The following is a 1,143,883-nucleotide window of genomic DNA, read 5'->3' on the forward strand; positions in this document are numbered from 1 at the left end:
TGGCGGTGTCCTTCGCGCTGTTTGTTTGTACCGCCGTGGCGGTCGGAGTGTTAAAGTGGCTATCTATGTTGGCGGTTTCCGCCACGGTCGTAATCCCATTTTTTTCCGCCTGCCTGTTGGCGGTGTTACCGCTGCTTTAAAACCGACCGCCAGGGTTGTAATGAGGGCCTATATATGTACAGTAACAATCAGGAATAGGCATAAAAAGCAGTAGAAGTCAGTGAAATGCAATAGGCAATACTGAAGGCCTAGGCGTAGACCAAACCATATACTAAGAAAGTGGAATGCGAAGGTTGAGTCCCTACCGAAGGAACTGGAATTATTAGAGGTGAGCTACAGGAACTAGGAAGCCCCAAAGGTAAGTACCAGTGTGCCCCCCCAGCGACCTGTAGAAAATAGGTAAGTATCTGTTCTCCCCAAACCCTCTCCCTGAACCGGTGCAGACTGGTTTATGCAAGTACGGCAATGTGCCCTTCAAAGAATACCAGTAGCTTGGAGAGGCTACCCCTCCCAAGCCATGTAACTCCTATTTCCAAAGGGAGATGGTGTTACTCCCTCTCTCAAAGGAAATCCTTTGTTCTGCCTTCCTGGGCTTAAGCTGGTCAAGCAGAAGGAGGGCAGAAACCCATCTGAGGCCTGGCAGCAGCATGGGCTGCCTGGAAAACCCCAGGAAACTGGTAGGAGCAATGCTAGGGGTCCTCTAAGGAGCCCCCAGAATACATGGACTCATACAACCAATACTAGCAACAGTATTGGGGTATGATTCCGACATGTCTGATATCAAACATACCCAGGTTCTGAGTTATCATTATGTAGCTAGACATAGCTAGTGACCTATGTCCAGTACATGTGTAACATGGTGTCCCCCCCACTTACGAAGTATAGGAAAATGGAGCTGGAGTTCTTGGGGCAACTCTGCTCATGCAAGGGGGCCCTCACACACAGGTACCTGCCCCCTGCCTTCTGAGCAAGTAGGGCCTACCATGGGGGTGACTTATGGTGACCTGGTGCAGTGACCTGAAGTGAAAGGCCTGTAAACACATTTTACATTTGCTCTCATGGGTGGCATAATACATGCTGCAGCCCATGGGGAACCCCTGGTGCCTCAATGCCTTAGGTACCTGGGTACCATATACTAGGGACTTATATAGGGGCACCAGTATGCCAAATGTGGGGTGTGTGAATTCCCAGCAACCAAATTTAGAGGGAGAGAGCAAGTCACCAGGGTCCTGGTTAGCAGGATGCCAGTGAACAGAGGCAAAACATACTGACACCAGGCAAGAAGTGGGGGTAACCATGCCAAAAAGAGGGTACTTTCCTACAGTCATAAGCAACCCTCCCTCCTCCCCAGTAGACAGAACAGAGAATAGTATTGGACTTACCTATTGCTACTGCTTATTGTCAAAAAGAACTGATGCAACTGCCAGCTGCTGAGCATGATGGGATACTGGTGGTCTCTACAGCTTTAAAGGCACAGTCACGGTTTTTCACTCACATAATAGCAACCTACAGGGCTACACTGCCTTTCTATTCTTCATCTCTTACTGTTTCAGAAAAGGGTTTGTGAAGGAGATTTGAGGTCTGGCGTAAAAATTTACCTCAGATTATACATTTATGGGGTGGAGAGGAAGGGGCGGAACTATTCACAGGCTTATGACTGCAACAGAGATTCCCCTATGAGAGAACTGGAGTTACACGTAAGAAACTATTCCTTTTACAAGTATTACATCAGCTGACTTCACAGATTAAGAATGGCATCCCTTTGGTAACTGAAGCACAGACTGTCTTATTTACTGTTTTCTGCCAGGATTAATATATATTTAACTTCTCCAGACCACACATGTCTAAAAACGGTGACCAACATAGAGTGATATTCACTAAGGCCTTGACTCACCCTAGCCTGCCAGTACAAAGGCCCTCATTATGACATTGGCGGTAAATATCACTTCCCAGCATGCTGACTGTTGCCAACTTACTGCTGCCGCAGCGGATATCCATTCACCATATTGTGACACACACACACCAATCCGTCAGTATTCAGCCACATACACAAACCTGCCAGCCCAAAGGTCAGTGATAAAGTGGCGGTTTCAAAACCCACACCGTTATTACGCCAACAGAACAACGCCCATCACATGACCCACGAATCACCACAGAAGACATTCAATGGCGGTAAACCATTGGCGGTACATACCGTAGCGCTCAAAATGGACACACACAAACAAAACAACACCACATTGGACAATTCAAACAACACACACCAGACACTCATACACATACCACACCCACACACCCATATCACTATAAAACACCCACCCACATTACCACAACCCTTTACCATTTCAAACCATTGCCAGCAGAGAGACATCAAGACCACTAACACAACTAGAGCCGCACACTATTCACACCTATACACCACTCACGCACCCCACATCACACACCCCAACACATTACCCAACACACCCTCACCAACTCACCTCACACAACACTGATGGCACCACAAAGACACCCCCGTTTCACAGAAGAGGAGATAAGGGTCATGGGGGAGGAAATTATCAGGGTAGAGCCACAGTTATTTGGAGCAGATATCGATAGCTAGGAAGATGGAGCTATGTCGCAGAATCGTGGACAGGGTCAATGCTGTGGGACAGCACCCAAGAACTAGGGATGACATCAGGAAGAGATGGAATGACCTACAGGGGAAGGTACGTTCCATAGCAGCAAGACACCAGCTCGCTGTACAGAGGACTGGCGGTGGACCCCCACCTCCTCCCCAACAATTAACGGCATGGGAGGAGCAAGTCTTGGCAATCCTGCATCCTGAGGGCCTAGCCGGAGGAGGACGGGATTCGTGTAAGTCAACTCTCAACTACTATAACCCCTCTACCTGCATGCCATCACATACCGCCACCCTCACTCTCACTCCCATCACTCCACCACCTCCCACACATGCTACCATCACATCTCACCCATCCCATTGCCAAGCCCTGCATGCTCTACCTATGCATGGAAACCACTCACAGCCCTGCATGGACACTCATCACTAAAGCATGCACAATATAGAGAATTAACTATCCCACCATACACCAATGAAAGTTGCCAGAGCAAATCCAACCAAAGAGGACAAGCCACGGATGCACAATATGTCAGACACAGAAAGCATGACACATCATTTACATCCCCACAGGTACCCCAGCCAATGTCAAAGGAGAGGAGGTGCCAGCAATATCCAGTACCCCAACTGAAGAGGCCCACAAACCCCACTGCAAGCACCGCCACGACTGACACCGCTGCAAGCACCGCCAGCGACCCTGCGACGTCCTCAGACAGTGGCACCACAGCTGACATGGCTACCATCCCCAGTGGTCAGTCGTCCGAGGCTAGTGGTGAGTTCCGGGACCCTGGGCAGCTTCCATGAAGCATCACTGTCATCACAGTTGTCACCTGCATATGGAATGCGAAGCCGCAGCGGTGTGGGATTATCTCTCTGCCTCCATGGTGTATCATGCTACCTGTACCTCGGCAATCTCGTGGCACACACACCCAGGCAAGTGTATTGTTCCGGCCACACTGCATGTGGAGCACTCTGGGCACCAAGCCCCCTCCAGAGCCAGTGGAGAGATACGTCCACTACCTCAGTCCTTGGCAGCATGAAGCACTCTGGGCACCATGCCCCTCCTGACTGTTATCCACTAGAGAGACTGTGGCTTTGCACTCCCTAGGATAAAGCAGTGGGCAAACCACCCACTGGAAAGACTTGAGAGACTGTGGATTTGCATTCCCCAGGACCAAACTGTGGGCTTGGCCCGCCCTCGTGGAGCAGCGGTGCCGTGCGTTCATCAGGCTGAGGTGCCCCCCCCCCACCCCCATCCTGAGGTGCCTGTATATTTTATATGTGATGCCCCTCCAGTGTTCTCTCCGTTTGGAGTCAGGTATCTAATGTGGGCCTCGCCCATGCATTTTGGGCCCAGTGGTCCACGGACAATGATTGGTGCACTATCCGGACTTGTATATTTGGTGTACATAATTGTATATACTGGATTTTGCATTTTGATAATGATATTTCACATGATTACATTCGTTCAGATCATTTCCTTTTGTCCTTGCATTCTTCCTGGGAGTTGGGGGGGGTGTATATGTAATGTTGCAGCATGTGTTTGTGTATATGGTGTTGTGGGTGAGGGTGGGGGTGGGGGTGTTGCGTATTGCATGTGTGTATCACTCTCTTTTCCCTCCTCCTCCCCTGTGTTGTAGGTGCAGTACTCACCGTGGTCGTCGCCGCCGTCGTTGGAGCTTATGATAGAGGAGCAGTAAGACCATCGCCGGCAGTATCTGCAATTCGGGCTCCATGGCGTCCTGGTTCCTCGTGGGGTGTGGAGAGGTGAGTGTTTTCCCTTCTGTGTACTGTTTCTGCCGTGTTTTTATTCATGTTGGCTCCGCCCCAGAAAAGGTGGCGGATAGGCCTGTTGTGATAGGGTGGGCGGTACATTGTCTCCCGCCTGTCTATTGGCGGTGTCCTTCGCGCAGTTTGTTTGTACCGCCGTGGCGGTCGGAGTGTTAAAGTGGCTATCTATGTTGGCGGTTTCCGCCACGGTCGTAATCCCATTTTTTTTCCCGCCTGCCTGTTGGCGGTATTACCGCAGCTTTAACACCGACCGCCAGGGTTGTAATGAGGGCCTATATATGTACAGTAACAATCAGGAATAGGCATAAAAAGCAGTAGAAGTCAGTGAAATGCAATAGGCAATACTGAAGGCCTAGGCGGAGACCAAACCATATACTAAGAAAGTGGAATGCGAAGGTTGAGTCCCTACCGAAGGAACTGGAATTATTAGAGGTGAGCTACAGGAACTAGGAAGCCCCAAAGGTAAGTACCAGTGTGCCCCCCCAGCGACCTGGAGAAAATAGGTAAGTATCTGTTCTCCCCAAACCCTCTTCCTGAACCGGTGCAGACTGGTTTATGCAAGTAAGGCAATGTGCCCTTCAAAGCATACACAGGTACCTGCCCCCTGCCTTCTGAGCAAGTAGGGCCTACCATGTGGGTGACTTATGGTGACCTGGTGCAGTGACCTGAAGTGAAAGGCCTGTAAACACATTTTACATTTGCTCTCATGGGTGGCATAATACATGCTGCAGCCCATGGGGAACCCTTGGTGCCTCAATGCCTTAGGTACCTGGGTACCATATACTAGGGACTTATATGGGGGCACCAGTATGCCAAATGTGGGGTGTGTGAATTCCCAGCAACCAAATTTAGAGGGAGAGAGCAAGTCACCAGGGTCCTGGTTAGCAGGATCCCAGTGAACAGAGGCAAAACATACTGACACCAGGCAAGAAGTGGGGGAAACCATGCCAAAAAGAGGGTACTTTCCTACAGTCATAAGCAACCCTCCCTCCTCCCCAGTAGACAGAACAGAGAATAGTATTGGACTTACCTATTGCTACTGCTTATTGTCAAAAAGAACTGATGCAACTGCCAGCTGCTGAGCATGATGGGATACTGGTGGTCTCTACAGCTTTAAAGGCACAGTCACTGTTTTTCACTCACATAATAGCAACCTTCAGGGCAACACTGCCTTTCTATTCTTCATCTCTTACTGTTTCAGAAAAGGGTTTGTGACGGAGATTTGAGGTCTGGCGTAAAAATTTACCTCAGATTATACATTTATGGGGTGGAGAGGAAGGGGCGGAACTATTCACAGGCTTATGACTGCAACAGAGATTCCCCTATGAGAGAACTGGAGTTACACGTAAGAAACTATTCCTTTTACAAGTATTACATCAGCTGACTTCACAGATTAAGAATGGCATCCCTTTGGTAACTGAAGCACAGACTGTCGTATTTACTGTTTTCTGCCAGGATTAATATATATTTAACTTCTCCAGACCACACATGTCTAAAAACGGTGACCAACATAGAGTGATATTCACTAAGGCCTTGACTCACCCTAGCCTGCCAGTACATAGGCCCTCATTATGACATTGGGGTTAAATATCACTTCCCGGCATGCTGACTGTCGCCAACTTACTGCTGCTGCGGCGGATATCCATTCACCATATTGTGACACACACACACCAATCCGTCAGTATTCAGCCACATACACAAACCTGCCAGCCCAAAGGTCAGTGATAAAGTGGCGGTTTCAAAACCCACACCGTTATTACGCCAACAGAACAACGCCCATCACATGACCCACGAATCACCACAGAAGACATTCAATGGCGGTAAACCATTGGCGGTACATACCGTAGCGCTCAAAATGGACACACACAAACAAAACAACACCACATTGGACAATTCAAACAACACACACCTGACACTCATACACATACCACACCCACACACCCATATCACTATAAAACACCCACCCACATTACCACAACCCTTTACCATTTCAAACCATTGCCAGCAGAGAGACATCAAGACCACTAACACAACTAGAGCCGCACACTATTCACACCTATACACCACTCACGCACCCCACATCACACACCCCAACACATTACCCAACACACCATCACCAACTCACCTCACACAACAGTCATGGCACCACAAAGACACCCCCGTTTCACAGAAGAGGAGATAAGGGTCATGGGGGAGGAAATTATCAGGGTAGAGCCACAGTTATTTGGAGCAGATATCGATAGCTAGGAAGATGGAGCTATGTCGCAGAATCGTGGACAGGGTCAATGCTGTGGGACAGCACCCAAGAACTAGGGATGACATCAGGAAGAGGTGGAATGACCTACAGGGGAAGGTACGTTCCATAGCAGTAAGACACCAGCTCGCTGTACAGAGGACTGGCGTTGGACCCCCACCTCCTCCCAAACAATTAACGGCATGGGAGGAGCAAGTCTTGGCAATCCTGCATCCTGAGGGCCTGGCCGGAGGAGGACTGGACTCTTGTAAGTCAATTCTCAGCTACTATAACCCCTCTACCTGCATGCCATCACATACCACCACCCTCACTCTCACTCACATCACTCCACCACCTCCCACACATACTACCATCACATCTCATCCATCCCATTGCCAAGCCCTGCATGCTCTACCTATGCATGGAAACCACTCACAGCCCTGCATGGACACTCATCACTAAAGCATGCACAATATAGAGAATTAACTATCCCACCATACACCAACGTACACCAATGAAAGTTGCCAGAGCAAATCCAACCAAAGAGGGCAAGCCACGGATGCACAATATGTCAGACACAGAAAGCATAACACATCATTTATATCCCCACAGGTACCCCAGCCAATGTCAAAGGAGAGGAGGTGCCAGCAATATCCAGTACCCCAACTGAAGAGGCCCACAGACCCCACTGCAAGCACCGCCACGACTGACACCGCCGCAAGCACCTCCAGCGACCCCGCGACGTCCTCAGACAGTGGCACCACAGCTGACCTGGCTACCATCCCCAGTGGTCAGTCGTCCGAGGCTGGTGGTGAGTTCCGGGATCCTGGGCAGCTTCCATGAAGCATCACTGTCATCACAGTTGTCACCTGCATATGGAATGCGAAGCCGCAGCAGTGTGGGATTATGGGGGTCATTCTGACCCTGGCGGTCGGTGATAAAGCGGCGGCCAACCCGTCAACAGGCAGGCGGTCAAAAAAAAGGAATTCTGACCCTGGCGGGAACCGCCAACACAGCCCGCTACTTTACCACTCCGACCGCCACGGCGGGACAGACAAACAGCGCGGCGGTCACCGGCAACAGGCAGGCGGCAGACAATGTACCGCCCACCCTATCAGAACTCACCAATCCGCCACCTTTTCCGGGGCGGGAGCCCCGCCGATAAAAACACGGCGGAAACAGACTACGAACCGGAAAACGCTCACCTATACACACTCCACGAGGAAGGAGGACAGCATGGAACCCGAATTACACATCCTACCAGCTATTGTCTACCTGCTCATCTACCAGGAGTACGAACGCCGGCGCAGACGACAACGGTGAGTACTGCATCTACGACACAGGCGAGGGGGGAGGAGGAAAGCTTACGGGCACACACATGTGCCATACACCCACCCCCCCACCACAAATACCTACACCCCAATGCTGAGCAACAAGTCAGAGTGACACCACCCAAACCCCCCGGAATAATGCAAAGACACAATTAAAATGATCTATAAAATATATGTATAAATAGCTCCATTGAAGGTATGGGAAATATGCTATATAAAAGATACAAAAATAAGGAATGAACACAGTCAACAATATATACGTAGGCAATAAGTCCTGCACATTCCGGCAAAGTTCCATAGTCCGTGGGCCAATGTGCACAAACACATGGGCAAAGCCCACACAGGAGACCAGATACCATTGGAGAGAACACTGCTGGGGCATCAGATGATAAAACTACAGGCACCTCAGGGGAAAGGGAAGGGGGGGCACCTCAGCCACATGATCCACGACGCCAGATCCACGAGGGGCCTCCATGCCCACTGTGCCATCCTGGGGAGTGCAAAGCCACAGTCTCACAAGTCTCTACAGTGGGTGGGTTGCCCACTGTACCATCCTGGGGAGTGCAAAGCCACAGTCTCTCAAGTCCCTACAGTGGGTGGCTTGCCCACTGTCCCATCCTGGGGAGTGCAAAGCCACAGTCTCTCAAGTCTCTACAGTGGGTGGGTTGCCCACTGGACCATCCTGGGAAGTGCCAGGCCACAGTCCATCAGATGGATTACCGACTCCACTGTTAATGGAGGAGGCATGGTGCCCAGAGTGCTTCCTGAAGCCCTGCTCGACACAGAACCGGCACTGTCAATGGGCCAGCGGTGCTTGAGATGAAGGCCCCAGCGGAGCGGTGCTTGAGATGAAGGGCCCAGCGGAGCGGTGCTTGAGATGAAGGGCCCAGCGGAGCGGTGCCTGACAGGAAGGGCCCAGCGGAGCGGTGCCTGACAGGAAGGGCCCAGCGGAGCGGTGCTTGAGATGAAGGGCCCAGCTGAGCGGTGCTTGAGATGAAGGGCCCAGAGGAGCGGTGCCTGACAGGAAGGGCCCAGCGGAGCGGTGCTTGAGATGAAGGGCCCAGCGGAGCGGTGCTTGAGACGGCGGGGCCCAGCGGAGCGGTTCTTGAGATGAAGGGCCCAGCGGAGCGGTGCTTGACAGGAAGGGCCCAGCGGAGCGGTGCTTGAGATGAAGGGCCCAGCGGAGCGGTGCTTGAGACGGCGGGGCCCAGCGGAGCGGTGCTTGAGATGAAGGGCCCAGCGGAGCGGTGCCTGACAGGAAGGGCCCAGCGGAGCGGTGCTTGAGATGAAGGGCCCAGCGGAGCGGTGCTTGACAGGAAGGGCCCAGAGGAGCGGTGCTTGAGATGAAGGGCCCAGCGGAGCGGTGCTTGAGACGGCGGGGCCCAGCGGAGCGGTGCTTAAGATGAAGGGCCCAGCGGAGCGGTGCTTGACAGGAAGGGCCCAGCGGAGCGGTGCTTGAGATAAAGGGCCCAGCGGAGCGGTGCTTGAGACGGCGGGGCCCAGCGGAGCGGTGCTTGAGATGAAGGGCCCAGCGGAGCGGTGCTTGAGACGGCGGGGCCCAGCGGAGCGGTGCTTGAGATGAAGGGCCCAGCGGAGCGGTGCTTGACAGGAAGGGCCCAGCGGAGCGGTGCTTGAGATGAAGGTCTCAGCGGAGCGGTGCTTGAGACGGCGGGGCCCAGCGGAGCGGTGCTTGAGATGAAGGGCCCAGCGGAGCGGTGCTTGACAGGAAGGGCCCAGCGGAGTGGTGCTTGAGATGAAGGTCCCAGCGGAGCGGTGCTTGAGACGGCGGGGCCCAGCGGAGCGGTGCTTGAGATGAAAGGCCCAGCGGAGCGGTGCTTGACAGGAAGGGCCCAGCGGAGCGGTGCTTGAGACGGCGGGGCCCAGCGGAGCGGTGCTTGAGATGAAGGGCCCAGCAGAGCAGTGCTTGTCCCGGCGGGCCCCTGTTCAGCGGTGCTTGTCCCGGCGGGCCAGTGTTCAGCGGTTCTTGTCCCGGCGGGGCCCTGTTCAGCGGTGCTCCTCCCGGCGGGGCCCTGTTCAGCAGTTCTTGTCCCAGCGGGGCCCTGTTCAGCGGTGCTCCTCCCGGCGGGGCCCTGTTCAGCGGTGCTCCTCCTGGGGCCCAGCGGAGCGGTGCTTGAGATGAAGGGCCCAGCGGAGCGGTGCCTGACAGGAAGGGCCCAGCGGAGCGGTGCTTGAGATGAAGGGCCCAGCGGAGCGGTGCATGACAGGAAGGGCCCAGAGGAGCGGTGCTTGAGATGAAGGGCCCAGCGGAGCGGTGCTTGAGACGGCGGGGCCCAGCGGAGCGGTGCTTGAGATGAAGGGCCCAGCGGAGCGGTGCTTGACAGGAAGGGCCCAGCGGAGCGGTGCTTGAGATGAAGGTCTCAGCGGAGCGGTGCTTGAGACGGCGGGGCCCAGCGGAGCGGTGCTTGAGATGAAGGGCCCAGCGGAGCGGTGCTTGACAGGAAGGGCCCAGCGGAGTGGTGCTTGAGATGAAGGTCCCAGCGGAGCGGTGCTTGAGACGGCGGGGCCCAGCGGAGCGGTGCTTGAGATGAAAGGCCCAGCGGAGCGGTGCTTGACAGGAAGGGCCCAGCGGAGCGGTGCTTGAGACGGCGGGGCCCAGCGGAGCGGTGCTTGAGATGAAGGGCCCAGCAGAGCAGTGCTTGTCCCGGCGGGCCCCTGTTCAGCGGTGCTTGTCCCGGCGGGCCCCTGTTCAGCGGTTCTTGTCCCGGCGGGGCCCTGTTCAGCGGTGCTCCTCCCGGCGGGGCCCTGTTCAGCAGTTCTTGTCCCAGCGGGGCCTTGTTCAGCGGTGCTCCTCCCGGCGGGGCCCTGTTCAGCGGTGCTCCTCCCGGCGGGGCCCTGTTCAGCGGTGCTCCTCCTGGCGGGGCCCTGTTCAGCGGTTCTTGTCCCGGCGGGGCCCTGTTCAGCGGTGCTCCTCCCGGCGGGGCCCTGTACAGCGGTTCTTGTCCCGGCGGGGCCCTGTTCAGCGGTGCTCCTCCCGGCGGGGCCCTGTTCAGCGGTGCTCCTCCCGGCGGGGCCCTGTTCAGCGGTGCTCCTCCCGGCGGGGCCCTGTTCAGCGGTGCTCCTCCCGGCGGGGCCCTGTTCAGCGGTGCGCCTCCCGGCGGGGCCCTGTTCAGCGGTTCTTGTCCCGGCGGGGCCCTGTTCAGCGGTGCTTGTCCTGTGTGTCTAGGGAGCCAGACCTGGGCAAGACTTCCCGCTCATTCGCCATCCGAACTTGCGGTTGCGGGGTCCTCCTGTGATGGAGTCCTGGGCCCGTGGGTGTCGTACGTCGCAACCGGAATGGGGCTGGTGGGGCCCTCCTGGGCAGCTCGCCTGCTGCCTGACTTCTCCGCCCTGCTGTCCTTGCCCTCCTTCGCTGAAGCTCTGTGGCCCTTGCCTCCCTTGGATGATGTAGCAGGTGACGGGGCAAGGCTACTGTCCTTGGTGGCAGCCGTCTCAGTCTTGTCGCGCCGGGCCTTTTTCTTTTTTGTCCTCTTCCCAGGGGGTGGGCTGGCTGTCCCCTTGCTGCTGGCCGATGTTCCTGCCCTAGGATCTGGTGGACTCCAATAGCCCTGCACTATGGTCACAGTAGATGCAGGGCTGGTGGTGGCTGAGGTGCTTTTTTTACTCTTACCAGATGGAGGGGGTGGGTCAGTGATTGGAACGAGCTCAAGGTTGGAAAGGAAAAGGACTTTGGAAGGACAGGGACGGGTAGGTGTAGTGGGTATGGGAGTGGAGGAAGAGGATGTGCTTGTAGGAGAGTCAAGTGTGCTGTCTTTGGGTGCAGGTGCTTGTGACGGAGGCTGTCGTGAGGTGGATGGCTGTTGGGTGGGTGGCTGCCTGCGTTTGTGTGCTTTGGAAGAGGGGGTGACAGACACACTGGGAGAGGACACAGGGGACGTGTAAAATGCGGTGGGGGTGGTGACTGCACGTGTGCGGACTGTAATGGAGGGTGTGCTGGGGATGGAAGTACTGGCTGATGGTGGTGTGCATGCAGGTGTGAGTGGACACGTCACAGGGAGGGAGGAGGGAGATGAGGAGGTGGGGGACACAGAGGTGGTAGTGACTGTTGGCATGTCTGCATCTGGATGTTGCTTGTGTGAATGCTTGTGGGATCTGTGGTGCTTATGTCTGGATGAGCTGCCCTTGGGTGTAGAGGTGTGTGCAGGCTGGTCTGATAGTGTGGATGGGATAGGCAGAGGAACAGGAGACTGGGACTGGGTGGAGGGAGTCAGAAGACGGAGGCTGGAGACAGGGACAATGGCTGCCGTCAGTGCTGAGGCCAGAGCGTTGAACGATCGCTGATGGGCAGCCTGACCCGAATGAATGCCCTCCAGGTATGCATTGCTCCGATGCACCTCCCTTTCTACACCCTGGATGGCATTCAAAAGGGTAGACTGCCCAACAATGAGTGTCCTGAGGAGGTCAATGACCTCCTCACTGAGGGCAGCAGGGGTAACTGGGGCAGGGCCTGAGGTGCCTGGGGCGAAGGAGATGCCCGCCTTCCTGGCCGAGCGGGCACGGAGCGAAGGCTGAGGGGCTGCTGGGAGGGCGGGGCTGATGCGCTGGGTGGCGGCTGTACCTGTTGTGGCGGTGGGCACGGATGTTGCCGCCACCGCTAGGGAGCTCCCTTCCGAGGATGTGTCGGTGTCGCTGATGTCTCCACGGGTCCCCGTTGTGGAGCTCCACTCGCCCTCCGTCTCACTGGTGTACTCGGAGTCTGTTGTATGGCCCTCCGGGGCCATGTGAGATGCAGCTCCCTCGTGCGCCGATGCCACTTCTCCTCCGCCTGATGATGCTAATGCACACATGAACAGGAAGACAAAGAAAATGGGGGGGGGGGGAGAAATGAAGACAGGTTGAGTGCATGCATTGGCAACACCGTTGTCGGAGAGGACAGACACAGAAGCCTCCTGAACTAGGCCGCGCAATCGGGGTACACTACTCAGTTATTGTGACTAGGCCTACAGGTCTATGGACGACAAATGCACACATGGGTGAGGCCGGACCATGGATAGCTATACTTGGCACCCTACAGAGGTGGGGGGCGGGGGCACAGGGCCGTGTCTAACGGAGGGGCCTAGCCTACAGAATGCGCCCTGGCCTGGAGATAGCCACAGCCCTCCTCCCCCACCCAGACACCTTCACTGCGTGCAAAGATAGCAGAATGTGCTGATACTCACCCCCTTGTGTCTGCTGTGATGTCCTCACGCGCCCATCCAAATCGGGGTAGGCCACCGCCAGGATCCGGGACATTAGGGGGGTCAATTGGCGGCTGGCACCCCTCCTACGTTGGGAGGCCATCCCCAGCAGAGACTCGGCGGTCTTTCTGGTCCCGCGGCGGATGTCCTCCCACCTCTTTCGGCAGTGGGTGCCCCGTCTGTTGTGGACCCCCAGGGCCCGGACGTCCTTGGCGATGGCACGCCAAATGTCGATCTTCTGATGGGCGCTGACCTATGTGACATGTACAGGGTGGTAAAGGAAATCGCATCAGTTTTCTGCCTGGTCAATGTGAGTGGCCCCCCCCTCCCCAACCTTGCCATGTGGCACATGCTCTCATCTTTCGTGCGTTGCACTTCTCATTCGCTCCCCTCCCCACCATCTTACATACACCCCACTCAACACAGGCATAGCCCATTCAACGTGCACCCTGTGTACTAACCTGTTGGTCTGGAGGACCGTAGAGTAGCGCATACTGGGGGAGGACCCCATCAACAAGTCTCTCCAATTCTTCGGAAGTGAAGGCAGGGGCCCTTTCCCCAGTCGCAGCAGCCATTGTATCTCCCAGACCGAGGTCACAGCAGCACTTGCAGTATAGGTCCTCTCCTGTGGATGATCAGGTCTCGAGTGATTAATCAGATAGAAAATGGCGGTCACGCCCGTGGCGGTGCGTACCGCGGCGGTGCGTACAACGACCGCCGGCGCACATCGTCATTGGCTCCTGAGACGCATAGGGTTCAATGTTAACCAATGCTGCTTTGTGCCGCGGTCTTCGACCGCCTACCGCCACGGTGTGCCACGCCAGCGCAGTGACCTCACAGCCCACTGTCACACTTCACAGGTCAGGCATCCGCCATTTCAAGGGCCCACATGGCATGATTTCTACTGCGTCACACAGGCCTAGGCCTTGCATTGCCACTCATACAAGCCTTTCAATGCATAGCGATTCGTGTACTGTGCAAGCTGTGTGAACGAACCTGTGGGTTGCTTGACTCTGTGCTCCATGTTGTCCTTCCTAGGCACCGTCCTCTGGGACTTGCGAGGAGAAGGATGAATCCTCCCGTGTACCGACCGCTGGTGGACCTGTCGACAATGGAAGAACGACATATCATACTTACATACAGGCTTGACAGAGCAACTATACATGAACTATGTGCCCAGCTGGAGCCAGACCTGATGTCCCCCATCCACCAACCCACAGGGATTCCCCCTCTGGTGCAGGGTCTGTCAGTACTCCATTTTTTGGCAAGTGGGTCTTTTCAGACAACAGTGGCCATATCATCTGGGATGTCTCAGCCTATGTTTTCTAAGGTTTTGTCCAGAGTGTTGTCTGCCCTGATGAAATACATGCGGAGATACATTATTTTCCCTGAGGTGGGCGAATTGGCTACAGTGTAGGGTGATTTCTATGCCCTTGGACATATCCCCAACATCATTGGTGCCATTGATGGGACCCATGTGGCTTTGGTTCCCCCCAAAGAAAGTGAGCAGGTGTACAGAAACAGAAAAAGTTATCATTCGATGAATGTCCAGGTGGTCTGTTTGGCTGACCAGTACATCTCCCATGTAAATGCCAAGTTCCCTGGGTCAGTGCATGACACGGATGTCATGCGAAATAGCAGCATCCCTTATGTGATGGAACAGCTACAGAGACACCGTGTGTGGCTAATTGGTGACTCTGGTTACCCCAACCTGTCGTGGCTACTGACCCCAGTGAGGAATCCCCGGACCAGGGCAGAGGAACGGTACAACGAGGCCCATGGGCGAACTAGGAGGATCATAGAAAGGACCTTCGGGATCCTGAAGGCCAGGTTTAGGTGCCTGCATATGACAGGGGGATCCCTCATGTACTCACCAAAGAAGGTGTGCCAGATCATCGTGGCCTGCTGTATGCTTCACAATCTTGCATTGCGACGGCAGGTGCCTTTTCTGCAGGAGGATGGTCCAGATGGTGGTGTTGTAGCAGCTGTGGAGCCTGTGCAGAGTGAAGAGGAGGAAGACGACGGGGACGACACGGACAACAGGGATACAGTCATACAACAACAGGTATCAGGTGTCAGTAGCACACAGGTAAGAATCAGCCACCCCATTTTACATTTACTTAAGGCCTCATGCGTCTCCACTGTCTATGTTTCCCCCCAGTTCCTGTTAACTGATTTGTGACTTTCCCTTCCCTTTTCAGAGCTGTATGACCCACTGCCTGACTTCAGCTTTGTTTGCCCATGGACTAAAGCTTATTGAAATTGGAATGTTGTCATCACAAAGTAACTGGACATTATTGCACCGTTATGTGTAATACATTTGTTAAGAATACAAGCAGACTCCTGTTTTTTTAAGTGCAATAAGTGATTTATTTTAAGTGCTACATATAGGTACATGATTGGGAAACGGTGATGGGTGGGGGTGGAGTAATGTCCATGGCAGAGTCCAGTTCTCAGTCGCACAGGAGCATTGTCCATATGCCTGGGGAAGGATGGAGCAGGGGCAGTTCAAGGTTGGACAGGGTGACAATGTGGGACAGTGGGATGACATCAGGGGGTATCTTATGCTGGCGGGGGTCTTGCAATCCTACTCTGTCTTCTTGTGAGATCTCAGGTTCCGCTTGCGGGGTGGTTCTTCCTCTGCAGGAGGTGGGGTTCTGGTGGCCTGTCGTTGTGTGGGGGCCTCCTGTCCACTAGCGCCGGCGGAGGTGGTAGGCTGTTCCTGGCCTGGGCTAGTGACAGGGGCCCTTTGGGGTGCCACATGGTCCCGCAATGTGGTGACGATCTGGGTAAGGGCCAGGATGATGGTCCCCATTGCGGAACCGATGTTCCTCAGTTCCTCCCTGAACCCCATGTACCGTTCCTCCTGCAGTTCCTGGATCTCCTGGAACCGGGCCAGTACCGTCGCCATCGTCTCCTGGGAGCGGTGGTATGCTCCCATGATGGAGGAGAGGGCCTCTTGGAGAGTCGGTTCCCCGGGCCTGTCCCCCCCTGTCGCACAGCAGCCCTCCCAGTTCCCCTGTGTTCCTGGTCCTCTGTCCCCTGGACGGTGTGCCCACTACCACTGCCCCAGGTCCCTGTTGTTGTTGGGGTGGTGGGTCAACCTGGGTGCCCTGTAGTGGTGGACACACCGCTGATTTACGTGTCCTGGAGACAGAGGCATGGGCCCGCTGGGTGGGAGCTGTGCTTGTGTTCCCAGAGGGGGTTGGGTCTGGTGTAGCCTGTGGCTGTCTGTGGGGAACCGACTGTCCAGAGGTCCGCGATGGGCCGGGCTGGTCATCTGGCTCCAGGGAGACAGAACTGCTGTCATCGCTGGGGGCCTCTTCTGGGGGTGGGATGGACATCTCTGGACCCTCCGTGGCGGTGTGGTGGCGTTCGGGTCCTGCAGGGGTATAAAGGTATGGTTATTGCTTCTGTGTGTGGCATTTCGTGTGATGGGTGGGTGTCTGTGTACCCATGTGCAGGCATTTCCTTGTGGGGGCTTTTGTGAGGGTGGCTTGTGGGGGTGATGTGTGTGTGCAGTGGGCATGCTTTGGTGATGGGTGTCCATGCTTTGTGGTCGCATGCAGGGCTTGGTGTTGGGATGGGTGGGTTGTGATGGTGCGCCTTTTGCTAGGTGTTGGTGTGATGGGGGAGGGGGTGAGGGTGGGGGTATGATTTGGCATGCAGGTGGGGTGGGGGTGGGAAGCAGTAGTGAAGATTTGCCTTACCAGAGTCCATTCCTCCGCCTACTCCTGCGAGGCCCTCAGGATGCAGGATGTGCAAGACTTCCTCCTCCCATGCGGTAAATTCGGGGGGAGTAGGTGGGGGTCCGCCGCCAGTCTTCTGCACCGCAATGTTGTGCCTTGATACCATGGAACGCACCTTCCCCCGTAGGTCGTTCCATCTCTTCCTGATGTCCTCTCGATTGCGTGGATGCTGTCCCACCGCGTTAACCCTGTCCACTATCCTTTGCCATAGCTCCATCTTCCTGGCAATTGTGGTGTGCTGCACCTGTGCCCCGAAGAGCTGGGGCTCTACACGGACTATTTCCTCCACCATGACCCTGAGTTTGGCGTCACTGAACCTGGGGTGTCTTTGGGGTGCCATGGGGTGGTGTGGTTGAGGTGTGGGGTGGCGTTTGTGGTGATGAGTGTGGTGCGTGTGGTGGTGTGTGTTGTTTGGTGCGTGGATTCTGTGTGGGTGATGGTGTTGTGTGCCTCTGTGTTGTGGGATTGTCTAGTCTGTGCTCTCTCTCTAGCCTTCGTCAATGATTTCGGGTCGTAGGGGCTTGTGGGTAATGTGGGTGTGTGTTTTATATTGTGTTGGGTGTGTGGGAGTGGTGTTAGTATGTGTATCAGGTGTGTGTATTTCAAACTGACCAATGTGGCTGAGTTTTCTATGTGTGTGTGTATTTTGACCGCGGCGGTGTGTACCGCCAATGGAATACCGCGTTTGAAAGACCGCTGAGTGGATTTGTGGGTCGGAATGGTATGGGCGTATTTCTGTTGGCGTGACGGTGGAGGTTTGGTCATCGCAATTTTTGCGCTGACCTTTGGTGGGGCGGACTTTTGTGGATGTCGGGTTTTTGGCGGTTTGCCAGTTGCGGGTCAGAATGACCGTGGCGGTTTACCGCGGCCGCGGCGGTGTTATGGCGGCCTTCTGACCGGCGGTAAGCGCCTTTTACCGCTGAGGTCAGAATGACCCCCTATGTCTCTGCCTCCATGGCGTATCATGCTACCTGTACCTCGGCAATCTCGTGGCACACACACCCAGGCGAGTGTATTGTTCCGGCCACACTGCATGTGGAGCACTCTGGGCACCAAGCCCCCTCCAGAGCCAGTGGAGAGATACGTCCACTACCTCAGTCCTTGGCAGAATGAAGCACTCTGGGCAACATGCCCCCTCCAGAACCAGTGGAGAGATACATCCACTACCTCAGTCCTTGGCAGGATGAAGCACTCTGGGCACCATGCCCCCTCCAGAACCAGTGGAGAGATACATCCACTACCTCAGTCCTTGGCAGGATGAAGCACTCTGGGCACCATGCCCCCTCCAGAACCAGTGGAACGATACATCCATTACCTCAGTCCTTGGCAGGATGAAGCACTCTGGGCACCATGCCCCCTCCCGAACCAGTGGAGACATACATCCACTACCTCTGTCCTTGGCAGGATGAAGCACTCTGGGCACCATGCCCCCTCCAGAACCAGTAGAGTATCACATCCACTAACTCAGTCCTTGGCAGGATGAAGCACTCTGGGCACCATGCCCCCTCCAGAACCACTGGAGAGATACATCCACTACCTCAGTCTTTTGCAGGATGAAGCACTCTGGGCACCATGCCCCCTCCAGAACCAGTGGAGTATCACATCCGCTACTTCAGTCCTTGGCAGGATGAAGCACTCTGTGCACCATGCCCCCTCCAGAACCAGTGGAGTTTCACATCCACTACCTCAGTCCTTGGCAGGATGAAGCACTCTGGGCACCATGCCCCCTCCAGAACCAGTGGAGTATCACATCCACTACCTCAATCCTTGGCAGGATGAAGCACTCTGGGCACCATGCCCCCTCCAGAACCAGTGGAACGATACATCCATTACCTCAGTCCTTGGCAGGATGAAGCACTCTGGGCACCATGCCCCCTCCCGAGCCAGTGGAGACATACATCCACTACCTCTGTCCTTGGCAGGATGAAGCACTCTGGGCACCATGCCCCCTCCAGAACCAGTAGAGTATCACATCCACTAACTCAGTCCTTGGCAGGATGAAGCACTCTGGGCACCATGCCCCCTCCAGAACCAGTGGAGAGATACATCCACTACCTCAGTCTTTTGCAGGATGAAGCACTCTGGGCACCATGCCCGCTCCAGAACCAGTGGAGTATCACATCCGCTACTTCAGTCCTTGGCAGGATGAAGCACTCTGGGCACCATGCCCCCTCCAGAACCAGTGGAGTTTCACATCCACTACCTCAGTCCTTGGCAGGATGAAGCACTCTGGGCACCATGCCCCCTCCAGAACCAGTGGAGTATCACATCCACTACCTCAATCCTTGGCAGGATGAAGCACTCTGGGCACCATGCCTCCTCCCGACTGTTATCCACTAGAGAGACTGTGGCTTTGCACTCCCCAGGATGCAGCAGTGGGCAACCCCCCCACTGGAAAGACTTGAGAGACTGTGGCTTTGCACTCCCCAGGATAAAGCAGTGGGCAAACCACCCACTGGAAAGACTTGAGAGACTGTGGCTTTGCACTCCCCAGGACCAAACTGTGGGCCTGGCCCACCCTTATGGAGCAGTGGTGTTGTGCGTTCATCAGGCTGAGGTCCCCCCCCCTCCCTGAGGTGCCTGTATATTTTCTGTGTGATGCCCCTCTAGTGTTCTCTCCGTTTGGAGTCAGGTATCTAGTGTGGGCCTCGCCCATGCATTTTGGGCCCAGTGGTCCACAGACAATGATTGGTGCACTATCCGGACTTGTATATTTGGTGTACATAATTGTATATACTGGATTTAGCATTTTGATAATGATATTTCACATGATTACATTCGTTCAGATCATTTCCTTTTGTCCTTGCATTCTTCGAGGGGGTTGGGGGGGGGTGTATATGTAACGTTGCAGGATGTGTTTGTGTGTATGGTGTTGTGGGTGAGGGTGGGGGTGTTGCGTGTTGCATGTGTGTGTCATTCTCTTTTTTTTCCCTCCCCCTCCCCTGTGTTGTAGGTGCAGTACTCACCGTGGTCGTCGCCGCCGTCTTTGGAGCTTCTGATAGAGGAGCAGGAAGACCATCGCCGGCAGTATCTGCAATTCGGGCTCCATGGCGTCCTGGTTCCTCGTGTGGTGTGGAGAGGTGAGTGTTTTCCCTTCTACGTACTGTTTCTGCCGTGTTTTTATTCGCGTTGGTTCCACCCCAGAAAAGGTGGCGGATAGGCCTGTTGTGATAGGGTGGGCGGTACATTGTCTCCCGCCTGTCTATTGGTGGTGTCCTTCGCGCTGTTTGTTTGTACCGCCGTGGTGGTCGGAGTGTTAAAGTGGCTGTCTATGTTGGCGGTTTCCGCCACGGTCGGAATCCCATTTTTTTCCACCTGCCTGTTGGCGGTATTACCGCCGCTTTAACACCGACCGCCAGGGTTGTAATGAGGGCCTATATATGTACAGTAACAATCAGGAATAGGCATAAAAAGCAGTAGAAGTCAGTGAAATGCAATAGGCAATACTGAAGGCCTAGGCGGAGACCAAACCATATACTAAGAAAGTGGAATGCAAAGGTTGAGTCCCTACCGAAGGAACTGAAATTATTAGAGGGGAGATACAGGAACTAGGAAGCCCCAAAGGTAAGTACCAGAGTGCCCCCCAGCGACCTGGAGAAAATAGGTAAGTATCTGTTCTCCCCAAACCCTCTCCCTGAACCGGTGCAGACTGGTTTATGCAAGTACGGCAATGTGCCCTTCAAAGCATACCAGTAGCTTGGAGAGGCTACCCCTCCCTAGCCATGTAACTCCTATTTCCAAAGGGAGATGGCGTTACTCCCCTCTCTCAAAGGAAATCCTTTGTTCTGCCTTCCTGGGCTTAAGCTGGTCAAGCAGAAGGAGGGCAGAAACCCATCTGAGGCCTGGCAGCAGCATGGGCTGCCTGGAAAACCCCAGAAAGCTGGTAGGAGCAATGCTAGGGGTCCTCTAAGGAGCCCCCAGAATACATGGACTCATACAACCAATACTAGCAACAGTATTGGGGTATGATTCCGACATGTCTGATATCAAACATACCCAGGTTCTGAGTTATCATTATGTAGCTAGACATAGCTAGTGACCTATGTCCAGTACATGTGTAAAATGGTGTCCCCCCCCCACTTACGAAGTATAGGAAAATGGAGCTGGAGTTCGTTGGGGCAACTCTGCTCATGCAAGGGGGCCCTCACACAGAGGTACCTGCCCCCTGCCTTCTGAGTGAGTAGGGCCTACCATGGGGGTGACTTATGGTGACCTGGTGCAGTGACCTGAAGTGAAAGGCCTGCAAACACATTTTACATTTGCTCTCATGGGTGGCATAATACATGCTGCAGCCCATGGGGAACCCCTGGTGCCCCAATGCCTTAGGTACCTGGGTACCATATACTAGGGACTTATATGGGGGCACCAGTATGCCAAATGTGGGGTGTGTGAATTCCCAGCAACCAAATTTAGAGGGAGAGAGCAAGTCACCAGGGTCCTGGTTAGCAGGATCCCAGTGAACAGAGGCAAAACATAATGACACCAGGCAAGAAGTGGGGGTAACCATGCCAAAAAGAGGGTACTTTCCTACAGTCAAAAGCAACCCTCCCTCCTCCCTAGTAGGCAGAACAGAGAATAGTATTGGACTTACCTATTGCTACTGCTTATTGTCAAAAAGAACTGATGCAACTGCCAGCTGCTGAGCATGATGGGATACTGGTGGTCTCTACAGCTTTAAAGGCACAGTCACTGTTTTTCACTCACATAATAGCAACCTACAGGGCTACACTGCCTTTCTATTCTTCATCTCTTACTGTTTCAGAAAAGGGTTTGTGAATGAGATTTGAGGTCTGGCGTAAAATTTTACCTCAGATTATACATTTATGGGGTGGAGAGGAAGGGGCGGAACTATTCAAAGGCTTATGACTTCAACAGAGATTCCCCTATGAGAGAACTGGAGTTACACGTAAGAAACTATTCCTTTTACAAGTATTACATCAGCTGACTTCACAGATTAAGAATAGCATCCCTTTGATAACTGAAGCACAGACTGTCGTATTTACTGTTTTCTGCCAGGATTAATATATATTTAACTTCTCCAGACCACACATTTCTAAAAACGGTGACCAACATAGAGTGAGATTCACTAAGGCCTTGACTCACCCTAGCCTGCAAGTACATAGGCCCTCATTATGACATTGGCGGTAAATATCACTTCCCGGCATGCTGACTGTTTCCAACTTACTGCTGCCGCGGCGAATATCCATTCACCATATTGTGACACACACACACCAATCTGTCAGTATTCAGCCACATACACAAACCTGTCAGCCCAAAGGTCAGTGATAAAGTGGCGTTTTCAAAACCCACACCGTTATTACGCCAACAGAACAACGCTCATCACATGACCCACGAATCACCACAGCAGATATTCAATGGCGGTAAACCATTGGCGGTACATACCGTAGCACTCAAAATGGACACACACAAACAAAACAACACCACATTGGACAATTCAAACAACACACACCTGACACTCATACACATACCACACCCACACCACTATAAAACACACACCCACATTACCACAACCCTTTACTATTTCAAACCATTGCCAGCAGAGAGACATCAAGACCACTAACACAACTAGAGCCACACACTATTCACACCTATTCACTACTCACGCACCCCACATCACACACCTCAACACATTACCCAATACACCCTGACCAACTCACCTCACACAACACTCATCGCACCACAAAGACACCCCCGTTTCACAGAGGAGGAGATAAGGGTCATGGGGGAGGAAATTATCAGGGTAGAGCCACAGTTATTTGGAGCAGATATCGATAGCTAGGAAGATGGAGCTGTGTCGCAGAATCGTGGACAGGGTCAACGCTGTGGGACAGCACCCAAGAACTAGGGATGACATTAGGAAGAGGTGGAATGACCTACAGGGGAAGGTACGTTCCATAGCAGCAAGACACCAGCTCGCTGTACAGAGGACTGGCGGTGGACCCCCACCTCCTCCCCAACAATTAACGGCATGGGAGGAGCAAGTCTTGGCAATCCTGCATCCTGAGGGCCTGGCCGGAGTCGGAGGAGGACTGGACTCTTGTAAGTCAACTCTCAACTACTATAACCCCTCTACCTCCATGCCATCACATACCACCACCCTCACTCTCACTCCCATCACTCCACCACCTCCCACACATGCTACCATCACATCTCACCCATCCCATTGCCAAGCCCTGCATTCTCTACCAATGCATGGGAACCACTCACAGCCCTGCATGGATACTCATCACTAAAGCATGCACAATATAGAGAATTAACTATCCCACCATACACCAATGTACACCAATGAAAGTTGCCAGAGCAAATCCAACCAAAGAGGGCAAGCCACGGATGCACAATATGTCAGACACAGAAAGCATAACACATCATTTACATCCCCACAGGTACCCCAGCCAATGTCAAATGAGAGGAGGTGCCAGCAATATGCAGTACCCCAACTGAAGAGGCCCACAGTGATGCAACTCTGGTCTTCAGGATCTGGATGACCCACCTGGCCCATCAGGGACCACTAGGCAGCCGGTTGCCCAGGCCCTGTCACACACCACCACAGAGCCTCCCCCATCAGGAAATACCACCACACCTCTGTCCTGAGGACATGTCAATCAGCAATGTGTCCACCTCTACAGGGACCCCAGGCCACACCTCATACCCAAGACAATCAGGGACCTGGGGTTAGTGGCAGTGGACACACGGTTCAGGGGACAGAGGCACAGGCCAACAGGGAAACTTGGAGGAGTCCTGTGCACCAGGGGAAGGACAGGCCCAAGGAACTAGCTCTCCAGGAGGCACTTGCAGAGATCCTGGGAGCCTACCAACATTCCCAGGACACGATGGGCCAGATCCTGGACAACGTGCATGAAAACAGACGGCTGCAGGAGTGACAGTACCAGGGGACCCGGGAGGACTTGCCGGGCATCAACAACACCCTGATCTCCATGTCAGGGGTGCTGGCAGACATGGCCAATATTATGAGGGAGGCAGTCTTACATCAGCGGGCCCCTGCCACTAGCCAGACATCTGAACAACCTTCCACTTCCGCTACCGCTAGTGACCAGCAGGCCCTGCCACAGGACTCACAGGCCACCAGCACCCCTCCCCCTGCAGAAGGTGAACCACCCCGCAAACGTTCCCTGCGATCCAGACAGAAGCCAGAGACACTTGTCAACACCCCCGCCAGGAAATGAGACTCTCCAGATTGTCACCCTTGTCTCCCACTCAGTCACTCTGTCCACCTTGAACTGCCTTTGCTCCCCTTCCTATGTCCCCATGGACAATGCACCTGTGCTACAAACAGACTGGAACAATAACCCTGGACTTTCCTCCATCATCAGCCCATCCCATTGCACTTGCCCCTCAATATTTTAGCACTTCAATAAACACCTTTGGAAAAAAAAGAAGTTTGGAGTATGCCATGTATTTCAAATATGTATTCATTGAAACAGGTACAAACATTGCAAATCAACTGTACAGAAACTGAGCATAGATTAATGACCTGTAGCTGGCTGCAGTGATCACACCAGGAGTATATGTGAGGTCACCAACATCTGCAAAATGAACAGCCAGAGGGAACAGTAAGTGGGCATAGAAGTAGGAAATATCAGCAAGCCAATGCCACAGAAATTCAAACAAATGCCATTGAAATGTGAAGTAACACTGTCCTACCTGTGTGTCATTGGAAGTATTGTCTGATCACAGCTGTTCTGTTACCCTCATCTTTATCCTCTGCCTCCTCATCCTCACAGTCCACAGGGTCCACTGCTGGCACACGGGCATCTCCAGCCTCCTCATCCTGCAGGAATGGGACATGGCGTCTGAGGGCCAGGTTATGCAACATGCAGCATGCCACCACTATCTGGCAGACCTTCTCGGGTGAATAGTACAGGGATTGACCTGTCCAATGGAGGCACCAGAACCTGGCCTTCAGGAGGGCAAAGGTCCTTTCAATTATCCTTCTGGTTCACCCATGTGCCTCATTATAATGTTCTTCTGCCCTTCTCCTGGCATTCCTCACAGGGGTCAGCAGCCATGATAGGTTAGGGTAACCAGAGTCACCTGAAATATTGAGGGAAACATTTAGCCACACACTATCCCATATGGACCACACCATACCCATACACCAACATTTACTGGGTGGGAACCAGGGCTCACCTATGAGCCACACCCTGTGCCTCTGTAGTTGGGATGCTGCATTTCCTCAGGATAAAGGCATCATGCACCGACCCAGGATACTTAGCATTGACATTGGAGATGTACCGGTCCGCCAAGCACACCATCTGTACATTCATAGAGTTGAAACTGTTCCGCTTCCCAAACACTTGTTCAGTCTGGCAGCTGTGGGGGGGGGGGGGGGGGGGGGGTACAAATGCAATGTGTATTCAATCAGTCGCCCCAATTATGTTGGGGATATGTCCTATTGCATAGAACTCAGGCTTCATTGTGGTCAAATCTTCAAACTGGGGGAAAACAATGTAGCTGCACATATGTTTAATCAGGGCAGACAACACTCTTGTCAGCACTATTGAGAACATTGGTTGAGACATTCCTGCTGCGAAGCCCACTGTCACTTGGAAAGAACCAGTTGCCAGGAAATGGAGCACTGATAGCACTTGCACAAGAGGGGGGATCCCAGTGGGGTGATGGATAGCAGATATCAGGTCAGGCTCCAATTGGGCACACAGCTCTGTGATTGTGGCACTGTCCAGTCTATGGGTCAGGATAATGTGCCTGTCCTCCAGTTTTCCCAAGTCCACCACGAGTCTGTCTCCATCTCCTACTCATCCGCGGTAGGAATCTAAGGAACACAAGAGTGAGGAGCCGGTCACAAACTGAACAATGCAACAGAACTTTGCATCCTGTAAACCTGTCATGGGTCAGTGTGTTTTGTCCAGTATGTCCTAATATCTCCAGTGATGCAGCGTTATTCCAGGCCCCCCCCCTCCCCCCAAATTGACGTCCGCCTGTCCTGTGTGGAGGGACAGGTGGAAGTAAGGTCATTGCATCGTTGCGGGAGGCGGTTGGGAACCGCCGTGCAACTCCTCATTGGTTGTAATTGGGCCCTATGGGGTACAGTGGCCAATGGTGATCTACGCCGCCGGTGACGGTATGCACCGCTGCAGACGTGACTGCCATTTCCTATCTACTTGCTACTTGACCTTCCATAGGAGAGGACCTACACTGCATGTGCTGCTGTGACCTGTGTCTGGAACCTACCATGGCCTGTGTGACCGGGGAATGGGCCCCAGCCTTCACTTTGGAGGAGTTGGAGAGACTGGTGTATGGGCTCCTACCCCAGTACAGACTGCTATATGTGCCTCCAGACCAACAGGTGAGTACACTGTGAGCACAGTGCATGTGGCAGGAATGCATGGAGTTGTGTGTGTGGAGGCCTGGTATAAGGGGGTGGGTGGATGTCCTCTGGGCAGCGTACAGGTTGTGTGCTGGGCCATGTGTGCGTAAATGGTGATGGAAACAGGTATGGTGGGCCTTATGTGTAACAGACTGGACTGTTTGTGTAAATCTATTTTCCTGTGTCTATTGCCTCTGCAGGCCAGCGCCCATCAAAAGAAGAGTATATGGGGTGCCATCACTAAGGAGGTGCGGACCCTGGGGGTCTATGGCAGGCGGAGCACCCACTGTCGCAAACGGTGGGAGGACCTGAGACGCTGGGCACAGAAGACAGCAGAGGCCCAGCTGGGGATAGCCTCCCAATGAGGAAGGGGTGCCCGTGGAACCCTGACCCCCCTGATGGCCCGCATACTGGCAGTGGCCTATCCTGAGCTGGATGGGCGCGAGAGGGCATCACAGCAGCCACAAGGGGGTGTGTACAGTGCCCATCATTACAACTTACGCATGGTAGGGTGGTATCCAGGTGGGGGATGTGTGTCAGTGGGTGCCCCTGGACCAGACCTGACATTGTAGCGTAGGTTCCCTGGTGGCTAGGGTACAGAAGGGCAAATTTAGCTACCTAGCTCGTAGGCATCCACTACTGGTCAGGGCTGCGTGGGACCCAGGTGTGCTGCATTTGGTAGTGTTTGCCCCTCCCCATGGCTTGGCCGCTAACTATTTCTCTGGTATTGCAATACATATTGCGTAGGGCTGTTCCCTATGTGTGAGGGTGCTGTTTACGCCAACAGTGGTGTTGGTACAGCCATTGACCAAGTGTATCCTTTATCTCTTTGCCCCCCATTTTTGTTTTGTCTTCCTGTCATTATGTGCATTAGCATAATCTGTCAGAGGAGCAGAGGCACCGGCGACGGAGGGAGCTGCATCCCACAGGACCCAGGAGGCAGAGTCCACCGACGCTGAGGGCACCAGTGGGACAGAGAGACTGGAGTGGACTGGAACAGACAGTTCTGAGACAGATACCTCCTCCGATGGATGCTCCTTGGTAGTGGTGGACACTTCTGTAGCCACCCCAGCTACAGGTACAGCCGCCACCCCCAGTACCAGCACCGCCCTCCCAGCAGCCCAGGAGGGTGGGCATCTCCTTCGCCCCAGGCACCTCAGGCCCTGCCCCAGTGAGCCCTGCTTCCCTGAGTGAGGAGGCTATTGACCTCCTGAGATCCATCTCTGTAGGGCAGTCAACCATTGTGAATGCCATTCAGGGGCTGGCAGCCCAGATGCAACAATCTAATGCGTTCCTGGATGGCATTCACACTGGATTGGCGGCCCAACAGAGATCGATTCAGGCTCTGGCCTCCTCTCTGATGGCAGCCATTGTCCCTGTTCCTACCGTCCCCCCACCAACTTCCACTGCCCAGTCCCATTCCCCTCAACTCTAAACCTATCCCAAGCACACATACAGACGAGTATGCACACAAGACAACACCAAAGAGTGGCACAGGCAAACACAAGCACCACTCTTCATCCCACAGGCACTCACACAAACACCATCCAGTTGCAGATACACCAACATCCACTATTTCCACTGTCTCCCCCTCCTCCTCCTCCTCCACCTCCCACCCAGTTACATCCACACTCACACCTGCATGTACTATATCATCATCCACTACCAGCATCACCACACCAAGCACACACCTCACTGGCAGACACCTCCACAACATCCATGCACACGTCCCCTGTTTCCTCTCCCACTGTGTCTATCCCCCCTCCTAAAGTACACAAACGCAAGCACTCAGACACCCAACAGCCATCCACCTCACAACAGCATACAGCCTATGCACCTGCACCCAAAAGCAGCAGATAGACACCTCCAACAACCACTCCCTCATCCTCCACTCCCATTCCTTCTCCCTCTTCCCTCCCAATGTCTCTAAAAAACTCTTCCTATCCAACATTAACCTCTTCCCTACCCCCCGTCTGTCCTGCACGTATAGCCAGGGTAGGAAGAACGCAGCCAAGAACCTCAGCCACACAGTCCACGGGCCCAGTCGTCACCACACCCACTCGTGGTGGAAAGGGATCCAGGCCACATGTTCTGAAGGGGAGGGAGCCTGCACCTGCCACCCTAAAGGCAAAGGAGACTGCACCAGCAGGCAGGAAGACCAAGGAGCCTGCACCAACAGGCAGGAAGACGAAGGAGCCTGTCCCAGCAGGCAGGAAGACCAAGGAGCCTTCCCCAGCAGGCAGGAAGTCCAAGGGGCCTAGATTCGAAGTTGCCGGGGATGGGCAGGAGCCTCCCCCCACCATCAACACCACCTCTTTGCAGCCGTCCGAGGTTGCAGGGTTTGGGCAGAAGCCTCCCCCACCAGCAGGACCACCACTGTGCAGCCGTCCGAGGTTGCAAGGGATAGGCAGGAGCCTCCCCCCACCAGCATCACCACCACTATGCAGCCGTCACCACCAGCGGACGGTATGTTATCCTGCCTCCATGGGTTGCTGTGCAGCCTGCCCCCTCCAAAGCCAGTGGGCGAGACATCCAGCTGAGAGACTGTGGCCTTGCACTCCCCAGGATCAAGCACAGGGTATCTTGCCCCCTCCAGAACCAGTGGGGATGACACCCAGCTGAGAGACTGTGGCCCATAACTCCCCAGGATCAAGCACAGGGCATCTTGCCCCCTCCAGAACCAGTGGGGATTACACCCAGCTGAGAGACTGTGGCCCATCACTCCCCAGGATCAAGCACTGGGCATGTTGCCCCCTTCAGAACCAGTGGGGATGACACCCAGCTAAGAGACTGTGGCCCATCACTCCCCAGGATCAAGCACAGGGCATGTTGCCCCCTCCAGAACTAGTGGGCAAGTCACCCAGCTGAGAGACTGTGGCCTTGCACTCCCTAGGACCAAGCACAGGGCATGTTGCCCCAGCTACAGGTACAGCTGCCACCCCCAGTACCAGCACCGCCCTCCCAGCAGCCCAGGAGGGTGGGCATCTTCTTCGCCCCAGGCACCTCGGGCCCTGCCCCAGTGAGCCCTGCTTCCCTGAGTGAGGAGGCTATTGACCTCCTGAGATCCATCTCTGTAGGGCAGTCAACCATTGTGAATGCCATCCAGGGGCTGGCAGCCCAGATGCAACAATCTAATGCGTTCCTGGATGGCATTCACACTGGATTGGCGGCCCAACAGAGATCGATTCAGGCTCTGGCCTCCTCTCTGATGGCAGCCATTGTCCCTGTTCCTACCGTCCCCCCACCAACTTCCACTGCCCAGTCCCAGTCCCCTCAACTCAAAACCTATCCCAAGCACACATACAGACGAGTATGCACACAAGACAACACCAAAGAGTGGCACAGGCAAACACAAGCACCACTCTTCATCCCACAGACACTCACACAAACACCATCCAGTTGCAGATACACCAACATCCACTATTTCCACTGTCTCCCCCTCCTCCTCCTCCTCCACCTCCCACCCAGTTACATCCACACTCACACCTGCATGCACTATATCATCATCCACTACCAGCATTACCACACCAAGCACACACCTCACTGGCAGACACCTCCACAACATCCATGCACACGTCCCCTGTGTCCTCTCCCACTGTGTCTATCCCCCCTCCTAAAGTACACAAACGCAAGCACTCAGACACCCAACAGCCATCCACCTCACAACAGCATACAGCCTATGCACCTGCACCCAAAAGCAGCAGACAGACACCTCCAACAACCACTCCCTCATCCTCCACTCCCATTCCTTCTCCCTCTTCCCTCCCAATGTCTCTAAAAAACTCTTCCTATCCAACATTGACCTCTTCCCTACCCCCCGACTGTCCTGCACGTATAGCCAGGGTAGGAAGAACGCAGCCAAGCACCTCAGCCACACAGTCCACGGGCCCAGTCGTCACCACACCCACTTGTGGTGGAAAGGGATCCAGGCCACATGTTCTGAAGGAGAGGGAGCCTGCACCTGCCACCCTAAAGGCAAAGGAGCCTGCACCAGCAGGTAGGAAGACCAAGGAGCCTGCACCAACAGGCAGGAAGACGAAGGAGCCTGTCCCAGCAGGCAGGAAGACCAAGGAGCCTACCCCAGCAGGCAGGAAGTCCAAGGGGCCTAGGTTCGAAGTTGCCGGGGATGGGCAGGAGCCTCCCCCCACCATCAACACCGCCTCTTTGCAGCCGTCCGAGGTTGCAGGGTTTGGGCAGGAGCCTCCCCCACCAGCAGGACCACCACTGTGCAGCCGTCCGAGGTTGCAAGGGATAGGCAGGAACCTCCCCCCACCAGCAGCACCACCACTATGCAGCCGTCACCACCAGCAGACGGTATGTTATCCTGCCTCCATGGGTTGCTGTGCAGCCAGCCCCCTCCAAAGCCAGTGGGCGAGACATCCAGCTGAGAGACTGTGGCCTTGCACTCCCCAGGATCAAGCACAGGGTATCTTGCCCCCTCCAGAACCAGTGGGGATGACACCCCGCTGAGAGACTGTGGCCCATCACTCCCCAGGATCAAGCACAGGGCATCTTACCCCCTCCAGAACCAGTGGGGATGACACCCAGCTGAGAGACTGTGGCCCATCACTCCCCAGGATCAAGCACTGGGCATGTTGCCCCCTTCAGAACCAGTGGGGATGACACCCAGCTAAGAGACTGTGGCCCATCACTCCCCAGGACCAAGCACAGGGCATGTTGCCCCCCTCAAGAACCAGTGGTCTTGTTACATCTCCTGGCTGAGGTGCCCCCACGCCCCGTCCCCCTGAGGTGCCTGCCTATTTACCAACTGATGCCCCGGTAGTGCTTTGTCCATGTTGAAGCACGTGACATGTGTGGCCTTAGACTTTTTCCTGTGGCCATGTGGCCTACGCAAATTGTGGACTGGGCTGTGTCCCTTTTTCTGTACATATGAATATATCTATTATCTTGCCTAATTTATTTTTCATACTGTGTTGATCTCACTACATTCACTTTTGCTAAATCGTTTTGTCCTTGCATTATTCAGCCGATTTAGGGGGAGTAACTTGCTTTCTTGTGCATCTGGTTGTGTGTATGAGGTGTGTGTGTGGGGTGTGTGTTGTGCGTGTGTGTGTCACTCTCTTTTTCCTACCCCCGCTAGGCGGCTGTACTCACCGTCGTCGTCTTCACCGACGTTGGTGTTCGTGGTGGAACAGAACGTAGCATATCATCAGGAAGACATGCAGTTCAGGTTCCATGGCGGTGTGTGGTTGTTCCCTGTGTCTCCAGTGGTGAGTCCTTTCCCTTCTGAGCTCAGTTTCCGCCAGGCTTTTGATGTCGTTAGTACCGCCCCGGAAAACGTGGCGGTTTCCTGGGTCTTAATATGGTGGCCAGAACATTGACTTCCGCTTGGCTGTATGCGGCTACCGCTTTGGTGGCTGTTGTTTCCGCCCTGGCGGTCGGTGTGCTACATTGGCTGTCTATCGGAGAGCTTCTGCTATGGTCATAATTTGGCGGTAGTTACCGCCGGCCTGTTGGTGGTATTACTGCCACTTCATCACTGACCGCCAGGGTCGTAATGAGGGCCATAGTCTAGCTGTTAACATCATGAAAAATACAATACCGCTAAACTCTAAAGGAACATTGAAGGGGTTGAGGGGGTTGAATTATTCACTCAGAAGTAGTTGTAATACTGATTAATGTGGAGATTTCGAGAAACACTGGTACCAAATATAAATTTGGATTTTGGTACATATGCCAAGGTTTAGTGATTATTTGACGTCCCCATAAGGCTTTTAGCTTTATGGCTTTGCCCTGACCCACGCTTTGCCTGAACCACGCATTTGCGTGGTTCAGGGCACAGGAGGAACAACCGAAGGAGGAACAATGCAGCCTGAAAAGTGGGGCTTGGGCAGGTAAGGAGATTTTTAAGTCAGGGTGGGGTAGGTTTTAGAGATCAGGGTTGTGATGGGGTGGTCGGTGTACTTTTTAGGACAGGATGGGGTAGGTTTTAGGGTTCAGAGCAGGGTAAGGTGGTTGGGGTTGTTTTACAGACAGAGTGAGGTAGATTTTAGGTTTCCGGGCAAGTTTGTGGGGTCAGGGTAATTTTTAGGACAAGACAGGATCGTTTTTAGGACACAGTGGGGTAGGTTTTAGGGTCCAGGGCGGGGTTGGGGGGTCAGGGTAATTTTTAGGACAGGACGGGATAGTTTTTAGGACAGGGTGGGGTAGGTTTTAGGGTTTAGGGTGGGTCGGGTCAGGGTTTTTTTGGGGGAAAGGGTAGGGTTTAGGGCAGGGGGTTGAGGTACTTTTTAGGACAGGGTAGGGTAATTTTTAGGACAGTGTAGGTTTTAAGGTTTAGGACGGATGTCAAGGTAGTTTTTAGGACAGGGCAGGCTAGGTTTTAGGGTTTAGGGTAGGGTCAGGGGGTCGGGTCGTTTTTAGGACGGGTGGGGGAGTTTTTAGGACAGGGTAGGTTTTAGGGTTTAGGTCTGGGATTAGGGGAGTTTTTAGGACAAGGCAGGGTAGGGTTTAGGGTGGGGGAAGGGGGTCAGGGTAGTTTTTAGGACAGGGTGGGGGAGTTTATAGGACAGGGTAGGTTATAGAGTTTAGGGCAGGGTCTTTTTTAGGACAGGGAAGAGTAGGTTTAAGGGTTCAGGACAGGGGAAGGTGGTTGGGGTAGTTTTCAGGACAGAGAGAGATAGGTTTTAGGGTTCAGGGTGGGGTTGGGGGGTCGGTAATTTTTAGGACAGGATGTGATAGTTTTTAGGACAGAGTGGAGTAGGTTTTAGGGATTAGGGCGGGGCAGGAGGTCAGGAACGTTTCTGGAACAGGGTAGGGTTTAGGGCAGGGGTCGGGTAGTTTTTAGGAAAGGGTAGGGTAGTTTTTAGGACAGTGTAGGTTTTAGGGTTTAGGACAGGGCCAGTGTTGTTTTTAGGTTTAGGGTGGGGGTTAGGTAGTTTTTAGGACAGGGCGGGGTAGGTGTTAGGGTTCGGGCGGGTTGGTGCCAGGATAGTTTTTAGGACAGGGAGGGGTAGGTTTTAGGGTTCAGGGCAGAGGCGGGGATGGCGTACTTTTTAGGACAGGGTGGGGGAGATTTTAGGACAGGGTAGGTTTTAGGGTTTAGGTCGGGGCGGGGTGGGGGTCAGGTTAGTTTTTAGGATAGGCCGGGATATGTTTTAGCACAGGGCAGGTTAGCTTTTAGAGTGGGGTTGTTTTTAACACAGGGCAGGGTTGGATTTAGGGTTCAGGGTGGGGTGGGGGATCTGGTAGTTATTAGGACAGGGTAAGTTTTAGGGTTTAGGGCTAGGGTTGTGGTAGTTTTTAGGACAGGGCGGGGTAGGTTTTAGATTTCATGGTGAGTGATCGGGGGAGCTTTGAGGACAAGGTGGGATAGATTTTAGGACAGAGTAGGGTTTAGGGCAGGGGCGTGGAGTCGGGGTAGTTTTCAGGATAGGGCGGGGTAGGTTTTAGGACAGGGTTTAGGATGGAGTGGGTGGTGGGGTACGTTTTAGGACAGGGTGGAGTAGTTATTAGGAATGGGTAAGTTTTAAAGTTTAGGGCGGGGGTTGGGGTAGTTTTTATGACAGGGTGGGGTAGGTTTTAGGACAGGGCAGGGTAGCTTCAAGGGTTTAGGGCGGGACAGGGGGTCGGGTAGTTTTAGGACTTGGTGAGGTAGGTTTTAGGTTTCATGGTGGGGGAGTCGGGGGAGCTTTGAGGGCAGGGTGGGGTAGTTTTTAGGACAGAGTAGGGTTTAGGGCAGGAGCGGAGAGTTGGGGTCGTGTTTAGGACAGGGCAGGGTAGGTTTTAGGACAGAGCATGGTAGCTTTTATGGTTTAGGGTGGGGGTTGGGGTAGTTTTTAGGACAGGGCAGGGTAGGGTTTAGGGCAGGGGTTTGGGGTAGTTTTTAGGAGAGGGTGGGGTAGTTTTTAGGACAGGGTAGGTTTTAGGGGTTAGGGCGGGGGACCAGGGGGTCATGGGATTGTATCACACAGCCACGTATGGCGTTACCAAATACACCTTTATCCAGTATTGGATCCTTCATAGATTCACATGCTTGAATCATCCCCGTCATCGAAGTGGGAGCCCCACGGTACCTTAGAAAAAGCAGTAAGTCAGAATAACCATAGGCTATAATGCAAATAAACATATAGCCTATCCATGTCCTTTTGAAAAAAGAACCAAACTTTGTTTATGACCAATCAAATGCCATCACCCTCTAGAACACCCCCGAGAGGCTCTTTCCCTCAGATTTTCTACAGCAAGTCTTGTGAAGGGAGTCTCCCTGTGCTCTCTAAGATTTTTGCTCTCAGAACCAACTTCTTCTTCAGAAAATGTCTGATGCCTCCAAAAAAAGGCCTTTTTCGCCCTTGTACAACCTGTGGCAAGAAAAGGCTCCATGTGGATGATCCACACAAGGACTGCTTGTACTGCCTGATCCCTAACATCAGGTGAAAGACTGCAAGATTTGTCGCAACTTCTCGGCTAAAACTCTGAGGGACAAGGAAGAAGGAAGACTTTTCATTTGACTAACAAGTTCCTGAGGATAGCGACATGGACCCAAAGCCTCAAAAAAGGTCTAGATCATCTCAACATGGGCAGTCTGAGGAATGCAAAAAGCATCATAAATCACATCATAAAGGTTTTCTAAAGCTTTAACAGGGTCAGCCTCCTCCTCCCAACAATCCTCTCCACATCGCAAAAAAAAGACTCGTCAACGTTCTCCTTTAGAGCCGTTAAAATCTAGGAAGACACCACTTAAGTTTAAATCGATGAAGACACTACAGTCAATGATCCTGTCATCCACAACAGCCACCGTCACCACTGTCTAGTCGACTATACTGTCGACAACGGCTTTGAAAACACCAATTCCTTCGGTAAGGGTGAGTGAGATGGTGGACTTGACTTCAGTCAAAAAGAAATTTCCGCCATCTGCAACTTTTAACTCGTCAACGAAGTCTCCTGCACCGTTGACTATCCCCTTGTCGATTAAGTCATTGTCGGAGAGACCCTAATCAACAAAATCATTATCGGTGAGGATGACAACACCATAGACGACAAAGACATCGTTGACGACAACACCATTGACGACAGAATTGACAAGACCATTATTGATGAGACCATCAATGACCATACCTTGATTTACAACACCACAGTTGAGTATGACACTAGCATTAACCACCCCAAAGGATACGGTGCCACAACACACTGTGGTTTCCACCTCTGCTGATTCTCCTGAACTCCATGCAACAGTCAGGATTTCTACACTTTCCAGGCCTACCTTTCACCCTGAAGATACATCCCATAGCAAGGTATCAACCTTATTACCTACTAATCTTCTGTACTGGGAGAAATCTGACAACGAGTGACCATTTTGTGGCACACATAGGCCCTCATTCTGACCTTGGCGGTCGGCGGAGAGACGGCGGTCGGACCGCGAACAGACCGGCGGTATTAAAAATGGCATTCTGACCGCGGCGGTCACCGCCGCGACCGACCGCCACTTCCCCACTCCGACAGCCACGGCGGTCATGACCGACGGGCTGGAGTCTGCGCACTCCGGTCCGGCGGTCGACCCAAGACCGCCAACGGTATCATGACCCTGCTTACCGCCGCGGTTTCTGGCGGTCGGGAACCGCCATGCGAACCATGGCGGTAGGCACTATCGGGGCCAGGGAATTCCTTCCCTGGCACTGATAGGGGTCTCCCCCACCCCCCACTGCCCCCCCGAGTCCTCCCCCCACACCCTCCACCCCCCTGCCACCCCCCAGAGGTGGTACGAACCCCCTCCCCACCCCCACCCCGACATGCACATACACGCACCCCGACATGCACACACCCCCTACATGCACATATACACACCCCCTACACACACACAACGGGGACACATACCCGCACACATACATGCCGACATGCGCACCCGCCGAACTACACACATTGCCCATAGGCACAGCAGCACTCCCCGCCCGCATGCACGCACTCACACACCCCCTCTATACACTCCCACGCACACCCCCATGCACGCACACATCACACAACACCCCCCCACCCACTCCCCTCACGGACGATCAACTTACCTTGTGCGTTGGTCCTCCGGGAGGTGACAGGAGCCATGGGGAGGTGACCGCCAACAGAAGACCGCCAACAGAAGACCGCCACACAGAAATGTGGGTCGTAATTCTGTGGGCGGTGTTCTGCTGGCGTGGCGGTGGAGGTTGACCAGTCTCCACTTTCCCGCCGACCGCCAGTGTGGCTGCTGGCGGTTTTCCGGCGGAATGCTCCCAGCGGTCAGAATGCGCACAGCGGCATACCGCCGCGGTCGGCGGTCTTCACCGCGTCGGTAACTCGGCGGTCTTGCGAAAAGACCGCCAAGGTCAGAATGAGGGCCATAGTCAGTTACGCGTCAAATATCAGGATGATGACGACGACTACGAACACCAGGAATATGAGCCCTAGTATACATACCATGGGCAATATTATGAACCAACGCAAAATCAGCAGTCGCACAATACAGTACAAATGCCTGCTTCCTCAATTCAGGACCTGCAGTCCATGCTCCAGGACTACAAGAGGAGGTTTCTGGATTCTGCTCTGGATCAGCCACAACAACAATTACAACCTCCTTCTCTGGCTACACCAAGAAGCATGCCTCCACCTCTGGCAAAAAATAAGTTTGCGCATACCTCTACAATAGCCACACCTCCCAGAGAAGACATCACCTCCTCAGACAATGAAAGGGAAGTTGGCAAGATCATCACTCATCAACATCCTAGTGACGAATGGGGCAATTATTTAGCCACCACCTCCTCATCCATCGGATTCTCCTCCGGAGGATATAGGGGAATTTCATAATTTGATGGACAGGGCTGCCGCACATTTCCTTTTGCCAACATCAGTCTGCCATTCGGAATGTTTTCTCCATAATATCAAGAAGCAGGCAAGAAAATCAGTTAGAGCGATTCCCTTAATCAATTACATCTGAAGTGAAGGCTTGAAAATAATGAAGAACCCCAGCACAGTGCCGCCAGTGCCACCTAAACTAGACAAAAAATATATGGCTACGGACGATTCTCCAGCCTGCTTAAGGGGGCACCCAAAACCAGGCTCTGTCATTTCTGAATCTGCCCAAAGGCATTCTACAAATCCACCTGCTCCCATTTCAGCTCACCCAGACAAAGAGGGCAGGTGTTTAGAAATGTAGGGAAGAGATTCTCATCAATGTCAGCAATCACTGCACGTACTGCCAACACCTTGGCTATCTTAGGATGTTATGACTGTCAGATGTGGTCTGACATGAGTGCCTTCATCTACCAAGATAAACAGCCAGAGGCACGTAAATTATTACAAGAGGGTGAGTGCGCATTTGCAGAGGTTATTGATTGTGCACTGGATATGGCCTCCACAGATTTTCGGCAGCTAGCGGGAGTAGCAGTCTTGCGCCCCCAGGGTTGGCTAAAGGCAACCTCATTTAGACCTGAGGTACAATCAAGAATACTTGACATGGCCTACAATGGCAAAACACTGTTTCAATCAATCAATCAATCACAATATTTATAAAGCGCGCTATGTACCCGTCAGGGTTTCGAGGCGCTGGGGGGAGGGTGGGGGGCGTGGAGCGCTGCTGTTTAGCGGTCGAAGAGCCAGGTCTTGAGGAGCCTTCTGAATGCGAGGAGGTCCTGGGTCTGGCGTAGAGGTGTGGGGAGAGAGTTCCAGGTCTTGGCGGCGAGGAAGGAGAAGGATCTGCCGCCGGAGGTCTTGCGCTGGATTCGGGGTACGATGGCAAGGGCGAGGTTGGCGGATCGGAGTTGACGAGTTGGAGTGTAGAAGTTAAGTCTGGCGTTGAGGTAGGAGGGTCCGGTGTTGTGAAGCACCTTGTGAGCGTGGGTGAGGAGTTTGAAGGTGATCCTCTTGTCTACCGGGAGCCAGTGGAGTTCCTTCAGGTGAGGGGAGATGTGACATCGGCGGGGTATGTCGAGAATCAGTCGTTTGATAAACATATAAATGATGCTTTACTAGCCATCAAGACAGACGGAGATACTGCCCGCTCTCAGGGTACGTTGCAGTACCAGAGGCAACCCTTTCGTAGAGGCAGAGGTTTCTCCTCTTTTAGAGGTACTTAACTGTTCTTACCGTCAACCACCTGCGGTGGCCTATGTCAAGCAAGGCGGCAAAAGGAAACAGCCCCCCAAGGTCGGGAGGCGAACCAGAAACAATGATTTATATTGGGTGCTGGCTACAGTTCCTTCTTCCCCACAGACCAACCAAGTGGGCACAAATATTTCCAATTACCAACATCATTGGGAACAGATAACATCGGACAAGTGGGTGTTATATATAGTGACTTTTGGTCATACGCTAGAATTTGTGCAAAAACCACCAAACCATCCTCCAGCAAAAACGCACTCACCTCATCTTCACTTACTAAAACAAGAAGTATCTCAAATGCTTTCCACGGATGCTATAGAAAAAGTTCCCACTCATCAGAGAGGACTAGGTTTTTACTCTTGGTTCTTCCTAGTAAAAAAAGAAACAGAAGAAAAATAGGGCAAACCTAGATCTCAGACAATTAAACAAATTCCTACACAAACAATCCTTCCGTATGATAACCCTATCAGATATTGTCCATCTTCTCAACAGAAGTGTCTTGCACCAGTGGCTGCTACTCTGCACACCCAAGGTTTTCAAATTTTCCTGTACTTAGACAACAGGTTACTAAAGGAACCAACTCCGCAACAGTCCTCCAATGCCAGCAACGCCTTTCTTGCTTTATTTTGCTATCTCTGCCTGATAGTGAATCACCAAAAGTCATCCACCATCCCAACGTGCAAAATTGTCTTTTTGGGTGTGAAACTTGACACAGACAGACAAGGCTTATCGGTCAAAAGAAAGACCACAGAAGCTTTCCAACCTGGCTCTCACAATTTCCAAAAGAAAGCTTGTTTCTGTGAGAACATTCAAATCGCTTTTAGGAATGATTTCCTCTTCAATAAAGCTAGTGCATCTAGTAAGACTAAAGATGAGACCACTACAAAAGGAACTGCACCTTCAATGGATCCAGTCTCAAGGGTCCTTCGAGGACTTGATCAAAGTCACACCAAGGATGGTAGAAAACTTACAGTAATTGTCTTGAATCATTCACAACTCTCAGAGTTTAACTTTCCTAACTTCAGTCCCAGATTTCATCATCACAACAGACGCCTCTCTAGAAGGCTGGGGCGGTCACTTGCAAGACATGTGCATCCAGGGGAAATGGTCTGACTCTCAGAAGAAGATACTGTGAATCTTTTGGAGTTGAAAGCAATTTTACTGCTTTACTGGAACAGATTATGGCGGTCATTCTGACCGCGGCGGTCGCCGCCCGCCAAGCGGTTCCCGCCGAAAGACCGCTCTGCGGTCAAAAGTCCGCAGCGGCCATTCCGGCTTTCCCGCTGGGCCGGCGGGCGACAGCCAGAAGACCGCCAGCCGGCCCAGCGGGACAGCCCCTTCAACAATGAAGCCGGCTCGGAATGGAGCCGGCGGAGTTGAAGGGGTGCGACGGGTGCAGTGGCACCCGTCGCGATTTTCACCATCTGCACAGCAGACAGTGAAAATCTTTGTGGGGCCCTGTTAGGGGGCCCCTGCACTGCCCATGCCAGTGGCATGGGCAGTGCAGGGGCCCCCAGGGGCCCCACAGCATCCATTCCTGGCATCCTGGTTTTGGCGGTGGACACCGCCAGAAACAGGCTGGCGGGAAGGCGCTCGGAATCCCCATGGCGGTGCTGCAAGCAGCGCCGCCAAAGCGGGTTTCCTGGGCCAGCGGGAAACCGGCGGGAAACCGCCGGCTCCCCTTTTCCGACCGCGGCTTTACCGCCGCGGTCAGAATCGCCCAGGAAGCACCGCCAGCCTGTTGGCGGTGCTTCCGCCGCACTCCGCCATGGCGGTCATGGACCGCCAAGGTCAGAATGACCCCCTATATCTTACCTCCTTTCAATCTCAAAGGCAGTGTTACCACATGCCTCAGTTAAAGTTAACCTGGGTGCAATATCTACATATAGACGTTCTGCAAACATATCTTCACTCTGTTCATCCAGACTCATAAAACAGTATATGAAGGGACAGTTTTACACTTTTTCTCCAGTGTGACCACCTCCTCCTCAGTGGCATCTCAACATTGTCCTTTCTCAATTAATGAAATCACCGTTTAAGCCCACACACAGAGCTGAACTGAAGTTCCTCACATAAAAAGTAGCAACTCTCCTTGCACTTACTACCAATAGGAGAGTCAGTGACATACAGGCATTTAACATCAAAGACCTTTTTCTAACTTTTGCGGATGACTTTGCTCTTATCAGGACGAATCCACAATATACGCCCAAGGTTCCTTTATCTTTTCACCTAAACAAACCGGTTATATTGAGAATTTGTTTTCCAAACTGTAGGAGGCTGGCCTGGCTTATAGTGGGTACCTTGTGGTACTTACACCCTATGCCAGGTCCAGTTATCCCTCATTAGTAGAATATAGGTGTTTCTAGCAGCTTAGGCTGATAGAAGGTAGCTATGGCAAAGCAGCTTAGGCTGAACTAGGAGACATGCAAAGCTCCTACTATACCACATATATCATATAGCACAATATCATAGGAAAACACAATACTCAGAGTTACTAAAAATAAAGGTACTTTATTTTTATGACAATATGCCAAAAGTATCTCAGAGAATACCCTCACTTAGGAGGTAAGTAATATACATAAGATATATATACACAAACCCAAAACAGGTAAGTAATAGTAAGAAAAGTAATGCAAACAGTGTAGAATTACAATAGGATGCAATAGGTGAACATAGGTCTAGGGGCAACACAAACCATATACTCCAAAAGTGGAATGCCAATCACGAATGGACCCCAGACCTATGGGAGCTTGTAAAGGGTCGCTGGGACTGTAAGAAAACAGTCAGGGTGTCCAAGATACCCCACCCCAAGACCCTGAAAAGTAGGAGTAAAGTACACCTACTACCCCAATAGGACACAATAGTCGTGATAGGGGGACTCTGCAAGAACCACAATCACCAGCAAAGCACTGAAGACGGATTCCTGGACCTGAGGACCCGCAAGGCAAGGGGACCAAGTCCAAGAGTCGCGATAGTGTCCGGGGGGGCAGGAGCCCAGGAAACCCCGGATGAAGGTGCAAGAAGGCTGCCTCCGGATGGAAGAAGCCTAGGATTCTGCAACAACAAAGAGAGCTAGGAACTTCTCTTTTGGATGGAAGATGTCCCACGGCGTGCTGGATGTTGCAGAAGTGTTTCCACGCAGAAATACGACAAAGAAGCCCTGCTAGCTGCAAGGGTCGCGGTAGAGGTTTTTGGGTGTTGCTGGGGACCAGGAAGGACCAGGATGTCGCCCCTTGGAGGAGGAGACAGAGGAGGCGCTCAGCAACTCAGAGGGCCCCCACAGAAGCAGGCAGCACCCGCAGAAGTACCGAAGCAGGCACTTAGAAGATTTGTGAACCGGAGCTGGCTCAGAGTCACAAAGTAGGGTCCCACGACGTCGGAGTCCAATTCAGAGGGTTGAGCACTGCAGGATGGAGTGCTGGGGACCCAGGCTAGGCTGTGCATGAAGGAATCCTTGTGAAAGTGCACAGAAGCCGGAGCAGCTGCAAATCATGCACTACACAGGTTTGCAATCTAGGGTGGGGAGGCAAGGACTTACCTCCACCAAACTTGGACTGAAGGATCACTGGACTGTAGGGGGTCACTTGGATATTGCTCCTGTGTTCCAGGGACCACGCTCGTTGAGGTGAGAGGGGACCCAGAGGAGTAGTGATGCAGAAGTTTGGTGCCTGCGTTAGCAGGGGGAAGACTCAGTCAACCCACGGGAGATTTCTTTGGGATTTCCAGTGGAGGGTGAAGGCAGCCCTCAGAGCATGCACCACCAGGAAGCAGTCGAGAAAGCTGGCAGGATTAAGCGCTACAACGTTGCTGGTAGTCGTCTTGCTACTTTGTTGCGGTTTTGCAGGAGTCCTGGAGCAGTCAGCGGTCGATCCTTGGCAGAAGTCAAAGAGGGAAGTGCAGAGGAACTCTGGTGAGCTCTTACATTCGTTATCTGAAGAATACCCCAGAGGAGAGACCCTAAACAGCCAGAAAAGGAGGTTTGGCTACCAAGAAAGGAGGATTGGCTACCAAGAAAGGTAAGAGCCTATCAGAGTGGGTCTCTGATGTCACCTGCTGGCACTGGCCACTCAGAGCAGTCCAGTGTGTCCCCAACACCTCTGTTTCCAAGATGGCAGAGGTCTGGAACACACTGGAGGAGCTATGGGCACCTTCCCTGGGAGGTACTGGTCAGGGGAGTCCTTTGTCCAGTTTCGCGCCAGAGCAGGGCTGGGGGATCCATGAACCGGTGTAGACTGGCTTATGCAGAGATGGGCACCATCTGTGCCCATCAAAGCATTTCCAGAGGCTGGGGGAGGCTACTCCTTCCCAGCCCTTCACACCTATTTCCAAAGGGAGAGGGTGTAACACCCTCTCTCAGAGGAAATCCTTGGTTCTGCCTTCCTGGGCCGGGGCTGCCCAGACCCCAGGAGGGGGTAGGTAGTGACCTATGTATAGTGCACGCGTGTAATGGTGTCCCTGCAACTCACAAAGTCCAGGGAATTTGCCCTGAACGATGTGGGGCCATCTTGGCTAGTGCCAGGGCGCCCACACACTAAGTAACTTGGCACCCAACCTTTACCTAGTGAGGGTTAGACATATAGGTGACTTATAAGTTACTTATGTGCAGTGAAAAATGGCTGTGAAATAACGTGGACATTATTTCACTCAGGCTGCAGTGGCAGGCCTGTGTAAGAATTGCCTGAGCTCCGTATGGGTGGCAAAAGAAATGCTGCAGCCCATAGGGATCTCCTGGAACCCCAATACCCTGGGTACTTAAGTACCATATACTAGGGAATTATATGGGTGCACCAGTGTGCCAATGGGAATTGGTAAATTTAGTCACTAGCCTGCAGTGACAAATTTAGAAAGCAGAGAGAGCATAAACACTGAGGTTCTGGTTAGCAGAGCCTCGGTGATACAGTTAGGCACCACACAGGGAGCACATACAGGGCACATACTATGAGCACTGGGGTCCTGCCTAGCAGGATCCCAGCGACACAAGGGCTAAAACAAACATACATACAGTGAAAATGGGGGTAGCATGCCAGGCAAGATGGTACTTTCCTACACAAACCCATCTACTGCAGCCGAAAAAACTCTACATACGTTGGATGTCAAACGATGTTTGAAATTTTACCTTAATCGTACCAAACACTTATGAAACACAGACCAACCAGTAGTCTCTTATGGTCAAGGTCACGAGGGAACTGGCAAACCACCAACCAAACCACTTAAAGTGCATTCTACGAGAGCAATCTCAACCTCAGCCGCTCTGTTTGCAGGCATCTCCTTGGACAAGAAATGCCAAGCTGCAACGTGGAAGACTACTCATTCTTTCACACAGCACTTCTGTTTGGAATCAGCACAATGCAGCGATTCATTCATGGGGCAGGCTGTGCTGCATCATCTATTTCATTAAGGCCAGCCTCATTATGAATGTAAGTTACATTGCCTTTCTTAAGAATATGATTTCTCTTCTGTTTTTTTATATCCATATATATATGTTATATATCTATATATATTATTTAAATATATAATTATATATGCATGAATCTATGTTTAATTTGCTTTGCAATTGCTTCTAATCAATTTGCAATTATTATCTTGAACATTACTTTCGCTCAATGTGCAACTCTTGTATTGTTGGTATTATCTATATGAACTGATATGCTTACACCCACTATCCATTATGGGCATAACAGCTGCTTGCTATTCAGATTCAAGCATGTGAATATATGAAAGATCAATACTGGATAAGAAAATAAGTTACTTACCTGTAACTACAGTTACCCAATATTGCTATCTTTCATAGATTCAAATGCAACCCAAACTCCTCCCCTGTGAGGCTCACCCTTCTTTTAGTGTAGTGCTTGAAAATCTGAGGAAAAGAGCCTCTCTGGGGAGTGTTCTAGAGTGATGGCATTTGATTGGGGTAGGAAAGTAGCCTCTTTTTGGCATGATTACCACCACTTTGTGCCTGCTGTCAGTGTGTTTTGACTGTGTTCACTGGGATCCTGCTAACCAGGACCCCAGTGACTGTGCTCTCTCCCTCTAAATTTGGTTGTCTGGGACACCAAAACCCCCAAATTTGGCATACTGGTGCCCCCATGTAAGTCCCTAGTGAGGGGAAATGCCACTGGTGGCATGGTTACCCCGTCACGTTTTGCCCAGTGTCGATGCCAACTTTGATTGGAAGTGTGCTGGGACAATACTAACCAGGCCCAGGCACCAGAGTTCTTTCCCAAAACTATACCTTTGTTTACCCATGTGGCACAGCCCTGGCACACAGTTAAGACTCTTGTAAATTTGGTACCAAGGGCCCGGTGGCCAGAGAAGGTCCCTAAAGGGCTGCAGCATGTATTATGCCACCCTAAGGGACCTCTCACTCAGTACATGAACACTGCCTTGCAGCTTGTGTGTGCTAGTGGGGAGAAAAGACAAAGTCGACATGGCACTCCCCTCAGAGTGCATGCCCGCAAACCACTGCATGTGGCATAGGTAAGTCACCCCTCTAGCAGGCCTTACAGCAATAAGGCAGGGTGCACTATTCCACAGGTGAGGGCATAGCTGCATGAGCACTATGCCCCTACAGTGTCTACGTCAATTCTTTGACATTGTAAGTGCAGGGTAGCCATACTGAGTATATGGTCTGGGAGTTTGTCATTACGAACTCCACAGCACCATAATGGCTACACTGAATACTGGGAAGTTAGGTATGAAACTTCTCAGCACAATAAACCCACACTGATGCCAGTGTGGGATTTATTGACAAATGCACACAGAGGGCATCTTAGAGATGCCCCTTGTATGTCAGCCAGCCTGGTAGTGGGGGACTGACCGGTGTCTGCCAGCCTGCCACTTCCAGATGAGTTTCTGACCACATGGGGTGAGTGCCTTTGTGCACTCTGTGGTCAGAAACAAAGCCAGTCCTGGGTGAAGGTGCTTCACACCTCCCCCTGCAGGAACTGTAACACCTGGTGGTGAGCCTCAAAGGCTCAAGCCTGGTGTTACTAAGGCACTCCAGCTAGTGGAGATGCCCGCCCCCCCGGACAAGCCCCCACTTTTGGCAGCAAGTCCAGAAGGATAATGAGAAACACAAGGAGGAGTCACCCCCTCAGCCAGGACCACCCCTAAGGTGTCCAGAGCTGAAGTGACCTCCTCCTTGAGAAATCCTCCATCTTGCTTTGGAGGAGTAGGACCAATAGGGATGTGCCCACCTCCCCAGAGGGAGTGGGCAAAAGGAGGGTGTAGCCACCCTCAGAGACAGTAGCCACTGGCTACTGCCCCCTGACCCTAACACACCCCTACATTTAGTATTTAGGGCCGACCCTGAACCCAGCTCTTCGGATTCCTGATGACCTCAAGAAATAAGAAGGACTGCTGAGCTGAAAACCCTGCAGAGAAGGGAAGAAGACAACAACTGACTCAGTCCCAGCCCTACCGGCCAGTCTCCTGCTTCAAAAATCTGCAAAAGAAGAAGCAACGCGTTCTGCAGGACCAGTGACCACTGAAAAGCCTGTAGAGGACTGTCTGCATCACCGAGGACCAAGAAACTCCTGTGGACAGCGGAGCTGTCCAACAAGAAGAAAAAGCAACCATCTTTAAAGGGACTCCCACCTCACTCCAGAAGCATGAGTCCAAAAATACTCTGCACCAGACGCCTATGGCCCGTGTCCAGAGGAACCAACCAGCCAGAGAGAACCCCGAGGCGATTCTGACCAAGTGTCCAACCTGGGATGACCTCTCCACCCCTCCATGACGCCGCCTGCAGAAGGAATCCCAAGGATCCCACTGACCGCGACTGCCCGGAAGGAAGATATCCGACGCCTGGAGAAGCACTGCACCCGCAGCCCCCATGCTCGAGAGAAACTGACCACTGGTGCAGCAGTGACCAGCAGGCAGCCCTCCTCCCTGACCAGTAGGTGGCTTGTCCGAGAAGTCCCCCGGTGCCCTGCCTGCAGCACCTAAGTGACCCCCGGGTCCAGTCCATTGAGTTCCATTGGGAACCTGACGCCCTGTTTGCACCCTGCACCTGGCTGCATCAGTGCCGCTGAGGGTGCGTGTTTGGTGCCTACTTGGGGCCCCTCCAGTGCTCCTCTAAACCCCCATGATCTGCCCTCCGACAACACGGGTACTTACCTGCAAGCAGCCCGGAACCAGAGTACCTTCTGTCTCCATAGGGGCCCATGTTATTTTGGCACCTGTTTGACCTCTGCACCTAACCGGCCCTTTGTTGCTAGTGCTGGGTGTTTGGGGATATCCAGGAACCCCTAACAGTGGGCTACCTATGCCCCGTAGACTGAACCCGTAGGTTTGTTACTTACCTCATAAACTGTACTTTACTTACCTCCCCCAGGAACTGTTTAAAATTACATAACTCCGACAAGACGGAAGTCCTCATACTCGGGCGCACCCCCTCGGCCTGGAACGACTCGTGGTGGCCCACTGCCCTGGGCGCTCCACCCACCCCAGCCAACCACGCACAAAATCTCGGCTTCATCCTCGACTCCGCCCTCACCATGTCAAAACAGGTCAATGCAGTCTCAACCTCCTGTTTTAACACCCTCCGTATGCTCTGCAGGATCTTCAAGTGGATTTCAACAGGAACCAGAAAGACGGTAACCCAAGCCCTCGTCAGTAGCAGACTCGACTACGGCAACGCACTCTACACAGGCATCTCAACAAAAGACATCAAACGACTCCAACGCATCCAGAACGCATCCGCCCGCCTGATCCTCAACATACCCCGCCGATGTCACATCTCCCCTCACCTGAGGGACCTCCACTGGCTCCCCGTGGACAAGAGGATCACCTTTAAACTCCTCACCCACGCACACAAGGCTCTACACGACACCGGACCCACCTACCTGAACACCAGACTCAACTTCTACGTTCCCTCACGTCAACTACGCTCTGCCAACCTTGCCCTCGCCATCGTCCCCCGAATCCAGCGCAAGACCTCTGGCGGCAAATCCTTCTCCTACCTCGCCGCCAAGACCTGGAACGCACTCCCAACCTCACTACGCCAGACCCAGGACCTCCTCACCTTCAGGAGACTCCTCAAGACATGGCTCTTCGAACGATAGCAGCACCCCCCCCCCCCAGCGCCTCGAAACCCTAACGGGTACATAGCGCGCTTTATAAATTATTGATTGATTGATTGATTGACAGTGTCAACTTTTAAAATAGCTTTTTGCCATTTAAAAAAAACTGTGTACATTGTTGATTCCATTCAAAGTTCTAAGTATTACTATGCAAAGTACCTTTCATTTAATGTACTTACCTGCTAAATGAATCTTGTGGTTCTAGAAATAAATTAAGAAAAAAAAAATTTCTATATAAAAACCTATTGGTCTGGAGTAAAGTCTCTTAGGCCCTCATTACGATCTCGGCGGGATCGGCGCTGATGGTCGACAGAAAACTGGCAGCACGCAGAACCTCCTGTCGGCCACATTATGAACATCCAGCAGGGCCGGCTGCCGGCCCAGCTGGAAACAGGGCCTGAACATTGACGCTGGTTCCAAATGGAGCCGGCGGCAATGTGTCAGTGCGGCAGGTGCAGCAGCACCTGTTGCGCATTTCACTGCCCGTAAATCGGGCAGTGAAATGCATGACGGGGCTGTGCATGGGGACCCCTGCACTGCCCATGCCAAGTGCATGGGCAGTGCAGGGGCCCCGGGGGGCCCGAGTCACTCATTCCGCCAGCCTTTCCCTGGCTGGTGGAATCAGACTCATTATCCGGAGGGCAGCGCTGCTTGCAGAGCTGCCCTGTCGGATCTGAAACGCCGCCACTGCCAGGCTGCCTGTTGGTGGGAGCCTGGCAGTGGCAGTGTTTTATCAGCGGCGGGTCTGCCACGTTCGTTATATGGCGGTCTGACCGCCATGTACGTAATGACCACCTGATTGTGTGTTTTCACTTATTGCTTGTGTATGTACAACAAATGCCTAACATTTCCCACTGATGAGCCAAACTCCTCGACCACTCTACCACAAATGGAGCATAAGTAATATCTATTATTGCCTCTGTCAAGCCTCTTGGGGAATCCCTGGACTCACTATATCTCATTTTGATATAGTATATACAGAGCCAGCTTCCTACACCTTGTATATGGTACCCAGGTACCCAGGGCAGTGGGGCACCAGGGGTTCCCTATGGGCTGCAGAATGTATTATGCCACCCATGGGAGCCCATGTAAAATGTGTCTGCAGGCCTGCCATTGCAGCCTGCATGAAAAGGTGCATGCATCCTTTCACTTCAGGCAGCTGCACCAGGTCACTGTAAGTCAACCCTATGGTAGCCCCCCTAGCCCAGAGGGCAGGGTGCAGGTACCTGTGTGTGAGGGCACCACTGCATGAGCAGAGGTGCCCCTACAAACTCCAGCTCCATTTTCCTGGACTTCGTAAGTGCAGGGAGGCCATTTTGCGCATGTACTGAAAATAGGTCACTACCTAGGTCCAGCAACATAATGGTAACTCAGAAACTGGGCAAGTTTGGTATTCAACTTGTTGGAATCATACCCCAATAAGTATTGGAAGTAAGATTCCATGCACTCATTGGCTCCTTAGAGGACCCCCAGCATTGCTACCACCAGTCTTACAGGGTTTTCCTGGCAACCCAAGCTGCTGACACCCCTCAGACAGTTTTCTGCCCTCCTGCTGCTTATCAAGCCCAGGAAGGCAGAACAAAGGATTTCCTTTGTGAGAGGAAGGTAAAACCCTCTCCCTTTAGAAATAGGTGTGACTGGCTTGGGAAGAGTAGCCTCCCCAAGCTACTGGTATGCTTTGAAGGGCACATTTGGTGCCCTCCGTGGGTCTCTCTCTTGGGTGGGTCCTTGGATTCAGCTTGCAAGATTCCAGCAGGACTCCTCTGCAACCTCTACTTCGACTTCTGGCCTCAGGAACTGCAACTGGAACCTCCAGGACCCTGAAGAAGAACAACTCTTCTGCAACATTGTTTCCAGGGCTCCTGCCAGGAATTGCAACATTTACACCAGCAATCCACTGAGGGTGGCGTGTCTTCAATCTGCACTAGAAGAAAGAAGGAATCTCCCTTGAAGTGAAGGAGTCATTTGCCTGCATCCTCAGGCACCTGCTGCAGCAACAACTGTCTGCATGGATCTCTCCTCATCTTGAGCTGTGTGGATCCTGCATCACGGGTGGTGGTCTGGAATAGTCCTTTTGGTCATCTCTGCCAGCTGTGCAACTTTGGTGGAGGTAAGCCCTTGCCTTCCCACACTGGACAGTACCCCTGTGCACCACGTCTCTTGCAGCTGCCAAAACATGTTTGCATCTCCTCCAAAGAATCTTTAGGAGACGTGTAGCTCCAATCCCTAGCACTCCTTCCCGCAATGCCCAGCCCTCTGCGTGGTTCTCCTGTGGTGTGGGATCCCTTTCTGTAGTGCTGCATGGTCTCCTTCTGCAACTTCTGTGTCCCCATCCTGTGGGACTCCTGTGGGTACTGCCTCCGCTCCTCTGGGTCCTCTGTGTTGCTGAGCGTCCCCTGTGACTCCCCCTCCTGGGTTGAGTCCTCATGGGCCTTGCTGGTCCCCGGCAGCACTACTTTTACACTAACCGCGAATTTGCCTTTGCCATGGCTTGTTGGTGGAATTCCTGCGCCAACCCCCATCTGCAATCTTCACTCCAGTGTGGGACATCTCCTGGATCCATCAGGAACTCTTCTCCGGCTCCAGGGCTGTAGTGCTGACCTGTTCTTCCTCACTGTCGAGCAATTCCTGCTGGGTGGGTAGTAGCTCCTACTCCTACTGGACTCCACTGTGACTCTTGGACTTGGTCCCCTCTCTCCACAGGTCTTCTTCTCCAGGAATACACCACTGGTTTCTTGAAGTCTTGACTGGATGTCTGCTTTTCTTCTTTTCCTTCCTTTTGGGTGGTTTGGGGAAATTCCAATGATTTAGTCCTGCTTTCCTGGTCGCTGGGGGCTACTGTGTTACTTACCTATGTGGTTTTCTAGTACTCCCAGCTCCCCTCTATACATTCCACTAATCTAGGTGGGGGTCCTGTGTTCGCATTCCATTTTTTTAGTATTTGGCTTGGGCTCCCCCTAGAGTCACTATTGGTTATTGCTATTTGCACTGATTTCTATCCTTTTCTATGCGTATTACTGTTTACCAGTGTATATATTTAGTGTATTACTTACCTCCTAGTGGACGATTGTCTTTCTAGTATTTTGTGGTATAGCGTTCCAAAAATAAAGTACCTTTATTTTTGTACAACTGAATGTTTTCTTTCATGTGTGTAAGTGCTGTGTGACTACAGTGGTTTTGCAAGAGCTTGGCTGCTCATCCACAGCTACCTCTAGAGAGCCTGGCTTCGAGACACTGCCTACACTTTACTAAGAGAGGATACCTTGACCTGGTATAAAGTGTAAGTACCTTAGGTACCCATCACAGACCAGGCCACCTTCCTACAGCCTATCCATGTCCTTTTGAAAAAAGAACCAAACTGCTTTTCTAAGGCACTGTGGGACTCCCACTTCGACCACAGGGATGATTCAAACTTGTGAAACTATGAAAGATACCAACACTGGATAACTGAAGTTACAGGTGAGTAACATGTTTTCTTACTTAGCACTGATTTTAAAATGAAATTTGTAAAGGCATACGTGGTATAGGCATTCGTGGTTAAGAAGTGGTCATAGTTCCGACCGCGTTGTTAAGTCACGTGGTTCTTCCATGCGTGGTTCCGTCATTCAAATATATATCTGCCGTAAAGCTTTGAAGATAATTAATCCTGTGGTCAGGTTAAGAAACTTTTGAAATCTAGAACCTGGCATGTGTTTTTCAAGTTGGATCTGTCTGAATGCGGGCCAAGAACACTGCGAGTCCCATAACGGGAGGAGTGTGTACCCTTTAAGGCTAATGTCTTAAGTTGCATCTCCTGCACTTGCCTTTCCGACTCTCCTGGTTTCCTGGCGTCTTTCGTGTCTTTCCTGGACGTGTCCTCACAGCTCACTGCATCTCTTCATGTCGGGGCTCTTCTTCAGTCTCTTCATCACTGGAGGGCTCCTTTTCTCCCTGGCACCTGGACTACAAAGAAAGCGGCATTCCATAAACTATCTGACTCTTGTTCATATGGACGTATTTCCTGTGTCATAGACAGCCTATATTAACAGAACACAAGGCCAGAGATTATTGGTATGATTCTGGGGACATTTTGGAACATGTTAATTAAGCAAAACTAAAATGAACTACATTATGCCTGAGTCATATCCGTGCTGCATACGTTTGAGTAACAAGAACAAGTATTGCATTAGCTTAAGATATTTTGATTGTAACTCATCGATTATGTTGGTTTGATTTAAGGCATGAAGGAATACATAATATCTACCGATTTGTAGAGGATTTTTTGTTATTATTTGTATGATACCTACAAGTTCTGCATTACTCCATGAAGCTTCACAGACAACAGGACAGGTAGACAAATTGTGAAAAATCCTTATATTTTCTTATACGAGTATTGTTACATACTTAGTATTACATTTACATTCTGTAGTGCATCCCTAAACAACCACTCAGATGGAGGGGGAATGATAAGGTATTTACATGACATATATCTGGATTCTGTCTAGCATTGAAGAAAGTAAGATATTTCAATAGTCAACTATACTATTTGTCTCATTATAGAAGAAGATAGAGAGGACCCAGGGCGACCCAGACAATGAATTCACTTCTCTTCCATCCCCTCTTCCGGGCTGGGCAGGGTAGACTTTGAATTATGTTAGGTATTGTTGCCTTACACAGAGATTGGGGGCATTTCTCGTGGCCGCTGTAGGAAGTTGGATCTGTATATACTATCTCAAAGTAAGAGATAGTGTGCACAGAGTCCAAGGGTTCCCCTAAGAGGTAAGATAGTGGCAACATTAGATAATTCTAATGCTCTATTTTGTGGTAGTGTGGTCGAGCAGTAGGCTTATCAGAGTGTAGTATTAAGCATTTGTTGTACACACACAGGCAATAAATGAGGAACACACACTCAAAGACCTAACTCCAGGCCAATAGTTTTTATATAGAATAATATATTTTCTTAATTTATTTTTAGAACCACAAGTTCAGGATTTGATGTAAATACATAAAATGCAAGGTACACCACACAGGTAAGTTAGGAACTTTGAATTAGAGCAATAACATACACAGTTTTTGTTAAAATGGCAATAAGCTATTTTAAAAGTGGACACAGTGCAAAAACAGTTCCTGGGGGAGGTAAGTATTAGTTAGATTGTGAGGTAAGTAAGACTCTTACAAGCCTCAGTTCCTGCGCATAGGCAGCCCACCGTTGGGGGTTCAAGGCAACCCCAAAGTTACTACACCAGCAGCTCATGGCCGGTCAGGTACAGAGGTCAAAGAGGTGCCCAAAACACATAGGCGGCTACGGAGAACAGGGATGCTCCGGGTCCAATCTGCCAGCAGGTAAGTACCCGCGTCCTCGGTGGGCAGACCAGGGGGGTTTTGTAGAGCACTGGGGGAGAGACAAGTAGGCACACAAAACACACCCTCAGCGGCACAGGGGTGGCCGGGTGCAGTGTGCAAAGCAGGCGTTGGGTTTTGTATTGGTTTCAATGGAGGGGCCTGGGGGTCACTCTAGCGGTGCAGGCAGGCACAGAGGGGGGCTTCTCGGGACAGCCACCACCTGGACTAGGCAGAGGGTCATCTGGGGGTCACTCCTGCACTGAGGTTCGGTTCTTTCAGGCCCTGGGGGCTGCAGGTGCAGTGCTTGGTCCAGGCGTCGGGTCCCTTGCTACAGGCAGTTGCGGTCAGGGGGAGCCTCTGAATTCTCTCTGCAGGCGTTGCTGTGGGGGTCCAGGGGGGTCATCTCCGGATACTCACGGGGTCACAGTTGCTGGGGAGTCCTCCCTGAGGTGTTGGTTCTCGGGATCTCGAGCTGTTGTTAAAGTTGAGCAGGAGTTTCTTGGTCCTTTTGTTCAGGGCAGTCCTCTGAGGCTTCAGAGGTCACTGGTCCCTGTCGGATGCATCGCTGGTTGCAGGTTTTTGAGTCAGGAGACAGGCCAGTAGGGCTGGGGCCAAATCAGTTGTTGTCTTCCATCTTCTCTGCAGGGCTTGTAGGTCAGCAGTCCTTCTTCTTTCTTCAGGTTGCAGGAATCTGATTTCCTGGGTTCTTGGGTGCCCCTAAATACTAAATTTAGGGGTGTGTTTAGGTCTGGGAGGGCAGTAGCCAATGGCCTCTTCCCTGTGGGGAGGGGGGCACATCCCTAATCCTATTGGGGGAATCCTCCAAAACTAAGATGGAGGATTTCTAAAGGCAGGGGTCACCTCAGCTCAGGGCACCTTAGGGTCCTCCTTGTTTTTCTAATTATCTCCTCCAGCCTTGCTGCCAAAAGTGGGGGCAGTGGCCGGAGGGGCGGGCATCTCCCCTAGCTGGGATGCCCTGGGGCACTGTAACAAAAGGGGTGAACCTTTGAGGCTTACCACCAGGTGTTACAGTTCCTGCAGGGGGAAGTGAGAAGCACCTCCACCCAGTACAGGCTTTGTTCCTGGCCACAGAGAGACAAAGGCACTCTCCCCGTGTGGCCAGCAACTCGTCTGGTTGTGGCAGGCTGGCAGAAACTGGTCAGCCTAGCACTAGGAGTTGGACTGGCATTCAGGGGGCATCTCTAATAATGCCCTCTGGGTGCATTTTACAATAAATCACACACTGGCATCAGTGTGCATTTATTGTTACCAAACTTCCCAGATTTCAGTGTAGCCATTATGGAACTGTGGAGTTCGTGTTTGACAAACTCCCAGACCATATACTCTTTATGGCTACCCTACACTTACACTGTCTAAGGTTTTGCTTAGACACTGTAGGGGCATAGTGCTCATGCACACATGCCCTCACCTGTGGTATAGTGCACCCTGCCTTAGGGCTGTAAGGCCTGCTAGAAGGGTGACTTACCTATGCCACAGACAGTGTGAGGTTGGCATGGCACTCTGAGGGGAGTGCCATGTTGACTTAGTCATTTTCTCCCCACTAGCACACACACGCTGTGAGGCAGTGTGCATGTGCTGAGTGAGGGGTCCTCAGGGTGGCATAAGACATGCTGCAGTCCTTAGAGACCTTCCCTGGCATCAGGGCCCTTGGTACCAGGGGTACCATTTACAAAGGACCTACCTGAGTGCCAGGGCTTTGCCAATTGTGGAAGCAAAGGTACAGTGTAGGGAAAGAACACTGGTGTTGGGGCCTGGTTAGCAGGGTCCCAGCACACTTTCAATCATAACTTGGCATCAGCAAAGGCAAAATGTCAGGGGGTAACCATGCCAAGGAGGCATTTCCTTACAGCCGCCTATTGCACTCCTGCGAAAATATACCAGATCAGACCCTGACATTACAACACTAGTGAAGAATGTACCAACAAAAGGCCATTCACTTTTTATGTGGGTGTAACAACAACAGATTAGATACATTCTTCTGATTTAGCGATATAAATTGTTAAACGTCTAAAGAAGCAATGATGTATTTATGGAAAAAAATCCATGTAAAGCTTTTAAGAATGAAAGGTTAAGAAAAATATATTTCCTTTTTTGAAATGGCATGAGTGCTATGCACTATGATGACAAACAGTGTGTAATTTACAGCACAGTATTTTGTCCTTACTGTTGTTTAGTGCTGGCTGATGTGTTTTCTGACATGTTTTTCTGGCAGCTCTTTGTGTGGCTTTTGCTGGAATGCAAATAGCCCGGAGACAATATTTTAAAATAAGTCTTTGCAATTGGTCATGCTGCGTCTTCAGTTAAAAGCATTATACGGGTTGTTTTGTTTGCTTTTTAAGAGCTGTCTGTAGTTATTTCAGGCCAAGAAATTATGGTATTGCTGAAAGTATGACTTAATGATATTACTGTAGTGCAGCATTATTTTCATTGTTCTGGGAAAGTACTTTATAAAGATAAACATTTTTCCTATTATGTTTGTTGCTGAGACATTTTTAGGGTCGAACGTGCTCAAGCGCTCTGGGCCATGTTGTAATCTCTCTGTGGGCTTCTAACCACGCCCATGTCACACCCACCACTTTCATTAGTTCGTGGGCTAGCCTTTTAAAAATCGATTGATTCCATTTGTGAAGGGCATTCATATGTCATGCCTTTTCCGGTGTTTAGCTCTCCTCGAGCGCACCGGTAAACTACTTAAAACATAGGAGGCTCTGTGTTTTCAGCTGGTTTCTGGACTACCTTATCTTTTCATTTCCTGCGCAGCGTGATCTCGCTGGGCAGAAGTCGAGCGTTTTGAATGACATCGACCATGTTACATGGATAATTGCCAGCAACATGGATAATTGCTGATAAGTTTCACTGCGAGCAAACTTCTGTTTCCTTTTCTGTGTCACCTTCTTTCCATTATTAGTTTATGTGGCAAGAAAGAAAAGTCCAGTTATTAGATTACAACGCCAATAGCTCTAACGTGAGCAAACGCGAGACCCATGGCATTGCAAATGCTTGTTCTAGTTTATCAATACAAAGGCACCCCGGTAATCACCAGGGTTCCGGGGAAATTGGCAGAATAAAGAACAGAGGGCCCTACTTAAAGGAATATGCAGAAATTATGTGCAGTCAAATGACAATTTTAATCCACAATTATGGTTACCAAAATAGCGCAGTGAGTGCTAGTGCAGAACAATGAGCTGTGTGTTAAAATAAGAACAAAACAGCCCTTCATAACAAATCATATTTTCTTTCTGCAATTTCCTTTAAATAGAGAATTTTTTTTCTAAGCACATCAAGGGAAGGGTGTCTTTGCGATTAAGGAAGTATTTCCAGTTATCTGAGATGGTGCACGCACCATATATTTTAATCAATGTTGTCAGGAATGATGAGACAGCAGAAAAAGAAAATACATGCCTATTTGTGATTGAATGATCTTTATATGTGTTTTCATTGTATACATCGAAGCGTAATAGGGCTTGGGGTATTTTTGTCTTGTCTGTTGTTTTTCTATAAATAAATACCCAAAGACACTTTAATGGAAGGTCTGTTTTAGCAATTTTACACTTTTTACCTGCAGCTTGATAATTTTTTATGGGATTTTATTCTCTGTCCATCCTTGCATTTTTGTGAAGCCGCATTCTTCCCATTTGAATAATGCTGTGGTCCAAATGTGTCACTGGTGTGTTTAGCGAAATAATGCTTCTCATGGTAGGGGACAACTTGTTATAAATTCCATCACATTTTTGGTACTGTTTCCGTTTTTTCGTCACACACATCAAAGGAAGGCCATTTTAGCAAAATAAAGGCAATCTTCCCTGTTGTTTTGTCGAGATACACCCATGTTCCAAGTGGTTAATTTGTATTTGTATAAATGTTGTCTGTAATAGTTCTATTAAAAGCCAAAGAGCAAATAAATGCATATGATTATTTGATTAGTTACAAGGCAATAGTGTTTGCGTTACTCTTGTGTTCTGTGCTACAGCAATAGACATTTTAAGGAAAGTTCTATTTCTAATTTTAGTCTGTAACAAATTGGGTTATTAATTGTGAAGGGTACAAGTCTTTCACGAGTAATATATCTGCAGTTGGCTTTTTTCTGAGAACCTAAGTACCACATTGTAGCTGTTAGAAATGGGGTTTCCGTTTGGCTAGGGTATGCCCTAAGCCAGGCAGAACCTACCACTGGTCAGGGCAAGGGAGTTACACATCCAAAATAACCCCTGCTCACCCCCTTGGTAGCTTGGCACGAGCAGTCAGAACCAACCCAGAGGCAATGTGTAAAGCTTTTGCACACCACGCACAACACATGTGAGGCACTATCCCTACCACAAGGAAACACAACACCATGTTATATGAAAATAAACTGTATTGTACACAACATAATTAGACCAAACACAACATGTCAGTAATGCCCTGCTACTCAAGCAGTTGTCAGACGTTACACAATAGTTACCCTGCAGAAACCAGCAGTAGTCACACATAACACACAGGTTACTTATTATTCTGCAACATAAGCAGTAGTCAGGAATCACATTACTAAGGAAATGCACTTGCCATGGATATATCATAAATGCCTATACTAGGAACATTATAAATCATATGGCAAGTAATAAAAACATATCAGCATAGAATGCCCATAAAAGGAACATTAGCACAAATATGGCACATCATCAAAAGGAAAACCAGGTTAGCATAACAATCCACAATTTCCATACCAGGAACATTTGAAATATGTAGAGGAGTAGGGTCCTTAAAAAGTTTGATGATGTAAAGGCACCTCTAGTGCCAAGAAGTAGCTGGGGGCCCCCTAGTGCTCCACTGTGCCATAGGGTCCATTTGGTGATTTTAGTTGGGGGGGGCAGCATGCGCCCCCTTGTTTTTTATGTGGGCCCTCTCCTGGGGCCCGCAATCTCTATGGCCCCCGACTGGCCCTACAATGGGGGGACAAAGCACAAAACAGTTGGAGCCACAAGAGGGGGGGACCTTGCGGTGTGGTGGGCCTCCGATGAGGCTCCCGTCCCACCCGCGGTCTCCAGAAATGCAATTAGGGCTCCGATGGGGCGCGGGTAACCTCTGATGAGACTTCCTTCCCCCGCCCGTCCTCCAAAGCAACTGAAGGGCCACAGCGGTGAGCAGGCACCAAAGTAGGTGCCTGCTTGTGCCCCGGGGGTGCTCCTCACAGCGTACTTCACCCCCGTGGCACGCTAGGAGCACACTTGCTCCGATTTCCCTTTTCTGCATGCCCCGGGGGCATAGGATGGAGTGCGATTCCAACGCATTTCCCAAAGGCGACCGGGTCACATCGGTGAATCCTTTGTCAACAAAGCGCTCACGATCGCTGGGGGAAATTTAACAGCGCCCGGGTGAAGGCAGTGATTCCAGGATTCCAGACTAAATTATTGTCTAGCCAATGCTTCTTCTTTCAAAAAGGAAAAGTACTTTTATTACACGCACACTACTAAATACTACACATTAAGGGCCATATGTACGAACATATTTTCCCATAGACACAGAATGGGCAAAACCGCTTGCTACATCTGGCCCTAAATTACAAATATGTACACATATAAATGGAAATCATTTTGGTGAAACCCTCATATTACATTACACCCCTAGGGAATCCTGAACCCAATAATCACAATGTCCCATTACATACAATACAATATCACAATATAGGGGGAGTCATTAGACATAATGCAGGCCTCTTGGCTTTGCTGGGATGTTACCACATCACTGAAAGTAGCCATGTCATAATTCAACATTGCACCGTCATTTAAATCAATAAACACATTATTAGTCATCATTAGCATTCACTATAATGGTAAACAATGCAATGTCAGCCCCAAGGTGTCCTGGCATGCCCCAGCATATAAGCACAAAGCTCTACCTCAGAGTGCTTTAAAATTAATGACATCTCCTGGATTCATTCTTTTAAGGTCCTTGGAGACTTAGGGTAAAAGATAAACAAAACATTCCAGGGGCTGCTGCACCTCATGCATCCCTTTATAACACATGGACATAATATTGGTAGTGCCCCTGATCCTTCTTGGAGCACCACAAAGAGTTACTCAAATGTAATCCCCCTCACCGGGCATTATAGGGTGTTCCAGCTGTAATGATGCATATTTTATGGGCAGGTTTGCCCACTCTCTTCCTATTTCTGTTGCAGCCACCCGCCACACTGTTTTTTTTGTAGGGTGCACCAGTCCTACCCTGGGCACCTAAGAGTTTCAAGGGTTGATGGGAGCATGGGCAGTGCCCAGTGCCTTCTCCTGCACTGCTTGGCTGGCTCCCCGCATAGCTGCTATTATGCCACGCTGGTGCTGGAGCTGGCATGTGCATTCTTCCTGTGTCCTTATGGGTGTGTTGCTGTTTGTTGTATGCCTTACTTACTCCACTGCTCCCACCAGTCACAAGGATGCAGAGCAGGAGACAGCAGAGTGGCTTAATGGGACTGCGGTGGTGCTCAGGTTCTCTTCTTGTCCTGGGATAGGGTCCTCTGGGACATCACAGATTTTGGCAGGCCCAGAAGATGGGGTCAGTGTAGCCATGCTGAGTTTGTGGACCACGCAGACACTTTCTCCCAAGGGAGTAAGATACAATAAAAAATAATATGTTGCGTCCACACCTGGGGAGTTGAGAAGGGTCGTCACAAAGTGTCATGCATTGTGTTCTCTGCCCAGTCCTCTTGGGGACCAAACAATATCTTGGACCCTGTAAGACCAATCTCAGCGAAGCAGGAGTCATTTTCATCCTCTTGGTGAGCTCTAGCTACCCTGAGCATCCTTTTCAGACCTCCTGTCCTTTGAAGATGCTTTATGCAAGGGACTGGGTATTTAAGGGCTCCCTGTGTCTGACCTATCCTCTGCTTGCCTCCTGGTGCTTTTCTTCTGCTGTGAGGGCATCTTCTACAGCCACTCTGCAGCCAGCCAGCAAACATCCTGTCTGCCACACTTGCCTCCTTTCAGAATCTCCTGGCTTCTTGACGGGATATAGGTGGGTCAGTGATGTCAAAGTCCAGCCCACAGAAAGTTAAAGGAAACCATCCTGGGCCCCTTATCAGGTCCATTCCCCCAACTGTTCCTGAGGTGATATTAGAGGGCCAGCTCTACTGGCCCTGGTGAGGTCTTCCTAGCCCTGGCGGTCAGCTGGATTCAAAGTTTCAAAGTCCATCCTTGTAGGGCATTAGGTGTCTTGTTCTTCCAGTTAGTCATTCCTCAGCCATTGTTGCTCCCGGGTCCAAGACCTTCTCATCTGTCTCTTCCACATGCAGGATTTTTTAATTGAGGCTGGAAGATTTAGGAGTCAGACAACCCTGCATAATCCTAGGATGCCACATCATCTCTCTAACCCTATCCCAACCCTCCTGCACAGCATTCAGGACAAACAAAAATGGCAACTTCAAGTTTTCTCTTGGTAAGACCTACCCTGAGAGCCTCAGCTACGCCTCTAGCTGACACAGTTGCCTGATCCCTTCCCACCAAAACGTCAAAGGCGAGTTCCCCCTCCTGTGCTGGCTCTAGGGGTCTGGTCATTTAATTTGTTCCAGTCGGCCTTGGCTGCCTCAGCCGAGGTGCAGTGTGAAAATCTAATTATCAGATGCAGATCCCCTTCCTACCCTGTCCTTTCCTAGGAACTTGGTCAGCACTGTTAATTGTCCTATTGGGTGAGGATCCACATGGCCAATTAGGAAGGAGAGAGGACTGAAATATGATTCTGAGCTGAGACAAGGAAATATGAAAAATTGTAAAGTGCCAAAAGATGTGTATGTGGGATGTTGAGGACTGTAAATTCAATCTGAGGGTGCAGGTTTACCCCTTGATATGGTGCTAGACCTTGTAGGAAAAAGTAGAGCAAAACTGTACTTTAGGGCAGATTTGCCCTATAGTATATACACAATGTAAGCACCACAGACCGTCAGTAAGCAATAGAGACCAACAATATGAAGATCACCTCACATCATGAGGCCAACTCCAGGTTAGTACCAATGCCTGAAGAGTCTCTTCTGCAACAGACTACCTGTGTGCAGATACTGGGCTACGCACAATGGTAGTCTCACACTTGTAGCCTGCATACATATGTTCAGATGTAACCAGCCCAAGCCTCTTACCCTGGCGGAGCAGCAGTGGGCTTATCCTAAAAGGTGGAGACTGGTGGTTAGCACACTCAGTCCAATCGTAATCAGTTGTGAAAAATCCTGGTGCACTAATGCTACATAAATCATTTCCAGCCGCCTGGGTTGCTTTGCTGTCATCAGTACATCAAGAAGTATAAAGGAGTGTTTAGCAAGCTCAGGCTTTGGATCAGGCCTCTATAACCGTTGGCTTTCAGGTGCTTTTCACGGTTTGCCATTGCTTGAATGAGATGTTCATAAAGCCCATGGTATGTTTTGAATGGGTAAATCAAGTACTCATTTTCTTAAACAGCAAATGCAGTATGATGTGTTGCTTTACCCACACTATGTTTGGTATATTTAATTTGCTGGCACAATGAAATTGTATTTGCTGTTATTGCTTTACTACTTGCTGTTTGGATTCTTACGCCCAGTCCTTAAATGAAGTCACAGTTCTTTTCACTAATTTCCTTTGCAGGTTAATTTGTTTTACTTTAGTTTACTGGTAATATAACATGCAGGATTTAGTTTTTTGTTCACAAACTGAGAAGTTCAGGGTCACAGGTATTCTTAAAGTGCAAGGAACATTTCACAATTCAAGCTAGGAGCCAGACACACGGGACTGGATGTGCTGAAAGACAAGTCAGTGGAGGCTGACACTAGAACACTAGACCGCTATCAGTGACCCACGTACTTACTTCCTGGGTTGTACTCATTTCTGGATCAAGAGGGGTAGAGTCTTAATTAGATCTCATAGAAACATAGTCATGCGCCTGGGAGGTTCCCACGGTTGTATTGGCTTTCTGATTCTCGCTGCATTTTGCACTTGTTTTGGGTCCCTTCAATATCTGTTATTTTCCTCCGTCCCGATTCTCTTAGTTCATACTAGTCCCTTCCTGTCCTTGCTTTGTTGGTTGTGCGGTCTCTTGTCCCGTTTTTTGGAGTCTTACCAGTGAGACTTCAGCAGCATCCAAGGGTCTTGTCCCAATTCAGGGTCAGCACCGACTCGTCATAGCACCATACCCTGCTGAAACTGGTAAGCCTTGTTAAAGTTGTTATTTGGTCCATACTGCTTAGCTGGGCTTATTATACATATTATGGGGGTCATTCCGACCCTGGCGGTCCAAGACCGCCAGGGCCGGGGACCACGGAAGCACCGCCAACAGGCTGGCGGTGCTTCCCAGCCCATTCTGACCGCTGCGGTAAAGCCGCGGTCAGAAAAGGGGATCCGGCGGTTTCCCGCCGGATTTCCCCTGCATGGGCTGAATCTCCATGGTGACGCATGGAGATTCCGACCCCCTTCCCGCCATCCTGTTTCTGGCGGTTTTTACCGCCAGGAACAGGATGGCGGGAACGGGTGTCGTGGGGCCCCTGGGGGCCCCTGCACTGCCCATGCCACTGGCATGGGCAGTGCAGGGGCCCCCTAACAGGGCCCCATAAAGATTTTCACTGTCTGCTTAGCAGACAGTGAAAATCGCGACGGGTGCAACTGCACCCGTCGCACCCCTGCAACTCTGCCGGCTCCATTCGGAGCCGGCTTCCTTGTTGCAGGGCCTTTCCCGCTGGGCCGGCGGGCGCTCTTTTGGTGGTCGGCCGCCGGCCCAGCGGGAAAGCCAGAATGGCATCCGCGGACTTCTGACCGCGGAGCGGCCATTTGGCGGTTCCCGCCAGGCGGGCGGCTCCCGCCGCCCGCCAGGGTCAGAATGACCCTCTATATGCCATATGTCCTCCAGCTGCTCTGAACTCCCTATTTCTTATTCTTGTAACTTCCAAACAGAGTAGTACCATCCACTGAAACAGATGAAGTCCGAGACATCTCTTGCTCATTTCCTTTTCTGTTTCTCTCCTGATTTCTGTGTTGCCTGCACCAGCACACTATTCAGGGAAGGTAGGGCCTTTCAGCAGGTCCACAAAACTGAAGCCTGACAATTTACAAGGCCTCTAAATGGACTCATCTGAAACTCCCATTGTAATTATGGCCCAAGCTATTATTAAGATCCATGCAAAGCTTCAGGTTGCTAAGTAGAAGTGGATTTGTTTGCTTAACCGAACTTAATCAATTAACACCTAATACAAATAATACTGCTCCACCCTTGCCATGGAATGACAATACCTCAGCCAGTACCACTGCAGCAGTGGAAGGTGTGAGTAGTAAAATTAGGGAGAATCATAAATCTTCAGTCACTCCAAATGTAGCCTTAGCTCGTCTAGATAAACTTGGAGGAGATCCTCATAAGTTTAAAACTTTCCTGGCGAAGTGTCAATTTCATTTTTTAGCAAAACTGCAATTGTTCCATAATGATTCCACCAAAATGTAGTATCTAACTAAAGACGCTTTGATGCGGGATACTAGATTTATTTTGAATGAACCAGGTGGGCTCAATTCATGGTGCAGTTCACCTCCATTTTTCAAAAGAGACATACAATCCAATTGGCTCACACTGGCTTGCTAATTCTCAGACAAAGCAATCAGGATCTAGTGAGTTATGTCAGCCTTTTTTCAACACTTGTCTTCTGAAGCTGTTTGGACAGGTATGTCAGAAGTCACAGTCTTTCATCAGTTTCTCAGAAAAGACGAGAATGATGATTTGTAATAAGTGGTTAACCAACTGATTACATCCTCAGCATGATTTAACACTGCAGATTGATACATAACAATGATTCATGAAATCTGGGCAAGAAAATTATCATTTCTTTGCATAGATCCCGAAAAACCCATGCAACATGGGGAATCAAAAAAGATGCTGCTAGTCTAAGAACTAGAAAAACAGAAGAAATCAGGACTTTGCTTTTCCTCTGGAAGAGCAGGATCTCTGGTGACAGCTGGCACACAGTTGCAGGGAAACGACTCAGTCCATCTTAATTACTGCCCCAAGTTGCTGCGGTTGTGTCCGTTATATCAGAGCACATTACCTTTTGCAAGTTATGATTGTCGAGTCTGAAAGGCGAATTATGGTTCTTGCTCTTGTTGACTCTGGAGTATCCTGGTGTTTTATGAACAATTAGTTTCAAGTGGCTTTACAGATTCCTATCAAGAAAAAGTAGCAAAGGAAGAAATCCATGGAAATGATGGGTCTGCTATCACATCTAGAGCAGTACACGTCAAGATTCTCCTGTTTCTCATGGTTACTCAGTCTTGGCACACAGAAGATATTCACTTTAACTTAATAAATAGATGCCTATTCTTTTTGTACCATTCTTGACACCACGTGGCTTAGGAGACATTGGGTCTGATATAGATTTCGGTGGATGAATTACTCCATCACAATGGTGACGGATATCCCGTCCGCCGAAATATAAATCCCATTATTTCCTATGGTAGGGCAAAGTCATTAAAAATGTTGCCCCTGTAATTATTGCAGTTTCGTTCAATTTTTGCCCACTTTCGGGGTCATCCCCAGCCTTCATATATCACCCTCTCAGCCAACATACAGCAATCCATATCTCATTTCCAGTCTCCCAGCTGCAGTGCCTGCTCTGCCCCCCCACAATCTTGCAATGTTGCATTTGGCGACTGTCAAGCCTAAAGTCAACCATATCTGTTCCACGTGATTTGGATCCATTTTGCTCCAAATACTGAGGAAACACCATTTAGCAGAGGCGGTCAGAGTGCCTTTATTCACTTCACTCATACATGCCACTACCACTGCCCAGGAGTTTTGTAGTACCATGCATTCCCAAACAGTGGTAGAACGTGCCAACCTGCCCACACCAACAGCTCTCAGTCATTGCCCTACCCATCTTGACCAGTGAAGTCTGGGCATAATAGGATCGGTGTAGTATTTTTAATTGAACTAATCGGAAACCCGCCCTATGGCTTCTTCTCTCAGGGACGCCAGTGCCTCTGCCCACTCGACTGGTCTGGATGGACTAAAGTTGTAATGACCTTGAGCAAAGGAGAGGCCAGCACCTTGGCCAGGATTTTGACCTCCGCATTTAGAAGTGATATCTGCCAGTAGGAGCCACAGTCATCTGGACTTTATGGAAGACCACAATTACTGGCCAGTCACTGGTCCCTAGGCATTGAGCCTTGTTGCCAACACTCCTTAAACATGTGAAACATGTAGAGGGCCAGCTTTGGGGCCATTGGTTTATAAAGTTCAATCAGCACTCCATTTGGGCCAACAGCCTTACCAGAGTTGAGATTGTGTATTGCATATGCTATTTCAGCTTTAGTAATCTGTTTGTCAAGAAGAACTCTATCAGAATGCGAAAGAGTTGGAAGGCGAATGTCAGTCAGGAGCTCCCTGGATTCCTCTGCCGTAGCAGTCACAGCCAGGGAGTATAGCTGGGTGCAATAAGCAGCAAAGGCATCAGCTACTTTTTGTTTATCTCTCACCAGGGTCCCATTTTCTGCTTGCACCTCTAAACCTCAGCAGCCAGCCTGTTCCTGTTTGTCCAACCAAGCTTAGAGTTTGCGTGCCTTGTTACCCAGTTCATAGAGGCAGAGTTGCGTAGCTCTATGACTCCCCTTGGTGGTGTCAGTGGCCTCCTCCTTACATTCTTTCTGCTTTCTTCTTTAACAGTAGGGTATGATGGCTGTCAGTGGTGTCTCACGTGGTAAGTCCCCTCTCTAATTCATGAAGCTCTTGTTCAAGGTTCTCAAGCTTGGCCCATTTGTTTCTTTTATGGCCCAAAATCAGAGAGAGGCCCTACCCTTTGATTACTGTTTTATATGCCTCCCATAGTGTCTGTATGGAGTCAACCAAGGCCTCATTGTCAGAGAAATAATGCTTTGTTGCTTCTATTAGGCCCTCTCTAACATACAGCACTTTGAAATCCCCGCCTCCCATTCAGCAGTTTTCGTTCTGGCAGTAGGGCACTCAGGCCAGGGAGTACTATGTCATGGAGACATGGTGGGACATAGACTGAGCAAACATTAATCTTCACTCTCTCCCAACTCTGCCTTGTATCTCCCATGTGTGTCTGACCAAATCTATTGGATAGTAAGTGGGATTGACTTCCTTATAAAAATCCCCACTCCTCTGTAACTTGTAGAGTAACCCACACGTGCAACCATTTTGTTTTGACATCTATCCTATGCTTGATATGTGTTGCCAATCAAAGGGGTCTCCTGAAGGAGGAAAAAATCAGAAACCCACTTTGATGTATTGCATCCCATCCCCTACTTTGATTTTTTCCCTTAGGCTGTTTACATTACAAGATAACAGTTTTATATGCGACTGTGAAGTCACCCATTTGTATATGCGAGCCAGAGGCCTCACCGACCAGTCTGCCCTAGAGATTGGGGAAAGGTGCAATGGTGGATGTATATGTTCGTTATCAGTGCCAGGGCCTTGCAAAATAGCTTCACCTTCCAAAATAAATGAGAAGTGCAAACACAGCCACTAAACAGAACCCTTCTCCCGGCACATCAGTCTTGAAACTGCCCCGCTGCCCAGCATTGCAGAGTGCCGGTCACCTCAAACTGGTACTAAAACAATAGGTGGCAGTACCTCCCACCTACACTCACCTATATATTGCTCACGTGTTACCAAGAGCCATCTGTCTTTGTTAGTAGATAGATCATCCTTAGCTGCAATTGCATTCAGTCCATTATCCTGAAAAAGAAAAGAAAGAGAGCTGCTTTCTACACTGAAGCTCTGCACCGGTATGGGTCCAAATGTCCATCAATTGCATCCCTTGCCGCCAAACCAGTCTTTGTGAAACTCTTCTTAAGTCGTAGCCCACGTGTCCTGTTGCTGCGGTGACCATTGGCCATGCCTCATATCTTTTGTGTTGTCCCTGCAGCCCGCAGGGTCATGATTGTGTCACTGTTGGCGAAACTGGTTCCTTGGCCTTGCTCCTCCGGCCGGTCTCCATCCATCAAGCCAGTCCTTTCTCCCACCACTCGCAATTGCGCCTGAGAACATCATAGAAACTTTCAGGTCTTGCTCCCTTAGGACTCTTTTCACTTCAACAAAACTACAGCACTGTTGCAGGACTCGGAGTGTGCAGTCTGGGAAAAAGCTGATAATTGCATTTTATATTGACAGGAGTGGCACTACGAGCTGCTTGAAGATTTACATCGCAAGCTTTAAAATTGAAAATGTGGGTGATTATCGTGCGGGATGGTGCAACTGGCTTGGGCAAAGTTCCAAGGATCCTGTGAGCCCTTTCAACAGAGAAGTAGTTTGATAGTCCAAAAGGCTACAAAACCTTAAGAATGAGGTCTTCCACAAGGAGATCTACTGCCAGCCCTTCTGCTTTTCATGAACACCGACCACACAAATGTTGTTCCTCCTCGGGTGGCACTCAAAGTCTTTGAGTTTCGCCCCCAAGACACACGTAGTGGCGTGCATTTCTTTGACTTGTTTCTTCAGGGAGAGTGAGTCTTCTGTTTCCTTCATCCGGGCACTACTATTGCCAACCTCTGCCCTGACTAGTGTGACTTCAGTGAATACTGTGTCAGTTTTGGTCTCCAGGGATTCCCGGATCCCCTGCATCACCATCATAATGTCTTTGAGTGTGAGTGTCTCACTTTCAAATAGATGTTGTTTCACGGGGCCTAGCGCACCCTTCATCCCAGCTTTACCTACTAGATTGCGGGAGAGTGCAAATTTGTCCGGTCTGGTTTGATAGGCCCCTTGGGTGCCTCTGCTAAGGTCATCGCTATCATAGAGCAGACCCGTCATCGTCAAAAGGGCCCCCAGTGAGAGTCCCCGCTGCCAGCCATGGGGCATTCCCCAATGGGATCACTTCCTGCGTCCTGTCATGTTTCCCACTTTCTGCCCACGGATGTCCAGTGCCACCTCTAAGGCCTGATATGGTGCTCTGCGTATTAGAGTACAAACCTCACTTGCAATATGTCTGTGGGGCGCTTCAGCCTTCCAATCCCGCCCCCCTCGCTGGGGCTCAAGTAATCCCCGATCAGTGCTTGTGTGTTGGGGGAAGAACGGGACTCTCAAGGTGTTGCGTGCCTACAGAGTGCCCATGGCATCACTAAATGGGGCCAAGAAAATGACCACAGTTCTGCCCACTACACAACCTGTGGGCGCTCTCTGCTGTGGTCACTAAATTCAAAACCCCATCAATCATTGGACCTCTAGTGTAGTCCATAATCACTATCTCGTGGGTGTGAGGGGCGCCATTCAGACCCGCATTCAATGCCGGTTGATTGCCTTAGTCCAGACAGTCATGAGATGTATGCCACCTCACCAAACATCATGCCATCTGCCAGCTTCTCTCTCTGGGCCCCCTATGTCTCACCAGGAGCCTCGATTCTCCAATGCACACTTTAGCCTCACGCCGTTGGTTCTTTGGGCTGTACTCAATATTGCTTGATGGTCAGGAGGGTATGTGCAGAATGCCCACGCAATGTGCTTTCGGCTCCTCTTCAACTCACCAAGGGCCCCCCTGCTTCGGTTGGTCTGTCAACCTTGACGCCGGTGCCTGTGGGGCCGCTTATCGGTGCCGCAGAGGATGTTTAGAAGAACGTCGCTCAACCACCATTTCACTCTAGCCGGAGGCCCTGCGGCTCTAGGATCCACTTGGGGCACCAAATCTCAAAGCACTGCTGCCCCTTCCACTCTAAACACCCCAGGGTCCCCTCTCATGCTTTTCTTGACTCTGGGACACACATGCACTACCCTCAGCTCACTCCGGCACTGTCTCCTTACGCAAGACGGTGGCTGTACATGCTGCACCGGGCCTCGACCCACAGTGTTAGGATTCTTGTGTCGCCGGACTCTACAAAAGAGCTCTTTGGTATCCCCGCAGCCTCAGGCCACCCACACTGCAGCGACGGGGCCACAGGAGACAGACCAGTGACCAGATGACAGGGGATTGGGCCAATGGAGGAGAGGAGCCACTCTAGCAAGCTGCAATCTCATGGCCTTGCCTCTGGTCTCAGAACATTCTTGTGCTATATTACTGCCCTCTTTTTAGGCCTGTCTCACCGACGTTTAGGTCTAGTCTACTTGTGGGATGTGAGTGGTTGAATAACATAAAAAATATTAAGAAAGAGAAAAAATAACATTTTGATGATTTTATTGATTTAATGATACTGTTGTTAACACATATTAAAGATCCAGTTCTGGTTCTCTGTTAATAAAGATAATCCTCGAAAAAGTGATATCAAGGACAACAATCACTAGTCACAAATCAGTCCTGATTGAGCCACCACGTGTTCTGAGAGTATTCTTCCACTTCAGGGCTGCAAAAAAGGTAATGGTAACATGTAGATTTTACACTCAACATGAGTAAATACCTTGAATCTCATGTACATACAAAGATTGTCCAACATTTAAGCTTGAGAGGTTGTGATCTAGCAATTCCATATCAAAGATTCAAAAACAATCCATATGAAACTGAAATATAATAAACAATTTTTGATAAGAACGTTCTTAATATGTCTTTAAAATAAAGGCAACAAGAATAAGAACACCAGAGAAATAATTAAATTATAAGCAATGGTAACTCAGTGACCATGCAAAACTAGTAAACCAAGGGTAAATGGCATCAAAGAAATCTATGCTATATTTGGGGTGAAAGTACAAGCTAAATCACAACCTGTCCAAGTTAAATGTAGGACAATCTTTGTTTAGGTTTTTTAATGTTAAGTATAAAATGCGCAGAATTTTCTGTTTACAATCCAGCCTCTGCAACAGTAGGAAAAGCTTGAATTTCGGAAGGGGTGAAATGTACTATTCCCACTCCAACTAGAGCAACGGTAGGGAAAGTGCTGAACTGCAAGGAGGTTAAGTTTGCTATTCCTACTGCAGTCTAAGCAAGAGTAGGGAAAATACTTCACTTTACACACATTACATATATGGGTAACCCTACGAATGTAGACAAATATTAAACTGTTAACAACAAAATATTATTTACTATTACAATATAAATACAAGAAAACAATTAATCAATGTACATATTTAATATTCAATAAAAAATATCACTTAACAAATAATTATCTAATTATTATTTAACACCCCACCCTGTAATCCTACAAACCTAGCCACTTGCACCTAAAGTATAACGAAAACATTAACTATTCCAAAAGATACATATTTAAAATAATTAAATAATTAACTATTAAAAGTTAATTCTTTATTAATTATTACTTACCTAACATCCCACCGTAGACCCCTAAAAACCTAGCATTCCACAACTAAAATGAAAGGAAATCAAATAAGTATTCCACAGTTTACATATTTAAAATTAAATTCGATATTTAATTTACAAATAATAATTAATAGTTGATTAATTATCACTTAACTTCCCACCCTATACACCTACAAACCTAGCATCTCAACTTAAGTATAAGCAAAACACATCAGAATCCCATATTTTACATAATTAAAAATCAATTAAATAATTAACAATTAATAATAAACTGTTAATTATTACTTGTTCCCACCCTACACCCCAACAAACCCAGCAGCCCACAACTAAAATATAAGTAAAATAAAAAACTCCATAAATAAAAAATGTATTAAATAATTAATAAATAATTGTTAACCAATTAAATCTTAATTATCTTCCCTCCCTATTTTTCTAGAGCCCGCAAATAACAAGTAGCGAAAATAAATCTGTATTACATAAATCACATATTATCAGTCATATAATTAAAAAACATTTATTAAATAATTCTTAATTATTTATTTCCAAAATAACTTCCCACTGTATCCCCCTACAAACCCAGCAACCTGCAGCAATACTATGACTTTTTAAAATAATAAAAAATTGTAAATCACTTAAAATGACAAACTATATTCTAAAAACAAATAATAATATTTATATAAACAAAGGTAACACATAAAATCAATATATCAACTAAACACATTAAAAGAATTAAGAAACAATACTTTTAACTACTATATTAGTGAAAATAAAATGTAAAACATTGATAATATTTACAACTATATTACCTCAAAAACATATTCTTGTCAGCGATATTTGGGCATCACGATATTTATGTGTAACAATATTTAATTTGCGATATTTCTGTCTCCCGATATTTTTTAAATTATATTTTGTCCAAACACCCCTGTTTCCCACACCGTCTCATACCTAAGTTTAATGCCAGAAGGAGTGGATAACCTTAAATCAAAGAAGATTACACATGGTTCCATATAATACTGTGGGTTTCAATCAAGTGAAGAGCTTGGTCGCCAGGTAGGAACCGAAGCTTCTCGAAGCAAGAGCCCTCACTCACCATCCGGTGACATGCTTCATCATAGGGCCCGCTCCTCGTCAGGCCGGCACTGCAATGCCTGACGGGCCCCGCGAGGGGGCTCTTTGCTGGAGTTCTTTTGAGAATCGAAAATAGCCGGTCAAGAATAATGAAGTGAAGGATTGGTATATGAAAAAACTGTTAAAAATGCCTAGAGGTAACAACTAATTATATTTAATGCTCGTGCTCATACCTCTGACAAGATTAAAAACCAAGAAAACGGGGAGTCGGTGGAGTAATGACCACAAACCCCATTGAAAAATAGGTAAGTATAATGATGTCTCTTAAAGAGAATTTTAACATCTAAGAGACAGAGCACACAGGATCCCCTGTGTCACTCTACGTAGTCGGTCAACATGTTTCTCGCTTGTAACAGAAGAATTACCTTATGCGATTCATCAGGACCTAATAACAAACCTAATCCTTTAAATCGTGGAAACTTCCACAAATATGTGAATCATAAACCCTCCAAAAATTAGGGTAGGGCCACATCGGGGGAGTCCAGACCAAAAAATCAACTCTGATTTCAGTAATTGACGGTCACTGCCAGTCAACCTACGCTGGAACGAGAACCCCGGGATCCGGAATACTTACCTATTTTTCAATGGGGTTTGTGGTCATTACTCCACCGACTCCCCGTTTTCTTGGTTTTTAATCTTGTCAGAGGTATGAGCACGAGCATTAAATATAATTAGTTGTTACCTCTAGGCATTTTTAACAGTTTTTTCATATACCAATCCTTCACTTCATTATTCTTGACCGGCTATTTTCGATTCTCAAAAGAACTCCGGCAAAGAGCCCCCTCGCGGGGCCCGTCAGGCATTGCAGTGCCGGCCTGACGAGGAGTGGGCCCTATGATGAAGCATGTCACCGGATGGTGAGTGAGGGCTCTTGCTTCGAGAAGCTTCGGTTCCTACCTGGCGACCAAGCTCTTCACTTGATTGAAACCCACAGTATTATATGGAACCATGTGTAATCTTCTTTGATTTACTGTATATTGGGATACTTACACACGGGACCAGGAGTTTTCACTCCGAATATCCCATTTTTCTGCCCCTCCTTTGTTGTTTTTTGGAGTGGATAACCTTCCTACTGTTTTTTGCCTGTTTTTCATTTGTCATCATCCTTCTTGCTATATTTCATGCTCATGCTATCTTTATTATTGGATTTCGCAGGGGCGGTGTTGTGCTTGACCACACAGTAGATAGGTACCTTGGCATCAGGTACAAAAAGCAGGCGAATTCTGGATTTATTGTACTGGGGTGTGAAGGTAAAACTGGGGAAGTGTGCTACAGTGATTGTCCTTAGATCTCCAGGGTCTTAGATCTCTATGGCACTTCCCTGATGGTGCTTGCACCGGGGGTTATGAGATTGCCCGGTTGCCGAGGCCCATCTCCTAAAGGGTGCCAGGAGGATCTCTCTGTGGGTTGGCTCTGGCAAGGTTGTTTATGGGCTCAGTTAGCATGTCGGCCCATGCTCAGTTTCCCGTGGAGGGGTGGGTGAGGTTGTCCGGTGAAATTTACATTTAGAGGTAGTGGTCGGGTATACATTGTCGGGGCTCATCGTGCCCAAGTCAATTAGCTGGTGCTGTAAGGGTCAGCGGGGTGATCAACCATAACTTCATTGAAGTGTTGGTTAGGTGATCCAGTGTACAGTTTTTTTTTCAATCCATAATATGTAATGTTAGCTGCAATCAAGATTATATGCAGTATGTCAATAAACAAGGTGTCGAATTTTGTTGATGGAATGTGTAAATAGGGCCTGAGAATAGCTCATTCTCTAATGCAAATACCAAATTGACTCAGGACCTTCTCTTACATGCTATATGACTGCCCATTTTTAGGGTTGCGCACGTTAAAGCGCTCTGGACCACGTTGTAATCTCTCTGTGGACTTCTATCCACGCCCATGTCACGCCCGTCACTTTCATTAGTTTGTGGGCTTGCCTTTTAAAAATCGATTGATTCCATTTGTGAAAGGCATGCATACGTCATGCCTTTTCCAGTGTTTAGCCCTCCTTGAGGGCACCAGTAAACTACTGAAAACATACGAGGCTCTGTGTTTTCAGCTGGTTTCTGGACTACTTTATCTTTTAATTTCCTGCGCAGCACAATCTTTCTAGGCACAAGTCAAGCGCTTTGCTTGACATCGACCCTGTTACATGGATAAATGCACTTTTGCTGGTAACATGGATAATGGCACTTTTGCCAATAAATTTCACTGCGAGCAAACTTCTGTTTCCTTTTCTGTGTCACCTTCATGCTCATGGGGCTCGCATATGTGAACTGTTTTATTTTTCATTATTAGTTTAAGTGGCAAAAAAAGTCCGCTTAGGAGTTTACAACTGTAATAGCTCTAACACGAGTAAATGTGAGACTCGTTGCAATGCAAATGCTTGTTTTTACCGGGTTTACGTGCAGTCCTCCCTGTGACAGAAAAGGCAACAACCAGTGATGAGCCATGGGCGGGTTCTGTACGTCCTGTATGCTTTCAATAGGTATTTTCGCATAGAGACAGCCTGCGCTAGTAGGTGAAACCTAAAATAAAGGAAAATGTTGCCATTTACATCAGTTTCCTTTGTCTTGGTCTGTCGCACAGAGATAATTTTCACACTACAAGGAAATAATTTTCACTCTGCTTGGAACGAAACTCTTCAATGCGTGAAAAACTATTTGTTATGAACATCAATTCACCGAGGGCCTGGGGTAGCAGAAGTGACATCACACCCCAATTGACCAATACATTCACTCGCCCTCAGATGCTTACACATTAACACACAATCACACATACACACACTTTCCCACATAAACACTCTCACCTGCATGCAAGCACACAACATACATTTAAAAGCATTTTTATTTCTTATCTCAGCTGCCAGGGAGGGTTATATTCTAGCTAATTCTACTCTATTTTTTCTTACACTAACAGTGAATAATATAGTGTTATTCACTACTAGAATAATAAAAAAAATGACAAAAAACAAGGTGACTAGCGCACCAACCGATGCCCATAAGGACGAGGTGTCCCTGTGTTCATGGCACTGATTTTGCCACGTCTGAGTCCATGGGTCGCAAATGCAGTGCTGCGACCCCTAAATGACGTCCATAGTTATGCACCATTACATATATTTGTACGGCTTATATCTTACGCAGAACTACTTTGTTAACAGGAGGACACGTTACTTAAATTGTAACGTTAGTCGCAATGTCCCTGAGTCGCACGTTTCAAAGTTTTCCATGGACATTTGCGAACGCTGCAAAAGAACTTCAACATTGTTTGCTACTCCGTTGTCTCATTCGAACGTGGTATCTGGTGTTTCCACGGTCCCCTTGCTTGGTTGTAAGTAGGTAGAGGTGCGCCCCTACGGTCGCTCTGCCTGGGCCCTCCATGCTGGCCCAGTTATACGGGGGCAGCAGACTTGGTGGGAGCTGGCGTGTTCTCCGCCAGGCGCTGCCTGGTTCCGATAGCCCTGCCTTGCAGCAGCGATAAGCGCTCCTGTGCCTAATGCAATCCTCCCCGCATTAGGGAAACCCCTCAATTAGCCCTATCTCTGGGTTGGTCCGACGTGTGTTTGGGCCTGGGAGAGATGCTTGGGGCTGCCCTTGGCGCTCCCTCTTTATGCCAATATGTTTTCTCCAGCCTAAGCCTTGATGAAGCCGGCCCCTTTGGCGACGGGCCAGGCAGAGCGAGAAATTAACCTGCTGGCGGTGGGCACCGAGTCAGTATATAAGGCCGTTTGCGAGCGTTCAGTGAGGTGAGGGAGGTCCGGTGAGACGGATTTCAGGAGTGAGAGAGGGCAAGGATGGTTCGAGGAAGGGCCGCATGTCTGCTGCTGCTCTCTGTCCTCCATGCGGTGCACAGCAGGCCTCGCGAGGTGAGAGATGGTGCCTGTAGAGCACACATTACCAGCTCAACGTCCTCCTGCCACTTCCGTAACTAAAGGGTATAGGTGTGTAACGCAGTTTAATCTCAAATAAGAAATTAGCCCCCCTCTCAGCTCCTTGAGACCCTCATGGGTGAGTAGTGCTCTGTACCAATTCCTTGATTGATTGATTGATTGAAATTGCGCTTGGCTGAATTTATTCTCACTGGTGTGGCAGGGTTACAAATGTGTGCCTTTCATATTCTTATATCTTGTCACAGTACATTGCACAGTCCCATATTATAGTCGGCCATTGGAATTATGGTGTTGTCCGTGTAATTGCCACATAATCCATTATAAAATGCATAATCAACAGGTTTAAAAAAAAGAAAACTTTTCTAGTTCAAATGGTATGAAAGTTGCTAAAATTACTGCAACCCTTGTTGCCACACAATTGAGGGCCCTTCGCAAGGGCTGACTGGTCATTTTTCTGTTGCTTATTGCTACGCTTGGGTGGTAAACTTGTACCACTGAGGTACAATCTATGCCCAGATAGTAATTACAAGTGTAAAAAAATGACAAAGTAATGAAGTAATACTATCACAAAATGTGCCTCATTAGGCTGCATTATTTGTCTTTCCTTGTTACATAATTTAGCCAACACTGCTGCATAATTTCAGTGGTCTAGTTTATAGTGATATTATGTTTCATATGTACTAGCAATGGTACTGATCACAATTAATTTCAATTAAGAGCTAGTAAGAGCTATGTAATGTGGCACGATATACACCTGGTGGCATTAAGGCTAATTATCCAAACTTATCTCAGAACTAAATAATTAATTCCACAGGAAAATATTAAAAGTGATATCGCTAAATTGTTACCACAAGGTACGATTTCTATTGTCTGCGTACATTGTGCATATACTTTATACAGCTATGTAAACAAAATTTAATCTGTTCCATTTGGTTACATTTCCTAAATAGTGTTTGGTTACTTTTTGCATCTCACTGCACAGCATTAGGTTTGATAAGGTTCGCTGTTACAGTGAAAGATCGCACAGCTGATGATTCATGCACAGAAGCTGCAGACCATGGGGTTCTTCTACCTTCAGTACCCAAAGCTGCATCACATACACATTCAGAAAATACATGCTGTCTGCTTGCCTCAAATAAGTTATTGTGTCATTTTATCAGTATAATTTTGCACACTCATCCAGTGTTTAATGAACGCAAAACACACCACATACAGGCACACACCACATGCATAAACACCAAGTTTATACCAATACACACAAAACATAAGCACACTCACACCAGGCTCAAATGAACTCTGCACACAGAAATACGTAACATGGAATGGCCATGCAACACACATGCTTAATTAAAAAGCACCACAGGCATGCACACACATACAATACTCACTCAAACTGCAAATGTACATATGTGGATCATATATACCAGAGATACACAAGCACAGGCCTTCACTATTCACAAACTGGGCCACAAAAACTGCAGCCCAACAAGCTGTCAATGCTTCTCTCCCCTTAGCCTAATCTGCCGAAAATATATATATATATATATATATATATATATATATATATACACACACACACAATAAATGATGTAAGAAGTCCAGCTATTTGAAATTAAACACTAACAAGACTGAAGCTGTGATCTTTGGGGAGAGCCCTTCTTAGTGCGACTACACTGGTGGCCAACAGAGCTAGGACCTACTCCCACCCCCTTCACCTGTGCCAAGTATCTCAGGAGCATCACTAACTGAAAACTTGACATGACAGCCCAAAATCAGTGTTGTCACCATCTCATGCTTCCAGACCCTGAAGATACATATCTCATCTCACCTCAAGGAGCTACACTATTGCAGATGTTGTCACCATTTATGACCTGGTGCATGATTATGCTGAAGCTTTTGTAGTACTTCATGAAATATATGTATCTGCAGTTGTTATAGGGTTTTGCAACTGTGTAGGAAGTTGTCTTTCTATATACTATCTCAAAGTGAGAGATAGTGTGCACAGAGTCCAAGGGTTCCCCTTAGAGGTTGATAGAGGATGATAGGGGAAAACTTAGGTAATACTAATGCTCTATTTTGTGGTAGTGTGGTCGAGCAGTAGGCTTATCAGAGGGTAGTGCTAAGCATTTGTTGTACACCCACAGTCAATAAATGAGGAACACACACTCAAAGACCTAACTCCAGGCCAATAGTTTGGGAAGCATCCCGAACAACGACTCCTTAACAACGAAGTCGTGGAAAACGAAAGCGGAACAGCGCTTTCGTTACCCACTTCCTTGTTAAGGGTCCTTAACCACGCGTGTTCTTAACCATGCACATGCGTGGGTAAGGCACAGAAGAAGGGAGTCGGCTGAGGAGGACGACGCGATCAAGGAGGAGGTAAGTGGGGCTGGGTTTTAAGGGCAGGGGGGGTCGGGCATTTTTAGTTTTAGGGGCAGGGGGTCGGGTGGTTTAGGTTTAGGGGCAGGGGAGGGGGGGTCAGGGCATTTTTAGTTTTAGGGGCAGGGGTGAGGGTCGGGGTATTTTTACTTTTTGGGAGTGGGGGTTGGGGTAGTTTAGGTTTTAGGGGCGGGGTGGGGGGTTGGGGTATTTTTACTATTTGGGAGTGGGGGTTGGGGTGGTTTAGGTTTGTGGGGTGGGGGTATTTTTAGTTTTAGGGGTGGTTTAGGTTTAGGGGCGGGGGATCAGGTTATTTTTAGTTTTAGGGGTGAGGTTGGGGGGTCGAGGATTTTTTAGTTTTAGGGGTGGGGGGTCGGGCGGTTTAGGTTTGGGGGGAGGGGTATTTTTAGTTTTAGGGGTGGGGGTCGGAGTGGTTTAGGTTTAGGGGCGGGTTGGGGCATTTTTAGTTTTAGGGGCGGGGGTCGGGGTATTTTTAGTATTGGGGTGGGGGTTGGGGTAGTTTTAGGTTTTAGGGGCGGCGGTGGCAGGGTCGGGTATTTTTACTTTTTGTGAGTGGGGGTTGGGGTGGTTTAGGTTTGTGGGGTGGGGGTTCGGGGTGTTTTTAGGTTTAGGGGTGGTTTAGGTTTAGGGGCAGGTGAAGGGGGTTGGGGTATTTTTAGTGTTAGGGGCGGGGGTGGGGGGTCGAGGTATTTTTAGTTTTAGGGGTGGGGGTCGGGCGGTTTAGGTTTGGGGGAGGGGTATTTTTATTTTTAGGGGTGGGGTGGGGGGTCGAGGTATATTTAGTTTTAGGGGTGGGGTGTTGGGGTGGTTTAGGTTTAGGGGCAAGGAGGGGGGCGTCTGGGCATTTTTAGTTTTAGGGTGAGGGTGGGGGGGTCGGGGTATTTTTAGTATGTGGGGGTTGGGGTGGTTTAGGTTTTAGGGGTGGGTGTTGGGGTGGTTTTAGGGGTGGGGTGAGGTGTTGCGGTAATTTTAAGGGTGGGAGTTGGGGTGGTTTTAGGGATGAGGGTGGGGGGATCGCGGTAATTTTTAGGGGTGGGGTTGGGGGACAGGGGGGACGCATTCTGGAACCATGCATGCCTTTCACTAATGCCTTTACCAGGAATGCCCTTACAACGAAAAATCGTTGTTAAGGCATTTGTGGTAAAGGCATTAGTGGTAACAACGAGGTTGTTGTTCCGAACTCGTTGTTCCGGCATGCGTGGTTCCAGCATGCGTTGTTCCGACATATATTCCAATAGTTTTTATATAGAAAAATATATTTTCTTAATTTATTTTAGAACCACTAGATTCAAGATTTGAAGTAAAATACATAAAATGCAAGGTACTCCACGCAGATAAGTAGGGAACTTTGAATTAGAGCAGTGGTACACACAGTATAGGTTAAAATTGCAATAAGCTATTTTAAAAGTGGACACTGCAAAAATCAGCAGTTCCTGGGGGAGGTAAGTATGTTTAAGTTTCTCATGTAAGTAAAGCACTTACACAGTCAGTCTCCTGAGCATAGGCAGCCCACCGTTGGGGGTTCAAGGCAACCCCAAAGTCACAGCACCAGCAACACAGGGCCGGTCAGGTGCAGAGGTCAAAGGAGGGCCCAAAACACATGGGGGCCTATGGAGAACAGGGGTGCTCCGGTTCGGCTCTGCTGGCAGGTAAGTACCTGCGCCCTTGGGGGGCAGACCAAGGGGGTTTTGTAGAGCACTGGGGGGACACAAAGAAGCACACAAAACACACCCTCAATGGCACAGGGGCGGCAGGGTGCAGTGTGTAGGAGGCTGGCCTGGCTTATAGTGGGTACCTGATGGTACTTACACCTTGTGCCAGGTCCAGTTATCCCTTATTAGTAGATTAACAGTGTTCTAGCAGCTTAGGCTGTTAGAGGTAGCTATAGCAGAGCAGCTTAGGCTGAACTAGGAGACATGCAAAGCTCCTACTATACCTCTTATATCATATAGCACTATATCATAAGAATCACAATACTCAGAGTTACTAAAAATAAAAGTACTTTATTTTAGTGACAATGTGCCAAAAATATTTCAGAGGATATACTCCCTTAGGAGGTAAGTAAAATACACAAAATATACACACAAACCAAAATCAGGTAAGTAAACCGTTAGAAAAGTAGTGCAAACACTGTAGAATACAATAGGATGCAATAGGCCTGGGGGCAACACAAACCATATACTAAGAAAGTGGAATCCGAACAACTTAGGGACCCCCGGCCTAGTGTAGTGTGTAGTGGGTCGCTGGGAGTGTTAGAAAACACTAAGGGTGTCCAAGATACCCCACCCCAAGACCCTGAAAATAATGACCCTACTTCCCCAGAAACACACTAAAGTCGTTATAGGAGATTCTGCAAAGACCACAACTGACTGCAAAGCACTGAAGATGGATTCCTGGACCTGAGGACCTGCAAAGGAGGGGGACCAAGTCCAAGAGTCACAAAAGTGTCCGGGGGGCAGGAGCCCACTAAACCCCGGATGAAGGTGCAAAATGGCTGCCTCCGGGTGGAACAGCTGAAGATTCTGCAACAACGGAAGATGCCAGGAACTTCTCCTTTGCACAGAAGATGTCCCACAGAATGCTGGAGGATGTAGAGTTGTTTCCCTGCAGAAAGATCACAAACAAGCCTTCCTAGCTGCAAAGGTCGTGGTTGAAGAAAATGGGTGCGGACCGGGCCCTGGAAGGACCAGGAGCTCGGCACTTGGAAGAGGAGACAGTGGGGGCCCTCAGCAACACGGAGATCCCACGCAGACGAAGGCAGCACCCGCAGAAGTACTTGAACACGGGTTCAAGAAAACTGAGAACGGCAGTCGTCTCAACACTACAAAGGAGGGTCCCACAAAGCTGGTGGTCAACTCAGCGAGTTCAACAATGCAGGACAGAGGCTGGGGACCTGGGCTAAGCTGAGCAGGAAGGATTCCTTGCAAAAATGTACAGACGCTCTAGCAGCTGCAGTTCACGCAGTACACAAGATTACTGTCTGGCGAGGGGAGGCAAGAACTTACCTCCGCCAAATTTGGACAAATGGACCACTGGACTGTCGTGGTCACTTGGATCTAACACCTGTGTTCCAGGGACCACGCTCGTCATAATGAGAGGGGACCCAGAGGACTGGTGGAGCAGAAGTTTGGTGCCTGCATTAGCAGGGGGAAGATTCCGTTGTCCCATGGGAGATTTCCTCTTGGCTTCCAGTGCAGGGTGAAGGCAGACAGCCCCCAGAGCATGCACCACCAGGAAACAGTCGAGAAAGCCAGCAGGATTAGGCACTACAATGTTGCTGGTTGGCTTCTTGCTACTTTGTTGAGTTTTGCAGGCGTCCTGGAGCAGTCAGCGGTCGATCCTTGGCAGAAGTCGAAGAGGGAGATGCAGAGGACCTCTGGTGAGCTCTTGCATTCGTTATCTGATGAGAATCCCACAGGAGAGACCCTAAATAGCCCTCAGAGGAGGATTGGCCACCTAGTCAGGTAAGCACCTATCAGGAGGAGTCTATGACGTCACCTGCTGGCACTGGTCACTCAGAGGCCTCCATTGTGCCCGCACACCTCTGGATTCAAGATGGCAGAGGTCTGGGATACACTGGAGGAGCTCTGGGCACCACCCCTGGGGTGGTGATGGACAGGGGAGTGGTCACTCCCCTTTCCTTTGTCCAGTTTCGCGCCAGAGCAGGGGCTAGGGGATCCCAGAACCGGTGCAGACTGGCTTATGCAAGGAGGGCACCATCTGTGCCCTTCAAAGCATTTCCAGAGGCTGGGGGAGGCTACTCTTCCCCAGCCCTTAACACCTATTTCCAATGGGAGAGGGTGTAACACCCTCTCTCAGAGGAAATCCTTTGTTCTGCCTTCCTGGGACTTGGCTGCCCAGACCCCAGGAGGGCTGAAGCATGTCTGTGGGTTGGCGGCAGCGGTAGCTGTAGTGAAAACCCCAAAGAGCTGGTTTGGCAGTACCCAGGGTCCATACTGGAGCCCCCGGGATGCATGCGATTGGCACCCCAATACCATATTTGGAATGGGGGGGGGGACAATTCCATGATCTTAGACATGTTACATGGCCATATTCGGAGTTACCATTGTGAAGCTACATATAGGTATTGACCTATATGTAGTGCATGTGTGTAATGGTGTCCCCGCACTCACAAAGTCCGGGGAAATTGCCCTGAACTATGTGGGGGCACCTTGGCTAGTGCCAGGGTGCCCTCACACTTAGTAACTTTACACCTAACCTTCAGTAAGTGAAGGTTAGACATATAGGTGACTTATAAGTTACTTAAGTGCAGTGAAAATGGCTGTGAAATAACGTGGATGTTTTTTCACTCAGGCTGCAGTGGCAGTCCTGTTTAATATTGGTCTGAGCTCCCTATGGGTGGCAAAAGAAATGCTGCCGGCCATATGGATCTCCGGGAACCCCAATACCCTGGGTACCTATGTACCATATACTATGGAATTATAAGGGTTTTCCAGTGTGCCAATTAGAATAGGTGAAAATGGTCACTAGCCTGCAGTGACAATTTTAAAGGCAGAGAGAGCTTAATCACTGAGGTTATGATTAGCAGAGCCTCAGTGACACAGTTAGGCACTACACAAGGAACACACATTCAGGCCACAACTATGAGCACTGGGGTCCTGGCTAGCAGTTTCCCAGTGAGACATATAAAACACACTGACAAATAGGGTTTTCACTATGAGCACTGGGGTCCTGGCTAGCAGGGTCCCAGTGAGACAGTAAAAACACCCTGACTTATACTCACAAACAGGCCAAAAGTAGGGGTTACAAGGCTAGAAAGAGGCTACCTTCCTACACAGTATTCAAAGTAGGTGTCGGGTTTGCTATAGGAAGCAATGGAGGGACCTGGAGGTCACTTAGGCGATGCAGGCAGGGCACAGGGGGGCTTCTCGGTCCAGCCACCGACTGGCCTAGGAAGAGGGCCACCTGCTGGTCACTCCTGCACTGGAGGTTGGTTCCTCTCGGTCCTGGGGGCTGCTGGTGCAGTGCTTGGTCCAGGCGTCGGGTTCCTTGTTACAAGGCAGCCGGAGTCAGGGGGAGCCTCTGGATCCTCTCTGCAGGCGTCACTGTGGGAGTGCTGGGGGGTCGACTCAGGTTAATCATGTCATCGCAGTTGCCTGAGAGTCCTCTCTGCAGTGTTTGTTCTCTGGAGCTCGAACCGGGGACATCGGGTGCAGAGTGAGAAGTCTCACACGTCCGACGGGAAGGGAGAGTTCTTTGAAAGTTGTTTCTTTGTTGCAAAAATGTTGCTGTTGGTGAACAGTGCCGCTGTTCTCTGGAGTTTCGTGGTCCTTCAGTTTCAGGGCAGTCCTCTGAGTCCTCAGAGGTCTCTGGTCCCTGTCCGATGCGTCACTGGGCAGGTTCTTTGAGTCTGGAGACAGGCCGATAGGGCTGGGGCCAAGTCAGTTGTCGTCTCTGTCGTCTCCGCAAGGCTTTCAGGTCAGCAGTCCTTCTTCTTTGTGTAGGTTGCAGGAATCTGATTTCCTGGGTTCAGGGTCGCCCCTAAATACTAAATTTATGGGTGTGTTTAGGTCTGGGGGCAGTAGCCAATGTCTACTGTCCTGGAGGGTGGCTACACCTGAGAGGAGGAGGGCACATCCCTAATCCTATTGGGGGAATCCTCCAATCTCAAGATAGAGGATTTCTAAAGGCAGGGGTCACCTCAGCTCAGGACACCTTAGGGGCTGCCCTGACTGGTGGGTGACTCCTCCTTGTTTTTCTCATTATTCTCTCCTGCCTTGCCACCAAAAGTGTGGGCAGTGGCCGGAGGGGCGGGCATCTCCACTAGGTGGGATGCCCTGGGGTGCTGTAACAAAAGTCATGAGCCTTTGAGGCTCACATCCAGGTGTTACAGTTCCTGCAGGGGGAGGTGAGAAGCACCTCCACCCAGTACAGGCTTTGTTCCTGGCCACAGAGTTACAGAGGCACTCACCCCATGTGACTAGAAACTCGTCTGGTTGTGGCAGGGTGGCAGAAACTGGTCATTCTAGCACTAGGAGTCAGACTGGTATTCAGGGGGCATCTCTAAGATGCCCTCTGGGTGTATTTTACAATAAATCTCACACTGGCATCAGGGTGCATTTATTGTGCTGAGAAGTTTGATACCAAACTTCCCAGACTTCAGTGTAGCCATTATGGAACTGTGGAGTTTGTGTTTGACAAACTCCCAGACCATATACTCTTTATGGCTATCCTGCACTTACAATGTCTAAGGTTTTGCTTAGACACTGTAGGGGCATAGTGTTCATGCACCTATGCCCTCATCTGTGGTATAGTGCAGCCTGCCTTAGGGCTGTAAGGCCTGCTAGAGGGGTGACTTGCTATGCCATAGGCAGTGTGAGGTGGACATGGCACTCTGAGGGGAGTGCCATGTTGACTTAGTCATTTTTCACCCCACCAGCACACACAAGCTGTGAGGCAGTGTGAATGTGCTGAGTGAGGGGTCCCCAGGGTGGCATAAGACATGCTGCAGCCCTTAGTGACCTTCCCTGGCAACAGGGTCCTTGGTACCCGGGGTACCATTTATAAGGGACTTATCTATGTGCCAATTGTGGGAACAAAGGTACAGTTTAGGGAAAGAAAACTGGTGCTGGGGCCTGATTAGCAGGGTCCCAGCACACTTTCAATCATAACTGGCATCAACAAAAGGCAAAATGTCAGGGGATAACCATGCCAAGGAAGGCATTTGCTTACACAACCGCCCCCCAAACGAAAGAGGATGAGACTAACCTTTCCAAAGAGAGTCTTAATTTTCTAAGTGGAAGAACCTAGAAAGGCCATCAGCATTGGCATGGGCAGTCCCAGGTTTGTGTTCCACTACAAAGTCCATTCCCTATAGGGATATGGACCACCTCAACAGTTTAGGGTTTTCTCCTTTCATTTGCATCAGCCATCTGAGACGTCTGTGGTCAGTTTGAACTGTGAAGTGAGTACCAAAAAGGTATGGTCTCAACTTCTCCAGGGACCAAACCACAGCAAAGGCCTCCCTCTTAATGGCACTCCAACGCTGCTCCCTGGGGAGTAACCTCCTGCTAATAGGAGCAACAGGCTGGTCAAGGCCATCATCATTTGTTTGGGACAGGACTGCTCCTATCCCATGCTGAGAGGCATCAGTCTGCACTATGAGCTGCTTAGAATAATCTGGAGCTTTCAAAACTGGTGCTGTACACATTGCTTGCTTCATGGTGTCAAAGGCCTTTTGACAGTCTACGGTCCAGTTAACTTTCTTGGGCATTTCTTTAGAGGTCAGTTCTGTGAGGGGTGTCACTATAGATCCATATCCCTTCACAAACCTCCTATAGTACCCAGTCAAGCCAAGGAATGCCCTGACTTGAGTCTGGGGTTTTGGAGCTACTCAGTCCAGAATAGTCTGGATCTTGGGTTGGAGTGGCTGAACTTGGCCTCCACCTACAAGGTGACCCAAGTAAACCACAGTACCCTAAACTATCTGATATTTAGATGCCTTGATAGAGAGGCCTGCTGCTTGTAGGGCCAGCAAAACATTCTTCAGGTGGACCAGGTGATCCTGCCAGTTGGAGCTAAAGACAGCAATATCATCAAGATAAGCTTCACTAAAGGACTCCAAGCCAGCAAGGACTTGATTTACCAACCTTTGGAAGGTGGCAGGGGCATTCTTTAAACCAAAGGGCATCACAGTAAACTGGTAGTCCCCATCAGGTGCCGAGAATGGTGTTTTCTCTTTTGCTCCAGGTGCCATTTTTATTTGCCAGTACCCTGCTGTCAAGTCAAAGGTACTTAAGTATTTGGCACACCTAATTTGTCTATTAGCTCATCTGCCCTTGGGATGGGGTGAGCATCTGTCTTGGTGACAGAGTTGAGCCCTCTGTAGTCCACACAGAACCTCTCTCTCTCTTGCCATCTTGTGTGTGAGGTTTGGGACCAAGACCACTGGGCTAGCCCAGGGACTGTCAGAGTGCTCAATCACTCCCAACTCCAGCATCTTGTTGACTTCCACTTTGATGCTTTCCTTGACTTGTCAGACTGTCTGAATATTTTATTCTTGACAGGCATACTGTCTCCTGTGTCCACATCATGGGTACACAGGTGTGTCTGACCAGGGGTTAAAGAAAAGAGCTCAGCAAACTGCAGTCAGCCTGCTTTTGGCCGGAGAGGGTGTCTGAATAGATCACTCCATCTACTAATCCATCTTTAGGGTCAGTGGAGAGGGGATCAGGGAGAGGTTCACTCTCTGCTTCCTGGTCCTCATCTGTAACCATTAACATGTTTACATCTGCCCTATCATGGAAGAGTTTGAGGCGTTTAACATGGATCACCCCCTTGGGGTTCCTGCTAGTGCCTAGGTCCACCAGGTAGGTGACCTAACTCTTTCTCTCAAGTACTGGGCACAGGCCACTCCATCTGTCCTGGAGTGCCCTGGGAGCCACAGGCTCCAGAACCCAGACTGTCTGCCCTGGCTGAAACTCAACCATAGCAGCATTTTGGTCATACCACAACGTCTGGAGTTGTTGGCTGGCCTCAAGGTTGTTGTTTGCCTTTTCCATGTACTCTGCCATCCTTGAACGTAGGCCTAGTACATATTCCACCACATCTTGTTTAGGTTCATGGAGAGGTCTCTCCCAGCCTTCTTTTACAAGTGCCAGTGGTCCCCTAACAGTATGGCCAAACAAGCTCAAAGGTGGAAAACCCTACTCCCTTCTTTGGCACCTCTCTGTAGGTGAAAAGCAGGCATGGCAAGAGGACATCCCATCTCCTTTTGAGTTTTTCAGGGAGCCCCATGATCATGCCCTTCAATGTCTTGTTAAATCTCCCCACAAGACCATTGGTTTGTGGATGGTATGGTGTGGTGAATTTATAAGTCACCCCACAATTATTCCACATGTGCTTTAGGCAAGCTGACATGAAGTTGTACCTCTGTCAGAAACCACCTCGTTAGGAAATCCCACTTTGGTATAAATACCAATGAGTGCTTTAGCTACTGCAGGGGCAGTAGTGGACCTAAGGGGAATTGCCTCAGGGTACCTGGTAGCATGATCAACTACTACCAGGCTATACTGGTTCCCTGATGCTGTGGAAGGTTCAAGTGGACCGACTATGTCCACTCCGACTCTTTCAAAGGGGACCCCGCCACTGGAAGTGGAATGAGGGAGGGCTTTGGATGGCCACCTGTATTACCACTGACTTGACAGGTGACACAGGAGGTGCAAAACTCCTTTAATCTCTGGGGCATATTGGGCCAGTAGAAATGGTTGACTAATCTCTCCCAGGTCTTCGTTTGTCCCAAATGCCCAGCAAGGGGAATGTCATTGGCCAAGGTCAGAATGAACTCCCTGAACTCCTGAGGCACTAGCACTCTCCTAGTGGCACCAGGTTTTGGATCTCTTGCCTCAGTGTAAAGGATACCATCTTCCCAATAGACCCTGTGGGTTGCACAGACATTTCCTTTTTCTTGCTCAGCTGCTTGCTGTCTTAGGCCTTCAAGAGACGGACAAGTTTCTTGCCCCTTACACAGCTGTTCTCTTGAGGGTCTCCCTGGACCCAAGAGCTCAACCTGGTAAGGCTCCAGCTCTATGGACTCAGTTCCTTTGGGGATAGAACATCTTCCTGGGAAGAGAGGTTCTGTTTCTTTTGCTGTGTTGAAGCTAGTTCCCCAGTCTTCCTTCCTTTTCTCTTGGAAGGTCGGGCCATTATTCCAGACTCCAACACTTCTTTTTCACCCTGAGCCCTGGTCTGTGCCCTTGTCCTGACACACATCAGTTCAGGGATACCCAGTATGGCTGCATAGGTCTAGTGCTCTACCTCAGCCCATGCTAAGGATTCCAGATCATTCCCTAGCAGACATTCTACTGGAATTGCAGAGGAGACTGCCACCTGTTTCAGGCCAGTGACCCCTCCCCATTTTAAATTAACCATGGCCATGGGATGGACTTTAGTTTGATTGTTAGCATTAGAGACTGGATATGTCTGTCCAGCCAGGTACTGTCCTGGAGAAACCAGCTTGTCTGTCACCATTGTGACACAGGCACCTGTATCCCTCAGGGCTTCTACTCTAGTCCCATTGATTAAGAGCTGCTGCCTGTATTTTTGCATGTTAGGCGGCCAGGCAGCAAGTGTGGCTAAATCCACCCCACCCTCAGAGACTAATGTAGCATCAGTGTGAGCCCTGATTTCCTCTGGGCACACTGTTGATCCTACCTGGAGACTGGCTATTCCAGTGCTAACTGGAGTAGCATTTGTTGTGGGAATTTTCTTGGGACAGGCCTTGTCTCCAGTTTGGTGTCCATGCTGTCTACAGATACGACACCAGGCCTTCTTGGGATCAAAGTCTTTACCCTTATACCCATTTGTGGACTGTGAAGAGGCTCTGGCCTACCCTCCTGAGCAGGTTTTTGGGGTCCTGTTAAAGACTCTTTACTTTTTCACTTGGATGTCTCACCACTCTTCCCCTGGGTAGGCTTTGTGACCCCTTTCTTTTGGTCACCACCTATGGAAGTCTTGGTCACCCTAGTCTTGACCCAATGGTCTGCCTTCTTTCCCAATTCTTGGGGAGAAATTGGGCTAAGGTCTACCAGATGTTGATGCAGTTTGTCATTGAAACAATTACTTAACAGATGTCCTTTCATAAACAAGTTATACAGCCCATCATAATCATTTACACCACCGCTAGTTATCCAACTATCTAGTGTTTTGGGTCTGGCTCGAGGATTTTTGAGCCCCCCTGAACCTAATCCTGTACTCCTCAGTTGAGAATCCAAAGCCCTCAATCAGGGTAGCCTTCATGAGGTCATTGTATTCTGCATCTTTACCAGAGAGTGTGAGGAGTCTATCCCTACACTTTCCATTGAAAATTTCCCAAAGGACAGTGAGATCTGTTTACTTTTATGGTTGCACAAGCCCTCTCAAAAGCTGTGAACCATTTGGTGATATCATCACCATCTTCATATTTTGTTACAATCCCTTTGGGGATTTTTAGGAAATCAGTATTCTCTCTGACCCGGTTTATGTTGCTGCCACCATTGATGGGAACTAAACCCATCTCTTGTCTTTCCCTTTCTATGGCTAGGAGCTGCTTCTCCAAAGCTAATCTTTTGGCCATCTTGGCTAACAGGAAGTCATGTTTATTGAGGCTGCCCTCAATGCTTCCAGAGGTACTGGTCTCCCCTGTGGAAGAACCAGTCTCTCTGACTATGATTTGTGGAGTCAGGGTTTGAGTAACCCTGTTCTCACTGGTTAGGACAGGAGGGGGGAATTCATCCTCCTGTTCACTAACTTCCTCATCTGAAGGATTATCCTCAGAGGGGTGGTCCCTTGTGAGCTCTGCCAAAAGCTGCTGGAGCTGTACTTTGGTAGGGTTGGACCCAGTTTTTATCTTTTTAAGTTTACAGAGAGACCTTAACTCTGACATCCCTAGATGCAGGTAAGGGGTTAGGTTGAGTTCCATCACCATTTCATCTGTATTATACATTATCACTCTAAAAGTTGGGATTACTGTTTAAGCATCTAAAAACTACTTCTAGAACTTAACTTCTTAGCTGCTGGGTCTTCCCCCCCCCCCAGTTCTGAGCCCTTTTTTGGCTATTTGGGGTAGTTCGCTCTTAGGCCTTCCTAACTTTTTGTCGACATAAGCTATCCACGCCAAATTTGCGTCCTTTTTTCCCAACATCCTAGGGATTCTAATGGTACCCAGAGTTTGTGGTCTCCCCTGGAGGAGACCAAGAAATTAGCCAAAATACAGTGAACATTTCGTTTTTTTTTTTTTTTTAATGGGAAAAAAGGGCTGCCGAAGAAGGCTTGTGTTTTTTTTCCCTTAAAATGGCATCAACAAAGGGTTTCTGGTGCTAAAATCACCATCTTCCCACGTTTCAGGAACAGGCAGACTTGAATCAGGAAACCACATTTTTCAACACAATTTTGGCATTTTACTGGGACATACCCCATTTTTACTATTTTTGGTGCTTTCAGCCTCCTTCCAGTTAGTGACAGGAATGGGTGTGAAACCAATGCTGGATCCCAGAAAGCTAAACATTTCTGAAAAGTAGACAACATTCTGAATTCAGCAAGGGGTCATTTGTGTCGATCCTACAAGGTTTTCCTACAGAAAATAATAGCTGAAATAAAAAAATATTGAAAGTGAGCTGGAAAAAAACAGCCATTTTTCTCCATGTTTTACTCTCTAACGTTTTCCTGCAATGTCAGATTTTTTAAAGCAATATACTGTTATATGTGCTGGACTCTTCCGGTTGCGAGGATATATAGGGCTTGTAGGTTCATCAAGATCCCTAGGTACCCAGAGCCACTAAATGAGGTGCACCTTGCAATGGGTTTTCATTCTATACCGGGTATACAGCAATTCATTTGCTGAAATATAAAGAGTGAAAAATAGGTATCAAGAAAACCTTTGTATTTCCAAAATGGGCATAAGATAAGGTGTTGAGAAGCAGTGGTTATTTGCACATCTCTGAATTCTGGGGTGCCCATACTAGCATGTGAATTACAGGCCATTTCTCAAATAGACGTCTTTTTTACACACTGTCTTACATTTGGAAGGAAAAAATGTAGAGAAAGACAATGGGCAATAACACTTGTTTTGCTATTCTGTGTTCCCCCAAGTCTCCCGATAAAAATGGTACCTCACTTGCGTGGGTAGGCCTAATGCTCGCGTCAGCAAACGCAACATGGACACATCACATTTTTACATTGAAATCTGACCTGTTTTTTGCAAAGTGCCTAGCTGTGGATTTTGGCCTCTAGCTCAGCCGGCACCTGGGGAAATCTAGCAAACCTTGGCATTTTTTAAAACTAGACACCTAGGGGAATCCAAGATGGTTACCCAGAATCCTTTGCAAACCTCAAACTTCTGGCTAAAAAAACACATTTTCCTCACATTTCGGTGACAGAAAGTTCTAGAATCTGAGAGGAGCCACAAATTTCCTTCCACCCAGCGTTCCCCCAAGTTTTCCGATAAAATTGATACCTCACTTGTGTGGGTAGGCCTAGCGCCCGCGACAGGAAATGCCCCGAAACACAACGTGGACACATCCCATTTTTTGACAGAAAACAGAGGTGTTTTTTGCAAAGTGCCTACCTGTAGATTTTGGCCTCTAACTCAGCCGGCACCTAGGGAAACCTACCAAACCTGTGCATTTTTTAAAACTAGAGACCTCGGGGAATCCAAGATGGGGTGACTTGTGGGGCTCTGACCAGGTTCTGTTACCCAGAATCCTTTGCAAACCTCAAAATGTGGCTTAAAAAACACGTTTTCCTCACATTTCGGTGACAGAAAGTTCTGGAATCTGAGAGGAGCCACAAATTTCCTTCCACCAAGCGTTCCCTCAAGTCTCCCGATAAAAATGGTACCTCACTTGTGTGGGTAGGCCTGGTGCCCGCGACAGGAATAGATCACACAACGGTCAATGTTGGTCCTTACATGAGGCAGCTGTTGACCCTGGGGTGATCCATTCCTGACGCAGGCACTAGGTATAGGCACTCAAGTGGGGTAGTGTTTTTATCAGTACAGGTGAGGAATCACTGGGTGGTAGGAATTTTGTGGGACCCAGCATATTCCTGTAGTTTGTGTGACAGAAATGCGAGAAAAATTGAGTTTTTATTCATCATTTCAGCTTTGCAGGGTATTCTGGGTAAGAAAACTTTGGGGAATTCACACAAGTCACACCTCTGTGGTCTCCCTCGAATGTCTAGTTTCCAGAAATGTTTGGGTTTAGTATGTTTCTCTATATGGCCGCCGAACCCAGGACCAAAAACACAGGTGCCTGCCTTACAAAACCAGTTTTTTTGTGATAGATAATTTTGATGTCTCCACAATACGATTTGGGCGGTGGAATTTGGGGCTGAACTAAATTAGGGAGCTCCCAAGAGAGCACTCTCTCTCTCTGTTTGCCGCCGCATTCACCTGCTCTCTGGGTTGGGCTAACCCACTATTACCCTGTTGCACAGACTGTGCTTGCGAAGGGACAGCAGGACTGTCCTCATCACCTCCCTCATAATTTACTGGAAGAGGAGTTATCGAATGGGACTCCTCCGACTGAAAAATCACTCCTAGAGTCTGCGCCATTGTCCTATCCCTCAGATGCTGTCTCAGTATCTGATGTCTCAGTCTCTGATCCTATGTCAGAGCTGTCCTCTATAACCCGAGTGACGGCAGCAGTCATCCATCAAGATGCCATCTCTGCTATTGGCTAAACTGTTGCTCTAAAACACTAGCCTACGTAGACAGTCACAAAATCGATGGTGTGTGTGAGATACGTGCAACAGTAGAGGCCACCTTACCTGCGCTTCTTCCCTCAATCAGCACGTTCTTTCAAGACACTCAAAAAACACCTTGTCACATACCATTTGTCACAGTCCTTAGCACCTCCTGTGCCCAGTCCAACAATCATTATTGGTGCTCTCTCTCCCTCCTCCTCAGATTCCCTCATTACCACCCAGCAAAAGTGCCCTTCATCTCTCCATAGCCGCCCCCCACCCCGCACATACATTTCATTTGTATTATAGCGCAGGTAATGGCTGACTTTACTAATGTACTCAGCTATTGACATAAAATACAGATTTGCTCTTTGCAGTAGGCATATAAACCTTCTGCACTTCTTTATGGCACTAAAACTGCCACTAGACAAAAGTCTGATCCTTTTGTAGCAGAAACATAATCACAATACTTACTTGACTTTTTTATTGCTGCCTAAAAGCTACAGTTGATATGCGTCAGTTGAAGTATGTGCATTGCTTTGAAGACGCAAGCTGCCACTGCAAGACAACTGGTGGCAAATATATATATATATATATATATATATATATATATATATATATATATATATATATATATATATATATAGATCACTTTTATATGTGGGTCTGGTTTTCCTGGGGGCCGATCGCAGCCCCCAGGGAAACCACACATGTATTGACAAAAATGATCTATATCTATCTATCTCTATATACATATATATATATATATATATATATATATAATTTTCAAAGAACAGTGCAACTCGATTAAGCACCAAAAGGCTGCACAATATCCAGAAGCTCGTGGAAAGTAGAGAATGAGAACAGTCACCAAAAATCGTTCATGTGAAGAATCGTCGGCTTCATTTATTAGAAAAGTTCATACAATAAACAAAATTAAATAGGTGGCACTTCCAAAAAATATGAAATGAAAATCCATTAAGTGCCCAAGATGAACAACAAACACACGCTGTCCCGGCCAAATGTCTACATAGATATCTATAGATCTATAGATATATCTACATAGATATATCTATATATATAGATCTATATATATATATAGATCTATATTTTTTTAGTAGTTGTATGGTTTCCTTGGGGGAAAATATTCCCAGGAGGGCTTTTGCCACTGCAAGAGCTGTTCTGGTCTTTTAAGGTAGAGCTTCAGGGTACCGAGTTGCATGGTCCACCACCAGAAGGATAGATCTATTTCCTGAAGCTGTTGGAGGGTCAAGGGGGCCAACAATGTCAACCCATACCCTCTCAAAGGGCACCCCAACCACTGGGAGTGGAATTAAGGGGGCCTTAGGTGTGCCACTAGTCTTGCCACTGGCTTGGCAGGTCACACAGGAGCGACAAAACTCCTTGGTGTCCTCTGACATATGAGGCCAGTAAAACAATGGAACAAGTCTAGCCCAAGTTTTACTCTGGCACAAATGCCCAGCCAAAGAAATATCAAGGCAGAAGAAACTCCCTATACTGCAAAGGGATGACCAATCTCCTGGCATCTCCAGGCTTAAGGTCCCTTTACTCAGTATAGAGCAGGTTATCTCCCCAATAGACTTTATGGCTATCAGTGATATCCCCATTCTGCTGTTTGACAACTTGCTGTCTTAAACCCTCTAGTGTGGGACAGGTTTGCTGTGCCACACTCAGCTCTTCCCTAGCAGGCCCCCCTGCACCCAAAAGCTCAGCAGTGTCTGCTGCCAGCTCATCTGGTGTAGGTTCTTCACAGGGAGAGGATTCCTCTTCCTCAAAATGGGAATCATCTTGAGAGGGAGGGATAGTGGGCAAGGATTTACCCTTTCTATCCCTAGCTTTTGGGAGCACTTGGTATATCCTTCCAGGATCCAAGTTTCCCTGTCCCCTTTGCTTCTGGGCCTGAGCCCTTGTGAGAGCAAAGATATGCCCTGGAATGCCCAGCATTGCTGCATGAGCCTCCAACTCCACTTCTGCCCAATCTGATGTCTCCAAATCATTGCCTAGTAAGCAGTCTACAGGTAAATCAGTGGCTACCACAACTTTCTTTGGACCAGTAATCCCCACCCCCAGTTGAGATTCACAACAGCCATGGGGTGGCTAAGAGTGTTGTTAGGAGCATCAGTCACTTGGTACTGCTGACCAAGTAGGTGTTGTTCAGGGGCAACCAGTTTCTCAGTCACCATAGTGACACTGGCTCCTGTATCCCTGTAGGCCTCAACCTCAACACCATTTATGAGGGGTAGTTGCTTGTACTTACCCATATTAAGGGGACAAACAACCAAGGTGGCAAAATCAATACCACCATCAGAGACTAAAACAGCCTCTGTAGTCTCCCTAACAAGACCAAACCCAACTACATTACCAATGGTGAGCCCAGCTACACCCTTTGATTGGCTATTTGTAGTGTTCTTCCCACCACCACTGCTTTTACTAGGGGCACTAGAGGACGCAGTTAGGGTTGTGGTAGTGGGAGCCTTGGTGTTTTTCTTTGGACAAGTGGAATCACTTGCCCAGTGGCCTTTACTTTTACATAAATAACACCATGGCTTCTTTTGATTGTTTGAAGAGGATTTGGACCCACCTCCTCCAGAGTATTTTTGTGGGCCTGATGAAGCCTCAGATTTCTTTTTGTCCTTGTCGCCACCGTTGTCAGAAGACTTACCATCCTTCTTCTTGCCATCCTTGTCACTACCTGTATGAGCTTTTAGGCTCACTCTTGTTCTGACCCATTTGTCTGCCTTCTTTTCCAATTCTTGGGGGGAGGTCAGATCTGAGTCTACCAAGCACTGATACAACGAGTCAGACACACAATTATTCAAAATATGCTCTCTCAAAATAAGATTATACAGGCTTTCATAGTCAGTCACCTTACTGCCATGTAACTATCCCTCCAAGGCCTTCACTGAACAGTCTACAAAGTTGGTCCAGTCTTGAGAGGACTCAAGACTGGACAATCTTACATACATGTAAAAATGGGGGTAACATGCCAGGCAAGATGGTACTTTCCTACAAGCACTTACTCAGTCAGTCTCCTTGGCATAGGCAGCCCACCATTGGGGGTTCAAGGAAACCCCAAAGTCACCGCACCAGCAACACAGGGCCGGTCAGGTGCAGAGGTCAAAGGAGGCCCCAAAACACATAGGCGCCTATGGAGAACAGGGGTGCTCCGGTTCTGGTCTGCTGGCAGGTAAGTACCTGCGTCCTCGGGGAGCAGACCAGGAGGGTTTTGTAGACCACTGGTGGGGACACAAAGAGGCACACAAAACACACCATCAGCGGCACAGAGGCGGCCGGGTGCAGTGTGCAAAGTAGACGTCGGGTTTGCTATAGGAAGCAATGGAGGGACCAGGGGTCACTTAGGCGATGCAGGCAAGGCACAGGGGGGCTTCCCAGGCCAGCCACCGACTGGACTAGGAAGAGGGCCGCCTTCTGGTCACTCCTGCACTGGAGGTTGGTTTCTCTCTATCCCTGGGGCTGCAGGTGCTGTGCTTGGTCCAGGCGTCGGGTTCCTTGTTACCAGGCAGTCGCGGTCAGGGGAAGCCTCTGGATCCTCTCTGCAGGCGTCACTGTGGGGGTCGACTCAGGTTGCTCACGTCATCACAGTCGCCTGGGAGTCCTCTGCGCAGTGTTTGTTCCCTGGAGCTCGAACTGGGGGCGTCAGGTGCAGAGTGAGAAGTCTCACACTTCCGGCGGGAGGGGAGAGTTCTTTGAAAGTTGTTTCTTTGTTGCAAAAATGTTGCTGTTAGTGAACAGTGCCGCTGTTCTCAAGAGTTTCTTGGTCCTTCCGTTTCAGGGCAGTCCTCTGAGTCCTCAGAGGTCGCTGGTCCCTGTCGGATGCATCGCTGTGCAGGTTCTTTGAGTCTGGAGACAGGCCGGTAGGGCTGGGGCGAATTCAGTTGTCGTTGCTGCACGGCTTTCAGGTCAGCAGTGCTTCTTCTTTGTGTAGGTTGCAGGAATCTGATTTCCTGGGTTCAGGGTCGCCCCTAAATACTAAATTTAGGGGTGTGTTTAGGTCTGGAGGGCAGTAGCCAATGGTTACAGTCCTGGAGGGTGGTTACACCCTCTTTGTGACTCCTCCCTGGGGGGAGAGGGGCACATCCCTAATCCTATTGGGGGAATCCTCCAATCTCAAGATGGAGGATTTCTAAAGGATGGGGTCACCTCAGCTCAGGACACTTTAGGGGCTGTCCTGACTGGTGGGTGACCCCTCCTAGTTTTCTCATTATCCTCTCCTGCCTTGCCGCCAAAAGTCGCCCCACTAGCTGGGATGCCCTGTGGTGCTGTAGCAAAAGGCATGAGCCTTTGAGGTTCACCGCCAGGTGTTACAGTCCCTGTAGGGGAAGGTGAGAAGCACCTCCTCCCAGTACAGGCTTTGTTCTTGGCTACAGAGTGACAAAGGCACTCACCCCATGTGGCCAGAAACTCGTCTGGTTGTGGCAGGCTGGCAGAAACTGGTCAGCCTAGCACTAGGAGTCGGACTGATATTCAGGGGACATATCTAAGATACCCTCTGGGTGCATTTTACAATAAAATCTCACACTGGCATCAGTGTGCATTTATTGTGCTGAGAAGTTTGATACCAAACTTCCCAGATTTCAGTGTAGCCATTATGGAACTGTGGAGTTTGTGTTTGACAAACTCCCAGACCAAATACTCTTTATGGCTACCCTGCACTTACAATGTCTAAGGTTTTGCTTAGACACTGTAGGGGCATAGTGCTCATGCACATATGCCCTCACCTGTGGTATAGTGCACCCTGCCTTAGGGCTGTAAAGCCTGCTAGAGTGGTGACTTACCCATGCGACAGGCAGTGTGAGGTGAGAATGGCACTCTGAGTGGAGTGTCATGCCGACTTAGTCATTTTCTCTCCACCAACACCCACAAGCTGTTAGGCAGTGTGCATGTGCTGAGTGAGGGGTCCCCAGGGTGGCATAAGACATGCTGCAGCCCTTAGAGACCTTGCCTTGCAACAGGGCCCTTGGTACCAGGGGTACCATTTACAAGGGAACTATTTGTGTTTCAGGGCTGTGGAAATTGTGGGAACAAAGGTACGGTTTAGGGAAAGAACACTGGTGCTGGGGCCTGGTTACCAGGGTCCCAGCGCACTTTCAATTAGAAGTGGCATCAACAAAAGGCAAAAGGTCAAGGGGTGACCATGCCAAGGAAGGCATTTCCTTACAAAGAGCATCTTTTCAACACAGTCTCCTATCATCACACCTTTCTGTTGCACAAGTGAAAACAGAATTTGACCATTTTAGTTCATGAGGTAGAGCTCACAGCAAACATATCCATTGAGGAGTTTGTAAGAGAGTTTTCAAAGAACAACAGGGGCAGTATTACAGATAGGGAGCACTGTCCCTGTTTGCATCACTGCACACCTTTAAAAAGCTGAGCTGGGCACAAATAGAAACAGTACACCCTGTTACTATTAATGCCTCTGTCTACCCTGGAGCCAGCACTTTCAGTGAAATATAGAATGGCTGTTTATAAATATAGAAATAATGTCTTTCACAATGCAAGCAGCAAGCTGCCTGCAATTTAAAGGGGAGAGAGAGATCCCTTTACAGGCAGGTGCAGTTAATGACTGCATCTGCCTATAGGGCAATGTCTAGGGGGCCATGAAAGCCCCTTGCACACTTCAAAAAGCTGGCTATAGGAGGCACACAGAATGTGCCCCACCCTTTTGTGCCATATGGTTAGCACACACCATGAGGGTCTTTTTGCCTTCTGCACCTGCATCCTTGATATGTTGTGGGCGCAGAAGCAAAGTCATTCCCTCATTTGCATGGGGCCATGCTCCCATGAAAGTGAGGGAATCCACTCTGAAGATAGCACTGGCTCTGTAAGTGCACTAGTGCTATCAGTATTACAGAAGGGACTTCACAAGCGTGCGATACAACTTCTATCATACTACAGTATGCCGGGGCACACAAAGCAGGCCGTTGAGCCCACTTCGACCAGCTGTTGAAACCCACCAATGCATAACTACCCAAGCTGACCAATGTAATGTGCTGTTACTTCTCCCTGCTCAATCACACTGCCTCCTATAGCGTTCTCCACACATTGACACCACCCCACGTGTCAGTTTAAGTTACAATGGTTCAGCATTCACTACAGACTCTGATAGGTGTTTGAAAGCCGAATGATGGGCCTCCATGAGTGGAGGGTGATTTATTGAGTAATTCGATCTCGATGTGTGAGGTCTTGTACCTTAACTGCCAGTCTGTGTGAGTGTGGAGGTGTATGCACGGTGCCAGATGGTGCCTTTATTGGCAGTGATGGGCATGCAGTGTTTGATGAAAGCATGGTTGGCGTTGTGATTAAGGGCAATGTATGGTTTTCACACTGACCATCTGTGCCAGCATTTACAACTCTAAACGGATACCATCCATTTGCACAGCACAGCCGGATCAGTTTATCACGCTGACTGTCCAGCAGTGCAAACATTTCACACTACCAACTTGGCACATCTTGTAACACTGCTCAACAGGGCCAGAATATCACACTGCCCAGCAGCTCAAGAGCTAATACATGCTCCTCCAGTCCATGGTTCTTTCCTGGAACTGGACATCAAATAAAGGGTATGAGTTACCTAAATGGTGCACCCATTCATATAACCACAAATACACTATATGGCATGTTCATTTTCTATTTACCTTTTAAGGCTTAAAGTTAATGGTTGGGGGGGGGGTAGGGATTTAGATTAGGGTTCAAGCTTGGAGTTTAGGATAGTTACATGAAGTGTTCGGGTTTATGTTAGACCTGATGTCCTTGGCGTGGTATTCCCTCCTAAGTTTTCGCTTTTCTGATTTCGTTTTTGTTGGCCTTAGAACTATGTGAATCTTACTACTGCTAACCAGTTGCCCTCGCCCTGAAACTTGGTAAAACTGGCCTACACCTGTTTGGCACGTTATTTACTTAGAAGTCCCAAATATATATGATACTACATGTACCCAGGGCCTGGAAATTAAATGTTACCAGTGGGTCCGCATCACTCATTGTACCACCACCTAAAGTAGCACTTTACCCATGTCTCAGGTCTGCAATTACAGCGTGTAGTGCATTTTAAACTGCCAATTTGATAAGGCAAAATAAACCTTTTGTTCGGCCTAAGCCTGCTTTTTTAATGCTTATATGTCACCCTCAAGCTATGTCCTAAGAGTTCATACGGCAGGGTGCATGGTCAGGCCTCGAAAAGTCATAAACATGTTACTAGACCTGCAGGTATAGTAACTACAATAATCTACTCAACCTAACTGTGATGTACTTGACTTGTAAACTGGTCTCAAATTGTGTTATCCGAAGCATATATTTTGTATTATGGGGGTGTCTTTTTCTTCATTATTACATACAAGAGCACATTCAAATATGCAAATTTATCATTTCTGCTGTACAAAGAAACCTCACGTTTTATTTACTAGATGAAATGTTTTCCCCATTTATAATAAGAATCAAGCCCACATATAGGGTATAAATGACCCCTGGCTTACCCCTTAGTTCACTAATAGCATTGTCATCAGGGCAGGAATATTTCCTAGTTGGTGTTTAAAAATTCACTTTTAATAAATATATCACTGAAGCATATTTTAGTGCACTGTCATTTACAGACAGCACATTTTCCATTGAAATGACCACAGACTTTTCCACTAACATGCAGTTTTACTGATAAAAGTATATAGCACATAAACAATGTTTGGAAATATGGTTTCAGCAAAAATATTTAATATTTGCACATCGCTGACAAAAGTGTTTTCATTCTATGAAAACCTTTTTTCACCACATAGAATTACACAAATATGGCTTTATAAGTACTGAAATATATTTTTAAATCATTATACAGTTTACGTATTAGCTATTTCAATGTTGTGTGAAAAAAAACCGCCAGAAATCCTACAGCCTTTCATTTCACATGCTTTTCACAGCACGATTGTCACACAGTTCACTTTACAAAACCCTCTAACAGTCAGAGAAAGTAAAGTAAATGTAGGAAGACAAACTGGTGTTTGACCTCTGTCTCTGAATGGCAAGATAAAAACAAGATATAAAGGTATATTTATTGCTCATTCATTTTCAGCTTCCAGAACAGGAGAGTAGGCCCTAAAAATAGCTCATCCAGATGAAGGGGGTCATTCTGACCCTGACGGGCGGCGGAGGCCGCCCGCCAGAGTTCCCCCCTCCCTAAAAATAGCTCATCCAGATGAAGGGGGTCATTCTGACCCTGACGTGCGGCGGAGGCCGCCCGCCAGAGTTCCCCCCTCCGAAATACCGCGCGGTCGAAAGACCGCGGAGGGTATTCTAAGTTTTTCCCTGGGCTGGCGGGCGGTCGCCAAAAGACCGCCCGCCAGCCCAGGGAAAAACTCCCTTCCCACGAGGATGCCGGGTCGTAATCGAGCCGGCGGAGTGGGAAGGTGCGACGGGTGCTGTTGCACCCGTCGCGTATTTCACTGTCTGCCAAGCAGACAGTGAAATACTTGTAGGGGCCCTCTTACGGGGGCCCCTGCAGTGCCCATGCCAGTAGCATGGGCACTGCAGGGGCCCCCAGGGGCCCCGCGACCCCCCCTACCGCCATCCGGTTCCCGGCGGGCGGACCGCCGGGAACTGGATGGCGGTAGGGGGGGGTCGGAATCCCCTCGGCGGCGCAGCTAGCTGCGCCGCCTTGGAGGATTCCAAAGGGCGGCGGTACACTGGCGGGAGACCGCCAGTGTTGCCGGTCCGACCGCGGCTTTACCGCCGCGGTCAGAATGCCCTGCGGGGCACCGCCGGCCTGTCGGCAGTGCTCCCGCCGACCCTGGCCCCGGCGGTCAGAATGACCCCCGAAATCTGACTCGCAGAGTGAGTAGGCGAGTAGATTTCTCAAGGCCTGATGGTATTTAAAAATGTAGAGATATGAGTTTAAGTTTTACATATACTGGCTGTGAGAAACTTCTAAAGTTGTTTTTTTAATGTTGTAAGGCCTAGCTCTCCTGTTGACTAACACTGGGTTAACTTATTATATCTAATAAGTACTAACTGTGGATTTAAAGCAGATAGAGATACCATGTTTAGATAGTAATTAATTGTAATTTAACATCCCCATTAATGGTAAAGTTAATATTTTAGTCACAGTTCTAAAAATACCACTTTTAGAAAGTTGGCAATTTCATGTCCTAACCATTTCTGCCTTCTATCAATACCCTGGGTCACTTCACTGTGAATGGCTCTGCTGTTGTGGTTTGTTTATTCCTCCCAGACAGTGACACAAAGGGGACTAGATGTGGGCTATCTTACCCTGCCCCACATACACTTCAAAGGTCTTGCCTCCAGCGTACAGAATGGATCTTGACATCAGCCTTTTGTCACCCCAGACAGTTTTGAGTCTTGTTAGAGGAAGGGAGGAACTTTCCAGAACCAGATATGGAGGGTAGGAAAGTATGTCCCACACACTAAATCTGGCTCCAGGTATAAATATTGGACCCCCAGAAACACTCTTCAGAACATTCATGGAAGAAGGGCTGCCCTGCTGCCAGAGGACTGCGCTGCTGCTTGAGGACTGCCTAGCTGTCTGAGAAGGAACATTGGACCTGGTTACCTTCTTCCAAGGATGACACACAGTGTGACTCCATGTGTCTGTTGACTGACCTCCTGTGAGAGCTACAGGGACAAAACAAGCTCCAGAGGCCTCCCCGCAACTGCCTTGCTGATCTGCTGCATCTTGGCTTGCCTGCACCCTGCTGCTAACCTTTACCTGAAGTGAGCCTGAATGCCCAAGAGGTGCCCTCCCCCCAGTCATGGGCCCTTTGGTGGTATCAGAGTGTTCTCCTCTCTGCCTAAATATAGGTTATATCGAATCTGACACAGCACGATACATCCTGACATAGGACCTCGCATTGCAACACCTCGCAGCACCTGATCAACAGCTTTATCAGAACTGATGCGATGCAACTCGATTCAGGACCTCGCGTTGCAGCCCTGAAAGCTCTGCATTAGAACCAATGCAGCGTGATACAACTCAATGCAACACCTCACATTGCAACCCTCACAGCTCCTGATTGGAACTGATGCAGCGCAATGCAAAACTTTGCAAGGCAGCACTGCACAGCTCCTGATTGCAGCCTTGCATCAGGACATATAGTACAACTCTCAGCGGGAATACCCTGGTCCCTTTATCTGACCCGCACTCTATCGTGGCCTGAGTGGACTTGTGAGTTTGTCCTAGTCGGGTGCAACCAGATAGTCACAATTGGCGTTTTGTGCTTAATGGTGCTATTTTTACTTACAACTTTAAAATGTAATATCTCTGGTTATATTGATTGGATTTTTGATGTTCTGGTATTATTTTATTTATAAAAAAATGCTTCATTTTCCCTAATTAGTTTGGGAATTTTCTTGTGTTGTGTTTTCACTTTATTACTGTTAATGTGCTGCATAAATACTTCACACATTGCTTCTGAGTTAGGCTGGACTGCCTTTATGCCAAGCTACTGGAGGGGTAAACACAGGTGGTTCACCCTGACAAGGATTGTGGTTGTTGCCTTAGTAAGGCTTCCACCCTCTAATCAATAACCAGATTTCTTACAGATTGTGTTTGAGAGATTATGGCTATATTTAGGGTTACTTAGGTTTAGGGTTTCAAAAAGGGTTGCGGTAAGTCAGGGTTATGATTAAAGATAGGGGGATAGTTAAGTTGAAGGTTTAGAGTTAGAAGTTGGGGTAATGCAAGCAGTTAAAGTCACACATTTTATGGTTTGTATTGGAAACGCGCGCTGTCCCTCCAAGTGTTGTTTTACACTGAATATGTACACTTTTAGATTAACGTAGAGCATCCTGCTGCTTGGTAAAATACTTTAACCTCCCCCAAAAGATTTAAGAAAATGTAATTAATTTTGCAATGATATAGTAAATGAAATTAAAATTTGTTTTTAAAAGTAAAAACTGAGTGTTTGTGATTGCATGTGTGTTTGCTAGTGTATGACAATGTGTATGAACATGTTTGTATGTCCTCTAGTTAGTTAATTACATTTAATCAGCCTTTACCTCCCACCATAGTTTTTTGTGAGTGAGAATGCATGTGTATGAGAAGTATAACCAGTGTCCTTGTGAATGTGAATATGCACATTTTACCACTATGATCCTGGAACAAACCATTCATCATCTGAAGTCCTCCCTCACCACTATAGTAGTCTGGATATCGTAGGGCTATACCACTCTAACCGCATAAAGACTGACATTATACCACTTACTGTAGAAATCAAGCAACACATGCAAGGCTGGCTCTAAGTAACGAACGCCATTGCTTCACCCTTCAACTCATACAAGGTACCAAATCATCTGGCTCCTCCATGAGCTCCAGCTGCAATTGTATAAGCCACGTTACTTACTAGACAAAATCCATCAATCTCCAACATTCCATGCTTCAGGTCTTTTTCTTTCCAAGCCTTGGTCCTGTGTCATCTCAACATCTCACATCCCTCATCAGAGAACTCCTTATTACACAATTTCTCAGAAGTCTCCTTGTGTCAGCCACATTTTCCATCTCCTCGCCTTACTTGCCATCTTCTTACCCCATCAGAGGTGTTTACCTCACTCCATCTTACTCACATTGTATGCGGAACTCGTACACACACACATTCACACACTCACACACAACTGCCCCCACCTCAACCCCCCCACACATGCTCATACACCTCGATCAAGAAGAGAAAGCCAAAAACTTCACAGCCAGGGACAACCCAAAACTGATCTTTGGGACTGGTTCCACCCTACCAACCAGAGCATGAGCCGGGGGGGGGGGGGGCAGAAACCACTAGAAACCAGGGATTCTTTTTTTTTTATACTTACACATAATGGGAGCAGCCCCTTGGGCAAAGGGGGGGGGGCAAAATATTTTTAGGCCTTTTCTGCCCCTCCCGGGGGCAGATCGGCCTATTATATTTAGGCCAATCTGGCCCCAGGCGGTGCAGAAACCTATAGACACCAGGGATATATATGTCTTTTTATTTACTTTATGTTTTTATGTATGGGGAGCAACCCCTTAGGCAAGGGTCACTCCCCTGGGGGGACAAATTATATTTAGGCCATTTCTGCCCCCCGGGGGCAGATCGGCCTATTTTTGTTAGGCCAATCTGCCCCCAAGGGGGGCAGAAACCACTAGACACCAGGGAATTTTTGGTTTTTATATACTTGCGCATAAGGGGAGCAGCCCCTTGGGCAAGGGCCGCTCCCCAGGGAAACAAAATACTTTTAGGCCTTATCTCCCCCCCCCCACCCCCGCGGGCAGATTGGCCTATTATAATTAGGCCGATCTGTCCCCAGGGGGCAGAAATCCCTAGACACCAGGGACATATTTTTGTTTATGTTTACTTTTGTTTTTTATAAATGGGGAGAGACCCCTTAGGCAAGGGTCTCTCTCCTGGGGGGCAAATTGTATTTAGGCCATTTCTGCCCCCGTGGGGGCAGATTGGCCTATTTTTATTAGGCGTATCTGCCCCCAAGGGGGGAAGAAACCACTACGCACCTGGGATTTTTTTTGCGCCAATTTCACGCAAAGGGAGCGACCTCTTAGGCAAGGGTCATTCCCCTAGGGGGCAAATTTATTTTATGCCATTTCAGCCTATTTTTATTAGGTGGATCTGCCCCCAAGGGAGGCAGAAACCACTAGGCACGAGGGATTTTTATTTGCGCCAATTTCACGCAAGGGGAGCGACCCCTTAGGCAAGGGTCGCTCCCCTGGGAAGGCAAAATTATTTTAGGCCATTTCTGCTCCCCTTGGGGGCAGATCGGCCTATTTCTATTAGGCCGATCTGCCCAGGGGGGCAGAAACCACTTAGGCACCAGGGATTGGTGTGTGTGTATGTGTGTGTTTTGTTGGGCAAGGGTCACTCCCCATGGGGGCACATTACTGTTGGCTATATCTGCCCCCCCGGGGGCAGATCAGCCTATTTTTGGAAGGCCCATCTGCCCCCAATGGGGGGAAGAAAGCCTACCAGAGACCAGGGAAGATTTTTTTTTTCAAAATAAGGGGGTGGGGTATGGCCATACCCCCACCCCAAATAAATGGGGTCAAAGTTGTTCTGCCCACTACTGGGCAGATGGGACAATTACTCCGGATCCACACCCCGGGGGGCAGAAAGTCTACTAGATGCCAGGGAATTAAAACAACAAAAAATAATGGGGTGGTGGCTACCAACCAGTATGGGCCTGGTTATGCCCCCACCCTAACTGAAGGGGGTAACAGTCTGTCAGCTCTCCCCCGTGCACTAAAACATCTTATCCCATGGCAAGCAAGAGGACATTCGATTATTTTGGGTTTTGGTTTTACATTTGGGCCATGAGAGCTTGGCTAGCTCTCAAAATCGTCCCACTTGGAATGGTGAGGTTATGCTCCCACCCCAACTGAAGGGGGTAACAGTCTTTCAGCTCTCCCCTGCGCACTAAAACATCTTATCCCATGGCAAGCAAGAGGAAATTTGATTATTTGGGGTTTTGGTTTTACATTTGGGCCATGAGAGCTTGGCTAACTGTCAAAATCGTCCCACTTGGAATGGTGAGGGCTACACTTTTTGGACTTTGGGACGCTGCCATGTAGAAAAATCCACAAGACCTAGACACAGCTAAAAACTGGGTGAGTCCAGGGTGGTGTGCTTCACATGCACCCGCACCATTTTCTTACCCACAATGCCCTGCAAACCTCCAACTTAGCTGGAAATCACACCGTTTTCCCAAATTTTTGTGATGAAACCTTCCAGAATCTGCAGGAATCCACAAACTTCCTACCACCCAGCATTGTCTCATCTATTTTCAAACTGCCCTTTTGGACCCGCTTTGGTTCCCCCTCAATTTCGAATGTTTTTGGCTCTTCCCTGTCAAAGGCACTTGGCCCACCTACACAAGTGAGGTATTATTTTTACTGGGAGACTGAGGGGAACGTTGGGTGGTAGGAAATTTGTTCCGGTGGGGTGATCCCACACAGAAATGTGGGAAAAATGTGATTTTTTAGCTAAATTTGAGGTTTGTTGAGGATTCTTGGTAAGACAACATTGGGGGATCCATGCAAGTCACCCCTCCCTGGACGCCCTCGGGTGTCTAGTTTTCAGAAATGTCTGGGTTTGGTATGTTTCCCTGGGTGGCTGCTAAGCCCAGGACCAAAAACGCAGGTGCCCCCCGCAAAAACAAGTAGTTTTGTATTTGATCATTTTGATGTGTCCAGATAGTGTTTTTGGGGCATTTGCTTTCACGGGCACTATGCCTACCCACACAAGTGAGGTACCATTTTTATCGGGAGACTTGTGGGAACGCTGGGTGGAAGAAAATGTGTGGCTCCTCTCAGATTCCAGAACTTTCTGTCACCAAAATGTGCTGAAAAAGTGTTTTTTTGGCCAAATTTTGAGGTTTGCGAAGGATTCTGGCTAACAGAACCTGGTGCGAGCCCTACAAGTCACCCCATCTTGGATTCCCCTAGGTGTCTAGTTTTAAAAAATGCACAGATTTACTAGGTTTCCCCAGATGTCGGCTGAGGTAGAGGCCAAAATCCACAGCTAGGCACTTTGCAAAAAACAGCTCTGTTTTCTTTGGGGAAAATGTGATGTGTCCACGTTGTGTTTTGGGGTATTTCCTGTTGCAGGTGCTAAGCCTACCCACACAAGCGAAGTACCATTTTTATCGGGAGACTTGGGGGAACACTGGGTGTAAGGAAATTTGTGGCTTCTCTCAGATTCCAGAACTTTCTATCACCAAAATGTGATTAAAAAGTGTTTTTTTGGCCAAATTTTGAGGTTTGCAAAGGATTTTGGGTAACAGAACCTGGTGAGAGCCCCACAAGTCACCCCATCTTGGATTCCCCTAGGTGTAAAAATGTGCATGTTTGGTAGGTTTTCTTAGGTGCCGGCTGAGTTAGAGGTCAGAATCCACATCTAGGCACTTTGCAAAAAAACAGCTCTGTTTTCTTTGGGAAAATGTGATGGTGTCCAGGTTGTGTTTTGGGGCATTTCCTGTCGTGGGCTCTAGGCCTACCCACACAAGTGAGGTACTATTTTTATCGGGAGACTTGGGGGAACGCTGGGTGGAAGGAAATGTGTGGCTCCTCTCGGATTCCAGAACTTTCTGTCACCGAAATGTGAGGAAAAAGTGTTTTTTTCTGCCACATTTTGAGGTTTGCAAAGGATTCTGGCTAACAGAACCTGGTGAGAGCCCCACAAGTCACCCCATCTTGGATTCCCCTAGGTGTCTAGTTTTCAAAAATGCGCAGGTTTGGTAGGTTTCCTTTGGTGCCGGCTGAGCTAGTGGCCAAAATCCACAGCTAGGCACTTTGCAAAAAACACATCAGATTTCAATGTAAAAATGTGATGTGCCCATGTTGCGTTTTCTGTCGCTAGTATTAGGCCAATCCACGCAAGTGAGGTACCATTTGTATCGGGAGACCTGGGGGAACACAGAATACCAAAACAAGTGTTATTGCTCCTTGTCCTTCTGTACATTTTTTCCTTCCAAATGTAAGACAATGTGTAAAAAAGACGTCTATTTGAGAAATGCCCTGTAATTCACATACTAGTAAGGGCACCCCGGGATTCAGAGATGTGCAAATAACCACTGCTTCTCAACACCTTATCTTGTGCCCATTTTGGAAATACAAAGGTTTTCTTGATACCTATTTTTCACTCTTTATAGTTCAGCAAATGAATTGCTGTATACCCGGTATAGAACGAAAAGCCATTGCAAGGTGCAGCTCATTTATTAGCTCTGGATACCTAGGGTTCTTGATGAACCTACAATCCCTAAATATCCCCACAACCAGTAGAGTCCAGCAGATGTAGCGGTATATTGTTTTAAAACATCTGACATCGCAGGAAAAAGTTACAGAGTAAAACGTGGAGAAAAATTGCAGTTTTTTTACCTCAATTTCAATATTTTTTTTATTTCAGCTGTTATTTTCTGTAGGAAACCCTTGTAGGATCTACAGAAATTACCCACTTTTCAGAACTGTTTAGCTTTCTTGGATCCAGCATTGGTTTCACACCCATTTCTGTCACTAACTGGAAGGAGGCTGAAAGCACAAAAAATAGTACAAATGGGGTATGTCCCAGTAAAATGCCAAAAAAGTGTTGAAAAATTGTTTTTTCTGATTCAAGTCTGCCTGTTCCTGAATGTAGCTGGGAAGATGCTGATTTTAGCACTGCAAACCCTTAGTTGATGCCGTTTTCAGGAAAAAAAACACAAGGCTTCTTCTGCAGCCTTTTTTCCCATTTTTTCTTTTTTTTTAAACTAATTTCTTTTTTATTTTGGCTAATTTCTTGGTCTTCTTCAGGGGAACCCACAAAGTCTGGGTACCTCTAGAATACCTAGGATGTTGGAAAAAAAGGACACAACTTTGGGGTGGATAGCTTATGTGGACAAAAAGTTGTGAGGGCCTAAGCGCAAACTGCTCCAAACAGCCAGAAAAAGCCTTGGCACATGAGGGGGAAAAGGCCTGGCAGCGAAGTGGTTAAACCAGGTTGGGTGTCTTTAGCACAGGATTTGGCGGCTTTAACTGTGTTTTAGATAGGCCTTTTGTTACTAGTTTTTTAAATAAAAATATACATTCAGTTGGCATCACAGGAAGATTATTCTTCCCCCTTGTGTGAATGGTAATTTAGACTATGGGGGTCATATGAACACGGCGTTAAACACCGCCTTGTTCATGCTGGCAGTCTTTCCATAGACCACCTGCCCCCTTGAGACCCCACCGGCCACATTGTGAACATTCTGCTGGGCCGGCGGGCGGAAACAGTGTTTCCGCCCGCCGGCCCAGCAGAATACAGGGCTGGGACATTGCCGACGGCTCCACATGGAGCCGTCTTCAATGCCTCAGGGCGGCAGTTGCAGACCTGCGCGACGGGGCAGTGCAGGGGCCCCCAGAGGGGCCCCGGAGCACCCCTTCCGCCAGCCTCTCCCTAGTGGGGGAACCCGCCAGCGAAAGGCTGGGGGAAACAGGGTACATTATCCGGAGGGCAGTGCTGCCCTGTCGGATAATGTAATCTGCCATTGTCAGGCTGCCTGTCGACAGTAGCCTTGCGGTGGCGGTGTTTAGTATATGGCGGTTCATACCTTTTCTCGCCAGATCTTGTCTCCTGCTCAACTCCGTGCGCCCTCCTTATCCTGGCCAGGGCACTCCTAGTTTCTGCTCTGTCCTTCCCTCCTTGTCACCTCTTCGCTGTGACTCAGCATCCCTTGGCTCCTGCTACACCCTCTTCTACTTGTTACCACTGCTTATGGTGGTTCCCGCTTTTGGTCTACCCTGCCGTCCTTGTCAAGGCTTCACTGCACTTCACAACGATGTCAGTTCTTCTCTGCCCGCCGGTTTCCACCAACTGCTGTAGCCTTCATGCCACATCACATTGTCCTTTTTTAAGGCGGGCACATCAGCCCCTCTGATTCACTTGCCAGGCCACTCAGGCATTCAGAGAGCCCAGCAGCCACCGTGCATGGTAATGTTTACGAAAAGGGTGTATGGTAGCACACTGCAACACCGTGAGAGATGGAGACAATTTGACACCTCACTCTTACTACCACCAGCACAACACTACCATTAACACCACTACTACCAACATTACCACATCACCATTACAGTTCCCACCACTGTTACCGCCACCATTACCACCAGCAGTAATATCAGTAATACGAATGCTATCATTACCACAACCCTTACTACCATTACCACGCCGCCATCACCACGACTACTACCACTTGTGCCACTACCACAGGTTTGTCCGCGTTTGCGTGTAAGATCATTGTGTGTTTAAGCTTTGTGTGAGGGTAAGGAAATGTTCACTTGGACATGCTTATGACAGACACTGTATGTACTATTAACAATAATAAAAAGCATTGGCAAAGCCAAAAAGTCTAGCTTTAGTGTGGTAAATACAGAAAAACAGAATTTGTGATGCGTGTGTTTGTAACCTTTACCACGCCAAAACCAAACTTAATGATTTTGCCAACACTTGTTCTATAGAACGAAGTCTCTACACTCTTGTAGATGCCCCCACATTTTGAACTTTTGAAAAATGCTGTGCAGCAATATCAAATGGTTTGCCCAGCATTACACAATTTCGCCGCCTCGCAAAGCTGAGACTGGGGCCAGACTTCTCAATCATATAATCTGCAATTTAACTCCGTGGATTGTTCTCTGTCTGTCTCTTCTGTGACAGAGAGAGCACTGATTTACATATAATTGTTTTTCAAAATGTAAATAGGTGCACTGCTTAATAAATCTAATTTGCAAAGCATCCAAATTATAAGCTAAAGCAGATTCCATGTAAGACATTGTTCAAGAAACAAGGGGGCTGCAAAATAGGGGCGCACAGAAACCTATATTGTGCCTGCGTTCTCCAGGGCACGAAGTGGAATGTAAGGAAAGCACAGCACTACATTTATATATTATCATCACTGCCCTGCACCAGTCACCAAACACAAATGTTTCACTGGAAGCCATACCTCAAAGCGGCAATAAAATAGAATTGTAGGACAGTAAGGTCACAGGCATTGGGCTTTCTCTCGAGTTACAGGCTGGGAGAGCTCTGGTGTTCACCTAGGACATTTGTCCCCATACAATTTTACTTTGGCACGCACTTTAAACTGCACCTTTAGTGGAAGAAGAAAAACATGTTTCGCATTTAGTTTAAGCAAAAACATTGTCATAGAACTCCCCTTCATCTGGTTTTTATTTACAAAAATGCAGCAAAATAGGAAATAACAGGGTAATTCCTTGATTGGCTTTGGCCTGTCATTCAAATATGAGATATGCATGCCCATATACGTATTCTTATAGGATGGACTTTGGGCCTCATTTGGGGTGGAAAGTCACAAGCCGGTGGCCCTCCAGCCCCACCTTACCGGTAGTGCCCTTGCTGTATTTAGAGTCTATCTGGATATATTCAGAGCTCCTAACTTAGAGGTCCATCTGCCACAGGGCTGCTAGGTCACAATGTGTCATGCCACCCATTTGAGGGCAGAAGTACTGTCACTCATTGTCTTTGTTCGCGCTCCCCATACGAGGCATGGCAGAAAAGGGCAGGAAAATATTAAATGGTCATGACCTATACCTCGTCGTGGACTGGAAGACCGTCTGCTAGGCTGTAAATAAGACCCTTAGGTTCTTTATTCATCATAGCCTTTTAAATGAGTACTATTAAGATAGTAAATGTCAAAGAGGACACAATTACATTTACTACCACCTCTGTCTGTACTATAATGTACCTGCAAGTGTACACTATGAAGATGTTTTATTCTTCTAATGAGCTTGTGACATCAGTGAAGGGACGATCACACACCAAGGGCCATATTTATACTTTTTGACACAAACCAGCGCCAGCGCAGGTTTGCGTCAAAAAATGTACCTCCGGCTAACGCCATTCCAAAGCACCAGACAGGCGCCTTATTTATGGATTGACGGTAGCCAGCGCCGCGGGCTGGTTAGAGTAAAACAAAATGACTCTAACCGGGCAGCGCAGGCGTAGGGAAGAATGAGGGTTGTGAGTCAAAAAATGGTGCAAGTCAGGTTTGAATCAAAAATCATGGATCTAACTGGACTTGCCCCATTGTTTGACGCACAACCCCATTGTTTGACGCACAACCCCCATTGAAATGTCTCCTGTCTTAGCAAAGACAGGAGTCATGCCCCCCCTGCCCAATTGCCATGCCCAGGGGGCTTCTGTCCCCTGGGCATGGCCATTGGGCACAGTGGCATGTAGGGGGGCCCAAGTTAGGCGCCCCTATGCCACATAAAAAAAAATAAAAAAAATACTTACCTCTTCTTACCTGTACTTACCTGGGATGGGTCCCCCATCCATGGGTGTCCGCCAGGGATGGGTGAGGGTGGCGGGGGTGTGCCTGGGGGCAGGGAAGTGCACCTGTGGACTGCTTCCATGGTCAGAGACCATGGAAATGAGCCCACAGGTCCCTTAACGCCTGCCATCACCCAGGCGTTAAAAAACGGCACAAATCAGGCTGGGTGACATTTTTTAAGGCCCGCCCCCTCCTGTGCGTCAAAATGACGCAGGAGTATAAATAAGGCGCACAGGCCTTAAAATCATTTTTTGGACGGGAACGCCTACTTTGCATGTCATTAACGCAAGGCGGTTTCACGCATCCAGAAAATGACGCACACTGCTGAATTTGGACGTTTGGGGGGTCGGGCGTCAAAGTATAAATATGGTGTTAGGTTTGCGCTGAATTTGCGTGAAACATTTTGACGCAAATTCAGCGCAAACAGAGTATAAATATGCCCCCAAGTGTGTGTGAAGTCTCTGAGTTCTCAAACAAATCTCGGTCATAACGACCAAGCTTCTGTGCTAAAACTTTCAGGTAAGAGGTGGGCTACACTTTGGGGAAACCAGGACATTTCCAAACAGACCTTTGCCTCCTGGGAGTGCAGCAGAATCGAGACTGGCCTGATGTGTAACTAATTAGTTACTTGCATTTTATTACTGGACTCGTGTATTTCAGATATCTGTTTTATAAACACTTTACATCCCTGTGGTCACTGAAACCGCTAGTACAATCCTCTTGTGTGCAAAAAGATAATTAAAAATACTCCATTTTATTGGGATGATACTCTGAACAGCAGTCACGAAAACATAAAATGGAAAACACAATGGACAGCATTAGTTTGATGTTTTGACTGTTTGAAATCGGTATAGTGTTCCTTAGGGTCTAAAACTCGTTAATTCTCCATCTGTGAATATGCTATGACTCAATGGATTTATTGATAAAATCTTATTAGTGAGAAAAGGGTGTATACAAGAGCAAACGATAATGTTCACTACTGTTTACGATGTGGTTTGGATAGCACTCCAAAGAGGAAAATATTTCATTTCAGATTTCAGTTCTAACTTTCACCATCAGACTGTTTAGATACATTATATCATAATATCCAGAAATTATTACTGCATATTCCAAGTTACTGCTAGAGATACTGTTGTATACAATTGATAACATACAAACATTTAAAGGATACAAACGAAAATCTAGCGATTATATTGCCAGATGCCCACAATGTTAGGTACATCTCAGACTTGCGTAATGTATTATCATGGAATAATTTTGTCTTGATTTTTCTCTTGCAGTTGGTCACTTCAGGCAACACTGCTGGTAAGTAGGAACAGTATTTTTTTAGAGAAATTCAGCAACATGTTAAATTTTAAGCAATGAAGGATAATATATGACAGAAAGGGGATCTCTGCGAACTAGCTTAGTTTTTACTGAGATCTCTGGGAACTAGCTGCGTTTTTAGTGATTGAATCCACCACGGTCTTGAGGAGCAGTTGGTCTCGCAAACATTTAGAAACGTTGTGAAACCCATGAATGCGGATTTATTTAGAGAGGGTGAGCGAGCAATACCACAGAATGCCACAAAAATGTGCAGCTGAGTATAATGTCTAATAATAGCACTATCTGAAGTATCAATGGTGCCAACAGTAGAATGTTTGTGTAATTGAAGCAGAACAGCTGAGCTGTACAGAGTGCCCTAACATATAGGGGTTTGTACCCTATGACTAAACACTACAGGGGGGAGAGGGACAGTGTTGGCATCCACTGTGCACACACTAATGGATTACTACAAAGGACAAACAGTGAGACACTCCCACCGCTTCACATATATCACCAATAGGCCACGATTTGAAGGCGGCCAACAACTTATTGGTCCACCCCAGGTTGAAAAGATACCCTACATAATGCATCTAAAGAGGCTAGAAAAAAGCAATATTGAGAACTTGCCGGAGACTCTTGTATTTCTTATCAATTCATCTTCAGCTCTAATGTCTAAAACGAGACCCTAGATGTACGTGCCCTTGTGGGATGCTCTGCATCTTATACCAAGGCATGATTGATGACATCAGCATGGAATGAATGAGCATAAGAGCAGAGTACTCCTATTCTGTCAGAGCAGCAGTGTAAGTCTGGTCTACATATACAGTTTTCTGACGGGCCACTCACTCTAAAAAGTTGCCGGCTAGTGAAGAGTGTGTTAGGTTTATTGGGACATGAGGCTCTCAATTCTAAGCCTTTTCTAGTTACAAACTATACAATTTCCGGATGGACCAACCACCACCATTCATTACAGGCTTTGTCGTACTGCAATTAAATGTCACAATTACATGTTTGTTCTACTATTATCATTGCAGAAACAGCATTGAATTGTAAACCCATTTTACACAAGAATGAAGATAGACCCATAAATAAGTTTCCATCATTAGTGAAGAATGACTTAATTCCCATGATTATAGATTTCACGCACTAGGAGGCCTACGTAGATCCTCACCCTCAATTTGTTTACTGTTGCCTGTAAATATGACAATCCCTTTAAATAAAGTGCAATCGAAAGCCACTGGCCTCCTTAAACCTTGCCCTTTATTAACTTGACTGCAGCAGTTAGTTTTGCACCGAATTTGCGTAAAAAAATGACGCAAATTCGACACAAATGGAGTATAAATATGCCCCAGAGTGTTTTAATCTCTGCTCTAAAACGTAATCCAAAAATATCTACCTCGAGGACCTCAGTCTCCCTGGAGTTGCCTTATCAAACCATTTAAAAACATCCTTCAACACTCATTCACCATTTCCAATCCAAACCCCCTGTGTCATAGTATTAGTGCAGTTCAGCGTCACAAAGTATAAATATGGGCCTAATTTGTTTTCAAACATCAATCAGGATGTTTTTTTGACTATTGCATAGTAATGCACATCATTGCTTTATATGGGCAGGTACTTCTTTACATTTAAAGGGAGAGTACCTGCACTTCTCAGCACTGCTGCAATACATAGTAGGAGAGTACCAGTACTGCGCAGGAGTGAACATGTACTCTAAATAGTGAGTACCTGCACTTCTACATTCCAATTCAAAACACTGGTGTACATTACTATGCAATAGTCATTAAACCATCCTGCTCGATGTTTGAAAAAAAATTGACCATCTAAGGTGATGACACAATCTTACTCTAGACAACAAATGGTGAAATGTAAAAATAGATCCTCAGACATTAGTATTTGTTAGCAAATATTCTGCACAAAGTTCAACATCAAATACAATTCTGGTGATACACTGGTAAAAATACAAGCAAAGGGTCTAAATATATTTTTCCGCTAATACCCCTGTTTGTGTACAAGAGATGTGACAATGTGGAATAATGTTTTGATTAAAATGGGAAGGATGCCTATCTGACAGCAACAGCCTATATTAAAAATTCAACTGTGTATCATGGGGACATTGCCAACTGTTTACACATTAAAATATAAAAGTGAAGCTGCTTGCAACATGCAATTTAACTTCCTGTTCTTATTCGGGTCATTGTCCTTCCAATATTTATTATGTTGCTCTAATGGAGAAAAAGGGAAAATAATGATGGCCTGAGTGTAAGAAGAACATTTGCACTTTTAATGAAGGGTCCAACTTTCATACATGTGATCAAATGAAACATAATTAAAAGAATTTAACACCATCTCCCACATAGATCTATCTGATATTCTGAATTCTCTCAAAGTCCCTCTCTGAAAAGATGATATTATTTGCTTATCCATCATCATGTCTCTGCAAAGAAAAACCCTCTCCATTGTATTAACAACTCACTAACCTGGAGCACCTTCCCAAACACCCTCAAAGCCAACCAGATTCTAAACTGCTAAGAAGCTTTTACTAGATCCAACTGAACATGCTAACTTCCATCCCACAACTCACTTCCCATTTGTTGAAAATAATCTTTAAGAAGGTTGTCATCACTTGGCCATGCAAGAATATCAGCAAGATTAACCTACTTCCAAGACTATCAATTGGGAATCAAACCATGCTGCAGTTTTGAATAAGTGGTGCTGCAGGTAGCCAACAACGCACTCTTCCTCAGCCACATAATCAGTACTAGCCTCCTGTTTCTTTTCAGACTCTCCCCAGCTTTTCACACAGCGTCAACCATCCAGCATTGATCCACACCCTGAAAACTTGCATGGGCTGACACAATCCTACAATGGTTCACATCCTACCTCACCAACTGGCAGCAACTCATTCAGATAGGAACTATTGGATCCTGGACGTTTTCCCTTCCCTTCTGAGTTTTGCAGGGCTTTATTGTGTCCCACATTAATTTTCATCTTGAATATGATATCTTAGGAGTGATCTTTGCAGACAGCAAGTGATCATCTGAGATGCTCTCCCTGCTCCTATTAGCCTCCTCCACCGCGAACGGAGCTCCTCATGCTGGACTTTGAGAAAGAAGCTTTTACAGCAGGACTAACCTTGTTGATTTATCTGGCCCATAGTCAGCCATTGTGACGTTCCCCTGGCCTTGCACAACATGTTGACTGCGAGTGGTGCTTTGGGCCTTTAGGCCCTATCTCTACCTAAATCTTTGACATTGAATACCTCTGGTTCTACTGATTGTATTTTTGGTGTTTTGGTATCATTTTATATATATCAATTTACTCTAGATTTCTAAATTGGTTTGAGATTTTGCTTGTGTTGTGTTTTCATTCTATTACTATTTGTGTGCTGCATAAATACTTTACACTTTGCCTCTTGGTTAAGTCTGACTGCTTTATGCCAAGCTACCATAGGTTTAGGGACAGGTTAATTTAGTGACTCTTGTGGTCACCCTAACAAGGATAACCCAATTCCTTACATTAGTGTTCAGTGGTGGGATCCAGTACTTGTGTGTTGTGCAGTGACATTCAGTGTTTTTGTGTGACTCTTAACTCCTATATAAATAACTTGATACTGGATTCAACTTCCTTTTTTAATTCTCCTTGATTTGCAGTTTTTCACTTTTCCTTTCGTATTTAATTCCTGCCTCTCATTGTGTGCACCTGTGATTCTTTCCTGCAAAGATGGAGTTAGATCTTGTCAACTTTGAAGCCTGCTGTATGGCTGAGCTGAAAACGTTGTCCAGTGATAAGGGGCTGAAGCAAGCCAAGGGCTCTCCAAAGTTGAAGAATGAGTTAGTCCCACTAGCCTTTGAGAGGTCTGCAGAAGGCAAGCTGCAGCACATACAGGATCAGGAGGATGATGATGATGAGGAAGATGAAATGGATGAGAAGGAGGATGAGATAGAGGCTTGCAGCGACCCCAGGTCTATAAAGAGAGGAGAATCTTCTAACCCCTGCCCCCGAACTGAGGTGAATTGGAGACACACAGGAGTGAGGTCACTTAATTGGTCCAGCACAGGAAACAGTGTGTCCTCCCACCCCCGTCACCTAAGGAATTTAAAGACAGCAAAGCTGAGTGGGAATTCAAGCTGCAACTTACTGCAAAAGCCAGAAGGACTGAGGCAGAGAGAGCCCAGGAAAGGGCCCTGGAGGAGAGAAAGCTAGTCCTAATGGAAAATACGTTTCTGTGGGCTTATGAAGTGGGACTAAAAGAACTGGGCCTAAAGATCAAGCATGTGTCAGAGTCCAGTAGAAATGGTGGTAGTAAAAACGCAGATACCATTGCAGTCAAAGGGGTCCACATGCCCTAAGACCTGGTGCCTAGCTTTGAGGTGGGGGATGTTATTGATAGGAGGTTTGCAGCTTATGAGGTAGCCCTGAGAATGCATGGGGACCCAGAGTAGTTTTGGAGGGCCAGTCTGTGGAGGCACATGCCACTTAATGGATTCAAAGGTGGCTGACCAGATGTCCTACACCGCCATAAAAGCAGCCCTTATTGTGAAGTTTAATCTTACCCCAGAGGGATACAGCGTAAGGTTTAAGGTCCATCACAGAATGTCTGACCAGTCTTGGGCACATTGCATGCACTTCCCCAGTAGGATACTGAGTGGTTGGGTGAGGGGCTGCAAAGTGAGTAGTTATAAGGAGCTATATAATCTTACTTTGAGAAAGCACTTGCTCAGAAACTTTTTTACAGAGTTGCACAAACACCAAATTGATAGCAAACTCTCTGACCCAAGGGTCTGTGAGAAGCCTCCTGGGAGTGAACCCGAGGAGTGTGGCTCTGGTTCCCCCCAGCAGACTCTGGTGGAAGTCATCAGTGACTCTGACAGGTCCCAGAATAGTGTGGGGAGAAAGGGCTCCTATGCCCTTTCTAAAAACAGGGGTGTAGGTTCTGGTGAGCAGTGCCACAGGGCACTCCATTTCCAACCCCAGTGCTTTGACTGTTCCAACTTGGGACACAAGCAGAGAGACTTTGTCTGTACCAGAAGATCATCCATTGGTGGGAACTCTACAGGGGTGGCCAGTGTGGCCTTAGTGGGAAGTAGTCCCCCAGAGTGGGGGGTAAAAATGCCATAGTCTCCTTTAGTTGTGAGACAGACTCAGAGAGAAGGCGAGAAGAGTGGGAGTTGTCACTTCCAGCAAATGACACTGAATGGGATCCCTTTCGCTGCTTTGACCATGGTAGTAGAAAGATTGATTTCTCTAGATCATTAACAGCCAGGACAGGTGTGTCGGTGAGCCAGGCACTTAGGCTAGACTTTGTTTGCACTACAGCTCTGGTACCCTGGGAATGGAGTAGGGAAGTGGCCCTAAGGAGGGTCATTGTTAGTCTTCAGATGTCCATTAACTGCATTCTAGGAAATGAGTTACCTCCAGCGTTAGAAGATGTGGGAGGGGGGTGACTGCCTACAGCACTCTGAAAGCTCTGGTTTCTGGGGATACTACTCCCAAAAGGAGATTATAGAGGCCCAGATAGAGGGGCAGAAGGTGGAGACCATCCACAGTGGGATGATCAGTGGATCAGGGGTTGCCGGCTCTGAGAACAGAGCACCCAAAGACTGACCCTGGGGAACCCACTTCTGACTTGGAGGTGCTCCCTGTGCTGTCACGGAGGGAGAGGGAGACTTGCACCAGACAGACCACTGCATGACACAGACTGAGTGTGTTACCCTTAAGGGGGTTGGTGATTTCCCCCAGGAAGTCCTGCCTTGCCAGGAACCTGTTCTGCTTCAGGGTACAGACCTTGGCCGGAGTGGCCAGTCTCAGGATACCACCCCTGGAATGGTGGGAAGGAGAGTGGAAATAGGATGCCCATCACCCAGGGCAGTTTAAGTTGTACATGTCCTGGTAGTGAAAAACTCCTAAAGTTGTTTTTCACTACTGTAAGGACTGTCTCTCCCATGGCGTTACTCTATTACCTTTAATAAGTGATAACTTCTGATTGAGAGCAGATAGAAATATGTTGTTTAGACTCAAATGAATTGTAATTTATAATCCTCTTTAATGGAAAAGTTGGATTTTAAGTCACAATTCGGAAAATGACACTTTTAGAAAATTGGAATGTTCATGTTGCAACCATTTGTGCCTTCTGCCAGTATCTTTGGTTACATGACTGTGGATGGCTCTGCTGTTGGGGTTTGTGTCTTCCTTCCTGACCGTGTGTATTCCTCCCAGACTATGACACAAAAGGGGATTGGGTGGGACAGAATGGGACATCCTGCCAGGATGGTTGTGAGCAGAACTGTACCCAGCCCCTCTCACATTGTGAAGGGCTTTGCCTCCCTCACTTAAAGAAACATGCCACTAGTTTTGTGTCACCACAGACTTCTTGGAGCCTTCACAGGGGAATGGAAGAACTTTCAGAACTAGATATGAGGGTAGTATAGGTAACTCCCCCCAATGTAAAAGGCTGACACCAGGTATAAATACTGGACCTAGAGAGCCACCCTTCAGTACACTTCTGGACCTGTGGACATTACAGAAGTAGCACTTCCTTGCTCCCCAGATGACTGCCCTGTGGCTTGATGCCTGCCTTACTCTACAGAGGACTCCCCTGCTGTTACCAGAGGACTGCCCTGCTTGTAGTGGACTGCCTTCACCCACAGAGCATTGCCCTGCTGCTTGAGGACTTCCCTGCTTTCTGAGAAGGAAGACTGAACCTGCTCCCTTCTTCCCAGCCTACATGAGTGACTCAAAGGGTCAGTTGCCTAATGTCTCATCTGAGCTACAGGGACACCACAAGCTCCAGAGGCTTTACCCCTGCACCTGCGCAGCTGACCTGCTGTACTGGACCTGCAACTGGACCTGCCTGAGCCCTGCTGACCTCTGGTGAAGTGAGTTCCTAATTCCCAAGAGATGACTCCCCAGGTTCTGAATCCTTGGCTGCCATCAGTTGAGCTCTTCCTGTGAAGAAAGGAGAAATCCTGAAGTTTTGTGCTGTTCGCAACCTCAAACGGGCCTGTTCAGGCCAAGCCTCTGACACCCGCAATGACAGACGTAACTCTGGTGAACCTGACTCTTTGCGCTACAGCGATGACCGACAACACGAGATCTGCACTTTGTGCAGCAGCAATGACAGTCCTTGGTGACCGCCCTCGCAAAGCTCCAGCAGTGACTATCTGCAACTCTTAACCTTATCTTTGTGCTAAAGCGGCCACCATCCACCATGCCAGCCCTGTTCTTTATGCTACAGCGGTGACTGTTTATGACGCTCTCACAGCTCCTCGTGGCCTCTTCTGCAGAGTACAGAACTCTTCTCGCCAGACTTTGAGAAGATGACTTTTTTAGCTGGACTAGCCTGGTCCCTGTATTTGGCCCACCCTCTTTTGCGGTTGGCCTGAACTTGTGACTTTCCCATGTCTAGCACAAACAGATGACCACGAGAGGTGCATTGAGCTTGTAGGTGCTCTATGTACCGAAATCTTTGAAATGTAATATATCTGGTTCTACTGATTGGATTTTTGTGTTTACGGTTCTCTCATAAGGGATTTCCATTTATCATCATAAGCACTGAATAGTACCGCCCATGTGCGGGGACTCTGGAACACTTCTTCATAATGTATCCTCTTAAGTGAAGATGTTGTCCTTTCTTTGGTAAGACCTGCAGAGTCACGTAAGAGGGAAAGTCATAATGCAGCCTATAGGAGAAGGCTACAATGGCCCAGTTCTTCATCTTGAATTCCAAAAAGGTCCATGAGATTACACGTGTATAAATTCTGTTGGTGTTTTAGAACAGAAACTGCATAAATGTCTTTCACAAACCCTTTTTTGGGGTAACAGAGAGATGAAGCAAGCCATGACATTATATGAGTGAAAATAGAGGCTGTGCATTTAAGAAGCCAGAGACCAATAGTATCCAATGATGCTGAGCAGATGACAGTTGCTTCAGTTCTTTTTTCCGGCTCCTGCTGACAGGATCCTGGAGCATTGTGCTTGACCTTTTCAAAGGTTTTTTTTTTTTTTAAACAAATTCCTGACAGATTTTGTTGTCAACTGTTTCACTCAGCAGTTTTAATTTCTCTCTAGCAGTTTCTTCATTTTTATGACTGAAAAGAACTGGAAGAACAATGCCGACACATAATCAGTCAACATTGACACACTGGCCTCGTTCGACGTTGAAAAATCCAACTACGTCATAGATCGCTGTCAAGGGCAACAGGAACACTGAGACGCCGCTGATCACCATCAGTGAGTTCATCAACGTGGAGGCATCGGAAAAAATCGACGTCAAGGCACACAATGTCAACGTTGAGAATTCTGTCTCCATCTGTAGCATTGCATGAGGCGAAGAAAAAGAGGAGATGCATTTATTTCTCTCCTGATTCAGACTATTCCAGGACATACTCCTCTTCTTCAAGGGTTGAGCTTTGTTCTCTGCCACCCTTCTCCTCCTCCTCCTTCTCCTCCTACACCTCATCGTCCTCCGCCAATACCTCCTCAGCCAACTCTGATTCTGCCTCTTACACTGGCCCCACTTTTACAACCACAAGCCACTCCCAGATCAAGGTCACGCCATCACTGAAGTAGGCACTGACGTAGGTCAAGACGCTCATAGTCTAACCGCCATGGTCATCGTTCTCGCCACTCGTATTTCTGTTCTCACCAGAGGACTATTGACACATCCTCCACTTCATCGATGCTATCTGACTCGCCACCAGCGCTGCAAAGCTAAATATACCCATGTCATCTCCGTCTACTTCAACCTCTGTTATTTTTAAGATGCTTCAACACAGAACAGCATCTTGACCGCTACTTCTAATTGTGCCAAGCCTCCTTGAACCAGCCATGGATCTTTTCCTAACTCCAGCCACAGTTAAACCGGCACCCTCCAGACTTCAAAAGAAGGATCGCCCTCTGGGGCAAGATCCTGCTTTCCTCCGTCCAGATCCTACACCAGATTTGGTGATCATAGTTGTGGCGAAGAAACAACATTCTACTACTCCCACCTCTACAGTACCACCAGATAAGGAGAGACGCAGGTTGGATTCCGTAGGCCGGAAGATATGCAGTTCCGCAGTAGCCTTCATGAAAGCGGCAAGGGCCCTTCTAGGCAGATACAATAGGTTACTATGGGAATCCATGCAACAGCTTGCAGAGCATCTTCCCAGGGATAAAAGAGAGGATTTTATAGAAATCCTAAATGAAGGTCTGATGGTATCCAACCAGGTTATTAGTGCTGCAGCAGACTCATCCATTTTAGCGCCACACTAGTACTGCCATGGAGCTGCTCTCTGGAGACATTCTTGGCTCATTCTTATTAGTCTAAAACTAGAAGCCCAACAGAGAATAATAAATCTTCCTTTCTCTGGTACCACACTGTTTGGAAGTTATACAGATGACAAAATGGTCAGGATGAAGATGGAGATGGATAGTCTAAAGGCAGTCGGCTTAGAGAGACCCAGGAAACAAAGAAAATCTTTCCGCCCCTACCAGCATCGTACATATTCCCAGAGGGTTCAAACCCCTCATTGGTATCAAGGACATCAACAAAACGGTACACAGCAGCAGCACCAACTACTCTACCAGTCATACCACAGATGGCAGTCTAGCAGAAGATCTACCCAGCAACCTGCCCAAGGAGGCAAACATCCATCTGAATCAAAACCCTGAAACTTTACTTCCCCTTCTTCCCTTACCCCCTCGGGTAGGAGGAAGCATCCAATGTTGCCTAACAGAATGGCAAAACATAATTCAAGATGCCGGGGTTCTGAATATTGTTTGCAATAGATACTGTCTCAGATTCACCAGCCCCCCACCGTCCATTCTGCTGAAACCATCCAGATTCCAAATCTCACAATTACAAACGGAGGAGACCATTCTCTTCCAAAAGCAGGCAGACTAGAAAATTGCATCTATTCCAGGTATTTTCTTATCAAAAAGAAAGCAACAAACCAATTCAGACCCATTCTTAACCTCAAAATATCTAACAAGTGGATTTGGTGAGAAAAGTTCTGGATGCGGTCTTTAGACCAAATTTGTCTCCAGCAACACCAAGGGGATTGGCTTTGTTCCAGCGACCTTCAAGAAGGGTACTTTTACATCCTGATTGCCAGAAAGCACTGTGAGTTCTTGAGGTTTGTAGTAGGTCAAGCCCAGTACAAGTACAAAGTCCTTCCGTTTGGTCTCAAGTCAGCACCCAGAACTTTCTCAAAGTTCATGGCAATGGGCCTGGCCCATCTCAGGAAAAACAAAATATTTGTTTATCCGTACCTAGACAATTGGTTAATCAGGGGTTCCACGTCTCAAGAAGCTCAACTTCATTATCACTGGACTTGCAATCTCCACAAAAGATTAGGCCTACTTGTAAACCTCACCAATTCCAGTTCTGTCCCAGTTCAGACATTGCCCTACCTAGGAACAACCATTGACACCTTACAGGCAAGAGTGTATCCTTCGGAGGAGGGACATTTATCGATCCTTCAGAAATGTCACTCTCTCATGGCAGCTTGCCGTCCAACAGTACGAACAGTATCCTCTTGCCTGGGTTCGATGGCACCTTGGATCTTCCTCACACTGAAAGCTCATCTCCACATGCGACCATTGCAGGAATGTCTTGAGGATCAGATGATGGGCAATTGGGAGGACAGGATTACACTATCTCTTCACGCAAAGATATCCCTAAATTGGTGGTGTTCCCCAAAGAACCGACTTCTGGGGATGCCCTTTCATCAGGAGGTTCCTCCACAAATATAGCAACAGATGCTTCACTTCTAGGCTGGGGTGCTCATATGGACAACCTCCAGATCCAGGGCACATGGTCAGACAGAGAGTCCACATACTACATCAGTCTCCTGGAGTTACGAGCAGTCCATCTGGTGCTAAAAGTGTTTAATCTATCCTTCAAAACCAACTCCCTTCTTGTACAAATGGACAAGACGACTACCATATACTATCTCAACAAGCAGAGAGAGACGAGATCCAGAACCCTTTTGCACGAAGCCCAGGTAGTATGGAAATGGCTGTTAGCCAGGAATCTGACAATCATTGCTACAGATCTTCTAGGTGTACAAAATGTTCAGGCAGAGTCTCTCAGCAGGATTCTGCAAGAACATCACAAGTCTGTTTTTCACAACAACTTCGTTCACAACTCATTTCATCTGTGTGGCACACCTTCCATCAACCTGTTTGCCACCGCAGAAAACAAAAAATGCCAAAGCTTTGCCTCGAGGTATTACCAACCAGGGACACTGGGGAATGCCCTATGGATCAACTGGTTTAGCAAATTTCTTTATGCTTTTTCACGGACCCCTACTCATAACAGCAGTTCTCATCAAGCTTTCCTACTCGAGAGCCAAGATGATCCTAATAGCTCCAGAGTGGGCACACCAGTGGTGGTTCATGGACCTTCTTCCCCGGTCCATCCGTCCACATCTCTGGCTGCCATGCAGGACAGACCTCCAGACGAAGTTCCAAGGCTAGGTACTGCTTCCCAATCTGTCCTCCTTGAATGTGGCAGATAGTACAGTATGGACACTTGGATCTGCCAAAGGAGTGCATAGACATCCTCAAAGACGCTAAGCTGCCTTCCACCTATTCCACATATACCTTCTTGCCAGGAGGACATTATACTGCCATACTTACTCCATCTTGCAAAATCTAGCTTACATTTCTCTTCTATCAGGGTTCCCTTGGCAGCCCTTACAGTTTACATAATATGTTCTTCACAAACCTCTTTTTTCAAAATCCCATTCATCAAGGATTTCCTAGAGGGTTTGAAAAAGGTTTTCTTTCCCATTAGGTGTCCTTCTCCTCCCTGGGAGCGTAATATTGTATTCTCCCGTCTAATGCAGGATTGCTTGAAACCTATTCACAAAGCATCCGTGCAGCACCTTTCATTAAAAACAGCTTTCCTTGTAGCTATAACATCGACTCGCAGAGGTAGCGAAATCCAGGCACTCTGTTATCACGAACCATATACAGTCTTCCACTCCAACAAAGTAGTTATGAGAATGCATCCAAAATTTCTCCCTAAGGTTATTTCGGATTTTCCCGTTAATTAGACCATATCTCTTCCAATATTTTACCAGAATCCCTCTACTCCAGCGGAAAGATCTCTCCATTCCCTGGATGTTAGAAGAGTTTTAAAATTCTACTTAGATAAGACACAAGACATATGTAAGTCAAACCAACTATTTATCAACTATGGTTAGGTCCATACGGGTTTGGCATATTCCAAACAGTCCATTTCCCGATTGATTGTTTCTTGCATCCTCTTATATTATCAAAAGGCTAACAAATTGTTATCAGCTAAGCCTAAAGCACACTCCACTAGGGGTAAAGCGGCTGCAGCTGCTTTGTTAAGAAATCTCCCTATCCCAGAGATTTCCAAAGCAGCCACTTGGAGATCTGTCCATATATTCACCAAGCACTACTGCTTAGATTCAGATGCCAAAGCAGACACTCAAGTAGGACAGGCCTCCCTTAGGAATCTGTTTTCTTGAAAATACATTGTTTTTTGTCCTCTCCACAAGCAGGGATGGGCATGCTACTCTATTCAGTGCTTATGACTACAAATGGAAATCCCCTACGAGAGATGGAATAGTTTCTTACCTGTAACCCCACTTCTTTCATAGGGGAATTTCCATTATAGTCATAAGCAACCCTCCCTCCTCCCCGGTGGACAGGACAAAATGTATCAACCCTCTAAAGTGTCATTATGAGCATGGCGCCTTAAAAAACCACTGAAGCAACTGTCACCTGCTCAGCATCATGGGATACTAGTGATCTGTGGCTTCATAAAGGCACAGCCTATTTTCACTCATATGAAGCCTATGGAACTACACTGTCCTGGCTTGCTTCATCTCTCTGCTACCCAAAAAAGGGTTTGTGAAAGACATTTATGCTGTTTCCGTACTAAAACACCATCACATTTTATGCACACGTAATCTCCTGGCCCTTTTTTGAATTAAAGATGAAGAATTGTGCCATTATAGTCTGCTCCTGTAGTGACGCTGCAGGCCTTACCAAAGAAAGGTGAACTTCTCCACTTAAGAGGATATATTATGAAGAAGTGCTCCGGGGTCTCCGCACGTGGGCAGGACTATTCAGTGCTTATGACTATCATGGAAATTCCCATGCAAGGGAACTGGAGTTACAGGTAAGAAACTATTCCTTTCATTTCATTTGTTAAATTACTCTATTTTTCTAAATTGTTTTGGGGATTTTTCTTGTGTTGTGTTTTCAGTTTATTACTGTTTGTGTGTTACATAAATACCTTACACTTTTCCTCTAAGTGAAGCCTGGCTGCTTTGTGCAAAGCTACCAGAGGGTTAAGCACTGGTTAATTTAGTGACTTTTGTAGTTCACCCTGGCAAGGACTGTGGTTGTGGCCTGAGTGGGGCTTCTACCCTGTAGGAACGTGCCTTTTTTGACATGGTCACCTCCCCACTTTTTGCCTGGTTTCTGGTGTAATTTTGACTGAAAGTGCACTGAGTCGCTGCTAACCAGGTCTCCAGTACCAGATCTCTTTCCCCAAAATTGCACAGTCATTTTACTCCAATGACAAAACCTTTAGCACCTACTGTAAGGCCCTAGTAAATTGTACCCCTGGTACCTAGGGCCTGGGGTACTAAAGAGTCTACCTAAGGACTGCAGCACAAATTGTGCCACCATAAGGGACCCCTCATCAAGCACATGACCAGTTGTCATTGCAGGCTGCATGTCCTGATGCAGACAAAAGTGAAAACATGATATGGCACACAGCCTGTGTGCCATGCCCCCTAACACCGCATGCAATATGTGTAAGTCACACCTCCAGCATGCCTGACAGACCAAGGGCAGGGTGCATTATATTACATGTGGGGGCATATCTGCACAAGCAGATATGTCCCTGCTATGTTTTTGTCTATTCTCAGAAATAGTGAGTGACTAGGGAAGCCACTTTAAATACACGTACTGGACACTGGTCACTACAGGTTTCCCAGCTACATGATGGCTTCTTTGAATGTAGGTATGTTTGGGATGCCAGTGTTGGATTCACCAATACTTGCACCTAGAGGGCACCTTAGAGGTGCCCCTTGAAAAACCTGCCACCTACTAGTATGTTGACTGAAGTTTCTGGCCCCCCAAAGTGAGAACCAACGCTCTGAAGGGACAGTGACAAATGCATGCACTGGGCTGGGGTGTTAACACGTCTCCCAGACAGGATGGGCATTCCAGGGCAGGAAGCTTCAAAGGCCTAGCTGCCTTTGTAATGCAACCTAGGTCTCTATAGATGGTGGAGATGATGGACTTCCTGACTTGACCCCACTTTTGGCGGCAACACAAGCAGGAAAATTAGTCAGATTAGGAAGTGTGCCCACTTCATGCCAGTCCCACCCCTAAGGTAGACAAACTGAAGTGGATACTACTTTCTAAATTCCTGCATCTTGTTTGGAAGGAATTAGGCCACTAGAGTTAGGATTATGCCCACTTTCCAGCGGAAGTGGGCATAAGAAGGGTGTAGTCACCCTAAAGGTGGTCAGTCCATTGGCTACCACCTGGCACTCCCTGTAATGCCCCTAAATTGAGTATTTAGGTGGCACCCCTGAAGCCAGATCCTTACTACCTACGAAGACAAGGACACAAAGGAGCCTGACCCACAGAAGAGGAAAAGAAGAAGCAGCTGACTCAGTACCAGCCCCACCAGCCTGCCTGCTGACCTAAAAGTACTCTGCCCAAAAAGATGACTCGTCCTGCAGCTGAGGCTCGAAGAAACCCAGGAAGACTGCCTGCCTTCTACCAAGACTCAGACTCTGAGCAGTGGAACTGCTTTGCAACAAAGTTTCAAGAAAGAACTCGTTAGCCTCTGGAACAATAAAGACTCGACACCTGAAGTGACCTCTGCACCCGATATCCACGACCCGAGGTTGAGCCAACCAACGGTGCCAACCAAGTTCCCCAGCTGCCTAGAGTTTGAGTCCACTCAGGTTTCACCCCTCTTGGACTCCACCAAGTTGCCTGCAGCCTTTGTGCACAGCCCCACCTCTCCTGCAGCCTTGTGGTGAGAGAAAACCAACACCTTCAGCAACCACTGCACCTGTCACCCCCGATGAAATCTGAGGTGGGACACCGGTGCCAACAGTGTCCCCCGGCTCCTCCAAGCCTGAGTCCATCTTGGGTCCACCCTTGCTGGACTCCCCGACGACGACTGGAGCCTCATCACACAGGACCTCCTGACCGCGAGTGCTCCCGGATGGAGAAACCTGATGCCTAAGGACACCCTTGCATCTGTCACCCCTGAGCCCTAGAGAAAAGGACCAAAGGTGCAGCTACATCACCAAGTACCCCAAGACTACTACATACCTGTTTGTTGTCCCCGACTGGCTTCCTAGCCAGAGCCTGCAGCCGTCCTTCATGAGGACTAACTCCCATGGGAAACCATTGGGCACCCAACGCCTTACTACACTCCTGCACCCGGCTGCCCCAGTGCTGCCCGGAGTAATCTGCTAGTGTGGTTCTGATCAGTGCCTTAACTCTCAGAGATTGCCCTTGTAAGTGGTAGTTAACCCTGTGTTTGCTGAACATTTTTTTCCTCCATCGTTAAACTTGAAGAACTCTGAGAATTGTACTATGTTGATATTTGAATCTGAAATGTATTTATGCTTGAAAAGTTACTTACCTGATTACGAAATTCTTCGGTTTGCAACACATATAAACAAAAGTATTAATTTTCTAAATTGGTCGTGGACTTATTCTTTGAGTGTGTGTCTCATTTATTGCCCCTGTGAGTACAACAAATGTGTAGCACTGCCCTCTGATAAGCCTCACTGCATGCCCACACTACCACAAAATCAAGAATTAGTCCAATCTACTTTTGCCTCTGCAAACCAATTGGGGATCCACTGGACTCTCTGCATGGTGTACTTCTTTTGAGTGCACCATAGAGCGAGCCAGCTTCCTGCACACCCCCTTGACCAAGTACCCAAATTCTTACATCAACCAAATCCAGGACTCTGTAATATCTCAGTTAAGAGAGAAATGTTATGCTTTTAACCACTTCTTTATCTAAGAAATAGACATTGCTCCCTATTGACGTTGTAATTAATAACCAAACACCTCTCTTCCTTCATTACAATAGATTGAAATGAACCAGCTTTAGTATGCTTAAGCCATATTCCACTCCCCCAGTACCACCACGTATAATGATACCCATTCTCCCGCCACTGAGAAAAACAATTGCCCTTGTGCTAAAAATAGGCAATGCTTCCCTTGTTCATGGCATGCTTCCCTGAAGGGTGAAAATGGGGTGAATCCTACCAGCATTGGCAAACACAAATCTTCACCTTTGCAGTTGCCTGCCAGTTGCATACTACCCTTTTTGGAATACTCAACAAGAAAGCAGTCAGCAACAAATTGGAACATTGAAGGAGCAATTACTCACATTTCCTTGACTACAGCTCTTGTACTAGACTACCTTGCCATACAGAGACAACTATGCAATGTGTAGACATCATGCACCTCACAGCAAATAATGATGGTCGTTACCTTCTGGCCCTACTCATTTTCTCAGTGCATTCAGTACTTAATGTCAGTCATCAGAGCATAGTGAAAATCCTATTGCTAAGCATGGCAATTAAACAAGAAGTACTATATTAGGTCACCTCCCACCTTCTGCAAAGATGGTATCCTCCAGGTCGGAGTGGCTATGTGGATTTGTGAAGTACCCAAGGATCCACTGCTTCCCTAGCAGTCTTGAATCTTTACCTGGCTGCCGTCTCTGTTTAGGTTAATTATGAAATTAAGATCCACCATTAGGCCAGTGACCCCACAGTCTCTACCTCAAAGTCAGCTCAAACACGGATTCACTGACTCAAAGCATGACTCAAACTCACACCTAATGCAGTTGTAAATATGTGAAGTGTAATGCCATTATCTAAATTTCCAACTGATGAAACTTATCTTGTTTTGTCTCCCAAACACCCCATCAAGTACAGCTCTCTGATGCTACCCAGAAAGTTTAGTACTTTGTGGCACATCTGGTCCTTGCTTATCAGTGCTACCATTCTCTCCTGAGTAGACTATGTGGAAGCCCTTTACCTCGGCTTACTGCAATGTTTTATTCCGAAGCTGCACCTTATTAAGAAATTGGCGAGCCAACTTGCTACTAGGCTATTTAATTTTGACCATGTTTCTTACGCTCTGCGTTCCCTCCACTGCCTCCCAATAAAATAGGAAATTTAATTTAAGATGCTATGCCTGATGCATCAGGCCCTCCAAATCAGTGGCTCTAAGCTGATTTCCAAGTTGGTGCCACATAATGTTCCAGCCAGGCCTGTAAGATCTGGTTCTCTATTGCTTTTTAGATTCCCACACATTGCCAAAAATATTTGAATGTTTTGGATCCCTCTCTTTGCACTATCATACCCCTGAACCCCCTCCCTCCCCCCCACACACACAAAAGATTTTCTCCTGGCATGTTTCGTAAACAGTTGAAGACCTTTAGTTTAGTTACCTTGCTCATTTTCCTGTCTTTTCTGTTCGTGGCTATCCTAGTTCCATGATGTCCCTGGGTATAGGTTGTACTATATGAATAAATGACATAGATGAATAATACCAATGAATTCATGTCTGGCTCTGAAACTGTCACAGAAAGCCAGAGTAATACCTAAGTCAAGGACCTTGCCAGATTGTAAATCAAGAGCTGCAGGATGGAAAAGACTAGAAAATACTAGTTCTGCCTCTGTTAAATATGCTTATCTGCTGCAAATTTAACTGCACCTAGGAGTGACCAGGGAACGGAGAAAATCAAAGCATTTTCACTCAGCCTTTTGTCATTGTCATTGCTTGTATTTTGTCCTAGTTTTTGCAAAACATTATTGTTGCAGAAACTGACGAGACCTTATCAACCTTAAAAGGAACAATAGCTAAAAGCAAAAACATTTTTTGGTCTCAAAAAGCACACTTTGCCGTACTAGTTCGTGGCACTTATGGTCATATACTTTGTTCATGAATTTCCTTCTTGTCAAAGGACAGAATGCTGCCAATCACAATAAAGTTAGCCAATGTTTGACGTTGCCACATGCACTATGTTATACTGGGTGGAAAAATGTGAATTCCATCAACAGACTAATGGATTAAGAGGACTTTCTGTAAGCCGCTGGAACTAACTATATTATACATACATTTTTACTAAAATCAAACAGTCTTGGCTAACGTCAAACCTAATCATGGGCTTAGCTACGAGTACTGCAGCAGGTGTGGTGGCCTAGGGTAAGAAGGGCCGACCCCAATCCAAATATAGCTGATATCTTTACTATGAAACGGACACAAGGGCCCACATTTACGGACGTTTTTGAGGGTGCTCTTTCAATGTCATGCAGTTCAGAGTTGCACACGTCAGCCTTCACACTGGTAAGTAAATAGACGCTATCTTTTACTTTGCGTCGTGCACAGCACTAGTAAATGCGGCCCAAAGTATCTTAACTGGCGCCCTTGCTTTTACTGGAAGCCACTGCATTGAGCATCTGCGTGCTGAGACAGTCCTGTACCTCCAGGCTGAAAGGGAGTCGAGGCTTCTCGCGTTACGCACCCAGGCTCTGGAACAACGTCCCACCTCTCAGCAGGCTTGCTCCCACACGTCTCCACTTCAGGAAGGAGCTGAAAACCCATCCTTTTAGGACAGCCCCATCCATCACTGATGCTGAGGAAGTCTAAGGTTATGTTGCCCGTGGGGTAAAAAGTTTATGAGAACTTTCTCGGTTTCTTCTGCACGATCGTGATCCGGCCCTTTCCCCAATAATATTTAAGACTGTTTGTGACTTATAAATAGTATTACATACAAAAATTTAACGCGCTGAGCTATATAGTAAAAGTGAGAAGCTCCTCATTGACTTTGCCTGCATGTTTTCTTTTACTCTGCCCTTTCTCTAGTCCCATTCTCGCTCAGTGATAACTGCCAAACTAGAGACGGATTTAATAATATTTATATTCCCAGAATACCCCCATCGAGGATTTAACTTTTTCCTTTAGTAATAAATGGAAACCAAAGTTTTCAGCCAGTGAAATCAAGCCAACGTATGTTGCTACTGAACTCTGGAACTGGAGGTTTACTCTAATTACTCGAGGGAGGTGCCCATTAAACGCCAAAGTAAGTGAGGGTTGTGCTGGCGATGTAGCCATCGAGTATACGTCACTGACACGTGTTTGTCCTTCAGACTATTTAAAAAGAGGGTTAGGTGAACTTTCTATAACTGCAACCTAGGGCTAAATGTAAAAAGCCACTGCGCGATCGCAAACCCTGCTATTCATAAAATCACAGCTTGTGACTGCAGAATGGTTTCAGGTATGTATCGAACCCATTTTGCAGGTTCCCAAAGCCTTTTAACTCCTAAAATGGGTTTAGCAACGTATACTGAATCGCAAGTAGGAATGGGCATGAAAGGGGCCTCACTGCATAATTATGATTTGGTGAGGAATATATCAATGGTATGAAACTGCAGTTGCATTCAAAACCCATTGATCGCTTACCTACACCTTAAAGGAAGTGGTAAATTGTTCACAAAGAGGAGGTTGTCCACTTAGAACAACTTCCTCTTTGTGAATGGTGTTGGGTGGCCTCACAACCCATCTAAGTTTTTGTGGGAAACTGGCAACTTGTACCCCTTCCACACTTGTTGCCTTGTTGCCTAGTTCCTGGATGCAACTTGGACTGGAGTGCAGTGGGATCCTGCTAACCAGCTCTCCAGTGCCAGTGTTCTTTACCTAAAGATTGCAAATGTATTGATACAATTGACAACACCTTTAGTTGACACTGTAAGTCCCTAGTAAATGGTAATTAGGTACCTAGGTCATGTAGTACTAAGGGTAGGCCCCCTGATGGCAGCAGCACCAATTGCATCACCTTCTAGGGCCATGCATCCTGAAGCACCCAGCACTCCCATTGCAGGCTGAGTGTTCTGATGGAATCCTAAAAGGCAAACTCAACATGGAATACAGCCTGTGTACCCCGTCCACCGTACACTGCATGCACTATAGGTAAGTCACCCCTCTGGCAGGCCTTCCAGCTCTAAGGCAGGGTGTACTATTTGGTATATGTGGGCATAGATCCATGAGCAATATGCCCCTACTGTGTCCTTGCCAAACCTAGGACATAGTAAGTGAACAGAGCCAACATTTTTATGCAACTGCTGGACACTGGTCAATACACGTTTCCCAGCCACATGATGGCTACCCTGAACCCTGGGTTGTTTGGTATCAAACAACTCAGAATGATAAATCCCAACTGGTACCAGTATTAGATTTATTACAAAATGTACCCAGGGGTCACTTTAGAGGTTCCCCCTGCAAAAGCTGGACTAGATCGCCTCCTTCCTCTCAAACCGATCCCAAAGAGTCTACCTCCCTCCGTTTCGCTCAGACCCCACCGAGATCATCTGCGGCGTACCTCAAGGCTCATCACTCAGTCCAACACTCTTCAATGTCTACATGAGCCCCCTCGCCGACATCGTACACAAGCACGACATCATCATCACCTCCTATGCCGACGACACCCAACTTATACTCTCCCTCACCAAGGACCCCGCCAGCGCCAAGACCAACCTACAAGAGGGCATGAAGGACGTCGCAGATTGGATGAGGCTCAGCCGCCTAAAGCTGAACTCTGACAAAATGGAAGTCCTCATCCTCGGCAACACCCCGTCCGCTTGGGACGACTCCTGGTGGCCCACGGCCCTCGGCACCGCACCGACCCCCGCAAACCACGCCCGCAACCTCGGCTTCATCTTGGACCCTCTTCTCACCATGACCAAGCAAGTCAACGCCGTGTCCTCCGCCTGCTTCCTCACCCTCCGCATGCTCCGCAAGATCTTCCGCTGGATCCCTGCCGACACTAGAAAAACCGTGACCCACGCCCTCGTCACGAGCCGCCTGGACTACGGCAACACCCTCTATGCTGGGACCACCGCCAAGCTCCAAAAACGCCTGCAACGTATTCAAAACACCTCGGCCCGCCTCATCCTCGACGTACCCTGCAACAGCCACATCTCCGCTCACCTGAGACACCTGCATTGGCTCCCAGTCAGCAAAAGGATCACCTTCCGACTTCTCACCCACGCACACAAAGCCCTCCACAATAAGGGACCGGATTACCTCAACCGTCGCCTCAGCTTCTACGCCCCCACCCGTCTCCTCCGTTCCTCGGGCCTCGCTGCCGTCCCTCGCATCTGCCGCTCCACGGCGGGTGGGAGGTCCTTCTCCTTCCTGGCAGCCAAGACCTGGAACTCCCTCCCCACCAGCCTCAGGACCACCCAGGACCACTCCGCATTCCGGAGACTCCTAAAAACCTGGCTCTTCGAGCAGCAGTAACCCCACCCCCCTTTTTTCCCCTAGCGCCTTGAGACCCGCACGGGTGAGTAGCGCGCTTTATAAATATTAATGATTTGATTTGATTTGAAAAGCTAACTACCCTGGCATGGTTGCTGGCTAGTCACAACCAGCCTGCCACCACTAGACAAGATTCTGAATCCATAGGGTGAGAGATCCTGCTCTCTGGAATTCAGAACAAAGCCCTTCCTGGGTGGAGGTTGGTGGAGGCTGGCCCTCTATGCAGTGTAAAAAAACAAAAAGTACATTATGCAGAGGGTCCGGACAACCACATCTTAGTTTTCAGGGGTAAAAATCAGACCACCTAATGCTCTAATTTTTAAGGTAGCTGGTCTAGCAGTTAGGCTAATCCAGGAGATGTGCTAAGAATTTGCTGTGCTCACAAATCCAATCATGTAGCACACACACTCAATGAATAAATAACTCAAGACCAGAATTTATAAAAAAAACTTCAGACTTTTATATAATTTTTGAGACCAAAATCTTTACAATAGGTTGAGAACTTTTCTTGTTATGACTTTTTAATGTTTTAGCAAAGTTAGTTTTTCTCTGCGTAATTACGCACCATTGGAATCAATAGGCAGTCACTTTTAAAAATGCATAAAAAATCTCACGGTTGAGTTACCAGTCTCTTCCTTTGCAGGGTGGTTGCAGTGGTCGGTGGGCACCTCGTGCCAGCTGGAGAGCTTCGGGCAACTCCCAGTTCCGGCAGGAGCAGCATTGGTAAAGTTCTTGGCACAGGCACAGGGCCACCTGGATGGGCCACTTGGAAAAGGAGCTGGTTTGCAAATTCAAAGTGGTGCCTGGGGGTCCCCTGGCTTTCGAGGTCACAAGGGGTTGGGGACCCAGGGCATACAGCAGATCCCGCGATGCAAGGCCCAGGGCGGCCAGGTGCAGGGCGTTTTGGAGGTCTTAGATGCTGTGCGCAACAAAGTCCAATGGAGCTGGAGGTAAGTCTCTTTGAGGGCCGCTTGCAGGACAGCGGTGGCACTCTGGTCGGCGGTCTGGGGTATTCCTGAAGTCCCTCGACTGGGGCTTCCTCCTGATCCTTTGTCAGCTCAGGGGAGCTGGTTTTCTCCTGGTCCGACGTCAGCTGACAAGGACCCAGGGTATTGCTCTAGCTCGGCCACTGGGAGTCACAGCACCACCAAACTTGGTAAAGTTGGAGGGCACTTCCGGACTGTCGTCTGTGTGTCGTTGGGTCCAGCTGTGACTTCCGGTTGCGGAGATATCGACGATTCAGTGAAGCGTCCCTCAATGGTTTCTTGGTTTTTTGCAGCGTACTTGCTTTTCTGGAGTGGTGCCTCCATTCAGGAGGGAGATCTGGGGTGATCCTTGAAGCCTGGAGGTCTCCTGAGTTTCTTGGGGTCGGTCCAGTGTTCAGCTCCTTCTCTGTCGCGATTGTCGGGACACTGGTGCAGCAGTTCCTCAGTTCTCGTCCTGGCGGTTTATTTGGTGCTGGTCTTCTTCTCCTGTTGGGATCCTTTTCAAATCTGAAATCTTTGTTAGGGGAGCCCACTAAATACTGAAGTTAGTGGGTATTTTACGGGGAACCTGGTAGTATCTAATGGGGCACTTACCCTTGGGTGGCCCCACCCACTATAGTGATCACTTCCTGTGGGAAGGGTCACTTCCCTAAACGTCATTGGCTGTTTTTCTCCATTCCAAGATGGAGAAAACTGAATCAGAGGGTCCACTTCACGTGCAAGCCCTTAGGGGTGGTGCATACTCAGTGAGGCCACTCCTCCTTCCCTTTGTCTGGTTTCCCGCCAAAAGTGGGGATTTGCAAAGGGGGAAGCCCTCTGCTGCTAGCAGCAGGCCTGGAGGCTCCAGTTTCAGGGGCTGTAGCCCTTTGAAGCTCACCGCAAGGGTGTTGCATATTCCTGAGGGAGGGGGTGTTAGCACCTCCACCCAGGAATTGCATTGTCTCACAAACCAGAGAGCCATGGCTCTCCCCCAGGTTTGTATATTGGCTGTCTGGAGTTGGAGCTGGATGGAATCAGCCAGCAACTCTGCCAGTTAGGGTTAGCTTTCACAGGGGGCACCTTTAAGGTGGCCCCTGGGTACATTTAAGGTTAATTCCAATACTGGTATCAGTTTGGACTTAATATTATGAGTTGTTTGATACTAAACAACCCAGGGTTCAGAGTGGCCATTATGTAGCAGGGGAACTCGTGTTTGACCAGTGTCCAGTACATTCATTAAAATGGTTGCTCTGTTCACTCACTATGTCCTAGGTTTAGCAAGGACACAGTGGGGGCATATTGCTCATTCAGCTATGCCCACACATGTAGTATGGTGCACCCTGCCTTAGGGCTGAAAGGCCTGCTAGAGGGGTGACTTACCCATAACATATGCAGTATATGGTGGATAGGGCACACAGAGGGTGTGCCTTGTTGAGTTTATCCTTTTAGGGTTGCCCCAGTACACTCAGCCTGCAATGGCAATGCTGGGTGCATCTGGGTGCAGGGCCCTTGGGGGTTGCACAATCAGTGCTGCGGTCCCCCGGGGCCTACTCTTAATATCTCTTGCCCTGGGTACTGGGGTACCCATTTACTAGGGACTTATAGGGGTATTTAATTGTGCCAAGCATCACAACAGTTTTAGGGAAAGAGCTCTGGCTCAGAGAACCTGTTTAGCAGGGGCACTGGGCACTACCAACTTCTAGAACACATCAACATCAGGCAAAAAGTGGGGGCTAACCATGCAAAAAGAGACCTCCTCTCACAGAGGTGCTAACACCCCCTCCTTCAGGAATGTTCACTGTCCTGCTGGCGAGCTTCAAAGGGCATACCATCCTCGAAACTCGACCCTTAGGCCTGCTGCAAACAGCCAATGGCTGCCCCTGTTGCAAACCCCCACTTTTGGCTGAAGCTACAGCAGAAAAATAGATTAAGGGCAGGAGGAGTGGTCATCCCCAGCTTGGCCCACCCTTAATGTGTTGCATGCGAGGTGACCTCTCCAGTTCATTTTTCTCCATTGGTTGGAAGGAAAATAGCTAATCAGGTGTAGGGGAGTGACCTCTATCCACAGGAAGTGGTCACTTAGTGGGTTTAGCCACCCTAAGGTAGATGACCCATTGACCACTACTAAGTACCCCCCTAAAATGTCCCCTAAATACAGTATTCAGTGGGCATCCCTAGACCAAGAAATCAGATTTTACAGACAAAAGAAGACCAGCAACAAAGAAGACCCAAAGCTCGAGAACTGAAGTCCTGCTGCACCAAGAAAAGGCACCAAACCCTGCCTGCTGCACCCTGGACTCAACAATCACCACTGAGGGGTTCCTTGGACGTTGGACGGACTTCACAAACCCTCAGAGGACCTCCACTTTTCAAACATCACCAAACATTTCCCTCCAGAGTGAAAGCATCACTCAGCTACACCAAGGAAACAAAGACCCTATGAAGACCACTTCACCGACCGGCTGCTGACCAAGGAACCGGACCAGCAGCCAGACCAAACATCGCCAGTCGGACCGTGAGGACAAACCCTGCCAATGTGCCAAGTTTGGTTGCATTATGCCCTCTGCTGGCCATACCATGAAATAACACTAGGTACAGGTCACTTCACGTCGGACACCCAGAAGGACAGTCCATTCCGGCCTGAAAAAGAACCAGGAGGAAGCCCCAGATGAGTGACTTCAGGAACCACCCGTACCTCCCACCAGAGTGCCCCAGCTGATCTGCAAGCGACCCTCCAAGGTACCTGCCTCCTGCTTCCATGGGCACCTTTGCTCATAGCTCCTGGCTCACCGAGCACCCGCCCACCCTGTGCCCTGCAACAAATATCCAGCTGTGCCCTAAGGGGCCCCTACCCCTTGCGACCTCAACACCCAAAAAGTCCCACTGGATTTACCTTTAAGTCTGCCTGTGCAGTGCTTTTCAAAGTGGTGCCCTGCAGTGGCCTGGCACCAGCTCCTTCAGCTTTCTGCAGCTGCTCCCGCTGCTACCGGGAGTCGATTGAACTTCTCCAGCTGGTCCAGGGTGCCCATCAATGGCCTCGATGTATCTGCAAAAGGAGACACTAGTAAACGCCTTGCCTGATTTACTGTGAGTTTTCCAAGTATTTCTCCATTGAGTCCTATGGTACGTAATTACACACAAAAAGACTAACTTTATTAAAACTTCAGAAATTCATAATTTGAAAATTACTTACCTGATCTGGATGATCTTGGTCTTAAAATGTATATAAAAATCTGAAGTAGTTTTTTAAATTGGTCTCAAGTTATTCTTTTGAATGTGTGCCTTGATTTATTGATACTGTGAGTACAACAAATGCTTTGCACTTCTCCAAGATTAGCCTATCTGCTCGACCAAGCTTCCGTACAAATTAGAGCATTAGGTGGTCTAGTGTCTACCTCTGTAAGCCAATGTGTAGTTTCCTGGACCCCCTGCACATTGTGCCTAGTTTTGCACACTACAGAGAGGGCCAGCCTCCTAAAGTTTTCCAAACACAATTCATTTTAAAACAGCACTGGTTTGTTTAGAAAACACAGGGTCTTTGAAAAATAATGTTTTCCATTTGGCAGGGGCAAATACACGTAGACACAAATAGCAACTTGCCTAATTAATATTCATTAGATAGGTGACTGGAGATTTTTCAATGTCCACCTATAAGTGCATACGTCACAGCAAGGAATCAGAGGCACTTTCCAAAAAGCTGGTGTGCAATTTGTTACTGCTTTTTGTGATTTTACTCTTACTAAATCTGGCCCCTAATCTGTTTAGCATTTGCTGTTGCAAAGGGAAATTTACTCTAAATTATTGTGGTAGGTTAAGGGTGTGTGAGATATTGGGCCACATGTAGCAACGTTCAGATTTGCGACCTGCAAATTGCGAGTCAGAGCGACTTGCAATTTGCGACTCGCAAATCCGAATGTTGGATAGTGTCCCTGACACCATCTGCGATTCGCAAGGGGGGCGCAAATGCCCACCTCATGAATAATCATGAGGTGGGTTACAATTTGCGACCCCCTTGCGAAATGGCGGACCTCACAAGGATGGTGGCCTGCTGCGGAAAGCAGACCACCATGTCTGTGACTGCTTTTCAGTAAAGCAGTTTTTTTTTTTTTGTAATGCATCTCGTTTTCCTAAAAAGGAAAAACGAGATGCATTACAAAAACGAAGAATGAAACTTTTTCGTTTCATTTTTTCAGAGCAGGCATTGCCTGCTCAGATTTTTTTTTTACAGTGCCATTCACAACGGGGAAGGGGTCCAATGGGGACCCCTTCCCTTTTGTGAATGGGTTTCCACCCATTTGAAATGGGTGCAAAATGCGATTGGTTTGCGACCACGTTCGCAGTCGCAAACCAATCCTACATTGCACTGCGACTCGCAATAAGGAAGGGATCACCCCTTCCTAATTGTGAGTCGCAAACCCGTTTTGCGATTCGGTAACCAGGTTACCGAATCGCAAAACGGGGTTTGTGCATTGCGATGTGCTTTTTGCACGTCGCAAACAGCAAAATTCGCTGTTTGCGACATGCAAAAAGCTTGCTACATGTGGCCCATTGTACACAACATCACAAACTTAAAAAAACTGTAGTTGTAAGTTAAACTCTTTTGCTACCTTTGTAAATTGTCATAAAATGCATAATAATACATAGAAGTCCTGCGAGTGACAGGTTTACATTGTGTGACAAAAAGGCTCACAGCGAACTTACTCATGATTATTTTTTTATTTATTCTACTTTAAATATTTCATTAAATTCTTTTTTGCTGATTAATTTTCCAGTAAAAATAAGAATCTTGTGCTCAAGGCTCATTTGAAAACCATACCTTAATTTTCATAAATTCATGAAATTATAAAATTATTGTTTTACTCATTTATGCAGCAGAATTATACTTCTGATGGATACAACTACCTGTGGATTCCTCACCTTATGAATTCGTCCTTGCGCCAGCATCCAACGGAAAGTCTTCTTCCTAGCTGTCCACGTCGACGAGGACGTCATAATGGCACTGCTCCGCGTGACTCCGCCTGACGTCAACGTGCCAATAAGAGGTCCTTGTCGGCGCACTGAAGTCAGTTTTCCTTTTTTCCGTGCCTTCGACGCCAACGGTTTTTCTTCCTGGCTCGTCGATTACTGTTGCGTTTTTGGGTGGTTACAATGTTGCCTCCAAAGAAGTCCGGTTTTAAGCCATGTAGAGAATGTGGGGGTCGGATGTCAGTGACCGATCCACATTCCGATTGTATTTGGTGCCTTAGTTCTGAGCATGATGTTGAAGGATGCTCGTCGTGCCAGAGCATGAACCCTAAGGCTCTTAAAGAGCGTGAAGCGAAGCTTTTTCTGGCAAAAGCAAAGAAGAAGGGCCATAAGAGGGATTCCTCCCATGCTTCACCAAAGAAGCATAAGAAGCGTCGTCGTCATGATTCACGGCGCCGTCATGACTCTCGCCGACGGTCTGAGCGGAGCCGATCGAGGTCGAGGTCTCGGTCTTCTCGACGCCAGAAGACATGGGAGATGAGCCCTACTGTGACGCCTCAGCCCAGGAGTCCGGAGTTATCGCCGGCGCCGTTGGTCTTTGAAGTTGCTCATCATAGCCCTCAGTTTTCGCCGGCGTCGAGGGAGCCTGATGTACAGCAGTCATCTACTCGGCAATATCCTGCTTTCCCGGCTCCAGGGGCGGATCCGGCTGCATTTCTTAATGCAATGTATGCCGTGTTTCAGTCCATGGCCTCTGCTGGTGCACCGCCGGGTCCCACAGGGCCATTGGCATTTGATTTGGGATCTCCGGCGCCGTATAAGGTGGCTCCATTCCTGCCCTTTTGTCCAGCGGAGAGTGTCGGATCGGCGCCGAGGATATCTCCTTGTGGGAGTTTACCACCTGTGACGGTGGCTCCACCATCGCGTCAGCCGACGCCATCGCCGCGCCATTCGGCGTCGATGATGTCTCCTTCCAGGCCGGCACCATCGCCTTCCTGCCAGCCGACTCCGCGGAGGCCATCGTTGGACTCCGTGTCGGCGCCGGCGCTGGGTGATGCTATGAGTCACCCATCTCTTCCTGGGCCTTTTCGAGATTCGAAGTCTTCAGCGTCGATGGATTCATTATCGACGCCGGCTTTGGAGACACATCTTCGGTCTCGTAGGAAGGCTTTACGACTTCTGGAGGAGGAAGAGTACAGACAGTTGGAGGAAGGTGAGATTGAGCCTTCGGATGAATTCCAAGGTCTGGCCACTGCAAGCGGGCTGGATACTTCCCCGGATTGGGACATTGCGTCTCCGGGGGAGTTTACAGAAGAGGCCGCATCCTTCCATACGGTGGTCAGGAAGGCAGCAGAGTTTCTGGACTTGCCATTGTCTGTGGCGGAGGTGAAGACTAACCTGCTCACGGAGGTGTTGCATCCTTCTGCGTCCAGTACTGATCCTTTGATGCCCTTCAATGAGGCTTTAACTGAGCCTATATTGGATTTGTGGAGGAAGCCAGTTACGACTCCTGCAGTGAACAGGGCAGTAGCGAGGAGGCATAGAGGCGCACCAGGAGATCCGATTTTCCTATCACGTCATCCGACTCCTGAAAGTTTAGTAGTCCAGGCGTCTTGCTCTGCGAAGTCTGGAACATTCCCTGGAGTCCCAACTGATAGGGAGTCCAAGAGGATGGAGCAGTCTTCGAAGAAGATCTTTTCATCCTGCAGCATGGCGCTCAAGGCTACTAATTCTACCTGTGTGCTGGGCAGGTTTATCCACGCCCTTATGGACTCTGCTAAAGAGATGGCCAAAGATCTGCCACAGGAGGTACAAAGTTCCTTTGGGTCTCTTTTTACGGATGCGCAGGCGGCTGCACAACAAATTATACAGTCTGGCCTGGACACGTCTGATTCGGTAGCCAGGGCCATGGGAACATCAGTGGCTACTAGGAGGCATGCCTGGTTAAGGTCCTCTGGATTTTCATCGGACGTTCAATCCACCTTATTAGATCTGCCGTTTGATGGGAAAAAGCTGTTTGGAGAGAAGGCGGATTCTGCCCTTGAAAGGTTTAAGGACAGTCGGGCAACAGCTAAGTCTTTGGGCTTACAGACTGCTACTACTGCATCTTATAGACCTTTTCGCAGGTTCAGGGGGTTTACACGTGGTTCTGCCTTTCGGAGGTCCCAATACTTGGCCCAGCAACCTGCCAATCCGCCCTATCGTGCCTTTAGAGGGTGGGGTAGGGGTAGAGCTAGAGGGCCAGTCCAGCAGCCTTCATCTTTATCCTCCTCCTCCGGTGGACAACAGCAGAAGCAGCCCTAGTTTTCCCCGCTTTATCGTCCATACTTCTCCTGTAGGGGGAAGGTTGAGTTCTTTTCTCCGCAAGTGGGAGTCGATTACAACGGATTCGTGGGTGTTGAGAATTGTGGTAAAAGGTTATGCTCTCCCTTTTCAGGAGTACCCTCCTCCCTTTCCCAAAGCGGACGGTCGTCTAAGACCGATCCTAGACTTGAGGATTTTGAATTTCTTCCTCAAATGCTGACCCTAGCGCAGGTACTATTGGCGTTGAACGAAGGAGACTGGATGGTGTCTGTCGACTTGCAGGATGTGTACTTTCACATTCCAATAATCAAGTCGCACAGGAAGTATCCCCGGTTTGTGGTCGGGACGCAACACTACCAGTTTGCGCTCCTTCCGTTTGGACTTACTTCAGCACCTCAAGTTTTTACGACGGTGATGGCAGTTGTTGCAGCACATCTCAGAAGGAGGGAAGTAGCGTTTTTTCCCTACCTGGACGATTGGTTGATCAAAGCCAAGACTCCAGAGCTTGTGTTATCTCACCTGCCAATGACAACCCAGTTGTTGTTCGATCTGGGTTTTTCAGTAAATGTACCCAAATCTCACCTGGAGCCCTCTCAACGCCTCCTGTTCATAGGGGCAGTTCTGGACACAACATTGTTTCGGGCCTACCCCCCGCCTCAGCGGGTTCGGGACATTCAGGCGCTGATTCCAATGTTTCAAGTTGGAGCAGCAGTTCCAGTCCTCAAGGTCTTACGCCTGCTAGGTCTGTTTGCTTCTTGCATTCTGTTGGTCACTCACGCACGCTGGCATATGAGGGCTCTTCAGTGGTGCCTACGCAGGCAGTGGTTCCAGCACAAAGGAGATCTCGGGGATTCGATAAAGATCTCCAGGGACGCTGTAGCGGATCTTCATTGGTGGACGGCAACCTTTCCCAAGGAAAACCGTTTTCACTACCACCTCCTGTGGCCACAGTAATATCGGATGCTTCCACTCTAGGGTGGGGAGCTCATCTGGGGGATCTGGAGATCAAGGGTCATTGGTCTCCAGTGGAACAGATGTTGCATATCAATCTGTTGGAGTTGCGGGCGATACGTTTGGCGCTCAAGGCCTTCCTCCCTTCCCTTCGCGGTCGGTCGGTTCAGGTCCTGACGGACAACACTACCGCAATGTGGTATATAAACAAGCAGGGGGGAGTAGGGTCGTACCTTCTCTGCAGAGAGGCTCTGCGGCTCTGGTCCTGGGTTCAGGACCATCAGATTTGCTTAATAGCAAATCATATGGCCGGAGCACTGAATGTACGTGCGGACGGTCTCAGTCGTCACTTCTCAGTAGATCACGAGTGGCGTCTCCATCCGGACCTGGTCCTCTACATCTTCGGGATGTGGGGTACGCCTCAGGTGGATCTATTCGCCACTCGGGAGAACGCACACTGTACGCTGTTCTGCAGCCTCCAGTATCCGTTGCAAGGGGCGTTGGGGGATGCGTTTCAGATGTCCTGGAGCGGCCAGTTGCTTTACGCATTTCCCCCTATACCCTTGATTCCTCGGGTTCTGAGGAAGGTTCGTCAAGACTGGGCCCAGGTCATCTTGGTGGCACCGGACTGGCAGAGAAGGGTATGGTACACAGACCTGCTTCAACTCTCTCAGTGCCCTCCGCTCCGTCTCCCGCTCACGGCAGACCTCCTCTCACAGTCGCAGGGGCAGGTTCTACACCCCCACCTCCAGAGCCTGCACCTTCATGCCTGGAGATTGAACGGGGCAACCTGAGTTCCTTTTCTCTCCCACCGGATGTAGTGGATGTTATTCTATCGTCCAGGCGACACTCCACTAAATCCATTTATGCTGGTAGGTGGGCAAAATTTGTGGTTTGGTGTGGAGAGAATCACAAAGATCCCTTAAAGGCCCACCTTTCAGATGTTCTTTTGTATGCTCTTCATTTAGCAAAGAAAGGCTGTACTGTAGCTACAGTTAAAGTTTATTTGGCGGCTCTGTCGGCTTTTCTTTGCCTTCCGGACCAGCCTTCTTTATTTAAATCTCCGATTGTGAATAGGTTCATTAAGGGTTTAGTTAATAGGTTTCCTCCCACGCCCTTTCATATGCCTCAGTGGGACCTGAATCTGGTGCTGACATTTCTGATGGGTTCGCCTTTTGAGCCTATGCATTCATGTCCGTTGAGATATTTAGCCTTAAAAACAGTTTTCTTGATTGCGATTACTTCTGCTAGAAGGGTTGGGGAACTTCAAGCCCTTTCTGTTAAACCTCCATTTACCATGTTTTTCCCTGATAAAGTGGTGTTGAAAACCAGGGCAGCTTTTCTGCCAAAAGTTGTCACTCCTTTTCATATGGTTCAGGCTATTACTCTTCCCTCGTTCTACCCTCCTCCCCACCCATCTAAGGATGAAGAGAGGCTCCATCGGTTGGACCCTAAGAGGGCTCTGAGTTTCTACCTGGAGAGAACAAAAGACTTTTGTCTGGATGATCAGATGTTCGTAGGGTATGTTGGACAGCGGAAGGGCAGAGCTGTCCAGAAATGAACGATCTCCAGGTGGGTCATCCTGTGTATAAAAGTTTTTTACTCTCTGGCGAAGAAAGTTCCCCCTGAAGGTATCAGGGCCCATTCTACTAGGGCTAAGTCCACCTCTTCGGCCCTAGCGAGAGGAGTTCCATTAGTGGACATTTGTAAAGCGGCAACTTGGGCGTCCCTCCATACCTTCGTAAAACATTATTGTTTGGACTCTGAAGTGAGAAAGTACGGTCATTTTGCTCGCTCTGTATTACAAGATTTCTTGGTGTAATCAGGCGGGCACCCACCACCGAGTGCGGTACGGCTTTGGGACCCTATTCATAAGGTGAGGAATCCACAGGTAGTTGTATCCATCAGAAGATCAGAAGAACAAGTTACTTACCTTCGGTAACGCTTTTTCTGGTGGATACACTAGCTACCTGTGGATTCCTCACAGCCCCTCCCGCCTCCCCGTTGCCTGCCTGATTTCACGGTTATCTTGTAAATGGTTGATTTTTGTTTATCTATATATGTATATATATATATATATATATATATATATGTATTTGTATATTTATGTGAATATATGCGTTAATGGGAAATGTTCTTGTGTATATATATTTTTCTTCACGGTTTATGATGGGACGGTTCTCACCAGTTCGCCTCAAAGGCACGGAAAAAAAAAAATGAGGTGAAACTGACATCAGTACGCCGATGAGGACCTCTTATTGGCACGTTGACGTCAGACGGAGTCACGCGGAGCTGTGCCATTATGACGTCCTCGTTGACGTGGACAGCTAGGAAGAAGAATTTACGTGGGATCCTGGCGCAAGGACAAATTCATAAGGTGAGGAATCCACCACAGGTAGCTAGTGTATCCACCAGAAAAAGCGTTACCGAAGGTAAGTAACTTGTTCTTCTGTCCACTTCTCTTGGGTCTCACTACAGACAGCTTTGGGTCAGCTCCTTGGTTATAAAAGAATGACTTTCTTGTCTATCGCAGGTCCATGCCTCTACCTGGATAGCTTTCCTCCATAATAATTTGTTTTTCCCACATGTGGAGAAATTCTTTTGTACCTTTGCATGTGCTGGTATGAGTTATATCCTTCCACTTCTGAAGTCATGTAACCAGTTTTCTTTATGCTTTTTTTACTTGTATTTCTGATGTAGTGCTTCATAGGCGTCCATGTCCCTCTCCTTCCTCTTGCTCGCCTCTCTATATAGAGCATGTGCTTGTGTTCTGTTACTCACTACCCACACCTCATGCATCTTGACCTTCTTGTTCTGAGTCTCTGACACAGAAATCTGCAATGGCTTGCTGTCACAGGCTCTCTCTCTTCCTACCCCTCTGCTCTCTCTCCTCCCCCAGTTTTTGCTCCCAACTCTACCCCTCCCCTGCCGCCACCCACAGCCACCTTTATTTAGCTGACCACCTCCTGCTCCGCACAGGCCTCCACTACTGACTTTTCCAATGCCACATGCTCTTAATATTGCGGCACCAGGATTGGTGACTGGCCATATTGAAAGCAGATGTGCTATACTTTTTAGATGGCCGCCACGTTCCAGCGTGGCGTGACACAGTATGATTTCCATGGTGAAAATAAAAAAAAAATATTTTTGATATTTTCAACAAGTTCACCAAGTGTCATGAAACGTGGGAGCCCATTTAAAAAAATATTAAAATCTTTTTTTCGATGCTTTCAAGGTTGTGACCACACTGTGTAATGCAATATAGACTGAATAAATGTGGGTGCAATTTTGAAAATATTAAATCGTTATTTTCTTTACTTTCAGGGTGACCATCATGTTGCATCATGACATATTGTGTCACGCAATGTGGCAGTCATCTTGGACCACTGTGAGAAATGGGAATGATGTAAAGGAAGATGCTTTACACAAAATGTAAAACAACGATTAATCCATGTCACATTACACACCTTTGTCATCTGAGAAGTGTAAGAAAGGTTGGCTTTTTAGGCAGTTTATTTGAAAGTTCCTGACACAAAAGTCTCTGTGTAGACCTGCCAGGAGAAAAGTGAACTGTAGCTCAGGGTGTCTGATGAGGGAGATCTAATCCACATGTGGGGACCATCTTTGGCTGTATTCTGTGCCCTATGTGAACTGTGAAGGATTTTCTGTATTTCTGGAGTTTGCTCTACTTTCTTCAGTATCTAAATCTTTCTTGACCAGTTGGCCCCTGCTCTTCTTCTACAATGTGAATGCCTGAAAACATAGTTTTGAATGTGATCCGGAGAACCGGCGGTAAGACTGCCAACTGGCTGGCGGTCTTACCCCAGCGTATTATGACCATGGCGGTTACCGCCATGGTCATCCGCCGGTTCTCCATTCCGCCCACCAGGGCGGAGACGACTGCCGGGCTGGAGACCTGGGTCTCCAGCCCAGCGTCCGTCACTATACCGCCGGCGGTATTCTGACCCGGCTTACCGCCAAGGTTTTCCAGCGGTCTGAACCGCCATGAAAACCATGGCGGTAAGCACTATCAGTGCCAGGGAATTCCTTCCCTGGCACTGATAGGGGTCTCCCCCACCCCCCACCCCGACTCCCTCCCCTACACCCCCCACCACCCCTGCCACCCCCCAAAGGTGGCAGGGCCCCATTCCCCACCCCGACCCCCAACATCACTTCACTCATTCCCACACGACACGCACGCAGGCACCACCTACACACTCACACGCACACACGCCAACATACATGCCTACATACACACACACAGGCAGAGACGCACACCCACATTCAAACATACACGCACACATCCATACAGACATACCCACAGACATACACGCACTCATTCCCATACACGCAACATCCCCGCAGGCATCCATGCACTCACACCCCCCCTCTACATACACAGACACACACCCCCATGCACCCACACAACACCCTCCACCCCCCTCACGGACGATCGACTTACCTGGTCCGACGATCCTCCGGGAGGGGACGGGAGCCATGGGGCAGCTCCGCCGACACCACACTGCCAACAGAACACCGCCACGCCGAATCACAGGACGTGATTCGGTGGGCGGTGTTCTGTTGGCGTGGCGGTGAAGGTGGAGCAACCTCCACTTCCCCGCCGCCCGCCAGTATGGCTGTTGGCGGCTCTCCGTCGGAAAAAGGACGGAGAGCAGCCAACAGTCATAATACGCCGAGCGGCAAACCGCCACTACTGACGGTCTTCCGCACGGCGGTCCCTCGGCGGTCTTGTAAAAAGACCGCCGAGGTTTTAATGACCCCCTTAATATTTTGACGACTGTCATTAGTTTCCGATCAGTCCCCTCAGATTTAGTGTAAAACTGGCCCTTTTGAGCAAGTAGATTATTATCATCTGGGCATCTTGATATGCTCTGGTACACCACAGAACTCTAAAGCTGCTGTTTTTCCCTGGGTTCTGAAAACGCCTTGGACTCTGGCAGAAGAGGTGCTGCCCTGGAACAAAGATAGTGGTGTACCTGCTGATCGGTGAATGGAAGAGACCTGATTAGATAGGGTTGAGAGCTGCACAGAATAGATAGAAAGGAAAATAGAGAGGAAAAGGTAGTTTGTTTAGGAAGTGGTGAATGAACGTGAGACAGAAGAGCAGAAAAAGTGTGTTTAGCCAGAGCTATCGGCTTTACCAATGTGTTTAAGCTATGTTGTAGAGCATTGTGGCTGCATTTCCAAAATATATGTAAAGCTGATACTTGAGTGATAAATCATGAGGCACTGGGGAGACTTTTTTGCAGAAGCATTGTAGCTATGGCTGTTATGTATCGCTCATGAAGAGTCATTCCATATTGACAACGTCTTTATTAAATTTGCTGCTGGCAAACATGCCTGATGCACTGTGGTGATCAGTGCTGGTAGTAATTTGGCATATGATGATCACTAATGTAATCTTGTCTGATACCGTCACTAGTTCAACACTAATAACATTAGTAGCTCTCAATGAGTTTAATTAAACATAAGTAGCTCTCATTACAAAAAAGGTTGGAGACCCCTGCTCTACACTAAGGCTGTTTGTGGAGAGCTGCATGGTTAGAACACTGAAACCAAGTCTTCAGTTTGAGACAGAGGATTCACATCCCCTTTCTAAAAGATGTGTGTAAAAGTGGGACCAAAGTCATCCCAATTTGTTCCAGTTTCTAATCCTTGATAACAGAAGGGGATGTTCTGCAGGGTACTGAAAGGGCTGATGTTACAACACAGCAAAAGGTATCCTTGGAGGGATTGGAAAGGTAGATGTGGGTTTATTGGATGGGCATTACTTGGAATTGGGGACGAGAATATTGCAGTTACGATGGACTGGGGCACACGAGTGAGGGCAGTAAAGAGGTCACTTGGGATTGTCTGGAAAGTACCCAAGACATTGTAGATAAGAGTCCCGGAGCATGACAGAAAAAAGAGTGCATCCAAAGGTGATGCAAGAGAATGTTACTTCAGTATTGGAACTTTCATAGATTCACATGCTTGAATACTACCCTGTCGTCGAGATGGGAGTCCCCGGTGGAATATAAAAACTAGGCCTGAAAATGTATGCACACAATACATGGACTAGGCCTCAATAGAATAACCCATCATAGTAGTTTTGTAAAATAGACCCAAATTCAAACTTGAGCCAATCCGATTGCCTCACACCTTTAGAACCTCCTTTGAGGAGCAGCCTTCCCTCAGATTTTGCACCGCAATTTGTACTGAGGAGTCTCCTTTGAGCTCTGCTCAATATTTTTCTCTCAGAAACTTCAGCTTTTGGATATTTCTTTTCTTCTCTGGTGCTTCAAACTGGCTGCCATGTCAGAGACACCAAGGAAAGGCCTTTTTAGATCCTATGCCTCATGTTTGAAGAAAAGATTATGGCCCTCATTACAACCTTGGCGGTCGGTGATAAAGCGGCGGTAATACCGCTAACAGGCCGGCAGTCCAAAAAATGGAATTACGACCATCTATAACACTCCGACTGCCACAGCGGTAGCAACAAACACCGTGGCGGTAACCGCCATTAGACAGGCGGAACACAATGTACCGCCCACACTATTACAAGGCACCAATCCTTCAGCTTTTCCGAGGTGGTACCAACGCCATCAAAAGCACGGCGGAAACAGTATTTGGAAGGGAAACCACTCACCTCACGACACTAAACAAGGAACCAAGACGCCATACAGCCCGAACTACAGGTGTTACCAATGTTGGTGTATCTTCTAATCTACCATGAGTACGAATGGTAGCGGCGACAACCACGGTGTGTACTGCACCTAGCACACAGGGGAGGGGAGGAGGGAAAAGACACACATACACACACGCAAAACGCAACACCCCCACCCACAACAACACACACACACATATCCAATAACATCACAGATACACCCCGTCACCCCCTGGAAGAACGCAAGGACAAAACAAAATTAGTTTAACTAGTGTAATATTTGAACAATCAGATAGCCCAAGAGAACAGTAAATAATCAGTATACACAAATATTTGCAGCAAGTACACAAGTCCGTACACTGTCCCATGAAATGTCCGTGGACCATTGGTCCCAAAAAGCATGGGCGAAGCCCACACATGGCACTTGCTCAAAACAGAGAGAACACTGCAGGGGCATCAGGTCGGAAAAAAACAGGCACCTCTGGGGTGGGGGGGGCACCTCAGCCGGGTGATGGTATGACGCCACTGCTCCTCGAGCGGGCTTCATGCCCACTGCTTGCTCCTGGGGAGTGCAAAGCCACAGTCTCTCAAGTCTCTCAAGTGGGTGGGTTGCCCACTGCCTGGTCCTGGGGAGTGCAAAGCCACAGTCTCACAAGTCTCTCAAGTGGGTGCACTGCCCACTGCTGGGTCCTGGGGAGTGCAAAGCCACAGTCTCTCAAGTCTCTCGAGTGGGTGCAATGCCCACTGCTGGGTCCTGGGGAATGCAAAGCCACAGTCTCACAAGTCCCTCAAGTGGGTGCTTTGCCCACTGCTGGGTCCTGGGGAGTGCAAAGCCACAGTTTCACAAGTCTCTCAAGTGGGTGGGTTTCCCACTGCTGGGTCCTGGGGAGTGCAGAGCCACAGTCTCTCAAGTGGGTGGTGTCTTCCACTGGTTCTGGAGGGGGCTTTGTACCCAGAGTGCTTCATCCTGCCAAGGACTGGGTTAGTGGATGCTTTTCTCCACTGGTTCTGGAGGGAGCTTTGTGCCCAGAGTGTTTCATCCTGCCAAGGACTGGGTTAGTGGATGCTTTTCTCGACTGGTTCTGGAGGGGGCTTTGTGCCCTGAGTCCTTAATCCTGCCAAGGTCTGGGTTAGTGGATGCTGTTCTCCACTGGTTCTGGAGGGGGCTTTGTGCCCAGAGTGCTTCATCCTGCCAAGGGCTGGGTTAGTGGATGCTTTTCTCCACTGGTTCTGGAGGGGACTTTGTGCCCAGAGTGCTTTATCCTGCCAAGGCCTGGGCTAGTCGATGCTTTTCTCCACTGGTTCTGGAGGGGGCTTTGTGCCCAGAGTGCTTCATCCTGCCAAGGACCGGGTTAGTGGATGCTTTTCTCCACTGGTTCTGCAGGGGGCTTTGTGCCCAGTGATGCTGCACCGGGGTGTGGCATGTTGACTTCGTCTCACCTGGGTGTCACAGCCACGCGATGTACCCAGAACAGGTACCATGATACTCCATGGAGGCAGACCCACACTCCATCCTGCGGTGACTTAGGCTGCCAATTGCTGGTTCATGTCAGTGCTGGAGGTGGTGTCTCAAGTGGCATGTCCAGGACGTCACCTGCAGACTGACGGCTGCACACTGGGGATGGGGCTGACGTCCGACAGAGTGACATCAACTGTGCACGTGGCGGTGCTGATGGTCGTGCAGGCGGCGATGGCTGCGGTGGAGATGCTGCCAGTGCTGGCCGTGGTGCAAGTGACTGTTGGAGTGGATGGACACACCAGACCATCTCCGGCAGCCTCGGATGGCTGATCCTTGGGGAGGACGCTGCAGACTGACGTTGTGGCAGCGGCAGTGCAGGTGGCTGTGCAGGTGCTGGTGCAGGTGGCGGTCGGAGCAGCGGTGGTGACTGGGGTGCATGTGACTGCCATCCCTGATGATTTGGTGGTCACCAGCCCCTCCCCAGGTGAAATCGTGCCCAGAGGTGATGTCCCCTTTGGCTTGTGGCCCTTCCCCATCTTGACAGCCGCTGCAGGGACCTTAGCACTGTCCACTCTGTGTTTGTGCGAGGCCTTTGCTGGGTGGGTGGTGTGACTGTCCCCTGTTAGAAGCCGGTCCCTTTTTGAGCTTTGCAGCTGGTGGAATAGGGTGGTCTTTCTTTCCGTCGGTGGCACACTGGCAGTTCTGACGGGTGCCCCCTTTGACCGTCCAGGAGTAGCAGGGACCAAGCAGATGCAGATTTGGTGGCTGAGATGCTGGGCTTGGATCTAGACATCCTGGCCCTAGGAGAAGGACGTGGGGGGCGGAGGTGTAGGGAAGAGGTTAATGTTAGCTAGGAAAAGTTTTTTAGACACAATGGGACGGGAAGATGGAGGGGGTTTGGGAGTGGAGGAAGAGGTAGTGGTTGTAGGAGGTGTACGTCTGCTGAGTTTGGGTGAAGGTGCATGGGTTGGAGGCTGTTGTGAGGTGGATGGCTGTTGAATGGGTGTGTGCCAGCTTTTGTGTACTTTGTGAGGAGGGCTTACAGACACACTGGGAGAGGACACAGGGGAGGTGTGAATGGTAGTGGGGGTAGTGATTGCACGTGAGAGGTGTGTGGTGATGGGTGTGCTGGTGATGGAGGTGGTGGCTGAGGATGTAGGGCATGCAGGTGTGAGTGGAGACGAGACTTGGAGGGAGGTGTAGGACGTGGAGAAGGGGGACACAGTGGAGGCAGTGGATGTTGGTGTGTCTGCATGGGTATGGTGCTTGTGTGAGTGCCTGTGGGATATGTGGTGCCTTTGTTTGCCTGAGCCACTTTTGTGTGTTGATGTATGTCCATGCTGGTCTGATGGTGTGCTTGGGATAGGCTGAGGTAGAGGGGATTGGGTATGGGTAGTGGAAGTTGGAGGGGGAGGCTGGACACAGGGACAATGGCTGCCATCCGTGCTGAGGCCAGAGCCTGAAATGCTCCCTGTTGGGCCGCCACGCCAGAATGAATGCCCTCCAAGTATGCATTTGTTTTTTGCAAATGCCTCTCAACACCCTGGATGGCATTCAAAATGGTTGACTGCCCAACAGTGAGGGATCTCAGGAGGTCAATAGCCTCCTCACTGAGGGCAGCAGGGCTGACTGGGGCAGGGCCTGAGGTGCCTGGGGCGAAGGAGATGCCCACCCTCCTGGGTGAGCGGGCACGGGAAACACGCTGAGGGGCTGCTGGGAGGGCAGTGCTGGTAGGGGGGATGGCGGTTGTACCTGTTGTTGCGGTGGGCACAGAGATGCCCGCCACCGCAAGGGAGCTCCCATCAGAGGAGGAGTCGCTGTCGCTGGTGTCCCCTCCTGTCTCTGTCGTGGAGCTCCCCTCGCCCTCCGTCCCATTGGTGCCCTCACTGTCGGCGGATTCACCCTCCTCGGCCATGTAGGATGCAGCTCCCTCCTTCTCCGGTTACCTCTGCTCCTCCGCCAGATGATGCTAATGCACACAAGGATAGGGTGACAAAACAAGAAGGGGGTGAAAGACAGAGGAGACACATGGTCAATGCCAGCAACACCACTACCGTTGGCAGACACAACACACAGGGAGCAGCCCAATGCACTAGGCCATGCACTAGCAGTTAGTAGGAAAATCACCTGTCCATGGGGGACTATGCCTAACACCATTTGCTGCGCACCTGTAACCCACAGGAGGTTGACTAGTTGTAGATGCCCACTACCACAATTGGTGTTGGAGTGCCACAGAGCCTGCCTAACAAGGACCTACCCTACCAAGTTCGGCCTGGCCTAGGGGATCCCACAGCCCACATCCCCCACCCAGACACCTCGTAAAGCGCGCAGAGTCAGCTGAATGAGACTGTACTGTGATGCTCTCAAGCGCTCATCCAACTCCGGATATGCCACCGCCAGGATCTGGAATATCGGGGGGGTCATGGTGCAATGGGCACCCCTTCCACGTTGGGAGGCCATCCCCAGCTGGGCCTCCGCCGTCTTCTTGCTCCAGCGGCGCAGGTCCTCCCATCTCTTGCGGCAGTGGGTGCTCTGTCTATGATAGACCCCCAGGGTCCTCACTTCCTTGCGATGGCACTCCAAATACCCTTCTTTAGGTGGGCGCTGACCTAGAGAAAAGGTATACGATGAAAGGAAATTACTCCCCCGTCCGGTTCGTCATACTCATTGGCCACCAGTTCCCACCCATGCCCTTACACACATACACTCACCATCCTCACATGCAGGCCTCAGCCCCCACCCCCACATGTATCTTCCATCCACACCACTCCATACATTCATGGTCCACGCATCATGCTCACAGTGTACTCACCTGTTTGTCTGGAGGACCGTAGAGTAATGTGGACTGGGGAAGGACCCCATCCACTAGTCTCTCCAACTCCTCCGACGTGAAGGCAGGGGCCCTTTCCCCATTGTCGCTTCCAGACTGAGGTCACAGCTGCACTTGCAGTGTAGGTCCTCTCCTGTTGAAGGTCAGGTATCAAGTGAGTGAACAGATAGAAAATGGCGGTCACGTCTGCGGCGGTGCGCACCGTCACCGCCGGCGTACATCGTCATTGGCTCCTGGAACCCATAGGGCCCAATGATAACCAATGCTGAATTGCGTGGCGGTCTTCGACGCTGCACAACGCCAACACAGTTACCTCATTTCCCCTTGTCCCTCCTTGCAGGTCAGGCAGCCGCCATTTCAGGGTGGCACGGCACCTAAATGCGTCACAGCACATTTGGGCAGAAATACGGACAGACAATGCCACACACAGATTTACTCACATTACAGCAAAAACCCTTGTGCAACCTATGTGGTACATGACCCTCTGCTCACGATTCTCCTCCATAGGGCACATCCGCTGGGGCAGATGATGAGATGGCGCCATCCTCCAGTGTACAGACCCCTTCTCGACCTGTCGACACATCATTATCACCTACAGACTTGATCATGCCACAATCCAAGAACGGTGTGCCCAATTAGAGCCTGACCTGATGTAAGCTATCCGCCATCCCACAGGAATACCCCCTCTAGTGCAGGTCCTCTCAGTGCTCCATTTCCTGGCAAGTGGCTCCTTTCAAACTACAGTGGCCATGGCATCAGGGATGTCTCAGCCAATGTTCTCCAACATGTTGAACAGAGTGTTGTCTGCCCTGCTGAAACACATGCACAGCTACATTGTATTCCCACAGGTGGAGGATTTGGCCACAGCGAAAGCTGACTTCTATGCCCTGGGACATATCCCCAACATCATTGGTGCCATTGATGGTGTAGTGTAGCCATTTTTAATATAGCTTTTGCGCGTTTGCTTAAAGCATTAGGCCTCTGTGCACTTTGCCCTAGATGCATTTTATTTAGCTTCGCACTGTTATTTTTCAATAACCAGTTTCACTGTCTTGTTTTATTTTCTTCTATCACACTGTTTAGCTTACTTCAGCACCGGAGTTCTCAAACAATACATTCTTGCTCGCTCTGTGCTTCAGTCAAGGATACAGTCTAGTACATTGCCGATAGACGTGGCTTTGGGGTTCATAGAAAGTACGCATTCTTACGTAGGGACGTTTCTTAGAACACCGGCGTGTTAGTTATAAAAACACTTCCTAGTCCTGGTACTCGTAAGAGGGAGATTCCGACCAGGGAACCACAACTAGACGCTGACTGCCCTGTTGCAGATGCTGATCCTGATCACCTTAAAGGCAGGCTTAGAGCTTAACATGCTGTGCTCAGAATAGAACTTAGAAGAGATAACATACTATAGTAGCACTATGATAGCGTTATTCTTATGTTTCACTCTCCTTGTTACTATTTCAATCCTACTGTGTTGTATGGTTCTGGTTATTGCGGCTCACGCCTTGTTATCTAAAATGCAGTCGTTTAATTAAACCAATCTTTAAAACTCAAACTGCCTCTGTCATTTATATATGAGACCACACTGTGTATGAGAGAACTGGTTGGGATCTGAGTGATCACGACTTCCCTGGGAAGCACTAAGATGTCATGCGCTCGGCTGCCCAATTGTCTCTTCCCTTTGGGAGAGATGAGGCACTGCTAGTTAGCCGGAGCAAAACCGGATTGGGGGTGACAAGGGTCCTTCACCGTGGGTCAGACTTAGTCCCCCACACTGCGAACGCTCTTGCCGCCCAAAAATCCAGTAGTCTCATTAGGACAATGAGAGCCTACGCGACAATGGTACACATGTGGCATTTGTCCTTGCCCGCAGCACTGAACAGGTGTACAGAAATCGAAAAAGCTACCATTTTATGAACGTGCAGATGGTGTGTTTGGCGGTCCAGTACATCTCCCATGTGAATGCCAAGTATCCTGGCTCTGTGCATGACGCTTACATTTTGAGGAATAGCAGAATCCCTTATGTGATGGGCGAACTCCAGAGGCACCGGGTGTGGCTAATAGGCGAGCCCAAGGTCCCCACACAGTATGATTGGGTGTCTGGGTATGGGGTAGTCCCTAAGGGTTAGTGTGTGTCTATCAGATTTCCCTCGACATTTGCAGGTGACTCTGATTACCCCAGCTTGTCCTGGCTACAGACCCCAGTGAGGAATGCCAGGACAAGGGCAGAGGCATGCTACAATGAGGCACATGGGTGAACTAGGCGTAATATTGAGAAGACTTTCGGCCTCCTGAAGGCCAGATTCCGGTGCCTCCATCTAACAGGTGGCTCCCTATACTACTCACCGAAGAAGGTGTGCCAGATAATCGTGGCATGCTGCATGTTGCACAACCTGGCTTTGAGACGCCAGGTGCCTTTTCTGCTGGAAGATGGGCCAGATGATGGTATTGTGGCAGCTTTGGGGCCTGTGGACAGTGAGGAAGAAGAGGCAGAGGAAGAACATATTGACAACCAAAACAACATCATCATGCAGTACTTCCAGTGAGACACAGATAAGAGACTGGCACTGCTCATCTCATATCTGCCTACTGTTGGACATTGTATAAGTCAGCCTCTTAACCTCTGTGTATGGACACTGACAGTTCACTTTGGCTTTCCATTTCACAGATCTGGGTACCTCATTCTGTCTTCTGCTATGTTTACTGCTGCCCAACAATTGTCATGCATTGGTATGTGCAAATTAACATTAACATTGATATTTGTCGAAGAAGTTGTAATTATACATTTGTCAAAGTACAGACTGACTCCAGATTGTTTTGTGATTCAAGGGTGTTTATTTATGGGCTAATGTGTATAGGGGTATGTGGAAGGGGCTGGGGTGATGGTGGAGGAATTTCCAGGATAGAGTCCAGTCTCTTGGTATCACAGGTGCATTGTCCATTGGGGCATAGGAAGGGGAGTAATGGCAGTTCAAGGTGGACAGGGTGACATAGTGGGACAGAACGGTGACAATCAGGAGAGTCTTATTTCCAGGTGGGGGTCTTGGCAATGTTGTCTGTCTTCTGCCTGAAACACAGGGACCGTTTGCGGGGTGGTTCTCCTTCTGCAGGGGGTGGGGTGTTGGTGGCCTGCTGGTCCTGTGGCGGGGCCTCCTGTCCACTAGCGCCGGCAGACGTGGAAGGCTGTTCATCGTTTGGGCTGGTGTCAGGGGCTCGGTGGTATGCCACTGTCTCCCTCATGGTGTTGCCCATGTCTGCCAGCACCCCTGCAATGGTGACCAGGGTGGTGTTAATGGACTTCAAGTCCTCCCTGATCCCCAGGTATTGTCCCTCCTGCAGCCGCTGGGTCTCCTGAAACTTGGCTAGTACCGTGCCCATGGTCTCCTGGGAATGGGGGTATGCCCCCATTATGTTTGAGAGTGCCTCGTGGAGAGTGGGCTCCCTGGGCCTGTCCTCCCCCTGTCGCACAGCAGTCCTCCCAGCTTCCCTGTTATCCTGTGCTTCTGTCTCATGAACTGTGTGCCCACTGCCACTGACCCCAGGTCCATGATCGTCCTGGGTCTGTGGGTTTGCCTGGGGTCCCTGTAGTGTTGGACACACTGCTGATTGACGTGTCCTGGGTACAGTGGCATGGGCTCGCTGGGTGGGTGCTGTGGTGGTGTTTCCTGAGGGGGGAGGTTCTGTGGTGGTTTGGGAGTGTGGCAGGGGAATCGACTGTCCAGAGGTCCCTGATGGGCCGGCTGGTCATCTTGATCCAGGCGTGCAGAGCTGCTGTCATCACTGTGGGCCTCTTCTGTGGGGGAACTGGATATGGCTGGCACCTCCTGTCCGGTGATGATGTGTAGGGGTCCTGTTGGGGTGTAAATGAATTGTTATTGTATCTGTGTGTGCCATCTTGTGCAATGGGTGTTTCCCTCTACTACTGTGCTTGCACTATCACCTTGGCCCTTGTGTGAGTGGTGATTGTGTGCCCTGGGTGAGTCTCTCCCTTGGACGTGCTTTGGTGATTGGTGTCCATGCAGGTCTGTGGTGGGGATCCATGCATTGGTGTAACATGCAGGGCTTGGTATTGGGATGTGTGGGTTGTGATAGTGGGGTATATATGAGGTGGTGGAGTGATGGGTGTGAGGGTAGGGGTTGGGGTTTGTGTTGGCATGCAGGTAGGGTGGGGGGGATATAATAGTAAAGATATGACTTACCAGAATCCAGTCCTCCTGCTACTCCTGCGAGGCCCTCGGGATGCATGATTGCCAAGACTTGCTCCTCCCATGTTGTTAGTTGTGGGGGAGGAGGTGGTGGTCCACCGCCAGTCCTCTGTACGGCAATCTGGTGTCTGGATACCACGGAACATACCTTCCCCCGTAGGTCATTCCACGTCTTCCTGATGTCATCCTGTGTTCTTGGATGCTGTCCCACTGCGTTGACCCTGTCGACAATTCTCTGCCATAGCTCCATCTTCCTAGCAATGGATCTCTGCTGCACCTGTGACCTGAATAGCTGTAGCTCTACCCGGATGATTTCCTCGACCATGACCCTGAGTTCCTCCTCAGAAAACCTGGGGTGTCTTTGAGGTGCCATGATGAGGTGTGAGTGATGTGTGGGGTGATGTGTTGGGGTGTGTGGTGTTTTGTGCATGGGTGATGTATGAGTGATAGTGTTGTGTGCCTCTGAATGCTGGTGTTGTCTTTGCTTTTCTCTCTCTCTGCTTCTTCCCAAAATTTTGTTGCAAGGGGTTGTGGGTAATGTGGGTGTGTGTTTTAAATTGGATTGGGTGTGTGGGTGTGGTGTGTGTATGTGTATGAGGTGTGTGTAGTTTGAATTGTCCAATGTGGTTGTGTTTTGTAAATGTGTGTGTATTTTGAGCGCAGCAGTATGTACCGCCAATGGTTTACCGCAGTTGAATGACTGCCGCGTTGATTCGGGAATCGTGATAGTGTGGGCGTATTCCAGTTGGCGTGACGGTGTGGGTTTTGGTACCGGCAGTTTATCACTGACCTTTGGTGTGGCGGACTTGTGTGGGTGTCTGTTTTGTGGAGGATTTTTAAGTGTGGGTCATAATACTCGTAGCGGATTTCCACCGCGGACACATTATGTTGGTGGCCGTCAGCACGGCCGTCAGGAGACTTTACCGCCAATGTCACAATGAGGGCTTATATGTGGAGGATCCACATGAGGAATGTATTTATTGCCTATACCTGAGCCACAAGACTGCAAAATATGTAGAAAATGTTCTACAAAGACCTTAAAGTACAGGGAGGGTCTCCTGCTGTTGTGGCTTCAGAGAGGTAAGAGTGGACACTCTACCTCTGTTGAGGACAGTGCCTCTTCTTCTATTTCTGCCCCTAATACACCTGTGAAGAGAAAACAGGAAAGCTCAGAGATTCAAGATCCACCTAGGAAAATGGCACAAAAGACAGCAGGGGCTTCTGCTAAGAGTCGTGCGTCTCCACAGAAAAAAAAAGCAGGCGCAGAAACCCTAAAAAAAATCAGCAAAAAAGACTGCTTCTGAACCGGCTACTCCACCTCCTAAGGTTCTTCACAAATTTAAGAAGCCTAGTTCAGCACCGTCGACGGCGCGATCGTCAACGGTACCCTCGTCGACGACTGTTTCATCAGTGACACCAGTTATAGTCACTATTTCCATCTCGACGGCAGCAGCTGCAGGATCTTCGTCGCCGATGTTATCATCCGGGTCGATGGGGCGCCCCATCTGACTGACGCTTTTCTCACCGATGACACTCCCGTCGACGATTGACGCTTCTGTCGGCAGTTCAACCGTCGTTGGCTACAATGTTTCCAGTGAATACGATATCTTTGACACCCCCGTCGACAACTAGTTTCTTATCTTCAACTATTAAAATGTTTACAACAAAAAGGCAAAGACCATCTACATTGCCTTTGTACCAATCTGCACATCATACTCCTCTCAAAAGACTCTCTAAGACTAATTTGACACCGTCTGTCACATCCCCAAGCAAGGTGTCAAGGCTCTTGCCATCTAGGTTTTTGGATGGCTATGACGACTAAGACTCAGATCAGGATGCACTGTTTGGGGTGGCTAGGAGTCCTTTGCAATTGCAGGTTAAATGTCAGGAGTTCTTGGATGATGACTCATATTATGGTCAGCAGTATTATGACCCAGTCCCACAGCAACAACAGGGAACGGTATGCTTGCCTTCTGGTCTCCTTTCCGATCTCCAGGCCATGCTGGCAGATTATAGAGAGCGCTTCTATCCTCATTCGGTGAAGGACCCCACACCAACAGTAACTGCCCCAGCTACTCCAGCACCTCTGCCAGCTTTTCCTGCGGTGCCACAAATTCCTCCTTAGGCTCCACAGAGTCCCCAAGTACAGGCCTCTTCAGATGAGGCGGCAGAGGAAGGGAAAGTTCTTTCAGAACAGGACGAATGGGATGATCACGTGCTTCCAGCACCCACTTCTCCGGTGCCAATGGCAGTTGAGTCTCCTCCTGAGGATTTTGGCTCTTTTCCTAACCTCTTGGAAAAAGCTGTGGTGGGGTTTGAGCTGCAAATGCCATCTACGCAGCAGGAATGCTTTTTGTATGACTTTAAAGAGCCGCACAGGAAATTGGTCAGGGCAATACCGATTATTGACCATGTCTGGAATCAGGGACTTAAAATTATGAAGAACCCAGCGACAGTGCCAACGGTATTACCAAAGCTTGACAAAAAATATAAAGCGACAGAGGACGCTCCTGCTTGTCTATTGGGTCATCCAAAACCAGACTCAGTGGTTTCTCAGGCTGCCCAGAGACGTTCCAGGAACCCTTCAGCACCTCAATCGGCACCTCCTGACAAAGACGGAAGGCACCTTGACAACATCGGAGAGGTTTTCCTCTATGTCTGCCATTGTGGTCCGTGCCGCAAATTCCTTGGCGCTCCTGGGCAGGTACGACAGGCAGCTGTGGTCGGACATCTCGCACTTTGTTGATGATCTTCTGGATTCCAGCAAGCCGGAAGCAAGAAAGATCTTCATGGAAGGTCAGCGGACGTCTGCAGAGGTGATTGACTGCGCTTTTGACATTGCAGCGATGGGGTTTCGGCTATTGGCTAGTTCAGCCGTCTTAAGACGTCAATGATGGCTTAAGGCCACAAATTTCAGACCGGATGTCCAAACCAAGATCCTGGACCTCCCTTACGATGGCCAAGACCTGTTTGGCAAGCATGTAGATGGTGCTCTTCAGGCAATTAAAGCAGATACCGATACTGCCAGGTCTTTCGGGTCGCTGCAGTATAAGCACACACCCTTTCGAGGAGCCAGGAGTAGAGAGCACTCTTCCTTTGGAGGTGGCTACCAATCTTTTAGATATGGATATCCTCCACTCCTCCCAGTACCAATCATCCATACCCCAGTATCACCAGAGGCAACCTCTGGCAGCAGCATATAATAGACCTCCTCCTAGAGGAAAGTCAGGGAGACAGTCTAAGAACGCCTCACGTAGGCAATGGCATCCTCCAGGGGCCGGCTACCTCTCCTTCCTTGATTCATCACCTCCAACGTTTGCGGCAGATCACAAGCGACAAGTGGGTTCTGGATATTATAACTTATGGTCACCTGCTAGAGTTCACTTGCATGCCTCCCGAGACTCCACCATCCCGGGAACGTCAACAACATCTACCTCTTCTCCTCCTGGAGATAGAGGTCATGTTATCCTAAGGGGCGATAGAGGTAGTCCCTTCTTCGCAAAAAGGAAGCGGTTTCTACTCTTGCTTCTTCCTCGCCAGAAAGAAGTCTCGTTTGTGGAGACCCATCCTGGATCTGAGGCAGCTCAACAAATATCTCAAGAGGCAATCCTTCCGTATGGTGACATTGAAGGATGTCTTGCAGCTTCTCAACAGAGGCGATTTCATGGCTTCCCTAGAGCTGCAGGATGCTTACTTACACATACCCATTCACCCCAAACACAGAACATTTTTAAGATTCATGGTAGCCGGCCGTTTCCCAGGATTTTCACAAAATGCTTAGCTCCTGTTGCAGCATATCTGAGATGTTTCAAACACCAGATATTCCCATATCTGGACAACTGGTTGCCGAAGGCTCCAGACATCTCTACTCTACGCCACTCTCTCAAGACCACGTTACGTCTCTTCCCGCAACTAGGTCTCACTCTCAACAGAGTTAAGTCCCAGCATCAACCTACCAAAAGAATAGTATTTCTGGGTGCTATATTGGACACAACTCTAGTGAAGGCATTCCCAGCCGAGGAACGTCAACTCAAGCTTCTGACCCTAGCGGATACAGCTCGAAGAAAAAAGTTTCTTTCAGTTCGAAAGTTCAAATCATTACTGGGGATGATGTCCTCCTGTATCAATCTAGTTCCACACTGTGGCTTATCAAGCAGTTTATGAAAGGTTTGTTCCGACCCTTTCCTTCAGCCAAATTACCTCCTCCAACTTGGCAGCTGAATACAGTCCTGAGTCAGCTGATGAAGGAACCATTCAAACCTATTCATAAGTCAGACATTATTAAGTATCTTACCTGGAAGGTAGCGCTCATCTTAGCGTTAACATCTGCTCTTAGAGTGAGCGAGATCCAAGTCTTTACCATCCAGGAACCTTTCATGAAGTCTACGGACAAACCCCAAATTTATTCCCAAAGTACCATCTGACTTCCACATTAATGAGCCAGTAGTGCTAACGACTTTCTTTCCACGGCCTCGGACTGGGGCAGAAAGATCGCTGCATTCCTTGGATGTCAAACGATGCCTTAAATTTTATTTGCAGCGAACATCAGGAAGTCCAATCAACTGTTTGTAGCATTTAGTGCACCCAGAAGAGGGCATCCTGTTACTAAACAAACCATTTCTAGATGGATCTAAAGTGCCATAGCCTTTTGCCATCAGAAGGCCGGTTGACCCCTGGACACTAAGGTTCGTGCACATTCTGCCCGAGCAGTGTCCACTTCTTGTGCACTCTTCTCTGGGGTATCTCTGCCAGACATCTGTCGAGCAGCCACGTGGAGAACAACGCACGCCTTCACAAAGCATTACTGCCTGGATGCTGAGACGCTCCATGATGCTGCGGTGGGTCAAGCAGTTCTTAGACACTTGTTCAGATAAGGTGAGCTGTTTGTTTCCCACCATCCGCTTCTGTTATAATATCACATTTTCTGTTCAGTATTAATTTACCTCTTATGCATATTTATTTATGTTAAAAAAAAGAGATAGGGGTTTTACTTTCATTGCTTTGCATTTTACTGCCTAATGCTAACGTTCTCTGATGAGGACATGGTCAGTCTCTGTTCATACAGAAAATTTATTAGTTACTGCTTCCTACTCTTATTCAAGCATGTGAATCTATGAAAGTTCCAATACTGGAGTAAGAAATAAGTTACTTACCTGTAACTGTAGTTCTCTAGTATTGGAAGCTTTCATAGATTCACATGCAGCCCACCCGCCTCCCCAGAGGAGCTCACTTTCTCTCATCTCAGTGTTTTTTGCTATTACAGCACTTATGCTCGGAAAATCTGAGGGAAGGCAGCTCCTCACAGGAGGTTCTAAAGGGGTGAGGCAATCTGATTGGTTCAAGTTTGAGTTTGGGTCTATTTTACAAAACAACTATGATGGGTTATTCTATTGAGGCCTGGTCCATGTATTGTGTGCATACATTTTCAGGCCTAGTTTTTATATTCCACCGGGGACTCCCATCTCGACAACGGGGAAGTATTCAAGCATGTGAATCTATGAAAGCTTCCAATACTGGAGAACTACAGTTACAGGTAAGTAACTTATTTCTTCTATGATTTCAAGGTCACAAAAGAATTGTGTTGTGAATTTCTGACGCAATACATAGGTCAAATTGTTCTCTTTATAAATCTTCACTCAAAAGTTTACACATGAAAAGCAAAACAGAGCTATGCAACTCGCCACAGCTAAACACGAAAAACTGAAACCAGGCAGCTTGCTCTTTAGCAATACTGGCATGCAAGTAATAGGCAGTTGTAGTACACTAAAAACATACCTTGCACTTGTTTACTCAATAGCCCTTTGGGATTGGATACATACAAATTTAACATTAATCAACTATGGTCATTTAGCACAACACCACAAAAAACAGTGACGTGTCCAGGTAGTGTAGTTACAGCTACTAGACAAATACTAACTGCAAGGTCCACAATAGCAATCTTGCAGGAGCCTGGCCGTTACCAACTGAAAGGCTTTGCCCTGCCCTCCAGGAGGTTTGTAGTGATACCGGCCACGCCTAATCTCATTTTGTTTGGAGAAAAGATAATGTGGAACGGAGCCTGAAAGCAGTCCCCATCTGCAGGTTAGTCATTCACCAAATTTGTAGCTCCTGGTAGTAACAGAGAAACAGGGCTGTAGGTTAGAAGAGTAGAGAATATATTGTCCAGTTAGCAGCTCAGGAGGTTGAGCCCTAAACACACAACCTGCACTCAGTAAAGCCTATGGAACTTGCCGCCAGGAGGAGTCCAGTCAGACTATGGCCGTCCATGGGAAAGGCAGCATGCCAACAGAGAACCAATTCACCGAGTTCACAGTGGTCAGGTCACAAAGGAATCACATAAAATAATTGTGGTCTAACGCCAGAACAGCTGACTTTAGAACTAGTGAACCAGGTGTGAGGACCAGCGTTAACTCAATATCCTGTGATTAGTGGCAAATCACGTACTTAATCACCCTGTTATTAAGAAAAATGAATCTAAACTTGGGTAATATAATTGGGTGTAAAGAGCTGCAGTGTCCTGCCAAAAAAATAAAGGAAAAAACATTGAGGGAGCAGCTGCAGCAGGAGGGGGAAGGTGGAAGAAATAGTACCTTAATCATGGACTGGCCCTAATTAAGTTAAATCACCCAGTGGTCTCTGCTCCACAGACAGACCATAAATGGTGTGAAGCCTGAAGTGGTGGAATTAGGAGGCTGTGAAAAAGAGTGCCACGCAAACCAACAAATGGTGACCGACAGCCAGGCTCCAAGCCCTTTTCTAACTACAACAGTGTCTTGCATGCGGTACGGATGTGTTAGCGCATGCTATCGCAGGCTCGATCCTAAAAAGGAGGGCTATTTGGTAGCCAAAGTTCACGGCTCAACTGTACTATGTAAATGGAACTTTTGATATGTGACGTGGTTGTTATCATAGCAGGAAAATATGGGCATCGCTGTGAAAGATAGTAATGCCACCGTGTACCAGATGCCTTGTTGCTTTTTGACGCACTCCTGCTGTTTCTAAACCCTGTAAATGTCATACATCACCATTACCCAATTTAATGGTAATTTACAGACCCGAGAGGAATAGATGACTCAGTTGGGCCTAACTAGCTTTAAATCACTGCAGGTGTCAATGGTCCCTAGGATGACCTGGGCATTGACCTGTGTGGTTTTGGTTAAATATACATTCTGTTTAATCAGGGGCACAATAATTACATGGCAGTTACCTCGCTAACCCAGGTGATGACCCAACCAGACTTTCTATCAGCACCACTGTGCTCAGTTTACAACCAAATGCCGAATTATTGCTTGTCTTGTGTGCCATTTCCACAAAACATGGTACAGTGCTGCCAGGGGAAAGCACAAGGGTGGTGTCATTCCCACAGTTCAATATATCAACACAGCACAGCCCTAATTAAATTCATCTCCTCATACAGACAGACAGTAATTCCACAGGTACTAATAGCATTCTAGGGGCGGCTCCTCCACAATGGTGGAGGAGCATTGCCCCCTTGGCTAAGAGCCAGAAGATGAACAATAAAACAATAGTTGACTATCATTTTATTTTTCATCTGTTGGCTCAGCCAGCAGTGCAGGGAGGGGCCGGGCTGGGCCACAGGAGAGGGGAGAGGGAGGAGGGGAGAGTGCACCATGTTTGTTTGGCCACTTGTTTCAGGCCGGCCAAACACATATGTGCACTTAGGTTTCTCCAAGCCGGGCTGGAGAAACTGCACAGACCCCAGGGCAGTGTCTGAGTGGCAGTCCAAGCAGCTCAGACTAATCCCGATGCTGCTCTCATGCTTGGTTTAGCATGAGAGCTGCACCAGGATTGCTGTGAATGCTGGGATCGCAGTGAATGCTGGGACACCAGAAGAAGAGTGAGGCGCAGGAGGTGGCGGCATCAAGAAAGGTAGCTGTTTTAAAAAAAAAAAAACTTATGAGGAGACGGGTGTGTGCAGTTTCATAACTGGACAAGGAAAGACAACGCTGTAGACCCATAAAAATTCAGAGGAAGTGTGCCTGTTCTTACTTTCCTCTGCAGTGTATGGATATATAGGAGTAACAAGGGAGGCCTCCTTTTATCACCAATCAGATGACTTTTAGAGTTCCTTAAAGCAGGATGTATTTCATTCTGAACTTTTGAGTGCGTGTTTATGTGACAGACTATGGAAGAAGCACACACAGGCCTCTAGCTGTCTAGCTCTGTGGCACTACTTTCTTTTACCAGACACTTAAGTATGATTTTTAAACCCACCATATTTAACATATTGTATTGGATTTATAACCTGATTTATATGTCTTGCTCCACATTGTTTTATTAAAACAGTATGGGGGTAACATGTGGGATTTCCCAAGTATGTAAGGAAAGAAGCTCCAGTGACGCATCCACAACTCCCTTTCAAACACAGCAGCGGGTCTGTTGTGACAGATCTAAAGCACCAATTCGCCACTACTGCTTCTGGGTCAGAGCTAATTTGCCCTCCTAGGGACAGTGTATTCCTTGAGCTGCAATATGTTCTATGTGGCATAAACTCAAATACTGACAGAGGACAGCCCGCAAAGTCTAATGAACCAATCTCCCCAAAACCATTTCCGGGTCAGCTTTATCCCCATGTCAAACAGGATTACTTTAGAAGCCATTCTAGAGTCATTGGATGATCATCCAACTACTGTAGAAGTCATTTTCACATCAACAGACATCATCAAGCTCTTTAAGTCATCAGTAAAGTTTTGAAACTTGAGCCTGATGATTCGAGGATGACTTGAAAATGAGTATCTGATGACTTCATAAGGTGTGACTATTCCTGATGACTTCAGGAGGATTTGAGAATGTGTATCTGATGACTTCACAAGGTGTGACTATTCCTGATGACTTCAGGAGGATTTGATAATGCGTATCTGATGACTTAACAAGGTGTGACTATTCCTGATGATTTCAGGAACATTTGAGAATGAGTATCTGATGACTTTACAAGGTGTGACTATTCCTGATGACTTCAGGAGGATTTAAGAATGAGTATCTAATGACTTCATAAGGTCCAATTGTTCTTGATGATTGGAGAATGATTTGCAAATAAACGTGCAAAACTCCACAAGCATCATTTCTTTTTAACATGAAGAAATGACTCCTGATGGTTTCAAAATGATTTGCTGATTACCCCTAGAATACACCCAATATTTTGGTTTCATTTTTTGTTAGAAAGGTCCAACCTGTTGTGTGATTTTAGAATTATTTGCTGATTACTACTCAACTTTAAGTATTAAATGGGTTTTCTTTAAGTAAAAATTAGCATACAGGGTGCTTTATCAGATTATATAAGAAAAGACACAAGTAAATATTTTTATTTTACATAATTTGTATTTATAATAATCAGTATTAACAAGTATCTTGTGATAAAATGTTCAAAACATGTTAATTTTGAATCCAGTTGATCAATTGTAGGTAGGTCCAATGGAATTAAGCATGAATGGAGTATGAAATTATTGGGCAGTATTGTCTAAATCATGCAGCTGGGAAAAACAAATTATGAATTCAAAGAATGCAAATTAAACGGCACATTCTGTGAAATTGTGAAATTTAGCTACTTTACATTTTAAAAAGGGGTTGCAGACTCAAGCAACTTGACACTTTACATGCATTTTTTTAACTGTGCAAAGTGCAATACTGCGAAGTAAAAAACACAAATGGCAGTTTCAGAGGAATGCTGTGGCACTGAATAGCCATCTCTACTATGGCGACTTTCAGAGGGCAGACTGTGGCGCTTGGCTGTGGCCTCCATGGGAGACCCTCCCTGAAAAATGTTTCCTAATTAGCTTCTGTGTTTAACAATATGCACCACCTCCTGTTACTGAGCTAAGTCGCTTGGTCTTACATCCCCCACAGACACTGCTGCCAGAGCTTGAGTGACACGACAGTCCCCACCATCACACTGTCAACTGTCCTACGTTGGAAAGGCAAAGGCTGGGACACCCTGGAGCTGGGAAAAATCCAATGTACAAATGTCAGGTCTAGTGGCTAAAACCTTGTCTTGGTGAACCTGGGAAGCATGAGCACCTTCACAGAGAGTGAAGGTTCTGACTTTGTGGGTGAAGGGTGAATCTTCACCTGTCTCTATTTTCAACACGTAGAGATATGGATATAAAGTGTGTTAGAAATGGGGTTTCTGGTTGGCTAGGATATGCACCTAAGCCAGGCAGAACCCACCCACTCTAGTCAAGGCGAGGGAGTTACACACACAAGATAACCTCTGCTCACCCCACTTGGTAGTTTCGCACAAGCAGTCATGCTTATCCCAGGGACAATGTGTAAAGCGATTGCACAACACACACAATAAATACACCACAAAGGAAACTCAACAAGTTATATAAAAATAAACTGTATTCCATAAAACATCATTAGACCAAACATGGCATGTATCGGTAATACCCTCCTACACAAGCAGTTGTCATAAGATCACACAGGCTACTAGTACTCTGCAGAAAAAGCAGTAGTCAGGTAAACATATAGGTTACTGGCATTCTGCAACACAAGTAGTAGTCAGGTCATCAGTATTACTAGAAATGCACAGGGTGCAATAAACACATTATCAGAGGTGCCCAGACACTATTATGAATGCACATAACAATGAAACATTTCTTTCTGGTACACGGCCTAATAAACATGTTGTCCTGAGTGCCGAGTTATCATCCTGAATGCATGTAATGGAAACGCCCCCCCCCTGGCCAGGCATAACAATTAATCTAGTCAGGAAAACATAATGTTGGCATAAGGAGGACCGCAATCCAATAGGAAAAATGCAACCCCAGCAGGAGTTACTACCAACACCTTCTATACAAAGTTGGCAGCATGTCTGCGCTTCCACTGGAGGAGAGATGGTAATTACCGCTCCCCACTGTCGGGCCTGTTGTGCTCGGTCCCTCCGAGCCGGCGCAGGTTAAAAGATACGGACTTCCCTCTGCCCGCTGCAGAGGTGGGGCATCACTAGGGGGCTCCTCGATGGGGTGGTGCTGGACGGCACCTCACCTCACCTTCTGTGTGCCGCGGTCGAGGGGCTGGTAGCCCTCTTGTTGCCCCAGCAATGCCCTCCAAGATAAACGTGGCCTCTCAGGTGCCTGCAGAGCACACACTGCAGGTGTCACGCCGCAGTCGGTCCCTCTGAGCCGCCAAAGGGGAGACAAGGGTGCCTTCTGCCTCTACCTGGTGGAGGGGGCCCAATGAGGGGGGATTCTCGACGTGTGGTACTGCTGCCGCCCCCACTGACTGGCTGATTGCACCCCTTTGGAGGGGGTTCCGGAGGGCGGCAAGAGCACGGCACTCAACACGCGCTTGTGAAAATGATAAAGGGAAGCGGCATTCACTCGTTAACACTGCAGCGCAGTCTGGGAGCAGGTGACAGTGCTCACCTTGCGCTGAGCTCCACAGGGGCACTCTGGGTGACATGAAGACAGGTGGCAGAGGACAGGGAGACCAGCACCCCACAGGCAGGTAGGGGCGATCACCACCAGCAGTCCAAAAATGCCAGTCCAGCCCAAGCCTAAGGGGGCAGCTGATCAGCAGGGCAACAAGCAGAAAAGCGATCCTGATGAGTCCTTTGTGCAGTCCAGTAGTCTCTCTGGCAGAGGTTTGATACTTGTTCCAAGGGTGCTCTAAAAAATGTGTTTGGGGAGGCTATACTTATACTCATTTTGCGCAGTCTCCATGAAAGGGGGAGAAGGGGTTCCAACCAGTACTAACTGGTTTCAGGAGCGTCCCTTTTCTCCTCTAGCACTAGCTCCAGACATCATTGGGGGGTAGACGAGCCCTTTGTGTGAGGCCAGGTGACAGCCTTTACAGACGCAGGTGTGCCCTACCTCTCCCAGCCCAGGAACACCATTCAATTTATAGATGCACTATTGTGACACCTCCACCCTCATTGGGTGCAGGCTGTCTGAAAGGTATGCACAAAGCCCAGCTTTCACTCTGTCTGAGACATGGATTGGAGTCAAGCTGCAAACCACCACAGTCATAACCACATAGAAATGCCCACTTTCTAAGAGTGGCATTACTATAATGGTATATAAAAAATCCACCTACAGCAGTAAGCAGCATTTCTCACTACAATTATGACCATACCAAACATCCGTACACTATCCCTCTTAGATTAGACAATACCACTTAGGCCTATGTTAAGGCATTTTCAATGCAGTCCTATGAGAGAGGCAGCACTCACAGTAGTGAGGAACCAAATAGGAGGTTTGTCACTACTAGGACATGTAGAACATAAAGACATATGTCCTGCCTTTTACATACGCAGCACCCTGCCCACGGAGCTAGCTAGGGCCTACCTTGGGGATGCCTTACATGTAGTAAATGAGGAGTTCCAGGCCTGGCAAGTAGATTTAGATGCCAGGTTCCCGTGGCAGTAATCTGCGCATGCAGGCCCTGCGGCAGCAGGTTGAGACAGGTTTGAAAGACTACTTCTGTGGGTGGCTCGAGCTGAGCTGCAGGCCCACTAGTAGGATTTAATTTACAGGACCTGGGAATAGGGATACCACTGTACAAGGGACTTACAGGTAAATTAAATGTGCCAGTTAGGTGTAAGTCAATCATGCCAAATTTAGGAGGGAGAGCACATGCACTATAGCACTGATCAGCAGTGGTAAAGTGCCCAGAGTCCTAACATCAACAAAAAGGGTCAGAAAAAAATAGGAGGAAGAAGGCTCTTTTCTCTGCCTTTGAGAGTCCTTTTTGGAAGGTGTTTACAGTGGTAATGTGTCTCAGGATTATGAGAAGCTAGTAAACAGGCAATGCAGACAGAGTGTGGGTTAGAAATTGCCATCTCCCACAGGACGGGTATTTATTGAAAAGAGATGGCATTTTTGACAGATTTATTTTTATTTCAGTCAGATCAAATGTTTATAAGTACAAAGTGTACCTAAAAACGTCGAATGAAGTCAAAATCTTTTGAATTGTTGGAGATATTTTCCTTTTCAATCAAAAAAACTTTAGAGCTAGTGAACAGGGATCCTTTCGGAAGGAGCCAGAAAAAAGAACTGACCTAACTGTCACCTAACTGTCACCTTTCTCTGACCTCTGAGGCATGGTGGGATACTGGAAATCTTTGAGGCCTTAAAAGCACCGTGCCAGTTATTTGATTTACCATGTTAATCTGAATGCAGCCTATTGGTTAAAATGTTTTTGTTTTTCATTACATTTTTCTCTTCAATAAAATATAGTATTGTTCTCATATGTCGCCTTTTTTCAGAATTGCAGAAATACTGGAGTGTTTTTTTATATTTATTAAAGGAAAATATAACAAAAATTTGACATTTTTTGTACCCTTTCAATATAGGCTGCATGTATATGCATATATATATATTTGTATATGTATCATGTGCCCCGGGGTCCTCAGGTGGGAATATTCAATTCTTATGACTTTGATGAGGATTCCCCTGGAAGAGAACTAGAATCACAGGTAAGTAACTTATCCCACTTATTTTTCCTCCGTTTTTATTGGCTGTAGCATATTTCCTGCACTTACCAATGTTTATTCCCCATTCGTTTACACAGTGTCCAGAGACCCAATACTGTTTTTATCCGCTTTGTGGGACTTTTTTTTTTAAAGCTTTTGTTTTCACAACGCTTGGGCTCTTCTTGTTTACATCCTTCATGACGCTATTGATGTACTCTGCAAGAGTAGCGCCAAAATATTGGCACTACTCCTGAAGAGAACATAGGGCCCCATTATAAAGAATGCAAGGCCCCTTCTAATGCCTCTTGAGCAGGCATTAAAAGTGCTGTAAAAAATGGCGTAAGAAAACCTCATAGATTTCCTTACGCCATTGTTTCGGCTCACCTAACGGAGGAACACCCCCTTTGGATACATTATGCCTGGCGCAGGCATAATGTAGCGCAAAGGGTTACAGAATGGCACAATGCATGTCTTGCACCACTCTGTAAATACGGCACGGGATTTTGGCCTGGTTGGGCCACATTAACGTAAAAAAAAAATACGTTAATGTGCCGCAAGGTGGCACTAGGGGCCTATAAATATGCCCCCTAGTTCTCCAGAAGTGGTAATGAGTGAGCAACAAACGATCTTTGTAAAGTTGTGACTTTCTAAAATGGCTATGACTTGCTCCACACAACACAGCAATATTTATTTTGCTTTCGCTACAGATCTAGAGCACCACACCAATATGACTGCTGATTTTACGCAGAACACAGGGCTGCTTACGCTTTCCTCAGTCGCAGGGTGGCTTAGCGTGTGTCTGTCTGTACGGATGAGATGGGGGCTTTGCGGCTAGCCTCCCACAGCCAGACATAGTTGAACTCAGCTATGTCCTCAAAGGGAGGGACTGATGCTATCTCAGATGAGGAGGCAGCTAAGGAAAGTGGAGGAGGCGCCACCGAGCCTTGCCACCGGCAGCCCATGTACAACTGGCAGGCCACTTAAGAGTTCTCTGCAGGAGTGCTTCACCTTCCTCTTTAACAATGAGCTCTTAAGAGACATGAGCTTTGTAGTGGGCAAGTATCGCACAGCACAGCACATTCTGCTTTACATACATGTCTCCTAAGTTAAGCCTATGTTCTCATTGCCAAGCTACGAGGGGTTGAGCCAGGACATGATGTTTTGAGAACTTGGCTGGACCTAACACTGTCTGGGAGCATTATTGCTAGTGGTGGGTGTGTACTGATCTCTACTAATAACCAGCTTCCAAAAAGGAGCATAAGCGGGCCTCTTCAGTCCGTGCTGAGTCCAGTCCCATCGCCTTGGTCATGTACCGTCCACGACTTGAAAAACAGTGAAGGGCTCAACACCCAACCTCTTCTCCAGACCCTATCCCCTTTAGGAGACTTACTCCTCATCTCACACTGTGAAAATGCTTTCAGAATTAGCATTTCTCAAACTGCAAGACATAAATGTAATCATAGAGCAGTGGCGGAGCAGAACTGAGGAGACACTGAACGAGGAGGGGGAGGAGAGCAGGCAAAGACAGCAGTGCATGTGAGGGGGCTTAAATATGTTGGTGAATGGTAAATGTAGTGGAAGAACGAGAGACTGGGTGATATAATGAAAGGAGAAAAGGTGTGAAAGAATGGAAGCTCGAGATGAAAGGTGGACGTGGAAAGATGACTTTGAAAAATGTGAAATAGGACAGGTCATTAGACGTGTTGCAAATGTACTTCTGTACACCTCTGAGGCAGCACTTTTGATCACTGTATTTCTGATATGTTGCTTCTCCTCATCATTAAACAATTCCCTGTGTAAAGAAGCTTCAAATCTCACCAGAACATTAAGCCTGAGTTCCCCCTTGTATGAAATGAGATTGTAGGAAGCTGGCTCTGTATATACTATATCAAAATGTGATATAGGCCCTCATCACCAACTCAGAGGGAAAACCCGCCAAGTTCAGCGCTGACGGTCAACAGAAGACCGCCAGTGCGCAGAACCCCCCGCCGGCCACATAAAGGAGCATTCAGCTGCGCCGGCGGTCGGAAACAGTGTTTCCGCTAGCCGGCCCAGCTCAATGCAGGGCCTAAACATTGACAGCCGGTGGCAATGTAGCAGTGCGGCGGGTGCATCAGCACCCGTTGCGCATTTCACTGCCTGTAAATCGGGCAGTGAAATGCGTGATGAGGCTGTGCATGGGGGCCCCTCCACTGCCCATGCCAAGTGCATGGGCAGATCAGGGGCCCCCAGGGGGGCCCGAGTCACCCATTCCCTGCCAACCTTTCCCTGGCGGTTTACCACCATGGAAAGGCTGGTGGAACCTGACTCGTTATCCGGTGGGTAGCACTGCTAACAGCGCTGCCTTGTCGAATATGAAATTCCACTACCGCCAGTTTCAAAAGTGGCGGTTCTGCCACGTATATTATATGGCGGTCTGGTAATTACCACCATGTTCATAAGGAGGGCCTTAGTGTGCACAGAGTCCAACCGACCCATGCCCCCACCACGTCTTCAACAAAGCCGACTCAGTCATCGCACCCCATCTCCGGGACATCATCAACTGCTCCTTCAACACCGCCACCTTCCCAGAGAGCTGGAAACATGCCGAACTCAGCGCCCTCCTGAAGAAACCATCAGCAGACCCCACCGACCTCAAAAACTACCGCCCCATCTCGCTCCTCCCGTTTCCTGCCAAAGTCATCGAGAAGACCGTCAACAGACAGCTAGCCGCCTTCCTCGAGACTAATGGATCCCTCGACCACTCGCAGTCCGGCTTCCGAGCCAACCACAGCACCGAGACCGCCCTCATCGCAGCCACCGACGACATCCGAGCCATGCTCGACAACGGGGAGACAGCAGCCCTCATCTTCCTGGACCTCTCCGCAGCGTTCGACACTGTCTGCCACCGCACCCTAGTGCAGCGCCTCAGCAACATCGGAATCCAAGAGAAGGCACTAGAGTGGATCATCTCGTTCCTCGCCGGAAGAACCCAGAGAGTCCGCCTCCCCCCGTTCAGATCCGAGGCCACCGAAGTCAGCTGCGGCGTACCACAAGGATCATCACTCAGCCCCACCCTCTTCAACGTCTACATGAGCCCCCTCTCAGCCATCGCACGCCAACACAACCTCAACATCATCTCCTACGCCGACGACACCCAGCTGATCCTCTCCCTCACCAACGACCCAGCCACCGCCAGAACCAACCTGCACGAAGGGATGAAAGACGTAGCCGAGTGGATGATGAACAGCCGCCTGAAACTGAACTCAGACAAGACGGAAGTCCTCATCCTTGGATCATCACCCTCTGCCTGGGACGACTCCTGGTGGCCCCCTGCCCTGGGCAGCGCACCCAAACCAACGGACCACGCACGCAACCTGGGCTTCATCCTGGACTCCTCCCTCTCGATGACCAGACAAGTCAACGCCGTCTCATCATCATGCTTCAACATCCTACGCATGCTCTGAAAGATCTTCCGATGGATCCCCACCGAAACCAGGAAGATGGTCACCCAGGCACTCGTCACCAGCCGACTGGACTACGGTAACACCCTCTACACCGGAACCACGGCCAAACTACAGAAAAGACTCCAACGCATCCAGAACGCCTCCGCACGCCTCATCCTTGACATCCCCCGTCACAGCCACATCTCCGGACACCTGAGAGACTTGCACAGGCTCCCCGTCAGCAAGAGAATCACGTTCCGTCTCCTCACCCACGCACACAAGGCCCTCCACGACCTGGGCCCCAGGTACCTCAACAACCGCCTGACCTTCTACACTCCCACCCGCCAGCTACGATCGACCAGCCATCCCCTCGCCGCCGTGCCACGCATTAGAAAAGCCACCATGGGAGGAAGATCCTTTTCCTACCTGGCAGCCAAGACTTGGAACTCCCTCCCCATCCACCTCCGCCTGACCAAAGACCACCTCTCCTTCAGGAAGCAACTCAAGACCTGGCTGTTCGAGCAGTAGCGGTCCCCCCTCCCCCAGCGCCTTGAGACCCTCCGGGTGAGTAGCGCGCTATACAAATTTCTTGATTGATTGATTGAGGGGTTCTCCAGAGGCTTAAAAAAGAGGCTAAAGTAGATAATACTAATGCTCTCTTTTGTGGTAGTGTGGTCGAGCAGTTAGGCTTACCAGAGGGTAGTGCAAAGCATTTGTTGAACACACGCAGACAATAGAAGAAGCACCCAATCAATGACTTAACTCCAGACCAATGGTTTTTATATAACAAAAATGTATGTTCTTAATTTATTTTTAGAACCACAAGATTCAAATTGCAGGTAAGTACCTCAATAAATTATACAGTTCTTGAATTATTGGAAATAATCTGTTTTAAAAAATGGACACAGTGCATTTTTCAGAAACAGTTCCCAGGGCGAAGAAATGTTAGTTCGATTTGCAGGTAAGTACAACACTTACAGTTTCAGTCTCTGGGTTTTAGGAAGTCCACCGGTTGGGGTTCAAGTTAACACCAAACACCCACCACCAGCAACACGGGGCCGGCCGCGTGCATAGGTCAAAGATGAACAATTGTAACGTGGGCTCCTATGGAGACGGGGTATTTGGAATTGGGTCTGCCTGCAGGTAAGTACCCGTGACTCGGAGGGCAGACCATGAGGGATTAGAGGAGCACTGGAGGGGCCACAAGTAGGCACCAAACACACACCCGCAGTGGCACAGGATTTATGGTGGTATATAAAAAGCAGGTGCTGCCCCGAGGGGGTTATGCTATTCAGTTCAATTTAAGATAGTTCTGATGGTGATGATCAGAAGGCTATGTGCTGGGCCTGGATGTCACACAAGGGTGTATAGGAGTACTGACTGCTCCCCATAGCATGCCCATAGCTTAGCAGCTCTGCTGTTGTAGGGGTCACAAAAGTAGCAGGGTTCCAGCAATCATGTCTTCTTTCTGTAGTCACAACCCTTTTCCTCTACTTCCTTCAGTCAAAAAAAAAATTCCAGCTGGGCATTATCAACCATTTGCCTCTAAATCCAAGTTTATCAGGATATTTCGGAGTGGGACATTAGACTGTTCTTTTGAAATGGCTGAGTGCTTTTGAGTGCCTTATGATGCCTAATGTATTTAACAAGACGAATAGTACACGCCTGAAGCTGCCTTCCATTACTTGCAGAGTTAATGGTCAATCCAGTGACAGACACAGTGAGGTAATCAAAGTGTGAGACAAGGAAAGAGCTGCCACCATTGGGACTGAATGTGTTGTTACATCTGCAGATGAGTTTAGCTCAGCGGTCTTTAGTGGGGCTGTCTGAAACAATGTGTTTTTGTCGCACACCTGCAGTGCATCAAACAAATTATACGATTCCTGCACGAAGATTGTGAAGTTTTCTGCATGGAATTTTCATATAAAAATCTGGATATTCACGCCCGTTCTAAGTTACTCAGAGTTGCGAGGGAAACAGTTTTAAAGTTAAAGAGATGCAACAGCAAAGCCAGTTTCAGCAAAGTACTGCCAGTTTGTGGAGTTGCACAAGGACGTAAATGTAGGAAAATCAGAAAAATCTATGAAGTCTAGGTGGGCTAATAATAGGGGTCTACAGTCGTGTAATAAAACGTGACACTCGTTATCTGATGCCAATATCTATGTACCAATAAGGTGAATTTCTCTAGAGTGGGGTGAGAGAATGTATTTGAGCTGGAATTCTGCAGTTCCGTTTGTGAATTAAGGCTCACGCGCCCTATAAGTGGGTAATACGTTTGTGAAATAAGAGTATACCATGGTGCTTGCCACACCAATCCAGGCCCACGTTCTCTATGATAAGGGCTGGACTCAGTTCCAAAGTGATAAGGAATCTCCCAAACTCTGCATCTGTCGGGGTGACCTTGGAGAGAGCTCTCTAGTTTGGAAAAGCATTTTCCATTCGATTAGGATTACCTAGAATGTATTTAAAGAACCAAGGCTGTCTATATCCAAATAAAAAACATTTTACAGGCTATTAACATTACCCTAATTATGAAACTGGTTTGTGGAAAGATACTTCTGTGCTTGAACGTGGCTGAAAATAAAGAGTTCTCAAGACAAGTTAAATAGATGTTTGACACTTTAATAGAGTCTCGCTCATTCCTTTTTTTTTAACCTTAAAATCTTCAATGGTCAGTGAGCTCATACAAGTTAGCCGAGTCTCACTCATTCCTTTATTACTAACAATAAACACTTCAATAGAGTCACTGAGCTCATACATGGTAATGCTGTCTCACTCATCCCTTTATTACTGCATTTAAACACCTCAGTAGGGTCACTGATCTCATACTAGTTAATGGAGTCTCTATCATTCCTTTACTACTGACCTTTAACAGTTCAGTATTGTCACAGAGCTCATACAAATTAATGGAGTCTCCCTCTTTCTTTATTACTAACGTTAAACACTTCAGTAGAGTCACTGAGCTCAAACACGTTAATAGAGTCTCACTCATTCCTTTTTTACTTGCACTTAAACACTTCAGTAGAGTCCCTAAACGCATACACTTTAATAGAGTCTCACTCATTCCTTTATTACTACCCTTAAACAGTTCAGTAGAGTCACTGAGCTCATGCATGTTAATGGAGTCTCTCCCCTTCCTTTAACTACTAACATTAAAAACACTTCAGTACAGTCACTGTGTTCATACATCTTAATACAGTCTCACTCATTCCTTTAGAACTGACATTAAACACTTCAGTAGAGTCACAGATGTCATACACTTTAATGAAGTCTCACTCCTTCCTTTAATACTGCCCTTAAACACTTTAGTAGAGTCATTGAGCTGATACAAGTTAATGGAGTTCAGTTCAGTAGAGTCACTGAGCTCCTACATGTTAATGGATTGCCACTCATTCCTTTATTGTTCACATTCAACACTTCAGTCGAGTCACTAAGCTCATACACGTTAATGGAGTCTGTTTCATTCCTTTATTACTAACATTCAGCACTTCAATATACCCTCACTTTTGCACTGACCTCGTATACTTTAATGGAGCACATTGAGTCTCACTCATTTTTATCACCAGCATCATGCAGTTTATTAGTCTATATATTCATTTATGACACTGACCTCATTCTCTGAATCACTTGGTCTCACTTATGCCACTCACCTCATACACTTTTTTTGAATATGACTCATTTTTTCATCATTGATGTCATGAGCATTAACAGAGTTTCACCAAGCTGTCATCACTGTCCTCATTCTCCTTAGTTGTCTCACTAATGTTACTCACCACATACACTTTACCAGTTGCCATGCGCTTTGTGTTAACAGTCTCATTCATTGGCCTCAGACACTTCAAAAGAATACTTCATTGGAGTCTGAATCATTTCATATAGGTGAACTCATGCACTTCAATAGATTCTCACTCATTCTCTGTCACGGAACATAGACACTTGAAAGGAGTCTCACTCATTCCCTCTCAGTGAACCCATGGACTTCTGTGGACTCTCAATAATTCCCTATCTGTGAACCCATTGAATTCAGTAGGTTGTCACTCATTCCCTATCTATGGACTCATGGACTTCAATAGACTCATTCATTGTCTATCTGTGACTCTTGTACCTCAACCTCAGTGGAATCTAACTCATTAACCTGTGGACTTCAGCAGAGTCTCACTCATTTTCTATCACTGAATTTATAAACCACCACTTCAGACGAGTCTCTCAAAATCTAATTATTGCACTCAAACGCTTCAGATGATGCACCACAGTGTAGTCTTACCCATTCCCCATCACTGGTCTCATGAACTTCAATGATGTTTCACCCATTCTCACATTACTAGCCTCATAGTGTTCTCATATACTTCAGTGGAGGCTCATACAATATCTATCACTTGACTCATGCACTTCAGTGGAATCCGCGAATTTCCACATAATTGGATTCATGCATTGCAGTGTAGTCTCACACATGACCCCATCACTGCTCCTATGCAAATCAGTGAACACTCACCCATTCTGAGATCAATGGCCACATACACCTCAAAAGTGCCTCACTTATTCAGAATCAGTGGCTGCATACCCTTAATTTGAGTCTCACACATTCTCACATCACTGGTGTCATGCACTTCTGTGGTGCCTCACCCATTTTCACTCCGCAGGTTTCATACACATTACTCGAGTCTCACTCATCGTTGGTGTCATACACTTCACTGGTCTCAAGCACTTCTTCGGAATCTGACCCATTCTCTTGTCTCTGGTTTCATGTACTTCAATGGAGTCTCACCCACTTTCACATCACTGATCCCATGCTCTTCAATGGAGTCTTACTTATTTTCACATCACTGATCTAATGCTCTTCGGTGGAGTCTCACTCATTTTCTCAACACTGATCTCATCACTTCAGAGGAGTCTACTCATTTTCACATCACTGATTTCATGCACATCAGAAGATCCTCAGTACATTGCATACACTAGTGTTACACTTCATTTACACCTTACCCATTTTCTGATCTTATTAACTTCAGTGGGGTGTCACTCATTCCCTATCACTAGAAACATGCACTTCAATGGAGTCTCATCCATTTTCAACTCACTGGTCTCATTCACTTCAGGGGATTCTCACTTATTTTCACAATACTGGTCTCATGCACGTCACTGATTCTTCACTGATTCCCTATACTGGTGTTACACTTCATTGCGTCTTACTGTTGTAAAGTTCCCTTTTTGGATGGTCACCCCCCAAACCTTTTGCTGCTTGATGCTGTCGTTTTGGATCTGAAGATACACTGAGACCCACTAGCCAGATCCAATTGCCAGTGCTCATTCCCTTAAATTGTACTGGGATTTGGTAAACACAAGTAAAAAGGACTTTACCACCCCTGTATGGCCCTAGTAAATGGTAAAAGTGGTACCCAGGCCAGAGATGGCAAAGGGGTCACCAGGGCTGCAGCACTGATTATGCCACCCTGCTTGATCTGAGTAAAAGCAAAACTAGCAGAGCTGCCATGTCAGCCTGCATGATCAGCTTGTCTGCTCCAGTTCGACTCTGCCCACAGGCAGAGTCCCTTCACTGCCCATGGCAAAAGTCAGTCACTGCTAAGGTAGGCCTTCTATAGCCCAGGAGGTAGGGTGCACTGTATTATGAGTGTGGACATATATGAACAAGCATATATGGCCCTGTGATAGCATTTAAAACGTAATGCTACTCCAAGTGATTGGCGGTCCATAGGATAACAAGGGCAGGTCCCAGGGCAAACCCCAGATGTCCAGCTCCATGATGACCAGACCAAATTCCACCGTGTTTGGTGTCAAACACCATGCTTTTTAAACCTAAACACAAGTCTAATAGCCAGGTTTACCTAGCATGTACCCAGGAGGCGTCCTCAGAGGATGCCCACCGAGTTTACCAGCCGAGTTTACCAGCTTTCTCCTGCCTTGGCGGGCTTCCCCAAGTGTTTGCCACCAAGATAAGGGTCTGCCCTCCAGCTGGTTATGCTAGCACTTCCCCAAGAAAGAAACAAAGGACCTTGCAAGGAAGGAGGCCACACCTCCTCCCTCCCAGGATGGCTAGTGTTTACAGTAATCAATGTAGTGAGCCTAAAAGGCTTTTCACAGCCCTTGATATGTGGTCTCTTATCCCCCACTCAAGGAAAAAGCCCTTCTGGCCTTATCCAAGCCGACAGGTGGAAACATTTTATACTTAGGAGGTGTACACCCCCAAAAAGGATAGCCACACCTCTATTGTGGGCTAGGAGGTCTGTACAATTGAGGAAGGGTTCTGCCATCTTGGCAAACCCTGAAATATTGGGTTCTAGGTAGAAAATACTCCCACAGAAGGTTGTCACTGCAGGGGCAGACTAGCCACAGGGACCAGTAGCCCATTGGCCACTGTCTCCTACATCCTTAACACCCCCTTAACTAGGATTTAAGGGGCTCCCCTGGCACCAGAATCCCATTTCTTACTTTGAATCCAAGAAAAGGCACAGAGAAGACACCATTACCAACAACAGGACTTTGGACTCTGCTGCAGCGCAACAGTAGGACACTTAAGTGGCGTGAGGAGACCATGGCCCTGATGTATACTTTTTGGTGCAAAACTGCACCAATGCAGTTCTGCACCAAAAAGTTTAGCACCGGCTTGCACCATTTCTGAGCACCAGCCGGGCACCATATTTTATGGAATGGTGCAAAGGGTAGGCTAGCGTAAAAAAAAAAGACATTAGCTGGGAGGTGCTAGCGGTATGGAAGAAGGGGGTTTTGCGTCCAAAAATGACGTTAGGCAGGTTAGAGTGAAAAAAATGACTCCAACCAGCCTAGTGTCATTTTCTGATGCAAAACCATCCATACCACATGATCTCTGCCTTAGAAAAGACAGGAGTCATGCCCACCACCCCATTGGCCAGCACAGGGGACCAGGTTCCCCTGGGCATGGCCATTACACCCAGTGCCAGGTAGGGGGGCCCACTTCAGGGCCCCGAATGGCACTTAAAAAAATATATATATCATACCTGTACTTACCTATACTTACCTATACTTACCTGGGATGGGGTCTCCTGTCCTCCGCTGTCCCTGTGGTGTGGGTGGGGGTGTACCTGGGGCGGGCACCTGTGGGCTTATTCCATGGTGTTCCACCATGGAAACAGGCCCACAGGTCTCCTAACCCCTGCACTTACCCAGGTGTTACCCAGGTGTTAAATAATGGTGCAAAGCTTGACCCCTCACCCCTGTGCGTGATTTTAGCATGGGGGGATAAATATGGTGCTAAGGCCATAGAGTCATTTTTTGCACTGAAACGCCTACTTTGCATCTCATTGACACAAAGTAGCTTTCCACGTCCAAAAAATGACTTTAACCCCATAAATTTGGCGCTAGACGGGTCTAGCACCAAAGTATAAATATGGAGTTAGTTTTGCATTGAATTTGTGTTGAAAAAAATGACGCAAATTTGGCGCAAAACAAGTATAAATATGCCCCCATATACTTGAACTGCTTGTCTATGTGAGCCCATGGAAAAAGTGGTCTCCAGTGGATTTGAGAAACTGACGCAGACTCCCCTGACTGGTGGAACCAGTCACATACAACCTGCAGAAGAATCATCGTGCTGTGTCACAAGAAATGCAACCTGTCGGCCCCCCTCCTGAGTGAGCCCAAATAATGTCAGTGACCTGCACCCTGGGAGTTGTAGTGAGGCTTATACTAAGTTTTGAGCCGCTACACTACTCCTATAGACTTCCAGCCAATGAAGTACCCATGGATTACTTTTGCCGCTGCCAAGGCTTATCGGTTGCCAGCCCAGTAATCAAACCCTTCCCAGTCATCATTGACTCCAGAGCAACTCCCAGCAATAGTGACCAACGTCTGGAATTACCCACTGTTGAGATTCTGCATATGAAGAAAGTAACTTCGACCCAGTGGCAAAGAATCTTTGGAGCAATCCTCCTGTGTTTGACAGCTCTAAGGCTACCTAGAGCCGCCGGACGTGGTAGTGAAGCTCCAGCTGTGGAATCCAAGACTTGGGACCTCATAGGACTCTACTCTCCAAAGGTAGAGTATAGATCAACTCCAAGTGTGTTTTTGGCAAGTACTGCAAATTTGCCAGCACCATCAGATCCCAAGGACAGCCAGAGCACCCCTGCATCCAGACTCCCTGGGAAAGATAACTAAATACTGTCTGTTAAGACTTGGTCTAAGGACCCACAAGATCTTAACCCCAGGTGGGTTCGACGGAACTCACCACACACTATAGTAACTGATTGCATACTGTGTTTCTCCCATTGACCGCAATGATAGACTTTGACAGCTCTGCATGATAACTCTGGTTACCTTCAACGTATCAAGTTGGTTTTCGGTTCTAAATTAATATAAAAATCTAATTTATTTTTATAAAATGGTGTCGGATTTCTTTCGATTCGTGTCAGTTACTTATCGTCCATGTTGGTGTTGTGAAATGCTTAACACATGTTTCTCTAAGTATCCTGACTGCTCTTCGCTCCTCTACTAGGACTGAGTTAGGTTTACCGGTGTGAATCCGAGGTCCACTTCTGGGTAACATGTTAGTATTATATGTTAAGACCCCCAGCCATACCACATAATACTGCTACCCTGCTACACTTAACCATTCTTATATCTGGTGTCTTCTTCACTTCAGTGGGATCTCACACATTCCCCATCACTAATCTCATACTCTTCAATGGAGTCTCACAAATTGGTCTCATGCAATTCAGTGGATCTTCACTGATTCCCTTTAGTGCTGTTATACTTCCTTGGAGTCTTACCCACCTTCACATCACTGGTATCATTCATTTTAGTGGGGTCTCGCTCATTCCCCCCTACTAGTCTCATGTACTCCATTAGAGTCTCACTCATTCTCTGTCACTATTTTTATAAACTTCATTGGAGTCTCATTTATTTTCTCATCACAGAGCTCAGGCTGTTCAGTAGACTCTCTCTTACTTTCACCTATGCTTGTGTCTTACACTGCAGGGAAGTCTTGCCCATGTCCCATCATGGTCTCCTGCACTGAGGACATTGTGCAATCGACAAACTTGTTTTTTTCACTTTTCTCACTGACTCATCTCTTAGGTCTGGTGGAGGTGAACAACAGTCTGCTGGTCCTGCAAAGGTTGCTGGGAAGGCATGGTGATGATGCCACAGATATCTTCACGCAAATCTTGGACTCCAACAAGGGTACGAACACCTGATAAATGCCTGTTTGGCCCCTGGAGAGGGCCACGGAATCTAGCCTGGTCCTATGTAATGCAGCATTCAATTAGTTCAACACAAAAGGCAAGAGCGAGTAGCATGGGCTTGGAAGAAGTTTGGGATCCTCTTGTGATTGAAGAAGATCAGTAATTCGAATAACATGACCTAATTAATTCTGCCTAATTGCATTTTCAGCATAAAAGCACGCTTTAATTGTTTGCTTTGTAACAGTTAAATTTATCAAGTTGTAATTCTAACAAACTATTAGAACTCACTCTGTAGGTATGTATGTATGTATGTATGTATGTAAATATGTATGTATGTATATCTACAGGGCATACCTAGCCAAAAGATAGCGTAACAAAGACAAGTTTAAAGTCAGTGAATAAGAGGAGAGGGATCTGACTTGTGGGCAGTTAATGCCTTGTGATATATTACCCTTTATACAGGTGAGTCTTCATCTCGTTCATAAATTAGAGCAGGGTAGTCATGATGGCTACAGGGATGTTGTTACAGATCCTGGGTACATTGATTGAAAAGACCTGTCCTCTTGGATTTTCTTTTTCACACTTCGTAACCGGTAGTGTGATGGTGTCATGGGTGTGGGGGAGCTGGTTGTGATGGCTTTGCGAATGATGCAGCTAGTTTTGAAGATGGTGCGGGCCAGCAAGAGGAGCTGGGGCGATGCGATCATTTTTTTCCAGGCCTTGAATGAGACATGCTGCAGTGTGTAGCATGCCCCTAAGAGGTGCCAGTGTGAAGCCTGGGAGACCAATGAGTTGGGCTTTAGCACCATCCAGATATGAGAGTTCAAGAGCTTGAACTGTAGTTCTGAAGTTGCCTTCTGGAAGAAATAGTTTGGCTTTCTTTAGAAGAGAGAGCTGATACCAGACAGTCCTTTTTGTTTTGATAATATGTACCATGATGAAAAGGTTGGTGTCCATGGTGAATCCCAGTGATTTGGCATTTGGTGAGAGTTGAGGTTCGAAACTATCAAGGTTCATGTCATTGAGCCAGGTTTGTGCTGTATCTTGTTCCTTGTTCTAGACAAATAATAGGAATTCTATCTTAGTTGGGCTGAGCTTGAAATAGGCACTTGGCTTCCAGGTCTGGATGATGTGCAAGAAGTAGCAACACAATGGTATGATGGACGGAGTGCCGAAATTTTCAAACACTCACCCCCAGTCACAGATCTGGGTTTAATCTATTGTTCTTTGCGCTCCATGCCACCCTAGTTTGGACTCAGCCATAGGCAAATCAGTCTTGACCCTGTTTCCCATGGGAGCAGTCCAACCTAAAAGTTTAATTTGAATGGAGACAATATGGAACCCTGTGTACTCTACATAGGGATCTTTTGTGACCTGGCTGTGCCCACGTGGAGAAACTGGTGTCAATTGGAAGGTAGGAGGAGACCCACTAATGGACATTGCGTGTGAATCAGCGGCGACTGGTGACCTTCAAAAGTGGTGGGTCGTAATCATTGGCTCAAATTACAAAGGGCTTTTTCTTGACTGGTTCTCTCAGACTTTTTTGTACTAAGTTTACTGTCTCACTCTGACTCACTCAGTCTCACTAATTCACACTCATTCTGAATTAGTCTTACTGTGACTCCGTCTCACAAACATTAACTCTCAGTTACACTCACTGTCATTCTCCCTGACTTGTTCACATTCATTCGTACACATACTGGTCCTTACTGTCACTAATTCTCACTCACTGTGACTCATTCCTTCACTGTCTCTCTCACTTTAACTCACAGTCACACATACATGCTCACTGTGCTGGGATTTCACCACCTCTAAACAGTATCTCTGATGGGTGGCACAGGCACCTTCATGCACCTGTGTCAGAAATCAAACAATGTCACTAGCTGCCTCAGTTTGTTGCTGGACCCAAAACAGGTCTGCATTTTATTTTTATTATATCAAGAGTGAATAATTATTCACTCTTGCTACAATAAACCTCCGCACAATAAACAATGCAAACACTCACCCCAGTCACAGATCTGGGTTTAATCCATTGTTCTTTTGCTCACCATGCCACCCCTGTTTGGACCCGGCCATATGCAAATCAGTCTTGACCCTGTTCCCCATGGGAACAGCCCAGCCTGAACTGCCAGGCCAGGTCCTCACTGGACCGGAAACAAGCATCCTGGGACCGGTTTCAGGGTATCACCCTTCATCAGCCAGGCTAGCTTGAATCCAGTGGCACAGTGACCCACGTCTGGGCATAACCTTTCCAATTAGGGCAACTTTAGCAACACAAAAGGATGATGGATGGAGTGCTGAACAATGCGAACACTCACCCCCAGTTACAGATCTGGGTTTAATCCATTGTTCTTTTGCTCACCATGCCACCCCAGTTTGGACCCAGCCATATGCAAATCAGTCTTGACCCTGTTACCCAAGGGAATAGTCCAGCCTGAACTGCCAGGCCAGGTCCTCACTGGACCGGAAACAAGCATCCTTGGACCGTTTTCAAGGTATCACCCTTCATCAGCCAGGCTAGCTTGAATCCAGACCCTCGAGTTGCAACAGGAGGAAACCATCCAGATGCCAGTCTCCTTGATTGCCAACCTTCTACATATAATGCAAGATTATTACGCTAGATTTCCTCCACATCGCTCGACCATACCAGTGCCACCTCGACCCATACCGCTGAGCCCTCCAAATCAGCCATCTGATTCTATGGGACGTATCCCAGTCCCATCACCGGGCCAGGATAACGATCCGCCTTCATCGGATGACGAACAAGAGGAGGGAAAAATGCAGGACTCGGAGTCGCTTATCCAGGAATGGGATGAATATCAAATTCAGACGCCATCCCCTTCTATGCCACCACCGGTTGACTCTCCACCGCAAGACATCAGTGGCTTCCACAGTGTAATGGAGAGAGCAGCAAAGAGATTTCAATGGCCCATAACATGCAAGCAGTCGGACTGTTTCCTCTATGATTTTAAGGAGGACACTAGAAGGTCAGTGAGAGCAATACTGATTGTTGACTTTATTTGGGAAGAGGGGCTTAAGGTCATGCAGACCCCATCTTCAATCTTAGCGGTGCTACCAAGGCTGGAAAAGAAGTACAAGGCACCAGATAACTCACCAGCCTGCTTAGTTAATCATCCTAAGCCAGACTTGGTAATATCTCAGGCAGCCCAGCAAAGGTCCAGGAATCTGTCTCCACCTTTGACTGCGCTCCCGGATAGAGAGGGGCGGCAGTTAGATTCAACTGGGAAGACATTTTCAACTATGGTGGCCACCACGGTCAGAGCAGCGAATTCCCTGGCAATCTTGGGAAGATACGACCGTCAGATGTGGTCAGACATATCCCAGTTTATAGACCTACGGCCTGAAGATAGTAGAGCAGAGGCACGGAAGATATTGCAGGAAGGCGAGAAGATCCCAGATTACATCAGACAGATGGGTCCTCGATATTGTCAGCAAGGTACACACACTAGAATTCCATCAACTTCCCCCACAAGTACCACCAGAAGGACCCCCACCTGCCCATCTAAAGGAACTCCGAGCACAGATTGCCGTCTTGATAGACAAGGGAGCAATAGAGATTGTTCCAAGGAATCAGAGGGGAACAGGTTTCTACTCTCGCTCCTTCCTCATACGGAAGAAGACAGGGGACTGGAGACCTATATTAGACCTTCACTCTCTGAACAAATTCTTGAAAAAACTATATTTTCGGATGATCACTCTTCAAGATGTCGTACGCTTACTCAACCAAGGAGATTTTGTGGCGTCCTTGAATCTCGAGAACGCATATTTCCGCTTCCCTATTCATCCCAGTCACAGGAAATTCTTACGGTTCAAGGTTGCAGGCACCCATTATGAGTTCAGAGAGTTACCTTTTGGCCTCAAATCGGCCCCAAGAGTTTTCACCAAGGTCTTCGCACCACTTGCAGCCTACCTGTAGTACATTGGCTCTGTATATACTATCTCAAAGTGAGAGATAATGTGCACAGAGTCCAAGGGTTCCCCTTAGAGGTTGATAGTGGCAAAATTAGATAATTCTAATGCTCTATTTTGTGGTAGCAGGGTCGAGCAGTAGGCTTATCAGAGGGTAGTGTTAAGCATTTGTTGTACACACACAAGCAATAAATGAGGAACACACACTCAAAGACTTAGGTGGTCATTACGAACATGGTGGTGTGGCCCGCCATGCCGGCGGTGGCGGGAAAACCCGCTAGCCGGCATGGCAGGCCACACCGCCACATAATGAACACCATGAGGTCTGCCCCTCACTCACCGCCAGGCTGCGTCCGTCAGGCAGCCTGGCGGCGGTCGGAATCATTATCCGACAGGGCAGCAGTGCTGCCCCTCCGATAATGATTCCTCAGCCTCCAGCCGTGCCCATGCACTTGCCATGGACAGTGCAGGGGCCCCTGTGCAGTGCCCCATCGCGCAGGTCTCTGCGCGACGGGTACAGCTGCACCCGCGGCACAGAGAGCTGTCGTCAATGTCCCGGCCAGCATTCCTGTGGGCCGGCGAGCGGAAACAATGTTTCTGCCCGCCGGCCCACAGGAATGTTCATTATACGGCCGGCGGGGAACTGGGGACGCTGGCATTCACCGGTTTCGTCCACTGTGTTCATAATGAGGGCCTTAATTCCAGGCCAATAGTTTTTATAAAGAAAAATATATTTTCTTAATTTATTTTAGAACCACAAGATTCAAAATTTGAAGTAAATGCATAAAATGCACATACTCCAACAGGTAAGGAAGGAACTTTGTATTAGAGCAGTAACATACGCAGTATAGGTTAAAAGGGCACTAAGATATTTTAAACGTGGACACAGGGCAAAAATAAACATTTCATGGGGGAGGTAAGTAATGTTAAGTTTCTGAGGTAAGTAAAGCACTTACAAGTTCAGTTTCCTGGGCATAGGCAGCCCTCCGTTGGGGGTTCAAGGCAACCCCAAAGTCACCGCCCCAGCAACACAGGGCCGGTCAGGTGCAAAGGAGGGCCCAAAACACATAGGTGCATATGGGGAACAGGGGTGCTCCAGTTCCCGTCTGCCAACAGGTAAGTACCTGCGTCTTCGGAGGGCAGACCAGGGGGAGTTTGTAGAGCACTGAGGGGGACACAAACAGGCACAGAAATCACACCCTCAGCGGCACAGGGGCGGCCGGGTGCAGTGTGCTTAGTAGGCGTTGGGTTTTCTGTAGAAATCAATGGAGGAACCCGGGGTCACTCAAGCAATGCAGGCAGGGCACAGGGGGGCTTCCCGGGCCAGCCACCAACTTGGCTAGGCAGAGGGTTGCCTGATGGTCACTCCTGCACTGGAGTTCGGTTCCTGTCGGTCCTGGGGGCTGCGGGTGCAGTGCTTGGTCCAGGTGTCGGGTTCTTTGTTCCAGGCAGTCACGTCAGGGGGAGCCTCTGGATCCTCTCTGCAGGCGTCGTTGTGGGGGTGCAGAGGGGTCGTCTCAGGTTACACACAAGGTTGGAGTGGTCTGGGTGTCCTCTCTGCAGTGTTGGTTCTCTGGAGCTCGAGCATGGGGCGTCGGGTGCAGAGGGTGAAGACTCATGCTTCTGGCGGGAAGAGTAAGTTCTTTAAAAGTTGCTTCAAAGTTGCAAAAATGTTGCTGTAGGTGAACAGTGCCGCTGTTCTCGGGAGTTTCTTGGTCCTTCGGTTCAGGGCAGTCCTCAGAGGTCACTGGTCCCTGTCGGATGCGTCGCTGTGCAGGTTCTTTGAGTCTGGAGACAGGCCGGTAGGGCTGGGGCCAAGTCAGTTGTCGTCTCCGTTGCCTCTGCAGGGCTTTCAGGTCAGCAGTCCTTCTTCTTTGTGTAGGTTGCAGGAATCTGATTTCCTGGGTTCAGGGTCGCCCCTAGATACTCAATTTAGGGGCATGTCTAGGTCAGGAGGGCAGTAGCCAATGGCTACTGTCTTGGAGGGTGGTTACACCCTCTTTGTGCCCCCTCCCTGAGGGGAGGGGTGCACATCCCTAATCCTATTGGGGAAATCCTCCAATCTCAAGATGGAGGATTTCTAAAGGCAGGGGTCACCTCAGCTCAGGGCACCTTAGGGGCAGTCCTGACTGGTGGGTGACTCCTTCCTATTTTTCTCATTATCTCCTCCAGCCTTGCCGCCAAAAGTGGGGTCAGTGGCTGGAGGGGCTGGCTTCTCCACTAGTTGGGATGCCCTGGGGTGCTGTAACAAAAGGAATGAGCCTTTGAGGCTCACCGCCAGGTGTTACAGTTCCTGCAGGGGGAGGTGAGAAGCACCTCCACCCAGTACAGGCTTTGTTCCTGGCCACAGAGTGACCCCCCATGTGGCCAGAAACTCGTCTGGTTGTGGCAGGCTGGCAGAAACTGGTCAGCCTAGCACTAGGAGTCTGACTGGTATTCAGGGGGCATCTCTAAGATGCCCTCTGGGTGCATTTTACAATAAATCCCACACTGGAATCAGTGTGCATTTATTGTGCTAAGAAGCTTGATATCAAACTTCCCAGATATCAGTGTAGCCATTATGGAACTGTGGAGTTCGTATTTGACAAACTCCCAGACCATATACTCTTTAGGGCTACCCTGCACTTACAATGTCTAAGGTTTTGCTTAGACACTGTAGGGGCATAGTGCTCATGCACATATGCCCTCACCTGTTGTATAGTGTACCCTGCCTTGGGGTGTAAGGCCTGCTAGAGGGGTGACTTACCTATGCCACAGGCAGTGTGAGGTGGGCACGGCACTCTTGAGGGGAGTGCCATGTCGACTTAGTCATTTTCTTCTCACCAGCACACACAAGCTGTGAGGCAGTGTGCATGTGCTGAGTGATGGATCCCCAGGGTGGCATAAGACATGCTGCAGCCCTTAGAGTCCTTCCCTGGCATCAGGGCACTTGGTACCAGGGGTACCATTTACAAGGGACTTATCTGGGTGCCAGGGCTGTGCAAATTGTGGGAACAAAGGTACAGTTTAGGGAACGAACACTGGTGCTGGGGCCTGGTTAGCAGGGTCCCAGCACACTTTCAATCATAACTGGTATCAACAAAAGGCAAAAAGTCAGGGGGTAACCATGCCAAGGAGGCATTTCCTTACACTACCTCAGGCAGCTGAGAATTCAAGTGTTCCCGTACTTAGACGACTGGCTAATAAATGCAAGAACATCGTTGAAAGCGGCCAGAGACACAAGGACATGCTTATCTCTCTTCAAGGCATTGGGTCTAACAGTCAACTACCCAAAGTCTCGCCTAGACCCTTTGCAGAATATCACCTTTCTAGGAGCTGTCTTGGACACAGAGCGAGCGAGAGCTTTTGCTTCTTTTTTTTATTTTTTATTTAGAACACACAGCGGGTTACATGTTTGCAACATAAAAGAAGAGAAACAAAAATACAAAAAAGTCGTAAGTACATCAATGTTGTCATACAGGGGAAACATGCATTCTATTCTAAATCAATAGTCATAGTTTCTGCTTTTAAAGATCTCATATAAGATTACTTATTTAATTAACATATTCTCGAGGCCCCGAGAGCCATGCAGAAAGGGGTGCCCAATCTCTAGTGAGTCTTTTACCGGCCGCTGCTCCTTTTAGTTCATACAGGCTATTCTCCAAGTGATACATAGATAAAAGTCATGAAAACCATTGATTAAATCGTGGGAGGTCTACAACACGCCACAGAGATGCTATGCAGCTGCGAAATACCGACATTGGTATGAACAGAAAATATCTATCTCGACTATTACAGACTGCATCATCAACTCCCAGCAAAACCATTTGAGGTGTCAGATAGATAGTCTGTTTCAAGATTTTCTTCAATATATCGGATATCCCGGTAATCAGACTTTCCAGTTTTACACATTGAAAAAACATATGACAGAGATCTGCATTCGGGCAACCACATCGTGGACACATGATTCCCATCGTTTTACCCCAGCTCGCAATCTTAGCAGGTGTATAATATAAATTATACAATACCATAAAAGGTTGAGCTTGCGGGCTCGCAAACAGTCCGTGCCATTTCCATAGATTCACAAACCTCTATCTCTTTAGCTCCAACCCGTCCTTCCCATTTTTTAACAAGTAAAACCCGGTCGTCCAATATAGCATTTAAAAGCAGCGGATACAGGTTTTTAATGCCGCAGCTAGTGGGGTGTCGTGAAACTTCCATTAGTTTAATCTTGTCTATGTGCCAACCTTGGGTCATACTAGTTAGTAGAAAAGCTCTAATCTTTAAAAATTTAAAAAAGTCTGTTTTTTCCAGCGCAAATTCCACACTCAGTTCCTCAAATGATTTGAAGTGGCTGCCAGAATGAAAAAGGTCCCTGACTTTATGAATACCCCGGTTACTCCACCTCAAACAATAGTGGTCTTTAAATATCGCCGGAAACGTGGGAGTATTCCACAAGGGAGTGTAGTAGCAGATTCGTCCTATACCTATCTTGCGCTTAACCTGGGTCCATGCCTTAAATGCAGCATAGATTACCTTAAATTTAACCTTTTTGTAGTAGCTGGGTTCCAGAATCCGCAGAAAGACTGCATCTGCTTCTTTGCCCAAAATCAGGGTATATATCGAAGGGAGAGCATCTTGCCCGGATCTATCTGTGACATAAAGTGTCTGTGCATACTGAAGCACTGCTGCCAGATAATAAGGTTTAAAGTTGGGAAGTGCCCACCCCCCCTTTCTCTCTAGGAAGAGTCATATAGTGGAAAGCCCGCCGCGGCTTTGTATAGGACCAAATGAAGCTATTAACCAATCCCTCTATTAGTTTGAACCAGTCTTGCCCAATCTCTAGGGGGATTGTTCTAAAGAGATAGAGTATTTTGGGTAGAAAGACCATTTTTATCACGTTGCAACGTCCTATAAGTGACAAATGTAGATTATTAATGCGAGCGAGATCTTTCCTAGTCTTTGTTAAAATCGGGCCCATGTTTATTTTCACAACTTCGTCAAGGTTTACTGTGAGTTTAACACCTAAATATTGTACCTGTGTCAGCACCCGCTCATCCTTAAAATCTATTGAGTCGTTCACCAACATTTGGCATTTACTTTTGTTCAGCAAGTAGCCATATCTTTTCCCAAACTGCTGGGCTTCCTGCTCTATTTCCAATATAGCAGTCCTGGGGTCCGTGGTCACCACCGCAATATCATCTGCATATGCTAAAATCTTAGTACACCCTCCTTTCAATGAGACTGGAATGATCCGATCATTCCTGATCATTCTCCTGATCAAGGGGTCAATATATAGCGCAAAAAGCAGTGGTGAACACGGGCACCCTTGTCGCGTACCTCTCTGGATACTGATTGAGGTCGACTTTAGCCCGGCAACTTGTATCGTAGCCGTTGGTTTGTGGTAAAGTTGTTGAATTGCTTTAACAAACCCGGGACCGATGTTGTTTTTACGCAAGACAGACCATAAAAAGGGCCAGTGAACCCGATCGAAAGCTTTTTCCGCATCTAGCAAGATGGCTGTTGCACTAACATCAAGTAGCGTGATGACTCGTCTTATATGGTCTGCCGTGCTCTTCCCCGGGATGAAGCCATGCTGCCATGGAGATACTAAACCTGAGATTACCAAACTCAGGCGACTGGCAAGTATTTTAGCATAAATTTTGGCATCACTGTTAATTAGAGAAACTGGGCGATATGAACCAGGCTGCGTGGGTTCCTTATCCTTTTTCAAAAGACTACTATCTTAGCCTCCCCCCAGGAGGCCGGTTGAGGAGCCCCTGCTTGTACTTCAATAAATAAATTAAGCAACTGTTTACATATCTCCACAAAAAAAACTTTGTAGAATTCCAGTGGAATTAAATCCCCCCCTGCCGCCTTCCCGCTTGCCAAGGCACGAGTTGCTATCTCCAATTCTTCCAATGTCATAGGTACTTCTAAAGCTGCCTTATCTTCCTCTCTTAACTGATCTGATATCTCATTGCCCATAGCATTGATCCCTTCCTCTTCTTGGGGCTGTTCTTCCTGGGTATATAATTTTTGATAGAATCGTCTAAAAACTTCCATAATCTCTGGACCGTTGTGTACCATCCGCCCCTCTTCATTCACTAAACTTTTAATGTTCCCAAAATACCTGCTTTTGTCTTATTCTTAAGGCCAGCTGTTGGCCCACTTTCCCGCTATACTCATAGCATTTTTGGCGATATAGTAAAAATTTTGCAGCAGCCTTATCCATAAAAATCTTAGTGGCTTCTGCCTTAATGATATTCCCCTCACACAGAATGTCTGCGATCTCTACTCCGCTGCGGATCACTTCCCCTAGTCGCTGCTCTGCTTTAACCAGCTTTGTCTGAACTAATTTTAACTGATCCATGCGTATTTTCTCCTTTCTTAACCCATAGCTCAGGGTTTCTCCTCTGACAGCAGCTTTGAATGTATCCCAAACTGTCTGGCAAGAAGCGGAGTCCTGATTTATCTTAAAGAATTCCGGGATCCATTCCTTCATTTTTTGGATATACCCTGGATCGGCTAATAATGCCCTATCAAATGTCCAAGATCTAGGCTGCTGGCCCTTTCTCCCAATCTCTAAAGCCAAAACCAATGGGTTGTGGTCTGATATGAATCTAGGAAGTCTGTTGATCCTTATTTGGTTTTGTAGAAAGGCTGTCACAAAAAAGTAGTCTAACCTGACTAATTTCTTATGCGGGGCAGAGAAAAAGGTGAACCCTGAGTCCTGCGGGCAACACAGCTGCCAGACGTCGATCAAGCCATGATTAATGGCCAATGATTGAAGTGCCCTAAAAACTTTATTCTTTCTACCCAGGTAGAGTGTTTGTTCCTGAATGGGTTCTTTATTATCTAAATGTATATTGAAATCTCCACACATTATGATAGGTGTTGCCCAGGTCGCAAGTTCTAAATTAAGCCAATCCAGTATCTCTGGATCATCTGTGTTGGATCCATAAATAGAACATAGAGTGAACCTTAGCCCCTTAGCCGAACATTCCAACAGAACCAGCCTGCCGAGTTTATCAGCGAATTGTTTATGTATAACCAAAGTACTGATCCGAGTTAATATCGCGACCCCTCTAGTGGTTGTGTGTTGTCGTGTAAAAACCGCTAGCTTCTAACCATAAAACTCCATTAGTTGCTTTTGTGTAACTGGGATATGTGTTTCCTGCATACAAATAATATCGACATTCCATGACTTGAAAACCTCTCCTACAAGCTGCCGTTTTTTGTTATTATTGAGCCCACAAACATTCACTGTGGCAATACGTATTTCACTTAACTGTCCTATTTTCATGGATGTTGGTCCTTCTGGCTCCCCTGTATGCCCCATTCAAATTTGCTGCTTTCACACCCTGTCCCTTTTTCCACTGATGAGAGCTATCCCCACTCCCCTTGCTGTGTGTCCCATTATCCTTTTTGTCCCTGTGACCCCCCACCCTCCTTTAACCCACCCCCCAACCCTTACCCCTACAAATGGAATCGCCAGGCTCCTGAGCCTGTAAGATGGTATTTGCCAGTCCCGTTCCCGTTAGCCCACCCATACATAAAAAAAACCTTCACACATCTATTACCAATCCTTACCGGCGGCCCCTCTTCTTCACCCTCCCGATCGAAACCCTTGACCAATAAACAATTCAAAGAGAAAAAGAAAAGAAAAGGCCAAAAAGAGATACATGAAAAGAAAAAAAAAATATGGGAGAGTAGAGAGCGGAGTGCGGGGGGAGTTTACCTACCCCCAATCAGTATCACATACATTTACATACATTTATATATAAACGGCTATTTACGGCAAACCCTCCCCTCCTTCTCCCGTACCCCCTGCCCTTGACCAGTTTTCAGTTGCTGTACATATTCTCCTGCTTTAATTTCTGAGAGAAAAAATCTTATAGTTGTTTTATAGACAACTTTTAGACGTGCAGGGCTTAACAAGTAGGCTTCCGCCCCCAACTCTTGGAATTGAGCAATCATCTGCCTGAGTCGCCACCGTCTCTCTACAGTGGCATGTGCAAAGTCTGGCCTACTAAAGAATGATACACCCTCCACCATCACAGTTGAATTGGGGCGAGCTTTTTCAAACACAGCCTGTCTCAGTAAAAAATTACCAAAATACACTATAATAGCCCGTGGATAGCTCTGGTCTCTACCAGCAGAGGTCAAGGCTTGTTTTTTTCTCATCAGCGGAAAACAGTGTGCGCTCTGAATCTCCTTTTCCCAATCCCACCCAATCAGGTCTGGAAATGCTTTCTTAAAAAGTAAAGCTATGTAGGCCCTAGCATCCTGCCCCTCAATGTCCTCTGCTATACCCAAAATCCTCAAGTTATTCCGCCGCTGGCGGTTTTCCGCATCTTCCAGTTTCCATTGAATATCCGAGATCTGCTGTCCTTGTGTCGTCGTCTGTGCTGTTGCTGCTTTCACTTCGCTTTCCAGCTCCTCAGTTCGAGTCTCCATGGTGGCGATGCGTGCACCAATGTCCTGGCAAGATTTGCCCACTTTTTTAATGGATAATTGTAACTGTCTGTTTGCTGCTTTCATTTTCCTGCTCTCCCTCTGTGCCTGTTCATGATTCTGAACCATTGTCCTGTAGATAAGATCCAACGAGGGAGGCTCTGCAGGGCCACCCATGGAAGGGGGCACTAGAGTACTGCAGGCCGAATCACTTTTCGAAAAAGCCTGTTGGGTGGCTGTATAGTCCCACTGCATTTCACCATCCTCCTCTTGAGGCTTAAGCGGGTCTCTCCTAAGCTTGGCCCCTGAACTACTCCTAACATCAGTTTGCTCGACTGATTATCTTCTACATGTTGAGTAATTGGATACCCAGATACTTGCTGCAGAGCTACTCTCAATATCTGAGTCTGTTAAAGGGATTTCTTCGTCTAAGTCTGAGTCTCTAGACTGATCGGAGAGAGAAAAAAAGTTTTCTGCTGTATCTAATGGCCCCTGATCAATGTTTGCTGGTTTCGCCTCTTTCCCCCTCTGGACTGGAGCTGGGGGGGTAGTCTCATATGTCGTTGGGGACTTGGCCATACCCTCAGCTTGTTGCGAATTTAACTTGCAGCTTAACGTACAAGGTTGTTTTTCACATTTCTCTGGATTAGATTCCTGAGGCCCCTGATTTGAATCTTTGAGTTCCTGCTCAGATAATTTCTCACACCCTATTGGGGGGGGGGGGGGGCACCACCTCCCCGCTCTTTCCTGGACTTGTACTATCAGTCTCTCGACTGGGTGGCTCCCTCCCCCCTGCATTGCATATAGGAGTGAGTACTTCAAGAGATGTAGATGCAACAGGTACCTGCTCATCATTGACTCCTGGCACGTTAGATTGCGAATCACATACAGCCTTTTCCGTGGACATTTGCTTAAGCCGCATCACGCTAGTAAACATTGTTGAAACAGAGTACCTGGTGTCTTTTTCCATGTCGTTGTTTTATGCAGGGCCCCTTTCACTTGAGGATTGCTGTGCTCCTTCAATCCGGGGACCGGTAGCTTTTTGTCCTTTCTGGTTCCTCCTGGATCTTGGTTCTGCCGTGCCCGTAAGGAGCGAGGGGTCCTGCTTAGCTTTGGCGCCATCAAGCCAGCCAATGTTGCCAAGAAACGTCGGGGTCGCGCTCGGTCGAGAGGAACAGGAACGCGGGTATAGGGCGAGTGCCGCGCTCGCATCTTCTTGCGGGTCCCTCCGGTGCTTGCCGACGCGGCCCCGATCCTAGCAGGGGCCGCCAGAAAGCCGTGAAGCGCCCGCAGTGGTCCGTGCTGCAGGCGCATAGCGTCCGCGGCATCCGCGGCTTTCGCGGGTGAATGGGAGCTGCGTGTGATCTGGAGGTGGGCTAGAGCGGTAGTGGCGATCAGCCGGGAAATCCGGCCGCCATCTTGGATTCCCCTTGGTGTTTGCTTCTTATGACAGATGGAAAAAACTTTAAGATCTAGCGATCCGTCTCAGCAGAAGAAGGTCCGCTTCTGTCCGGACTTACAGGTCTTTTCTGGCGATGCATTCCATTGATAGCAAACTGTCGCCTCCACATGAGAACACTTCAGCAACAATTGGACATTCAGCGGAAGCAAATAGACCAATCTTTTGACGATGTAGTCCAAATCACTCTACCAGCGGGCAAGCCTTAAAGTGGTGGAAAGACACCCCTCTCATCTTGGAGGGGCTCTCCTTCCTGAAAGACAAACCAGTACACATTATAACAACGGATGCGTCTTTGGAGGGATGGGGCGCACATTTACAGGACCTATCAGTGAGAGGAAGATGGTCAACACAGGAATCAGCTCTCCACATCAACATATTAGAATTAAAAGCAGTTTTCCTCATGCTCAAGGCCTTCCTCACCAAGATCAGAGGTTCCTCGGTGTTGATAATACCCGACAACACCACAGTCATGCATTACCTCAACAAGCAGGGGGTACAAGATCACAGGTGCTGTCTCTGAAGGCACAGGAACTGTGGCATTGGGTTCTTCGTCATCAGATGTCAATCAGAACGGAACATCTTCCAGGAGTTTCCAATACTTTGGCGGATGCCTTAAACAGAACTCGGACCACCTGTCACGAATGGGAACTCAACTAGGCAATTCTCGATCGCCTCTTTCGTCTTTGGGGAAAACCCAGTCTAGATCTGTTTGCAACAAGGGAGAACAAAAAATGCCAACACTTTGCAAGCTGGCAACCGCAGAGAGGGTCCAAGGGAATGCGTTTTTGATCAAATCATCAGGGATCTATGCCTACGCTTTCCCCCTGCTCCCGCTCATCCCAAGACTTCTGCAGAAGATGAAGAGAGAACCGTGCCAACTTCTATTGATCGCACCCAGATGGCCTCGCCAGTCTTGGTTCACGGAGCTTCTGCTACTCTTGGAACAGCCTCACATGCGGCTGAGACCAACACCAGACTTGCTAATGATGAATCAGGGGCAGGTCCGTCATCCCAGCCCGACTTCACTTCGATTATCGGCCTGGCTCCTGAATTCTATGAGTTTAATGGTTTAGATATCCCTTCAGACTGTCGAGAGGTGCTTGTCTGTGCCAGCGCCCAGTCTACGAATAAGACATACAAACTCAAGTGGAAGAGATTCTGCATATGGTGCAAAACCTTCAATGTTCACCCTCTAAAGTCTTCACCAGAACAGATTCTTCCATACCTTTTACACTTGGAACAGTCAGGTCTCTCCTATTCGTCTATCAAAGTACACCTAGCTGCCATATCTTGTTTCCGCTGTACGGCAGTATTACCTTCTTTATGGTCATCCAGAATAATAAAACAATTTCTAAAGGGCTTGTTCAGGAAGTTTCCTCCGATTCAGCGCCCTCCTCCTTCCTGGCATCTGAATATTGTGCTGTCCCAATTGATGAGGCATCTGTTTGAGCCTATCCACAAAGCCGACCTGAAATACATCTCTTGGAAGACGGCGCTCCTTCTGGCCCTCACTTCCGCAAAGAGGGTTTGCGACATTCAAGCATTCACAGTCTCACCACCTTTTCTGCAATTTAAATCAGACGTGGTCATTCTGTGGTCTAACCACAAATTCATTCCCAAGGTTCCTTCGAACTTTCATTTGAAGGAGCCAGTGGTTTTGAAAACATTCTTCCCGAATCCTCGAACTCCAACAGAGCGAGCATTGTATTCCCTAGACCTTAAGCAATGTCTGAAATTCTACATACAGAGGACTAGCAGCTTTCAAAAAGATGATCAGCTGTTTATTAGCTATGGCCAAAACACTAAGGGTCAGCTGTTTCCAAACAAACCATAGCACAGTGGATCTCCTCTGCCATACAATTCTGTCATCAGCTAGCGGGAAGACCGCTATCAACCAACGTCAAGGTGCATTCCACTAGAGCGGTGTCTATGTCAGCAGCTCTCTTCGCAGGAGTGCTTCTAAACCAGATCTGCAGAGCGGCAACGTGGACTCGCAGCCACACCTTTACTCAACACTACTGCCTGGATGCTGCTGACAGGATTGATGCAGCGGTAGGACAAGCAGTGTTGTGTAATTTATTTGCATAAGGTGATCCAATAGTCTTCTCTACCCACCATCCTCAAATGTTGTTATTCCCACACTGATATTTATCTTATAAATAGATAAAGTATATGTATTTATATGTTTATAGATATTGATAAAATATATCTAACTATCTATATGAGTTACTATGTATGCATACATAGGTATAGATATGTGTATATATATATATATAAAGAAATGTAAAGAAAGATGTTTTCTTATAGTTCCAGAGCTTAACATCTTCTTGTACTGCTGCCTATTCTGATTCAAGCATGTGAATCTATGAAAGATACCCCAATACTGGAGAAAAAGATAAGTTACTTACCTGTAACTTTGGTTCGCCAGTATTGGTATCTTTCATAGATTCACATGCGACCCACCCTCCTCCCCATGGAGGCTCACCTCCTTTGCCTCTCTCTTGAAGCCACTAGTGCTGGAAAATCTGAGAGACTGAGCCTCTGTGCTGAGGGTTCTAAAGGGGTGGTCTTGCCTGACTGACTGAACCTTGGGCCTTTCCTAATGAAGCTAATAAGCTAGGAAAGTCGATGTATTTTTGCCATTTACTGCAATGAAAAGAAAAAAGAGAATTGTTTTCTACTGCTTTCTATGTACTGTGGGGCTCCCACTTCGACGACGGGGAATCATTCAAGCATGTGAATTTATGAAAAATACCAATACTGGAGAACCACAGTTACAGGTAAGCAACTTATCTTCTTGTAAATGACAAAATAGATTTTGCAGGCTTCAAAAAGCATGAACCAAGCCTCTACCAAAAAGGAGTGCAAGAGTGTTGGTGAACCTAGAAGGATTTAAAAACAATACAAATATCTAGATCAGTGTACCATATAATCCATCAAACTCAGAACGAAGATTCCCAGTAATAAAGACACTAATAGGTTTTCCTTATGTTCCACTCATTAATCCATTCGTTTATGCATTGTCAGTCAGTCATTCTTGCACTCATGCATCCACTCATCCTCTCAATGGCTCATTTCTTGCATTTATTCACTAACCCTTTCACATATCGCACACAAGAGTATATCTCAGTCAAGAAGCACTTTTGGTTTATTAGCCTAACTTATTGGTTTTGATGTTGCTTTGCGCGGAGTAAGAGTTCCTCTGATAGTGTATGACCGCTAGTCTCCGAGGGGCGTGAGAGTGCTGTGGATAGTGAGTGACTTTTAGGACCATATTTACAAGCTGATGTGCCACTTTTCTTGCACCCGCCATAATAACACCCTGTGTGCACCTTATTTACAATACGGCGCACCACACCGCACATTAGGCCAATAGCGTAAAAAGTTATGACACTGTTAATGTACTTTGCAGGATTAGCGCCATAGATTGTGCCACTAATCCTGCAAAGTAAAGGGAAACCCATTGAAAGTAATGGGCACGTCATTTTAACATATGCTGTAAGTAGGTTTTAAAAATGACGCTAAAAATAGCACAGTAATTTTCACTGCACCATTTTTTAGGGCCATTATGCCAGAGGAGAAGGGGCTCCTTAATGTCACATTAGCATAAAAAATGGTGTGAGTGTGGCTTTAAGAAGCTCTGGGGCCTTGTAAATCTGTCCCTTAATCTTTAATGGGCATGAGAGTGATGTCTGTGATGGGTATGATGTCGGTAGTGTGTGATTGCTAGTATGTGAGAGATGTGAGTTGTATCAACAGTGTGTGACTACTAGTCTGGGGGTGTGAGAGTGCTTCTAAAGTATGTGTCAGGATTTCAGTCCCAGAGCACTGAGGGAAGGGATTAAGTAAAAGGTGTGTTGCTCCTTGTGTCAATTTACATATTACCAGATTCAGCCAGGGAGTAGACTAGAAGCTTTTAAAGCTTTGGAAGACTTTCCAGTGGATAGTGAGAAAGCAAGACTGCTAGCCACTCCAGAGGTAGGAACATCCAGATGCAGTACACTGTACACTTCCAGGTCAATAGTGGGAAAGACTATTAAACCCATTACGCACAAGCCTATCAACGATTTGTAGTTGTACTTGCTTTCTGCTTCAAATAGTTTGTCAAACGGATCCTGCATTCCTCGCCTTTATCATTTTTACCTAGCATAGCCTCTACCTAGATTACCTTCTTTAGCTTTCCCTTTTTGTCTTATCTCTTTGTGTTTGGAGCATGACCATCTGCTGCTGATCCTTGGACTCCGATGTCTTGGTAACCTGGGGAGAAAAGCTAGTATCTTGGTCAGTGTCCGCTGATGGAGTTAAGATCTCAGACCATCTAAAGGACTTAAATACCAAGGGCTTACTGACTTCTACCTCTTTCTTGTACTTCTTTATCCTTTGCTCCCTACATCACCGAACACAATGTGAGTGGCCTAATCTACAAGCAGAGGGTACTCCATTCCAGGGTTTGCCGAAACTGATGTGCAACGTCAAGGTCTTGTGTGTCTTTCCTTTCCATTCCCAGTGTTCTCCTTCGTTCTCTTGTGATGTTCCCAGTGGTCATTGTTTCCAGAGAGAATCGGAGAAAGACATGCTTTCAGTAGATCTATGTCTTTGGTCTACGATTGACAGTGTGTGACTGCTACTGTGATAGGTGTGGAAGTGATGTTGGTATTTAATGTTTTTTGCTTTTCCGCCATATGGACTTAACTGTTCCTCTTTTGGGACTTGTGTTTATGGTGTTTTTCTTTTCAATCATATGGGCTTTAGCAATTTGCCTTGTGTTTTCAGTGAGTCCATGGTGGGAGCCTGTGAGTCTTGATCTCCTGCTTTTCTTAATGCAGCTGCCCAAAGTCTGAGGGAACATTAATGACCAAGGCTGTCCAATAACCATTGCCAGTGATCTCTGTCAAGTCACCCCCACCCCCTGCATGGATCTCTGGCCACCACATCACATGCGAAACAGGTTGTTTTTACTGGCTTCCTCAAACACCAGTTAGATCGTGAACCGAGTCTCAGCTTTGTAACCCCTACAGTTCAGTGTTTGTAGACCCTCTGCTCTGGATCTCTGCCTCTGGACTCACATAACCTGTTCCACAGTATTTACTAGCAGCTGCTCACCCAGTATGATGCTGAACAGAGTGCACCATCCCACTTACATGAGCGTATGCATAGTGCATATTGGGACAGGAATGCACTGATCATAGTATATGGGCATTTTTCTCTGACACGAGTACCCAGCTGCGTGTGTATCTGGTATCCTGACTTTTATTCAGACTGTGGTATCACATTGATCTAGCATTTTCAAAGGTCTAGGCCTGTCCTTGACTAAGCGAGGTCCAGGACCTGGCCTATATCCTGAAGGTGTTCACCAAGCATGCCTTCAAAGTGCACAAAATACTATTATCCATGTCATAGGTGATGCACATTAGCAGTGATGGCAGTGTGCTGTGTTCACATACTGTGATTGATACTGACTGGATTTATTTTTTCTAAGTTAGTGAGAGAGAGGCCTACTGGGCCTCTTGTGTAAAGTTCCACTGTTATGTGACTACCCAGATGATTGCACTGATATCCTATGTGTCTGTCAAGTGTGTGTGCATTTAGTGTGACATATGTGTTGTAGTATGGCTATATGTGTATGACTGAGTAGTAAAGAAAGTGGGAAGTGTTTTGCCTGCATTGCTGTGGCTGGAGGATGGAGAGCCAGATACTAAGGAGAAGAGGAGGGTGACAGAGTTACATTTAGAAATTCCATACAGAATGTAACAGCAAGAGACTGCTGATTAGTTCTTCATGAACACTGCTACTTTGTCGACTGTAGGGGGAAAGGGCAGAACTGCAGTTTCTGTTGTTCATGGTGAGGAAGTTTCTTGTTTAGGCCTGCTGATAACAGTAAGGTCCCAAAACTTCACAATTCGTTGTGCCCACGTTGTGGGTGATCCAATTCGGAGACAGACTTAGTGCTACCTGTTCTGAGATCCACTTTGAACAATGGCTGTGTCTGTTGAACAGTCTGAGAAAGCCACTTAAAAGAGAACGGTGTCAAACAAGATCTGTGGTTTGAGGCGGAGGATCTACAGCCCTGGTCTAGCACATGTGTATAAAGGGGGACCCAAATTATCCCACTTGGTTCCTGTTGCATGTTTTTAATGACCAAGGAAGGTAGTAATCTTGATACATTTATAGACCTTTTGCAAAATATTTCCCAGTTTCTAGAAATCCTCAAGCCTCTGGCAAAACTCAAGCTCAGCCAATTTACCAACCAGAGTTAGGCAATCTGGCAAAGTGTAATCCTTGCATACATTACGTGAGGATACTGTGCTCCAGGTAGGAACAGTTCTGTGAGACTTCAGGATTAGTGAGCATTAGTGGTTTACACAACTTTCTTCATCACAGAAGGACCCACGTACGAGAAATCCACACTATATTTTAAACACTTCATTAAAAGTTATGTCTTAACCCATTGCATATTATTATGTGAATAGATGTGACCATAAAAATAAACACAACAGTGGCAATGAAAGTGAAGTGATTAATAAACAAAATATTGGAAAAGAATTGGAAAATTGTGCTGGCATTTAAAAAAATAATTGAATAATGAAATCATTGTTTGAAAAACAGCCCCTCCCTCGTAGCCCTTAGGTAAAAGTTCCTAATATAAAAAGTGTTTTTCTGACCGTCTTGGATAGCGTACAACCCACATAACTTAGCTAAATAACAGACGTTTTGTATTAAGCTTCTGCACTTGAACAAGGTCAATCTCTACCTCAGTTATGACATTCCCAAACTCATAAAGATATCCTGGTTTTGAGGAGCCAGTGGAGTTTTCTAGTGATGTTTGTAGCACAGCTCATACAAAGCTCCCAGTAAGCGCTCCTTTCGTACATGTCTAAACGAGGCTTAAATACACTTTTTAGATTATTTTGAAAAGATGAGACCTCACGATGAATGATGTAAAAATCAAGAAATAGCCTATGAATCCTGTTGCACACTTACTAAACTCTATCACACTTTATAAATCACATTAATAAATACATGAATAATTGATGGGCAGTCAGACTCTAATAAAGCAAACGTTGTTTTCAGCATGGGCACTTAATGCTAAATTGAACATATGTTTGTAAATGGAAAAGGTGTAACCAGCTACATTGATATTTAAAGTGCAACGGGGTTACATAGCATACCAGCAAATATTACATTGTTCTGCAGAGTGCTCAAAGAAATGCTGTGTGACCAAGTTTGTGTCTGACAGCTAGCCTACCAGAGGCGAGGGGACATCAATTACAGTATTGCTGGAAGAGCTGAGGGTCAGCCTAGTGCCTAGAAGCCTGCCTCCTGAGAGAGGGACAAAGTCCGCCTAACCCTGCCGGCCTAGAGACTGTCTAGGATAATAAACTCACAATATTTCTGTTTGGAGGAACACCTAGAGAAAGAGGGCTGCCTAAGAGCAAAACCATAGGTGGCCCATGCTTCAAAAAATGTCTTGGTATCTAGGGAGGTCCCTACAAGTACTGCAAAATATCTGAATGCTTCCATTGGTGTAGTCTAAGCTGCAGCTGCCTTAATGTTTGCATTGGCCCAGTTGGAGCTGCAACTGCCTTTGTGTTCACATGAACCAATTTGGGAATACAACTGCCTTTGTGTTTGCATCAGTCCATTTGGGACTGCAATTACCTTTGAGTTTGCATCAGCTTAATCAGGGCTGTAGCTGCCATAGTGTTCAAATTGGCACTGTCAGGGCTATAAATACTGGTATGTCTGTACTGACTGCATCTGCCTTGATGACCTCACTTGCTGGGACTGCAGCTGCTAAGCCAGTGCCTGTATATTGCTGCCAGGTTTATTGATAGACATCATTGTAATTTGGGCAGCTGAGTACAGATAGAGGCGGTCCACCTCCCACCTTCTGGCTGATTCTTAGTGACTGCACCTAAACACTGTGGGCCTCCCTGTGTGGTGGGGTCAATCTGTTGAGCTCACACTAGTGGAATGTGAAGGACTAAGAGACTGAGGGAATAATTTAGAGTTTAGCGGACTCCATCACAGGCCTGACAGATATGCTGTACACCTTATTCAAAGTGCTTTATATCCTTTGGCACTGATAGGAATTTGAACAGGGTAACTCACATTGTGATGGAGCAATCCTTCCTCCAAACTCTCATTCAGACCCTACCTTCCTACCTGCTACACCACTAGGAGTAAAATCTTGAGAAAACAAGTCAACTGATTGCACATTTGACTTGTAGGGCACATAAATCAGCATCTGAGCCTTATTCATGTTTCTGACATTCATTCTTGAGGATGGTTTCGTGTAGGGTCACCAGGGTGGGAGATAGCACAGACGGTGATTAAAGCAGTTGTGATGAGGCAGGCCACCCTGTATTCTGGATTGAATTATGTAGTATTGAGCACTTCTGTAAGATTTAAAAAGACAAGCAATGGGCTGGACATTGAAGTGATTTTGTGTATTGGTCCATTGTTGAGTCCTGAGCTCTATCAGCCCATACTACTTCCCTGATGAGCCTGTGACTGGTCACACTTGCTACCCTGAGAGTCATGTGCGGTAATAACTATGGCTTTGCACACTAGACCAACTACAAGGGCGAAACACAAGACACTAGTGTCGCAGAACCTCAACCCCCACAACTGGGGCAGAGTAGTCACTTGGCAGTCCTGTGTCTCACCTAACCCGGTTTGACAAGGCATATGTGCAGAAAGTGTACTTCAAACACACAACACACAAGTGCATTACAGTAGGTGTGATGTGAGCAGCCTAATTTGCCACTAGGCACAACTTTTATTCAGGTCATTCACAAAAAAGTGGCATACTCACAGACTAGATACAGCACCATAGCTCATCATTGCAATACTCCCCGCACACCAGCCTATTTTGTACGCTCTCATGTCATTATGTTTGGAACCGCTGACCATCAAGGCATTGCTGGCATGTGGGGCATGTTGCACTATCACTTTTTCTTCAGTGGTGACTGCCACGACAGCTGTTAGAGCTTGTTGTGCCACCACAGGGCACCTTTGGGGAGTAGATGAGATAAATAGTAGCAGGTCTGGTTTTGTCTGGAGCCGAGGTCAATATCAATGCACCTCCTTTGCAGTTCATCTGGGAACTGGTTTGGGGGTTCCAAAGACAATTGAGTTTACAAAGCCAGCTGTGAGATTTGGAGTATTTTAATTTTATATTTGTCAATTCACTATTCAACATCAAGGAGACCCCGTTAAAACCAGGGGTAGGCAAAATCAAATTTTTTTCACATTAAATTTTATGAAATTCCATGACAATTTTGTGAAATTATGCTTTTGCTACAAAATGACAATTTTGACAACTGGTTTCCCTCATCCCTTTTTTTTACCCGAGGGTGTACCTCACATTAAAAGTTCTTGCAGGATACTGGCAAGATGCTTTGTGAGGCATTTTCTCAGTAGACCTTTTAAGGTGAGAAGTAAGTTCAGGTAAAAATAAAATACACTAATCTGTAATAAGTTATTCTGATGGATACAACTACCTGTGGATTCCTCACCTTATGAATTCTCCCAATACGCCAGCATTCGACAGAAACTTTCTTCCCAGCTCTTCACATCGTCGAGGACGTCACAATTGCAAGGCTCCGCACGCGACTTCATCTTACGTCATTGTGACAATAAGAGGTCTTTGCTGGCGTGCTGACATCAGTTCCCTTTTTTCTGTGCCTTCAACGCTAACGGTTTTCTCCTATCTCTCGAGAAGCTACTGTTTTGAAATGTCTAATTGTACCTGTTACAATGTCTCCTCCTAAGAAGTCAGGGTTCAAGCCTTGTCGTGAGTGCGGGAGTTGGATGTCAGCCATGGACCCTCATGAAAACTGTTTATGGTGTCTTAGTTCAGAGCATGACGTGGAAGAGTGCGTGTCTTGCCAAAGGATGAATCCAAAGGTATTGAAAGAAAGAGAAGCTAAGCTCTTCTTAGCGAAAGTGAAGAAAGGACACTGAAGTCACCGAAGGTCCAAGACAAGGGACTCGTCAGCACATAAGTCGTCGAGGTCACACAAGAAGCGGTGCGGGCACGATTCTCGACGCCGTTCTTCTAGAGGTCGGTCTCGATCTTGGTCTCCCTCTAGACGATGTCGTACTGTGTGGGAGGTCAGTCCTACTGTTACTCCCCAGCCTCAAAGTTCTCAGGCTTCTCCGGCGCCATCACTCATCGAGTGGTCGAGTCCCAACGAGTCCTTCAACTCACTTTTCGCCTGGGTTGGTTTAGGAGTTGGTGGCACAGGTTCCGGATCCGACCCAAGTGCCACATAAAGAAGAAAGGTTTCCTGCCTTCCCGACTCCAGGAGCGGATCCGGCGCCTTTCCTGAATGCCATGTTCAGTATTTTTAATAAGGCCATGGCCCCTGCTGGTGCACCGGCTGGTCCCACTGGTCCACTGGTGTTCTCCTTGGGCTCTTGGGCTCCATACAAGTTGGCTCAGTTTGTGCCTTTCTATCAGGCTGAGGGTGCCGGTTAGATACCAATGACGTCGCCTCATATGCTGAGGGCACCGATGATGTTGCCTCATATGCCTACGGTGCCAATGGAGTCATATCCGTCGCCGGATGGGTCACGGACGGGACGGAGTGCATCGCCTTCTTCTCCTTTACCACACCCATCTGTCTTGAAGCCGGCGTCGTCGACGTCAGCTAACCCTCTGTCGACGCCGAGTTTGGAGGCCAGGCTGAGGACGAGGAGGAGAGTGCTGAGGCTCTTGGAAGAGCAAGAATATCAGAGACAATTATTGGAGGAAGGAGAGATTTCTGATCCCTGGGGAGAGTTTCAGGGTCTAGATTCAGCTAGTGGACTCGATACCGCCCATGAGTGGGATATTTCATTCCCGGGTGAATTTACGGAAGAGGCAGCTTCCTATCATTCTGTCATAAAGAAGGCTGCAGATTTTTTGGAGCTTCCATTGCCAGCTTCTTAAATTAAAACAAACATTTTAACTGAGGTATTACATCCGTCCTACACTTCGGTGAAGTCCCTGCTCCCTTTCAATGATGCTCTTACGGAGCCTATTTTGGAGTTTTGGAGAAAGCCTGTTAAATCCCCAGCTGTGTCCAAAACTGTAGCAAGAAGGTACAGGGTTTCTCCTGGGGATCCAGGATTTTTATCCCAGCATCTGACTCCTGAGAGCTTGGTGGTCCAGGCTTCTTGTTCGGCTCGTTCTGCACCTGGTTCCTTTCCTACTTCTCCATCGGGCAGGGAGTCCAAGAGGATGGAGCAACCACATAAAAAGTCAGTCAGTGGTACCTGTGTGCTGGGCAGATATGTACATGCCCTGATAGACACGGCTAGAGCTGTGGTGCCTAACTTGCCGCAGGGTATGCAGGGGCAGTTTGACGAGCCCCTGTTGGACACCCAAGCTGCGGCTAAACAGATCATCCAGTCTGGTCAGGATACGGCAGACTCAGTGGCCAGGGCTATGGGTACTTCAGTGGCCACCAGGAGACATGCATGGCTAAGGTCTTCTGGGTTTTCGACTGATGTCCAGACAATTTTATTGGACCTCCCTTTTGACGGTGAAAAGTTGTTTGGGGCCAAAGCGGACTCTGCTTTAGAGCGCTGTAAAGATAGCAGGGCCACAGCAAGATCTTGGGACTGCAGGCTTCTACATCTACTCCCTTCAGATCCTTTCGGAGGTTTGGAGGGGTTGGCCATGAAGCCACTTATTGTGGGAGACCTCAGTCCACAACTCAACAGCCTGCCAACCTTCCATATAGATCTTTTAGAAGGCGGGGCGGGTTAGGACACCAGGAGCCACCCAGCAGCACCCTGCCTCATCCTCTTCCTCTGGGGGAGCACAACAAGGAAAGCAGCCCTAGTTTCCATCCATTTTAAGTCATGCTTCTCCCGTAGGGGGCAGGATATTTCATCTCTCCACGTGTGGGAGTTAGTAACATCGGACTCTTGGGCACTAAATATTGTGGGGATAAGTTATGCCCTGCACTTTCAGGAATTTCCCCCTCCCGTCCCTCCCCGTCCTTCGTTTTGTTCAGAAGATCATCTCCTGTTTCTGCAGCAGGAGGTGATTCCCAAGAAGGATGGTCAATTGAGGCCTATCCTGGATCTGAGGATTCTGAATTGGTTCCTCAAACAGGAGAATTCAAAATCCTGACTCTAGCACAGGTGCTTCTGGCGTTGAACAAAGAGTATTGGATGGTATCTGTCCACTTGCAGGATGCTTACTTTCATATCCCCATTCTCAAGTCACACAGGAAGTATCTCCAGTTTGTGGTGGGGTCGCAACACTACCAGTTTGTGGTCCTTCCTTTTGGTCTTACTTCCGCACCTCGAGTCTTCACGAAGGTGGTGGCGGTGGTTGCAGCAACTCTCAAAAGGAAGGGAGTATCTGTATTCCCTTACCTGGACAATTGACTGATAAAAGCCAAGTCCCCAGAGCTTATGACAATACAGTTGTTGTTCAACCTGGGCTTTACGGTAAACGTGCCCAAGTCTCACCTGAAACCCTCTCAGTGCCTCCTGTTAAAAAGGGCAGTACTGGATACAACATTAAATCGGGCCTATCCTCCGTCTCAACTGATTCAGGACATTCAAGCGTTGATTCCAATGTTTCAAAATGGAGCGGTTATTCCAGTCCTCACGGTCCTATGTCTGCTCGGTCTGTTCGCTTCTTGCATTCTGTTGGTCACTAATGCACGTTGGCACATGAGGGCTCTCCAGTGGTGCCTCCGTAAACAGTGGTTTCAACACAAAGGGGATCTCGAGGAGTCGATAACGATCTCCAGAGACACTGCAGCGGATCTAAAATGGTGGGCTGTGGATGGCAACCTTTCCCAATGAAGGCCGTTTTCTCTACCACCACCGGTGTCCACGGTCATAACGGATGCTTCCACTCTAGGGTGGGGAGCTCATCTGGGTGACCCGAAGATCAAAGGTCTTTGGTCGCCAGTGGAACAGATGTTTCACATCAATCTGTTAGAATTGCGGGCGATACGTCTGGCTCTCAAGGCCTTCCTCCTGTCCCTTCGCGGTCAGTCAGTTCAGGTCTTGATGGACAACACTACTGCGATGTGGTCCATCAACAAGCAGGGAGGAGTAGGGTCGTACCTTCTCTGCAGAGAGCCTCTGCGGCTCTGGTCCTGGGCTCAGGACCATCGGATTTGCTTAGTAGCAAACCATCTGGCTGGGGTCCTCTACGTTCGTGCGGACACCCGTCAGTCGACATTTCTTGGCCGATCACGAGTGGCATCTCCATCGAGACCTGGTCCTGTACATCTTCCGGATGTGGGGTTTTCTACAGATAGAGCTGTTTGCCACTCGGGAGAATGCGCACTGCCCATCGTTCTGCAGCCTCCAGTATTCGATGCAAGAGGCATTGGGGGATGCGTTTCAGATGTCTTGGTGCGACCAGTTACTCTACTTGTTTCCTCCCATACCCTTGATTCCTTCGGGTTCTGACGAAGATTCAGCAAGATAGGGCGCAAGTTATTTTAATAGCTCCGGATTTGCCAAAAAAGGTGTGGTACTCAGACCTTCTCCAACTCTCACTGTGCCCTCCGCTCCGTCTCCCTCACAGGGCAGACCTCCTCTCGCAGTCTCAGGGGCAGGTTCTACACCCCCACCTCCAGAGCCTGCACCTACATGCCTGGAGATTGAACGGGGCAATCTGAGTTCTTTTTCTCTCCCTCCAGAGGTGGTGGATGTTGTTTTATCGGCCAGGCGACACTCCACCAAGACAATCTATGCCAGCAGATGGGCAAAATGCGTTACTTGGTGTGGAGAAAGGCACATTGATCCCTTAAAGGTGGTGTTGAGAACCAGGGCGGCTTTCCTTCCTAAGGTTGTCACTCTTTTCCATATGGGGTAGTCTATTACTCTTTCATCCTTCTATCCTCCTCCTCACCCTTCAAAAGAGGAAGAAAGACTTCATCACTTAGACCCGAGAAGAGCTCTGAGTTTTTATGTTGAAAGAACAAAAGACTTTTGTGTGGATGACCAACTCTTTGTTGGATATTTGGGCAAGATGAAAGGCAAAGCTGTCCATAAGAGAAACATATCCAGGTAGGTCATTCTTTGCATAAAGCTCTGTTATTCAGGTTCCTCCTGAGGGTGTTAGAACTCATTCCACCTGTAGGAAGGTAGCCCCTTTCTAGCATTGTTACCCCCACTTTTGGCCTGTTTGAGAGTATATGTCAGGGTGTTTTTACTGTCTCACTGGAATCCTGCTAGCCAGGACCCCAGTGCTCATAGTGAAAACCCTATTTGTCAGTGTGTCTTATATGTCTCACTGGGACCCTGCTAGCCAGGGCCCCAGTGCTCATAGTTTGTGGCCTGTATGTGTATCCCTGTATAGTGTCTAACTGTGTCGCTGAGGCTCTGCTAATCAGAACCTCAGTGCTTATGCTCTCTCTGTCCTTAAAACTGTCACTGCAGGCTAGGGACCATTTTTACCAATTCTAATTGGCACACTGGAACACCCTTATAATTCCCTAGTATATGGAACCTAGGTACCCAAGGTATTGGGGTTCCAGGAGATCCCTGTGGGCTGCAGCATTTCTTTTGCCACCCATAGGGAGCTCAGATAATTCTTACACAGGACTGCCACTGCAGCCTGAGTGAAATAACATCCATGTTATTTCTCAGCCATTTTACACTGCAATTAAGTAACTTATAAGTCACCTATATGTCTAACCCTCACTTGGTGAAGGTTAGGAGCAAAGGTACTTAGTGTGAGGGCACCCTGGCACTAGCCAAGGTGCTCCCACATAGTCCAGGGCAATTTTCCCAGACTTTGTGAGTGCGGGGACACGATTACACGTGTGCACTACATATAGGTCAATACCTATATGCAGCTTCACAATGGTAACTCTGAATATGGCCATGTAACATGTCTAAGATCATGGATTGTCCTCCCATGCCAAATCTGGTATTGGGGTGCCAATCCCATACATGCCCAGGGCTCCAGCATGGACCCCGGGTACTGCCAAACCAGCTCTCTGGGGTTTTCACTGCAGCTACCACAGCTGCCAACCCACAGACAGGCTTCTGCCCTCCTGGGGTCTGGGCAGCCCAGTCCCAGGAAGGCAGAACAAAGGATTTCCTCTGAGAGAGGGTGTTACACCCTCTCCCTTTGGAAATAGATGTTAAGGGCCTGAGAGGAGTAGCCTCTCCTGGCCTCTGGAAATGCTTTGAAGGGCACAGATGGTGCCCTCCTTGCATAAACCAGTCTACACTGGTTCAGGGAACCCCCAGCCCTGCTCTGGCGCGAAACTGGACAAAGGAAAGGGGAGTGACCACTCCCCTGTCCATCACCACCCCAGGGGTGGTGCCTAGAGCTCCTGCAGTGTGTCCCAGACCTCTGCCATCTTGAATCCAGAGGTGTGCGGGCACAATGGAGGCCTCTTTTACTTCTGCCAAGGATCGACCGCTGACTGCTCCAGGACGCCTGCAAAACTGCAACAAAGTAGCAAGAAGACTACTAGTGACATTGTAGCGCCTAATCCTGCCGGCTTTCTCAACTGTTTCCTGGGGGCTGTCTGCCTTCACCCTGCACTGGAAGCCAAGAAGAAATCTCATGTGGGTCGACGGAATCTTCCCCCTGCTAATGCAGGCACCAAACTTCTGCTTCACTGGTCCTCTGGGTCCCCTACCATCGTGACGAGGGTGGTCTTGGAACACAGGAGCTGGATCCAAGTGACCCCGACAGTCCAGTGGTTCATCTGTCCAAATTTGGTGGCGGTAAGTCCTTGCCTCCCCATGCCAGACAGTAATCCTGTGTACTACGGGAACTGCAGCTGCTGTGGCTTCTGTGCACTTTTGCAAGAAATCCTTCATGCACAGCACAGCCCAGGTCCCCAGCACTCTGTCCTGCAGTGCTCAACTCGCTGTGTTGACCACCGGCTTCGTGGGACCCTCTTTTGCAGTGTTGAGACAACTGCTGTGCTCAGTTTTCTTGAACCCGTGTTCAAGTACTTCTGCAGGTGCTGCCTGCTTCTGCATGGGCTCTCAGTGTTGCTGAGCACCCCCTCTGTCTCCTCTTCCAAGTGACGACCTCCTGGTCCTTCCTGGGCCCAGGCAGCACTCTTTTTTTTTTAACCGTGACCTTTGCAGCTAGCAAGGCTTGTTTGTGGTCTTTCTGCGTAGAAACAACTCTGCATCCTCCAGCACGACGTGGGACATCTTCTGCGTAAAGGAGAAGATCCTGGCACCTTCAGTTGTTGCAGAATCTTTAGCTTCTTCCACCCAGAGGCAGCCATTTTGCACCTTCATCCAGGGTTTAGTGGGCTCCTGCCCCCCCGGACACTTTCATGACTCTTGGACTTGGTCCCCTTCCTTTACAGGTCCTCAGGTCTAGGAATCCATCTTCAGTGCTTTGCAGTCTGTTGTGGTCTTTGCAGAATCTCCTATCACAACTTTAGTGTGTTTCTGTGGAAGTAGGGTAACTTTACTCCTACTTTTCAAGGTCTTGGGGTGGGGTATCTAGGACACCCCTAGTGTTTTCTTACACTCCCAGCGACCCTGTACACACTACACTAGGCCTGGGGTCTCTAAGTGGTTCACATTCCACTTTCTTAGTATATGGTTTGTGTTGCCCCTAGGCCTATTGCATCCTATTGTAACCTACAGTGTTTGCACTACTTTTCTAACTGTTTAGTTATCTGATTTTGGTTTGTGTGCATACTTTATGTATTTTACTTACCTCCTAAGGGAGTATATCCTCTGATAAATTTTCGGCACATTGTCACTAAAATAAAGTACCTTTATTTTTAGTAACTCTGAGTATTGTGATTCTTATGATATAATGCTATATAATATAAGTGGTATAGTAGGAGCTTTGCATGTCTCCTAGTTCAGCCTAAGTTGCTCTGCTATAGCTACCTCTATCAGCCTAAGCTGCTAGAACACTACTAATCTACTAATAAGGGATAACTGGACCTGGCACAAGGTGTAAGTAACACAAGGTTCCCAAAATAGGCCAGGCCAGCCTCCTACACATGCAGCACGGCACAAAGGATTCCCACGCCACCGGAGAACCACTGAGGGAGCTGTGCATCACAGGATGGAGTGCTGGGGACCTAAGCTGTGCTGTGCATGAAGAACTTCTTGGAAGGTTGCACACAAGCCTTGGCAACTGCAAGTCACGCGGTTCATGGGGGTACTGTCTTGAGTGGGCAGTCAAGTTCTTACCTCTACCATAATTGGACAGCGGGACGTTGTGACTGTCGGAGTCACTTTAATCCATCACCCGTGTTGCTAGATCCACGCCTGTCATCGGGAGAGGGGACCCAATCCACCGGTCGTCGCTGCAGAGAGATTCCTGCTGAAGCAGGGAAGTAACTCCATCACTCCATGGGAGATTCCTTCGGTTCTTCTGGTGCAGGATGAAGACAGGCAGTCTTTGGAGGATGCACGACCTGGTACCATCAGGTACCCACGATAAGCCAGGCCAGCCTCCTACATCACCAGGGCTAAGCCTACTACTTCGGCATTGGCTAGAGGTGTTCCAGTAGTGGATATTTGCAAGGAAGCAAGTTGGGCTTCCCTCCACACTTTTGCGAAGCACTATTGCTTCGATTCGGAAGTTAGGAGGGACAGCCTTTGCACGTTCTGTGTTGCAGGATTTCTTGGTGTGACCGGTCAGGCACCCACCTCCGAGTGCAGTACTGCTTTGGGACTCTATTCATAAGGTGAGGAATCCACAGATAGTTGTATCCATCAGAAGAAAAAGTGAATTACCTTCGGTAACGCTTTTTCTGGTGGATACAGTAGCTACCTGTAGATTCCTCACAGCCCATCCGCCTCCCTGTTGCCTGTCTGGTCATCCAAGACTTCTCTTACTAGTTTTGTATATACGTTTTTGGGTATTTTTATATGAGTAAATGTTATGTATATATTGTATTTGGATTGCAATATTTATATATATATATATATATATATATATATATATATATATATATATATATATATATATATATATATATATATATATATATAGATCTATATATATATATATATATATATAGATATATAGATATATATTTATATTTATATATATATATATATAAATATGTGTGTGTGTGTTTTCTTGAGGTCGGTTTTCACCTGTTCACCTCAAAGGCACGTAAAAAAGGGTGAAACTGACATCAGCACGCCAACGAGGACCTCTTATTGCCACAATGATGTTAGACGGAGTCGTGTGCGGAGCCGTGCAATTGTGACGTCCTCGTTGGCGTGAAATGCTGGGAAGAAACTTTCTGTCGAATGCTGGCGCATTGGGGGAATTTACAAGGCGAGGAATCCACAGGTAGCTACTGTATCCACCAGAAAAAGCATTACCAACAGTAAGTAACTTGTTCTTTTGGGGAATTTCATGAATTTCAGTTATCAGGATTTTCACAAGTGTAATTAAAATTTCGCCCACACCTATTTTACAGTTGATCCTCTTGATAGTCTGGTGTATCTAGCAGGCCAAGGCTTACTCATATACGTAAGGAAATTAGGAACTCAGAACTCCCAAAGCATACACTAACATCAGTCAATGTACAGCCAGTAATTTTACTTAAAAAATGTATTTTTAATAAACACACAACTACATACTTAAAATAAATTGAAAAAATTTGCATGTTAAAAAACTATACCAAACTACGCCTTCCTCACCTAGAAATCTGTGTATGATGTTTCTTAGTTTTAAAGAAAATAAAGCCCCTTCTTATGGTGTTTATGACAGGGTTCAGGATGTAAAATCCCCTCTTATTTTATTTGTTACAGATTTGACAATATAGAACCCCTTCCTATGCATTTGTGAAAAAGTTCACAGTAGAAAATACATTTCTCTTTTATTTGCCAAAACTTCACAATTAAACCCCCTCTCAGCTAATTGTGACTGGGTTACACCATGAAAAACTCCTTCCTACTGTATTTCAAGGGGCATGCATTAACAATGTCTTTGTCTCGTAGAAGCTGAGCCCCTGGAATTGTGTGATTTTGCGGCTGCAGCATTTCCCACATAAATATACATTTGATGTATTTGCCACATAATCCATCATCTGCTGCATAATCTCCAGATTTTAACAAAAACAATTTTCTTCTAATTTAAGTAGATCAAGTTACTAAAAATGTGGGAGCACTTGTTGTCACACAGTGGAGGTCCCTTGGCAAGGGTTGATTATTCACCTTTCTGTTGCCTGTTGCTATATGTAGATGTTAAACGGGTACTACCGGGTACTAATGTGGTGAAACCTACCCCAGACAGAGTTAACCAGTGTAAAATGACAGAATTATAAAGTATTGCTATCACAGTATGCACTGCATTGTGCCTCATATTTTTGTTTTCTTGCTGCGTAATTTTGTCAACCCTTCCGCATAATGTGGTCGTCACCTGCCACATATTTCTAGTGTGCCTGCTTATAAGGAATGGATCAACACAACTGCTCCTCCATTAAATGTCTGCAAAGAAAGGGTACAAAGAGGTATAACCAAAGACCTTTCTCTATACTACATGTTAGGTCTGGCTCAACAGCGCAGCTGGCACTAGATGTCATGTGATCAGCCTAATAAAAAGCTTTCAGGAGTACTACAGAGAAGGGCTTTGGTAGCCAGATAGCCCGACTAGGCAGAGGTTGTGTGTTTCCCGCCCACAAAGCTCAGACTGCGGCAGTATGTCAGCCTGCCCTTGAACTTTCAGGGGCACACACATGGCATTTGTTAATAATTGGGTCTCTAGTTGGCAGAGGTATACACGCTTGTCCAAATAGGGACCACAGTCCAAGTCAGGGTAAGTCACTACACAACCTAAATTATACTTTACTGCACCTTTGGTAGCTTGGCACAGAGCAAGCATGCTTAACTTAGTAGGCAATGTGTAACATTAACACATTGAAAACAACCACAAACATTACTCCACGCATGTTTAGGAAAATAGATAATATTTATCTGAATAAAATATGACCATAATGACAAAAATCCGACATGCACAAATCAAGATATCACTTTTTAAAGGTTTAAATGTCTCAATCCTTAACAATCAGTGGTTGTATCCTTGTAACACACAGTACCTGGTATTCGTAAAAAATAACGACGCAGGGGGTCGCAGAGGAGGAGATACATTAAAAAATAAGGTGCTGAGTCGGATTTTCCGGAATGGCACAGACAACGCTTTGTTTCTTTCCACTCTGCAAGGTGATACGTCAGTTTCGAGGAGAATAGCCTTGGGTCCTCACTGCGATGCGTGGATAATTTGATGCTCAGGGACGATGTGTTTGAAAATCCTTTACGCAATGGTGAGAAGGGGCAGGCGATGCATTGATAAAGTAGGTGATGCAGTTATTTTTCGGCCATGAGGCAGATGCTGTCTTGATTTCTGCAGGCATTGCATTGATTTTCCGATGCACGGAGACTTTAGAACAAGAGACAAGCTCAATCCAAGCCATTGGAGAGCACTTGTGAGAAAGGCAGAGGCCTTCCAGCAGAGTAAGGGGTCAGCAGGCAGTAGGGCAACAAGTAGGGCAGCAGTCCTTTTCAGCAAAGCAGTCCAGATGAGTCCTTTGGGTAGCCAGGCAGTCCCTCTGACAGTCCAGGTGTAGATCCAGAAGTGTCTGATTTGGTGGGTTCAGACACCCAGTATATACCCCCAAATGCCTTTGAAGTGGGAGAACCTTCAAAGAGTGGTTTTGAAGTGTCCCTTTCAGCCCAGTCCCATCTGCCAGGATCCCTGTGGAGGGTTATCAGTCTTTTCTGTGAAAGCAGGCCACTGGGCTTTGTAATGTAAGTAAGAGCCCCTCCACCCTTCCTACCCAGGGAGACCTAGTCAGTATGCAGATGAATGAAGATAGGACTGAGTGCCCTGTGTTAATGGCTGTCTGGGTGGAATGCACAAGGGGAGCTGTCAACCAGCTCAGCCTAAACCTGGATTGGAGACAGGCTGTAAGGGACAGATGGCAGTAAGTTTATAAAAGTGGCATTTCTAAAATAGTAATATTCACCAGTAACCAGCACTTTCCATTAATATTCTGGCCATACTAAACATGACAGGGCTACTCCTTTCAGATCAGAATCTACCACTTAAACGTATTTAAGGGCAGTTCTAATGCTGGCCTATGGGAGGACCAGGCCTCACAGTGGTGGAAAACAAATTTGTACGTTTTGCACTACCAGGACATGTAAAACACATAAGTGCATGCCTTGCCTTTTACTTACACAGCACCCTGCCCTATGGGTTACCTAGGGCCTACCTTAGGGGTGACTTATATGTAGAAAAAAGGGAGTTTAAGGCTTGGCAATTAGTTTTAAATGGCAAGTCAAAGTGGAAGTGAAACTGCACACACAGGCCTTGCAATGGCATTCCTGAGACATGGTTAAGGAGCTACTTATGTGGGTGGCACGATCCGTGCTGCAGGCCAACTAGTAGCATTTAAAACAGGCCCTGGGCATGCCTAGTGCACTTTACTAGGGACTTAAGGGTAAATGAAATATGCCAATCTGGTAGGAGCCAATGTTACCATGTTTAGGGGAGAGAGTACACGTACTTTAGCACCAGTCAGCAGTGCTAAAGTGCGTAGAGTCCTAAAACGAGCAAAAACAGGGTCAGAAAAATGGAGGGAGGCAGGCAAAAAGTTGGGGGTATGACCACCCTAAGGCTGTGATTTCTAACATGTGCCCCCCGTGCTGAAAGTGGGGCAAGCTATCCAACCTCTTGAGAGCTCTCATCAATAAGGTGGAAGAATCTGGTTAGACCATCAGCATTGGCGTGGTCAGTCCCTGGGCAATGCTCCATCTTAAAGTGCATTCTCTGTAGGGAGATGGACCACCTCAAGAGTTTAGGATTTTCACCCCTCATCTGCACGAGCCATCTGAGGGGCCTGTGGTCTGTCTAAACCCAGAAGTGAGTCCCAAACAGGTATGGTCTCAGCTTCTTCAGTGCCCAGACCACAACAAATGTTTCTCTTTCAGTGGTACTCGACCTCTGCTCCCGTAGAAGGAACATCCTGCTAATGAAGGCTACCAGTTGGTCTAGGCCTTCCTCATTCAGCTGGCTAACACTTCCCCTATGCCATGCTCTGAAGCGTCGATCTACACTATGAATTCCTTGGAGTAATCAGGGGCCCTGAGCACAGGTGTTATGCACATGGGTTCCTTGAGGAAATCAAAGGCTTTCTAGCAAGCCTATGTCCAGTTCACCAATCCGGGCTGCTTCTTAGAAGTCAGCTCAGTTAAGGGGGCAACCATGGTGCCATATCCCTTAACATATCTTCTGTAGTAGCCAGTGACGCCTAGGAAGGCTCTCACTTCAGTTTGGGTTTAGGTGGTTGCCAAGCCATGATTATTTCAATCTTGGCCTACAGGGGCTTCACCTTGCCACCTCCTACCAGGTGTCCAGCTGGCACTCACTGGCCTTGATTGTCAGTTCTGCCTGTTGCAGGACCTGGAGCACCTCTTGGAGGTGATGCAGGTGTTCCTACCAGCTGGCTCTGTAGACGACAATGTTGGTGGCACAGAACGCCTCTTTACCAGCCAGGACCCTGTTAACCAACCGTTGGAAGGTAGCATGGGCATTCTTCAAACCAAAGGGCATCACCTGAAATTGGTAATGTCCCTCAGGCGTGGAGAATGCTGATCTCTCCTTTCCTCCCTCAGTCAAGGCTATCTATGAGCACCCTGATGTCAAATTAAAGGTATTGAGGAATTTGGCACCATCTGGCCTGTCAGTGAGCCTATCAGCTCTGGGGATGGGGTGTGCATCAGTCTTGGGGTTCGAAATGAGGCGTCTGTAGCCCATACAGACCCAAAGTTCTGGTTTTGCACCTGGTGGGGAAGCCTTTGGTACCAATACCACTGGGCTGGACCAAGGACTGTTAGAGGTTTCAATCACCCCTAAAGCTAGCATCTTGGCAACCTCCTCCTTGATACTGGCTCTCACTATGTCTGACAACCTGTACCTTTTGTTCTTTACAGGGGGACTGTCTCCCATGTCAATATCATTGACAAGGGAGAACAGTGGGAGAACAGTGAGGCAAACTGTCCCAGCACTGGTAGCAGTCATCCCTCTGCTATGGGGTCAGGAAGTCAGAGAGATTGACACCCTCCACCGACCCCCTCACTTTCCTGTGCAGAGAGGAGTTCAGGGAGAGGTTCACTCGCCTCCTCCAAACCCCCATCTGTCACAAGTAGTATGCTCACTTCAGACCTCTCAAAGTGAGGCTTGAGTCTTTTTTACATGGAGCACCCTAAGGGGGTTTCTAGGAGTCTGGCGGTCCACTAAGTAAGTGGCCTCCCCCTTATGCTGCTTTTTTTCTTATGGGCCAGTCCAGCAGTCTTGAAGAGCTCTGGGCTCTACTGGCTCCATGACACATACTTTGTCGCCGGGTTGAAACTCCACCAGAGTGGCCTTCTGGTCATACCAGCATTTCATTACCTCCTGACTGGCCTCAAGGTTGCTTTTGGCCTTTTTCCAGAAGGTGTGCATCTGGTTGTGGAGGGCCAACATGTATCTGACCACATCCTGGGGGGTTTCCTGGGAGCTTTCTCTCACCTCTCCTTGACAATGCTTAGAGGTCCCCTAACAGGTTGGCCATAGAGGAGTTCAAAGGGGCTGAACCCTTCTCCTTTCTGGGGCACCTTGTAGGAGGCTGGCCTGGTTTGTAGTGGTACCAAGGGTTACTTACACTCTGCACCAGGTCCAGTTATCCCTTATTAGTGTAGAAGAGGTGTCTAGCAGCTTAGGCTGATAGAAAAGGGTAGCTTAGCAGAGCAGCTGAGGCTGAACTAGGAGACATGTAAAGCTCCTACTATACCACTGGTGTCATATGCACAATATCATAGGAAAACACAATACACAGACATACTAAAAATAAAGGTACTTTATTTTTATGACAATATGCCAAAAGTATCTCAGTGAGTACCCTCAGTATGAGGATAGCAAATATACACAAGATATATGTACACAATACCAAAAATATGCAGTAATAGCAATAGAAAGCAATGCAAGCAATGTACAGTCACAATAGATTGCAATGAGAGCACATAGGTATAGGGGCAACACAAACCATATACTCTAGAAGTGGAATGCGAACCACGAATGGACCCCAAACCTATGTGATCTTGTAGAGGGTCGCTGGGACTGTAAGAAAACAGTGAGGGTTAGAAAAATTGGGGAATTCTGCAAGGAAGACCAACACCAGCAATGCAACAACGATGGATTTCCGGACGAGAGTACCTGTAGAACAAGGGGACCAAGTCCAAAAGTCACGATCAAGTCGGGAGTGGGCAGATGCCCAGGAAATGCCAGCTGTGGGTGCAAAGAAGCTGCCACCGGATGGTAGAAGCTGTGGATTCTGCAAGAACGAAGAGGACTAGGAACTTCCCCTTTGGAGGATGGATGTCCCACGTCGTGAAGAAGCTTGCAGAGGTGTTTCCGTGCAGAAAGACCGCAAACAAGCCTTGCTAGCTGCAAGGGTCGCGGTCAGGGTTTTTGGATGCTGCTGTGGCCCAGGAGGGACCAGGATGTCGCCAATTGCGTGAGGAGACAGAGGGGGCGTCCAGCAAGATAAAGAGCCCACTCAGAAGAAAGCAGCACCCGCAGAAGGCGCTACGAAGAGGAGTGAACCGGAGCTCACCCGAATTCACAAAAGAAGGTCCCACGACGCCGGAGGACAACTCAGGAGGTCGTGCACTGCAGGTTAGAGTGTCGGGGACTCAGGCTTGGCTGTGCACAAAGGAAATCCTGGAAGAGTGCACAGGAGCTGGAGCAGCTGCAAATCACGCGGTACCCAGCAATGCAGTCTAGCGTGGGGAGGCAAGGACTTACCTCCACCAAACTTGGACTGAAGAGTCACTGGACTGTGGGAGTCACTTGGACAGAGTTGCTGAGTTCCAGGGACCACGCTCGTCGTGCTGAGAGGGGACCCAGAGGACCGGTGATGCAGTCTTTTGGTGCCTGCGGTTGCAGGGGGAAGATTCCGTCGACCCACAGGAGATTTCTTCGGAGCTTCTAGTGCAGAGAGGAGGCAGACTACCCCCACAGCATGCACCACCAGGAAAACAGTCGAGAAGGCGTGGCTGTATATGGGCCTAATGCAGACTCTCCAGGGTTCTTCCATAGGCTTTGGGGGCAGGTGAAAACCACTGGATGCGACACAATTGTATGGGGAGGTGATTTCAATGGTGTACTTGATGACAGTGTGGATAGGAAGGGGGCGGGTCGCACATTGAATCCGTTGGCAGATTCCGCCATACGAGAAATAATGCTGGATGGCGCGCTGGTTGATGTATGGCGAGGTAGACATGGAGACCTGAGGGAGGGCACCTGTATATCGTCCTATAGCGGCGCGTGGTCCCGTCTTGACTTCTGGTTCGTGTCGCGAGATGTTGCACTGTGGACGTCGCAGGTAGAGCACATGCCCCGTACACTGTCCGATCATGCGCCCTGTATGTTGAGGTTGCAACTCCCTGGGGGTCCTTCCCGGGCATTTTCATGGCGACTCCCACCCCAGGCACTACTTGATGTTGCATTCAGAGAGGAGATACGAACCGACATTACTGACTATTTTGAGCGTAATGCGGGGTCGGTGGACACGGAGGCGACTCTGTGGGAGGCCTTCAAGGTCGTTATTAGAGGCCAATGTATAGCCCGGCAGGCAGGGATATTGAAGGTGATACGGGGCACTCTGGTAGCACTTGAAGCCGATATAAAACGAGTCGAGAGCACTTTCTTAGAGGCTGGGGAGTCAGAGGCGGCGGGCTGTTGAAGACCAAACTATTGGGATATGAAGAGGAGGCATTGAGGGAGGTAAAGTTTCTGGGGAAGTATGCGGAGGCGAGGCGTTACGGCGAAGGAGGGAGACCGGGGAAGGTCCTAGCAAATATGATTCGACCGCCGCGTCCCGCGACATATATTCATGAACTGCGCACAACTGATGGCGAACTGCTTCATGACAAGGAGAACATTGTAGGAGCATTCTCCAAGTTCTATTCCCGTTTATATACTAACACTCAAGATGAATGTCCGGAGGGGCTTATATCCTATCTAGATTTGATTGCATTGGTATGGCTCAATAATAACCACAGAGAATATATGGACCTTCCAATAGATGCCGGAGATGTGGCACAAGTTATCAGGAGCCTGCCGCCTGATGGTCTTACAACAGCTTTCTATAAGGCATATGTAGATGAGCTGTCGCCCCGGTTGCTGGCTGTGTACGAGGAGGCCCTGGAGAGAGGGGTGTTACCTGCCACTATGCGCGAAGCGCTGATTATTACATTGTTGAAGCCGGATAAACCTGCTGACGATCTAAACTCATACAGGCCCTTATCTCTGATTAATGTAGATGTGAAAATTTTGGCCAAACTACTTGCGAATCGGGTGCAGCCAATGCTGTCGATGGTCGCACTTCCAGACCAATCCGGTTTTATACCAGGAAGGGCGACCTCCCATAACCTGCGAACGATTTTCGCTGCATTGCATTACCTACACCCCGAAGTTAGAGCTGCCGCGGTGTTTTTAGATGCAACCAAGGCCTTCGACACTATTGAATGGCCATATTTATTTCATATACTAAAAAGGATGGGTTTCAGTACGCTGCTGCTTAGTAAAATTCGCCTGCTTTACACTTTACCTACAGCCAGAGTGCGGGTGAATGGTCTGGTCTCTGCACCGTTCCCTGTTTTGCGTGGTACTAGGCAGGGTTGTCCTCTCTCCCCGCTGCTATTTGCCATTGCTATGGAGCCGCTGGCAGCAAGGATTAGGCAACATCATGCTGCAAGGGGTATAGGATTCAGTTCTAGAAATCTTCTAATATCACTATACGCGGATGTGACCCTTTATCTTACCAATCCTGCGGACAACTTGGATCCCATCCTGCGGGAATTTGTCCGCTTTGAGGGGTTCGCGGGCATCTCCATCAACTGGTCTAAATCGGTAATCTTTCCCCTCACGGACGGCACTGCGGAGGTGTGCTCTGAATACCCCCTGCGCTGGGAGGCGGAAAAAGTCAAATATCTGGGGATTTGGATAAGCCGGGACCTTCAGGAGATTTGGGGCCTTAACTTTGGCAGGGCTATGATGTGGCTGAGCGAGAAAGTGAAATCGTGGGCTTCCCTGCCCCTATCACTAACTGGGCGGATCGCGTTGACAAAAATGATAGTGTTACCCAAATTCCTTTATCTATTCGTAAATATACCTATACCACTTGCAGCACACTTCTTTGCCACGCTGAGGTCATACCTGGTTGAGCTGGTGTGGGCGGTGGACAGGCCAGGGTAGCGTGGGACACGCTGGCGCTGCCACTGCGACAGGGAGGTTTAGGTGCTCCAGATATAAAACTGTATGCCCTCTGTGCTCAGGCTCAGTTCCTACATTTTTGGACCCACCCTGTCCCTTTTCAGCCTCACGTGGCGGTGGAGCGAGATATGGTGGCGCCCCTTCCACTTGGAGTGGCGATATGCGCTAAGGCAAGGCGTCCTAGAGAAGCTGTAGATACGGCTAGGATGCTGCAATGGGTATGGGAGGAGTTGCGTAGGAGAGCCGGGGTCCCGCTGTTATATGCTCCATCGCTGCCTCTGATGCCTAACCCGATGCTGCCTTGTGTGGCTGATGGAATAGCTGGTCATCTGATTGATAAGATGAATCTCCGCACCCTTGCTGACCTTTTTCCCAATGGCAAGTTTATGCCTCCCCCAGCGCCGGAGGAGGGAGGTGTGGTGCCCTTTTCCGAATTATTTCTGTACCATAAACTACGTGCGGCGTGCCGGACACTGTGCGAGGGGTTCCCCGACTCGCCTCCGATCTTTACAGCTTTGGAGGCGGTGGTGGGTTCCCCTTCTCCTCGAAAGCTAGTAACTCGTATTTATCGCCATATGCAAAACATGACACCAGAGGTGGCGCCTAAATCTATGCTGTATTGGAACGAGGAGCTGCAGCCTGAGATTTCTGGGGAACAGTGGGAGTTCTGCTGTGGGCAGCTAGCTGAGCTTTCGCCAAATTACAAGCTGCGTTTAATACATTTTAAATACCTACATAGGTTCTACAGAACCCCCATCAGCCTGAAAAGAATGGGGCTTAGGGAGACGGATGAATGTTGGCGATGTGGGTCGGCCTTGGCCTCTTTTCTACATATAGCGTGGTCCTGCCCGAGATTGAAGGATTATTGGTCTCAGGTTTTTATATCGGTAAACCAGATAGTGGGCCGCTCGGACGCCCCTTCCCCTCTGCTTGGGCTATTAGGATATGTCAGGGACACTCCGCCAGCAATGCGCAGGCTGCATGCATTACTTTTACTGTTTGCTAAGAGACGGGTGGCGATCCACTGGGGTAGGCGGAGGGTGCCCGCGGTGAGGGATTGGCTGGCGGATGTAACTTACGGGCATACACAGCTAACAACATTCTGGGAGTTAATGCCGGCTGCGTCTAGACCCCGCGACATCTGGGATCCGTTTGTGAGCTGGGCCCGGGGACAACAGAGCCAGGAATATGAAGGAGATGTCGTGAGTGAATGATCCCTGGGAGGGGGGTGTCGAGGGGGCTACATCGCACTCTTCGCTTCTCACATCATGGTGGAAATGCCTTTAACACTAGCATGACCCTGACCGATACCCCTGTTTTATTTCGCGGCCGCCCTCCCTAAACGCTAGGGTAGAATGTTGTGACCCTTTTGAGCCCCTGTACCCAGTCTAGGTGATTGTATTCTCTATCGATATGACATGTTGACTATTGTAATATGTTCCTCTTTGTAGGACACCTAATTGCATACTATATGTAACACATTAACAATGATAACTGGCAAGTTTGTTTGTTGTATTTGCTATAACGTAAAATGCTCAATAAAAAAAAAAAAAAAACAGTCGAGAAGGCAGCCGGATCAGCGTCACAAGGTTGCAGTAGTCGTCTTTGCTACTTTGTTGCAGTTTTGCAGGTGTCCAGAGCAGTCAGCTGTCAATTCCTTGGCAGAAGGTGAAGAGAGAGATGCAGAGGAACTCTGATGAGCTCTTGCATTCGTTATCTAAAGAATTCCCCAAAGCAGAGACCCTAAATAGCCAGAAAAGGAGGTTTGGCTACTTAGGAAGGAGGATAGGCTAGCAACACAGGTAAGAGCCTATCAGAAGGAGTCTCTGACCTCACCTGCTGGCACTGGCCACTCAGAGCAGTCCAGTGTGCCAGCAGCACCTCTGTTTCCAAGATGGCAGAGGTCTGGAGCACACTGGAGGAGCTCTGGGCACCTCCCAGGGGAGGTGCAGGTCAGGGGAGTGGTCACTCCCCTTTCCTTTGTCCAGTTTCGCGCCAGAGCAGGGCTGGGGGATCCCTGAACCGGTGTAGACTGGCTTATGCAGAGATGGGCACCATCTGTGCCCATCAAAGCATTTCCAGAGGCTGGGGAAGGCTACTCCTCCCGAGCCCTGACACCTTTTTCCAAAGGGAGAGGGTGTAACACCCTCTCTCTGCGGAAGTCCTTTGTTCTGCCTTCCTGGGCCAAGCCTGGCTGGACCCCAGGAGGGCAGAAACCTGTCTGAGGGGTTGGCAGCAGCAGCAGCTGCAGTGAAACACCGGGAAAGGTAGTTTGACAGTACCCGGGTCTGTGCTAGAGACTCGGGGGATCATGGAATTGTCTCCCCAATGCCAGAATGGCATTGGGGTGACAATTACATGATCTTAGACATGTTACATGGCCATGTTCGGAGTTACCATTGTGACGCTATACATATGTTGTGACATATGTATAGTGCACGCATGTAATGGTGTCCCCGCACTCACAAAGTCCGGGGAATTTGCCCTGAACAATGTGGGGGCACCTTGGCTAGTGCCAGGGTGCCCACACACTAAGTAACTTAGCACCCAACCTTTACCAGGTAAAGGTTAGACATATAGGTGACTTATAAGTTACTTAAGTGCAGTGGTAAATGGCTGTGAAATAACGTGGACGTTATTTCACTCAGGCTGCAGTGGCAGGCCTGTGTAAGAATTGTCAGAGCTTCCTATGGGTGGCAAAGGAAATGCTGCAGCCCATAGGGATCTCCTGGAACCCCAATACCCTGGGTACCTCAGTACCATATACTAGGGAATTATAAGGGTGTTCCAGTATGCCAATGTAAATTGGTGAAATTGGTCACTAACCTGTTAGTGACAATTTGGAAATAAATGAGAGAGCATAACCACTGAGGTTCTGGTTAGCAGAGCCTCAGTGAGACAGTTAGTCATCACACAGGTAACACATACAGGGCACACTTATGAGCACTGGGGCCCTGGCTGGCAGGGTCCCAGTGACACATACAACTAAAACAACATATATACAGTGAAATATGGGGGTAACATGCCAGGCAAGATGGTACTTTCCTACACACCTCCCGGTAGGCAAAGAGAAGGCATGGCAAGAGGACGGCCGATTTATGCCTCGTGAGCTCAGGCAGGCCTGCAATCATGCTCTTCAAGGTCTTGTTGAATCTCTCAACTAGACCATAGGATTGAGGGTAATAGGGTGTGGTGAACTTGTAAGTTACACCACCCGCATCCCACAGGGACTTCATGTACGCAGACAAGAGGTAATTACTTGCCCTAAGTGTCCTGCCAGGGGTATATTGTGATACACTTCAAGTAGGATGGCCACATAACACTGGGGGGCCACCAGCACATGTGCTGCCTTAGCACCCGGAGCCTTAGGCCCACTATATAGGAGAGCATTCTCCCAGTAGATTAGGTGATCACTAGAGGCTTCACCTGCTGCCTGTTGCCTCAAGCCCTCAAGAGTGGGACACTCTTTCTGCACTTTGGAGAATTCCTCAGCCAGCAAGCTCAGGTAGGTCACCTAGGGCGGCAGTGGCCTCCTTGGTTGGCACAGGTGTATTCTCCCCAGGGACCCCGTCAACCTCCACTGCAGGAACTTCAGGAATTGGTTTCCCACGCCCCTTAACCCTCTCCTTGACAGCTGTCTGGGCCATTCTTCTAAGCTCCAGACGCTCTTGACTCTACTCCTGGGCAGCCATGGACCGTGTAGTGATGCAGATCCACTTAGGCAATCTCATCAGGTCCAAGTCAGACCTGAGCTCTACCTCCCTCCAGGTAGTGTGTTCCAGGTCATTGCCTAGCAGACAATCTGCAGGCATGGGAGGACTAACAGCTACTTTCAGAATACCAGAGACCGCCCCGTCCAAGTCAAAGGGAACCAGTGCCACCAGTAGATGGCTCTCACGATTGCCAGTGACTATGACTTAGTGGAATGTGTTTGATCAGACCTGCTCTGCTGACACCTGTTGACACTTGACAGTTGACATGCTAGCTCCTGTGTCACACAGAGCCTACACCCTTTGCAGCTTAATGGTGACCCACTGCCTATCTGCATCCCTCAGGGACACTAGGGTTACCTGTGTCTGCTCCCCAAAACGATCTGGGACTACCTCCTCCCCTAGCTCTACACTAGCCAACCCAGGTGTCTGCCCACCAGTGGGGGGCTGTATCCTCTTTGGACATTTGGAGTCACACATCGAGTGACCACACTTGGAGCACTCTGTACATTCAGGTATAAATCTCCCTGTCTCCCTGTCTTGTGATCATAGAACCCTTTCTTCTTAAGATCAGACTAAGACTGGTTACCACTACTCCCTTATTTTGGGGGCCTTTAGAGAATTCTTTATGTTTACGTTTTTATCCACCCTCTTTCTTTGTTAGGAACCCTGACCACCTTTGTGGGTGTCCCCCGAAGATGCCCTTTTGGTCACTCAGGTGCTAGTCCAGAAGTCTGCCTCCTCAGCAGGCTTCCTGGGATCAGTAAGCTTATTGTCAACTAGGTGTTGGTGCAACTCTGTAAAACGAATACTGAGCATGTGCTCCCTCAGGATTAAATTGTACAACCCAACATAATCACTGATTTTCCTGCCCCACACCCAAACATTCAGGGCCATATTTATACTTTTTGACGCACAACTGCGCCAACGCAGTTGTGCGTCAAAAATGTTAACGCCGGCTAACGCCATTCCAAAGCGCCATGCGGGCGCCTTATTTATGGAATGACGTTAGCCGGCGGAGCTGACTGGTGTGCGTCAAAAAAAATGACCCACACCAGGCAGCGCCGGCGTAGGGGAAAATGGAGCTTGGGCGTCAAAAAATGGGGCAAGTCGGTCTGAGGCAAAAAATCTGCCTCAACCCGATTAGCGCCATTTTTTTTGACTCCCACCCTCCATTGACATGACTCCTGTCTAAGCAAAGACAGGAGTCATGCCCCCTTGCCCAATGACTTATGTCCCCTGGGCATGGTCATTGGGCATAGTGGCATGTAGGGGGGCACAAATCAGGACCCCCTATGCCACAATTTTTTTTTTTAAACTTACTTACCAGAACTTACCTTAATGTCCCTGGGATGGGTCCCTCCATCCTTGGGTGTCCTCCTGGGGTCGGCAAGGGTGGCAGGGGGTGTCCCTGGGGGCAGGGGAGGGCACCTCTGGGCTCCTTCCGAGCCCACAGGTCCCTTAACGCCTGCCCTGACCAGGCGCTAAAAAAATGACGCAAAAGCGGCTGGACATCATTTTTTTTGACCCGCCCACTCCCGTGCGCCATTTTTGCACGGGAGTTTAAATAAGGCGCACATGCCTTGGAGTCATTTTTTAGACGGGAACGCAAGGTAGGTGTCCACGCTAAAAAATGACGCTAACTCCAAGATCTTTGGCGCTAGACGGGTCTAACGCCAAAGTATAAATATGGAGTTAGCTTTGCGTCGGATTTGCGTAAAAAAAAAACGACGCAATTCCGGCGCCAACAGAGTATAAATATGCCCCTCAGTGCCTTACTGAAGTAATCAATTAAATCTACCCAGGATTGGTTGGGGAGCTTGTTACTGTCCCTGAATATTTGGCGATACTTCTCAGGGGTCAGTCCAAATTTGGCAATCAAAATTGATTTCATCGGAGTGTACTTGGCCTGGTCCCTAACCTCTAATGTCAGAAGTGTGTCCCTCCCAACCGTTGGCATGTTTTTTCACAAACCCACCACCCAGTGCTCTTCAGGAACCCCATGTGCCCTTAGTGCAACTTCATAACCAGAAAACCACTTATCAATGTCATCTCCTACCACATAACTCGGCACTAAATCCTTGGGTATACAAACCTTCTTGTGTCCTTCAGGTACTATACATATGCTGCCACGATCACTGTGGTACTCCGTATGCCTAGCCTTGAGGTCCAGCTCTTTTATACTCAGTTAATGAGACAGAAGTAATTTATTTTCTGTTGAGGCTCTCTCAGCTTCTCTCCCAGCATTCCTCTCCTCTGGGGTAAAGCAATGACTTGGTATCAAACAACTCAGAATGATAATTCCAAACTGGTACCAGTATTACTAAATGTACCCAGGGGTCATCTTAGAGGTCCACCTTGCAAAGTTAATTAACCTGGCATGGTTGTTGACTGGTTCTATCCAGCTTGCCAGTGCCAGACAACCAATCATAACCCTTGGGATGAGAGATCTTCCTCTCTGGGTTGCAGAACAAAGCCATTCCTGAGTGGAGGTCATAACACCTCCTCCCTCAGGAATGTGCATTGCCCTGTGAGTGAGCTTCAAAGGGCTACCGTCTTCGAAACTTGACTTCCAGGCCTGCTGCAAGCAGCAGATGGCCTCTCCCATTGCAAACCCCCACTTTTGGCAGGAGCCATGGCAGGAAATTCAAACAAAGGACTGGAGGAGTGGCACTACCTGGCATAAACCACCCCTAAGGTGTTGCATGCGAGGTGGACCCTCTATTTAATTTTCCTCCATCTTGGATGGAAGGAATATAGCCTATCAAGTGTACGGAAGTGACCCCTGCCCACAGGAAGAGGTCACTTAGTGGGTGTAGCCACCCTAAGGTAGATGACCTATTGGTCACTACTACTAGATTCCCCCTAAACTGCCCACTAAATACAGTATTTAGTGGGCATGTGTGAGGAAATGCCTCCTTGGCATGGTTACCCCTAACCTTCTGCCTTTGCTGATGCTAAGTTATGATTGGAAAGTGTACTGGGACCCTGCTAACCAGGCCCCAACACCAGTGTTCTTTCCCTAAAACTGTACCTTTGTCTCCACAATTGGCACAACCTTGGCACTCAGGTAATTCCCTTGTAACTGGTACCCCTGGTACCAAAGGCCCTGATGCCAGGGAAGGTCCCTAAGGGCTGCAGCATATCTTATTCCACCCTAGGGACCCCTCACTCAGCACATGCACACTGCTTCACAGCTTGTGTGTGCTGGTGGGGAGAAAATGACTAAGTCGACATGGCACTTCCCTCAGAGTGCATTGCCAACCCCACACTGCCTGTGGCATAGGTAAGTCACCCCTCTAGCAGGCCTTATAGCCCCAAGGCAGGGTGCACTATACCACAGGTGAGGGCATATGTGCATGAGCACTATGCCCCTACAGTGTCTAAGCAAAACCTTAGACATTGTAAGTGCAGGGTAGCCATAAGAGTATACGGTATGGGAGTCTGTCAAACACAAACTCCACAGCACCATAATGGCTACACTGAAAACTGGGAAGTTTGGTATCAAACTTCTCAGCACAATAAATGCCCACTGATGCCAGTGTGCACTTTATTGTAAAATACACCCAGAGGGCATCTTAAAGATGCCCCCTGAATACATACCCGCCTTCTAGTGTAGGCTGACCAGTTCCTGCCATCCTGCCACACACCAGACATGTTGCTGGCCACATGGGGGGAGTGCATTTGTCACTTTGTGGCCAGGAACAAAGCCTGTACTGGGTTGAGGTGCTTCTCACCTTCCCCTGCAGGAACTGTAACACCTGGCGGTGAGCCTCAAAAGCTCACCCCTTTTGTCACAGCGCCCCAGGGCATCCCAGCTAGTGGAGATGCCCGCCCTTCCGGCCACTGCCCCCACTTTCGGCAGCAAGGCTGGAGGAGATAATGAGAAAAACAAGGAGGAGTCACCCCCCAGTCAGGACAGCCCCTAAGGTGTCCTGAGCTGAGGTGACCCCTGCCTTAAGAAATCCTCCATCTTGAGTTTGGAGGATTCCCCCAATAGGATTAGGTATCTGACCCCCTCCCCACAGGGAGGAGGCACAAAGAGGGTTGAGCCACCCTCAAGGACAGTAGCCATTGGTTACTGCCCTCCCAGACCTAAACACACCCCTAAATTCAGTATTTAGGGGCTCCCCTGATCCCAGGAAATCAGATTCCTGCAACTTGAAGAAAGAAGAAGGACTGCTGACCTACAAGCCTGCAGAGAAGGAGGAAGATGACAACTGATTTGGCCCCAGCCCTTCCGGCCTGTCTCCAACTTCGAAAACCTGCTCCAGCGACGCATCCGACAGGGACCAGCAACCTCTGAAGCCTCAGAGGACTGCCCTGGACTACAGAACCAAGAAACTCCTATGAACAGCGTCCCTGTTCAAAACCAGCTACTTCTTTGCAACAAAGAAGCAAGTTCCAAGGACTTCACGTTTCCCGCCGGAAGCGTGAGACTCTACACTCTGCACCCGACGCCCCTGGCTCGACCTGCAGAAAACCAACACCTCAGGGAGAACTCCCCGGTGACTGCGAACTCGTGAGTAACCAGAGACGACCTCCCCTGAGCCCCCACAGCGACGCCTGCAGAGAGAATCCAGAGGCACCGCCTGATCGCGACTACCTGTAACAAGGGACCCGACGCCTGGAACCAACACTGCACCCGCAGCCCCCAGGACCTGAAGGAACCGAACTTCGATGCAGGAGTGACCCTCAGGCAACCCTCTGCCTTGCACAGGTGGTGGCTGTCCCGAGAAGCCCCCCCTGTGCCTGCCTGCAACGCTAGAGTGACCCCCGGGTCCCTCCATTGAAACCTATACAAAACCCGACGCCTGCTTTGCACACTGCACCCGGCAGCCCCTGTGCCGCTGAGGGTGTGTTTTGTGTGCCTACTTGTCCCCCCCCAGTGCTCTACAAAATCCCCCTGGTCTGCCCCCCGAGGACGCATGTACTTACGTGCTGGCAGACTGGAATCGGAGCACCCCTGTTCTCCATAGGTGCCTATGTGTTTTGGGCACCTCTTTGACCTCTGCACCTGACCAGCCCTTAGCTGCTGGTGTGGTAACTTTGGGGTTGCCTTGAACCCACAAAGGTGGCCTGCCTATGCCCCTGAACTGAGACTTGTAAGTGTTTTACTTACCTCCTAATCTAACCTTTACTTACCTCCCCCAGGAACTGTTGATTTTAGCAGTGTCCACTTTGAAAAAAGCTTATTGCCATTTTTACAAAGGCTGTACATGATATTGTTTTCATTCAAAGTTCCTAAAGTATCTAACTAAAGTACCTTACATTTAAAGTATTAACTGTAAATCATAAACCTGTGGTTCTTAAAATAAACTAAGAAAATATATTTTTCTATATAAAAACCTATCGGCCTGGAGTAAGTCTTTGAGTGTCTGTTCCTCATTTATTGCCTGTGTGTGTACAACAAATGCTTAACACTACCCTCTGATAAGCCTACTGCTCGACCACACTACCACAAAATAGAGCAGTAGAATTATCTACTTTTGTCACTATCTTACCTCTAAGGGGAACCCTTGGACTCTGTGCACACTATTTCTTACTTTGAAATAGTATATATAGAGCCAACTTCCTACAGCATGCTTAGACCAAGAAATCAGATTTGACAGACAGAAGAAGACCAGCACCAAGAAGATCCAAGGCACGAGAATTGTGGACCTGCTAAAACAAAGAAAAGGCACCAAACCCTGCTGCACCACGATCTTTCAGTCGCCGCTGAGGTGCTGCTGGACAACTGGAAAAACTGTAAAGAACCCCAGAGGACCTCCAAGCTTTGCATACGGCCAGAGAACTCCCTCCAGAGTGGAGGTACCACTCTAAATCCACAAGGATCCAACAAGCCAGTTTGGTCCATTTCACTGACTGGATACTAACTCCAGAACTGAATGCCGCAGCTGGACGAAACTTCACACCAAAGACTGCTAGGACAACCCTGCTAGTGTGCCAAACCTGGTGGTACTATGCCTTCTCGTGGCTGAACCCTTGGTATTGGTCACCTAACTTCAGACATCAAGAAGAACAGTCCACCCAGGACTGAAAAAGGATCAGGGGGAAGCCCCAGTCGAAGGACTTCAGAAACAACTCAGACCTCCTGCCAGAGTACCCCTGTTGTCCTGTAAACAACCCTTGAACCAACCTACCTCCTGCTTCTAAGGGCATCCATGAGCACAGCTCTTGGCTCACTGACCCAGCTGTGCCGTAAGGGTCCCTTACTCCGTGCGACATGAACACTTCAAGGGGACCTGCAGGATTCACCTTTAAACTTACCTGTGCAGTGTTTTTCCAAGTGGTACATCACAGTGGCCGTGCACCAGCGACAGATACCTTTTCTTGCTGCTCCTGCTAGAACCAGGTGCCGCCTGAACTTCTCCAGCTGGCACAGCATGCCCACTGACGTCCTCGACCAACCTGCAAAAGAAGAACTTGATAAACCCACTGTGTGATTTTATATGTATTTTTCAAGGTTATCCTCCATTGATTCCTATGGTGAGTAATTACGCACAAAAATACTATTTTTAATAAACTTCAAAAATAAAAAAAAGTACTTAACCAATTTTGATGATCTTAGTCTTCCAAATTACATAAAACTCTGAAGTAATTTTGTAAATTGGTCTCAAGTTATTCCTTTCAGTGTGTGAGTTGCAAGATTGATGCTGTCATTACAACAAATTCTTTGCACTTCTCCAAGATTGCCTTAACTGCTTGACCTAGCTACCTTAAAAATTAGAGCATTGGGTGATCTAGTTTCACCTCCGTAAACCAACGTGTGGTTGCCTGGACCCTCTGCACACTGTGCATAGCTTTGCACAGTACAAAGAGGGTCAGCCTCCTACATGCACAAATCACAATATAATTTTTTTAAAGTTTAAATAAGTGTCAATCCTTAAGAGTCAGTGGTTGTATCCAAGTCAAAAATAACAATGCATGGGGTCGCAGAGGAGGAGATGTGTCGAAAAATAAGGTGCTGCATCAGATTTTCCAGCGTGGCACAGACAATGCATTGGTTCTTTCCACGCTGCAAGGTAATGCGTCGATTTCAAGGAGCGCAGCCTTGGTTCCTCACTGCGATGCAGAGATATTTTGATGCCCAGGAACGATGCGTTGAAAACCCTTGACGCACTGGTGAGAAGGAGCAGGTGCTGCATTGATCTGGTAGGTGATGCAGCGATTTTTCAGTCATGAGGCAGGTGCTGCAGTGATTTATGCAGGTGTTGCATCCATTTTCTGATGCACAGGGATTTTCTTCTCTTTGGTGAAGTTTATGTGGCTCTGAGACTTCAGAATAGGAGGCAAGCCCAATCCAAGCCCTCAGAGAGCTCTTGTGGGAAAGGCAGAGTCTTTCCAGCAGAGTTTGGGGTCAGCAGTCGGCAGGGCAACAAGCAGGACAGCAGTCAACTTCACCAGTAAGCAGGTGTAAGGAAATGCCTCCTTGGCATGGTTACCCCCTGCCTTTTTGCATTTGCTGATGCCAAGTTTGATTTGAAAGTATGCTGAGGCCTGCTAACCAGTCCCCAGCACTAGTGTTCTTTCCCTAAAACTGTACCTTTGTCTCCACAATTGGCACAACCTGGCATCCAGGTAAGTCCCTTGTAACTGGTACCCCTGGTACCAAAGGCCCTGATGCCAGGGAAGGTCTCTAAGGGCTGCAGCATGTCTTATGCCACCCTGGGGACCCTTCACTCAGCACAGACACACTGCTTCACAGCTTGTGTGTGCTGGTGGGGAGAAAAAGACTAAGTCAACATGGCACTCCCCTCAGGGTGCCATGCCAACCTCACACTGCCCATGGCATAGATAAGTCACCCCTCTAGCAGGCCTTACAGCCCTAAGGCAGGGTGCACTATACCATAGGTGAGGTCATAGGTGCATGAGCACTATGCCCCTACAGTGTCTAAGCAAAACCTTAGACATTGTAAGTGCAGGGTAGCCATAAGAGTATATGGTCTGGGAGTCTGTCATACACGAACTCCACAGCACCATAATAGCTACACTGAAAACTGGGAAGTTTGGTATCAAACTTCTCAGCACAATGCCAGTGTACATTGTATTGTGAAATACACCCCAGAGGGCATCTTAGAAATGCCCCCTGAAAACATACCCGACTTCCAGTGTGGGCTGACTAGTTTTACCAGCCTGCCGCACACCAGACATGTTGCTGGCCACATGGGGAGAGTGCCTTTGTCACTCTGTGGCCAGGAACAAAGCCTGTACTGGGTGGAGGTGCTTCTCACCTCCCCCTGCAGGAACTGTAAAACCTGGTGGTGAACCTCAAATGCTCACCCCCTTTGTTACAGTGCCACAGGACATTCCAGCTAGTGGAGATGCCCGCCCCCTCCAGCCACGGCCCCACTTTTGGCGGCAAGGGCGGAGGAGATAATGAGAAAAACAAGGAGGAGTCACTGGCCAGTCAGGACAACCCCTAAGGTGTCCTGAGCTGAGATGACTCTGACTTTTAGAAATCCTCCATCTTGCAGATGGAGGATTCCCACAATAGGATTAGGGATGTGCCCCCCTCCCCTCAGGGAGGAGGCACAAAGAGGGTGTAGCCACCCTCAGGGCTAGTAGCCATTGGCTACTAACCCCCAGACCTAAACACACCCCTAAATTGAGTATTTAGGGCCCCCCAGAACCTAGGAAGATAGATTCCTGCAACCTGAAGACGAAGAAGGACTGCTGACCTGAAAGCCCTGCAGAGAATACGGAGACACCAACTGCTTTGGCCCCAGCCCTACCAGCCTGTCTCCCCACTTCAAGAAAAACTGCAACGCGTCCCCCAGGGTCCAGCGACCTATGAAGCCTCAGAGGACTACCCTGCATCTAAAAGGACCAAGAACTCCAGAGGACAGCGGCCCTGTTCCACAAAGACTGCAATTTTGCAACAAAGAAGCAACTTTTAAAGACCACACGTTTCCCGCCGGAAGCGTGAGACTTTCCACTCTGCACCCGATGCCCCCGGCTCAACCTGCGGAGAACCAACACTACAGGGAGGACTCCCCTGCGACTACGACCCTGTGAGTAGCCAGAGTTGACCCCCTGAGCCCCCCCAGCGAAGCCTGCAGAGGGAATCCAGAGGCTCCCTGACCGAGACTGCCTGCTTCAAAGAACCCGACGCCTGGTAAAGACACTGCACCCGCAGCCCCCAGGACCTGAAGGATCCGATCTCCAGTGCAGAAGCGACCCCCAGGTGGCCCTCTCCCTTGCCCAGGTGGTGGCTACCCCGAGGAGCCACCCCCCTTGCCTGCCTGCTTCGCTGAAGAGACCCCTGGGTCTCCCATTGAAACCTACTGCGAACCCGACGCCTGTTTGCACTCTGCACCCGGCCGCCCCTGTGCCGCTGAGGGTGTACTTTCTGTGCTGACTTGTGTCCCCCCCGGTGCCCTACAAAACCCCCCTGGTCTGCCCTCCGAAGTCGCAGGTAGTTACCTGCTGGCAGACTGGAACTGGGGCACCCCCTTCTCCATTGAAGCCTATGTGTTTTGGGCACCACTTTGACCTCTGCACCTGACTGGCCCTGAGCTGCTGGTGTGGTAACATTGGGGTTGCCCTGAACCCCCAACGGTGGGCTACCTTGGACCCAACTTTGAACCCTATAGGTGGTTTACTTACCTGCAAAACTAACAAATACTTACCTCCCCCAGTAACTGTTGAAATTTGCAGTGTCTAGTTTTAAAATAGCTTATTGCCATTTTTGCCAAAACTGTACATGCTATTTTGCTGATTCAAAGTTCCTATGATACCTGAGTGAAATACCTTTCATTTAAAGTATTGATTGTAAATCCTGAACCTGTGGTTCTTAAAATAAACTAAGAAAATATATTTTTCTATATAACCCTATTGGCCTGGAATTGTCTTTGAGTGTGTGTTCCTCATTTATTGCCTGTGTGTTTACAACAAATGCTTAACACTACCCTCTGATAAGCCTACTGCTCGACCACACTACCACAAAATAGAGCATTCGAATTATCTCTTTTTGCCACAATCTTACCTCTAAGGGGAACCCTTGGACTCTGTGCATGCTATTTCTCACTTTGAAATAGTACATGCAGAGCCAACTTCCTACAGCAGGGTTTTCCATTACCATTCTGGCCATACTTAAAAGTATATAAGGATAGTTCTAATGCTGGCCTATGAGAGGAACAGGACTCACAGTAGTGGTAAAAGAATGTATGAGTTTTCCACTACCAGGACATCCAAAACACATAAGTACTTGTCATGCCTTCTACTTACACAGCACCCTTCCCTCCGGGTTACCTAGTAAAGAATACAACAACAATAATACAACAATGATATAAAGTAGTGAAAAATACAAATATATCATACAAACCAATGAAAACCTTAATTAATCACTGAAAAACATCCCATTTCTTATATCACCAATACTTTTTTATACAAATTTATTTTCTGTCACACACTGTCCCACTCCTCATCTTAAAAAGCATTAAAAAAAATGACATCCACTTTAAGATGTTCCATTTTTCACAAACTGGACTTGTCACAAAACATAACAATGAAACATATGTATATAAAAATCAAAACATATCAAGTTTAAAATTCTAATTTTACAATACAAGGTACTAGGTGAAACAATTGTGCACTTCGATCATCCTTTACTTCTACAAGCAAGGGCTGCCAATCAGATTTCCCAAATGCTGTCCACTGTAAGAGGTAGTGATGATGAATACCGCCAATGATTGATAATTTATCTGTGATACTTAAATGCAGTATTAAATTAGTCCATAAACATTTCCTCTCTTAAATAATTAATACTCCTCAATCTGTTTGTCGACTTGTTTCGGCCCTTAACATCTATAGGCCTCGTCACCACATCAGAAGAAAAGATGTACCTAAATATAAAAATGACAAACCTATGTATCCATTTTTATACCTATGACATCTAGGGGCATATAGAACCCTGTTCATCAATTGGCTAATTATTCACCTTGTGGTCAGCAAATATCTGACAAAAGAATCCACCATGCTTTTGTGATACATAAAGAGCCACATTCACATGAGCAGTAAGGTGTCTAGTGAGGTTATCACTCTATCCCTCCGGGACCCAAAATAGAGAAGTGCACCATCTAAAGTGAAATTAGTCTTTGTCATCACAACTCAAGAAGGGACCACACTTGATGAAAAAACACTTTGACCCTTTCATATCACTCCCAATAACTGTATTTATGCAGGCAAACTATACCGCCAGCTTCCGATTCATGGAAGTCACATGATATTTAGAACTATCATCTCCTTATCGCAGGAGAGCTAAGGGGAATTATCACATGATTAAAAAAGGGGGACTACTCACTGCTATTAGATGGAAACCTGAGGGAATTAGGTTAGCAGCCATGTTTAAATGATTTCTATACCTGCATAAGAATCAAACAATTAAAGACAGGCTCACCTCTCCCATTTAAAAAATGGAACAACCCTTCCAAAAGCACACTCCATGCCTTTACTGAAAAGCCATATCTGCATGGGTAGAGTTAGTCTACAAAACAAAGAACAAGAATTTGCAATGCCATAGGCCTTGCATTTGCGATAGTTATAGCTACTGGCGTTGTAAATTCAAATTTGAACTTTTCTTGCCACATAAATTGGTCATCCCTGCCTCATAATTTAGTCCTTTCTTGCCACATAATTCCAGTGGCCCTGCATATAACTGAAGCACTTCCATTTACCCTCTTCTTCTATCAGCAGCAAAAAATGAAAATGTTGCAGTTTAGCTTCCTAATTTTAATCTGCCATGCTAATGCCAATAGAATACCACTTTCACCACCCCACCATCAGAGTTGCTGGATGGCTAACATAATTCCCAAAAAAAGACCCAAGACAGCTAAGAATGATTAACAAGAGAAACAAACTAGAAGGTTCACCTAAACATAGTGTAATAAGGATGTTACCTTGGCCTGAATCATGGTAATAATTACAATAAGTAGAGATTAATAAAACATATACAATCATCATGTAAACCCAGTTAAAACAGTTATCAGAAATATTGTTTTTGTCATTAGACTGTAATGCTCAAAACAGCCTCTAGAGGGCACCACAACTAAAATAGCATTTGTGAGATACATGGTTGTGTAACCATACAGTTAGCCCCTAGAGAGCATAACCACATGAGAACAGAATGGTAGAAATGCAGTATAACCATATATTTAGCCCCTAGATTCCATAATACATTACACATTTTCAAGACTAGCAGGCTTAGAAGAATAATATTATAAACAAAACCCTTAAGTCCCAAATTACCCCAGCTGTAAAAACAAATGCTCCAGTCAGAGAGCTCAAAAAGACACTGAATGTTAGGAGAGATTATTATTTTGTGGTCCCCAATAACCTAGTGTGGGACTAAGAGAAGATCAATAAAGAAAGAGCATGTAGTGGTGAACGTTTTGGAGGTGGTCCCATTGTCTTAGAACCACCACAGTCCGAGTTATGAGTAAAATTGTTTTGGAAAAGGAGCACCTCGTAAAGGGACAAGTTTCCCAAGAGCAGTGAATTTTGTAGTATTGGCTCTCCCACTGTGCCGGGAGTGCTGCTGTGAGGATTTCTATGTTTTTTCTTACGAAACGGCTGCAGTTTATAGATTTTTGATTTGGTAACAGTGTGACGTAACTGGTTATCAAAAATAAATTTTTGCGATTAGACTATAATGCTCAAAACAGCCCCTAGAGGACACCACAAAAAAATCACTTTGGGAAAAAACATGGTCATGTAACCATACAGTCAACCTCTAGAGAACATAACCATATGAAAGCAGAATGGCAGAAAGTAATGCAGTGTAACCATATATTTGACCCCTAGAGAGCATAGTACATTACCCATTTTCAGGGCTAGCAGACCTACTAGAATATTATAACAAACAAGGCCCTTAAAACACAAACTACTCCCAGATGTAAAACAAAAGTTCCAGCCATGAGAAAACTTGAAAAGACACCGAAAGGTGGGAGAGGTTATTATTTTGTGGTCCCCACTATCCTAGTGTGGGGACCCAAAGATGATCTAGCTAGAAAGAGCATGTTGTGGTGAACATTTTGAAGGTGATTCTATTGTCCTAGGGCCTGCAATGGCTGAATGAAGAGCAAAAATGTTTTGTAAGAGAAATGTCCCACAAAGCATTATGGGACAAGTTTCCAAGTTTCCCGAGTGCAGTAAAGATTGTAGTATCGGCTGTCCCGCTGTGCTGGGAGAGCCACTTTGAGGATTTCTGTGGTTTTTCTCATGAAACAGCTGCAGTTTGTATATTTTTCAACTGTGAAACTTGTGAAGAATTTAGGAATGGGGTCACTGTGATTCTGTAACAATGTGACTTAACTGGTGCTAATGCAAAGTGCTTCAATACCTCAGATCGAGTTCACACTTCAAAGTTCCATGACGGCCATTGAGCGCAAAGGGGAGAGACAAAAGAAAAATGTTAATGGCTCCAATTCAGTATCAATGCCAAGTAACTCATAGTCATGCAAAGTGCTCCAGTACCTCCGATCAAGTTTGTGCTATATTGAACTTGAAAGCGCCATGACCACCCTAGAGTGCGAAGAGGAGAGACAAAAGAAAAAAGTAGTGCACCCACACTAAAGTATATGGCTGATCATGTAATAATCCATATAGCAGGAATTTCGAAAGGCAGGCCATGGAACGAATGAAAGTGATGGACGTGAGAGGGGCGTGGTTAAAGCCCACAAAATAGATTACAACATGTTGAGAAGAGCAGCACTTACATGTTGCTAGGATCGACCTAAAAATGACAATATATCAAACTGATTCAATCATAATTATGCAGCCTAATGTGTATTTTCTAGCCCATTAATTTAGTAAACCCTGACACATAATTTGTCCCTCTCTTGCCATGTAATTGCAGTGGTCTTGCCTACAGCCTACACATTAATGGTGGCAGAGTGGCTCAGCGAGTTAACGTTTACCATTGAACTATGCAGTGATCTGCAGGTCATGGGTTTAAATGGTAGGTGTAGGAAGGTAGCCTCTTTCTAGCCTTGTTACCCCCACTTTTGGCCTGTCAGTGAGCATATGCCATATGCCGTCTCACTGGGATCCTGCTAAACAGGGCCCAGTGCTCATAGTGAAAACCCTATGTTGCCAGTGTGTTTGATATGTGTCACTGGGATCCTGCTAGCCAGGACCCCAGTGCTCAGACGTTTGTGGCCTGTATGTGTTCCCTGTGTGGTGCCTACTGTATCACTGAGGCTCTGCTAACCCGAACCTCAGTGTTTATGCTCTCTCTGCTTTTAAAATTGTCACTGCAGGCTAGGGACTACTTTTACCAGTTCTCATCGGCACACTGGAACACCCTTATAATTCCCTTGTATATGGTACCTAGGTAACCAGGGTATTGGGGTTCCAGGAGATCCCTATCGGCTGCAGCATTTCTTTTGCCACCCATAGGGAGCTCAGACAATTCTTACACAGGACTGCCACTGCAGCCTGAGTGAAATAACGTCCACGTTATTTCACAACCATTTTACACTTCACTTAAGTAACTTATAAGTCACCTATATGTCTAACCTTCACTTGGTGAAGGTTAGGTGCAAAGTTACTTAGTGTGTGGGCACCCTGGCACTAGCCAAGGTGCCCCCACATTGTTCTGGGCAAATTCCCCGGACTTTGTGAGTGTGGGGACACGATTACACAAGTGCACTACATATAGGTCAATACCTATATGTAGCGTCACCATGGTAACTCCGAACATGTACCATTCTGGTATTAGGGGGACAATTCCATGCATCCCCGGGTCTCCAGCACAGAGCCCAGGTACTGCCAAACTAGCTTTCCCGGGTCTCCACTGCAGCTGCTACTGCTGCCAACCCCTCAGACAGGTTTCTGCCCCCCTGGGGCCTGGGCAGCCTGGTCCCAGGAAGGCAGAACAAAGGATTTCCTCTGAGAGAGGGTGTTACACCCTCTCCCTTTGGAAATAGGTGTGAAGGGCTGGGGAGGAGTAGCCTCCCCCAGCCTCTGGAAATGCTTTGATGGGTACAGATGGTGCCCTCTCTGCATAAGCCAGTCTACACCGGTTCAGGGATCCCCCATCCCTGCTCTGGCACGAAACTGGACAAAGGAAAGGGGAGTGACCACTCCCCTGACCAGCACCTCCCAGGGGAGGTGCCCATAGCTCCTCCAGTGTGTCCCAGACCTCTGCCATCTTGGATGCAGAGGTGTGAGGGCACAATGGACAGCTCTGACTGGCCAGTGCCAGCAGGGGACGTCAGAGACCCCTCCTGATAGGTGCTTACCTTTCTCAGTAGCCAATCCTCCTCTGTGGGCTATTCAGGGGCTCTCCTTTGGGCTATTCCTCAGATAACGAATGCAAGAGCTCACCAGAGTTCCTCTGCACTTCCTTCTTCGACTTCTGCCAAGGATTGACCGCTGACTGCTCCAGGACGCCTGCATAACCACAATAAAGTAGCAAGAAGACTACCAGCAACATTGTAGCGCCTAATCCTGCCGGCTTTCTCTACTGTTTCCTGGTGGTGCATGCTCTGAGGGCTGTCTGCCTTCACCCTGCACTGGAAGCCAAGAAGAAATCTCCCGTGAGTTGACGGAATCTTCCCCCTGCTACTGCAGGCACCAAACTTCTGCATCAATGGTCCTCTGGGTCCCCTCTCATCCTGACGAGCGTGGTCCCTGGAACACAGGAGCTGGGTCCAAGTGTCTCCCGCAGTCGAGTGGCCCTTCTGTCCAAATTTGGTGGAGGTAAGTCCTCCCCACGCCAGACAGTAATCCTGTGTACTGCGTGAACTGCAGCTGCTCGGGCTTCTGTGCACTTTTCCAAGACTTCCTTCGTGTCCAGTCTAGCCCAGGTCCCCAGCACTCCGTCCTGCATTGCCCAAATCGCTGAGTTGGACTCCGACATCGTGGGACACTCCTATGTGACTCTGGGTCGACCGCTGTCCTCAGATCTTCTAAGTGCCTGTTCGGGTACTTCTGCGGGTGCTGCCTGCTTCTGCGGGGGCTCTCTGAGTTGCTGAGTGCCCCCTCTGTATCCTTCTCCAAGGGGCGACCTCCTGGTCCTTCTTGGGCCTTAGCAGCACCCAAAATCCTCAACCGCGACTCTTGCACCTAGCAAGGCTTGTTTGCGGTCTTTCTGCGTGGAAAGACCTCTGCATCCTCCAGCACGCCGTGGGACATCTTCTAACCAAAGGAGAAGTTCCTGGCACCTTCCGTTGTTGCTGAATCTTCGGCTTCTTCCGGGCCTTTTGCACCTTCATCCGGGGTTTAGTGGGCTCCTGCCCCCCTTGGACACTTGCGTGACTCTTGGACTTGGTCCCCTTCCTTTACAGGTCCTCAGGTCCAGGAATCCGTCGGCAGTTGTTGTTCTTGCAGAATCCCCTTTCTCGACTTTACTGTCTTTCTGAGGTAGTAGGGTAACTTTACTCCTACTTTTCAGGGTCTTGGGGTTGGGTATCTTGGACACCCTTAGTGTTTTCTAACAGTCCCAGCGACCCTATACAACCTACACTAGGCCTGGGGTCCATTCGTGGTTCGCATTCCACTTTTGGAGTATATGGGTTGTGTTGCCCCTAGGCCTATTTCTACCTATTGCATTCTATTGTGATTCCACATTGTTTGCACTACTTTTCTAACTGTTACTTACCTGATTTTGGTTTGTGTACATATAATTTGTGTATATTGCTTACCTCCTAAGGTAGTGTATCCTCCGAGATACTTTGGGCATATTGTCACTAAAATAAAGTACCTTTATTTTTAGTAACTGAGTATTGTGTTTTCTTGTGATATAGTGCTATATGATATAAGTGGTATAGTAGGAGCTTTGCATGTCTCCTAGTTCAGCCTAAGCTGCTCTGCTATATCTACCTCTATCAGCCTAAGCTGCTAGAACACCTCTATTCTACTAATAAGGGATAACTGGACCTGGCACAAGGTGTAAGTACCACAAGGTACCCACTATAAGCCAGGCCAGCCTCCTACAGTAGGAAGCTCAATTCACCCTTCCATTATTCTGGTAGGTAGGTAAACTGTGTACCATTAATATGGGCGATAGTATCACCTGGTTTTTACAGTGATTAGAAACTGCAGAAGTGATGTATGAAGCACTGCATTAAAAATAAGTTATTGCATATATGTTTGCAGCCAGTGCATGGGTCTGTTGAGCTATCTCAAAAGCTAGATTCTCTGCAGCATGTCAGGGAGCAGGGTTCAGAGCATTTGGTGGATCGTTTGGAAAAGGTAACACTCGTGTCTTCATCGTTTCTGCACACCTTGCAAAAGAGCATACCATAGGGTGGATGGGTATCCAAGTGCTACTTCCCCTCCTGAGTTCATGCTTTATTTAATAAAATAGCAATATTTATATATGTAACCTTTTCGAACCTGCTGTTCAGTTGCTTGATAGTATTTTTCACTGCTGAGTTTCTGGTAGTATTAGTCAATCAAATTTACATGTTTTAATTTAAAACATCTACTTTCGATTGAATAGTTATTATTTATTTTCTCAGCTGGTGCAAATGGGCGCGGCCCTGTGTTTGGGCTCGAGTGTGCTGCCATTTGAGGGAGAAAGAAAGGAGATTGAGGGGGTCATAGGGTGGGTGGAGGGAAGAGTTCATCCTCCTTTCCAAACTGAGATACTGAGATTCCAACAAAGGCCAAACATTCTTCAAGACAAAACATACAATAAGATAAAAAAAGGTACATCTCCTTTAACACATAAAAGTCTCACAAAATGGTGAAATCCCCATGAAATAAGTCATAGTAATAAAATATTGATCTCTCACAAAATGGTGAAATCCCCAATGAAATAAGTCAAAGTAATAAAATATTGATCTATACATATTTTGGTTAAAAACAAAAACTGAATTATATTTTTCCACTTGTATCACATTATTAATCAGATTAATTGAACTTGTTTTATCGCGCCATAAGCATGAGAGGCTGAATTGACCCTGCTGGGTGATCACACCGAAGCGCATGCTTTGAAAGTGTTACTTGTCTTATTTGGGCATTACAAGTGCGAGTAAAAGATCAAACATGGAGGAAGAAATAAAACAGTCTAATCATTGGTGAACTCGTTTTGCACTGTCATGTGTCGAGCTGTGGTTCAGATATGACATTAGGAAGCAGGTACTATATGAAAGTGGGACTCACATGTCCAACAGCTCTCTGCACCCCACGTTCATGCCCAAGTGAAAGACCCAGTTCACCACTGAGTAAATGAAACACCTCCCCACACCTTGCGCACAACACTCCATTGTGGCCTGCACAGGCTTCACTATATAACCTAATCTCTACCAACAGTACACGACTAACTGGTTAAACTCCCATCCAACCTCAAGTAACATGCTTTGAGGCCCTGAAAGGGAGTTGAATTGCTATACTAATACTGTGCAATGGGTCATGCATTCTGATACAGGAATACATGCTTGTCTCAGGAAACATTTAAATACACATTCCAAGTCTTTTTTGATGCACAGCCAGAAAGACAAGTGCCTCATTGTAAGTCAATAACACTATATTATAGTGATACACTCACAGACAGAATGCTATTGACTGACCTTAAGAATCAGCAGCAGGGGGAAGTTATGCTCAACACCGTAAATGGCTCATTTAACACACCTCCCGCTGAAAGCTATGTGCTGGATTTACAAAAGCCCAGTTGTTTTTGCAGTGCATGATATGTGAGTGCTAAGCGATGACGTGAGCTATAGGTTCTTCACATCTGGAGGTGTCTCAAGACTGTATCAGAGAAAGTGAGGCTGTGCAAAACGCTTCGTTATGCACATGCTGATCGGTTTCCTCTCTTTTCAGGAAACCCCAAGGAGGCACTTCTGCAGCACAGGATGCTAGTTCTGTGATAGAAAAGGCTGCCTTCAGAGGGTTATCTACACTGTTACTCTAACGGTTATATGATGCACTTGTAATAGGATTATGGGAAATTCCTCACGTTTATGATGGAGTTACCCATCCGCCAAACTCTAATTTAGGCTCTTGATAATTTGTAAAGATACATCGGGCACCTATGTTACACAACTCCCACCATTCTCCATGCCGAAGCATATTTGGTGCGCACTCAGGCAATATTTAAGAGCATAGACTTCATGTAAATTAGAATATAGCCATTGTGTCTAACTTAATATTTCTGGCTGCATCATTAATGTACAACTGCTCTTGTGGCCTATGTTAGTATATGTGTAAATGTGGTGACTATTCTTTCAATACTGTCTATAACACTTGTTCAGTATCCCAGGCAGACAAGCCAAGTCAGTTTCCTACTTTGTTGAGGACATGCTTACAGTGAATAAAATAATAAATACTTTAAGAAACAGCAAGCAATAGGGAACAGTATAGCGTCATAGACAAATAGTGTGGCGTTAGGCTCAAGAAAGTAGATTCCCTGACGTGTCTTCACCTGGTATTTGACAACTCTCTACTGCAATTAAGCACGGTCAGCCACCTTGCAGCACATCTCAGCAAAGCACTCTACCACAGCTTACTGAAATGACTCACTCGTGGCACAAGCAGGATCGCTGTAATGTGCCTGCTGCCAGTTCGGCTCAGTTTATGACATGTCATCAGAATGTAACTGCCTCTTCACACCTGCTCCCATCGGGCGTTATGAGAGAAGAGACCCTGCAAAGGACGGATCTCGAGTGATTTTAGCTGTAAGATAAAGAACATTACATCCATTTAAAACCCATTTGAGATTGGGATGAAGATATGCTGCAAGCGACAGGGAGTTAATAACGGATCTGAATTCCCATTACCACCCTCCTTCTGAGAAACCTGTCTCGAAAGGATGTATCCCCGGGGAGGTACAAGAGAGGAAGAGGCGGGTGAAGAATCGAAGCGCCCAATAGAATTCACTGATGAGCCACATTAAGGCGCAGAATCAACACCTTTTGTGTTTTTGTAAGTCTACTCAGACAATGGAGGCAAAGCGGGCGGGGCTATGGTGGCAACACAAATAATGAAAGGATACAGGGCGGGTGGGGAGAAGGAATAACAGCGCTATGATGTGGCCAGTGATGTTTACATCATAGCGCTTTTTTTAATGTTGGGTGGGGGCTAACATGAGAATGGAAGGGGCAACACAGAAAACAGGTGGGCTGAAAAAGTAAATACGCACAATTGGGGGAGGGGAGCTGGAAGACAGCAGCTGGACGGGGAGAAACACCGGACGGAGCTAGCAACAAAAGATGCACTCTGCAGAGTGCTCTAACAAAAAGAAACCAGGCAGAGCACAGCACCAACAGAAAATACCAATGACAGGCATGTGTGTGCTGTACAATTGATAGCAACATGGAATAACCTTTTGTATTGTTAACAAGCTGCCGCTAAACTCCAGCAGAGCAGAAGGAAGATTTATGAGCCCCAATAAAGATAAGCAGTGCCCTTTGTGCCATGTCCATGTCAAGGTTACTGGCAGGGAGGGGCCCTGGAGAGAGCGGGAGAGACTGAGAGCCTCTCAGGAAAGTGATGAAAGGGGAAATGGTGTTTTAGACAAAAAAAAGCTTGTGTTTTACAATGACCTTTATAAGTATGCACGACAAACGGAATCATGTTTAAACAAAAGAAAAAGAGCGAGGGAAGGGCAAGCTGGCCCTGGAAAAGCCCCCTCTGACTTTGGTTTTATGTTTACAGAGGTAGCTGGTAGAGAGGAGGGACTGAACAAGCAACCACAGTGTAAGACAAACAGGCAAATACAAAAAAAAAGTCTCCTACAGAAGAGATAAACAGGACATAGCGTAATTATGCAGTAGTTGGTGCTGCTCCCAAAGAGAAAAAGGCAGGACAAAGAGACAGAACTGGCCACTAGCAAGCAAGGATTTGTAAAGGACACTGGAACCAACAAATGAAATCACTTGAACCTACAGTATAAGTATACTTAAAAGTATACAACATATCAAACGCTAACACTCAACCTAAAAATAACATGAGCTGAAGCACATCATACTGAGTTATAAAAAGTTATGGGTGACCTGTGTATTAGGATGACTTCAACATAGCGCACAAGGAGAGGCCATGTTTTAAGGTGCAACACAATCAAAAAGTGCTGTAGTGCTGACTGGGATCATTAAAAAAGGGGGGGTTCACATAAAGTGCACGCTTGGTAGTGTTTTATTTAGTCAAATGAGAGTGTTAACCTCATCAACCCTCACAAAAGCATGCACATTACTGTGTAAGAGCACATTAAATACAACCTAGACCATTTTCTTTAACTATCCTAAAAGCTGTACATAACCATACACCAGCAGTCAAATAAAGAAATACAAACAACAATAAAATAATATGAAAAATGACACAGCAGATCTTTTTTCTTTTCATCTGGAAATGAAGAATGAACCAGAGCATTCCGCAAATTGTGACCTCTTTTGAAAGACAGTAAGGGTTTAGGTATTTCCAAGGGAGCCAAAATTTCCCAGTTCTTTTCAACGATTGCTCTAACTCTATTAGCTTTAGGATTATATCAACAGGGTTTCTCTGGTGCGAATCTTTGAAACCAAAAATTCCTCTACCATGCACGCTTACAAGCTCCCTTCATATGTTTTTTTGGGTACCCCCTGCTTATCAATATGGATATTAAATTCAAGCATTTAAAAAATAGTCTGCCTTATTTGTGCAATTTCTCCATATAAAGAGAAACTGTCCATAAGTCAGATTCTCTCATAGGGGATTTCCATGTATAGTCATAAGCACTGAATAGTTCAGCGCGCCTGCGGGGACCCCGGAGCACTGATCTGAAATGTATTCTTAAGTGCAGATACCAGCCCTTTTTAAAAAAGGCCTGTAAAAAACCACTTAAGAATAACAGTGTTACATTTATTCCAGAAATGTAATAAAAAATACATTCTCAAACTTTATTTACACTTCCAAAAGAGAGTAAAACAATGCAGGGCAGTGTAGCCCATAGGCTGCCATTATACAGGATGTAAATAGAGCTGTGCCTTTAAGAAAAACAAAGTCTTCCTGTATCCCATCATGCACAGCAAAAGGCAGTTGCCTCAGTTCTTTTTTCCGGCTCCTTCTGACAGGACCCTGAAGCATTGAGCTCTACCTCACAAAACTTTTTTGACAGAAAATTCAATTAAAATCTTTTCAATTTCACTCGACGTCTTTTATCTTGAGTGAACATTTGCTAGCATTTCCTGTCAAGTTCTGACAGAAATTTAAGGTTTTTCTATTTTAGAATGCCTTCACTTTTTGATAAATGTCCTTCTTGTGGCAGAAAAAAGGCTAAAACAGACCCACACCAGGTCTGTATAATTTGCCTACCATCCAGTCACAAATCTGACTCCTGTGACATCTGTAGAACTTTCTCCAGAAGAACTCTTCGCGATAGGGAGAAAATTTGACTTCAGGCAAGAGAGGACAGGAGAAGAAGTGGTCAATCTGCCACAGAGCGAGGAGAAGGTCAGTCTTCTACCAGGGCTCCCCCTGTTTCCTCTGGAACATCTGCCAGACCTGCTCATAAACAACATAGGTCTCCGACGACGTCGAGGGCATCGACGTCGAGACCGGGAACGGCGCCAACATGTTCGCCATCGAGGACCGGCTCACCGTCGAGAAAGAGGCATCGCTCGATGTCGACAGCCGTTTCGCCGGCGAGACGGCGTGGACGCTCGCCGTCAAGAAGGTCTTGGTCCGGGTCGCCGTCGACGCGACGAGGACGATCGACGTCGAGAGAAAGTGCTCGCCGGCAAAGACGGTCGCCGCCATCCCACCGACGTCGAGGAAGGTCACCGTCGAGAGGATCTCAGCGACGAGGCGAATCAACGCCGAGAGGCACCTGCCGTCACCGTACTTCGACGTCGAGGAGTGTGTCGACGTCGAGGAGACAGTCAAAGAGGCCTAGAAGGGTTTATACCACTTCGGAATCCTCGGCCTCGCTCATTCTTCTTCCAACATCTCCTCAGCAGTCACCTTTGCCGCAGACACCTGTGGTACCTACAGCTCCTCCTTCGGCTCCTCCCTCAGAGTCCGTTCCGGTGGCTCCAGCGGAATCCACAAGACATTCCCGGCATTCCTCGAGACGCTCTTCTTCCTCTCGACACCATCAACATAAATCAGTTCAAAGATCTTCACATTCACGTCATAGACATTCTTCTTCTTCCACACGGGATTACTCTCCAACTCTGTCGGACTCACCACCTCCGAGAGTGTCCCCCATAGATGACGTGAACACCTTCCAAGAGGTCCTAGTACGCGGGGCTACCAAACTAAACATCCCGCTGGCGGTACCCACTCCAACGACCTCAGTAATTTTCGAGACTTTACACCAGAGAACATCCTCAAGACCTTTACTTCCACTGGTCCCGGGTCTTCTTGAACCGGCAATGGATATTTTTCTGACACCGGCCACAACAAAGACTGCTCCTTCCAGGCTTATAAAAAAGTATCGCCCACCGGAGCAAGACCCTCTATTCCTAAGGTCGGACCCAGTGCCGCACTCGGTGGTTATAGTAGCGGCAAAGAAGTTACACTCTACATCTCCGTCTTCCTTCTCGCCACCGGACAAGAAGAGCAGAAAGATCGATGCCGCAGTATGCTCTACCGCAGCCATTACAATGAAAGCAGCCAGTGCTACTGCTTTATTAGGTAGATAGGATCGTGCTCTTTGGGACTCTATGCTACAGTTTGCGGAGCATCTACCTAAAGACAAAAGAGAAGATTTCTTGGAGATCGTGGGTGAAGGTGCCATGGTCTCCAACCAGGTGATAAGTGCTGCTGCTGACTCTTTGGTGCTTTCTGCACATAACTATGCTCATGGAGTAGCCTTAAGACGACACGCTTGGTTGCGCTTGACATCTCTCAAACCAGAGGCACAGCAGAGAATTCAAAATTTACCATTCTCAGGCTCCACCTTGTTTGGCTCTCATGCCGATGACGAGATGTCGAGAATGAAATCTGAGCTAGACACTTTGAAAGTGGTAGGCATCGAACGTCCAAGGGAACAGCGAAAAGTATTCCGTCCCTACCAACGAAGGCTGTTCACTCACAGGTATCAGACGCCACAGTGGATGGCTTCACGACCCCAGCAGCAACAGCAGCATCAAAGAACCTTCTCGACACAGCGAAAGTCGACAAGGGGTCGTTCCACACCGCAAACCCAGACAACTCGCCTGCCTCCCGCGTCTAAGCCCTGAATCTTCGCTTCCCCCTCCTCCGTTACCCACTCCGGTAGGGCGAAGTATCTCAAATCATCTGGACGAATGGTTACGCATCACATCAGACGCCTGGGTATTGAATATTGTGCGGAATGGTTACGCTCTCAGATTCATCAGTCCTCCTCCATCTGTTCCACCCAAACCAGTCAGCCACCACCTCGAAGCTCTTCAATTAGAAGTTGCAACCCTATTACAAAAAAGAGCAATAGAGCCCGTCCCGATCAACCAACGCGGAAAGGGATTTACTTGAGGTATTTTCTGGTTCCAAAGAAGGACAAAGAAGAGTTTCGTCCCATTCTAGACCTAAGGATGGCAAACAAGTGGATTTGCAGAGAAAAATTCAGGATGCTATCCTTGCACCAAATTTACCCTCAACTTCGTCAGGGCGGCTGGCTCTGTGCGATAGACCTTCGCGACGCTTATTTTCACATTCCGGTGAGCAAGAAACATCGAAAATTTCTAAGGTTTATCGTCGGCAAAAGTCATTACCAATTTGCGGTTCTACCCTTCGGCCTCAAATCAGCACCGAGAACCTTTTCCAAATGCATGGCGGTGGTGGCCGCCCATTTGAGGAAGCATTGAATATTCGTCTACCCCTATCTAGACGATTGGCTCATAAAGGCCTCCACCTATCTAGAGGCTCAACAACATTTCAACTGGTCTCAGCAGCTTCTCCAGAGCCTTGGTCTTCAAGTCAATCTTCTCAAGTCCACAGCGACACCTGTTCAGAGGCTGCATTACTTAGGGGCCATTATAGATACCAATCAAGGAAAAGTGTTTTCTTCGGAGGAACAACGGTTATCGATTCTCCAAAAATGCCAGCATCTCGAGAGAACACCACAGACCACTGCAAGGGCAATATCCTCTCTACTGGGCTCGATGGCGTCGTGCATCCACCTCGTTCCCAATGCTCGCCTCCGTATGAGACCCTTACAGGAGTGCCTGGAGGATCAACGGTGCCAACTGATGGACAATTGGGAGAGCAGAGTCCTTCTTTCTCCCCACGCCTTGCAATCCCTCAAGTGGTGGTGTTCACCTAACAATCTCTTGGTGGGGATTCCTTTCCAACAACAGCCTCCAGCTCAAACCATTGTAACAGACGAATCGCTGCTTGGATGGGGAGCGCATATGGGTCACCTTCGAGTCCAAGGTAAGTGGTCACAGAGAGAGAGCCTGTATCATATCAACCTCTTGGAACTTCGCGCAGTCCATCTTGCGCTCGAGGCCTTCCTACCATCTCTGAAGATAGAAACTCTCCTCTTCCAGACGGACAACTTGGCCACCATGTATTACGTAAACAAACAAGGAGGCACCAGGTCCAGGATATTATCGAGAGAGGCTCAAACAATCTGGCATTGGCTTCTAGCCAGGAACCTGTTGTTAGTGGCAACTCACCTTCCGGGCATACAAAATGTTCAGGCGGATGCCCTCAGCCGCGTAATGGACGAGAACCACGAATGGGTATTACACGACGACGTCGTCCGTTCCATTTTTGCAATATGGGGTACCCCCTCTATAGACCTATTCGCAACCCCAGAAAACAAAAAATGCCAAAACTTCGCCTCCAGATATTACCACCCAGGGACGCTGGGGAATGCCCTGTGGATAAGCTGGTCAGGAGCATTTCTTTACGCCTTTCCACCGCTTCCCCTGATACCGGCAGTCCTCCAGAAGCTCTCCAATGCTCACACCAAGATGATTCTAATTGCCCCAGAATGGCCACGCCAATGGCGGTTTCCAGACCTCCTTCACCGGTCACTCAAACCACACATCAGGCTGCCTCATCGCCCGGACCTTCTCACGAAGTTCCGAGGGCAGATATCTCATCCCAACCTCTCATCGTTGAGTTTGGCAGCATGGCTCCTGAGTTAGTGCAATATGGACACTTGAACCTACCTCAGGACTGCATGGAAATCCTAAGGGAAGCAAAGCGCCCTTCCACAAGGTCAGCTTATGCATGCAAGTGGAAAAGATTCTGTGTGTGGTGCTTGGACAACAACATTGACCCAATATCCTGCGGAGAGGAAACTATCCTGCCATACTTGTTAAGTTTGGCAAAATCTGGATTACAATTGTCATCAATAAAAGTACACCTCGCGGCTCTAACGGCATATAGAAAGAGCCCCTCCCAACCCTCCTTCTTTAGGATTCCAATTATCAAGGTCTTCCTGGAGGGCTTGAAAAAGGTCTTCCCTCCCGTTAGGAGACCATCTCCTCCATGGGAACTGAATATTGTCCTCTCGCGTCTGATGCTGCCTCCGATTGAGCCAATACATAAAGCATCACTCCAGCATCTTACGTGGAAGTCTGTTTTTCTGGTTGCAATCACATCAGCGCGTAGGCTCAGTGAGATCCAGGCCCTTTGCACTCAAGAACCCTACACGTTTTTTCATTCTGCGAAAGTAGTGATGAGGACACATCCAAATTTTTTACCAAAAGTCGTTTCAGACTTTCATGTGAATCAAACCATTTCATTGCCAACTTTCTTTCCAAATCCAACTACCCCTGCCGAGAGAACCCTGCATTCTCTGGACGTAAAGAGGGTTTTGAAGTTTTACTTGGACAGGACAAAATGCTTGCGTAAATCACAGCAGCTCTTTGTTAACTATGGCCCAGTTAGAACAGGGTTGGGCACGTCTAAACAATCTTTATCCAGATGGATTGTTTCATGTATAGTGTTATGTTATCAGTTAGCGAATAAATCTCTTGATGGCAGGCCAAAAGCCCATTCTACTAGAGGGAAGGCAGCTACTGCGGCCTTAATGAGAAATATCCCTTTGGCAGAGATATGCAAGCCGGCCACTTGGAAATCGGTCCATACCTTTACACAGCATTACTGCCTTGATACAGATGCTAGGGCAGATGCGCAGGTTGGACAGGCCTCGCTCAAGAATCTATTTGCATGATTCTTGTTTTCAGTATTATTCTGTCTACTCCACCACAGTTATGGGGATGGGCTTGCTAGTCTATTCAGTGCTTATGACTATACATGGAAATCCCCTACGAGAGAAGGAATGGTTTCTTACCTGTAACTCCAGTTCTCTCGTAGGGGTATTTCCATGATAGTCATAAGCAACCCTCCCTCCTCCCCGGTGGAGCTGACATAGGAAAAGTTGCCATAATAATATCGATGTTGGTATTACAACGAATGGTTTTGTTACTTCTTGTCAGGTTATTAGCCTCCAAAAAAGAACTGAGGCAACTGCCTTTTGCTGTGCATGATGGGATACAGGAAGACTTTGTTTTTCTTAAAGGCACAGCTCTATTTACATCCTGTATAACGGCAGCCAATGGGCTACACTGCCCTGCATTGTTTTACTCTCTTTTGGAAGTGTAAATAAAGTTTGAGAATGTATTTTTTATTACATTTCTGGAATAAATGTAATTTTGAAAATGTATTTACACTACAGCTATCATTTTTCTCCAACAATTTGGTCTTTGTAGCTCTTCACATAGGCTGTACACTGTTATTCTTAAGTGGTTTTTTACAGGCCTTTTTTATAAAGGGCTGGTATCTGCACTTAAGAATACATTTCAGATCAGTGCTCCGGGGTCCCCGCAGGCGCGCAGAACTATTCAGTGCTATGACTATCATGGAAATACCCCTACGAGAGAACTGGAGTTACAGGTAAGAAACCATTCCTTCTCCTTCATCGTTCAGGGATGGCTACTAGAAAAATGTAATGGAGTGTTTGTATCTGCTGGCTTCTTGTATAAGTTAACTTCAAAATGTCCTTCACTTGATCTGACCCAAAGGTCTAAAAAATGAATACATCTAGAATCATAGGTCATTGAAAATCTCAAGTCAGGGGTATGTTGGTTCAACCAATCATGGAAGGCAGAGAGTAGCTCATTATCTCCCTCCCATATCATAAATATATTGTCAAATGTAACAAATCTGTTTTATGATATGCTTCTGGAAAGGGTTACTGATGTCATAAATCTACCTCCTCTCAAAGCAATCCATAGCTAAATAGCAATCTCATGGGGCGAAGCTACACCCCATCGCTACGCTTTTCACCTGAAGATAAAGATAGCTCTTAAAAGTAAATAAATTGCTTTTTAGGCAAAGAAAAGCTAAAGTCACTATAAATTAAGTGGGGATCTTGTGTGTTAAAGGCCTAGACTCTAAAAACAACTTAATCATCTCTATAGCCTCATCCTGTGGGCTATTGGTATAGAGAGCTTCAATGTCGAATGTAACTAACAATTGTGTTTGCTCATTAAAGAACATTTCCTCAAGTTTATTAATCATATACATTGAGTTACGTACATATTCCTTGGTCTTACACACAACCAGCTTTAAAAAGGTATCCACGTATTGGGCAAGTGGTTCAAGAACAGATCCACAGGCTGAAATTATAGGTCTACCAGGTGGATAATGGGATCTTTATTCATTTTAGGCAGAATATATAACCTAGGTGTTTGGTTATCACTGTTAATTAGAAAATCATTTTTTTCACATATCCACCCTTTATCCAGTGCTTTCTTAGTTGCCTCATTTATTATACCATGTAAACGGTATATAGGATCATCTGTGATAGAATGGTAGTGATCCGAATTACTAAGTTGTCGTAGTACCTCATTTTCATACTTAATCCTGTCCCAAACTACTATCCCACCTCCTTTATCTGCTGGTTTAATGATGATATTATCATTATGGACCGACTGTATAGCTGACATGTTTCTTTGGGTACAGTCATGCTTAAGGAAGATTTTCTTGTTATTAAGTTGGTCAAGTTCTCTTAAGACCATATCTTCAAATATGTGTACTTCTGGTGGCATAGTATTATTTTCTGGACATAATAAAGATTTAGGTTTCAATCCACTACAATTTTCATTTACAGATTTGGCCTCTGTGGCATCAAACTGATCAGCAAAAATGACGCACAGTCTGACTTTACAGAGAAATTGTAAAATATGTCTCTTGGTGTCCACAGGGTCTTGAATCTTAGAGGGTACAAAAGATAGACCTTTGCTCAATATTTGACTTTCTGCTTCTGAAAGGGAATAATCCGACAAATTATTATAGATAGACACAAGCGCCGTAGACAGATTAGACTGAATCATCATCGTCTGTAGGTCCTTCTCCTTGTACAGAGCTCTCCCTGTTCCTGGTATCGACCCCTTCCTTGTCCTTGATATTGGCCTCTCCCAAACGGACCGCCTACTCTCCCCCTGCACACGCCTCAGTTGAAAAAAGGTTGGGCTTGTGAGTATTGAAATTTAGGGGTAGACAGTCCTGAAGTATCTTGTACAGAATCAGATGAAGTATCTGAGAATTTAATAAACCTCCTTTGAGGCCGAGTCTGATATTGCAAGTTCAGATTGCTAGGACTGTTGAATTTATAGAAATCTTCTTTATGGAAGGGATATACTTCCTCTATTTTAAAGTTTTTTATGTCTCTTGATACCTTAGTAGACTTTTGGTTTACTGTGTGGATTTTAAATTCAGCTATAGTTTTTTTCTACAGACTCTAGGAGTTGTTTTGCATTTTGAATCATTTGGTCATGGGCATTTTCTTGTTCTAAGGACTCAGGCCCTGATTCTAAGCTTGGCGGGTGGCGGGAGCTGCCCGCCAAGCGGGAACCGCCAGAAGACTGTACCGCGGTCAAAAGACCGCAGCGGTCATTCTGGGATTCCCACTGGGCTGGCGGGCGACCGCTAAAAGGCCGCCCGCCAGCCCAGCGGGAAACACCCTTCCCACGAGGAAGCCGGCTCAGAATGGAGCCGGCGGAGTGGGAAGGTGCGACGGGTGCAGTTGCACCCGTCGCGAATTTCAGTGTCTGCAAAGCAGACACTGAAATTCTTTGTGGGGCCCTCTTACGGGGGCCCCACGACCCCCCATACCGCCATCCTGTTCCTGGCGGGTGAACCGCCAGGAACTGGATGGGGGTATGGGGTGCCAGAATCCCCATGGCGGCGCAGCAAGCTGCGCCGCCATGGCGGATTCCCATGGGCAGCGGAAAGTCGGCGGTACACCGCCGGCTTTCCGCTTCTGGCCGCGGCTGTACCGCCGCGGTCAGAATGCCCGGCGGTGCACCGGCAGCCTGTTGGCGGTGCTACCGCCGACCCCGGCCCTGGCGGTATTTACCGCCAGGGTCAGAATGACCCCCTCAATCTCTTTCATTTTGGCCTCACTTATTTATAAGGCTGTTCTATAGAGAGAGCCAACCAGTCACAGGAGCATTCACTAAACTGTGTCCACTAATCTGTGTCAAATACATTTTACTCCACTAAACTGTGTCAAATACGTTTTACCAATTACAAAAATGACTAGAATGTTTTTCACTAGGACACTTACTGGGGTGGTATTATTTTTCAAATGTTCTAAAAGTACCTGTGCATGTAACTGAGTTCTTATATTCTTTTTCCTGAGTTGTTTCACTTTCTCTACTTTTTCCACATTAGAGGGAACTTGTGTAACTTATTACCACTTAAAAGAAAAGGGTGTTCCAATAATCTATTTATCTGTGTCTCTGTGTAGCTGACTGAATGTGGCTCTGACATATCGATTCTTAACTGAGAGCTGGAAAATCAACAAAGTCAGACAATAAATAAATATACCTAGGGCCTACCTTACGGGTGACATATGTAGAAAAATAGGAGCTTAAGGCTTGTCAATTAGTTTCAAATGCCAAGTCAAAGTGGCAGGGAAACTACACACACAGGCCTGGCAATAGCAGTCCTGAGACATGGTACTTATGTGGGTGGCACAGCCAGTACTGCAGGTCCACTAGCAGCATTTCATTTACAGACCCTGGGTACATCTAGTGCACTTTACTAGGGAATTACAGGTAAATTAAATATGCCAATTTGGGTAGGAGCCATGTTTAGAGAGGGAGCACATGCACTTTAGCAGTGGTAAAGTGCACAGAGTCCTAAACCACCAAAAACAGGGTCAGAAAAATAGAGGGAGGCAGGCAGGCAAAAAGTTGGGGGATGGCCACTTTAACGCCATCAGGTCTAACAGCATTGTAATGCTGTTAATGTCCTTGTTAAGTAGATCATTTACAGCGTTTGTTTTTTCTCTGGCAGCAGCACAGATGGGAGGAGAGCAGTCATGAGGAATGCATTGTAATACCAGAACGCTTCCCTTTAATAATTAACGTTAGACTTCAGAGGGTACTTTGGTGTTTGAGAGCAACATGGGATGCCTAGGGCTACACTACTCCACATGGTTGTGTATGTCTAGCTTGACAGAGCAGCAGAGCAGGTGTCACCTGACCTTATGTGATCAACAAAAAATGCATACATCCATTTGCATAAATATATATCCCAATAGATACATAGAGGACCTTTGGGTCAGCTCTGTTCTGCCTAATGTTCATCTTAATGTCATTTGCACTCTGCATCAATCCATGACAACATACTGCATGAGATAATGGTCCAGTCTATATCAGTCATTAGCCCTCTGGCCTTGCGAATGACAGCATTTGTTGATCACATGTACATCCGTCTGTAAATGAGTGTGCTTCAATGTCAGAGCTGGTTGGCTAGTTGTTTAGTTTTCACTTTTCTCCTTTTATAGTTTTCCTTTCATGTTCTAGCTTCTACTCTTCTTATTTTGATATTCCTCAAGAGGATACTGCAGCTCTCCAAGCAGCGCTAATAGGCCACTTGCTTTTCGCTCATTCCTCTGCAGTGTGGTGCATTCACTGTGGCTAGTTCCTCCTAACTTGGAGACCATTGTGGATTGCTGTTGTTCATAGTGCATTATTATTTTTCCATTCCAAGATGGCCAGCATGTTGGTTCTAAATGTTGCCACTGTGCTTTAAAATAACGCTAAACTATTTACAATACCTCTGCAAGAAAAAAAAAACCTTTGTTTGAAAAGCTTGTTTTATTTTTTCTATTTAACTCTTCTACAATTATTCTAATTTATCTTGCATATGTTTAATGACTTTTTGAGTGTCTAAGCTCATCAGTGTCGAAAAAGGCACTTTTATTCATTAGTCAGAGCTATTGTCATTGCTAATGTTTGTTAACCTTTTTTTGTTCTAAGGCTGTCTGTAACTTACCTCAAAACTGCATTCCATTCCCTTAGATGACAAGGGATATATTTATGAATATTAGAAAGAAAGTTATTTGGGAATTGCCTTGGGTCACAGGCTGGCTTGTCCCTTGTGACCATATATGCTGTCTTTATGACCCCGAATCTCAAAGGTTACAAAAGCAACGTCAAGAACAGAAGGGAAATGTTGCACTAATGAGCACTCTTTAGTTCCTGCAGTTCCCACAGGAGCCTATCACTTTCTGTTTGGTAAATAAATGAATGTATCAGGTATGCAACACTCTTTAGAAGGTATCATAAAATGAACAAATGAAAAAATACACATTTTTACATAAATGCCACACTGCTTCATTATTGTTAATCCATGAAAATCAAGCATTTGCAAAGCCAATAAGTTTGACTCTGGGAAGCTGGTGGGTTATATTTATTTTTTAATTATTGCAAGAATATACTACAAAAAATGTGCCCCCTAAACGTGATAATTATGCAATAATAATTTTAAACATTAAAAAGAACAGCTAGATGCAATTTAACAGAAGAGTATAGATCCTTCCTAGTGTTCAGTTTCAACTAGACTATTTGGTGGTGACTCCTATTAATTTATGGCAACACCTGAAATTACGGGTGCATCAGATCTGATTTCATCATTCCAAATCACTCCCAAGTAGTCTTCCAGTAAGGATTTAGGAAGGCACCTTTTTAAATCTAGCTTTTGACATTGTACATGACAAACCTATTAATAACAGTATCCATAGAGTTGGCTTTCAGTCTGCTCCTTTCAGTCACTGGCTTGAGACTTTGTCAGTCACGCCTTGGTAGAGCCCACTGCAGTGTTCATCTCTCACTTAATGAGGAGTGTTTTCATTAAGGGACTATTTGACAACTATAGCCTCTTGGCCCTCTCAGCTGACTCCTTTCAGTGTGCCTCGCTCTAATGTACTAAGCCTACATTTATTAGCACATTTAACCCAGTGCTTAGTTTGATCCAGTGGTTTCCGGTCTTCGGCACCATCACTTAATTGTCAACTTCAGCACTTAAGACAGCTGTGACATAGTGGCACTGTTTGTGTTATTTAGAGGCGAGGAGAATAACAGTTATTTATTAATTCAATATACAATAAAACAACAATTACTTAACTCCCAAGCCATTCTTGTAGTTTTGGGGGACTCAAATAGTCTGAATTGTCACAATTACACACAGGCACTGTCATTACCAGCGCTGGCACGGGTGGTGCAAGCTGCTGTGGCCTCCTGATGAGGGCCCTGGCACTTACCTTTTTAATAATTAAGCACAAACCAGAGCATCTGGCCTGTTTCAATGAATGATTAATGCTAGCACTTTTGCTCTTTGCACTTTATAGTGAAAGAAATGAACCTTTACAAAAATCTATTTCTGTATCTGTGCATCCAGATGATACGTTTAGCCTTTTGTTGAGCAAGTATAGTAATCACAATGTGCCTCAATGTTGCTGCTTTGTTTAGAGGATTTTGGAAGTGGATGAGAAAAGGTGTTAGTCTGTTTTTACGTTCAGTTTATCGTGTTGTCCGGACATCTAGGTTTGGATTTTGGTAAATGGGTGATATCTTGGGTGGGTTGTAGATCAAAATATCAAATACACACTTCAGCCTCCAACAACATAGAGTGCAATATATCCTCTTGCACAATTTCATCAAGTTAGGCATCCATAGATGAGTGTAGACTTACAATTCTAACTCCTCACCTCTTTACCTTGACGATATTGTGGAAATCAATATCTTGCTGTCGTTATTGCTACAGGTCAATATTTTTACTCTATTTTTGTGTCGCACACCTTTTGCAAAGGTCCGGCAGTGGCACTCGGGGGGGTGAAAGGTGAATACTTATCTACACAGATATGAATGGATAAGAATCCGAGTGGGCACCAACTGTATTGCTTCCCTGTAGGATGACGCATTATCCAGCTGTGGTAATGTGATGTTAGTAGTGTGATACATAGAGACATTATTCTTCTACCATGGAGCCCTTCACCAATGAAAGCTTGTGAGGAATCGGGTTACAGGTTGACTCGGATGTGAGCTGTGGTCAGGCAACAACTACAATTTGTGTCAGTGTAAGGTACATGGAAACTCCAAATTAACCTGTGCTCACCCCCTGGTAGCTTGGCACAGAGCAGTCAGGCTTAACTTGATTGCAATGTGTAAATTATGTGTGCAACACATCAAATAGTAAAACAGTTAAAACACTTAAAACACCACACAAAAAAGGATCCCACACCAGGTTAGAAAAATAGATCTTAATTGAATAGATTAAACAAGAGCAAAATTACAAAAATCCAATCAAAAGAACTCGCGTTATGAATTTTTAATGAATAACCTGTAGAATAGCTCCTAAAAGCATAAAGCTCCAATTGGGGCTATCTGGTTGCAGCGAAACAAAGTCACAATTTCAGGTGAACTGCAATGGAGATTGGGCTGGCTGGCTGGCTTGGACTGGCTACAGGGACTCAGTTAGGCCCGCTGAACAAAATACCTTTAATCCGGATTGCGAGGCATTGCGTGGAGCCGTGTTTGAAGATGTGCTGCAAAATCCAAGCAATGTATCACTTCCAAGATGTGACAAGGCTGAAGTGTGAGATCCTGTGCAGTGTCGTAGACAATCCCATCAACAGGGCTTGTGATGCAAAGTCCAGTGTTGGGGATGTAGTGTGCAGCCAACGTTTCATCGGTTCTGAAATGTGCGATACAGACTGCGTCTTCATTTTCAAGGCTGCTATTAATGAGAGATACGAGGGCCTGGTCCGTGGATGTGCTACGCTTCTGGTGTAATGCGTCAGTTCCCACAACTACAGAGGTGATGCAGGTTTTTGCGGCAGGCCCAATCCAAGCAGAAGTGGCAATACGTCGGTTCTGCTCAGGGGTTCGCTGATCCGCAGAGGAGTTGAGTCGGTTCTGCTCAGGGATGCACCGATCAGCAGAAGGAATGCATCGGTTCCACTGGTAAGTAACTTAGACCCACTTCCAAGGGTCCAGAAATGGGGTGGCACTGCTTGGCAGGGTAGACTCACAGCTGGCAGATCCCAAGTGCAGTTGTAAGCCTGTTATGTCCCTATAGGAAGCTGGCTCTGTATATGCTATATCAAAATGAGATATAGTGTGCACAGAGTCCAGGGGTTCCCCAGAGGCTTAACAGAGGTTAAGGTAGATAATACTAATGCTCTCTTTTGTGGTAGTGTGGTTGAGCTGAGCAGTTAGGCTTATCAGAGTGTAGTGCAAAGCATTTGTTGTACACACACAGACAATAGATGAAGTATACACTCAGTTACTTAACTCCAGACCAATGGTTTTTATATAGCAAAAATATATTTTCCTAATTTATTCCTAGAACCACCGTCCAGAGCTTTCGCAGTCGGGGGGTCCTCTGAATTCACACTGCAGGCATCATCGTGAGGGGCAGGAGAGGTCAACCCAGGTTAGGCACGTGCTCAGAATCGCCTGGGGATCCTCTCTAGCTGGTTGGGCCACCTGGACACTGGGTATTGGGTGCAGAGTGGTCAGGATTCGCAGATCCGGGGAGGTCCTGGAGTCCTTTGTTTTTTTTTTGTTTTTTTGGACAGGCCTTTTCCTCAGGAGTTCTTGATCCTTTGGGGTGCAGGGCAGTCCTCTTGAGCTTGGCAGAGGACACTGGTCCCACAAGATGCGTCACCTTCTTGTTGCAGGTTCTGTGAAGCAGGAGACAGGACGGTAGGGCTGGGGCCAAGTCAGTTTGCATCTTCCTTCTTCTCTGCTGGGGGTTCAGCTTAGCAGTCCTTCTTCTTTCTTGTCAGGTCACCAGGAATCTGGTGAGCTGGGTTCAGGGAGGCCTTAAATCCTAGTTTTAGGTGCGTTTCAGGGGTCAGAGGGCAGTAGCCAATGGCTACTGTCCCTAAGGGTGGCTACACTCTTCTTGTGTCTACTTCCTAAGGGGAGTGGGATACAAACCTAACTCTATTGGTCCCTGTCCTCCAAACCAAGATGGAGGATTCTGCAGGAAGGGGGGTCACCTCAGTTCTGGACAGCTTAGTGGTGGCCCTAGCTGGGGTGGTCACTCCTCCCTGTTTTCCCTAATTTTCCCACCCGTCTTGCAGCCAAAAGTGGGACTTTGTCCGGGGGGCGGGCAACTCGACTTGCTGGGGTGTCCCGGGGCACTGTAATAAGAGGCTTGAGCCTTTGAGGCTCACCTGCAGGGGGGAGGTGCAAAGCACCTCCACCCAGGACATGCTTTGTTTCTGACCACAGGGAGCACAAAGGCTCTCACCCTGTGTGGTCAGAAATTTGTCTGGAAGTGCAGTCTGGCACAGACTGGTCAGTCCTGCACTAGCAGTTTGGCTAACATACAGGGGACATCTCTAAGATGCCCTCTGGGTGCATTTCTCAATAAATCCCACATTGGCATCAGTGTGGGTTTATTGTGCTGAGAAGTCTGATACCAAACTTCCCAGTATTCAATGAAGCCATTATGGAGCTGTGAAGTTCGTAATGACAAACTCAGAGACCATATACTCAATATGGCTACACTGCACTTACAATGTTTAAGAAAGGACTTAGACACTGTAGGGGCATATGCTCTTGCAGCTATGCCCTCACCTGTGGTATAGTGCACCCTGCCTTAGGGCTGTAAGAGGGGTGACTTGCCTATGCCAAAGGCAGTGATTGGTGGGCATGGTTTTCCTTTGTCTCCCCACCAGCACACACAAGCTGCAAAGGCAGTGTGCATGTGTTTGGTGAGGGGTCCCCCCAGGGTGGCATTATACATGCTGCAGCCCTTGGGGCCCTTCCCTGGCCACAGGGCCATTGTGCCATTGGTACTATGGGTACCTTTTACAAGGGACTTAACTATGTGCCATGAGTGTGCCAATTGTGGAAACAAAGGTGCAGATTTTGGGAAAGAACACTGGTGCTGGGGCCTGGTTAGCAGGATCCCAGCACACTTTCAATCAAAGTTGGCACCACTATCAGGCACAACGTCTGTGCGGGGGTGGGGGGTAACCATGCCAACAGTGGCACTTTCCTACAGTCCCTGAGGCTTCAGCTCTGGAAGCCAGCCAACTAGCCCTTGGAGTCGCTCAGAGTTCTGGGGTCAGGAGGTGCAAGTCTAGTCCTTCTCACCCAGGCAGGAGGGCAGCAGGTCAGCACTGCAGGGGAGCAGTTCCTTCTGAGCAGCAGTTCAGCAGAGTGTCAGTATTTGTAGCAGCACAGCAGATCATCTTCCTGTCACAGGTCCAGAAGTGTACTGAAGTTGTGGTGTCAGGTTGTTCTTTTATACACAGTTATGCCTTTAAAGTGGAGAGAAGCTTCTAGATACCTGCATTTGGAGTGCACAGATGCCCTGCCTTTCTTGCCCTGCCCAAGACTAAGTACAGGGGATATGGTGCCCTTTGTATGGAGACAGGACACAGGCTATTCAGATGTAAGTGAGGCTAGGCCCAGCACCTGTCTCTCATCCTGCCAGTGATGACCCATTAAGTCACACTAAAGCTACCATTGTGTGTGGCTGTCGTGGAGGAATACACAAAGCCCAACTATATCCAGTCATGTGGCCAGAGACAGACTGCAGGCACCAAATGGCTAAGGCAAGTAAATGCCACCTTTCTAAAAGTAGCATCTTCAGAACTGTAATTTAAAATCCAACTTCACCATAAGCTAGGATTTTAAATTAGGATTCCAGCGACACCACACTTGAAGGGTTTATTTCTTCTGATATAGAAGTTACACTTATAAAATGCAATAAGGCAACTCCAATGATTTCCTATGGAAGACATAGACCTTGCAGTAGTGAAAAAACAAATTTAAGAGTTTTTCACTACGTTTATCAACGTTATTTTAGTAAACTAGGCCTGCAGCTGTGCACTTTAACCTAGATATATTTTATTATTTTAACACTAGCCACATTTGCGGTCTTGTTTTATTTTCGTATCTAGCTGTTCTTTGCCTAGGTCAGCACTGCGTTCCTAAACAAGACATTTCTTTCACTCTGTGCTTTTCTCAAGGCTGCAGTAAGATAGGTTGCCGGCAAAATTGGTATGCTTTGCCTCCAATGTTCACAGAAACATACACACTCTTAGGTGGGTATCATCAGTTGTTTTATTATAAAAACACTACTTTGACCCATGTATGTTAGAGGGAGATTCCAGCAAGATGACCACGACTGTGTGCTGATTGCTTCGCTACAGCTGCTTGTGTAGACTACAGACCTCTTGCTCAGGTATAAGGAATGATGTCTTCCCAGGGGGAACCTGAAAGGCAGAATTAGAGCTTAACATGCTGTGCTCTAACATAACTTAGGTAGTAACTATCTCTAACAATCTTAGTGACAGTATGGTAGTGTTATTCTTGTGTTTTACTTTCCTTGTCACAATTTTAACCTTATTGTGCTTCATTGTCCTAGTTATTACAATTCATGCTTTATTATCTAAGATGCAGTTACTTCGATAAAACCTTATTGATCTGTACTCTGCCTCTGATTGTCCTTGCATATGTGAGACTAATGTAACTGAGAGAAACGGATGAGATCTGAGTGACCATGATTCCCCTGAGGAGTTATGTATGTCATGCGCCTGGTTGCCCCTATCATCCCTGCTCTTGGGTGGAGATGAGGCACTGCTAGTTAGCCGGAACAAACCCGGAATGGCCCAGCAGGCGTCATTTTGCCACCCAAATCCAGTACTTTCATGATAACCTATGCGACAATATAAGACATAAAAGTACAAGTCTAACTTTTTAGATACACTGCAGCCTGCCTTGGAGTTGTCTAGGGCCTACTTTAGGGGTGACATATGTATTAACAAGCATTTGCAATACAGTGGGTCTCACGTTTGCTTGAGTTAGAGCTGTTAGTAATGTAAATTCCTAACTGGACTTTCCTTGTTACATAAATTGAAATTGAAAAGTAAAACAGTTGACATAAGTGAGCCGATTCAAAGTGCCATGCTGCCATGAGCATGAGCGTGAAGGAGAGACCAAAAAGGAAAAAGAAGTTTCCTCGCAGTCATACGTAGTGGCAAAAGTGCAATTATCCATGTAACAGGGTCAATGGCCAAGGCAGTAACAAAACCGCCTGAAGAAGGGACAAACGTAAAGCATTTACCAATGATAACAAAGTATTTTTAAAAGGCAAGGCCATGAACGAGTGATAGTGATGGGCGTACAGTGGATGTGGTTAAAAGTCCACAGACAGATTACAACAGGCCAGAGTGCTTGCAAGCTCAATCTAAAAAGGAAGGTTTGGGCCTGGCAAAAGGTTTCTTTTGACAGGTCCACATGGTAGACTAAAACTGCGCTCACAGGCTCTGCAGTGGCAGGCTTGAGACATGTTTAAAGTGAGTGGAGCAACTAATGTTTTTAATTTACAGGCCCTGGGCACTTGTAGTGCACTTTACTAGGGACTTATATTTAAATTAAATATACCAATTCGGTATAAGCCTGTGTTACCACACTTTGGGGGTTATTCCAACTTTGGAGGAAGTGGTAATCCGTCCCAAAAGTGACGGTAAAGTGACGGATATACCACCAGCCGTATTACGAGTCCATTATATCCTATGGAACTCGTAATACGGCTGGTGGTAAATCCGTCACATTTGGGACGGATTACCACCTCCTCCAAAGTTGGAATAACCCCCTTTATAGGAAGAACACAAGCAATTTAGCACTATTTAGCGGTGGTGAAGTGTGCAAAATCCTAAGGCCAGCAAAAATACCAAGTCAGCAAAAACAGGAGGTTTGAAGGTAAAAAGTTAGGGGCAAACCGCATCAAGGATTCCAGGTCTAACAAGTGTCACCCCCTCAGCTGAAAGTGGGGAGTACTGCCCAACCCCTTTGGAGTTCTCTTCTAAGTCTCGCTGGGTGGAAAAACCTAGAGATACCATCAGCACTGGTGTGGTCTGTTCCAGGAAGGTGTTCCAATCTTAAAGTCCATTCACTGCAAGGAGATGGACCACCTCAGCAGTTTGGGATTCTCACCCTTCATCTGTATTAACCATCTGAGAGGTTGGTGGTCTCTCTAAACCCAGCAGTGAGCACCAAACACGTATGATCTCTGCTTTTTCAGTGACCAGACCACAGCAAAGGTTTCCCTCTCTAGTGCACTCCACCTCTGTTCATGGGGAAGTAAACCCCTACTGATGAAGGCTATAAGGCTTCATCAAGCTACTGAAGGAGGCTTGATCCACGCCCTCTTGATTTAGCTTTGAGAGTACAGCCCCTATGTCATGCTCTGAGGCGTCTGTCTACACAATGAATCTTGGGAGAAGTCAGGGGCCTTAAGCACAGGTGCTGTGCACAGGGCTTCCTTCAGGGTGTCAAAAGCTTTCTCTCACACGTCATTCCAAATCACCTGACGTAGCGGCTTCTTAGAAGTCAGCTCTGTCAAGGGTTGAACAGTAGTGCCATACCTCTGGGTAAATCTTCTGTAGCAGCCAGGAAGGCCTAAGGAGGCTGTCAACTCTGCCTGGGTCTTGGGGGATTCCTATGCCAGAATGGATTCAATCTTGGCCTGGAGGGGCTGCACCTTGTCTCCTCCCTCTTGGTGACCCAAGTAGACCACTAAAGTCTGCCCTATCTGGCGCTTACTTGCCTTGATAGTCAGGCATGCCCTCTGCAGGACCTGAAACAGTTCTCCGAGGTGGCACAGGTGGTCCTCCCAGCTAGAACTGAAGACCACAGTCTCATCCAGATAGGCAGCACTGAAGTTCTCCAACTTAGCCAGGACCTGGGGACCAACCTCTGAAAGATGGCTGGTGCATTCTTCAAACCGAAGGGCATGACTCAGAACTGTAAGTGCCCTTCTGGGGTAAAGAACACAGACCTCTCTTTAGGCCCCTCGGTCAAGGCAATCTGCCAGTACCTAGATGTTAAGTCCAATGTGCTGAGAAACTTGGCAGCTCCTAGTCGATCAATGAGCTCATCAGCTCCCGGGATGGGGCGTGCATAGGTCTTGGTGACCACATTGAGTTCACGGTAAGCTACCTTGGACCTAGGTTCTGGAGTCACACATGGAAGGGGGAGACTTGGGGACCACCACCACCACTGGGCTGGACCAAAGGCTGTTGGAGGACTCAATAGCGCCTAACTCCAGCATCTTGAAGACCTCCTTAATGCTGGCTTTCACCTTATCAGACAACCTGTAGATTTTACTCTGCATTGGCATGCTCTCCCCAGTATCAATATCACGGGGACGGGTGAGGGAGAATAAAGAGACATACTTTCCCAACAACTTGCTGCAGGGTCTCTGTTGTTCTAGGGCCAGTGTAGGGAAGAGGCTGACACCCTCCACTGACCCATCATGCTCCTTGGAGGAAAGGAGGTCGGGGAGAGGCTCACTCTCCCTTTCCCTCCCTCATTCGTGACTAGGAGCATGGTTAACTCAGACCTCTAAAAGTGGGCCTCGAGGCAACAGACATGCCAGAAACTCAAGGGGTTCCTGGGAGTCTTGAGGTCCACCAGGTAGGTGGCATCACTCTTGCGCTCCTTTGCCTCATAAGGCACAGACCAGTAGTCTTGCAGGTCCATAACCCACACTTTTTGTCCAGGCTGAAACTCGATCAGAGTGGCATTTTGGTCATATCACTGTTTAATATCCATCTAGCTGGCCTGTAGATTCTCCTTTGCTTGCTCCCAGAAGTGCTGCATCTGGTTATAGAGGGCCAGCATTGTTCTTCACCAGACTCAGAGGTCCTAGCACAGGGTGCCCATACAGACGTTCAAGGGGACTGGAGCCAACCCCCTTCTTTGGTATCTCCCTGTAGGTGAATAAAAGGCATGGAATGAGGATATCCCACTTTCACCTCAAGGGATCTGACAGGCCAATTATCATGCCTTTTAGGGGCCTGTCAGACCCTTCAACAAGCCCATTAGTTTGAGGTTAGTAAGGAGAACTTGTAGGTTACCTCACACTCATTCTACTTGGCCTTTATGTACCTGAAGATAAAGTTGGTACCCTGTTGGACACCACCTCCTTGGGGAATGCCACATGGGTAAAGAGCCCCATCAGTGCCCTGACCACTGCTGGTGCAGTCACTGTCCTCAGAGGGATAGCAACTGGGTTCTGGATGGCATGGTCCACCAAGACCAGGATAAACCTGTTGCCCATAGCTGTTTTGGGGCCCTGAGGCTCAATTATGTTGATGCCCACCCTTTCAGAGGGGGTGCCAACAAAACAAAAAGAATACAGGGGAGCCTTGTGCTTCCCTCCTGAATTGTCACTGGCCTCACAGGTAGGATAGGACCTGTAAAGCACATTTGAGGTCTTCCTCATTTGAGGCCAGCAAAAGTGGGTGGCAAGCCTGTCAAAGATCTTGTTCTACCCCTAATGACCTCCAGGGGTACATCATGAGCCAGCTCCAGTAGAAAGTTCCTGTAGCACTGGGAGACCACCAACACGTGGGTTGCACCAGGCTCAGGAATCTTAGGCTTACTACATGGGAGATCATTCTCCCAGTAAGTCAGCTGATCACCAGAAGTGTCCCCAGCTGCCTGGGCCTCGGCCTGCTGCTATAGGCCCACAAGAGCAAGACAATCCATCTGCACCTTGCAGAACTCCTTCCTGGTTGGACCCCCTTCCTGCTGCTAGTTGGCCAGCTTAGGCAGGTTCCTCAGTTCGGCAACTTCCTCCTCTGTAGGCTGAGGGTGCACCCTGAGGGTCAGCCTCCTCCCGGACTGTGGGAACTTCAGGAGCGGGTTTCCTGCACCTCTTACCCATCCTCTTCTTGGCAGGTACCTGGGCCATTCTTCCAGGCTCCAGGTTCTCTTGACTAACCTCTTGGGATGCCTTGGACCATGTGGTCAGGGACACCCACTCAAGCAATCCTAACCTCTCCAAGTGGGACCCGAGCTCCACCTCCTTCCAGGTGGCATGCTCCAGGTCCCTGCCAAGCAGAAAATGCACAGGCATGAATGGACTCACAGCTACCCTTATGGAACCTGAGACGCCCTCCACTCCCTCCCGCTCACTGAAAGGGACCCAGAGCCACTGGATAGTGACTCCCACGGTTGTCAGCTGTAATAACTTGGTGGAATACATTAGGTACTAACTGCTCTCAGGTCACCAGATGACATATGGCAGTTGTCATACTGGCTCCAGTGTCTCACAGAGCTTCCACCCTCAGCCCATTGATAGTGACCCACTTCCTGTATACCCTGGCATTGCTAGGCATATACGTTTCCTCACGATCTCTCTGTCACCCAAAGTCACTATGGTAACCTACACTTTGGCCCCCACACTATCTGGGACAATCTCCTCCCCAAACCCTACATTAGCCAACACTAATGACTGTCCCCCGGTAGGGGGCTGTGCCCACTTGGGACACTTGGCATCCCCCTTGAAAAGCCTTTCCTGTTGACACTCATAACTGTTGGGAGGGTCCCTTCCTGAAGACTCACTGTCAAGGAACCATCTTCTTTTCTTCTCAGTTGAGGAATGGCAGTCCTGACCCATAGAACTAGTTTGGTGCCCTTCCTTTTGGCACTCATAACTCTTGCTGGGGGGGTACCTTCCCTGAAGACTTAGGGGGTTATTCTAACTTTGGAGGAGTGTTAATCCGTCCCAAAAGTGATGGTAAAGTGACGGATATACCACCAGCCGTATTACGAGTTCCATAGGATATAATGGACTCGTAATACGGCTGGTGGTAAATCCGTCACTTTTCCGTCACTTTTGGGACGGATTAATACCTCCTCCAAAGTTAGAATAACCCCCTTACTGTCAAGGAACCATATTTTTCTCGTCTCAGTTGGGGGATGGCAGTCCTGACAAAAAAAACTTGTTCTGGTGCCCTTTAGAGATCTCCATGTTTTTGTTTTCCCCCCCTCCTTCTTCTGGTAGGGACCCTGCTAACCTTTGTGGTTTTCCTCCCCAGAAACCTTCTTGTGGAACCTAGAGGAACTGACCCTGTGGTCCTCCTCCTTAGCAAGGTCCCAGCGGTCAGTGAGCTTACCATCAATAAATTGTTGGTACAAATCTGCAAAACAAAGACGGAACATGAGCTCCTTTGCAATCACACTGTACAACCCCTGATTATCTTTCACTTCACTGCCTCTCACCCAACCATCCAGTACCTTGCAAAAGGAATCCATGCAATCCACCCAGGTCTGTTGGGTCAGTTTCTGACTGTCACTAAATTTCTGTCTATATTTTTCTGGGGTCAAGCCATACTTTCTTGCAAGGGCGTCCTTCATGGAGGAATACCTAATTTTGTCCTCCTTCTCAAGGGCCAGTAGGGTGTCCCCCTCATCGCTATTGATACACCTCCACAGCCAAGCCCCACAATCCTCCTCTGGGATCCTGTAAGTCAATCTCATAAACCTCCAACCACTTGTCAATATCATCCCCCACAACAAGGTCAGGCACCAGACCTTTGGGAATGTGGACCATCTTGTATCCAGAGGGCACTGAAGAAATTCTGACACCATCACTACTGGAGTTTGCCTCTCTAGCCTTTATGCCCAGCTCCTTAAGGCTCCTCTCATGAGCTAAATGCTCCAAAGCATTTTTTTCCTCCATGGCCAGTTTCCTTTCCTCCATTTTGAGCTTAGTCATCTCCAATCTGCTATCTCTCTCCGCCTTTCTCTCCACCAGCTCCTTTAAGGACAGGTTACTGTCTGACACACTGCTTCCTGCATGGGAGGGGAATTCTCCCAATTAGACTGCAGTCCAAGACCCTCCTGTGGGCCTTACTCTTATATGTCTTCACTCTACTCATCCTTGTGGTCATCTCCTGTGGGCCCTACTCATATATGTCTTCATTCTCCTCATCCTTGTGGTCATCTTTTGTGACTGGCAATGTAGAACTTGCAGTCAAATCAATGTGACACCTCTCTCTCGTACCAGATTTGAATTTTCATCTGATCATCCTTTTTTATGTCCTTTACTGCCAGGTTTTTCCTGGTGGTGTCAGACAGTAAAAAACAGAACTTTCTGCCATCCACCCTAAATTGAGTGGGTGGTGTAAAGTCCTTCTGCTGATGGCCCCTACTCCACAGGACCTTTAGAGAAAATATTTAGTTGATGGATCCAACAGGGAATATCTACAGTCTACTCAACTATAAATGAAGCATTTATGATGGAGTACCCTGTCTGCCAAACTCTAAATCAGGGCCTCAGTTTTTGTATGTAAGGCCCCTCCCCTGATGTGTCATTCTTGTCCACAAATACATTAGTAACCATAATCTAATTTCAGTCCTGCAGCTTCTTGTGTTTGACTGGGTCACTCAAGCAGTGTATAATTTGAAAGCCTTGCTGATACTGTGACATGGTAGCCCAACTACGGACAAAACAGTGAATATAATCTTTGGTAGGTACCTGAGACAAGTTAAAAATCTAAGCCTGAAAAGAATGGTCTATCTGTTGTTTGTTTGGAACTTCAGTCATTATATACTGTATAAAACTTAGATTTATACTTGGAAAATTCAATCCCAAGAAGGCACAAGTAGATCATGTGTCTGGCAGAATCTTTTACTTTGTCTCCAGGCCCAAGAAAGTGATACACCTTACACCTCTCTCCCTAAAGCCAATGGCGTTGGTGCTTTAAGTAATACACGCTATATAATTTTTACCTACTGTAGTTGGCTTGGACTGAGCATCCAGGGCCATATTTATGAAGCCTTTGTGCTGTACTTGTGTCACACAAGCTTATGCAAGGACAGCGCAAAGGCTTCAGCAATATTTACAGAGCCACTCAAGGCCTAATTTATGTGGCCTTGCATGGCTTTGTAAAGAAATTTAATGCAAGGCATCTGCTTGCTTCAAATTTCAAACTGGGAGGCACTCCAAGGGTGGAGATGGGTGTTCCGCCGGGCTGCTGCTGGCGGAGATCACAATGCAGTTCCGGCCTGCTGATTTCGACTTCGTTCTCTGCCAGCTTTTTCATGGCAGTTTTATCGCCATTGAAAAGGCTGGTGGAGAATTGGTGCGGGTGTCCCCTGCACTGCCTATGCACTTGGCATGGGCAGTAGAGGGGTCCCCCTGCCCAGCACCATTGCAGTGTTCACAGCAGACAGTGAACATTGCGAGGGTGCTGGTGCACCTTGAGGTGGCAGCATTGCCGGCGGCTCAATTACGAGCTGACGACAATGCTACCAAGTGTTTCCTGCTAGGCTGGTGGGGAGAAACCTCGGTTTTCATCCGCCAGCCCAGCGGGAAACTCTTAATAGGTCCGGCAAGGAGGTAGCCAGTTGTGGCGGCCACCACCCTGTCGAAAGTTCGGAAGATGGTTCAAACTGACTGTCAAACTCCTAATGTGGGCCATAATCTTTGTTTGGGCCTCACCCAGCATTCCCAGAAGACTACAAGACTTCTACTCTAATCAAGGATGTATTCTGATCTGGGTCTTACCATATGTCCATAGCAGTCCACTGGAACTCTCTTCCCACCAAGATGAAATTCTGTCCTGGTTTCACCTAATGTCTAATTCATCATGCAAGGCCACGACTCACTCATTGTCCCTGGCAGTCTATAAGACCCCTCTACCCACCATGAAGGGATCACAGACACAATAACATGGTTAACAATTTCGTTGACTAAAATATTGTGTCACAATCACTGTTTACCCCAATAGCATGCCTCTATACTTAAAAATGGTCAGAGCAAAATATCGGGAAAAAATATTGTTGACACTAATATTGTCCAAAAATAGACAAAAATATAGATTTTTCAATATAGAGTTTAGATTAGTAAATGTTCAATATTTCAATATATGTGTTTGATATAATGCAATTAAATATATTCCACTAATATTTAAAATCATATATAAATATTTGTGTATGTAGATATATACAGTAGGAAAAGCACTGGATTTCGGAGGGGTGCAATGTACTAGTTCCACTCCAAACAACACAACAGTAGGGAAAGTGTTGAACTGCAAAGAAGATACTTTTCTAAGCAAGAGTAGTGAACATGCTTTACTTTACATTGCATATATGAACAACCCTACAAATGTAGAAACAATTATTAGACTCTTTAAAAAATGAATTAACATTAAACATACATATACATGTGTATTAAAAAAAACAATCATTTACAGTATTACTATTTAATAACTAATTAATTATCATGGAATAAAAACTTGTTATGCAATTATTAATTAGGTTTCCACCCTCTACCCCTACAAACCTACTACACCTAAAATATAACTAAAATAATAACTATTCGTGTCTTACATATTTAAAACAAATGAAATACTTAATCAACAGTTAATAAATAATTATTACTTAAGTAATTTCCGACCCCTAGACCTTTACAAACCTGGCAACACACAACTAAAATATATGTAGAATAAATAAATTATCCACAATTTACATAATTAAAATCAATGAAATAACAATTGATAACCAATTGTTAATTATTACCTAATTAACTTCCCACCCTATGCCCCTACAAACAGAATTCCCTGCAAATAATATATATAGTAAATCAGTATTAAATAAATTACTTAATAAATATCAATTATATATTTAAATGTAATTTAATAAATAATTCTTAAGTAATTAATACTTAATTAACTTTCCACCTTATCCCTCTTCAAACCTAACAACCTACTACGATGCTATAACTTACTATTAAAAATGGATACATTTTAAAACAACTAGCAACATTTATATAAACAACAGTAACATAGAAAATTAATATATCAACTAAAACACTTTAAAACAACTATAATAGTAAAAATGATATTAAAAACATTGATACTATTTACAACTATATCACTTACCTCAAAAAACGATATTCTTGTCAACGATATTTGTGCAGCACAATATTTGTGTGTCACAATATTTAATTTCCGATAATTCTGTCTCCTGATACACTTACATAGATATTCTGTCCAAATAACCCATGGGAATAGCCAATACTTGATCTCATCCATTGTCTACAGCATGACATAAGACCCCTACTCCCGTCAAGGGGAAATCAAACCATGGATGTCACCTGCCATTCCTGGCACTGCAGAAGTCCAGGAGTGCCCATTGGCTCACCTGCTCAATGGTCTGACTTTCTCAAACTGCCAACTCACTTTGCGACTAGCCTATGGCTGAGTATGTCACTTCACTAATAGTATCAGTAGCCCATGTGCAAACTAATAGTAGTGCCTAATATTTGCCTGTGAGGTCTTTTAAGTCGATTTAATGGTCACATGGGTTTAAGAACGGGCTAAACTGTAACTATCTCACCTCCTGTGATAATGCAGCCTAGCCAACAACTATGCAGCAATGCCGCTTGCTGGCCAACTCAGTGTGTACCTTTGGATCCTAAATGGATGAAATCTTCTCCACTGACATTTAAGAGGCCAAAGTATCACACATTTGCTTCTTCTGTCTTAAAGTTTGCTTCTTCTGTCTCAAATTTAAATAGAGAACTCTGCCATTCATTGATCATCATCTTCGTCAACCAGTAATCAATGTTCTTATTTAGTGGGGTCTTATTCTTATTCGTAACTTCATCTACCTATCCGTCTCTGTTTTCAATATCTATTTAAATGTGTAGAAGCTCAACTATTAGTTGACCTATCTAAGCGAGATCATAACTCAGCCTCTTGGAGACTGGCATGTATTGTCCCAGTGTTTAAAAAGGGCGACCAAAATGATCCTAAGTCCTACCGCCCTATTTCTCTACTGGACTCTTCTGCGAAGATTCTGGGACGGATTATTTTAATGCGCCTGGTGTCCTGGATGGTAGGGAATGATATCTTAAGCCGGGACCAGTATGGTTTTAGGGAAGGCCTTGGCATGCGAGATCAATGTCTTAACTTATTGATGCTGATCGGCAAATACACGCAGGCCAGGAAAGGTACGCTCTATCTTGCTTTTATGGATCTTAGTTGTGCCTTCGATAAGGTGAACCGGTCTATATTATGGAAAAGATTAAATCAGCTGGGGCTGGAACCTAATATTGTAGAGTTGCTCCGATATCTACATTCTGGGACGGTTGCAAATGTGAGGGTGGGGTCGAATGGGGAATGCTCAGAGGCCTTTAAGGGGTGTGTTCTGGCTCCTACTTTGTTCCTTCTATATACAAATGGACTGTCTGATTTTCTGATGAAACATTGTAGGGATGTTCCAAAGGTGAATGGTACTGATATCCCTGTGCTGACGTACGCGGATGACGCAGTCCTCATAGCCCGTACTATGAATGGTCTCCGGGAAATAATTAGAGCTTATACCTCCTTTATGTCAGCTTTGGGTGTAGAGGTCAATTTTAAGAAATCGCATTTTATGGTGTGTGGAAGACCCATGAGTAGGGTGGGGGAGCTAAGGGTGGAGGATCAAATTATTAGCAGGGTCCATGAGTTTCCATACTTAGGGATTATTTTTGATGAGAAAGGATCTTGGAAACCTTGTATTGCCAGAAGGGGTGCGCTTTTTCTTGCAGCTGTTGGTGCGACTTTTGACTTTGCTGTAAGGGTAGGCAGTAAACCTATCAAGCCTTTGCTTGAAATTTATAGGTGGAAATGTCTCCCTGTCTTGCTGTATGGTGCTGCAATTTGGGGGTATAGGGACTCCCGAGCCCTCACGGTGGAAGAAAATCGGTTCTGTAGAAGGCTATTGGGAGTTGGACAAAATATCCCTGGTTTTAGCCTCCATTTGGAACTGGAGCTGGAGTTTGTGCAGGACACTATTCAGTTGGCTCCCCTTCTGTTATGGATCTCAATTTTGGACTAACGAACGTGCCACTCTGAATAGGGATATTTTAAAGGATTGTCTGGCTTGTGATAATGCAAAGAATATTCCCTGGTTGATGCACATAAGGAAGTTGGCTCGGGATTTGGGGCGGCCTGAACTGGTTGATCATCCCAAAGGCCTGATTAGCTGTGATAAGAAAAGGGTTAAGGAGAATTTTTTAAGAATCCAGAAGAACAGGAGGGAGGGGGAGGCCTTAGAGAAAAAATCGATCAGGGATTTCATTATGCTAAAGATGTGGGTAGGTCCTGAGTGCTATCTCTTAGAGATAAAGGATGTGAGGGAAAGGTCTCTCATAACCCGTTTCCGCTTGGGAATCATCAGAAGTAATCTGTGTTTCCTGTTAGGTCAGTATGGGGACAAATGTATTAGACCCTGCCCCTGTGATGGGGTGTCCCAACAGACCTTGCCCCATTTTACTTTGTTTTGTGTTTTTTATGCACCATTCAGAACTCTTTTTTTATTACCTCTTCTAAGGCCCAAGGGTTTTGTGCAATATCGTCCTGCTTTTATGTGGTTGCAGATGGCCTCAGATGTATTAGTGTGGAAGGGGCTGGGATCATTCCTGAAGGGAGCTATTACTTGGCGAAATAATGTGGAGTTTTTAGAATGAATTTCCTATTTTATTGCTTCTATGTATGTGATTATATATGTTTTTTATTCCTGATGGGTGTTCTTATTATTTATGGTTTTATTGCTATTTTTACCAAATGTATTGGAGAATATTTATTGTAATGGATGAATTTTTTCATACCGAGTAAAGTTATTATTAACTCATCCACTCTGCATTTGCTCCATTAGCTTGGTATCCGTATACATTTAAGTTTTAAGGTCATGGCAATAGTTCAGAGAGGTTTACCAAAAATCCCCTGAGTTTATAGCCTTCATATTTCTCTGACACTCTACCAGCCGCATGCCACTAGCTCCCAGTTTGGCACTTGATGCACTACAAAAAGCAAGATATGCGAAATTCCGAGATACAGCTTTCTCAGCAGCTGCAGTAGAAAAATGGGACTCTTTTCCATGCAATCTGAGAACAGAAAGCTTTCTGGCAAAGTTCAGAAAACTCTTAAAGACCTTCCATTTAACATGTATTTTTTCTTTATCTTCTATTTCTTGCTCCCATTTGCTGAGTGACTATATATTTTTAATCCTACATGTCCAAAAAACTTCACAAACATGAAGCTATAAAAATAAAACTTAACGCAACAAAGCACAAAATAACAAAGGAATAATAGTCACTATAGGAAGGGCAAGAAAGTCAGGCCCCTATTTTCCTCTCAATGACTAAACCAAAGATACAGTCTGAGAAGTACAGCCAAAGAGCAGAGTGACAGCGATGCAAGAAGTGATGATACCACGAGTGGGGTTCACCACATATTGATATAAGAGCTGGGGGTGACGATATACTTGTAATTTCCACACGTGGGACACACTCTGGCTATCACAGTTCCAGAGGAGTGGCAGAGCGGTCCAGAAATGCTCCATGTTTACAAAGATATAGGGCATTTCTGCTCTCTCCATGGGTATGCAGCCTAGCACCAAAGCAGGCACCCTTGTACAGTACACAGGATTGTTTCTGTGCACATCTTCATGCACAAAAACAATCCTTGGCAGCATTTATCTCTTTCTACATGTGCTGAAGAGAAAATAACAAGGTGAAATAAAGATATTTCTCCTTGTTACACTTCACCTAGGAAGGCAGTGTAAAATTGGGAATGCACTAAAATTCATGGATGGACAAATCCTGGCAGTGCTGGCAGTCTCACCACCAGGGTCTTAATGTGGCCTTCGGACCGCCAGAGCAGGGGCGGTCCTGACCGCCACTCCGAGGTCTCAAACCTCGTAATAAGGCTCCATGTCTTGGTAGGAAGAGGGCTCTTGAGGAGTGATGGGACTTTGGTTAAGACTCTGGGTAGACCCTTTATTGCCTTGGTAGGAAGAAGGTTCTTGTGATCTGCTGGACACAGTAGGTGAGACCCAGGGATCAATCAATCAATCAATTTTATAACGAGCAACTACTCACCCGTGAGGCTCTCAAGGCGCTGGTGGTGGGTCTGGGCTTCATTCGAAGAGCCATGTTTTCCAGAAGATGGTGAGAGATGGGCTTTGTCGGAGGTGCGTTGGCAGGTTGTTCCAGCTCTTAGCTGTGAGGTATGCAAGAGATCTTTCTCCTGCAGTGTTCTTCTGGATGTGTGGGACAGTAGCTAGCACCTGTGGGGCGGAGCGGAGGGGTCTGGTGGGGCTATGTAAAGAGAAGCAAAGGTTTAGGTAGGCCGGTCCGATGTTGTGAAGGGCCTCATAGGTGTGGGTGAGAAGTTCGAAGTTGATTTGCTTCGCTTCAATGGAGGGTCCTCAGGTTTTGGAAGATGTGTTCCTGGCGAAGAAGGTTCAGGACGAGTCTGGCAGCAGCGTTTTGGATGAGTTGTAGTTTCCTGATGTTCTTTGTTGTGGTGCCTGCGTAGAGTGCATTGCTGTAATCATTCTTGCTTGTGACTAGGGTGTGGGTGATCATTTTGCGGCAGTCAACCAGGATTTATTTGAAGCTTTTGTGGAGTTGGCAGAGGGTGTGCCAGCAGGAAGAGGTTACTTCATTTACCTGTCGGGTCATTGACAGTCGGAGTAGGTGGCGCGCTGAGCGATGTGGGCCACCAGGAGTCGTCCCAGGCTGAGGTGGAGTTTCCGAAGATGATGAGCTCAGTCTTGTCTGAGTCTTGTCTGAGTTGAGCTTGTGGCAGTTCTCCCTCATCCATGCGGCGACGGCTTTCATCCCGGTGTGAAAGTTCCTCTTAGCTTAGTCCGAGTCTTCAGTGAGGGATATGAAGAGTTGTGTGTCATCGGCATATGACACGATGTTCATTTTGTGGTCTCTGACGAAGGCTGCAAGTGGGGGCATGTATATGTTGAAGAGCATTGGGCTAAGGGAGGATCACTGAGGGACTGCGCAGCTGACCTCTGTTGGTTTAGACATGAAGAGTGGGAGCCTGACTTCATGTGTTCTTCCGGTGAGGAAGGGGTGGATCCATTGCAAGGCTTTCCTGCGGATTCCTGCGCCGCAGAGTCTGGTGCCTAAGGTGCTGTGGGAGACCATGTTGAAGGCTGCTGAGGTCGAGGAGTATGAGTGCTGCTGTGTGTCTGTGGTCGAGGAGTGTGCGGATGTAAGCAATGCCTGCAAGAAGAGCTGTCTGTGTGCTGTGGTTGCTGCGAAATCCAGACTGGAAGGTGTCCAGAGAGTTTTTGTCCTTGAGGATTTGTCACAGCTGCAAGTTTATGGCTTTTCCCAGGGCTTTGGCCAGGTAGGGTAGCAGCTAGATGGGTAGGAAATTCTCGAGCTCTGATGGATCGGTTGTGGGTTTCTTCAGGAGGGGGCGGACTTGCAATGTCTCCAATCTTCGGGGAAGATGGCTGTTGTGATGGAGCAGTTCAGCATCTTGCAGAGTGTGTAGGCAATGAATGTACTGGCTCTGTTGTAGATGTGGTGAGAACAGGGGTATGTTGGTGAGAATGCTGGTCATGATGATTTCAGTCTCTTCTGTGGTGAGAGTGGACCAGCTGTGGGTCGTAGGTTTTGACCCTGGGCTGGTTCTGTGGAGAAAGCTGTCATAGATGTCCTTAATCTTGCTGTGGAAGAAGATGGGCAGTTTGTTGCAGAGGTCTTGCGAACGGGGTGGTCAGTGGCTTTGGAGGGAGGGTTGGTGAATTAGTTGATAACCCTGAAGAGTTCTCTTGTGTTGTGCGGGGAGGTGTTGATGCGTTCATAGAGTGCGTTTTTTTTGCGTGATGGGTGGCAATGGTGGCTCTGAAGGAGCGAGGTCTTCACAGGTTTTGCTGTTTCTCCATTTCTTTTCTAGGCGCCCGCAAGTGTGTTTGGATTCTTGGAGTTCAGCGGTAAACCAGCTGGCTTTTTTTGGGATGTGTTTGACCGAAGTTGTTTGGAGGGGGGCTAAGAAGTTGGCGCATTCTGTGATCCAGAAGTTGAGGTTGCATGCTGCGGCGTTGTCGGTGGGGGACAGAGGTGATTTGGTGAGGGTTGTGGTGAGTTGCTCATCTGTGATTCTGTCCCATTTCCTGTGGGGGGGCCCATGCGGGTGTGGAAGCGGCTGTTGGGTGCTGTGATGGCAAAGTGTATGCAGTGATGGTTGGTCCAGTCCGGGGGTGGAGGTACTCTTGATGGTGATCTGGTTGCTTGAGGTGAAAATGGGGTCTAGTGTGTGTCCTGTAGCATGTGTGGGCACGGTGATCAGTTGCCTGAGGCTGAGGGTGGCAGGATTGTCGAGTAGGGAAGTGGTGTTTCAGTTGTTTGCGGTCCTCGAGGTGGAAATTCAAGTCGCCCAGGAGGAGATAGTCAGGGGACGCCAGGGCATGTTTGGGCTGGCAATGTCTACAGTGGTGTAGCTGAAGTCTGGGCAGGGGCCAGGCAGTCTGTAGACTAGGGTGCCACGGAAGGAGGAGTTGTGAGTGGCATGGATCAGGAAGTGTAGGTGTTCCATTGTGGTGCAGTGTTTCTCCGTGTTGACCGTGATGCAGAATGAGGACTTGTGTACGATGGCTAGTCCTCCACCTGGACGGGAGGGTCAGTCCTTCCCTAGGAACTTGCACAACTGCCTACCTTCTGGGTATGAGTGATGTCCCTTGCAGGAAAGCTGATGTTTCCCTTTTTTATCCTCCGAGCAGGAATTACACAGCCAATGAAACAAGGGGACATTGCCATTAACAATGACTACAGCGCCCTACAGTGTGCCGATAACACCTGCTACTGGCCCAAGTCCAGCTCAGGGGCAGTGCATGTGCCCTACATCATCTCCCCGTCTTACAGTGAGTCTGCTTTTCCTCTGTATTGGCTGTTGAAGCTGTTTCTTATCATGTGAGTGTACTGCATGCCTTCCTGTGAGGTACCAAGTTGGATGGGCCACTTCTCCGGCCTCCCCTTGGCCATGCCAGCTCCATTAATTTCTCTCTATGCGCACCAGTTACTTTAGTTGTACCCGGCACATGGCTTACGGATGTGTGCTGTGCCTTCATTCATTTCATTTTGGTATTTGCATACTGATTACTCAATATATCAATAAAGTGCGCCACCTCACGTATTTATTCAAAACCACCCAATCGGCAATAGTAGGAAGACAGATTTGTAGGAAAATTATGAGCTTATTTGACAGGCTAGTTGTTCTGGACTGCCGCTAAGTTTGGGGCAGTCTGTCACATTTAATGCTCTCCTAACTAAGGGTTTAAGTACGAGTGTGGTGGTCCTCGGACTGCCGCAGTTGTGGTGGTCTGACCGCCACATTACGAGGTTGGCGGGCAGCCTCGCCAACCTATGACCGTCTCACCATGATCGGAGAGTGCAGGTTGGAATCAGCCAGGGTGGCGCTGAACTCAGCGTCGCCGTGCCGATTACAACCTCGTTCTCCGCCAGCCTTTTCATGGTGGTTTCACTGCTGTGAAAGGCTGGTGGAGAACAGGCGCAGTGGGCCACAAGGGGGCCCTTGCACTACTTATGCCAGTGGGATGGGCAGTGCAGCTGCCCACGTGCCAAGCACCTTTGTGATGCGCACTGTCTTCTGTGCAGACAGTGTGCATTATGAGGATGCCGGTGCCTCCTGCGGGCAGCAGATTTGCCGCCGGCTCGATTACGAGTTGGCGACAGTGCTGCCACCACTTTAGTGCTGGGATGACCGGAGGAAACCTTGGTTTCCGCCAGTCAGCCCAGCAGGAACGTCTTCATAGGGATGGCAGGGAGGTAGCCAGCATGGTGACAAGGACCCCGTCGGGACTTAGGCAGACGGGTTCATAAAAGGGCCTAATTACGAGTGTGGCCGTCCTTGGATGGCCACACTCGCGATGGCTGTTGGATTGCTGCAGTTGTGGCAGTCCGACCTCCACATTACAAGGTTGGCGGGCAGCCCCGCCAACCTACCGCCATCTCCGCTGGGATCAGAGATCCTGACGGACTGAAGGCAGTGCAGGCTGGAATCAGCCAGGACGGCGCTAAACTTAGCCCCTCCCTCCTGATTACAACCTGGTTCTCCGCCAGCCTTTTCATGGCGGTTTCACCACTATGAAAATGAAAAGGCTGGCAGAGAATAGGTGCAGGGGCCACAGGGGGGTCCCACTGCCCAGGAATGTGCACTGTCTGCACATTACGAGAGTGCTTAGTGCCCCCTGCAGGTGGGAGCATTGCCGCCGGCTTGATTATGAGCTGGCGGCAATGCTGTCTCAACTTTGTTGCTGGGCTAACCTGCAGAAATCTTGGTTTCCGCCAGTCAGCCTAGCGTGAAGTCTTAATGGCGCTGGCGTGGAGGTAGCCAGCATGGTTGCAACAACCCCGTTGGCAGTTAAGTGGACAGGTGTTCCCATCCGTCAAACTCATAATCGGGCCCTAACTCTTCACTCAGAAATAGGGGGCTCTCAGATTCACTAGCCCGTTGAGAAACCTACTGCTTTCCGTACAGGTCGATTGACCTCTACCAGGATTGGACACAGAAGAAAAAATGACTTGACGAGTATGATTTTTCAAAAATTTCATGACATACTACTTATATTCCCCTATAGCAGCATCCCAGCATGCTAACTCATCTGTACCATTTCATAAACAGTTATTCACTTTCATGCATGGCAGCCTGGCTTTAAATGTTGTTCAGCAGTGAGGTGAAGTCTAAGCTTCTGTGCTTCACGACAAAGGACCCTTTTCTAAACACCCATTCACTACTCTGAGATACTTGAAAACAGAACACAGCTGGCTACTAAAATGTTTACACATGCACTACTTAACTCATCTGACAACAAAAAGCATTCTCAGTTGACTGTAGAAGCCCCAGCAGGCACTGCCTCATAAGTGCGTCCCTGAATAGAACATATTGATAAACTTAAAAAAAGAGGTTTCTTCCAAACAAATCATGGCTTAAAGTAAACAAGATTTATGTAAAGTCAGCCAATGTCAAACCCAGTAGGCCTGGCTTGTGCATGTTTTTATTTGCATGAATTAACAGATTAGACACCGGCCTTTGGGAGTGTGACTCACACAGTTATAAGTCGGGTTGCGCTCTCTCTCTGAGTAGACTATAAATGTCAAATCAGGACAGGCTGAAACCTGTTCTCCAGTATTGGATCTTTCATAGACTCATATGCTTGAATCATTCCCTGTCGTCGAAGTGGGACTCCCCCGGTAAATTAATAAAGCAGTATATATATATCACTATCATAGGATATAATGGCAGTGAAAAGGTCAGTTTAATAGCCTATCCACGTCCTTTTTTAAAAAAAAAGAAAGAAACTTGAACTATAACCAATCATGAAACAGCACCCTCTAGAACACTCCCAACAGATGTAGAGTCCCTTAGATTTTTTACTGCACGTCATGTGAAGGGAGTCTCCCTGAGCTCTGCTCAGTTCTTCAGTTTTTACTTCTTTTTGGATCATCCAAGATTATATTTCTTATTTCATTTCTCTAGCCCTAGCACTAATATGTAAGATTAGCAGAAAACAAGGTAAAAAACTACATAAATGTGTCTAACCTTTTCCTCAAAATCTCACGTTCTGAGAGATGAGGCTATTATTAAGGCTACAGAATCTTAAATCTGTCACTAATATAAGGACAGTGGGGATTCCTTCGCCTCACAGAGGTCAGAGAGAGAAGTTGCACCAAGCTCCCCAGAAGGCGCACAGAAAAGCCAAAAAAACTTACCATGAGTCTTCATAAGGCACTTTTCACAGAGAGAAAACCTCAACTCCCTCTTCAACTCTGACAATACAACAGAGAGATCCTCGTAACCATAAAATGGGGCGTCTAAAAACCGCCTTTAAAATCATCATTCATAAGAATTACGATGACGTAGTTGATGACCAAGTCGACTATTATGTCCTCGTCCTTGATGGCCTCATCTAGGAAGGGCCTTGTCTATGATGGCCTCATCATGAAAGGCCTCATCTACGATGGTCATCTATGATGGCCTCATCTATGACTGTCGTCTACGACGGTCATCTACAGTGGTCGTCTATGACAGTCATCTATGGTGGTCATCTACGAAGGTCTTCTACAGTGGTTGTCTACGACGGTCATCTACAGTGGTCATCTACGACAGTCATCTACAGTGGTCGTCGATGACACTCATCTACAGTGCTTGTTGACGACGACCATCTACAGTGCTCGTTGACGACGACCATGTACAGTGCTTGTTGACGATGGTCATCAACGTCGGCGACGGCGGTCATCTACAGTGATCCTCAACGACAGTCATCTACAGTGGTCCTCGATGACGGTCGTTGACAACAGTTATCTACAGTGCTTGTCGACAACGGCCATCTACAGTGGTCATCGACGAAGGCCTCGTCAACAACAAACATTGTCTACATCAACCTAGTCGTTTACATTCGCCTCGTCGAACTTGATCACAATACACATTAAGACGAAAACACGTAATTGTCAACTAGAACAAAACACACATAATCCAGGATAATTTAGTGTCAAACATTAAGGTACCAATATGAGCATGTCTTCAACAATCAATATACAAAGGGGCAATTATTCTAGCAATTACACCACTCTGCCTCCAACTGCAGAGCATGGGTCAGGTCCATGTACCTCTAGTACTAGAACTTCAGAGCATATTACACCCGCAACTGGTGGATTCCCCCATCAGATTCATTTTGGTGGTATCCCTACCTTTCGGAGCGAGCGACCAAACATTTCCAGCTTCGTGTAGTAAACAAGAAATTAGTTTGTTTTTTCTTTGTGATTTTAAATAGGAAAGCTGTAAAACCTATTCCAATTGCTGATATATCCAGGAGGAATTACAATCATGGAAAACCCTGTCATTCATAATCCTGCCTAACCAGCAAGGACATGTTCTCATCTAGGTCCAGACTACTATACAGACTGCCAATTCATTGGAAATACGGGGCATTTATTGCCACCAGATGTGGTCACACATGGCCACATAAATAAGATGTTTGCCTGAAGTTTTTTTTTTTTAAATGCTGCTGCAGGGGGGTGGGATGCCATCATATGTCAGCATAGATTGTGCTACAGATGAAGCTTCAATAGGATTCCCACAACTGCCAGGGTCAGTGGTCCTTGAATGCTATGGTTCAAGGCCACAACATTTAAAATTTGAGGTACAAATAGATCTAATATTTTTAAGTACCATGCCTACGCTCTGTTTGCCAAGCACATTGATGACTCATTGCAAACAGTCAAGGCTGACTCTTGACACTACATGATCTTTTGGGGCATTACAAGTTCGAAAGAAACAATCTTTAGAGGGACCCACGAAAGACACTTATCCATTGATAAGTATTTGACTTAGCAACCCTCACAGTAGCCCTTAGGCTAGTTTGCCTACAGCGACAACGTTCTGGTGCTGATCACACCATCCAGTGAGAAGAACAGTTCCAAAAATGTTGTCATCTATGGCAGAAAATAGCATTGGACAAATAAGTCCTGGATCTCGTCACATCTCCTTCGGAAGGAAGTGCTAGCTACACTGACCAAAGGTTCCATAGAGAAAGGCCCACATTCTCAGCAAGTAATAAGCTTCTATTCTTGGTTTTGCCTCACAAACCAGGAAACAGAGGAGTGTCCAGCCATCATACACCTCCAGAATTTTGTGGAAACAATCCTTTTATGTGGTGTCCTTCAGCACAGGATTTATATTTTTTACATTCCCACCCACTCATTAGAGTTATTCGATTTGGCTTCAGATCAGCTTTTTCGGCAAGGGTTTCCCCAACTTCTACAACTTGTTGATAAAAGCACCAACGGCCTTTTAAGTGTTCAAGGCCACAGAGGCTTGCTCAAGTTGTTTCACAAGCTAAGTTTATTTGTGAATTATCAGAGATAATCAACTCCTACATCAAAGAAAATACTGTCTGTTCAGTTAGCTTTTGGACATCAAGTCCTCAGCAATCAATGTGATCCTTCTTGTACGCCTGAACATGAATGCCTTACAGGGGCAGTTACAAAAGCAATAGATTTAATCAAACAAATCATTTGAGGGACTGGTGAATTTTCACTTAGGTATGATGGATGTTCTAGTCTGGTAGTCGCAGACTACAAATGCTTCCCTGGAAAGGTGGGGCAGCTATCTACAGAACCTCTAATTCAAGGAAAGTAGTCTCTTCTCCAGAAGAGTTTACATATCACTCACCTAGATCTCAAAGCCATCTGTTCGGTCTCCAATCTTTCCTGCCAATGTGGCAGAGTCTTTGGTGTTAGTTTGCAAGGACAATACCACCAGCATGTAATACGTGAATAAACAAAGCGGCACAAGATCTTTGGGGCTGTCCAAGGAAGACCAGGAAATCTGGAGTCGGCTAATGACACACAGGATAACTCTTTGGGCCAAACATATTCCCTGGACTAGAAACTTCATAGCAGACATGCTAAACAAAACTGGAAACATCCTCCAAGAAGGGGAATTTGATCATTTGGCTTTAAGTATGATCTCGTTCTGAGGCAAACCGGCTTTACATCCCTTTGCAACAAACAAAACCTGCAAATGCCACTTCCATGCAAGTTGGCATCCACATCCAGGATCCTGGAGGAATGCCATTCGACAGATGGTCCAGGATCTATACCTACCTTTTTTCCCCAATACATTTAATACCAAAGATTCTCACCAAGAAGAGGGCAAAGCAGTCTTGTGCTGATAGCTCCCAGGTGGCTAGCGCAGCACTGGTTCGCTGAGCTTCTCCTGCTATCAGAATACAACCATATTCACCTATCAACATTCTGTAAACCTTTGACGATATACTAGGGCCAGACCCTTCATCCTGACCTGACTTCTCTCCTCTTATGCCCACAGCTCCTAAATTCCATCAATTCAAAGATCTCAGTATTCCTCAGGACTGCAGGTATATTCTCTCCAAGTCAAGGAGGAAGCCAAGATAAAGACATGTAAATATTAATGAAAACGTTTCTGCCTGTGGCACCAGAAAATCAAACCTACATCCTCTACTAGCATAATCTGGCAAATAATTATCCTATCTCCTCTCACTAGTTCAGTCACAGTTGGTGTATGCGTCTGTTAAGGTACGGCTTACGCAATATCAAGATATAGCTGTTCATCACATTTTTTCTTTCTACTCTTGCAGAATCATCAAACAGTTCATAATAGATTTATTCAGTGTTTTCCTACAGAAAGGGCTGCTTCCTTGGACTGGCACCTGAACATACTTCTATTTCAACTCATGAAAAGTTAATTCGAACCCATTCAAAGAGCACTCCTCATATTTCTCACATGGAAGGTCGTCTTGTTACTAGCGCTCACCACAAAAAGTAAGGTAGAGGAGATGTAGGCTTTCTTAACTCAAGAGCTTTCTTGCATCTCACAGGCAATTTAGTACTTCTCTGAACCAATCCACAGATTTATTCCCCCTAGTTCCTTGAGGTTTTGTCTCAATGAACCTATGATATTTGGACTTTTCTCCCGAATTCAACATCTCCAGCTGAGAGGTCTATTCATACTCTAGGTATTAAGTGATATCTAAAATTTCTACTTACATCGCACTAAGCAACACATGTGAACTGACCAACTGTTGGACTCAATAGTCAAACTTGCAACTATCGCTGAATGGATTTCAGCTGCAATCCAGTTCTGCCACTCAAGGACTAGGAATCCACTCACACAGAAAAGTAGGGTGCATTCAACTGGGGTAGTTTCCACTTCAACTACTTTGTTTGCGTAAGCACCCCTTGGAGAAGATTTGTCATGATGCGACTTGGAAAAGTGTGCATATAATTCATGCAGCATTATTACCTGGAATTGTCACAGCGCAGTCATACAGTGGTTGGACAGGTTTTACTATACCACTTATTTCATTAAGGGGGGCCTCTTTTGGTTCCATTAGTTTTTTTATCCATGTAGATGTTAATGTATGATATCTATATAGGGTATATAATTGATTATATTGCATATGAATGTTATGTATATTTTCTACTCACCATCCACTATTTGCGCTAATACTACAAGATATACAAATACAGTAACTGCTTATTATTCTGATTCTAGCATGTGAATCTATGAAAGATCCAATACTGGAGAAGAAAATAAGTTACTTACTTGTAACTGCAGTTCTCCAGTACTAGTATCTTTCATAGATTCATATGCGACCCACCCTCCTCCCCAGAGAGGCTCCCCTTATTGCTCTGGATTATCTCTTCCCACTTGTGCTTGAAAATCTGAGGGACTCAGCCTATGTTGGGAGTGTTCTAGAGGGTGCTGTTGCCTGATTGGTTATAGTTCAAGTTTGGTCCTTTTTTAAATAAAGGACATGGATAGGCTATTAAACTGACCTTTTCATTGCCATTATAGCCTATGATAGTGATATATATATATAGTGCTTTATTAATTTACCGTGGCACTCCCACTTCGACGACGGGGAATGATGCAAGCATGTGAAACTATGAAAGATAACAATACTGGAGAACTGCAGTTACAGGTAAGTAACTTATTTTCCTGTGCTGTGTTGCATGAAAGGGAGAGAGCAGATGTGGCACTGTTCTGCTCTGTCCTTGTGCTGGCGTGTGTTAGACAGCCCTGCGCCACTGCAGAAACCCCTGTGCCAAAGTGCAAGGATGTCTGTGTTGTCTGAAGCATATGTTTTGTTCTTATGGAGATTCTTCAAGTACAGCACCTATGCTTTAAGGATTTATCCACTTTGTATGTGTGCTGTACAATGCTGCACACATGCAAAGTGTGAAAAATGAGAAGAAATAAACACATTTTACACTGTGGCACCTGCCTCGAGGTGGCATAGGATTGTAGCTTGAATCTCTGTCTACAATTCTTTGTAGATAAGTATTTGCATGAAAACCCATGGAAATGCCCATGCACAATCCAACTAATGCCCCCTGACTCAAACTAACGCAAGGCAGCGCATTGCGCACTTTGTATTTCATTGGGTTAGTAGCTAATAAATCCCACCTGACCACTTTGCATCGGTTTTGCTTTAAGAAAGTAACACAGACCTAATGCACAGAGTTTGTAAATCTGGGCCTGAATGTAACTCAGTTCAGAACAGCTCTGTTGTGTTCAAAGCTGGTTTGGGGAGTTCTAGCAGCTCAGAGGGAGCCCATCTAAAGACCCTACCCGCTGATGAGAGAAGCTGCTTTGGACTCTGCAAAGTGCTGTCTTTGTCATTTTATTAGCCTATTTTGGAGACAGCTTGGTGTCATTTTATTTGTTTTTCATTCAGTGCTTAAGTTTAGCCATTGGTTCCCGGTGCTTGGCACTGGCACAAACTTGTCCACACCAGGATTTATGACAGCCTGCCAGATGGTGGTACTGTTGGTCTAATTTAGAGATGAGCACAACATCTGCAGTTTATTGCTTAAATATACATTCAAAATTACTAAAACCTGCACTTTGGGGCCTGGAATAGTCAGAATTCGCACACTTGTAGGAGTGTGAGGGTTAAAAGTTGTGTTGGTACTGTCAAGGGATACAATGACAGGGACAGTGGGTGGTGCAAGCATCAGCGGCATCCTGACAAGGGTCCTGGCACTTGTATTTTTACAAATTAATCACAGTTTACATTTATTTTGATTACCTTATCATTTCATCAATGTTACTGCTTGTCCTGTGATTTTTCTTTTGCGGTTTTATGTAGTGCAATCTCGACCTGAAAGTATTAAAGTGCTTTATATGAGCACCAGCTACAGTACACAAGGGCACATTTATTTTTTTAATTCAGCCATGGGGAGGATGTTGAGCTCACGTCGAGACTCCAACCTGGTTTCCCAGTTCCAAAGTCAGCAGCCCTGGCCATGACGCCACATCCTCTCAGTCAATAGGGTTTATGATGTCACTTTCTGTGATGTCATCAAATAAGCTAATCAGCAATTGCTGGCACATAGGCGACTCGTTAGTAGACTGTAGTGCATGTGGGGCATTGTCGAATCGGAACCCGCCACACACCTGTTGATGCAGGCCCTTTACATTTTGGGTAGAGGGAAGAGGTACGTTATGTGACTGGCATGGGCCATCTCATATACTGCACATGACCCATTGGAGGGGACGGGAGATGACCCAAAATGAGGGTGACAGAGTTTTGGAGTACAGTATAATGTGTCACTTAGGTCTTATTTAACCCCAGTTCAGATTCATAGGGTCTACACCACTAAGGGCCAGATGTAGCATTTTCCGATTTTGCGAATCGGAAATTGCGAGTCGGTGCGACTCACAATTTCCGATTCGCAAAATCAGATGCAGTACGGTGTCTCAGACACCATCTGCGAGTCACTATAGGGTCGCTAAGACCCACCTCATTAATATTAATGAGGTGGGTCGCATTTTGCGACCCCATAGCGAGTCCCTGCACTCACTGGGATGGTGGCCTGCTGAAGACAGCAGAGCTCCATGTCTGTGACTGCTTTTTAAATAAAGCAGTTTTATTTTTTTATTTTGCAGCCAGTTTTCTTTAAAGGAAAACGAGTTACAAAATAAAAAAAATAACGAAACCATTTGGTTTCGGTTTTTCAGAGTAGGCAGTGGTCCCTTGGACCACTGCCTGCTCTGAAAAACCCTTTTTGGCAACATTCACAAAGGGGAAGGGGTCCCTTTTGCAATGGGTTACCACCAGTGTGACACTGGTGGTAACTGCGAATTGCTTTGCGACCACATTCACGGTCACAAAGCAATTTAGCATAGCGATGCGAGTCGCAAATAGGAAGGGGACACCCCTTCCTATTTGGGAGTCGCATTCACAATTTGCCAGTTGGTACCAACTCGCAAATTGTAAATGAGCATCGCAAGCGGCATTTTGCATGGCACAAACTGCGATTTTCGCAGTTTGCACCATGCAAAATGCTTGCTACATCTGGCCCTAGGTCACTGGAATGCCCTCACTGTCAAGCTCCCGAGGTGGACATGGAGCGTATTTTTCAGGGACTGCCCAGCAGCCAGGGCTCTGTGGGTAGAGGTTTGGACCCCGCTTGCTCGTATCACTGGTCGGGGGAACTGGTGTGCATGGCAGCCTTTTTGCTGGGCCTTACTAAGGGCCAGATGTAGGTACAAAAAAATTAGCGACTCGCAATTTGCGAGCATGTGCGACTCGCAATTTGCGTGTCGCTAACTGGAATGCAGGTAGAAATTGCGCGGACAGATTGCGACTCGCACCCGGAGTCGCACCGCAGATAGCGAGTCTGCTGTTTACGAGGAAGCTTTTTGCGACAGCGCAAAAAACGGACTCGCAAATTGCGACTGTGCTGAAAATTGAAAGCAGGTGCTGCAGAACACTCCAGAAACCACTCCAGAACACTCAGGAAAACACTTCCTGGCACATGATGATGACATCACAGTCAGGAAGTTTACAAATACAACCGGGAGGAGGGAGGACCACACCCTTTTTAACTGCTGCACAGCAAACAGAGCACCAGCAACAATGGCTGACACTCCAAGGAAGAGAAAGCTCAAGTTTGCAGAGAAGGAGCTGGAGGTGCTCACAGATGAGTGCTGTCAGCACCATGATGAGCTTTTTGGGAAGGCAGCCCTCAATGTGCCAGACTCTGCCAAAAAACGAATTTGGCAGGAAATCCAGTAGAAGGTAAACTCCCTGGGGGTCAGCCACAGGAGTGTGGATGAACTAAAGAAGAGGTGGTACGACCTCCGCTCCCGGACCAAGGAGAGGGTGGCAGAAAGGCTCCGGGAGATGAGAGGCACAGGAGGGGGACCATCTACCATACCACCACCCACACCCGTGGAGGAAAGGGTGGAGGAGACCCTGGTGCCGGAGTCTGTAACTGGATTTGGAAAACTGGACACCACTGAGCCCGGACCATCAATCGGTGAGTACCATGTAATATGCCTGTACCCCCATCAGTGCCATACCCCCACCCACCATGTACACAGGGGCATGCACAACCAAGATAGCTCCATTTCAGAGTAGCAAACACCAGCATGATGCATTATGGGCAATGTAGTCAAGTAGGCAGTTAATAGGCAATTGTTTATTAGGAAGTTTTTAACTGATAGTAGACACTGACAGTGTGTTCCCTATGTCCCACAGGTCTCCCACAAGACACCCCCACCAGCCAAAGCAGCCAGGTGCCAATGGTCAGCCAGCCCCAAGAGGAGACAACAGGAGCAGCCACCACTCCCACATGCACCACCAACACCATCCCCTCTCTGGCAACACCCGTTGCAACAGTGGTCTCGGAGCCTGCACCAGTTACAAGCCGGAGTGACACCTCAGACATCACAGGGCCTGCACCGCTGTTGTGCTTCTGAAGTACTGGTCTGCTATTAGAAAGAATGAAAGAAAAATAAACCACACTAATGCAACGATGCAAGCTAATAAATAAATAAGGGGAAGTGAAAAATATTGAACACTTTGCGCACTGCGCTAAACACCAGCAGAAAACTAGTAATAATAGCATAATAATAGCATAGTAAGATGGAGGGGGAGAAGAGACGCCAGCTGAGTGTGAGAAGTCAAAACCAGTTAGCGAAACAGTAAATAACACCTGAGTGTGAGTAGGCAAGACTACTTGGGGAGAAAGCATCAGGGGAAATATGAACAAGACAAGCTGGGGAGAGAGTATCGGAAGACATGAGAACAGGTAGAGAAATGTGAGAGCCTCCAGACGAGTCTGAGCAATCAAGGGCAGCTGGGGAGGGAGTATCAAAAGACATAAGAACAGGTAGGGGAAGTGGAAGCCTCCAGATGAGTTTGAGTGGTCAAGACCAGCTGGGGAGAGAGTATCAGAAGAAATAGGAACATGTACGGGGATGTGAGAGCCTCCAGATGAGTGTGAGCAATCAAGGGCAGCTGGGAAGAGAGTATCAGAAGAAATAAGAACACGTAAGGGAAGTGGGAGTCTCCAGATGAGTGTGAGCAATCAAGGGCAGCTGGGGAGAGTATCAGAAGAAATAAGAACACGTAAGGGAAGTGGGAGCCTCCAGATTAGTGTGAGCGGCAAAAGAGGGGGGCGTGGCCAAGATGGCGACCAGAGCGGCAGCATAAACGACAGCTCCGCTCCTGGCCGTAAAAATTATCCTGAAATCATCGCTCCCCAGCTGTTTTTCGGGTGAGCATGGATCTCCCCTCCGCTCAGGGCCTCACTATACTGCTCCGTGAGTGACTGATTTGCCGTCTTTAAGCCCATGGGGAGCGGGTGCCGCGACCTGCCGCCTGGGGTGCGCCGGACGAGACACGGCCACCGGCGAAGACACATTCCGCCCGCGACGGCTGAGACGGAAGCCGCCGGGATCACAATATGGTGTCGGTGAGAGCTGCCCTGCCAAGTACTATCGAAATTTGGGCACCGCTCTAATTGAGCAGGGAGACTACCGAAAGTGATCCCGAGGGCGGACCCAGGTGGAAACCGCGTCGTTACCACGCATCAGGCCATAGCGCAAACTATATATAAAAAAAAAAAAATTAATGGCCATCTGATGCGTATGGCCTACTAGTTAGAGTGCGGAAGCTGCTCCAAAGAACAGAGCGCACAACGCAACCGGCAGGCCCTCTGCAGCTGAAATGTAACCCGCGCCTGCCGAGTGTCTGAGATGCTTCCAGTGCTGCTGCCGACCCTTGGCACCGGTGACTACGACACACACTGGTGTACGTGCTATACTTTGTGAGCACAATTAACGTGCATCATAATCCTGCTCTGCCCTCCCTGGGAAACATGGCAAGAGCACAGTAAGAATACAGGGAGCACGGCGGGGCTGTGTTACACCACGTCGCCTGGGGCACAAGTAATTTGGTCCTAGATTCCAGCTCGCTGGACCTAGACGCGCACGGGGTCACGCGTGAGTTGCCCCTTAGAGAGGTCCGTCCGGCGACACGCACCGGCCCGCTGCGGGCGTGCTGCACCCTCCACTACGGACTGTGCTACCCCACTCCCCATCCGGTGCAGAATCAGGAGACAGCTCGAAGCAACAGCTGAATTGAGATGAGTGCTCATGTGCGCGCCATGGGGAGCAGGGGTGCGGCATAGTCGCGAACCTCTGTGTGGCAGAACGGGGGTCATTTCTGCACTGGAAGAACTTTTAATCCCATACTGTCAGCCAACAAAAAGACAGTATTGCACTGCAAACACACCTGGACATACCCACAAACCTGCCCGCTTTCCTTCCTGCAGCGCACAGCCAGTATCAAGCCTGCCTGGAAATTAGTGAAATCACCGCCACACTACAGAGATTCAGCAATCCTGAAGCTATGTTGAAATTCTTCAGTAAAAAAACAAATCAAAGCAGGTTCTTGAGTTCAGGAATGCGCTTTATGAAACCGTGACCTCTATAAATCAGCGCGGTCCACCTAAGCTGTGCACTGCCATCCCCCTCCTCCAATAGGCACTCTGGATACCTTCTCCTGCGTGGGACCACATTATACGTCCAGCACCTATTGATACCCCCTGCTGACACAAGAGGCAAATGGGCAAACCTAAGTCCACGAGAGCACCCACGAAGACTATGGATACATCCGTCCCCCCTCCAGACGATCAAAGTGCAACTTATCAGGCATTACAAAAAATGGAAACCACCTTACACAACCATACATCACAATTTGAAAAGGTGCTGCAGGCCATCCTCGATACCAAGACCACCCTAGAAGCAAAGATCGGCGCAGTGGTGGAGGATGTCAACTTACTTTGTGCTGATCAACATACATTATCGGGTTGGGGAGGTGGGAAAGGATTTGGCTGAGATACCTCCGGCAGTAAAAACACTTCAAGAGCAGTTTCTACATTTAACAACAGGTGGATAGCCTAAAACGCAGAGTAGAGGACGCGTAAGGAAGATCATCACGCAATAACATACTTGGTGGGCTTCCCGGAATGAGTGGAAGGCCCCAGTGCTGAACTGTTTTTGGAGAAATGGCTCACGGAGACCCTACTACCTGACAGGGTTCCGAAGTGCTTTTCAATAGAACGTGCACACAGAATACCAGACAGGCCCCTGCCGCCAGGAGCACCTCCTCGCCCCTTGATAGCTAGGGTGCTCAATTATCGCGACAGGGACCTTATATTACAGATAATTCGCAAAATGAACACTGTACGACACGAAAACGCAACAATTACAGCCTATCCTGATTTTATTGCAGAGGTCAAGGGTAAGCAAAACTCTTTCTATCGTGTAAAGGAGCACCTCCGCGAACATAATATCAAATATGCGCTGCTGTTTCAGGCTAAGCTCCGAGTGCAGGATGCCTCTCAAGTACACATTTTTACTTCACCAGAGGATGCCTGGACCTGGATGCATGCCAAGGGACTAGCTAGACCTGCAAATTCAGACAACACAGAGGAAGGCAGGTCTTTTCCATAGGTAAAGCGCAGGCAACGAAAGCGACAAGGGCTTGGACCCACGCCCGAACAACTGATTGAGGAACGCTCTAAGCTCTTGCACGCCACATCCAAATTTGTTTCTGATCCTCCGGTGGCATCACCCACACAGGGGGATGCTGAGTCAGCGCCAGATACCCCATCTGACTCTACGGACTCCCCGTTGGGACCGTTGCTAACTCCGCACTCTGCTGACGAAATTTGAAATTGTTCTTCTACCTCCCCGATCACAAACATTATGCTGTAACACACTACCAGGTCCCACGTTTCGTGCATTGAGCATTGTGTTCTTCAAATCTGCGGATGGATGAGACCTGTTGCACAACTTCCTCCCCTGGGACACTTCTATAGGAGGCTGGCCTGGCTTATAGTGGGTACCTTGTGGTACTTACACCTTGTGCCAGGTCCAGTTATCCCTTATTAGTAGATTAGAGGTATTCTAGCAGCTTTGGCTGATAGAGGTAGCTATAGCAGAGCAGCTTAGGCTGAACTAGGAGACATGCAAAGCTCCTACTACACCAATTATATCACTTAGCACCATATCATAAGAAAACACAATACTCAGAGTTACTAAAAATAAAGGTACTTTATTTTAGTGACAATATGCCAAAAGTATCTCAGAGGATATACTCCCTTAGGAGGTAAGTAAAATACACAAAATATACACACAAACCAAAATCAGGTAAGTAAACAGTTAGAAAAGTAGTGCAAACACTGTAGGACACAATATAATGCAATAGGAGACAGTAGGCCTAGGGGCAACACAAACCATATACTCCAAAAGTGGAATGCGAACCACAAATGGACCCCAGGCCTAGTGTAGTGTGTAGAGGGTCGCTGGGAGTGTAAGAAAACACTAAGGGTGTCCAAGATACCCCACCCCAAGACCCTGAAAACTAGGAGTAAAGTTACCCTACTACCCCAGAAAGACAGTAAAGTCGAGATAGGGGATTCTGCAAAGACAACAACTGACTGCAAAGCACTAAAGACGGATTCCTGGACCTTTGGACCTGTAAAGGAAGGGAACCAGGTCCAAGAGTCACGCAAGTGTCCAGGGGGAGCAGGAGCCCACTAAATCCCGGTTGAAGGTGCAAAAGGGCTGCCTCCGGGTGGAAGAAGCCAAAGATTCTGCAACAACGGAAGGTGCCAGGAACTTCTCCTTTGGTCAGAAGATGTCCCACAGTGTGCTGGAGGATGCAGAGTTGTTTCCACGCAGAAAGACCGCAAACAAGCCTTGCTAGCTGCAAGAGTTGCGGTTGAAGATTTTGGGTGCTACCAGGGCCCAGGAAGGACCAGGAGGTTGCCCCTTGGGGGAGGAGACAGAGGGGGTGCTCAGCAACATGGAGCGCCCACGCAGAAGCAAGCAGCACCCGCAGAAGCACCTGAACAGGTGTTCAGAAGGTCTGAGTACGACAGCCGACTCAGCAAAACAAAAGGGAGTCCCACGAAGTCAGAGTCCAACTCAGCGAGTTGGGCAATGCAGGACGGAGTGCTGGGGACCTGGGCTAGGCTGTGCACGAAGGAAGTCTTGCAAAAGTGCACAGAAGCCCTAGCAGCTGCAGTTCACGCAGTACACAGGATTACTGTCTGGCGTGGGGAGGCAAGGACTTAACTCCACCAAATTTGGACAGAAGGGCCACTGGACTGTCAGAGACCCTTGGATCTAGCTCCTGTGTTCCAGGGACCACACTCGTCGAGATGAGAGGGTACCCAGAGGACCGGTGATGCAGAAGTTTGGTGCCGGCGTTGGCAGGGGGAAGATTCCGTCGACCCACAAGAGATTTCTTCTTGACTTCCAGTGCAGGTTGAAGGCAGACAGCCCTCAGAGCATGCACCACCAGGAAACAGTCGAGAAAGCCGGCAGGATGAGGCGCTACAATGTTGCTGGTAGTCTTCTTGCTACTTTGTTGCGGTTTTGCAGGCATCCTGGAGCAGTCAGTGGTCGATCCTTGGCAGAAGTCGGTGAGGGAAGTGCAGAGGAACTCTGGTGAGCTCTTGCATTTGTTATCTGGTGAGATACCCACAGGAGAGACCCTAAATAGCCCTCAGAGGAGGATTGGCTACAGAGAAAGGTAAGCACCTATCAGGAGGGGTCTCTGACGTCACCTGCTGGCACTGGCCACTCAGAGCTGTCCATTGTGCCCTCACACCTCTGCATCCAAGATGGCAGAGGTCTGGGACACACTGGAGGAGCTCTGGGCACCTCCCCTGGGAGGTGCTGGTCAGGGGAGTGGTCACTCCCCTTTCCTTTGTCCAGTTTCACGTCAGAGCAGGGCTGGGGGGATCCCTGAACCGGTGTAGACTGGCTTATGCAAGGAGGGCACCATCTGTGCCCTTCAAAGCATTTCCAGAGGCCAGAAGAGGCTACTTCTCTCAGGCCCTTCACATCTATTTCCAAAGGGAAAGGGTGTGACACCCTCTCTCAGCTGAAATCCTTTCTTCTGCCTTCCTGGGACTGGGCTGCCCAGACCCCAGGGGGGCAGAAACCTGTCTGATGGGTTGGCAGCAGCGGTAGCTGCAGAGAAAACCCCGTAAAGTTAGTTTGGCAGTACCCAGGCTCTATGCTGGAGCCCCGGGGATACATGGAATTGTCCCCCGACAATTCCATGATCCTCGACATGTTACATGGCCATGTTCGGAGTTACCATGGTGACACTACATATAGGTATTGACCTATATGTAGTGCACGCATGTAATGGTGTCCCCACACTTACAAAGTCCGGGGAAATTGCCCTGAACAATGTGGGGGCACCTTGGCTAGTGCCGGGGTGCCCTCACACTAAGTAACTTTGCACCTAACCTTCACTAAGTGAGGGTTAGACATATAGGTGACTTATAAGTTACTTAAGTGCAGTGGTAAATGGCTGTGAAATAACGTGGACGTTATTTCACTCAGGCTGCACTGGCAGGCCTGTGTAAGAATAGTCAGATCTCCCTATGGGTGGCAAAAGAAATGCTGCAGCCCTTAGGGATCTCCTGGAACCCCAATACTCTGGGTACCTAGGTACCATATACTAGGGAATTATAAGGGTGTTCCAGTGTGCCAATGAGAATTCGTAAAATTAGTCACTAGCCTGCAGTGACAATTTTAAAAGCAGAGAGAGCATAAACACTGAGGTTCTGGTTAGAAGAGCCTCAGTGACACAGTTAGGCACCACACAGGGAACACATACAGCGCACACTTTATGAGCACTGGGGTCCTAGCTAGCAGGATCCCAGTGACACATAGGCAAAAACAAACATACATACAGTAAAAATGGGGGTAACATGCCAGGCAAGATGGTACTTTCCTACAACTTCTAATTGAGGTTTAGGCGGAGGGTTGAGTGTGACTATCCGTAGAGCCGGGAGACTGAACTCTTAACTTTCACTTACATTATACACACCCCGCTCCATATGGACCTGTTCTACTCTATGCCATTCAGCGGATTTTATTCTGCTAAGGCAGTTATAATATTATTGTTTTGTATTGTTTTTGGTAGTTTTTTTTTCTTTGTAATCTTTTTATAGAGTTCTTTCTTAGGTGCTCAAACAGGATAGTATTATTAGCGTCACATATTATATCTTGCCTGCAAGGCGTCCTACAGTGGTTGAGAATGTGGGGGCTCACATATAATAGGCTGTTGGTGTCTGATACCTTTTGGGAAGGGTTGGAGCAGGGGACTTGTGATGCACTAGTCTACTCAATCTTCACATACTCTCATGGCCACACTGGGAAGTAAACATGTTCCATGATATAATGTGATGACTTGGAATGTAAGAGGGATGGCGTCTCCGCGCAGGCAACAGCGAGTATATGCGTATCTTAGGAGACACCAAATAGATATTGTAGGAAGTTGGCTCTGTATGCACTATTTCAAAGTAAGAAATAGCATGGACAGAGTCCAAGGGTTCCCATTAGAGGTAAGATAATAGCAAAAAGAGATAATTGTAATGCTCTATTTTGTGGTAGTGTGGTCGAGCAGTAGGCTTATCAGAGGGTAGTGTTAAGCATTTGTTGTACACACACAGGCAATAAATGGGGAACACACACTCAAAGACTATTCCAGGCCAATAGGTTTTTATATAGAAAAATATATTTTCTTAGTTTATTTTAAGAACCACAGGTTCAAGATTTACAAACAATACTTTAAATGAAAGGTATTTCACTTAGGAACTTTAGGAACTTTGAATTAGCAAAATATCTTATACAGTTTTCACACAAATGGCAATAAGCTATTTTAAAACTAGACAGGGCAATTTTCGACAGTTCCTGGGGGAGGTAAGTGTTTGTTAGTTTTGCAGGTAAGTAAACCACCTACAGGGTTCAAAGTTGGGTCCAAGGTAGTCCACGTTGGGGGTTCAGAGCAACCCCAAAGTTACTACACCAACAGCTCAGGGCCGGTCAGGTGCAGAGGTCAAAGTGGTTCCCAAAACGCATAGGCTTCAATGGAGAAGGGGGTGCCCCGGTTCCAGTCTGCCAGCAGGTAAGTACCTGCGTCTTCGGAGGGCAGACCAGGGGGGTTTTGTAGGGCCCCGGGGGGGACACAAGTCAGCACAAAAAGTACACCCTCAGCGGCACGGGGGCGGCCGGGTGCAGTGTGCAAACAGGCGTCGGGTTTGCAATGTAGTTCAATGGGAGACCTAGGGGTCTCTTCAGCAATGCAGGCAGGCAAGGGGGGGGGGGGGCTCCTCGGGGAAGCCACCACCTGGGCAAGGGAGAGGGCCACCTGGGGGTCGCTCCTGCACTGAAGGTCGTATCCTTCAGGTCCTGGGGGCTGCGGGTGCAGTGTCCTTACCAGGTGTCGGGTTCTTAGAAGCAGGCAGTCGCGGTCAGGTTCAGCCTCTGGATTCCCTCTGCAGGCGTTGCTGTAGTGGCTCCGGAGGGTAAACTCTGGCTACTCACGGGCTCGCAGTCGCCGGGGAGTCCTCCCTGTAGTGTTGGTTCTCCACAAGTCGAGCCGGGGGCGTCGGGTGCAGAGTGCAAAGTCTCACGCTTCCGGCGGGAAACGTGTGTTCTTTTAAAGTTGCTTCTTTGTTGCAAAGATGCTTCTTCCTTGGAGCAGAGCCGCTGTCCTCGGGAGTTCTTGGTCCTTTTAGATGCAGGGTAGTCCTCTGAGGCTTCAGAGGCCGCTGGACCCTGTGGAACGCGTCGCTGGAGCAGTTCTTTTGAAGTGGGGAGACAGGCCGGTAGAGCTGAGGCCAAAGCAGTTGGTGTCTCCGTCTTCTCTGCAGGTTTTTCAGCTCAGCAGTCCTTCTTCGTCTTAGGTTGCAGGAATCTAGTTACCTAGGTTCTGGGAGCCCCTAAATACTCGATTTAGGGGTGTGTTTAGGTCTGGGGGGTTAGTAGCCAATGGCTACTAGCCCTGAGGGTGGCTACACCCTCTTTGTGCCTCCTCCCTGAGGGGAGGGGGCACATCCCTAATCCTATTGGGGGAATCCTCCATCTGCAAGATGGAGGATTTCTAAAAGTCAGAGTCACCTCAGCTCAGGACACCTTAGGGGCTGTCCTGACTGGCCAGTGACTCCTCCTTGTTTTTCTCATTATCTCCTTCGGCCTTGCCGCCAAAAGTGGGGCCGTGGCCGGAGGGGGCAGGCAACTCCACTAGCTGGAGTGCCCTGGGGTGCTGTAACAAAGGGGGTGAGCCTTTGAGGCTCACCGCCAGGTGTTACAGTTCCTGCAGGGGGAGGTGAGAAGCACCTCCACCCAGTACAGGCTTTGTTACTAGCCACAGAGTGACAAAGGCACTCTCCCCATGTGGCCAGCAACATGTCTGGTGTGTGGCAGGCTGCTAAAACTAGTCAGCCCACACTGGTAGTTGGGTATGGTTTCAGGGGGCATCTCTAAGATGCCCTCTGGGGTGTATTTTACAATCAAATGTACACTGGCATCAGTGTGCATTTATTGTGCTAAGAAGTTTGATACCAAACTTTCCAGTTTTAAGTGTAGCCATTATGGTGCTGGGGAGTTCGTGCATGACAGACTCCCAGACCATACACTCTTATGGCTACCCTGCACTTACAATGTCTAAGGTTTTGCTTAGACACTGTAGGGGCATAGTGCTCATGCACTTATGCCCTCACCTATGGTATAGTGCACCCTGCCTTAGGGCTGTAAGGCCTGCTAGAGGGGTGACTTCTCTATGCCTATAGGCAGTGTGAGGTTGGCATGGCACCCTGAGGGGAGTGCCATGTCTAATTAGTCATTTTATCCCCACCAACACACACAAGCTGGCAAGCAGTTTGTCTGTGCTGAGTGAGGGGTCTCCAGGGTGGCATAAGACATGCTGCAGCCCTTAGAGACCTTCCCTGGCATCAGGGCCCTTGGTACCAGGGGTACCAGTTACAAGGGACTTACCTGGATGCCAGGGTGTGCCAATTGTGGAAACAAAGGTACAGGTTAGGGAAAAAACACTGGTGCTGTGGCCTGGTTAGCAGGCCTCAGCACACTTTCAAATCATAACTTGGCATCAGCAAAGTCAAAAAGTCAGGGGGTAACCATGCCAAGGAGGCATTTCCTTACAGAACCCCCCAAACGAAAGAGAATGAGACTAACCTTTCCCAAATCTTCATTTTCTAAGTGGAAGAACCTGGAAAGGCCATCTGCATTGGCATGGGCAGTCCCAGGTCTGTGTTCAACTATAAAGTCCATTCCCTGTAGGGAGATGGACCAGCTCAACAGTTTTCGATTTTCACCTTTCATTTGCATTAGCCATCTGAGAGGTCTGTGGTCTGTCTGAACTACAAAGTGAGTACCAAAGAGGTATGGTCTCAGCTTCTTCAGGGACCAAACCACAGCAAAGGCCTCCCTCTCAATGGCACTCCAACGCTGCTCCCTGGGGAGTAACCTCCTGCTAATGAAAGCAACCGGCTGGTCAAGGCCATCATCATTTGTTTGGGACAAAACTGCCCCTATCCCATGTTCAGAGGCATCAGTCTGCACAATGAACTGCTTGGAGTAATCTGGAGCTTTGAGAACTGGTGCTGTGCACATTGCTTGTTTCAGGGCGTCAAAGGCCTGTTGGCATTCTACAGTCCAGTTTACCTTCTTGGGCATTTTCTTGGAGGTAAGTTCTGTGAGGGGTGTCACTATGGATCCATATCCCTTCACAAACCTCCTGTAGTACCCAGTCAAGCCAAGGAATGCCCTGACTTTATTCTGGGTTTTTGGAGCTGCTCAGTCCAGAATAGTCTGGACCTTAGGCTGGAGAGGCTGAACTTGGCCTCCACCTACAATGTGTCCCAAGTAAACCACAGTCCCCTGCCCTATCTGACATTTGGATGCCTTGATAGAGAGGCCTGCTGCTTGCAGGGCCTTCAAAACCTTCTTCAGGTGGACCAGGTGATCCTGCCAGCTGGAGCTAAAGACAGCAATATCGTCAAGATAAGCTGCACTAAAGGACTCCAAGCCAGCAAGGACTTGATTCACCAACCTTTGGAAGGTGGCAGGGGCATTCTTTAAACCAAAGGGCATAACAGTAAACTCATAATGCCCATCAGGTGTGGAGAATGCTGTCTTTTCTTTTGCTCCTGGTGCCATTTTGATTTGCCAGTACCCTGCTGTCAAGTCAAAGGTACTTAAGTATCTGGCAGCACCTAGTTTGTGTATCAGTTCATCTGCCCTTGGAATGGGATGGGCATCTGTCTTGGTGACAGAATTAATTCCTCTGTAGTCCACACAAAACCTCATCTCTCTCTTTCCATCTTTGGTGTGAGGTTTGGGGACTAAGACCACTGGGCTAGCCCAGGGGCTGTCAGAGTGCTCAATGACTCCCATGTCCAGCATCTTGTGGCCTTCCACCTTAATGCTTTCCTTAACTTGGTCAGACTGTCTGAAAAATTTGTTTTTGACAGGCATGCTGTCTCCTGTGTCCACATCATGGGTACACATGTGTGTCTGACCAGGGGTTAGGGAAAAGACCTCAGCAAACTGTTGCAGGACCTTCCTACGGTCAGATTGCTGTTCGCCAGAGAGGGTGTCTGAATAGATCACTCCATCTACTGAGCCATCTTTAGGGTCTGTGGAGAGGAGATCAGGGAGAGGTTCACTCTCAGCTTCCTGGTCCTAATCTGTTACCATCAACAGATTCACATCTGCCCTGTCATGGAAGAGTTTTAGGCGGTTCACATGGATCACCCTTTTGGGGGTCCTGCTAGTGCCTAGGTCTACCAGGTAGGTGACCTGACTCTTCCTCTCTAGCACTGGGAAAGGGCCACTCCATCTGTCTTGAAGTGCCCTGGGAGCCACAGGCTCCAGAACCCAGACTATCTGCCCTGGCTGAAACTCAACCATAGCAGCCTTTTGGTCATACGACATCTTCTGGAGTTGTTGGCTAGCCTCAAGGTTTTTACTTGCCTTTTCCATGTACTCTGCCATCCTTGAACGTAGGCCTAGTACATAGTCCACTATATCTTGTTTAGGCTCATGAAGAGGTCTCTCCCAGCCTTCTTTTACAAGAGCTAGTGGTCCCCTTACAGGATGGCCAAACAGAAGTTCAAAGAGGGAAAACCCTACTCCCTTCTGAGGCACCTCTCTGTAGGCGAAAAGCAGACATGGCAAGAGGACATCCCATCTCCTTTTGAGTTTTTCAGGGAGCCCCATGATCATGCCTTTCAATGTCTTGTTAAATCTTTCTACAAGACCATTGGTTTGTGGATGGTATGGTGTGGTGAATTTGTAAGTCACCCCACACTCATTCCACATATGTTTCAGGTATGCTGACATGAAGTTGGAACCTCTGTCAGACACCACCTCCTTAGGAAATCCCAATCTGGTAAAAATATCAATGAGTGCTTTGGCTAATGCAGGGGCAGTAGTCGACCTAAGGGGAATTGCTTCAGGGTATCTAGTAGCATGATCCACTACTACTAGTATGTATTGGTTCCTTGAGGCTGTGGGAGGTTCAAGTGGACCCACTATGTCCACACCCACTCTTTCAAAGGGGACCCCCACCACTGGAAGTGGAATGAGGGGGGCCTTTGGGTGTCCACCTGTCTTACCACTGGCTTGACAGGTGTGTAGGAAAGTACCATCTTGCCTGGCATGTTACCCCCATATTTCACTGTATATATGTTGTTTTAGTGTGTGTCACTGGGACCCTGCCAGCCAGGGCCCCAGTGCTCATAAGTGTGCCCTGTATGTGTTCCCTGTGTGATGACTAACTGTCTCACTGAGGCTCTGCTAACCAGAACCTCAGTGGTTATGCTCTCTCTGCTTTCCAAATTGTCACTAACAGGCTAGTGACCAATTTCACCAATTCACATTGGCATACTGGAACACCCTTATAATTCCCTAGTATATGGTACTGAGGTACCCAGGGTACTGGGGTTCCAGGAGATCCCTATGGGCTGCAGCATTTCTTTTGCCACCCATAGGGAGCTCTGACAATTCTTACACAGGCCTGCCACTGCAGCCTGAGTGAAATAACGTCCACGTTATTTCACAGCCATTTACCACTGCACTTAAGTAACTTATAAGTCACCTATATGTCTAACCTTCACCTGGTGAAGGTTGGGTGCTAAGTTACTTAGTGTGTGGGCACCCTGGCACTAGCCAAGGTGCCCCCACATCGTTCAGGGAAAATTCCCCGGACTTTGTGAGTGCGGGGACACCATTTCACACGTGCACTATACATAGGTCACTACTTATGTATAGCGTCACAATGGTAACTCCGAACATGGCTATATAACATGTCTAAGATCATGTAATTGTCACCCCAATGCCATTCTGGCATTGGGGAGACAATTCCAGGATCCCCCGAGTCTCTAGCGCAGACCCGGGTACTGCCAAACTGCCTTTCCCGGGGTTTCACTGCAGCTGCTGCCAACCCCTCAGACAGGTTTCTGCCCTCCTGGGGTCCAGCCAGGCCTGGCCCAGGAAGGCAGAACAAAGAACTTCCTCAGAGAGAGGGTGTTGCACCCTCTCCCTTTGGAAAAAGGTGTCAGGGCTGGGGAGGAGTAGCCTCCCCCAGCCTCTGGAAATGCTTTGATGGGCACAGATGGCGCCCATCTCTGCATAAGCCAATCTACACCGGTTCAGGGATCCCCCAGCCCTGCTCTGGCGCGAAACTGGACAAAGGAAAGGGGAGTGACCACTCCCCTGACCTGCACCTCCCAGGGGAGGTGCCCAGAGCTCCTCCAGCGTGCCCCAGACCTCTGCCATCTTGGATTCAGAGGTGTGCTGGCACACTGGACTGCTCTGAGTGGTCAGGGCCAGCAGGTGATGTCAGAGACTCCTTCTGATAGGCTCTTACCTGTGTTACTAGCCTATCCTCCTTCCTAGGTAGCCAAACCTCCTTTTCTGGCTATTTAGGGTCTCTGTTTTGGGGAATTCTTCAGATACCGAATGCAAGAGCTCATCAGAGTTCCTCTGCATCTCCCTCTTCACCTTCTGCCAAAGGATCGACCACTGACTGCTCAGGACGCCTGCAAAACCGCAACAAAGTAGCAAAGACGACTACTGCAACCTTGTATCGCTTCATCCTGCCGGCTTTCTCGACTGTTTCCTGGTGGTGCATGCTCTGGGGGTAGCCTGCTTCCTTCTTGCACCAGGAGTTCTGAAGAAATCTCCCGTGGGTTGATGGAATCTTCCCCCTGCAACCGCAGGCAACAAAAGACTGCATCACCGGTCCTCTGGGTCCCCTCTCAGCACGACAAGCGTGATCCCTGGAACTCAGCAACTCTATCCAAGTGACTCCCACAGTCCAGTGACTCTTCAGTCCAAGTTTGGTGGAGGTAAGTCCTTGCCTCCCCACGCTAGACTGCATTGCTGGGTACCGCGTGATTTGCAGCTGCTCCGGCTCCTGTGCACTCTTCTAGGATTTCCTTTGTGCACAGCCAAGCCTGGGTCCCCGACACTCTAACCTGCAGTGCACAACCTCCTGAGTTGTCATCCGGCGTCGTGGGACTCCCTTTTCTGACTTCGGGTGGACTCCGGTTCACTCCTCTTCTAAGTGCCTGTTCTGGTACTTCTGCGGGTGCTGCCTGCTTCTGTGAGGGCTCCCTGACTTGCTGGGCGCCCCCTCTGTCTCCTCATCCAAGTGGCGACATCCTGGTCCCTCCTGTGCCACAGCAGCATCCAAAAACCCTAACTGCAACCCTTGCAGCTAGCAAGGCTTGTTTGCGGTCTTTCTGCGTGGGAACACCTCTTCAAGCTTCTTCACGACGTGGGACATCCATCCTCCAAAGGGGAAGTTCCTAGTCCTCTTCGTTCTTGCAGAAACCAAAGCTTCTTCCATCCGGTTGCAGCTTCTTTGCACCCTCAGCTGGCATTTCCTGGGCATCTGCCCACTATCGACATTGTCGCGACTCTTGGACTTGGTCCCCTTGTTTCACAGGTACTCAGGTCCGGAAATCCACTGTTGTTGCTTCGCTGGTGTTGGTCTTCCTTGCAGAAACCCCCTATCACAACTTCTGTGCTCTCTGGGGGTTATAGGTGCACTTTACACGTACTTTTCAGGGTCTTGGGGTGCGGTATTTTTCTAACCCTCACTGTTTTCTTACAGTCCTAGCGACCCTCTACAAGCTCACATAGGTTTGGGGTCCATTCGTGGTTCGCATTCCACTTTTGGATTATATGGTTTGTGTTGCCCCTATACCTATGTGCTCCTATTACAATCTATTGTAACTTTACAATGCTTGCATTACTTCCTTTTGCTATTACTGCATATTTTTGGTATTGTGTACATATATCTTGTGTATATTTGGCATCCTCATACTGAGGGTACTCACTGAGATACTTTTGGCATATTGTCATAAAAATAAAGTACCTTTATTTTTAGTATATCTGTGTATTGTGTTTTCTTATGATATTGTGCATATGACAGCAGTGGTATAGTAGGAGCTTTGCATGTCTCCTAGTTCAGCCTAAGCTGCTCTGCTATAGCTACCTTTTATCAGCCTAAGCTGCTAGAAACACCTCTTCTACACTAATAAGGGATAACTGGACCTGGTACAGAGTGTAAGTACCCCTTGGTACCCACTACATGCCAGGCCAGCCTCCTACAAGGTGGCACAGGAGACACAAAACTCCTTGACCTTCTGGGACATGTTGGGCCAATAGAAGTGGTTGACTAATCTCTCCCACGTCTTGGCCTGTCCCAATTGCCCAGCAAGAGGAATATCATGAGCTAAGGTCAGAATGAACTCCCTAAACTCCTGAGGCACTACCACTCTCCTAGTGGCACCAGGTTTGGGATCTCTTGCCTCAGTGTAAAGGGGTCCATCTTCCCAATAGACTCTATGTGTTCCTGTTATTTTGCCTTTGGCTCTTCAGCAGCTTGCTGCCTAAGGCCTTCAAGAGAGGGACAGGTTTCTTGCTCCTTACACAACTGTTCCCTTGAGGGTCCCCCTGGGCCTAGGAGCTCAACCTGATAAGGTTCTAACTCCATGGGCTCAGTTCCCTCAGAGGGCAGAACTTCTTCCTGGGAAGAGATGTTCTCTTTCTCTTGTTGTGTTGAAGCTGGTTCCCCAGTCTTCTTTCCTTTTCTCTTGGAGGGTTGGGCCCTTTTTCCAGGCTCCAACACCACTTTTTTACCCTGAGCCTTGCACTGTGCCCTCGTCTTGACACACACCAGTTCAGGGATACCCAGCATGGCTGCATGGGTTTTGAGTTCTACCTCAGCCCATGCTGAGGACTCCAGGTCATTTCCAAGCAAACAGTCTACAGGGATATTTGAGGAGACCACTACCTGTTTCAGGCCATTGACCCCTCCCCACTCTAACGTTACCATAGCCATGGGATGTTCTTTAGTCTGATTGTCAGCGTTGGTGACTGGATAAGTTTGTCCAGCCAGGTATTGACCAGGGGAAACCAGTTTCTCTGTCACCATGGTGACACTGGCACCTGTATCACTCAGGCCTTCTACACTTGTCCCATTAATTAAGAGTTGCTGCCTGTATTTTTGCATATTAGGGGGGCAGGCAGCCAGTGTGGCTAAATCCAGCCCACCCTCAGAGACTAATGTAGCTTCAGTGTGGACCCTGATTTGCTCTGGGCACACTGTTGATCCCACTTGGAGACTGACCATTCCAGTGTTAGCTGGATTAGAGTTAGAAGTGGAACCTTTCTTGGGACAAGCCTTGTCTCCAGTTTGGTGTCCTTGCTGATTACAGCTACGACACCAGGCCTTTTTGGGATCAAAGTTTTTACCCTTGTACCCAAAATTGGATTGTGAAGAGGCTCTGGGCCCTCCCTCCTGAGCAGGTTTTTGGGGCCCTATAGAAGACTCTTTACTTTTTCCCTTGGATGTCTCAACTCTCTTCCCCTGGGAAGTCTTTGTGACCCCTTTCTTTTGGTCACCCCCTGTGGAAGTCTTGGTCACCCTAGTCTTGACCCAATGGTCCGCCTTCTTTACCAATTCTTGGGGAGAAATTGGTCCTAGGTCTACCAGATGCTGATGCAGTTTATCATTGAAACAATTACTTAACAGGTGTTCTTTCACAAATAAATTGTACAGCCCATCATAATCATTTACACCACTGCCATGAATCCAACCATCCAGTGTTTTCACGGAGTAGTCTACAAAATCAACCCAGGTCTGGCTCGAGTATTTTTGAGCCCCCCTGAACCTAATTCTATACTCCTCAGTGGAGAATCCAAAGCCCTCAATCAGGGTAGCCTTCATGAGGTCATAGGATTCTGCATCTTTTCCAGAGAGTGTGATGAGTCTATCCCTACACTTTCTAGTGAACATTTCCCAAAGGAGAGCACCCCAGTGAGATCTGTTTACTTTTCTGGTTGCACAAGCCCTCTCAAAAGCTGTGAACCATTTGGTGATGTCATCACCATCTTCATATTTAGTTACAATCCCTTTTGGGATTTTCAACATGTCAGGAGAATCTCTGACCCTATTTATGTTGCTGCCACCATTGATAGGACCTAGGCCCATCTCTTGTCTTTCCCTTTCTATGGCTAGGAGCTTTCTCTCTAAAGCCAATCTTCTGACCATCCTGGCTAACAGGAGGTCATCTTCATTGAGGCTGCCCTCAATGCTTCCAGAGTTGCTGGACTCTCCTGTGAGAGAAGCAGCATCTCTGACTATCACATTTGGAGTCAGGGTTTGAGAGACCCTGGGCTCCCTATCTAGGACTGGAGGTGGGGAAATCCTCCATGTCACTAGGTTCCCCCTCTGTGAGGCCATCATCAGAGGGGTTGTTTTGAGCAAACTCTGCCAAAAGCTCCTGGAGCTGTATTTTGGTAGGGTTTGAACCAGTTTTAATCTTTTTGAGTTTGCAGAGACCTTAACTCTGACATTCTAAGATGCAGGTAAGGGGTGAGGTTGAGTTCCATCACTATCTCTTCTGCATTAGACATTATGGGGGTCATTCTGACTTTGGCGGGCGGCGGAGGCCGCCCGCCAAAGTCCCGCCGTCAGAATACCGCTGCGCGGTCAGAAGACCGCCGCTGTAATTCTGAGTTTCCCGCTGGGCTGGCGGGCGACCGCCAGAAGGCCGCCCACCAGCCCAGCGGGAAACCCCCTTCCATGAGGATGCCAGCTCCGAATGGAGCTGGCGGAGTGGAAGGGGTGCGACGGGTGCAGTTGCACCCGTCGCGATTTTCAGTGTCTGCTTGGCAGACACTGAAAATCTTGGTGGGGCCCTGTTAGGGGGCCCCTGCAGTGCCCATGCCATTGGCATGGGCACTGCAGGGGCCCCTAGGGGCCCCACGACACCCGTTACCGCCAGCCAGGTTCTGGTGGTCAAAACCGCCAGAACCAGGCTGGCGGTAAGGGGGTCGGAATCCCCGCCATGGAGGATTCCCTAGGGCAGCTGGAAACCGGCGGGACACCGCCGGTTTCCCGTTTCTGACCGCGGCGGTAGAATGCCCATGGATGCACCGCCAGCCTGTATGCCGGTGCATCCGCGGTCCCCGGCCCTGGCGGTAGACAACCGCCAGGGTCGGAATGACCCCCAATGTTTCTAAAAGTTGGAATACTTTTTAAGAATCTAAAACAATCTCTAGAACTTAATTCAAACTTTTACAAAACTTTTAAACTCTAAAAGAAATGCTAGCAGGGACTAACACAAGGCCCTAGCAGGACTTTTAAAAATTTAGAAAAATAGCTCAAATTTCAAAAATCAGTTTCTAATGACAATTTTGGGAATTTAGTCGTGTGATCAGGTATTGGCTGAGTAGTCCAGCAAATGCAAAGTCTTGTACCCCACCGCTGATCCACCAATGTAGGAAGTTGGCTCTGTATGCACTATTTCAAAGTAAGAAATAGCATGCACAGAGTCCAAGGGTTCCCCTTAGAGGTAAGATAGTGTCAAAAAGAGATAATTCTAATGCTCTATTTTGTGGTAGTGTGGTCGAGCAGTAGGCTTATCAGAGGGTACTGTTAAGCATTTGTTGTACACACACAGGCAATAAATGGGGAACACACACTCAAAGACAATTCCAGGCCAATAGTTTTTTTTATAGAAAAATATATTTTCTTAGTTTATTTTAAGAACCACAGGTTCAAGATTTACAAACAATACTTTAAATGAAAGGTATTTCACTTAGGAACTTTAGGAACTTTGAATAAGCAAAATAGCATATACAGTTTTCACACAAATGGCAATAAGCTATTTTAAAACTAGACAGTGCAATTTTCAACAGTTCCTGGGGGAGGTAAGTGTTTGTTAGTTTTGCAGGTAAGTAAACCACCTACAGGGTTCAAAGTTGGGTCCAAGGTAGCCCACTGTTGGGGGTTCAGAGCAACCCCAAAGTTACTACGCCACCTGCTCAGGGCAGGTCAGGTGCAGAGGTCAAAGTGGTGCCCAAAACGCATAGGCTTCAATGGAGTAGGGGGTGCTCCGGTTCCAGTCTGCCAGCAGGTAAGTACCCGCGTCTTCCGAGGGCAGACCAGGGAGGTTTTGTAGGGCCCGGGGGGGGACACAAGTCAGCACAAAAAGTACACCCTCAGCGGCACGGGGGCGGCCGGGTGCAGTGTGCAAACAGGCGTCGGATTTTCAATGTAGTTCAATGGGAGACCTAGGGGTCTCTTCAGCGATGCAGGCAGGCAAGGGGGGGGGGCTCCTCGGGGAAGCCACCACCTGGGCAAGGGAGATGGCCACCTGTGGTTCGCTCCTGCACTGAAGGTCGTATTCTTCAGGTCCTGGGGGCTGCGGGTGCAGTGTCCTTACCAGGTGTCGGGTTCTTAGAAGCAGGCAGTCGCGGTCAGGGCGAGCCTCTGGATTCCCTCTGCAGGCGTCGCTGTGGGAGCTCAGGGGGGTCAACTCTGGCTACTCACGGGCTCACAGTCGCCGGGGAGTCCTCCCTGTAGTGTTGGTTCTCCACAAGTCGAGCCGGGGGCGTCGGGTGCAGAGTGCAAAGTCTCACGCTTCCGTCGGGAAATGTGTGTTCTTTCAAAGTTGCTTCTTTGTTGCAAAGATGCTTCTTCCTTGGAGCAGAGCCGCTGTCCTCCGGAGTTCTTGGTCCTTTTAGATGCAGGGTAGTCCTCTGAGGCTTCAGAGGTCGCTGGACCCTGTGGAACGCGTCGCTGGAGCAGTTCTTTTGAAGTTGGGAGACAGGCCGGTAGAGCTGGGGCGAAAGCAGTTGGTGTCTCCGTCTTCTCTGCAGGTTTTTCAGCTCAGCAGTCCTTCTTCGTCTTAGGTTGCAGGAATCTAGTTACCTAGGTTCTGGGAGCCCCTAAATACTCGATTTAGGGGTGTGTTTCGGTCTGGGGGGTTAGTAACCAATGGCTACTAGCCCTGAGGGTGGCTACACCCTCTTTGTGCCTCCTCCCTGAGGGGAGGGGGGCACATCACTAATCCTTTTGGGGGAATCCTCCATCTGCAAGATGGAGGATTTCTAAAAGTCAGAGGGGGTGATTCTAACTTTGGCGGGCGGCGGAGGCCGCCCGCCAAAGTTCCCCCAACAGAATACCGCTACGCGGTCAGAAGACCGCCGCGGTTATTCTGTGTTTCCTGCTGGGCTGGCGGGCGACCGCCAGAAGGCCGCCCGCCAGCCCAGCGGGAAACCCCTTCCCACGAGGAAGCCGGCTCCGAATGGAGCCGGCGGAGTGGGAAGAGTGCGACGGGTGCAGTAGCACCCGTCGCGATTTTCAGTGTCTGCAATGCAGACACTGAAAATCTTTTAGGGGCCCTCTTACGGGGCCCCTGCAGTGCCCATGCCATTGGCCGCCAGAGTCACCTCAGCTCAGGACACCTTAGGGGCTGTCCTGACTGGCCAGTTACTCCTCCTTGTTTTTCTCATTATCTCCTCCGGCCTTGCCCGCCAAAAGTTGAGCCGTGGCCGGAGGGGGCGGGCAACTCCACTAGCTGGAGTGCCCTGGGGTGCTATAACAAAGGGGGTGAGCCTTACAGTTCCTGCAGGGGGAGGTGAGAAGCACCTCCACCCAGTACAGGCTTTGTTACTAGCCAGAGAGTGACAAAGGCACTCTCCCCATGTGGCCAGCAACATGTCTGGTGTGTGGCAGGCTGCTAAAACTAGTCAGCCCACACTGGTAGTCGGGTATGGTTTCAGGGGGCACCTCTAAGATGCCCTCTGGGGTGTATTTTACAATAAAATGTACACTGGCATCAGTGTGCATTTATTGTGCTGAGAAGTTTGATACCAAACTTCCCAGTTTTCAGTGTAGCCATTATGGTGCTGGGGAGTTTGTGCATGACAGACTCCCAGACCATATACTCTTATGGCTACCCTGCACTTACAATGTCTAAGGTTTTGCTTAGACACTGTAGGGGCATAGTGCTCATGTACTTATGCCCTCACCTATGGTATAGTGCACCTAGCCTTAGGGCTGTAAGGCCTGCTAGAGGGGTGACGTATCTATGCCTATAGGCAGTGTGAGGTTGGCATGGTACCCTGAGGGGAGTGCCATGTCGACTTAGTCATTTTATCCCCACCAGCATACACAAGCTGGCAAGCAGTGTGTCTGTGCTGAGTAAGGGGTCTCCAGGGTGGCATAAGAAATGATGCAGCCCTTAGAGACCTTCCCTTGGCATCAGTGCCCTTGGTACCAGGGGTAACAGTTACAAGGGACTTACCTGGATGCCAGGGTGTGCCAATTGTGGAAACAACGATACAGGTTAGGGAAAGAACACTGGTGCTGGGGCCTAGTTAGCAGGCCTCAGCACACTTTCAAATCATAACTTGGCATCAGCACAGGCAAAAAGTCAGGGGGTAACCATGCCAAGGAGGCATTTCCTTACACATATTGCCATGCTACAAGGAACACACCTTTCGGCTACCACACTAGCAAAAGAAAGCGCTAGGTGGAAAGGACAATTGTGCTGGACCACATCCACGTCCTTTGCCCGTGGGGTGGTAATCTGGATAGCCCCGGGGGTACCATGTGTGATTGACCGCACACAGATTGACCCAGACGGTAGATATGTGGTGACGGAAGGTAACCTGGATGGCCTGCCCTTGTCACTGGTAGCACTGTATGCCCCCAACATTAATCAATGCAGTTTCCTACACATATTAACCATGGGGATGCTCCGCGACCCAGCGACAGATAGTATTTGGGGAGGAGACTTTAATTGTGTCTTAGATATCCACATTGATCTGTCATTTCCCCCACTCCCAACCGCTCGAGCAACCAAATCTCACAAGAATTTGCAACATGGACAGCAAGTAATTACTTAAGAGATGTCTGGTGATCAGAACACCCAACACACCGTGAATACTCCTTTTACTCTCCCGTACATCTCTTACACACAAGAATAGACATACTATTTACATCATCAGCTATGACTCATAGGATACGCGCCTCAGACTACTTGGCTTGAACCATATCGGATCACAACCCGCTGCGATTGACATTAGATTGGGGTCGACCGCACATACGAATCCCCACATGTCGCCTACAGACGGAGGCACTTGAAGACCCCCCATTTTGCACCGAACTCGCTCAGTACCTGACCAATTACTTCTCCTTGAATAACACAACGCTCTATCGGGCTACCGAATAGGACGCACATAAGGTGGTGGTGCAGGGCCACTGTTTGGCAGCATCTGTAGGAGTTAGGAGGGTATTACTCAGGGAACTGAAGGAACTAGAGATCAAACTGCGTGAGACGGAAACGGTGGTGGCCAGAGGGGAGTTGACATTGGAGGAACTGAAAGAGGCGAGGGCGAGTCAAAGTGAGGCCGACAATAGATTGTGCAAGCATGACTACAGACACTTTTTGACACGTCAATATACAGAAGGAGACAAATCAGGTCGGCTGCTGTCCTGGCTGGTGCGCCAGCCATCGCAGCCCTCACCTATAGGAGCAATTAGTCTGTCTTCCAGGACCATAATTACCTCCCAAGTTGAAATTAATGAAGCCATCTATATATATTATCGATCTCTGTACTCACCCCCCCTCCTCCGCCTACAACACAAATGCTTAACTTCTTAATGTCCACTCCTCAAAACCGCCTACTGACAGAACAGGCAGGCGCAATGGAGGGCCCGATAGGTGCAGAGGAACTCCGTCTGGCACTGTCACAGATGGCACGAAATAAGACTCCTGGCTCAGATGGGCTACCTATAGAATATCTTACCTCACCAGCTCCATATCTCCTACAGCCATTGCTTCAGGTGATCACCGAAGCATATGATTGGGTACAACTACCGGATTCAATGTGCGAAGCCCTAATAGTGGTGCTTCCCAAGTCTGGTCACAATCTGCTAGATGTCCGTTCGTACCACCCTCTCTCTTTGCTCAACACTGACTGTAAACTCTTGGGAAAGATCTTAGCAAACAGGCTTCTCCCCTTCCTACCAAGATTGATCCATGAAGATCAATCGGGGTTTATACCAGGCAGGAACACTTTCTAAATATTAGAAGATTACTCTGTATAATACATAAGGGAAATTGTGAGGAAGCAGTGGCTTTGTCGCTGGACATAGAAAAAGCGTTTGATACGCTAAGCTGGGAATATCTCATCGACACACTCGCAGCTATGGGATATGGCCCCGGATACATTAGGTGGATTAAAACACTATGGCCCTCATTACAACCCTGGCGATCGGTGTTAATGCGGCGGTAATACTGCAAACAGGCCAGCGGAAAAGAAAATGGGATTACGACCGTGGCGGAAACCGCCAACATAGACAGCCACTTTAACACTCCGACCGCCACGGCGGTACAAACAAACAGCGCGGTGGACACCACCAACAGACAGGCGAAAGACAATGTACCGCCAACCCTATCACAAGATGCCTATCCGCCACCTTTTCTCGGGCGGAACCAACGCAAACAAAAACACGGCGGAAACAGTACACAGAAGGGAAAACACTCACCTCTCCACACCCCATGAGGAACCAGGACGCCATGGAGCCCGAATTGCAGATACTGCCGATGCTGGTTTTCCTTCTCTTCTACCAGGCGCTCCAACGACGGCGGCGACGACCACAGTGAGTACTGCACCTACAACACATGAGAGGGGTAGGGAAAAGAGAGTGACACACACACACACAATATGCAACACCCCCACCCTCACCCACAACACCATACACACAAATACATGCAGCAACAGTACACATACACCCTCCCACCCCCTGGAAGAACGCAAGTACAAAAGGAATTGATTTGAACAAATGTAATCATGTAAAATCTCATTATCAAAGTTCAAAATCCAGTAAACGCAATTATGTACACCAACTACACAAGTCCGGATAGTGCACCAATCATTGTCCGTGGACCACTGGGCCCAAAATGCATGGGCCAAGCCCACACTAGATACCTGACTGGAAACTGAGATAACACTGCAGGGGCATCAGATCAAAATGAAACAGGCACCTCAGGAGGAGGGGTGTCACCTCAGCCAGATGAACGCACAACACCACTGCTGCACGAGGGGGCTCCATGCCTATTGATGTATCCTGGGGAGTGCAAAGCCACAGTGTCTCAAGTCTCTCCAGTGGGTGGTTTGCCCACTGCTTTATCCTGGGGAGTGCAAAGCCACAGTCTCTCAAGTCTTTCCAGTGGGTGGGTGGCCCACTGCTTTATCCTGGGGAGTGCAAAGCCACAGTCTCTCAAGTCTCTCCAGTGGGTGGTTTGCCCACTGCTTTATCCTGGGGAGTGCAAAGCCACAGTCTCTCAAGTCTCTCCAGTGGGTGGTTTGCCCACTGCTTTATCCTGGGGAGTGCAAAGCCACAGTCTCTCAAGTGGAGAACAGTCTCCACTGGTTCTGGAGGGGGCTTTGTGCCCAGAGTGCTTCATCCTGCCAAGGACTGAGGTAGTGGATGCCTTTCTCCACTGGTTCTGGAGGGGGCTTTGTGCCCAGGGTGCTTCATCCTGCCAAGGACTGAGGTAGTGGATGCCTTTCTCCACTGGTTCTCTTTCTCCGCTGGTTCTGGAGGGGGCTTGGTGCCCAGAGTGCTCCACGTGCAGTGTGGCCGGTACAATTCCCTCACCTGGGTGTGTGTGCCACGAGATTGCCGAGGTACAGGTAGCATGATACACCATGGAGGCAGAGACATACCCCACACTGCTGCGGCTTCACATTCCATATGCAGGTGACAACTGTGATGACAGTAAAGCTTCATGGAAGCTGCCCAGGATCATGGAACTCACCACCAGCCTCGGACGACTGACCACTGGGGATAGTAGGCATGTCTGTGGTGGTGCCACTGTCCGAGGACGTCGCGGGGCCGCTAGCGGTGCTTGCGGCGGTGTCAGTCGTGGCGGTGCTTGCAGCGGTGTAGGTCGTGGAGGTGCTTGCGGCGGTGTCAGTCGTGGCGGTGCTTGCGGCGGTGTCAGTCGTGGCGGTGCTGGCTGTGGGGTCCGTCGTGGTGGTGCTGGCTGGGGCTCTGTGGCGGCGGTGCTGGCTGCGGGGTCCGTGGCAGCGGTGCTGGCTGCGGGGTCTGTGGCAGCGCTGCTGGCGGCGGGGTCTGTGGCGGCGGGGTATATGTCAGCACCTGCTGAGGGAGAAAGCAGGATGTCTCCTGCAGCCTCGGACGGCTGCCCACCGGGGAAGAGGCTGTGGACTGTTGCAGCGGCTGTAGACGTGCTGAAGGCGGTGCAGGTGGCGGTGTTCGCCGCCGTACAGGTTGGCATGGACATGGACAGAAGGTGTGACACTAGTCCCTCAGTAGGTGCCACCATGCCCTCTCCTGACCTGCCCTTCAGTTTTTTGTCCTTCCCCACCTTTGATTGTGGCGCAGTTGTCTTGCCACTATCCCCTTTCGTTATCGCTGACCCTTTGGTGGCAGGTGTTTCTGGCTTCTCCCTCCGGGATGTGGGCACCTTTTTAACCTTGGCATGTGGCGGAATGTCCTTGCCCTCGCTGCATGGCACACTGGCAGCCCTGATGGTTGGCGCACTCCATGACCCCGCAGTTGCTGGCACCACTGTGCCTGGGGATGTGGCGGCTGAGGTGCTGGGCTGGGACCTGGAAAGCCTGGCCCTAGGGGAAGGACGGGGGGAGGTGAAGGGAAGAGGTCAAGGTTTGACAGGAAAAGTTTTTTAGACACACTGGGACGGGTAGATGGAGGGGGTTTGGGAGTGGAGGAAGAGGAAGTGGTTGTAGGAGGTGTACGTCTGCTGAATTTGGCTGAATGGGCTGGAGGCTGTTGTGAGGTGGATGGCTGTTGGGTGGGTGTGTGCCTGCGTTTGTGTACTTTGGGAGGAGGGCTCACTTACACACTGGGGATGTGTGAATGGTAGTGGGGGTGGGGATTGCACGTGAGCGGTGTGTGGTGATGGGCATGCTGGTGATGGAGGTAGTGGCTGAGGATGTAGTGCATGCAGGTGGGAGTGGAGACGAGACTGGGAGGGAGGAAGGAGACGTGGAGGAGGGAGACACAGTGGAGGAAGTGGATGTTGGTATGTGTGCATGGGTATGATGCTTGTGTGAGTGCCTGTGGGATGTGTGGTGCTTATGTTTGCCTGAGCCACTCTTGTGTGTTGATGTGTGTGCATGCTGGTCTGATGGTGTGCTTGGGATAGGGTGAAGTACAGGGGATTGGGTCTGGGTGGAGGAGGTTGGAGGGGGGAGGCTGGACACAGGGACAATGGCTGCCATCAGTGCTGAGGCCAGAGCCTGAAATGCTCTCTGTTGGGCTGCCTGGCCAGAATGAGGTATGCAAGGTATGCATTTGTTTGTTGCAAATGCCTCTCAACACCCTTGATGGCATTCATAATGGTAGACTGCCCAACAGTGAGGGATCTCAGGAGGTCAAGAGCCTCCTCACTGAGGGCAGCAGGGCTGACTGGGACAGGTCCTGAGGTGCCTGGGGCGAAGGAGATGCCTACCCTCCTGGGTGAGCAGGCACGGGACACACGCTGAGGGGCTGCTGGGAGGGCGGTGCTGGTAGCGGGGGTGGCGGCTGTACCTGTTTATGCGGTGGGCACAGAGGGGCCGCAAGGGAGCTCCCATCAGTGGAGGAGTCGCTGTCGCTGGTCTCTGCTCCTGTCCCTGCCGTGGAGCTCCCCTCGCCCTCGGTCCCACTGGTGGCTTCAGACTCTGTTGCTTCACCCTCCAGGGCCAAGTGGGATGCAGCTCCCTCGTGCTCCGGTGCAAATGCTCCTCCGCCTGATGATGCTATTGCACACAAGAACAGGGAGACCACAAAAAGGGGGGGGAAAGACAGAAGAAAGACATGTTCAGTGTATGCAACACCACTACCGTTGGCGGACATAACAGACAGTGAGCAGCCCTCTGCACTACACCATGCACTTATAGTTCCTAGATTAATCACATGCCCATGGGGTACGAGGCCTAAGCCCAATTGCTGCACACCTGGAAATCACAGGAGCCTGACTACGTGTAGATGGCTCTAACCACTTGTGGGGTTGGGGTGCCACATAGCCTGCCTCACAAGGGACCTTGCCTACCAAGATCGCCTTGGCCTAGGGGAATCCACTGCCCACCTCCCCCACCCATACACCTCGTAATGCGCGCAAAGTCAGCTGAACAAGAGTGTACTCACCCCCTTGTGGCTGCTGTGATGCCCTCAAGCACCCATCCAACTCTGGATACGCCACCGCCAGGATCCGGAACATCAAGGTGGTCATAGTGCGATGGGCACCCCTCCCACTTTGGGAGGCCATCCCCAGCTGGGCCTCCACCGTCTTCTCGCTCCAGCGGCGCAGGTCCTCCCATCTTTTACGGCAGTGGGTGCTCCGTCTGTGGTGGACCCCCAGGGTCCGGACATCCTTGGCGATGGCACGCCAAATACCCTTCTTCTGGTGGGCGCTGACCTAGAGGAATGGTACAGGGGGAAAGGAAATTCATTACCCGTCCAGACCGTCATACTCATTGCCCCCCGTTCCCACCCTTGCCCTGACGCACATACACTCACCATCCACACATGCAGGCCTCAGCTCCCCCCCCATGTATCTTCCATCCACACCACTCAAAACAGGCATTGCCCATGCACCATGCTCACAGTGTACTCACCTGTTTGTCTGGAGGACTGTACAGTTGCGTGTACTGGGGGAGGACCCCATCCACTAGTTTCTCCAACTCCTCCGAAGTGAAGGCAGGGGCCCTTTCCCCAGACACATGAGCCATTGTCGCTTCCAGACACAGGTCAGAGCAGCACTTGCAGTGTAGGTCCTCTCCTGTTGAAGGTCAGGTATCAGGTGAGGTAACAGACAGAAAATGGCGGTCACGTCCGCAGTGGTGCGTACCGTCACTGCCGGCGTACATCGTCATTGGCTCCTCAGACCCATAGGGCCCAATGTTAACCAATGCAGAATTGCTCCGCGGTCTTCAACCGCCCACCGCAACGGTGTACAACGCCAGCGCAGTTACCTCATCTCCCCTTGTCCCACCTTAGTGGTCAGGCAGCCGCCATTTCAGGGGGCCACATAGTATTAATAATAACTGCGTCACATCTATGTAGGCCTGGAATATACACAGTTACAGGCACATTGCGGATTACAAAATTTGTGCAAATGACATTTTGTGATACCTCAGTGTTGGCTGACTCTCTGCTCGCTGTTCTCCTCCATAGGGCATGTCTGCTGGGGCAGGTGATAAGATGGCGGCATCCTCTGGTGTACAGACCGCTGGTGGACCTGTCGACAATGGAAGAGAGACACATAATGGTCACATACAGACTTGATCGTGCAACAAACCAGGAACTGTGTGCCCAGTTGGAGCCAGACCTGATGGCAGCTATCTGCCATCCCACAGGGATACCCCCTCTAGTGCAGGTCCTGTCAGTACTCCATTTCCTGGCAAGTGGTTCCTTTCAAACAACAGTGGCCATTGCATCAGGGATGTCCCAGCCAATGTTCTCTAACATGTTCTCCAAAGTGTTGTCTGCCCTGCTGAAACACATGCGCAGCTACATCGTGTTCCCTCAGGTGGAGGATTTGCCCACAGTGAAAGGTGACTTCTATGCCCTGGGACATATCCCCAACATCATTGGTGCCATTGATGGGACATATGTGGCATTGGTACCCCCCGCAAGAGTGAACAGGTGTACAGAAACCGGATGAGCTACCATTCAATGAATGTGCAAATGGTGTGTTTGGCAGACTAGTACATATCCCATGTGAATGCCAAGTTTCCTGGCTCATTGCATGACGCTTACATTTTGAGGAATGGCAGCATCCCTTATGTGATGGGGCAACTCCAGAGGCACCGTGTGTGGCTAATAGGTGAGGCCAAGGACCCAATACAGTGTGAATAGGTGTCTGGGTATGGGGTTGTCCCTAAGGGTTAGTGTGTGTCTAACAGTTGTCCCTCGATATTTGCAGGTGACTCTGGTTACCCCAACCTGTCATGGCTACTGACCACATTGAGGAATCCCAGGACAAGGGCAGAGGAACGCTACAATGAGGCACATGGGTGAACTAGGAGGGTGATCGGACGAACCTTCGGCCTCCCGAAGGCCAGATTCCGGTGCCTCCATATGACAGGTGGTTCCCTCTACTACTCACCAAAGAAGGTGTGCCAGATAATCGTGGATGGTCCAGCTGGTGGTCTTGTGGCAGCTGTGGAGCCTGTGGACAGTGAAGAAGAGGAGGCAGAAGAAGAGGATATCGACAACCGAAACAACATATTCATGCAATACTTCCAGTGAGACACAGGTAAGAAGGGGTCACTGCCTCCCACATCTCATACTATTGTTGGAGCTAGCATAAGTCTGTCATTTTCACTCAGTGTATGCACCCTGACTTGTCACTTTGCCTTTCCATTTCACAGATGTGGGTCCCACTTTGTGCCCTCTGCTATATTTCCTCCAGGCCTACAGCTGTGTTACATCGGTATGTGCACAAGTAAATTGACATTGCTATATTCCATGGTTATTGCAATTACATGTTTGTGAAAGCACAGACTGACTCCAGATTGTTTTGTGATTGAAGTGTGTTTATTTCTGTGCAAATAAGTGGAGGGGGTTGTAAAATGGGCTGGGGGGATTGTGGTGGGATGTTGGAGGAATGTCCCTGGCAGAGTCCAGTCTATTTGTTTTCACAGGTGCATTGTCCAAAGGGGCATAGGAAGTGGAGCAATGGCAGTTGAAGGATGGACAGGGTGACAAAGTGGGACAGAAGGATGACAATCAGGGTGGTCTCATTTCTTGGCGGGGGTCTTGGCATTGTTCTCTGTCTTTGTCCTGGATCTCAGGGACCTCTTGCGTGGTGGTTCTCCATCTGCAGGGGGTGGGGTGCTGGTGTCGTGGTCCTGTGGCGGTGCCTCCTGTCCACTAGCGCCGGCGGAGGTGGAGGGCTGTTCATCGTCCAGGCCAGTGTCAGGGGCGCTTGTTGTGCCACTGTGTCCCTTCTGGTGTTGTCAAGGTCTTGCAGCACCCCTGCAATGGTGACCAGGGTGTTGTTAATGGACTTCAGGTCGTCCCTGATCCCCAGATAGTGTTCCTCCTGCAGCCGCTGGGTCTCCTGAAAGTTGGCCAGTACAGTTGCCATTGTCTCCTGGGAATGATGTTAAGCTCCCATGATGTTGGAGAGTGCCTCGTGGAGAGTGGGTTTCCTGGGCCTGTCCTCCCCCTGTGGCACAGCAGTCCTCCCAGCTTCCCTGTTTTCCTCTGCCTCTGTCCCCTGAACTGTGTGCCCACTGCCACTGCCCCCAGGTCCCTGATTTTCTTGGGGTAATGGGTTTGCCTGGGTTCCCTGCAGTGGTGGACACAATGCTGATTGACGTGTCCTGGGGACAGAGGGAGGCTCTGTGGTGGCTTGTGCCAGTGTCAGGGGGAACCGACTGTCCCGAGGTCCCTGATGGGCCGGGATGGTCATCTTGATCCAGTTGTGCAGAGCTGCTGTCATCACTGTGGGTCTCTTCTGTGGGGGACTGGATATGTCTGGCACCTCCTGTCCGGTGTCGTTGGGTAGGGGTCCTGTAGGGGTATAAAGGCATGATTATTGCATCTGTGTGTGCCATTGTGTGCAATTGGTGAGTGACCCTGTACTCCTGTGCTTGCATTATTGGCTTGGTCCTTGTGTGATAGTTGGTTTGGGATCTGTGTGGGTATCTGTACTGGACATGCTTTGGTGATGGGTGTTGTGAGAAAACAGGGCTGATTGCAGAGGCCCCCTAACTATTTGCCACCATTTTCCACTTTATGCTGGTGTTTTCCTGACTCTGATGATGCCCTGGGTACTGCTAACCAGTCCCAGGGCCTGTGCTCTGTGTAAAATCAATATGCAAATTAGGCTAATTATGATTGGCTAAGTTAACCTACCTATAAGTCCCTAGTATATGGTAGGGCATGTAGGTTTAGGGACCACAGCATAGGTGTTGCACCCATAGGTGCACTGCTGAGGTGCCCAGTGTCATTTTAAAGGCAGGCCTGCCTTGCTGGCTGCTTTTAAATTAAAGTTATATGCAAATTCGACTTTGGAATTAAAAGTACTTCCAAAGTCTTAAACTACCTTATTTTTACATATAAGTCGCCCCTAAGGTGTGCCCTATGTGCCCCTAGGGCTGGGTGCCATGTAACTATAAGCAGGGACTTTATAAAAATAGATTTTTAAACCCTGGTGAGGTCAAAACAGCCAAATTCGTTTTTCCCTCATTGAAGTAAATGGCCTTCATAGGCTAGAATGGGGAGACTTTATTTTAAATTTTAAAGTCTCCTTAAATGTTGCATACCAAGAATTTGGTATCAAATTAATTGTTGTAATAAATCCCACAACTTCCAGTTGTTGGATTTGCTATAACTTGTTCAGGTAAAAAGTTTTAGATTTTACCTAAAAAGTTGCCAATTTCAGCCCTGCATTGTTGTTGCTGCTGTGCTCTGATTGGCCAGCCTGCAGCAGCATAGCCAAGCTGCCTTGATGAGGTGTGAAGTGGCCTGGCTTCACACAAAGGAATGTGCTTGTGGTAGAGAATCTCCCCTCAGCAGATGGTGAGGCAGGAAGGGGGAGGGCTGCCAAACTGGTCTTCAAAGGCAGAGAAGGACATTTGGAGCAACCAGCAACACCCCCACATCCTGCAACCCCAGACAACTAGGTGCCCCCTTGATTAGATTAGGAGAGAGCAGGAGAGGGGTGTGTTTATGATTTTTAGCCACACCAGTGGGTGGGCTCAGCCAGATGTAACCTCCAAAAATCAGATTCAGCCATGTTGGATTTTTAGAGAATGTTGTCTTCTGGGATGGATTTTTGCCACACTTCCCAGGAAGTGGTCATCACAGGGGGACGACCCTGTACCTGATTGGAGAACCAGGACCCCCCTGCTTTTCACCCAGGAGCAAGGATAAAACTGGCAGACCTGTACCCACACCTCAGATCCCCACCAGAATTCAACAAGAAAAGAACTAAAGGAGAAGAAGGACTGCCCTGCTGGACCCCTGGCCTGCACCTGGAACCTGCACTCAGAAGGACTGCACCAGCTGCACACTTGGGCTTCACCACAAGAAGGACTTTGCCTGGCTTCAACTGGTTCAAGGAGGGACTCCCTGTTTGCTACAGGTGAAAAAATTGCTATCCAGAGTCCCCTGCACCAACTCCTGAAGAAAGTGACTAGCTGACCACTGTCCAGTGGCCAAAAAGGAGTTTGCGCCAGGTGCATTCTGGGAGTGGTAGTCCGCACCCCCCAAGGACCATCTCAGAACTTCTGGACCCTTGGGGTGACCTGTGGACCCCAAAAGAACCTTAAAAGAACATCTGGGTGAAGCCCCAGAAGTTTGGAGAAGATTTGAGAATTTTTGTAAAAAAGCTCCATAGAGGGACCGACCCGCCGCAGAAATTCTAGCCGGCTTGCCTCAACCGCGACCCGGCCTGATTTGGTGGTTCGTCCCGGTAAAGAAAAATCTCCGAAAAAGAGACTAAGTCCGAAGGTAAAAAGTTGACCGGGACCTCCCAGCCATCGTATCCGAGAAGGGCTCCATGGACGTCGGATCAAGATCCAGGTTTACCCCGGTCGAAGGATTTTCACCTCGAAAAAACGACTAAGTCCGAAGGTAAAAATCTCCACCGAGGAATCCAGCATCGCGTATCCGGAGAAGGGCTCCAGGAGGTCGGATAGGACTGGCAGGTTCGTCCCGCTGAAGAAAATCTTCAAAATAAAGACTAAGTCAGAAGGTAACTTTTTAACCGAGGCCTCCCGCGACCTGTAGCCGAGCAGGGCTCCATCGCGGTCGGCCTGAAAGTTTGACTTTGCCCCGGTCGAGGTGCAACCAGATGACCCGATTGGCGCTTTTTGTTTCTAAGCGCTAGAAAAATAATAATTCTTTAGAAATTCATATCTCCGGTTCCCTTTATCCGATTTTATTCGTTTTTGTGTCATTTTAAAGCTAAAAATATAAACTATTTTTATAAATTGGTTTTGGATTTTTAAACTCTTTCCTGTGTTTTATTTAATTACTGTTTTGTGATATTTGAATGCTTTACACACTGTCTCCTAAGTTAAGCCTTGACGCTCGTTGCCAAGCTACCAAGGGTTGAGCTGGGGTTAATTTACTGAGACCTAACTGGACCTAAGTGGAGGTTAGTGGCTTGTTGCTAGGTGTAGGTACCTACCTGCCCTTACCAATAACCCATTTTCCAACAGGTGTCAATGCTTTGGTGTTGCATGCAGGGCTTGGGATTGCGATGGCTGGGTTGTGATACTGGGGCATATGTGAGGTGTTGGAGTGATGGGGGTGAGGGTGTGGGTATGTGATGGCATGCAGGTGGGGGATATGGTAATAAAGATTTACCTTACCAGAGTCCAGTCCTCCTGCTACTCCTGTAAGGCCCTCAGGATGCAGTATTGCCAAGACTTGCTCCTCCCATGTTTTTAGTTGTGGGGGAGGAGGTGGGGGTCCACCGGCAGTCCTCTGTACAGCAATATGGTGTCTGGAGACCACAGAACACACCTTCCCCCGTAGGTTGTTCCACCTCTTCCTGATGTCATCCCATGTTCTTGGATGCTGTCCCACTGCATTGACCCTGTCGACAATTCTGCGCCATAGCTCCATCTTCCTTGCAATGGAAGTCTGCTGCACCTGTGATCCGAATAGCTGTGCCTCTACCCGGACGATTTCCTCCACCATGACCCTGAGCTCCTCCTCAGAGAACCTGGGGTGTTGTTGAGGTGCCATGATGTGGTGTGGGTGATGTGTGAGGTGGTGTGTGTTGTGATGTGTGAGGGGATGTGTTGGTGTGTGTTGTTTGAGGTGCGTGGATGTTGTGTAAGTGATGGTGTTGTGGGTCTGTGGATGCTGGTGTTGTTTTAGGTCAAAATTCTGGTAGTAAGGGTTTGTGGGTGATGTGGGGGTGTGCTTTATATTGGATTGGGTGTGTGGGTGTGGTGTGTGTATGTGTATCAGGTGTGTGTATTTTGAATTGTCCAATGTGGTTGTGTTTTGTAAATGTGTGTATTTTGAGCATGGCTGTGTGTACCGCCAATGGATTACCGCGGTTGAAAGACCGCTGCGTTGATTCGTGGGTCGTGATAGTGTGGGCGTATCCCTGTTGGCGTGACGGTGTGGGTTTTGTTATCGCCAGTTTATCACTGACCTTTGGTGTGGCGGACTTGTGTGGGTGTCTGTATTATGGCGGATTCCGAGCTGTGGGACGTAATACCTGTAGCGGAATTCCGATGCCGCAGCGGTATGTTGGCCACACATTGGAAGGCTCCACACGCCCCAGAATACACTAATTGGCTACGCGCTCTATTGCAGGGTTCCCAGGCGGAGGCTCAAAAGTTACGTCAACTGCAGTGCAGGGGACTGATTCCAGGAGGCGCTGAGATATGGGATGCCTTTGTTGTAGGCATTGAGGCTAAAAGTGATGCCTACCCACCTTAAATCTGGAATCCTGATATATATTTAGTGACATGCCTCTCCCTATGCTCCCCCATCTGACGATTGCACTCATGTCACAGCGGTAAAGCCATATTCCTCACCCACTTCACACTGCTTGGCTCACACACATTAGTTGCCTTGCCGTCATATTACATTAGATATTAGATATGTTATGTCAGCAGGCGGTAAGCCCACCCTGGGCTGTTCTGTTTCCAATATGTTGCATGATCCAACATGCCAGCCAATTTATAGACAATTATGTTCAGTAGCAAGTCTTCCCCCCGTTCACTATTACATGTAACCTACTGTCTCTTCATCCTAGCAGTGGACTATTGATCCGTCCTCCGACCCCATAATCCGTACAACAGATATCATACTTAGAAGTATGCCACCGTACATGGGTAAAAGGATATGCATTGCACTATATAACTTTATGTATGGTGATAAATGTAATTCTTGTTTTCTCTTCTTTGTTTAATCATCAAGTAAATGTACTGATGTTTATTGTTATGATTCATAAATAGATTTTTTTTTTTTAAGTGAGTGGCAAAAGACCAGGTCGGGAAGTGAGAGCCTCCGGATGAGTGTTAGTGGGCAATACCAGCTGGGGAGAGTGTATTGGGAGACATAAGAAGAAGTAGGGGGATGTGAGAGTCTCCAGCTGAGTGTGAGTAATCAAGGGCAGCTGGGGAGAGAGTATAGAAAGAAATAAGAACATGTAAGGGAAGCGGGAGCCTCCAGATGAATGTGAGCCGTCAAGACTAGCTGGGGAGAGACAGTATCAGAAGAAATAAGAACAGGTACGGGAATTCAGAGCCTCCACATGAGTGTGAGCAATCAAGGGCAGCTAGGGAGAGAGTACTAGAAGACATAGGAACGGGTAGGGGATTGTGAGAGCCTCCGGATGAGTGTGAGCAATCAAGGACAGCTGGAGAGGGAGTATCAGAAGACATAAGAACGGGTAGGGCACGTGAGAGCCTCCAGATGAGTGTGAGCAATCAAGGACAGCTGGAGAGGGAGTATCAGAAGACATAAGAACGGGTAGGGCACGTGAGAGCCTCCAGATGAGTGTGAGCAATCAAGGACAGCTGGAGAGGGAGTATCAGAAGACATAAGAACGGGTAGGGCACGTGAGATCCTCATGAGGAGTGTGAGCAACCAAGAACAGCTGGGGAGAGAGTATCAGAAGAAATAAGAATATGTTGGGTAAGTGGGAGCCTCCATCTGAGTGTGTGTGGTCACGACCAGCTGGGGATAGAGTATCAGAAGAAATAGGAAAATGTAGGGGAAGTGAGAGCCTCCAGATTAGTGTGTGGCAAAAGACCAGATCGGTAAAGAGTGCTTAAAGAGGTAAGAAAAGGTGGGGGAAGTGAGAGCCTCCAGGTGACTGTTAGTGGGCAATACCAGCTTGGGAGAGAGTATCGGAAGACATAAGAACAAGTAGGGGGATGTGAGAGCCTCCAGATGAGTGTGAGTAATCAAGGGCAGCTGGGGAAAGAGTATCGAAAGAAATAAGAACATGTAACGGAAGTGGGAGCCTCTGGATGAGTGTGAGCCGTCAAGATTAGCTTGGGAGGGAGAGTATCATAAGAAATAAGAACAGTTAAGAGAATTCAGAGCCTCCAGATGAGTGTGAGCAATGAAGGGCAGCTGGAAAGAGAGTGTATCAGAATAAATAAAAACATGTAGGGGAAGTGGGAGCCTCCAGATTAGTGTGAGTGGCAAAAGACTAGGTCAGGAAAGAGTACTTAAAAGGTAAGAAAAGGTGGGGGAAGTTAGAGCCTCCAGATGAGTGTTAGTGGACAATACCAGCTGGGGAGAGAGTATTGGGAGACATAAGAACGAGTAGGGGGATGTGAAAGCCTCCAGATGAGTGTGAGTAATCAAGGGCAGCTGGGGAGAGAGTATTGGAATAAATAAGAATATGTAGGGGAAGTGGGAGCCTCCAGATGAGTGTGAGCCATCAAGATTAGCTTGGGAGGGAGAGTATCAGAAGAAATAAGAACAGTTAGGAGAATTCAGAGCCTCCAGATGAGCGTGAGCACTCAAGGGAAGCTGGGGAGGGAGTACCAGAAGAAATAAGAACATGTAGGGGAAGTGGAAGCCTCCAGACGAGTGTGAGCCATCAAGAGTAGGTGGAAAGAGAGAGTATCAGAAGAAATAGGAACAGGTAGGGAAAGTGAGAGCCTCCATCTGAGTGTGAGTGGTCCAGACCAGGTGGGGAGAGAGTACTTAAATAAGTAAGAACAGGTGGGGGAAGTGAGAGCCTCCGGATGAGTGTTAGTGGGCAATACCAGCTGGGGAGAGAGTACTGGAAGACATAAGAACAAGTAGGGGGGCGTGAGTGCCTGTAGATGAGTGTGAGCAATCAAGAGCAGCTGGGGAGAGAGTATTGTGAGCACGCCTGACCTTATTTGGTCTTTTATAATTTAATTTATAAGGGTATGCATTAGAGGTTCAGTGTGATTCCACTATGAGCGTCACATTTATCTTTTAATTTAATCAATAAACAAAAATTTCATTTGGAGTCAATAAACTTTACAAACCATGTCCCTTTTGGCCACAAATAACCACACCTTTATGTAAAAGTTATAAAGCATATTTCCCTATATAAACAATGCTAATATCACATAAAGTAATGCCAAAACCAAATGATACACATACATGAATAACACCGGCTGACCAAATCTTCTAAAGAATCAAAATTTAACCAAAGCATTAGCAATTAAGCATTCAAGAGTCACAGTACAAATTAACAGCAAAAATAAATGTGCAATAGAAATGACATACATCTAGATTCAACAGGTGAACAACATCAATTCTTGGTTAATTTCAATTTGTTAACATTTCCAGGGCTCCCTAACTAACCTTCTGATTAGAATAGCATGTTTGGGCTTCATGCAAAACAATTTAGTTAAAGTTAATTTGGGAAACATCTACCTATGGCTCTATAAAAATAGTGGTTGGTACCTATAAACAAAGCACAAAACCTACAACAAGGACAATAGCATTTTGTTATACCTTTCCTCAGTTGGATATCCATCTGGTCAGCTTCAGCAATGGGATAGTAAAAGGGAATGGCTCAGGCATGGGGGACTCTAAGCTATCTGAACAATTTAAAGAAACAATATCCAAGGGAACAGCATTCAGCATTAAAACGTAAACAATAAAGTCAAAGTTAGAAATAAAGTCCTCAGGAACTTATTCTGCTTCTCAAAAAGAACCACTTCGGGGAAAATCAGAATAGAAAAGAGCCCCCTCTCCTCTGTGCAGTTGGGATAAGTAAGAATTTCCTAAAGAAACTTCCCACCTTGTACTTGGTCAGAAAATCGTACGTTTACAGTTAGTCCAATAGAAATAAAAACCTAAGATATAACTTCTTTCACACGTCGATGATTGACTCCTCTTCTGCTGTTCCCATCGTCAGTCTTGTCAGGTAACCAATTTGTTGCGATTCGCTCTCCAGTCAGTGCATCCATTGTTGGTTCCTGGGAACATCACTGTTTCACGCATCAAACTTTACAAAATAGCATTTTCTAATACAAGACATTCTAGCAGGCAGTTCTCATGAGAACATTAAAGACATCTGCAAAATGTTTGGTCAGCATAGTTTGAACTATAAAAGCATTAATTCTCAGGTCATACATTTCCCACTATTTTATTAGACATTGCAGCTTAATATGAGGTAGTGCAGACTAGCACCAAACCTCGTTAACTGAGTGCCTATAGTAAAATAAGCAAATACATAGCATGAAATCATTAATATGACATATTACTACAATTTTCTTTACACATGACCATCAACTAATAATAATATGCATTTACCAAAAGCATTACGTATTTTATAGCGGACACTCAAGTGGACATATTTTCCAAGTCATACATTATTTTCTATATTAGCTTAATTCTATGCAAATTCTTAACTCATAACAAATAAAAATCATTAGTAATTTATTCAGCTTTCACAATCCCTCCTCTGATGACTAAATATGTCATCACACCTTACATCATTCCATACACATTTTTGTTCACCTAAACTTTGCATTCTCTGTAACTTTTATTTCTCCTTTCCCTTTTTGAATTTTCCCTAAAGAACTTTCCCATTTTAATTTCTTCCCTCCTCTGATCATTTTTCAACTGCTTCATTTTAATCACATGATATATATAATTTATAAATTTCCCATGCTCCAATTATACAAGTCACAATAATCAATATTATCTATAATAATTTTAAAATTATCCCTTTCCCTAGGTTGCCCAGTCAATTTCCCATAGAAGCAAAACCTTTGCTGACCTTTTCCCAAACCCCTGGTTCTGTCAACTCTTTCAAATCAGCGCTATCATTTGTCAAATTGTTAATAAAGCCTCTAATATCTTAGTATTGTTAGGTATAAAAGTACAATAATGTTGCAAATTCATCATTTTACAAACTCCGCCCTCCTTTGCTAAAAGGATGTCTAACACAAGGCGGTTCTGAGTGGTCATAGATCTTACTGCAGCCATTTCTGTATCCATTAGGAACATGGCTCCTGAAAAATTGGTCAGCGTGTTATCCACAATAGTAGGCAACTTTTGAATTTTCAAAGAATTCAGAATAACTCCCACTGAGGGAATTATTGCTCCAAATATGCCTCCAACTATGCCAGACTATGATTCTCACTTTTGTCTATCGTGATGAAATACAGTCATTTTAGGTACTTTTTTCAGGTTCTCAAGTTCCCAAATCTTTGCGAAAACGATCTCCAAGTAACACGTGCCATACCATCCTCTTGGAAGACGGTAATACGCATTTGGTCCACAGATGTAATGAAATCCTGGATTGCTGGGTTTTGTCCATTTATCATGAACGTCCATTTACTCTGAAACAAAAACACATGTCTACCTTCACTCATTCCCACAAATAACGTGCAAAATCTAGATTTAGGCCTGTATACACAAAGCTTCCCTACGTGCTGTATATGTAAAGTTAATTTCCCTTGTGTGTTTATTTCGCTAAACAAATGATCATTTCTAAATGTTCTTTTCTCTAAGCCCTTCTCTACTCCCGTCATCAGTCTGATCTAAGAAACTCTTTTCTATAGGTGTAATTAGGCATGTGAGGTTGTTTCTGTGAGTGTAAACTGTGCCAAAGGTTACTGTAGGTTCAAAGAATCATCTCACTAATTCTATGGCATTTTCCTTAGCTACTGTACTTAGGTACCTAATTATAGGAACAAACGAAAGCACTACATCATGATTTGACTAGAAGTGCTGAATGTATTCCTGGTTATAGAATCCTGTTAGTAAAAGACTACAACTTATTCCATAAGTAGAGAGCAAACTATGGTAAGTGGTTCCTTAAAGTGATTCCATCACCCACTGATGAAGGAATTTGCGTGCAAACATAACATTCTCTTGCATTTATCATCTCAACATAGGCAATAAGCGAAGGAAAACATTGGAAGAAAGTTCTCCTTGGGAGCTGTCTATGTGCAAATACTTCTCATCTATTCTAAACTTGTCTAATTCTATGAGTGTAGTAGTTGTATGTGAAGCAGAGGTATGGTTGACTACAATCTCATCAAGAAGAGTCATACTCACAATCAACACCAAACACAATATCATGCACACAATCGCCAAACCAATATCTATGTATATACAGAACCTACTGTTCCTAACCTGCTTGTTGTGGTTACTTGTTATCTATAAAGAATCAGAAAGTAGAAGAGAAAAATTATAACTATCCAGCAAAAACAAAACAACCTACAATCTTCTTTCGCAGTTATTTACAGCTTTCAGTCTTTCTTCCAGGATCTTGTCAAAAACAGGTAGCTTGTCAGAAATCAGCAATTGGTCAAAATCAGTTTAGCAGCTTGTCAAATCAGGTTATTTAGAAGTCTTTTCTGATTACTTTCAATAGTCTCTTTTGCACTTTCATAGTTTCTCAATTTTACATAGTTAAGTTCATTGATCTTCTTCCTGTATTGACCTGGAATTTCTCGTTCAAAACAAAAGACAAAAATTCACTCTGCCATTCTCTTGTCGTTGCATACACCCATTTAGGATCTGCGCACCTTCGATTTGCATATCTCTTTCTTTTCAATCTTCGATCTCCATTTAACTATCTATCCCTAGGCTTCTCTTTTTGTTGTGTATATTTCTTCTTCAATTGTTGTCACTGTAATTTTCTCTTTTCTCTTGGCTTGTGATTTCAGCCACTTATCTCCTTTCAGTGGACCTTTTGTCAATGCTCTTTTTAGTGCTGGACTTGTAACTTCTCTTTGTTCTGCAAGATTTTCTCTTGATGTACCTGCAACTGGTTCAAGAGGAGTCAGATCTTTTTGGCTTTGATCCGCCGCAACTCCTTCCACCTCGGGGTCTGCAGTTTGCTCTGTTTGTCTTTCAAGACCGTCTGCTTATGGGAGAGCCCTCCTCTGACTAGACTCTCCTGCTACTTTAGTTGAGGTTGGTTCACTGTCACTCTACTGTCTTCCACTTCGTCTCTCACAGGAGTGTTTACACTGTTTTCGGTCTGCTCAGATTCAGACTCTGATTCTTCTGTTTCATTCTCTGATCCCGAGATTTGTCCAGAAGTTGTTGTTACTCTCAACAACTCTTCTTCATTGTCCAAAGGACAAGGTACTTTCAGAGTATGGCTGGCACTAATCCAGTTCGGAACTCCAGCCCACTTCACAGCTGTAGTAGTAATTAGTACTATTTGGTACAGCCCTTTGCACCTGGCTCTAAGCAAGTCTTCCTCACGTCGTTTCTGATCACAACCCAATCTCCCACTCTCAGGTTGCAGCTTTGATCTTGAGATGGTTGCAGCGTGGTGGCTTCCACCTGATGAGAGAAAGAGCGAGCCACATCAGCCAAACCCTTGCAGTAATCCAACACCATATCATCTGTTATGTTCACAAGCGCATTGGCAGGAACCGCTGGCAAACTCATTGCTCTGCCCATGATGATTTCATGAGGCGACAGTCCATTTTTCCTGTTGGGTGTGTTTTTAATACTCATCAGAACTAACAGCAGTGTGTCTGTCCATTTCAGATTCGTGAACGCACACATCTTTGAAATTCTTGACTTCAAAGTACCATTCATTTGCTCAACAAGTCTTGAGGCTTCAGGGCGGTAGCTACAATGCAACTTCTATTCAATGTTTAAAGCTGAGCATAGAAAGTTAATTACTTCATTGTTGATGTGACTTCCTCTATCTGATTCTAAAGAGACCGGGAAACCAAAACGAGGTATCAGTTCCGTAAGCAACAATTTTGCTACTTTAAGGCTGACATTGTTGGAGAAGTGTGGCTCAATGGTTAGAGCGGCAGACCCTGAGGCAGAGATCTGGCTCAAGACCAGGGTTCAAGTCCCGCTTCGGCAGGTCTTGGGCTCAATTCCCCTTGACCAGATAATTCTCGCCTCGGTGCCTAATCTAATTCATGGGTCCCACTCTGCAACTCTGGGCAATAGCTTGCTTAATCTCCACAACGGCCCCAACAGCGCTTGGATGCTTGGCTTCACCCTGCTCAGGAGTGGGTGCCTCACAGGGAAAAGCCAGGAGGGGTTCCATAGCGGTATGAGTACAGCACCTTGAGACCCTAACGGGTGAGTAGTGCGCTATACAAGTGCTAATTTACATTTACATTTCTATGTGTAGAGTAAGCTTCAATCAAATGACTAAAGATACAAACAGTCACCAGCACATATCTGAACCCTCCACACACAGGCATCTCAATGAAAACCATCAGCATTCTGCCAAATGGACATCCTGCTCTTCCAATGTGGCTCATATTAACCACAGTCCATTTTCCCACGTTCATCAGTTGGCAGATAATACAACAATGGCAAATTTCTTTGACAACCTGTCTAAACTTTGGATTAAACCAAAACTGCTTAAGTATTCGAACCATGGCATGTCTTCCAACATGTGCTTGACCATAATAATATCTTGCCATTTGAGTCAACAAATTGGTTGGTAAAACCACTTGTCCCTCCCCGGACACTCAAACATCGTCCTTACGCTGAACACATTTAAATTTTAGCCACTTTTTCTTTTCTTCCTTGTCAAAGTTATCCTGAAACGCTTTCAATTCTTCCCAATTGTCAATCACGCTTAGTGCATAGCTGGTACATTTTTCTTCCTCAGGTAACAATTCCCATTTGTCTTTGAATGATCTACAGTTCAATGCGCAAAACCTTGCGACTTGATCCACAAATCTATTTCCCATTGGCACAAAATCTTGTTATTTCAGATGTGCACTGCATTTTACCACAGTAATCTTTTCAGGCATTTGTAAAGCTTGTAACAAATCATGAATGCAATCACCATTTCTAACTGGTGAACCCGAAGAGGTCAGGAAACTTCTCTGTGACCATAGATGGCCAAAATCGTGGACTATTCCAAATCTGTACTGGCTGTCTGTATATATGGTGGCTTTAAGTTGTGCAAAGACATGGCATGCTCTAGTAAGGGCTACAAACTCAGCCACTTATGCAGAGTACACCCCTCGAAGCTAGGACGTTCCGAGTTTACCAGAAATTGTGCACAGAGCATTTCCTGCTCTCAGTGTTCCCATGTTATCTCTTAAACAGGAACCAACAACAAAAACAGTTTGGTCATTTTCTTCCAATGGAGTATCAGATCTTGGTTTTGTGCACAAATCAGTAACCTCCAGACAGTCATGTTCAACTTCCTTCACTTTGTCAACCTCAATATTCTCTTTTGGAAGCAAAGATGCTGGATTAAGCACTGTACACCTTTTCAGAGTTACATAGGGCGAACCCAGAGTTACAGTTTCGTATCAGGTCAACCTAGCATTAGTCAGATATTGGGTCTTGGTTCTGGTAAGTAAAACTTCAATGAAGTGAGGAACCATAACAGATATAGGATGTCCCATCACAATGCTCCTACTCTGATTGAGGCTCATTCCAACTGCGGCTACTGTGTGCAAACAGCCAAGTAAAGCTGCTGCAACTGGATCCAAAGTAGCTGAAAAATATACCCCAGGCGGTTTACACCACCGTGGACTTGAGTCAGAACAGACAAAGAACATGCATCACGCTCATGACAAAAACATGAAGGGTTTTGTGTAGTCAGGCATACCTAAAGCCGGGGCTTTATACAAACTCTCTCTCATTTCAGTAAAGGCATTCAAACAGGCTTGGTCTAACACTCAGGGATCAGTAACTTCTTTGTGAGTCAGATTCTGCAATGGCTTTAAATGATTGAAATGTTAGGAATCCACTGATGACAATAGCTCACCATTCCCAAAAACATCCTGACATCTCTTTGTGTAGCTGGGGGATTCATCTGCAATATGGCTGTGACCTTTTCTCTAGAAAGTTTTTTAGTTCCCTTCTCAATTAGGTGTCCCAAATACTTTACTTCTTTCTGACAGTACTGTAATTTTGCTGGTGACACTTTGGCCCTCATTACGACTCTGGCGGACAGGGGAGAAGTGGCGGTAATACCGCCAACAGGCAGGTGGAAAAAAAAGTGTAACCGCCATGGTCATCCGCCACTTCTCCACTCCAACCGCCAGGGTGGTGACGACCGCTGGGCTTGAGACTTCGGTCTCCAGCCCGGCGGCCATCATCAGACTGCCAGCGGTATCAGGCCCCTGCATACCTCCATGGATTTCGTGTTGTTTGAAACCACCACGAAATCCATGGCGGTAGGCACTATCAGTGCCAGGGAATTCATTCCCTGGCACTGATAGGGGTCTCCCCCGCCACCTTCCCCCACCCCGAGTCCTCCCCCCACACCCCTGACCCCCCACCACCCCCTAAAGATGGTAGTACCCCACTCCCCACCCCCACACATCGACACACACCCCCCTTCACGCACACAGACACCACCACCACACATACCCGCACACATTCTAACAAACATTCCAGCTGACACACACAGTCATACATGCACACATACATACAGACATACACGTACACATACTCACAGTCAAACACACAGACAGACACGCACACATTTCCAAACACACAACACCCCCCTGCATGCATACACGCACTCACACACCCCCTCTACACACTCACAATCACACCCCCATGAACGCACACACCACACAACACCTCCAACCCCCTCCCCTAACGGACGATCACCTTACCTGTTCCGGTGATCCTCCGGGAGGGGACGGGATCCATGGGGGCTGCTCTGCCACCAGCACCCCGTCACCAGAACACCGCCACACCGAATCATGGGATGTAATACGGTGGGCGGTGTTCTGATGACGGGCGGTGGAGGTGGAGCAGCCTCCACTTCCCCGCCGACCGACAGTATGGCTGCTGGCGGCTCTCCATCCAAAAAAGGACAGAGGGCTGCCAACAGTCATAAGACGCTCCGCGGAAAACCGCCTTCACTGGCGGTCTTCAACGTGGCGGTACCTCGACGCTCTTTCCAAAAGACCGCCGATGTCGAAATGAGGACCCATATGTCCATTCTTTCCCATGTGATTCAATAAAGCAATAGTATCGTACTTGCATGCTTCTCTTGTTTTTGAGGCAACTAACAAATCATCAATGTACTGGACTAATGTTGATTGGAAAGGCATTTCCAATGACTCCAGGTTCTTTTTCAGGATCTGGTTGAAAATGGATGGTGACTCTGAAAACCCTTGAGGAATTCTGCACCAACAGTAGACTTGATCCAAAAATTTAAAACAGAAGAGAAATTGGCTATCCTCATGAAGCGGTACCAAAAAGAATGCTTGTGACAGGTCCACTATGGTGAACTATTCAGTATCGCATGGTATCTGAAACAATATCACTGCTGGATTTGGCACTACAGGACAACATTTAATCACAATATCATTTACTTTCCTCAAATCCTGAACAATTGGAAATTTTCCAACACAGCTTCGGCAATCTCATTATTGGTGAGTTACATGGGCTGCTCAATACTTCTTTGAAAACGCCTTGGTTTACAAATTCTGCAACTTTAGGTGCAATCCCTTCAATTGTATCCTGTGTCATGTGGTATTGGGGAATCTGGGGAAAAATCACATTTGGCTTGACTGGTTCCTTAACTGGATCAACTCATTTGACTAGACCAATATCTTTTCCTGTAAAATCCCACCCACACTTTAATTTTATTGGTCCCTGTAAGTCAGAAGGAAGATAAGAAACTGCTCAAAGGGTAATCCTCATTCACTGTGTCACAATCTGGCCCTGTAGACAAGTCATCTTTATCATCATTGTTAGTCTGTATGGCAATGCCATCATTTGAGCAGGTAATTGAACATCTTGTTTTCCATAGCAAGTTTCTTCCTAGTAAGGATACCAGACTCGAATCACAAACTACGAATTTGTGTAATACTTTAAAGTTGACAATTTTAAACTGAACTGGTTCTGTAATTAGGTTTGCCAAGTACGGGTTTGTAACTCCTACAGTCTGTACTGTTTTCCCTGAAAGGAGCAGGTTTGGAACTTCTTCAGTTCTCACTGTAGAGCGTGCAGCTCCTGTGTGAACTAAAAATGAGACTTTGTGACCAACCACCTTTCTCTTGACATATGGACCTTTCTGATCTACTTCTAATGAAGCTACTAGTACACATTCCTCCTCATCTGAACTCTCGCTCACCCAGTCATCATTCGCTTCATCCTCACAGTAAAATGGGTATTGGTATATTGTGTTATTACTCTGATTAAGCCTTTGACCTGTGACCTGCTGAGGAAGCATCACCTGCTGCTGCTCCATTGGGGCTTGAGGTATTTGAATTTGCTGCCTAGGTGGAGGAGGCTGGCCTGGTGTGTGGTGGGTGCCTATGGTACTTAAACCTTATACCAGGTCCGGGTATCACTTATTAGTGTAGTGTAGTCCGTGTCTAGAAGCCAGGCTCTCTAGAGGTAGATGTGGATGAGCATCCAAGGCTTATCTAGGAGACATGCAAAGCTCATGCAATACCACTGTAGTCAGACTTAATACTTACTAACATGAAAGAAAACACTCAGGTGGTCATTATGATATTGGCAGTGACAGTTAAAGTGGCAGTAGTACTGCCAATAGGTTAGCGGTAATTACAGCCAAATTAAGACCATGGCGGTGAGAACTCCCATAGACAGCCAATGTACCACACCATCCGCCAGGGCATTAACATCATGCACCACGGCGGTAGCCTCCAACAGCCAGGCGGAAGACAAGGTACCGCCCACCATATCATGACACTGCAATCCGCCACCATTTCCAGGACGGTACCAACGCCATCAAAAGCCTGGCAGAAACACATCACAGAAGACGAAAGACTCACCATCAGAGACACAACGAAGACCAACGCCGCCATAGAACGGGAACTGCAAGTCTTCCTGATGCTCATCTACCCCATGCTCCACCTGGAACACCAATGCGGACGAAGACGACAACATTGACTACAGCTGCCTAGCACACAAGGGAGGGAGGGAGGAAAAGGAGAGTGACACACATACACGCACAACACACACCATACACCATACACACAACCAGCTGCAGACGAAAAACAATGGCACAGGACACACGTCATAATAATGCAAGGACTACAGTAAGGCAGTACTGAGAATGTATTGAATTGGAACAGCCACCAAATGAACCAATTGGATAACAAAGAGATTTGTACAATTGTCCATAAAGGACCAATGCCTAGTCCAAAGTACAAAGGGCCCACATTGCCACAGGGCACAGTCCAAGGCCCAACTTCTTTCCTGACAACATCCGCACAGAACTGTGCAGAGGCATCATTTTGGAAGTGGGCAGGCACCTCAGGGGGAAGGGAGGTTGGGGGCACCTCAGCTGAAGTCAGGACTTGCCCACTGGTTCTGGAGGGGGCTCCATGCCCATTATCCTTTTCTGGGGAGTGCTAGGTCACAGTCTCTCAGGTGGGGTATTTGCCCACTAGCTCTGGAGGGGGCCCCATGCCCATTACTCATTGCTGGGGAGTGCAAGGTCAGTCTCCCATGTAGGGTACTTGCCCACTGGTTCTGGAGGGGGGTCCTTGTACAGCAGTCCCTGGAGGGTGTCCTACATGCCCTCTGCTTGATGTGAGGGCTGCATTGTCTCAGCTGGAGGTGAGGGCTCCGTGACCACTGTTGGTGGTGGTGTTAGTACCCTGCCAGCCTCTGCTGGAGGTGAGGGCTGCTATGTCTCAGCTGGGGAAGGTGCCTCCCGGGCAGCCTGTGCAGGAGGTGAGGGCTGTTGTGTCTCAGCTGGGGAAGGTACCTTCTGGGCAGCCTCTGCTGGAGGCAAGGGCTGCTGTGTCTCAGCAGGGGATGAGGGACCCTTGCCCACTGGTGGTGGTGGTGTTGGTACCCTACCATCCTCTGCAGGAGGTGAGGGCTACTGTGGACAGTGAGGATGAGGATGTGGAAAACAGGACATCAGATATACATCAATACTTTCAATAACACACAGGTGAGACAGTGGAACTGATCTTTGCTCTGACTATCGATTTCATCTGTGTGACTGTAGCATGATGGCATTCACTTCCTTTGCATCTCAACTTACTGTCACCTATGACTTGTCATTTTACAGATGTTGGTGATATGACAACAGTGTCCTGATATGTTCACTACAGATAGCATTAATTGTATGCTATCACAGTGTTAAGATCATTTGCACTAGATGGGACTGTTCCCCTAAATGCACATTCTCAACACCTAAAATACTATCAGTCAAGTTGTGTTCAAGGGTGTTTATTGTAGTGCTATAAAACTGAGGGAAAAGTGCAATGGAATGGGGTGATGGTAGAGGAAAGTCCAGGGTATTGTTCCAGTCTCTTTGTAGCACAGGTCCAGTGCCCAAAGGGCCATAGGAGGGGGAGCAAAGGCAGTTCAAAGTGGACAAGGTGACAGGGTGTGACACAAGGGGGACAATCAGGAGAGTTTCATTTCCTGGTGGTGGTCTTGGCAAGTGTCTCTGGCTTCTGTCTGGGTCACAGGGAACAGTTACAGGGTGGTTCACCTTCTGCAGGGGGAGGGGTGTTGTTGGCCTGTGGGTGGGCCTCCTGTCCACTAGCTGCAGCAGAAGTGGACCACACTGCTGATTGATGTGTCCTGGGGACAGAGGTGTGGGGACGCTGGCTGAGTTCTGTGGGGTTGGATGCTGATGGGGAGGCTCTGTGGTGGACTAGGAGTGGGCTGGGGTGGGTGACCGACTGTCCAGTCATCCCTGATGGGCCAGGTTGTTGATCCAGATCCTGAAGTCCAGAGTTACTATCATCACTTGGGGCATCTTCTGTTGGGGGACTGGATAGTCGTGGCACTTCCTCTCCACTGACATTGGCTGGGGCACCTGCAGGGATGTAAGTGATGTATTAAGTGATGTATTATGCTTCATGCCTGTGACATACTGTACATCCCTAGCTTCCACTTTATCGTTGCTGTTGCCCTGCCACCTTCTATTGTTTATGGTGATGTATTGTGGGATTGTTAGTTCCCCTATGCTGTGCATGCTTTGGTGATGGGTGATGGGTGCCCATGCAGGGCCGGAAGGGCTGTCCATGCATTGGTACAGCAGGCAGGGCTTGGCATTGGGGTTAGTCATATGTGTAGGTGCAGTGTGTGGGATGGAGTGGAATTATGGGAGTGAGGGTGAAGGTGTGAGATGGCATGCAGGTATGGGGGTTGATGAGTAGTAAATGTTTACTCACCAGTGTCCTGTCCTCCAGCAACTCCAGTGAGCCCCTCAAGATGCAGTAATGCCAAGCCTTGCTCCTCCCATGCTGTGAGGTGTGGGGAAGGAGTTGGGGGTCCACCACCAGTCCTCTGTTTGACGAGCTGGTGCTTTGCTGCTATCAATCAATCAATCAATCAATCAATCATTGGATTTATAAAGCGCACTACGTACCCGTGAGGGTTTCAAGGCGCTGGGGGGGGGGAGCTGGTGTTACTGGTCGAAGAGCCAGGTCTTGAGGAGTCTTCTGAAGGTGAGTAGGTCTTGAGTCTGTCGCAGGTTGGTGGGGAGGGTGTTCCAGGTTTTGGCGGCGAAGTATGAGAAGGATCTTGCGCCGGAGGTCTTTCTTCGGATGCGGGGGACGAGGGCGAAGTTAGAGGAGCGGAGCTGACGGGTGGGGGTGTAGAAGCTGAGTCTGTTGTTTAGGTAGGCTGGTCCGGTGTCGTGGAGCGCTTTGTGAGCATGGGTAAGAAGCTTGTAAGTGATCCTTTTGTCCACGGGGAGCCAGTGAAGGTTTCTCAGGTGGTAGGAGATGTGGCTGTGGTGGGCTACGTTGAGGATCAGTCGAGGCATTTTGGATGCGTTGGAGGCGTAGTAGGTCTTTCGCTGGGATTCCTGTGTAGAGTGTGTTGCCATAGTCCAGACTGCTGCTGACGAGGGCCTGTGTCACTGTTCTTCTTGTTTCTGTCTGGATCCACTTGTAGATTCTGTGGAGTATGCGGAGTGTGTTGTAGCAGGAGGAGGAAACTGCGTTGACCTGTTTAGACAAGGTGAGGGAGGAGTCGAGGATGAAGCCCAGGTTGCGAGCGTGGTCGGTCGGTGTCGGTGGAGATCCTAGTGCGGTGGGCCACCAGGAGTCGTCCCAGGCGGAGGGGGTGGATCCGAGGATGAGGACCTCCATCTTGTCCGAGTTCAGTTTCAGACGGCTGATTCTCATCCATTGGGAGATGGATTTCATCCCCTCATGGAGGTTGGTTTTGGCGGTGCGCGGGTCTTTGGTGAGTGAGAGGATGAGCTGGGTGTCGTCGGCGTAGGTGAGAATGTTCTGGTTGTGTTGTTGGGCCACTTGCGCGAGGGGGGGCATGTAGATGTTGAACAGCGTCGGGCTGAGGGATGAGCCTTGGGGGACGCCGCAGATGATGTCGGTGGCTTCGGAGCGGAAGGGGGGAAGGCGGACTCTCTGGGTTCTGCCGGAGAGGAATGAGATGATCCAGTCGAGGGCTTTTCCATGAAATCCGGTTTCGTGGAGGCGTGATTCCAGGGTGCGGTGGCAGTCTGTGTCGAAGGCGGCAGATAGGTCCAGGAGGATGAGGGCTGATGTTTCACCGTTGTCCATTTGGCGTCTGATGTCGTCTGTGGCGGCGAGAAGGGCGGTTTCGTTGCGGTGGTTTCGTCTGAAGCCGGACTGGGAGGGGTCTAGGATGCCGTTGTCTTCAAGGTGGCTGGTTAGTTGTGTGTGGATGATTTTCTCAATCACCTTTTCTGGAAAGGGGAGCAGGGAGATGGGTCAGAAGTTCTTGAGGTCATTGGGGTCTGCTTTGGGTTTCTTGAGGAGGGCGCGAATTTCGGCGTGTTTCCATTTTTCAGGGAATGTCGCTGTTTCGAAGGAGATGTTGATGATGCTGCTATGGAATGTACCTTCTCCCGTAGGTCGTTCCACCTCTTCCTGATGTCGTCCCTTGTTCTTGGATGATGTCCCACGGCGTTCACCCTGTCCACAATTCTCCGACAAAGCTCCATCTTCCTGGCAATGGATATTTACTGTACCTGTTCTCAAAAGGGCTGTGGCTCTACCCTGACTATTTCCTCCACCATGACCTGCAACTCCTCATCTGTGAAACGGGGGTGCCTTTGTGGGGACGTGGGTGTTGTGTGGTTTGTGTAAGTATGTGGGTGTTGGGTACTGTGGTTCGGTGTGCGTAGTGAGGTACGAGAGGGATGTATGGGTGTGTGTGTCTAGTTGTCGCAGTGGTCTTGATGTCAGTCTGGTGGCAATAATTTGTATTCGTAAAGGTTTGTGGGTGGGTGTTTTATAGTGCTGTGGGTGGGTGGGTGTGTTTGAGTGTCAGGTGTGTGTTTTTGGTATTGGCCAATGTTGTGTGGTTTAGTATTTGGGTGTCCATTCTGAGCCCGCCGGTATGTACCACCAAGGGTTTACCGCCATTGAATGTCGGCCATGGTGATTCATGGGTCATGATGTAGTGGGCGTTGTTTTGTTTGCGTAATGGTATGGGTTTTGGTACTGACAATTTAACACTGACCTTTGGGCTGGCGAATTTGTGTATGTGGCAGTAATCTGTTGGATTGGTTTGTGTGTGTCATAATATGGCGAACGGATATTCGCCACTGCAGCGGTATGTTGGTGGCCGTCACTGTGGCGGTATGTGGGATTTACCCCGAATGTCATGACAAGGGCCTCAGTGTTACAAAAATAAAGGCACTTTCTTTTGGTGACACAATTACCAAAAATACCAGAGAGACTATACTCCCTTAGGAGATAGGTAATACACAAATTATATACACACTAGCATGCAGAAATAGGCGTAAAACAATTAAAAAACAGTACAATTAGTGAAAATCACAATAGTTAGAAATGGGCCTAGGGGGAGCACAAACCATATACTAAGAAAGTGGAATGCAAAAGTCGGTCCCCCACCTAGGCAAGTGTGGTGTGTAGAGGGGAGCTGGGGGTACTAGGAACACCCAAAGGTAAGTACCACAACCCACCCTAGCGACCAGAAAAACAGGAGTAAATCACAGTAAGTTTCCAAGAACAGACACAGAGAAGTAAGGAAGGATAATGCAAAACCTAGAAGATACTGCAAAACACTAACAGTGGATTCCTGGACAAGAAGACCTGTGGAAGAAGGGGACCGAGTCCAAGAAGCACAGAAGAGTCCAGGAAGGGCAGGAGCCCCTACCCACCAGGATGAAGGTGCAAAAGGAGAACCACTGGTTAAGAAGAAGAGTCAGCACTGCACTTAAGAAGACAAAGTCAGGTTCCTGGGGAGTTCAGTTAATGTCTGAAACCGGATGGAGGACTGCAGTCGGGTTTGCGTCACTGGAATCTGCCAACAAGCCATGACCACGCAAAGCTCACAGTTAGCAGAAAATGGCGCTGCCGGGGACCAGGAAGGACCAGGTGGACTCTACCCAGGAGGGAGAGTCAGAGGGGGCCCTCAGCAGCACAGAGAGCCCACAGAAGACCAGACAGCTCACACAGGAGTCCCACAGGATGGGGACACAAAAGCTGCAGAAGAGGACCACGCAGCACTACGATAGAGGCTCTCACACCACTGGGGAATCACGGATGTGCATGCATGCGGGGGTGTGGCATGTGGAATGCATGTGTGCATGCATGGTTGTGAGTGTGCATGTTTGAATGTCAGTGTGTGTGGATGTGTGTGTGAATGGATGTATGCATGCGTGGGTGAATGTGGATATGAGTTTGGGAATGCATGTGTATGATGGTGCGTGTATGTCGTGGAGTGGTCTGGAGTAGGAGGGGGAGAATGGGGGAGGACTTTCGGGAGGGGGAGGGAGGCAGGGGAGACCCATATCAGTGACAGAGAAGGGATTTCCTGTCACTGATAGTGCCTACTGCCATGGTTTTTGTGGTGTTAAGCAAGCCACAAAAACCATGGCGGTAGGCGGGGTCATAATCCCGCGGTGGGACAGTGATGGCCTCCTGGCTGGAGACTGAAGTCTCCAGCGCTGCTGCTGTTACCACCCTGGCGGACAGAGTGGTACATTGTCAGTTTGAGCCAAACCGCCAGTGTCATATTTTGGGGAAGAATACTCCCAGCCTGTTGGCAGTACTCTTCTCCAAAATACCGCCGTATGCCAGGGTCATATTGAGGGCCATAGGGGGTCATTCTGACCCCGGCCGGCGGCGGAAGCCGCCGGCCTGGCTCGGACCGCCAGAATACCGCTGCGCGGTCAAAAGACCGCTGCGGGTATTCTGGGTTTCCCGCTGGGCTGGCGGGCGACCGCCAGAAGGCCGCCCGCCAGCCCAGCGGGAAACACCCTTCCATGAGGATGCCGGCTCCGAATGGAGCCGGCGGAGTGGAAGGGGTGCGACGGGTGCAGTTGCACCCGTCGCGATTTTCAGTGTCTGCATGGCAGACACTAAAAATCTTTGTGGGGCCCTGTTACGGGGGCCCCTGCAGTGCCCATGCCATTGGCATGGGCACTGCAGGGGCCCCCAGGGGCCCCACGACACCCCATACCGCCATTCTGTTCCTGGCGGCCAAAACCGCCAGGAACAGGATGGCGGTCGGAATCCCCATGGCGGCGCAGCAAGCTGCGCCGCCATGGAGGATTCCCCAGGGCAGCGGGAAACCGGCGGTACACCGCCGGTTTTCCGTTTCTGACCGCGGCTGTACCGCCGCGGTCAGAATGCCCATGGGAGCACCGCCAGCCAGTTGGTGGTGCTCCCGCGGTCGTTGGCCCTGGCGGATTTTACCGCCAGGGTCAGAATGAACCCCATAGTGTCTTTAGTCTTTAAAAAGCAACAAATGTCTCTTGCAAACACAAAGTACCTGGTTTGCATTCAAATTCTCCACAAGGGACCGCAGAGGAGGAGTTGCATGGAAAACGGGGAGGTGTGCTTTGATTTTTCCGGCGCACACAGACGATGCGTCATTGAGTTTTCATGCAGGGCAGGCTTTGGGTTGATTTCCGGCACGTAGACTGGGATCTTCTTCGGGTTGTGGGGTTTTCGGACGCCCCGGGAACGATGTGTTGAAATCCTGGGCGTGCAGGATGAAGTCACAGGGGCTGTGTCGATCCGGTAGGCGATACGTGGAAATTTCTGCCGTTCGACAGGCGCTGTGTTGATTCCTCTCAGGAAGTCAGGCTGTGTCGTTCCAGCTCGGCTTTGCATCGATCCAGTGGGTCATGCGTCGACTTTCCGGTCGCAACGCTGGCACTGCGTTGTTCTCCTCTTTGGGAAGTCGGGCTGCAATGATCCGGTTCGGCATGCAGTGATTTTCTACCCGCAATGCAGGCTGTGCGTCATTTCTTGCAGGCTGTGCGTCTTATTTTCACAGCACAAGGAGTTATTTTGCAGGATGAAGTATTTTTGGTCTTGAGACTTCAGGGAACAGGAGGCAAGCTCTATCCAAGCCCTTGGACAGCACTTCTCAGCAGAGCCAGAAGACAGCAAGGCAGAAGGGCAACAGCAGGGCAGCAGTCCTTTGCAGAAAAGCAGTCAGGTGAGTCCTTTGGGCAACCAGGCAGCTCTTCTTGACAGGTTGCAGGTTCTGGTTCAGGGATTCTTCACAACTGGTATCTTGTCCAGAAGTGTCTGAGTTGGTAGGGTCAGAGACCTTGCATAAATACTCAAATGTGCCTTTGAAGTGGGGGACACTTCAAAGAGTGGCTTAGAAGTGCACAAGGTCCCCTTTCAGTTCTATCCTGTCTGCCAGGGTCCCAGTAGGGGGTGTGGCAGTCCTTTGTGTGAGGGCAGGCTACTGCCATTTGACATGTAAGTGTCATGCCCTCCACCATGCCAGCCCAGGAAGACCCATTCAATATGCAGATGTGTGCAAGTGTGACTGAGCATCCTGTGTTTGGGGTTTGCCTGAGTGAAATACACAAGGAAGGTGTCAACTAACCCAGCCAGACCTGGATTGTAAGGCACAGAAGGATTGAAGTGCAGAGAAATGCTCACTTTCTAAAAGTGGCATTTCTAAAATAGTAATATTAAATCCAACTTCACCAGTCAGCGTGATTTTGTATTACCATTCTGACCATACTAAGTATGACCTTGTTACTCCTTTCAGATCAGAATCTACCACTCAAACAGTATATGAGGGTAACCCTAATGTTAGTCTATGAAAGAGCAGGCCTCACAGCAGTGTAAAAACAAATTTAGGAGTTTTACACTACCAGGACATATAAACTGCACAGGTACATGTCCTGCCTTTTAACTACAGAGCACCCTGCCCTATGGGTTACCTATGGCCTACCTTAGGGGTGACTTATATGTAGGAGAGTTTAAGGCTTGACAAGTACTTTTAAATGCCAAGTCGAAGTGGAAGTGAAACAGCACACACAGGCCTTGCAATGGCAGGCCTGAGGCATGGTTAAGAGGCTACTTATGTGGGTGGCACAATCAGTGCTGCAGGACCACTAGTAGCATTTAATCTACAGGCCCTGGGCACATGTAGTGCACTTTACTGGGGTTTTACAAGTAGATTAAATAAGCCAATTAGGTATAAACCAAAGTCACCATGTTTTAAGGGAGAGAGAATATGCATTTTAGCACTGGATAGCAGTGGTAAAGTGAGCAGAGTCTTAAACCCAGCAAAAACAGTGTCCAAAAAGTGGAGGAAGGCAGGCAAAAAGTTAGGGGTGATCACCCTAAGGCTGTCAGGTCTAACAAAGATCTTGGAGGAAGGATGTCAACAAGTCTTGGCAGCTACAAGGGATGCGGTGCACGGGGTACTGTCTTGCGGGGGGAGGCAAAGTCTTACCTCCACCAAAGAGGACCGTTGGGACCACTTCAGTCCACCATCTGTGATGAAGGATCCATGCAGCTCAGCAGGAGAAGGTATCCACGCGGCCGTTCGTCATCGCAGTTGATGCCTGCGGAAGCAGCGGAGTGACTCTTTTACCCCAAGGGAGATTCCTTTGCTCTTCTGATGCAGGCTGAAGATGGGCTGTCCTCAGAGGATGCACGACCTGGGAAATGTTGCAGTTGTTGGAAGGAGCCGGAGATACAGTGTTGCAGAAGGTGTCTTGCTTCTTTGTTGCAGCTTGTAGGGTCCTGAAGAGTCCAGATGCAGTTTGTTCAGTGATAGGTTGCAGAGGATTCCTGCTGGAGTTTTGTAATCCGAATCTGAGGAACCACTGAAGAGAAAGACCTTAAGTAGCCGTGAAAGAGGGATTGGTCATGTAGCTGGGTGACCACCTATCAGGAAGGAGCTCAGACGTCACCTGTTGGCACTGGCCACATAGATGCTCCCAGAGTTCCCTGCCAACCTGGAATCCAAGATGACAAAACACAGGGACCCTCTGGAGGAGCTCTGAGCACCAACCCTGTGGTGGTGATGGACAGGGGAGTGGTCACTCCCCTTTCCTTTGTCCAGTTTTGCACCAGAACAGGGACTGGGGGTCCCTGAACCAGTGTGGACTGGTTTATGCAAGGAGGGCCCCAAATGTGCGCGTCAAAGCATTTCCAGAGGCCTCCCCCTCCAAACGAGGGACAAGAAGGCTAACCTTGCCAGATGAGTCTTCTTTGCCTATGTGGACATATCTGGAAATCCATCTACATTGGGGTGGTTACTCCCAGGTCAATGTTCCACTGTAAAGTCCATACCCTGTAGGGAAATGGACCACCTCAACAATTTTGGGGTTTCTCCTTTCATCTGCTTGAGCCATAAGAGAGGTTTGTGGTCTGTCTGAATAATGAATGGGTACCAAAGAGGTATGTGGAGGAGGCTGGCCTGGTTTATAGTGGGTACATATGGTACTTACACCTTAGACCAGGTCCAGTTATCCCTTATTAGTGAAATGTAGACACTGTCCAGAAGCCAGGCTCTCTACAGGTAGCTGTAGCTGAACTGCCAAGGATTATCTAGGAGACATACAAAGCTCATGCAATACCACTGTAGTCACACACTACTCACACACATGAAAGAAAATACTCAGTGTTACAGAAATAAAGGTACTTTATTTTGGTGACACAAATGCCCAAAATGCAATTGAAATTATACTCCCTTAGAAGGTAAGTAATACGCAAATTGTATACACTAGTATGCAGAAAAAGGCATCAAAACAGCTAGAAAGTGCAATTAGTGAAAATCACAAAAGTTAGAAATGAGCCTAGGGGGAACACAAACCATATACTAAGAAAATGGAATGCAAAAGTCGGTCCCCCACCTAGGCAAGTGTAGTGTGTAGAGGGGAGCAGGGGGTACTAGGAACACCCAAAGGTAAGTACCACAACCCACCCCAGCGACCAGTAAAACAGGAGTAAATCACAGTAACTTTCCCAGAACACACACAGAAATGAACAATAAGATTATGCAAGAACCAGAAGAGACTGCAAGACACCAACAGTGGATTCCTGGACTTGAACGCCTGTGGAAGAAGGAGACCAAATCCAAGAAGCACAGAAGAATCCAGGGAGAACAGAAGCCCCTGCTAACCCGGATGAAGGTGCAAAAGAAGAACCACCGGTGAAGAACAACAGTCAGTACTGCACCCAAGAAGACGGCGTGGGGTTTCTGGTTGGTGCAGATGATGTCCCACTCCTGAAGGAGAACTGCAGTCTGGTGTGTGTCAATAGAGTCCGCAAACAAGCCTTGGCAAACGCAAAGCTTGCGGTTAGCAGAAAACTGAGCTACCACCCAGGAGGGACCTGGTGGATTCTGCCCAGGAGGAGAAGTCAGAGGGGGCTCTCAGCAACTCAGAAAGCCCACAGAAGACCAGGCACACGCACAGGAGTCCCACAGCACGGGGACAAAGGAAGTGCAAAAGGAGAAGGCCCAAGCAGCACTATGACAAAGGCTCCCACGCCGCCGGAGAACCACTCAGGAACATGTGTTTCGCAGGATAGAGTGCTGGGGGCTGGAGCTAAATGGTGCATGAAGAACTTTGTGGAATGGTGCCAACAAGCCTTTGTTAGTAGTGGTGGTAGGCTCAGGGGCTTTACCTGGACAGGATTTCTCCCCTGGTCTATGGCCTTTATTTCTGCACACATAGCACCAAGGCATTTTAGTGTGTGCAGAAGAGGAAGAAGTAGTAGTTTTATTCCCACCCCCAGAGGGGTTTTGTGGACCTGATGAAGAGTCTTTACTTCTATCATTGTCCCCACCCTTGTCCTGAGCCTTACGGACAGATGGTTATCTAATTCAGTGGGGTCAGTATCTCCCTCCTCCTCCTACCCCTCCCCTGGCTACCAGCAGGCTCCTGGTCATCCTGGAGAACGAGGCTCAAAAGGAAATTCTTTTGGGGATTCTTCCCCATATCTAATTTCCTGTCTGAACAAAGCCCCTTCAATTCCTTGAAGGTCATGCCCTCATAGGGAGTACCTATGCCCTTAGAGCTAGGCCCAGCAGTAGACATGACATGTGTTAGGGTGGTGTAGGGGGAACCTAACCTACCTAACCTCTATTCTGTAGGAAAGGAAAGTAAGAGACTAGATCCCTGTACTAGGTATATGTGTACAGCTCTAGGTATAGAGTGGTCTTTCCAGTTGAAAGCACCAGGTGACAGAGTGATAAATCAATTGCAAGTACTTATCCCAAAGCTGCACCACCAATGTAGGAGGCTGGCCTGGTTTGTAGTAGGTACCTATGGTACTTACATCTTATACCAGGTCCAGTTATCCCTTATTAGTGAAATTTAGGCAGTGTCTAGAACCAGGCTGTCTAGAAGTAGCTGCAGCTGAGCAACCAAGGCTTACATAGGAGACATGCAAAGCTCATGCAATACCACTGTAATTACACAGTACTCACACACAAGCAAGAAAACACTCAGTGTTACAAAAATAAAGGTACTTTATTTTGGCGACACAAATGCCAAAAATACCATAGGGACTATACTTCCTTAGGAGGTATGTAATGCACAAATTATATGCACTAGTATGCAGAAATAGGCATAAAACATTTAGAAAACAGTGCAATTAGTGAAAATCACAATAGTTAGAAACGGTCCTAGGGGGAGCACAAACCATATACTAAGAAAGTTGAATGCGAAAGTCGGTCCCCCACCTGGGCAAGAGTAGTGTGTTGTGGGGAGCTGAAGTTACTAGGAACACCCAAAGGTAAGTAGCACAACCCACCCCAGAGACCAGGAAAACCGGAGTAAATCACAGTAAGTTTCCCAGAACACACACATAGAAGTAAGGAAGGATGATGCAAAACCCAGAGGAGACTGCAAGACACTAACAGTGGATTCCTGGACAAGAAGACCTTTGTAAGAAGGGGACCAAGTCCAAGAAGCACAGAAGAGTCCAGGAAAGGTGCATGGAATCGTACAACCAATGCTTGCAAAAGCCTTGAGGTATGATTCCAACATGTTTGATACCAAACATGCCTATGTTCAGAGTTACCATTATGTAGCTGGACATAGGTAGTGACCTATGTCCAGTACACGCGTAAAATTGCATCCCGCACTTGCAAAATCCAGGAAAATGGGGCTGACATTCGTGGGGGCACCTCTGCTAGTGCAGAGGTTCCCTCACACACAGGTACTTTGCACCCTGCCCTCTGTGCTAGAAGGCCTGCATAGGGGTGACTTATAAGTGACCTGGTGTAGTAAAAAATGGCAGGGAAAGGGTGCTTGCACCTTTTCACGCAGGCTGCAATAACAGTCCTGCAGAAGACTTTGCATGGGATCCCTATTGGTGGCAAAATATATGCTTCAGCCCATAGGGATCTCCTGGAACCCCAATGCCCTGTGTACCTAGGTACCATATACTTGGGACTTGTAATGGGGCACTAGCGTTCCAATTGGGTATGAAATACAGAGTTTTGAGAGAGAGAGCGTAATCACTGGGGTCCTGGTTAGCAGGATCCGAGTGAACACAGTCAAGCACACTGACATCATGCGAAGAAAGAGTGTACTTTCCTATACTAGATACCATTTGAACTTGGGGTGGCATTTGCTGCGACTGGGACATCTACAAATGTGGCATTTACACTTGTTGCATAGGCTTAAAACCTTGCACCTGATTCACATTACTTTGGAAATTTGGATTTTGACCTCTCATTCTCCGTCCTTTCATAGTTGGGAAAGTATTGATTTTGTTTGTCTGCTGAACAATACCTTCCTGTACTAACATCGAAAGCGTGACATGGTAGCATTCTTTTCATCCCTTGCACATCATTCTAAATAACCGCAGTATTCAAATCAGGACCACAGTTCATATTTTCAATTCCAGCACAACCTCTACCTTTTGCCTGGCTCTGCAACCACATGTTTCCCTGCTGTTGCTGCGGAAAACTTCCCTGCATGCCTGTTTGCACTGCTTTAATCTGCATCACCATTACCTCTTTATTTCTTTATTTTATTCAGGTTTCACATACATCACATCTCCAGCAGAGCTCCTATCTCTTAGCTCCCTTTCTTTCCTTTTCTTCCAGTCCCCACATTCTACACATGACCTCATAGAACCCATGAGATTCTACACCACCACCCAGGTTCTCAAGACATCTTCACACTTTTCTTTCCACTTTCTCTGTTTCAGCTCAATCACTACAGTACTTTGCATACTCCAATACTTCATCAATCGGCTTTGCTTGCCAACAAATCAAATGACTCTTAATTATGTGGCTAATTTCGGATCTCAAGCCTTCTACAAATCTGAACACAAAATTAATCATGTCTTTCGGCTCAATTGTTTCGGTCCCACTTTAATGTTTGAATGCCTACAACATTCTCTTACGGTATACATTTATTGACTCCTTTCCTTCCTGAGCTGCCCTGTCAATTCTCTGCCGGTCGATATTCTTGGACGAAATATTTGTTTTAAAAAATTCACTCACCTTATAGTAATATTTCATTACGTTAGGAGATGGTGCGACTGTTGCTGGATCTCTCTGAGGTTCTGTTGTTGCCCAATCTACACTTCTTTTGCACTCAACCCACAAATCTGCTGGAACTACTATTTCTAACAGAGTGTTCAAATCCTTCCACAGGCATTTTGCGAGTTTCACAAACCTATCTGTTTGCTGGTACCATTCTACTGGCTTTTCTCTCAACCTGGGATAATCACTTTTAAATGACAAAATGTCACTTCTGCTCCAAGGGACATGGACAAAATTAACTCTGGGAATCTTTATTATCGATAATATTTTCACTGAATCCTCAATTTGCTGCGCATTTGCAGTAAGATTTGCAGAATCCCTATTCTTCTTGTCTCTTTTCTTCACCCATCTGCCGTCCAGCTTACCTAATGCACCCCATGTTTGAATGTTCTGAGCTATCTGTAACTCAATTTCTACGTCATATTTTTCTGCCAGGTCTGCTAATTTCTGATGTACTATTCCTGTTTTGTTGGTAATCAGTTTGCATAAATAACGTAACTCATCCTCACGGTATGAGTCAATTCAGTCTAATCCCCTCATTCCCTCAATTAGATCTTCTGCTTCTAGTCTAAGCCGGGTCAGATTCAGTGCACTTCCACCACTCGAATCTCCTTGGGTGCTACTCAACTTCTCCAACCATTCAGTTAACTGCTGTGAAGCTTTGGAATTAAATGTTGTTATCACTCACACCGGGCACATGCTGTAACGTTAGGCTCGATATCTTGGTTACCATGCTTGGATCAGAACCTATGTCGAATCTCCCCTGATTACTTGGAGATGTCCTAAAAGAAGTCAGATCGATTAACAGACCTGTTCCATCTAATGTCGGTCTCGTGGGAGTTATCATTCTTGCGCTTTCATTGAGCCTCTCCCTCTCTATGCTTGGGTTCAGGATTTTCTGTTCACTGCTCTTATTGTTTCCCTGGGCAAACAATAGTATACCTGGGCCTATGGCAACCGATACTGACACAACATCTGGACTTGGTTGGACATTTGGACCTCTAGGGTACATTATTCCTGTATTCTGACTTGTCAAGGCAGACATCTCTGTCCGTGATCTGTGTCAAGGTTCGTTTGATTGGTTCTCAGGAGCAGTACCCTCAAGAGGCCCACCTTCCAGCAGCTCCGACTCTGATTGTATATATATACAGAGTATCAGAATGGCCAGACGAGGGGAAGGGATTTAGGGAGGGTACTGCGGGGAAGGAGACCTGAAAGCAGAGTATAATAATTAGAATACTGTCTATTCTCTCAAAGTAATTACAATATCAAGGTTCAAAAACATAGTCACCATTACCTACGAAAGAAGTGACCTTCTTTTGTCTTAGGGCTGATTAGAATATACTTTATAAGACTTGAAAACTCTTAATGTTTCTTGGTCACCAGTATGTTTCACTATTGAGTTATCTTCACACAATCTCTTCCGTAAGGTGATTCTTGATTCTTGTTTTACTTTGACTTCTTCGATAAACACTCTCAAACCATTATCAAACTATACAAATTTGTTAGATGCACTTTCTTCTCGTATTTATGATTATTTCTCTTTTACAATGTACTTTCAGTTTCGTTTCTTGCTTTATGTGAACATCATGAAAATCATAATGATCATTGGTATATAAATATTGTTCATTACGATGTTGCTTTTAATGTTTTACACTAGTTCGCTTTCGGTTTCGTTGCTTGCTTTATGAGAACATATTCTTGAAGGAGGTTTCAAATCATACAGCACTCTCCTCAAATTCTCTAAAATCCTCAAATTAAATGTTCCATGGGCAGGGAATGCTAATCTCCCATCTCTCTCTATTTCTTTGCACCATTATTTCAGCCAAAGACATGGCACAGCACCTTGTTCTTCAAATACAATATAAGCAGGTGTACCTTCTGGCGGTGTAATTTCTCCTGTTGTAGTTGGAATAAATGTATCTCCTCTTAGGGCACTATTTAAAGCTTTGAAACATTTTTTTTCTGTCATTTACGCTACTTTCAATCGAATCAGGAAGTGAATTTCAATCCCAAAATCGTTTTTGCCTACCTTCTCAACCAATTACTCTTCACGGTTGTCCACCAATCGGTTCGCGGCATTTCACACTAAACGACCTATCCCAGCGCGGCTCCAATGTCGTCACACTCACACATATGGCGGCTGACAAAGCCTTTCGGCATCCTGTCCTAAACTCAGGTCCGCACAAGACTTAATGCAAATATTGCATGCACTAAATAAACTCAACACACAACTTGTCTGTTTACTACAGGTAAGGAACACAATCGCTTCAGAAACCTTACTGATTTTTCACTGCAGCATTTCGCTCTCACAGATACTCCTTCTATCTCAGTTCCCCTGACTCGCAAGCAAAATTCGACCATCAAATTTGACTTTCAACTGATCATTGGATACTCCTGGTGCACATAGGACTCACCAAATCTCCGTCGAAAAACTATCACTCCTTTAGCACGCACTCTTGAGATTGAAAACCACGCCCAATTGACCCATTAAACAGACAAAATACAACATAAACCAAGTGTTTCATACACTTATTCAATACTCTGAAGTCTTAGACCACGCAGGGTCCATATACCAACAACCATGTGGACAATTTTTTAGCACAAAGCGCCACACACATGTGAAGTTCGACACTTTCCCTACTCTCACTCTTTGGAGTATGCAAACGCCCTAAACAAGTTCATCTGGAGTACGCAAACTCCCTAAATGCTCTCAGAGATCACAGTTCACCTGCGATTTGCCTAAGCGGTGCAAGCACAAAACCTATTTCATTCACACTGTCACTAAAAATGCTGAGAACGTTCTCAAACAAGCATTGACAAACCCCAAGGTTTTGGGAAAGTCATGGTAGGTTCTTAGGGAGACATAGGCCCTGATAATGACTTAGGCAATCTACAACATAGACCGCCGAATTCGCGACAGCCACAAGACTGCCAGTGATGGTGGTCATCAGACCGCTATAGTATGACTGCTGGCCGCTCTCCACCATAAATTGGGCGGAGAACTGCCAGCAGCCATACTAGCGGTTGACGGTGCAGTGGAGGTTGCTCCACTGGCACCGCCACATCAACGCTACACCGCCACGCCTATTACGACTTAGTAATAGGCGTGGCGGTGTTGCTCTGGCGGCGCACTGGTGGCGGAGCAAGAGCCATGGACCTCGTTCTCTCCCGGACGACCACTGCGACCACCAGGTAAGGTGATCGACTGACAGGGGAGGGGGGTGTTGAGGGTTGTGTGCGTGAATGGGGGTGTGTGTGTTTGTGTGAATGGAGGGGGGTGTCATGTGTGTTTGTGTGCGTGTGTATGCAAGTGTATGTGTGCATGTGTGAATGCGTACATGCAGGGGTGTTGAGTGTTGTGTGCGTGAATGGGGGTGTGTGTTTGTGTGAATGGAAGGGGTGGGGGTGTTGTGTGTGTTTGTGTGCGTGTGTATGCAAGTGTATGTGTATGTTGTGTATGTATGTGTGCGCAGGCTCTTTTGGATCCCCCTTTCCATGACACACTACCGCAGTGCATCCAACATTTCTTCTAAACGAATGCTGGTTCAGCTTCTTCTTGTGCCGCAGAGTGGGAGGCCCAAAAGGTGGGGATTTGAGGGCAGTGTATGGCAACCACCTGGGGGGGATCTGACGACAGCTACTACGAGATCTTTCTGCGGCGGAACGAGACCTGCGTCAGGCAGAAGTACAAGCTGGTGGCGCACAATGTCGCCTTCACAGCTTCAACAGTACCATCTCCACCCTGGCGAAGCAGAATCTGGCCTGAGCTATTGTAGTGTAGCCATTTTTAATGTAGCTTTCTGCGCGTTTGCTTAACGTATTAGGCCTCTGTGCACTTTGCCCTAGATGCATTTTATTCAACCTCGCACTGTTATTTTACAATAACCAGTTTCACGGTCTTGTTTTTATTTCATTCGATCACACTGTTTAGCTTACTTCAGCACTGTGTTCTCAAACAATACATTCTTGCTCGCGCTGTGCTTCAGTCAAGGATACAGTCTGGTACATTGCCGATAGACGTGGTAGAAGTTTAGTCTTTAGGGTTCGTAGAAAGTACACATCCTTACGTAGGGATGTTTCTTAGAACACCGGCGTGTTAGTTATAAAAACACTTTCTAGTCCTGGTACACGTAAGAGGGATATTCCGACCAGGAACCTACAACTAGATGCTGACTGCCCTGTTGCAGATTACAGGCTCTTGCTCAGGTATGAGGGTTGATGTCCTCCCGGGGGAACCTGAAAGGCAGGCTTAGAGCTTCACATGTTGTGCTCAAAATATAACTTAGAGAGAACCTAATCCAGTTGCATTATGATAGCCTTATTCTTGTGCTTCTCTCTCCTCGTTAATATTTCAATCCTACTGTGTTGTATAGTTCTGGTTATTGCGGCTCACGCTTTGTTATCTACAATGCAGTCGTTTTATTAAATCAATCTTTAAAACTTAAGCTGCCTTTGTCATTTCTATATGAGACCGCACTGTGTACGAGAGAACCGTTTGAGACCTGACTGACCACAACTTCCCTGGGAAGTACTAAGATGTCATGCGCTCGGCTGCCCAATTGTCTCTTTACTTTGGGAGAGATGAGGCACTGCTAGTTAGCCGGAGCAAAAAACGGTTTTGGGGTGACAAGGGTCCTTCACCGTGGGTCAGACTTAGTCCCCCACACTGTGAACGATCTTGCCGCCCAAAAATCCAGTATTCTCATTAGGATAATGAGAGCCTTCGCGACATGGCGCGCCAACGTTTGGTCTGGCTCTAATTTTCGGGTCCAAACGTTTATCTCGGTCTCATATAATATAATGATCCCTCAGTTCCTTCTGCGGAGACGTCCGTGGCACTGAGGATTTCCGCCACCGCGGTATAGGTAATCCTAATTACAGCAGATGGTTGTTCAAGCTTGAACCTTAAAAGGATAAAAAAAACATCTTGGTGTGCCTTCTCTGAACTCTTGGTGCCTTTATAATGGCGAATCCCCAGGTTGTACAAATAGCTCTTAATATGAGACAACCGCTCACAGCACATCTGCTAGCAAACGGCCTCACAGGGCGGGGGGCCGGTCTAGTTTGTGGTGGACGCCCACGCAGCCTATAGAACAGAACTTTTTTACTCGGGTCGCATTTCCAGCAGTGGATGGGAATACAAATACATTCCATACATATACAGTAGAGAACGCGCCTGGGCAATACAGGGTGTACGCATACTTAGAGATACCTCTATCTTATCAAGAACATAATAATTGGCTTGATGGCACCCTACCCCATACAATTTTACCAGTGAGGTTAGGTCCACTAAGTAATGATGGTCCTACCTGGCCTTTATTGGCCACATATACACCACATCCTGCGGCTGCTAATATGGCAGTGGCTGAGGGGTGACGCTTATATACTGAATTGACAGCAATATATAGACGATTAGTACAATTTGTGATACAGACACTAAATACAAACCCAGCGCGTGCTGCTCCAGCACAGCCACATGCAGTAACACCAGGTATAAACCCGGTGACTGTACACTCTATTATGGGTAAAGTCCCAGCAAAACGGGAGGAGACTCCATTTTGGCTGGCGCAGAAAATTAATACGCTGGAGGCAGTATTTCCCCATACGGGACCTCAGGACAAACATAGAATACTGACTATGTGCTTACCCTTTGGGATGGTTCCCACAGTGGAACATTGTAATACATGGGGCACGGTGTTTGCTGCGCTCTATACAATGGCACACGGTACACCGACATTAGCCAACCTACCGGAAGTGCTTAAACAAATTCAGGATGAATACGGGGCTGCCCCGGCCTTAGATTTAGGAATGCAACTGATGGGCAATTTTGTCACAGTTTCTTCAATAATCCTAAGCAATCTTAAAGGGGAAGCAGTTGCACTTGCAGTGCGCATGCGTCTTCGTGACGTCCCGCAACAAGATCAGGAGCGGGAACTGCCTAAAATAATAGCGGAAACATATTCCAGTATCGGTCGAGATAGCCTGGGGGCTAGACCGCAAATTAATAAAGAAAATGCTAAACAGCAACATGAGGGTAATAAGAAGCGCTGGGAGAAAAAACAACAAACACCCAAAAAAGAAAGGGGAGAATCTCCACGTACGGAGACTCCGCAGAATAGGTATAATCTCAGAAATAGAGATAATATAAAAACGCCTGATAGATATCAATATACTGATACACGCCAATCTCGTTCCTTTCAGGACTCATCGGAAAAGAGAAATGAGAGAGGTGGGCGGTCAGAGCGGAGAACAGAGTACATGAAACCGAGACAGGAATCACAACGCTCTTCAGAGGTTTCTGTCAAGAAGGAAGAGAAACCGATACAACAAACACAACAGTTTAAAAAGAAAAAGGTGGCAGCAGTCTCAGTTAGACATGCCACTCAGGAAGAGGGTTCTCTTGAAGAACAAGACATGGGCTCTAGCACTGCTAGACAGCGCGGCAGAGGTCACAATAGTACGCCGGAATCTTCTAGAGCATCTGGAGGTGAAAGCAACTGATGACTTCATACAAGTAGAAACAGCAGATATGCGTGTCTCCGAACCCGATAGGGTGTACACAGTGACTTTACAATTGGAAGGGGACATTGAACGTACTATGCACGCAATCTTTTGGGATCGCGTAGTTAAGATATATGACATCTTGCTGGCCGAACAAGATTGGCCACCTGATTTTGTCCGCACTTGCCCAGTTGGGGAGGAGGTTATTAAACCTTCCTTCTCGCCCCTTGTTCCAGAGGAACTCGCAGAGTCCTATTGTATCAAATGGGCTCTTGCACAAGCACCTGCCTTGTATAGAAATCACGTAGGGTGGGACAGGGATTCTCCATATCATGTAATTCCCATTAAAGGTGAACCTCAGCCACAACCGCAGTATCCAATAAAACATGAAGCAAGGGCACTGGTGAGAGAAATACTTACACTATTAGAATACCAGGGGGTAATTGAACCCTGTGTCTCACCGATGAATAATCCTTTATTCCGTGTAGCTAAACTGGACCATTCATATAGAATACTCTTAGACTACAGACATTTGAACGGACATACACGTAAATACGCTATACAAAATTCACATAGCGCTGCACCAATGAGCAACATTGTGCGGAAAAAATATAAAACGACTTTGGATATTTCAAATGGATTCTTCTGCCAGAATATAGCACCTGAAAGCAGAGATTTAACAAGCTTTAGCGCGCTAGGCTCCCAGAAAAAAATCTGTTGTTTGCCTCAAGGGTATAAGAACAGCCCAGGACTGTTTGCTGCTCGTGTGACTGCTATTTTACACGAGTTAGACCCTGAAGCGTTGTCATATGTGGATGATATATATCTCACGGATGACGAGTTGATACAACATTTAAGACGGGTTGCCCGCATTGTTGTGGGGTTTGCCGAAATCGGCTACAAATTTAACTTCAAAAAATCGAAAATTGCCTTCCTCAGCATCATATTCCTGGGATATGAACTGTTGAATGAAGGTAAGAGCCTAGCGCCACAATTCTTAGAAAAGTGTGCACAATTGCAACCACCAAATACGATTAAGAAACTCCAATCGTTGTTAGGCTTTCTAAATTTGGGCAGAACATACATTCCTGATTATGCTACACGCATAAAACCTTTATATGAATTGATACGTCCTGATTTTTCAAGCAAATTCTGGACAATTGAACATACACATACTCTTCGGGAGTTACAAGCAGATCTACTAGCAGCAAAACATTTACACACACAGGACAATAAGACGCATTGGGTCATCAGGGTGATAGCTGGGGCCTTTGGGTTTACTTATGTCACATTTAATGAGGGTGAGACAGTCCCGATAGAATACAAGTCACACTTGTATTCTGCTGCTGAACAACGATTTGCACCCACAGATAAAATTCTCACTGCTGTACAGATGGCTGTTATTAAAGAGAGACCTCTTGCCCAGGGAAAACACATTATTGTCGTTTCTCCTATTCCGGCCCTTGAGGCTGTTACAAAATTAAGCGTTCCGAAGGCAAAAGCACTTCACCCGCGATGGATACAATGGGCTACGTCTTTAACAGCCACTGATGTAGACTACATTTCTGACCCAAAGTTACAAACACAGGAATTTCTACAATATGAAGTTGAATATCCAGTTCCCGCTGACACATTGCCTATTGATCAATATCAAGTAGTCATGTACACCGATGGGTCTGCGCAACCAGCGATTGGAACAAAACACCAATACTCTGCTGCATGTGCGGTGGTGAGCGGCTATATGGAGGGGGAGAAATTCTGCCCCCAACATACTTATACGCAGACCTTAGGGGATTCTACAGCACAATTGGCTGAGCTAAAGGCTCTACTAATGGCACTAGAACATACCGATCCGACGCAGTTCACAGTGATTGTTTGTGATTCGTATTATTGCGTCCAGTCTTTTAACGAATATCTACATTACTGGCGCTTGAATGGGTTCAGAGATTCAAAAGGCAACCCCATAAAACACAGACTACTGTGGGGGAAGGTAGCAGACCTGAAGGAGACGCTACCCAAAGTCCATGTTGTACATACACTTGGACACCAGCGCGTTGGAATACACGTTGCTGGGAATACTTTGGCTGATGAAGCAGCAAAGTCGGCAGTGGCAGTTGCCACTGTAGCTGCAGTGACTCGTTCGAGTTCCAAACCAGACACAGAGGTAATGGCTGCCATAAAAGCTACGGTTGATGGCACGCCTTATCCAAAAGGATTTCCAAATAAATATCAATACTTCATGGGAAGTATGCTGAACGCTGAAGTTAAAATTCCTAGCGTAGGCGTACGCGACATCCCCAATAAAGATGTAACACCACAATTGATTAAAGCAGTGCATGAGGGAGTGGCATCTGCACATGCTGGCGTGGTAGCTACAATTTCGCTCTTGCAGGCCTGTTACTGGTGGCCTGGTCACTATAAAAAAGACTAAGCAGTATGTACTTTGTTGTGACATCTGTCAACAAATTAAAGTATCAACAGCCAAACGCCCGCCGCAGACACCCCTCTTAATATCCAACAGACCATTACAAAGTGTGTACTTAGATCATTGCAGTCCATTGACATCTGAAAGTGCATACAAATATATACTAGTCGCTGTGGATTCTTGCTCCAGATTTGTGTGGGTGTGGCCACAACGCTCGGCTGACGCGCGGACTGTTATTAAAGATTTGCGAGTCTTTGTTGGTACATATGCAGTTGCGGCATTACATTCGGACCAGGGCCCTGCTTTTGCCTCAAGGGCATTCAGGGACACCATGGCTTCGTTGGGATTCCAGCTACAGTACTCGTCTCCATTTCATCCCAAGGGGAATTCTGTCGTGGAGCGATTAAACCGTGTTTAAAGCAATCCTTAAGAGCCAGAGTCTTAGGTACGGGTCATAGTTGGCTAACCCACCTGTATGGAGTTCAGAGAGCTCTAAATAACCTGCCTAGAAGGTCCCTGGGGGGTCGTACTTCACGTGAGTGCCTGTTCGGAACACAAATGTTTGACCCGGATCTTGATGGTCCTGGTGTGGAGGCGGCGGAAACACCTTTTGACATAAATGATGTTTTACAGGAATTACAGCAGTTCCATGAAGATAACTCTTCTAAAAGTGCCGCCTCCACAGGAACTAAGGATGTGCCAGTAACACCTACCGGCTGGATTCCCAGGGTTTGGGATCTTGTGCATGAAAAGGTCGCAGTGAAAAAAGAATTTGGTCCTTCTTATCGTGCACCAGTCCCTGTGTTGGGGATACATGGAACAAGAACTGTTATTTTACACGAGTTGCCAGGTACCAAAGAAAATCGCTTTGTTTCTATTGACCGTTTCAAGTTACAACATGTGGCCGATTCTACACAGCAGACAGGAGGAACGTCCAGTAGTTCCCGAATCCCTCTCACTACTGGGTAAGAAGTTCCTCTTCAAGTTATCTATACCAACACTGTTGCGTCTCCGTGCTTGGGAGGGTGGATGATGATCTTGCATTAGTTCCACTGACAACGACCAACTTAGAAACATTTGATCAAGTCACCATGACTACAGACGTGATGGATGGTGCTATCTACAGTGTACCACCACGAGAAACACCAAATCCTCCATTGAATACGGCAACGCCTTTTGCACAAACTGCCTCTACTTACTTTGCCGATAACAACGATGGTCTATCGGACTCGTTTGCCTCTTCGACTCCTGATCTGTCAGGTCCACGTAAACTGATGTGTTGGCTTAAGGATACATATTTTGTTTTTCCATGGAACTATCTGTGGCTCTTATTGACTATGGTAGCATTTTTTCTTTGGATTGGGTTTGTCATTACCTTTTTTCTGTTTATACATGGTCATTTTCTTCCTGAGAGATCAGCGGTTAAACAGGTGGAGGAGGTGTTGAAACCACATTTTTCATCACATAGGGTTCGAAGAGACTTGTCCTTTATGAACATTTCTGCAGTGCCAATTCCAGATGGGATTGTGTGGGATAAAGTAATGTTTGATATATACGGTCCCACTGAGATAATTCAAATACCGTATGTCCTAAAGTTATCTATGAATGATATAGTAATACCAGGCATTGTATCTGATGATTGGGATGTGAAGACAGTTGATTCAATGATGACGGAATTACGATATTATACTGTCTATGAAAATTAAGATGAATACCAGTTTAAAGACAATTATGGTGACATGTTTTGCTATAATTATTATGGGCACCACTTCATACACAAAGCAAGTAGTCCAAAAACGATATTTGACTAGAAGCAATGGGAACACTGCCCAACTCCCCCGCAAGAGAGTTCCAAAACTTATTTTGATAAATTTACGTATTTTTCTGGGCATCATCAAAAGAATGCTAAGTCATATTATTTTAGGTTAACACCGACTAAAGATAAACAAATGTTGTTGACCAACACGAAATTCATATATTCGTATTCCTTTGTTTCCCGATTGTCAATTGAAGGTTATGAATATTCGTCAAAAAATGTTGATTTGAAAAGTGTTTGGGGAACAAAAAATTGGCAAACCAAGGGTAGAGAAACATTGTTTAGAGCATGTCTCATTCCCGTTCAAATGATTTTTTTAAATGAAACAGTACAACAGACTAGATGTTTAGGCTTAGCCACAATCAGAGAATTGAACATGCCTAGTATACCTGCCTCTGCAAAAATTAATAATTGGCAGAAATACATAAATGCCACTTTTAGTGAGCTTACTGAATGGGTCCAGAATGGTACATTTAACACTTCATTGACACGTCCAGGCGGGTGATTATTGTGGCCCATAGACACCAACGGGTGTCATCAACGTTTTGTCACCTCCTCAGGGGTTTCCGGACAAGTAGGTAAGACCCTTGCTATATATCACCAGAACATGCTGAAATAATTACTACATATAGTGTGGGAAAACTGTGCCAGCAATGGTTAAAATCCTCCTCGCTAGATGCAGTTAAGACACATCTCACTCTCCTGTCTAATAACACTGACTTACAAGATTTTTTGTCAGGCCCAAAGACGCCACGTAGGAAGCGTTTCTTGTATGAAGTATACAATGAAATATGGAAACTTTCCCAACAAGAGGCTGCTGCCCGGTTAAGGCAGATAGATCAGGAACATTTGAAAAAGGCATCAGCTGTTGCGGATAATGGAATTCACACCTTGTCCGACTGGATATATACAATTAACAACATTGTTTCTTCTGCTATAGATATTATACGATCTGATATGTCTTCTTTATATCATGGACAGAGTCAGACCAGGTCCATTATGCAGTTGGGTAGGACGCTTCAGACATTGAAGGCGGGTCGCGTTCTGTTGCAGCACATCAGTGCCAGGGAAATCTTTTTTTCCTTTAATTTAACGCGACAACAACAACTAATGGCTAAGAAGGAGGCGACTTATGTCATGCTCAACACTGAAAAGTTAGATAGATTGCCTTTTACCGTGGCCGAGATTCCCTCTGCAGAGTGGTTAATACACGGGGTTATTAATCTGCTAATTTCCACATTACAATTCACTTCTTGTTTGAAACATGTTCCGGTAGGCAGATATGAAAAGTTGGGAGATAGTTACATCCATGAGGTGTGGGAGCTTCCCTTCTTGTACCAATGCCTCAATGGCATGAAAGAAGTCTTTCTTAGCGGTAGTGAATGCAAGACTTCAGTCAGCCATTCGATGATTTGTAAGCAGCTGTCCTTGCATGGGGCGTGTAATGCCTCTGTGGCGAACTTGGCTTGCTATCTGAAGGGAGGTCCGGTCCCCTTGATTAAACGCACATTCCAGGTGCTTTCAAACAGCAGCTACGTCCTCCTCAATAGTGAAGACTGTTGTGGCATGCGGGCCGGAATAGTTTACGTTGTTTCGGTCACTAAGGTTGTTACTTGCTGCGGGAGTGTGTTGTTTCTCCCCACTAAAATTAGGGAGGTAGCGGATATTTGGCCTCACATTGCTACTTCCAAGGTGAATTTTGACAAGTTAAGTAGACTGAAGGCTTTATTGTTTCAGAAGCATGTGGCCCTTAGATCTGCACGCGAGACCTACGCACTTCAGGTGGCAAGGTCATCAACTGAAATACAGTCCCTGTTAAATACCAACTTTCCGAGCCACTTTGGTGAACTCGTGGGACGTATATTTAATGCGTCCAGCACGGCTGGATTAGCACATTTTTTCAAAGCCGTTGGTGTTGGTTTCGTTCACACCTTCTCTTCCATATTCGGTTTAATACCTTGGGCTATTCATTCAATTTTCGGAAGCATTTTGGGGGGATTTCCGATAACTTTGGCTTTATTAGCCGGCATTTTGCTGTTGCTGTTGTTTTCACGCAATGGCTGTCCCGCCGCAACAAGGACGAATGTGGGTGCTCCCATCAGCGCAGCTGTGTTGTGAACGCATGATGTAGCACTTTGGAGCAACACTCCTGGAACATTTGGAGTGTGACTGGTCTCTGTCATTCAGACCAGTTTTGGATTGTGTGCAGCCCGTGTTTTGGTGCCATTGGTGCTCTTTTGAAAATGCACTAGACGTCTGTCTCTCACAGCAACGCCCCCCAGTGGTTGATGCTGATCTGTTGATGTTCCTGATGAGGGCTCATTACCAGACATGCGCGATTCGGCTGCGTTTGCTTTGAGACGCTACTTACGTGATACCCTTCCTGGAGGAAGTTGATATTGACTCGTTTACAGGCTCTACACGGGATGCCGCCTTGGTTGACACTGGGGCTTTGGAACACACCTGCTCCTTGGTAGTCTTTGGCGTGGATTTTCCGGTTTTGTCATCTGCCGAAGTGGAGACTCTCCTGCTCTCTGTGACCACTGTTTGAATTGGATTTATTTTAAATTGACATTGTGATTCGAATTCGGCATTTTGCCACATGCTCATTCCTTTTCTTTTAAATTGAAGATTAATATGCTTTGGTGTCCTCTTAACTTGTTGAAATTTGATAGGGTTTTAATTATATTTTGGCCTAGGGCATTTTTTAGTTTCGGCTTAAACCACTTTCTACCGACAAGGGGAGGGTGTAGTGTAGCCATTTTTAATGTAGCTTTATGCGCGTTTGCTTAACGTTTTAGGCCCCTGTGCACTTTGCGCTAGATGCATTTTATTCAACCTCGCACTGTTATTTTACAATAACTAGTTTCACGGTCTTGTTTTTATTTCATTCTATCACACTGTTTAGCTTACTTCAGCACTGTGTTCTCAAACAATACATTCTTGCTCGCTCTGTGCTTCAGTCAAGGATGCAGTCTGGTACATTGCCGATAGGCGTGGTAGAAGTTTAGTCTTTAGGGTTCGTAGAAAGTACACATCCTTACGTAGGGACGTTTCTTAGAACACCGGCGTGCTAGTTATAAAAACACTTTCTATTCCTGGTACACGTAAGAGGGAGATTCCGACCAGGAACCTACAACTAGATGCTGACTGCCCTGTTGCAGATGCTGATGCAGATTGCAGGCTCTTGCTCAGGTATGATGGTTGATGTCCTCCCGGGGGAACCTGAAAGGCAGGCTTAGAGATTCACACGCTGTGCTCAAAATATAACTTAGAGAGAACCTAATCCAGTTGCACTATGATAGCCTTATTCTTGTGCTTCTCTCTCCTCGTTACTATTTCAATCCTACTGTGTTGTATAGTTCTGGTTATTGCGGCTCACGCTTTGTTATCTAAAAGGCAGTTGTTTTATTAAACCAATCTTTAAAACTTAAGCTGTCTTTGTCATTTCTATGTGGGACCGCGACTTCCCTGGGAAGTACTAAGATGTCATGCGCTCGGCTGCCCAATTGTCTCTTCCCTTTGGGAGAGATGAGGCACTGCTAGTTAGCCAGAGCAAAAAACGGATTTGGGGTGACAAGGGTCCTTCACCGTCGGTCAGACTTAGTCCCCCACACTGTGAGCGATCTTGCCGCCCAAAAATCCAGTAGTCTCATTAGGATAATGAGAGCCTACGCAACACTATCATGAGTTCCATACACGAACGACTCTACAACGCACACAGGGAGATCGCTCGGGCAGATTACTTGCCTGGCTCCTCCGGGGAGAACATCACAGTACACCAGCTATGTCGATTAGAACCGCACTTCCGGAGCTTGAACAGCATTGGAGAACTTCAGTGAGATCTCTGGTCTCCAGGTTTATCAGTCCAAGTCATGTGTGTTCCTGCTGGCTCCTCGCCCTCCTGCTAACAGAGTGATCGCGGCTGACTCCCACTTGCAGTGAAATAATGATACCTTCAAGTACTTAGGAATTAATGTTTATCATGCAACGCATTATCTTCTTGATTGTAACTTGCACAAGGCGGTTGCAAATATCCTTAATTCACTCACTATCTGGCGATCTTTACCACTATCACCGATTGGCCGTGTGGTGACATCCAAAACGTTAATTGCTATATCTATTCACATCATTCCCTGTAGTGGTACCGCGCGTCTTCTTTAAGATGCCTAATGGCCTGCTCCATGGTTTGATCTGGGGAGATGGACGCTGCAGGGTAGTTCTATCCAAACTCCAAATACCACTGACTACTACAATAGCCAATGACCTGATTACTCTCACCAACATGACCGGAATCCCACACTATACAAGCCCAACTAGGGAATGTTGCGGTGTACACTTGGCTAACAGATTCTAGTGGCCCTAGTAATACCGTGACTCCGCTAATGAAAGGAGCACACACATGCTAGCACCGTTCTATACATCTCAAGAGTCCACAGATTCCATACTCACCAGAGATTTCCATTTGGGAAATACCCAGGATAATACAGAAAACGCGAGCTGTAGATCGTAACCAATGGGCTGCAAAAGGGTTCACCCGTCTGGGGAATTAATTTTTGGAAGGCACACTAAGGTCATTTCAAGACATCATCACTGGACACGATATTGCACCTGGACAATTTCTCACTTACTATGTTATACTGCAGGTCATGCGTGGCTTCTGGGGAACAGTGGACACAGAGCCGCCCACATCCCACGCACTACATATCATCTTGCTAATCAGGGGCACACAGCGAATCATTACTACCTTATATGCCACATTACATACACCTGAAATCAACCTCCTGCAAAGTGCGCATGAGAACAGGATTGTGGCGCTGCCCGCACCCACTAACCGACGCGGAATGGAGTAGGGCTTTACAGACTGTAAAGAGAATATCCTGAAATGCTAGATTTAGATTTAAACAATTCAATTATATACACCACGCATATCTAGACTCTCATCGCATCCACTGCATGTACCCCACACACAACCTGGGTTGTCCAAGCTGCACCTCACCCCTAGCGGGATTTTACTATATGGTGTAGGAATGCCCGATATTACAAGCTACCTGGTGCACAATTATTACAATAGTATCGGACCTGACCACACATCCCCTACCCGTAACACCTACCTCTTGTCTCTTGGGCATTCGCCCTCATAAAAAGGTGATAAATTCCTTCACAGGTTCATTGACAGCTTTTGTATTATTTAAACGCAGGATTGCTATGGCATGGAAGTCCTCAATCCCTCTGGCCATGGTTAAAAGACCTATTAACTTGGGCCAAAGCAGAAGCACATCATATTCGTTGGCTATGAGCTTGCGGTATTATATGTACAGGTGGGGAATGATGGGATCCTCTAGTACTTAACGTAGAGGCCAAGAACGATTTACATCCGTTCTGAGAAGCGAGTTATATGCCAATATATGTATTGCTATGCCCCATGTATATACTGAAAATAATTACAATTAACATCTTATCCCTGTCCCTGGATGCTCAGCACTGCACTAATGACAACATGGATTCCATCCCATCGCAATATGTATTGTCCCACAAATGCAATGTTATGTTTTCTGCATAATGGTTTTGCTGAAGAATATAAAAATGTTTATACGTTTCTGTCAAGAGACACTCTCTGGTAGACCTCTGACTAAACAATGCTTAATTATATGCATTTAGACACTGTTTATAAGGATGGCAGTTTGCTCAGTGACATAATATATTGTAATGTCTTCAATAACATTGAAAATTAATAAACAAACATAAAAAAACAATGCTAATGTCACGTAAATTAATCTCAAAACAAAATGATAAACATACATGAATAACACCGGCTGACCAAATCTTCTAAAGAATCTCAATTTAACTAAAGCATTAGCAATTAAGCATTCAAGAGTCACCGTACAAATTAACAGCAAAAATAACTGTGCAATAGAAATGACATACATCTAGATTCAACAGGTGAACAACGTCAATTCTTGGTTAATTGCAATTTGCTGACATTTCCAGGGCTCCCTAACTAACCTTCTGATTAGAATAGCATGTTTGGGCTTCATGCAAAACAATTTAGTTAAAGTTAATTTGGGAATCATCTTACTATCACTCTATAAAAATAGCAGGTGGTACCTAGAAACAAAGAACAAAACCTACAACAAGGACAATACCATTTTGTTATACCTCTTCTCAAATGGATCAGCAAGCAGCGATTCTCTTTGTCAGTTGAACATCCGTCTGGTCAGCTTCAGCAATTGGGCAGTGAAAGGGAATGGCTCAGACACGGGGTCTCTAAGCTATCTGAACCATTTAAGGAAACAATATCCAAGGGATCAGCATTCAGCATTAAAACTTAAGCAATAAAGTCAAAGTTAGAAATAAAGTCATCAGGAACTTATTCAGCTCCTTGAACAGAACCACTGCAGGGAAAATCAGAATAGAAAAGAGCCCCCTCTCCTCTGTGCTGTCGGGCTAAGTCAGAATTTCCTAAAGAAACTTCCCACCTTGCCATTGGTCAGAAAATCATATGTTTACAGTTAGTCCAATAGAAATAAAAACTCAAATCTAAGATATAACTAAGCTGTCTTTCACATGTCGATGATTGGCTCCTCTTCTCCTGTTCCCATCGTAGGCTCTTCAGGAAACCAATTGGTTGAGATTCGCTCTCCAGTCAGTGCATCCATAGTTGGTTCCCCTGAACATCCTTGTCTCACACATCAAACTTTCCAAAATTACATTTTCTAATACAAGACATTCTAGCAAGCAGTTATAATGAGCACCTTAAAGACATCTGCAAAATGTTTGGTCAGCACAGTGTGAACAATAAAAGCATTAATTCTAAGGTCATACATTTCCCACTATTTTATTAGACATTGCAGCTTAATATGAGGTTGGGCAGACTAGGCCCATACTTCGCTATCTTAAGGCCTTTAGTAAAATAAGCAAATACATAGCATGAAATCATTAATATGACATACTACTACAATTTTCTTTACACATGTACTTCAACTAATAATAATATGCATTTACCAAAAGCATTATGTATTTGATGACGCCACTCAAGTGGGCATATTTTCCAAGTCGCACATTAAGTTCTATATTAGCTTAGTTCTATGCAAATTATTAACCAATAACAAATGAAAATCATTAGTATTTAATTCAGCTTTCACAGTATCAAGAAATAAGAACATGTAGGGGAAGTGGGAGTCCTCCATATGACTGTGAGCGGTCAAAAGCAGCAGGGAGAGAGTATCCAAAGAAATAAGAACAGGTAGGGGAAGTGAAAGCCTCCAGCTGAGTGTGAGTGGTCAAGACCAGGTGGGGAGACAGTACTTAAAGAAGTGAGAACAGTTAGGTGGAGTGAGAGCCTCCTGATGAATGTGAGCGGTCAAGACCAGCAAGGCAGAGTATCGAAAGAAACAGAACCTGCTGGGTGGAAGTGAGAAACTCCAGTGAGAGCAGTCAAGAGCATCTGGGGAGAGAGTATTGGAAGGAATAAGCAAGGCAAGAAGAAATAAAGATTCCAAATAGAGCCTTCCATCTCTGGAGCACAGATTTAGAGAAGGTCCCTGTAATTGTAAGTCCTGATTTACAGAAGGATGAATCTATTATAATTATTTTACCGCTAATTTAACAATGTTTTCCTATGTGAAGTGATGTTGTATTACACCAGGACGGAGGAGATAATACCTCACAGCAGCATATGAAAGACAGGCCTGATACTTGCAGCTAAAAAGCTGGAGCTTACTCGACTCTTCATTGAAGAACAACTTGCAGAAATACTGATTTTCCATGTTATTCCTTATTTAAACCTTTGTTTGTTTTGATTTATCGTTTAACGGAAATTTTTCTGTAAGGCACTAACGAATGGCTTAAGACTATGGCCCTCATTCTGACCCTGGCGGTCGGTGATAATGCGGCGGCCAAGCCGCCAATAGGCCGGCGGTCCAAAATATGCAATTCTGACCCTGGCGGGAACCGCCAACACAGCCCGCCGCATTAACACTCCGCCCGCCACGGCGGAACAAACAAACAGCGCGGCGGTCCCCGCCAACAGCCAGGCGGCAGACAATGTACCGCCCACCCTATCACGACCCACCAATCCGCCACCTTTTCCGGGGCGGGAGCACCGCCGATAAAAACATGGCGGAAACAGACTACGAACGGGAAAACGCTCACCTCTACGCACTCCACGCGAGATTCCGGCAGTATGGAACCCGAGTTGCAGGTCATCCCCGCACTCCTATACCCGCTCCTGTACCAGGAGCACGCCCGGCGGCGCGGAAGACATCGGTGAGTACTGCACCTACGACACAGGGGAGGGAAAAGAGTACCGGCACACACCCACCCACCCACACCCACTACAACACACACATCAATGCATTCCCACAGATCACTGTCACAACCCACAAACCCCCCCCTCCGAAATAATGCAAAGACCAAAAGAAGAGATCATAAACGGGCAGATATATTGAAATATGGACACCAATAATCCCAATAAATAAATAAACTATGTACAAAATATATACAGCTACTAAATGTAGTCCAACCACTGTCCGTGGACCACAGGGGTCCTGTGCAAAGGGGCAAGGCCCAGTCCCACGACAAGAACTCCACGGAGAGAACACTGCAGGGGCATCAGAAAGAAAATAGGACAGGCACCTCAGGGGGAAGGGAAGGGGGGGCACCTCAGCCACTTGAGTACACGACGCCAGATCCACGAGGGGACTCCATGACCACTGGCCCATCCTGGGGAGAGCAAAGCCACAGTCCATACAGTCCATACAGTGGGTGGCCTGCCCACTGGCCCATCCTGGGGAGAGCAAAGCCACAGTCCATACAGTCCATACAGTGGGTGGCCTGCCCACTGGGCCATCCTGGGGAGAGCAAAGCCACAGTCCATACAGTCCATACAGTGGGTGGCCTGCCCACTGGGCCATCCTGGGGAGAGCAAAGCCACAGTCCAAACAGTCCATAACAGACTCCACTGCCACTGGAGGAGGCATGTTGGCCAGAGGACATCCTGCAGCCCTGCCCGAGACAGATCCTGCCCTGCCACGTCTGCCAAAGGGCCATCGGTTCTTGCCTTGAAGGGCCCAGTTCAGCGCTTCTTGCCTTGAAGGGCCCAGTTCAGCGGGTCTTGCCTTGAAGGGCCCAGTTCAGCGGTTCTTGAGACGGCGGTCCCCAGCGGAGCGGTGCTTGAGACGGCGGGGCCCAGTTCAGCGGTGCTTGAGACGGCGGGGCCCAGTTCAGCGGTTCTTGAGACGGCGGTCCCCAGCGGAGCGGTGCTGGAGACGGCGGGGCCCAGTTCAGCGGTTCTTGAGACGGCGGTCCCCAGCGGAGCTGTGCTGGAGACGGCGGGGCCCAGTTCAGCGGTGCTTGAGACGGCGGGGCCCAGTTCAGCGGTTCTTGAGACGGCAGGGCCCAGTTCAGCGGTGCTTGAGACGGCGGGGCCCAGTTCAGCGGTGCTTGAGACGGCGGGGCCCAGTTCAGCGGTGCTTGAGACGGCGGGGCCCAGTTCAGCGGTTCTTGAGACGGCGGTCCCCAGCGGAGCGGTGCTGGAGACGGCGGGGCCCAGTTCAGCGGTTCTTGAGACGGCGGTCCCCAGCGGAGCTGTGCTGGAGACGGCGGGGCCCAGTTCAGCGGTGCTTGAGACGGCGGGGCCCAGTTCAGCGGTTCTTGAGACGGCGGGGCCCAGTTCAGCGGTGCTTGAGACGGCGGGGCCCAGTTCAGCGGTGCTTGAGACGGCGGGGCCCAGTTCAGCGGTGCTTGAGACGGCGGGGCCCAGTTCAGCGGTTCTTGAGACGGTGGCCGGTCTATGGCCAACTGCTCATTGCCTGGTGGTGCCCTCCTGGGCAGCGGGGATGGTGCTCCTTCAATGCCCACCTGGGCTGTGGGTGGTGGGGCCCTCCTGGCCAGCTGGGCTGGGTCCTCCCTGGCCAGCGGCTATGGGGGTGGTGGGCTCCTCCTGGGCAGCAGGCCTGCAGCCTGACCTCTCCGACTTGCTGCCCTTGCCCTCCTTAGTCGGGAGTCTGTGGCCCTTTCCTCCCTTTGGAGCTGTGGCTGGTGACTGTGTCTGGGTGGTGTCCGGGGGGGATGTAGAAGCCGGGCTCCTGCGGCGCCCCTTCCGCCTTCTGCTCCTCTTCCCAGGGGGTGGGCTGGCTGTCCCCTTGCTGCTGGGCGAAGATCCAGACATGCGGGCTGGTGGGCTCCAATACCCCTGCACCCTTGTCAAGGGGGCTGCAGGGCTGGTGGTGGCTGAGGTGCTCTTCTTACCCCGACGAGAAGGAGGGGGGGGCTCAGGGTCAGGAAAGAAGTTAGCAGTGGCGAGGAAGAGTTTCTTGGGACAATGGAGAGTGGTAGGTACAGTGGGAATGGGAGTGGAGGGAGAGGATGTGGTTGTAGGTGAGTCACGTTTGCTGTCTTTGGGTGCAGGTGCAGGAGGGATAGGCTGTCGTGAGGTGGATGGCTGTTGGGTGGGTGGGTGGCTGCGTTTGTGTGGTGTGGAAGAGGGGGTGACAGACACAGTGGGAGAGGACAGGGGACGTGTAAATGGCAGTGGGGGTGGTGACTGCACGTGTGCGGACTGGACTGGAGGGTGTGCTGGTGATGGAAACACTGGCTGATGGTGAGGTGAATGGAGGTGTGAGTGTAGACGTCACAGGGAGGGAGGAGGGATACGAGGAGGTGGGGGTCACAGAGGTGGTAGTGACTGTTGGCATGTCTGCATCGGAATGTTGCGTGTGTGAATGTCTGCGTGATCTGTGGTGCTTATGTTTGGATGAGCTTCTCTTGGGTGTTGAGGTGTGTGCAGGCTGGTCTGATGGTGTGGGTGGGACAGGCAGAGGAACAGGAGACTGGGAGGAGGGAGTTAGTAGAGGGAGGCAGGAGACAGGGACAATGGCTGCCGTCAGTGCTGAGGCCAGAGCCTGGAACGATCGCTGATGGGCAGCCTGACCCGAATGAATGCCCTCCAGGTACGCATTGCTGCGATGAACCTCCCTCTCCACCCCCTGGATGGCATTCAAAAGGGTAGTCTGCCCAACAATGAGCGTCCTCACGAGGTCAATGAGCTCCGCACTGAGGGCAGCGGGGGTAACAGGGGCAGGGCCTGAGGTGCCTGGGGCGAAGGAGATGCCCGGCTTCCTGGCAGAGCGGGCACGGGGCGAACGCTGAGGGGCTGCTGGGAGGGCGGAGATGGTGCGCTGGGTGGCGGCTGTACCTGTAATGGCGGGGGGCACGGATGGTGCCACCCCCGCAAGGGAGCTCCCTTCCGAGGACGTGTCCGTGTCGCTGCAGGGTCCAGTCGTCCCCGTTGTGGAGCTCCCCTCACCCTCCGTCTCACTGGTCCAGTCAGACTCTGTGGCATGGCCCTCCTGGGCCATGTGAGATGCAGCTCCCTCCTGCCACTTCTCCTCCGCCTGATGATGCTGATGCACACAAGCACAGAAAGACAAACAAAAAGGGGGGGGAGAGAGAAATAAAGGGATATTGAGTACATGGATCTCCGGTACAGTTAGTGGACATGACAGACACAGATGCCCCCTGCACTAAGTTGCGCACTTGGGGTCCGCTACGCATTCCGTGGAACATGCCCTACACGCCTAGAGTTGACAACTGCACCCATGGATGACACGGCCCAGGGATGGCTGTACTGACACACTACTGAGGGTGGTGGCTGGGGACACAGGGGCTTACGGGGGTGCCCAGCCTACAGATATCGCCCTGGCCTAGGGGGACCCACAGCCCTCCTCCCCCACCCAGACACCTCCACTGCGCGACAACAGAGTAGATAATGCTTGGACTCACCCCCTTGTGTCTGTTGTGCTGCCCTCACGCGCCCATCCAAATCAGGGTAGGCCACCGCCAGGATCCGGAACATCAGGGGGGTCAGTTGACGGCAGGCACCCCGCCTACGTTGGGAGGCCATTCCCAGCAGAGACTCAGCGGTCTTCTTGGTCCCGCGGCGGATGTCCTCCCACCTCTTGCGGCAGTGGGTGCCCCGTCGATGGTGGACCCCCAGGGTCCGGACTTCCTTGGCGATGGCACGCCAAATCCCGATCTTCTCATGGGCGCGGACCTATGTGACACGTACAGGGAGGGAGAAATACCACGTTCAAGTTTGTCTGCATTTTCGTTGCCAGTGGCCCAACGCCCCCCATCCCCGCCAGGCCCCCCGCCATGCCCCCCGCCAGCCCCAACATGCCCCCCATCCCCGCCAGGCCCCCCGCCATGCCCCCCGCCAGGCCCAACATGCCCCCCATCCCCGCCATGCCCCCCGCCAGGCCCCCCGCCAGGCCCAACATGCCCCCCATCCCCGCCAGGCCCCCCCGCCATGCCCCCCGCCATGCCCCCCGCCAGCCCCAACATGCCCCCCATCCCCGCCAGGCCCCCCGCCATGCCCCCCGCCAGCCCCAACATGCCCCCCATCCCCGCCAGGCCCCCCGCCATGCCCCCCGCCAGGCCCAACATGCCCCCCATCCCCGCCAGGCCCCCCGCCAGCCCCAACATGCCCCCCATCCCCGCCAGGCCCCCCGCCATGCCCCCCGCCAGGCCCAACATGCCCCCCATCCCCGCCATGCCCCCCGCCAGGCCCCCCGCCAGGCCCAACATGCCCCCCATCCCCGCCAGGCCCCCCGCCATGCCCCCCGCCAGCCCCAACATGCCCCCCATCCCCGCCAGGCCCCCGCCATGCCCCCCGCCAGGCCCAACATGCCCCCCCATCCCCGCCAGGCCCCCCGCCAGGCCCCCAAGCCAGCCAGTGGCCCCAAATCCATATTGAATTAAACTCACTTGTTGGTCTGGAGGACCGTAGAGTAGCGCATACTGGGGGAGGACCCCATCCACAAGTTTCTCCAACTCCTCTCCAGTGAAGGCAGGGGCCCTTTCCCCAGTCGCAGCAGCCATTGTCCCTTCCAGACCGAGGTCACAGCAACACTTGCAGTATAGGTCCTCTCCTGTGAAAGTTCAAGTCGCAAGTGGATAAGTAGATAGAAAATGGCGGTCACGTCCGCGGCGGTGCGTACCGCGGCGGTGCGTACCGCCACCGCCGGCGCCCTTCGCCATTGGCTCCTGAAACCCATAGGCTTCAATGTTAACCAATGCGGCTTCGCGCCGCGGTCTTCGACTGCTGACCGCCGCGGTGTGCCACGCCAGCGCATTGACCTCACATCCCATTGTCACACTTCACAGGTCAGGCAGCCGCCATTTCGAGGGTCCACATGGCTCAATTTCAACTGCGTCACACAGGCCTAGGCCTTGCATAGCCACTCAGACACGCCATTCACTGCATAGAGAATCGTTTACTGTGCTAGCTGTGAGTACGTACCTGTGGGTTGCTTGACTGTGTGCTCCATGTTGTCCTTCCTAGGCACCGTCCGCTGGGTTTGGCGAGGAGACGGATGAATCCTCGCGTGTACCGACCGCTGGTGGACCTGTCGACAATGGAAGAACGCCACATTATCCTGACCTACCGTCTTGACCGTGCCACTATACATGAACTGTGTGCCCAGCTGGAGCCCGACCTGATGTCCCCCATCCGCCAACCCACAGGGATTCCCCCTCTGGTGCAGGTCCTGTCAGTACTCTATTTCTTGGCAAGTGGGTCATTTCAGACAACAGTGGGAATTGCTTCTGGGATGTCTCAGCCCATGTTTTCGAAGGTGTTATCCAGAGTGTTGTCTGCCCTGATGAAATACGTGAGGAGCTACATCATTTTCCCTGAGGTGGGCGAATTGGCTACAGTGAAGGGTGATTTCTACACCCTTGGACATATTCCCAACGTCATTGGTGCCATTGATGGGACCCATGTGGCTTTGGTTCCCCCAAGAGACAGGGAGCAGGTGTACAGGAACAGAAAAAGTTACCATTCCATGAACATCCAGGTGGTGTGTTTGGCTGACCAGTACATCTCGCATGTAAATGCCAAATTCCCAGGGTCAGTGCATGACGCCTACATCCTGAGGAATAGCAGCATCCCTTACGTGATGGAACAGCTAGAGAGACACCGTGTATGGCTATTGGGGGACTCTGGGTACCCCAACCTGTCGTGGCTACTGACCCCAGTAAGGAATCCCCGGACCAGGGCAGAGGAACGGTACAATGAGGCCCATGGGCATACTAGGAGGGTGATCGAACGCACCTTTGGCCTCCTAAAGGCCAGGTTTAGGTGCCTGCATATGACAGGTGGATCCCTAATGTACTCACCTAAGAAGGTGTGTCACATCATCGTGGCCTGCTGCATGCTTCACAACCTGGCTTTGCGCCGCCAGGTGCCTTTCCTGCAGGAGGATGGTCGAGACGGTGGTGTTGTGGCAGCGGTGGAACCTGTGGAGAGTGACGAGGAGGAAGACGACGGGGCTGAAACAGACAACAGGGACAGAATCATTGAACAGTACTTCCAATAGGACACAGGTAACAATTCAAAGATAATTTAGTAAATCTGAACTACTCTCCTGCATCTCTGCTGCCTGTCTATTTGCCCCAGTGTATGATGACTGAGTTGTGGCTTTTCCCTCCCTATTTCAGATCTGGGGTCCCCACTACGAGTCCTGTGCTTCGTTTCCCCATGGACTACAGCTTTGTGGCAGCTGTTTGTTGACTTCACTATGTACAAGGACATATTTGCACTGTCATGTCAATTACAATATTTTGAAATCACAGCCAGACTCCAGATAGTTTTGTGCAAAATAGGTGTTTATTTCAGTGCTCAAAATGGGATGGGTGGTTTCAAGTGGGTGGGGGCTATGGTGAAGGAATGTCCATGGCAGAGTCCAGAGTAACAGTCACACAGGTGCATTGTCCAGAGGCCTGTGGAGAGATGGAGCATGGGCAGTTCAAGGATGGACAGGGTGACAATGTGGGACAGTGGGATGACATCAGGTGGTATCCTTTGCTGGCGGGGGTCTTGACATCCTACTCTGTCTTCTTGCGAGATCTCAGGGCCCTCTTGCGGGGTGGTTCTTCTCCTGCAGGAGGTGGGGTTCTGGTGGGCTGCTGTTGTGCGGGGGCCTCCTGTCCACTAGCGCCGGCAGAGGTGGTTGGCTGTTCTTGGTCCAGGCTAGTGGCAGGGGCCCTTTGTTGTTGTTGAGTGTCCGTCCTGGTGTTGATGAGGTCCTGCAGCAGCCCTACCATGGTAACCAGGGTGGAGGTGAGGGCTCTGATGTCCTCCCTGTACCCCCGATAGTGTTCCTCCTGCAGTACCTGGATCTCCTGGAACCGGGCCAGTACCGTCGCCATCGTCTCCTGGGAGCGGTTGTATGCTCCCATGATGGTGGTGAGGGCCTCGTGGAGAGTGGGTTCCCTGGGCCCGTCCCCCCCCTGTCGCACAGCTGCCCTCCGAGTTGCCCTGTTTCCCTGGGCCTCTGCCCCCTGGCTGGTGTGCCCACTACCACTGCCCCCAGGTCCCTGTTGTTGTTGGGGTGGTGGGTTATCCTGGGTGCCCTGTAGTGGTAGACACACCGCAGATTGACGCGCCCTGGAGACAGAGGCATGGGCCCGCTGGGTGGGAGCTGTGCTGGTGTTCCCAGAGGGGTTTGGGTCTGTAGTGGCCTGTGCCTGTGTGAGGGGAACCGACTGTCCAGAGGTCCCCGATGGTCCGGGCTGGTCATCAGTGTCCAGGTCGACAGAGCTGCTGTCATCGCTGACGGCCTCTTGGGTGGGGGGTGGGGAGAATTCTGGGCCCTCCGCGGCGGTGTGTTGATGGTCGGGTCCTGCAGGGGTATAGAGGTATGGTTATAGTTTCAATGTGTGGCATATGGGTGTATCTGTGGGTTCCCGTGTCCCCAAGTGCTGGCATTCATGTGTGGGGGCTTTGGTGAGGGTGGCTTGTGGGGGGGATGTGTATATGCATTGGGCATGCTTTGGTGATGGGTGTCCATGCTTAGTGGACGCATGCAGGCCTAGGTTTTGGGATGTGTGGGTTGTGATGGTGAGACATTGGCAGGGAATAGGTGTGCTGAGGGTGGGGGTGAGGATGGTGGTGGGGGTGAGGATGGTGGTGGGGGTGAGGGTGGGGGTGAGGATGGGGGTGGGGGTGAGGGTGGGGTTCGAGGATGGGGGTGAGGGTTGGGGTATGATTTGGCATGCAGGTGGGGGGGAAGCAGTAGTGAAGCTTCAACTTACCAGTATCCATTCCTCCGCCGACTCCTGCGAGGCCGTCAGGATGCAGGATGTTCAAGACTTCCTCCTCCCATGTTGTAAATTGTGGGGGTTGAGGTGGGGGTCCTCCGCCAGTCTTCTGCACGGCGATGTTGTGCCTGGATACCATGGAACGCACCTTCCCCCGTAGGTCGTTCCATCGCTTCCTGATGTCTTCCCGATTTCTGGGGTGCTGTCCCACAGCGTTGACCCTTTCGACAATCCTCTGCCATAGCTCCGTCCTCCGGGCAATGCTGGTGTATTGGATCTGTGTGCCGAACAGCTGGGGCTCTACCCGAACGATTTCCTCCACCATGACCCTGAGTTCTTCGTCTGAGAAGCGGGGGTGTCTTTGGGGTGCCATGGGGTGGTGTGTATGATGTGTGGGGTGGAGTATGTGTAGTTAAGTGTGTTGAGTGTGGTGGTGTGTGTTGTTTTGTGTGTGGATATTGTGTGGGTGATGGTGTTGAGTGGCTGTGGCTGCTAGTTTGTGGATGGTGGTGTCTCGCTCTGGCCTTCTTTCTGAATTTTTGGTCGTAGGGGTTTGTGGGTGATGTGGGTGTGTGTTTTATATTGTATTGTGTGTGTGGGAGTGGTGTGTGTATGTGTATCAGGTGTGTGGAATTCAAATCGGCCAATGTGGCTGAGTTTTGTTCGTTTGTGTGTATTCTGACCGCGGCGGTGTGTCCCGCCAATGGAAAACCGCGTTTGAAAGACCGCCGCGTGGATTCGTGGGTCGTAATGGCATGGGCGTATTTCTGTTGGCGTGACGGTGGAGGTTTTGTCACCTCCACTTTTCCGCCGACCGCTGGTCTGGCGGTCTGTTGTGGCTGTCGGATTTTCGGAGGTTTGGCTGCTGCGGGTCAGAATGACCGTGGCGGGTTTCCGCGACCGCGGCGGGATTATGGAGGATTTCTGACCAGCGGTAGGCGCCTTTTACCGCCGAGGTCAGAATGACCACCTATATCCAAAACAGTTCTGATTTGAGTTTCACATTTTCTATCTGTGATGAAAAGAACTATCCTTTGTGAACTGACGTAGAGCCACTGATGTCCGTTTCCATGAAGGGGAGAAAGTTTGTAAATTTTGCAAAGCAGCACTTTTTGAAAGGGAAACAGGCATGATGGGACACCCAAGGTGTCATAGGATCTAGTTATTTGTGGGCAGTCCAGGTAAGATTGAAGAATAACGCCACGTCTCATGTTCCTTTGTGGGAAGGGATAGTCAAATTTGATCCACCCAATGGGGAACTGGCCAGATTGTGGCCCAAAGTTCGCTATGCAGCACATTGTGAATTCCATCTGTTTTGCCCCAAATCTATGAATTTGAAAAATGTTAACACCGCCTTAGTTTATCCTAAAAAACGAATCAGTTCTCTGAGCAGTAAACGTTTTTTATATAAATGGGTTCCTTAAAAAAACGAATTAATATGTTCAAAATAAACCATTGTTGCTTTAAAAAAGCAAATCAGTTTTTGAAAGAAACTGATTTATTATGGAAAGAAAACATGAATTTCGTAACGAAAATAAATTAATTATCAAGAAGGAAAAAAGTGATTCACAAAATGTAATCAGTTAAAAATCTCAACTAATTCACAGTGGAGCAGATCTGTGTTTTTGGGATATTTTTGGTGAGTGGCAGTCCAAAGAATAAAAAAAAGATCTTAAAATCATCTGTAAGTGTGAGTCTGTCTGGAGCTGACACTGTTTCAAAGTTCCATTACCAGTAATGTTTTTTTTTCCCACAAACTGACCAGTCACCTCTGAATTCTTTATGACTCAGTCCACACGTGTCTTTGCAGCTGATAGACACCTAGCTCTGATCCGGGAAGCTTTGGAAGAATTCAACACACTCACCTGCATCAAATTGGTAAACCGCACCACGGAGACGGACTACCTGAGTATTACTTCTGAAAACGGGTGAGTTGCTTCTCACTAGGAATGAAATAAACTGTGGGTGACCTTTGATGGATCCGACACGTGCTTTCTCCAAGGTTTGATACAAGGAGTAAGAAGTCTAAAGGCCTTATCCTGAGTTTGGTGGACAGGATAGTCCGTCACAGAAAAGGCGCATGTCTCGTCGACTGTATTACAAGTGCGTTATAGCATATGGCACTGGTAATATGGCAGGTGGGATCTCCGACACATTTTGACACAGTATGTTATCTGCCACCTTCTAAAAAATGCCCTAGTAGCCTGTATTGCATAAAAAAGGTTGGATAATAATAAGGTGTATTTTTAAACCCGCATTAGGAAATCTTTCACATTATGGGGCGTGCTATGCAAAACCCATAATTATTTATTTTTAAGATCACAGTAATGCAGTAAAGTTACATTAATTTCTGCTATTTATAGATTTCTAGGAACAAAGACCCAAGGCAGACACTTCAGGCAGTGTTGCGGCCAATAACTTCCTGAACATTTAGAATGGCATTTCAAAGGTTTAAGTATGAGTGACTCTTTGCACATAATGTTGACATCTGCACGAGAGTTGGCACCCAGAGGCAGTGATAGAGAAGCAGGATCTAAGAAACATCAAAGAGCGATCTGTCAGCTGGCCACACCCACTATTTCAGGTTTCAAGTTTTATTTAAATGCATTTCAGCCATATTGTGTTGGAGAGTCAAAACACACTATTGAATAGAAAGCATCTGCATAGACATCTATATCGAGGTGAAACGAGGTCACAGGCAGCAGTCTTTAATAGCGAGGTGAGCTGCAGGTGAAGTCGAGGTGTTGTGTAAGCTTGAAGACAATCACCTCCATGGCGCCAAGTGAGAAATCATAGGTAGGTGTAGAAAGCGAAGCAGGCGGTGGAAATGTAACATGGCCACTGTTGAAGGATTAAAGTGAACTCATGACTCTGAAATACTTCTCGCTTCTGTGTGTCTTGGACTTATTTTGTGTACTTCAGACTGGGTCAGGACAGTCTGAGTAATGTGGCTTCTTTTCAGCCTTTAGGAGGAGACTCTAAACCTATTCTTGCAGCACCTCCTGAGGTCTCTTTAACTCCTCTTTCAGTGACTCGAGTTAGTGGGCAGCTCCTCATTTGGTGGACTAGTGTGGTTCACTAGAGTAAGAGGACAGGCGTATTTCCATGAGATGGCTTTATAAGTGTCGGAAGAGAGGGTTGCCTCCCTAAGAATACTTTAGAAGTGCCTATGACAGTCCCACCACCTCTTAGTTGTATTTCCCAGAGGGTAGGTTAAATGTGAGAATCTGTCCCTTCAACGCGGCCTATTTACCCTCCCTCCTTTCTGCTTTTATTAGTCAAGTCCTGTTTATTCTCTCTGATTCTCTCAAAGAACTCTAGTCCAACTCTTTGGCACTTTGCAGTGTTTCATCCCTTCGCTTCTGATCCCCTTGTATTCTGTTATCACTGTGAATTCAGCCTCAGCTGGTTGTATGACAAAATAACCGGGATTGTCCACTCCCCTAAAAATAAAAGATTAATAGTCGCTTTGTGCCATTAGGGCTGCTACTAGCTAAAGTCACATAGCCATATGGTGGTAGGTAAATAATGAACCTATGGTGCTGGCTGGGATTAGAGAGTAGCGGAGGACAGGCGTATGATGGATGGGCAACAGATAAGAAAGTAGATGGTTGTGTGCTGTGGACTGAAAAGTTATGAGAATTGGTGACCCTTACGCTCCTAACATCACAGTATCCCTCTATAACGAAGAGATCCCCAAAAAATAGGAGTTGGTACGTATCATGCCCATACACTACTGCAATATAAGGTGGGACATAAGGGAAGAAATCCTTTTTTATAAGTAACCCTCACCCGCTCTAATAGTGGCATGCTTCATCATCGAATTTACCCTGACCTCTAAAAGTCAGGGTGGGCTCAACCATGTTCCAGAGAGTTCTATTATTAGTAGTGCCTGGGGGAGGTAGAACAATTGCATAAAAATTCCTCATCCATTCACAAGGTGTCCCTTTATTAGCGGAGTGGATGGAAAAGAATAACAAGCATTTGCAGTGCAATGGGTCTCGCTTTGCTCAAGTAAGAGCTATTAGCATTGTAAATTCCTAACTGGACTTTTCTTGCCACTTAAATTGAAAATATAAAAAGTAAAATAGTTGACATAAGTGAACTGATTTAAAGTGCCATGGCCGCCTTGAGCGTGAGCGTGAAGGAGAAACACAAAAGGAAAAAGAAGTTCTCTTGCAGTCAAATGTATTGGCAAAAGTGCAATTATCTCTGTAACATGGTCAGCGGCCAAGGCAATAACAAAACTGCCCCAAGGATGGACAAACATAAAGCATTTACCAGTGATAGCAAAGGATTTTTAAAAGGCAAGCCCATGAACGAGTGATAGTGATGGGTGTGGTTAAAAGCCCACAGATAAATTACAACAGGCCAGAGCACTTACGCGCTCGACCTAAAACACTAAAGCAATGAGATCTAGGATAAAATGGTACTGTGACTCTATAAGATGCCATCATGTTTCAGCCCTACGCCCTTGGCCTGTTTGGGTCCCAGGCTTAATTCATGGCGGCATATGTTTTATACCTGCGTGTGGCATGCAATCAAACTAAAGGCATGTTGAGGCAGGGTAATACTTGCCCGTTCAAACTGTGCCTGAAAATGTAAAATGTACATGGCATAAACTCTTTGGCACAAAGTGTAGTAACATAAGCATGATGTGGCTACCTCCTACATCCACATGCCTCTTTACATTCGGAAAACTGTGATCCAAGTGCATCACTATATGGCGCCACATATATTTTTACATGGCCTTACATACTTTGCGAATGCCGCTTTACGTCTGTTACAATTCCAAATTATGGCGTCTACGCTGTCTCTTACAAAAGGTTTACAGTCTCGACTTCCCATCTGAACTATGCTGAATCTGGAATAAGCCATACTGCACAATCGTACATACAAACAAACACATATGTGAGGTCCCCTGGAGGTTGTGGGATGCATACACCAGGATGTGACATGCTATAATAGGTATCTCTCTATGATTCTTAACACTCACCCTCTTATCGGGTAATTCTTAACAAAGGGGTGGTGTGATTGGCCCTGTAGTCAAGCGCTAGGAAAAAAACAATTATCACCATAGTGTCACAATTTAAAGGGGTGCTCGAAACCAGAACACTCTAATCACTTGCATCAATGTAGAAAACCCGAGTTAAGCTCAGGAATGAAATAGGAACTGCTGTAATCCCTAGCAAGGTTAATCACACATGAAGATAGTACCCACATCCTAAAGGGGTTTTACCACTGGTATTACCTATGTGGCTCCACTCTCCCTAGGTCGTGGTGCAAACTGCCGAAGAGGGGATGTATTTATCACCTGGGGCCAGGCCAGCTGGACCTGGTTTGCGCTTGAGTTGGCCACTCAGGTTTTTGGAATTCTTTGTAGGACCGGAGGCTCCGATTATGCTTTCTCTTTCTTTTACTGTATATGTCAGTAGCCAATCAAAGATAAAAAAAATAAAAACTGCATTACCCATGAACATGTATAATGCACATCACATGGCCCAATCATGATACAGAAACCTTGTATAAATATCGTTAACCTGAAAATAGTGTCCTCTTTTGTTGCTGCTAGTACTTGCCCATGTTAATCTAAATGTAATGCTGGGTTCTGAACCTGTTTAGCGATGTGCGCTTGTAGGAGGCTGGCCTAGCTTATAGTGGGTACCAATGGTACTTATTCCTTGTGCCAGGTCCAGTTATCCATTATTAGTAGAGTGTAGTAGTGTTCTACCAGCTTAGGCAGATAGAGGTAGCTATAGTAGAGCAGCCAAGGCTGAACTAGGAGTCATGCAAAGCTCATGCAATACCACTTATATCATATAGATACTATATCATAAGAAAGACAATACTCATAGTCACTAAAAATAAAGGTACTTTATTTTAGTGACAATGTGCCAAAAATATCTCAGAGGATATACTCCCTTAGGAGGTAGGTAACATACACAAAATATACACAGCAAACCAAATCAGGTAAGTAAACAGTCAGAAAGTAGTGCAAACACTGTAGAACACAATAGGATGCAATAGGCCTAGGAGCAACACAGACCATATACTAAGAAAGTGGAATGCGAACCACGAATGGACCCCTAGGCTAGTGTAGTGTGTAGAGGGTTGCTGGGAGTGTAAGAAAACACTAAGGGTGTAAAAGATACCCCACCCTAAGACCCTGGAAAGTAGGAGTAAAGTACTACTATTTCCCCAGAAACACACTAAAGTCGTGATAAAGGATTTTGCAAGGACCACAACAGACTGCAAAGCGCTGAAGACAGATTCCTGGACCTGAAGACCTGCAAAGGAAAGAGACCAAGTCCAAGAGTCGCTAAAGTCCCACTAAACCCTGGATGAAGGTGCAAAACGGCTGCCTCCGGTTGGAAGAAGCTGCAGGTTTTGCAACAACGAAAGGAGGTAGTACGTTTTTCTTTGTGCAGAAGATGTCCCACGGTGTGCTGGAGAATGCAGAGTTGTTTTCTTGGCAAAATACTGCAAACAAGCCTTGCTAGCTGCAAGAGTCGCGGTTGGAGAAGAAGGGTGCTGCCCGGGCCCAGGAAGGACCAGGGTGTTGCCACTTGGGAGAAGAGACAGAGGGGGCCCTCAGCAACGTAGAGAGCCCTCGGAAAGGAAGGGAGCACCCGCAGAAGTCCTTGTACACGTGTTCAAGAAGTCTGAACACGGTGGTCGTCTTAACACTGCAAAGAGAGATCCCACGACACCGGAGATCAACTCAGGGAGCTGAGCATCTCAGGACGGAGTGCTGGGGACCTAGTCTCGGCTATGCATGCAGGATTTCTTGGAAATGTGCACAGAAGCCCTTGTAGCTGCAGATCATGTGGTGCACAGGATTACTGTCTGGGGAAGGGACGCAAGGACTTACCTCCTCCAAATGTGGACATTTGGACCACTGGACAGTCTGGGTCACTTGGGTCCACCACCTGTGGTCCAGGGGCCACGCTCGTCAGGATGAGAGGGGACCCAGAGTACAGGTGAAGCTGAAGTTTGGTGCCTGCTAAAGCAGGGGGATGATTCAGTCGACCCACAGGTGATTTTATCATGGCTTCCAGTGCAGGGTGAAGGCAAGCAGCCCCCAGAGCATGCACCACAAGGAAACAGTCGAGAAAGCCGGCAGGATTAGGCGCTACAATGTCCCTGGGAGTCTTCTGGCTACTTTGTTGCAGTTTTGCAGGGGTCCTGGAGCAGTCAGCCGTCGATCATTGGCAGAAGTCGAAGAGAGAAGTTCAGAGGAGTCCTGCTGGATTCTTGCAAGTCGTAATCTGAGGAAAAGCCCACTGGAGAGACCCTAAATAGCCCTCAGAGGAGGATTGGCCACCTAGTTAGGTAAGCACATATCAGGAGGGGCCTCTGACGTCACCTGCTGGCACTGGCCACTCAGAGGCAACCAGAGTGCCCTCACACCTCTGGAAACAAGATGGCAGAGGTCTGGGACACACTGGAGGAGCTCTGGCCACCACCCCTGGGGTGGTGATGGACAGGGGAGTGGTCACTCGCCTTTCCTTTGTCCAGTTTTGCACCAAAGCAGGGACTGGGGGTTCCCTAAACCGGTGTAGACTGGCTTATACAAGGAGGGCACCATCTGTGCCCTTCATAGCATTTCCAGAGGCTGGGAGAGCCTCCCCAGCCTTTAAAACCTATTTCCAAAGAGAGAGGGTGTAACACCTTGCTCTCAGAGGAAACTTTTTGTTCTGCCTTCCTGGGACTGGGCTGCCCAGAGCCCAGGAGGGTAGAAGCCTCTCTGTGGGGTGGCAGCAGCGGTGGCTGCAGAGAAAACCCCAGAGAGCTGGTTTGGCAGTACTGGGGGTCTGTAGGATCCATGGAATTAGCTCCCCAATACCAGATTTGGAATGGGGGAACAAATCCATGATCTTAGACATTTTACATGGCCATATTCAGAGTTACCATTGTGAAGCTACATATAGGTATTGACCTATATGTAGTGCACGCGTGTAATGGCATCCCCGCACTCACAAAGTCCGGGGAATTGGTCCTGAACTATGTGGGGGCACCTTGCTAGTGTAAGGATGCCCTCACACTTAGTAACGTTGCACCTAACCTCCAGCAAGTGAAGGTTAGACATATAGGTGACTTATAAGTTACTTAAGTGCAGTGAAAATGGCTGTGAAATAGTGTGTGCACTATTTCACGCAGGCTGCAATGGCAGTCCTGTGTATGGGTTTGTCTGAGCTCCCTATGGTTGGCAAAAGAAATTCTGACGGCCCATATGGATCTCCTGGAACCCCAATACCCTGGGTACCTAGGTACCATATAATAGGGAATTATAAGGGTGTTCCAGTATGCCAATTAAAATTGGTGAAAGTGGTCACTAGCCTATAGTGAGAAATTTAAAGGCATAGAGAGCATGAGCACTGCGGGTCTGATTAGCAGAGCCTCAGTGACACAGTTAGGCACTACACAGGTATACACATTCAGCCCACAAACTATGAGCACTGGGGTCCTGACTAGCAGGATCCCAGTGAGACAGGCAAAAACATACTTACAGACATGAAAAATTGGGGGTAACATGCCAAGAAAGATGGTACTTTCCTACAGTGCTTTATAGTATTACACCCGCATTGCTTACCCCTTGTCTAATACCCGATCGGCTTTTGTCAAGCTGACTCACATTGATTGACTGTTTGTGGAGCTGGAGCAGACACGCTTGTAGCTGAGCGTAGTCCTATTTCTGTTTCCATTTCCTCTTGTCGCGTTGTTGAACGTGCGTGCATTCTGAAGCTTAGAGCCTTTCAGAAACCGCCCTCAGGGAAGTGTTCATTACTTTCTGTTGCTCCCCTTGACGCCCTGGCTGCAAAGAGCACAGGGTTGTATAAATTGAAGCAGGCTTTGCCTAGAGTGTGTTCCAGACTGCTCCCTCCACACTTTATTTTGGCTAATTCCTCTTGCTGGCCTGTCAGTGGTTTCTCACACTCCCCCTTGATCTCTCTTGCATTCCTCATTAATTTTCAAATTATAAATCAAGAGAATGGCCCAATGGGACCCTTATGAGGCTGAAACAGGGTATTACCCTGAAGATAATAACAGTCAGCTAGAGATGAATGTGGTAGAGGCCTTAAACTGCAGAGTCCAACAATCTGTTAATGATGCCCTGGACAGAGCATTGGGCCCATTTACTGGACAGCTCCTTGATTAGGCTTGCACCCAAGGTTGGATGCCCGGACATCCTGCAGACCGCGATGATTCGGTCCATGGGGTAAAGAAAAAGCAGCAAACTCTGTGCTATCTGAGACACGTGCAGAAGCCTTTGGTAAATTACGCTGCAAAATAGCCAACATGCATAACTATAGTACGACACAAGACTCTCTGATCTCCGCCCTCCTCCTCGGGCAATTCCCAGGTGGGGGATGTCTCCTCCTCTGATTCAGATGATTCTGATAAACTAGGACCCAGTAAGAAACCAAAGAAACGATCCTTGCCTACAGCCCCCAAGGTCCTGACTTTTGATCCAACAGAGATAGTATATCCCAGAGCGTCTAATTGGATCCCTCCCCCTGAGGTAGCGAAATATGTACAATCGCACGTATGCAAAAGTCCCCTTCCGCCTAAGAGCAGAATGTCCCAGACCAGACTTTGTAGGAAAGGTTGCAGACACTACTGAAGTCGATTCCACAGTGCTCACGGTCATGAAAAAGTACACCAGAGATACGAAGAAGGGACAGGACATAGCTTGGCGTAATTGTCAAGATAAGCAGACAGGACTGGACCGTTAACCAAGATTCTGGAGCTCGCTTACCAAGCTAAGGAGTCTGGTTTTGTGGTAGATACAGATATCTTAATAGGATGAGCGCAAAGTGTGATCTGCCAACTTGGAAACACTAACTGTGCCATCTCATCTGAACATAGGCGGTCTATATTAATACGGCTTGACCCGAAATTAAATGATTTGGCTACGTCGAAGCTGGTCCAGTAGCAGAGTGTGGGAAACTGCCACTGTTTGCATGGTTACCTCCCCCACTTTTTGCCTGATGTTGATGCCAACTTTGATTGAAAGTGTGCTGGGATCCTGCTAACCAGGCCCCAGCACCAGTGTTCTTTCCCAAAAACGGTACCTTTGTTTCTACAATTGGCACACCCATGGCACACCGTTGTAAAAGGTACCCATGGTACTAAGGACTCTGTGGCCATAAAAGGTCCCTCACGTCTGCAGCATGTATTATGCCACCCTGAGGGACCCCTCACCATGCACATGTACACTGCCTTTCCAGCTTGTCTGTGCTGGTGGGGAGAAAAAGGCAAAGTCGACATGGCACCCCTCTCCGCATGCCATGCCCACAAACCACTGCCTGTGTCATAGGTAAGACACCCCTCTAGCAGGCCTTACAGACCTAAGGCAAGGTGCACTATACCACAGGTGAGGGCATAGCTGCATGAGCAATATGCCCCTACAGTGTCTAAGTCCATTCTTAGACATTGTAAGTGCAGTGTAGCCATATTGAGTATTTGGTCTGGGAGTTTGTCATTACGAACTCCACATCTCCATAATGGCTTCACTGAAGACTGGGAAGTTTGGTATCAAACTTCTCAGCACAATAAACCCACACTGATGTCAGTGTGGGATGTATTGGAAAATGTACCCAGAGGGCATCTTAGGGAAGCCCCCTGTATGTTAGCCTAACTGCTAGTGCAGGACTGACTGGTCTGTGCCAGCCTGCCACTTGCAGACATGTTTCTGACCACGTGGGGTTAGAGCTTTTGTGCTCTCTGTGGTCAGAAACAAAGCCTGTCCTGGGTAGAGGTGTTTCACACCTCCCCCTTGCAGGAGCTGTCACACCTGGTGGTGAGCTTGAAAGGCTCAAGCCTTAGGTTACAGTGCCCCAGGACACCCCAGCTAGTGCAGTTGCCCGCCCCTAGACAAAGCCCCACTTTTGGCGGCAAGTCTGTTGGGACAATTAGGGATAACAGGGAGGAGTGACCACCCCAGCTAGGACCACCCCTAAGGGGTCCAGAGCTGAGGAGACCCCATATACATAGGAAATAAAGAGCAATTCAAGGCTCTGGATTCTCCGGTACGAATTATCCCCTTTACAGAGGAGATATTGGTGGGCAGAGTGGGATTTATTTCTGGACAATTGGAAACAAATTACCGGCGATCCTTGGGTACTAGAGACTGTCCTGGGCTTCAAATCATCCACAGCAGATGTATTTTTCCCAAGCACAGGAGTCTCTTATAGGCTCAGAAGTTCTGTCCCTGCTAGACAAAGGGGCAGTATGTTTTTCCAAGCCTCGATCTGAGCCCTTTTGATTCCTCTACTACAGAAGATTCGCAATATAAAGAGATAATTGAGGTCTGCATTAGCCAGCCAGACTGTGTCATTGAGGTTGATTGCTACTTTTGGCATCGTCCATCCAAGCCATTTTTCCCAGTCCCTCTTCACTATCACACCCTTCAGAAGTTAAAAAGTTGACACTTGCGGGAGGGCCTAACCTATTTGGAGCGGATCCTCCTCCCTGACAAGGTCAAGATGCAAATTCTATGGTGGTTGGAACTCACGAAGATCTGGAATGGCAGAGCCATCTTCGGGTCCTCTCCCGAGATATTGATCGAATCAGGCGCCAGCAGATAGGGGTGATATGCGGCTCTATTTCGACTGGGTCGATTTGGTCTGAAGCAGAACTGGGTTTCCATATAAACTGTTTGGAGCTTCTAGCGAGTTCTTTTGCCATAAAGAACCTCTCCCCACAAAAGACAGATTGTAGCATCCTCTTAAGGATCCACAACAAATTGGCCGTTCGTTATGTCAACAAGCTGGGGAAATTAAATAAAAAATTCTGGCAGAGATAGCCAAGGATTTTTGGCATTGTTGTCTCAGCCGCTGCCTTTTCATTACGGCGGAATATCTTTTGGGATCCAGGAATACCATAGCAGATTGGAATTCCCGGTATCTGAGAGATTCCAGCAACTGGAGGCTGGACCGTGTGGTGTTTCACCAGATAGACAGGGAAAGGGGTCTCTGTAAAGTGGACCTATGTGTGTCACATCTCTATTACTAGTTACCGGAATTCTTCAGATGGTGCCCAAATCTGCAAGCTCCAGCGACAGATGCCCTTCTGCAAGATTGGGCTCAGTTTCAGAGGTATGCGTTTCCCCCATTCATGATGATTCCCAAGATATTGTCTCACATCAGGCTACAGAATGCAGAGCTTGTTCTCCTCACCCCATTTTGGATGGCTCAGCCTTGGTTCCCGGTAGCCCTGCTGTTAGCTTGCGCTTCTCCAGTTCTTCTTCTTCCTCGTCTGAATCTTCTACTGAGCCCGGAGGGTCTTCAGCACCCATTGATTCTCTCAGGAAGACTGCGATTGATTGTCTGGATGGTTTCAGGGAGAGATGCAATACCCCAGGCATTTGGCAGCAGATTTCCTCAGACAGGCCTGTGCAACAGGCACCCATAAGCGTTATACCTCAGCCTGGAGGAGATGGAGTGGTTGGTGTCACGTGCGGAGTCTCGATTCCTTGGGGGTGGACGTTTAAATGATTGTGAATTTCTTGTCTGAACTTGCAGCATCGGGCTTAGCTTACAGAACCGTTGGGCATGTGCAAAATGTGAAAAAAGAATTTAGCAATATTTCACTGTCAGAACATATAAAACACATTACTATATGTCCTACCTTAACCATACACTGCACCTAGGGCCTACCTTAGGGGTGTCTGACTTGTAAAAAAGGGAGGGTTTAGGCCTGGCAAGTGGGTACACTTGCCAAGTCGAATTTACAATTAAAACTGCACACACAGACACTGCAATGGCAGGTCTGAGACATGATTACAGAGCTACTTATGTGGATGGCACAACCAGTGCTGCAGGCCTACTAGTAGCATTTGATTTACAGGCCCTGGGCACCTCTAGTGCACTGTACTATGGACTTACTAATAAATCAAATATGCGATCATGGATAAGCCAATTACATACACATTTTGTAAAGGAGCACTTGCACTTTAGCACTGGTTAGCAGTGGTAAAGTGCCCAGAGTAACAAAAACAGTAAAATCAGAGTCCAGCACACATCAACCACCAGGGGAACACAGCAAAATGTTAAGGGAGACCACGCCAGGGATGAAAGGTCTAACACGTGTCCCCCCCAGCTGAAAGTGGGGAGCAACTACCCAACCTCATGGGAGTTCTCATCACTAAGGCGGAAGAACCTGGACAGACCATCAGCACTGACGTGCTCTGTACCAGTACGGTGTTTCACTGTAAAGCCCATCCCCTGTAGGGAAATGGACCACCTCAACAGTTTTGGATTCTCACCCCTCATCTGCATTACCCATCTGAGGGGCTTGTGGTCGGTATGAACTCAGAAGTGAGTCCCAAACAAGTAGGATCCTAACTTCTTCATTCCCCCGACCACAGCAAATGCTTCACATTCTATGGCACTCCAGCTACGTTCCCTGGGTAGTAACCTCCTGCTAATGAAGGCTATGAGTTGATCTAGGCCCTCTTCATTAAGCTGTGAGAGTACTGCTCCGATACCATGCTCTGAGGCGTCTGTTTGCACAACAAACTCCTTGGAGTAGTCAGGTGCCTTCAGCACAGGTGCTATGCACATGGCAGCCTTCAGGGCATCAAAAGCGTTCTGGCAAGCCTCTGTCCAGATCACTTTCCTGGGTTGCTTCTTAGAAGTCAACTCGGTTAAGGGGTTAACAATGGTACCATATTCCTTAACAAACCTCCTGTAATATCCTGTGAGACCTAAAGAAGTCTCTCACTTCCGTCTGGGTTTTGGGAGGCTTCCAAGACAGAATTGTGTCAATCTTAGGCTGTAGGGGTGCCACCTGGCCACTCCCCACCTGATGTCTTAAGTACACCACAGAGCCCTGCCCTATTTGGCCTTTGCTCGCCTTAATAGTGAGGCCTGCCTTCTGCAGGGCCTCTAACACTCTACAGAGGTGTTACCATTACTTTGGTGGTGGAAAGGGGTGGTGAACTTGTAGGTTACCCCACACTCCTTCCACAGAGAATTCATATACGTGATTATGAAGTTGGTACCCCTATCAGATACCACTTCCTTGGGGAACCCTATGCGGGTAAAAACCCCCATCAAAAGCACGTCCCACCACAGGGGAAGTGATTGATGTCAACGGAATGGCTTCTGGGTACCGGGTGGCATGGTCCACTAAGACCAGGATAAACCTGTTGCCCATGGCTGTCTTGGGATCCAGATGCCCCACAATGTCAATGCCCACCCTCTCAAAGGTAGTACTGACAACAGGCAAAGGCTGGAGGGGAGCCTTACATTTCCTCCCACTCTTGCCACTTGCCTGGCAAGTCTGACATGACCTGCAATGTGCATCTGAGTGCCTGCGCATTAGGGGACAGTAAAAGTGGGTGACAAGCCTCTCAAAGGTTTTGTCCTGCCCCAAATGTCCAGCTAAAGGCACATCATGAGCCAACCCCAGTAGGAAGGCCCTGAAGCACTGGGGTACCACCAACACACGGCTGACCCAGGCTCAGGAGCCTTAGGCTCGCTATACTGGAGGTCATCCTCCCAATAGATCAGGTGTGATCCTGGCTCCTTGCCAGCCGCCTGGTCTGCATCCTGCTACTGCAAACCCTCCAAAGTAGGGCATGTCTTCTGCCACTGCAACAGCTCAGGGACCTCTCCCAGTTCAGCCACCTGTTCCCCAGTAGGCTCCGGGGCATCACCCTCAGGCTCCGCCTCCTCCCAGACCATGGGAACTTCTGGGGCCGGTTTCCCGCGCCCCCTGCCCTTCCTCTTCTTGGCAGTCCCCTGGGCCACTGTTTCAGGCTCCAGGGGCTCCTGATTACCCTGAAGGGTTGCCATTGACCGGGTGGATACGCATACCCACCCAGGCAGACCCAACATCTCCAAGTGAGACCTGTGTTCCACCTCCTTCCAAGGGGAATCCTCCAGGTCATTGCCTAACAAACAATCAACAGGCATGGTTGGACTCACAGCTACCTTCAAGACCCCCCCCCATTCAAAGGGAACTTGCGCCACTCTACACATGCACTCTGAGTTGTCCACTGCAACTACTTGGTGAAGTACCCGGGGATCTATCTGCTCTTCAGACACCAGCTGACTCCTCACTGTAGTCACAATGGCTCCTGTGTCTCTCAGAGCCTCCACCCTCGGTCCATTAATGGTCACCTACTGCCTGTACTTCTTAGTGTTTTCAGGCACCAGGGTTCTCTGGACCATCTCACTGTCCCTTAGTGAGACAAGGGTCATCTCAGCTGGTTCCCACCCACCTGAAACTAACTCCTCGCCAAGCGCTACACTGGCCAAACCCTGGGACGGCGCACCAGTGGGTGCCAGTGTACTTTTGGGGCATTTGGGGTCCCCCCTCACATGACCCACCTGGTCACATGCATGGCACTTACGTGGAGGACCACCTGCCACGGGCTTCCCTGTGGAGAGCCAGGGCTTCTATTCACTGGGGGGTTGGGAATCCTTTCCCTGGGAATCAGTTTGGGGGCCTTTAGAGAACTGCCCCTGTTTACTCTTACCCCCCTTTCTTGTGAGAGGGACCCTGGCCACCCTTGGTGTGGTCTCTCCCATACCTCTTCTGGATCTTGGTGCTCTCCCAGCAGTCCGCTTCCTTCGCAAGCTTCCTGGGGTCAGTCAGTTTGCTGTCAATCAGGTGCTGGCGCAGCTCTGTAAAACATAAACTGTACAAGTGCTCCCTAGCAATCCGATTGTAAAGCCCCTCATATGTAGTTACCTTACTGCCCTTCACCCAACCATCCAGTGACCTGCAATAAGAATCAACACATTCCAACCGTGTTTGGGATTCTTTCTTCTTGCAGGATCTAAACGTATCCTTCTAATGCTCAGGGGTAAGACCATACCTTGTAAGCAAGGGATCCTTCTTGCTAGAGTAGGTGAGATTCTGAGCATCCCCTAAGGCTGTCAGTGTATCCCTCCCCTCTACTTCAAGGTGCTTCCACAGACCCACCCCCCAATGAGCTTCAGGGACCATATTCATATGGAGAGCAGACTCATACCCCTTAAACCACAAGTATATGTCGTCCTCCCTTTTATAATCCTTCACAAGATCTTTAGGAATGTGCACCCTCCTTTCAGGCTGCACTGTGATGTGGCTGCCACCATCCCTACTAGACTGGCTCCTTTGATCCAGCTCCCTCAAGCTAAGCTCATGAGCCAAAACAACTTTTTCTCTTCAATGGCCAACCTCATTTTCTCCAACTCCCTCTGGTGCTCGCTCTCTGCCTGTCTGTCCTGCAATTCCCCAGGGGTCAGGCCCTTAGATGAGACACTGCTACCTGCCCTGGAGACCCTCTCCCTGGACATAACAGGCCCACCCACAATACCATTGTGTATGGACTGCCCTTCCTCCTCCTCATCCTCCTCATCCTCTGTGTGCCCTTCAATACTCTTGGCTGTCACCCAGGCCCTCATTGCCCTTTGCAGCTCCTCCTTCTTGGATGAGCTCTTAATGGGACTGTCAAAGATTTTACAGAACTGCTTTAGCTGAGCCCTGGTATAGCTATCCAATTTCTCCAGGTCAAAAGCAGCTCCAACTGATGCATCTCCAGATTGAGACATGATGAAAAGTCAACAAAAGTGCAAAGTTCCAAAAATTCCCAAATGAAGTTCAGAAGTCAATCAAAGATTACCACAAAAATGGATGTAGGGAATAATCCAAGCAAAAGTGAAAACATTTTGGATCACCAAACAAGTAGTATGTGGTCACATAGTTGCCTGCACTCAAAACAGTAGTGTACACTTAATTACTGTATGTCAAGTACAAATACAAGTCCAAATCCCAAGCGCTGATCACCAATGTTAAAAATGGGGTCTTTGGTTGACAGTCAGGTTACTCCCTGTTCAAGCAAGGACCCTCACTCTAGTCAGGGTAAAAGAGACTTACCCTCAGCTAACCCCTGCTTACCCCCTTGGTAGCTTGGCAGAGCAGTAGGCTTAACTTCAGAGTGCTAGGTGTAAATTATTTGTACCAACACACACAGTAACATAATGAAAACACTACAAAATGACACAACACAGGTTTAGAACAATAGGAAATATTTCTCTAACCAAAACAAGACCAAAACGACAAAAATCCGACATACACAAGTCAAGTTATGAATATTTAAAGATTAAATCCAAAAATAGCGCTTAGAAACACAAAATGCTTCGATGAGGTGTTAACAGGGCGTCGTGATGGAGTCGTTCCCAACAATCCAACACCAGCCGCACCGGCCACGGAGTCACACAGACCCCCAGGAACAGTACCTTTGATGAAGAGTGAAAACAAGCCGATGCGCGAAGTCGGGGATCGCGGCATCTGTGCGAAACATTGAATCCGCGCACTGCGACCGGCATCGGTCACGACGTAGTGCGGCGACTTCCACAGAGTCGCAGACTTCGGCGGGGCTGCAGCGGTGTCGGGCCTGCGAAGGTCATCACGTTCCAGCGAAGATCACGGAGTCGGTTGCAGGGGGCATCACTGGATTCAACAGCGGCGTCGGTCCGGAGTGGACCGAAGTCGATTTTCTTGAATTTTCACCAGGTTTTCCTTTCAAGGGCCCAGGGAATGGGTAGGGCACCACTTGTCAGGGCAGGAGTCTCTCCAGAGACTCCAGGTGCTGGCAGAGAGAAGTCTTTGCTGTCCCTGAGACTTCAAACAACAGGAGGCAAGCTCTAAATGAAGCACTTGGAGATTTCTTCACAAGATGGAAGACACACAAAGTCCAGTCTTTGCCCTCTTACTCTGACAGAAGCAGCAACTGCAGGTTAGCTCCACAAAGCACAGTCACAGGCAGGGCAGCTCTTCTTCCTCAGCTCTTCAGATCTTCTCCAGGCAGAGGTTCCTCTTGTTTCCAGAAGTGTTCTAAATTCTCTGGTTTTGGGTGTCCTTTGGCCTTCTTATACCCATTTTCTCCTTTGAAGTAGGCCTACTTCAAAGCAAAGACTCTTTTGAATGTGAAATCCTGCCTTGCCCAGGCCAGGCCCCAGACACTCACCAGGGGTTTGGAGACTGCATTGTATGAGGGCAGGCACAGCCTTTTCAGGTGTGAGTGACTACTCCTCCCCTCCCTCCTAGCACAGATGGCTCATCAGGAAATGCAGACTACACCCCAGCTCCCTTTGTGTCACTGTCTAGTGTGAGGTGCAACCAGCCCAACTGTCAAACTGATCCGGACAGGGAATCTACGAACAGGCAAAGTCACAGAAATGGTAAAAGCAAGAAAATGCTCACTTTCTAAAAGTGGCATTTTCAAACACACAATCTTAAAATCAACTTTACTAAAAGGTGTATTTTTAAATTGTGAGTTTAGAGACCCCACACTCCACATGTCCATCCGCTCCCAAAGGGAATCTACACTTTAATTAGATTTAAAGGTAGCCCCCATGTTAACCTATGAGAGAGACAGGCCTTGCAACAGTGAAAAACAAATTTAGCAATATTTCACTGTCAGGACATATAAAACACATTACTATGGTGGTCATTACAACCCTGGCGTAAGTCTGCCAACAGGCCGGCGGTAAAAAAGTGTGCAATTACAACCGTGGCGGAAACCGCCAACAAAGACAGACACTTTAACACTCCGACTGCCATGGCGGTACACACAAACAGCGCGGCGGTCACCGCCAACAGACAGGCGGAGGACAAAGTAACGCCCACAGTATCACAACCTACCAATCCGCCACCTTTTCCGGGGCGGATTCACTGCGGATAAAAACACGGCAGAAGCAGGATTTCGAAGGGAAAACGCTCACCTCTACACACCCCACGAGGAACCAGGATACCATGGAGCCAGAACTCCAAATTCTCCCTGCAATAGTCTTCCTGCTTCTCTACCAGGAGCACGAACGCCGGCGGCGAAGACCACGGTGAGTACTGCACCTACGACACAGGGGAGGGAAAAAACAGGAACACACACGCAACACCCCCACCCCCACCCTCACCCACTACAACACACACACTAATACATATTTAAACATGATAGTTACACCCCCCAACCCCCCTGGAAGAATGCAAAGACAAAAGAAAATGAGTGTAACCATTGTAAAATATTAAAATCAAGTAGGCAAAAAAATATATATACACCATAAACAAAATATACACCAAGCACAGTAGTCCAGGTGGTGCTCCAATTAAGTCAGTGGAACACTGGGCCCACACGGTATGGGCGAGGCCCACACAAGATCCCCATCCATGACGGAGAGAACACTGCAGGGGCATCAGAGAGCAAGAAAACAGGCACCTCAGGGGGAGGGAAGGGGGGGCACCTCAGCCGGTTGAGTGCACGACGCCAAATCCACGGACGGGCCACATGCCCACAGTTATATCCTGGGGAGTGCAAAGCCACAGTCTCTCAAGTCTCTACAGTGGGTGGGTTTCCCACTGTTCCATCCTGGGGAGTACAAAGCCACAGTCTCTCAAGTCTATACAGTGGGTGGGTTGCCCACTGTTACATCCTGGGGAGTGCAAAGCCACAGTCTCTCAAGTCTCTACAGTGGGTGGGTTGCCCACTGTTACATCCTGGGGAGTGCAAAGCCACAGTCTCTCAAGTCTATACAGTGGGTGGGTTGCCCACTGTTACATCCTGGGGAGTGCAAAGCCACAGTCTCTCAAGTCTATACAGTGGGTGGGTTGCCCATTGTTCCATCCTGGGGAGTGCAAAGCCACAGTCTCTACGTCTCTCAAGTCTCTACAGTGGGTGGGTTGCCCACTGTTCCATCCTGGGGAGTGCAAAGCCACAGTCTCTCAAGTCTCTACAGTGGGTGGGTTGCCCACTGTTCCATCCTGGGGAGTGCAAAGCCACAGTCTCTCAAGTGGATAATAGTCTCCACTGGTTCTGGAGGGGGCATTGTGCCCAGAGTGCTTCATCCTGCTAAGGACAGAGGTAGTGGATGACAGTCTCCACTGGTTCTGGAGAGGGCATTGTGCCCAGAGTGCTTCATCCTGCTTAAGACAGAGGTAGTGGATGCATCTCTCCACTGGTTCTGGAGGGGGCATTGTGCCCAGAGTGCTTCATACTGCTAAGGACAGAGGTAGTGGATGACAGTCTCCACTGGTTCTAGAGCGGGCATTGTGCCCAGAGTGCTTCATCCTGCTCGTGACGGACTCAGTAGCGTCAGTGCCCTTGGCGCTCACAGGCCAGCGGTGCTTGAGACGGCGGTGCCCTGTTCAGCGGTGCTTGGAGCGGCGGTGCCCTGTTCAGCGGTGCTTGGAGCGGCGGTGCCCTGTTCAATGGTGCTTGGAGCGGCGGTGCCCTGTTCAGCGGTGCTTGGAGCGGCGGGCTCCTTTGCAGTGACTCAGCTGTTGGCGGTCCTCTCTGTCCCAACGGGGCTTGTGCTGGCGGTCCTCTCTGCTTGTGCTGGCGGTCCTCTCTAGCCCAGCTGGGCTTGTGCTGGCGGTCCTCTCTAGCCCAGTGGGGCTTGTGCTGGAGGTCCTCTCTGGCCCAGCGGGGCTTGTGCTGGCGGTCCTCTCTAGCCCAGCGGGGCTTGTGCTGGGGGTCCTCTCTAGCCCAGCGGGGCTTGTGCTGGTGGTCCTCCCTGGCCCAGCGGGGATGATGGCGGTGGCCTCCTGGGCAGCGGGGATGATGGCTGTGGCCTCCTGGGCAGCGGGGAAGATGGCTGTGGCCTCCTGGGCAGCGGGGATGATGGCGGTCTCCTCCGCCATGCTGCTGTTCCCAGACTTTCCTGGTTTCTTGTGGCCCTTCCCCACCTTGGAAGGTGTCGCAGCTGACTCCACACTCCCACCGGGACCCCTGGGAGCGGCTTTGGTGGCTGGAGTCTTCCCCCTCTCCCGCCGGGCACTGGCCAACTTTTGATGCTTCACAGATGGAGGACTGTCCGTGCTGTGGCTCCGTGCCACACTGGCTGCCCTTGTGGCCGGTGCACTCCAGATTCCGGTGACTACAGGCTCCACTGGTCCCGGAGATGTTGTGGCTGAGGTGCTAGTTCGGGACCTAGGAGACAGATGGGGTGGGGGAGGTGTGGGAAAGAGGTCAAGGTTGGACAGGAAAGGTTTTTGGGAGACACTGGGATGGGTAGCTGGAGGGGGTTTGGGAGTGGAGGAAGAGGTTGTGGTTGTAGGAGGTGTTCGTTTGGTGACTTTGGGTGAAGGTGGATGCGCTAGAGGCTGTCGTGAGGTGGATGGCTGTTGGGTGGATGTGTGCCTGCGTTTGTGTATCTTGGGAGGTGGCATCACAGACACACTGGAAGAGGACACAGGGGACGTGTGAATGGTAGTTGGGGTGGTGACTGCACGTGAGCGGGGTGTGGTGGTGTGTGTGCTGGTGATGGCAGTAGTGGCTGCAGATGTAGTGCATGCAGGTGTGAGTGGAGACGAGACTGGGAGGGAGGAGGGAGACGAGGAGGAGGGGGACACAGTGGAGGCAGTGGATGTTGGTGTGTCTGCATGTGTCTGATGCTTGCGTGAGTGCCTGTGGCATGTGTGGTGCTTATGTTTGTCTGAGCTTCCCTTGTGTGTTGATGTGTGTGCATGCTGGTCTGTAGGTGTGCTTCTGATAGGCTGGGGTACAGGGGATTGGGTCTGGGTGGAGGAAGTTGGAGGGGGGAGGCTAGACACAGGGACAATGGCTGCCATCAGTGCTGAGGCCAGAGTCTGAAAAGCTTGCAGAAGGGCCGCCTGACCAGAATGAATGCCCTCCAGGAATGCATTGGTTTGTTGCAACTGCCTTTCGACACCCTGGATGGCATTCAAAATGGTAGACTGCCCAACAGTGAGGGACCTGAGGAGGTCAATGGCCTCCTCACTGAGGGCAGTAGGGGTGACTGGGGCAGGGCCTGAGGTGCCTGGGGTGAAGGTGATGCCCACTCTCCCGGGTGAGCGGGTACGGGGCAAAGGCTGAGGGGCTGCTTGGAGGGTGGTGCTAGTAGGGGGGGTGGCGGCTGTACCTGTAGATGGGGGGGGCACAGATGTTGCCGCCACCACAAGGGAGCTCCCATCAGAGGACGAGTCTGTGCCACTGGTCTCAGCTCCTGTCCCTGCGTGGAGCTCCCCTCGCCCTCCGTCCCACTGGTGAAGTCCGAGTCCGTAGTGTGGCCCTCCATGGCCATGTGGGAGGCAGCCCACTCGTGCTCCGGTGTCACTGCTCCTCTGCCTGATGATGCTAATGCACACAAGAACAGGGAGACCACAAAAAGGGGGGGGGAAACGACAGAAGGAAGACATGTTGAGTGCATGCATTACCGCTACCATTGGCGGACACGACAGACACACAAGCCCCCTGCACTACGCCGCGCTCTTGGGCTCCACTGTTCAATTCCTGGGAAATGGCCTACTAGGCTATGGATGACATCTGCACACATGGATGACACAGGGGCATGACTAGGTGTACTTGGCACTCTACAGAGGTGGGGTGCCACACGGCCTGCCTTACGGAGGGACCTTGCCTACGGAACTCGCCCTGGCCTAGGGAAACCCACAGCCCATCTCCCCCACCCAGACACCTCCACTGCGCGCAAAAACAGCAGGATGAGAGTGTACTCACCCCCTTGTGGCTGCTGTGATGCCCTCAAGCGCCCATCCAACTCCGGGTACGCCACCGCCAGGATCCTGAACATTAGGGTGGTCATGGTGCGATGGGCACCCCTCCCACGTTGGGAGGCCATCCCCAGCTGAGCCTCCGCCGTCTTCTTGCTCCAGCGGCGAATGTCCTCCCATCTTTTCCGGCAGTGGGTGCTCTGTCTGTGGTAGACCCCCAGGGTCCGGACGTCCTTGGCGATGGCACGCCAAATATATTTTTTCTGGTGGGCGCTGACCTACATGAATTGTACAGGGGGAAGAGAAACTTATTAGCAACTGCACCATCACAGTCATTGGCCCCCATCCCTACCCTTGCCATGTGGAACATGCACTCACCGTCGTTTCATGCACGCCGCAATCTCCCCCCCCCCTTCTTACATCCATCCCACTCCACACAGGCATAGCCCATACAGCATGCTCCCAGTGTACTTACCTGTTTGTCTAGAGGATCGTAGAGTAGCGTGTACTGGGGGAGGACCCCATCCACGAGTTTTTCCAACTCCGATGTGAAGGCAGGGGCCCTTTCCCCAGACACACGAGCTATTGTCTCTTCCAGACCAAGGTCACAGCAGCACTTGCAGTGTAGGTCCTCTCCTGTCGAAGATCAGGTATCGAGTGATTGAACAGATAGAAAATGGCAGTCACGTCTGCGGCAGTGCGTACCGTCACCGCCGGCGTACATCTTCATTGGCTCCTGATACCCATAGGGTCCAATGTTAACCAATGCAGCATTGCGCCGCGGTCTTCGACCGCCTACCGCGAAGGTGTACAACGCCAGCGCAGTTACCTCACATCCCATTGTCCCACTTTAGACGTCAGGCAGCCGCAATTTCAGGGGCCCACATGGCTTAATTCTTAACTGCGTCACACATACCTAGGCCTAGACTCAACACACATACAGGACACTTTTTGGATTATGATTCGTGTTCTGTGTAAGGTGTGGGTACGTATCTCTGAGTTGGTTGACTCTGTGCTCGCTGTTGTCCTTCATAGGCACTGTCCGCTGGGACATGTGAGGAGATGGCAGCATCCTCTGGTGTACCGACCGTTGGTGGACCTGTCGACAATGGAAGAAAGACATGTGATCATCACCTACAGGCTTGACCGTGCCACAATCCAGGAGCTGTGTACACAGTTGGAGCCAGACCTGATGTCAGCTATCCGCCATCCCACAGGAATCCCCCCTCAATTGCAGTTGCTGTCAGTGCTCCATTTCCTTGCAAACAACAGTGTTGTCCAGAGTGTTGTCTGCCCTGCTGAAACACATGCAGAGCTACATCGTTTTCCCTCAGGTGGAGGATTTGCCTACAGTGAAAGGTGATTTCTATACCCTGGGACATATCCCCAACATCATAGATGCCATTGATGGGACACATGTGGCCTTGGTCCCCCCATGCAGGAGTGAACACGTGTACAGAAACCGGAAAAGTTATCATTCCATGAATGTACAGATGGTGTGTTTGGCAGACCAATACATCTGCCATGTGAATGCCAAGTTCCCTGGCTCAGTGCATGACGCCTACATCCTGCGGAATAGCAGCATCCCTTATGTGATGGGTCAACTCCAGAGGCACCGTGTGTGGCTATTAGGTGAGCACCTGGAAGCAAGACAGTGGGAATGGTTGTCTGGGTCTGGGGATATCCCTACAGGTTAGTGTGTGTCTAACTGTTGTCCCTCGCCATTTGCAGGTGACTCTGGTTACCCCAACATGTCATGGCTACTGACCCCAGTGAGGAATCCCAGGACAAGGGCAGAGGAACGCTACAATGAGGCACATGGGCACACACGGCGGATAATCGAGCGGACCTTCGGCCTCCTGAAGGCCAGGTTCAGGTGCCTCCATATGACAGGTGGATCCCTAGTCTACTCACCAAAGAAGGTGTGCTAGATCATCGTGGCCTGCTGTATGCTTCACAACTTAGCTTTGCGACGACAGGTGCCTTTTCTGCAGGAGGATGGTCCAGATGGTGATGTTGTTGCAGCTGTGGAGCCTGTGGACAGTGAAGACGAGGAAGCAGAAGAAGAAGACATGGACAGCAGGGACTCAGTGATCCAGCAATATTTCCAGTGAGACACAGGTAAGAATACATACCTGCCTACTACAGGTACTTTAACACTACTACCTCTCTACTGTCTGTCGTTTTCAACCAATGTATGGTCACTGAGTTTTCACTTTCCCTTACGATTTCAATGATGTGTGTCCCACAGTGTGACTTCTGCTTTGATTCATCATGGACTACAGCTGTGTGACATAGGTATGTTGACATTACAAATGAAAGAACTTTTTGACACTGTAATTGCTAATACACTATTCCGAAATCACAGACAGACTCCAGATTGTTTTGTGCTTTAAGGGTGTTTATTTTAGTGCTCAATATTGGAGGGGGTAGCAAAATGGTGAGGGGTGATGGCGGAGGAATGTCCATGGCAGAGTCCAGTCTATTAGTCTCACAGGTGCATTGCCCAAATGGGCATAGGAAGTGGAGCTGGGGCAGTTTAAGGATGGACAGGGTGCTAAGGTGGGACAGAAGGATGACATTCAGGGTGGTCTAATTTCTTGGCGGGGGTCTTGGCATTGTTCTCTGTCTTTGTCCTGGATCTCAGGGACCATTTGCGAGGTGGTTCTCCCTCTGCAGGGGGTGGGGTGCTGGTGTGGTGGTCCTGTGGCGGTGCCTCTTGTCCACTAGCACCGGCGGAGGTGGTTGGCAGTTCATTATCCAGGCTAATATCAGGGGCCCCTTGTAGTGCCGCAGTGTCCCTCCTGGTGTTGAGTACTTCCTTCAGCACCCCTACGATGGTGCCCAGGGTGGAATTGATGGCTCTGAGTTCCTCCCTGAAGCCCAAATACTGTTCCTCCTGCAGGCTCTGGGTCTCCTGAAACTTGGCGAGTACAGTTGCCATCGTCTCCTGGGAGTGGTGGTAGGCTCCCATGATGTTGGAGAGGGCCTCGTGGAGAGTGGGTTCCCTTGGCCTGTCCTCCCCCTGTCGCACAGCAGCCCTCCCAGTTCCCCTGTGTTCCTGGGCCTCCGCCCCCTGGACCGTGTACCCACTGCCACTGCTGTTGTTGGAGTGGTGGGTTAGCCTGGGTTCCCTGTAGTGGTGGACACACTGCTGATTGACGTGTCCGCTGGGTGGGTGCTGTACTGGTGTTACCAAAGGGGGGAAGCTCTGTAGTGGCCTGTGACTGTGTGATGGGAACCGACTGTCCCGAGGTCCCCGATGGGCTGGGCTGGTCTTCTAGATCCAGTTGGACAGAGGTGCTGTCATCACTGTGGGCCTCTTCTGTTGGTGGTGTGGACATGTGTGGACCCTCCTGTCCGGTGACGTTGGGTAGGGGTCCTGTAGGGGGATAAAAGGATGTTTATTACATCTGTATGTGCCATGGTGTGCAATGTGTGGGTGACCGTGTACCCCAGTGCTTGCATTCCTGAGTGGGACCTTGTGTGATGATGTTTTAGGGGGGTGTATGGGTATGTGCAGTGGCCATGCTTTAGTGATGTGTGTCCATGCTTTGTTGTTGCATGCAGGGCTTGGTGTTGGGATGGGTGGTTTGTGATGTTGGGACATTTGTGAGGAGTTGGAGTGATGGGGGTGAGGGTTAGGGTGGGGTATGTGTTAGCATGCAGGTAGTGTGGGAGATGTAATAGTTAAGATGTGACTTACCAGAGTCCATTCCTCCAGCTACTCCTCCCGCTGTGCACTTTGCCCTAGATACATTTTATTCAGTCTCGCACTGTTATTTTACAATAACCAGTTTTACGGTCTTGTTTTAATTTCCTTCTATCACACTGTTTAGCTTAGTTCAGCAATGCATTCTTGATCGCCCTGTGCTTCAGTCAAGGCTACAGTCGGGTACATTGACGGTAAACGTGGTAGAAGTTTAGTCTACAGTATTCGTAGAAAATACACATCCTTACGTAGGGACATTTTCTTAGAACATCTGCGTGTTAGTTATAAAACCACTTCCTAGTCCTAGTACAGGTCAGAGGGAGATTCCGGCCAGGAACCTACAACTAGATGCTGACTGCCCCGTTGCAGATGCTGATGCAGATTACAGGCCTTTGCTCAGGTATGAGGGTCGATGTCCTCCCGGGGGAACCTGAAAGGCAGGCTTAGAGCTTCACATGCTCTGCTCAAAATATAACTTAGAGAGAAAATAATCTAGTGGCACTATGATAGCCTTATTCTTGTGCTTCACTCTCATCGTTACTATTTTAATCCTACTGTGTTGTATAGTTCTGGTTATTGCAGCTCACGCTTTGCTATCTAAAATGCAGTTGTTTTATTAAACCAATCTTTAAAAAGTTAAACTGCCTTTGTCATTTATATATGAGACCGTACTGTGTATGAGAGAACCGGTTGTGACCTTAGTGACCACGACTTCCCTGGGAAGTGCTAAGATGTCATGCGCTCGGCTGCCCAGTTGTCTCTACCATTCAGGAGAGATGAGGCACTGCTAGTTAGCCGGAGCAAAACCCAGATTTAGAGTGACAAGGGTCCTCCACCGTGGGTCAGACTTCGGGGGTCATTCTGACCGCCAGGGCCAACGACCGCGGAAGCACCGCCAACAGGCTGGCGGTGCTTCCGGGGGCATTCTGACCGCGGCGGTAAATCCGCGGTCAGAAAAGGGAACCGCCGGCTTCCCGCTGCCCCAGGGAATCCTCCACGGCGGCGCTGCAAGCAGCTCCGCCATGGGGATTCCGACCCCCTTCCCGCCAGCCTGGTTCTGGCGGTTTTCACCGTGTCGTGGGGCCCCTGCAGTGCCCATGCCACTGGCATGGGCAGTGCAGGGGCCCCCTAACAGGGCCCCACATAGATTTTCAGTGTCTGCGTGGCAGACACTGAAAATCGCGACGGGTGCAACTGCACCCGTCACACCCCTTCCACTCCGCCGGCTCCATTCGGAGCCGGCATCCTCGTGGAAGGGGGTTTCCCGCTGGGCGGGCGGGCGACCTTCTGGCGGTCGCCCGCCAGCCCATCGGGAAACTCAGAATGACCGCCGCGGTCTTTTGACCGCGGTACGGTCTTCTGGCGGTTCCCGCCAGGCCGGCGGCATCCGCCGCCGGCAGGGGTCAAAATGACCCCCTTAGTCCCCCACACTGTGAACGATCTTGCCGCTCAAAATCCAATAGTCTCATTAGGATAATGAGAGCCTTCGCGACATGGCACCTCCAACGTTTGGTCAGGCTCTAATTTTCGTGTCCACCGGTATATCTCGGTCTCATTTAATATAATAATATGACCCCTCGGTTCCGTATACGGAGACGTCCGTGGTACTGAGATTTCCACCACCGCTGTATAGGTAACCCTATTTTACAGCAGGTGGTTGTTCAAGCTTGAACCTTAAAAGAAAAAAAAAACTGCCTTGGTGTGCCTTCTTTGAACCCTTGCTGCTATTATAATGGCGAATCCCCAGGCTGTACAAATAGCTCTTAACATGAGACAGCCACTTACGACATATTTACTAGCACATGGACTTACAGCACAGGGAGGTCCAGTCACATTTGTGGTGGATGCTCACGCAGCCTATAGAAAAGAGCTGTTTTACTCTTGGGTCACATTTCCAGCAGTAGATGGGAACGCAAATACATTTCATACATATACAGTTGCGAACGCTCCTGGGCAGTACAGGGCATACGCATACTTAGAGATACCTTTATCTTATCAGGAACATAATAATTGGCTTGATGGCACCCTACCCCATACAATATTACCAGTAAGGTTAGGTCCACTAAGTAATGATGGCCCGACCTGGCCTTTATTGGCCACATATACACCTCATCCTGCGGTTGCGAATATGGCGGTAGCCGAGGTTCGACGCTTATATCCTGAATTAACAGCAATATATAGACGCTTAGTACAATTTGTGATGCAGACACTAAATACAAACCCAGCACGTGCTGCTCCAGCACAACCACATGCAGTAACACCAGGTATAAATCCGGTGACTGTACACTCTATTGTGGGCAAAGTCCTAGCAAAACGAGAGGAGACTCAGTTTTGGCTGGCACGAAAAAAATTCATACGCTGAAGGCGGTATTTCCCCATACGGGACCTCAGGATAAACATAGAATATTAACTATGTGCTTGCCCTTTGGGATGGTTCCCACAGTTGAACACTGTAATACATGGGGCACTGTATTTGCCGCGCTCTATACAACGGCACACAGTACACCGACACTAGCTAACCTACCGGAAGTGCTTAAACAAATTCAAGATGAATACGGGGCTGCCCCGGCCTTACATTTAGGAATGCAACTGATGGGCAACTTTGCCACAGTTTCTTCAATTATCCTAAGTAATCTTAAAGGGGAAGCAGTTGCACTTGCAGTGCGCATGCGTCTTCATGACATTCCACAACAAATTCAGGAGCGGGAACTGCCTAAAATAATAGTGGAAATATATTCCAGTATCGGTCGAGATAGCCTTGGCGCTAGACCACAAAAACTTCAATTTCAGGGTAAAATTAACAAAGACAATACTAAACAACAACCTGAGGGTAATAGGAAACGCTGGGAGAAAAACAACAAACACCTAAAAAAGAAAGGGGAGAATCTCCACGCACGGAGACCCCACAGAATAGGTATAATCTCAGAAATAGAGAGAATATAAAAATGCCTGATAGATATCAATATACTGATACACGCCAATCTCGTTCCTTTCAGGACTCATCGGAAAAGAGAAATGAGAGAGGTGGGCGATCAGAGCTGAGAACATAGTACGTGAAACCGAGACAGGAATCACAACGCTCTTCTGAGGTTTCTGTTAAGAAGGAAGAGAAACCAGTACAACAAAATCAACAATTTAAAAAGAAAAAAGTGGCGGCTGTCTCAGTTAGACATGCCACTCAGGAAGAGGGTTCTCTTGAAGAACAAGAACTGGGCTCTAGCACTGCTAGACAGCGCGGCAGAGGTCACAATAGTTCGCCAGAGTTTTCTAGAGCATCTGGAGGTGAAAGCAACTGATGACTTCATACAAGTAGAAACAGCAGATATGCGTGTCTCCGAACCCGGTAGGGTGTATAGAGTAGCTCTACAATTGGAAGGAGACATTGAACGCACCATACACGCAATCTTTTGGGATCGTGTGGTTAAAATATATGACATTTTGCTGGCCGAACAAGATTGGCCGCCTGAGTCACCAAACGAACACCTCCTACAACCACAACCTCTTCCTCCACTCCCAAACACCTTGCCAATTGACCTGCCCAGCTGGGGAGGAGGTTATTAAACCTTCCTTTTTGCCCCTTGTTCCGGAGGAACTCGCTGAGTCCTATTCTATAGAATGGGCTCTCGCACAAGCACCTGCGTTATATAGAAATCACGTTGGGTGGGACAGGGATTCTCCATACCATGTAACTCCCATTAAAGGTGAACCTCAGCCACAACCGCAGTATCCCATAAAACATGAAGCAAGGGCACCGGTGAGAGAAATACTTAGGCAATTAGAATACCAGGGGTGATTGAACCCTGTGTCTCACTGATGAATAATCCCTTATTCCCTGTAGCTAAACCGGACCATTCATACAGAATAGTCTTAGACTACAGACATTTAAACGGTCATACACGTACACATGCTATACAAAATTTGCATAGCACTGCACTAATGAGCAATATTGTGCGGAAAAAGTATAAAACAACTTTGGATATCTTGAATGGATTCTTCTACCAGAATATAGCGCCTGAAAGCAGAGACTTAACAAGCTTTAGCGCACTAGGCTCCCAGAAAAAAATCTTTTGTTTGCCTCAGGGGTGTAAGAACAGCCCAGGACTGTTTTCAGCTCGCGTGACTGCTATTTTACACGAGTTGGACCCTGAAGCATTGTCATATGTGGATGATATATAGCTCACGGATGAAGAGTTACTACAACATTTAAGACGGGTAGCCCGCATTGTTGTAGGGTTTGCCGAAGTCGGCTACAAATTTAACTTCAAAAAATAAAAAATTGCCTTCCTCAGTGTCCTGTTTTTGGGATATGAGGTGTCGAGTGAAGGGAAGAGCCTAGTGCCACAATTTTTTAGAAAAATTTGCACAATTTCAACCACCAAATACGATTAAAAAACTACAATCATTGTTGGGCTTTCTAAATTTTGGCAGAACATACATTCCTGATTATGCTACACGCATTAAACCTTTATATGAATTAATACGTCCTGATTTTTCAGGCAAATACTGGACAATTGAACACACACATACTCTTCGAGAGTTACAAGCAGACATGCTAGCAGCAAAACATCTACACACACGGGACAGTAAGACACATTTGGTCATCAGGGTAATAGCTGGGGCCATTGGGTTTACTTATGTCACATTTAATGAAGGTGAGACAGTCCCGATTGCATTCAAATCACACCTGTATCCCGCTGCTGAACAACGATTTGGACTCACTGAGAAAATACTCACTGCTGTACAGATGGTTGTTATTAAAGTAAGACCTCTTGCCCAAGGAAAACGCATTATTGTCGTTTCTCCTATTCCGGCCCTTGATGCTGTTACAAAAGCTAGCGTCCCGAACGCAAAAGCACTTCATCCAAGATGGATACAATGGGCTACGTCTCTAACGGCCACTGATGTAGACTACATTTTTGACCCAGAGTTACAAACTCAAGAATTTCTACAATATGAAGTTGAATATCCAGTTCCCGCTGACACCTTGCCAATTGATCAATATAATGTAGTCATGGTCACCGATGGCTCAGCGCAACCAGCGATTGGAACTAAACATCAATATTCTGCTGCATGTGCGGTCGTGAGTGGCTATATGGAGGTGGAGAAATTCTGTCCCTCACATACCTATACACAGACCTTAGGGGATTGTACAGCACAATTAACTGAGCTGAAAGCCCTACTAATGGCACTAGAACATACAGATCCGACACAGTTCACACTGATTGTTTGTGATTCATATTATTGCGTCCAGTCTTTTAATGAATACCTGCATTACTGGTGCTTGAATGGATTCAGAGATTCGAAAGGCAAAACCATAAAACACAGATTACTGTGGGGGAAGGTAGCAGACCTGAAAGAGACGCTACCCAAAGTCCATGTTGTGCATACACTTGGACACCAGCGCATTGGGATACACGTTGCTGGAAACACTCTGGCTGATGAAGCCGCAAAGTCAGCAGTGGCAGTTGGCACTGTAGCTGCAGTGACTCGTTCGAGTTCCAAACCAGACACAGACATTATGGCTGCCATAAAAGCTACAGTTGATGATAAGCCTTATCCTAAAGGATTTCCTAATAACTACTAATACTTGATGGGAAGTATGCTGAATGTTGAAGTTAAAATTCCTGGCGTAGGCGTACGCGACATCCCCAATAAAGATGTAACACCACAATTGATTAAAGCAGCGCATGAGGGGGTGGCATCTGCACATGCTGGCGTGGCTGCTACAATTTCACTCTTGCAGGCCCGTTAGTGGTGGCCTGGTCTCTATAAAGAGACTAAGCAGTATGTCCTTTGTTTTGACATCTGTCAACAAATTAAAGTTTCCACAGCTAGGCGCCCGCCGCAGACACCCCTCTTAATCTCAAATAGACCATTACAATGTGTGTACTTGGATCATTGCGGTCCCTTAACACCAGATAGTGTATATAAATATATACTAGTTGCTGTTGATTCTTGCTCCAGATTTGTGTGGGTGTGGCCACAACGCTCGGCTGACGCTAGGACTGTTATTAAAGATTTGCGAGTCTTTGTCGGTACATATGCAGTTGCGGAATTCCATTCGGACCAGGGCCCTGCTTTTGCCTCAGTGGCATTCAGGGACACTATGGCTTCGTTGGGGGTCCAGCTCCAGTACTCGTCTCCATTTCATCCCGAGGGAAATTCTGTCGTGGAGCGATTAAACCGCGATTTAAAGCAATCCTTAACGACCAGAGTCTTAGGTGCGGGTCGTAGTTGGCTAACCCACCTGTATGGAGTTCAGAGAGCACTAAATAACCTGCCTAGAAGGTCCCTGGGGGGTCATACTTCATATGAGTGCCTGTTCGGAACACAAATGTTTGTTCCGGATCTTGATGGTCCTGGTGTGGAGGCGGCGGAAACACCTTTTGACATAAATGATCGTGTCACTGTTTTACAGGAATTACAGCAGTTCTGTGAAGATAACTCTTCTAAAAGTGCTGCCTCCACAGGAATTAAGGATGTGCCAGTAACACCTACCGGCTGGATTCCCAGAGTTGGGGATCTTGTGCGTGAAAAGGTCGCAGTGAAAATAATTTGGTCCTTCTTATCGAGCACCAGTCCCTGTGTTGGGGATACACGGTACCAGAACTGTTGTCCTACCAACGTTGCCAGGTGCCAAAGAAAAACATTTTGTTTCTATTGACAATGTCAAGTTACAACATGTGGCTTATTCTACACAGCCGACCAAGAGGAACGTCCAGTAGTTCCCGAATCCCTCTCACTACTGGAGAAGAAGTTCCGCTTCAAGTTATCTATACTAACACTGATGCCTCTCCGAGCTTGAGGAGGGTGGATGATGATGATCTCGCATTGGTTCCACTAAGAACGAGCAACTTAGAAACATTTGATCAAGTCACTATGACTACAAACCTGATGGATGGTGCTCTTTACAGTGTCCCACCACGGGAAACACCAACTCCTCCATTGACTACGGCAACGTCTTTTGCTCAAACTGCCTCTGGTTACTTTCCTGACAACAACGATGGTCTATCGGACTCGTTTGCTTCTTCAACTGCTGACCTGTCAGGTCCACGTAAGCTGATACATTGGCTTAACAATACGTATTTTATTTTTCCATGGAATTATCTGTGCCTTTTTTTGACTGTCCTAGCATTTTTTCTTTGGATTGGGTTTGTCATTACCTTTTTTCTGTTAATACCTGGTCATTTCCTTCCCGAGAGATCAGTGGTTGAACAGGTGGAGGAGGTATTGAAACCACATTTTTCATCACATAAGGTTCGAAGAGACTTGTCCTTTGTGAACATTTCTGCAGTGCCAATTCCAGATGCGATTGTGTGGGATAAAGTAATGTTTGATATATATACGGTCCCACTGAAATAATTCAAATACCGTATGTGTTAAAGTTATCCATGAATGATATAGTTATACCAGGCATTGTATCTGATGATTGGGATGTGAAAACAGTTGATTCAATGATGACAGAATTGCAATATTATACTGTCTATGAAAACGAAGATGTTTACCAGTTTAAAGACAATTATGGTGACATGTTTTGCTATAATTATTATGGGCACCACTTCATACATAAAGCGAGCAGTCCAAAAACGATATTTGATTATATGCAATGGGAACATTACCCAACTTCCCCGCAAGGGAGTTCAAAAACGTATTTTGAATAATTTACGTATTTTTCTGGGCATCATCAAAAAAATGCTGAGTCATATTATTTTAAGGTTACTCCTACAAGGGATAAACATATGTTATTGACCAACACGAAATGTATATATTCGGACTCCTTTGTTTCCCAGTTATCAATTGAAGGTTATGAATATTGGTCAAAGAATGATGATTTGAAAAGTGTTTGGGGAATGAAAAATTGGCAGACCAAGGGTAGAGAAACATTGTTTAGAGCATGTCTCATCCCCGTTCAAATGATCTTTTTAAATTAAACAGTACAACAGACCAGTTGCTTAGGCTTAGCTACAATTAGAGAAGTAAACATGCCCAGTATACCTGCCCCTGCAAAATTTTATAACTGGCAAAAGTACACGAATGCAACTTTTAGTGAGCTTAATGAGTGGGTTCAGAATGGTACATTTAATACTTCACTGTCACGTCCAGGCGGGTGGTTATTGTGGCCAGTAGATACCAACGGGTGTCATCAACGTTTTGTCACCTCCTCGGGGGGTTTCCGAATGAGTAGGTCAGACCCTCGCTATGTACCAGAAGAACATGCTGAAATAATTACAACATATAGTGTAGGAAAATTGTGCCAACAGTGGCTAAAATCATCCTCACTAGATGCGGATAAGACACATCTCAGACTCCTGTCTAACAACACTGATTTACAAGATTTTTTGTCAGGCCAAAGATACCACGTAGGAAGCGTTTCTTGTATGAGGTATACAATGAAATATGGAAACTTTCCCAACAAGAGGCTGCAGCCCGGTTAAGGCAGATAGATCAGGAAAATTTAAAAAAGGCATTAGCTGTTGTGGATAATGGACGTCACACCTTGTCCGACCGGATATATACAATTAACAACATTGTTTCTTCTGCCATAGACATTATACGATCGGATATGTCTTTTTTATATCATGGACAGAGTCAGACCAGGTCCATTATGCAGTTGGGTTGGACACTTCAGACATTGAACGCGGGTCGCGTTCCGTGGGAGCACATCAGTGCCAGGGAAATATTTTTTTCCTTTAATTTAACGCGACAACAACAACTAATGGCTAAGAAGGAGGCGACTTATATCATGCTCAACATTGAAAAGATAGAAAGATTGCCTTTTTACTGTGGCCGAGATTCCCTCAGCAGAGTGGTTGATACACGGGGTCACTAATCTGCCTATTTCTACATTACAATTCACTTCTTGTTTGAAACATGTTCCGGTAGGCAGATATGAAAAGTTTGGAGATAGTTACATCCATGAGGTGTGGGAGCTTCCCTTCTCGTACAAATGCCTCAATGGCATGAAAGTGGTCTTTCTTAGCTGTAGTGAATGTGAGACTTCAGTCAGCCATTCGATGATTTGTAAGCAGCTGTCCTTGCATGGGGCGTGTAACGCCTCGGTTGCGGACTTGGCTTGCTATCTGAAGGGAGTTCCAGTCTCCTTGATTAAACGCACGTTCCAGGTGCTTTCAAACGGCAGCTACGTCCTCCTCAATAGTGAAGACTGTTGTGCCTTGCGGGCCGGAATAGTTTACATTGTTTCGGTCACTAAGGTCATTACATGCTGCGGGAATGTGTTGTTTCCCCCCACTAAAATTAGGGAGGTAGCAGATATTTGGCCTCACAATGCTACTTCCAAGGTGAATTTTGACAAGTTAAGTAGACTGAAGGCTTTATTGTTTCAGAAGCATGTGGCCCTTACATCTGCACGCAAGACCTACGCACTTCAGGTGGCAAGGTCGTCGGCGGAAATACAGTCCCTGTTAAATACAAACTTTCCGAGACACTTTGGTGAACTTGTGGGACGTATATTTAATGCGTCCAGCACGGCTGGATTAGCACATTTTTTCAAAGCTGCTTTTCCTCCATATTCGGTTTGCTACCTTCGGCTATTCATTCAATTTTCTGAAGCATTTTTTGGGGATTTCCGATAACTTTGGCTTTATTAGCCGGCATTTTGCTGTTGCTGTTGTTTTTCCACAATGGCTGTCCCGCCGCAACAAGGACAAATGAGGGCGCTCCCATCAGCGCAGCTGTGTCGTGAACGCATGATGCAGCACTTTGGAGCAACACTCCTGGAACATTTGGAGTGTGACTGGTCTCTGTCATTCAGACCGGTTTTGGATTGTGTGCAGCCCGTGTTTTAGCACCGTTGGTGCTCTTTTGAAAATGCACTGGACATTTGTCTCTCACAGCAACGCCCCTCAGTGATTGATGCTGATCTGTTGATGTTCTCGATGAGGGTTCATTACCAGACATGCGCGCTGCGGCTGCGTTTGCTCAGAGAAGCGGCTTACGAGCTACCCTTCCTGGAGGAAGTCAACATTAACTCATTCATAGGCACTGCACCCGATGCCGCCTTGGTTGATACTGGGGCTTTGGAACACACCTGCTCCTTGGTAGTTTTTGGTGTGGATTTTCCGGTTTTGTCATCTACCGAGGTGGAGAATCTCCTGCTTTCCATGACTGATGCTTGATTTGGACTTATCCTAAATTGACATTTTCCTTTGAATTCGGCATTTGGCCGCATGCTCACTTTCAAATTGCAAATTAGTATGCTTTTGTGTCCTCTTGACTTATTAAAATTGAATAGGGTTTTAAATATATTGTAGGTTAGGGCATTTTAGCTTCGGCTTAAACGACTTTCTACTGACAAGGGGAGGGTGTAGTGTAGCCATTTTTAATATAGCTTCATGCACGTTAGTTTAACATACTAGGCCGCTGTGCACTTTGCCCTAGATATAATTTATTCAGTCTTGCACTGTTATTTTACAATAACCAGTTTTACGGTCTTGTTTTAATTTCCTTCTATCACACTGTTTAGCTTAGTTCAGCACTGTGTTCTCAAATAATGCATTCTTGATCGCCCTGTGCTTCAGTCAAGGCTACAGTCTGGTACATTGCCGGTAAACGTGGTAGAAATTTAGTCTCCAGTATTCGTAGAAAATACACATCCTTACGGAGGGACATTTTCTTAGAACATCTGCGTGTTAGTTATAAAAACACTTACTAGTCCTGGTACAGGTCAGAGGGAGATTCCGGCCAGGAACCTACAACTAGATGCTGACTGCCCCGGTGCAGATGCTGATGCAGATTACAGGCCTTTGCTCACGTATGAGGGTCGATGTCCTCCCGGGGGAACCTGAAAGGCAGACTTAGAACTTCACATGCTGTGCTCAAAATATAACTTAGAGAGAAAATAATCTAGCGGCACTATGATAGCCTTATTCTTGTGCTTCACTCTCATCGTTACTATTTTAATCCTACTGTGTTGTATAGTTCTGGTTATTGCAGCTCACGCTTTGCTATCTAAAATGCAGTTGTTTTATTAAACCAATCTTTAAAAAGTTAAACTGCCTTTGTCATTTATATATGAGACCGTACTGTGTATGAGAGAACCGGTTGTGACCTGAGTGACCACGACTTCCCTGGGAAGTGCTAAGATGTCATGCGCTCGGCTGCCCATTTGTCTCTACCATTCGGGAGAGATGAGGCACTGCTAGTTAGCCGGACAAAACCCAGATTTAGAGTGACAAGGGTCCTCCACTGTGGGTCAGACTTAGTCCCCCACACTGTGAACGATCTTGCAGCTCAAAATCCAGTAGTCTCATTAGGATAATGAGAGCCTACGCGACACTGCAATCGTGTCAGTCCGATTGCCAGATTACGACCCTTGCGATCAGACCACCAGAAGACACCGTCCTCCCCAGGAACATTTTTCCCGATGGGATGACGGCGGTCAGAGTTGTAACCAGCCTTTTCATGGTGGGGACCACGCCATGAAAGGGCTGGCGGAAAGCCCGTGCCGGGGGCCACAGGGTGCTAGAGTGCTAAGATATTTGCCTCGGCTTCCTTAAAGTAGCTGAGGCCAATAACCTAGCACTTGTCCACTGGTCAACCCAGCAGGAACGCGTAATATAATGTTTCCGCCGGTCAGCCCGGCGGGAACATTGTAAGAGGCTCGGGGGAACACCAGCAGTATTACGTGGCATCCTCCCGTAACTTTGCCGATCCTCTTTTAGGGCCGCCAAATTCATAACGAGGCCCATAGTCTTTATTTGCCCCCTCACATGACACCTATGAAACTGCTTTGTGTCATGGAAGGTCACGAAGTTTGCACCAGGAAGCAGCGCTCCATTAGTTTCATCTGAGGCAAAGGACCAGACTCGGAGATCCGACTCATGCACAAGATTGAACATAATCATAGAGAATACACAAATGGGTAGTGAGGGTGAAAGGCGCCGCACATCTGAGCAATAAAACAGTTGTACCGAGACAAGTAATCAAAGTGAAAGCAGGGTCTGGTGCAGCCTGGCCCAGTGCCTTACTACCCGGTGGGCACAAAGACGGGTAACAAAATACCCATAGACAAATTAGAACAAGATGGCCACAGCACACAGAGTTTAAAGTCCAATGGTGTGACAGGGAAAATCTTCCTGAAAGTGTATTAGTTAAAATGTAAAGTAGACTGGAGTCCAAGTTCTTGTTTTGCAGATGTAGCCTTTAATTGTAGATACCAAAGATCATTGTGTCATCAACGAGATACAGCCAACACGTGTTTCGTCACACAAGTGACTTCCTCAAGGCTGCAAAACAGTAATGAAATACAAAAAAGGAAAAGTTCTAATGTTATGGCAAACATAAGTGTGTGAGGTTAAACATGGGCTCATAAGTGAGCACACGAAATAGACTCCAAGTCGTTGGATGTCAAAAACACCCAGTGATTTATATGTGAACTCAGTGGAACTTGTGTGGTGAGTAGGTGAATGTAGAAAACACACATCAGATGATAGTGCGTGATAGGGACCCTAGACGTAGTGCATAAAACAGCAAAACAGTGAATTACCGTGGAAAAAACTCCAAGTTTAAATTGGACAAGTGCATCCATGTTCTGGAGTGGAATCCATGTGCCTATGAAGTGAAGTGTATCAGGTGAAAGAGAAAAGAAGGGCTGAGAGACAGATCCGAACCGCGGATGAGTAAGAGTACTAAAGTCAATCAGGTGCCTTGACTGATGAGAGAAGTGGTAGTAACTAAATGCGTAGATCATACCTGGGCCGTCCGGCCAAAGTGGTAAGTAACAAAGGTAAGTGGAGCGGGAGCCTCGTGTTCAGTTAGCTGGGCTCCAGAAGGTCAATTGTAGCTGGTACGAGAGAGACAGGACTATAAGTACGCAAAGAAACAGTACAGAGTAAAGAAGAAAGGATGAGAAATAGAATCAAAGAGTAAGAGTAAAAGGGAGAAAAGAAGAGGTATAGATGAGTGGTGTGTAAATGAAGAAAGAAAAGTAAAGAGAAATAGGTCATACAATACATACCTTCTATGAGTTGATCTGTCACTAGTGTACCTGGGTAGGTAGTGAATAAGTAAGAGGAGGACAATGGTAGTAGTAGACCCTGATAAGCCTGTGGTCAAAGAAACCTAGGAAAATGGCGGAAAAGAGGGGGACAAAGTGCGAATGAGCCAGTGAAGCCTGGACAGAGAGAATATGAACGTAAGTAACTGGTATGTATGCAGGTGATGTTAGGGCGATAGGGAGTGCCCAGAGCGCCCATCCCCTCACTCAGATCAGGGCTATTCCATATGGAGAGATGGTTAGGATTAGACGTAACTGTACAGACACGAACATCTTCAGGCAAGAACTAAAAAGCCTATCACATCGCTTCCGGGCTAGGGGATACACTGATAAACTCATCTTCTTTTCTCCCTTTTACTCTTACTCTTTGATTCTATTTCTCATCCTTTCTTCTTTACTCTGTACTGTTTCTTTGCGTACTTATAGTCCTGTCTCTCTCGTACCAGCTACAATTGACCTTCTGGAGCCCAGCTAACTGAACACGAGGCTCCCGCTCCACTTACCTTTGTTACTTACCACTTTGGCCGGACGGCCCAGGTATGATCTACGCATTTAGTTACCGCCACTTCTCTCATCAGTCAAGGCACCTGATTGACTTTAGTACTCTTACTCATCCGCGGTTCGGATCTGTCTCTCAGCCCTTCTTTTCTCTTTCACCTGATACACTTCACTTCATAGGCACATGGATTCCACTCCAGAACATGGATGCACTTGTCCAATTTAAACTTGGAGTTTTTTCCACGGTAATTCACTGTTTTGCTGTTTTATGCACTACGTCTAGGGTCCCTATCACGCACTATCATCTGATGTGTGTTTTCTACATTCACCTACTCACCACACAAGTGCCACTGAGTTCACATATAAATCAAGTGTTTTTGACATCCAACGACTTGGAGTCTATTTCGTGTGCTCACTTATGAGCCCATGTTTAACCTCACACACTTATGTTTGCCATAACATTAGAACTTTTCCTTTTTTGTATTTCATTACTGTTTTGCAGCCTTGAGGAAGTCACTTGTGTGACGAAACACGTGTTGGCTGTATCTCGTTGATGACACAATGATCTTTGGTATCTACAATTAAAGGCTACATCTGCAAAACAAGAACTTGGACTCCAGTCTACTTTACATTTCAACTAATACACTTTCAGGAAGATTTTCCCTGTCACACCATTGGACTTTATACTCTGTGTGCTGTGGCCATCTTGTTCTATCATGCACAAGATTGACCATGGTACACTTTTTGGCGGTGATTCTAACCGCGGCGGGTGGCGGTCGCCGCCCGCCATGCGGTTACCGCCAAATGACCGCACCGCGGTCGCAAGACCGCGGCGGCCATTCTGGCTTTCCCGCTGTGCTGGCCGGCGACCGCCAAAAGGCCGCCCGCCAGCACAGCGGGAAAGACCCAGCAACGATGAAGCCGGCTCCGAATGGAGCCGGCGGAGTTGCTGGAGTGCGACGGGTGCAGTAGCACCCGTCGCGAATTTCAGTGTCTGCTAGGCAGACACTGAAATTCTTTTTGGTGCCCTCTTACGGGGGCCCCTGCAGTGCCCATGCCATTGGCATGGGCACTGCAGGGGCCCCCAGGGGCCCCGCGGCACCCCCTACCGCCATCCTGTTCCTGGCGGGAGACCCGCCAGGAACAGGATGGCGGTAGGGGGTGTCAGAATCCCCATGGCGGCGGAGCACGCTCCGCCGCCATGGGGGATTCTGCAGGGCAGCGGGAAACCGGCGGGAGACCGCCGGTTTCCCGCTTCTGACCGCGGCAGAACCGCCGCGGTCAGAATGCCCAGCGGTGCACCGCCAGCCTGTTGGCGGTGCTACCGCGGTCATTCGCCCTGGCGGTCTTTACCGCCAGGGTTAGAATGACCACCTTTGTGTCTTAATGAACGTTTTTATCCTCCTCTGACTTATAAGTGCCCTTGTGGATAAAACTGTTACCCTGCAAAGCTCTTTTTGAAGATACCTAGGACGTAAACTGTGGAACAATCATCCTACTCAGATCTCCTGCCAACAGAATCACTTTGTTTTTAGGAAATCCCACAAAACATTAACGTTCTGCTAATTTCCCAACATTGAGATATACTGTCCACCTCACCCTACTTATCCTTCTATATAATTTTGGGTTGATGGCTTTAGTTTAATCCTTGTTTTACAGAGCTCCGGGACTCCTCCTCATGTAGCTTCTAGCTGCTTCGTTCCCGAATCCTGAATACTTAATTGATTTTCTTGTAGAGTTGTTTGATTATTGCTAAATGTGTTTACGAGGAGTGAGTTGCCTTAAGGTATTTTTTTAGTTTCTTCTCTGTTTTCTATGTTGTTGGATTGTATTGCGAGGTACCTTTACTCTGGGGTTCCTCGTGTTGTGCTTTTTCAATAAACTAAATTACATACCTTTATAAATCAAATCGAATCAATGAAATCAGCTGCTGTACTGTAAGGAAGGACAGGTGAATGCAGAAAACCTGACAAAAGCGAGTTTGAGGAGCAGCAATGACATGAGCAGAAAGCAGATTCCCTTCAAGGTCATCGCAGTTTAAAAAACAGCCTAGGTGGACTAGTAAGGTGGCAACTGAGAGCACCTTTGATCTCATTTGGGCTAGCCAACCTGCCGGCCTCTACAGTGAATCCAAACCTTTGTGTCGTGGAAAGTAACTCGCACTACAAACTGCAGACTGGTTAACCATTTCAGAGAGATCGACAGGCAAGCTGACCAATCACCCCTGCCGTACTTGTCTGTTGGGCAGCCAGGAATCCTGGAACTGCCAGTTTGGACAGCTCATAACAGGGATAGTGTGTAGGCTGTAACAAGGCCAAACAAAACAACCCCACACTCGCAGAATAGCAAAGCAGTATTAAATGCTTGCGTACAGCAAGTGTGCACTTCTGAACAAAAGCCCCAGCAATTAATAAAGGGTCATTATAGCCAAGTTCAGAGCATTGAATTGAGGACACGAAGCTCCTGCAAGTAGCAAATGGCTCTGGTCAGTCTAGGATCCCAAGGAATAAGAGATAGACCTTTGTGGTTAATGACAGTGGATCCCAAAGTGTAAGAGACAGGCCTTTGTGGTTAATGACAGTGGTAAGAATCTGGGATGCCAAGGCATCAAAGACAGACCTTTCTGGTTAATGGCATTGGTGAGAGTCTAGGATCCCAGGGCATGAGACATAGACCTTTGTGGTTAATGGTAGTAGTGAGAGTCTGGGATCCCAAGGCTTAAGAGACAGGCCTTTGTGGTTGATGACAGTGGTAAGAGTCTGGGATGCCAAAGCATAAAAGACAGGCCTTTGTGGTTAATGGTAGTGGTGAGAGTCTGGGGTCACAAAGCTTGAGAAGCCGGCCTTTGAGTTACCTTTGCACCTTACTGACTTTTTGTCTTCTATATGAGTTCTTCATTATTTGGTGTGAGCAGCTTGTCCACTGCTGTTTTCCCTTTGCATGCTATCATTACTTGCCTGTCTCAGTTCTATTATTTTCAGTCTTGTTTTCTTTGGCTGTCATTGTAAATCTGAATCTAAATCCGCCAGTGACAATGTCAAACCAGTCAGCCAGTTCCATGTCGCTGAATGGTTCAACGTGAGGAAGGCTGGTTTGAGGGCCAGCTTATCTCAAATCACCCAGCAGGAGGCACTTCCGTCCCCACAGGAACAAAAGTGGAACCCAGAATGACAGACCTTATCCAAGGCTTCCCTAATTTACATATATGACAGTCAGCGTTGCTTACAGTGAAGAGATGCATGTGTACCAAAGAAAAGAAACAGCAATTCTGATACTGAGGTGTGTGTCACTGGGAAAGACAGCCTGAGATGGAGCTGAGTACCATGTGTGTGTTGTGCCATCTCGCTTCAGATGCTGGTCCTACATTGGGAAGATCGGAGGCGGGCAGACTGTATCACTAGCGGAATCGACCTGCATGTCAAAAGGCATCATCCATCATGAGGTGGACCACGCGCTGGGATTCTACCACGAGCACACGAGAAGTGATCGAGATGAATATGTGGATATCCAGCTGCATAACATAGCTGAAGGTATGAAGCATGGTATCCACATACTTTGTACCATTTACCCATCACAGAGCACAGCCACTTGCATACTAAGGCCAGCTAACACTAGATGGTATGTCTTGACTGCAATTATAGGGCGTTTCATTTTATTAGTGTTAGGGTTAACGTTCAGGAGTTATGATTAAGATTAAAATTGAATGTGTGAACCAGATTGTAGGATTACAGTGAGGTATAGGACAAAGTTTAGGATTAGGAGAAGTAGAAAGATAACTTTAGGGTAAGAGTTAGGCTTTAGATTAGCGATAAGGTTAACTTTATATTGTGAAGATACTAATTTAGAGGACAGTTTTGGGGCCATTATCCTACTTATGGACCATTTTCTTCTTTCAAGATCAGGGTTTGCTGAATAGTGAAGGTTAGACATTATGGTTAATTTATTTCATAGCTCCCTTTTTACCCAACCTCTTTTCTTTTTTCCTTTTAAAGCATGATGTCTATTAGGGGTATTCTGAAGAATGCTAGTACATATTGATTATTGATACACTTGTATCTACCTCTACATGGTAGTTTTCAAATGTACAACAAAATGTAATATGTACATTGCAGAATAATCTGTGTAATCAATGTGTAGCTATATATATTTCGTTCATATCATCTGTATTAGCATAGTCTACCACTTTGTAGAATAATTAAAATAGGTTTAGTGGTAAGGTAACAGTTTAAGGATTAGAGTGTAAGTTTAAGGCCGAAGTTTCGGCATCAGTGAGTGTTGAGTTCATAGTTTGGGTTAGGCTTAGGTTGGTTTATGTGTGAGGCAGGTTGAGGGTTTAGTTTATTGTTGACAGATTAGGGTTAGAGATCATGCCTTGATGCTATGTTGAGTTTAGACTTACGTTTGGATTTATTGTTTAGTATTTAGGATTAGAATTTTTAGATTCAGGTTAATATTAGGATACTGTTGTCATTTCATTAAGTGTGAAGAGACCCTGTAAATATTTAAAAGAACAATAGTTGAACAGAATTAAAATGCAACAAATTGAGACATTAATGGCAGTAGCCTAGGAAAGACTGAAGAGACAACTAGAAATATACACTAAAATTATATATAATCCTTGGCATTTTGTAATCCAAGGATAAGAAAATTAAATACAGCTCACCTTTATTTAGCATATATGCCTAACAAGGCAAGGTAGAACAGATACACAACCAAGTTCAGACAATCTTAGCAGTCTTTCTTCTGTTACAAAATCGTTCTCAAAGAGCATGCTTCTCTTTCACACTTTTTAGCTCTGCCTCACCTCTAGAGGTGAGGTAACCACTCATTCATTCGAATGACTATATCTCAGCTCAAATTTACTTCACACGTTCCTATCTTCTAGGTTACTTACTGCTACAATCCTTTTCGCATTAGTGAATACAAACAATCCTTTCCACACACATTTTCCCTTGCTCACCAACACAGAGTTTCCATAATTCCAGTTACCAGAATGAATGATTTTTTCTCGTAGCTAATCGCATTTTATATTTACTCTTATATTTAAATTTAATTTTATCATCATTGTAGGCATTCTTGCATTTGACATCCCTCCTCATTCACAAAGACGCCACGGTTAAACCACTCACTGAAGCATTCATATATTTATCTTCCTATAATGCTATTTGTCACATGGCAGTGGGCTCACAATAATTTTCTTAAGGCATGTATCAAAGCTCTCCCGCCCAACAACACCATCTGAACCAAAGCACCTTTCATTCTGTTCATGTGCTCTTCCAACCCATTTGTTTGAGGGCAGTATAATGCTGTTCAGTGATATTCACCACTACACTCTTGATTCAAATTGCATATCATTAGCTGTTATTTTAGTCTGTGACAACCCTTTTCTTCAAACCTCTTCTTTTAAGAATTATTTACTTTTTTGATTCAAGTTCATTTGGATTAATAGTCAACTAGTGCTAATAAAAGATTCTCACTTGCATCTAAAAAGGCCCCATAATGTCTTTATCCAGTTTATACCAAAGAGGCATTGGCACGGCCACAGGAAACTGATACTTCCTTAGCTTCTTTGCTTTTGTCCCTATTTGTAGACTAGTAACATTCTTTAACTGCACCCTACACCATGATATTTTTGGTTATCATTAAACATTTCAAATGTTGGCCTTTGTTATACTCCTGTCCACATGGCTTTTATATACTAAATGAATTATCTTCTCACAAATCCACTCTCACCCTCTCCTCAAACTACCTTTGTGTAGTTGCAATTCAACCTTTACTACCCATGCCTCTTTTCCTTTACTTGGATCTTTTCTACCTTAGACACCATTTAATCACCGTGTATTTTTAATTCAGTTTTGCATCATTCTTCTTCCTAAAATGACATTACTCACATCTACATTTTTGTTCCAAACTTATAAACCCGTTTCTTCACATGCTCCTTCCACAATTGGCAATCTAGAATGGCAATCTGCAGTCCTTTTCTCCCACCTGTTACATAACCAATTTGGAAATTATACCCTATTATAACTTCAATCGAATGTGCAATCCATGGAGTAGCTCTCTTTGGGACTTTATAAGAAAATACTTACACTAAGGGTTTGTGACCAGAGCTGAATACACAAGGCAAACCTCACAGGAAGAATGGTGAATATATGAACTGCATCCCAAAGCTTCCTTCTAAGTGAATGAGTAGTTTTCTCGTCCCTCACGTAGTGCCTCAGGGGCAAAAGGATTTACCACTTTTTGTTTTTTTCCACCTTTGACATCACTGGTCCTAATCTTCTCAAACTGACATCATTAATTCCTGTTTGCATCAAAACTGCTCAATAGTGTAGCATTTACCGCCACTGTGGTATGAAAACCCACGTCAATCAAAACTCCAGATATAATCATGTTTTTCTTGATCATTGCATGGAACAGAGAAATAGTTTTGGCAAAAACCCTTTAGAGACACAAATAGTACTCTACCAACTCCAGGAATGAATGAAGTTAATCTTTTCATGTGGGTGCCATCACATTTACTACTGCTCCCACTAAATTCTACTTAGGCTTGAGCTCCTCCTCAATATTGACACTATGATCTAAATATTCAACAGTTCTCAATCTAAATTGTTTCTGAATAATAAATCCCTTCTCCTCCAACTTCCTTAGCAATGCGCATAATACTGCATCATGTCCTTACAACTATATGTCAGCAAATCATTGGCAAAATATCAATCTGTAACTTATAATTAGTCTAAATATCAGTGATATCAGCACTAAAGCTTTGTGAAGGTAGGCATGTATAGGAAAGTTCAGATTTATGTGAATGTGCAGTTAGGTACAGCAAACCTCTACTTAGGTGACAATATTTTTGCATATTGACACTTTATCCAAGATATTCTATTAGTAAATCTTTCTTCCAAATCATATCCATAAATAAACATGTTATCCTTAAATACCATAAATTTCTCAATCCCTCATAAAAATCATTAAGGGCCTCAATATGAGTTTGCCACCCACCAAACTCTTCCCACCATCAGGCCACCTGTGTGGCCGGAACCCCCTTGGCCCAATTAGGAGTTCACTGTAGGGTTGGCGGACGGAAATAGGGTTTCCGCCCGCCGGCCCTGCGGTGAACATTGCCAAATGGAGCCGGCTGCAATGTGGCGGTGCGGTGGGTGCAGCAGCACCCATCGCGCATTCCATTGCCTGTAATTCGAGCAGTGGAATGAGCGATGGAGCTGTGCCTGGGGGCCTCTGCACTGCCCATGCACTTGGCCAGGGGACCCCCGAGTCCTCCATTCCGTCAGCATTTCCATGGTGGTTTACACCACCATGGACAGGCTGGCTGATGGGGACTCATAATCCGCCAATTACTGGGACCGCCGGACTGCAGGCTGGCGGCAGCCTGGCAGTGTCGGCGGTTGGACCGTGGCGGCTCCGCCACAGTCGTAATATCACGGTCAGACCGCCACTTTGGCGGCGCTCCGACCGTGACCCTGGTGGTCTAGTGACCACCACAGTCATAATTAGGCCCTATATGTTGAAGCAACCTTGCCAGGGTCATAATTAGGCCCTATATATTGAAGCACCCCTACCACAAATTCCAATCCAAACAGCACTGTCACATACCAAAGTGCACCCAGTGGTGTAATGAGATAGGTCAGGTGATTAGATACCTAGATACCTCTGCCAACTTGGCCTGATGGTACACTTATGATAAATTCATCACAGTAACAACATTTGTTTGCCTTAAAATAGTGGGTGTTTCAATGTATTTGGTGATGGGTTATACTCAACCCATATGTTTTTATTCAACTCTCGGAGATCTACTATCATTATCAAATCTTTTTCACCAGTTTTAGGAATGATAGCAACAAAAAATAGCTATTCCAGTGCCTTGACCACTTCTTTTACAATAACTGCAACAAATCTTCCAAGTACATTCTTCAGGACCTTTTTCATTCAATAAGGATCAGGTCTATATACATGCATTACAGGTTTGGCTCCTTTCTTCAGCACAATCTTATGCTCAGATTCTTTAAGTAATCTTAGTTCCTTACAGATCACAAAGGGAAATTACCACATTTTCCATCAAAGCTGTGATCAACCTCACTTGCTCCTTTGCACTGGAATCTAAATGTATCCCAAGACCGTGTTTATGTGTCTAACCAAGTAAATTATCTCTCCTTTTTGCCACATATACCTTTCTAACTGCATCCCTCACTTTAAACAAAATTGCTAAGCACATCATACCAATCAAATCAATGTTAGTTTTGCCATAACACCCAGGTTATTATCTGTCTCTCCTACCTCTCCAGTTTGTTCACCCAATATCCTATCAATTTATTTGTCTACAATTATTGTATAGAGGGCTTGAAATCTGCTAATGCTACACTTTTCTTTCCAGGAAAATGTTATTTCGGCATTTTAACAGGTTCATCTGCTTCATCTTGGCATTCTTCACCTCTGATGCCAAAGTATTACCCTCCTCCTTTACCCCACCTTCCACATGTTGTACCTTTTTGCCACAACTTCTACAAACTGAGATGCTCATAATGTTTACAACACTGTTAGAGATATGTTCCAGATCTCCACATATAAAAAATCTAGGTTTGACTTTACCAGCATTCTGTCTCTCACGTCTCTTTTGCTTTGATCCTTCTAACTCTTCACAGCATATACCACATAGACAAACTCATAACTTCCTATCTCTTTGACACAATTTGCTATGTGTGCTGTACCTTCAGCATAGCTATTGCCTTGTTCAAAGATGGATTCTAAGATAGTAATTTTTTCTTAATTTTGGCATCAAATTCACATGTCCTGGAAAGGTTTCACAAACATGCTCCATAGTTTCCAATCCTTTCTTCTTTTCCTTGTACTTAACCAAAAAACTTGTGTCGCTCAACTACTTCACTGATTTTCAGTCCACTGGTCCAGATTATATTTCCAACATCATAACATTCATTTTGCATACATCTCAGGTTTCTTCTTCTGCTCCGCTCACAACCTCTCTGGACTTCTGGAATGCTATGGCAAATATTTGATCCTTTCACTCCCAAATTGTGTTCATATGCATTATGTTTCCTTATTGAAAAATATTTCTCCCCCAATAGTTCTAACATATATGAATTTAAAGATCTTCTAACAGTAGTACCAGCTTTCCCACTTCAAACAGAATTAAAGGCGTTTTCTTCTTTGTAAAGAATGTGTCTCCCTGAGTTCCAAGTGCTATGTCTTTTTGCTGCAATTTATTAACCAGCGAGAGAACGAGAGTAGAGTATGTTGGGTTTCTGCATCCTTCATCTCTACCCTTGCTTACAGTGATTATGCTTGGTGCTACAGTACCTAGATATGTGAATGATGAGAAGTCAAGCCTGCATGCCTACTTTTGTTTTGCTGGCACAATCAGTGCTCAGAAAGAATTCCTTGAATGAGCAGCATGTGTTTGTGGAATTGGAAATTCCGTTGTGAGTTATATCATTTGCCTTTTAATCGGCATACCTACATCTGGATGCAGTGCTGCACATTAATATTTTCTTGAGATTGTAACACATTCTGTGATAATCATTGCAAATATGGGAGCACTGTATCATCTTTTTCCATCTGAAAATGTGTGTTATTGTTGTGTTGCTCACTGCAGGTAACAAGGAAAATTTCGAGAAGCAGGAAACAAACAACTTGGACCTGCCATATGACTTCCAATCTGTGCTGCACTATGGCAGGTGAGGGGCTGTATGTCCGTGTGGAACAGGAGACATCAATATGTAGATCAGGCACTATATGAGTGATGTGTGCCCGCAGAGACCAACTGCCATGGCTGCTATTATCAAGGTATAAAAGTAGGTCTAGATTCCTATTGCAAACTACGGATTGGAGGGACTATTTGTCACAGAGATATTCTTCCACCATTGACCATCTAGGCAGAGTAGAACAAGCTGACCAGACTCTTCAGCCGAAGGTAATCCCTGCCCAAACATGGGAGTACCTAACGGAACATGATATCAAAGCCAACCATTTCCTGAAACTCCTTGTCTGTCAGAGATAGGCAAAACAAACTCTCTGTCACTCTTCTCGACCATCTCATTACAGATAAAGGGAAGGAAACTATTGAATTCTCTGTTACACTCCTTGGATGTGTAATCTCAGATACTTGCAATCCATGACCCTTCTTGTTGGACCTATCACAGAAACCGGGATTCCAACCAGGGGCCTTTCTTTTGTATGTTCTTTGTCATATCAGAGACACAGGGAATCTAACCAGGGGCCTTTCTTTTATCTCTTCTTGGTCATATCAGAGACACAGGGAATCCAAACAGGAACTTCCCTGTCCTCTCTTTGAATACATTTTCATAGATAGAAGGAAGCTAATCGAGGACACCTGTTTATCTCTTGCAGTGTAATAATACAGATACAGAGAATATTCATCCCTCTCTGTTCGTCTCCTTTGGTATGTTATCACAGATACAGAGAATACAAGGAACTCTCTTTCCTCTCCTTTGATATGTTAATGATATAGTGATATCCAGGCGCTGCCAATGGGGCGCTCAGAAGCTTTCAACCACAATAGTGCCCAGAAAACAAACTTGGATAACAACATTTCCTTTCTTTTTACAGATACGCGTATTCAAAAACACCTGGCCTACCGAGCATAATCCCCAAGCCTGACCCGAACATTGAAATCGGACAGAGATATGGGCTGAGTCCCCTGGACGTGGCAAAGCTCAACAGGCTGTACAGCTGTGGTGAGTGCGCCCACACGGTGCTGCTGGGACCTGTTCTCCCTTAACATTGTGGCAATATGCTTACAATAAAACATATACATTTAAAATATTATGAACCATTGCATAGGATAATACTGGAGTACAGATACGTCCTGGTGCGCAGATGCACATACAGCAGGCATAGAAGCTGTAGGAAAGTGACTCTTTTTGGCATGGTTACCCCCCACATTTTGCCAGATATGGATGCTGACTTGACAGAGTGTGCTGGGATCTTGCTAACCAGGCCCCAGTACCAGTTACGTTTCCTAAAAACTGTCCCATTGTTACCACAATTGGCACCATCGCACACAGTTAAGTCCCTTGTAAAAGGTACCAGTGCTACCAAGGGCTCTGTGACTAGGGAGGGTCCCTAAGGGCTGCGGCATGTATTGTGCCACCCTAAAGGACCCCTCACCAAGCACATGCACACTGCCATTGCAAATTGTGTGTGCTGGTGGGGAAGAAAAAGTAAAGTCTACATGGCATCCCTCTCAGGGTGCCATGCCCACCAACCACTACCTGTGTCATAGGTAAGTCACCCCTCTAGCAGGCCTTGCAGCCCTTAGGAAGGGTGCACTATACCCAGGTGAGGGTATAGCTGCATAAGCAACAGTGGACTACAGTGTCTAAGTCCATTCTTAAACATTGTAAGTGCAGTGTGTCCATATTAAGTACACAGCTCCATTATGACTTCACTGAAAGCTGGGAAGTTTGGTATCAAACTTCTCAGCACAATAAACACACACTGATGCATGTGTTGGCTTTATTGTACAAATCACATAGAGGGTATCTTAGAGGTGCCCCCTGTATTTTAACCAACCCTTTAGTGTAAGTCTGACCAGTCTGTGCCAGCCTGCCACTAAAAGACACGTTTCTGACCCCATGGGGCGAGAGCCTTTGTGCTCTCTGGAGCCAGAAACAAAGACTGTTCTGGGTGGAGGTGCTTCACACCTCCCCCCTGCAGGGACTGCAACACTTGGCAGTGAGCCTCAAATGTTCAGGCCTCCTGTTACAGTGCCTCAGGGCACTCCAGCAAGTGGAGATACCCATTCCCTGGACAAAGCCCCACTTTTGGTGGCAAGTCAGGTAGGAAAATTAGGTAAAACAGAGAGGAGTGACCACTCCAGCTAGGACCACCCCTAAGGTGTCCAGAGCTAAAGTGACCCCCTTCCTACAGAATCCTTCATCTTGGTTTGGAAGACAGGGACCAATAGGGTAGGAGTGTGCACCCCCTCCCCAAAGGGAGTGGGCACAGTAAGGGTGTAGCCACCCTTAGGTACAGTAGCCATTGGCTACTGCCCTCTGAACCCTGTAACACCCTAAAATCTAGGATTTAAGGGCTCCCCTGAACCTAGCTGACAGATTCCTGGTGACCTCAAGACAAGAAGAAAGAAGAAGGACTGCTAATCCGACCCCCGAGCAGTGAAGACTCCAGATGACAACTGACTTGGCTCCAGCCCTACCGGCCTGTGTACAGCTTCAAGGACTCTGCTACCAAAAGGCGACAAATCCTGCAGGACCAGCAACCTCTTCAAAACCCCAGAGGACTGCCTGCCCAACAGAGGACCAAGAACTTCAGAGGACAGCAGCCCTGTCCACAAGAAACTCCAAGAAGGACTCCAGAACCGCCCCGGATCCACAATTCCTGCCCACTCTGTACCCAATGCCTACAACCTGTGTCCAGGAGGCCCACCGGTCCAGAGCAGGTCCCCAGATAGATTCTGACCTTGTGTCCACCCTGGGTTGCCCCTCCTGGCCTACACAACAACACCTGCAGCCTAAATCCGGAGGGCCCCCCTGACCGTGAGAGAACCAGACGAAGATACCTGACGCCCAATGGGACCCCTGCACCCACAGGCCCCTGGCCTTGTGGAATCCGACCAACGGACCAGCAATGTTCAGCAGGTAGACCTCCTCCTTGACCAGCCTGTGGTTCCCCAGAACCAAACCCCTTGACCTAGCCTGTAGCATCCTTGTGACCGTCGGGATCCCACTATTGAAAAGCATTGGGAGTGTGATGCTGTGTTTGCACCTTGCACCTGGCCACTGAGGGTGTGTGTTTGGTGCTAATATGTTCCCCCCACGGGTGCTCACCTAAACCCCCCAGGTCTACCCCCTGAGGACGCGGGTACTTACTTGCAGGCAGATCTTTTCAAAGCACTCCCGTCCTCATAGCATTCAGTTGTAAACCTGATGCAAACTTTGACCTCTGCACCCAGCTGGCCTCTTGTTGCTGGGGGTGCACTTTTGGGGTCAGCCTAAATCATGACCAGTGGACATCCTAAAACTCCAAGACAGGAATCATAGGTCGTGTACTTACCTTTTTTCTGTGTTGTTACTTTCCCCTTAGGATTCTATGGACTCCTACAGAGAATTGCACTGTGTCAATTTTTGAAATAGAAAATTGCTACTTACTTGCAAACTGCTTTATCTGCTAAAGCCAAACAACATTGAACAATTGATACATATGCTTGATACCTACTTACAGCTGTACTTACCTGCAACTAGTTTCTTCTGGTTCTAGTAATAAATAACACAATATATTTTGCTATATAAAAACAATTGGGCTGGAGTTAGTCATTGAATGTGTGCCTCATTACTTGACGGTGTGTGTACAACAATTGCTTTGCACTACTCTCTGATAAGCCTAACTGCTTGACCACACTGCCACAAAAGAGAGCATTAGTATTATATACTTTAGCCTCTGTTAAGCCTCTGGGGAACCCCTGGACTCTGTACACTCTATGGGGGTCATTACGACACCGCCAGGGGTAATGTGGCGTCCGTACCGCCAACAGGCTGGTGGTACGGAGACCCGTATTACGACCGCGTCGGTAGCGCCGAGTTCGCACTGCCGGGGCCGGCGGTTTCCCGCCGTTTTAGTCCCGGCAGTGATAATCCGCCAGGGCAGCGCTGCAATCAGCGCTGCCCTGGGGATTATGACTCCCCTACCGCCAGCCTGTTTCTGGCGGTTTGCACCGCCAGGAAGAGGCTGGCGGTAAGGGGAGTCCTGGGGCCCCTGGGGGCCCCTGCACTGCCCATGCCACTGGCATGGGCAGTGCAGGGGCCCCCTAACAGGGCCCATGCAGCTTTTCACTGTCTGCATAGCAGACAGTGAAAAGCGAGACGGGTGCTACTGCACCCGTTGCACGGCCGCAACACCGCCGGCTCCATTAGGAGCCGGCTCCTATGTTGCGGCCGCATCCCCGCTGGGCCGGTGGGCGTAAACTAGGTTTGCCGCCGGCCGGCCCAGCGGGGATGTTGTAATGGGGTCCGCACGTCGGTTACCGCTTGGCCAAGCTTGTAATGACCCCCTATATCTCATTTTGATACAGTATATAAAGAGGCAGCTTCTTACAGAAGTTTTTTTTTGTTTTAATGATCATGACAGCAAAATATGATTTTCGTTGACAAAAATAAATGTATTGGTGATTTTGGATTGTTGTAACCTTGAATATATAGTTTAAACAGAAAAGAAATGGCAATAAAATACTTTATTAAAGACTTAAAATAAAAGATTCATTAGCAAAGTGAATAATCAGCCCTCTACCTCTTGCACTGCAAAACATATTTTTTATGTGGATGTGATCAGGCTAAATGCAGTCACTCAGTGCAAAAGAGACAGTGGCTGAAGTGGGCTGACCAATCGACCCATGTTGCATGCTGGTGTGGGTAGAAGCTAAATGTGAATGACAATTGAACAACTAAGGTATAAATAGGGCTGACCCAAAGACCCTCTTTGTACGTATATATGTATGTATATTTTGTACTAATGTTTTTTTTTATATATTAAGGAGCCTGGCAAGACAGCGAAAGCTGCCTCCAGGTCAGACCTAAAAATGAAGGCCCATATTTATACTTTTTGACGCTAAACTGCGCTAACGCAGTTTAGCGTCAAAAAATTTAGCGCCGTCTAACGCCATTCTGAAGCGCCATGCGGGCGCCGTATTTATGGAATGGCGTTAGCTGGCGCTAGCAGACCGGCGCTGCCTGGTGTGCGTGGAAAAAAACCACGTAGACCAGGCAGCGCCGGCGTAGGGGGAAAATGGCGTTAGGGCGTCTTAAAATGGGGCAAGTCAGGTTGAGGCAAAAAAATCGCCTCAACCCGATTTGCGCCATTTTTTTCGACGCCCAGACGCCATTTAAATGACTCCTGTCTTAGTAAAGACAGGAGTCATGCCCCCTTGCCCAATGGCCATGCCCAGGGGACTTATGTCCCCTGGGCATGGTCATTGGGCATAGTGGCATGTAGGGGGGCACAAATAAGGCCCCCCTATGCCACCCAAAAATATTAAAAATATAAAAAATTATACTTACCTGAACTTACCTGAATGTCCCTGGGGTGGGTCCCTCCATCCTTGGGTGTCCTCCTGGGGTGGGCAGGGGTGGCAGGGGGGGTCCCTGGAGGCAGGGGAGGGCACCTGTGGGCTCATTTTGAGCCCACAGGCCCCTTAACGCCTACCCTGACCCAGGCGTTAAATAGTGGCGCAAATGCGGGGTTTTTTGACCCGCCAACTCCCGGGCGTGATTTTTGCCCGGGAGTATAAATACGACGCATTTGCGTCGCCGTCATTTTTTTAGACGGGAACGCCTTCCTTGCATCTCATTAACGCAAGGAAGGCGTTCACGCAAAAAAATGACGCTATTTGCCCATACTTTGGCGCTAGACACGTCTAACGCCAAAGTATAAATATGGCGTTAGTTTTGCGCCGAATTTGCGTCGAAAAAAACGACGCTAATTCGGCGCAAACGGAGTATAAATACGGGCCTAAGGCCCATATTTATACTTTTTGACGCTAAACTGCGCTAACGCAGTTTAGCGTCAAAAAATTTTGCGCCGTCTAACGCCATTCTGAAGCGCCATGCGGGCGCCGTATTTATGGAATGGCGTTACCCGGCGCTAGCAGACCGGCGCTGCCTGGTGTGCGTGGAAAAAAAACACGTAGACCAGGCAGCGCCGGCGTAGGGGCAAAATGGCGTTAGGGCGTCTTAAAATGGGGCAAGTCAGGTTGAGGCAAAAAAATCGCCTCAACCCGATTTGCGCCATTTTTTTCGACGCCCAGACGCCATTTAAATGACTCCTGTCTTAGTAAAGACAGGAGTCATGCCCCCTTGCCCAATGGCCATGCCCAGGGGACTTATGTCCCCTGGGCATGGTCATTGGGCATAGTGGCATGTAGGGGGGCACAAATAAGGCCCCCCTATGCCACCAAAAAATATTAAAAATATAAAAAATTATACTTACCTGAACTTACCTGAATGTCCCTGGGGTGGGTCCCTCCATCCTTGGGTGTCCTCCTGGGGTGGGCAGGGGTGGCAGGGGGGGTCCCTGGGGGCAGGGGAGGGCACCTGCGGGCTCATTTTGAGCCCACAGGCCCCTTAACGCCTACCCTGACCCAGGCGTTAAATAGTGGCGCAAATGCAGGGTTTTTTGACCCGCCAACTCCCGGGCGTGATTTTTGCCCGGGAGTATAAATACAACGCATTTGCGTCGCCGTCATTTTTTTAGACGGGAACGCCTTCCTTGCATCTCATTAACGCAAGGAAGGCGTTCACGCAAAAAAATGACGCTATTTGCCCATACTTTGGCGCTAGACGCGTCTAACGCCAAAGTATAAATATGGCGTTAGTTTTGCGCCGAATTTGCGTCGAAAAAAACGACGCTAATTCGGCGCAAACGGAGTATAAATACGGGCCGAAATCTCCTAGATTTCACAGGGCTCACCCTAAATGGGCAGACTTCTTTCAGATTTAAACCCTGTATATCATTCCTCAGATTGCAAACATTGCCCCAAATCTCAATGGAATGTGGTACTGATTTCCTCCCAAACTCACTCTTGCTAGTAGTTTAAAAAAACACAAAGTGTGGTGTGGGTTATAAGATGGAGCTATGCTTAGTACTTTATCTGAGGCAGGGCACGTTTGGCTGAACTTTGTTGGTTTACATGATTTAATGATGTCTAATCTGTAGTTGGGCCAGTGCATTTATTGCGTTTCCACTTGGGCTCTGGCTAGGCTGACCACCTGGTAGGGAGGCAAATTCTGGACAGAAAACAATTCAGGACGAAGGGTCGATATTCAGAACGAAAAGTCAATTAAAGGAGAGGCCACATGAAACTACTTTATCAGTGCATTTATTTCCTGTTTTCTACATAGTACTATTTATTCATTATGGTCTTTGTGATTGCCTCTTGGGATGCTACATTCAAGTGGCACAATACATCCATGTTTAACAGTAAATTAATGCCCTTGAGCACTGTATCCAAATTTACCTGGGCTTTTTTGGAGAGAAAGCAACAGCAACATTTTGATTATCTTTCTAAACACTGTAAAAGCTATGGCATACAGTTTGGGAAACATTGACTAGGAGACTGACCTGGCCAAATCTCTGCACTATGCGGACTGGGCTAAAATATTGGAATATCCCCATAAAGTATCCTACGGCTCCCGTTTTAAGTATATTCAATTTAATATTCTGAACTGAGCCTACCTTACAACTGCCCGAAATACCAAAATATTAAAGGGAGCTGCAGTTGCATTTGCCCTTACTGCATACAATTAGATGTCAAGTTGCTTCATAAGCTTTGGTCTTGCCCCATTCTCCTTTCATAGTGCCATGTACTAAATTCTCCAGAAATGGTCCTATTGGGCATACTCCTCCACCCTAAGTCTGAGAAATCCTCCACCAAATTCCTCAACCTATCTCTTCTACTAGCAAAACATAATATTACACTGCGCTGGAAGGATTAACTTCCTCCGAATATCGTAAGTTGAACCAAGGTCTTGCTCTCTAGGTTGCTATCTGAGAGCACCCTGTTACACAGGAAGGAATGAGTGGTCTGAGAAAATATCTTATGGCACAGATGTGGGATACTTTGGTAGAGGGCTTGAAAGACTGCCCCAACAATGATGCACTTCCCCCGTAATCCACCTGAACACATACACTCTTGGTTTCTTTGTACTAGGTGTTCTTGCCAAATTTAGACAACTACACAAGGCAGTGGTCTAAGGGCACCTATCTCCAACACACTGTTGGATTTTCCCAGTTGACCAGTTTCTTTTAGGCACCACAGGGTGCGGTGACTTGGCAGAAGACTGGGGATGGACAGTTTATTATGGGTTAGTTTGTTACACAGAAAATGTAAAAAATTGTGTGCTAACTCTACATAAATGTATGTAGCTCAGGACTGTTCTGTAAATGTACGGTGGAATCTTTTGCTTCATACCTGGCTACCATCATACGATGTAACCTCATTTTGGCATACAACAATAAAATCTTTAAAAAACATATGGCAGTGTTTCAATTTAGTACATTAGGTCACAATTTTGCATCTACATTTATATGAAGCAAACGTTTCTAAACTTAAAACATTCCTTAACCCTCCCTTTTGACAGCACCAGGAGTGAACAAAGTGAACCAATTATCTGGTGTCCCTTACATCATGGGCAATCATTGTTATGGATGGTGGAACATTACAGGCTAATAAAACATACAATTTTGTGTTTGTAGACAGTCCATCTTAAACTGAATTACTTGAAAGTGCTCTCAAATATCACTATAAAGTAAATTAGACACATAAAGTCAATTGATTTGACTTAGATCTCACAGGTCAGACATTCCGAGAATCCAGGATTTGAACCCAGGCTTCGCGGTAATACACAGTGCACTTAAGCCGCTGACTAGAGTCATTTCTTTTTCTCTATCCCCTTTAAGAATAGAAGACAATGTTTTTGTACAATTCTGTAAAACGAATTGTACACTGTGTTAAATAAATTCAGGTCTAAAGGATACAACTACCTGTGGATTCCTCACCTTATGAATTCTCCCAATGCTCCAGCATTCGACGGAAATGTTTTCCTAGTTCTTCATGTTGACAAGGACGTCACAATTGCACAACTCCACACGCGACTCTGTATGATGTCATCGGAGCCATAAGAAGTCCTCGCCAGCGTGATGATATTAGTTCCTTAGTTTCCTACCTCTCCATTGTATCTCAACTGTATTGAGGGAATTATTTTGTAGAGCTACCATGTCTCCATCAAAGAAATCCAGGTTTAAACTTACATCCATTGTCTTCCGCTTCAGAGCCCCTTCTCCATTTCAATGATGCTTTGACAAAGCCCATAATAGAAATATGGAAGAAACCGGTTACTACATCTGCCATAGAATTCTAGGACCTCATCACATCACACTCACCTGACGTTGTCTTATTCACGGAAACCTGGACGAACCACTCATCTCAGCCAGACATAGCCACAGCCAGCCCTGATGGGTACAAACTCCATCGCAGAGACTGCCTAAACAAACCAGGAGGTGGCATCGCCATTCTGCACAAATACACCATTAAGGTCACCACCAACACACACACACACTCTAGACAGCGCAGAACACATGCACTTCCTAAACCACATAAACAACAACACCACCCTCAGAGGAACACTCATATACAGAACACCAGGGCCTTGCCCCCGCTTCTGTGACGCCATCGCTGACACCATCAGCCCTCATGCCCTCATCTCCACAGACTACATCCTCCTCAGTGACTTTAACTTTCACCTGGAGAACACGCACGACCACAACTCCTCATCCCTTCTAGATAACCTCAACAACCTCTGACTCAAACAACTGGTCACAGCACCCACCCACTCAGAAGGACACACACTAGACACAATCTTCACATCAAGCAACCACAAAACCTACACTCACACCACCGAACTCCACTGAACTGACCACCACTGCGTCCACTTCTCCTTCTCCAAACCTCCCACACACCACTTCCAACACACCACACCCTACCGCATGTGGGACAAGATCCCCACAGAACACCTGAACTCCCAACTTGCGCAGAACCCCCCCCCACACACCAACGACCCCAAAATTGCTGCTCTCAACCTCGCACAATGGATCACAACCTGTGCAGACTCACTCTCCCCCCTCTTAAGAAACATCACAACCCGCAACATCAAGAACGCCCCTGGTACACCACTGAACTCCAAGTCTCCAAGCGTAAATGCCACAAAGCAGAGAAAGCTTGGCGACAGGAACCCTCAACAACCAACTTATCCACCCTCAAAACCTCCATTCACAATCACCACCAACTCATACGCACCACCAAAAGAGCATACAATAAGGAACGCATAGACAGTAACTCTCACAACAGCAAAGAACTCTTTGCCATCATCAAAGAGCTCTCCAAACCCAAAGCCAGCAACATAGACCCCATGCACACACAACTCCTCTGCGACTCCCTCTCTAACCATTTCCACCGCTAACTCTTAGACATACACAACAGTTTCAAACCTGCCACACACACTTCCGACTCATTCAACATAGACCCTCCACACAACCCCCCAACCTACTAATCACCTGGGCCCGACCACCGTCGAAGAAACTGAAAAAACAATTAATTCCATCCACTTAGCCTCCCCCTCTGACCCCTGCCCCCATCGCATTTACAACAAAGCCAGCCCAACCATCGCCCCCAAGCCTCGCGACTTAATCAACAGCTCTTTCGACACCGCCACCTTCCCAGACCCCTGGAAGCACGCAGAAGTCACCGCACTCCTAAAAAAGCCCAAAGCGGACCCTGACGACCTCACCAACTACTGCCCTATCTCTCTCCTCTCTTTCCCCGCCAAGGTCGCTGAGAAACTAGTGAACACCCGCCTGTCCCACTTCCTTGAGGAAAACAACACACTCAACCCCTCCCAGTCTGGATTCCGCAAGAATCACAGCACTTAGACCGCCCTCATTGCATGTACTGACGACATCATAACCAGAGTCGACAAGGGCACGAGACCGTCGCACTTATCCTCCTGGACCTCTCCGCTGCCTTTGACACTGTCTGCCATCATACACTCCGCACACCCCTCGATAACGCGGGGATTCAACACAAAGCCCTAGACTGGGTCACCTCCTTCCTCACCGATAGAACCCAAAAAGTCTGCCTCCCTCCCTTCCACAGCCACCAAAATCATCTGCGGCGTCCCCCAAGGGTCCTCCCTCAGCCCTACCCTTTTCAACATTTACATGACCCCGCTCGCCAACATCCTCCGACCACACGGAATCACCATCATATCCTACGCAGACGACGCCCAACTCATCATCTCCCTCACCCATAACCCTACCACTGGCAAAACCAACCTCCACGCCGCACTCCTTGACACCGCCACATGGATGACAACAAACCACCTCAAGCTCAACTCCAACAAAACCGAAATAATCATTTTTGGCCCCAACAAAACCATATGGGACGACTCCTGGCGGCCCGCAAACCACGCACGCAACCTCGGCATCATCCTGGACCCCTCCCTCTCCATGATCCAGCAAATCAACGCCGTCACCTCCTCCTGTTTCAACACACTCCGCATGCTGCGAAAAACCTTCAAATGGATTCCCATAGAGACCAGAAAGACCGTCACCCACGCACTCGTCAGCAGCAGGCTGGACTACGGAAACGCCATCTACGCTGGCACCACACTCAAACTCAAACGCAAACTCCAGAGAATCCAGAACACAGTCGTCTGCCTCATCCTGGACCTCCCTCGCCATGATCACATCTCGTCACACCTCAAATCCCTTCACTGGCTCCCCATCGACAAGAGGATCACCTTCAAAATCCTCATCCAAGCACACAAATCCCTCCACAACACCGGTCCAACCTACCTCAACAAAGGAGTGAACTTCCACACTCCCACTCGCCACCTCCGCTCCGCCGACCTCACACTCGCCACAGTCCCCCGCATCCCACGCACCACCACAGGAGGCAGATCCTTCTCCTACCTCACCCCCAAGGCCTGGAACTCCCTCCCCACCAACCTCTGCAAGACCCAGGATCTCCTGCTCTTCAGAAAAAACCTCAAGACGTGGCTGTTCGAACAGTAACCCTCCTCCCCCCCCCCAGCGCCTTGAGACCCTCACAGGTGAGTAGCGTGCTCTATACATTTTTTTGATTGATTGATTGATCTACAGTTTCAAAGACTGTAGCTAGAAGGTACAAAGTTGCTCCAGGTGATAACACAATTTTTGTTCCAACACTGGAAAGCTTGGTGGTACAAGCTTCTAGTTCTTCAAGATCGGCTCTGGGATCATTCCCTACAGCACCATATGATGGAGTCAGAGCGCATTGTAGAAAAGTGCCCTCTTTCTTGGCAAGGTTACCCCCATTTTCTGCCTGTGGTTAGGCTCTCTCCCTTCTGACTTGGTAACTGTACCTTTTTCTTCCCAAATTTGGCATACTGGTCCCCCCACATAAGTCCCTAGTATATGGTACCTTGGTACCCAGGGCATTGGGACTGGGGGCTGCAGCAGTTGTTCTGCCACTCATAGGGAGCCCAGGCAAAGGGTTCTGCAGGCCTCCCATTGCAGTCTGTGTAAAACAGGTACATGCACCTGTTTTCACTACAGGTCACTGCACCAGATCACCCCTTATGGTAGGCCCTCTCAGCCCAGAGGGCATGGTGCAGGTACCTGTGTGTGAGTGCACACCTGCACTAGCAGGAGGTACCCCCCAAACTCCAGATCCATGTTCCTGGACTATGTGAGTGTGGGGATGCCATTTTACGCATGTACCAGACATAGGTCACTACCTATGTCCAGCTACATAATAGTAACTCCGAACCTGGGCATGTTTGGTATCAAACAAGTCATAATCATACCCAAATACTGTTGCAAGTATTGGAAGTATGATTCCATGCACTCTCGGGGCTCCTTAGAGGACCCCCAGCATTGCTACCAACAGGGTTTCCTGTGAAGCCCAAGCTGCTGCCACCCCTCAGACAGGTTTCTGCCCTCCTGCTGCTGGATTTGATCAAGCCCAAGAAGGCAGAACTAAGGATTTCCTTTGGGAAAGGAAGTTAACACCCTCTCCCTTTGGAAATAGGTGTGACTGGCTTGGGAGGGGTAGCCTCCCCAAGCCACTGGTATTCTTTAAAGGGCACATTTGGTACCCCCTTGCATAAACCAGTCAACACCGGTTCAGGAACCCCCAGTCCCTGCTCTGCCATGAAACTGGACAATAGAAGGGGGAGTGACCACTCCCCTGTACATCACCACCCCAGGGGTGGAGCTCAGAGGTCCTCCAGAGGGTCATTGGGTTCTGCTATCTTGTTTCCAAGGTTAGCAGGAAACTCTGGGAGCCTCTGAGTGGCCAGGCCAGGCAGGTGACATCAGAGCCCCCTTCTGATAGGTGCCTACCTGACTCAGTGACCAATTTTCCTTTCAGGGCTATTTAGGGTCTCTTTCTTGGGTGGGTCCTCAGATTCAACTTGCAAGATTCCAGCAGGATTCTGGAACCTCCACTTCGACGTCTGGCCACTGGGACCGCAACTGGACCCTCCAGGAACCAACAACGGCTGCAATTGAAGAAGAAGAAGACTGTTCCGCAACTTTGTTTCCAAGGCTCCTGCTATCTTTGCAACATTTCCCCAGCAGTGCATCCTCAGAAGACAGCAACTCTTCAGCCTGCACAAGAAGAAGAAGGAATCTCCCTTGGAGTGAAGAAGTCACTCCCCTGCATCCGCAGGCACATACTGCAACGTTGACCGGAAGCTTGGATCTCCTCTCATCCTGAGCTGCATAGATCCTGCATCACGGGTGGTGGTCGAGAGTAGTCCTTTTGGTCCTCTCTGCCAGCTGTCCAACATTGGTGGAGGTAAGCCTTTGCCTTCCCACATAGGACAGTACCCCCTTGCACTGCGTGTCTTGCAGCTGCCCAGGCTAGTTTTCTTCTCCTAAAAATTATAAAGGGTACCACAGGTAACTGATGAGGAGCGGGACAGGGACAAACTAGCAAAAAAGGAAAAATAACCCACCTCCTATCAAGGTTCCAACAGGAATCCTAGAAAAATATATAATCAACGTTGAGCACAGAGATTGTTTGTAAACATGCAAAAATGAAAAGTCAAATTATATGCAAGAAAATATAAATAATTGTATTATTATTTCTCTAAAAGTACCTACTAATTATATATATATATATATATATATATATATATATATATATATATATATATTCATGCTCTAAAATAAAAAAAATAAAAAAATCTCTCTCTACTTTCATTCATACTCAGTTACACCTCACACATCCATCAATAAAAAATACATAATACATAAAAAAGAGGACAAATACTTAAATAATACACCTGTCAACATATGTTGTTTAGGAGGAAACACTGGAATCCATAAATCATACATATATATAGTTCAATGTCTATCTAAAACCACAAATGTTTCTAAAATTCAAACTATTCTTTCAAAAGTTCTTTTTACAATCCTTATATGTTCCTTTACTTTGTAAGTTGTAGATATCCAGTCATTCAAATTCATAGTCCAAGAAATTCCAAGTTCCTCCTTGTGAACAGGCGACCCGACTTACGTTTCGGGGTAAAGTGGCCAACAGGTCACACACCTTCCTCAAGGCACAAATTATTTGTCCATGGTATATAAAATGTATAAAGAGAGATAATTTCCATCCATAGCGTCAATATCTAAATAAATTAATAAGAAAACCATAAAAAAACTTCTCAATCCAAAGTCCAATGTATGCCAATACATCACACATCAAGTAATGATAAATAAATGAATACACCACAGTGTCCAGAAGATCCACCACCTTATTTACCCAATGGATAATGAAAAAATAAAAGCTAGGGAAAACAAAATAATAAAAAGAAAAGAAAAAAGAAAGAAAAAAAGAAGAAAATAGGTCAAGGGAACCCTATAGAGTGTGCAATATAAACACCCTAGTGAAATACTCTATATTAAACAGATGGATGTGCATGTGTAAAAATAAACCCAAAGAAACTAGTGTAATGTATATTACCATAAGCATAAAGGTAAGACAGTAAAAATCCAAGAGCAAAGACTATGGCCGCTCACCTATTCACGTTCATCCGTCTAATAACTGTCACTTAGAATGGCGCACAGCATATTCCCCATATTTATCCATTGCGCTATGTGTATGAAGTACATCCAGCTCTAAAGAAAAAAACAAGCATAACATAGAAAACTTTTAACTATTGTGTATTGATATCGTGATTTCTGTAACATAGTAATGATGGAGAGTGATTTAATCTCCTCACAATGCTATAGCTATTGATATGGGCTATCTCAGAGTGCTCATAAAGTCCAGCAAGGCCATAGACAAAATGCTAATAAAAGACAATTACGTTTCAAAACAAGATAATTATCTGAGAGACTATCCCAAAATCTCATGTCTACACTCTAGATGTTGAACATAGAATCTACATTATGTCCCAACTAAGAGAGTCTACTCTGGTATATTGTACTCACCATACCAACATGGTTGGGGAAGAGGGGGGTCACTATGATGGTCAAAGCAACCATCTAACAAGATTGCAGTAATCCAATATGCCATTCTGCAAAGAAACCCGATCCATCATGCTCCCTAGACCGCCAAATACAGAGGCAAACAAGTTCATACTGCCTCTGGTGACCAAGATAATCGGCCCGATCGGGTAGCTCCAAAGCGGCCGCCATATTGGAGTGGTACATGAGTACAGACTTGTAGTAGGGTAAGAACGGGAAATCCCTGAATACAAGATCTAAAAAGACAATGGCCAATTCAAAAAATCAAACAGGCAAGAAATAAATATAAAACAAATATTACAACCAATGCCTGTGTAATAAAAAGAAATACAGAAAAAATAAATAGTATATACTCAATACATAAACATACTGACCTAGAAATCATACAAAACTGGCCCAAATATAAAAAAAGATAAATTAATAACAACTAAGCCAGAGTGGCACTTTAACCAGTATCCAAAGACTAAAGGACAAGGAAGGTTCTGTGATCCCTAATTGAAAAAAAAACAAGGGTCATGGCGGCCAACTTAAAGATGTTGAAAAATAATACAAATCTAAATAGAAACTAGAACACAAAAAAAACTAAAAATAACAAAACTGGACTCATAGATGGATAAATAGAACTACAGTTAGCTGTCGAAACTCAAGAAAATATAAAATAAGAAAAAAGAATCACCACCACATATTGGTTACAGTCCTCCCAGCATATTTATCACATAGAAACAAGTTAGAAATAAAAGAATGGTATGTGTTATTAAGCACTCTAACATTAACAACAAAATAAGAGGAATACTCAATACACAATGGAATATATTGAATAGTAGTGAAGGAAATTACCCTCTTCCTCTTCCATTGTTTCCATATAAGAGAAACTCTATCTTAAAAAGATAAATTAGTTAGAGCTAGGTCTTCAGTCCAGAACACATATGTACAGAAAAGCGTAACTGGAACTAATCCCATCTTAGGAAACCATAGATGTGGACAATGTTATACTTGTTCACAGGCCATAGTGTCTGATCCTTTGATATATAACAACAGAGGTATCAGTTTCAGAACTATGACTAATTGTAAAAGTAGCAATGCCATCTATTGCATTTTTTGTCCCTGCAAATTAGGCTATGTGGGCAAGACAGGAAGGGAATTTAGAATCAGATTTATTGAACATAACTCCGCTATCAGAAAATGTAAATTTCAAGCCCCTCTAGCTTTTCACTGTAGTGAACACCGACACACATAGAGTGACCTTCAGTGGACTATTTTGGAGAAAATTGACTCGTCCAAGTATACAGACTGAGACACATATAGAAAGAAACATGAGGTTTTCTGGACATTTTTTTTAATACAGTAGAGAGAGGTTTGAACAATAGAAATCCATAGGAGAATGCATTTTAGTTAAGTTTTGATTTCTGACTTGTTTCAATGTAATGTATGCTGGGAGGTTAGTGCCCAATATATGGTGGTTATTCTTTTTTCTTATTTTATATTTTCTTGAGTTTCAACAGCTAAATGTTGTTCTATATATCTATCTAAGAGTCCAGTTTTGTTATTTGTAATTGCTTTTGTGTTCTAGTTTCTATTTAGATTTATATTACTTTTCAACATCTTTAAGATGGCACCCATGACCCTTGTTTCTTTTTCAATTAGGGATCACAGAACCTTCCTTGTCCTTAATTCTTTGGATACTGGTTAAGGTGCCACTCTGGCTTAGTTGTTATTAATTTATCTTTTTTTTATATTTGGACCAGGTTTGTATGATTTCTAGGACAGTATGTTTATGTATTGAGTATATACTATTTATTTTTTCTGTAGTTCTATTTATTACACAGGTATTGGTTGTAGTATTTCTTTTATATTTATTTCTTGCCTGTTTGATTTTTTAAAGTGGCCATTGTCTTTGTAGATTTTGTATCCAGGGATTTCCGGTTCTTACCCTACTACAATTCTGTACTCATGTACCTTTCCAATTTGGCGGCAGCTTTGGAGCTGCCTGATCGGTCCGATTATCTTGGTCTGTTTTCTATGATGTTCACCATGATGTACGTATTTATAGGGCACGAAGACAGTATGAACTTTTTTTCCTCTGTATTTAGTGGTCTAGGGAGCATGATGGATTGTGTTTCTTTGCGGAACGGCATATCGGATTACTGCAATCTTGTTAGGTATGACCATCTTAGAGACCCCTCTCTTACCGACCCATGTTGTTATGTGAGTACAATATACCAGAGTAGGCTCTCTTAGTTGGGACATAATGTAGATTCTATGTTCAACATCTAGAGTGTAGACATGAGTTTTTGGGATAGTGTCTCAGATAATTATCTTGTTATGAGACGGAATTGTCTTTTATCCAGTATTGGATCTTTCATAAATTCACATGCTTGAATCATCCCCGTCGTCGAAGTGGGAGTCCCACGGTACATAAAATAGCAATAATTAACAAATAAAAGTTTTTTGCCATAGGCTATAATGGAGACAGTAATTGCTCATATAGCCTATCCATGTCCTTTTGTGAAAAGGACCCAAACCTGCCTGCTGACCAATCAGGCACCAGCACCCTCTAGAACACTCTCCAGAGAAGCTCCTTCCCTCAGATTTTCTACCGCACGTCGTGTGAAGGGAGTCTTCCTGCGCTCTGCTCAGTTTTCTACTACTTCAGAACCTTTTTTCTCTCAAAGAAATTGAAAATATGTCGGATTCTTCTAGAAAAGGCCTTTTTCGCCCTTGCGAGACCTGTGGAAAGAAAAGGCTCCATGTGGATGATCCACATAAAGACTGCTTCTATTGTCTCTACCCACAACACCAGGTTAAAGACTGCAAGATATGTCTCACTTTCTCCACAAAAACCCTCAGGGACCGTGAGGGTAGACTCCTGACATGGTTACAGGCTAAATCCTGTACTTCAGGTGAGGAGAGTGGGTCAGAGAGGCCACATAAAAGGTCCAAATCTGAGGACCTGGGCCACACAGAAAAATCTAGAAAGAGGCAGAAATTACATCATGGGAAGGGCTTACAGACTTCAGTCTCCTCTGAGCCTTCCTCTCCTCTTCAAAAGAAGGAGTCCTACCGTCTTTCTCCTTCTTCAGAGCTTTCTACTTCTGGAAAAGTCACTCTTAAAATCAGATCGACGACGACACCACCGTCGACGACCATGACGACGATGACGGTATTAACAACTACCATCTCCACTACATCGTCGACGAGACCGTTGTCAGCGTCGACTACTCTGACATCAACGGTAAGGGTTCCTATCCCCTCACTCAAACCTCCGTCGACAAGAACTCCAGAACGGAGTGAGTCATTGACGTCATCGACAACAACAACATCGTCGCTTATAACACCGTCGACGACAGCCCCGTCGATTATCATATCAACGACGACAATGTCAGCGGCTGTTTCACCGTCGACAAGGACACCGTCAAAGAAGCCGTCGTCGACTAAACCACCGTCGACTAAACCACAGTCGACGAAAACACTGTCAACGACACTACCGTCGACGACACTACCGTCGAAGAGACCACCGTCGACGAGACCATTGTCGATAGAAAAATCAGTACCGTCTACGGCATCGTCAACTATCACACCATCGACGACTGCACTGGTGCCTGTCAGGCAGATAGAAGCAACTTCTACCTCTTCCAGGTCTCCGGATCTCCGAGCCATGGTCAGGATCACATCTCTGCCCACACCAGACATTTATCCAATAGACACGTCTCCAAGCAAAGTGTCAACTTTAGTACCCAGTCATCTCCTTGACTGGGAGGAATCTGATGAAGGTCCATTCGGAGATGCACACAGCCCATCACAGCTCCACGTCAAGTATCAAGAAGAAGATGACGATGGTGAGTATGACCAGTACCAACCATACTACTCTCATCAGGAACACTATTACCATCCAAGAGAGCCTCAGCATAGAGACTCTATACAGATGCCTTCCTCCTTAATCCAGGATTTACAATCTATGCTACAGGATTATAGGAGAAGGTTCCCAGTGGCAGCAGAAGATCAGCCACCACCGCCAGTCTCTCCGGTTACACCAATCAATGTCCCTTCTCCTCCAGCTACTTCAAGAATGACACCCCACTCGGTGTTAGCTACACCCCCTAGAGATGAAGGTTCCACTTCAGGGGAAGAAGAAGAAGAGGAAGGAGAAATTTCTACCCCGCAACATCCTACTGAGGAATGGGATGACTACTTGGCCCCCACTCCTTCTCCACCACCTCCTCACCCCTCTGATTCTCCACCCGAGGACATAGGTGGTTTCCATAATCCTATGGACAGAGCTGCTGTACGCTTCCACCTTCCAACATCTGTCTCCCAGTCGGAATGTTTCCTACATGATTTTAAGGAGCAGTCAAGGAAGTCTGTACGGTCCATTCCTATTATCGATTTTATATGGAGCGAGGGTACAAAGATTATGCGCAACCCGGCAACAGTCCCACCAGTCCCGCAAAAACTGGACAAGAAATACAAGGCAACCCAAGACTCTCCGGCATGTCTTACTGGCCACCCAAAGCCTGACTCAGTTATTCCACAAGCTGCTCAAAGGCGTTCTAAAAACCCATCGACGCCTATCTCCACTCCTCCAGACAAAGAAGGACGGAGATTAGATAATATAGGCAAAAGATTCTCATCTATGTCGGCAATCACTGTCAGAGCAGCAAATTCTTTGGCAATCCTGGGTCGTTATGACCGGCAAATGTGGTTGGACATGCAACCTTTCTTGGACCTCATCCCTGAAAGCAAGCAAGCAGAGGCACGGAAGATCCTCCAAGAGGGTGAGCGTACGTCGGAAGAAATAATCGACTGCGCTCTTGATATAGCCTCTACTGGTTTTCGTCAACTAGCAGGTGCCGCTGTCTTACGCCGCCAAGGTTGGCTCAAAGCCACATCTTTCAGGCCGGAAGTGCAATCCCGTGTCCTCAACATGCCTTACGATGGCGAATCTCTCTTTGGCAAGCACGTAGATGACGCGCTCCAAGCCATCAAGACCGACACGGACACTGCCAAGTCCCTAGGTACCCTGCAGTACCTGAAACAGCCCTTTCGGGGTGCTAGAAGAAGAGGTTTCACCTCATTTCGAGGTTCCTTCCACAGGCAGTACCAGCAATCCCAGTATAGGCCTTCCTACCACCAACAGTACAGGCAATCATCTACGGCTTCCTACGCCAGACAGGGAGGAAAGAGAAGACAGGGTTCACAAACCAGATACCAACCCAGAAAACAATGATCTTCCCCAGGCACCGGCTATGCTTCCCCAATGGTCACACCATCAGCAAATAGGAGCAAATATTTCCAACTACATCCAAGAGTGGAAGAAAATAACATCAGACAAATGGGTGCTGGATATAGGGACAAGAGGTCATACCCTGGAATTCATACAAAAGCCACTGCATCATCCACCAAGATCAGGCAGACCTCTCCATCTTTGTCAGCTTCAACGGGAGGTATTCAGCCTGCTTGCCAAAGGAGCTATAGAGGCAGTTCCAGTTCACCAACGAGGTCTCAGATTCTACTCCAGTTTCTTCCTCATAAGGAAGAAGTCAAGGGAATGGCGTCCTATACTAGATCTCAGGGAACTCAACAAGTTCCTTCTGAAGCAATCTTTCCAGATGATCACACTGTCAGATATCCTGCACCTCCTCAATCCTGGTAGATTTTATGACAACTCTAGATCTCCAGGACGCCTACTTCCACATACCAATACACCAAAAACATCGCAAATATCTCCGTTATACGGTAGCCGGTGCCCATTATCAGTTCAAAGTCCTGCCATTCGGTCTGAGATCAGCTCCAAGAATCTTCACGAAATGCCTTGCCCCAGTCGCAGGTTTCCTCCGAAGCAAGGGTTTCCAGGTGTTTCCATACCTGGACGACTGGCTCATAAAAGATCCATCAACGCTACTAGCTTCCAAAGCGGCAAATGCCTGCTTAAAATTATTCCACAGTTTGGGTCTAACAGTGAATCTACAGAAGTCAGTCGTACTTCCCTCATGCAGAAGAGTTTTCCTGGGAGCAGAATTAGACACTATCCAAAACAAGGCATATCTCACTCCAGCAAGGCAGCAGAAGTTAACCCACTTGGCTGTCAGAATCTCCACAAAAGAGTTCGTTTCAGTACGACAGTTCAAGTCGCTTCTGGGCATGATTTCCTCGGCCATAGTCCTAGTACGACTAGCAAGACTCAGAATGAGGCTGCTGCAAGAAGAACTGCAACTCCAATGGACCCAGTCGTAAGGGTCCTTCGACGACTTAACTATCACACCAAAAATTCGGCAGGCGTTGAAGTGGTGGTCTCACACCAACCACCTCTCCCAAGGTCTTACTTTTCTAGCACCAATAACAGACTTTATCATCACCACAGACGCCTCCTTGGAAGGCTGGGGAGGCCATTTGCAGGACATGCGCATTCAAGGCAGATGGTCCAATCTCCAGAAAGAAATGCACATAAACCTGCTAGAACTGAAGGCGATCCATCTCACGCTCAAAGCTTTTCTTCCACGCATCGCAGGGTCCTCAGTGTTAGAACGGACAACACAACCAGTATGTTTTACATCAACAAGCAGGGAGGAACAAGATCCCTCTCCCTCTCAAGGGAAGCTCAGTCTAATTGGGACTGGCTCACACTGAACAACGTCCCCCTCAGGGTGGAGCACCTGCCTGGGGTCAACAACGCCCTAGCGGACTCTCTCAGCAGGACGGACGACAACTGCCACGAGTTGGAACTCAACCAGAACATACTCGACGGCATCTTCCAACAATGGGGTCGGCCGATCCTAGACTTGTTTGCCACCAACCTGAACGCCAAATGCCAGTTCTACGCCAGTCGATACCCACTCCCGGGGTCGTGGGGAAATGCTCTTTTGATGAGATGGTCCGGGATCTTTGCCTACGCTTTTCCCCCCATCCCTCTGATTCCCAGGCTCCTCAGGAAAATGAAGTCCGAATGCTGCAGGATCATTGTTATAGCCCCCAGATGGCCCAGACAGTACTGGTACACAGAGCTCCTACTCCGGTCCATGGCCAATCCAGTCCGCCTTCCTTGCAACCACAATCTTCTAACGAAGAATCAGGGTCTCATCCTTCATCCCGACCCAACTTCACTACAATTGCATGCTTGGCTCCTGAGTACAGAGAGTTTCACGATATGAACATCGATCAGGAATGTAGACTAATATTATAAAGGGCACAAAAAGAGAGCACAAATAAGACGTACAAACTCAAGTGGAAGAGATTTTGAATGAACCCGTGATACTGCAAACCTTTTTTCCAAATCCCACTACGATCGCAGAGAAAACTCTACACTCTTTGGACATCAAACGATGCCTCAAATTTTATCTTCAAAGTACCAAACAAATCAGAAAATCAGACCAACTCTTGGTATCTTATTCTCTTGGACGACAGGGAACAGGCGTAACCAAGGCCACTATAGCCCGGTGGATTTCCTCGACAATCCAATTCTGTCACACCAAGGCAGGAAGACCGCTTACTAGGTGCCCGAGAGCCCACTCCACGAGAGCAGTCTCCACATCGGCTGCTTTATTTCAGGGTATTGTCCTTGATAAGATATGTCAAGCTGCGACATGGAAAACTACGCACTCCTTTACGCAGCACTATTGTTTGGAGTCATCACAGAGAACCAACTCTTTAGTAGGACAAGCTGTTCTACGCCATCTCTTTCATTAAGGTGAGACTTTTCCTTAGTTATATAGAAATGGTTTAAGATGCAGATAACCGTGATTTCCATTTTATTTATATATATATATATATATATTTTAATATTCTTCTATATAAGTATATGCATGTATGTATATCTTTTTATTTTATATATATATATATATATATATATATATATCTGCATTTATAACACGAATGTTCAGTATATGTGTACATGTACTTAGAAGTATCTATATTCCTCTGAAGCTCATGATGCAAAATTTATGGGTTAACTATTTTATATTGGGAATAAAGGATCTTCATGCTCGCACCCTCCATCCATCGTGGGTATAATGTTTATCAACAGTACTGCTGACTATTCAGATTCAAGCATGTGAATTTATGAAAGATCCAATACTGGATAAGAAAACAAGTTACTTACCTGTAACTACAGTTATCCAGTATTGGTATCTTTCATAAATTCACATGCGACCCACCTTCCTCCCCTTTGACGCTCGCATTTCCTCTCAGGTTATAATCTTTCACTCTCGTGCTGGAAAACCTGAGGGAAGGAGCTTCTCTGGAGAGTGTTCTAGAGGGTGCTGGTGCCTGATTGGTCAGCAGGCAGGTTTGGGTCCTTTTCACAAAAGGACATGGATAGCTTATATGAGCAATTACTGTCTCCATTATAGCCTATGGCAAAAAACATTTATTTGTTAATTATTGCTGTTTTATGTACCGTGGGACTCCCACTTCGACGACGGGGATGATTCAAGCATGTGAATTTATGAAAGATACCAATACTGGATAACTGTAGTTACAGGTAAGTAACTTGTTTTCTTATTAGCTTTTTTCTATGGCCTTGCTGGACTTTATGAGCAATCTGGGATAGCCCATATAAATAGCTATAGTTGTGAGGAGATTAAATCACTCTCCATCATTACTATGTTACTGATATCAGTGATATCAATACACAATAGTTTCAAGTTTTCTATGTTATGCTTGGTTTTTTCTTTAGAGCTGGATGTACTTTATACGCATAGCGCAATGGATACAGGTAATATGCTGTGTGCCTTTCTAAGTGACAGTTATTAGATGGATGGACGTGAATATGTGAGCGGCCATAATCTTCACTCTTGGGTTTTTACTGTCATTACTTTTATGATTATGGTAATATACACTACACTAGTTTCTTTGGCTTTATTTTTACATGTGCACATCCATCTGTTTATTTTAGAGGCTTTCACTAGGGTGTTTATATTGCGCCCTCTATAGGGTTCCCTTGACTTTTTTTCTTTTTCTTTTCTTTTCATTATTTTCGTTTCCCTATCTTTTTTTTTTCATTATCCGTTTGGTAAATAAGGTAGTGGATCTTCTGGACACCGTGCTGTATTCATTTATTTATCATTACTTGATGTGTGATGTATTGGCATACATTGGACTTTGGATTGAGCAGTTTATTTATGGTTTTATTATTAATTCATTTAGATATTGACTCTATGGATGGAAATTCTCTCTCCTTATACATTTTATATACCATGGACAATTAATTTGCACCCTGAGGAAGGTGTGTGACCTGTTGGCCACTTTACACCGAAACCTAAGTCGGGGCGTCTGTTCACAAGGAGGAATTTGGAATTTCTTGGACTGTGAATTTGAATTACTGGATATCTACAACTTACAAAGTAAAGGAAAATATAAGGATTGTAAAAAGAACTTTTGAAAGAATATTTTGAATTGGAGAAACATTTGTGGGTTTTGATAGACATTGAACTATCTATATGTATGATTTAACGGACTCCAGTGTTTCCTCATAACCAACATGTGTTGACAGGTGTATTATTTAAGTATTTGTCCTCTTTTTATGTATTATGTATTTTTTATTGATGGATGAGTGAGGTGTAACTGAGTATGAATGAAGGTAGAGAGAATTTTTTTTCTCCATTTTGTTGACTTTAGAGCATTTATATATGTATAATTAGTAGGTACTTTTGAGAAATAATAATACAATTATTTATCTTTTCTTGCATATAATTTGACTTTTCATGTTTGCATATTTACAAACAATCTCTGTGCTCAACGTTGATTATATATTTTTCTAGGATTCCTGTTGGAACCTTGAGAGGCGGTGGGTTATTTTTTATTTTTTGCTAGTTTGCATCTCCTCCAAGGGAGCTCCAGGTAACGTGGAGTTCCAGTCCTCAGCACTCCTTCCTGTGACGCTCAGCCCTCTGCGTGGTTCTCCTGCGGCGTGGGATCCCTTTCTGTAGTGCTGCATGGGCTTCTTCTGCAACTTCTGTGTCCCCGTCCTGTGGGACGCCTGTGGGTGCTGCCTCTGCTTCTGTGGACTCTATGTGGCGCTGAGGGTCCCCTGTTACTCCCCCTCCTGGGTTGAGTCCTCCTGGCCCTTGCTGGTCCCCGGCAGCACAACTTTTCCACTAAACATGAGTTTGCATTTGCCAAGGCTTGTTGGTGGAATTCCGACACCCGTCTGCAATCTTCACCCCAGCGTGGGACATCTTCTGCATCCATCAGTAACTCTTCTCCGGCTCCAGGGTTGAAGTGTTGACCTGTTCTTCCTCACCATAGCCCAACTCCTGCAAGTATAGCTGGGTGGGTGGTAGCGCCTACTCCACAATGACTTTTGGACTTTGTCCTCTATCTCCACAGGTTTTCTTCTTCAGGAATCCACTGCCTTGTCTGGGTGTCTTCTTTTCTCCTTTTTCTTTTGGGTGGTTTGGGAAAATGTCAGTACTTTACTCCTGCTTTTCTGGTCGCTGGGGGGTATTGTGTTACTTACCTCTGTGGTTTTCCAGTACCCCCAGCTTCCCTCTACACATTCCACTTACCTAGGTGGGGGTCCTATGTTCACATTCCATTGTTTTAGTATATGGTTTGGACTGCCCCTAGGGTCACTATTGGTTATTGCTTTTTGCACTGTTTTCTATTCTAACCTGTTCTATGCCTGTTTCTGACTACTAGTATATATATATATTTAGTGTATTACTTACCTCCTATTGGAGGATTGCCCTTCTAGTATTTTGTGGTATTGTGTTCCAAAAATAAAGTACCTTTATTTTTGTACAACTGAGTGCTTTCTTTCATGCGTGTAAGTGCTGTGTGACTATAGTGGTATTACATGAGCTTTGCATGTCTCCTAGATAGGCCTTGGCTGCTCATCCACAACTACCTCTAGAGACCCTGGCTTCTAGACACTGTCTACACTGCACTAATAGGGGATACCTGGACTGGGTATAAGGTGTAAGTACCATAGGTACCCATCACACACCAGGCAAGCTTCCTACACGCATGGAGCATTCGGCAAAGAATTGCTTCTCCTCTGGAAGCATGGCCCTAAAATCTGTAAATGCAACTTGTGTACTGGTAAAATACTTTTATGCCTTAATGGATAAGGCGAAGAGGTCGTCCCTATATTGCTGCAGGCAGTAAAGGAACATTTTAGTGAACTGTTGCAGGACAGTCAAGCGGCAGTTAAGCAGGTGATTAAGTCAGGTCTGGACACTGCGGACTCAGTGGCTAGAGTCATGGGGACTTCCATTTCGACTCATTGGCATGTTTGTCTCGGCGGTTCTGATTTTTTCTCTGATTTGCAGGCTACATTGATGGACCTCCAATTTGATGGTGCAAGACTGTTTGAGGCAAAGGCGGACTCAGCCCTGGAAAGGTTCAAGGATAGCAAAGCCACTGTAAAATCATTGGGCCTTCAGGCTTCTTCTACACCTTTCAGATCTTTCCACAAATTTAGAGGATTGGGCCGTGGGCCATCCTTTCGTGGGTGGCAGCAGTCCCATGTCCAACAGCCTGCTAACCCTCTCTACTGGTCCTTTAGGGGTCGTGGGAGAGTTAGAATGCAGGGAGCCATCCAGCAGCCTTCCTCCTCTTCATCCTCTGGAGGAATCCAGCCAGGGAAGCAGCCCTAGTTCTCGCTCCATTCACCAGCATGTCCTACCCGTAGGTGGAAAGCTGTTAAATTGTCTCCACGAGTGGGAGTTATTAACATCAGACTCTTGGGGTTGAGCGTAGTGAGAAAAGGTTATGTCCTTCTCTTTTGGGAGTTTCCTCCCCCCTTATCTCTTCATCATTCATTTTGCTCAGAAAAGCATCTCCTGTTTCTTCAGCCGGAGCAGCACAGCTTTTTTTAAAAGGTGCAGTGGAGTTGGTTCCGGAGCAGGAAAGGGGTCAGGGATGTTATTCAAGGTATTTCCTGATTCCCAAGAGGGATAGTCGATTGGGCCTGAGGATTTTGGACCTGAGGATTTTGAATCGGTTCCTCAAACAGGAAAAGTTCAAAATGCTGACCCAAGCAGATATGGTTGCTTCTTGCGTTGAACAAGGAGGACTAGATGGTGTCTATCGACTTGCAGAATGCTTATTTTCATATACCTATTCTGAAGTCGCACAGGAAGTATCTCCAGTTCATTTTAGGGTCGCAGCACTACCAGTTTGCGGTCCTTCCTTTTAGTCTTACTTCTGCACCTCTAATCTTCACAAAGGTGATGGCAGTGGTTGCTGCAGACCTCAGAAGGAAGGGAATATCTGTATTCCCTTACCTGGATGACTGACTGATCAAAGCAGAGTCCCTAGAGTTCGTGCTGCTTCATTTGCAGGTGACAACCCAGTTGTTGTTCAACCTGGACTTTACTGTACAAGTCTCATCTGGAGCCATCTCAACGCCTCCTGTTTATAGGGGAAGTACTGAACACAACATTGAATCGGGCCTACCCTCCTCCACAGAGGATTCAGGACATTCAGGCGATTATTCCAATGTTTCAAAAGGGAGCGGCTGTTCCAGTCCTCAAAGTCCGACGTTTGCTCCGTCTGTTCGCTTTCTGCATTCTGTTGGTCACTCACGCAGGCTGGCACATGAGGGCTCTCCAGTGGTGCCTCCGCAAGCAGTGGTTCCAACACAAAAGGGATCTTGAGGAGTCAATACCAATCTCCAGGAATGCTGCAGTAGATCTGCGATGGTGGTCTGTCGACGGCAACCTCTCTCAAGGAAGGCCGTTTTGTCTTCCATCTCCGGTGACCACAGTCATAATAGATGCTTCCACTCTAAGATGCAGAGCTAATCTGGGGGATCTGGAGATTAAAGGCCTTTGGTCCCCAGTAGAACAGATGTTCAAATCAATCTGTTGAAATTGCGGGTGATACTTCTGGCTCTCAAGGCCTTCCTCACGTCCATTTGTGGTCAGTCAGTACAAGTCTTAACAGACAACACTACCGCAAAGTAGTACATCAACAAGCAGGGAGGAGGAGGGTCGTACCTTCTCTGTAGAGAGGCTCAGCGGCTCTGGTCCTGGGCACAGGACCATCGGATTTACATAGTAGCAAGCCATCTGGCTGGAATTCTCAGCGTATGTGCGGACGGTCTCAGTCGGCACTTTTTGGCTGATCACAAGTGGCGTCTCCATCCGGACGAGGTTCTTCACATCTTCACATCTTCCGAATGTGGGGAGCACCTCAGATAGAACTGTTTGCCATTCATGAGAACGCACATTGCCCGTTGTTCTGCAGCCTCCAGTATCCGATTTGGGGGGCGTTGAGGGACACGTTTCCGCTGACCTGGAGCGACCAACTGCTTTACGTGTTTCCTCTCATACCCTTGATTCCTCGAGTTCTGAGGAAGATTCTCCAGGATCGGGCCCAAGTCATATTAGTAGCTCCGGATTTGCCAAGAAGGGTGTGGCACACAGACCTTTTTCAACTCTCACTGTGCCCTCCGCTCCGTCTCCCTCACAGGGCATACCTTCTCTCGGATGGGCAAGTTCTACACCCCCCACCTCCAGAGCCTGCACCTACCTGAACGGGAACGAGTTCTTTTTCTCTTCCTCCAGAAGTGGTGGATGTTATCTTATCGGCCAGGCGACACTCCACTACTATCCTGCTCCCGCACGGCCTCACTGGACTCACTGGAGGGCTGGACTCGGGTAAGTCAACTACAGTACCTTAGCAGTCACCACACCTGTAATGCATGTATCACCCCATCCCTCTCACTACCACCATGCCCCCATCCCCTACCCAACCTACAACACCCACACACTCATATCCATGTCACCTGCATGCCCACAATCCCCCATACAAATCACCATTTAGCACCCTGTGCACAGTCACCAACCCATGCATGTAATATCAGGAGCACTACAACACCCACAATGCACCCCCCCTTTAATAAATGCATCAAAATGAACACAAAGTGACCCTGCATGCCACTACATGGGAATTCAACCACCAATTACTGCTGACCAGTGCTGCAATTGACAAGAAAGTGCAGGACACCCACATCTCTATTCTCTCACACACAGGCACCACCACCCATGCCACCCGGACAGAGACGTCAAGGAGTGCCTGTCCTCCATCTGAAGATGAAGGTCCCACTCAGGAGAGTGCAAAGGGATGTCTGGACACAGAGGAAATCCCTGGCCCATCCCACACCCCTGGACAGTCACCCTCCAGAAGCCCCACCCAGGACACCACTGACACCCCTACCACTCAGCCACCACCATCATCTCTGTCCCAGTGCCCCCACACCAATGCCTGCAGGCCACAGATTGGATGCCCACATGTACAGAGGTCTGAGTCTCCACCCACCACCAGGCAGGATGATGAAGGGCCCAGTGCAAGTGGGACTGCCAGACCTGTACAGTGGACACAGGCACAGGGGGCTAGGGCCAGTGGTAGGGTATCAGTGGCCCAGGGGGTGGCCCAAGGAGGGATGCTGCTTCCCAGGAGGTCATTGCTGAGATCCTGGGAGCATACCACCATTCCCAGGACAGGATGGGCCAGATCCTGTCCACGTTGGAGCAGAGTCAGAGGCTGCTGGTAGCACACCACCAGGAGGCCATGGAAACAGCTCAGTGCTACCATGGCCTCCATTGCAGGAGTGCTGCAGCACCAGACAAACATCCAGCCTAATTATTCCTCCCACCTGCAGGTCCCTTCCACTAGCCAGGACACAGCCCTGCCGTCTACATCTGCAGCAGCTACTGGACTGGTGGCACTGACAGAGGACTCACAGGACACCAGCATCCCTTTCCCTGCAGCCCAGCTTCCCCCTCGCAAACATGGCCTCAGACCCAGATATCCCACTGAAACACCAGCCAAGACCAAGCCCACCGCCAGGTTGTGGCCCTGCCCTGAACTGTCTCCCTTAGTTGCCACTGAGCTACCTTTCTGACATGTACTGCCATCTCACCATCTTCCAATGGCCCCATGGACTATACCCCTGCTCTACCAGCAGCTGAGCAAATGTACCTGAGTATGTTGTTCAACATGTGCCCACTCCCTTCCACTGTCCCATCACTCATGGATGTTTTGACTTGGAATAAATACACTTTTTCACTCAAAATATCCGTCCTTAATCAATATGAGTCATCAATTGTGAATGTGGATGCATTAGCCAGTTATCAACATTCCATAGCATTAACTCACATCTGCCACTTCAGTCATGATTTTGCTATATTACTGGTAAGGGACACCTTAGCATCTACTATGAGTCACCCTAAAACCATGAAGTGAGGCCATCAGCATCATAGGAAATGTACCTGAGAGTCACTAGAAGTATAGCTGGATTAGCTGGGTCCTGGAGTTGATGTCTTCCCCCTCTTCTTCAGCATCACTCTCATCCCTCCTCTGAGGTGGCAAGGCTGGTTGGATAGCATCCTCCTCCTCTTCCAGAAGTGGGATAGCTTTCCTCACAGCCAAGTTGTACAGCATGCAGCAGGCCACCACTATCTTACACACCTTGTCAGGGACATAGCACAGGGATACTCCAGAGAGATGCAGGCAACTAAATCTTGCCTTCATTAGTTCTATAGTCCACTCAATCACCCTCCTAGTTCGACTATGTGCCTCATTATAATGCCTTTCTGCATCTGTCCTGGGCTTCCTCACCGGTGTCAGGAGCCATTGCATGTGTGGGTAGCCAGAATCCCCTTCAAAAGTGGCCGAAAGAGGGTTGAAACACACACTGTCCACTTGCATACAGCCTGCCTGTGAGCTATGTAACTGATCCAGTGTCATACACACTCACCTGCGAGCCAAGCTCTGTCCCCTGTAGTTGTCCCATCATGTGTGGCACAGTGGTGTTTCTCAGGACAAATGAATCATGGACTGATCCTGGGAGCGTTGCATTGACATGTGAAATGTACTGATCAGCAGTACACACCAATTGGTGATTCATGGAGTGATAGTTTTTATGATTCCGAAACACCTGTTCTTTTACTCTTGGGGATATGAGGGTTATGTGGGTACCATCAATGACACCTACCACATGGGGGATATTTGCAAAGGCATAGAATCCTGATTTGATGGCGGTGAGATCAGCCCTTTGGGGAAACTGGACATAACTTTGCAGGTGTTGAACAAATGCATTCAGGAAATTGGACAGGATGTGGTTGAACATTGGCTGAGATACCCCTGCAGCCATGCCCACTGTCACTTGGAATGAGCCTGTGGCAAAAAAATGGAGCACAGATAGTACCTGCACAGTTGTAGGTATGGCATATGTTGAGTTCTATTAGCTGGCTCCAGAACAGGCTCCATTTCTGCACAGAGATCAAGGATTGTAGCTCGATTCAGGCGGTAATTTATGATGATGTGACGTTCCTCCATGGTGGCCAGATCTACCAGTGGTCTGTAAACAGATGGGGCACTCCCTCGCCACATGGGTCTGTATCTATGGGGGAGGAAGGAAGACACATTGAGTTGGGACATACACTTGCATCACAAGGTGACAGAATTCATGTATTACATGCAATACAAATGTACTGCACACAGACACAAAGAAGGAGGTAATCCTGTCAGGCTAATGTGTGGTGAGGTGTCTCACTCATGATGGCATCACAGTGTAGACACACTTCCCACTATGATTACATGTGGAGGACCAGTACTAATGTCAGTACTCAACGAAGGGTAGAGGGAATGGAGCCAAGGATGAAGCCCCCGGCATGGATATGGAGGCGTGGTGGATGCAAAATGGAAGCCTCCTGCCATATAGGTAGTGTAGTGTGGAAGTGACTTCATTCTCCTGGTGTTACTCATCATGGCGGTTATCAATGGGGAAACTAGGCCGATCATGATCCCCGCCGGCGGTGACGGTGCACACCGACGCGGTATCTACCGCCACTTTGACAGCCTCTTGACACTTGACTCCTGCACTACGAGAGGGAAGAACTCCACTGCTGCTGTGCCCTGACTCTGGTCCCTAAGATGGCTTGTGTTACAGGGGAACAGGCCCCGGCCTTCACCACAGAGGAGCTTGAGAAGCTGGTGGAGGGGGTCCTACCCCTGTATGCCAACCTGTATGGACCACCAGAGGAGCAGGTGAGTTGCTATGTGTCCTCCTTAGTTATGTGGTGAATGTGGCGGATGCCTGTATACGTTTTTCTTTGGCTGTGTGAATGCTCACCCGTAGTGTGTCTGGCAGTTTTTGCCTTAGAAATTGCCCATATATATGTCTCCATGGGCCATGTCAGGTTGAACAGGCATGGCATTTGTGTATGGGGCACCCACACTGACGTCTGTTTCTTTACTCTGTCTGCCCCATGCAGGTAAGCGCCCCTCAGAAGAGGGGACTGTGGCAAGCCATCACCAAGAAAGTGTGGACCCTGGGGATCTACAACCGGCGGAGCACCCACTGCAGGAAGTGGTGAAGGGACCTGAGGCGCTGGGCCAGGAAGACCGTAGAGGCCCAGCTGGGGAAGGCCTCCCAATGAAGGAGGGGTGCCCATCGGACCCTGACCCCCCTAATGGCCCGCATTCTGTCAGCAGCCTATCTGCATTTGGCTGGGCACTTGAAGGCAGCACTGCAGCCACAAGGGGGTGAGTACGAACACTGTTCTGATGATCAGAGTAGTGGGGCAGGATGGGAATGTAGTGTACTGAGGGGTCATGCCTACCAGTCAGGGGCACATTCATAACATGTGTTGTGTCTGCTGAGGCTGGGTGCCTAAGCTGGGTGGGAGTGTATGTCTCCCAACATGTACATATTTCCTGGAATTGACATACTTCTTTCTTGTTTTGTCCCCCGTGCTCTTGCGTCCTTGTGTACATTAGCATCATCTGGAGAGGGAGCTGAGGCACCGACTAGTGGGGATGCTGACGCCTACGGGACCCATGTGGCAGAGTCAACCAACACCAAGGGGAGCAGTGGGTTGCATGACGAGGGGAGTACCACGGGGGAGGCAACTACCACTGGAGGTAGTGGCCCTGATACCTCCTCCGATGGAAGCTCCCTGGTGGTGGCAGACCCCACTGGGCTCACCCATTCTTTGCCATTTCCCACCACCGCCCCATACCATTACCCCCTCCCAGTAGCTTCCCAACGAGTTGCCTGTGCCCGCTCACCCAAGAGGGTGGGCGTCTCCTTCGCCCCAGGCACCTCATTCCCTTGCCCCAAACAGTCCTGCTGCCCTCACGGAGGAGGCGATTGACCTCCTGAGATCCATCTCTGTAGGGCAGACAACCATAGTGAATGCCATCCAGGGGCTAGCATCCCAGATGCAGCAATGCAATGCATACCTGGAAGGCATTCACGGTGTCATGTCTGGCCTACAGAGATCTTTTCAGGCTCAGGCCTCCTCTTTGATGGCAGCCAGTGTCACTGGTCTTTCTGTCTCCCCTCCCACCACCTATACCCCTTCCAGCACCCCACTCCCTTCACCCATCCCAAGAACACATACAGACAGCCATGCACACAGATCAACACACAAGAAGCACACAGAGCAACACAGCACCACACTTCCCACCACAAGCAGGCACACACCCAACATACCAAAGCACACACAACAACATCCACCTCCCCCACTGTATCAACCTCCCCTGCCTCCCTGTCTGTCACCTCACCATGCACACCCACATGCACTGCACCCTCAGTCACTGCTGCTGCCCTCATTCTTGCAGTCACCACAACAGCTAACATCCAGTCATGTACCCCAGACACCACACCTTCACTCACCACGACTACTTTGACAGACACTTGCAGCACACTCACCAGACCTGCAGACACCCACACAACATCCATATACGCTGGCAGCATGTCTTCTCCCACTGTGTCCACTCCCCCACCTCCCAAAACACTCAAATGATCACACTCATCCATACCACAGACATCCATCATAAATAAGCAGACTAAACAGGCACCTGCATCCACGTCCAGCACACTACACCTCGTACTACCACTCCCTCAACCTCCACTCCCAGACCTGGCTCCAAAACCCCTCCACTGCTTCCTCTTCAAAGCCCTTCCCATTCCCGTGCCCCTTCCCCAGGGAGGAAGAAGCCCTGTGTTGCCCCAGGTTCCTCTGCCACCCCCGGTCCAGACCCACTCCCCCTCCTTCCAAGGTCAAGCCCAAACCCTCTCCACCGCCACCTCCTAAGCCCAAGACCCCCCCTTCAAAACATGACTCACCACCCCGCCACCCCACGATCCCTGAGGTGCCTGGCTGCTCCATAGATGCCCCTTCTCAGTGGAGTTTCCTTTGCCATCATAGGCAAGTGTAGCCTATATGTGCCCTTCCGGGACTTGAACATATGGTCTGGTCTACGGCCTTGTCTGTACATTTGTTTTTAATCCAGTTGAAGTAAATTTTAGTGCCCAGCAGTCCTGTTGCCACAATATTGACCCGTTGTGCAGCGTTTCACTGTAGGGATGTGGTGTGCACAGGTGTGTGCATTGGTGCAGGTATTTGTTGGCTTGTGTCTGGTAAGTACATCTTGTTATGGTATGTATGGCTTGGGATGGCGGGAGTGCGTTGCGGTGTGGGTGAAGTAGGTGGGTGTGTAACTGTGAGCTTTCCTCCCATGTGTACTAGGCTGCGATACTTACCATCGTCGTCTTCACCATCGGTCACGGTCCTGGAGAAATATGGCAAAGAGAAGCACTGGGATTATTTCCAAATCTTGCTCCATGTCAGTGTCGGCATGTTATGTGTGCCTCCAGTGAGTGTTTCCCTTTATATGGGTCATTTCCGCCAAGCTTTGCGTGGTGGTAGATCCCGCCCCGGAACTGATGGCGGTGCGGTGTTTCATTAATTGGTGGGCGGATAGGGCCTTTTCGCCGGCTGAGGATGGCCTCCCCCATCGTCGGTGGGACTACCAAAATGGTGGCGGGTGGATTGCCCGCTGCCTGTCTCTCATGTGCTTTGTTATTTGACAGTCTGGACCGCCAGCCCTTACATGAATTTGATAATTCATCTATCGTTTCTCAACGATTTGATGCTCCAGAGCTCAGTCAAGAGGACAGTCCAGAGATGAGTGCAAAACCACTTCAAGCACTCGTCGTTGCAGTAGAGGTCATTGGATAAGTCCCATAGGCCCAAGAAGACCAAGAGGTCGAAGAAATCTTCGATTTTGCCATGTCCGTTGAAGTTATCTGACAAGAAAAGGGAGCGTCAGCTCTCAAGGCTAGGTTTGTGATGAAACCTGTGCCCAGGCCATGTATGCTCTTCCCAGAGTTTCTGAATTTTAGCCAGTTACATGAATTGTATGATGTCATGTATGTTGGAGGCTGGCTCAGTTTATTGTGTACACCTATGGTGTGTCACCCTATACTGAGTCCAGGCAACCCTTAGTGATAGTGTATAGGTGTCCAGGTAGCAAAAACTCTCTAGGGGTAGCTGAGACAAGCAGCTGAAGCTTATCCAGGAGGAATGTAAGGCACTTGCAATACCACAGTAGTCAGACAGTAACTCACTCACAAGAAGGAACCACCAAGTGTTGCAAAAATAAAGGATACTTTATTACAACAGTACTTCTAGCCTAGCATTGGTATATCTCTCTTTGGAGATATCTACACAATAGATATGTACAAAATAGCTAACAGAAATAGCATAAATTATACAGGGCCCTATGGGAGGGCCAAACAATATACTAAGAAAGTGAAATGTGAAATAGTGAACCCAACAAAGGTCAGAGTGGTAGTTAGCTTGGGACTGGGAGTAGATAGAAACACCAGTATGGTAAGTGTCCCCAGTGACCAGATGCAAGGTTGTGACCCACCCAGTCGTCCCATAGGCTAGCACAGGGAATAGTGAATGGAGTTTGTTGGATTCAGGAACCTTCCCAGCGGTCCCCGTGGAAACCAGCAGACAAGAGGAAGGTTGGAGGGTGCCCCACCCCAGGATACTGAGAAGACATGACTACCTACACCAGGGACCCAAATGAAGAGGGGAGAAGGGACTCTCTCTGAAGTCAGCTGATGCCGCAGATTATCAACTGCTATCATGACCCATGGACCAGGCCTGTGGAATCCAGAGACAGAAGGAAGGAGACAGAGTCACCCTTGGAGATGCCCAGGTAGTGCAGGTGGAAATGCCCACCCTTGTAGAGGTGATGTTTTTGCAAGTCGGCAGAAGAAGGAGTCCAGTTACGGGGTCCAGGAGCTGCAGAAGGTCCCTGTAGTCATCTTTGAACTGTCCTTTGACAGTCACTGGATTGCAGGAGGGTCAGTGACCAGCCAGGTCACCCACAAGCACTGATAAATGCAAGCAGGAGCTAAAGTTGAGGGTTGACCAGTCCAGGAGACTCTACCGAGGAGGGGGAGTCACAGCTGGCCCTCAGCACGCAGGCAGTCCAGCAGAACTTGATGGAGCCCCAACGAGTGACCCACAGGTGATGGACACAGGGAGTCACATGGAGGCCTCAGCAGCACACCAAAACAGAAGTCTCACATCGCAGGAGTTGCAGGACAGGTGCTGATCTTCGAGTGGCAGAGTGCTGGAGGCTGGGGCTTCTTGGCATCTGAAAATCGCCTCGAGGAAGAGTCAACAAGTCTTGGCAAGTGCAACAGTCATGGTGCACAGGGGTTCCAGTCAAGAGGCAGGAGCAGGAACCCACAGTCTCCCAAGTTAGTCAGAAGACAAGCAGGGCCCAGAGGAAGCCACAGTATTACCACATGTGAAGCGGAGCCTTCCGATGTTCCTGGAACAGCAGACCCCACCAGCCGGTCGATGTTGTCTTGAGGTGCCTGCAGTAGCATGGGAGTGACTCCTTCACTCCAAGGGAGATTTCTTTGTGCTTCCAGGTGCAGTGTCCTTGTGACCCTGGAGGATACACAGCCTTGGATCAGAATTCAATCAATCAAATCAATCAGGACCTTATAAAGCACAGCTTATCATCAGTGGGGTCTCAAGGCACTGTTGCGGGTGTGCTGCTTACTCGAAGAGCCAGGTCTTGAGATCCTTCCTGAACTGCTTCAGCAAGGCAGCCTGTCTGAGGTTGAGTGGTAGTGTACCATGTCCGGGCTGCGCAGTCAGAGAAGGATCTGCCTCCAGCTGTGCTCTTCCTGATTTTGGGGATGGAGGTGAGGGCGAGTTGGGAGGATCGGAGCAGCCTGGTGGGGATGTAGAAGGTCAGGCGGTGGTTGAGGTAGGCCGGTCAATGTTGTGCAGTGCCTTGTCAGTAGCTTGTAAGTGATGCGTTTGTCGATCGGGAGCCAGTGCAGGTCTCTGAGGTGGGCGGAGATGTGGCTGTGGCAGTTGATGTCCAGGATGAGTCTGGCTCTCTGTAGTCTTGTGTGAAGCTTCTTTGTAATGCTGGCGTAGAATACGTTGCTGTATTCCAGTTTGCTGCTGACAAGCTCATGGGTGACCGTCCTTCTTGTCTCGGTGTGGATCCACTTGAATCTCTTCCGAAGGAGGTGCAGGGTGTGGAAGCATGACGATGAGACGGCGTTGATTTGATGGAGCATGGAAAGCATGGAGTCCAGGATGATGGCCAGGTTGCCTGCGTGGCTGAGTTTGAGGCCGCTGGCTTCCATCCAGGTGTCCACTGCTTTCATTCCGTTGTGGAAATGTTTCTTAGCTATTGATGGGTCGTCATTCAAGGAGATGATCAGTTGGGTATCGTCGGCATATGAGATGATGTTTAGGCCATGCTGCCTTACAATTTTACCGAGTGGGGCCATGTAGATGTTGAAGAGGGTCGAGCTTAGTGAGGATCCCCGTGGTACTCCTCAGTATGTTTCTTTGGGCACCATGGTGAACAGTGGGAGTCTGACACTCTGGATTCTTCTGGTGATAAAGGGTTGAATCCATTCCAGTGCTTTACCGTAGATGCCGGCGTTGTGGAGTCTGGTGCAGAGGTTGGAGTGGGAGACTTTGTCGAATGCAGCAGAGAGGCCGAGAAGGATGTGTCTCCATGGTCCAATATGGTGCAGATGTTGCTGGTGGCTGCGAGGAGGGCCGTCTTGTGCTGTGGTTGCTCCTGAATCCAGATTGGGAGGGATCTGGACCTCGTTTGCTTTGAGGATATCCATGAGTTGCATGTTCATGGCCTTTTCAGTTACCTTGCCTGGGAAGGGGAGCAGAGAGATGGGTCTATAATTCTTTAACTCCCTTGGGTCGGCGAAGGGTTTCTGTAGAAGTGGGTTGATCTCTGCGTGCTTCCAGTTCTCTGGTGCGATGGTGGCGCTAACCAGGTTGAAAATGTGATGTGCGCACGGGTCTGAGGGTGCCCCTGAGTGGATGGAGTTAATGAGTTTCCGTGTGTCTTCTGCAGAGATAGGGTCCAGTGGTTCAGGGTCTTGTTTGGTGTAGGGTCTGTGGTGGTGCTGGCGGGCCGTGGCGGCGGGCCTTGGTTCTTGAAACCTTCGTATATGTCCTGGATTGTCTGGTAAAAAAAGGTGGTGAGGTCGTCGCAGAGGTCTTGAGGGGGGGATGTCTGAAGTGTCCTTGCTGTTGTGTGCTTTGGTGCTGATGCATTCTTGAATGGCAGCTTTCATGGAGGCTCTGATGAGCTGGTGGTCCATGGTGACTGCGTTTTTGTAGGCTGAGTGGTCTTCAGTTTTTTTTTTTTGTTTCTCCATTTTTGTTCCAGTCATCTGCAGGTGCGTTTGATTCTTAGAGTTCTGTCATGAATCAGCTTGGTTTCTTACAGTGCTGGTTTCTGTTGGGTTTTCTGAAGGGGGCTATGCTGTTAGCGCATTCTGTGATCCATCGGTGCTGGTTGCGTGCTGAGTTGTTTGTGACGTCAAGTGGTGGGGAGTGACCGAGTGTGTCGGTGAGATGTGCTTCAGTGACTTTGCCCCAGCTTCTGCCAAAGGGATGGGGGCATGGTGGCGTGCGGTGGTCTTTGTGAAAGTGAAATGGATGCATCGGTAGTCGGTCCAAAAGTGTTCAGAGGTGTGAGTGATGGTGATGTTGTTCCGTGCCGAGAAGATGGGGTCGAGGGTGTGACCTGTTGAGTGAGTGGGGACGTTGACTTGTTGCTTGACACTGAGGGTTGAAGGGTTATCCAACAGGATTGTGGTGTTTGAGTCATCATGGTGAGGTGGAAGTTGAGATCGCTGAGTAGGATGAAGTCAGTGGAGGCGAGCGCGTGGGGGGCGACGAGGTTGGTGATGACTTTGCTGAACTGGGGCCAGGCGGTCTCTAGATAAGCGTGCCCTGGAAGGAGGTGTTCGGGTCGGTCTGAATCTGGAGATGTAGGTGTTCAAGGGTAGTTAGCTGGTTCTGTGTCTCAATGGTGGTCAACAGGCAGAGGGTGTTCCTGTATACTATGGCGATGCCTCCTCCCGGTCAACTGACTCGGTCTTTGTGGGCTATTTTGTAGCCGTCGTGAATGCCAGTGGCGATGTCCGGGGCTGCGATGGGGGTGAGCCAGGTCTCAGTTAGAAAGGCGACATCAGGGGAGATCGAGTTGGGGAGGTCCTAAACTTCTACTGCATGTTTGACGAGGGAGCGGGCATTGAGGAGTATGCACTTGAGGTGTCCGTCTGAGCTTGGTGCAGGGCCTTGTGGCAGGTGGAGGCAGGTGAGGGAGCAGAAGTGGCAGGAGAATGGTCCATGAGTGTTTTTCAGGTCGGCTAGGTGGCGGGCTGAGAATCTTTCAGGGTTGAAGGCGTGCAGAGTGTTGGCTTTGTACTGACGGGTAGCACAGGAACCGTACCGCTGGGCACATCCAGGCGCGGACAGGCTTTCTTTTGGCACGCCAGCGGCATGGGCGCACAGTAGCCACCATTAAGAAGGGAAGGGAGAGGCTGGTCAGCTGGGAGCCGGGAGGGCGGGAATGCACTTCGTAGGGAGGGGGGCAGGGTCACAGGGAAAGCAGTAGCAGGGAGGGAGCGCAGGGAATGGCACACAGTGAAAGTTCTGAAGCAGCAGCAAAAGAATGTAAAAGAGTGAAAAAAGAGGAAAAAGCAGGCAAGATAGAGACAGGCAGCTGCTAGGCAACCAGGGTTGAGACGCACCCCCCCAAAAACCAAACTACCCTGATCCTCCACCCCCAAAACCAAATTAACCCTGATCCCTCCCCCCTCAAAAACCAAATTCCCTCATCCCCCACCCCCACAAACCAAACTACCCCAATCCCCCACCCCCAAAAACCAAACTACCAGATCCCCCACCCTAAAAACCAAACTACCCTGCCCCACCCTCAAAAACAAAAGTACCACGAACCCGCCCACCCCAAAACAAAACTACCCTGATCCACCCACCCTGCCCCTCAAAACAGAACTACCCCTATCCCCCCACCTTGTCCCTAAAAACAGAACTGCCCAATCCCTCACCCCTAAAAACCAGAAGTACTCCGATCCACCCAACCCCATCCCTAAAAAAACAAACTACCCTGAATTCCTGTATCAACACCTATCTGTAATCTTCACTCCAGCGTGGGAGATCTCCTGCATCCATCAGGACTTCCTGTCCGGTTCCAGGGCTGCAGTGTTCTTCATCACCGTAGACCAATTCCTGCAAGTACAGCTGGATGGGGAGTAGCTACTACTCCTCCTGGAGTCCACTGTGACTCTTGGACTTGGTCCCCTCTCTTCAAAGGTCTTCTGTCTTCAGGAATCCACCACTGGTTTCTAGCAGTCTTGTCTGGGTGTCTTCTTTTTCTTACGTTCTTCATTTTGGATGGTTTGGAGAAAATCCAGTGATTTACTCATGCTTTCCTGGTAGCTGGGGGGTATTGTGTTACTTACCTCTGTGGTTTTCTAGTACTCCAAACTCCCCTATACACATTCCACTTACCTAGGTCAGGGTCCGTGTTTGCATTCCATTTTTTTGTGTATATGGTTTGTGCTATCTCTACGATCACTATTGGGTATTGCTATTTGCACTGTTTTCTAACCTTTTCTATCCCTATTTCTGATTGCTAGTGTATATATTTAGTGTATTCTAAATAATATATATTCTATATATCATTTGTCTCCTATTGGAGGTATGCTCTTCTAGTATTTTGTGGTATTGTTTTCCAAAAATAAAGTGCCTTTATTTTTGTACAACTGAGGCCCATATTTATACTTTATGACACAAACCAGCGCCGGCGCTGGTTTGCATCCAAAAACTTACCACCAGCTAACGTCATTCCTACGCACCAATGCGGGCACCTTATTTAAGGATTGACGTTAGCCGGCAGCGCCGGCATAGGTGAAAATGGGGGTTGTGCGTCAAAAAATGGCGCAAGTCAGGTTTGAGTAAAAAATCATGGCTCAAACCGGACTTGTGCCATTTTTTGACGCACAACCCCCATTAAAATGATTCCTGTCTTAGCAAAGACAGGTGTGATGCCCCCTTGACCAATGGCCATGCCCAGGGGACTTCTGCCATTGGGCACAGCGGGATGTAGGGGACCCAAATTAGGCCCCCCTATGCCACTTAAAAAAAAAAATCATAATACTTACCTCAACTTACCTGTACTTACCTGGGATGGGTCCCCCCATCCATGGGTGTCCTCCTGGGGTGGGCGAGGGTGGCAGGGTGTGTCCCTGGGGGCAGGGAAGGACACCTCTGGACTGCTTCCATGGTCTGAGACCATGGAAGTGAGCCCACAGGTCCCTTAACGCCTGCCCTCACCCAGGCGTTAAAACACGGCGCACATCAGGCTGTGCGCTGTTTTTTAAGGCCCGCCCCCTCCTGTGCGTCAAAATGACGCAGGATTATAAATAAGGCGCACAGGCATTAAAGTAATTTTTTGGATGTCATTAACGCAAGGCGGTTTCCCGCATCCCAATAATGACGCACACAAAGGTTTTTTGACCTCAGGGGGGGCGAGCGTCATAGTTTAAATATGGGGCAAGGTTTGCGCCGAATGTGCATCAAAATGTTTGACGGACATCCGGCGCAAACAGAGTATAAATATGCCCCTGAGTGTTTTCTTTCATGTGTGTAAGTGCCGTCTGACAACAGTGGAATTGTATGAGCTTTGTATGTCTCTTAGATAAGCCTTGGATGCTCATCCACAGCTACCTCTAGAGAGCCTGGCTTTTAGACACTGCCTACACTTCATTAACCCCTTCCCCGCCAAGGACGTAATGGTTACGTCCAGTGGTGCGGCGCTGAGGCACCACAGACGTAATCATTACGTCCTGGTAGAGGCACTCCCCCCGAGGGGTTCCCTCCACCTCCCCAGGGCAGGGCTGGAAGGGGAATCGCTTCCCCGTCCACCCCCGATCCCCCTGATCCCCCCAAACCCCCCCCAGTGACGTCTGATGACGTAAGAGGTCAATTCCTGTCGCACTGGAAGCAAGGCTTCCAAGGCGACCGAGGAGAAACTGATTAGTTTCTCCTTGGTAACGGGGGGCAGGGGAGGCAGAGAGGCATGAAAAGGGAAGTAAAGACTTTTCCTTCTCTTTTCATGTCTCTCTGTGCATTCCTGCAGCACGGTTGCTGTGAATTTGTTTTGTGTGGAAATTGTCATATGGGGAGCGGCCCCTTAGGCAAGGGCCGCCCCCCAAGGGGGGCATTTTATTTATGGCCATTTCTGCCCCCCCTGGTGGCAGATCGACCTATATTAATTAAGCTGATCTGCCACCAGGGGGGGCAGAAGCCACTAGACACCAGGGATTTTTTAATGTTTCTATTTATATTGATAAGGGGAGCAACCCCTTACGCAAGGGTCACTCCCCGGGGGGCAATTTTTTTATTAGGCCTTTTCTGCACCCCCCCCATGGCAGATCAGCCTATATTAGTTAGGCCGATCTGCCCCCAGCGGGGACAGAAACTACTAGACACCAGGGATTTTTTGTTTATGTTTACATTGATAGGTGGAGCGACCCCTTAGGCAAGGGTTGCTCCCCTGGGGGCTGGGGGGTAAATTGTTTTAAGGCCATTTCTGCCCCCTTGGGGGCAGAACGTCTATTTTAATTAGGCCAATCTGCCCCTATGGGGGGCAGAAACCAATAGACACCAGGCATTTTTATTTTTTTGCAACATTTTCACACAAGGGGAGCGACCCCTTTGGCAACGATCGCTCCTCTGGAGGGCAAATTTATTTTAGGCTATTTCTGTCCCCATTGGGGGCAGATCGGCCTATTTTTGTAAGGCTCATCTGCCTAACAGGGGAGTAGAAAGCCCACCAGAGACCAGGGAAGATTTATTTTTTAAAAAAAGAGGATGGGGTATGGCAATATCCCTACCCCAAATAAATGGGGGCCAAAGTTGTTCTGCCCACCGGTGGGCAGATGGGGCAATTACCCCCGATCCACCCCTTAGGGAGGAGGTGTGAGGGGCAGAAAGTCGGAATAAAAAAAAAATAATAATAATCGGGTCGTGGATACCAACCAGTGTGGGCATGGTTATGCCCTTACCCCATCTGAGCGGGGTAACAGTCTTTCAGCTGTCCCCCCACACTAAAACATCTTATCCCACGGCAAAGAAGAGGACATTTGATCATTTTGGGATTTGGTTTTACATTTGGGCCATGAGAGCTTGTCTAATTCTCAAAATCGTCCCACTTGGAAGGGAGAGGGCTCCACTTTTTGGACGCTGCCATGTAGAAAAATCCACAAGACCTAGACGCATCTGAAAACTAAACATCTGGGTGAGTCGAGGGTGGTGTGCTTCACATGCACCTACACCATTTTCTTACCCACAATGCCCTGCAAACCTCCAACTTTGCTGGAAATCACACATTTTTCCCACATTTTTGTGACAGAACCTTCCGGAATCTGCAGGAATCCACAAAATGCCTAACACCCAGCATTGTCTCATCTATACTGATTAAAATTCTGCCCCACTTGTCAGCCTAAAAATGTGTTTTTTCCAAACTGCCCTTTTGGACCCTCTTTGGTTCCTTATCAATTGCAACATGTTTTTTGCTCTTTCCTGTCACAGGCACTTGGCCCACCTACAAAAGTGAGGTATCATTTTTACCGGTAGACTGAGGGGAACGTTGGGTGGGAGGAAATTGTCCTGCTGCAGTGATCCCACACAGAAATGTGGGGAAAATGTGATTTATTTGGGCTAAATTTGAGGTTTGCTGAGGATTCTGGATAAGAAAACACTGGGGGATCCACTCAAGTCACACCTTCCTGGACTCCCTCGGGCGTCTAGTTTTCGGAAATGTTTGGGTTTGGTAGGTTTCCCTATATGGCTGCTGAGCCCAGGGCCAAAAACGCAGGTGCCCCCCCCCCAGCAAAAACAGGTAGTTTTGTATTTGATAATTTTGATGTGTCCACTAAATATTTTGAGGCATTTCCTTTCGTGGGATCTAGGTCTACCCACACAAGTGAGGTACCATTTTTATCTGGAGATATGGGGGAACACTGGGTAGAAGGAAATTTGTGGCTCCTCTCAGATTCCAGAACTTTTTGTCACCGAAATGTGAGGAAAAAGTGTTTTTTTTGCCAAATGTTGAGGTTTGCAAAGGATTCTGGGTAACAGAACTTGGTGAGAGCCCCACAAGTCACCCGATTCTGAATTCCTCTAGGTGTCTAATTTTCAAAAATGTATAGGCTTGCTAGGTTTCCCTAGGTGGCGGCTGAACTAAAGGCCAAAATCCACAGCTAGGCACTTTCCAAAAAACACGTCAGATTTCAATGTGAAAATGTGATGTGTCCATGTCGCGTTTCCTGTCGCGGGCATTAGTCCTACCCACGCAAGTGAGGTACCATTTTTATCGGGAGACTTGGGGGAATACAGAATAGCAGAACAAGTGTTATTGCCCCTTGGCTTTCCCTACATTTAGGCCCGTATTTATACTCCGTTTGCGCCGAATTAGCGTCGTTTTTTTCGACGCAAATTCGGCGCAAAACTAACGCCATATTTATACTTTGGCGTTAGACGCGTCTAGCGCCAAAGTACGGGCAAATAGCGTCATTTTTTTGCGTGAACGCCTTCCTTGCGTTAATGAGATGCAAGGAAGGCGTTCCCGTCCAAAAACAGACGCACATAGCGGTGCGTGGTATTTATGCTCCAGGGCAAAAATCACTCCCGCGCGGCAGGCGGCGCAAAAAAATGGCGCAAAGCACGAATAGCGTGAAATTTTAACGCCTGGGTCAGGGCAGGCGTTAAAATGGGGCAAACACACCTGTACTTAATCAGAACACACAGAACAAACAACAGAGCAGCAGAGCAGCAGAGCAGCAGAGCAGCAACAGGGAGACATGGAGGTGCTTTTTCTTCAACGTGCACGTAGACGCAGAGCCCTGCAGCAACAACAGCAGCCACAACAACAACAGCAGGGACCCCAAAGACAGCGCAGAAGGCAGGAGAGGATATTCCGCCCACGAACAACCCTGCATGGCCTCAGGGAACGAGACATCATCCAGAGGTACCGGTTGAACTGGCAGGCCATTCAGCAGCTGCTGACAAATATTGAACAGCAATTGTCCCCCACTTTAGTGACTCCACGCACTATCCCAACAGAAACAAAGCTGCTTGCCGTACTTCACCTGCTGGCAAGTGGCTCGTTTCAGACAACTGGTGCCCTGGTTGGTGGAATCTCACAACCATCTTTCTCCGCATTCCTGCCTAAAGTACTGGATGCCATCATTGGACTGACACCCCGCCACATCTGCTTCCCTAACACACTGCAGAAGCAGCAGGAAACAAAACAGGGGTTCTACGCCATCAGTGGCTTTCCGCACGTCCTTGGTGCAATCGACTGCACACACGTACGCCTTGTGCCACCTGCTGCGAGTGAACACCTCTACCGCAACAGGAAGCACACACATTCCATCAACGTGCAGGCCATAGTCGATCACCAAGGACTGATCAGCAACATTGTGGCTAAATATCCTGGGAGTGTACATGACGCATTCATCTTCCGTCACTCCACCATCAACCAACACTTCCAGGATGGACGGTATGGCAATGGACTACTTGTTGGTAAGGACAAAAATCAACTTATATACTCACTGCACAGAAACCCTCTGGGATAAACAACCCATACACCACAATAGCAACACCTAGACAGGAACACACTGAGGTACTCACATCACTAGCCATGTGTCACAAGTCACCATTGAACCTCTCACACATTTGAATTTACTCCACAGCTTAGTGTGAAGACATTCATGACTGTGGTTGCCTAAATGTCACCTTGCAAATTGGAAGTCTCACAATAACCTGTACACTAATACAATGCATAACTTTTAAGGGATGGGATGGCCTGGCTATGTTCATATGAACGTTTCTAATACCCTTTCATGTTTCAACTCTGCATGGAACTATCATCACACCCCCAGTGAGGACACACGGACACCTGTGTCACAAGTCACAATGCAAGGGAGGGCACACTGTACTTGAGAAACCAATACATCCTGCTGACAAACAGTTAGACAACAAACACTTGCTCAGCCAAGGAAAAAAAACAATGCCAAAGTTTCCACCAACAACCATAGGTTGTCACATTAGTACACAAAATAGTCACAGACAACACAACACAACTACTGCCATCAAAGATACGTACAACAGTGCCTCCTACATCTAATTGATACCATTCTGTGTTTCTCTTTCAGCTGATCAGGGGTATGGCATCCAGCCTTGGATAATGACACCATATGGGAACCCAAATACTGCTGCTGAGCGGGCATACAATGACGCCCACAAGAGGACCCGCAGCATTGTGGAGAGGACCTTTGGGATCCTAAAGTCAAGGTTCCGCTGCCTTGACATCACTGGCGGAAGCCTACTATACTCCCCAGAGATGGTATGCAAAATCATACTCACTTGTGCCATATTACACAATATTTGTGTACAAAGGAACATTCCCCTCCTTGAACCGGACCCAGACATGTCTGAGGATGATGATGAGGAGGATGCTGGCCTGCAACAGGAGGGGGAACAACCTAACACCGCAGCAGGAGTGCGTAGGCGCCAACAGCTTGTGAACAATTTTTTTACTTAAGTTATTATAATCACTTGTATTCCACACTTGTAAATAAACACAGATCACAAACACCACATCATGCTTTGGCCTATTCATTTCTGACCACCTTTAGTTTGAAATAGCTGAAGATGAATGTCGTCCCATTGATCAAGAATGCCATTAAAATTCATCACACCAAAAATAAACATCACAACTGTATGCACAGAGGGTAGAATGTGACATGTTACATTACCATACACAGAGCCCAACAAGAGTACAAATGTGACAATTACACATGCCGGATCCAAACAACTGAAACAGTCTCTCATCCAGCCCAAAATTGGAGATCATTTGCAAGTCACATCACACGTGTTCAGAGACAGGGTGGGACCATGGTGAACATGTCATCAATGGCTTCTCTCAAGTGTATGATGTGAGCAATACACAATTGCAACAACATCAGCTGCCACTAACTCAGGAGTAGACCTTGAAGTTACAGTGACAACATACACACAGACAGGTCATACTGGATCCACATTCCCACACACATGTACACATATGTCATACAACCAACCTAATATTTGAAAGTAGACCATCACAGTTGTGTCCCAGTTTGAACCTAGCAGAAAGATTGTAACATGACACTAAACCAGTTTATGCAGAAAGGGACACAGACAAGCAAAACAATCTTCGCATTATCACATCGTGAACGCTGAGAGTCTTGCAAACTTAGGGGGTCATTCTGACCCTGGCGGTAATTACCGCCATGGCGGAGGTCGGCGGTAGCACCGCCAACAGGCTGGCGGTGCACCGATGGGCATTCTGACTGCGGCGGTTCAGCCGCGGCCAGAAACGGGAAGTCGGCGGTGTACCCCCGCCGCCATGGGGATTCTGACACCCCCTACCGCCATCCTGTTCCTGGCGGGTCTCCCAATGGCATGGGCACTGCAGGGGCCCCCGTAAGAGGGCCCCACAAAGAATTTCAGTGTCTGCTTTGCCATTCTGAGCCGGCGTCCTCGTGGGAAGGGTGTTTCCCGCTGGGCTGGCGGGCGGACTTTTGCCGGTTGCCCGCCAGCCCAGTGGGGAAGCCAGAATGACCGCCGCGGTCTTTCGGCGGGAACCGCTTGGCGGGCGGCGACCGCCGACCGCCGCGGTCAGAATGACCCCCTTAGTCATATGAAAATGGTATGCAACTTAGCTCCAAATCATCATTACTGCAAACGTCAAATGGGCTAATGAGATGAATGAATGGTCAACAGTCATTCATACCATATGGCCTTACATTCGCCCGCTGCTGCAGGTTTGCCAGGATATGATAAAAATACTCCATGGATACAGTAGCTATTCTGGATGGTCAAATCCTAGGGTGCTGGGGGCCTAACTCCACCTCTACCACCCCCAAAACATACAAGAATCATGTACTTGTGAACTAAACACATGCATAAGGCACATGTGTGGCCTCCATGTCACAAGTCCTACACAAATATGAAACACAAAATCATAATGGGACATGGTCAGCCCCATAAAAACTGAAAGTGACTCTCCCACTCCCTGTTAGGACTACAGATAAAAGCATCCCCATCATAAAGGTGGGGACATTTTGGAGACGGAATACATAATGGTATCAAAAACCTCATTTCAAAATAGCCATCAGCAATTACACCAAATATGTTGTCAAATATGGTCAATACATTAGTTAACGTATCCCAAACATCACAGTGTGAAGGCCGTCTATACATAAAAGTACGGACATTTGTCATATACAAACACAAATGTGTCTCACATCGCACCGTTTTACCATGACAAATCACCTTTCCAAAGCTAAACACATGAAGACATTTGGATAAATTTGCTCCATATTCTACGCATACAGCATGGCCGTCATAATTTGTTCATGTACATGAGTGCACACAATGCAGAGTCAGATACAAATGTATCCAAAAGTGTCTTGATATTTCACCTTCAAATTATTATTTACATCCACAATATTTTTGACTCAGCATCATGTGCACTACTGTACGTGTAAAAAAAAACACGCTCATGATGTATGCGTGGTAAAAATGACGCTATATGCACAATATATTGGTCATTTCATGTACAGTATTAATTATTAATATTCATATCATATTTTTTGACTCCGCATCATGTGCACCACTGTACGTGTAAAAAAAATGACGCCCATGATGTATGCGTGGTAAAAATGACGCTACATGCACAATATGTTGGTCATCTCATGTACAGTATTAATTATTAATATTCATATCATATTTTTTTACTCCGCATCATGTGCACCACTGTACGTGTAAAAAAAATGACGCCCATGATGTATGCGTGGTAAAAATGACGCTACATGCACAATATGTTGGTCATCTCATGTACAATTTGAAAAAATAATATTCATATCATATTTTTACACTCCGCATCATGTGCACTGTAATGCGTCAAAAAAATATGACGCACATCTGTGTATGCGTGAAAATATGACGCATTACGCGAAAATAAAAACGGCGGCCATTTTATGCAGGAAGTGATGTAATAGGATATCCTATTTACCAAATCTGTACTGGGAGTTGACTTTCACTTTCACTTTGCAGTCTCAGAGTTATCTAGACTGTGTGGTTGTGTGAAAGGTGTTGTCCTGTGTTTTACTGCTTTAGTGTCCTGTGTGCCTTGTATTTTGTCTTTGTGTCAATCTTTTATTGTTGTCTAACATTGTCTCAGTCTGTTTAGTGTTATTTTGTCTATACCTGTGATAGTTTGTATTGTCTGTGGGAGTCTGTTGTGGGTAGCATAGTTTGGGGGGTTAGTTGGGCTATTTTTCTCCTTCTTCTTTTTCTTTCACACCTCTACCTTTCCCCATTTCCCACTTTTTCTTTCATTTTTCTTTTGTACTTTTTTACACCTCTCATCATGTCAGGTAGGCCTCGCCTGTCCAGGATGGGTGAGGACGAATTGGGGGGCTTCATATGGCTCGTAAGCCATTTCCTCCCACTGATGCTGGAGGCTGGGGGCCGTGTGATACAGGGGTATCACACGGAGGTGAGGAAAATCCGTTGGGAGAAGGTGCGCCATCACCTGGTCCGGGTCTACGGGAGTCTGAGGAATATACATCAACTCAAGCACCGCTGGGCAGATCTGATCAGCAGGGAACAGGACCTGCTGGACCACCTGGGACTCCGGATTGGGGGCTATGTTGGTGAGTACTAATCAATTACATGGGAATAATAGGAATGTGTGCGTGAACATGTGATGATTGGTAGCCAATCTGCAAAATAAGTAGCTGACTGCGTGTTATGCTAGGGAAACCTAGGCCCATGGGCATACACATAAATCCCCATTTTTGCTACACATGTACACCCAATAACAGCAGTAAAATGCAACATCTATTTGTATTTTGCTAAGTAGCCCCCTCTCTGCGTCACAAAATGATGCAAATGCTGCGCTACAAAGGTATACATATGTGTCCAAATGTGTATTTGTTGCCGGATGTGTATGAAGACCTATGCTACCAGGCCGATGCCTCATTTTTGCAACACATACCAGATGGCTGTAGCTGCATGGAATGTACTGTTGCATTTGTGTCTGAAAAGCAACACGTGAACTGCTCTATTTGTACTCTACTGGTCATAATGGCCAGTGAGTACGTCATGTAGAAACAACATACCTACATATGTAGACGCCATAGCTAGACCGAAAATTGCAAACACATGATGATGCTACACCTGTGTGTTGCCTTCACGTCACATGAAGTTAGTCATGTTGTCCACACATATGTCACATGTGTGTCTGGTTGCTGTGTGTTGAACCTGTCCACATAGCCTGTTTGATTGTGAGTGGTCATGCAGTCCTCATGGAACCAGTTGTGGAATGTTTCTCTCTGGGATGCACATGCTGAGATGTATGGATCACATGATTGTTGGGGCCTACTAATGGAGGATTAACTTGGACGACACATGACTGTCCTGGCCACTGCATGAGTGTAGTAGGGTGTGTCACTGGAGCAGGAGACTCATCCAATGATAATCTAGAATACAAAGTCAGCCAGGCAGGATGAGCATGTGTGAAAGTGTATCATTACCATGTAATATTCACACACTGTCATTGTAACAGAAATTATTTGTCTGTTCACCCAGTCTGAGTATAATCTTCCTTTCATGCTTTACAGGTGGACCAGCCCCGTACACCGTTGGTGAGGTGGCCCATTTTGACGACCCCGATACCTACAGTGAGTGTTGCCTAAGTGCTATTTACATTGTTTGGAAATGAAGCATGATGGATTACTGTGTGTTCAGGATAATTCATGATTTGATGTGCTGGCCGTTCATTGGCTTTGTTGTTTTGGTGTGATATCAAATTGGAATAATGTTTCTGTAAAGCAATACCTAGTCATCTCTCAGATTGAGGGGCAGTAGGTCATTCAATTAGTGCGACAATTGGGAATAGCATGACTCATTTTGAATACACTGGTCAATGTTCGACTTGGTCAGGAACTTGCCATTAACTGAGTCAGCATATCAGACTGAGAGTCTCCCAGATAGCTTAGGCACATGGCTTCGATGACAAGTGCTTCTTCCTAGTTGTGGATGGACTGTGTACACTGTAGGTCGGATCTTCCGGGGGCATGTACTTCCACAAGGTGACCTCGAAGTGTGTGTGACTTGAGTGCAATGGCCTAGGTGTTCTGTTGAATCATGTGAATGGGTATTCTACCTCCTCTGTGTGTGTTGTAAAACATGCCTCACTAATAGTATGTTATGTTGGGCTAAGTCATATCATTTTGACATGTGTGGACCTGGGATGTGACAAGGTTGGGCTGACTCCAACGTGTTGCTAGCCCTTCATAGGTGTTGTGTGTGAAGGCACATGCTTGTTGAACTTTCTGTACACTCCTGGTTGTGCATTGATCATGGGATTGTTGTTTGTTCTTCCCACACCACCCACAAAGACTGGGATGTTACTGTGAAACAGGGTACCTAGGACTGTAGCAACCAGTATGTTACACGTACTTAACACCTTTTGTGACTTGAGTTTGTACCTAGGTCCAGATGTAGCAAAATGTCTACACATTGCAAATAGCATAATTTGATGTTAGTGATTTGCAAACGTCTGTTTCCTAATCCGAAATGTTTTTGGTGGTCATGTACATATTCGCAAAATGCTTTTCTAAATGAAAAAAATAAAGGAGTTTACCAGCCCTACTTGCAAATCACAGTGGTAGGCAATCCCATTTGCTAACGAGTATGTGGTTGCAAAGTGAGTAGCTGTTATCATCCACTTGAAGTGGATGCTAACCAACTTGCTGACTGGAAGGGGTCCTCATTGTGAACCTTCACCTTTGTGAGTGGACCAAAATACTCCTGCACAAAACAGCCAGTGGTCTAGGGGAGCAATAATCATTGTGTAAATTACGAAACATCAATTGTTGTGAATTTAAACAAATCGCAGCTCATTTTCCTTTCAGATAAAGGGCCTACACTTGGTGACAAATAACTTGCTTCATTTAAAAGCAGTCACGTCTATGGAGTTCTGCTGTTCCCAGCAGGCCTCCATCCCCGTGAGTGCCCATAGTTGCTAAGGTGGTGCAAGTTGGAACCCACATCATTGATGTTCATGAGGTGGGATTTAGGGACCCCATAGTGACTCGCAGACGGTGTCAGAGACACCGTTCAGCTTTGCAATTTGCTAGTTGATTTCCCATCAATTCCTACATCTGGCCCATAGTGTCGACATCTGATTCATGGCCAGGGGTTCAATCTTAGCACACAACTATTTCGAAATGCCATTGAGTGAGGAGTGTGATTCTTATCACATAGAATGACATATGTAGTGAAGTCAGTATGCGGACGAGCTGGTGCCATAATGTATAATGCCTTAGGTATGAATTGTATGAGTAGTTTAGGGTGATGTCATCCATCATGTAGAGACATGGATATGCTATATGTGATATGCCCTTCAGTATGCATGATTCACATGTACTTCCTCTGAGCCTTCCCGTGAACTATGTTGTAACAATTGCTGCAACCAATACATTGCTAGTAATGGACAAATTACCCATTGTGGTATTCAACCCACTGTAAATTCTATGCTCAATATTTGCCTTTTCTCTTCACAGCTGCAAACCTGAGTGCCGCAGCTCGCAACCAGTTTGAGCGCCGGGCAATGAGGTACAGCCACATCCTGCAGGTGCAGTGTGGGTATCGGAGGATGGCCCGCAGATACAATTCGGAACGGGCCTCCGGGGCGTGGTATGCCACACCACAGGCTCCCCAAACGGTGCCCCCAACAACCCCCGCCACTACATCCACCAGGTCTGGCCAAGTGGACCCAGCAACGGACCAGGCATCCTCATCCAGACCTGGACCCAGCCGTGTGGTGGGAGCAGGGCAGTCCCGTGCCCACACCACTCCACCAACACAATCCACCTCCACCGGCACCCAGACCTGCACTGACCCTCCGATCAACCCAGCGGACTTCCACGCATTGTCAAGGAAATTGGACAGGTTGATTGCCAAAGTTGACACCCTGACGGAGGACATGGCTGAGGTGAAGAAGAAGGTGCGCTCCATCCGGCGAACAGTACGGAGGCCAAATCAGTAGACATTTTGCCCTCCAGAACTTTTACCCCTCCCCTCTCACCTCTTTCCTATTTCATACTGTTAGTTGGGTTTGGGGGGTTAGTTATAGGATAAGTGTAGGAAATTAGCTTAGTTAGTGTTAGGTAAGAGGGTGGGGGGTCCTTCTTCTTTATATCTTATCTTTTTGTGTGGGTGGGTGGGTGTGTGGCAATGTTGGGATTCCTGTTTAAAAAAAAAAAAATATATATATAAAAAAAAAAACAAATAAAACAAATATATGTTTGTTTAGGATAGTGTAGTATATGTGTAGGTTAGTAAGTGTTGTCCTGCATGTGTCTTGTCTCATAATGGTGGGTGGGGGGTTGATGTTTAGATCGTTTCGTTACATGTGTAGAGTAAGTTTAGCTTCGGTTAGTTAGGGACAGTTGTGGGTTAGTAGTAGTCAGGTTAGATTAGTGTAGGTTTATCTTTCCCTTAGTTGCCTCTTTTATTACTTATTGGAAATAAAAAATTTGTTAACCCTTTACCTGATGCGTTAGGTGCTACCTTTTCATGGCCTTGACATCAGTGTAGCAGAAAGTTTTAGTATGACATTTGTGTCCTATGCTCGCTATCCCCAGGCTATTGAGGTTTAACATGCCAGCTACCCGTGTGCTAACTTGGTAAGTATCCACCATGTGGGAGAGCCACCATTGGTAGTGTGCATAGATCATCAAGATTTGGGGTTGGTATGTATCCTACTTCACAAAGAGTGCTTCCAGAGTTGATTTTGTAGGTAAATAGATAGGTCGGACAGCATTGTGAAGTTCAGGGAGAGCTTTGTAGATGAGTATTTGTTCACACTCTTGTCTTGTTGCTGTCATTGCTGACCTACATCATGTGTGTACTGCTTGAGCATGACTTTCCTTCATGATAGTATACACTGTAAGGGTGATTGATGCAGTGTAATTTGGTTATCATTCCTTTCATTTTACAGCATAATGTCTTGTTTTAGTATTGCAAGGTGCCTACATTTCTCAGCCACCATTAGTTGTCTAGAATAGCTATGGATGGGGCCTCATTCTGTCCAACACAGCATGATTGTGTGTGCTTAGTCCCTACATCAGTTATTTTCCTCAGTCTAGTAAAGCTATGATGCAATCCTGGCCACTGCACAGATGTTTCAGTATACATGAAATCAGGACAGTAGTATAGAGAATCGACATGGTTGCCACACAGCCACTTTGGAGTTATGTACTGCACAGTTGAAGTGTGAAATGACACAGAGACACAATAGGTGTGCAAGTGATATTTATTTTATTTTTAGGTGGAGTAGTGCAAAAAGTCCATTAACAATGTTAGGTGAGTCCGTTCTGGTGCATTCTTAAATGGTGATCCTATTTACAGGGTGTGCATGATGCTCCTGACATGCTGGGGTGATGTCACAGACGGTGCAGAGGAACAGGAATTGCCAAATGGTAGGAGAGAAACATTTACAGCCAATGTGGACAAGTTAAACAGTAGATTGCCGAACAGTCATTGAGGGTAGTTGGAGTGAGGCTGGCATGTGTCAAAACGTAGGACCTTGGTCAGAGTAGGGCATGGTGCAGGGACTAGGGCTTCCGGGTACTCTTGCGAGTGAATGTTATCTGTTCCATGTCTTCTTCTTCTGATGTGTGTGTTGCCTGGTGTGTCCTTGTTGTTGTTGGTTGTGAAGGGGCAACACACACCTCAGTGTCAGAAGACATGGAGGCAGACATCCTGGGGGCTGATCCCTGTCCAGTTATGAAGGGCAGTACTGCAGCAAGAAGAGCGTGCTGGTTTTTCAGAATGGCAGCCACATCCCGATGGTAGGCAGCCAGGTCGGCCCTGAGGGGTTCCATGTTGCATTCGTGCACACGCTGACTGGCTTGCTGTTGGAGTTGTTTGGTCAACTGGATGACAGCTGTGCAGATTGCCTTCTGTGTTACTAAAAGTTCCTCCAACAGCGATGTTCTGGCTTGCATTGCAGCTGCCTGATCAGCAGTTGACAGCATGCACGAACGCACCCCCTCAAGGCTGGCTGCCATATTTTGCATCCCCACCCGCACCTCCTTGGCCAGCTCCCGCTGGACCCCAACGACTGTTCTTTCGAAGCTGGTGCCAGTGTCGTCAGAGTCCTCAGCTGTGTTGGAGCTGGCAGGTCTTACAATTGGGGTGGCGGGTGGTTCTACTGTGGTGGCTGCTTCTTCTTGGCTCCTCCTTGTTACTGAAGGGGGGGTTTGGAGGCTTTCGAGGACCATGTCAATGGTCTCTTGTGTGAGGTTGATGGTCTCGTCATCCATGTCATCAGGGAACTCATGGACAGGCATATCGGCAGGAGATCCGTGTTCCTCTGCAAAGAAACAGGGTACAATTAGTGTGTCTGTGTTGAGATCATTTAGCACTAAGATACAAGCCTTTGGATGCCTTAACTTTGTACTCTGATTTTGTCTTGGTATCTGCTGTCCGTCATAGGGCATTGTTGTAGGCCTATGGCCCACCTGTGTGTCACATGTATGATATGGAGCTATCAGACATGCCTGCCAGGTCATCTCTAGGTGTTGATTTGTAATTATTTCGGAATATGCATTTTTTTGGCCTACTCCTCCCTCGGTGTTTCACTATTGTTATGGAGGGACATTTGTTTGGGTGGGCTCTCATTATCCTACATGTGATTCTTGGCTTTCTAGGCAGCAGGATAGCTAATGGTGTGGGGGACTAAGTTTGACCCACTTGTAAATAACTCTGTCACCCAGATATTCTATTTAGCTCAGACAGACTAGCAGTGCCTCTGGTCTCCCACAACAGAGGAATGTTTAGAAGTCCAAGCCCATGACATCTTTGGGAGTTCTCAGGGAAGTGGTGGTCACTCAGGTCCTACACATTTCTATCTTTTCCGGTATGTTCCCATACACAAATGACACAGACAGTATTTGTTTGATATGAAGTTTCATTGTACAACTGACTTGTAGGAATTTAGGTGTGAGCCCCAATAACCAAAACAATACACACAGTTAGAACTGAAATAGTCCGCAGGAGAGTAATACATTGGTACACAGCTATCATGGTGCCTAACAGTTTCTACTCTCCCTCTGCTTGTTCTATATATAGCACTGCATGTTAAGTTTGGAGCTTGGCTGTCTGAATCACAGGGGAGACATCATCCCTCATATCAGAGGAATGGGCTGGGATCTGGTTGTGCATCATCAGCAAGGCAGGCAGCATCTAGATGTGATTTTCTGTTTGTAAACTCCCCCATGCGTGTCTTGGGACGAGGAAGTGAATTTAAAAGACATATGTCATTGTGATGACAAAGTTTCCCTACGCTGGAATGGCAAACCTTAACCCCTACCACATCTATCATCAACGAACCAGACGGTATCCTTGACTGGGGCACAGAGTGAATATGTTCTGGCAAACTCCAGTGCAGAAGTAGGCAAAACAGGGTGATTTGACTAATTGCCAACACCTTAGGACTGACTATTTGCTACATTAACTGATAGGAAGGGCAATGAGATTCATTTAGTGCAAAGTGCTCTGAGGCACTTAGATGTGAGCAAATGAGTATAAGTACATTCAGGGTAAGATGCACAAAGGCCTCCAGCCTGAGGCTATTGCGCAAAGTATACGTTTCACTTGCCACGCTACACTTTGACTGACTGTGGGTGTTGTGACTGCCCTGCCAGCACACTTGCCTCACAGGCCCTGCACCATACACTTTTTATTCACATTGCATGATCTGTACATGTTAGGTGGCATGACCTATGTATGTCAATGTTAGGATGTGGTATGGATGTAAACATTGTTGATGTTTGTATCTGATGGGGTCTCATGTGTGTCTTACTGGATTGGCCTGTTTATCGTATGAATGTCCTATTTTTTGGTTAGACTGTGCAGATGTGTTTCATTGACCAGTTGCCTGTGTCCCCTCGTCAATGTTGTTGTCTGAGCAGTATGACATTTGTGATGTAGCATTGTTAGGCAGGCACGTGAGGGACCCTGACGTATGCAGCATGTGTGTGTCGTTAGTGCTGTGTGGCTCCTATTGCTGTTTACTTAGGCTTATGTATGTGTCAGTTATGGACATACGGCATTTAAGTGTACTGGTACCTTTGTCTTATTTCTAGGAGTAGTTGCAGATGTCATCCTCACCCCCTAATTTAGGAATGTATGTTCCAGGGTGGGGTTCCTGCCATTTGGTACTATAGCTGCCCAGAGATGAGAGGTGTTATTGTCAACTGTGGTGGCAGTTAAGTTGCAGTTGTTGTATTTGCTACTGCATTACAGGTAGGGACCTAGTTGATGGGGAATAGTTTGTGCAAAACAAGTGCCTGGATGTGGATTCAGGGTAGTGTCCTTCCCACCTGTCACTGGTTTCCCTTGGCTCTCTTGTTGTAATTACAGGATGTCCCCGTGGGACTGTAGTGGTGGCAGTATTTTGTCGTGCCCCGGCTATGGTCAGTACTGGCCATTCCCCCCTGCCGTGCCCATTTCCCCATGCCACTTCATATATGTGCTAAGTTACATGCATTGTGTAGTAGGTATCCCCCCCCTGCTTACAGTCCCCATTATTGCATTGTAATTCCCCATGCGACTTACCCTGCATGTGCGTAGTGTCGTGGTAGTCTGCGCTGTCCAGTCCTTGTATCCCTGTGACGATCTCCTCCGGGATGACGGCTGCGACCATCTCCTCCATGTGGTCCAGGGCCTCCTGTTGTGCTGGACTCCCCCCTCCAGTCTGCATTGCTGCCTTCCTGTTCCTGGCCATTTTCTCTTTGGTCCTACGTTTACAGTCATGCCAGCGTTTCTTACACTCGGTGACTGTCCGGCGTTCTTCAGCCACACTGTTTATCTTGTCCACAATTTCTTTCCAGATGGCCTCTCTCCTACTGAGTGGCAATTTTGAGGATATGAAAAGTTGGTGCTGGTGTTCTGTCACCTCTTTCACCAGGATTTCCTGCTCCTCTGCACTGAAGCGACACTTTCTTTTTTTCTTTAACATGTCCTGGTTCCTGTATGCTTCCTCCTGGCTGGGTGGAATTTTTTAGAGTTATGGTCTGAGTTCAGCCCACAGTGTGTTTTGGTACAGCCGTTTCTTGGTTGCCAGTAGGCAGTTATAATCTCTTCTGTGTTCTCTAAATTTATCTTCACTGTCAAAGCCATCATGACACCATATTATGGCAAGTGAAACATTTCTTTTTGCCCTTACTCACTCCTTGTCAAACCAACCTTTACATCCTGACTGCCCTTTTCTGATGATGCAGGTTTAGACCACAGGGCCCCAACTCCCCTATCAACAAATCGTAAGCAGCTATTATCAAGGGGCTATCGTTGGCCAAAGTGTCTATGACAGGTTGTCATCGGTTAGCTATTATATATTCAAGTTGCGGGTGTCCCACCCGGTACTTCTCATCATTCCACAGTATTCTCCTTCTGCAGTTGGACGAGACAATCTCCCTCTCATATAACACCGGGGGTTTTCTAGCCCCAGAGCGTTCATCCTCATATTGAGGGCAAGTGGGTTAGGATCACTTTCCACTCTACTGACCACGGCCATACCGAGGATTGATGTCCATGCTTCCACATTGACAATAACATTATCTATGACCAAGGAGGATCTACCATTATAAAAGGTTGCCTTAGCAGCACCATCCGACTTAGAACGTCCATTAACGAAGCGCAGCCCATTGTTCAGTAAAAGAGCAATAAAGGCCTCAGCTTTTTTTGTAGACTTTAAACAACTCATAGCTGTGTCCGGGATCCCCATACTGCGATCTTCCAGCAAGATTTTGCTGTTGTTGATGGCGTTGCAGGCTGTGTTGAAATCACCACAGATCAGCATCACACTCATACCTCTTCCAAACCCCCATGTTGTTTTACCATCTACCATGCCTCTTTTGATTTTTCCAGTATATGCAGAGCATGCTTTCCAAAGTGCCTGGATCCCCGGGGAACACCCTGGTGGAATGAATACATTCAAGATATCAACCACCAGTCCTTTATCTTTTGCTGACCTACGTTTCACATGCTGAATGTTGGTGGAAGCCGTCAGGAGCAGCACTTCTACTTGCTCTATTTGGTCATTTAACCTAAACAAGACACATATTGAAATACCCCCGATGGGCGTCCCTTCCTATGCCAGGTGGCCAGCATATCAAACCCCACAAACTTATTGGAGCATATTCGTTCAATAGCCTATGTTTCTTCGAAGCAGCAAATATTATGCAAACTGACATATTGTAACCAATCATTGTCTTCCATTTTGCTAGCCAAATCTGCTATGTTCCCGGACAGATTTCGCAGACAGCCCCTCTTCGAATTATTGCAGGGAGAGATATAGAGGAGGGTGCATACAGGGAGAATGGCAGAAGAGGGAAGGAGTTTCTTCGCTGTTCACTCAGTTCTTGGTATAGGGGAAGCTCCTGAATCTCCAGCATGTACAGCCGCTACACTTGACTAGTCCTCGCAGTTGATCCCTTTTTTCCTCTCATCGTGGTTAGGGATCCTGATTTGTCTACTGTTCTTGTGAGTAGTGATGGTCAATGTTGCACTCTGCTGCCCTGAGCTATAATTATCTTCTTTTTTCGCCATGATGCCAGTCCGGGCCTATAAGGGCTACCATCCCTTGACATATCTTAGCTGCTCCCACACTGCTCATCACAGCCGATTTCCTCCTGGTTAGAGGTCGGGCATGGCAGCACATCGACGCCATTATGTGGAAACAATCCGCATGGTTGAGGATTAGTCTGGCTATGCCTGGTAGAGCAAATTCAATCAGAGCTGATGGGCAGGAGATGGCAGGGTCACCTTGAGTGGTTGTAGAATGGATGCACCTTCTGCCATGATCAGATCGCTGATGCTTAGTGTAAGGAAATGCCTCCTTGGCATGGTTACCCCCTGACTTTTTGCCTTTGCTGATGCTAAGTTATGATTTGAAAGTGTGCTGGGACCCTACTAACCAGGCCCCAGCACCAGTGTTCTTTCCCTAAACTGTACCTTGGTCTCCACAATTGGCACAACCCTGGCACTCAGGTAAGTCCCTTATAACTGATACCCCTGGTACCAAGGGCCCTGATGCCAGGGAAGGTCTCTAAGGGCTGCAGCATGTCTTATGCCACCCTAGGGACCCCTCACTCAGCACATACACACTGCTTCACAGCTTGTGTGTGCTGGTGGGGAGAACATGACTAAGTCGACATGGCACTCCCCTCAGAGTGCCATGCCAACCTCACACTGCCTGTGGCATAGGTAAGTCACCCCTCTAGCAGGCCTTACAGCCCTAAGGCAGGGTGCACTATACCACAGGTGAGGGCATATGTGCATGAGCACTATGTCCCTACAGTGTCTAAGCAAAACCTTAGACATTGTAAGCCTTTGTATAGGGTAGCCATAAGAGTATATGGTCTGGGAGTCTGTCAAACACAAGCTCCACAGCACCATAATGGCTACACTGAAAATTGGGAAGTTTGGTATCAAACTTCTCTCGTAGGGGATTTCCATGTATAGTCATAAGCACTGAATAGTTACGCACGCCTGCGGGGACACCGGAGCACTGTTCTGATGTGTGTTCTTAAGTGTAGATGTTTGCCTTTCTTGAAGAAGGCCTGCAAAGTCACTTAAGAATGTCAATGTGCAGCCTAGAGGAAAAGCTACAAAGGCCAAATTGTTCATTCTTTTGGTTAAAAAAAGGATACTGTAGTATAGATATACATTTAAAAACATGTTTATTCTAGAGATGAAGAAGAAAACATCTTTCACAAACCTTTTTTACAGCTTCAAAATAAGGATGAAACAATGCAGGGAAGTGTAGCCCATAGGCTGCCATTATACAGAATGTAAATAGAGCTGTGCCTTTAAGAAGAGAAAGTCTTCCTGTATCCCGTCACGCATAGCAAAAGGCAGTTGCCTCAGTTCTTTTTTCCGGCTCCTTCTGACAGGACCCTGAAGCATTGAGCTCCACTTATTTATAGTTTTTTTTTACTAGAATTCAACAAAAATCCTTTGGATTTCATTTTCACTCAATGTTTTTCAACCAGAGTGAATGTTTTCTGGCTTTTTTTGTCAAATTCTGACAGAAATTTGAAGTTTTTTTCCACCAGCATGCCTTCTCTTTTTGATAAGTGCCCTAGCTGTGGCAGGAAAAAGGCCAAAACAGATCAAGTCTGTATTATTTGCCTGCCGTCATCTCATAAACCTGATGCCTGTGACATTTGTAAAACCTTCTCCAGGCGCACCCTTCGTGACAGGGAGAAAATCCGTCTTCAAGCCAATGAGGACAGTAGACGGAGAGGACAATCTACCACAGAGCGAGGAGAAGGTCAGTCTTCTAACAGGGCTCTCACTTTGTCCTCTGGAGCAGCCTCCAGATCTTCTCAAAAGCGTCACCGGTCCCCGACGAGGTCAAGAGCATCGACGTCGAGACAAGGAACGGCACCGACATGCTCGCCGTCGAGGAAGAGGCATCATTCGCCGTCAAGAGCGCTATCATCGACGAGACGGCTTAGACATTCGCCGTCGAGAAGTTCCCGGCCCAGGTCACTGTTGACGCGAAGGGGAAGATCGACGTCAATAGACAGTACTCACCGTCAGAGACGATCGCCGTCATCCCACCGACGTCGAGGGAGATCGCCATCGAGGGGCTCTCAACGGCGAGAGGAGTCAACGTCGAGAGGTACTCTTCGGCGTCGTACTTCGACGTCGAGAAGCTTGTCGACGTCGAGAAGGCATTCAAAGAGACCAAGGAGAGTCTATACCACCTCGGAATCCTCGGCTTCTCTGATTCTCTTGCCACCTTTGCCTTCTCCTCAGCCATCTCCTCTACCACCGACACGTCTGGCACCTACAGCTTCTCCGCCGGTACCTCTTTCGGAGGCCGCACCAGTGACTCCTGCAGAATCCACGAGACAATCTTGTCATTCTTCTAGGGGCTCCTCTGCGTCTAGACACCGTTATCGCCATGACTCGTATCACAGGTCTCCTCATTCCCACCATAGTCACTACTCTTCATCCACAAGAGATTAACTCTCCCGTCTCCGAGAGTTTCTCCCATAGATGATGTGAACACTTTTCAAGAGGTACTAATTTGCGGTGCTACCAAGCTGAATATCCCTCTGGCTGTGCCCACTCCAACAACCTCTATCATATTTGAGACATTACACCAGCGGTCTTCCGCTAGACCATTACTACCGCTGGTCCCAGGGTTACTTGAACCGGCAATGGACATTTTCCTAACACCGTCCACAACCAAGACTGCTCCTTCCAGACTCATAAAGAAATATTGTCCTCCGGAGCAGGACCCTTTATTTCTGAGAGTGGATCCAGTGCCCGATTCTGTGGTAATCCTGGCTGCTAAAAAGTTGCATTCAACATCTCCGTCGTCTTCTTCTCCACCAGGAGAGTAGAAAAATTGATGCCGCAGGCCGCAAAGTTTACTCAACCTCAGCCATCACCATGAAAGCGGCTAGTGTCACTGCCCTGTTGGGCAGGTATGATCGCGCCCTTTGGGATTCTGTGCTACAATTTACAGATTACCTTCCTAAACACAAAAAGGAGGATTTCTTGGAGATTTTAAATGAAGGCGCCATGGTCTCCAACCAAGCGATAAGCGCAGCTGCAGACTCCTCCGTGTTATCTGCACATAGTTATTCTCATGGAATATCCTTAAGAAGACCTTCCTGGCTACGCCTTATTTCACTTAAGCCAGAAGCGCAACAGAGAATACAAAACCTTCCTTTTTCAGGTTCCACTTTGTTTGGTTCTCATGCTGACGACGAGATGTCTAGGATGAAGACAGAATTAGACACTCTGAAGGCAGTGGGCATCGAGAAGCCAAGAGAACAACGGAAAACATTCTGTCCCTACTACCGTAGATTCTTCGCTCAAAGGCTTCAAACACCGCAGTGGATGGCTCTGAGATCCCAGCACCAGCAACACCAGAGACCCTTTTCGACCCAGCGAAAACAAACAAGGGGTCGCTCCACGCCACAAACCGCCCAAACAGGTCGTCAAACATCGGCGTCTAAACCCTGAATCCTCACTCCCCCCTCCTCCGTTACCCACTCCGTTAGGGGGAAGTATTTTGCATCATCTGAAAGAGTGGCAACGCATAACATCAGACGCCTGGGTTTTGAATATTGTACAGAATGGCTATTGTCTCAGGTTCATAAACCCTCTGCCTTCTGTTCCACCCAAACCGGTGAAATACCATCTCAACGCTCTCAAAGTAGAGGTAAAAACCCTATTACAAAAGAAGGCGATAGAACCTGTTCCTATGAACCAGCAAGGAAAGGGAATCTATTTGAGGTACTTCCTGGTACCAAAGAAAGACACGCATGAGTTCCGACCCATTCTCGATCTAAGAATAGCCAACAAATGGATTCACAGAGAAAAGTTCAGAATGCTATCCTTACACCAAATCTTTCGCCAACTTCATCAAGGCGATTGGCTCTGTTCAATAGATCTCCGCGACGCTTACTTCCACATTCCCGTGGTCAAAAAGCATTGGAAGTTCTTAAGATTTCTCGTCGGAAAAAGTAATTACCAAAATACAGTGCTACCCTTCGGCCTCAAGTCAGCCCGAGGACGTTTTCCAAATGCATGACGGTGGTGGCAGCCCATTTAAGGAAACATCGGATCTTCGTCTATCCCTATCTAGACGATTGGCTCATAAAAGCATCCACATACCTAGAGGCCCAACAGAACTTCAATTGGACCTACCAACTACTCCAGAGACTGGGTCTTCACGTCAATCTCTCCAAATCCATGACATCACCTGTACAGAGGTTGCACTACTTAGGCGCCATCATCAACACCACTCAAGCAAAGGTGTTTCCTTCGGAGGAACGACATTTAGCAATCCGCCAGAAGTGCCAGCTGCTCGAGAAAATCCCTCAGGCCACTGCAAGAGCGATATCCTCTCTCCTGGGGTCGATGGCGTCTTGCATCTATCTCACTCCCAAGGCTTGCCTCCATATGAGACCTTTACAGGAGTGCCTAGAAAATCAATGGAATCAACTAGTAGACGATTGGGAGAACAGCATCCTTCTTTCTCCAAATGCCATTCAATCCCTCAAGTGGTGGTGTTCTCCAAACAATCACCTGAAAGGGATGCCATTCCACCAACAGCCTCCCACTCAGACCATAGTCACGGATGCATCGCTGCTCGGATGGGGAGCGCATATGGATCACCTTCAGATTCAAGGCTCTTGGTCGCAGAGGGAAAGACTATATCACATCAATCTCCTAGAGTTACGTGCAGTCCATCCTGTGCTCAAGGCCTTCCTCCCCGCATTGACTGCGAAAACTCTGCTTCTCCAAACAGACAACATGGCCACCATGTATTACTTGAACAAACAAGGGGGTACCAGATCCAGGACTCTGTCTACGGAGGCCCAAATAATTTGGCACTGGCTTCTAGCCAGGAACTTAACAATAGTAGCAGCTCACCTTCTGGGCATACAGAATGTCCAAGCGGATGCCCTCAGCCGAGCAATGGACGAAAACCACGAGTGGATTCTGCACGACGACGTCGTCCACTCCATCTTCTCCATGTGGGTTACCCCTCCTATAGACCTATTCGCAACCCCAGAAAACAAAAAATGCCAAGACTTCGCCTCCAGGTACTACCATCCAGGAACATTGGGGAATGCCCTGTGGATAAACTGGTCAGGAAAATTTATTTACGTAGTTCCACCGCTTCCCCTGATACACACAGTCCTCCTCAAGCTGTCTCACTCCAACACCAAGATGATTCTCATCGCCCCGGAGTGGCCACTCCAGTGGTGGTTTCCAGACCTTCTTCACCGATCACTCCGTCGACATATCAGATTACCTTGCTGCCCCAACCTTCTCATGAAGTTTCGAGGCCAGATAAGACATCCCAACCTCTCGTCTTTGAATTTGGCAGCATGGCTCCTGAGCTAGTGCTGTATGGTCACCTTAATCTTCCTCAGGACTACATGGAGATTCTAAGGGAGGCAAAACGCCCTTCCACAAGAACAGCTTATGCCTTCAAATGGAAAAGGTTCTGCATATGGTGTTCGGACAAGAACTTTGACCCAACGACATGCGGAGAAGAAGCTATTCTTCCATATTTATTACACCTGGTGAAGTCTGGCTTACAGTTGTCTTCAATCAGAGTATACCTGGCAGCACTAACAGCATATAGGAAAAGTCCTTCCCAAACCTCTTTCTTTAAGATTCCAATCATAAAAGATTTCCTAGAAGATTAAAAAAAGGTTTTTCCTCCTCTTAGATGTCCATCTCCTCCATGGGAGCTTAATATAGTCCTTTCGTGTCTGATGCTACACCCTTTTGAACACATGCACAAGGCATCCCTCCAGCATCTTACCTTGAAAACTGCCTTTCTGGTAGCAATCACTTCAGCTCGCAGGGTTAGTGAGATCCAGGCCCTTTGCGCTCAAGAACCTTATACTGTTTTTCATTCCTCAAAAGTAGTAATGAGAACACATCCTAAATTTCTACCTAAAGTCATTTCAGACTTTCACGTAAACCAGACCATCTCCTTACCGACTTTCTTCCAAAATCCATCTACTCCTGCTGAGAGAACCCTACATTCTCTCGATGTAAAGAGGGTTTTAAAATTTTACTAGGATAGAACAAATTCATTGCGCAAATCACAACAGCTGTTTATTAACTATGGCCCAGTTAGAACAGGTCTGGCCACCTCCAAACAATCCTTATCCAGGTGGATTGTCTCATGTATCTTATTCTGTTATCAGTTAGCAAATAAATCCCTCGATGGCAGGTCTAAGGCCCATTCCCCTAGGGGCAAAGCAGCAACTGCTGCTTTGATGAGAAACATTCCGTTAGCAGAAATATGCAAAGTGGCTACATGGAGATCTGTCCACACCTTTACTAAGCATTACTGTCTGGATTCGGATGCTAGGACAGATGCTCAGGTTGGACAGGCCTCTCTTAAGAATCTCTTTGCGTGATTTATTGTTTCTTTATTGTTCTGTCTACTCCACCGCGGTTATTGGGATGGGCTTGCTAATCTATTCAGTGCTTATGACTATACATGGAAATCCCCTACGAGAGAAGGAATAGTTTCTTACCTGTAACTACAGTTCTCTCGTAGTGGTATTTCCATGATAGTCATAAGCAACCCTCCCTCCTCCACGGTGGAGTTGACATGATAATAACTATAATAATAATAATAATATTAATAATGAAAGATATATTCAGACTTCTTCATGTCATATTACAAGCCTACAAAAAGAACTGAGGCAACTGCCTTTTGCTATGCATGATGGGATACAGGAAGACTTTCTCTTCTTAAAGGCACAGCTTTATTTCAATTCTGTATAATGGCAGACTATGGGCTACACTGCCCTGCATTGTTTCATTCTTATTTTGAAGTTGTAAAAAAGGTTTGTGAAAGATGTTTTCTACTTCATCTCTAGAATAAACATGTTTTTAAATGTATATCTATACTACAGTATCCTTTTTTCAACTAAAAGAATGAACAATTTGGCCTTTGTAGCTTTTCCTCTAGGCTGTACATTGACATTCTTAAGTGACTTTGCAGGCCTTCTTCAAGAAAGGCGAACATCTACACTTAAGATCACACTTCAGAACAGTGCTCCGGGATCCCCGCAGGCGTGTGGAACTATTCAGTGCTTATGACTATCATGGAAATACCCCTACGGGAGAACTGGAGTTACAGGTAAGAAACTATTCTTTCTCAACACAATAAATGCACACTGATGCCAGTGTGCAATTTATTGTAAAATACGCCCAGAGGGCATCTTAGAGATGCCCCCTGAAAACATACCCGACTTCCAGTGTGGGCTGACTAGTTTTTGCCAGCCTGCCACCCACCAGACATGTTGCTGGCCACATGGGGAGAGTGCCTTTGTCACTCTGTGGCCAGGAACAAAGCCTGTACTGGGTGGAGGTGCTTCTCACCTCCCCCTGCAGGAACTGTAACACCTGGCGGTGAGCCTCAAAGGCTCACCCCCTTTGTTACAGCACCACAGGGCATCCCAGCTAGTGGAGATGCCCGCCCCTCCGGCCACTGCCCCCACTTTTGGCGGCAAGGTTGTAGGAGATAATGAGGAAAACAAGGAGGAGTCACCCCCCAGTCAGGACAGCCCCTAAGGTGTCCTGAGCTGAGGTGACTCTTACTTTTAGAAATCCTCTATCTTGTGGATGGAGGATTCCCCCAATAGGATTAGGGATGTGCCCCCCTCCCCACAGGGAGGAGGCACAAAGAGGGTGTAGCCACCCTCAAGGACAGTAGCCATTGGCTACTGCCCTCCCAGACCTAAACACACCCCTAAATTCAGTATTTAAGGGCCCCCAGAACTGAGGAAGATAGATTCCTGCAACCTAAAGAAGAAGAAGGACTGCTGACCTGAAGCCCTGCAGTGAAGACGGAGATGACAACTGATTTGGCCCGGCCCCACCAGCCCGTCTCCCTACTTTGACGAAAACTGCAACAGCGACGCATCCAACAGGGACCAGTGACCTCTGAATCCTCAGAGGACTGCCCTGCATCCAAAGGACCAAGAAGCTCCCAAGAACAGCGGCCCTGTTCAACAAACTGCAACTTTCTGCAACAAAGAAGCAACTTTAAAGACCCCACGTTTCCCGCCGGAAGCGTGAGACTTTCCACTCTGCACCCAACACCCCCGGCTTGACCTGCGGAAAACAAACACCTCAGGGAGGACTCCCCGGCGACTGCGAGCCTGTGAGTAACCAGAGACGACCCCCCCTAAGCCCCCACAGCGACGCCTGCAGAGGAAATCCAGAGGCTCCCCCTGACCGCGACTGCCTCTAACAAGGGACCCGACGCCTGGAACCAACACTGCACCCGCAGCCCCCAGGACCTGAAGGAACCGAACTCCAGTGCAGGAGCGACCGCCAGGCGACCCTCTGCCTAGCCCAGGTGGTGGCTACCCCGAGGAGCGCCCCCTGTGCCTGCCTGCATCGTCTCCCCATTTCTTCCAAACAGAACACGATGCCTGTTTGCACTCTGCACCCAGCTGCCCCTGTGACGCTGAGGGTGTACTTTCTGTGCCTGCTTGTGTCCCCTCCGAGGACACGGGTACTTACCTGCTGGCAGACTGAAACCGGGGCACCCCTGTTTCCATTGAAGCCTATGTGTTTTGGGCATCTCTTTGACTTCTGCACCTGACTAGCCCTGAGCTGCTGGTGTGGTAACTTTGGGGTTGCCTTGAACCCCCAACGGTGGGCTACCTTGGACCCAACTTTGAACCCTGTAAGTGTTTTACTTATCTGTGAACTTAACATTTACTTATCTCCCCCAGGAACCGTTGATTTTAGCAGTGTCCACTTTTAAATTAGCTTATTGCCATTTTTGTCAAAACTGTACATGCTATTGTGATTATTCAAAGTTCCTAGAATACATGAGTGAAATACCTTTCATTTGAAGTATTACTTGTAAATCTTGAACCTGTGGTTCTTAAAATAAACTAAGAAAATATATTTTTCTATATAAAAACCTATTGGCCTGGAGTAAGTCTTTGAGTGTGTGTTCCTCATTTATTGCCTGTGTGTGTGTACAACAAATGCTTAACACTACCCTCTGATAAGCCTACTGCTCGACCACAATACCACAAAATAGAGCATTCGAATTATCTCTTTTTGCCACTATCTTACCTCTAAGGTGAACCCTTGGACTCTGTGCACACTATTTCTTACTTTGAAATAGTATATACAGAGCCAACTTCCTACACTTAGTTCCCAACTGTACTAGTTTCACGTCACTAGAGGAGAGAACTCTCTGCTCAGGTACAGCGTAGAAGAGGCTTAATAATTTTGACCTATTTAGGGGTTGATTTAAACCAACATCAGGGAAGAGATCGATGAATTCCAGACATTGCCTGCTGTATCCTCTCGCTGGCATGACACCAGCGGGGACAACAGTACTGTCATAATGTAGATCACAGACATCCAGGCTGTCTCTGTGTCTAGGTCCTGAGGGCACTGTAAATGGCAAGGCGTCTGGGTTCAAGCCAGGAAGCACCGTTGGTTCTCTGGGTGTACATAAATACTCCTGCTCGTTTTGGACTGCCATCATCTCTTGGGAGCAAGGCAAAGGGCTACCAGTCTTAGCTACCCTCCTTGGGCCCTTCCTCATCACGATTCTTTTTGTCTTTATGGAGCCTTTCTTCTTGTTCCTAGGCATCCTTGACCTTGATGGACAGACTGCTCCTTCCACTATAGCCCCCCCCACTTTGGCCATCCTCGCAATGTTGGGGTTCGGTGGATTGTGAGGGTTCTGCTACCCCACAGCACCTAGCAGCCTGCCAGGAGGCACTATCAGGGAGGGAGGCAGCTGACTTTCTGATATCTGTGTTCTCCCCACTTGGCACATCCTTAAAGCTGGTGGCTGAGGTTACCCCACATCTATATGATTCTTAGGCCCACATTTATACTTTTTTGACACAGCATTTACGTCGTTTTTTTTAAATGCAAAAGTGGCGCAAACTTACAAAATACAATTGGATTTTGTACGTTTGCGCCACTTTTGCGTCAAAAAACGACGCAAATGCGGCGCTAAAAAACTATAACTATGGGCCTTAGTGTCAGAGAACAAACATTTGAGGGAGTAGACTGGAAATGGTGAAGCCCAATTCCCCTTTTTTTTGCACCTCCCTTCTTCTTATTACCCCTGCTCAAGATCACCCATGTTTCATCTGAGGCTTCACCCTGCAGCTCCAGAGTTCTCCTTTTATACTCCACAGTATCAGCTAGTACCTCCTTAGATTCAATAGCTACAGCTTTTTCTCTGGGGCTAGCCTGGTACTCTTCTGCAGTAAGGCTGCCCCTCCGTGCTGCAGTAAGCCCAGCACGGGGCCACGGGGTTGGCCATGATTACATTGGTCTGTACTTCACTCTGAGTTTGAACAGGGGTGGAATCTATGGTTTGCGTCTGTGCAGTACTCCTTGTAGGATATGAGGGATTAGTCTGGCTGTGGCTACCACACCAGGAAGAGCGGATCCTAGTTCGTCCCATCTGTTCTTTCACCCAGGACTAGGGCCTGCAATGTCATGGTTAGTAGTGACTGTATGTGCTCAGTGCCCCCATTAAATTTCTCCAATAATGTGAGGATCAAAACTAGAAAATTGCTTAATACAGTCAAAACCTCGGAGATTACAAAGCCCTGTGGGGGCTCTGCAGATACAGGATTAGTCCTTGAAAACTGGCAGGCAGAGATGTGCTGGTATTTGGAATCAGTCGAGCAGAACCCCCCACTGGGGTAGGAGCTCATATTCGCAAATGTGAGGCCAAATGCAGCCTCCACCGAGGCCGCAGGGCTATTTTCAGCTGCCAGCAAGACCTTAGATGGCTCACAGGATCCAGCCTTATTGCAGGTCTCTACTGGGCTGTAAGGTACATCAGTGAGCATATAATCCAAGAACATCAGGGAGCTTTCATTGCTTGCAAGGCTTCCTGGCCCGCCCTTCTCTGGAGCACCCTAGGTTCGTTCTCCATCCTTGAGCTCTCCAATGCTCTTTGTTGTCCCTTTGGCGTGTGGCATGACTTCCTATGAGTTTGCTCATCTGCCAGTGCTGTCACTGGTGATCCAGTCAGAGCAGTTTTAACACTCTCAGCAGCTCTTGTCTCGCTGTCTCTCTCTAAACATCTGCCATGGGATTCTCTACCACCATACTCCTCCAGGGGTGTCCCCTGTTCCAGGGTGTCCCCCAACAACCCTAGGTGCTCCTCCGGTTCTGTTTGCTCAATAATCTGCTGTAAAGGAGGTGCCTTAGCCACCTTCTGGTAGAAACTAGGTATTAGCCTCTTGGGGAGTTTGGGGGCAGCCTCGCTGCAATAGCCATCTAGCCAGGGTGTAGCACAGGCGGAATCAGGTCCTGTAGGCATGGGTCTGTGGGAGACGTCAATAATCCCTGCCGTGGCTTTGAATTCTCGCCACCCAAATCTACTAAATACTCTCATTGAGAGCCTCAGTACTGTTTTCCTTGCACTGGTATTTTGTCTATTTTTCAGCGTGAGTTTCTGTTGTTTTCTGGTGACTAGCGGTGTACAGCAGTGGCTAATTGATTTGTCAACCACTGTCGACCACTGTGTGTGATGATAAACTACAGTTGCAGTGACCCAGCAGTTGGGCAGCCCTATCTGATAGAGACTTCTAGTTGCAGATTCCTTACCATAGAATTTCTCATAGGCGTCAGACTGGATCCGGAGATTTCCCTTCAAGCAATACCCTTGGTAGGTGGCGTCGGTCAACTCCGCGGGCATCGTAGTCGCTGTGATGACATCGGGAATAGTATATAGACCCTGTCTTCGTGCGGTGACGTCAGTTCTTTTCTTTCCGCGTCACACTTTGATCCGAAGAAGAGCTTCCCTGTTCTGTTTTTGACCGACTTTAACCGTTTTGTAGAGTTCTCCAGTGAGATATTTGGTGCGTCGAGGATGTCCCTGAAGACCGGTTTTAAGCCGTGCGAAGACTGTCACCGCACGATGACAGTGACAGATCCTCATTGGGTTAGTCTGTGGTGTCCAGAGCGTGACCACAACCCGAAGTCGTGCTCCGAGTGCTGCGCCATGCACCCGAAGGCTTTGGGGGAACAGTCCTTAAAGCTAATGGCGGCCCAGCACTCGACTCCGCGTAAGTCATGGTCTCGATCAAGAGGAAGGTCTTGAGACCATTCGCAGAGCCATCACCACTCCTCTTCTTCACAATCCTTGGTTCAAGGTAATATGAAGAAGTCGAAGCGATCCCATCGATTTCCGACTTCGCTACGTCGCCGGCTGACGCGACGCGGGAAGGGCGTCAATGCTCAATGCCTCCATCCTCTGAGCCTGCGTCTGGGTTGACTGCGCGCTTCTCTGAGTTTCCCGGAGCCAGAGTGACCCCCGCCCAGCTAAAAGAATTTAACGAGTCCATGTGCCTCATCTTTGGGTGGACTGACTCCGATACGGCGCCTCTGGGCCCAAGGGGTGAGGTTGAGTGGCCTTTGGGTTCCGCGCCGACGGCTTCAGCTCCGGCCACCGAGGTTACCTCTGGATCCACTCGCGCCATTGAGTCCTTCCCCGGCGCCGGGTCAATTGGCGATGCTCCCGACGTTGATAGTGCCCACTATCGATGTCGACCCGATCCTTATTATGACCCGGAGTCGGAGTGTTGTCGGCCGCCGCGCCTTTTTTCTTCGATGGGGCCAATTTGCCCCAGGTTGGATTCTTTTTCCTAATGATACGAATTTTGGGGAGGGACGCCAGTGGTCTGGATACTTCTCCTGACGCTGGCATGCTGTCACCTCCTACCGTGGCTACGGCGGAGGGAGCGACTTATGGTATGGTGGTCAGTAGGGCATCTGAGGTTCTTGGCCTTGAGCTTCCTACTGTAGAGTTCAGGTCTAATCTCCTGATGGAGGTGCTTCAGCCCGGGGCTTCTACTTCAGAACCCCTTTTGCCATTCAATGAAGCCCTCACCTATGTCCTTTCGGGTACCTGGTCCAAACCCAACACAGGGGCTCCTGTGAATAGGACTATCGCACACCACCATCGGTCTGCTCCGAACAACCCTAAATTCCTGTCCCAATACCCCACGCCTGAGAGTCTTGTCATCCAGGCTTCCTTTTCTTCAGGCACATTCCCTTCAGCACCCCCGGACAGGGAATCAAAAGGACTGGAACAGTTTGGTAAGAAGTTTTTTTCTTCCTCCAGTCTCGTGCTGCGATCTGTGAACACTGTATGCCTTTTGGGCCGCTATAACCACTCTTTCTGGGATACGGTTGCGCAAGTACTGCTGCAGATGCCAGAGGAGGCCTGTGCTATCGTCTCCCAAGCTGTGAATGATGGGAGAGATGCGGCAAAGTTGATGATCAGTTGTGTGCTGGACACAACCGAATTTCTGGGCAGATCGGTTGCTATGACAGAGGCCTTACGACGCCACGACTGTTTGCGTACTTCTGTTTTTTCTGGGGATGTCCAACAGTCACTCACGCACATGCCCTTCGATGGCTCTGTTTCTTTGGAGACAAAGCGGACTCCGCCTTGGAGAGATTCAAGGATTCCCAGGCTACGGCTCAATCACTTGGCCTTTCCTCTGCCTCTCGCCCCCCACAGTCCACTTTTTGCCCCTTTCGTGGCCACAGAATGGGCTTCCTGTCGCATCCTCCACCCACCCATGCTGTCCAGCCTCTGCGTGGCCGGCAATACAGAATCCCACTTGGGATGGGACATGGAACCAGAGGTCTGCCCAGTCCACTTCTGCCCCCGCTGCAGCCTCCAAACCCTCCTAGTCCGTCCTCTCACTCCTATCCAGATGGCGGCAGGATTCGCCATCACCTACCTCACTCAGAAATTCATCACTATGGACAGGTGGGTTTTGCAGATCGATTCAAAGGGCTACTCCCTCCCTTTCGAATCTGCTCCACCAGCCATGCCTCCATCCTTCAGTCACCTTCCAGAGGATCATTTGGCACTTCTCTACCAGGAAGTCACAGCTCTCTTGGCCAAGGGAGCTATTGAAAAGGTCCCTGTGCCTAAAGTAGGTTGTAGTTGTTATTCCCGCTACTTTCTGGTGCCGAAAAAGGACATGGGCTTACGTCCTATCTTAGACCTTCGGGACCTGAACTACTTCCTTAAGAAGGAGAAATTCAAAATGCTCCCCCTGGCTCAGGTTCTATCTGCCTTGGACCCAGAAGACTGGATGGTGGCGTTGGACTTGCAGGATGCTTATTACCACATCCCAACCCTGCCTGCCCAGAGACGTTACCTACAATTCGTGGTGGATTTTAAGCCGTGCGAGGACTGTCACCGCACGATGACAGTGACAGATCCTCATTGGGTTTGTCTGTGGTGTCCAGAGCGCGACCACAACCCGAAGTCGTGCTCCGAGTGCTGCGCCATGCACTCGAAGGCTTTGAGGGAACAGTCCCTAAAGCTAATGGCGGCCCAGCACTCGACTCCGCGTAAGTCATGGTCTCGATCAAGAGGAAGGTCTTGAGACCATTCGCAGAGCCATCACCACTCGTCTTCTTCACAATCCTCAGTTCAAGGTAAGATGAAGAAGTCAAAGAGATCCCATCGATTTCCGACTTCGCCCCGTCGCTCGGCTGACGCGACACGGGAAGGGCGTCAATGCTCAATGCCTCCGTCCTCTGAGCCTGCGTCTGGGTTGACTGCGCGCTTCTCTGAGTTTCCCGGAGCCAGAGTGACCCCCGCCCAGGTGAAAGAATTTTATGAGGCCATGTGCCTCATCTTTGGGTGGACCGACTCCGATACGGCGCCTCTGGGCCCAAGGGGTGAGGTTGAGTGGCCTTTGGGTTCCGCGCCGACGGCTTCAGCTCCGGCCACCGGGGTCACCTCCAGATCCACTCTCGCCATTGAGTCCTTCCCCGGGTCGATTGGCAATGCTCCCGACGTTGATAGTGCCCACTATTGATGTCGACCCGAGCTTTATCACGACTCAGAGTCAGAGTGGCGTCGGCCGCCGCCGCCTTTTTTCTTCAATGGGGCCAATTTGCCCCAGGTTGGATTCCGACTCTTTTTCCTAATGATACGAATTTGGGGAGGGATTGGAGGGGTCCCTGGACCCTTATGAATACCAGGATGACCCAGCTTTGGACAGGGCTCAGGAATTGGGCAACGCCAGTGGTCTGGATACTTCTCCTGACGCTGGCATGCTGTCACTTCCTACCGTGGCTACGGCAGAGGGAGCGACGTATGGTATGGTGGTCAGTAGGGCATCTGAGGTTCTTGGCCTTGAGCTTCCTACTGTAGAGTTCAGGTCTAATCTCCTGATGGAGGTGCTTCAGCCCGGGGCTTCTACTTCAGAACCCCTTTTGCCATTCAATGAAGCCCTCACCTATGTCCTTTTGGGTACCTGGTCCAAACCCAACACAGGAGCTCCTGTGAATAGGACTATCACACACCACCATCGGTCTGCTCCGAATGACCCTAAATTCCTGTCCCAATACCCCACGCCTGAGAGTCTCGTCATCCAGGCTTCCTTTTCTTCAGGTGCATTCCTTTCCGCACCCCCGGACAGGGAATCAAAAGGACTGGAACAGTTTGGTAAGAAGTTTTTTTCTTCCTCCAGTCTTGTGCTGCGATCTGTGAACACTGTATGCCTTTTGGGCCACTATAACCACTCTTTCTGGGATACGGTTGCGCAAGTACTGCTGCAGAAGCCAGAGGAGGCCTGTGCTATCGTCTCCCAAGCTGTGAATGATGGGAGAGATGCGTCAAAGTTGATGATCCGTTGTGTGCTGGACACAACCGAATTTCTGGGCAGATCCGTTGCTATGACAGAGGCCTTACGACGCCACGCCTGGTTGCGTACTTCTGTTTTTTCTGGGGATGTCCAACAGTCACTCATGCACATGCCCTTCGATGGCTCCGTCTCTTTGGAGACAAAGCGGACTCGGCCTTGGAGAGATTCAAGGATTCCCAGGCTACGGCTCGATCACTTGGCCTTTCCTCTGCCCCTTGCCCCCCACAGTCCACTTTTTGCCCCTTTCGTGGCCACAGAAGGGGCTCCCTGTCGTGTCCTCCACCCAGCCACCCAACCATGCTGTCCAGCCTCTGTGTGGCCGGGAATGCGGAATCCCACTTGGGATGGGACATGGAACCAGAGGTCTGCCCAGTCCACTTCTGCCCCCGCTGCAGCCTCCAAACCCTCCTAGTCCACCCCTCACTCCTATCCAGATGGCGGCAGGATTCGCCATCACCTACCTCACTCAGAAATTCATCACTATGGACAGGTGGGTTTTGCGGATCGATTCAAAGGGCTACTCCCTCCCTTTCGAATCTGCTCCACCAGCCATGCCTCCATCCTTCAGTCACCTTCCAGAGGATCATTTGGCACTTCTCTGCCAGGAAGTCACAGCTCTCTTGGCCAAGGGAGCTATTGAAAAGGTCCCAGTACCCAAAGTATGTTGTGGTTGTTATTCCCGCTACTTTCTGGTGCCGAAAAAGGACATGGGCTTACGTCCTATCTTAGACCTTCGAGACCTGAACTACTTCCTTAAGAAGGAGAAATTCAAAATGCTCACCCTGGCTCAGGTTCTATCTGCCTTGGACCCAGAAGACTGGATGGTGGCTTTGGACTTGCAGGATGCTTATTTCCACATCCCAACCCTGCCTGCCCAGAGACGTTACCTACAATTCGTGGTGGGTCATGAGCACTTTCAGTTTACTGTGCTCCCCTTCGACCTTACTAACGTCCCTCGGGTGTTCATGAAAGCGATGACGGTGGTTGCAGCTCATCTGCGCAGGTTAGGGGTGTAGGAGGCTGGACTGGCTTGTAGTGAGTACCTAGGGGTACTTACACCTTGCACCAGGCCCAGTTATCCCTTATTAGTGTATAGGGTGCCTAGCAGCATAGGCTGATAGATAATGGTAGCTTAGCAGAGCAGCTTAGGCTGAACTAGGAGACGAGTGAAGCTCCTACAGTACCACTAGTGTCACTTGCACAATATCATAAGAAAACACAATACACAGATATACTAAAAATAAAGGTACTTTATTTTTATGACAATATGCCAAAGTATCTCAGTGAGTACCCTCAGTATGAGGATAGCAAATATACACAAGATATATGTACACAATACCAAAATATGCAGTAATAGTGTTAGAAAACAGTGCAAACAATGTATAGTTACAATAGGATGCAATGGGGACACATAGGGATAGGGGCAACACAAACCATATACTCCAAAAGTGGAATGCGAACCATGAATGGACCCCAAACCTATGTGACCTTGTAGAGGGTCGCTGGGACTATTAGAAAATAGTAAGGGTTGGAAAAATAGCCCACCCCAAGACCCTGAAAAGTGAGTGCAAAGTGCACTAAAGTTCCCCAAAGGACATAGAAGTCGTGATAGGGGAATTCTGCAGGAAAGACACAAACCAGCAATGCAACAACGATGGATTTCCAGTCGAGGGTACCTGTGGAACAAGGGGACCAAGTCCAAAAGTCACAAGCAAGTCGGAGCTGGGCAGATACCCAGGAAATGCCAGCTGTGGGTGCAAAGAAGCTGCTACTGGACAGTAGAAGCTGAGGTTTCTGCAGGAACGACAGGGGCTAGAGACTTCCCCTTTGGAGGATGGATCCCCCACGCCGTGGAGAGTCGTGAGAGATGCAGAGGAACTCGGATGAGCTCTTGCATTCGTTATCTAAGGAATCCCCAAAGACAGAGACCCTAAATAGCCAGAAAAGAGGGTTTGGCTACTTAGGAGAGAGGATAGGCTAGCAACACCTGAAGGAGCCTATCAGAAGGAGTCTCTGACGTCACCTGCTGGCACTGGCCACTCAGAGCAGTCCAGTGTGCCAGCAGCACCTCTGTTTCCAAGATGGCAGAGGTCTGGAGCACACTGGAGGAGCTCTGGGCACCTCCCAGGGGAGGTACAGGTCAGGGGAGTGGTCACTTCCCTTTCCTTTGTCCAGTTTCGCACCAGAGCAGGGCTAAGGGGTCCCTGAACCGGTGTAGACTGGCTTATGCAGAAATGGGCACCATGTGTGCCCATGAAAGCATTTCCAGAGGCTGGGGGAGGCTACTCCTCCCCTGCCTTCACACCATTTTCCAAAGGGAGAGGGTGTAACACCCTCTCTCAGAGGAAGTCCTTTGTTCTGCCATCCTGGGCCAGGCCTGGCTGGACCCCAGGAGGGCAGAAGCCTGTCTGAGGGGTTGGCAGCAGCAGCAGCTGCAGTGAAACCCCGGGAAAGGCAGTTTGGCAGTACCAGGGTCTGTGCTACAGACCTCTGAGATCATGGGATTGTGCCAACTATGCCAGGATGGCATAGAGGGGGCAATTCCATGATCATAGACATGTTACATGGCCATATTCGGAGTTACCATTGTGAAGCTACATATAGGTAGTGACCTATATGTAGTGCACGCGTGTAATGGTGTCCCCGCACTCACAAAGTCCGGGGAATTGGCCCTGAACAATGTGGGGGCACCTTGGCTAGTGCCAGGGTGCCCTCACACTAAGTAACTTAGCACCCAACCTTTACCAGGTAAAGGTTAGACATATAGGTGACTTATAAGTTACTTAAGTGCAGTGTAAAATGGCTGTGAAATAACGTGGACGTTATTTCACTCAGGCTGCAGTGGCAGGCCTGTGTAAGAATTGTCAGAGCTCCCTATGGGTGGCAAAAGAAATGCTGCAGCCCATAGGGATCTCCTGGAACCCCAGTACCTTGGGTACCTCAGTACCATATACTAGGGAATTATAAGGGTGTTCCAGTAAGCCAATGTAAATTGGTAAAATTGGTCACTAGCCTGTTAGTGACAATTTGAAAGAAATGAGAGAGCATAACCACTGAGGTTCTGATTAGCAGAGCCTCAGTGAGACAGTTAGTCATAACACAGGTAACACATTCAGGCACACTTATGAGCACTTGGGCCCTGGCTGGCAGGGTCCCAGTGACACATACAACTAAAACAACATATATACAGTGAAAAAATGGGAGTAACATGCCAGGCAAGATGGTACTTTCCTACACAACCCCCCCCCAAACGAAGGACAATAAGACTAGCCATGACCTGATGAGTCTTCATTGTGTAAGTGGAAATATCTGGAGAGTCCATCTGCATTGGAGTGGCTACTCCCAGGTCTATGTTCCACTGTATAGTCCATTCCCTGTAGAGATATGGACCACCTCAATAATTTAGGATTTTCACCTTTCATTTGTTTTAGCCAAAGTAGAGGTTTGTGGTCTGTCTGAACAATGAAGTGAGTGCCAAACAAGTATGGCCTCAACTTCTTCAGTGCCCAGACCACAGCAAAGGCCTCCCTCTCAATGGCAGACCAACGCTTTTCTCTAGGGGTCAACCTCCTACTAATAAAAGCAACAGGTTGATCCTGGCCCTCAGAATTAAGTTGTGATAGGACTGCCCCTACTCCTAATTCAGATGCATCAGTTTGGACATAGAATTTTGTAGAGTAACAAGGGCTTTTCAGGATAGGTGCAGAGCACATGGCCTGCTTCAGCTCCTCAAAAGCTTTCTGACAGTTTGCTGTCCATGTGAGGTCATTAAGAGGGGCTGCAATGGAGCCATAGTTCTTAATGAACCTCCTGTAATACCCAGTGAGGCCTAGGAAGGCTCTCACCTGAGTCTGAGTAGTAGGGGGAACCCAATCTATAATAGTTTGGATTTTCCCCTGAAGTGGTGCAATCTGTTCCCCACCAACAAGGTATCCCAGATAAACCACCTTCCCCTGCCCTATCTGGCACTTTGAAGCCTTGATAGTGAGGCCTGCCTTTTGCAGGGCCTCTAAAACTTTCCATAGGTGGACCAGGTGATCATCCCAACTGGAGCTAAAAACGGCTATATCGTCCAGATATGCTGCACTAAAAGCTTCCAGCCCTTGCAGGACTGTGTTCACCAACCTCTGAAAAGTGGCAGGTGCATTTTTCAATCCAAAAGGCTTTACTGTGAATTGGTAATGGCCTCCAATGGTTGAAAATGCAGTTTTAGGTTTAGCATCTTCTGATAATTTGATCTGCCAATACCCTGCAGTCAAGTCAAAAGTGCTTAGATACTTGGCAGATGCCAGTGTATCTATGAGCTCATCTGCCCAGGGTATAGGGTGAGCATCAGTTTTGGTTACCTGGTTGAGAGCTCTGTAGTCTACACAAAACCGCATTTCCTTCTTTCCATCCTTGGAATGAGGTTTTGGTACAAGTACCACAGGAGAAGTCCATGGACTTTCAGAGTGCTCAACCACTCCTAGTTCTAACATTTTCTGCACCTCTTGCTTTATGCAGTCTCTGACATGGTCAGGCTGCCTATAGATCTTACTTTTGACAGGCAAGCTGTCTCCAGTATCTATAGTGTGCTCACACCAAGAAGTGGTACCTGGCACAGTAGAGAAGAGTTCAGAAAACTGACCCAGGAGATTTATGCAATGGTCTTTCTGCTCAGCAGTAAGACAATCAGCCAAAACTACACCTTCCACTAGAGCATCTTGTTCTGTGGAAGAGAAGAGATCAGGTAGAGGATCACTGTCTTCTTCCTGTCCCTCATCAGTTGCCATGAGCAGGGTGAGATCAGCCCTGTCATAGTAGGGTTTCAGGCGATTGACATGGAGCACCCTAAGGGGACTCCTGGCAGTGCCTAAGTCAACTAAGTAGGTGACTTCACCCTTTTTCTCAACAATTGTGTGGGGTCCACTCCATTTATCTTGGAGTGCTCTTGGGGCCACAGGCTCCAAGACCCACACTTTCTGCCCTGGTTGGTACTGAACCAAAACAGCCTTCTGGTCATGCCATTGCTTCTGGAGCTCTTGGCTGGCCTGAAGGTTTTTACTGGCCCTTTTCATGTACTCAGCCATCCTTGATCTGAGGCCAAGTACATAATCCACAATATCTTGCTTTGGAGCTTTTAAAGGTTGTTCCCAACCCTCCTTGACAAGTGTTAGTGGACCCCTAACAGGGTGTTCAAAGGGGCTGAAGCCCACTCCTTTCTGGGGTACCTCCCTGTAGGCAAAAAGGAGGCATGGTAAAGGGATATCCCATCTCCTGCGGAGTTTTTCAGGGAGTCCCATAAACATGCCTTTGAGAGTTTTGTTAGATCTCTCCACCAGTCCATTTGTTTGTGGATGATAGGGTGTAGTGAACGTGTAAATCACACCACACTCCTTCCACATGGCCTTTAAGTAAGCAGACATGAAATTGCTTCCTCTGTCTGATACTACCTCCTTTGGGAAGCCCACCCTGGAAAATATTCCCAGGAGGGCCTTTGCCACTGCAGGTGCTGTAGTGGTCCTTAGAGGAATTGCTTCAGGATATCTTGTGGCATGGTCCACTACCACCAAGATAAACCTATTGCCTGAAGCAGTAGGAGGGTCAAGGGGGCCAACTATGTCAACCCCTACCCTTTCAAAGGGAACCCCAACCACAGGCAGTGGAATAAGGGGTGCCTTTGGAGTGCCACCTGTCTTGTCACTGGCTTGACAGGTTTCACAGGACTTACAAAATTCTTTTGTGTCCTCAGACATTCTAGGCCAATGAAACAAGGGAACAAGCCTGTCCCAAGTTTTCATTTGTCCCAGATGTCCAGCTAGGGGAATGTCGTGGGCTAGAGTTAGGAGGAACTTTCTGTACTCCTGAGGAATCACTAACCTCCTGGCAGTTCCAGGTTTAGGATCCCTTGCTTCAGTGTATAAGAGGTTGTCCTCCCAGTAAACTCTGTGAGAGTCACTGACATCCCCTTTAGCTTGTTTGACAGCTTGCTGTCTTAGACCCTCTAGTGTGGGACAGGTCTGCTGTGCCACATTCAGCTCCTCCCTGGCAGGCCCCCCTTCACCCAAAAGCTCAGCAGTGTCTGCTTCCAGCTCCTCTGGTGTAGGTTCTGCACAGGGTGGAAATTCTTCTTCCTCAGAAGTAGAATCCACTGTAGAGGGAGGGATAGTAGGAAGTGTTTTACTTCTACTAGCCCTAGCTTTAGGGAGCACTTGGTCCATTGTTCCAGGATCCAAGTCACCCTGTCCTTTTTGGTTTTTGGCCTGAGCCCTGGTTAAAGCAAAAATATGCCCTGGGATGCCCAGCATTGCTGCATGGGCCTCCAACTCCACATCTGACCAAGCTGATGTCTCCAAATCATTTCCTAGTAGACAGTCTACAGGTAAATCTGTGGCTACCACAACTTTCTTTGGACCAGTAACCCCCCCCAGTTGAGATTTACAACAGCCATGGGGTGGCTAAGTGTGTTGTTGTGAGCATCGGTACTTGGTACTGGTGACTAAGTAGGTGTTGTTCAGGGTGGACCAGTTTCTCTATCACCATTGTGACACTGGCACCTGTGTCCCTGTAGGCCTGAACCTCAACACCATTTATTAGGGGTAGCTGCTTGTACTTATCCATATTAAGGGGACAAGCAACTAAGGTGGCTAAATCAATAGCCCCCTCAGAGACTAACACAGCCTCTGTGGTCTCCCTAACAAGACCAACCCCAACTAAGTTACCAAAAGTGAGCCCAGCTACTCCCTTGGATTGGCTATTAGTAGGTTTGCTCCCACCACCACTGCTATTAGTAGGGACACTAGGTGTAGCAGTAGGGGTTGTAGTGGTAGGAGGATTGGTGCTTTTCTTTGGACAACTGGGATCTGTTGTCCAATGGCCTTTTATTTTACATAAATAGCACCATGGTTTCTTTTCTTTGTTTTGATTTGAAGAGGATTTGGGCCCACCACCCCCACCAGAGTGTTTTTGTGGGCCTGATGAAGACTCATTTTTAGATTTGTCCCCACCCTTGTCAGAAGACTTACCATCCTTCTTCTTGTTGCCATCTTTGTCACCCCCTGTATGAACTTTTCTGTTCACCCTTGTTCTGACCCATTTGTCTGCCTTATTTCCCAATTCTTGGGGAGAGGTCAGATCAGAGTCCACCAAGTACTGGTGCAACAAATCAGACACACAATTATTAAGAATATGCTCTCTCATGATCAAGTTATACAGGCTGTCATAATCAGTAACTTTACTGCCATGTAACCACCCCTCCAAGGCCTTCACTGAATGGTCAATGAAATCAACCCAGTCTTGTGAAGACTCCTTTTTGGTCTCTCTGAACTTTATCCTGTATTGTTCAGTGGTTAAGCCATAACCATCCAGGAGTGCATTCTTAAGAATTTTGAAATCATTGGCATCACTTTCTTTCACAGTAAGGAGCCTATCCCTACCTTTTCCACTAAATGATAGCCATAGGATAGCAGCCCACTGCCTTTGAGGGACATCCTGTACAACACAGGCCCTCTCAAGTGCAGCAAACCACTTGTTAATGTCATCCCCCTCCTTATAAGGGGGAACTATCTTGTGCAGATTCCTAGAATCATGCTCTTTTGCAGGATGACTATTGGGAATACTGCTGCTGCCACCATGGGTTTCTAAACCCAATTTCTGTCTCTCCTTCTCTACTTCTAAGGACTGTCTATCCAAATCCAGCTGTTGCTTCTTGAGCTTCAGTCTGATTTGTTCCACTCTCAATCTATTGAGCTCCCTTTCTAACAATCTGTCATCAGGGTGGGTGGGTGGGACATGCCTTGAAACAGAAGTATTGTGAGAATGGACAGAAGGAGTCCTATCCCTTACAGAAGGCACCCTAACAGCTTGGTTAACAGAAACATCACTTCTACTGTGGTGAGAAGGAATACTCTTGCTATGATGTGAGATAACACTTTCTGTATGGTGTACCTCTACATCAGTACCAACTGTGCTAGACTGTCTACTAATGGGCAGGCTAAGAAGTTTCTTTCCTGAATCTTTTCCTAGGGGAGTCCCTGGATCAGATTGGGAACCATTAGCTACTTTTTCAACAGATGGGGCCCTTCTGGCCTTATCTTGTTCGCTAAGCATGTTAAGCAATAATTCCAAGGTAGGATTCTTCCCTACACTCAAACCTCTCTCTATGCAGAGACTCCTTGCTCCTTTCCAGCTAAGGTGATCATATGCAAGTTTGGACAGATCAACATTTTGGCCTGTGCCAGACATTTTTAGAAAGAGTTTAAGTGATAGAAAAAGAGAAAAAAGTTTTCAGAACTTTTAGAAAGACAGAAAAAAAACTTTTGAAACTTTTAAGAACTTTTTAGAAAGTTTAGAGGTACTTTTCAGCACTTTAGAAAAGAGGTGAGAAAAGAAATGCAAAACTTTTTGGTTAGGTGTACATACACTGAACTTGTTTTGTATATTTTTCTCTTATGAAAAGTACAATGACAAAAGTGGTAAGTAGTCTCAAAGCACTTATCCCACCGCTGCACAACCAATGTAGGAGGCTGGACTGGCTTGTAGTGAGTACCTAGGGGTACATACACCTTGCACCAGGCCCACTTATCCCTTATTAGTGTATAGGGTATCTAGCAGCATAGACTGATAGATAATGGTAGCTTAGCAGAGCAGCTTAGGCCTAATGAGGAGACGAGTGAAGCTCCTACAGTACCACTAGTGTCACTTGCACAATATCATAAGAAAACACAATACACAGATATACTAAAAATAAAGGTACTTTATTTTTATGACAATATGCCAAAGTATCTCAGTGAGTACCCTCAGTATGAGGATAGCAAATATACACAAGATATATGTTCACAATACCAAAATATGCAGTAATAGTATTAGAAAACAGTGCAAACAATGTATAGTTACAATAGGATGCAATGGGGACACATAGGGATAGGGGCAACACAAACCATATACTCCAAAAGTGGAATGCGAACCACGAATGGACCCCAAACCTATGTGACCTTGTAGAGGGTCGCTGGGACTATTAGAAAATAGTAAGGGTTAGAAAAATAGCCCACCCCAAGACCCTGAAAAGTGAGTGCAAAGTGCACTAAAGTTCCCCAAAGGACATAGAAGTCGTGATAGGGGAATTCTGCAGGAAAGACACAAACCAGCAATGCAACAACAATGGATTTCCAGTCGAGGGTACCTGTGGAACAAGGGGACCAAGTCCAAAAGTCACAAGCAAGTCGGAACTGGGCAGATGCCCAGGAAATGCCAGCTGTGGGTGCAAAGAAGCTGCTACTGGACAGTAGAAGCTGAGGTTTCTGCAGGAACGACAGGGGCTAGAGACTTCCCCTTTGGAGGATGGATCCCCTACGCCGTGGAGAGTCGTGCAGAAGTGTTTTCCTGCCGAAAGACCGCCAACAAGCCTTGCTAGCTGCAAATCATACGGTTAGGGTTTTTGGATGCTGCTGTGGCCCAGGAGGGACCAGGATGTTGCCAATTGCGTCTGGGGACAGAGGGGGCGTCAAGCAAGACAAGGAGCCCTCACAGCAGCAGGCAGCACCAGCAGAAGTGCCAGAAATAGGCACTACGAAGATGCGTGAAACGGTGCTCACCCGAAGTCGCACAAAGGAGTCCCACGTCGCCGGAGGACAACTTAGGAGGTCGTGCAATGCAGGTTAGAGTGCCGTGGACCCAGGCTGGACTGTACACAAAGGATTTCCGCCGGAAGTGCACGGAGGCCGGAGTAGCTGCAAAAGTCACGGTTCCCAGCAATGCAGTCTGGCGTGGGGAGGCAAGGACTTACCTCCACCAAACTTGGACTGAAGAGTCACTGGACTGTGGGAGTCACTTGGACAGAGTTGCTGGATTCAAGGGACCTCGCTCGTCGTGCTGAGAGGAGACCCAGGGTACCGGTGATGCAGTTCTTTGGTGCCTGCGGTTGCAGGGGGACGATTCCGTCGACCCACGGGAGATTTCTTTGGAGCTTCTAGTGCAGAGAGGAGGCAGACTACCCCCACAGCATGCACCACCAGAAAAGCAGTCGAGAAGGCGGCAGGATCAGCGTTACAGAGTTGCAGTAGTCGTCTTTGCTACTTTGTTGCAGTTTTGCAGGCTTCCAGCGCGGTCAGCAGTCGATTCCTTGGCAGAAGGTGAAGAGAGAGATGCAGAGGAACTCGGATGAGCTCTTGCATTCGTTATCTAAGGAATCCCCAAAGACAGAGACCCTAAATAGCCAGAAAAGAGGGTTTGGCTACTTAGGAGAGAGGATAGGCTAGCAACACCTGAAGGAGCCTATCAGAAGGAGTCTCTGACGTCACCTGCTGGCACTGGCCACTCAGAGCAGTCCAGTGTGCCAGCAGCACCTCTGTTTCCAAGATGGCAGAGGTCTGGAGCACACTGGAGGAGCTCTGGGCACCTCCCAGGGGAGGTACAGGTCAGGGGAGTGGTCACCCCCCTTTCCTTTGTCCAGTTTCGCGCCAGAGCAAGGCTAAGGGGTCTCTGAACCGGTGTAGACTGGCTTATGCAGAAATGGGCACCATGTGTGCCCATGAAAGCATTTCCAGAGGCTGGGGGAGGCTACTCCTCCCCTGCCTTCACACCATTTTCCAAAGGGAGAGGGTGTAACACCCTCTGTCAGAGGAAGTCCTTTGTTCTGCCATCCTGGGCCAGGCCTGGCTGGACCCCAGGAGGGCAGAAGCCTGTCTGAGGGGTTGGCAGCAGCAGCAGCTGCAGTGAAACCCCGGGAAAGGCAGTTTGGCAGTACCAGGGTCTGTGCTACAGACCACTGGGATCATGGGATTGTGCCAACTATGCCAGGATGGCATAGAGGGGGCAATTCCATGATCATAGACATGTTACATGGCCATATTCGGAGTTACCATTGTGAAGCTACATATAGGTAGTGACCTATATGTAGTGCACACGTGTAATGGTGTCTCCGCACTCACAAAGTCCGGGGAATTGGCCCTGAACAATGTGGGGGCACCTTGGCTAGTGCCAGGGTGCCCTCACACTAAGTAACTTAGCACCCAACCTTTACCAGGTAAAGGTTAGACATATAGGTGACTTATAAGTTACTTAAGTGCAGTGTAAAATGGCTGTGAAATAACGTGGATGTTATTTCACTCAGGCTGCAGTGGCAGGCCTGTGTAAGAATTGTCAGAGCTCCCTATGGGTGGCAAAAGAAATGCTGCAGCCCATAGGGATCTCCTGGAACCCCAATACCCTGGGTACCTCAGTACCATATACTAGGGAATTATAAGGGTGTTCCAGTAAGCCAATGTAAATTGGTAAAATTGGTCATTAGCCTGTTAGCATAACCACTGAGGTTCTGATTAGCAGAGCCTCAGTGAGACAGTTAGTCATAACACAGGTAACACATTCAGGCACACTTATGAGCACTGGGGCCCTGGCTGGCAGGGTCCCAGTGACACATACAACTAAAACAATATATATACAGTGAAAAAATGGGGGTAACATGCCAGGCAAGATGGTACTTTCCTACAAGGGGTGTCAGTCTTCCCCTACCTCGACGGCTGGCTGTTGAAGGCGGACTCGCCCCAAGAAAGTCGTCTCCCACCTTCAGACTTCGGTAAACCTCCTGCACACGCTAGGGTTCACTATAAACGTGCCGAAGTCACACCTGACTCCCTCTCAGACGCTCCCTTTCATTGGAGCTGTTCTGGACCCAGTGCAGTTTCAGGCTTATCCTCCTGAAAAGCGAGTCCAAGATATTCAGGCTTTGATTCCAATCTTTCAGCCTCGGTCTTGGGTTTCGGTGAGACTGACTCTGAGGCTGCTGGGCCTCATGGCCTCCTGCGTCCTTCTAGTAACACATGCCAGGAGGCATATGCGGGCTCTGCAGGGGGACCTGAAGTTCCATTGGGCACAGCATCAGGGAAATCTCTCCGACATGTTCCAGATCTCGGAAGGGACTGTGAAAGACCTGCAGTGATGGCTTTCAAATCCACATTGTGTCTGTGGCAGATCCCTTCCCCAACCAGATCTCCCTATATTGACAAATGTATCACTTCTGGGTTGGGGCGGCCACATGGGAGAGGTGGAGATCACAGGCCTCTGGTCTCGGGCAGAGTCTGGGCTCCATACCAATCTTCTGGAGCTCCGGGCGATCCGGCTTGCGTTAAAAGCATTTCTTCCCTCTCTCAAAGCAAAAGTAGTGCAGGTGTTCACGGACAATACTACTGCCATGTGGTACTGCAACAAACAGGGCTGAGTAGGGTCCTGGAGCCTCTGTCAGGAGGCACGTCTCTGGACATGGCTGGAACATCAGGACATTACCCTGATGGTTCAACATCTGGCGGGTTCCCTCAACGCCAGAGCGGACAAACTCACCCGTCAATGCACAGCCGATCACAAATGGCATCTCCTCCCGGAGGTGGGGCAAGCTGTCCTTCAGCAGTGGGGAGAGCCTTGGTTAGATCTGTTCACCTCCGCAGAGAACGCGCAATGTCAGCTGTTTCGTGCGTTGGAGTTTCCAAGGCTGCAGTCGCTCAGAGACGCTTTTCGTATCAAGTGGAACTTCGGCCTTCTTTACGCCTTTTCACCTATACCACTTCTGCCCAGAGTTCTCAAGAAGATCAGGAACGACGGGCCCAAGTCATCTTGGTGGCTCTCGACTGGGAACGGAGAGTCTGGTATCCTGAGCTATTGAGCATGTCCATCGATCCTCCACTCAGACTGCCTCTTCGGGCGGATCTTCTGTTGCAGCAACAGGGGACGGTTCTTCACCCGAACCTGTCCAACCTCTGCCTTAATGCGTAGAGATTGAGCGGCGACAGTTGACGACTTTTGATCTTCCACCCGAAGTCTGCAATGTTATCTTGGCAGCCAGGCTTCCCTCAACCAAAACTGTATACACATGTCGTTGGAATACATTTGTGGCATGGTGTACCAACAAATCTGTTGATCCACTCTCTGCCCCTCTATCCTAAGTTCTTCTATTCATTTTTTCTTTGGCCCAGCAGCGCTCTGCTTTGGGCACCCTTTAAGGGTATTTGTAGGAAAATGCCACTGTTGGCATGGTTACCCCCAACCTTTTGCCTTTTGTTGATGCTAGTTGTAGGAAAATGCCACTGTTGCCATGGTTACCCCCTAAATGTTTGCCTTTTGTTGATGCTAGTTATGATTGAAAGTGTGCTGGGACCCTGCTAATCAGGCATCAGCACCAGTGTTCTTTCCCTAAACTGTACCTTTGTCTCCACAATTGGCACAGCCTTGGCTCAGCCCTGGCACACAGATAAGTCCCTTGTAAATGGTATCCCTGAATATAGGAAGTTGGCTCTGTATATACTATTTCAAAGTAAGAAATAGTGTGCACAGAATCCAAGGGTTCCCCTTAGAGGTAAGATAGTGGCAAAAGTAGATAATTCTAATGCTCTATTTTGTGGTAGTGTGGTCGAGAAGTAGGCTTATCAGAGGGTAGTGTTAAGCATGTGTTGTACACACACAAGGAATAAATGAGGACCACACACTCAAAGACTTACTCCAGGCCAATAGGTTTTTATATTCAAAAATATATTTTCTTAGTTTATTTAAGAACCACAGGTTCAAGATTTACATTAAACACTTTAAATGTAAGGTACTTCACTTAGATACTTCAGGAACTTTGGATGAATCCAATATCATGTACAGTCTTAGTAAAAATGGCAATAAGCTATGTTCAAAGTGGACACTGCAAAAATCAACAGTTCCTGGGGGAGGTAAGTAAAGGTTAGATTAGGAGGTAAGTAAAACACTTACAAGTCTCAGTCCTGGGGCATAGGCAGCCCACCGTTGGGGGTTCAAGACAACCCCAAAGTTACCACACCAGCAGCTCAGGGCCAGTCAGGTGCAGAGGTCAAAGAGGTGCCCAAAACACATCGGCGCCTATGGAGAACAGGGGTGCTCCGGTTTCAATCTGCCAGCAGGTAAGTACCTGCACCCTCGGGGGGCAGACCAAGGGGGATTTTGTAGAGCACTGGGGGGGACACAAGTAGGCACACAAAACACACCCTCAGTGGCACAGGGGCGGTTGGGTACAGTGTGCAAAGCAGGCATCGGGTTTTGTATAGGTTTCAATGGAGCGACCCATGGGTCACTCTAGCGGTGCAGGCAGGTACAGGGGTGGCTTCTCGGGACAGCCACCACCTGGGCAAGGCAGAGGGTTGCCTGGGGGCCACTCATGCATCGAAGTTCGGTTCCTTCAGGTCCTGGGGGCTGCGGGTACAGTGTTGGTTCCAGGAGTCAGGTCCCTAGTTACAGGCAGTCGCAGTCAGGTGGAGCCTCTGGATTCTCTCTGCAGGCGTCGCTGTGGGGGATCAGGGGGGTCGTCTCTGGTTCCTCACGGGCTCGCAGTCGCCGGAGAGTCCTCCCTGGGGTGTTGGTTTTCTGCAGATCGAGCCGGGGCGTCGGGTGCAGAGTGAAGAGTCTCACGCTTACGGCGGGAAACGTGAAGTCTTTAGAAGTTGATTCTTTGTTGCAAAGAAGTAGCTGGTTTTGAACAGGGCTGCTGTTCACGGGAGTTTCTTGGTCCTGTAGTCCAGGGCAGTCCTCTGAGGCTTCAGAGGTCGCTGGTCCCTGTCGGATGCATCGCTGGAGCAGGTTTTCGAAGTTGGAGACAGGCCGGTAGGGCTGGGGCCAAAGCAGTTGTCATCTTCCTCCTTCTCTGCAGGCTTGTAGGTCAGCAGTCCTTCTTCTTTATTCAGGTTGCAGGAATCTGATTTCCTGAGATCTGGGGAGCCCCTAAATACTGAATTTAGGGGGTGTTTAGTTCTGGGAGGGCAGTAGCCAATGGCTACTGTCCTTAAGAGTAGCTACACCCTCTTAGTGCCTCCTCCCTGTGGGGAGGGGGGCACATCCCTAATCCTATTGGGGTAATCCTCCAAACCCATGATGGAGGATTTCTCAAGGCAGGGGTCACCTCAGCTCGGGACACCTTAGAGGCTGTCCTGACTGGTGGGTGACTCCTCCTTGTTTTTTTCATTATTTCGTCCAGCCTTGCCGCCAAAAGTGGGGGCAGTGGCCGGAGGGGCGGGCATCTCCACTAGCTGGGATGCCCTGGCGCGCTGTAACAAAAGGGGTGAGCCTTTGATGCTCACCGCCAGGTGTTACAGTTCCTGCAGGGGGAGGTGATAAGCATCTCCACCCAGTACAGGCTTTGTTAACAGCCATAGAGTGACAAAGGCACTCTCCCCATGTGGCCAGCAACATGTCTGGTGAGTGGCAGGCTGGCAGGAACTGGTCAGCCTACACTAGAAGGGTAGGTATTTAGGGGGCATCTCTAAGATGCCCTCTGGGTATATGTTACAATAAACTGCACACTTGCATCAGTGAGCATTTATTGTGCTGAGAAGATTGATACCAAACTTCCCAGTTTTCAGTGTAGCCATTATGGAACTGTGGAGTTCGTGTTTGACAAACTCCGAGACCATATACTCTTATGGCTACCCTGCACTTACAATGTCTAAGGTTTTGCTTAAACACTGTAGGGGCATAGTGCTCATGCACATATGCCCTCACCTGTGGTATAGTGCACCCTGCCTTGGGGCTGTAAGGCCTGCTAGAGGGGTGACTTACCTATGCCACAGGCAGTATTTTGTGGGCATGGCATTCTGAGGGGGATGCCATGTCGACGTTTCCTTTTTCTCCCCACCAACACACACAACCTGTAATGGCAGTGTGCATGTGTTAGGTGAGGGGTCCCTTAGGGTGGCACAACACATGCTGCAGACCTTAGGGACCTTCCCTGGTCACAGGGCCCTTGGTACTACTGGTACCTTTTACAAGGGACTTATCTGTGTGCCAGGGGTGTGCCAATTGTAGAAATAATGGTACATTTTTAGAGAAAGAACACTGGTGCTGGGACCTGGTTAGCAGGGCCACAGCACACTTCTCAGTCAAGTCAGCATTAATACCAGGCAAAAAGTGGGGGGTAACTGCAACAGGGAGCCATTTTCCTACAGATGTCCATGCTTCCACTTTGATAATAACATAATCATTGACCGAGGAGAATCTACCATTATTAAAGGTTACCTTAGCAGCACCATCCGACTTAGAAAGTCCATTAACGAAGCGCAGACCATTGTTCAGTAAAAGATCAGTAAAGGCCTCAGCTTTTTTTGTAGACTTTAAACAACTCATAACTGTCTCAGGGATCCCCATACTGCAATCTTCCAGCAAGATTTTGCTGTTGTTGATGGTGTTGCAGGCTAATGTGTTGAAATCACCACAGATCAGCATCACACTCTTACCTCTTCCATACTCCCATGTTGTTTTACCATCTACCATGCCTCTTCTGATTTTTCCAATATATGTGGAGCACTCTTTCCAAAGTGCCTGGATCCCCGGGGACCACCCCGGTGGAATATATACATTCGAGATATCAACCACCACTCCTTTATCATTTCCTGACCTACGTTTCACATGCTGAATGTTGGTGGAAACTATCAGGAGCGGCACATCTACTTGCTCTACTTTGCAGTTTAACCTACAGAAGACCCATATTGAAATACCCCCTGATGGGCGTCCCTTCCTAGACCAGGTGGCCAGCATATCAAACCCCAAGAACTTATAGGTGCATATTGCTTCAATAGCCCATGTTTCTTCAAACCTGCAAATATCATGCAAACTGACATATTGCAACCAATATTGTATTTTGCTAGCCAAACCTGCTATGTTCCAGGACAGAATTCGCAGACAGCCCCTCTTTGAATTATTGCAGGGGGGAGATATAGAAGATGGTGCATACGGGAGAATGGCAGAAGAGGAAGGGAGTTTCTTCGCTGTTCAGTCAGCTCTTGGTCTAGGGGAAGCTCCTGAATCTCCAGCATGTACAGCTGCTACCCTTGACCAGTCCTCGCAGTTGATCCCTTTTATCCTCTCATCGTGGCTAGGGATCCTGATTTGTCTACTGTTCTTGTGAGTAGTGATGGTGGGTATTGCACTCTGCTGCCCTCGGCTATAGTTCTCTTCTTTTTTTGCCATGATGCCAGTCAGGACCTATAAGGGCTACCATCCCTTGACATATCTGAGCTGCTCCCACAACGCTCATCCCAGCTGGTTTCCTCCTGGTTAGAGGTTGGGCATGGCAGCACAACGACCCCCATTATGTGTAAACAATCCGCGTGGTTGAGGATTAGTCTGGCTATGCCTGGTAAAGCAAATTCAACCAGATCTGAGGGGCAGAAGATGGCAAGGTCACCTTGAGTGGTAGTAGAATGGATACACCTTCTGCCATGATCAGATCTCTGTTACTTAGTTCCCAGCTTTACTAGTTTCACGTTGCTAGAGGAGAGAACTCTCAGCTCAGGTACAGCGTAGAAGAGGCTTAATAATCTTGACCTTTTGAGGGGTTGATTTAGACCAACATCAGGGAAGAGATCAATGAATTCCAGACACTGCCCACCGTATTCTCTCCCTGGCACGACACGAGGGGGGACAACAGTACTGTCATAATGTAGATCACATACATCCAGGCTGTCTCTGTGTCTAGATCCTGAGGGCACTGTAAATGGCAAGGCATCCATGTTCAAGCCAAGAAGCACCCTCGGTTCTCTGGGTGTATATAAATCCTTCTGCTCGATTTGGTCTGCCTTCGTCTCCTGGGAGCAAGGCAAAGGGCTACCAGTCTTAGCTACCCTCCTTGGGCCCTACCTCGCCACCATTCTTTTTCTCTTTATTAATATTAACCCTTTCTTCTTGTTCCTAGGCATCCTTGCCCTTGATGGACTTTCTTGACAGACTGGTCCTACTGCTATACCCCCCCCCAACTTCGGCAATCCCTGCAATGTTGGAGTTGGGTGGATTGTGAGGGTTCTGCTACCCCCCAGCACTTAGCAGCCTGCCAGGAGGCATTATCAGGCAGGGAGGCAGCTGAGTTTCTGATATCTGTGTTCTCCCCACTTGGCACATCCTTAGAGCTGGTGGCTGAGGTTAACCCACACCCATCTATATGATTCTTAGTGTCAGAGAACAACCATTGGAGGGAGTAGACTGGAAATGGTGTAGCCCACTTCCCTTTTTTTTGGCACCTCCCTTCTTCTTATTACCCCTGCCCGAGATTACCCCTTTTTCATCCGAGGTTTCACCCTGGGGCCCCAGAGTTCTCTTTTATACTCCACAGTACTAGCTAGATTCAATAGCTACAGCTTTTTCTCTGGGGCTAGCCTGGTATTTTTCTGCAGAGACGCTGCCCCTCCCTGCTGCAGTAAGCCCAGCACCCTCTGCATGGTCATAGGCGCCGTCGCCACGGGGTTGGCCATGATTGCATTTGTCTGTAGTTGACTCCCAGTTTAAATAGGGGTGGAATCTACGGTTTGCGTCTTTGCAGTACTCCTTGTAGGATATGAGGGATTGGTCCGGCTGAGGCTAACACACCAGGAAGACTGGGGAAGTCTATCCTGGTTCGTCCCATCTGTTCTTTCTGCCGGGAATCGGGCCTGCAATATCATGGTTAGTAGTAAGTCTATGTGCTCAGTGCCCCCATGAAATTTCTCCAAAAATGTGGGGATCAAAACTAGAACATTGTTTAATACAGTCATAGCCTCGGAGATTACAAAACCCTGTGGGGGCTCTGCAGATACAGGATTAGTCCTTGAAAACTGGCAGGCAGAGATGTGCTGGTATTTGGAATCATTTAAGCAGAACCCCCCACTGGGGGAGGAGCTAATATTCGCAAATGTAAAGCCAAACGCAGCCTCCGCCGAGGCCAGAGGGCTATTTTCGGCTGCCAGCAAGACCTTAGATGGCTCACAGGATCCAGCTTTATTCCAGGACGCTACTGGGCTGCAAGGTACATCAGTGAGCATATAATCCAAGAACGTCAGGGGCTTTCATTGCTTGCAAGGCATCTTGGCCCTCCCTTCACTGGAGCCCCCTAGGTTCGTTCTCCATTCTTGAGCTCTCCAATGCTCTTTGTTGTCCCTTTGGCGTGTGGCATGAGTTCCTATGAGTTTGCTCATCCACCGGCGCTGTCACTAGTGATCGGGTCAGAGCAGTTTTAACACTCTCAGCAGCTCTTGTCTCGCTGTCTCTCTCTAAACATCTGCCGTGGGATTCTCTACCACCATACTTCTCCAGGGGTATCCCCTGTTCCAGGGTGGCCCCCAGCAACCCTAGCTGCTCCTGCGGTTCTGTTTGCTCAGTATCTGCTGTAAAGGAGGTGCCTTATCTACCTTCTGGTAGAAACTAGTTATTAGCCTCTTGGGGAGTTTGGAGTCAGCCTCGCTGCAGTTGTCATGTAACCGGGGTGTAGCGGGGGCAGAATCAAGTCCTGTGGGCATGGGTCCGTGGGGGACGTCAATAATCCTTGCCATGGCTGTGAATTCCTTCCACCCAAATCCTTTTGCCTGGTTTGCGCCATAATCAATCTACTAAATACTCTTATTGAGCGCCTCTGTACTGTTTTCCTTGCACTAGTTTTTCGTCTATTTTTCAGCATCATTTCCTGTTGTTTTCTAGTGACCAGCGGTGTACAGCAGTGGCCAATTGATTTGTCGACCACTGTCGACCACTGTGTGCGATTATATACTACAGTTGCAGTGACCCAGCAGTGTGTACCACTCAGTCCTGATCCAGGTGGTGGAGGAGCACACGGAGTGGAGCAAGTCGCACCAGAACCTGGTCTGGCTACTTCTGCGCCTCTCCGGCTCAACCCTAAGGCCCTGGCTCTAACACCGCAGCCACGCACACCACACCAGCTCTGTCCTGTCCTGCAGCGCCAACCGTCTTATGTCTCCATGTCTCAATATCTCACTGTCTCGGTACATCCTCATAACACAATCGCCGTTAGACCAACTGGTTGACAAGTTGATCCCTCGTTAGTGACAAAGTGGTCGGGCAGTGGTTGGGAAGCCCTTTTACAGGCATGTATATCTTTATATTCTTATGTCTTCATTTCTTTATATGCCCCTTTGTTGAAGTGCAAGAGAGCAGGGAAGCGCAGGCAAGCAGGGTGTGGGGGGAGAACTAAGAGCTGGAGCTGGAGTGGATATTATGCAGGTTCAGGCAGTTCAGGCAGTAACACCCCTCCTTCTCCTGACCTTCTTTCCTCCCTGGCAGCCGTTGGTGGGGTGAAGAATGCTGCAGGTCCCGTAGAAACTGTGGGTTCCAAGGCTTTCCAGGCCTCACAGGTCGTTTTAGGGCTGGGTTTGGCAGCTCCTGCTGCTTGGAGAGCTCAGAAGGAACTCAGGCCTTGGGGGGCCTCAAGTACCTTTTTGCCGTTACCAGATGCTCTCCTCTTGGTCCACGGCCCTCGCTGCAGTGCCACACGCTGCGTCCCCAGTTGTGCTCACAGCTCATCCGTCAGCACGTCTCGGTCTCCGTCAGCGTTAGCACATCCGCTCCGTCCTCTGTGAATCTCACAAATCACCACAGCAATCTTACTGTTCTCTCAATCCTTTCTTACTGTTCTCTCAATCGTGCTGTTCTCAATCGGCTTTATTACAGTAACACTGAACTAGATTAGTATAGGCAGTCCCCCCAACTGGAGGTAACTATGCACTATATATACACTTTATATGTTAGGAATTAGCATATAGGAGGAACAACAAGCATTGGCAAGGAATAATAGAAAATAGCTAGGGCCCTACATGGGGGCCAAACCATATACTAAAATAGTGGAATGCGAAGTTAGGTCCCACACCCAAGGATGTGGAGTAGTTAGAAGGGAGCTGGTTGAACTCGGAACCCCAAGAGGTGAGTACCTAGGTGACCCCCAGTGACCAGGAGGGCAGAGGTAAGTTACCTGGTCTTCCCAAAGACTAACAAGGGGACTTATAGAAGTAAGATTGAAAGACCAGGACCAGTACATCTGAACCCAGTGGTGGATTCCCGAAAAAAGGACATGCAAAAGAAAGGGGCAGAGTTCAGTCCACACAGGAGTGTCCAGGTGGGGCCTGTCCAGGTGGGTCAGGAGTCAGTGCCCTTCTCTTCTGTGGATGAAGATTCAAGTCGACGAGGGAAGATGAAGATCAGCTGTGAAGCCCAGGAGCTGCAGAGAGGCCCTTGGAGTCGAGCAGAAGATGTCCATCTTCAGTCGCCAGGTCGCAGATGGTCAGTGGTCAGCAGGACTACCAACAAGCCTGGGCAAATACAAACCTGGGCAGAAGACAATTGGAAGCGCTGTAGAGGACCAGCAAGGTCCAGGGGACTAGACCCTTGGAGGGGAGTCTGTGCTGGCCCTCCAAGGTTGGGAGAGCCAGCAAAAGCAGCAGCAGCCTCCACAGGCAACCCACTAGCAGCAGGCAGAGTAAATTGCTGTGAAGCCCAGTCACCACGCCTGGAGAGGAGTCCCACGCCGCTGGAGCAGCAGAGGAGAGATTGTCCTTGCAAGGGTGAAGTGCAGAGGGTCGGGGCTACTTGGAGCCTGAAGATCCCATGGAGCAGGAGTCAATAAACTTTGGCTGCTGCAAGAGTTGCAGTGTACAGGGGGTACTGTCCTGCAAGGGGAAGCAAGGTGTGGGAAGCTGGCTCTATATATACTATATCAAAATGAGATATAGTGTGCACAGAGTTCAGGGCTTTCCCAGAGGCTTGACAGAGGCTAAAGTAGATAATACTAATGCTCTCGTTTGTGGTAGTGTGGTCAAGCAGTTAGGCTTTTCAGAGGGTGGTGCAAAGCATTTGTTGTAAGAACAGGCAATAAATGAAGCACACACTCAATCACTATCTCCACGGCAATTGTTTTTATATAGCAAACATCAGAGATGAAATGATTCAGCAAGCACAGAACTGCTGTTAAAGCAGCTCTGTACTTGCTGAAGCAATGGCACTGCAGGGGAAGCCTTAAGGCTTCCCCCACAGTGCCAGGTAGCCCGTAAGGGTTTATGATTATTTTATTTTGTTAAAAAATATATATATATAAATAAAATTTTAAAATATATAGGGACAGCGGGGTAGCTCTTGAGGCTCTCTCGCAGATCCAGAAATCCCATAAAGGACACTGCTAATTACCTCACAAATTACGGCATTCATGAAATCTTTGATAACATCATTGATAATATCAAAGTAATATTTGCAGTAACATTCTTGACAAAAAAAACTGTGCATGGCCTGGGTGCGATTTATAGTTACCTTAGGGCACGAGATATAGTTACTTGAGGTTACTCTTACTATAACTGGTGAATTTCTATGGTTTGACACATTTAGAATGTGAGCCTAACTACGTCCCTGTCACCTTTGGTTTTTTTAAGTGGATAAGTATATATACCACACATGCATATATGGTATGTACTATGTATAAATTATATTCTACATATATAAATATATATTTATGCATGTTTATCCAGTATTGGATCTTTCATAAATTCACATGCTTGAATCATCCCCGTCGTCGAAGTCCCACGGTACATAAAATAGCAATAATTAACAAATAATCGTTTTTTGCCATAGGCTATAATGGAGACAGTAATTGCTCATATAGCCTAACCATGTCCTTTTGTGAAAAGGACCCAAACCTGCCTGCTGACCAATCAGGCACCAGCACCCTCTAGAACACTCTCCAGAGAAGCTCCTTCCCTCAGATTTTCTACCACACGTCGTGTGAAGGGAGTCTCCCGGAGCTCTGCTCAGTTTTTCTTCTACTTCAGAACATTTTCTCTCAAAATAATTGAAAATATGTTGGATTCTTCTAGAAAAGGCCTTTTTCGCCCTTGCAAGACCTGTCGAAAGAAAAGGCTCCATGTGGATGATCCACATAAAGACTGCTTGTATTGTCTCTACCCACAACACCAGGTTAAGGACTGCAAGATATGTTGCACCTTCTCCACAAAAACCCTCAGGGACCGTGAGGGTAGACTCCTGACATGGTTACAGGCTAAATCCTGTACTTCAGGTGAGGAAAGTGGGTCAGAGAGGCCACATAAAAGGTCCAAATCTGAGGACCTGGGCCACACAGAAAAATCTAGAAAGAGGCAGAAATTACATCATGGGAAGGGCTTACAGACTTCAGTCTCCTCTGAGCCTTCCTCTTCTCTACAAAAGAAGGAGTCCTACTGTCTTTCTCCTTCTTCAGAGCCTTCTACTTCAGGAAAAGTGACTCTTAAAATCAGATCGATGATGACACCATCGTCGACGACCCTGACGACGACGGTACTAACAACTAACGTCTCCACTACATCGTCGACGAGACTGTCGTCAGCGTCGACTACTCTAACATCTACGGTAAGGGTTCCTATCCCCTCACTCAAACCTCCGTCGATGAGAACTCCAGAACCGAGTGAGTCGTTGACGTCATCGACGACGACAACATCGTCGCTTATGACACCGTCAACGACAGCCCCGTCGACTATCATATCAACTACGCCAATGTCATCGGCTGTTTCACTGTCGACGAGGACACCGTCAAAGAAGCCGTCGTCGACGAAACCACCATCGACGAAACCACTGTCGACGACACTACCGTCGGCGAGACCATCGTCGACGAGACCACCGTCTACGAGACCATCGTCGATGGAAAAATCAGTACCGTATACGGCATCGTCAACTTTCACACCATCGACTACTGCACTGGTGCCTGTCAGGCAGATAGAGGCAACTCCTACCTCTTCCAGGTCTCCAGAGCTCCGAGCCATGGTCAGGATCACATCTCTGCCCACACCAGACAGTTATCTAATAGACACATCTCCTAGCAAAGTGTCAACTTTAGTACCCAGTCATCTTCTTGACTGGGAGGAATCTGATGAAGGTCCATTCGGAGATGCACACAGCCCATCACAGCTCCACGTCAAGTATCAAGAAGAAGATGACGATGATGAGTATGACCAGTACTAACCATACTACTCTCATCAGGAACACTATTATCAACCAAGAGAGCCTCAGCATAGAGACTCTATACAGATGCCTTCCTCATTAATCCAGGATTTACAATCTATGCTACAGGATTATGGGAGAAGGTTCCCAGTGGCAGCAGAAGATCAGCCACCACTGCCAGTCTCTCCGGTGACACCAATCAATGTCCCTACTCCTCCAGCTACTCCAAGAATGACACCCCACTCGGTGTTAGCTGCACCCTCTAGAGATGAAGGTTCCACTTCAGGGGAAGAAGAAGAAGAGGAAGGAGAAATTTCTACCACGCAACATCCTACTGAGGAATGGGATGACTACTTGGCCCCCACTCCTTCACCACCTCCTCGCCCCTCCGATTCTCCACCCGAGGACATAGGTGGTTTCCATAATCTTATGGACAAAGCTGCTGTACGTTTTCACCTTCCAACATCTGTCTCTCAGTCGGAATGTTTCCTACATGATTTTAAGGAGCAGTCAAGGACGTCTGTATGGTCCATTCCGATTATCGATTTTATATGGAGTGAGGGTACAAAGATTATGCGCAACCCGGCTACAGTCCCACCAGTCCCGCAAAAACTGGACAAGAAATACAAGGCAACCCAAGACTCTCTGGCATGTCTTACTGGCCATCCAAAGCCTGATTCAGTTATTTCACAAGCTGCTCAAAGGCGTTCTAAAAACCCATTGACGCCTATCTCTACTCCTCCAGACAAAGAAGGACGGAGATTAGATAATATAGGCAAAAGATTCTCATCTATGTCGGCAATCACTGTCAGAGCAGCAAATTCTTTGGAAATCCTGGTTCGTTATGACCGGCAAATGTGGTCGGACATGCAACCTTTCTTGGACCTCATCCCTGAAAGCAAGCAAGCAGGGGCACGGAAGATCCTCCAAGAGGGTGAGCGTACGTCGGAAGAAATAATCGACTGCGCTCTTGATATAGCCTCTACTGGTTTTCGTCAACTAGCAGGTGCCGCTGTCTTACACTGCCAGGGTTGGCTCAAAGCCACATCTTTCAGGCCGGAAGTGCAGTCCCGGATCCTCGACATGCCTTACGATGGCGAATCTCTCTTTGGCAAGCACGTAGGTGACGCACTCCAAGCCATCAAGACCGACACGGACACTGCCAAGTCCCTAGGTACCCTGCAGTACTGAAAACAGCCCTTTCGGGGTGCTAGAGGAAGAGGTTTCACCTCATTTCGAGGTTCCTTCCACAGGCAGTACCAGCAATCCCAGTATAGGCCTTCCTATCACCAACAGTACAGGCAATCATGTACTGCTTCCTATGCCAGACAGGGAGGAAAAAGAAGACAGGGTTCACAAACCAGAGATCAGCCCAGAAAATAATGATCTTCTCCAGGCACCGGCTATGCTCCCCCAATGGTCACACCATAGGCAAATAGGAGCAAATATTTCCAACTACATCCAGGAATGGAAGAAAATAACATCAGACAAATGGGTGCTGGATATAGTGACAAGAGGTCATACCCTGGAATTCATTCAAAAGCCACCGCATCATCCACCAAGATCAAGCAGACCTCTCCATCTTCGTCTGCTTCAACAGGAGGTATTCAGCCTGCTTGCCAAAGGAGCTATAGAGGCAGTTCCATTTCAACAACGAGGTCTCGGATTCTACTCCCGTTTCTTCCTCATAAGGAAGAAGTCAGGGGAATGGCGTCCTATACTAGATCTCAGGAAACTGAACAAGTTCCTTCCGAAGCAATCTTTCCGGATGATCACACTGTCAGATATCCTGCACTTCCTCAATCCTGGAGATTTTATGACAACTTTAGATCTCCAGGACGCCTACTTCCACATACCAATACACCAAAAACATCGCAAATATCTCCGCTTTACGGTAGCCGGTGTCCATTATCAGTTCAAAGTCCTACCATTTGGTCTGAGATCAGCTCCAAGAATCTTCACGAAATGCCTTGCCCCAGTCGCAGGTTTCCTCCGAAGCAAGGGTTTCCAGGTGTTTCCATACCTGGACGACTGGCTCATAAAAGCTCCATCAACGCTACTAGCTTCCAAAGCGACAAACGCCTGCTTAAAATTATTCCACAGTTTGGGTCTAACAGTGAATCTACAGAAGTCAATCGTACTTCCCTCATGCAGAAGAGTTTTCCTCGGAGCAGAATTAGACACTATCCAAAACAAGGCATATCTCACTCCAGCAAGGCAGCAGAAGCTAACCCACTTGGCTGTCAGAATCTCCACAAAAGAGTTTGTTTCAGTACGACTGTTCAAGTTGCTTCTGGGCATGATTTCCTCGGCCATAGTCCTAGTATGACTAGCAAGACTCAGAATGAGGCCGCTGCAAGAAGAACTGCAACTCCAATGGACCCAGTCGCAAGGGTCCTTCGACGACTTAATAACTATCACACCAAAAATTCGGCAGGCGTTGAAATGGTGGTCTCACACCAACCACCTCTCCCAAGGACTTACTTTTCTAGCACCGATAACAGACTTTGTCATCACCATAGACGCCTCCTTGGAAGGCTGAGGAGGCCATTTGCAGGACATGCGCATTCAAGGCAGATGGTCCAATCTCCAGAAAGAAATGCACATAAACCTGCTAGAACTGAAGGCGATCCATCTCACGCTCAAAGCTTTTCTGCCACGCATCGCAGGGTCTTCAGTGTTAGTCAGAACGGACAACACAACAAGTATGTTTTACATCAACAAGCAGGGAGGAACAAGATCCCTCTCCCTCTCAAGAGAAGCTCAGTCTCTTTGGGACTGGCTCACACTGAACAACGTCCGCCTCAGGGTGGAGCACCTGCCTGGGGTCAACAACGCCCTAGCGGACTCTCTCAGCAGGACGGACGACAACTGCCACAAGTGGGAACTCAACCAGAACATACTCGACGGCATCTTCCAACGATGGGGGCGGCCGATCCTAGACTTGTTTGCCACCAACCTGAACGCCAAATGCCAGTTCTACGCCAGTCGATACCCACTCCCGGGGTCGTGGGGAAATGCTCTTTTGATGAGATGGTCCGGGATCTTTGCCTACGCTTTTCCCCCCATCCCTCTGATTCCCAGGCTCCTCAGGAAAATGAAGTCCGAATGCTGCAGGATCATTCTTATAGCCCCCAGATGGCCCAGACAGTACTGGTACACAGAGCTCCTACTCCGGTCCGTGGCCAATCAGGTCCGCCTTCCTTGCAACCACAATCTTCTAACGAAGAATCAGGGTCTCATCCTTCATCCCGACCCAGCTTCACTACAATTGCATGCTTGGCTCCTGAGTACAGAGAGTTTCACGATATGAATATCGATCAGGAATGTAGACTAATATTATCTAGGGCACGAGCAGAGAGCACAAATAAGAGGTACAAACCCAAGTGGAAGAGATTTTGTGTTTGGTGCTCTTAGAACAATTTTCACCCGTTCCAAAGTAACCCTGAGCAAATTCTTTCTTACCAGCTCTCTCTCTCCAAGGCTGGTCTTTGCCATGCATCAGTCAAGATTCACCTAACAGCTATAGCCTCATATAGGCGATCGGCTGAGATGCCATCTATCGGCTCATCCAGAATCATTAAGCAGTTTATGAAAGGGCTTTTCCGCACTTTTTCCCCGGTGCGGCTACCTCCGCCAGAGTGGCACCTTAATATAGTCCTTTCTCAGCTCATGAAAACTCCTTTCGAGCCCATTCACAGGGCGGAACTCAAGTACATCACTTGGAAAGTGGCAACCTTGCTCGCTCTCACTTCTACCAGGAGAGTCAGTGATAAAGAGGCGTTCACTACTAAAGAACCCTTTTTAGTTTTTTCTGAGGACTTCGTTATGCTCAGAACCAACCCCAAATACATTCCCAAGGTGCCATCTTCATTCCATCTCAATGAACCCGTGATACTACGAACCTTTTTTCCAAATCCCACTACGATCGCAGAGAAAACTCTGCACTCTTTGGACATCAAACAATGCCTCAAATTTGATCTTCAAAGTACCAAACAAATCAGAAAATCAGACCAACTCCTGGTATCTTATTCTCTTGGACGACAGGGAACAGGAGCAACCAAGGCCACTATAGCCCGGTGGATTTCCTCGACAATCCAATTCTGTCACACCAAGGCAGGAAGACCGCTGACTAGGCTCCCGAGAGCCCACTCCACGAGAGTAGTCTCCACATCGGCTGCTTTGTTTCAGGGTATTGCCCTTGATAAGATATGTTAAGCTGCGACATGGAAAACTACGCACTCCTTTACGCAGCACTATTGTTTGGAGTCATCACAGAGAACCGACTCTCTAGTAGGACAAGCTGTTCTACGCCATCTCTTTCATTAAGGTGAGACCTTTCCTTAGTTATATAGAAATGGTTTGAGATGCAAATAACCGTGATTTCCATTAATATATATATATATATATATATATATATATATATATATATATATATATATATATATATATATATATTTTTTTTTTTAATACTTCTATATGAGTATATGCATGTATATATATATATATATATATATATATATATATATATATATATATATATATATATCTATCTGCATTTACAACACAAATATCTATATTCCCCTGAAGCTCAGGATAAAAAGTTTATGAGTTAACTATTTATATTGGAAATAGAGGGTCTTCACGCTCGCACCCTCCATCCATGGTGGTTATAATGTTTAACAACAGTACTGCTGACAATTCAGATTCAAGCATGTGAATTTATGAAAGATCCAATACTGGATAAGAAAACAAGTTACTTACCTGTAACTACAGTTATCCAGTATTGGTATCTTTCATAAATTCACATGCGACCCACCCTCCTCCCCTTTGACGCTCGCATTTCCTCTCAGGTTAGAATCTTTCACTCTCGTGCTGGAAAATCTGAGGGAAGGAGCTTCTCTGGAGTGTTCTAGAGGGTGCTGGTGCCTGATTGGTCAGCAGGCAGGTTTGGGTCCTTTTCACAAAAGGACATGGATAGGCTATATGAGCAATTACTGTCTCCATTATAGCCTATGGCAAAAAACTTTTATTTGTTAATTATTGCTATTTTATGTACCGTGGGACTCCAACTTCGACGACGTGGGTTGATTCAAGCATGTGAATTTATGAAAGATACCAATACTGGATAACTGTAGTTACAGGTAAGTGACTTGTTTTCTTATAGATATATATAATGTTTGAGAAGTGCTCCCAGGTCCCAGCACTTGGGCTGGACTATTCAATGCTTATGACTTTAATGAAGATTCCCCTAGAAGAGAAATAGGATTACAGGTAAGCAGTTTATCCTCTTACCAGTTCAGAAAACTGCATCCACATAGTATCAATACTGTGAACAGTGTAAGTGCAGGGTAGTTTGCAGTGAAGGTGCATGACAATTAACAGTGGAAGTGCACGATAGCTGGCAGTTGAAGTCCTGAAATTTTTTAAAGTAGAAGTACACGACAGCTAACAGTGAATGTCAGAACAGGCAGCAGTGGAAGCGCAGAACAGCTAATTGTGGAAGTACAGAAACTCTGAGAATAGAAGTACAGGACAGCTAATGGCGGAAGTGCAGAAATGCTATGTGTAGAAGTAAGAGGCATCTAACAGAGGAAGTTCATGATAGCCTGCAGGGGGATTGCAAAACAGCTTATGCTTGGATTGCAGAAACGCCAACAGCAGGGCTACAGGACAGCTTATGATCAAAGAGTGGAAATGCTATCCGGTGAAGTACAGGACAGGTAATTGTGGAAGTGCAGGATAGTCATCAGTAGAATACATGACAATTAACAGTGGAAGTGCAGTACAATCTGTAGTCGAAGTGCAGGCAGCCAATGGTGGAAGTGCAGACACAGTAACAGCTAACAGATGTAGGACAGCTAACAGTGGAAGTGCAGAAACACTAGGAGAGGAGGTACAGGACAGCTAATGATGGGAGTGCAGGACAGGTAACAGTGGAAGTGCAGGATAGTCATCAGCAGAAGTACCTGACAACTAACAGTGGAAGTGCAGTACAATCTGTAGTGGAAGTGCAGGCAACCAGCGGTGTAAGTGCAGACACATTAACAGCTAACAGATGTAGGACAGCTAACAGTGGAAGTGCAGAAACACTATGAGAGGAAGTACAGGACAGCTAATGATGGGAGTGCAGGACAGCTAACAGTGGAAGTGCAGAAACACTAGGAGAGGAGGTACAGGACAGCTAATGATGGGAGTGCAGGACAGCTAACAGTGGAAGTACAGGATAGTCATCAGTAGAGGTACCTGACAACTAACAGTGGACGTACAGTACAATCTGTAGTGGAAGTGCAGGCAGCCAGCGGTGTAAGTGCAGACACAGTAACAGCTAACAGATGTAGGACAGCTAACAGTGGAAGTGCAGAAACACTATGAGAGGAGGTACAGGACAGCTAATGATGGGAGTGCAGGACAGCTAACAGTGGAAGTGCAGGTTAGTCATCAGTAGAAGTACCTGACAACTAACAGTGGAAGTGCAGTACAATCTGTAGTGGAAGTGTAGGCAGCCAGCAGTGTAAGTGCAGACACACTTACAGCTAACAGGTGTACGACAGTTAACAGAGGAAGTGCAGAAACACAATGAGAGGAAGAACAGGACAGCTAATGATAGGAGTGCAGGACAGCTAACAGTGGAAGTGCAGGATATTCATCAGGAGAAATACCTGACAACTAACAGTGGAAGTGCAGCACAATCTGTAGTGGAAGTGCAGGCAGCCAACGGTGGAAGTGCAGACACACTAACAGCGAAGAGATGTACGACAGCTAACAGAGGAAGTGCAGAAACACAATGAGAGGAAGTACAGGACAGCTAATGATAGGACTGCAGGACAGCTAACAGTGGAAGTGCAGTATAATCTGTAGTGGGAGTGCTGGACAGCCAGCGGTGACACTACACGAACACACAGATAAGGGTAAAAGTGTCCCACAATACTGTGGGGTTAAATAAAAGGTACTCCCACCGACCACCTACAGGGTAGAGTTCTGATGATTGTAAGCTGTTAACACAACGTGCACTAGCAGCTGTAACAGCCTTGCAGCAGGAAGGTATTACTACTGTACTTCAAGTAGCTGCAGTCAGGACAGGCATAATGAGATTACTGCTCGTAAGGAGGATATGACAGGCCTGCTAGTAGCCTCTGCAGCTGCTTCATCTGTCCTTGCTTGATTAATCAAGACCTCTGTGGAGATGCCTGAATCCAATGGTGCCCTTCCCTTTCTTCCAGATCTCTGCAGCACCCTGCTCTCCAGTGCCAATGGATCGCTGGCCTCTGCCAACCACCCAGAGAACTACGCCAACAATGCCAGCTGCCTCTGGCTGATTCGGATCCAAAGACAACAGGTGACCAGAGGGTCTGGGTATCCAGGATGCGCGTGCATAAGTGAAAAGGCGCTTCTGCCACTGTCCAGTAATGACTGTCCAAACTTGTGCAGGCATTGCACAATTTGCATGTGCAGCTTGTGCACACGCATGTCCAGAACTGTATCTTAATCACTGTGCAAACCCCGCATTTTTAACATTCTTTTTAACTCGGCTTAACTCCAGCGAAGGGGCCTGTTTTTAAACATGGGAGCAAAACCGCCTTATTCTATTCAAATGTTGAAGTCTATGTTTCATAATCTTTAATGGGTACAGCAACATTTCCCTGTATGCAGTGCTTAATTTATGAACGCAGGAGTGCCGGTGTCTGTTCAGAAGCCGGCAGCCTGTGCAAAATTAAATAAATACCAATGCTGGTAGTCTTAAATCCATTCCCAGACACACCTGCCCCTTTTTCTCGCTCTTGCAGGGTCCTGCTTTCTCCTTTTGTGAAAACTGTGCCATGTTTCTCTTTATCTTTATATGTACACAAAAAGAGAGCAATGGGAGTGTTGCTAGCCCACACCGCCTCCCTATAGAAATTATATCACCACTAATGGTGTGGGGTAGTAGGAATTGAAAGTCAGACTAGGTCAGTCTTTTTTCAGTGATGTTAGTAAGGTCACTGTAGATCCTCAGGTCGGGAAGTCATAGCTGGAAAAATGTCCAGGCTAAGGGGTGCTGTGTTGCCTACAGGGGGGTGGGGGATTTCCCTTACGGACTAGGTGGTCTCACACACATAATAGTGTCTTGCTTCATCATATGACCACCTAGCCCCACCCAAGTAAGGTGATACTACTTGGGCGGACTCAACCTCGTGGTTAAAAGAACCCGAGGGAGTGCTGAAATTAGACTGGCTGGATAATTACATTGATCCAGAAGGGGTGAATACTAAAAATACCAAGCATGTCACCAGTAGCTTCTGCTAATTTTAATGAAGGTGCATGCTGGTAAGCCTAAAACTAAAGGGGAAAGGCTCGTAGGAGAGTAATGTCTCTTGGAGTCTAAAAGAAAAAGTGGATGACCAACATGTTTCTGCCCTCACTCAGTGCTGGTAGGTCAGGGGCATTCGTCAGGGTCGGAGCACACGCAGTAAGTGGGGTGCTCAAAAAGTGAAAAACATATATGGCCTACCTGAACGGGTAGTTCACGATGGGGTAGGCCTGTAGTAGATAAGAATCAATGCATCAATGGATCCGCCACTATCAATTCAGAAGATATATGAGGTGAAAAACGTGGCAAACCACGCAAAGCACACAGCAAAATGTGAACAATACGTGCCAGGCACTCACACACACATGCAAGTGGGACTTACCCCAGGGTAAGGGGCAATCTGCCTCTGGTCTGGCTAGTGCCGGGGGGGGGGGTTTCCCTTGTAGTCACACTCTGGGGAGATAAAGGGTTAAGGAGGAATACAGGTGAAGGGTCATGAAAGGGAGGAAGAATGTGCAAGACATAAGGGAAACATAAACCACGAGTGGGAAATATAAAAGAGAAAGAAGCTTAAGCCAGGGGAAAGACAAGTGGGAAAAGAAAGAAAAGACAAAGGGGGTAGGAAGGAGAAAAGAAGAAAAGAAGGAAGAAAGAAGGAAGGGAAAGAAAAAAGAAAAAAGAAAAAGGAACAGAGAAAAAAAGAAAAAGAAAAAGAAAAAGAGGAAAGAAAAAAGGGGGAAAAAAAGAAAAACTGGGAAAGGAAAAAAGGGAGAAAGAGAAGGGGTAAGAAGGGGAACAAGGGCTGCTGAAGGGAGGGGAAACAGGGGAATGGAGGGAAACTAAAAAAAATAGAAAACTGGCCCCCAAGGGGGCCACACTTACCACTCCAAAGGGAATACCAAGTGGGGTTACCTACATGCCGGAGCCAGGCCGCTCTGATACTGACTGCATGGTTGTTCTGAAATATATGTGGACCAAGAGCCAATCGGCAGGGGGCTCCGAGCGGGATCTAATTAAGAGAATCAGGTGTATCGGGCGTCCTCGTTATGGGACCACGCCCTGTATCCGGTTGCACCCCCACGAGGGCTGTGCCGGAGTGAAATGCTTGAATAAGCTGCCCGATCGTTGAATAGGGCCGTCATAATTAAAACCGCGGGGCCGTTGTGCCAGAAAGGCCCGCGGGGTGGGAGATGCCCAGCAGTAGAGAAGTAACGTGTATAGATTGAGCGCCTGCACCGCGATGCGGTTTGCAGAGGCGGTGGGCGCCCAGTGATGACGCGCCGTGAGGAGCGCAGCGCGTTAAAAGGGCGCACGGGACTCTGGGAATTAGAGTCCCGTGTAGCAAATGTGGCGCGTCCAGTAGGACTTCATGGTGCAAAGGGGGGGAAGGGGGGGGGGAGAAAAGAAAAGGGGAACGGACAGGGAGGCAGTAGACAGAAGGGGGGGGAAGGGGAGAAGGGAAGAAGCATTCTGTCAAGAAAAGAGAAAAGAGAAAGGGAAACGAGAGGGGGGAGGGGTTGGGGGGGGGGTGTTTGTGGTTTGGGAAGAGAAAGTGAAAGGACCGAAAGAAAAGAAAAGAGGAAAAGGGGTCAAAGAAAACAGTCGGAGGAGAAAAAGAAGAAGACAAGAGAGAGAGAAAGAGAGAAAGAAGGGAAAATAGAAGGCCAACACAGGCCTATAAAGAAAAAGAGAAGACAGAAAAAAAAGGGGGAGGAAAAAAACAGAGGGGGGCAGGGGAAAAAAAAAGGGGGAGGTGGAGAGCACAGGGCAGAGGAGGAGGGAAATAGGGAAAGAGAAAAGGGGGGAGCAAAGGGAAGTAGGAGCTTGGATACGGATATGAGGATAGGGAAAGGAAAAGGTGCGGGAGAAGAGGGACAATAGCTTCAATGGTTGGGGTTGTGACAATAACTCTGAAATAGATGGACGTTGCCTAGGTCAAAGATTAGTGACATAGGGATTAGATAGTGAGATCCCCGATGGGACCTTAGGAGGAATCTCGCATGGGAAAGGGTCGCCGTGCTCTTAGTTCTTATCATAGAGCTGACCACTGTATATTATCGTTCAATCCTCTAATGTCCGTTTGCAACCTCCATATCCACCTTTGTTCATACAATAGAAGTTTTTGTGTGGCATTAGTTGCTGTTGATTTCAGTTGGTCCAACACTACCCATTGCATGTGATCAGGGTGGTGATTGCTGGACACATAATGTTCGGTGAGTCTTGTGGCATCTCTCTTGCATTTGATGGTGCTCCTATGCTCGCAGATGCGTGTACCCACTCTTCTTGTCGTCATCCCAATGTATCTTTTATCACACGGGCATGTGATCATATATACCACGTTTTTGCTGTTGCAGTTCGTGAGTTGTCTAAGTTCCCAGGGTGTCCGTAGTCCCACATCAAGTGTAAGAGTTTTCTTGGTAAATGCGCAGACACTGCAGCTACCACACGGAAAGTGGCCTTTAGCGGGAGGAAGGTCCCAGAGTGTCCTTTGTTTGTTCGGGGTGAGGTTTACCCGCGGGCAGGTGTGTACAATCATGTCCCGGATACTTTTAGCTTTTCTATAAGCATTCATTGGGGTTTGAAAGGGAAGACCCCCAGATGTGAGGATTTTCCAGTCTTCATTGAGTATCTTTTTGATCACATTGGACGCTGGGTTGAATGTAGTCACACAGATCAAGGGGTCTTTTTTATTGGTTCTGCTGCTGGGATGCAGCAAAGTTTCCCTAGGGCTCACACGGGCACGTTTATCAGCCCTCCTTAGTAGATGGTGTGGGTACCCTCTGGCTCGAAGTTTACTTGTGAGCTGCTGTGCATGCTTTTTATAGTCCGTTAGTTCGGTACAATTTCGCCGAAGGCGGAGAAACTGACCTACTGGGAGGTTTTCCCTGAGGGAGCGTGGGTGGAAGCTCTGGAACTGCAGGAGAGTGTTTCGGTCAGTAGGTTTATAAAAAACCTCTGTTATCAAGGAGCCATTCTTTTCGGATATTACTAAATCAAGAAAGGAGACAGCTGGGTCACCCAGTGTGGCTGTAAATCTCAGGAAGGGGTTCAGGGTGTTTAGCCAAGTAATGAAAGAGGTTGCTTCTTCCCTTGTACCTCTCCAGATTATCAGGATGTCATCGATGTACCTTTTCCATAACCTGATCTGGTTGAAATACGGGTTTTCCTCAGTGAGAACCATTTCTTTCTCAAAGTGATCTACATATAGACATGCTAGGCTAGGTGCGAAAGTGCTCCCCATCGAGGTGCCCTGGATCTGTAAAAAGAAGTTCTTATTGAATTCGAAGAAATTCCTGGTGAGGGCTAAATGGGCTAAGTCCAGGATGAACTCTGGGGGGGTGATGTAGCTCCATACACCCCTGTTCAGAAGGTCACTTATCACTTCCAAGGTTGCCTCCTGTGGAATATTGGTATATAGTGATTCTACATCCAGTGTTATAAGATGTTCTCTGTCTTTGTCAAAATCTAGGGTATCGATAAGGGAGAGCACCTCTGTTGTATCTTTTAAATATGTGGGAATTTGTTTCACGAATGGTTGGAGGAACCAGTCGCAAAATTGGGATAGTGGTTCCAGGATGGAGCCAATTCCAGAGACAATTGGTCTTCCCGGGGGTGGATGTTTATTTTTGTGGATTTTCGGCAAAATATAGAAATACGGGGTTTTGTGGTTGGGTTGGATGAGGAAAGCGGCCTCATGTTTAGTGATCCAACCGTTGTTCAAACCCTTCTCGATCAGGAAAGCGATCTCTTCTCTGACCTCCCCTGTCGGGTCCCTTGATAGTCTCTTATAGTGATGGTCATTGTTTAGTAAACGTAGACATTCAGTATTATACATTACTGTGGACATAATCACTATGGCACCGCCTTTGTCCGCTGGTTTAATGGTGATGGAGGAGTCATTGCTCAGGTTGTGGAGGGCTGTAAGTTCTTCGGTGCTAATGTTGTGGAAGATCTCCCTTTGAGTGTTCTGGAGGTCATCGATCTTCCTGCTCACTGATTTTTCGAATGCCAGAACTTCAGGTGGCATCAGTTGGGAGGAGGGAGTGAACTTCGATTTGAGACATAACCCGGTGTTCCTTTCTCGATCTGTATTGGATTCGGGGTTCATGAGGAAAAAGGTTCTTAGCCTAATTTTGCGAAAAAATTCCGCTAGTTCTACCCTCAATTTGAAGATGTCGAGTTTAGGGGTAGGGACAAAACCCAGACCTTTCTCTAGGGCTTGGAGTTCGTTGTTGCTTAATACTCTTGGGCTTAGGTTCACAACGGTAGTGGACCCCTTATTTATGCCCTGCTTGTGCTGGGTGATTCGTCGTCTGTCGGTCCTTCCTTCAGGTTCCAACTGACTCCTTTCTTCCTGCCTCTTCCCCGTCCGGGGCCTCTCCCAAAAAAAGGGACATTGGGATAGGGCCAGGTGGTTTGTGGCTGGGGTTATATAGGGGCTTGGAACTGGTTTGGTGGCCCATAGGGGGAGGGCCAAGCCCAGGGAGCCATATTAAGTAGCGGGGGCGGAGGGCTTGTATAAGGTGTGGGCCAATTATTCCGAATATTTCCCCTCCTGCCCCGTCTAGGCCGTGTTGTCTGTGTGCGGCCAGCGTCGGAGTCTGAGCTAGAGTAGCCCCCGGAGGATGTATCGGAGGGCAAAGAGGATTGGGCTACAAAGTCTTCCCTTGAGTAGGGATGTACCCTCTCAAGGGAGAACTTGTCTAAGTCTTTCTGAAATTTGGCAATTTTCAGGTGGGTCAAATACACTTTAAACTCACTAATGGTCTTGTTAGTTTCCTCTAGTTTCTTCTTAAATGCTGCGACCGTTAGTCCAGTTTTTAGGTTACTTTCTGCCGCTTTGATTAGAAGTACTAGAGTATCTGATAGTCTGGTGGCTGTCTTGATGATTAGAATTAGCCAATCGCGTGTGCATTTCCAGGCTATCAGAGACCAGTCCTTCCTAAATTCTTTGTCCTCTAGGAAGATACGTGGTTCAGTAGTGATAATCAGACCATTTGGTGCAACGTTTTTTCTCAAATATTCGGTCAGGACAGCCCCGTGTAATATTGTTTTCACTTGTGTCCTTTTTAGTTCTATCAGAGTGTCCCAATCCCCTAGTTGGGCTATTGTCTTGGAAAGTGAGGAATCTCCTAAAAGTGAAGATGCAGCGAGGATGGCCTGAAGCTCCTCCTCGCTGAAGGCGAGCCCTTCAGCCATATTCACGAAGGGAAGTGCGGATTTCTAATAATCCTGTGCATATATCGCAGGGTTTAGAAAGTAAATAAACGAAGCTCTCACAGCTAGCTGCTGCGCTCACCATATGTACACAAAAAGAGAGCAATGGGAGTGTTGCTAGCCCACACCGCCTCCCTATAGAAATTATATCACCACTAATGGTGTGGAGTAGTAGGAATTGAAAGTCAGACTAGGTCAGTCTTTTTTCAGTGATGTTAGTAAGGTCACTGTAGATCCTCAGGTCGGGAAGTCATAGCTGGAAAAATGTCCAGGCTAAGGGGTGCTGTGTTGCCTACAGGGGGGTGGGGGATTTCCCTTACGGAAAAAAGACTGACCTAGTCTGACTTTCAATTCCTACTACCCCACACCATTAGTGGTGATATAATTTCTATAGGGAGGCGGTGTGGGCTAGCAACACTCCCATTGCTCTCTTTTTGTGTACATATGGTGAGCGCAGCAGCTAGCTGTGAGAGCTTCGTTTATTTACTTTCTAAACCCTGCGATATATGCACAGGATTATTAGAAATCCGCACTTCCCTTCGTGAATATGGCTGAAGGGCTCGCCTTCAGCGAGGAGGAGCTTCAGGCCATCCTCGCTGCACCTTCACTTTTAGGAGATTCCTCACTTTCCAAGACAATAGCCCAACTAGGGGATTGGGACACTCTGATAGAACTAAAAAGGACACAAGTGAAAACAATATTACACGGGGCTGTCCTGACCGAATATTTGAGAAAAAACGTTGCACCAAATGGTCTGATTATCACTACTGAACCACGTATCTTCCTAGAGGACAATGAATTTAGGAAGGACTGGTCTCTGATAGCCTGGAAATGCACATGCGATTGGCTAATTCTAATCATCAAGACAGCCACCAGACTATCAGATACTCTAGTACTTCAAATCAAAGCGGCAGAAAGTAACCTAAAAACTGGACTAACGGTCGCAGCATTTAAGAAGAAACTAGAGGAAACTAACAAGACCATTAGTGAGTTTAAAGAGTATTTGACCCACCGGAAAATTGCCAAATTTCAGAAAGACTTAGACAAGTTCTCCCTTGAGAGGGTACATCCCTACTCAAGGGAAGACTTTGTAGCCCAATCCTCTTTGCCCTCCGATACATCCTCCGGGGGCTACTCTAGCTCAGACTCCGACGCTGGCCGCACACAGACAACACGGCCTAGACGGGGCAGGAGGGGAAATATTCGGAATAATTGGCCCACACCTTATACAGGCCCTCCGCCCCCGCTACTTAATATGCCTCCCTGGGCTTGGCCCTCCCCCTATGGGCCACCAAACCAGTTCCAAGCCCCTATATATCCACAGCCACAAACCACCTGGCCCTATCCCAATGTCCCTTTTTTTGGGAGAGGCCCCGGACGGGGAAGAGGCAGGAAGAAAGGAGTCAGTTGGAACCTGAAGGAAGGACCGACAGACGACGAATCACCCAGCACAAGCAGGGCATAAATAAGGGGTCCACTACCGTTGTGAACCTAAGCCCAAGAGTATTAAGCAACAACGAACTCCAAGCCCTAGAGAAAGGTCTGGGTTTTGTCCCTACCCCTAAACTCGACATCTTCAAATTGAGGGTAGAACTAGCGGAATTTTTCGCAAAATTAGGCTAAGAACCTTTTTCCTCATGAACCCCGAATCCAATACAGATCGAGAAAGGAACACCGGGTTATGTCCCAAATCGAAGTTCACTCCCTCCTCCCAACTGATGCCACCTGAAGTTCTGGCATTCGAAAAATCAGTGAGCAGGAAGATCGATGACCTCCAGAACACTCAAAGGGAGATCTTCCACAACATTAGCACCGAAGAACTTACAGCCCTCCACAACCTGAGCAATGACTCCTCCATCACCATTAAACCAGCGGACAAAGGCGGTGCCATAGTGATTATGTCCACAGTAATGTATAATACTGAATGTCTACGTTTACTAAACAATGACCATCACTATAAGAGACTATCAAGGGACCCGACAGGGGAGGTCAGAGAAGAGATCGCTTTCCTGATCGAGAATGGTTTGAACAACGGTTGGATCACTAAACATGAGGCCGCTTTCCTCATCCAACCCAACCACAAAACCCCGTATTTCTATATTTTGCCGAAAATCCACAAAAATAAACATCCACCCCCGGGAAGACCAATTGTCTCTGGAATTGGCTCCATCCTGGAACCACTATCCCAATTTTGCGACTGGTTCCTCCAACCATTCGTGAAACAAATTCCCACATATTTAAAAGATACAACAGACGTGCTCTCCCTTATCGATACCCTAGATTTTGACAAAGACAGAGAACATCTTATAACACTGGATGTAGAATCACTATATACCAATATTCCACAGGAGGCAACCTTGGAAGTGATAAGTGACCTTCTGAACAGGGGTGTATGGAACTACATCACCCCCCCCAGAGTTCATCCTGGACTTAGCCCATTTAGCCCTCACCAGGAATTTCTTCGAATTCAATAAGAACTTCTTTTTACAGATCCAGGGCACCTCGATGGGGAGCACTTTCGCACCTAGCCTAGCATGTCTATATGTAGATCACTTTGAGAAGGAAATGGTTCTCACTGAGGAAAACCCGTATTTCAACCAGATCAGGTTATGGAAAAGGTACATCGATGACATCCTGATAATCTGGAGAGGTACAAGGGAAGAAGCAACCTCTTTCATTACTTGGCTAAACACCCTGAACCCCTTCCTGAGATTTACAGCCACACTGGGTGACCCAGCTGTCTCCTTTCTTGATTTAGTAATATCCGAAAAGAATGGCTCCTTGATAACAGAGGTTTTTTATAAACCTACTGACCGAAACACTCTCCTGCAGTTCCAGAGCTTCCACCCACGCTCCCTCAGGGAAAACCTCCCAGTAGGTCAGTTTCTCCGCCTTCGGCGAAATTGTACCGAACTAACGGACTATAAAAAGCATGCACAGCAGCTCACAAGTAAACTTCGAGCCAGAGGGTACCCAGACCATCTACTAAGGAGGGCTGATAAACGTGCCCGTGTGAGCCCTAGGGAAACTTTGCTGCATCCCAGCAGCAGAACCAATAAAAAAGACCCCTTGATCTGTGTGACTACATTCAACCCAGCGTCCAATGTGATCAAAAAGATACTCAATGAAGACTGGAAAATCCTCACATCTGGGGGTCTTCCCTTTCAAACCCCAATGAATGCTTATAGAAAAGCTAAAAGTATCCGGGACATGATTGTACACACCTGCCCGCGGGTAAACCTCACCCCGAACAAACAAAGGACACTCTGGGACCTTCCTCCCGCTAAAGGCCACTTTCCGTGTGGCAGCTGCAGTGTCTGCGCATTTACCAAGAAAACTCTTACACTTGATGTGGGACTACGGACACCCTGGGAACTTAGACAACTCACGAACTGCAACAGCAAAAACGTGGTATATATGATCACATGCCCGTGTGATAAAAGATACATTGGGATGACGACAAGAAGAGTGGGTACACGCATCTGCGAGCATAGGAGCACCATCCAATGCAAGAGAGATGCCACAAGACTCACCGAACATTATGTGTCCAGCATTCACCACCCTGATCACATGCAATGGGTAGTGTTGGACCAACTGAAATCAACAGCAACTAATGCCACACAAAAACTTCTATTGTATGAACAAAGGTGGATATGGAGGTTGCAAACGGACATTAGAGGATTGAACGATAATATACAGTGGTCAGCTCTACGATAAGAACTAAGAGCACGGCGACCCTTTCCCATGCGAGATTCCTCCTAAGGTCCCATCGGGGATCTCACTATCTAATCCCCATGTCACTAATCTTTGACCTGGGCAACGTCCATCTATTTCAGAGTTATTGTCACAACCCCAACCATTGAAGCTATTGTCCCTCTTCTCCCGCACCTTTTCCTTTCCCTATCCTCATATCCGTATCCAAGCTCCTACTTCCCTTTGCTCCCCCCTTTTCTCTTTCCCTATTTCCCTCCTCCTCTGCCCTGTGCTCTCCACCTCCCCCTTTTTTTTTTTTTTTTTTCCCCTGCCCCCCTCTGTTTTTTCCTCCCCCTTTTTTTTCTGTCTTCTCTTTTTCTTTATAGGCCTGTGTTGGCCTTCTATTTTCCCTTCTTTCTCTCTTTCTCTCTCTCTTGTCTTCTTCTTTTTCTCCTCCGACTGTTTTCTTTGACCCCTTTTCCTCTTTTCTTTTCTTTCGGTCCTTTCACTTTCTCTTCCCAAACCACAAACACCCCCCCCCCAACCCCTCCCCCCTCTCGTTTCCCTTTCTCTTTTCTCTTTTCTTGCCAGAATGCTTCTTCCCTTCTCCCCTTCCCCCCCCCTTCTGTCTACTGCCTCCCTGTCTGTTCCCCTTTTCTTTTCTCCCCCCCCCCCCCCCCCTTTGCACCATGAAGTCCTACTGGACGCGCCACATTTGCTACACAGGACTCTAATTCCCAGAGTCCCGTGCGCCCTTTTAACGCGCGGCGCTCCTCGCGGCGCGTCATCACAGGGCGCCCACCGCCTCTGCAAACCGCATCGCGGTGCAGGCGCTCAATCTATACACGTTACTTCTCTACTGCTGGGCATCTCCCACCCCGCGGGCCTTTCTGGCACAACGGCCCCGCGGTTTTAATTATGACGGCCCTATTCAACGATCGGGCAGCTTATTCAAGCATTTCACTCCGGCACAGCCCTCGTGGGGGTGCAACCGGATACAGGGCGTGGTCCCATAACGAGGACGCCCGATACACCTGATTCTCTTAATTAGATCCCGCTCGGAGCCCCCTGCCGATTGGCTCTTGGTCCACATATATTTCAGAACAACCATGCAGTCAGTATCAGAGCGGCCTGGCTCCGGCATGTAGGTAACCCCCCTTGGTATTCCCTTTGGAGTGGTAAGTGTGGCCCCCTTGGGGGCCAGTTTTCTATTTTTTCTAGTTTCCCTCCATTCCCCTGTTTCCCCTCCCTTCAGCAGCCCTTGTTCCCCTTCTTACCCTTTCTCTTTCTCCCTTTTTTCCTTTCCCAGTTTTTCTTTTTTTCCCCCTTTTTTCTTTCCTCTTTTTCTTTTTCTTTTTCTTTTTTTCTCTGTTCCTTTTTCTTTTTTCTTTTTTCTTTCCCTTCCTTCTTTTCTTCTTTTCTCCTTCCTACCCCCTTTGTCTTTTCTTTCTTTTCCCACTTGTCTTTCCCCTGGCTTAAGCTTCTTTCTCTTTTATATTTCCCACTCGTGGTTTATGTTTCCCTTATGTCTTGCGCATTCTTCCTCCCTTTCATGACCCTTCACCTGTATTCCTCCTTAACCCTTTATCTCCCCAGAGTGTGACTACAAGGGAAACCCCCCCCCCGGCACCAGCCAGACCAGAGGCAGATTGCCCCTTACCCTGGGGTAAGTCCCACTTGCATGTGTGTGTGAGTGCCTGGCACGTATTGTTCACATTTTGCTGTGTGCTTTGCAGTGGTTTGCCACGTTTTTCACCTCATATATCTTCTGAATTAATAGTGGCGGATCCATTGATGCATTGATTCTTATCTACTACAGGCCTACCCCATCGTGAACTACCCGTTCAGGTAGGCCATATATGTTTTTCACTTTTTGAGCACCCCACTTACTGCGTGTGCTCCGACCCTGACGAATGCCCCTGACCTACCAGCACTGAGTGAGGGCAGAAACATGTTGGTCATCCACTTTTTCTTTTAGACTCCAAGAGACATTACTCTCCTATGAGCCTTTCCCCTTTAGTTTTAGGCTTACCAGCATGCACCTTCATTAAAATTAGCAGAAGCTACTGGTGACATGCTTGGTATTTTTAGTATTCACCCCTTCTGGATCAATGTAATTATCCAGCCAGTCTAATTTCAGCACTCCCTCGGGTTCTTTTAACCACGAGGTTGAGTCCGCCCAAGTAGTATCACCTTACTTGGGTGGGGCTAGGTGGTCATATGATGAAGCAAGACACTATTATGTGTGTGAGACCACCTAGTCCGTAAGGGAAATCCCCCACCCCCCTGTAGGCAACACAGCACCCCTTAGCCTGGACATTTTTCCAGCTATGACTTCCCGACCTGAGGATCTACAGTGACCTTACTAACATCACTGAAAAAAGACTGACCTAGTCTGACTTTCAATTCCTACTACCCCACACCATTAGTGGTGATATAATCTCTTTATCTTTATCCGTCTTTCTGATCTGTATGTTTTCCCCTCTCTTGCACGCAGTAAACATCTAATGCAGAAAATAAGTGCTGGGTCCCAAAACAAAGGGCAATGGCCCCCACCACCGGCAACTACCGGCTCAAACTAAACACTTCCTGTTTACAATTTATCAATTTGTGTGAGGATCTAATGTATAATATCGGTGCCGGTAGGTTTTTTAACAGCTTTTTAGTTCCCGTAGAAACACTGTGAAATTGTGGTTTCAATTTTCCCCACTTGTCACAGATGGCATTTCCAGGCTTATCCTGTGTTGACACTAAAAATGAAACTCCAAGAGAGGCCATCACTAATCACGCAGAAGGATGAAAACAATACACAGTCCATAGCAACATTTTTTGTGTGAAAAATATTACCTTGACTACTTCTGAGTTCCATTTACATTCAATGTATGCCAATATCTGAATACTCGGAAAGTGTAAGATGAATACAGCCGTTCTCTACTGAGCTGGAGTAGAAATTGTTACAAAGTTGTTGCCCAAGATAGACTTAAGAGCTAATTATGGATAGTGTGCACAAATACATTTGTTCTTGTATTAATTTCATCCTTATTTATGTTCAGAAGTCTTGTGTAAGTACTCCCTTAAGCTGAGATGGTGCAAGACAGATTGTCATTTTCTTCAGGATTAAATCTTTCATAGATTTACATGCTTGAATCATTTCGCATTGTCAAAGTGGGAGTCCCTCTATACCGTTAAACAGCACTTTAGGATATCTACATAGAAGTCAATGTTAAAGGATATTCACTTTAAAATCTTATTCACATAATTAGAAAAGACCCAAAGTCCAGCCCATCAGGCGACAACAGCCTTTACAACCCTCATCACAGGGGCTCCAGTCCCTCATATTTTCTACCTGACGTTGCATGAAGAGAGTCTCCTCGAGCTTTGTTCTGGTATTGTAAGAATTCTGTATTTCTGATATTATTTGTGAGACAACTAAAAAGGGCTCTTTAGACCTTGTAATACTTTTGGGAGGAAAAGACTTCACTCAGAGGACCCACAACAGGATGGGATATCCATCACCATTGTGACGGAGTAACCCGTCCATCAATATCTAGGCCCTATGTCATTACCACAGATGCTTCCCTAGAGGGCCGTGGCAGGCATCTTCAAGACTTAGAAATTCATGGAAAGTGGTCTTCAATACAGAGGGCCATGGACATCATTCAGCTGGAGATAAAGGCAATTTATCTCAGCCTTCAAGCTTTCTTACCCAGAATAACAGGTGCCTTTGTATTGGAACACACAGAAAATATCACCAGCATGTACTATGTCAACAAAAGGGGGCACAAGATCATTACCCCTTTCCAAGGACACTCAGGAAATCTGGAAATGGACAATGGCGCACAGGATACCTCTCCAAGCGGAACATGTTCCCAGAGCAAACAGCGTATTGGCAGACACTCTAAGCAGGACTAAGAACACCTGCCATGAATGGGAGCTGGATCAACTCACACTCAACAAGATTTTCTTTCTATGGGGCAAACCAGCGTTGGATCTCTTTGCGACAAACGAGAACCGATAATGGCAGTTCTATGCAAGTTGGCAGCCTTTGCGATCAGATGGCCCAGGATCTATGCATACACTTTTCCCCCCAAATCCTCTGATACCAAAGGTACTCCACTAGATCAAAACAGAGAAGTGTTGCCCCAACCTCTTAGCCCCCAGGTGGTCTAGGCAACATTGGATCACGGAACTCCTCCTTCTATCGTAGTCCACCCAAATTTGCCTGAGACCATCACAAACACTGTTAACAATAAACCAATGACAGGTCCTTTATCCAATATCTAATTCTCTCCACATATGTATATGGCTCCTGAATTCCATGAATTCCAACATATAAATGTCTCTCAGGAATGCAAGAACATTCTCTCGAAGGCTAGAGATGATGCTACAACAAAGACATGTAGGTTAAAATGGAAACGTTTCTGCATTCAATGCCAGGAATCAAACTTGCATACACTTCAAACATCACCTGAGCAGATACTGCATATTCCCTCACATTGGCTCAGTCAGGTTTGGTGCATGCCTCTATAGTGGTGCATCTCACTGCAATATCACGATGCACACGTTTGGCACACTCTTTCTCATTGTGCTCCCACAGGATCATCAAACAATTTATCAAACAATTTATGAAGGAATTGTTTAAAGTTTTCCCCACAGTGAGGGCTCCTCCACTGGACTGGCACCTGAACATAATCAGCATAGAGTGGAGTAAGATTTTTTTGTAGATTTCAGTGAGGTACAGTGGCACAGCTCATGAAAGCTCCTTTAGAACCCATACCCAGAGCAGATCTCAGGTTCCTCACCTGGAAGATCACACTACTCATAGTTCTGACGTCCACCAGAAGGGTAAGTGAAATACAGGCTTTTACAACCCAAGAGCCTTTCTTGGACTTAACAGACAATGCTGTAATTCTCAGGACCTGTCCAATGTTCACCTCCCAGGGTGCCTTCAGATTTTCATTTCAACAAGCCTATAATATTGAGAACTTTCTTACTGAATCCAAGAACACCAGCAGAGAGATCTCTGCATATGCTAGCTAGCAAACAATGCCTCAAATGTTATTTTCATCGCACAAAATACATCCGGAAGACAGATCAGCTGTTGATTTCATATGGACACATTCAGAAGGGTGCCCAGTTATGGAAACAGCCATCGCTCAATGGATTTCAGCGGCAATCAGCTCTAGCCTTTCAGTTTATGTATACCGCGCTCCTGCCGCTAGTTGGGCGTGAGCGTTTCTCATAATACTTTTTTATTCCCATTTGCAATATAAGGAAACTGTGTGACTTTTTATTAACTCGTGTTCGCCTACAACTTTTTTACAAATTACAATGTTTACACTTTTTTAAATCTCACCTTATTTAGGCACGCTGACTTACTCGCTCTACGCTCCTGGTTTGTGTTTCTGACCTCGGGGTTGGTGCCTGTTAGAGCCCACCTTGGCTGGATCCAGGACATGCCCCTGTTGAAATGGGATTTCTTGCTTGCGGCCATTTGTGGGACACAGGAGGAGGGAAGATAGCGGGCTAGCATGGTGAGCAATGTGTACAATTGCCCATAAAAAGCAGACCAATGTGCAGATGAGTGCTGAAGGCAAGCCAAAGGCAAGCCCGTCTGTGCCTGTCCGTTCCTGGACAGTGCCAGGGACGCCTTCCCCTGCTTCAAAGGAGGTGAGATGCCTCACTATACCAGAGAAATGCTTCTGAATTACCGCTCGGTAAAAGGTGCAGAGGCTTGTAAGTTAATTAATCTTGATCATTGCTCAACTTTTAAGTGCACTGTCTGCCAATGGAGCTCAGAACTGGACGCAGATTCCCCTAGTCAAGGGTGCGTGCAAAAGGGAAGAGTTATAGGAAAGGGTGTTCCTGCAAAGAGGAATTATACCTGTGCATTGCTGAAGGCTCGCTCTTTGATTGAATATCGTATGGAAATTTGCGACTTAACAGAACTTTATGACCTTGACTCTGTGTTTATCATGGACTCATGGAGTAAAGAGGACTCACGCCCGAATTTAGTGGCAGCTGTTCCAGAGGGTTACTTAATAACCAGCCTTAATCGCCCCTTACACAGGAGATGGCTTGGCCATTATCTTCAAAGAATCCCTCTCCTGCACTTTTCAGGCAGTTAAGTCACTCCCCTGCAACCTCAGGCACCTCAAGACAATGTCAACCGGCTGGTGAAGTCTGCTGTCCACGGACATTCGAAGATCCTGCTACACAGGTTGTGACTCTGTCGCACTGTGACTTTTGCACTTGCCAGGCCTTGCTGCTTCTTCATCCGGGAGATCTCCAGGCTCCAAGAAGCCACGGCCTTCAGCACTCTGCAAACCGAAGATCAGCTCCTGTCCTGCAACTCCTTAGACCTGTTTTTCTGGGCTGATAAGGCCTCCTTGTGACTCCCTGTGTCCAGCGCCTGTGGGTTACTCATGGGGGCTCCATCGACTTCTGTTGGCCGTCCTGTGTGCTGAGGGCCAGCTCTGACTCCCCCTCCTGGGTAAAGTCTCCTGGACCTTGCTGATTCCCAAAACTTTGCAAACTCTTCTGGAACTCCTGTTTGCATTTGCCAGGGCTTGTTGGTGACCTGGATGGTCACTGACCCTCCTGCAATCCAGCGACTGTCCAGGGACAGCTCGTAGGTGACTCCTGGGATCTTCTGCAGCTCTTGGACCCCGCAGCTAGACTTCTCCTTCCACCTACTTTCAGGACATTCACCTGCAGGAGGGTGGACATTGCCTCCTGCACCACCTAGGCACTTCCAAAGGGGGGCTGGACTCTGTCCCCTTCTTTTGTAGGTCCTCCATGTCTGAAATCCATCCCTGGGTTCCATCAGCCTGGTCCACAAGTTGTGACAGCAGCTGGACAATTCAAGGCATCCACAGACTTCATAGAGAGCCCCTTCTTCCCGCTGCATCCAGGTCCCTGGTGTAGGTACTCCTGTCTTCTGGCCATCCTTGTGTGGGGGCCCTCTCCATCCATTATCTTACCTGTTGGTTTCCTCGGGCTCCAATGGCAAGGGTCTTGAATTTGACAAACTCCAACCACTACTCCCTGTATTAGTCTATGGGACAACTGGGTGGGTAACTACCTTACTCCTGGTTGCGGGGGTTACTTACTGTACTTACCTCTGCTGTACCTAACTTTCCCCAGCCCTGGTTAACTACCGCACTTAACTTAGCTGGAGTCACTGTTTCACATTCCGCATCTTTAGTATATGGTTTGACCCTCCCCTAGAGCCCTTTGTATTTTCAGCTATTTCTGATGGTTATTCTGTGTATAAATTATGTGTAATATCTCCAGAGGGAGACATTCCAATTTCAGTTTAGTAGCAGTGCTGTAATAAAGTATCCTTTATGCTAGCAACACTTGTGTGGTTCTTTGTTGTGAGTAAGTTACTGTCCTACTATTGTGGTATTGCAAGTACTTTACATTCCTCCTTGATAAGCTTTAGCAACTCACTTAGCTACCCCTAGAGAGCTTCTGCTATCTGGACACCTATTCACTATCACTAAGGGTTGCCTGGACTCAGTATAGGGTGTCACACCATATGTGTACACCATAAACTGAGCCAGCCTCCTACAATGAGGACGAGCTCAGGGAGCAAAGGTAAGTACTGGGCACTGATCAGAACCAAACCAACAGGTCACAATGGGCAGCACTAAGGCGGTCTGGTGCAGGGGTGCAATAAGGTATCGGGTGCCCAGTGGTTCTCTATGGGAGTTGGACCTTGTGACCAAAAGGCTGCAGGCTCTGGCTAGGAAGCTAGTCAGAGACAACATGCAGGTAGGTAGTAGACGTGAGGTGATCGGGCATAGGTGCACCTTTGGTCCTTCCCTCCAGGGCCCAGGTGCGAAGGATGCAGAGGTTTCCTTAGGTGTTGTGTTTTCTTGTCCAGGAACACGCACGGTCAAGGGTGTCATGTCTGTTGAGGCTGCAGGCATAGTGGGTAGGTCCGGCAGTGGTGGACCCAGGGTGGACCCGAGCTCTTTGGAGCCAGGGGACATTTTTGGCCACCTAAGATGGGGTCAGGGGTGATGGATGCAATGGTTGCTAAGGTGTCAGGTTTTCTCTCACCACAAGGCTGCCGGAGATTGGGCCTGAGTGCAGAGGCAGCAGGCTTCTTGGATGAGTCCAAGATAGGTGAGACCACAATGGACTCAGTCTCTTACAGCTGGGGACCTGCGCTGGCACCGTTGGTTGGCTTCACGTCGGGTCGTGGACGTCGGGTGCAGTGGCTACTTCAGTTCTCTTCCAGGGGATCCTCATCAATAGTCATAAACATTGAATATTCCCGCCCTTGTGCGGGGACCCAGGAGCATATATAAAATACACACATATTAAACATGTGTAAAACAGCAATGCAGGCTATAATCATAAGCAGGCTCAAATGCTTTATTTCTCTGAAGTTTTTTTTATTTTATTTTTTTTAATTATAAAATTACAATAGAGAATAAATATCTACCCAAGCCCCCAAAACTGGGCTTAGGGAAGTAAGCAGTAGTAATCACGAGGGAAAAAAGAGAAAAAACTACATTGAAAAACAATGGAGCATTCTTAGCCAATAGGATGCATGCAGGTTAACACAGGAGAACCATAAAAACTTTGGCACCGTGCCTTTAAGACCCTGAGCACCTCCAGTATCCCACCATGCCTCAGGGGTGAAGGAAAGGTGACAGTTGGTTCACAGTTAGGTCAGTTCTTTTTTCCGGCTTCTTCTGAGAGGATCCTGGAGCATTGAGCTCTCAGTTTTTCTGAGTTTTTCTCAGAAAAATCCTTTAAAAAGTGTTTTTTCCTGTTTCATCCTCCCCGGATTCGCAGTATTCGCGAATGTACTCGCCTACTGCCTCTCTTCCAAGAACGCCATCACCGACAGTGAGGGCAGGACGGGCTCGTTCAGTTCCTCGTCAACCGACCGCGAGGCCTGAGCGCTCTGCTACAGCGTCTCGCAGCAGGTCTCGTTCCCAACGGCGATCCAGGTCACGCTCATGAAGAAGATCACCCTCTTGGTCGTCATCAGGATCATCTGTCGGGCGTTACTCCCCCACCCTAACAGATTCTCCACCTGCTAGGGTCTCACCGGTGGATGACATTACCACTTTAACGAGGTGCTGTTAAGGGGAGCGCAGAAATTAAACATAGAGGTTCCAGAGCCATCTACCTCCTCGTCAGTCATCTTTGAGACTCTGCAGCATAGATCAGCGTCAAAAAAGCTACTACCTCTAGTGCCTGGTTTGTTGCAACCAACCATGGACACTTTTCTGGCCCCAGCCACACTCAAATCTGCCCCGGCTAGAATTTTGAAAAAATATAAGGCTCCCGAACAGGACTCTTTATTCCTAAGAAAGGATCCGCCGCCGGACTCTGTAATATTGGCCGCAGCCCGAAAAACCCACTCGGTGGCATCATCCTCCACTGTCCCCCCGGATAAAGAGAGCAGGCATCTAGACTCTCTGGGGAGAAAGATGTGCGGTACGGCGGCTTCGGCAATGAAAGTCTCCAGTGCTTCTGCACTCCTGGGCAGGTATGACCGTTCTCTGTGGGACTCCCTCAATAGATTCACAGAAAAACTGCCCAGAGAAGACAGACAAGATTTTCAAGAGATCCTGCAAGAGGGATGCCTGGTATCCAACCAGGTTATCAGCGCGGCGGCAGATGGGGCGGATTTAGCTGCACATGGGTACGCACAAGGAATCTGTGCAAGGAGGTCTTCCTGGCTGAGACTAACTGGTTTAAAGCAGGAAGCACAACAGCGCATCCTGAATCTCCCATTCGCTGGGAACTCGCTGTTCGGTACCCATGCAGACGAAGAAATGGCCAGCATGAAGACCGAGGTGGACACCATGAGGGCGGTAGGCCTGGAAAGGAAGAAAGATTTCAGGCGGAGGTATAGGCCTTATGACAGGCGCCCTTTCCAGCAGAGGGTTCAATCCCCTCACTGGGCCCAAAGGCCACAACAACGGCAGGGACGCCCTCTTTTTCAGCGAAGGAACACAAGAGAGCGAGGGTCAAGTAGACCTCAGCAGTCCACACCGAAAGCGCCGGCCAAGCAATGAGATCTCGCTTCCCTCGACACTGTACACCACTCCGGTGGGGGGAAGTATTACAGGCTATCTTCACGAGTGGCACTCTATCACAAGAGACAAATGGGTGCTCAATATTGTCGAAAATGGCTACTCTCTTCTTTTCAAACAGCCTCCGCCACACTTGCCACTAGCCAAATGCAATCCATCTCATCCCAGCCTGCTGCGCAGAGAGGCTCTCGCCCTCTTACAAAAGAATGCAATAGAAAAGGTTCCACCTGCGCACAGAGGAAAGGGGGTTTACTCCCGTTATTTTCTGGTGGCGAAAAAGGGCCGAGAGGGCGTTTTCAGACCCATTCTGGACTTACGGCTGCTGAACAAACACATAAGAAAACAAAAGTTCAGGATGCTAGCGCTTCATCAGATTTTCCCTCAGCTACATCAGGGAGACTGGATGTGCTCCATCGACTTGCAGGATGCATATTTTCACATCCCAATAGCTCCCAAGCATCGGAAATTCTTGCGCTTCCAAGTAGCGTCACAGCATTATCAGTTCAGAGTTCTACCATTTGGCCTGAAATCTGCCCCACGCGTCTTCTCGAAATGTGTGGCGGTGGTAGCGGCACATCTTCGAAAACAAAAGATATTCATCTACCCATACCTAGACGACTGGTTACTGAAGGCTTCTTCTCCGGAGCAGGCGAGAAGCCATCGGGACATTGTGCTCACGGTTTGCGAGTCTCTAGGTCTTCAGGTCAATTACCAAAAGTCAACCTTGATTCCAACACAGAACCTTCACTACCTGGGAGCTATAATAAACACAGAGCGCCAAAGAGTGTATCCTTCGGAGGAACGACTATCCTCAATAGACAGGAAGTGTCAGGACCTGTTGAAAGCCAACGCACCTACGGCACGTCAGGTGACATCACTGCTGGGCTCCATGGCATCATGCATTTTCATTGTCCCAAATGCCAGACTGCACATGAGGCCTCTCCAAGAGGCATTGGAGAGCAACTGGAGCCAAAGGACAGGTCGGTGGGAGGACAGAGTGCGACTACCGGCAGCGGCACTTCAGTCATTGAAATGGTGGATGCACAGACCTCACCTGTCAGTAGGTGCTCCATTTCACCAGGTAGTGCCATCCGACACTCTGGTAACGGATGCGTCTCTTCAGGGATGGGGGGCTCATCTGGGTCTCCTTCAAGCTCAGGGCCTGTGGTCAGACAAAGAAAAGCAGTACCACATCAATGTGCTGGAACTCAGAGCGGTCCATCTGGCTCTCAAGTCTTTCACTCCATTGATTCAGGGGAAATCTCTCCTAATATAAACGGACAATACAACCACGATGTATTATTTGAACAAACAAGGGGGAACGAGATCCCTACCCCTATCTGGAGAGTCCCAAACGATATGGCATTGGCTCCTGGCCAGAGGAATGTCACTTACAGCGGTTCACCTGCCAGGTCAACAAAACGTGGAGGCAGATTTCCTGAGCAGACACCTAGAGGACGCACACGATTGGGTCCTACACGGCAAAGTCGTCGAATACATCTTCGCTCAATGGGGTCGACCTCAATTGGATCTCTTCGCAGACAAAGTAAACAAGAAATGCCCAGACTTCGCATCCAGGTTCTACCGTCCGGGATCTCGAGGGAATGCCCTGTTGATCGACTGGTCAGGGATATTTCTCTACGCCTTTCCACCGATTCCCCTCATACCGGCAGTGATCAACAAACTTTACAGATCCAGAACCAGAATGATTCTCATAGCGCCACAATGGCCCCGTCAATTCTGGTACACAGATCTCCTCAACCTATCGGAACAACCTCACAGGAGGCTGCCGTGCAGACCGGATCTTCTGAGCAGGATGGAGGGCAGGATTCTACTTCCCAACCTACCCTCTCTGAGCTTAACAGCATGGCTCCTGAATTCCTGCAGTATGGGCACCTAGGGCTCTCACAGGAGTGCATGAACATCTTGAAAGAGTCCAAACGACCTTCCACGAGGCGTTCTTACGCTTTTAAATGGAAGAGATTCTACATATGGTGCTGTCAACAAGGTCAGAATCCCATACGGGCTCAGGAGGATGTCATACTGTCCTATTTACTTCATCTGGCAAAGTCCGGTCTGCAGGTATCATCTATTAAGGTACATTTGTCTGCCATTACAGCCTATCGTAAGTCACCTTCTCAGGAATCCTTCTTTACGAAACCTGTAGTCAAGGATTTCTTAGAAGGTTTGAAAAAAGTTTTTCCGCCCATTCGGAGACCATCTCCTCCATGGGAGCTGAACATAGTATTGTCAAAACTTATGGGCCCTCCTTTTGAACCTATACACAAGGCCTCTTTACAACACCTTACGTGGAAGACGGCTTTTTTGGTGGCCATTACTTCAGCGAGGAGGGTCAGCGAAATTCAGGCTTTGTCTTCCAAAGAACCGTACACAGTTTTTCACGACAATAGAGTGGTTCTGCGAACTCACCCATCTTTCCTTCCGAAGGTGGTGTCAGAATTCCACATCAATCAGACTATGGGGGTCATTCTGACCCTGGCGGTCACCGACCGCCAGGGCCAACGACCGCGGAAGCACCGCCAACAGGCTGGCGGTGCTTCCTGGGCCATTCTGACCGCGGCAGTAAAGCCGCGGTCAGAAAAGGGGAACCGGCGGTTTCCTGCCGGTTTACCCCTGGCCCAGGGAATCCTCCAAGCAGCGCCGCCATGGGGATCCCGACCCCCTTCCCGCCATCCTGTTCCTGGCGGTTTTTACCGCCAGGAACAGGATGGCGGGCATGGGTGTCGTGGGGCCCCTGGGGGCCCCTGCACTGCTGGCATGGGCAGTGCAGGGGCCCCCTAACAGGGCCCCACAAAGATTTTCAGTGTCTGCTTTGCAGACACTGAAAATCGCGACAGGTGCCACCGCACCCGTCACACCCCTGCAAATCCGCCGGCTGCATTCGGAGCCTGCTTCCTCTTTGCAGGGGCTTTCCCGCTGGGCCGGCGGGTGATCTTTTGGAGATCGCCCGCCGGCCCAGCGGGAAAGTCAGAATGACCGCCGCGGTCATTTGACCGCGGTGCAGTCTTTTGGCGGGCGGCGCCCGCCGCCTGCCGGGGTCGGAATGACCCCCTATATCTTTACCGACTTTCTTTCCCAATCCGGAGACTCCGGCGGAGAAAGCATTGCACTCCTTAGACTTGAAAAGAGTGCTGAAATTTTATTTGGATAAAACAAAATCCATTAGACATTCCAACCGCTTGTTTGTAAATTATGGTCATTTGAGGACAGGAGAGGCAGCATCTAAATGAACGATATCAAGATGGATAGTTTCTTGTATTGTGAATACTTACCAGCTGGCTAATAAACAATTACTTGCTAGGCCTAAAGCGCATTCCACAAGGGGAAAAGCGGCTACTGCTGCCCTCCTTAACAATGTTCCAATATCTGAGATTTGTAAGGCTGCTACATGGAAGTCTGTACATACATTTACTAGACATTACTGTTTAGACTCAGATGCAAGAGCGGATGCCCAAGTGGGGCAGGCCTCTCTGAGAAATCTATTTGCATAATACGTATCTATTCCTGCACTTCTATTAGACAGTCCGCAGAGTTTAGGGATGGGCTTGCTAATCTATTCAATGTTTATGACTATTGATGAGGATCCCCTGGAAGAGAAGGATAAGTTACTTACCTGTAAATCCTAGTTCTCTTCCAGGGGTATCCTCATCAAAGTCATAAACAACCCACCCTCCTCCCCGGACGCACGTCTCCTAGAAGTGCAGGACAGACTGTCTTTGGAATCAGTTACACAGATTGCCACCGTAAAAAAGTACTGACCTAACTGTGAACCAACTGTCACCTTTCCTTCACCCCTGAGGCATGGTGGGATACTGGAGGTGCTCAGGGTCTTAAAGGCACGGTGCCAAAGTTTTTATGGTACTCCTGTGTTAACCTGCATGCAGCCTATTGGCTAAGAATGCTCCATTGTTTTTCAATGTAGTTTTTTCTCTTTTTTCCCTAGTGATTACTACTGCTTACTTCCCTAAGCCAAGTTTTGGGGGCTTGGGTAGATATTTATTCTCTATTGTAATTTTATAATAAAAAAAATAATTTAAAAAAAACTTCATAGAAATAAAGCATTTTAGCCTGTTTATTATTATAGCCTGCATTGCTGTTTTACACATGTTTAATATGTGTGTATTTTATATATGCTCCGGGGTCCCCGCACAAGGGCGGGAATATTCAATGTTTATGACTTTGATGAGGATACCCCTGGAAGAGAACTAGGATTTACAGGTAAGTAACTTATCCAAATCCGGTCTTTAGGGTTCCAGTAGCTGGAGAGTTTTTCCTTTAAGTTTCTTGTTGCAGAGCAGGTCCGCTGCTCACAGGAGACTTGAGTCTTTACTGAAAGCAGTATGAGTTGGCTTCTTGGGCAGAGTCCTTTAAGGTCAGCAGGGAGTCTGGCGTGGTCCGCTGCTTCTTCTTTTCCTGGACTGCGGGTGCAACTCTTCTTTGTCCTTGTCTTCTTAGGTTGTCACGATCTGAGTTTTAGGGTTTAGGGGTGTTGTAGGAAGCTGGTACAGTGTGTGGTGGACACCTATGCTATTACACCTTATGCTGGGTCCAGGCAAACTCCAACTAGATAGTGTTACAGTGTCTAAATAGCAGGGCTCTCTGGGGTAGCTGAGGTGAGCAGCGAAGACTTATCTAGGAGGCATGTGAAGCACTTGCAATATGACAGTAGTCACAGAGTAACTTATCACACATGAAAAGAATGACATAGTAATGCAAAAATAAAGGTACTTTATTATAGACACACTAAACTAGTCTATCATTGGTATACCTCTTTGTGGAGGTATGAACACACCAGAAATACACAGGTAAGTAATTAAAAAAGCATAAGATAGCAAGGGTCCTATTGGGGACAAACCCTATACTAAAAAAATGGAATGTGAATCGGTGTCCCCCACCATAGTGTATGGAGTAGTTTGACAACCACTGGGAAAGAGTAGAACCCTTTCCCAGCTGCACCTGGAAGATCCCCAGCGGCCGGGTGCAGAGAGGAAAGTTGCCTGGTTTTCCCATAGGCTAACATGGGGATATCGCAGTTGGAAAATGCAGAAGCAGGACAGGCCCAGTGGAAACCAAGGGCGGATTCCTGGTGAAAAAAACCTGCAAAAGAAAGAGACAGAGTCCAGTCCACGCAGGAATTTCCCAGTGGGGCAGGAATCAGTGCCCACACTTCTGTAGCTGAAGATTCGGGTCAAGGGTGATTGATGAAGTCCAGCTGCAGGGTCCAGGAGCTGCAGAGGAGTCCCAGAATTCACTTACAAGCTGTCCCTCGACAGTTGCCAGATTGCAGATGGCTCAGTGGTCAGGATGGACACCAACAAGCACAAGCAAATGCAAGGGGTGCTGTTGGACATTTTGAAGAGCTGTGGAGGACCAGCAAGGTCCTGGGGACTGGACCCTTGGATAGGAGTGCAGGCTGACCCTCAGAAGACAGGAAAGCCAGCAGAAGCAGTCAGAACCCCCACAAGCAACCCACTGGCAGCAGGCACAGTAAGTCACAGTGAGGCTCAGGCAGCACACCTGAAAAGGAGTCCCACATTGCTGGAGCAGCAAAGAGGAGACTGTCCTTGCAGGGGTAGAGTGCTGGGGGCCGGGGCTACTTGGACCCTGAAGATTCCTTGTAGCGGGAGTCAACAAGCCTTGATTGCTGCATCAGTTGCAGTGCACAGGGATTCTGTCCCAGTGGCAGAGGCAAGGGCTTACCATCTCCCACATTGGATAGAAGGCACAGAGGACCCAAGGGACCCCTCAGAACCACCACCTGTTGTGGAGAATCTTTGCATATCTGGTGGACAGAAGAATCCACTAGTTGGACATTGTTGCCTTAGGTGCCTGCAGGTGCAGGGGAGTGAGTCCTTCACTCCAAGGGAGATTCTTTCTTGCTTCTTTGGTGCAGCAGAAGCCTTGCCGACCCCAGATGATGCACAGCCATGGAAATGTTGCAGATTGCTGATAAGAGCAGTGGAAACAATGTTGCAAGGAGAAGTCTTTTCAGGCGTTGCAGGCTCCTGTGTTGCCCAGCACCGGTTCCAGCGGCCAGGAGCAGAAGAGGTCTTTGCAGAGGAGTCCTGGCCGAGTTTTGCACAACTAATCTGGGGACCCACCCTTAAGGGAGTGCCTAAGTAACCCAAAAAAGGGGTTTGGTCACTCTCTGGAGTGACCATCTATCAGAAGGTGTCTCTGACATCACTTACCTGGCTTACCCGGTCAGATGATTGCAGAGGCCTCTGTCTATCTTGGTTTCAAGATGGCAGAATCAAGTGGCCACCTCGAAGAGCTCTGGGCCCCACCCTAGGGTAGAGCTGAACAGGGGAGTGGACATTCCCCTTTCTTTTGTGTGTTTCACTCCAGGGAAGGGACCAAAGGTCCCTGAACTGGTGCAAACCAAACTATGCAAGGAGGGCACCTAATGTGACCTTTAAAGGCTACCCCTCCCCACCACAGTAACTCCTATTTCCATTGGAGAGGAGGTTACACCCCTCTCCTACAGGAAATCCTTTGTTCTGCTGTCCCCTGCTCGAGCTGGTCAATCAGCAGGAGGGCAGAATCTGTCTGAGGGGCTGTAACAGCATTGGCTGCCTGCAGACCCTGGAAGACTGGTAGGAGAGGAACTGGGGGATCGCAAAGGAACCCCCAGAGTGCATGAAATCATGCCTCGAATACTGGAATCAGTATTGGGGTATGATCCTGAAATGTTTGATACCAAGGATGCCTAGGTTCAGAGTTCCCATTATGCATCTGGACCATGAGTAGTGACCAGTGGCCAGTACATAGCTTTAATGGCTTCCCCATACTTACAACGTCCAGGGAATTGGAACTGGAGTTTGTAGGGGCACCTCTGCTCATGCAGGGGGCCCACACACACAGGGACCTGCACCCTAGCCTTTAGGCTGAAAAGGCCTACCATAGGGGTGACTTATAGTAACCTGGTGTAGTGACCAGCATTGAAAAGGTGCATGCACCTTTTCATGCAGGCTGCAATGGCAGGCCTGCAGACACAGTTTGCATGGCCTCCTATGGGTGGCATAATAAATGCTGCAGCCCATGGGGAACCCCTGATGTACCAATAGGTACCTAAGTACCATCTACCAGAGACTTACAGGGGTACACCAGTATGCTACTTGTGGTGTGTAACAAGAACCAAGGCAACCAACTTTAGAGGAGAGAGCACAATCACTGGGGTCCTGGTTAGCAGGATCCCAATGAAAACAGTCTAAGCACTCTGACATCAGGCAAAAAGTAGGGGTAACCATGCCAGAACGAGGGAACTTTCCTACAGGTGCCACTTTAAGACTTAATTTAGGAGCATCACAGGTAGTGCCAGGCGGTAGCCAATGGGCTGCACACGTTTAGGGTGACTGCACACTTTCTATGACCACGTCCGCTGGGGGGCCTAATTCCTTCTAAACAAGATGGAGAAATGTAAAAAGTAGGGTCCACTTCAGCTCGTCCACCCTGTGGGTGGAACTGGTATGAAGTGGGAATCCCTCCCAATTTAACTAATTTTCCTGTCTGTGCTGCCACCAAAAGTGGGGTCAGGACAGGGGGGTCGGCCATCTCCACCATCTGGAGAGACCTGGGTCACATTACAAAGGCAGCGAGGCCTTTGAAGCTCCCCACCCTAGAAGGTCCTTCCTGCATGGGTGAGGTAATAACACCCCCACCCAGAGTAGGCTTTTGCCTCAGGCCCTCAAGAGCACTGGCTCTCACCTTGAGGGGGGCCACAAACACATCTGTGGTGGCTGAACTGGTCAGGACCAGTCACTCAGCACCCTATTAGCTAGTATGTTTTGGGGGGGCACCTCTGAGGTGCCCTTTGTGTGCATCTATTAATAAATCACTTACTGGATTCACTAATTATTCTGACTTGTTTGATATCAAACATCACTAGTTTCAGTGAAGCCATCATGTACGTACATCCAGCACATGCATTTAAAATGGCTTCCCTGTTCACTTACTATGTCTCAGAGTCGACAGAGACATAGCTGGGGCACAGCTGCTCATGCTTATATGCCCTCACATGTGCCCTGATATACCCTGCTTTAGGGGTGACTTACACCTGACAGATGCAGTGATAGGGGACCTGGCACACAAGGGTGTGTGACAGGTCGTGTTTTCAATTTAACCTGCACAATCACATGCAGTCTGTGATGGCAGCACTGTGTGGGTTTGGTGAGAGGTCCCTGGGGGTGGCAAATAGGTGCTGCAGCCCTCAGGGACCTTCCTTAGCAGCCCAGGCCTTAGGTGTCAAGGCTACCATTTATTAGGGACTTATAATGGGTGCTGCAGTGTGTGCCAATTGTGCAGTACCACTGTGCAGTTTTGGGGAAAAAGATCTGACACTGGGGACCTCATTAGTAGGGACCCAGAGCACTAATAGTGAAAGCCACATCAGAAATGAGGCAAAAAGGGGTGGGCTAACCATGCCAAAAAGGATGCTTTCCTACAGTGATATAGGAGGAATGGCAAGCTGGGATTTGCCAGAGGTTTTCTCTGATCCAGTCTCCACCTTGATATTAACGCCCGACGAGCGTTGAGTTGCCTGTGTGAAGTGCAAGGAATCTTGTATGATAGATTATCCTGGATATTAGGCCATTATCTTGTGCCTCTTGCTGGTTGCAACTTGAAATGGCTCGGCATCAAAAGGGGCATCAGATTTATGTTGTCTTGGCTGACGAACAAGCACTCTATCTCCTCGCTTGAAAACAATGTTCTTTGCATGTCGCCATTTGTCAGCATAGGCTTTCATCTTCTGCTTATGACTCAAGACGGTTGCATGTTTTAGATCTGATGTTGGTCCACTGAGGTAACTTGGTTGTTATGACTCTCCCGAACATCATTGGTGTAGGGCTTTCACCTGTGGTCAAGTGAGGAGTTGTAGTAAGCTCGTAGAGTAGAATCTAAGAAGGTTTTCAGGTGGAGCTTCTCTAATGCAGCACGTGGAACAGCTTTCTTTAATATAATCATGAAAGGTTCCATCATTCATATTCACAAGACACAACAGGGGGGGTTACGTTTTTAGATTGTCGTAAAACAGATTACACAATTTAGGACAATTTTAAGACTTAAAATCGTTTTAGTAAATGTTAAATGAGGAAATCAAAGCCTGATCTACTACTGTTTTCCTTTGCATAAAACTGTAATAAACAGAAAGTACAGTATTAACTCTGATTTAAAACTGTCTTTACCCACAATAATACCCTCCAGAAATCATCCCCATCTTTCATGCTTAAATTGGCTTTAACACTGCCTCAAGTCAGAAAAATATCTTGTGTATACCAGGCTGAAAAATACAAGATGAGTTCCTTCTCAGCTGTTAATTAGAGTTTTATTCTACTCTGTTTCAGGTTGCCCTGCAATTTGATGCTTTCGACCTCCAAGACTCCCCAGACTGCACATCAGACTATGTCACTGTCTATGACGGGGCAAGCAGGGCATCTCCTAAGCTGTTGCACAGAGCGTGTGGGAGCGATCCACTCCCACTGCTGGTGGCGTCTGGAACAGGCATGTTGGTGGAGTTTGTCAGTGACGGGGCTGTGACCCGCAGCGGCTTCAATGCCTCCTATGGCAGCGGTACGGATTTTGTATTTTTAGTTTTGAAGCACTAACAACCCTTTACAGTTCTGCTGCCCTACTGATGTACTTTTTTGAATTTTTTGTAAATTAAACTAAACCATGCTGGATTGCAGGGACAGTGAAGATTATGCTAAAGGTTTGGTATGTATGTAAAAAAATGAAAAAAAATGTATATTTTGTGCGGTTGTGTAGGAAGGTACCCTCTCTCTTGGCATGGTTACCCCCTTTTTCTGCCTGATATCAGTGTATTTGACTGAGATCCTGATAACCAGGACCCCAGTGATTATGCTCTCTGTCCCAAAACTCTGAATTTCATCCCACAATTGGCAGACTGGTGTCCCACTGTAAGTCTCTAGTATATGGTACCTAGGTACCCAGGGTATTTGGGTTCCATGGGATCCCTATGGGCTGCAGCATATATTTTGCCACCCATACGGAGCCCAACCAATGGGTTCTGCAGTACTGCCATTGCAGCCTGCGTAAAAAAGGTGCAACCACCCTTTCACTGCTATTTTTCACTGCACCAGGTCACTTATAAGTCACCCTTTTGGCAGGCCTTCTAGCCCAGAGGGAAGGGTGCACATTACCTTTGTGTGAGGGCACCTCTGCACTAGCAAAGGTGCCCCCACGAACTCCAGGCCCATTTTCCTGGACTTCAGGAGTGCGGGGACGTCATTTTACACCTATACTGGACATAGGTCAATAACTATGCCCAGCTACGTAATAGTAACTCCGAACATAGGCATGTTTGGTATCAAACATGTTGGAATCATACTCCAATGCTTTTGCAAGCATTGGTTGTATGATTCCATGAACTCTGGGGGCTCCTTAGCGGACCCCAAGCATTGCTCCTGCAGCCTTCTAAGGTTTTCCAGGCAGCCCCAACTGCTGTTACTGTCGCATAGGCTCTCATTATTCTAATGAGACTACTGGATTTTGAGCAGCAGAATCGCCTGCAGTGTGAGAAACTGAGTCTGACCCACTACAGGTGACACCTGTCGCCCCAATCCGGGTTTTGCTCTGGCTAACTAGCAGTTCCTCATCTCTACCCAAGGGCAGGGATGATTGGGCAGCCGAGCACATGACATAATTGATTTCTCAGGGAAACCGTGGTCACTCAGGTCTCATCCTTTTCTCTCAGTTACATTAGTCTCACATACACAATGACAAACAGAGGCAGTATATGTTTCAATAAGAGTTTAATGAAGCGACTGCATCTTAGATAGCAAAGCATGTGCTGCAATAACCAGGACGGTATAGCATGACAAGATTAAAATTGTGACAAAGAGAGTAAAGCATAGAAATAACGCTACCGTATTGTCACTAGAGTCAATAGACTAAATCCTACCTAGGCTATAATAGAGCACAGCGTGTTAAGCTCTAATTCTGCCCTTCAGGTTCCCCTGGGAAGACATCATCCCCCATACCCGAGCAAAGGCCTGAAGTCTGCATAAGCAGCTGTAGTGAAGTGTTCAGCAATCAGCATACAGTCATGGTTCTCTGGCTGGAATCTCCCTCTAACGTGTAAGGGACAGGGAAGTGTTTTTATAATAAAACATCTGATGTTCTGAGAAAATGTCCCTACGTAAGGAAGTGTGTTTTTCTATGAATGTCAGAAACAAAACTTGTACCACGTTCACCGGCAACATATCTCACTGCAGGCTTGGAAGAAGCACAGCGTGAGCAAGAATGTCTTGTTTGAGAACAGAGTGCTGGCCTAGGCAGAAACAATTAGATAGAACGAAAAAAAACAAGACTATAAAAGTGGCTATTGTAGCAATAATAAAACAAAGCTGAATAAAATATATCTAGGTTAATTTGCACAGCGGCAGGCCTAGTATTCTAAAATAACGTGCATGGAGCTATAACTAAAATGGCTACACAACACCACCTCACAGACAAGTTTCTGCCCTCCTGTTGCTTGAGCAGCTCAAGCCCCGGAAGGCAAAGCACAAGATTTCCTTTGGAAATAGGTGTTACAGGCTGTAGGAGGCTGGCCTGGCTTATAGTGGGTACCTGATGGTACTTACACCTTGTGCCAAGTCCAGTTATCCCTTATTAGTAGATTAGTAGTGTTCTAGCAGCTTAGGCTGATAGAGGTAGCTATAGCTATCTCTAGGCTGAACTAGGAGACATGCAAAGCTCCTACTATACCACTTATATCATATAGCACTATATCATAAGAATCACAATACTCAGTTACTAAAAAAAAGGTACTTTATTTTAGTGACACTGTGCCAAAAATATCTCAGAGGATATACTCCCTTAGGAGGTAAGTAAAATACACAAAATATACACAGAAACCAAAATCAGGTAAGTAAACCGTTAGAAAAGTAGTGCAAACACTGTAGAATACAATAGGATCCAATAGGCCTAGGGGCAACACAAACCATACACTAAGAAAGTAGTATGCAAACCACTTAGGGACCCCAGGCCTAGTGTAGTGTGTAGAGGGTTGCTGGGAGTGTAAGAAAACACTAAGGGTGTCCAAGATACCTCACCCCAAGACCCTGAAAAGTAGGTGTAAAGTTACCCTACTTCCCCAGAAACACACTAGACAACAACTGACTGCAAAGCACTGAAGACGGATTCCTGAACCTGAGGACCTGTAAAGGAAGGGGACCAAGTCCAAGAGTCACGAAAGTGTCCAGGGGGGGGGGCAGGAGCCCACTAAACCCCGGATGAAGGTGCAAAATGGCTGCCTCCGGGTGGAAGAAGCTGAAGATTCTGCAACAACAGAAGATGCCAGGAACTTCTCCTTTGTACAGAAGATGTCCCACTGCGTGCTGGAGGATGCAGAGTTGTTTCCACGCAGAAAGACCGCAAACAAGCCTTGCTAGGTGCAAAGGTCGCAGTTGAAAGAAATGGGTGCTGCCCAGACCCAAGAAGGACCAGGAGGTCGCCCCTTGGAGGAGGAGACAGAGGGGGCGCTCAGCAGCACAGAGAACCCATGCAGAAGCAGACAGCACCCGCAGAAGCACCTGAACAGGGGTTCAAGAAATCGGAGCACGGCGGTCATCTCAACACTACAAAGGAGGGTCCCACGAAGCCGGTGGTCAACTCAATGAGTTGAGCAATACAGGACGGAGTGCTGGGGACCTGGGCTATGTTGCACACGAAGGATTCCTTGCAAAGGTGCACAGAAGCCCTAGCAGCTGTAGTTCACGCAGTACACAGGATTACTGTCTGTCGTGGGGAGGCAAGGACTTATCTCCACCAAATTTAGACAGATGGGCCACTGGACTGTCGCGGTCAATTGGGTCCAGCTCCTGTGTTCCAGGGACCAGGCTCGTCAAGATGTGAGGGGACCCAGAGGACCGATGAAGCAGAAGTTTGGCGCCTGCGTTAGCAGGGGGAAGATTCCATCGACCCACAGGAGATTTCTTCTTGGCTTCCAGTGCAGGGTGAAGGCAGACAGCCCTCAGAGCATGCACTACCGAGAAAGCCGGCAGGATTAGGTGCTACAATGTTGCTGGTAGTCGTCTTGCTACTTTGTTGCAGTTTTGCAGGCGTCCTGGAGCAGTCAGCGGTCGAAAAGGGAGATGCAGAGGAACTCTGGTGAGCTCTTGCATTCATTATCTTAAGAGAAACCCACAGGAGAGACCCTAAATAGCCCTCAGAGGAGGATTAGCCACCTAACCAGGTAAGCACCTATCAGGAGAGGTCTCTGACGTCACCTGCTGGCATTGGCCACTCAGAGGCCTCCATTGTGCCCTCACACCTCTGCATTCAAGATGGCAGAGGTCTGGGACACACTGGAGGAGCTCTGGGCACCACCCCTAGGGTGGTGATTGACAGGGGAGTGGTCACTCCCCTTTCCTTTGTCCAGTTCCACGCCAGAGAAGGGGCTGGGGGAATCCCTGAACCGGATTAGACTGGTTTATGCGCAAGGAAGGCACCATCTCAGGCCCTTAACAGCTAATTCCAAAGGGAGGGCAGAAGCCTGTCTGTGGCTTGGCAGCAGCGGTAGCTTCAGTGAAAACCCCAGAGAGCTAGTTTGGCAGTACCCGGGGTCCATGCTGGAGCCCCGGGGACGCATGGGATTGACACCCCAATACCAGATTTGGCATGGAGGGACAATTCCATGATCTTAGACATGTTACATGGCCATATTTGGTGTTGCTATTGTGAAGCTACATATAGGTATTGACCGGTATGTAGGGCACCTTGGCTAGTGCCAGGGTGCCCTCACACTTAGTATCTTTGCACCTAACCTTCACTAAGTGAGGGTTAGACATATAGGTGACTTATAAGTTACTTAAGTGCAGTGTAAAAGGGCTGTGAAATAACGTGGACGTTATTTCACTCAGGCTGCAGTGGCAGTTCTGTGTAAGAATTGTCTGAGCTCCCTATGGGGGGCAAACAAAATGATGCAGCCCATAGGGATCTCCTGGAACCCCTATACCCTGGGTACCTAGGTACCTATACTAGGGAATTATAAGGGTGTTCCAGTGTGCCAATCAGAATTGGTAAAATGGTCACTAGCCTGCAGTGACAATTTTAAAGACAGAGAGAGCATAAGAACTGAGGTTCTGGTTAGCAGAGCCTCAGTGACACAGTTAGGCACCACACAGGGAGACCATTCAGGCCACAAACTATGAGCACTGGGGTCCTGGCTAGCAGGGTCCCAATGAGACATATAAAACACACTGACAAATAGGGTTTCCACTATGAGCACTGGGGTCCTGGCTAGCAGGATCCCAGTGAGACAGTAAAAACACCTTGACATATACTCACAAACAGGCCAAAAGTGGGGGTAACAAGGGTAGAAAGAGGCTACCTTCCTACACAGGCTTTGGAGAGATAGCCTCCCCAAGCCATGGGTAATGCTTTGAAGTGCACATTTGGTGCCCTCCTTGCATAAACCAGTCTACATCGGTTCAAAGACCCCCAGTCCCTGCTCTGGCGTGAAACTGGACAAAGGGGAGTGACCACTCCCCTGTCCATCACCATCCTAGGGGGTGTGCTCAGATTTCCTCCAGAGGGTCCCTGGGTTTTACCATCTTGGATTCAAGGTTGGCAGGGAACTCTGGGAGTATCTGAGTGGCCGGTGCAGCCAGGTGATGTCAGAGCCCCTGCCTGATAGGTGGTCACCCAGCTAGGTGACCAAGCCCCCTTTAAGGGCAGTTTAGGGTCTCTCTCTTGGGTGGTTCCTCTGATTCGTCTTGCAAGACTCCAGCAGGATTCCTCTACAACCTCCTGACCGAAAAAACTGCATCTCGACGCTCCAGGACCCGACAAGCTGAACAAAGAAGTACAACTCTGCCTGCAACATTGTATCCATGGCTCCTTCCAGCAACTGCAACATTTGTGGTCGTACATCCACTAAGGACAGCCCGTCTTCAGTCTGCAAAGGGAAGAAGATTAAAATCTCCCTTGGAATGAAGGAGTCACTTCCCTGCATCTGCAGGCACCAACTGCAACGACGACTGGCTGTGTGGATCCCTTCTCCTGTTGAGCCGAGTGGATTCTGCAACTCGAGTGGTGGACTGAAGTGGTCTTCCAGCTGTCCAACTTTGGTGGAGGTAAGCCCTTGCCTTCCCACGCAGGATAGTACCCCCGTGCACCTCATCATTTGCAGCTGCCAAGGCTTGTTGGCATCCTCTCCAAGGGATCTTCAGGCATCTTGAAGCTCCAGCCCCCAGCACGCCATCGGAGTGGGACTCCCTTTCGTAGTGCCGCATGGGCTCCTTCTTCGACTTCTGTGTCCCCATCCTGTGGGACTCATGTGGATGCTGCCTGTGCTTCTGTGGGCACTGTGTGTCACTGAGGGACCCTCTGATTCCCCCTCCTGGGTGGAGTCCTCCTGGTCCTTCCTGTTCCTCAACTTTCCACCAACCGCGAGTTTTGCGTGTGCCAAGGCTTGTTGGCGAAATCTGAAGACACAAACCCGACTGCAATCTTCCTTCCAGTGTGGGATATTGCCTGCATCCTCCAGGAACTGAACTCCGTCTTCTGGGGTGTGGTGCTGACTCTCCTTCATCACCATTGACTCATCTCTTGCACCTTTAGTCTGGTAGGTAGTCCTTCCTGGACTCTGCTAAGCTTGTTGACCTTGGTCCCCTTCTTCCACAGGTCCTCTGGTCCAGGAATCCACTGTTGGTTTCTTGCAGTCTCTCCTGGGCTTTGTATTATTATTCTTTTCTTTTAAGTGAGTGTTCTGGGGAATTTACAGTAATTTACTCCTGCTTTCTTACTTGCTGCGGGGAGTTGTTGTACTTACCTTTAGGCTTTCCTAGTACTCCAAGCTCCCCTCTACACACTCCACTTACCTAGGTGGGGGACCGTCTCTCGCATTCCATTTTTTTTGTATATGGTTTGTGCTCCTCATAGGGCCGTTATTCCTTTTGTGATTTTTCACTCTATTTCACTGTTTTCTAACTGTTTTTATGCATATTTCTGCATACTAGTGTATATATTTTTTTATTACTTACCTCCTCAGGGAGTATAGCCTCTATGGTATTTTTGGTATTTGTGTCACCAAAATAAAGTGCCTTTATTTTTGTACCACTCATGTGTAAGTACTGTGTGTGACTACAGTGATATTGCATGAGCTTTGCATATCTCCTAGATAAGCCTAGAATGCTCATCCACAGCTACCTCTAGAAAGCCTGGCTTCTAGACACTAACTACACTACACTAATAAGGGATACCTAGACTTGGTATGAGGTGTAAGTACTTTGGGTACCCACCACACACCAGGCCAGCCTCCTAAATTGGTGGTACAGTGGTGGGATAAGCACTTGCAACTGCCTTATAACTCTGTCACCTGGTTCCACAGGAAAGAACACTCCTTACCTAGAGGTATACATAGTACCTAGTGTAGAAAGCTAGTCTCTAAAGTGTAGGTAAGCTAGGGTCTAGTCCTAGCACTTGCCCTAAACTTCTTTCAGAGAGACTAGGAGTTAGGTAGGTTAGGTACACCCTACACTATCCTAACACATGCCATGGTTGCAACTGGACACACATCTGAGGTCATGGACTCTCCCTGTGAGAACCTGGCCTTCAAGGAATTGAAGGGGTTGTGTGCAGAGAAAAAAGAAAGCCATGGGGAGGAACTCTAATGCTGTTGTGCCTCCTCCTCAAGGATGGCCAGGGTCAAGCTGGTGGCCAGGAGGAGGAGAAAGAAGAAGTAGACCCTAACCCTCTGAGGTAGAACATGACATTCTAGATCTGGGGCGGGTAACTGCTTGCTATTCTGATTCAAGCATGTGAATCTATGAAAGATACCCCAATACTAGAGAAGAAAATAAGTTACTTACCTGTAACTGTGGTTCTCCAGGATTGGCATCTTTCATAGATTCACATGCAACCCACCCTCCTCCCCATAGAGGCTCACCTCTTGTCTTCTTCCTTTATACATCACTTGTGCTAGAAGATCTGAGAGACTGGAGCCTCTGTGCTGAGGGTTCTAAAGGGTGCTCTCGTCTGATTGGCTGTACTTTGGGTCATTTCTATTAACACTGATAAGCTATTAAAGTGAATGTATGTGAATGTATTTTTCCATTAACTTCAATGTTAAATTTTAATTTACTGTTTTCTATGTACCGTGGGACTCCCACTTCGACGACGGGGAATGAAACAAGCATATGAATCTATGAAAGATACCAATACTGGAGAACCATAGTTACAGGTAAGTAACTTAATTTCATATTTTTGCCTTTTAAATGTAAGCCCAGGCACTAAAGGGAACATCTTTGTGTGTGGATGCTCTCCTTGTGAAAGGACAGAATCCTGTCACTCAGTGAAGTTAGTTGATGGCTGAAGTAGGCAGGGCCACTGCCCATGCTTTATACTGAAGTGGGTGGAAGCAAAATGTTGAATGACACAATTACAGACCAATTGATGAAGGGGTCCGGCTGAAAACCTCTGTAAATAAGTATTTTATAGATATCATTTTAGTAAAATCAAAAGGACTTGGATAACGCTAAACCTATTTACCATTTTACTAAAAATCAAGCAATTGTCTTTCTCTAGTGTATAAAAAATGTAGTCAAATAGTGTTGCTAACACCTTACCATATACTTTTTAAAATGGAAACTGTAGGAAAGAAGCATCTTTCTGGCATAGTTACTCCCACTTTTTTCACAACTGGCATGTTAGTGCATCCATGTAAGTCCCTAGTATGTGGTACTTAGGTATCCAGGGTATTGGTACACCGGGGTCACCCATGGGCTGCAGCATCTATTGTGCCACCCCTGGGGGCCCAAGCAAACTGTGACTGGAGGCCTGCCATTGCAGCCTGCGTGAAATGGTGCCTTCACCTTTCACTCCGGATATAACGTTTGCCTTATATCATGGTCCCAGCACTTTGACCCTGTAAGTCACCTCTAAGATAGGCCCTTTATCCCAAGGGCACAGTGCATGGTTCTAAGTGTGGGGGCACCCATGCATGAGCAACGGTGCCCCTACAAACCCCAGATTCAATTCCTTTGGCTTTGTAGGAGCGGGGAAGCCATCTTAAGGTATGTAGTGGACACTGGTCAACACGAGTGGATCAACTACATAATGGCTTCACCGAACATAGGCATGTTTGGTATCAAACATGTTGGAATCATGCAACTACACCAATTCCGGTGTTAGTTGCATGATACCATGTACATTTGGGGTTTCATTGGGTAACCCCCATGTCCACCTATAGAGCCTTGTAGGGTCTTCAGGTGAGCCTGTGCTGCTGCCGACCTAAGAAAGGGTTTTTCACTCCTGCTGCTGAGCCTAACTCGTGCAGGGGAAGGCAGAACAAATGATTTCCGGTAGGACAGAGGTGTGATCATCTTCACTTTAGAAATAGGTGCCTCTTGGCTGGGGTGGGGGTGCCTCTGAGAACCACCAGACTGCTTTGAAGTGCACAATTGATGCCCTCCTTGCATAAGCTAGTTTGCACCAGTGCAGGAACCCCTGGTTCCTGCTCTGGCCCGAAACCACACAAAGTACAGTGGAATGACCACCCCCTGTCCAGCTCCTCCGCTAGGGAGGTGCATAGAGCTCTGCTAGGTGGCCATTTGATTCTGCCATCTTGGAAATAGGATGAGCAGAGGCCCCTGACAGCATCTGGCTGGTTAGCCCAGCTGGGTGACGTCCCTAACCCCTCCCCGATAGGTGGGTTACTGCAGTTACTGTGCAACCCCCTTCCTGGATTTCTTAAGGGCTCTCCCAAGGGTGGGACCCCAAATTAGTCTGCAAGAGTTCATGAACAATATGTAAGACCCATCTGGAAGACACTTCTGCAACCTGGACACCGGAACTGCTGCTGTTCTTTCCTGGAATCAGAAGCAAGGCTGTAATCAGTAGGAGGGCTCCTGCTACTACTTTTTGCTAAGACTTCTGCAACCCCGTGGCTGTGCATCCTTCATAGTCCCTGGGACTCTGCCTGCACTTAGGAAAGCAAGAAGGAATCTCCCTTGGGGTGGAGTCACTTCCATGCATCCTGAGGCACCTCAACGATGATGACCGGCAATTGGATCCTGCTGTACCACGGAGTCTCCAAGGCTCTGCAACACAGGTAGTGGTTCTTTAGCTCTCCAGAGGTTTGACCTATCTTCCTTGAAACTGGGAAGTTTGTGGTCCCTCCCTGGAGCTGCTTGGATGGGTTCCAGCTGCTTGGCTGGAACCCCTGTGCACCATATCTGGTTGTTGTTGCCAAGGCTTGTTGGGTCTTTAGTCCGAAGACCCCCTTGTTCCAAGAAGCCCCAACTTCCAGCATTATCCATCTTCAAGAGGGACGTCCACCCTGCAAATCCTGCGATGTGGGCAACCCTCTTTGTTGTGCTGCAGAGGCCTCCTTATGAGTCACTGTGCCTGCTGCCAGAGGGTCCTGCTGGGGAGCTCCAACCATTCCTTCTGGGTGTCCTGCTTACTGAGGGCTGGCCCTGTCCTACCTACCACGGTTTGGGTCACCTTGACCTTGCAGGTCCCCAAAACTCCTGCAAACTCCACAATTTGTGTCTTTGCATTTGGCAAGGCTTGTTGGTGGGCTTGTTGACCACTGACCTCTCTGCGTGGGACAGCTCATGGATGACTACTGGGATCCTTCTGCATCCCCTGGACTCCACATCTGCACTTCTTCGTCCACCGCCCTGCAGGAAGCATTACCATTCCCCATGGGTATTCCCCTCCTGCACAGCCTGGACACCTCTGAGTGGCCATGACTCTGTCCCTTCTCTCCTTAGGACCTCTTATCCTGGAATCCCCACACCTGGGTTCCACCAACCTGGTCCATGGATTGCGACAGCAGTTGGACAACCGAGGTCCCCATTGACTTCAGCGGGAGGTTCCGACACTATTTCACTCATATGCACCTGGGCTCCCTGTTGTAGGTACTCAACTGTTCTGTGTATTTATAGATGGGGGCACTATCCAACCTCCCTTGTCCCAACGGGCTTCCTCTGGGTCCTCTGGGAAGGGTCCTAAAAAGTGAAAACTCCAACCACAACTTCCCCATGGACACTGACCCGAGATTTCTACTCTGCACAAGGGCAGTAGAAGATAAAATATGAAAAAGTGCTGTGGGATCCCTGCACATATGCATGACACTTCAGTGCTTATTACTTCAATGGAGATTCCCCTAAGAGACAATTAGGATTACAGGTAAGAAACCATTGCATTTTTACAATAATTACCTTATGCCTAATGCAAAGGCTTTTGAACAGTGTGTTATGCCAATGGGCAGCCAGTGTAATATTTGCAGGATATGAAACTACACTCATTGAGGGTGTCATCCCAACCTATGTACTCTAAAGGTACGTGCTTTTTCGGGAACAACCACCAGCGTGGAAGCATCTCTCCTAAGATGTTGAAAGTGTATTAGCGCTAATAATAGGTTGGCAGTCCTGTGGTCCAACATTATTTTGGTTTGGTGTTCCTGTCTTATTGTAAGTTCAGCAGCACTCAGTTTAGACAGAAACTTTTACCAATAAGATAGTCCATTAGAAGATGTAGGAACCAGAATTTATTAAACACCTGACTTAAGAATTCCCCAAGCAGGGCTGTATATTGAGTAAGCGTTGGTCTTGTGCTAATATCCAGCTCGCCACCAGTGCCTGTCCCCTATCCCCATTTGGACTTTGTTACAGGATCCAAGTTCATACTAATCCTTGGTTATATTTTCTCTTCTTAGTGGAATGTGGCGGATCTTTCACCAGAGACAACGGGGTTATCACTTCGCCAGGGTTTCCCGAAGCTTATCCAAATTCTGTGGACTGTGTCTGGTCTATTCTGGCCCCAGTGGGACAGCAGGTGAGTAGTTACTGTGATGAAGGAGCCCACGCTTGTCATACATACATGTATCATGAGCTGTGAGTCTCGGTAGGTGATACAAGATTGACAACAAATGTTTGTATTGGGTGTTGAGGGGGCAAAAAAGGACTCTAACACAACATAAGTATTAACAAGCATTTACAATGCAATGGGTCTCGCGTTTGCTCAAGTTACAGCTATTAGAGTTGTAAATTCCTTTCTCTTCCAGGGGATCTTCATCAATAGTCATAAACATTGAATATTCCCGCCCTTGTGCGGGGACCCCGGAGCATATATAAAATACACATATATAAAGTATGAAATATGCACGAAAAATATATATAGCATTTTTAGTAGACAAATTTTCATACTAAACTCATATATACATGTGTAAAACAGCAATGCAGGCTATAATCATAAACAGGCTAAAATGCTTTATTTCTATTGAGTTTTTTTTATTTTTTTTATTCTTTTGAAAATTACAATAAGAGAAAAAATATCTACCAAAGCCCCACAACTGGGCCTAGGGAAATAAGCAGTAGTAATCATCAGAGAAAAAAGAGAAAAAACTACATTAAAAAACAATGGAGCATTCTTAGCCAATAGGCTGCATGCAGGTTAACACAGGAGAACCATAAAAACTTTGGCACCGTGCCTTTAAGACCCTGAGCACCTCCAGTATCCCACCATGCCTCAGGGGTGAAGGAGAGGTGACAGTTGGTTCACAGTTAGGTCAGTTCTTTTTTCCGGCTTCTTCTGAGAGGATCCTGGAGCACTGAGCTCTCAGTTTTTCTGAGTTTTTCTCAGAAAAATACTTTAGAACAGCGTTTTTTCCTACTTTACTCGACATCTAACATCATTGTCTGAGTCTGGAAGTTTTTTCCTGACTGAAAAATGCCTTCACTTTTTGTGAAATGCCCTTCCTGTGGGAAGAAGAAGGCCCAGTCAGATCCACACACTCTCTGCATTGTGTGCTTGCATCAGAGTCACTGCCCTGACACTTGCAAACACTGCAAGAACATGTCAAAGAGGACTCTGAAGGACAGGGAAAAGATCAGGCTTCATGGGCTTCACGAGAGGGAGAAAACATCATCCTCTTCGCTTCCCAGGCAGCCAACAAGCCACTCTCAGGAGAGACAGGCTAGATCGACGTCAGCAGGTAGGAAGATACCTGTTTGTTCCCCGTCGACGTCGTCGCTGCCACCATCTCACCGCGACCCGACCGACGTCGACGGCGACCCGACCGACGTCGAAGGATACGGCGTCGAAAGAACATGGCCACCGCAGGGGCATATCTCTGTCGACGGCAACCCGCCGATCGACGTCAAACCATCACCGGCGTGCCCATTCGTCGCCGAAGGCCTCGCACTCCTCGACATCAAGAAAGGCGACGTCGAAATCGCCCCAGCGGCGAGAGTGAGGACATCCGCCGTCGGCTGCCCACCGCTCGACGTCGAGACACACGACGGTGAGCAGGTCACGGTCCAGAGATCGCCGTTCGATGTCAAGACACTCAACGTCGAGACACTCAACGTCGAGACAGGAACAACCGGCGGCGCTCCCTTCGACGTCATTACGGCTGTCGACGTCGACGCAGGTTTTACCTGTCTTGCAGGGAGCAGAACATCAGATTCCGCCAGCAGATAAGACCACTCCATCTCCAGTGGTCTCCATAAGAAGTGGTTCATCTCGGTCGAGAGCGGCATCGTCGGGGCATGTCTCACCCATCAATTTGTCACCAAGATGGTTGGAGAGCCTTAACAGACCAACGGCCTCCCCGGATTCGCAGTATTCAAGGATGTACTCTCCTACTGCCTCTCTCCCGAGAACACCATCACCGACAGCGCGGGCAGGACGGGCTCGTTCTGCTTCTCGCCAGCCGACCACGAGGCCTGGGCGCTCTGCTACAGCGTCTCGCAGCAGGTCACGTTCCCAGTGACGATCTAGGTCACGATCAAGACACAGAAGGTCGCCCTCTTGGTCATCGTCAGGGTCATCTGTCAGACGATACTCCCCCACCTTAACAGATTCTCCACCAGCTAGAGTTTCACCGGTGGACGACATCACTACTTTTAATGAGGTGCTTGTCAGGGGAGCACAGAAGCTGAACATAGAGGTTCCAGAACCATCAACCTCCTCATCAGTCATTTTTGAGACTCTACAGCATAGAGCGGTTTCGAAAAAGCTACTGCCACTAGTGCCTGGTTTGTTGCAGCCAACCATGGACACCTTTTTAGCGCCAGCCACCCTCAAATCGGCTGCTGCTAGGATTTTGAAAAAATATAAAGCGCCTGAACAAGATTCTTTATTTCTCAGAACGGATCCGCCGCCGGACTCAGTCATATTGGGCGCAGCCCGAAAAACTCACTCAGTGGCATCATCCTCCACGGTTCCACCGGACAAAGAGAGCAGACATCTAGACTCTCTGGGGAGAAAAATGTGCGGCACGGCGGCATCTATGATGAAGGTCTTCAGCGCGTCTGCACTCCTAGGCAGATATGACAGTTCACAGTGGGACTCTCTGAACAGGTTCACAGAAAAATTACCTAGAGAGGACAGGCAGGGCTTTCAAGAGATCCTTCAAGAGGGATGTCTGGTCTCCAACCAGGTCATCAGCGCAGCAGCAGATGGGGCAGACTTAGCTGCACATGGATATGCACATGGAATTTGTGCAAGAAGGTCTTCCTGGTTGAGACTGACTGGATTAAAACAGGAAGCACAACAGCCTATCCTAAATCTTCCGTTCAACGGGAACTCGCTGTTTAGTACCCATACGGACGAAGAAATGGCGCGCATGAAGACAGAAGTGGACACCATGAGGGCAGTAGGCCTGGAGAGGAAGAAAGACTTCAGGCGAAGGTATAGGCCTTATGACAGGCGCCCTTTCCAGCAGAGGGTTCAAACCCCTCACTGGTCCCAGAGGCCACAGCAGAGGCACGGACGCCCGCTTTTTCAGTCTCGTAAGGTCACGAGGGAACGAGGATCCAGTAGACCACAACAGTCCACACCCAAAGCGCCGGTCAAACAATGAGGACTCGCTTCCCTTAACACTGTGCACCACTCCGGTGGGGGGAAGTATCACAGACTTTATTCACGAGTGGCGTGCTATCACAAAAGACAAATGGGTGCTCAACATTGTCGAGAATGGCTACTCTCTTCTTTTCTGGCAACCTCCACCGCACTTGCCACCAGCCAAATGCAATCCGTCTCAAGTCAGCCTATTGCGCAAAGAGGCTCTCGCCCTTTTACGAAAGAAGGCAATAGAAAGAGTTCCACTCGCGCACAGAGGGAAGGGGGTTTACTCCCGTTATTTTCTGGTAGCGAAAAAAGGCAGAGAGGGCGTTTTCAGACCAATTCTGGACTTACGGCTACTGAACAAGTGCATAAAAAAGCAAAAGTTCAGGATGCTGGCTCTTCACCAGATTTTCCCTCAGCTACATCAGGGAGACTGGATGTGCTCCATCGACCTGCAGGATGCATACTTTCACATCCCGATAGATCCCAAACATCGGAAATTCCTGCGCTTCCAGATAGCCTCACAGCACTATCAGTTCAAGGTACTACCATTCGGCCTGAAATCTGCCCCCGCGTTTTCTCGAAATGCGTGGCAGTGGTAGCGGCACATCTACGAAAACAAAAAATCTTCATTTACCCATACCTAGACGACTGGCTACTGAAAGCCTCCTCTCCGGAGCAGGCGAGAACCCATCGGGACATTGTGCTCAAGGTTTTTGAGTCTCTAGGTCTTCAAGTCAACTACCAAAATTCCACCTTGATTCCAACGCAGAATCTCCACTACCTGGGAGCAATACTAAACACAGAGCTCCAAAGAGTGTATCCTTCGGAGGAACGACTATTATCAATAAAGAAAAAGTGTCAAGACCTCTTAAAATCCGACGCACCTACGGCCCGTCAGGTGACATCTCTGCTGGGCTCCATGGCATCATGCATTTTCATTGTCCCGAATGCCAGGCTACATATGAGGCCCCTCCAAGAGGCGTTGGAAAACAACTGGAGCCAAAGGACAGGTCGCTGGGAGGACAGAGTGCGACTGCCGATAGCAGCACGTCAGTCATTGCAATGGTGGATGCACAGACCTCACCTGTCAGTAGGGGCTCCGTTTCACCAGGTAATTCCATCCGACACTCTGGTAACGGATGCGTCTCTTCAGGGATGGGGGGCTCTTCTAGGTCCCCTTCAAGCTCAGGGCCTGTGGTCCGACAACAAAAGGAAGTACCACATCAATCTGCTGGAGCTCAGAGCGGTCCATCTGGCTCTCAAGTCTTTTGCTCCATCGATTCAGGGGAAATCTCTCCTAATACAAACGGACAATACAACCACAATGTATTATTTGAACAGACAAGGGGGAACGAGATCCCTACCCCTATCTCGGGAGTCCCAAACAATCTGGCATTGGCTCCTGGCCAGAGAAATGTCGCTGACAGTGGTTCACCTTCCAGGTCAACAAAACGTGGAAGCAGATTTCCTGAGCAGACACCTATAGGACGCCCACGATTGGGTCCTACACGGCGAAGTCGGCGAAGACATCTTCGCTCAATGGGGTCGGCCTCAATTGGATCTCTTCGCAGACGAGGTAAACAAGAAATGCCCAGACTTCGCGTCCAGGTTCTACCGTCCGGGATCTCGAGGGAATGCCCTGTTGATCGACTGGTCAGGGATATTTCTCTACGCTTTTCCACCGGTCCCCCTCATACCGACAGTGATCAACAAACTTTACAGATCCAGCACCAGAATGATTCTCATAGCCCGCAATGGCCCCGTCAGTTCTGGTACACAGATCTCCTCAACCTATCGGAACAACCTCACAGGAGGCTGCCGTGCAGACTGGATCTTCTGAGCAGGATGGAGGGCAGGGTACTGCACCCCAACCTACCCTCTCTGAGCTTGACAGCATGGCTCCTGAATTCCTGCAGTATGGGCACCTAGGGCTCTCGCAGGAGTGCATGAACATCTTGAAGGAGTCCAGACGACCTTCCACGCGGCGTTCTTACGCGTTTAAGTGGAAGAGGTTCTACATATGGTGCTGTCAGCAAGGTCAGAATCCCATATGGGCTCAGGAGGAGGTCATACTGCCTTACTTACTCCATCTGGCAAAATCCGGTCTGCAGGTATCATCTATTAAGGTACATTTATCTGCCTTTACAGCCTATCGTAAGTCACCTTCTCAGGAATCCTTCTTTACGAAACCAGTAGTCAAGGATTTCTTAGAAGGTTTGAAAAAAGTTTTTCCGCCCATTCGGAAACCCTCCCCTCCATGGGAGCTGAACATAGTACTGTCAAAACTTATGGGCCCTCCTTTCGGACCTGTACACAAAGCCTCTTTGCAACACCTTACGTGGAAGACGGCTTTTTTGGTAGCCATTACTTCCGCAAGGAGGGTCAGTGAAATTCAGGCTTTGGCCTCCAAAGAACCGTACGCAGTCTTTCATGACAATAGAGTAGTTCTGCGAACTCACCCATCATTCCTACCGATGGTGGTGTCAGAATTCCACATCAATCAGACTATTTCTCTACCAACTTTCTTCCCCAATCCGGCGACTCCGGTGGAGAAAGCATTGCACTCCCTATATCTGAAAAGAGTGCTAAAATTTTATTTGGATAAAACAAAGTTGATTAGACATTCCAACCACTTGTTTATAAATTATGGGCATTTGAGAACAGGAGAGGCAGCATCTAAACGAACCATATCAAGATGAATAGTTTCTTGTATTGTTAATGCATACCAGTTGGCTAACAAACAGCTACTTGCTAGACCTAAAGCGCATTCCACAAGAGGAAAAGCGGCTACTGCTGCCCTCCTTAATAATGTTCCAATATCTGAAATTTGTAAGGCTGCTACATGGAAGTCTGTACATACATTTACTAGACATTACTGTTTGGACTCAGATGCAAGAGCAGACGCCCAAGTTGGGCAAGCCTCTCTGAGAAATTTGTTTGCATGATACATATCTATTCCTGCACTTCTATTGGACAGTCTGCAGAGTCAAGGGTTGGGCTTGCTAATCTATTCAATGTTTATGACTATTGATGAGGATCCCCTGGAAGAGAAGGATAAGTTACTTACCTGTAAATCCTAGTTCTCTTCCAGGGGTATCCATATCAAAGTCATAAATAACCCACCCTCCTCCCCGGACGCACGTCTCCTAGAAGTGCAGGACACACTATCTTTCGAATCGGCTACACAGCTTGTCACCGTAAAAAAGTACTGACCTAACTGTGAACCAACTGTCACCTCTCCTTCACCCCTGAGGTATGGTGGGATACTGGAGGTGCTCAGTGTCTTAAAGGCACGGTGCCAAAGTTTTTATGGTTCTCCTGTGTTAACCTGCATGCAGCCTATTGGCTAAGAATGCTCTAGTGTTTTTCAATGTCGTTTTTTATCTTTTTTCTCTGAGGATTACTACTGCTGATTTCCCTATGCTCAGTGGTGTCGTTTTGGTAGATATTTTTCTCTTATTGTAATTTTGAGAACAATAAAAAAAAATTAAAAAAAAATCCATAGAAATAAAGCATTTTAGCCTGTTTATGATTATAGTCTGCATTGCTGTTTTACACATGTATATATGAGTTTAGTATGAAAATTTGTCTACTAAAAATGCTATATATATTTTTCGTGCATATTTCATACTTTATATATGTATATTTTATATATGCTCCGGGGTCCCAGCACAAGGGCGGGAATATTCAATGTTTATGACTTTGATGAGGATACCCCTGGAAGAGAACTAGGATTTACAGGTAAGTAACTTATCCTTACTCAGAGTGAAAGCTATTGGCAAAAGTGCAATTATCCAAGTAACCGGCAAAAGTGCAATTATCCAAGTAACCGGCAAAAGTACAATTACCTATGTAACAGGATTGATGTCATGCAAAGCGCTAGACTACTGCCCAGCGAGATCGCGCTGCGAAAAAAGAGAAAAAGTAGTCCAGAAACTGGACGGAAAACATGGAACCTCGTATGTTTTCAGTATTTGGTAGCTGCGCTCGAGGAGGGCTAAACACCGGAAAAGGCATGACGTATGCATGCTTTTCACTAATGAAAGCAAGCAGATTTTAAAAGGCAAGCCCACGAACCAATGAAAGAGACTGACGTGACATGGGCTTGGTTTGAAGCCCAAAGAGAGATTACAACATGTGACGGAGCGCTTTGCGCTTGCCCCTAAATAGTAGTGAGACTGGCAGTATTCATTGTTTGCTTCTTAAACTTTTCCATTTACTTGCTTCTTAACACCCAAGAGGACGAGCTCACACATATGTGTCAAAATGGCATGTTTCTGATTTCCGTAGCAATCATTTGTGTTTCTCTTTCAAGGAATCTTCATTAATATTCACAAACACTGAATAGTAGGCCCCTGTGAAGTTTTCGGAGCACTTTGATAACGAGGGAAACAATGCTACCAATAAAGCAAAACGACTTGATGCTGGCCTCAAACATATTTTGGTTTTACTATTAGTTTTACTTTTAGTTTCTCTTTTAAAACTGGAGTAAGAGAAAATATAACTAAGTCACATTTGCCCCTACTACTCAAACCCAAGTCAAAGCCTTCTTAGGTCTGGCTGGATACTACAGGAAGTTCATTAAAGGGTATGACTTTATTGTAGCTCCCTTAATCCTTTCACTGCCAGGCATTTTCCCCATCAGGTGCCAGGCCTTTTTTTGGCTATTTGGGGCAGTTTGTGCTTAGGCCCTCATAACGTTTTGTCCGCATAAGCTACCCACGCCAAATTTACGTCCCTTTTTCCCAACATCCTAGGGTTTCTAGAGGTACCCAGAGTTTATGGGTTCCCCTGAAGGAGACCAAGAAATTAGCCAAAATACAGCAACATTTTCGTTGTTTTTTTAAAAACAAATTGAAGAAAGGGTTGCAGAAGAAGGCTTGTGGTTTGTTCCCTGAAAATGGCATCAACAAAGGGCTTATGGTGCTACAATCACCATCTTCCCAGCTTTCAGGAACAGGCAAACTTGAATCAGAAAACCAAATTTTTACCACGATTTTGGCATTTTACTAGGACATACCCCATTTTTACTATTTTTTGTGCTTTTAGCCTCCTTCCAGTTTGTGACAGAAATGGGTGTGAAACCAATGCCTGATTCCGGAAAGCTAAACATTTCTGAAAAGTAGACAAAATTCTGACTTCACAAACGGGTCATTTGTGTAGATCCTACAAGGTTTTCCTACAGAAAGTAACAGCTAAAATATTGAAATTGAGGTTAAAAAAACAACCATTTCTCTCCACGTTTTATTCTGTAACTTGTTTCTGCAATGTCAGATTTTTGAAAGCAGTATACCTTTACGTCTGCTGGACTCTTCTGGTTGCGGGGATATATAGGGCTTGTGGGTTCCTCAAGAACCCTAGGTACCCAGAGCCAATAAATTAGCTGCATCTTGCAATGGAGTTTCATTCTATACCGGGTATACAGCAATTCATTTGCTGAAATATAAAGAGTGAAAAAAAGGTATCAAGGAAACCTTTGTATTTCCGAAATGGGCACAAGATAAGGTGTTAGGAAGCAGTGGTTATTGGCACATCTGTGAATTCCGGGGTCCCCATACTAGCATGTGAATTGCAGTGCATTTCTCAAATAGACGTCTTTTTTACGCACTGTCAAAGAAAAGGGGCAATAACACTTGTTCTTCTAATCTGTGTTCCCCCAAGTCTCCTGATAAAAATGGTACCTCACTTGCAGGTGTAGGCCTAATGCCCGCAACAGGAAACATAACATGGACACATCACATTTTTACATTGAAATGTGACGTGTTTTTGCAAACCTAAAAATGTGGCCCAAAAAAAAACTTTTTCCTCACATTTCAGTGACAGAAAGTTCTGGAATCAGAGAGGAGGCACAAATTTCCTTCCACCCAGTGTTCCCCCAAGTCTCCTGATAAAAATGGTACCTCACTTGTGTAAGTAGGCCTAGTGCCCGCAACAGGAAATGCCCCAAAACGCAACGTGGACACATCCCATTTTCCCAATGAAAATAGAGCTGTTTTTTGCAAAGTGCCTAGCTGTGGATTTTGGCGTCTAGCTCAGCCGGCACCTAGGGAAACCTACCAAACCTGTGTTTTTTTTAAAACTAGACACCTAGGGGAATCCAAGATGGGGTGACTTGTGGGGCTCTCACCGGGTTCTGTTACCCAGAATCCTTTGCAAACCTTAAAATTTGGCAAAAAAACAGTTTTTCCTCACATTTCGGTGACAGAAAGTTCTGGAATCTGAGAGGAGCCACAAATTTCCTTCCACCCAGCATTCCCCCAAGTCTCCCGATAAAATTGGTACCTCACTTGTGTGGGTAGGCTTAGTGCCCGCAACAAGAAATGCCCCAAAACACTATGTGGACACATCAAAATTATCAAATACAAAACGGGGGGGGCACCTCCATTTTTGGTCCTGGGCTCAGCAGCCGTCTAGGGAAACCTACCAAACCGAAACACTTCTGAAAACTAGACACCTGAGGGAATCCAGGGAGATGTGACTTGCGTGGATCCCCTAGTGTTTTTTAACCCACAATCCTCAGCAAACCTCAAATTTAGCTAAAAAAAATGACATTTTCCCACATTTCTGTGTGGGATCACTGCACTGGCACAAATTTCCTACCACCCAACGTTCCACTCAGTCTCCCGGTAAAAATGATACCCCACTTGTGTAGGTGGGCCAAGTGCCTGTGACAGGGAAGAGTCAAACACATGTCAAAAATGAGGGGGACTTTAGCAACACAAAAGGATGATGGATGGAGTGCTGAACAATGCAAACACTCACCCCCCATTCACAGATCTGGGTTTAATCCATCGTTCTTTTGCTCACCATGCCACCCCAGTTTGGACCCAGCCATATGCAAATCAGTCTTGACCCTGTTCCTCATGGGAACAGTCCAGCCCAACCTGCCAAGCCAGGTCCTACCTGGACCGGAAACAAGCATCCTGGGACCAGTTTCAGGGTTTCACCCTTCATCAGCCAGGCTAGCTTGAATCCAGTGGCACAGTGAGCAAGGGACCCATGTCTGGGCATACCCTTCCCACTTAGGGCAACTTTAGCAACACAAAAGGATGATGGACGGAGTGCTGTGCTGAACAATGCAAACACTCACCCCCAGTCACAGATCTGGGTTTAATCCATTGTTCTTTTGCTCACTATGCCACCCCAGTTTGGAACTAGCCATATGCAAATCAGTCTTGAACCTGTTCCTCATGGGAACAGTCCAGCCCGAACTGCCAAGCCAGGTCCTACCTGGACCGGAAACAAGCATCCTGGGACCGGTTTCAGGGTTTCACCCTTCATCAGCCAGACTAGCTTGAATCCAGTGGCGCAGTTAGCAAGGGACCCACGTCTGGGCATACCCTTCCCACTTAGGGCAACTTTAGCAACACAAAAGGATGATGGACGGAGTGCTGAACAATGCAAGCACTCACCCCCAGTCACAGATCTGGGTTTAATCCATCGTTCTTTTGCTCACTATGTCACCCCAGTTTGGACCCAGCCATATGCAAATCAGTCTTGACCCTGTTCCTCATGGGAACAGTCCAGCCTGAACTCCCAAGCCAGGTCCTACCTGGACCGTAAACAAGCATCCTGGGACCGGTTTCAGGGTTTCACCCTTCATCAGCCAGGCTAGCTTGAATCCAGTGGCACAGTGAGCAAGTGACCCACGTCTGGGCATACCCTTCCCACTTAGGGCCACTTTAGCAACACAAAAGGATGATGGACGGAGTGCTGAACAATGCAAACACTCACCCCCAGTCACAGATCTGGATTTAATCCATCGTTCTTTTGCTCACTATGACACCCCAGTTTGGACCCAGCCATATGCAAATCAGTCTTGACCCTGTTCCTCATGGGAACAGTCCAGCCCGAACTGCCAAGCCAGGTCCTACCTGGACTGGAAACAAGCAACCTGGGACCGGTTTCAGGGTTTCACCCTTCATCAGCCAGGCTAGCTTGAATCCAGTGGCACAGTGAGCAAGGGACCTACGTCTGGGCATACCCTTCCCACTTAGGGCAACTTTAGCAACACAAAAGGATGATGGACGGAGTGCTGAACAATGCAAACACTCACCCCCAGTCACAGATCTGGGTTTAACCCATCGTTCTTTTGCTCACTATGTCACCCCAGTTTGGACCCAGCCATATGCAAATCAGTCTTGACCCTGTTCCTCATGGGAACAGTCCAGCCCAAACTGCCAAGCCAGGTCCTACCTGGACCGGAAACAAGCATCCTGGGACCGGTTTCAGGGTTTCACCCTTCATCAGCCAGGCTAGCTTGAATCCAGTGGCACAGTGAGCAAGGGACCCACGTCTGGGCATACCCTTCCCACTTAGGGCAACTTTAGCAACACAAAAGGATGATGGACGGAGTGCTGAACAATGCAAGCACTCACCCCCAGTCACAGATCTGGGTTTAATCCATCGTTCTTTGCTCACTATGTCACCCCAGTTTGGAACCAGCCATATGCAAATCAGTCTTGACCCTGTTCCTCATGGGAACAGTCCAGCCCGAACTGCCAAGCCAGGTCCTACCTGGACCGGAAACAAGCATCCTGGGACCGGTTTCAGGGTTTCACCCTTCATCAGCCAGGCTAGCTTGAATCCAGTGGCACAGTGAGCAAGGGACTCACGTCTGGGCATACCCTTCCCACTTAGGGCAACTTTAGCAACACAAAAGGATGATGGACGGAGAGCTGAACAATGCAAACACTCACCCCCAGTCACAGATCTGGGTTTAATCCATTGTTCTTTTGCTCACTATGCCACCCCAGTTTGGAACTAGCCATATGCAAATCAGTCTTGAACCTGATCCTCATGGCAACAGTCCAGCCCGAACTGCCAAGCCAGGTCCTACCTGGACCGGAAACAAGCATCCTGGGACCGGTTTCAGGGTTTCACCCTTCATCAGCCAGACTAGCTTGAATCCAGTGGCGCAGTGAGCAAGGGTGAAACCCTGATACCGGTCCCAGGATGCGTGTTTCCGGTCCAGTGAGGACCTGACTTGGTAGTTCGAGCTGGACTGTTCCCATGAGGAACAGGGTCAAGACTGATTTGCATATGGCTGGGTCCAAACTGTAGTGGCATGGTGAGCAAAAGAACGATGGATTAAACCCAGATCTGTGACTGGGGGTGAGTGTTTGCTGTGTTCAGCACTCCGTCCATCATCCTTTTGTGTTGCTAAAAATGAGGGGGAACCAAAGCGGGTCCAAAGGGGCAGTTTGAAAAAAAAAGGTTTTTAGGCTGCCAAAACCCCAAATAATCAAATGTCTTCTTGCTTGCCGTGGGATAAGATGTTTTTAATGTGCGGGGAAGAGCTGAAAGACTGCTTCCCCATTCAGTTGGGGTGGGGGCATAACCATGCCCATACTGGTTGGTAGCCACCACCCCACTATTTGAATTTGTTTTTTAATTCCCTGGCATCAAGTAGGCTCTCTGCCCCCCGAGAGTGGTAATTGCCACATCTACCTACTGGAGAGCAGAATAACTTTGGCCCCATTTATTCGGGGTTAGCGGTATATCCACACCCCCATCCTCTTTGTTTGAAAAAAAAATCTTCCCTGGTCTCTGGTGGATGATCTGCCCTCCTTGGGGGCAGATGGGGGCCTTTCAAAAATAGGCCGATCTGCCCCCAATGGGGCCAGATGTGGTCAACAGTAATGTGCCCCCATGGGGAGCAACCCTTGCTCAAGGGGGCTGCCCCCCCAAACAAAAATAAAATCACACATACACACACACCAATCCCTGGTGCCTAAGTGGTTTCTACCCCCGGGGGGCAGATATGGCCTAAAATGTAATTGCCCCTCTCCCTGGGGAGCGACACTTGCCTTAGGGGCTGTTCCCCTTGCATGAAATTATTGCAAAAAAAAATCCCTGGTACCTAGTGGTTTCTGCCCCCTGGGGGCATATCGGCCTAATAAAAATAAGCTGATCTGCCCCCACTGGGGGCAGAAATGGCCTAAAATAAATTTGCTCCCCAGGAGAATTACCCTTGCCTAAGGGGTTACTTCCCTTGCGTGAAATCGATGCAAAAAAAAAAAAATCTGTGGTGTCTAGTGGTTTTTGCCTCCCTTTGGGCCAGATTGGCCTGATAAAAATAGGGCAGAAATGGCCTTAAAATATTTTTACCCCAGGGGAGTGACCCTTGATTAAGGGATTGCTCCCCACGTCTAAAAAAAAAAAAAAAAAAAAAAAAGATCCCTGGGGCCCAGAGGTTTCTGCCTGCCCTGGGGGCAGATATGGCCTAAAGACATTTTGCCCCCCCCAGGGGAGCGACCCTTGCCTAAGGGGGTCACTCCTCACATATAAAAAAATAAAAGAGCAAAAAAAAAAATCCCTGTTGTCTAGCGGTTTCTGCCCCCCCCCCCCCCCCCCGAAAAGGCCTAAAAATAATTTGCCCCCCTGGGGAGAGGCCCTTGCCCATATATTAAAATAAAACCTCCCTGCTGTTTAGTGGGCATTTCTGCTTCGCGATCGCAGAAATTCTGAGAGAGAGATATCAAAGGAAAGGAAAGGCCTTTCCTTTCCTTTGATGCCTCTCTCGCACCCTCCACGTGATCGGAGGAGAAAAGCTCAGCTTCCAGCGTGGAGAGGGCAGCCTCTGATGAGCTCAGAGCGGAATTGTGCACCGACGTCTTCAGACGCCCCGGGGGTCCGGGAGGGCAGGGGTGGAAGGGGAAGCGATTTCCCTTCCATCCCTGCCCATGGGTGGGGGGTGCTTGGCCATAGTGCTCCCCCCGAGGGCCAACAGCAGGACGTAACGGTTACTTCCTCGGCACCCAAGCGGTGCTAACGAGGAAGTAACCGTTACATCTTGAGCACCCAAGGGGTTAAATTACCTCACATCCAAAAGGATGCCAAAGAAAGTCTTGGGAAAAGCTAGCAACCAGAAGGCCTCTGATGACCTGAAACAGGTCATGTGCTCTGCTCCCATTCTAAGAAGCCCTGATTACTCCAAACAAATAATTGTTCAAACAGATGCTTCTGATGTAGGGATAGCGGCAGTACGGTCAAACCTACATGAAGAAGGTCAGGAAGGTATAAATTCAAAGTTGACACCCGAGAGAAGCGTTGGTCAGCCATTAAGAGGAAGGCCTTTGCTGTGGTCTGGGTCTTGAAGAAGTTGAGGCAATACCTATTTGGCACTCACTTCCTTGTTCAGACAGACTACAAGCCCCTCCTATGGCATAAACAGATGGAGAAAATCCCAAATTGTTGAGGTGGTCCATCTCCCTACAGGTAATGGAATATACAGTGGAACATAGACCTTAGAGTAACCACTCCAATGCAGGTGGACTCTCCAGATATTTCCACTTAGACAATGAATACGCAGCTGGGCAAGGTTAGTCCTATTGTCCTTCGTTTTGGGGTGGAGGGGTTTTGTAGGAAAGTCACTCTATTTGGCATGGTTACCTCCTCTTTTTATCAGTGTGTTTAGACTGTTTTCACTGGGGCCCACTAACCAAGACCCCAGAGATTGTGCTCTCTCCTCAAAATGTGGTTGCTTTTGGTTACTTTGGTACCCTTTATCCCCCACAATTAGGTGTTACATGGCTTGGGAGGGGTAGCCTCCCCATGCCACAATTTACTTTGAAGGGCTCATTTGGTGCCCTCCCTGTATAATCCAGTTTGCACCAGTCCAGGGACCCCAGTCCACTAATCTGGCACAAAAGCACACAAAGGAAAGGGGAGTGACCACTCCCCTGTCCATCACCACCCCACGGGCGTTGCCCAGAGCTCCTCCAGGTAGCCAATTGATGTGAAACGGTCCCTCTGAGCATCTGTTGGGTCAGGACAGGTGACTGACTTCAGTGACCCCCTGCAGGGTAACCAAACCCCATGTTAATGCTATTTAGGGACTCACTTACAGGTAGGTCTCCAGATTCGTCATGAAAGACTCCACCAGGACTCCTCTGCAATGACCTCTTCTGCTCCTGGCCACCAGAACCCCTGCTGGACTCTTCAGGAACCAAACAAGCCTTTAACTCCCTTGCCTTGCAATTTTGTTTTTTCGGCTCCTTCCAGCAATTGCAACATTTCCACAGCTGTGCATCCTCTGGGAGGACTGGCAAGACTTCAGCTGCTCCAAGGAAAGAAGAAGGAATCTACCTTGGAATGAAGGAGTCACTCCCCTGCATCTGCAGGCACCTAAGGCAACAACGACCTGCTGCTGGGATCTTCTGCCATCTGGCTCCAAGAAGAATCTTCAGCACAGATTGAGGGTCTGAGTGGTCCCTTTGGACTCCTCTACCTGCTTTCAAACTTTGGAGACAGTGAGCCCTTGCATCTCCTTGTGGGACAGTACCCCTGTGCACGGTGACTCTTGCAGGATCAAGGCTTGTTGAATCCTGTTTCAGGTAGTCCTGGCCTCCAGCACTTCATCCTTACAAGGACAGTCTCTCCTCTGCTGCTGGATGTGGGACTCCTCTCCAGGTGTGCTGACTGGGTCTCACTGCAACTTACTGTACCTCCTGCCAGTGGGTTGCCTGTGGGGATTGTGACTGGTTCTGCTGGCTCTCCCGACTGCTGATGGTCAGCCCTGACTCCCCTCCAGTCGAGTTCCCTGGACATTTTTGGTCCTCTTCTTCCCTGCAAATCTTCTTTTGCTCCAACTTGCATTTGTCAAGGTTTGTTGGTGGTCCTCCTAACCTCGGACCATCTGCGACACGGCGACTGGCATAGGACATCATCTGCACGACTCCAAGGATCTCTCTGCAGCTCCTGGGCTCCACATCTGTTCTTCTTCTTCCCCCGTCGACCAGGATCTTCATCCACAGAAGTGTGGGTAGTGGCTCCTGCCCCGTCTGTACACTCCTGTGTGGACTGGACTCTGCCCCTTCTTTTTCAGGTCCTCTTCTTCCAGAATCCACTGTTAAGTTCCACCGGAATGGTCCTGGTCTTACAATCTTCTACAGGAGCGCCATGACATATTCATCCCATGGACAATTGGGGACAAAGGATTTAAGAGTGACGATGGAACAAGCTAATTGAAAGTCTGTGGGTGGGCTGAAGCCCACAGACTGAACAGTACAAGTCTCTTCGAGACAGCGCATGCGCTGTCTAGCTGAGACCTAAAAAGCAGGCTTGGACTGCAGCGTACCCACATCCACATGCAGTTTGTGAACACTGAAAAGTAGTAAAGTTACTCAAAAGTGTAAACTTAATCAAACCTGCAGTTTGTGAATACAGTTGACCAGTAAATAAACAAGTATATACAGAGTACATCCTTCACCTTATGTTGTCAGTGTTTGTACAATTTGTTAGTTTAAGGGTTCAGTCCCTGTCTTTCATGTTGGAAGCACTTTGATGATTAATTCTTTTTCTATTACAGTTTTTCTAAAAAACGCTTTAGTGTCAAGGATAGTCAAATCCTTGTGGGGCCAGATTAGGCCTGGCTCTTCACTATAAAACTGTTGTGTCATTAGTTGCCAAAAGAAGACCAATAAACTAAAAATAAACAGAATTCCACTTCAGGGCCTTTCATGATGTGTCTTATTTTAATGAATGATTGGTTCTGGTTGCTCCATGGGATAATGTATGCAGAGCATGGTCAGTGTTAGCTTCATGTTCATAACTGTGAGTCTTGCCATGCCTGCTCAGGTTGCTTATCCTCTGGATAATGTTACAAGATATATTAGGGAGTTGCAAAACACACATCTGTTCTTAGCACCAAGATACCCCCGAGGTAAGTATGCCCTTTGCTAGTTCATTTGGTATGCATTTTTATTTTGCAAATGTATCACCGAAGTACTTCATCCAGCTAGGTATGCATATAGCTCAGGTTTTATTGAGACATTACAATGTTTATCTGCTTTCCTTTCCTATGGCTTGGCTTCTGCCTTGGGGTAGAGGTGTTTTATCTTCAAGGCCACCTCTCTTAGGGGGTTTCCATTTATAGTCATAACAACTGAATGGTCCCGCCCACGTGTGGGGACCCAGGAGCAGTTTTTCACAGTATATGTTCTTAAGTGTAGATGTATCAACTATGGTCCGGTCCGTATGGGACTTGCTTCTTCCAAACAATCCATCTCCCGATGGGTCCTTTCCTGCATCCTGTTGTGCTATCAGAAAGCTAAGAAGACACTATCAACTAAACCTAAAGTGCACTCCACTAGAGTCAAAGCGACTACAGCTGCTTTATTAAGGAATATCCCTTTGCCAGATATTTGCAAAGCAGCCACGTGGAGAGCTGTTCCGACGATGAGAGCGCACTCATCATTCAGCTGCACCAAACCAGACCAAATGTTCACATAAATCGGCCCGATGGAAGAATACAAAATGCAAATTGCCTCAATCCGAGAGTGCTCGTTTGTTTATTAGAGTTGCGTTGCAAAGTCTATGCCATCAATGAAAAAATGCCTATGCGTTTCGGCTGACGCCTTCTACTGGACAGTTCCACCCCACTATGCCGTCTCTACAAATACACATACTAGTCCCTCATCAGTATTGATTGCTAAGTGGTGCCTATCGAATTGGCGGCCATCTTATAACATTCCAGTTGTCAGAGTCCGAATTTGTACAACAAACACTCCCCGATAGTTATCAATTCAATCAAGAGGAAAAATATCTTCATGATGAAATGTTGATCAAAATATTAGATTATAAATAACATAGGGGGTCATTAAAACCTCAGCGGTCTTTTTACAAGACCGCCGAGGGACCGCTGTGCGGAAGACCGCCAGTAGTGGCGGTTTGCTGCTCGGCGTATTATGACTGTTGGCTGCTCTCTGTCCTTTTTTGGACGGGGAGCCGCCAACAGCCATACTGGCGGGCGGCGGGGAAGTGGAGGTTGCTCCACCTCCACCGCCACACCAACAGAACACCGCCCAGCGAATCACGTCCTGTGATTCGGCGTGGCAGTATTCTGTTGGCGGTGTGGTGTCGGCGGAGCAGCCCTCATGGCTCCCGTCCCCTCCCGGAGGATCGATGGAACAGGTAAGTCGATCGTCCGTTAGGGGAGGGGGGTGGGGGGTTGTTGTGTGTTGTGTGGGTGCATGGGGTGTGTGTCTGTGTATGTACAGGGGGTGTGTGAGTGCGTGTATGCTTGCGGTGTGTTGCGTGTTTTGGGAATGAGTGCGTGTATGTCTGTATGTATGTCTGTATGGATGTGTGCGTGTATGTCTGTATATGGGTGTGCATGTCTGACTGAGTGTGTGGATGTAGTGTGGATGTAGGCATGTATGTCCGTGTGTGTGCGTGTGTGTGTTGGTGGTGCCTGCGTGCGTGTCGTGTGTGTGTGTGTGAGTTCTGTGATGTTGGGGGTCAGGGTGGGGAGGGGGGCCCTGCCACCTTTGGGGGGTGGCAGGGGTGGTGGGGGGTGTAGGGGAGGGAGTTGGGGTGGGGGGTGGGGGAGACCCCTATCAGTGCCAGGGAAGGGATTCCCAGGCAGTGATAGTGCTTACCGCCATGGATTTCATGGCGGTTCCTACTGCTGGAAATCCACGGCGGTAAGCCGGGTCAAAATACTGGCAGCGGTATTGTGATGGCCGCCGGGCTGGAGAACCAGGTCTCCAGCCCGGCGGGCGGAACGGAGAAGCGGCGGATGACCATGGCGGTAACCGCCATGGTCATAATACTAAAAAAAAGACCGCCAGCCTGTTGACGGTCTTACCGCCGCTTCTCCGCCTTCCGCCAGGGTAATAATGACCCCCATAGTACCCAAAGAAAAAATATATCATTGCCTCAATTCAGTCTAAATACGTCTTAAACGTATCAAATTGTTATCAAATAGTATAAATAGAAATAGAAATTTTCAAAAAAGATTTTATCTCCAATTGTAAAGCTAGTACACGAATTGCTTATTCCATATTTGATGTAACCCAAATCTTCAATAAAGTGACGTGTGCATCTTCAAACCTCAAACTGATTAAGACAATCACTATAACAGTACTTATCACTATATATACTAATCAACATTTAAAAGAAGTTTCATTGTTATATGGAAACATATATGTACAAAATTGTCTATATGTATGTCCCAGATATGGAATAAAGCGACATGTACATATTGAGGCCCCAAGCTGGTAAATGTGATAGCTATAGCAATACTCATAAGTATACATATGTTGGTCAATGTTTAGAAGCAATTTCATTATTATATTAAAGCCTATGTATGTATGATTGCCAACATTGAATCTATATGGAGTAATGCACAAATAGAACTCAACTCTCAGTTCATTATCTCAATTATCAACTATTATGTACAAACTACAGTCTTAAAATATCTTCAAAGGGTTTCTTTCATTGCAACATATAATGTACATGTGTAAACCTGAGTATTTTTTCATTTCTCCCCGTATTGTTCAAAATTGTGATTTCAAAATATATGACCAATAATCAAATAATCAAAAAATAGATGGGAATGAAATCAATTCGGACAGTGACACATTTGTATATCATAAATGTCTACTCTTATTCTAAAGTTCATATTTTAACATGTGTCAAATAGATTGATGGGAGTATAAACTTATCTACATTCATATTGGTACATCCCATATCCATTTAAAATCAATTGCATTTCTGAATCTATATTCAAGTGTATATCCTATCCACCCGATAGATATGGGACGATATTATCCTATTTATTTTATAACATTCTGCTGAAAGTAGACCATAGTGTATTATATGATTTACATACTTGTTATTGATCCCCACAACTTATTATCAATGCTATACTAAAGCACTCTCAATGTCCTTATTTCATCTATCATGAATCTTGAGCGCTCAAAAGATTAAAAAATCTGTACACAGTAGCAACTTAATGTGGATCTATTCCATAAATCAACTATATATCATTGATTGTTCATAAGTGTACATGTAATTCAGCATCAAGATTATGGGGTTATTACAACTTTGGAGGAGGTGTTAATCCGTCCCAAATGTGACGGATATACCACCAGCCGTATTACGAGTTCCAAAGGATATAACGGACTCGTAATACGGCTGGTGGTATATCCGTCACTTTACTGTCACTTTTGGGACGGATTAACACCTCCTCCAAAGTTGTAATAACCCCCTATGTCCCCAAGGGTTCTCTGACCCTAAAAGTAATATCATTTTGGATTCCATTTGTCCTAATTCTGATGTTCTGTCACCTAATCTGGGACCTAATCTGATCGACTTGATTCCATAAAAGATCAAAGAACTGCAGTCTCCTCCATGAATATCCCAAACATGTTTAGCCAAGAGATAAGAATGATCTTGATTTTTGATGGCCCTATAATGTTGTAGAAACTGGATCTTGAGTTTGTGGATAGTACTGCCTACATATTTCTTATGGCAGCCACATTCAATCACATAAACAACATATTCAGTTTCACAAGTGATCCGATCTCTTATCTCTCATTTTTTGCCATCAATTGTATAGAAACTCTGCACTTTTTCTGCATATTTACATGCCTTACATTGGCCACATTTCCAAAAACCTAAGCTGTTTTTGGTCAACCACATTAATTTGATTTTATTATCAATCGGATTATACAGACTCTTAGTTAAATGATCTAATGACTGAGTCTTTCGATATGTAATTAGCGGATGTTGACCAATTATTCCTTTTATGTGCTGATCATGTTGAGGCACATGCCAGTTTCGTTGCAAGATGTTCTTGAGTATAGCATGTTGATGATTAAATTCCAAGAACAGTCTTGGTGGGGATGTATTTACAATGCCCTGATCATCAATTGGCTGATTTTTAAAAAGTAATTCCTCTCTTGTTTTACTGCTTATTCTGTTATATGCATCAATAAGAATTTTATGTTGATATCCCCTTCTCATAAATCTCTGAGTCATCATCAAAATTTCTTTTTCAAAACTGGCATCATCTGAGCATGTTCAGCGAGCCCGCAGGAATTGACTGTATGGTATGCTCCATCTTAGTGTTTCGGGGTGTCCTCCGTTGCATTGTAGTATAGAATTACAGGCTGTGGGTTTTCGATAGAATGCAGTTTCCAATCTATCATTCTTCACTTCAAGCACAACATCTAAAAATTAAATTGTGTTCCTGCTCCACTTTGTCTCCAATCGGATATTGAATTCGTTGTCATTCAACACATTGATGTATTCTTGCAGGGCTTCCTCATGACCATCCCATATAAGAAATAGGTCATCAATATATCGTACCCACAGTATCACCCTTTCCATGTATATACTGTGCACATCTGACCAAGCTATCTCTTCTCCCACCATCCCATATAGAGATTCGCATAGGTGGGAGCAATGGAAGCCTCCAAAGCCATGCCTTGCTTTTGAAGATAATATTCATTATTAAATAAAAAGACATTGTGAGTGAGACAAAATGACAACATGGACATGGGCATCTCAGTATGTTGAAGAAGTTCTATAGGTCGCGTCTTCAAAAAATACCTGCAGGCCTCTAGACCATATTGATGTTTAATGGAAGTATATAGTGATGCTACATCCATAGTGACCATCAAATAGTTTTTTTGCCAGGGAATATTGTATATTTTGGATAAAAATCAGTAGTGTCTCGTAGATAAGATGATAACTCAGTGACATATGGACATAGAAAAAGATCAAAAAATGTTTAAGTATTCTCCAACAAGGAGTTATTCATACTGACTATTGGTCTACCCGGTTGTTTTTATGAATTTTCGGTAAAAAATAAATACATGGAACTTTTGGAAAGTCCATTTTTAAGTACAAATATTCTTCCTGTTCTATAAGTTGATCTGTAAGACATTGTGCCAACATCTAATGATAATTTTTTTGATATAAGGGAGTAGAGTTCATTTGTATCTTCTCATAATGGTCTTCATTGGTCAATTGGCGATGAGCTTCTTTCACATAGTCAACTACATCCATAATAACAATATTACCACCCTTGTCAGAAGGCTTGATAATAATGGATTTATTATACTTCAATTGATTTAGATCGTGTCAGTCATGTAACGTGAAGTTCGTTGATCTCATATAATTCTTTTGAGGATTCATCTGCAGTTTATCAATATCTACCACTGCCAATTCGTGAAGTGTCAATGAGATTTCCACTTGGTAACATAGGATTAAACTTTCTAGATGGTTTTAAAGAACTGGTTGTACGTAGATTGGTTGTAAACCCCATCCTAGTAACTTTCATAATGTCATGATTTTCATTGACTTGTATTTGTTGGTTATCTATTGAATTCTCATCCACTTAATCACTTATCATAATCAAATCTGAGGCATCAGCAATGGTAACTCTTGAGAGTGGGGCATTGCTCGGTTGTGAGCCTTATCTCGAGGCTGGGGTTTTCACAGCAAAATGTTTTAACAGGTGTAACTTCCGAACAAATTTGTATAATTCAATGCGGGTTTTAGCATAGTCCCAGTTAACAGTGAGGCAGCAGGTAAGTCCTAAATTCAAAATCCATTCTTGATTTGTAGTTAGAGTCATTTTTGAAATATTGATAATGGTGCTAGTATTGCTCAGATTACTGTCTGAGCTAGACTCTATGCCTGATCTTTGTGTTTGCTGTCTTTTCCTCTTCCCCCGCCTTGTCTTGTGCCTCCACGGCCTCGCCCTCTGCTTCTTGCAGACTGTGGCATGGCCATTTGCATTAGTCGCATCTCCCCTTGAAAATCTAGTTTGTTAGATGGCACCTCATCAGCTGAGGATCCCGGGTCGGAACTTATATCTGTGTTACTCAAATTGACACCAACATCTCCTCCTTGGTTCATCTTTTCTTTCATCCTTAGAGTGTCATATTTGCGTGCAAAGATGTAGATTCTACCATGTTCATAATCAAATTTATCTCTATTAAATTTGTGTATCTTCCGTATTTTAATCTCATCTTTTTTCTTGATTTTTTCTTCCATTTTATCTAACAACTGTTGCACTTCTTGTTGATTCAATATTTTCTCTAGCTCTTTAGTCAAAATCTCTATGGCCTTGGTGTGTTCATTCATACATCGTTTTGCTTGATTAATATATAAATATATATAAATTTGCATAGTATCTTTAAATACATACAATATATATAGGAGAGGTTGATAGTGGAAAAATTAGATAACACTAATGCTCTATTTTGTGGTAGTGTGGTCGAGCAGTAGGCTTATCAGAGGGTAGTGTTAAGCATTTGTTGCACACACACAGGCAATAAATGAGAACACACACTCAAAGGCTTAACTCCAGGCCAATAGGTTTTTATATAGAAACATATTCTTTTCTTATTTTATTTTAGAACCACAAGATTCAGAATTTAGGTAAGTAAATAAATTGTAGGGTACTTGACACAGGTAAGTATGGATCTTTGAATTAAAACAGTAATGCACACAGTTTTGGCAAAAATGGCAATAAGCTATTTTATAAGTGGACACTGCAAAAATCAACAGTTCCTGGAGGAGGTAAGAATTGGTTAGTTTCTCAGGTAAGTAAAGCACTTACAAGTTCAGTCTCCTAAGCATAGGCAGACCACTGTTGGGGGTTCAAGTCAACCCCAAACACCCAGCACCAGCAACACAGGGCCGGTCAGGTGCAGAGGTCATGTTTTTCTCATTATCTCCTCCGCACTTTCCGCCAAAAGTGGGGGGCTGTGTCTGGGGGGGTGGGCATCTCCATTAGCGGGAGTGCCCTGGTGCATTGTAACACGAAGCCTGAGCCTTTGAGGCTCACTGCTAGGTGTTACAGTTCCTGCAGGGGGGAGTGTGAAGCACATCCACCCAGTGCAGGCTTTGTTTCTGGCCACAGAGAGCACAAAGGCTCTCACCCCAGGGAGTCAGGAAACTTGTCTCATGGCAGGCTGGCACAGACCAGTCAGTCCTGCACTGAAGAATTGGGTAAAATACAGGGAGCATCTCTAAGATGCCCTCTGTGTGCATTTTATTTTTATAAATCCAGCACTGGCATCAGTGTGGGTTTATTATTCTGAGAAGTTTGATACCAAGCTTCCCAGTGTTAAGTGTAGCCATTATGGAACTGTGGAGTTTGTTTTGACAAACTCCCAGACCATATACTTAATATCGCAACACTGTACTTACAATGTCTAAGAATAGATTTAGACACTGTAGCGACATATTGCTCATGCAGCTATGCCCTTACCTGTGGTATAGTGCACCCTGCCTTAGGACTTTCATGGCCTGCTAGAGGGGTGACTTACCTATGCCACAGGAAGTATTTTGTGTGCATGGCATCCTGAGGGGGATGCCATGTTGATTTTGCCTTTTACTCACCACCAACACACACAATATGCAATGGCAGTGTGCATGTGTTAGGTGAGGGGTCCCTTAGGGTGGCACAACACATGCTGCAGCCCTTTGGGACCTTCCGTGGTCACAGGGCCCTTGGTACCACTGGTACCTTAAACAAGGGACTTATCTGTGCGCCAGAGGGGTGTCCCAATTGTGGAAACAATAGTACATTTTTTGTGAAATAACACTGGTGCTGGGGCCTGGTTAGCAGGGTCCCAGTACACTTCTTGTTCAAGTCAGCATCAATATCAGGCTAAAAAGTGGGGGGTAACTGCAACAGGGAGCAATTTTCCTACAATATCTATCTCTATCTCTCTCTCTCTATATATATATATATATATATATATATATATATATAACATATGTAGCCTACAATATAGGCTACAAAATGTGTCGGAAGGCATCCTTTTTGGCGTGGTTAGCCCCCACTTTTTGTTTGGCATCTAATGTGATTTCGACTAAAAGTGCACTGGGTTCCTGCTAACCAGGTTCCCAGTAATAGATCTCTTTCCCTAAATTGTACAGTTGTTTCTCCCAATTAGCACAACCTTTAGCACTCTGTGTAAGTCCCTAGTAAATTGTACCCCCTGGTACCTTGGGTCTGGAGTTCTAAAGAAGATCCCTAAGGCACAAATTGAGCCACCCTCAGGGACCTGTCATCAAACACACACAATGCTGTCATCGCAGGCTACATGTCTTGGTGCATACAAAAGCGAAAACACAACCTGTCACACAACCCCGTGTGCCAGGTCCTCCTCCACAGCATGTGATATTTGTAAGTCATCCCTACAGCAGGCCTACAGCCGTAAGGCAGGGTGCATTATATCACATTTGAGGACATATCTGCATGAGCAGATATACCCCTACTATGTCTTTGTCGATTCTTAGACATAGTAAGTTGACAGGGAAGCTGTTTTAAGCACTTGTGCTGGACACTGATCAGTATGAGTTCCCCAGCTACATGATGGCTTTTCTGAATATAGGGGTGTTTGGTATCAAACATCTCATATTAATAAACTCTCACTGAATCCAGTGAGGGATTTATTAATGCACGCACCCAAAAGGCACCTTAGAGCCTTCCTTACTGCTAGTGTGTTGACTGACTCGTCTAAACCAGCACAACCACCCTGGACAGATTTCTGACTTCCTGACGTGAGAGCCAGCGCTCACGGAGGCCCGGAACAAAGCCTGCTTTGGGCAGAGGTGTTATCACCTCTTCCAGGCAAGGTGGACATTCCAGGGTAGGATGCTTCAGAGGACCAGATGCCTTTGTTATGTGACCCAGGTCTCTCCAGGTGGCAAAGAAGACCACCCCACTGTCCTGACCCCCCCTTCTTGGGGGCAAGGCAAGGGGTAAAATCAGTAGCATTAAGAGGTATGCCCACTTCATGCCAGTCCCACCCCTAAGGTAGACTAGCTGAAGTGGACACCATTATTTTCAAATTCCTCCATTGTGTTTTTGGACAGAATTAGTATACAAGGTGTAGGAAGCTGGCTCAGTTATAATGTACACTTATGGTGTGGCACCCTATACTGAGTCTAGGCAACCCTTAGTGATAGTGTTTAGGTGTCCAGATGCAACAGCTGTCTAGGGGTAGCTGTGGTGAGCAGCTAAAGCTTATCTAGAAGGAGTGTAAAGCACTTGCAATACCACAATAGTCAGTCAGTAACCATTCGCAATAAAGGACCACACTGTCAACATCAGGGCAGTGCACGCTCTACGGGCGACTGGAATGCAAAAGCCCAGCACTTATGAGATAATGTAATTCATGCATTATGCTGATATACTGTTGTTTAACCTTTTGCATTGCAGAGTTTAATCCTCAAGACTTATATTCAAGGTGCTTATAAATACTGTTCATTTGCAATGTATTGCTGCAGGCTTTCAGAGTGTGTCAGGGTGTGGTCCCTTTCCAGGGCCTTCTAAAAGCTTTCTCTGCAGCCTGGCTGGGTGTGGTTTGTGGGCTGGGCCAAGACTCTATGGGCCAGATATATGAAACTTTTTTGCGCTCGCAAACGGTGCGAATCGCAAAAATCTGCCGTTTGCGAGTGCAAAAATGTGGTCTGCGATGCATGAAAGGCATTCGCAGACCAAAAATAAGAAATCGCAAAAACTGCGATTTTTAGCGTTGCGACCTGGTTTTGCGAGTCGCATTTTGAGATTCAGTATTTCCAGTAGGAAATTGCGAGGCGCAAATTGCGATTCGCAAAATCCAAGTCGCAAATAGATGCATCAAGAAACCGCAAATTCCGATTTTTCGCAGAATGGCATTTTGCACATGCAAAATACCATGAACTGAAACCAGATGATAACCAGGTGCAACCTATATAAAGAGGCCCAGAATGCCTCAGACTCTTTTCCACAATGGCTGCACTCTAAGTCATGGCGAGGAGGATGAGGATCTTGGCAGGTTTGAGGAGAGGGAGGAGGAGACAGGAGCGCATTTTCAGACTGCGCATTACACTTTTTGACCTGACAGAGGAGGAAATATATGAGAGGTATAGGTTGAACTCAGCCACGATACTTGATCTGATAGCTGAGCTACAACCCATACTGCAGCGCAGAACACTAAGGGGGTCATTCTGACCCGGGCGGGCGACGGACGGGGGGAGCGCCCGCCGGCCCAGCGGGAAAGGCCCTGCAACACAGAGGCCGGCTCCGAATGGAGCCTTCGGTGTTGCAGGGGTGCGACGGGTGCAGTTGCACCCGTGCGATTTTCACCCTTTCCCGCCATCCTGTTCCTGGCGGTCAAAACCGCCAGAAACAGGCTGGCGGGAAGGGGGTCGGAATCCCCATGGCGGCGCTGCTTGCAGCGCCGCCATGGAGGTTCAGCCCAGCCAGGGGAAATCCGGCGGGAAACCGCCGGATCCCCTTTTCTGACCGCGGCTTTACCACCGCGGTCAGAATGGGCACTGAAGCACCACCAGCCTGTTGGCGGTGCTTCCGTTTCCCGCGGTCGGAATATGTACTATACTGTGCACATCTGACCAAGCTATCTCTTCTCCCACCATCCCATATAGAGATTCGCATAGGTGGGAGCAATGGAAGCCTCCAAAGCCATGCCTTGCTTTTGAAGATAATATTCATTATTAAATAAAAAGACATTGTGAGTGAGACAAAATGACAACATGGACATGGGCATCTCAGTATGTTGAAGAAGTTCTATAGGTCGCGTCTTCAAAAAATACCTGCAGGCCTCTAGACCATATTGATGTTTAATGGAAGTATATAGTGATGCTACATCCATAGTGACCATCAAATAGTTTTTTTGCCAGGGAATATTGTATATTTTGGATAAAAATCAGTAGTGTCTCGTAGATAAGATGATAACTCAGTGACATATGGACATAGAAAAAGATCAAAACATGTTTAAGTATTCTCCAACAAGGAGTTATTCATACTGACTATTGGTCTACCCGGTTGTTTTTATGAATTTTCGGTAAAAAATAAATACATGGAACTTTTGGAAAGTCCATTTTTAAGTACAAATATTCTTCCTGTTCTATAAGTTGATCTGTAAGACATTGTGCCAACATCTAATGATAATTTTTTTGATATAAGGGAGTAGAGTTCATTTGTATCTTCTCATAATGGTCTTCATTGGTCAATTGGCGATGAGCTTCTTTCACATAGTCAACTACATCCATAATAACAATATTACCACCCTTGTCAGAAGGCTTGATAATAATGGATTTATTATACTTCAATTGATTTAGATCGTGTCAGTCATGTAACGTGAAGTTCGTTGATCTCATATAATTCTTTTGAGGATTCATCTGCAGTTTATCAATATCTACCACTGCCAATTCGTGAAGTGTCAATGAGATTTCCACTTGGTAACATAGGATTAAACTTTCTAGATGGTTTTAAAGAACTGGTTGTACGTAGATTGGTTGTAAACCCCATCCTAGTAACTTTCATAATGTCATGATTTTCATTGACTTGTATTTGTTGGTTATCTATTGAATTCTCATCCACTTAATCACTTATCATAATCAAATCTGAGGCATCAGCAATGGTAACTCTTGAGAGTAGGGCATTGCTCGGTTGTGAGCCTTATCTCGAGGCTGGGGTTTTCACAGCAAAATGTTTTAACAGGTGTAACTTCCGAACAAATTTGTATAATTCAATGCGGGTTTTAGCATAGTCCCAGTTAACAGTGAGGCAGCAGGTAAGTCCTAAATTCAAAATCCATTCTTGATTTGTAGTTAGAGTCATTTTTGAAATATTGATAATGGTGCTAGTATTGCTCAGATTACTGTCTGAGCTAGACTCTATGCCTGATCTTTGTGTTTGCTGTCTTTTCCTCTTCCCCCGCCTTGTCTTGTGCCTCCACGGCCTCGCCCTCTGCTTCTTGCAGACTGTGGCATGGCCATTTGCATTAGTCGCATCTCCCCTTGAAAATCTAGTTTGTTAGATGGCACCTCATCAGCTGAGGATCCCGGGTCGGAACTTATATCTGTGTTACTCAAATTGACACCAACATCTCCTCCTTGGTTCATCTTTTCTTTCATCCTTAGAGTGTCATATTTGCGTGCAAAGATGTAGATTCTACCATGTTCATAATCAAATTTATCTCTATTAAATTTGTGTATCTTCCGTATTTTAATCTCATCTTTTTTCTTGATTTTTTCTTCCATTTTATCTAACAACTGTTGCACTTCTTGTTGATTCAATATTTTCTCTAGCTCTTTAGTCAAAATCTCTATGGCCTTGGTGTGTTCATTCATACATCGTTTTGCTTGATTAATATATAAATATATATAAATTTGCATAGTATCTTTAAATACATACAATATATAGGAGAGGTTGATAGTGGAAAAATTAGATAACACTAATGCTCTATTTTGTGGTAGTGTGGTCGAGCAGTAGGCTTATCAGAGGGTAGTGTTAAGCATTTGTTGCACACACACAGGCAATAAATGAGAACACACACTCAAAGGCTTAACTCCAGGCCAATAGGTTTTTATATAGAAACATATTCTTTTCTTATTTTATTTTAGAACCACAAGATTCAGAATTTAGGTAAGTAAATAAATTGTAGGGTACTTGACACAGGTAAGTATGGATCTTTGAATTAAAACAGTAATGCACACAGTTTTGGCAAAAATGGCAATAAGCTATTTTATAAGTGGACACTGCAAAAATCAACAGTTCCTGGAGGAGGTAAGAATTGGTTAGTTTCTCAGGTAAGTAAAGCACTTACAAGTTCAGTCTCCTAAGCATAGGCAGACCACTGTTGGGGGTTCAAGTCAACCCCAAACACCCAGCACCAGCAACACAGGGCCGGTCAGGTGCAGAGGTCATGTTTTTCTCATTATCTCCTCCGCACTTTCCGCCAAAAGTGGGGGGCTGTGTCTGGGGGGGTGGGCATCTCCATTAGCTGGAGTGCCCTGGTCATTGTAACACGAAGCCTGAGCCTTTGAGGCTCACTGCTAGGTGTTACAGTTCCTGCAGGGGGAGTGTGAAGCACATCCACCCAGTGCAGGCTTTGTTTCTGGCCACAGAGAGCACAAAGGCTCTCACCCCAGGGAGTCAGGAAACTTGTCTCATGGCAGGCTGGCACAGACCAGTCAGTCCTGCACTGAAGAATTGGGTAAAATACAGGGAGCATCTCTAAGATGCCCTCTGTGTGCATTTTATTTTTATAAATCCAGCACTGGCATCAGTGTGGGTTTATTATTCTGAGAAGTTTGATACCAAGCTTCCCAGTATTAAGTGTAGCCATTATAGAACTGTGGAGTTTGTTTTGACAAACTCCCAGACCATATACTTAATATCGCAACACTGTACTTACAATGTCTAAGAATAGATTTAGACACTGTAGCGACATATTGCTCATGCAGCTATGCCCTTACCTGTGGTATAGTGCACCCTGCCTTAGGACTTTCATGGCCTGCTAGAGGGGTGACTTACCTATGCCACAGGAAGTATTTTGTGTGCATGGCATCCTGAGGGGGATGCCATGTTGATTTTGCCTTTTACAAACCACCAACACACACAATATGCAATGGCAGTGTGCATGTGTTAGGTGAGGGGTCCCTTAGGGTGGCACAACACATGCTGCAGCCCTTTGGGACCTTCCGTGGTCACAGGGCCCTTGGTACCACTGGTACCTTAAACAAGGGACTTATCTGTGCGCCAGAGGGGTGTCCCAATTGTGGAAACAATAGTACATTTTTAGTGAAATAACACTGGTGCTGGGGCCTGGTTAGCAGGGTCCCAGTACACTTCTTGTTCAAGTCAGCATCAATATCAGGCTAAAAAGTGGGGGGTAACTGCAACAGGGAGCAATTTTCCTACAATATCTATCTCTATCTCTCTCTCTCTCTATATATATATATATATATATATATATATAACATATGTAGCCTACAATATAGGCTACAAAATGTGTCGGAAGGCATCCTTTTTGGCGTGGTTAGCCCCCACTTTTTGTTTGGCATCTAATGTGATTTCGACTAAAAGTGCACTGGGTTCCTGCTAACCAGGTCCCCAGTAATAGATCTCTTTCCCTAAATTGTACAGTTGTTTCTCCCAATTAGCACAACCTTTAGCACTCTGTGTAAGTCCCTAGTAAATTGTACCCCCTGGTACCTTGGGTCTGGAGTTCTAAAGAAGATCCCTAAGGCACAAATTGAGCCACCCTCAGGGACCTGTCATCAAACACACACAATGCTGTCATCGCAGGCTACATGTCTTGGTGCATACAAAAGCGAAAACACAACCTGTCACACAACCCCGTGTGCCAGGTCCTCCTCCACAGCATGTGATATTTGTAAGTCATCCCTACAGCAGGCCTACAGCCGTAAGGCAGGGTGCATTATATCACATTTGAGGACATATCTGCATGAGCAGATATACCCCTACTATGTCTTTGTCGATTCTTAGACATAGTAAGTTGACAGGGAAGCTGTTTTAAGCACTTGTGCTGGACACTGATCAGTATGAGTTCCCCAGCTACATGATGGCTTTTCTGAATATAGGGGTGTTTGGTATCAAACATCTCATATTAATAAACTCTCACTGAATCCAGTGAGGGATTTATTAATGCACGCACCCAAAAGGCACCTTAGAGCCTTCCTTACTGCTAGTGTGTTGACTGACTCGTCTAAACCAGCACAACCACCCTGGACAGATTTCTGACTTCCTGACGTGAGAGCCAGCGCTCACGGAGGCCCGGAACAAAGCCTGCTTTGGGCAGAGGTGTTATCACCTCTTCCAGGCAAGGTGGACATTCCAGGGTAGGATGCTTCAGAGGACCAGATGCCTTTGTTATGTGACCCAGGTCTCTCCAGGTGGCAAAGAAGACCACCCCACTGTCCTTACCCCCCCTTCTTGGGGGCAAGGCAAGGGGTAAAATCAGTAGCATTAAGAGGTATGCCCACTTCATGCCAGTCCCACCCCTAAGGTAGACTAGCTGAAGTGGACACCATTATTTTCAAATTCCTCCATTGTGTTTTTGGACAGAATTAGTATACAAGGTGTAGGAAGCTGGCTCAGTTATAATGTACACTTATGGTGTGGCACCCTATACTGAGTCTAGGCAACCCTTAGTGATAGTGTTTAGGTGTCCAGATGCAACAGCTGTCTAGGGGTAGCTGTGGTGAGCAGCTAAAGCTTATCTAGAAGGAGTGTAAAGCACTTGCAATACCACAATAGTCAGTCAGTAACCATTCGCAATAAAGGACCACACTGTCAACATCAGGGCAGTGCACGCTCTACGGGCGACTGGAATGCAAAAGCCCAGCACTTATGAGATAATGTAATTCATGCATTATGCTGATATGCTGTTGTTTAACCTTTTGCATTGCAGAGTTTAATCCTCAAGACTTATATTCAAGGTGCTTATAAATACTGTTCATTTGCAATGTATTGCTGCAGGCTTTCAGAGTGTGTCAGGGTGTGGTCCCTTTCCAGGGCCTTCTAAAAGCTTTCTCTGCAGCCTGGCTGGGTGTGGTTTGTGGGCTGGGCCAAGACTCTATGGGCCAGATATATGAAACTTTTTTGCGCTCGCAAACGGTGCGAATCGCAAAAATCTGCCGTTTGCGAGTGCAAAAATGTGGTCTGCGATGCATGAAAGGCATTCGCAGACCAAAAATAAGAAATCGCAAAAACTGCGATTTTTAGCGTTGCGACCTGGTTTTGCGAGTCGCATTTTGAGATTCAGTATTTCCAGTAGGAAATTGCGAGGCGCAAATTGCGATTCGCAAAATCCAAGTCGCAAATAGATGCATCAAGAAACCGCAAATTCCGATTTTTCGCAGAATGGCATTTTGCACATGCAAAATACCATGAACTGAAACCAGATGATAACCAGGTGCAACCTATATAAAGAGGCCCAGAATGCCTCAGACTCTTTTCCACAATGGCTGCACTCTAAGTCATGGCGAGGAGGATGAGGATCTTGGCAGGTTTGAGGAGAGGGAGGAGGAGACAGGAGCGCATTTTCAGACTGCGCATTACACTTTTTGACCTGACAGAGGAGGAAATATATGAGAGGTATAGGTTGAACTCAGCCACGATACTTGATCTGATAGCTGAGCTACAACCCATACTGCAGCGCAGAACACTAAGGGGGTCATTCTGACCCGGGCGGGCGACGGACGGGGGGAGCGCCCGCCGGCCCAGCGGGAAAGGCCCTGCAACACAGAGGCCGGCTCCGAATGGAGCCTTCGGTGTTGCAGGGGTGCGACGGGTGCAGTTGCACCCGTGCGATTTTCACCCTTTCCCGCCATCCTGTTCCTGGCGGTCAAAACCGCCAGAAACAGGCTGGCGGGAAGGGGGTCGGAATCCCCATGGCGGCGCTGCTTGCAGCGCCGCCATGGAGGTTCAGCCCAGCCAGGGGAAATCCGGCGGGAAACCGCCGGATCCCCTTTTCTGACCGCGGCTTTACCACCGCGGTCAGAATGGGCACTGAAGCACCACCAGCCTGTTGGCGGTGCTTCCGTTTCCCGCGTTCGGAATGAGGCCCTAAGTACTCACAGCATACCCACCCATGTGCAGGTATTATACTCCTTCCACCTACTCGCCTCAGGGAGCTATCAAGGGGTCATAGCAGCAGCTGGAGGGGTCACACAGAGTACCCTCTCCAGATTTTTCAATGCATTCATCAACGCCATGCTGAGCAGACTACACCAGTACATCAGATTCCTCCACACCCCACAGGAATTACAGCAGACAAAAATAGAGTTTTACCAGATAGCGCAGTTCCCCCACGTCATAGGTGCCATAGATGGCACACATGTGGCAATCTGTCCACCATCAGCCACAGAGTATGTGTACCGCAACAGGAAATACCAACATTCCATAAACATACAGGTGATATGCAATGCCTCCTACATCATTACTGATCTCGTGGCCAGATACCCAGGGAGCACACATGATTCTTACATCTTTCGCCACAGCGGGATACACACAAGACTGCTAGCTGGGGAGTTTGGTGAAGGATATCTACTAGGTAATGTCCCTCTGTACACTGGTGCATAGATGGCGTACCCATGTCAGATGGCTCAGTTACTCATCACACCCTCTGTCCCTTCCAGGAGACAGTGCTTACGCAGTGCGCACCTACATGATGACGCCCTACCTCAATCCTACAACACCAGCTGAACGGAGATACAATGCAGCACACAGGGCAACCCGCAACGTGGTGGAGCGCACATGTGGACTGCTGAAGAGTCGCTTCCGGTGCATCCACAAAAGTGGAGGGGCACTACAGTACAGTCCAGAGACAACATGTAGAATAGTGGCTACTTGTGCAATCCTGCACAATATAGCTACAACCAGGGGCATACCTGTAGAAATCATTGAGACTGAATCAGATGAGGATGACAATACCATACCACCTCTACAGCCAGCAGACAGGACCAGTGCAGCAGAGGGAAGGCAAAGGCGTGCCGACATCACACACAACCATTTCAGACGTGAGTATTAATGACAAAAATCCTCTGACAACTGTACCTGTAGTGAAAGATATTTATTACCTTACGTCAGGTAATGTACGTATGAGTAAGAAAAAAAACAGGTGATGTGACAAACGCAAACCAACGAATAACGAGAGTTATGCACTATTTCTTCATAGTGGCAACAGCAGTCCAATGGCAGCAGGAGTCATTTTTTTCTACCACGCACACCACTCGGTGCCCAGTTACGTCACTGGCACCTCTATTGTCACCCTCAGTGGCAGTGCTGTGCCTGGCACTGCGCCGTCTGGTGTCCGCTGCTGGTACGGCAACACTGCTGAGGCTGGAACTGTCCTCAGTGTCCCCCAGTGCTAGCTCACTTGGAGTGGCTGATCTTGGTCCCATGATGTGTTCGATCACATTTGTGATCTGCACAAGTCCATTGACAACGTCCCTGCTGCTGTGTGCAGCCTCCACTTGCGCAGCCACTGCGCGACGGGCAATCAATGCTATTGAATTTGCCATCCTGTTAGAGGAATGGCAGAAGCTGCCAAACATTGTACGGAATCTGCGCTCCAGTCTGCGCTGGCTCACCCTCTCATGGCGCAGCTCCTGGAAGAGTTCACGGACAGCACTTGTAAGGTCCCTGGTGTCCTGTGATGCCTGCACCTGTCCCTCACGCAGCTGTTCAGTATTATTATTGAGTGAGTCAAGTTGGCGATGCAGGCCCATCATGTTGCGGTTGTGTTTGCGCAGGTTTCTGTCTAATGAAAGGATCCGCTTATTTTGCAGGTGCTGCTGCTGCAACATAGCAGCTTCCAGGCCACCGAATAAGGAGGGACCCTCACCTGACTCAAGCTGCTGTGCCCAGGACTGTGTTGCAATCCTGCGTGGCGCTGTGGTTGGCTGACATCTGCCCTCCGGAATCTGGCTGTGCCTGTCTGGTGCTGATGGTGTGCTTGGCCCTTCCTGCTGCTCATCAGAGTCGCTGCTGAGCTCTGGCAGTGCCCTGGGCCTGCATCTTCCAGTCGACATGTGGAGGGACCCACTGGTGTTCGCATCTGAGGGCAGATGGGTGTCTGTCTCTCCTACACATGCAGATGCTGTGGTTGCTGGGCCTGGCCCACCTGCAACAACAATATGCAGCATGTCAGTTCTGTATGTTACATTTTCTGTCAGACAATGGCAATAAAGGTACAGGTACTGCTCTACACGGTGTTGTGTGTGTTGTGTTACTCTGGGTGTCACTATACTTAATTACATTGTTGTGCTACTTTAAGTTCTAGGTTGTGGACTGCCACTCCCATAATGCATTGTAGTGCTGCTTCTAAGATGTGGACTGGACTACTTTTCACACTGTTTCACATTACTTGCTAATTCCTAAGGGGCTTTTGTGCATACACATATAGGGTTACAAAACAATATTGCACTTACCTTGGCTGGTACTCGGTGTGCCGGAGGTGTCGATCTCTGTGACCCCAGTCACAGCTTCAGGGAGGAGTGTGGACTCCACTTGGTCCTCCAATGGTGTTGATGGTGCCTCTGTTGGAGGACTGCCTCCTGTACCCCTGGCCTCCGCAAGTCTCCTTGTCAGCCTCTCCTTTCCACAGGACCGCAGGTCATACCACCTTTTTTTTATCTCTTCAATGGAACTCTGTGCCACTCCAATAGCGCAGATTTTGGACTGTATGTCCAGCCATAGTCTCCTCTTTTCACTCTCAGGCACCTGGAGTGAGCTTTTTCCAAACAGGCGGTCATGGATCCTCACCACCTCCTCAGTTAGTACCTCAAGCTCCTGCTCGCTGAATTTCAGCTTGCGCTTCCTTTCACCCTTCTCCTGTGCTTGGCCTTTGGTATCCATCCTGGCTCTGGTGTTCTTGCTCCTTCTGAGTGCTGCTCTGTGTGGCTGGGCTGCTCTCTCTCAGGATGCAGGTTTGGGTGTGGCACCTGAAACTGCCTGGGATGACTCGTTTCCTGCTGGTGATGTCATCAGGCTCCTCCAGGTGTGCATTCTCTAACTTTCTCTCGCATTTTGCAATTTTTTACCGAATCGCAAAAAAATCGCAATTTGCGATAATGCAAATTGCGATTCGGTAAATGGGCCTTGCAAATCACAAATAGCGATTTTTAAGAAATCGCTATTTCCGAATCGCAATATTGTTACATGGCCAATTGTGACTCGGAAATAGCGATTTCTTAAAAATTGCTATTTGCGATTCGCAAGCTCTATTTTTCATACATATGGCCCTATATAAGGGAGCCAGCCCAGCTCCACGTGCTCACTATTCAGAGGTCCCGGTGCAGAGCAGCAGCAACTTCCTGAGTTCCTGTTCCGGAGGCCTTCTTTGATCGTCCAGACTTTGTCCTTCATTGTATTGGTGATCCTTGATCAGGGCGGTAAGAGGGAGGTCGGGCTGGGCCCCCGATCCCGTTTGCGAAGGCATTCGAGTTCTTGGGCCTAATTTTCATGATGAGAGATTTTACCTTGTGCGTGTGAATGTGCGCTTGGTTTTTCTGGCATTTACATGTTGATATTCGAATCGGCAAGACGCGCGATTCATTTCTTGTGTTTAACTCGTGATATTCATTGTGCGCTACCATTTCATGGCATTTACATGGTGGCATTCGAATCGGCAAGACACGCAATTCATTTCTTGTGTTTAACTCGTGATATTCAGTGTGCGCTACCATTTCATGGCATTTACATGGTGGCATTCGAATCGGCAAGAAGCGCAATTCATTTCTTGTGTTTAACTCTTAATATTCATTGTGAGCTACCATTTCTTGGCAGTTACATGGTGGCGTTCGAATCGGCAAGACGCGCAATTCATTCCTCGTGCTTAACTCTTGATATTCATTGTGCGCTACCATTTCATGGCATTTACATGGTGGCTTTCGAATCGGCAAGACGCACAATTCATTTCTTGGTTTAACTCATGATATTCATTGCGTGCTACCATTTCATGGCATTTACATTGTGGCATTCGAATCAGCAAGATGCACGATTCATTCCTTGTGTGTAACTTTTGATGCTCATTGTGCGCAACCATTTTTTGGCCCTTACAAGGTGGCATTCGAATCGGCAAGACACGCGATTCATTCCCACAATTAAAACTTGATGTTTCAGATCGCTTGCAGTGTACGTGATCATTTCATGGCATTTGCATATTCTTGTTGAAAATCAGCAATGTGCGCAATTCATGTTTCTGCATTTAAAACTAAGGGGGTCATTACAACCCTGGCGGACGGTGTTAAAGGTGCGGTAATTCCGCAAACAGGCCGGCGGACAAAAAAAGGGAATAATGACCGTGGCAGAAACCGCCAACATAGACAGCCACTTCAACACACCGCCCGCCACGGCGGTACAGACAAGCAGCGCGGTGGTCACCGCCAACAGACAGGCGGAAGACAATGTACCGCCCACAGTATCACAACCCGCCAATCCACCACCTTTTCCGGGGCGGATTCACCGTGGATAAAAACACGGCGGAAACAGCTTTTGGAATGGAGAAAACGCTCACCTCAACACACTCCACGAGGAAGGAGGACACCATGGACCCGGAATTACAAATACTCCCTGCCCTTGTCTTCCTGCTCATCTACGCACACCAGCAACGGCGGTGCCGAAGACAACGGTGAGTACTGCACCTACGACATATGGGTGGGGGGAGGCAAAAGTCAGAGGGACACACACGCAACACCCCCACCACCACCCCCACCCTCGCACATTACAACACACACACCAATGCATTTCCAAACATCAGAGTAACAACCCACAACCCCCCCGGAAGAATGCAAAGACAAAAGGAAATCAGTCCAAATATTGTAATGTATCAAAATACAGTTCCAAATATATACAGATATATATACACATTCAAAATTATATACATTGCGAGAAGTAGTGCAGGTATGCACATATCAATGTCCGTGCACCACTGGTCCAAAAATGGATGGGCGAGGCCCACACTAGATACCTGTCCACAAACGGGAGACACTGCAGGGGCATCAGATAGAAATACAACAGGCATCTCAGGGGGAAAGGAAGGGGGAGGCACCTCAGCCGGATTACAGCACCACGCCAGATCCACGACGGGGCTCCATGCCCATTGATGTATCCTGGGGAGTGCAAAGCCACAGTCTCTCAAGTCTCTACAGTGGATGGTTTGCCCACTGTTCAATCCTGGGGAGTGCAAAGCCACAGTCTCTCAAGTCTCTACAGTGGGTGGTTTGCCCACTGTTCAATCCTGGGGAGTGCAAAGCCACAGTCTCTCAAGTCTCTACAGTGGGTGGTTTGCCCACTGTTCAATCCTGGGGAGTGCAAAGCCACAGTCTCTCAAGTGGATAACAGTCTCCACTGGTTCTGGAGGGGGACTGGTGCCCAGAGTGCTTCATCCTGTTAAGGACAGACGGAGTAGATGCATGTGTCCACTGGTTCTGGAGGGGGAATGGTGCCCAGACTGCATCAGACTCCCTGTGACGGTTCCTGTCCGTTACTGTCCCAGCTGCACATGGGATAACAATGCTTGATGTGGCGGTGTTTTCCTTGTTCAGTGGTGCTTTGCCCTGTTCAGCGGTCTTCACCATGGCGGTCTTTTCCTTGTGCAGCGGTGCTTTGCCATGGCGGTCTTTGACCTGTTCAGCGGTGCTTTGCCCTGTTCAGCGTTGCTTTGCCGTGGCGGTCTTTTCCTTGTGCAGCGGTGCTTTGCCATGGCGGTCTCTGACCTGTACATTGGTGTGTGGCATGACGCTCCCTCATTGCCCAGCGGGGCTGTGGCTGCCAGGGCCCTCATGGGCACTGACTCCGGCGGTGGTCTCCTGACCAGTGACGATACTGCTGCCCTCCTGGGCACTGACTCCGGCGGTGGTCTCCAGACCAATGACGATACTGCTGCCCACGGTGCTGGCGGTGGCGTCCCGGCTGCCGGGGAGGATGGCGCCCTTCTCCGCCATGCTGCTCTTACCAGACTTCTTCTGGCCCCTCACCACCTTTGGAGGAGTCACAGTTGACTCTGCAATCCCCCAGGGACCCTTGTGAGCAGTTTTTCCGCCAGGAGTCTTCACCCTGTCCCGTCGGCCACTTCCAACTTGAGGTGCTTCACAGGGGGTGGACTGGCAGTGCTTTGGCTCCGTGTCACACTGGCTGCCCTGGTTGGCGGTGCACTCCACACACCTTAAACACGCACCACAGGTCCTGGTGTTTTTTTGGCTGAGGTGCTACTACGGGACTTATGAATTGGAGGGGTGGGGTGGTGGCAAAGAGGTCAACGTTGCTGAGGAAGAGTTGCTGACGAAGGCTGGGATGGGTAGCTGGAGGGGGTCTGGGAGTGGAGGAAGAGGAGGTGGTTGTAGGAGGTGTAACTTTAGGTGTTTTGGGTGCAGGTGCAGGTGCAGGTACTGGAGGCTGTTGTGACGTGGATGGATGTTGGGTGTGTGGGTGCCCGCGTTTGTGTACTTTGGGCGGGGGCGTCACAGACACACTGGGAGTGGACACAGGGGACGTGTAAATGGTAGTGGGGGTAGTGAGTGCAGGTGAGCGGGGTGTGGTGCTGGGTGTTCTGGTGCGAGTCCTAGTGGCTGTAGATGTAGTGCATGCAGGTGAGAGTGTAGACGACACTGGGAGGGAGGAGGGAGACGACGAGGAGGGGGACACAGTGGAGGCAGTGGATGTTGCTGTGTCTGTATGTGGGTGATGCTTGCGTGAGGGCCTGTGGGTTGTGTGGTGCCTATGTTTGCCTGACCTACTTGTGTGTGTTGAGGTGTATGCATGCTTGTTTGATGGTGTGCTTGGGATAGGCTGGGGAACAGGGGATTGGGTCTGGGTGGAGGAAGTTGGAGGGGGGAGGCTAGACACAGGGACAATGGCTGCCATCAGTGCTGAGGCCAGAGATTGCAGGGTTCGATGATGGGCAGCCTGACCAGAATGAATGCCCTCCAGGAATGTATTAGTGTGTTGCAACTCCCTTTCTACACCCTGGATGGCATTCACAATGGTAGACTGCCCAACAGTGAGTGACCTGAGGAGGTCAATGGCCTCCTCACTGAGGGCAGCAGGGGTGACAGGGGCAGGGGCTGAGGTGCCTGGGGCGAAGGTGATGCCCACCCTCCTGGGTGAGCGAGCACGGGGCGAACTCTGAGGGGCTGCTGGGAGCCCCCGCCGTCTTCTTGCTCCAGCGGCGAATGTCCTCCCATCTTTTCCGGCAGACCCCCTGGGTCCGGACGTCCTTGGCGATGGCATGCCAAATGTCCTTCTTCTGGTGGGCGCTGACCTACATGACATGCACAGGGGAAGAAGAGAAGTCATTACCAACTGCCCCGTCGATGTGAGTGGCCCACATCCCTACCCTTGCCATGTGGCACATGCATTCACAGTCCTTCATGTTCCCTGAACTCTGCCCCCTTCCTTCTTACAACCAGCCCTCTCCACCCAGGCATAGCCCAATCAACGTGCTCCCTGTGTACTTACCTGTTGGTCTGGGGGACCGTAGAGTAGCGTGTACTGGGGGAGGACCCCGTCCACGAGCTTCTCCAACTCCTGAGCAGTGAAGGCAGGGGCCCTTTCCCCAGACGCAGCAGCCATTGTCTCTTCCAGACCGAGGTCACAGCAGCACTTGCAGTGTAGGTCCTCTCCTGTCGAAGATCAGGTATTGAGTGATTGAACAGATAGAAAATGGCGGTCACGTCCGCGGCGGTGACGTCCGCGGCGATGCATATCATCACCGCCGGCGCACTTCATCATTGGCTCCTGGGACCCATAGGGTCCAATGTTAACCAATGCAGCATTGCGCCGCGGTCTATGACCGCCTACCGCGACGGTGTACAACGCCAGCGCAGATACCTAACATCCCATTGTCCCAGTTTAGAGGTCAGGCAGCCGCCATTTCAGGGGCCCACATGGCTTCATTTACTACTGCGTCACACATACCTAGGCCTACACTCATACAGGAAGAGTTTTGTGTTTTGTGTCGTGTTCTGTGTATCTGTGGGTACATACCTGGAAATTTGTTGACTCTGTGGGCGCTGTTGTCCTTCCTAGGCACCGTCAGCTTGGACATGTGAGAAGATGGCGGAATCCTCCGGTGTACCGACCGCTGGTGGACCTGTTGACAATGGAGGAGCGACATTTAATCATCACCTACAGGTTTAACCGTGCCACTATCCAGGAACTATATACCCAGTTGGAGCCAGACCTGATGTCACCAATCCGCCATCCCACTGGAATCCCCCCTGACGTGCAGGTGCTGTCAGTGCTCCATTTCCTTTCAAGTGGGTCTTTTCAGACAACAGTGGCCATGGCATCAGGGATGTCCCAGCCTATGTTTTCCAACGTGTTGTCCAGAGTGTTGTCTGCCCTGCTGAAACACGTAAGGAGCTACATCATTTTCCCTCAGGTGGAGGATTTGGCTACAGTGAAAGGTGACTTCTATGCCCTTGGACATATCCCCAAAGTCATAGGTGCTATTGATGTCACCCATGTAGCTCTGGTCCCCCCCACAGGAGTGAACAGGTGTACAGGAACCGGAAGAGTTATCATTCGATGAATGTACAGATGGTATGTTTGGCAGACCAGTACATCTCCCAGGTAAATGCTATGTTCCCTGGCTCTGTGCATGACGCCTACATTCTGCGGAATAGCAGTATCCCGTATGTGATGGATCAACTCCAGAGGCACCGTGTGTGGCTATTAGGGGACTCTGGTTACCCCAACCTGTCATGGCTACTGACCCCAGTGAGGAATCCCAGGACCAGGGCAGAGGAACGCTACAATGAGGCCCATGGGCGGACTAGGAGGGTGATCGAACTGAACTTCGGCCTCCTGAAGGCCAGGTTCAGGTGCCTCCATATGAAAGGTGGTTCCCTATTCTACTCACCAAGGAAGGTGTGCCAGATCATCATCGCCTGCTCGATGCTTCACAATCTTGCTTTGCGACGCCAGGTGCCTTTTCTGCAGGAGGATGGTCCAGATGGCGGTGTTGTGTCAGCTGTGGAGCCTGTGGAGCCTGTGGACAGTGATGAGGAGGAAGCTGCGGAAGAAGACATAGACAACAGGGAGTCAGTCATACAGCAATATTTCCAGTGACACACAGGTGAGAACATTTCTTTCTTAGCATTACATTCACTTTCACACTTCTACCTCTATCATGTCTGTCATTCCATAGCACTATTTGGTCACTGAGTTGTACCTTTCCATTACGGTTTCACAGGTGTGGTTACCAACGTGTGTTATCTGCTGCATCCTTCAAGGACTTGTGATGTGTGACATAGGTATGTTGGCTTTACAATAGAAAACGCATTTTGACACTGTCATTGATAATACAAATTTACCAAATCACAGACTGATTCCAGATTGTTTTGTGGTTCAAGGGTGTTTATTTAAGTGCTCAAAAATGGAGGGGGGTTGTAAAATGGTGATGGGGGACAGTGGAGGAATGTCCATGGCAGAGTCCAGTCTATTGGTCACACAGGTGCACTGCCCATATGGGCATAGTAAGTGGAGCTGGGGCAGTTAAACTATGGACAGGGTAACAAAGTGGGACAGTGGGAGGACAATCCGGGTGGTCTCATTTCCTGGCGGGGGTCTTGCCATCTTGCTCTGTCCTGTTCCTGGATCTCAGGGACCGCTTGCGTGGTGGTTGTCCGTCTGCAGGGGGTGGGGTGCTGGTGTGGTGGTCCTGTGGCGACCCGTCCAGTCCACTAGCGCTGGCGGAGGTGGTGGGCAGTTCATCGTCCATGCTAGTGTCAGGGGCCCCTTGGAGTGCCACGGTGTCCCTCATGGTCTTTTGTATGTCCTTCAGCACCCCTACGATAGTGCCCAGGGCGGAGCTGATGGTTCTGAGTTCCTCCCTGAACCCCAAATACTGGTCCTCTTGCAGGCGCTGGGTCTCCTGAAAGTTGGCCACGACCGTCGCCATTGTCTCCTGGGAGTGGTGTTATGCTCCCATGATGGAGGAGAGGGCCTCGTGGAGAGTGGGTTCCCTTGGCCTGTCCGCCCCCTGTCGCACAGCATCCCTCCCAGTTCCCTGTGTTCCTGTGCCTCCGTCCCCTGGACCGTGTGCCCACTACCACTGCCCCCAGGTCCCTGTTGTTGTTGGGGTGGTGGGCTATCCTGGGTTCCCTGTAATGGTGGACACACCGCTGATTGACGTGTCCTGGGTACGGAGGTATGGGCCCGCTGGGTGGGTGCTGTGCTGTGCTGGTGTTAACCGAGGGTGGAAGGTCAGTGTTGGGCTGTGCCTGTGCAAGGGGAACCGACTGTCCCGAGGCCCACGATGGTCCGGGCTGGTCATCAGGATCCAGTAGGGCAGAGCTGCTGTCGTCACTGTGGGCCTCTTCTGTGGGTGGAGTGGAGATGTCTGGACCCTCCGGTGTGGTGACGTTCCTTAGTGGTCCTGCAGGGATATGAGAGCATGATTATTGCATGTGTGTGTGTAATGGTGCAATGGGTGGGTGTGCGTGTACCCCAGTGCAAGCATTCCTGTGTGTGGGTTTGTGTGATGATGGTTAGGGGGTTGTTCTGGGTATGTGCAGTGAGCATGCTTTGGTGAGGGGTGACCATGCTTAGTTGTGTCATGCAGGGCTTGGTGTTGGGATGAGTGGTTTCTGTTATTAGTACATTAGTGAGGATTTGGGGTGATAGGGGAGGGTGTGAGGTTGGGGGTGTGTGATAGCATGCAGGTAGGATGCGGGATATGATAGTTAAGATTTGACTTACCAGTGTCCATTCCTCCACCGACTCCTCCGAGGCCCTCTGGATGCATGATGGTTAAGACTTGCTCCTCCCATGTTGTTAGTTGTGGGGAAGGAGGTGGGGGTCCGCCGCCAGTCCGCTGTACCGCGATTTTGTGCCTGGAGACCACAGAACGCACCTTCCCCCGTAGGTCGTTCCACCTCTTCCTGATGTCCTCCCGATTTCTTGGATGCTGTCCCACAGCGTTGACCCTGTCCACGATTCTGCGCCATAGCTCCATCTTCCTGGCTATGGAGGTGTGCTGCACCTGTGAGCCAAATAGCTGTGGCTCTACCCGTAGGATTTCCTCCACCATGACCCTGAGCTCCACCACAGAAAACCTGGGGTGTCTTTGGTGTGACATGGGTTGGTGTGGGTGATGTGTGGGGTGGTGTAAGTGTTGATGTGTGTGGTGATGTGTAGTGGTGTGTGGTGTTTTGTGCGTGGAATGTTGTATGGGTGATGGTGTTGTGGTCCTCTGTGTGGTGGGGTTCTCAACTGCTGTGCTCTCTGTCTCTCTGGCCTTCCTTCGTGAATTATGGTCGTAGGGGTTTGTGGGTGATGTGGGTGTGTGTTTTATATTGAATTGGGTGTGTGGGAGTGGTGTTTGTATGTGTGTCAGGTGTGTGTGTTTTGAATTGTCCAATGTGGCGGTGTTTTGGAGATGTTTGTGTATTTTGAGCGCAGCGGTGTGTACCGCCAATGGAATACCGTGGTTGAAAGACCGCCGCGTGGATTCGTGTGTCGTGATAGCATGGGCGTGTTTCTGTTGGCGTGACGGTGGAGGAATTGTTTTCGCCAGTTTAACACTGACCTTTGGTGTGGCGGAGTTGTGTGGGTGTCTGAATTTCGTCGGATTCCGAGATGTGTGTCATAATAGCTGTGGCGGTACTCCGTGGCCGCGGCGGTGTTTTGGCGGTCTTCTGCACGGCGGTAAGCGGCTTTTACCGCCGATGTTGTAATGAGGGCCTAAGTGTTAAAATTCTAGATGTTACATTATGGGGGTCATTCTGAGTTTCCCGCTGGGCTGGCGGGCGACCGCCAGAAGGCCGCCCGCCAGCCCAGCGGGAAACCCCCTTCCATGCGGATGCCGGCTCCGAATGGAGCCGGCGGAGTGGAAGGGGTGCGACGGGTGCAGTTGCACCCGTCGCGATTTTCAGTGTCTGCTTGGCAGACACTGAAAATCTTGGTGGGGCCCTGTTAGGGGGCCCCTGCAGTGCCCATGCCATTAGCATGGACACTGCAGGGGCCCCCAGGGGCCCCACAACACCCGTTACCGCCAGCCAGGTTCTGGCGGTCAAAATCGCCAGAGCCAGGCTGGCGGTAAGGGGGTCGGAATCCCATGGAGGATTCCCATTGGGCAGCGGGAAACCGGCGGGACACCGCCGGTTTCCCGTTTCTGACCGCGGCTGTACCGCCGCGGTCAGAATGCCCATGGGAGCACCGCCAGCCTGTTGGCGGTGCTCCCGCGGTCGTTGGCCCTGGCGGTCCATGACCGCCAGGGTCAGAATGACCCCCTATATGTGCATAATAAGTCCCTTAATACAACTCCTATTGTGTTCCAGAAAACGTTCAGATTATTTCCTTGCCCTCATGCAAAAAGACTATGGGCCTGATTACAACTTTGGAGGAGGTGTTAATCCGTCCCAAATGTGACGGATATACCACCAGCCATATTACGAGTTCCATAGGATATAATGGACTCGTAATACGGCTGGTGGTATATCCGTCACTTTACCGTCACTTTTGGGACGGATTAACACCTCCTCCAAAGTTGTAATCAGGCCCTATGTTTGATTTTGAAAACATAATTCTAGAGGGTTCTTGTGTTCCTAGTCAATGTGTGACTTTTCATTAAGAGATTCATTTGAGAAGTTGTATTAATCATTCTTGATTCCTTCCCAGGTTCCCAGACGTTTTAAGGCCTAGTTATTTTGTCTATGCTTAAGTTGTCCATGGGTACAGCATGACAATGATTAGAATCATGGTCTAGTAAAGATTAATGTGATATGATCTTGATATTGTGTGTGTCTAACCTTTTGTTTCCTACAGGTCTCCTTCCCAGCTGTTCCCATCCTAATCCCCTTTTCCCCTCTTGGACTCTCTCAGCCTCTGTTTAGTTTTAGTTTAGTTTTATGGGTTTGTAAAGCGCGTAGCTACCCTAGGGCATCCCAGTGCTAAAGGTACGTGACCCTCCTGGAGAAAAAAAAATAAATCAGAAAGATAGAAGACAAGTTAACTGCAGAAAAGGATAGTTTTCAACTTTTTCCTAAAAAGACGCTCCGATGGTTCATGATGAAGTTCGGAGGGTAGGATGTTCCAAAGACGGGCAGCCTTGATAAAAAAAGAGTTACTTCCCCATGATCTCTTGACACGAGGTATGTAAATCTGCCTAGTAGAGGATGATCTCAGGCTTCTAGAAGGAACATAGATAGAAATCCGTTTTCTGAAGAAAAACTGGCCCTTATTATATAGGGCTCTATGAGTAATGCACATGGCTTTGAAATGGATACGCTGCTTAATGGGAAGCCAATGAAATGCTGCAAGGGCTGGCTTAGCCGAAAGATGCCTAGGAGAATTAGTGAGAAGTCTGGCTGCCGCATTCTGCACTATTTGCAGCTTCTTTATCACATACCCAGGAGAGCTGTGATACAGAGAGTTCCCATAGTCAAGGCGGGAAAGAAACAAAGCTTGGATAAGGATTCTTCTAGCCGTAAAAGGTAGGAGATTAAAAATCTTCCTAAGGGCTCTAATGAGGCCGAAGCTGATAGAGGAGCTTGTTTTAGCCTGAAGTTCCATAGTCAGGCGTGGGTCAAGCCAGAAACCGAGGCTTTTAACCTGCGCCTTTGGAGGAGGCAGACTAGTAAAAGCCTCCGAGTACAGTGCCAGGGGAAAAGCAGGAGGACCGTTGCCCACAATCAGTATATTCCAGTTACCAATATCCTTCATACAACGGTAGCGATTAGTGGAGGAAAAGTCTCCAGTGCTAGAAAGGGATACCACTAGCTGAGTATCATCGGCATAGGTAACCATTGAGAGATTGTGAGGAGTAACCACTTTGGCCAAAGATGATAAATAGATATTAAAAAGAGTTGGGCTCAGGGAAGAGCCCTGAGGGACTCCACAGGTCAGAGGGAAAATGTCAGAAAGAAAAGAGCAATCCAAAACTTGGAAGGATCTTCCTATAAGGAAGGAGGGGAACCAAGAAAAAGCCGTACCTCCTATGCCTATCTTGGAGAGTCTGTCGCAAAGAAGAGTGTGATCTACTGTATCAAATGCTGCACTGAGACCCAGTAGGATGATAACTGAATGCCCCCCCTGATCTAAGAGTTGACGGGCAGACTCAGTCACTGTGAGGAGAGCCGACTCAGTACTATGTTGTGCTCTGAAGCCCATTTGGGAGGGATGTAAGAGCTCGTGGTTCTCAAGGTAGCTGGTCAGTTCCAGGCTTACATGTTTCTCCAATATCTTGGCAAAAAATGGTAAGGAGAGCCATAGATCTAAAGTTTTCCAGAAAAGGGGGATACATTTTTGTTTTTTTCAGGAGGGGTTTAATAATGGCATGCTTGAGAGACTGAGAAAGGGTGCCTGAAGATAGGGGGTTATTAAGTATTTTAGTAAGTGGTGCGACAATAATGTCTGCAGCCTTCAAAAGAATAGAAGGGGGAGCAGGATCCAGAGGGGAGCCAGATTTAATGCTAGAGAGTAGTTTGAGTGTAGAATCATCGGTAAGAGGTGAGATGTAGTTAACGAAGTCCCTATGGGCAGGGGATCAGTGGCTTGATCTTCTAAAAACTCCTGAGGAAGGGAAGATAGAAAACCAGAATATATCTTCATAATCTTATCCTGAAAATGAGCTGCTAATAAGTTACTGTGTTTTGTGGAAGCTTCTATCAAAGAGGGGGGTGTAGGTGTTATAGTAAGCTCTTTGAAAATCTGAAACATTTCTTTCTGAGAGTTGGAAGAATTTTCTATTTTATTGGTATAGTAGGAAGTTTGAGCTGCTTTGACATTTTGATGATAAAGCCTAATGGCTTGCCTATAAGCATCTTTGGCAGAGGGGCTATCATTTTTCCTCCAGATTCTCTCCAATGTTTTACAGTTCTTTCTCAATTCAAGTAAAGAAGGAGAAAAACATGGGTTGGGCTTATAGGAGGGTCTATTTATTCTTGATTTAATAGGTAGAACGGAGTTCAAAGAGGTAGAAATCCAACTATCAAATAAGTCTACGGCATTCAGGGAGGAGTAGTCGTTAATCGTGGAAGAGGCACAAAGAGCATTGTGCCATACACTGGGGACCAACTTCGACCAGCTACGCCCATAAGCCGTAAACCTGGGTTGCGGATCTCTAGGGGCATCATAGGGAAAAGAGAATGATAAAAGAAAATGATCTGTCCATAGTAAGGGCAGAGGAGATGAGATGGAGAGATCAAGAATGTTGCTGAATATAAGATCTAAAGTATGGCCCTTGAAATGAGTAGGACCGGTGGCATATTGAACTAGATCTAGGGCAGTGAGAGAAGCTAATAGCCATTTCGCCAAAGGGCAGTTTAAGTTGTCAAGATGAGTATTAAAATCCCCAAGGATGGTTAAATTAGGAGTCTTGCTAATAAGGCTAGCTGCAACATCAGGTATAGCTTCTAAAAAGCTAGCACAAGGACCTGGAGGCCGATAGAGAAGTATCCCAGAGAAAGTGAAGGTGGATGACAGGTATAAAGAGAAAGTCATACTCTCACAATCTGGGATATCTAGTGGCTATGTCACAAACTTGATAGTATTTTTGTAGATAATGGCTATGCCGCCACCTCTCATTGGGAATCTATCTTTGTGTGCTATAGAATAGATGGAAGGTAAAGATTTGGGGATGTCAACCGAAGATTCTTCATTTAGCCAAGTTTCCGTCAGAAACAGGGCGTCCGGCGAAAGATCATCTAGGAGAGTGTAAATATGTAAAGAGTGTGCCGGTAGGGAGAGGCAATTAAGCAACAGCATTTTTCCCGATTGGTGAGAGGGGATATTGGCGAATGGGACGGCAGTGGATGTCCAGGAGCAGTTAGGACAGGAGGAGCGGGCATTAGGATAAAGGGTGTTTACAGATGTAGGGCATATTTGAGTGCGCATCTGCAATTGTGAGGAGGAATACGTTAGCCTAATGGGGCATCATCCCTGGGCTCCGGGCAGGTCAGGGCGCGTATGGGCACAGATGGGCTTGACTTTGGTGCGCCTTTGGCGTGCCAGCGGCCACCCACGTTTAAATAAACCATGCGTGACGCCCAGCCTGGCTCCAAGGATCCAAAAATTAGAGCGCCAACCAAAATGGCTGCCAGAAGTGGCCCAATAATGGCAGCCCGAAGAAATTAAAACAACCGGAATGCCTCTAAACATGGGCCCCGGTGTTAAAACAAACACAAAGAAAAAATATTATACATTAAAATGTTCCAAATAGCCTCCAGCGACCCCTTAAAAAGATTAAAAGGGGTCAATTAAAAAAGGTCACACAAAAGTAAAAGACACAGTAATGCAGAGTCTCAATAAAACTAAGCAGCGGTAAAAATTATTCAGAGGAAATCAAAATACCTTGTGGAGCCGGCGGCCGCCCGCATTTAAATAAACCATGGGGGACGCCTGGCCTGGCTCCAAGGATCCAAAAACTAGAGCGGCAACCAAAATGGCTGCCGGAAGTGGCCCAATAATGGCAGCCCCGAAGAAATTAAAACAACCAGAATGCCTCTAAACACGGGCTCCGGTGTCAAAACAAACACAAAGAAAAAATAATATACATTAAAATGTTCTAAATAGCCGCCAGTGACCCTTTAAAAAGATTAAAAGGGGTCAATTAAAAAAGGTCACACAAAAGTAAAAGACACAGTAATGCAGAGTCTCAATAAAACTAAGCAGCGGTAAAAATTATTCAGAGGAAATCAAAATACCTTCTGTGATTCATCTATCAGAGTCTTGGAGCTGTCTAGTGGTGGACTTGTTGGGAATGTGCTCAGACCCAAAGGATCTGGTCTCCCTGACAGAATAGTGAGCCCACAAATTAATTATCCTCCTGGTTTGCGTGTGTTCTCAGCATGGCCACATTGGACGAGCTAGTCAAGGCTATCACGCAGCTCCAAGCAGAGGTAGTGTCATCAAAAGATATAGCAGCTAGCCTAGCTGAGAGAGTGGGTCAGTTACAGGAAAAGGTAGAGAAGAAGGAACAAGGGGCCAGATGTAGTCAAATCCGATTTTGCGAATCGGAAATTGCGAGTCGGTGCGACTCGCAATTTCCGATTCACAAAATCGGATGCAGAACGGTGTCTCAGACACCGTCTGCAAATCTCAATGGGGTCACAAAGACCCACCTCATTAATATTTATGAGGTGGGTCGCATTTTGCGACCCCATTGAGATTCCCTGCACTCACAGGGATGGTGGCCTGCTGGAGACAGCAGACCTCCATGTCTGTGAATGCTTTTTAAATAAAGCAGTTTTTTTTTTTTGTACTGCAGCCCGTTTTCCTTAAAGGAAAACGAGTTGCAATACAAAAAAATAACGAAACCATTTGGTTTCGGTTTTTCAGAGTAGGCAATGGTCCATTGGACCACTGCCTGCTCTGAAAAAACATTATTGGCGACATTCACAAAGGGGAAGGGGTCCCCTGGGGACCCCTTCCTTTTTGCGGATGGGTTACCACTAGTGTGACACTGGTGGTAACTGCGAATTGCTTTGCGACCGCGTTCGCGGTCACAAAGCAATTCTGCATCGCGGTGCGAGTCGCAAATAGGAAGAGAACACCCCTTCCTATTTGCGAGTCGCATTCCCATTTTGCGAGTCGGTACTGACTCGCAAAATGGGAATGTGCATTGCGATGCGTGTTTGCATGGCGCAAACTGCGATTTTCGCAGTTTGCGCCATGCAAAACGCTCCCTACATCTGGCCCAAAATCCCTTAGGTGTGTCTTGGCCTGGTCCTTCTTCTCAGGCTTCTGGAGGTAATCCTCCTACGAACATTTCCCTCAACGTTCCTCCTGCCATTTCCCTACCCCTTCCAGAACGTTTCTCAGGTGATCCCTTGAAAGCACAATCTTTCCTGGTTCAAGAGGAATTACATTTTACCTGCCGACCACACAGTTTCCCAGATGCCCAATCCAGAGTGGCTTTCCTGTTATCATACCTGACTGGGGATGCAGCTACCTGGGCTATTCCTCTTGTGCGTAAAGACAGTTCCCTGCTTTACAATTGGAAAAATGTTGTTTGTAAGTTTGAAAGAGTATTTGATAGTAGAACTGTGACATTGTCAGCAGTACGTGAATTATTAGACTTGCGACAAAGTAACCAGGATCTAGTGTCATATTTAGCTAACTTTAATTGGCTGGTAGCCGAGACATCCTGGCCTGAAGAAAAGCAAGCGGCCTTGTTCTACAAGGGACTCAAGGAGGAGCTAAAAGATATTCTAGCTCAAATAGACCTGCAGCCTACAGACTGTCAAGACCTGATAAACCTCGTTTTGAGACTGGATCATCGTTTAGCAGAACGAAGGGGAACACGCAAAAAGACTGAGAAATATTCCTGGGGTGTTCACGATAATAGAGAATCAAGAACTCAGACAGAAAGAACGCCAGAACCTATGGAAATCGGAACAATCAGGAGGCCTTTGACCAAAGACGAAAAGGACCTGTGTAGAAAGAATGGACAATGTCTTTATTGCGGGAGCAAGGGTCAATTCGCCAAAGAATGTCCAATCAAACCAAAGAGCAAACAAGGTCCTGCCAATGCACAAGTCGAGACGGAAAACTAAATCACCCAAGATGTAAAGAAGGGTTGCTCTTGGGTGTCACCTTGGACCCTTCACAATCTAGACATCTCAAGCTGGGCATAAAAGTTCAAGTAAAGAAAAAGAACTATTTCAAGAAGGCCCTCGTAGATTCTGGGGCTACCGGGGACTTTGTTGACGCCCAATTGGTTTGCGCATGGGGGATCCCATGCATCGAGAAGAAGACTCCAGAAATAATACAAGCAGTAGATGGAAAACTCTTGACTGGAGGCCCAGTAACTCTTCAGACTGTCCCCTTGTCGGAGATCTGTGAGTGGAAGAACCAAAGAAAAAAACATAAAGAGAAACTCATCCTTGACGTGATCCATGCTCCTCAGTATGGAGTTATCCTTGACTTACTCTGGTTAACTCATCACAATCCTGAGATTAATTGGGCAGAAAGAAAGGTCGTGTTCTCATCAGCTCTATGCAAAGAAAAATGCTTCCAAAAGTCTGAAGTAACCAAAGCTGGCAACTCTTACATAGCCACTGCAGCGGAGAAAGAAGTTAAGTTGCCCAAGCAGTATTCATCCTATGAAGATGTATTCGATGAAAAAGAAGCAGGGAACTTGCCTCCTCATAGACCTTATGACTGTCAAATTGATCTAATCCCAGGTGCGATACTCCCCAGCTGTCGTGTATATGCCCTGTCAGAACATGAGAACCAACATTTGCGAAAGTATCTAGATCAATTCTTGGAGAATGGCTTCATCCGCCCTTCTAAGTCTCCTGCAGCCTCTCCTTTGTTTTTTGTCCCTAAGGCGAATGGAGATCTTCAAACTTGTATTGACTATAGGGGTTTGAACAAGGTCACCATCAAGAATAAGGGGGTCATTACAACCCTGGCGGACGGTGTTAAAGTGGCGGTAAGACCGCCAACAGGCCGGTGGTAAAAATTTTGCAATTACGACCGTGGTGGAAACCGCCAACAAAAACAGCCACTTTAACACTCAGACCGCCACGGCGGTACAGACAAACAGCGTGGCGGTCACCGCCAACAGACAGGCGGGAGACAATGTACCGCCCACACTATTATGACAGGCCAATCCGCCACCTTTTCCGGGGTGGATTCACCGCGGATAAAAACACAGCGGAAACAGGCATTTCGAATGAAAAACGCTCACCTCTACACACTCCACGAGGAAGGAGGACAGCATGGACAGCATGGAGCCGGAACTTCATATTGTCCCAGCGCTAGTCTTCCTACTCTTCTACGAGGGGCACCAATGCCGGCGGCGAAGACCACGGTGAGTACTGAACCTACGACATACGGGAGAGGGGAGGCAAAAAACAGGGACACACACACTCAACACCCTAACCCCCACCCCGACCCTCACCCACTACAACACACACACCAATGCATATCTATACATTACAGTAACACCCCAATCCCCCCCAGAAGAATGCAAAGACAAAAGGAAATTAGTGTAACTATTGTAATATGTAAAAAATCAGTAAGCAAAAATATACATATATATATACACTATAAACAAAATATATACCACAATTAGTATTCCAGGTTTTGCATCATTCATAGTCCGTGGACCACTGGGCCCAAAATGCATGGGCGATGCCCACACAAGATACCCGAACATGACAGAGAGAACACTGCAGGGGCATCAGATAGAAATACAACAGGCACCTCAGCCGGATGAGTGCAGGACGCCAGATCCACGAGGGGGCTCCGTGCCCACTGACCAATCCTGGGGAGTGCAAAGCCACAGTCTCTCAAGTCTCTACAGTGGGTGGTTTGCCCACTGTACTATCCTGGGGAGTGCAAAGCCACAGTCTCTTAAGTCTCTACAGTGAGTGGTTTGCCCACTGTACCATCCTGGGGAGTGCAACGCCACAGTCTCTCAAGTGGATAACAGTCTCCACTGGTTCTGGAGGGGGACTGGTGCCCAGAGTTCTTCATCCTGTGCAGGACAGAAGGAGTGGATGCTGTTCTCCACTGGTTCTGGAGGGGGACTGGTGCCCAGAGTGCAGCACTCACCCCGTGACGGTCCCAGTTGCGTCACTGCCCCTGCCGCTAATGGGCTAGCGGTGCATGCCATGGCGGTCTTTGCCCTGTTCAGCGGTGCTTGCCCTGTTCAGCGGTGCTTACCATGGCGGTCTTTGCCCTGTTCAGCGGTGCTTGAGTTGGCAGCCTCTGACCTGTTCAGCGGTGCTTGCCATGGCGGTCTTTGCCCTGTTCAGTGGTCCTTGCCCTGTTCAGCGGTGCTTGCCATGGCAGTCTCTGACCTGTTCAGCGGTGCTTGCCCTGTTCAGCGGTACTTGCCATGGTGGTCTTTGCCCTGTTCAGCGGTCCTTGCCCTGGCGGTCCGTCATTGCCCAGCTGGGCTGTGGCTGGCGGTCCTTCATGGGTCAGCTGGGCTGTGTCTTGCGGGGCCCTCCTGGGCAGCTGGGCTGTGGCTTGTGGGGCCCTCCTGGGCAGCTGGGCTGTGGCTTGTGGGGCCCTCCTGGGCAGCTGGGCTGTGGCTTGCGGGGCCCTCCTGGGCAGCTGGGCTGTGGCTTGTGGGGCCCTCCTGGGCAGCAACGATGGGGCTGGCGGTGGCCTCCTGCTCCTCACTGACTTTGCAGGTTTCTTCTGCCCCTTCTCCACCTTGGGAGGAGTCACAGCTGTGTCCACACTCCCCCCGGGACCCCTGTGAACGGCTTGGCTGGCTGGAGTCTTCCCCCTCTCCCACCGGGCACTGTCCAACTTTTGGTGCTTCACGGGGGGACTGGCTGTGCTGTGGCTCCGCGACAGACTGGCTGGCCTGGTGGCCGGTGCACTCCACAAACCTGTAACAACAGGCACCACTGGTCCCGGAGATTTTTTGGCTGAGGTGCTAGTGCGGGACCTATGAGTTGGAGGGGGGGTGGTGGGAAATAGGTTAAGGCGGGACAGGAAAAGTTGTTTGGACACACTGGGACGGGTAGCTGGAGGGGGTTTGGGAGTGGAGGAAGAGGTGGTGGTTGTAGGGGGTGTAACTTTTGTGGATTTGGGTGCAGGTGCATGCGCTGGAGGCTGTCGTGTGGTGGATGGCTGTTGGGTGGGTGTGTGCCTGCGTTTGTGTATCTTCGGAGGGGGCGTCACAGACACACTTGGAGAGGACACAGGGGACGTGCAAATGGTAGTGGTGGTGGTGACTGCACGTGAGCGGGGTGTGGTGGTGGGTGTGCTGGTGCGGGACGTAGTGGCTGTAGTGGTAGTGCATGCAGGTGTGAGTGTAGACGAGACTGGGAGGGAGGAGGGAGACGACGACGAGGGGGACACAGTGGAGGCAGTGGATGTTGGTGTGTCTGTATGTGTGTGATGCTTGCGTGAGTGCCTGTGGGATGTGTGGTGCTTATGTTTGCCTGAGCTTCCCTTGTGTGGTGAGGTGTGTGCAGGCTGGTCTGTAGGTGTGCTTGGGATAGGCAGAGGTACAGGGGATTGGGTCTAGGTGGAGGAAGTTGGAGGGGGGAGGCTAGACACAGGGACAATGGCTGCCATCAGTGCTGAGGCCAGAGTTTGAAGGGTTCGATGAAGGGCAGCCTGACCAGAATGAATGCCCTCCAGGAATGCATTTGTGTGTTGCAACTCCCTTTCTAAGCCCTGGATGGCATTCAAAATGGTAGACTGCCCAACAGTGAGTGACCTGAGGAGGTCAATGGCCTCCTCACTGAGGGCAGCAGAGGTGACAGGGGCTGAGGTGCCTGGGGCGAAGGTGATGCCCACCCTCCTGGATGAGCGGGCACGGGGCAAAGGCTGAGGTGCTGCTGGGAGGGCGGTGCTGGTAGGGGGGTGGCGGCTGTACCTGTTGAAGTGGGGGGCACAGATGTTGCCGCCACCACAAGGGAGCTTCCATCGGAGGACGAGTCCGTGTCGCTGGTTGCAGATCTTGTGACCACCGTGGTGCTCCCCTCGCCCTCCGTCCCACTGGTGTATTCAGAGTCCCTAGTGTGGGTCTCCATGCCCATGTGGGATGCAGCTCCCTCGTGCTCCGGTGCCACTGTACCTCCGCCTGATGATGCTAATGCACACAAGAACAGGAAGACTGCAAAAAAGGGGGGGGGGAAACAGAAGAAAGACAGGTTGAGTGCATGGCTTACCGCTACCTTTGGCGGACAATACAGACACAGCAGCCCCCTGCACTACGTCGCGCTGTTGGGCTCTACAGTGCAATTACTGGGAAATGGCCTACAAGGCTATGGACGACATCTGCAAACATAGATGACCCTGGGGCATGAATTGCTGTACTTGGCACTCTACAGAGGTGGGGTGGGGGGCCACAGGGCCTTGCCTTACGAATGGGCCTAGCCTACGGAACTCGCCCTGGCCTAGGGGAACCCACAGCCCTCCTCCCCCACCCAGACACCTTCACTGCGCGCAAGGTCAGCTGAATGATAGTGTACTCACCCCCTTGTGTCTGCTGTAATGCCCTCAAGCGCCCATCCAACTCAGGGTAGGCCACCGCCAGGATCCGGAACATCAGGAGGGTCATGGCTCGACGGGCACCCCTCCCACGTTGGGAGGCCATCCCCAGCTGAGCCTCCGCCGTCTTCTTGCTCCAGCGGCGAATGTCCTCCCATCGCTTCCGGCAGTGGGTGCTCCGTCTGTGGTGGACCCCCAGGGCCCGGACGTCCTTGGCGATGGCACGCCAAATATCCTTCTTCTGGTGGGCGCTTGTAGGAAAGTACCATCTTGCCTGGCATGTTACCCCCATATTTCACTGTATAAATGTTGTTTTAGTTGTATGTGTCACTGGGACCCTGCCAGCCAGGGACCCAGTGCTCATAAGTGTGCCCTATATGTGTTACCTGTGTTATGACTAACTGTCTCACTGAGGCTCTGCTCAGTGGTTATGCTCTCTCATTTCTTTCCAAATTGTCACTAACAGGCTAGTGACCAATTTTTACCAATTTACATTGGCATGCTGGAACACCCTTATAATTCCCTAGTATATGGTACTGAGGTACCCAGGGTATTGGGGTTCCAGGAGATCCCTATGGGCTGCAGCATTTCTTTTGCCACCCATAGGGAGCTCTGACAATTCTTACACAGGCCTGCCACTGCAGCCTGAGTGAAATAACGTCCACGTTATTTCACAGCCATTTACCACTGCACTTAAGTAACTTATAAGTCACCTATATGTCTAACCTTTACCTGGTAAAGGTTGGGTGCTAAGTTACTTAGTGTGTGGGCACCCTGGCACTAGCCAAGGTGCCCCCACATTGTTCAGGGCAAATTCCCCGGACTTTGTGAGTGCGGGGACACCATTACACGCGTGCACTACACATAGGTCACTACCTATGTGTAGCTTCACAATGGTAACTCCGAACATGGCCATGTAACATGTCTAAGATCATGGAATTGCCCCCCCAATGCCATCCTGGTATTGGGGAGACAATCCCATGATTCCCCGGGTCTCTAGCACAGACCCGGGTACTGCCAAACTGCCTTTTCAGGGGTTTCACTGCAGCTGCTGCTGCTGCCAACCCCTCAGACAGGTTTCTGCCCTCCTGAGGTCCAGCCAGGCTTGGCCCAGGAAGGCAGAACAAAGGACTTCCTCAGAGAGAGGGTGTTACACCCTCTCCCTTTGGAAAAAGGTGTTAAGGCAGGGGAGGAGTAGCCTCCCCCAGCCTCTGGAAATGCTTTCATGGGCACAGATGGTGCCCATTTCTGCATAAGCCAGTCTACACCGGTTCAGGGATCCCCCAGCCCTGCTCTGGCGCGAAAATGGACAAAGGAAAGGGGAGTGACCACTCCCCTGACCTGCACCTCCCCTGGGAGGTGCCCAGAGCTCCTCCAGTGTGCTCCAGACCTCTGCCATCTTGGAAACAGAGGTGCTGCTGGCACACTGGACTGCTCTGAGTGGCCAGGGCCAGCAGGTGACGTCAGAGACTCCTTCTGATAGGCTCTTACTTGTGTTGCTAGCCTATCCTCTCACCTAGGTAGCCAAACCTCCTTTTCTGGCTATTTAGGGTCTCTGCTTTGGGGAATTCTTTAGATAACGAATGCAAGAGCTCATCAGAGTTCCTCTGCATCTCTCTCTTCACCTTCTGCCAAGGAATCGACTGCTGACCGCGCTGGAAGCCTGCAAAACTGCAACAAAGTAGCAAAGACGACTACTGCGACATTGTAACGCTGACCCTGCCGCCTTCTCGACTGTTTTCCTGGTGGTGCATGCTGTGGGGGTAGTCTGCCTCCTCTCTGCACTAGAAGCTCCGAAGAAATCTCCTGTGGGTCGACGGAATCTTCCCCCTGCAACCGCAGGCACCAAAGAACTGCATCACCGGTCCTCTGGGTCTCCTCTCAGCACGACGAGCGAGGTCCCTTGAACTCAGCAACTCTGTCCAAGTGACTCCCACAGTCTAGTGACTCTTCAGTCCAAGTTTGGTGGAGGTAAGTCCTTCCCTCCCCACGCTAGACTGCATTGCTGGGAACCGCATGTTTTGCAGCTACTCCGGCTCCTGTGCACTCACCGAGGATTTCCTTTGTGCACAGCCAAGCCTGGGTCCCCGGCACTCTAACCTGCATTGCACGACCTCCTGAGTTGTCCTCCGGCTTCGTGGGACCCTCTTGTGCAACTTCGGGTGAGCTCTGGTTCACTCCACTTCGTAGTGCCTGTTCCTGCACTTCTGCGGGTGCTGCTTGCTTCTGAGTGGGCTCCTTGTCTTGCTGGACGCCCTCTCTGTCCCCTCACGCAATTGGTGACATCCTGGTCCCTCCTGGGCCACAGCAGTATCCAAAAACCCTAACCGCAACCCTTGTAGCAAGGCTTGTTTGCGGTCTTTCTGCTGGAAAACACTTCTGCACGACTCTTCACGACGTGGGACATCCATCCTCCAAAGGGGAAGTTTCTAGCCCTTGTCGTTCTTGCAGAATCCTCAGCTTCTACCATCTGGGGGCAGCTTCTTTGCACCCACAGCTGGCATTTCCTGGGCATCTGCCCACTCCCGACTTGATCGTTAATTTATGGACTTGGTCCCCTTGTTCCACAGGTACTCTTGTCTGGAAATCCATTGTTGTAGCATTGCTGGTGTTGTTCTTTCCTGCAGAATTCCCCTATCACGACTTCTGTGCTCTTGGGGAACTTAGGTGCACTTTGCACCCACTTTTCAGGGTCTTGGGGTGGGCTATTTTTCTAACCCTCACTGTTTTCTTACAGTCCCAGCGACCCTCTACAAGGTCACATAGGTTTGGGGTCCATTCGTGGTTCGCATTCCACTTCTAGAGTATATGGCTTGTGTTGCCCCTATCCCTATGTGCCCCCCGTTGCATTCTATTGTGAGTATACATTGTTTGCACTGTTTTCTATTGCTATTACTGCATATTTTGGTATTGTGTACATATATCTTGTGTATATTTGCTATCCTCATACTGAGGGTACTCACTGAGATACTTTTGGCATTTTGTCATAAAAATAAAGTACCTTTATTTTTAGTATATCTGTGTATTGTGTTTTCTTATGATATTGTGCATATGACACTAGTGGTACTGTAGGAGCTTCACTCGTCTCCTAGTTCAGCCTAAGCTGCTCTTCTAAGCTACCTTTTCTATCAGCCTAAGCTGCTAGACACCCCTCTACACTAATGAGGGATACCTGGGCCTGGTGCAAGGTGTAAGTGCCCCTTGGTACTCACTACAAGCCAGTCCAGCCTCCTACAGCGCTGACCTACATGAAATGTACAGGGGAAGAAGAGAAGTCATTACCAACTGCACCGTCAAAGTGAGTGGCCCACATCCCTACCCTTGCCTTGTGGCACATGCATTCACCGTCTTTCATGCACGCAGAACTCTGCCCTCTTCCTTCTTACAACCAGCCCTCTCCACACAGGCATAGCCCATACAACATGCTCCCTGTGTACTTACCTGTTGGTCTGGAGGACCGTAGAGTAGCGTGTACTAGGGGAGGACCCCGTCGACGAGCTTCTCCAACTCCTCTGCAGTGAAGGCAGGGGCCCTTTCCCCAGACGCACGAGCCATTGTCTCTTCCAGACCGAGGTCACAGCAGCACTTGCAGTGTAGGTCCTCTCCTGTCGAAGATCAGGTATCGAGTGATTAAACAGTTAGAAAATGGCGGTCGCGTCCGCGGCTGTGTGTACCATCACCGCCGGCGTACATCGTCATTGGCTCCTGGGACCCATAGGGTCCCATGTTAAGCAATGCAGCATTGCGCCGCGGTCTTCGACCGCCTACCGCAACGATGTACAACACCAGCGCAGTTACCTCACATCCCATTGTCCCACTTTAGAGGTCAGGCAGCCGCCATTTCAGGGGCCCACATGGCCTAATTACCAACTGCGTCACACATACCTAGGCCTACTCTCAACACACATACAGGCCAGGTTTTGTGTATGATTGGTGTTCTGTGTAGACTGTGGGTACATACCTCTGAGTTGTTTGACTCTGTGCTCGCTGTTGTCCTTCATAGGCACCGTCAGCTGGGACATGTGAGGAGATGGCGGAATCCTCCGGTGTACCGACCGCTGGTGGACCTGTCGACAATGGAGGAAAGACATTTGATCATCACCTACAGGTTTGACCGTGCCACAATCCTGGAACTGTGTACCCAGTTGGAGCCAGACCTGATGTCTTCAATCCGCCATCCCACTGGAATCCCCCCTCAAGTGCAGGTGCTATCAGTGCTCCATTTCCTTGCACGTGGGTCTTTTCAAACAACTGTGGCCATGGCATCAGGGATGTCCCAGCCGATGTTCTCCAACGTGTTGTCCAGAGTGTTGTCTGCCCTGCTGAAACACATGCAGAGCTACATCGTTTTCCCTCAGGTGGAAGACTTGCCTACAGTGAAAGGTGACTTCTATGCCCTTGGACATATTCCCAACATCATAGGTGCCATTTATGGGACCCATGTGGCTTTGGTCCCCCCCACAGGAGTGAACAGGTGTACAGGAACCGGAAGAGGTATCATTCCATGAATGTACAGATGGTATGTTTGGCAGACCAGTATATCTCCCATGTGAATGCCATGTTCCGTGGCTCAGTGCATGACGCCTACATCATGCGGAATAGCAGCATCCCTTATGTGATGGATCAACTACAGAGGCACCGGATGTGGCTATTAGGGGACTCTGGTTACCCCAACCTGTCATGGCTACTGACCCCAGTGAGGAATCCCAGGACCAGGGCAGAGGAACGCTACAATGAGGCCCACAGGCGGACTAGGACGGTGATCGAACGCACCTTCGGCCTCCTGAAGGCCAGGTTTAGGTGCCTCCATATGACAGGTGGATCCCTATTCTATTCACCAAAGAAGGTGTGTCAGATCATCGTGGCCTGCTGTATGCTTCATAATTTGGCTTTGCGACGACAGGTGCCTTTTCTGCAGGAGGATGGTCCAGATGGCGGTGTTGTGGCAGCTGTGGAGCCTGTGGACAGTGATGAGGAGGAAGCAGAGGAAGAAGACAATGACAACAGGGACTCAGTCATCCAGCAATATTTCCAGTGAAACACAGGTGAGAATACATTCCTGCCTACTACAAGTACTTTTACACTTCTACCTCTATCCTGTCTGTCGATTTCACCCAGTGTATGGTCACTGAGTTGTCACTTTCCCTTACGGTTTCACAGGTGTGGGTTCCAATGTGTGTCATCTGCTTAGATTCCTCATGGACTAGAGCTGTGTGACATAGGTATGTTGACATTACTATTTCCTGGAAATTTTGTCACTGTAATTGTAAATACACTATTCCAAAATCACAGACAGACTCCAGATCTTTTGGTGCTTTAGGTGTGTTTATTTACATACAAATTATTTGAAGGGGAAGTTAAATGGGGAGGGGTGATGGCGGAGGAGTGTCCATGGCAGAGTCCAGTCTATTTGTCTCATAGGTGCATTGCCCATATGGGCATAGGAAGTGGAGCTGGGGCAGTTCCAATATGGACAGGGTGACAAAGTGGGACAGTGGGTTGACAATCAGGGTGGTTTCATTTCTTGGCGGGAGTCTTTGCATCGTGCTCTGTCTTGTTCCTGGATCTCAGGGACCGCTTGCGGGGTGGTTTTCCATCTGCAGGGGGTGGGGTGCTGGTGTGGTGGTCCTGTGGCTGTGCCTCCTGTCCACTAGCGCCGGCAGAGGTGGTGGGCAGTTCATCGTCCATGCTAGTGTCAGGGGCCCCTTGGAGTGCCACAGTGTCCCTGTGTATTTCCTTCAGCACCCCTACGATGGTGCCCAGGGCGGAGCTGATGGTTCTGAGTTCCTCCCTGAACCCCAAATACTGTTCCTCCTGCATGCGCTAGGTCTCCTGAAACTTGGCCAGGACCGTTGCCATCGTCTCCTGGGAGTGGTGGTGTGCTCCCATGATGGAGGAGAGGGCCTCGTGGAGAGTGGGTTCCCTTGGCCTGTCCGCCCCCTGTTGCATAGCAGTCCTCCCAGTTCCCCTGTGTTCCTGTGCCTCCGTCCCCTGGACCGTGTGCCCACTGCCACTGCCCCCAGGTCCCTGTTGTTGTTGGGGTGGTGGGTTATCCTGGGTTCCCTGTAGTGGTGGACACACAGCTGATTGACGTGTCCTGGGGATGGAGGTATGGGCCCGCTGGGTGGGTGCTGTGCTGGTGTTACCAGAGGGTGGAAGGTCTGTGGTGGCCTGTGCCTGTGTGAGGGGAACCGACTGTCCCGAGGCCCACGATGGTCCGGGCTGGTCATCTGGATCCAGTTGGACAGAGCTGCTGTCATCACTTTGGGCCTCTTCTGTGGGTGGGGTGGAGATGTCTGGACCCTCCTGTCTGGTGACGTTGGGTAGTGGTCCTGCAGGGGTGTAAAAGCTTAATTATTGCATCTGTGTGTGTCATGGTGGGCAATGGGTGGGTGACTGTGTACCCCAGTGCTTGCATTTCTATGTGGGGACTTGTGTGATGATGGTTTAGGGGGGTGTATGGGTATGTGCAGTGGGCATGCTTTAGTGATGGGTGTCCATGCTTTGGTGTTGCATGCAGGGCTTGGTGTTGGGATGGGTGATTTGTGATAGTGGGGTATATGTGAGGTGGTGGAGTGATGAGGGTGAGGGTACGGGTAGGAGTTTGTGATGGCATGCAGGAAGGGTGGGGGATATAGTAGTAAAGATTTGACTTACCAGAGTCCATTCCTCCACCGACTCCTGCGAGGCCCTCAGGATGCAGAATCGCCAAGACCTGCTCCTCCCATGTTGTTAGTTGTGGGGGAGGAGGTGGGGATCCGCCACCAGTCCGCTGAACCGCCAGGTGGTGTCTGGAGACCACGTAACGCACCTTCCCCCGTACGTCGTTCCATCTCTTCCTGATGTCGTCCCGATTTCTTGGGTGCTGTCCCACTGCGTTGACCCTGTCGACTATTCTTCTCTATAGCTCCATCTTCCTTGCAATTGAGGTGTGCTGCACCTGTGCTCCAAATAGCTGTGGCTCTACCCGGACGATTTCCTCCACCATGACCCTGAGCTCCTCCTCCGAGAACCAGGGGTGTCTTTGCCGTGCCATGGAGTGGTGTAGGTGATATGTGGGGTGGTGTGTGTGGTGATACGTGGGGTGATATGTACTGGTGTGTGGTGTTTTGTGCGTGGAAGTTGTGCGGGTGATGGTGTTGAGTGCCTGTGGATTTGTGGGTCGTGATAGCATGGGCATATTTCTGTTGGCGTGATGGTGGAGGTTTTGTTTTCGCCCGTTTATCACTGACCTTTGGTGTGGCGGACTTGTGTGGGTGTCTGAATTTTGTCGGATTTCGAGATGTGGGTCATAATAGCTGTGGCGGAATTCCGCAGCCGCCGCGGTATGTTGGCGGTCTTCTACACGGTGGTAAGCGGCTTTTACCGCCAATGTTGTAATGACCACCTAAATACCCCTTGCCCCTGATTCCGGTCTTGCTGGAACAAGTAAAGAAAGCTAAAATCTACACTAAGCTCGATCTACGAGGTGCGTATCATTTAGTCAGAATGAGAGAGGGCAACGAATGGAAAGCAGCGTTCAAGACAAGATATGGCCTCTTTGAATACACCCTCATGCCTTTTGGTCTGTGTAATACTCCAGCAGCATTTCAATTTTTTCTGAATGACGTTCTTAGAGAGTATCTTGAGATATTTGCAATAGTCTACATCGATGACATTTTGATCTACTCTGACAATGAAAACAAACATGTACAACATGTCAAGAAAATTCTTGCAGCTCTTCGAAAGCACCATTTATATTGCAAACTAACCAAGTGTGAGTTTCATGTTACCACAGTTGAGTTTTTAGGGGTTATCCTGACCCCTCAGGGTATGGTTATGGCAGAAAAGAAAGTACAAGCCATATCTGATTGGCACACTCCAAAGACTGTTCGAGATGTACAATGTTTCCTGGGGTTTGCAAACTTTTACCGCAGGGTTTATAAACCATTTCTCTCAAACAGTGGCGCCAATCACTAAGTTATTGAGAAAGAAAGAAAATGTTGTATGGTCCCCAGAAGCTGACCAAGCCTTTGCAACTTTGAAGGAAGCTTTTTCCACTGCCCCAGTCTTGACTCACCCTGATGTGGATCGTCTCTTCATAGTGGAAGCCGATGCCTCAGATGTGGCAATTGGTGCAGTCTTGTCACAACGAAGTAAAGACACTGGCCAACTTCATCCTGTAGCTTACATGTCTCGAAAACTGAACCAGTCTAAACAGAACTATGTCATTGCTGAAAAAGAGCTTCTGGCGATTCGCCTTTAAAGAATGGAGACATCATTTGTTGGGTGCCAAGTACACTGTCACAGTATATACTGATCATCGCAATCTCCAGTTCATGAGTTCAGCCAGACTTTTGACTCCTCAGCAATTACGTTGGATGTTGTTTTTTGCCGAATTTGATTTTGTGGTAACTTTCCGTCCTGGTAGAGACAATCGCAAAGCTGACGCCTTGTCCCGCCAAGAGTCTACCACTTTGCCTGTAGTCCAACCCTCCACAGCTATCATTGCTCCAGACAAAATCCTATGCATCATAAAAACTGAAGATTTCTTTGAAGACATCCGTAATTCCTTCCCCATTGAGAAATGGCAGACATGGGCTCAAGCAGACCTCAAAAGGTCAATCAAGCAAGGACTACCTTTCCATGACGCTTGCTTGTTCGTGCCCACTACCAAGCTTCGCAAGTTAGTATTTCATTGGTTGCATGTAATACCTACGGCAGGTCATCCAGGAACTCCTAAAACTCTTGAATTAATCCAACGCTACTTTTTTGTGGCCTACTCTGACAAAAGACGTCAACACAATGGTAAACGAATGCAAAGTCTGTGCTCACATCAAGACAAGTCATTCAAAACCGAAAGGGTTGTTGCATCCACTTCTAACTCCATGTCAACCTTCGGAACACATCTCTTTAGACTTCATTACAGTACTACCAGTGGTTCAGCAACATTCAATAATCCTTGTGGTAGTAGATAGTCTCACGAAATATGGACATTTCATTGCCTGTAAGAAATTGCCCATCTCCAGCTCATTGGTTACCCTAAATTTGTGTTGGATTTGCCTACACAAAACTAAAAAAGAACTTTTGAGATAAACGTATAAATTAAAGAATTTGTGATGCCCGGGCTTAATCTTATGCATCACAATAAATGTATACATTAACCCATTGGTTGATTGCTATAATTTAAAATGTATGCTATGAGTTGTTTTTTAAATTTTTTTAATTACGGACATTTCTGAATATGAAAAGGTATATATATTTTATTGACCAAACACAAAGTGTTCTGTGGCATTTTACAGATGTTGTAACCAGTTAAACATCTATTTCTAAAGGCCTGATGTGCAAGGCCATTAGGAAACAAATATTTATGTACACACCCGTGTGATTCATATGTATATACACAAATTGTGATATTCAGGCATATCATCCAAAATCCTGTAGTCCCAGATATGCCTTGGGTCATCAGTAAGTAAATGATAGGGAGATCCTGAAAATTGCAATAAAGAGGCCTGTTTCCAAACCTCTAAGGAATTCAGTCCATCACTTATAGTTTCACATTTTTCCATCCAGTACAATTCACGTTTGGCGAGGAGGTTGTCTTTATCACCTCCTCTTGGAACCAAAGTAATTTGTTCAATAATTTGCCATTTTAATTCATCACTGTTATGTTTGAGTCTTTCATAATGTTCCACTAAGGGCACTCCTACTGTTTTGCATTTAATTCTGCTTATTTGTTGCAGGATCCTGCATTTTACCTTCTGTGTTGTTTTGCCAATGTACATAAGATTACACGGACACCAGATCACATAAACAACATCATGTGTATTACAATTTGTAAATGCAGTCAAGGTGAATGTATTATCCTTGTAGCAAAATTATGTAGTATTAAAACTTAATTTGCATGCAGCACAATGTCCACGTTTGTAATGTCCCAAAACCGCTGGCAAACCCCATAGTGTATTATATGTCCTTTTCGGTATTTGTGGTAAAAGTGCTCTTGTCAAGGTGTCTTTTAGATTCTTCCCTTTCTTGAAAGAAAACGTGGGGGAATCCTGTACATGAAGGTGTTCTTTAATCAATTTCCAATAATGTAAAATAATCTTTTTAATATCATTGCTAGCCGGATTGAATGCAGTTACACAGACTAGTCTGTTATTATTCTCTTTCAATAGTTTGGGTTCTAAGAGACATTCTCTATGGTTACACCATGTTCTCTTTCTTGCTCTCCTTACTAGTCTTTTAGGGTAGCCTCTCTCTATGAGTCTTTCTATAAGAGTATCTGATTCATTAAAAATAATCTGATTTTTTTTAGCAATTTCTCCGAATCCGGAGAAACTGCTCAAAAGGGAGATTATCTCTCAAACTTCTTGGATGATTGCTGGTGTAGTTTAGTAACATATTCCTTTCTGTTGGTTTACGATATAACAAGACAAATAGCTTGTCCTCATCTACTCCTACTCTCAGATCCAGGAAAGGGATGTTTTCTTTGTTATAGTCCATAGTAAATTGTATATCATTTGACTTTTTATTCAACCAAGTGTGAAATTCTTGAAGTTCAGTAGCTGAACCTCGCCAGATTAACAAAACATCATCGATGTATCTAGACAACTTCTGTATATTTCCAAAAAAGGGATTTATCTGGTTAAAAATGTTTCAGATCTCATAATCGGCCATGTACAGGTTAGCTAAATTTGGTGCAAAAGTTGCTTCCATAGCTACACCTTTCACTTGGTAATAAAAACTATTATCAAATAGAAAATAGTTCTTACCCATCACTATTTCCATCAGGGATACCAGAAACCAAGTGGGTACTTGCATTGGTTGGGTACGAGAAACCAGCACCTCTGTTATTACCCTGAGAGACTCCTGTTGGGGAATATGAGTATATTGCGATTGTATGTCCATTGTAACTAACAGATCTGTAATAGTAGATAACTCTAAGTTTTCATACATGGTAATCAAATGCATACTATGCCTCACATATGCACTCATCAAGGGTACAAAGGGTTTCAGGCAAAAATCAAGGTATTGACATAAGGATTCCAATGAGGAACCACATCCTGACACAATAGGTCTACCCAGGGGTCTTTCCAACCTTTTATATATTTTTGGCAACGTATATAAAACAGGTGTTCAAGGATCCTTCTTATAGAGAAACTGATACTCATTTTTACTCAAGAAGCATTGATCTAGTCCTATTTTTGTTATCTCTGCAATTCTCTTGTTCAATTCCTTTTAGGGTCCGAACAAATTTCTTTATAGAAGTTCTTATCACTCAATTGATTCAAAGTTTCTTGTCAATAATCTTTTATGCCCTGTAAGACTATCCCTCCTCCCTTGTCAGCTGCTTTTATCACTATGTCATTTCTCTCTTTCAAGCCTTTCGAGGCTATGTTTTCATCATGAGTAAGATTTTATTTGACATACTTACGTTTTTTACTCAAAATGTCAATAACTTTCAAAATCATTTTTTCGAAAGTAAATATTTCCACTGGCATTGAATTGGATGGAGGTGTAAAGGAAGACGGAGGTCTTAAACCAGTCACATCTGTGCGACCTTCAACCAAACATCCCTTGTAAAAATTGCTTAAATGTATTCTTCTGAAGAATCTTTGCATTTCTAATTAAACCTCAAAAAAGTTTGTCCAAGAAGTAGGTACAAAAGATAGACCCTTACTAAGTACCAATAGCTCGTATGATGTCAGTTTATATTTCGAGAGATTAAAAATTGGAGCCATATTTGTAGAATTGTCTGTATTGGAAATCGGCCGTTGATCAGGAGGAGGTATACGTCCTTGTACGGGGTGTGGGGGATCAATTGAAGTTTCATTCACCAGGAGTACTGTTGGTGCCTGGTTTGTCGCTCTCCATGGAGTTCTTGGAAATAAATCACCATTGACGACGACGAAGAGAGCACCGTCGACAGGGACCCGTCAATGGCACCGTTAACAACGACACTGTCGACGAGAGACCATTCAAAGACAACCTCTAAAATGCCTGGTACTGCACAGTCGACGACAATGAAATTGCCACCACTGATCCATACATCAATTCTCTCCATTAAGACAAAATCTCCTGTGGAGACAATCGTGCCAGTACATAACTAACCTAGTAAGAGTCTGCTTTTTCCTCCTTCACATCTGTTCCAGGTTGCAAATAGCCCTTCAGAACTCCATGCCAAGTGTCAAGAGGACGAGGATGATGTGGACCAATGTTATGGGACCAATTTTACTCAAGTGAACAACAACATTACAATGAGGTCTATTCTACCTATGACTCACAGGATCAGGGACATTCTGTCCAGATGCCATTAGAGTTGATTAATAGTCTCCAACATATCCGTCAGGACTGTTAGAAGAGGTTTCCTGATCCAGCATTTTCGGCACCTCCACCACCCTGTCTCAGTAAAGTAGTACGTCCCTTGCCCAACTGCATACTCTGCCATTGCTAGTAAATCATCTATGCACACTGGCAAATACTTTAGCAGAGCCTCCAGAGGATGACCAACCTTTCCCAGATGAGGACAGAGAAGAAGGGGAAACTAGAGACTCTACTTCCATACCTACTCTGAGTAGGATGACTACGTAATCCTGACTCCATAACTATACCTCACCATCAGGCACATTGGTGATTTTCATATTATGGAAAGAGCAGTGAAACATTTTCACCTTCCCCTAACCACCAAGCAGTAAGATTGCTTCTTATATGATTTAAAGGAACCAGCAAAGAAATCCATAAGAGCTTTCCCCATAGTAGATTTCATATGGGAAGAAAGATTAAAGGCAATGAAAAATCTAGCAATGGTAGCAGCTGTCTTGCCCAGGCTCAAAAAGAAATACAAGGCACCGGATGACTCCCCAGCTTTTTTAGTCGACCATCCCAAGCTGGATTCTATCATAATGCAGGCAGCCCAGCAACTCTCACGAAACTCATCAACCCCTATCAGGGTAACGTTGGCAAGCATTGTTAGAACGGCCAATTCTCTAGCAATACTAGGGCATTATGACAGGCAAATGTGGTCTGACATGGCTCAATATCCAGACCTTCTACTAGATGACACAAAGCAGGAGGCTAAGACAATTCTCCTGGAAGGAGAGAGAGCATCAGCAGAAATTATTAATATTTCCTCTACAGGATTCCAGCAACTAGCAGGAGCTGCAATGCTGTGCAGGCAGGGCTGGCTGAAAGCAACAATTTTCAGGGTTGGAGTCCAGAGCAAGATCCTGGATATACTGTATAATGGCTAGGACCTCTTTGGCAAACATGTCAACGATGTGCTCCAAACCATCACATCGGATAGGGACACTGCCAAGTCCCTGGGCACCCTACAGGTGTGCATACAGTCCTTTCTAGTCAGACAACAGCAATCTTTTCATGTCCAGTATTATGCACAACACACAACAATATTGGCAGCCACCTATAGTGGTGTACAAACAGCAGACAACAGAAAAACCATCCTCTAGAAGCAGAGATTCCGCCAGGAAACAGGACCTCTTAAGAGTTCTGTCTCCTTCCACCAAACTCAACAACCAACTTGGAGGTCTCATATCCCACTTTCTTCCCCAATGGTCCAAAATAATTACGGACATATGAGTACTGAACGTTGTGGCTCGAGGACACACCATAGAATTTATCAGCAAGTCCCTGAATGTTCCATCAAAAGTGGCACCACTTCCTCATCTCAAACAAATTATGCTGGAGATTTCAACCAAGCTGGTGAAGGGTGCAATAGAAGGGACCCTGAACACTAAGAGGGGAACTGGGTTCTACTCTTGTTTCTTCCTGGTACAGAAACAATCAGCAGATTGGTGCCCTTTGTTAGATCTTCAGAAGCTCAACAAATACTTAAGAAAACATTCCTTTTGCATGGTCACCCGATGGGATATTTTACATCTGCTCTGTCATGTGACATTCTTAGACCTCCAGGATGCATACTTCCACTTCCCAATTTACCAAAAGCACTGAATATACCTGAGATTCAAAGTGGCCAGTACCCACTACCAATTCAGAGTCCTCCCCTTTGGACTCAAATCAGCTCCCTGTATAATCACCAAGTGTTGGATGACTGGTTGATAAAGGCAGCCACACCTCAACAAGCCACAAATCATTCTACCCATTGCCTCTCACTGTTGAAGTTACTGTGTCTCAAAGTCAACATGAAGAAATCTTGTCCCACTCCCACAACAACTTTGACTTTCCTGGGATCTGTTCTGGACAGCATTCAAAATAAACATTTGCATCTCAAGAACGGCAAAACGGCAAAACAGAATGCAGCAACTAGCTAAAGAAAGTCTGTTTCAGTGAAACTGTACAAATCACTCCTGGGTGTGCTGTCTTCTTGTATTCCTCTGATAACCAATTGCCAACTTTACATGTGTCCTCTACAGGAGGAGCTGGACAAACAGTGGGAGCAGTTGAAAGGATCCTTCAATGATGTCATTCAGATTACTTCAACCATGAATAAGTCAATGAAATGATGGGCTTAGACTGACAACATCGGCTAAGGTCTCACATTTATTCCCCAGGTATCACACTTTGTGATTACGACAGAAGAGTCCTTAGAGGGTTGGGGTGCTCACCTTCGGGACCTCACAGTCTGCATGAGATGAAACAGCATAGAAAAGGAGATGGACATCTGCATGCTGGAGCTCAAGGCTATAGCACTAGCCTTAAAATCTTTCCTCGTCAGGATAGCATGCTCATCAGAACACATCCACACGGACAACACCACCAGCATGAATTTTATAAACAAGCAGGGAGAAACAAGGTCGTCAACTGTGTCACAACAAGCACAGCGCATTTGGCAGTGGGCCCTTCATAACCATGTAACATTGAAGGCAGAATACTTGTCCAGAGCGACCAGTGTGTTAGCAGACACACTCAGAAGGACAGCCGCCAGCTGCCATGAGTTGGAGCTCAATCAATAGACTTTAGACAACGTCTTCAACCTTTGGGGCAAGTCGAACATCGACCTGTTTGTGACCAAAGTCAATTGCAAATGCCAATACTACACAAGCTGGCAACACCAAGAAGGGTCATGGTGGAATGCATTTTCAATAAGAAGGTTGAAAATCTCTGCATATGCTTTTACCTTGATCCCAATGATTCCCAGGCTCCTCAGCAAATTAAAGAGAGAACCTTGTCAGATGATTCTCATTGCTCCCAGGTTGCAGGAACAGTTCTGGTTCACAGAACTCCTCCTCCTTTCAGAACAGGACCACAAACAACTAACACCAGTACTAACTTTACTTATGATGAACAACAGCCAGTTGAGTCTCACCAACCCAACATTGCCACGCTAGTCGGCCTGGCTCCTGAGTTTCATGAATTCACCCAGTTAGACATCCCAGAATATTGCATAGAGATACTTCCTAAAGCCAGAGCTGATTCCACTAATAAGATATACAAGCTCAAGTAGAAACGTTTCTGTTATCAAGGTAAAAGCATTCATTCCATTACTTTGGCCCCAGGGCAGATCTTACCATATCTTCTTCAACCGGCTAAGTCTGGATTAACTCTCTCATTCATCAAAGTACATCTATCAGCGATATCTTGATTGCATAGGTCAAGTCAGATAACCTCTTTATGGTCAGCGAGAGTAATCAAACAATTCCTCAAAAGACTTTTCAGGGTGTTTCCTCCTACAAGGGATCCTCCCCCTACTTGGCATCTCAGTGTTATACTAAGCCAGTTAATGAAAGCTCAGTTTGAGGCTATCCATAAAACAGACTTGAAATACCTCAAATGGAAGACAGCACTACTACTGGCATAAATGTTTGTGAGACTTGTAAGTGACATTCAGGCGTCACAATCACAAAACCACTTTTGCAATTTACCCAAAACAGGGTAACTCTACGAACTAACTCTAGGTTCAAACCAAATGTTCCATCAGACTTCCACCTGAACAAACCAATCATACTGAGGACATTTTTTTTCCAATCCACAGACTTCAGCAGAGACATATTTGCATACGCTGGACGTAAAGAGATGTATTAAATTATTTTTATATAGAACAAATTAACTGCGCAAAACTAACCATCTGTTTGTAGCTTATGGGAGACCACGGAGAGGTTTCCCAATATCAAAACAGATCATAGCTTGATGGATCACCACAACCACCCAGTTCTGTCACAGACAAGCAGGAAAGCTTTGTCATGAAAGTTGAGAGCGCATTCGACTAAAGCTATTTCCACCACTACGACTCTGTTCCCTGGTGTGCCTATCCAACAAATCTGCTGGGTGGCAACATGGTCCGTTGTGCACACCTTTTCACAGCATTACTGCCTCAAATCCTCTGAGCGATGCGGTGGTGGGACAAGCAGTGCTATGCCATCTATTCCAATAAGGTGAGCCACTTCTAACTAATTCTTTCCCACCATCCGCTAGAACATTGTAGTGTTCATATTTGCAGATGCTAACTGCTAACTATTCTATCTCAAGCATGTGAATCTATGAAAGATCCAATACTTGTAACTGTACTTCTCCAGTATTGGTATCTTTCATAGATTCACATGTGACCCACCCTCATCCGCGTAGAGACTCCCTTTATTGCTAGATTAATTTTATATCTCATATGTGCTGGAAAATCTGAAGGACTGAACGCTTTGGAGAGGCGGGTTCTAAAGGGTGATGTTGCCTGATTGGCTGCACTTTGGTTCTTTTTAAATAGTGTTAATAAGTTGTTAATGTTACGGCCTTTAACACTGACCTCTATGTAAGTTCTTTCTCTACTGCTATCTCTGGTACTGTGGGACTCCCACTTCCAGGACAGGGAATGATTCAAGCATGCAAATCTACCAACATCTTGTGAATATACCAGTACTGGAGAACTACAGTTACAGGTAAGTAACTTGAGGCCAGATGTATCAAAATGTTTTGCACTCGCAAACGGTGCGAATCGGTAAATTTGGCCGTTTGCGAGTGCAAAACAGTGGTCTGCGATGCATGAAATGCATTTGCAGACCACAAATAAGAAATCGCTAAAATTGCGATTTCTTGTGTTGCGACCTGAAAATTGCGAGTTGCAATTTGCGATTCGCAATTTCCAGGTCGCAAGGCTATGCTGGAAAAAATCGCAAATTGCGATTTTTCCAAAAATGGCATTTTGCACTTGCAAAATACCATGCTTTGCAACCAGGTGGTAACCTGGTACAAAATAAAAAAATGCAGTTAAACTGCATTTTTAAATTTAACATGTAAAGCACACATGCCCTTTTGGCATGTGTGTACCTTACATGTTGAAAAAAAAGGTTTTGGGGTGTAGGAGAGGGGGCTTTAGGGCCCCAGCACCCTGGCCTTTTGCATGTCCAAAATTGCAATTTCTGGTTCAGAAATCGCAATTTTGGAAATGCAAAAAAATTGCAGCTATGGGCCAACAGGCCCATAGCTGCAAATGGGGCCGGTATCGCAATTTGCGATTCGGTAATAACTTTTGCGATTTGTAAGAAATCGCTATTACCGATTTGCAAATGTGATACATGGCCCTTTGCGAGTCGGTAATAGCGATTTCTTAAAAATCGCTATTACCGAATCGCAATGGGCCGTGATTGTACATCTGGCCCTTATTTTCTTCTTTGAAGAGGTCCGTTTTCAGCTCTTTCCTAAATTGAAGTAGGATTGAGGTGGTCCTGATCACACATTCTAACAGACCTCATCCAGGTGGGTGTTGTGATTTTGTAAGCTAAAAACAACTATTTTAGCAGGCTTCTGCCTGAAATTACCTCTCCTGCAATGGAAGTTCACATGGAAAATACACCCCGACGATTTGTTTTCAGAATCTCTCTTTCTAGTCTCACAATGCTGGCATGTATGCCTGATGGATGTGACAATGTTGTTCCATAACCTGGAGGAAAGGATGGGAATGATCTCTTGCCTTGTTTTTCAGATGTGCTTTGAATTTCGGTATCTTTTTACCTTTTTTACAGTGACGTTATACATGCTGTAATAGTGTAGACATGCATGCTTGCCTTTATGGTTGTAAGATTTCTTCCAATCTTTCCAGGTTGATGTTTGAGAAACATAGACGAGCATGAGACTTCACGCAAATCTGACTTCCTTTGCAGAGACTCAAGGCACTTTTAGAGGAAAGCCAACGAGAAGAACCTTTGCTCATTAATAGTGCTAATATGATTTGAAGAGCTGGGGCAGTGTCATGGAAACATCAGCCTTTCTACACCCCGGCATAATGCCATGGGTGAGAAAGGGCTCGCTTGACAATCCCTCTTAGTGGGAGACAGACAGATTTTAGGTCACAAGTCAGGCTATTCCCAAGTCTTTTCAACCCCTCAGATGCACCAGCCATATGGAAAATATCCCATTTTGAAGGAGGATCAATCTACCTCTGTGCCTGAGTGAATTTATAACCCTAGGCAATGACTAACAGTCTCATTTATAGGTCAATGGGCAGACTGCTAAACCTCTGCGGTGGCAGAGCCACCCAATCTACCAGCTCCACCCAAATGATTTAGAGTTTCAGTCTGGGTTGGTATGTTTTTCTGAAAGTGCTTCTGCAGATCTGGTGAGAACAATTTAGGTGAAAATTGACAGTGCCAGTTGCTCCTCCATACCATTGCAGCATAGTGATCCAGTCAGCATTTTTTCTATTTTCCACAATGTGTAGGGGTTGTAGTGGGAAAAGGAAAAGTTAATGTCCTTAATGTTCTCCCCTAGCATGTGTGTGGCCATTTCATAGAAGAAGAAAAACTGCTGACATGGTGTCAGAATGTCTACTCCAAATAGTCCGCATTCTGATGACATGTGTTTTTGATGGCGGAGTTGGGTATTGCTCCATAGTCCAAAAAACAGCATTCTAACCTTCATGTGGGGTTTTGTGGGGTCTCAAGAACTACCTGGCAGAGCATCAGTTTTTTGCAGAAGACACATTTCCGCCGAGGACTGTGTCTAAGAAAACTCCATCCCACTCTGGCCTGACCTGACTATTACTATTACAGATACAGCTCGAGTTCACATCTTTCGATGTTGAGCGCTTCCCTGATTGTGGCTGTGACTACCTGGTGGTGAAAGATGGAGGTACAACAAATTCTCCATTGCTGGGCAAGTACTGCGGGAACTCTCCACTGCAGCCCATTGTCTCCACGGGAAATATGCTGCTACTTCAGTTCAGCAGTGACGTCTGGGTGAACAAACCTGGCTTCTCCATAGTTTACTCCTTCAGTAAGTACTGTGCACATATAGCGCAAGCTGATGCTAGCCTTGCTAGATGTCCTTTAACCTTGCTTTCACTGTTGCCGGCTGGCCCTACCTCCTTTGTTCCTTGACAGCATGGCAACAAGCGTGTTGGAGACATTTCACTCCTAGCCTCTGTTTCCCAATGGCAGTCAGCAGGCTGTCTCTTTAACCCAGCTATAGCCTCTTCCTCTCCACCTCCAGTTCTGCTGCTTCCTTTTCTCTAAATCTCGCTTGCTTTGAGACATATTGTTAAGTTACAGTGGGCTTAGAGCCCGCCCATTAATTGCCATTAGTTGGCTTCATTGGTGCTCTGATTTGCTTGTTTCTCGTTGTTCAGCTGGTTAACTTCCATCCTCTTCTTGTGTTTGTCCCTCCCCCTGGATCATGGATACATTATTGCATTACGTGTGTCCTTCCACTCCTACAATTTTGAGAGCTACATTTTTTTCTTTTTGACTAAACACTTCACAAGAGTTCATGCTTTTCCCACCTGTGCCCCTTCTGTGCTTCTCTTTCCCTACCCGCCTTGGTTTATGTTTATCTCTCTTCGTCCTCTCCCCCTTCTGCGTTGTGCTCGGCCTCTTGTTCTCGCCTCCCTCTTTTTTCTTGCCTGGGCCTGTGACTGCCTTTCTTCCAGATTAAATTGCTCTCTCCCTTCCGAGCCATCTTTTCCTGCCGTGCACCTCGGTGAGACATGCTGCTTGGCTTCTGTTCACGTCTGTTCACGTCAGTTTCCCTGGTCATCGCATTCCCCTACTGGGTCCAGTCACTGTTTTATTGCCCCCGATTGTCTTCTCGAGTTTCCTCTGTTGCTGCTTACATTATCCTGAATATCGCTGTCTCCCCACCCAGCCCTCTTTTCCGGCCTCACCTCTGTGCGTCTTGCTGCCTGCCTTGGACTCCTGAGTCTCTCTGTTCTTTAACCCACTTGCTCTTAATGTAATATTTACTTCCCGCACCCAAGCACGCCTGCTTTCACTCTGGTACTGCTGCAGACTTCTCATTTTGAATGTACATTGTGGTGTGGTGCATTGTTTATATAGATACAGTCTTACTCTACAGTACAGCACCGAGCACAATAAAATCGTACATAAATGTTACCAGGAAATAATTCTTAACAAGCATTTGCAATGCAACGGGTCTCGCATTTCTCCGAGTTAGAGCTATTAGCAGTTGTAAACTTCCAACCGGACTTTTCTTGCCACATTAAATGGAAAAAAAGAGCGCGAGCGCGCAGCTACAGTTCACTTGTAGTGAAACCTATCGGCAAGAGTGCAACTATCTACGTAACCGGCAAAAGTGCAATTAACTATGTACCAGGGTCAATGTCATGCAAAGCACTAGACTTCTGCCAAGTGAGATCATGCTGCGAAAAAAGATAAAAAGTAGTCCACTAACTGGACGGAAATCAGTGAGCCTCACATGTTTTCAGTATTTGGTCGCTGCGCTTGAGGAGGGCTAACTACCGGAAAAGGCATGACGTATGCATACCTTTCACTAATGAAAGCACGCAGATTTTAAAAGGCAAGCCCACTAACCAATGAAAGACACTGACATGACATGGACGGGGCTCTGAGCCCTTTTCTAACTATTAAAGCGTCTTGCAAGCGATACGCATGCGCAAGCGCATGCTAGCGCAGGCTCGACTCTAAAAATGATTTCAGTAGAACTTTAAGTGTTATATTGCTGATCACAGCAACGTTTGTATAGCACAGACATCACTGAGCAGTACCCGTCCTTCAGAGAAAATTCATGTAAGAACATGCACAAGTGTTTAACTGTTTTTATAACAGACAACAAAACAAATATCTATAAATGCGCTGTTCAAATATTTCAAAACACAGCAGTTAGAAAAGCACAAATAAAGCACTTTCTTTTGTAATTCTGACGTGCAATGGAAACAAAGATTTTAATATCACTACAACAAATCAAGATAGTTCACTTGGCAATACACAAATGATAAATATTCAGTGACACTGTATATACACAAACTGCATGTCTGTACAATGTTAGTCTTCGTTTCAACTGAAAATATGCTGTCTGTAAAAGACAGTGAACTACCACACTATGCTTTAATAATATATGTATAACAGTGGGCTCCAAAATGCAACATACTACACACTTACCACTGGCCTGTTGAATTGGCTTGAATCAAATCAAATCAAGCTTTATTCGGTCAATTAACCATCAAAGCATCACATACATTAAAGGAAAAATTTCATCTCATTTTATAATCTGTACAATAATTAAATAATTTTATAGAAAAACACATAAATAAATACATACATGTGATATCAAAGTATTCATCTAAAATCCTGCCTGGGCACGCTTCATCGGTCCTTGATTAAAATGGTGATCACGTATATGCCATGCTGCCACTAAAAACTTGCTGACTGCAAAAATTAATTAATTTGATCTATGGCTTTTTAAAACCCTTATTGCTATACTGCAATTTTTCAGCCCCATTCCCAACAGGTTTTTCGAATTCATTTTGACTGTGAAATAAAATATGTAGGGCAAAAAAAAACCATAAAATGTTCAACTGTTTCCGGGGCACCGCCACAAGCCGGACATATATCTGAAGTAGTGATTGGCCCCCAGTTGCAAGTTAAAGACAACATTGGTAAGGACCCAAAACGGAATCTAGCACATAAACCTTTGCCCTGTAAATCTGGTATAATATCTAAATAGGATTCATACTGCGGAAACCACTTAAAATCAATAAAAAGATTAGTTAATCGACCATGAGATTTACAACAAATATAATTGTTCCATACATTGGACCAGTAAGCTGATTTTAAAGCAGTTTTATGGGATTTCACTAATTTTTGGGGATTCTCCCAATAATCTCCGAACCCCAAGATACAAAACCAATTGGACACATATTTAATCCAAGGAATAATAGCTGCATTTGGTCTCTTTAGCAGGTCAAGCAATGATGCTTTGTATAAATCCAATTCAGGGTGGTCCAAATCCTTATCCAATATAATAGAGGTCATAGGGAAATTAAATCAGCTACTTGGTTTAGCCCCAAATCAAGAAACATTGGGATCAGTGGTGTACTTCGGGGGCACGCTATCAAAGCCCTCGCAAAATTGTTTTCTCCCACAGTTATATTTGTACATACATAGCTATATTCGGTTACTTTCAACCATAAAAGCAAAACAACCACCGGTAGAAAGATAAAAGATGAGTAAAAATTAAGTTAAAAAGGAAATAAGAGGAATAAAAAAGAACATCCTTTACGGCCTTAAAACACATAAAAAACCAAACACCTAATCTCCTACTGACTGTCATTTAAATTAATCATGGGGTTTTGTTCCAGTCTAGGTGTGTGGTTAAAATTTGATGACTAAAACATTCCATTGTCAGTTTTTCATGTTGTCCTTATTTGGAAGTAAGTTCCGCATCAGCAACTTTCCCCAAGTGATTAATACGTACATGCCAGGCAGCTGTAATGTACTTACTAACCGCACAGGGCAAGGGGGGGGGAACTTTCCCTCATCAGAATTCTTAAGGCACCAATACAATGTCTTACCCCCATATTTCTACACACTGGCCGTAACCACTTTCGACGCGCAATCAAATAGGCAGGACATAAAAACAAAAAATGTACAATGGATTCTGGATTATGGGTACAGCTCGGACATAAATCAGATCTTGTAGTTGCACTCCACTTACTGCCATATGATTTGAGAGGCAGACAACCATATCTGAACTGGATATATAAACTCTTACTTAATGGGTCAAGAATTATATCCATAAAAGATTCAAAAGACGGATACCATTTAAAATAAAAAAATTGTGAGGTCAATCTGCCGTGAGTAAGGCACAGCAGATAGTTTTCCCTGACGTAAGTCCAGTATACAGTTTTCAAATGATTCTTCTGCTCCTTCCTTATACTTTCTGGATGACTCCATAGCTCACTAAGACCCAATTTGTGAAACCATTTAGAGATGTGATTAAACCAGGGAATGGTGAGTACATTTGGTCTATCCAAGATGTCTTGGATAGACTCCTTGTATGTAGATAACTCAGGGGTGGACCAAACACGGACCCAAAAAAGCAGAGGTCGTAGGGCAACTACATCTGTGATGCGTGAAAGGCCAAGGTCCCAGAACAATGGCAGCAGTGGGGTACTGCGAGGGCAGGCCAAAGTAGACCTCACAAAATTGTTTTCCCCCACTGCAAGCCTGCCAGTGTTTGAGGACCCCCAAATTTCTGCCCCATAGACCGCAGCACTTTGTGCCTTTGCTCTATAAATTTTAATAATTGGAGCAATCACTCTCTCAGAAGTAGACTTATGAAAACGAAGAATGGCTCCAGATGACTGTACCAGGCGAGCCAAACTTTTGTCGATTTGGGCCCCCCAATGCAGATTGTTGCTAATTCTCACCCCCAAGTAATCTATAGAGCTTACCAAACCTAGGGGCGTTCCATTGTAAAATATTGAATATCTCTTAGTGGGGCCACAACCCAAAGTCATGAGTTTAGTTTTGCTATGGTTAAGTTCCAGACCATAGTCACCGCAAAACGAACTGAACTTGTCCATGAGTACCTGGAGGCCCATAGGGGTTCTGGAGATCAAGAGAGAATCAACGGCAAATAACAAAATTGGAATTTTATGGTGATTCAAAGATGGGGCATCATTTTGACAATTGGACACGACTTGCACCACCTCATTGATGAACACTGTAAATAGCGTTGGGGCAAGAACGCAACCCTGGCGCACTCCTCTCTTGATGTCTATTTTGTCTGTGAGTTCCCCCTGATTGCCCCATCTTACTTGTGCAAATGTTTTTTCATGTAATCTTTGGATTAAATGCACTAAATTCCCTGGGATACCAATTTTGTACAATACTTCCCACAGTTTCTCTCTTGGGACAAGATCAAATGCAGATCTTAAGTCTACGAAAGCCACATAGAGTTTTTGCTTAGATAAGGTGACATACTTCCAGAACAGTAATGACAGCCTGAAAACTTGGTCCATAGTATTAGTTTTGGGCCGAAACCCAGCCTGTAAGGGAGATAAAATTTGCTGGTCTTGAATCCAATCAGTAAGCCTCACTAAGACTTGTTTGGCAAACGTCTTCTGAAGGATATCGATAAGGCTAATTGGTCGATAATTTACAGGCAACCCTGTATCACCCTTTTTATAGATCGGTATTATTTCAGCACCATGCCAAGACTCTGGAATAGGGCTGCCAGCTGCTATGGCATTAGACAACAAATTGATATACCATGCCCATATCTTAGGTTCTGATTTGAACAAATCCCCTGGAATCTTATCCGGGCCAGGGGCTTTTGCTGGCCTCAGAGAATCAATAGCAGCTGTGGTTTCAGCTAAGGTAAAAACAATTCTCTCAGTTGAGATCTTATTAGCAGCCCAACACTCGACATGTGCAGGGTCCTCCAGAGCTTGCTGTACAGGCAAAGCATAGATTTCAGAAAAGTAGGACACCCATCTTTCGGGCTGTATATGCAACCCAATATCATCCTTACCCCTTTTCGAACTGGAGGTCAACAACTGCCAAAAAGAGCTATCATCTTTACTTTGGACTGCTGCAAGCAGTTTCTGCCATGTCTCATTCTCCCAGTCTCTTTTGGCTCGCTTCAGGGCATTAGCATACCTACAACGAGCCTCTTTAATAGCCGCATGCGTAAAATTTTTAACAGCCTCTTTTAAGGTGGATCTTGCTTGCGCACAATCCTGATTATACCAGTCCCTGCAAAGGGTGTCAGCGGGTCTCAATTTAAAGGAAGTTTCCTTATAGAAGATAGCCTGAAGGGAATCGACCATCTTAGTGTGGATCGCCATAATAGGAATATCCAAGGATTCTTGATCTTCATAATCTACAAAGAGTTTTAAAAAGATGAATAAATTTCCCCAATTAAGTACGGGTTACATTCAACCTTTGGCCAGCAGACCCTAGAGCGTCTATGGTTCAAATGAGGGAATGGAACATTAGTAATCCTTAAGTGCTGGACTCTTAAAAATGCATGATTAGTCAATACAAGACACAAAGGATTATGATCACTATCCAAGCGAGGTAAAATTTCCATATCAAGTGAACTTGACCATAGCCTAATGTCCAAAAGAATGTAATCAATAGTACTAAAGGAAAGCCCTCGCTTGAAAGTAATGGCTCACTCTGAGTCGGATTTAGTGCGGCCATTGCATTCTCTCAGGCCATAGTTCAGGCAAAGGGAAGACATCTGGAATGCAACACAGGAAACAGGCGAAAGTACCATTTCTTTCGATTGGGGAATACCCCAATGTTCGTCCTCCTCAGTAGTCAGATTGCTAATGGAGTTGTCCAACACAAAAGAACAATTAAAATCACCTGCTATAATCAGAAAAACTGAAGGGTCCAAAACGTCTATGTAGTCCGTCAACTGGGAAAGAACAATTGAATCAGACCCACGGGGAACAGATCTAGCATAAATATTCAGAACTATCATTTTAAAGCCAGGACGGAATGTAAGTTGCACACCCAGCAGATCAAAGGAGTTAAACTTTATCACAGAGTGATCACATTCTAACTTATTGTTCAGTAAAATCATTAAACCTCCTATCTGTCTTCCAAATCCACCAGAGGCAGGTTGGGCAGCAGAGAAATAGGTTGTAAAGCCTTGTAAGGATAACTGTTCTTTAGTCCATGTCTCCTGGAAGAGACAGATATCTTGTTTGTTTACAAGGCTTACCCATTCCGGGTCATCCAGCTTTTGCTTGATTCCAGCTACATTCCAGGACATGATGTTAATTTTAGGAGGTGGAGATATTGACTTTGTTCTCATAGGTAGGGCAGGAGTCGAAATCCCTATAAATTGACACACATCATTTACTGTTTTTGGAAGCACTGTACAGGGGGCAGACAGTCAGTCCAATTCAGAGAGTGAGGGGGAAGGGTTCTCATATTTAGAAGTAACAGAATTAACTGGGGAGGGAATAGCCCCAGCTGCTATAATTCCGGATATACAACATTCTCTGGATAGCGGGGCCCCAGGCGGCTGACTGCTAAGTCTAAGATTCGATACCCTACCAATACATAGTGTGCGTGTCCGTGCATCAAAGGCCAGGAGATCTTTAGCTAGACTATAATCATTGAAGAGAATCGAGATGTAATCAAATTCTGACCCTAACTGGTTATGTCTGTGGGCCTCACATATATCAGACCGGATAACAGAGAGGCAATTCCGCTGTGAACGAATCCACTGTATCACTTTGTTAATTAGTGAATCACTCGACTCTCTGTTACCCTGAGGTAGCTTTGGTACCCTAGTTAAATAGATAGTCGCGACTTCCCTCCTCCTTCTGGACCTTTGATTAGGGACGTGCGTCTGCAATAATGTCATGTGATCAGGATTAGTGGCTGGACGGGGACTAACACAGCAGCTTACTACCGAGGATGTTCCTCCTGGATTTAACTGAGAAGTTTTTGGACGTGAAGTATCTATATCTCCCCGTCCAAAAATTGATCCACCCTTATTAACACCTGATTGAGACATTCGCTCATATGCGGAAGACATGGATTGAAAAACAAACCTACCATTCCTGCCACATGTTGGGGAATTATCATTGATACACCTAACGGTGTTGTGTGTAGAGGAAGATGTCATTTTGTCACCTATACTGAGGGGACTGGGTTTTGTGGAATCCATCAGAAGATCAGACGAGGGGACAGACTTATAGGGCACACTACAGTTACAACCAGACTTTTGACCCTGAAGTCCAGCAATTTTGTTCATCAAAGTTACCAATAGACTTTTAACATCATCTAATTTCAGAGAAATAATATCCAACTGGGAAACTTCATTATTGCCCATCTTTGCATCCAGAGAGTTTTTAACAGAACCTTCTTCGCATAAGGTCTGTAAGTAACCAGGACTTACAGGATTTGAAGCCAAAACCGAAAACCTATTTGAACAAGGAATGGTAATAGGGGGAGGGGACGCGCACCTCACATGGGGTGCATCTTCTTCGGCTAGATGACCATTTATCCCCACCAAGGGTGGTGAGGTTTCCGGAGGTAAAGGGGTTACACCCTGGGATTGAGGAAAAGGGTGTAAATCAGCTTTAACCTCTATTCTATGTGACTGGTTTTTTTTCTTGAAGAGATCTAGAATCTTTTTGGAAAGAGTGGTATCTGGTCTAGAAGGACCAACAACGGAAGGACTCCTCAATATAGCCTCAACCTCTTCAAACAGTGAATCAATTGCTTTGAATTGCTGTAATTTAGTGGTTGAAGATCCCTCCGTTTTCCCGGCAGAACGTTTCTTGGGTTTTTTAACCCTAGATTGGGATACTGCTACCTCATCGGCCTTCCTCTTCCCCATGTCGACTGACCGGTGGCCTAGTAAGGTAAGTAATTTCAACCACAATTATAGGAAGAAAATAGCCCAGCCCCAAAAGCCTACTATCAAGTACAAATGATGTTGTAAGGAAAGGAAGCCCCTATAAAATAAGAGGTAATTGAAAATTACACCACTAGCAACAGAGGCCTCTATACCAGAACTAAATATAAAAAGACCATAATTTTAGGGGGGTGGCCCAGCCCAGTCTCCTCCTGGCGATGACGGGCGCAAGACGGGCCCGCCCTTGGCCCGGGTTTCGCCCGGGCGCCGCCCGCGCGCGTCCCGCGCAGCGGGAGCGCGAAGAAATGTTTAAAGGGCTCCTGCCCTATCAGCTGTCTCCCCTGGTAAATGGCGTTCCCCGCGCAGCGGGAGCGCGAAGAAATGTTTAAAGGGCTCCTGCCCTATCAGCTGTCTCCCCTGGTAAATGGCGTTCCCCGCGCAGCGGGAGCGCGAAGAAATGTTTAAAGGGCTCCTGCCCTATCAGCTGTCTCCCCTGGTAAATGGCGTTCCCCGCGCAGCGGGAGCGCAAATAAATGTTTAAAGGGCTCCTGCCCTATCAGCTGTCTCCCCTGGTAAATGGCGTTCCCCGCGCAGCGGGAGCGCGAAGAAATGTTTAAAGGGCTCCTGCCCTATCAGCTGTCTCCCCTGGTAAATGGCGTTAACTGTTATTTGACAGCTAAGAACATTACTAAACAGGAGTGCAGCTTATATATAGGACAGCATCTCCTTGTAGGAAAGTACCATCTTGACTGGCATGTTACCCCCATTTTCACTGTATGTATGTTTGTTTTTGCCCTTGTGTCACTGGGATCCTGCTAGGCAAGACCACTGTGCTCATAGTGTATGCCCTGTATGTGTTCCCTGTGTGGTGCCTAACTGTATCACTGAGGCTCTGCTAACCAGAACCTCAGTGTTTATACTCTCTCTGCTTTCTAAAATTGTCACTGCAGGCTAGTGACTAATTTTACCAATTCTCATTGGCACACTGGTACACCCATATAATTCCCTTGTACATGGTACTTAGGTACCCAGGGTATTGGGGTTCCAGGAGATCCCTATGGGCTGCCACCCATAGGGAGCTTTGACAGTTTTTACACAGGACTGCCACTGCAGCCTGAGTGAAATAACGTCCACGTTATTTCACAGCCATTTTTCACTGCACATAAGTAACTTATAAGTCACCTATATGTCTAACATGGTGAAGGTTAGGTGCCAAGTTACTTAGGGGGTCATTCCGATCGCCCAAACACTGCAGTGGCACCCGTCGCGATTTTCAGTGTCTGCCAAGCAGACACTGAAAATCTTGCTGGGGCCCTGTTAGGGGGCCCCTGCACTCCCCATGCCAGTGGCATGGGCAGTGCAGGGGCCCCCAGGGGCCCCACGACACCCGTTCCCGCCAGCCTCTTCCTGGCGGTGTAAACCGCCAGGAACAGGCTGGCGGGAAGGGGGTCGGAATCCCCATGGCGGTGCTGCTTCCTTTGGCCAGGGGAAAACCGGCGGGAAACCGCCGGTTTCCCTTTTCTGACCACGGCTTTACCGCCGCGGTCAGAATTGGCCAGGAAGCACCGCCAGCCTGTTGGCGGTGCTTCCGTGGTCGTTGGCCCTGGAGAATGACCCCCTTAGTGTGTGGGCACCCTGGCACCAGCCAAGGTGCCCCCACATCGTTCAGGGCAAGTTCCCCGAACTTTGTGAGTGCGGGAACACCATTACAAGCGTGCAATGCACATAGGTCACTACCTATGTGTAGCGTCACCATGGTAACTCCGAACATGGCCATGTAACATGTCTAAGATCATTGAATTGTCACCCCTATACCATTTTGGTATTGGGGGGACAATTCCATGATTCCCTGGGTCTCTAGCACAGAACCCGGGTACTGCCAAACTGCCTTTCCGGGGTTTCCACTGCAGCTGCTGCTGCTGCCAACCCATCAGACAGGATTCTGCCCTCCTGGGGTCTGGGCAGCCCCGGCTGAGGAAGGCAGAACAAAGGATTTCCTCTGAGAGAGGGTGTTACACCCTCTCCCTTTGGAAATAGGTGTGAAGGGCTGGGGAGGAGTAGCCTCCCCCAGCCTCTGGAAATGCTTTGATGGGCACAGATGGTGCCCATCTCTGCATAAGCCAGTCTACACCGGTTCAGGGATCTCCCAGACCTGCTCTGGCGCGAAACTGGACAAAGGAAAGGGCAGTGACCACTCCCCTGACCAGTACCTCCCAGTGGAGGTGCCCAGAGCTCCTCCAGTATGTCCCAGACCTCTGCCATCTTGGATTCAGAGGTGTTGGGGGCACACTGGACTGCTCTGAGTGGCCAGTGCCAGCAGGTGACGTCAGAGACCCCTCCTGATAGGTTCTTACCTCTCTTGGTAGCCAAACTTCCTTTCTTGGTAGCCAAACTTCCTTTTCTGGCTATTTAGGGTCTCTCCTCTGGGCTGTTCCTCAGATAACGAATGCAAGAACTCACCAGAGTTCCTCTGCATTTCCCTCTTGGACTTCTGCCAAGGATCGACCGCTGACTGCTCCAGGACGCCTGCAAAACCGCAACAAAGTAGCAAGATGACTTCCAGCAACATTGTAGCGCCTCATCCTGCCGGCTTTCTCGACTGTTTCCTGGTGGTGCATGCTCTGAGGGCTGTCTGCCTTCACCCTGCACTGGAAGCCAAGAAGAAATCTCCTGTGGGTCGACGGAATCCTCCCCCTGCTAACGCGGGCACCAAAAGACTGCATCACCGGTCCTCTGGGTCCCCTCTCATCCTGACGAGCGTCGTCCCTGGAACACATGAGCTGGGTCCAAGTGTCTCCCACAGTCCATTGGCCTTTCTGTCCAAATTTGGTGGAGGTAAGTCCTTGCCTCCCCACGCCAGACAGCAAACCTGTGTACTGTGTGATTTGCGGCTGCTCCGGCTTCTGTGCACTTTTCCAAGGATTCCTTTGTTCACAGCCTAGCCTGGGTCCCCAGCACTCCGTCCTGCAGTGCTCAACCCGCTGAATTGGACTCCGTCGTCGTGGGACCCTCTTTTTGTGACTCTGAGTTCACAGAACTTCCAAGTGCCTGCTCCAGTACTTCGGTTGGTGCTGCCTGCTTCTGCCAGGGCTCTCTGAGTTGCTGAGCGGCCCCTCTGTCTCCTCCTCCAAGGGGCGACATCCTGGTCCTCCCTGGTCCCCAGCAGCACCCAAAAACCTCTACCACACCCCTTGCAGCTAGCAAGGCTTGTTTGCGGTATTTTTGCATGGAAACACTTCTGCAACATCCAGGACGCCGTGGGCCATCTTCCATCCAAAGGAGAAGTTCCTAGCCCTTTTTGTTGTTGTAGAATCTTCGGCTTCTTCCACCCGGAGGCAGCCTTTTTGCATCTTCATCCGGGGTTTCCTGGGCTCCTGCCCCCCGGACACTATCGTGACTCTTGGACTTGGTCCACTTCCTTTTCAGGTCCTCAGGTCCAGGAATCTGTCTTCACTGTTTTGCTGGTGCTTGTGGTCCTTGCAGAATCTCCCTATCATGACTATTGTGTCTTTCTGGGGTAGTAGGGTATCTTTACTCCTACTTTCTAGGGTCTTGGGGTAGGGTATTTTGGACACCCTTACTGTTTTCTCACAGTCCCAGCGACCCTCTACAATCTCCTATAGGTCTGGGGTCCATTTGTGATTCGCATTCCACTTTTGGAGTATATCGTTTGTGTTGCCCCTAGACCTATGTTCACCTATTGCATCCTATTGTGATTCTACATTGTTTGCACTACTTTTCTAACTGTTACTTACCTGTTTTGGGTTTGTGTACATATAACTTGTGTATATTACTTACCTCCTAAGTGAGGGTATTCTCTGAGATACTTTTGGCATATTGTCACTAAAATAAACTACTTTTTTTTTTAGTAACTCTGAGTATTGTGTTTTCTTATGATATTGTGCTATATGATATAAGTGGCATAGTAGGAGCTTTGCATGTCACCTAGTACAGCCTAAGCTGCTTTGCAATAGCTACCTTCTATCAACCTAAGCTGCTAGAAACACCTCTATTCTACTAATAAGGGAAACTGGACCTGGCACAGGGTTTAAGTACCACAAGGTACCCACTATAAGCCGGGCCAGCCTCCTACACTCCTGAACTTAAGAATGTATATATAGTGTGATACAGGGTAACCAAGTGCTGATATCATCATGTAATACATGGTGCTGCCCAGTAAGGCAGTGCCTCAAGTAGTGGTGAGCGCCCACTGTGTGCTTGCTGTTGTTGCAGGATGTGAAGGCAACCTATTTCTTTCCTCACCTCAGTCGCCCTCAGTTAGCCTCTGGCCTTCAGCCTTTCTTCTTTTAAGAGTCTGTCACTTTCCTGCCGTCCTAAACAGACTCTCTCTACCAAGATTGGAGGGCACTTCTGTGTGGAGCATTATTGTTTTCTCAAGCAAATCAAAACAAGGCCTGTCTGTAGAGTTCCTTTTTTATGGACGAGCACAAAGCGTTCCGTCCATTCTGTAATCTCTCTTTGGGCTTCAAACCACGCCCATGTCACGTCAGTCACTTACATTGGTTTGTGTGCTTGCCTTTTAAAATCTGCTTGCTTTTATTTGTGAAAGGCATGCATACATCATGCCTTTTCTGGTGTTTAGCCCACCTACACAGCACCGGTAAACTACTAAAAACATACGAGGCTCGATGTTTTCATCCTGGGGTCCGGACTACTTTATCTGTTTATTTTCCACGCACCTCGATCGCGCTGCATTTTACATAGTGCAGTCACGCTGCGTTTTTTGTTCTTTACAAAGGTAATAGCTCTAACTCAAGCTAATGCGAGACCCTTTGCATTGAAAACTCTTGTTATTTGTTGCGCTTTCACATGTGGCAGCCATGCAGTAAACCTGTCCATTTTACAAGCTGACTTCCAAGTTACTTCTTACTGCAGGTTTGCCATTGTGAGGGGAAATATTTGGTTAACACTCGGAAGAGTGGCTTACGAGCCTCTGGCTGCTATGGATGTTATACGGAATAGTTGTAGGAAAGTACCATCTTGCCTGGCATGTTACCCCCATATTTCACTGTATATATGTTGTTTAAGTCTAAAAACCTCTACTGCGACCCTTGCAGCTAGCAAGGCTTGTTTGTGGTCTTTCTGCTTGGGAACACCTCTGCAAGCTTCATCGCTACGTGGGACATCCATCCTCCAAAGCAGAAGTTCCTAGTCCTCTTTTTTCTTGCAGAACTCCAAGCTTCTTCCAACAGGTGGCAGCTTCCTTGCACCCTCAGCTGGCATTTCCTGGGCTCCAGCCCACTCTTGACACTGTCGCAACTTTTGGACTTGGTCCCCTTGTCTTACAGGTACTCAGGTCCGGAAATCCACTGTTGTTGCATTGCTGGTGTTTGTTCGTCCTGCAGAAACCCCCTATCACGACTTCTGTGCTCTCTAGGCGTAGTAGGTGCAGTTTACACCTACCTTTCAGGGTCTTGGGGTGGGCTATTTTTCTAACCCTCACTGTTTTCTTACAGTCCCAGCAACCCTCTACAAGCTCACATAGGTTTGGGGTCCATTCGTGGTTCGCATTCCACTTTTGGAGTATATGGTTTGTGTTGCCCCTATACCTATGTGCTCCTATTGCAATCTACTGTAATTTTACACTGCTTGCATTACTTTTCTTGCTATTACCTGCATAATTTTGGTTTGTGTACATATATCTTGTGCATATAACTTATCCTCATACTGAGGGTACTCACTGAGATACTTTGGGCATATTGTCATAAAAATAAAGTACCTTTATTTTTAGTACTTATGTGTATTGTGTTTTCTTATGATATTGTGCATATGACACCAGTGGTATAGTAGGAGCTTTACATGTCTCCTAGTTCAGCCTAAACTGCTTTGTCATAGCTACCTTCTATCAGCCTAAGCTGCTAGAAACACCTCTTCTACACTAAGAAGGGATAACTGGAACTGGCACAAGGTGTAAGTACCTCTGGTACCCACTACAAGCCAGGCCAGCCTCCTACAATAGTGCATTACCATCTTGTGGCTGCTTTCTCTATTTAGATGATATGGTGCATTATCAGCTTGCTGCTGCTGACTGCCAAATGGAATGGTGTATTACAGTATCTGCTCTATGTGGTCTCTGTGGTCACTTTGGGAATATCGTCCTAGCAGCTTTCTGTCACTCTGTCACCCTGTCTCTTCCCTCCCTCCTCATGGTGCATCAGAAGGCACACTAGTGAAGTTATGAATAGTGCCCTGCTGCACCCTCCTGTGCCTCCCCCTCTTTAGGTGTCTTCTACTAAACAACACTTGTGCTGCCTGTTGTGAGATATATGGTCAGCTTATAGTGAGATTGAATTCCGCCCTTCGTTTTAAATTGGTTTGCTTCATTATCACTTTCATTTTCGTGCATCTTATCTGTTAGCTTCCTCTTCTTGTGTTGGCATGGTCCTGATGCATGGATGCATTCTGTGTCTTTTCACTGCTACCTTTTTGGGTACTGTTTTTTTTCTTTTCGTTTAAGTACTGCATGAAAGTGAATATTTTTCCAGCTGTCTTCGTAATATACTTCTCTTCCCCTCCCCATGCTTCTCTCTCGCCAGTGTGCTTCTCCCCACCCCCTCTGTGATGCACTTGCCCTTGTGTGCTCTACCTTCCACATTGCTTTCTCACCTATGTGCTTCTACTCCCTCACAGCTCCACGTTGCCTCTCCACACCTGTTTGCGACCCACATGCCCTCCATGTTGCTTCAACCCTTGCCTGAGACGCTTCTGCACTTTTTCTTTCTTTTTTGTTTGCCAGTCCAATTTGGATTTGCAAATAAAAAACAAGCATTTGAAATGCAATGTCTTTCATTTGCGAGAATTAGAGCTATTGGCAATGTAAATGGCAATGTATTTTACCTATTTGTGTTCGTTTGGAGTGTTGTGAATGTATATGGTGTGGAGTGGAAATATGTGGGTGGTATTGGAATTGTTAATTGCGGAATTATGTGTAGTGGGGAGTGTATTTGTGTAGTGGAATTATGTGGCATGGCGAATAGATAGTGGTGAGACCTGCACAAAATAGAAAGAAAGGAAGATAAAGAGGGATAGGTAGGTTGTTTAGATGAAAAACAACACATGGAAAAAAGGCAAAACACCTTTGCGTCACTATGCTTGCATAGAAAAACCCGGGGTGGGTTAGTACTGAGTCATGGAACATTTGCCACTGAATGGTTTCAATACTTCCAGAATGCTGTTGTAAGAGGTGCTCTCTCTTTGACTCTTACAACCATTTTTACGACAGGGGTTAGGCATTTTATAACCTTCAATGACTGCAGACCAGTTTAATGGTGTGCATGTTTCCAACATCTGGAACAGAGCCACAGCATGGCTGTTGTAGAGTGCACAATGCCAGCTACGTTTTGGATTGCTTTGAGGAATAGTCAACATCTAGGGTCCAGGTGTCAGAGATTTATACCTGCAGGCTACCTCTTACCTTTAAAGTTTGGAATCCACAAAGGTTTCCAGTAGCCCTCTTGTCCCACTTTTCAAAGGTACACTCACTCAACGAGTAAAGTAGCTCATGAAAAGATCTTTGTGCAGATCCCATGGGCTTTCTAACTTTTTTCCCTCTGGAAGATATTTTTTCCTTGTGGAGAAACTTCTACACTTATACTTGCTCAAATTTGGGGTATTGTCTGCCCATTGCACCCTGAAAAAGGATTTAATTTAGACTTGAAGTTAAAGTGAATCCCCATCTAGGTGGAAGTAGGTAGTGTTTGTGAATAACCAGAAGCACGTTACTTTATGTATGTGTGCAAACTTTCAAATTTTTTCCTGTCCTGAAATGGTCACCACCCACTCCCTGAGTGGATTTTCTCACAAAAAATCATTGTGTGCCTAAGGACCGAATTCATAAAGCAATTTGCGCTCATAACACACTTTGACAAACATTAACAGCAGGATTTACGACTGCTAAGCATTCACTAAAAGTCATCAAGTACTTAATTTGAGCTGATGTATTTTTCTAACAATGGTGTTGTTCTTTATTTTACGTACATCACTGACTGACCTGTGTGGTATTTGCAACCACTTTACATCCTCCTGGATAAGCCTTAGTTGCTCTCCACAGCTACCCTTCCTGAGCTCTGGTTATCTAGAACCTCTTACACTATCACTAAGGGTTGCCTGGGGTTAGTGCAGGGTGCCTCACCTATAGGTGTACACCATATACTGAGCAAGCCTTCTACAGAAAGTAGACACATAAGGTAGGTATTACATGTATTACCACTTTACATTTCAACATATACTTGTATTCACTCACATAACACTGTCATCCACTATGTCCCACATACTTAGGTTTCCACATACACATAAGTAGATTATGCCCATTGTAATGTGATACATAGCCATACTGCTTACACTGCATCCAGGATCAATGTTAGAGTGTACAAGGTGCTATTCCACAATTTGACAGTCTTTCACATTGATCCCCACACATTTCAGCAATGCACCAGTTTTGAGGCTGATGCATCAGAATGTCTGACGCATCCATGGGTCCTTGCGCCATGATGCCTTTGAATTGTGAATACAACGCATGCATGGCGTTGTAACCTGTTTTGACGCAGCACCACATTTTTTGACGCATCACCGACGAAATCTAGTGGTGTCCAACCTTGTAAATATGGCCCATGGAGTAGATCAAGGACGTTGAGGTGCCTGCAGAAGCAGGGGAGTGACTCCTTCACTCCAAGGGAGATTCCTTCTGGCTTTCCTAAGTGCAGGCAAAGCACTTATGACTCTGGAGGATGCATGGCCACTGACGTTACAGAGGTCTTGCAGAACCTGGAAACAGTTGCAGTAGGAGCCCTCCTACAGATTACAATTTTGCTGGCTGTCCCAGCAAAGAACAGCAGCGATTCTGGTGTCAAGGTTGCAGAAGTGTCTTGCAGAGGAGACTTGCAGACGGATCTAGGGTGCCACCCTCACGGGAGCCTTTAGGTGACCCAGGAAGGGCTTGCACAATTTCTGCAGGGACTCACCTATCAGATGGGGTAAGGGACGTCACCCAGCTGGACTAACCAGTCAGATGCTCCCAGGAGCCTCTGCTCATCTTATTTCCAAGATGGCAGAATCAAGTGCCACCTGACAGAGCTCTATGCACCTTCCAAGTGGAGAGCTGGACAGAAGGCTGGATACTCTCCTGTCCTTTGTGTGGTTTCGCACCAGAGCGGGAGCCAGGGATTCCTGCACTGGAGTAAACCGATTTATACATGGAGGGCTCTAAATGTCCTCTTCAAAGCAGTCTGGTGGCGCTCAGAGGAACCCCCACCCCAGCCCAGTGACACCTATTTCTAAGGGAGAGGTGGTTACACCTCTCCTCTACAGGAAATCTTTTGTTCTGCCTTCCTCTGCCCGAGGTAGGCTCAGCAGCAGTGGGGCAGAAAAGCGTCTGGGGTTGGCAGCAGCATGGGCTGGCATGCAGACCCTGAAAGGCTGTACAGGCATACATAATGGGATCCCATAGGGATCCTCCAGAGCACATGGTATCATGCAACTAGCACTGGAATCAGTGTAGTTGCATGATTCCAAATTGTTTGATACCAAACATACCTAGGTTCGGTGAAGCCATTATGTAGCTGGACACCTTGTGTTGACCAGTGTCCACTACGTATCTGAAGATGGCTTCCCTGCACATAAAAAGCCCAGAAAATTGAATCTGGGGTTTGTAGTGGTACCTCTGCTCATGCAGGGGTGCCCTCATACTGAGAACCATGCATGCTGCCCTTGAGCTGCCCTTGAGCTGTAGGGCCTACCTTAGGGATGATTATAGGGTCAGAGTGCAGTGACCATGATATAAGGCAAACTTTATATCTGGGGTGAAAGGTGCATGCACCATGTCACACAAGCTGCAATGGTAGGCCTGTACTCACAGTTTGCACAGGCCCCCATGGCACAATCCATGCTGCAGCCCAGGAGGGACCCCTGTTGCACAAAAGCCCTAGATACCTAAGTACCATGTACTAAGGACTTACATGGGCGCACCAGTATGCCAATTGTCGGGAGTAAAAGTCTCTGACCAACTAAATGTTTGGGGAGAGAACACTGACTCAGGTTCTGGTTAGCAGGATCCCATTGTACTACAGTCTAAACAAACTGACACCAGGAAAAAAGTGGCGGTTAACTATGTCAGAAACGTCCTGCTTTCATACATAACCTCCCTCTAAACAAAAGAAGATAAGACTAGCCATACCAAGGTGAATCTTCATTTTCTAAGTGGAAACATCCGGAAAGTCCATCTGCGTTGGCATAGTTACTCCCATGTTCCACTGAAAAGTCTATCCCCTGTAGGGAAAAGGACCACCTCAAAGGTTTTGGATTTTCACCCTTCATCTGTTTAAGCCATAAGAGGGGCTTGTGATCTCTCAGAACAATGAAGTGAGTGCCAAAAAGGTATGGCCTCAACTTCTTCAGGGCCCAGACCACAGCAAAGGCCTCTCTCTCTATATCTGACCATGGTTCCTCTCTGAGGGTCAACTTTATGCTAATAAAAGCCACCAAATGATCCTGGCCCTCTTCATTGAGTTGAGATAGTATTGCATCTATTCCTGTTTCTGAAGCATCTGTCTGAACAATAAATTGTTTTGAGTAGGCAGGGTTTTTAAGAATTGGATCTGACTACATGGCCTTCTTTGGGGCATTAAAGACCCCTTGACAGCCAACTGTCCAGTTGAAGCATTTTGGCATTTTCTTGGATGTGGGATCATTCAGGGGGTCACAATGGATCCATACCCCTTTACAAATCTCCTGTTATACCCAGTCAGGCCTAGAAGAACTCTGACATGAGTCTAGGTAGTGGGAGCAAACCACTCCACAATAGTTTGGATTTTGATCTGTAAGGGTTGAACTTGACCTCCACCTATCAAGTGGTCGAAGTAGACAACTTTGCTCTGCCCTATCTGACCGTTAGTAGCCTTGATAGCGAGGCCTGCCTTTTTCAAAGCCTCGAGTATGCTCCTGAGATGGACCAGGCAATTCTACTAGGGGAGCTGAACACAGTAATATAATCTAGATATGCTGTACTAAAGTCTTCCATCCCTGTCAGAGCTTGATTCACCAACTTCTAGAATGTGGCAGGTGCATTTTTCAGACGAAAGGGCATCAAAGTGAAGTAATAGTGCCCACCAGGAGTGGAAAATGCTGTTTTGGGCTTGGCAGCATGTGTTAATCTGATCTGCCAATAGCCAACAATCAGAACAAAAGTGCTGAGATACTTGGCTGCAGCCAGCGTATCAACTAGCTCATCTGCCCTGGGGATAGAATGGGCATCAGTCTTAGTAACTGCATTGAGGCCTCTGTAGTCTACATAAAACCTCATCTGTTTCTTTCCACTTTGGTAATGAGGGTGGGGCACAAGTACTACAGGACTAGCCCAAGGGCTGTCTGAACTCTCAGTAGTCTTCAACTCTAGCATCCTATGGTTCTCTGCCCTGATGCAATCTCTGACATGGTTAGGCTGCTTGTAAATTTTAGTTTTAACAGGACCTGTGTCCGCATCAGGGGCACACAAGTTAGTCTGACTGGGTATCAGGGAAAAGAGTTCTGAAAACTGACTGAGAACTTGCCTGCAGTCAGCGTTTTACTGTTTAGTGATGCTGTCAGCAAAGACTACCCCATCTACTGAACCATCAACAGGGTTGTGAGAGAGGAGTTCAGGGAGAGGTTCACTCTCTTCTTTCTCTCCTTCCTCAGTGGCTGTGACAAGCTCATGTCAGCCCTGTCAAAATAAGGTTTCAGGCGATTCACATAAAGCACCCTGTGGGGGCTTCTTGGAGTGCCAAGGCCCACCAGGTAGGTCTTTCTTTTCAACAAGTGTGTGGGGCACGCTCCACTTGTCTTGGAGTGTTCTTGGGGACACAGGCACTTTATGTCCTGGCTGGTAAACAGTCAGCACAGCCTTTTGGTGATACCATAACATTTGCAGTTCTTGGCTGGCCTCAAGGTTTTTGTTGGCCTTCTTCATGTACTAAGCCATACGTCAACGTAGGCCTAGTACGTATTCCTCATGTCCTGTTTGGGAGGTTTGAGAGGCTGCTCTCATCCCTCCTTCATAAAACAAAGAAGAACCCTAACTTGATGCCCAAACAGAAGCTCAAATAGACTGTACCCCACTCCCTTCTGTTGAATCTCTCTGTAGGCAAATAGAAGGCAAGGTAGTGGACATCCCATCTCCTCCTCAGTTTTTCAAAGAGTTCCGTAATCATACCTTTGAGGATTTTGTTGAATCTTTCAACTAACCCATTTCCTCGTGGATGGTAGGAGGTGGTGAATTTGTAAGTTACACCACACTTCTTCCAAATTGTGTTCAGGTAGCCATAAATGAAGTTTGCACCTCTGTCTGACACCACCTCCTTAAGAAAATCTGCTCATGAAAAGAGTCCTAAGAGGGCTTTGTGAGAGGAGGCCTCCTTTTACATAGTTTGCCCCCCACTTTTTGCCTGATGCTGATGTGTCCTGCAAGTTGTAGTGCCCAGGGCCCCAGCTAACCAGGTTCCCTGGGCCAGAGCTCTTTCCCTAAATCTGTTGTGATGCTTGTCACAATTACATACATGCTTAAATATCACTGTAAGTCCCTAGTAAATGTGTACACCATTACCCAGGGCATGGGATATTAGGGGTAGGGCCCTGAGGGCAGCAGCACTGATTGTGCCCCCCTCTAGCACCCAGCACTGCCATTGTAGGCTGAGTGTTCTGGGGCAAACTTTAAAAGACAAATTCAACATGGCACACTCCCTGTGTGCCCTGTCCACCCTACACTGCATATGTTATGGGTAAGTCACCCCTCTGGCAGGCCTTTCAGTCCTAAGGCAGGGTGCACCATACTATATGTGAGGGCATAGTTTCATGAGCAATATGCCCCCACTGTGTCATTGCCAAACCTGGGACATAGTGCGTAAACAGAGCAGCCATTTTAAGTACATGTAATGGACACTGGTCAAACATGAGTTCTTGTTAGAAATGGGGTCTTTGGATGACAGTCAGGGACCCTCACTCTAGTCAGGGAAAAAGATAATCACCCTCAGCTAACCCCTGCTTACCCCCTTGGTAGCTTGGCAGAGCAGTAGGTTTAACTTCAGAGTGCTAGATGTAAAGTATTTGTACCAACACACAAAGTAACTTCATGAAAACACTATGAAATGACACAACACAAGTTTAGAAAAATAGAAAATATTTATCTAAACAAAACAAGACCAAAACAACAGAAATCCACAATACACAAGTCAAGTTATCAATTAAAAAGCAAAAAGAGTCTTTATGTAGTTTAAAACACACACTAACACTGTTAGTGTGAAAATGTACCTTGGGTGCGTCAAAAATAACCCCACATGGGTGAGTGTGCGTCAAAAAAAGGGCTGGCGATGCTTCAATTTCACTCACGAGCAAGACCTCCGTCGTTTCTCCTTTCGTTGGGTCAGGCGCATCATTTCTTCTCTCCGCAGGAGAGCGATACGTCGATCCAGTCAGCACTCTCGGGTCTGGGCAGGCGTTGTGTTGTTTTTACACGCCCAGCTGTGCTTACGTTGTAAATCCAGCCGCACGATGATCCGAAAACAACGCAGCGCAGGTTTGTGAACTCCCAGCCTCTGTCAGCGATGCTACGCGGCGTTTCTCCAGCTCCGTGCGTTGTTTCCAGAAGTGTTCTAAATTCTATGGTTTTGGGTGCCCTACTTATACCCAATTTCTCTTTTGAAGTAGGCCTACTTCAAAGTAAAGTCTCTTTTGAATGTGAAATCCTGCCTTGCCCAGGCCAGGCCCCAGACACTCACCAGGGGGTTGGAGACTGCATTGTGTGAGGGGAGGCACAGCCCTTTCAGGTGTGAGTGACCACTCCTCCCCTCCCTCCTAGCACAGATGGCTCATCAGGATATGCAGGCTACACCCCAGCTCCCTTTGTGTCACTGTTTAGTTTGAGGTGCAACCAGCCCAACTGTCAAACTGACACAGACAGCAAATCCACAAACAGGCAGAATCACAGAAATGGTATAAGCAAGAAAATGCTCATTTTCTAAAAGTGGCATTTTCAAAGACACAATCTTAAAATCAACTTTACTAAAAGATGTATTTTTAAATTGTGAGCTCAGAGACCCCAAACTCCACATGTCCATCCACTCCCAAAGGGAATCTACACTTTAATCAGATTTAAAGGTAGCCCACATGTTAAACTATGAGAGGGACAGACCTTGCAACAGTGAAAAACAAAATTAGCAATATTTCACCGTCAGGGCATATAAAACACATTACTATGGCCCTCATTACAACCCTGGCGGTCGGTGTTAAAGAGGCGGTAAGACTGCCAACAGGCCGGCGGTAAAAAAAAATTGAATCATGACCATGGCGGAAACCGCCAACACAGACAGCCACTTTAACACTCGGACCGCCACAGCGGTAGAAACAAACACTGCGGCGGTAACCGCCAACAGACAGGCGGAACACAAAGTACCGGCCACTGTATTACAACAGGCCTATCCGCCACCTTTTCCGGGGCGGTACCAACGCCATCAAAAGCACAGTGGAAACAGTCTTTGGAACGGAAACCATTCACCTCTCGACACCCAACGAGGAACCAGGACGCCATGGAGCCCGAACTTCAGGTGCTACCAATGTTGGTTTACCTCCTCTTCTACCAGGAGCAGCAAAGACGGCGGCAATGCCCACGGTGAGTACTGCACCTAGCACACAGGGGAGGTGAGGAGGAAAGAGAGAGTGACACACACACACATGCAACACCCCCTCCCTCACCCACAACAACATGCACACAAATACATGCATCAGCATTACATTTACACCCTGTCAACCCCTGGAACAATGCAAGGACAAAATGAAATGATTGTAACAAGTGTAATTATTGAAAATTCAGATATGGAAACATCTCTGTAACAGATCATTATATACAAATATGTACAGCAACTACACAAGTCTGGATAGTGTTCCAATCATTGTCTGTGGACCAGTGGTCCCAAAATGCATGGGCGAAGCCCACACATGATACCTGCCTCTAAACGGAGAGAACACCGCTGGGGCATCAGCTCGGAAATAAACAGGCACCTCAGGGGGAAGGGGGGTACCTCAGCCGGTTGAAGGGACGACGGCACTGCTCCACGAGGGGGCTCCATGCCCACTGCTTGGTCCTGGGGAGTTCAAAGCCACAGTCTCTCAAGTCTCTCAAGTGGGTGGTTTGCCCACTGCTTTATCCTGGGGAGTGCAAAGCCACAGTCTCTAAAGTCGGTGACATGTTCCACTGGTTCTGGAGGGGGCTTGGTGCCCAGAGTGCTTCATCCTGCCAAGGACTGGGGTAGTGGATGCTTTTCTCCACTGGTTCTGGAGGGGGCTTGGTGCCCAGAGTGCTTCATCTTCCAAGGTCTGGGGTAGTGGATGCTTTTCCCAGAGTGCTGCACATGCAGTGTAGAAGGTCCCATTCCCTCACCTGGGTGTGTGTGCCACGAGATTGCCTGGGAACAAGTAGCATGATACTCCATGGAGTCAGAGACACACTCCACCCTGCTGCGACTTTGCCTGCCACCTGCTGGTACTAACAGTGCTGGGTGTAGTGCCTCATGTACGCTGTGCAGGGTCCAGGACGTCTCCTGCAGCCTCGGATGGCTGTCCACTGTGAATGTTTGCCATGTCGGCTGTGGTGGCACTGTCTGTGCACGTCGCGGGGCTGGTGGCGGTGGTTGCGGCAGTGTCTGTGGCGGAGATGCTGCCGGTGGTGCATGTGTCAGCACCTGTGGAGGGAGACATCAGGACGTCTCCTGCAGCCTCGGATGGCTGCCCACTGGGGATGATGCTGGGTATTGTTGCTGGGGCAGCAGACGTGCAGGTGGCGGAGCAGGTGGCGGTGTCCACCCCTGTACAGGTTGCTTTTCTGTTTGCCAGAAGGGGTGACACCAGTCCCTCAGCCGGAGGTTCCGTGCCCTGTGCTGACTTCCCCTTAGCCTTGTGTCCCTTCCCCACCTTGGATGTCGCTGCTGGGCCCTTGGCACTGTCCCCTTTTGGCTTGGAGTAGGCCTTGCTGGGTGGTTGGTGCAGCTTTTCCCTACGGCATGTGGGCCCCTTCTTCACCTTGGCAGGCGGAATGGGCTGATCCTTGGCCTCGCTAGGTGGCACACTGGCAGACCTGATAGGTGCTGCCTGCGATGTTACAGGACTTGCAGGGACCACAGTGCTGGAGGATTTGGTGGCTGAGGTGTTGGGCTGGGATCTGGACATCCTGGCCCTAGGGGAAGGACGGTGGAGGGGGGGAGGTGTAGGGAAGATGTCAATGTTAACCAGGAAAAGTTTTTTAGACACTGGGATGGGAAGATGGAGTGGATTTGGGAGTGGAGGAAGGGGTAGTGGTTGTAGGAGGTGTATGTCTGCTGAATTTGGGTGAAGGTGCATGGGCCAGAGGCTGTTGTGAGGTGGATGGCTGTTGAGTGGGTGTTTGCCTGCGTTTGTGTAATTTGGGAGGAGGGCTCACAGACACACTGGGAGAGGACACAGGGGACGTGTGCATGGTAGTGGGGGTGGAGAGTGCACGTGAGCGGTGTGTGATGATGGGCGTGCTGGTGATGGAGGTAGTGGCTGAGGATGTAGTGCATGCAGGTGTGATTGGAGACAAGACTGGGAGGGAGGAGGAGGATGTGGAGGAGGGGGACACAGTGGAGGCAGTGGATGTTGCTGTGTCTGCATGGGGATGGTGCTAGTGTGGGTGCCTGTGGGATGTGTGGTGCTTATGTTTGCCATGTCCACTCTTGTGTGTTGATGAGTGTGCATGCTGGTCTGATGGTGTGCTTGGGATAGGCTGAGGTACAGGGGATTGGGTGTGGGTAGTGGAAGTTAGAGGGGGGAGGCTGGACACAGGGACAATGGCTGCCATCAGTGCTGAGGCCAGAGCCTGAAATGCTCTCTGTTGGGCTGCCACGCCAGAATGAATGCCCTTCAGGTATGCATTTGTTTGCTGCAAATGCCTCTCGACACCCTGGATGGCATTCAAAATGCTTGATCTCCCAACAGTGAGGGATCTCAGGAGGTCAATAGCCTCCTCACTGAGGTCAGCAGGACTGACTGGGGCAGGGCCCGAAGTGTCTGGGGCGAAGGAGATGCCCACCCTCCTGGGTGAGCGGGCACGGGAAACTCGATGAAGGGCTGCTGGGAGGGCGGTGCTGGTAGGGGGGGGTGGCGGCTGTACCCGTTCTTCCATCCACGACACTCCATACATTCATGTGCCATCCACCATGCACAGAGTTTACTCACCTGTTTGTCTGGGGGACCGTAGAGTAGCGTGTATCGGGGGAGGACCCCATCCACCAGTTTCTCCAACTCCTCCGCAGTGAAGGCAGGCGCCCTTTCCCCAGACACTGTAGCCATTGTCGCTTCCAGACACAGGTCACAGCAGCACTTGCAGTGTAGGTCCTCTCCTGTTGAAGGTCAGGTATCAAGTGAGTGAACAGATAGAAAATGGTGGTCACGTCCGCGGCGGTGCGTACCGTCACCGCCGGCGTACATCTTCATTGGCTCCTCGAACCCTTAGGGCCCAATGAAAACCAATGCTGAATTGCGCTGCGGTCTTCGACCGCCTACCGCGATGCTGCACAACACCAGCGCAGTTACCTCATTTCCCCTTGTCCCTCCTTACAGGTCAGGCAGCCACCATTTCAGGGGGGCACATGGCAGGGCAACTGACTGCGTCACAGCACTTTTGGCCAGGAATACGAACAGACTAATCCACACACCGATTATATCACGATTGTGCTACACAGTCTTGTGAAACCTATGTGGTGAATGACCCTCTGCTCACCCTTCTCCTCCATAGGGCACATCCGGTGGGGCAGGTGATGAGATGGCGTCATCCTGACGACAATGGAAGACAAACACATAATTATCACCTACAGACTTTATTGTGCCACAATCCATGAACTGTGTGCCCAGTTGGAGCCAGACCTGATGTCAGCTATCCGCCATCCCACAGGAATCCCCCCTCTAGTGCAGGTCCTGTCAGCACTCCATTTCCTGGCCAGTGGGTCCTTTCAAACAAAGGTGGCCATGGCATCAGGGATGTCACAGCCAATGTTCTCTAATGTGTTGTCCAGAATGTTGTCTGCCCTGCTGAAACACATGCGCAGCTACATCGTGTTCCCTCAGGTGGAGGATTTGCCCACAGTGAAAGGTGACTTCTGTGCCCTGGGACATATCCCCAACATCATTGGTGCCATTGATGGGACACATGTGGCATTTGTCCCCCCCGCAAGAATGAACAGGTGTACAGAAACCGCAAAAGCTACCATTCTATTAATGTGCAGATGGTGTGTTTGGCAGACCAGTACATCTCCCAAGTGAGTTTCAAGTATCCTAGCTCAATGCATGACGCTTACATTTTGAGGAATAACAGGATCCCTTATGTGATGGGGCAACTCCAGAGGCACTTGGTGTGGCTAATAGGTGAGCCCAGGGTCCCAATACAGTTGACATAGGTGTCTGGGTATGGGAGAGTCCCTAAGGGTTGGAGGATGCCTAACAGTTGTCCCTCGATATTTGCAGGTGACTGGTTACCCCAACCTGTCATGGCTACTGACTCCAGTGCGGAATCCCAGGACAAGGGCAGAGGAATGCTACAATGAGGCACTTGGGCGAACTAGGAGGATAATAAAGTGCACCTTCGGCCTCCTGAAGGCCAGATTCTGGTGCCTCCATCTGACAGGTGGCTCCCTGTACTACTCACCGAAGAAGGTGTGCCAGATAATTGTGGCATGCTGTATGTTGCAAAACCTGGCTTTGCGACGCCAGGTGCATTTTCTGCATGAGGATGGACCTGATGCTAGTCTTTTGGCAGCTGTGGAGCCTGTGGACAGTGAAGAAGAGGAGGCAGAAGATGAAGGTATAGACAACCGAAACAACATCATCATGCAATACTTCCAGTGAGACACAGGTAAGAGGATGGCACTGCTTCTCACATATCATAGGACTGTAGGACATTGCATAAATCTGCCTTTTTACTTCTGTGTATGGACCCTGACATGTCACTTTGCCTTTCCATTTAACAGATCTGGGTCCCACTTTGTGCCCTCTGCTATGTTTACTGCTGCCCAACAACTGTGTAACATTGGTATGTGAACATGAACATTGACATTGCTATATTTCTGAGAGGTTGCAATTACACATTTGTGAAAGTACAGACGGACTCCAGATTGATTTGTGATTCAAGGGTGTTTATTTCTGTGCAAATAAGTGGAGGGGGGTGTGCAATGGGCCGGGATGAAGGTGGAGGAATGTCCATGGTAGAGTCCAGTCTCTTGGTCTCACAGGTGCATTGTCCAAGGGGGCATAGGAAGTGGAGTAATGGCAGTTCAAAGTTGTCCGGGTGACAAAGTGGGACAAACGGGTGTCAATCATGAGAGTCTTATTTCCTGGCGGGGGTCTTGGCAATGTTCTCTGTCTTGTTCCTGGGTCTCAGGGACCATTTGCGGGGTGATTCTCCTTCTGCAGGGGGTGGGGCACTGGTGGCCTGTTGGTCCTGTGGCGGGACCTCCTGTCCACTAGCGCCGGCGGAAGTGGAGGGCTGTTCATCGTTCAGGCTAGTGTCAGGGGCCCGTTTGTGTGCCACTGTGTCCCTCATGGTGTTGGCCAGGTCTGCCAGCATCCCTGCAATGGGGACCAGGGTGGTGTTGATGAACTTCAAGTCCTCCCTGATCCCCAGGTAGTGTTCCTCCTGCAGCCACTGGGTCTCCTGAAACTTGGCCAGTACCGTGCCATGGTCTCCTGGGAATGATGGTATGCTCCCATGATGTTTGAGAGTGCCTCGTGGAGAGTGGGTTCCCTGGGCCTGTCCTCCCCCTGTCGCACAGCAGTCCTCCAAGTTTCCCTGTTATCCTGTGCCTCTCTCCCCTTAACCGTGTGCCCATTTCCACTGACCCCAGGTCCCTGATTGTCTTGGGTTGGTGGGTTTGCCTGGGGTCCCTGTAGTGGTGGACACACTGCTGATTGACATGTCCTGGGGACAGAGGGATGGGCCCGCTGGTTGGATGCTGTGCTGGTGTTTCCTGAGGGGGGAGGCTCCGTGGTGGTTTGTGACAGTGCCAGGGGAACCGACTGTCCAGAGGTCCCTGGTGGGCCGGGCTGGTCATCTTGTTCCAGGCGTGCAGAGCTGCTGTCGTCACTGTGGGCATCTTCAGTGGGGGCACTGGATATGTCTGGCACCTCCTGTCCGGTGACGTTGGGTATGGGTCCTGTTGGGATGTAAATCCATAGTTATTGTATCTGTGTGTGCCATCTTGTGCAAAAGGTGAGTTACCCTCTACTCCTGTGCTTGCATTATTGTGTTTGCCCTTGTGTGATTAGTGTTTTGGGGTCTGGGTGGGTATCCGTCCTGGACATGCTTTGGTAATGGGTGTCCATGCAGAGGTGTTGCATGCAGGGCTTGGTATTGGGATGGGTGGGTTGTGGTGGTGGGGCATATGTGAGGTAATGGAATGATGGGGGTGAGGGTGTGGGTGGGGGTATGTGAAAGCATGCAGGTGGGGTGGGGCATATGGTAATAAAGATATGACTTAACAGAGTGCAGTCTTCCTGCTACTCCTGCGAGGCCCTCAGGATGCAGTATTGCTAAGACTTGCTCCTCCCATATTGTTAGTTGTGGGGGAGGAGGTGGGGGTCAACCGCCAGTCCTCTGTACTGCTCCCTGGTGTCTGGATACCACGGAACGCACCTTCCCCCGTAGGTTGTTACACCTCTTCCTGATGTCATCCTGTGTTCTTGGATGCTGTCCCACTGCGTTGACCCTGTCGATGATTCTCCGCCATAGCTCCATCTTCCTAGCAATGGAGGTGTGCTGCACCAGTGATCCGAAAAGCTGTGGCTCTAGCCGGATGATTTCCTCCACCATGACCCTGAGCTCCTCCTCAGAAAACCTGGGGTGTCTTTGAGGTGCCATGATGTGGTGTGGGTAATGTGTGAGGTGTGATGTGTTGTGTTGGGGTGTGTTGTTTGAGGTGCGTGGATGTTGTATGAGTGATTGTGTTGTGCTTGTGGATGCTGTTGTTGTATTTGCTATTCTCTCTCTCTGCTTCTTCACAAAAATGTTGCTGTAAGGGGTTGTGGGTAATGTGGGTGTGTGTTTTATAGCGGTGTGAGTGTGTGGGTGTGGTGTGTGTATGTGTATCAGGTGTGTGTATTTTCCAGTGTGGTTGTGTTTTGTAAGTGTGTGTGTATTTTGAGCGCAGCAGTATGTACCGCCAATGGTTGAAAGACCACTGCGTTGATCCGTGGGTCGTGATAGTGTGGGCATATTCTTGTTGGCGTGACGGTGTGGGTTTTGGCTATCGCCTGTTTATCACTGACCTTTGGTGTGGCAGACTTGTGTGGGTATCTGTATTGTGGTGGATTATGAGCTGTGGGTCGTAATACCTGTAGAGAATTTCTGCCGTGGCCACAGTATGTTGGCGGCCTTCAGCACGGCGGTAAGTGGGATTTACCGCCAGGGTTGTAATGAGGGCCTATATATCCTACCTTAACCATACACTGCACCCTGCCCTTCGGGCTACCTGGGGCCTACCTTAGGGGTGTCTAACATGTAAGAAAAGGGAAGGTTTAGGCCTGGAAAGTGGGTATACTTGCTAAGTCAAATTTACAGTTAAAACTGCACACGCAGACACTGCAATGGCAGGTTTGAGGCACGATTACAGAGCTACTTATGTGGGTGGCACAACCAGTGCTGCAGGCCCACTAGTAGCATTTGGTTTACAAGCCCTGGCACCTCTAGTGCACTTTACTAGGGACTTACTAGTAAATCAAATAAGCCAATGATGGATAAACCAATTACCTACACATTTTGTAAAGGAGCGCTTGCACTTTAGCACTAGTTAGCAGTGGTAAAGTGCCCAGAGTAACAAAAACAGCAAAATCAGAGTCCAGCACACATCAACAATCTGAGAAACAGAGGCAAAAGGTTAAGGGAGACCACGCCAAGGATGAAAAGTCTAACAGTTCCCCAGCTACATGATAGCCACTCTGCACCCTGGGTTGTTTGGTATCAAACAATTCAGGAAGATAAATCCAGACTAGTGCCAGTAGTGGATTTATCCCTAAATGTACCCAGGGGTCACCTTAGAGGTGCCTCCTGCAAAAGCTAACCTAACTGGCATGGTTGCTGACTGGTTCCATCTAGCATGGCACCTGCAGACAGGCAATATACAAACCCTGGTTTGTAAGACAATGCCTTTCCTGGCTGGAGGATCTAACACCCCTCCCTAAGGAATGTGCACTCTCCTGGCGGTGAGCTCCAAAGGGCTAGCAACAGACGTCTTTCCCCTTTGTCAACCCCCACGTTTGACAGGAGTAAAAGCGGGAAACCACATAAAAGGTACTAGAGTGGTCTCACTGAGCATGCACCACCCCTAGGGGCTTGCAAGCAAATTGAACCCTCCATTTAATTTTCCTCCATGTTGTCTGGCATGAAATGCCTCCTTGGCATGGTTACCCCCGGACTTTTTGTCTTTCCTGATGCCAAGTTGTGATTGAAAGTGTGCTGGGACCCTGCTAACCAGTGTTCTTTCCCTAAACTGTACCTTTGCTTCCACAACTGGCACAGCCCTGGCACTCAGATAAGTCCCTTGTAACTGGTACCCCTGGTACCAAGAGCCCTGATGCCAGGGAAGGTCTCTAAGGGCTGCAGCATGTCTTATGCCACTCTGGGGACCACTCACTCAGCATTTGCACACTGCCTCACAGCTTGTGTGTGCTGGTGGGGAGAAAATGACTAAGTCGACATGGCACTCCCCTCAGAGTGCCATGCCAACCTCACACTGCTTGTAGCATAGGTAAGTCACCCCTCTAGCAGGCCTTACAGCCCTAAGGCAGGGTGCACTATACCACAGGTGAGGGCATATGTGCATGAGCACTATGCCCCTACCGTGCCTAAGCAAAACCTTAGACATTGTAAGTGCAGGGTAGCCATAAGAGTATATGGTCTGGGAGTTTGCCAAACTCGAACTCCACAGTTTTATAATGGCTATACTGAAATCTGGGAAGTTTGGTATCAAACTTCTCAGCACAATAAATGCACACTGATGCCAGTGTGGAATTTATTATAAAATGCACCCACAGGGCATCTTAGAGATGCACCCTGAATACCAATCCTACTTCTAGTGTTAGTCTGACCAGTTTCTGCTAGCCTGCCACAACCAGATGAGTTGCTGACCACATGGGGAGAGTGCCTTTGTCACTCTGTGGCAGGAACAAAGCCTGTACTGGGTGGAGGTGCTTCTCACCTCCCCCTGCAGGAACTGTAACACCTGGTGGTGAGCCTCAAAGGCTCACCCCTTTTGTTACTGCGCCACAGGGCATCCCAGCTAGTGGAGATACCCGCCCCTCCGGCCACTGCCCCCACTTTTGGCGGCAAGGCTGGAGGAGATAATTAGAAAAACAAGGAGGAGTCACCCACCAGTCAGGACAGCCCCTAAGGTGTCCTGAGCTGAGGTGACCCCTGCCTTTAGAAATCCTCTATCTTAGTTTTGGAGGATTCCCCCCATAGGATTAGGGATGTGGCCCCTTTCCCACCGGGAGAAGGCACAAAGAGGGTGTAGCCACCCGCCAGGACAGTAGCCATTGGCTACTGCCCTCCCAGACCTTAACACCCCTAAATTTAGTATTTAGGGGCACACAAGGACCCAGGAAATCAGATTCCTGCAACCTGAACTAAAAAGAAGGACTGCTGACCTACAAGCCTGCAGAGACGACGGAAGACGACAACTGCTTTGGCCCCAGCCCTACCGGCCTGTCTCCTGACTCGAAAACCTGCAACCAGCGACGCATTCAACAGGGACCGGCGACCTCTGAAGCCTCAGAGAACTGCCCTGCATCCCAGGACCAAGAAACTTCCGTGAGCAGCGGCTCTGCTCAACAACCAGAAACAAACTTGCAACTTTTCTGTAACTTCAAAGACCTCACTCTTCCCGCTGGAAGCGTGAGACTTCACACTCTGCACCCGATGCCCCTGGCTCGAGATCCAGAGAACCAACACCACAGAGAGGACTCCCCGGCGCCTGCGACCCCGTGAGTAGCCCGAGATGACCCCTCTGGATCCCTACAGCGACACCTGCAGAGAGAATCCAGAGGCTCTCCCTGACGCGACTGCCTGTAACAAGGGACCCGAAGCCTGGACCAAGCACTGCACCTGCTGCCCCCAGGACCAGAAGGAACCAAACTTCAGTGAAGGAGTGACCCCCAGGCGACCCTCTGCCTAGCCCAGGTGGTGGCTGGCCTGAGAAGCCCCCCTGTGCCCTGCTATAGTGACCCCCGGGTCCCTCCAGTGAAATCAATACAAAAACCGACGCCTGCTTTGCACACTGCACCCAGCCGCTGAGGGTGTGCTTTGTGTGCCTACTTGTGTTCACCCCAGTGCTCTACAAAACCCCCCCCTGGTCTGCCCACCGAGGACACGGGTACTCACCTTCAGGCAAACTGAAACCAGAGCACCCCTGTTCTCCACAGGCGCCTCTGTGTTTTGGGCACCTCTTTGACCTCTGCACCTGACCGGCCCTGAACTGCTGGTCTGGTAACTTTGGGGTTGCTTTGAACCCCTAATGGTGGGCTGCCTATGCCCAGGAACTGAGACTTGTAATTGTCTTACTTACCTCACAATCTAACCCATACTTACCTCCCCCAGGAACTGTTGATTTTTGCACTGTGTCTACTTTTAAAATAGCCTATTGCCATTTTAACAACAAGTGTATATGATATTGCTCTAATTCAAAGTTCCCAACTTACCTGTGTGGAGTACCTTGCATTTTATGTATTTACTTCAAATCTTGAACTTGTGGTTCTAAAAATAAATTATGAAAATATATTCTATATAAAAACTATTGGCCTGGAGTTAAAGTCTTTGAGTGTGTGTTCCTCATTTATTGCCTGTGTGTTTACAACAAATGCTTAAAACTACCCTCTGATAAGCCTACTGCTCAACCACACTACCACAAAATACAGCATTCAAAAGTATCTAATTTTGCCACTAACTTACCTATAAGGGGAACCCTTGGATTCTGTGCACACTGTCTCTCACTTTGAGATAGTATTTACAGAGCCAACCTCCTACAAATACCCAATGAGGTTTAGGGTAGTGACCCTTCCCAGAGGAAGTGGTCACCGTAGTGGGTGTAGCCACCTAAGGGTAAGTGTCCAATTGGACACTACTAGTTTCCCCCTAAAACGCCCACTAAATTCAGTATTAAGAGGGCTCCCCTAGACCAAAAAAATTGATTCATTAGGAAGAAAAGAAGACAGCACCAGAGAACCATACAGCACGAGAACAGAGGAGCTGCTGCACCAGAAGAGGCTCCAAGACCCCTGCTTGCTGCACCAGAGTCCCGACAACCGCTGCGGAGGAGGAGCTGACCACTGGACTGACCTCAAAAGACCCAGAGGACCTCCAGGCTATGGAAATAGCCCAAGATCTCCTTCCTGAGTGGAAGAACCACTCATAAAAAAAAAGAAACCAGCAAGAACTAGCAAACCGGTGAGGGTCACTTCAATGACCGGCGGATATCTCTGCAACTGGAAGTTGCAGCTGGACCCGATGACACACCAATGACAGCCCGGGCCTGACCTAAAAGTGTACCAACTTTAGTGGCACTGTGCCCTCCCGTGGCCGAGTTGTGGCAATACCCTAGGTACCTATCAGTGCATGTCGGACAACAGCAAAAACAGCTCACCCAGCTGCAACTGGACAAGGAGGAAGCCCCAGTCGAGGGACTTCAGGAACACCTCTGATCTCCCACCAAAGCACCTTCGTCATCCTGCAGGGTCCCCGGAAGAAGACTTACCTCCAGCTCCCAAGGGTTCCATTGTGCACAGCTTCCAAGACCTCCAACTCACCCTGCATCCAGCTGCCCTGAGCGCTGCTGTGTGCTGTTGGTCCCTAACCCCTTGCGACCATGACAGCCCAAGGGGTCCCAAAGGCACCACCTTTAAACCTGCAAACCAGCTCCTTTTCCAGGCGGCCCTGTGCCTGTGTCAAGAGCCTTTCCAGCACTGCTCCCGCCGGAACTGGCAGCCACCCTCGGATCACCAGCAGGCACGGTGTGCCCACCAACTTCCTTGACCATCCTGCAAAAGAACAGACTGGTAACTCGCCTGTGTGGTTTTATATGCATTTTTCTAGGTGGCCTTCCATTGACTCCTATGGTGGGTAATTACGCACAGAAAGACTAACTTCATTAAAATTTTGAAAAATCATAACTCAAAAAGTACTTAACTTATCTTAACCATTTTGATCTTAAAAATTACACAAAAGTCCAAAGTACGTTTATAAATTCTGGTCTCTAGTTATTCTTTGAGTGTGTGTGGTGCATGATTGATATTGTGAGTACAACAAATGCTTAGCACATCTCCTGGATTAGCCCAACGGCTTGACCAGCTACTTGGAGCATTAGGTGGTCTAATTGTTACCTCTGGAAACTATGTGGTTGCCTGGACTCCCTGCACAGTGTGCCTAGTTTTGCACACTACATAGAGGGCCAGCCTACTTCAGGCTTTGGACAGTGCAGGTGCTGTAGTGGTTCTAAAGGGAATAGCTTCTGGGTACCTGGTGGCATGGTCCACCACCATTAGAAAAAAATCTGTTCCCAGAGGCTGCAGAAGGGTCTAGGAGATCAACAGTGTCAATCCCTTCTCTCTCAAGGGGAACCCTAACCACTGGAATTAAGGGGTACTTTGTAGTGCTACCTGACTTGCCATTGGCTTGGCAGGTGATACTGGAGCGACAAAACTCCTTGGTGTCTTCAGATATGTGGGACCAGTGGAAGTGTGGAATAAGTCTGTCCCAGGTTTTGCTTTGCCCAAGGTGTCCTGCAAGAGGTTGTCATGTTCCAGGGTAATTAAGAACTCCCTAAACTTCTGAGAAATTACCAACCTCCTGGTAGCACCAGGCTTGGGGTCTCTAGCCTAAGTGTAAATGAAACAATTTTCCCAGTACATCCTGTAAGATCCACTGACATCCACTGTCTTTTTTGCAGCAGCTTGCTGCCTGAGGCCTTCAAGAGAGTGGCAGGGTTTCTGTTCTAGACGTAGGTCCTTCCTGGAGGGTTCCCCTGCCCCTAAAAGCTCTTCCATGTCAGGCCCAAGCTCCACTGGGGCAGTTCTCTCACAAGGGGAAGATCATCTCCCTGAAGAGACTGGGAGTTGGAGTTTTGTGGAGTTAGGACCCTTCTCAGAAGACCCTGAGGATGCCCACCGGGACAAGGGAGGTTGGATAGTGCCCCCACCCATGGATACCCGGAACAGTGAAGTACCTACACCAGGGAGCCCAGGTGAATAGGGGTGAGCTTATGTCGGAACCTCCTGTTGAAGTCATTGGGGTTGTCCAGCTGTTGTTGTGACCCGTGGACCAGGTCGGTGGAACCCAGGTGTGGATTCCTGAAGAAGCAGACCTAAGGAAAGAGGGGCCAGAGTCCAGACATAAGGAAAGAGGGGACAGAGTACAGGCAGTGCAGGAGATGCTTTCCTTTTGGTCGGTGGATGAGGAAGTGCAGCTGTGGAGTCAAGGTAATGCAGGAAGAACCCTGGAGTTGTCTACGAGCTGACCCACGCTGGTCGCTGAATTGCAGAGAAGTAATTTCTCAGCGGGGCCACCAACAAGCCTTGGCAAATGCAGGGAAGCATTGCACAGAGTTTGCAGGATTTTTGGAGACCAGCAAGGTCCAGGTGACTCAACCTTTGCAGGTAGGTCAGGGTCAGCCCTCAGCAAGCAGGAGAGCCAGATCAATCAATGAAATCCCCAGCAGAACCCTCTGACAGCAGGCACAGGGAGTCACAGGGAGGCCTCACCAGTACGGCAAAGAGGGATGCTCACTTTGCAGGAGTTGCACAGAGGATGTTGTTCTTGGAGCTGGAGGGTGCTGGATACTGGGGCTTCTTGAAGACAGGAGGCCTTGAACTCTAGAGCCAAGAAGTCTTGGCAGCAGCAAACAGACGCAGTTCACAGGGGTTCCAGCCAACCTCGCACGCGGTACCACAGACTTCTCAGACCTCGAGAGAGCCACAGAACCACAACCTGTGTTGTAGAGTCTTGAGGAGTCCGTGGGACAGCAGGATCCACAAACTGGTCATCGATGTTGAGGTGCCTGTGGATGCATGAGAGTGGCTGGTTCACGCCAAGGGAGATTCCTTCTTGCTATCCTAAGTGCTGGCAGAGCCCTTATGTATCTGGAGGATGCATGGCCATGGACGTTGCAGATGTCTTGCAGAACCTGGAAACAAATTTGCAGTAGTAGCCCTTCTACTGGTCACAATCTTGCTCTCAGTCCCAGTAAAAAACAGCAGCAATTCTGGTGTCCAGGTTGAAGACGTATGTTGAAGTCTTGCAGACAAATATAGGGTCCGACCCTCACAGGAACCCTTAGGTAACCCAGGATCGGGTTTTAACACTTTCTGCAGGGACCTACCTATCACGGGGTCAAGCGACGTCACCCAGCTGGACAGTCAGATGCTCCAATGGGCCTCTGCTCATCTTATTTCCAAGATGGCAGAATCAAGTGGCCACCTGGCAGAGCTCTATGTACCTCCCTAGGGGAGGAGCTGAACAAGGAGGGTGGATACTCCCCTGTCCTTTGTGTGGTTTCGCACCATAGCGGGAGCCAGGGGCTTCTGTACTGGAATAAACAGGTTTATGCATGGAGGGCACCACATGTGCCTTTCAAAGTCGTCTGGTGGCGCTCAGAGGCACTCCCAGCCCAGTCCAGTGATACCTGTTCCCAAGAGAAATCTGTGCACATATCTCCTCTCAAGGAAATATTTAGCTCTTCCTTCCCCTGCCCAAGTTAGGCTCAGCAGCAGGAGGGCAGAACAGAGTGTGTGGCTCCGCAGCAGCACGGGCTAGCATGCAGACCCTGCAGTTCTGTTCAGGCAGACATAGGGGATCCTATAGGGAACCCCCAGAGTACATGGTATCATGCAACTATCACTAGAAACTGTGTTGTTGAATGATTCCAACATGTTTGATACCAAACATGCTTAGGTTCGGTGAAGCCATTATGTAGTTGGACATCTCGTGTTGACCAATGTCCACTACATACTTTAGGATGGCTTCCCGGCACTTAGATGGCCCAGACAATTGAGTCTGAGGTTTGTAGGGGCACCTCTGGTCATGTAGGGGTGCACTCACACTGAGAACCAAGCACCCTTGGACTAAAGGGTCTACTCTGGGGGTAACTTATAAGGTCAGAGTGCAGTGACCATGATTTACGGCAAACCTAATATCTGAGGTGAAGGATGCATGCACCATTTCACACAGGCTGCATTGGCAGGCCTGTAGTCACAGTTTGCATGTGCCCCCATGGGTGGCAATACATCCTGCAGCCCATGATGGGGGACTGTACTTCAATTTGCTAGGCACACAACCCACCAGAACAATATTCGATCAAATTGTACAGAAAGTATATATCATGCAACAGTAATTCAACCTATGTTTAGATTATTTATTAGTCCATATAAATGTCCAGTTTGGCATCCCTGTATCCCCTATCAGTTGATATAAGATCCAATCATTCTTATTCTGTAAGTCTCCAAATCAATCACAAACTATTCGACTATTGTTCTGGTGTGATGTGTGCCTAGCAAATTGAAGTATAGTACTTACCAATAGGATTTGCTGGTAGATAGGGGTTTTATGAAAGTATCCACCCTAACTAGTGCACCTCCTGAGCCAGTTGAAATCAGGGTTAGTTAGTGCCTTCTTTACTCACTGAATACTTTCCTTATTGTTTATATTTGTCATGATGGGGACTGGTATACCAATGCCCTGGCTACCTAAGTACCATATACTAGGGACTTACATGGGTGCACCAGTATGCCGATTGTGGGGTGTAAACGTTTCTTACCAACTAAATTTAGGGGAGAGAACACCAACACTGGGGTCCTGGTTAACAGGATCTCAGTGTATTACAGTCTAAACATACTGATGCCATGCAAAAAGTGGGGGTAACTATGCCAGAAAAATGCTTCTTTCCTACACTTACCTGTTGTCCTTTGGAGTATGCTGGCCTGGACTTGGAGACTCCTTCCACTATGGAGAAGTGACAACCTGACATGTCCCTTACATAGATTACAAAACTTTCACATTGCCTTGCTGGAGTGGATGATGATATCAAAGGTGCCATGGTCCCAGCCTGGTCAAGAGCTCCTACAACATGATTGTCACATGTGTAGACCCACTACTAGTAGTGGGGATGTAAAATACAGACATATTCCAGTGTGTAAAGGGACTTCAGATGGTCAGATTACTGTTACATAGCCACTGTGTCAGTCCCTACGCCTGGATTATGGGGGTTTAGGAATTCTAACTAATCTCAGGCTTTTTGAGACACATCTTGAAGCAGCGTCACACAATGAAAAACTTTTAGTTCTCCAGTATTGGGGTATCCTTTATATATTCACATGCTTGAATCATTCCCCGTTGTCGAAGTGGGAGTCCCACAGTAAATAGAAAGCAGTAGATTACATTTATAACATTGAAATCAGTGGAAAAATACATTTGCTTTAACAGCTTATCAGCTCCATAATAAAAGACCCAAAGTCCAGCTAATAAGGCGAGACCACCCTTTAAAACCCTCAGCACAGAGGCTCCAGTCTATCAGATTTTCTACCGCACATCGTGTGTAAGGGAGTCTCCCTGAGCTCTGTTCAGTTTATTTTTCTCACAGGAAATTTTTCCGTTTTTTGTTCTACATCGACAACTCTGATTTCTATAATATGTCTACAGCAAAGAAAGGTTTGTTTTGACCCTGCAACACCTGTGGTAAGCTAAGGCTTCACTGTGAGGACCCTCACAAGGACTGCATTTACTGTCTTCACCCAGAGCACAAGGTGAATTTGTAGAACCTTTCCTAGCAAACCTTGAGGGACAGAGAAGCCAGGCTCCTGCTTTGGCTTCAAAAACGTAAAACCAAAGAAACTCTCTATGATGATGAGGACAGAGACGCCTCTGTAACATCAAGGAAAAGGAAAAGATCTGTTGAGAATCTCTCTCCAAAAAGAAGTAAGGCAGCCAAAAAAGTGCACTCTCTGAAGGAAAAAGCTGAAGAACTTCCTTCTTCTTCAAAGAAACATGATGAAAAAATGTGTTCTGAACCTTCCACGCCAGCTGCCACTTCAATGAAACTTAAGAAGCCATCTAGCCCTTTGCCACTTTCGACGTCAAGAAGCTCAGTCTTGTTGATGAGGCTGTCGACGAGGCCGTCAACAAGCACGTCGTCGATGACAAGTTTCGCATCATCTATTACCACAGCAATGGTTACTTTCAGAGATCCATCTTCGCTCATGATAGTAACGTCGTCACCGTTGTCATTGACGACAATAACATCGGTGAGCTTGAAGTATAGCACTTCTTTATCTACCCAGGCTATAAAAATATCAAAGAAGTTATCGTCGTCGACGGGTAAGAATTTAAAATCTACATCGTCGACGTGCACACCGTCGACGGCTCCGTCAAAGTTTACAGGTGAGCCACAGGCTAAACCCCTGTTGATGAAAACCCCTTTGACACCGGCTCTGTCAACAACTACAAGAACGAGCACACCGTCGACGAGCACTCCGTCAACGAGCACACCATAAATGACCACACCATCGGCGAACATATTGTCGATGAGACCGTCAACGACGGCCCATTTCTCACCCTCGACAACAGTGGATTGTGGAGGATCTTCTTTCTTGCTCTTAAGAATTATAGCAATCAAACGTAAATCCACTCAACAAACATTACTACCTTCCCATACCTTGCCTAGTGTCACCAGTACCTCCAAAAAATATCCCCTTGATGAGGACAACGAAGAATATGGAGACGATTACGCTGATGATGGTCTGTTTCCGGTGGCACGTAGTCCTTCAGACCTATGAATAAAATGCCAAGAAAAGGAGGAAGAAGAGAGTGAACAAGTACATATTCAGCACTCATTTCAAGAACAGCAACACTCACGCACCCAAGAGCAACAACATGAGCCAATAGTGCAAATGTCATTAATTTCCAATTTGCAGCATATGATGCAAGATTATTATACTAGAATCCCACCACCTGGATCAACCACTCCTCTGCAGCATCCGCAAATGCCGTTAAGTCCTCCTCCCAGAGACCAACCCTCAGACTCTCAAGTACCTACGGTACCGATACAGACTCCATCGCCACTTCCCGAAAATGATCTGTCTTCTTCGGAAGACAAACAGGAAGAAGGTGAGATACAGGGCACGGTATCACTCCTCTCTGAATGGGATGATTACCAAAGACAAACACCATCCCCCTCTACGCCGTCACAGGTAGATTCTCCACCACAGGATATTGGTGGATTCCATAGTGTAACTGAAAGGGCAGCTAAAAGGTTCCAGCTCCCCATTATATCTAAACAGTCGGATTGTTTCCTTTATGACTTTAAGGAAGACACCAGGAAATCGGTTTGTGTGATCCCAATTGTAGACTTCATCTGGGAGGAGGGACTTAAAGTAATGCAGACCCCTTTTTCCATTCCAGTGGTGCTTTCTAGGTTGGACAAACAAATACAAAACACCGGACAATTCACCAGCCTATTTAATTGTTCAACCTACACCTGACTGAGTAATATCTCAGGCAGCCCTGCGCAGATCCAACAATCCATCCTCCCCGCTTTCCGCACCCTCAGATCAGATAAGGAAGGAAGGCACTTGGATTCTGTAGGAAAAAAATGGCCACAATGGCGACTACAACAGTTAGGACAGCAAACTCCTTGCCGATTTTAGGCAGATACGATCGACAATTGTGGTCGGCCATCTCCCAATTCATCGATCTCCTTCCTGAGGGTGCTAAGACTGAAGCTCGAAAGATATTGCAGGAGGGAGAGAAGATCTCCCCCGAGATCATAGACTGTGCAATAGATGAGTCATCTACTGGTTTCCGCCAGCTAGCCGGAGCAGCAGTATTAAGACGCCAGGGGTGGCTAAAGGCCACTTTCTTCCACTCAGAGGTTCAGATGAAGGTCCTGGATATGCCATATGATAGAGAACTAATATTTGGTAAGCATGTCGATGATGCACTTCAATCTATAAAGGCGGACACGGACACAGCTAGATCGCTTGGTACTCTACAATTCATAAGGCAGCCCTTTTGTGAGGCAAGAGGAAGAGGATTGTATTCTTACAGAAGTGGCCTGCCCCAATATCAACAGTACCAACCTTACCAGAGCCAGTTTTATCCAACCAACAGTCAACAACAGCAACAGCCCTATCGGCAACCACCATTTGCAGCCTACAGGCATACCACAACAGGAAAGTCTTCTTATAGAAGAAAGGACACAGACAGAAAACACTAACTTTCATTTAGTGCCTGCATCCAACCCCTATCCCAACACTCTGATAGGGGGCAGAATTTCCAACTTCATCCACCAGTGGTCCCAGATCGCCTCAGACTGATGGGTCCTTGATATTGACACCAAAGGGCATACTCTGGAATTTCAACAATCTCCTCCAGAGGTACCACCACGAGGACCCCCACGTGCCCACTTAAAAGAGTTCCTTGTACAAATTTCCAATATGATAGACAAGGGAGCAACAGAGCTCCTACCGAAGTCTCTAAGGGGAACCGGCTTCTGCTCTCGCTTATTCCTCGTCTGGAAAAAGACAGGAGACTGGCGACCTATTTTAGACCTTTGATGTTTAAACAAATTTCTGAAGAAACAGTCATTTCGGTTGATCACTCTACAAGATGTGTTACAATTACTCAACCAAGGGGATTTCATGACGGCCTTGGGCCTCCAAGACGCCTATTTCCATATCCCGATACTCCCCAGTCACAGGAAATTCTTACGCTTCAGAGTTGCAGGCACCAACTACATTACACTAAATTCAGAGTGTTGCCTTTCAGCCTCAGATCAGCTCCTCGAGTTTTCACCAAGGTCTTAGCTCCGGTGGCAGCCCACCTCGGACAAATGGGAATTTAAGTGTTTCCATACTCGGACGATTGGCTAATAAAAGCACAAACATCGTCCAGGGCAGCCAGAGACACAGCAACATGCCTCTCCATCTTCCAAAGATTAGGCCTCTCAGTCAACTACCAAAAATCACACCTAAAGCCATCAAATATCATTACCTTTCTAGGAGCCGTATTAGATACGGAACAAGCAAAAGCTTTCACCTCTCAGGACAGGCAGAAGAGGATTTGAAGTCTGGCGCTCCACCTCAGCAAAAGAAAGTCCACTTCTGTCCGGATTTGCAAAACTTTTCTGGGGATGCTCTCCTTGTGCATTCCATGATTACCAAACTGCTGTCCACATGAGAACACTTCAGCAACAGCTAGACAGTCAGTGGAAGCAAATAAGCGGACCCTTCGACTATATTGTCCAAATAACCCCACCAATGAAACAAGCCATGGAAGGGTGGAGGAAGACCCCCACATCTCCGGGGGTCTCTCTTTTGTAAATTAAAGACCAGAGCATGTTCTGACCACAGACGTGTCTCTGGAGGAATGGGGGGTGCACCTCGAAGACCTGTCTGTGAGAGGGAAATGGAACACCCAGGAAACAATGCTCCACTTCAACCTGTTGGAATTGAAAGCTGTCTTCCTGGCACTCAAAGCTTGCTCACCAGGATCAAAGGCTCATCAGTTTTGATCCGAACCGACAACACCACAAGTATGCATTACCTCAACAAGCAGGGAAGTACAAAATCGCCGGTGCTGTCTCTACAAGCGCAGGAGATAAGGAATGGGGCACTTCGATATCACATAACTCTCAGAGCAGAACACATCCCAGGAATATCCAACACCTTGGCGGACTCGTTAAGCAGAACCTCAATAACCTGCCATGAGTGGGAGCTCAACCAGGCAACTCTTGATCATCTCTTTCTTCTCTGGGGCAAACCCAGTCTGGACCTATTTGCGACAAAAGGAAACAACAAATGCCAACACTACGCAAGCTGGCAACCGCAAAGAGGGTCAAGGGGGAATGCATTTTTGATCAAATGGTCAGGAATCTATGCCTACACTTTTCCCCAGCTTCCGCAAATACCGAGAATTTTACAGAAAATGAAGAGGGAACCTTGCTGATTATTACTGATACCTCCCAGATGGCCTTGCTAGTTTTAGGTTCACCGAGATCTTGCTCCTCTCGGAACAACCTCACATTCGATTGATATCAATACCGGACTTGCTAACGATGACTCAGTGCCAGGTCCGTCATCCCAACCTGACTTCTCTTCAATTATCGGCCTGGCTCCTGAATTCTATGAATTTGCTGACCTAGATATTCCACCAGACTGTCGAGAAGTGCTTGCCAATGCCAGAGCCCAGCCTACTAATCAGACATACAAACTCAAATGGAAACAATTCTGTATATGGTGTAAAGCTTTCGGTATCCACCATCTAAGATCTTCTCCAGAACAGATACTTCCGTATCTTCTTCAATTGGCAAAATCAGGTCTCTCTCACTCATCCATCAAGGTTCACCTGGCCGCCAGTTCTAGATTTTGCCGTACCGCTGGTTCACCATCTTTATGGTCCTCCAGAATAGTAAAACAATTCCTAAAGGGACTATTCAGATTGTTTCCTCCAATTAAAATCCCTCCTCCTCCCTGGCACCTCAATGTTGTACTTTCGCAAATGATGAAGCATCCATTTGAGCCTATACAGAGAGCAGGATTAAAATATATTTCCTGGAAGACAACGCTTCTCCTAGGGCTTACCTAAGCAAAGAGGTTCAGTGACATTCAGGCATTCACAATCTCTCAATCTTTTCTTCAATTTAAGTCGGACATCCTTAGAACTAATCCTAAATTTATCCCTAAAGTTCCCTCGGGCTTACATCTGAATGAACCAGTAGTATTGAAGACTTTCTTCCCAAACCCCCAAACTCCACAGAAAGAGCTCTACATTTCTTAGATATCAAGAGATGTCTCAAATTTTACATACAAAAGACTAGCAGCTTTCTCAAGGCTGATCAATTGTTTGTAGGCTATGGACAACTAAGAAAAGGGTATCCTGCTCCTAAACAGACTATAGCTCGTTGGATGGCCACCGCCATACAATTTTGTCCCCAGCTAGCAGGAAAGCCACTGACAGCCAACGTCAGAGCCCACTCCACCAGAAGTGTATCCACCTCCACAGCTCTCTTCGCAGGAGTGCATTTACAGCAAATATGCAGAGCTGTAACATGGTCTAGCAGTCACACCTTCACTCAGCACTACTGCCTGGATACCGCAGACAGGATGGACAAAGCAGTAGGACAAGCAGTTCTACAAAATTTATTTGCAAAAGATGAGACAATAATTCTTTACCCACCATCCACTAATATATATGAATATAAGGATATGGATAACTTATGTTTACTGCTAATTATTCTGATTCGAGCATGTGAATCTATGAAAGATACCCCAATACTAGAGAAGAAAATAAGTTACTTACCTGTAACTGTGGTCTCCAGTACTGGTATCTTTCAAAGATTCACATGAGGCCCACACTCCTCCCCATAGAGGCTCACCTCATGTCTTCTTCCTTTATACATCACTTGTGCTAGAAAATCTGAGAGACTGTAGCCTCTGTGCTGAGGGTTCAAAAGGGTGGTCTTGCCTGATTGGCTGGACTTTGGGTTTTTTATAACGGAGCTGATAATCTGTTAAAGCAAATGTATTTATCCATTGATTTCAGTGTTAAAAATGTAATCTACTGATTTCTATTTATTTTGGGACTCTCACTTTGACGGCGGGGACGATTCACGCATGTGAATCTATAAATTATACCAATACTGGAGAACCATAGTTACAGGTAAGTAACTTATTTTCATATCACTGTACTATAAATTAGTTTTTCTGAGGGAACACCCACACACAATACATTAAAATCAGTGTGATGCAGCAGGATCCCATGCAGGTTTTTTGTGACGCAGGCCTCGAAAAACTGATTGTAGGATGTTGGCTCTGTATATATTGTCTCAAAGTGAGAGATAGTGTGCACAGAGTCCAATGGTTCCCCTTAGAGGCAGATAGTGGCAAAATTAGATAATTCTAATGCTCTATTTTGTGGTAGTGTGGTCGAGCAATAGGCTTATCAGAGGGTAGTGTTAAGCATTTGTTGTACACACACAGGCAATAAATGAGGAACACACATTCAAAGACTTAACTCCAGGCCAATAGTTTTAATATAGAAAAATATATTTTCTTAATTTATTTTAGAACCACAAGATTCAAGATTTGAAGTAAATACATAAAATACAAGTACTCCACATAGGTAAGTAAGGAACTTTAAATTAGAGCAGAAATGTAAGGAAATGGCTCCCTATTGCAGTTACCCCCCACCTTTTGCCTGATACTGATGCTGACTTGACTAAGAAGTGTGCTGGGACCCTGCTAACCAGGCCTCAGCACCAGTGTTCTTTCACCTAAAATGTACCATTGTCTCCACAATTGGCACAACCCTGGCACCCAGGTAAGTCCCTTGTAACTGGTACCCCTGGTACCAAGGGCCCTGATGCCAGGGAAGGTCTCTAAAGGCTGCAGCATGTCTTATGCCACCCTAGGGACCCCTCACTCAGCACAGACACACTGCTTGCCGGCTTGTGTGTGCTGGTGGGGAGAAAATGACTAAGTCGACATGGCACTCCCATCAGGGTGCCATGCCAACCTCACACTGCCTGTGGCATAGGTAAGTCACTCCTGTAGCAGGCCTTACAGCCCTAAGGCAGAGTGCACTATACCACAGGTGAGGGCATATGTGCATGAGCACTATGCCCCTACAGTGTCTAAGCAAAACCTTAGACATTGTAAGTGCATGGTAGCCATAAGAATATATGGTCTGGGAGTCTGTCAAAAACGAACTCCACAGCCCCATAATGGCTACACTGAATACTGGGAAGTTTGGTATCAAACTTCTCAGAATAATAAACCCACACTGATGCCAGTGTTGGATTTATTAAAAAATGCACACAGAGGGCATCTTAGAGATGCCCCCTGTATTTTACCCAATTGTTCAGTGCAGGACTGACTGGTCTGTGCCAGCCTGCTGCTGAGAGACGAGTTTCTGACCCCATGTGGTGAGGGCCTTTGTGCTCCCTGAGGACAGAAACAAAAGCCTGCTCTCGGTGGAGATGCTTCACACCTCCCCCCTACAGTAAATGTAACACCTAGCAGTGAGCTTCAAAGGCTCAGGCTTCGTGTTACAATGCCCCAGGGCACTCCAGCTAGTGGAGATGCCCGCCCCCTGGACACAGCCCCCACTTTTGGCAGCAAGTCCAGGAGAGATAATGAGAAAAACAAGGAGGAGTCACTAGCCAGTCTGGACAGCCCCTAAAGTGCCCTGAGCTGAAGTGACTCTGACTTTTAGAAATCCTCCATCTTGCAGATGGAGGATTCCCCCAATAGGGATAGGAATGTGCCCCCCTCCCCTCAGGGAGGAGGCACAAAGAGGGTGTAGCCACCCTCAAGGACAGTAGCCATTGGCTACTGCCCTCCCAGACCTAAACACACCCTTAAATTTAGTATTTAAGGGCTCCCCAGAACCTAGGAAACTAGATTCCTGCAACCTAAGAAGAAGAGGACTGCTGAACTGAAAAACCTGCAGAGAAGACGGAGACACCAACTGCTTTGGCCCCAGCTCTACCGGCCTGTCTCCCCCCTTCTAAAGACACTGCTCCAGCAACGCGTTCCCAGGGTCCAGCAACCTCTGAAGCCTCAGAGGACTACCCTGCATCTAGAAGGACCAAGAGCTCCAGAGGACAGCGGCTCTGTTCACCAAAGACTGCAACTTTGCAACAAAGAAGCAACTTTGAAACAACACACGTTTCCTGCTGGAAGCGTGAGACTTTGCACTCTGCACCCGACGCCCCCGGCTCGACTTGTGGAGAACAATCACTTCAGGGAGGACTCCCCGGCGACTGCAAGACCGTGAGTAGCCAGAGTTAACCCACCTGAGCCCCCACAGCGACGCCTGCAGAGGGAATCCTGAGGCTCCCCCTGACCGCGACTGCCTGCTTCAAAGACCCGACACCTGGTAAAGGCACTGCATCCGCAGCCCCCAGCACTTGAAGGATCCGACCTCCAGTGCAGGAGCGACCCCCAGGTGGTGGCTACCCAGAGGAGCCCCCCCCCTTGCCTGCCTGCATCGCTGAAGAGACCCCTTGGTCTCCCATTGATTTCTATTACGAACCTGACGCCTGTTTGCACACTGCACCCGGCCGCCCCCGTGCCGCTGAAGGTGTACTTTCCATGCTGACTTGTGTCCCCCCTGGTGCCCTACAAAAAACCCCTGGTCTGCCCTCCGAAGACATGGGTACTTACCTGCTGGCAGACTGGAACCGGGGCACCCCCTTCTCCATTGAAGCCTATGTGTTTTGGGCACCACTTTGACCTCTGCACCTGACCGGCCCTGAGCTGCTGGTGTGGTAAGTTTGGGGTTGCTCTGAACTCCCAACGGTGGGCTACCTTGGACCCAACTTTGAACCCTGTAGGTGGTTTACTTACCTGCAAAACTAACAAACACTTACCTCCCCCAGTAACTGTTGAAAATTGCACTGTCTAGTTTTAAAATAGCTTATTGCCATTTGTGTGAAAACTGTATATGCTATTTGGCTAATTCAAAGTTCCTAAGGTACCTACCTGAAATACCTTTCATTTGAAGTATTACTTGTAAATCTTGAACCTGTGGTTCTTAAAATAAACTAAGAAAATATATTTTTCTATACAAAAACCTATTGGCCTGGAATTGTCTCTGAGTGTGTGTTCCTCATTTATTGCCTGTGTGTGTACAACAAATGCTTAACACTACTCCTCGATCCTCGAGAGTTGGTCATACACCAGGAACTCTTTTGTGCAGTCAAGGTAGAACAACAATGCTATTTTTGGGTCCAGTCTCTGGAGTCGCTCCTTTTCCTTAGAGGAATGCGGGGAGCAAAGAAGATTTGCAGGGTGATAGTCTGACCCAGGTGAAAAGGGGTCACCTTCCTTATGGAGAAAAGAGGCACAAGTGCCTAGCACTCCCTTGTCCAGAAACATTGTGAGATACAGAGGCTTGGAAGGCAAAGCCTGCATCTCACTCACCCTCTGGGCAGATATTATTGCCACTAAGAAGGCTATCTTGATGGTGAGCAGCAGGAAAGGGACAGTTGTGCAGTGGCTGAAAGGGAACGTACATAAGGTAAGAACTAGATTTAAGTCCCAATGAGGCATGACTAAGGGCAAAGGAGGGAACATTTGCACAAGCTCTTTGAGAAATCTGCGTACAATAAGTGATTTCAACAAGGAAGGCTGATCAGGCAGCTGTAGAAAAGCAGACAGAGCAGATAGATATCCCTTGAGTGAGCTGACGCAGATTCCTGCTAGGCCAGGGATAGAATAAAGAGAAGGATATAAGAGAGAGTGGCAGAAAGAGGATCAATAGATCTTTCTGTACAAGAATCTATAAATTGTCTCCAAGGGCAGGTGTATGACGTCTTGGTGGAAGGATGACTGGCTGCTAGAATAACTTTACAGACTTCGGAAGGAAGGTCGAAGGCTGTCAACTGCTGCTGCTCAATCTCCACTCATGAAGGCACAGAGTTGTCAGGTTCGGGTGGAGAACTCTCCCCTGCTGCTGCCCAAAGAAGCAACCTGATTGGAGGATCGCTGCTCATTTTCAGAAGCTTGGGATACCAGACTATGCATGCCCAGTCCGGAGCCACAGGGATTACTTGGGCCCCATCTTTCCTGATCTTCTTGCGAAGTGGGCAGAAATGGTATGGGCAGAAAGGCGTACGGGAAGCCTGAGCTCCACTTGCGGAGAAAAGCATCACCAAGCGAGTGCCGCCTCGGAAACCCAAACGCGCAATACTGCTGACACTGCCTGTTCTCTTCAGAGGTGAACAGATCTAACCAAGGCTCTCCCCACTGCTGAAAGAGTCCTTGTGCCAAATCCGCATGGAGAGGCCACTCATGATCCGCTGGACATCAATGGCTGAGTTAATCTGTCCTGCCAAGTGTTGAACAACCAGGGTTATGTCCAGCTGTTCCAGACATGTCCACAAGGCCTCTTGACAAAGGATCCATGAACCCACGCTGCCCTGCTTGTTACAGTATCACATTCCAGTGGTGTTGTCCGTGAACACCGGCACTATCTTCAAAGCGAAGAAATGCCTTCAAAACTAGCCGGATCACCTGGAGCTCTAATAGGTTGATGTGGAGTCCGGCTTCCACCGGAGACCAGAGTCCCCTGATCTCCACCTCTCCCAGATGGCCACCCCATCTCAGACACATCTGTCACTACTGTGAGATCTGGTTGGGGAAGAGAGAGTAGTCTGCCACTGACCCAATTGCAGTTATTTAACCATCACTGCAGGTCTTTTACAATTCCCTCCGAGATCTGGACCATGTCAGAGAGATCCGCCTGATGCTGCGCCCACTGGAACTTTAGGTCCCACTGCAAAGCCTGCAAATCCCCTCTTGCATGTTGTACCAACAGGATGCAGGAGGTGATAAGGCCCAGGAGCCTCAGAGTCTGTCTCACCAAAATCCAGGATAGAGGCCAAAGTATCAGAATCATAAACTGTATATCCTGGACTCCCCGCTCAGGAGGAAATAACAGAAATTGCACTGTATCCAGAAGAGCTCCAATGAAAGAGAGTGTCCAAGAGGGAGTCAGGTGTGACTTTGGCACGTTTATAGAGAACCCCAGCGAATGCAGGGGGTTTGTCATAGTCTTGAGGTGGGAGACGACAGCCTGAGGCGAAGAAGCCTTCAACAGCCAGTCGTCGAGGTAGGGAAAGACTGAAACCGCAGATGAGCTCTGACCACCGCCATCACTTTGGTGAACACCCGGGGGGCACTGGTAAGGCCAAAGGGTAGCACAGTCAACTTTAAGTGCTTGTGGACCACCTGGAACTGCAAGTAATGCCTATGGGCAGGCAGAATGAGGATAGGGAAGTATGCATCCTGCAAGTCCAACACAACGATCCAGTCTCCTTGGTCTAGGGCAGACAAGACCTGAGCTAGAGTGAGCATTCTGAATTTCTCCTTTTTGAGGAAAAGATTGATGTACCGCAAATCCAGAATAGGGCGAAGACCCTTGTTCTTTTTGGGGAATCTGTAGCCACGAAAGGGGAGACAGACAGATGGTTGGGGAGGGGTCGCAGGACTTGGCCTATGAGTCGTTAAAGCGCTTCAGCACCGGGTGTGCCTTTTCACCAAATAGATGTGAGCCATCAAAGGGCATGTCCATAAGGTTTGCCTGGACATCCCCAAGAAGCCAGATATTTGTAGCCATGCATGGCGCCGAAGTGCTACGGTCGACTAAATCGCTCTGCCCAGCCAATCAGCCCTGTGTAAGCCACCATATGGTGAACTTTGCCGCATCTCTCCCGCCCCTTCTCTGCTTGGGAGAGAATGACTTTGGCGTCCACCGGGACCTGGGGCAGCACTTGTGCCACTGTATTCCACAGCGTGTGGGAAGAACGGCCCAATAAGCATGAGGTGATCACTGACCTCAATGCCAGGCCATTAGTAGAAAACATCCTTTTCCAAGCTGATCGAGGAGTACAACAAATGTTTAACACTAACCTCTGATAAGCCTACTGCTCGACCACACTACCACAAAATAGAGCATTAGAATTATCTCTTTTTGCCACTATCTTACCTCTAAGGGGAACCCTTGGACTCTGTGCATGCTGTTTCTTACTTTGAAATAGTACATACAGAGCCAACTTCCTACAGCACCCTCTAGAACACTCTCCAGAGAAGCTCCTTCCCTCAGATTTTCTACTGCACGTCGTGTGAAGAGAGTCTCCCTGAGCTCTGCTCAGTTTTCTACTTCTTCAGAAGCTTTTTTCTCTCAGAGAATTTAAAAAATGTCGGATTCTTCTAGAAAAGGCCTTTTTCGCCCTTGCAAGACCTGCGGAAAGAAAAGGCTTCGTGTGGATGATCCACATAAAGACTGCTTGTATTGTCTCTACCCACAACACCAGGTGAAAGACTGCAAGATATGTCGTACTTTCTCCACAAAAACCCTCAGAGACCGTGAGGGTAGACTCCTGACATGGTTACAGGCAAAATCCTGTACTTCACGTGAGGAGAGTGGGTCAGCGAGGCCACACAAAAGGTCCAAATCTGAGGACCTGTGCCAGACAGAAAAATCTAGAAAGAGGCAGAAATTACATCATGGAAAGGGCTTACAGACTTCAATTTCCTCTGAGCCATCTCTAGAAAGGTAACTATTAAAATCAAGTCGACGACGACACCACCGTCGACGACCATGACAACGACGACGGTATTTACAGCTACCATCTCCACTACCTCGTCGACGAGACCATTGTCAGCTACGACTACTTTGACGTCAACGGTAAGGGCTCCTACCCCCTCAATGAAACCTCCGTCTACAAGGGCTCCAGAACAGAGTGCGTCGTTAACATCATCGATGACGACAACATCGTCGCTTATAACACCGTCGATGACAGCCCCGTCGACTATAATATCACCAACGACAGCGTTATCGGCTGTCTCATTGTCGACGAGGACACCGTCGAAGAAACCGTCATCGACGAGACCACCGTCGACTACACCATCGTCGACGACACCATCGAAGAGACCGTCGTCGATGGAAAAATCATCACTAGTCACAGTACCGTCGACTGCATCTTCAACTCTGACACCATCTACTACGTCACTGGTGCCTGTCAGACAGATAGAGGCTACTCCTACCTCTTCCAGGTCTCCGGATCTTTGAGCCATGGTCAGGATCACATCTCTGCCCAGATCAGACATTTATCCCATAGACACGTCTCCAAGCAAAGTGTCAACTTTAGTACCCAGTCATCTACTTGACTGGGAGGAATCTGATGAGGGACCATTCGGAAATGCACACAGCCCATCACAGCTCCACGTTAAATATCAAGAAGAGGATGACGATGACGAGTATGACCAATACCAACCATATTACTCACATCAAGAACACTATTACCAACCAAGAGAGCCTCAGCCAAGAGACTCTATGCAGATGCCTTCCTCCTTAATCCAGGACTTACAATCAATTCTACAGGATTATAGGAGGAGATTCCCAGTTGCAGCAGAAGATCAGCCACCACCGGGTTTCTCCTGTTACACCAAGCAATGTCCCTCCTCCTCCAGCTACTCCAAGAATGACACCCCACTCTGTGTTAGCTGCACCCCCTAGAGATGAAGGTTCCACTTCAGGGGAAGAAGAGGAAGAAGGAGAGATTTCTACCCCGCAACATCCTACTGAGGAATGGGATGACTACTTGGCCCCCACTCCTTCTCCACCACCTCCTCGCCCTTCTGATTCTCTATCCGAGGATATAAGTGGTTTCCACAATCTTATGGACAGAGCTGCCGCACGCTTCCACCTTCCAACATCTGTCTTCCAGCCGGAATGTTTCCTGCATGATTTTAAGGAGCAGTCAAGGAAGTCTGTACGGTCCATTCCGATTATTGATTTTAGATGGAGCGAGGGTACAAAGATTATGCGCAACCCGCCAACAGTCCCACCAGTCCCACAAAAACTGGACAAGAAATACAAGGCAACCCAAGATTCTCCGGCATGTCTCACTGGCCACCCAAAGCCTGACTTGGTTATTTCACAAGCTGCTCAAGGCGTTCTAAGAACCCATCAACGCATATCTCTACTCCTCCAGACAGAGAAGGAAGGAGATTCGATAATGTGGGCAAAAGATTCTCCTCCGTGTCAGCAATCACTGTCAGAGCAGCAAATTCATTGGCAATCCTGGGTCGTTATGACCGGCAAATGTGGTCGAAGATGCAACCTTTCATTGACCTCATCCCTGAAAGCAAGCAAGCAGAGGCACGGAAGATCCTCCAAGAAGGTGAGCGTACGTCGGAGGAGATAATCGACTGTGCTCTGGATATAGCCTCCACCGGCTTTCGTCAGCTAGCTGGTGCTGCGGTCTTACACCGCCAAGGTTGCCTCAAAGCCACATCTTTCAGGCCGGACGTGCAGTCCAGAATCCTCGACATGCCCTACGATGGCGAATCTCTCTTTGGCAAGCACGTAGATGACCCGCTCCAGGCCATCAAGACCGACACAGACACTGCCAAGTCCCTAGGTACCCTACAGTACTGGAAACCGCCCTTTCGGGGTGCTAGAGGAAGAGGTTTTACCTCATTTCGAGGTTCCTTTCACAGGCAGTACCAGCAACCCCAATATAGGCCTTCCTACCAACAACAGTACAGGCAACCATCTACGGCTTCCTACGCCAGACAGGGAGGAAAGAGAAGACGGGGTTCACAAAGCAGAGATCAACCCAGAAAGCAATGATCTTCTCCAGGCACCGGCTATGCTTCCCCAATGTTCACACCATCAACAAATAGGAGCAAACATCTCCAACTACATCCAGGAGTGGAAGAAAATGACATCAGACAAATGGGTGCTAGATATAGTGACAAGAGGTCATACCCTGGAATTCATACAAAAACCACTGCATCATCCTCCAAGAACAGGCAGACCTCTCCATCTTCGTCTGCTTCAACAGGAGCTTTTTCTTATGCTTGCCAAGGGAGCTATAGAAAGAGTTCCAGTTCAGCAACTAGGTCTTGGATTCTACTCTTGTTTCTTCCTAATAAAGAAAAAGTCAGGTGAATGTCGTCCGATACTAGATCTCAGGAAACTTAACAAATTCCTTCGGAGGCAATCTTTTCAGATGATCACACTGTCAGATATCCTGCACCTCCTCAATCCTGGAGATTTTATGACAACATTGGATCTCCAGGATGCCTATTTCCACATACCAATACATCAGAAACATCGCAAATATCTCTGGTTTACTGTAGCCGGTGCCCATTATCAGTTCAAAGTCCTACCATTCGGGCTGAGATCAGCTCCAAGAATCTTCACAAAATGCATTGCCCCAGTCGCAGGTTTCCTCCGCAGCAAGGGTTTCCAGGTGTTTCCATACCTGGACGACTGGCTCATAAAAGCTCCGTCTATGCTACTAGCCTCCAAAGCGACAAACGCTTGCTTGAAATTATTCCACAGTTATGGGCTAACAGTGAATCTACAGAAGTCGGTCACACTTCCCTCATGCAGAAGAGTCTTCCTGGGTGCAGAATTAGACACCATCCAGAACAAAGCATATCTCACTCCAGCAAGACAGCAGAAGCTAACCTACTTAGCTGTCAGAATCTCCACAAAAGAGTTTGTTTCAGTACGACTATTGAAGTCACTTCTGGGCATGATTTCCTCGGCCATCGTCCTAGCTCGACTAGCAAGGCTGAGAATGAGACCGTTGCAAGAAGAACTACAACTCCAATGGACCCAGTCACAAGGGTCCTTCGACGACTTAATAACTATCACACCAAAAATTCGGCAGGCGTTGAAGTGGTGGTCTCAGACCAACCACCTCTCCCAAGGTCTTACGTTTCTAACACCAATAACAGACTTTGGGGGTCATTCTGACCCCGGCGGTCAAGGACCGCCGGGGCCGGGGTCGGCGGTAGCACCACCAACAGGCTGGCGGTGCTCCGCCGGGCATTCTGACCGCGGCGGTACAGCCGCGGCCAGAAGCGGAAAGTCGGCGGTGTACCGCCGACTTTCCGCTGCCCATGGGAATCCGCCATGGCGGCGCAGCTTGCTGCGCCGCCATGGGGATCCCGACCCCCTCACCGCCATCCTGTTCCTGGCGGTTCCGCCCGCCAGGAACAGGATGGCGGTGAGGGGTGTTGTGGGGCCCCTGGGGGCCCCTGCAGTGCCCATGCCAATGGCATGGGCACTGCAGGGGCCCCCGTAAGAGGGCCCCACTTTGAATTTCAGTGTCTGCTCAGCAGACACTGAAATTCGCGACGGGTGCTACTGCACCCGTCGCACATCCTCCACTCCGCCGGCTCCATTCGGAGCCGGCATCCTCATGGAGGGGTGTTTCCCACTGGGCTGGCAGGCGGCCTTTTGGCGGTTGCCCGCCAGCCCAGTGGGAAACCCAGAATACCCGCGGCGGTCTTTTGACCGCGCAGCGGTATTCTGGCGGTTCCGTCCAGGCGGGCGGCGGGTTCAGAATGACCCCCTTTGTCATTACCACAGACGCTTCCTTGGAAGGCTGGGGAGGCCATTTGCAAGACATGCTCATTCAGGGAAGATGGTCTAATCTCCAGAAAGGAATGCACATAAACCTGCTAGAACTGAAGGCGATCCATCTCACACTCAAGGCTTTTCTTCCACACATCGCAGGGTCCTCAGTGTTGGTCAGGACGGACAACACAACAAGTATGTTTTACATCAACAAGTAGGGAGGAACAAGATCCCTCTCCAACTCAAGGGAAGCTCAGTCTCTTTGGGACTGGCTCACACTGCACAATATTTGCCTCAGAGTGGAGCACCTGCCAGGGGTCAACAACGCCCTAGCGGACTCTCTCAGCAGGACGGACGACAACTGCCACAAGTGGGAACTCAACCAGAACATACTCGACGGCATCTTCCAATGATGGGGTTAGCCGATCCTAGACTTGTTTGCCACCAACCTGAACGCCAAATGCCAGTTCTACGCCAGTCGATACCCACTCCCCGGGTCGTGGGGAAATGCTCTTTTGATGAGATGGTCCGGGATCTTTGCCTACGCTTTTCCCCCATCCCTCTGATTCCCAGGCTCCTCAAGAAAATGAAGTCCGAATGCTGCAAGATCATTCTTATAGCCCCCAGATGGCCCGACAGTACTGGTACACGGAGCTCCTACTCCGGTCCGTGGCCAATCCAGTCTGCCTTCCTTGCAACCACAACCTTCTCACGAAGAATCAGGGTCTAATCCTTCATCCCGATCCAACTTCTCTGCAATTGCATGCTTGGCTCCTGAGTACAGAGAGTTTCACGATATGAACATCGATCAGGAATGCAGACTGATATTATCTAGGGCACGAGCAGAGAGCACAAATAAGACGTACAAACTCAAGTGGAAGAGATTTTGTGTTTGGTGCTCTCAGAACAACTTCCACCCATTACAAATTAAGCCTGAACAAATTCTTTCGTACCTTCTCACACTCTCCAAGGCTGGTCTTTGTCATGCATCAGTCAAGATTCACCTAGCAGCTATAGCCTCCTATAAGCGATCGGCTGAGATGCCCTCCATCGGCTCATCCAGAATCATTAAGCAGTTTATGAAAGGACTCTTCCACACTTTCCCTCCGGTGCGGCTACCTCCGCCAGAGTGGCACCTTAATATAGTCCTGTCTCAGCTCATGAAAGCTCCTTTCGAACCTATTCACAGGGCGGAACTCAAGTACATCACATGGAAAGTGGCAACCATGCTTGCTCTCACTTCCACCAGGAGAGTCAGTGATATACAGGCTTTCACTACTAAAGAACCTTTTTTGTTTTTTTCTGATGACTTTGTTATGCTCAGAACCAACCCCAGATACATTCCCAAGGTGCCATCTTCATTCCATCTCAATGAGCCTGTGATACTACAAACCTTTTTTCCAAGCCCAACTACAATCGAAGAAAACACTCTACATTCTTTGGACATCAAACGATGGCTCAAATTTTACCTTCAAAGTACCAAACAAATCAGGAAATCAGATCAACTGTTGGTATCTTATTCTCTTGGACGACAAGGAGCAGGAGTCACCAAGGCCACTATAGCCCGGTGGATTTCCTCTACAATCCAGTTCTGTCACACCAAGGCAGGAAAACCGTTGACTAGGCGCCCGAGAGCCCACTCCACGAGAGCAGTCTCCACATCGGCTGCTTTGTTTCAGGGTATTGCCCTGGATAAGATATGTCAAGCTGCGACATGGAAAACCACGCACTCCTTTACACAGCACTATTGTTTGGAGTCATCGCAGAGAACCGACTCTCTAGTAGGACAAGCTGTTCTAAGTCATCTCTTTCATTAAGGTGAGACCTTTCCTTGGTTATATAGAAATGGTTTGATATGCAAATAGCCATGATTTCCATCCTATATACTTTGACATGCTTCTATATAAGTATGTATGTAGTTAGGTATATGAATATATATGTGTATTTATAACACGAATGTTCAGTATATGTGTATATGTACTTAGAAGTATTTATATTTCTTTGAAGTTCATAATGCAAGATTTATGAGCTAACTATTTTATATTGGTTGTAAAGGATTTCCATGCTCGCACCCTCCATCCACTGCGAGTATAATGTTTATCAACAGTACTGCTGACTATTCAGATTCAAGCATGTGAATTTATGAAAGATCCAATACTGGATAAGAAAACAAGGGCGAGATGTAGGAAGCTGTTTGCATGGTGCAAACTGTGAAAATCGCAGTTTGCGGCATGCAAACAGCCTAACGTGATGCTCATTCACAATTTGCAAGTCGGTACCGACTCGCAAATTGTGAATATGACTTGCAAATAGAAAAGGGTGTTCCCTTCCTATTTGCGACTCGCATCGCAATGCAGAATTGCTTTGTGACCGCGAATGCGGTCGCAAAGCAATTCGCAGTTACCACCAGTGTCACACTGGTGGTAACTTATTCGCAAAAGGGAAGGGGTCCCCATGGGACCCCTTCCCCTTTGTGAATGTGGGCAAAAAGGTTTTTTCATAGCAGGCAGTGGTCCAATGGACCACTGCCTACTCTGAAAAAACGAAACCAAATGGTTTCGTTATTTTTTTTATTTTGCAACTCGTTTTCCTTTAAGGAAAACGGGCTGCAAAATAAAAATAAAAAACTGCTTTATTTAAAAAGCAGTCACAGACATGGAGGTCTGCTGACTTCAGCAGGCCACCATCCCTGTGAGTGCAGGGACTCGCTATGGGGTTGCAAAATGCGGCCCACCTCATTAATATTAATGAGGTGGGTCTTTGCGACCCCATAGTGAGTCGCAGACGGTGTCTGAGACACCTTTCTACATCCGAATTTGCGATTCGGAAATTGCGAGTCGCACCGACTCACAATTCCTGAATCGCAAATTCGGACCTTACTACATCTGGCCCCAAGTTACTTACCTGTAACTACAGTTAACCAGTATTGGTATCTTTCATAAATTCACATGCGACCCACCCTCCTCCCCTTGGATGCTCGCATTTCCTCTCAGGTTATAATCTTTCACTCTCGTGCTGGAAAATCTGAGGGAAGGAGCTTCTCTGGAGAGTGTTCTAGAGGGTGCTGGTGCCTGATTGGTCAGCAGGCAAGTTTGGGTCCTTTTCACAAAAGGACCTGGATAGGCTATATGAGTGATTGGTATTTCCATTATAGCCTATGGCAAAAAAAATGTATTTGTTAATTATTGCTATTTTATGAACCGTGGGACTCCCACTTCGACGACGGGGATGATTCAAGCATGTGAATTTATGAAAGATACCAATACTTGATAACTGTAGTTGCAGGTAAGTAACTTGTTTTCTTACATGGATAACCAAGTGGAATAGTAAAGCCAGACCTAACAAGCTCTTTAAAAAAAAAGGAATGTGAAAGGGGGGCTATGTGGATATGAAGGGCACATTTACCAGGTGGTAGTAAGTGAATCCGAGGAGTTGGTCATTGGATTGGGGCACCAAAAAAGACTGTTGCACAGGGCGCCACCATCACTAAAGCCAGGATCCCAGTGAACACAGTCAAACACACTGACAACAAGCAGAAAATGGGGGTAACCATGACAAGAAAGAGGGTACTTTCCTACAGATACCATTTTGCATTGATGTTGAATGTTAGGGAGCATGAAATCATGTCATTTCCTGTGGTATTTTCAGTTTTGATGTTGTTCCTGATTTCTTTCTTTTATCTTATTTGTAGGTCCTTGTCTTTATTCAGAAAGAATAAAGAAGAGGAACTAAGTAATACGATTGACTCTGGGACCGGTCCGTGCTCAGGAGGTTCCGTTGATCATGCATAAATAATTTTTTAGAGGTTCAGGCTTCTATCAGTATTTCTTGCCAAGCTGTGGAGTGGGATGTCCATAAATAAACTGTAATACTTTACAAGTAACTAAGGGCCACATGTACGAAATTCAGGTTTTGCGACTTGCAAATTGCAAGTCATAGCGACTCGCAATTTGCGAGTCGTTAAAGCTGATGTACAACAGTGTCAATGACACTGTTTGTGATTCCCATTTCGGTCTCAAATGACCCACCTGATGAATATTCATGAGGTAGGTCGCAATTTGCGACCCCTTTGGGAATGGCCGCCCTCACAGGGATGGTGGCCTGCTGGAGATAGCAGACCACCATGTCTGTGACTGCTTTTGAATAAAGCAGTTTTTTTTTTTTTTAAATGCAGCCCGTTTTCCTTAAAGGAAAACGAGATGCATTTCAAAATCAAAAATGAAAAGTTTTCTTTTCATTTTTTCAGAGCAAGCAGTGTGGTCCATAGGGCTACTGCCTTCTCTGAAAAAATATTTTCGCTGCCATTCACAAAGGGGAAGGGGTCCCATTGGGACCTCTTCCCTTTTGCGAATGGGTTAGCACCAGTTTGAAACTGGTGGTAACTGCGATTGTTTTTTGTGACCGCATTCGCGGTCACAAAACAATAATACATACCATCTGGATTCGGTATTAGGAAGGGATGCCCTTGTCATGCCCCTTCCTAAATCACAAAACCCAAACTGTGATTCGGTAACAAGTTACAGAATCGTAGTTTGGGCTTTGTACATCCCCAAAAGCATTTTTCAAGTCGCAAACTGCCAGATTCGCCGTTTGTGACTTGAAAAATGCTTTGTACATCTGGCCCTATGTCTAAAGGAGCTTTATTTGCATATATTTTTAGAGAACGTATTCTATCGTTTTGATACATCTGAAGTACTGTTTAATACAACAGTACGATTTAAAAACGCATTGTATAATCATCTGCGCAGAAACCCCTCCAGGGTTCACTATTTAAGTGGGGTGTTTTATTGTGCTAAATAAGTCGAGGCTGAAGTTAAAGTAAATAGAAACTTTTTTAGGTAAAACATGGAAAGCAAAAAAAGCAGGTTTACATCGCCAAGACTACAAATATAAATGGCAGGTAACGGTAAAAAAGACAAGTAGCGAGAATAAAGAGTCAGTAAAAAATATCAGTTTAGAGGAGCTGTTTGGCCTTGCCAAAGATTCAGTTACTCGCCCTCACTGTGCCTACTAACCGTGGCGGTACCATGGTACTTTAATGTCTTCCATGAAGTGAGTGGAACAGGTGGCATTTTTAGTGTAGCCTGTAATGAAACCTCTAGGAGTCTTCAGGAGATGGAAACTGGAAAGGACTGGAAAAGTTCCACATCTACAACATCACACCTTTTCTGGGGGACTTGGAGCCACCAGAGCAATCCGGTATTGAAATCCCTGAGCAGCGGGCTACCTCTGAGTCATATTAATAATGTCATGCAGTGGCAATCTGTATCCCTGCAGTGGGCACCAGTAGCACCCTCTGCACCCCCCACTTCCAACCTACATGGAGCAGGGGGCGGCTTAACCCTTGTGTCTCCCCCACAACCCTTCCTAGTTCAGAGACTGCAAGAGCACAGGAGTCCACAGACCAACCTCATCTTCAGGCTCTCATGGCTCTAAGAATGCAGAAAAAACTTCAGAAAAGCCCGGACAAAAGTAGTCACCAGGCTATGAGCTGAGCAAGGCAAAATGTAGACAGACGATGCAGCAAAGAATGCTAAAAACACAAAACTACTAGCTGAGATATTTGCAACGGTGAGAGGTGGGGCCGGGGCACAGGCATACCTGGTAATCCCCATGCTGTCAGCCACACCGGTCGAAACAACATTTTCTCTACCTCAGCCACCTTTGACCTATGCTGTACCTGTAACACCAGCTGTAGTCCCACGACCAAGAGTAAGCATTACCATAGTGAGAGTTATGCCAAGGACAGCCCGGATTTCAAGTCGGGTATCACATTCTACTGTAAGATTACAGTCCAAACAGCAGTCTAGATATCGTTCCCGTTATTGTCATCTTTCCAAGCACTCTAGGAGGTATCATCCATCAGAAAGGTTGCATACTCCTAGGACAGAAACTTTATCTTCATCTTATTCTTCATCTTACATAGTAAGAGTTAGAATATATTCAGTAACTGAGTTTCAATCCAGGATTTCTCTCATCAATAACAAACTCAGTATTCTTTTGCCTTTCACTTCTACAACAACGTCAGTTATATTTGAGAAATTACATCACTGTTCATCAGCTAGCTCTCTCCTTCTAGTTCAAGGATTAGTAGCGCCTGTAATAGAATGAGCCCCGTTTCAGTGAAGACAGGCCCATTTTACCTCCATAAAACATACAGACCAATGGAGCAAGATTATTTATTAAATCCGATCCTTTGCCAGACTCTGTAATTGTGTGTGCTGCAAGGAAAAGTCATGATTCATCGATTGATAAGCCCTCTGACATCTACTCAACTTTGTTAATACCTCCCTCACTTAAGGTATCTTCCAAGAAGGCCCCAAGACAGGTGCGATACTCCCTCCCCTGAATAAACCCATATAAGACCCAGAAAACTTCAGCAATTACGAGCCCACCCTTCATCAACCATTCATCTGTAAAATAATTTTAAAAGCAGTCAACTCAAAAGTCCACGACCACATCACTGCCAACATGGTCTGCATGACTATGAATCCAGCTTCATGGCATGCGTCAGCTACCTTACAAATCATTAATGGCCTCCTCCTCACAGATAAAAAAATACGTCTACCCGCTAGTCCTACTGGACCTATGAGCTACTGTGAAATCTTGAACAGAATTCACTGTGAGATCCTCCACTGATTCTCCTCCTATATCTCCAGTTAACACTAATTTAGTCAAATGGGCCCTTTAGCACCTCTGTAAGTCCCTAGTAACCCCTGGAACCTAGGGCATGAGCACTGAAGAGGGGCCTTGAGAGCTGCAGCATCCCTTGTGCCACTCTAAGGGACCCAGCACCAAACTCCTGCATGACTGCCATTGCAGGCTGCGTGACAAGGTGATCCTTAAAAGTGAAATGACAACATAGTGCACACACAGGGCACCATGTCCCCTAAACACTGCATGTAATATTTGTAAGTCCCCCCTGCAGCAGGCCTTACAGCCCTAAGGCAGGGTGCATTATATCACATGTGTGGGTATATCTGCAAGAGCAGATATGCCCCTGTTATTTCTTTGTCAATTCTCAGACATAGTAAATGAACAGGGAAGCCATTTTAAATACATGTGGTGGACACTGGTCAGTATCAGTTCCCTAGCTACATGATGGCTTCACTGAAACCAGGGGTATGAAACATCTGGTATTAATAAACCCTCCCTGATTCCAGTGATGGATTTATTAATAAATGCACCCAGAGGACACCTTAGAGGTGCCACCTGAAAACCTACCAACTGCTGGTGAGCTCACTGACCAGTTCTGGCCAGTCTGCCACCAACAGATGAGAATCTGACTTCCCAGGGTGAGAGCCTCCGCTCTCTATAGGTGAGAAACAAAGTCTGCTCTGTTAACACACCACTCCCAACGGGATGCCCCTCAAATCTGCATTCCTAGGCAGGGAGCTTGAAAGAAGCCCACCGCTTTTGGTATGCCGAACTAGCTTTCCACGAAGGAGGATGCCAACACCCCCTACCCCAGGGCCCAACTGGCACCTGGACAGGCAGGAAATTAGCTATGCAGGAGGCGTATCGTCCTTCCAGGCTGGACACACCCCTACGGTAAATAGCCTGGAGTGGACACGACATAGGAAATTCTGCCCTCTTGTGTGTGGTGGAATTTAGGAACTCTGTACAGGGTGATGCCTACTCCCCACAAGAAGGAATCATCTAGGGCAGTGGTTCCCAACCTTTTGACTTCTGTGGACCCCCACTTTTTTAGTGCTGGAACCCGGGGACCCCCACTGAATCATTATTGGAATCCGGGGACCCCACCAATGAGTCATTACTGAAAGCTGGGGAATTAAACTGTTAATATTATTAAAGTTTTCAAGCAGCCGCGGACCCCCTGAGGAGGCTTCACGGACCCCCAGGGGTCCCCGGACCACAGGTTGGGAACCACTGATCTAGGGGTGTAGTGGCCACAAGGGTAAGTAGCCCATTGGCTGCTACCCTTCACTCCTCTTAACACCCCCTAAATTTAGTATTTAGGGGACCCCCTGATACAAGATCTTCGCTAGACACAAAAAATAAGTGGACAAGAAACCTGCTGAACCCCTGACCTGAGGAGCATGACTGACTTGGCACCAACGCTGCTGGCTTGCCTGTCACACCCAACCTTCGAGGAGCAACTGATCTGTCCTGCCGCTGCTGCCTCCAAGAAACTGGGAGAGCTGCCAGTGCTTCATTAATTGCCAAGAAGAGCTTTTTCGAGTAGAGGAGACACTCCCCTGCATCCGCAGGCACCCAAAAAAAACCTGAGAGGACTGGGACTGGCAAAAACCCGACACCAGACTTCACCACTGCCCCCGGGCCAGTGGTGTCAGCATGGTCCCCAGGCCCTCCACAGACAAAGCCCACCTTTAGTGCGCCCACTGTGGACTTCCTGACGGCTTCTGCAGACAATTTCTGCAGACCCCCTGCAACTGTGAGTAACAGGAGACAAAGACCAGCGCCTCAGGACACCTCTGCACCCATCTGCCTCAGACTAAGGAGAAGACGACCAAGGGTGCCTCCACGTCTCAGCCTTGTGAGACCTGGCCAGACTGGACCCCCAGTCCATGCCTACAAACTGTTTCTGCGGGCAACCCTGCAAGCGCGAGGGACTCCAGCACCGGACCCAACGTGTGAAGACACCACTGCACCCATGCCCTGCAGGCTGAAGAGGAGTGTACTGGCGGTGTCTCCACATGCCTAAGCACCTCAAAGGTCGAGTCCACCTGTGGGTTCCCCTTGACTGATCTTCCACTCCATCCCTGTAGCAACTTTGTGACTGGACCATTCCCTATTGAAGTGAATGGGACACCTGATGCCGGAACACATCTCTGCAACCAGACGCCCCAAAGCCTCATGAGATGACCTACTGGTGTGGGCTTGGACCTTGCCCCTTACTCACCTTAAGTCTCAGAAAACAGTCCGTAAGTCGCTGTAAAGTGTCCAAATGTAGTACAGGTTTTTCCCCCCATTAAGATAACATTACCGCACTTTAAGAACTCTTATTACCTCATTACAACCCTTGTGGTCGGTGTTAAAGCGGCGGTAATACCGCCAATAGGCCGGCGGAAAAAAAAATAGGATTATGACCATGGCGGAAACCGCCAACATAGACAGCCACTTTAACACTCCGACCGCCACAGCGGTACAGACAAACAGCATGGCAGTCACCGCCAACAGTCAGGCGGAAGACAATATACCACCCACACTATTATGACAGGCCAATCCGCCACCTTTTCCGGGGCGGATTCAACGCGAACAAAAACACGGCGGAAACAGGACTTGGAAAGGGAAACACTCACCTCTACACAACCCACGAGGAACCAGGACGCCATGGAGCCTGAACTCCAAATAATCCCTGCTATTATCTTCCTGCTCCTCTACCAGGAGCACGAACGACGGCGGCGACAGCGAGTACTGCACCTACAACACAGGGGAGGGGGGAGTGAAAGAGAGTGACACACACACACACACACACACAACACGCAACACCCCCACCCCCACCCTCACCCACAACAACACACACACCAATACATGCTGAAACATAACATTTGCACCCCCAAACCTCCCTGGAAGAACGCAAGGACAAAAGGAAATGAGTTGAATGATTGTAATCATGTAAAATCCATTAGTCAAACTTTTATATACACTATAAACAAATATGTACACCAAGAATTCAAGTCCAGGTACTGCACCAATATAGTCCGTGGACCACTGGGCCCAAAATGCATGGGCAAGGCCCACGCAAAATACCCGATCGAAACGGAGAGAGCACTGCAGGGGCATCAGTTGGAAAAAAACATGCACCTCAGGGGGAAGGGAAGGGGGGGCACCTCAGCCGGATGAGTGAACGACGCCAGCTCCACGAGGGGGCACCATGCTCATTGATGTATCCTGGGGCGTGCAAAGCCACAGTCTCACAAGTCTCTCAAGTGGGTGAGTTGCCCACTGCTTTATCCTGGGGAGTGCAAAGCCACAGTCTCTCAAGTCTCTCCAGTGGGTGGGTTGCCCACTGCTTTATCCTGGGGAGTGCAAAGCCACAGTCTCTCAAGTCTCTCCAGTGGGTAAGTTGCCCACTGCTTTATCCTGGGGAGTGCAAAGCCACAGTCTCTCAAGTCTCTCCAGTGGGTGGGTTGCCCATTGATGTATTCTGGGGAGTGCAAAGCCACAGTCTCTCAAGTGGATGCTTTTCTCCACTGGTTCTGGAGTGGGCTTTGTGCCCAGAGTGCTTTATCCTGCCAAGGACTGAGGTAGTGCATGCCTTTCTCCACTGGTTCTGGAGGGGGCTTTGTGCCCAGAGTGCTTCACCCTGCCAAGGACTGAGGTAGTGGATGCCTTTCTCCACTGGTTCCGGAGGGGGCTTTGTGCCCAGAGTGCTTTATCCTGCCAAGGACTGAGGTAGTGGATGCCTTTCTCCACTGGTTCTGGAGGGGGCTTGGTGACCAGAGTGCTTCATCCTGCCAAAGACAGAGGTATTGGATGCCTTTCTCCACTGGTTCTGGAGGGGGCTTGGTGCCCAGAGTGCTTCATCCTGCCAAGGACTGAGGTAGTGGATGTGACAGTCCACTGACGGTGGGGCAACATGGAAGCTCCCCAGGCCCCTGGAACTGACCACTAGCCTTGTACGAATGACCACTGGGGATGGCAGCCATGTCTGCGGTGGTGCCACTGGCTCAGGATGTGGCGTGGCCGCTGGCGGTGCTGGCGGCGGGCTCAGTAGCGGCGGTGCTTGCGGCCGTCATTGGGCAGCGGTGCTGGTGGTGGGCTCACTGACCTGGGTGCTGGCGGCTGTGTCATGAGCGGCGGTGCTGGTGGCGGGCTCACTGACCTCGGTGCTGGCAGCGGTGTCATAAGCGGTGGTGCTGGTGGCGGACTCACTGACTGCGGTGCTGCTGAAGGGCACAGTCTCCACAGAACAGCTACTCTCCACCCTCAACCACAACCAACCTGCCATCACCTCCGACGCCAACAACACAGCCCTCAGCCTCACACAATGGATCACCAACTGCACTGACAACCTCGCCCCCCTCAGACGCCTCCCAAGTCAGACCAACGCCAGAAAACCCCAATGGTTCACAGACGCCCTCAAAGACTCCAAGAGAGCCTGCCGGACCCTTGAAAAAACCTGGCGCAAAGAACACACCACAGAAAATATGTCAGCCCTCAAAAACGCCACCCGCGAACACCACCAACTGATCCGCGCCACCAAAAGAGCATCCTTCAAAGAGAGACTGGACAAGAACACCCACAACAGCAAAGAACTCTTCAACATCGTCAAAGAGCTCTCCAATCCCAACGCCAGCTCCAACTCCATCACACCCTCACAAGAACTCTGCAACTCCCTCGCTACCTTCTTCCATCGAAAGATCACCGACCTACACAACAGCTTCGGTCCACAGATCCTGCCGACCACCACGGAACTCACAGCCCCAGCCATCACCCTCAACGCCTGGACACCCATCAGCGCCGAAGAGACCAAAACTACCATGAACACCATCCACTCCGGTGCCCCCTCGGACTCCTGCCCACACTACATCTTCAACAAAGCCGACGCCAGCATCGCCCCCTATCTCCAGACCATCATCAACAGCTCGTTTGCATCTGCCACCTTCCCCGAGAGCTGGAAACACGCGGAAGTCAACGCTCTCCTGAAAAAACCTACAGCGGACCCCAACGACCTGAAGAACTTCCGCCCCATCTCGCTCCTCCTCTTCCCGGCCAAAGTCATCGAGAAGACCGTCAACAAACAACTGACTAACTTCCTCGAAGGCAACAACCTGCTCGAACCCTCCCAGTCCGGTTTTCGGGCCAACCACAGCACGGAAACCGCCCTCATCACAGTCACCGACGACATCCGAACCCTATTGGACAACGGAGAAACAACCGCCCTCATCCTTCTCGACCTCTCGGCTGCTTTCGACACCGTCTGCCACTGCACCCTAATAACCCGCCTCCGCTCCACCGGTATCCTAGGACTGGCCCTGGACTGGATCATCTCCTTCCTCTCGGACCGTTCTCAAAGAGTCTACCTCCCGCCTTTCCGCTCGGAACCCACCGAGATCATCTGCGGCGTCCCACAAGGCTCCTCGCTCAGCCCTATTCTCTTCAATGTCTACATGAGCCCCCTCGCCGATATCGCACGCAAACACATCAACATCATCTCCTACGCCGACGACACCCAGCTGATACTCTCCCTTACCAAAGACCCAGCCACCACCAAAACCAACCTGCATGATGGAATGAAAGACGCCGCAGAATGGATGAAACTCAGCTGCCTGAAGCTCAACTCAGACAAGGCGGAAGTCCTCATCCTCGGAAACTCCCCGTCCGCCTGGGACGATTGCTGGTGGCCCACGGCCCTGGGCACCGCACCGACCCCCTCAGACCACGCACGCAACCTCGGATTTATCCTGGACCCCCTTCTCACCATGACCAAGCAAGTCAACGCCGTCTAGTCTTCCTGCTTCCTCACACTTCGCATGCTCCGAAAGATCTTCCGCTGGATCCCCGCCGAAACCAGAAGAACTGTGACCCACGCCCTCGCCCAAGCCGCCTGGACAACAGAAACACCCTATATGCAGGAACCACCGCAAAACTTCAGAAACGTCTTCAGCGCATACAAAACGCCTCGGCACGCCTCATCCTCGACGTACCCCGCCACAGCCACATCTCCGCCCACCTGAGACACCTGCACTGGCTACCCATCAACAAACGGATCACCTTCAGGCTCCTCACCCACGCACACAAAGCCCTCCACAACAAGGGACCCGAATACCTCAACCGTCGCCTCACCTTCTACACGCCCACCCGTCAACCAACTTCGCTCCACCAGCCTCGCTCTCGCCGCCGTCCCTCTCATCCGCCTAACCAACGCAGGGGTGAAATCCTTTACCTACCTGGCGGCCAAGATGTGGAATTCCCTCCCCGCCCACCTCAGGACCACCCAGGACCACCTCGCCTTCCAGAGGCATCTCAAGACCTGGCTTTTCGAGCAGCAGTGACCCCCCCCTAGCGCCTTGAGACCCTCACAGGTGAGTAGCGCGCTGTATAAATACCTTGATTGATTGATTGATTGTCAGCAGTGCTGGTGAAGGGCTCAGTACCTTGGGTGCTGGCGGCGGTGCCCGTGGCAGCAGTGCATGTGCCAGTCTTGTCTGCCGTGCAGGTTGGAGGCGACATTGACTTGCCTTTCTTTTTCAGGCCCTTCCCCACCTTGGATGGTGGCGCAGCTGTCTTGCCACTCCCAACTGTTGTCTTGGCTGAGCCTTTGGTGGCAGGTGTTTTGGCCTTCCCCTCCGGGATGTGGGCAACTTCTTCTGTTTTGGAGGTGGGGGAATGTCCTTGGACTCGCTCCTTGGGACAATGGCAGCCCTGTTACTTGGCGCACTCCAGAATCCGGATTTTTCTTGCACCACTGTGCCCGGTGATGTGGTGGCTGAGGTGCTGGGTTGGGACCTGGAAAGGCAGGCCCTAGGGGATGGACGGGGGAGAGGTGTAGGGAAGAGGTCAACATTTAATAGGAAAAGTTTTTTAGACACACTGGGACGGGTAGATGGAAGGGGTTTGGGAGTGGAGGAAGAGGTAGTGGTTGTAGGAGGTGTTCGTGAGGTGGATGGCTGTTGGGTGGGTGTGTGGCTGCGTTTGTGTAGTTTGGGAGGAGGGCTCACAGACATACTGGGAGAGGACACAGGGGATGTGTGAATGGTAGTGGGGCTGGTGACTGCACGTGAGCGGTGTGTGGTGATGGGTGTGCTGGTGATGGAGGTAGTGGCTGAAGAAGTAGTGCATGCAGGTGTGAGTGGAGACGTGGAGGAGGGGGACACTGTAGAGGCAGTAGATGTTGGCATGTCTGCATGGGTATGATGCTTGTGTGAGTGCCTGTGGGATGTGTGGTGCTTATGTTTGCCAGAGCCACCCTTGTGTGCTGAGGTGTATGCATGCTGGTCTGATGGTGTGCTTGGGATAGACTGAGGTACTGGGGATTGGGTCTGGGTGGAGGAAGTTGGAGGGGGGAGGCTGTCCACAGGGACAATGGCTGTCATCAGCGGCTGAAATGCTCTCTGTCGGGCTGCCTGGCCAGAATGAATTCCCTCCAGGTATGCATTGGTCTGTTGCAACTGCCTCTCTACACCCTGGATGGCATTCAGAATGGTTGACTGCCCAACAGTGAGGGATCTCAGGAGGTCAATACCCTCCTCACTGAGGGTAGCAGGGCTGACTGGGGCAGGGCCTGAGGTGCCTGGGGCAAAGGAGATGCTCACCCTCCTGGGTGAGCGGCCACGGGACACACGCTGAGGGGCTGCTGGGAGGGCGGGGCTGGTAGGGGGGGTGGCGGCTGTACCTGTAGATGCGGTGGGCACAGAGGGGCCCGCCACCGCAAGGCTGCTCCCATCAGAGGAGGAGTCGGTGTCGCTGGTCTCTGCTCCTGTTCCCGCCGTGGAGCTCCCCTCGCCCTCCGTCCCACTGGTGACTTCTGACTCTGTTGTCTCAGCCTCCAGGGCAACTCCCTCCTGCTCCTGTGGCACAGCTCCTCGGCCTGATGATGCTAAAACACACAAGAACAGGGAGACCACAAAAAGGGGGGGGGGAGAAAGAAGAAAGACATGTTCAGTGCATGCAATACCGCTACCGTTGACGGACACTACAGACACAGCAGCCCTCTGCACTACGCCATGCACTTAGAGTTCCCTAATTAATCACAGGGACATGGGGTACATGGCCTATGCCCGATTGCTGCACACCTTGAAGTCACAGGACCCTGACTAGGTGTTGATACCACTGGTGGGGTTGGGGTGCCACTTAGCCTGCCTCACAAAGGGTCCTTGACTACAAAGGTCGCCCTAGTCTAGAGGAACCCACTGCCCAGCTCCCCAACCCAGACACCTCCAATGCGCGCAGAGTCAGATGGATGTGACGGTACTCACCCCTTTGTGACTGCTGTGATGCCCTCAAGCGCCCATCCAACTCCGGATACGCCACCGCCAGGATCCGGAACATCAGGGGGTTCATGGTGCGACGGGCACCCCTCCCACGTTGGGAGGCCATCCCTAGCCGGGCCTCCATCGTCTTCTTCCTCCATCGGCGAATGTCCTCCCATCTTTTCCGGCAGTGGGTGCTCCATCTGTGGTGGACCCCCAGGGTCCGGACATCCTTGGCGATGGCACGCCAAATATCCTTCTTCTGGTGGGGGCTGACCTAGAGGAATAGTATAGGGCAAAAGGAAAAACTGTAACCGTCCGGACCGTTACATTCATTGGCCCACGTTACCACCCTTGCCCAGACGCACATACACTCACCATCCGATCATGCAGGCCTCATTCCCCCCTCACCCGTATCTTCCATCCACACCACTCCAAACAGGCATTGCCCATACAGCATGCTCACAGTGTACTCACCTGTTTGTCTGGAGGACCGTAGAGTAGTGTGTACTGGGGGAGGACCCCATCCACTAGTTTGTCCAACTCCTTCGATGTGAAGGCATGGGCCCTTTCCCCAGACACATGAGCCATCGTCGCTTCCAGACTGAGGTCACAGCAGCACTTGCAGTGTAGGTCCTCTCCTGTCAAAGATCAGGTATCAAGTGATTGAACAGACAGAAAATGGCGGTCACGTCTGCGGCGGTCCGTTCCATCACGGATGGCATACATCGTCATTAGCTCCTGGGACCCTTAGGGTCCAATGTTAACCAATGCAGGATCGCGCTGCGGTCTTCGACTGCCTACCACGACGGTGTACAACGCCAGCGCAGTTAACTCACATCCCCTTGTCCCACATTACAGGTCGGACAGCCGTCATTTCAGGGGGCCACATGGCATTAATTTTAAATGAGTCACACATATCTAGGCCTTGCATACACACAGAGACAGGCACATAGCGGATTGACAAATGTGTACAAGAAAATTGTATTTTTCCTACCTTAGTGTTGACTGACTCTGTGCTCGCTGTTCTCGTCCATAGGGCACATCCGCTGGGGCAGGTGAGGAGATGGCAGCATCCTCCAGTGTACAGACCGCTGGTGGACCTGTCGACAATGGAAAAGAGTCATGTAATAGTCACCTACAGACTTGATCGTGCCACAATCCATGAACTGTGTGCCCAGTTGGAGCCAGACCTGGTGTCAGCTATCTGCCATCCCACAGGAATCCCCCTTCTAGTGCAGGTCCTGTCAGTACTCCATTTCCTGGCAAGTGGGTCTTTTCAAACTACAGTGGCCATAGCATCAGGGATGTCTCAGCCAATGTTTTCCAATGTGTTGTCCAGAGTGTTGTCTGCCCTGCTGAAACACATGCGCAGCTAAATCGTATTCCCTCAGGTGGAGGATTTACCTACAGTGAAAGGTGACTTCTGTGCCCTGGGACATATCCCCAACATCATAGGTGCCATTGATGGGACACATGTGGCCTTGGTCTCCCCACGCAGGAGTGAACAGGTGTACAGAAACCGGAAGAGCTACCATTCTATGAATGTGCAGATGGTGTGTTTGGCAGACCAGTACATCTCCCATGTGAACGCCAAGTTTCCTGGCTCAGTGCATGACGCTTACATTCTGAGGAATAGCAGCATCCCTTATGTGATGGGGCAACTCCAGAGGCACCGTGTGTGGCTAATAAGTGAGGACAAGGACCCTATACCGTGTGAATAGTTGTCTGGGTCTGGGGTTGTCCCTAAGGGCTAGTGTGTGTCTAACAGTTGTCCCTCGACATTTGCAGGTGACTCTGGTTACCCCAACCTGTCATGGCTACTGACCCCAGTGAGAAATCCCAGGAGAAGGGCAGAGTAACTCTACAACGAGGCACCTGGGCGAACTAGGAGAGTCATAGAGAGGACCTTCGGCCTCCTGAAGGCCAGATTCCAGTGCCTCCATTTAACAGGTGGCTCCCTATACTACTCACCAAAGAAGGTGTGCCAGATCATCGTGGCCTGCTGTATGCTGCACAACATGGCTTTGCGACGACAGGTGCCTTTTCTGCAGGAGGACGGTCCAGAAGGGGGTCTTGTGGCAGCTGTGGAGCCTGTGGACAGTGAAGAAGAGGAGGCAGAAGAGGAGGACATAGACAACACAAACAACATGATCCAGCAATACTTCCAGTGAGACACAGGTAAGAAGACATCACTGCCTCCTACATCTGATAAAATTGTAAGACCTATCATCTGTCTGTCACTTTCACCCAGTGTATGGGCCCTGACTTGTAACTTTGCCTTTCCATTTCACAGATGTGGGTCCCACTGTGTGACCTCTGGTATGTTACCTCATGGACTAGAGCTGTGTGACATAGGTATGTTGACAAATTGAATGGACATTGGTATTTTCCTGAGTTATTGCAAATGCATATTTGTGAAAGCACAGACTGAATCCAGATTGTTTTGTGAATCAAGGGTGTTTATTTAAGTGCAAAATGGTGGAGGTGGTTTTAAAGTGGTCAGGGGTGATGGTGGAGGAATGTCCATGGCAGAGTCCAGTCTATTTGTCTCACAGGTGCATTGACCAAAGGGGCATAGGAAGTGGAGCTAGGGCAGTTTAAGGATGGACAGGGTGACAAAGTGGGACAGAAGGATGACAATCAGGGTGGTCTCATTTCTTGGCGGGGGTCTTGGCATTGTTCTCTGTCTTTTTCCTGGATCTCAGGGACCGCTTGCGGGGTGGTTCTCCATCTGCAGGGGGTGGGGTGCTGGTGTTATGGTCCTGTGGCGGTGGCTCCTGTCCACTAGCGCCAGCGGAGGTGGTGGGCAGTTCATCATCCAGGCTAGTGTCAGGGGCCCCTTGTTGTGCCACAGTGTCCCACCTGGTGTTCACAAGTTCCTTCAGCACCCCTACAATGGTGCCCCGGGTGGTATTGATGGATTAGAGTTCCTCCCTGAACCCCAAATACTGTTCCTCCTGCAGCCGCTGGGTCTCCTGAAATTTTGCCGGTACGGTTGCCATCGTCTCCTGGGAATGATGGTACGCTCCCATGATGTTGGAGAGGGCCTCGTGGAGAGTGGGTTCCCTGGGCCTGTCCTCCCCCTGTCGCACAGCAGACCTCCCAGTTCCCCGGTTTTCCTGTTCCTCTGTCCCCCTGAACCGTGTGCCCACTGCCACTGCCCCCAGGTCCCTGCTGTTCTTGGGGTGGTGGGTTTGCCTGGGGTCCCTGTAGTGGTGGACACACTGCTGCTTGATGTGACTTGGGGACAGAGGTATGGGCCCGCTATGTGGGTGCTGTGCTGGTGTTTCCTGAGGGGGGAGGCTCTGTGGTAGCCTGTGACTGTGTCAGGGGAACTGACTGTCCTGAGGTCCCAGATGGGCCAGGCTGGTTATCTAGATCCAGTTGGACAGAGCTGCTGTCATCACTGTGGGCCTCTTCTGTGGGGGGACTAGACATGTCTGGAACCTCCTGTCCGGTGACATTGGGTAGGGGTCCTGCAGGGGTGTAAAGGCATGATTATTGCATCTGTGTGTGCCATGGTGTGCAATGGGTGGGTGACCCTGTACCCCAGTGCTTACATTCTTGTGTAGGACCTTGTGTGATATTTGGTTTGGGGATCTGTGTGGGTATGTGTAGTCGACATGCATTGGTGATGGGTGTCCATGCTCTGTTGTTGCATGCAGGGCCTGGTGTTGGGATGTGTGGTTTGTGATAGTGGGACATATGTGAGGAGTTGGAGTGATGGGGGTGAGGAAGAGGGTGGGGGTATTTGATAGCATGCAGGTAGGGTGGGGGATATGGTAGTTAAAGTTTTCACTTACCAGAGTCCATTCCTCCAGCTACTCCTGCGAGGCCCTCAGGATGCAGTATAGCCAAGACCTGCTCCTCCCATGTTGTTAGTTGTGGGGGAGGAGGTGGGGGTCCGCCGCCAGTCCTCTGAACCGCGATGTGTTGTCTTGAGACCACGGAACGCACCTTCCCCCGTAGGTCGTTCCACCTCTTCCGGATGTCATCCCGTGTTCTTGGGTCTGTCCCACTGCTTTGACCCTGTCCACGATTCTGCGCCATAGCTTCATCTTCCTAGCTATGGAGGTGTGCTGCACCTGTGATCCGAATAGCTTTGGCTCTACCCAGATGATTTCCTCCACCATGACCCTGAGCTCCTCCTCAGAAAACCTGGGGTGTCTTTGCGGTGCCATGGGGCAGTGTGTGTGATGTGTGAGGTGGTGTGTGTTGTGATGTGTGGGGTGATGTTTAGGGGCGTGTGTTGCTTTGTGCGTGGTTGAGTATGAGTAATGGTGTTGTGTGCCTCTGTATGCTGGTGTGGTCTTTGCTTTTCTGTCTCTTTTGTTCTCCCAAATCTTTGGTTGTAAGGTTTTGTGGGTAATGTGGGTGTGTGTTTTATATTGTATTGGGTGTGTGGGAGTGGTGTGTATATGTGTATCAGGTGTGTGTATTTCGATTTGTCCAATGTGGTTGTGTTTTGTAAATGCGTGTGTATTTTGAGCGCGGTGGTGTGTACCGCCAATGGAATACCGCGATTGAAAGACCGCTGCGTGGATTCGTGGGTCGTGATAGTGTGGGCGTATTCCTGTTGGCATGACGGTGGAGGTTTTGTTATCGCCAGTTTATCACTGACCTTTGGTGTGGCGGACTTGTGTGGGTGTCTAGATTTTGGCAGATTCCGAGCTGTGGGTCGTAATAGCTGTGGCGGAATCCCGCGGTCGCGGCGGTGTGTTGCCGGTCTTCTGCATGGCGGTAAGCGGGATTTACCGCCAATGTTGTAATGAGGGCCTATATCTCGAAATGTACTCTCCAGATACTGGTGATCTTGGCATCAAAGTTTATATAAAAGTCTGTGTTAGTTTTAGAAATTGATGTCTGATTTCTTTATTGAGTGTGTGTCTCACTTACATGTGAGTATGTGCCTTCCATGCTCAACTCTACCCTCCAATATGCCTAACTACTCGACCACTCTACCACAAAAGAGAGCACTTGAGATGTAATTTGTGCCTCTGTGATACCTCAGGGGTTTGTCTGGACCCTTGGCACAGTGTACCTCATTTTGTTCCACTATACAAAGAGCTAGTTTCCTACATGTAGATTTCCATGTCTTGCACACTGCCTGATCCTCATGACTACATCAACCACACCCTATTTTAACTCAACTAGCATCCCTTGCTAGCCTGCACTACCTTCCAGACCAGCTGCATCATGTAGAAATGTATCCTGGCCATCAGCCCTGGCTATCTTGGCTGACATGCTCACCATCTTGTGTGGCACTTGGAGCACCTGCAGCCAGTGAATTATCAGACTGGAGATGAAGAAGTGTAAGATATTAAAATAAAGGCAAAATGCCTTCTCTTTATAAACTACTAGTGTATGGAACTGTATCCCTATATTCACCACGTCAAAATCGATGTTTATCCAGTATTGGATCTTTCATAAATTCACATGCTTGAATCATCCCCATCGTCGAAGTGGGAGACCCACAGTACATAAAAAGCAACAATAATTTTTTTTAAAGGCTATAATGGTAACACCAGTCACTCATATAGCCTATCTAAGTCCTTTTGTGAAAAGGACCCAAACCTGGCTGCTGGCCAATCAGGTACCAGCAGCCTCTAGAACACTCTCCAGAGAAGCTCCTTCCCTCAGATTTTCTACTGCCCGTCGTGTGAAGGGAGTCTCCCTGAGCTCTGCTCAGTTTTCTGCTTCTTCAGAACTATTTTTCTCTCAAGAAAACTCTAAGGATGTCAGATTCTTCTAGAAAAGGACTTTTCCGCCCTTGCAAGACCTGTGGCAAGAAAAGGCTCCATGTGGATGATCCACATAAAGACTGCTTATACTGCCTCTACCCACAACACCAGGTGAAGGACTGCAAGATATGCCGTACTTTCTCCACAAAGACCCTCAGAGACCTTGAGGGTAGACTTCTGACATGGTTACAGGCAAAATCCTGTCCTTCAGGTGCGGAGAGTGGGTCAGAAAGGCCACACAAAAGGTCCAAATCTGAGGACCTGGGCCAGGCGGAAAGATCCAGAAAGCAGCAGAAATTACATCATAGATAAGGTGCAAAAGGCTTACAAGGCTCAATTTCTTCTGAACCATCCTCTCCTCGTCAAAAGAAGGAGTCGTCCCGCCGTTCTCCTTCCTCAGAGCCTTCTACCTCTAAAAAGGTATCCATAAAAATTAAGTCGATGATGACACCACCGTCGACGACCGTGACGATGACGACGGTGTTCACATCTACCGTCTCCACCACCTCGTCGACGAGACCATCGTCGGCGACGACTACCTTGACGTCGGCGGTGTGAGAAAGTAGCCTCTTTCTAGCCTTGTTACCCCCACTTTTGGCCTGTTTGCGAGTATGTCAGGGTGTTTTCACTGTCTCACTGGGATCCTGCTAGCCAGGGCCCAGTGCTCATAGTGAAAACCCTATGTTGTCAGTATGTTTGTTATGTGTCACTGGGACCCTGCTAGCCAGGACCCCAGTGCTCATAAGTTTGTGGCCTATATGTATGTGTTCCCTGTGTGATGCCTAACTGTCTCACTGAGGCTCTGCTAACCAGAACCTCAGTGGTTATGCTCTCTCTGCTGTACAAATTGTCACTAACAGGCTAGTGACCAATTTTACCAATTCACATTGGCATACTGGAACACCCTTATACTTCCCTAGTATATGGTACTGAGGTACCCAGGGTATTGGGGTTCCAGGAGATCCCTATGGGCTGCAGCATTTCTTTTGCCACCCATAGGGAGATCTGACCATTCTTACACAGGCCTGCCAGTGCAGCCTGAGTGAAATAACGGCCACGTTATTTCACAGCCATTTACCACTGCACTTAAGTAACTTATAAGTCACCTATATGTCTAACCTTCACCTGGTGAAGGTTGGGTGCAAAGTTACTTATTGTGTGGGCACCCTGGCACTAGCCAAGGTGCCCCCACATCGTTCAGGGCAAATTCCCCGGACTTTGTGAGTGCGGGGACAGCATTACACACGTATACCTATGTAGAGCGTCACTATGGTAACTCCGAACATGGCCATGTAACATGTCTAAGATCATGGAATTGTCACCCCTGGCATTGGGGAGACAATTCCATGATCCCCTGAGTCTCTAGCACAGACCCGGGTACTGCCAAACTGCCTTTCCCGGGGTTTCACTGCAGCTGCTGCTGCCAACCCCTCAGACAGGTTTCTGCCCTCCTGGGGTCCAGCCAGGCCTGGCCCAGGAAGGCAGAACAAAGGACTTCCTCAGAGAGAGAGTGTTGCACCCTCTCCCTTTCAAAAAAGGTGTCAGGGCTGGGGAGGAGTAGCCTCCCCCAGCCTCTGGAAATGCTTTGATGGGCACACATGGTGCCCATCTCTGCATAAGTCAGTCTACACCGGTTCAGGGATCCCCCAGCCCTGCTCTGGCGCGAAACTGGACAAAGGAAAGGGGAGTGACCACTCCCCTGACCTGCACCTCCCAGGGGAGGTGCTCAGAGCTCCTCCAGTGTGCTCCAGACCTCTGCCATCTTGGAAACAGAGGTGTTGCTGGCACACTGGACTGCTCTGAGTGGCCAGTGCCATCAGCTGACATCAGAGACTCCTTCTGATAGGCTCTTACCTTTCTTACTAGCCTATCCTCCTTCCTAGGTAGCCAAACCTCCTTTTCTGGCTATTTAGGGTCTCTGTTTTGGGGAATTCTTCAGATACCGAATGCAAGAGCTCATCAGAGTTCCTCTGCATCTCCCTCTTCACCTTCTGCCAAAGGATTGACCGCTGACTGCTCAGGACGCCTGCAAAACCGCAACAAAGTAGCCAAGACGACTACTGCAACCTTGTATCGCTTCATACTGCCGGCTTTCTCAACTGTTTCCTGATGGTGCATGCTCTGGGGGTAGCCTGCCTCCTTTCTGCACCAGGAGCTCTGAAGAAATCTCCCGCGGGTCGACAGAATCTTCCTCCTGCAACCGCAGGCAACAAAAGACTGCATCACCGGTCCTCTGGGTCCCCTCTCAGCACGACGAAGTGGTCCCTGGAACTCAGCAACTCTGTCCAAGTGACTCCCACAGTCCAGTGACTCTTCAGTCCAAGTTTGGTGGAGGTAAGTCCTTGCCTCCCCACGCTAGACTGCATTGTTGGGTACCGCGTGATTTGCAGCTGCTCCAGCTCCTGTACACTCTTCCAGGATTTCCTTCGTGCACAGCCAAGTCTGGGTCCCCGACACTCTAACCTGCAGTGCACAACCTTCTGAGTTGTCCTCCGGCGTCGTGGGACTCCCTTTTCTGACTTCAGGTGGACTCCGGTTCACTCCTCTTCTAAGTGCCTGTTCCAGTACTTCTGCGGGTGCTGCCTGCTTCTGTGAGGGCTCCCTGACTTGCTTGGTGCCCCCTCTGTCTCCTCATCCAAGTGGCGACACCCTGGTCCCTCCTGGGCCACAGCAGCATCCAAAAACCCTAACTGCGACCCTTGCAGCTAGCAAGGCTTGTTTGCGGTCTTTCTGCTTGGGAACACCTCTGCAAGCTTCTTCACGACGTGGGACATCCATCCTCCAAGGGGAAGTTCCTAGTCCTCTTCGTTCTTGCAGAACACAAAGCTTCTTCCATCTGGTGGCAGCTTCTTTGCACCCTCAGCTGGCATTTCCTAGGCATCTGCCCACTCTCGACATTGTCGCGACTCTTGGACTTGGTCCCCTTGTTTCACAGGTACTCAGGTCCGGAAATCCACTGTTGTTGCCTTGCTGGTGTTGGTCTTCCTTGCAGAATCCCCCTATAAAGACTTCTGTGCTCTCTGTGGGTTATAGGTGCACTTTACACCTACTTTTCAGGGTCTTGTGGTGGGCTATTTTTCTAACCCTCACTGGTTTCTTACAGTCCCAGCGACCCTCTTACAAGCTCACATAGGTTTGGGGTCCATTCGTGGTTCGCATTCTACTTTTGGAGTATATGGTTTGTGTTGCCCCTATACCTATGTGCTCCTATTGCAATCTATTGTAACTTTACACTGCTTGCATTACTTCCTTTTGCTATTACTGCATATTTTTGGTATTGTGTACATATATCTCGTGTATATTTGGCACCCTCATACTGAGGGTACTCACTGAGATACTTTTGGCATATTGTCATAAAAATAAAGTACCTTTATTTTTAGTATATCTGTGTATTCTGTTTTCTTATGATATTGTGCATATGACACCAGTGGTATAGTAGGAGCTTTGCATGTCTCCTAGTTCAGCCTAAGCTGCTCTGCTATAGCTACCTTCTATCAGCCTAAGCTGCTAGAAACACCTCTTCTCTCGTAGGGGATTTCCATGTATGTATAAGCACTGAATAGTTCAGCGCGCCTGCGGGGACCCCGGAGCACTGATCTGAAATATATATTCTTAAGTGCAGATAGCAGCCCTTTTAAAAAGGCCTGTCAAAATCACTTAAGAATAACACTGTGCACCCTATGTGAAGAGCTACACAGACCAAATTGTTGGAAAGAACGACAGCTGCAGTGTAAATACATCTTCAAAAATACATTTATTCTAGAAATGTAATAAAAAATACATTCTCAAACTTTATATACACTTCCAAAAGAGAGTAAAAACAATGCAGGGCAGTGTACCCCATAGGCTGCCATTATACAGGATGTAAATAGAGCTCTGCCTTTAAGAAAGCAAAGTCTTCCTGTATCCCATCATGCACTGCAAAAGGCAGTTGCCTCAGTTCTTTTTTCCGGCTCCTTCTGACAGGACCCTGAAGCATTGAGCTCTACCTCACAAAGCTTTTTTGACAGAAAATTCAATTAAAACCTCTTGAATTTCGATTTCACTCGACGTCTTTCATCTTGAGTGAACATTTGCTAGCCTTTCCTGCCAAGTTCTGACAGAAATTTAAGGTTTTTCTATCTTTAGAATGCCTTCCCTTTTTGACAAATGTCCTTCTTGTGGCAGAAAAAAGGCTAAAACAGACCCACACCAGGTCTGTATTATTTGCCTACCATCCAGTCACAAACCTGACTCCTGTGACATCTGCAGAACTTTCTCCAGAAGAACTCTTCGCGACAGGGAGAAAATTCAACTACAGGCAAGAGAGGACAGGAGAAGAAGTGGTCAATCTGCCACAGAGCGAGGAGAAGGTCAGAGTTCTACCAGGGCTCCCCCTGTTTCCTCTGGAACATCTGCCAGACCTGCTCAAAAACGACATAGGTCTCCGAAGACGTCGAGGGCAACGACGTCGAGACCGGGAACGGCGCCAACATGTTCGCCGTCGAGGACCGGCTCACCGTCGAGAAAGAGGCATCGCTCGACGTCGACAGCCGTTTCGCCGGCGAGACGGCGTAGACGCTCGCTGTCAAGAAGGTCTTGGTCCGGGTCGCCGTCGACACGACGAGGACCATCGACGTCGAGGGAAAGTGCTCGCCGTCGAAGACGCTCGCCGTCGTCCCACCGACGTCGGGGACGGTCACCGTCGAGAGGATCTCAGCGACGAGGAGAATCAACGCCGAGAGGCACCCGCCGTCACTGTACTTCTACGTCGAGGAGTGTGTCGACGTCGAGGAGACATTCAAAGAGGCCTAGAAGGGTTTATACCACCTTAGAATCCTCGGCCTCGCTCATTCTTCTTCCAACTTCACCTCAGCCGTCTCCTCAGCAGTCACCTGTGCTGTAGACACCTGTGGTGCCTACAGCTCCTCCTCCGGCTCCTCCCTCAGAGTCCGTCCCGGTGACTCTAGCGGAATCCGCAAGACATTCCCGGCATTCCTCGAGACGCTCTTCTTCCTCTCGACACCATCGACATGAGTCAGTTCAAAGATCTTCTCATTCACGTCATAGACATTCTTCTTCTTCCACACAGGATTACTCTCCAACCCTGTCGGACTCACCGTCTCCGAGAGTGCCCCCATAGATGACGTGAACCCTTTCCAAGAGGTCTTGGTACACTGTGCTACCAAACTAAACCCGCTCCAACGACCCCAGTGATTTTCGAGACTTTACATCAGAGAACATCCTCAAGACCTTTACTTCCACTGGTCCCGGGTCTTCTTGAACCGGCAATGGATATATTTCTGACACCGGCCACAACTAAGACGGCTCCTTCCAGGCTTATAAAAAAGTATCGCCCACCGGAGCAAGACCCTCTATTCTTAAGGTCAGATCCAGTGCCGGACTCGGTGGTTATAGTAGTGGAAAATAAGTTATACTCTACTTCCCCGTCTTCCTCCTCGCCTCCGGACAAGGAGAGCAGAAAGATCGATGCCGCAGGTCGTAAAGTATGCTCTACCGCAGCCATCACAATGAAAGCAACCAGTGCTACTGCTTTATTAGGTAGATATGATCGGGCTCTTTGGGACTCTATTCTACAGTTTGCGGAGCATCTACCTAAAGACAAAACAGAAGATTTCTTGGAGATCGTGATCGAAGGTGCCATGGTCTCCAACCAGGTGATAAGTGCTGTTGCTGACTCTTCGGTGCTATCGGCACATAACTACGCTCATGGAGTGGCTTTAAGAAGACACGCTTGGCTACGCTTGACATCTCTCAAACCAGAGGCACAGCAGAGAATTCAAAATGTACCCTTCTCAGGCTCCACCTTGTTTGGCTCTCATGCCGATGACGAGATGTCAAGAATGAAATCTGAGCTGGACACTTTAAAAGCGGTAGGCATCGAACGACCAAGGGAACAGCGAAAAACATTCCGTCCCTACCAACGAAGGCTGTTCACTCACAGGTATCAGGCGCCGCAGTGGATGGCTTCACGACCCCAGCAGCACCAACAGCATCAAAGAACCTTCTTGACACAACGAAAGGTGACAAGGGGTCGTTACACACCGCAAACCCAGACAACTCGCCAGGCTCCCGCGTCTAAGCCCTGAATCTTCGCTTCCCCCTCCTCCGTTAGCCACTCCGGTAGGGGGAAGTATCTCAAATCATCTGGACGAGTGGCTACGCATCACATCAGACGCCTGGGTATTGAATATTGTGCGGAATGGTTACGCTCTCAGATTCATCAGTCCTCCTCCATCTGTTCCACCCAAACCGGTCAGCCACCACCTTGAAGCTCTTCAGTTAGAAGTAGCAACCCTATTACAAAAGAGAGCAATAGAGCCCGTTCTGATCCATCAACACGGAAAGGGGATTTACTCGAGGTATTTTTTGGTACCAAAGAAAGACAAACAAGAGTTTCGTCCCATTCTAGACCTAAGGATAGCAAACAAGTGGATTTGCTGAGAAAAATTCAGGATGCTATCCTTACACCAAATTTATCCTCAACTTCGGTAGGGCGACTGGCTCTGCACGATAGACCTCCGCGACGCGTATTTTCACATTTCGGTGAGCGAGAAACATCAAAAATGTCTAAGGTTCACAGTCGGCAAAAGTCATTACCAATTTGCGGTTCTACCCTTTGGCCTCAAATCAGCACCGAGAACTTTTTCCAAATGCATGGCGGTGGTGGCTGCCCATTTGAGGAAGCATAGAATATTCGTCTTCCCCTATCTAGACGATTGGCTCCACCTATCTAGAGGCTCAACAACATTTTAACTGGTCTCAGCAGCTTCTCCAGAGCATGGGCCTTCAAGTTAATCTGTTATGCGGTGGCGCTCGCCGCGGCCGCGGGCTCAGGTTGCCGCAGCGTGGCACGCTGGTTTCACCGCGGCCGGCGCCCGGGTCGCGGGGAGCACCGCGGCCGGCGCTCGGGTCGCGGGAAACGCCGCGGCCGACGCTCGGGTCGCGGGGGACGCCGCGGCTCGAGCGAGAGCCGTGGAGGCTCCAAGGAGCTGGTTTAAGGGTCGCGGCACTCGCCGCTTCCCTTACTTCAAGTTCTGCCATAAAGGCAGACGCGGCAGGGCCTGAAACCCCAAGGGGATTTCAGGCCTGGCCGCATACAGCGCATTATGCGCTTAACGTTCTATTGCTTGCATGTTGCATTACCTGCCCACCACTTAACGATATCCTCAGAACAAAACCGAACCCTTGCACATGGTGTACTTTATACTTGCCTTTTCCCTTCCCAGCATGCTGACCACTTCCTCTCTGCCCAGCATGCATTGTTTTCTCTTTGTTAGACGCACATACCTGATTCACTATTGATTTCTTTTCCCCAATCCATGGTGGTATTTTTACTTCCTGTTTCCTACTTCCTGTCTAGGGGTATATATACGGGGAATTCAGCTGCTTGTCCATTGCGTTGCAACACTCCTTGGTGGTAGTCACGCTCCGATTGATTTCTTCCTGCGAATCCTGTGTGTTCTCGACCTGCCTTGTTCTCCGGTCTTCCTGAACATTGGTCCTAACGCCCTGGTGTCCTCCTTTCGTTTCAGGGAGTTCCTGTGGAGGTTTTTTACCCTACTGGGGTTTTTCCTCTGGGACTCCTGGAGGGCACGGACTGTAGTGGTTTGCTCATACCAAACAGCACTGTGGCTACCGGAAGGGGTCGCCCCTACCTCGGCCAGAGCAGAACCTGCCGGAACCGGGGCCGTTCCCCTACGCCTCTCAACTTCGACGGTAAGCCCATTGAAAACCGTGACAGATTGCAACGCCCAAAACTCCAGTTGCAGTCCGCTATTATGGATAACACGGAACCTACGAGCCAGACCCTGCTGATGACGATACAACAACAGGCCCAAGAACTCCAGCAGTTACGTACTGAAAATACTGTCTATCGACAAGCCTTTGCATCCAGGACCACAGATGTTCCCGCAGTAGCTGCCACTACACCTCGTTTTTCTGGGGATCCTACCAAATTAAAAGAATTCCTGGATGCCTTGACGGTGTACTTTGCCTTTAGTCCCTCGCAATTTGTACAAGACAAGACCAAGGTGGGGTATTTGATTAGTGCCTTATCGGGGCCAGCCTTGGCTTGGGCTACACCTCTAGTAACCAGAAACGATCCTTGCCTATCTAATTATTCCACCTTTATCACTACTTTCAAACAGATGTTGGAACGCCCTGGACTCGAGGCGTCAGCAGAAGAGGCTCTTTGCGAAGTCCAACAAGGGAGTCAAGATGTATTACAATACATCACCCGCTTCAGACAATTAGCAGCAGAAACAACCTGGGTGGAACGTACCTTGGTGACACTGTTCCGTAGAGGTCTCAGAGAGGACATTAAAGATGAACTAGTGCACTCTGCTAGAATAGAAAACCTTAAAGGATTAATGGACCAAGCTTTGACGATAGAATATCGGTTGAATGAAAGAAGAATGGAGAAAAAGAAGAGTCGTTTGCCATCTCACTCAGTACCATCTCGCTCCTTTTCTCATCGCACCGAGGAAGTCCGTCCTGAACGTAAAGGGAATACCGAGGAAGAGCCAATGCAGATTGACACAGCTCGAGGGCCTTTATCAGCCAGTGAAAGAGAACATAGACAAAGGAAGGGGCTTTGTCTATATTGTGGTGCAGCTGGTCACCTAATTCGCGCTTGCCCCATTCGGTCAACCAAGCCCTTGGGAAACGCCAATTCCCGTCCTCAGTAAGAAGGGTGAGGGCGGGATACCGTGATATACCTTCTATTTGCTCTTCCAGGGAGGAAGGAACTGCTCTTTTTCTCTTACCAGTTATCCTTCATTTAACAGATGGTCGGGAAGAAAGAACCTTGGCCTTATTGGACTGTGGAGCCAGTGGCCTCTATCTAGATGAAGCCTGGGCTAAGGAGCGACAGATAGCACAAATACCCAAGGAAGTACCAGAACAGGTACACACTGTGGATGGGTCACTCTTGGCCTCTGGACCTGTACAATATACCACCCCTACCCTCTGTTTACAGTTTGGAAAACACCAAGAAAATCTTTCGTTTGATTTAATTTCATCACCACACCATGTCATGATCCTGGGAATTCCATGGCTTACACGGCACAATCCTTACATCAACTGGGAAACAAAGACCATCTCGTTGTCCTCCCACTTTTGCCAACACCACTGCTATTCCGCCGGGGATTATTGGTCCCCAAAAGGTCTCTCCACAATACCTTCTAAGGTGGGAGGATGCATTAATGTCCTACAGGGAGTCCCCAGGCATTATCAGGATTATGCTGATGTATTCCAGAAGCCAGAAAGGCCTGAACTGCCACCCCACAGAGAATACGACTGTGCCATTCCTTTAGAACCAGATACAGTGGTTCCTTTTGGGCGGATGTACTCTCTCACAGAACCAGAGAAACAGATTTTGAAGGAGTACCTAGATGAGAACCTACAAAGCGGGTTGATTACTCCCTCCTCTTCACCCGCCGGGGCTCCTCTTTTCTTTGTACCAAAGAAAACCAAAGATTTGCGTCCTTGTATTGATTTCAGAGGATTAAACAGGATCACTGTTAAAGATCGGTATCCGTTACCCCTCATAAAAGACATCTTAGAAGCAGTCAGAGGAGCTAAGAGATTCACCAAGCTGGATCTACGCGGAGCCTATCATCTTCTAAGAATAAGAGAAGGTGATGAGTGGAAGACTGCCTTTAGAACACCTTTTGGTCACTACGAGTATAGAGTCATGCCATTCGGACTCACTAATGCCCCGTCCATTTTTCAAAGGTTCATGGATTCTATTTTTTCTGATCTTTTGCAACAAACAGTGGTGGTGTATCTCGACGACATCCTAATCTATTCGGTTCATCCAGAGGAACATTCCCAGCAAGTTCGCCAAGTCTTAGAGAGACTCCGACAACATCATTTGTTTTGCAAACCTGAAAAATGTGAGTTTGATCAGACAGTAAAGTACTTGGGATACTGCATAAACCAAACCGGAGTCGCCATGGACTCAGACAAGGTGCAGGCTATATTGAATTGGCCATCTCCTTCTTCCATCAAGGAGACTCAATGTTTTTTGGGGCTAGCCAACTTTTACCGACAATTCAAAGCAGACTTTGCCCAGAAGACCAGCTACATTACTCAAACCCTTAAAAAAGAACATCTAAAGAAGGGTTTTTGTTGGACACCAGGCGCCGAGTCAGCCTTTCAGGATTTAAAGAAAGCCTTTATTCAAGCCCCTATTCTACGACATCCAGACACCAGCAAGCAATTCATTGTTGTCACAGATGCCTCAGAAAGAGCCATCGGGGCTGCTTTATTGCAAAAACAAGACGATGATGATCTAGAACACCCCGTATTTTACTTATCCCACATTCTATCCGATTCTGAGCGGAACTATTCCGTGCTAGAACACGAATTACTCGCCTTAAAAGTCGCGTGCACAGAATGGAGACACTTCTTGATGGGATCAAAGGAACCATTTGAAGCCCGGACTGATCACAGAAATCTACAGTGTCTAAGAAACTTTCAGTGTCAAAATAGTCGGCAGGCTCGATGGGCCTTCTTCTTCAGCCAATATGACTTCTATATCACCTACATCCCTTGTTCCCAGAACACCCTGGCGGATGCCTTGTCCCGACGTTATCCTGAGTGTGGTGATTCCACTGTTCAGAACTTATTTGACAACAATAAGATCATAGGGGTAGCACAGACTTTTTTAGACCAAGTTAAGTCCGAATACGCCCGTCTACACGAAACAGAACTAAATAAGTTACTTCCACAACTGCATACAGATCATGGCTATTATTATCATGACAAGGCCCTGTTTTTACCCACTAAGGCAGTGCAAACCGAAGCTTTACACATGTGCCATGATTCCCCTGTCGCAGGTCATCGAGGAATAAAAGCCACTCAAGACCTTTTGCTTCGCTCCTTCTGGTGGCCAACTCTCAAGGCTGACGCTGAGGCATATGTATTATCTTGTCCTATATGTGCTCAAGCCAAGACACCCCGAACCAGACCAATGGGATTACTTCGCCCATTACCTGTTCCCCCAGGCCCATGGCATACTATCTCCACAGATTTTATGTGCGCATTACCTTCCTCAATGGGAAACCACGTCATAATGGTGACTGTTGACTCCTTCACCAAAATGGCCCACTTCACAGCCTTAAGAAAGTTACCAATGGCAAAAGAATTAGGTCAGATCTTTACTCAAGAAATATTCAGACTTCATGGGTTACCCCAAGTCGTTATATCGGACAGAGGTCCTCAATATATCTCCCGATTCTGGAATCAATTCTGCAAGACCTTGGGAATCAAGGTGGCCTTATCATCCGGGTTCCACCCTCAAACCAATGGACAAACGGAACGACTCAATCAGGGTCTTGAACAGTACTTACGTAGCTTCTGCAATGCTACACAAAGTAATTGGACTCCCTACTTACCGCTTGCAGAATTCTCCTATAACAACTCTCTACACAGTGCCTCGAAGGTCTCTCCTTTCTATGGCTCCTACGGTTTCCATCCCAGGGCCTTCCCAACTCCCCTGAGAGATAACTCCAATCTTCCTGCCATCTCCTCCTACGTTCGACAGCTACGGGGTATACAACGAATTATCCATTCCAACCTTGTGTCCACCAAGTCCCGCATGAAAAGGATAGCAGATACGAGACGCTGTGCGACTCCTCCATATCAGGTCCATGATAAAGTCTGGCTCTCCTCTAGATTCCTACCTCTCCGACTCACTCAAAACAAATTCAAACACCGCTTTTATGGTCCCTTTCTGATTCTCAAAATGATCAACCCAGTGTCTGTGCGTCTTCGCCTACCTCGGACGTGGAAGATCCACCCGGTATTCCATGTCTCGCAACTGAAACCTTACCGTCCTGATCCTTTTCATAGGCAGTTACCCTGTCCCCCTCCTCTGTTGGTTGACAATGTGCCTGAGTACGAGGTTCAGGAAATCTGTGACTCCCGGTTTTTCCATGGGCGCCTCCAATATCTTATTCATTGGAAGGGATACCCTATGAGTGAGTGTTCCTGGGAGGATGCCTCTTCAGTTCATGCTCCTCTTTTGATCCGCCGCTTTTTTCGGCTCTTCCCTCACAAACCCGGGGCCTCGGGGGGGGGGCATACTGTTATGCGGCGTCGCTCGCCGCGGCCGCGGGCTCAGGTCGCGGGGAGCACCGCGGCCGGCGCTCGGGTCGCGGGAAACGCCGCGGCCGACGCTCGGGTCGCGGGGGACGCCGCAGCTCGAGCGAGAGCCGTGGAGGCTCCAAGGAGTTGGTTTAAGGGTCGCGGCACTCGCCGCTTCCCTTACTTCAAGTTCTGCCATAAAGGCAGACGCGGCAGGGCCTGAAACCCCGAGGGGATTTCAGGCCTGGCCGCATACAGCGCATTATGCGCTTAACGTTCTATTGCTTGCATGTTGCATTACCTGCCCACCACTTACCGATATCCTCAGAACAAAACCGAACCCTTGCACATGGTGTACTTTATACTTGCCTTTTCCCTTCCCAGCATGCTGACCACTTCCTCTCTGCCCAGCATGCATTGTTTTCTCTTTGTTAGACGCACATACCTGATTCACTATTGTTTTCTTTTCCCCAATCCAAGATGGTGGTATTTTTACTTCCTGTTTCCTACTTCCTGTCTAGGGGCATATAAGGGGAATTCAGCTGCTTGTCCATTGCGTTGCAACACTCCTTGGTGGTAGTCACGCTCCGATTGATTTCTTCCTGCGAATCCCGTGTGTTCTCGACCTGCCTTGTTCTCCAGTCTTCCTGATCATTGGTCCTAACGCCCTGGTGTGCTCCTTTCGTTTCAGGGAGTTCCTGTGGAGGTTTTTTACCCTACTGGGGTTTTTCCTCTGGGACTCCTTCTGGAGGGCACGGACTGTAGTGGTTTGCTCATACCAAACAGCACCGTGGCTACCGGAAGGGGTCGCCCCTACCTCGGCCAGAGCAGAACCTGCCGGAACCGGGGCCGTTCCCCTACGCCTCTCAACTTCGATGGTAAGCCCATTGAAAACCGTGACACAATCTTCTCAAGTCCACAGCAACACCTGTTCAGAGGCTGCATAACTTAGGGGCCATTATAGATTCCAAACAAGGAAAGGTGTTTCCTTCGGAGGAACGACGGTTATTGATTCTCCAAAAATGCCAGCAGCTCGAGAGAACACCTCAGACCACTGCAAGGGCAATATCCTCTCTACTGGGCTCAATGGCGTCTTGCATCCACCTCATTTCCAATGCTCGCCTCCATATGAGACCCTTACAGGAATGCCTGGAGGATCAATGGTGCCAACTGATGGACAATTGGGAGAGCGGAGTCCTCCTTTCTCCCCACGCCTTGCAATGCCTTAAGTGGTGGTGTTCACCCAACAATCTCTTGGTGGGGATTCCTTTCCAACAACAGCCTCCAGCTCAAACCATCGTAACAGACGCATCGCTGCTCGGATGGGGAGCGCATATGGATCACCTTCGAGTCCAAGGCAAGTGGTCGCAGAGAGAGCGTCTGTATCATATCAACCTGTTGGAGGTTCGCGCAGTCCATCTTGCACTCAAGGCCTTCCTACCATCTCTGAAGACAGAAACTTTCCTCCTCCAGACGGACAATGTGGCCACCATGTATTACGTAAACAAACAAGGAGGCACCAGGTACAGGATCTTATTGAAAGAGGCTCAAACAATCTGGCACTGGCTTTTAGCCAGGAACCTGTCGTTAGTGGAAACTCACCTTCCGGGCATACAGAATGTTCAAGCGGATGCCCTCAGCCGCGCAATGGACGAGAACCACGAATGGGTGTTTTGCAACCCCAGAAAACAAAAAATGCCAAAACTTCACCTCCAGATATTACCATCCAGGGACACTGGGGAATGCCCTGTGGATAAGCTGGTCAGGAGCATTTCTTTACGCCTTTCCACCGCTTCCCCTGATACCGGCAGTCCTCCAGAAGCTATCCAAGGCTCACACCAAGATGATTCTATTTGCCCCAGAATGGCCACGCCAATGGTGGTTTCCAGACCTCCTTCACCGATCACTCAAGCCACACATCAGGCTGCCTCATGGCCCGGACCTACTCACGAAGTTCCGAGGGCAGATATCTCATCCCAACCTCTCATTGTTGAGTTTGGCAGCATGGCTCCTGAGTTAGTGCAATATGGACACTTGAACCTACCTCAGGACTGCATGGAAATCCTAAGAGAAGCAAAGTGCCCTTCCACAAGGTCAGCTTATGCATGCAAGTGGAAAAGGTTCTATGTGTGGTGCTTGGACAACAACGTTGACCCAATATCCTGTGTAGAGGAAACTATCCTGCCATACTTGTTAGGTTTGGCAAAATGTGGATTACAATTGTCATCAATAAAAGTGCACCTGGCGGCTCTAACGGCATATAGAAAGAGCCCCTCTCAACCCTCATTCTTTAGGATTCCAATCATCAATGACTTCCTGGAGGGCTTGAAAAAGGTCTTCCCTCCCATTAGGAGACCTTCTCCTCCATGGGAACTGAATATTGTCCTCTCACGTCTGATGCTACCTCCGTTTGAACCGATCCATAAAGCATCTCTACAACTCCTTACGTGGAAAACTGCTTTTCTGGTGGCAATCACTTCAGCGCGTAGGGTCAGTGAGATCCAGGCCCTTTGCGCTCAAGAACCCTACACGGTTTTTCATTCTGCGAAAGTAGTGATGAGGACGCATCCAAAATTTTTACCAAAAGTCGTTTCAGACTTTCATGTGAATCAAACCATTTCATTACCAACTTTCTTTCAAAATCCAACTACCCCTGCCGAGAGATCTCTGCATTCTCTGGACGTAAAGAGGGTTTTAAAGTTTTACTTGGACAGGACAAAATGCTTGGGTAAATCACAGCAGCTCTTTGTGAACTATGGCCCAGTTAGAACAGGGTTGGGCACGTCTAAACAATCTTTATCCAGATGGATTGTTTCATGTATAGTGTTGTGTTATCAGTTAGCAAATAAATCTCTTGATGGCAGGCCAAAAGCCCATTCTACTAGAGGGAAGGCAGCTACTGCGGCCTTAATGAGAAATATCCCTTTGGCAGAGATATGCAAGGCGGCCACTTGGAAATCGGTCCATACCTTTACGCAACATTACTGCCTTGATACAGATGCTAGGGCTGATGCGCAGGTTGGACAGGCCTCGCTCAGGAATCTATTTGCATGATTCAGGTTTTCAGTATTATTCTGTCTACTCCACCGCGGTTATGGGGATGGGCTTGCTAGTCTATTCAGTGCTTATGACTATACATGGAAATCCCCTACGAGAGAAGGAATGATTTCTTACCTGTAACTCCAGTGCTCTCGTAGGGGTATTTCCATGATAGTCATAAGCAACCCTCCCTCCTCCCCGGTGGAGCTGACATAGGAAAAGTTGCCATAATAATATTGATGTTGGTACTACAACTAATGTTTTTGTTTCTTCATGTCAGGTTGCATGCTTTCAAAAAAGAACTGAGGCAACTGCCTTTTGCTGTGCATGATGGGATACAGGAAGACTTTGCTTTCTTAAAGGCACAGCTCTATTTACATCCTGTATAATGGCAGCCTATGGGCTACACTGCCACGCATTGTTTTTTCTCTCTTTTGGAAATGTAAATAAAGTTTGAGAATGTATTTTATATTACATTTCTAGAATAAATGTATTTTTGAAGATGTATTTACACTGCACCTGTCGTTCTTTCCAACAATTTGGTCTGTGTAGCTCTTCACATAGTGTTATTCTTAAGTGATTTTGACAGGCCTTTTTAAAAGGGCTGCTATCTGCACTTAAGAATATATATTTCAGATCAGTGCTCCGGGGTCCCCGCAGGCGCGCGGAACTATTCAGTGCTTATGACTATCATGGAAATACCCCTACGAGAGAACTGGAGTTACAGGTAAGAAACCATTCCTTCTACACTCATAAGGGATAACTGGAACTGGAGAGTGTAAGTACCCCTTGGTACCCACTACAAGCCAGGCCAGCCTCCTACAGGCGGTAAAGGCTCCTATTTCTTCTATTAAACCTCCGCCGACGAGGATTCCAGAAAAAATTGCGTCGCTGACAACGTCGACGCCTTCGTCGATGAGAACATCGCCGTTGATAACATCGTCTATGAAAGCCCCGTCGACTGCAACACCACCGACGAGAGCTTCGTCGGCTGTATCTCTGTCGACGGGGACATCGTTGACGAGGCCGTCGTCGACGAGACCACTGTCGACGAAACCACCGTCGATGAGACCACTGTTATCAACACCATTGTTGACGAGACCGTTGTTGATAAATGGATCATCTGTTATAACAGTGCCGTCGTCAGGACCATCGTCGTTGACACCATCGACTATGCCAATGGTGCCTGTGAGCCAGATAGAGGCCATTCCTACCTCTTCTGGGTCTCCTGCTCTTTGAGCCATGTTTAAGATCACATTTTTGCCCAGATCGCCAATCTGTCCTACAGACACTTCACCAAGTAAGGTGTCAACCGTATTACCTAGTCATTTGCTGGACTGGGAGGAATCGGATGAGGGTCCATTTGGAGATGCACACAGCCCATCCCAGTTGCATGTTAAATACCAGGAAGAGTATGACGATGATGATTATGATCAATATCAACCTTATTACTCTCATCAAGAGCGCTATTATCAACCGCCTCAACCAAGAGACTCTGTCCAGATGCCTGCCTCCTTGATCCAGGGCTTACAGTCAATGTTGCAGGATTATAGGAGGAGGTTCCCAGTTACAGCAGAAGATCAACCACCACCAGCAACTTCTCCTGTTACACCAAGGAGTGTACCTCCACCTCCAGCTACTCCCAGGATGACTCCTCCTTCCGTGTTAGCTGCTCCCCCTGGAGATGAAGTTTTGACATCAGGGGAAGAGGAGATGAAGGGGAGATATCGACGCCATAGCATCCTACTGAGGAATGGGATGACTACTTAGCCCCCAATCCTTCTCCACCGCCTCCTCACCCTTCAGATTCTCCACCGGAGGATATAGGTGGCTTTCACAATTTAATGGATAGGGCGGCCGCACGCTTCCACCTGCCAACATCTGTCTCGCAGTCTGAATCTTCCTCCATGATTTTAAAGAACAAGCAAGGAAGTCTGTAAGAGCCATTCCTATTATTGACTTTATATGGAGCGAGGGTATCAAGATCATGCGCAACCCGGCAACAGTTCCACCAGTGCCACAAAAGCTTAACAAAAAATACAAGGCAACTCAGGACTCTCCGGCATGTCTAACTGGTCACCCAAAGCCGGACTCTATCATTTCTCAAGCGGCTTAAAGGCATTCTAAGAACCCATCGGCACCTATCTCTACTCCTCCAGATAGAGAAGAAAGTAGATTAGATAACGTGGGAAAAAGGTTCTCCTCCATGTCAGCACTTACTGTTAGGGCAGCAAATTCCTTAGCAATCCTGGGTCGTTATGATCGACAGATGTGGTCTGATATGCAGGCTTTTATGGACCTCATCCCTGAAAGCTAACAAGCAGAGGCACAGAAGATCCTCCAAGAAGTTCAGTGTACGTCTGAAGAGATAATTGACTGCGCTTTAGATATAGCCTCCACCGGTTTTTGTCAGCTGGCTGGTGCTGCAGTATTACGCCGACAGGGTTGGCTCAAGGCCACATCTTTCAGAGCAGAAGTGCAGTCCAGAATTCTTGACATGTCTTACGACGGAGAATCTCTCTTTGGCAAGCATGTAGACGGGTCACTGCAGGCCATCAAGACCGACAAAGATACTGCTAAGTCCCTAGATACCTTGCAGTACCATTAACAGCCCTTTCGGAGTGCTAGAGAAAGGGGATTTACCTCATTTTGAGGTTCATTTCACAGGCAGTATCAGCAGCCCCAATATAGACCATCCTATCAGCAGCAGTATAGACAACCATCTACTGCCTCATACGCCAGACAGGGAGGAAAGAGAAGACAGGGTTCCCAAAATCGGATCAACCCAAAAAACAACAATCATCACCAGGCACCGGCCATTTTTTCCCAATATTTACAGACTCAACAAGTAGGAGCGAACATCTCCAATTACATCCAGGAGTGGAAAAACATAACATCAGACAAATGGGTGCTGGATATAGTGACTTGAAGTCATACCTTGGAATTCATACAAAATCCACCGCATCATCCACCAGGAACATCCAGACCATTCCATCTTCGCCTGCTTCAGCAGGAAGTATTCCTGATGCTTGCCAAGGGAGCGATAGAAAAGGTTCCGGTTCAGCAAAAAGGTCTTGGGTTCTCTTCCTGGTTCTTTTTGATATAGAAGAAGTCAGGGGAATGGAGACTGATACTAGATATCAGGAAGCTCAACAAGTTCTTTCGGAAACAATCCTTTCGGATGATCACGCTGTTGGATATCCAACACCTTCTCAATCCTGGAGATTTTATGACAACAATGGATCTCCAGAATGCTTATTTTCACATACCAATACATCAAAAACATTGCAAGTATCTCCGCTTTACTGTGGCCGGTGCACATTATCAATTCAAAGTTCTCCCATTTGGTCTGAAGTCAACTCCACAAATTTTCACGAAATGTCTCGCCCCAGTCACAGGTTTTCTCTGCAACAGGGGTTTTCAGGTGTTTCCATACCTGGACGACTGGCTCATAAAAGCTCCTTCTTCACTACTAGCGTCCAAGGCTACAAGCGCTTGGCTGAAATGATTTTGCAGTTTGGGGCTAACAGTAAATCTGCAGAAGTCAGTCATCATTCCCTCACGCAGGAGAGTCTTCTTGGGTGCAGAACTAGACACCATCAAAAACAAGGCATACCTCACCCTGGCACGGCAGCAGAAACTAACCAACCTTGCCTGTCAGTATTTCCAGAAAAAAGTTTGTTTCAGTACGACTGTCCAAGTCGCTTCTAGGCATGATTTCCTCAGCCATCTTCCTAGTTTGTCTAGCAAGATTGAGAATGAGACCTTTACAAGAGGAGTTACAGCTCCAATGGACCCAGTCGCAAGGATCCTCTGACGACTTAATAAATGTTACACCAAGAATTCGACAGGATTTGCGATGGTGGTCTCAGACCAACCATCTCTCCCAAGGACTTACTTTTCTAACGCCATTAACAGATTTTATCATCACCACAGGCACTTCCTTGGAAGGCTGGGGAGGCCATTTACAAGACATGTGCATTCAGGGAAGATGATCGGATGCTCACAAAGGAATGCACATAAATCTGTTGGAATTAAAGGCGATCCACCTCACGCTTAAGGCTTTTCTTCCACGCATTGCAAGGTCATCAGTGTTGGTCCGGACGGACAACACAACAAGTATGTTTTATATCAACAAGCGGGGAGGAACAAGATCCCTCTCCCTCTCAAGGGAAGCTCAATCTCTTTGGGACTGGCTCACACTGCACAATATTCGCCTCAGGGTGGAGCACCTGCCAGGGGTCAACAACGTCCTAGCGGATTCTCTCAGCAGGACGGACGACAACTGCCACGAGTGGGAACTCAACCAGAAGATACTCAACAGCGTCTTCCATCTCTTTTGATGAGATGGGCCAGGATCTTTGCCTATGCTTTTCCCCCCATCCCGTTGATCCCTAGTCTCCTCAGGAAGATGAAGTCGGAGTGCTGCAGGATCATTCTCATAGCGCCCAGATGGCCCAGGCAGTATTGGTACACAGAGCTTCTACTCCGGTCCGTGGCCAATCCTATGCGCCTTCCCTGCAACCACGACCTTCTCACGAAGAATCAGGGTCAGATTCTTCATCCCGATCCAACATCAGTTCAATTGCACGCTTGGCTCCTGAGTTCCGAGAGTTCCAGGGTATGAACATTGATCAGGAATGCAGACGGATTTTATCTAGGGCACGAGCGGACAGTACAAATAAGACGTACAAGCTCAAATGGAAGAGATTTTGGGGGTGATTCTCCGGCCGCCCGCCAAGCGGGAACCGCCAGAAGACCGTACCGCGGTCGAAAGACCGTGGCGGTCATTCTGGGTTTCCCACTGGGCTGGCGGGCGACCGCCAAAAGGCCCCCCGCCAGCCCAGTGGGAAACAGCCTTCCCACAAGGACGCCGGCTCAGGATTGAGCCGGCGGAGTGGGAAGGTGCGACGGGTGCAGTGGCACCCGTCGCGTATTTCAGTGTCTGCAAAGCAGACACTGAAATACAAGGTGGGGCCCTCTTACGGGGGCCCCTGCAGTGCCCATGCCATTGGCATGGGCACTGCAGGGGCCCCCAGGGGCCCCACGACACCCCCTACCGCCATCCTGTTCCTGGCGGGAGACCCGCCAGGAACAGGATGGCGGTAGGGGGTGTCAGAATCCCCATGGCGGCGGAGCGCGCTCCGCCGCCATGGAGGATTCTCAAGGGCAGCGGAAAGTCGGCGGTACACCGCCGACTTTCCGTTTCTGGCCGCGGCTGAACCGCCGCGGTCAGAATGCCCAGCGGTGCACCGCCAGCCTGTTGGCGGTGCTACCGTGGTCATTCGCCCTGGCGGTTTTTACCGCCAGGGTTAGAATGACCACCTTTGTGTTTGGTGTTCTCAGAACAAGTTCCATCCTTTACAGATTAAGCCGGAACAAATTCTCTCGTACCTTCTCACCCTCTCAAAGGCTGGTCTATGCCATGCATCGGTTAAGATTCATTTGGCAGCTATAGGCTCCTATAGACGCTCTACTGATATGCCCTCACTCGGCTCATCCAGGATTATCAAACAGTTCATGAAAGGCCTCTTCCACACATTCCCTCTGGTGCGTCCACCTCCACTAGAGTGGCATTTGAATGTAGTCCTGTCCCAGCTATTGAAAGCTCAGTTCAAACCTATTCACAGAGCTGAACTAAAGTACATCACCTGGAAGGTGGCAACTCTGCTTGCTCTTACTTCCACCAGGAGAGTCAGCGATATACAGGCTTTAACTACTAAAGAACCTTTTCTGGTTTTTTCGGATGACTTTGTCCTGCTCAGGACCAACCCCAGGTACATTCCTAAAGTGCCATCATCATTTCACCTGAATGAGCCTGTGATACTACGAACTTTTTTCCCAAATCCATCTACAATCGCAGAAAAGGCTCTGCATTCTTTGGACATCAAGAGATGCCTCAAATTTTACCTCCAGAGTACCAGACAAATAAGGAAATCAGATCAGCTGTTGGTATCTTATGCTCATGGACGGCAAGGAGCAGGGGTCACTAAGGCCACCATAGCCCGGTGGATTGCTTCTACAATTCAGTTTTGCCACACCAAAGCAAGAAAACCGTTGACTAAGTGCCCGAGAGCGCACTCCATGAGAGCAGTCTCCACATCGCCTGCTCTGTTTCAGGGCATTGCCCTGGATAAAATATGTCAGGCTGCGACATGGAAGACTACGCACTCCTTTACGCAGCACTACTGTTTGGAATTGTCGCAGAGAACTGACTCTCTAGTTGGACAAGCTGTCTTACGTCATCTCTTTCATTAAGGTGAGACCTTTCCTTTATTGTGTAGAAACTATTTTATATGCAATAGTCTATAATTGCTATGCAATATAGTTTGAGATACTGTTATATCTATATATATATATTTAAGGTATATATGGGTATATATGTATATATATATATATATATATATATATTTATATGTATATTTGTTTTAGGCTCATAATACAAGATTTATGAGCTGGTTATTTGGTAATATGTTTTAGTGGATTTCTATGTTCTAACCCTCCATCCACTGCGGGCATGATGTTTATCAAGAGTACTGCTGGCTATTCAGATTCAAGCATGTGAATTTATGAAAGATCCAATACTGGATGAGAAAACAAGTTACTTACCTGTAACTACAGTTATCCAGTATTGGTATCTTTCATAAATTCACATGCGACCCACCCTCCTCCCCTTGGACGCTCGCATTTCCTCTCATGTCATAATCTTTTTCACTCTTGTGCTAGAAAATCTGAGGAAAGGAGCTTCTCTGGACAGTGTTCTAGAGGGTGCTGGTACCTGATTGGCCAGCAGCCAGGTTTGGGTCCTTTTCACAAAAGGACTTAGATAGGCTATATGAGTGACTGGTGTTACCATTATAGCCTATAGATTTTATTTTTTATTTTTTAATTATTGCTTTTTATGTACCGTGGGACTCCCACTTCGACGACGGGGATGATTCAAGCATGTGAATTTATGAAAGATACCAATACTGGATAACTGCAGTTACAGGTAAGTAACTTGTTTTCTTATTGTAAGGGATGGTTGTGCAACCACACCATGTAATAAACTCACAAACCTGTCTTGAATCAATCAAGTTTATTCACAAAAAGTTACCTCAACCATTGATAGATGTGGCTTCGAGGAGTCAGACTTTGTTAAAGGAACAAGTGCAAAGTATTTAGAAGTACCAAAACAGTTGAGCAAGAAAGAAATAGGACACAAAGAAAATCTGACACCAATTTATAAAAATAGCTCCTGTTTTTGTGAATTTTAGACACTAGAATGAGCAAAATCCACCAGGGGATACAGGAGATCTAGATTATTAAGCACATAATAACTGCTTTTCATTCAACTCGCAAACAGGCATTGGCAGCAACTGCAGTTAGCTTTTACTTGGAAAACATTTGTAAAGTGGTGTTCAACTACCCTGGCTACTACATTGCGGGCAACCAGCTCCGGCAGGGTGCATATCACAGGGGCAAATAAGGCATGGCCGGACAGTTACCTTTCAGTCAATGCAGTCGCTAGTCCAGTTTGCGTCTGTATGGTCGAACCTCCACAGACATCAATGTAGTGGTCGTGATGAAAGGTTTACAGGATGCTGACGATGCTGAAGGTATGCGCAGGATGCTGATCTGGTGTCAGGGGTTTTCTTGGAGCCACCCATCACTCTACGAAATGGTTGAGATACTTTGGCCACAGAAGCCGATGTTCCTCAAAGTCCAGTTGAAGTCCAGCCAAAAACCAGTGGCCACTGGTCTGTGGTTTCCAGTTACAGCGAAACAATTGGTTCCCTGTAACTGAGGTCAGTGTCTGTCTTAGGCGACCAAACTGCATGCTGGTGACCCTCCCGGGTCCTCAGGTGCAACTTTTGAGCATTGAGACTCAGTTTCTCAGGCTGCACTTCAGAAATTAGTTGTGGTCAAGCAATTGTGGCTACTAACTCACCAAGATAATCCTTTTCAGCTTCTGTGGCGCTGCAGCTGTAGCAGGAAGTCAGCCAGCTGACTCTCGGAGTAACATCTTTTGTCTGAGACTCTGGGACGACTTTTCCTCAAGCAGGGCACCACAGGCACAGTTCTCTCTTTGCTTGCCCAAGGATCAGAAGTTGAATTTGGGGCAGCAGCTCCTTGCCGGTTCTGGGATACAACTGGGCAATCCTTCTTTGCTTCTCTCTGCTGCAGATATCATCTGAGGTGTCTTGTCCTCAGGGCTCAGGGGATGCAGTGCTTGCTAGTCACTAGGTTACCAGGTCTCCTCCTGTCTGATGATGACTTCCTGTATAGTGCAGCATTTAGCTCTCCCAAAATGCAATATTCTTCTCACTCCCAAGATAGCAGCATCCCTCTCTCAGTGTGTGGAGCTTTGTAGCCCATCCTACAGGTATGGCTACCTGAGGGGTGCACGCCTACAGGAAAACTAGTTTTCCCCTCTGTGTCTCCAACGTCAACCTGTTTATCAGAACAAAAGGGAAGCCTCTGTCATGTGTGTCCACCATTTGCCCTTCAAAGACGACTTCCTTTCTAAAGATTGCCTTTTGGCTTACATCCTGTATTGCCTTCCTGCCATGGAGACGTAGCACCTCTTCCAATGGCAGGACCTTTATGTTCCTTTCTGAGAATTGTTCACACCTCCCCCAGGGAAGACAGAAGGCTGTCTTGTTGCCAGCAATTGTAAATGATCACTGGAAAACCTTTCACCTTTCAGGTGTTCCAAGCTATTCATACAAAGCCCTCCATGTGTAAACTGGTCACAACACCTTACACTGGTAAGTAGGAGATGGTACTGTTGTGTATTCCTGTCAGCTGGTGGGGATGGGACACAGATCTGACAACTCCCCTTACTGACAACCAGTTGAAGTATTGCTGTACTCAATCATCTGCACTCTCCCCTAATTGTAGGTACCAGCTGGTGCATTTCAAGTACATTTATAAATTAATAATGTACAAAATGGGGTTGACTGATGATGCGCGCTGCGTGCAATGCGCGGTGCCTTCCGCTGACTTCTTACATCTTGTCTGGGGCTGTCCTGGTGTGCAGCAGTATTGGAGAATGGTATTACACCCTGGTGGAGATTACAAGACACGCACTCGAGCACTCCCCATGTGTGCCACTTCTGGGATATGTGAAAGATATTGCAGCTGACGCATGAAAATTAACTGCTCTCCTCTCATTCTTGGGTCCTATTCCCCTTTTTTCCCTTTTTTCGATTTTCCCTTTTCAGCATTGTAAACAATGTTGCAGTGACAGCAGATATTGGGGGTTATTCTAACTTTGGAGGAGGTGTTAATCCGTCCCAAAAGTGACGGAAAAGTGACGGATTTACCACCAGCCGTATTACGAGTCCATTATATCCTATGGAACTCGTAATACGGCTGGTGGTATATCCGTCACTTTACCGTCACTTTTGGGACGGATTAACACTCCTCCAAAGTTAGAATAACCCCCATTATTTGGTAGTAATTCTAGATTGTGCTTTTTTGTGACAGTACTGGCTTGCCCGTTGTTTACCTCTGGCTTGATTGAAAACTTCAATAAATATAATAAAAAATAAAAGAAACCTTAAAAGAAAACTTATGGCAATTGTGGACGAATCAATCAGACACATACCTTTTTAGGATCAGAGCACTGGCACTGAGGTCTGGTTAGTAATTCTCAGGGCACAGTCAACAAATCAACCGCATCAGTTCAAAACTTTAAAGTGATCATACAAAAAAGGGGCATTTTCTTACACAGCAGTACTGCCCCTACACTTCTTCAGCTTAATAAAGTCTTGAAGGCATACCTATTTATAGAACAAATCCACCTCCCCTCCCAGAACCTATTACCCCTTGCCTAGACTCACTCTCTAATTGTATGCCTGTATTCAACCCTAAGCAGTGCTCAGGTGCCTTTCACCTGGGCCTATGCTATGCAAGAACCACATACATACATCTCTACATATGTACTACAATTCTTCCTCATAAGGGAACAAACTTAGACGCTGCTGGTAGGAATGTTTGTGGCATGTCTACAACTTCATTGAAAGCTACCAGTGCCTCTGCTCTTCTGGGTAGGTATGACAAGTCACCTTGCAGTGTTTCATAGAAGACTTGCCTTGTCAGCATTGGCGAAGACATTAAAGAGATCCTGAATGAATGCATGATGGCATTAGGTCAGATAATATTTGTTGCTTCTGATCTTGCTGCCCAAGGCTACTGTTACAGCCAGAAGGCGTTCTTGTTGGCTCTATCTAACAGGTTTCAAATCAGAGGCTGAAAAAAGAATCTTCCATCTTCCTTTCTCAGGCAGTACTCTATTATGCTGTTAGGTAGGTGAAGAGTAGCAATGCATGAAGACACCGAGGCCCTGATTTATACTTTTTTTATGCCGCATAACCGTAATTTTTTGATGCAAAAAATGTTTTGATTGCATCAATAAGTGACGGTAATGCTGCGCAAAAAAAGTATAAATCAGGGCCTGAATGTGTTCGGCCTCGGATGAAAAAGCACAGAAGCGTAGCTAGAGGTCTTATAAATGATGCTACTTCCCACCTCTTAGTGACTTCAGCTTCAATAACATTGACTGAGGCAATCCCCCTCCTTTATTCACTATGGTAGGATCTCAAACAAAACATTTGTAAAACAGCTGTTCTCTAAGATCTAATCCCTTCGAAGAATTCAGCCCATCTCCATTGGGTAAGGCTACATTAGTGGCCCAACAAGGGAATTCCTGTTAATTTCTGTTGCACAAGAAAAGACCCAAGCATAAAGTCTAACCCATAAGACAACAAACATGTACATAAGGGAAAAAACATGATGCTAGCACTATCTCATGTCTACCCTCTGTTGAATTAATGAGGATGGATGTTCACCATAGATCTTCAAGGCATCTACTTCTATGTCCTGATTGCAGAAAAGCATTGGAAGTTCATGGCAGCGAGTGACTATTAGCAATACAGGGTCCTGCCTTTTGTCCTCCATTCTGCTCCAGTAACCTTTTGGAAGTACGTGCCAGTAGTGATGGCAAAGGTGAGAAGACAAGCATTTTTCATCTATGTGTATCCAGACGGCTGGGTCATCAAAGCTATAAGCCCTCAACAAGTTCTTCAGCTACACCAGATAGCAGGCTTTTCCGTTTATAGCATTGGTCAGCATGTCAGTCAGAAGAAATTGACTCCAATACAATGTATCAGCTACTTGGGGTCAGTTTTGGATGCAAAAGTGTATCCTCGAAAGGGGAGACATTAATAAGCCTGTCTGAAGTGTCAGTCTTTTCAAAGACAAAGAACCCAACTGCAAGACATGTTTTATCCCTTGTAGGATTGGTGGGAACTTGCATTTTTCTTCTGGCCCCACATGCTCGCATTCAAATGAGAACACTGGAAATAAGCCCAGAGCACAAGTGGTGCCAATGCTATGACAATTTGGAAGTCTTGCTTACTCTGAAGCTTAGCTGCAACCCACTCCCGTCCCAGGTGGTGCCATTTACAAAACCTTCTGTCAGAATACATTTTACATAATGTGTCAGAAAGCAGGTAAGGATATTCGTCAAGTGCTGGGAAAATGGTCCTACACTGAAAAGATTTACCATATCACAACATCTGGAACTCAGGACAGCGCACTGCATCCTAAATAGTTTCATCCAGCATTCAGAATGAATTTTCTTCTAGTTTAAATTGGCAATACTAGGAAGGTGCACTATGTGTAAAAGCAAGTGGAACGATATCCCAAGTACTGTCTCAAGAAGCACAGTTGATCTCCAAGTAGCGTATGCAAGAAAACCTCCACATCATAGCAGTACACCTTCCATGTTTTTAAAATGTGACAGTAGAATCGACCAAGAAATTGGTTCCAAACTGACACCATGCTGAATGATGTCTTATTCGACTGGAGCTTTCCTCAGATAAACCTCTTCACTGATGCAAACAACAAAATTGCCCAGAAATCACTTCCAGGGAAAGGGGATGCTCTTTTGATTGAATGGTCAGATTCCCCTTGTACTCTTGATCATCATCAACTGGCATTCTGGGCCAGAGCGTCCTAACAGCACCAGAGTGAGCCTGGCAATTGTGGGTAATAAACCTTTCTCACCTGTCATACCACCTACACAGGAGGCTACTGTGCATACTGGATGTGTTCACAAGTTTGAGGGACAAAACCTGCACTTCATTGTCAATGACTCTGCTCCTAAACTCAAACATTATGGACTTTTGAATTTCCCTTAAGACTGACTGGACATTTTGAAAAGCTGGCAATTTGTCCACCCATAAGCTAGAGTGTTCAATAAAAGAGAACCTGCATTTGATACTTAGAGAAGAACATTGGTACCCGCAAGTTTAAAGAAATAATGGTACTCCCTTAACTTCTTTATTTGGCCAGATCAGGAAGCATTTCTTGTTCAAAGATGTACATTTTCAAGTCATTTCTGTTTCTAGAAAATGTCTTTTGCAAACCTCTTTTTTCAGCATCCTAGTCTTAGAGGATTTCATAGAGAGTATTAACACTTTGTAAGCCGCGGACGTAATGGTGACGTCTGTAGCAGCGCCTCTCAGGGGCCACGGACGTAACCATTACATCCGTGTACCGGCCCTCGGGGGAAGTGCTAACGCTCCCCCCCCAAGGGCCAAGGTCAGGGTTGGAAGGGGAATCGCTTCCCCTTTCACCCCCGCCCCCTGGCATCTGATGGCGTTAGCACGCGCTTTCACGCGCTGCCCTCTTCAGATGCCTTCCCCTCCGCGCTGGAAGCTCAGCTTCCAGCACTGATCGGAAGAGAAATGCTTTTGCGTTTCTCTTCCGATCACTGGAGAAAGGCCTTTCCTCTCCTTTCATGTCTTTCTCAGCATTTCTGCTGCCCGATTGCGATGCTATCGGGCAGCAGAAATGCCCACTAGACACCAGAGAAATTTTGTTTATATTGTAATTGTCATGAGGGTAGCTGCCCCTCATTATATGATTAGGCTGATCTGCCCCCGGGGGGGAGTGGGGGGGGGGGGTGGTGGTGTAAGAAAACCCCCAGACACCTGTGTTTATTGTTTTCTTTTATTTGACACCAGAGATTTTTTTATTTTATTATACTTACGCATAAGGGGAGTGGCCCCTTGTGCAAGGGCTGCTCCCCGGGTGAGGGGGAATATTGTTAGGCCTTTCTGCCCCCCTGGAGACAGATCGGCCTAATATAATTAGGCCAATCTGTCCCCGGGGGGGGGCTAAAACCTCTAGACACCAGGGATATATTTTTTTTATTTACTTTATGTTTTTATGTATGGGAAGCGACCCCTTAGGCAAGGGTCGCTCCCCTGGGGGGCAAATTGTATTTAGGTCATTTCTGCTCCCTTTGGGGACAGATCGGACTATTTTTGTTATGCCAATCTGCCCCCAAGGGGGGAAGAAACCACTAGACACCAGGGATTGGTGTGTGTGTATGTGTGTGTTTTGTTTGGGGGGCAGCCCCTTGGGCAAGGGTCGCTCCCCATGGGGGCACATTACTGTTGGCCATATTTGCCCCTCTTGGGGGCAGATTGGCCTATTTTTGGAAGGCCCATCTGCCCCCACAGGGAGCAAAAAGCCCACCAGAGACCAGGGAAGATTGTTTTTTCAAATTAAGATGGTGGAGGTATTGCCGTCCCCCACCCCAAATAAATGGGGCCAAAGTTGTTCTGCCCACCAGTGGGCAGATGGGGCAGTTACCCCCAATCCAAACCCAGGAGGGGCAGAAAGTCTCCCAGATGCCAGGGAATTGAAATAAAACAAAAAATTGTGGGGTGGTGGCTACCAACCAGTATGGTCCTGGTTATGCCCCCACCCCATCTGGAGGGAGTAACAGTCTTTCAGCTCTCCCCCCGCATACTAAAACATATTTTCCCATGGCAAGCAAGAGGACATTTGATTATTTGGGGTTATGGTTTTACATTTGGGCCATGAGAGCTTGGTAACTCTCAAAATCGTCCCACTTGGAATGGTAAGGGCTGCACTTTTTTGACTTTGGGACGCTGCCATGTAGAAAAATGCACAAGACCTAGACGCATCTGAATACTAAACATCTGGTTGATTCCAGGGTGGTGTGCTTCACATGCACCCACCACCATTTTCTTACCCACAATGCCCTGCAAACCTCATCTTTGCTGGAAATCACACATTTTTCCCACATTCTGCAGGAATCCACAAAATTCCTACCACCCAACATTGTCTCATCTCTACCGATAAAAATTCTGCTGCACTTGTCAGCCTAAAAATGATTTTTACAAACTGTGCTTTTGGACCCGCTTTGGTTCCCCCTCAATTTCAACATGTTTTTGGCTCTTCCCTGTCACAGGCACTTGGCCCAGCAACACAAGTGAGGTATCATTTTTACCGGGAGACTGAGGGGAACGTTGGGTAGGAAAGTTGTCCCGGTGCGGTGATCCCACAAAGAAATGTGGGAAAAATGTGATTTTGTTAGCTAAATTTGAGGTTTGCTGAGGATTCTGGGTAAGAAAACATTGGGGGATCCATGCAAATCACACCTCCCTGGACTACCTCGGGTGTCTAGTTTTCACAAATGTCTGGGTTTGGTAGGTTTCCCTAGATGGCTGCTGAGCCCAGGACCAAAAACTCAGGTGCCCTCCCGCAAAAACAGGTAGTTTTGTATTTGATAATTTTGATGTGTCCAGATAGTGTTTTGGGGCATTTCCTGTCGCGAGAACTAGGCCTACCCACACAGGTGAGGTACCATTTGTATCGGGAGACTTGAGGGAACACAGCATAGCAAAACAAGTGTTATTGCCCCTTGTCTTTCTCAACATTTTTTCCTTCCAAGTGTAAGACAGTGTATAAAAAAGACGTCTATTTGAGAAATGCCCTGTAATTCACATGCTAGTATGGGCACCCCAGAATTCAGAGATGGGCAAATAACCACTGCTTCTCAAGACCTTATCTTGTGCCCATTTTGGAAATACAAAGGTTTCCTTGATACCTATTTTTCACTCTTTATATTTCAGCAAATGAATTGCTGTATACCCGGTATACCCGGTATTCAATGAAAACCCATTAGAAGGTGCAGCTCATTTATTGGGTCTGGGTACCTAGGGTTCTTGATGAACCTATGAACCCTATATATCCCCGCAACCAGAAGATCCAGAAGACGTAATGGTAAATTGCTTTAAAAAATCTGATATTGCAAGAAAAAGTTAGAGTAAAACGTTTAGAAAAATGGTTGTTTTTTCACCTCAATTTCAATATTTTTTTATTTCAGCTGTTATTTTCTGTATAAAAACTTTGTAGGATCTACATAAATGGCCCCTTGCTGAATTCAGAATTTTGTCTACGTTTCAGACATGTTTTTCTTTCCGGGATCATTGGTTTCACACCCCATTCCGTCACTAACTGGAAGGAGGCTGAAAGCACAAAAAATAGTAAAAATGGGGTATGTCCCACTAAAAGGCCAAAATTGTGTTGAAAAATTGGGTTTTCTGATTCAAGTCTGCCTGTTCCTGAAAGCTGTGAAGATGGTGATTTTAGCACTGCAAACCCTTGTTGATGCTATTTTCAAGGAAAAATCACAAGCCTTCTTCTGTAGCCCTTTTTAATTTTTTTTGAAAAAAACGAAATTTTCACTGTATTTTGGCTAATTTCTTGGTCTCCTTCAAGGGAACCCCCAAAGTATGGGTACCTCTAGAATCCCTAGGATGTTGGAAAAAAATGACACAAATTTGGCGTGGGTAGCTTATGTGGACAAAAACGATCAGGGTCTAAGCGTGAACTGCCCCAAACAGCCAAAAAAAGGCTTGGCACCTGAGGGGGAAAAGGCCTGGCAGCGAAGGGCTTAAGAAGACTGTTCCCTATTAGAAGCCTCCCTCCTTGACAGATGAAGTTTGTTTTCTGTCAAAGTCCACAATTTGAGTCAAAATACAAGACTTCTCTGCAGCATAGCTTTTGGAAATTTGTAAGGCAGCCACCTGGAGATCTATTCATACCTGTAAGACCATTACTGTTTTCATTAAGACTCTGTAATGCATGCCTAAGTGGTTTAGGCCTCTATGAGGAACGTCCATAGCTAAAGCATGACCTTTTTCTTTTTTATCCTGATCGACTTTGTTGGGCATGGGCTCAGTATTCTATTTAGTGATTATGCAAGAAGATCCTCTAATAGAGAAGGAACAGTTTTTTCCTGCAGTCCTGGCTCTCGTTATGAAGAAGCCATTGAAATCCACTGGAATCATCATAAGCCTTTCTTCATCCCTTGTGGAAAATAAGAAATATGATTGCTTCATGAGCAGTATCCATATCTCTATCAGTAAACAAATATTGTAAATGAATTCTTGGTACTAGAACATGATTTTACATGTATTGTTACTTGTATGATATGCTAATCATGGTTTTATATAGAATATTGCACTTTTATAATTGCTTCTTGCACCTGAAAAAAAGGAACTTTTGATTCTGGTTCTGTTTTGCTGGTCAGTACAAGCTGGAGCAGCTGTTGGTTACAGGGCATGATGGGATGCTAGGTAAAAGGGATTCTTTATGGGTGTAGTACAGAGGTCTTCAATCTATGGGCCCCAGCCCCCGTGGGGAGGGCGGGGGCGTGGAGTATTGGGCTTGGGGTCACGCATTCACCCAGCCTCACTTTGTCCCAGTGTTAAAATGCTTCAGCTGAACTTTGATTCAGTAAGTCTTGTGTTCTGTGAAACAAAGCCGCTAAATGCCTTGTGTCGGGGGGCCTGCTTCCTGAATGAGATGTTAATCTGCACATGTAAAGGATGCTTTGGGGCTGGTACTGTCTTTAATAGACCTAATCAATGGAAGATTTGTGATGATAAACATTTATTCTTTTTGAGTGGTAGTGCAAAAAGTTAACAACTGCCCTATGATGTGTGCACTTTTAATTGTAATTGTATTTACATAGCGCTTACTTCACCAGGAGCTGTTCAAGGGGCAGCTGTTAAAACAAGCATTTGCAATGCAATAGGTCTTGCATTTACGAGAGTTAGAACGATAGGCATTGTAAATGGCATTGTCTTTTACCTATGTCTTTTGTTTTGGAGTGTAGAGGATGTATATGGCGTGAAGTGGACATGTGTGGCTTGTATTTTAATTGTTCCCCATGGAATTGTGCAGTGTGGAATTGTGTGGTACAGAGTGTATTTGCGTAGTGGAATTACGTGGCCTGGTGAATATATATGGGTGCGCTGTGGTGCCCTCTGTGGGCTGTTTTGAGCATTACAGACTAATGCCAAAAATGTATTCCTGATAATTGTTTTTTGGGGTGTACATGATGATTGTATATGTTTTATTCATCTCTCCTTATTACAGTTATGACCATGCTTTAGGCCACCATAAAATCCTTATTATACTATGACTGTTTGAACACTCTAGATATGTTTGGGTGACACTTCTATTCATTTCTCATGTTAGTCTTCTGTGGCTGTCTTGTGTATTTTTGGGGGGGAATTGTGTTAGCCAGCCAGCAACTCTGATGGCGGGGTGGTGAAAGTGGTATTCTATTAGAATTTGCATGGCAGATTTAAATTAGAATGCTAAATGGCAACCTTTACCATTTTTGCTACAGCTAGAGGAAAAAGGTAAATGGAAGTGCTTTAGTTATATGCAGGGCCACTGGAATTATGTGTCAGGAAAGGACCAAAATATGAGGCAGGATTGACCAATTTACGTGGCAAGAAAAGCCAATTATGCATTTACAATGCCAATAGCTCTAACTCTCGTAAATGCAAGACCTGTTGCATTGCAAATGCTTGTTTTATGTTTCTTACTAGAGAGTGCATTTGCACGTTTCCAGTTGTGGTTAGTGGACATTGTATTTGCACTTTCTCAGACTTCTGCCAGGGCATCTTAATTTTGACCTTGGGTACCACCACCCAAGTAGGGGCCCCTGAAATAGCTACCTCTGTGCACATTAATCCTGACCTGCAGCATCCAGGCTCTTAAACTGCCCTGTCTTAACATGTTGTACATGCAAATGAATACAGATCAACAGCATTTTAGACACTTTCTAAACCCTCCAACGTTGCTCTAAAATTACCATAAAATACGTTTTGAAAGGTGGAAAGCCTAGCACATAGAAACCATTTAGTTTATAATCACACTTAATACAGGGATTAAGCTAATGCAGTCTTTGTAGTGTGGGGAACTGAGGAACTGCATTTGTCTCGACCCAGTTAGCCTATAAGGGGGCCGGTTCACTGTGATGAGGAAGGTAGTTCACCCTGTTCAGCTGAGGGGGGTGGACATTTCCTGTTGGAAGACGCTGTGCTGGGGCTGTGGTACAAATCATTATTAGCTTAAACTGTACGACTCATCAGGCAGATGCTACTTTTCAGATGATTACGCCAAGCTCACAAGTGTTATGAAGAGAATATCTTAAACATCAATGTGTCATTTCAAATTGTTATTTTATTAAGTTGTTCTGCTGATGCTGAGTGCTAATGTAATTTGGTGAGTAAAAACAATTGTTTACGTTGGTAATACATTTTATACATTTCTTGGTTGCAATAACGTGCATTTTTCAATGTGCGCATTGAAGCTGAATTTCTGGCACGTATGCGCTTAATAAATAAATTACATTAAAATTATCAAGTCTAAACGGTACATATAAATATACTATAAAATTGTTGATGTACAGTAAGTACTCTGTAAATGTGACTGGGTTTTAAAGCATTTTTACTACTTTAAAATGGATGCGATCGAAAGTGAGGATGAGGGAAGCCAGACAGCTAGAAAGAACTGGAGAAGAGACAGAGAGTGAAAGAGAGAGTGGGGAGAGACCACGCGATAGAGTGGGCGAGACAGAGATGGAAAAGGAAGAGGGAGGTTCGAGGAGAGAAAGAGCTGCACAGAGAGAAATCTAAGAGGAAGGGTGAGAGGGTGATAAGTGCGAAAAAGTAAACAAAGAAGGAGAAAGCAATGGAGAGAAAAGCAAGGAAAGAAAACAGCTAGAGGAGATGAGAAGAGAGTGCGGCGGAGGAGAGACTCGGCTTGAAACATAATTTGTTGCTGTTTTCCAGCAATTTTAGCTTTTTTGCCCAAATGCAACGTCCTTTCCAATGCAAGTACAGTAATTTACGGTATTTTGTCTTCACACTCCTGGTACTAATGCCTGGCAAAGGTTTACACATGTATACAATCCTGTCATCATCATCCGCTTTATTTCGGTAAAAATATACCATAAAAGCACAATACAATCCTGTCAAAACACTGTGCCCTGGCCACAATCGACATACTTTATGGCTCTTGTCTTGCTGCCTGCCTGGTTATTAAGTCACAGCAGGGTTGATGTCTCTGTCTCCCTGCTGATGTGTACACAGGGTGAATAGATGGCCCCCTTTCTTCTGAAACCAGCAAATCTCAGAAACTAAAGAGAAGTGCTGCCTTTGCACAAAAGAACCAATAAATGTTAACATTTAAATAAACAATTAGATACTTTCACGGAAAGCAGAGAGATGCAGTGCAGGCCTGTTTACAAAGACAGAGAGGATCTCTGAGCAAGAATGCTCTGCAAAAAATAGCACAGTGAGGAGAAAAAGACAGACAGGCAGATAGAGTACAAAATAAAGGAGCAAAATCTGAAACACAAGCAAGAAACTAATAAAACAAAAATAACACTAGTAAGGAAAGAAAACAGCCAGTAAAACATTTGCACCTTTGTTTGTCCTGCTGAGCACATTTCCAGCTCTCTTTAAGGAGAGAGCAGCTCCGATCAGAGCACAACAGCTGGTCTTTTCCATCTTGGGAGGAGGATGTGGGATGAATGGATGCTGCAATAAAATTCAAGCAGCTCAAAATGTGCGAGGGAGAGTAAGGAATGGAATAAACAAAGTCACACATGACTGCAGATGAAAATAAGTAATAGAGTAGAGCCCTGTTAACAGAAACAGGCTGGAGCCACTGAAACATCCAGCGCTTTGGTCAAATGCTATTAGCCTTTGAAAAAAGTAATCCCTAAGCACGTGCTATATAGGCACAAGTGGAAGGGTACAAGTACTAGGGCCATGCTCCAGGGGAGTGTACAACCGTGGAAAACGTGGGACAAAGAGCAAGGAGTGAACCCTAGCAAGCAAGGATTTTTTAAGGACACTGAAACAAACTAGTGAAAAAGCAGAGACCCCACAAAGAAGTATAGAAGTATATATCAGAGTATATACAAGAGGTCACGTATATACTAAAGTATACACAAGAGGTCTCAAATGCTCGACCTAAAAATGGTCTTGCATGTGCTTTGGTATTACTTCAATCTATATTTTTGAGGCACCGTTTTATCTTAAACCTTTTTTATCTTATACTGTGTGTAATGCAAGTATAAAATAATGCCTTCAGTAGTCACAGTGCTTTCTGTCACAGGGTGTGACCTAGTGGCATTAACTAATAGAGGTGTCATAATGCACTAAAGTGCATTTTCCAAAGAGTAACAACTTTCTTTTATTTTTCATTTAAGCTGGCTGTTATTTTACATGTAGCTACCTGATGGTGGAAGCCCTAAAAAACCTTTCAGAATATTTTAGGGCTTATTTATGAGAGACTTGCGACTCCGGAGCATCACCTTTTTTGATGCAGCAGCAGCAGAAGCCTCTCAATCATACCTATGAGACAATGCAAAGCCACCTTGCGTGGCTGTGCATGGCCTCATACATATGGAGTAAGACACAGCAGCGCAAGCCACTGCGTTACCTTGCTCTGCATTAAGGAGGCGTTCCAAGGGCGTTGTGGTGTGTGTTCCCAATGCAACACCCATGGATTTTGACGCTTTCACCAGATTTACAAAATCGCGTAAACTGGAGCAGTGGTAAAACCTTACGCCTCCCCAGAGCAAGCGTAATGAAGAGAAATGTTTCCATTCCTCCTCGTTTCCTCTTTCCGTGTGTGTTGCATTTTGCAGCACATATAGAAAGAGGAAAATGCCGCTCAGGATTATTTTTATGCAGGAAGGTGCCCCTTCCTGCACAAAACAATCCTGCCTACGCTGGCGCTAGGCAACAATTTGTGTGCCAGTGTAGGGGGAAAGGACAGGAATGTACTGAATTATGGTCCATCCCTGCCCTTTTTTATTGGCGTAGGGCAGTGCAGCAAGAACATTTGCGGTACTGCCCTACTCCAATTCCTCATGAATTAGAACCCTTTTTTTAGCCGCACCTTTGACCATGCCCCCAAAATCACTGACCTTTGGTTTGCTAAACACTGTTTAATATTATTTCCTCACAGTAAAAATGAGTTGCTGCAGGAATTGGGGACGTTTGTGATTCACGATGATGAGGAGTACCAGGTTGTAGAAATGTATGTCAGATAGGGGTCCTTACAAATAAAAAGTTCTGAGAGGGGGTCCCGACATCACAAAGTTTGAATTCCTCTGATGTAGTATCAGTTTTCCAACTTTTTAAGTTGTACCCATTCTAGCACATCACCCATTTCCTTCTTTTTACCTTTAACAAAGATTTTTGAAATAATTTTTCATTTCACTGTTTTCACTTTTGGAGTTTAAGTAGTTTTATCTTTTAAAAACAATAAATCAAATTGGGCCATTGTAGCTTTTAGATTGACTTTCATAAATATATTTTTATTTTTAAAATTGGCTTTTCTTAAGAAAAGTGTATATTCTATATATTTTTTTGAAAAAAAAGTGCTCCAGACCTCACACCTTGGCAGGACTAGATTGTCTGTTCAATTTTCATGATTTCCTCATTAGTTGTTACTTAAGTAACACTCTATGACAGTAGCTTGGCTTAGTATGCCGGTGTTTCATTTTTTATCCATTAAGTGTCCTTCTGTCCACCTGTAAGTGTGATAAAGTGTGTGACTGTTATACCTTTCAGACTTAGGGTGATCTTCCCCACACATTTTTTCTTCTACCCTCCTGTTTTGCTGAGTTTGTTTTTGTTGGCCTTTGGCCTGTGCACTTTACCACTGCTAACCGGTGCTAATGTACTTTTACTCACTCCCTAAAACAATGTAAAATTGGCTTACATTGGATTGGCATATTTCATTTACGTATAGGTCCCTAATACAGTGGCATACCATATACCCAGGGCAGGTAAATTAAATGCTACTAGTGGGCCTACAGCACTAATTTCACCACCGCCCTAAATAGCACCTTAGAACATGTCTCAAGCCCACGATTCCAGTCAGTGAGCAGTTTAAGTCTGCCAATTTGACTTAGCAAAATAAACTTTTTGCCAACCGTTTGTCAAGCCTAAAACTCAATTTTTTATACATATGTCACCCTTGGGGTAGGCCCTGAACAGCCCATAGGGCAGTTGAACACATACATCAGGTTTTTCATGTCCTAGTAGTGATAAACTCACAAATTTGCTTTTCACTACTGTGAAACATACCTCTATCATTGTGTAACGTTGGGTTACCTTATTACATTTAATAAGTGGTAGCATTTTCTGGGAGCAAATAGAGATCTGATGTTTGGTGTCTAGGGATTTAAAAATCTTCTTTAATGTTAAAGTCAGATTTTAAATCATGTTTCTGAAAATACCACTTTCAGGAAATTAGCATTTCCCTATTCTAACCATTTGGTGTGTTGAGCCTCTTTTCTGGGTCACATGACTAAGGGCCTGATATCCCATCCTCTGAAATCTAGATCCTAATTGGGATTTAGATTTCGGAGGTTGGGATATCCATCACTGTTGTGACAGAGTAAACCCTCTGCCAGTATCCAAATCAGGCCCTAAGTGTAGTTGGCAGTTGGCCTTTGTGTATTCTTCCCAGACAACCACACAATAGGTGGGTGTTGGCAGGATAGGCCATCCAACCTAGCATGAGGTTGGAGCTGTGCACTGCCCCACTTCCACATCAAGTACCCTGCTTCAGCTCACACACATATGACTTCACAGTAGCCTTTTGTGCCTCCAGACAGACTATGACCAGGGCAGGGAGACAGGAAATTCCGGTCACACCTGTAAGGGGGAACCCCAGAAGTTTCTTCCACTTCAAAGGGGGTACCAGGTATTAGAATGGGACTCTTATACTCACTCTACAGTTCACTTCTAGACCTGAGGAAGAATTCTCAGAGGACTGCCCTGCTGCCTATGGCCTGCTGTGTACTTCAGAGGACTACCCTGCTGCAGTAAGACTGCCCTGCTGCCCAACGCCTGCCCTGTGCCTCAGATGACTGTCCAGCTGTTTGAGTCCTGTTTTCCTGCTTCTACTCAAGACTTCCAAAGTGACTCCAAGGGCTAGTTGGCTGGCCTCCGGATCAGAGCCTCAGGGCCAGAAAAGGCTCCAACCATCTTGAACCCGCACCTGGACAAAGTGGAGACCAGGACCTACATTGCTAGTTGACCTGACTTTGAGGCAGTATCCACTACGTTCTTCCCTGCAGCAACAAATCCTATTCAGCGGGTCTTTGCAGAATGGGTATCTGGCCTCGTTGAGCCCGCGACTACAGCCTGCAGCTTAGTTCCACTGGAGTTTTTCGACTTCCATAAAAGAGCCTAAGTCCATACATAGAAATCATCACAGCAACTTTGTCCAGCAGTTCCCTGAGTCCAAAGGTAAGTGGAGACCGGGCCCAATCCACTTTCTGAACCACACCTGCATTGCAGTTGGCCATAGCTTTTAACTTTTCCCAGTCATGCATGACTAGATGTCCACAGTTGGTGCTTTGTTTTTTTAGGTGATATTTTTCACTTAAAACATTAAAAATCGATAACACTGGTTATATTGGTTGTATTTTTGAAGTTTAGGTTTCAAGTAATTTATCAAAATGTACTCTTTTTAAACTGATGTGGTATTTTTCTTGTGTTGTGTTTTCACTTTATTACTGTTGGTGTGCTGCATAAATACTTTACACATTGCCTCTAAGTTAAGCCTGACTGCTTTTGTGCCAAGCTAGCAGATAGTTAAGCACATATTAATTTACTGACTTTTGTGGTTCACTCTGACAAGGATTGTGGCTGCTGCATCCTTCTCAAAATGTTTCAGAGAGGTTGTAGCCAATCACATTGTGTAATATTTGTGAACATAATGAACGATTGAGTCACTCAAAACATTTCTTTGCGCTTTTATATTTGTCTGCTGCCCTGAGCTGTAATGGAAGACAATGTAGTGGATGTGATACAAATGTCATGCAACATAACACATGCAGTATAGTAGGAGACATCCATTTAAGAAGTTGGTTTATTAATTGTACAATATGTGAGGCATGCACATGTAATAGGTCCACCATTTCTCCTTACTAGGAAAAAGCAGCCCATTGTATCACTTGAATCTCATGGTGTAGTGAAGTTGAACAGTCCAATGCCTACTCAGGGTGGTGGTGTGGGCTAGTAAATACCATTCCTTGGCATGCAACAACAGTAACACTCAATAAGCGATTGTCATGTCAATGCCTTTTCGTTAGAAACAAAAAGTACATTTATTACACACACACACACACACACACACACACACACTACGAAATACCACACATTAATTTACAAATGTATACATCGGACTGCTAGAAATTCTTTAGGGGAAGATTCCTTAGTAAGGGAAAACTGAAGCTAGAGGAGGCCAAGCTGAGGCTTCAGTAGCAACAGCTAGCCCTAGATAGGGAGGCCTTAGCACTGGAAAGGGAGAGACAAAATTTGGGGTTTACCTCCCTTGGTGGCAGCAATCTTAGTTGTAGGGACACCAGGGTCAGGGAGGACTCCTATGGTTATAGGAATCTGAGCAAGATCGTCCCACCTTACAAGGTGGGAGGTGATATTCATAAATGGTTTGCTGCTTTGGAGAGGGCCTGTAAAGTACAGAAGGTCCCCCAAAGATAGTGGGCAGCAATCTTGTGGCTCTCCTTCTCTGACAAAGGCTGAGGCAAACTACTCATTGTCAGAGAGGAAGATGCAGATGATTATACAGCACTCAAAAATGCACTTTTAGATGGTTTTGGCCTAACTACTGAACAATACAGGATTAAGTTCAGGTAAACCAAAAAGGAGTCCTCCCATGATTGGGTAGTATTGTGGATTGCTCTGTTAAAGCTCTGGAAGGCTGGTTGCATTGGAGCAAAGTGAGCGACTACCAGGGCTTATACAATTTTATTCTAAGAGAGCACATTTTGAATAACTGTATTTCTGATCAGCTGCATCAATACCTGATGGACTCTGATCTGACCTCTCCCCAAGAATTGGGAAAAAAAGCAGACAAATGGGTCCGCACCAGAGTAAGTAGAAAGACTCACACAGGGAGTGACCAGAAGAAGGAAGCAGGTAAGAGTCAGGACAAAGGTGGGGACTAAGATATAACAAAAGAGTCTTCATCAGGCCCACAAACTCTTATGGGGGTGGGACTAAATCCTCTTCCTCATTCTTTTAAAAACCTTTGTGCTACACGTGTAAGCATAAAGGCCACAGGGCTGGAGACAGCACCTATCCTAAGAAAGGCTCCAAGCCCCACTACCACTACTAATACCACTTCTACTCCTAGTGCCCCTAGCAATAGCAATAGTATTGATAACAGTATCAATAGAAGTCAGTCCAAAAGTGTAGCTGGGCTCACCTTGGGGACTGTAGTGGGCTCTGGGCTAGTCAGGAAGACCACTGAGGATGTGTTGGTCTCTGAGGGGGGAATTAACTTTTCCACTCTAGCTGTCTATCCCCTTAATGTGGGTAAGTACAAGCAGCATCCCGTAATAAATGGTGTTGATGCTGAGGCCTATAGGGACACAGGTGCCAGTGTCACTATGGTGACTGAAAAACTGGTGTCACCTGAGCAACACCTAATTGGTCACATGTACCAAGTGACTGATGCTCACAATAACACTTTGTGCCACCCCATTGCATTATTGACTTTAGCTGGAGGGGGTTACTGGCCCTAAAATGGTTGTAGTGTCCTCTGATCTACCTGTAGAGTGTCTGTTAGATAATGACTTGGAGACTTCAGCTTGGGCTGAAGTGGAGTTGGAGGCCCATGCAGCAATGCTGGGCATCCCTGGGCATATCTTTGCCATGACCAGAGCACAGGCCGAGAAAGCGAAGGGAACAGGAAGCCATGGAGCTTGGAACAATAGCCCAGGAGGCTCCTAAATAGAAAAGCAGACACAGTAAAAAGTTAACTCCTGCTCCAGCTTCTAATGAGGATTTCACTCCAGAGAGAGAGGAATCTACTCCTTGGGTGGAACCTACACCAGAGGACCTCAAAGCTGACACAGCTGAGCTCTTAGGTGCAGGGGGCCCACCAGAGAGGAACTCAATATGGAACAGAAGACCTGCCCCACACTGGAAGGTTTAAGGCAGCAAGCTGCAGCACAAGAGGCAGGGGATGTCAGTGGCACCTATAAGGTATACTGGGATAACAGCCTCCTTTACTCAGAAGCAAGGGACAATAAACCTGGTGCCACCAGGAGATTGGTCATCCCTCTGAAGTTCAGGGAGTCCCTGTTAAATCTTGCACTTGACATTCCCCTTGCAGGCCACTTGGGGCAAAGCAGGACTTGGGACAGACTTGTCCCTCACTTTCACTGGTCCCACATGTCTGAAGACACTAAGGAGTTTTGTTGCTCCTGTGTCACTTGCCAAGACAGTGGCAAGATAGGTGCCACACCAAAGGCCCCCTGAATTCCAATACCAGTGGTTGGGGTACGCTTTGAGAGAGCGGGGGTAGATATTGTTGGCCCCTTGATCCCCCCAACAGCCTCTGGAAATTGATTTACACAGGTGGTGGTGGACCATGCCACCAGTTATCCAGAGGCCATTCCTCTTAGGACCACTACAACTCCTGCAGTGGCCAAAACCCAACTGGGAATTTTCACAAGGGTGGGTTTTCCTAAAGAGGTGGTATCAGACAGAGGTGCAAACTTCATGTCTGCTTACCTTAAAGCCATGTGGAAGGAGTGTGGTGTCACTTTCAAATTCACCACCCACAAACCAGTGGGTCAGTGGAAAGGTTTTACAAAACTCTTAAAGGCCTGATTAAAGGACTCTCAGAGAAACTCAGATGGAGGTGGTATGTCCTGTTACCTTTCCTCTCCTTTGCCCACAGGGAGGTTCCTCAAAACGGAATGTGCTATAGCCCCTTTGAACTTTTGTTTGGACCCCCTGTTAGGGGTCCACTTGCCCTTTGAACTTTTGTTTGGACCCCCTGTTAGGGGTCCACTTGCCCTTGTCAAAAAGGGCTGGGAGCAACCTCTCAAGACCCCAAAACAGGACATTGTGGACTATGTATTAGGCTTCAGATCTAGGGTGGCTAAATACATGAAGAGGGCTTCCAAAAATCTACAGGCCAGGCAAGAATTGCAAAAGCAATGGCATGACCAGAAGGCTGTACTGACTGTTTACCAGCCAGGACCGAAGGTGAGGGTCCTGGAGCCTGTGGCTCCCAGGGCAGTCCAAGACAAATGGAGTGGTCCACACACTATTATGGAGAGAAAGTGTGAGGTCACCTAACTGGTTGACCTGCGCACTCCTAGAAGCCCCTACAGGGTGCTTCATGTGAACCTCCTGAAGCCCTATTATGATAGAGCTGACATGACCTTGCTCATGGCAACTGTTGAAGGACAAGAAGAGAGTGCCCCTCTCCCCGACCTCATCTCCCACAATACAGTGGATGGCTCAGTAGATAAGGTTTTGTGTAGACTACAGGGGCCACAGTCCTTTAACTAAACAGATGCTCATCTTATCTCTATGGCAGATGAGCTAATAGATACGCTGGCTTCTGCCCAGTATCTAAGCACCTTTGACCTGACTACTGGCTATTGGCAGATCAGGCTGTCAGAGAATGCCAAACCAAAAACTGCATTCTCCACTCCTAGTGGGCACTATCACTTCACAGTGATGCCCTTTGGACTGAAAAATGCCCCTGCAACATTCCAAAGGCTGATGAATAATGTTCTCCAATGCCTGGAAAGCTTCATTGCAGCTTATCTTCACAATATAGCTGTCTTTAGCTCCATCTGGGAGGATCACCTGGTCCACCTTGGGAGTGTATTGGAGGCTCTGCAAATGGCAGGCCTCACTATCAAGTCCTCAAGGTGCCAGACAGGGCATGGAAAGTGGTTTATCCGCGGCACCTGGTAGGTGGAGGCGAGATCCAACCACTACAGGGCAATATCCAGACACTTCTGGATTGGACTGCCCCTACCACTCAAACTCAAATCAGAGCCTTCCTAGGCCTGACAGGGTACTATAGGAGGTTCATTAAGAACTATGGCTCCATCACAGCCCCCTTAAATGACCTAATATCTAATAGGATGCCCAATAAGGTTTTATGGACAAGTAGCTGCCAAAAAGCTTTCGATGACCTCAAAAAGGCCATCTGCTCTGGTCCTATACTAAAAAGCCCTGATTACGCCAAGCAATGTATTGTGCAGACAGATGCTTCTGAGGTAGGGATAGGAGCAGTACTATCTCAACTGAATGAAGAGGGCCAGGACCAACCTGTGCCTTTCATAAGCAGAAGGTTGACCCCCCAGGGAAAAGCTTTGGTCAGCCATAGAGAGGGAGGCCTTTGTTGTGGTCTGGGCTTTGAAGAAGCTGAGGCCATGCTTGTTTGGCACTCACTTCCTTGTTCAAACAGACCACACACCTCTCCTATAGGTAAAGCAAATAAAAGGTGAAAATTCCCAACTTTTGAGGGGGTCCATATCCCTACAGCGAATGGACTATGCAGTGGAACATAGACCTGGGGGTAACCACTTCAATGCAGTTGGACTCTCCAGATATTTTCACTTAGACAATGAAGACTCTACTGGGCAAGGTTAGCCTTATTGTTCTTCGTTTGGGGGGGGCGGGGTTCTGTAGGAAAGTACCCTCTTTTTGGCATGGTTACCCCCACTTTTTGCCTGCTGCCAGCATGATTTGTCTGTTTTCAATGGGATCCTGCTAACCAGGACCCCATTGATTGTGCTCTCTCCCTCTAGATTTGGTTGCCTAGTACGTTGCACACCCCACAACTGGCATACTGGTGCCCCCATATAAGTCCATAGTATATGGTACTTAGGTATCCAGAGCACTGGGGCACCAGGGGGATCCCCATGAGCTGCAGCATTTATTGGCCCACCCATGGGAGCCCATGCAAAATGTGTTTGCAGGACTGCCATCACAGACTGTGTGAAAAGGTGCATGCACCCTTTCACTACAGGTCACTGTAAGTCACCCCTATGGAAGGCCCTCCTAGCCCAGAGGGCAGGGTACAGGTACCTGTGCCAGCATGAGTAGAGGTGCCCAACAAACTCCAGCGGCACTGCACTGGACTTCGTAAGTGCGGGGAAGCCATTTTACCCATGCACTAAACACAGGTCACTGTGTCCAGCTACATAATGGTAACTCCCAACCTGGACCTGTTTTGTATGAAACATGTCACTGTTGCCAGTATTAGTTGTATGCACTCTGGGGGCTCCTTAGAGGGCCCCCAGCATTGCTCCTACCAGACTTCTGGGTTTTTCAGACAGGTTTCTGCCCTCCTGCTGCTTCACCAGCCCAGGCAGAGGAAGGCAGAACAAAGGATTTCGTGTGGGAGAGATAGTTAACGCCCTCTCCCTTGGACATAGGTGTTACATGGCTTGGGAGGGGTAGCCTCTCCATGCCACCCGTATGCTTTGAAGGGCACATTTGGTGCCCTCCTTGCATAAACCGGTTTGCACCAATCCAGGGCCCCCCGGTTCCAGCCCTGGCGTGAAACTGGACAAAGGAAAGGGGAGTGACCACTCCCCTATCCATCACTACCCCACAGGTGGTGTCCAGAGCTCCTCCGGGTGGCAAATTGATTCTGCCATCTTAAATCCAAGGTGGGCAGAGACCCCTGGGAGCATCTGAGTAGCCAGGTCAGGTAGGTTATGTCACGGCCTCCTCCTGGTAGGTGATCACCCTGCTAGGTGACCATTCCCCCTTCCTGGGCTACTTAGGGTCTCTCTCTTGGGTGGGTCCTCAGATTCGATATGCAAGATTCCAGCAAGACTCCTCTGCATCGTTTACTTCATCTTCTGGCCACATGGGCTTGCAACTGAACCCTCCAGGAACCAGTAATCTGCAACAACTCCGCTCCGCAACATTGTTTCCCTGGCTCCTTCCAGCAACTGCAAAATTTCCCCGGTTGTGCATCCTTTGAGGCGGCAAGTCTTCATCTGCAGGCACCAACTGCAACGATGACAGGCTGCGTGGATCTGCTCTCCTCCGGAATTGGGTTGATCCTGCATCACAGGCGGTGGTCCGGGGTGGTCCCATTGGTCCTTTCTACCAGCTTTCCAACTTGGGAGACGGTAAGCCCTTGTCTCTCCTTGCAGCACAGTACCCCTGTGCACTGCGACTCTTGCAGCTACCAAGGCTTGTTTGTTCCTCCTCCAAGGGATCTTCAGGCTCCCTGTAGCCCTGTCCCCCAGCACTCTTTCCTACAAAACCAGTCCCCTGCCTGTTGCTCCAGCAACCTGGGTCTCCTCTTCAGGTGTGCTGAGTGGGCCTTACTGCGACTCCTGTGCCTACTGCCAGTAGGCTGCCTGTAGGGGCTGCCTCCTTCAGGTGACTCTTCCATCTGCTGAGGGTCACCTTGGACTCCCCTCCTCGGGTCTAGTCCCCTGGATCTTGCTGGTCCTCTTCAGCCTTACAAAACGTCTTCTCTGTCTCTTGCATTTGGCAAGGCTTACTGGTGGTTTGCCTGCACCATTAACCCACTGCATCTCGACCGCAGACGTGGGACCTTCTTTGTCCACCATCGACCTGGTCTTGCATCCACAGAAAGGTGGGTAGTGGCTCCTGCCACAAACTGACACTCTATCATGAAATGGACTTAGTCCCCTTCCTTTGCAGGTCCTCTTCTGACAGAATCCACCTTTGGGTTCTTCCAGTCTTGGTTGGCTCTTGCATAATCCTTTTCCAAGTCCTCCTGTTGGTTTTGGGGGAAACCAGGTACTTACCTCTCCTCTCCTGGTCACTGGGGGCACTCTGGTACTCACCTTTTGGGGTTCCTAGTTCTTCCAGCTCCCTTCTACTGATTCCACATCCTTGGGTGGGGGACTGCCTTTCACATTCCACTTTCTTAATATATGGCTGGCCCTCCCCTAGGGCTCCCCTTTACGTTCCTTGATCTCTAATGGGGCAGTCCAGAAGTCTTGGAGAGCCCTAGGCTCTACTGGCTCCATTACCCAAACTTTGTCTCCAGGCTGAAACCTCACCAGGGTGGCCTTCTGGTCGCACCAGCGTTTCATCACCTCTTGACTGACATTGAGGTTGCTCTTGGCCTTTTTCCAGATGCATTGCATCTGGTTGCAGAGATCCAACATGTAGCTGACCACATCCTGGGGGAAGGGGGGAGGTGCCTTGGGAGCTTTCTCCCACCCCTCTTTTACAATGCTTAAGGGTCCCCTGACAGTGTATCCATAGAGAAGTTCAAAGGGACTGAACTTTACCCCCTTCTGGGGTACCACTCTGTAAGAAAAGAAAAGATATTGCAAGAGGACGTCCCACTTATGCCTCATGGCCTTAGGAAGTCCTGTGATCATGCCTTTTAAGGTTTTGTTGAATCTCTCCAAAAGACCATTGGATTGAGGATGATAGGGTGTGATGAACTTGTAGATTACCCCACACGCATCCCACATGGACTTCATGTATGCAGACATGATGTTTGGGCCTCTGTATGACACAATCTCCGTTGGGAATCCCACACGGGTAAAGACACCCATTAAGGTTCTGGTCACCACAGATGCAGTCACCATTCTCAGAGGGGTTGCATCTGGGTAGCGAGTGGCATGGTCCACCAAAACCAGGATAAACCTATTGCCTAGGGCAGTTATGGGGTCCAATGGACCAATGACGTCGATGCCCACCCTTTCAAAAGGGGTGCCAACGACGAGAAGTGGGGTCAGGGGGGCCTTGAGCCTTTTCCCTGTCTTCCCAATGGTCTGACAGGTGTGGCAGGACCTACAGAATGCATCTGAGGCCATCCGCATTCTGGGCCAATCAAAGTGGGTGACAAGTCTGGCAAAGGTCTTGTATTACCCTAAATGTCCTGCCAGGGGAATGCTGTGAGCCAGGCCCAGTAGGAAGGCCCGATAACACTGGGGGACCACCAGCACATATGCTGTCCCAGACTCCATTATCACAGGCTCACTGTAAAGGAGATCATTGTCCCAATATATAAGGTGATCACCAGAGGCTTCACCTGCTGCTTGAGCTGAGGCCTGTTGCCTCAAACCCTCAAGAGCGGGAAACTCTTTCTGCCCCTTGCAGAATTCTTCCCTGGTGGGCTCACCCTCAACTTGCCAACCAGCAAGCTCAGGTAGGTCACCTAGGGCAGGAATGTCCTACCCGGTTGGTACAGGGGCCTCCTCCTCAGGGAACCCATCAACCACCGCAGGAACCTCTGGGGCTGGTTTCCTGTGCCCCTTTTCCCTCTCCTTGGCAGCTGTCTGGACCATTCTTCCGGGCTCCAGACACCCTTGACTCCCCGCCCGGGAAGCCATGGACCTTGTAGTCATGCAGACCCACTCAGGCAATCCCAATATTTCCAAGTGAGACCTTAGCTCTGCCTCCTTCCTGGTAGTGTGCTCAAGGTCATTGCCTAACAGACAATCTACAGGCATGGCAGGATTCACAGTGACTTTAAGAGTACCAGAGACCCCCCCACTCAAAGGGAATAGAGCTACCGGTAGGTGGCTCTCACGATTGTCAGCGACTATGACTTGGTGGAATGTGTTTGGGACGACCTGCTCTGCTGACACCAGCTGACCCCTGACAGTAGCCATGCTGGCTCCTGTGTCACACAGAGCCTCCACTTGTTGCCCATTGATGGTAACCCCTTTCCTATACTTGGAAGTATTTGTAGGCATGTGGGCTTTTGGCACAATTTCTTCATCCCCCAGGGACACAAGGGTTACCTCTATCTGTTCCCCAAAACTACTGTGACTACCTACTCCCCGAGCGCTACACTAGCCAACCCAGGTATCTGCCCTCCAGTGGGGCGCTATGCCCCCTTTGGACACTTGGAGTTGCCATTAGAGTGACCATACTTAATGCACACTATGCATTGGGGTACAGACCTCCCTGCCTTATGGTCAAAGAACCCTTTCTTTTTAGACTCAGACTGGGACTGGTTACCACTATTCCCTTGGGAATTATTTTGAGGGCCTTTTGAGAACTCCTTATTTTTAACTTTTTCTCCACCCCTCTTTTTTCTGGTAGGAACCCTGACCACCTGTGTGGGTGACCCCCCCAGATACCTTCTTGTACACTCTGGTGCTAGTCCAGAGGTCCGCCTCCTTAGCAAGCTTCTTGGGATCAGTCAGCTTACGGTCAATCAGGTGCTGGCACATCTCGGTAAAGCAAATACTGAGCATATGCTCTCTCAGGATCAAATTATATAAACCAATATAATCATCTACTTTGCTGTCCCGCACACATCCGTTCAGTGCCTTACTAGAAGAATCATAAAAGTCTACCCAAGTTTGGTTGGAAAGTTTGGTACTGTCCCTGAATTTCTGGTGATACTTTTCAGGGGTCAGTCCATACTTGGCAATTAAAATGGCTTTCATGAGCGGGTATATGTTCTGGTCCTTAATTTCTAATGTGAGACTTGTGTCCCTCCCAATTATTGGCATGTGTTTCAACAAGCCCGCCCCCATTGCTCTTCAGGAACCCCAAGAGCCCTTAGTGCAACTTCAACTGCAAACCAGTTGTCAATGTCATCTCCCACCACATAACTTGGCACTACATCTTTGGGTATACAAACCTTTTTGTCTCCAGAAGGTCCTGTATATAGGCTGCCAATATCACTGCTGGACTCAGACTGTCTAGACTTGAGCTAGACCTCAGTTCATGAGCCAGAACTAGTTTCTTTTCAGCTAAGGCCCTCTCAGCTGCAGCCTCAGCTTGTTTGGCTTCACTCTCAGCCTTCTCCTCTGCCTCCATGTTTAACCTGGCCAGCAGCAGTTGAAAATGTCTCTCCTCCCTTCTTTCCTCTGCAGACAGGCAGTGTCTTGAGACACTGCTCTGTGGTTTCGCAAGGGGCACAGATCCAGGGGTGTAATCTCCCACTGCTGTTGGCAAATCCTCTGGAGAGCACTTCTCTTGCTCTCCCAAATCAACGTTCTCTTGTGAACGGGCTTCTGCCCCGGCCCTCAGCGCCTTTTGGTATTATTCCTTTTTGGAGGCACCCCGGGTAGGTACTCCCATCCCCTTGCAGAATGCTTTCAGCTAGCTGACAGCGTATACCTCCAGCTTAGCTAGGTCATACTCTCCAGCTCCTCCTTGAGACCCAGCCAAAGACTTGTATAGGATTAGATGAAAATGTCAACCAGGAAAATTGCAACAAAAGCGAAAAAAAATAAAATTGACCTTTAACTGAGGGTAGGTAGTGTACATGTAGCTATTGTATGTCACTGTACAAACACAAGTCCTATCCCATTGCTGATCACCAATGTTAGAAATGGGGTCTCTAGTTGGCAGAGGTATACACTGGTCCAAGCAGAGACCACAATCCTAGACAAGGTAAGTCACACACAATCCAAATTATCCTGTGCCCACCCTCTGGTAGCTTAGCACCGAGAAGTCAGGCTTAACCTAGAAGGCAATGTGTAAAGTATCTGATAGAGACTTCTAACTGCAGATTCCTTACCTTTGAATTCCCTGGCATCAGCTTCGAATCTGGAATCTTTTGCTGAGCAATACCCTGCGCACGCCATTGCGTGGCCTCACTCGGATCCATGTGTGTCGTTCGGCTCCATGTGGCTTCTTTAGCATCGTTGGAGACATCTGTGACGTCACATTCGCCTATAAAGGCACCACTTCGGCAAGCGTTTGTCAGTTCTGTTCCTTCTGTGCTGGTTAAGCGCAGGTCCAGAATGGAGCTACCCTCTGCCTTTTTTTGGCAGGTTTTTTTTTACCCTTTTGTCAAATACATTTTTCGTTTGTGCATGAAGTCTTCAAGGAATAGGGGGTTCAAGCCATGTGGCGCCTGTCCTCGCACCATGTCGGTGATGGACCCCTACCAGGTATGTCTCTGGTGCCACAACAGAGACCACAACTTGAAATTGTGTTCCGTCTGCCGGGCAATGGATGTGAAAGCTTTGAGAGAGTGGTCTCTTAAGGTCATGGCGTCCCGGCAGTGGACGTCGGTAGGCGTGACTCCTAGGAGGTCACGGTCCTGCTTGAGGAGGAGGTGTGGGTCCCGCTCGGGGAGGAGGTCGCGGGACCACTCCAGTCGTCTTCTCATACGAGGTCCTCCGGGCACCCGGGGAAGAGGCACAAAAAGAAGAAGAAGTCCAAGCGGACTTCGACTTCGCCATGCCTGTCGGCCGACCTGGCTTCACAGGAACAACGACTTTCCGATCACAGTTCCGTGGAGCTGATGCCAGGGATGACTGTGTCTCCCCCCCATCCGGGAGGCGGAGCAACCCACGCCTAATTTAAAGAATTTTGGCCCTCATTATGACTTTGGCGGTCAAAACAGTTGACCGCCGAAGTCATGCCGGCCAGGAGACTGCCAATGATGGCGGTCTTGAGACCACCATATTATGACTCGTGGCAGCTCTCCTCCATAAATTGGGTGAAGAGCTGCCAGCAGCCATACTGGCGGTTGGCGGTCTAGTGGAAATTGCTCCGCTGGCACCCCCACATCATCACAACACCGCCTGCCGTATTACAACTTTGTAATTTGCGTGGCGGTGTTGTGGTGACGGGGCGGTGCTGGCAGAGCAGGCCCAATGGACCCCGTTCCCTCCCAGACGACCACAGCGAGCAGGTAAGGTGATCATCCAACAGGGGACGGGGGGAGGAGGGTGTTGAGTGTTGTGTGCGTGAATTGGGGTGTGAGTGTGTGTGAATGGAGGGGAGGGTGTTTGAGTGTATGCATGTATCTGTGTGAAAGTGTGTCAGCGGGGGTGGGGGGTGTCGTGAATGTGGTGTGTGCGTGTATGCGTGAATGGTGTGTGCAAGTGTGGATGGGAGGTGGGGGTGCATGTGTGCGTGTCAGCAGGGGTGTCATGGACGCGTGTATGTGTGTGAATGTGTGAGTGTGTGTGTGTGGTGTGTCCATGTGTGGATGGGGAGCGGGGGTATGTACGGGGTTCGGGGACTGGTGTCTACGGGGTTTGGGTGGTGGGAGAAGGCCATGGCTGTGGCTGGGGGAAGGTGGGGGAGTTGCCTACTGGTGACAGGAATGTTAATTCCTGTTGCCAGAATCCTTTACGCCAGGGATTTCCTGGCAGGGTTTCCACCAGGAAATCCCTGGCGGAAATAAGACTCATAATACGATTGGCGGTATAAGGTGGACCCGGCCACCCTGGTGGTACAGGCGGTGAACTGGCGGCTTTGCAGCCCATTCACTGCCATGATCATAATTTGGCAGTCCTGGTCCGCCACACTGTCGGCAGTGTTAGCGCCACTGCCAGTGTGGTGGAGCAGGACCGCCAAACTCATAATAACCACCTTTATGAAGCTATGCACCTTGTATTGGAGCGGGCTGCCCCCCTGATGGGTCTCTGGGCCCACAGGGTCAGCAGGGGCCCCATCGGGTTCAACACTGGTGACTTCAACCTCTGCGGTGTTGGGGACCCCAGGATCCGATATCGGATCCAGACCAATGGCTGGTTCCACACATTTGTCCTCCTCCTGCATCGGTCCCGATGTCGATGCTCCCCCACTGCCGTCTCCCACTGGTGTTGCGAGCCTCATCTTCATTCTGGATGATCTGGAGTCGGACGACATTGTACAACGCCGATCGCGACTTCGACGGCCTGACACAGCCCAGATCAGTGCTTTATGCTTATTTTGAACAGTCAGTCACAGGTGAGGAATGGGAGGGGTCTGAGGACCATTTAGAGTATGGTTTGGAACAGGACTCGTATGAATATCTAGGGGAAGCCAGTGGCTAGGGGATACTTCTCTAGATAATGGCATGCTCTCACCTCCTTCTGTGGCTACGGAGGAGGAGGCTTCATATGCCATGGTGGTTCGTAGAGCAGCCGAGGTTTTGGACCTAGAGTTGCCTACAGTGCCGGTCAGGACTAAAATCCTGACAGAGGTGCTTCAGCCAGGGGTTGCTACGTAGGAGCCGATGTTACCCTTCAACAAAGCCCTTAGTGATGTCTTGCTTTGGACATGGTCCAAACCCAGCACAGAGGCTCCTGTAAATAGAACAATCGGCCGCTGCCATCGACCAGCTCCTACTGCCCTAGTTTCCTCGCCCAGCATCCCTCCCTGGAAAGCTTGGTGGTCCAAGCCTCCACTTCCCATTGTGCCTTTCCTTCCACTCCTCCGAATAGGGAATCCAAGAGGTTGGACCAACTTGCGAAGAAGACGCTTTCTTCCTCCAGCCCGGCATTGAGGTCCGCAAACACCTCATGCCTATTGGGCTGTTTTTCCCATACTTTATGGGATACGGTGGCACAGGTGCTGCCCCAAGTTCCGGAGGGCATTTGGGACACTCTCACTCAAGCTGTCAAAGATGGGAGAGATGCAGCCGAGTTTACGATTCGGTGTGATTTGGACACAACTGACTCTCTGGGCAGGGCAATTTCATTGACAGTGGCCCTTCGTTGCCACGTCTGACTTTGTACGACTGGCTTTTCAGGGGATGTCCAGGCAAACCTGATAGACATGCCCTTTAATGGTTCATGCCTTTTTGGATAAAAGGCAAACTCAGCACTTGAGTAGTTCAAGGACTCTCGAGCTACGTCCAGATCCTTGGGCCTCTCGGCACCTGTTCGCCAGCAGTCTGCCTTTCGCCCCTTTTGAGGCCTTGGAAGGGGTGTGGTACTACGCCACCCAGAGGCCAGACACCGTCCTCCATCATCTCAGCATCCAGTGTGAGGACGAGGTCGTGGTACCTTCAGACCCGGACGGTCTAGCCAGAGGTCGGCCCCCACCCAGCCCCCCTCTTCCACAGCGCCCAAGTCCTCAGCAAAACCATGCTCGTCCAGTTGGAGGGAGGATTCAGTTTCATCTTCCTCACTGGCGGTCCATAACATCGGACACATGGGTCTTGCAGATCATACAGATGGGCTATTCCCTCCCCTTCCCGTCTTTCCCTCCCTCAATCCCTCCCTTGAAAGAACTGCTGATGGAGGATCATTTACTCTTGCTCCACGAGGAAGTTATAGCTCTCTTGGCCAAGGGAGCCATAGAAAGGGTCCCGATGTCAGAAGTAGGTAGTGGTAATTATTCCCACTACTTTCTGATTCCAAAAAAGAACAAGAGTCTTCGCCCTATTTTGGATCTATGGGACGTCAATCTCTTCCTCAAAAAGGAAAAATTCAAGATGCTCACTCTTGCTCAGGTCTTGTCTGCCCTAGATCAAGGACACTGGATGGTAGCGTTGGACTTGCAGGATGTGTATTTTGACATCCCCCTCCTGCCAGCCCACAGGTGCTATTTGCGGTTCAAGGTAGGCCACAGGCAACTTCGGTCCCACCAGTGCCCCGCAGGTGTTCACCAAGGTGATGGCCATGGTAGCAGCTCATCTGCGCAGGTTAGGGATTTCAGTCTTCCCCTACCTCGACAACTGGCTGTTGCAGCCTCTGACGCCCAAGGCTCTCGTCAGCCACCTTCAGACGACGGCGAACCTTTTGTATAGGAAAGTGCCACTGTTGGCATGGTTACCCCCCCACTTTTTGCCTATTGTTGATGCCACTTTTGATTGAAAGTGTGCTGGGATCCTGCTAACCAGGCCCCAGCACCAGTGCTCTTTCCCAAAATCTGTACCTTTGTTTCCACAATTGGCACACCCCTGGCACACAGTTAATTCCCTTGTAAAAAGTACCCATAGTACCAAGGGCCCTGTGGCCAAGGAAGGTCCCCAAGAGATGCATCATGTATTATGACACCCTAGGGGACCCCTCTCCAAACACATTTACACTGCCTCAGCAGCTTGTGCTGGTGGGTAGAAAAAGGCAAAGTCGACATGGCACCCCTCTCAGGGTGCCATGCCCACACATCACTGCCTGTGGCATAGGTAAGAGATCCCTCTAGCAGGCCTTGCAGCCATAAGACAGGGTGCACTATACCACGGGTGAGGGCATAGCTGCATGAGCAACATGCCCCTACAGTGTCTAAGTCCATTATTAGACATTGTAAGTGCAGTGTAGCCATATTGAGTACATGGACTGGGAGTTTGTCATTATGAACTCCACAGCTCCATAATGGCTTCACTGAATACTGGGAAGTTTGGTATCAAACTTCTCAGCACAATAAACCCCCAATGATGCCAGTGTGGGATGTATTGAAAAATGCACAAAAGGTGCACGTTAGAGATACCCCCCGCATGTTAGCCAAGCTGCTAGTGTAGGACTGACCAGTCTGTGCCAGCCTGCCACTTTCAGACACGTTTCTGACCACATGGGGTAAAAGCCTTTGTGCACCCAGTGGTCAGAAACAAAGCCTGTCCTGGGTAGAGATGCTTCACACCTCCCCCCTTCAGGAATTATAATACCTGGCAGTGAGCCTCAAAGGCTCAAGCCTTGGGTTACAGTGCGCAGGGCACTCCAACTAGTGGAGTTGCCCACCCCCCAGACAAAGACCCACTTTCGGCGGAAAGTCTGGCTGGAAAATTAGGGAAAACAGGAAGGCGTGACCACCCTAGCTAGGACCACCCCTAAGGTGTCCAGAGCTGAGGTGACCCCCTTCCTGCAAAATCCTCCATCTTGGTTTGGAGGACAGGGACCAATAGGGTTAGGTTTGTGCCCCCTCCCCAAAGGGATTGGGCACAGGAAGGGTGTAGCCACCCTGAAGGACATTAGTCATTAGCTACTTCCCTCTGACCCCTGTAACGCCCCTACATCTTGTATTTAAGGGCGTCCCTGAACCCAGCTCACTAGATTCCTGGCGACCTAACAAGAAGAAGAAGGACTGCATAGCTGAAAGCCCCAGCAGAGAAGAAGGAAGACGGCAACTGATTTGGTCCCAGCCCTACTGGCCTGTCTCCTGCTTCAAAGAACCTGCAAAAGAACAGCAATGCATCCAGTGGGACCAGCGACTTCTGCCAAGTTTCAGAGGAATGCCCTGCACCCAAAACGACCAAGAACTCCAGTGGACAGCGGCCCTGTCCAAAGAAGAAACAACAACTAAGGACTCCAACCTCACTCCGAATGCGTGAGTCCTGACCACTTTGCATCCGACACCCACGGCCTGTGTCCAGGTGGTCCACGCATCTAGAGAGGATTACCAGGCGATTCTTCGCAAGTGCATACCCTGGGTTGACCTCTCCACCCCTCCACGACGATGCCTGCAGAGGGAATCCTGAGGACCCCCTGCCCGCGAAAGCTCCGGACGAAGATATCCAATGCCTAAAGACACACTGCAGCCACAGCCCCCAGGCGTTCGAGAACCCAACCTCCAGTGCTGCAATGTTCAGCAGGCGGCCCTCCTCCCTGTCCAACCTGTGGTTTGCAAGAGACGACCCCCTGGACCTCGCCTGCAGCCTCTGAGTGACACCCGGGATCCTCTCATAGAGAACTATTGGAGACCTGACATCTTATTTACACCCTGCACCCGGACGCCCCAGCACCGCTGAGGGTGTATGTTTGATGCCTACTTGTGGCCCCCTCAGTGCTCCTCTAAACCCCCCAGGTCTGCCCTCCGAAGACGCAGGTACTCACCTGCCTCCAGATCTGAAACTGAGTGCCCCCAGTCTCCATAGGAGCCCATGTTAATTTTACCTACACTTTGACCTCTGCACCCAGCCAGCCCCGTGTTGCTAGTGGTGGGTGTTTGGGGTTAACTTGAATCCCAACCTGTGGACTTCCTAACCCCCAGAGACTGGAACTGTAAGTGCTGTACTTACCTGCAAATCAATCTAACTTTTTCTTTCCCACAGGAACTGTTCTGAAAATTACACTGTCAACTTTTAAGGCAGATGATTGCCAATATTTCAAAAACTGTATAACTTATTGATTTCAAACAAATTACTGTTGATACAGTGTGAAGTGAAGTGTGAAATACGAATCTATTGAAGTACTTATCTGCTACTTGAATATTGTGGTTCTAAAAATAAAGTAAGAAAATATATTTTTGCCATATAAAAACTATTGGTCTGGAGTTAAGTCATTGAGTGTGTGCTTCTTATATTGTCTGTGTGTGTACAACAAATGCTTTTAACTGCTCTCTGATAAGCCTAACTGCTCGACCACACTACCACAAAAGAGAGCATTAGTATCATCTACTTTAGCCTCTGTTAAGCCTCTGGGGAACGCCTGGACTCTGTGCACACTATGGCCCTCATTACAACCCTGGAGGTCCAAGATCGCCAGCGCTGTTCTGGAGGAAGCACTGCCAACAGGCTGGCAGTGCTTCCCAGGGCATTACGACTGCAGCGGAATGGCCCCGGCGGTTTCCCGCCACAATGGTCCCGGCTGTTGAAATCCGCCAGGGCAGCGCTGCTTGCAGCGCTGCCCAGGGGATCACGAGTCCCCCTACCGCCAGCCTTTTCCTGGCGGTTTGAACCGCCAGGAAAAGGCTGGTGGTACGGGGAGTCGCGGGCATGGGCAGTGCAGGGGCCCCCTGACAGGGCCCCGTGCAGCGAAAAGCACAACAGGTGCAACTGCATCCGTCACACGGCCGCAACACCGCCGGCTCCATTTGGAGCCGGCTTCTGTGTTGCGGCCGAGATCCCACCGGCCCAGCAGGGATCTCCAAATGGCTGCGGCGGGGGTGCGGCTGCATTGGCGGCCGCCCCCGCGGTCTGATCTTGGCGGGCGGCTTCAGCCACCCGCCAAGGTCATAATGAGGGCCTATATCTCATTTTGATATAGTATATACAGAGCTAGATTCCTATATTGGTGGATCAGCGGTGGGATATACAAATTTGCTGGACTTCTCAGCCAATACCTAATCACATGACTAAATTCCAAAATTGCCTTTAGAAAACAGATTTTTGAATTTGGCATACTTTTCTAAAAAAATTTAAGTCCTGCTGCGGCCTTGGCTAAGTCCCCTTAGCATTTGTTTTTAGATTTAAAAGTTACTGTAATTTAGGAATTAGTTACTTGAAGTAGTTTGTAGTTTCTAAAAAGTAATCCCAACTTTGAGTAAGATAATGAGCAGCTCAGGAAATGGTTGTGGAACTCAACCTGACACCTTACCTCCATCTAGGGATGGCATAGTTAAAGTCCCTTTCTAAGCTGAAAAAGATTAGAAAAGCTTCCAACCCTACTAAGGTCAAGCTCCAGGAGCTCTTGGCAGAGTATACAAGGGACCACCTTGCTGAGGAGGACGATCTCCACTCAGACAGGGAAGATATTACCTTTGAGGAGGATGACCTTCCCCCTACTCACCTAACTAGGTAGATCATGGGCCCAAGATCCCTGTCTCCAAACATAGTACTCACAGGATCTGGTTCTTCCACAGGGAAGTCCACCTCCTCTGGGAACATTGAGGGCAATCTCAATGAAGAGGACCTCCTTTTAGCAAGGATGGTCAAAAGGTTAGCTTTGGAGCATCAACTCCTAGCTATAGAAAGGAAGAGAGAAGAAATGGGGTTAACACCCATTAATGGCGGCAGCAATATAAATAGGGTCAGAGAGAATACTGATCTCCTAAAAATCCGCAAAGGGATTGTCTCAAAATATGAAGAGGGTGATGATATTACCAAGTGGTTTACAACTTTTGAGATGGTTTGTGCAACCAGAAAGTTTAACAGATCTCACTGGGGAACTGTCCTTTGGGAACTGTTTACAGGTAAGTGTAGGGATAGAGTCCTCACGCTCACTGGTACAGATGCTGAATCCTATGACCACATGAAGGCTACTCTGATTCAGGGCTTTGGATTCACCACTGAGGAGTATATAATTAGGTTCAGGGGGGGCTCACAGAAGCTCGAGCCAGTCCTGTGTTGATGTTGTAGTCTACTCAGTGAAACCACTAGATGGTTGGATAACTGGCAGTGGAGTGCATGACCATGGTGGGATTTATAATTTGTTTATGAAGGAATACCTGTCAAGTAACTACTTCAATGACAAGTTGCATCAACATCTGGTAAACGTAGGTCCAGTTTTTCCCCAAGAATTGGGAAAGAAGGCTGACCATTGAGTCCAAGACTATGGTTACCAAGACTTCCACGGGGGGTGACCAAAAGAAAGGATTCACAAAGCCTCCCTAGGGGAAGGGTGGTGAGACACATAAGGACAAAAACAAAGAGTCTTCGCAAGAGCCCCAAAAACCTACTCAAGAGGGTGGGCCCGAGCCTCTTCACAGTCCACAAGTGGGTCCAAGGGTAAACACTTTGATCCCAAGAAGGCCTGGTGTCAGACCTGTAGACAGCATGGACACCAAACTGGAGACATGGCCTGCCCCAAGAAAAATCCCACAAGCACTACTCCAGTTGGTACTGGAATAGCCAGTCTCAAGGTGGGATCAACAGTTTGCCCAGAGCAAATCAGGGTCCACACTGAAGCTACTCTAGTCTCTGAGGGTGGGGTGGATATAGGCACACTGGCTGCCTGGCCGCCTAACATGCAAAAATACAGGCAGCAGCTCTTAAACAATCGGACTAAATTAGAAGCCCTGAGGGATACAGGTGCCAGTGTCACCATTGTGAAATAGAAACTGGTTTCCCCAGGACAGTATTTGGCTGGACAAACATATCCAGTTACCAGTGCTGACAATGTGACTAAAGTCCATCCCATGGCTATGGTGATGTTAGGATGGGGAGGGGTTACTGGCCTGAAACAGGGAGTGGTCTATTTTGCAATCCCAGTGGAATGCTTGCTAGGGAATGATCTATAGTCCTCAGCTTGGGCTGAGGTAGAGCTCAAAACCCATGCAGCCATGCTACGAGTCCCTGAACTGCTGCGTGTAAAAACAAGAGCACAAAGCAGAGCACAGGGTGAAAAAGAAGTGTCGGAGCCTGGAATAAAGGCCCACCCTTCCAAGAGAAAAGATAAGAGGACTGAGGGACCAGCCTCTGAATAGCACAAGAAACAAGACCTCTCTTCTCAGGAAGATGTCTTATCCCCTGAGGGAACTGAGTCCATAGAGCTGGACTCAGGGGGACCCTCAAGGGAACAGATGTGCCAGGGACAAAAGACGTGTTCCACTCTTGAAGGCCTGAGGCAGCAAGCTGCTGCACAGGAAAAGGGAGGTGTCAGTGGCTCCCACAGGGTCTATTGGGAAGATGGACTCCTTTACACTGAGGCCAGAGACCCCAAACCATGTGAAACCAGGAGAGTGGTGGTGCCTTAGGAGTTTAGAAAGATTATCCTAACTTTGGCCCATGACATCCCCCTAGCTGGGCATTTGGGACAAACTAAAAGGTGGAGCAGACTTGGCAACCACTCGTATTGGCCCAATATGTCCCAGAAAATAAAAGAGTTTTGTAGCTCCTGTGTCACCTGCCAAGACAGTGGCAAGACAGGCAGCCACCCAGAGGCCCTCCTCATTCCACTTCCTGTGGTGGTGGTTCCCTTTAAGAGGGCTGGTGTGGACATTGTGGGTCCACTTGAGCCACCCACAGCCTCAGGGAATCAGTACATACTGGTAGTAGTGCATCATGCTACCAGATACACTGAAGCAATTCCCCTTAGGTCTATTACAGCTTCTGCAGTAGCCAAGGCCCTGATTGGTATTTTTACGATAGTGGGTTTTCCTAAGGAGGTGGTTTCAAACTTCATGTCAGCTTACCTAAAACGTGTGGAGTAAGTGTGGGGAGATTTATAAATTCACTATAGCATACCATCCACAAACCAATGAACTTGTTGAGAGATTCAATAAGACATTAAAGGGCATGATCATGGGGCTCCCTGAAAACTCAAAAGGAGATGGGATGTCCTCCTGCCGTGCCTGCTTGTTGCCTACAGAGAGGTGCCACATAAGGAAGTAGGGTTGTCCCCCTTTGAGCTTCTGTTTGGCCATCCTGTAAGGGGACTACTGGCAATTGTTAAGGAAGGCTGGGAGAGACCTCTACATGACCCTAAATAAGATGTGGTGGACTATGTGCTTGGCCTCCGCTCCAGGGCAGCTGAGTACACGGAAAAGGCATCCAAAAACCTTGAGGCCAGCCAACGACTCCAGAAGTTGTGGTATGACCAAAAGTCTGCACTGGTAGAATTCCAGCCAGGGCAGAAAGTTGGGGTCCTGGAGCCGGTGGCAGAGTAACCCTTACCCAATCCTGGAGAAAAAGAGTCAGGTCACCTAGTAGACCTGGGCACTAGCTGGACACCCAAGAGAGTGATCCATGTTAACCGCCTGAAAATCTACAATGATAGACCAGACATAACCATGCTGATAGTTAGTGATGAGGATCAGAAAGCAGAGAGTGATCCTCTACCTGACCTCCTCTCAACTGACTCTAAGGATGGGTCAGTAGATGGAGTTGTCTATTCATACACTCTCTCTGCCTAACAGCAAGCTGACTGCAGACAGGTCCTACAGCAGTATGATGAGCTCTTCTCTTTGACCCCTGGTCAGACACACCGGTGTAGCCATGATATGGACACAAGAGACAGTTTACCTGTCAAAAACAAGATTTATAGACAATCTGACCAAGTCAAAGAGAGCATCAAAGTGGCAGTCCACAAGATGTTGGTGTTAGGGGTAATAGTGCACTCTGACAGTCCCTGGGCTAGACCAGTGGTCTAAGTCCCCAAACCTCATACCAAAGATGGCAAGAGAGAAATGAGGTTCTGTGTGGACTACAGAGGGCTCAACTCTGTCACCAACACAGATGCACACCACATTCCCAGAGCAGATGGATGGATTGACAAGTTAGGTGCAGCCAAATTTGTAAGTACCTTTGACTTAACTGCAGGGTACTGGCAAATTAGGATGGCACCTAGAGGAAATGAAAATACAGCATTCTCTACACCTGATGGGCATTATCAGTTTACTGTTATGCCCTTTGGTTTAAAGAATGCCCCTGCCACCTTCCAAAGGTTGTTGAATCAAGTCCTTGCTGGCTTGGACTACTTTAGTGCAGAGTATCTAGATGATATTGCTGTCTTTAGTTCCAGCTGGCAGGATCACCTGATCCACCTGGGGAAGGTTTTGCAGGCCTTGCAATCAACAGGCCTCTCTATTAAAGCATCTACGTGCCAAATAGGGCAGGGCACAGTTGTATACTTAGGGTACCTTGTAGGTGGAGGCCAAGTGCAACGTTTACAGCCCAAGATCCAGACAATTCTGGACTGGGAAGCTCCAAAATCCCAGACTCAAGTCAGGGCATTTCTTGGCTTGACTGGCTACTACAGGAGGTTTGTGAAGGGGTATGGATCCATTGTGACCCCCCTAATAGAACTGACCTCAAAGAAGATGCCCAAGAAGGTAAACTGGACTCTTGACTGTTGAAAGTCCTTTGACACCCTGAAAGAAGCAATGTGTTCAGCACCAGTTCTCAAAGCTCCAGATTATTCTAAGCAGTTCATTGTGCAGACAGATGCCTCTGAACATGGGATAGGAGCAATCCTGTCCCAAACCAATGATGATGGCCTTGACCAGTCTGTTTCTTTCATTAGCAGGATTTAACTCCCCAGGGAGCAACACTGGAGTGCCATTGAGAGGGGAGGCCTTTGCTGTGGTTTGGTCACTGAAAAAGCTGAGACCATACTTATTTGGTACTCACTTTACTGTTCAAACCGACCACAGACCTCTCAGATGGCTAATGCAAATGAAAGGTGAGAACCCTAAACTTTGAGGTGGTCCATATCCCTATAGGGAATGGACTTTTCAGTGGAACACAGATCTGGGACTCCCCATGCAAATGCAGATGGCCTTTCCAGGTTCTTCCACTTAGATAATGAAGACTCACTTGGGAAAGGTTAGTCTCATCCTCTTTCGTTTGGTAGGGGGGTTGTGTAGGAATGTGCCACTCTTGGCATGGTTATCCACCCACTTTATGCCTAGTGTTGATGCCAACTTTGATTGAAATTGTGCTGGGATCCTGCTAACCAGGCCCCAGCACCAGTGTTCTCCCATAAAATCTGCACCTTTGACTCCACAATTGGCACACCCCTGGCACACAGTTAAGTCTCTTGTAAAAGGTACCCATGGGGGTGTGCAGATGCGTCACTTCTGGGAAGGGGAGGCCATCTGGGAGAGGTGGAGATCAGAGGTCTCTAGTATCTGGCGGAATCCGCACTCCATATCAACTTACTGGAGCTCTGGGCGATCCAACTGGCATTTAAAGCATTTCTTCCTGTTGTAAAAGGGAAGTTAGTGCAGGTGTTCACAGACAACACCACAGCAATGTGGTACTGCAACAAGCAGGGTGGTGTGGGGTTGTGGACCCTTGTCAAGAGGCTTTGCATCTCTGGACAGACATGGCTGGAACAGCAGGGCATAACCCTGGTTGTTCAACACCTAGCAGGTTCTCTGAACGCTAGGGCGGACAAGCTCAGCCGTCAGTGCCTAGCTGATCATGAATGGTATCTCCACCCAGAGGTGGTGCAAGGACTTTTTCAGCCATGGGGAGAGCCTTGGTTAGCTCTGTTCGCCTCCACAGAGAATGCGCAATGTCAGCAGTATTGCGCGTTGGAGTTTCCAAGGTGGCAATTGCTCTGCAACGCTTTTCATCGCTAGTGGAGGTAAGGCCTCTTGTACGCCTTTCCGCCTATACCTCTGCTGCCCAGAGTTCTCAAGAAGATCAAGAATGACCGGGCCTAAGTAATCCTTGTGACTCCAGATTGGGCACGGAGAGGGTGGTATCCTGTGGTCTCAAAATGATCACCAATCCTCCACTCAGGTTGCCCCTTCAAGCAGATCTTCTGTCGCAGCAGCAGGAGGTTCTCCACCGGAACCTGTCAAATCTGTGTCTACATGAGTGGAGATTGAGCAGCAACAGTTTATGGCTTTTGATCTTCCTCCTGAAATCTGTAAAGTTATTTTGGCAGCAAAGCGTCCCTCCACTAAAACGGTATACACCTGCCATTGGAAACGCTTTGTATATTATTGTACAGAAAGGTCTATTCATCCTCTTTCTGCTGCTCTTTCTGACATCCTTCTCTTTATCCTATCTCTTGCCCAGCAGGGTTCTGCCTTGGGGACTCTCAAGGGCTATCTTTCTGCCTTATCGGCATTCCTTCGGCTCCCTGATCAGCCTTCACTTTTCAAATCTCCCATTATACATAGATTTCTCAAAGGGCTTGAACATATGTTTCCCCTTACGCCCTTTGTTATACCTCAATGGGAATTTGGTCTCACTTTTCGGCGCACAAGGAGTTTCCTGAAGAGATGAAGTCTTTTTGGCCCTGATACTTAAGCAAACAGGAGGCATGCTCAATCCAATCCCTTGGACAGCACTTCTCAGCAATGTCAGAGGGCAGCAGGGCAGCAGGGCAGCAGCAGGGCAGCAGTCCTTCTCAGCAAAGCAGTCCAGATGAGTCCTTTGGGCAGCCAGGCAGTTCCTCTTCACAGCTTGCAGATTCAGGTCCAGACGTTCTGAGCTAGTGGGATCAGGCACCCAATTTATATACCCAAAAATGCCTTTAAAGTGGGGGAGACTTCAAAGAGTGGTTTTGAAGTGCACAAGTTCCCCTTTCAGTACAGGTCTGCCTGCCAGGGTCCCAGAAGGGGGTTTGGCATTCCATTGTGGGAGGGCAGGCCACTAGCCTTTGAAATTTCAGTGTCAGGCCCTCCATCCTTCCAGCCCAGGAAGACCCATTCAGTATGCAGATGAGTGCATGTGTTACTGAGTGTCGTGTTTGTGATTGTCTGGGTGAAATGCACAAGGAAGCTGTCAACCAGCCCATTCCAGACGCTGATTGGAAACAGGCTGTAAGGCACAGATGGTTTTTAAGTGCAGAGAAATGCTCATTTTCTAAAAGTGGCATTTCTAAAACAGTAATATAAAATCCCCCCTCACCAATAAGCAGGATTTTCTATTACCATTCTGGCCATATTATACATGACCTGTTTACCCCTTTCTGATCAGAATCTACCACTCAAACAATATGTGAGGGCAGCCCTAATGCTAACCTATGAAAGGAGCAGGCCTCACAGTAGTGAAAAATGAATTTAGGAGTTTTCCACTACCAGGACATATAAAACACACATGTATGTGCCATGCCTTGTACCTACATAGCACCCTGCCCTGTGGGTTACCTAGGGCCTACCTTAGTGGTGATTTATATGTAAAAAAAGGTGAGTTTAAGGCCTGACAAGCACTTTTAAATGCCAAGTCGAAGTGGCAGTGAAACTGCACACAGGCCTTGCAATGGCAGGCCTGAGACATAGTTAAGGCTACTTATGTGGGTGGCACAATCAGTGCTGCATTCCCACTAGTACCAATTAATCTACAGGCCCTGGGCACATGTAGTGCACTTTTCTAGGGAGTTACAAGTAAATCACATATGCCAATTGGGAATGAACCAATGTTAGCATAATTAAGGGAGAGAGCACATGCACTTTAGCACTGGTTAGCAGTGGGAAAGTGTGCAGAGTCCTAAAACCAGCAGAAACAGTGTCAGAAACGTGGAGGGAGGAAGGCAAAAAGTTGGGGCATGACCATCCCAAGGCTGTCAGGTCTATCAATTAAGTATCAGGTATAGCACTTAAAAAGGGAAACATCAAATAGATGTATAATAGTGTAAGCTTCTCACTAAGTTTGTAACAAAGAAAGAATGCAGAAACAGCGTCTGACATTTGTCTTTGATTGCACAGCAAATGTGAAGAGAGTAGAACTAAATCTACAGCCCTGTTTACAGTTGAGCTCCGCAAACCACAAGCGCTCGTCTCAATTGCTCCAGGTTAAAGAAAAAGAAGTTCTGATAATAGATGCTAAAATGGCAGCTGGGGATGGATATTAGTGCTGGGCCCCTGCTCTGAGGGACAAGAAGAGGCATGACCCATGCAATCCATGGACAAATGGGGAGGAAGAATATGAGAGTGACGATGGAGCCAGCAAATGGGAAGTCTATGCGTGGGCCAAAGCCCACAAAGTATGTAACAACCTGTCTCTTCAAGACAGCACATGCGCCGTCTAGCCGAGACCTAAAAAAATACATAATTCATAAAATCTGTTTAAAAGCAATAAAATGCAGATACAATAGATATCATTACTAAAACATAATGAATAAAAATCAAGCATTGATCACTAATACCAGCTTTAGAAGTTTATGCCAGAGATGCAATAAGAATCTGCTTACTGACAAGACAACTGGTAAAGTAGAATGACTTCTCAGAATTCTCAGAGCTAATTGATGTCAAAGTTTAGACAGATTTGTTGTATCCATTTCCGTCGTAAACCCCGATAAGCCGGGCAGAAATACAGTACATGAGCTTTGGTCTCAGCTCCAGATCTGCATGCAGGGCACACATCCTCACTCCCATCCACTCCCCACTGGCTTGTATAAGATCTCAATTGCAAAGAACCAAGCCTAAAACTAACAGAAAGGCTATTGGCAAGTGGGGGGTAATGAAATCAAGGAACAATTTAAAACAGGGATACACTTTGAACTCCAAAACTTACATGTCAGAGAACCATTGTCCCTGTCTAATACATACTGTTCATGAATGTAAGCCCAATAATGAGTCTTTAAGACTTTAAGATTGGCACTACGACGAGAGTTTGATTCTGCCCAAAAACTGCCCAAACCTAATCTATGCCACCAATCAAAAGAAAATTCAATCGGGGTGGGGGGTATTCTTAGCATTGGTAATATTGATCAAGTCTACTAAACAACCTCTGTAACTGCTCAATTCATGAGTTGTCCCAAGACGTACCCAATATACCAGTGACTTTAATGTAACCTAGTCAGCTATTCTTCTTAGGTCTAAGTAAAAGAAAAGTGGAGGAAGAGGAGTACTAGTCTGCACGAAGAACAATTTCCTTACAAACTTATTGTCAGCAGTAGCCAAACTGTTAATTTTGCTATAACCCCAGATCTCGGCACCAAAAAGAGCCGCATTTTGGGCCTTTGCTCGATACACCTCCAGGGCTAGTGATATTGAACAAGAACTAGTTCTCCTATACAACCTAACACTGGCATTAGAATCTATGTTCACCAATTATTGAACTCTTGGCAAGCTGGGGTGACCACTTAAATTTATCAGTTAATTTGACTCCAAGGTAGTCAAAACTATTCACCCTCTCCAGGACCTCTCCACCAACCCAAATTGTGATATTTTTTGTGACACCCTGGCTGAATACTATATACTTAGTTTTGCCAGCGTTCAATTCTAGTCCTCTGGACGAGCAAAAAGTTAATAATGTATTAATAAGAAGCTTCAGACCAAAAGGTGTTTTGGAGATAGGTAACGAGTCGTATCCGAGGAGAGGAACAGGAACCTTTTAATTGTTCAGAGTTGGCGAATCATTGTTACAGTCAAGGAGTACTTTCACCACGTCATTCATATAAAGAAACCACAAACCCTTGACAGATGCCACACCTAATTGGAATATGTTCCATAAATGCACCTTGGCTACCCCACCGCACCTGTGCAAAATTCTTAGATTGCAACTTTACATTTAGATGCAACAGGTTACCAAGAGCACCCATATTCGCCAGAACTTGCCACAGACTTTTATGAAGGATCAGGTCAAACGCACCTCCAAGATTCACAAAGGCTACATAGAGTCTTTGTTTAAGAAGAAATACGTATTTCCATTAAAGAGGTGCCAACCTAAAAACCTGATCCGAAGTATTTATCCGGGGCTGCAATACCACTTGTAAAGGGGACAAAAAATGTTCATCCTCTACCCAGGCTAACAACGTGTCTGAAATTTATCGGGCAAAGATATTTTGAAGATTATCTATAAGATTTATGGGTAAGTAATTTGAAGGTAAACCAACATCCCACTTTTAATAAATCAGGATAATTTCTGCCACTCTCCAAAGGTCTGGGACCTTCCCTCCCACCGAAATGGCATTGGATAACACATTTTTGTAGCTAGTCTAAATCAAAGGCTCAGTTTTGTAAAAATCACCAGGGATTTTATCTGGCCCGGGTGCCTTAGCGAATTTCAAACAATCAATTGCCCTGGCTCTATCTTCAAGGTAGAAGGAGGCTAAACCTCTACGTCCACCCCCGGTCCGCTTACAGGTGAGAAAGCTGTGGGAATCAATACCTCTACATTGGCATTAAAAGCTTGATAATCCCCAGAAGCATAAAGCTGGAAACCCAACTATCTGGATAAATATGATGATGATCTTCCACTTTCTTCCCCCCCCCCCCCCGCAGCTAAATGTCAAAATGACCGAGTGTCCTTACGTTTTACTGCAACTAACATGTCATGCCAAATCTTTTCATCCCAGTTTTTCTTGGCACGCTAAAGAGAATTATAATCCCGCCTTGTTAACTGAATTTCCTCTCTGGGACACCGCTTTATGGCAATTCTTAGATTGGTTTTGGCAGATTTGCAATTTGCATCAAACCATTTTAAATCTTTCTTCCTCATCAACTTTTTGCAGCACTCTTCATAAAATACTTTCTCTAGTTCAATAAACAACTGATTATGTATAGCCAGAATATGGATACTGGTACTAAAACTTCCCTCATACTTTGACAGGTGGGCCACAAAAAGATCATATATCTTGGAGTACTGCTTTTGATTGGACATCGCGGTCGGCCATGTACCATGACAGCGATTACTGGTCAAAATAGGTTCTGGGACGGTGGTGGTACAACCACCTCCTTGAATATTCCCCAGTTAAAGATAGAATCAAAGAATTATGGTGACTGTCCAAAGTGGGTCAACTCTCATATCTCCCAACAAGTCTCACAATCTTACATCTAATAGAACATAGCCAATAATACTAGAATAAGTGCCACGCTTAAACGTTGGAGTTCTCTCAAAATCTGAGATTGTACGACCATTACAGGCTCTTAACCCCCTGCCCATCATCTAGGAAGCTATTTTAAGGGCGGTGGAAAATTGCTTCCTGGCTTCCCTGTCAAGCAGAGAATAATCCACAGCTCATCTTCTGTATTGGTTATCTCATTAATAAAGGAAGAGCGTTCAAAAGAAATATTAAAATTGGCCTTTACAATGATTTTCACATTCGGGGGGATAGTTTCAAGGGCCTCTTCCAGGAAGGTCAAGGTAGGCGACTCCACACTAGCCGTGGTATAGCTAACATAAACATTTATGAAATCCAAACGTAAACATGAGGGGAGAGTTATAATAAAGCCAATTAAGTCAGGGCAATCTATGCGCAACACATTAAGGGTACTAGGCAAGTTGTTCTTCAGAAGGATCAACGGGCCACCACGAGCCCTCCTCCATTTCACAGGGGGCTTGGCCTCTACACTACATGTTGTCAAGCCATTAAAATAAACTTTCTCTGCGGCCCATGTTTCCTGAAACATTCATATGTCACAACCTTCGATGGAAGACAATTGTTCTGCATCTAATAATTTGGACTTGACTCCATCTAGATTCCAGGACATCACAGTGATATTTCCATCGGTGTCCCCAATACCCATACAACCAGTATCAACTGTACATTGTAAGGTACCTCCCGGAGCCAATACTTCCCTATCCCCACCACCCTTGGAGGCAATATCACTCATATAACTTGGGGCAGCACCATGAGTCAGTACTTGGAGGTCCATACCCCCCCCAGAGAACTAACATCAGTCGTATGATGGATGATGACCTCATGGATGGAAATGTCTCATCACAACTCTGTATAGAAAAATAATCCAAAGTTGTACTATATACAAAAGCATTCACCAAATTACTTTTATCATTTCTAGGGGACACTTTTCTTATAGGAAAACAATCAATGTGATGATTTAGTCAATCAACGTTGTCTAAACTAGACATCTCATTTGGACCAGGGCACCTGGGTATTTGCTGAACAGTTTCAGTAGAAGAACTCCCAGCTGGGCTTATACTGGGCAGATTGCAGGGGGATAGTTTAAGGCTTATTTCAGTCCTAAGGCCCTCTTTAAAATGGCAAGCACGTAATTCAAGCTGATAAGATTATTAACCAGTTCTTTGGAACATTATCTTATAGATATATAATCAAAAACTACCCAGCCTGCCGAATACCTTTCAATAGAAACAATATCGGACCTGACTACCAAAAAACAATCGTGCATCGTCCTTAGCCAATGTCTAACCTTGTTAGTCAAAGCGTCTTGGTCTTCATAGGACCCTGAGTTCAGTTTAGGCACCTCACTTTGTGATCTGCTGCCCCGCCCTTAAACTGCAAAGGAGTCAGGCACGTAACAGTCAATTAAGATGCAAATAAGAATCTCTTGAATGTAGAATTGGACCCAGGCCATAAAACATAGGGAAAGGAGGCAGACTCCTATTTTGAAGTTCAGGAGGATGATGGTTAGTCTCATAGTTATTTAATTCCTCCCTAATGGAAGGGTGACAGAAAACTTGAGGAACCCTCCTCTCGTTGCAATCCAACAGCCTCAGGTAGGAAGAGCTGATGTCCTTTGCAGGGCACTGCCAGTTCGATGGAGAGCCACATTTTTGAGGAACTGCCAAAACCTCCTTTTGCACGGGGCACCCAGAGTCAGCCTGGGGAACATCCTTAGAAGTGGGTTCAGGGCCCGGGGGAGACACTTGGTGGACCCCCAAGAAGCCAGCCCATCGCAAGAAACTGCAGCCACTGAGTTTAGCTTCCAAACTGTCAATCTTAATACTCAAAGCAGTCATCCAGTTTACGTAAAAGAACACCAAGTCCAGTTGCACCTGTCATAGTTATAGAGCTGCCGATGGCACTGGCAGCATGCTTGTTGGCTTGACTAATGCAGCGACCAAAATCAGAGGCCACTACAGAAGTTGGACAGTATCCATGTTAGCTGACAGCGGGGCAAACCTGTCAGAGAGCGGCACACTTGAAACAACAGTAATTATAGGAGAGAGGGTTGAGTTCCCCCTCACAGATCAATGGGGCATTGCTAGTTACAATGGCCTGAGTATTAACTGAGGAGGAATATAACAGGTTTTTAGGTTTCTTAAAAAAAACTGGAATCTAAGCTTGAGTTCTTTCAGATCGTACCACATTACTATTAAGCAGGGACTCTACCTCGTCGTTGAGTGTGTTAATCAGTACCCGCAAGTGAACTAGCACTGGTCTTGGCAGTTTGTTGGCTGGGAGAGCCCACCACGGGCTTTCTAGGTTTCTTAGCAATACCAGCTGACTTGGCCGGTTCCCAAGCCTTCCTCTTACCCATGTGAAGAGGTTTAATAGGATTTAAAGAAAGGATCCTTCTGGAAACGATTGTAGCTTTTCTTAAAATGTTTAATCTTCAGGTTGCTGCCAAGGAAAACTCCAGCCACACCTCCAAGCTGCTCCACAAGCCCTCAACTGACCATTCTCCAGATTCTAGATCTCCCAACACACGGAGCAGCAAGGGGGGGGAGCACAGAGCATACCAAGTAACATATTAACAATTAATGCAACCAAAGATAAAACAGTGAATACTATGAATATTAGAATCTAACAGATATTAGAATAAATAACATAATTAAAAAGAGCAACATACTACACCATGCTTATTGAAGATATAAGAAGTTAGAACTAGCAGTCACAGCTAGACAGTTTACAAATAAAACCTACTTGAGTGACCAGACCTGGAAGCTGCCGGATCTTGAAATAAAGAGGGGGGCCCGGCCCAGCCTCTTCCTATCCTCTTGGCCTGGTCTTGGCCTTAGCTCATCCTGTGCAGCGGGGTCATGCACTTCAATGTATGCGCCTCCAGGCAGGCGCTGTGTCCCAAGGCAGCCCCAATGCTGCTGTGCATCTGGGAGAGTGAGTCCAGAGCCCCCAGGCCTCGAAGTGTGCGCCCCAGCCAGTCACCATGGCATAGCGGGCTTGTCTGCATTTTTTATATTTTAGAAAAAATATAAACCAAACTCAAGTATTTGTTTCTAAACTATTGTCATTTTCCTGCATGTGGAGGAGTCTGTGGTGACTTACTGCTGGGGTTGCTATGCCTCGCACTTGTTTAGCAGGAGGAGAGAACCACCAATTTACTGCAGATCTTCCATTCCGCCTAACTCTAAAGGATGCCATTGTTCCCCAAGTTCTTCTGAACCCTTGGGTAGATACTTTAAAATCTGACACTTTTTCAAGTCATCATCCTGATCAGAGTTGGATGTGCACTTTGAGAACTCTTAAGATCATTCAGTATCCGCAGTGCTTATGATCATCAAGTGAGAGTTAAAGCCGGGCTACACGGTTTCTGTTTATTAAAAGATAAGTTATTTTGTGCCCAAACCCTGTACCCCGTTACCATGTCCTAGGTAAGAACAATGGCGGGCGGGTGGTTACATAAAGAAACTTTGCCAAACAATGTGTGGAATTCATGAGACAGAAACAATGACTGCGCATTACACAGATGATATACGAGTTGTTTAGAATTGCATTAATTCACAGAGACAGTCTGGGTGTAAGCCAGAGGATCAGAAGAGTGGGTGGAAGATTAGCAGACATGATGGTGGCGGAGACTTCCAAGGTAGTCTCGAACACAGAGAGCAAGACTCCCTCCACGTTCACTAGCGAGTATTTATTAGTGGTGGGGCCCGAGACATTTGAAGTATCTAAACCTGGCTGTGGTGCAGAGAGTTTAGCATGATTGACTAATGGCTGTTTAAAGCCAATGGCTGTTAGGGAGTCGGAGATTGTCACTTGGAGATGGACAAAGAGGTAAACACTTCTTTTTAGGGCCAATACAGAAATCAGGGGCTGATCATCCATGCTACTCTTTTTGAGGATGCTTATACCTAGAATAAATTCGTTTCTATTTTTCTTGCAGTTCAACACTTTAAAAAGGACCAGGAAAGAAGTTTGTCATAAACGCACTGTGAGAAGCATCTTCAGCCAGACCGCTGCATCGTCTACCAAGTCTTTATTTGTGCATTCGCGTTTCCTTCATCGTGGAGTGTTTCTGGTGCTGTAGCCAGAGTCCCTTGTGACTCCCTTCTACAGTTATCACCAGTAAAGACTCTGCCGATGGGCTACTCATCCTGTCATGGGCTGGGACACAGAGAGTGGCACTAGACACACTGGATGTAAATAGATGCTGAAGAGCAGAGATGAGATCTGACAGCACAGATTGGATTTGTTCAGATCGAGCGCCACAAGGGGAGATCGCCTCGAGCCGCTTTGTGAATTCTGCAGAAAGAAAAGGTTACATCATTGCAAGGGAAATTAAAATAGTTCACCTTTGAAGGTATCCTACAAATCGGCTAATTTTTTATTCGGCTTCAAAAGACATTTCCATCCTGCTGTGATTTTTAGGATTGCTTCACGACAATTATTTTCTATTGATCAGTGTTACGACAAAATTTGTGACTATTAATATGCAGCCTAGATGCTGGAATTTAAACATTGAATTGACTATGCCTCTATGTGCCAATTATCTACCATCGGTGGAGGTGGAAGGGGTACACATCCATTGAAAGGTATGTGACGGGCATGCACTTGACACTACCATTGAATTGTGGCACCATGGTCTGAAGTCCCATATGTTGGCTTTTGTGATGGACTGAGAGTTTTCCAGTTCGGGTTCATCAGATGACAAGGGACTTTAAACCTACTCCACTTTCGCCTTAAGTGACCCCAAATCACCCCCAGTTTAAAACGCACGTGGATAATTTGTGAAGTCTTGTGAGCGTGACGCAGGGAGGTTGAGAAGTGTTGCAGCGGGATCCAGGAGGCTTAAGAAATCCTCTTAATTGATGCAGTTAGTGCTGTTCATGCCTAGGGACGTCCTGCGTGTGCCTTCTCAGTACTCACCAGCTGCATTGTGTAATGTTTGCCATCTTGTCAAGGGTGCCAATTTCGTAATTTCCCATAATCCTTCCAACTATCAGTGGCTCTCTTATTCGACTATGATTTGCTTTTCATGACCAGTATCTATTTTTTATCTAGCGATTTGGGCAACTCTGGTCTTCAGTCTGGGATTCCAATGTTCAATGAATGTAATGAATGTACCCCACAAGGCATCCGAAATCAATAGTGACTAGTTGTATATTTATGTTTGCCTAAATATGTTGGGGTTAAGTATTACTTAAGAGGCTTTAAAGACACTGGTAATGTAGAATGTCTTCGTTTGCTGGGTCCTCATGGAGGCTCTGCCCATACTATTAGCACTCACTCAGGCTCTATTCATAATACTCTGGGCACCACGACAGTGAGACTTTGCTTTCTCTATCTTTTTCTCTCACTCCTTTCTTTTATTGCAATCTGTGTGCATTCCTGGCCACCTTTCTCTGTTTCCTTTTTTTCTAACCAGGGGTGATTTTGGGAACAATGTATCTTCATATTAATAAACATATGTATTCGAAAACCTGTCCCATGCGTGTTTTTAGTACTTGCGGATGAATGGTTTATACATATAAATATTCTCAATGTTTACGGCTATCTCTATTTTTTTTTATAGTGGCATGTTAACTACTTTGTAGCTCTGAGCAAAACATAAAAACCCTGAGGCAAACTCCAGTGTAAAAAATATACCTTCAAATGTTACTAATATATTAAAAACTGAAACCATATAAACTGTTCCACTCCCTGCAGATCAGTGTGTCGTGTAATATTAAAGGGGTCTTATGCCACATCAAACAAAGACATTTTTTAAAGATATTTTCTACAAACTGGTGGCGCTTGATATTCATCCCTCCTGGCAAAATAGTACTTACCTTCCAGATAATTCCATCTGGTGGGAAAAGGTTAATACACAAGGAGGTGCAAACATGAGGGAGGGAGGGAAGTTGGGCTGAGAGGAGGGCAGTGAAGAGTACCAGTAAGTAATTTATTCTTTTCTTCGGCCTTTTGATTTTACTGGCGGTGTCCGAGGCTTCTGCTTTCACTGTTGTAATGGGAGCTCTGGTCGTGCAGATTGCTCAGCAAACTCACGCATCCACTACAATGACATTTACTTGACCGTTTGAATCTTGACGTGTCAGTTCGGCATTTCATCCTTTTGAGATCGATAGTTTTCCCACCACCGAGTGCGTTACAAGTAGACCTCTGTTATCAGCGTGAGGAAACTGCTTTTGTGCAGAAGGAGCACTTTACAATGTATCATAGCTCATATTTTATGTATCCAGTTTTCCTATTTACTCGAAATTTATAGGCAGAGTTTTTTTTAACAACTATATCTGGAAAAAGTATTTTAATTTTAAGAAACTCCATTACGAAGCCACTAACCAAGCTCATGTATTTGTACACATGACTTTAATTAATCGCCAACACAGTTAAACTAAACAAATATCGTTTGAAAATGTGTGCTTATTGAGGAAAGTCAATTTACAAACCATGAAGTCGTCTCTATACACTGTTTTTCGAAAACGTGTTTTTAGACTTTTCAGTTTAGATATTTGTGTATGTTTACCTCTGTCGTTGTTGCTAACAAATAACTTTCTGCTGCAGCAATGCTCCAGTGCTCATTCTAACAAGGGGCAGTAAACTAAACTAACCAGAACAATAACCTGCTGCAGCACTGCTCCAGTGCTCATTCTAACAACGGGGCAGTAAAGTAAACTAACCAGAATAATAACCTGCTGCAGCACTGCTCCAGTGCTCATTCTAACAACGGGGCAGTAAAGTAAACTAACCAGAATAATAACCTGCTGCAGCACTGCTCCAGTGCTCATTCTAACAAGGGGCAGGAAAGTAAACTAACCAGAATAATAACCTGCTGCAGCACTGCTCCAGTGCTCATTCTAACAAGGGGCAGGAAAGTAGAGTAATCATAACAATCACCTGCTGCAGCACTGCTCTCGTGCTCCGTCTGACAATGGGGGCAGGAGAGTACATTAACCAGAACAATCACTTGCTGCAGCACTGCTCCAGTGCTCTGTCTGACAATGGGGGCAGCAGAGTAAATTAACCAGAACAATCACTCGCTGCAGCACTGCTCCAGTGCTCTGTCTGACAATGGGGGCAGCAGAGTAAATTAACCAGAACAATCACTCGCGGCAGCACTGCTCTCGTGCTCCGTCTGACAATGGGGGCAGGAGAGTACATTAACCAGAACAATCACCTGCTGCAGCACTGCTCCAGTGCTCCGTCAGCCAATGGGGGCATCAGAGTAAATTAACCAGAACAATCACTCGCTGCAGCACTGCTCCAGTGCTCTGTCTGACAATGGGGGCAGCAGAGTAAATTAACCAGAACAATCACTTGCTGCAGCACTGTTGCAGTGCTCTATCTGACAATGGGGGCAGGGGAGTAAATTAACCAAAACAATCGCTTGCTGCAGCACTGCTCCAATGCTCTGTCTGACATTGGGGGCAGGACAGTACATTAACCACAACAATCACCTGCAGCAGCACTGCTCCAGTGCTCTGTCTGACAATGGGGGCAGCAGAGTAAATTAACCAGAACAATCACTTGATGCAGCATTGCTCCAGTGCTCTGTGTGACAAGGGGCAGGAAGTGAACTAACCAGATCAATCCCTCACTGCAGCACTGCTCCAGTGCCGCTTCTAACAAGGGGGAAGGAAAGTATATTCGCCAGAACAATCACTTCCTGCCGCACTGCTCCAGTGTTCTGTCTGACAGGGGGGGTGAAAAGTAAATTAACCAGAACAATCACTTTCTGCTGCAACACCGCTCCAGTACAATGTCAGACAAGGGGGTAGGAAAGTAAATCAAGGAAAACAACCAATTAATTAACCAGAATAATCACTTGCTGCAGCACTGCTCCAATACCCTGTCTGACAAGAGGGAAGGAGAGTAAACTAACCAGAACAATCACTTTCTGAAGCACTGCTCCAGTGCACTGTCTGATAAAGGGGCAGGAAAGTAAATTAAGCAGAACAATCACTTGCTGCCGCACTGCTCCATTGCTCTGTCTGACAAGGGGGCTGATAAGTAAGCTAACCAGAACAATCACTTGCTGCCGCACTGCTCCATTGCTCTGTCTGACAAGGGGGCTGATAAGTAAGCTAACCAGAACAATCACTTGCTGCAGCACTGCTCCAGTACTCTGTCTGACAAGGGGGCAGGACAGTAAAGTAACCAGAACAATCAGTCATTGCGGCACTGCTCTAGTGCTCTGTCTTACAAGGGGGGTGCAGGAAAGTAAATTAACTAGAACAATTACTCACTGCAGGACTGTTCCATTGATTTGTCTGAGAAGGGGGCAGGAACGTAAATTAACCAGAACAATCCCTTGCTGCAGTGCTCTGTCTGACAAGGGGCTGCAAAATAAATTAACCAGAACAATCACTTGCTGCAGCACTGCTCCAGTGCTCTGTCTAACAAGGGGACAGGAAAGTAAATTAACCAGAACAATTACTTGCTGCAGCACTGCTCCAGTGCTCTGTGTGACAAGGGGACAGGAAAGTAAATAAACTAGAACAATCCCTTGCTGCAGCAATGCTCCAGTGCTTTGTCTGACAAGGGGCAGGAAAGTAAATTAAGCAGAACAATCACTTGGTGCAGCACTGCTCCAGTGCTCTGTCTGACAAGGGCCAGGAAATTAAACAAAACAAAATAATCACCTGCTGCAGCACTGCTCCCGTGCTCTTTCTAACAAGAGTGTTTAGGAAAGTAGCATCTTTCGGGCATAATTGCCCCCACATTTTGCCTGGTGTCAGTATGTTTAGATTGTAGTACACTGGGGTCCTGCTAACCAGGACACCAGTGTCAGTGTTCTCTCCCCTAAAGTTACTTGTATGGTAAGTTTTTACAATCCACAGGTGGCTTACTGGTGCACGCATATATAGTACTTAGGTACCCAGGGCATTAGAACACCAGGGTTCCCCCATGGGTTGCAGCATGTATTGTGCCACCCATGGGAGCCCATGCAAACTGTGACACAGGCCTGCCATTGCACCCGTACGAAATGGTGCATGCACCTTTCACCACAGATATAAGGGTTGCCTTATATCATGGTCACTGCACTCTGACCATTTAATTCACCCCTAAGGTATCTGACCATATAAGTCTCCCCTAAGGTAGGCCGTACAGCCCAAAGGCAGGGTGCTTGGTTCTCAGAGTGAGGGCACATCTGCATGAGCAGAGGTACCCCTGCAAACCCTAGACTCCATTTTCTGGCTTTGTAAGTGCAGGGAAGCCATTTTAAGGTATGTAGTGGACACTGGTCAACACAACATGTCCAACTACATAATGGCTTCACCTAACCTAGGCATGTTTGGTATCACACATGTTGGATTCATGCAGCTACACTGATTCCAGTGCTAGTTGCAGGATACCATATACTCTGGGGGTTCCCTAGGGAATCCCCCATGTCTGCCTGTTCAGCCTTGCAGGGTCTGCATGCCAGCCTGTGCTGCTGCTGACCCCAGACAGTGTTCTGCCCTCCTGCTGCTCAGCTTAACTCAGGCAGGGGAAGACAGAACAAAGGATTTCCTGTAGAGGAGAGGTGTGACCACCTCACCTCTGCCTTAGAAATAGATTTCACTGGGCTGGGGTAGGGGTGCCTCTGAGCACGACCAGATAGCTTTGAAGGATATATTTGGTGCCCTCCATGCATAAACTGGTTTACTCCCACTTGGGCACGAAAGGACAGGGGTGTAACCACCATCCTGTCGAGCTCCTACATTAGGACGGTGCACAAAGCTCTACAAGGTGGCCACTTGATTCTGCCATGTTGGAAATAAGATGAGCAGATGCCCCTGGGAGCATCTGACTGATTAATCCAGCTGGGTGATGTCCCCTTCATACGTGGGTCCCTGCAGAAAGTGTCCAACCCCTTTCCTGGGTTACTTAAGAGCTCACCTGAGGGTGGGACCCTAGATTTGTCTACAACACTTTAGGAACCGTCTACAACACTTCTACAACCCGGACACCAAAACCGCTGCTGTTCTTTGCTGGAACCAAGAGCAAGACTGTAACCAGTAGGAGGCCTCCTACTGCAACTTTGTTTCCAAGTTCTGCAAAGACTTCTGCAACCCCATGGTCGTGCATCCTCCAGAGACACAAGGACTCTGCCTGCACTAAAGAAAGTAAGAAGGAATTTCCCTTGGAGTGAAGGAGTCCCTCCCCTGCATCCGCAGGCACCTCAATGATGACCGGCTTGTGGATCCTGCTGTCCCACGGACTCTTCGAGGCTCCACAATACAGGTGATGGTTCTGTGGCTCTCCAGAGGGTCAGCCTAGTTTCCTTGCAACTGGGAAGTCTGTGGCCCCTCACTGGAGCTGCTTGGTTTGTCATTGTCAAGGCTTGTTGGCTCTTCAGTCCAAAGATCTCCTAGCTCCAAGAAGCCCCAGCCTCCAGCATTCTCCAGCTCCAAGACCGACATCCTCTCCCCAACTCCTGTGATATGGGCATCCCTCTTTGCTGTGCCAATGATGCCTCTCTGTGACTCAGTGTGCCTGCTGCCAGAGGGTCCTGCTGGGGGCTTCATCCATTCCTGCTGGCTCTCCTGCATGCTGAGGGCTGGCCATGAGCTACCTGCCAAGGCTGGGTCACCTGGACCGTGCTGGCCCCAACAAATCCTGCAGACTCCATACAATGCTTCCCTGCATTTGCTAAGGATTTTTGGTGGTCCAGCTGACCACTGACCCCTCTGCAATTCGACAACCAGTGTGGGACAGTTTGTAGATGACTCTTGAGATCTTCCTGCATCACCTGGACTCTGCAACTGCACTTCTTCATCCACCGTCCAACAGGAAAGCATCTCCTTCTGCAATGCCTGGGCCCCTCTGGGTGGTCTGGACACTGTCCCCTTTTTCTTTCGGTCCTCTTCTTCAGGAATCCACTCCGGGGTTCCACCTACCTGGTCCACAGGTCACGACAGCAGCTGGATGACCGAGGACCCCATCGACCTCAGTGCAAGGTTCTACCACAAATTCACCTCTATGCAACTGGGCTCCCTGGTGTAGGCACTCCACTGTTCTGGGCATCCATGGGTGGGGCACTATCCAACCTCCTTTGTCTCATCGGGTTTCCTCTGAGTGCTCTGGGAAGGGTCCTAAACCGCAAAAACTCCAAATGCATCTTCCCCATGTTATCCTATAGACACTGACCCAGGATTAGAACTCTGCACATGGGTGACTGGGGAATCTTTCCTACTTACCTTTGGGGTTTTAGTACTTCCCCAGTCATAAGGGCCCTTGGGAGGTAGTGTGGGTTAGGGAGTGATTCTGACATTACATTTTTTAAGATATGGTTTGACCCCCTCCGTAGGGACTCATGTTATTATATGCCTTTTCTTACCTGTGCTAAGTATATTTTTGCATTTTCATATTTCCAGTAGTATAATTCCAAAATGTGTCTTACTATAAATATAACATATTTTTCTAAGACTGGTGTGGTTCCTATGTGTACAACACTGACTGACCTGTGTGGTATTTGCAACCACTTTACACCCTGCTGGATAAGCCTTAGCTGCTCTCCACAGCTACCCTTTTGAGAGCTCTGGTTATCTAGAACCGCCTACACTATCACTGCTTGGACTCAGCACAGGGTGCCTCACATATAGATGTATGCCATATACTGAGCCAGCCTCCTACATTGGTGGTAGCAGTGGGATAAAGGCTTGCATTGATTTACCACTTGGTCATAAGTGAGTTTTCATAGGAAACCACTGCTGACTTAGGTCATATTGTATTTTTCCAAATAGGTATTTTTTTTATTTTTTCTTAGACTGGGCTTTTAAGGATCTGGCATAACCCTTTCACCAGTCTTTCGGAATTTTTTTTTAGAACACTAGGGTAGCGTAAATACACATAACTACATTAGTACTGTAGCATAGGCTCTAATTATTCTAAAGAGACTACTGGATTTTCAGTGGCAGAATCGCCTGGTCGTGGGAGACTGAGTCTGACCCACTACAGGTAACACCTGTCGCTCCAATCCAGGTTCTGCTCTGGCTAACTAGCAGTGCCTCATCTCTACCCAAGGGCAGGCATTATTGGGCAGCCGAGCGCATGACATAACTGGTTTCTCAGGAAAGCCGTGGTCACTCAGGTCTTATCCATTTCTCTCAGTTAGATTAGTCTCACATACACAATGACAAACAGAGGCAGTATATATTTCAATAATGCTTTAATAAAGCGACTGCATCTTAGATAGCAAAGCGTGGACTGCAGTAACCAGAATGAAACAGAATGACAAGATTAAAATTGTGACAAGGAGAGTAAAACATAAAAATAATGCTACCATATTGTCACTAGAGTCAACAGACAAATGCCTACCTAGGCTATATTAGAGCACAGCATGTTAAGCGCTAATTCTGCCCTTCAGGTTCCCCTGGGAAGACATCATCCCCCATACCCGAGCAAAGGACCGAAGTCTGCAGAAACATCTGTAGCGAGGCATTTGGCAATCAACATACAGTCGTGGTTCTCTGGCTAGAATCTCCTTCTAAAGTGTAAGGGACAGGGAAGTGTTTTTATAAGAAAATAACTGATGTTCTGAGAAAATGTCCCTACGGAAGGATTTGTGTTTTCTATTAATATCAGAGACTAAACTCATACCACGTTCACCGGCAACCTATCTTACTGCACCCTTGGAAAAAGCACAGAGTGAGCAAGAATGTCTTGTTTGAGAACAGAGTGCTGGCCTAGGCGAAAACAGTTAGATAGAAAGAAATAAAACAAGACCGTAAAAGTGGCTATTGTAACAATAATAAACCAAAGCCAAATAAAATATAGCTAGGTTAAGGTGCACAGCGGCAGGCCTAGTATGTTAAATAATGTGCATGGAGCTATAACTAAAATGGCTACACAACAGTACTAAGGGGGTCATTCTAACCCTGGCGGTCGGCGACCACCAGGGCTAAAATGACGGAAGCACCGCCAACAGGCTGGCGGTGCTTCCCTGCCCATTCCGACCGCGGCTGTAAAGCCGCGGTCGGAAAACCGGGTCCGGCGGTTTCCCGCCGGATTAACCCCGGTTGGGCGAATCCTCCATGGCGGCGCTGCAAGCAGCGCCGCCATGGGGATTCCGACCCCCTTCCCGCCAGCCTGTTTCTGTTTTTTACCGCCAGGAACAGGATGGCGGGAACGGGTGTCGTGGGGCCCCTGGGGGCCCCTGCACGGCCCATGCCACTGGCATGGGCAGTGCAGGGGCCCCCTAACAGGGCCCCAGAAGGATTTTCACTGTCTGCATAGCAGACAGTGAAAATCACGACGGGTGCAACTGCACCCGTCGCACACCTGCAACACCGCCGGCTCCATTCGGAGCCGGCTTCAGTGTTGCAGGCCCTTTCCCGCTGGACCGGCGGGCGCTCCCTTGGCGGGCGCCCGCCGGTCCAGCGGGAAAGTCAGAATGGCCTCCGCGGTCTTTTGACCGCGGAGCGGCCAATTGGTGGTTCCCGCTTGGCGGGCGGCGCCCGCCGCCCACCAATGTAGGAATGACCCCCTATGTCTTTAGTTGAGGAACCTAAACAGACTCAGGAGTTTGGATACAACATCCGTAAGTTCCAGGAACTTAGGAGTCTATGAGGAATACAGAATTAAATTCAGGGAAACCCAGAAGGAGACTTCCCAAGACTGGGTTGATTTTGTAGACTGTGCAGTTATGGCTCTGGAAGTCTGGTTACATGGTAGTAATGTACATGACTACGAAGAGCTGTACAATTTGATCATGAGAAAGCATATCCTTAATAAGTGTGTGTCTGAAAAAAATGCACCAATGCCTCAAGGACTCTGCGCTGACCTCTCCCCAAGCATTGGGAAAGAAGACAGGCAAATGGTTCCCACCAGGGAGTGCAAGAAAACTGATAGTGGGGGTGACTTCTAAGTCCCAAGAGAAGGATGGGGAAAAACCTAAAGAGAAAAATAAAGAGTGTTTATCAGGTCCACAAACTTCTTCTGGGGGTGGGTCCAAATCCTCCTCTTCCTCTAACAAGAAACCAAGGTGCTTTCTTTGTAAAACAAAAGGCCATAGGACATCTGATCCCAGTTGTCCTAAGAAAGAAGCAGTACTACTACTTCCCCTAGAGCCACTAGTAGTGGTACCACATTCAAAGGGGTAGCTGGATTTACTTTGGATACTGCAGTGAACTCTGACCTAATCAGAGAAACCACTGAGGTTGTCCTGGTATCAGAGGGTGGGATATGGCCTTGCCACTTTGTCTGTCCGGCCCCCTAATATGAGTAAATACAGGCATCATTCGCTCATTAATAGTATTGAAGCAGAGGCTTACAGGGACACAGGTGCAAGTGTCATTATGTTGACTGAAAGACTGGTGTCACCCCAGCACATCCTACTTGGGCACACTTGCCAAGTAACCAACATAGATAACATCACTAAGTGCCACCCCATGGCAGTGGTTAATTTCAGCTGGTTGGGGGTATGGGGGGTGAATTACTGGCCCTAAAAAGTTGTAGTTTTCTCATCCATTCCTGTAGAGTGTCTCATGGCAATGATTTGGAGACGTTAGCATGAGCTGACATGGAGTTACAGGCTCATGCAGCAATGCTGGGAATCCCTGAGAGTGTGTTTGTGGTAACTAGAGAACAGGTCAAGAAGCAGGGAGAACAGGGAGCATTGGAGCCTCAAACAATGCCCCAGCACTGGGAAATGGTCTTCTTTACTCTGAGGCTAGAGACCCCAAGCCTGGTGCTACCAGGTCATTCCTCAGAAGTTTATGGAATCCCAATTGACCCTAACACATGACATTCCCCTTATAGAACATCTTGGGCAAAGCAAAATGTGGGAGAGGCTTGTTCCACACTTTCACTGGGCCCACATGTCTGGAGACACATGGGAGTGCTGTCGCTCCTGTGTCACCGGCCAAGCCAGTGTCCCCTCTCATAGGCTGGGTGACCTGAATACCCCCTAATAGGTGGGTCCCTGCAGAAAGTGTCCATCCCCCTTCCTGGGTTACTTAAGGGCTCCCATCAAGGTGGTAACCTAGAGTTGTCTGCAGGACTTCAGGAACTGTCTGCAAGTCTCCTCTGCAAGACACTTCTGCAACCTGGACACTGGACCTACTGCTCTTCTTCACTGGAACCAAGAGCAAGACTATAACCAGTATGAGGGCTCCTACTGCAACTTTATTTCCAAGTTCTGCAAAGTCTGTTGCCATACATCCTCCAGAGTCGCAGAGACTCTGCCTGCACTTAGGAAAGCAAGAAGGAATCTCCCTTGGAGTGAAGGAGTCACTCACCTGCTTCCGCAGGCACCTCAACGGCTATGACTGGCTTGTGGATTCGGCTATCCCACGGACTCTTTGAGGCTCTACAACACAGGTGGTGACTCTGTGGCTCTATGGCTCTCCATATGTCCGACCTAGCTTTCTTTCAACTGGGAAGTCTGTGGTCCCTCGCTGGAGCTGCTTGGCTGGAACCCCTGTGCTCCGCATCTGTTTGTCATTGCCAAAGCTTGTTGGCTCTTCAGTCCAAAGACCTTCTAGTTCCAAGAAACCCCGGCCTTCAAAACTCTCTAGCTCCAAGACTGACGTCCTCTTTGCAACTCCTGCTAAGTGGGCATCCCTTTTTGCTGTGCTGTTGAGGCCTCCCTGTGACTCCCTGTGCCTGCTGCTAGAGGGTCCTGCCAGGGGCTCCATCCATTCCTGTTGGCGCTCCTGTCTGCTGGGGGCTGGCCCTGACCTACCTGGCAAGGTTGAGTCACCTGAACTGTGCTGGTCCCCAAAAATCCTGCAAACTCTCTGCAATGCTTCCCTGCATTTTCCAAGGCTTATTGGTGGTCCCGCTGACCACTGACTGCTCTGTAATTCGATGGCCAGAGCAGGACAGTTTGTCGATGACTCCTGGGATCTTCTTGCATCGCCTGGAATCCACAGCTGCACTTCTTCGTCCACCGTCCAACAGGAAAGCATCTCTGGGAAGGCTGGGCATTGCCCTCCTGCACTGCCTGGGCACCTCTGGTGGTCTAGGCTTTGCTCAAAGCAGGCGTTAAAATGATGCACCCATAGAAACCTATGGGCCTCCTTGCACTTTTCTGCACCAGCATCAACATTTTTGATGCTAGTGCAGCAAAGTGCCAAAATAGCATAAAAAATTATGATGCTATTGTCCTAATTAACGCCATGGTGTGCCATATTGTAAATACAGTGCAACAATGGTGTTGTTAAGTGGGGCAGGGGTGACACAAGAAAACTGGTGCATCAGCACTGATGCACCAGTTCCTTGTATCTATGCCCCTCAAAATGCTGGCAAAGTAATGGATTTACCAACTCGAAAGGGAGTCACAACTTTTGACAAGAATCTTGCTCTAGTCCTCAGCACCAACTTGTCTGGGGAAAAAGGTGACATATAGTGGTTGCACTGAAGGTGCTTGCAGTTAACTCACACAATGAGTAGAGGTAATCAAAATGAGAAAGAAGTCTTTAAAGTCAGCCGACTGAGTGAGCAAATATGCATCGCCTCGAAGGTGATAAACATGAGAATCCTCAAGCGTTAATGTTAGATGGGAATATGTATGTCAACCTGTTAAACCTTTCATGAAACCCATCAGGTTTTTTAAACAATGATAGTTTTTCCAGCAAATAACCGTTGATAGCGCCCCCTGCATGGCCTTACTGGGCTAAAGATAAAACAATCAAAAGAATTGCTGTGGATTCCGGATTGGGAGGAATCGAGTAGGAGGTTCTTTTCCAGATGTGAGGAGAGTTATTGGTTGATGGCTTTTTCTAATACTTTGACTGCGAATGGGAGCAGGGAGATTTGTCAGTAGTTGTTAAGTTCGCTGTGGTCTGCTGATGGTTTCTTCAGTAGGGCGCTGACCTCAGAGTGTTTCCAGTCCTCAGGGAAGGTGGCCATGGTAATTGAGGTGTCGAACAAGGTGGTGAGAATGGGACTGATTCTGGCATCCCCTAGATTGAAGATGTGGTGAGGGCCTGGATCAGTTGGGGCCCCTGAGTGGACCAAATTTATGATGGAGGAGGTGTCCTGTGGGGCGAGTTAGCTCCATTTGGGTAATAGGATGTCTGTGGCGGTAGCAGGGTGTTTGTGTTTCTTGAAGAAGTCAGTGGCCTTGGGCTGTTGTTTGAAGTTTCTGTAAATGTTGGTGATCTTGTTGTGGAGAAGTTTGCAAGTTTGTTGCAGAGTTTCTGTGAGGGGATAATGTTGTTTGTTGCAGTTGAGGAGTTGGAGAATAATTTGACGATGATGATGATGTTGAAGAGTTCTTTGCTTGATTCGATGTGTGAGGCAAAGGCCTTTTTCTTCGCTTCTCTCAGTTATCTGCGGGAGAGGCTGTCTTGAGCGCAGTCTTCTCGGTTTTGTCCTTGTGATGCGCCATCTCCTTTCAGGTTATATACAGTGTCATTTAGCGGTTCTGGGATCTTCAGTGTACCAGCTAGCCTGCTTGGTGGACCTTCTGTAGGTGCTGTTGCCGATAGGAATGACGCTGTCGGCGAGGTTGGTGATCCAATTGTTGAAGTTTGGAGTCAGAAGGTGAATGAATTCCATGGCTGGGGTGATGTTGTCATTTGTGGTGGCGCATTGGATAGATTTCCTGTGTATGATAGTGATCCTTCCACCAGGCTTGGGAATGCGGTCGCAGTAAGTGTTTTTGTATCCTTCTGATACTGCGGTGGTGATGTCAGGCGCTGAGTTGGGTTTTAGCCAGGTCTAAGTGAGGAAGGGGATGTCAGGTGTGAGGGTGGAGATGAGGGCCCAAATCTCAGTGGTGTGTTTGCATAGTGAGCGTGCGTTGAAAAGGCCACATGCGAGTTGGTGTTTTTGTTCAGTTGGTGTCTGTGGTGTGTTCTGGTTGAAGCTGGTCCATGGGGTGCTGTGGCAGGTAAATTCGCAGTGGGTGCAGGTGAAAGGTCCTACCTTGATGCATGAGTCAACACAGTGGCAGTGTTTGTTGTCGCTTCTGGGGTCAAAGGTGTAGACCTCGGCCATCGTGTATCTTCAGGCCTTGTGGTGGAGGGGTGGAGTGGGGGTGCAGGGGCTAAGGGTTGTGGCAATGGGCATGGTCCTGGCTCTGACAGGCCGGATGGGTTTGACTGGCACTTCCGCTACATGGTTGCGCTGCAGTCTGCATTGAGTAGGTCCTGGGGTGGAGGGGACTTCTGGTGCCGGGAGAAACAGTGAGTGGAAAAACCCAGGTGAGGAAACCCAGGCAGCAGCGGTGTCACTGGATCAGGCTGGAGAAAGCAGCAAATGAAGGCCACAGGCATTTGGCATGCTGGGTGTCCAGGTGCCTAGTCCAGGAGTGCAGAGGTTCTTGGCAAGGGGCCCTGAGCCCCATTCTGCCCTGCTTGTTATGACAGTGGTGTTGTCCATAAGAATCTGCACCAGCGTCCCCTTGATGGATGACAAGAAGGAGTCTGAGCCAAAGGACTGTCCACAACTCTATCAGATTTATGTGGAAACTGGCTTCTGTTGGAGCCCAGAGTTCTCTGAGCTCCACCTCCATAGCTAACCTTCCCAGCTCAGCAGGGATGCATCCATCACCATGTCAGCTGTGGGTGGGGAAAGAAGAGAGGTCTTGTGCTGGATCAATTGTATTCAAGCAGCTACTACTGCAGATCATGAGCCGTGTCAGAGGAGACTTGACAGACGTCTGCCAGATTTCATTGAAGCTAGGCCCATTGAAACTTAAGATTCCATTGTAGAGCCCACAAGATCCATCCGTGGTGCGCTGGAACACTGCTGAAGAAACGTTTCTGGCTCCAGTCTGACACCTGGAGGAAGCTGAAGCTAGAGTATTCATCAGTTAGGTTATGGAATATAAACTAACTTTATGTAAAAGCTTTTAACATAACGTCTGCTACGCAGAAGTGTTCTGGTGCTAGGTAACCAGTCCGGAAATAGAGCAGCATTGTAAAATCTATAGGGTTAGCACTTGTAAGGGGGAGGGCAAGGGCGGTGGTGCCATAGCTTGAGTGCCTTTCTGAAGGCAAGATAACTGATCTCAGAACATAGGTTGTGTTGTAATAGATTTCATGCCTTGGCTAAAAGTACCGTGAAAGAATGATCCTCAAATTTATAACTTTTTAAAATGAGGCACTGACACAAATAGAACAGTAAATGATCGAAGCTTACAAACAAGTTGATAGTAACTAAACATTGATCATACATATGTGGGTCCCTGTTTGTCCAGGGCCCTCTGTGTAATGCTGATGCTTTTGAAAAGCATCCTTCTGTTTATTTGTAAACAATGAAGGTCTTTGCTAAGTTTACAGACATATGAGTTGTTAAGGGAATAGACAACAGAATACTGACAAATGTTGACAAAGTTGCAATTTTGGATAAAATATATTTAGGCAGTGATTAGAATAGAGCATTACAGTAATTGAGCCTAAAAAGAAGTATCGCCCGAATGACTGTTTTTATACAAACAAATGAGAGCAGTGGCACATTTTTGCTAATAACTTTAAACGGTAAAAACAATAAGAAGAACATGTATTGAAATGTGATTTTCGAAAAAGGGAGGCAGAACGACTTCATAAATTAACTTCCAAAACTGGATTAGGGGAATCATCAAATTGTTCTGGCCACCATTCTCTTGTCCATGACTCTGAAGATCCTCCCAAGATAAAAACTTTGGGCCTGATTCTAACTTTGGAGGACGGTGTTAAACCGTCCCAAAAGTGGCGGATATACCACCTACCGTATTACGAGTTCCATAGGATATAATGGACTCGTAATACGGTAGGTGGTATATCCGCCACTTTTGGGACGGTTTAACACCGTCCTCCAAAGTTAGAATCAGGCCCTTTGTTTTTTATCGACGTTTAACGTCACTGCAGGGCATTATCAGAAACCCACAAAGTCACGGAATTTTGAACCTATGAACCATTCTTCTTACAGAGCCATTAGGCTTATCCAAAGAGAAAGCCAACTGCATGCCGGCTACAAAAGTAAAGTCTAAAGATCTCTTTAGGGAGGCCAAAGGTGCCACATGTACATTAAACAGCATGGGGCTTAAGGAGGATCTTTTTGTGATGCCCTTTTTGTAATTCCCCAATAGTAGACTGAAAAGGGGGCATTATTACTGCTTCCAAACAGAAATTGATTTAGACCAAGACATTTCCTTTCCTTCCTGCCTCATGGTGTTTAATCAGGAGAATATCATATGAAATTGTATTGCATCCGCATTCATCAAGCATCCAACACAAATCATCAGTGAAAGAGAGTAAGGCAGTTTCCATGCAGTAGTCCCCCCCAACACACACTCTTTTTTTGTCTGGTTTCTGCCTTGAACTTCGACTGGAGTGCAATGGGATTCTGCTAACCAGGACCCTAGTGCCTGTGCTTTCCCCCAAAACTGCAAAGGTATTGATGTAGGAGGCTTGCCTGGTTTGTAGTAGGTACATATGGGATTTACACCTTATACCAGGTCCATGTGTTTTTTTTGGAGTGGAGTGGATGTATGTGGTGTGGAGTGGAGTTATGTGAGTTGAATCGGAATTGTTAGTTGTTATCCCTTATTAGTGACATGTAGGCAGTGTCTAGAAGCCAGGCTCTCTAGAGGTAGATGTAGCTGAGCAGCCAAGGCTTATCTAGGAGACATGCAAAGCTCATGCAGTACCACTGTAGTCACACCTTACTCACACACATGAAAGAAAACACTCAGGCCCTCATTCTGACCTTGGCGGGCGGCGGAGGCCGACCGCCAAAGTCCCGCCGTCAGGTTACCGTTCCGCGGTCGAAAGACCGCGGCGGTAATTCTGACTTTCCCGCTGGGCTGGCGGGCGGTCGCCTTCAGACCGCCAGCCAGCCCAGCGGGAAAGAGGCTTCCACGATGAAGCCGGCTCGGAATCGAGCCGGCGGAGTGGAAGCTGTGCGACGGGTGCAGTTGCACCCGTCGCGTATTTCACTGTCTGCGCAGCAGACAGTGAAATACATTTAGGGGCCCTCTTACGGGGGCCCCTGCAGTGCCCATGCCAGTGGCATGGGCACTGCAGGGGCCCCCAGGGGCCCCGCGACCCCCCCTACCGCCATCCGGATCTCGGCGGTCCGACCGCCGGGATCTGGATGGCGGTAGGGGGGGTCGGAATCCCCGCGGCGGTGCAGCAAGCTGCGCCGCCGCGGAGGATTCAATGGGGCCGCGGTACACTGGCGGGACCCCGCCAGTGGTGCCGGTCCGACCGCGGCTTTACCGCCGCGGTCGGAATCCCCATTGGAGCACCGCCGGCCTGTCGGCGGTGCTCCCGCGGTCCTCCGCCCTGGCGGTCAAAGACCGCCAGGGTCAGAATGACCACCTCAGTGTTACAAAAATAAAGGTACTTTATTTTGGTGACAGAAATGCCAAAAATACCACACAGGCTACACTCCCTTAGAGGTAAGTAATACACAAATTATATACACTAATATGCAAAAACAGGTGTACAAACAGTTAGAAAACAGTGCAAATAGTGAAAATCACAATAGTTAGAAATGGGCCTAGGGAGAACACAAACCATATACTAAGAAGTGGAATATGAATGTTGGTTTCCCACCTAGGCAAGCGTAGTGTGTAGAAGGTCACTTGGAGTACTAGAAAACACCAAAGGTAAGTACTAGAACCCACCCCAGAGCCCAGGAAAGTAGGAGTAAAACACAGTAACATTCCCAGAACACACAGAAACATGAGAAAGAAGATTATGCAAGAACCAGAAGAGACTGCAAGACATCAAAGGTGGATTCCTGGACCTGAAGACATGTGGAAGAAGGGGTCCAAGTCCAAGAAGCACAGAAGAATCCAGGGAGAACACTGCTAACTTGGATGAAGGTGTAAAAGAAGGACCACCGGTGAAAAAGAACAGTCTGTACTGCACCCAAGAAGTCAGAGTTGGGTTCCTGGTTGGTGCAGAAGATGTCCCACGCCAGATGGAGGAATGCAGTCTGGTTTGTGTTGTTGGAGTCCGCCAACAAGCCTTGAAACACGCAAAGCTTTGGGTTGGCGGAATATGGAGCTGCCCAGGACCAGGAGGGACATGGTGGACTCTACCCAAGAGGGAGAGTCAGAGATGGCTCTGAGCAACTCGGAGAGCCCACAGAAGACCAGGCAGCATGCACAGGAGTCCCACAGGATGGGGACAAAGGAGGTGCAAAAGGAGGTCCACGCAGCACTACGACAAAGGCTTCCATTCCGCCGGAGAACCACTTAGGAAGATGTGTGTTGCAGGATAGAGTGCTGGGGCCTGGATCTGCACAGTGCACAAAGAACTTCGTGGAAGGAAGCCAACAAGCCTTGGCAACTGCAAAACATGCGGTGCACAGGGGTAGGTCTTGCGTGCTCTTATCTCCACCAAAATTGGACAGTAGGACGTCAGGACCACTTCAGTCCACCACCCGTGATGCAGGATCCATGCTGCTCAGCAGGAGAGGGGATCCAAGCAGCTGGTCGTCATTGCAGTAGGTGCCTGCTGCAGCAGGGGAGTGATTCTTTCACCCCCAAGGGAGATTCCTTTGCTCTTCTGGTGCAGGCTGAAGACAGGCTGCCCTCTAAGGATGCATGACCGTTAAACAGATGAATTGCTGCCAGGAGCTGAAGATACAATGTTGCAGAAGTTGTCTTTGCTTCTTTGTTGCAGTGTGTTGAGTTCCTGGAGGGTCCAGATGCAGTTTCTTTGGTGAGAAGGTGAAATGGAGGATGCAGAGGATTCCTGCGGGAGTCTTGCAATCCGAATCTGAAGAGCCACCCAAGAGAGAGATCCTAAATAGCCCTGAAAGAGGTATTGATCACCTAAACAGGTAAGCACCTATCAGGGGAGGGCTCTGATGTCACCTGCTGCCACTGGCCACTCAGATGCTCCCAGAGTTCCCTGACAACTTGGAATCCAAGATGGCAAAACCCAGGGACCCTCTGGTCACTCCCCTTTCCTTTCACCAGTTTCGCCCCAGGGTACTGGGGGTCCCTGAACCGGTGTAGACTGGATTATGCAAGGAGGGCACCAGATGTGCTCTTCAGAGCATTTCCAGTGGCTTGGGGAGGCTACCCTTGAAACTCGAGCCATAGGCCTGCTGCTAGTAGCAGATGGCTGCCCCTGTTGCAAACCCGCACTTTTGGCGGGAGCAACAGCGGGAAACCAGGCAAAGAACAGGACTAGTGGCCAGTCCTGGCTTGCAACAACCCCCAAAGGTCTTGCATTCGAGGTGACCCCTCCATTTCATTTTCCTCCATCTTGCATGGAAGGAAAATAGCCAATCAAGTGTATGGTCACTACGTAACCCCTAAAACGCCCACTAAATACAGTATTTAGTGGTCATCCCTAGACCAAGAAATCATATTCCAAGGACAAAAGAAGACCAGCAACAAAGAAGACCCAAGGCTTGAGGACTAAAGACCTGCTGCACAAGAAAAGATGCCAAACCCTTCCTGCTGCACCCCAGACTCGGCAATCGCAGCTCAGGGGTTGCTTGGTCGCTGTATGGACACTACAAACCCCCAGAGGACCTTCACTCTTTGAAAATCGCCAAAGATCTCCCTCCAGAGTGAAGGCATCAAAGAAACAAAGATCCAGTGAAGGTCATTTCACTGACTCGCTGCTGACCAAGGAACCGTACGCCGCAGCCAGACAAAACTCCACCCATCCCATGCAATAGCCCTAGGTTCTGGTCACCTTATGTCCACACCTAGAAGGACTGTCTACTCCGGCCTGAAAAAGGACCAGGAGGAAGCCCCAGTCGAGGGACTTCAGGAACCAGCCAGACCTCCCAACAGAGGGCCCCTGCTGACCGTCAACTGACCCTTAAAAAGACCTACATCCTGCTTCCAAGGGCACCTTTGCACACAGCTCCTGGCTCACCGATTTGCTCTGCACCTGGCCGCCCTGTGCCTTGCACCGAAGATCCAGCTGTGCCCTAAGGGTCCCCCACCCCTTGTGACCTCGACACTCCAAGGGGACCCACTGGACTTACCTTTAAGTCCACCTGTGCAGTGCTTTTCCAAGTGGTCCTCCGCAGTGGCCTGGCACCATCTCCAATGTCTTTCTGCAGCTGCTCCCGGTAAAACCGGGAACTGCTCGAAATTTTCCAGCGCGTCAATAAGGCCCACCGACGACCCCGACATACATGCAAAAGGAGACATTGGTAAACACACTGCATGATTTTATATGCTTTTTCAAAGTATGTTCTCTATTGATTCCTATGGTAATTACGCACAAAAGACTATTTTTTAAAACTTCAAGAATTCATAACTTAAAAAGTACTAACCCGATTTTGATGTCTTGGTCTTAAAATTGTGTGGTCTCATTTATCGATACTGTGAGTTCAACAAATGCTTTGCACTTCTTCAAGATTACCCTAAGTGCTCGACCAACCTACCATAAAAATGAGAGCATTAGGTGGTCTAGTTTTTACATCTGTAAACAAACATGTGGTTGCCTGGACCCCCAGCACAGTGTACCTAGCTTTCCACACTACATAGACGGCCAGCGTCCTACACCGGATCCACATGCTTCACCAAGGTGCGAGAAGGAACAATGCTAAAATTTCCCAAAATGTGATGGTTGGCTGTAAGTTTTTTTTACGAGCGGAGTAGCTAACGCTGCTTCCAAGCCAATGAGGCATGGTTGTGTTTAAGGAAGTATTCCAAAGAGCAGTCAAAGCATCCAAAAATCTATTTGACGCTACATTCAAAATTTGTACCAGGCACGTTCTCAGTGGGAATCCCGATGTTATTCTGCATAGAATCAGTCTGATTTTCTCAACTGACAAAAGAAGATAATCAGCCAGACAAAATTTGGGTTGAGATCATCTTAGGGCATCAGTTGGAGTTCTGAGTGTGAAATATGAGTGGGCGAAACTAGTTGGCAAGCTTTGTACCCCATTACTTTTGCAGATGGATTGCTCCTGCACATCTTTTTGGGGAGAGGCTTATCCTAATATTAGTGAGGTTTTCCAGAGTTTCTCCCACAAAATCTGCTAGAGGTTGCACAGTAATAACCTCTAGTCCTTCTCTTGTGATTTGGTCTATGCTAGTGTGCAGAACTGAGGTGAATTTAAATGATGAAATAGGGTGAATATAGTGCTAGTTATTATTAGGACAGGTGATCATCCTCTTACTACACTATGGCTGCTCCCTGGGAGGCCCTGCTTCCTGGTCTCCTAGCTGTCCACAAACAACCACACCTGACGCCTCCAGACTGCTTCCTTTTCCTCATGTAATTTCATTTTGTGCTTACTTCCGTGGGTATCGTGTTGTATTGGATGTGATCATGTGTGCTTTTTTTAGTGCCACTGTTTCCCTGCCTCCTCTTTTTAGACACCGGCCTACTTAGGGAAAATTTCACCAGTGCGAGCCATTAGCAGCGACGCACAAGTGTGGAGTTTGAGCAGCATGTAGGCCTCTAGAGGCTTATGTGGAGGTTTATGAAAATGAGTTAAAACTAGAACCAAATGTTGCATTTAACAGCAATATATTACAAATACATCAGAAAAAAGCAATTCAATACTTGTTAATATTTCAATCTTTTGGACTCTGAGATAGTAAGCAGGAGGAGGGTGCAATCTAGAGAAGGAGATGGTTCTGCTACCCTCCGAACCTGTACTTGCAAATGTCGCTAGTGATTTAGTTTGTGCCCACCTCACCTTACTTCTTTTTTGAGTAGTTCTTTGAGTACCTCCCCCCATCTCAATGACCACATAGCCTTAATCCCCCTTGCTCTTGAAGGTTAAAGTGTGGTGTACTGCTGAGCTTAAATTTTCCCGACAAATTTTAGGTGACTGTTTGTCTATATGTAATGTTGAGAAAGTACCATGGCTCAAACATGTCAAACAAGCTCTTAACGATTTGGGTTTGATTGCTCTTTTCAATGATCCTCTATCTTACCATCAGCGAACGCTCAAATCAAGAAGGCCTTTTGAGAAAGGGTTTGGGACGGTCGGCGTATCTCATCCTCTAGACAGCAACTTATTGCTTAAAACATTATTACTCACCTACCCCAGTTTTGCAACTCTATTTGTCATCTGTCTTAAATACTCAGTATCGGTTTTATCTGTCTAGATTGTGTATATGTACTGTGCATTTCCTGGTAGCCTTCCCCTTATAATATGGAGGACAAAAAATCTTCTGCTTTGCCCATGTGATAATGCATCACACCAATTCACTATTCACTTTTTCTTACTTTGCTTTTTCACTCCGACTGGGTTGCCAAACTTGTATTTCGATGGCCTCAGATTCCTACTTCCCCTGGAAACTCAGGATATCTGCAATGCAGTTTTAAATTTTTGTAGGGGGGCACTTTCAGTCAGGAAACATTATGATTAATAGAGGTCTTCAGATTCATACTCCTTTGCATTGTTTTTGCAGTTTTTAATGGGACATTTGGTTTAGCTGTCTATTAGTATCTCTTTTAGAGTCCTGGTAATGAGTTTGTTGTATAGACATTTTAGTAATGTCCTCAGGCACGTTATTTTAGCAACTAGGCCTGCTGCTTGAGCCCTTTAGCCCAGTTACATTTTATTCTGCTTAATTTTTATTATTTCAGCATAGGTCACGTCCGGAGTGCTGTTTTATTTTCTTTATCTAGTTGTTCGTTTGCCTAGTAAAGCACTGTGTTTCTTAGTAAGACATTCTTTTCACTTTGTGCCTTCCTCGAGGCTGCAGCGAGATAGGGTTGCCTGCAAAGTGGTACACTGCATCTTCAACATTCACAGAAACACACACATTCCTACGTGGGGACATTTTTTCAGAACATCAGCTGTTTTATTATAAAAACAGTTCTGTGTCCCATGCACCTTAGAGGGAGATTCCAGCCAGGTGACTACGACCGCATGCTGATTGACTACAGCTGCTTGCTGAGACTACCAGTTCCCTGGCCTACATGTGGATGGTGTCTCTCTAGACAACGGGTTTCCTTGCTCCAGTATGGGGGGGGTGATGTCTTCCCCGAGGGAAACCTGTATGGCGGATTCAGGCTTATCATGCTGTTCTGTAACATAGTTCTGGTAGGAACCACGTATATTACGCATAGTGACAGTATGGTGGGACTTTTCCTTTGTTTCACTTTCCTTGTCACCATTTTGCTTCTAGCTTATTTGTTCATCCAAGTTATTGCAATTCATGCCATTTTATCTAAGACGTAGCTAATTCAGTATACCTTATTGAACCATTCTCTGCCTCTGTTTGTCTTTGCATGTGTGAGACTAATGTAACTGAGAGAAAAGGATGAGATCTGATACACCACAATTTCCCTGAGAAGTCATTCTTGTCATGCGCCCAGTTGCCACAAAATCATCCCTGCTCTTAGGCGGAGATGAGGCGCTGCTAGCTGGCCAAAAAACTGATTAGGCCGACAGTTGTCTCATGGTGTGGGATTGGACTCAATTTCCCACAATTGAGGTGATTCTGCCGTCTGAATCCAGCAGCCTCATTAGGATAAAGAGAGCCTACGCAACCAGTTGAACGAGGAGATTTATTTTTAACTGGCGGTTTCATTGCATTTATACATTTTGTAAGTGTATATTGTAGGCTTTTACAATTTTATTAGAAATTAAATAAAGTTAATTGACTGACTGACTAGTCACATTTCCCCAGTTTTAAAATCACTAACCTGGCTATGAATTGGCAAAGAATGCATTGTGAATGCTGCAATCCTCAAAAACAAAGCACTAGTCCACATCTCACTTTGTGCCTAGCTCAGACATAAAGCAACCACAGCACTGCAAAAAAGAAGGCAAACTCAAATTCCCAAAGGTTCTGTGTAAAGCTTGAGCAGAAAAGATAAGTGATGCTTCAGTCTCTGCACATATCATGAACGATAGCCTAATGTGACACAGCTCCTGTTCCCACATGCTAAACCTTTTGAATACATGTATATTCATTTAAGTAAAACATGTGCAGGAAAATGGTAGTATTATATTCCTTAAAAACACATTGTGACTCTTAAATATATTATACAGCCTTCTGTTGAGTATTTCTCTTGTACTACATGAGGTGCATTACTTCAAAAGAGCAACTTCAGCTGGCAAGGAGTATTTGGTGAATGCAGAAGCTATTGTCAAAAGACGTCATGCAACCTAAAAGTAACACATTCTTTGTGACAAACAGACACTTACTTGAATTAGAATGTAAATAACTATGTACACACACTAGAATATTTGTACCTTGTTATTTTTTAAGGAAATATTTTTTGGGCAATAAAATATAAATAGAACAAACAATATTTTATTCAAAAAATAAGATGTGATTAATTACATGGTATTTAAATACTAATTAAGATGATACTTCAAGGTATCTCTAGACAACGGGTTTCCTTGCTTCGGTATGGGGGATAACATCTTCCCGGGGGGGGGGGGGGAGGAACCTGAAGAGCGGATTAGGGCTTATCATGCTGTTCTCTAACATAGCTTAGGTAGGAACCACATATATTATGCATAGTGACAGTATGGTGGGACTTTTCCCGTGTTTCACTTTCCTTGTCATCATTTTGCTTCTAGTGTATTTTTTCATCCAAGTTATTGCAATTCATGCCATTTTATATAATATGTAGCTGATTCAATATACCTTATTGAACCATCCTCTTCCTCTGTTCGTCTTTGCATGTGTGAGACTAATGCAACTGAGAGAAAAGGATGAGATCTGATACACCACAATTTCCCTGAGAAGTCATTCTTTTCATGCGCTCGGTTGCCACAAAACCATCCCTGCTCTTAGCGGAAGTGAGGCGCTGCTAGCTGGCCGGAAAACAGATTAGTCCAACAGTTATCACGTGGTGTGGGATTGGACTCAGTTCCCCACAATTCAGGTGATTCTGCAATCCGAATCCAGCAGTCTCATTAGGATAATGAGAGCCTACGCAACAAGTTGAACGAGGAGATTTATTTTTAACCAGAGGTTTTATTGCATTTATAAATGTTGTGAGTGTATATTGTATGCTTTTACAATTTTTGTAAAAATCGAATAAAGTTTAATAACTGACTGACTAATCCCATCTCCCCAGTTTTAAAATCACTAACCTGGCTATGAATTGACAAAAATGCATTGTGAATGCTGCAATCCTCACATATAAAGTACTACTCCACATCTCACTTAATGCCTAGCACAGATATAAAGCAACCACAGCACTGCAGAAAAGGACACAAACTCACATTCTCAAAGGTTCTTTGTAAAGCTCAAGCAGAAAAAGATATGTGATGCATCATTCTCTCCACATATCATGAAAGATAGCCTGGTGTGACACAGTTCCTGTTCCCTCATGCTAAACTTTTTGAATACATGTATATTCATTTAAGTCAAATTTTTGCAGGAAAATTATAGTATTATATTCCTTAAAAACACATTGTAACTCTTAAATATATTATTTAACTTTCTGTTGACTATTTCTCTTGTACTACGTGAGGTGCATTACTTTCAAGAGCTACTTCAGCTGGCAAGGAGTAGTTGGTGAATGCAGAAGCTATTTTCAAAAGACAGAATGCCACCTAAAAGTAACACATTCTTTGTGACAAACGGACACTTACTTGACTTATGATGTAAATAACTATGTACACGGTCTAGAATATTTGTACCTTGTTATTTTTTAAGGAAATATTTTTGTGCAATAAAATGTAAATAGAGCAAAAAAATATTCCATTAAAAAATAAGATGTGATTGATTAAATTATATTTAAATACTATTTAATATAATTCTTCAAGGTATTGTTTTCATTTTTAAGTAGCTTGTGTTGTTTTCATAGGGGAATAACGCCTTCCCAATAAGGGTTTCGGGATTCATGGCAAACGTCTACGAACATGGCCTCACCTGAAGGAGTTGGTCATTGTGAGAAAATGGGTTACTAGTTGAGGGGGTGAAACACTACTTAAGCACATGCACCATTCTTGTCGGAAGAAACACAAGTGGACCCCAAATTAACTTGTGCTTAATGTTCTGGCAGCTTAGCACAAAAGTATTCAGTCTTAACCTACAGGCAATGTGTAAAGTATTTATGCAGCACACAAACAGTAATAAAGTTAAAACACAACACAAGAAAAATCCCACACCAATTTAGAAAATTTGAGTAAAATGTATTAACCTATCTGACACCAAAGTGACAACAATTCCGTTATTAGAAGCAGAGATATGCAATTTTAAAATGTATGTAAAAAAGGTGCTTAAAAGCACAAAGTGTCAACTGTGGTCATTTGGTCACACCCATCTGGCCCAGGGAACGCCTCAAGTTCAGACCACCCCATTAGGAGTGCGGGACCAAGTTAGTCCCACTGAGAAAAGCACTTTAAATCCTAGTTGAAGTGCTGCGCCGCCCAGCAGCGGTCCTGAGAAGCGATGCAAGGTCCGCATCGAACATCGATCACACGGCAGCGGCTGCAATGAGATGTGTAAGGGGCTATGTGGGCTTTCATCGAGGGTTTACCGCTCTGATGAGAGGCTGTGAAAAGTTGTGTTGGGCTTGCATTGTGCTCCACCTTTTCTGATTAGACCAAAGCTGAGCTGGCAGAGCACTTTTAGCCCTACTTCCCAGGGTCCTGGGCTAGAGGGGCCCAAAGAGTGGGGGGTTAGGGCTGACAGCGGGCAGGGTCCAGGTGTGTGGTCAAGCTAGTTGGAGCCTTTTCTGTCCCTGAGGCTCTGATCAAGGGACCAGACAACTAGCCCTTGTAGTCACTCTAGTGGTCCGGAGGTCAAGGTGCAGGTCCAGTCCTTCTCACTCAGGCAGTATAGTAGCAGAGCAGCACAGCAGGCCTTCTTCTGAGTCTAACAAATGTCTATAAGTGTACTGAAGACTTGGGTCTGAGGGTCCACTATTTTTACCAGGTGCCCACTGAAATGGGAGCAGCTTCTAGAGTCCTCCCCTAAAAAGATGTCTAGAATTTCCTGCCTCCCTGCCCTGGCCCCAGCTTTTCTGGCAGCACAAAAGATTAGTGTGAAACCCTTTATGAGTGTGTTGAGGCAGAGGCTTTGTGATGTGGAAGTGTGGTAGGTGACAGCTCCTCCCCCTCATCCTGACAGACATGGCTCATCCTAATAGCATTGATTCCCCCTTTTTCTCACTGCCTGGTAGTAATAAGCAAAGACCAACTGCCGGCTACATTTACTCATGTGGCCCAGGATACAGGCTGCAGGCACCAGATGATTAGGACTGAAAATGCCAACTTTCTAAAAGTGGCATTTTCATAATTGTGTCTTAAAATCCTCCTTTACCATTAAAGAGGGTTTTAAATTACAGTTCTTTAGAGACAAAACTTAACTTCCATACCTGCTCCCAATTTGGAGTTATCACTTACTAAACATAATAAGGTAAACCAATGTTATCATTTAGGAGAGGCAGGCCTTGCAGTAGGGAAAAGTGAATTTGAGAGTTTTTCACTACCAAGACATGTAAAAGTTAAAAGTACATGTCCTACTTTTTAAACACACTGCACCCTACTCCATGTGTTGTTTAGGGCCTACTTGAGGAGATGACTCATATGTATTAAAAGGCAACCTTAAGCCTGGGAAAGGGTCTGTTTGGCCAGGTTGAATTGCAGTTTAAAACTGCACCCACAGGCTGCCATGGTAGGTGTGGGACATCTTATAAAGGCTACTTAATTAATGAACTTTAGAGATAGGGACGTAATACTCCAGATGGCAAGGAAACACGGCCCATGGTTTGTGATGGGCAGCGAAGTCCACACATATCTGGACTACACAGCCCTGGTTCAGCCGCAGATAGGAGCGTTTGTACCAGTCAGAAAAGCATTATGTCAAATAGGCCTAAAATACTAGCTTATATATCCAGCTAAACTATGGGTACAGCTACAGGGGAAGACACACTTTTTCCATCACCAAAAAGAAAGCTAGACAGTGAATTGGTGCCCCCAACATCTGGATGTCGAAACACCAAGGGGAGGAGAACGGCCTAGACACCCACCAATGAACAAAGGAAAGAGGCACAGTAGCAAACTGTCAAGGAACTGAAACAAAAACATGGACACCCTAGTGGGAAACAGCTGGAGAATGCTAGCCGTCGAGAGAGACAGGAGTGGTATGGACTTCAGGGAAAGAGATCAAGAAACAGAAGCAGAGCAACTCTCAAAAGTGACGCCCATGACATCTGAACACTTGATTTGAGATGCGGAAAGGAGATTCAGGACTGGAGTGGAATAAAGAAGGCCTCGGGTTGTCTCCTACTTGGGGAACTGCTCCATCACAGAGGCAATAACTACAAAATGCAAAAGAAATTGAGGATTCCATGCATGACTGACACACACAGACGGAAACCATGCCCTGGCGGCAAATGCACACATTATCTATTAAGGTTTAGGATTGGGGCAAACACATACAGTAAGTTTTGGGGGTTGATTAGTTGAGGGATCACTGTGCGGTAAGGTAGGGAGGATGGCAAGTTTTATGAGTTTTTGGTTGTAGGAAGCTGGTCTGGTGTGTGGTGGACACCTATTGTGTTGTCAGCTTATACCAGGTCCAGGTATCCCCTATTAGTAAAGTGTAGGCAGTGTCTAGGAAATCAGGGCTCACTAGAGGTAGCTGTGGATGAGCAGCCAAGACTTATCTAGGTGATATTGCAAAGCTTATGTAATACCACTACAGTCAACCAGCACTTATCACCCATAAAAGAACCATTCAGTGTTACAAAAATAATGGTTCTTTATTATGGTAACAATAGCAACCAGTAAATAACACAGAAGCAACAAGCATTGGTAATAATGTTAGAAGAATAGTGAGGGCCCTAGGACCCTAGGGAAGAGCCAAACCATATACTAAGAAAGTAGCATGCAGGATACAGTTCCCCACACAAGGATGTGGAGTTGTTAGAGGGGATCTGGAAGTACTAGGGACTCCAAGAGGTGAGTACCTGAGTGACCCCCAGCGACCAGGAGAGCAGAGGTAAGTACCTGGTCTTCCCCGAAGGCTAACAGGAGGACTTAGAAAAAGGACAGTGCAAGACCCAGACCAGACTGGAAGAAACAAAGGTGCATTCTGGCAGAAGAGGACCAGCAAAGGAAGGGGACAGAGTCCACTTTGTGATAGAGTGTCTGGTCGTGGCAGCAGCCACTACCCAGCCCTCTGTGGATGCAGGACCAAGTCACTGAGGGGAAGAAGAAGACCAGCTATGCGGCGCAAGAGCTGAAGAGGAGTCCCTGGAGCAGTGCAGATGGTGTCCCACGCCGGTTGTCGGGTCGCAGATGGTCAGTAGTGCAGGAGAACCACCAACGAGTCTTGGCAAATGCAAGAGGAGCAAAAGAAGAGCTGCAAGGCTGAGAAGGATCAGCAAGGTCCAGGGGACTCGAACCTTGGAGGGGAGTCCGAGGTGACCCTCAGCAGCTGGGAGAGCCAACAGAAGCAATCGCAGCTGCCACAGGCAACCCACTGGCAGCAGGCACATTAAGTCGCAGTGATTCCCAGTCAGCACACGTGAAGAGGAATCCACGTCGCTGGAGCAGCATAGAGGAGAGTGTGCTTAGCAGGATGAAGTGCTGGAGGCCGGGGGTACATAGAGCCTGGAGATCCCTTGGAGCAGGAGCAAACAAGCCTTGGTAGCTGCAAGAGTTGCGGTGCACAGGGGTACTGTCCTGCAAGGAAAGGCAAGGGCTTACTGTCTCCCAAGTTGGACAGCGGGCAGAGAGTACCAAGGGGACCACTCCAGACCACCACATGTGATGAAGGATCCACGCAGTTCCAGAGAAGAGCAGATCCATGCAGCCAGACGTCATTGCAGTTGGTGCCGGCAGATGCAGGGGAATGACTCCTTCACTCCAACGGAGATTCCTTCTTGCTTCTTGGTGCAGGCTGAAGTCTCGCCGACTTCAGAGGATGCACAGCTGGGGAAATATTGCAGTTGCTGGAAGGAGCCGGAGAAACAATGTTGCAAAGGGGTGGAATCCTGACACTGATCCCTCAACCCAGGGTCTGTACCCTGAGGCTGAACAGGAGACAGGGGTGAGTCCTCCCTCACATTGCTCCTACATCTGCTCTCCCGTACCCTCCTCTGGTAAACAACTGAACTGTCAGGGTGCTCTTAGGGGACACCCCTCTCAGTTCTCCTGCCACCAGGGGTAACTCATTCCCCAGCATGCAGTCAGTGGGAATCTGGAGACTAACTATGACCCTTCTCTGGGGCACCTCCCCACCCCACTCCAGGGATACCAGGGCCATAGGGCAAAAAAATCCTCCCCATGGGCAGGAGTCACCCTACACACCTGGCCAATTAACTACTCTGGCGAAACTAGTCTCTTCACCATCATGGTATGACTAGCCACGGTTTCCCTCAGAGCAGTGACTGGGACCCCATTTATTCCCATCTGGTGGAAGTGACGACTCTCACCCTCAGGGATCACCAGCTCACCCTCTGAGTCTATCTCCCACCTGAGGGGGATTATGGCATGGTCCATGGCCTGCCCCTGGGTACTACTTTCTCCTAAAGCCACATTTGCTACCCCTGTAGAGGTCCCACCAGTGGGTGGTTTCTTTGGACAGACAGAGTCCCCCTGCTTGTGTCCCAGCTGGGAGCACTCAATACAGCTGGTTGGAAATGGGGTGCCTTGGGGCCACGGCCCACCAGAACCACCACCCTGTTTCTCAGATGGGGCATGGGAACTCTTTCCTCCCCACTTACTCTGGGACTTGTCTGGGTCATCTTTAACCTCCCCCTCACTCTGCTGGGTCACTCCCAGGTACCTTCTTGGTCAGCCTGGTGCTAGCCCAGAGGTCCGCCTCCTCGGCAAGCTTCCTGAGATCAGTCAGCTTACTGTCAACTAGATACTGAGCAGGTGCTCTCTTATGATTAAATTGTATAACCCAACATAATCATCAGCTTTTCTGCCCTCCACCCAGCCATTCTGTGCCTTACTGGAAAAGTAAAAAAGGACTACCCAGGTTTGGTTGGGGAGCTTGCTACTATCCCTGAATCTTTGACGATACTTTTCAGGGGTCAGTCCAAATTTGGCAATCAAAATGGCTTTCATGGGGGCATACTTGTTCAGATCCCCAACCTCTAGTGTAAAAAAGTGTGTCCCTCCCAAGTGTTGGCATTTGTTTCCACAAGCCCACCCACCATTGATCTTGAGGAACCCCATGAGCCCTTAGTGCAACTTTATATGCAGAAAACCACTTATCAATGTCATCTCCCCCCACACAACTTGGCAACATATCCTTGGGTATACAAACTTTTTTGACTCCTGCAGGTCCTGTGTGTATGCTGCCACCATCACTGCTGGACTCAGATTGCCTAGACTTGAGCTCCAGCTCTTTCAGACTCAGTTTGTGAGCCAATATCAGTTTCTTTTCTGCCAAGGCTCTCTCAGCCTCAGCTCTCCTCTCCTCTACCTCTATCTTTAACCTTGCCAACTGTAGTTGAAATTCGTTTTCCTCCTTCCTTTCCTCTGCGCTTGGGCCATGATGGGAGACACTGCTTCCAGATCTCACAGGAGGAACAAAATCAGGGCTGTCACTGCCCCACTACTGCTGGTAAATTCTCTGGAGAGCAATACACTTGCTCTCCCAACTCAACATGCTCTTGTGAGTGGGCTTCTACCCAGGCCCTCAGTGCCTTTTGGTACTTCTCCTTCTTGAAGGCTCCACAGGTAGGTACCCCATCCCTTTTCAGAAACCCTTCAGCTGGATGACAGTAGATGTTTCCAGCTTGGCTAGGTCAAACTCTCCAGCTCCACTTGTGGACCCAGCCAGAGACATGTTGTATAGGATTTAGATTAGAAAATGTCTATCAGGGAAATTTGTAGCAAAAAGAAACAAATCAATAAATGATCTTTGACTGTGAGTGGGTAGTGTACACATAGCTATTGGATGGCACTGCACAAACACAGGTCCTATCCTCACCACTGATCACCAAAGTTAGACATGGGGTCACTAATTGGTAGAGGTATACACCTTTATCCAAGTAGGGACCACAATCCTAGTCAGGGTAAGTCACACACAATCCAAATTATCTTGTGCCCACCCTCTGATGGCTTGGCACAGTAACACAGTGAAAACACCACAAAAATACACCAAACAGGTTTAAAAAAAGAGAAGATATTTATCGGAATAAAATAAGGTAAAAACGACACAGATTCAATAATCAAAAGCTGAAATATCACTTTTAAAAGGTTTAAAAGATCCTTAATCCTTAGAATTGAAGAGTTGTCTCTATTGCACACAGTACCTGCTATGTTTCAAAAATATCACGCACGGTGTAGGAAGTTGGCTCTGTATATACTATCGCAAAGTGAGAGATAGTGTACACAGAGTTCAAGGGTTCCCTTTAGAGGTTGAAAGTGGCAAAATTAGATAATACTAATGCTCTATTTTGTGGTAGTGTGGTCGAGCAATAGGCTTATCGTGGGATAGTGTTAAGCATTTGTTGTACACACACAGGCACTAAATGAGGAACACACACTCAAAGACTTAACTCCAGGCCAATAGGTTTTTATAAAGAAAAATATTATTTTCTTAATTTATTTTAGAACCACAAGATTCAGAATTTAGGTAAGTGCATAAAATGCAAGGTACTTCACACAGGTAAGTATAGAACTTTGATTTAAAACAGTAGTACACACAGTTTTGGTTAAAATGGCAATAAGCTATTTTAAAAGTTGACAGTGCAAAAATCAACAGTTCCTTGAGGAGGTAAGTATTGGTTAGTTTTTCAGGTAAGTAAAGCACTTACACAGTCAGTGTCCTGGGCATAGGCAGCCCATCATTGGGGGTTCAAGGCAACCCCAAAGCTACCGCACCAGCAACACAGGGCCAGTCAGGTGCAGAGGTCAAAGGAGGGCCCAAAACACACAGGCACCTATGGAGAACAGGGGTGCTCCGGTTCCAGTCTGCTAGCAGGTAAGTACCTGTGTCCTCGGGGAGCAGACCGAGGGGGTTTGTAGGCCACTGGGGAGGACACACACAAGCACACAAAACACACCCTCAGCGGCACAGGGGCGGCTGGGTGCAGTGTGCAAAGTAGGCGTCGGGTTTTGTTTTGAAAACAATGGAGGGACCCGGGGGTCACTCTGGCAATGCAGGCAGGGCACAGGGGGCTTCTTGGGCCATCCACTGACTGGGCTAGGATGAGGGCTGCCTGCTGGCCACTCCTGCACTGGTAGGTGGTTCCTCTCGGTCCTGGGGGCTGCGGGTGCAGTGCTTGGTCCAGGCATCGGGTTCCTTTGTTACCAGGCAGTCGCGGTCAGAGGGAGCCTCTGGATCCTCTCTGCAGGCGTCGCTGTGAAGGGCGCAGGGAGGTTGATTCAGGGTGTCCACGTCATTGGAGTCACCTGGGAGTCCTCCCTACGGTGTTGGTTGTCCTGAACTTGAGCTGGGGGCATCGGGTGCAGAGTGTGAAGATTCACGTTCTGGTGGGAAGTTGGAGTCCCTTTAAAGTTGCTTGTTTGTTGCTGTTTCTGGACAGAGCCGATGTTCTCGGGAGGTTCTTGGTCCTTTAGGGACAGGTCAGTCCTCTAAGTCCTCAGAGGTCGCTGGTCCCGCTGGATGCGTCGCTGTGCAGGTTGTTTGAGTCTGGAGACAGGCCGGTATGGCTGGGGCCAAGTCAGTTGTCATCTCCGTCGTCTCTGCGGGGCTTTCTGGTCAGCAGTCCTTCTTCTTGTTGTAGGTTGCAGGAATCTGATTTTCTGGGTTCAGGGTCGCCCCTAAAAACTTAATTTAGGGGTGTATTTAGCTCTGAGGGGCAGTAGCCAATGGCTACTGTCCAGGAGGGTGGCTACACCCTCTTTGTGCCTCCTCCCTGTGAGGAGGGAGGCACATCCCTATTCCTATTGGGGAATCCTCCAAAACCAAGATGGAGGATTTCTTAAGGCAGGGGTCACCTCAGCTCAGGACACCTTAGGGGCTGTCCTGACTGGTGGGTGACTCCTCCTTGTTTTTCTCATTATCTCCTCCGGACTTTCCGCCAAAAAGAGGGGGCTGTGTCCAGAGGGGCGGGCATTTCCACTAGCTCGTACCCCTGGGGCGCTGTAACAAAAGTCATGAGCCTTTGATGCTCACCTCCAGGTGTTACAGTTCCTGCAGGGGGAGGTGAGAAGCACCTCCACCCAGTGCATGCTTTGTTCCTGGCCACAGAGTGACCAAGGCACTCACCCCATGTGGCCAGAAACTCGTCTGGTTGTGGCAGGCTGTCAGGAACTGGTCAGCCTAACACTAGGAGTTGGACTGGTATACAGGGGGCATCTCTAAGATGTTGTGTTTTGGGGCATTTCCTGTTGCGAGCACTAGGACTACCCACACAAGTGAGGTATAATTTTTATCGGGAGACTTGGGGGAACGCTGGGTGGAAGGAAATTTGTGGCTCCTCTCAGATTCCAGAACTTTCTGTCACAAAAATGTGAGGAAAAAATATTTTTTTAGCCAAATTTTGAGGTTTGGAAAGGATTCTGGGTAACAGAACCTGGTGAGAGTCCCACATGTCACCCCGTCTTGGATTCCCCCAGGTGTCTACTTTTCAAAAATGTGCAGGTTTGGTAGGTTTCCCTAGGTGCCGGCTGAGCTAGAGGCCAAAATCTACAGATAGGCACTTTGCAAAAAACACGTCAGATTTCAATGTAAAAATGTGATGTGTCCATGTTGCGTTTCCTGTCGGGAACATTAGGCCTACCCACGCAAGTGAGGTACCATTTTTATCGGGAGACTTTGGGGAATACAGAATAGCAAAACAAGTGTTATTGCCCCTTGTCTTTCTCTTCATGTTTTTCCTTCTAAGTGTAAGACAGTGTGTAAAAAAGACGTCTAATTGAGAAATGCCCTGTAATTCACATGCTAGTATGGACGCCCTGGACTTGAGAGATGTGCAAATAACCACTGCTTCTCAACACCTTATCTTGTGCCCATTTTGGAAATACAAGGGTTTTCTAGATACCTATTTTTCACTCTTTATATTTCAGCAAATGAATTGCTGTATACCCGGTATGGAATGAAAACCCATTGCAAGGTGCTTCTCATTTTTTGGGTCTGGGTACCTAGGGCTCTTGATGAACCTACAAACCCTATATAGCCCGCAACCAGAAGAGTCCAGCAGACGTAACGGCATACTGCTTTCAAAAACCTGACACTGCAGGAAAAAGTTACAGAGTAAAACATTGAGAAAAAAGGCTGTTTTTTTACCTCAATTTCAATATTTTTTTATTTCAGCTGTTATTCTCTGTAGGAAACCCTTGTAGGGTCTTCACAAATTAGCCCTTGCTGAATTCAGAATTTGAAAGCACAAAAAAAAGTAAAAATGGGGTATGTCCCAGTAAATTGCCGAAATTGTGTTGAAAAATTGGGTTTTCCGATTCAAGTCTGCATGAATGAAAGCTGGGAAGATGGTGATTTTAGCACCGCAAACCCTTTGTTGATGCCATTTTCAGGGGAAAAACCACAAGCCTTCTTCTGCAGCCCTTTTTTCCCATTTAAAAGAAAACAAAATGAAATTTTCGCAGTATTTTGGCTAATTTCTTGATCTCCTTCAGGGGAACCCACAAAGTCTGGGTACCTCTAGAATCCCTAGGATGTTGGAAAAAAGGACGCAAACTTGGCGTGGATAGCTTATGCGGACAAAACGTTATGAGGGCCTAAGCGCGAACTGCCCCAAACAGCCAAAAAAAGGCTTCGCACCTGAGGGGGAAAAGGCCTGGCAACGAAGGGGTTAAGAGCAGATGGTCCTCCCATATCCCATCAGCAGGAGGCAGTTACCTTAGTTCATTTTGTAGGCTTTACTAACTGAGATGAAGGAGTCTGTGAATTATCAATCATTATTATTAATAATATTATTATGTCTGTTCCTCCGGAGAGGAGGGAGGGTCGCTTATGACTATCATAGATATACCACTACGAGAGAACTGGAGTTACAGTTAAGAAACTATTCCTTATCTTGTAAGCACTGAATAGATTAGCAAGCCCATCCCCCTGGGAGAGGTGGAGTAAACAGAACAATAGAGTGATATTTATTCATGCAAAGAGATTTCTAAGAGAAGCCTGTCCTACTTGAGCATCTGTCCTAGCATCAGAATCAATACAGTAGTGCTTAGTAAAGGTGTGGACAGACCTCCATATAGCCACTTTGCAAATATCTGCTAACGGAATGTTTCTCATTAATGCAGCCATTTACGTCTGCCTTCCAGGGACTTATTGGCTAGCTGGTAACGGAGCAAAATACATGAAACAATCCATCTGGACAAAGATTGCTTGGAGGTGGCCAGGCCTGTTCGAAATGGGCCATAGGTAATGAACAGCTGTTGTGACTTGCGAAAGGATTTAGGGACAGATGTAGGAAAGGAATTGCAACTCGCAAACGGCAAAAACTGCCGTTTGCGAGTTGCAAATCACATTTTCCTATGCAGAAATGCATTCTGCGAGTCGGACCGACTCGCAAAATGCATTTCAGAATCGCAAATAGGAAGGGATGTTCCCTTCCTATTTGCGATTCCTAGTGGTATGCAATACCATTTGCGACCGCATATGCGGTCGCAAATGGTGTTGCAGTTACCATCCACTTCAAGTGGATGGTAACCCACTCGCAAATTGGAAGGGGTCCCCATGGGACCCCTTCCAGTTTGTGAGTGGACCCAAAAACATTTTTTCAGGGCAGGGAGTGGTCCAAGGGACCACTCCCTGCCCTGAAAAAATACTAAAACTAAAGGTTTCGTTTTTTTTTTTAAGTGCAGCTCGTTTTCCTTTAAGGAAAACGGGCTACACTTAAAAAAAAAAAAAACTGCTTTATTTAAAGCAGTCACGAACACGGAGGTCTGCTGACTACAGCAGGCCTCCATGTTTGCGAGTGCCCATAGTCGTTATGGGGCCGCAATTTGCGACCCACCTCATGAATATTCATGAGGTGGGTCATTGCGACCCCATACCGACTTGCAGACGGTGTCTGAGACACCGTTCTGCATAACATTTTGCGACTTGCAAACAGCGAGTCGCAATGACTCGCTATTTGCAATTAGCAAAATGTTACTTTGCTACATCTGGCCCTTAGTTTTGTCTAGATAAAATTTTAAAACCCTCTTCACATCTAGAGAGTGAAGTGGTCTCTCTGGAGGAGTAAATGGGTTTTGAAAGAAAGTTAGGAAAGAGATAGTCTGGTTTACATGAAAGTAAGTGATAACTTTGGGTAGAAATTTTGGATGTGTTCTCATTACAACCTTGGAGGAATAGAAAGCTGTGTATGGTGCCTGAGCTGAAGTAATTGCTACAAGGAAGGCAGTTTTCTAAGTGAGATGTTGGAGAGATGCCTTGTGTATGGGCTCAAAAGGATGTTCTATTAGGCGTGAAAGAACTATATTAAGCTCCCATGGAGGAGAAGGATGCCTAGTAGGAGAAAAAGTCTTCTTTAACCCCTCTAGGAAGTCTTAACTGACTGGAATTTTAAAGAAAGAGGTTTATGAAGGACTTTTCTTGTATGCAGTCAGAGCTGCCAGGTGTACTTTGATGGATGAGAATTGTAAGCAAGATTTTGCTAGCTGCAATAGATATGGAAGCATAACATCTTCTCCGCATGTTTTACGATCTATGCTGTTGTCCAGACACCACCTTTTTCATTTTAAGGCATATGCTGATCTGGCAGAAGGTCACTTTGCCTCTCTTAGAATGTCCATGCAGTCTTGAGGAAGGTTAGGGTGACTATACTGCTCTAGCTCAGGAGCCCTGCTGCCAAATTCAATGACAAGAGGTTGGTATGTCTCATCTGACCTCCGAATTTGGTGAGAATGTCCGGCCTGCATGGCAGTCTGAGATGTGGACGGAGGGGCTGGTGAAGAAGGTCCAGAAACCACCACTGCTGTGGCCCCTCCAGAGCGATGAGTATCATCCTGGTTTTGGAGTGGGAAAGTTTGATCAGGACTGCCGTGGTCAGGGGAAGTGGGGGAAAAGCGTAAACAAATTTTCCTGACCAGTCTATCCACAGGGCATTACCATATGTCTCCGGATGGTAATACCTAGAGGCGAAGTCTAGGCATTTTTTGTTTTCTGCTGTTGCGAATAGATCTATAGAAGGGGTCCCCCACATGGAGAAGATGTAGTGTACGACATCGTTGTGCAGAACCCATTTGTGGTTTTCATTTATCGCTCTGCTGAGAGCGTCTACCTGAACATTCATAACATCCATAACAGCATCTTTAAAGAGGTTTTCACTTCCTGCCAGAAGCGTGAGTCTTCACACTCTGCACCCGACGCCCATGGCTTGAGTTTAGGACAACAAACACTGCAGAGAGGACTCCCAGGTGACTCCAACAACATGAACACCCTGAGTCGACCTCCCTGCACCCCTACAGCGACACCTGCAGAGAGGATCCAGAGGCTCCCCCGGCCGCGACTGCCTCCTAACAAAGGAATGCGACGCCTTGTCCAAGCACTGCACCGCAGCCCCCAGGACCGAGAGGAACCACCTACCAGTGTAGGAGTGACCAGCAGGCGGCCCTCATCCTAGCCCAGTTGGTGGCTGGCCCGAGAAGCCCCCCCTGTGCCCTGCCTGCATCGCCAGAATGACCCCTGGGTCCTTTTATTGCTTTCAGCGCAAAACCCGACACCTACTTTGCACACTGCATACGGCCTCCCCTGTGCCGCTGACGGTGTGTTTTGTGTGCTTATGTGTGTCCCCCCAGTGCTCTACAAAAACCCCCTGGTCTGCTCCCTGAGGATGCAGGTACTTACCTGCTAGCAGACTGGAACCGGAGCACCCCTGTTCTCCATAGGCGCCTATGTGTTTTGGGCCCTCCTTTGACCTCTGCACCTGACTGGCCCTGTGTTGCTGGTGCTGTGGCTTGGGGGTTGTCTTGAACCCCGAACGGTGGGCTGCCTATGCCCAGGAGACTGACTGTGTAAGTGCTTCACTTACCTGAGAAACTAACGTTTACTTACCTCCCCCAGGAACTGTTGACTTTTTCATTGGCCACTTTTAAAATAGCTAATTTCCATTTTAAACAAAACTGTGTGTACAACTGTTTTAAATCAAAGTTCTATACTTACTTGTGTGAAGTACCTTGCATTGTATGTAGTTACCTCAAATTTGAATCTTGTGGTTCCAAAAATAAATTAAGAAAAGATATTTTCCTATATAAAAACCTATTGGCCTGGAGTTAAATTTTTGAGTGTGTGTTCCTCATTTATTGCCTGTGTGTGTACAACAAATGCTTAACACTACCTTCTGATAAGGATGGCAAACCAGAGAAGCAGGTCACAGGCAATGACTTCTCCCTTACTCCGGCTACTTATCCTTCTTCAAGTCTCATAGGAGGAAGGATTTCCCAATACCTGCACAATTGGCAGATTATCACCTCCGACCATTGGGTGTTAAACCTTATTCATTTTGGCCATACATTGGAGTTCATACAAATTCCGCCTCGAAGACCCCCTTCTCCACGCTCACTGAAGCACTTAAAGCTCCTCAGAAAGGAAGTCCAGTCGATGCTCGAAAAAGGAGCTATAGAAAGGGTCCCGGTTCGGGACAGAAACAAGGGGTTTTATTCTCGTTTTTTTCTTGTCCAGAAGAAATGGTAAAATTGGCATCTAATCTTGGATCTCAGAGACCTGAATACTTACCTCAAAAGGCAGTCATTCCATATGATTACGTTTCAGGATATCCTTTCCCTTCTCAATCCAGGAGGTTATATGTCAACCTTAGATCTTGAGGACGCATACCTCTATGTTCCTGTACATCAGTCTCACAGAAAATTTGTAGTAGCCGGAGAGCATTTCCAGTTCAAGGTGCTTCCTTTCGGCCTCAAATTGGCCCCCAGAATTTACACCAAGTGCGTGGCTCCAGTAGCAGCTTTCCTCAGAAGTCACAAATTTCAAGTCTTTCCATATCTAGACGACTGGCTCATCATGGCAAGGTCCAGTTCGCAGACTCGGAAAGCGACAAAAGGCTGCATAGACCTGTTTGCCAAGCTAGGCCTAACTATCAATCACAGTAAATCAGCTTTCCAAACCCCTGAAAATAAGGACCTTCCTAGGCGCAGTTCTAGACACATCCAGCTCCAAGGCAACTCCTTCAAAAGAAGGACAGAAGAAACTAGGGGCCAGGGGCCAGATGTAGGAAACTCCCAAATTGCGACTTGCAATTTGCGAGTCCCTGCGACTCGCAAATTGCAAGTCGCAATTTGGGATGCAGAAAGGTGTCTCAGACACCTTCTGCGAGTCGCTATGGGGTCGCAAAGACCCACCTCATTAATATTAATGAGGTGGGTCGCAATTTGCGACCCCATAGCACCTCAGGGCACTCACGGGGATGGAGGCCTGCTGGGAACAGCAGACCTCCATGTCCGTGACTGCTTTTAAATAAAGCAGTTTTTTTTTTCAAAGTGCAACCCGTTTTCCTTAAAGGAAAACGAGCTGCACTTTGAAAAATAAATCGAAACGTTTTGTTTCGGTATTTTTCAGGGCAGGTAGTGGTCCATTGGACCACTGCCTGCTCTGAAAAATTATTATTAGGTCCAGTCACAAAGGGGAAGGGGTCCCTTGGGGACCCCTTCCCGTTTGCGAGTGGGTTACCATCCACTTCAAGTGGATGGTTACTGCGAGTCCATTTGTGACCGCGAATTGCATACCACTGCGACTCGCAAATAGGAAGGGAACACCCCTTCCTATTTGCGACTCGGAAATGCATTTTGCGAGTCGGTTCCGACTCGCAAAATGCATTTCTACATACCAGATGGGGTTTAGCGACTCGCAAACGGCGTTTTTTGCCGTTTGCGAGTTGCTAAACCTTTCCTACATCTGGCCCCAGATGTAGGAACATTTTGCAAGTCGCAAAATCGGATGAAGAATGGTGTCTCAGACACCTTCTGCGACTCGCTATGGGGTCGCAAAGACCGACCTCATCAATATTCATGAGGTGGGTCGCAGTTTGCGACCCCATAGCGAGTCCCTGCACTCACAGGGATGGTGGCCTGCTGTAGTCAGCAGACCTCCATGTCTGTGACTGCTTTGTAAATAAAGCAGTTTTATTTTTCATTTTGCTGCCCGTTTTTCTTAAAGGAAAACAAGTTGCAGAATGAAAAAAATACCGAAACCATTTGGTTTCATTTTTTTCAGAGTAGGCAGTGGACCACTGCCTGCTCTGAATTTTTTTTTCACAAAACCAATGAGATCACATCTGTCTTGGTGGACCCAAGCATCTCACCTATCAGTAGGTCTTTCTTTTCTTCCGCCTCTAGCCCCATGGGTGATAACAATGGATGCATCCCTGGAAGGTTGGGGAGCCTTCCTTCAGGATTTATCAGTGAAAGGCAGGTGGGAGTCTCATCAGAAAATGTATCACATCAATTATCTCAAACTGAAAGCAGTTCACTTAATGCTTCGAGCCTTTCTACCACAGATAAGGAATTTGTTGGTACTCATACATACTGACAACACCACAACGAGGGGGAACCAGATCCCTGCTCTTATCTCGAGAATCTCAACGTATCTGGAACTGGCCCATCCTACAGGGCATGGCTCTTCGAGAAGAACACGTTCCAGGCGCTCTGAATGTTATTGCGGATTCTCTCAGAAAGCAGAAATCATCCAATCACGAAAGGGAGCTAAATCAAAATGTCCTAGGGCGCATCTTCTCTCATTGTGGCAAACCAAACCTCGATATTTTTTGCCACTGCAGAGAATGCAAAATGTCTATATTATGCAAGTCGGGATCACCATCCGGGCTCTTGGGGGTATGTATTTTCAATGTCATGGTCAGTAATTTATGCTTGTGCTCTTCCTCTCATTCCCCTCATTCCGAGAGCCCTGGCCAAAATCAAGAACGAGAACTGCAGGATACTTCTGGTAGACCCAGCATGGCCTTGGCAGCATTGGTTTATGGAGTTACTTCTCCTGTCAGAGAGCCGCAGCATACCTCTGCCAGTGATACCTTGCCTGTAAACAATGAGCGATGGTCAGGTTCTCCACCCGGATCCAGCATTGCTTCATTTGGCTGCCTGACTCCTGAACACCATGAATTCGAGCAGGTGAACATTCCTTCCGACTGTAGAGTCGTTCTGGCCAGAGCAGCAGCTGATAGCACCATTAAATCATATCGACTTAAATGGAGAAAATTTTGCATGTAGTGGAAATAAGCTCAGGTTCACCCTTTTTTCTCATCACCGAGGCAAATGCTACCTTATCTCCTTCTTTTAGCTAAACAAGGTTTGTCAAATTCTTCAATTAGGGTCCACTTCGCTCCTATTTCACGTATTATGCGATCAGGAAATTCACCATCCTTGGGGTCAACAAGAATTATCAAGCAGTTTCTTCAAGGACTTTTTCGTTCTTTTCCCGCCGGTCAGACCACCACCGCCATCCTGGCAGCTTTACATTGTTTTGTGTCAATTGATGAGACATCCATTTGAGCTCATTCACAGGGCAGACTCAAAATTCTTGGGAGGAGAGTTAGCGAAATTCATACTTTCATGATCCAAAGCCCTTTCTTGCAGTTTAAAAATGAAGTAGTAATTTTGAGAACAGATCCAAAATTTATACCCAAAGTTCCATCTGACTTTCATATCAACCAGTTATTCTAAAGTCGTATTTTCCAAATCCGTCAACACCAGCAGAAAGATCCCTGCATTTTAGAAAATCAAACCAATTGATGGCTAGGAAAGGGTAACCGATTTCTAAACAAGAAATTTCTAGATGGATATCTAGTTCTATTGACTTTTTTTCACAAAGCTGCAGGAAAGCCCCTGCGCAGAACATTGCATGTGCATGCATTGCATTTGCCACTGCAGAGAATGCAAAATGTCTATATTATGCAAGTCGGGATCACCATCCGGGCTCTTGGGGGTATGTATTTTCAATGTCATGGTCAGTAATTTATGCTTCTGCTCTTCCTCCACTAGATCTGTCGCAGCATCTGCTGCGCTTTTCGCTGGTGTGCCCATAAAGGACATTTGTAAGGTGGCCACCTGGAGGTGTACGCACACTTTCACAAAGCACTGTTGCCTGGAAGAATTGTCACAAGATGTCGCAGTGGGGCAAGCGGTGCTGCAGCATCTGTTCCAGTAACGGTGAGCTGTACTATTCCCCTTTTCTCCCTCCTACCCAGTATAATGATCACTACATTATATGGTAATGAAGTTTTCTTTCCTTCTCAGTACACTTGTTGTTGTTTAGCACTGGGTAATGATTCTTTTGTTTCCATCATAATTTAAAGTTTTCTTGTCTATTATGGAATTGCATCTTTCAGTTGATATCATACAATGTGCTTCACTACTGCTTGCTACTCTGATTCAAGCATGTGAATCTATGAAAGTTCCAATACTGGAGTAAGAAAATTACTTACCTGTAACTGTAGTTCTCCAGTATTGGAGTCTTTCAGAGATTCAAATGCAACCCTCTGTCCTCCCCTGAGAAGCTCACCGGTACAGGCTATATACCTCAACTTCTTCAGCACTCGTGCTGTGGGAAACTCTGAGGCACTGGAGCTTCTCACAGGAGTGTTCTGGGGGAAGGGACAGCCTGATTGGCTGAAACCTGGTTTTGGGTCTTTTTCCTCAAAAAGACAAGGATAGACTACTAATGTAATACGCTTTAAGCCTGTATACACTTTAGTTATCATAACATTGCTATTATAATACTCCGGGGACTCCCATCTCGACAACGGGGAATGATTTAAGCATGTGAATCTATGAACGATTCCAATACTGGAGAACTACAGTTACAGGTAAGTAACTAATTTTCTTCTTCCTCGTTAACGATGTCCACGTCGACGGTATCTAAGACTAGACCGTCAACACTGAAAATAAAGTTGTTGTCGATGTTGTCATCGACACCATCAATTACACTACTGTCGACGATATCGTCGTCGACTCCATCAACGAGAACCAGAGATGGATCTTCGCATATGGAGGCGACTCTGTCGATGATTTCACCGTCAGCACTGTCGATGATACCGTCGGCGGCACTGTCGACGATGAGAAAGATCAAGGATTCAAATAGGAAATAACACCTGTCGCCGCATACCACGTCTCCACGTAAAGTCACTCCTTTACTCCCGGCCCTTCTATTGGATGAGGAGTCAGATGATGAGGAACCATTCGTAGCGGCTTATAGTCATTCTCAGCTTCAGGTCAAATATCAAGAGGACGACGATGAATATAGCCATCATTATGACAAACAATATTATTCTCCTCAGAGGGACCAGGGAAGTGTTCCAGAGGATATGGCATGTGTTCCAACTTCCTTTATCACGGATCTTCAACTTATGTTGTCGGACTATAAAAAGAGATTTCCGTCAACACCATAGGGTGAATCTCTTCCGACCCTATGTCATCCCTCTACCCCAGCGCCAAGGATTACGCTTTCGCCAAGATTAGTGAGAGGTACCCCGCAGAGAGCTTTTGTACAGGTTACAGACTCCTCGGAAGATGAAAGGGAAGAAGGGGAGCTCCAGGACACACAATCGGAATGGGACAACTATATAATTCCAACTATGTCATCTCCATCACCTCCTTCTGTAGATTCACCCCCGAAGACATAGGGGGTCCATAATCTGCTGGAAAGAGCAGCAAAAAGATTCCCGCTGCCAATGCCATCTAAAGAAATGGACTGCTTCCTCTATGATTTTAAGGAGCCCTTTCAGAGAAACGTGCGATCCATGCCCATAGTAAATTACATTTGGGAGGAGGGTCTAAAGGTGATGAAGAACCCAGCTACTGTCACTGCGGTCTTACCAAGATTGGATAAAAAGTATAAAGCCCCAGAAGACATTCCAGCCTTCCTAACTGGGAATCCAAAACCAGACTCGGTAATAATTCAGGTGGCGCAGAGACGTTCAAAGAATCCGTCAGCACTTATTACAGCATCTCCAGACAGAGAAGGAAGGAGGCTAGATAACATCAGAATGAGGTTTTCTGCCATGTCTGGGCTTACAGTGAGAGCATCGAATTCCTTAGCTGTTTTGGTCAGATATGACTGGCAGTTATGGGCTGACATCGCTCCATATGTGGACCTCCTTCCAAAAGAGTTGAAGGTGGATGCAAAGAAGATCTTGCTGGAAGGGCAACACACCTCGGCAGAGATCATTGACTGCGCAATCGATATTGCTACCACAGCTTTCAGACAACTACCAGGTGGTGCGCTGCTATTAGGCAAGGCTGGCTTAAAACCACTACCTTTCGCCCGGAGGTGCAGAATAAGATATTGGACCTTCCATTCGATGAAGAGGCCCTCTTTGGCAAACACGTGGACGAAGCCCTACATGCATTAAAGACTGACACAGACACTGCAAGATCACTCGGGACTGTACAATTTCAGAAATTGCCTTTTCGTGTTCTCAGAGGGGTGAGGAGTACAAACATATCAGGGGAGTTTTCAAAACCTTCGTTACCCCACCTATTCAGCTCAACAATTTCGGACACAAAACTCCCAGAGGCAACCACCTAAAGCGTCCTATGCTAGACTCACTCCTAGAGGTAGAGCACATCAAGGGAAGGACACAGGCTGTCGCCAATGACCGACTTCAAGCTCCGGCTACTTCCCCACCACCGGTTCACAAGATAGGGGACAAAAGTTCTAATTTCTTTAAAAAATGTCAATAAATAACATCGAACCAGTGGGTTTTAAAAATAGTGAGATTCGGCCACACCTTGGAATTCATCCAAATTCCGCCATCACACCCTCCACACACCTCCCTTCAAAAACATCTAAAACAACTCTGGTTAGAGGTCAGGACCCTCTTAAAGAAAGGAGCAATAGAGAGAGTCCCTTCTTCACAGCAGGGGAAAGGATTCTACTCACAAATCTTTCTGATACACAAGAACTGGAGAGAGTGGAGCCCTATCCTCAATCTCAGAGACCTCAAAAAGTAACTCAAGTGCCAAACCTTTCGTATGGTCGCTGTAGGAAGCTGGCTCTGTATATACTATCTCAAAGTGAGAGATAGTGTGAACAGAGTCCAAGGGTTCCCCTTAGAGGTTGATAGTGGCAACATTAGATAATACCAATGCTCTATTTTGTGGTAGTGTGGTTGAGCAGTAGGCTTATCAGAGGGTAGTGTTAAGCATTTGTTGTACACACACAGGCAATAAATGAGGAACACACACTTAAAGGCCAATAGGTTTTTATATAGAAAAATATATTTTCTTAATTTATTTTAAGAACCAGAAGATTCAAATTTGAAGTAAGTATATAGAATGCAAGGTACTTTACACAGGTAAGTATAGAACTTTGAATTAAAGCAGTAGTACACACAGTATAGGTTAAAATGGCAATAAGCTATTTTAAAACTGGACACTGGACAAAAATCAACAGTTCCTGGGGGAGGTAAGTTTTGCTAAGTTTCGCCGGTAAGTAAAGCACTTACACAGTCAGTCTCCTGGGCATAGGCAGCCCACCACTGGGGGTTCAAGGCAACCCCAAAGCCACAGCACCACCAACAACGGGGCCCGTCAGGTGCAGAGGTCAAAAGAAGGCCCAAAACACATAGGCGCCTATGGAGAATTGGGGTGCTCCGGTTCCAGTCTGCTAGCAGGTAAGTGCCTCTGGCCTTGGGGAGCAGACCGGGGGGGTTTTGTAGAGCACTGTGGAGGGGGCACACAAGCACACAAAACACACTCTCAGCGGCACAGTGGCAGCCGGGTGCAGTGTGCAAAGAAGGTGCCAGGTTTGCTGTAGAAATCAGTGGAGGGACCTGGGGGTCACTCTGGCGATGCAGGCAGGGCACAGGGCTTCTCAGGTCAGTTACAGACTGGGCTAGGATGAGGGCTGCCTGCTGGTCACTCCTGCCCTGGTAGGTGGTTCCTCTTGGTCCTGGGGGCTGCGGGTGCAGTGCTTGGTCCAGGCGTCGGGTTCCTTTGTTACTAGGCAGTCGTGGTCAGGAGGGGCCTCTGGGTCCTATCTGCAGGCGTCGCTGTGGGGATACAGAGGGGTCAACTCAGGTTGTCCACGTCATTGGAGTGCCTGGGAGTGCTCTCTGCAGTGTTTGCTGTTCTGAACTCGAGCCGGGGGCATCAGGTGCAGAGTGTGGAGACTCACTTTTCTGGCAGGAAGTGAGAGTCTATTTAAAGTTGCTTCATTGTTGCAATTGTATTGTTGTTTCGGGACAGACCCGGTATCCTCTGGAGGTTCTCGGTTCTTTAGGTGCAGGTCAGTCCTCTGAGTCCTCAGAGGTCGCTGGTCCCGCTGGATGCGTCGCTGTGCAGGTTCTTTGAGTCTGGAGACAAGCCGGTAGGGCTGGGGCCAAGTCAGTAGTCGTCTCCATTGTCTCTGTAGGGCTCTCAGGTCAGCAGTCCTTCTTCTTGTTGTAGGTTGCAGGAATCTAATTTCCTGGGTTCCGGGTCACCCCTAAATACTGAATTTAGGGGTGTATTTAGGTCTGAGGGGCAGTAGCCAGTGGTTACTGTCCTGGAGGGTGGCTACACCCTCTTTGTGCCTCCTCCCTGTGGGGAGGGGGGGCACATGCCTATTCTTATTGGGGGAATCCTCCAATCTCAAGATGAAGGATTTCTAAAGGCAAGGGTCACCTCAGCTCAGGACACCCTAGGGGCTGTCCTGACTGGTCGGTGACTCCTCCTTGTTTTTCTCATTATCTCCAAAAGTGGGGGCAGTGGCTGGAGGGGCGGGCATCTCCACTAGCTGGGATGCCCTGGGGTGCTGTAACAAAAGGCATGAGCCTTTGAGGCTCACCACCAGGTGTTACGGTTCCTGCAGGGGGAGGTGCCAAGCACCTCCACCCAGTACAGGCTTTGTTCCTGGCCACAGAGTCGCAAAGGCACTCACCCTATGTGGCCAGAAACTCGTCTGGTTGTGGCAGGCTGGCAGAAACTGGTCAGCATAGCACTAGGAGTCGGACTGGTATTCAAGGGGCATCTCTAAGATGCCCTCTGGGTGTATTGTACAATAAATCCCACACTGGCATCAGTGTGCACTTATTGTGCTGAGAAGTTTGATATCAAACTTCCCAGATGTCAGTGTAGCCATTATGGAACTGTGGAATTCGTAATTGACAGACTCCTAGACCATATACTCTTTATGGCTACCCTGCACTTACAATGTCTAAGGTTTTGCTTAGACACCGTAGTGGAATAGTGCTCATGCACTTATGCCCTCACCTGTGGTATAGTGCACCCTGCCTTAGAGCTGTAAGGCCTGCTAGAGGGGTGACTTAGCTATGCCACAGGCAGTGAGAGGTGGGTAAGGCACCCTGAGGGGAGTGCCATCAGTCATTTTCTCCCCACCAGCACACACAGGCTACTGAATTTAGGGGTGGGTTTAGGTCTGGGGGGCAGTAGCCAATGGCTACTGTCCTGGAGGGTGGCTACACCGTCTTTGTGCCTCTTCCCTGAGGGGATGGGGACACATCCCTATTCCTATTGGGGGAATCCTCTAAAACCAAATGGAGGATTTCTTAAGGCAGAGGTCACCTCAGCTCAGGACACCTTAGGGGCTGTCCTGACTGGTGGGTGACTCCTCCTTGTTTTTCTCATAATCTCCTCCGGCCTTGCCGCCAAAAGTGGAGGCTGTGTCTGGAGGGGCGGGCATCTCCACTAGCTGGGATGTCCTGGGGCGCTGTAACAACAGGCATGAGCCTTTGAGGCTCACCGCCAGGTGTTACAGTTCCTGCAGGGGGAGGTAAGAAGCACCCCCACCCAGTACAGGCTTTGTTCCTGGCCACAGAGTGACAAAAGCACTCACCCCATGTGGCCAGAAACTCGTCTGGTTGTGGCAGGCTGGCAGAAACAGGTCGGCCTAGCACTAGGAGTCAGATTGGTATTCAGGGGGCATCGCTAAGATGCCCTCTGGGTGTATTGTACAATAAATCCCACACTGGCATCAGTGTGCATTTATTGTGCTGAGAAGTTTGATACCAAACTTCCCAGATGCCAGTGTAACCATTATGGAACTGTGGAGTTCGTAATTGACAGACTCCCAGACTATATACTCTTTATGGCTACCCTGCACCTACAATGTCTAAGATGTTGTTTAGACACTGTAAGGGCATAGTGCTCATGCACTTACTCCAGAATTGGTACTTTCATAGATTCACGTGCTTGAACACTTCCCGTCGTCAAGATGGGAGTCCCCAGTGGAATACAACCTAGGCCTGAAGCTGTACATATACAATACTTGGTCTAGGCCTCAATAGAATAACCTATCATAGTTGTTTTGTAAAATAGACCCAAACTCAAATTTGAACCAATCAGATTGCCTCACCACTTAGAACCTCCTGTGAGGAGCTGCCTTCCCTCAGATTTTCCACCGCACGTTGTGATGAGGGGTCTCCTTTGAGCTCTGCTCAATATTTTTCTTTCAGAAGATCTACTACTTCAGTTCTAGGACATTTCTTTTCTTATCTGGTGCTTCAAACTGGCTGCCGTGTTAGAGACACCAAGGAAAGGCCTTTTTAGATCCTATGCCTCTTGCTTGAACAAAAGATTATGGGGGTTATTCCAACTTTGGAGGAGGTGTTAATCCGTCCCAAAAGTGAGGTAAAGTGACGGATATACCACCAGCCGTATTACGAGTCCATTATATCCTATGGAACTCGTAATACGGCTGGTGGTATATCCGTCACTTTACCGTCACTTTTGGGACGGATTAACACCTCCTCCAAAGTTGGAATAACCCCCTATATGTGGATGATCCACATGAGGAATGCATTTACTGCTTATATCCCAGCCACATAACGAAGGACTGCAAAATATGTAGAAAACTATGAAAGACAGAGAGGGTCGTCTGCTGTTGTGGCTTCAGAGAGGTAAGACTGGCCACTCTGATGAGGACAGTGCCTCATCCTCTATTTATGCTCCTAAAACACCTGTGAAGAGAATGCAGGAGGGCTTGGATATTCAGACGCCACCTAAGAAAATGGCACAAAAATCAGCTGGGACATCTGCTAAAAGTAATAGCTCTCCGCAGAGGAAGAAAACAGGCACAGAAACCCTCAAAAAATCATCAAAAAAGACTGTTTCTGAACCGGCTACACCACCTCCTAAGGTTCTCCACAAGTTCAAGAAGCCAAGTTCAGCACTGTACTCTTGTCGACGACTATTTCATCACTGACGCCGTTTGTAGTCACTCTTTCAGTGTCGACGGCAGCGCCTGCTAGATCCTCGTCGATGCTATCATCCTCGTCGACGGGACGCCCTATTTCGTCAACGCTACTCTCGTCGGCGACACTCCTGTCAACAATTGATCTCACGACGACGCTCCCGTCAACAGTGCCTCCGTCAATGATGCCCTCGTCGACGACACCTCCTTCAACAATGCTTTCGACGACGCCTCCGTCGACGATGCTCCCATCGAAGGTACTATCATCGTCGACCACACTGTCGACGATGTTTCCAGTGACGACGATATCGTCGGTGCCTCCGTCGACAACAGGTTGTTTCTCGTTGACTATCAAAACGTTTCCAGCAAAGCAGCAAAGACCATCAATATTGCCATTATATCAATCTGTGGAGCATACGCCTCTCAAGAGGCTTTCCAAGTCTCATTTGACACCGTCTGTCACATCACCAAGCAAGGTGTCAAGTCTTTTGCCATCTCGTTTTTTAGATGGAGACGATGATGATGAATCAGATCAGGACGCATTGTTTGGAGTAGCCAGGAGTCTTTCCCAGTTGCATGTTAAATGCCAGGAGTACTCTGATGATGACTCCTATTATGATCAGCATTATTATGATCCAGTCCCACAGCAATAACAAGGAATGGTGTGCTTGCCTTCTGGTCTTGTTTCCGACCTACAGGCCATGCTGGCAGATTATAGGGAGCACTTCCATCCTCAGTCGACAAAAGATCCTACACCAGTGGTGACTGCACCATGTGCTCCAGTACCTCTACCAGTTCTTCCTGCTGAGCCGCAAATTCCTCCTTAAGCTCCACAGAGTCCTCAAGTCCAAGCCTCGTCATACGAAGCGGCTGAAGGAGAAGTTTTTTCAGACCAGGCTGAATGGGATGATTATGTACTCCCAGCACCCCCTTCACCGGAGCTAACAGCAGTTGAATCCCCTCCAGAGGATATTGGCTCTTTTTACAATCTGTTAGAAAATCAGCTGCACGTTTTGAGCTCCAAATGCCATCCACACAGCAGAATTGCTTTTTATATGACTTTAAGGAGCCGCATAGGAAAGTAGTCAGAGTAATCCCTATAATAGATCATGTATGGAAACAGGGATTAAAAATTATGCGGAACCCAGCGACGGTGCCAGCGGTATTGCCAAAGCTGGACAAAAAATATAAAGCGACAGAGGACACCCCTGCTTGCCTCATGGGTCATCCAAAACCAGATTCAGAGGTTTCTCAGGCTGCCCAGTGACGCTCCAGAAACCCTTCAGCACCTCTATCTGCACCTCCAGACAAAGATGGTAGGCGCCTTGACAACATGGGTAAAATATTTTCTGCTATGTCTGCCATTGTGGTCCGTGCCGCAAACTCCCTGACACTCCTTGGCAGATATGACAGGCATCTATGGTTGGACATTTCGCACTCTGTCAACGATCTTCCAGATTCCAACAAGTCGGAAGCGAGAAAAATTCTCATGGAGGGTCAACGCATGTCTGCAGAGGTTATTGACTGTGCTTTGGACATTGCTGCTATGGGGTTTTGGCTACTGGCTCGTTCAGCTGTCCTAAGACGCCAACGGTGGCGTAAAGCCACAAATTTTAGACCGGATGTCCAAACCAAGTTCTTTGAACTCCCTTATGATGGGCAAAACCTTTTTGGTAAACATGTGGACGATGCTCTTCAAGCAATCAAAGCAGACACGGATACTGCCAGGTCTTTAGGATCACTGCAGTATAAGTGCACACCCTTTCGAGGAGCCAGGGGTAGAGGACACTCTTCCTTTCGAGGTAGCTACCCATCATTAAGGTATCCAACTTATTCCTCTCAGTGCCAGTCTTCCAGACCCCAATACCACCGGAGACAACCTCCGGCGGCGGCATACAACAGACCTCCTCCTAGAGGGAAGTCGGGGAGACAATCTAAGGACATGTCCCACAGGCAATGACAGCCTCCAGGGGCCAGCTACCTCTCCTTCTTTGACACGTCACCTGCAATGTTGGCGTCCGATCACAAACGACAAGTGAGTTCTGTACATAACTTATGGTCATCTGCCAGAGTTCACTTGCATGCCCCCCGAGACTCCTCCTTCCTGGCAACGTCAACAGCATCTGCATCTTCTCCCTCTGGAAATAGGTGTCTGTTATCCGAAGGGGCGATAGAGGTAGTCCCTTAATCTCAAAGAAGAAGCAGTTTCTATTCTCGCTTCTTCCTCATCAGGAAGAAGTCTTGTTTGTGGAGACCCATCCTGGATCTGAGGCAGCTCAACAAATATCTAAAGAAGCAATCCTTCTGCATGGTGACATTGAAAGATGTTTTACAACTTCTCAACAGAGGGGATTTCATGGCTTCCCTAGATCTGAAGGATGCCTACTTCCACATACCCATTCACCCCAAACGCAGGAAATTCTTAAGATTCATGGTAGCCGTACGGCACTTTCAATTCAAAGTGCTACCTTTCGGACTCAAATCCGCTCCCCAAAATGCTTAGCCCCTGTTGCAGCATATCTGAGGCATTTCAAACAGCAGATATTCCCATATCTGAAAGACTGGTTACTGAAGGCTCCAGATATCTACTCTCTGTGCCACTCTCTCAAGTCCACTTTACGCCTATTCCATCAACTAGGTCTCACTCTCAACCGAGACAAGTCCCATCTTCAGCCTACGAGAAGAATAGTTTTCCTGGGAGCTATACTGGACACTACTCAAGTAAAGGTTTTCCCAGCGGAGGAACGACAACTCAAACTCGTTACCCTAGCAGATACAATTCGGAAAAGAAAGTTTCTTTCAGTTCAAAAGTTCAAATCGTTACTGGGGATGATGTCCTCCTGTATCAATCTAGTTTCCCACTGTCGCCTTTGGATGCACCCTCTTCAAGAAGAGCTAGACAAACAGTGGAAACAGATTCAAGGTTCCTTCGGGGACATCATACAGATAACAGCAAGGATCGTCGAATCTCTTGAGTGGTGGTCAGCACTGACAAACATCTTCAAGGTTTTAGGTTTCTTAGCTCAGTTCCCTCCGTTTACGATAACAACGGATGCTTCGATGGAGAGATGGGGTGCATGCCTTCAAGATCTTCAAGTTAGTGGCAGATGCCCCCCCCCCTCATGCTACTCTTCAACCTCCTCGAGCTCAGAGCTGTGTACCTGGCATTGCAGATTTTTCTGCCAAGAATCCGAGGCTCATCTGTGCTTGTCCGAAGGGACAATACGACCACCGTGCACTACATCAACAAACAAGGAGGAACTCGGTCTCATCTGCTGTCCAGAGAAGCTCAAACCATTTGGACCTGGTGCATTCAACATTCAGTTCACATACAAGCAGATCATCTTCCAGGAGTGAGCAACACCACAGCAGACTCACTAAGCAGGCTCAGCACGTCTTCCCACAAGTGGGAACTGAATTAGAGGACGCTGGATGCAATATTTCTCAGGTGGGGAAAACCAAACCTGGACCTCTTTGCGACGTCCCGGAATGCGAAATGCTGGTTTTATGCAAGCTAGCATCACCAACCAGGGTCGTGGGGAAATGCCCTTTCGATAGCATGGTCAGGGATTTGTGCTTACGCTTTTCCTCCGATACCTCTTCTTCCGCGGGTAATCAGCAAGATCAAATCTGCCAGGGCCCAGATAATCCTAATTGCTCCAGCCTTGCCACGTCAACCATGGTACATAGAACTTCTGTTGCTGTCCTCGTGGCCTCCCATCAGGTTAGCACCTATACCAGAGCTACTAACCATCAGCCAGGGCCAAGTGAGGCATCCGGATCCCAAGTCTCTCAGATCATATGCATGGCTCCTGAGTTCAATGAGTTCGGCCATTCGAATATTCTCAATGACTGCCAAACTATTTTAGCTAAAGCACGTGCAGATAGCACTAGTAAAACGTACAAATTAAAATGGAAACGGTTTTGTTTATGGTGTGCCCCTAATGGCATTCATCTGCTTTCATCTGCTCCAGAGCAGGTTTTACTGTATCTTCTTCATCTGATACGCTCCGGTCTCACGCATACATCTATTAAGGTTCACCTGGCTGCTATCTCCAGATATAGATGGCTTTCTAAAGGACCATCCCTCTGGTCTCATCGGCTTATTAAGCAATTCATTAAAGGGCTGTTCCGATCTTTTCCTCCAGTCAAAGCACCGCCACCAGCTTGGCAGCTAAATACAGTCCTGGGTCAACTAATTATGGAACCATTCGAGCCCATTCATAAGTCAGACATTAAGGGGGTCATTACGACCTTGGCGGGTGGCTACCGCCGCCCGCCAGGCGGTAACCGCCATGCGGCCCCCATTATGACATTCCTGCTGGGCCGGCGGGAATGAGGCCGCAACATAGGAGCCGGCTCCTAATGGAGCCGGCGGTGTTGCGGCCGTGCGATGGGTGCAGTTGCACCCGTCGCGCTTTTCACTGTCTGCTATGTTAGGGGGCCCCTGCACTGCCCATGCCAGGGGCCCCAGGACACCTCTTACCACCACCAGCCTCTTCCTGGCAGTGCAAACCTCCAGAAACAGGCTGGTGGTAGGGGGGTCATAATCCCCAGGGCAGCGCTGCTTACAGCGCTGCCCTGGCGGATTATCACCGCCGGGGCTAAAACGGCGGGAAACCGCCGGCCCCGGTGGTGCGACCGCGGCTATACCGCCGCGGTCGTAATAAGGGCCTCCGTACCACCAGCCTGTTGGCGGTACAGACGCCACATTACCCCTGGCGGTCTCAGACCGCCAGGGTCGTAATGACCACCTAAGTATCTCACCTGGAAGGTTGCGCTCCTCTTGGCTTTAACATCTGCTCGTCGAGTAAGCGAGATCCAAGCATTTACCATCATGAGATTTGCGGACGATAAAGTCATCCTACAGACAAACCCTAAGTTTATCCCCAAAGTGCCGTCAGACTTCCATATTAATAAGCCAGTGGTGCTAAAGAGTTTCTTTCCACAGCCTCAGACTGGGACAGAAAGATCGCTGCATTCCCTCGACGTCAAACGATGCCTTAAATTTTATCTGCGCCAAACTTCCTCGATCCGGAAATTAAATCAACTATTTTTGGCATTTAGTGCGCCCAGAAGACGGCATGCTGTTACTAAACAGACTATTTCTAGATGGATCTCAAGTGCAATAGCCTCTTGCCATGAAAGGGCTGGTCGACCCCTGGACGCCAGAGTACGTGCGCATTCTACCAGGGCAGTCTCTACATCCTGTGCGCTCTTCTCTGGGGTGTCACTGCCAGGCATCTGTCGAGCAGCGACGTGGAGAATGACACATGCCTACACGAAGCATTACTGTCTGGATGCTGAGGCGCTCTGAAACGCAGCGGTGGGTCAAGCAGTCCTTAGACATTTGTTCCAATAAGGTGAGCTGTTTGTTTTCCCACCATCTGCTTCTGATATAATATCACAGTTTCTGTTCAGTATTAACGTACCTCTCATGCATATTCATTGATGTTTAAGAAGGTTAACTTTGTTGCTTTGCATTTACCTGTTTAATGCAAACAATATTTTATGATGAGATGAACAGTGTTTGTCAGTACAGAAAATGTGTTGGTTACTGCTTGCTAGTCTTCTTCAAGCATGTGAATCTATGACAGTTCCAATACTGGAGTAAGAAATAAGTTACTTACCTGTAACTGTAGTTCTCCAGTATTGGAAGCTTTCATGGACTCACATGCAACCCACCCACCTCCTCGGGGGAGCTCACCTTCTCTCTTTTCTCAGTGTTCTTCATAATTACAGCACTTCTGCTCGGAAAATCTGAGGGAAGGCATCTCCTCACAGGAGATTCTAAGGGGTGAGGCAATCTGATTGATTCAAATTTGAGTTTGGGTCTATTTTACAAAACAAGTGCCATGTCGACTTAGTCATTTTCTCCCCACCAGCACACACAAGTTGTGAGGCAGTGTGCATGTGCTGAGTGAGGGGTCCCCAGGGTGGCATAAGACATGCTGCAGCCCTTAGAGACCTTCCCTGGCCACAGGGCCCTTGGTACCAGGGGTACCATTTACAAGGGACTTATCTGTGTGCCAGGGCTGTGCCAATTGTGGGAACAAAGGTACAGTTTAGGGAAAGAACACTGGTGCTGGGGCCTGGTTAGCAGGGTCCCAGCACACTTACAATCATAACTGGCATCAACAAAAGGCAAAAGATTAGGGGGTAACCATGCCAAGGAAGGCATTTCCTTACACAACCCCCTTCCCCAAACGAAAGAGGATGAGACTAACCTTTCCTAAGAGTCTTCATTTTCTAAGTGGAAGAACATGGAAAGGCCACCTGCATTGGCATGGCCAGTCACGGGTCTGTGTTCCATTGCAAAGTCCATTCCCTGTACTGATATGGACCACCCAGTTTAGGGATTTCTCCTTTCATTTGCATCAGCCATCTGAGAGGTCTGTGGTCAGTTTGAACTGTGAAGTGAGTACCAAAGAGGTATGGTCTCAACTTCTTCAGGGACCAAACCACACCAAAGGCCTCCCTCTCAATGGCACTCCAACGCTGCTCCCTGGGGAGTAATCTCCTGCTAACAAAAGCAACAGGCTGGTCAAGGCCATCATCATTTGTTTGGGACCGGACTGCTCCTATCCCATGCTCAGAGGCATCAGTCTGCACAATGAACTGCTTAAAATAATCTGGAGCTTTCAAAACTGGTGCTGTACACATAGCTTGCCTCAGTGTGTCCAAGGCCTTTTGACAGTCCACGGTCCAGTTCACTTTCTTGGGCATTTTCTTAGAGGTCAGTTCTGTGAGGGGTGTCACTATTGATCCATATCTCTTCACAACCCTCCTATAGTACCCAGTCAAGCCAAGGAATTGAGTCTGGGTTTTTGGAGCTACCCAGTCCAGAATAGTCTGGATCTTGGGTTGGAGTGGCTGAAATTGGCCTCCACCTACAAGGTGTCCCTAGTAAACCACAGTTCCCTGCCCTAACTGACATTTAGATGCCTTGATAGAGAGGCCTGCTACTTGTAGGGCCTGCAAAACCTTCTTCAGGTGGACCAGGTGACCCTGCCAGTTGGAGCTAAAGACAGCAGTATCATCAGGATAAGCTGCACTAAAGGACTCCAAATCAGCAAGGACTTGATTCACCAACCTTTGGAAGGTGGCAGGGGCATTCTTTAAGCCAAAGGGCATCACAGTAAACTGGTAGTGCCCATCAGGTGTAGAGAATGCTGTTTTCTCTTTTGCTCCAGGTGCCATTTTTATTTGCCAGTACCCTGCTGTCAAGTCAAAGGTACTCAAGTTTTTGGCTGCACCTAATTTGTCTATGAGCTCATCTGCCCTTGGGATGGGGTGAGCATCTGTCTTGGTGACAGAGTTGAGCCTTCTGTAGTCCACACAAAACCTTATCTCTTTCTTGCCCTCTTTGGTGTAAAGTTTGGGGACCAAGACCACTGGGCTAGCCAAGGGACTGTCAGAGTGCTCAATCACTCCCAACTCTAGCATCTTGTGGACTTCCACCTTGATGCTTTCTTTGACTTGGTCAGACTGTCTGAATATTTTATTCTTGACAGGCATACTGTCTCCTGTGTCCACATCATGGGTACACAGGTGTGTCTGACCAGGGGTCAAGGAAAAGAGCTCAGCAAACTGCTGGAGGACTTGCCTGCAGTCAGCCTGCTGTTGGCCAGAGAGGGTGTCTGAATAGATCACTCCATCTACTGAGCCATCTTTAGGGTCAGTGGAGAGGAGATCAGGGAGAGGTTCAGTTTCTGCTTCCTGATCCTCATCTGTAACCATTAACATGTTTACATCAGCCCTGTCGTGAAAGAGTTTAAGGCAGTTAACTTGGATCACCCTCTTGGGGGTCCTGCTAGTGCCCAGGTCCACCAGGTAGGTGACCTGACTCTTTTTCTCTAGCACTGGGTAAGGGCCACTCCATTTGTCCTGAAGTGCCCTGGGAGACGCAGACTCCAGAACCCAGACTTTCTGCCCTGGCTGAAACTCAACCATAGCAGCCTTTTGGTCATACCACATCTTCTGGAGTTGTTGGCTGGCCTCAAGCATTTTGCTTGCCTTTTCCATGTACTCTGCCATCCTTGAACGTAGGCCTAGTACATAGTCCTCCACATCTTGTTTAGGCTCATGGAGAGGTCACTCCCCCAGCCTTCTTTTACAAGTGCCAGTGGTCCTCTTACAGGATGGCCAAACAGAAGCTCAAAGGGGAACACTACTCCCTTCTGTGGCACCTCTCTGTAGGCGAAAAGCAGGCATGGCAAGAGGACATCCCATCTCCTTTTGAGTTTTTCAGGGAGCCCCATGATCATGCCCTTCAATATCTTTTTAAATCGCTCCACAAGACCATTGGTTTGTGGATGGTATGGTGTGGTGAATTTATAAGTCACCCCACACTCATTCCACATGTGTTTCAGGTAAGCTGACATGAAGTTGGTATCTCTGTCAGAAACCACCTCCTTAGGAAATACCACTCTGGTAAAAAAATACCAATGAGTGCTTCAGCTACTGCAGGGGCAGTAGTGGACCTAAGGGGAATTGCTTCAGGGTACCTGGTAGCATGATCCACTACTACCAGAATATATTGGTTCCCTGATTCTGTGGGAGGTTCCAGTGGACCCACTATGTCCACTCCCACTCTTTCAAAGGGGACCCCCACCACTGGAAGTAGAATGAGGGGGGCCTTTGGATGGCCACCTGTCTTACCACTGGCTTGACAGGTGACACAGGAGGTGTAAAACTCCTTTACCTTCTGGGACATATTGGGCCAATAGAAATGGCTGTCTAATCTCTCCCAAGTCTTGGTTTGTCCCAAATGCCCAGCAAGGGGAATGTCATAGGCTAAGGTCAGAATGAACTCCCTAAACTCCTGAGGCACTACCAATCTCCTAGTGGTACCAAGTTTGAGATCTCTTGCCTTAGTGTAAAGGAGTCCATCTTCCCAATAGACCCTGTGGGTTCCACTGACAGTTCCCTTTTCTTGCTCAGCTGCTTGCTGTCTTAGGCCTTCAAGAGAGGGACAAGTTTCTTACCCCTTACACAGCTGTTCCCTTGAGGGCCCCCCTGGGCCCAAGAGCTCAACCTGGTAAGGCTCCAGCTCCATGGACTCAGTTCCCTCAAAGGATAGAACATCTTCCTGGGAAGAGAAGTTCTGTTTCTTTTGCTGTGTTGAAGCTGGTTCCCCACTCTTATTTCCTTTTCTCTTGGAAGGTTGGGCCATTATGCCAGACTCCAACATTTCTTTTTCACCCTGAGCCGTGCACTGTGCCCTTGTCTTGAAACACACCAGTTCAGGGATACCCAGCATGGCTGCATGGGTCTTGAGCTCTACCTCAGCCCATGCTTAGGACTCCTGATCATTCCCTAGCAGACATTCTATTGGAATTGCAGAGGAGACTACCACCTGTTTCAGGCCAATGACCCCTCCCCGTTCTAAAGTTACCATTGCCATGGTATGGACTTTAGTTTGATTGTTAGCATTAGTGACTGGATATGTCTGTCCAGCCAGGTACTGTCCTGGGGAAACCAGTTTGTCTGTCACCATTGTGACACTGGCACCTGTATCCCTCAGCTTCTACTTTAGTCCCATTGATTAAGAGCTGCTGCCTGTATTTTTGCATGTTAGGCGGCCAGACAGCAAGTGTGGCTAAATCCACCCCACCCTCAGAGACTAATGTAGCTTCAGTGTGAACCCTGTTGGACTCTGGGCACACTGTTGATTCCACCTGGAGACTGGCTATTCCAGTACTTTCTTTGGACAGTCCTTGTCTCCAGTTTGGTGTCCATGTTGACTACAGTTTCGACACCAGGCCTTCCTGGGATCAAAGTTTTTACCCTTATACCCATTTGTGGACTGTGAAGAGGCTCGGGCCCACCCTCCTGGGGAGGTTTTTGGGGCCCTGTAGAAGACTCTTTACTTTTGCCCTTGGATGGCTCACCACTCTTCCTGTGGGGAGGCTTTGTGACCCCTTTCTTTTGGTCACCTGTTGTGGAAGTCTTGGGCACCCTAGTCTTGACCCAGTGGTCTGCCTTCTTTCCCAATTCTTGGGCAGAAATTGGACCTAGGTCTACCAGATGTGGATGCAGTTTATCATTGAAGCAATTACTTAACAGATGTTCTTCCATAAATAAGTTATACAGCCCATCATAATCACTTACACCACTGCCAGTTACCCAACCACCAAGGGGCATATTTATACTCCGTTTGCGCCGAATTTGCGTCGTTTTTTTCGACGCAAATTCGACGCAAAACTAACTCCATATTTATACTTTGGCGTTAGACGCGTCTAGCGCCAAAGTTCATGGAGTTAGCGTAATTTTTTGGCGTGAACACCTTCCTTGCGTTAATGAGATGCAAGGTAGGCGTTCCCGTCTTAAAAAATGACTCCCAGGCATGTGCGTGATATTTATACTCCCGGGCAAAAATGACGCCCGGGAGTGGGTGGGGCAAAAAACCCCGCATTTGCGCCTCTTTTTAACGCCTGGGTCAGGGCAGGCGTTAAGGGACCTGTGGGCTCAGAATGAGCCCAGAGGTGCCCTCCCCTGCCCCCAGGGACACCCCCTGCCACCCTTGCCCACCCCAGGAGGACACCCACGGATGGAGGGACCCATCCCAGGGAAGAAAAGGTAAGTTGTGGTAAGTATTTTTTGTAAAAAATTTTTGTGGCATAGGGGGGCCTGATTTGTGCCCCCCTACATGCCACTATGCCCAATGACCATGCCCAGGGGACATAAGTCACCTGGGCATGGCCATTGGGCAAGGGGGCATGACTCCTGTCTTTGCTAAGACAGGAGTCATGTTAATGGCGTCTGGGCGCCCCAAAAAAATGGCGCAAATCGGGTTAAGACGATTTTTTTGCCTCAGCCTGAATTGCCCCATTTTGGGACGCCCAAACGCCATATTTCCCTACGCCGGCGCTGCCTGGTGTACGTCGTTTTTTTTCACGCACACCTGGCAGCAACGGTCAGCTAACGCCATTCAATAAATACGGCGCCCGCATGGCGCTTCAGAATGGCATTAGCCGGCACTAATTTTTTTGGCGCAAAGCTGCGTTAGCGCAGTTTTGCGTGAAAAAGTATAAATATGGCCCCAAGTGTTTTGACTGAGAAGTCAACAAAATCAACCCAGGTCAGGCTCGAGGATTTTTGAGCCCCACTGAACCTAAACCAGTACTCCTCATTTGAGAATCCAAAGCCCTCAATCAGGGTAGCCTTCATGAGGTCATAAGATTCTGCATCTTTACCAGAGTGTGAGGAGTCTATCCCTACACTTTCCAGTGAACATTTCCCAAAGGAGAGCACCCCAGTGAGATCTGCTTACTTTTCTGGTTGCACAAGCCCTCTCAAAAGCTGTGAACCACTTGGTGATGTCATCACCATCTTCATATTTAGTTACAATCCCTTTGGGGATTTTTAGGATGTCATTATTCTCTCTGACCCTATTTAAGTTGCTGCCATCATTGATGGGAGTTAAACCCATCTCTTGTTTTTCCCTTTCTATGGCTAGGAGCTGTCTCTCCAAAGCCAATCGTTTGGCCATCCTGGCTATCAGGATGTCCTCTTCATTGAGGCTGCCCTCAGTGCTTCCAGAGTTACTGGTCTCCCCTGTGGAAGAACCAGGCTCTCTGACTATGATTTGTGGAGTCAGGGTTTGAGGAACCCTGTTCTCCCTGGTTAGGACAGGACGGGTAATTCATCCTCCTGTTCACTAACTTTCCCATCTGAAGGAGTATCCTTAGAGGGGTGGTCCCTTGTGACCTCTGCCAAAAGCTCCTGTAGCTTTACTTTGGTTGGGTTGGACCCAGTTTTTATTTTTTTGAGTTTACAGAGAGACCTTAACTCTGACATCTCTGGATGCAGGTAAGGGGTGAGGTTGAGTTCCACCACCATCTCATCTGTATTCGACATTATCACTCTAAAAGTTGGGATTACTTTTTAAGAATCTAAAAAGTACTTCTAGGACTTAAATCCAAACTTTTACAAACATTTAAACTCTAAAAGAAATGCTAGCAGGGACTTACACAAGGCCCTAGCAGGACTTTTAAAAATTTAGAAAAATTGTTCAAATTTCAAAAATCAATTTCTAAGGACAGTTTTTGGAATTTATTTGTGTGATCAGGTATTGGTTGAGTAGTCCAGCAAATGCAAAGTCTTATATCCCACCGCTGATCCACCAATGTAGGACGTTGGCTCTGTATATACTATCTCAAAGTGAGAGATAGTGTGTACTGAGTCCAAGGGTTCCCCTTAGAGGTTGATAGTGGCAAAATTAGATAATACTAATGCTCTATTTTGTGGTAGTGTGGTCGAGCAGTAGGCTTATCAGAGGGTAGTGTTAAGCATTTGTTGTACACACACAGGCAATAAATGAGGAGCACACACTCAAAGACTCCAGGCCAATAGTTTTTATATAGAAAAATATATTTTCTTAATTTATTTTGGAACCACGAGATTCAAGATTTGAGGGAAGTACATAAAATGCAAGGTACTTCACACAGGTAAGTATAGAACTTTGATTTAAAACAGTAGTACAAACAGTTTAGGTTAAAATGGCCATAAGCTATTTTAAAAGTGGACACAGTGCAAAAATCAACAGTTCCTGGGGAAGGTAAGTTTGGTTAAGTTTCTCAGGTAAGTAAAGCACTTACACAGTCAGTCTCTTAGGCATTGGCATCCCACCGTTGGTGGTTCAAGGCAACACCAAAGCCACTGCACCAGCAACACAGGGCCGGTCAGGTGCAAGGGTCAAAGGAGGGCCCAAAACACATAGGTGCCTATGAAGAACAGGGGTGCTCCAGTCCCAGTCTGCTTACAGGTAAGTACCTGCGTACTCGGGGAGCAGACCAGGGGGGTTTTGTAGAGCACTGGTGGGGACACACACAAGCCTACGAAACACACCCTCAGCGGCACAGGAGCGGCAGGGTGCAGTGGACAAAGTAGGCGTCGGGTTTGCTATAGAAAGCAATGGAGGGACCCGGGGGTCACTTAGGCAATGCAGGCAGGGCACAGGGGACTTCTCGGGCCAGCCACCGACTGGGCTAGGATGAGGGCTGCTTGCTGGTCACTCCTGCACTGGCAGGTGGTTCCTCTTGGTACTGGAGGCTGCAGGTGCAGTGCTTGGTCCAGGCATCGGGTTCCTTGTTACCAGGCAGTCGCGGTTAGGGGGAGCCTCTGGATCCTCTCTGCAGGCGTCGCTGTGGGGGTACAGGCGGGTCGAATAAGGCTGCCCACGTCGTCGTAGTCGCCTGGGAGTCCTCTCTGGGGTGTTGGTTCTCCTGAACGCGAGCCGGGGGCGTTGGATGCAGATTGTGAAGTCTCACACTTCCGATGGGAAGAGAGAGTTATTTAAAAGTTGTTTCTTTGTTGCAAAGTTGTTGCAGGTTGTGAACAGTGCCGCTGTTCTCAGGAGTTTCTTGGTCATTCGGGTTCAGGGCAGTCCTCTGAGTCCTCAGAGGTCGCTGGTCCCTGTCGGACGCGTCGCTGTGCAGGTTCTTTGAGTCTGAAGACATGCCGGTATGGCTGGGGGCAAGTCAGTTGTCGTCTCCATCGTCTCTGCCAGGCTTTCAGGTCAGCAGTCCTTCTTCTTGTTGTAGGTTGCAGGATTCTGATTTTCTGGGTTCAGGGTCGCCCCTAAATACTGAATTTAGGGGTGTATATAGGTCTGAGGGGCAGTACCCAATGGCTACTGTCCTGGAGGGTGGCTACACCCTCTTTGTGCCTCCTCCCTGTGGGGAGGGGGGGGCGCATGCCTATTCTTATTGGGGAAATCCTCCAATCTCAAGATGGAGGATTTCTAAAGGCATTAGGGGCTGTCCTGACTGGTGGGTGACTCCTCCTTGTTTTTCTCATTATCTCCAAAAGTGGGGGCAGTGGCTGGAGGGGCGGGCATCTCCACTAGCTGGGATGCCCTGGGGTGCTATAACAAAAGGCATGAGCCTTTGAGGCTCACCGCCAGGTGTTACGGTTCCTGCAGGGGGAGGTGCGAAGCACCTCCACCCAGTACAGGCTTTGTTCCTGGCCACAGAGTGGCAAAGGCACTCACCCTATGTGGCCAGAAACTCGTCTGGTTGTGGCAGGCTGGCAGAAACTGGTCAGCATAGCACTAGGAGTCGGACTGGTATTTAAGGGGCATCTCTAAGATGCCCTCTGGGTGTATTGTACAATAAATCCCACACTGGCATCAGTGTGCATTTATTGTGCTGAGAAGTTTGATATTAAACTTCCCAGATGTCAGTGTAGCCATTATGGAACTGTGGAGTTCGTAATTGACAGACTCCTAGACCATATACTCTTTATGGCTACCCTGCACTTACAATGTCTAAGGTTTTGCTTAGACACCGTAGCGGCATAGTGCTCATGCACTTATGCCCTCACCTGTGGTATAGTTCACCCTGCCTTAGAGCTGTAAGGCCTGCTAGAGGGGTGACTTAGCTATGCCACAGGCAGTGAGAGGTGGGTATGGCACCCTGAGGGGAGTGCCATGTCGACTCAGTCATTTTCTTCCCCCCAGCACACACAAGCTGTGAGGCAGTGTGCATGTGCTGAGTGAGTGGTCCCCAGGGTGGCATAATACATGCTGCAGCCCTTAGAGACCTTCCCTGGCCACAGGGCCCTTAGTACCAGGGGTACCATTTACAAGGGACTTATCTGTGTGCCAGGGCTGTGCCAATTGTGGGAACAAAGGTACAGTTTAGGGAAAGAACACTGGTGCTGGGGCCTGGTTAGCAGGGTCCCAGCACTCTTTCAATCATAACTGGCATCAACAAAAGGCAAAAAGTTATGGGGTAACCATGCCAAGGAAGGCATTTCCTTATAGGGACTCTTAAGGGTTATCTTGCTGCCTTATTGGCTTTTCTACGCTTGCCCAACCAACCATCTTTGTTCAAGTCTCCCGTTGTACAGAGATTCTTAAAAGTGCTTGTGCATATGTTTCCACCTGTGCCTTTTGTCATGCCCCAGTGGGGTCTTAATCTTTTACTTACTTTTCTAATGTGTGCTCCTTTTGAGCCGCTGCATCACTGTCCTCACCGGCAGCTTACTATCAAAACAGCCTTTTTGGTGGCAATTACATCTGGCAGGAGAGTCTTTTCCACAGCAGCAAATCCCTTTTAACAGGACCTCTCAATGACGATATCCGGCCTCGTGGAGCACTGTTTGGCTACAGCCTCGCCCTGCTGGGGTATTTCGAGCTCCAGAAAAACTTCTAAGTTCGAAGGTAGAAATTGTCACTGTGCTCAACAATGACCAGCACTCATCACTCATCGACTATACCGATGAGGGCCTCCTTGGCCAGAAAATCCAGCTTTTTCCCTAACCAAGACTTCGTCCATCGGCTCCCCATCATTGATGACAGCTTATGATACAGCCTGGTACTTTGCCCCGCTAATACTCTACCTTATCAAGGACTGTTCTGAAATGTCTTCCAAATGCAGAAGTAAGCCAAAACCTGACCCAATCCACACCTTTTACCCGACCCGTGCTCCATGGCAGTAGTTCATAACTGTAGACTTAGACCCGATCTCGTGCTATCAGATACCTCTGGTTAGCGCTAGAATTCATTAAAAATCATAACTTCTATTCCACTGATTGGAGTTTGTTTTGGGGGTAATTTTATTAATTAGAATTTACTCTATTTTTCTAAATTGGTTTGGGATTTTTCTTGTGTTGTGTTTTCACTTTTGTTACTGTTTGTGTGATACAGAAATACTTTCCACTTTGACCCTAAGTAAAGCTTGTGTGCTTTTGTGCTAAGCTACTAAAGGGTTAAGCATAGATTAATTTACTGACTTTTCCTGGTTCACCCTGGCACAGATTGGCATATTTTCTGAGTTGGGCTTCCAGCCCTCTCAACTAATAACCCAATTTCATACACACCCTTTAAATTTATAGAAGTGAAAAGAATGACTCGTGGGAAAAAGGCCTTTAACATTACATGTAGAAGATGGACAGATAAGGCAATGCGACTAGGAAACAACACACTTTGTAGGACATAACGTTGAAACTAGGCTCAGGATTTATCAGCACTTCGTGCATGTACAGAGTAACTAAAAGTGGCAAGAACTGACCAGGTAGATGATGAGCAGGTCACCATGGATAGTGATTTTCCCAGTACCCCTCCCTTGTGGCATTAGTCTCCAGGCCACTTTAGTTTGCTCTAGTAGCACACAACCACTCTGTAGGAGGAAAGATTCAACCATTTTTCCCAGGTTGGCAGTCCATCACATCCGTAGACGAGTTCTCCAGATTGTCCAGGAGGCCTATGCTCTTCCAATTCTTGCCTAAATCACCCACAGCTTTCCCCTACATCAGAAGGTCTCTCAGAGGACAATCTATCCACTTTACTACAAATGATACCAACTTTACTATCAAGAGGACCAATCGCGAGGGTGTAGCCTCAGAGATAAGGGTGGATTATTACTCCGAAGAAGAATGGAGACCTTCATCCGATTTTAGATCTTTGCCTTCTGAATGCCTTCCTGCACAAAGACAAATACAAAATACTCACAGTGGCTCAAGTTCTATCTGCCTTGGATTCAGATGATTGGATAGTAGCCTTTTACCTACATGACACATACTTTCAAGTGCCCCAACTCCCATCTCACATACATTACCTGCAGTTCAAGGTCAGCAAGGAGCATTTTAGTTCACTGTGCTCCCCTTTGGCCTTACCAACTCCCTTTGAGATAAAGTGAAGGTCACCGCCCATCTGGATGTTGAAGGAGGGCTTGCCACAGTTGTTGACAACCTCCAGAAGACAGTGATCTCCTGACATTGTTGCAGTTCTCGATCAAGGAGGCAAAGTCAAACCTGAGTCCTTCATAGATGCTTCATTTTATAGGAGCTACTCTGGACAGGGAACAGTTCAGGGCCTTTACTCTTATTGCAACGAGTACAGGACATTCAGGCTATGCTCCCAATGGTTTAGACTTGGTCCTAGAGAGCAGGTTCTGACTCTTTTTTGCTTACTATCCTCATGCATCCTGTTTGTCCACTTCACCAGGAGGCATATTAGGGCTCTGTTGTGGGATCTGAAGTCTCAGCAGGACAAGTAGCAAAAGAACATGGCGGATGTCATACAGGTTTCAGAGAAGACTGCACAAGGTCTGCAGTGGTGGTTGCTTGGCTGCAGCCTGACCAGCGGCAGACCCCTTTCCGTTCCTTACTCATAGGTGACTGATGTGTTATTGCTGGGTCAAGGAGGCCATCTAGTAGAGGTGGAAATCAGAGGGCTCTGTACTGTGGCAGAAGCTGTACTCCACATAAATCTACGGGTGCTCCGGACCTTACATCCATCAGGGGAAGGCAAATGCAGGTCCTCAAGGACAACACCACCGCCATGTGGTATTGTACCTAGCAAGATGGTTTGGGTCATGTGTTCTGTACCAAGAGGCTTTGCATGTCTGGACTTTGCTGAAGCATTAGGGAATTTCTACTGATCTTGAACTACCTAGTGGGATATTTAAATGCCAAGGTTGGCAAGCTCAGCTGGCGACACCTGGCGGATCATAAAAATTCTCTATGCACTCTGGCTAGAGTGGAGCATGAGGCTCCTGTACACCTTTCGGCTGCTGCCTCTCCTGCCCCTAGTTCTGAAGAAGATCAGGAACTACCATGCTCAAGTCATACAAGTGGCTCTAGATTAGGCCAGGAGAGTGTGGTAACCAGGATTTTCTGGTGCAGCAGCAGGACCCAAACGTGTGCAACATACACCTCCATGTGTCAGCATTGAGCAGCAGCAGTTGGCCGCATTTAATTCACTGCCGGAGACTGTGGAAGTCATCTTCGTTGCCAGGCAACTGTCTATGAAGTCCATTTATGCCAGACGCTGAGTCAAGTATTTGTGCCTAGGGTAGAGTCTGCAAAACAGACCCTTAACAAGTCAAACTGTCAGATATTTCATTGCTTGTTTTGCCTTGCCTAGCAAGGCCTTGCAGGAGGCACTATCAAAGGTTATTTGTCAGCCCTTTTGGCAATTTTGCATTTACTAGATCAGCCATCCTTATTTAAGTCATCTGTTGTGATGTGGTTTATTAAAGGTTTGACATACATGTCCCCTCCCAAACCGTTTGTGATGCCACAGTGGGATCTCAGTTTGTTCGTAATGTTCCTCATGTTCATCCCTTCGAGCCAATCCATAGTTTCTGACTTTGTCTTCTGACTTCTCAGAACTGTCTACCTCACTGTGATCACTCCAGCTCATTGCCAGTGAGCCGCTCGAACCACCTTTTTTTCTGGACAAATTAGTGTTACGGACTAGAGTAGCCTTTTTCCCTCAAGCCATGACTCGTTTTCACATCGGTCAATCCATCACCCTCCCAATGCTCTTTGCTCAGCCTCCCTCCTTGAAAGAGGAGAGACTTCATTGGCTGAACTCCAAAAGAGCCTTAAGTGTTTACATTGATCATACCAAGTACCAAGGAGTGGACAGTCAGCTTTTTGTGGGGTTCTCTGGGATGAAAAGAAATTAAAGGTGGGCAGAGAAGTACTCTGAGGTGGATAGTCCTCTGCATTAAAAAAAAGAAATGCAAAACACTAAAATTCAATATAGAGAGCACTTATTGTTGATAGAGTTCATAAAAATATGAATAGCGCTCTGCTGATAAGTCTTACAAACGGTTTTGATGCTGTGTAGCTCTCAACAACATTCCGACCCTTCCCAAGTAAACAGATCATCAGGATAGGGGAGTATTTTGCTGAGCACAGGTAGTATGAGTCACTAAGTGATTAGAGGAAAAGCATAATCAAATCCAGATTGAAACAGATAGTAATAAACATGGAAAACATTCCTTTATATATGGTCATGTCGTGAGGTAATATCTACAGTTCAGAACAGGCTCTGAATACCTAAAAGAGCAGAGAGATAAATAAATCATAGAATTAGAGAGGGTAGTGTTCAAACACTGCACGTACAGTGGTACATTAAAAAAATGACGATGGAATTACCGGTCTAATGTATGAATCTGTAGGGGAGGGTAATGGAAAGTTAAGGCCCAAACAATAGGGGAGATGAACGCAGTGGGATAACCCAAAATTATGGGGCCCCCTGCCGAATGTGATGACAGGCCCATGAGTCTTTAATATCTCACTTATTCATTGGTCTTGGACTTAATTTGGGGCCCCCTATTAAGGTCCCCCCCACGCCGCATGGGCTGCAGGGACATGTGTTACTCTCCTGGTAGTACACACAAATTGAAGACGAATCAATATGCAGCATGGAAGGAGTCTCAATATGCAATTTGTAGCAAAATCCACAGTTGGTAGTGAAAACAATATTTGCATGTGTCCAGGAGTCGAATAGTGCCTAAAAGTGAGAGGTGAAATGAGTAAGTGATGTTAGGAGACTGGAGACTCCCTGCCTCATGCAGGACTGTTCATGTCCTATGGGGATAAAGCCAGAGCGATCGCACCAATACAATGAGTGGTCAGGAGACAATCCAAAATAAGTCCAGGATCGTAAGGCCCCAGAGTAGCAGTTCTGAATGAGGCACCTGGAACCAGCTTAGCACACGGGATCAAAAGAGGGCTCCAGCAAAAATTGTTCATGGTTAGGAGATGAATCACCTAGAAACCACTTGTGGAGCAGGAGAGTTGAACAGGATTGGACCACCAATGAATGAGGTCAGGGCTAAGGCAAGTAAGAGTCAGTGTGAATCTGGCTCCTACTTAGCTCCGACAGTATCTGCTGCCCTTCTGAGCCTGAACTTGCATATGAATACCCATCGAGGAAGGCAATCTTGACCTACCAGATTTGACAACCTGCATATCAATCGCAAACGGGTGCACTTCCTCTATTGAGGTATGTGGCTATTGTGCCATGTGTTTTTTGTCAATGGACAATTTGTTGCCTGCGCTGCAGCACCTAATTACACTGTTGCAGTTGGAGGCAGCAAAATGCCTGTGTGCAGGGTGGAGAGAGGAGACTGGGTACCACTTGTTAAAAACAAAATAAACAAGTACAGCAATCACTGGAGGGCAAACACTAGCTTTGAGAGCTTGTTGATGTTTGTCCCATGGTGAAATGTCTGCAAATCTTCTTTTGGCTCGGTCCGCAGGCTGTGACCACCACCACTCCTTCCGGGAGAGACTTAATGAAACTGGCATAAAGGGAAGAAGCCATCAATGGACCTCTACCTGCCTTGCCAACAGACCTAGGGCCAAATTTAACAGAAAATGATGGTGCGTCGCGATGTGCCAAATTTGGCATTGTCACACACCATAATTTTTAAAACGCAGGGATGCCCTGTATTTAAAAGAATATGGTGCACCCCTGTGTTTCCCCCTGCGCCGGCGCCAAATCAGCTCCAGGGACAACGCAGCCACCCCTGCACCATAGTGCAAAGATGGCTGCATTGGGGGGGAGATTGTTTTTGTGCAAGACGGAACACCTTCCTGCACAAAAACAATCTTAAATGGCGATTTGCTCTTTCTATGTGTGCTGCAGAACGCAGCACACATAGAAAGAGCAAAAAACTAGGAGAAATTAAAGCATTTCTCATTGTCGCGCCATGCTAACACCACCCCTGGGGTGGCGTTAGATTTTGGCTCTGCCTCAGGTTTAGGAAAACTCGTAAATCTGAGGCACCGTGAAAATGCAATAAGTGTTGCTGTGGTACGCCTATAGCAACACCCATTGCACTCCCCTTCCACGCACAGTGCTGCATGTGAAGGGGCTGTATTTACAAGGTGGCGTTAAGCCACAAAAAAGTGGCTTGACGCCACCTTGTAAATACGCTGCAGGGCATTGCACTACCGAAGCATCACCAAAACTGACCCTCAGGTGGCACTAGTATTTAGTTTTTCCCTCAGTTTAAAACCACGCCTTTCAACTTCATGGCAGTTATACCTCAATAATCAATTATTTCTCCACTCATCTTTAATGAACCCACTACCAAACGTCTTTACATTTTTTAACATTATAGTCTTCAGCTGTGCAGGTAACACACAGATCATCCTAACACTAAAAGTGATCTTGATTGCTCAAGTCTTGACCACTTTGTCCAATCCATTGACCAATCAGTGCTTACTAATCACTTTAAACTCAACTCCTACAAATCCCTCACATGGGGGGATTGGAAGAACCACCATGCTCTTTATGTAAACCAAGGCACAAAACACACCTTTTACATCATGTGGACCCTAAGACACATTTTCCCTCACCTAGGTGACCCACAGAAGCTTCAAGCAACTAATTGTTTTTTCCTTTCACATCTGGCTGAAGCAAAGGGACACTACTGAGATATTTTCCTTCCTTACTGTTGTACCTGGCTTTTTGACAGGGTCATCCCCAAACTTTTTGCCTCCTTCCTCCTATTTTTTCTGACCTGTTGTTGTTGGCTTTTGACCTCTGGGCACTTTACCACTGCTAACCAATGCTAAAGTGCATATGCTCTCTGTGTAAATTGTACTATTGATTGGTTTATCCATGATTGGCTATTTAATTTACTTGTAAGTCCCTAGTAGAGTGCACTACATGTGCCTAGGGCATGTAGATTAAATGCTACTAGTGGGCCTGCAGCACTGGTTGTGCCACCCACTTCAGTAGCCCCTTAACCTTGTCTCAGGCCTGCCATTGCAAGGCCTGTGTGTGCAGTTTCACTGCCACTTCGACTTGGCATTTAAAAGTACTTGCCAAGCCTAGAACTCCCCTTTTTCTACATATAAGTCACCTCTAATGTGTGCCCTAGGTAACCCCTAGAGCAAGGTGCTGTGTGGGTAAAAGGCAGGACATGTACCTGTGTAGTTATATGTCCTGGTAGTGTAAAACTCCTAAATTCGTTTTTACACTACTGTGAGGCCTGCTCCTTTCATAGGCTAACATTGGGGCTGCCCTCATACATTGTTGAAGTGGCAGGTGCTGATCTGAAAGGAGCAGGAAGGTCATATTTAGTATGGCCAGACTGGTAATACAAAATCCTGCTGACTGGTGAAGTCGGATTTAATATTACTATTCTAGAAATGCCACTTTTAGAAAGTGAGCATTTCTTTGCACTTAAATCTTTCTGTGCCCTTCAATCCACGTCTGGCTAGGTTTAGTTGACAGCTCCTTGTGCATTCACTCAGACACACCCCAAACACAGGGTACCCAGCCTCACTTGCATACATCTGCATTTTGAATGGGTCTTCCTGGGCTGGGAGGGTGGAGGGCCTGCCCTCACACAAAGGACTGCCACACCCCCTACGGGGACTCTGGCAGACAGGATTGAACTGAAAGGGGGCTTGGTGCATTTCTTAGACACTCTTTGAAGTCACCCTCACTTCAAAGGCACAACTTAGTATAAAACAGGGCCCCTGCCCTACCTCATCAGACACTTGCTGGAGAAGAAACCTGAACCAGAAACTACATCCTGCCAAGAAGAACTGCCTGGCTGCTCAAAGGACTCACCTGTCTGCCTTCTACAAAGGACTGCTGCCTTGCTGTTGGCCTGCTGCCTTGCTGAACTCTTGTCTGGCTGTGAAAGTGCTCTCCAAGGGCTTGGATAGAGCTTGCCTCCTGTTCCCTGAAGTCTCAGGACCAAAAAGACTTCTCTTTTTCACTTGGACGCTCCGTGCGCCGAAAATTTCGACGCACAGCTTGTTCCGCGGCGAGAAAAACGCTGCACACCGACGCTGATCGACGCGACGCCTTCGGTATGACCGGAACTTCGATGCACGGCTTCGCAAGGACAACGCCGCCCGACCTCTAGAGGAGAAATCGCCGCGACGCCTGCCGTGAGATCGTAATTTCGACGCGCCGCCCCGCAGAACGACACGCAGCCGGAAAACAAGCAGGAAAATCCACGCACAGACCCGAGACATCTGGGAATCCCCACGATCCACAGAAAGCGACTGTCCGCGCGCCGGAAAACGACGCACGACTTCCCCGCGTGAAAAATAACGACGCAAGTCCGTGTGTGCTGAGGAGAAATCGACGCACACACCCTTTTTCCACGTATCTCTTCTTCTGCGGCCCTCTGAGGAGATTTTCCACTCCAAACCAGGTACTTTGTGCGTGAAAGAGACTTTGGGGGTCATTCTGACTCCCACCGGCCGCGGTAACCGCGGTGCCGGCAGGAGCTGCCAGAATACCGCTGCACGGTCAGAAGACCGCTGCGGTTATTCTGTGTTTCCCGCTGGGCGGGCGGGCGACCGCCAGAAGGCCACCCGCCCGCCCAGCGGGAAACCCCTTTCTACAAGGATGCCGGCTCCGAATGGAGCCGGCAGAGTGGAAAGGGTGCGACGGGTGCAGTTGCACCCGTCGCGAATTTCAGTGTCTGCTATGCAGACACTGAAATTCTCAGTGGGGCCCTGTTACGGGGGCCCCTGCAGTGCACTGCAGGGGCCCCCAGGGGCCCCACGACACCCCATACCACCATCCTGTTCAGGATGGCGGTATGGGGATCGGAATCCCCATGGCGGTGCAGCAAGCTGCGCCGCCATGGAGGATTCCCATGGGCAACGGAAAACCGGCGGTACACCGCCGGTTTTCTGTTTCTGACCGCGGCTGTACCGCCGCGGTCAGAATGCCCAAGGGAGCACCGCCAGCCTGTTGGCGGTGCTCCCGCTGTCCCCGGCCCTGGCGGTGAAGGACCGCCAGGGTCGGAATCAGCCCCTTTGTTTGCTTTTTAAAGACTTAAGACACTTTATATCACTTCCCAGTGATATCTCTACAAATTCCCATTGCAACTTTATTTCGTTTTGACCTACAATTATCCTGATAAATATTATATATCTTTCTAAACACTGTGTGGTGTATTTTCGTGGTGCTATATGGTGGTATTGTATGATTTATTGCACAAATACTTTACACATTGCCTTCTAAGTTAAGCCTGACTGCTCGTGCCAAGCTACCAGAGGGTGGGCACAGGCTAATTTTGGATTGTGTGTGACTTACCTTGACTAGAGTGAGGGTTCTTGCTTGGACAGAGGGTAACCTGACTGCCAACCAAAAACCCCATTTCTAACACTTACTAAGAAGATTACAGAGGATGTAAAATGCCACAGTGAGATGAATGTTACATGTACAGTTTCGTGACCACATCACACCCTCCATAGAAGCTTGCCACTGGCTTCCCATCACTAGACGCTCAGCGTTCATGATTCTGTGCACAACAAATGGGGCCATTAGGGCAATGGCCAAACCTTGCTGCAAGCAAAGTTAGAGGATTTTCATGTAAAAAGATGCTCTAGTCTATACTGATGTCACCCCATCATCTGGACTTGATAGAATATGTGAGAGAGACATGCCTCCTTCTAACCTCTGGAACTCTCTTCTGCGAGGATAAAAAGGTTTTGGAAAACACACCATCTGTCACCATTTTTTCAAAGCTTTCTCAGGGAGAACCTAAGGACACCCACTTGAGGATTTTAGGCTTACTCACTTTGCTTGTTCTCTGCACTTCAGACACTGGGAAGTGCTGGTGGTGGAACAAGACATTTTCAGTGGTGGAAGGGGCCAGTGTTGGAACAAGGCAGTGACAGTGGTGGGAGGGGGCAGGCCAGTGATGGAAGGGGGTGGTGCCAGTGGTTGATCTTGGAGGAGCCAGAGGAGGAAATAGATGGTTGGCTCATTGGGAAAATGAACAACTGAATAAATACAACATTGGACACACTAATATTCTTGTGCATCCAGGTATGTCAACTAAGAAATATAAAGTGAGGAAGAATGTTTTAGAGTTCTAAAATATAAAGCTAATTTTACTTTGGTATACTTGCTTTTTCAAAGGTATGTTACAGACCTCAGGTTTAGCTTGGAGTTTTGTTTTTGAAAACAAATAGAATAACTAGAAGGCTGCGCAATTTAGCAGGCAACACAGGAGTAGGATGGAAGGTGCCTGCTCATGCCATCTGTCTCTTAACTGAGAACATGGTGCTGCAGCAAATGGCAGCTCACCTTCTGTTTTTTTTTTATTCCTCCCCCCTTGGATAAGATGAAGGGGAAAAGGGTAATTTTCCTCCATTCTCACTTGGGAAGAGGAGGATGGGTTGTTAAATCCTCCCTGACACTTAGGCAAGACCTCTGCTTGCCCTTTTTGAGTGACCTGTGAAGGTGCCATTCCTGCTCTCGAACTTGGGGATGGGGGTGGGGAGAGAAGTGTAGTACACTGCACCCTCTATGCACATTGCCAACCATGAATAATACAGCATGCTCTCTCTCTCTCTCTCTCTCTCTCTGCTACAGTCTTTATTAATTTATTTATATCTTTTGTTTCCCTCCCAATGTTTCATAAATATTGTGCGGAAAACACTTGTGAGTAACCTGTTGTGCGTGCATTACTTACTTATGCCTAAAACCCCTCCTGGGGTTTTCTTTCAACCTGAATTCAGGTGCAACCCATCTCCTTGCAGTCAGCCTCCAGGTCTCTTGGCAGGCACTTCATGTCCCTTTGCTGTTCCTTTTCCCTTGAGGGTTCCAGGTCAGGGTTTGCCTGGTGATGTTTGATTCTGACCTGCAGAGTGTGTGGCCTATCCTTCCCCAGCGTCTTCATGTTATCTTCATGAGCAGGGAGCTGGAAAGTCTGCTGCTGTAGGTCTTTATTGCTTATGGTACTTGGCCAGCAGATTTGGAGGATTTTCCTCAGGCAGGTGTTGATGAAGGTTTGGACTTTGTTGGTGGTGGCCACTACTGTCCTCCAAGTTTCTGCTCAACACAGAAGGACTAATTTTATATTGGTGTTAAAAAGCCTGATCTTGGTTTGCAGTGTTAGGTCGTTGGACCTCCAGATCTTACATCCTCTGATGCTATTGAATTGGCATGTCCAAGTGGGTATCCATGAAGTCTATGAAAAAATTTACATACTTTTATAAAGTAAGCCAACACTCACAATTAGCCCTATATATATATATAAAAGAGCTGAACAGATTTATACCTAAGTAATGAAGGGCACTAAAGGACCAAATGGCTGCTATGCCATAAAGAATTGGTGATTATCCACTCAATAGTTTTGCATTTATGCAAAAACAAAATGTTCCTATGGGAAATCCTGTTACATTGGTAACAAACGGTTTTAGGATTCGTCTAATAACTTTTCAAAGGTTTGTCGGATGTCCAGTAAATTAGATGCTCTCTTTAGATGTCCTGCAATATATTGTTTTCGTCATATTTGTCAGAGATTGGTGAATGAGAGCAAAGGTACTAAGGGTGCACAAATCTTATTGCTTATGAAGTGAGGCACAAGTCTGTCTCTCTGACATAAATACATTTGTGTGTTTGAGTGGTGATCTCCACTCTGCAATTATAATTAGCATTTTGTTTCCATGGGAAATGGATTTTGTGGTTTGATAATAACTTTGACATCATTTGATGAATCTGTACAAAACATTCCCAAAAAGTACTCTTTTTTTTTTGCTTAGCTCCTGTCTGGATAGTTGTGGGGTGCTCTGTCAAGTGGGGGCAGGCCGAGAAAAAGGGGGAACCCAAAACGCAATTTCCACAGAGATGTTTGACTGAACGGAAATACATAAAATATGGTGAAAAGCTCGATCTTGCCCCAGAAAGCATGCTTTTTTTTTTTATTTGGTGTAAATCCTTTTAATAGTTTTTGAGAAATTAAGATTAAAAAATCTTTATATATCTGGACCATTTGTCAAAATTAAACATTAAAGCCTTTTAATTGGTTAAGGGGGCTTTCTCAGAGTGAATGCTCTGATTCGCTGTCCTCAACATAAGAAATGTTGTGACAGCCATTACGGGACCCAGGGATTTAGTCCCCTGGCCTGTAAAAGCTTTAAAAAGATTTAATAATATTTAAAAAAGAATACAAGGGGGCAGAGTAGGGATACCATGCCTCCTAGTCCTTGCGAGCCATCCTCCTCCTCTAGAGCCAAAAGTAAAAAAAAAAAAGGGGAGTTTTACAGCTATCCTGTTGCTCTCTTGCTGGATTATAGTGAAAAAAAAATAGCATGCTGCCATAGTTTTTTATGTAAGTTCCCCTGGGTGAGAAGAGGTTAACATAACATCTCGGGCCAGATGTAGCAAATCGGCAATTTGCGACTTGCAAATTGCGAGTCCCTGCGACTCGCAATTTGCAAGTCGCAAATTGCTATGCATTACGGTGTCTCAGACACCGACTGCGACTCGCTATGGGGTCGCAATGACCCACCTCATGAATATTCATGAGGTGGGTCGCAAATTGCGGCCCCATAGCGAGTATAGGCACTCGCTAACATGGAGGCCTGCTGACGTCAGCAGACCTCCATGTTCGTGACTTGCTTTTAAATAAAGCAGTTTTTTTTTTTTTAAGTGTAGCCCGTTTTCCTTACAGGAAAACGAGCTGCACTTAAAAAAAAACGAAACCTTTTGTTTCGGTATTTTTTCAGGGCAGGGAGTGTTCCCTTGGACCACTCCCTGCCCTGAAAAAATATTTTTGGGTCCAGTCACAAAATGGAAGGGGTCCCATGGGGACCCCTTCCAATTTGCGAGTGGGTTACCATCCACTTGAAGTGGATGGTAACTGCGATGCACGCGGTCGCAAATGGTATTGCATCCCACTGCGACTCGCAAATAGGAAGGGAACACCCCTTCCTAATTGCGAGTCGGAAATGCATTTTGCGAGTCAGTTCCGACTCGCAAAATGCATTTCTGCATAGGAAACTGCATTTTGCGACTCGCAAACGGCAAATTTTGCCGTTTGCGAGTCGCAAACAGTTTCCTACATCTGGCCCCTCATCTTGAAACATGGCCTATCTGAGGCTTGTCAGGCAACGGCAATAGGTACATAGTCATGGGCGATCAGAAGTCTTTGCATGTGCTCCTCTGCATAGGTCTCCAAGTGGTCTGTACAATGCGCAAGGTCCAGGAACCACAGTTTCAGCTTTGGGCATATTTCCCTCCCCCAGTGAATAGCCAGGCTCCTTTTGGCCAGGCTCTGGTTGGCAGGCTGCAGTGGTTTGACAAACCCTGGGAGACATGTGCATGGATCACAGGGGATAGGTTCCAGTATTACAGTAGCTCGCGTTGACTCATTCTCAGTACTTATAAATCTTGGCACATCTCCATGAGAGATGCAGAAAATCTGCTCCGGGTGCGCTGCACCTTACACAGTTATCATCCAGTCTAAGCCCATACCTGAAGAGTCAGGAATGGTGTGTAACGGAACTGCTGTAAAAATGTGAAAAGGATAATCCCTAAATTACCATTAACAGTGAGCTGCCCTGATAATGTGCAGCAAAGGGTACATTCTACCTGGTGAATGGAGGGTCCATGAGATCATTCCACTTTCTAACAGTGTACTCGTGTTCTTTATTTCATCAGATTGCGCGGCAGTATGGAGATTGGCAATAAAACCACTGCGATCAGAGTGGGTAAGTAGGGTCTGAAGCAATTGCAGGCCGGGGAGAGGGGCGCCTGCAGGATTTGCAATTAGTGCTGACAGAGGGCTGCCCTCAGGGTCGTGTAAGTGAAGTTTAAGAATGCTGAGCGACACTTGCGTTGAGGCAGCTCCGAGGGCTGTACAAAGCGATTATTAGGAAAGGCATATCGCATCATCCTAAAACCTACTATGAACAGACGGGGCAAAGCTCTTGATTCCTGCGTAACGGACAGGGCTGGATGGTGAGCCAGAGGGAGTGCTGGGGCATATAGTGACCATTTGCCTGCACATTTGCCAAGTGTATGCCAGGCTTTTAGGATACAGTGAATGGTGCTATGCTGCCCGAGACACATCTGTCCACGTCTGCATATGTGGGAGCAGCACATGCAGTGGCGTGCGGAGCACATGATCATGTTCAAGCACCAGATGTGGACTGGATTGTGTTGGGCGCACCCAGTGCGTGTTGTGCTTGTGCGCATAGATAATAGAGGTAGATATCCGAGGCATTAAAGCCTCCTTGATCATGAGGAAGTGTGAGCTGGTTCCACGCTATCCTCGCTTGCTCGCTCACCCAGACTAGCGATATCAGGATGGACTTCAGCGATTTGAAGAAGGCCTGTATAAGCGGCACCAGTATATTAATCAAAGATAAAGGAATTAAGGTAGGACCGTCCCTTTCATCACCGCTACTCGAACAGTTGGGATAAAAGCAGACTCGACCACCGCTGCACCCGATCCTCGAGTCTGGAGATCGCCCTTTCATAGTTATATCTGATCACAAACTCAGGTCCTTATTCACCCTACACACCCAAGTCTCTAGCAGGATCTGTGCACCATCACCAGGGGGATCTCTGTAGGATATTGTTTTGTGCCTGTGGTAAGAGGCAGTAGGTAAGATTCCCCCTGTTAATGCTCAGCCCAGACTGCCGCTCAAACTGCAGCTACTCACGGATGAGTGAAGCGAGATAATGAAATGGCTAATGGGCGAGATCAGAAATCTCGACCAAAATGGATGGCACATCAAAACATTGCACGCCGTCTGGCTTATTAATGCAGACTATATGAGTGTGTGCCCTAGGGGCCTGGAGCCTGTTAGCCAAACTGCCCAGACCTCCCCCGTGCAATATGCTTTGGCAATATACCTGCGTGAGAGGTGGCGGGCCTCTTGTTCCGCTGTGTCGGTAAATGCGGTAATCTGCTCCCAGATAGCTGCCAAAGTGCTATTCCTAGGGTGCAATTCATAGTCCCGCCCCAGATCGTGGAGAGTGGTCTGTATTTTGCGTAACTGAGCCCAGGTATCTATGATGACTGCTTGCCCTTCGATACATACTTCTCTGCTGGTAGCCTTGAAGGCTTCCAACAAGACACCTGTGCTCTCAACAGTGTCTTTGTTGATAAGAAACTATTCCACAATAGCCTTGTGAACATCTCCCCAGAATACTGGATCCAGCAGAGCTGTGGGGTGTAGTCGCCAACGAAACTGTGTAGGGATGATTAATGTCAGACATACTGGAGCGTGGTCAGATAGTGTCCTGGGGAGATATTGAATGTCTCCTTTACGGGTTTGGAATTTTCTTGTAACTAACCAGTAATCGAGACGGGACAAAGAGCCATGCACCGACAAGGTGAAAGTACCCTCCTTCACTCCTGGGTGTCGAAAATGCCATACTTTGATAACACTATACTCTGCCATGCCGTCCTTCAGTGTTTGGGCCGGCCAGTTACCCTGCAATCATGCAGTGGCCAATCGGACCAATACAAATTGAAGTCCATCCACCAATAGCAGAAGTGTTGAACGCAATATATGCAGTCGTTGCCAAATCAGTGTGTAGTACTCTGGGTCATCCACGTTGGGGCCATATTTATCGACCAAGGTAACCATAGTACCACACAGTTTACTTTGAACAATAAATCAGTGCCCTTGGTCGTCCGCCTCCGAGAGTACAGGCTCAAACGGCTTCCCCTTACTGATTAAAATCAGTACCCCTCTAGCATATGTGGTATAAGAGGAGGCCATGTGAAATCCTGCCCATTTTGCTCCCGCCACTCTAGTTGCATGCTTCAACACATGCGTTCCCTGGTGGAAGGCAACATGCACACAGTGGCAGTCTAGGTAAGCTAGTACCTGTTGAGTGTTTTTTGGATTGTTTAATCCCCTGATGGTATACGATAAGAATGTTAGGAGGGCCATGTTGTAGCTAATTCCTGTACTCATGATTACTGCGTGTCAACTTTCATGAGCGGAGTTTGTACGGGGCATTTCTCTACAGTGTATCAAAGGAGCACATTGTTTGGGCACGTAGAACAATCACACAATTCCCTCCCACTTCAGTATCCCCAACTTGCTAAAGGCACAGTCCCACAAACCCAGTCTTTCCAGTGTCAGGAACAACAAAGCCATTTCCCCAATTAGTAGAAATTGAACAAGGTGCCATTGTGGGCACAAGGGGTGTTCCCTCAAGGGGACAAATAGAGATCCCGTGAGCCTCCAGGTGGTTGGAGTTGACCAGGAATCAGTACCATCTAGTAAGTACTGAAGGTGTGTTATGAAACTGTGCAGAAGGGTGTTAAAATCAACAGATATGTCACTAAGGAATACAATGGGAGTCCTTCTTTCCAACCCCAGCTAAGTAACATCATAGTCCATTATCAGTTATGAAGTTTTATCTGGTGTGGTTTTGTGGTGTAGGCCCGCTTTCTTTAAAAAGTCTGAAGCCGCTTACGGGGTGGAGAATATCTTCTGACCTCCAGGCAGATCTATGCATAACCTGGCCAGGTACAGCATGGCATACCGAGCGACCTGTTCAGCACGAGTGGGGAGTTATTTTGACTGTTTACATTTTTTTTAATTGTTTGGGAAACTTGCTAGTCAAATCCATTGTTTTCTTATTACTGATGAATTTGCATGTAATTCAGATTTAATATCTGGACACATTTTAGAACTTTGTAAGGTTTTTTAGAGTATTGTTTATTGGGGAATTGATGTGGCGAAGGAGCGGGACCTTAGGAGGGGCCATATTTGTTCCAGTCTCTCGCTGGTTTGCCACACTACAAAATGAGGGCCTCGGCAAGGACCCACGCAGGGGGCGCGGTTAAGGAAAGCCCCTCTGCACCCATCCGCACCCAGATGGGGTCAGGGACCGGGGACTCGGACGGTTTAACAACAGGTAGACTAACTTATTCAGCCTCTCAGGTCCTTGACTTAAGGGGGACCTATGATGTTGAATATCTGAACTCAGTTGACTTATGGAAAGGGCATGATACATGTATACATTGCCTCGTGTTCTCTCTATGACCTCCCAAAGGTAACGCCATCATGGCAGAAGGATCCACTTTTAAACTGTTTTTAATCAACTGCAGGTTCCATCCAGCCCACAAAGTACCTATCTTCCTGCTTTTGAAGAAAAACATCCTAACACAATCTCATTAACTGAAACATGGTCGCAAGAAGACTCAGGTCCTGACTTAGCCTATGCCCTTCCTCCGGGTTAGGATAGTTGTAGACCAGACCGAGTCAACAGGAAAGGAGGAGGGATTGCTATCATACTTAAAACAGCGTATTGGTGTCAGATCGATCCTTGCCTGATTGCTGACAGTGAAAGCTTGACTTTCGCTATTTCATTCTCCCCTACATACATGTTGTTAGGCAAGGACCTTTTAGACTCCCATTCTGACACAGTAGCAAACCTGACTCTTTTCAAACCCAACTTTACCCTTCTGGTCGATCTTAATTTTAACTTTGAGGAACCGGCAGACCCGCAAGCAGTGATGCTCATGCAAGATCTTTCTGCAGTAGATCTGACCCAATCAGTAACTGGACCTACTCATGAGAAGGGAAATTTACTTGATCCTACCTTTCTAATGCAATTAGATTAAGAACTCAGGTTCCCTCTCCTGTGACTTGGTCTGATCATTTTATTATTCCTTTTAACATAGACGCCCCACACTCTCTTCCTCTCACATACCTCTCTGCACGCACAGAGCGTAAATGGTTTAAACTTAATATGGATGTTTTCAAGCAGCCACTCATAGAATCAAAACCAGTATTTCAGCAAGATCCTTCCTTCACCTATACTGAATTTGCATGTTGGATCAATCAATCTCTTGATACACTCGCCCCATAACAAAGCAGCCCAGGTTCAAAAACCTCCCACTGGTACACACCTCAGCTCAAACTGCTAAAACAACAATGTAAGATGGCAGAAACACACTGGACAAAGTACTGCTCTCCGAACAGTAAAGTTAGCTATAGGGAAGTTATTAGGCAATATCATTTGGAAATTACAGCTGCTAAAAGGACGAAAAGGCATTTTATTATAACAATATCAAAATTGCCTCTAATCCTTCAAGAGAGGTATTTCAGATTGTTAAAACTCTTTCCAATCTCATCTTTAATTTTCCTATGTCTCAACTGTCATCTACCTACTGTAACGATATTGCAAAGGCTTTAGTGAAAAAGATCGATGATATCTATCTCTCTCTTGGCCCCACTAACTCTGTTTTGCAGACTCAAGGCAGGAACTCCTATTACCCAAACTCCAATGTGGTTCTTACAAACGTCCCTAAGATTACCATTGAGGTTTTCTCAACTACTTAAATGAAACTTAAATCTGGTTCCCCCTTGACGCAGTCCCTCCGTTTATTCTCGCCAAAGGTCCAAGAATGGATTGGTCCAGTTCACCTTGAAATTTTAAACCTATCTTTGGCTAAAGGATTGGTCCCTACACCCTGGAAGCATGCAATGGTTAAAGCCTTCCTGAAAAAACAAAATGTGGATCTGGCGGCCCCTGGGACCTATAGGCCCATCTCTTTGTTGCCAGCCCCATGAAAAATACTTGAAAGCCATGTTAACATCCATCTGTCTGAATTTCTAGTGAAGTATAATTTCCTCCATCCAACGCAGATGGGCTTTAGAGCCAAACATAGCACTGAAAGTGCCATATCGTTGGCAGTAGAGGAAGCCAAAATGCGGTTTGATCAGGGAGGTACTGTTGCAATCATCCTCCTTGACCTTAGTACAGCCTTTGACATGGTGAGCCACAGAATTCTCCTGGACTGGCTTTCAGAGGTGGGTGTGTCTGGTCAAGCCCTGACTTGGTTTAATTGTTTTTTGAGTAGTAGATCTTTTCAGGTATTTGAGGGTAATCATACCTCCAAGTACTTCTCCTGCAATGGTGGCATACCACAAGGATCTTCTTTAAGTCCTACACTTTTTAATGTGTACATGCGCTAACTAGGAGAGGTGGTGATGGCCCACTGCATTTTGACTATTTTGTATGCGGATGACACCCAACTTGTTTTTTCCCTCAGTCATACTCAGACCCCTGCTTCATCAACATTAGGACCATGCCTTACAGCGGTGGCCAATTGGATGAAATGATCATCTTTAAAACTAAATGGGGAAAAGGATGAACTCTTGATTCTTGGCAACCCTCCGTCACCACAGCTCGACCTGGGATGGCCTAATATCTTAGGCACTCCACCCATCCCTAAGCCTGCTGTAAAGAGTTTTGTTTTTTGACAAGGCCTTGACCGTGGATCTCCAAGCTATGAAATTAGCAGCAAGTTGTTATGGGTTGCTCAGATCCCTCAGAGGAAAATTCGTTACCTTCTCCCTTTTTCATCCAAAAGATTAGCCGACCAGGCACTTGTGTCATCTCAATTGGATTATGGAAACTCCCTTTATTAGGAAGCACCTAAAAGCACAATAAGTAAACTCTAAGTGGTGCAAAATGCCACCTACTTTATAATGTTCCTGGACATTTGTCTGCCCAGCCCGCTCTCAAATCCCTGCACTGGATCCCAGTGGCACAGATGATCAAATTTAAATCCCTGTTGCATTCTTTATGAACACCAGATCAATATTGTCTAATTCTCTTTTAACCCTTTTTGAGACAATCAGGTCCTTCCGTTCATCTAAGGCCTTTTGGCCACTGTCCCTTTTATTAAAAGAACCAGGAAAGGAGGCCATTCATTCCAGTTCAATGCATCTAAACTGTGGAATTTTCTGCCCTACTCTATGAGGTCCTTGGATTCAGAACTTTAGTTCCATGAGCATTTAAAAACTTGGGGGCATATTTAAGAAAAGTGGTGCTATACAGAGTGCAGCACCACTTGTCTTGCACCCCTTAGCACCCCCCTCTAACGCCACCATGTGTGCGCCATATTTAAAATATGGCACACCATGGCAGTATTTAGGGGACTAGCGCCAGAAATATTTATGTTAGTCTGGCGCATTGCACAATTATCATAACTAGTGGAAGCCTCCTTTTAACGCCTGCTCTGAGCAGGCGTTAAAAGTGCCAAAAAAAATGGTGCATTTTACATTACATTTCCTTGTGCCATTTTTTAGCTTCCCCCCCACAGGGGAACACCCTCTTTGCATACATTATGCCTGGCGCAGGCATAATATAGCTGAAAGGTTACAAAGTGGCACAACGCATTCATTGCGCCAATTTGTAAATATGGCGCGGCGTGTATGGTCTTCTAACACCACCTTAGCATAAAAAAATGATGCTAATGTGGCATTCGAATGGCACCAGGGGCTCTTAAATATGCCCCTTGGTTGTTTACTCAGTCTTGTTATTGATCTTCCATCTGGGGTTCGCCTCTCTCTGAATGGCGCTGCTAGCATACTCTAATACTGGTACTCCTTTGGGCAGCTATGTGTGCTACAAAACTCAATCAGCTTGCTGTAATTTCTTCTGTACTGAGATAACTTTGTGCCATGTGATCTAGACAGTGGTGGTGAAGTCCAGAAAGAAGGTGATCTAATTATTCTGGTGGTGGATTGATATTTTTTTTCTCCCTTAATAGACATAGCACTGTAACGCGGTCACAATAGCTCAAAAAGCGCACTATTATAGGACTCATGGGGCCCCAGGAGGAGACCTATGGGCGCCTTCCACTATAAACACCTTGGAGAACTGATCAGGGCCACAGGTGTCTCATAATAGCTGTTCAACATAGAGTTCCATCTTCTCAATGTTAGTGGTCTCCAGGATGCCAAGAATTCTTAAGTTATTTTGTTGGGACCATGCCTTGAGGTCCTCACTCTTGACCTGAATGATTGCTACACCTTCTCCATGTTGAGGCAGGCCTCCCTCATAGTCTGTAAGGTATCTTCAGTTGTGGAAAAACTCTGTTCCACCTCTGGTATTTGCACCACCTGATTATCTAGTTTTGGTAGTCTTGTGGTCCATTCTCAGATTTAACATGTCTATTTTACTATTGATCGATTGTAAGCTTTGCTGCATAGCTAACAGCATGCTTTCCAGCACCATACTCCCCTGAGGTTGCCCTTCATGCTCAGAGTCCGATAAAGCATCTTGTGGAGGTCTGCTGACACGTTTGGATTCAAAGGTGAGGCAGGATTGCTGCTTAGCTGTTTTCCCCCTGTTGGGAGGGTGGCTGTGCGACCTGGAGAGTTCTTAACTTATGCATCACCAGTGACAGTAGGGTTCCAGGTCACAATAGGCAAAGATAGCGGGAACTCCCCCAGTTTGGAGTCCGCAAAAGGTCTCCTGAATGCACCAACCAATGCCCATTACAGATCTCTTACCCCTGCACCAAGCCTGGGGGAAGGTGGGTGGGTCTGTTCTTTTGTACGAGGAGCTGAGGCGGGTGCCTCTAACCAGATGGGCACAGCCCAGTGGATTACCCAACACCACAGTAGACTATTCGTGCAGTCGACAGCTCGCTTTACTGTCCCAGCAAAGCCCTCAAAACAATAGGAAAGAACATCAAACCCTGCTCTCCAATTAATCCTCAGATGCGGTATGGCACTACCCTTTATGGACCACAGTTAGTAACCAGGAATTAGCAAAAATGGCCGCTCAAGTGTCCTCCAAGGCAGAAGTGCATTTCCCCAAGGGCCCAACCACAAGTGGACTGCAAGGCTTCTCTTCGAGGCTATGCTGCAGGCCAGATCAACGTCAATATTTATGATAGCAGCAAGCTGCTTGCATGTGCCACGGGTACCTCAGATCATACAGGTCGTCCTCCCTGCTGAAAGATGCAGAGGCGGTTGCAGGCTGCTGCTGCACAGGCACTTCTCAAGGGGATTTTCACCAGCTCGCCAGGGCTGACATGCAGAGCAGGTAAGTGGCCGCCAGGGCAGAGGAGGCTTCTGTCTGCACAGGCATCCTGGCAAGCTCCTCTCCTCGCTGCCCTTTTGGAGCACAGACGGAGGACATTACAGGCCGCGCCATCCACCTCTACCCTCGATCAGAGCTCGTGTTTGGCTTCCATGCCTGCTCAGTGATCAAGTCTTCAGGCAGGCCCCCGACTCACCAGGTGTCCCCGGGGTAGGGGTAAGGAGCAGCGCGCCTTTCTTGCTGGGCCACTGCACCAGGATTCATGTTACACCCGCCCTTCAGTTGGCCAGTTATGTTTGCGGTGGGGTGCCTCTGCCATTCTGGTGCTCTGTGCGGCTGTCCGGACGGAAATGCTGGCACTGCGGGATCTCGTCAAAGCGAGTGTGCGATCACCTCACAAACTCCACACCACCTCCAGCACTGGGCGCAACATGCGTCAGTTGGATGGATTCTTGGCTGCAGGAAAATTTACGGATACTGTGCCCTGGTCCGCAGAGCTGCACTACAGTGTGGCCATATTGCGTTGACCTCTCTAGCGCCCCCGTGAAACCAGCTTTGAGCAGAGAGGTGTGTGTGGGACCTGAGACAAGCCCTTCACAGTGCTTAATTTGGAAAAGAATAAGTGCTGGAGCCAAAAGCTCTGTTGAGAACCCGCAGCAAGTGTAATTAAATAACAGAATGCCCTATATCAAGGCAGTGCAATTTTGAATTCACCTCATGCCTCTTTAATGAACTACCAAACACCCTCTGCCTGTTTATCTCATTCTTGCAGGTACCTGCATTCTCCCTTTTTTGCATGTTTCTCTATCTCCATCCTTCCGCTTTGCTTGTCTCTTGCTTTTGGTAAACGCCTAATGCAGAAACATAAGTGCCAGTTCCCAAAAATGAGTGCTGCTGGCCCCAACTGACAACCACTGGCTCAAATTAAGCACTAGGCCTTCACATCCAGGCTGCAGCAGGAGTTGCTAACACTGCCCCTCATCAAGACTTAATGTTCCCCAGCTTCCCAGGTTGTTTTTATGTCCGCCCACAATAGCCTATGACTACTAGGATTGGTAGGAGGATGCATGGTCACCAGCCTGCTTATTTTGCTGCTTTGGAGGTTCGAGGTCTGCAGAGGATGGCTGATGGGGTTTCATCACAACAGTCCAAGGAACAGATGAATTAGAGGCTGGTGGATAGTGACAGATAGTCAGCTCTATAGATGATAGACTGGACTCTACTGGGCAGTGAACCTTTTCTGTTTTCACTATTTTACAGCTCACCAAAAGGAGCATTTCATGATTTATGTTACTGGTGGCATTGCCAGGCCATTTCCAGGAGTCTGATTCAATTTTAAAAACATTATTAATTAATTGTGAAGTTAATTAAATCCCTCTTTCTTATCATGAGCACTGCAAATTCCTTGTCAAGGAAGGGGGTTCAGAATCATGAAAGCCAGGATTGCTGTGCACCTGAGGCATCCTCAAGTACAAGGAATTTTGTAGCCTTAGTCAAAAATAAATGTTGGTGGTGATGCACACCCTCTGCCATAGCAGCATGGCCATTATTAGGCTGTTTATTGTTGTCTGACACTATGTAGCTGGGTTAATTTTTGATGGCTTTGTTGCAAGTCAGCTGGCTAAAGTGGAATCCGTGTTGCCAGGCCCATGTCTGAGTTGCCCTGGTGCAGGACAGTCTCTCAGTGAATCAGTTGCCTCTAAACAGATGCTGACAGACAGGCTGGACGAGCCACAAGCACGCTCGGCACCTTCTCCTGTTTCATGTGCCCCTTCTGTCTCCACTACCTCTCCTGCCACTTGCACCTAAGTCTTTCCTTCCAATAGCAGATCTCTACCTGGCGCAGTGGGTATTCTTGGCAGAGTGAGAGGCAGGTTGCTGCTCTAGTTGCCAATCTCTCCATGCATTGCACAGTCCACAACCTAGCTGAGATGTGTCGCCCTGGTGCCTCACTGTCTGCCTTGTACTATGTTCTGTTCTAGGGTGGGACATTTGGGGAAGAGGGATCAAGAAGCAAGGGCTCCACAGTGCTTAATTTGTAAAAGAATATATGCCAGTCCCCAAAGCTCTGTTCAAATACCTGCTGCAGGTGCAATTAAATGTCAGTGCAGTCATGAATCCACCTCATGACTCCTTAATTGACTATCGAACACTTTCTACCCCTTTATGTCACTCTTGCAGTGTAAGGAAACGCCTTTTTTGTATGGTCACCCCCAAGTTTTTTAACTGATGCTGCTGTTTTTTCGACTCTGAGAAAGCACTGAAGCTTCCTGATCAGACCTCAGTACCAGTGCCCCAACCTTAAAGTATTTGTTGAATTGGCTGTACCCAATTGGAAATGGCTAACTTATCTGTAAGTCCATAGTATATGGTACCCTACTACTGAGGGCATGTAAGGCAGGAGGGTACCCCAGGGCTTGCAGCACTGGTTGTGCCAACCTGGAGGTCCCTCAAGTAAAAGAAGTCCCCCAGTCTGCCACAGTAGACTGGCAGAGCAGTCGTGCACTGCTAGCCCAACTTTGCCATTAACAGGAATGACAAAGCCACTACTTCTCCTGTATATATGTGTAAGTCACCCCTCTGGCAGGCCTACTGAGTCCTAAGGCATGGAGAAACATTTGACACGGGCAGGACATGTACTTTACATGTCCTGACAGTAAAGACGCAAAAAAATGTTTTTACTGTGGAAAGACTTGGGGGGTCATTTTGACCTTGGCGGACGGCGGAGGCCGTCCGCCAAGGTACCGCCGCTGAATGACCGCACCGCGGTCAAAAGACCGCGGCGGCCATTCAGACATTTCCTCTGGGCCGGCGGGCGCTCTCCAAAAGAGTGCCCGCCGGCCCAGAGGAAATGCCCCTGCAACGAGGACGCCGGCTCAGAATTGAGCCGGCGTAGTTGCAGGGGTGCGACGGGTGCAGTTGCACCCGTCGCGTATTTCAGTGTCTGCTTAGCAGACACTGAAATACTTTGCGGGCCCTCTTACGGGGGCCCCTGCAGTGCCCATGCCATGGGCATGGGCACTGCAGGGGCCCCCAGGGGCCCCGCGGCACCCCCTACCGCCATCCTGTTCCTGGCGGGAGACCCGCCAGGAACAGGATGGCGGTAGGGGGTGTCAGAATCCCCATGGCTGCGGAGCGCGCTCCGCAGCCATGGAGGATTCACAAGGGCAGTGGTAAACCGGCGGGAGACCGCCGGTTTACCCTTTCTGGCCGCGGCTGAACCGCCGCGGTCAGAATGTCCTCGGGAGCACCGCCAGCCTGTTGGCGGTGCTCCCGTGGTCGGTGTCCCTGGCGGTCACCGGCCGCCAGGGTCAGAATGACCCCCTTGGTCTCCCAATTGGAGAGTACAGGATTTAATGCTGACTCCTCAGCTGTGCTAAGTCGTGAACGGTGCGACCAAAGTGGGCACTCCAGGCAATTAACCAACTTGTTGCACTAAGCCTGACTTGTATCTCAAGTCAAATTAATGTAACTTGTTTCAGTGTGCAGCTTTAGTAAAGCTGCCACTTTGTTGCCTTTAAAACGTCTGTGCCTTCCAGGGCACATATGGAGCCTGTTCCATGAGAGAGCTTTCTGCCCTCCTGGAAAGACGTTCCAACAACTCTCAAGAAGGAGAACAATGAGGGAAAGCCAGCCAGGGAGATCTTACCTCCCTCTGGCAGGAAGCCCCAAAAGACAGGATTCAAAGGAGAAACCGCCTTTGAAGGACAAATGTGTCACACTAGGGAGGAGGGCTGCCCCATTGTTTAGCAGACAGGCTGGCACGGGAAGCGGAGAGGGGAAACCAGTTGGCAAACTGGTTTCCCCAGGGGCATGTAGCCCTGTGGTAGCCACACCTCAGAGTTGAGCTAGCGAGATCTGAACACACAGAGATGGGTCTCACCATCTTGGGAATAGACAAACTCGTGCATCCTGAAATAGCTGCATGCCACACTCCACATGAAGCGCTCATCACGTGGGAGGTAACCTGGTAGCCCGTTGGTACCAACCGCACCCTCTCCTGAGCACATTTTCCCAGCATAAGAGGGACACCCCTGGTACTCGGACCTCAGTTCTCAAGCGACTTGAAGGACGGACTTCTAGCAGCAAAGAGACTCCTATCACCTGCTGAAGCAGTTTGCTGGACTGTTTTCTCTGACCTCAGGTCTGACAGCATGGTGTACCCATGATGTGGACACCGGTGACAACTTGCCCATCAAAAGTAACATTTACAGGCTGTCTTACCATGTCAAGGCCACCATCAAGGCTGAGGAGGGTGATTGAGCCCTCCAGTAGTCCATGGGCTAAACCAGTGGTACTGGTTTCCGACCCAAAAGGGGCGAAACCTGAGATGAGGTTCTGTGTGTACTACAGTGGTCTCAATGCAGTCGCTAAGAGTAATGCTTACCCTGTCCCAAGAACTGATGAGCTCATTGACAAGTTGGAGGTAGCTAAGTATATGAGCACCTTTGGCCTTAGATCAGGTGTTTGGCACTTTGCCCTCACTCCAGGAGCCAAGGAGAGGTCTGCTTTCTCCACACCTGAGGGCAAATTTATATTTAAAGTGATGGCCTACGTTGTAAAGAATGCCCATTTTGCCACCATCCTGAGGTTGGTGAATTATCAGGATTACAGAGTTTCAGTGTACCCATTTGGATAATATAGCTGTAGTGTAGTTTTTGACAGTCAGCAACTTATGGCATCAGCTATTTATATCTATATCCAGCCATGTGGAGAGTCAATGACTGATGACATCAGCTCTTTTAATCTTTATCTAACAATGTACATTGAATTTCAAAGAATCAGTAACCAATTACATCATTATGGCCCTCATTACAACCCTGGCGGTCGGTGATAAAGCAGCAGTAATACCGCCAACAGGACAGTGGTAAAAAAATGGAATTTCGACCATGGCGGAAACCGCCAATACAGACTGCCACTTGAACACTCCGACCGCCACGGCGGTAGAAACAAACACTGCAGCGTAACCGCCAACAGACAGGCAGAACACAATGTACCACCCACACTATTACAAGGCACCAATTCGCCAGCTTTTCCGGGGTGGTACCAACGCCATCAAAAGCACGGTGGAAACAGTCTTTGGAAGGGAAACCACTCACCTCTCGACAGTCAACGAACAACCAGGACGCCATGGAGCCTGAGTTACAGGTCCAGCCGATGCTGGTCTACCTCCTCATCTACCAGGAACATCAAAGACGGCAGCGACAACGACAGTGAGTACTGCACCTAGCACACCGGGGAGGGGAGGAGGGAAAAAAGAGTGACACACACACGCAACACCCGCACCTCCCCACAACAACACACACACACACACATATCCAGTCACATCACAGATACACCCTGTCACCCCCTGGAAGAACGCAAGGACCAAACAAAATGAGTCTAACGAGTGTAATATTCAAACAATCAGATAGCCCAAGATAACTTTAAATCATCAGTATATACAAATATTAACAGCAAGTACACAAGTCCATACACTGTTCCATTAAATATCCGTGGACCATTGGTCCCAAAAAGCATGGGCGAAGCCCACACATGACACCTGCCTCAAAACGGAGAGAGCACTGCAGGGGCATCAGATCGAGAGAAAAAAAACAGGCACCTAGGGGAAAGGGGAGGGGGCACCTCAGCAGGATGATGAGACAACGCCACTGCTCCTTTAGGGGGCTCCATGCCCACTGCTTGCTCCTGGGGAGTGCAAAGCCACAGTCTCTCTAGTGGGTGGTTTGCCCACTGCTTGGTCCTGGGGAGTGTGAAGCCACAGTCTCTCAAGTCTCCCAAGTGGGTGGTTTTCCCACTGCTTGCTCCTGGGGAGTCCAAAGCCACAGTCTCTCTAGTGGGTGGGTTGCCCACTGCTTGGTCCTCGGGAGTGCAAAGCCACAGTCTCTCAAGTCTCCCAAGTGGGTGGTTTGCCCACTGCTGGCTCCTGGGGAGTGCAAAGCCACAGTCTCTCAAGTGGGTGGCGTCTTCCACTGGTTCTGGAGGGGGCTTTGTGCCCAGAGTGCTTCATCCTGCCAAGGACTGTGTTAGTGGAAGCTTTTCTCCACTGGTTCTGGAGGGGGCTTTGTGCCCAGAGTGCTTCATCCTGCCAAGGACTATGTTATTGGATGCTTTTCTCCACTGGTTCTGGAGGGGGCTTGGTGTCCAGAGTGCTTCATCCTGCCAAGGACTGTGTTAGTGGATGCTTCTCTCCACTGGTTCTGGAGGGGGCTTGGTGCCCAGAGTGCTTCATCCTGCCAAGGACTGTGTTAGTGGATGCTTCTCTCCACTGGTTCTAGAGGGGGCTTGGTGCCCAGTGATGCTGCACCAGGGGTGTGGCAGTTCCCATTCCCTCACCTGGGTGTCTGAGCCACAAGAGTTTCCGGTAACAGGTAGCATGATACTCCATGGAGGCAGAGCCACACTCCACCTTGCGACGACTTAGGCTGCAAACTGCTGGTAGTGCCAATGCTGGTGGTGCTGCCTCATGTAGTGTGTGCAGGGTCCAGGACATCTCCTGCAGCCTCGGACGTCTGCCCACTGGGGATGCTGTTGATGTCCGCAGTAGTGGCACTGGCTGGGCACGTCGCGGGACAGGTGGCGGTGGCTGCGGCGGTGTCTGCGGCAGAGATGCTACTGGTGGTGCCCATGGTGCAGGTGTCTGTAGTAGTGGAGGGAGACACCAGGCCGTCTCCTGCAGCCTCGGAAGGCTGCCCACTGGGGATGATGCTGGTGACTGTAGTTGTGGCAGCTGCCGTGCAGGTGGCGGTGCAGATGGCGGTGCAAGTGGAAGTGCAGTTGGCGGTGCAGGTGGCAGTCGTTGCGGCGGTGCTCACCGCGGTACAGGTTGCTGGCCTGTCTTGAGAAATGGGGGTCACCAGTCCCTCACCCAGAGGCTTTGTGCCCTGAGGTGACTTTCCTTTGCTCTTGTGTCCCTTCCCTACCTTGGAAGTCGCTGCTGGGACCTTGGCACTGTCTTCTTTGGTTCTGGATGAGGCCTTGCTAGGTGGGTGGTGTGGCTTTTCTCTTCTGCATGCTGGCCCTTTCTTTACCTTGGCAGGTGGCGGAATAGCGTGGTCCTTGGCTTCAGTAGGTGGCACACTGGCAGCCCTGATGGGTGCCCCTTTCGATCCTCCCGGACTTGCAGGGACCACAGTGGATGACGATTTGGTGGCTGAGGTGCTGGTCTGGGCTCTAGACAACCTGGCCCAAGGGGAAGGACTGGGGAGGTGTAGGAAAGAGGTCAATTCTAGCCAGGAAATGTTTTTTAGACACATTGGGATGGGAAAATGGAGGGGGTTTGGGAGTGGAGGAAGGGATAGTGGTTGTAGGAGGTGTACGTCTGCTGAGTTTGGGTGAAGGTGCATGGGTTGGAGGCTGTTGTGAGGTGGATGGCTGTTGAGTGGGTGTGTGCCGGTGTTTGTGAACTTTGGGAGGAGGGCTCACAGACACACTGGGAGAGGACACAGGGGACGTGTGAATGGTAGTGGGGGTGGATATTGCACATGAGGGGTGTGTAGTGATGGGTGTGCTGGTGATGGAGGTAGTGACTGGGGATGTAGTGCATGCAGGTGTGAGTGGAGACGAGACTGGGAGGGAGGTGGAGGACGTGGAGGAGGGGGACACAGTGGAGGCAGTGGATGTTGGTGTGTCTGCATGGGTATGGTGCTTGTGTGAGTGCTTGTGGGATGTGTGGTGCTTATGTTTGCCTGAGCCACTTTTGTGTGTTGATGTGTGTGCATGCTGGTCTGATGGTGTGCTTGGGATAGGCTGAGGTAGAGGGGATTGGATATGGGTAGTGGATGTTGGAGGGGGGAGGCTGGACACAGGACAATGGCTGCCATCAGTGCAGAGGCCAGAACCTGAAATGCTCTCTGTTGGGCTGCCACGCCGGAATGAATGCCCTCCAGGTATGCATTTGTTTGCTGCAAATGCCTCTTGACACCCTGGATGGCATTCAGGATGGTTGACTGCCCAACAGTGAGGGATCTCAGCCTCCTTACTGAGGGCAGCAGGGCTGACTGGGGCAGGGCCTGAGGTGCCTGGGGCAAAGGAGATGCCCATCCTCCTGGGTGAGCTGGCCCGGGAAACATGCTGAGGGGCTGCTAGGAGGGCGGTGCTGGTAGGGGGGGGTGGCGGCAGTACCTGTTGTTGCGGTGGGCACAGAAGTGCCCGCCACTGCAAGGGAGCTCCCATCAGAGGAGGAGTCGCTGTCGCTGGTGTCCTCTCCTGTCCCCGTCGTGGAGCTCCCCTCGCCCTCCGTCCCACTGGTGCCTTCAGACTCCATACATTCACCCTCCTGGGCCATGTGGGATGCAGATCCCTCCTGCTCCAGTGCCTGTGCTCCTCCGCCAGATGATGCTAATGCACACAAGAACAGGGTGACAAAACAGAAAAGGTGGGGAAAGACAGAGGAGACACATGGTCAATGCCAGCAACACCACTATCGTTGGCGGACACAGAACACAGGGAGCAGCACTATGCACTAGGCTATGCACTAACAGTCCATAGGAAAATGACCTGCCTATGGGGGACTATGCCTAACCCTATCTGCTGCACACCTGGAACCCACAGGAGCCTGACTAGTTGTAGATGGCCTCTAACACTATTGGGGTTGGAGTGCCACAGAGCCTGCCTAGCAAGGAACCTAGCCTACCAAGTTCGTCCTGGCCTAGGGGAACCCACAGCCCACATTCCCCACCCAGACACCTCGTAAAGCGCGCAGAGTCAGCTGAATAAGACTGTACTCACCCCCTTGTGGCTGCTGTGATGCCCTCAAGCGCCCATCCAACTCCGGATATGCCACCGCCAGGATCCGGAACATCAGGGGGGTCATGTTGCGACAGGCACCCATTCCACGTTGGGAGGCCATCCCCAGCTGGGCCTTCGCCGTCTTCTTGCTCCAGCGGCGCAGGTCCTCCCATCTCTTGCAGCAGGGGGGCTCTCCGTCTATGATAGACCCCCAGAGTCCGCACTTCCTTGGCGATGGGACGCCAAATGCCCTTCTTCTGGTGGGCGCTGACCTAGAGGAAAAGTAAAGTAAAAAAAGGAACTTACTCCCCCTTCCAGTTCGTCATACTCATTGGCCACCAGTTCCCACCCATGTCCTGACACAAATACACTCACCATCCTCAAATGCAGGCCTCAGCCCTCCCCAACATGTATCTTCCATCCACACCACTCCATACATTCATGTCCCACGCATCATGCTCACAGTTTACGCACCTGTTTGTCTGGAGGAACGTAGAGTAGGGTGTACTGGGAGAGGACCCCATCCACTAGTCTCTCCAACTCCTCCACAGTGAAGGCAGGGGCCCTTTCCCCAGACACTTGCGCCATTGTCGCTCCCAGACTGAGGTCACAGCAGCACTTGCAGTGTAGGTCCTCTCCTGTTGAAGGTCAGGTATCAAGTGAGTGAACAGATAGGAAATGGCGGTCACGTCCGCGGCGGTGTGTACCGTCACCGCCGGCGTACATCGTCATTGGCTCCTGGAACCCATAGGGCCCAATGATAACCAATGCTGAATTGCGCAGCGGTCTTCGACTACCTACCGCAACGCTGCACAACGCCAGCGCAGTTACCTAATTTCCCCTTGTAGTTCCTTACAGGTCAGGCAGCCGCCATTTCAGGGTGGCATATGGCAGGGCACCTAACTGTGTCACAGCACATTTGGGCACAAATACGGACAGACAACACCACACACGGATTTAATCACATTAGTGCGAAAACCCTTGTGCAACCTATGTGGTACATGACCCTCTGCACACCATTCTCCTCCATAGGGCACATCCGCTGGAACAGATGGTGAGATGGCGTCATCCTCCGGTGTACAGACCCCTGGTGGACCTGTCGACAATGGAAGACAGACACATCATTATCACCTACAGACTTGATCGTGCCACAATCCAAGAACTGTGTGCCCAATTGGAGCCAGACCTGATGTCAGCTATCCGCCATCCCACAGGTATCCCCCCTCTAGTGCAGGTCCTGTCAGTGCTCCATTTCCTGGCCAGTGGTTCCTTTCAAACAACAGTGGCCATGGCATCAGGGATGCCTCAGCCAATGTTCTCTAACCTGTTGTCCAGAGTGTTACCTGCCCTGCTGAAACACATGCACAGCTACATCATTTTCCCCAGGTGGAGAATTTGGCCACTGTGAAAGCTGACTTCTATGCCCTGGGACACATCCCCAACATCATTGGTGCCATTGATGGTACAGATGTGGCATTTGTCCTCCCGCAGGAATGAACAGTTGTACAGAAATTGAAAAAGCTACCATTCAATGAATGTGCAGTTGGTGTGTTTGTCAGACTAGTACATCTCTCATGTGAATGTCAAGTGTCCTGGCTCTGTGCATGATGCTGAAATTTTGAGGAATAGCAGCATCCCTTATGTGATGGGCCAACTCCAGAGGCACCGTGTGTGGCTGAAGGTGAGCCCAAGGTCCCCACACAGTATGAATAGGTGTCTGGGTATGGGGTAGTCCCTAAGGGTTGGTGTATGTCTAACAAATATCCCTCGACATTTACAGGTGACTCTGGTTACTCCAACCTCTCATGGTTACTGACCTCAGTGAGGAATGCCAGGACAAGGGCAGAGGAACGCTACAATGAGGCACATGGGTGAACTAGGAGGATTATTGAGTGGACTTTTGGCCTCCTGAAGGCCAGATTCCGGTGCCTCCATCTAACAGGTGTCTCCCTATCGTACTCACCCAAGAAGGTGTGCCAGATCTTCGTGGCATGCTCTATGTTGCACAACCTGGCTTTGCGACGCCAGGTGCCTTTTCTGCAGGAGGATGGCCCTGATGTTGGTCTTGTGGCAGCTGTTGAGCCTGTGGACAGTAAGGAAGAGGAGGCAGAGGAAGAAGATATTGACAACCGTAACAACATCATCATGCAGTACTTCCAGTGAGACACAGGTAAGAGAATGGCACGGCTCATCTCATATCTGACTACTGTAGGACATTGTACAAGTCAGCCTTTTTACCTCTGTGTATGGACCCTGACAGTTCACTTTAGCTTTCCTTTCCACAGATCTGGGTACCACATTCTGCCTTCTGCTATGTTTATTGCTGCCCAACAACTGTCATACTTTGGTATGTGCAAATGAACATTTACATTGATATTTTTCCAAGAGGTTGTGATAATACATTGGTGAAAGTACAGACTGACTCCAGATTGTTTTGTGATTCAAGGGTGTTTATTTAAGTACTAATAAGTAGAAGGGGATGTGCACTGGGCTGGGGTGACGGTGGAGGAATATCCAAGGTAGAGTCCAGTCTCTTTGTATCACAGGTGCATTGTCCAATGGGGCATAGGAAGTGGAGCAATGGCAGTTCAAGGTGGTCAGGTTGACATAGTGGGACATAAGGGTGACAATCAGGAGAGTCTTATTTCCTGGCGGGGGTCTTGGCAATGTTCTCTGTCTTGTGCCTGGATCGCAAGGACCGTTTGCGGGGTGGTTCTCCTTCTGCAGGGGGTGTGGTGCTGGTGGCCTGTTGTTCCTGTGGCGGGACCTCCTGTCCACTAGCGCCGGTGGACGTGGAAGGCTGTTCATCGTTCGGGCTGGTGTCAGGGGCCCGGTGGTATGCCACTGTCTCCCTCATGGTGTTGGCCATGTCTGCCAGCACCCCTGCAATGGTGACCAGGGTGGTGTTAATGGAATTCAAGTCCTCTCTGATCACCAGGTACTGTTTCCTCCTGCAGCCACTGGGTCTCCTGGAACTTGGCCAGTACCGTGCCAATGGTTTCCTGGGAATGGTGGTATGCTCCCATGATGTTTGAGAGTGCCTCGTGGAGAGTGGGTTCCCTGGGCCTGTCCTCCCCCTGTCGCACAGCAGTCCTCCCAGCTTTCCTGTTGTCCTGTGCCTCTGTCCCCTGAACCGTGTGCCCACTGCCACTGATCCCAGGTCCCTGATCGTCCTGTCTTAGTGGGTTTGCCTGGGGTCCCTGTATTGGTGGACACACTGCTGATTGACATGTCCTGGGGGCAGTGGCATGGGCCTGCTGGGTGGGTGCTGTGGTGGTATTTCCTGAGGGGGGAGATTCTGTGGTGGTTTGGGACTGTGGCAGGGGAACCGACTGTCCAGAGATCCCTGATGGGCCGGGCTGGTAATTTTGATCCAGGCGTGTAGAGCTGCTGTCGTCACTGTGGGCCTCTTCTGTGGGGGGAATGGATATGGCTGGCACCTCCTGTCCGGTGACATTGTGTAGGGGTCCTGTTGGAGTGTAAATGCATTGTTACTGTATCTGTGTTTGGCATCTTGTGCAATGGGTGTGTTTCCCTCTACTACTGTGCTTGCATTATCGCCTTGGCTCTTGTGTGAGTGGTGATTGTGTGCCCTGGGTGAGTCTCTCCCTTGGACATGCTCTGGTGATGAGTGTCCATGCAGGTCTGTGATGGATGTACGTGGATTGTTGTTGCATGCAGGGCTTGGTATTGGGATGGGTGTTTTGTGATGGTGGGGTAAGTGTGAGGTGGTGGGGTGAGGGTAGGGGTTGTTGTTTGTGATGGCATGCAGGTAGGGTGGGGGGTACAGTAGTAAATATTTGACTTACCAGAGTCCAGTCCTCCTGCTACTCCTGCGAGGCCCTCAGGATGCATGATCGCCAAGACTTGCTCCTCCCATGTTGTTAGTTGTTGGGGAGGAGGTGGGGGTCCAACGCCAGTCCTCTGTATGGCTACCTGGTGTCTGGATACCATGGAACGTACCTTCCCCCGTAGGTCGTTCCACCTCTTCCTGATGTCATCCCATGTTCTTGGATGCTGTCGCACTGCGTTGACCCTCTCGACAATTCTCCGCCATAGCTCCAGGTTCCTTGTAATGGAGGTCTGCTGCACCTGTGATCCGAATAGCTGTGGCTCTGCCCGGATGATTTCCTCCACCATGACCCTGAGCTCCTCCTCAGAAAACCTGGGGTGTCTTTGAGGTGCCATGATGTGGTGTGGGTGATGTGTGAGGTGATCGTTGATGTGATGTGTGGGGTGATGTGTTGGGGTGTGTTCTTTGAGGTGCGTGGATGGTGTATGAGTGATGGTGTTGTGTGCCTCTGGATGCTGGTGTTGTCGTAGCTTTTTTGTCTCTCTGCTTCTTTAAAAAATGTTGTTGTAAGGGGTTGTGGGTAATGTGGGTGTGTGTTTTATAGTGGTGTGAGTTTGTGGGTGTGGTGTGTGTATGTGTATCAGGTGTGTGTATTTTGTGGTTGTGTTTTGTAAATGTGTGTGTATTTTGAGCGCGGCGGTGTGTACCACCAATGGATTACCACGGTTGAATATCCGCCGCGTAGATTCGTGGGTCATGATAGTCTGGGCGTATTCCTGTTGGCGTGACGTGTGGGTTTCGTTATCGCCAGTTTATCACTTACCTTTGGTATTTTATTTAAAGACTTTCTTCATCAAAACTGCCTCCGTGTAACGGAACCACTGCAAACTCAGTTATGATTTGAAAATAATGCAGTTTTGTTTGCTTTTTACAACTTATGATGGTGTCCTGAAAAGGCAGAACTTGGGAGCTGTGGAGTCATAACTCAAATTGACACAGCACTATGAGCCTTTGGCCTCCAGATACACAGGTCCATTGCCAACCACCACCAGTGACCTTTAATTTGGCTGCTGTGACTGCTTCGGTGTTATTGGACACATCACGGAAACCTCCTCGCCATCCTGATACATCCAAAACTGAGGTTCTCTTGTAGAGGATTTCCGTCTACAGTCATAAGCAATGATTAGTCCTGCCCATGTGCGGGGATCCCAGACAATTTCTTTAATCTATCTTCTTAAGCGGAGAATCTCACCTTTCTTCATGAAGGCCTGTGGTGACACTTAAGACAGAGACAGATAATGCATCCTATATGCCTAGGCTACAAAGACCCAAATCTTCATCATGAAGTCAAAAAGGGCAAATATATTAAAATTGAGGATTGTTAGACTTTTCATCCTTGGCGTGGTTCCCCTAACTTTTTGCCTCTGTTTCCCAGGTTGTTGATGTGTGCTGGACTCTGTTTTTGCTGTTTTTGTTACTCTGGGCACTTTACCATTGCTATCCAGTGCTAAAGTGCAAGTGCTCCTGTGTAAAAATGTGTATGTAATTGGCTCTCTAGGATTGGCACATTTGACTTACTGGTAAGTCCCTAGTACAGTGCACTAGAGGTGCCCAGGGCCTGTAAATCAAATGCTACTAGTGGGCCTGCAGCACTGGGTGTGCCACCCACATTAGTAGCCCTGTAAACATGGCTCAGACCTGCCACTGCAGTGTCTGTGTGTGCAGTTTTAAACTGCCCATTCGACTTGGCAAGTGCAGGCCTAAACCTTCCCTTTTCTTACATGTAAGACACCCCTTAGGTAGACCCTAGGTAGCCCAATGGGAAGGGTGCAGTGTATTTTTAAGGTAGGACATATAGTAATGTGTTTTATATGTCCTGACAGTGAAATACAGCCAAATCGGTTTTCACTGTTGCAAGGCCTATCCCTCTCATAGGTTAACATGGTGGGGCTATGTTTAAAAATGATTAATGAGTAGATTCCCTTTGGGAGCAGACAGATATGTGGAGTTTGGGGGTCTCTGAGCTGCCAATTTTAAAATACATATTTTAGTAAAGTTGGTTTTAAGATTGTGTGCTTGAAAATGCCACTTTTAGAAAGTGGGCATTGTATTGCTTAACCCATTCTGCCTGTTTGTGGATTCCCTGTCTGGGTCAGTTTGATAGTTGGGCATTTTGCACCTCTCTCTAGACAGTGACACAAAGGGAGCTGGGGTATAGTCTGCATATCCTGATGAGCCATCTGTGCTAGGAGGGAGGGTAGGAGAGGTCACTTACACCTGAAAGGGCTGTGACTGCCCTCACACAATGCAGTCTCCAACCCTCTGGTGTGTGTCTGGGGCCTGGGCTGGCCAAGGCAGGATTTCACAAACAAGAGAGACTTTTCTTTAAAGTAAGCCTACTTCAAAGGGCAAAATGGTTATAAGAAGGGCACCCAAACCCACAGACGTTAGATCACTTCTGGACATCAAGAGGAACCTCTGCCTGGAGAAGAGCTGAAGAGCTGAGAAGAAGTGCTGCCCTGCATGAGACTGTGCTTTGTGGAGCTATCCTGCAGTTGCTGCTTCTGCCTGTGCAAGAGGGCAAAGACTGGACTTTTTGTGCCTTCCTGCTTGTGAAGAAATCTCCAAGGGCTTGTCCTGAGCTTGCCTCCTGTTGTTGAAGTCTCAGGGCAATCAAAGACTTCTCATGCCAGCACCTGGACTCTCTGCTGAGACTCCTGCCCTGCCAAGTGGTGCCCTATCCAGTTCCTGGGGCCTTGAAAGGTGAAGCTGGCAGACCAAGACTGAAAATCCACGCACAGACTGCTGTGCGGGCAAAAATTTGCCGCACCTTCCGAGACGTGGCTGAAAAACGACGCACCGCCAGCCTCCCAGCAGAAATCTACACACCACCGCAATCGCGGCTGGAAATCGATGCACAGAGCTGGAAGAACGACGCTCACACCCACTGACGGAGGCTGTTAATGTTGCAACCCACATTGCGCGGTTTTGCTGAAACCCTGCGGCAGGATTTTCAACGCAAACCTTGCTGGGGGCTGAAAAATGACGCAACGCCTGCCCGGACCCGAGTGCTGCCCTGATTGATGTATCGCTCCCTTGCTGGGAAGATAAACAACGCTCACCGACCCAACTGAAGAAGGAGAAACGATGCAGGAGCTCGCTTGCGGGTGAGAAATCGATGCACCGCTTACATTTTTCGATGCACACTCGCCCGTGCGGGTTATTTCGACGCGACCCAGGTACATTTTCACACTAACAGCGTTAGCATAGTGTTTAAAAGAACATGAAGACTCTTTTTGCTTTTTCAATCAATAACTTCAGTTGTGTATTGTGGATTTTTGTTGTTTTGGTCTTGTTTCGTTTAGATAAATATTTTCTATTTTTCTAAACCTGTATTGTGTCATTTTGTAGTGTTTTCATTGAGTTACTGCGTGTGTTGGTACAAATACTTTACACCTAGCACTCTGAAGTTAAGCCTGCCCGCTAGCTGAGGGTGATTCTCCTTTACCCTGACTAGAGTGAGGGTACTTGCTTGGAGAGGGGGTAACCTGACTGCCAACCAAAGACCCCATTTCTAACAAGTATAATTAGGATGTTTTGCAAACACTAAAAATCTCCTTCACAAACCGCTTTTTATGATTGAGGTGAGGAAGAGCAGGGTAAAGTATCCTCATAGGCTGCAATTATGTGGCTAATAAAAAGGCTGTGGCTTTAAGAACCCAGGTGAAGTGGTATTGTAAACCTCTTCCCAATCCACCGGGGAGGAGCGAGGGTTGCTTATGACTTATCATGGAAATACCCCTTCCAGAGAACAGAAGTTACAGATAAGAAACAATTCCTTCTCTCGTAGGGGATTTCCATGAATAGTCATAAGCACTGAATAGAGTAGCAAGCCCATCCTTAAAGATCACAGTAAAGAAGACAGAGGACATGTTGGTAGGTTAGGGGAATAGATTTCTGAGGGAGGCCTGCCCTACTTGAGCATCTGCTCTAGCGTCAGAATCTAGGCAGTCGTTTTTGGTGAACCTGATTTCCAGGTAGCTGCCTTGCCGAATTCTGGAATCGGGATGTTACACAGTAAAGCAGCAGTTGCCGCTTTTCCTCTAGTAAAATGTGCTTTAGGTTTAGCTATTAGTGGTTGTTAGACTTGGCATCCTTGGCGTGGTCTCCCCTAACTTTTTGCCTCTGCTTTCCTGTAGGAGGCTGGCCTGGTTTGTAGTGCGTACCTAAGGTATTTACACCTTATACCAGGTCCAGTTATCCCTTATTAGTGAAATGTAGAAAGTGTCTAGAGGCCTGGCTCTCTAGGGGTAGCGTGGAGGAGCAGCCAAGGCCTAACTAGGAGACATGCAAAGCTCATGCAATACCACTGTAGTCACACAGTACTCACACACGAAAGAAAATACTCAGTGTTACAAAAATAAAGGTACTTTATTTTGGTGACACAAATGCCAAAAATACCATAGAGACATAGGTGGTCATTCTGACCCTGGCGGTCTTTGACCGCCAGGGCGGAGGACCGCGGGAGCACCGCCGACAGGCCGGCGGTGCTCCAATGGGGATTCCGACCGCGGCGGTAAAGCCGCGGTCGGACCGGCACCACTGGCGGGGTCCCGCCAGTGTACCGCCGCCCCATTGAATCCTCCGCGGCGGCGCAGCTTGCTGCACCGCCGCGGGGATTCCGACCCCCCCTACCGCCATCCAGATCCCGGCGGTCCGACCGCCGGGATCCGGATGGCGGTAGGGGGGGTCGCGGGGCCCCTGGGGGCCCCTGCAGTGCCCATGCCACTGGCATGGGCATTGCAGGGGCCCCCGTAAGAGGGCCCCTACATGTATTTCACTGTCTGCTGCGCAGACAGTGAAATACGCGACGGGTGCAACTGCACCCGTCGCACAGCTTCCACTCCGCCGGCTCGATTCCGAGCCGGCTTCATCGTGGAAGCCTCTTTCCCGCTGGGCTGGCGGGCGGTCTGAAGGCGACCGCCCGCCAGCCCAGCGGGAAAGTCAGAATTACCGCCGCGGTCTTTCGACCGCGGAACGGTAATCTGACGGCGGGACTTTGGCGGGCGGCCTCCGCCGCCCGCCAAGGTCAGAATGAGGGCCATACTCCCTTAGGAGAAAAGTAATACACAAATTATATACACAAGTATGCAGAAATAGCTGCAAAAACGGTTAGGAATTCGCAATAGTTAGAAATGGGCCTAGGGGGAACACCAACCATATACTAAGAAAGTGGAATGCGAAAGTCGGCTTCCCACCTAGGCAAGTGTAGTGTGTAGAGGGGCGCTGGGAGTATTAGGAAACACCAAAGTAAGTAATAGAACCCACCCCAGAGCCCAGGAAAGCAGGAGTAAATCACAGTAACTTTACTAGAACACACAAGAACACGAGAAAGAAGATTATGCAAGGACCAGAAGAGACTGCAAGACACCAAGGATGGATTCCTGGACCTGAAGACCTGCGGAAGAAGGGGACCAAGTCCAAGAAGCACAGAAGAGTCCAGGGAGAACAGGAGCCCCTGCTAACCCGGATGAGGGTGCAAAAGAGGAGCCACCGGTGATGAACAACAGACAGATGCGGGTTCCTGGTTGGTGCAGAAGATGTCCCACGCCCGGATTGATTATTGCAGTCTGGTTTGCGTCACTGGATTCTGCCAACAACCCTTGGCACACGCAAAGCATGTGGTTAGTGAAAATGACGCTGCCCAGCACCAGGAGGGAGCTGGTGGACTCTACCCAGGAGAGGAGTCAGAGGGGGCTCTCAGCAACTCAGAGAGCCCTCAGAAGACCAGGCAGCTTGCACAGGAGTCCCACAGCACGGGGACAAAAAAGGTGCAAAAGGAGGCCCATGCAGCACTAGACAAAGGGGGTCCACGCTGCCGGAGAACCACTCAGGAAGCTGTGCGTCGCAGGATAGAGTGCTGGGGGCTGGAGCTGCACGGTGCACGAAGAACTTCATGGAAGGATGCCAAGAATTCTTGGCAAATGCAAAACATGTGGTGTACGGAGGTACTGTCTTGCATGGGGAGGCAAGCTCTTACCTCCACCAAAGTTGGACAGTTGGACTTCTGGACCGTCGGGACAGCTTCAGTCCACCACCCGTGTTGCTGGATCCACACACTTCTTCAGGAGAGGGGGCCCAAGCCACCAGTCGTCACTGCAGAGGGGTGCCTGCTGAAGCAGGGAAGTGACTCCTTAACTATGAGGGAGATGCCTTCAGTCTTCTGGTGCAGGCTGAAGCCAGGCAGTCCTCGGAGGATGCTAAACATGGAAACAGTTGCGGTTTCTGGCAGGAGCTGAAGATCCAATGTTGCAGAAGTCGTCTTTGCTTCTTTGTTGCAGTTTGTAGAGTTCCGTGAGGGTCCAAATGCAGTTTCTTTGGTAAGAAGGTGAAGTAAAGGATGCAGAGGATTCATGCTGGAGTCTTGCAATCCGAATCTGAAGAACCACCCAAGGGAGAGACCCTAAATAGCCCTGAAAGGGGGATTGGTCAGCTACACAGGTAAGCACCTATCAGGGGAGGGCTCTGACGTCACCTGCTGGCACTGGCCACTCAGATGCTCCCAGAGTGCCCTGCCAACTTTGAATCCATGATGGCAAAATCCAGGGACACTCTGGAGGAGCTCTGAGCACCACCCCTGGGTGGTGATGGACAGGGGAGAGGTCACTCCCCTTTCCTTTGTCCAGTTTCACGCCAGAGCAGGGACTGGTGGTCCCTGAACCAGTGTACACTGGATTATGCAAGGAGGGCCCCACCTGTGACCTTCAAAGCATTTCCAGAGGCTCTGGGAGACTACCCCTCCCATGCCTGTAAAATCTATTTTCTTCCTGGGCTTGAGCTGCTTGAGCAACAGGAGGGTATAAACCTGCCTGTGAGGTGGCAGCAGCTGGAGCTGCCTGGAAAACCTCAGAAGGCTGTAATGGCAGTAGGGAGGGTCCTCTAAGGAGCCCCCAGAGTGCATGGAATCATACAACCAATGCTTGCAAAAGCCTTGGGGTATGGTTCCACAATGTTTGATACAAAACATGGCCATATTCGGAGTTACCATTGTGAAGCTGTACATAGGTAGTGACCTATGTCCAGTGCACGCGTAAAATTGCATCCCTGCATTCACAAAGTCTGGGAAAATGGTCCTGGACGAAGGGGGGGCACCTCTGCTAGTGCAGGGGTGCCCTCACACACAGGTACTCTGAACCTGCACCATTTCACACAGGCTGCAATGGCAGTCCTGTAGATGTCTTTGCATGGGCCCCCTACGGGTTGCAAAAGAAATGCTGCAGCCCGTAGGGATCCCCTGGAACCCCAATGCCCTGGGTACCTTAGTACCGTATACTAGGGACTTAAAGGGGCTGACCAGTATGCCAATTTTGGGTGAAATACTGGGTTACCAGTATGCTGTGACAAAATTGAGAGGTGAGAGAGCATAATCACTGGTGTCCTGATTAGCAGGATTCAAGTGAACACAGTCAAACACACTGACATCAGGCAGAAATTGGGGGTAACATGCCAAAAAGAGGGTACTTTCCTACATTCCCAGGTTGTTGATGTGTGCTGGACTCTGTTTTTGCTGTTTTTGATACTCTGGGCACTTTACCACGGCTAAGCAGTGCTAAAGTGCAAGTGCTCCTGTGTAAAATGTGTGTGTAATTGGCTATCCATGATTGGCATAATTGATTTACTAGTAAGTCCCTAGTAAAGCGCACTAGGGGTGCCCAAGGCTTGTAAATCAAATGCTACTAGTGGGCCTGCAGCACTGGCAGTACCACCCACCGAAGTAGCCCTGTAAACATGACTCAGACCTGTCACTTCAGTGTCTGTGTGCAGTTTTAAACTGCCAATTCGACTTGGCAAGTGTACCCACTTGCCAGGCCGAAACCTTCCCTTTTTATACATGTAAGGCAACCTTAAGGTAGGCCCTAGTTAGCCCCATGGGCAGGGTGCAGTGTATGTTAAACACTGATGTGTTTTACATGTCCTGATAGTGAAATACTGCCAAATTTGTTTTTTCACTGTTGCAAGGCACATCTCTCTCATAAGTTAACATGGGGCCTGCCTTTAAATATTATTAAAGTACAGATCCCATTTGAGAGCAGATGGAAATTTCGAGTTTGAGGTCTCTGAACTCACAATTTAAAAATATATCTGTTAGTGAAGTTGGTTTTTAGATTGTTAGTTTGAAAATGCCACTTTTAGAAAGTAGGCATTTTCTTCCTTAGACCATTCTATCCCCTCTAGACAGTGAGACAAAAGGAGCTGGGGTGTAGCCTGCATATCCTGGTAGAGTGGAGGGAGGAGTGGTCACTTACAACTGAATGAGCTGTGCCCGCCCCTCTCACAATGCAGTCTCCAACCCCCTGGTGTGTGACTGGGGCCTGGCCTGGGCAAGGCAGAATCTTGAGAACAACAGAGACTTTCCTTTGAAGTTTGCCTACTTCAAAGGCAGAAAGGGTATAAGTAGTGGACCCAAAGCCCAATAGTTTAGATTTGTTCAAGATCACTTCTGGATTCAAGGGGAACCTCTGCCAAGGAGAAGAGATGAAGAGAAGTGCTGCCCCTGCATGTGACTGTGCTTTGTTGGGCTATCTTGCAGTTGCTACTTCTGCCTGTGAAAGACTGGACTTTGTTGTGCATTCCTGTTTCAGAATAATCTCCAAGGGCTTGAACTGAACTTGCCTCCTGTTTTGTAATCTCAGGGGCCATCAAAGACTTCCTCTGCCAGCACCTGGACTCTCTGCTGAGACTCCTGCCCTGCTAGTGATGCCCTATCCAGTCTCTGGGCCCTTGAAAGTTGAAGTGGCAGAACAAGAGCTGAAAATCCACTCACAGAACGCTGTGCAGGAACATTTTTGATGCACCATCTGCAACACGGCTGATAATGCGCCACTGGCTTTGCGGCTGAAATCGATGCTCCACCTCCATCATGGCTGGGAGATCGACGCATCGCAGCTGGAAAAACAACGCACAAAACCCGCTTGAGGCTGCTGATAACGACGCAACCGCCACGCAGTGCGGTTTTCTATCACTGTGCAACCGGATTTTCCACGTATCGTCCCTGGGTGTCAAAGTCATCCCGACTTTGCACAGATTGAGGTGCCCCATCCGGAAATCGACGCATCACTCTCTTGCGAGGGGGGAGAATGATGCAGGCCTCCATTGTGAGGAAGGAATCAATGCATCACTGACTTTTCCGACACAGGCTCCATTGTGCAGTGTTATTTTTTACGCAAACCGGCTACTTTGTGCAAAATCACTGTTTCTATTGCTTTCTATGGAGTGAGACGCATAGGTGATCATTATGACCTTGGTGGTCCTGCCCTTCCACATCTTTGGTTGTTGTCAGATCATCAACAGCGTGGTGGTGCAGGACCACCAAATTATGACCATGGCAGTGAACTGGCTGCATCACAGCCAGTTCACCTCCTGTACCGTCAGGGCAGTGAGACCGCCTGCCTGAAGGTTGACCACCTTCGACCCGGCAGGCCACCTAACACCACCCGTGGTATTACGAGTATCCTTTTGCAAGGGATTCTGTGGCGGCAGCCCTGCCACGAAATCCCTGGCGGAAAGGATACTGGCGACCACAATACTAATTTCTTTTGCCACAACAGGCCCCCCCAACCCCCTCCATGTAGGAGGCCTACCCGACCCCATCAGAAGCCTCCCACCCAGGCAGCGATGCACCCCCTCCCCCCTGGTCCCTATACTGGCCCCCTTGCCCCCCATCCCCTTACATACCCTTTGCCTTCCGATCTCCGTACTGACCCTTCTGCCCCCCATCCCCGTACTTATCCCCCACCCCGATCCATAGACGCACACACCACACTTGCATACATACACGTACACATCCACACTCACTCATTCACACACAGATACGCAAACGGCCACGACACCCCCTCATCCCTGCATACAGGCATTCACACAAGCACACAGACACTTGCACACAAACAACAACACCTCTCCATTCACACACACACACACACACACACACATTGTCGGACGATCATCTTACCTGGTGGGCACGGTGGTCATCTGGGAGGGAACGGGGTCCGTGACGCTTGTTCCACTGCCAGCGTCCCGCCAACACAACACTGCCATGCCGTTTGCAATGTTGTAATACGGCGGGCTGTGTTGTGATGACATGGCGGCGGCGGCGGAGCAAGCTCTACTAGACTGCCGACCGCCAGTATGGCTGCTGGAAGCTTTGCCTCCAAATAGTGACGGAGAGCAGCCAGCAATCATATTATGGTGGTCATATGGCAGCGGTGACTTCAGCAGTCTATGGAATAGACTGCCAAAGTCATAATGAGGGCCTTATTCTTTTGGAAATTCCTATTTTGACTTATGTAAGTTGGATTTTTGTCACTTTGATCTTGTTTGATTTAGATAAATATTGCCTATTTTTCTAAACTGGTGTGGTGTCCATTTTGTAGTCTTTTCACTATATTACTGTGTATGTTGGTACAAATACACATTGCTTCTGAGTTAAGGCTGCCAGCGCGTGCGAAGCTACCACAGGGGTGAGTGGGGTTTAACCAGATGTTTCTCATTTGCCCTGACTAGAGTGAGGGTCCTTTCTTGATGGGGGGTAAACTGACTGCCAACCAAAGATCCCATTTCTAACAGTGGTTTATTAGATTGTTGGTAGCACAATAAAATACAAGAAACTATCCATCTAGAGATGGATTGTTTGTATGAAGCCAGACCTGTACGTATTGGACCATAGTCAAGAAACAAATCGTTTGTTCGCCATATATGCTTAGTTTTGCCAAAATAAAACTTCATCCAAAGAATGGAGAGCTCTTTCTTGTGGAGTAGAGTGATTCTGAAAGAATGTGGGCAATGAGATCGTCTGGATTACATTGAAGTTCAACATTACTTTAGGAAGGAATTTTGAGTTAGTGATCATAACCACTTTGTTAGAATGAAAAACAGTATATGGTTCTTGAGAACATAGCGATTGTATCTCACTGACCCGGTGTGCTGAAGTTATCACAAATGGAAAGTTGCCTCCCACGTGAGATGGATGGTGTAGGGAAGCCTTATGGATGGGTTCAAAGAGATCTCTCGTAAGGCGAGAAAGCAGTATTTTGAGTTCCCAAGGAGGCGAGGAACCTCTAATGGGAGGGGAAACCTTCTTCAACCCTTCTAGGAATTCGTTTATGACTGGAAGTTGGAAAAAAGAGGTTTGTGATACACATTTCCTGTAGGCAGTAAGAGCTGCCAGATGAACCTTCATGAAAGAGAATTGCATGCCAGATTTAGCCAAATGTAAAAGGTATGGTAGGATCACATCTTATTGGCAGGAAGTGGGATCGACGTTCTTAGAGGAAGACCAGATGCAAAATCTCTTGCATTTAAAAGCGTAAGTGGAGCAAGTGGAAGGCTGCTAATATTCCTTGAGGATGTCCATGCAGTCTTGTAGCAAGGTTGTGTCCATACTGCCCTAGCTCTGGAGCCATGTGTAGGAAAGTACCATCTTGCCTGGCATGTTACCCCAATTTTTCACTGTATATATGTTGTTTTAGTTGTATGTGTCACTGGGGCCCTGCCAGCCAGGGCCCCAGTGCTCATAAGTGTGCCTGAATGTGTTACCTGTGTAGTGACTAACTGTCTCACTGAGGCTCTGCTAACCAGAACCTCAGTGGTTATGCTCTCTCATTTCTTTCCAAATTGTCACTAACAGGCTAGTGACCAATTTTACCAATTTACATTGGCTTACTGGAACACCCTTATAATTCCCTAGTAAATGGTACTGAGGTACCCAGGGTATTGGGGTTCCAGGAGATCCCTATGGGCTGCAGCATTTCTTTTGCCACCCATAGGGAGCTCTGACAATTCTTACACAGGCCTGCCACTGCAGCCTGAGTGAAATAACATCCACGTTATTTCACAGCCATTTTACACTGCACTTAAGTAACTTATAAGTCACCTATATGTCTAACCTTTACCTGGTAAAGGTTAGGTGCTAAGTTACTTACTGTGAGGGCACCCTGGCACTAGCCAAGGTGCCCCCACATTGTTCAGGGCCATTTCCCCGGACTTTGTGAGTGCGGGGACACCATTACACGCGTGCACTACATATAGGTCACTACCTATATGTAGCTTCACAATGGTAACTCCGAATATGGCCATGTAACATGTCTATGATCATGGAATTGCTCCCTCTATGCCATCCTGGCATAGTTGGCACAATCCCATGATCCCAGTGGTCTGTAGCACAGACCCTGGTACTGCCAAACTGCCTTTCCTGGGGTTTCACTGCAGCTGCTGCTGCTGCCAACCCCTCAGACAGGCTTCTGCCCTCCTGGGGTCCAGCCAGGCCTGGCCCAGGATGGCAGAACAAAGGGCTTCCTCTGAGAGAGGGTGTTACACCCTCTCCCTTTGGAAAATGGTGTGAAGGCAGGGGAGGAGTAGCCTCCCCCAGCCTCTGGAAATGCTTTCATGGGCACATTTGGTGCCCATTTCTGCATAAGCCAGTCTACACCGGTTCAGGGACCCCTTAGCCCTGCTCTGGCGCGAAACTGGACAAAGGAAAGGGGAGTGACCACTCCCCTGACCTGCACCTCCCCTGGGAGGTGTCCAGAGCTCCTCCAGTGTGCTCCAGACCTCTGCCATCTTGGAAACAGAGGTGCTGCTGGCACACTGGACTGCTCTGAGTGGCCAGTGCCACCAGGTGACATCAGAGACTCCTTCTGATAGGCTCCTTCAGGTGTTGCTAGCCTATCCTCTCTCCTAGGTAGCCAAACCCTCTTTTCTGGCTATTTAGGGTCTCTGTCTCTGGGGAAACTTTAGATAACGAATGCAAGAGCTCATCCGAGTTCCTCTGCATCTCTCTCTTCACCTTCTGCCAAGGAATCGACTGCTGACCGCGCTGGAAGCCTGCAAAACTGCAACATAGTAGCAAAGACGACTACTGCAACTCTGTAACGCTGATCCTGCCGCCTTCTCGACTGTTTTCCTGGTGGTGCATGCTGTGGGGGTAGTCTGCCTCCTCTCTGCACTAGAAGCTCCGAAGAAATCTCCCGTGGGTCAACGGAATCGTCCCCCTGCAACCGCAGGCACCAAAGAACTGCATCACCGGTCCCCTGGGTCTCCTCTCAGCACGACGAGCGAGGTCCCTTGAATCCAGCAACTCTGTCCAAGTGACTCCCATAGTCCAGTGACTCTTCAGTCCAAGTTTGGTGGAGGTAAGTCCTTGCCTCCCCACGCCAGACTGCATTGCTGGGAACCGCGACTTTTGCAGCTACTCCGGCCTCCGTGCACTTCCGGCGGAAATCCTTTGTGCACAGTCCAGCCTGGGTCCACGGCACTCTAACCTGCATTGCACGACCTCCTAAGTTGTTCTCCGGTGACGTGGGACTCCTTTGTGCGACTTCGGGTGAGCACCGTTTCACGCATCCTCGTAGTGCCTGTTTCTGGCACTTCTCCAGGTGCTACCTGCTGCTGAGAGGGCTCCTTGTCTTGCTCGACGTCCCCTCTGTCTCCTGACACAATTTGCAACATCCTGGTCCCTCCTGGGCCACAGCAGCGTCCAAAAACCCTTAACGCACGATTTGCAGCTAGCAAGGCTTGTTGCCGGTCTTTCGGCGGGAAAACACTTCTGCACGACTCTCCACGGCGTGAGGGATCCGTCCTCCAAAGGGGAAGTCTCTAGCCCTTGTCGTTCCTGCAGAAACCTAAGCTTCTACTATCCAGTAGCAGCTTCTTTGCACCCACAGCTGGCATTTCCTGGGCATCTGCCCATCTCCGACTTGCTTGTGACTTTTGGACTTGGTCCCCTTGTTCCACAGGTACCCTCGACTGGAAATCCATCGTTGTTGCATTGCTGGTTTGTGTCTTTCCTGCGGAATTCCCCTATCACGACTTCTATGTCCTTTGGGGAACTTTAGTGCTCTTTGCACTCACTTTTCAGGGTCTTGGGGTGGGCTATTTTTCTAACCCTCACTATTTTCTAATAGTCCCAGCGACCCTCTACAAGGTCACATAGGTTTGGGGTCCATTCGTGGTTCACATTCCACTTTTGGAGTATATGGTTTGTGTTGCCCCTATCCCTATGTGTCTCCATTGCATCCTATTGTAACTATACATTGTTTGCACTGTTTTCTAAAACTATACTGCATATTTTTGGTATTGTGTATATATATCTTGTGTATATTTCCTATCCTCTCACTGAGGGTACACTCTGAGATACTTTGGCATATTGTCATAAAAATAAAGTACCTTTATTTTTAGTATAACTGTGTATTGTGTTTTCTTATGATATTGTGCATATGACACTAAGTGGTACTGTAGGAGCTTCACTCGTCTCCTAGTTCAGCCTAAGCTGCTCTGCTAAGCTACCATTATCTATCAGCCTATGCTGCTAGACACCCTATACACTAATAAGGGATAACTGGGCCTGGTGCAAGGTGCAAGTACCCCTTGGTACTCACTACAAGCCAGTCCAGCCTCCTACATTGGTTGTGCAGCGGTGGGATAAGTGCTTTGAGACTACTTACCACTCTTGTCATTGTACTTTTCATAAGAGAAAAATATACAAAACAAGTTCAGTGTATATACACATAACCAAAAAGTTTTGCATTTCCTCTTTTCACTCTATTCTAAGTGCTGAAAAGTACTTCTAAACTTTCTAAAAAGTTCTAAAAAGTTTTTAAAGTTTTTTTCTGTCTTTCTAAAAGTTCTGAAAACTTTTTTCTCTTTTTCTATCACTTTAACTCTCTCTAAAAATGTCTGGCACAGACCAAAATGTTGATCTGTCCAAACTTGCATATGATCACCTTAGCTGGAAAGGAGCAAGGAGTCTCTGCATAGAGAGAGGTTTGAGTGTAGGGAAGAATCCTTCCTTGGAATTGTTACTTAATATGCTTAGAGAACAAGATAAGGCTAAAAGTGCCCCATCTGTTGAAAAAGTAGCTAATGGTTCCCAATCTGATCCAGGGACTCCCCCAGGAAAAGATTCAGGAAATAAACTTTCTAGCCTGCCCATTACTAGACAGTCTAGCATAGTTGGTACTGAGGTGGAGTCACATCATACAGATGGTGTGCTCTCACATTACACTGTCAGCCAAGCTGTTAGGATGCCCTCTGTAAGGGACAGGTCTCCTTCTGTCCATTCTCATCATACTTCTGTATCTAGAAATGTCCCTCCCACCAACCCTGATGACAGAATGTTAGAAAGGGAACTCAATAAGTTGAGGGTGGAACAAACCAGACTGAAGCTTAAAAAGAACAGCTGGATTTGGATAGACAGTCTTTAGAACTAGAGAAGGAAAGACAGAAGTTGGGTTTTGAAACCCATGGTGGCAGCAGCAGTATTCCCCATAGTCATCCTGCAAAAGAGCATGATTCCAGGAATCTGCATAAGATAGTTCCCCCTTATAAGGAGGGGGATGACATTAACAAGTGGTTTGCTGCACTTGAGAGGGCCTGTGTTGTACAGGATGTCCCTCAAAGGCAGTGGGCTGCTATCCTATGGCTATCATTTAGTGGAAAAGGTAGGGATAGGCTCCTTACTGTGAAAGAAAGTGATGCCAATAATTTTACAGTTCTTAAGAATGCACTCCTGGATGGTTATGGCTTAACCACTGAACAATACAGGTTAAAGTTCAGAGAGACCAAAAAGGAGTCTTCACAAGACTGGGTTGATTTCATTGACCATTCAGTGAAGGCCTTGGAGGGGTGGTTACATGGCAGTAAAGTTACTGATTATGACAGCCTGTATAACTTAATCCTGAGAGAGCATATTCTTAATAATTGTGTGTCTGATTTGTTGCACCAGTACTTGGTGGACTCTGATCTGACCTCTCCCCAAGAATTGGGAAAGAAGGCAGACAAATGGGTCAGAACAAGGGTGAACAGAAAAGTTCATACGGGGGTGACAAAGATGGCAACAAGAAGAAGGATGGTAAGTCTTCTGACAAGGGTGGGGACAAATCTAAAAATGAGTCTTCATCAGGCCCACAAAAACACTCTGGTGGGGGTGGTGGGCCCAAATCCTCTTCTAATCAAAACAAGGAAAAGAAACCATGGTGCTATTTATGTAAAATAAAAGGCCATTGGACAACAGATCCCAGTTGTCCAAAGAAAAGCACCAAGCCTCCTACCACTACAACCCCTACTGCTACACCTAGTGTCCCTACTAATAGCAGTGGTGGTGGGAGCAAACCTACTAATAGCCAATCCAAGGGAGTAGCTGGGCTCACTTTTGGTAACTTAGTTGGGGTTGGTCTTGTTAGGAAGACCACAGAGGCTGTGTTAGTCTATGAGGGGGCTATTGATTTAGCCACCTTAGTTGCTTGTCCCCTTAATATGGATAAGTACAAGCAGCTACCCCTAATAAATGGTGTTGAGGTTCAGGCCTACAGGGACACTGGTGCCAGTGTGACTATGGTCATAGAGAAACTGGTCCACCCTGAACAACACCTACTTGGTCACCAGTACCAAGTAACTGATGCTCACAACAACACACTTAGCCACCCCATGGCTGTTGTAAATCTCAACTGGAGGGGGGTTACTGGTCCAAAGAAAGTTGTGGTAGCCACAGATTTACCTGTAGACTGTCTACTAGGAAATTATTTGGAGACATCAGCTTGGTCAGATGTGGAGTTGGAAGCCCATGCAGCAATGCTGGGCATCCCAGAGCATATTTTTGCTTTAACAAGGGCTCAGGCCAAAAAGCAAAAAGGACAGGGAAGCTTGGATCCTGGAACAATGGACCAAGTGCTCCCTAAAGCTAGGGCTAGTAGAAGTAAAGCACTTCCTACTATCCCTCCCTCTACAGTTGATTCTACTTCTGAGGAAGAAGAATTTCCACCCTGTGCAGAACCTACACCAGAGGAGCTGGAAGCAGACACTGCTGAGCTTTTGGGTGAAGGGGGGCCTGCCAGGGAGGAGCTGAGTGTGGCACAGCAAACCTGTCCCACACTAGAGGGTCTAAGACAGCAAGCTGTCAAACAGGCTAATGGGGATGTCAGTGACTCTCACAGAGTTTACTGGGAGGACAACCTCTTGTACACTGAAGCAAGGGATCCTAAACCTGGAACTGCCAGGAGGTTAGTGATTCCTCAGGAGTACAGAAAGTTCCTCCTAACTCTAGCCCACGACATTCCCCTAGCTGGACATCTGGGACAAATGAAAACTTGGGACAGGCTTGTTCCCCTGTTTCATTGGCCTAGGATGTCTGAGGACACAAAGGAATTTTGTAAGTCCTGTGAAACCTGTCAAGCCAGTGGCAAGACAGGTGGCACCCCAAAGGCACCCCTTATTCCACTGCCTGTGGTTGGGGTTCCCTTTGAAAGGGTAGGGGTTGACATAGTTGGCCCCCTTGACCCTCCTACTGCTTCAGGCAATAGATTTAGCTTGGTTGTAGTGGACCATGCCACAAGATATCCTGAAGCAATTCCTTTAAGGACCACTACAGCACCTGCAGTGGCAAAGGCCCTCCTGGGAATATTTTCTAGGGTGGGCTTCCCAAATGAAGTAGTATCAGACAGGGGAAGCAATTTCATGTCTGCTTACTTAAAGGCCATGTGGAAGGAGTGTGGTGTGACTTACAAGTTCACTACACCCTATCATCCACAAACAAATGGACTGGTGGAGAGATTTAACAAAACTCTCAAAGGCATGATTATGGGTCTCCCTGAAAAACTCCGCAGGAGATGGGATATCCTGTTACCATGCCTCCTTTTTGCCTACAGGGAGGTACCCCAGAAAGGAGTGGGCTTCAGCCCCTTTGAACTCCGCTTTGGACACCCTGTTAGGGGTCCACTAACACTTGTCAAGGAGGGTTGGGAACAACCTTTAAAAGCTCCAAAACAAGATATTGTGGATTATGTGCTTGGCCTCAGATCAAGGATGGCTGAGTATATGAAAAAGGCCAGTAAAAACCTTCAGGCCAGCCAAGAGCTCCAAAAGCAATGGCATGACCAGAAGGCTGTTTTGGTTCAGTACAAACCAGGGCAGAAAGTGTGGGTCTTGGAGCCTGTGGCCCCAAGAGCACTCCAAGATAAATGGAGTGGACCCCACACAATTGTTGAGAAAAAGGGTGAAGTCACCTACTTAGTTGACTTAGGCACTGCCAGGAGTCCCCTTAGGGTGCTCCATGTCAATCGCCTGAAACCCTACTATGACAGGGCTGATCTCACCCTGCTCATGGCAACTGATGAGGGACAGGAAGAAGACAGTGATCCTCTACCTGATCTCTTTTCTTCCACAGAACAAGATGCTCTAGTGGAAGGTGTAGTTTTGGCTGATTGTCTTACTGCTGAGCAGAAAGACCATTGCATAAATCTCCTGGGTCAGTTTTCTGAACTCTTCTCTACTGTGCCAGGTACCACTTCTTGGTGTGAGCACACTACAGATACTGGAGACAGCTTGCCTGTCAAAAGTAAGATCTATAGGCAGCCTGACCATGTCAGGGACTGCATAAAGCAAGAGGTGCAGAAAATGTTAGAACTGGGAGTGGTTGAGCACTCTGAAAGTCCATGGGCTTCTCCTGTGGTACTTGTACCAAAACCTCATTCCAAGGATGGAAAGAAGGAAATGCGGTTTTGTGTAGACTACAGAGGTCTCAACCAGGTAACCAAAACTGATGCTCACCCTATACCCAGGGCAGATGAGCTCATAGATACACTGGCATCTGCCAAGTATCTAAGCACTTTTGATTTGACTGCAGGGTATTGGCAGATCAAATTATCAGAAGATGCTAAACCTAAAACTGCATTTTCAACCATTGGAGGCCATTACCAGTTCACAGTAATGCCTTTTGGATTGAAAAATGCACCTGCCACTTTTCAGAGGTTGGTGAACACAGTCCTGCAAGGGCTGGAAGCTTTTAGTGCAGCATATTTGGACGATATAGCTGTCTTTAGCTCCAGCTGTGATGATCACCTGGTCCACCTATGGAAAGTTTTGGAGGCCCTGCAAAAGGCAGGCCTCACTATCAAGGCTTCAAAGTGCCAGATAGGGCAGGGTAAGGTGGTTTATCTGGGACACCTTGTTGGTGGGGAACAGATTGCACCACTTCAGGGGAAAATCCAAACTATTATAGATTGGGTTCCCCCTACTACTCAGACTCAGGTGAGAGCCTTCCTAGGCCTCACTGGGTATTACAGGAGGTTAATTAAGAACTATGGCTCCATTGCAGCCACTCTTAATGACCTCACATCCAAGAAAATGCCTAAAAAGGTATTATGGACAGCAAACTGTCAGAAAGCTTTTGAGGAGCTGAAGCAGGCCATGTGCTCTGCACCTGTCCTGAAAAGCCCTTGTTACTCTAAAAAATTCTATGTCCAAACTGATGCATCTGAATTAGGAGTAGGGGCAGTCCTATCACAACTTAATTCTGAGGGCCAGGATCAACCTGTTGCTTTTATTAGTAGGAGGTTGACCCCTAGAGAAAAGCGTTGGTCTGCCATAGAGAGGGAGGCCTTTGCTGTGGTCTGGGCTCTGAAGAAGTTGAGGCCATACTTGTTTGGCACTCACTTCATTGTTCAGACAGACCCCAAACCTCTACTTTGGCTAAAACAAATGAAAGGTGAAAATCCTAAATTATTGAGGTGGTCCATATCCCTACAGGGAATGGACTATACAGTGCAACATAGACCTGGGAGTAGCCACTCCAATGCAGATGGACTCTCCAGATATTTCCACTTAGACAATGAAGACTCTTCAGGTCATGGCTAGTCTTATTGTCCTTCGTTTGGGGGGGGGGGGGGGGGTTGTGTAGGAAAGTACCATCTTGCCTGGCATGTTACCCCCATTTTTCACTGTATATATGTTGTTTTAGTTGTATGTGTCACTGGGACCCTGCCAGCCAGGGCCCCAGTGCTCATAAGTGTGCCTGAATGTGTTACCTGTGTAGTGACTAACTGTCTCACTGAGGCTCTGCTAACCAGAACCTCAGTGGTTATGCTCTCTCATTTCTTTCCAAATTGTCACTAACAGGCTAGTGACCAATTTTACCAATTTACATTGGCTTACTGAACACCCTTATAATTCCCTAGTATATGGTACTGAGGTACCCAGGGTATTGGGGTTCCAGGAGATCCCTATGGGCTGCAGCATTTCTTTTGCCACCCATAGGGAGCTCTGACAATTCTTACACAGGCCTGCCACTGCAGCCTGAGTGAAATAACGTCCACGTTATTTCACAGCCATTTTACACTGCACTTAAGTAACTTATAAGTCACCTATATGTCTAACCTTTACCTGGTAAAGGTTAGGTGCAAAGTTACTTAGTGTGAGGGCACCCTGGCACTAGCCAAGGTGCCCCCACATTGTTCAGAGCCAATTCCCCAGACTTTGTGAGTGCGGGGACACCATTACACGCGTGCACTACATATAGGTCACTACCTATATGTAGCTTCACAATGGTAACTCCGAATATGGCATGTAACATGTCTATGATCATGAAATTACCCCCTCTATGCCATCCTGGCATAGTTGGCACAATCCCATGATCCCAGTGGTCTGTAGCACAGACCCTGGTACTGCCAAACTGCCTTTCCTGGGGTTTCACTGCAGCTGCTGCTGCTGCCAACCCCTCAGACAGGCTTCTGCCCTCCTGTGGTCCAGCCAGGCCTGGCCCAGGATGGCAGAACAAAGGACTTCCTCTGAGAGAGGGTGTTACACCCTCTCCCTTTGGAAAATGGTGTGAAGGCAGGGGAGGAGTAGCCTCCCCCAGCCTCTGGAAATGCTTTCATGGGCACATTTGGTGCCCATTTCTGCATAAGCCAGTCTACACCGGTTCAGGGACCCCTTAGCCCTGCTCTGGCGCGAAACTGGACAAAGGAAAGGGGAGTGACCACTCCCCTGACCTGCACCTCCCCTGGGAGGTGTCCAGAGCTCCTCCAGTGTGCTCCAGACCTCTGCCATCTTGGAAACAGAGGTGCTGCTGGCACACTGGACTGCTCTGAGTGGCCAGTGCCACCAGGTGACGTCAGAGACTCCTTCTGATAGGCTCCTTCAGGTGTTGCTAGCCTATCCTCTCTCCTAGGTAGCCAAACCCTCTTTTCTGGCTATTTAGGGTCTCTGTCTCTGGGGAAACTTTAGATAACGAATGCAAGAGCTCATCCGAGTTCCTCTGCATCTCTCTCTTCACCTTCTGCCAAGGAATCGACTGCTGACCGCGCTGGAAGCCTGCAAAACTGCAACATAGTAGCAAAGATGACTACTGCAACTCTGTAACGCTGATCCTGCCGCCTTCTCGACTGTTTTCCTGGTGGTGCATGCTGTGGGGGTAGTCTGCCTCCTCTCTGCACTAGAAGCTCCGAAGAAATCTCCCGTGGGTCGACGGAATCGTCCCCCTGCAACCGCAGGCACCAAAGAACTGCATCACCGGTCCCCTGGGTCTCCTCTCAGCACGACGAGTGAGGTCCCTTGAATCCAGCAACTCTGTCCAAGTGACTCCCACAGTCCAGTGACTCTTCAGTCCAAGTTTGGTGGAGGTAAGTCCTTGCCTCCCCACGCCAGACTGCATTGCTGGGAACCGCGACTTTTGCAGCTACTCCGGCCTCCGTGCACTTCCGGCGGAAATCCTTTGTGCACAGTCCAGCCTGGGTCCACGGCACTCTAACCTGCATTGCACGACCTCCTAAGTTGTTCTCCGGCGACGTGGGACTCCTTTGTGCGACTTCGGGTGAGCACCGTTTCACGCATCCTTGTAGTGCCTGTTTCTGGCACTTCTCCGGGTGCTACCTGCTGGTGAGAGGGCCCCTTGTCTTGCTCGACGTCCCCTCTGTCTCCTGACGCAATTTGCGATATCCTGGTCCCTCCTGGGCCACCGCAGCGTCCAAAAACCCTTACCGCACGATTTGCAGCTAGCAAGGCTTGTTGGCGGTCTTTCGGTGGGACAACACTTCTGCACGACTCTCCACTGCGTGAGGGATCCGTCCTCCAAAGGGGAAGTCTCTAGCCCTTGTCGTTCCTGCAGAAACCTAAGCTTCTACTATCCAGTAGCAACTTCTTTGCACCCACAGCTGGCATTTCCTGGGCATCTGTCCATCTCCGACTTGCTTGTGACTTTTGGACTTGGTCCCTTTGTTCCACAGGTACCCTCGACTGGAAATCCATCGTTGTTGCATTGCTGGTTTGTGTCTTTCCTGCAGAATTCCCCTATCACGACTTCTATGTCCTTTGGGGAACTTTAGTGCACTTTGCACTCACTTTTCAGGTTCTTGGGGTGGGCTATTTTTCTAACCCTCACTATTTTCTAATAGTCCCAGCGACCCTCTACAAGGTCACATAGGTTTGGGGTCCATTCGTGGTTCGCATTCCACTTTTGGAGTATATGGTTTGTGTTGGCCCTATCCCTATGTGTCTCCATTGCATCCTATTGTAACTATACATTGTTTGCACTGTTTTCTAAGACTATACTGCATATTTTTGGTATTGTGTATATATATCTTGTGTATATTTCCTATCCTCTCACTGAGGGTACACTCTGAGATACTTTGGCATATTGTCATAAAAATAAAGTACCTTTATTTTTAGTATAACTGTGTATTGTGTTTTCTTATGATATTGTGCATATGACACTAAGTGGTACTGTAGGAGCTTCACTCGTCTCCTAGTTCAGCCTAAGCTGCTCTGCTAAGCTACCATTATCTATCAGCCTATGCTGCTAGACACCCTATACACTAATAAGGGATAACTGGGCCTGGTGCAAGGTGCAAGTACCCCTTGGTACTCACTACAAGCCAGTCCAGCCTCCTACACCATGCAGCCAATATCAAGTAGAGATTGCAGTGTGGGTCTAGCCTGCATGGCAACTTGATATGTGGACCGAGCGACAGTTGAAGAAGGTCCGAGAACCGCCATTGTCTAGTAAAGCTTGGGAGGCGTGCCATGGGCGTTGCAGTGGGTGGGCTTGATTCACAAAGGTAAACTTAGACCTAAAGTCTAAGGCCCATATTTATACTTTTTTTACGCCACATTTGCGTCATTCTTTTTTACGCAAATTCGGTGCAAACCTAACTCCATACACGTCTAAGGTCAAAATATAGGAGTTTGCACCTTTTTTGGATGAGTGAACCTACCTTGCGTCAATGAGGCGCAAGTTAGGCGTTCCCATCCAAAATAAAAGGTGCTATCCCCATAGCCCCATACTTATCTCCTGTGGTAAAATGACGTACAGGTGGGAGGAGGGGCTAAATAATGGTGCTTAGCACCATTATTTAAAGCCTGGGTCAGAACAGGCATTAGGGGACCTCTGGACCCATTTCCATTGTTAAACACCATGGAATGGGTCCACAGGTGCCCTCCCCAAGCCCTAGGAACACCCCCACCCGAAGGACATCAGAGGATGGGAGACGCCATCCCAGGTAAGTCCAGGTAAGTATTTTTTTCTATATTTCTTTTGCCATCAGAGGACCTAACATGGGGCCCCCTGCATGGCACAGGGTGCAATGGCTATGCCCAGGGGATACTTGTCCCCTGTGCTGTCCACTGGAGTGATGGGCATGACTCCTGTCTTTCCTAAGATAGTCATGTTTTTGTTGGTTGTGCACCAGGAAATGGCGCTAGTCTGGTTAGAGGCATTTTTTTGCCCCTAACCAGGCTAGCATCATTTTCTGACACATAGCCCCCACCTTCCCTACCGCCATCTAGCTAGCGTCTTTTTTGAAGATGGGAGCCCAAGCTTAGCGCCGGCTTGCGCCATTCAATAAATACGGCGCCCGGCTGGCGTTTTGAAATGATGCAAGCCAGCGCTAAACTTTTTGAAGCAAAACTGCGTTAGCGCAGTTTTGTGGCATCAAGTTTCAATATGGGCCTAAGTTTAGACCAAAAGTCTAAGTTTGGACCTAAAGTCTAAGTTTATGACTTTTAGGTATTCGCAAAGGTAAGTTATGAGTAGTGTCTTTACTTCTGCACATGGTGCGGTATCTCTGCACTCGGGGTGGAATCTTCACCCCAAGTGTGGAGACTCTACTCCGCACCCAGAATGTAGTCTCTGCACCCGGAGTGTACTCTCCGCACCTGGAGTGGAATCTCCACACTCGGGGCAGATCTCAACCCTGAATCCAGAGATTCTGCTCCGACTGCGGATGTAAAGATACTACTCGTAACTTACCTTTGTGGATACAGAAAAGTTGTAAAATTTGACTTTTGTTCTAAACTTAGGCCCCTAGCGCTTCCTTGTGCCATATTAGCGTAATTTTTTTTTTTTACACTAATGTGGCCCAACAAGGCAAAAATGTCAGCGCAAAATTTAGAGAGTAGTGCAATGCATGCATTGCGCCACTTTGTAACCCTTTGCACTACATTATGCCTGCGCCAGGCATAATGTATGCAAAGAGACTTTCCCCCGTTAGAAGGGCCGAAAAGATGGCGAAAAGAAATCTAAAAGATTTATCTGCGTCCTTTATTTCGACTCTTTTAACACCTGCTCAGATGGCATGCCATTGTTTTCAACGGGCTTTGCATGAGTAGCATCCAAAATGTTGACGCTAATCATGCAAAGCTCCAAAATTGCAGCAAAGATTTTGACACTAGTTCCCTTAACTACCTCCATGGTGCGCTGTATCTTAGATATAGCGCACACATGGTGGTGCTGGGAAAGTGCTAAGTGATGCAAGGAAAGTGGCACTGCACTTGCACTGTGTGCAGTGCTACTTTTCTTAAATCGGGACCTTATCCTTTTGGTCTAAGATCACCTTTGTGAATCAGGCCTGGTGTTCCCACGGAGCACCTATGAATTTAGACACTTCCCCAGATTTACAAAGCCATGTAAAGATGGGGATGCGCCAAAACCTTTTGCCTCCTGCGTTGAGGCGTAACAAGGAGAAATAACTTTATTCATCCTTGTTTTGTCTTCTTTCCATGTGTGCCCACATAGGATTGTTTTTGTGCAGGAAGGTGCCGAAACAGCACCAGCCCTGGGGGAAAGACAGGAATGCACTTTTTGGATAGATATGGGTGTATTCCTGCCCTTTCACTTTGGCATAGGTTAGCGCAGCAAGAAGGCTTGCAGCACTGCCCTGTGCCAAATCCCCATAAATGAGGGCAAGAGCTTCTCTTTTCATCTCTCTCTCTCTCTCTCAACCCAATAGTTCAATTATACGTCCTGATGACCTCATGAATCACAACGTAAAGCCCAATGGCAGAAATAAAGCATTTGCCTTTTCTGCTTTTTATTGTGAGCAAATTTACAGCTTGAGAGTAAGATTGTGAACAAGTTTTTTGAACATTTTTACCTGAGTGTGTACAGCCTGTTCCTTTCACCTTGAAGCATTGTTTTTGTGTCACATACAACATTAAAGAAGTCGTTTTCGCGTTAAATCCATGGTGAATGCAATCATTATTGTGACTGGATATCACATTTACACATGTATTTAGAAATGACAATGCCTAAAAAAAGACAAATGAAGTTGAATAGCACAACTTCCTTGGATTTACATATGTATGTGTATATACATATATATATATATACACGTGTCACAAAACAGTGGTGTTTAACTTTCCAACTGTAGCATCTTAAACAGAACATACTTTGAATGTACAGATAAACCCTCAGAACATTTTACGCTTTTATGCCACACATTTAAAATGTTGTGCTGTGTGCACTGACCGTGCAACAATATTGATTTAAACCAGACTTCAGGATTCTACTTGGAATGATGTTGCTATACTTAAAAGTCCTGTAAATTTTAACCTGAAAGCGAGTACATTTCTTATTTAATATGAATGCTAGAAGTGTAACTGTAAGAAATTGGGTTATGGAGCCTGAGGCGCCCAGAGAGCTTCAGGGTGACTGAACAGGCACATATGAGATGAAGGAGCAGAAGGGGAAGTCAATCTACTCAGTGGACCTCAGGACCCCTAGGGATTCCTCAAGGGTGTTCCATGTGAACCACCTCAAACCTCTCTTGACGAGGTCCAAAACATGCATGCTCCTGGTGACAGATGAGGGATTGGAGGAGGAGAGCAAGCCTCTCCATGACATCCTGTCTGCCCAGGAGCACGATGGGTCAATGTTGTGTGTCAACCTATCCCCCACTCTGATCCCAGAACAGCAGACTGATTGTCACTAGTTACTGGGGCTCCTTTTGTGGTGTGTTTTCACTCTGTTACTTCTGGGCAGGTTAAAACTCTACCAGAGTGGCTTTCTGGTTATTTCAGAGTTTCATAACCTCTTGACTGGCTATAAGATTGCTTTTCACCTTTATCCAGAAGCGGTACATCTCGATGCGGAGGATCAGCATGTAGCTGACCACATCTTGATGGGGCTTTCTGGGAGCTTGTTCCCACCAATCTCTTATAAGTCTAAGAAACCTCCTAACAGGGTGGCTATAGAGAAGCTTCAAGATGCTAAACCCAACCCCCGCTTTGGAACCTCCCTGAAGGCAAAGAGAAGGCGTGCCAGGAACATTCCTCTTATGCCTCCTGGGCTCAGGTAGGCCAATTTTCATGCCCTTCAGTGTCTAGTGAATCTTTATACTAGACTGTTGGTTTAGAGGTGATAGGCTGTGGAGAACTTACAAGTTAGGCCACACTCATCCCGCATGGACTTCATGTACACTGACATGAAGTTAGTGCCCCTGTCAGACTCAACTTCTTTGGGGAACCCCACACAGAAAACAATTCCTTATCAGGGCCCTGGCCACTGCAGGTGCAATTACTGGTCTCAGGGTGATAACCTCAGGGTAGTAGGTGGTGTAGTCAACCAAGGCCAGGTTGAACCTGTTGCCTAAAGCTGTCTTGGGATCCAACGGTCCAACAATGTCAATGCCTACCCTAACAATGGGAGTGCCAATGACAGGTAATGGGTGCAGAGGGGCCTTGAGCTTTTCCCCTGACTTCCCAATAGCCTGGCAGGGAGGACAGGACTTTTAGAATGCATCCAAAGCCGTCTTAGTCTGGGGCCAATAGAAGTGGGAAATAAGCCTGGCAAAGGACTTGTCTTGTCCTAGATGTCCTCCTAGGGGTTTGTCATGAACCAAACCCAGTAGTAAGGTCCTGTAACACTGGAAGACCACCATCATATGGGCTGCCCCAGATCCTGGAACCTTAGGATCACAATATAGGAGATCATTCTCCTAGTAGATCAGGTATTCCCCAGATGTGTCAACTGCTGACTGGACCTTAACCTGCCACCACAACCATCTCGATTGGGACACTCATTCTATGCTTTGCAGAATTTCTCCCTGGTGGGCCTACCCTCAACTTGCCAGCCAGCAAGCTCAAGGAGGTCACTCAGGGTGGCACTGTCCTCCCTGGTTGGCTCAGGGGCAACCTCCTTAGGTGCCCCGTCAACTTTGACTGTCAGAGCTTCAGGGGCAGGTTTCCCGCCCCCCTTTCCCCTGTTTTTCTTGACGGCTGCCTAGTCCGTTGTTCTAGGCTCCAGAAGCCCTTGACTCCTTTCCTGGGTAGTAATGGACCGTGTGGTTACACACACCCACTGAGGCAATCCCAACATCTCCAAGTGTGACCTAAGCTCTACCTCCCTCTAGATAGTGTGATCCAGGTCGTTGCCCAACAGACAATCTACAGGCATGGCAGGAATCACAGGTACTTTTAGAGAACCTGAGACACCCCCATCCCCACTCAAATTGAACTAGAGCTATTGCTAAATAACTCATGATTGTCGGCAACTATGACTTGGTAGAATGTGTTAGGGAGGACCTGCTCTGTGGACATCAGCTGACACATCACAGTAGTGTCCTATGACCCGCAGAATCTCCACCATTGCCCATTGATAGTGACACATTGCCTGTACTTTAGCACTGGCTAGAAGTTTTGGCAGGCATATGGGCTTTTGGAAGGTGTATGGGCCCTCCAGAGGGAAACTAGGGTGATGCAGGCCCACTTATCTCCAACCATGGCCAATACAGGCTCTCATTCGCTGCTACAAGCGGTAACCACTCAGTTTCTATATACTGTAATTGGCAAATTAGATCCTGTTTGCACTAGAATAGGTTGATCATGTGGACAACTTGGAGGGGGAATAAACTCCAGTGGGGAAAAAGAATCTAAAAAGTAATGGAGGAAAGAGAGATAGAGTAGAAGCGGTGGACAACTCAGAGACAATGCCCTGGCCCCTCAACTCCTTTGTACAGCACAAGCTCTGGCTTGACTCCTGGCCCCAGTAGAAAATCTAGAGAACTTGTGCCTGACATGATTCAATACATATGCAAGGGGGTGGCTACATGTGTCACAAGTATGTTGGGGCCACTTCTGACTTGCTTAGAGAAAGTGGAAGAAGCGTTCACAAATTTGAAAAATGTTTTTGTTGACCGTCATCCAGTAGCATTGCCAGCAAACAGCTCTAGTGGCTCTGGATGTACTGCTATTACCGCTGCCACCTCTATGGTCCTATGTCCTGTTCAGTCAGCCCAGGTTAGAACTGATAATTAGACTATATCCCTTGATACTGTACATTCTCCTGGTACCCGTTTTAGGAGTGTTTCATAGCCAATGAGGAAGTCTACTAACCCTAAGCAGGAGTTGAGGCAAATCAGTAATGTGATTAATAATGTGGCTATTAACTTACCCCCTGCCTGCTGTGTGTATGTGACAATAATATCTGATGTCCCCCTTCTGTCTCCAGGTGAGGTTGAGTCTGAAGACCAATTAAGAAATAAGGCTCTATATTTGTTACGACCCAAGTTTATTTTTCTGATAGCAAGAGCTGGTTTATTATTTATGACAAGAGTCTCCTGGATTGGACCAACTAGGAAAACATTCAAGGGGGACTGTGTTATTATAAATGTTAAACACCCTAGGGTAGCAGGTGAGATTTTGTCTAAATCACAAGCACTTAGCACTAATCCCTGAAACATTGCTGTTCTTCCTCTTCGGGGTATTTTTACTGTCACTTGCACCCATCTTGTAGGGTGCCAGTTCCTACCCCACCTGCTTAATCTCAGTTCCTTGACTGCCAACCCACTGTTCTTACTTTTAACAGATGTATGGTATTAAGTGAGTTACAGGAAATAGATTGGCATAACATCAATAGGGTTCCATGCATCTGGGAGGAACAGGGTGATCAATTATATGGCTTTCCATGTACCAATAAGGGGCAGACTGAGGGGTCTGTGGTACCTCTTTGTAATCACACTATTCTGCCATTTGATCCAGTGGTATTATGAATTGGCAGTCAAACTGCTGTATCCCTTTTACCAGTACCAACGAAACAAAAGGGGGTATGCTTTATTACATCAAGGAGTATATTTGATTTGAAAAATAAACTAGATGCTCCTCAACAGGTTTAAATTACCCTAACATCCCATGTGATTTGCTTACAGGTAACATGGGATGTAGCTCCCTCCCATGTGGAAGGATTTTCTACTATATTCATTGTCAGGCCGACCCAAGGGTGGTCCTCAAATTTTTATTTCTAACCTGTTACCTGTGGTCATTAGGAGATCCTTTATTGCCTCACCTTATTATCAGCTTGTGTGGCTGTCTTATTTGGGAGGACTGATTTGCAGTCACGGCTCGTGCTGGGGAGGGGCGAAGGGGTTTTAAATAAAAAATTTAAAAAACACTTACCTGTGTCGCCACTGCCGCGTTCACGACCGTGCTGCTCCTCTCCTCTTCTATTCAGACAGCCTGTAGGCACAGGCTACCAGCATGCCCTGCTCCAATTCAAACACTGCTCAGAGCAACATCAGGATTGGCTGGGAGCTCCCATCCAGGGTGATCACAGGTAAACTGGGAGCCTGTGCAGGCTCTCTCCAGCACAGCAACTGTGTTGCTGAGCTGGAGAGAGCCCTGTGCGTGTGTGTGTTTGGCTGGCCCAAGTTTATTATTGTTTTTGGGGAAAAGGTTTGCAGCTGCTGCTGCTGGCGGGTGGGGGGGTGGCACTCGTCCGCCCTTATGGAGGAGCCGCCCCTGCTGATTTGGTCCTATTTAATTTTCCCAATAATATATTTGATTCCATTGCAGCTTGGTTATTACTACTTTAGAGGTAGATCTAGATAGGTTACCACAAGCTTGCTCTCCAATTTGTTTTATTTTATGGACTGTGGATTTTAATATACAAAAATGCACCCTTGCAGCCATATTGGTGTGTGGCATAACTGATCCAACAGGTGATCGAGCCCCCCACTTTCGACATAATGGTTATGGGCAGTCACTTTATCATTACTAGAGACCAATATTGGAGTAGATGAAGTCCAGATTCCTGCTTTTAACCTCTTCGCTGCCAGGCCTTTTCCCCCTCCTGTGCCAGGCCTTTTTTTGGCTATTTGGGGCAGTTTGCGCTTAGGCCCTTATAACTTTTTGTCCACATAAGCTAGCCAAGCAAAATTTGCGTCCTTTTTTTCCAACATCCTAGGGATTCTAGAGGTACCCAGACTTTGTGGGTTCCCCTGAAGGAGGCCAAGAAATTAGCCAAAATACAGTGAAAATTTCGTTTTTTTTAAAAAAATGGGAAAAAGTGGATGCAGAAGAAGGCTTGTGGTTTGTTCCCTGAAAATGGCATCAACAAAGGGTTTGCTGTGCTAAAATCACCAGCTTCCCAGCTTTCAGGAACAGGCAGACTTGAATCAGAAAACCCAATTTTTCAACACAAATTTGGCATTTTACTGGGACATACCCCATTTTTACAATTTTGCGTGCTTTCAGCCTCCTTCCAGTCAGTGACAGAAATGGGCATGAAACCAATGCTGGATCCCAGAAACCTAAGCATTTCTAAAACGTAGACAAAATTCTGAATTTAGCAAGGGGTCATATGTGTAGATCTTACAAGGGTTTCCTACAGAAAATAACAACTGAAAAAGAAAAATATTGAGCCAATAAATGAGCTGCACCCTGCAGTGCGTTTTCATTCTATACCCGGTATACAGCAATTCATTTGAGGAAATATAAAGAGTCAAAAATAGCTATCAAGAAAACCTTTGTATTTTCAAAATGGGCACAAGATAAGGTGTTGAGGAGCAGTGGTTATTTGCACATCTCTGAATTCCGGGGTGACCATACCAGCATGTTAATTACAGGGCACTTCTCAAATAGATGTCTTTTTTACACACTCTCTTATATTTGGAAGGAAAAAAATGTAGAGAAAGGCAAGAGGCAATAACACTTGTTTTGCTAATCTATGTTCCCCCAAGTCTCCCGATAAAAATGATACCTCACTTGTGTGGGTAGGCCTAGCGCCCGCAACAGGAAATGCCCCAAAACGCAACGTGGACACATCACATTTTTTTAAAGAAAACAGAGGTGTTTTTTCCAAAGTGCGTACCTGTAGATTTTGGCCTCTAACTCAGCCGGCACCTAGGGAAACCTAGCAAACCAGCACATTTTTGAAAACTAGAGACCTAGGGGAATCCAAGATGGGGTGACTTGTGGGGCTCTGACCAGGTTTTGTTACCCAGAATCCTTTGCAAACATCAAAATTTGACAAAAAAATCACTTTTTCCTCTCATTTCGGTGACAGAAAGGTCTGGAATCTGAGAGGAGCCACAAATTTCCTTCCACCCAGCGTTCCCCTAAGTCTCTCGATAAAAATGGTACCTCACTTCTGTGGGTAGGCCTAGCGCCCACGAAAGGAAATGGCCCAAAACACAACGTGGACACAACAAATTTTTTCACAGAAAACAGAGGTGTTTTTTGCAAAGTGCCTACCTGTGGATTTTGGCCTCTAGCTCAGACGGCCCCACAGGGGGGCAGAAATGTCCTAAAATAAATCCCCCCCCCCCAGGGGAGCCACCCTTGCCTAATGGGTCGCTCCCCATCTCTAAAAAAACAAACAAACAAAAAAAAAAAATTGCCCTGGTGCCTAGAGGGGCAGATCGGCCTAATAATAGGCCGATCTGCCCCCGATGGCCTAAAATAAAATTGCCCCCCCAACCCCCACCCACCCCCCGGGAGCGACCCTTTCCTACGGGGTCGCTCCCCCTGCGTGACATTGGCGCCAAAAAACAGATCCCCGGTGCCTAGTGGTTTCTGCCCCCTTGGGGGCAGATTGAACTAAAATCGGCCAATCTGCCCCCAAGGGGGGCAGAAATGGTCTAAATACAATTTGCCCCCCAGGGGAGCGACCCTTGCCTAATCTAAAAAAACAAACAAACATTTAAAAAAACACACAAAAAAAATTTGCCCTGGTGCCTAGAGGGGCAGATCGGCCTAATAATAGGGGGGGGGGCAGAAATGGCCTAACATAAATTTGCCCCCCAACCCGGGCCCCCCCCCCCCCCCGGAGCAACCCTTGCCTACGGGGTCGCTCCCCCTGCGTGACATTGGCGCCAAAAAAAAAAATACCTGCCGCCTAGTGGTTTCTGCAGAAATGGCCTAAATACAATTTTCCCCTCCAGGGGAGCGACCCTTGTTCAAGGGGTCGCTCCCCATCTGTAAAACAAAAAAAACAAAAAAATCCCCGGTGCCTAGTGGTTTCTTCCCCCCTTGGGGGCAGATCGGCCTAATCAAAATAGGCTGATCTACCCCCCAGGGGGGCAGAAATGGCCTAAAATAATTCCCCCCCCAGGGGAGCGACCCTTGCCTAAGGGGTCGCTCCCCTTGCGTGAAATTCACGAAAACAAAAAAACCTCCCTGGTGTCTAGTGGTTTCTGCGCCCTTCATCAAAATAGGCCATGGGGGGCAGAAATGGCCTAAATATAATTTGCCCCCTAGGGAAGCGACCCCTGCCTAAGGGGTCGCTTCCCACCTAAAAAAAATGATCCCTGGTGCCCTAGAGGTTTCTGCCCCCCCCGGGGACAGATTGGCCTAATAACAGGCCGATCTGCCCCCAGGGGGAGGCAGAAAAGGCCTTCCCAAAATAATGCCCCCCCGGGAGCGACCCTTGCCCAAGGGGTCGCTCCCTTTTGTCCATAACCAACAAAAAAAATAAAAATCCCTGGTGTCTAGTGGGGTTTCAAAAGCCGGATTGCAAGCAATGCTTTTGAAACCCTGGGAGAGACTTCAAAGGGAAGGAAATACATTTCCTTCCCTTTGAAGCCTCTCCGGGCCTCCCCCACGTGATTGAAAGAGAAATGCTGAGCATTTCTCTTTCAATCGCGCTGGAAGTAGAGCTTCCAGCGCGATGGGGGAGACCCTGTGACTAATCAGCACGTGCTCGCGCGCTGACGTCACAGGGGGGGTGGGGGGGGGTCAGGGGTGGAAGGTGAAGGGCTTCCCCTTCCATCCCCGCATTTTGTGCACGGGGGGCGCGCTAGCGCTCCCCCAGTTCCTGTGCCTTGGACAAGGTGACCTCGTCCAAGGCACACTGGAACTGTAGCCTTGGACGAGGTCACCTCGTCCAAGGCACAGAACAGGTTAATCGGCAAAGGAGCTAGTACGATTATTGACCACTTTTTAGTTTCCTTTTCACTTTGGAATTCTGTTACTGATCGTAGAACTATAGAGACTGCAGTAAGTGACCATACTCCATTAGTTGTTTCTCTGTTTATACATACAGAAAGGCAGAGAGATGCTATGAGGTAGAATCATGTTTGAAGTCAGTAGACGTAGATTCCCCAGTTGTGCTCCAGAAGCTGCTAAAAGGTAATGAAACCGACAAGGTTGATAATGTTATTAATCCATATATTTGACACCATTTCTAAGTCACTCAGTGCTTCTCTGACAAGTCTAGGCCCCGGTCTGAAATGAAGCACAGTTGGTTTGATCTCACATAAACTCAGTCCGCTAAATTGTTGCAGATAGCACTGCGTAGTTCACCAAGGGACCACATTGCCATCAAGCAAAATAGGAAGGATTGTAATATGGCTCTAAACAATAGGAAGAGGGTAGAAGCCTGGGCAAATTTAGCCAGAGCAGCTGAAACTAACAATGCCACCCTGGAATGCTGTAAATGCCCCCTTCCTGAAAGATGATACAGTCCCTGGACTTCTCTTGTAGGGGATTTCTATGTGTAGTCGTAAGCACTGAATAGTATTGTCCACGTGCAGGGACCTTGGATCATTTCTTTAACATATCTTCTTAAGTGGAGATTTTTGCCTTTCTTCAGGATGGCCTGTAAAGACACTTCAGAAAGAGACAAATAATGCAGCCTGTATAGCTAGGCTGCAACAACCCAGTTCTTCATCATGAAGTAAAAAATGGGGCAATATAATAAAATTTAGCATAATTTAGTATGTTTTACATATAGTATAAATCTCCTTCACAAACCCCTTTTTATGATAGAGATGAGGGAGAGCAAGGTAGAGTAGCCTCATCAGCTGCCATTATAAGGCTAAAATACAGGCGGTGGCTTTAAAAGCACAGGGACCACCAGTATCCCATCATGCCCAGCTGGTGGCAGTTTCTTCAGTTCTTTTTTCCGGCTCCTGCTGACAGGACCCTAAAGCCTTGAGCTTGAATTTTTATAAGTTTTTTCTCAAAAACATTTTTGTCAGAGATTGGTGACAACACCTTTATTCTACGTCTTTTAACTTTTCCGTCTATTTTCTGACAGAAAATAAAGGCATTTTGTCAAATAAAATGCCTTCACTTTTTGACAAGTGTCCTTGCTGTGGCAGGAAAAAGGCCAGAACAGAGCCACATGAGGTCTGTATTGTAGGAAAGTGCCCCTTTTGGCATGATCACCCCCCCACACTTTTTGCCTGATATCTGATGAGACCTCCCTGGACTATATCTAGTAATCATAGACAACTGCATGTCATTTCTCCTGCTATGTTTCTTACATGTTAAGAGAGACATATGTTCAGTACTTGTAACATGATTTCTAGCTTGGGAAATCAACTATTCCGAATAGCCATTGTTGCGGAAACGTTTTCCAGCAAGTCCAGTTCTTGAGAAAATATCCTGTCATTGCTACAATTCCGTCTAGTTCTGGTCATTTCCCCATAGGGGATGGCGTTAATTTGTGTGCTTGGATGTGCAATGTGAGCATGTAAAATTGAGTTACAAGCGGTGGGTATCCTAAACATTATAGATAATATTTTGTTGTCCACCGTGTGTAAAATAACATCTAGAAATTCAAATTGTTCCGTGCCCACATAATGTGTAAAAAGAAGATTGCAGCTATTGTCCTGATACAGCCCAGTGTTCAAGGATTGCAAAAAGACCTAGGTAAGGAGCCCAGAGATTTTTCTGGGTAAATAGTATTATTTGTTCAAAATTGTTTGTTTCAGCTACCTGTGTGTGTTTTACTGTGGACTCTCTGTGTTTCAGGCAGCCTGGGCTCTTTCAAAGTGGTATTTATTTGAAAATCGTTTTTGCCGTGACTTGTGTGAATTGCCTTGCTAGTTTGTGACCCCCCCCCTTTTTTTCCCTCCTAAGTAAAAAGACTACATACATCTTGCAGAGTGTGTCTTTTAGGAGACTGTTTTAATCTGTTTGTGTGATTTAAATTGTGCTTAAAAACTGTCTGCCCCCCCTATATTTTTTCCTTTAAAAAAGCCCGATTTTAGAGTGTGCGCCCAGCACTATTGCAGTGTTTGTCTCTTAAACAATCTCCCCCTTACCTGGAAAGTAGACTCTGCTAGCTTGGAAGTGTGGATTCAGCCTGTCTGTATCCAAGGAGATTCTGAATAGAGCAGCAGTTGCCTTTCCCCCTGACCACAGGGACTGGACTTAGCTGATTGGATCCCTGAGTCCCTGCTGCACCTGAGACCGCCCCCCCCCCCCACCTGCTCTGGCTCCTTAAGTTTGTGGAGGGAAGCCCAAGACAGCCACCTCCATTTTGGGAGCCTCTGTGCATCTCCCCTGTGTCCTGATACAGCCCAGTGTTCAAGGATTGCAAAAAGACCTAGGTAAGGAGCCCAGAGATTTTTCTGGGTAAATAATATTATTTGTTCAAAATTGTTTGTTTCAGCTACCTGTGTGTGTTTTTACTGTGGACTCTGTGTTTCAGGCAGCCTGGCCTCTTTTAAAGTGGTATTTATTTGAAAATCGTTTTTGCCATGACTTGTGTGAATTGCCTTGCTAGTTTGTGGCGCCCCCCCTGCCACCCCTTTTTCTCTCCTAAGTAAAAAGACTACATACATCTTGCAGAGTGTGTCTTTTAGGAGACTGTTTTAATCTGTTTGTGTGATTTAAATTATGCTTAAAAACTGTCTGCCCCCTGTATTTTTGCCTTTAAAAAAGCCCGATTTTAGAGTGTGCGTCCAGCATAATTGCAGTGTTTGTCTCTTAAACAATCTCCCCCTTACCTGGAAAGTGGACTCTGCTAGCTTGGAAGTGTGGATTCAGCCTGTCTGTATCCAAGGAGATTCTGAATAGAGCAGCAGTTGCCTTTCCCCCTAACCACAGGGTCTGGACTTAGCTGATTGTCTCCCTGAGTTAATGCTGCACCTGAGACCCGCCCCCCCACCTGCTCTGGCCCCTTAAGTTTGTGGAGGGAAGCCCAAGGCAGCCACCTCCATTTTGGGAGCCTCTGTGCATCTCCCCTGTGTCCTGATACAGCCCAGTGTTCAAGGATTGCAAAAAGACCTAGGTAAGGAGCCCAGAGATTTTTCTGGGTAAATAGTATTATTTGTTCAAAATTGTTTGTTTCAGCTACCTGTGTGTGTTTTTACTGTGGACTCTGTGTTTCAGGCAGCCTGGCCTGTTTTAAAGTGGTATTTATTTGAAAATCATTTTTGCTGTGACTTGTGTGAATTGCCTTGCTAGTTTGTGGCACCCCCCCCCTTTTTTCTCTCCTAAGTAAAAATACTACATACATCTTGCAGACTTTGGGCCTCATTATGACCCTGGCGGTAGAGAACCGCCAGGGCCAACGGGGGCGGGAGCACCGCCGACAGGCCGGCGGTGCTCCCTTGGGCATTCTGACCGCGGCGCTTTGGCCGCGGTCAGAACGGGAAAACCGGCGGTCTCCCGCCGGTTTTCCACTGCCCTAAGAATCCTCCAAGGCGGCGCAGCTCGCTGCGCCGCCGAGGGGATTCTGACAATCCTTACCGCCATCCTGTTCCTGGCGGCTCGCCCGCCAGGAACAGGATGGCGGTAAGGATTGTCGTGGGGCCCCTGGGGGCCCCTGCAGTGCCCATGCCAATGGCATGGGCACTGCAGGGGCCCCCGTAAGAGGGCCCGCTAGTATTTCACTGTCTGCGTAGCAGACAGTGAAATACGCGACGGGTGCAGTAGCACCCGTCGCACCTTCCCACTCCGCTGGCTCGATTACGAGCCGGCATCCTCGTGGGAAGGGAGTTTTTCCCTGGGCTGGCGGGCGGTCTTTTGGAGACCGCCCGCCAGCCCAGGGAAAAACTCATAATACCCTCTGCGGTCTTCTGACCGCGGAGCGGTGTTATGGAGGGCGGCATCCTGGCGGGCGGCCTCCGCCGCCCGCCAGGGTCATAATGAGGCCCTGTGTCTGTTAGGAGACTGTTTTAATCTGTTTGTGTGATTTTAATTGTGCTTAAAAACTGTCTGCCCCCCCTGTATTTTTGCCTTTAAAAAAGCCCGATTTTAGAGTGTGCGTCCAACATAATTGCAGTGTTTGTCTCTTAAACAATCTTCCCCTTACCTGGAAAGTGGACTCTGCTAGCTTGGAAGTGTGGATTCAGCCTGTCTGTATCCAAGGAGATTCTGAATAGAGCAGCAGTTGCCTATCCCCCTGACCACAGGGACTGGACTTAGCTGATTGGATCCCTGAGTCCCTGCTGCACCTGAGACCCCCCCCCCCCCACCTGCTCTGGCTCCTTAAGTTTGTGGAGGGAAGCCCAAGACAGCCACCTCCATTTTGGGAGCCTCTGTGCATCTCCCCTGTGTCCTGATACAGCCCAGTGTTCAAGGATTGCAAAAAGACCTAGGTAAGGAGCCCAGAGATTTTTCTGGGTAAATAGTATTATTTGTTCAAAATTGTTTGTTTCAGCTACCTGTGTGTGTTTTTACTGTGGACTCTCTGTGTTTCAGGCAGCCTGGCCTCTTTTAAAGTGGTATTTATTTGAAAATCGTTTTTGCCATGACTTGTGTGAATTGCCTTGCTAGTTTGTGGCGCCCCCCTCCCCCCCTCCCCCCCTTTTTCTCTCCTAAGTAAAAAGACTACATACATCTTGCAGAGTGTGTCTTTTAGGAGACTGTTTTAATCTGTTTGTGTGATTTAAATTGTGCTTAAAAACTGTCTGCCCCCCTGTATTTTTGCCTTTAAAAAAGCCCGATTTTAGAGTGTGCGTCCAGCATAATTGCAGTGTTTGTCTCTTAAACAATCTCCCCCTTACCTGGAAAGTGGACTCTGCTAGCTTGGAAGTGTGGATTCAGCCTGTCTGTATCCAAGGAGATTCTGAATAGAGCAGCAGTTGCCTTTCCCCCTAACCACAGGGTCTGGACTTAGCTGATTGTCTCCCTGAGTTCCTGCTGCACCTGAGACCCGCCCCCCCCCCCCACGTGCTCTGGCCCCTTAAGTTTGTGGAGGGAAGCCCAAGACAGCCACCTCCATTTTGGGAGCCTCTGTGCATCTCCCCTGTGTCCTGATACAGCCCAGTGTTCAAGGATTGCAAAAAGACCTAGGTAAGGAGGCCAGAGATTTTTCTGGGTAAATAGTATTATTTGTTCAAAATTGTTTGTTTCAGCTACCTGTGTGTGTTTTTACTGTGGACTCTGTGTTTCAGGCAGCCTGGCCTGTTTTAAAGTGGTATTTATTTGAAAATCATTTTTGCCGTGACTTGTGTGAATTGCCTTGCTAGTTTGTGGCACCCCCCCCTTTTTTCTCTCCTAAGTAAAAAGACTACATACATCTTTCAGACTGTGTCTTTTAGGAGACTGTTTTAATCTGTTTGTGTGATTTAAATTGTGCTTAAAAACTGTCTGCCCCCCCTGTATTTTTGCCTTTAAAAAAGCCCGATTTTAGAGTGTGCGTCCAACATAATTGCAGTGTTTGTCTCTTAAACAATCTCCCCCTTACCTGGAAAGTGGACTCTGCTAGCTTGGAAGTGTGGATTCAGCCTGTCTGTATCCAAGGAGATTCTGAATAGAGCAGCAGTTGCCTTTCCCCCTGACCACAGGGTCTGGACTTAGCTGATTGGCTCCCTGAGTTCCTGCTGCACCTGAGCCCCCCCCCCTCCCCCACCTGCTCTGGCCCCTTAAGTTTGTGGAGGGAAGCCCAAGACAGCCACCTCCATTTTGGGAGCCTCTGTGCATCTCCCCTGTGTCCTGATACAGCCCAGTGTTCAAGGATTGCAAAAAGACCTAGGTAAGGAGCCCAGAGATTTTTCTGGGTAAATAGTATTATTTGTTCAAAATTGTTTGTTTCAACTACCTGTGTGTGTTTTTACTGTGGACTCTCTGTGTTTCAGGCAGCCTGGCCTGTTTTAAAGTGGTATTTATTTGAAAATCATTTTTGCCGTGACTTGTGTGAATTGCCTTGCTAGTTTGTGGCACCCCCCCCTTTTTTCTCTCCTAAGTAAAAAGACTACATACATCTTGCAGAGTGTGTCTTTTAGGAGACTGTTTTAATCTGTTTGTGTGATTTAAATTGTGCTTAAAAACTGTCTGCCCCCCTGTATTTTTGCCTTTAAAAAAGCCAGATTTTAGAGTGTGCGCCCAACACTATTGCAGTGTTTGTCTCTTAAAAAATCTCCCCCTTACCTGGAAAGTAGACTCTGCTAGCTTGGAAGTGTGGATTCAGCCTGTCTGTATCCAAGGAGATTCTGAATAGAGCAGCAGTTGCCTTCTCCCCCTGACCACAGGGACTGGACTTAGCTGATTGGCTCCCTGAGTCCCTGCTGCACCTGAGACCCCCCCACCCCCCCCCCCCATCTGCTCTGGCCCCTTAAGTTTGTGGAGGGAAGCCCAAGACAGCCACCTCCATTTTGGGAGTCTCTGTGCATCTCCCCTGTGTCCTGATACAGCCCAGTGTTCAAGGATTGCATAAAGACCTAGGCAAGGAGCCCAGAAAGTTTTCTGGGTAAATAGTATTATTTGTTCAAAATTTTTTGTTTCAGCTACCTGTGTGTGTTTTACTGTGGACTCTCTGTGTTTCAGGCAGCCTGGCCTCTTTTAAAGTGGTATTTATTTGAAAATCGTTTTTGCCGTGACTTGTGTGAATTGCCTTGCTAGTTTGTGGCACCCCCCACCTTTTTTCTCTCCTAAGTAAAAAGACTACATACATCTTGCAGAGTGTGTCTTTTAGGAGACTGTTTTAATCTGTTTGTGTGATTTAAATTGTGCTTAAAAACTGTCTGCCCCCCTGTATTTTTGCCTTTAAAAAAGCCCGATTTTAGAGTGTGCGTCCAGCACTATTGGAGTGTTTGTCTCTTAAACAATCTCCCCCTTACCTGGAAAGTAGACTCTGCTAGCTTGGAAGTGTGGATTCAGCCTGTCTGTATCCAAGGAGATTCTGAATAGAGCAGCAGTTGCCTTTCCCCCTGACCACAGGGATTGGAGTTCAGTTAACTTGCTCCTTATATAAGTTCCTTTTGGTTGTTGCATATGCTGTTGTGATAGGTTGTTGGGAGATGGTGTTTCATTGGTTGCTGGCTCCAGGGCTGCAGTTATGATTGGTTGGATAGGGCTGGAATTCTGATTGGCTGTTGTCTCTAGGTCTGAGATTCTGATTGGCTGTTGGTTCTTGGGCTGTGATTGGTGGATAGGGCTGAGATTCTGATTGGCTGTTGGTTCTAGGGCTGTGATTGGTGGATAGGGCTGAGATTCTGATTGGCTGTTGGTTCTAGGGCTGTGATTGGTGGATAGGGCTGAGATTCTGATTGGCTGTTGGTTCTAGGGCTGTGATTGGTGGATAGGGCTGAGATTCTGATTGGCTGTTGGTTCTAGGGCAGTGATTGGTGGATAGGCCTGGGATTCTGATTGGCTGTTGGTTCTAGGGCTGTGATTGGTGGATAGGGCTGAGATTCTGATTGGCTGTTGGTTCTAGGGCGGTGATTGGTGGACAGGGTTGGGGTTATGATTGGCTGTTGGTTCTAGGGCTGTGATTGGTGGATAGGGCTGGGATTCTGATTGGTTGCTGGTTTTAGGGCTGGGGCTGTGATTGGTGGTCAGGAATAGGGCTATGATTGGTGATTAGGGCTGGGTCTCCCATTAGTTGGTTGAATCAGGGCTTGAAATTGGATTGGCTAGGGTTAGGACCAGCTTCTTATTGGCCAGTAGGGCTATAAAAGGCTAGGACTCAGGGCGTCTCAGCCTGAGCGTCGAGGCTAAGGGCGGAGAGGACAAGGGCAGTGTAGGAAGTTGGCTCTGTATGCACTGTTTCAAAGTAAGGAATAGTATGCACAGAGTCCAAGGGTACCCCTTAGAAGTAAGATAGTGGCAAAAAGAGATAATTCTAATGCTCTATTTTGTGGTAGTGTGGTCGAGCAGTAGGCTTATCAAAGGAGTAGTGTTAAGCATTTGTTGTACACACACAGGCAATAAATGAGGAACACACACTCAGAGACAATTCCAGGCCAATAGGTTTTTGTATAGAAAAATATATTTTCTTAGTTTATTTTAAGAACCATAGGTTCAAGATTTACATGTAATACTTCAAATGAAAGGTATTGCTGGTAGGTACTTTAGGAACTTTGAATTAGCAAAATAGAATATACAGTTTTCACATAAATGACATATAGCTATTTTAAAATTAGACAGTGCAATTTTCAACAGTTCCTGGGGGGAGTAAGAGTTTGTTAGTTTTTGCAGGTAAGTAAACCACCTACGGGGTTCAAGTTTGGGTCCAAGGTAGCCCACCGTTGGGGGTTCAGAGCAACCCCAAAGTTATCACACCAGCAGCTCAGGGCCGGTCAGGGGCAGAGGTCAAAGTGGTGCCCAAAATGCATAGGCTTCAATCGAGAAGGGGGTGCCCTGGTTCCAGTCTGCCAGCAGGTAAGTACCCGCGTCTTTGGAGGGCAGACCAGGGGGGTTTCGTAGGGCACCGGGGGAGACACAAGTCGACACAGAAAGTACACCCTCAGCGGCACGGGGGCAGCCGGGTGCAGTGTGCAAACAAGCGTTGGGTTTGTAATAGAAAGCAATGGGAGACCAAGGGGTCTCTTCAGCGATGCAGGCAGGCAAGGGGGGGCTCCTCGGGGTAGCCACAACCTGGGCAAGGGAGAGGGCCTCCTGGGGGTCGCTCCTGCACTGGAGGTCGGATCCTTCAGGCCCTGGGGGCTGCGGGTGCAGAGTTGTTACCAGGCGTCGGATCTTAGGAGCAGGCAGTCGCGGTCAGGGGGAGCCTCAGGATTCCCTCTGCAGGCGTTGCTGTGGGGGCTCAGGGGGGGCAACTCTGGCTACTCACGGTCTTGCAGTTGCCGGGAAGTCCTCCCTGAAGGGTTTGTTCTCCACAAGTTGAGCCGGGGGCGTCGGGTGCAGAGTGCCAAGTCTCACGCTTCCGGCTGGAAACGCGTGTTGTTTTAAAGTTGTTCCTTTGTTACAAAGTTGCAGTCTTTGGTGAACAGAGCCACTGTCCTCGGGAGTTCTTGGTCCTTCTATATGCAGGGCAGTCCTCTGAGGCTTCAGAGGTCGCTGGTCCCTGTGGAAAGCGTTGCTGGAGCAGTGTCTTTAGAAGTGGGGAGACAGGCCGGTAGAGCTGGGGCCAAAGCAGTTGGTGTCTCCGTCTTCTCTGCAGGGTTTTTCAGCTTAGCAGTCCTCTTCTTCTTAGGTTGCAGGAATCTGAGTTCCTAGGTTCTGGGGAGCCCTTAAATACTAAATTTAAGGGCGTGTTTAGGTCTGGGGGGTTAGTAGCCAGTGGCTACTAGCCCTGAAGGTGGGTACACCCTCTTTGTGCCTCATCCCTGAGGGGAGGGGGGCACATCCCTAATCCTATTGGGGGAATCCTCCATCTGCAAGATGGAGGATTTCTAAAAGTTAGAGTCACCTCAGCTCAGGACACCTTAGGGGCTGTCCTGACTGGCCAGTGACTCCTCCTTGTTTTTCTCATTATCTCCTCCGGCCTTGCCGCCAAAAGTGGGGCCGTGGCCGGAGGGGGCGGGCAACTCCACTAGCTGGAGTGCCCTGGGGTGCTGTAACAAAGGGGGTGAGCCTTTGAGGCTCACCGCCAGGTGTTACAGTTCCCGCAGGGGGAGGTGTGAAGCACCTCCACCCAGTACAGGCTTTGTTACTAGCCACAGAGTGACAAAGGCACTCTCCCCATGTGGCCAGCAACATGTCTGGTGTGTGGCAGGCTGCTAAAACTAGTCAGCCTACACGGATAGTCGGTTAAGGTTTCAGGGGACACCTCTAAGGTGCCCTCTGGGGTGTATGTTACAATAAAATGTACACTGGCATCAGTGTGCATTTATTGTGCTGAGAAGTTTGATACCAAACTTCACAGTTTTCAGTGTAGCCATTATGGTGCTGTGGAGTTCGTGCATGACAGACTCCCAGACCATATACTCTTATGGCTACCCTGCACTTACAATGTCTAAGGTTTTGCTTAGACACTGTAGGGGCATAGTGTTCATGCACTTATGCCCTCACCTATGGTATAGTGCACCCTGCCTTAGGGCTGTAAGGCCTGCTAGAGGGGTGACTTATCTATACTGCATAGTCAGTGTGAGGTTGGCATGGCACCCTGAGGGCAGTGCCATGTCGACGTAGTCTTTTTATCCCCACTAGCACACACAAGCTGGCAAGCAGTGTGTCTGTGCTGAGTGAGGGGTCCCCAGGGTGGCATAAGATATGCTGCAGCCCTTTGAGACCTTCCCTGGCATTAGGGCCCTTGGTACCAGGGGTACCTGTTACAAGGGACTTACCTGGATGCCAGGGTTTGCCAATTGTGGAAACAAAAGTACAAGTTCGGGAAAGAACACTGGTGCTGGAGCCTGGTTAGCAGGCCTCAGCACACTTTCAAATCAAAACTTAGCATCAGCAAAGGCAAAAAGTCAGAGGGTAACCATGCCAAGGAGGCATTTCCTTACAGGCAGTTGTCTGTTTGGGCCTGTTTGGGACTGGTAGGGACTAGGGACTAGGGCCAGAAATGCTGCCCAATTCACATATGACCATGAATGGTTTCAGCCCCTACACATCCCTCAACATGCAAGCACATATTCTACAAAGGCATCCAACTCATGCATCACAAACTGACCACAGACAGGTTGCATTGCCCCATCACCCAACACAATACCCTACATACAACACATATACACATACCCCCCACAACCACTACAGTCAAACACCTTAATTCTCACAGCAAACACTACTCTGTCCACTCCCACTAACACAGCCTGCCATCACCCACACAATACAAAACTACAACATACATTTCTCTCAGTTTCAGTCTCCCAGATACACACTCTCTGCTCATACTAACCAACAACACTATCCGCTGTTCGCTCCACACAGACCACCTGTCATCATAACAATGCCCAAACCCTGCCTTCAAACACATCATCTACAAACACTCTTCCTCTCTCTTCACCAATTACACACAAGCATACAATCCCCACATTTCACTCCACCACACATATTACCTCTTCTGGTCATCACAACTAATACTAACTTCCCTGACACAAACCCATCACCTCTTACACACCTCATACATTCATCTCCAAAACACATCAACTCCCCCATCTAACACTCAAATTCCACTTAGCAGCACTAACTCACATACAAATCCCTCACCAAAACCAACTACACCAATATCCCCTCTCATTATTCCACAAAAACAATACCGACCACAAACATCAGCACATCAAAGCAAAACAAACTTACATTACACTCATCGTCATACCCACTCCCACCCCCAGGACTACACAAAGAATACAAATTTCATCCTAACTCCACCCCTACCCCCCCACTCTTCACAAACACCTACCACAAGCACCCCAACCCAGCAACTTTCATTCACTCGCCTCTCCTCCATTGCACAATTTAGAGCCTTACATCATGATCCACATGCTCCTCCACCACCCCTCACCCATACTCCATCCACACTAAACAAACACAAACAAAATAAAAAACATGCCACTCATAGCAACCTTGCATCCCCTTGTCTGTTACATAATAAAACTACCCTACAAAAAACACGACACTCCTCATGGCTCTCTCAGCCACCAAGTCCACCACCCACACACACAGACCCGACAAAATGCCTCCTTAACCTGCTGGAAGAGGAACACTATGTTGAAAAGCAAGACTATTGTGAGCCTCAAACAGTTATCACAACTAGCAACACTCCTGCTTCAAGCTCACATTACACTACTTACCCTTCTACTAAACAAAACAACACTACCACTAACACACCTTTTCTAAAATGCCAGCTCATAAATGCTCGATCACTCTCAAAAAACAAGCACCACATCTACGACCTGCTCACAGACACACAACCTGACTTACTATTCATTACTGAATCCTGGTTGGGAGATGACATGGCACCAGTGTTGCACGAAGCCGCTCCTCTGGGCTATCAAACCATCACTCAAAACCGTATAGGCAAGAGAGGAGGTGGACTAGCTATTATATTCAAACAGGCAATGAACCTCAGTAAAACAGACAACATCTCCAGACAAGGTTGTGAAGCCCTCCTTACCAGATGCCACCCTACTCCAACTTCCTCCTGTAACTTTCTCCTCCTTTACAGACCTCCACCTAACAACTCCACTTTCCCAGATGCTTTTCTAGACACAGTCTCAAACCTTATTACACTATACTCCAATCTATGCATTCTTGGGGATCTAAACATTTGGTTTGACAAACCCAATATGCCCCATCCAAAAGCTATCACCACTGGCCTACTCGCATTGAACCTACATCAGATTGTACACAATCCCACACACATCGCTGGTCACATCCTAGATGTCATTTTTGCTAAGCCTGAACTAGTTACTATTCATAGCATCACACCAATCTCCTGGTCAGACCACCATATGATAACTTTCCGACATACAACTCCACAAATCAACACACCCCACAACTACTTACATACATACACCTATCGACCATGGAGCAAACTCAATTTGGATCACTTAGAAACACAACTAACAGCAAACACAGATCTAGATACAATTAATTCTGTACCAAAACTTTATGAGTGGCTACAGGAAGCTTTTGATGTCCTAATACCACTCAGAAAAACTAAACACGACAAAAGAAAACCAATACCTTTGAGAAACACAGAACTTAAAAAGATAAAGCAATAAATCAGAAAGTTGCAGCAGACCTGGCTCAAAACAAACAACAGTCAAGACAAACTGCAGCTACACAAACTTAACAGGATATACAAATCATCAATCAAAAAAGCTAAAAAAAGATACTACTCAGACAGATTTCAAAATGCTCAATCTACAACCAAGGAACTTTATAAAATTCTCAATGAATTTCGAAAACCTACATGCATGGAAGGAAGTCATCCCACTACTCAAGATTTCACAAACAAATTGGCAACTCACTACACAACAAGGCAGACACATTGGACTCCTATTTAAAACAGAAGAAAACCATCAGCACCAACCCCTTTCCTAAAATACCCTTTAAGAATAAACCATCCCAACCTCTACAGTCCCAGGATGATTTTATGGATTTGCTTAAAGCAAGCACACCTTCTGGTTGCCCTTCTGACCCTTGCCCACCACAAATCTTCAAGAACATCCTTCTATCTACTTCTGCTGCCACACCTGTAAGAAGAATCATCAACAACTCTTTAACTTCAGGAACTTTTCCTGCAGACCTGAAAAAGGCATACATACGACCTTTATTTAAAGAAAACAAACCTAGACCCGCAAGACCCCAACAACTACAGACCAATCACAAATGGACCTTTCCTGGGCAAATTGATAGAAAGAGCAGCATTCACCCAGATGTCACAATTCATTGAAGACAATTCTATACTTTCAGACTTCCAAACTGGATTCCGCCAAGGAAGAAGCACTGAATCAGCACTCATGGCAATGTGGGACGATCTTAAAAACACAGTCGACCGAAATGGAGTTGCTGCACTTCTTCTCTTGGACCTCTCAGCTGCTTTTGATACGGTTGACCATGACACCCTAACTCAAAGACTCCACGAAGCCGGCATACAAGGGATTGCTCTCGACTGGATTACTTCCTATCTTCAAAAAAGATCGAATATCATCCACTCGCCCCCCTTCTCCTCCGAACCCTACCTCACAAAAGCAGGGGTCCCCCAAGGGTCAATCATCTCACCTTTGCTTTTCAACATCTACATGATATCTTTACCAGAACTGATCAATGATTTCCATCTCACATGCTACAACTATGCGATGACACACAAATACTACTTAAATTAGAATGCCCCAAAAACATTGAAAACTCACAAATCTTCAGTTGCCTCAGAGCCGTTGATCAGCGGATGACCTGGAGCCATCTCAAACTAAATACCTCCAAAATAGAAATACTCATATGTGGTGACTGGAAGAATTATGACCCTCTGTGCGTCTGGCTTACGATCTCGGACCACCTCCTCAATTATCCAAGGAAGTTAAAAACCTAGGAATCACCATGGATTCCAAGTTAACTATCAATGCCCAAGTAGACAAATTAGCACGCACAAGCTTCTTCACCTTAAAGACTTTACGACGCATCTTCCCCCACCTCGGATTTCCACACAAGGTGCAAGCTACTATCTCGCTTGCACTATCCAAACTGGATTATGCCAATAGCCTCTACCATGGATCATCTCTATCTGTTATGAAAAAACTACAACGTATCCAGAATTCCGCAGCCAGGCTACTATTACATATAAAGCCGCAAGCCCACATCTCCCCTGCCTTGAGAGCACTACACTGGTTACCCGTTGCCAGAAGATGCTCTTTCAAGCTGCTTTGTATCACCTACAAAGCTATACATGGAACAGGACCGCTACTTATCAGAAAGAAAATGACCAAATACAGCCAACAAAGAACCCTCCGCTCAAGATTGGCACCCCGCCTTAGAACACCACCATACAAGAAAAAGACTATAGGTGGTACATCCTTCACCGTCCAAGCAGCCAAACTATGGAATTCATTACCCCCAACTATGAGAGCCACAGATAACTTTCTTGTCTTCAGAAAACTACTTGGCTCTTTCCTTCATAACCACCTTATTCAAACAACTACGAACTGCATATGCCTATGTTGATAAATATTGTTTTCACATTATATGTATATTTCTATTTATTTATAGTTCCTTTAGAAAATATGTATTGCTACTATGTCATAACAATAAAATACACACACACTCTTTAAACCTGTCTGACTAAGTATTTTTTACCCATGATTCTAATTATGTATTGTATGTGCATATGTGTGTGTATATATATATATATATATATATGTATGTGTATATGTTGTTTCTGTGCTTGGCATGTTCGTGGATCATTGCATAGCTCCTGGGTGGGTTGTTATACTAGATATCTATGAATTCCTGCTCTCATCTTATCACACTTATCTACTCATCACTCTTATGTCATGTCTCTATCAAACTATCCTCCATTCTCACTCTGACTCATCCCAAATCCCTTCTACCACTTTCATCTCCTAAATATCTCTGCCTAAGCTCTTCCCTCCGCTTCCACATCTAACTCACCAAACCTCACTCTACTACTGTGACCTCCCACACAACCCTACTAAATTCTCCTGCATTTATCTCACCCTCCTACTATGCTCTCCCTAACCCTTCCACATACTCTTTCCCCCTCAGCCCCCCTTTACTCATCCCAAGCCTTTGGGTTGAGTAAATGAAGGATATATTCCCAATTAACACTTCTGGATTTCTTTCCTCCTCCACCCCTCCATTACTCCAGTCAATCTAACTAACAAACTCTCATATCCGCGGCTCAAATTAACTCATAATAATACTAAAACTGTACTCATTATTTAACGATACTAATCCATCACTAATTCTTGTTGGGTTCCAGAGTAGCGTGCTACTCATTGAAAAGCGCTTCAATGCCTCGTCAGGGGTAGTAAGCGCTATATAAATACGATTACAATACAATACGATATTGTCATTCAGGTTATTAATCAAGATATCTAACTCTATTTGTGTGCCAGTCCAATATGTCGTCTATGTACCTTCCCCAGTACAAAACATGTAAAGTTGCTGGTTGACAGTCTGACCATAAATGATGTTTCTCAAAGTGTCCAATATAGAGGTTGGCAGATGAAGGGGAAAATTTTGCCCCCATAGCAACACCTTGCGCTTGTCTGTACCAGTTCCCATCATGTATAAAAACATTCTCTAAAACAAGTCTAGCAAGATCTAGTAACATTTCTGTATGTTCATATAAGATTGCATCCCTTTAGGAGAGTGTGGAAGCCAATGACCCAGACCTTTCTCTAGTGGAATGGATGTATATAGAGAATTCACATCCAAAGTGAGAAACTTGCAATCCACTGTCCAGTCCACATCTTCTAGTTGACATAAAAGATAATTTGTGTCCTGATAAAAGATGTTAAATTTCGAACCAAGGGTTGCAGAAAAGTATCTGTATTTTCATAAATGTGTTCAGTTGGTGCACCAATCCCAGATATAATGGGCCTACCCGGAGGAAGAGTGCCTGCCTTGGGATTACCAAGATAAAGGGTGCTTGTAGTGTAGTGATGTACATGTACTTACACTCGTAATCAAAAATGAGGCAGTGCTTTCTCCAGTAGGAGAGTCTCTTTTCAATCATGTGTGTGACCTCCACATGTGGGTTACCAGTCAGTTGTTCATATGCCTGTCCAACCGAGAATTGTCTATTGATTTCTGCAATGTAGTCTGATCTATTCATAGATCCCCATTGTCCCCATTATTGGCCTCCCTGATCACAATGTCCTTGTGGTAAGCCAGTGTTTCAAAGCTGACCGTTCATTGATGCCGAGGTTGTCCTTGTGACTTTTCCAATCAAAACCATGTGTGCTTTCCAAATGATATAAATGTGTTGTGACTAACTTATAAAATACATCAATATAATTCTCAGGGGAGAGGACTAGAGTAAAAGGAGATTTGGGTTTAAGTCTGCTATCTAGCTCCAAATTAGGTTCAATATCAAGATGTACCAATATGTCATGTATAGATGCTGGAGGTAAATCATCATGATCAAAAGACAGAACTAACTGAATATCTTGTATGTCCATGATCATTCTGTTACATTTTAATCTAGGATAGTTACTACTAGTATTTGATCAAGGTTTTTCCATAAAGTATTTTTTCAATTTCAAATAACATACAAATTTAAAAATGTAATAGAACTGTAGGAAAGTGCCGTCTTTCTTGGCATGGTTACCCCCATTTTTCTGACTGTTGTCAGTGTGTTTGACCATGTGCACTGGGATCCTACTAACCAGGATCCCAGTGGTTATGCTCTCTCCTGTAAATTCTGGTAACTGTACCTTTTTCTTCCCACATTTGGCATATTGGTCCCCCCACGTAAGTCCCTGGTATATTGTACCCAGGGCATTGAGGTGCCAAGGGATCCCTATGGGATGTAGCAGTTTTTCTGCCACCCATAGTATCAGCACTCCCCGAGGAAAGTAAATCTCCATGTGCTGCGAGTACGCTGCCATAATATCTATTTCAGTGGTTCCCAACCTGTGGTCCGGGGACCCCTGGGGGTCCGCGAAGCCTTCTCAGGGGGTCCGCGATAGCCTAGAAAATTACATAATGTTAACAAATATTGACAAATTAGGTCCCCAGCTTCCAGTAATGACTCAGGCGGGGGTCCCCGGATTCCCATGATGATTCAGTGGGGGTCCCTGGGTTCCATTAATGTTAAAGTGGGGGTCCACAGAAATCAAAAGGTTGGGAACCACTGATCTATTTAAAGGATAGTCCCTTTTCCACTACTTCCTTAAATACGGGTAATAAATACAAACATAGGACTGCTATCCCATTCCCTACTAAATAGCAGACACAAACAAAAGAGTTCTCTAACCCCTGATCTCTGGATTAGGGCAAGCGCCATCTTTGTGCAATAATACATCACCTATTCCCAAGTGTCGTTATCACACTGATAGCTCCTAGTTCACCCAAAAGACATAAGTCATATGTCCAGGACTCCCCCAGGTAACCATCCCTTACCTGTGGAATGATTTCTGGTATGAAAAACACAATGATAAGCGTACCATAGTACCGTCATTGAACTATTGTATAGTCAAACCCCTAGTAAACATAAACAAAGGACTCTCAGTTGAAATTACAATTGTAAATTCCATAGTATTTGCAACCATGTGTGTGCACCTCTAACCATTCATTAAATTTATGAACATAGTTCCAAAACATATTTGTTACTTAAATATACATCCAAACTATCAACTTACACCAATCTGGTTATCAGTGATCCTACTTTCCCTCAATCAATCAATCAGTCAATCAATTATTCAATCAGGGGATTTGTAAAGCGCACTACTCACCCGTGAGGGTGTCAAGGCGCTGAGGAGGGGAGAGGAGAAGGATGAGGGGAGGTGTTGCTACTGCTCGAACAGCCAGGTCTTGAGAAGTTTCCTGAAGGTAAGATCTTTGGTCTGGCGCAGGTGGGTGGGAAGAGTGTTCCACGTTTTGACAGTGAGGTGTGAAAATGATCTACCGTCGGTTGTAGTTCTGCGGACGCATGGAACGGTTGCGAGGGCGAGGTCAGCGGAGCAGAGATGCTGGGTCGGGGTGTAGAAGGAGAGTCGTTTGTTGAGGTATTCTGGACCGGTGTTTTGCAGTGCTTTGTGAGCATGGATGAGGAGTTTGAAGGTGATTCTTTTGTTGACTGGGAGCCAGTGCCTGTCTTTCGGGTGGTGTGTGATGTGGCAGTGGTGGGGGATGTGAGGTACTGGGTTTTTCAGAACCGGTACTGATCCGGTAACCCAGCGGTGCCAGAGTACACCCAAAGACCTCGGGTACTTTCCTGATTCAGACTACAGAAACTCAGAGTCTTCTAGGTGAAGTCAAAGATCGAATTTATTGGCTGCAACCAATTGACAAGTGTCCTAGAAGTACAACAGCACGATTTGTATGTTCTCAGGAGACTGTGTTTCAATGCAAAGTCAGGTTTCCTTATATACAGTTTTTTAAGCTTCAGGCAAACATTCTTGACATTTTGGTTGGTCATTCACATGTTTTTACTACAAAGGAAAAAACAGTGTCATGATGAAACCTTATATTTCATGTCATCCAACCCATAATAAATTACCCGGCAAGGCCTAGTATTTTACATCAGATAAGTGTGGACCCCCAATAAAAACGGGCACCTCCCCCTCGTAAAGTAAGAAGAAGAAAAGAGCAGGTGCAGGTGTGAGCAAGATTAGGCAGGGTGTGTGAGCGATAATAAGGGTTTTATGGCATGGTGTGCCTTGATGCTATCTGATTCGGCCACTGGGAGAGGGACTGACCAAACAGGTTTGGCCTGAGGCAATGGTTCCAGCTTGCCCAGGCCAGAGAGAAGTCAATCAAGGTGTACGTGTCCTTGGAATCAAATCTGACTGTATTATAAGCCTATGTGAGGGCAACTTTTAAAAATGGCTGCTGTGTATAAAATGGGAGCCACGAGTGCAGGATGAAAATGGCGATTTCGAGGTGAAAACGCTGCTGGAATTGAGCGAAAATGCTCATGCTTAGTGTACTAGTCATTATCGGTCTTTTGATACTAAAATCGTACTGCTGTGGCAAAGTAAATTACATGGGTCCAGAATTTTTAGAACCACAGATGTCTAGGATGAGGTGTGCGTAAGCATTCTGGATACGTTGCAGCCTCTTCTGGAGTTTGGCCGTGGTTCCTGCATAGAGGGCATTGCCGTGGTCCAGCTTGCTGCTTACGAGGGCTTAGGTGATTGTTCTTCTGGTTTTGGTGGATATCCATTTGCAGATTTTTCGGGGCATGCGGAGGATGTTGGAGGAGGAGATGGCGTTGACTTGCTGGGTCATGGATAGTGAGGGGTCCAAGATGAATCTTAGGTTGCATGCGTGGTCGGTGGGAGTTGGAGCGGTTTCGAGAGTGGTAGGCCACCAGGAGTCATCCCATGCAGAGGGGGTGGAGCCAAAGATAAGGACTTCCGTCTTGTCTGACTTGAGTTTGAGGCAGCTGCTCTTCATCCATTCGGCGATTGCCTTCATTCCTTCGTGGAGGTAGGTCTTGGCGGAGTCCTTGGTGAGGGAGAGGATCAGCTGGGTGTCGTCGACGTATGAGATGATGTTGAGGTTGTGGGATCGGGCGATGTTAGCGAGCGGGGCCATGTAGACGTTGAAGAGGGTTGGGCAGAGGGACCCTGGGGTATGATTTTGGTGGCCTCTGAGCAGAATGGGGGGAGGCGGACTCTCGGGGTTCTGCTGGTGAGAAAGGAGGTGACGCAGTCCAGGGCTCTGTCGCAGATTCCAGTATTGCTGAGGCGTGAGCGTAGGGTGTGGTGGCAGACGGTGTCGAACGCGGCCGAGAGGTCCAGGAGGATGAGGGCCTCGGTTTTGCCGCTGTCCAGTATGGTTCTGATGCCGTCGGTGGCGGCGATGAGGGCGGTTTCGGTGCTGTGGTTGCTGCGTAATCCGGATTGGGAAGGGTCCAGGGTGCGGTTCTCCACTAGGAAGCGGGTTAGTTGTCTGTTGATGCCCTTCTTGATGACTTTTGCCGGGAAGGGGAGCAGGGAGATAAGCCAGAAGTTCTTGAGGTCCTTTGGGTTTTTTATGGCGGGCGTTGATCTCAGCGTGTTTCCAGCTCTCTGGGAAGGTGGCGGACTCGAAGGAGCTGTTGATGATCTTCCGTAGTTGGGGTGCGATGACGGAGCTTGCTTTATTGAGGATGTGGTGAGGGCAGGGGTCAGATGGAGAGCCAGAGTGGATGGTGTTCATGATTTCGATGGTGTCGTTGTCATTGACGGGGGTCCAGGAGAGCAGGAGATTGATCAGAGGTGAATCTGTGGTGTTGGTGGTTGCCGAGGGGGTCAGGCTGCTGAAGCTGTCTTGGGTGTCTGCAATCTTGAGGTGGAAGTAGGAGGCTAGGGAGTTGCAGAGGTCTTAGGTTGGTGGGATGTAGTTGATGTTGGAGCTGGGGTTGAAGAGTTCCTTCACGACGTTGAAGAGCTCCTTGTAGCTGTGTTTCAGTTTGGAATCCATATAACCATCCATCCTCACCCATTGTGAAATATTATTAATTTCCCCCAAAATACTCAAATTCTTGATCTGTATTCAGCCCATCCTCAACTACTCTCAGATGCATGATCCATAATGACTGCTTCCTCCTAAGAGCCAGTTCTGTATTCAGTATTTATATGTACAGGTATTTATTTTTCTTGAACAGTAATTTCGATCTCGCATTAAATGATGAATTCCGGACCTTTTGTCTACTGTATGGCTTAGGTTACCTGTGTTTCATTACAGTTACTTGGATCTAGTTGAATCTAGTTAACAATCAGCCGCATTGTATTATGCTACTTGATGGTAGGTTCTGGCAGTGTCTGGCAGTGGCTATTTTCTGTTTAGGATAGTGTTTGTCTGTGGCACTTCCTAGGGTTCACTTAGGTTATGGCTTCTTGTTGTTTCACTATGGACTCACACCCCTTCTGGCTATTTGTTTTACACATCACATTGGGGTGCACTATCTTGGTTTGTTTTTGTGTCATTGGTATTTACTCGCTTTATATGGATACAGTGGTGGTTGGATGTCATGTCCTTTAAGATGTCAATTCAAGTTCATGTGTACTGAATATATCCTCTGTACTTTACAGCCTTGAAATAGTCTCAGTGGTGATGAAACATGTGTTGGCTGTCGATGTGTTTGATAAATGAAGGACTGGCTCTACCTGATTGAAATTGTTCATGCTTTGACTTTGTAAGAAGAAGTCCTCGTCCAGTAAAAAGACTGGGTCATGTACTGGAACTTTTGTGATTTCATTTTTGCAAACAAATACTACACTGGACTTATATTAAGTGCTGTGGTTCTACCTTGGTGTGTTGTTTTGGAGGATGTTAGCCAATACTGATAGGAATGTGCTCCCCCCCCCCAAATGGAGTGGGCAGAGGAAGGATGTATCCATCCTCAGGGTCAGTAGCCGTAGCTACTGCCCTCTGACCCTTGTAGCACCACTAAATCTAGTATTAAGGGGCACCCCTGAGCCTTGCTTTTCAGATTCCTGGCAACCTGGAAGAAGAAGGACTGAAGAACTGCGCCAGCTCCAGACGACAACTGACTTGGCCCCCAGCCCTACTGGCCTAACTGCAACTTCAAGATTCCTGCTACAAAAAGGCAACACATCCTGCAGAACCAGTAACCTCTCCAAACCCCCAGAGGACTGCCTGCCTACCCAAGGACCTAGATCTCCAGAGGGCAGCGGCCCTATCTACAAAGAAACATCCAAGAAGGACTCCAGAACCGCCGTGGATCTGCGAGTCCTGCCCATGCTGCACCCAACACCCATGGCCCATGTCCAGGTAGCACACTGGTCCAGAGAAGTTCCCCAGGCCATCGCGAAGCAAGTCCACCCTGGGTTGACCCCTCCTGACCAACACAACGATGCCTGCAGCCTAAATCTAGAGGACCCCCCTGACTGCAATCAGTTCCGGTGAAGATTTCCCAATGCCAAAAGGTACCCCTGGACCCGCAGCCCCCTGGCTTAGGGAACCCAAACGACAGTCCAGCAACGTCCAGTAAGCTCTCTACTTACCTGTCCAGCTGTTGGGTTTTTTCAGCTGACTCCCTGGACCAAGCCTGCAGACTCTTTGTGACCCCGAGGTTCCTCGATTAAAAAGCATTGGGCACCTAATGCTGTGTTTGCACCCAATGGCCCCGTGCCGTTGAGGGGGGTGTGTTTGATTCTGACTTGTGGCCCCCCGGTACGGATCTAAACCCCCCAGGTCTGTGCCCTGAAGTTACGGGTACTTACCTGCAAGCTGTTTCTTTCTAAGTAGAACAAAAATGTTATGGCCCACTGCTCTCTTCCTAGAAATGCCCATTTGTGTTCCATGCTGTGGGTTGTTAAAGGGGATGTAGGCCAGTTTTGCCCCGAGATGAAATGCTTGAACTAGTGAAGAAGTTGAAAACCCACTTCCATATATAATTAGTGGATTTATTGAAGATTATTTGAACTTATTGCTTCAAGTCAAATTGGTGAATCCAAATCCTTTTATTATTGTCCTGAAGATCCAGACATCATTGTAGAAGTAATTTTAAGAAGACTTGTGGGTGTTCAAAACGGACAGCCGACACATGTTTCGCCCCTTAAGGGTGGATACACCTGGGGCTTTTTCAAGGCTTAAAATGATACAAAGTGGTACAAATAGTAGTACAAAGTGTCAATAAAGGCAGGAATGCTAAAATGTCTTATTAGTGGTGTGGATCTAGCAAGGTACTAGAGAATAGCCTAGAAAGTATTCCAGATACACCTCAGTTAGTGAGGTGAGACAGTGTGGAACAATAGCAAAGATCAAGCACTTTAACCATAGAGAGGATATTCGAAAATCCAGCAGACAGTATTTATAGGCATAATCTTGGCCAATTCATAGTTGAATTTACCGTACTTTGATGAAAGGAATCGTAATTATATGATAACTCAATATTTAAGCTTCATGCAATTATGTTATTAAGTGTGCATATCGATAGTACTGGTGCTGGCAGGAAATAACAAGTGATTTATTTAACCAAACATAGGTGGATTAGTTTAGAGGTTGTTAGTTATTAAGATAACAACGAAGAAAAAGAGCAAGCAGCATGTTCATACCTAGAGTTATTCATCAGTAAACATCCATTATGACGGTCCAAGATAATAGTCTAAATAGGGATAATATAACGCAACCAAATAGTATACATAGAATAACATTTTGCAATACTAGTTAACCAGAGGTCAGGTCATAGTGCACATTTTCTACATGACAGGAGTGTCACAATATTGCTGCTGACAATTCTTTCAGAAGATCTTGTTAGAACAGTGAGAAAATGATACAGTGTTTGAGCATTTACAGTAAATATTGTTCATTTGCCCTTAAAGTTTGTACATCGAAATGCAGTTATAATATGGGGCGCATAACTTTGGGTTATGTGAAACACTAGAGTGCGCAAGAAGGAAAACTGTATATCTGGAGATTAAGTTGAAAGTCTTATAAAATTATGTAAAAGCTAGATTTATTGAGCTACATCTGTAAGGGTAGACGTATGCTGCTAAATCACCCCCAATCATGCGTATGGTCATAAGCTGAAGTATTGGCACCGATCTCAAATTGCACCAAGGTCGTAACGAGTAACTTAAAAGGCCCATGCTGGGTATATCATGTATTATCAGAAAACAAGACTGTTACAAGGGCAATCCTAATGGTAGTATTTAAAGTCGAGCCAAAGGTGAAAAATAGAGTTTCTACATAAATAAAATATTAGTCTGTGGTATATCATATATTTATTTTTGTATTATCAGTAAGCGAGGCCGTTGCAAGGGCAATCCTAATGTTAGTACTTAAAGTATAACTGGAGTTGAAAAATAGAATTTCTACATAAATATAATATTAGTCCGTAGTAGGTCACTCACCAAATCGGCGAACAAGAAATCACAGGCTAAATCCCCCTGATACGGCATTCTAGTGATACGCTATCCTAATGACGAAATGGTAACTTAGTCATTCATGTATATTTATTAAGAAACTGGTCAGAATAGTAAATTTCTGATGGATACAACTACCTGTGGATTCCTCACCTTATGAATTCTCCCAATTGCGCCGGCGTTCGTAGAAAAAATTTCTTCCCAGCTCTCCACGTTGACGAGAACGTCACAATTGCATGGCTCTGCACGCGACTCTGTCTGACGTCACCGTGGCAATAAGAGGTCCTCGCCGGCGTGCTGACGTCAGTTCCCTTATTTCCGTGCCTTCGACGATAATGATTTTCTCTTAGCTCTCGAGAAGTTACTGTTTTGAAGGTGTCTTATTGTACTCTGTTACAATGTCTCCTCCTAAAAAGTCAGGGTTTAAACCATGTCGGGAGTGTGGGGGTCGTATGTCTGTCACAGACCCTCACGACAACTGCTTATGGTGTCTCAGTTCGGACCACGATGTAGGGGAGTGCGTGTCCTGCCAAAGGATGAATCCAAAGGTGCTGAAGGAAAGAGAGGTAAAATCTTTTTAGCTAAGGCAAAGAAAGAACACAAAAGACATTGGAGGTCTAAGACTAGAGACTCGTCATCCCATAATAGTAAGAAGAGGTGCTGACACAACTCTCGGCGTTTGTCTTCTAGAGGTCGGTCTCAGTCTCCATCCAGACAGCATTGTACGACGTGGGAGGTTAGTCCCGCTGTAACTCCCCAGCCTCAAAGTCCTCAGGCTAAGTCGGCGCCATCGCTCATTGATTTGGTTGAGTCTCCAATTGGTCCTCAGCTTTCACCTGGGGCTCAAGAGTCAGTGCCACACGTTCTGGACCGGGCCCAGGCATCTCATGAAGATCCGGGTTCCTGGTTTCCCGACTCCGGGAGTGGATCTGACAGCATTTCTAAATGCTATGTTCACTATCTTTAATAAGGCTATGGCCCCTGCTGGTGCACCGACTGGTCCCACAGGTCCTTTGGCATTCTCTTTGGGCTCTCTGGCTCCTTACAAGTTGGCGCAGTTCGTGCCTTTTTATCAGGCTGAGGATGCCGGTTTGGCGCCAATGACATCGCCTCATAGGCCTCCGGTGCCGATGACATCGCCTCATAGGCCTCCGGCGCCGATGACATCACCGCTTGGACAGATGACGCTGATGACAGTGCCTCATATGCCAACTGCGCCGATGGAGTCAGCTCCTTCGCCGGATGGATCTGGGTCGGGACGGAGTGCATCTCCTTCTTCTCCCGGTCTGCGCCCATCGCATATGAAACCGGAGTCGTCTACGTCGGCAACCTCCATGTCAACGCCTAATTTGGAGGCTAGGTTGAGGTCGCGGAGGAGAGCGTTGAGGCTCTTGGAAGAGCAAGAGTACCAGAGACAATTGATGGAGGAAGGAGAGATTGATGAGCCCTTGGGAGAATTTCAGGGCCTAGGCTCAGCTAGTGGGCTGGACACTTCCCCTGAGTGGGATCTTTCATCTCCAGGTGAGTTTACTGAAGAGTTGGCTTCCTTCCACTCTGTTATCAAGAAGGCTGCAGAATTTTTGGACATTCCATTGCCAGCTGCTGAAGTTAAAACTAACATTTTGACTGAAGTATTACATCCTTCTTCTACTTCAGCGGAGCCCTTGCTCCCATTCAATGATGCTCTTGAGATCTGGAGAAATCCTGTTACATCACCAGCTGTGTCCAGAACTGTTGCAAGAAGGTACAGGGTTGCTCCGCATGATCCAGGATTTTTATCACAACATCCAACTCCGGAGAACTTGGTAGCCTAGGCTTCTTGTTTGGCTCGCTCTGCTCCAGGCTCCTTTCCTGTTACTCCATCGGCCAGGGAGTCCAAGAGGATGGAGCAGACGACTAAGATGACTTTTTCATCCTGCAGTATGGCTCTGAAGTCAGTTAATGCTATCTGTGTGTTGGGTAGATATGTGCACGTCTTGATGGACTCGGCTAGAGCTGTAGTGCCTAACTTGCCGCAGGATATGCAGGGACAGTTCCATGAACTCCTGTCGGACACCCAAGCTGCGGACAAGCAAATCATCCAGTCTGGTCTTGATACTACAGACTCAGTGGCCAGGGCGATGGGTACTTCAGTTGCCACTAGGAGACATGCGTGGCTAAGGTCTTCTGGATTTTTATTGGATGTCCAGACAACTTTATTAGACCTTCCTTTCGATGGAAAAAAGTTGTTTGGAGCCAAAGCGGACTCTGCCTTAGAGGAGCCACCCAGCAGCACCCTGCCTCATCTTCTTCCCCTGGGGGAGCGCAACAAGGAAAGCAGCCCTAGTTTTCAATCCGTTTTAAGTCATGCTTCTCCCGTAGGGGGAAGGTTATTTCATTTTCTCCATGAGTGGGAGTTAATCACAATGGACTCCTGGGTACTGAATATTGTGGGGAAAGGGTATGCCCTTCCCTTTCGGGAGTTTTCCTCTCCCATCCCTCCCTGTCCTTTGTTTTGTTCAGAGGATCATCTCCAGTTACTTCAGCAGGAGGTTCAGGTCCTTTTATCAAGAGGCGCAGTGGAGTTGGTTCCAGAGCAGGCAAAGGGGTCAGGGATGCTATTCGAGATATTTCCTGATTCCCAAGAAGGATGGTCGATTGAGACCTATCTTGGATCTGAGGACTTTGAATTGGTTCCTCAAACAGGAGAAATTCAAGATACTGACTCTAGCGCAGGTGCTTTTGGCGTTGAACAAAGAGGATTGGATGGTGTTGGTAGACTTGCAGGATGCTTACTTTCATATTCCTATTCTCAAGTCACACAGAAAGTATCTCCGGTTTGTGGTGGGGTCGCAACACTACCAGTTTGTGGTCCTTCCTTTTGGTCTTACTTCAAGTCTTTACAAAGGTGATGGCAGTGGTTGCAGCACATCTCAGAAGGAAGGGAATATCGGTATTCCCTTACCTGGATGACTGGCTGATCAAAGCCAAGTCTCCAGAGCTTGTGCTGCATCACCTCCAAAAGACAACGCAGTTGTTGTTCAGTCTGGGTTTTACAGTAAACGTGCCCAAGTCTCACCTAGAGCCCTCTTAATGTCTCCTGTTCATAGGGGCAGTACTGGATACAACATTGAATCGGGCCTATCCTCCGCCTCAGCGGATCCAGGACCTTCAGGCTTTGATTCCAATGTTTCAAAAAGGAGCGGTTGTTCCAGTCATCACAGTCCTATGTCTGCTCGGTCTGTTTGCTTCTTGCATTCTGTTGGTCACTCATGCACGTTGGCACATGAGGGCTCTCCAATGATGCCTCCGCAAGCAGTAGTTTCAACACCAAGGGGATCTCGAAGAGTCGATAACGATCTCCAGAGACAGTGCAGTGGATCAACGATGGTGGGCTGGGGACGGCAATCTTTCCCAAGGAAGGTCATTTGCTCTACCACCTCCAGTGGCTACGGTCATAACAAATGCGTCCAATCTAGGGTGGGGTGCTCATCTGGGGGACCTGGAGATCAAAGGTCTTTGGTCTCCAGTGGAACAGACTTTTCTTATCAATCTGTTAGAATTGCAGGCGATACGTCTGGCTCTCAAGGCCTTTCTCCCGTCCCTTCGCGGTCAGTCAGTTCAAGTCTTAACAGACAACACTACTGCAATGTGGTGCATCAACAAGCAGGGAGGAGTAGGGTCATACCTTCTCTGCAGAGAGCCTCTGCTGCTCTGGTCCTGGGCACAGGACCATTGGATTTGCATAGTAGCAAACCATTTGGCCAGAGTTCTAAACGTACGTGCGGACAGTCTCAGTCAGCATTTTTCAGCCGACCACGAGTGGCGGTTATATCCGGATCATGTTCTTCACATCTTCAGGGTGTGGGGTTCTCCACGGATAGACCTATTTGCCACTCTGGACAACACACACTGCCCGTCGTTTTGCAGCCTCCAGTATCCGGTGCAAGGAGCGTTGGGGGACGCGTTTCAGATGTCCTGGTGTGACTACATACTTAGAACCATAGCTGTGGTCAGCCTCTACACTTCTAACAAACACCAAGATGAAATTGAGGCAGTCCAAAAAAATGCCTGTCCTCACGCTCAGCACATTACTTGGAAAGAAACTAAATGATTGTAGCCATGCTATCCTTCTGCCTTACCAACAACTTCTTCCTCTTCAGGGGAGAATACTTTCTCCAACAACAAGGGACGGCGATGGGAGCTCGTTTTGCTCCACCTTATGCCTGCATCTTGATGGGCGCAGTCGAACGACATTGGCTCTCCATGAACACCTCTCACAACACATCATCTTCTGGGGCAGGTACATTGATGATATTCTTCTGATCTGGCAGGGTCAGGAGTCCCTTTCACAGCATTTTCTACATTCACTCACACCTAACAATTGGAATATTGAGGTCACCTATCAAACTTCAAGGAGCTCACTGGAATACTTGGATCTTACACTTTATATTGACAACAATAAACTACATACCTGTTTCCATAGAAAGACCACAGTGGCAAATTCTATCTTACATGTATCAAGCGGCCACTCTCACAGTACAATACACAATATGCCACAGGAGAATTTAGACGGGAGAGACTGAACTGTAGTGATATACAGGATTTTGAGACAGTTTCCTCGTAAATCTTGGAACATCTTCTTAGACCTGGATATAATCTTTCGAGACTGAAACATACTAAAGAACATTTTGCCCAAATTGATTGTAATAAAATCTTGAACAGAACTACCCCACAGAATACCCCTATTCGTTTATCACCCGCTTTCACAATGGTCAACACCTTATTCGTAAACTGCTCCGCAAACATTGGTACCTACTTAGGAATAATCCTTCTATTACACATCATATCTCACCAGTCCCACAGATGGGCTTTAAAAGAGCAACACATTTAAAAGATAAACTTTGTTCTTCATTTTTTCAGGAAAAAAAGCTGCTCAACACTGTTTAAAACCTATTTCCGTTTTTATACTTGCACAAACTGCTCCATCTGCAAATTGGGCCTGACAAAATCTAAAAACATTACAATCAATGAACATCACTTCACCATATGCGACTTCATCAATTGCGACAGTACCAATACAGTATATTTAAACAACTGCCCATGTAACAAGACATATATTAGTAGCACAACCCGAGCACTTAAGCTTAGAATACAGGAACATTACCGAAATATACACCAAGAACGATCTAAGACTACCCCTGGTCGAACATTTTGTTAAATGTCACCCCCATACAAGAGTGTTTACATTTTGTGGTCTAAAGAAAGCTCAAAAAACACCCATGAGGTGGGAATCTGTAACTTAAACTACGACAATGTGAAAGTATGTTGATCATTCGCTTTGATACAGTGCGACAAGGCCTCAACAAGGACCCAGAATGGCACTACTGGCTCCATTTAAGACTGAATAATGATATCATCTATTACCAGTATAATATTTTTGATATCATGTTTTCACCTGCCTAAGTCTTTCATAATATTTCTCTCTATTACACCTTATCATGACGTAAAATATCACATACATTATTCTGATATTTCAAATAATTTTCCGTTCCCCCCTGTATTCTTAGTAACAATTAGCTACCTGCTAGACTTTATTCTATTTCGAACCAGGAAGTGATTCTCTATTAATCCCATCATATATTTGTTATACATTACAGGATTCCTGATTACACTAGCGGGACTCCTTTTTAGACTGGTGATAGAATGGGGTAGAATAACCAAATATTGTTAAACTGGAACAGAGCTATTTTCAGTAAGACAGCTTGGCCCACCAAATGTATATTTAATATCCATAAAAAATAATTTACATTTTATTATGGTTTTTACATCTGATAAACTTAGTAGACTTTCTGCATAACTGTACCTCTTGTCCTATCCAATATGGCCACTGTCTTTTCTTCTTACTGAATAGCCTCCCTGTGTTACTAATAATGAAAAAAGGACTATTCTGAGCAGTAAACTGGAACGGAACTATTTTCAATCAGATAGACTGGGCACCAAATATATATTTAACATCCATAAAAAAACAATTGACATTTTATTACAGTTTTTACATCTGATAAACTTAATAGACACTCTGCATAACCGTACTTCTTGCCCTGTCCAACTAAGGCTGCCGCCTTTTCTTCTTACCGAATAGCCTCCCTGGGTTACTAATAATGAAAAAGGACTATTCTGACCACTTTCCTAATAAATATAAATGAAGGACTAAGTTACCATTTTGTCATTAAGATGGCGTATCACTAGAACGCCGTATCAGAGGGATTTAACCGGTGATTTCTTGTTCGCCGATTTGGTGAGTGATCCACTACTGACTAATATTATATTTATGTGGAAATTCTATTTTTCTACTCCGGTTATACTTTAAAATATTAGCATTAGGATTCCCCTGGCAACTGCCTAGCTTACCGATAATATAAACAAATATATGATATACCACAGACTAATATTTTATTTACGTAGAAACTCTATTTTTCACCTTCGGCTCGACTTTAAGTACCACCATTAGGATTGCCCTTGAAACAGTCTTGTTTATTGACAATACATGATATACCCAGCGTGGGCCTTTTAAGTTACTCGTTACTACCTCGGTGCACTTTGAGAATGGCACCGATACTTCAGCTTATAACCATACGCATGATTCAAGGTGATTTAGTCGAGTACGTCTACCATTACAAACTTCGTCCTATAAATTTAGCTTTTACATAATTTTATGAGACTTTCAACTCAATCTTCAGATATCTAGATTTCCTTCTTGCGCACTCTAGTGTTTCATATACCCCAAAGTTATGTGCCCCATATTATAACTGCGTTTCGATGAACAAACTTTAAGGGCAAGTGAACAATATGTACTGTAAATGCTCAAACACTGTACCATTTTCTCACGGTTCTAACAAGATCTTATGAATGAAGCAATATTGTGACACTCCTGTCATGTAGAAAATATGCACTATGACCTGACCTCTGGTTAACTAGTATTTCAAAATGTTATTCTATGTATAATATTTGGTTGCATTATATTATCCCTATTCAGGCTATTATCTTGGACCGTCATAATGGATGTTTATTGATGAATAACTCTAGATATGAACATGCTGCTTGCTCTTTTTCTTTGTTGTTATCTCAGTAACTACAAACCTCTAAACTAATCCACCTGTGTTTAGTTAATTAAATCACAGTAGTATTGATATGCACACTTAATAACATACTTGCATGAAGCTTAAATATTGAGTTATCATATAATTAAGATTTCTTTCATCAAAGTATGGTAAATTCAACTATGAATTAGTCAAGATTATGCCTGTAAATATTGCCTGCTGGATTTTCAAATATCCTCTCTATGTTTAAAGTGCTTGACCTTTGCTATTGCTCCACACTGTCTCACCTAACTCACTGAGGTGTATCTGGAATACTTTCTAGGATGTTCTCTAGTACCTTGCTAGATCCACACTAGTAATAAGACATTTTACTATCCTTGACTTTATTGACACTTTTTACTACTATTTGTACCACTTTGTATCATTTTCAGCCTTGAAAAAGCCCCAGGTGTATCCACCCTTAGGGGGCAAAACACGTGTCGGCTGTCTGTTTTGAACACCTACAAGTCCTCTTAAAATGACTTCTACAATGATGTCTGGATCTTGAGGACAATAGTAAAAGGATTTGGATTTACCAATTTGACTTGAAGAATTAATTTCAAATAATCTTCAGTAAGTCCACTATTTTTATATGGAAGTGGGTTTTCAACTTCTTCACTGTTTCTTTATAAGTGCCCCCAGTCTCCATAAGATTCCATTAGGCACCCAACACCAACTTTGACCTCTGCACCCAGCCGGCCCGTGTTGCTGGTTGTACAACCTTGTGGGGCATTTTTATGAAAAATGGTGCAGTTGTGCGTAATTTTTCTTAATGCCGGCTAAAGCCATTCCTTAAAGCTATCCGTGTGCCATATTGATGGAATGACATACAATGGCGCTAAGGAATGGCTAGCGTCAAAAACAAAAGACACTAGGCGGGCGGGTATGGCATTAGGGTGAATGGCACTAGTGGCTCAGAAATTACATTAGGCTGGTTAGCGAGAAAGGTTTTGCCCCAGTTAGCCTGGTGTCATTTACTGACGCACAAGCAGCCAAAAAATGACTCTTTTCTAAGTTAAGACAGGAGTCATACCCACCACCCAAATGCCCACGACAGGGTACCAATGTCCCCTGAGCAAGCCCAAAATGCCCAGTGCCAAGCATGTAAGGGGCCCCCAATAACACTTTAAAAAAATATAATATATACTCACCTAAACTTACCTGGTATGTGGTCTACCCTCCTGTAGTGTCCCTGTGGTATGGGTGGTCGTGTTGCTGTGCCTTGGGCATTTTTGTGCCCGTTCCATGGTGTTTCACCATGGAAATGGGCCTACCTGCACCCTAATGCCTGATCTGACACAGGCATTAAATAATGGCGCAAGGCGGGCTTAGCTCCATTATTTAGGCCCGCTGCCTCCATACGCGTTGTTTCTGCGGCGGAGGTAGATATGGCACTAGGGGGTTAGCGTGTTTAGGACGCAAACGCCTACCTTGCATCTCATTGACGCAAGGTGGTTTTGCACATTCAAAAGATGGCGCTAACTCCAATATTTTGACACTAGACGGGTCTACTGTCAAAATATTAACATGGAGTTGGGTTAGCGCCATTTTAGCGTCAAAATAAATGGTGATGAGGCAACGCTAATCATCCATAAATATGGGCCTTGGTGTCTTCCTAAACTTTGTCCTGTGGACACCCTAACCCCGGAAGACTGGGCTTGGAAGTCAAGTGCTTACCTGCAAATTGTGTTGTTCCTTTTCCTCCCCTAGGACTGCATTGCTATCTATAAGAAATAGCACTGTGTCTACTTATTTAACTAAAAAGTATTACTTACCAGTAAACTGTTTGACCTGTATACTCTACACACAGTGCAGTTGATACTTGAGAGTGAAACTGTACTCACCTGCAACAAAGATCATTTTGGTTCTCGAAATAAAGTAATAAAGTATATTTTTGACAAATAAAACATTGGCCTGGAGTTAGTCATTGAGTGTGCGCCTAATTTCTTGATTGTGTGTGTACAAAGAGAGCATTAGTATTATCTACTTTAGCCTCTGTAAAGCCTCCGGAGATCCTTACTTTGGTAGAGCCAGCTTCCTATATTGGTGGATCTGAGGTGGGGTCTACGACTTTCCATTTCCTGGACTACTCAGCCAACATCTGATCACACAACTTAGGGCCATATGTACGAACACATTTTCCCATTGACTCAGAATGGGAACAACCCTTTGCTACATCTGGCCCCAAGTTCCAAAATTGCCTTTAGATTCAATTTATTTTTGAATTGACAATTTATTTCCAAATTTTTAAAAGTCCTGCGAGGGCCTTGATTAAGTCCCCTTTAGCATTTCTTGTTAAGTTTAAAACATTATTACAGTTGAGGTAAAGTAACTATAAGTAGTCTTAGTTCCTAAAAGAAAACCCCAACCTTAATGACATAATGAGCAGCTCAGAAGACATAGTTGTGGAAATCGACCTCACCCCTAACCCCCATCCCAAGATGATAGAGCCAAGGTCCCTCTGCCATCTCAAAAAGATTTAAACTGGTTCAAACCCTATCAAGATCCAGCTCTTGGCAGAGTATGCAAAGGAACACACTGCTGACGAGGAAGGCCTCCTCTCAGATGAGGAAAAAGTTAGGGATCAAAGGATGATCCCTCCCCCCCAACCTCACCAGGGAGGACAGGGCCTCTGTGCCCCTGACTCCAAGGATAGTACTCACAGGACCTGGGTCTCCCACAGGTGAGTTGGGCTCCTCTGAGAACACTGAGGGCAGCCTCAGTTAAGAGGACCGCCTTTTAGCCACGATGGCCAAAAGACTAGCTTTGGAGAGACAGCTCCTAGCTATAGAGAGGGAGAGAGCAGAAATGGGCTTAGTACCCATTAATGGTGGCAGCAACCTCATACCTAGGGATAGAGAGCAATCTTATGACCCTAAAATCCCCAAAGGGGTAGTCCCCAAGTAGAGGATGGTGATGACATCACCGAATGGTTCACAGCCTTTGAGAGGGCTTGTGGAATGAGAAAAAGTTTCACTGGGGAGCTCTCCTTTGGGGATTGTTCACTGGTAAGTGTAGGGATGGACTCCTCACAGGAGCAAACGCTGAGTCCTATGACCTTATGAAGGCTACCCTGATTGAGGGCTTTGGACTCACCATTGAGGAGTATATTATTCGGTTCAGGGGGTCTCACAAAACCATGAGCCAGTTCTGAGTTTACCTCAGAGACTACTCAGTGAAAACACTAGATTGTTGGTTAACTGGAAGTGACGTGCATAACTATGATAGGTTCTAAATAGGAGGCACTGGGCCCAAGGGACCAGATAGGAATACGTTTAAGTAGACCCACATAGTAAAATGGTCCGCATACACTGGAGAGATAGGGTTGTATATACTGATAATTATCATACTTGTGCATGGCTTTGTTCTGTTTTTTTTTGTTTTTTTTATTATTATTTTTTGTTGTATTAAAGTTTTGTTTAGTTTAATTTCCTTGTCTCTGTAGCTAAATGATGGACAATAACATGCTTAATTAGTTACAGTATGAATATTATCCTAGTGTATAAATGGAATGTATAACATGACATTATAACCACTGACTGTGACTGTTTGGAATAATATGTCTATACATCGACTATTGCCACATGCAGAAAATTAATAAAATAAAGTTTTTAAAAAAACTATGATAGGCTCTAAAATTTGTTTATAAAAGAATACATATTAACTAATTGCTTTAATGAAACGTTGCATCAATATCTGGTAGACCAAGGTCCGATTTCTCCCCAAGAATTGGGAATGAAGACAGACCACTGGGTCAAGACTAGGGTGATCAAAGCTTCCACTGGGGTGACCAAAAGAAAGGGGTTACTAAGCCTTCCCAGGGGAAGGGGGGTTTGAGGGTGTGAGACACCTAAGGATAAAACTAAAGAGCCTTCTAGAGGCCCCCAAAAACCTGCTCAGGAGGGTGGGTCCGAACCTCTTCACAATCCTCTTGTGGATACAAAGGTAAAAATGTTAATCCCATAAAGGCCTGGTGTTTCAACTATAGACAGACTGGACACCAAACTGGAGACTTGGCCGGTCCCAAAAAGAATCCCCCTAGTACTGCACCAGCTAGCACTGGTGTAGCCAGTCTCCAGGTGGGATCTACAGTCTTCCCAGAGCAAATCATGATTCACACTAAAGCTATTTTAGCCTCTGGGGGTGGGGTAGATGTTGCCACTTTTGCTGTCTGGCCCCTAACATGAACAAATACAGACTTCATCACTTGATTATTGGGACTAGAGTTGAAGCCCTGAGGGATACAGGTGCCAGTGCCACCATGGTGACAGAAAAACAGTTTTCCCCAGGACAGTACTTGGCTGGACAAACCTATTCAGTTACCAATGCTGATAATGTAACTAAGGTCCATCTCATGGCTATGGTGACGTTAGAAAGGGGAGGGGCTATTGGCCTGAAACAGATAGTGGTCTCTTATGCAATCCCAGTTGTATGTCTGCTAGGAAATGATCTCGAGTACTAAGCATGGGCTGAGGTAGAACTCAAAACCCATGCAACCATGACGGGAATCACTGAGATGGTGTGTGTGTAAACCAGAGCACAGAGGTGAGCACAGGGAGGAAAATAAGTATTGGAGCCTGGAATAATGTCCCAACTTTCCAAGAGAAAGAGTAAGAAGACTGTGGGACCAACTCCTAAACAGCAAAAAGCTCAGGACCCCTCTTCCCAGGAAGAGCACTTATCCTCCCCAGAGGGAACTGAGCCCATGGAACTTGAACCTTACCAGGTTGAGCTCTCCTCTACGGAACACCTGTGCCAAGGACAGAGAACCTGTCCTACTCTTGAAGACCTGTGACAGCAAGCTGCTGCACAGGAGAAGGGAGATGTCACTGGCTCCCACAGGGTCTATTGGGAGGAGGGACTCTTGTGCATTGAGGCCAGAGATCCCAAACCTGGTGCCACAAGGTGAGTGGTAGTGCCTCAGCAGCTCAGGGAATTCATCCTCACACTAGCCCATGACATCCCCATAGCTGGGCACCTGGCCCAGACCAAAACTTGAGATAGGCTAGTCATCCATTTCTATTGGCACACTACGTCTCAAAAGGTGAGAGTTTTGCAGCTCCTGTGTCACCTGCCAAGCCTGTGTTAAGGCATATGGCCACCTGAATTCCCCCTAATTCCACTACCTGTGGTTGGGGTCCCTTTTGTAAGGGTTTGTATGGACATAGTGAGACCACTTTGACCACCTACAGCCTCAGGAAATCAATATATAGTGGTACTAGTAAATCAAGCAACCAAGTATCCTGAAGCAATTCCCCTTAGGTCTACTACAGCCCCTGCAGTAGCCAAAACCCTAATTGGTTTCCTAAGGAGGTTGTTTCTGACAGAGGTGCCAACTTCATGTCAGCTTACCTGAGACACATGTGGAATGAGTGTGAGGTGACCTACAAGTTCACCACACCATACCATCTACAAACCAATTGACTTGTTTAAAGGCTCAACAAGACATTTGAAGGCATGATCATGGGACTCCCTTAAAAGTGCAAAAGGAGATGGGATGTCATTTTGCCATGCCTGCGTTTTGCCTTCAGGGAGGTGCCTCAGAAGGGAACTTCTGCTTAGCCATCCTGTTAGGGGACTACTTGCTCTTGTGAAAGAGGGTTGGGAGAGACCTCTCTGATATCTGAGCAAGACGTTGTGGACTATGTACTAGCCTACTTTCCAGGATGGCAGAGTACAGGAAGAAAACCTCTAAAAATGTTGAGGCCAGCCAACAGCCCCATAAGCAGTGGTATGACCAAAAAGCTGCACTGGTGGAGTTTGAACCAGGGCAGAAGGTGTGGGTTCTGGAGTCTGTGGCTGCGGTATTTCATTGAGGCCAACAACTCCCTGGACACCTCCCACTCTGGCTTCCGCAGCAACCACAGCACGAAGACAGCCTTCCAGGCAGCCACCGATGACATCCGATTACTCCTAGACCGCGGCCACACCACAGCGTTCATACTCATCGACCTATCAGCAGCTTTCGACACGGTCTCCCACAGCACCCTGCACACCAGATTCCACAACATAGGAATCCGCAGAAAATCCCTGGAATGGATCCACTCCTTCCTCTCTGGGAAGACGCAGAGGGTCAGGCTCTCGCCCTGCACATCCAGACCCACAGGAGTCAACTGCAGAGTCCACCAAAGATCCTCACTGAGCCACACACTGTTCAACGTATACATGACCCCTCTCGCAGCCATTGTCAGAAGCCATGGTATGAAAATTATGTCATATGCGAATTACACACAACTCATTTCCATCATTGAATACCCGGACACTGCCAAAAGGAACTTCCACTGCGGAATGGAAGCTGTCGCCACCTGGATGAGAGAAAGTTGCCTCAAGCTCAAGTCTGACAAGACTGAGCTCATCATCTTTGGAAACGCCACCTCAGCTTGGGACGACTCCTGGTGGCCCACATCCCTCAGCGCCCCCCTGCACCGACTGAGCACGCCCGTAACCTAGGCATCATCCTTAACTCCTCCCTATCCATGCAGGTAAACTCAGTCACCTCCTCCTGCTGGCACACACTCCACAAACCTCAGAAGATCTTCAGATGGATCCCAGCAGACTGTCGCAGAACAGTCACCCACGCCTTAGTCACAGGCAAGTTCGACTACAGCAAAGCCCTCAATGCCGGCACATCAACTAGAAACATCAAAAAACTACAACTCATCTAGAACGGCGCCACTAGACTCGTTCTAGACCTCCCATGCCGAGGACCCATTCTAGACCTCCCACGCCGAGAATCCATCTCCCAGCACCTTAGGACCGTCCACTGGCTACTGGTCGAGAAGCAAATCATCTTCAAGCTATTACCCACACGTACAAGGCCATACACAATGCAGGACCAGCCTACCTGAACCACTGCGTCTCCTTCCACACCCGCGCCAGATCCATCCGCTCTGCCCAGATTGCCCTGGCCACTGTCACTCGCATCTGCAAAACCACCGCCGGAAGACAATCCTTCACCTACATTGCAGCTCAAAGAGCTGGAACAACCTCTCCTTGCACCTCAGACAAAGCCCGTTGCTTACCATCTTCAGGAAGAACCTCAAGATGTGGCTCTTCGAATGAAGCCCCTCCCCTTTCCCCCAGCACCTTCAGACCCTCACGGGTGAGTAGCGGCGCTTTACAAAAACTGATTGATTGATTGGCTCCCAGGGCACTTCAAGACAGATGGAGTGGCCCTTACCCCATCCTTGAGAAGAAAAGTGAGATCACCTGCTTGGTACACCTGGGCACTAGCAGGACACCCAAAAGTGTGATCCATGTGAACCGCCTCAAGCTTTTCTGTGACATGGCTGATGGTTACTGGTGAGGATCAGGAGGCAGTGAATGAGCCTCTCCCTGACCTCCTCTCTCTCAACCCTGAAGATGTGTCAGTTGACTACTCAGACACCCTCACTGCCCAACAGCAGGCTGACTGCAGGCAAGTCCTACAGCAGTATGCAAAGCTCTCCTCCTTAACCCCTCGACAGGCACACTGGTGTACCCATGATGTGGACACTGTAGGCAGGTTGCCTGTCAAATCCAAGGATTATCGGCAGTCTGACCAAGTTAAGGAGAGCAGCAAAGTTGAAGTCAACACGATGCTGTACTTGGGGGTTATTGAACCCTCTGACATCCCCTGGGCTAAGCCAGTGATCTTAGTCCCCGAACTCATCCCCAGGGTAGAAGACAGAAATGAGGTTTTGTGTGGACTACAGAGGTCTCAACTCTGTCACCAAGACAGATACTTACCCTATACCCAGGTCTGATGAGTTGATAGACAAACTAGGTGCAGCAAAGGTTCGCAGTACCTTTGACTTAACTACAGGGTACTGGCAATTTCATATGGCACCGGGAGCAAAAGAAAGTACAGCATTCTCCACACCTGATGGACATTATCAGTTCACCGTTATGAACTTTGGTTTAAAGAATGCCCCTGCCACCTTCCAAAGATTGGTGAATCAAGTCCTTGCTGGAATGGAGTCCTTTAGTGCAGTATATCTAGATAATATTGCTGTCTTTAGCTCCTCCAGGCAGGATCACCTGGTCCACCTGGGTAAGGTTCTGCAGGCCATGCAATCTGCAGGCCTCACTATTAAGGCATCCAAATGCCAGATAGGGCAGGGCACTGTTGTATACTTGGGCCACCTTGTAGGTGGAGGCCAGGTGCAATCCTTACGGCCCACTATCCAGACAGACAGTTCTGGACTGGGAATCTCCTACCCCCTACACTCTAGTCAGGGCATTCCTTGGCTTATTACAGGAGGTTCGTGAAGGAGTAGGGATCCATTGTGACCCCTTCACAGAACTTAGCTCTAAAAAAAATGCCCAGGAAAGTTAACCAGATGGTTAGTTGTCAAAAGGCCTTTGACACTTTGAAGGAGGCAATGTGCTCAGCACCAATTCTCAAAACTCCAGACTACTCTAAGCAGTTCATTGTGCAGACTGATGACTCTGAACATGAAATAGGAGCAGTCATACCCCAAATCAGCAGTGATTTCCATGAACAGCCTGTTGCTTTTATTAGCGTTGGAGTGCCATTGAGAGGAAGGCCTTTGCTGTGGTTTGGTTCCTGAAGAAGATGATACCATACATGTTTGGTACCCACTTAATTGTCTGACCACGGACCTCTCAGATGGCCGATGCAGATGAAAAGCAAGAACCCTAAACTTTTGAGGTTGTCCATCTCCCTACAGGGAATGGACTTTACAGTTTAACACAGACCTGGGACTGCCTATGCCAATGCAGATGTATTTTCTGGGTTCTTCCACTTAGACAATGTAGACTCTCTTGGTAAAGGTTAGTCTCATCCTCTTCCGTTTGGGACGGAGTTGTGTAGGAAAGCGCCTCTTTTGGCATGGTCACCCCCCACGTCCGCACTTTTTGCCTGATATCTGATACTAACTTGCCTGAGTGTGTGCTGGGATTTTGCTAAACAGGGCCCAGCACCTGTGTTCTTTCCCTATACTGTACCATTGCTTCCACAATTGGCACATCCCTGGCACACAGCTAAGTCTCTTGTAAAAGGTACCAATGGTACCAGGACCCTGTGGACAGGGCTGGTCTTTAAGGGCTGCAGCATGTATTCTGCCACCCTAAGGGACCCCTCACCAAACACACACACACACACTGCCATTGCAGATTGTGTGTGTTGGTGAGAGAAAAAGGTAAAGTCGATATGGCATTCCTCTCTGGGTGCAATGCCCACAAACCACTGCCTCTAGCATAGGTAAGTCAACCCTTTAGCAGGCCTTACAACCCTAAGGAAGGGTGCACTATACCACAGGTGAGGGCATAGCTGCATGAGCAATATGCCCCTACAATGTCTAAGTCCATTCTTAGACATTGTAAGTGCAGTGTGGCCATATTGAGTACTGGGAGTTTGTCATTACGAACTCCACAGCTCTATGATGAATTCACCGAAGACTGGGAACTTCTCAGCTCAGTAAACCCACACTGTGTTGGATTTATTGAAAAATGCACACAGAGGGCATCTTAGAAATGCCCCCTGTATTTCACCCAACCCTCTAGTGTGGGGCTGACTGGTCTGTGCCAGCCTGCCGCCAACAGACAGGTTTCAGACCCCATGGGGGGGAGAGTCTTTGTGATCTCAGGAGTCAGAGACTATGGGGGTAATTTTGACCTCAGCAGTCTTTTTGAAAGACCGCTGAGGGACCTCCGTGCTGAAGACCGCCAGTGGTGGTCCTGTGATTCGGCGTGGCGGTGTTCTGTTGACGGAGTGGTGTCGGCGGAGCAGCCCCCATGGATCCCGTCCCCTCCTGGAGGATTGACGGACCAGGTAAGTCGATCGTCCGTTAGGGGAGGGGGGGTGGGGCGGTGTTGTGTTGTGTGTCTGCATGGGGGTGTGCGTGTGTGTATGTAGAGGGGGTGTGTGAGTGCGTGTATGCTTGCAGGGGTGTTGTGTGTTTCGGAATGAGTGCGTGTATGTCTGTGGGTATGTCTGTATGGATGTGTGCGTGTATGTTTGAATGTGGGTGTGCGTGTCTGACTGTGTGTGTGGATGTTGGCATGTATGTCGGTGTGTGTGCGTGTATGTGTGTTGGTGGTACCTGCGTGCGTGTCGTGTGTGGGGGTCGGGTTGGGGAGGGGGGTCCTGCCACCTTTGGGGGGTGGCAAGGGTGTAGGGGAGGGAGTCGGGGTTGTTGGAGACCCCTATCAGTGCCAGGGAAGGAATTCCCTGGCACTGATAGTGCTTACCGCCATGGATTTTATGGCGGTTCCAAACCACATGAAATCCATGGCGGTCAGCCGGGTCTAAATACCGCCGGCGGTATAGTGACGGCCGCCGGACTGGGGACCCAGGTCTCCAGCCCAGCGGTCGTCTCCGCCCTGGCAGGCGGAACGGAGAACCAGCGGATGACCATGGCGGTAACCGCCATGGTCATAATTAAAAAAAAAAGACCGCCAGCCTGTTGGCGCTCTTACCGCCGCTTCTCCGCCGTCTGCCAGGGTCGTAATGACCCCCTATGTCTGCTCTGGGTGGAAGTGCTTCAAACCTCCCCCCTGCAGGAACAGCAACACTTGCCGGTGAGCCTCAAAAGCTCCTACCTTTAGTTCTGCTGCCCTAGGGCACTCCAGCTAGTGGCGATGCCAGCCCCGGACCAGTACCAACTTTTGGTGGCAGGTCTGGTGAGAAAATTAGTAAACACCAGGAAGAATGTCCTGCCCAGCTGAGACTATCCCTAGAGTCCCCAGAGCTGAGATGAACCCCTCCTGGAAGAATTACCCATCTTGTTCTGGAGGATGTTAGCCAAAAGGTTTAGGAATGTGCCCTCCTCCCCAAAAGGAGTGGGCACAGGAAGGATGTAGCCACCCTCAGGGTAGGTAACCATTGGCTACTGCCCTCTGTCCCCTGTAATGCCGCTAAATCTAGTATTTAGGGGCATCCCAGAACCTAAACCGAGTACTTACCTGCAAATTGTGTTGGTACTTTTCCTCCTCTAGGACAGCATTGCTTTCTATGAGAAATTACACAGTCTACTTTTGAAATTGAAAAGTATTACTTACCTAAAAACTGTTAACTGTTTAACCGTGACTTCTAAACAAAGTACATTTGATACTTGAAAGTGTACTTACGTGCAACAAAGATCCTTATGGTTCTAGAAATAAAGTAACAAAGAATATTTTTTAGCCTGGAGTTAGTCATTGACTGTGTGCCTCATTTCTTGAATGTATGTATACAACAAATGCTTAGCACTGCCCTCTGATAAGCCTAACTGCTTGTCCACACTACCACAAAAGAGAGCATTAGTGTTATCTAACTTTAGCCTTTGGGCATCCACTGGACTCTGTGCACACTATACCTTACTTTGGTATAGTATATAGAGAGCCATCTTCCTACATGTATTATCTGCCTTCCTTCCTCTCTTCTTCCTGATGCCCGTGACATCTGCAGGAAGTTTTCCAGACACCACTGTGAGACATAGAGAAGATTCGCCGGCAAGCAAGATAGAAAATGACAAAAACAATCTGCCAGTGCGACTTCAGAGCGAGGGGAAGGTCAGTCTTCCACCAGGGCTCCACCTTCAATCTCCAGCAGACATAGAACATCAGAAAAGCTTGTTTCTGGCAAGAAATGACGTCGGTACTGATGGACGTCGAGGCACGGTACGGCTCCAACTTGTTCAATGTCAGAGAAGTTGACATCCCATTGACATCGAGGGGTTATACACCACTGTCCCATCTCAGCCGTATGACATGGAGAAGTGCCTCGTCGTCAAGGAGTGCCAACATCAACATGCTGTGGACGATCGTCATCGAGAGCTAAACATTGACGTGAGCGGTCGACATTGATAAGTGTGTTGACTCGAGGAGGGAGAGGAGAAAGAGGAGAAAAATTTATTTTTCATCAGATTCTTCACGTTCTCTTGTGATGTTACCTTCCTCTCCTTCACCGCTACAGTCACCACCACTTCTGTCACCATCTCCTCCATCAGCTTCACCTCCACCACTGGTGCTTCCTCCACCAGCAGCACCTCCTACTTTAGCACCTCCTCCAGTACCTAGAAGAATGCCAGCTCTCAGGACTCCCCAAGCTCACGGTTGTGAAACCAATCAAGTCACACTCATCACACACCAGAGTGCTCTCCTAGTATGACAAGGCATTTCAATCGTAGTCATGGATCTCCTGCTAGATCTTGGTCACGTTCTCACTGATGGCATACTGATCATTTTTTTTCTTCAACAAGAGGATGTTCACCCACTGTATCAGACATTCCACCACCTCGTGTCTCCCCGATAGATGATAAATCCACTTTTCAAGAGGTTTTAGTCCGTGGGGATGCCAAACTGAATATACCGATGTCAGTCCTCACACCGGTAATCTTTGAAAGGTTACAACAATGTTCGTCCGCAAAGCTGTTGCTCCCCCTGGTTCCAGGTCTCCTCGAGCTGCCCAACGACCTTTTTTTAACTTAAGCCATTGCTAAGCCTGCCCCATCCAGGCTTCAAAACAAATACTGGCCTCGGTATCTAGATCCCTTATTTTTACGCTCGGATCCTCCACCCAACTCTGTTGTGATCTAGGCTGCGAAAAAAGTCCATTCCACCTCTCCATCATCCTCTTCACCTCCAGATAACGAGAGTAGAACATTTTATTCCACAGGCCGCAAAGTCTGCAGCACAGCTGCCACTTCAATGAAAGCAATCATTGCTAACCCCCTCTTGGTAAGATATGACTGAGCCCTTTGGGATTTGATCCAACGTTTTGCTGAGCACCTTCCAAGTTATAAAAGATAAGACTTCCTTGAGATCGTAAATGAGGGTACAATGGTATCAGTCCAGCTGCAGACCCTTCCCTCCTTTCTGCACATGGGTATTGCCACGGGTAATTCTGTGGAGGAACACTTGGCTCCGACTAAAATCATTGAAACCCGAAGCACTACACCCCATCCAAAAGTTGCCGTTGGCTGGTCCAACATTATTTGGCAGCAATGCTAATGACAAGATGGCGATGATGAAATCAGAAATAGACACGTTAAAAGCAGCAGGCCTGGAAAAACCCAGAGAACAATGCAAATCGTTCAGGAACTACCAACGTTGTTTTTCATCACAGAGGGTTCAAACCTCTCACTGGCTTCAAATTAGATCTTAGCAACATCAGAGATCTTACCAAACACAGCGTAAGCAATCAGGAGGATGATTTACCCATCAGCCCTCCCAAGGTGGCAAACAAGCATCTGGCACAAAACCTTGAGTCCTTACTTCCCCCTCTCTTGTTATTCACTCTGGTAGGAGGAAGTATTACACATTACCTGGAAGAGTGGCAACACATCACAATTAACGCCTGGGTTCTGAATATTGTGCAGAATGGGTACTTTTCTAGGTTTACCACCCCGCCACCATCCATTCCACCAAAGCCGTCCACTTTCTGTCACGATTTACTCAGGACAGAGGTGAACATCGTGTTACAAAAGATGGCGGTGGAAACCATTCTTAACGGTCAACAAGGAAAGGGCATTTACTCCAGTTACTTCCTTGCACCAAAGAAAGACCAGCACAAATTCAAACCCATTCTCGATCTAAAAGTCGCCAACAAGTGGATTGAAGAAGAGAAGTTCAGGATTCTGGCTTTACATCAAATATATCCCCAACTTCATAAGGGGAATTGGCTTTGCTCCATCGATCTTCACAATGCATACTTCTGCATTCCCATTGCAAAGGAAGCATGGGAAATTTCTGATTTTCCTCATTTGGCACAACCATTACCAATACAGATAATACCATTTGGCCTCAAGTCAGCACCCAGAACTTTCTACAAATGCATGGCTGTATTGGCAGGCCATCTAAGGAAAAACTGAATCTTTGTCTACCGCTATCTAGACGACTGGTTCATAAAAGCATCCTTCTCATGAAGCACAACTGCATTTGAATTGGACTTGCGGTCTCCTTCATCTATTGGGGTTTCACGTCAACCTCAAGAAGTCAACATCAACACCAGTCCAGATGTTGCATTACTTAGGGGGTTACCAGAAATACCATTCACGCAAAGGTGTATCCTTCAGAGGAGCGACGCTTATCGATCCTTCAGAAATGTCACTCAAGAAGGTACCTCATCCAAAAGCAAGAGAAGTCTCATCTCTCCTCGGATCGATGGCCTCCTGTATCTTTCTCACTCCAAATGCTCGCCTCCGCATGTGACCTTTCCAGGAGTGTCTAGAAGACCAGTGAGAACAGCTGTTGGGCAATTGGGGCGACATGATCGCTCTTCCTATATATGCAATATGATCCCTCAAGTGGTGGAGTTCTCCAAGCAATCTCCTAAAAGAGGTGCTGTTACACCAACAGGTTCCTACTCAAACAATTGTGAGGGATGCATTATTGCTCGGATGGAGAGCCCACATGGATCACCTCCAGATTCAAGGATCTTGGTTTTAGAAGAGATGACATACCATATCAATCTCCTCGAGCTCCGTGCAGTTCATCTGGCATTCAAAGCTTTTCAACCACCATTCACCTCCAACACCTTCTTGTTCAGACTGACAATACAACCACCATGTATTACCTGAACAACAGGGGGGCACCAGGTCCAGAGCGTTGTTACCGGAGGCCCAGGTAATTTGGAAGTGGCTTCTGGCCAGGAACCTGAAAATATTAGCAACTCACCTCCCAGGCATCCAGTACGTTCAAGCAGACGCTCTCAGCAGAGCTCTCGACGAAAATCACGATAAAGTCATTCAAACTATCTTCCGCATGTGGGGCACCCCTTCTATCACCCTGGTTGCCAAAGCAGAAAACAGCAAATGTTGCGACGTCGCATCCAGGTACTACCATCCAAGAATTCAAGGGAATGCTCTGTGGATGGACTGGTCTGGCAAATTTCTTTTCGCCTTTCCACCGGTTCCCCCTTCCCCGGCAGTCCTGATCAAGCTGTTCCACTCTAAAGCCAAGGAGATCCTAATTGCTCCAGAGTGGCCACAGCAATGGTAGTTCCCGGACATTCTTCACTGGTCACAGCATCCACATCTCAAGCTGCCTTGCAGACCAGACCTACTAACGAAATTCAAAGACCAGACCAGATGATACATCCAAATCTCTCATCCTTGAATTTTGTTGCATGACTCCTGGACTAGTGCAGCATAGACACTTAAACTTGCCACACGACTGCATGGAAGTGCCACTCCCATGCACTTCCACTTGCTCCGCTTCAAATTGAAGCGATTTTGCCTCTGGTGTTCCTCTAAGAACATGGACCATATTATTTGCCAAGTGGATGTGATTCTACCATATCTTCTGCACTTTGCTAAATCTGGTTTACAGTACTTCCGTCGCAGTTCACCTGGCAGCTTTTACTGCTTACAGAAAATGTCCGTCACAAACCTCTTTTTTCCAAATCCTAGTCATAAAGGACTTCTTAGAGGAGTTGAATAAGCTTTTCCCTCCCATTAGGCATTTCTCGCCTCCCTGGGATCTCAATATAGTGCTTTTTCACCTTATGCAGGATCCTTTTGAACCCATCCACAAAGTTTCCCTACAACATCTTACGTGGAAGGCAGATTTCCTGGTTGAAATTACATCAGCATGCTAGTTTAGTGAGATACAAGCATTATGTTTTCATGAACCATACACTGTCTTTCATTCTACCAAAGTGGTTATGAGAACTCACCCGAAATTCTTTCCTAAAGTAGTGTCGGACTTCCATATAAACCAGACTAACTTGTCCTAAATTGCAGTGCAGTGGGTAAAGCACCCGGGTTAGATGGTGTCCTGGTTGATGCCTTTAAGTTTGTGGGAGATTTTCAGGACCCTATTCAGACCCCCATGCTGAATGCAGTTGTAAAGTGAAAGAGCCCCTATAGCTGGGCTGATTCAAATATAGGGCCAGATTCACAAGGCCATAGCACCTTTTAGAACCACATTAACGTCATTTTTTTACACTAATGAGGCATTAAGGAATCCGTTCTCCTTCGCCATATTTATAAAGTGACCCAATGCTAGCATTGTGCCACTTTGTAACCCCTTGTACCACATTCCGGGTCTATGGGCCTTCATAGTGCTTTACTGCACTAGCGCCATGATTTATGGAGCTAATCCAGAAAAGTGTCACAATAGCATCATAAATTATGATGCTTTTGTGGAAACGAGCACCATGGTGCGCATGATTGTAAATACAGTGCACACATGATGTCGTTAGGGGAGAGCAAGAAAAGTGGTGCATCAAAGCTGATGTGCCACTTTCTTGTACATCTGGCCAATAGTGCCTATCTTTAAGAAGGAGGATAGATCAGACCCTAAGTGCTATCGTCCTATTTTTTTATTGGACTCCTCTGTTAAACTGATGAGTAGAGTTCTTCTACAAAGATTAAAGCAATGGGCCACTGATAATTCTATCTTGTCAGAAGTCCAGCATGCCTTTAAGAAAGGCTTGGGGACAGTAGAATAGTGGGTCAACTTGGACCTACTCATTAAGAAATACACAAAGACCAAGTCTGGCTCACTATACTTATGCTTTGCCAACCTCAGCAGTGCCTTTGATCTGGTGTATCAGTCAATTTTTGTGGCAACCACTACTCTCGCTTGGGACACCTCAGAACATTGGTAGTTTCCTTGCTAACTTATTGACAGCCAAGGTACGTTTTGACCCAAACAGGGAATGCACTCTATCCTTTAGAGTTAAGAAGGGGGAGAAGATTGGGTTGCGTCTTGGCCCCGTTTCTTTTTTCTCTTTATATTAATGAGGTTGATGATGTCCTCAGGGCTTTGCAGGCTGACATGTCTATTGTCTCCAGACATTCAGTTCCTGTGTTACCTTATGCCGACGATGCTGTTCTGATGTCAAGGACAGCAGTCGGCCTATTGGGACTGATGGATACCTTTGCAGTCTTTGTGGAAGGGAGGAAATTGATGATAAATGTAACCAGGACCTATACAACAGTATGTGGGAGAAAGTCAAAGCTTTTTTATTAAAGGTTCTCCAATTACGAGGGTTCAAACTTTTAATTATCTGGGTATATCCTTTTCCAGCAATGGCTCTTTGGTCAATCATATACACGGTGCCAGACTAAAAATTAGTAGGGTCTGTGAGGGTATTTTTAGATTTTCATATAAGCTCTCCAGTCGCCCATCAGAGAAATTTGTAAAATATATGAAGCTAAAGCACTGTCTGCTGCTATGTATGGAGGAGGCATTTGGGGTTATGAGAAAAGTGCTTCCCTTCAGACAGAGGAAAATGACTTTCTCAAACATCTATTGAGTTACCCCACCTTTGTTTTAACATATACTACTCATAAAGAGATTAGGCCTAAATACCTAGAAGATCTACTCCTACTTCAACCCATTTCGCTTTGGTGATCAATTTTGGCCAAACCCGAAACAAGCTTAACATGATCTATTATTATGGATTGCCTTACTCTTGATAATACTTTTAACATTCCTCTGGTCTCTCATGTTAACAATATTTGAAATAAGCTCTGTAGCCCCCTCACAGTGGAATTGCCTCATAGTGTGTTGGCCCGGCAAAAAAGTGAGTTAAAAGCTCTTTTCGTAGAGTCCAGTTGTGAAAACAGGGCAATTACTGAAGGGGCAAATCTACGATTTGTTTATTAATGTCACTTTCATCTGGTGAAGGGTTTCAACCTTACTTGTCTATGGTCACACCCCCTCAGCACCTATTTGTTTTAACTAGGCTGTGTATGGGAATTGTTCATTTCTATATTCCTTACCAGTTATGAAACAGACCCAGGAAGGTGATCCCTTGCTCATGTGATGGTATTTTTAAGCAGGGCACTAAGCACTTTATTCTTTTCTTTTGAATTTATGATTGGTTGAGACAATTTTATTTGAAACCTTTTTTTATTGAGAATAATATTAGGGGACACCAAGCAGCGTTAAAATTCCTATGTGCTTTGACGGGTTCTTTTGTATGTTTTAGTGCAGCCTCATGTATATGGGGCACAGTAAATATTAGGGAAAGTAGTCCCTTTTAGCTAATATGAAGTATTCACATTTAAGCACTTTTAATAGATTTGTTCCTCTCACAACCAACAAAAAGAGTGGTCTTCTAAATGTGCTGAGCTTGAGTTATGTGTGATGTATATAATTGTTCACTTCTGTTTTAATTGCTTGAAGTAATTTTTATCTTATCTTGTTTTTATTATTATTGATATTGCATAAATGCTCTTTTATGGTCAACTTGTTTGTACAGAAGAAAGAATTTTGAATCAAATCAAATTGACTGGTGAAATTCCGCCCAGGCTCTCAGCACCCTTTGCTGTTCCACCTTCCTGGTGGTGCTCTTGGCAGGAAGTCCCCTTTCTTTAAACCTGCTTGAGCTGGGCCACAGAGTAGGACTCCATGTTTACCAACTCAAAATCCATGCTTGTATAGATGGATCAAAATCAAAAAGGCCAAACAAGGAGAATTTAACTTGAATTGGTCTTAGATTATTTATGTTGGGTGGTAGTGTAACACAAAATTACTGTATGGCACTGCACAAACACAAGTCCAAATGCTTACCAAGCAGCAACCACAATTCTTCTGAAGGTGAAGTCACAAGCGAACCCTAGATTAACTTGTGCTCAATCCTCGGGTACCTTGGCACAGAGCAGTCAGTCTTAACTCAAAGGCAATGTGTAAAGTATTTGTACAACACTTCAAACAGTAACACAGTGAAAACATAACACCAAGTGAGCCCACAACAGAATTAGAAACAGAGAGTACTTTTGAATAGCTACAACAAGACCAAAATGACATAAATACAATTAGCAGAGCCGGAATTCATTTTTTTTTTTGTGAAAACAGCGACACAAGGCATAGAGTGACAACTGTGGTTATCTGGTCCCACTGGACTAGGACCAAGTCATAGCTTCACTACCACCATGATGGAGCGCGGGCCGGCTACAGGGACACAGTTAGACCCACTGAACAAAAGTACCTTTGAACCTTGTATGTGGAGAGCTGCATGTATCCGCATAGAGGATGCGTTGTGCAGCTGAAGTGATACATCAGTTCTGAGATGTGGTGAAGCTCTGAGGCAAGAGCCTGCGTTTTTACTGAGGATCACATCGATGCGGCTTGCTTTGTGAAGTACAGGAACGAGGATGCAGGTACGCAGTTGGGCGATGCACTTATTCTGAAGTGCTGTGAAGCAGAGTCTGGGGTAATCATTTAGGCTGCTGTTGATGAGAGATGCAAGGGCTGCGCTTCATGCAGCAGCGGTTCCAAAGGACATGTTGGCTGTTGCTGGTGATGTGGGTCTTTGAAAGGAGTTCAATCTACATGGCAGCAGTGATGCGTCAGTTCTACTTGGAGTTGCGCCTCACAGCAGAGGAGGTGCGTCAGTTCCGCTGGGTCCACATAGGCTGGTAAGCACCTTAGGGATAAAGGACCGATGTGGCATCACTTGGCAAGGTAGACTCACAGATGGGAGAGTCCAGGTGCATGTGCAAGGTTGTTAGAAGTGTAGGAGGCTGGCCTGGTTTGTAGTGGGTACCTAAGGTACTTACACCTTATACCAGGTCCAGTTATCCGTTATTAGTGAAATGTAGGCAGTGTCTAGCAGCTTAGGATGTCTAGGGGTAGCTGTAGCAGAGCAGCCCAAGGCTGAACAAGGAGACATGCAAAGCTCTTGCATTACCACTACAGCCACACAGTACTTATACACAATAAAAGACAATACTCAGTGTTACCAAAAATAAAGGTACTTTGCTTTAGTGACACAAGGCCAAAAATATCTTAGAGGCAATACTCCTTCTGGAGGTAAGTATTATAGACAATATATACACTAGTGACCAAAATCAGGTAAGTAAACAGTCATAGAATAGTGTGAACAGTAGACAATACAATAGATTGCAATAGACCTATGGACAGCACAAACCACATACTAAAATAGTGGAATGCGAATGTCGAATTCCCCCATGGCAAGTGTAGTGTGTAGAGGGGCGCTAGGAGTGTAAGAAAACACTAAAAGGTAAGTAAAGTACCCCACCCCAGAGCCCAGGAAAGCAGGAGTAAAGTACAGCAAGTTTCCTCAGAACACACTACAAGTCGTGATGAAGAAGTATGCCAGAACCAAGCAAGACTGCATGCAACCAACTATGGATTCCTGGTCCTGAAGACCTGTGGAGAGAGGAGACCAAGTCCAGAAGTTGAAGAAGAGTCCAGGAAGAACAGGAGCCCCTGCCCACCTGGAAGAAGGTGCAAAAGTGGATTCTCCGGTTGGAAGAAAAGTACAGAAATGCACCAAAGAAGATACCTGTGGGTTCCTACTTGGTAGATGTCCAACGACTAGTTGTTGTATGTGGGCTGTTTGCGTTGCTGGATTCCGCCAACAAGCCTTGGTTCATGCAAGTATGCAGGGAGCTTCCTGGACCCAGGAGGGACCTGGGGGTCTCAACTCAGACTGAGGAGACAGAGGGGGCTCTCTGCACTTCAGAGATCCCACAGAAGACCAGGCAGCGCCCACAAGAGTCCCAGAACATGGGGACAAAGGAGTTGCAAAGTGCGGTCGTCGCAGCACTACACTGGAGGATCCCACACCGCCGGAGAACAACTCAGAGAGCTGTGCGTCGCAGGACGGAGTGCTGGGGACCTGTGTTACACTGTGCACGAAGAACTTTTGGAAGAAGTGCACAGAAGCCCAAGGAGCTGCTGAAGACGTGGTGCACAGGGGTTCTGTCGCTGCACGTGAAGACAAGCTCTTACCTCTATCAAATTTGTACAGCTGGACGTTTGGACAGTCTGGGTCACTTCGGTCCACCACCTGTATTTCAGGGATCACGCTCCTCAACAGGAGAGGAGTCCCAGAGTGCCGGTTGTCATCAAAGAGAGGTGCCTGCTGAAGCAGAGAAGAGACTCCACGGGAGATTCCTTCGGTTCTTCTGGTGCAGCGTGAAGACAGGCAGTCCTCAGGACATGCACACCTTGTAAACTGTAGCAGTTGCTGGCTGGAGCTGAAGTTGCAGGTCACTTGAGTCTTCCTGGATACTTTGTTGCAGTTACAGCGGTTCCTGGAGCAGTCTGCAGTTGATCTGACACTCAAAAGCTGAAGTAGAGGATGCAGAGGAATCCTGGAGGAATCTTGCAAACCAAATCTGAGGAAACACCAAGAGGAGACCCTAAATAGCTCTGAGAGGGTGATTGGCTACCTTCCCAGGTATGCACCTATCAGGAGGGTCTCTGACGTCACCTGCTGGCACTGACCACTCATAGGTCTCCAGAGGGTCCCCACACCTTGGAATCCAAGGTGGCTAATGCCAGGGACACTCTCGAGGAGCTCTGGGCACCACCCCTGGGGTGGTGATGGACAGGGGAGTCGTCACTCCCCTTTCCTTTGTCCAGTTTCGAGCCAGAGCAGGGACTGGGGGTCCCTGAACCGGTGTAGACTGGATTATGCAAGGAAGGCACCGTTTGTGCCCTTCAAAGCATTTCCGGAGGCTCTGGGACGATACCACTCCCATGCCTGTAACACCTATTTCCAATGGGAGAGAGTGTAACACCCCTCTCCTAAAGGAAATGCATTGTCTTCCTTCCTGGGATTGAGCTGCTCAACCCCCAGGAGGGTAGAAACCTGTCTGTGAGGTGGCAGCAGCTGGGGCTGCAGTGGAAACCTCAGAGAGCTGGTTTGGCAGTACTGGGGGTCCATGGTGGAGCTACCAGGCTGCATGGAATTGGCCCCCAATACCAGATTTGGATTGGGGGTTCAATTCCACAATCTTAGACACCTCACAGGGCCATATTTGGAGTTACCATTGTGAAGCTACATATATGTACTGACACATATGTAGTGCACGCTTATAATGGTGTCCCCGCACTCACGAAGTCAGGGGAATCGGCCCTGGGCAACGTGGGGACACCTTTGTTAGTGCAAGGGTGCACTCACACACAGTAACTTTGCACCTAACTTTCAGTAAATGAAGGTTAGACATATAGGTGACTTATAAGTTACCTGGTGCAGTGAAAAATGGCTGTGAAATAGTGTGTGCACTATTTCACTCAGACTGCAGTGGCAGACCTGATGAAGGGTTTGTATGAGCTCCTTATGGGTGGCAAAAGAAATGCTGCAGCCCATAAGGATCTCCTGGAACCCCAATGCCCTGGGTACCTAGGTACCATATCCTAGGTGTAAAGAAATGGCTCCCTGTTGCAGTTACCCCCCACTTTTTGCCTGATACTGATGCTGACTTGACTGAGAAGTGTACTGGGACCCTGCTAACCAGGCCCCAGCACCAGTGTTCCTTCACCTAAAATGTACCATTGTATCCACAATTGGCACACCCTGGCATTCAGATAAGTCCCTTGTAACTGGTACTTCTAGTACCAAGGGCCCTGATGCCAAGGAAGGTCTCTAAGGGCTGCAGCATGTCTTATGCCACCCTGGAGACCTCTCACTCAGCACAGACACACTGCTTGCCAGCTTGTGTGTGCTAGTGAGGACAAAACGAGTAAGTCGACATGGCACTCCCCTCAGGGTGCCATGCCAGCCTCTCACTGCCTATGCAGTATAGGTAAGACACCCCTCTAGCAGGCCTTACAGCCCTAAGGCAGGGTGCACTATACCATAGGTGAGGGTACCAGTGCATGAGCATGGTACCCCTACAGTGTCTAAATAAAACCTTAGACATTGTAAGTGCAGGGTAGCCATAAGAGTATATGGTCTGGGAGTCTGTCAAACACGAACTCCACAGCACCATAAAGGCTACACTGAAAACTGGGAAGTTTGGTATCAAACTTCTCAGCACAATAAATGCACACTGATGCCAGTGTACATTTTATTGTAAAATACACCACAGAGGGCACCTTAGAGGTGCCCCCTGAAACTTAACCGACTGTCTGTGTAGGCTGACTAGTTCCAGCAGCCTGCCACACCAGAGACATGTTGCTGGCCCCATGGGGAGAGTGCCTTTGTCACTCTGAGGCCAGTAACAAAGCCTGCACTGGGTGGAGATGCTAACACCTCCCCCAGGCAGGAGCTGTAACACCTGGCGGTGAGCCTCCAAGGCTCACCCCTTTGTCACAGCCCAGCAGGGCACTCCAGCTTAGTGGAGTTGCCCGCCCCCTCCGGCCACGGCCCCCACTTTTGGCGGCAAGGCTGGAGGGAACAAAGAAAGCAACAAGGAGGAGTCACTGGCCAGTCAGGACAGCCCCTAAGGTGTCCTGAGCTGAAGTGACTCTAACTTTTAGAAATCCTCCATCTTGCAGATGGAGGATTCCCCCAATAGGGTTAGGACTGTGACCCCCTCCCCTTGGGAGGAGGCACAAAGAGGGTGTACCCACCCTCAGGGCTAGTAGCCATTGGCTACTAACCCCCCAGACCTAAACACGCCCTTAAATTTAGTATTTAAGGGCTACCCTGAACCCTAGAAAATTAGATTCCTGCAACTACAAGAAGAAGGACTGCCCAGCTGAAAACCCCTGCAGCGGAAGACCAGAAGACGACAACTGCCTTGGCTCCAGAAACTCACCGGCCTGTCTCCTGCCTTCCAAAGATCCTGCTCCAGCGACGCCGCCCAAAGGGACCAGCGACCTCGACATCCTCTGAGGACTGCCCCTGCTTCGAAAAGACAAGAACCTCCCGAGGACAGCGGACCTGCTCCAAGAAAAGCTGCAACTTTGTTTCCAGCAGCTTTAAAGAACCCTGCAAGCTCCCCGCAAGAAGCGTGAGACTTGCAACACTGCACCCGGCGACCCCGACTCGGCGGGTGGCGATCCAACACCTCAGGAGGGACCCCAGGACTACTCTGATACTGTGAGTACCAAAACCTGTCCCCCCTGAGCCCCCACAGCGCCGCCTGCAGAGGGAATCCCGAGGCTTCCCCTGACCGCGACTCCTTGAACCTAAAGTCCCGACGCCTGGGAGAGACCCTGCATCCGCAGCCCCCAGGACCCGAAGGACCGGACTTTCACCGGAGAAGTGACCCCCAGGAGTCCCTCTCCCTTACCCAAGTGGAGGTTTCCCCGAGGAATCCCCCCCTTGCCTGCCTGCAGCGCTGAAGAGATCCCGAGGTCTCTCATAGTCTAACCTTGAAAACCCGACGCTTGCTTCCACACTGCACCCGGCCGCCCCTGCGCTGCTGAGGGTGAAATTTCTGTGTGGACTTGTGTCCCCCCCGGTGCTCTACAAAACCCCTCTGGTCTGCCCTCCGAAGACGCGGGTACTTACCTGCAAGCAGACCGGAACCGGGGCACCCCCTTCTCTCCATTCTAGCCTATGTGTTTTGGGCACCACTTGGAACTCTGCACCTGACCGGCCCTGAGCTGCTGGTGTGGTGACTTTGGGGTTGCTCTGAACCCCCAACGGTGGGCTACCTTGGACCAAGAACTGAACCCTGTAAGAGTCCTACTTACCTGGTAAAACTAACAAAAACTTACCTCCCCCAGGAACTGTGAAAATTGCACTAAGTGTCCACTTTTAAAACAGCTATTTGTCAATAACTTGAAAAGTATACATGCAATTTTGATGATTTGAAGTTCCTAAAGTACTTACCTGCAATACCTTTCGAATGAGCTATTACATGTAGAATTTGAACCTGTGGTTCTTAAAATAAACTAAGAAAAGATATTTTTCTATATAAAAACCTATTGGCTGGATTTGTCTCTGAGTGTGTGTACCTCATTTATTGTCTATGTGTATGTACAACAAATGCTTAACACTACTCCTTGGATAAGCCTACTGCTCGACCACACTACCACAAAATAGAGCATTAGTATTATCTATTTTTACCACTATTTTACCTCTAAGGGGAACCCTTGGACTCTGTGCATGCTATTCCTTACTTTGAAATAGCACATACAGAGCCAACTTCCTACATTGGTGGATCAGCGGTGGGGTACAAGACTTTGCATTTGCTGGACTACTCAGCCAATACCTGATCACACGACAAATTCCAAAATTGTCATTAGAAATTGATTTTTGCAATTTGAAAAGTTTTCTAAATTCTTAAAAGACCTGCTAGGGCCTTGTGTTAGATCCTGTTTAGCATTTCTTTTAGAGTTTAAAAGTTTGTAAAAGTTTGAATTAGATTCTAGAACCAGTTGTAGATTCTTAAAAAGTATTCCAACTTTTAGAAGCAAAATGTCTAGCACAGATGTGACTGTGGTGGAACTCGACACCACACCTTACCTCCATCTTAAGATGAGGGAGCTAAGGTCACTCTGTAAAATAAAGAAAATAACAATGGGCCCCAAACCTACCAAAATACAGCTCCAGGAGCTTTTGGCAGAGTTTGAAAAGGCCAACCCCTCTGAGGGTAGCAACTCAGAGGAAGAGGATAGTGACTTGGAGGAAAATTCCCCCCTACCAGTCCTATCTAGGGAGAACAGGGTCCCTCAAACCCTGACTCCAAAAATAATAGTCAGAGATGCTGGTTCCCTCACAGGAGAGACCAACACCTCTGAAATCACTGAGGATAACTCCAGTGAAGATGACCCCCTGTTAGCCAGGATGGTCAAAAGATTGGCTTTGGAAAAGCAGCTCCTAGCCATAGAAAGGGAAAGAAAAGAGATGGGCCTAGGTCCCATCGATGGTGGCAGCAACTTAAATAGGGTCAGAGATTCTCCTGACATCCTAAAAATCCCCAAAGGGATTGTAACAAAATATGAAGATGGTGATGACATCACCAAATGGTTCACAGCTTTTGAGAGGGCTTGTGTAACCAGAAAAGTAAACAGATCTCACTGGGGTGCTCTCCTTTGGGAAATGTTCACTGGAAAGTGTAGGGATAGACTCCTCACACTCTCTGGAAAAGATGCAGAATCTTATGACCTCATGAAGGGTACCCTGATTGAGGGCTTTGGATTCTCCACTGAGGAGTATAGAATTAGATTCAGGGGGGCTCAAAAATCCTCGAGCCAGACCTGGGTTGATTTTGTAGACTACTCAGTAAAAACACTAGATGGTTGGTTAACTGGAAATGAAGTGTGTGACTATGTTGGGCTTTATAATTTGTTTATGAAAGAACACATTCTAAGTAACTGCTTCAATGAAAAGTTGCATCAGTATCTGGTAGACCTAGGTCCAATTTCTCCCCAAGAATTGGGAAAGAAGGCAGACCACTGGGTCAAGACTAGGGTAACCAAAACTTCCACTGGGGGTGACCAAAAGAAAGGGGTTACAAAAACTCCCCAGGAGAAAGTGGGTGACACTAGAAACAAAGAAAAAGAGTCCTCTGTAGGCCCCCAAAAACCAGAACAGGTGGGTGGGCCCCAAGACACAACCCAAAACAAAGGTGGGTACCAGGGTAAGAACTGGGATGCCACTAAGGCATGGTGCCACAACTGTAAACAGTCTGGGCACCACACCAAGGACACTTCTTGTCCCAAAAACAAACCCCAGAACAAGATTCCAGGGGTAACCAGTGTAGCCATGGGAGATGACTCCTCAGATGAGGAGGTCTTCATAGCCTTCAACTGGAAACAGGGCCCAACAGGTGAGTTGGAGATTCCAGAGGGAAGTAGACACTTCCACCACCTACTGGTGAATGGAATCCCAACCACTGCCCTGAGAGACACTTGTGCCAGTCACACTATTGTGCATGACAGGCTGGTGCTCTCAAACCAGTACATCCCAGGTGAGACTGCCAGGGTAAGAGTTAGCCTAGACAGGGTCACTAAGAGGCCTGTGGCTTTAGTGCCCATAGAAGTGGGTGGCACTCTTAGCTGGAGAAGGGTAGTAGTCAGTACAGACCTCCCCCTTGATTGTCTCCTTGGAAATGACTACCCAGAGGTTAGTCAGAGCCCAAGAGAGAAACTGGTTCAGTGCCAGTCCTCTCCCAAGGATTCTGGAAGTCCTGCCTCTGCAGTAAATGCAAGCAGGCCCCAGAAGAAGAAGAAAAGAAAACAGAGTAGGAAGGGTGGACAACCTTTAGCCAAGGTTACAGTAAGCCAAGGAGATTCTGCTCCAGTAGGGGAGAACTCCAAAAATGGCTCTGATAAAGTCCAACCTGACCCACAAGAAGTCCTGGCTAGTCAGGCAACTGTTAAGCCTGAGTGGGTGGCTCCTCAGCTAACAGAAGAAAGAGTGGAAGAAGGGTGTTTACTACAAGATGTGGTAACCCCCCACTCCAATACAGCAGACAGGCAACCTGAACCCAAAGAAGCCTGTAACTTAGCCCCTTCCCTTTTAGGTGAAGAGCTAAAGGTGTGGTTCTGGGCACTGACAGCTGTCAGTGGCCTCTGCTGGGTGTTAGCCTTTGTGGCTGCACTATCCTTGGCATGGTGGTCAGACCCCATGCCAAATAGCAAGTTAGGCCCCCTGACCCTGTTGGTCATGGTGGGGTTACTCCAGCTCTGGGTAACCTCTTTGGGTAAGCTAGGGATGACCCTGGCTAAGATAAGATTAGCAGAGGTGGATACCTCTAAACCCAAAATAAAAAGAATGGGTGGAGACATTGAAGAAGCAGACAAGAGGCAATTCAGACTAGGTCCTATCACTGTGGAAGTGGGTCAGTTCCCCAAAGGGAATGACCTGAACAGAAGGATGTAAGGCAGAGTAGGCCCTGCAACTAACCAGCCTATTTCTCCTACTCTTCCTCGCCTGACAGACTAGGAAGACTCTCCCAGCTTGGGCTGAGTCTCCTGGCCTGTGGGCTGGGGGGGGCTTGTGTAAAGAAATGGCTCCCTGTTGCAGTTACCCCCCACTTTTTGCCTGATACTGATGCTGACTTGACTGAGAAGTGTACTGGGACCCTGCTAACCAGGCCCCAGCACCAGTGTTCCTTCACCTAAAATGTACCATTGTATCCACAATTGGCACACCCTGGCATTCAGATAAGTCCCTTGTAACTGGTACTTCTAGTACCAAGGGCCCTGATGCCAAGGAAGGTCTCTAAGGGCTGCAGCATGTCTTATGCCACCCTGGAGACCTCTCACTCAGCACAGACACACTGCTTGCCAGCTTGTGTGTGCTAGTGAGGACAAAACGAGTAAGTCGACATGGCACTCCCCTCAGGGTGCCATGCCAGCCTCTCACTGCCTATGCAGTATAGGTAAGACACCCCTCTAGCAGGCCTTACAGCCCTAAGGCAGGGTGCACTATACCATAGGTGAGGGTACCAGTGCATGAGCATGGTACCCCTACAGTGTCTAAATAAAACCTTAGACATTGTAAGTGCAGGGTAGCCATAAGAGTATATGGTCTGGGAGTCTGTCAAACACGAACTCCACAGCACCATAAAGGCTACACTGAAAACTGGGAAGTTTGGTATCAAACTTCTCAGCACAATAAATGCACACTGATGCCAGTGTACATTTTATTGTAAAATACACCACAGAGGGCACCTTAGAGGTGCCCCCTGAAACTTAACCGACTGTCTGTGTAGGCTGACTAGTTCCAGCAGCCTGCCACACCAGAGACATGTTGCTGGCCCCATGGGGAGAGTGCCTTTGTCACTCTGAGGCCAGTAACAAAGCCTGCACTGGGTGGAGATGCTAACACCTCCCCCAGGCAGGAGCTGTAACACCTGGCGGTGAGCCTCCAAGGCTCACCCCTTTGTCACAGCCCAGCAGGGCACTCCAGCTTAGTGGAGTTGCCCGCCCCCTCCGGCCACGGCCCCCACTTTTGGCGGCAAGGCTGGAGGGAACAAAGAAAGCAACAAGGAGGAGTCACTGGCCAGTCAGGACAGCCCCTAAGGTGTCCTGAGCTGAAGTGACTCTAACTTTTAGAAATCCTCCATCTTGCAGATGGAGGATTCCCCCAATAGGGTTAGGACTGTGACCCCCTCCCCTTGGGAGGAGGCACAAAGAGGGTGTACCCACCCTCAGGGCTAGTAGCCATTGGCTACTAACCCCCCAGACCTAAACACGCCCTTAAATTTAGTATTTAAGGGCTACCCTGAACCCTAGAAAATTAGATTCCTGCAACTACAAGAAGAAGGACTGCCCAGCTGAAAACCCCTGCAGCGGAAGACCAGAAGACGACAACTGCCTTGGCTCCAGAAACTCACCGGCCTGTCTCCTGCCTTCCAAAGATCCTGCTCCAGCGACGCCGCCCAAAGGGACCAGCGACCTCGACATCCTCTGAGGACTGCCCCTGCTTCGAAAAGACAAGAACCTCCCGAGGACAGCGGACCTGCTCCAAGAAAAGCTGCAACTTTGTTTCCAGCAGCTTTAAAGAACCCTGCAAGCTCCCCGCAAGAAGCGTGAGACTTGCAACACTGCACCCGGCGACCCCGACTCGGCGGGTGGCGATCCAACACCTCAGGAGGGACCCCAGGACTACTCTGATACTGTGAGTACCAAAACCTGTCCCCCCTGAGCCCCCACAGCGCTGCCTGCAGAGGGAATCCCGAGGCTTCCCCTGACCGCGACTCCTTGAACCTAAAGTCCCGACGCCTGGGAGAGACCCTGCATCCGCAGCCCCCAGGACCCGAAGGACCGGACTTTCACCGGAGAAGTGACCCCCAGGAGTCCCTCTCCCTTACCCAAGTGGAGGTTTCCCCGAGGAATCCCCCCCTTGCCTGCCTGCAGCGCTGAAGAGATCCCGAGGTCTCTCATAGTCTAACCTTGAAAACCCGACGCTTGCTTCCACACTGCACCCGGCCGCCCCTGCGCTGCTGAGGGTGAAATTTCTGTGTGGACTTGTGTCCCCCCCGGTGCCCTACAAAACCCCTCTGGTCTGCCCTCCGAAGACGCGGGTACTTACCTGCAAGCAGACCGGAACCGGGGCACCCCCTTCTCTCCATTCTAGCCTATGTGTTTTGGGCACCACTTGGAACTCTGCACCTGACCGGCCCTGAGCTGCTGGTGTGGTGACTTTGGGGTTGCTCTGAACCCCCAACGGTGGGCTACCTTGGACCAAGAACTGAACCCTGTAAGAGTCCTACTTACCTGGTAAAACTAACAAAAACTTACCTCCCCCAGGAACTGTGAAAATTGCACTAAGTGTCCACTTTTAAAACAGCTATTTGTCAATAACTTGAAAAGTATACATGCAATTTTGATGATTTGAAGTTCCTAAAGTACTTACCTGCAATACCTTTCGAATGAGCTATTACATGTAGAATTTGAACCTGTGGTTCTTAAAATAAACTAAGAAAAGATATTTTTCTATATAAAAACCTATTGGCTGGATTTGTCTCTGAGTGTGTGTACCTCATTTATTGTCTATGTGTATGTACAACAAATGCTTAACACTACTCCTTGGATAAGCCTACTGCTCGACCACACTACCACAAAATAGAGCATTAGTATTATCTATTTTTACCACTATTTTACCTCTAAGGGGAACCCTTGGACTCTGTGCATGCTATTCCTTACTTTGAAATAGCACATACAGAGCCAACTTCCTACACTAGGCTTATAAGGGGGGGGGGTCCAGTGTGCCAATCAGAATTGGAATATGGAGTCACTAAACTATAGTGGCAAGACAAGTTTGGTACACAGAGAGAGCATAAGCACTAGAGTTCTGGTTAGCAGAACTCCAGTGACACAGTCAACCATACTGACAACACATATAGGCCACAAACTATGAGCACTGGGGTCCTGACTAGCAGGATCCAAGTGAGACATAAAAACACACTGACAAACAGGCAGAAATTAGGGATAATATGCCAAGAAAGATGGTACATTCCTACAGGAAGCCTGTTATGTCCCTGAGGCTTTGGATCAGGAGGAAAGCCAACTAGCTCTTGAAGAACTCTGGGTTCTGTGTTCAAGAGATGTAGGTCCAGTCCTTCTCACCCAAGCAAGAGGGCAGCTGGTCAGCACAGCAAAGCAGTAGTCCAGCAGTGTGGCACCCTTCAGCAGCACAACCATCCTCCTTTCTGGCAGAGTAACCACAGATCCAGAAGTGTACTGAAGTTTTGATGTCCGAGGTCCAGTATTTATACCAAGTTGTGCCTTTGAAGTGGCAGATAAGCTTCTAGAGGTTTCCCTTTGAAGTCCCCATGCATCATGTCTTCCCTACCATGGCTCCACACTAACTACAAAAGGTATGCTGCCCTTTGTGTGGAAGCAGGCCACAGCATTTGCAGGTATAAGTGGAGCTGTGCCCAGCTCCTCCTTCCCATCCTGCCAGTAATGGCCCATCCAGTAACACCTAAGCTCCCTATTGAGTGTGGCTGTATAGGATGAATACTCAAAGCCCAACTATCACCCACACCCAGTCATGTGACCAGAGAAAAGCTAAAGACATTGATGGCCTGATTACGACGGGTAGGTTGCCTCCAGTGCCGCCGCCTCCCTGCCAGCCTCATAACGTGTTTCCCGCTGGGTCAGTGGGCGGAAAGAGAAATGGCCTACAGCATTGTAATAGAGCCGGCAGCAATGCTGGAGTGCGTAGTGTGCACAAGCACTCATCGAGGGCTGGCCAGAGGGGGCCCTGCATTGTTCATGCCAAGTGCATGGGCAGTACTGGGGCCCCCTGCACCCCGTCTCCACCAGCCATTTCATGGCAGTGTACTGCCCTGGCAGATTAGGACTGCCAGCACCGCCAGTCCATCCTATGGCGGAAAAGTGGCGCTGCTGGCTGTCCAACCGCTGTGCTACCACTGCAGTCGTAATGTGGCGGTCGGACTGCCACATTGGCGGCGGTCTGACGGTGACCATAGCGGCCTTTAGACCGCCAGGTTCGTAATAAGGGCCTAAATGGCTAAAACAGGAAAATGCCAACATTCTAAAAGTGGCATTTCCAGAAATACAATTAAAAATCCGACTTTACCATTGTAGGAAGCTGGCTCTGTATAAATTTTATAACAAAATGAGATACAAGCCTTCATTATAACCCTGGGGGTCGTGATAAAATGGCGGTAATACCGCCAACAGGCCGGCAATAATTACTGCCAAATTATGACCATGGTGGTGAGATCTCAGATAGACAGCCACTTTACCACACCGACCACCAGGGCAGGTACAACAGCCACCACGGCGGTAGCCACCTACAGCCAGACGGAAGTCAATGTTCCGCCCACCATATTAAGACACATCAATCCCCCACTTTTTCCGGGGCGGTACCAATGACATCAAAAGCCTGGCAGAAGCAGACCTCAGAAGGGAAAGGACTCCCCTTTGGAGACACAGGGAACAACCATGCCGCCGTGGAGCCTGAACTTCAAATATTCCCGATGATATTCTACGTCCTGCTTCACCGCGAACAACAACGACGGCGAAGACAACCATGGTGAGTACAGCCGCCTAGCACACAGGGGAGGGAGGGAGGAAAAAGAGAGTGACACACACATGCACAACACACATCCCCACCCCCAACACCATACACACATACAGTGCAGTAATAAAACATATTTACCACGTACCCTTGAGGAATAATAGAAGGACAACAGGATTGTGCAAAAGTGAGTGTAATAATAACAACACAGTAGAAATATGAAATGCAATGTAATGGTAAATACATATATACAGTTCAATGGACACTGCCCAGTCCATATTGTACGTGGGCCACAGGGCCACAGGCCAAAGTCCAAGGCCCCACTTGTCACCTACACCAACACGGAGAGAACACTGCAGGGGCATCAGTTGGAAAATAGGCAGGCACCTCAGGGGGATGGGGAACAGGAGGCACCTCAGCCGGCAGATGGAACAACACCACTGGTTCTGGAGGGGGCAACATGCCCTGTGCTCGGCCCTGGGGAGTGCAAGGCCACAGTCTCTCAAGTGTGTAACTTGCCCACTGGCTCTGGAAGTGGCAACATGCCCTGTGCTTGCTCCTGGGCAGTGCAAGGCCAGAGTCTCTCAAGTGGGTGACTTCCCCACATGCTCTTGGGGGGGGCAACATGCCCTGTGCTCGGTCCTGGGGAGTGCAAGGCCACAGTCTCTCAAGTGGGTGACCTGCCCACTGGCTCTGGAGGGGGCAACATGCCCTGTGCTCTGTCCTGGGGAGGCAAGGCCACAGTCTCTTAGGTGGGTGTCTTACCCACTGGTTCTGGAGGGGGCATTGTGCCCTGTGCTCTTGATCCTGGGGAGGCTGGGGTTGGTGGGTGTATTACCCATTGGTTCTGGAGGGGGCATTGTGCCCTGTGCTCTTGATCCTGGGGAGGCTGGGGATGGTGGATGGCTTACCCACTGGTTCTGGGGGGGAGGGCATTGTGCCCTGTGCTCTTGATCCTGTAGAGGCTGGGGTTGGTGGGTGCCTTACCCACTGTTTCTGGACGGGGCATCGTACCCTGTGCGCTTGATCCTGGGGAGGCTGGGGTTATTGGGTGTCTTACCCACTGGTTCGGGAAGGGGCATCGTGCCCTGTGCTCTTGATCCTGGGGAGGCTGGGGTTGGTGGGTGTCTTACCCACTGGTTCTGGAGAGAGCATTGTGCCCTGTGCTCTTGATCCTGGGGAGGCTGGGGTTGGTGGGTGTCTTACCCACTGGTTCTTGACGGGGCATCATGCCCTGTGCTTCTTATCTGTGGGAGTGCAAGGTCACAGTCTCTCAGCTGGGTGTCATACCCACAGGATTTTCAGGGGGCAGGCCACACAGAAGCCCATGGAGGCAGGACTAGATACCGTTCGTCGGCGTTGACGGCTGCTCAGTGGTGGTGCTGCTGCTGCAGCCACTGGTGGGGGGAGGCTCCAGCCCATCCCCTGCAGCCTCGGCCGGCTGCCCACTGCTGCTGGTGGTGGTGCTGCTGCTGCTGGTGGTTGAGGGGAGGGAAGTTCCAGCCCATCCCCTGCAGCCTCAAACGGCTGCCCACTGCTAGTGGTGGTGATGCTGCTGCTGGTGGTGGTGGTGGGGGGAAGCTTCAGCCCATCCCCTGCAGCCTCGGACAGCTGCACAACCATGGTTGGTGGTGGAGGCTTTGTCTGAGTCCCCTTTCTGGCAGCACCTGGGGCATTCTCCTTGCCCTTCCGGGCAGCAGCTGGGAAAGCCTCCTTGCCCTTTCTGCCAGCACTTGGGGCAGGCTCCTTGCCCTTCCGGGCAGCAGCTGGTGCAGGCTCCTTGACATTCCTGGCAGCATGTGGGGCAGGCTCCTAGCCCTTCCGGGCAGCAGCTGGGGCAGGTACCCTTTCCTTGAGGCTGCCTGGTGCCCTGGATCCTTTCCCACCACAAGTGGGTGTGGAGACTACTGGGCCCGTCAACTGGGTGGCTGAGGTGCTTGCCTGGGTTTTTGCCACCCTGGCCAGACATGAAAGACTGGGTGGGGGAGGGGGATGGAAGAGGTCAATGGTGGAGAGGAAAACCTTCTTAGGGACATTGGGGCGGGAAGAGGGAGAAGGTTTGGGAGTGGCGGAAGAGGGAGTGGTATGAGAGGTGTCTGCTGTGTTTGGGCTGGATGCTGTTGTGAGGTGGTGTCTGAGTGCTTGCGTTTGTGTATCTTGGGGGGGTGAAAGACACAGTGGGAGAGGACACATGGGACATGTGCATGGCTGTTGTGGAGGTGTCTACCAGTGAGGTGTGTGTTCTGCTTGGTGTGGTGGAGATGCTGGCAGTGGATGAGGATGTAGTGCATGCAGGTGTGAGTGTAAGCGCAACTGGGAGGGAGGTGGAGGAGGAGGAGGAGGAGGAGGAGGAGGAGGAGGAGGGGGACACAGTAGAGGCAGTGGATGTTGGTATGTCTGCATCTGGATGGTGTTTGTGTGAGTGCCTGTGGGATGATGTGTGGTGCTTGTGTTTGCCTGTGCATCTCTTCTGTGTTGTCTTGTGTGCATGCTCGTCTGCCTGTGTGCTTAGGATAGGTTGGGGTTGAGGGGAATGAGATTGGGAAGAGGAAGTTGGAGGAGGAGGGTGGAAACAGGGACAATGGCTGCCATCAGAGAGGAGGCCAGAGCGTGGATCGATCTCTGTTGGGCCGCCAATCCAGTTTGAATGCCCTCAAGGAATGCATTAGATTGTTGCATTTGGGCTGCAATCCCCTGGATGGCATTCACAATGGTTGACTGCCCTACTGAGATGGATCTCAGGAGGTTAATAGCCTCCTTACTCAGGGTAGCAGGGCTAAGTGGGGCAGGGCCTGAGATGCTTGGGGCGAAGGAGATGCCCACCCTCCTGGGTAAGCGGGCACGGGCAACTCGCTGAGGGGCTGCTGGGAGGGCGGTGCTGGTACAGTGGTGGCAGCTGTACCTGTAGCTGGGATGGTCACAGAAGTGTCCGCCACCACCAGGGAGCTTCCATCGGAGAAGGTATCTGTGTCTGAACTGTCTCCCCCAGTCTCCGCCATGCTGCTCCCCTCGCCCTCCGTCCCACTGATGCCCTCACCATTGGTGGACTCTGCCTCCTGTGGGATGCAGCTTTCTCCATCGCCGTGCCTCTGCTCCTCTGACAGATGATGCTAATGCTCATAAGGACAGGGTGACAAAACAAAAAGGTGGGGTGAGACAAAGGATACACACCACCATCACACACGGAACAGCCCTACACACTATGCAATGCAGTCGTAGTTATAATGCTAGCCCCCAAGGCATGGGGAGTTGCACATACTGCCAAATGCAGCACACCTGGGACCCACACAGCCCTGACCATTTGTGGATGCCTACAAGCTAGGTAGCAGGATTATCACTTCAGAACCCTGCCCAACATGGGACTTACTCTGCAATGTCAGGCCTGGCCTAGGGGCACCCACTGACACACATCCCCTACCTCAGTACACCCCTGCCATGCATACGTTGTGATGATGGCACTGTACTCACCCCTCTGTGGCTGCAGTGATGCCCTCAAGTGCCCATCCAGCTCCATATAGGCCACTGCCAGTATGCAGGCCATCAGAGGGGTCAGGGTTCGACGGGCACCCCTTCCTCGTTGGGAGGCCCTCCGCAGCTGGGCCTCCACCGTCTTCTGTGCCCAGTGTCTCAGGTCATCCTACCGTTTGACAGTGGGTGCTCTGCCTGCTGTAGACCCCCAGGGTCCGCACGTCCTTGGCGATGGCACACCATAATCCCTTCTTTTGATGGGCGCTGACCTGCAGAGGTAATACATACAGGATATGGTATCAGTCAGACAGTCCTGCCTGTTACACTTATGGCCCACCATGCCCCTTCACATTGGAATTTGCACACACAGGGCCCAGTACACAAGCTGCACACCACCCAGGGGACATCTACCCACCCCCCCACAAGGCCTTCACACACACCACTCCATGCATTCATGCCACATTTATCGTTCTCACAGTGTACTCACCTGTTGGTCTGCAGGCCCATACAGCAGTCTGTACTGAGGTAGGGCCCAATCCACCAGTCGCTCCAACTCCACTGAGGTGAAGGCAGGGGCCCTTTCCCCAGTCACACGAGCCATGGTAGGTTCCAGACACAGGTCACAGCAGCACATGCAGTGTAGGTCCTCTCCTATGGAAGGTCAAGTAGCAAGTGAGTTATCAGATAGAAAATGGCAGTCACGTCCGCGGCGGTGCATACCGTCACTGCCGGCGTACATCACCATTGGCCACTGTACCCCATAGGGCCCAATGTTAACCAATGAGGAGTTGCACAGCGGTTCCTGAACGCCTCCCCCAACAGCGCACAATGTCAGCGGAATTACCTCACTTCCACCTGTCTCTCCACAAAGTACAGGCTGACACCATTTCAAGGGGGTGGGGGGGGGGGCAGGCCCTGGACAATAACTCTGTCACAGTTTAAAAGAGGACATACAGGACAACTACCACTTATACATTACAAATTAACATCATGCATTGTACTGTTGTGGCTTCAATGTTCAGTTTGTGACCGGCTCCTCACTCTTTTGTCCCTTAGACTGCAACCGCTGCAGATGAATAGGAGATGGAGACATAACCCCGTGTACAGACCCCTGGTGGACTTGGCAACAATGGAGGACAGGCACATTATCCTTACCTATAGACTTGACAGGGCCACAATCACGGAGCTGTGTGCCCAACTGCAGCCTGACCTGATATCTGCTATCCATCACCCCACCAGGATTCCCCCTCTTGTGCAAGTCCTATCAGTGCTCCATTTCTTGGCAACTGGTTCTTTCCAAGTGACAGTGGGCTTGGCAGCAAGAATGTCACAGCCAATGTTCTCAATAGTGCTGACAAGAGTGTTGTCTGCCCTGATTAAACACATGTGCAGCTACATTGTTTTCCCCCAGGTGGAGTATTTGGCCACAGTGAAGGCTGACTTATACGCAATGGGACATATCCCCAACATCATTGGGGCAATTGATGGAACACGTATTGCATTTGTCCGTTACACCCCCCCACTCTGCTCCCCCCCCCCCCTGGCAAAATGAACAGGTGTTCAGAAATCGTAAGAGTTTTCACTCCATGAATGTCCAGATGGTGTGCTTTACAGGCCAGTACATCTCCCATGTCAATGCTAAATATCCTGGGTCGGTGCATGATGCCTTTATCCTGAGGGATAGCAGCATCCCAAATGTGATGGCCCAACTACAGAGGCACCGGGTGTGTCTAATAGGTGAGCCCTGGTTCCCACCCAGTCTATGTTGGTGTATGGGTATGGTGTGGGCCATATAGAATTGTGAGTGCCTAAATGTTGACCCTAAATATTTGCAGGTGACTCTTGTTACCCAAACCAATCATGGCTACTGACCCCTGTGAGGAATCCCAGGACAAGGGCAGAAGAACGTTACAATGAGGCACATGGGCGAACAAGAAGGATTATTGAACGCACCTTTGGCTTCCTGGAGGCCAGGTTCAGTGCCTTCATCTAACTGGGGGATCCCTGTGCTACTCACCCAGGAAGGTCTGCCAGATAATCGTGGCATGCTGCATGTTGCACAACCTTGCCTTGAGACACCATGTACCTTTTCTGCAGGAGGAGGAGGCTGGAGATGGCCGTGTGACAGCAGTGGACCCTGTGGACAGTGAGGATGAGGAGGCAGAGGATGAGGATAAGGACAACAGAACTGCAGTGATTCGACAATACTTCCAATGACACACAGGTAAGACAGTTGAACTTCACATTTCATTGTCATTTTTGTTGATTATCTTTAGCACTGGCATGCTGTTATGTACCAGTTCTATGCCCACTCACTGTACCCTTTGGCAACTCATTTTGCAGATGTCGGTGCCCCAGTATCGCTCCTAGTGTGCTCACTACAGCCAACTACAGGTCTTTCCTATGTGAACATTACTGTACAGTTGAATTGCAATGTTTTAACCTGGTTAAACGAATACATACTTAAATAAGTTTGACATATTCCATACTTGTATTTTTTCAAAGGGGGTTTATTGAAGTGCTAAGAAGAAGAGGGGCAAGTGCATTGGGATGGGGTGATTATGGAGAAAGTCCAGGGTATTGTTCCAGTCTATTTGGTTCACAGGTGCATTGTCCATGGGGACATAGGAAGGGGAGCAATGGCAGTTCAAGATGGACAGGGTGACAGAGTGGGACACAAGGGTGACAAGCAGGAGAGTCTCATTTCCTGGTGGGGGGTCTTGGCAATAGTCTCTGGTTTCTTCCTGGATCGCAGGGAATGTTTGCGGGGTGGTTCACCTTCTGCAGGGGGAGGGGTGCTGGTGGCCTGTTGGTCCTTTGGCGTGGCCTCCTGTCCTCTAGTGGCAGCGGAGGTGGAAGGCTGTTCAGATGTCTGGCTAGTGGCAGGGGCCTGCTGTTGTGAGGCTGTCTCCCTCATAATGTTTGCCATGTCTGCCAGCACCCCTGCTATCAATCGCGGGCACCCGCACGCATCCGGCCGCCGCAACAGGTAAAGAAGGACGAGCTTTCTTGGGGGGGCTCTTAAATAGCACCTGCACGCATCCGGCCGCCGCAACAGGCAAAGAAGGATGAGCCTTCTTGGGGGGGCTCTTAAATAGCCCCCCACCGGATTGCGGCAGCCGGACCCGGCCAGAGGGCAACGCAGACCCAACGTCTGGCCCCCTGAAGTACTTCCGCCCGACGCCTCGGGAGGCGCGGGGACGGAAGTCTGGCCGGCCCTGCGCACCTCCGGTGCGTCCAAGGGGAGTGCTGGGCCTCGGAGGCCCCGACCCCTAACGGCCCGCGCCCCCCCCACTTTTGGGAGGGCGCTTTACCCTAGGATTCAGAGGCCTCCAGACAACCCACACTCCCCCCCACCAGAAATACACAGAGTCATTGGAAGTGGTTTTTATTTAAACATTAAAAAACATCTTATAACTTCAAAGCTAACTAGTTATACCAAGTGTAATGGGTATTCGTTCCACAAACATTTATCATATTTACATTTATCATATTTACATGTCATGAGAGTTAGTGACCATAAATCAATTCTGACAGGATCCCTTCCTGTCCTGAACCACCATTGGACCACACAGGTGACCCATATCTCACCTGTATCCATCGGAGGGGCGGTTACCCTGACTACACCGTACCTTGTCCTCATGCTTCGGGTTCCGCCCCCCCCTCCAAACACCAATCAGACTCGGGGTGTAACGGGGCGGCCAAGAGCTGGAGCCCCATGTTCCCCCCAGCGATCTGAGCTCCCTTACCCCTTGATCTGGTGTGTACATCCGCTGGTTGGCTCAGAACTTCAGGATCCTATCCCAGGTGTCCTCCCGGGGGCCCAACCTTGGAGACCCCCCCTGTTGCTTCTAGTCACGTTTATATCTCAATTTCCGCCACGAGGGCGACCAGGGCCCAAAAGGTCCTTCGCCCTCCCCACCCAAAAACAGACTACGAGCGAAACACCACATGTCACAAATTAATTGATCAGTCCCCGCATCAGATAGATGCACCTGGTCCTTGTGAAACATGTGGGAGCCCTTTAAGAGTTTGGGGGGATGTTCCATTATCGCCCAGGGCCTGGGCAGAGTTTGGCCATCTCAGCGTTAAGCCGGCGTACTGAAACATTGATAGTCCTTGATCTGATCCCTGTGCCCCATTTGCGTCGTGGCACCATGTGGGACCATGCAATTGCAGCATTTGGAAATTGTTTTGCCAACTTAGTGATCTCTAAGAAGACTGTTTCTCTTAGAGCCTTGCGGCCCAATCACACCAAGTCGTTGCTTCCTAAGTGAATAATGATAAGATCCGGGGACTGGAGCCCCCCACATCCTTTCGCCATATTGACCAAATGCTGTAGTTGAGTGATGCCTACTCCACCAATTCCACACCAGCGGAACGCCACACCTTGCACCATCGCCGGATTCGACCCACGGAGCTGTTGCACCTGGTACGCCGCCCGTCGAACAAATGAATGCCCCAGAACCCAAACTACACGTTGCGACATTGCACAGAAATGAAAAGAAAAGAGCGTGAGGAGATCAGATACTAGCACCAGCGCTGACATTATACCAATTCGGGCCTGATGTAACGCCTGTAACACTCCGATGACCACCGCCCGATGCCTTTTATTGCAGTAGCAGACAGGCCAGCAGCCGCCGCCAGTGTGGCTGCCCCTATTCTAAATGAATGGGAGCAGTATCCTTTTTGATCCACCCCTATTGTCTTCAGGGCCAACTTGAAGACCTCCAAGAATTGGTAGCACGATAGGCAGTCCGCATTATGGTGTATGAACAAGGCGGACGAGCCTGCTGGAGGGCTGACTGTGAGGTATCTATTCTTTAGAAACACTGGGCATAGAGGGGATCCGGGCGCAGCACTGAGTGTGATGCGCACTCCCTTCTTAAGCTGATCCGTTTTTGATTTGCGCAAGACTATAGAAAGGAACCCTGCGCTGACTGTCACATTTCCCCACTGTAACCCACCCGAGTGGTCGCCCTTGGAGGAGCCCACCAATTCACTGATGCGGAAGGCCCCATAGAAGGCCACCATGAAAGCTGTGGAAAATAAAGCTGATTCAGCTTGGGACGAGCAGATGTCTGGGAGTGCACGCAAAAGGTTCTCCAGCAGGGGTACGGTAACGGGCGACTAGCATCTGCACTAACATGGGCCACCCTGGCCCAACCCGCTAGGGCCCGCTTTATAATAAAGGTGTTCAAAGGTGCCTCCAGTTTTCTGATCTTTGCGAGAAAAAAAACTTATCGCCGCCAAATAAGCTTTTGCACAAGACACAGGGTGCCCCAAGATTTTTAGATGCTGCAGGAAAGCGCAAACAGTGGACTCAATGAATATTTCTGAAATATGCTGCATCTGTAAGAACCGTCTGTAATGGTAGAAATTGTTCTCGTAAGCTTTCTTAGTGCGTGGTGCTAGAGATGTTGCTACTAAATCATTGAGGGAAGGGCACCAATTCTCCACAGAGATTATGGGAACTCCATCATCTTCTCCATCGCCCGGGGTGATACCGCAGAAAATCCTGCATTAATGAGTGAGACAGAGCGTCAGCTGCGTTGTTATGAACCCCAGGCACATGTTTAGCCCTGAAAGTAATGTTGTGTTGCAGGCAAGTCAAAATCAGGTGCTTTGACAGGGGCAGGACCGGAGGGCATGAAGCCCCTTGGCGTTTAATTACTTCTACTACCACCATGTTGTCAGACCAAAAGATTACCACCCTATTCTTCAATACTTCCGCCCAGATATTTACAGCTACAACAATTGGGAATAATTCCAAAAAGGCTATGTTCTTGGTCCAACCCATGCAGACCCAATCTTCAGGCCAGTCAGCCCTGCACCACAAGGGGCCCAATATTGCTCCAAAACCTATGCTACCTGCAGAATCAGTGTAAAAGCCCAGCTTAGGGCTGGAAATCAGGCCAAATGACAGCGCTATTGAAAATCTTGCAGAAAAAGTTCCCACAGCCTTAAGTCCTCATTAACTTCCCCAGACAACCGAGTGTGGTGATGCTTCTCAGACAGCCCTGCCATTGAACGAGTGATTGATCTAGAAAAGGGGTGGGCCATAGGAATGATCCTCAGTGCGAAATTCAGTTGGCCTACCAGCACCTGGAGCTGTTGGAGGGTAACTTTCTTCTGAGACAACATTGTATGAATGGATTCCTTGAAAGCCAGCAACTTCTGAGGTAAGCGACACTCCCCGGCCACAGAATCAAATCCCCAGAAATGTGATGCAAGTAGAGAGACCAGCCGTTTTTTCGGGGGCCGAATTCCTCATACATTGCGATCAACGCCCGGAGAGCCCACCCGCATTTGTCAGACCCAGGGGGGCCCAGTATTAGGAAGTCATCCAAGTAATGAATGACATCGCGATGACCAGTGCGAAGTGAGAAAACCCACTGAAGAAAAGTGCTGAATTGCTCAAAATAACTGCATGATATACTACAACCCATGGGCATGCATTTATCATAGAAGTATTCACCATGGAACTGAAAACCCAATAGGTGATAATCATCGGGTTGGACAGGAAGAAGTCGGAAAGCTGACTCAATGTCGGTTTTTGCTAACAAGGCCCCATGGCCTAACGCCCTTACTTTTTCCAATGCATTGTCAACTGATGCATAGCGGACCGAGCAAAGTTGAGGATCAATGGCATCATTAACTGATGACCCCCGGGGGGCAGACAAATTGTGAATCAGCCTGAATTGCCCTGGTTCGCTCTTAGGAACCACTCCCAAAGGGGAACACACAAAGCCTGCTAAAGGTGGTCTTTGGAAGGGGCCCGCTAGCCTGCCCAGGGCCCGTTCTTTTGCCAGCTTCCTGGCCACCACATCTGTGATGCTGAGATTAAGTTCTTACAGTGATTCACTGGTGAGACATTAGAGGCAGGGATCCTGAAACCAAAGGAAAAAACGTGAAGAAGTAACTGCGGAATCTAACGCTGGGTAAGCCTGTAACCACGGTAGTAATGTGTCTAGTCTAATAGGGGAAGGCAGAGTGCGGTCAAGTAGATGGCTTACTTTGATCTCTCCCCTTCTCTCTAGACTTCTTGATACATTTAAATTCTGGGTGGGAAGGGTGCCCGCAAAAGGAACAGTTGTGCCTGAACTTGCAGGATCCGGCGGGACGTTAACACACCTTCCTGTTGAACAGCCAGCAAGAACCCTTCTTCTCACCTGACTCTTGTGGCCGAAAGGGCTGCCTCCCAGAGACCTTGTTATTCACGCATTCCAGCCAAACATTAACCTCGGTTTGATCCCATCCAATGGATGGATCTTCTACCTTAGCCCAGCAAAAATCCCTGTCACATTCCAACCAAGCAGACCCCCCCATAAGTGTGTTGGGCCTTCAATATTTTATATGCGTTGTAAATTAGAGAGGTGCCTAACTCAGGTTTTTTCTCCAAAAAAATTGACATGAATACGTTAAAACCAAATAACCAGTTTGTAATATTCTCCTCCACCTTGGGCTTTCTATCTCCAAAGGATGATGACTTAGGTTCTTTATCTTTAGTCTCCACCTCCCTCCTTTTTGCTCTTATCAACGAAAAGATGTCCACAAATTCCCCCTTCCAGACCTTTTCTTTTACCACTGTACTAACGTGTGCTGCCAGCTTACCTGGTCTGGATAGTAACGCATCTGTTGTCGCTTCCTTTGTAGAGTTATCCTGACCCGGAACCTTGCTGGTACTAGGCAGGATGTTTTGAACTATGGGGGTTGATGCGAGAACAGCACCCGGTGTCTGGGTGATACTCGGGCTGTTAACTGATGCTTGTGGAGGATTTGAGGTATGTGCAGCCGACAGTGCGTCTACCTGGCGTTTTAGTTCCTTTAGTGAATTCTACAAGGAATCATTTGACCCCCACGGGGTTGTAGGCGGGGGGGGTGTTGCTAGTTGGGGCATTAATACTGGCTAACAACTTGGATACCTCTAGTAACGCTTGCCTGGATGGATCCTGTACCTGTGCATGATGCTCGGGAGCCTGGGGAGTAGGGGGGCACAGGCAGCGCTGCAGGCAGAACTACCCCTGCTAAAGGGGAGGGAGGGACCCCTGACTGCGTTGTGGGTGCCAAGGAGGCCAGGGATTTCCGGATATCAGCTAAGACCCCTTCCAGACCCAGAACCAGTGATGTAGTGGTGCCTACAGTTACGCCCTGAGGCACGGGGGAGGGGCTGCGACGAGGGCAGGAGGTTCTGGTAGGGCAATCTGTGCTAGGGGGCTGACCACTGCAGTGGGAGTCTGCTTAGAGGAGGCCGGAAACTGTGTTTTTCTATTCCTCTTGCGCTTGACCGGGGGGAAAGCAGCGCTGGGAGCTACATGGGACCACTTTGGGCGGCTGCTCCTATCCCCACCAACTTCTTTATCAGGTGACCCGTTAACCTCGACTGCAACATCTCTCCCCAATTTCTCTAGAACCAATCTTAGCAACTGGGATAATTCAGGATCCCTCCCATTTCTTTTGGGGGCGCTCGGCTTTTTTAGTGGCATGATCAAATGCAAACACAAGAAACCCCCCTACGGCTGAAATTGAAGAAGTATTTTTTTTAAATGTGTTATTGATGACCCTGCAAACAAGATGAATACAAACACAGTTAACAACTGAATTAAGAGGATAACAAGTCTTAAATATCTAACCCTGCCAAGAACAGCCAGATAATTAGTGCAACCACACAAGCTACACACACCCGTTGGCTGAATGCAAATGGGCCACTTCTTAACAATGGCTCATACACATAACGCGCTACACAGGCAGGTGGTCTAGCACCACGCTAAAACACGATAAAATACAATACAAATGCTATGAAAGACTGTAAGCCCCCAGAAGATAACCAAAGCTTTACATAAAAAATGTCTTGCTTGCCAGTAAACCATGAGCTTCAAGGAAATTGAGCCGAGGCAGAAGTTACCCCCTTTTTTACTAACAAAAGCAGAAACCTGAAATTCCCCAGAGGTCCTGTAAAGCGGGACTGCACAATCAGTACCATAAATCCACCCGATCACAAAATTAAAACCAGAGCGATACACCAAAAACAAGAACAATTAGCCCAGCGTGCATTCAGCAAAATACACTGCGCGTCAGGGGTCGTGCTCCCCACCACTGAAAATGCGCTTGAAACGCGCTGCCCACCACCTGGGAGTCCGACCCAGCGACCGGAACCCAAGCACTCCGCTGCGCGGAAAATATTTCGCCCCCACGTGGCTTAACAAAAAGGGGGAAGGGGGGGCTCCAGCAAATCTGCAGAGCTTTCCCGAAAGATTCTACTTAGCCGGCTGCCCAAAAAACAAACATTCCCGGCGCTCAGGCATGGACCAGCGTGGTCAGCAAACGCTAGACTGGGCAGCCCTGTGCCCCTTATAAAATTACTATGCGTCTGACTGCGCGCTGCCAACAGTTTTAGAAAAAACGCGCCTGCAACGCGCTGCCCTGCTTAAGAATTATTGCGCCCTGAGTCAGCGGCGTGGTGAATTGCACCCCCACTCGGCTTAAAAACGGGGGCCCCAGGACGCCACCAGTGCGCAATGAAATCCGGCTCGGGCACCGAGCAGGTCGCGCAAATACTTACAATATTTCTGACCAGCTCCTGTACGATATCCCACGGCCGTCAACAGCGAAGCGGGAAAATCCAAGAAAAAGGCAGCAACCGAAGACGAAAAGAGGAAGCGGGAATCCACTGGTGAGTAATCCTCAATCGCGAGCTCCCGCAACAGGTAAAGAAGGACGAGCCTTCTTTGGGGGGGCTCTTAAATAGCCCCCCACTGGATTGCGGCGGCCAGACCCGACCAGAGGCCAACGCAGACCCAACGTCTGGGCCCCTGAAGTACTTCCGCCCGACGCCTCGCGAGGCGCGGGCGGAAGTCCAGCCGGCCCTGCGCACCTCCGGTGCGTCCAAAGGGAGGGCTGGGCCTCGGAGGCCCCGACCCCTAATGGGCCTCGCCCCCCCACTTTGGGGAGGGCACTTTACCCTTCTCTCTAGTGTGCATGCTTTAGTGATAGGTGTTCCATGCAGGTCTGTGAGTGGTGTCCATGCATTGGTATGGCATGCAGGGCTTGGCATTGGGATGAGTGAGGTGTGATTGTAGGGTGTTTGGGGAGTGAGGGTGAGGGTGGGGTTATGTGTTGGTATACAGGTAGGGGGTTAGTAGTAGTATAGAGTTGACTTACCAGAGTCCAGTCCTCCTGCTACTCCAGGTCAGGCCCTCAGGATGCATGATTATCAAGACTTGCTCCTCCCATGTTGTTAGTTGTGGGGAAGGAGGAGGGGGTCCACCGCCAGTCCTCTGTACAGTGAGTTGATGTTGTCCCTTGTTCTTGGGTGCTGTCTCACAACGTTGACCCTGTCCACGATCCTCCGCCATAGCTCCATCTTCCTAGCAATGGATATCTGCTGCACCTGTGCTCCAAATAGCTGTGGCTCTACCCTGATGATTTCCTCCACCATGACCCTTAGATCCTCCTCTGACAATCTGGGGTGTCTTCGTGGTGCCATGGGTGCTGTGTGAGTTGTGTAGGTGAGGGTGTGTAGGGTGATGTGTTGGTGGGGGTGTGTGATGTGGGGTGCATGTGTGGTGTTGAGGTGTAGGTGGTGTGTGGCTCTGGATGTGTGTATGCGCTTGCTGTCCCTCTCTGTTGGCAGTAAAGGCATGTGGGTAATGTGGGTGTGTGTTTTATTGTTGTGTGGGTGTGATGTGTGTATGGGTGTCAGGTGTGTGTTATTTAAATTGGCCAATGTAGTGTTGTTTTGAGTGCGGGGGTATGTACCGCCAATGGTTTACCGCCGTTGAATGTCCGCCGTGGTGATTCGTGGGTCATATTGTGATGGGCGTAGTTCTGTTGGCGTAACGGTGTGGGTTTTGATACCGCCAGTTTATCACTGACATTTGGTGGGGCGGAGTTGTGTATGTGGCTGAAGAGTGACGGGTTGGTGTGTGTGTGTCATAATATGGTGAACAGATATCCGCTGCGGAGGAGGTATGTAGCCGGCAGGCAGCATGACAGTAACTGGGATTTACTGCCAATGTCATAATGAGGGCCCTAGTGTGCACAGAGTCCAGGGTTCAATGTGCACAGTGCAATGTTCAACAGTTCCTGGGTAAGGTAAGTAAAGGATAGTTTTTGAGGTAAGTAACAAACTTACGGGTTCAATCTCCGGGTCAGAGGTAGCCCACCGTTGGGGGTTCAAAATAACCCCAAGCACCCAGCACCAGCAACACATGCCTGTTTAGTGGTAATGGTCAAAGAGGAGCCAAAGTTACGTGGGACCCCATGGAGACGGGGTACTCAGGTTCCGGTCTGCTTGCAGGTAAGTACCTGTGTTGTTGGAGGGCAGACCAGGGGGGGTTGAAGGAGCACTGGAGGTGCCCAAAGTAGGCACAAACAACACACTCCAGGCTTCAGGAATCACCCCAGATCTCCCTTCTGAGTGGAGGCAACACTCAAAAACCAAGCAAGAATCAACAAATTGATGAGGGTCACTTCACTGATCAGCCGATATCTCCCCAACCAGAAGGCGCAGCCAGACCTGAAGATACACCAACGACTGCCCGGACGTGACCTACAAGTGCGTCACGTTTAGTGGCTCTGCCCCCTCCAGTGGCCAAGTTATGTAAACACCCTGGTTACTGTCAGCTAACATCAGACAACCAAAAAAACAGCTTTCGTAGAGCTGAAAAAGGATCAGGAGGAAGCACCAGTTGAGGGACTTCAGGAACACCCTGGATCTCCTGCCAGAGTGCCCCCGTAGTCCTGTAAGCAGCCCTCAAAGAGACTCACCTCCAGCTTCAAAGGACTCTGTTGCGCACAGCTCCTGGATCTCCAACTCTCCCTGCAGCCGGCTGCCCTGCGCCCGGCAACGAGGAACCAGCTGTACTCCATGGGTCCCCAACCCCTTGCGTCCTCAACAGCCTAAGGGGACCACAAGGCACCATCTTTAAAACTGCAAACCAGCTCCTTTTCCAAGTGGCACACGGTGCAGGGGGTCCAGGCAACCACATGTTAGTTTCCAGATGCAAAAACTAAACCACCAAATGCTCTAATTTTTTAAGGTAGTTTGGTCGAGCAGTTAAGCCAATCTTGGAGAAGTACAAAGCATTTGTTGTACTGACAGTATCAATCATGCATCTCACACATTCAAAGGAATAACTCTAATCGAATTTATAAAAATACTTTTATATACATTTTAGGAACAAGATTATTAAAAAAGGTTAAGTACTTTTTAAGATATGGATTTTTGAAGTTTTAACAAATTACACACCATAGGAATCAATAAGCAGTCACTTTTTAAAATTGCGTATAAAATCACACAATTGTGTTTCCAGGGTTCGCTTTTACGGGTTGGTCGAGGTCACCAGTGGGCACACTGTGCCAGCTTGAGAGGTTCGGGCGGCTACCAGTTCCGGCAGGAGCCACATTAAAAAGTCTCTTGGAGCTTGTGCAGGGCCACCGCGGGGGAACCACTTGGAAAAGAGTGGTTCTCGCAGATTTAAAGGTGGTGCCTTGGGGTTCTCTTGTGGTTTTGAGGTCATGAGGGGTGAGGGACCCTTGGGGCACAGATGGTTCCTCCTTGCTGAGCGCAGGGGGGCCGGGTGCTGAGGGAGTTGTTGATCCAGAAGCTGTGCACAATGGAGCCCTTTGAAGCTGGAGGTAAGTCTATTTGAAGGTGGCTTACAGGACAAGGAGGGCACTCTGGCAGTTGGTCGGGGATGTTCCTGAAGTCCCTCGACTAGGGCTTCCTCCTGATCCTTTTTCAGCTGCAAGGGAGCTGGTTTTGCTATTGTTCAACTTCAGCTGACCAGTACCCAGGGTATTGTACGGTCCTGCCACCAGGAGGCACAGTGCCATCAAACTTGGCACATTTGCTGGGTTTTTCCTGGCGGTCATTTGTATGTCATCGAGTCTGGCTGTGGCTTCCGGTTCATGAGATATCAGTCAGTCAGTGAAGTGACCCTCACTGGGATGCTGGTTCTTGTTGGTTGCAGAGTGGTACCTCCACTCAGAAGGGAGATCGCGGGCGATTTGTGAAGCCTGGAGGTCCTCTGGGTCTCTTGAGGTCAGTCCAGTGTCCAGCTTCTCCGCAGCAGCGACTGTCAGGTCCTGGATACAGGAGGCAGGGTTTGGCGCCTTTTCTTTGTGCAGCAGGTCCACAGTTTCTCGAGCCTTGGATCTTCTTTGGGGGTAGTCTTCTTTGTCATTTCAAATCTGATTTCCTGGTCCAGCAATGCCCACTAAGTACTGAATTTAGTGGGCATTTTAGGGGGAACCTGGTAGTGTGCATGGGACACTTACCTTTGGGTGGCTACACCCAGTATAGTGACCACTTCCTGTGGGAAGGGTCACTGCCCTAAACCCAATTGGCTATTTTCCTTCCATCCAAGATGGCTGAAAATGAAATACAGAGGATAACTTGGAGGCAACACCTTAGGGGTGGTGCATTGGTCCCTCCAAAAGTGGGTGTTTTCAAAGGGGGAGGCCATCTGCTGCTAGCAGCAGGCCTGGGGGTCAGGGTTCAAGGGCGGTAGGCCCTTTGAAGCTCATCAGCCTTCGTGTGGGAGGGGCTGTTAGCACCTCCACCCAGGAGGGGCATTGTTTTACAAACCAGAGAGATAAGGCTCTCCCCCAAGCTTTGTATATTGGCTGTCTGGAGGTGGCAGGCTTGATAGAACCGGTCAGCAGCAATGCCAGGATAGTTCGCGTTTTCAGAGGGCACCTCTAAGGTGACCCCTGGGTACATTTTATAATAAATCCAGTACCGGTATCAGTTTGGATTTATCATTCTGAGTTGTTTGATACCAAACAGCCCAGAGTTCAGATTAGAAATTATGTAGATGGGAAACATGTGTTGACCAGTTTCCAGCACATATATTAAAATGGCTGCTCTGTTCACGCACTATGTCCCAGGTTTGGCAGGGACGCAGTGCGGGCATATTGCTCATGCAGCTATGCCCGCACATATAGTATGATGCACCCTGACTTAGGGCTGTAAGTCCTGGCAGAGGAGTGTCTCAACCATAGTGTATTCAGTGTATGGTGAACAGGACACACAGGTAGTGAGCCTTGTCGAGTTTGTGTTTCAGGTTTGCACCAGGACACTCAGCCCGCAATGGCAGTGATGGGAGCATCAGGATGCATGGCCCAAAAGGGAGGCAAAATCAGTGCTGCTGAACTCAGAGGCCTACCCTTAGTACCCCATGCCCTGGGTACCTAGGTACCCATTTACAAGGGACTTACAGTCATAGTTAAGAGTGTTTCCAATTACCTTTGCAATATTTTAGGGAAAGAACACTGGCACTGGACAACCTGGTTAGCTGGATCATAGTGACGTCCAGTCCAAGTTCCATTCAAAAGGTAGGCAAAAAGTGGGGGAGGGTACTGCAACAAGGTACCAGTTTCTCACACCAGTCTAGCATGGCCAGATAGCCCCAGTTGGCATTTTATGCTTCTAAGCAATATATTGTTTTTTAATCTTTAAAAATTCATATCTTGATTTCTGCCTATTACATTTTGTCATCTTGGTCTTGTTTTACTCATAAAATTAAGCTTTATTTTTCTAACCGGGTGCAGTGTCTTTGTGTTTTGTGTTTTCACTGTTCAGTTTTTGAAGTTTTGCACAAATACCTTATACATTGCCTCTTAAAGTTAAACCTGACTGCTCTGTGTGTGTATCTGCCTCACCCTGTCTAGGATTGTTGTTCCTGCTAGGATAGGGTGCACACCTCTGCCATACAGAAACAGTTTCTAACAATAGGAGTTCGCCTTTCTTCGCATTTGTTTGCATTTAAATCACTAATGGATAGCCTACACAGCTCTAAAGTACTTTTGACATGTTTCATATTGTGATTGCTACTGTAAGCTTATATTTCAAAGCAGAAACCGGCAAAGTTTATTTCCCCATTTTTACCTGATTTATCCTGAAAATACTGTCCAGACCAATGTCTTTCCAGAGTTTCAATAATCATAATAGAGCGTGGAGAGTTGATGTGCCTAAACTAGAGTAGTGCATGCAATGTTTATCTCACATTTGTATTCTAAGTAAGACAGCTCAGTGAGTGAATGATTTTGTTACAGAGGTTCCTGTGTAATCTATGGAATTCAAGTTACAATGATAGTGAAGTAGATGTAGTGACCTATGCACACATTGTAAACAGTTCCATCTAACAAGAAAGGCATAGGTTTGGAACTGCAAATATTTAACTAATATTTCATTTGTCTAAGAACTAAAACGTTGATTTAAGAGTGCAACTACAAACTCTATCAAGTGCCAAAAATTTTAGAATGTATTGTACTGTCTATATAAATGTTTATTATTAGTGTAATAACACACAAAATATTCATACTTGTGAAACTGAGTTGCGTTTCTTGTCTGTGCCGTTTGTATGGGTTCTGTCTGTCTGGCCTTGTCTGTGTAAGAAGGGGAAAAGGGCATTGCCAAACTTTTGTAGTTCCTCTGTCTTCCATTGCTGAACACATTTTTTGTTGGTTTTAGGGCTTTGTGCACTTTTTCTTTGCCAGCTAACCAGTGGTAAAGTGCTAAAACATGGTAAAATTGGGCTACACCTGGTTGATACATTTAATTTACATGTACAGTCACTAGTATACGTAGTACATTCCTCAGTATATGGTACTACAAGTACCCAGCACATGTAAATTAAATGCTACTAGTGAGCTGCAGCACTCGTGCCACCATATAAAGTAGCCATCTAAACCATGTCTCAGGCCTGCCACTACACCCTGTGGTGGCACGCCTTAGAAATAAACCTTCTTCCAAGCCTAAACCTTATTTTTATTACTTGTAAGTCACCCCTAAGATAGGCCCTAAAGGCTGTTAGGGCAGAGTGCATGGTATTTGAAAAGTAGGACAAGAGAATTTAGGTTTTGCATGTCCTAGTAATGAAAAACTCCTAAACTCTTTTTTTCATTTTTATAAGGCATGTCTCTCCCATTGACTAATATGGGGTTATCTTATTACATTTGATAAGTTATAACATCAGATTGGGAGCAGATAAAGAAATTATGTTTGTACTCAAATTAATTGTAATTTAAATTTCTCTTTAACGGTAAGGTCGGATTTTAGATTAGAATTTGAAAATGCCACTTTTAGAAAGTTGCCATTTTCCTGTTTCCGGGGTCTTTCTAAGATTTCCCATCTTCCTGAGCCTGTTCATTGTTTCCCCATCAAGGACATACTGGGCCCATTCAGTCAGCAATGGGGCGTGGGTGTAGCTGGGAGAGGGTCTTTCAGGCAAGATGGCTGTATCCTGCCCTGATTACGTTTCTAGGGACCTTGCCCATAGCACACACAAAGGAACCTGACACAAGACCTGTAAAGCCTTTTGTCACTGTAGATAGTATGGAACTAAACCCAAGGGAAGGTGAAGAATTGACCAAAACCAGGTTTGGGAGTAGGTCAGGGAATTACTCCACACAAAGAATGGCACCAAGCATAAAAAAGAACCTTCAGAACCAATCATCAGAACGCATTTGAACCCATGGAAGATTAACAGGAAGGACTGCCCTGCTGCCAGGACTGCATTTCTGCTTGAAGGACTGCCTTGCTGTCTGAAGGACATTTGGACCTGCTGGCTGTGATCACCGGCTACCAAGAGTGACCCAAAAGAACAGTTGGCTAACATTCTCTGTGAGAGGGAACATGCTTCCAGGGGCCGTCCTACAACTGCCCAGATGAACAGCTGTAACTGGGCCTGAAATGGACCTGCTTGAGCCATACTGCTGGCCTCTGTGGGAGTGAGTCTTGATCCCCAACTGGTGCCCCCCCACCCAGGTTCTAGACCCCTGGCTAGCATTAGTGAGAGCTCCCACTGAAGAAAGCGGTGAAAATCCTGAAGTTTGGGCTGCAAGCGACCACAAACAGGCCTGTTTGAGCATAAACTCTTCCACACGCGATGGCTGCCAATGTGAAGTTTCAGTGCGACTCGCTCTTTGCACTGACAGTGATTGTCAGGACTGACCAGCAATGTGAGACCTGCACTTCATGCTACAGCAATGACAGCAAGCAGTGACTGCCAACGCGAAGCTCCAGTGAAGACCGACTGTTCATGCTACAGCAACAACTGCCCACAATATTGAACCCGCTCTTTGTGCTGTCAGACTGCTCCTCGTACATTCCTCCCACACAAACTGAACTCTTTGCGTCAGGAATGGAGAATGTAACTTTTCAGCAGGACTAACCTAGGCACTGTATCAGGCCCACGCTCCATCACGGTTGGCCTGAAAATGTGACTTTTCCTCAGTCCAGTGCAACTAGATATCCTTGAGTGGCACTTCCTCCTTCTTGATGCTATTTTCAAGAAGGAGGAAGTGCCACTCGAGGATATCTAGTTGTACTGATATCTCTGGTTCTACTGATTGGAATTTATTTATTTTTATGTCATTGTATTTATTAAAATCCACTTTGTTTTTCTAAATTGGTTTGGGATTTTTCTTGAGCTGTGTTTTCACTTTGTTACTGTTTGGGTGCTGCATAAATACTTTACACATTCCCTCCAAGTTAAGTCTGACTGCTCTGTGCCAAGCTATTAGAGGGTTAAGCACAGGTTAATTTAGTGACTTTTTCACCTGACAAGGATTGTGGTTGTTGTCGGAGTGGGGCTTCCATCCCTCTCAACAAATAACGCTATCACATGCCTGAAAGAAATTAGGTTGACATGTTGTTGAGTGCGGGCCTGCCCAATGTTAAGTTTTCCTTGCCTATAAGTGCAGGGTGGAGGCCGGTGGTCCCTTCTTTTGCAACATCTCATCTCCTTGGATTGAAGAAGTGGTGGTGCTACTATGTACCACAAATGTGATCTGATCCCTTGGCCCTACTTTTGGCCTTTTGTATTTCTCGAATGGCCCCATGTCATCTGCGGTGCAGGCAGTAGTGGTGGAGTCTGTTGAGTTGCTCTCAGTGACTCCCATCTTTATCCCCTCTCAGCCCAGTCCAATCTACCCTTCACAAACCTGCTTCGTTGTCAGCAGGTGAGGAGACCCATATCATGGGTCCACCGTGCACATAACTCAGCTCCAAACCTGTCTCACTATGTACTAACTCAACAGCACATAGAGATCAAGCAATTCTCTCATGCCACCATACATCAGTACACATTAGACAATTCCTATCACTCTCCATGCACACAGATCGGCTTAAGAGACCGTCTTGCCTAAGTGTCTGCACTTCAACAGCACATGAAGATCAGACCGTGCCTACACATCACCCTACAATAGAACACATTAGACAAAACTCCTGTCACCATCAGATGCCCAATATGTCTCTAAGTTGTATAGTTGGCTACGTTGTTGCTCCCAGAATGGCACATTATGTTAGGTTGTACTGATAAACTACATCATAAAGCAGTGATACTCAAAGTACGGCCTGGGGGCCGCATGGCCCTCCTGACCTTTACATGTGCCCCCCACCCACCCGTCAAAAGTAGCACTGGGCTGCTGTTTTCAGTCCTGTATTTAAAGCTTAATTGAAGTTCATGAAAGGTACTAACTAGGTTATCCTGCACAACCTAACTTTAAGAACCACCTTTCTTTTTAAAGACGTCTTGCAGCAAAAGTGTAAAAATATGATAAGTTATTTTCAGATTTCAAAGACTGTAGTTCATTAACATGAAGAACCGTTTCTCTCTAATACATCACTTTATACCAGTGCACTGAGAAGTATTTTTTTGCAATACTTTTCAAACATGAATTTGCATTCATTAATCCCCCCCAACACCCTGTAAATAATCCAAGCCAGTTGTTAAGTGCACATTTTGGGCTGGGATCCTATAATACATGAAAAAGAGTAGTTTATTAAATCAAACGCACAAGAAGTTTTTGTACATTGCACACACAGAAGTCTTGTATTTCAATTATTTCAATGTCCTTTTATATATGATAATGAAGAATAAGGAGGGAAGGTGAAAGTAAACAATTGCCTAGCATCACATAATTTAGGGAAGCTGGGAATAATCCCAGGTTTTCTGGTTTGTCATTAAGCAATCCAGCCAATGGCTGTATATGGTTCACACCGACCCCCCCCCCCAACTTCCTTGTTTTATGCCCCCTCCCCCAACCGTCACCCTTCTATTATCAATGCGGCCCTCGGTCTCATCTCAGATAAACCTTTTTGGAGTCTGAGAAAATGTTTGTGAGTATCCATGTCCTAAAGCAATGTTCAGAACCTTCAGGAAGAAGCAATGAAACCAATCACAATCACAAACACACAGAATGGCATCGAAGTCACAGAGTATTTGTAGAAGTATTTATATAGCGCTTACTACCCCTGACATAGATTTTTCAAAATGCAACAACTACTCGAAAGTGAGCAATGAACACCCAGGCGGTTTTTACTGTTGATGTCTCTGGCATTAAAAGGAGTATTAAGCAAGCATTAAAACAAGCATTCCCTGCAGATTGCTCAAGTCCAGTCAGTCGTCCACAGCTTGCAACAACATACAGCGCATCTTTACAAGTCCAAAACTGCCCCAATTAGCAAACCTCGGCCTTTTGTGTAACTGCCTAATTCACTAAGGGGCCAGTTTTATTCTGGTGCCTTTGTCCTGTCCGAGTCCGACTGCGCACGAGTACAAGGACCAGTGACCGAGGCATGGATGAGTGATGAGTGAGCATGGATGGAATGATGAAGGAGTGCTTGGGTGGAATCATGGCTGTTCACTTCTGCTGGTGGAGGTGGGGGGGGCAGGCTGGCCTGAACCCTCGCCCGGGAGAACGGCTGACGAAGGGTTAATGCAACGCACTTACAATTATTAATGCCTCACTCCCTCTGAAAGTGATGTCATTTGTGGCGGATACTCGGAGTAGAGTACTGGACCTCCCACCCCTCACCTATCCCGCGAGCCACAGTTCAAGTTGCTGTTTGCAGTGTGATGTTGTTGCAATCCCTTATCCCGAGAGGACCCTGATATGGGTGTCAGGTGCTCATAGGCCATTTCTCTTTGTTAATCACGCGCATTCCTATGCACAGGCATAGACTTTGAGTTGAATATTCCATTAAACGGGGCCTTGTTCCCAGCCCAGTGGGTGTGAGGGAGGGGCGCCCTAATTTGCCTCTAATTACACCCCCTGCCTGTTTCCACCACGAAATGTGTTTCCCCTCGTTAAGTAGTTTCCCACTGATCCGTCCGGTGACTTGCAGATTGTGAAGATTGGAGATCTATTGTCCCCTCAAAGACCCGTGACCCCTGCAGACCGGGGGGCTATAGCTTCACCCGCAGTGGGGTTCTTCGTGACGTGCAGCTGTCCCCGTATCTGGACAGCAAGAAGTATTTATTGCTGTTGGGCTGGGAACCCCCCCCCCCCCCCCCGCCCCCGTCCAGTGCTGTTAAAAGGCCAACCCAAGAGCCACGAGAATCAGGAGAGAAAGACCGTGAAGGGTGCAAGAGAAGGGACCCCGAAGAGGACACGATTGAGGGAGTTTCAACCATGATCGCCACCACAGTGACCGCCATCGTGCTGTCCTCGCTGCACCTCGGTCTTGGCCGGCCCTTGGAGGTAAGGAGGGACTGTCCCATATATCAGAGACCCACATCCCCTGGAGAAGCTGTCTCTCTTCTAGAGAGAAAGGGGCGCCGGAAGTAAAAAAAAAGGGGGTGCTAGAAAGGAGAAGAGAGGGACGTGGGGGTTTGTTGCTGTTCTAGGGTGCGGATGAATTGTTGAATGCGGGGGGTGGGGGGGGGGGGTGCCTGGGTGATGAAAAAGGTCACTTGCAGGGAGTGGGTTGCACACAAGTAAATGTAGTTACCAAACAATACAGCGCTACTTCTGCGTCACACGGTGAGTTTACCCAGACATGGCGCCCGATCAGAGGATGGACGCAGGCCCAGCCACCCTTGAGGCCTCCCCTGAAACCCTGTAAAAAGTGCACCGAGGGAGGTACCCACCGGAAAGCACACATGTTAATGGACAGGGGCGCAGCTCGACCGGAAAGAATGGAAACACGAGGAGGTGTGCAGGTAGCGCTTAGAGCTGCGACGTGCATGTGGGCACTGGGCACACGAGGAGGTGTGTAGGTAGCGCTTAGAGCTGCGTCTTGCGTGTGTGCACTGTGCACGTGGAGGGGTGCAATTAGCGGATAGAGTGCGTTGTGTATTTAGGGCCTATGCACACCGGGAGGTGTGCAGGTAGCGCATAGAGTTGTATCGTGCAGGTGTGCACTGTGCACGCGAGGGGGTATGCATGTAGCCCATAGAGCCGCGTTGTGCATGTGTGCGCTGTGCACATAAGGAGGTGTACAGGCAGCGCGTCGTGCATGTGTGCACAGTGCGCTCGAGGAGGGGTGCAAGTAGCGCATAGAATGCGTTGTGCACGAGGAGGTGTGCAGGTAGCGCCAGGGCTTTCAGTGGAATGAAAAATCTGGGGGAGTCTTAAGAGGGGTGTTTCAGAACTGTTAAACGGCGAGGCCTACACAATTGGGCGTGTGGCCTAAATCAGGATGTGTTCTGTACATAAACATCTCTTGCGTTGGTTTTCATAGCCCGGAAGACAGTTTATCAAATTGAAACGTAATGTTGATGGCACAGTGCACCAAGTAGACATTGTCCCGGGGGGACGCAGATGGCAAAGGGAGTGCCAGGGGAAGCTTGCCCAGCTATGTATTGCTTTGAACACTGATGTTCCCTAAACACCTTGTGTACGAGCTGGAGTGGCATGCATGCGTTAGTATGCTGTCTGTGCAGCGCGTGTCTCAGTTTCAGTATGCAGGTACAGTGGGACTGCCCGCCTTTGGGCTATGGCAGTGCCAGTGTGTGAAAGAACATGACATGTTGACAATGAACGCCCACCGACGCATCGCTTCCCCCCATACCACATAAGTTAATAGGACGTAAGTGAAATCACATTCTGCTCATGCATTTCATAACCTGGGGCATACTTCCAAGCCCCTTGTGCTGACGGCGCCTCACTTTTTATGACACTCGGGGGGCACAGTGTGCAGACCCCTGTCTGCATGGCTTTTCATGGCCTCCTATATATGGGGTAAGGCAACACAGCTGAACTGGCTGCATTGCCTTACATTGTGTAAGGGGGGTGTTCCATGAGCGTTGTGGGGGGTTTTCCCCACGCAACACCCTTGGGCTTTGACTCATTCCCAAATTTAGAAGAATTGTGAACCTGGGAATGCTTCAAGGCTTTAGGCCTCCCCAGGGCAGGTTAAGGAGAAGAATTATCTTTATTTCTACTGGTTTTCTTGCAGCACAGATAGAAAAAGGAAAAAGCCTCTCTGCTTTGTTTTTGTGCAGGAAGGTGCCATTCCTGCACAAGAACAATCTTCCCAGCAACACAAGACACCCTTGCATCAAGGGTGCCTTTGTTGGCGCAAGGCAGCAAATTGTGCCCCAGAGCAGGGGAAAGGAAGGCACCGGATCTTGTACATACAATGCATTTCTGCCCTTTCAAATTGGCGCAGGGTCCCGCAGGGAGAAAATGTGCGTTGCTGCCCCGCGTGAATTCCTTGACGATATGCCCTTCGTTTTCTTGAATGTAAATTTGGCGGTTTAATACTCATCCCAGTACGGCTCTCACAGGACTCTACATCAGCCTGGAGGCTGAACAGCTGCCTTGTTTATTTACTGGCTTGTTTCGGCCACAAAAGTGGTTGACCCAAGCGCCAAGACACATATATGTGTCCATCCCAGGGCCCTGCCCCTGCAGCTCAAAAAAAGCTCCAGCAATATCTGACGGTGAGGCGAAGGCAAGGGTGACGAAAACGGGGGAAATGCACCTTCATGAAATCATGATTTAAAACCAGTGGCCTAACAAAGGGCCCCGTAGCCGCCTCGGTGCGGGGTGGCCTCCTTGCTCCAAGGGCCCCCTCAACTTAGCACAGTGTGTACGGGCGGCAGGTCCCCCGACTGGGTCCAGGGGAGGGGACCCTCTCAAGGTGTTTTGCAGGCCGGCCCCTATCAAACTAGGCCAGTCCGGGCACTTGTCACTCGTCACTCACCCTATGCAGCCGGGGTGTCTGTCCAGCGATCATTCTGTTTGCCAGCAGCCCCCACCCAACAGGAAAGGCCGGATCCACAAGACATCCAGCTGGGCAGCTGCTGAAGGCTTCTGAGGGACGAGCACAGAAAGGAGGCTTGGCGACCTGGGATGCCTTTGGGGACCTGGGGTTACCCTTTATTTGCCGCTTCTGTGACGGAGGTGGGATCGGCAGAAGCGAGAAGTGCGACTCATGTAGCATGAGCCAAGTTTGCTAGGCCTGTCCTCCAGTTGGTACTGTCAGACCAGGACATGCAAGCAGAGCCCGATAGAAGCCCGTTCCGATGCCCCCTTCTGGAAACTGTGAGTGTTCCGCACCGGCAGGACCCGGCCCACTTAAAGCATTGGGTAGCGCATAGAGCTGCATCGAGCAGGCGGGCCCTGTGCACACATTGTGTGCAGGTAGTGCATAGAGCTGCATTATGCGTGTGTGCACTGTGCACACAAGGGGTGTGTGCAGGTAGCGCATAGAGCTGCAGTGTGCGTGCTGTGCACTTGAGCGGGTGTGCTGGTAGCACACAGAGCTGCGTTGTACGTGTGTGCACTTGAGCGGGTGTGCAGGTAGCACACAGAGCTACGTTGTGCGTGTGTGCACTGTGCACACAAGGGGGTGTGCAGGTAGCGCATAGAGCTGCGATGTGCGTGTGTGCACTGTGCACTTGAGCGGGTGTGCAGGTAGCGCATAGAGCTGCGCTGTGCGTGTGTGCACTGTGCACTTGAGCGGGTGTGCAGGTAGCACACAGAGCTGCGTTGTGCGTGTGCACTGTGCACTCGAGAAGGTGTGCAGGTAGCACACAGCTGCGTGTGCGTGTGTGCACTGTGCACACAAGGGGGGTGTGCAGGTAGCGCATAGAGCTGCGGTGTGCGTGTGTGCACTGTGCACACAAGGGGGGGTGCAGGTAGCGCATAGAGCTGCGGTGTGCGTGTGTGCACTGTGCACTTGAGCGGGTGTGCTGTTAGCACACAGAGCTGCGTTGTACGTGTGTGCACTTGAGCGGGTGTGCAGGTAGCACACAGAGCTACGTTGTGCGTGTGTGCACTGTGCACTTGAGCGGGAGTGTAGGTAGCACACATAGCTACGTTGTGCGTGTGTGCACTGTGCACACAAGGGGGTGTGCAGGTAGCGCATAGAGCTGCGATGTGCGTGTGTGCACTGTGCACTTGAGCGGGTGTGCAGGTAGCGCATAGAGCTGCGCTGTGCGTGTGTGCACTGTGCACTTGAGCGGGTGTGCAGGTAGCACACAGAGCTGCGTTGTGCGTGTGCACTGTGCACTCGAGAAGGTGTGCAGGTAGAACACAGCTGCGTGTGCGTACTGTGCACACAAGGGGGGTGTGCAGGTAGCGCATAGAGCTGCGGTGTGCGTGTGTGCACTGTGCACACAAGGGGGGGTGCAGGTAGCGCATAGAGCTGCGGTGTGCGTGTGTGCACTGTGCACTTGAGCGGGTGTGCTGTTAGCACACAGAGCTGCGTTGTACGTGTGTGCACTTGAGCGGGTGTGCAGGTAGCACACAGAGCTACGTTGTGCGTGTGTGCACTGTGCACTTGAGCGGGTGTGTAGGTAGCACACATAGCTACGTTGTGCGTGTATGCACTGTGCACACAAGGGGGTGTGCAGGTAGCGCATAGAGCTGCGATGTGCGTGTGTGCACTGTGCACTTGAGCAGGTGTGCAGGTAGCACACACAGCTACGTTGTGCGTGTGTGCACTGTGCACACAAGGGGGTGTGCAGGTAGCGCATAGAGCTGCGTTGTGCGTGTGTGCACTGTGCACTTGAGCGGGTGTGCAGGTAGCACACAGAGCTATGTTGTGCGTGTGTGCACTGTGCACACACGGGGGTGTGCAGGTAGCGCATAGAGCTGCGTTGTGCGTGTGTGCACTATGGTCTCATAATCATCATGTCTGTTTTTGGCCTTCCTGTCTCCCAGACAAACCTCTTCATGTGTGGTTGCTTGATATTTGGTTGCCTCCTGCTAGGAATGCGGTTGCGAGCCTCTTGTCCCAGCATCAGTGCTATCAGACATTGCCCAATGAAACAGTGCATCCTGTATTGATATGCCCTCAGAATAAAGTTGAGTCTTTGGTAAAGGCATTTGGCTCAGTTCAGATTGTTGAAGTGATGTCAGATGAGTATGATTTGTAGAGCTCATGGCTACTCCATGGAGTGTCCCGGCACTTGGTCATTTAGTTATCTGCTGCAAGCACATTGTGTAGTTACTCACGTTGGATCAGCCAGGCCTTTAGCTTTTTCTTGAACACAGATAAAACAGCCGCTGAGCGTATGTCAAAAGGGTGCTTGATCCAAGCCATTGAACCGAGGTAGGAGAAAGTCTGATTCTCCAGTTCTCATGCGGCCATTCTGAGGAATCCTTGCCTGCAAATTACTTTCTTGCTTACTTGATGGTTGCCATGAAGACTTTATCTGTCCCGTGGCCATCTGGGTGTGATCTGGCAATGTTTGATGTTCAGGTGCATTGAGAATTGGGCGGTAATGGGGTCAGTTATCAGTTGTGATGACCTCTGAAATTCCCCAGACAGAGAACATCTCATTTAGTGCATGGTTGACGGCGTTTGAGCTGGTTGATTGGCTTAGCTACAGGGAAGCAAGAGTACTCATCCATTAGGACAAGGATGTATCTGCCTGACTTCAGGGAGCTAAATAAATCAGTTGCACTATTTTGCCATACTTTTGGAGAGCAACAACATCTGTAGGAGGGAGATCCCTTAACTGCTTGGCAGGGGACACAGGTTTGCATTGTCTTTTCAACCAGGGTGTCTAGGTTGTGAAATCATATCTGCTCCTCTAGATCTCTTTTTTTTGTGGCAACTATCCCTCAATATCCCTTATTTCCTAGTTCTACAAGTTGTTGGTGTAGAGTTGTTGGGATTATGCGCTACTGGTCTGTAAGAAGGAGCCCACAGGAGGTGACTGAGACCTCATCTTTCCTGTCACAACATTTTGGGATCTCATTGTTTATCAATTCCTGTTGTCTCTTCAAGCTGTTGCCATTCATATTGTTCTTTTTCTTCTTTAGTTCCTTTTGGGTGGTTCACTGTAAGTGTGTCTCACATGGTTTGGATGGAGACAGATCTTGCTGTGACGTGGCTGATGATTACATTTATTTATTCTTTGGCTCTGGATTTTCTGTTATTGTGGATCAGTAACAAGTGTTGTAACGTAGTTGGCTGGGTTGTTGTCTTTCCCTGGTTTGTAGACTCTAGAGGTGGTGTATTCTTGTAGAGGAATTTCACACCTTTTCATGCGTAGTGGTATTTTTTTGGTGTTGGATTCCTGAAAACTGTTGTGAGGGCCTGGTGCTCTCTTGCTGTGGTGAAGTCTTTCCTATACACAAGGGCATGACAGTGTTTGCAGGCCTGCACAATAACTAGGCTGTCCTTTTCAGTTGCTATTATGTTCCTTTAGTGCCTGCGAGGCTTCGGCTAACATAGGCTACAACATGAATCTGTTCTGATCCTTTCTTGGTTGAGCCAGTGTGGCACAAGGGGCATAGCTTTAGGGTTTTTTTGGGGTGTTACATCTCCCTAAAAGTGTATTCTGTAGTAAATAGTTAGGTACAAGGGCTTTTACTCAGCGATAATGAAGTGTGTGACAGATTTCACCAGGGAGTTTTACTTGGTCACACTGACAACATCTCAGTCTCTCTCTCTCTCTTCTCTGTTTTGAAGGCTTTAAAATGTTGATTAGTTTGTGTAAGGAAATGCCTCCTTGGCATGGTTACCCCCTAACTTTTTGCCTTTGCCGATGCTAAGTTGTGATTGAAAGTATGCTGGGACCCTGCTAACCAGGCCCCAGCACCAGTGTTCTTTCCCTAAACTGTACATTTGCTTCCACAATTGGCACAGCACTGGCACTCAGATAAGTCCCTAGTAACTGGTACCCCTGGTACCAAGGTCCCTGATGCCAGGGTAGGTCTCTAAGGGCTGCAGCATGTCTTATACCATCCTGGGGACCCCTTACCCCGCACATGCACACTGCCTCACAGCTTGTGTGTGCTGGTGGGGAGAAAATGACTAAGGGCCTGATTACAACTTTGGAGGACGGTGTTAATCCGTCCCAAATGTGACGGATGTACCACCTACTGTATTACGAGTTCCATAGGATATAATGGACTCATAATATGGTAGGTGGTATATCCGTCACATTTGGGACGGATTAACACCGTCATCCAAAGTTGTAATCAGGCCCTAAGTCGGCATGGCACTTCCCTCAGAGTGCATTGCCAACCTCACACTGCCTGTGGCATAGGTAAGTCACCCCTCTAGCAGGCCTTACAGCCCTAAGGCAGGGTGCACTATACCACAGATGAGGGCATATGTGCGTGAGCACTATGCCCCTACAGTGTCTAAGCAAAACCTTAGACATTGTAAGTGCAGGGTAGTCATAAGAGTATATGGTATGGGAGTTTGTCAAACACAAACTCCACAGTTCCATAATGGCTACACTGAAATCTGGAAAGTTTGGTATCAACTTCTAAACACAATAAATGCACGCTGATGCCATTGTGCAATTGTAACATGCACCCAGAGGGCGTCTTAGAGATGCCCCCTGAATACTAATCCGACTACTAGTGTAGGCTGACCAGTTCCTGCCAGCCTGCCGCAAACCAGACAAGTAGCTGGCCACATGGGGAGAGTGCCTTTGTCACTCTGTGGCCAGGAACAAAGCCTGTACTGGGTGGAGGTGCTTCTCACCTCCCCCTGCAGGAACTGTAACACCTGGTGGTGAGCCTCAATGGCTCACCCCTTTTGTTACAGTGCCACAGGGCATCCCAGCTATTGGAGATGCCTGCCCCTCCGGCCACTGCCCCCACTTTTGGAAGCAAGGCTGGAGGAGATAATGAGAAAAACAAAGAGGAGTCACCCACCAGCCAGGACAGCCCCTAAGGTGTCCTGAGCTGAGGTGACCCCTGCCTTTAGAAATCCTCCATCTTAAGTTTGGAGGATTCCCCCAATAGGATTAGGAATGTGCTCCGTACCCCACAGGGAGGAGGCACAAAGAGGGTGTAGCCACCCTCCAGGACAGTAGCCATTGGCTACTGCCCTCCCAGACCTAAACACACCCCTAAATCTAGTATTTAGGGCCACCTCAGAACCCCGAAAATCAGATTCCTGCAACCTGAACCAAAGAAGAAGGAATGCTGACCTACAAGCCCGCAGAGACGACGGATGACAACAGCTGCTTTGGCCCCAGCCCTACCGGCCTGTCTCCTGACTTCGAAAACCTGCAACCAGCGACGCCACCACACTCTGCACTCGACTTCCCCGGCTCGAGATCCAGAGAACCAACACCACAGGGAGGACTTCCCGGCGACTGCGTCCCCGTTAGTAGCCCGAGACAACTCCCCTGGACCCCCACAGCGACGCCTGCAGAGAGAATCTAGAGGCTCCCCCTGACCGCGACTGCCTGTAACAAGGGACCCGACTCCTGGACCAAGCACTGCACCCACAGCCCCCAGGACCCGAAAGGAACCAAACTTCAGTGCAGGAGTGACCCCCAGGCGACCTTCTGTCTAGCCCAGGTGGTGGCTGTCCCGAGAAGCCCCCCTGTGCCTGCCTGCACTGCTAGAGTGACCCCCGGGTTCCTCCATTGTTTCCTATCTAAAACCCAACGCCTGCTTTGCACACTGCACCCGGCCGCCCCTGTGCAGCTGAAGGTGTGCTTTGTGTGCTTATTTGTGTCCCCCCAGTGCTCTACAAAACCCCCCTGGACTGCCCCTGAGGACGTGGGTACTTACCTGCTGGCAGACTGGAACCAGAGCACCCCTGTTCTCCATAGGCACCTATGTGTTTTGGGCACCTCTTTGACCTCTGCACCTGAACAGCCCTGAGAACAAAGACTGTATATTATATTGCTTTTATTCAAAGTTCCTAACTTACCTGGGTGAAGTACCTTGCATTTTATGTGTTTACTTCAAATCTTGAACCTGTGGTTCTTAAAATAAACTAAGAAAGCAATTTTTCTATATAAAAACCTGTTGGCCTGGAGTAAGTCTTTGAGTGTGTGTTCCTCATTTATTGCCTGTGTGTGTACAACAAATGCTTAACACTACCGTCTGATTAGCCTACTGCTCGACCACACTACCACAATATAGAGCATTAGAATTATCTAATTTTGCCACTATCTTACCTCTAAGGGGAACCATTGGGCTCTGTGCACACTATTTCTTACTTTGAAATAGTATATACAGAGCCAACTTCCTACATTTTGGAAAATGATGTGTTTTAGGTGCCCCCAGCAATTCACCAGGCTCTCTTTTCGCTGCCCTTAAGCCTTCATCATAGCCTGCTTCTCATATATTGTGTTTTAACAAGATATCCCAATGTGACTGTTACACTCGTCCAATCTTAATGACCAAGCTACGCCCCTGTGCATAGTGTGGAGTCGAAGTAAGGCATGTTAGAGGGGTGACTGGCTCACATCTAGATGGTACGGAAGATATGCTCCCATTCCTGTGCATACTCAAGCATGTGTCCTTGTTTTGTGAATTCTCCTGACGGGCTGTTAATGGTGGCTTACTTCTTGATGGATCTAGAGCTTCCTAGTGGCTTGCAGAACCTGTGCACCATGCTGCAGAGATATGTAGTATAGGTTTTTGTGTTGGAAGAATGCCCTACCCATACAAAATACTATACCTAGACAAACTCTATAAGGTTCCACTCATTGAATGTTTGCTGTGCAGTGCAGCACAGATACACTCCTCGCAATGTTTGGAAAAATGAAAATATTTCTCCTTAGCGCTTGTTTCAAGGAGGCAATAGTTTTTGTCCTAAACCTGGTCTGGCTGTCCTTGTAGATTGGGCTGATGCAGATCCACTCAAGTAACAACCAATGAACCCCCTTGATGCAAAGCGGTGGAAAGCAATGGGCACCATTTCAACGCTAAATACCTTTTTGCAAGTTTTTGTGTGACTTTGTGCCAGGGACGTTGTTTAGGGTTCGCAGCTGCGACCCGTGGCTTGCCCTTTGCGACCCCTGGCTTCAGAGAGAGCAAATTCAGTGCCAGGAACACAGGGGCAGCTCGTCCTTATGGAGGTCAGTTAGGCCCCACTCTCTATGTTTTCTGTTAATTTCTATTAACTTGTTAGGAAATAATAAATTATATATTATTAACTATTAGTGTAAAAAAATGCGGTGCAGTTAGCTGGAATATGCCCTTCCATGGTAGCTGAGGTAAGTAAAATGTTTTTAAATGTATGTTGTGTATGCGTGCGGGTGAGAGTGTCTTTATGTGAGAGTGTGTGTGTGAAACTGGAAGCCACAGGACTCGTGATGTCACTTCCGCTACCCCTGTCATTTTGCTGAATTGACGTCCATGCTTTGCGCCAGTGCAGAGTTTTTGTAAATCTGGTCAGTGGAGAGCAGAAAAAAGCACGTTAGATGAACGTTTGCTCCAGAGACATCTTTGGAATTTAAAATAATTAAAGCCATCGAGATTCGCCTACTATAAATATTGCAATGAATGTTTAATGTTGTCGTGGATTTAATATAAATGTTACTGGGGAAGTGGCAATCCCACCAGCAATCTTGAGCATTCAGTGGAGCACGTGGCTCTTGAGTGTGGGGCTTCTGACGCAATGTCCGCCACGCTTTTTTCATAGCAGGAGAGAAACATCGTCCCCGTGTCCTAGAAGAATAGTCCTAATGTGTCGGAGACGATGGTTTTTCACTTTCGAAGAAACAAAACAGAAAGTATGTAAACAAATCCAGTCATTCAATTGGCATTGTATAACTTCAGGAAAAGTGCTCCTGTCATATGGGCGGAAGTACTTCCAGCATGTTATTCCGTTTTATAATATCTCATCAGGGAAGCTTCTGGATTTTATTTGTCTCGAGAATCGTCGTCTCAATGTCCTGTGTAATCGAGCTTGAAATGAAACCTATTGGACTATGCTGGAGCACATTGTAAAAACCTCTCGTGTTTCTTCCACAGGTGGCCAGCAGCGAGCAAATAACTGGTAAGGAAACAAGAAGACTTTTACACAAGATATGTACATTGGCTGCCTGAGAAAGGAGCATTGCCTTTGCTGGCAGAAAAAGATTGTTCTGCATTTTAAACCTAAATTTTGCTCTTTGCTCAAGTTGTAAACAACGTATTCTAATGGTTGGTGATCCTGCAGGATGGTTTCGTGAACCCTGTTCAGGATCCAGAAATTCTTATCTGCCAAAGCCATTCAACATTTGTAGTTTTGGGAGCATGTCCTTCTCAGTGGTGTCAGGAGACGAGCACTGCACCACTTTCAGAAAGCAGATGTCAGTCGCTGCCCCACAGTGCCTTTGAGGTTTAGATGCTGGCACAACATATGAGTTGGTTGTCCTTATACATTTGAAGGCTAGAGTTTGAAGGCAACCCTTGACCCTGCTTTAGCAGGCAGGTCGCTCCCCGCTCCGCCACCCAGCGCCACCTTCTCACTGTCCATACCTTTAGTTTTCCAGCTTCCCCAGCCGCTGCTTCCCCTGCGGCCCCTCCCGCCTCCCCCTCCTCCTCACCGTCCGTTTTCTGCTTGTGACCATTGACTCTTCAAATTTCAGAGTCATGTTCCAGAGATAAATACTAGGCGTTGCCACTGGGTCCAATGACATATAAGTGGCGACAGATGGTTTGGCCCGCTCCCCAACGTCCCATTCCCTTTCTAAAAAAGCAAGTAAAAGCCTTGCATTTGCTTATGTGATTCATCCAAGCATCGTCCTTTATCTGCAGGGAGATAGTGAAGACCTATCTCGTCCAACGTTGTTTTGACACAAGTGATCCAGGGAATTAAGGTGCCCCACGTACAAGACACAGTCAACAGTTATGTACCTGGGTAGAATGGCCTCTTCTTTTTTCCAAAGGTCCACCACAACAATACTGGCTTTGTCAGTTTATAATCAGTAATAATGTTGCTTACACCAAGTTCCCTATGACAAATAAAATGAGAAGATGAATGTGGAACCCTCAGAATCTTCCTAAGGGACCGATTTTCTTCTAGCTGTAGAGCCACATCTTCTTTCAAACCTCACATCTCAGCCCCATATGTTGCATTGAGCAGTATAAATCTATAACAGAGGCCTTAACATGCAACCGCCAGCAGGGCAAGAAAGACTGAGGAGAGATCCTGTTGCTCTTATCAGTTTGGTTCTGAAGGATGTCATGTGATCCACCCACGACCCGAGGAGCTAAAAGTCACTCCTAAGTGCGACAAACTATTGACGCTTGACAGGCAATGGCCGCCTACCTGAACGGATGCTCTTCGGCCCGCAGGACATAATATAAGACATGGAGTAATTAGTTGACAACCCAAGATCAGCCATAAAATCTACAAAAGCAATCAATAGCCAAAGTAAAGCGTTTGGGGTAACAGCTATTAACACGGCATCATCCGCGTAAAGAAGAACTGGTAATGAGGCACCATTAATCTTGGGGACATCCGAGGTGCTTGCTCTTAATGTATAGTTTAGTTTGTTTATATACAAAATAAATACGAGCGGTTCAAGTACACACCCCTGGTGGACCTCCGTGCTGTGTTGATTTCTTTGGCGACCTTACCACCTTGGCCGAACCTGACTCTGGTCTTAGTTTCAAGTGCAGTGATGACACCAGCCGCACCAGGTTATGGTCAGGACCTATCTCTGCCAGCATGGGCAGCATTTGCCACCGTTAACTTGGTTATCACTAAATTCAAACACTGCTCTACAGTTCCAATCCCAGACCGAAACCCATATTGGCACTCATCTATCATGTTCTGCTCTTGCACCCACTGCAAGTTCCTGTTACACAAAACCCTGCACAGGATTGGAGCTGGAATATCAATTAGTGAAATTGGGCGATAACAATGAGGTTTAGAGAGGTGGCCTTTTTTAAAGATAGGGACGATCACCGAATTTCTCCAAGAAGCTGGTATACCATCGTGGCTTAAATGATTAAAAACATTAGCCAGTAGTGGTGCCCAGAAGTGGACCTCGCATTTGATTACGTCAATTGGTTCCCCATCTGGGCCTGAGGCCTTACCGCCCTTACTCTGTTGTATGCAGTGGCTACCTCTTGAGCTGATGCTTGTAGTACAAATTCAAATGAAACAGTCTCACAGCGCCTCTTTAGGGGGCTCGGGGGACTGGTATAAAGCAAAAAACTGGCTTACCCAAGAAGCACTATTTATACAACATCTTATCCCATGAACAGGTCTTTCTAAGGAGCGCAAACCTGACACCACCGACTAAAAGGACTTTCTATCCTTTGTAGACGCCCAGTGTGACAGTCAGTCCCATGATGTCATTTCGCCGCCTCCTAATCGCAGTTTTATGTTCCTTCCTCATTACTATTACCACTGCATTATCTCTTGGGTTTTCATTTAAAGCCCTCCACAAAAGGAGATTAGCATGAGAGCTCTTTAGGTCAAACCACCGTGGGGTTGTTTGCCTGGTCTTAACAGGTTTAGGTAGAGACTGCTACTACTTCCGCCGGCAGCCAAGTAATAAATTCAAGCCAAGTATTGAAACGTCACCCGAAGCCCTGCCAAAGCACGACGGGTTTGCTGACACATTAAAGCAACCCTAACCATCTGTTGTTACCGCATTAGTGTCCCACATTTCCTGAAAGAACAATACATCATACGGTCCTATTTGTTTGAGCCAGTCCGGTGGACACATTTTTGCATTTAGTCCTGCAAAGCTCCAACTCATTATACAAAGCGGGCAGGGTTTTGCTATCGTAAGATTACTTAACACATGTTTTTTCTGCATGGTAGACACCTCAACCGGCAATCCTTTCGCTTATTTAATGGTAAATAGAGTAGAAAGGGACTGGGATCGTACCTTTTGAGGGCGCTCTGGGGCGCTTGGAGTAACACGGCTTTGGCCTCCTCCAGGGTGTTGGACGCACCCAGTCAGTCCATGTCATTGCAGTCAGCCAGGACCTTGAGTCTATCAGCTCAAGGTATAGTCGGGTCTCCTAGTGCGGCTGGTAAGAGCGCAGTGCACATTGTGTCCTCCTGTTAACTTGGGCTGTGCCAAACAGATTTGCAACAGTTCCAGGTGATTTGAAATGTACAACCATACAATCTCCTGCAATATCTTTGCGCTGGGGGCCACCCCACTACCTCGGCGTGTCATTATGATTTTATCAGCGCTATCCATGCCGAAACCCCTATATCTATTCAACCAGTGGAGGACCTTACTGGAGCCTGCTCGCAAGTTTCAGATTGATTCTCCTTTAGGGGCGGTACACCGACCATCAGACAACGTATGGGCAAGCAGCTGGAGGGAGATTATTAAGTATATTATTGTCGCCAATCAAACCCACTCTTTTCCCTGAAGTCCTGCCTGTTCCACGCATCCTGGCCGATAAGTTCGGCCCCTCATTGCAACCGCTCACCTGGGCAGTTGCATTCGGGTCAGATGCACATTTTTTTTAGCAATATTAATTAGTCCAGGCACACCCGGGATATAAGGACCAACACTTAGCATTTCTCTCGGGCTACCTTCCCTGCGGTAGGGGCGAAATCAGGTGCCAGACAGCCGGTTTGCTCCTTCATCAGACCTCGAGAAATGGCCAAGTTTGCTAATTGACCTTCAATGCCAAACAAACGGCCCATAAGTGGGTAGAAAGACTTCCCCAAAAGATCCTCAAATGCATGCATAGGTTTGGCACACTCTTCATCCACTGTTGTAGGCCCCAAACTCGCTGCAGGTGACAATGAACTTCTCCTTCCATCCCCTTCTGACCCCAACTCGCTGCTTTGATTTGGGGCGCACCTGTTGTGTCGCGGGTTCCACTCTTTTCCCTTTGGGCCTTGGTTCTGGGTCAGGATTCAAATTTGCCACAGTTCTACTTTTACCAGTGCCCACTGGGGGTACCAACTGCACTCTCCTCAGTCTCCATGAAGGGTGAGGCAGGAAGACCTGCATTCACCTGAGTACCCCCACTCCTCCCCTCCACCTCTGAGGGCTCGATCCAGGACAACCAGTGGGGCCTGTTACAACAGCGTCAGCCCCTGACCACAGCCCAAAGATGACCTCCGCTCAGTCAGGCCTATTTCGGTCGACACCACACTAATAGCTCGCTCAGGCATAGCATCTCTGCTTGTTTGTGTGTGGGGTTGAGCAACATGAGTATTGGCTTTTTCTTTACCAAAGCCCAAGGCCGCCTTCAGGTTACAGATATCAGAGGGGTGGCCCAGTCCAGCCTCGCCTGGGCGCAGACGGGCCCACCCTTGGACCGCGTGCAGCGGGACGGCTCAGCACCTCTTGGAGCGTTATGGGGTGACTTGGCTGCTCCAGCCGCAGAAGCTGTTGGGAAATGTACTCAGGCCCCCGTGCTAGCACCTGTGAGACTTATTTACTTTTAGACTCGCAGCAGACTAAGCTATTATTCGGAAATTACCTGAAATTTCTTTCTTAGTGAGACTGCTGTACTTTTAATGGACAGTACCGGGACTTCTCACCAGGGCTAGAGTTCTGTTAATGGGACAGGGCAGAGACTTCGCAGCAGGGCTAGGATACTTTTAATTGTACATTACATGGGCTTCTCAACAGAGTTACAGTATTTTTAATTGGAGAGAACCTAGTCTCATCAGAGCAGCGGTACTTCTAAGTGGCCAGTATCTAGGTTTCTCGGCAGAGGTGTGGTATTCTTAATTGGGCAGTACCTGGTTTCCCAAAAGGGCTAGGGCACTGGGCTTCGCAGCAAGGCTAGGGTACTTGAATTGGATGGCAACTGGTCTTCTCAGCATGCCTAGGGTACTTGAACTGGATGGCATCTGGTCTTCTCAGCATGTCTAGGGTACTTGAATTGGATGGCATCTGGTCTTCTCAGCATGCCTAGGGTATTTGAATTGGATGGTATCTGGTCTTCTCAGCATGCCTATGGTACTTGAATTGGATGGCATCTAGTCTTCTCAGCATGCCTATAGTAATTGAATTGGATGGCATCCGGTTTTCTCAGCATGCCTAGGATACTTGAATTGGATGGTATCTGGTTTTCTCAGCATGCCTAAGCTACCTTAATTGGACGGTATCTGGTCTTCTCAGCATGCCTAGGGTACTTGAATTGGATGACATCTGGTCTTCTCAGCAGGATACTTGCATTGGATGGTATCTGGTTTTCTCAGCATGCCTAGTGTACCTCAATTGGACGGTATCTGGTCTTCTCAGCATGCCTACGGTACTTGAATTGGATGGCGTCTGATCTTCTCAGCATGGCTAGAGTACTTGAATTGGATGGTATCTGGCCTTCTAAGCATGGCTAGGGTACTTGAAGTGGACTGTTCCTGTCCTTCTCAGCAGGACTGGGGTACTTTTAATTGGACCTACCTGGGCTTCTCAGCATGGCTAGGGTTTCTTTAATGGGACAAATATGGGGTTTTCTCAGCATGGCTAAGGTACCTGAATTGGACGGTGCCTGGTCTTCTCAATATGGCTAAGGTACTTGAATTGTACAGCACCTGGAACAAACTCCCAGTAGGACTGTTAGTGATCTACATTTAATTGCGAAGTCTCATCACAAATGAGTGGGCATACCTGCCAGGGCCAGAAATTGTGTGCAGAGCTGCTTTGCATTTATCAGCACATAAAAGAGGTTTCTCATCAGGACCCTTGTATATCTTAATGGGACAGAACTAACTCTTCTTCGAAGTACTACTGTGACTACAGTGGAGGGCCTTAGAAGGTTTTCTAAATCTAGGTGGAGCAGTAGCATTACTTCTCAGCAGGGCTGCTATACCTTCCGTGGAGCAGTAGCAGTTTTTCTCAGCAGGTTCACCAAAAGTATTTCGGGGCAGTAGCAGTACATCTTAGGAGGTTTGCTATATCTTCCATGGGCCGGTAGCATAGCTTCTGAGCAGGGTTGTTAAACCTTCCATGCTGTAGTAGCGTTATTTCTCAGTAGGGTGCCATACCTTCTATAGCACAGTAGCATTACTTCTCAGCAGGTTTCCAACATCTTCCATGGGGCAGTAGCATTAAATCTCAGTATGCTTGCTATACCTTCCATGGGGTGGTAGAATTACGTCTCAGTATGCTTGCTATACGTTCCATGTAGCATTAATTCTCAGCAGGTTTCTTATACTTTTTTATGGGTAGTAGCATTATTTCGCAGCAGGTTTCCTATATTTTCTATGGGGTAGTAGCATTACTTCTTAGCAGGTTTCCTATACTTTCTAAGAGGTAGTAGCATTAATTCTCAGCAGGTATTCTATACCTCCGATGGGGTAGGAGCATTACTTCTCAGCAGGTTTTCTATGCCTCCCATGGGGTTGTAGCATTACCTCTCAGCAGGTTTTCTATACCTTCCATGTGGTAGTAGCATTACTTCTCAGTATGCTTGCTATACCTTCCATGGGGTAGTAGCATTACTTCTCAGCAGGCTTCCTATACTTTCTATGGGGTAGTAGCATTACTTCTCAGCAGGGTTCCTATACTTTCTAAGAGGTAGTAGCATTATTTCTCAGCAGGTATTCTATACATCCCATGGGGTAGGAGTATTACTTCTCACCAGTTTTTCAATACCTCCCATGGGGTAGGAGCATTACTTCTCAGCAGGTTTTCGATGCCTCCCATTGGGTTGTAGCATTACCTCTCAGCAGGTTTTCTATACCTTCCATGTGGTAGTAGCATTACTTCTCAGTATGCTTGCTATACCTTCCATGGGGTAGTAGCATTACTTCTCAGCAGGCTTCCTATACATTCTATGGGGTAGTAGCATTACTTCTCAGCAGAGTTCCTATACTTTCCTTTCTATGGGGTAGTAGCATTACTTTTCAGCAGGCATTCAATACCTCCGATGGGGTAGGAGCATTACTTCTCAGCAGATGTCTTGTATATATTCGAGGGGGTAGCAGTATTACTTCTCAGCAGGTTTTCAATACTTTCTATGAGGTAGTAGTATTACTTCTCAGCAGGTTTTCCATACCTCCCATGGGGTAGGAGCATTACTTCTCAGCAGGTTTTCTAAGCCTCCCATGGGTTGGGAGCATTACCTCTCGGCAGGTTTTCTATACCTCCAATCGAGTACTACCATTACTTCTCCGCAGGTTTTCTATACCTCCCATGGGGTAGGAGCACTACTTCTCAGAAGGTTTTCTATACCTCCTACTGAGGTTGAAGCATTACCTCTCAGCAGGGTTTCTATACCTTCCATGTGGTAGTAGCATTACTTCTCAGTATGCTTGCTGTACCTTCAATGGGGTAGTAGCATTACTTCTCAGCAGGCTTCCTATACTTTCTATGGGGTAGTAGCATTACTTCTCAGCAGATGTCCTATAATTTCTACGGGGTAGTAGCATTACTTCTCAGCAGGGTTACTATACTTTCCATGGGGTAGTAGCATTACTTCTCAGCAGGTATTCTATACCTCCCATGGGGTAGTAGCATTATTTCTCAGCAGATTTCTGATATATATTCGATGGGGTAGCAGTATTACTTCTCAGCAGGTTTCCAATACTTTCTATAAGGTAGTAGTATTACTTCTCAGCAAGTTTTCTATACCTCCCATGGGGTAGGAGCATTACTTCTCAGCTGGTTTTCCAAGCCTCCCGTGGGTTGGGAGCACAACCTCTTGGCACGTTTTCTATACCTTCCATCGGGTAATACCATTACCTCTCCGCAGGTTTTCATGGGGTAGGAGCATTACCTCTCAGCAGGTTTTCTATACCTCTCATGGGGTAGCAGCATTACTTCTCAACAGGTTTTCTATACCTCTCATGGGGTTGTAGCATTACCTCTCAGCAGGTTTTCTATACCTTCCATGGGGTAGTAGCATTACTTCTCAGTATGCGTGCTATACCTTCCATGGGGTAGTAGCATTACTTCTCAGCAGGTTTTCTATACCTCTCATGGGGTTGTACCATTACCTCTCAGCAGGTTTTCCATACCTTCCATTGGGTAGTAGCATTATTTCTCATCAGGTTTTCTACACCTCCTATGGAGTTGTACCATTACCTCTCAGCAGATTTTCTGTACGTTCCATGGGATAGGAGCATTACTTCTCATCAGGGCTGCCTTACGTTAATTGAAACAGTGTTAATGACTCTACTTTATGTAGCTTCCATCATTTTATATGTAGTAGGAGTCCTTCTTGGAAGGGCTGCTTCACATTTAATGGGTTTGACTGCTGTCCCTTTAATGGAATAGTTCAACCCTTCTTAGTATTTTTATGGAACATTGCAAGCACGTCACCATGACTGCCATTTTTTAAGTGTGGACATGACTGCTTCTCCCCATCAGGTCTGGTGTACTCGTAAAGGGACTGCAATAGCATGATAGGGTTGTGAGGTCACTTCCTGCCACACCATAAGTCATTGTTATACTTAGTGGTCTCATGTTTTAAGGGCTCGTGTCTGGCTGTTCAGATTGGGCCACAAACAGTCATGTGCTCTCCACAGCTTTAACAGCAGTCGAGCCATAAGTACGGTTGATGTGGGGAAGTTACCACTTGATTCATTGGAAGAGTGACGCTGTATGGAAGTAGATTCACTTCTCGGAATCTATCTGTGATTCTGGTGCCTATGTGTGCCCTCAGTAGATGCAAGGGTACCACTTTATTTGAAGTGTTCTCACATCCAGATATCAACACCTGTCACATGTCACTTCCTCCCTAGATTCCATGGTGCTGGGGCAGGTCCTAGAAGTCTTCAAGTCCATCCCAGCAGACTGCAAAGAGGCCCAGGACATCCTTTGGACAATCTTCAACCCACAGAATGGGACAGTCTTCAATGCACAGAATGAGACAATCTTCAACGCACGGAATGGTGAGTGACTGAGAGCAGGCAAGGGCCTGAGATAAGCTTTCTGTACTGATCTAGGAGAGGAGAGGAACAGAGGAAGAAAGGAGGGGCGAGGAGAGGAATCAGGAGTGAGGAGAGTACCAGAGTGGAAGGTGAGGGGATAGAGGAGGAAAGGCCAAGAAGGAGTGAGGAGATGAGTGGAGGAAGAAAAGAGGACAGTGGACGAGCTAAGAGGAGGGGGAGTACAGATAAAAGAAAATGAGAGGAAAGAGGGAGGGTGGAGAGGGGTTAAGAGGTGAGGAAAGTGGAGCAGGCACATGAGGAGAGGGGAAAAAGCAGAGGAAAGGAGAAGAGACAAGAGGACACTGGAGAAGAGAAAAGAGAAAGAGCGAGACGACTGGAGAAGAGGGAAGAAGAAGAGAACAGAGGGCGGTGTTTAGGGAAGCAGAAGAAAGCAAATGGGACTGAAGGAGAGAAGAGTAGAAAAAGAACAAAGGGGAATATAAGGGAGGAGAAGAGACAGGAGCTGAGATGGTTATGGGGGTGGGAAGACGAGGGCAGAGGAGATGAGTTTCACAAAAATTTAAAGCAGAGAAAAATTCGTAAATGCAACATTGTCATCAAAATATGTTTTTATTGCATAATTTTGCAAACTCATGTAAATGCTGTAAATTTGGCATTGTCTATCTGTTGTAAATATCGACCCATTGGGCATATGTATATCATCAGTGGTTAGCATCAGTGGAGCCCGGTGCTTATTTAGTCACATTTCTCATATCCAGAATTTGCCCAAAATACTAGGGCCCAGATTTAAGAAGCCCCTAACGCCACCTTGTGCTACATTTGCATCATTTTGTTTTACAAAAATGTGACTTTAAGTAGGCATTTCCCCCCTCATATTTTCAAAGTGGGGCAAGACTTGCATTGCTCCACTTTGCAACCCCTTGCGCCACATTATGCCTGCGCCAGGCATTATGTATGCAAGGGGTGGAAGTGGGCATTCTGGCGCAGGGAGGCCCTAAAAATAGCTCAGTGAAATGTAACAGATTTCAGTGCGCCATTTTTTCTGCCATTTTTAGTGCCTGCTCAGAGCAGGAGTTAAAATGACACATCCTTTTTAATCAGTGGGCCTTGTTAGAAATGGGGTCTTTGGTTAGCAGTCAGGTTACCCCCTGTCCAAGCAAGGACCCTCACTCTAGTCAGGGTAAGGAAGAATCACCCTCAGTTGACCCCCGCTCACACTCTTGGTAGCTTGGCACGAGCAGGAAGGCTTAACTTCACAAAGTATTTGTACCAACACACACAGTAACTCATTGAAAAAACTACAAAATGACACAACACAGGTTTAGAAACATAGGTAATATTTATCTAAACAAACCAAGACCAAATGACAAAAATGCAATATATACCATTCAAGTTTTGAATTTAAAAAGCAAGAGTCTTAAATCCTTTAGAAAAAAGTGAGAACGTTGTTAGCATCCAAAAGTACCTGGGTAGCATCAAAATTAAGCAGCACGGGTGAGCGTGCGTCGGTAAAGGCCTGCAATGCGTCAGTTTCTCACCCGCAAGCGAGTACGTGCGTTGTTCCCCCTCCCGTCTGGTCGGTGTGCGTCGTTTCTTCTCTCCCGCAAGAGAGCGATGCGTTGATCTGGATGGGCACCTCGGGTCTGGGCAGGCTTTGTGTTGTTTTTCCACGGCCAGCGTTGTTGCATTGAAAATCCGGTTGCACGGTGTTAGAAATGGGGTTTTTGGTTGGCAGTCAGGTTGCCCTCTGTCCAAGCAAGAACCCACACTCTAGTCAGGGTAAGTCACACACAATCCAAAATCAGCCTGTGCTCACCCTCCGGTAGCTTGGCACGAGCAGTCAGACTTAACTTAGAAGGCAATGTGTAAAGCATTTGTGCAATAAATCATACAACACCATAGCATAACACCACAAAAATACACCATACAGTGTTTAGAAAAATATATAATATTTATCTGGGTATCTTCAGGTCAAAACGATCAAAGTTGCAATACGAATTTGTAAAGATATCACTGAAAAGTGATAGAAAGTGTCTTAAGTCTTTAGAAAGTAAACAAAGTCTCTTTCAAACACAAAGTACCTGGTTTCTGGTGGAAAATCTCCTCAGAGGGCCACAGGAGAAGAGGTGCGTGGAAAACTGGTGTGTGCGTCGATTTCTCCTCAGCACACACGGACTTGCGTTGTTATTTTCCACGCGGGGAGTCGGGCGTCGTTTTCCGGCGCGCGGACAGTCCCTTACTGTGGTTTGCGGGGAGTACCAGATGTCCCGGGTCTGTGCGTGGATTTTCCTGCTTGTTTTCCGGCTGCGCGTCGTTCTGCGGGGCTGTGCGTCGAAGTTTGGATCTCACGGCAGGCGTCGCGTCGATTTCTCCTGCGGAGTCGGGCGGCGTTGTCCTTGCGAGGCCGTGCGTCAAAGTTTCGATCTCACGGCAGGCGTCGCGTCGATTTCTCCTGCGGAGTCGGGCGGCGTTGTCCTTGCGAGGCCGTGCGTCAAAGTTTTGATCTCACGGCAGGCGTCACGTCGATTTCTCCCGGGAAGTCGGGCGGCGTTGTCCTTGCGAGGCCGTGCGTCAAAGTTTCGGTCGTCCCGAAGACGTCGCGTCGATCAGCGTCGGTGTGCAGCGTTTTTCTTGCCGCGGAACAAGCTGTGCGTCGAAAAGTTCGGCGCACGGAGCGTCCAAGAGGAAGAGAGAAGTATTTTTGGTCCTGAGACTTCAGGGAACAGGAGGCAAGCTCTATCCAAGCCCTTGGAGAGCACTTTTACAGCCAGACAAGAGTTCAGCAAGGCAGCAGGCCAACAGCAAGGCAGCAGTCCTTTGTAGAAAAGCAGACAGGTGAGTCCTTTGAGCAGCCAGGCAGTTCTTCTTGGCAGGATGTAGTTTCTGGTTCAGGTTTCTTCTCCAGCAAGTGTCTGATGAGGTAGGACAGAGGCCCTGTTTTATACTAAGTTGTGCCTTTGAAGTGGGGGTGACTTCAAAGAGTGTCTAAGAAATGCACCAAGCCCCCTTTCAGTTCAATCCTGTCTGCCAGAGTCCCAGTAGGGGGTGTGGCAGTCCTTTGTGTGAGGGCAGGCCCTCCACCCTCCCAGCCCAGGAAGACCCATTCAAAATGCAGATGTATGCAAGTGAGGCTGAGTACCCTGTGTTTGGGGTGTGTCTGAGTGAATGCACAAGGAGCTGTCAACTAAACCTAGCCAGACGTGGATTGAAGGGCACAACAAGATTTTAGTGCAAAGAAATGCTCACTTTCTAAAAGTGGCATTTCTAGAATAGTAATATTAAATCCGACTTCACCAGTCAGCAGGACTTTATATTACCATTCTGGCCATACTAAATATGACCTTCCTGCTCCTTTCAGATCATCAGCTGCCACTTCAACAGTGTATGAGGGCAGCCCCAATGTTAGCCTATGAAGGGAGCAGGCCTCACAGTAGTGTAAAAACGAATTTAGGAGTTTTACACTACCAGGACATATAACTACACAGGTACATGTCCTGCCTTTTACCTACACAGCACCCTGCTCTAGGGGTTACCTAGGGCACACATTAGGGATGACTTATATGTAGAAAAAGGGGAGTTCTAGGCTTGGCAAGTACTTTTAAATGTCAAGTCGAAGTGGCAGTGAAACTGCACACACAGGCCTTGCAATGGCAGGCCTGAGACAGGGTCAAGGGGCTACTGAAGTGGGTGGCACAACCAGTGCTGCAGGCCCACTAGCAGCATTTAATCTACAGGCCCTAGGCACATATAGTGCACTCTACTAGGGACTTATAAGTAAATTAAATAGCCAATCATGGATAAACCAATCAATAGTACCATTTACACAGAGAGCATATGCACTTTAGCACTGGTTAGCAGTGGTAAAGTGCCCAGAGGTCAAAAGCCAACAACAACAGGTCAGAAAAAATAGGAGGAAGGAGACAAAAAGTTTGGGGATGTCCCTGTCAAAAAGCCAGGTCCAACACACGGTATCACAAAGTTGCACTGCGTGGGGTTTGCATCGTTATCAGCCTCTGTTAGCTGGTGTTGAACGTCGTTTCTCCAGCTGCGTTGCGTTGATCTTCCAGCCCGATGCAGGTGGAGCGTTGATTTCAGCTGCGAAGCCGGCTGCGCGTCGTTTATCAGCCACGTCACGGTAGGTGCATCAAAAATTTCCCCGCACGGCGGTCTGGCGTGGATTTTCAGTCTTTGTCTGCCAGCTTCACTTTTCAAGGGACCAGGAACTGGATAGAGCACCACTTGGCAGAGCAGGAGTCTCAGCAGAGAGTCCAGGTGATAGCAGGGGAAGTCTTTGATGGCCCTGAGACTTCAACAACAGGAGGCAAGCACAGTTCAAGCCCCTGGAGATTCTTCTTCAAGCCGGAATGCACAGCAAAGTCTAGTCTTTTCCCCCTTTTCACAGACAGAAGCAGCAACTGCAGGATAGTCCAACAAAGCACAGTCACAGGCAGGGGCAGTACTTCTCCTCAGCTCTTCAGCTCTTCTCCTTGGCAGAGGTTCCTCTTGAATTCAGAAGTGATCTAATTTCCAGGGGGATTGGGTGCTCTTCTTATACCCCTTTCTGCCTTTGAAGTAGGCAAACTTTAAAGGAAAGTCTGTCTTGTTTGTAAGATCCTGCCTTGCCCAGGCCAGGCCCAGACACACACCAGGGGGTTGGAGACTGCATTGTGTGAGGGCAGGCACAGCCCTTTCAGGTGTAAGTGACCACTCCTCCCATACCCTCAGCCCAGATGGCCCATCAGGATATGCAGGCTACACCCCAGCTCCCTTTGTGTCACTGTCTAAAGGAGAGGTGCAAACAGCCCAACGGTCAGACTGACCCAGACAGGGAATCCACAACCAAGCAGAGTCACAGAATGGTTTAAGCAAGAAAATGCCTACTTTCTAAAACTGGCATTTGTAAACACACAATCTAAAAACCAACTTCACTAAAAGGTGTATTTTTAAATTGTGAGTTCAGAGACCCCAAACTCCACATGTCTATCTTCTCTCACAGGGAATCTGTGCTTTAATATTTAAAGACAGCCCCCATGTTAACCCATGAGAGAGATAAGCCTTGCGACAGTGAAAACTGAATTTGGCAGTATTTCACTCTCAGGACATGTAAAACACATAAGTGCATGTCCCACCTTTAACATACACTGCACCCTGCCCATGGCGCTACCTAGGGCCTACCTTAGGAGTGCCTTACATGTATAAAAAGGGAAGGTTTAGGCTTGGCAAGTAGGTACACTTGCCAAGTCGAATTGGCAGTTTAAAACTGCACTCACAGACACTGCAGTGGCAGGTCTGATCCATGTCTATAGGGCTACTAATGTGGGTGGCACAACCAGTGCTGGAGACCCACTAGTAGCATTTCATTTAGAGGCCCTAGGCACCTCTGTACTAGTGGATAACTAGTGAATCAAATATGCCAATCATGGAAAGCCAAATACTCATACATTTTACAATGTAGCACTTGCGCTTTAGGACTGGATAGCAATGGTAACGTGCCAGAGTATCAAAAACAGCAAAAACAGAGTCCAGCATACATCAACAACCTGGGAAACGAGGGCAAAAAAGTTAGGGAATACCACGCCAAGAATGCCAAGTCTAACAGGCCTCCTTGCACTTTGCTCCACTAGCGTCAACATTTTTGACGCTGGAACAGCAAAGCGCCACAATAGCATCAACAATTTTGACGCTGTTGTTCTAACTCCGCCATGGTGCACCGTATGTTAAATTCGGTGTAACCATGGTGTCATTAGGTGCCGGTAGGGGGGCACAGAAAAAGAAGCACATCAGAGCTGATGCAACAGTTTCTCATAAATCTTGGTCTAAGTTTATCGGGAGATAAAATGAGAAATGTAAAACGCTTGTGGCTGTAAGCATGAAACTGTGCAACAATGCATTTACTTGCCAGCCACACCAACACTTCTGAAATCGGATGGTACTGGACCTTCTCATCAAGGCTAGGGTACTTGAATTGGACAGTCCATGGCCTTCTCAGCATGGCTACGGTACTTGGATTGGATGGTACCTCGCCTTCTCAGCATGGCTAGGGTACTTGAATTGGATGGTACCTGTCCTTCTCTGTAGGGCTAGGGTACTTTTAATTGGACAGTTCCTAGACTTCTAACAGGGCTGGGATTCTTTCAGTAGGACAATATTGAGACCTGACAGCAGGAATATGGTTCTTTAAATTGGATGGTACCTGGTCTTTTCAGCATGGCTAGGATACTTGAATTTGAGAGTACCTGGCCTTCTCATCAATGCTCTTGCACTTAAATTGAACGGCACTGCCCCTTCTCAGCATGGCTATGGTACTTGAAGTGCTCTGTTCCTGGCCTCATGAAGGATAGGGTACTTGAAGTGAATCATAGCTGGCCTTTTTAGCCTGGATAGGCGACTTAAATTGGATGGTACCTGGCCTCCTCAGCTTTTCAAGGGTACTTGACTTGCACGGTACCTGGCCTTCTCAGTAGGGTAAGGGTACTTTTAATTGGTCAGTTCCCAGGCTTCTAATAGGGATAGGAGTCTTTTTATAGGGTTCTTTTATTTGGACGGTACCTGGCTTCTCATCAAGGCTATGGTTGGATTGGGCGGCAGCTAGCTTTCTTAGCATGGCTAGGATACCTGTCTTGGATGGGACCTGCCCTTCTCAGCATGGCTAGGATACTTGACTAGGGCAGTAGCTGACCTCTGTAGGCCTGTTATACATTCAATCATGAAGTTTCATCACATATGAGTGAGCATACTTGTCAGGGCCAGCAATTGTGTGCAGAGCTGCTTTGCATTTATCAGCACATGAAAGATGTTTCTCATCAGGACCCCTGTCTATCTTAAGGGGACAGAACCAGCTCTTCTTAGAAGTACTACTACGGCTACAGTGGAAGTTCATAGCAAGTTTAATAAACCATGTGTGGGGCAGTAGCACTACTTCTCAGCAGGGTTGTTGTTCCACCAGTGGGACAGTAGCGCTTTTTCTCAGCAGGTTCGCTAAGCCTTTTTTGGGGCAGTATCAGTACTACTTAGCAATTTTGCTATACCTTCCATGGGCCAGTAGCATTGCTTCTGAGCAGGGTTGGTAAAGCTTTCATGCAGTAGAAGCATTATTTCTCAGTAGGGTGCCATACCTTCCTTGGGGCAGTAACATTACTTCTCAGCAGGTTTGCTATAGCTTCCTACCTTCCATGGGGTATTATCATTACTTCTCAGTATGCTTACTATACGGTTCATGATTTAGTAGCATTATTTCTCAGTATGCTTGCTATACCTTCCATGGGGTAGTAGCATTACGTCTCAGCAGGTTTCCTGTACTTTCTTAGGGGTAGTAGCATTGCTTCTCAGCAGGTTTGGTATAATTTCTATGGGGTAGTAGTGTTACTTCTCAGCAGGCTTTATAAACCTCCCATGGGGTTGTAGCATTAACTCTTTGCAGGTTTTCTATACCTTCCATGAGGTAGGAGCATTACTTCTCATCAGGGCTGCTTTACTTTAATTGCACTTTGCTACACTAGCGTCAACATTTTGGAGGCTAGTGCAGCAAATTGCCACAATAGCGTCAATAATTTTGATGCTATTGTTCTAACTACTGCCATGGGGCACTGTATGTTAAACATGAAGTAACCATGGTGCTGTTATGTGCCTGTAGGCGGGTGCAAAAAAAGTGGGACATCAGAGCTGATGCGACAGCTTTTCATAAATCTGAGCCTAAATGTATTGAGAGATAAAATGAAAAAGGTAAAATGCCTGTGGCTGTAAGTGTGCAACAATGAATTCACTTGTCAGCCACCCCAACACTTCTGAAATTGGACAGTACTGGACCTTCTTATCAAGGCTAGGGTACTTGAATTGGATGGTACCTGGCCTTCTCAGCATAGCTGTGGTACTTGAATTGGATGGTACCTCGCCTTCTCAGCATGTCTAGGGTACTTGAATTGGATAGTACCTGGCCTTCTCAGCATAGCTGTGGTACTTGAATTGGACAGTACCTGGCCTTCTCAGCATGGCTAGGGTACCAGAATTGAAAGGTACCAGCCCTTCTCAGCATGGCTGGGGTACTTGTTTTGAACAGTACCTGGCCTTCTCATCAAGGCTAATGTACCTAAATTGAACGGTCCAAAGCCTTCTCGTCCTTGCTAGGGTACTTGAATTTGGCGGTTCATCACCTTATCATCAAATGTATGGTATTTGAATTAGACAGTACTGGCCCTTCTCAGCATGACTAGGGTACTTAAATTGAACCATACTTAGCTTTCTCATCAAGGCTATCATGTTTGAATTGGACGGTACCTGGCCCTCTCAGCATGGCTAGGGTATTTGAACTGGACAGTCCCTGGCTTTCTCAGCATGAATAAGGTACTTGAATAGGAGGGTACCAGGTCTTCTCAGCATTGCTAGGGTACTTGGACTGGGTGGTACCTGGCCTTCTCCTAAAGGCTAGGGTACTTGAATTTCATGTACCTGGCCTTCTTACCATGGCTTGGGTCCTTAACTGGACGATCCCGGGCCTTCTCCGCATGACTTGGATTGGATGCCACCTGGCCATCTCAGCATGACTAGTGTACTTAAATTGGATGGTACCAGGCCTTTTCAGCATTGCTAGGGTACTTGCATTGGACAGTACCTGGACTTCTCAGCATGGCTAGGGTACTTGGTTTGGACGGTACATGATCTTCTCAGCATGGATAGAGTACTTGAATTGGACGGTACCGGGCCTTCTCATCAAGGCTATGGTACTTGAATAGGAGAGTACTGGGTCTTCTTAGCATTGCTAGGGTACTTGGACTGGATGGTACCTAGCCTTCTCCTCAAGGCTAGTGTACTTGAATTTGACAGTACCTGACCATCTCAGCATTGCTACAGTACTTGAATTGGATGGTACCTCACCTTCTTCAGCATGGCTAGGGTACTTGAATTGGATGATACCTGTCCTTCCCTGTAAGGGTAGGGTACTTTTAATTGGACAGTTCCTAGACGTCTAACAGGGTTGGGATTTTTTTAGTAGTACAATATTGAGACCTGTCAGCAGGAATATGGTTCTTTAAATTGGATGGTACCTGGTCTTCTCAGCATGGCTAGGATACTTTAATTGGAGAGTGCTTGGCCTTCTAATCAATGCTGTTGCACTTAAATTAAACAGCACTGTCCCTTCTCAGCATGGCTCTGGTACTTGAAGTGGACAGTACCTGGCCTTCCCATGAAGGATAGGGTACTTGAATTGAATTGTAGCTGGCCTTTTCGGCCTGGGTAGGGGACCTGTTTTGAAGGATGCCTGACCTTCTGAGCCTTTGAAGGGTTATTGACTTGCACAGAACCTTGCCTTCTCAGTAGGGCTAGAGTACTTTTAATTGGTCAGTTCCCAGGCTTTTAATAGGGATAGGGTTCTTTTTATATGACAATAATGTGACCTCTCAGCAGGGATATGGTTCTTTTATTTGTACGGTACCTGGCTTCTCATCAATGCTAGAGTACTTGGATTGGCCGGTAGCTAGCTTTCTTAGCATGGCTAGGATACTTGACTTGGATGGAACCTGCCCTTCTCTGCATGGCTAGTATACTTCACTAGGGCGGTAGCTGGCCTTTCCTGTAGGCCTGTTATACATTCAATCATGAAGTCTCATCACATATGAGTGAGCATACTTGTGAGGGCCAGCGATTGTGTGCAGAGCTGCTTTGCATTTATCAGCACATGAAAGATGTTTTTCATCAGGGGCCTTGTATATCTTAACAGGACAGAACCAGCTCTTCTTAGAAGTACTACTACAGCTACAGTGGAAGTTCATAGCAAGTTTGCTAAACCCTGTGTGGGGCATTAGCGCTACTTCTTAGCAGGGCTACTGTTCCTCCAGTGGGGCAGTAGCGCCTTTTCTCAGCAGGTTTGCTAACCCTTATTTGGGGCAGTAGCAGTACTACTTAGTAATTTTGTTATACCTTCCATAGGCCAGTAGCATTTCTTCTGAGCAGAGTTGCTAAACCTTCCATGCAGTAGTAGCAATATTTTTCATCAGGGTGCCATACCTTCCATGGGGCAGTAGCATTGCTTCCCAGCAGGTTTGCTATAGATTCGTACCTTACATGGGGTTGTATCATTACTTCTTAGTATGCTTGCTATACCGTCCATGATTTAGTAGCATTACTTCTCAGTATTCATGCTATAACTTTGATGTGGTAGTAGCATTACTTCTCAGTATGCTTGCTATGCCTTCCATGGGGTAGTAGCATTACTTCTCAGCAGATTTTCTATACCTTCCATGGGGCTGTAGTGTTACCTCTCACCATGTTTTCCATGCCTGCCATGGGGTTGTAGCATTACTTCTCAGTATGTGTGCTATACCTTCCATGGGGTAGTAGCATTACTTCTCAGTATGCTTGATATACCTTCCATGGGGCAGTAGCATTACTTCTCAACAGGTTTCCTATACTTTCTTTGGGGTAGTAGCATTGCTTCTCAGCAGGCTTCCTATAATTTCTATGGGGTAGTAGCGTAATTTCTCAACAGGTTTTCTATACCTCCCATGGGGTTGTAGCATTACGTCTCAGCAGGTTTTCTATACCTTCCATGGGGTAGGAGCATTACTTCTCATCAGGGCTGCTTTACTTTAATTGAAACAGTGTTAACAACTCTACTTTATTTAGCTTCTATCATTTTATACGTAGTAGGAGTCTTTCTTGGAAGTGCTGCTACATATTTAATGGGTTTGACTGCTCTACCTTGAATGGAATAGTTCAACCCTTCTTAGTATTTTTATGGAACATTGCAAGCAAGTATTCATGACTGCTTTGCCTTCAGTGTGGATGTGACTGCTTCTCCCCATCCGGTCTGGTGTACTCGTAAAGGAACTGCGATAGCATGATAGGGTTGTGATGTCACTTCCTGCTACACCATAACTCATTGTTATATGTAGTGGTCTCATGTTTTAAGGGCTTGTGTCTGGCTGTTTACATTGAGCCACAAACACAGTCCTGTGCTCCCCACAGCTTTAACAGCAGTAGAGGTATAGGTACGGTTGACGTGGAGAAGTTACCACTTGACTCATTGGAAGAGTGACGCTGTATGGAAGTAGATTCACTTCTCGGAATCTATCTGTGATTCTGGTGCCTATGTGTGCCCTCAGTAGATGCAAGGGTACCACTTTCTCTGAAGTGTTCTCACATCCAGATTTCAACACCTGTCACATCTCACTTCCTCCCTAGATTCCATGGTGCTGGAGCAGGTCCTAGAAGTCCTCAAGTCCATCCCAGCAGACTGCAAAGAGGCCCAGGACATCCTCTGGACAATCTTCAACCCACAGAATGGGACAGTCTTCAATGCACAGAATGAGACAATCTTCAACGCACGTAATGGTGAGTGACTGAGAGCAGGCAAGGGCCTGAGATAAGCTTTCTGTACTGATCTAGGAGAGGAGAGGTACAGAGGAATAAAGGAGGGGTGAGGAGAGAAATCAGGAGTGAGGAGAGTACCTAAGTGGAAGGTGAGGGGACAGAGGAGGAAAGGCCAAGGAGTGAGGAGAAGAGTGGAGGAAGAAAAGAGGACAGTTTACGAGCAAAGAGGAGGGGAACTACAGATAAAAGAAAAGGAGAGGAAAGAGGGAATGTTGAGAGGGGATAAAAAGTGAGGAAAGTGGAGCAGGCACACAAGAAGAGGGGAAAGAGGAGAGGAGACAAGAGGAGACTGGAGTAGAGAAACAGGAAAGAAGATGAGACAACTGTGGAGAAGCAGGAAGAAGAATGGAAGAGTTAATAGGAAAGGAGATGGCGGGAGAGGAAAGCAGAAGCAAGCACATGGGACTGAAGGAGAGAATAGTAAACAAGCATTTGCAATGCAATGGGTCTCACATTTGCTTGAGTTAGAGTTATCGGCATTGTAAATGTATAACTGGACTTTTCTTGCCACATAGATTGGTCAACCCTGCCTCATAACTTCATTGTTTCCTGCCATATAATTCCAGTAGCCTTTCACACAACTAAAGCAGTTCCATTTACCTTCTTCCTCTCTCTGCAGCATAAAATGAATATGTTGCCACTTAGCATCCTAATTTAAACCTGTCACGCTAATTCCAATAGAATAAATCTTTCAAAACCCAACCATCAGAGTTGCTGGCTGGCTAAAACAATTCCTGCAAAAAGACAGAAGACAGCCACAGAGGAGAAATAAGTTAGAAGGGTTACCCGAACACATCACGATTGTTCAAACAGTCATAGTGTAATAAGGATGTTAAATTGGCCTGATTTATGGTCATAGTTGTAATAAGGAGTAATTAAAACATATACAATTACCATATACACCTCAATCAATTTGGCATTAGACTGTTATGCTCAAAATATCCCCGAGAGGGCACCATACCAAAGGTATCATTTGTAAGAAACATGGCCATGTAACCATATTGTTAGCACCTAAAAGGGATAAACCCATGAAAAAACTGGAGGAAGCAATGCAGTGTAACCATATACTTAGCCCCTACATGACGTTTTTAGGGCCAGCAGATGTACTGCAATAATATTACAAACAAGGACATAAAAACAAAACTTCTCCCAGCTGTAAAACAAAAGTTCTAGACAGGAGAAAGCTTAAAAGACACTGAGTGGTGGGAGGAGTTATTTTGGGGTCCCCACTAACCTAGTGTAGGGACCCAGAGATGATGTAGACAGAAAGACTATTTTGAAAGTGGTCCGATTGTCCTAGGACAACCACAGGCTGAGTTGTTAGAAAAATGTTGTGTAAAAGTAATGCCCTGCACAGCATTTAGGCCAAAAAACGGAAGCATTTCGAAGAAACACAGTCATATAACCATACAGTCAGCCCTTAGAGAGCTTAACCATATGAAAAAAGAATGGGAGAAAGTAATGCACTGTAACTCTATATTTAGCCCCTAGAGGACGTAGAGTCTTACACATTTTCAAGCCTAGCAGGAGTATTACTATTATATTATAAGCAAGGTCCATTAAAGATAACTTAACCCAGCAATAAAACAAATGTTTCAGCCCTGAGAGAATTATTATTTTGGAGTCCTCACTAACATAGCGTGGGGACCTAAAGACAATATACACAGAGAGAGCACATTGGGGTCACTGTTTTGAAGGTGGTCCCATTGTCCTAGGACTACCACAGGCTGAGTTATGAACAACATTTTTTGTAAAAGTAATGCCCTGCAAAGCCCTGCAAAGCATTAGGGGAAAGTTTCCGTGCCACAAATATTTGATTAAATTCATATGCTTAGAACAGCCTCTAGAGGACACCACAATTAAAACAGCATTTGTAAAAAACATGGTCATGTAACTCTATAGTTAGCCCCTAGAAAGCATAACCACACAAATAGAAAATGGCAATAATAAATGCAGTGTATCCATATATTTAGCCCCTAGAGGGCATAGTGCTTTGCATACTGTCCGGAGTAGCAATACTATAGTGATGATATTAAAAACAAGGCCCTTAAAACACAATCTATTTGCAGTATGCCACTCCAGCCATGAGAGAGCTTAATCAGACACGGAATGGTTAGAGAGATTATAATTTTGGGGGCTCCACTAACCTAATGTGGGAACGCAGGGATGATATAAACAGAAAGAACGCGTTGCCGTGAAAGTTTGGTTGGTAGTCCCATTGTTCTAGGACCACCACATGCTGAGTTATGAGCAAAAATATTTTGCAAAAGTAATGCCCTGCAAAGCATTAGTGGGCTAGTTTCCTGAGTGCAATGAATATTGTAGTGTAGGCTGTCCCGCTATGCCGAGAGAGCTGCTTGCTTTGAGGATTTCTGTTTTACCTAAAGCATTTACCAATTTCAAGTGTTTTAAGGAAAGAGCCACAAGAAATGACTCTGATTATGTAACTGGGAAGAATATGACCAGTGCTCCAGTACCGCAAATCAAGTTCACACTGTTGTGCCTGTTTGCGCTGTGAGCGCCATAGCTGCCATGCAGCACAAAGGGTAGAGACAAAAGAAATAGCTTGCCCACGCTGAATTATATATTGCAATAATCCATGTAACAGGAACAGTCTACAAGGCGTGACAAAAACAGCCTCAAGGCGTGACAAACATAAAGCATTTACCAATGACATCATGTGATTTTTGAAAAGGCAAACGCAGGAAACAATGAAAGTGATGGACACGAGATGGGCGTGGTTAAAAGACCACAACACTTACAGCAGATCAAAGCGCTTGCGAGTTGGACCAGAAAAGAAGGAGAGAAAAGAAAGGAACTAGGTTGATTATGGGGTAAAAAAGAGGAGGGTGGAGAAGAGGAAACAGGTTTAAAAAAATTGAAACCAGAAAAGCATTCTTAAATGCAATTTTGTCATTAAAACATGATTTTACTGTGATTCTCGCACCCTATATCTGTTGTGACTATAGATACAGCTCTACACATCTATATCATCAGTTTTGGGGCTGTGGAATAACATGTCAGCAGTTAGGATTGGGATAGTCATATTCCTCATTGCCAGATTTCACCAAAAAAGACACAATTTCTTGAGAAATAAAATGAAAAATGTCAAAAGTGTGTGACTGAAACTATACTGCAATGACTTTTCTTGTCATCCCCCCATCCCAACACTTCTGGTTAGTACCTTTTCCACATTTCACAAGTTGCAGGCCTCCATTTCATTTTGACTGCAAAGTGGTCATGTTTTTTTAGCTCGCTAAAGGAAATAAAATTCATTGGTGTTCTAGAAAAAGAATGGTTATTTCCAGTTGACAATGCTGTACATAAACGTACGCATTTTACTAGCTTTTCAAAAGGGAAAACGACACAATAATAATGTTTTATTGCATGATAAATTCCCATCCAAGAAATGACTCAAAGGCCCTAGCGCCTTATTTATCCTCCAGTGCAAAAAATGGTGCACGGGAGGGAGGCGGGCCTAAATAATGGTGCTAAGCCTGCTTAGCACCATTATTTAACGCCTGGGTCAGGGCAGGCGTTAGTGGTCCTGTGGACCCATTTTCATGGTCAAACATCATGGAAAGAGCCCACAGGTGCCCTCCCCAAGCCGAAGCAACACCCCCACCAGAGGGACACCGGAGGATGGGGGACCCCACCCCAGGTAAGTAGAGTAATTAGAGGTAAGTATTTTGATTTGTATTTTTCAAAGTGCCATTAGGGGCACCGGGTGCAATGGCCATGCCCAGGGGACCCTTGTCCCCTGTGCTGGCCATTGGGGTGGTGGGCAAGACTTTTCTCTTTTCTAAGACAGGAGTCATGTGGTATGGATGATTTTGCGTCAAGAAATTACGCTAGGCTGGTTAGAGTCATTTGTAGGTAGAGCGTTATGGTTCGGCCTGCTGTATACTTTTAAGTATACTATAGAGTGAGTTCCAGCGTTTTCATTTGTTAGTTGCAGTGTCCTTCAAAAATCATTGCTTGCTAGTGGTCAGTTCTGCCTCTTTGTCCTGCCTTTTTTCACTTTGGGAGCAGCACAAAGTACTGTCTAATTACGCTATGTCCTGTTTATCTCTTCTGTAAGGGATTTTTTTGGGGCATTTGCCTGTTTCACCTCAACAGTGTGGGTGCTTGTTCAGTTACTCCTCCCCACCAGCTCCCTCTGTAAACATAAACCAACAGCAGAGGGGGGCTTTTCCGCTATGAGCTCTAACTCGAGCAAACACAAGACTATTGCATTCCAAATGCTTGGTATTTTACTCTAACCAGCCCAACGTAATTTTTTGGTGCAAAACACCCTTCTCCCTTAATGCCACCCCCACCCAGCTAAGGTCAATTTCCATGACTTTAGCCCACCCTTTGCGCCAATGTGTGCCATTCCATAAATTTGGCGCCCAGCTGGTGTCCTGGAATGGTGCAAGATGGTGCTATACTTTTTGACGCAGAACTACGCAAACGCAGTTTTGCGTCAAAAAGTATAAATATGGGCCCAAGTTTCTGTTCATTATTCTGACAATCACATGACTCTTGAATACCTCCTGCAAAGTATGAGCCACAGAACGAAAAAATATGACAGAAAATTCAGAAAAGGAAAACCACATCGACATTAGCAGTAGTGAATCTGGGACCGCCAAAGAGAGGCCCAGAGCTCGATGTAGGTATCTCTTTAAGGACAGAACTTCTGACTGGTTCTCAGAGCAGAGAACAGACAGCTCCAGGCTGAGACAGCATCCACATCTCAGGGTTAAACCAAGAGAAACCAAGTCTTGAAAGGGAGAAATAAACAACATTGGAGATGAAAAACAGAGAGAAAAAGGAGCTAGCGAGAAGTGGAGAGACAACAAGAAGAGAGAGTGAGAGAGAAAGAGAAATAGAGAGTTAGAAAGATGGGAAATAAATATACCGACACATAGAAGGGGTAGGTGAGAGCAAGGGAGAGAGAGATGCAGTGACAGAGGGAGAAAGAAAGGGAGGTAGTTTGAGAAAGTTGCAGAGAAAAAGAGGAAGAGAGAGAGCAAGAAGCATAGAGAATAAAGAGAGAGGGGGCAAATAGAGGAAATGAGATGGAGTACAACAGAAAGAAGAAAAGATGACGAGATTGCAGGAGAAAGAGAAGGAAGAGAAAGCAAGAGAGAAACTGAGAGCGAGACAGAAAGAGAGACAGGGTGGGAGAACGAGAAAGGGAGGGAGGGGCAGAGAAGCAGGGATTGAGAGTGGGGGAGCGAGAGAGAAGGACAGGGACAGAGATTTTAGCGATGTAAACACACAGTCATGTAATTATTAACAGCATCTGCGCACTCTGGGATAAATCCGTGGAGATTCTGATGCGTGCAAATAAAATGTTCATGCACTTGCAGCGTGCTTCATGCCTGTGGTATAACCCATGACCCCTGCCTGCACCCTGAAGAAATCAGCGTTTACATTAACCAAGAGAGCTTTAACCACAAGCCTTTTCAACATGAAACATGCAACTATCCTAAGATTCAGATGGAGCAGTCCTTTCTTGTAAGCCTGAACCACACCACACGTTTCACAAGAGACAGGTGTGGGCTGACCTGTCATTTCACTGCTGACTCTTCACTTTCCATTGCTCCTACTGATGCCACAGAATAGACTGACAGTGGTTCAATAGTGGGTCGAGCTAGTGATAATATGCATTGTGCAAATGCACCTAAATGGTCACTATATGTTTTATACACTTGTGAAGTGATAACCTCTGTATTAAGCGTCGCATACTCATCAGTACAATATGAACCTACTTTCAGATTACCGCCACACACTACCACTGTAGGCTAGGAAGACATACACTATATATTCCCTTAGTAAACCCAGAGCCTATTCCTTCATATATGACAAAGCTACAGGTGAAATGCACAGAAAATGTACATCTACATTCACAAGCAAGCCTTTTTTTGGTTCAAATGTCAATGACTAATGTTCACTCAGACTCACAGTGAGATGGTAAAAGTTCACAAATGACAGGGATAGATATTGCTTTATGTATTTCTAGGTTCTGCCGCATTAAAGGAAGCTGCCTCATCGCTGCAGAGACTGGCAGAGGAGAAGAGTGCAGCAACAGACAGCCCAAAATACATCTCTAGTCAAATTATGGAATCCAACAAAGGTAAGAGAGACAAAACTGCATAAAAAGAAAACTCAGAAACATGAACATTCTGAGTGAGCAGTGGAGAGTGTTAGACATTGTACGAAGTTTGGTTACTGGTTGACGGAGGTGAATCCCTACTCAAGCAGCAACGGCAATTCTTGTCAGGATGAAACACAAGCAAACCCAAATTTAACCTGTGCTTAACCCTATGGTAGCTTGGCACAGAAGTAATCAGGCTTAACTTAGAGGCAATATGTAAAGCATTTATGCAGAACTTCAAGCGGTGATAAAGCGAAAACATAACACAAGAAAAACCCCCACATTGTTTCGGAAACATAAAGTGAAGTTTAATAAATATTTGGCACCAAAAAATGACAATAATCCAATTAATTGAACTGGTGTTATGCAGTTTTGAAGATGTAGGTAAAAGTAGTGCTGAAAAGCACAAAGCTCCAACTGTGGTTATTTGGTCACACCAGACCGAGACAAAGTCACAAGTTCAGGCTGACCCCGACGGAGCACATGCCAGATATACAGTGATCACGTTAGTCTTCTGAGCAAGGTAGCTTAAATCCTGGTTATGGAGCGCTGCGCCACGCAGCAGTGTTCCTGAGAAGCAATGTAAGGTCCTCTTTGATGATACACCGTGCAGGGGATGTTCCATTGAGCTGTGAAGAGTGCAAGGCAGCCTTGCTTCAAGGCTGCATCGTGCTGTGTCGGTGCTGAGTAGCTGTGCAGCCTGCGATGCTGGTTTGCATTGAGGTGGCATCAGTTCCAATGGGGCACTGTGAAGAGCTGCGTCAGGTTTATGTCACACTGCATTGGTTCTGGTGAGACCACAGCTGGGTTGGCAGAGCAACTTTAACCTGACTTCTAAGGGTCCAGCACTTGGGGGACACCACAATAGGCATCACAACAGGCAGAATCCAGGTGCAGGGTTTAACATAATTGGGGCCTTTTGTATCCCTGAGGCTCTGATCAGGAGGCCAGATAACCAGCATTTGGGGTCACTCTAGTGTTTTGGATTCAAGAAGCAGGACTAGCCCTTCCCACTCAGACAGCAGGGTAGCAGGATAGCAGGGCAGTCCTTCTTCTGAGTCTTCTACAGGTCCAGAAGTGTACTGAGAAGTTGGGTTTGGGAGTACTTATACCGGATGCCCATTTGAAGTTACAAAAGCTTCTAGAGCCCTCCCTCTAAAGACATGCCTGGAATTTCCTGCCTCCCTGCCCTGGCCACAGCTTGTCTGGGGACACAAAAGACTAATGTGAAGCTCTTTGTGAGTGTGCTGAGGCAGAGCTTTTGTTATGAGTATGTATGGTAGGTGACAGTCACACCCCCTCCACTTGACAGAGATGGCCCATCCTGAAAACACCTATTACCCCTTTATCTAACTGTCTGGGAGTATTACACAAAGACCAACTGCCAGCTACACAAAGTCATGTGACCCACTGTACGACATTACCTTGTACAACATTGTCCTCCACTGTGCTCTATAACACTCAGCTGTGCACCACTTCATTGATCGCCACTCCACAGTATGCCACTCTACCCCACAACACTGTACGCTGTTCCACTCTCCCCCACTCTACTGTATGCCAATCCACCCTACTGTACGCCACACTATGGTTGAGACAAGAAAATTACAACTTTCTAAAAGAGGCATTTTCCGAATTGACTGTGACTTAAAATCCAACTTTACCATTGAAAATGGTTTAAATAGCAATTCTTTAGAGACCAAACTCTGCATTCCTACCTGCTCTCAATTGAAAGTTATCACTTGTTAAATGTAATAAGGTAACCCAATGTCATCCTATTGGAGAGGTAGACCTTGCAGTAATGAAAAACAAATTTAAGAGTTTTGCTATACCAGAACATGTGAAACTTAGAAGTATATGTCCAACCTTTTAAATACACTGTACTCTGCCTATGGGCTGTTTATGGCGTATCCTGGCCTATGGCCTACTTAATGTAATAAACAGGAAGGGTTAGGCGTGGCAAAAGGTTTATTTTGCCAGGTCAATATAGTAGTTGGAAATTGCACACACAGCCTGCAATGGCAGACCTGAGACATTTTCAAAGGCTACTTAAGTGAGTGGCACAATATGTGCTGCAGGACCACTAGTAGCATTTAATTTGGAGGCCCTGGGAACATGTAGTACCACTTTACTAGGGACTTAAAAATAAATTGCCAGTTGTATGTAAGCCAATGTTACCAAGTTTTAGGGATAGAGTACAAGTGCCTTAGCACTAGTTAGCAATGGTAAAGTGTGAGGAGTTCTAAGGCTATCAGAAATGATGCCAACAAAACTAGGAGGATTTAAAGCAAAAAGTTGGGGAAAACTACACCAAGGACGTGAGGTCCAACAGACATGCTGAGCGGCATTCAGATGCAGGTGTAAGGGGGAGATTTTTTGTGAAGAATGGCAGGACTGCCATAGGATGGTAAAAGAGGGTGGTGATGTTACTATCTACAGAAGTGATTGACAATAGGTGAGGAAGGGCCATGTGGACCCAGTTTTCAAGGGAGCATCTGAGTGTGCATCCTAGGCTGCTGTGTCTGAGGGGCATCACAGAGATCAGATGTGTTCTTGTCTGAACAGCGAGGATGTACGACCATGGAGAGGGTATGCCATGGGATCTGGTTTGCATGAGTTTATAATGGGTTTTTATGTAAACGTGTTTGGAGAGAGGGAGAGATTGTTCACGTTTCATGGTATTTACTTTTGTTGGTATGATGCAGCCTGTGGTATGGTTCCCAGAGTGGCATTTTCCAAGTAACGCATTATTGGCGAGGGGGTGTGGCCTAATGGCCAGAGCTGGTGAGGCAGGAACTGGGGAACAGGCTTGTAGTACTGGCTTGTAGTCCTGGGCAAATCACTTAGGGGGTCCGCCGTCCGCCAAGGTACCGCCGCTGAATGACCGCACCGCGGTCAAAAGACCGCGGCGGCCATTCAGACATTTCCTCTGGGCCGGCGGGCGCTCTCCAAAAGAGCGCCGCCGGCCCAGAGGAAATGCCCCTGCAACGAGGACGCCGGCTCAATAGTTGCAGGGGTGCGACGGGTGCAGTTGCACCCGTCGCGTATTTCAGTGTCTGCTTAGCAGACACTGAAATACTTTGCGGGGACCTCTTACGGGGGCCCCTGCCGTGCCCATGCCATGGGCATGGGCACTGCAGGGGCCCCCAGGGGCCCCGCGGCACCCCCTACCGCTATCCTGTTCCTGGCGGGAGACCTGCCAGGAACAGGATGGCGGTAGGGGGTGTCAGAATCCCCATGGCTGCGGAGCGCGCTCCGCAGCCATGGAGGATTCACAAGGGCAGTGGTAAACCGGCGGGAGACCGCCGGTTTACCCTTTCTGGCCGCGGCTGAACCGCCGCGGTCAGAATGCCCTCGGGAGCACCGCCAGCCTGTTGGCGGTGCTCCCGTGGTCGGTGACCCTGGCGGTCACCGGCCGCCAGGGTCAGAATGACCCCCTTAATGTCCTAATGTCTGAAGCAAAAATAAAATTGAATCTGTCATTGTGTAATGTAATCTGGTGCTCTTAAAACCCCAAAATGTCCTTTTACCATACCAGTCAGCATCTTGAGTCAAAAATGTCAGTTAAAGTCAGGCGTTCAAGAGAGTGATCCCATTAAGGTGGAAAGAGAATGGATACTTTTTGGAGGACGATACCAGTTTTTAAAGCAGGTGACCCCAATAAAAACAGTGGAGGATTTTTTTATGTGGCAGGAGGCAGGTGATTAAATGTAAAAAGCAATGGCAAAGCCAATAGGTTTCGCCTTTGTGACCTACTGGCTTTCCCAATGGTTTTTAGCCATGCTTTACAGCATCCTTGATGCTGTGCAGCATGGTTAAAGTAAAAGAAAACTAAGATGCGGCCACCAGCGTCATCCTATAGGTGTGTGCACTCACAAAATCAGGCAGCGTATTATTATTAGTATTATTTTTGTTAACGATCCAAGTCAGAGTGGTAAGTGAAAACAAAGCAAAATGCACAAACATTTTTTTAAAAGTGTTTTTAAAGCAAGTGTGGGGAGTGAAAATGATAGGGTGGGAAGAAGCAATGGGAGGAAAACAACAGGGGGTTCAGAAGGAACGCAAGGGAGAATTGGGGGACATAGAAAAACACAGTGGAGGCGAGGATATGGTAGCAGCAGCGGGAGGGTTGGAGACACAAAACCAACATAAAGGGCAACAGAGGGGCACCGAAGCAATGCAGCTGTGGGCAGGGAAATGGAAGCAAGACAGGGCAGGGAACATAGAAGCAATGCAGGGCAAAGTAGGGTGATGGGTACAAAACAGAGAAGTGCATCAGAAAGGGAGGGGCCAAAGAGAAGCACGCTGAGGCAGGAAGGAGAACGAGGGAGAGAGAAAAGTACACAAGGGAGACAGACTTGAAGAGATGAAGTCTTTTTGGCCCTGAGACTTCTGAAAACAGGAGGCAAGCTCAATCCAAGCCCTTGGAGAGCACTTCTCAGCAAAGTCAGAGTGCAGCAGGGCAGCAGTCCTTCTCAGCAAAGTATTCCAGATGAGTCTTTTGGGCAGCCAGGCAGTTCCTCTTGACAGCTTGCAGGTTCAGGTCCAGAATTGTCTGAGTTGGTGGGGTCAGAGACCCAGTTTATATACCTGAAAATGCCTTTGAAGCGGAGGAGTGGTTTTGAAGTGCATATGGTCGCCTTTCAGTACAGGTCTGTCTGCCAGGGTCCCAGTAGGGGGTTTGGGATTCCATTGTGTGAGGGCAGGCCACTAGCCTTTGAAATGTAAGTGGCCCTCCACCCTCCCAGCCCAGGAAGACCCATTCAGTATGCAGATGAGTGCAGGTGTGACTGAGTATCCTGTGCTTGTTGTTGTCTGGGTGAAATGTACAAGGGAGCTGTCAACGAGCCCATCCCAGATGTGGATTGGACACAGGCTGTAAGGCACAGATGGATTTTAAGTGCAGAGAAATGCTCACTTTCTAAAAGTAGCATTTCTAAAATAGTAATATAAAATCCAACCTCACCAGTCAGAAGGATTTTGTATTAGCCTTCTGGCCATACTAAATATGACCTCTTTACCCCTGTCTGATCAGAATCTACCACTCAAACAGTATTTGAGGGTCGCTGTTAGAAATGGGGCCTTTGGTTGGCAGTCAGGTTGCTCCCTGTCCAAGCAAGGACCCTCATTCTAGTCAGGGTAAGGAGAATCACCCTCAGTTAACCCCGCTCGCCCCCTTGGTAGCTTGGCACGAGCAGGCAGGCTTAACTTCAGAAGCAAGGTGTAAACTATTTCTACCAACACACACAGTAACTTAGTGAAAACACTACAAAATGACACAACACAGGTTTAGAAAAATAGGTAAAAGTTATCTAAACAAAACGACAAAAATCCAACATACACAAGTCAAGTTATGAATTTCAAAAAGATAAGAGTCTTAAATCCTTTAGAAAACAGTGAGAACACCGTTAGCGTGAAGAAGTACCTGGGTTGCGTCAAAATAACACCGCACAGGCAAGTGTGCTTCAGAAAAGCCCAGCGAGTGATACCGTGCGTCGTTCCTCCTCTGGTCGGGTCGGCACGTGTCGTTTTTCCTTACTGCAAAAAAGCAATGCGTCGATCCGGATAGGCACCTCGGGTCTGGGCAGGCATTGCATTAATTTTCCACGCCCAGTGATGTTGTGTCAAAATCCAGTTGCACGGTGTCAAGAAACCGCACTGTGTGGTGCTTGCGTTGTTAACAGCGGGTGTTGCGCATTGTTTCCCCAACCACGTTGGGTCGATCTCCCAGCCACGATGCAGGTGGAGTGCCGGGTTTAGCAGCGAGGCCGGCGGTGCGTCATTTTTCAGCCACGAAGCGGGTGGTGCGTCAAAAGTTTCCCCGCACGGTGGTCTTTGCATGGATTTCTGTCTTTTTCCACCAGCTGCACCTTTCAAGAGCCCAGAGACAGGTTAGGGCACCACTTGGCAGGCAGGACTCTCAGCAGAAAGCGCAAGTGCTGGCAGATAGAAGTCTTTGGGACTTTAAAAACAGGAGGCAAGCTCAGTTTCAAGCCCTTGGAGATTCTTCACCAGTGGGAAAAGTTAGTCTTTGTCCTCTCTCATGTAGAAGCAGCTACTGCAGGCCAACCCAGCAAAGCACTATCACAGCCAAAGGGGAAGTACTCCTCCTCCAGCTTTTCTCCTTGGCAGAGGTTCCTCTTGGTTTCAGAAGTAATCTAATTTCTCCAGTATTGGGGTATCTTTCATAGATTCACATGCTTGAATCATTGAGTCGCACGGTATATAGAAAGCAGTAGACTTTTTTTTTTTCTTTTTTCGTTGTAGTCAATGGTAAAAATACATTCACTTTCATAGCTTATTAGCTCCATTAGAAAAGACCCAAAGTCCAGCCAATCTGGCTAGACCACCCTTTAGAACCCTCAGCACAGAGGCTCAGTCTCTCAGATTTTCTACTGCACGTTGTGTGTAAGAAAGTCTCCCTGAGCTCTGCTCAATTAACCTTTTCTTCAGGAAATATTTCCAGATAGTCCATTTCTAACTAATCAGCTGTACTTTGTCAGCACGTTTTCAGCAAAGAAGGGTTTGTTTAGACCTTGCAGCACCTGTGGTAAGCTAAGGCTTCACTGTGAAGACCCCCACAAGGACTGCATCTACTGTCTTCACCCAGAGCATAAGGTGAAGGACTGCAAGATTTATATAACATTTCCCAGCAGGACTCTTAAGAGATAGTGAAGCCAGGCTCCTTCTTTGGCACCAGAAACATAAGTCCGGAGAGTCTCTTTCTGATGAGAAGGACGATGATGCATCTATGGCGTCAAAGAAGAGGAAGAGATCTATGGAGACTTTTTCTCCTAAAACCAGTAAGGCAGCTAAGAGACTACGGGCCTGATTCTGACCCCGGCGGTCACGGACCGCCGGGGCCAGGGTTGGCGGGAGCACCGCCAACAGGCTGGCGGTGCTCCTCAGGACATTCTGACTGTGGCGGTTCAGCTGCGGTCAGAACAGGAAAACCGGCGGTCTCCCGCCGGTTTTCCGCTGTCCTGCAGAATCCTCCATGGCGGCGCAGCTTGCTGCGCCGCCATGGGGATTCTGACACCCCATACCGCCATCCTGTTCCTGGCGGGTCGCCCGCCAGGAACAGGATGGCAGTATGGGGTGTTGTGGGGCCCCTGGGGGCCCCTGCAGTGCCCATGCCAATGGCATGGGCACTGCAGGGGCCCCCGTAAGAGGGCCCCACAAAGAATTTCAGTGTCTGCTGAGCAGACACTGAAATTCGCGACGGGTGCAACTGCACCCGTCGCACATCCTCCACTCCGCCGGCTCCATTCGGAGCCGGCATCCTCATGGAGGGGTGTTTCCCACTGGGCTGGCGGGCGGCCTTTTGGCGGTCGCCCGCCAGCCCAGTGGGAAACCCAGAATCACGCAGCGGTCTTATGACCGCGGAGCGGTGTTCTGGAGGGGGGAACTCTGGCGGGCGGCCTCCGCCGCCCGTCAGAGTTAGAATGACCCCCTACATTCTTTCAAGGAAAGAGCTGATGAATATCCCTCAATTTCAAGGGAATATGGTGGTAAGGTTTGCTCTGAGCCGTCCACTCTAGCTACAACCTCCAAAAAGATTAAGAAATCATCAAGCTCCCTGCCACCGCCAGGTTTTGCATCGTCTACAACCACAGCGACGGCAACATTTACAGCTCCATCATCGCCCATGATCATCACTTTGTCACCGTTATCTTCAACAACTATAACATCGGTGACTCTGAAGTATGGTTCTTCAGCTATCCAAGCTATAAAGATTTAAAAGCGACCGTTGACGGAGAAGAAAGTAAGATCCCTATCGTCGACGCGCACACCATCGACATTAACTTCTACGAGTAAACTGTAAAGTACCTCCTCGACGACAGTTCCACTGGCCACAGTGTCGACGACAACACAAATATCACTCCATCAACTATGGCTCTGTTGATGAGATCATGAGTTCACTGTCGATGAGATCACCGTCGACGACCACACCCTCGACAATACCACCGTCGACGACCACAACATTGACGACCACAAATTTCTGCGTCCACACCTACAGAGTCTGGAAAATCTTCCTTCTTACCTTTGAGAATTCTGGCAAAAAGACAAAAGTCCAGTCAACAGACTCTTCTACGCTCTCATACGTCACCTAGTAAGGTATCGCCGGCACCTCCACAACATCTTTTTGATGACGATGATGACGAGGAGGGAGATATATACGGGACGATGGTCTGTTTCCGGTTACACGCAGCCCTTCAGACCTGCGAATAAAATGCCAAGATGAAGATGATGAGGTAGAGGGTGAACAGCTATATAAACAGCACTTGTTGCAGGAGCCGAGGCAACCAGACCTCAAGAGTTGCAACAAGAGCAAACGATCCAGATGCCAGTACCATTGATTTCCAACCTTCAACATATGATGCAGGATTATTACTCTAGGTTTCCTCCACCGGGTTCAACCACTCCTGTGCAACCTCCGCCAATACAATTGAGCCCTCCCAATCAGCCATCAGAATCCCAAGGACCTATTCCATTCCCATCGTCCGATCAGGATAACGATCCGCTCTCGTCAGATGACGAACAAGAAGAGGGCGAGATACAGGACACAGAATCACTTCTTGATAAATGGGATGAGTATCAAACTCAGACGCCATCCCCTTCTACACCACCACCGGTTGATTCTCCAACACAAGACATTGGTGGTTTCAATAGTGTGATGGAGAAAGCAGCGAAGAGGTTTCATCTGCCCATAACATCTACGCAGTCAGATTGCTTCCTCTATGATTTTAAGGAGGACACTAGGGAATCGGTTTGGGTGATAACAATTGTTGACTTTATCTGGGAGGAGGGCCTTAAAGTCATGCAGACCTCATCTTCAGTCCCAGGGGTGCTTCCAAGGCTGGACAAGAAAAACAAGGTGCCAGACAACTCACCGGACTCGGTGATATCTCAGGCAGCCCAGCGTAGGTCCAGAAATCCATTTTCCCCACTTGCTGCACCCCCGGATAGAGAAGGGCGGCGGTTAGATTCCATTGGAAAGAAGTTTTCAACTATGGCGGCCACCACAGTCATAGAAGCGAACTCCTTGGCAATCTTGGTGTAGGAAGTTGGCTCTGTATATACTATCTCAAAGTGAGAGATAGTGTGCACAGAGTCCAAGGGTTCCCCTTAGATGTAAGATAGTAGCAAAATTAAATAATTCCAATGCTGTATTTTGTGGTAGCGTGGTCGAGCAGTAGGCTTATCAGAGGGTAGTGTTAAGCATTTGTTGTACACGCACAGGCAATAAATGAGGAACACACACCCAAAGACTTAACTCCAGGCCAATAGTTGTTATAAAGAAAAATATATTTTCTTGATTTATTTTTAGAACCACAAGTTCAAGATTTGAAGTAAATACATAAAATGCAAGGTACTCCACACAGGTAAGTTAGGAACTTTGAATTAGAGCAATAACATACATAGTTTTAGTAAAAATGGCAATAAGCTATTTTAAAAGTGGACACTGCAAAAATCAACAGTTCCTGGGGGAGGTAAATAATGGTTAGTTTGTCAGGTAAGTAAGACACTTACAAGTCTAAGTTCCTGTGCATAGGCAGCCCACCGTTGGGGGTTCAAGGCAACCACAATGTTACCACACCAGCAGCACAGGGCCGGTCAGGTGCTGAGGTCAAAGAGGAACCCAAAACACAAAGGTGCCTATGAAAGATACCAATACTGGAGAACCACAGTTACAGGTAAGTAACTTATCTTCTTCCAGGGGTTTGGGCGCTCTTCTTATGCCCATTTCTGCATTTGAAGTAGACCTACTTCAAAGAGAAGTATCTCTTGTTTTCAAGGTCCTGCCTTGCCCAGGCCAGGCCCCAGACACACACCAGGGGGTTGGAGACTGCATTGTGTGAGAGCAGGCACAGCCCTTTCAGGTGTAAGTGACCACTCCTACCCTCTCATCAGGACATGCAGACTACCACCCAGCTCCCTTTGTGTCACTGTCTAGAGGAGAGGTGCAAACAGCCCAACTGTCAAACTAACCCAGACAGGGAATCCACAAACAAGCAGAGTAATAGAATGGTTTCAGCAAGAAAATGGCTACTTTCTAAAAGTGGCATTTTCAAACACACAATCTAAAAACCAACTTCACTAAAAGATGTATTTTTAAATTGTGAGTTCAGAGACCCCCAAACTCCAAATGTCTATCTGGTCCCAAAGGGAATCTACACTTTAATCATATTTAACGGCAGCCCCCATGTTAACCTATGAGAGAGGTAGGCCTTGCAACAGTTAAAACTACATTTGGCAGTATTTCTCTGTCAGGACATATAAAACACATTAGTATATGTCCTAACTTAAACATACACTGCACCCTGCCCATGGGGCTACCCAGGGCCTAACTTAGGGGTGTCTTAGATGTAAGAAAAGGAAAGGTTTAGGCCTGGCAAGTGGGTACACTTGCCAAGTCGAATTGGCAGTTAAGACTGCACTCACAGACACTGCAGTGGCACGTCTGAGACATGATTACAGAGCTACTTATGTGTGTGGCACAACCAGTGCTGCAGGCCCACCAGTAGCATTTGATTTACAGGCCCTGGGCACCTATAGGTTACTTTACTAGGGACTTACTAATAAGTCAAATATGCCAATCATGGAGAAGCCAATGTACACACATAATTTATACAGGGAACACTTACACTTTAGCACTGGTCAGCAGTGGTAAAGTATCCAGAGCAAACAAAACAGCAAAAACAAAGTCCAGCACACAGAAACAACCTGGGAAGTAGAGGCAAAATGTTAGGGGAGACCATACAAATGATGCCAAGTCTAACAGTAACCCTAATGTTATCCTATGAAAGGAGCAGGCCTCACGGTAGTGGAAAACGAATTTAGGAGTTTTCCACTACCAGGACATAAACACACAAATACATGTCCTGCCTTTTACCTACATAGCACCCTGCCCTATGGGATACCTAGGGCCTACCTTAGGGGTGACTTGTGTAGACAAAAGGGGAGTTTAAGGCTTGGCAAGTACTTTTAAATGCCCAGTTGAAGTGGCAGTGAAACTGCACACATAGGCCTTGCAATGGCAGGCCTGAGTCATGGTTAACGGGCTACTTATTTGGGTGGCACAACCAGTGCAGCAGCCTCACTAGCAGCATTCAATCTGTAGGCCCTGGGCACATGTAGTGCACTTTACTAGGGACTTACAAGTAGATCAAATATGCCAATTGGGTATAAACCAATGTTACCATGTTCAAGGGAGAGAGCATATGCACTTTAGCACTGGTTAGCAATGGTAAAGTGTGTAGAGTCCTAAAAGCGGCAAAAACAGTGTCAGAAAAGTGGAGGGTGTCAGGCAAAAAGTTGGGGGATGACCTCTCTAAGGCTGTCAGATCTAACAATTAGGCATTCATTACCGGATATTTATGCAGATTGTATTTGATTTCAGCTTTTAAAAGTTTCTGTATTAATTATTTCATGGTGTCTTTTATGGTTATGAAATATTAACCAAACACAGATTTTGACATTTGACTAATCTATTATCATAGAGCCAACTACTTTCAATGAGTTTGTTATTCACTGAGGCAGGATCAACTGGAATGTAGTCTCTGTTTCTGCTATCTGATAAACAATGTTGTCCCTTACTCTTCAGAATATCAGACTGTCAGTGTGTGCAGCAAGAGTGTTTTACAAACTAAGATATTACTGTTTGTAAGCGACACTCCCTTACTCAAGCCATCATTTACTCTTTTTTCAGGAAGTTCGAACACCTTACTCCAGGGGGACATCAAGATGCAGCTCTTCCGCAGTGCTGTGAAGTGTAACCAATGCATCTGGCCACAGTCCAGCAGTGGGACCGTCGCTGTGCCCTTCGTCCTAGATCCTGAATTTAGTAAGATATTTGTATTGTTCTTTCATATGCTAGGTGGTTACAGCACTATGCTTTATGACTTGGCTCCTCCGGCTACCTGGTGGAGAGGGATAAGCCCCTTAACCATATCACCTCTAGGGAGTGCATGCCTGCAATGGCATATGGAGCTTTCTACTTATCACTGTGTTTTGTAATGTCCTCCCATAAAACTGACTGGTTGGGAGGAACCCCTTATACTTGGTGACATCAGGAATGAGTACTCCTCCTGCATATGCTGATTGATGTGTGTAATAAGAGGGTAGTCACTATATTATCTCAGGTGTGTGATACATTCTTTACTAGACTGGCTGATGGGACTGAGGAGCTGCCCTTCACAATACAGGCTGATGGGACTTAGGGGCTCTCCTTCACCATACAGGCTGATGGAATTATGGGTCCTCCTTCACAATACAGGCTGATGGGATTTAGGGGCTCTCCTTCACCATACAGGCTGATGGGAATTATGGGTCCTCCTTCAAAATACAGGCTGATGGGAGTTATTGGCTCCTATGGGACGTAGGGGGTTCTCCTTCTTAATACAGGCTGGTAGGAGCTAGGCAACCTTCTTCACAATACAGGCAGATGGTTCTCCTTAACAATACAGGCACATAGGATTAGGGGTTCTCCTTCACAGTACAGGTGGGTGGTTTTCCCTCACAGTACAGGCTGTATGTTAGCGACAGACTGATGAGAGTTGAGGGCTCTCCTTCACCATACAGACTTATGGAATGTCAGGGCTCACCCTCACAATACAGGCCAATGGAAGTTCTTCACAAGACTCGCGGATGGGAGCTAGGGGTTCTCCTTCCCAATACAGTCCGATGGAAGTTAGGGGTTCTCCTACTCAGTTCAGACGAATGGTAGTTAGGGTTCTCCTTCGGTATTCAGGCCTTTGGAATTTGGGATTCTCCTTCCCAATAGAGGCTGATTGAAGTTAGGGGTTCTCCTTCCCAATAAAGGCTGACAGAAGTTACAGGTTCTAACTCATAATACAAACTGAAGGGAAATAGAAGTTCTCCTAAACAATAAAGGCTGATGGGATCTAAGGATTTTCCCACACAAGAGCATGAAGACATACTTGAAGCACAGCCCAGGCTGATAGAAGAAGAAGGTCTTTATATACAGCACTGACTTTTGGAGGGAGTACTTGTTCAGCTTGCATGTTATTAGAGATATGAGGTCTTTTTTCACACTACTGGAGAATGTCCTCATTCACTCTGTGTGTTCCTAGAAATATGGGTTCTCTTTCAAACGGTGGGTATTGGATGGAATCATCCCCTAGAGTGTAAGCTAAGGGGAGCAGTGGTTATTAGTTGCTCTTGATGGGTCTCCTGGGCTCCTTCCAAATAGTGGTTAAGGTGTTTTTGCAGTATCATGAAATGGAGAACACCTGGATAATAGTGGCTAATATGGGGTGGAGTAGACACCTAGTTACTTTGAAGACCATTGCAACTTTGGTGAAATCAATCGCAGGCCATGCTATCTACCACCCAAGATATGTCAGATTTTTTTCATAGATTGGTCTGGCACAGATGACTAGGCTGGTTGTCAGTGCACCTGTTATCTTTGTGTTGGGACCTCTAGGAAGTACTGGTGTAGATCCACAAGAATCAGTATCATCCTCCTTCCATCCTAACTCTGCTTTCAATCCCTTTTTCCCCACCCTCACCCAGGCAATATCAACAAGGCTCTGATCCGGGCAGCACTACAGGAGTTCAACACGCTGACCTGCGTCAAGTTTACTGACCGCACAATGGAGGCTGACTACTTGAGCATCAGCTCTGGGAACGGGTATGTCTTCTCAGATCCTACAAACACAAATACACAATCTCATCTGGCCATGATGCCAGGGCTAGTTTCTACCTTTTACCTCATATATTTGCAAAACCCTTGTGGTGTCATCTCCACAATAATGACCATGAAAGCAGACGGCTATATGCCAGGTCTATACATGCACATTGGTCACTGCTAGCACAGTGGCGAGACGAGGATGGACACCTTCTACTCTCTAAGCAGGAAGACGTCTGGGACCAGTTTTCCTCGTTACAGAGATAGCATTCTAATTGGCAAGGTGCTGTTCAAAGAGCTCCGAGTACATTTCACTTTCCATTTCCTGATGCAGCTCCGCATGCTGCTGGTTACCCTAATTGTCTAAGGTCTAAATATAGGGCACAGCTTAGGTGAGAACTTGGGCTTCCCGGGTTAATATCCAACATGTGTGACCCAAGACCACATCTGGATGTGACAGCTACACACAACTTCTGAGTGGTGAGAAGTTTCCTTTTTTCCTTACCTTTACATATGCTGACATTGTCTAATTCTGAAGTTTGAGTAATATCCAAAAAGGAAATTACGAAAAATGCACAACAGTTTAAGCAATATTACACAAAACTCTGGTTGGGCATTTTACCTTATTTTTAGGTCAAAGCCTTCCAGACAGCATAGCTGTCTGGTTTGCTAATGACATCTTGGGTACATTTGGAAAGCTACCCTGGAATGCATTCTGCCCATTGCTTACCATTGGCCTTGTGGTTTCTAACTAACTTTTCCTTGCTTCCTGTTTGCTGACTCTGTTTGTTTAGGATGTCCAGATTGAGTTTGTCGCTTCCATTACCTCAACCCTTTTAACTGTATTCTTCCACTAGTTCTCGATTTCTTCATACAGGCCTTTAAATCTTGTTATTATATTGTCACATCTGCTGTGCATTCAAAGACAGAGGTCAAATGTCAAGCTCTATCTTCCAGGGAGCTTCCTGTTAATCTTTCTGTCTCTGACTTCAAAGTAAGAGGATTTATTTGAGAATCATGCTAACTACTGGGGTGTGCTTGAGGAAGGCTGTACAATGGCATTTTGTTTTCCTAGCACACAACACAATTTAAATGTCTGGAAATGAACTGTGCAGATAATTTAGAGTATATCAGAATTAGAAACGCACAAATGAAGCATGGTGGAAACAAATGTTTTAATAGATCAAAACAAATCTATACACTAGGTGATATTTCCACACATCGTTTGTGGGCTGTATACTTTTATCACTGTCTGTGCAAATGTAATGGTTATTTTAATTGACAATGTGTTGTCTGTAATGGCAGTACACTACCACACCATGCATACTTCACTTTACTCCACTCTACACCACCCCACACCGCTGGAGTCTACTCTGCACTACTCCACACTAAGGGCCTCATTTACAAAGACCTTGCGCCACCCTTGCATCATTTTGTTTTTACGCAGAGGCAGCTCAATCAGTGCTCCACACTGCTTCCCATGTAAAAACTGGTGCATTGGGCCTAATGCGTCAGTTTGTAGAGGCATGCGTCACATTACACCAGCGGCAGGTAGAATGTATGCAGGGTAAGTTTCCCACGTTAAAGGCCACGCAGAACTGACACAGTCACATTTACCACTGCGTCAATCTGCAACTTGACTACATCAAAAGTCTTACGCCTGCTCAGATCAGGTGAAAGGATTGATGGAGGACTTTTAACATAGGACTCTCCTCTGTTCTGACTCATTGCTGGAGTTGCAGCCCTACATCCCTGGACTGGCCGTGCAATACCTGTCCCTGATGAGTTCTCCTCTTCAAGAGAGCACATGTTTTGGGTTGGATACGCCAACATTTTGGTTTGTTTAGAATACAAACTGGTTAATGTAGAGTAAAACATGCTTTGTCAGCTCCTAGGTGGTTTCCATTCAAAAGCTGACAGGTTCTCGTCAATGCATTTTAATTACAACGGGAAAACCATCACACAGCTCAGGCATGACATTATGTTGGCCCTCATAAAAGCTCTGATTGCTCTTTTGCTTTGACCTCACTCTGATGGATGGTTGGGTAAAGCTTCTGCAGCAGTGACATGTGGAGCCTGCAAACATGAGATTGGAGCCCCAAAGATTCAATCACAACCTTTTGTCTTTCTACGCTTGAAAAAACTCGTACCCTCTTCTCCTTTTACAAAGTTTTGCAGTTTTCCAACTTCATCAGAAACGTGTTTATCCAGAGTTTTTCTGAAACATGCAGTTTGAAAAACGAATTAAAGAAAACTGATTTTCGGGGGTACATCTTTACAACTTTATGTACCCTTTAAAATAATCTCAATCCTTTTAAATTTAACACACTTTGTGGTTCTCCACTTTCACAGAATCAATCACCTCACAGTCCCTCTCCCCTGTACATGGTTTATCTCTAATTTGTGAGATTTACCTACATTTACTTTCCCTTCGCCTCCTCCCCACATTCCTATAAGCTTTGAACAGGCCACAAATGCATTACAATTGATCAATTATACATTATAATGAATACCACAACACTCAGTTTGTGGTCTGTAGAGAAGAAGAGATCAGTTGTACTTATGCATGGGTAAGGTCCTCACCTGTATTGTCTCTCTTCAGCTGCTGGTCGTACCTTGGGAAGACTGGAGGTGCTCAGTATCTCTCGTTGGATAAAACGCAATGCATGTCGAAAGGCATCATACAGCACGAGATTGAGCACTCCTTGGGGTTCTACCACGAGCATACAAGAAGTGACCGTGACCAATATGTGGACATCCTGTGGAATAACATAGCTAAAGGTATGGATTTAATCTATTGTCCAGTTCTGTAACTTTGTAGGGAATGCTTGTGTTAACATGGATGAATATCTGCTTGTCAAATATGAAGGGAATCCTGGAAGAAAAGAAAGGAAGGTGTAGAGCAGATAGCAGTTTCTATGTTTTTACCATGCTACACAAAACAGCTAGCTTTTCCTATACAGTTCATGCAGAAGCCAACCAAATCTATGATTTGACAGCTTCAGAAGTCTTTGGCTACATTGCACTGCAAAGGGTTTATTTCATTTATTGGAAAAATTATGAACACATCAAAACTTGTGTAACCTTCTGGAAAAAGATTACAATAGATGGAATACATAAAAAGAACATGGGAATAGAAGGAACAGAAATGTACTTCTCTCTTAGGGGATCTCCGTTGAGAGTCATAAGCATTTGAATAGTTCCGCCCACATGTGGGCATCCTGTAACACTATTTTATATGATATCTTCTTAAGTGTAAACATTTGCCTTACTTAAGGAAGGCCTGTAGAAACACTTAAGAAAGAACATAATATGCATCCTAGGCAAAAAGGCTACAGTGGTGCAGTTCTTTAAATTGTACTTAAAAAAGAGTCAAAACACCCATATAAATGTTTAATTTGAGCATTTTTTTTTCAACAAAACAGCTCTAATCTCCTTCAAAAACCCTTTTCTGGAAAAATAAGAGATGAAGAATAAAATTGAGAGTGTAGCTTCAGAGGCTGCTATTATGTGAGTGTAAAACAGTGACTGTGTCTTTAAGGCTGTTGAGACCACAAGTATCCCATCATGCTCAGCAGGTGGTAGTTGCTTCAGTTCTTGTTTCCGGTACCTGGTGAAAGCATCCTGGAGCACTGAGCTAGGCCTTTTAGGCTTTTTTATTCAAAACTCACTTGTGAATTTTGGTTTTAACTGTTTCACTCGCTGTCAAGGACTGATTTGCCATCAAAGAATAGGTATAGATCGACATTGAGGTAAGTTAGAACCCACTTGAGGAGAAGGCCGACGTCAAGGCGGCCTGAACATTCACCGTCGAGGAGCGGCTCAATGAAGATACGTAGAAGGAGAAGATCGATGTTGAGGACTCGACTGAGTTCACTGTTGAGTCATCATCGGAGGTCGAAGTCTATCTCAATGTTGAGGACAGAAAGGAAGAGTAAAAGGAGGCACATCTATTTTTCCTCAGATTCGGAGCACTCAAGGGCTTATTCCCCTTCTTCATAGATAGTACTACCAGACACACCTACTCCTCCACCTCCATCTCTACCACCTCCTCCACTTCCAACACTGGCACCACCTGCACCTACCTGTCAGCGCCAACACCACTACCACCGCCAAGAGCTAGATCGCGTGCTAGAATGCGCCATTGGTCACATCATTACAGACATCTTTCTAGGCGCTCATCATCTTCCAAGTGCTCTTGCCATCATAGCACCGATCTCAAACCCGTATTGTATCAAGACTTTGGTACAGATACATAACGTCCACATCTTCATTATCTACAAGATGATACTCACCTACATTGACAGATTCTCCTCCTCCTCGCATCTCTCCAGTGGACAATATCACCAACTTCCAGGAGGTTCTAGTGAGGGGTGCGGCAAAACTTAACATATAGATGTTGGTCCCGACACCTACCACATCAATCAATCATGGGATTTGTAAAGTGCAACTTTTACCCCAGATGGTATCTAGGCGCTGTAGAAGGTTGCAGTGCATTGGTGGCTACTCGTTGAAGAGCCAGGTCTTGAGCTTCCTCCTAAAGTCGAGGAGGTTATGGGTGTTATGCTGGCAGGAGGAGAGGTCCTTCCAGAGCTTTGCTGCGAGGTTGAAGAAGGTGCGTCCACCGTAACGGCTACAACTGAATCTTGGGACTTGAGCGAGGGAGGGGGCTCAGAGTTCCCTGGTAGGCCAGTGGAAGGAGAGTGTGTGGTTGATGAGATTGGGTCCGATGTTATGGAGGGCCTTCTATGGGAGGGTGAGAACCTTGAATTTGCACCTCTTGTGAACGGGCAGCCAGTGGAGACTTCTGAGCTGGGCGGTGATGCTTGTCTGCATGGGGCGGTCCAGGACAAGTCTTGCCGCTGCATTCTGGATGTTCAGGAGGCGGTGGAAGAGCTGGGTGGGAGTCCCACTTAGAGGGCGTTTCTGTAGTCTAGTCAGCTGGTTATGATGGCTTGTGTTACCGTCTTTCTGGATTCAGTGGGGATCCATCTGAAGATCTTGGGTAGTAAGCAGACGTTGTGCAAACTGGTGGAGACCGCTGAGTTTATCTGACGCTTGAAGGTGAGTTTGCTGTAGATAATGACACCAAGGTTGCGGGTGTGCTCCGACGGGGTGGGGTTGACCGAGTGTGGAGGGCCACTAGGAATAGTTCCAGAGGGATGTCTTGTTTCAGAAGATCTTGTCTGACATCAGGTTCGGGCAGTTGGCTTTCATCCACTCAGCGAAGTGGGTCATGTGTCATTTTTTAGATGCTTCACCAACGATCAGCGTCAAGACCTCTGCTGCAATTGGTGCCAGGACTATTACAGCCCACAAAGGAACTCTTTCTGACCCCAGCCTCAACCAAAACGGCCTCTTCAAAGCTGCAGAAAAAACATAGGCCTCTGGAACAAGATCCTCTATTCTTTAGAGTAGATCCACCCCCTGATTCGGTAGTCATTCTGGCAGCCAAGAAGAATCACACTACCACTCCTGCTTCTTCTGTTCCTACTGATAAGGAGAGTGAAATACTAGACTTGGTAGGTCGCAAGGTTTGCAACACAGCCGCAATCTCAGTGAAAGCAACAAGTGCTACTGCCCTCCTGGGTAGATACGATAGAGTGCTCTGGGTCTCTATCCAACAATTTCTTGATGATCTACTCAGGGACAGGAGAGAGGACTTCCTAGATGTCGATAACGAAAGACTCATGACCCCCAACCAAGTCATCAGCGATGCAGCAGACTCCTTGTTAGCGGCGCATGAATATTGTCACTGGATTGCCTTAAGACGGCATTCTTGGCTACACTTTACATCTCTAAAATAAGAGTGGCAGTAAATGATAATAAATCTTCCTTTCTCGGGATCTACCCTCTTCGGCAGCCACACACACAATAAGATGACTCGTATGAAGTTCAAAATAGAGACTCTTAAGGTTGTCGGCCTAGAAAGACCAGAAGCATTCCTTCTGGCCTTACCAATGCCGGTTTTACTCTCAGAGGGTTCAAACCGCTAATTGGTACCCGAGTCACCAGCAACCACAACAACAGCGACCTTACCGGCATCAGCACTGGAGGCAATCTAGAGGGCGATCTTACCAACAAACTGCGCAAAGGGGTAAACCCACAGCAGGCGTAAAGCAATGAATCATTCCTCCCCCTCTTCCATTACCCACTCCGGTGGAGGGAAGCAACTCACACTTCCTGGTAGATTGGCAAAAAATGACAAAAGACCTCTGGGTACTGAATATTGTTCAAAATGGATATTCTCTCAGATTCACCAGCCCTCCCCCGACCATACCACCAGAACCATCCAACAATCATTTGCAAATGCTTAGCAAGGAAGTCACCATATTTCTACACAAGCATGCAGTGGTCAGTTGGCATGTGTTTTGGAACTAATTGAGTTGAGCTTTTCCAGACACATGTATAAAATATGTTCCTAAATACAATCTGAAACTTGATCAACCCTTTCAACGTGGAGACTCTGCAGGTAACAAGGATACTTTTGGAATAATGCACATTATGGTGGGAGGATAAACCAACAAGATTAGAAACCTGTAGACAGATCTTGTTACTGAAGGCATCAATACTGAAACAAATCAGGAGATAAATGGTACTCCTAACCATGCATTGCACTGAGTAAACTGACTGATGTTTGTGTATACAAAGCGCAGTAAATTGATGCACAGACATAGTACAAAACTCTTCAGAGGAGTCACTTGGTGCCAATAGAACAAGAAGTATGACTGTAGAGTACAGTATTACACTTAGAAACAATAAGTGTGCCTTCATCATCTCAGACCAAGGAAACTTAGAAAGCTAAGCAAGGAACCATGTCAGACGAAACCATGAAACTGATTCAGACAACAGAAAGAAAACATCAGACCAGGAATGATGATCAGAACAACACTGAAAATTCAGATTTTAGAACATGAATTTGGTAAAGCTGAATTCCTCAACCAGATGCAGACCCCAACAACCGATGAACCTTTGCAGGAAACCTCAGAAATGAAAATATTGGACCACAATATTTTACTATTCATTAGCAGACACATATCCTGTATCCCTTAGTGGATATGCAAGCACCTTCTTGGTTATCACAACTAGAAGGCTAACCATCAATGCACATTAGACATGACATTAGAACTGATGTTATATGTTACACACTCACTACCTCATGTAGTTGAATATATACATGATGCTGAGTGAGAGACAGTATGGACAATTGGTTTGGGGCTAAAATAATGACAGGCAATTTGGACTTCCTTAGTATGCAACCGACCAGACGCCAGTTACAATGCAGAACTAAAGAATCCAAAACACTGCATAACTTACGTCAGCGTAAGACCCACTCCAAAAGATCAGTGAATCCATACTTGCATGGAATGGCACTGTTGTCAGGTATGAGACAAATGGGTGCTTGATTAAGCTGCCTCATAGAGTAACCAGTGAGATTCCAAGTTGTGATGCCTTCTGCAAAGAGACTCGCCAGCACCCTTCTTTCATAAGAGCTGCTCGATTTGTTTCCAGAGAGTAACTGCTCCTTGCCCTTTGTACAGTCTTTTCCTCTCACTGAGAGATCATTTCCCATGAAGCACACACAATATCATTTACAATAGTTTGTTGTGCTTCTGTTGGTGCTGTCATCTTGCCTTCTCATTGGTTATTTTTCAGTTTATATCTTGTCTGTATAGGTTTGTCTTAGCAGTCGTTAAGCTGTTCAGCTCCATGGTCTTGCTCCCAACCTATTCTAGTCCACAGATTCTGTTTTGTCCTTTCCCTTCCCTACTTTCAGGCATCTATCTTCTATATACTAAATGCCTTCTCTAGAATTACCATATTCTTGCTAGTATCTCACTCTCTTTACTTGTTAGTTTAGTACCTTTCTCTACCAAGTTCATGACATAGATTGACTATTTCAAATTATATTGTCATTAAATCTGCTTTTTCTTATAGATTTTAATGATGCACCAAAGTAGTACTCACTGACACTCACACGTTTTGCCCTCTGCAGGGTTTTGACACTTTTTGCAATTATTTATCCATTCACCAGTTATCAGATATGGAAACAAGAGCTGTTATTGTTTCATGTTGTGCCTCCTGTTTTCAAGGTTTACAAGTCCAAGTTAATAGATCCAATCATGATATATTTGTTCTTTAAACAGGCAAAGTATCTGGCTATTTGTACACTTCACATATACAGGTAAAAGTGGGGGACCTACATTGTTATCAGGTCAAGAGACCTCCATGTTGCCTGATGAGGACATGACAAGTTCCACTGAGAAACAAAGCGAAACACATTTCTTGTCCTGAAGATCGGATAAGGAAGTTAAGCCTGTGATCCACCCTTGTTATAGTTAACCTGATAGTGAAAAGTGCAAATGAGAGTAGTATCACATAACATATCTGTCACACATTTTCTGTGGAGCATGCATCATCCACAGGACAACAGATCAATGGAATGTGCAACGTATGGATATGTTATATGACCTTCTTTGCAAAGCATGTACCCGTACATCAGCAGTGACAGTAATGAATTTATTTGAGAGAGAGTGTAAGATCCATGACAACTGTGTTAACATTTTGGTTTATGAGTGAGATATCAGATTGGCGCCCGATAATGTATTATCTCTATTTGTTTGTATCATGGTAGTGATAATACATGTCAACCAATGGCACATATTACTTATAGCAATTGTACCAATATCACACGTTCACACATCCAGTTTAAAAGTGCAAAGGTCAGATTTGTGTTTGTTACTACAATACAGCGACAGTGACATGAGGTAACACTGTACAGCCTCACACATAGCATGTAATAATTATTACACACATGGAAATCACAACTCTGACAGAATCTCTGATTCGTGTGACTTTGTCTTGCTGCACAAATGTAACCCCTTGTATTCAGATTGTATATACATTTGTAAAAAAATACACCTAAAAAAATCCCTTTGCATAAAGAGATGTGAACAGTATAATAAGCTACTCAATACAATTGTTGAAGGAGGGGGAGGGGAATCTCATGACTTACTCAAGTCTTTGCCTTTTATGAGTCATAGTTCCTCCCCACACTCAACAGTGGTAATAAATAGCATATTACACTATGCACATTTACATATCTAATATATATATATGCAGTATTTTAAAAACAAATATTTCGTAGAAATCTGGGTTCTAAGTTAAATTGCAGTCAGATGTTAAAGTCATGTTCAGTCTAGAAGCTGTATAATTTATGAACATTTCTTCATGTTTCACATTTTAAAAATGTTAAGTAACCATTGAAATTGGGGGACAGTTTTTAACCCTGGTATTTATAAAATTGATCTTCATTGTCATGCCAGACCATAGCGGCAACGGATCGGATTAGTAGCCATTAACCCATGTTTGCGCAATTTTGTGAATGGGTCATAATTTGCTTAAAGTGCAGTACTAATTGTGGTGATATTAGACTTGTTATGTTAAAATGGTAAGAAGATTACATAGTTGCATCCTTTCAAAATATTATGCAACCAGGACAAACCTTCAAGTATAGCCCAGCTACTGATCCTGGTGGCTTCGTCTCCATCTGATGTTAATCTTCAAACACCAAGCAAGGTTGAACTAAAATTAAACTCTCACAAAACAACATGAACAATAATGCATGAATCTACTGCTTCAAGACTCTTGGGGTTAAAAAATATGCGTTTTAGTTCTTACCTTCTCCTGTCCTCTGACAAACTGAGAGCATGATGTTAGAAGGGGGCTTCCTATTTATTGGGTTGTGTTAAAATAAAAGTTTTACTTTACAGATGGCTAATTTGTTTGTTTCATCCGAACCAGATGACTGGGGCAGTTTTGAGGAAAAGGACAGCAATACCTTGGGCCTTCCATATGACTATAAATCAGTGATGCACTATGGCAGGTAAGGTGCTGCTCAAGGGGGTTGAAAAGAGAGATCAGTTAATGAAAAACGTTTTTTAGAGGAGCACAAAAGCTAACTCTGTCCCCAGCTCCTTGCAAACTAAAATCCATAATCAATTGTGCCTTACACAATTATAACAAATGAACCTCCCTCCCAATAACATCTCAACCCACACTCATAGGGGCTCGCAATCCTTTCGCCATTGTACACCACCTCCAGAAAGACTTTTCGACCTCATTGCCATTTTTTAATTATCAGGCCCCACACCCAAACTTTCGCAGTTGGCCTCATTGTCGGTTTCAGTTCATCCACCCCTACCTCCTGGATGAGGGGCAGGCAGGACGCCAGCTCCTCATTCTCTTATTTTTGACCTGAACTGTTACCCACCAACTATGTTTGGGGAGTGTCCACATGTAGAAATATCACAGCCTCTCAAGCCAGTACCATCCCCATGACCCAGATCCCAAAGAATGTGAGGGCTAACCCTCTATTGGTCCAGTAAGGACCTTCAACAAACCACCTCCACCCCAATCCATAAAAACCTGCTTGGACAAACCAATTGTGTGTATCACAGACATGTAATGTATTGTAATATGGATTTGCAAGTGCTGCTTGTTACCCGTGAAGGTACCCGGGCTTTGACATGTAGATATTATCAGGCATTTGGGTCGTGGGCCCACCCCCTTTGCCTGTGCACTCCTATATCTGCTGCAATAGCATCGATTGTGCCTGTTGCCTAGTCCAGGGTTTGCTGTCATGATATTGCTTCTGAGTTGTGTTTTAGACATGCTTGATAATTAAAGAATTTATTGTATAATGCATTGAGTCTTAGCCTCCATGGCTACCACTCACTGAGAGCCTTGTGCCAATTCTGCAAGGATGTTGATGGAATACAGTGAGCTCTCCATGTAGTACCCACCTAGAGCATCCACATTGAAGGCTGCCTAGTGAGTAGGGCTCATCTTCATTAGTGCGTGTCACTTAAATAATCCCGTTGGCTAAAAATGAAAAAAAGGTATTAACTATCCTAGAGTGGAGTAAATATTGCACTCATTATACGTCAGAGTAATCATGTGCCAAGATATTAAATTCCTTTAAAGCCCTCAGAGCCTATTAAGGTGCGGTTTTGGACTCAGGATCTGACTGCCAAACACCCCATATCCTGAACCGTGAAACGCTGCGGATTAAGTCACTTAAGTAGGAGAAAGTGAAGTCAGATTCCTTGCCTCAAACAACGGAGATACCAACTAGCAATCAGTGGGGAAACCGTATGTCAAACCTGTCCTCTGTGATTCTTCAAAGCTGTATTGAGAATTAAAAATGTCATCTTACAACTTCTTTGAAGAAATTAAAGACTTTGACACAAATCCCTTGAGCACACCAAACATGAGGACCTGGAAGGCCCAGAACTGGGTTTCAATAACACTAACCCAGAAGGTAGTCAGACAGCGACCTCGGATGTAGCTGTCACATCCCATAGACAACCAATTCAGAAAGGTTGATAATGGATTTTATTGCCGCCATGCTTATCTTGATGGTGCTTCAGATTGTCCTGCTTCATGACAAGTAGCCAATGGAAGATAAGGCTGATCATATTTAGAAGTTTTTGAAGGCCCTGGTGTTGATTTTTTAATAGGCCAGCCAAGAAGCTGGCCGTCTCAATATCAGTTTCAGGCTTTCTAAGCCACATCAACTAAAGTAGCCGGGCTCAATGTGGATTGTTATAAACCTCCAGGCGTGGTTGGATCTAGGATAGCCTCTAGGATTCTTTTTTATTTATTTTCATTTAAAGTAAAGCAACAATAATATATGGACACCATACTGTCACAGCTGCACAGTACAGTACATCTTTTGTTCCCCCATCCTTCCCGTTATATACCCTCATTTCCACATATGTAACGGTCCATGAGATAAGCACATCATGTTTTGATCTTCTATTTGTATGCAATCTTACCCCATTATGGTCCTCTCCCTCCCGTGACCCTTTTCGTTTCACCCGGTATTGTCTCCTTCTATCTTACCGGTAGCTAGCCAGTACCTCCAGGATCCCAAGTCCCCAGATCTTCTCAAACTTTTTTTTGCAACCCCTGCCCCTGTATACCTCCTGCTCTAGCATTTTACAGTGTCCCATACCTACTTCCAATTGAGAAGCCTCACATCCCCACTTCTGGGCGATATCATAAATCCCATGTTCACCAGAATCATCTGATATATCCTAAGCTCTGAAGGCCCCTATATACCCAACAGGGCTGACTAAGGTGTCAGCTCAATGGCAGCTCCAACTTCCTCCTAATGGATGTTGTTACTTGTTCCAAAAATGGCGTATCCCAGGGTGGTGCCACCAGGTGTGAATAAATGTGCCTTCACTACTACACTTCTGGAGACAAAGAGCGTTACCCGCCCTCCCACCTCTAGGATTCCTGAACTTTACTTCTAGGACAAATTGCAACTTATGCTCTGTATAATTTATAATTCCTTTATGAGATCCAAATGGTAAGATCACAGTTGATCTGCTGACGTATGATGTTCTAACTGAGCAGAATATTCTTTGAGGAAGATCTGATCTAGTGAGCCTGTCATTATGCCATGGCTGGTTTTCCCTGCAGAACAGTGAAAAGTGAAGATGGATTGCAATGACTATCAGGCACGCTTGCTGCTGGCCGTAAGAAGACTGTAGCACTGTTGTGTGGGCCGCCCGCAGATCTTTCGCTCTCGCAAAAAGAAGAGAAAAAGAACATTGGCAAAGCCAAAAAATGAAAAGCACACATGAAAGCAGTCATGGTCCTAGCATCATCTTTAGTAGGGACAACTTCCATGCAGCTGCATACACGTACAAGGCAGAACTGCCAATGGATACAGAGTGCTGACCCAGTGCCCCCATGCCACATTCAGTGTTAGACAGAAGGAAAATGTGAATGCCACTGCAAGAAGAGGGCTGACTGAAAACTCCTTCATGCATCTATGTAGATGTATACATTTTTATAAAAAAACATTTTAGAAAACATGAGACAGATGAAAGAACTAAAACTGTCTCTTGGCGAGGCCTGAAAAAGTGAAACTCTGCAATTCTAGTTATCCTTGTTCCTTCTTTACCTTGCTTTGCCCCAGAGCACAAATGTATGCTAAGAAGCCAATGCAGGAATTGCTGTGCTGGGCCAATGTAAATTATTTGATTTCTTTGAAGCAGGAGGTTTTAAGAAATGTATTATGACAATACACCAACAATCATGATTATGGCCGGGAGAGCCTTAAAATGTGGGACAGACCTCTGTATTGTTGGTTGTCGACTCTGAGTTTATGGTATGATTCACAGACCAATACTCTGCACTAAACATATTCGCCAAGGAGCCCTGAGAAAGCTAGTGGTAGTATTAGTAATTTTTATCATGACAAATGGAGAAGTGTGAGAGGAGACTTGCATAGCAGTGTTTAATTTGAGCAGGTGCTTGCAGATGGGGCACACCAGCACTCATTTCTGGGGATCAGCAGTTATTTTTCTTGAACAAACTTTGCTCCAGAGCAAGAGAGGAAAAAACACAAAGGGAGGAAGAGACAAACAGAAAAACAGTCACATAAGGAGAAAGCAGGGATTAAAAATAACCTGAGCGAGTGAGATGTAGGGCAAGGGAGTGTCTGGGGTGGATAAAAGAGGCGTGAATTGGAATCCAGACTAGTAGCTTTGGCATTCAGCACTCTGACCCTCATAACACCGGCCGCTGACCTTTGGACAAATATTTGTACCCCCATCACTTATTCTTTTACACAGTAAGCCCTGGGGCAAGGAAACGCCAAAGTTGTGAGAGATGTAAGGTGGGATTGTGTATTGTATCCTGTCCTCTTGGATATAAGTACGCTCCAATATGCCAGCAACGTTGTCACTAGGGGTGGGTGTAAATCAAATAATTCTGTGTAGCATAATCAAGAGTAATTTCCTAAGAATCCAGAGAGATTACACCTTAATTACACAGGAATGGTAATACTGTGTTTAGTACTATTTCTTAGTGCATAAGTGCTCCCATAAGTGTAAAGTGGCCCGGAGGATGAATTTTGTGCCAAGAAATAGTGCTAAATGTAACAGACGTGAATACCGAGCAGCCGCTCACGCTTGCTATACATGCTCCTGCTGTCGAAGTTTGCCCCAACTTCCTACCAGCATTGAACTCTATTTTCGTAGCATAAACTGCACCCTTGCATCCAAACGGACGCAAAGATAAATGTGCTCTCGTGGTAGGATTTATTCCCCCAATTTACTCTTAATTATGCAAAGAGGAGTATTTATCAGTAAATATCAGTAATTCTTTGTCAAAGAGTAAAGTGGAATTACAGAGATCACTCAGGAGTAATTGAAATGTCGCCCATCCCTAGTGATGTCCTTCCTCTGGATTAGCTACACCTGTATTCAGCCAAGAAAAAAGGGTTAATCTGCAAAGGACCAACATTAAGGCATTTGAAAAATGTTAGTTTAATGAATTGATATATGGGGCCCAAGGGACCATGGCGAACTGATGAGTAAATGTAAATGTTTATGGTCACCACTATAGTACACAGAGTCAAAGAACTCAGTTATAACAAATGTTGTTTATTTTTATAAGTCTTATTGGGGCTCCTCTATAACTCCTTTAATGAAGGTGTACTCCATTGAAGATCTGCTCATTGGTGCAGTAATGTGTGTTTTTTTTGTTCAAGTCTCATATGAAGGGGGTTTTACACCTCTGTACATCGACTCCTTGGAACTAATTTGGCTAGATTGTATTCTTATCAAGAGCTGTAATAGTAACTGGTAATTTCTGTTTAACAAGAGTCATTCCTTGACCACTCCTAGCACTGGGCCATGAATACATGTGCCACATTTGTAAGTTTTAAAATCATATTAAAAAAAAAGACTGTGATGTGTATGTCGTATGTTTCCAAGGGCGTAGCTTGGTCAGCAATACTTGGTGGCAGAGGGTGAGCTTCAGTTTTCACGACATACACGCTAGCATATCATGTTAATCATTGTATGACATGCAGCACAAGAGGGTTACTTAAAGGTCACTGGAAAGGGAAATGAGTGTGGATTGTGAGGCAGTATTTAAAACACAGTATTTTGTAAAATAACAGTGTTTTAAGACCATCACAAAGTGTGTGTGCGTTTGCTTTTGTCCAAGTGAGTATTCAAATATTCCAAGTGAAATCCAACAGACACCTTCCCATATCTGACTGAAAGCTCCTGTACCCAACTATTTGTTAAACAGTACATTTATCAAAAAGGTACAACACCCCAAACAGCCCCCTGAAGCTATGCCCCTGTATGTTTACATGGTTGTTTTAAGCTTTGCATGAATTACATAAAAATACATAAACCTGTTTCATTCCAGACATAACTAGTGTAACAGAGTTCTGACAGTTCAGTAAGTGTCCATGCTCAAAATTCCAGTTGACCAGCAGGAAATGGTTTTCACTGAGTCCCATTACAACCCAAACAGTTGTGAATATGTTCCACAAAAATAAATGTGGAAGTTCTGCCAGTTAGAAAATACCAATTAAAACTAATAGATGCCATTAGGCACTAATTGCAAGTTCTAAACTATAACTATGATGAGCTGCAATATTCTGTATAGGAAGTTCTCTTTCCAAAACCTGTATTCGACCTAGTGGACACGGTAAACCACAATAGACCACACTCATATTTGGCCATCTGGAATTTTACTCTGTGCTGTCTCTTGCTCAATAAAATCATTAATCATTAATCAAAATAAGTAACAACTATTTAATTGTTACTGGAATGTGGTTCCATGCATTTACCACACTTGCATATCATAACTCTGCATACTTAAGCCACTCCTTCTCTAGAAGAAGCCTGTTTCCATTACTGTGTGTAAACTGTATGGTATTAGATTGTCTAGCCCTGTCCAGCCACCTTGTTCTTAAGGCACACCTCAACTAGGTGAAGCTTGTTTACTCCAGTATTGAAACTTTCATAGATTCACATGCTTGAATCATTCCCCATTGTCGAGATGGGAGACTCCCATCTCGACGATGGGGAATGATTCAAGCATGTGAATCTATGAACTAATCCAATACTGGAGAACTGAAGTTACAGGTAAGTAACTTATTTTCTTCCTCCACTGTGTTTAAACCGTGAGGTGATTCAATGGCTAGCATTTTTCTGCACTTTTAAACTCGACCCAAAGGTGTTGGAGTGCTTTACCTGAGCACCAGTTACACAAGGATACATTCATTTTGTTTCTTAGGCACTAGGAGATTAAGTGATTTGCCCAGAATTACAGGATACTGAGCCATGGGCAGCTCTGGTTGTAACGCCTCAATATCTCCCATCCAGCATCTCTCTTGACCTCTTTCCAGATTATATAGATTTAAGTTTGCAATGCAACATTTTGATTGTTCCTGCAGAAACACACTTTCAAACGTGCCTTGGCAACCAAGCATACTTCCAAAACCGGACCCCACAGTAGAAATTGGACAGAGGTATGGACTCAGTAACCTGGACGTAGCCAAAGTCAACAAGCTGTACAACTGCGGTAAGTGCTCACCTCTTGTAAATAAAGATAACAGACACGTGTAGGAGTGGGCCTTCTTATTGTTGTGCTAACATATCAAAGTGTGGGATTGTGTTCTGGCCAGTCCTCTACATCACTCCTGATCTATGAATTGGGCTCAGAACAAAAGGGCAGTGTGTACTAAGGCAAACATGGTCTCCCTCATAAAAGCTTGTATTAGCTGACTGCAGCAAAATGTAAGCAGCATCAGTGGCGGGAGCGAGTTTGCAGGTGTCCTTGGTTCCTTGTGATGGCTGTCTACTTCAGCCAAAGCCAGACGTTTCCACGTACACAGTGGAAGTTTGTTAAAAATGGGCAGCTTTCACTTTGTGGATGGTCACCGGCTGTTCTGGTGAGGCAGTAACCATGGGAGGTTTCAGGCAGCACTTCTGATTCCAGGAGAGGTCACAAAGCTTTTGTCTATTACATTATGAGTTGCAAGGAGGGAAGTTGCCCCTTTCGGTGCCACCTTTCTCCAGTAACACGTAAAGAGCTCGCATTTTGTGTGTGAATTGGGACTCACAGCAGCAGTCGCTGAAGGCAATCAATATTAATATGTAGCAAATACTAACTTAGCATTCTCAAAATCAGCTACAAGGTGTAGCAGTGTCTTTGTGAATGTAAAGTTACTTCCTAAAGCCAGTGGGACATCTACTCAACAGTGGCATAGAGGTATGTTGGAGACATGGACAAGGAGAACCAGGGATGATGAGGTGTGAAGGTAGAGGACAATAAAACACATAAACCTCCTCTGAGTGGCTACATAGTACTTATAACTCTGACCACGTCAAGTGCCCTCCCAACAAGGTACCTATACTCTTCAGGGTGCACTGTTCTTGACTCACCAGGAGGTCATGAATCAAATATGTTAACTGTCCAGCTGTTTCCTAGATATTGAAGTATTTCCAGTAGACTCAACGAATTGATCAAATAAGTGTGGCCTCCATCTTCTCACATGCCATGATAATTTAATTTCGAAAATAAAGAAACCTTTAACACGGCCATCAAAAGAGGTACTAAAACTGGCCACTACATTAGCTTTCAAGATCACACAGGTGCAGTGTTGAAGTGTAAAAGTCTGAACAGATGCTTGATCATGTGTGTGAAGTACTCCTTTACATAGTTGTGTTCTCTTGTAGGGCATTTCCATGATAATCATAAGTGCTGAATAGTTCCGCCTGCCTGTGGGGACCCTGTACCATTGTTCTGAAATTGTCTTAAGTGCTGATGTTCGCCTTTCTTCAGGAAGGCCTGCAAAGTCACTTAAGAATGTCAATATGCAGCCTAAAAGAGAGGCTACAAATGCCAACATTCTTCATCCTACATGGTTGAAAAAAGGTACTGTAAAGTAAATATGCATTTAAATGCATGAATATTTTAAAGATTTCACAGAAAAAAATCGTGCACAAACCTTTTTGCAATGTTATATAAGGATGAAGGAATGCAGGGCAGTGTAGCCCATAGGCTGCCATTATACAGAATCAAAATAAAGGTGTGCCTTTAAGAGCGGATGGTCCTTCCATATCCCATCATGTTTAGCAAGAAGCAGTTACCTCAGTTCTTTTTTCCAGCTCCTTCTGACAGGACCCTGAAGCATTGAGCTCCACCTATTTATAGTTTTTTTCACAAAAACTTCTAATCAAATCATTTTGCTGCATCGTATTTACAAAGTGGTGCAATGCTTGCAATATGAACGAGGGCAACCCACTTGTACCACAAGTTCTAGGCTGGTGCTGGCAGATCAAGCAGTTAGCCCGCTGATCAAGAGGTAGACAGGGTCCCATGCCATGGAGGCACCTAGAAGGAGTGAGAGGGGAAGGGAGGAAGGGTGGTGGGTCCCCAAGTATACTGGTGCATGCTGTGAGCCGGTAACTTGAGTACAGGGTGGGGAGGCAGTGGGGGGCTCCCAATCCTCCCCACTAAACCCTGATTGCCAGAGCCTAGGTCAGGCGACGGCCAGCTGGGTGCACCCTACTCACTCTCTGGGGAGGAATCCCTTGAGGCTGTGGGCCTGTTGATACAGTCCCTTCCGATCCCAGGCAGCAGCTCTGTTCTGAGCGCTGGCAGTCTGTATGGTTTGGGGAGTCACCTTAGCAGGTGGCTGCCCAGAGGCCCAGCCAGCAGGCGGACTGAGGGTGTCTCGGCCAGCCAAGCACTCCATGGACGTCCTGTCCGCACGCAGCTCTGGAGCAGCCTGGGCCACCCAGTCAGCAACCGTAGGATGCCAACATCTTGGCTGCACTTAGGGCCTGATTTATACTTTTTTAGCGCTGCATTTGCGTCATTTTCTGACGCAAAAGCGGCACAAACGTACAAAATTCAATTTTGACGCAAATGCAGCGCTAAAAAAGTATAAATGAGGCCTTAGAGCGCTGACCCGCCCGAAGCAGGAACATCCACATGTGAGGGGTATCTCCAGGAGGTGAAGCCGATGGTCAGGAGACCTGTGGGTTCGATAGCCCCAAGCAGAGTCAAGGATGAATACTGATGCAGGGATTGGACTCGGCATCTGTTCACAGAGTCTGCCATCTTGCGTAGTCAGACCACGGCCCGGCATGAAAAACTATTTTATATCTCAGCACATCATCACACATTACAATATTTATCTCAAACATACATTGCACAGGAAGCAATTCTCTTTGTTTTGTTATTTTCACTGTATGGTTTTTTTTCTGGTTTTAGTGAGGACTACCCACTGTTTTTTTTCTTGTTTTCATCCCCAGTGTTTTTTTTTTTTTACCTCTGCTACTTTTTAAATTGTTCTTTTTTCCTATTGGGTTTCCATTAATGTTCAATTCCCATCGTATTTCCCTTTATGGATATTGCCATTGTTTTCTCCATCTGTCTCTTATCCATTGTTTTCTTTCGTTTTAAAAAATGGTCTGGCTTTAATGTGCTAGCACATGTAAATACAACCATGTACAAATACTGTTTACGTATGTTAGCACATTAAAAGGAAACCTATTGGCTTTGCCAAAGCTTGTTTCAAAACCGTTTTTGAAGTCCAAGTTTTGCAACCTATAGCTAAAGTACCTTTATTTTGATGCAAATCTCAATATGCTTTCCAGCGGTAACACTGTTGAGATGGAAGTGCATTTCCAGAATGTCTTCTTTCATGTTTCCCATCATATGTCTGTCCGCTGCTGATTGGTTGCTGTCTTTCATTAGATCTCTGCAGCACCCTGCTGTCTGATAAACAGGGATCCTTTTCAGCACCCAAGCCTCCGGAGAAGTACAAAAATAGAGCAGACTGCCAGTGGCTGATCCGTCTTCCATCAAACAAGGTGACTTCACACGTTTAGATTCCTTCACTTGTATGTATTTAGAGCCTCATTTAGGGTTCGGATGAGTGAAAAACCCATTGTAAACTGGGGCTCCTGACCTTTCAAACATCATTTAGAGGTGAAGCAACCACTGACTAAAAGCCTGATTTAGATCCCGGTGGAGGAAATACTCTGTCACAGACTTGAAGGATATTCGGTCCGTCGTATTACCATCCCCACAGGGATGGTAATACAGCAGATGGGATATCCCTCATGTAATCTCCTCCCCCAGGCCCTAAATGTTGTTGGAGCTATCGCCAGCCCCATACCATGCTAATGTTTGCATTAGTCTCTCTGCCACAGCACTGCCCGCTTTGACGCGTTAGGGCGTCTGTCCTGTTTAGGTTCCCCAGATGTGTATATTCGGTTCCTACACAATTTATTTAATTATTTACATAAGGGCTTTGCATTGGGCCTACTTGCCACAATTACTGTAAGTTGTCTGGAGTAGTGACTTTTTCAAGTGTGATGAACAAAGGAGTTTGGGCCTGATTTAGAGTTTGGCGGACAGGTTACTCTTTCACATCGGTGACGGATACCCCGTCTGCCGAAATATAAATCTAATATGTCCTATAGGATTTATATTTCAGTGGATGGGATTTCTGTCTGTCAAACTCCAAAACAGGCCCTTTGTTCTCTAAGAGGCAGTGGTTGGTCGTGACTTTTCAGAGATTCAACACAAATGTCAATGGATGAGTCTGATTTCCCGCATCTTGAGAAGTTCATTGAGGTCCACAGACTGAAACAGAGAGAGAAACATAGTTGAACTGAACGGTACATGTATTTACTATTGCATTCACCAGTGGAGCTATTTAATGTCTGGTGTTTGGACTGGCTAGAATGGATTCCTTTGTTGAGACAATACAGCCTAGAGCAACCACAGGACTTTGGGTACTGCTGAGGTGGCTAAGCCAAGGGCATGCACGGAGCCCTGTTTTTGGTTGACGGTTGTCTTGGTGGATCGGCGTTAGAGTTATCAAAGTTTCCTTCTCCTTGGTGAGTGAGATGATTGTCCCCAGATGTTTCTTTGGGTGAACTGCAATGTATGATAAGGAGCCACTTACACAACAGTCATAAAAATATCAGAGAAACTGAAAATACAGCTCAAGGCTAAGATTACAGCAGGTACCTAAGCAGAAGCGACAACAGTGCAGCACACCAAGGCAGACCCAACGAGAAGAGGAAGTTTGGTTAGTCTGTGCCTCTTCTCCTGGAGATGCTCCATTGATCACCTGGATCCCGCAAAGGATCATCTCATCCTTCCGCAGCCCTTCACTGAACACACTGCCTTGCAGCAAGCTTTGGTGGCACAATACCTCATCATTGTCGTGATGGCCCTTGGGACACGTAGTTCCATTAGTCTTGTCACATGTTTCTAACTCTGTAGCCCTTTATGGTGCTGGAAAAGATTAGAGGTCTATGTTGGACTGTCCCAACAGGCGGTGGGACATTTCGTTTTGCTGGTAGTGTCAAGCTCACCCTCAGGCTCCACACTACATTAGGGCCAGAAAGCCTTCAGTTGTAAATGTTGGCAGCAATGCAGGTGATTCTGATGGCTCCTGTGACACACAGTTATGCCATTTGATTAAGCCTCTTCAATTGAAAGTGGCACAGTCTGATCACTGCTAAAGGGGAGCTGAATTAGTCGATGCCAGAGCAATTTAATCCCTAATCATTGTTAATGGAAACCCAGCTTGATACAACTACGTCCCATTCATAGGAGTAAGCATTACTAACATGGCCTGTGCCAAGCCTCTGCTAAGCCTTAACCCCTGTAATATTCCTTCCGGGCACCAGAATGGGTATTTCAATGAAGTCTGCTGACTTCTGCGCATCACCCCACATATGGTCAAATTTGGCTTATCGGCAGTATTTAATATGCTTTTCTTGTTTCCATAACGTTCATGTCATACCTGTTTTTGTTTCTACCAAACCAGATTTCTTTGCAGTTCGATGACTTTGATGTCCAGCTCACCACAGATTGTTCTGCTGACTTCATCAATATTTACGATGGAGACAGCACATCATCCCCAGTTCTACTGAAGAAGGCCTGTGGGAAGTTGGATCTCCCGCCGCTTGTGTCTTCTGGAAGCATGATGCTGGTGGAGTTTGTCAGTGATGGGGCTGGCTCAGCAAGTGGTTTCACAGCCTCCTATAGGACAGGTAAGCTGTTCTTTCTCTAGCATTGTATTTCAAGTCACCCTTTGGGAGCGGACCTCCCTGCTGCCTCATTGTTTCTGGATGCTGCTTAGTTTTGTTCTATGGAGTTATTTTCCCTTGCTGCATTTTGTTGTTTCCTTGGTAAACAAATGTAATCTTTTTGTTATTGTCCCATCTTCTAGCAATGCCATGTGACAGCACCTACACTACGGACAGTGGTATCATCACCTCACCTGGGTACCCCCAGCAGTACCCCAATAGCATTGACTGTGTCATGGCCATTCTGGCTCCAGCAGATTACAAGGTATGTGCAGCACAATCTGGCAAGAAGTCGTTAGGCATTTTAAACACTTGCTTAAGATAAAAGCAGATTAAAGTATTTATGTGCATGCATACATCCTACATACACTTAGACACTAATATGCAGGACAGGTAATGCAGCAGGCTTAAGGTGCCACCTCATGGTGGCATCAAATAACAGAAAAAGGTCTGAAAACGTGCCACTTTTTACAGAGAGCATTCTAGAGTTAAAATATCAATTTGCTTGGATTGCACCTTTTCTGCAGACATGCGACAAGCGGTTTATTCAATATGTCTCTTTCCATACACTACACCTCTTTTCAGTTATTTTTCTCATTGATTTATTTGACTGCTTCCAGACATCGGAAAATCAGCATTGCTATGGGAATAGCAATGACGTGTAACTAGGGAATATGAATCTGCTGGAAATGTGCAAATCATGCAGTATCTGTCTTCCAGTTTCTAAGCTTTAGGTCCACTTTGATTTGTTCTTACTGAATATTATAGTTCAGAAGTCTTTCCAGGCTGTCTAGTTTATTTCAAAGTAAAGATTGTGTGCCTACTCTGAGTTCATCCATATATTGTACATTAAGCAAATAAATGATTGCTTGCCACTTCCTAAAGTAAAGGGGGACGAAGCTGTCCCCTCATAACAGCATGGTGCATGATTTGCAGCAACAAGATTTGTGAGGGCGGACAAGCATGGCTGATGCCCTGTGTCAGATTCTGGGCTCCATTTTATGACTGCATTTCACTAAGTTTCAGCACAGCTAGACAGTATACACTTTCACCAGATAAAAGCTGAGATATGTACTAGCATAGGCAACAAAGACTAGGGTGGTAATTAAAAGATGTGCACAAGTGGTTGAAAGGAGTGTGTTAGTTGTTGGTATGATTAATGCACTAGTTTGTAGAGGATCATGGGGAGGAGAGGGTGTAAGTGTGAGTGCACTTGTGTTTGTGTTCATGGTGGTGGTAGTTGGGAATACGAAGGTGTTTGTGGTTGAGATCAGCATAGTGCTAGTGTAAGTAATGGGGAGTTGGCCTACTCCTGGAACCCTCATTCTGCCAATAGTCTTTAGTAATTGGGCTTGGCTCTGTTTGAGGGTGGAACAAAGGTGGGTGTTGGGGTGTGGGTACTGGCCTAATTAAATGGTTTGTGAAGGGAGTACTCTCTCTGCTGTGGAAAGTGTTGTGCGCTGGAAGGGCTGTACTTACAGTGATCCTGTATTTCACAGATCTCATTGTCCTTCACCCAGTTCGAACTTGAACCCTTTCCTAGATGTGACAATGACTACCTGATTATCAGCGACGGGAGCCGCTCCACCTCTCAGCCAATAGGCAAATACTGTGGCAAGATGCGAGTCCCAAAACTGGTCTCCACCGGAAACGTGCTGCTGTTGCAGTTCCACAGTGACATCTGGGTGAGCAATGCCGGCTTCAAGGCGGAATACTCCTTCGGTAAGTTTTAGGGTAAAGGTCAGACTCGAGTAATGAAACTTTAGCTAAACTCTGAACCATAATGCTTGTGGGGAACACATTTGGATGACATTTCATTAGGTCAAAGCTAATGAGACATATTTTGATATGGGTGGGAGATTATCCATCCGATAACGTGGTGTACTTAACTACTTCCGCCTAGGTGGATGTAGAAAATCCACCATGTTTACGAATGTTTACCAAGGTGACAGGAATTCGGTAACAAAGTGGCTGTGTCTGGCATGCGAGGAACAGCTTTGGTGGAGAAACAATTAAATGCAAATTCCACCAGTTCACGTGGAAACTTGAGATTTACCTCTACAGGGAGTGCAGAATTATTAGGCAAATGAGTATTTTGACCACATCATCCTCTTTATGCATGTTGTCTTACTCTAAGCTGTATAGGCTCGAAAGCCTACTACCAATTAAGCATATTAGGTGATGTGCATCTCTGTAATGAGAAGGGGTGTGGTCTAATGACATCAACACCCTATATCAGGTGTGCATAATTATTAGGCAACTTCCTTTCCTTTGGCAAAATGGGTCAAAAGAAGGACTTGACAGGCTCAGAAAAGTCAAAAATAGTGAGATATCTTGCAGAGGGATGCAGCACTCTTAAAATTGCAAAGCTTCTGAAGCGTGATCATCGAACAATCAAGCGTTTCATTCAAAATAGTCAACAGGGTCGCAAGAAGCGTGTGGAAAAACCAAGGCGCAAAATAACTGCCCATGAACTGAGAAAAGTCAAGCGTGCAGCTGCCACGATGCCACTTGCCACCAGTTTGGCCATATTTCAGAGCTGCAACATCACTGGAGTGCCCAAAACACAAGGTGTGCAATACTCAGAGACATGGCCAAGGTAAGAAAGGCTGAAAGACGACCACCACTGAACAAGACACACAAGCTGAAACGTCAAGACTGGGCCAAGAAATATCTCAAGACTGATTTTTCTAAGGTTTTATGGACTGATGAAATGAGAGTGAGTCTTGATGGGCCAGATGGATGGGCCCGTGGCTGGATTGGTAAAGGGCAGAGAGCTCCAGTCTGACTCAGACGCCAGCAAGGTGGAGGTGGAGTACTGGTTTGGGCTGGTATCATCAAAGATGAGCTTGTGGGGCCTTTTCGGGTTGAGGATGGAGTCAAGCTCAACTCCCAGTCCTACTGCCAGTTCCTGGAAGACACCTTCTTCAAGCAGTGGTACAGGAAGAAATCTGCATCCTTCAAGAAAAACATGATTTTCATGCAGGACAATGCTCCATCACACGCGTCCAAGTACTCCACAGCGTGGCTGGCAAGAAAGGGTATAAAAGAAGGAAATCTAATGACATGGCCTCCTTGTTCACCTGATCTGAGCCCCATTGAGAACCTGTGGTCCATCATCAAATGTGAGATTTACAAGGAGGAAAAACAGTACACCTCTCTGAACAGTGTCTGGGAGGCTGTGGTTGCTGCTGCACGCAATGTTGATGGTGAACAGATCAAAACACTGACAGAATCCATGGATGGCAGGCTTTTGAGTGTCCTTGCAAAGAAAGGTGGCTATATTGGTCACTGATTTGTTTTTGTTTTGTTTTTGAATGTCAGAAATGTATATTTGTGAATGTTGAGATGTTATATTGGTTTCACTGGTAATAATAAATAATTGAAATGGGTATATATTTTTTTTTGTTAAGTTGCCTAATAATTATGCACAGTAATAGTCACCTGCACACACAGATATCCCCCTAACATAGCTAAAACTAAAAACAAACTACAAACTACTTCCAAAAATATTCAGCTTTGATATTAATGAGTTTTTTGGGTTCATTGAGAACATGGTTGTTGTTCAATAATAAAATTAATCCTCAAAAATACTACTTGCCTAATAATTCTGCACTCCCTGTAGTAAGATGTGCGCAGTTAGGGATCACTGTAGTAGTCTGTCTAAAGTGCTGGGGTGTAACGCAGCCAGTATATACATTTTATATAGGTTGCTCCACCTGATGCTATAGCTAACTTGTTCATATGAAAGTTGTCCATTTGAACAAGTTAATTACAGCATCAAGGCCAAGGGAAAGTGAGGGGGTCTGCACCAGCACTAGCGTCAGAATGCATCCTATTGTAGAGCCATCCAGGGTGTAAAAATGAGAACTTTTTAGTAAATTTAAACTGGGCTCTGCTTTACTGTTTGTTAGAACAGGTGACTTCTTTGTGTGAAGTTAGTGTTTTTTAAGTGATGTGTTTATGACGCCAACTACACGACAACAGCACAGAAAAGTATTATTTCCTCAGAATGTATTCGTTAGTGTTGCTATCATAACCATTTAATTCTCTAACAGAATAAGGGAAACATCTCGCTGGTGAATACCCCTCTGCATCTGTCTGTGTGTGGCGGAAACTCTACCGGAAGCGGAAGTGATATTTATTAAGACATTTCAGGTCTTGGGGCTCAAGCCAATAGATAAAGTCATCTACATGAGGACTTCCATCATGTGCACAAGTTTTAAAAAGTAAAGAGGTGAGCAACCTCTGTCTAGCAGCATCTCCAGACATATGACCCAAAGATACCCTGTTATATAAGACACCCTTGGTGATAGTCCTCCAAACTCTGCCTTCAACCCCCTGTTTTGCTAAATAATTTTTTGTTAGCTTGGGGTCTGTGCACTTTATCACTGCTAACCAGTGCAAAGGTTCTTGTGCTCTCTCCTTAAGACATGGAAAAACTGACGTACAACCAATGGCATATTTAATTACTTGTAAGTCCCTAACGAATGGTACTTCATGTACCCAGAGCCTGAAGCATTCATTGTGTCACCCACCAAAGTAGCTCTTTAAAACATGTCTCAGTCCTGCCACTGCAGCCTGCAGTGCGGTTTTAAACTGCTATTTTGACCTGGCAAAATAATCAGTTTTCCAGGCCTACACCTTTCTTTTTAATACTTATAAGTCACGTCTAGGATAGGCCCCTAAATCTCCTTGGGCAGAATCCATAGTATTGAAATAGTAGGACATGTGGATTTAGGTTTTACGTGTCCTAAGAGTGAAAAACTCCCAAAGTGATTTTTTCTACTATTGCAAGGATTATCTCTCTCATAGACTAACATTAGATGACCTTATTACCTTAATAAGTAGTACCTTAAGTTTTGGAGCTGGTAGGAAAATTATGTTTGCACCTAAATGAATTGTAATTTAAAATCCTCTTTCATGGTAAAGTTGAATTTTAAGTCAGAATTCTGGAAAGGTCAATGTTAGAAAGTTAGCATTTTCTGTGCCAAACTAGTGTGCCTTACTGCCAGTGTCCTGGGTCACATGTCTGTGAATGGCTTTCTTGCTATAGGATGTGTATTTCTCCTAGACAAGGAGAAAACATTGGCTTAGGTGTGATAGGATGGCAGGGAGAAGTTATGCCCCGCTCTAAGTTACACTTCAAAAAACCTTGCCTGTTGCACATATAAAGGACCTGACATTAGTCTTTTGTCACCCCAGACATTTTGGAGCCAAACCCAGGAAGGGTAAGGGAGTAGTCAAGGTGTTGCTTTCAAAGAAAGGCTGGCACAGTAGATAACAAGTGGCACTCTCAGACCTCAAATCAGATCACTTCTGAATCTATGAAAGATCCAGGAGGAATGTCCAGCTACCCCACAGCTGGACGATCTACCCTGCTTCCCTGTTACTGAAAGGACTGCCCTGCTTCCTGAAGAAGGAATACTGGGCCTGCTCCTTGAACCCAGGACCACCAGAGTGACACCAAGGACTAGCTGGCTGGCCTCCTGTGTTAGGTTCATGGACACAACAAGATCCAGATATCCTGCAACATACCTGCCTGCTGGTCTCTGCTGGAGTGAGTCCTAGCCCCCAAATGGTGCCCCCGAAGTCCTGAACCCTTGGTGTGGTATTAAAGTGGCCTCCTCCTAAAATCGACAACCTGGGACTTAGAGCATTTTTTAGAAGCCCCAGGTTTTGGAATTTAGGATAATCAAAAACTGCCCTGGGACTTGACAGGAGACTGGGATCTACCTGCAAGCTTATCCGATGTAGGTGCTTCAAAGGTGGGGTTGGCTTCCCTGCAGCTCCTGCTTTGTTCTTTTCCACAGCAGCAAATCCCTTTTAGCAGGACCTCTCAATGATGGAATCTGGCCTCGTGGAGCCCTCTTTGGCTACAGACTCGTCCTGCTAGGGTATTTCGAGCTCCAGAAAAACTTTTAAAGGTAGAAATCGTCACAGGGCTCAACAATGACCATCACTCATCAACGATACCGATGATGGGCTCCTTGACCAGAAAATCCAGCTTTTCCAACAACCAAGACTTTGTCCATCGGCTCCCCATCATCGATGACAGCTTCTGATACAGCCTGGTGCCTTGCCCAGCTAAGACTCTACCTTAGTTGCTTAATACCTTTCATCTGGGAGGGGACGGTGTAGGTTTTTTGACTGTTGCTTCTGGTTTTTACACACATTGTGGTGCAGGCTCACATTTCCTCTGATCCTCTCTTCACACCAGGGACAGAAGTTGATGTTGAGCCTTTTTAAGAGCGCTCTCCTCATGCCACTGAATGAAATAGTTTGAAAAGCCACCTGCTGTGCTGCCTCATTCAGGCAGCACAGCAGGATTTAAGGAGTGGTGAATACCCCATACTGCACAATTGTAACTGCTTGTATTATGCTGTTTATTAAATATGTTTTGTTAAAACAAGTACAAATAAAAATACCATAGCATTAATATATGCAGATGCTCAGAGTACACGTGCTATTTATTACCATAGATATGGTAGAGTAGGGGCATCATGACTTACTCAAGTCTTTACCACTTGTTAGTCATGGCATTACTGCCATTCAACAATGGTAGTAAATAGTATATTACACTATGTGCACCAGCATACATAGGCCCTGATTTTAGAAACTACTTTTCTTGCACACACCCCCCTGCCACCATGTGTCCACCGTATTTAATGTATTGCACACCATGGTATAGGGTAGGGGCAATAGCATCAACATTCATGATGCTATTGATGTACTCTGCAGGATTAGCGCCAGCATGTTAGTGCTAAACCTGTAGAGTACATAGGGGCTCATTGTAAACAACGGTAAGTCTCCTTTTAACGCCTGCTGTGTGCAGGCATTAAAAATAGCTGACAAAAATGGTGCAGTGGAATCTCAGATTCCACTGCTCCATTTCTGCAGTCGTCCTAACGGGGATCGCCCCTTGCATACATTACACCTGGAGCAGGCATAATGTGATGCAAGGGGTTACAAAGTGGCGCAATGCTTGCATTGAGCTACTTTGTAAATATGGCACGGAAAATTTGGCCTCGTTGCGCCACGCTAATGTGGCACAAGGTGGCGCTAGGCCCTCTTAAATCTGGACCATAGTTTATATATATCCTGTATATAAAAATGCGTCTGTGTGTTTGTGTGTGTGTATATATGCATATATATTTGTGTGTGTGGGGGATGTCTTTATACATATACCTGTGTGTGTGTATGCATGTGTGTAGATATAGATATGTGTGCCAATACATAAATGTTCATATGTTCACCGTTCATATGAAAAGCCTAAATACGTAGTTAGCTACACCAAAATTCTTGGAATGAAGAAAGAAACAGAGGTGAAAATATAAAATGAAAAACAATGGGAGGAAAACGTGGTGAAGATGTTATTAAGAAACATTCTGATATGTTCTGTCTCCTAGTGAAATCGCTATGAAGCTTACTGGATGAAGGACATTCACAGTGAAGATGAAAACGTTGTTTCGACCATCAATGAGCGTTGATGAAGAAGCCCTCTCTCCTCAGGATGCTGGGTCTGATGAATGACATCTCTCTAAACGCCAACACGAGCGGTTTAATCCCAAACCGGGATCTTTAATATTCAAGGGCTGACACGGGAAAAATACAGTCCAACGTTGACATGTTGATTGCAGAGATGACAGGCGCACAATGCACGCCTAGACCCAAAGCTCATCTTCACATCTCTCCCTCGAGCATTTACATCATTCTTCAAGCCACCTTGGAGGGTACAGTTCAGTGTAAACATACTCCCTTGTGTGCCAGGTGCCCCTATCAGGATTCTCAATTTAAATACCCTGGCAGACACTAGATTACAATGCGCAACCCAAAAGACTTATATAAATACATGAATTATGTATTTAATATGTAATGAGGTGTTAAATGTATTTCAACCGACCTATTCTGTTCCATTTAATTATTCCAGTGATATAACTTTTTCGTTTCGTTGTCTTTGTCTTCCTAAATGCTAATAATAAAACTGTGTATGGCTGAAAATGCAATGAATTTCTCATTCTTCCAGAAGCGCTCTGCAGCTTGCACTTTGATGGCTCTGCATCAGACCTCCAAGAGGCTTGTGAAGGGGAGTCGAGAGGGCGCTAAGGGGGTACATTTTAGGGTGTAGCAAGATGCTGCTAGAGGAACAGTGGCACTGGAACTATTTTAAAAGTTGGGGCGCTGGCCCTCAACTTCACATTACTAATGTAATATACATGGTAAAAAAATGAAGCACTAAGAGAAAGTGTTCTAAATGAGCCAAGAACATTCACCACGAGGGTGGAGGAGAGAGCCAAGGGCCCAGTGTTGTATGTTGAAGTACATATTCCACGTATGTGGCTTAAGTGTGGCAGTATTTTAGTTACAGAGAACACGTTCTTCATCAAAACTGCCTCCGTGTAACTGAACCACTGCAAACTCAGTTATGATTTGAAAATAATGCAGTTTTGTTTGCTTTTTACAACTGATGATGGTGTCCTGAAAAGTCAGAACTTGGGAGCTGTGGAGTCATAACTCAAATTGACACAGCACTATGAGCCTTTGGCCTCCAGATACACAGGTCCATTGCCAACCACCACCAGTGACCTTTACTTTGGCTGCTGTGACTGCTTCGGTGTTATTGGACACATCACGGAAACCTCCTCGCCATCCTGATACATCCAAAACTGAGGTTCTCTTGTACAGGATTTCCGTGAACAGTCATAAGCAATGAATAGTCCCTCCCATGTGCAGGGACCCCGGAGCATTTCTTTAATCTACAGGGAGTGCAGAATTATTAGGCAAGTTGTATTTTTGAGGAATAATTTTATTATTGAACAACAACCATGTTCTCAATGAACCCAAAAAACTCATTAATATCAAAGCTGAATATTTTTTGAAGTAGTTTTTAGTTTGTTTTTAGTTTTAGCTATGTTAGGGGATATCTGTGTGTGCAGGTGACTATTACTGTGCATAATTATTAGGCAACTTAACAAAAAAAAATATATACCCATTTCAATTATTTATTATTACCAGTGAAACCAATATAACATCTCAACATTCACAAATATACATTCTCTTCCAGGGGATCCTCATCAATAGTCATAAACATTGAATATTCCCGCCCTTGTGCGGGGACCCCGGAGCATATATATAAAATACATACATATTATCATGTGTAAAACAGCAATGCAGGCTATAATCATAAATAGGCTAAAATGCTTTATTTCTATGAAGTTTTTTTTTTTTTTTTTTTTTTATATTATAAAATCACAATAGATCATAAATATCTACCTAAGCCCCCAAAAACTGGACTTAGGGAAGTAAACAGCAGTAAATAGCAGAGAAAAATAGAAAAAACTACATTGAAAAACAATGAAGCATTCTTAGCCAATAGGCTGCATGCAGGTTAACACAGGAGAACCATAAAAACTTTGGCACCGTGCCTTTAAGACCCTGAGCACCTCCAGTATCCCACCATGCCTCAGGGGTGAAGGGAAGGTGACAGTTGGTTCACAGTTAGGTCAGTTCTTTTTTCTGGCTTCTTCTGAGAGGATCCTGGAGCATTGAGCTCTCAGTTTTTCTGAGTTTTTCTTCAGAAAAATCCTTAAAAATAGTGTTTTTCCTATTTACTCGACAGATAACATCTTTTGTCTGAGTTTGGAAGTCTTTTTTGACAGAAAATGCCATCTCTTTTTGTAAAATGTCCTTCTTGTGGGAAGAAGAAAGCCCAGTCAGACCCACACTCTCTGTGTATTGTCTGCCTGCCACAGAGTCACTGTCCTGACACCTGCAAGTATTGTAAGAACATGTCAAGGAGGACTCTCAAAGACAGAGAGAAGATCAGGCTACATGGGCTTCAGGAGAGGAAAAAGTCAACATCCTCTTCACTTCCCAGACCTACAGCAGAAGGAATGGCCCGATCGACGTCGACAGGTAGGATTGTACCTGTTTGTTCTCCATCGACGTCATCGGCACCACCGTCTCACCGGCATAGATCGCCGTCGACGGCGACCAGACCGACGTCGAGGGACAAAACGTCGAAGCATGGACACAGGGGTACATCTCCGTCGACGGCAGGCCGCCGTTCGGCGTCGAGCCATCTCCGGCGCTCCCGTTCGCCGTTGAGAACGTCTCACCCCTTGGCGTCGAAGGACACGACACCAAAAACACCTCGACGGCATGAACATCCGCCGTCGACCACTCGCCACTCAACGTCGAGACACACGACGGCGAGTAGGTCCAGGTCCCGCGATAGGCGATCGGCGTCAAGACACTCGACGGCAAGACCTCCGACGTCAAGACCTTCGACGTCGAGAACAGATCAGCCATCGCAACCTTCGACGTCGAGGATGCAATCGACGTCGACACAACCTTCAGCTGTGTCACAGGCAGTAGAGCCAGCGGACAAAGCTCCCTCACCGGTGGTCTCTATAAGGAGTGCATCATCCCATTCCAGAGCATCGGGGCATGTTTCTCCCATCACTCTATCACCCAGATGGTTAGAGAGCCTGAATAGACCGGCAGCATCCCCGGATTCACAATACTCTAGGATGTATTCTCCTACTGCCTCATTACCGAGAACGCCATCGCCTACAGCTAGAGCAGGACGGGCTCGTTCTGCTTCTCGTCAGCCGACCACAAGACCTGCACACTCTGCTACAGCCTCTCGGAGCAGGTCCCGTTCCCGAAGGAGAACCAGGTCACGAACACCACGCAGAAGATCACCTTCTTGGTCTTCTTCAGGATCGTCTGTTGGGAGCTACTCCCCCACACTCACAGATTCTCCACCTGCTAGGATTTCCCCGGTGGATGATATCACCACTTTTAATGAGGTTCTTCTAAGGGGAGCGCAGAAGCTAAATATTGAGGTACCGGAGCCGGCCACCTCATCCTCAGTTATCTTTGAGACCCTACAACACAGATCAGTCTCGAGAAAACTGCTGCCACTAGTACCGGGTTTGCTGCAACCGACTATGGACACTTTTCTGTCTCCAGCCACTCTCAAGTCTGCCCCGGCTAGGATTCAAAAGAAATACAAAGCTCCGGAACAAGATCCTTTATTCCTGCGGAAGGATCCGCCACCGGACTCTGTGATCTTAGCCGCAGCCAGAAAAACACACTCTGTGGCATCATCTTCCACAGTCCCCCCGGATAAGGAGAGCAGACACCTAGACTCTCTGGGGAGAAAGATGTGCGGTACGGCGGCATCTGCTATGAAGGTCTCCAGCGCCTCAGCACTTCTGGGCAGATATGACCGCTCTCTGTGGGACTCACTCCACAGATTTACAGAAAAGTTGCCCAGGGAAGATAGACAGGACTTCCAGGAAATCTTGCAGGAAGGGGGCCTAGTATCTAACCAGGTCATCAGTGCGGCGGCGGACGGGGCGGATTTGGCTGCGCATGGGTATGCGCACGGAATCTGCGCTAGGAGGTCTTCCTGGCTACGGCTCACGGGTCTGAAACAGGAAGCACAGCAGCGCATTTTGAACCTCCCATTCAGCGGGAGTTCGTTGTTCGGTACCCACGCGGATGAAGAGATGGCCCGAATGAAAACGGAAGTCGACACGATGAGGGCAGTGGGCCTGGAACGTAAAAAAGACTTCAGGCGGAGGTACAGGCCGTATGACAGACGACCATTCCAGCAGAGGGTTCAAACCCCTCACTGGTCTCAAAGGCCACAACAACGACAGGGACGTCCCCTGTTTCAGGCACGTAGACCCACAAGAGACAGAGGGTCAAGTAGACCTCAACAGTCTACAGCAAAGACACCATCAAAGCAATGAGGCATTGCTTCCCTCAGCACTGTGCACCACTCCGGTGGGGGGAAGTGTTACGCATCATCTTCGCGAGTGGCACTCAATCACAAAAGACAAATGGGTGCTCAATATTGTCGAACATGGCTATTCTCTCCTTTTCAAAAAACCTCCTCCACACTTGCCGCCAGCAAGGTGTTTTCCTTCTCATCTCAGCCTGCTACGCAAGGAAGTTCTCGCACTCCTACAAAAGAAAGCTGTAGAAAAGGTTCCTCCGGCACAAAAAGGAAAAGGGGTGTACTCCCGTTACTTTCTGGTGGCGAAAAAAGGTCAACAGGGCCTCTTCAGGCCAATTCTGGACTTACGGCTCCTGAACAAGTACATAAGAAAACAAAAGTTCAGGATGCTAGCCCTTCACCAGATTGTCCCGCAACTGCATCAGGGAGACTGGATGTGCTCCATCGACCTACAGGATGCATATTTTCACATCCCAATAGCAACCAAACATCGGAAATTTTTACGTTTCCAGATAGCGTCACAGCACTACCAATTCAGAGTCCTTCCATTCGGCCTGAAGTCTGCACCCCGAGTCTTTTCAAAATGTGTAGCAGTGGTAGCGGCACACCTTCGAAGACAAAAAATATTCGTCTACCCCTACCTGGACGACTGGCTAGTGAAGGCCTCATCTCCGGATCAGGCGAGAAAACATCGAGATATCGTTCTAAGAACTTTCGAGTCTCTAGGTCTTCAAATCAACCACGACAAGTCAACCTTGATTCCAACACAAAACCTCCACTACCTGGGAGCGATACTAAACACAGAGCTCCAAAGAGTGTATCCTTCGGAGGAACGACTTTTATCAATCCACAGGAAGTGTCAACAACTATTAACAGCCGATGCACCTACAGCTCGTCAGGTGACATCGCTTCTGGGCTCCATGGCTTCATGCATCTTCATTGTCCCGAATGCCAGGCTACGCATGAGGCCCCTTCAGGAGGCATTAGAGAACAATTGGAGCCAAAAGACTGGTCACTGGGAGGACAGAGTTCGACTACCAGCAGTGGCTTTTCAATCACTACAATGGTGGATGCACAGACCTCACCTGTCGATAGGTTCTCCGTTTCACCAGACAATTCCAGTCGACACTCTGGTAACGGATGCGTCTCTTCAGGGTTGGGGTGCTCATCTGGGTTCCTTCCAAGCTCAGGGTCTGTGGTCCGACAAGGAAAAGAACTATCACATAAATCTACTGGAACTCAGAGCAGTCCATCTGGCTCTCAAATCTTTCTCTCCATTGGTTCAGGGGAAATCTATCCTAATTCAGACAGACAATACAACCACAATGTATTACCTGAACAAACAGAGGGGAACAAGATCACTACCTCTGTCTCGAGAATCCCAAACGATATGGCATTGGCTCCTGGCCAGGGGAATGTCTATCACAGCGGTACACCTGCCAGGTCAGCAAAACGTAGAGGCAGATTTCCTGAGCAGACATCTGGAAGACGCGCACGACTGGGTGCTACACGACGAAGTCGTCGAGGACATCTTCGGTCAATGGGGTCGACCTCAGTTGGATCTCTTTGCAGACGAAACAAACAAGAAATGCCCAGACTTCGCATCCAGGTTCTGCCGTCCGGGATCTCAAGGGAATGCCCTGTTGATCAACTGGTCAGGGACATTTCTCTACGCCTTTCCACCGATTCCCCTCATACCGGCAGTAATCAACAAATTTTACAACTCCAGAACCAGAATGATTCTGATAGCGCCACAATGGCCCCGCCAATTCTGGTACACGGACCTACTCAACTTATCGGAAAGACCTCACAGGAGGTTGCCGTGCAGACCGGATCTCCTGAGCAGAATGGAAGGCAGAATCCTACATCCCAACCTTCCCTCTCTGAGCTTGACAGCATGGCTCCTGAATTCCTACAGTATGGGCACCTAGGGCTCTCACAGGAGTGCATGAGCATCTTGAAAGAGTCAAAACGACCTTCCACGCGGCGTTCTTACGCTTTTAAGTGGAAGAGATTTTACATCTGGTGCTCTCAACAAGGTATAAATCCCATACGAGCTCAGGAGGACGTCATACTATCCTATTTACTTCATCTGGCGAAGTCTGGTCTGCAGGTATCTTCTATTAAGGTTCATTTGTCTGCAATTACAGCGTATCGTAAGTCGCCTTCTCAGGAATCCTTCTTTACGATACCTGTAGTCAAGGATTTTTTAGAAGGCTTGAAAAAGGTTTTTCCTCCCATTCGGAGACCTTCTCCTCCATGGGAACTGAATGTAGTCCTGTCAAAACTTATGGGCCCTCCTTTTGAACCTATCCACAAGGCCTCTTTACAGCACCTTACGTGGAAGACGGCTTTTTTGGTGGCCATTACTTCAGCGAGGAGGGTCAGCGAAATTCAGGCTCTGTCTTGCAGAGAACCGTACACGGTTTTTCACGATAATAGAGTGGTTCTGCGAACTCACCCATCTTTCCTTCCAAAGGTGGTGTCAGAATTCCATATCAATCAGACTATGGCCCTCATTCTGACCTTGGCGGGCGGCGGAGGCCGCCCGCCAAAGTCCCGCCGTCAGGTTACCGTTCCGCGGTCGAAAGACCGCGGCGGTAATTCTGACTTTCCCGCTGGGCTGGCGGGCGGTCTCGTTCAGACCGCCAGCCAGCCCAGCGGGAAAGACGCTTCCACGATGAAGCCGGCTCGGAATCGAGCCGGCGGAGTGGAAGCTGTGCGACGGGTGCAGTTGCACCCGTCGCGTATTTCACTGTCTGCGCAGCAGACAGTGAAATACATGTAGGGGCCCTCTTACGGGGGCCCCTGCAATGCCCATGCCAGTGGCATGGGCACTGCAGGGGCCCCCAGGGGCCCCGCGACCCCCCCTACCGCCATCCGGATCTCGGCGGTCCGACCGCCGGGATCTGGATGGCGGTAGGGGGGGTCAGAATCCCCGCGGCGGTGCAGCAAGCTGCGCCGCCGCGGAGGATTCAATGGGGCCGCGGTACACTGGCGGGACCCCGCCAGTGGTGCCGGTCCGACCGCGGCTTTACCGCCGCGGTCGGAATCCCCATTGAAGCACCGCCGGCTTGTCGGCGGTGCTCCCGCGGTCCTCCGCCCTGGCGGTCAAAGACCGCCAGGGTCAGAATGAGGGCCTATATCTTTACCGACTTTCTTTCCCAAGCCGGAGACTCTGGCTGAGAAAGCATTGCACTCCTTAGACTTGAAAAGAGTGCTGAAATTCTATTTGGACAAAACAAAACCGATTAGACATTCTAACCATTTGTTTCTAAATTATGGTCATTTAAGAACAGGAGAGGCAGCGTCTAAACGAACGATATCAAGATGGATTGTGTCTTGTATTGTTAACTCTTACCAACTGGCTAATAAGAGATTACTGGCTAGGCCAAGAGCGCATTCCACAAGGGGAAAAGCGGCTACTGCTGCCCTCCTTAACAATGTACCAATTTCCGAGATTTGTAAGGCTGCTACATGGAAGTCTGTGCATACCTTTACTAAGCATTACTGTTTAGACTCGGATGCAAGAGCGGATGCCCAGGTGGGGCAGGCCTCTCTTAGAAATCTATTTGCATGAATATATATATTTTCCTGCACTTCTTTCAGACAGTCCGCAGAGTTTAGGGATGGGCTTGCTAATCTATTCAATGTTTATGACTATTGATGAGGATCCCCTGGAAGAGAAGGATAAGTTACTTACCTGTAAATCCTAGTTCTCTTCCAGGGGTATCCTCATCAAAGTCATAAACAACCCACCCTCCTCCCCGGACTCAAGTCTCCTGGAAGTGCAGGACAGATTATCTTTCTGATCAGTTACACAGATTGTCACCGTAAAAAAGTACTGACCTAACTGTGAACCAACTGTCACCTTCCCTTCACCCCTGAGGCATGGTGGGATACTGGAGGTGCTCAGGGTCTTAAAGGCACGGTGCCAAAGTTTTTATGGTTCTCCTGTGTTAACCTGCATGCAGCCTATTGGCTAAGAATGCTTCATTGTTTTTCAATGTAGTTTTTTCTATTTTTCTCTGCTATTTACTGCTGTTTACTTCCCTAAGTCCAGTTTTTGGGGGCTTAGGTAGATATTTATGATCTATTGTGATTTTATAATATAAAAAAAAAAAAAAAAAAAAAAAAAACTTCATAGAAATAAAGCATTTTAGCCTATTTATGATTATAGCCTGCATTGCTGTTTTACACATGATAATATGTATGTATTTTATATATATGCTCCGGGGTCCCCGCACAAGGGCGGGAATATTCAATGTTTATGACTTTGATGAGGATACCCCTGGAAGAGAACTAGGATTTACAGGTAAGTAACTTATCCTTTCTGACATTCAAAAACAAAACAAAAACAAATCAGTGACCAATATAGCCACCTTTCTTTGCAAGGACACTCAAAAGCCTGCCATCCATGGATTCTGTCAGTGTTTTGATCTGTTCACCATCAACATTGCGTGCAGCAGCAACCACAGCCTCCCAGACACTGTTCAGAGAGGTGTACTGTTTTCCCTCCTTGTAAATCTCACATTTGATGATGGACCACAGGTTCTCAATGGGGTTCAGATCAGGTGAACAAGGAGGCCATGTCATTAGATTTCCTTCTTTTATACCCTTTCTTGCCAGCCACGCTGTGGAGTACTTGGACGCGTGTGATGGAGCATTGTCCTGCATGAAAACCATGTTTTTCTTGAAGGATGCAGACTTCTTGCTGTACCACTGCTTGAAGAAGGTGTCTTCCAGGAACTGGCAGTAGGACTGGGAGTTGAGCTTGACTCCATCCTCAACCCGAAAAGGCCCCACAAGCTCATCTTTGATGATACCAGCCCAAACCAGTACTCCACCTCCACCTTGCTGGCGTCTGAGTCGGACTGGAGCTCTCTGCCCTTTACCAATCCAGCCACGGGCCCATCCATCTGGCCCATCAAGACTCACTCTCATTTCATCAGTCCATAAAACCTTAGAAAAATCAGTCTTGAGATATTTCTTGGCCCAGTCTTGACGTTTCAGCTTGTGTGTCTTGTTCAGTGGTGGTCGTCTTTCAGCCTTTCTTACCTTGGCCATGTCTCTGAGTATTGCACACCTTGTGCTTTTGGGCACTCCAGTGATGTTGCAGCTCTGAAATATGGGCAAACTGGTGGCAAGTGGCATCGTGGCAGCTGCACGCTTGACTTTTCTCAGTTCATGGGCAGTTATTTTGCGCCTTGGTTTTTCCACACGCTTCTTGCGACCCTGTTGACTATTTTGAATGAAACGCTTGATTGTTCGATGATCACGCTTCAGAAGCTTTGCAATTTTAAGAGTGCTGCATCCCTCTGCAAGATATCTCACTATTTTTGACTTTTCTGAGCCTGTCAAGTCCTTCTTTTGACCCATTTTGCCAAAGGAAAGGAAGTTGCCTAATAATTATGCACACCTGATATAGGGTGTTGATGTCATTAGTCCACACCCCTTCTCATTACAGAGATGCACATCACCTAATATGCTTAATTGGTGGTAGGCTTTCGAGCCTATACAGCTTGGAGTAAGACAACATGCATAAAGAGGATGATGTGGTCAAAATACTCATTTGCCTAATAATTCTGCACTCCCTGTATCTTCGTAAGCTAAGAATCTCGCCTTTCTTCATGAAGGCCTGTGGAGACACTTAAGACTGAGACAGATAATGCATCCTATATGGCTAGGCTACAAAGACCCAAATCTTCATCATGAAGTCAAAAGGGGCAAATATATTTAAATTGAGGATTGTTAGACTTTTCATCCTTGGCGTGGTTCCCCTAATTCTTTTCCAGGGGATCCTCATCAATAGTCATAAACATTGAATATTCCCGCCCTTGTGCGGGGACCCCAGAGCATATATAAAATACACACATATTAACATGTGTAAAAAACAGCAATGCAGGCTATAATGTTAAAAACAGGCTAAAATGCTTTATTTCTATGAAGTTTTTTTTTTTTTTTTTATATTATAAAGCTACAATAGAGAATAAATATCTACCCAAGCCCCTCCAACTAGGCTTAGGGAAGTAAGCAGCAGCAAACTCTAGAGAAAAAGAGAAAAAACTGCATTGAAAAACAATGAAGCATTCTTAGCCAATAGGCTGCATTCAGGTTAACACAGGAGAACCATAAAAACGTTGGCACCGTGCCTTTAAGACCCTGAGCACCTCCAGTATCCCACCATGCCTCAGGGGTGAAGGAAAGGTGACAGTTGGTTCACAGTTAGGTCAGTTCTTTTTTCCGGCTTCTTCTGAGAGGATCCTGGAGCATTGAGCTCTCAGTTTTTCTGAGTTTTTCTCAGAAAAATCTTTTAAAAAAGCGTTCTTTCCTTTTTCATTCGACAGATAACATCTTTGTTTGAGCTTGGCAGTTTTTTCCTGACAGAAAAATGCCTTCACTTTTTGTAAAATGCCCTGCTTGTGGGAAGAAGAAGGCCCAGTCAGACCCACACTCTCTGTGTATAGTGTGCCTGCCTCAGAGTCACTGCCCTGACACTTGTAAGTACTGCAAGAATATGTCAAAGAGGACTCTGAAAGACAGAGAAAAGATCCGGCTACATGGGCTTCAGGAGAGACAAAGAACATCGTCCTCCTCACTTCCCAGACAACCAGCAGGCCATTCTCAGGAGAGAATGGCTCGGTCGACATCAGCAGGTAGGAAAGTACCTGTTTGTTCACCGTCGACGTCGTCGCTACCACCGTCTCACCGGCATAGATCGCCGTCAACGGCGACACACCCGACGTCGAAGGAAACGGCGTCGAGGGAACACCATCGCAGGGGCAGGTCTCCGTCGACGGCAGCCCGCCGATCGACGTCGAGCCATCGCCGGTGTGCCCGGTCGCCGCCAAGGGCTGTGCGCCCCCCGACGTCAAGACATACGACGTCAAAATCGACACGACGGCATGAGAGACATCCGCCGTCGGCTTCCCACCGCTCCACGTCGAGGCACACGACGGCGAGCAGGTCGAGGTCCAAGGATCGCCGTTCGACGTCAAGGCACTCTGCGTCGAGGCACTCAACGTCGAGGCACTCAACGTCGAGGCAAGAGCAACCGGCTGGGCGCCCTTCGACGTCGACACAGCCATCGACGTCGACACAGGTTTTACCTGTCCCACAGGGAGTAGAACATCGCCCCACGCCAGACAAGGCCGCGCCATCTCCAGTGGTCTCCATACCGAGCGACTCTCCTCAGTCAAGAGCGGCATCATCTGGGCATGTCTCGCCCATCAATCTATCTCCAAGATGGCTGGAGAGCCTTAACAGACCAGCGGCCTCCCCAGATTCGCAATATTCGCGAATGTACTCGCCTACTGCCTCCCTGCCAAGAACGCCATCACCGACAGCCAGGGCAGAACGGGCTCGTTCTGCTCCTCGTCAACCGGCCGCGAGGCCTAGGCGCTCTCCTGCAGCGTCTCGCAGCAGGTCTCGTTCTCAACGAAGATCCAGGTCTCGTTCAAGAAGAAGATCACCCTCTTGGTCTTCATCAGGTTCATCTGTGGGGCGTTACTCACCCACCCTAACAGATTCACCACCTGCTAGAGTCTCACCAGTGGATGACATTACCACGTTTAACGAGGTGCTGCTAAGAGGAGCGCAGAAACTTAACATAGAAGTTCCAGAGCCATCTACCTCCTCGTCAGTCATCTTTGAGACTCTACAACACAGATCAGCATCAAAAAAGCTGCTGCCTCTAGTGCCTGGTTTGTTGTAGCCAACCATGGACACTTTTCTGGCCCCAGCATCGCTCAAATCTGCCCCGGCTAGGATTCTAAAAAAATACAAGGCTCCCGAACAGGACCCTTTGTTCCTCAGGAAGGATCCGCCACCGGACTCGGTTATAATAGCTGCCGCCCGAAAGACACACTCGGTGGCATCATAATCCACGGTCCCCCCGGATAAAGAGAGCAGACATCTAGACTCTCTGGGGAGAAAGATATGCGGGACGGCAGCTTCGGCAATGAAAGTCTCCAGTGCTTCTGCACTCCTGGGCAGGTATGATCGTTCTCTGTGGGACTCTCTCAGTAGATTCACAGAAAAATTGCCCAGAGAGGACAGACAAGATTTCCAGGAGATACTGCAAGAAGGATGCCTGGTATCCAACCAGGTTATCAGCGCGGCAGCAGATGGGGCGGATTTTAGCTGCACATGGGTATGCGCATGGAATCTGTGCAAGGAGGTCTTCCTGGCTGAGGCTCACTGGTTTGAAGCAGGAAGCACAACAACGCATCCTGAATCTCCCATTCGCTGGGAACTCTCTTTTCGGTGCCCATGCAGACGAAGAAATGGCCCGCATGAAAACCGAGGTGGATACCATGAGGGCAGTGGGCCTGGAAAGAAAGAAAGATTTCAGGCGGAGGTACAGGCCTTATGACAGGCGCCCTTTCCAGCAGAGGGTTCAAACCCCTCACTGGTCTCAAAGGTCACAGCAACGACAGGGACGCCCTCTTTTTCAAAGGAGAAACACAAGGGAGCGAGGGTCAAGTAGACCTCAACAGTCCACTCCGAAAGCACCCACCAAACAATGAAATCTCGCTTCCCTCGACACTGTACACCACTCCGGTGGGGGGAAGTATTACAGCTTATCTTCACGAGTGGCACTCTATCACAAGAGACAAGTGGGTGCTCAATATTGTCGAACATGGCTATTCTCTTCTTTTCAAACAGCCTCCACCACGCTTGCCACCAACCAAAGGCAATCCATCTCATCTCATCTTGCTACGCAAGGAGGCTCTCGCCCTCCTAAAAAAGAATGCCATAGAAAAGGTTCCACCTGCGCACAGAGGAAAGGGGGTTTACTCCCGTTACTTTCTGGTGGCGAAGAAGGGTCGAGAGGGCGTTTTCAGGCCAATTCTGGACCTACGGCTGCTGAACAGATACATAAGGAAGCAGAAGTTCAGGATGCTAGCGCTTCACCAGATTTTCCCTCAACTACATCAGGGAGACTGGATGTGCTCCATCGACCTGCAGGATGCGTATTTTCACATCCCAATAGCTCGCAAACATCGAAAATTCCTGCGCTTCTGAGTAGCGTTGCAGCATTACCAGTTCAGAGTTCTACCATTTGGCCTGAAATCTGCCCCAAGAGTGTTCTCGAAATGTATGGCAGTGGTAGCGGCGCATCTTCGAAAACAAAGGATATTCATATATCCATACCTGGACGACTGGCTACTGAAGGCTTCTTCTCCGGAGCAGGCGAGAAGCCATCGGGACATTGTGCTCGGAGTTTGCCAATCTCTACGTCTTCAGGTCAATTACCAAAAGTCAACCTTGATTCCAACACAGAATCTCCACTACCTGGGAGCTATCATAAACACAGAACTCCAAAAAGTGTATTCTTCGGAGGAACGACTATCCTCAATAGACAGGAAGTGTCAGGACCTGTTGAGAGCCAACGCACCTACGGCACGTCAGGTGACATCACTGCTGGGCTCCATGGCATCATGCATTTTTATTGTCCCAAATGCCAGACTCCACATGAGGCCCCTCCAAGAGGCATTGGAGTCCAACTGGAGCCAAAGGACAGGTCGCTGGGAGGACAGAGTGCTGCTACCGGCGGTAGCACTTCAGTCATTGAGATGGTGGATGCACAGACCTCACCTGTCAGTGGGTGCTCCGTTTCACCAGGTACCTCCATCCGACACCCTAGTAACGGATGCGTCTCTTCAGGGATGGGGGGCTCATCTGGGTCCTTTTCAAGCGCAGGGCCTGTGGTCAGACAAGGAAAAACAGTACCACATCAATCTGCTAAAACTCAGAGCGGTCCATCTGGCTCTCAAGTCTTTCATACCATTAATTCAGGGGAAAACTCTCTTAATACAAACGGACAATACAACCACAATGTATTACTTGAACAAACAGGGGGGAACGAGATCCCTACCCCTATCGCGAGAGTCCCAAGCGATATGGCATTGGCTCCTGGCCAGAGGAATGTCAATTGCATCGGTTCACCTGCCAGGTCAGCAGAACGTGGAAGCAGATTTTCTGAGCAGACACATAGAGGACGCTCACGATTGGGTCCTACACGGCGAAGTCGCAGAATCCATCTTCGCGCAATGGGGTCGGCCTCAACTGGATCTCTTCGCAGACGAAGTAAACAAGAAATGCCCAGACTTCGCATCCAGGTTCTACCGTCCGGGATCTCGAGGGAATGCCCTGTTGATCGACTGGTCAGGGATATTTCTCTACCCTTTTCCGCCGATTCCCCTCATTCCGGCAGTGATCAGCAAATTTTACAGATCCAGGACCAGAATGATTCTTATAGCGCCACAATGGCCCCGTCAATTCTGGTACACAGATCTCCTCCACCTGTCGGAAAAACCTCACAGGAGGCTGCCGTGCAGACCGGACCTTCTGAGCAGAATGGAGGGCAGAATTCTACATCCCAACCTACCCTCTCTGAGCTTAACAGCATGGCTCCTGAATTCCTGCAGTATGGGCACCTAGGGCTCTCACAGGAGTGCATGAACATCTTGAAAGAGTCCAAACGGCCTTCCACGCGGCGTTCTTACGCTTTTAAGTGGAAGAGATTCTACATATGGTGCTGTCAGCAAGGTCACAATCCCATATGGGCTCAGGAGGATGTCATACTGTCCTATTTGCTTCATCTAGCAAAGTCCGGTCTGCAGGTATAATCTATTAAGGTACATTTGTCTGCTATTACAGCCTATCGCAAGTCACCTTCTCAGGAATCCTTCTTTACGAAACCTGTAGTCAAGGATTTCTTAGAAGGTTTGAAAAAAGTTTTTCCGCCCATTCGGAGACCTTCTCCTCCATGGGAACTAAACATAGTCTTGGCAAAACTTATGGGCCCTCCTTTCGAACCTATACATAAGGCCTCTTTACAGCACCTTACGTGGAAGACGGCTTTTCTAGTGGCCATTACTTCAGCGAGGATGGTCAGTGAAATCCAGGCCTTGTCTTCCAAAGAACCGTACACGGTTTTTCATGACAATAGAGTGGTTCTACGAACTCACCCATCTTTCCTTCCGAAGGTGGTGTCAGAATTCCATATCAATCAGACTATATCTTTACCGACTTTCTTTCCCAATCCGGAGACTCCGGCAGAGAAAGCATTGCACTCCTTAGACTTGAAAAGAGTGCTGAAATTTTATCTGGATAAGACAAAATCGATTAGACACTCTAACCGTTTGTTTGTAAACTATGGTCATTTGAGGACAGGAGAGGCAGCATCTAAACGAACAATATCAAGATGGATAGTTTCTTGTATTGTTAATACTTACCAGCTAGCTAATAAACAATTACTAGCGAGGCCTAAAGCGCATTCCACAAGGGGAAAAGCGGCTACTGCTGCCCTCCTTAACAATGTTCCGATATCTGAGATTTGTAAGGCTGCTACATGGAAGTCTGTGCATACGTTTACTAGACATTACTGTTTAGACTCAGATGCAAGAGCGGATGCCCAAGTGGGGCAGGCCTCTCTAAGAAATCTATTTGCGTAATACCTATCTATTCCTGCACTTCTATTGGACAGTCCGCTGGATTTAGGGATGGGCTTGCTAATCTATTCAATGTTTATGACTATTGATGAGGATCCCCTGGAAGAGAAGGATAAGTTACTTACCTGTAAATCCTAGTTCTCTTCCAGGGGTATCCTCATCAAAGTCATAAACAACCCACCCTCCTCCCCGGACGCACGTCTCCTAGAAGTGCAGGACAGACTGTATTTTGAATCAGTTACACAAATTGTCACCGTAAAAAGAACTGACCTAACTGTGAACCAACTGTCACCTTTCCTTCACCCCTGAGGCATGGTGGGATACTGGAGGTGCTCAGGGTCTTAAAGGCACGGTGCCAACGTTTTTATGGTTCTCCTGTGTTAACCTGAATGCAGCCTATTGGCTAAGAATGCTTCATTGTTTTTCAATGCAGTTTTTTCTCTTTTTCTCTAGAGTTTGCTGCTGCTTACTTCCCTAAGCCTAGTTGGAGGGGCTTGGGTAGATATTTATTCTCTATTGTAGCTTTATAATATAAAAAAAAAAAAAAAAACTTCATAGAAATAAAGCATTTTAGCCTGTTTTTAACATTATAGCCTGCATTGCTGTTTTTTACACATGTTAATATGTGTGTATTTTATATATGCTCCGGGGTCCCCGCACAAGGGCGGGAATATTCAATGTTTATGACTTTGATGAGGATACCCCTGGAAGAGAACTAGGATTTACAGGTAAGTAACTTATCCATTTTTGCCTCTGTTTCCCAGGTTGTTGATGTGTGCTGGACTCTGTTTTTGCTGTTTTTGTTACTCTGGGAACTTTACCACTGCTATCCAGTGCTAAAGGGCGATTGCTCCTGTATAAAAATGTGTATGTAATTGGCTCTCCATGATTGGCATATTTGACTTGCTGGTAAGTCCCTAGTACAGTGCACTAGAGGTGCCTAGGGCCTGTAAATCAAATGCTACTAGTGGGCCAGCAGCACTGGCTTTGTCACCCACATTAGTAGCCCTTTAAACATGGCTCAGACCTGCCACTGCAGTGTCTGAGTGCAGTTTTAAACTGCCAATTCGACTTGGAAAGTGTACCCACTTGCCAGGCCGAAACCTTCCCTTTCTTACATCTAAGACACCCCTAAGGTAGGCCCTAGGTAGCCCCATGGGAAGGGTGCAGTGTATGTTAAACACTGATGTGTTTTACATGTCCTGATAGTGAAATACTGCCAAATTTGTTTCTTCACTGTTGCAAGGCATATCTCTCTGCATTGCAGCCAGTTCACCTCCTGTACCGCCAGGGCGGTGAGACCGCGTGGCTGAAGATTGACCACCTTTGACCCGGCGGTCCACCTAACACCTCACGCGTATTATGAGTATCCTTTCCATCAGGGATTGCGTGGCGGCAGCCTGCCACGAAATCTTTGGCGGAAAGTGTACTGGCGACAGGAATAGTAATTCCTCTCTCCATGCCAGGATTCCCCAACCCCCCTCGATGTAGGAGGCCCACCCCTGACCCCATCAGAAGCCCCCCACCTCCCCTGGTCCCTATACTGACCCCCCACCCCGATCCCCTTAAGGACCCCCTCACCTCCTGCCCCCCCATCCTCGTACTTACCCTTCGCCCATGATCCCTGTACTGCCCCCCCTGCCCCCGATTCCTGTACTTACCCCCTGCCCCATTCCATGCACATACACACCACTTACATACATACATGCACACATCCATTCTCACTCATTCACACACACGGCCACAACAACCCCCACCTCTCGCATACAGGCATTCACCCAAGCACAAAAGACACTTGCACACACACGCACACAAACACACAACACCACCCCACCCCTCTCCATTCACACACACATTCACGCACACAACACCCCCCTACCCTGTCAGACGATCACCTTACCTGGTGGTCACGGTGGTTGTCTGGGAGGGAACGGGGTCCATGGCGCTTGCTCCACCCCCAGTGCCCTGCCAACACAACACTGCCACGCCGTTTACAATGTTGTGGTGACGTGGCGGTGGCAACAGAGCAAGCTCCACTAGACCGCCGACCGCCAGTATGGCTGCTGGGAGCTTCCCCACCAAATAGTGGCTGAGAGCAGCCAGCAGTCATAATATGGCAGTCTTCAGACCGCCAACACAGTCATATGGCGGCGGTGACTTCAGCGGTCTACGGAATAGACCGCTGAAGTCATAATGAGGGCCTTATTCTTTTGAAAATTCATATTTTAACTTGTGTAAGTTGGATGTTTGTCATTTTGGTCTTGTTTGATTTAGATAAATATTGCCTATTTTTCTAAACTGGTGTGGTGTCCATTTTGTAGTCTTTTCACTGTATTACTGTGTGTGTTGGTACAAATACTTTACTCATTGCTTCTGAGTTAAGCCTGCCTGCTCGTGCGAAGCTAGCAAGGGGGTGAGTGGGGTTACCCAGGTGTGCTTCTCCTTTGCCCTGACTAGAGTGAGGGTCCTTTCTTGACAGGGGGTAAACTGACTGCCAACCAAAGACCCCATTTCTAACAGTGGTTTATTAGATTGGTGGTAGGACAATAAAATACAAGAAACTATCTATCTAGAGATGGATTGTTTGGAAGAAGCCAGACCAGTGCGTATTGGAAAATAGCTAAGAACCAACTGGTTCGTTCAGCAGATATGCTTAGTTTTGCCAAGATAAAACTTCATCCAAAGATTGAAGAGTTCTTTCTGCTGGACTAGAGTGATTCTGAAAGAATGTAGGCAGTGAGATCGTCTGGTTTACATGGAAGTTCAACACTACTTTAGGAAGGAATTTCGAGTGAGTGCTCATAACCACTTTGTTAGAATGAAAAACAGTATATGGTTCTTGAGAACAGCTCTTGTATCTCGCTGACCCCCTGTGTTGAAGTTATCACAAATGGAAAGTTGCCTTCCACATGAGATGTTGTAGGGAAGCCTTATGGATGGGTTCAAAGGGATCTCGCATAAGGTGAGAAAGCAGTATATTGAGTTCCGAAGGAGGCGAGGGACCTCTAATGGGAGGGAAAACCTTCTTCAACCCTTCTAGGAAATCTAGGAAGTTTGAAAAAAGAGGTTTGTGATGGAAATTTCCTGTAGGCGGTAAGAGCTGCCAGATGAACCTTCATGGAAGAGAATTGCAAGCAAGATATAGCCAAATGTAGAAGATATGGTAGGATCTCATCTTCTTAGCAGGAAGTGGGATCCACATTCTAGAGGAACATCAGATGCAAAATCTCTTGCATTTAAAAGCGTAAGTGGAGCAAGTGGGAAGCTGCCAATATTCCTTGAGGATGTCCATGCAGTCTTGTGACAAGGTTGTGTCCATGCTACCCTAGCTCAGAAGCCATGCGGCCAAATTCAAGGAGTAGAGATTGTGGTGTACCATCTGGCCTCCGAATTTTGTTAGTCCGTTTGGCCTGCATGGCAGCTTGATCTGTGGACCGTGCGAGGGTTGAAGAAGGTCCGGCAACCACCATTGTCTCGTAAAGCTTGGGAGGCGTTCATTGGGCGTTGCAGCTGGTGGGCCTCATTCACAAAGGTAAACTTAGACCAAAAGTCTAAAGGCCCATATGATATGTATACTTTTTTTACGCCTCATTTGCGTCATTCGTGTTTACGCAAATTTGGCGCAAATGTAACTCCATATTTATATTTTGACATTAGACATGTCTAACGTCAAAATATAGGAGTTTGCACAATTTTTTGGACGAGTGAACCTATCTTGCGTCAATGAGATGCAAGTTAGGCGTTCCCTTCCAAAAAATGGTGCTATCCCCACAGCCCCATATTTATCCCCCAGGCTAAAATGACGCACAGGTGGGAGGAGGGGCTAAATAATGGTGCTTAGCTTGCTTAGCACCATTATTTAACGCCTGGGTCAGACCAGGCGTTGGGGGACCTCTGGACCAATTTCCATTGTTAAACACCATGGAATGGGTCCACACGTGCCCTCCTCAAGCCCTAGGAACACCCCCACCCCTACACCCACCAGAAGGACATCGGAGGATGGGGGACCACATCCCAGGTAAGTCCAGGTAAGTATTGTTTTCTATATTTTTTTTGCCATCGGAGGCCCTAACATGGGGACCCCTACATGGCACAGGGTGCAATGGCTATGCCCAAGGGACACTTGTCCCCTGTGCTGGCTACTGGGGGGATGAGCATGACTCCTGTCTTTCCTAAGATGAAAAGATACTACATGGACTTACCTTTGTAAGCACCAAAACGTCGTAAAATTAGACTTTTGGTCTAAACTTAGGTGCTGATTTAAGAGCCCCTATCGCTTCCTTGTGACACATTAGTGTCTTTTTTTTACACTAATGTGCTCCAACAAGGCAAAAATGACAGCGCCAAATTTACAAAGTGGTGCAATGCATGCATTGCACCACTTTGTAACCCTTTGCGCTACATTATGCCTGCGCCAGGCATAGTATATGCAAAGGGGGCTTTCCCCCGTTAGAGGGGCTGAAATAAATGGCACAAAGGAATCTAAAAGATTTCTTTGCTTCATTTATTTCAGCACTTTTAAACCCTGCTCAGAGCAGGTGTTAAAAGGAGGCATGCCATTGTTTTCAGTGGGCCTCAATGGGCTTTGCAGGAGTAGCGTTAAAGATTTTGACGCTAATCCTGCAAAGCTCTGAAATAGCGTCAAAAATGTTGATGCTTGTTCCCCTAACTACCTCCATGGCGCGCCGTATCTTAGATACGGTGCACATATGGTGGCGTTAGGGGAGTGCTAAGGGACGCAAGAAAAGTGGCGCTGCACTGGGTGCAGTGCCACTTTTCTTAAATCGGGGCCTTAGACTTTTGGTCTAAGTTCACCTTTGTGCATCAGGCCTGGTGTTCGCACGGAGCACCTATGAATTTTGACGCTTCCCCAGATTTACAAAACCATGTAAACCTGGGGATGCGCCAAAACATTTCACCTCCCGCGATGACGCATAACAAGGAGAAATAACTTTAATCATCCTCGTTTTGTCTTCTTTCCATGTGTGCCCACATAGAAAGAGGAAAACACCTCTCAGGACTGTTTTTGTGCAGGAAGGTGCCAAAGCAGCACCAGCACAGGGGAAAAGGACAGGAATGCCCGTTTTGGATAAATATGGGTGCATTCCTGCCCTTTCCCTTTGGCATAGGTCAGTGCAGCAAGAAGGCTTGCAGCGCTGCCCTGTGCCAAATCCCCATAGATGAGGGTGTAGGAGGCTGGACTGGCTTGTAGTGAGTACCTAGGGGTACTTGCACCTTGCACCAGGCCCAGTTATCCCTTATTAGTGTATAGCGTGTCTAGCAGCTTAGGCTGATAGATAATGGTAGCTTAGCAGAGCAGCTTAGGCTGAACTAGGAGACGAGTGAAGCTCTTACAGTACCACTAGTGTCATATGCACAATATCATAAGAAAACACAATACACAGATATATTAAAAATAAAGGTACTTTATTTTTATGACAATATGCCAAAAGTATCTCAGTGAGTACCCTCAGTATGAGGATAGCAAATATACACAAGATATATGTACACAATACCAAAAATATGCAGTATAGTATTAGAAAACAGTGCAAACAATGTATAGTTACAATAGGATGCAACGGGGACACATAGGGATAGGGGCAACACAAACCATATACTCCAAAAGTGGAATGCGAACCACGAATGGACCCCAAACCTATGTGACCTTGTAGAGGGTCGCTGGGACTGTAAGAAAACAGTGAGGGTTAGAAAAATAGCCCACCCCAAGACCCTGAAAAGTGAGTGCAAAGTGCACTAAAGTTCCCCAAAGAGCACAGAAGTCGTGATAGGGGAATTCTGCAGGAAAGACCAACACCAGCAATGCAACAACGATGGATTTCCCGACGAGAGTACCTGTGGAACAAGGGGACCAAGTCCAAAAGTTACGAGCAAGTCGAGAGTGGGCAGATGCCCAGGAAATGCCAGCTGTGGGTGCAAAGAAGCTGCTACTAGGAAGTAGAAGCTGAGGATTCTGCAGGAACGACAAGGGCTAGAGACTTCCCCTTTGGAGGATGGATGTCCCACGTCGTGAAGAGTCGTGCAGAAGTGATTTCCTGAAGAAAGACCGCAAACAAGCCTTGCTAGCTGCAAGTCATGCGGTTAGGGTTTTTGGATGCTGCTGTGGCCCAGGAGGGACCAGGTTGTCGCCAATTGCGTCAGGGGACAGAGGGGGCACCCAGCAAGACAAGGAGCCCTCTCAGAAGCAGGCAGCAACCGCAGAAGTGCCGGAACAGGCACTACGAAGTGGAGTGAAACAGTGCTCACCCGAAGTTGCACAAAGAAGTCCCACGCCGCCGGAGGACAACTCAGGAGGTCGTGCAATGCAGGTTAGAGTGCCGTGGACCCAGGCTTGGCTGTGCACAAAGGATTTCTGCCGGAAGTGCACAGAGGCCGGAGTAGCTGCAAAAGACGCGGTTCCCAGCAATGCAGTCTGGCGTGGGGAGGCAAGGACTTACCTCCACCAAACTTGGACTGAAGAGTCACTGGACTGTGGGAGTCACTTGGACAGAGTTGCTGGATTCAAGGGACCTCGCTCGTCGTGCTGAGAGGAGACCCAGGGGACCGGTGATGCAGTTCTTTGGTGCCTGCGGTAGCAGGGGGACGATTCCGTCGACCCACAGGAGATTTCTTCGGAGCTTCTAGTGCAGAGAGAAGGCAGACTACCCCCACAACATGCACCACCAGGAAAACAGCCAAGAAGGCGGCAGGATCAGCGTTACAGAGTTGCAGTAGTCGTCTTTGCTACTTTGTTGCAGTTTTGCAGGCTTCCAGCGCGGTCAGCAGTCGATTCCTTGGCAGAAGGTGAAGAGAGAGATGCAGAGGAACTCGGATGAGCTCTTGCATTCGTTATCTAAGGAAATCCCCAAAGCAGAGACCCTAAATAGCCAGAAAAGAGGGTTTGGCTACTTAGGAGAGAAGATAGGCTAGCAACACCTGAAGGAGCCTCTGACGTCACCTGCTGGCCCTGGCCACTCAGAGCAGTCTAGTGTGCCAGCAGCACCTCTGTTTCCAAGATGGCAGAGGTCTGGAGCACACTGGAGGAGCTCTGGGCACCTCCCAGGGGAGGTGCAGGTCAGGGGAGGGGTCACTCCCCTTTCCTTTGTCCAGTTTCGCGCCAGAGCAGGGCTGAGGGGTCCCTGAACCGGTGTAGACTGGCTTATGCAGAAATGGGCACCAAATGTGCCCATGAAAGCATTTCCAGAGGCTGGGGGAGGCTACTCCTCCCCTGCCTTAATACCATTTTCCAAAGGGAGAGGGTGTAACACCCTCTCTCTGAGGAAGTCCTTTGTTCTGCCATCCTGGGCCAAGCCTGGCTGGACCCCAGGAGGGCAGAAACCTGTCTGAGGGGTTGGCAACAGCAGCAGCTGCAGTGAAACCCCGGGAAAGGCAGTTTGGCAGTACCAGGGTCTGTGCTAGAGACCCTTGGGATCATGGGATTGTGCCACCTATGCCAGGATGGCATAGAGGGGGCAATTCCATGATCATAGACATGTTACATGGCCATATTCGGAGTTACCATTGTGAAGCTACACATAGGTAGTGACCTATATGTAGTGCACGTGTGTAATGGTGCCCCCGCACTCACAAAGTCTGGGGAATTGGCCCTGAACAATGTGGGGGCACCTTGGCTAGAGCCTCAGTGAGACAGTTAGTCATAACACAGGTAACACATTCAGGCACACTTATGAGCACTGGGGCCCTGGCTGGCAGGGTCCCAGTGACACATACAACTAAAACAACATATATACAGTGAAAAATGGGGGAAACATGCCAGGCAAGATGGTACTTTCCTACACAACCCCTCCCCCCCCCCAAACGAAGGACAATAAGACTAGCCATGACCTGATGAGTCTTCATTGTCTAAGTGGAAATATCTGGAGAGTCCATCTGCATTGGAGTGGGTACTCTCAGGTCTATGTTCCACTGTATAGTCCATTCCCTGTAGGGATATAGACCACCTCAACAATTTAGGATTTTCACCTTTCATTTGTTTTAGCCAAAGTAGAGGTTTGTGGTCTGTCTGAACAATGAAGTGAGTGCCAAACAGGTATGGCCTCAACTTCTTCAGTGCCCAGACCACAGCAAAGGCCTCCCTCTCTATGGCAGACCAACGCTTTTCTCTAGGGGTCAACCTCCTGCTGATAAAAGCAACAGGTTGATCCTGGCCCTCAGAATTAAGTTGTGAAAGGACTGCCCCTACCCCTAATTCAGATGCATCAATTTGGACAATGAATTTCTTGGAGTAACAGGCGCTTTTCAGGACAGGTGCAGAGCACATGGCCTGCTTCAGCTCCTCAAAAAGCTTTCTGACAGCTAGCTGTCCACAATACCTTTTTAGGCATTTTCTTTGAAGTGAGGTCATTAAGAGGGGCTGCAATGGAGCCATAGTTCTTTATGAACCTCCTATAGTACCCAGTGAGGCCTAAAAAGGCTCTCACCTGAGTCTGAGTAGTAGGAGGAACCCAATCTATAATAGTGTGGATTTTCCCCTGAAGTGGTGCAATCTGTTCTCCACCAACCAGGTGTCCCAGATAAACCACCTTCCCCTGCCCTATCTGGCACTTTGAAGCCTTGATAGTGAGGCCTGCCTTTTGCAGGGCCTCCAAAACTTTCCATAGGTGGACCAGGCCTCCAATGGTTGAAAATGCAGTTTTTGCTTTTGCATCTTCTGATAATTTGATCTGCCAATACCCTGCAGTCAAGTCAAAAGTGCTTAGATACTTGGCAGATGCCAGTGTATCTATGAGCTCATCTGCCCTGGGTATAGGGTGAGCATCAGTTTTGGTTACCTGGTTGAGACCTCTGTAGTCTACACAAAACCGCATTTCCTTCTTTCCATCCTTGGAATGAGGTTTTGGTACAAGTACCACAGGAGAGGCCCATGGACTTTCAGAGTGCTCAACCACTCCCAGTTCAAGCATTTTCTGCACCTGTTGCTTTATGCAGTCTCTGACATGGTCAGGCTGCCTATAGATCTTACTTTTGACAGGCAAGCTGTCTCCAGTATCTATAGTGTGCTCACACCAAGAAGTGGTACCTGGCACAGTAGAGAAGAGTTCAGAAAACTGACCCAGGAGATTTATGCAGTGGTCTTTCTGCTCAGCAGTAAGACAATCTGCCAAAACTACACCTTCCACTAGAGCACCTTGTTCTGTAGAAGAGAAGAGATCAGGGAGAGGGTCACTCTCTTCTTCCTGTCCCTCATCAGTTGCCATGAGCAGGGTGAGATCAGCCCTGTCATAGTAGGGTTTCAGGCGATTGACATGGAGCACCCTAAGGGGACTCCTGGCAGTGCCTATGTCAACTAAGTAGGTGACTTCACCCTTCTTTTCAACAATTATGTGGGGTCCACTCCATTTATCTTGGAGTGCTCTTGGGGCCACAGGCTCCAAGACCCACACTTTCTACCCTGGTTGGTACTGAACCAAAACAGCCTTCTGGTCATGCCATTGCTTTTGGAGCTCTTGGCTGGCCTGAAGGTTTTTACTGGCCTTTTTCATGTACTCAGCCATCCTTGATCTGAGGCCAAGTAAATAGTCCACTATGTCTTGCTTTGGAGCTTTTAAAGGTTGTTCCCAACCCTCCTTAACAAGTGTTAGAGGACCTCTCACAGGGTGTCCAAATAGGAGTTCAAAGGGGCTGAAGCCCACTCCTTTTTGGGGTACCTCCCTGTAAGCAAAAAGGAGGCATGGTAAAAAGGTATCCCATCTCCTGCGGAGTTTTTCAGGGAGTCCCATAATCATGCCTTTGAGAGTTTTGTTAAATCTCTCTACCAGTCCATTTGTTTGTGGATGATAGGGTGTTGTGAACTTGTATGTCACACCACACTCCTTCCACATGGCCTTTAAGTAAGCAGACATGAAATTGCTTCCCCTGTCTGATACTACCTCTTTTGGGAAGCCCACCCTGGAAAAGATTCCCAGGAGGGCCTTTGCCACTGCAGGAGCTGTAGTGGTCCTTAGAGGAATTGCTTCAGGATATCTGGTGGCATGGTCCACTACCACCAAGATAAACCTATTGCCTGAAGCAGTAGGAGGGTCAAGGGGTCCAACTATGTCAACCCCTACCCTTTAAAAGGGGACCCCAACCACAGGCAGTGGAATAAGGGGTGCCTTTGGAGTGTCACCTGTCTTGCCACTGGTTTGACAGGTTTCACAGGACTTACAAAATTCCTTTGTGTCCTCTGACATTCTAGGCCAATGAAACAGGGGAACAAGCCTGTCCCAAGTTTTCATTTCCCACAAATGTCCAGCTAAGGGAATGTCGTGGGCTAGAGTTAGGAGGAACTTTCTGTACTCCTGAGGAATCACCAATCTCCTGGCAGTTCCAGGTTTTGGATCCCTTGCTTCAGTGTACAAGAGGTTGTCCTCCCAGTAAACTCTGTGAGAGTCACTGACATCCCCATTTGCTTGTTTGACAGCTTGCTGTCTTAGACCCTCTAGTGTGGGACAGGTCTGCTGTGCCACACTCAGCTCCTCCCTGGCAGGCCCCCCTTCACCCAAAAGCTCAGCAGTGTCTGCTTCCAGCTCCTCTGGTGTAGGTTCTGCACAGGGTGGAAATTCTTCTTCCTCAGAAGTAGAATCCACTGTAGAGGGAGGGATAGTAGTTAGTGCTTTACTTATACTAGCCCTAGCTTTAGGGAGCACTTGGTCCATTCTTCCAGGATCCAAGTCACCCTGTCCTTTTTGCTTTTTGGCCTGAGCCCTGGTTAAAGCAAAAATATGCCCTGGAATGCCCAGTAGACAGTCTACAGGTAAACTGAGGCAACCACAACTTTCTTTGGACCAGTAACCCCCCCCCCCAGTTGAGATTTACAACAGCCATGGGGTGGCTAAGTGTGTTGTTGTGAGCATCGGTTACTTGGTACTGGTGACCAAGTAGGTGTTGTTCAGGGTGGACCAGTTTCTCTATTACCATTGTAACACTGGCACCTGTGTCCCTGTAGGCCTGAACCTCAACACCATTTATTAGGGGTAGTTGCTTGTACTTATCCATGTTAAGGGGACAAGCAACTAAGGTGGCTAAATCAATAGCCCCCTCAGAGACTAACACAGCCTCTGTGGTCTCCCTAACAAGACCAACCCCAACTAAGTTACCAAAAGTGAGCCCAGCTACTCCCTTGGATTGGCTATTAGTAGGTTTGCTCCCACCACTACTGCTATTTGTAGGGACACTAGGTGTAGCAGTAGGGGTTGTAGTGGTAGGAGGCTTGGTGCTTTTCTTTGGACAACTGGGATCTATTGTCCAATGGCCTTTTATTTTACATAAATAGCACCATGGTTTCTTTTCTTTGTTTTGATTAGAAGAGGATTTGGGCCCACCACCCCCACCAGAGTGTTTTTGTGGGCTGATGAAGACTCATTTTTAGATTTGTCCCCACCCTTGTCAGAAGACTTACCATCCTTCTTCTTATTGCCATCTTTGTCACCCCCTGTATGAACTTTTCTGTTCACCCTTGTTCTGACCCATTTGTCTGCCTTCTTTCCCAATTCTTGGGGAGAGGTCAGATAAGAGTCCACCAGGTACTGGTGCAACAAATCAGACACACAATTATTAAGAATATGCTCTCTCAGGATTAAGTTATACAGGCTTTCATAATCAGTAACTTTACTGCCATGTAACCACCCCTCCAAGGCCTTCACTGAATGGTCAACAAAGTCTACCCAGTCTTGTGAAGACTCCTTTTTGGTCTCTCTGTACTTCATCCTGTACTGTTCAGTGGTTAAGCCATAACCATCTAGGAGTGCATTCTTAAGAACTGCAAAATTATTGGCATCACTTTCTTTTACAGTAAGGAGCCTATCCCTACCCTTTCCACTAAATGATAGCCATAGGATAGCAGCCCACTGCCTTTGAGGGACATCCTGTACAACACAGGCCCTCTCAAGTGCAGCAAACCACTTGTTAATGTCATCCCCCTCCTTATAAGGGGGAACTATCTTGTGCAGATTCCTGGAATCATGCTCTTTTGCAGGATGACTATGGGGAATACTGCTGCTGCCACCATGGGTTTCTAAACCCAATTTCTGTCTTTCTCTTTCTATCTCTAAGGACTGTCTATCTAAATCCAGCTGTTGCTTCTTGAGCTTCAGCCTGGATTCCTCCACTCTCAATCTATTGAGCTCCCTTTCTTTTTTTTTTTTTTGTAAATCTGTTTATTAAACTTAATACAAAACAAGGCACAAAAGTATCAGTACTTAACATATGACTTGGTGAGAAAACACCCATCCTCTCTCTAAATGCTTTTCTGAACGTTTGTACATTACATTGCACAACACTGCTGTATTTTAGTGTACTGGCTTTCCATAAATATTATATAACTAGTAACATTTGACATGAAGATATGTTATTCTTAAACATATATGTTGGCGTCAATTATTATAGTGGAGGCATATAACTGTACAGGCTCTAAAGGGCTACATTTCTGTATGTGCGCTTTGGTATGGGGGGATAACAGTATCGTGGAGCGGCTTGTGAGTAGATATAATATGAGCTAGGTCTGGTGGTACAATAGCTTGGGGCAGTTTAGGGCAAACTCAATTGTTATGGATAGTTTTAGTAATTGCGTATCCTAAGAATTTTGAAGGCGCTGACTCATGGTGGGTATTTGTCATCTCTGGATTCAATTCTAACTACAAAGAGGTCCCAGCTTTCAGTCCCGCCCTGTATCTGACCTCTATGTTGTAATTGCCTCAGGGTTTGAGATTCCGCCAATGTGTAATCATGTAGGTCTCAGAGCCAGAGGGAGAGAGGAGGGGCATTTGGGGCCTTCCAATGTGTAGCTATCAGGCGTTTATATGTCACGAATGCTAAATCTACAAACTTGTGAATGTGTTTATCGTTTTTTGTGCGGTGTCGTATATTAAGCAAGCAGGATTCTGGAGTAGGGGTTAGCGGTTGGTCTATCAGGTCTGCGGTTATAGCAACTATTTGGTTCCAGCCAGTGTTGATCGTGTGACATTCCCAAACCATATGGTAGAAAGTTGCTGCGGGGGTAGCGCATCTCGGACGTATGGAGTTAGCTCCTGGGTATATTTTATGAATACGGGCAGGGGAAAGATATGCATGATGCACATAATTAAATTGCGTATATCTTAGTCTGAAGTTGCGAGATACGGACTTGATGGAAGTGAGGGCTGTGTCCCAGGATTTTTGTGCTATTGGTACAGGAAGGGCAGAATCCCAGCGATGCTTGACCTGGGTTAGAGCTTTGCAGCTTCTTGTTAGGAGTACTTTGTATAGTTTAGAAACAACGCGTTTTGCTTCGCCCATAGAGAGTATTGTAGTAAGTAGGAGGGATTCATTTGGCTCATTGTGTCCGCAGCCCCATATGTTACGTAGGAGATTAGTTATGGCATTGAATGTCAAAAAGGCTTGTGGTTGCATTATCTCCGTGGCCACCATATCCTCAAACCTGATTGCTCTGGAGTCATTATATAGGTCTCCTGTGTTCAGAGTATTAACCGCCCGTACATCGTGATGAGAGGATAGTGCGTGAATGCCCGGCAGCTGTAGTACTGGGATTAGGGGAGAGTAGGGGAGGGGCTGCCTTTTGCCCTGTACGTATCTCTTCCAACAGTGTCTAGCCGAATCAAGCAGGGGCGTATTATGTAGTAGGTGAGGGAGCCCTGTTAATAACCATGTCAGTATCATTGTTGGAGTTGTATAAGCCATTATTGCTGTAGACTCTGCATTGGACGGCTCGTTGAGCCATTTAGTGACCCATTGAAGTTGGGCTGCTGCATAATATAGCTCCAAGTTCGGCATGCCCAGACCACCCTCCTCCTGTGGATATTGTGTGGTAGTTAGGGCTACTCTGCGCCTGTCTCTGCCCCATAGCAGGTCAGTTAGTAGGGAATGCACTTTGTGGAAAAACGAGCGTGGTAGAGTCAACGGGAGTGCAGAGAAATAATATAAGAATCTTGGTAATATCAGCATTTTAACTATTGCTATCCGGCCCATAGGCGATAAGGGCAAGGAGTTCCAAAATGTCAAGGAGCCTCGGGTGGAGCGAAGCAGCCTGTCTAAGTTACCTTCTCTTAGGTCTGACATAGAATGATATACTTGAACACCCAAATATTTGAAGGTTTGGTGAGACCATGGTAGTTGATGCATGGGGAGGGATGCTCGTTGTTTAGGGGGCAAGCAAGTAAGAGGGAAGATACAGGATTTAGACCAATTCACATGTAAGCCAGATACAAGAGCAAACCTATTCAGTATATGCATTATCTTAGGCAGGGAGACAGAGTGATTACGCAAATATACCAGGGCGTCATCCGCGTACAAGGATACTATGTGATATGTGTCGAACTCCCTTATGCCCCATTTGTGCGCACCATTTCTGAGCTTAATTGCAAGTGGTTCCATAGCTATTGCAAACAGTAATGGTGAGAGCGGGCAACCCTGCCTGGTTCCTCTTCACAGGAAAGGCCTCCGACACTACCTGACCGGTTTTAACTCGGGCTGTTGGTTTGGAATATAGTGTAGCAATCCAGTTAATGAAGCCACTCCGGAATCCAAACGCCTTGAGGGTACTGAATAGATATTCCCAACCCAATGTATCAAACGCCTTCTCTATGTCTAGTGACACGGTCACACTATCTGGGTCAGTGGTATTGTGCATGATACGGATTAGGCGCCTTATATTCAAAAAAGTGTTTTTTCCCGGGATGAATCCTGACTGGTCAGGGTGTATTAAGTGTGGTAAATGGGGGAGCAATCTGTTTGCTAGGATTTTCCCTAGATGTTTGCAATCAGTGTTCAGTAGCGAGAGTGGTCTATATGATCTGACATCCAGTGGGTCGCGCCTCGGCTTGGGTAGGACCACTATTAGTGCTTCCCTCATAGAATCTGGCAATTGTTTTCTATTGCGTGCTTCGTTAAACACCTCCAACAGAGGCTGTAACAAATGATTGCTTTGCGAGTTGTAATATTCTGGTGGTAGACCGTCAGTGCCAGGGGTCTTGCCGCGTGCCATCTGAGAGAGGGCCAAGCGAAGCTCTTCAATAGTAATGGGGCCATCTAGGATATCAGCGTTGTTGACGACGTTCGAGTTTTGGGGAATCTGAACTAGAAATTCGGTCAGTTGTTGTTCTGTAGCGGAGATAGAGGATTGGTATAGCGTGTAATAGTATGTATAGAAGGCTTTGTTGATGTCAGTTTGAGTGTTAACCACCATACCCGTTTGCAATTTGATAGCTCCTATCGGCGATGATTGCGGTGATTGTCGCACTAACCATGCCAGCAATTTGCCCGATCTGTCCCCCTCAGCATGTTGTCTCGTTTTAAAGTGTCTATAGTTGTGTCTGCTAAGACTGTCATCTGTTTCTCTGTATTTTGCTTTCAGTGATGTTAGCGTTTCTGTTGGGGTTTTATTTGTTGAGACTTCAGTCTCCGCCCTATGTATTTTGGCTTCCAATTTTAGTAACTCTGAAGTCAGCATTTTCTTAATGCCCACCGACGCTGCCAGACAGTGTCCTCTGATTACTACTTTATGTGCATCCCACTCAGTGGCTCTGGTTGATGTTGTGTTTTTATTTAGAGAGAAATAGGTCGACAGGCATGTAGCCAATTCAGTGTTAAAAGGGGGGTCAGTCAGGGCGTCTGGTTGCAGGCGCCATGTTGGAATGCTGGCATGTATGTATCCCCATAGCAATATGGAGTAGTGTGGGTTATGGTCTGATATAGTACGGGCTAGGTAGCCAGACGAAGTTACCTTTGGGATTATGTTAGCTGTAGCGAAGAACATATCCAGCCTAGTGTAAAGTTTGTGCACTGGTGAGTAGAACGAGTACTCGCGTAATGTGGGGTGGGAAGTTCTCCAAATTTCGCTTAGCCCGTTATTAGAAGCCCAGTCTACCAGGTCAAGCGATGCTCGTTTAGCCGGGGCGCGATCCAGCGGAGGGGTAGAGCGATCTTTCAAGATATCTAGAACGCAGTTAAAGTCGCCTCCCCATATGGCATCTGTTGCGGGGTCGCTGAGCACGCTACTGCCCAATGTCCCAAGGAAGTCCCGTTGGTTTGTGTTTGGAGTATATAATGTTATCAGGGCTAAGGGGCCTCCGTCTAAGGTACCCTCCAGCACTACGTACCGCCCGTTTGGGTCGCATTGTTTGCGGGACATGGTATATGGGACCCGGGGACTATCCAGATTACAGCTCCTCTGGCATATGTCGAGAAGGTGGTCCCATACAATTGGCCTTTCCATTTTGTTTTGGTATATGCCAACGAGGACTCATCTAGATGTGTCTCTTGCAACATGGATATGTGGATCTGGTGCCTCCTTAGGTATGTATAAATCCGTTGCCTTTTGCCTGCGGATGCCATGCCCTTTACATTCCATGTGAGAATTTTATAATGTGCGGTACAGCGCTTATTTTGGAATGCCATGGGATCTAAGTGAAATAGAGTGGGGGGGTGCCGTCTGTGGTTGCGCAAGCCCGATTTTCTTTGTTGTTTGATACCTATACATATCGTCTAGCCTCTTGGCTACTGGAGTGTGAGACCTGTCTTTAAGGTTTACATTGTAGTGTTGCGCTCTGCAGATAATACATGTCAATACATATAACAGTAAAATGTTCCTATTACCTACAGCTATAAGATCTGCTATATTTAGCAACAGTGGCAGTTGTGGTAAAAACAAGGGGGTAACGAAACTTGTCATCTTGGGGTAACGGTCCATATGGAGCGGGGGGTGTTCCATGACTACAGGTGGTTGAGTGTCTTAGACCCGGCCTATTTTACGTATGTTGGTGTCCATGTTAAACAGGAGCGGCAACGAGCCGAGCACACAAAGTAAGGAAAGTGATTATGTGATTACAAACGACTAAACCATCCAGTTAGGAACTGCGGATGGGATGGCCTACATTGTTCAGAGTCAAAGATTTAACAAATGTTGTCTGCTGATTTTGGAGTGAGGTTGGGGCCTCGGGCAGTGTCCGTTGTGTCAGAGTTTAACTCTAGGTCAGGTTCTACTTCTGATTGCCCAGATAGAGAAGTCGGTGATGCATTGGCAAAACGTAGCGTAGACTGTAGTAGTAGCGATCGTTCAACTCGCGATTGTTCAGGGGATGGTTTGTTGTCTTGTTTACTGCAAGGTCTATGTTTATTCCTCGGGGGAAGGCTTTTGTCCTTAGAGGGTAGTGGGTCAGCTAGGCCTTTTGCATGGAGCCATGTCCATGCGTCTTCAGGAGTAGTGAAAAAAAGAGTGCGAGTATTGTCTTGTATACAGAGTTTAGCGGGGAACAACAAGGAGTGTTTAATATTGTGTTCTCTTAGATGCTCTTTGATCCGGTAGAATGAATTTCGTTTTTTTTGTACCTCTACTGTGAAATCCGGATAGGCGGTTATTTGTGTGCTCTCAAAGTGTATTGGGCCTATTTTTCGGAATAGTTGTAGTATAAGGTCTCTATCACGATAGTTCAGTAGTTTTGCTATGAGGGGACGTGGATAAGCACCCGGTGGGGGAGGTCTGCCCGGGACCCTGTGGGCGCGTTCTATTGAAAAAAACTTTGGAACGTTATTTTTCAGCACCGATTCAATCAGCCATTGTTCGATAAAGAGTTCTGTATTTGGGCCTTCAGCGCGTTCCGGAAATCCCACGAACCGGATGTTGTTTCGACGCGATCTGCCTTCGGATTCTTCGGCTCTGCGTTTAAGTGTCTCAACTTCTGCTGTTATAGCACTTAGTCGGGATTTAACCTCAAGCATAGATGGTGTGAGGTGCAACGTGTCTTTTTCAAGCTCAGCGACCTTTTCTGCTAGCGCCTGTTGGTCCGCGCGAAGCAGGTTAACATCTTCTGTGATTGAGCCAATCTTCGCTTCCAGTGTTATTTTAGTATCAAGTATGGCTTGTAGCACTTTTTCGAACTGTGTTGAGTGCGTTTGTAATGTCTCTTCCATTTTCTGAAGGGTTTGGTATGTGTCTGTAGCCCCGGATGTTAGAGGCGGTTTAGTGGGGTCCATGGTTCCTGGGGGCGCACGTGGGGTCTTTGGTTTTCCCATCGGGTGGTTCCCGTTCAGATTTATTGCTGCTCTCTAAATTCAGCGTTGTGTTGTCTGATTTTATCGCATTGGCAAAGTGCTACGGCGCCAGCGGCACGTCTCATATGGTGTATAGAGGTCTAACTGCGACACGGTGCCTGAGGATGTCAGGCGGCCTCCCGTTTTCCCACTGCACACATGCCAACTGGCGACAACTAGGTCAGTTGCTTCTGTAGTTTATTTACTCCTGCGTTTCTATTAATTTTTGTGCTGATGTGGCATCAGCTTTTCATGGATCCTAGGACCAGGCACTTCTACTCTTTGGTTGCCCCTGCTGTGGTGATCCGACGCATTCCTGCGCGGCCGCAACCCACTATATCTGAATCACGTTGTTTTAGCCCCTCTAGGATCTGTATTCCCTTGTATCTGGTGGCCTTTCAGGTATTGTCACGGCCAACTAAGGGCCCACGTGAACTCCAGAGGGGCACAGGATTCCCCCGGAGCACTCAGCTCGGCACGCCAGGCGCCCTTTGACCGCAGCCACGTCGGGGCGGGGTCCTCAAGGCACGGTGACTACAAGGGTAATTCACCACTCACCGCCCATAGGGAGTTCCGTCGTTCTGCTCGATCACGGCTCCGGCCGCCACAGTTTTTCAGATCCCACAGCGCTCGGGCGTCTCCCATTGCGATCGCGCGGCGGCAGAGGGCGCCCCGAGCGTCCCTCGGATCAGGCGCGAGCCAGGCGCCCCAAGCAACTCCCTCGGCTCTCCGCCCGCTGCCGCCTCCGTCCCGTTGGTTCCGCGGCTGGGGGGGGATGGTTCTCACCCCCGCAGCGGGTCACGGCGTCTTTTATCAGGATCCTTTTTGTAGGCCGGGTCGGAGCTGCGAATTATGCGTCCGACCCGGTCGCCATCTTGGACACGCCCCTTGAGCTCCCTTTCTAACACTCTGTCATCAGGGTGGGTGGGAGGGATATGCCTAGAAACAGAAGTATGGTGAGAATGAACAGAAGGAGACCTGGCCCTAACAGATGGCACCCTAACAACTTGGCTAACAGGAACAGCCCTTCTACTATGATGAGAAGGAATACTCTTACTGTGATGTGAGACCACACTATCTGTATGATGTGACTCTACATCAGTACCAGCTATGCTAGGCTGTCTGCTAATGGGCAGGCTAGGAAGTTTCCCTTCTAAATCTTTTGCTAGGGGTGCCCCAGGATCAGATTGGGAACCATCAGCTAACTTTTCAACAGAAGTGCCACCTCTGGCCTTATCCTGTTCAACACGCATATTCATCAACAGTTCTCTAGGGGGATTCTTCCCAACACTTAAACCTCTTTCTATGCTGAGACTCCTTGCTCCTTTCCAGCTAAGGTGATCATAAGCAAGTTTGGACAGATCAACAGTTTGGCCTGTGCCAGACATTTTTAGAAAGTGTTTAAGTGATAGAAAAAGTGAGAAAAAAGTTTTTCAGAACTTTTGGAAAGACAGAAAAAAACTTTTTAAACTTTTAAAGAATTTTTTTGAAAGTTTAGAAGTACTTTTCAGCACTTTAGAAAAGGAGTGAGAAAAGAAAAGCAAAACTTTTTGGTTAGGTGTACATACACTGAACTTGTTTTGTATATTTTTCTCTTATGAAAAGTACAATGACAAAAGTGGTAAGTAGTTACAAAGCACTTATCCCACCGCTGCACAACCAATGTGGGAGGCTGGACTGGCTTGTAGTGAGTACCTAGGGGTACTTACACCTTGCACCAGGCCCAGTTATCCCTTATTAGTGTATAGGGTGTCTAGCAGCTTAGGCTGATAGATAATGGTAGCTTAGCAGAGCAGCTTAGGCTGAACTAGGAGACAAGTGAAGCTCTTGCAGTACCACTAGTGTCATATGCACAATATCATAAGAAAACACAATACACAGATATACTAAAAATAAAGGTACTTTATTTTTATGACAATATGCCAAAAGTATCTCAGTGAGTACCCTCAGTATGAGGATAGCAAATATACACAAGATATATGTACACAATACCACAAATATGCAGTATAGTATTAGAAAACAGTGCAAACAATGTATAGTTACAATAGGATGCAATGGGGACACATAGGGATAGGGGCAACACAAACCATGTACTCCAAAAGTGGAATGCGAACCACGAATGGACCCCAAACCTATGTGACCTTGTAGAGGGTCGCTGGGACTGTAAGAAAACAGTGAGGGTTAGAAAAATAGCCCACCCCAAGACCCTGAAAAGTGAGTGCAAAGTGCACTAAAGTTCCCCAAAGAGCACAGAAGTCGTGATAGGGGAATTCTGCAGGAAAGACCAACACCAGCAATGCAACAACAATGGATTTCCCGATGAGAGTACCTGTGGAACAAGGGGACCAAGTCCATAAGTTACGAGCAAGTCGAGAGTGGGCAGATGCCCAGGAAATGCCAGCTGTGGGTGCAAAGAAGCTAGCTGCTACTAGGAAGTAGAAGCTGAGGATTCTGCAGGAACGACAAGGGCTAGAGACTTCCCCTTTGGAGTATGGATGTCCCACGTCGTGAAGAGTCGTGCAGAAGTGTTTTCCTGAAGAAAGACCGCAAACAAGCCTTGCTAGCTGCAAGTCGTGCGGTTAGGGTTTTTGGATGCTGCTGTGGCCCAGGAGGGACCAGGATGTCGCCAATTGCGTCAGGGGACAGAGGGGGCGCCCAGCAAGACAAGGAGCCTTCTCAGAAGCAGGCAGCACCCGCAGAAGTGCCAGAACTGGCACTACGAAGTGGAGTGAAACGGTGCTCACCCGAAGTTGCACAAAGGAGTCCCACGCCGCCGGAGGACAACTCAGGCGGTCGTGCAATGCAGGTTAGAGTGCCGTGGACCCAGGCTTGGCTGTGCTCAAAGGATTTCCGCCGGAAGTGCACAGAGGCCGGAGTAGCTGCAAAAGATGCGGTTCCCAGCAATGCAGTCTGGCGTGGGGAGGCAAGGACTTACCTCCACCAAACTTGGACTGAAGAGTCACTGGACTGTGGGAGTCACTTGGACAGAGTTGCTGGATTCAAGGGACCTCGCTCGTCGTGCTGAGAGGAGACCCAGGGGACCGGTGATGCAGTTCTTTGGTGCCTGCGGTAGCAGGGGGACGATTCCGTCGACCCACGGGAGATTTCTTCGGAGCTTCTAGTGCAGAGAGGAGGCAGACTACCCCCACAGCATGCACCACCAGGAAAACAGTCGAGAAGGCGGCAGGATCAGCGTTACAGAGTTGCAGTAGTCGTCTTCGCTACTTTGTTGCAGTTTTGCAGGCTTCCAGGGCGGTCAGCAGTCGATTCCTTGGCAGAAAGTGAAGAGAGAGATGCAGAGGAACTCGGATGAGCTCTTGCATTCGTTATCTAAGGAAATTCCCAAAGCAGAGACCCTAAATAGCCAGAAAAGAGGGTTTGGCTACTTAGGAGAGAAGATAGGCTAGCAACACCTGAAGGAGCCTATCAGAAGGAGTCTCTGACGTCACCTGCTGGCCCTGGCCAGTCAGAGCAGTCCAGTGTGCCAGCAGCACCTCTGTTTCCAAGATGGCAGAGGTCTGGAGCACACTGGAGGAGATCTGGGCACCTCCCAGGGGAGGTGCAGGTCAGGGGAGTGGTCACTCCCCTTTCCTTTGTCCAGTTTCGCGCCAGAGCAGGGATGAGGGGTCCCTGAACCGGTGTAGACTGGCTTATGCAGAAATGGGCACCATGTGTGCCCATGAAAGCATTTCCAGAGGCTGGGGGAGGCTACTCCTCCCCTGCCTTAACACCATTTTCCAAAGGGAGAGGGTGTAACACCCTCTCTCTGAGGAAGTCCTTTGTTCTGCCATCCTGGGCCAAGCCTGGCTGGACCCCAGGAGGGCAGAAACCTGTCTGAGGGGTTGGCAGCAGCAGCAGCTGCAGTGAAACCCCGAGAAAGGCAGTTTGGCAGTACCAGGGTCTGTGCTTGAGACCCGTGGGATCATGGGATTGTGCCAACTATGCCAGGATGGCATAGAGGGGGCAATTCCATGATCATAGACATGTTACATGGCCATATTCGGAGTTACCATTGTGAAGCTACACATAGGTAGTGACCTATATGTAGTGCACGCGTGTAATGGTGTCCCCACACTCACAAAGTCCGGGGAATTGGCCCTGAACAATGTGGGGGCACCTTGGCTAGTGCCAGGGTGCCCACACACTAAGTAACTTAGCACCCAACCTTTACCAGGTAAAGGTTAGACACATAGGTGACTTATAAATTACTTAAGTGCAGTGTAAAATGGCTGTGAAATAACGTGGACGTTATTTCACTCAGGCTGCAGTGGCAGGCCTGTGTAAGAATTGTCAGAGCTCCCTATGGGTGGCAAAAGAAATGCTGCAGCCCATAGGGATCTCCTGGAACCCCAATACCCTGGGTACCTCAGTACCATATACTATGGAATTATAAGGGTGTTCCAGTGTGCCAATGTAAATTGGTAAAATTGGTCACTAGCCTGTTAGTGACAATTTGAAAGAAATGAGAGAGCATAACCACTGAGGTTCTGGATAGCAGAGCCTCAGTGAGACAGTTAGTCATAACACAGGTAACACATTCAGGCACACTTATGAGCACTGGGGCCCTGGCTGGCAGGGTCCCAGTGACACATACAACTAAAACAACATATATATAGTGAAAAATGGGGGTAACATGCCAGGCAAGATGGTACTTTCCTACAGAGGGCCAGAGCTTCTCTTTTCATCTCTCTCTCTCTCTCTCTCAACCCAATAGTTCAAACATGCGTCCTGATGACCTCATAGATCACAACGTGAAGTCCAATGGCAGATTTTTTTTTTTTGCCTTTTCTGCTTTTTATTGTGAGCAAACTCTTACCGTTTGAGAGTAAGACTTTGAACACGTGTTTTGAACATTTTTATCTTGGTGTGTACAGCCTGTTCCTTGTACCTTGAAGCATTGTTTTTGTGTCACATACAATATTACAGAAGTAGTTTTTGTGTTAAATCCATGGTGAATGCAATCAGTAATGTGACGGATATCACATTTACACATGTATTTAGAAAGGACGGATGTAATGCATAAAGAAAGACAAATGGAGTTGAATAGCACAACTTCCTTGGATATATATATATATATATATATATATATATATACATCACAAAACAGTGGTGTTTAACTTTGCAACTGTAGCAATCTTAAACAGAAAATACTTTGAATGTACAGATAAACCCTCAGAACATTTTACGCTTTTATATCACACACATTTAAAATGTTGTGCCATGTGCAGATTATGAAACAATATTTATTCAAACAAGACTTCAGGATTCTACTTGGAATGTTGTTGCTTTACTTAAAAGTCTTGTAAATTTTAACCTGAAAGCGAGTAAATATCTTATTTAATATGAATTCTAGAAGTATAACTGGTTATGGAGCCTGAGGAGCCCAGAGGGCTTCGGGATGACTGGACAGGCACCTATGAGATGAAGGAGCAGAAGGGGAGTCCATCTACTCAGTGGATCGCAGGACCCTTAGGAATTTCTCAAGGGTGCTCCATGTAAAACACCTCAAAGCAGTCTTGGCGAGGTCCGAAACATGCATGCTCCTGGTGACAGATGAGGGATTGGAGGAGGAGAGCAAGCCTCTAGACCTCCTGTCTGCCCAGGAGCACGATGGGTCAATGTTGGGTGTCAACCTATCCCCCACTATGATCCCAGAACAGCAGATGTGTGTTTTCACTGTGTTACTTCTGGGCAGGTTAAAACTCTACCAGAGTGTCCTTCTGGTCGTTTCAGAGTTTCGTAACCTCTTGACTGGCCATAAGATTGCTTTTCGCCTTTTCCCAGAAGCGGTACATCTGGATGCGGACAACCAGCATGTAGCTGACCACATCTTGATGGGGCTTTCTGGGAGCTTGTTCCCACCAATCTCTTATAAGGCTAAAAGGCCTCCTAACAGGGTGGCTATAGAGGAGCTTCAAGAAGCTAAACCCAACCCCCCGCTTTGGAAACTCCCTGCAGGCGGAGAGAAGGCGTGCCAGGAGCACATCCCACTTACGCCTCCTGGGCTCAGGTAGGCCCATTATCATGCCCTTAAGTGTCTTGTTGAATCTTTATACTAGACAGTTGGTTTAGAGGTGATAGGCGGTGAATAACTATAAGTTAGTCCACACTCATCCTGCATGGACTTCATGTACGCTGACATGAAGTTAGTGCCCCTGTCAGACTCAACTTCTTTGGGAAACCCCACACAGAAAAAAGTCCACATCAGGGCCCTGGCCACTGCAGGTGCACTAACTGGCCTCAGGGTAGCAGGTGGTGTAGTCTACCAACACAAGGAAAAATTAGTGCAGCACACAAACAACCAAGACCAGGTTGAACCTGTTGCCTAAAGCTGTCTTGGGATCCAAGGGTTTAACAATGTCGATGCCTACCTTAACAGTGGGAGTGCCAATGACAGGTAATGGGTTCAGAGGAGCCTTGAGCTTTTTCCCTGACTTCCCACTAGCCTGGCAGGTAGGACAGGACCTATAGAATGCATCTGAGGCCATCTTCGTCCAGGGCCAATAGAAGTGGGCAACAAGCCTGGCAAAGGACTTGTCTTAGATGTCCTCCTAGGGGTTTGTCATGAACCAAACCTAGTAGGAAAGTCCTGTAACACTGGGGGACCACCATCATACGGGCTGCCCCAGATCCTAGAACCTTAGGCTCACTATATAGGAGATCATTCTCCCAATACATCAGGTATTCCCCAGATGTGTCACCTGCTGCCTGGACCTTAACTTGCCACCTCAACCATCTTGATTGGGACACTCATTCTGTGCTTTGCAGAATTCCTCCCTGGTGGGCCCACCCTCAACTTGCCAGCCAGCAAGCTCAAGCAGGTCACTCAGGATGGCATTGTCCTCCCTGGTTGGCTCAGTGGCATCCTCCTTAGGTGCCCTGTCAACCTCGACTGTCGGAACTTCAGGGGCAGGTTTCCCACCCCATTTCCCCTTTTTTTCTAGACAGCTGCCTAGTCCGTTGTTCCAGCCTCCAGAAGCCCTTGACTCCCTTCCTGGGTAGTAATGGACTGTGTGGTCACACACACCCATTCAGGCAATCCCAACATCTCCAAGTGTGACCTAAGATCTACCTCCCTCCAGATAGTGTGATACATGTTGTTGCCCAACAGACAATCTACAGGCATGGCAGGGATCACAGGTACTTTTAGAGAACCTGAGACACCCCTCATCCCCACTCAAGGGGAATTAGAGCCACCGCTAAATGACTCATGATTGTCGGCAACTATGACTTGCTAGAATGTGTTAGGGAGGACCTGCTCTGTGGACATCAGCTGACACATCACAGTAGTGTCCTATGTCATGCAGAGTCTCCACCATTGCCCATCAATAGTGACCAACTGCCTGTACTTTAGCACTGGTTAGACGTTTTGGCAGGCATATGGGCCTTTGGAAGTCGTATGGGCCCTCCACAGGGAAACTAGGGTGATCTCTATCAACTCCCTAAAGCTTGATCATTGGGGTCACATAAAACGTCTGTATTTTGTGTGTGGGACAGCGGGACCAAATTGAGACACGTCTTAAAGCATCAATATATCCCTGTCCCCTCCCACCACTGTCATCTGCAATGAGGTTATACAGGACTGCTCTCTTGAAGCCCACACCTGGTACCACTGTAGATGATTATTTACAGCAATCAATTAAAAAACTTTAAACTGCGGAACAATGTCTATCTCTGTCATCTCCCCCAGGAACTGAGTCAATACAGGCCCACTTTGCTCCAACCATGGCCAATACAGGCTCTCATTCGCTGCTACAAGTGGTAACCCCTCAGTCTCTATATACTGTAATTAGCCAATTAGAGCCTGTTTCCATTACTATGTATAACTGTAAGCTTTCAAGATCGCACAGGTGCAGTGTTCAAGTGTAAAAGTCTGAACAGATGCTAGATCATGTGTGTGAAGAACTCATTTACATAGCTCTGTTCTTTCGTAGGGCATTTCCATGGATAGTCATAAGCACTGAATAGTTCCGCCCGCCTGCGGGGACCCCGGAGCACTGTTCTGAAATTGTCTTCTTAAGTGTTGATGTTTGCCTTTCTTCAGGAAGGCCTGCAAAGTCACTTAAAAATGTCAATATGCAGCCTAAAGGAGAGGCTACAAAGGCCAAAGTTCTTCATCCTACTTGGTTGAAAAAAGGGTACTGTAAAGTAAAAATACATTTAAATGCATGAATATTTCAAAGATTTCGCAGAAAAAATCTTTCACACACCTTTTTGCAATGTTATATAAGGATGAAGGAATGCAGGGCAGTATAGCCCATAGGCTGTCGTTATACAGAATCAAAATAAAGCTGTGCCTTTAAGAGCAGATGGTTCTCCCATACACCATCATGCTTAGCAAGAGGCATTTACCTCAGTTCTTTTTTCTGGCTCCTTCTGACAGGACCCTGAAGCATTGAGCTCCACCTATTTAAAGGTTTATTCACAAAACATTCTGATCAGATCAGATCATTTTGATTACACTTTTACTCCATGTTTTTCATCTTGCTTGAGTATTTTCTGTCTTTTTTTGTAAAATCCTGACAGAAATTGAGGGCATTTTTCCATCCAAAATGCCTTCACTTTTTGAGAAGTGTCCTCGCTGTGGCAGATAGAAGGCCAAAACAGACCCACATTAGGTCTGTATTATCTGCCTTCCAGCTTCACATATACCAGATGCCTGTGAGATATGTAAAAGCCCTCCAGATGCACCCTGCGTGACAGGGAGAAAATTTGCCTCCAGGCCAAAGAGGACAACAGACACAGAAAGCAGCCTACCGGTAGGACCTTAGAGTGAGGGGAAGGTCAGCCTTCCACCATGCTCTTACTTCGTCGACCATGGCAGGCACAACATCTTAGAAATGAAGCTCTGGTCAAAAATTACGTAAGTCCTGGTCGACGTCGAGAACATCGACGTCGAGGAAAGTAACAGCGCTGACGTGTTCGCTGTCGAGAGCAAGCTTGCCGGCAAAAAAGTGACACTGCTCGCCGTCTCGTCG

General features: G+C 47.6%; 2 protein-coding genes across 4 annotated transcripts; both read left to right on the forward strand.

The window, feature by feature from the left end:
* The first annotated feature begins 74,828 nt into the window (after positions 1–74,828).
* LOC138283718 (astacin-like metalloendopeptidase) lies at positions 74,829–803,786 on the forward strand. 2 transcript variants are annotated; one of them, XM_069221760.1, is made up of 13 exons: positions 74,829–74,938; positions 112,639–112,663; positions 184,278–184,382; positions 283,673–283,813; positions 384,242–384,359; positions 425,472–425,650; positions 431,749–431,830; positions 432,723–432,850; positions 538,635–538,750; positions 568,044–568,269; positions 579,389–579,507; positions 654,448–654,670; positions 802,290–803,786. In XM_069221760.1, the coding sequence occupies exons 1-13, from the start codon at positions 74,867–74,869 to the stop codon at positions 802,328–802,330; spliced, it is 1,575 nt and encodes a 524-aa protein (XP_069077861.1). In that variant the 5' UTR covers positions 74,829–74,866; the 3' UTR covers positions 802,331–803,786. The 2 variants fall into 2 exon arrangements, with proteins under 2 accessions (XP_069077861.1, XP_069077862.1); XM_069221761.1 differs by lacking the exon at positions 184,278–184,382.
* A 217,202-nt stretch (positions 803,787–1,020,988) lies between these two features.
* LOC138283719 (astacin-like metalloendopeptidase) lies at positions 1,020,989–1,101,670 on the forward strand. 2 transcript variants are annotated; one of them, XM_069221763.1, is made up of 15 exons: positions 1,020,989–1,021,341; positions 1,031,779–1,031,803; positions 1,040,417–1,040,566; positions 1,051,745–1,051,894; positions 1,057,941–1,058,054; positions 1,069,786–1,069,920; positions 1,071,612–1,071,729; positions 1,074,329–1,074,507; positions 1,081,531–1,081,612; positions 1,088,006–1,088,133; positions 1,091,320–1,091,435; positions 1,093,412–1,093,637; positions 1,093,817–1,093,938; positions 1,095,173–1,095,395; positions 1,101,083–1,101,669. In XM_069221763.1, the coding sequence occupies exons 1-15, from the start codon at positions 1,021,273–1,021,275 to the stop codon at positions 1,101,094–1,101,096; spliced, it is 1,851 nt and encodes a 616-aa protein (XP_069077864.1). In that variant the 5' UTR covers positions 1,020,989–1,021,272; the 3' UTR covers positions 1,101,097–1,101,669. The 2 variants fall into 2 exon arrangements, with proteins under 2 accessions (XP_069077864.1, XP_069077863.1); XM_069221762.1 differs by lacking the exon at positions 1,031,779–1,031,803 and having other exon boundaries at positions 1,021,198–1,021,341; positions 1,101,083–1,101,670.
* The last annotated feature ends 42,213 nt before the right edge of the window (positions 1,101,671–1,143,883 follow it).

This window comes from Pleurodeles waltl, chromosome 3_1, assembly GCF_031143425.1.
Source record: "Pleurodeles waltl isolate 20211129_DDA chromosome 3_1, aPleWal1.hap1.20221129, whole genome shotgun sequence".
NCBI lineage: Eukaryota > Metazoa > Chordata > Amphibia > Caudata > Salamandridae > Pleurodeles > Pleurodeles waltl.

Excerpts from the sequence above, each read along its gene's own strand:
- LOC138283718 (XM_069221760.1), top strand. The coding sequence starts at position 74,867 with ATGGTTCGAGGAAGGGCCGCATGTCTGCTGCTGCTCTCTGTCCTCCAT. Across the intron at positions 283,814-384,241 it reads CATCATCTCCCCGTCTTACA|CTGATAGACACCTAGCTCTG; the intron begins GTGAGTCTGCTT and ends GTGTCTTTGCAG. Across the intron at positions 579,508-654,447 it reads TGGCCCCAGTGGGACAGCAG|ATACAGCTCGAGTTCACATC; the intron begins GTGAGTAGTTAC and ends TTACTATTACAG.
- LOC138283719 (XM_069221763.1), top strand. The coding sequence starts at position 1,021,273 with ATGATCGCCACCACAGTGACCGCCATCGTGCTGTCCTCGCTGCACCTC. Across the intron at positions 1,040,567-1,051,744 it reads AATCTTCAACGCACGGAATG|ATTCCATGGTGCTGGAGCAG; the intron begins GTGAGTGACTGA and ends CTTCCTCCCTAG. Across the intron at positions 1,069,921-1,071,611 it reads CGTCCTAGATCCTGAATTTA|GCAATATCAACAAGGCTCTG; the intron begins GTAAGATATTTG and ends ACCCTCACCCAG.